Genomic DNA, 1,153,433 nt, shown 5'->3' with positions numbered 1-1,153,433 from the left:
ACGTTAGATTGTAACAAGCAATGTCATTTATCACCCTTTCAATCGACAGAGTCCATAAAACTTTTCTTTTCTATTGGTATCTCTTCTTCTTCGTTCTCGAGGCTAAGAGATACAAATTCGTCAGTCCAATCGTCATGAACTACATATGCCCATTCAGGACCGGAATACCTTCTGTTCGGTATCCTTTTCCTTTTCAATTTTGCCTCTCTTTTCGATTCTGCCTCGCTGGTACTTTCCTCTTTGGCCAAGTCGTTTCCCTCACTTGAGGATTGTTCCACAACAGTCACTTCCTTTCTTTTCTCCTTCACTTTTGGCCTTTCTCCGTCGTTCAAACTTTCTTGAGCCCTTTCTTTTATTGGTGATATACTTAGTCTCCTCTTTGCACCGTGTCCATTTGATGGACCTGCGATCTTTTCTGTGGAAGCTTGAACTTTTTCGTTCTGTTCTGCCTTGTCCCCTCCTTCTGGGGAATCAATCACGTTCTCCTTTTCTTTTTCTCTATCGTCTGCTTCTGGGAAAGCCCTCCTCTGATCAGGCTCTCCTGCTTTTTCACCTTTTTCGAGCCCTTCGTCACCGTTACTTTCGTCAGGCTCTTTATCACTTTCAGCTGCTTCAGGTTCTTTGTCACCTTCAGCTGCTTCAGGCTCTTTGCTACCCTCAGCCGCTTCCGGTTCTTTGTCACCTTCAGCTGCTTCGTCGCTGTCTGAACTTTCTCCTTGGCCTCCCCCAAGCGAGTTGGTCTCTTCGTCCTCAGAGAATATCTCTCTCTCTCCCGTTTCTGCCTGTTCGCTTTCAGTTCGGTTTTGTTCTGTCTCAGCACTCAGCACTGTTTTATCAGGCACTGGCAGTTTTAGCGCTTCAACTTCCTCATCTGTGGGACACAACACCTTCTTTGTGTGACTGGCGTGAATCCAGTTGGGAACCCCCGCACACTTCACAGCGGTAGTTGTCGTCAGGATCACTTGGAAAGGGCCTTTCCAACGGGGTTCCAGACACGACTTTCTCACGTGCTTCTTTACCACGACCCAGTCACCTGCTTTCAGTGCGTGTCCTGGACCTTGAATCGGTGGCAAGGTGGTCGCTTCCACCTGGTGAGAGAAAGAGCGAACCACGTCAGCTAGACCCTTGCAGTAGTCTAACACCATATCATCTGTAATATTCAAAAGCGCGTTTGCGGGAACTGCAGGAAGTCTCATAGCCCTGCCCATGAGAATTTCGTGCGGAGACAATCCAGTCTTTCTATCAGGGGTGTTTCTCATTGACATTAGCACCAAGGGCAATGCGTCAGGCCATTTCAAATTTGTCGATGCACATATTTTCGCCATTCTTGATTTCAATGTACCATTCATCTGCTCCACCAGTCCTGAGGCTTCAGGGCGATAGCTACAATGCAGTTTTTGCTCAATGTTCAGCGCTTCGCAAAGTAACTTTATCACCTCGTTATTGAAGTGACTTCCCCTATCTGATTCTAAAGAGATCGGGAATCCGAAACGTGGTATTAACTCCCTCAACAATAGCTTTGCAACTGTAAGGCTGTCATTTCTACGTGTGGGGTATGCCTCAATCCAGTGAATAAAAATGCACACAATCACCAACACATACTTCAGACCTCCATGCACAGGCATCTCGATGAAGTCCATCTGCATTCGACTAAATGGTCCACTGGCTCTGCCAATGTGGCTCGCGTTCACAACTGTTCCCTTTCCTGGGTTCATCTGCTGGCAAGTGACACATCGATGGCAAACTGCTTCTGCAGCTTGACGAAATCTGGGGTTAAACCAATCAGTTTTGAACAATCTTATCATGGCATCTCTCCCTAGGTGAGCTTGCCCATGATAGAACCGCGCAAGCTGTGATAAGAGACTATTTGGCAAAACAAATTTTCCCTCATTTGAAACCCATAACTCATCTGGTCTCTTTATACATTGTGATTTAATCCAGGATTCTCTTTCATCCTCCCTGATGTTATTATGTAATGCTTTTAATTCATCTATTGTATCTACAACCTTCAAGGCAAATGCTTCAGCTGGTTCGAGTTCTGGTTCACTTATCGAATTCCATTCATCTCTGAGCAATATACAATTCAAGGCGCAAAATCTTGCGACTTGATCCGCATATGCATTTCCCAGAGAAACATAGTCCTGTCCTTTTGTATGAGCACTACACTTTACCACTGCAACTTCAGCTGGCATTTGAATGGCGTGTAACAATTCCCTTATTCTCTCCCCGTTTTTCACTGGGGATCCTGAAGAAGTCAGGAAACCTCTCTGTGACCATAGTTGTCCAAAGTCATGCACAATCCCAAACCCGTACTGACTATCAGTGTAAATGGTAACTTTCATCAATGCAGACAGTTGACATGCTCTTGTGAGGGATACAAGTTCTGCTACTTGTGCAGAATAGACTCCTTGAAGCCATCCCGCTTCCAAGACACCTGTTACAGTGCATACAGCATATCCTGCTTTCAAAATTCCCATCCCATCTCTTAGACATGAACCATCAACGAAAACAATTTGGTCATTTTCATCAAGCTTAGTATCCTTAATGTCAGGTCGAGGTTTTGTGCAAAATTCAGTCACCTGAAGGCAGTCATGCTCGACGTCTTCAGCGTTCTCAATTTCAGCATTTTCTCCAGGAAGCAAGGTTGCTGGATTCAACGTAGTGCACCTTTTCAGCTGCACATTCGGTGAGCCCAGAATTATCGTTTCATACCTTGTGAGTCTTGCTCCAGTCATGTGCTGCGTTCGGGAGCGGGTCAAAAGTATCTCAACTGAGTGAGGGACCATGACTGTTACTGGGTGTCCCATCACTATTCCTTCACTCTGAGTGAGGCTGATACCAACTGCTGCTACGGCGCGCAAACACCCTGGAAGTGCTGCTGCGACCGGATCCAAAGTAGCTGAAAAATATGCTACTGGTCTGTTTACGCCACCATGGGCTTGAGTCAAGACAGACAAAGAACATGCATCACGTTCATGACAAAACAATGTGAAAGGCTTTGTGTAGTCAGGCATACCTAAAGCTGGAGCCCTGCACATGCATTCCTTCAATTCAATAAAAGCATCCATCTCATCTCCTTTCAGCTCAATTTGATCCAAGGCATCCTTCTGGGTCAACTTCAGTAAAGGCTTTGCTAGAGTCGAGAAGTTGGGAATCCACTGGCGACAGTAGCCCACCATTCCCAAAAACTTCCTCACCTCCCTGCTTGTCTTTGGTGGACTCATTTGAAGTACACTCGTTATTCTTTCCTTCATTATTCTCCGTGACCCTTTCTCTATCTGGTGACCCAAGTATTTCACTTTCTTCTGACAGAACTGCAATTTGGAAGGAGACACCTTATGTCCATTCCTTCCCAAATGGTTTAACAGAGCAATGGTATCGGCTGTGCAGCCACTTTCTGTCTTTGATGCAATCAATAAGTCATCAATGTACTGTACTAGAGTTGACTCGAATGGCAATTCTAATGCTTCCAAGTCTTTCTTTAGAATCTGATTGAAGATTGACGGTGACTCAGAAAACCCTTGAGGAATTCGACACCAACTGTACACTCTGTCTAAGAATTTGAAACAAAAGAGAAATTGGCTGTCCTCATGAAGAGGCACCGAAAAGAATGCTTGCGACAAATCGATGACTGAGAACCACTCGGCATCGCAAGGGACTTGAAACATTATCACAGCTGGATTCGGTACTACAGGGCAGCATTTAACTATGATGTCATTTATTTTCCTCAAGTCCTGTACAATTCGGACCTTTCCACTCGGCTTTATTAGTCCCATGATTGGTGAATTACATGGACTGCTTAACACTTCTTTCAGTACTCCCTGTTTTACAAATTCGTCAATGAGTTGGGCAACTTTCATGAGGGTGTCTTGTGCCATGTGGTATTGTGGGGTCTGGGGAAAGATCGCATTGGGCTTTACAGTCACTTTCACTGGTTCCACTCCTTTCATCAATCCCACCTCTTTCCCTGTCATATCCCACACTTCCCTTCTGACTGTTTCCCGTAATTCAGCTGGGATATCTTCTTCAGTCATCATTGGGAACAGACAAATCAGAGGGTAATCTTCATCGACAGTTTCCATCTCATCCCCCTCTACACTGTCCTCTTCTTCCCCATCACTGCTCGTCTGAATTTTGATTCCCTCGTTCGAACACATGATCGAACAACCCAATTTGCACAATAGGTCTCTCCCCAACAGTGCTATCGGGCTTGAGTCACATATCACAAATTTGTGTAACCCTTGATAGTTACCAATGCTGACTGGTACCGGATCTGTTATTGGGTTTGTCAGGTGCCTGTTTGCTACTCCCATCACTTGAACTGTACTCCCTGAGAGTGGCAAATTTGGTACTTCACTGCTCTTAACAGTTGAACGTGTGGCTCCCGTGTCAACCAAGAATGAGACACGATGACCCATTACTCTTCCCTCTACGTACGGACCCTTTTGATCAACTTCCAAGGATGCTGCAAGCACACAATCTCCTTCTTCTCCTGAACTTTCACTCTCCCATACATTGTTTATTCCACTCTCACTGTGTAATGGGAACTGTTGTACGGTGCCATTTGTACTCATTACCTGACCCGAGACCTGTGGAGGAACCATCACTTGCTGCTGACTCATTGGTGCCAAAGGTATTTGCATTTGCTGATTAGGTACCATAGGTGACTGCTGTTGCATTGGCTGCATTTGCGTCATCTGCATACGAGGCATCTGCATCTGCTACGGCTGCATAGGTTGTAATCCCTGCAACTGATTTACGGCCTGAAAATTTGGGTTTGGACCTCTCATTTTCGGTCCCCTCATTGTCTGAAATGCATTGACATCATTGTTTTGCTGACCAACACCTGCACCTGCACCTTCCTGCACCACCATCGGGCACTCGCGTTTCCAATGACCTACGATTCCGCACACGTGACACGGCATCACCTTCTTCATTGCCTGCACACCCGTCACAACAGTGTTTAAATCCGGACCATTATTCACAAAACCTCCTCTGCCTCTGCCTCTAGGCTGTGACTGAAACGCCATGTTTCCCTGCAACTGCGGCTGCGGTTGCGGTACCTGTTGTTGGAACCCTTGCAACCCTTGCAGACCTTGCAAACCTGTCTGAGCTGCCTTAAGCTGCATCATCATCACCTTCTCTTTCAGCTTTTTCTGTTTCACCTCAATTTCGTCGCTACAGTATTTCGCATAATTCAATACTTCGTCAATCGGTTTCGACTGCCAGCAAATCAAATGCGACTTTATCATCTGACTTATCTCTGGTCTCAACCCTTCCACAAATCTGAACACAAAATGAAGCATGTCCTTTGCCTCTATTGTTTCCGTGCCGCTGTAGTTCTTGAACGCCTTTAACAACCTCTCATAGTAACTATGAATCGATTCTTTAGCCTCTTGGGCAGTTCGATCAATCTTCTGCCAATCCACATTTTTCGCGGCAACCTTCGTCTTCAAATGCTCAATCACCTTATAGTACAAGCTCATCACCATAGGTGATGGTGCACCCGTCTCCCTGTCTCTCTCTGGTTCACTTGTCGGCCAACCTACCGCTCTTTTGCAATCCTCCCACAAATCTGCTGGAACCACAATCTCAAATAGAGTGTTCAGGTCTTCCCAGAGACATTTTGCAAGCTTCACAAACCTATCAGTCTGTTGATACCATTCAATCGGCTTCTCTCTCAGTTTGGGAAAATCGTCCGTAAAAGACTGAATATCGCTTCTGTGCCATGGTACATGTATTAATTTTCCCCCTGCTGTTTCCCTCATTGGTAACATGGTTACTGCCTCGCTACTCTGTGGTCTTTTCTCATTGTGCTCTGTAGCGCTGTCCCTCCTCTTTTCCTTTCTTTTTACCCACCTGCTTTCCCACTTGTCTAAGCACCTCCACACTTGTGCACTCTGTAGCAGTTCTCTAAGGTGCGCCTTCATGCCTGCTGACCTCATATGTTCAAAATCTGTGGTCCCAAAGTCCAACCTGTAGCTTCTGCTCAAGTGTTTTGTCTTGTCTATGTCAACCCCGTTTTTGTCGGCTATTTCCTGCAAGCTCTTATGTACCTTGTTCACTTCCTTCGTAATCCTGGGACATAGATACCTCAGTTCTTCTTCCGAGTAGGACTCTAACCTATTCACACCCATAGTCCCTTCCACCAATTCTTGTGCTTCCATGTTCAACCTCATCCTATTCATATAATCTTCTCCCTTCCCACTGGCTGAGCTTTGTGTAGAATTCAGACTGTTGAACCACTGTGTCAGCTGTTGCGCATTCAACCCCATCAGCGTAGCATTCACATCGACTGCCATTGATGGTTGCGGCAACTTTTCAGTGTTCGATGTTAGAGGTATTATCAGTGGGGGGCTTGACCTCACCAGCGTTGACTGAGCACATATGGGACTAAACTCCATCAAGGACCCAGACCCAGTTGGCTGAGCCGCTATCGGAGTTATCCCTGGAGTGTTTTCTATGCACCTTCTTTCTATCCCATTCTGCAGCATTGATCCTTGACTGCTCATACCTAGGTTAGGCTGACTATACAAAGGTACTGGTGGACCTACAGTAATGGGTAGTGATATCGCATCTGGGTTTTGTCCATTTCCCATGTTCTGAGGCATGTTCATTCCCATACCATGGGTCATCATTGCCGGCATGCCCATCTGGCTCCCCGTCATTTGAGCATGTGCTGATCCCCCCTGCATCTGCTTTTGAGGCATCAAAAACTGGGTTGATTCGGCTTGTGCCAATGTCTGGTTGTGACCATTCTGTACTCCCCTTACGGTTTGTTCTAGAATCATTCCTGCACCGTTGTCACTGCTGTAGTACCCTGGCATCTGCGGCTGATAATTTTCTGCTGGTTTCAACATGGGCACATCTGGATATATTCTCCTAATCTGCGGTATCTGCGGGGTGAACGGTAAACTCGGGTCCTTAGATCCCGATGATGCTCCTGAACTCTGAGTTTCACTGTTCTGTACCGGTGCCGGAGGGGCAGAACTGGTACTTGGACCTTGTCCACTCTCCGCATAAGGTGGTGGACGGTCGTTCAGCAATTGCATTATTAACTCCTCATCCTCTAACTCCTCTTCTCTTCTCAACTTTTCCTCTTCCTCTCTATCCTTGGAACACCTCCTGTTTGTCTTACAGGTAGCTTTCTTACCTGTCTCCCCTTCTTCCTTAGTAATTGCGGGAAACAATTTTATCCCCTGCAATACATCTGACCTCCACACCTTCTGTGCATTATCCCACCTAGCGTCCGCTAGTGTCTTTTCTACCTTTCTCATCCTGGTCTCGAACTTCTTTTGCTGTTGCTGTCTAGCCATTAGTTCCCAAATTGCTAGAGCCTCAAACTGGGCTGGCCTTGGAGGCACCTTCATGTCGTACATCGTGAATCTCAAATTCTCTAGAATCCTTATATTGAATGTCCCATGTATCGGGAACGCTACGCTCCCATGTTTCTCTGTCAGCTTGTGCCATTGCTTTAGCCAAAGACACGGAGCTACCCCCTTCTCTTCCATTACAATGTAAGCTGGTGTGCCTTCGGGCGGCGTTTCCTCTCCTACGCTCGCTTTAATGTAAGACTCCCCCTTCATCGCACTCCTAAATGCTTTAAAGAATTTCATTTTCTCGTCCTTTTATTTCACAAAGTTTGTAATCAATAGGTGACTTTAATTCCCGGAATACTCTTCGCTTGCCTTTCCCCTTCCAATCGAGCCCCACGGACTGCGTCCAATCCGACGACTCCACTACTCCTACACTCAGAGTCGCACCTCCGCTATCCTCTAAAAAGAAAAAAAAATAATTCCTTGCAACCTTCTCACACAATCTGCGGCAATAAGCTGTGCAAGCGCAAAACCCTAACTTCACCCATACCATCACTAGTACCGCCAACGCCGATTCCACACCTCCATTCTCTCCATTCGCAAGCTCCGAGATCCCGGGAAAGTCGCGGTGGACCTAGCCCATCATCATTCTGTCAATCTGTTTTACCCAAGAAAAATCTAATTCAACTTCTCGAGTGGGGTCTCAAAATGCGTAACCGTTAATTCAACACCATGTACTTTAAGAGTACGGGGTCCCAAAAGGCGAAACCGTCCTCTGCTACCATCTACTGATAGAGCGGTCCGTACTAATAATTTACCTGTATTCGGACGCTCTTTAGGCCGATGAATCTTTTGACTAAGTGGGACTCTCCGTACTCTATATCGGTCAATTTAATCAAATCAATAATCAATAACGAACATAAGCAATACCTTGATCGACATAACACTTAACAATTAATCCAGAATACATTTCGGCGAACCCTGACCTTTCAGTCAGGAATGACCACACCAGTTTATTCAAAGTTAGTGAATTTTATTTCCCTATATTAACAAAGCTAGCACAATATAAATGTGTCTCAACACCAAATGATAAACGTAAATGAACATTAATAGCTGTCCATAGCGGCGAAACAAGTGCAATCTATGCAGCATTTGAATAACAAGGCATTCGATAATAGCAATGCAAATCACTAATACGATAATCTGTAATGAACTAATTGCATACATTTAGTCAGCATAACAAGATCTCAAATTGCATCGTGCGACATAAGGAATCCTCGTCTAACCTCAAATTAGCATCGGCATGTGGGGCTTCATGCAAAAACAATTTAGCAACATTAATTTAGGAAACTCCTAACTAGGGCTCTTATCAAAATCAGCAGTTGGTTACCTAAAAGAAACACAATGCAATTTTACAATTTCCTTTCATATTTACCAATTACGATCAGCATACAAGGAAGTCTTCGTCTCACAGGTACCGTTCTTCGGTCAGCATGGGTACCGTTTCGATCAGCATGGAACGGGGCAAAGGGGCAGGGGTGGACGGGGCAATTGCCTCACGGTGGCAAAATAAAACTACTACTTCATGCAAAGGGACAGTTCAAAGTTAAAGTCTCTAGGGCCAGAATCATTAAAGTCTCTTCCTCTCGATTAGAGAAAGCATCAAAGTCTCTTTCAAAATGGCGTCGCAGCAAAGTGGGCCATAATAGCTGCAATGTCCTGCAAAATGGCGGGTATCGAGCTGGTAATGGCGGATAATAGCCACTTTCCTCTCGTGCACCTGGGTTTTATAGACAACAGTTCAAATCCAGTAGGGTCTTCCATTGGAGGGTTCATAGGTTAGCTTCAAATTGTCCAATCAAAAACGACAGTTCTCAAGCTTTTACTTAAGCATACATTATCCTTGGAGATGGGTACGCAAGTTGCAACATTTTATACCAATGAACTCACTTTCAGAGCTTCCATTGTCCGCACCTGCAGATTGACCTTGGAGTAAAGAGAAAATATGCCAGGCTGGCACGAAACCTTAAGATAAGCATGTGAACGATCTCAGTGGAAAAGTACAGCTTCAAGCAGAAATACACGTTTAATAGCACATTGGAAAAATACGAGCATCTAAACCGTGAGACCAGGCAACTAGGCCGAAGCCTGCACTAAAGTAATGCTAAGCTAAAACATTTCAAACGAGCAAATTATAGCACACGTTTACGATTATGTCGGATTAGTGCAATTCTAATACATCACGTTATATAAAGCACGCTTATAAATGTTGGCAAACTACTCTAAGGGCACATTTTGTCCCCGTACAATCTTTATTAGTTCGGTTAAAGTCACACATGATTATTTCACACTACGTTTATGCGTTAATAAATGAAAACCTTCATTTTCTGCTTTATCAATGGCGACGGGGGAAATAAATAATAGAAATAAAAAAACGTACCTGTTCGCGTCTCCCTCCCTTTCTCTTCTTGCGTCCCACTGTCCCAGCATTCACTCGGACACAAGCACAGGCTCCCCAGCAATCCTGGTGCTTCTCTCATGCTAAACCTAGCATGAGAGCAGTGCCAGGATCGGCCTGAGCAGCTTGGTCTGCAGCTCAGACAGCACACTGGAGCCTGTGCAGTTTCTCTACAGTCGGGTTGGAGAAACCAAAGAGTGCATGAGTGTTTGGCAGCCCTAAGAAGGCCGGCCAAACACACATGAGCACTTAGTGCACAGACTCAACTCCCCCTCTCCTCTCCCCCTCCCGTGGCTCAGCCCGCCCCTCCCCACAAATGCTGCTGGCTGGGCCAGCAGTTGTAAAATAAAACAATAATTGAAATATTGTTTTATTTTACAGCTACTGGCTCTTAGCCAGGGGGGGCGACGCTCCTCCGTCATTGCGGAGGGGCCGCCCCTGCTCATAATGCGCTATGTAGAGCTACAATAGCAACGCCAGTTGTGGACAATGATGAAGTCCGCTTCCAGGTCCCTTTGGACTTTGGGACTTGTAGTCCCTGATTTCACTCTCCCATGCAACTGGACCTTGTAATGCGCTATATAACACAACAACACCAACATTAGGTGCGGGCGATAAAGCAATCTGCCTCAAGGCCGCTTTGGATGTTGGGACTCGTAGTCCTCGATGCCACTCTTCCGTACAACGGGACCTTATAATGTGCTATATAGCGCTACAACAGCAACACCAGGTGCGGCCGATAATGAAGTGTGCCTCCAGGCCCTTTTAGATGATGGGACGTTGTTTATACTGAAATCAATTATGGATAGCAACATGATAGTGTGGTCATTAAGCTTAATGTATCTACTTCAAAACATTTTTACGGCATGCCCTGAGGCCATCCTCATGTTGGAAACAGCTACACAGAGAGCACAGATCAAGTGTTATAAGCAAACAATTAGGCTCCCATTGTATCCCAGCATTCTTTTTTGAGAAATTAGTGCATTCATACGTCGTAAATATTAAGCCTTTTCTTGTCTTTCTACTACTTTCCTTTCGTGCTTATTGTGAATAACGTGTTCATTAAATTATTCAGAAAGTGAATGCCTGTGATAACATCAAGTGCACGTTCGTTCTGCGATATCTTTTTGGTCTGTGTATAATCAAGCTTATATTAATATATTTGTATTACATAATTGCAGATTACAATAATGGAGTTTCTAGAACGCTGATAATTCCATATTTCGTTTTGCTGTTTTTTCAAAAGAACACTGTCTAACAGAAGTATCTGAAAGGTAATTTCTCCACTCTATGTTGTTTGTTTCTTTTTACAGTTTTCAACAAGCTACTTGATTATAAAAACCGTGCCCAGAGGGCTATAGAGGTAGAAAAGACTTTCGTGCCAGCAATATCAGGACAGGCCGGGCATTATTTTGGCACCCACATTAACCGAAGGCTGGTGTTCGAAATACACAGCTGCCTTGGTGACCAGAATAGCAGGTACCACCTCTGAAACTCAGAATAGACTTTTTATTTACTAGACAGCTGTAACTGGCCTAGAAGAAACGAATGAGGGTAAAAGGGCTATAAATATAATAGCAATGTTAGAATATGTTTTTCTGTTTATACTATTCATAAACGTCTGTGCTGCTATAAATGTTAGTTTCTCCGTGGTTACAATTCATATTGTATACACTAGATTAGTATTTTAAAATAAACATTTGAAAACGCATGTTCTGATTTCTAACGTTTGAGTGAGGGATTCATTTATGAAAGATGATTTGATGTTTCACTAAGTGTCCCTGTCTTGTCTCATGGGACTGATCATTACCAGAAACAGATTTTATACAAACGGAACTCAGTGGGTTGGGTATTGGCTGCAGTCCAGCAGTTCTTCTGATTAGGGCTGGCATATTGACTGAGTTCTTGGTACCAGGAGGTCTACAAAAACAAATCCTGTTTTTCTAAAAAGCTGTAGAAAACGAATCTGTGCTCTTCTGCAGTGGATGGATTAGATTTAAATCTTTGCGTAATTTTGAATAACACACAAAAGACCAAATATTGTAATTAGTTGAGAAGCCCATTGTAATATTGGTTACCTCCTTCCGCCTAGGCAGGTGCCCCTTTTTTCAGGTAGGTTTGTCAGGCACTTGAATTATAAAAGGTTGTCAGAACCCATTTCAGAAAACAATGGGGCAAGCAAAAGCAACTAGGCCCAATCATAGTGGTGAGGCCTTTTACTCCTGAGGTCCCGGGGCCTGACCTACTATGGGTCCTGAGCAACTGGGCCAAGAACCCCTTCTGTGCTTGACTCTCCTTCAGTGTTGTGGTATATTTCCTCTGATCCCACCAGAAGATCAGGGTCAGTCACTCGGCTTCTGATGCTTTACTCGGTTTTCTGAGTGTGGGTCAAAATCTGAAGTGCTTTGCAGTAACACTCTGTACTCAGCAATGGCCTTTCCTCTTGGCAGCAGTGAATCAGTGCCACAGTTGTTGCTCTTCATGGCAGTAGCCTCTGGCATACGGGGCAGCAGACTTTAGGCAGTACATCTGATCAGTGTGGCAGCAACTATCTCCACGGTGGCCCCCGCTGGAATATCAGGGTTGCTGACTCTGGAAAGCACACAGGTGTATGTCCCAAACAGTCCAGCAGCAATTATCTCACACCATTCTACACGGGTCCACCTGTCAGGGTTCCCAACTTCAAGGCTCCCTCCTCCTTCACCGAAGGTCCCCTGGTCTCGACAGGCAAGCAGATACTGGTGTTCCAGGATCCAAGACAGGTGGTGTTGATTTTACTGTGTGATGTCCCTTGACCCAGCTAGATCTTGATACCCACTCCTGGTCACACATAGATGTCTTGGCAATCTTCTCCATGTCTAGGTACAGCCATGACTGACTGTTTAATAGTTGACAATCTGGGAGGCTCAAGCTTCATTTTTGCTAATCTGTTTCCAGTCCCCACTTCGCTAGTCTGTCCTTTGGTCAGGAAGCAGTCTGTCACAGGAGGAGTGACTCCAAATTAGATAGCCTCACAACACAAGCCATGCAACTTTCTGTGGATTACACCTGGATGTCAGTCTCAGTGATATATACTTAAGAAAAGGTTACAAATCCCCCAGTCTTCCTCTTTATGATACCCTTACCAGTCCCATCTCTTTGTTGAGGTGTGCCCAGGCCTCACTGACCTATTACCTTTCCAGAATCAACAGACCATTTGAAGTGTACAGGAGAGCCTGGCTTTCCCTTCCTCCAGTGTATGTCACATCCAGATTTCAGAAAGGTAGCAATTCACAAATCTGTCTACGCTGGTCCTCCATCTCCACATGACTTTCTAAGGCCCTGGGTATCCAATGTGGAACTCACAGACCTTCATTTAGTGCACTAGCCACAGGCACACATACATCACAGCACATACATGCAAAACACATGCATGCTGCACAGCACTACACGTTAACATGATGTAGGCCAAGGGTGAGTTAAGCACAAAGCAGCAGAACTTTACATAAATGGGCCATTACGCCCCATTCCAGAAGAACAGGTAAAAAGGCCTGTTCACAATGCTGATCATCATTTACTTGAACATAGTGGCCCATTATGACATTGGGGGTCAGCTGACCGCCAGGCCGGTGATGGCGGTAGTACCGTCGCCAGGCTGGCAGTGAAGTCCGTCAAAGTATGACCATGGCAGTGATCCCTCCCATAGACAGCCAATGTACCACCCGAACCACCAGTGCGGTCCATCCACTGACCACGGCGGTAGCCATCCTCAGGCTGGTGGAAGACAACAACCTGCCCCTGCTCCTTCGCCAGACGATGCTAATGCACACAAGGACAGGATGAGAAAAGGAGAGAGGGTGGGGGAGAAAAAAAGGCAGCAGAGGGTCAATCACAGAAACAACAGCACATATGGCATACACATCGCAATCACTCACTAGGACTAAAACTGTGCAGTATGGACTACAATGACAAACCATCACCTGGGTACAACAGCAGTAAAAAACACAAACACTACCATCTCCACACCTACTGGGACTCAGTAAGCCATGTCTGCCATGGTATGCTAGCTACTTACCGATACCAAATTTACATACCACCCTACATTGCTAAGCAGGACCCCACAAGAATAGCTAAACCGGTATATTGGGGTATCCACTGACTAGAACCTTGCACCCAAACCCCATGGCAGGCAACAAAAATGAATACCACACAGTCTGTACTCACCCCCTTGGGCTGCTATGCTGCCTTCAAGCGCCCATCCAACTCAGGATTGACCACTGCCAGTATGCAGGCCATTAGGGGGGTCAGGGACCAACAGGCACCCCTCCCTTGTTGGGAGGCCGTCCACAGCTGGGCCTCTGCAGTCTTCTGGGCCCAGTGTCTCAGGTCCCCCCACCATTTCCTGCAATGGGTGCTCGGCCGACTATGGACTCCCAGGGTCCGCACATCCTTGGCGATGGCACGCCACAAACCTTTTTCTGATGGGCGCTGCCCTACATAGGGAACACAGACGGAAGTAAACCATTAACTCAACACTTCATTCTGTAACAGAAATGGCTTACATACTATAGAGATCCCACATTAAGCACACACAGGACCCGTACCTCAGCATAAACATTGTATGCAGCCAAACCGCCCTCCAAATGACACACTGCCAGCACACACATACACCTTCATGCAGCCATGTCGCATCCAACGTACCTATGATGTACTCACTTGTTGGTCTGGAGGCCCATACAACTGCCCATACAGGGATGGGACCCCATCCACAAGCTTCTCCAACTCCTCTAATGTGAAGGCTGGGGCCCTTTCCCCTGTAGCACGGGCCATTGTGGGTTCCAGACACAGGACACAGCAGCACACGCAGTGGAGGTGTTGAATCGTAGAGAGGCAGGAATCAAGTAAACTGGTACAACGAAAATGGCGGTCACCTCCGTAGCCGTGAACACCGTCACTGTTGATCATCATTGGTTCCTGTACTCCATAGAGCTCCTTGATAGCCAATGAGGAGCTGCATGGCGATGCAGACCGCCTTCCGCCATAATGCCAAACGCCGGCTGAGTGAGGTCACTTACACCTGTCCCTGCATACAGGACAGGCAGTTGTAATTTCCAAATACTGGTACTTATGTTGGACAATATAATGTGCATCATAGGTATTGATTGTACAAACCAAGACAGTTCCAGTCTGCTAGATACAAACATGCTCTGTGTAGTGCGATATTGTGAGTCACACACATCTCATGTTTGGTTTACTTAGATACCTACCACTGCGGAGGAGGAGACAAGCACCCATGTACAGACCCCTACTGGACTTGGCTACACTGGAAGACCGGCACATCATACTCACCTATCATCTGGACAGGGCCACAATTATGAGCTGAGTCAACAATTGGAGCCAGATCTGATTCCTGCTATCCGTAACACTACAGCAATACCCCCTGCTGTACAGGTACTCTCCGTGCTCCACTTCCTGGCAAGTGGTTCATTCCAGGTGACAGTGGGTTTGGCTGCAGGAATGTCACAGCCAATGTTTTCGATAGTGCTTGGAAGGGTTTTGGCTGCCTTGCTCAAACACATGAGCAGCTACATCTCATTCCTCCAGAGTGAAGATTTGCCCATTGTGAAGGCTGGATTTTACGCCATGGGACACATACCACATGTGATTGGGGCCATTGAGAAAACCCATATTGCCTTGGTCTCTTCCAGGGCAAATGAGCAGGTCTACAGGAATAGGAGGAGTTACCAATCTCTAAATGTCCAGATGGTGTGCCTTGCAGATCAATACATCTCCCACGTCACTGTCATTTTTCCTGGATCTGTGCATGATGCCTATGTATTGAGGAACAGCAGCATCCCACGGGTGATGGCACGACTACAGAGGCACAGAGTGTGGCTCATAGGTGAGCTTGAGTCTTCACATAATGTATGTCAGTGGGTACCTTCACTTGGTACTGCGGTCAGATGGGTGAATCATCTCTGGGGGCAAGGCGGTCACAGGCAAACAAAGAGATTGCCAAGCCAAGTTTCTATTAGGTCAGTTAGGGTGCGCAGAGGTTTTACCCGATGAGGCTCTGGGTTCTCCCAGAGCGGTGCATGGGAATAATTGAGACAATCCTTAGCAGGAATGAAACAACTGCGGCAAATAGCAAGGTCTTTGATGTCCCTGAGACCTGGGAGAGAACAAGGGGCAAGCCCTTGGAGGCACCCTGGAGTGGTAATAAACCCTTTTGGGTGCAGGGCAGCACAGCAGGGCAGAGTAACAGTTCCTGGGAACAGTCAGATCCAGCAGAATGGCAATCCTGGCACACAGCAGTCTTTACTGCAGCAGAGTTTTCTTCAGTCCAGAAGTGCACTGTCTGTGTGGGTCAAGAGTCCCAGTACTTATACTGACAAGTGCCTTTGATGTGGGGGTGACTACAAAAGAGATCTTGTGAAGTGTACAGGTCCCCCTTTCAGTTCAGCCTCGGCTCCAGACTGCCAGTGGGTGGTACCTAGCCCCTTTGTGTGGACCCTAGCTACTACCCTTTGAAATGTAAGTGGGAGCTCCTCCCAACCTTCTCCCTAGGATGACCCATTAGTATGCAGATGAATGCAGATGTGGCTGTTTATCCTGTGTTGTGGGTGTCTGTAGGGAACCCACAAGTGTAGATGGCACCTCGCCCAAGCCAGACCTGTATTGGAGATAAGCCGTAGGCGCACAGGGCAGAAAGTGCAAGGGAATGTCCACTTTCTAAAGGTGGCATTTCTAAAATAGTAATAATAAATCTGACTTTACCACTAAAGAGGATTTATTATTACCATTCCAATGGTACTAAACAGGATGTAGCTACTCCTCTCAGATCAGGAATTACAGCTTAAAGATTTTATAAGGAATGCCCAATGCTGGCCTTTGAGAGGGGCAGGCCTCACAGTAATGAAAAATGACATCAGGAACTTTTGATTTCCAGGGCATGAAAAATGTAAAGACATATGTCCTGCCTATTGCTTACATGGCACCCTGTCGTATGGGCTACCTAGGGCCTACCTTAGTCGTGACTTTTGGGAAGAAAAGGGGAGTTCTGGGTTTGGCAAGAGGTTTTAGATGCCAATCTGGGGTGGCAGCAAGACTGCTCACATGGGCTCTGCAGTGGCAGGCCTCAGACATGTTTGCAAAGTTACTTAAGTGGGTGGCACAATCAGTGCTGCAGGCCCACTAGTAGCATTTAATTTACAGGCCCTGGTTATGTGATATACCACTCTGTAAGGGACTTACAGGTAAATTAAAATATGCCAATTGGGGATACACCAATGCTATCATGTCTTAGGGGAGAAGCAGAAGCACTGATTAGTAGTGGTAACGTGCTCAGAGTCCTAAGGCCAACCAAAAGATAGAGCACCAAAACAGGAGGTAAAGGTAAAATGTCTGGGGTAAAACCACCCTAAGGATGCCATGTCTAACATCCAGGTTGCCATAATCACCGGTGTTCAAATGAGGCACTGTGAATATTAGTTCCTGATGGTGTCAAAGGACTCAGTTTTCCGCATTCTGAGGTTCTGCCATGCCAAATATGCAGTACTATTATATTAGTAGGAAACGTACAACATGGTCACACCAATGTATATAGGTCAGGTACTTATTTAACGGGTCTTCTGAGTAGTTTTCTCTTGTGTGCCCAAGGTGCCCTATTCACCTTTAAACTGAGGCGTCTGTGGTGTTAGGGATTGTAGGAGGCTGGCCTGGTATATAGTGGTACCTATGGTACTTACACCTTATACCAGGTCCAGTTATCACTTACTAGTGTAGTGTAGGTAGTGTCTGCAAGCCAGGCTCTCTAGAGGTACCTGTGGATGAGCAGCCAAGGCCTATCTAGGAGACGTGCAAAGCTCATGGAATACCACTGTAGTCACACATTACTTACACACATGAAAGAAAATACTCAGTGTTACAAAACTAAAGGTACTTTATTTTGGTGACAGAAATACCAAAAATACCATAGAGACTAGAATCCCTTAGGAGGTAAGTAATACACAGATTGTATACTCTAGTATGCAGAAATAGGTAGAAAAACAGAAAGCAGTGCAATTAGTGAAAATAACAATAGTTAGAAATGGGCCTAGGGGAGCACAAACCATATACTAAGAAAGTGGAATGTGAAAGTCGGTCTCCCACCTGGGCAAGTGTAGTGTGTAGAGGGGAGCTGGGAGTACTTAAAAAGCCCAAAGGTAAGTACCAGAACCCACCCCAGTGACCAGGAAAGCAGGAGTAAATCACAGGAAATTTCCTAGAACACACACAGAAACCAGAAGAATTATGCCAAACCTAGAAGAGACCTCAAGACACCAACAGTGGATTCCTGGACAAGAAGACCTGTGGAAGAAGTGGACCGAGTTCAAGAAGCATAGACGAGTCCAGGAAGAACAGGAGCCCCTGCTAACCCAGATGAAGGTGCAAAAGGAGAACCACCAGTGAAGAAGAAAAGTCAGCACTGCACCCAAGAAGACTAAGGCCCTCATTACAACATTGGCGGTAAATGCCGCCTACCGGCGTGCTGGCAGCCGCCAACATACCGTGAGCACAGCGGTATACCGCTACGGGTATTATGACCCTCACAGAGAAATCCGCCACTATACAGACACCCACACAAGTCCGCCAGACCACAGGTCAATGATAAATTGGCGGTACCAAAACCCACACCGTTTCGCTAACAGAAATACACCCACAGTATCGGGACCCACGAATCACCACTGCGGTCTTTCAACCCCGGTAAACTATTGGCGGTACACACCACCACGCTCATATTACGCACACACTTTCAAAACAACACCACATTAGACAATTCAAACTACACACACCTGACACACATCACACACCCACACCACTATAAAACATACACCCACATTAAACACAACCCTTTCAATGAAAAAAAGATAGCTAACAGAGAGAGTCAAGCCAGGAGCACCCACTCAATCTGAGCCATAGAACACCATCACCCATCACCCATACACCATCCACGCACCTCACAGCACACACCACAACACATCATCCCACACATCCTCACACATACCACTCACACCACATCCATGGCATCCCAAAGGCACCCCTTGGTTTTCAGAGGAGGAGCTAAGGGTCATGGTGGAGGAAATCATCCGGGTAGAGCCACAGCTATTCGGATCACAGGTGCAGCAGACATCCATTGTAAGGAAGATGGAGATATGGCAGAAAGTTGTGGACAGGGTCAATGCCGTGGGACAGCACCCCAGAACAAGGGATGACATCAGGAAGAGGTGGAACTACCTACGGAGGAAGGTGCGTTCCGTGGTTGCAAGACACCAGGTAGCTGTACAGAGGACTGGCGGTGGACCCCCACCTCCTCCCCCACAACTAGCAACATGGGAGGAGCAAGTCTTGGCAATAATGCATCCTGAGGGCCTCGCAGGAGTAGCAGGAGGACTGGACTCTGGTAAGTCAAATCTTGACTACCATATCCCCCACCCTATCTGCATGCCATCACAAACTCCTGTCCCTACCCTTACACCCATCACTCCACCACCTCACATATACCCCACTATCACAACCCACCCATCCCAATACCAAGCCCTGCATGGAACACCTATGAATGGACACCCATCACAGACCTGCATGGACACCCATAACTAAAGCATGCCCATTAGAGAGAATCACCTAGCCCACAAAATCACCACACACACAAGGCAAAGCTGACAGGGCAATCACAACCATACAGGGAAACACACCCATGCACAAGATGGCACATGCAGATACAATAACACTGCATTTACACCCCCACAGGACCCGCATTCAACGTCACTGGAGAGGAAGTGCCACCAACATCCAGTCCTCCGACAGAAGAGGCCCACAGTGATGACAGCAGCTCTGCACGCCTGGATCACGATGACCTACCTGGCCCATCAGGGACCTCTGGACAGTCGGGTACCCAGGCACAGTCCCATACCACCACAGACCCTCCCCCCTCAGGAAACACCAGCATAGCACTCACCCAGCGGGCCCATACCACTGTCCCCAGGACACATCAATCAGCAGTGTGTCCACCACTACAGGGACCCCAGGCAACCCCACAAACCTAAGACAATCAGGGACCTGGGGTCAGTGGCAGTGGGCACATGGTTCAGGGGACAGAGGCACAGGACAACAGGGAAGCTGGGAGGACTGTTGTGCAACAGGGGGAGGACAGGCCCAGGGAACCCACTCTCCACGAGGCACTTGCAGGGCTCCTGGGAGCATACCATCATTCCCAGGAGACCTTGGGCCAGATACTGGCCAAGTTGCAGGAGACCCAGCGGCTGCAGCCGGGACAGTACCTGGGGATCAGGGAGGCCCTCAAACACATCCACACCATCCTGGTCACCATTGCAGGGGTGCTGGCTGACATGCCCAACACCATAAGGGAGGCAGTGGCACACCAACAGGCCCCTGACACTAGCCACACCGAAGAACAGCCCTCCACCACCGCCGGTGCTCGTGGACAGGAGGCCCCACCACTGGAACAACAGGCCACCAGCACCCCAGCCCCTGCAGAAGGAGAACCACCCCGCAAACGGTCCCTGCGATCCAGGCAGAAGCCAAGACCCCGCCAGGAAATAAGACTCTGCTGATTGTCACCCTTGGGTCCCACTCTGTTACCCTGTCCACCTGGAACTGCCATTGCTCCCCTTCCTATGCCCCATTGGACAATGCACCTGTGATACAAAGAGAATGGACTCTAACTGGACATTCCTCCACCATCACCCCAGCCCATTGCACATCCCCCTCAACCTCTAAGCACTTAAATAAACATCTTTGGAACAAATACAAGTCTGGAGTCTGTCAACTGATTGCAATATTTATTAGTTTAACAATCTGTAAACATTGCAATTGATATGTACAGTTATATATGCATTGGTATGACCTGTAGTGGGCAGCAGTAAACACACCAGGAGCCAGAGGGGGGCACAGAGATCTGAAAATAGAGATGCCAAAGGGTACAGTAAGTGGACATAGACATAGGGAAATCAGGCTGCCATGTCTAATGTCCAACCCAAAACTGCAATGTAAAGTGAAGTTACAGTGTCTTACCTGTGTGTCACTGTAAGTACTGCTGTATGAGAGAACGTCTGTTGTCCGCATCTTCATCCTCTGCCTCTTCTTCCTCACTGTCCACAGGCTCCACCGCTGCCACAACACCATCTCCAGGCTCATCCTCCTGCAGAAAAGGCACCTGGCGTCTCAAGTCCAGGTTGTGCAACATGCATCGATGATCTGGCACACCTTCTTGGGTGAGTAGTACAGGGATCCACCAGTCAGATGGAGGCACCTGAACCTGGCCTTGAGGAGGCCGAAGGTTCTTTCAACTATCCTTCTTGTTCGCCCATGTGCCTCATTGTAACATTCCTCTGCCCTTGTCCTGGGATTCCTCACTGGGGTCAGTAGCCATGAGAGGTTGGGGTAACCAGAGTAACCTGCAAATCTCGAGGGATACCTGTTAGCCACACACTCACCCTTAAGGACAACCCATACCCAAACACCAATATATACTGGGTGGGGACCTTGGACTCACCTATTAGCCACGCCCGGTGCCTCTGGAGTTGAGCCATCACATATGGGATGCTGCTATTCCTCAAGATAAAGGCATCATGCACAGTGCCAGGATACTTGGCATTCACATGGGAGATGCACTGGTCCGCCAAGCACACCATTTGCACATTCAGAGAGTGATAGCTTTTTCTATTCCTGGACTTGTTCATTTCTCCAGAGGGGGGACAAATGCTACATGTGTCCCATCAATGGCACCAATGATGTTGGGGATATCTCCCGGAGCACAAACGTCAGCCTTCACTTTGGCCAAATCCTCCACCTGGGGGAATACGACGTAGCTGCGCATGTGTTTCAGCAGGGCAGACAACATTCTGGTCAACACGTTGGAGAACATTGGCTGAGACATCCCTGATGCCATAGCCACTGTTGTTTGGAAGGAACCACTTGCCAGGAAATGGAGCACTGACAGGACCGGCACTAGAGGGGGGATACCTGTGGAGTGGCGGATAGCTGAAGTCAGGTCTGGCTCCAATTGGGCACACAGTTGTGGCCATATCAAGTCTGTAGGTTAGGATAATGAGTCTGTCCACCATTGTCGGCAGGTCCACCGAGGGTCTGTACACTGGAGGATGTCTCCATCTCATATTCATCCTCAGCGGTTGAAGTCTAGGGAGAAAAACGGTGAGCAGAGGGTCATATTCACACATCTATTGAAATAATGATGCATATCTTCATTTACAGAACCAGTATGTGAATCCGAGAGTCAGTTGATGTGCCAATGTCTGCTGTGACTCAGTTAGGCGCCCCCCTGAAATGGCGGCTGCCTGATCTGTGAGGAGGGACAAGTGGAAATGAGGTAATTCTGCTGGCACTGTGAGCTGTTGCGGTCGGCGGTCGATGACGGCCGCTCAACTTCGCATTGGTTAACATTAGACCCTATGGGTTCCAGGAGCCAATGGCGATGTACGCCGGCGGTGGCGGTACGCACTGCCGCGGACGTGACCACCATTTTCTATCTGTTCACTCACTTGCTACCTGACCTTCAACAGGAGAGGTCCTACGCTGCAAGTGCTGCTGTGACCTGTGTCTGGAAGCAACAATGGCTCATGTGTCTGGGGAAAGGGCCCCTGCCTTCACTTCGGAGGAGTTGGAGAGACTGGTGGATGGGGTCATACCCCAGTACACTTTACTCTATGGTCCTAAAGAAAAACAGGTGAGTACACTGTGAGCATGATGAGTGGGCCATGAATGTATGGAGTGCTGTGTGTGTAAGCCACATGTATGGGGGGCTGAGGTGTCCTGGGCAGAGTGCTGCATGTATGGTGGTCAATGTATGTGCATAAGGGGATGGGAGGGATATGGTGGGCCATGAGTATGACAGTCCAGACGGTTTCACTAATCCCTGTTCTGCTGTATTTTTCATGCAGGTCAGCGCCCATCAGAAAAAGGGTATTTGGCGTGCCATCGCCAAGGAGGTGCGGACCCTGGGGGTCTTTGACAGGCGGAGCACCCACTGCCGCAAACGATGGGAGGACCTGCACTGCTGGGCAAGGGAGACAGCGGAGCCCCAGCTGGGGCTGGCCTCCCAACGAGAAAGGGGTGCCTGTCGTACCCTGGCCCCTCTGATGTTCCGCATCCTGGTGGTGGCCTATCCGGAGTTGGATGGGCACTTGAAGGCATCACAGCAGCCACAGGGGGTGAGTACAGATTCAGAATCATGACTTTGCGTGTGTTAAGGTATTACCTGGGTGGAGGATGTGGGCTGTGGGTGCCCTAGGGCCAGGGCGAACATGGTAGGGTATGTTCAATGATGTGCAAGCTCAGATCCACTCCAACCCCAATAATGTTAGTGGTAATCTACTACTGGGCAGGGTCCTGTGGGTTTCAGGTGTGCAGCTAATGGCGTTAGGCATTGTACCCCATGGGCTGGTAACTAGCATTGTAACTGGTAGTGCATGGCCTAGTGCATAGGGCTGTTCCCTGAGAGTTGTATACACCAATGGTAGTGTTGTTGCGGCATTGACCAAGTGTATCCTCTGTCTCTCCCCCCACCTTTTTGTTTTGTCACCCTGTCCTTGTGTGCATTGGCATCATGTGGTGGAGGAGCAGAGGCACCGGTGATGGAGGGAGCTGCATCCCACATGGGTGTGGAGGCCGAGTCCACTAACAGTGAGGGCACTAATGGGACGGAGGGCGAGGGGAGCACCATGACGGAGACAGTAGGGGACACTACCGTCAGTGACACTTCCTCCGATGGCAGCTTCCTGGCGGTGGCGGACACCTCTGTGGCCACCCCAACTACAGGTACAGCCGCCACCCCTGTACCAGCACCGCCCTCCCAGCAGCCCCTCAGTGAGTTTCCCGTGCCCGCTCACCCAGGAGTGTGGGTATCTCCTTCCCCCCAGGCACCTCAGGCCCTGCCCCAGTCAGCCATGCTGCCCTCAGTGAGGAGGCTATTGACCTTCTGAGAATCCTCTCTGTTGGGCAGCCAACTATACTGAATGCCATCCAGGGTGTAGCAGGGCATTTGCAACAAACAAATGCATACCTGGAGGGCATTCACTCTGGCGTGGCGGCCCAACAGAGAGCATTTCAGGCTCTGGCCTCCGCACTGATGGCAGCCATTGTCCCTGTCTCCAGCCTCCCCCTTCCAATTTCCTCTACCCAGTTCCAATCCCCTGAACCCCACCCTATCCCAAGCACACCTTCAGACCAGCATTCACCCAAATCAACACACAGAAGTGGCTCAAGCAAACACAAGCACCATACTTCATCTCACAGGCACTCACACAAGCACCATCCACATGCAGACACACCAACATCCACTGCCTCCACTGTGTCCCCATCTTCCTCATCGTCCACCTCCCTCCCAGTAGCGTCTCCACTCACACCTGCATGCACTACATCCTCATCCACTACCTCCATCACCAGCACGCCCATCACTACATACCCCTCACTGGCAGTCACCACCCCCACATCCATGCACACATCCTCTGTGTCCTCTCCCACTGTGTCTGTGACCCCTCCTCCCAAAGTACACAAACGCAAGCACACACCCACCCAACAGCCATCCACCTCACAACAGCATCCAGCTCATGCACCTGCACCCGAACACAGCAGACTGACACCTCCTACAAGTACTCTCTCTTCCTCCACTCCCAAACCTTCAACCTCTTCCCGCCCCAATATCCCTAAGAAGCTTTTCCTAGCAAACATTGACCTCTTCCCTCCCCCTCCCCCCGTCCTTCACCTCGGGCCAGGGTGGCAAAAACCCAGCCCAGCACCTCAGACACCAAGTCTACATCCGCTGCGGTGTCTGCAGCTGTCAGAGGCTCAAAGGGGCACCTGTCAGCCCAGCCGGTGTGCCACCAACCCCTGCCAAGGCCAAGAACATTCCACCACCTGGCAAGGTGAAGAAGGGGACAGCATCCAGCAAGGGGAAGGAGCCACAGCCACCCAGCAAGGCCACCTCAAAGACTCCAGCTGCCAGACCCAAGGTGACACCACCATCTGCCAAGGGCAGGAAGGGGCACAAAACATCACCCACGGCACTTCAGCCGTCCGAGCCTGCAGGTGAAGGCCCGGTGGCTACCAGCACAACCACCAGCACCGCCACCTGCACCGCCGCAAGCACCGCCACCTGCACCGCCGCAAGCAGCACTACTGTTAGCAGCAACAGCCCCAGTGGGCAGCCGTCCGAGGCTGCAGGAGAAGGGCTGGAGCCTCCCCCCACCACTGGCAGCACCGGCACTACCACCACTGTGCAGCTGTAGCTGCCAGCGGATGGACTGTAGTCCTCCCTCCATGGACTATCATGCATCCTGGTCACTGCAAATCTCGTGGCTCTGACACCCACGTGAGGGACTGTGACCTGGCACCCCCCATGTGCTGCATCACTGGGCACAAAGCCCTCTCCAGAACCAGTGGAGAAAGGCATCCACTCACCCTTTCCTTGGCAGGATGAAGCACACTGGGCACAAGGCCCCCTCCAGAAACAGTAGAACATGTCACCCACTTGAAAGACTGTGGCTTTGCACTCCCCAGGATCAAGCAGTGGGCAAACCACCCACTTGAGAGACTTGAGAGACTGTGGCTTTGCCCTCCCCAGGACCAAACAGTGGGCAAACCACCCACTTGAGAGACTTGAGAGACTGTGGCTTTGCACTCCCCAGGACCAAGCAGTGGGCAAACCACCCACTTGAGAGACTTGAGAGACTGTGGCTTTGCACTCCCCAGGACCAAGCAGTGGGCAAAACACCCACTTGAGAGACTTGAGAGACTGTAGCTTTGCACTCCCCAGGACTAAACAGTGGGCAAAGAACCAACTTGAGAGACTTGAGAGACTGTGGCTTTGCACTCCCCAGGACCAAGAAGTGGGTAAACCACCCACTTGAGAGACTTGAGAGACTGTGGTTTTGCACTCCCCAAGACCAAATAGTGGGCAAACCACCCACTTGAGAGACTGTGGCTTTGCACTCCCCAGGACCAAACAGTGGGCAAACCACCCACTTGAGAGACTTGAGAGACTGTGGCTTTGCACTCCCCAGGACCAAGCAGTGGGCAAACCACCCACTTGAGAGACTTGAGAGACTGTGGCTTTGCACTCCCCAGGACCAAGCAGTGGGCAAACCACCCACTTGAGAGACTTGAGAGACTGTAGCTTTGCACTCCCCAGGACTAAACAGTGGGCAAAGAACCAACTTGAGAGACTTGAGAGACTGTGGCTTTGCACTCCCCAGGACCAAGAAGTGGGTAAACCACCCACTTGAGAGACTTGAGAGACTGTGGTTTTGCACTCCCCAAGACCAAATAGTGGGCAAACCACCCACTTGAGAGACTGTGGCTTTGCACTCCCCAGGACCAAACAGTGGGCATGGAGCCCCCTCCAGGAGCAGTAGCATAGTACCATATTCCGGCTTCCCCTAACCCTTCCCCCTGAGGTGCCTGTGTGTTTTTGACCTGATGCCTCTTCAGTGTTCTCTCCATTTTGAGGCAGGAGTCAAGTGTGAGCTTGGCCTATGTGTTATAGGCCAGTGGGCCACAGACTATTTTTATGTGGACATTGTCCCTCATTTTGTATATATTGTATATATTGTACATACTGTTTATTTATTTATGAACGTATTTTTCTAAATTTCTAATATTACACTAATTTGACTCTATTCCTTTTGTGCTTGCGTTATTCCAGAGGGTTACGGGGTGTATATGTAATGTTGTTGCATGTGTTTGTGTGTATGGTGTTGGGGGTAAGGCTGGGGGTGTTGCGTGTGTGTCTCTCTCTTTTTCCTCCCCCCTCCCCTGTGTACTAGGTGCCGTACTCACCGTGGTTGTCGTCGCCGGCATTGGTACTCCTGGTATATGAGAAGATACACCAGCATGGGTAACACCTGTAGTTCGGGCTCCTTGGCGTCCTGGTTCTTCCTTGAGTGTCGAGAGGTGAGTGGTTTCCCTTCAAAGTACTGTTTCCGCCATGCTTTTGATGGCGTTGGTACTGCCCTGGAAAAGCTGGCGGATGGGCGGGTTGTAATGGGGTGGGCTTTACATTGTCTTCCGCCTGGCTGTTGGCGGTTACCGCTGTGGTGTTTGTTGCTACCGCCGTGGCGGTCGGAGTGTTAAAGTGGCTGTATCTGTTGGCGGTTTCCGCCGTGGTCATGATTCCATTTTTGTTACCTCTGACCTGTTGGTGGTCTTACCGCCGTTTTAACACAGACCGTCAGGGTTGTAATGAGGGCCTAAGTCAGGTTCCTGGAGGGTTCAAGTGATGTCCCACGCCAGATGAAGGATTGCAGTTGGGTTTCCGTCGTCGACGTCTGCCAACAAGCTTTGGCACATGCAAAGCTTGTGTTTAGTGGAAAATGGCGCTGCCCGGGACCAGGAAGGACCAGGTGGACTCGACCCAGTAGGAGAAGTCAGAGGGGGGCCCTCAACAACTCAGGGAGCCCATAGAAGACCAGGCTGCGCACACAGGAGTCCCATAGCACGGGGACAAGAATGTTTCAAAAGAGACCCACGCAGCACTAGGGACAAAGGCTCCCATGCCTCCAGGGAACCACTCAGGGAGCTGTGCGTAGCAGGATAGAGTGCTGGGGGCCGGAGCTATAAGATGTACAAAGGACTTGGAGGAACGATGCCAACAAGCCTCAGCAGCTGCAAAAGACGTAATGCACAGGGGTACTGTCCTGCATGGGGAGGCAAGGTCTTACCACCACCAAAGTGAAACAGCTGGGAGAGAGGACCGTCGGGACCAATTGAATCCACCACCTGTGATGCAGGATCCACGCAGCTCTGCAGGAGATGGGATCCACGCAGCTGGTCATCGTCGCAGTTGGTGCCTGCTGAAGCAAGAGAGTGACTCCTTCACCCCAAGGGAGATTCCTTTGCTCTTCTGGTGCAGGCTGAAGACGGGCTGCCTCAGAGGATGCACGACCGGGAAACAGTTGCAGTTGCTGGCAAGAGCCGGAGATACAATGTTGCAGAAGGCGTCTTGCTTCTTTGTTGCAGCTTGTAGAGTTCATGGAGGGTCCAGATGCAGTGAGAAGTCGAAGTGGAGGATGCATAGGATTCCTGCTGGAGTCTTTCAATCCCAATCTGAGGAACCACCCTAAATAGCCCTGAAAGCAGGATTGGTCACCTAACCATGTAATCACCTATCAGGGGAGGGCCTGTGACGTCACCTGCTGGCACTGGCCACTCAGATGCTCCCAGAGTTCTGTGCCAGCCTTGACTCCAAGATGGCAAAACCCAGGGACCCTCTGGAGGAGCTCTGAGCCCACCCCTGGGGTGGTGAAAGACAGGAGAGTGGTCACTCCCCTTTCCTTTGTCCAGTGTTGTGTCAGAGCAGGGACGGGGGTCCCTGAGCTGGTGTAGACTGGTTTATGCAAGGAGGGGACCAAATGTGTCCTTCAAAGCATTGCCCGTGGCTTGGGGAGGCTACCCCTCCCAAGCCTGTAACACATATTTCCAAAGGGAGAGGATGTAACACCCCTCCCCCAAAGGAAATCCTTTGTTCTGCCTTCCTGGGCTTGAGCTTTTCAAGCACCAGGAGGGCAGACACCTGTCTGTGAGGTGCCAGCAGCTGGGGCTGCCTGGAAAACCTCAGATGGCTGAAATGGCAATACTGGGGGTCCTCTAAGGAGGGTGCATGGAATCATACAACCGATGCTTACAAAAGCCTTGGGGTATGATAACAACATGTTTGATACCAAACATGCCTATGTTCGGAGTTACCATTATCTAGCTGGACTTAGGTAGTGACCTATGTGCAGTACACACGTAAAATGGCGTCCCTGCACTCACGAAGTCCGGGAAATTGGTCCTGGAGGTCGTGGGGGTACCTCTGCTAGTGCACACACAAGAACTTTGCACCCTGCCCTCAGGGCTGGAGGGCCTGCTTTAGGGGTGACTTATAAGTGCCCTGGTGCAGTGAAAATGGCAGTGAAAGGGTGCCTGCACTTTTTCACGCAGGCTGCAATGGCAGTCCTGCAGAAGCATGGGCTCCCTATGGGTGGCAAAATATATGCTGCAGTCCATAGGGATCCCCTGGAACCCCAATGCCCTGGGTACCCAAGTACCATATACTAGGGACTTATAAGGGGGCACGAGTATGCCTACTGTGGGTGAAATACTGTGTTAACAGTAGCCAGCAACAAAATTTAAGGGAGAGAGCACAACTACTGGGGTCCTGATTAGCAGTAGACACAGTCAAACACACTGACAAACAAGCCAAAAGTGGGGGTAACCAATCTAGAAAGGGGCTACTTTCCTGCAGGGATTCTATCCTTCTCAGCTATAGGAAGCACCTAGATTTGTCTGTAGGTTGTTCAAGCTTGAACTTTAAAAGGATATCCCAATTTAGTGTTTTACTTCTCTGAATTTCATAACTAAAATGACAAATCCAGTTAATATTCCTGTCAATTGTAGACATGCTGTTACACAAAATTTACTCCAAAATGGGCTAGCTAATGGGGGTGGGGAATTACCTTTGTGCTTGAGGCACACGATGTATACAAAACTAAAAATGTTTTACTCTTGGGTCACTTTTCCTGCAGTCTATGCAAATACAAATACATTTCAATATATACATAGCAGCTAATGTACCAGCCCAATACAGGCCAACACTTAGAAATACCCTTAACATTTCAGGAACATCAAAATTGATTTAAAGGCCCCCCACCACACATTGTAGATGCATTGATACATTGTAACATCAGCTTGAGTCCCCTCAGCAATGACGGGACCAAATGGCCAGTTCTAGTTGGCTACTCACCATACCCAAACATACAAATTTTAGCAGTAGGCGATCTGCACCCTTCATACAATAATCTAGTTAGATTATACAGGCATTTAATGTGTTTTGTTATGCAAAGCTTAACAACTGCCATAGGGAGGGCTGCTGAAGCTGCCCAACCACAATTGGCTGTACCTGGAATGACCCCTATGACAATTAATGCTATTATGGGTAAAGTACCCACCAGATGGGAGGAAATTATATTCAGGATTGCTTAAAATACAAATCCACTTGAAGCAGTGTTTTCCCATATGGGACTCCAAGACAAACTCAGAATTCTCACAATGTGCTTGCCACTTGGGATGGTTCCCTCTATTGATGACTGTGCCACACGGGGTACAGTCTTTGCTGCAATCTATACCAAAATTCATGATACACCATGTAGGAAACTGGTCCTTGTTGCAGATACCCCTCTCACTTCTTTTCTGATATTGATGCTGACTTGACTGACAGTGTGCTGGGATCCTGCTAACCAGGCCCCAGCACTAGTGTTCATTCCCTAAAACTGTACCATTGTTTCCACAACAAAAGGTCTTTATATTTTTGATCTGTGGTATTTCTAATGCGCACTCAAGTAATAGGTGTGAGAAACTGGGTTGTTGGTTGACTGGGGTGTGAGCCCTGGTCAAGTAACAACCACAGTCCCTGTCAGGGTGAGGAACAAGTCAACCCTAAATTAACCTATGCTTAACCCTCTGGTAGCTTGGTACAAAGCAGTCAGTCTTAACTTAGAGACAATGTGTAAAGTATTTGTAAAGTACTTGTGCAACACTTCAAGCAGTAATAAAGTGAAAAACACCACACAAAAAGGATCCCACAACAAGTTAGAAAACTTGAGTGATTTTTAATAAATCTAACAAGACCAAAATGGCAAATTCGACTCGGTAGAACAGTGGATATGCAATTTTAAAGATTTTAGTCAAACTAATAACAAGAAGCACATAGAACCAACTTTGCATAACTGGTCGAATCGGACCAGGACAAAGTCAGAAGCTCAGGGCGTCTGCAAAAGAACACAGGCTGGCTACAGGCACCCAGTTAAGCCCACTGAACAAACTACCTTAAGACCTGGTTTGTGGAGTGTTGCAAGGATCCAAGTCAAAGATGGTCGTGCAGTCGAGGCAGTGCATCGAATCGGAAGTGCTGCAGGGTTGCAATGGAAGGTCCTGTGTCTTCGTCGAGGATTCTGTTGCAGATGATTTATGGTGTCAAGTCCAGCGTCAAAGATGTGGCATGCAGTTGGGGTGATGCGTAGATTCAGAGGAGCTGCGAGGCTGCAATGTGGAGTCTGTTGTTAAGGCGCCCGTCAATGAGGGATAAGAGGGCCTGCACCAAATATGTTTCACTGAGCTGCATTTTTGATGAGCGACAGGCTGTAATGTGATGTGGGTCTTTGTGACAGTTCTCCCCAATGCACTAGCAGTAATACAGCAGTTCTGCTCAGGTTTGCACAAGATGCGTCAATTCTACGGATCCACAGAGGCTTGCAGAGCACATTAGGCATACTTCCAATAGTCCAGGACTGGGGTGGCACCACTTTGCAGGGTAGACTCAAAGAGGACAGAGTCAAGGTGTTGCGTTCCAGGGTTTTGTAGGCGCTGTAGGCTGTAGTCAGGAGGCCAGCCAATTAGCGGTTGGGGTTATTTTGGGGTCCTGAGTTCAACAGATGCTGGTTGAGTTTCTTCTCACTCTGACAAGAGGGCAGGAGGAAGCAGGTCAGCACAGCAGGGCAGCAGTCCATCAGAGCAGGAGTCAAGCAGAGTGGTAGTCCTTGGAGCAGCACAGCAGTCCAGAAGTGAACTGAAGTCGGTGTCTGAGGTCCAGTATTTGTACCCAATTGTGCCTCTGAAGTGGGCAGAAGTTTCAAGAGGCATGTCTTTGAAATGTACAGGTACTCTGCCTTCCTGGCCCTGGCTCTAAACTAACTACAGGGGAATGTGCAGCCTTTTGTGTGGATGCAGGGCACAGCCTATTGAAGTGGGGCTGTGCCCAGCTCCTCCTTCCCATCCTGCCACTGATGGCCTATCCAGGCACACATAAGCTCCCTATTGTGTGTGGTTGTCTAGGAGGAATATACAAAACTCAACAGTCAACTACACATAGTCATGTGAACCAGAGACAGGGTGCAGACACCAAATGGATAAGGCAGGAAAATTCCAACTTCCTAAAAGTGGCATTTCCAAAATTGTACTTTAAAATCAGACTTCATCATGTTAGGATTTTTCATTACAATTCCAAAGACACCAAACATGAACTGTTTACCATCTCCCAATTGGAAATTATAGCTTATTAAATGTAATAGGGTAACTCCGACACCACCCTATGGGATAGGTATACCTTGCAGTAGTTAAAAATTAATTTTACAGTTTTTTCAAATCAAATCAAATCAAATCAAATCATTAACATTTATAAAGCGCGCTACTCACCTGTGCGGGTCTCAAGGTGCTGGGGAGATGGGGGGGGGGTTACTGCTGCTCGAAAAGCCAGGTTTCGAGGAGTCTCCGGAATGCGGAGTGGTCCTGGGTGGTCCTGAGGCTGGTGGGGAGGGTGTTCCAGGTCTTGGCTGCCAGGAAGGAGAAGGACCTCCCACCCGCCGTGGAGCGGCGGATGCGAGGGACGGCAGCGAGTGCGAGGCCAGAGGAACGGAGGAGACGGGTGGGGGCGTAGAAGCTGAGGCGACGGTTGAGGTATTCCGGTCCCTTGTTGTGGAGGGCTTTGTGTGCGTGGGTGATAAGTCGGAAGGTGATCCTTTTGCTGACTGGGAGCCAATGCAGGTGTCTCAGGTGTGCGGAGATGTGGCTGTTGCGGGGTACGTTGAGGATGAGGCGGGCTGAGGCGTTTTGAATGCGTTGCAGGCGTTTTTGGAGTTTAGCGGTGGTCCCAGCATAGATGGTGTTGCCGTAGTCCAGGCGGCTCGTGACGAGGGCGTGGGTCACGGTTTTTCTAGTGTCGGCGGGGATCCAGCGGAAGATCTTGCGGAGCATGCGGAGGGTGAGGAAGCAGTCGGAGGACACGGCGTTGACTTGCTTGGTCATGGTGAGAAGAGGGTCCAAGATGAAGCCGAGGTTGCGGGCGTGGTCTGAGGGGGTAGGTGCGGTGCCGAGGGCCGTGGGCCACCAGGAGTCGTCCCAAGCGGACTGGGTGTTGCCGAGGATGAGGACTTCCGTTTTGTCAGAGTTCAGCTTTAGGCGGCTGAGCCTCATCCAATCTGCGACGTCCTTCATGCCCTCTTGTAGGTTGGTCTTGGCGCTGGCGGGGTCCTTGGTGAGGGAGAGTATAAGTTGGGTGTCGTCGGCGTAGGAGGTGATGATGATGTCGTGCTTGCGTACGATGTTGGCGAGGGGGCTCATGTAGACATTTTTAGTACCGGGACATGTAAAATGACAACTACTTTTTAAATACATTGCACCTTATCCTCCGGGCTGTCAACGGCCCACACTACGGAGGACTTATATGTATTAAAAAGGAAAGTTAGGACCTGGAAAAAAGTTTATTTTGTCAGGTCAAAATGGCAGTCTAAACCTACACACACAGGCTGCAGTGCCAGGCTTGAGACATGTTTGCAGGGCTACTTAAGTGGGTGGCACAATCAGTGCTGCAGGCTCACTAGTAACATTTAATTTACAGACGCTGGGTATGGGAAGTGCCACTTTGCTAGGGATGTACAAGTAAATTTAACATGCCAGTTGGGTTGAAGCCAATCTAACATGTTTTAAGGAGAAAGCACAAACACTTTAGCACTGGTTAGCAGTGGTCAAGTATGCAGAGTCCTAAAGCCAACAAATATGTTGTCAGGAAAACAGGAAGTCTGAAGGCAAAAGGTTAGGGGGAAACCATGACAAGGATGCCAGTTCTAACATGTGCCCTGCCATGTGCCCTGCCCCAGCTAAAAGTGGGGAGAACTACCTAATCCCTTGCAGGTTATTTTCACTAAGGTGGAAAAACATGGAGAGACCATCAGCATTTGTGTGGTCTGTTCCAGGCTGGTGCTCCACCTTAAAGTCAATTCCCTGTAGGGAGATGGACCACCTCAACTATTTGGGATTCTCACCCCTCATCTGCATTAACCATCTGAGGGGTCTGTGGTGTGAACACCAAACAGGTATGGTCTCAGCTTCTTCAGTGCACAGGCCACTGCAAAAGCTTCCCTCTCTATTGCAGTCCACCTCTATTCCTGGGGAAGTAGCCCCCTGCAGACCAAGGCTATAAGTTGATCCAGGCCCTCTTCACAGGTGGCACAGGTGGTACTCCCAGTTACAACTAAAGACCACAGTGTCATCTAGCTAGGCAGCACTGAAGGTCTCCAGCCTAGCCAGGACTTGGTAAACCAACATTTTGAAAGTGACAGAGACATTCTTCATTCCAAAGACAATCTGCCACTACTCCCCACTGCCGCCGTGGGCGTGAAACCACCCTGTCCCATGATCTGAATATCTCAGCTGCTCAAGACAGGGACACAGCGTTGATGACTGACTTGTGAAAGCCCAAAATGGCTGCAATCCCCTGAGCTTGTAGACCCAATTAAAACTTGCGTGCAAGACAATGGAGGAAAGAGGTACTACAATTAGTCCCCCAAATCAGGCAATGCTGGCTTCCTCCAGCCACCTAACCGACACTCATTTTTCCATCTTTCCTTCCTTCTTTCTTACATTCTTTCTTTTTTCAGTCTTTCTTGCCTTCCATCTTTTTCCTTCTTTCCTGTGTTCCTTCTGTTTTCCTTCTTTATTTCTCTCTTTTTCCCTCTATTTCTTTCTTTCTTTCTTTTCCTGTCTTTCTTTCTTTCTCTTGCCCTTTCTTTCCTTCTTTCTTTCATTGTTTCCTTTCTTTCTTTTTTCTTTCTATCTCTCTCTCTCTCTTTCCTTCCTTCTTTTCTTCTTTTTTTCTCCCTTCCTGTCTTTCTTTAACCTAGTCTTCAACAGACCTATTGGGTTTGCCAATGCTTATTTATAACTGTGTTCACAATGTGAACCCTGAATCTAGTCACACTTGTATTCTGTAGTTACAGAATGTTGGTGCAGCTACTCGTTCACTCATTTGTTGATCTGATTTTTCCAGTGATATTTCTTTGCAAAATTTGATTGATGAGCAAGTTACATACTTTCAGTAACATCATATCTGGTCGAAACTCTGTCTAGCTGCAGATTCCTCACCTTAGAATAATCACCAGGCTTCAGACTGGATCCAGAATTTTCCAGCAATACCCCTGCTTGACGGTAGGTGGCGTTCTTTGGCTCTGCGTGACATGGGCACTGTCATCTGTGTGGGAAGTGACATGTGTGGTACCTATTTAGGCACCACCGCCGCGCACTGACATCAGTTACTTTCATGACTTTCCACGCCAGGAGAGCGGCGCGAGGCCATGATGAGCATTGACCACTGGTGTGACAAACAAGGACACTTGAAAGGGTTTTCCCTAGACTGTAATTGGTTTGCAGAACGGGAAGTATGGGAGAGTTGGCAAGGAATCTGTGGCTAATGCAGTGGTTGCAGCCTTGGCTCTGGTCGAATGAGCCTACAAGCCCTCGGAGGGGGCGTGACCGCTTCTTGGCCAATGTGTAGCTGATCTTAATGAACAGGACAATCCATTGGGAGATGATCCTCTTTTCTGCAGCCTTCCCTTTTTTGCTCCCACAAGCCCACAAACCGTTGACTGTCCACACAGAATGCTCTTGTGTCATCAGGGAAGAATGACAATGCTCTTTGTGGGTCCAGATGGTGGAGTCTCTCCTCCTGTTTGAAGGGATGAGGTGGAGAAAAGAAAGTAGGAAGTGTGATGCTCTGGTTTACATGGAATGGAATCACAACCTTCGAAAGGAAGGAGACACATTTCCGGAGAACCAGCTTGTCGGATTAGAAGGTGGTGTAAGGAGGATGTGCAGAGAGTGCATGCAATTTGCTGACCGTCCTAGTCAATGTTATGGCCACTAGAAAATCAATTTAGGTTTCAAGATCAAGAGCCTCAGAGGACAATTATGGAGAGGCTTGAATGGTGCAAACATCACAAAAGCGAGGACCAAGTTAAGGTACCACTGAGGCACTATGAATGTTGAAGGGGAAAAATGGGTTGCAGGTCTTTAAGGAACCAATACACTATGGATGACTTGAAGACTTGAAGAGAGAAGGTTGGTCCAGCAACCACAAAAATACAGAGATGACAGAAACATAACCCTTAACTGTGCCAAGAGCAGAGCCGGCTGGGCTAAGGATAATGAAAATGATAGAACTTGAGATAGGGATGCAGAAAACGGGTCAATGTTGAGGGAAGCACACCATTTCACAAACCTTTCCAAATGGTAGGGTTATACCAACTTAGCAGTTTACCTGGCTGCCATAATACCATTACAAACTTCAGGAGGAAAGTCAAAAGCTGTCAATTATCGCCACTCAATCTCCAAACATGATGGCGGAGAGTGAGCAGGTTTGGGGGCAGAACCCACCCCTGTTGCTGCGACAGGTGATCCTCTCAAAGAGGCAGCCTGACTGGTAGGCTGATGGTCATGCTCAACAGTTTGGGATACCAGACTCTCTGTGCCCAATCTGGGGCCACAAGAATAACTTGGGTCCAGTTGTTCTTGGGCTTTTTGAGAACTCTGGGTAGGAGTGGCATTGGCAGAAATGCGTACAGGAGGCCAGAGCTCCACTTGAGATGAATGCCTCTAAACAAGAGTCACCATAGAAGCTCCAGCACTCAAAACAGCTGACATTACATATTCTCTGCTGTGGTCACCAGACCTAACCAATGTTCTCCCTGCTGCTAAAAGAGACCTTGCACCACTTCTGTCTGGAGACGCCATTTTTTATCAACTAGGCATCAGCGACTGAGTTTATTCGCCATAGCACTAAAAGAAGCCGCCAGGTGTTGAACAACCAAGCAAATGCCCTAATGTTCTGGCCATGTCCAGAGAACACACAGCCGGGATTCACAGCTGGAATATCCTGATATTGCAGCTCGGAAGGATAGTCCCAAAACTGCACTGTTCAAAACAGCTCCAATCAATCTGAGAGGGAGTCATGGTTGGCTTTGGCAAGTTGACAATGAACCCAAGTGACTGCTGGAGGCTTGCCACAGTCTGAAGGAGGAGACGACTACCTGTGGTGAGCCCACTTTTAACAGCCAATTGTTGAGGTAGGGGAAGACTGGATCTTCCCACCTCCATAGATGAGCTGCAACCACTGCCATTACTTTTGTGAACACATACGGGGTGCTGGTAAGGCAAAAAAGGAGCACAGCAAACTGCAAGTGCTCTTGGCCCAACATGAACAGCAGGTAATGTCTGTGGGCAGGCAGGATGGGGATGTGTAAACATGTGTACTGCAAGTCCAACAATACCTGGTCTCCCGGGTCTAGAGCAGACAGGACTTGGGTGAGCTACAGCATTTTCAATTTCTCTTTTCTCAAGAAGAGGTTGAGAAAGTGTAGATCTAGGATAGGACAAAGTCCTCTGTCTTCGTTTGGCACCAGAAAGTAGCTGGAGTAACAACCACAACCTACTTATGATGCAGACACTCTCTTCTTAGCTCCTTTGGCCAAGAGAGCCTGCACTTCTTCCGACCGATCTCTCTCCTCCCTTTTCCAGCGAAGGTCATCGAGAAGATCGTCAACGCACAGCTCGCCCACTTCCTAGAAGACAACTCCATCCTAGACCCCTCACAATCTGGATTCAGACGAAACCACAGCACTGAGACCGCACTCCTCGCCGCCACAGATGACATCAGACAACAAATGGACAACGGCGAAACCTCAGCCCTCATCCTCCTCGACCTATCAGCCGCTTTCGACACAGTCTGCCACCGCACCCTGCTAACCCGTCTCCACGAAGCCGGCATCCAAGACAAAGCCCTCAACTGGATCTCATCCTTCCTCTCCGACAGAACCCAGAGAGTCAGACTCTCACCCTTCTGCTCCAAAGCCACCAACCTCATCTGCGGCATCCCCCAAGGCTCCTCTCTTAGCCCAACGCTGTTCAACGTCTACATGGCCCCCCTCGCACAACTGGCCCGTCATCACAACCTCAGCATCATCTCCTACGCCGACGACACCCAGCTCGTCCTCTCCCTGACCAAAGATCCGCTCACCGCCAAAACCAACCTCCACGAGGGACTAAAATCCATCGCCGAGTGGATGAGCAACAGCCGCCTGAAGCTCAACTCCGACAAGACGGAAGTCCTCATCCTCGGACGCACCCCCTCGGCCTGGAACGACTCCTGGTGGCCCACCGCCCTCGGACCCCCACCCACCCCAGCCAGCCACGCACGAAACCTCGGCTTCGTCCTCGCCTCTGCTCTCACCATGTCCAAACAGATCAACGCCGTCTCCTCTTCTTGTTTCAACACCCTCCGCATCTTCAAGTGGATTCCAACAGGAACCAGGAAGACGGTGACTCAAGCCCTCGTCAGTAGCAGACTTGACTACGGCAACACACTCTACACAGGCATCCCAACGAAAGACATCAAACGACTCCAACCCATCCAGAACGCATCCGCCCGCCTGATCCTCGACATACCCCGCCGATGTCACATCTCCCCCCCCCACCTGAAGGACCTCCACTGGCTCCCTGTGGATAAAAGGATCACCTTCAAACTCCTCACCCACGCACACAAGGCACTACACAACACCGGACCCACCTACCTGAACACCAGACTCAACTTCTACGTCCCCACACGTCAACTCCGCTCTGCCAACCTCGCCCTCGCCATCGTCCCCCGAATCCAGCGCAAGACCTCTGGCGGCAGATCCTTCTCCTTCCTCGCCGCCAAGACCTGGAACTCTCTCCCCACCTCACTACGCCAGACCCAGGACCTCCTCACCTTCAGGAGACTCCTCAAGACATGGCTCTTCGAACGCTAGCAGCACCCCCCCAGCGCCTCGAAACCCTGTCGGGTACATAGCGCGCTTTATAAATTCACTGATTGATTGACTTCTTGACGGAGCATGGAGAGATGGATCTCCATCAGCGGATTGTAAGCGGGTGGTATGGGTGAAAGGATAATCAGAAAGAGGAGGGAGCAGTCCCTTTGGATGATCTGGAGAACCCAGCGGTATGATGTCACTGACCGCCAGTGCGGAAGGTGATGGTGTAGCCTGCCTCGCACTGGATACCCTTGATGGCTGAAGGGAAAACTAAAGAGGCTTGAAAGCAGCGGCTGCTGGGAGGAGTGGTAGACTGATTCGACCACTGGCCGCCTGTCCCACCATGTCTGTGGGACCCGTGCCCTCAGTCACGAAAAGCCTGGGACGCATGTTGGAGGTGTTGGCTGGGAGGGTAAGGGCACATTGGAAATGCCTACAGTAGCCACAAAATCAGTGGAATGCGAATTGGGGTTCGCGAGGGGCATAGACAAGACCAAGGACCTGGTTGTAGCCCTGCTGTCCTTGAAGTGCTCCAGCACTAAATCCGCCTTCACTCCAATAAGGTGAGAGTCATCAAAGGGCATGTTGCGGTCTTGTACTAAGCACCACAAACACACCAAGTGAGGGTCTGTCACTAACATTTGCCTGTGACAGGCAATACATTGTTTGAAACCAGCCTATTTCTTGGGTGACATCTTACACACCCAGAGAAAGTCTCACAAACTTTGACAAAACAGCAAAAAATGCCAGTCAAAAAGTGGCTGAGGGGTAGCTCAGACCAGATCAGCACTATTTTGCGTGGAAAGGAAACAACTTACAATAGAGCGCTGAGGTGGCACCTCTATAAGTACTGCACACATCACTTCCAATGCAACTCGGAGCTGACTGATGCTGACTACCGCTGTGTAGGAGCACAGCTCGTAAAAAAAACATTCCAGATCCAGTCAGACGCCTAGGGATTATTCTAAGGTAAGGACTCTGTGTATAAAAGCGTGTTATTCCTTTAATGCATCCATTGTTCAAGTTCAATGCATTATGTCTCATATGACGTCATTAAGGTCCTGCTAAAGAGTAAATTCCATTCCTGGCAAAAGGACCTTTGCTGGCAGGGGGGAAGTTACACTTCAGGAGACTGTTAAATAAAGCACAGTTTAACCCTTTACTGAGTAGGAGTAGGCTTTGTCACCCCAATGTCTTTACCAGAATAATCAATTTACAGTACTAAAAGGAGTAGCCCTGCTGAGAGACTCGCTGCAGCTCATTATATCTTTGCTTGTGTCCTGCATGTCCTTCAACTTTGTCGCACAGGCTCTCATTATCCTAATGAGGCTACTGGATTTGGGCAGCAGAATCACCTGAGTTGTGGGGAACTGAGTCCAATGCTACACCATGTGACAGCCATCAACCTAATCCTCGTCTTCTGGCTAATTAGCAGCAGCTCATCTCTGCCCAAGAGCAGGGATGATTGTTGGCAACAGGGTGCATGACAAAATTGACTCCTCAGGGGAATCGTGGTCGATCAGATCTCATCCTTTTTTCCCAGTTACATTAGTCTCACATATACAAAAACAAACAGAGGCAGATAATGGGTCAATAAGGTTTATTGAATTAACTGCATCTTGGATAAAATGGCATGAATTTCAATAACTAGGATGATAAAACACGGTAGAAGCAAAATGGTGACAAGATGAGTAAAATACAGAAAAAGTCCCACAATACTGTCAATATGCATAATATTTGTGGTTCTTAACAAAGCTATGTTAGAGCACAGCGTGATAAGCCCTAATCCGCCCTTCAGGTTTTCCCCCTAGGATGACATTATCCCCCATACCTGAGGAAGGAAGCCTTTTGTCTAGAAAGACACCATCCCCATATAGGACAGGGATCATGTATTCTAAGCAAACAGCTGTAGCAAAGACAATCAGCAATCAGCATGCAGTCGTGGTCATCGGGATGGAATCTCCCTCTATCATGTATTGGACAGAGAAGAGTTTTTATGATAAAACAGCTGATGTTCTGAGAAAATGTCCCCAGTAAGGATGTGTATGTTTCTGTGAATGTTGGAGACACAGCGTACCACTTCGCCTGCAACTCTATCTGGCTGCAGCCTTGAGGAGGGCACAAAGTGAAAAGAATGTCCTGCTAGAAACGCAATGCCTTCCTAGGTGAAACAACAACTAGATAAAGAAAGTAAAACAGCACTGCAAATGTGGCCTGTGCTAAAATAATAAAATGAACCTGAATAAAATGTAACTGGGCTAAAGTGCACAAACGGCAGGCCTAGGCTAAAAAAACGTGTGTAAAAACATGGCTAAAATAGCTATACAACAACATGACTGCAGAAACTCCTTAACACAAGCCTTCTAGAAGCGCTGAGTCACTGGTGGGAACGTCTTCTTTAACTACTTTTATAGTTTCTGTTATGAATGCTGTGTTTCTAATACTGCTAATCGTGTGTTTCAGTTCTTCCTTCGCCTATTCTGAGGGTTCTGGAGTGAACTTTATCCTTCCCAATTTAAGAGCCCCTTGAACACACTAAACATACTAACGATATCCATCCGTACAGCACTCCATTATAGATCTAGAGCTGAATTTCATGGCAAGGAAGGGAAGCCAATATTATGCACATCACTTTATTGCCACTCAGACAGCAGCAACTAGAACATTACTGTAGAACTTAGAATACGAATCTTGACAACATTCCAATCAAGTATATAATCCTGAACCACGCAGCCATCTTCCTTATTTGTTACTGATCATGCACAGATAATACACCGATTGAAATTTTACACTGTATGGTTGGATTGTCCGGTGTTTTATTCATGATGCATTAAGAAAATATGTTTGATAACAGTATGAATAAAGGCAATGATTTGCTGAGAAGAGATTAATTTTTGCTGGGAAAGGTAATAAGTAAGAACGTTTAAACACTGAGTTGTCAACACCATCTTATGTATTTAATTATTGTTACCCTTTGGTGGACATTTATATTTGCTTTTGATTAGGCATGGATTTCAGTGGTAGGCGTGTGGAAAGCGAACAATGTAATTAGTATCGGTATTGGCTGAAATAGAAGTGTGCCTTGTTAGTTGAATCAGTGGTGGCTCAAAGTTAAGATTTATTAAAGCTTTGTTAGGCCACACTCTAAATAATGTCTTTATAAAGTTGGTAGGCTACACGCACATGGTATAAGGCAAAAGGAAGAGCCTAATGTTTTACAAGCAATGTAACGATCAGTTTCGTGATTTGATTGTTGCCAGCTTGCTCGCAGGAATGGAGGCGCATGCAAATGCCTTCTAGTCAGGGAGGCTGAGCGGGCATATTCACAAGCCGTGGTGTCTGGCACTTCAAGGAGGATGTAGCAAGTGCACCTTCAATGGACCGGTGCTGATGTTTGCCTTGTTGAGGTTGCCGTAGGCATATTTTGATGCCGGTGGCCATTTCAAACTCGGGATAGCCTAGGCGGTGATACTGGTCTTACAACAGCCATATTTTGGGTTAAGGAAAGCTGTTTTTTTCCCCTGTCAGCTTTCTTCACGAGGACAGCTGAGGGGAATTGCAGGTGGTGACTACTGTGTGTTGACGTTTTTATGAGAAACCAGCAGAGCAGTATTCCAGTAACATTACTGAAACAACAATAATAGTACTAGGTCAGTATTTTGAAATAGTGTAAAGTCACCATGGAAGAGAATATGTCAGTTGAGCAGACTTTGGATGACAAAGTACAGGAGTGAGTTAATGAGGCTTTTATCACTTTGGCTAGTCAGATGGGAAAGTAATTAGATGACTATGTGGAGAAGTAATACCCTTTATAAAAGGTTGCCATTAAGGCATGTGTTTTAAATGAGGGTCGTAAATTGACCCAAAAAAGAAAACATTTGCTGATCCAGAAAGATAAAAGCCCTTCATTGAAAGGACATTATGGTCCTCAAGGAAGAAAAGAGCGGACAACTTGTGACGAGTCATCGAGCTTGGTGACGAGGTAATTACTTGCTCACCAGATATGGCGCACATTGGTGATGATGAAATTGAAAGGACGAGAGAGAAGAAACATTTGAAAAGTAAGGAAAAAAACAAGTAAAGAATGTGAAGGATCCTCTTGGGGAGTACATGTTTCAACCTACATGATTCAACATCCTTTGTCCCCACAATGGGTTCCAGCTGACCATGCGACAGAGTATGTAGAGTTTTCGGCGAGATGCCCAAAGAGGTGAGAAAAAGATTAGGTCCAGAGTGTTCCAGACCATCTTTAGCCAACAAAGGCGGTCATTACAACATTGGCGGTAAAAGCCGTTTACCGCCGTGCAGAAGACCGCCAACACACCACCGCAGCCGTGGAAATCCGCCACAGCTATTATGACCCACAGCTCGAAATCCGCCAAAATTCAGACACGCACACAAGTCCGCCACACCAAAGGTCAGTGATAAACTGGCGAAAACAAAACCTCCACCGTCACGCCAACAGAAATACGCCCACACTATCACGACACATGAATCCACGCTGCGGTCTTTCAACCGCGATATTCCATTGGCGGCACACACCGCCACGCTCAAAATAAACACACATTAACAAAACACAACCACATCGGACAATTCCAAATACACACACCTGATACACATACACACACCACTCCCACAGACCCAATACAATATAAAACACACACCCACATCACCCACAAACCCCTACGACCAGAATCACAGAAAGAAGGCCAGAGAGAGACACCATAAACAACTACCAAGCATCCACAGGCACACAATACCATCACCCACAGAACTTCCACGCACCTCACACAACACACCACTAAATATCACACTTATCACTACACACACCACCCCACACATCACCCACAAACCCACAAACCCCTACGACCAGAATCACAGAAAGAAGGCCAGAGAGAGACACCATAAACAACTACCAAGCATCCACAGGCACACAATACCATCACCCATGGAACTTCCACGCACCTCACACAACACACCACTAAATATCACCACACTTATCACTACACACACCACCCCACACATCACCCACACCACCCCATGGCACGGCAAAGACACCCCAGGTTCTCTGAGGAGGAGCTCAGGGTCATGGTGGAGGAAATCGTCTGGTTAGAGCCACAGCTATTCGGAGCACAGGTGCAGCACACCTCCATAGCTAGGAAGATGGAGCTATGGCGAAGAATAGTGGACAGGGTTAACGCAGTAGGACAGCACCCAAGAAATAGGGATGACATCAGGAAGAGGTGGAACGATCTACGGGGGAAGGTGCGTTCCGTGGTCTCAAGACACCACCTTGCGGTTCAGCGGACAGGCGGCGGACCCCCACCTCCTCCCCCACAACTAACAACATGGGAGGAGCAAGTCTTGGCGATTCTGCATCCTGAGGGCCTTGCAGGAGTAGATGGAGGAATGGACTCTGGTAAGTCAAATCTTAACTATTACATCCCCCGCCCTACCTGCATGCTATCACATACCCCTACCCTCGCCCTCACCCCCATCACTCCAACTCCTCACAAATGTCCAAATATCACAAACCACACATCCCAACACCAAGCCCTGCATGCAATAACAAAGCATGGACACCCATCACCAATGCATGGCCACTGCACATACCCATACACCCCCCTAACCCACCATCACATAAGGTCCCACACAGGAATGCAATCATTGGAGTACACGGTCACCCACCTATTGCACACCATAGCACACACAGATGTAATAAACATCCCTTTATACCCCTACAGGGCCCCTACCCAACGTCACCGGACAGGATGGTCCACACATGTCCACACCACCAACAGAAGAGGCCCACAGTGATGACAGCAGCTCTGGCCAACTGGATCTAGATGACCACCCCAGCCCATCGGGGATCGCTGGACAGTCGGTTCCCCTCACACAGTCACAGGCCACCACAGAGCTTCCCCCCTCTGGAAACACCAGCACAGCACCCACCCAGTGGGCCCATACCTCTGTCCCCAGGACATGTCAATCAGCATTGTGTCCACCACTACAGGGAACCCAGGCTAACCCACCACCCCAACAACAACAGGGACCTGGGGGCAGTGGTAGTGGGCACACCGTCCAGGGGACAGAGGCCCAGGAACACAGGGGAACTGGGAGGGCTGCTGTGCGACAGGGGGAGGACAGGCCAAGGGAACCCACTCTCCACAAGGCCCTCTCCAACATCATGGGAGCCTACCACCACTCCCAGGAGACGATGGCAACGGTACTGGCCAAGTTTCAGGAGACCCAGCGCCTGCAGGAGGAACAGTATTTGGGCTTTAGGGAGGATCTCAGATCCATCAATTCCACCCTGGGCACCATCCTAGGGGTGCTGAAGGAAGTACTTAACACCAGGAGGGACACTGTGGCACAACAAGGGGCCCCTGAAACTAGCCTGGATGATGAACTGCCCACCGCCTCTGCTGGCGATAGTGGACAGGATGCCCCGCCACACCAGCACCCCGCCCCCTGCAGAGGGAGAACCACCCCGCAAACGGTCCCTGAGATCCAGGACAAAGACAGAGAACAATGCCAAGACCCCCGCCAAGAAATGAGACCACCCTGATTGTCATCCTTCTGTCCCACTTTGTCACCCTGTCCATCCTCAAACTGCCCCAGCTCCACTTCATATGCCCATGTGGGCAATGCACCTGTGAGACTAATAGACTGGACTCTGCCATGGACATTCCTCCACCATCACCCCTCACCATTTTACAACACCCTCCAATATTGAGCACTTAAATAAACACTCTTGAAGCACAAAACAATCTGGAGTTAGTCTGTGATTTCGAATTTGTGCATTGGCAATTACAGTGACAAAATGCTCTTTCAATTGTAATGTCAACATACCTATGTCACACAGCTCTAGTCCATAAGGAAAAACAGCAGATGTCACACAGTGGGACCCACATCTGTGAAATCGTAAGGGAAAGTGACAACTCAGTGACCATACACTGGATGAATACGCCAGACAGTAGAGAGGTAGTAGTGTTAAAGTACATGTAGTAGGCAGGTTTGTATTCTTACCTGTGTCTCACTGGAAGTATTGCAGGATCACAGAGGTCCTGTTATCGATGTCCTCTTCTTCTGCTTCCTCGTCCTCACTGTCCACAGGCTCCACAGCTGCAACAACACCGCCATCTGGACCATCCTCCTGCAGAAAAGGCACCTGTCATCTCAAAGCTAAGTTGTGAAGCATACAGCAGGCCATGATGATCTGGCACACCTTCTTTGGTGAGTAGAATAGGGATCCACCTGTCATATGGAGGCACCTGAACCTGGCCTTCAGGAGGCCGAAGGTCCGCTCTATTATCCGCCGAGATCGCCCATGGGCCTCATTGTAGCGTTCCTCTGCCCTTGTCCTGGGATTCCTCACCGGGATCAGTAGCCATGACAGGTTGGGGTAACAAGAGTCACCTGCAAATGGCGAGGGACAACTGTTGGACACACACTAACATGGAGGGATATACCCAGACCCAGACAACCATTCCCACTGACTTGCTTCCAGGTGCTCACCTAATAGCCACACACAGTGCCTCTGGAGTTGACCCATCACATAAGGGATGCTGCTATTCCGCAGGATGTAAGCGTCATGCACTGACCCAGGGAATTCGGCATTCACATGGGAGATGCACTGGTCTGCCAAACACACCATCTACACATTCATGGAATGATAACTCTTCCGGTTTCTGTACACCTGTTCACTCCTGCGGGGGGTACCAAAGCCACATGTGTCCCATCAATGGCACCTATGATGTTGGGGATATGTCCCAGGGCATAGAAGTCACCTTTCACTGTAGGCAAATCCTCCACCTGAGGGAAAATTATGTAGCTCCGCATGTGTTTCAGCAGGGCAGACAAGACTCTGGACAACACGTTGTAAAACATAGGCTGAGACATCCCTGATGCTATGGCCACTGTTGTTTGAAATGACCCACTTGCAAGGAAATGGAGTACTGACAGCATCTGCACTTGAGGGGCGAATCCTGTGGGATGGCGGATAGCTGACATCAGCTCTGGCTCCAGCTGGGCACACAGTTCGAGGATTGTGGCACGATCAAGCCTGTAGGTGATGATCACATTTCTTTTCTTTCCTCCATTGTCGACAGGTCCACCAGCGGTCTGTACACCGGAGGATGCCGCCATCTCCTTACGTGTCCCAGCGGACGGTGCCTATGAAGGACAACAACGAGCACAGAGTCAACCAACTCAGAGGTACGTACCCACAGCTTACACAGAACACGAATCATAATCAGAAATTTGTCCTGTATGAGTGTTGAGGCAAGGCCTAGGTAGGTGTGACGCAGTTAAAAATTAAGCCATGAGGGCCCATGAAATGGCGGATGCCTGATCTGTAAAGTGAGACAATGGGATGTGATGTAACTGTGCTGGCGTTGTACACCTTCGTGGTAGGCGGTCGAAGACCGCAGCGCAATTCAGCATTGGTTAACATTGGACCCTATGGGTCCCAGGAGCCAATGATGATGTACGCCGGCGGTGACGGTACGCGCCACCGCGGACGTGGCGCCATTTTCTTGTTCAATCACTCGATACCTGATCTTCGACAGGAGAGGACCTACACTGCAAGTGCTGCTGTGACCTCAGTCTGGAAGAGACAATGGCTCGTGCGTCTGGGGAAAGGGCCCCGGCCTTCACATCGGAGGAGTTGGAGAAACTCGCGGATGGGGTCCTCCCCCAGTACACGCTACTCTACGGTCCTCCAGACAAACAGGTAAGTACACTGGGAGCATGCTGTATGGGCTATGCCTGTGTGGAGTGGGGTGGATGAAAGATTGGGGGGGGGGGAGATTTAGGCGTGCATGAAACGACGGTGAGTACATATGCCACATGGCAAGGGTAGGGATGGGGGCCAATGACTGTGACGGTGCAGTTGGTAATAACTTTTCTTTTCCCCCTGTACAATTCATGTAGGTCAGCGCCCACCAGAAAAAGGATATTTGGTGTGCCATCGCAAAGGAAGTCCGGACCCTGGGGGTCCACCACAGACGGAGCACCCACTGCCCTAACAGATGGGAGGACATTCGCCGCTGGAGCAAGAAGACGGCAGAGGCCCAGCTGGGGATGACCTCCCAACGTGGGAGGGGTGCCTGTCGCACCATGACCCCCTGATGTTCAGGATCCTGGCGGTGCCGTACCCAGATTTGGATGGACGCTTGAGGGCATCACAGCAGCCACAAGGGGGTGAGTACACTCTCATTCTGCTGATTTTGCACGCAGTGTAGGTGTCTGGGTGGGGGAGGTAGGCTGTGGGTTTCCCTAGGCCAGGGCGAGTGTGCTAGTTAGGTCCCCTTTTTCTGGCAGACCCTGTGGCACCCCACCCCACCCCGCCTGTGTACAGTGCCAAGTTCACCTAGTCAGGCTCCTGTGTCATCTATGTGTGCAGATGTCGGCCATAGCCTTGTAGGCCATGTCCCAGGGATTGAACAGTGGACCCCAAGTGCGCGGAGTAGTGCAGGGGGCTCCTGTGTCTGTCGTGTCCACCAATGGTAGCGGTAATGCATGCACTCAACATGTCTTTCTTCTGTCGTCCCCCCCCTTTTGTGGTCTCCCTGTTCTTGTGTGCATTAGCATCATCAGACGGAGGAGCAGTGCCACTGGAACAGGAGGGAGCTGCATCCCACATGGCCCTGGAGGGTGAGACTACGGACTCGGAGTTCACCAGTGGGACAGAGGGCGAGGGGAGCTCCATGGCGGGGACAGGAGCTGACACCAGTGACACGGACTCGTCCTCTGATGGGAACTCCCTTGTGGTGGTGGCAACATCTGTGCCCCCCGCCTCTACAGGTACAGCCGCCACCCCCACTACCAGCACCGCCCTCCCAGCAGCCCCTCAACCTTTGCCCCGTGCCCGCTCACCCAGGAGGGTGGGCATCACCTTCGCCCCAGGTACCTCAGGGCCTGCCCCAGTCACCCCTGCTGCCCTCAGTGAGGAGGCCATTGACCTCCTCAGGTCCCTCACTGTTGGGCAGTCTACCATTTTGAATGCCATCCAGGGTGCAGAAAGGCAGTTGCAACAAACAAATGCATTCCTGGAGGGCATTCATTCTGGTCAGGCGGCCCTTCAGCGAGCTTTTCAGACTCTGGCCTCAGCACTGATGGCAGCCATTGTCCCTGTCTCTAGCCTCCCCCCTCCCACTTCCTCCACCCAGACCCAATCCCCTCTACCTCAGCCTATCCCAAGCACACCTTCAGACCAGCATGCACACACCTCAACACACAAGGGAAGCTCTGGCAAACATAAGCACCACACATCCCACAGGCACTCATCAAGCATCACACACATGCAGACACACCAACATCCACTGCCTCCACTGTGTCCCCCTCCTCCTCATCTCCCTCCTCCCTCCCTGTCTCGTCTCCACTCACACCTGCATGCACTACATCTACAGCCACTACTTCCATCACCAGCACACCCATCACCACACCCCGCTCATGTGCAGTCACCACCCCCACTACCATTCACACGTCCCCTGTGTCCTCTCCCAGTGTGTCTGTGACGCCCCCTCCCAAGATACACAAACACAGGCACACACCCACCCAACAGCCATCCACCTCACGACAGCCTCCAGCGCATGCACCTTCACCCAAAGTCACCAAGCGAAAACCTCCTACAACCAAAAACCTCTTCCTCCACTCCCAAACCACCTCCAGCTACCCGTCCCAGTGTTCCCAAGAAACTTTTCCTGGCCAACCTTGACCTCTTTCCCTCACCTCCCCCACCCCGTCCGTCTCCTAGGGCCCGACTCTCCAGGTCCCAACCTAGCACCTCAGCCACAACATCTCCGGGACCAGTGGTGCCTGTAGTCACCGGAATCTGGAGTGCACCGGCCACCAGGGCAGCCAGTGTGGCACGGAGCCACAGCACGGACAGTCCCCCACCTGTCAAGCATCAAAAGTTGGCCAGTGCCCGGCGGGAGAGGGGGAATACTCCAGCCACCAAAGCCGCTCCCAGGGGTACAGGTGGTAGTGTGGAGTCAGCTACGACACCTTCCAAGGTGGGGAAGGCCCACAAGAAAGTCAGCAAGTCTGGGAAGAGCAGCACGGCGGAGAAGATCACCATCATCCCCGCTGCCCAGGAGGCCACTGCCATCATCCCCGCTGCCCAGGAGGCCACCGCCAGCACCAGCCCTCCTGCCCAGGAGGCCACCGCCAGCACCAGCCCTGCTGCCCAGGAGACCACCGTCAGCACCAGCACTGCTGCCCAGGACTGGACAGCCAGCACCATCCCCGCTGGGCCATGAAGGACCGCCAGCACCAGCCCCGCTGGGCCATACATGACCGCCAGAAGCTGAGTCACTGCAAAGGACCCCTCCGCCACAAGCACCGCTGAACAGGGTACCGCCGCCCCAAGCACCGCTGAACAGGGCACTGCCGCCACAAGCACAGCTGAACAGGGCACCGCCGCCACAAGCACCGCTGCCAATGACACCGCCGCAACAAGCACCGCTGGCCCATGAGCGCCAAGGGCACTGACGCTACTCAATCCATCACGAGCAGGTTGAAGCACTCTGGGCACAAAGCCCCCTCCAGAACCAGTGGAGACTGTTATCCACTTGAGAGACTGTGGCTTTGCACTCCCCAGGATTGCATAGTGGGCAAACCACCCACTGTAGAGACTTGAGAGACTGTGGCTTTGCACTCCCCAGGATGGAACAGTGAGCAAACCACCCACTGTAGAGACTTGAGAGACTGTGGCTTTGCACTCCTCAGGATGGAACAGTGGGCAAACCACCCACTTGTGAGACTTGAGAGACTGTGGCTTTGCACTCCCCAGGATGGAATAGTGGGCATGTGGCCCCCTTGTGGATTTGGTGTTGTGCACTCAACCGGCTGAGGTGCCCCCCCTTTCCCTTCCCCCTGAGGTGCCTGTTTTATTGCTATCTGATGCCCCTGCAGTGTTCTCTCCGTCATTTCGGGGATTGGGTGTGGGCCTCGCCCATACCGTGTGGGCCCAGTGTTCCACGGACTTCAACGGAGCACTACCTGGACTACTATTCTTGGTGTATATTTTGTTTATAGTGTATATATATATTTTTGCGTACTGTATTTTAATATATTACAATGGTCACACTCTTTTCCTTTTGTCCTTGCATTCTTCCCGGGGAGGTTGGGGGGTGTAACTGTAATGTATCATGCTGTATTAGTGTGTGTGTTGTAGTGGGTGAGGGTGGGGTGGGGTTGTTGCGTGTTGCGTGTGTGTATCACTGTTTTTCCCCTCCTCCTCCCCTGTGTTGTAGGTGCAGTACTCACCGTTGTCTTTGCCGCTGACGTTCGTGCTCCTGGTAGAGGAGCAAGAAGATAAGAGCTGGCAGGATGTGTAGCTCTGGTTCCATGGCATCCTGGTTCCTCGTGGGGTGTGTAGCGGTGAGCGTTTCCCCTTCGAAGTCCTGTTTCCACCATGTTTTTGTTTGCTGTGAATCCGCCCCGGAAAAAGTGGCGGATTGGTAGGTTGTGATACTGTGGGCGGTACATTGTCCTCCGCCTGTCTGTTGGCGGTGACCGCCAAGCTGTTTGTTTGTACCACCGTGGCGGTCGGAGTGTTAAAGTGGCTGTCTTTGTTGGCGGTTTCCGCCACAGTCGTGATTCCATTTTTTTTTCCAGCCGACCTGTTGGCGGTCTTACCGCCATTTAACACTGACCGCCAGGGTTGTAATGACCACCAAAGTGGCTTACACACCTAAACTGGATCAGAAAATTATGGCTTCCCTAAACAAGTTAGGGCATGAACCTAGAAGAGGTTTAGACAAAAGTTTAAAGGGCTGTGTGTACAGATTGTTAGATGTAGGGGTTCTTAACGAATATAAGCCATATGACATGTGAGGAGGCATACTTGTAGGAAACATCTTTTGATGTACAAAAGCTGCGCAAATGGGTGCAGCGGGCTGTATGTTTGTTGAGTAATTCCAATGCAGCCTTACAGTATGTGTTGAGCGAAGGAAAAGTATCCTTATGAAAATAGATCTGAGGCTGGCAGAGCTTGCAAGTAAACAATCTTTGGGGAAGAGTTTGTAATCGAAATGGCAAAATATGTTGGGACCTTTAATTCTATTCAAAAGGTTAAAATGGATGTGAGGAAGGGAGAATGTGGGGTCGATTTCCCGGCCAAAGATTTTGAATCACACAAGCTTCATTTTGGCAAGGATATAGACCCTCAGGATATTAATCAACGGGATTTTTTCCTCAAAGGCAGAGAGGAAGGGGAAGCTCTAGGGGAGACAAAAGGTCTAGAGTACAACAAGGTATGTTGGGGAAAAGACCCTTTGTGTACCCCAATGAAGCTGGTTGGCAGACGTGTACCCCAATGAAGCTGGTTGGCAGACACCCACATTTTGGAAAGATTGAAAGAGATAACTGCACATCCTTGGGTTTTGGAAACAGTACAAGATTACCTATAGATTTTGTGTGGGTACGTGTGTAGGTCAAGTGGCCGAGGCCATTAAGTTTTACAAAGCCACAAATGAAGCTGGCAAGTCAGGAAGTGGAGGAGCTTTTCAAAATGGGAGCTATAAAAAGCTTTCACATCGATTCAGTCGTTTTTGTAAGCAATTTGTTTTTAGTGGAGGAAAAGAACAAGGGAATGAGACCAGTAACAAACGTGAGAGAGTTGATCTACTGGGTGCAATAAAATAATTTCAAGATGGAATGTATACATTTTAAGGGATCTGTTAAGGAAAGGGAATTGGTTAATAAGTCTGGATTTGAAGGATGCGTATTTGACAGTCCTAGTATGTTGAAAGCAGAGGGATTTTTTGAAACTGCAGTGGAAGTAAATAAAAAAAGGGGTTGTGAGGAATCCGTTTGATCGTTTATTTAGACAAAATTCTTATGTCGGAAAGCAAAGAGCTGGCACAGGAGCAAACAGATCTAGCAGTATGGGTTTTGGAGGACCTTGAATTTCAGGTAAACAGGAAGATGTCTTGTTTCAGGAGATGGTGTTTTCTGGCTCCCAGATTCAGGCGTCGGAATGAGTCTTGAGGTTACCAGTAGAGAAGGTGAAAAAGATTCACAGCGAGATAAAACGTATGTTGGATGCAACTGGTTCTCCTTAAGACCGATATAGCAAGGATGTTGGGTTTGTTATCAGCATCAATTCAGGGAATTTTCCCAGCCCTTTTGGTACCTATGCAAAGGAATGAGGTACTCTCCGAAGGTTTAAACGCATGTGGAGACAAAAGTAGAGCTGGAATGGTGGTTAGCGTATCTAGAAGCATGGAACAGGAGAGCAATTTTTGATGAGGTCCTGGACATGGTAATAGAGCCAGATGTCAGTTTTCTGGGTCGAGAAGCAAGATGTGGTGTGCTTGCAACAGGGTGAAAATGGGCACTGGAATGTTGGCAAGGCCTTTGCTGTGAGGAGTTTTGTAAAGGACCATATAAGATGTTGTTTGGTGTTGAAGATGAACAATGTGTCAGCGGTGAGGTTCGTGAACAAGTTAAGAGGTCCACGGTCAAAGGCTTTAGTGAATTTAGCAAAAAGTTTTGGCATTTTTTTCCTTGGCCAGAATATCATGGTGCATGCTCAACATATACTGGGTCGGAGTAATACTGTTGCAGACTGGAATTCTGGAAGGTTAAGTGATTCCAGCAATTAGATGTTGAACAGAGAAGTGTTCAAGGCATTGGAAAACAGATGGGTCCGTTCAAAGTGGATTTGTTTGCAAGCAGGTTGAATGCTCAATATTCATGTTTTACAGCTGGAGGCAAGATCCGGAGGCAGAGGCAGTGAATGTGTTCCTGCAACAATGGGGAGTAGAGCGCAGTTATGCTTTCCCACCTTTTGCCTTGATTCAGAGATTAGAGTTGAACGTGAGAAGAGAACAAGCGAGTTGGTGCTGGTAGCATCTTTTTGGCCATACCAATTGTGGCTTCTGTGTGCCATGAAATTATTAATAGATGATCCAGTGCTTTTGCCAGGTTCTTTGAATCTGTTAGTAAATCCTGTAGGAGAGTGTTACAAAATGGTGATTGCAAGGGCAGTTCCAGTTGATGAGATAGATGATTTTGGGAAAGTCTGGCAAGTGTTGGGCCCGTCATCAGAGGCTACAAAGCTTATTAAGAATTCCTGGGCTCCAGGAATGGCAAAGGCATACAGGTTGGCATGGAAGAGATGGGCATGCTGGTGTCCTATACAGGATCTGGATCCCAATTCAGCATCTGTGGTAAGTGTGGTTATTTGTTTGACAGAGGTGTTCTTAGGGGGTGGTTCCTATAGTTCAGTGAATGCGAGTGAATCAGCAAGACACAAATTGGTGGATGGTTTGTTCCCTGGGGCAACATGATGTAAAGAAAAGATTGATAAGGAGTGTGCGTTTAAAAATGCCCCTGGGACCTAAGTATTCTTCCCTTTGGGATGCTGATTTAGAATTAGGGGAAGTTGGAGTGAGCATGAATTCTTGGATTTAAAGAATTTGTTGTCTAAATTGGCCATGCTTCTTTGTTTGAATTCTTTTAGGAGAGTATCAGACATTAGGGCGTTAGACACTTTGTCACAGAGTTATCTGCCAAAAGAAGTGTGTTTTAATATTAGGAAAAGAACTAAGACTATGTGCAAGACAATTTTTTATCCAATATTGAAGGAAAACAGGAAATAGAGAGTAGTAAGATGCTTGCAGGACTAAGAGAAAAAAAAGGCACGTTTAAGGGGTCAAGGATTTACACAACTGTTGATTTCTTAAATACATCCTCATAAGCCTGTTTCTAGCCCTACTTTGGCTAGGTGTGTTAAAGAGATGATGAAAAAGTCTGGGACTGATATTTCTTAATTTGGAGTGCATTCAGCAAGAGGTGCTTGTAGGAAGCTGGACTGGTGTGTGGTGGAAACCTATGGTCACCTTATACCAGGTCCAGGGATCTCCTATGAGTGAAGTGTAGGAAGTGTGTAGGAAGCCAGGGCTCTCTAGAGGTAGCTGTGGATGGACAGCCAAGACTTATCTAGGAGACATGCAAAGCTTATGCTATACAACTATAGACACAGAGCAACTTATCACACATGAAAGAACCAGACAGTGTTACAATAATAAAGGGACGTTATTATAGTAACACAACACTAGATTACTTATAGGCAGTTCCCCCTTACTGGAGGTAAGTACACAATAATTATATACACAATAGCAATCAGTAAGCATAGAAACAACAAGCATTGGCAATACTTAGAAAAAAATATCAAGGGCCCTAGGGAAGGGTGAAACCATATACTAAGAAAGTGACACGTCAGATACAGTCCCCCACCCAATGATGTGGAGTTGCTAGAGAGGAGCTGGAGGAACTAGGAGCCCCAAAAGGTGAGTACAAGAGTGTCCTCAGTGACCAGGAAAGCAGAGGTAAGCACCTGGCCTTCACAAGGACTGTACAAGAACAGGACCATACTAGAAGAAACAAGAGGTGGATTCTGGTAGAAGAAGACCTGCAAAAGAAGGGGACAGATCCAGTCCACTATGGCGTGTCCAGTGGGGGCAGGAGCCACTACCCATCTTTCTGTAGATGCAGAACCAGGTCGATGAGGGAAGAAGACCAGCTGTGGAGCCCAGGAGCTGAAGAGAAGTCCTTGGAGTGGTGCAAATGGCGTCCCATGTTGGTTGTCAGGTCGCACATGGTTAGTGGTGCAGGAGAACCACCAACAAGCCTTGGCAAATGCAAGAGGGGAAAAAGAAGAGATGCATGGCTGAAGAGGACCAGCAAGGCCCAGGGGACTCGACCCAGGGAGGGAAGTCTGAGGTGGCCCTCAGCAGTCGGGAGTGCCAACAGAAGCTTTCACAGCCCCCACAAGCAACTCTCTGGCAGCAGGCACAGTAAGTCGCAGTGAGGCCCAGTCAGCACACCTGAAGAGGAGTCCCACGTCGCTGGAGCAGCAGAGGGGAGACTGTACTTGGCAGGATGAAGTGCTGAGACTACACGGAGCCTGAAGATCTCTTGGAGAAGGTGTAAACAAGCCTTGGTAGCTACAAGAGTCACAGGGCTACTGTCCTGCAAGGAGAGGCAAAGGCTTACCATCTCCTAAGTTGGATAGCTGGTAGAGAGGGACAAGGGGATCACTCCAGATCACCACCTGTGTTGCTGGATCCACGTGGTTCCAGGGGAGAGCAGATCCACGCAGCCAGTCATCATTGCAGTTGCCACCTGCAGTTGCAGGGGAGTAAGTCCTTCACTTCAAGGGAGATTCCTTCCTGCTTCTTGATGCAGGCGGAAGTCTCTCCGACCTCAGAGGATGCACAGCTGGGAAATTTTGCAGTTGCTGGAAGGAGACGGAGAAACAATGTTGCAAAGCAAAGTCGTTGCAGGAGTTGTCTGTTCTTGAAGAGTCCAGTTGCGATTCCAGTGGGCAGAAGATGAAGTAAACAATGCAGAAGACTCCTGGTGGAATCTTGCACATTGAATCTGGGGACCCATCCTCAAGGGAGTCCCTAAATAGCCCTAAAAGGGGGTTTGGTCAACTGGTAGGGTGACCACCTATCAGGAGCAGTCTGTGACATCACCTGCCTGACCTGGCCACTCAGATGCTCCCAGGGGCCTCTGCAGGTCTTGGTTTCAAGATGGCAGAATCAAGTGGCTGCTTGGAGAAGCTCTGGGCACCACCCCTCTGGTGGTGATGGACAGGGAAGGGGTCACTCCCCTTTCCTTTGTGTGCTTTCGCGCCAGAGCAGGGACCGGGGGTCCCTGGACTGGTGCAAACTGGTTTATGCAATGAGGGCACCAAATGTGCTCTTCAAAGCAAACCAGTGGCTTGGGGAGGTTACCCCTCCCAAGCCTTGTAACACCTATTTCCAAGGGGAAGGGTGTTGCCTCCCTCTCCCACAGGAAATCCTATGTTCTGCCTTCCCCTGCCTGAGCTGGTCAAGCAGCAGGAGGGCAGAAATGTGTCTGAAGGGTGGCAGCAGCATTGGCTGCCCGGAAAAACCCCAGAAGATTGGTAGGAGCAATACTGGGGGTCCTCTAAGGAAATCCCAGAGTGCATGGAATCATACAACCAATACTAACAACAGTATTGGTGTATGATTCTGACATGTTTGATACCAAACATACCCAGGTTCGGAGTTACCATTAGGTAGCTGGACAAAGGTAGTGGGCCTCTGTCCAGTACAAGGGTAAAATGGTTTCCCCACACTTACAAAATCCAGTGCAGTGGAACTGGAGTTTGTATTGGCACCTCTGCTCATGCAGGGGTGCCCTCACAAACAGGGAACTGCACCCTGCCCTCTGGGCTAGGAGGGCCTACCATTGGGGTGACTTACAATGATCTGTGCAGTGACCTGTGGTGAAAGGATGCATGCACCTTTTCAAGCAGGCTGCAATGGCAGGTCTGCAGACACATTTTGCATGGGCTCCCATGCGTGGCACAAAACATGCTGCAGCTCATGGGGAATCCCTGGTGCCCCAATTACCTGGGTACCTAAGCATCATATCCTAGGGAATTATAAGGGGGCACCAGTATGCCAATTGTGGGGTGCACAAAGTCCTAGTCAACAAAATTTAGAGAGACGGAACACAAATACTGGGGTCTTGGTTAGCAGGATCCCAGTGAACACAGTCTAAGCACACTGGTAGCAGGCAAAAGTGGGGGGTAACCATGCCAAAAAGAGAGTACTTTCCTACAGTGCTATGGCATCTAAGACTATGTTGGTAGGAGGAAGTTAGGAAGTTTCCTGGCTGTGGCAGATTGGACAACAGTCTCTGTTAAGAAATCTTTATTTAAAACCAGTGGAATGTGCTGAGAGGAATGTTATAGCAAGGCTTTAAAGATGCATAATATCCATTCCTTGCCATAAAATTCCGATTTTCTACAGCAGGGGTAGATAGAAAATCATGATGTTATGAATGACAGAGAGGCTAATATTATCCTACCCTGCTGTTGGTGCCTTCCCTTTAATATGTGTTTTGTGTTTTCAGGAGGTAAAGATTTCAGGAAGTAATTAAGTTGATCAGGGAAGTCTGGGACATATTCTTCCACTGACATTTGTTTAATTAGGAAGACAGAACTGTTTGTATATTTGCAGCAAGAAATGAAGGAAGAAGGCTGCCTGGTTCAGGATTATACACTTGATTGGAACGTTGTTAAGATTCCTATTCTAAGTTCTGAATGTAATGTTCTAGTTGCTGCTGTCTGAGTGGCAATTAAGAGGTGTGCATAATATTAGCCTCCATGTCTTTAATAAAATCTTGAGTTTTTTACCCACCCGTGCTGTGGAAAATCTCAATTAAACCCAGAGATCATTAATATGAAAGTTCATGCTGATTGGATCGGAAGACGGGTTACATATTTGTAGATCTACATCTCAACTCCAAATTTAGAACACCAGAGCCACTGTGGTAGATGTTTCATCAGTCCACCATGCTGGCACTCTGATGTCTCAGATTATAAGTAACATTAGGCTGTAGGTTCTTATTCTCCCAATCAGTATACGCTCATAGCCTCTACGCTCTGACCTATCTGCTAGGCTTCGCTCACTGGGACTTCCTTGAGCCTTGCACCTGTTCTACCAACTAACGCCAAGAGCTCAAACTCACTCTGAAATGGCATTGGCAACTTCAGCACAAGATGCATGACTACACACTTGTGCCTTTTGCTGTTAACAGGATGAGTTCCTTCTTACATGTTTGCCTTCGACATTCATATTCATACTTTAGAGGAAACAGTCCAATACTGAAACTGCTTCGTCCAGCAACTATGTACGCACTGCCACATCCTTTACTTAAGGATCATCATCGCTGCTATGTGCAGTCTTTTGGACAACAATATTTTGCCTATAAATACATAAAAATGATTGGGCTGTATACACAATGTATGCTGGTAACTACATAGGTAGATATATCTTGTCAACACTGAGGCTGGTTTCTATTAGGGATTCATATGAAAGGTGTCAACAGTGTATGTGATTGCAGCCTTATTGTTTTCCTACAAGAACACACTGCTAGTTACTAGGCAAATTATGTTTAGCCATCAGCAGGGTCGGACTGAAACAGAAAATAGGACAAGGCACCAAAATAAAAGTGGCCCCCATTAGTGAATTAGATAAATAAAAGAAGCATTTGCAATGTAATGGGTCTCGAGTCTGCTCGAGTTAGAGCTCTTAGCATTGTAAATTCCTAACTGGACTTTTTTGACACATAAATTGAAAATGAAAAGTAAAACAGCTGACAGAAATGAGCAGATTCAAAGCATCACCAATGCCATGAGCGCAAGAGTTTTTGACGTCCTGTGTGAATGTCGAGAAAGGTTCGCGGCTGGGATGAAAGACAAACTGAAACTAGAAGATGGGCCATCACATGCTGTAACAAGAGGAAGGGTGACGTAGTGTGATGGCCAACAGAAATGTTCACTTAGTTAAATCGCCTGGGGAGGGAACTCAGCACACAAAGGAGGGACATTTCACCAAATACACCAATAAAAATGAAGCATTTAAGACAAGCACAACAAAGAGTGAATAGCAAGAGTGGGCATGGTTAAAAGCCCACAGAGAGATTACAACAGGCCATCTTTGCAAATTGGAGCAGTTTTGAACTTGTAAAGACACGCTGTGCATTTTGCAAGGTCTGGAAGACTGCATGGTTTTGTGCTCCCTCCAGAGAAATGTCTGCTTTATTTTTCTCAATGAAATCAACAGGAAAAGCCGACCCATGAGACCAATAAATAGGCCCACAAACAGCAAAAAAAACGATCCAGACACTGGCTTATGAAACCAGCCCATCAGACACTGCCTGATTGCCCTGTGGGCCAGTCTGACCCAGGCTGTCAGGCTTTCGTCTGAAGTTTAGAAAGGCAGTACCCTCCCTGAAAGTGTTGAAGGACATGCTGCATATTCTAGAAAGGGTTTCGGGTCCTGCATCCTAAACCTGCTGGGTCCCTCATTAGTATTTGATACTGGTGACCACAACAATCTACTCAACACGCTCTTGATTGGATGGCTCTGTGTTAGACTTGTTCTCTTCTTTCTAGAAAGACAGAGCACATTTTGTACCGTTCAACTAATACAGGTTCCAAACTTTTCACTGAACTGGGTGTGGGATCACAGGCACAACGCCAACACCATTTAAGAGCTCTTGCCATGATATAATCATACATCGTTATACAGATGGCACTCAACTATAACTCAGAATGTCCACTCTGTGAGAGCAGGAAGCTAAGCTCTTTCATCCACAACTTGGATTGGTGGATACTACCTTCTGTTCTGAAACTGAGCACCAGAAAGACAGAATTCCTTCTTCTACAGACATGCTAAGCAAGTTCAGCTGAAACTACAATAAGTACTTTTCCCCAGCATCAGTGTTCCACCATACTTCTCTTCTCTTTTGCATATTCACAGCATATTCATATCCTCTAACCCAACCCCAGCTCCACATACTTTCTACCTCTGCATATTCTCACCCCATCATTGAGTGACATTAGGACTCATCCTTTACACCCCAACCCCTTCACACCTCTTTCCTCTCCTCCAGGTATGGATTTCAGTCCTCTTCTCTTATTCCAGGCCATCTACCTTACACCATTTCCCCCCTATCTTATTCAACTTTTTCCAGTATCCTATACTCCTATTTATTTTTCTGCAGGCATTCACTATTCCATATCTTCTATCCACTCTTTGTGGGTGGTGGTCCTACGTTCTCCGCAGTGATATTCCACCTGGCAACAACTAGGCCCATCTCACATTATAATAAATGTTAATATTTAGGGGATTTTTTTTGCCTTACATCCCTAATAGCTTTCATTTAAAGTTCTGTTCTATTTGCATCTCAAGCATTAAAGCTAGTCTTGCCGCAGTTTTCCCCAGATTCTGCTCTCTCTAGTCTAGGGCATTTCCACCATGTACACAAAAGTTTCCTCTTTGACCACAGCCTTAGCCATTCATTGTTAGTTTGAACGACATTTTCGCAGGCGCTGCATCGATTTTCCACTTGGTGTCAGAGTCACCAGATCCTCGGGGTCTGCGCACGTTCCCAATACGTCCACCACTGAACAGCTCCAAGACTCTGATAAATAAATCACAGAGGCTAAGGGAGTTCAAGAGGGGAAGAGGGGATTAGGAAGGGAAACAGCTGGGAAGGAGACCTGTAGTAAGAAAAAGGTTAAAACACACAATATGAAAATTATATCTCCTGAAATCAATATTAGACTATGATTCTAAGTATAGTCATTCTGAAAACATGAACAATCTAGGAATTAAGTTTAAAATGACAAAGTTTCAGGATGGCCGGATACCTGTAAGGGAATTAAGGTGGATTAAATGAAAACTTTCTTATTCAAGTACTTTCCTTTAAATGAGAATCAGAAAAACATTCTGACTAAATTTTAAACTAGTCTTATAAATCCTTTTTTGAGAATGCATACTAGGACCATACAATATTGTATCTAGACACTCTGATCTTCTGTGTACTCTTAAAATGTTTCAACACAAATTGCGCATGTTGTAGATTTATATATATATAGATATGTAGTAAACACCATAAAAGGATTGTGCACCATGAATAACACAATCTGGATTCAGGAAAAACAAATCACATAACTTGTCAACTCGAATATTACATGATAAATATCTTAGAATAGTGGCATACAATAAACAACATGAATTAAACTCGAGGAGAGAATCGAGCGTCTGGCCGATTCGAGTGTCACCATGTAAAAAGCCAAGAAATTGTAGTACGCAATGAATATCAAAGTCAAATCATGATTAAACGAATCCCACGTCTTGCAGATTCGTAAAACACGATGTGAATGCCAAGAAATAACAGCTCACAATTAATAACAAGATCAAAGTACAATGAAACGAATCGCGCGTATTTTGCCGATTCTTAAGCCAACATGTAAATGTCAAGAAATGGTAGAGAGCAATGAACAACAAAGTTAAAACACCATAAAACGAATTACGCGTCTTGCCAATTCTTAAGCCACCATGTAAATGTCAAGAAATGGTAGCGCGCAATGAATAACCAGATTAAATTATCATGAAACGAATTGCGCGTCCTGCCAATTCGCAAGTCACCCTGCAAATGTCACAAACACTCAAGCGCATATTTCACACGCGCAAAGTACTCTGTCAAATCACAAAAGAATTAGGCCCAAGAACATGAGAGTTCTCGATAACGGCGTCGGGAGGCCAGCCCAACCACCGTCTTACCGCCCAGAATAAGGATCTCCAAATGAAGAATGAAAGTCAGATGTCTGGAAGATCAAATAGGCCACCAGGACAGGAACTCAGGAAGTAGCTGCTGCTCTGCACCAGGACCTCTGAATAGTGAGCACTTGGAGCTGGGCTGGCTCCTTTTTAAAGAGTCTTGACCCAGCCCACAACCACACCCAGGCATGTTGCAGGGAAAGTCTCTAAAAGGCCCTGGAAAGGGACCACACCCTAACACACTCTGAAAGCCTGCAGCAATACATTGCAAATGAACAACATTTGTAAGCACATTCAAAATAAGTCTTCAGGATTGAACTCTGCAATGCAAAAGGTTAAACAACAACATATCAGCACAATGCATAAATTACATTGTTTTGAGAGTGCTGGGATTTTGCATTCTAGTCGCCAATAGAGCGCGCACTGCCCTGGTGTTGACACTTGGGGAATCGGCTGCATCGTTCCGGTTCGGCTGTGCGTTGAGCCGTAAGGCGGTGCCTCGAATCTTCTGTCACAAGGCAGGTACTGCATCGAATTTTCACTCGGGAAGTCGGGCTGCGTAGTTCCGGTTTGGCTGTGCGTCGATTCTTTTATCACAAGTCTCCGCCAGGGAAAGGTTGGTGGAAGGGGTGCACCGGAGCACCCCTTGGGGCCCTTGCACTGCCCATGCACTTGGCCCCCGTGCAGTGCCCCATCGTGCAGGTCACTGTCCGATTTACGGGCAGCGATCTGCGCGACGGGTGCAGCTGTACCCGCCGCACAGAGGCATTGGTGGCAGCTCCATGTGGAGCCACTGTCAATGTCCCGGCCAGGCATTCCTCTGGGCCATCGGGCGGAAACAATTTTTACGCCCACCGGCCCAGAGGAATGTTCCTAATATGGCCGGCGGGTTTCCGGGTCAGCTGGCAGTCACTTGTAAGACCGCCAGCATGAACACAGCGGTTTCGACTGCTGTGTTCATAATGAGGGCCAAAAGTCTTTTTGGCCCTGAGCTCGATCCAAGCCCTTGGAGCGCACTTCTCAGCAAAGTTGGAGGATAGCAGGGCAGCAGTCCTTCTCCGCATAGCAGTCCATATGAGTCCTTTGGGCAGCCAGGCAGTTCCTCTTGACAGGTGTCAGGTTCAGGTTTGGAAATGTCTGATTTGTTGGGGTCAGAGACCCAGTTTATACACCCACAAATGCCTTTGAAGTGGGGGAAACTTCACAGAGTGGTTCTGAAGTGCACAAGTTCCCCTTTCAGTACAGGTCTGTCTGCCAGGGTCCCAGTAGGGGGTTTGGCAGTCCATTGTGTGAAGGCAGGCCACTAGCCTTTGAAATGTGTCAGGCCTTTCACCCTTCCAGCCCAGGAAGACCCAATCAGTATGCAGATAAGTGCAGGTGTGACTGAGTGTTCTATGTTTGTGGCTGTCTGGGTGAAATGCATAAGGAAGCTGTCAACCAGCCCAGCTCAGACTTTGATTGGAGACAGGTGGTAAGGCACAGATGGATTTCAAGTGCAGAGAAATGCTCACTTTCTAAAAGTGACATTTCTAAAATAGTAATATAAAATTCAACCTCACTAATAAGTGGGATTTTCTATTCACATTCTGGACATACTAAATATGACCTGGTTACCCCTTTTTGATCAGAATCTACCACTCAAACAGTATATGAAAGTTTCCCTAATGCTAGCCTACGAAAGGAGCAGGCCTCACAGTAGTGGAAAACAAATTTATGAGTTTTCCACTACCAGGCCACATTAAACACACATGTACATGCCCTGCCTTTTACTTACATAGCACCTTACCCTATGGGCTACCTAGGGCCTACCTTAGGGGTGACATCTATGTAGACTAAAAGGGGTGTTTAAGGCTTGGCGAGTACTTTTAAATGCCAAGTCGAAGTAGCAGTGAAACTGCACACAGACCTTGGAATGGCAGGCCTGAGACTTGGTTAAGGGGCTACTTATGTGGGTGGCACAATCAGTGCTGCAGGCCCACTTGTAGCATTCAATTTACAGGCCCTGGGCACATGTAGTGAACTTTACGAGGGACTTACAAGTAAATCAAATATGCCAATTGGGAATGAACCACTGTTACCATATTTAAGGGAGAGAGCATATGCACTTTAGCACTGGTTAGCAGTGGTTGAGTGTGCAGAGTCCTAAAACCAGCAAAAACAGTGTCAGAAAAGTGTAGGGAGGCAGGCAGAAAGTTTGGGGATGACCATCCTAAGGCTGCCAGGTCTAACATGTGGCAACACGGTTATGAGGAGCTAGAACATTTAAGCATGTTGCATCAGTTCTGATCAAATAATTTCAGTCCTGTTTGGGACGCAGGGACAAGCAGGGGCTACTGTGCCTCAAGCGTGGTGGATGGGGTTTGTTTTTTTCTCTGATGTCTGGTGCTCATTCTACTATGGCTCTCTAAACAGAGCCATGTCCACCCTCTCCATGTTAGTGATGGCGAGCAGTCATAGGCTTTTCAGGGAGGTCCGCGTGGGTGTTGCAGTAAGCTTAGCTTTCAACAGTCACCCAACAGCGTGGTAACTGATAGTTCAACCTAGTGCTTGTCTTTCTTATATAGCATTTAAATGCACTTCATGGTTTAACTCTTTTGTATTAATGTCTTAAGCACACATAACACCACCTGTGCACAAAGGCCATTCAGGAGCAACGAGAACCACCCCCCCAACCAACTTACTTCACACCCTAACACTGTGGTAACAGCTATGTAATCCCCTGCAACATGAAAATGGTAGAGAGCACTTCAAGGAGTTTCAAAGTTTGCAAGGTCGAAAAGGTCCATGATGAAGGGTAATATATATGCTGAATGCCATCTACAGAGAGAAAGTGTAGGATCTCCAGGACTTTGGGCCATGTGAGTTCTCTGTTTTCTCCTTTAGGAGCCTCGGCCAAGTGAGCGCATGGGATCTCCAGGGCCTTAGAACAGGAAAGTTCTCTATACAGAGAATATTCTCTGGAATGTCTCAATCAATGGTGCCCTTTCAGTTTAATTTGACTTGTGCCTATGTTGAATGGAAAGTACATTTATTACCCATGGCAAGGATCTCCCATGCTTTAAGTTCTTACTCTCTAAGCGTTGGGACCACCTGCTTTCTCCAGTGAGCCTTTATTAAACTTGTATCACTTGTAGCAATTGTAATCTGTTGCCCCCCGAAGGGACCTGTAGGTCATCTCGCCAGGATACTTTAAGTCCAGCAACACTGCCACTGGATCCCTTTAAATCTGAATCTTAAAGGCCAGGTCAATTTTTTTTAATACCTCTTCACCTCTTCCCAGTACCTGTGCAAATTGTGACATGCCCATATCAAGAATGTTATGATATCTGTGGCTCCCCAGTCCCTCCTGCAGGCATCAGACCTAAACGTCTCCTAACTAGCTAATATGTCTGGAGTGTGATACCAGTGGTTGAGAATTTTATAGTGTGTCTCTCTGAGTCTAGCGCTATAGCCAAGATGCATACTGTGTCAGATAATCGTTCTCAGTTTTTCAGGTAAATGTCTATTTCAAGCTCGCTGTCACAACATTGCTCTCCAGGTGTCTTCTCCAAACTGACTGGGTCTGGCAAGACTTTATGAAGATTTGATGTGATTTGTTGGTCATGTGGTTCATCTTTTAATCATTTTGTTTTAATGAATGAGCAAACGTGAAGCTCAGTGTTGAGTGGAAAGGTGCAAGACTCAATGTCAAATTTGTAAGTAGACAAACCTTTCTGGCTCAGGTAGATGCCATTTTGTTTTTCACAGCTTCAAAAGATTTTATTTGGCTGCCCTTGAACTTAGAACTCACTATAATGCATCTGCTCACCCTCCACCTCTGGAAGTCTTATTTGCCCATTGCTGGAGAGTAGTCGGCATTTTAGCAGATAGGTGTGAAAGATGAGGGGCATGAAGTCAACCCCAAGCGCCCAGCCTCCGGGTCCCAGATTGCCAACATTGCCCAGGTGACCAGGGACGACTAAAATCTCTAGCACCTTTGGGAATGTTTCACACATAGGACCTGCAACAAAGGGGGTGCTGCTTGTGATAGTCTATGTAGCACCAATGGTTGGTTGTCACCATCTTATCCAATTCTGCCAAATAGCGGAAATGAGCAGTGCAGTATTAGGTCAAGATAAGCCCCAATAGACATTCACCCAATGAAGTATTTTATTAGCTCAATTAGCACTCTTGGGGCTTCCCCTGCCAGATAAATTTGTTGAGTAGTGTCTGTATCAATTTCATAGCATTCCTGGTCCCACCAGAGGAATCGTCTGTAACAAATAGTGAATTTTAGATAAGCTGTTCAACTTTACTACAGCCACCCTGCTCAGCCTGAAGACTGTCATGCCTGCTAGTCCTGTTCAAGCTCCCGTAGGATTTGGGCATAATTGAGGGGTAATGTTTGTAAGGTGGTTTTTCCCAGCTGGATTCACAGGTAGGACATCTGGCTAGCTTCACAGTTTATCCAGACCTACCTACTCAGAGATCGACTGGTCTGGGGTGAGAAGTAAGGTGTCTGATTTTGCAACAGGAAACCAGAAACCACTTCATAATGTTCCAGCTCCTCTAGCAGAGGCAGTAACAGGGCCGTAGCCACGGGTAGGGGGGCATCTGAGGGCCGGCCCAGCCTAAATTCATCTTTGACTTTCCCAAAATGACCAAGGCACCTGGCAAAGTATTTCTTGAAAACTGCAATTAAACTGCGTTTTTTAAACCAACTGTATTCACATTTGAATGCAAACAGTCTAATTGTAATAAAAACATACTAGAGTTTAGAAGGTGTTTGAGCAATAAAAATGCCTTTTTTATCTAGATACATTTGCTATAAATTAAATCTCAGGCTATGTCTTATGACAAATTCCTCCTTATTCTTCTAAAGTGGAGATGTATAATTTTCTTTTTCTGTCTGCAAAGTCAAGGGATTTTGTAAAGTGAACTATGTGACAATTTCACTGGGGTACAGACAAGGCCACTAGGATTATGCAGCAGGGGAGGCCCAGATTATGCAGCAAGGTTGACTAAATTGTGAAGGCAAAAAATACAAATTATGTGGCTTAATGTGGCACAATTTGTGCTAGAATTACTCTATCATTTTGTCACTGTGATGCATGTTAGCACTGCCTCAGCAAAGGTTTTGCGTCAATATCAGTACCACATCCAAATACAGCTATAAACAACTGCAGATTACCAGTCAACCTTTGTGAAGTACATTCCATTGTGCAGCAGCACATGTTGCAGAATTTTTAGTAACTTTTGATCCATCTGACCTAGGAACACCATTTTTTGGTTACAATCTGCAGATTATGCCTCAAATACCTCAAAGTATCAAAGAGAGATGTTATCACAGAGCAGAATCCTATATGCTAGAAGCAAACCATTAAATCACCACTTGGGCCTCAGAGGCAGTGCTGCGAGGGCCTCTATGGCTCCTATACCTGGAGATGGAACGCATGTCCTCAGCCAGACCACATGTCTGCAATGGATCCATCCCAGATTCACACAATTACCTATCCTTTCCCATGTCTACTTGTTGCTGGTCGATCTCTAACAAAGGTCTCCTTTTGTACAGCACCTTTCCCACAACCTGTAACTATAAGGGGTATATGCTAAAGTTGGTGCCTGCTTCAAGTCCATTCTGTTTACTGATGCTTGAGATCAAGTTTAGTAGAACTGCCCATCTTCTTGTCACAACCTTATTGTCAAATTCATTGTGGGACCTTCCAAACTTCCCCTGTAAAATGACATCTAACTACTATTTAGTGTTCACCATTTTTGCCGCCCTAGAATGTTTAAAACACTGTTTGCCACTAATTTCCCAAAATAATCTTGATGGATATGCTGTAAGTTTTCTGTTAGGTAATTTTAAATTAATGCAACTTAAATTAAAACGTTCCTTACGAAGTTGGGAGGAGTTTGGAAATTCAACACTTTATGAAGCAGATGAAGTTTCTTAATTTTTCCTTTTGACCCTTCCAAATGTGATGATTTATAGTATCCCAGGTAGGTCATCCTCCAGCAAAAGAAAAAATCTTGGCTGTGGAGCCTGGACATACAATTCCTGAGTTAAGAGGTATGGGGCAGTGGAGCTCTGAGTTGAGGCCAGCTTTAGAAAATATTCAAAGCTGTGAGTTACCCTACTTTACAACTTTCCACCCCTCTACCTTAAATCCCACTTAAGTATTAGGATTTAAAGTTAGACTGTGGAAAGATGATTTAGAATGCTTAAATATTTACTTTTTAAAAATCTACATATTCCTTCACATAGAATCAAACAGTTGATTATCAAAAGTAGAGCATCGATGGAACAGAATATTGAGTACAGGATATCAAATCCAAAAAAATGACAGACAAGTATAGATTTTCCATTCCTTACCCCTCATATGTGTACCTACGCTATATATATCTTCAAATATGTAAATGTGGAGTTAAAAATAATAAATATATACTTCCTTATATGCACTTACCTTTCAATAGTATTTCCTCAATATTCTTGTGCTCTCTTATTCATGGGGTTAATATTTAGTAGTAAAACCAGTATTTGTGGAAGAATGCATCCAAAGGCACATTTTTAATGTTTGATCATAACTGAGGGTCCTGCCCCCATAAATATATACTTCTGGCTACAGGCCTGGGCAGTAAGGAAACTGCTGGGTCTATCATGGTCATCATAATATCATCCATGAACACTGTGAGTTTATACGTATCCTCACCCCACTCCACCTTCTTAATTTCTTCTGTAAGCCTAATGGCATTAGGCAAAGTCTCTAGAGTCAATGCAAAGAAGTGTGTAACACCTGCAACCTTGCCTCAACCCCCTCTCTATCGCTACTAGCGAATATTTACCTCAACCCTAATGGAGGCTTGTGGGATGGCATAATGTGCTAGCGTCCATTATGGCTAGCAACTGCTGGCTGAACCAGGCCTTGCTCAGAATCAGAGGCATGATGTCCCAATCCAACCTGTCAAATGCCTTTCTGGCGTCAAACACAAGAGGATATTCCACAATGCAAGTGCGTTGTTTTTGTATTGTCTCTGCATTGGCAGCCAGGTGTGAAATCTGATTGGTTTGGTGCTGTTGCCTTATGCAACAAAGGAGCCTAGTGAGTTGCTAATATGCTCATGGATAACTTTGTGTCCTGATTTTATAGGTAGGTGGACAAATAGAATGAGCAAACAGCAGAGTTTATCCCTGTTGAGGCAGTAGCATTTTCATAAAATCTTTCATGGTGTTGATCTTCCCACTCAACACAAAATGGTTAAAGAGCAGTGTTAGGTTTAGAGTCAATATGAAACAGAACTCTCTATAAAAAAGCTGGGCACCTATCTGGGCCCAGCACCTTGCCGAGCTACAGTTTACTGTACATTGCGGCAGGCTGTTGCGATGTTATTACTGGACCAAAGTGAGATTTCAGATTAGAATCTGCCTGCCAGCAAAACATCTTCTCTGATGCATAACTCCTGGTAAAACTTCAGATCAAACGGCTTTGTGTTCCAGTTCACTTAGTTAGGATTCTAACACAGTTACAGCATTTTTCTTAGTTTTTCTATGCTGTGATGCCCCCAGAAAAAAAAACACTAACACCCACTTGAAGATCATCCCACAGCACAGCAATGGAGGTCTTGGTTGTCATTCATAACTATGTAATCCGTGATCACCTTTCCAACCTCCATTCTATTGAGGGACCATGTAGAAGAAAATCATTAAACTCCAAAAGATGCCATGCATAGGAAGGCGTGTCACCTGTAGTGTAAGGGAGACCACCGCATGATCAGACAGGGCCATACAGCCAGTGGATGCTTCTGAGATGTGGGCTAGAGAAACCTATCTGAGAAAGAAGTGATTTAAGCAGGAGTAAGCCTTGTGAGCATGATAAGAAAAGGTGTAATCCTGTTCCTTCTTGTGCATCTCGCTCCAGGCATTCACCATGCTCATGTTCCTCAGTGATCCTTAAATTGACTGCTCACCCTCGAATGAACCTTTGCTATGACGGGCTGAGTGGCTGCACATCACCCTGTTCAAGTCACCCCCAATTATCAACTCACCCTCAGCAAGCTCACATATCATGGTAATAGCAGAGTTGAGAATTTTTTTCTTGCTCACAATTGGGGGCATACAAAGTGGCTATAGTTCATGTGTTGTTGCCGACTTGTCATTGCACCTAACATTCTTCCAATCTCATCAACTATTGTGTGTTTGAACGTACCAGTAAGGGTACTGCACAGGATAGTTGCACCAGCTGATTTGGAGATGTGTGAGGAGAACAACTGCAAATGGAACAACTGGGATCTCAATCTGGCTCAATCCGCTCACAGGAGGTGCATCTCTTGTAGGGCACTGATCTCTCTCCAGCTTTTCCTCAAGAGATCTAAAAAGGCTCACCACTTAGTAGGCACGTTGAGGTATTTCACGTTGAGATTAATAATCTTCACCATGACTGTGGTAAATCTAATAAGACTGTCCTCCCTTCCAATGTAATCAAACTCCCAAAAGAGCAACCACCCCAGAACTATCACCAGATATCCCCTCCATCCCTTCCTTGTGTGCAAAGTCCCAGTGCTATTCTTCCAGTACTGTGTCTTGGTCATCATGTGTACCCTGGCCTGTTAGGGGTCCTCTCTCCCCTGTGTGTACCTTGGCACCATGGGTTATGTCATACAGTCATACATGTAAGATGACAGGCTTTGTCTGTCCCTGCTGACACTAGCATAGGCTCCAGCACTTCTCTGACCAGACATAATATTGTGTAGTTTTTCCACCTCTCTGAATGTCTCATTTGGCCTTCTACATTTTTGTTTCCATGTTGTGCTCCCATGCTTACCGAAGGAACAATCTTCCATTGTCTTCTGTGTGGACCCCACCCTAGGCTGGAGATCAAGTCACTTTCAGAATGAGCATCTGTGGACAGGCCTAGGAATCCATTAGCTTTTGCCAACGTTTAAGTGCAGTATTTGTTATTGGCTCACAGGAACATGAGACAAACCTGGTGGCCCCATTGGTATTGCATGTCATGCTTGTGTAAGAAGTCAGTAACTTGGTGGAATTCCCTTGGTCTTTTCCTCATTATTGCAGGGAGATCGTGGTAGAGCCACAGCTTATAACCTCAAATTGCACATATTCGTTTGATCAGATGAGTGACATGATTTCTTCTTTCTCGTCATAGAAGTGGATTCACATATGTATGTCAGGGATGGGGGCTTACCGATGATGTCCCATGGCTGCTCTAGTCGTGTGGTCCAACTGAATCAGTAGATCATCTGACCTATCATAGATATAGTGGAGTAGGCTCCCAAAGAAGGCTTTCATGTTCTCTTTTTCTGTCATCAAGGAAGGCTCTAATTCAAATGCTGTTGCTTGTTGATTGATTCTTGAGGTGTTTGTGCTTGAGGGTTAAATATCTGTGGTGGTCTCCAAGGTCTAGCATTATGTTTTGGCCTCTCACACAATGTGTTTTCCATGTAATTGACTCTTTGCCCCATATTGCTGACATCCTGTTGAATTTCCTGAAGGTATTTCTTTATGTCATCTCTTATCATGCAGGCCTCACCTTTAATTCACTTGAAGCGTTGTGGACAGCTATCTAAGAGAAATGACTGCGAGGGCAGAAAGGTCCAGCATTCGTGCTCCCGCATAATATAAATTTCGAAAAACGAAAATGCAGTTCCTATAGAAAAAGACTATTTCAATGTGAGCAAGTAGGTCAGAGAATGAAAAACCAGAAGGGGGCATACGACTGTTCTAGAGCACGAACCCTCACACACCCAGATGGGTGTCTTTCTTCATCACTGGGCGTGCACCACCTTCAGCTAGTGCTGCAATGCTCAGGGGGATTCTTTGATGGAGATCTTTTCTTTTGCGCTGTGTGCTCTAGCTATATATTGGTATGGCTATAAGTGAGTTAAAATATACTAAATTATATCCTGTCAATTTAATCTTTGGGTCCTCTTGTCAAGATTAAAACCCGAAATAACGGTGGCTGGAAACAGAGATAATGGTGTCCCAGCCTAAAGTGCAATGTTATGAATAGGTCAACATGTTTCTTGTCATATGTAGTCGTTGTCGATCAATGGCAATTCATCAGTACCGAACGACTTAATCTACACAAAGTTTGGAAAATATGTGTAATATTGGTAAGTGGCACCCAATCACAAGTGGTATACTTAGATGTTATACCTTCTAATGTTAGCGTAAAAACTGACCTAAAATTAAAAATGAAACAGAATAAAACAATCTCAGTTGAAATAAAGTCAAGAACTTGTCAATCAAAAAGTGACATCCAAAGGACTTCAGTACATGCCACAGAGAGTTAGCTCTTAGAGGTAACGGTGCGTAGAACGCACCCAACAGTGAGATCATAGTACATTAACAACAACAAACAAGAGACACACTCATGAGAACACAGACACATATAATTATTACAATGTGCTGCCAAAAAAAAAAAAAACATTCACCCTATTTGGGTCGAGAGTTTTACCCCTGAAGTAAAGTCAGGGACCACGTTCAGTTTGCTGGACAACGCTGAGATAAGGCAAAGAGACCATCAGGGAAATCTCCAGTATTGCTAAAAAAAAGCCTTCCAAACGATCAAGAGGCGAGTGATACCTGTAGTGTTGGCACTCCTCCGCGGTAAGTCAGGGGTTTACGGATACTCCCCTATGGTATTGCACCCCAGTGAATGCGCCCCGGAGTGATGACAGGGATGTAATACAAGCATTTGCAATGCAACGGGTCTCGCATTTGCTCATGTTAGAGCTGATAGCGTTGTAAACTCCTAACCCGACTTTTCACCTATCGGCAAAATTGCATTTATGTACGTAACTCGAAAAAGTGCAATTAACTGTGTAAAGCGCTCGACTTCTGCCAAGCGAAATCGCGCTACTAAATTCGAGAAAAAGTAGTCCACGAGCCGGACAGAAAACAGCGAGCCTCGCATGTTTTCTGTACTTGGTCGCTGCGCTCGAGGAGGGCTAGCCACCCGAAAAGGCATGATGCATGCATGCCTTCGACTAATGAAAGTAAGCAGATTTTAATAGGCAAGCCCACGAACCAATGAAAAACACTGACGTGACGTCGACAGGGCTCCAGAGCCCTTTTCTAAACCCTAAAGCGTCTCGCTGCGATATGCATGCGCGAGCGCATGCAATGCAGGCTCGACCCTAAAAAGGAAGGGAAAAACAGCGGGAAGGGGAGTTAGTTTGAAACCGTGTCTAATAAAGAGCATTCTGTTAACAACGTAGAGTCTGTGTCTTTATTCACCGCGCGACCCTACAATACCCACAGTTATGTAGCGCGCGCTCCGCTTCCTAACTCACCCCTTTTCTGCCACATTGGAGGTGCAGGGGAAAGAAAATGAGCGTCCATAAATAATAGCCCGTCACCCGTGACCAGCCACCCGTAACTGTACACAGCTGGGAAGACAAGCTAGACTGCCTGAAAACAGCGGGTGTCGAAAGTTGGTGCCCTATTGAAATCCCAGCCAGAATCGACAGGGGTTGAAAATTACCGTACTGTGGGTAATACCCAATTATAACAGACAAAAGGGAAAAGGGCACATTAAAATCCCTGCCCATGAAAGCCCTCCCACAAAGTCAACTAAATTAGACTGCTTGGAACAAATAGAGCATGTTGGCTCCACGCCCCCAGCTTCATACGTAGTCCTCGTATATGAATGGGATAGACCGGAGCAAAACTAGTAGAAAAAGATAAAAATAATACTTAAAGTCCCCAGGACGCACGAGGGGCTTAAAATAAACAAAGATGGCAAACTGAAAAAGGGAACGACAACAGGTGCAGGCACTCATTCCGCTTATTGGGCCTAAACTGTAGGGCAGTAGTGCCTGTAGTGTTTGACGCCGGAAGCTGTCAACACCACAGACTGAGCCAAGGAAGGGGGAAATGGAGGACCACCCCTCCTCCAAAGGTGCAAGATGGTGTGCACCATGACGACAGTGGGGAGGAGATAAAAAGAGAGGCGGTGTAAAGAGTGTATTGAGAGCCGTGCGGGCTCTCCTTGTTTGCGTAAGCGTGCTCTGCGTGTCCGGGAGGGGCACGGAGCACGAGGGTATAAATAAAAGAGGAACTGCGATGACGCAGTCTCCGGAGTATACGCAACCAAGCACTGTCTCCGAGTTTTGTGTGCTCGCCCGCATGTTTCTCCAAACTAACATTGGCGACGAGCGGGATGTCGAGGCATCACGCGCAGCAAATCTAACATCGACTTAAGGCCCTGTCGCGCGAAGTAACGTACCGTGGAAGTCCTGGTGCGTGTTGGCCGTGGAGCGAGGAACGAAGGAGGCGACCGGGGGAACCGGACTGCCTTGCGGCGTCGGACGAGGAAGTGCACGTTGGCCTCCTGGCCGTGGCAGCCAGTATAGGTGAGCCGCGCCCCGTTGCACGTTGGCCTCCTGGCCGGGGAAGCCAGTAACAGTGAGCCGCGCCCCGCCCCCAGACAGAGAACGCCACGTGGAGATCAATCGCTCCACCTCGGGGCGTCTCCTCGCTGCCGGAGAGCAGCTGATATTGCCGCGTGCGATCCCCGAGTGAGGGGATTTTCCGATCAGCTGGTATTGACGCGTGCGATCCCCGAGCGAGGGGAATTTCCGATTCAGCTGCCAGGAGGGCGTGCCATTAAAAGGAAGGAGACGTGCATGAAGAGGACACGTGGCCACACAAAAAAAATAATAATAAATAAAAAAAAAAAACAAGTAAAGAAATGAAAGAAGGGAGGAGCATGATTAAAGCACATAGAATACAAGTCAACTAGGCAGTCACACACAAAAAAAAAAAAAAAGAGAAAGGACAGTGAGAGAACATTCACCCTTGTATACAGCGGAGGAGAGAGAGGGCAAACATGAGTGCCCCGCCACAAGACGATGCCAATCCTCCACCGCCACCAGGGAACCCCCATCTTCCGGCACAGCTGAATAACAGTATTCACTCATCACTTACTGCTTTGCCACCATTTAGCCAACTAATTGACCCGGCTACTGCTGCACCCAGGTGGCGATTATGGATAAATCGCTTAGAAAATTACTTCTGTGCCACCCGGGAAACAGATGGCGCGGTGCGTAGGTCTGTAATGCTGCTGATGGGTGGAGATGAACTACAGGAGCTGTTTGATTCTCTCCCTGACACAGGGGATAAGGATGATTTTGACGCAGCAGTAACTGCTTTGAACAGGCATTTTGATCCTCAACTTAACTCGGATTATGAACGATTCAAACTGAGATAGGCGCAACAGACTGAAGTTGAGTCGATGGACATGTTTTATGCGAGGTTGAGAAAGCTGGTGAGTTCATGCACGGGACTCAACCAGCAAGAGGAGATCCGAGCACAGATCATCCAAGGCTGCCGATCCAATGCCTTGAGAAAGCTTATCCTTCGGCAACAGGGCATGTCCCTTGACGACATTTTGATTCTTGCAAGGTCACATGAACTGTCGGCGGTGAGAGCAGATGCGATGGCGGCCGTGAGAGGTAATTCGCTAGCTGCAGCGTCATCATCGAAGGTAGTCCAGGTAAAGGAGGAACACGTTGATGTTGTCCAGACACGTCAAGCAGCGCAACGCAAGCCGAACCTTACCAAACCAAGTGATAGGGTTTGTGGAAGCTGTGGATATGAGCACCGACCAAATATGGGATGCCCGGCAAGAGGTCAGTCCTGCAACCGTTGTGGCAAGCCGAATCATTTTGCTAAAGTGTGCAGGTCTAGGAGAAATAAGCCAGGAGAGCAGAAAGGACGAGATACGAGTGTGAGAGCTGTATCCAAAAGTACGGAGGAGGTAAGGGACCAGGCAGTGGCGAGTGGCCCGGTCTTTGAGGAAGACGAGGAAGAGGACATTTTTGTAATATCCTTTACAGGAGGTAAGCCACAGAAAGTGAAACCGCCGCCCATGAGTGATGTTCACGTCAACGGCACGCTTGTCTCCGTACTCATTGATACGGGTGCATCTGTTAATGTGATGGATGAAACTCTTTTCCAAAAACTCGTACCCACCCCGCCACTTAACCCAACGGCCACTAAGATATATAATTATGGAGGGCGAGACCCCCTTCCCCTTAAAGGAACAGTGGAGGTGGCTGTGAGCAGTGGAAATAGGTCTACAGAGGCAAAGTTCTATGTGGTGGCTGGGGATCGTGGCACTCTGTTAGGGTGTCACACGGCAGAAGAGCTTGAATTGGTGTTCTTTGCACGACAAGTATATGATACCCAAGTGGAACGCCTTCTTAATGAGTTTCCACAGCTCTTTGAGGGGCTACGACGGCTGAAAGGGAAGCGCATCAAACTGCACATAGATCACAGTGTGGTTCCTGTGGCGCTGAGACATCGTCGGGTGCCATTTCATCTGCGACCTGTTGTTGAAAAGGAGCTGCAGTTGCTGGAGGACCAAGGTGTCATCGAGAAGGTAGACGGGCCTACGCCGTGGGTGTCACCGTTGGTGATTGCGCCAAAACCCAAGCAGCCTGGAGCGATTCGCCTCTGTGTGGATATGCGACTGCCAAATAAGGCCATTCGAAGAGAAAGGCACATCACGCCTACCATGGACGATATTATCGCTGATCTGAATGGGGCGCAGTGGTTCTCAAAGTTGGATCTTAATGCGGGGTATCATCAGCTGGAACTAGACCCCGGAAGTAGAAACATCACGACTTTCTCAACACACGTAGGGCTGAGAAGGTACAAGAGACTAATCTTTGCAGTGTCATCTGCTGCTGAAGTCTTTCAGAATGTGATTAGAGAGACCTTGTCTGGACTACCAGGGGTAATCAACTTAAGCGATGACATTTTAATACACTCCAAGACGAGGGAAGAGCATCATCGTCATTTAAGGGCAACCTTGAAACGGTTGGTTGAAGCAGGGCTAACGCTTCATAAGAAGAAGTGTGCTTTCTACCAAACCTCAGTCGAATTCTTTGGCTATGTGTTTTCAAAAGATGGTCTGCAAGTGGACCCCCGGAAGGTTGAAGCTATTCGTCAGGCTCCTGTTCCACAAAATGTCACTGAGGTTCGCAGTTTCCTGGGGATGGCCACCTATTGTGGAAGATTCATACCCCAGCTTGCCACCCTGTCTGAACCTCTACGCCGACTCACGAAAGGGCAACACCGCTGGGACTGGACTCCCGAGGCTCAACAGGCGTTTGTGGATATTAAGGATGCTTTGCTAGATAAGGCAACTATGGCCTATTTCAACCCCAACCGGAGAACTGAAGTGGTGGTGGATGCTAGCCCCGTTGGGCTTGGAGCTGTTCTCTTGCAGGAACAGCGGTATAATGAGTGGATCCCAGTTGCATATGCCAGTCGGGCGTTGTCGGCAGTTGAAGCGAGGTATGCGCAGATTGAACGAGAGGCCCTGGCCATTCGATGGGCATGTCGCCATTTTCATTTGTACTTGTACGGACACGAGTTTCAGGTAGTGACTGACCACAAACCTTTAGTGTCATTGTTTGCGGGGAGTCCCCGTCTTGCACCTCCGAGGATTGAGCGATGGACAGTTCTTCTTCAGCCTTATAGGTTCACGGTTGTTTATCGGCCGGGTGTGAACAATCCGGCAGACTATCTGTCGCGCCACCCCTCTCCGCAGGGGTTTGATGCTCGGCAAGGACAAGATGAGGAAAGTACGGAGTGTTTTGTCAGCATGGTCGTACAGTCGGAATGTCCTAATGCTCTTCTCGTAACTGACATTGTAAGTGCTACCCAGGATGATGCAATGTTGAGTCATGTTAAGGAGACTTTGAGCCACAAACAGTGGAAGTATTTTCTAGAAAAGACACATGTGTCCTGCCCTGATCAGAGGATAGCTATGCAGAGTATTTGGAAGGTGCGTGATGAGCTGTCCACCGACAAGGATGGTTTGGTTCTGAGGGGACGAAGAATTGTACTTCCACAATGTCTCTGGTCCAGGGTGATTGCTCTGGCTCATCAAGGGCATCAAGGAGCTGCTAAAACCAAAGCAAGATTACGTGCTAAAGTGTGGTTTCCAGGCATGGATAGTCAGGTTGACGAGATGGTAGGGAAGTGTCACTCCTGCATCATAACATCGATGGATCCCCCAAGTTGCCCAGTGGTGACCGAGCCGCCCTCCCTGAAACCGTGGGCTAAAGTAAGCATGGACTTCGGGAGCTTTCCAGATGGGAGATTGACTGCTGTTCTGATTGATTCCTATACTAAGTTCCCGGTGGTCGAGGTGGTATCGTCAACGGCGTTTGAGAACGTGCGGCCAGTTCTGCAAAAGACGTTTGCTTTGTTCGGCCTGCCTGATGAAGTTAGAACTGATAATGGGTCCCCGTTCCAAGGGCAAGAGTTTAGACTGTATCTTGACAGTTTGGCAATTCGTCATCGCAAAATAATGCCATACTGGCCTCAGGCAAACGGTGATGTGGAAAGGTTCATGCGAACTCTGAATAGGGCTCTTAGGATTGGAGTGGAGCAAAAGGAAGACAGTGAACAGTGTTTGCATCAGTTCCTAAGTGCTTATCGTCAAACGCCCCATAGCACTACTGGTTGTGCTCCTTCTTCCTTGATGTTCCGAGTGGCTCCCCGTGACTGTATCCCCTCAGGCCCTAAATGGAAACCTCCGGTGCTGGACGTTGAAGCAACTCAAAGACGACGAAGAGCTAATAACCAAAGGGCGAGTAACCAACGACGATCTAAGTATCGAGGGTTTCAAGAGGGAGATCGCGTGGTAGTAAGGAATCGGCGAGGAGGAGGAAAGTTTAAAACACCATTTGAGCCTGAGATCTGGGAAGTCATTGGGGTAAAAGGATCTATGATAACTGCAGCCCGAGGAAGGAAAAGGGTCACACGAAATGTGTCCCACTTTAAGAGAGGTGGCCTGAGGGAGCCGGCTAGTGAAGAAGAAGAAGAGGAAGATGAGACCATGGATGGTCCATCCACGGTCGCTCACGAGATGGAGAGTGTTACCAGGCCAGTGCCAACTGAACAACCTGGGCCTGGTTGCATTTCAGAGCAAGGAGGTTTGCGTACCAGAAGTGCGAGATATAACTTACGCCCCAATCCTGTGCCGAGCCGTCAATTGAAAGACTTTGTCTGTCAGATGGACTGTCTGTAACATGGGTTCTGCTGGTGTCTAGTAAAGGTTGAGCTGCTGTCGGAAAAGGAAGTCGATAGTATAAAAGAACTTACAACCGTTTAAAAGACACAGTGTTTGCGGTCCTGGGGATAAGGGTGTTAACAGGGTTTGAAGTGATTATTATTATTAGCCAGTTATATTGTTCCTGTTTTGTTTAAGTTTTGCTTAAGGTTATTTTATATTAATCCCTCTCCATGTGGAGTAAAACATGGGGGGGATGTAAAGAGTGTATTGAGAGCCGTGCGGGCTCTCCTTGTTTGCGTAAGCGTGCTCTGCGTGTCCGGGAGGGGCACGGAGCACGAGGGTATAAATAAAAGAGGAACTGCGATGACGCAGTCTCCGGAGTATACGCAACCAAGCACTGTCTCCGAGTTTTGTGTGCTCGCCCGCATGTTTCTCCAAACTAACAGGCGGTAGGCGGGAAAGGGGTTGTTGGCGGATAGCGAATGATTAATAAAGACGTCCGTAGAACTAGCCCGAAGGCTCTGAGTTTAATTTGGGCCACGCGCGTGCGCGCACTAGTAAGTCGTGAGACACGACAGTGCCTACAAACGTTTTTTCACACAAAGGGTCCTAACATAAGAAACAGACATACGGGGGTTCAGAATCACAGAAACCCTTCTGCCGAATAGACAGTGTGGTTCACTATGGAATTAGATGCTTCCGAAATTGGTGGTGGCAACTTAGAACAGGACAAGGGATGTAAGTTGTCATGACAGGTCATGTTTTCCCAGCCTCAATATGGTTAAAAGGCGATGGGGTTGGGGGTTTGGGGCCGCAAATTGTTTAATAAAAATGGGGTCATAAAATGTTTCACAAAAAAGCGGGGGGAGAGGAGCGAGAGGGAGGCTGCAGTGTCTCATACAGCCTATAAAGTGAGCAGATGTGAAGTCTCACCCAAATAAATAGTGAAAATGTGTCAAAAGAATGTTAGTATAAGCAATCAAGGAAGTTCGTTGAAGTGTCAAGCTATAGGTCATGTGGTATTAGCAGAGCGGGAAGGAGGAAGATTAATCGACAATCCGACTCCAAGAGATGTCATCGTTCAAGCCAGTTTTATGAGTGGCAAGACAAAATCTCCTTTTTTGTTCCCTCCAGAACAAAGCGCCTTGTTAATGTGTTGGTGAGCCTTCACAATAGTCCAATCTATGTGACCCGGGGTATTTTTCAGGTCAAGGTAGTGAAAGCTCATTTTTGTAGTTGATCTACTGCAATGAACGTTTCTTCGGTGTTCCATAATCATAACCTTGACTGGTTTAGTGGTCACTCAAATGTATTTTTTGTAACAGGTGTGAAAGCAGGATTAATTACTAAAAACTTTGCATTGATTAATGGCTAAGGATTTATATGAATTAGGCTAACTTAGAGAAAATAATGTGTCTTGGAATTTTTTTCCTATTTGAGTGCCCACTGTCATGTATGAGAATTAATAAACAATTCGCACTTATGGTTTACAAAATGCTCACATGTAGAATAAAATGTACTGAAGGATTATATTAATGAGTTGATGTTATGTATTTGTTTAACTAATGTTAGGCATTGATTAATTACGAGGTATGGGCCTAGTCGACAGAGGCTTATGTTAAGTTGCATGTCATAAATAAATGTTTGTAAATGTTTTGTGAAAGCAGAGAATTAATATTATTCATTGTTCAAACAGAGCTGACAAAGTGATTTGTAAATGTGTTAAATTTTCTAATGAGAACTGCTTGTTGTAACATTCTTTACTAGAAGTTGATACTTGGTAGACTTGATGCGTGAGAAGAAGACGTTCCGAGAAACTAACAATGGATGCACTGACTACAGCTAGAATTGCAACTAAAAAGTTACCTGACAAACCTGATGATGGGAATGGGAGAAGAGGAGCCAATCATCAACGTGTGAAAAACTGTTTAGTTATATTTTAGAATTAGAATTTAGAGACTATTGGTCCTACTGTGAACGTTCGATTTTCTGACCAATGACGGCATGATAAAATGCTTTCTGGATTTTCGTATATCCAAACTACACTCTGTAGAAATGTAGTTCTGTTCAGGTTAGTCTTAGCCATTATTTTTCATTCTAGTCTTGATCAAGTCCCGTTCAAGGAGCTGAACAGTTCCTGTGGTCTTCTATTTTCTAACTTTAACTTTATTGCTTTAGTCGATGCTGATTCCTTAGCTTGATGACCTTTCTAAGTTGTCTCAGTTAACTTCGAGCCCAACTGTGGCTGAACCATCTTCCACAGCCAAACGCTGACGCTGATCAGACAGATGTCCAACTGACGAAGAGATCGCAGCTTGCTGATCCTTTGAGGAGAGTATATGAAATGTTATTGTGCAGTCGTAGGTTTTGTTCTTTCTTTTCGGTACCAACCGCTGATCTTGATAGAGTCCAAGTTAGATGTTTTTGCCAAATTAATTTTTGACTAAAATTGTTTTGCATGAAGTCCAAAAATGCTATTCTAATTGGAGGGTTAGTTAGTAAGCCCAAATATGTTGACAAATGTTATTAACAGAGAATTGATTTTGCTCACCTGTCGTCTAGATGTATGCTATTTCTGTGATTCAGTTATTGATGCTATTAATTGGTACCGTAACTCTTGAATATTTAATCATTAATGCCTTAGTTAAGGTGAGGTTCTTTTGACGCTGTGGTCAGCCTGTGTTGTTTGTATATGCATATCATTTGGTTTTGAGACTAATCTACGTGATATTAGCATTGTTGATATATGGAAATAAACTTTATAACTTTTACTAAATGCGTGGTTATTCATGGTCACATGGGTAATGGTGCGTGAAAATTGCTGACTCAAAGCTTCTGATAATTGATCTGTTGCACATATATTGCTGTTGATTAGATTATGAGTAATGATGGTGTACATGGTGGACTCACTCTAAGCGTAGTGAAAAGGTCCATTGAACATCTAACCTCTTATAAATAAATTATAAAAGACCAAATAAGGCCAGACGTGCCCACACAGGGGATCATATAGATACAGTTTTTTAATTACAATTTGTGTGTGTTGTTTGTACCCAGATATTAGTGGTGTCAAGTGTGACCTCCTTCATGTTCTCTGTGAAGGGACAGGCCGCACATGAACCACAAGGGAAATGCCCTTTACAGAGGGAAGGGCCCATAAGGGACATTGCTTTGATTCTGCTGTTTTTCATGGTCTGGTGTTTACAACCATGTTCTTAGCTGTACATTTGTAGGCAAAGCATACTAAGGAGAATGTTAATGAACCTGTCTGCAGAATCAGCTAGGGTTTTCTTATGATCTTTTGGATTTGTTTAGATTGAGGAGTAACATCCTCATGCACACGGCTGTGTGGTTCCAATAAGGCTGCTCTGTTATTATTTCTTGCCCTTATCTGTGATAATTTTACAATGTGCAGTGGGTAGAGGCGGGCCCCTGCGTTAGAAGACAGCTGTTGTACCTGTGTCTCAAAATCTTGAATAGTACTGCAGCTACGGAGAAGCCGTAAAAATTGGCCATACGGGAGGTTGTCCTAACGCATTCAAGGGCATATTCATCGAAAAGTGGCCCATCATTCATGATGGACCACTTTTCTAGTGCCCCATTGCGTCCCTCTAATGACACCATGTGTGCGTATTTACCATACAGCGCACCATGGCAGTCGTGTCCACATCACCGTTGTAATTTATGGCGCTAATGTGGCGCTTTGCTGGATTAGTGCCATAAATTATGGCGCTAATCCAGCAAAGCACAGGGGGGGCCATTGTTTTCAATGAGAGATCATCTTAACACCTGCTTTAGGTAGGCATTAATATTGACACTAAAAAATGGTGCAGTGAAATCCAGTAAATTTCACTGCGTCATTTTTCTGGGGCCTCCTTTTGTAAATATGGCGCGTGGGAATTGCACCTTAACGCCACATTTGCGTAACAAAAATGCAAATGTGGCACAAGGTGGCGGTAGGAGCATCATAAATATGCTCCTTGGGGTGATGACTACCATATGGAAGCAAACTGTTGCTATCTGTAGATTCTTTGTAGGTAGTGGTTGTCGGAGTTGACGGTTTACCATTAATCAGGCAGATCATTAGGCCAAGAAAAGGCAAACATTGGTTTGAGATATATTTAGTAAATCGCACATGAGGGTTGAGCGTATTGATCCAGTCACAGAAGTCATCACAAACAACCTTGTCTCCTTGCCAAAAATCAATGTATCATCGTTATCCCAACCCCAAAGAAGGATATTAGTGGGTTGGTAGCATTTAAAATGTACTTTCGAAATTGGCCATGTAAAGACATGCTGATCTTGGAGCAAAAGTGCTTCTCATGGACGTGCCTTGGGTCAGGTGGTGCAATTGATCCCCATATTGAAAAAACAATTCCACCATCACGCCAACAAGACTCCGCCGGCAGTATTACGATACATAATACGGTGTGGTGGAGTCCTGTCAGTTTTGCGGTGCTAATTGTGGAAAACGCCAGGACCCATCCCCTCCCAGACAACCACCTTGCTGGAAAAGGTAAGTTGATCATCCGAAAAGTGGGTGGGAGGTGTTGGGTGCATGTGCGTGGTCTGGGTGCGTGTATGGAGATGGGGGAGTCTGGGTGCATGAATGTGTGCGAATGGGGGTGTCTGGGTGCATGATGGATGCGGTGTCTGGGTGTGTGCATGAATGTGGAGGGGGTTGCGTGTGCATGAATACGGAGAGGGGGACTGCATGAATTATTGCGGTGGAGGTGTGCATGATTGAGGAAGGGGGGCGTATGTATGAGAGTGAGTGGGGGTGTGTGTATGGTTGTGTGTGGGTGAGGAGGGTGTGTGCATGTGCATGAAAGTGGGGAGGAGGGTGTTTGCATGGAAGTGGGGGAGGGTGTTTGCATGTGCGTGGAAGTGGGGGGGAGGGTGCATGCATGTATGTGGATGTGGGGGGGAAGGTGCCGGCGACAGGAATGGAAATTCCTGTCGCCGGGTGCATTATCGTCAGGGTTTTCATGGTGGTGCGACTGCCACAGAAAGCCCAGCAGTCTGACCGCCCTAGCGGTACTGGCAGCATTGTGGAGGTTTGGTTGCATCCAATCCCCCTATCTCATAATGCGACAGTCTTCACTGCCGGGTCCGCAGTGGGGAGACCGCTGCCACGAGGCTGGCGGTCTAAAGACCGCCAGCCTAGTAATGACCACATAAGTCTCTCGTTGGGTCATGGTTGATAGGAGATAGGGGTATAGTATTTCTGGTCAGCTAGTTGATGAAGACATTACTTATTATAGTCAACAGTAGACACAATGACGATGGCCCTCAGTCTTGTCAGCCTGGTTGATTGTAATCTAGCTATCATTGGCCAATGATTTGACAGCTGCCAAATTAAGTTTGGACAAATTTTGAAAAGTAGCTCAGACAGTGCTTTTTTTGACCTCCTTGAGAACTGTCTGCTCAAAAGTCAGTAACTCCGGCGCTATCATACAAGCCTTGGAGATGAATCTCGAGGGATTCCATAAGCCTGAATGAAGATGTTTGCATGCAGGTTTATCATGGAAAAAGGCCCTCAGGCAAATTGTGCGAAAAAAAGTTGTGTAATTTGCAGGTAGTGCGGAATTTGTCATTTCTGGGTGTAGGCACAAAGCACAGCCTTTTCTGTAGGATATTCTTTTCTGTTTCAGAGAGAATTTGAGTAGACAAATTAACAATCATTTTTTCTTTGTCTGGCTCCTTAGTTGCATCTGTGGCAGTGGTTCATGCCATTGTCCTTGTTTCTGACCTTTTCCTCTTATTTTTCTTACTCTGCCCTAACCTCTGCCTAAGAAAGCAGGGTTAAAAGGTTGTGGGAAGGTCGGTCTCATGGGGACCCTGAGGAAACAATGGGTATTGCTGATGCTGCATTGGAGGGGGTTCCTTATATGGGATCATTCCATAGTTAAACATAGCGGTCGGTGGACCTCTTCTACTATTATTACTCCCCCAGCTGAACTTGAATTGCTGTTACAAGAAGTGTTCCTTCTACTTGGGGAGCTACCACCATCAGATGAGCTTTCACCACCTGTAGCCTGGAAGTCTTCCTTAAGGTAGGGGTAAACCTTCTCCTTGTCAAACTTCTTTATGTTCTTTTGAAGTTTTGAGATTTTCTGTTTCATTAAATAATCTTTATTTTCTGTAATCTCGTTATTGATTTCTGCCAACTTAGATTTGTAGGTGGGCATCACAATACCTGTCTTTAAAACGCCCTCCGCTATGTTAATCCTGATGATTAACGCCTCAGTGAGGCACTTACCTTTATTACTAATCACGATTAACCAGTCCCTTGTGCATTTCCATGCAACCTGAGACCATTCTCAATTGAAAATAGATTCTTCTAAAAAGATGCAAGGGACATTGGTGACTATCAAGCCCTTGGGAGAGATGTTGGCTATGAGGTACTCTGTCATTATTGCTCCATGAGCGTTATTTTAACAAGTTGTCTTTTCATAGATATCAGATATCATTTTGGCTGCCCAATAGGGTGGTGCAGTCTGCTTCTAAAAGTGAAGGAGATTTTAAAATTTCCATGACCATATCATCACTAAAGCTCAATCCTTGATTGGGTTGACATGGGAATATTAGAGCCCGAGCTGCCAGCCAGGTCCTCCCTCAACCAGAAACAAGCATCCTGGGACCAATCTGTCTAGGTGAGACCATACGAGGACGTAGAAGGTGAGAGATGACTGTTGTTGGTGAGTGTAGAAATGGTTTCTCAGGCAACCCCTTTTCATGCCTGCTCACTTAATGAAGAGCTTGGGCCCCTGCCTCAGTCTCTTTAGGACCAGTCCTCACCAAGGCCCTTATATTGCAACTCAGGCAATGACAGTCTCAGGGCTCCTCCGAGACTCCTCTCTTCTGCGTTGTCTCACAGAGTGGAACCAATTACAAAATTGGCAGTTCTAGAAGTCGGGGTGGGTGTGTGTGCTTGTTTTTTTTTTGCTCAGTGAGGCAATGTGTTCTCCATAAAAAAGGTCCGTGCTAAATCCTTATTGTCTCTGTTCACACCTCTTGAGGTCAATGCGCATTTTAAATGTGTCTAAAAACCCTTTAAATTCCCCATGTGCATTTATTATGAGGGGACAGATGTGCAGCTTCCTGATGGCACAAGCAGTGTATGGATATGCCAACCTGTGATCTGCTCTATGCATTTGCTAAAGTTTCATTGCATGTCCTCAGGCTGCACCTGGATGTCGAAAATTGAGTTTTTCCTGTGTGATATTATTCAGTCAGGCTCCGTTCTAAGTTACTTGAGCGAGAGATCAGTTTAAGAGGAAGGTGAACACCTCTATAAAAACATAACAGCGTGGAGGGAAGGCGTGAGCAAATTCCAAACCAATACAAAAATGTTGTTTCTGCGGTCCTGGTGTGTGGTGACTGAGTTGACAAAAAATGAGTTTTACTCGATTTCACCACACCACCACCACTACAGGAAAGGCTTTCCAGGACAGTTTGATGGTCTGGGGTCTGCTTACACAAACACATAACAAGCATTTGCAATGCAATGGGTGTCGTGTTTGCTAGAGTTAGAGCTATTAGCGGTGTAAATTCCTAACTGGACTTTTCTTGCCACATAAATTGAAAATGAAAAGCAAAACTGTTGACATAAGCAAGTTGATTCACAGCGCTACCGCCGCCATGAGCATGAGAGCGAAGGAGAGGCACAAAAGAGAAAAGAAGTTCGCTCGCAGTCAAATGGATGGGCAAACATGCAATTATCCATGTAAAATAGATTACAACACATTAGAGCGCTTGCGCGTTCGACCTAAACCGAAATCAGTGTGTGGTACTTGCAATTACATTAAACAAAGGAAAAGACTTACTAGAGGGAAGACAATCTGATCTATGCCAGGAGGTGCTTATAGGGTTGATGTCACTAATCATGCTTTCTTGAGGGAGGGACCCCTTCAAGTGGTGAAGATTCTGCTATGATTGGGGACGAGCTTATTCAAACATCATGGGAAGAAAAAATGAGACAAATACATTATATTACAAATGTATTAATGACCCAAGGTAAAACTGGGAGACACTGTGTCGCCCACCACTATCAACAGGAGCCTAGCTGCAGAAGGGGTGTTTGGGGTGTTGCACACCCCTAATAAATATATTCTCCAGTAAACAGTTGTGTGCAGGTACTTTCAGTCAGGTATGGTAAAATGTCTGTCGGATTTTACCCTGGATTTTTACATGCACACAGACAAAAACACACACAGGCACTCTCTCTGCTCTCTGGTATGAAGTTCATAAAAAATATTGATTATTTTACAAAGTTTTGAGTGTTAAGTACCCCTAACAATCTGCACTGTTCTCCTTTACCACTGCCCCTTAAGCTCCCTCATGCCCTGCTTCTTATGTATGTAATTTGCCATGATATGCCAGAATGATTGTTCAGAAAATCTGAAACTCAACCCCTCCCCAATCTTACTATCCAGGTTATGCTCCCAACGATCAATTCTAATATGCCCCCGATCTAGAAAACAAGAGTGGATAACTGAGAGACAAGTCTGATTAATAGTCCTTAGTAATTACTTTGGCGCAGTCAAATGTATTGCAAATGTCACTTTAAAAGGTCTCGTCAGTGCATCTGACTGTTTACTCTGATCACCCCATCTGTTCCACGTATCGGTGTGGGTGAAAAATTCTTCTCCACTGGTGGAGTTCGGGGTTTTGCTCACTCCGCGTTCTACTTGGAGCGTGGGGCTCCAGCAAACCTCTGCCAGCTGCCACTTGGAGAAGTTTTTTCTTGCATGTGGCTCGCTAAAGTTAAGTTGGCGAGCACGAGTGAGAATTTGTGTCCCCTAAAGCAATTTTCAGTCATTAAAAGACATCCCAGCAATTGCATTTAGAAAACTGACACTCCAGTAGAAAATCGTGTGGCAGAAAGAAGAAGTGTCTTCTGGCGTGCCGACTGGTGCAGTTTGTGTCAATTTTACAGTGCAGAACAAGCTCCTGGTGCTAAAAATAAGCGTGACCAGCGTGACATTCTCAAATTCCCCCCATCTGCGCAACTCCACAGAATCTCACAAATTTTTGATGTAACTCTATTCAATTCTGCTGAGTGAACCTCCGTGAGTTCCGCCCAGGCCTGGTGCACACTTTACAGAAAACAAGCAAAGGTATGTGAAAAGCAATTAAATTAGAAGTCAAGCTTGCACGGCCCTCCCAGAGTTTAGCCCCATGAAGGCCAAGAGTGTCGCAAATACACTGCACCCTGGTCACCAATACAACACAGACACTTGGCAGAACGGTGGGAAAAATGGCTGAGACACATAGAGGACGAGGACTGGAGAGACGGATTAATGGCCCCAAGAACCTTGACTATGACCATCTGTCTTCGTGTGGTGCAAACCTACTATCTACATACAGCCTACCTCACACCCGACAAGTTGCATAAAGCAGGTCTCCTACCCCGTGCCGATTGTTCCCGCTGTGCAGGCCCCAATGCAGACTTTTACCACATGGTGTGGAGCTGTCCACACATAGCAACCTACTGGTGAGCAGTGGCGACCGAAATCTCCAGAATCCTGCAGGTGGAGGCTGCCCCGCTGCCACTTTTGCTGGGGGTCCTGGAGGGGGCGGGTCCAGTAGTGCGGAACAGGCCTTTTTGGGAGTGGCATGTCTGGTAGCCAAGAAAGTCATCGCAGCTGGCTCGAAGGTGGAGACGGCGCTCGCAAAATGGTGACATGGAGTGGACTGGTGCGCCCAACAAGAAAAACAAGTATATGAAGCAAGAGGGTGCCCTGCTAAATATGACAGAGTGCAGGGAAAGTGGACAGGAACCTGGGGAGATCATTCAGCGGCTATGCCTTAGGTGCAGCAACTGTTATGTGCTCTGTCCCTGACCAATACGGCTAATATCGATCAGGTTCTCATGTTAATAACGTGGGACTTGTATAGTGCTACGTCAAGGAAGTGCAGGTGTGACCTGTTGGTTTTTATGTTGTTATGCAAAACTAATAAAGTTGCTTATAAAAAAAATTAACAAAAATTAGAAGTCAAGCATATATTATCACTGTGCGTATAATGGTAGCCAGAGGATAACAGGGTGTGAAAGGTGCAGGTTTGGGAGAGGTACAAATCTTTGTTTACTGGAGTGTGCCTGCTTGTCAAAAAAAAATCTTTGTGGAGGTAAAAGTTGTCTTATTTGCATTACGAGGAAAAACATGAGAGGTAAAAATAGTTATACTGCGATTTGTTGTCACAGACTTCTCATTAAAGCAGCTGGTATGCTCTCACAGTAAATAAGCTTAGATGTAATTTACTAAGGAGTACACAGGCACTTGTACAGGGCAGGGCCCACAGGCTTTTTTTTCAAAATAACCCAATTCTTTAAAAAAAACAAAAAATTGAAAAGTGCTGGTTTTACAGGGCTTCAGTAGCATCCAAAGACAGTATAAGACAATTCAGTGTCACTCACAGCAGTGGCTGTCTTTCACTGTTAAGGGGTCCCCCTCGCTGCCTGTCCTCTGCAATAGCAAAGTTGAGACATTTCAGAAAGGAGCTGTTATCTGCCGTAGCTGGGGATTATTATTCCAGCACCAAGCAGGTGACATTAGAAGCATTACTGCTGGGCTGTTCATGGACAGTACTTCAGCTGGTTTGGTGTGGGGCAGTAACGTTTGGAAGGTTTCTGTGTTAAAGCAAGAAACCAAAAAGAAAAAAGTCAGATCTGATATTGCACAAAATACATGATGTCTTATAGCACAAAATGATTTAATGGTGTTGCCCAGTGCTTAATTTTTATGACATTGACAGTCACTGATTAAAAAAAAAACTCTTTATGTAGTCAGATTCCCAGAGCACATTTCAGTTTGTACTATGTTTAATGTATTGGATAAAGTACATGCCGTACACTATAGGGATATTGCATGCAATGACCATATAGAGGCTGTGTTCCTTTATAAAATCATGGAACTTCGAGGTGACTGACTGTTGGAGGCTGGGTTATTAGTAGGGATATGCATGCACCTACCACTAGTAACAAGGCCACCACACCAACATGAGTTCCAGTCAAGGTCTCAATACATTAGCCCCTGCCTCAACCCTGTTTGGGAGCACGCAGGCTTAACTTAGGAGACAGGTATGTAAAGCATTTAAATACACCAACAGAGTAAACAAGTAAGACACAATACACAATACAAATCCAACACCAATTTATACAAATGGGAAATATTTGTATCTTTAAAACGACACCAAAACAACAAAATTACAATATAGGGAACTGGGGATATGAATTTTTAAAGTTCATATAAAAAATGTGCTTTCCGGTGCTTAGAAATCAACAGCACGAACCATGGACATCTGTTCACTTTAGAGTAGGACCAAGTCACAATCTGAGACCAAATGTGATGGAGCCCTGCTTGGATACACTGAGCAGGAGGCCTTGGTCAAAGTTTTACCTTCGGACGTAGTCATTTTTCTGGAGCTTTTTCTCTTGTCGTCAGCTGGTGCTTCTCTTCAGGGAGGGTTCCGATGCAACTCCATTGGCTTCAGTTTCTGCAAAGCCCCGGTCAAATTCTGGAATTCTTGTTGACGGGAAAACTCCGAAGCTTCAGCGGGGCGAACCTGAAATTCAGGCCGGCTCGCAGTTCGTCGGTGTCAGCTTGACACACATCGATGGGTCAGTCATCTTATGGAGCTTTTCGACAAAAGTTCTCCAAATTTCTCCAAGCTTCCGGATTTCCATGCAGAAGTTCTCTTTTGGGTCTCAATGTGTCCAAAAACAAATCCAAGGTTCTACCAGCACTGAGATGGTCTTTGGAAGTCTGGGACATAAATTTCCACAATGCACCTGGCCAAATCCTTAAAAGTCCACTGGATGCACTCCAGGCTGGGGACTTTTGTGACGGCTGGTGCAAGCAAGCTCTGTTAACTGTTTCTCTCAGGGAGTCCACTCTTTAGCCCTTTTTAAAGTAAGGCAAACTCCTTAGGGCTGTTGTTCCAGTGTGCAACAGAAGCAGTCTGTCAGAGTGCAGTCCTTTCGGTGCAGACCAAGGTTCAAGCAGGGCAGTCCTTCTATTTGTGGCTTCAGGCAGCAGATCTGAGTTGCTATGCAGCTATTAGATATTTCTTAAATGATTTCGTAGTACAAGCAAGGGGCACACCTGTCCAGTGAGCTACAGAGTTCCACCTGAAAGCATGACATCCTCCTCATAAGTGTGGCATTTTCTTGCCCCACAAAGCACTACACTTTAAAATGCATGATGAGTGATTTCTGCCCAGCAGAAAAAGACCTGGCAAAACCAACCTAATGGTGTGGCTCATTACCATTAACACTCCCCTTCAGATCTTCTGCAAATTCCTTTCCTGGGCCTGCCATCTGTCTGAGAGGTACAGGAAAATGGGTAGGCCTGGCTGGCATTCCTAACTGTCCTGCTCTCTTTGAAGCCCAGTTTGAATTATCCAGTCCCCTTCCTGGCCTGATCTCTGCAGCTGTATAACTCCCCCATCAGATAACCTCTGCTCTGTGCAGGCCACTTTTCACCCCATCAAAGCAGCCTGGTGGATCCTCTTCAGGCTGACCAATCAGAAGAGGCCACTAGCAGGCTGGATTCTGGCTTACAGAAAAGAAAGTCCTAAAACATCTTTTCTGTATTTATTATGATAAATTCAACAGTGGGCAAGTTTTTGGATTTCTCATTACAGATCTTGGAGTCCTTGAATGACAAATGTAGCTCCTTCCTAGCAATATTTATGCTTATATGAAATATTACAATATTAGCTCATGGAGCAAAGTATTTAAATGGGGAAAAATGAAATGGGCAGCTTTTCCCCTCATCAGGGCATAGAAAATTCGTTTTATAATGTCCCAGCTTATAGTTACAGGACACCCTACCCCTGGGGCACAGAGGGGAGGCGTTAGGGGGTGACATATGTAAAAAATAAGGTAGAGTATCACTTTGGAAGTGCCTTTAACTCTAAAGTCCAATTTGCAAACATTTTACTTTTTAAAGACAGTCAGCAGGGCTGTCTTTAAAAATGACAGCAGTGCACACGCAGGAAATCTACTGGACCTCTAAACCTCCATGCACTAATAAATACTAGGGACTTCTGGTTAGTGTGAATCCCCCTTGCCCTATTATGTACTAGGGACTTATAGGTGTCTGTCTTTGCCAACTGTGCCAACTGTACCACATTATCATATACCGTTTTATCAGAGCACTGTCCCTGGGCCTTGTTAGCAGAGCCCAGAGCACAGTCAGGGTCACTTACCACCAGTATCAGTAAGAAACAATGGGGGTGAACACGCTTAAAATATCCTTATCTTTAACAGTGGGGATACTTTATTCCTTAGAATACCTGGTCACACCACAAACCACTTAAATCTATGGTGTGTTGCACTTTCATATGAAAGAGAGAGCATGTTGCAAACATTACGAATAAAAATAGTGCAAAATTAAACACATTAAAGAAAGCTGTTAGACAGTTGTTGCAAAAAATATATTTTAAGAAGTTTAATACAATTAAGTTTTAAATAAAAAGGTGCAGAAGAAACATGCTTAAAATATTCTAACTTCTATAATTGCCTAAGGACTGCAAAAAATAAACATAAATAGTTCATTTCTTCTTCTTGTTGTACAGATAGAAAAAAGGAGCAAAGAAAAGAAAAGCAACATTTCGTTTTCCTTTATTAAACAGCTGCTTTAATTAATCTCTGTGACCTGACATGCCTTTCCCTTCAGCTGCTGGCTCTGGCAACGGGCACTGAGACGTCAGAATTCAACTGTAATGAGCATTTTACAGTTGAGTTTTGGTGTCATTTCTTTGTAATAGGTGCCTGGGTGCGTTAAGGTTGACGATTATAAAGAAATTAGAGCTAGGCTTTTAATAAAGAGATTGCAGAATTCCATGTATTCTATTTGTTTAATACCATTTTTTTGGAAAGCAGATTTGTTAGCTTTTCTGTGTTGCACTTCAACAACGCCATAAAAATTAGATAACCTTGTGGTGCCCTGTAGGGATGTTCATTCTGCAGAAGGGAGGCATGCATCGTTTCAACAGCTGGGCTCTTGCTCACCCTCAGAGATCGGACTACTCTCGTATGAAGTACTTTAAGCTGATTCCCTTTAGAACACCACTCTCATGTTGCAGCACCCTGGGACCTGCAACGAGATGTTCTGAGAAACAACCATTGGTAAAGCCAGTAGTTCTAGCCTACGAGAGCTATTGGCTTTGTCATTGTCTTTAGCCATGTTGCACAGCATTGTAGCTATAAAATCCTGAGCAGTGAAACATGGAGATAAACTGGAAAGGCCTGTAAAAACAATGCTCCTGCTTACTAACATTGCTGCTTTAGGGAGGGGGTGGAATACAAATATTTTTACCCCTTTTGAAATAAATGCAACTATTTATTTGAAATTTGTATGTTTAATGAACCATTACAAGTTCCCTTGTTTTTAACATGGGTCACCTGTGGTCCAGGTCATATGCACATGCCCAAAAATATGTCCAACTTCTGCAATTGCGCATAGCTGCCAACTAGCTCCATGACATATGTAAAACCACTAGCTAATCATGACTTTTTAGTCAACAATATTTTGTACGCTATGATGTTATCATATACAACAGAGGCTTCCTATTATGCATTCTCCTCTCTCATTGGTTTATTCACCAACATCTTAGCGCACTACATGACCCAAACTCCTTTCAGGTAGCTGCGTCAGTTGGTTTCCCAGAACAAGCTGGTTCTCATGGTATGGAAGCTTTCAGGATGTTTGGAAATGTGGCAGGCCTTTCGAATGAGCCTTCAGGATACATCGAACCCTCATGGCCCTTGGGCACTCCCAAGGCTTACGGATCAGGCTGGGAACTTTGGAGTAGCTGCTGTCTGGAATGCGTTTGGATCCCATTTCAGCAGATGCTGTAGGATACTGAGGCCCAGAATTATGGTCTTTGTGACACAGGGCAGCACAGCAAGTCACCTTGCGGCGCTGCCCTGCATCACAGTGAAAGGGCAGAAATGTGCTGTATTTATCCAACATGGTTCATTTCTGTCCTCTTCCTCTGTGCTGGTGCCCTTTTGGCAGCCATGGCGCAAGGGTGTCTGCGTTGCATGCAGGATTGTTTTCGTGGAGGAAGGGACACCTTCCTGTAGCAATCCTGAGAGGAACCACACATAGACAGAGAAAAATCACGGCTAAATAAGGATACTTCTCCTCATCACACCTCACCAGGGGGAGGCGTAGGATTTTGGACAATCCCAGGTTTACTAGGGTTGGTAAATCCGGAATACGCCAAAAACCATTGGAGTTGAATGGGAATATCCACACAACACCCACGGAACGCCTCCGTAGTGCAGAGTAAGGCAACCCAGTGATTTGCCCTGCATTGCCTTACTCCATATTTTTGAAGGCATTCAAAGCCATGCAAAGTGGCTTTGGTGGCTTCAAAAATTTTACTCAGTAGTTTGTGCTATGCATGAACCATGTTGCGTGGTGCAACCATGGCATAAACCCCTCATAAGTATGCCCCTGAATTTCTAAGCTTCTTCAAAAGCAAATTAGAGATCTTTAAGAACTATTAATGGTTACACATCTGCAATTTCAGCAGGGTGTCAGATAGTTGATGGGAAAGCGATTGGGAAGCTTCCTTTGGTCTGTAAACTAAAGAAATATATTTGATATATGAAACTACTAAGCATAGGTATTCATGTATGTAGGATGTCAATCTGGTGTTGCATTTGTTTGGCTCCTGGGGAGACAACAATCTTTTATCAATTAAATGGTTATTGACTAAGTTGGTGACTTTATTATTTTTGGTTTCCTTTAAAATAGTTTCTGATGTTAGAGCTTTAGCCATTGATGCTATGCAGTTCATTCGGTTGGGGGGGGGGCGTTTATGCTTCCGCATTATAGGAAGACTAAGAATTCTACCTCGTTTGTGGAATTTCCAAGCCTTAATGCACATCCTAAGCTTTGTGGTACGATGCCTTCAGCAGTATATTAGTTTAAATGTGAGGCCTGAGGACAGCAAGCCCTAAGTTATTCATAACCTTAAGAATGCATTTTTTCTGCAGTCTGCAGTCTCATCTACAACTCTGGGTAAGGGAGTCAAGGACATTATTGCGAGATCGTGGTTGGATACAGGTTATTTTGCTGCCCATTCAATTACGGGGTCCTGGCTTCAAAAGTTTTTGGGGGCAGGTACAAGATTAGACCATATCTTGAAGCCCGCAGATTCGTCCAGGGTGTCCACATTTAACATTTTCTATTGTAAACATGTTGATCATGCTGCTATGTGTCATTAATGCGTTTTGAATCTGCACTGTAGGAAGCCTACATTGTAAGTGATAAAAATGCTGATTCTTCTAGCCAGTAGTGAAGAAGTGTTCTGATTTTATTAACACAAAGGACAACTCAATTGATTTCCGCCCCGAGGAATTGTCCTTTAATAGTTATGCTCTTTTGGTTCTTTCCTAAAGTCCCTAAAACACCCATCAAGCATAACTCTAGGAAAATGGTCCTGGTGGGGGTCATCCTAAAAGACACAACAGACTCTGATCCTTGGATTCTAAAGGGAATACGCAAAAGTCAAGAGGACTGAGTGTGGTTGTTGCTGAGTTACTGCTTGCTGTTTTTGGTTTTCCGTTTTACTCGTGGTCTGTGAAAACATTCCTTTAAGGCTCTTTGAGAAAAGAGGAATCCATAATCTAAAGGGTCCTTTCATTTCCTGTTATAACCCACAGGATTGTGGGTCTTTTAGTGCGTTAAAAGTGTTGTGAAATAAAACAGTGAAAGAAGAGAATGTGTAACACTCGCCTTTCTAGTCTTAGGAAAATCACGACTACTTGCTAGGAGAATCTGCATTTTTGAGTACATGCATTTAATGTTAAAAGGAAACCTACAAGTACCATAATGCACTGTGATGTTGACTAAATAAAAATGTAAAGAAAAAGTTACATGACATGAAACCTCTTGGCGGCAATACACAAAGCACTGGCTTAGTGTTGTGTCATTATTCTGTGCTGTGCCTATCTATGTGGTCTTTGAACATAGTAAGGTGAACTGGCAGAAGCAGGCATGAAGGAGTAAATTGTAGGAGCTAAATTAATTGTGCCCAGTGCTCCGTCACAAGACTCATGAGAGTTTTGTAAGTGTGGTAAGATGATAGGTTGTGGCTGGGGCTGTGATGAATCAGATGACAGGGAGGGACGTTGTGCTCTACCATCGTCTCCGAGCTTGAGAGACTGGACTCATGAACAACAGAAAAGTAGGATGCGCACATTCAAACTACTGTAGGTTGTCACCGTCCTTTGGGAGTGTGTATCCAGTATATCGGTGTATTTGCTCAAGGAGTTCTTTGCATTACACTTGCTCTTTGCTTGTTAGGAGTGGAGACTCGTTACTGTGTCTGACTGGCAGTAGCCTGCATAGATGAACGTAGCATGGTGTTAAAAGGTGTGCTTGCCATGTGCATGTCATGCTCTTGTTGCTGGCATTCTGTCAGTTCCCACTGAAGGCATTAATGCACTTCACCAACAGCTCCTCATTTACTTCTGTGCGTTGATGGCGATTTCAAACTTAATTGGAAATGCTTCTTCTCTGAGCATTTTTGTCTTATTCCTGACCCGCATATGCATTATTTAAGGATGTCAGGACCTGATTCCCAAAGGATTTTTCAGTCTAACTTGCTCTTTGAGAGCTACATTCAAAAAGTTTATTTTTTTTAAGGAAGCATGTTTTACTCCTAGAAATTTGGGAGGCAGTCCCACCTATGTCAGGTGTAGTAAGACAGAATTACTCACAGCAAAAGCTTTAGAATCTGACTTATATTTTCTTTGAAGCTTGTTTAATTACTGTGTAGTGTGAAGCCCAGGGAAGCAGATGAACTCCTCTAAGAGGGTAGGTAAGGTGCACAATACTACTGGCGTGGGGTTTGCGTCAGAAGCCTCGATGGGGGACTTTATTGTCCGCCTTAAAAAGTAATTCTAAAAAAAAATTCTCTCATTAAAAAGTGAAAATATGCCTTTCCTTCTGTTTCCAAAAGGTCCCCATTGTCAGCTGGCCAGTCCTAAGAGTTAGAGTTTCCCGCTTTTTTTTCAAAAATATTTTTAAGTTGCAGCTACATTGGAGGTGAAAAGTGTGTACAGTTTTCAGTGGTCTCCCCCAAGCTCTGGTCAACAACAATAAGCCCCCAGGCATCAGAATTTCACAGAAAAAGATGTGGGCCCTACCATTTTGGGCATGAGGGAGGTACTGGCTGACTGGATGGCGCTGACAGGCCCAGATTATGTTGCTGGAAGTCAAAGAATGATGCCAGAGGAAAAAGCTGAGGCTCTGGATACATCGACTGAAAAGCATTTACCTTTCTTGCACTAGCTCCACTAGTAATCTAACTGCGCCACTGTGAGTGCCACTGTGAACATCAATCAATCAATTGTAATACTTGTAAAGCGCGACTAGTCACCCGCTAGGGTCTCAAGGTGCTGTGGGGTGGGGGGCAGTCAGAGAGAGGCCGTCGATGAACCGAGGGGTCAGGTGAAAAGCCAAGTTTTGAGGTCCTTTCTGAATTGTGATAGAGTGGGAGATCTTCTGAGGTGGATGGGAAGGGAGTTCCAGGTCTTGGCGGCTTGGTGGGAGAAGGATCTTCCTCCGGCTGTGGCCTTTCGGACGTGTGGGACAGCGGTAAGTGCGAGGTCGGCGGAGTGGAGCTGTTTGATTGGTGTGTAGAAGTGGAGTCTTTGGTTGAGGTATTCTGATCTGGCATTGTGGAGGGCTTTGTAGGTGTGCATGAGAAGCTTGAATGTGATTCTCTTGTCTATTGGGAGCCAGTGCAGGTCTCTCAGTAGAGTGGAGGAGCGGCTGTGTTTGGGTGTGTTCATGATGAGATGGGCGGAGGCATTCTGGATGCGTTGCAGTCTTTTCTGTACCTTGGTGGTAGTTCCGGCGTAGAGTGTGTTCCCATAGTCTAGGTGGCTGCTGAAGAGGGCATGGGTGACTGTTGTTTTGGATTTGGTTGGGATCCATTTGAAGATCTTCCGGAGCATGCGCATGGTGTTGAAGCAGGCAGAGGAGACTGCGCTGACTTGACGGTTCATTAAGAGTGCTAAGTCCAGGATGAAGCCGAGGTTGCGGGCATGGTCGGTGGGGGTCAGAGGGCTTCCGAGGACAGTGGGCCACCAGGAGATGTCCCAGGCTGAGGGGTTGTTGCCCATGACGAGGAATTCTGTTTTTTCAGTGTTAAGCTTGAGGCAACTCTCCTTCATCCAGGCAGCGACTGCCCTCATTCCGTTGTGGAAGTTGGTTTTGGCTGTGTGCGGGTCATTGGTGAGGGAGATGATTAGCTGAGTGTCGTCAGCGTATGAGATGATGTTGAGTGTGTGGTGTCTGGTGATGGTGGCTAGGGTGGCCATGTAGAGGTTGAACAGAGTGGGGCTCAGAGAGGAGCCTTGCAGGATGCCACAGATGATCTTGGTGGCCTCTGAGTAGAAGGGGGGAGTCGGACTCTTTGGGTCCTGTGAGAGAGGAAGGAGGGGATCCATTCTAGTGCTTTGTGTCGGATGCCGGGGTTGTGGAGCAGAGTCTGTAGTGTGGGGTGGAAGATGGTGTCGAAGGTAGTAGACAGGTCGAGGAGGATGAGAGCCTCAGTCTCACCCTTGTCTAGGAGGATGCGGATGTCATCTGTAGCGACGAAGAGGGCGGTCTCGGTGCTGTGATTGCTCCGGAAGCCTGGCTGTGAGGGGTCCAGGATGTTGTTGAGTTCAATGTGTCTGGTGAGTTGTCTGATGACAGCCTTTTCAATGACCTTAGCTGGGAAGGGGAGCAGAGAGATGTGCCGGAAGTTCTTGAGGTCTTCTGGGTCTGCGGTGGTTTTCTTCAGTAATGGCTTGATTTCGGCGAAAAAGGGGAGCAGGCCACAGGGGCAGCAGCGGCGGGGAGAGTGAGAGAGAGAATGAAAGGTGTAAGTAGAAAAACGAGGAAAAGAAGAGGGAAGCACAGAAAGCGAAAAGGCACAGAGACAGCACACTAAAAGAAAAAGGAGGAGAAAAGAGAAAGAGGCAAAGAAAGAGGGAAGCGCAGAAGCGAAAGGCACAAAAACAGTACACTAAAGAAAAAGGGGGAGAAAAGAGGCAGAGGGCAGCCCAGCAGAAGAGCAGAGTTTTCCCACTAGGCACCAGGGATGAGGTGCAGGCAGAAGCCTGCAGGTGGAGGAGGGCCTTGAGGTCAGAGTTCAAGACAGAACGGGCTTCCACTTACTGGTGGAGCTATGCAGAGGCAGTGCAGTTCACTGACTAGGTCAGTGAGGTTGCACATGCTAATTTTTACCCTCTCTCTCTTGAGTAGAGGTGGGTCAGCCAAACAAGTAACAGAGAGAGCCGAGCTTGTGCCAATGTAAAGCTTTGGCTTTTTCCCAAACGTCTTTATTGGTATTTCAACATAACACCACACTTGGCATATTTGCCTTCCGGTAGGGCAAGTCCCTTCGGAATCCCTGTCAACCTTACTCCTCCCCCACACACACAAACACACCTCCTTGTTGGCAGGCTCAGCGGCATTGCCATCTCAGTGTACCCAAGTGAACATCAAACCAGGAACAGTGAAAATCCCCCACTATAACACCCCAGAACGTTGGTGTAGTGAGCTGTGAGGCTATGCGGGGCATGTAGTCCTCTACCTCTATCTTCAACTGATAGCAGTGACAAAGTGTGGTATATAATTAAGGCTCCAAGTTTTCTGTTTTTACTGATTTTTTTACAGATAAATGCAGACAAAAATGAATGTGTTTTCTGTCTGCATTTATTTTTAAAAGCAGAAAAATGCAAAAAATTAACATTCATTTTAGTGGTTCTCTGTGCTATCTTTCACAAATTCCAAGCCAACAGCTAAGCAGATAGGCAGCATGGGAAGTTAAAAAAACAGGATGAAATGTCATTAAATACTGTCATATGTTAACATATATTTGTGTATGTATTTCTATTTACCTGTGGGTGTATTGTTATGTTATATTTGACTGCTTACTTTGATAAAACATTACAGGCATCACAGCATGAGTGCTCATATATAAGTTAAATAAATGTGGAAATATCAATTTTTCCACTTGATTTATTCACAAAATACAGAATAATACCGATAAGATGGCTGAAAGATAAATATAGATAGATACAGATGGAAATGTTAAAAAAATAAATACCATAAAACTGTGAGCCTTATATTTGAAGAGTCAAGTTCTTACGTTTTCATAGGTGCCGGCTCTGGTCCACTGCCTGTATTCCTTGGAGTAATTATCCCTGCCAACAGTCTTGTCTGTGTAATCTGCTCACGCTGGTGCTTTCTCTTCCCTTTCCATTCCCTCGTCTCCCCCTCCCCCGTTTCTCCCCCATGGTATTAGCTGCTAGAGGTCTGTTCCCTTGTTCTTTCATGAGTTCTAAATGTTTTCATTTTTTGGGGGACATCTCCTGGCTTTGTATACAAACTCATGAACCCACATACACCAGTCTAGACTGGGTTCTCATTCCCTCATTGTGGGTGTCAACAGGCTTCCCTATCACTTGGCTGAAGAGTAGTGTAGGCCTTCTCCTGCATTTGCTCCCCACAGATTCCCAATGCTACCAATTGTGGTAGGAGATTTATCTGGACCTCCGGTACCTCGGATAGTATGCCCTCACTTTCTTTCAGTACCTCTGCAGTGCCGTGCAAACCAAGACAGAATGTATCAAAGTGTCTCTTTTACCTCAGCTCCTCAAGAATAGATCTGAGTCAACGAGCCCCGACTTACATAAGGTCACCTTTGTGTAGTAAGCTCCCTGGAGTAGTTTAAGCTAGATGAGGAGGAAGCCCGCCCTATTGCCACCTGTCTCAGCAAACAAAAGCCCCCCTTCCAGTCAGCGCAGATCTTGCTCCCATCTATGCCTTAGGGAATCCAGCAGGGGCAGACTGTGGGCAAGCAGTGTAGAGTACATCATCGACACCACATGTGCGTGTATCGGGACGGTTAGCACCCTATATTCCAGAAGGATTCCTCCTCTAGGCCCTCCAGTAGATCCCTGTATTTCTATGGATATGCTGCTATGCTGCATCTGTAGGTATCTAAGATACTGGCTGCCCATCAATTCATATTTGCCTGTAATTCAGAGAAGCGTATCATTCCCTCCTCTCTTCCATCTAGACATCCCTCACCATTGAGATTCCCAGCGAATCCCACTTTTTGTATCCCTCAATCCTCCTGAGCTCCTTCAGGGCCTGCACCTCCCACAGTGGTGTTGCCAATGTGAATTTTCCCCACCATCCTACAGCCTGGACCGCCCTTCCAAGGTGCCCACCAACACGACCATCAGCAGCCAGAGCCTGCCCATCTTTCCCCTTCTGTCAAGATGTCAGAGGTACCCCTCAGGCTCAAACGCCCTTCTATATGCCTGTAGGGAGGGACGCTGGACCGAAAAGACCCAATCATTCACGATCACCAGCTGGGCTGCCCAGTGGCATAGCTTCTGCTTGGGTAGGAAGATACACCCGTTCCAAGGCTTTCAAGTAAATATCGCCAGGGTGCTTGTATGGGCCTCGCCATCCCAGAGCAACCGTCTAGTAGGGTTGTTGACCTGATGGAAGAACCAATCAGGCACACTGAAGGGAGAGTTTTGTAGGACGTATAGGAGTTTGGGCAGGTAGATCATCTTGTATAATGCTGATGTGCCCATTAGCGACAGATGGAGGCGCTGTCAATGGCCTATATACTGCCTTTATTCCTCTAGGCCTTTGCCCAGGTATTCTTGAAAGAACAGCTCTCGGCTGGTCGTAACGTCTATGCCCAGAAATGTGAAGTCAAGAGGCTCCCACCAGACCAGGATGGGCCCATGAGGGGGGCATCAGTCTCTCTGGGGATAGGCTATGAATTTGTTCCAATATATGCATACTCCTGCATACGTCCAGAAGAAGCACAAGATCTCTAGTATTCGTGGAAAAGATTGAAAGGGAACATCCAGGTAGAGGGGGATGTCATCCGTGTATACAGAGATTGTATCTTCCCAGTCCGGCTCCCATCTTTGCGTGCAGATCTGGGCATCTGCATGTATCCAGCTTGGGAGCAGCTCAATCCCCGTTGCAAATAACTGCGGGGATAGCAGGCATCCTTGCCTGGTACCTCTTCCTATCGTTATTTCTTCTTCTGGCAGTGTGCCATTCACTCTCACCATTTCTGTGGGGTGTCTAGAAAGCAGTCTGTCCCAGCCCATGAAGGACGGGCCAAATCCCTTCTTCTCCAGGACCGCCATAACAGGAGCATTCCAGGGAGTCAAGGACCTTTTCTGCCTCTAACAATAGAAGCACTGCTGGCTCTCCAATCGTATTTCTGCAGGCTAAGATGCAGAAGAGGCATCTGAGATTGTACTGCATTGCCCTGTGTGGCATGAACCCTATTGATCAGATGCACACTAAATATCCTCCCTAGTGTTACCCAGATGGTCTACTTAGGTGACACACATTCTGACAACAATCTTCAATACCTGCAGCTTACCTGGGAAATGAACCCTCTTCCCATTCCCAGGTGGTGCTTGCAACCAACAGCTATGGAAGACCCCCCTTTCCGAGACTCAGTGGCTGCAGTAATTACTGTGTATTTTGATCTTAACACCAACACTATGACAGCACGCTCTATGGAATGGGATGCCTTTAAGGTCACACTGAGGGGCACTCCATGGGGGTGCACTGAAAAATAAGACAGCAATTAGATAAGGAACTTCTGGGCGTTGAATGGAAGCTGTTGCTTCTAGAGTGTGAGGTACGGACAGACCTTTCCGTGCGTGGCAGACTGACCGAAACACAGGGCAAGTACCTTGTATTGCTTGAATGCTTGGGCTGCAGTAACTACACTGCCCATTTGGCCAAAAAAACACTATGGCGGATAAATCAGGCTCACTCCTGGCAAGGCTAATACGGCGAGATTGCCCGGGTAATCCCATTGAAGTGCTTTGCTCCTTCACAGGCATTATGATATACACTCAGAATGCGATACATCGGGAACTGACGAACGGCTATACTTCACTGTACCGTTCCACCATCACATCCCTGTCAGAAGCCATAGCCTCCTATCTATCCACTATAGCCCTTCCCTCCCTTACCCAAGACCAAAAGGATGAATCTGGATGAACCAATTACACCATGTGAAGTATGTGAGGCAATCAGATCGCTCGACTCTGGTATGATGGCCTCCCAGCAGCGTTCTATAAACGTACACCACGTTGCTCGTGCCCCGCTCTCACAAACACTGAAGTGCTGGAAGCCTCTAAACTCCCAGCCTCCCTCTGCAAGGTACTTCTCATTTCCCTACCGAAATGCAACAAGGAACCTACGGTTTTGAATTCATACGGCTCTTTGCGCTACTGAACACAGATTATAAGATCCTGGTAAAAATATCTGCCAACCGTTTGTACCCCTTCATGCCGGGCTTTGTGCATTATGACCAAAATGGGTTTGTCCCAGCCAGAAACACATCATTTAACCATCTGCACTTTTTTTGTATAATGAAGTATGCCCAGACAGAGTAGCCAAGAGCAGGCTGCTTGGTTTTAACTTGGAGCAGGCGTTTGACTCTCTGGAATGGGTGAACCTATTTGCTGTACTGCCTCATTACAGGTTTGGGGACAAATTCTTGCAGATGGTTCACCTGCTATACACACTTCCAAGGGCTAGAGTGAAAACCAGCTCCTTGATTTCAGACCCTATACATGTTGTTAAGGACCCACGCCAGGGATGCCCACTGTCGCCACTACTATTTTGATTAGCAGTGGAACCACTGGTGGCATGCCTCAGCGAGCTCGGCCCTGAACAGAGCATTCTGCTTTGGGATGGCGTACATGGAGTGTCATTGTACGCTGATGACCTTCTGGTGTACTTAAAAGACACATTGGATATTCCTGAATCGATCACACCCACCCTTCACCAGTTTGCTGACATGTCAGGTCTCAAGGTTAACTGAGCCAAATCTTGTTTATAACCGCTCTCCCCATGCGCCCCTGTCCCTGTAACGTCCCCTTTGGCACCCCTTTTGGTCTGGCAGTCACACACATTCAGATACTTGGGTATCCAAATATATCACACGCTGACGGATCTGCTAGATCGCAATCTAATCATGCTGTTGCGTTGCTGCATGCACAGATGTTATTCTGGCAGACTCTGCCTTTGTCCGTGGTGGGCAGTGTGGCACTCCTGAAGAAGGTCACCCTCCCCAGGCTCCTATATTACCTCGCCAACCTGCCTCGGCATGTCCGCAGCTCATTTTTTCGATCTCTCGAAAGGGCCATCAGGAGCTTTATATGGGCAACTCCAGGTATCCTGTGGTGCTTAGTAGTTTGTACTAGCCTGCGGACAAGGGGAGTTTAGTTGTTCCTAATTTTGAGCACTACCATCTAGCGTCCCAACTTCAGTGGGTCGCATGTTGGCTTTCAGCACCTCAGCTTGATAAAACATCAACGATGCTGCCTGCCCCGACATGAGTCACTCCAGGTGTTCCACCCTTGAAATCGACCTCCGCTGTAACAGCAGACCCTCCTACAGGTGGCTTACTGCTGCTACAGATGAAGCCTGTACCTCACCTTATTTACTGTGCCCTATGCTCCAGCATTACCGCTTCAGGGTACACATTGCAGAAACTTCTATGCTACTGCGACAGAACTAATCCCACAGACAACAGTGGGCGTGCTAACAATGGGAGATCTATATGATGGCGGTACACTTATAACATTTGATGCACAAGCAGAGGTAACAGGTTGACCCTCTGGGCAATTCTTACTAAATGCCTCTCTTACTAGTGCGTTGAGACGGCAGTGGAGTGAGATATCCAGTGAACCATTGGCCCTGGCAGCTGGTGGTGCCTCCTTGGTCTTGGCGGCTGGTGGTGCCTTCTTGCTCTTGGCAGCTGGTGGTTGTTCCTTGGCCTTGCCCTTGGCAGCCAGTGCAGGCACACTGCCAGTGTTGATGGGTGTGTCCTTGGAGCTGCTCACACCTGCAGTAGCTGCAGAAACTACAGTGGCCATGGACTGGGTGGCGGAGGTGCTGGCCTGGGTTCTGCCAGGACGGGCGGGGGGGGGGGGGGTGCAGGGAAGAGGTCAAAGGTTTTTAGGGACACTGAGGTGGGAAGAGGGTGAAGGTTTGGGAGTGGAGGAAGAGGGAGTGATGGTTGGAGGTGTCTGTCTGCAGTGTTTGGGTGCAGGTGCATGGGCTGGATGCTGTTCTGAAGTGGATGGCTGTTGGGTGTCTGAGTGCTTGCGTTTGTGTACCTTGGGAGGAGGGGGCACAGACACAGTGGGAGAGGACACAGGGCACGTGTGCATGGATGTGGGGGTGGTGACTGCCAGTGAGGGGTGTGTAGTGATAGGCGTGATGGTGATGGAGGTAGTGGATGAGGATGTAGTGCATGCAGGTGTGAGTGGAGCTGCAACTGGGAGGAAGGTGGACGTCGAGGAGGAGGGGGACACAGTGGAGGCAGTGGATGTTGGCATGTCTGCATCTGGATGGTGTTTGTGTGAGTGCCTGTGTGATGATGTGTGGTGCTTGTGTTTGCCTGAGCCACTGCTGTGTGTTGTCTTGGGTGCATGCTGGTCTGATGGTGTGCTTGGGATAGGCTGGGGTTGAGGGGAATGGGATTGGGTAGAGGAGGGGGAGGCTAGAGACAGGAATGATCTCTGTTGGGCTGCCACGCCAGAGTGAATGCCCTCCAGGAATGCATTTTTTGCTGCAAATGCCGTGCCAGCCCCTGGATGACATTCACTTTGGTTGACTGCCCAACAGAGATGAATCACAGGAGGTCAATAGACTCCTTACTCAGGGCAGCAGGGCTGACTGGGGTAAGGCCTGAGGTGCCTGGGGCGAAGGAGATGCCCGCCCTCCTGGGTGAACGGGCACGGGAAACACGCTGAGGGGCTGCTGGGAGGGCGGTGCTGGTACGTCCCAAAAGTGCCCTCACCGTTGGTGGATTCGGCCTCATGGGCCCTGTGAGATGCAGCTCCCTCTGTCGCCGGTGCCTCTGCTCCTACGCCAGATGATTCTAATGCTCAGAAGGACAGGGTGACAAAACAAAAAAGGAGGGGAAGAGACAGAGGATACACTTGGTCAATGCCAGCAACAACACCACCGTTGGCGCACACAACACATAGGGAACAGCCCTATCCACTAGGCAATGCACTACCAGTCAAAAGGCCATGGAGAATAATGCCTAACGCCAATAGCCCAGTAGTAGATGCCCACTAGCATGTTTGGGGGTGGAGTGCAACAGACCCTGCCCAACATGGCACCTACCCTGCAATGTTCGACCTGGCCTAGGGGCACCCACTGGCCCATATCCCCCACGCAGATAACACCCCACCACGTGCAATTTGCAGATTTTGAACCTGTACTCACCCCTTGTGGCTGCTGTGATGCCCTCAAGCGCCCATTCAACACGGGATAGGCCACCACCAGTATGCGGAACATCAGGGGGGTCAGGGTTCGACGGGCACCCCTTCCTCGTTGGGAAGCCATCCCCAGCTGGGCCTCTGCCATCTTCCTTGCCCAGTATCTCAGGTCCCCCCACCGTTTGCAACAGTGGGTGCTCCTCCTATCGTAGACCCCCAGGGTCCGAACATCCTTGGCGATGGCACGCCACATTCCCTTTTTCTGATGGTCGCTGACCTGCAGACAAATAAACATAGAAAAAAAGGTATCAGTCATACCATCTGGCCTGTTACACCCATGGCCCACCATATCCCTCCCATCCCCTTACGCACATACATTGACCATCATACATGCAGCACTCTGCCCAGGAACCCTCAACCAGTCCCCCCTAACACGAGGCCTTCGCACACAGCACTCCATGCATTCATGCCTCATGCATCGTGCCCACAGTGTACTCACCTGTTGGTCTGGAGGCCCATAAAGCAATCGGTACTGGGGTACGACTCCATCCACCAGTCTCTCCAACTCCTCCGAAGTGAAGGCTGGGGCCCTTTCCCCAGAGACTCGAGCCATGGTCGCTTCCAGACACAGGTCACAGCAGCACTTGCAGTGTAGGTCCTCTCCTGTTGAAGGTCAAGTAGCAAATGAGTGAACGTATAGAAAATGGTGGACATGTCCGCGGCGGTGCGTACCGTTACCGCTGGCGTACATCACCATTGGCTACTGTACCCCATTGGGCCCAATCATAACCAATGAGGAGTTGCACGGCGGTTCTCGACAGCCTTCTGCAACGGCGCACAACAACAACAACGGAATTACCTCATTTCCACCTGTCCCTCCACACAGGACAGGCGTCCGCCATTTCAGGCGGGGCAGGCCATGCCATATAACTGCGTCACAGCAGACATAAGCACATTTAGGGAAGACACGTATACATACTGTTTCTGTCACAACATACAATGCATTTTACTCTGAGGCTATGTTTGAAAATGACCAGCTGCTCACCATGTTGCCCTCCAGATTACAACTGCTGAGGATGATTAGGAGATGGAGACATTCCCTTGTGTACAGGCCCCTGGAGGTCTTGGCAACAATAGAGGACAGGCACATTATCCTCACCTACAGACTTGATAGGGCCACAATCTAAGAGCTGTGTGCCCAATTGGAGCCAGACCTGATCTCAGCTATCCGTCAGCCCACTGGGATACCCCGTCTTGTGCAAGTCCTATCAGTGCTACATTTCTTGGCAAGTGGCTCCTTCCAAGTGACAGTGGCCATGGCAGCAGGGATGTCACAGCCAATGTTCTCAATAGTGCTGACCAGAATGTTGTCTGCCCTGATGAAACAAATGTGCAGCTACATCATTTTCCCCCAGGTGGAGGATTTGGCCACAGTGAAGGCTGACTTCCATGCAATGGGACATATCCCCAACATCACTGGAGCAATAGATGGTACACATATTGCCCTTGTCCCCCCCCAGAGAAATTAAGAGGTGTTCAGAAATCGAAAGAACTTTCACTCCAAGAATGTGCAGATAGTGTGCCTTGCGGACCCGTACATCTCCCATGTGAATGCAAAGTATCCTGGGTCTGTGCATGATGCCTTTATCCTGAGGGAGGAATAGCAGCATCCCATATGTGATGGCTCAACTCCAGAGGCACAGGGTGTGGCTAAAAGGTGAGCCATGGTCCCCACCCAGTTGATGTAGGTATATGGGTGTGGGGTTGGCCTGAAGGGTGAGTGTCTGGCTAACAGGTATCCCTCGATATTTGCAGGTGACTCTGGTTACCCCAACCTCACATGGCTACTGACTCCAGTGAGGAATGCTAGGACAAGGGCAGAGGACGTTACCATGAGGCACATGGGCGTACAGGAAGAATTATTGAGCGCACCTTTGGCCTCCTGAAGGCCAGGTTCAGGTGCCTCCATCTGACAGGTGGACCCCTGTGCTACTCACCAAAGAAAGTGTGCCAGATCATCATGGCAAGTTGCATGTTGCACAACCTTGCCTTGAGACGCCAGGTGCCTTTTCTGCAGGAGGATGGGGCTGGTGATGGGAGTGCAGCAGCGGTGGAACCTGTGGACAGTGACGAAGAGGAGGCAGAGGATGAGGATGTGGACAACAGAACAATAACATACAGTACTTCCAGTGTCACACAGGTAAGACACTGTAACTTCACCTTCCATTGCAGTTTTGTGTAGTGATTTTTCTCTGGCAGGCTGCTGTTCCCACTACTACGACCACTTACTGTACCCTTTAACATGTCTATTCACAGATATTCATGCCCTACTCTGGCTCCTGGTGTACTGACTGCAGCCCGTTATAGGTCATACCTATGTATACATAAGTGAACAGTCTAATTGCAATGTCTACAGATTGTTAAATGAATACATCCTTAAATCATTTGACAAACTCCATACTTGTATTTTTTAAGAGTGTGTTTATTTCAGTGCTGAGAAGTAAATGGAGATGTGCAATGGGCTGGGGTGATGATGGAGGAAAGTCCAGGATAGAGTTCAGTCTATTTGTATCGCAGGTGCATTGTCCAATGGGGCATAGGAAGGGGAGCAATGGCAGTTCGAGGTGGACAGGGTAACAGAGCGGGACACAAGGGTGACAGTCAGGAGAGTCTTATTTTCTGGTGGGGTCTTGGCAATGTTCTCTGGCTTCTGCCTGGACCGCAGGGACCGTTTGCGGGGTGGTTCTCCTTCTGGAGGGGAGGGGGTGTTGGTGGCCTGTTGTTCCTGTGTCAGGGCCTCCTGTCCACTAGCGTTGGCGGAGGTGGAGGTCTGTTCATCGGTGTGGCTAGTGTCAGGGGCCTTGTGGTGTGCCACTGCCTACCTCATGGTGTTGCACCCCTGCAATGGTGACCAGGGTGGTGTGGATGTCCCTCAGGTCCTCCCTGATCCCCAGGTATTGTCCCTCCTGAACCCGCTGGGTCTCCTGCAACTTGGCCAGTATCTGGCCCATGGTCTCCTGGGAATGGTGGTATGCTCCCAGGATGTTGGTGAGTGCCTCATGGAGAGTCGGTTCCCTGGGCCTGTCCTCCCCCTGTCGCACAGCAGTCCCCCCAGCTTCCCTGTTGTCCTGTGCATCTGTCCCCTGAACCGTGTGCCCACTGACCTCAGGTCCCTGATCGTCCTGTGTTTGTGGGGTGTCCTGGGGCCCCTGTAGTGATGGACACACTGTTGATTGACGTGTCCTGGGGACAGAGGTATGGGCCTGCTGGGTGGGTGCTGTGCTGGTGTTTCTGGAGGGGGGAGAATCTGTGGTGGTATGGGACTGTGGCTGGGCGACCGACTGTCCGGGGGTCCCTGATGAGCCAGGTTGGTCATCCAGATCCAGGCGTGCAGAGATGCTGTCATCACTGTGGGCCTCTTCTGTGGGGGGACTTGATGTTGCTGGCACCTCCTTTCCGGTGATGTGTGCGGGGGGCCTGTGGGGATGTAAATGCAGTGTTATGGTTTCCGCATGTGTCATCTTGTGCATTGGTATGTTGCCCTCTATGGTTGTTATTGTCATGGCAGATTGGCCTTAGTGAGAGTTGTTATTTGGTGGGCTAGGTGATTTTCTCTAGTGTGCATGCAGTGGTGATGGTTGTCCATGCAGGTCTGTGATGGGTGTCCATGCATTGGTGGGGCATGCAGGGCTTGGCATTGGGATGAGTGGGTTGTGAAGGTGGGGTGTATGTGAGGTGGTGGAGTTATGGTGGTGAGGGTAGGGGTGGGGGTTTGTGATGGCATGCAGGTAGGGGGGGTGAAAGTAGTAAAGATTTGACTTACCAGAGTCCAGTCCTCCTGCTACTCCTGCCAGGCCCTCAGGATTCAGTATTGTCAAGACTTGCACCTCCCATGTTGTTAGTTGTGGGGGCTGGAGGTGGGAGTCCACCGCCAGTCCTCTTTATAGCTATCTGGTGTCTTGCAATCACAGAACGCACCTTCCCCCGTAGGTCGTTCCACCTCTTCCTGATGTCATCCCTTGTACTGGAGTGCTGTCCCACGGCGTTGACCCTTTCCACTATTCTCTGCCATAGCTCCAGATTCCTTGCAATGGATATCTGCTGTACCTGTGATCTGAATGGCTGTGGCTCTACCCGGATGATTTCCACCACCATGACCCTTAGCTCCTCCTCTGAGAACCTGGGGTGTCGTTGTGGTTCCATGGGTGTAGTGTGAGTGGATGTGTGTGAGGGTGTGTGGGGTGATGTGTTGGGGTGTGTGCTGTGAGGTGTGTGGATGGTGTATGGGTGATTGTGTTCTGTGGCTCTGGTTCTGTGGGTGCTCTTGGTGTCTATCTCTCTCAGTTGTAATTTTTTTTGTAGATGTAAAGGGTTGTGGGTAGTGTGTGTGTGTGTTTTATATTGGTGTGTTTGTGTGTGGGTGTGGTGTGTGTATGGGTGTCAGGTGTGCGTTATTCAAATTGACCAATGTAGTGTTGTTTTGTTAGGTTGTGTGTATTTTGAGCGCAGCGGTATGTACCACCAATGGTTTACCACGGTTGAATGTCCGCAGCGGTGATTTGTGGGTCATAATGCTGTGGGCGTAGTTCTGTTGGTGTAACAGTGTGGGTTTTGATACTGTCATTTTATCACTGACCTTTGGGCTGGCGGTGTCACGGTTTTCAATGGGCTTACCGTTGAAGTTGAGAAGAGTTGGGGAACGACCCCGGTTCCGGCAGGTTCTGCTCTGGCCGAGGTAGGGGCGACCCCTTCCGGTAGCCACGGTGCTGTTTGACAATAGCAAGCCACTACAGTCCGTGCCCTCCAGAAGGAGTCCCAGAGGAAAAACCCCAGTAGGGTAAAAAACCTCCAACGGGAACTCCCTGAAACAAAAGGAGGACACCAAGGCATTAGAGTTGAAGATCCGGAGTACAGGAAGACTGGAAATGAAGACAGGTCAGGAAAATACTGGATTTGCAGGAAGAAACCAGTCACTACCACCAAGGAGTGTTGCAACGCAATGAACAAGCAGCTGAATTCCCCTTATATACCTCTAGGCAGGAAGTAGGAAACAGGAAGTAGAAACACCACCATCTTGGATTGGGGAAAAGAGTATAATAGTGAATCAGGTACATGCGTCCAAACAAAGAAAAACAATGCATGCTGGGAAGAGAGGAAGTGGGCAGCATGCTGGGAAAGGAAAAGGCAGGCATAAAAACACCACCATGTGCAAGGGTTCGGCTTTTGCCTGGAGACATTGGTAAGTGGTGAGCAGATGATTAATTCATTGGTACAGGAAGACTTGATGTAAAGCGCACTAAATGCGCTATGCGCGGTCAGGCCTGAAACCCACTCGGGGTCTCAAGCCCTGCCGCGTCTGCCTTTGCGGCAGAACTTAAAGAAAGGGGCGCGGCGAGTGCCGCGACCCCTGACCAGGCCCCCTGAACTCCCCGCGGCTTGCGCGCAAGCCGCGGCTTCACCCGCGGCCTGTGTGCCAGCCGCGGCCTCTCCCGAGGCTCGCACACAGACCGCGGCATGAAGGGAATGCCGCGCTGCGGCGACCCGCGGCCGCCGTAGGAGCCGCGGCGGCCGTGGCGTGACAGTATGTCCCCCCCCGAGGCCCCAGGTTTGTGAGGGAAGAGTCGAAAAAAGCGACGGACCAAAAGAGGGGCATGAACTGAAGGGGCATCCTCCCAGGAACACTCACTCATAGGGTAACCTTTCCAATGAATAAGATACTGGAGGCGCCCATGGAAAAGCCGAGAGTCACATATTTCCTGGACCTCGTACTCGGGCACATTATCAACCAACAGAGGAGGGGGACAGGAAAATTGTCTGTGAAAAGGATCAGGAAGGTAAGGTTTAAGTTGAGAGACATGGAATACAGGGTGAATCTTCCACGTCCGAGGCAGACGAAGACGCACAGACACTGGGTTAATCTTTTTGAGAATTAGGAAGGGACCATAAAAGCGGGGTTTGAATTTGTTCTGAGTGAGTCGGAGAGGTAGGAATCTAGAGGAGAGCCAGACTTTATCCTGGACCTGATATTGAGGAGCCGCACAGCGTCTCCTATCTGCTATCCTTTTCATGCTGGACTTAGTGGCCACAAGGTTGGACTGGATAACACGTTGGATATCTCGTGGCTGTCGAACATAGGAGGAGATGGCAGGAAGATTGGAATTATCTCTCAGGGGAGATGGAAAGGCCTTGGGATGGAAACCGTAGGAGCCATAGAAGGGAGAGACCTTCGAGGTGCTGTGTATGGAGTTGTTATAGGAGAATTCTGCAAGCAGTAAATAGGTAGCCCAATTACTCTGCGTAGCATTGCAGAAGCTACGTAAATATTGTTCGAGACCTTGATTGAGTCGTTCCGTCTGTCCATTGGTTTGAGGGTGGAACCCAGATGATAAGGCCACTTTGATTCCCAATGTCTTACAGAATTGATTCCAGAATCGGGAGATATATTGAGGACCCCTATCCGATATAATGACCTGAGGTAATCCATGAAGCCGAAAGATTTCTTGTGTAATGATTTGACCCAATTCTTTTGCCGTTGGTAACTTTCTTAAGGCCTTGAAGTGAGCCATCTTGGTGAAGGAGTCTACGGTTACCATTATTACGTGATTTCCCATTGAAGAGGGCAATGCGCACATGAAATCTGTGGAGATAGTGTGCCATGGGCCTGGGGGAACTGGTAGTGGGCGGAGTAATCCTACTGGTTTGGTACGGGTGTCTTGGCCTGAGCACATATAGGACAAGATGATACATATTCCTCAATATCTGTCTTGAGTGTTGGCCACCAGAAGGAGCGAAGCAGAAGTTCTTGAGTAGCTTTCATTCCTCGATGACCCGCGATAGGGGAATCATGGCACATACGTAAGGCTTCAGTCTGTACTATTTTAGTGGGTAAGAATAGGGCCTTATCATGATAATAATAGCCTTGATCTATATGCAGTTGCGGACGCAACTTATTCAGCTCTGTCTCTTCTAGACGGGCATATTCGGACTTGACTTGGTCTAAAAAAGACTGTACTACCCCAATGATCTTGTTATCGTCAAATAGGTTCTGTACAGTAGAATCGCTGCACTCAGGGTAACGTCGGGACAAGGCATCCGCCAGGATGTTATGAGAACCAGGGATGTAAGTGATATAGAAGCCATATTGGCTGAAAAAGAAAGCCCATCGAGCCTGCCGGCTATTTTGACACTGAAAGTTTCTTAAGCACTGTAGATTCCTGTGGCCTGTCCGGGCTTCAAAAGGTTCCTTTGAGCCCATCAAAAAGTGTCTCCATTCTGTGCAAGCGTTTTTTAAGGCGAGTAATTCACGTTCTAACACGGAACAGTTCCGCTCGGAATCGGATAAAATGTGTGACAGGTAGAATACAGGGTGTTCTAAATCATCATTGTCTTGTCTTTGCAATAAGGCAGCCCCAATGGCTCTTTCTGAGGCGTCTGCGACAACAATGAATTGTTTGCTGGTGTCTGGGTGTCGTAGAATAGGGGCTTGAATAAAGGCTTTCTTTAAATCCTGAAAGGCTAACTCTGCGTCTTGTGTCCAACAAAAGCCCTTCTTTAGATGTTCTTTTTTAAGGGTTTGTGTAATGTAGCTGGTTCTCTGGGCAAAGTCTGCTATGAATTGTCGATAGAAGTTGGCTAATCCCAAAAAACACTGAGTCTCCTTGATGGAAGAAGGAGATGGCCAATTCAATATAGCATGCACCTTGTCTGAATCCATGGCGACTCCAGTTTGGTTAATGCAATATCCCAAGTATTTTACTTCCGTCTGATCAAACTCGCACTTTTCAGGTTTGCAGAATAAATGGTGTTGTCGGAGTCTCTCTAAAACTTGGTGAACATGCGTAGAGTGTTCCTCTGGATGAACAGAAAAGATTAAAATGTCGTCAAGATACACCACCACTTTTTGTTGCAAAAGATCAGAGAAGATAGAATCCATGAACCTTTGAAAAATGGAAGGGGCGTTGGTGAGTCCGAATGGCATTACTCTATATTCGAAGTGACCAAAGGGGGTTCTAAAAGCAGTCTTCCACTCATCACCCTTTTTAATTCTTAGAAGATGGTAGGCTCCTCGGAGATCCAGCTTGGTGAATCTCTTTGCCCCTCTGACTGCTTCTAGGATGTCCTTTATGAGGGGTAACGGGTACCGATCTTTAATAGTGATCTTGTTTAATCCTCTGAAATCAATACAGGGACGCAAATCTTTAGTTTTCTTCGGCACAAAGAAAAGAGGAGCCCCTGCAGGTGAAGAAGAGGGAGCAATTAACCCGCTTTGTAGGTTCTCATCAAGGTATTCTTTAAGAATCTGCTTCTCCGGTTCTGTGAGAGAGTACATTCGCCTGAAAGGAACCACTGTATCTGGTTCTAAAGGGATGGCGCAATCGTATTCTCTATGGGGTGGTAGTTCAGGTTTTTCTGGCTTCTGGAATACATCGGCATATTCCTGATAATGCCTGGGAACTCCCTGTAGGACGTTAATAGAGCATCCCACCTTAGGGGGTGCTGCTAAGAGACTCTTTGGAGACCAATAATCCCCTACGGGATAGCAGTGGTGTTGGCAAAAGTGAGAGGATAAGGAAATAGTTCTTGTTTCCCAGTTGATGTAAGGGTTGTGCCGTGTGAGCCATGGAATTCCCAGGATCATGACGTGGTGTGGTGATGAAATTAAATCAAACGAAAGATTTTCTTGGTGTTTCCCAAACTGTAGACAAAAGGTAGGGGTGGTATATTGTACGGGTCCTGAGGCCAAGAGTGATCCATCCACTGTGTGTACCTGTTCTGGTACTTCCTTAGGTATTTGTGCTATCTGTCGTTTTTTGGCCCAGGCTTCATCTAAATAGATGCCACTGGCTCCGCAGTCCAATAAGGCCAAGGTTCTTTCTTCCCGGCCATCAGTTAAATGAAGGATAACTGGTAAAAGAAAAAGAGCAGTTCCTTCCTCCCTGGAAGAACAAATGGAAGGTATTTCACGATATCCCGTCCTCACCCTTCTCACTGAGGACGGGAGTTGGCGTTTCCCAAGGGTTTGGTTGGACGAATGGGGCAGGTGCGAATTAGGTGACCAGCTGTACCACAATATAGACAAAGCCCCTTTCTTCGTCTATGTTCTCTTTCACTAGCTGATAAAGGTCCTCGAGCCGTGTCAATTTGCATTGGCTCTTCCTCGGTATTCCCCTTAGGTTCAGGACGGACTTCCTCGGTACGATGAAAGAAGGTGCGAGACGTCACTGAGTGAGATGGCAAATGACTCTTCTTTTTCTCCATTCTTCGTTCGTTCAACCGATATTCTATCGTCGGAGTCTGATCCGTCAATCCTTTAAGGTTCTCTATTCTAGCAGAGTGCACCAGTTCGTCCTTAATGTCCTCTCTGAGACCTCTACGGAACAGTGTCACCAAGGTACGTTCCACCCAGGATGTTTCTGCTGCTAATTGTCTGAAACGGGTGATGTATTGTAATACATCTTGATTCCCTTGTTGGATTTCGCAAAGAGCTTCTTCTGCAGATGCCTCGAGTCCAGGGCGTTCAAACATCTGTTTAAAAGTAGTGATAAAGGTGGAATAATTAGATAGGCAAGGATCATTTCTTGTCACTGAAGGAGTGGCCCAAGCCAATGCTGGCCCCGATAAGGCGCTAATCAAATACCCCACCTTGGTCTTGTCTTGTACAAATTGCGAGGGGCGAAAGGCAAAATAAACCGTCAAAGCATCCAGGAATTCTTTTAATCGGTTAGGATCCCCGGAGAAACGAGGTGTAGTGGCAGCTCCTGAGGGTACATCTGTGGTCCTGGATGCAAAGGCTTGTCGATAGACGGTATTTTCAGTACGTAGCTGTTGGAGTTCTTGAGCCTGTGGTTGTATCGTCATAAGCAGGGTCTGGCTCGTAGGTTCCGTCTTTGCCACTGGATTATCCATGGTTCCGGACTGCAACTGGATTTGTGGGCGTTGCAATCTGTCACGGTTTTCAATGGGCTTACCGTTGAAGTTGAGAAGAGTTGGGGAACGACCCCGGTTCAGGCAGGTTCTGCTCTGGCCGAGGTAGGGGCGACCCATTTCCGGTAGCCACGGTGCTGTTTGACAATAGCAAGCCACTACAGTCCGTGCCCTCCAGAAGGAGTCCCAGAGGAAAAACCCCAGTAGGGTAAAAAACCTCCAACGGGAACTCCCTGAAACAAAAGGAGGACACCAAGGCGTTAGAGTTGAAGATCCGGAGTACAGGAAGACTGGAAACGAAGACAGGTCAGGAAAATACTGGATTCGCAGGAAGAAACCAGTCAGAGCGTGACTACCACCAAGGAGTGTTGCAACGCAATGAACAAGCAGCTGAATTCCCCTTATATACCTCTAGGCAGGAAGTAGGAAACAGGAAGTAGAAACACCACCATCTTGGATTGGGGAAAAGAGTATAATAGTGAATCAGGTACATGCGTCCAAACAAAGAAAAACAATGCATGCTGGGAAGAGAGGAAGTGGGCAGCATGCTGGGAAAGGAAAAGGCAGGCATAAAAACACCACCATGTGCAAGGGTTCGGCTTTTGCCTGGAGACATTGGTAAGTGGTGAGCAGATGATTAATTCATTGGTACAGGAAGCCTTGATGTAAAGCGCACTAAATGCGCTATGCGCGGTCAGGCCTGAAACCCACTCGGGGTCTCAAGCCCTGCTGCGTCTGCCTTTGCGGCAGAACTTAAAGAAAGGGGCACGGCGAGTGCCGCGACCCCTGACCAGGCCCCCTGAACTCCCCCGCGGCTTCACCCGCGGCCTGTGTGCCAGCCGCGGCCTTTCCCGAGGCTCGCACACAGACCGCGGCATGAAGGGAATGCCGCGCTGCGGCGACCCGAGGCCGCAGCCGCTGTAGGAGCCGCGGCGGCCGCGGCGTGACAGGCGGACTTGTGTGTGTGTCTGTATAGTGACGGATTTTGATGTGTTGGTCATAACATGGGTAGTGGTATACCGCCGCGGTCACGGTATGTTGGCAGTCGCCATGGCTGTAAGCGGGACTTACCGCCAATGTCATAATGAGGGCCTTAGTGCGCTGTTTGCTAACTCATTATGCATACATGCTGTGCCTTCACTTGCATCCCTGCGCGAGAAATGGGAGTTGAATCTTGCCCATCCTTGTTCTGATAGAGAGTGGACTAAGATGCTGGAAGGCCCCACTTATATCCCACCCAATGCGCAGTTTTGATTAATCCAATTTTATATTATACACATGGCATACCTCACTCTTTCCCGCATCAACAAGTATTTCCAACTCTTGAACGCCGCCTGTCCACATTGAGGTCTGGTGGATGCCGATCTAGTGAATACGCTGTGAGTCTGTTCATACTTGCAGTCATTCTGGGACGGGGTGTTACGTTGTTTCGCTCATTGCATGGATACAGTCATACCCAGCATGTGGGGAGTAGGCATTTTAGGACTCGCTTCATTGATTTGGGATTGATTTTAGCCAAGTGCTTAATCAAGCGTGAGTGAAAGTCAACTGATCTGCCACACCTCTTAGCCTGTATGCGTCCATTTACAAATTGGGGGCAGGCCAAAACGTATCGTGCTGAGGTGCGAATGTGTAATGGGATTGCGCAGGCAGCCCATGGTTAGCGGATGAGTCCTACACGGATCCTTCTAAGTATCTGAGCAGCAGGTCTTACGGCAATGCCCTAAAGGGGACACTGACCCACATATTTCTACATCCTTCAGTGGGGCTCGCCGACATTTTTGGGGGCTACTTAAAATAAACCTGTATTCCTTTTGCTGCGTTGCACAACAACAACCTGAGTTGGATTTTAGGGTTACAGGTAGGGTGGTAATATAATGTGGCATGTATTAGCATGTTAGTTAATGTTTTTTTAATCAAAAATATTTGCAGTAGTTGGCTGGTGATGCTTTATTGTTTTAAGCACAAAACACTGAGCGTTGTTGCAACGCCTAGACGCTATGCAGTTGCACCCGCATTGGCGGGACTGTTTGTAACTGCTGTATAATCATCTTAATGCTGTGTAGTACCATCTAATTCCTCATTTACTGTCAAAGTATGTATGGTGATTGAATTTGCAAATCGACAAATAAAGCAACAATAAACAGATTAAAAAAAAAATAAAAAAATCTTATTGGTCAGCCTTTACTAATGGTTCTATGACGTGCGTCATGTGGTTCGCCAGATTCCACGCCAGCACTGTTGCTTCGATATTCAGCAAGGATATGGGATGCAAGGATGCACATTCTTCCATTGGCTTTCCAGACTAGTAAATAGGGACAATCGGGGTTCTACATAGGTCTTCTGGCAGTACCCCGTCTTGTTGTGCACTCACTGACATTTCCCCCAGGTGGGCCACCACCTGGTTTTGGAGAAATGTTAAAAATTCAGAGGGGATGCCATTGGGACCTGGAGCCTTCTTGTTTTTCAAATCTGTTAGAGCATCTGCTTTTTCATCTTCTGATATCTCAGTTTCTAGTATATCCCGGGCCTCCTCTCCCAGTGTAGTGGTTGGGAGGTCGCCGATGAAGCCAGGCAGCTCCTCCTAGTCTCCAGCTAATTACAATCTGTACATTTCCCTGAAGTTTGCAGCCAGCTCTTGAGCTATGGCATCCGGGGTCAATACCGTGAGTCAGTCCCTCCCTCAAAGTTTGTGCATCCATTGCACACCTCTTCCCATTTTGCTAGTTAAGCCAGGAGCTTCTTGGCCTTGTCTCTCAATTCATACACTTGCCCTTACTTCTTCCTGTATCTGGCCCTGGCATCATGTTCAACTAGGGTTCTATAGTCTACTCAGGTCTTTTTAATCCTGTTTGCTAAATCTGGAGTTGGCAAGACTATAAACTCCGCCTCCCTGTTTTTCCTCAAGGTTTAGGCTCTCCCAGTCTAACCTTCATTTTTTGCCCCCGCAGTATGGGTGATCAGATGACCTTGAATGATCATTTTGCATGCCTTGCAAAGAACTACCCCTGAATCCACCTATCCCTTGTTTTCCTCAATGTAGTTTTTGCTATTCTCTGTCCCTCAATTCACAGTATTCCAATCCATAAGCTCCCACGGATCAAGGCTTCATCCCGCTCTTGAGCAGCTTAGGGGCATCTGGCATGGTGTGGTCATTGGGGTGTAATACAAGATGTCTCTGGGCAGATACTGAGTGGCCCTATACCAGCCTTTTTGGTGCTATGGAACACAAAGTTAATCTAGACATTAGAGGGAACTCATGGTGTTAGCCGCATAGGAGTATGGCTGCTGTTCTGGGTGCTGGATTTTCCACAGACCCACTAGTCGCAATCAGCTCCACACCACCAAACGGGTCAGTCCTAGGCAGGAGCGGAAAGAGTGTTTTCCTATCCCAGTCTCCCTGTTTGGTCTGGTTTAACTTCCCCCTAATAATGTTATGAAACTCAGGTGTGGCCAGTAGTTATTCTCTCATTTTTGCCAGTCCTCCTGTTTGCAGTCCTGGAGGTAGGTACCAGGACACTATAGTGAGAGGGAGTCTGTTGCATGTACCAAGGCCTGACAGCCTTTGGGCGTTGCTCACATTTGTGTGATGTGATGGGAGCAGTTTTGCATACTAGGATCCCAACAACCCTGGTGCCTACTGAGAACCCCACGTGTACCACCATTGTGTATATCCCCTGATAGAGAAGCCCATATCTACTGCCCAGCAGGTGGGTCTCCTGCAGCAGGACAATGTCTGTAATATGCTGCAACAAATATTTGGTAAAAGTCCCTCTAATACGACTGCTGCATAAGCCATTTGTATTCTATGAGATGACCTTTAAATTCACCCACCTTATGCCCTGGGGACCAGACCCTTGAACCTCAGGTGCTGTACCTGGAGCCATGTGGTGTCTGTCCACCCCTCTGCAGCCTCAGTAGCTGCCATCTGGTGATGTGTGTTACCACTCCCCAATAATAACAGCCCTTCTTTTCACATCCTTGTGTAGTAAACTTTGAAGTTCCCACACCACCAATGCTCAAGGCGTTTATTGCCCCCTGCTCATAACTGCCATCTCCTCCTGTCAGATGGTTTAGCACCAGCTGCTGCTATAGTGGTCCACAGCCCACAGATTCCAGTTTTCTCCCTCAGTCAATCATGGCCGCTGTCATGGGGGTAACCACCAGTGGAGTCCCCTCATCTCGTTCATCTCCTACTGCTGATGTCTCCAAATCAGTCGTGTCTTTCCCCATTTCCAGCACTTCCCATTTATTGCCTGATGGCCAGGCCTGGCCACTTTGAATTTCCACTACCACCCTGGCCGGTTCGGACTCAGCATGCATTTTGATGGTACTATACCCAGTCTTTTGTCGTTGACTCCGTTTCTGTCTCTGTCTTGTCCACCTGTTGGAGCGGCTGCTTTTAGGTCTTCCAGGTATAGGGTGACAATTTGCTTCCAGCCAATCCCAGACCTCTGTTGCAGTCTCAAAGAAGTGGGAGACATTAGAATTGCAGAAAAGAGGAGAGCATATTTTAGGTTCAATTGTCTCAGTTGACCCTTCACCTTAATGTATGTCTCTCTTCGTTTCTGCACTTTGTGGCGTAGTCCAGATATATGTTTATGGTCCCTCCCTCCAGCTGCCAAGGGCCGTGTGTGTGCACCACCTGTAGAATGTGATCCTCGTCATGAAAGTTGAACAGATGGGCCACCACAGCTCTCGGTGGGGCTCCTGGGAGTGGCGATCTGCCAGGCACTCTGTACATCTTCTCTACTGTGAATAGCTTTGAGGGTCGTCTTTCTAAGACTACAGAGCCCAGTTAGTCCTCTATGAACAAGTCTGATGCCGGGCCCTCAGCTCGCTGCGGGATCCCCACTATCCGGATGTTGTAGCAGCAAGAATTGCCCTCCAAGTCATCCAGCTTCGCAGCATTTTCCCATTCTAGTATCGATATGTGGTTCATTCCCCCGTTAACCATGGGCGCCAGTTGTGTAAGGGTCTGTTCTATAACCCCAACCCTCTCGGATAGTTTTTTATAATCTGCTCAGAGGAGCCCCACCTCCTGAGTCGAGTCAGTGTCTCAATTTTACACACCAAAGTAGTCTTAGTGTCTTTAATGGCTGCCAGAATCTTTGCTGTGTGTGCCTCCAGAGACTGGTCAGGTGGCTCTGGTGTGTGATTGTACCTCCCAGCAGTAGCCGGGAATCCTACTGCTGCCCCTAATTTGCTCTCCTGTTGTGGCCCTTCCTTGTGGTCTGGCTGAAACCCTGCTGAGTCTCAGGGATCCTTATTACGACGCTCTAACTCAATGCACTGTCAGAATGGAGAGGTCCCCTCTCGTCCAGTGCCCTGTGACTTTCCCCCTTCCCCAATATGGCGCTGAGGTTGAGGCTTCCCTTGTTTCTCAGGCCGCCCCCTAGCCCGGTCTGGGAGGGCCTCCCCAGTTTCTAACTTTCAAAGTTGTGCCAGGGCCTCTGTGTCAGGATCAAGGCTGTGCGCGATCAACGTCCCACCCGAAGGTCCGCTGTGCAGATTTGCGGCACGTTATGTGCACCACTGGTCATCCCCGCTTGTTCCAAGAATGGCCAGCAGCATTGTTTGCCCTGTGGTAAAGCTCACATAGCTGCAGGTTCAGGCCATTGATGGTCAAGATGCAATTATCAGTGCCATTCTATGAAGGGACTACATTTCCCATGTTTTTAGAGGCAGCAGCCATCTTGGGGTGTAGCTGGCCTATAAAGCCCAGCCACACCCAAGCTCGTGGCTCACTATTTTGAAGACTTCGATGCAGTCAGACCTCAAGGGACCTTCTCTGGAGCAAAGCAGAATTTCTTCAAAGGCAGCTTGGCAGGAACTGGAAGGTTCCTGTTATTCCATTTGGAATTCAGACACGTGTAGGTTGTACTCGTGGAAGGTTGTGAAGAGCCCAAGTCAGAAGGGAGTTGTTTCTTCCTAACTTCCAGCATTCCCCGAGCTTAATGAGCATGGTGTTTTAGGCCACTTGAGTTTAGCGCTTCAGTGCACAGCAGCACCGCGCTCAGGAAAGGCGCTTCAGTTCACGGCAGCCAAGCACTCAGTAAAGCGCTTAAGTTCACGGCAGCAACGCGCTCAGTAAAGCGCTTCAGTTCACAGCAGCAACGCGCTCGGTAAATCGCTTCAAGTTCACGGCAGCAATGCGCTCAGTAAAGCACTTCAGTTCACGGCAGCAGTTCACGGCAGCAACGTGCTCAGTAAAGCTCTTCAGTTCACGGCAGCAACGCGCTCAAGTAAAAGCGCTTCAATTCACGGCAGCAACGCGCTCAGTAAAGCGCTTCAGTTCAGGGCAGAAACGTGCTCAAGTAAAAGCGCTTCAATTCACGCAGCAACGCGCTCAAGTAAAAGCGCTTCAATTCACGGCAGCAATGCGCTATTAATAAAGCACTTCAGTTCACAATAATAATGCACATTTAATTAGCGTTTCAGTCAAAATGAATAAACGCGCATTGGCATAAGGCTTCAGTTCCAGATGATAAAAAGGCGCTTTGGCCACAATATTTGAAAGCACTCCAGTTCACAGAAAGTAAAGTGCCCTTGGCTCAATACTGAAAGTGCTTTTCATGTACAGGAGAACATTTATCGAAAACGGGTTTCAAACATAAAGAAATCACAGTTTCATTGTTTTAGGATGCATGATATGTGAGATAGATATTAAGGTGTTTTATATTATATGAAAAGACCTCTTTAAGTGTTTACAAGCCTTCTAAACTGAGATCTAATGTTTAGAGTTGTATCAATGCATAAGTGGTTCTATGATTGATATTTAAGAGAGTGTCCATGTTTTAAAACTCTGGTCTTCTTGGGACTCTGAGGTCACAGTTCATTCTGGTGTTGTGATTTACTGAAGGGGCTATTGCTCAATCACAAAGAGTTTCAATCTGGTATTATGGAGATGCATGTACGCAAAGGCTCTAATGGTGAATTAGATTGTCATTAATGAGTATATGCATGCTTGTTCTAACCTTTTCCTTTTCAGATCTCTCTCCCAGCTGTTCCCTACCCTAATTCCCTTTCCCCCGCCTGGCTTCATCATAACTCTGCGCTATTAAAGCTTTCTGAGTTGATGACGCCAGGAGGTGGGCCTTCTTCTTCAGCAGCGTGCAGATCCCAAGTAAAAGACACTGTGACAAAATAGTGAGCCCACGATTTAATACTTTTCTCTTGGTCTGTACGTTAGCTGCGCAAGAATGGCCACCTTAGACACCCTTATGCAAGCGGTAGCTCAGATGCAAAAAGATTTGACAGACTCAAAAAATGTCACAGTTAATTTGGTTAGCAAAGTAACTCAGTTACAGAGTAAGATGGATGGTTCTGATTCTACTACTCGCCCCATGGTTGCCACACCTACTAACATAGCTGTGAACGTTCCACCACCGATTCCTTCAGCTGCACCAGAAAGGTTTTCAGGCAACCCCAATAAGGTTCAAATTTTTCTCACACAGATGGAGTTACATTTTACATGTCGTCCCAGTGCTTTTCCGGATGCACAATCTAGAATTGCATTTCTGATATTGCATCTGAGTGGTGATGCAGCTATTTGGGCTGTGCCTTTAGTGCAAGTAGACAGTCCCTTGTTGTATAATTGGCGCTGTTTTGTGGAAGAATTTGAAAAAGTATTTGATAGGCACGCTATAACTATGTCTGCAGACAAAGAGTTGCTAGAATTGCGCCAAGGAAATAAAGATTTGATAACGTCTTTGTCCCATTTCAACCGGCTAGTTGTGGAAACTGCTTGGCCTGAGAAAAAAAGGTCAGCAGTATTTTATCAGGGGTTAAAAGACGAACTAAAAGATGTATTGGCCCAAGTTGAACCACAACCAGAAACTTGCTCTGATTTGATTAATCTAACTCTACGGTTAGGGAATAGACTCTCTGAAAGATGGGAAAAAACGAATTGGCGTCTGGAAAGGCTCAGACATCTTCAAGCGTCCTCATATTCAATGATTGAACCAATGGATATCGGAACTGTCCGCCCATCATTGACCAAAAAGGAAATGGACAAACAACAAAAAAATGGGCAGTGTTTATATTGCGGAAAAAAGGGTCATGTTATAAAGGAATGTAAAAAGAAACTCAAAGGTAAAATGGACCCAACTTTCGAAACAAGGGAAAAGATAGCAATTGCTTTGGAAGACTCACAGGAAAACTAAAATACCCAAGAAAAAATGAAGGGGACCTCTTGAGCAAATTAACAATCCCTTCAGTGTGCTCATACACAAACTGTTATGTCAAACATTTTCAAATTCTAGTACAAATGACTGTGCAAGGAAAAAGACATAAAGTACAAGTTCTAATTGATTCAGGGGCAACAGGAAATTTTGTGGATCAACAGACTGCACTAGACTTACAGATACCCAGTGTCAGGAAAAAGATTTCCGAAGTTGTTTATGCAGTTGATGGTAGCGAATTGGCAGGAGGCCCTGTTACTAAGCAAACTTCACGAATCCAAATGATTTGTAAAGATAATCAAAACCAAAACCATTGTGAAATAATTCGCTTCGATATAATACAAGCACCCCAGTATGGTTTTATTCTTGGAATGCCGTGCTTAATGTTACATAATCCATGCATAGACTGGTGCAACCAGGTTTTACGTTTTTCTTCTTCCTCTTGTGCAAAAATATGTTTTCAAATGAAGAGAAACAAAGAAGAAGAGTTTCAACATCCCATTGCTAATGCAGCTGAAAAGGAAGTTGATCTGCCATCCCAATACTCTGAATATTCTGACGTTTTCAGTGAGACGAAAGCAAGTTCCTTACCACCTCACAGACCGTACGATTGTCAGATCGACTTAGTACCTGGAGCTAATATACCAAATTGTAGAATCTATGCTTTATCTGAGAAAGAAAATCAAGTCCTACGGGAATATCTTGATCAATGTTTGGCCAACAAGTTAATTCAGCCATCACAATCTCCAGCAGCTTCTCCCCTATTCTTCATACCCAAAGCTAATGGTGATTTGAGGCCTTGTGTTGACTTTAGAGCAATCAATAAGATCACAGTCAAAAACAAATATCCACTGCCTCTTATTCCAGTCTTGTTAGACCAAGTAAAATCTGCCGTTATCTATACCAAACTTGACTTACGAGGTGCTTATCACTTAGTTCGAATTCAAGAGGGAGATGAGTGGAAAATGTAGGAAAGTACCATCTTGCCTGGCATGTTACCCCCATTTTCACTGTATATATGTTTGTTTTTACCTATGTGTCACTGAGATCCTGCTAGACAGGACCCCAGTGCTCATAATGTATGCCCTGTATGTGTTCCCTGTGTGGTGCCTAACTGTATCACTGAGGCTCTGCTAACCAGAACCTCAGTGTTTATGCTCTCTCTGCTTTTAAAATTGTCACTACAGGCTAGTGACTCATTTTACCAATTCTCTATTGGCACACTGGAACACCCTTATCATTTCCTTGTATATGGTACCTAGGTACCCAGGGTATTGGGGTTCCAGGAGTTCCCTATGGGCTGCAGCATTTCTTTTGCCACCCATAGGGACCTCAGACAATTCTTACACAGGACTGCCACTGCAGCCTGAGTGAAATAACATCCACGTTATTTCACAGCCATTTTTCACTGCACATAAGTAACTTATAAGTCACCTATATGTCTAACCCTCACTTGGTGAAGGTTAGGTGCAAAGTTACTTAGTGGGTGGGCTCCCTGGCACTAGCCAAGGTAACCCCACATTGTTCAGGGCGAATTCCCCAGACTTTGTGAGTGCGGAGACACCATTACACACGTGCACTACATATAGGTCAATACTTATATGTAGCGTCACCATGGTAATTCCGAACATGGCCATGTAACATGTCTAGGATCATGGAATTGTTCCCCCAATACCATTCTGGTATTGGGGGAACAATTCCATGCATCCCCGGGTCTCTAGCACAGAACCCGGGTACTGCCAAACTTGCTTTCCGGGGTCTCCACTGCAGCTGCTGCCAACCCCTCAGACAGGTTTCTGCCCCCCTGGGACCTGGGCAGCCTGGTCCCAGGAAGGCAGAACAAAGAATTTCCTCTGAGGGAGGGTGTTACACCCTCTCCCTTTTGGAAATGGGTGTGAAGGGCCTCCCCCAGCCTCTGGAAATGCTTTGATGGGCACAGATGGTGCCCTCTCTGTATAAGCCAGTCTACACCAGTTCAGGGATCCCCCAGCCCTGCTCTGACACGAAACTGGACGAAGGAAAGGGGAGTGACTACTCCCCTGGCCAGCACCTCCCAGGGAGGTCTCCAGAGCTCCTCTTGTGTGTCCCAGACCTCTGCCATCTTGGATGCAGAGGTGTTGGGGCACAATGGACAGCTCTGAGTGGCCAGTGCCAGCAGGTGACGTCAGAGACCCCTCCTGATAGGTGCTTACCTTTCTCAGTAACCAATCCTCCTCTGTGGGCTAGTCAGGGTCTCTCTTCTGGGCTATTCCTCGGATAATGAATGCAAGAGCTCACCAGAGTTTCTCTGCACTTCCCTCTTTGACTTCTGCCAAGGATCGACCGCTGACTACCAGAAACATTGTAGCGCCTCATCCTGCCACCTCTCTCGACTGTTTCCTGGTGGTGCATGGTCTAAGGGCTGTCTGCATTCACCCTGCACTGGAAGCCAAGAAGAAATCTCCCGTGGGTCGACGGAATCATCCCCCTGCCAACGCAGGCACAAAACTGCTGCATCACCGGTCATCTGGGTCCCCTCTCATCCTGACGAGCGTGGTCCCTGGAACACAGGACCTGGGTCCAAGTGTCTCCCACAGTCCAGTGGCCCTTCTGTCCAAATTTGGTGGTAGTAAGTCCTTGCCTACCCACGCCAGACAGTAATCCTCTGTATTGCGTGATCTGCAGCTGCTCCAGCTTCTGTGCACTTTTGCAAGACTTCCTTTGTGCACAGCCTAGCCCAGGTCCCCAGTACTCCGACCTGCATTGCCCAACTCGCTGAGTTGGACTCAGATGTCGTGGGACCCTCCTTTGTGACTCTGTGTCAACCGCTGTCCTCAGATTTTCTAAGTGCATGTTCTGGTACTTCTGCGGGTGCTGTCTGCTTCTGTGGGGGCTCTCTTAGTTGCTGAGTGCCCCCTCTGTTTCCTCCTCCAAGGGGCGAACTCCTGGTCCTTCCTCGGCCTAAGCAGCACCCAAAATCCTTCACTGCGACTCTTGCAGCTAGCAAGGCTTGTTTGCAGTATTTCTATGTGGAAATAACTCTGCATCCTCCAGCAGGCCGGGGGACATCTTCTGACCAAAGGAGAAGTTCCTGGCACCTTCCGTTGTTGCAGAATCTTTGGCTTCTTCCACCCGGAGGCACCCCTTTTGCACCTTCATCTGGGGTTTAGTGGGCTCCTGCCACCCCTGGACACTTGCATGACTCTTGGACTTGGTCCCCTTCCTTTACAGGTCCTCAGGTCCAGGAATCCGTCTTCAGTGTTTTGCTGGCAATTGTTGTTCTTGCAGAATCCCCTCTCTCAACTTTACTGTCTTTCTGGGGTAGTAGGGTAACTTTACTCCTACATTTCAGGGTCTTGGGGTGGGGTATCTTGGACACCCTTAGTGTTTTCTGACACTCCCAGTGACCCTCTACAACCTACACTAGGCCTGGGGTCCATTCGTGGTTTGCATTTCACTTTTGGAGTATATGGTTTGTGTTGCCCCTAGGGCTTTTTCTACCTATTGTATTCTATTGTGATTCTACATTGTTTGCACTACTTTTCTAACTGTTACTTACCTGATTTTGGTTTGTGTACAAATACTTTGTGTATATTACTTACCTCCTAAGAGAGGGTATCCTCTGAGATACTTTTGGCATATTGTCACTAAAATAAAGTACCTGAGTATTGTGTTTTCTTGTGATATAGTACTCTATGATATAAGTGGTATAGTAGGAGCTTTGCATGTCTCCTAGTTCAGTCAAAGCTGCTCTGCTATAGCTACCTCTATCAGCCTAAGCTGCTAGAACACCTCTATTCTACTGATAAGGGATAACTGGACCTGGCACAAGGTGTAAGTACCACAAGGTACCCACTATAAGCCAGGCCAGCCTCTTACAGAAAACAGCCTTCAAAACTCGTTATGGCCTCTTCGAGTATCTAGTGATGCCGTTTGGTCTATGTAATGCTCCAGCAGCCTTTCAATACTTCCTAAATGATGTTCTAAGAGAGTATTGAGACATCTTTGTTATCGTTTATATAGACAATATATTGAGTTATTCAGACTCAGAGGAAATACATGAAGAACATGTGAAGAACGTATTAAAAACCCTGCAAAACCACAATCTATTCTGTAAATTAAGTAAATGCGAATTTCATTCCAAAGAAGTTGAATTTCCTGGAGTCATCGTAACACCAAATGGCATGCAAATGACTGAAAGAAAGATTCTAGCAGTATCTGAATGTCCCGCACCAAAATCAGTACGTGATGTTCAATGCTTTTTGGGATTTGCACATTTTTATCGACGTTTCATCCATCATTTCTCCCAAAAGGTGGCACCAATCACTAAATTGCTAAGAAAAAAGGCCATTTTCAACTGGTCCAAAGAAACTGAAGAAGCATTTCAAGAATTAAAAAAGGCCTTTACTACAGCTTCCATCCTAGCTCACCCCAATGTGGAGGAACCATTCATAGTGGAAGCTGATGCACCCGATGTTGCTGTGGGAGCCATCTTATCTCAACGTCATAGAGAAATGGGACATTTGCACCCCATCGTTTATGCATCAAGGAAATTGAATGAAGCGGAACAGAATTACACCATAGCTGAAAAAGAATTATTAGCAATTCGCAATGCTTTTAAGGAATGGAGACATTATCTGTTGGTGGCAAAACACACCATAACTGTATATTCTGATCATAGAAATTTACAATTTATGAGTTCTGCCAGACTATTGACGCCCAGACAATTGAGATGGATGCTATTCTTCGCAGAATTTGATTTCATAGTGACCTTTAGACCAGGAGTAGATAATCGAAAGGCAGATGCTTTGTCTAGGCAAGGTTCTTCGATTACTCACCCCGAACAAAAACCCATGCCTATTATAACGCCTTCAAAGGTACTGTGTTTAATAGTAGCTGAGAAATTCTTTGATCGTATTCGTAAAAAATTTCATATCACCAAGTGGCAAGAGTGGTTACAACAAGACACCAAAAGGTCCATTCAACAAGGTTTACTGGTACATGAATCTCGAGTTTGCCTGCCCACTGAGGAGTTAAGAGAAACAGCTTTTCATTGGTTACATAGTCATTCTCTGGCAGGTCATCCAGGTCCTCAAAAAACAATAGAACTCATGAAGAGGTATTTTTGGTAGCCTACATTTGTTCACGATCTTAAGCAAATGCTACAATCATGTGACGTATGTGCAAGATGCAAAAGCGAACATAGCAAACTCAAAGGTCTAGCAATACCCCTACCTGTTCCCAATCATCCATGGGAACTGTTAGACCTGGCAGCTTTTTGGTGTGTCTCCCCTGTCTTTTTGCCTTCTGACCTCCTGGTTTTGAACTCTGTTTTTGCTGGTTTATTGTCTCTGCGCACTTTACCACTGCTAATCAGTGCTAAAGTGCAAGTGCTCCCCATATAAATTGTACTATGTATTGTTTTATCCATAATTGGCATATTTGGTTTACTAATAAGTCCCTAGTAACATGCCCTAGTGGTGCCCAGGGCCTGTGAATCAAATGCTACTAGTGGGCCTGCAGCACTGGTTGTGCCACCCACATTAGTAGCCCTGTCAACATGACTCACACCTGCCATTGCAGTGTCTGTGTGTGCAGTTTTAAACTGTCAATTCGACTTGGCAAGTGTACCCACTTGCCAGGCCTCAACCTTCCCTTTTACTACAAGTGAGGCACCCCTAAGTTGGGCCCTAGGTAGCCCCCGGGGCAGGGTGCAGTGTATGTTTAAGGTAGGACATATACTAGTGTGTTTTTATATGTCCTAACAGTGAAGTACTGCTAAATTTGGTTTTCACTGTGCAAGGCCTATCTCTCTCATAGGTTAACATGGGGGCTGCCTTTAAATATCCTTAAAGCGCAGATTCCCTTTGAGAGTAGATACAAATGTGGAGTTTAGGGTCTCTGAACTCACAATTTAAAAATACATCTTTTAGTGAAGTTGGTTTTTAAATTGTCTGTTTGAAAATGCCACTTTTAGAAAGTAGGCATTTTCTTGCTTATACCATTCTGTGACTGCCTGTTTGTGGATTCCCCGTCTGGGTCAGTTTGACAGTTGGGCTGTTCACACCTCTCCTCTAGACAGTGACACAAAGGGGGCTGGGGTGTAGCCTGCATATCTTGATTAGCCATCTGTGCTGGAGGGGAAGGGAGGAGTGGTTGTTCACACCTGAAAGGACTGTGCCTGCCTTCACACAATGCAGTCCCTGGTGTGCGTCTAGGGCCTGGCCTAGACAAGAAGGGATCTTGCAAACACTTGAGACTTTGCTTTGAAGGTTGCCAACTTCAAAGGCAGAACAGGGTATAAGAAGAAGACCCAAAACCCCAGACTTTTAGAATCTTTCTGGAATCCAGAGAAACCTCTGCCCAGGAGAAGAGCTGAAGAGCCGAAGGAGGAGTACTGTCCCTTTGCTGTGTTGCTTTGCTGGACTGGCCTGCAGTTGCTGCTTCTGCCTGAAAAAAGTGCACAGGGTGAACTTTGCTGTGTGTCCTGCTTGAGAAAATTCTCCAAGGGCTTGCAGTAGAGCTTGCCTCCTGTTGGAAGTCTCAGAGACACCAAAGACTTTAGTTTCCCCGACCTGCAGCACTGGAAACTGTGTGTTTTGTGCTGTTCAAGGGGAGAAACCACTGCGATGCAGCCAATGACGCCGCTGGCCTGCACCGTGATCTGCCGACGCCACGCTGAGTCGCATTGCCCTGATTCGCACTGCGACCCTGGTCTCCCCGACGCGGTCATCGGACGACTTCACTGAGCCGCTGCTCGCACCGCAACCTGTGGGCCTTGCACTCCGGCATCGCCTGCTCACACCGCAGCCTGGGCATCCCCTACGCCGCCGCTCCTGCTGACACCGGCGCCGCTGCCTGCACCGTGGCCTGTGGACACCGCTCATGAGGTACACGAAGCACCATCCCGTGCCGCAGCCCCGGTCCACCGACACCAGCACCATCGACTCCTGTGTCGTCACCATGCATCCTGTCTGCACTATGGCCTGTGGACACCGCTCATGAGGGTCACGAAGCACCATCCCGTCCCGCACCGCTGGCTTGGGCCTACCGACGACAGCGTTTCAGAAATGACGATTCTGCTGCCTGCACCGTGACCTGTGGACACCGCATGTCGCACCGCCCCGTTTCACACCACAGCCCTGGGTTCTCCGACGCTGCTGGACACCGTCACCTAGCCGCTGCCTGCACCGTGACCTGTGGGCACCGCACATCACATCGTCCCACTTCGCACCGCAGCCCAGATGCCATCCATGCCGGCGTACCTGACTTCATCAGCCTGGAGTTCGATCTGCAACACGTGTGACCTCAAGGGCCCGATGACTCCTGCACCGACTCCGGACCCGACACCGCAACGTCAGTGACGCCATTCTCCGGAGCTCACCATGAGGATCACAACGCCCTGCAAATCCAAGGTACTGTTTGCGGGTCTTCCTGATACCATAGCTGGCCTGCAACACCGCGACTGGCCTGAACTGTTGGTTTTGTTGATCACGACGTCGTGATAGCCCCAGGTGGAGCTATCGACTTCACGGAACTGTAGTTTTGAGTAAATCTTTCATAATTCATATTTCTCTTACTGTATGTTGGATTCTTATCCTATTTGGTCTTGTTTTATATAGATACATATTGGCTGTTTTTCTAAAACTGGTGTGGTGTCCTTTTGTAGTGGTTTCACTTATTACTGTGTGTTATGTGCAAATGCTTTACACATTGCTTCTGAGATAAGCCTGACTGCTCGTGCCAAGCTACCAAGGGGGTGAGCAGGGGTTATCTGAGCGGTTATCTCCCTTATCCTAACTAGAGTGAGGGTCCCTACTTGGACAGGGTGCAAACTGACTGCCAACTAGAGGCCCCATTTCTAACAGGAACATATTTCAATGGACTTCATTACTGGTCTTCTGCAAATAAAACAATTTACAACCATTTTAGTGGTAGTGGACAGCCTTACTAAAAATGCTCATTTCATCGCTTGTAAAGGTCTCCCAACCTCTGACACCTTAGCAACTATTATCCTAGAAAACATTGTTCGCCTTCATGGACTTCCAAGATTCATCCTCTCTGACAGAGGAACACAATTTTCTGCACGCTTTTAGCAACAATTATGCAAGGCCTTACAAATTGATTCAACCTTGTCTACTAGTTATGATCCACAAACGGATGGTCAAACAGAGAGACTAAACCAAACCCTGAAACAATACTTACGATGTTATGCAACAAAATCCCAAAAAACCTGGTTGGATCTTTTGTAGCTAGCTGAACTGGCTTATAATAACTCTCACCATTCCTCGATAAGCTCAACAGCTTTCTATGGGTTATATGGTCGCCATCCACATATTTTGCCAGTCACATTACCGGCTTCAACACTAACCACTCCGGCAGTTATGGACATGCTAACGCACATGTAAAATGTACATTCACAACTGCAAACAAATCTCCATGAAGCTAAGAAAAAATATAAACTACAATATGACAAGAAACACCAGCCTGATCCTCAATATACAGACAAAGATAGAGTTTGGTTGTCCACAAAAAACTTTGTATTCAAAAATAAAAATATGTTCTATCCAAAATTCATAGGGCCCTATGAAGTTTTACGACAAGTGAATCCAGTAACATATAAACTGAAGTTACCATTGTCTTTGAAAATTCACCCAGTATTTCACACTTCACTTCTTAAACTAGCTTCGCCCTCAAGTGTCACACAACCTGCTCCTCTCTCAGTCCAAGGGCACTGGGAATATGAAATGCGAGCTATCTTAGACTCCAAATATCGGGGGTCTTCTCTTCGGTACCTGGTGTCCTGGAAAGGATACGGACCAGAAAATGACTCAGGAGCCTGCAAAATATGTCCATGCACCACGTTTGGTGGGTGATTTCATCCCCTCCATCCTGAAAAACCAGGCCCTGGCCTGCGCTTTGGAGAGGGGTGTAATGTCAGGATCAAGGCTGTGCACGGTCCAGGTCCCACCTGAAGGTCCGCTGCGCGGATTTGCGGCGTGTTATGCGCACCACTGGTCATCCCCGCTTGTTCCAAGAATGGCCAGCAGCGTTGTTTGCCCTGTGGTAAAGCTCACATAGCTGCAGGTTCAGGCCATTGGTGGTCAAGATGCACTTATCAGTGCTATTCTATGAAGGGACTACATTTCCCATGTTTTTAGAGGCAGCAGCCATCTTGGGGTGTGGCTGGCCTATAAAGCCCAGCCACACCCCAAACTCGTGGCTCACTATTTTGAAGACTTCGATGCAGTCAGACCTCAAGGGACCTTCCTCTGGAGCAAAGCAGAATTTCTTCAAAGGCAGCTTGGCAGAAACTCGAAGGTTCCTGTTATTTCATTTGGAATTCAGACACGAGTAGGTCGTACTCGTGGGCGGTAAGGTCGTAAAGAGCCCAAGTCAGAAGGGAGTTGTTTCTTCCTAACTTCCAGCATTCCCCTAGCCTAATGAGCATGGTGTTTTAGGCCACTTGAGTTTAGCGCTTCAGTGCACAGCAGCACTGCGCTCAGGAAAGGCGCTTCAGTTCACGGAAGCAATGCGCTCAGTAAAGCGCTTCAGTTCACGGCAGCAACTTGCTCAGTAAAGCGGTTCAGTTCACGGCAGCAACGCACTCATTAAAGCGCTTCAGTTCACGGCAGCAGTTCACGGCAGCAACACGCTCAGTAAAGCGCTTCAGTTCACGGCAGCAACGCCCTCAAGTAAAAGCGCTTCAATTCACGGCAGCAACGCGCGCAGTAAAGCGCTTCTGTTCACGGCAGCAACACGCTCAAGCAAAAGCGCTTCAATTCACGGCAGCAACGCACTATTGATAAAGCGCTTCAGTTCACAATAATAATGCGCATTGATATAGCGCTTCAATCAAAAGGAATAAGCGCACATTGGCATAGCGCTTCAGTTCCAGAGGATAAAAAGGAGCTTTGGCCACAATATTTGAAAGCACTTCAGTTCACAGAAAGTAAAGCGCCCTTGGCTCTATACTGAAAGTGCTTTTCATGTACAGGAGAACATTTATCGAAAACGGGTTTCAAAGATAAAGAAATCACAGTTTCATTGTTTTAGGATGCATGATACGTGAGATACATATTAAGGTATTTTATATTATTTGAAAAGACCTCTTTAAGTGTTTACGAGCCTTCTAAACTGAGATCTAATGTTTAGAGTTGTATCAATGCATAAGTGGTTCTATGATTGATATTTAAGAGAGTGTCCATGTTCTAAAACTCTGGTCTTCTTGGGACTCTGAGGTCTCAGTTCATTCTGGTGTTGTGATTTACAGATGGGGCTATTGCCCAATCACAAAGTGTTTCAATCTGGTATTATGGAGATGCATGTACGCAAAGGCTCTAATGGTGAATTAGATTGTCATTAATGAGTATTTGCATGCTTGTTCTAACCTTTTCCTTTTCAGATCTCTCTGCCAGCTGTTTCCCACCCTAATTCCCTTCCCCCCGCCTGGCTTCATCATAACTCTGTGCTATAAAAGCTTTCTGAGTTGATGACGCCGGGAGGTGGGCTTTCTTGTTCAGCAGCGTGCAGATCCCGAGGAAAAGACACTGTGACACTCTGTATGCAGGCCCTCTGTCTTCCTGCTTCATAGGGGACAGGGCCACCCCACTGCAAACACGCTAAGCCACTGCCAACGCCACAACTGGCTCCCCAACCGCAAACCAGAAGAAACCCAGGCAGAAGGCTCCCACTGATCACAGGGCATAGCATGCCTGTTGCAGGGCACGACCTACTCCTCTCAGCATTTACTTAACTGGGAAGGTCCCATGATGGGCTACAGACTATTCGAGACTCACACCGACCTCTGATCTGGGTTACAGAGTGGTGTGGCTTCTAAGTGGGGCTGCTGGGCAGCTGAGCGCTCCTTCACCACACTGCTGGTTCCCAGGCCTGCCGTCTCCTCTGCATGTTCTGTGTCGGACCCCACAGGAGCCTGGGGCCCCTCTATGATGTTGCTCCTTATGAATTTGTTTGCTTCGCTACTCCTCTAGGTCGGCTCCTCACCAGCTATGCCCCAGGACGCGCTGTCATTATGAGTGACCTCTTGCCCATCCATGACTTCATCTGCGAAAATCGCACCAGGACCCCCAGTCCAGCAAGGGGGCTGCAGCTGGCCCCTCCAACTTTAGATGTTGCCATGTCTTGTTTGGGGTGCCAGAGTGCCCCCTCTTGAAGGAGAAACATCTTTGCAGGGTATGGGCGCCAGAGCTCGCAGATCACTCGACTTCCTGACTGTGCTCCCAGGCTACACACCCCCAAGGGTCTGAGTGGCTCTGAGCACTGGAATTGTCTGCCACATTACTTATGCAACAAACGTTACATACAGTATGATAGCCTCTTCAAAATAAAAAACAAATACAAATTTCTTTAATATGTCACAGCTTTGACAGTACTAAGTCGCATTAAAGGTTTACTGAGAAGTAATGAAGAGAAAGGGAAAAATGTGAAAAAATATGTGGCTAAGATCACAGAGTTTGGTTAAGTGCGGAGGCCAGGATTAATTCCAATGTTCTGGTTTCACTTTGTACAAATCAGCCACTAACTAGGCATCTATTTGTCTCTTCTTTTTACCTCAGGTGTTAATGCCTTGTTTTCAACTTTGAGCACGAGGATAACCACGTGAAAACACAGCTCGTTTTGGGCTCAAGTGTCCAAGAGGAAGTCGAGCTGAGCCAGAGCCCAGCAGCTGGTTCGAGTCAGACTTGAGCTTCAAGTGGCTTGCCAAACACTATTCTTGAGTGCCCAATTCTGCCTAAAGCTTAAATCACAAAACAAACATGAAACGATGCAAATATGAGAATGAGGAAAGCTTTAAATTTATTCATATGAATGTCAGCCATAATCCTCTCAGGAATCTTGGGCAAGGAATGCTTAGTACTAAAAGCACACTTTGTTCATGATCAGTGAATAAGTTTGTCCATTAGCTTACAGATTACTTTTTTCTCAAAAAATTCTAAATCATGAGTCATACTCTCAGACATCCCAAACATATGCTTCACTGAGGAATTCACCCTGAGCCAAATGCAGGTCTGTTGTGCATCCAATCATTAAGCCAACCTGCCCCTTAAAACTGGTCCTGGAAAATGTTTCTGACTGGGGTTGCTGGCCAGGGTCAGCTCACCAATATATTGTGCTACTGAACTAGCTAGTCCAGTAAAGGAGCAAACAGAATTAAGTTGGGAGCATGTGTTTGTTGGAAGGAAGGAAATAGATGATAGCGCTTAAGTTGACCCGGTGATTGCAGTTGGGGTCCACCAGCACTCATTTTTAGGTGGTGAAGCCTACCAGACACCACAGCTGTCTAATTGGAAAGACATATTTGAGGCATACTGAAAATGTACTTAATGTTGCGTCCCACCAATTACTCATCTTTCTCACTTGTCTGCTTTTTATTTGTGTACTAGGTTGACTATCTTGCGCTTATCCATCCTATGGAGCACTGCCTCTTTAAAATGTGAGTTTCTGCCTGGTGTCTGTGGTCGATGTCTTGAGACTACTTTTTTATCTTATTGTTTAAGCACTCACAGAGGGTGCATGTGTTTTCAAGCAGTCTCCCTTGTGTGCTTCTCTCCTGTCTCATGCTTCTGCCTGTCCCCACATAATTCTCCACACAGGGAGAGCACAAAAGGGGAGGGGGCGGGGAGTTGCTGGGTTGCATCCACCCCCGCCCTCCCCATGTTGCTGCCATGTTCCCCCCCTGTAATACTGTTCAAACCACTTACGTGTGGCACGCTAGCAGGTACCATGTCAAAAGTTAGCCTGAGGGGAGATCCTGCTCTACCCTTGTAACTTTTGGTGCATTTGGGGCTGTCCTGCTCACATGAGTTCGTACGAAATAAAAGGTAGACAACTGTAGGCATGTTAAGATAAGACCGGTGATCCGAGTAAAACACTCTGTTGCGTCCGACTCATTTATTCGTAGCAGTTCTGTGAATGTAACAAAACGTATGAGGTGAATGCTGAATGCTAGCGCGCAGTTCCTCTGTGACCCACTGTAAGCGGAGGACACAACGTTGGCGACAAGAGGGCACGTCCCCTGCTCCCACCTGGTGGGAACTCTCCGATGCGGCAGCCGCACCCTACTTCTACGGAGGTGAGGTGCTCGTGCTGCGGGTCAGATCGAAGGCTGCTGACTTGGACAGCACGTTCTTGCAACAACGAAAGCCCTCTAAGCCACCTGGCCTCTTTCAGTGGCAATGCCCAGTGTGCACATTCTCCCGAATTTGCTCCATCCATGCTGCCTGGCAAAGAGACCACAGCCATCCACGTGCGGCCTACAGATACAAGTTGGCTCACTGCACTCGCCCTGAGTGTCATCCAGTTTCCAGCAGTGAGTCACTGCTCCTGCAACATGTTACTGTTTCTGTGAGCCCATCACTCAATGTATTAGTCCCTGGATGAACCCCCGCTTATCACTGACTGTGTCTAGCTCGACAAGGAAGGGTACCAGGCCCAGCCTCGCAGTGCAGTACATAATCAATCATCTAGGGGAGGGTAGTGCAACCCACCCAGATGACAACGCTCATCACTGATCACATGCAAGTCACATGGCCACCTATGAACACTAAGGGGGTGATTCTGAGCTTGAGCGGGAACCGCCAGAATACCGCTGCGCGGTCAAAAGACCGCCGCGGTTATTCTGAGTTTCCCGCTGGGCGGGCGATTGCCAGAAGGCCGCCCGCCCGCCCAGCGGGAAACCCCTTCCCACGAGGATGCCGGCTCCGAATGGAGCCGGCGGAGTGGGAAGGGTGCGACGGGTGCAGTTGCACCCGTCGCGATTTTCAGTGTCTGCTATGCAGACACTGAAAATCATAGTGGGGCCCTGTTAGGGGGCCCCACGACACCCGTTACCGCCAGCCAGGTTCTGGCGGTCAAAACCGCCAGAACCAGGCTGGCGGTAAGTGGGTCGGAATCCAGGCAGCGCCGCCATGGAGGATTCCTCAGGGCAGCGGGAAACCGGCGGGACACCGCCGGTTTTCCATTTCTGACCGCGGCTGTACCGCCGCGGTCAGAATGCCCATGGATGCACCGCCAGCCTGTTGGCGGTGCATCCGCGGTCGTTGGCCCTGGCGGTAGTCTACCGCCAGGGTCAGAATGACCCCCTAAGACTCCCTCACCATTACCACACACTCAGTGCCATCATAAAATATACCAGCAGCTAAAGGGTAACAAATAGTATGCACTACCCACCCAGCCACCACAGAGACACCAGAGGACGCCAACATGGCAACCAGTCCAAGCTACTCATAAGGTGTGAAGCACAGTGCTGGCAGACCAAAAGGACCCTGTAGGCTCACTGGCCTGTGTACATGCACGCCCACGAGCCATGGCAAACATACCAACATTCCAACATAAATGACAAAATCAGAAAAATAATAAATAACAACTGGCAAATCTTATATTGTGATCAAACTATGGCACCTTTAGAAAGACCTTTGTTGGCCTTTAAGAAAAATCAGAATATTCACAACAAACTAGTAAAGGCAGCCCTCCCGTGAGATAAAGACTTTTGTCAAAAGTCCACTACTGGATTGTTTCCAGTTAAAGGCAACCACAAATGTGGAGGTGCTCGTGCTGCGGGTCAGATCGAAGGCTGCTGACTTGGACAGCACGTTCTTGCAACAACGAAAGCCCTCTGAGCCACCTGGCCTCTTTCAGTGGCAATGCCCAGTGTGCACATTCTCCCGAATTTGCTCCATCCATGCTGCCTGGCAAAGAGACCACAGCCATCCACGTGCGGCCTACAGATACAAGTTGGCTCACTGCACTCGCCCTGAGTGTCATCCAGTTTCCAGCAGTGAGTCACTGCTCCTGCAACATGTTACTGTTTCTGTGAGCCCATCACTCAATGTATTAGTCCCTGGATGAACCCCCGCTTATCACTGACTGTGTCTAGCTCGACAAGGAAGGGTACCAGGCCCAGCCTCGCAGTGCAGTACATAATCAATCATCTAGGGGAGGGTAGTGCAACCCACCCAGATGACAACGCTCATCACTGATCACATGCAAGTCACATGGCCACCTATGAACACTAAGGGGGTGATTCTGAGCTTGAGCGGGAACCGCCAGAATACCGCTGCGCGGTCAAAAGACCGCTGCGGTTATTCTGAGTTTCCCGCTGGGCGGGCGATTGCCAGAAGGCCGCCCGCCCGCCCAGCGGGAAACCCCTTCCCACGAGGATGCCGGCTCCGAATGGAGCCGGCGGAGTGGGAAGGGTGCGACGGGTGCAGTTGCACCCGTCGCGATTTTCAGTGTCTGCTATGCAGACACTGAAAATCATAGTGGGGCCCTGTTAGGGGGCCCCACGACACCCGTTACCGCCAGCCAGGTTCTGGTGGTCAAAACCGCCAGAACCAGGCTGGCGGTAAGTGGGTCGGAATCCAGGCAGCGCCGCCATGGAGGATTCCTCAGGGCAGCGGGAAACCGGCGGGACACCGCCGGTTTTCCATTTCTGACCGCGGCTGTACCGCCGCGGTCAGAATGCCCATGGATGCACCGCCAGCCTGTTGGCGGTGCATCCGCGGTCGTTGGCCCTGGCGGTAGTCTACCGCCAGGGTCAGAATGACCCCCTAAGACTCCCTCACCATTACCACACACTCAGTGCCATCATAAAATATACCAGCAGCTAAAGGGTAACAAATAGTATGCACTACCCACCCAGCCACCACAGAGACACCAGAGGACGCCAACATGGAAACCAGTCCAAGCTACTCATAAGGTGTGAAGCACAGTGCTGGCAGACCAAAAGGACCCTGTAGGCTCACTGGCCTGTGTACATGCACGCCCACGAGCCATGGCAAACATACCAACATTCCAACATAAATTACAAAATCAGAAAAATAATAAATAACAACTGGCAAATCTTATATTGTGATCAAACTATGGCACCTTTAGAAAGACCTTTGTTGGCCTTTAAGAAAAATCAGAATATTCACAACAAACTAGTAAAGGCAGCCCTCCCGTGAGATAAAGACTTTTGTCAAAAGTCCATTACTGGATTGTTTCCAGTTAAAGGCAACCACAAATGTGGAACTTGCAAAGCATGTGCAAGAGCAATTGTTAATGATTCCCTCGTTTGGAAACAAAAGAAGTACAAGGTGCGAGATATGACAAACTGTAAAACGTCTAACTGTATATATCTGATTACCTGTCCCTGCCCAGCTGGGTATGTTGGCGAAACCGGACGTGAGCTTAAAATTAGGATTTCGGAACACCTGTCTAACATTCGAAACAAGAGGGAGGGAGCTCCACTTGTACAACATTGGTTGAATGAAAAACATAAATTAGACGACCTCTCTTGGACGGTCATGGAAAAATGTAAAGACGTCAATGGTGAAGAGGGAGTAAAAATCCGAAAAAAGCGTGACGTTTATTGGATTTTTACCTTGGAAACATATTGTAATGGACTAAATGAATACATTCCTTGGGAAAATGCTCTGATTTGAATACCCCTTCTTATTTCTGTGAGTGGGTCTTTGGATTGCAATATCTACAGTGTTTAAACCAGGAGTCTGTGACCTATTTGCTTCTCTTCGTTTCTTTTCCCCATAAGGTTGAAGTAAACTTTAGTTCTACAGTGATTAGACATTTAAGTCAATAGGGTGCCATTGTTTCATCTTGGTATCTATATATTTCTATTGAATGTGGCAGGTTTGTAAGCTGTCTGAAACTTTTCCCAGCTTGTAATATCAGGAAATGGTTTTCTTTTCATGCTTATCCTATGACGATCAGGCCAGTCCAACATGGCCGGATTTTGATTCTCTCTCCTCCCGAGTGAGCTCACGCGGTTTCTTTTGCGGCAACTGGCAGTTCCTTATCTTTAATTAGAGCAAGAGACCTGTCCTCTTTAAATGAATGGTGCGTCTAAGGAGGGGAACATAGAAACAGAGGCAGTGTAGTCATTGTCAGATAAAGTTTTTTTTCTAAAAGAAGTGGGGAAAAGATGTCACACTATGATAAGTATAGAGTTCCGCCTGCGGGGTACCATGTATTTGCACCCTTGCTATCACTTGGTTGGAGCTATCGGACCTTTCCAACATGGCCGACAAAGTTTTTTCTTTTCTCTTCCGTTTTTGTAGCGAGATCTCCCGATAACTCGCTTTATCTCGCGGTTCTCTGCTATCAATTGGGACGAGACTCCTGTCTTTAAAATAGAAGGATGTCTACCAAACAATGTTTGGTAGTGTCGCTATCAGCCTTGGAGGAGAATATTTCGACCTACTGACTAGGTAATGAGTTTCTGAGGTTAGGGAGCCATTGCTATGTGAGTCGACAGGGATCATCTTTATTTGAACTCGTTCTAAGGTGTTTTAGAACATGGGGATGTCGATCGAGACGGCCAAAAAGTAGAAGGGTGGTCGGTGTGCAGCAATTGGTTTATGTAGAAAGGCTGTGTTAGCCAACAACCCGAACCGATTCTCTGAATGTGGTATTACGAAATAGTCACATTGCAGTATGCTAAGATAGAAAACACTGTATAGATCTAGATACGCTTGAAGTTACAGACCGCTTTTTTCTCTCTGCATTATGTTATAAAAACCTCCTGAGCTTAACACCCTGGGGTCTTTTTTTTTCTTTCTTCATAGATGGAAGGTTTGTGACCAGTATAATCTCGGGTAGGATGCCCTGGTATAAATTTTATTGTAAAATATATAATCTGTGGTGAAGCAATAAGTCAATGCTCGCATCGGTATAAATTAGTATTACTACTATATATATTTTTTTTCTTTTACTATAAATTGACTCTTGGACTGAGTCTATGGAACCTTTTAGAATGGTGACCGGTATTCTTAGGGATCTTTTTTCTCTCTCTCTCTTTGTAAGGAATATCTGTGAACCTGCATTGGAATTAGAAAGCTGATGTCCCTCATCCTTTTTCGGATTTAACCTAGATCTTTGCCTTGGCTGCAGGTAAATACTTTTAGTGAAGCGTATGTTGGTACCTATCTGTCCCTTGTTTGTTGCATGTATTGTACGTTTTTTGTTGGAGCACATCACTTTTTTGAACACATCTCTCTTTTCCTTTTTTTCTAATTTGTATTTTTATTCTTAAATTGCACTTTTATTATTATAATTTTTATTTTTGGCCAAAGTGGCCACACGGGTGTTGGCACTGGTCTTTCACCGTATCTCAAGAGTGTATAGTTATTGAACTAATGCTTTGTTGTATCTTTTTTATCAGGCTATTAATTAGTGGGAAGGATTATAAAATTGATGAAGCCTGCAGTTTTTTGTATTAGAAAACATTCAAGGAACTGCCCTGATGAAGGCGGCCTCCCAAATTAGAGGATTACCGCCGAAACGCGCGTAGGCTTGGTTCCTACTTTCATTGGTGCAGAGAACTTATAATTGGTTATTATCAGACAAGGCTGCACAAGAACTGTTATTGAAATAATAGGATTATGTCATTTTGAGTTGCTTTACGGCTATTGCTGAAAGAGGAAATGTTTATATTTGACTGTGATTAAATATCTTTGTGAGTTTTAAAAATTGTATATGTTAATTGTTGTGCTATCACTTCTGTGCTGTCTTGTCCTGTGTGGCACTTGGTCTTTGTGATTCATTGTTGTTATATTTTTGTATTGTCTATGAAATATTCATGTATGAGTTAGGCTTTTATTTGCTTAAACTTCCCTAGTTTGTATGTGTACATTTATAGAGTGAAGATTTTTTTTTTTTTTTTTCTGTACATACACATTTAATAAATATTATCTTTGAACCCAATTCTATAAGTGTTTGTTTTGTATTTGTTTATAAAGGTTGAACATCAACTGCAGCTAATTTTTTGCTTATTTGTACTTAAGTATATTTCCCTGGATGGGCTACTAATCATACCAGGGACCCTCGATAGTTCATTCCCATACCAGCAATTGAACCATTCATGGCAGAAGGGGCCCTATCTGCACAGGCGCCCACATGGAGTGACTGGGTGAAGCGAGTGGAACTATATTTTGAAGGGACCCAAGTGGAGAAAGACAGAAAAAAGGCATTGCTCCTAAACCTTGGGGGGGGGGAAACTATCCACAAGCTCTCTAAAACAGTAACAGAAGCCACACCAAAGTCACATACCACACTCAGAGCTGTGCTCAACGCATATTTTGAACCTATGGCAAACTGAGATTACAAAAGGTTCATTTTCCGCCAGGCGAGGCAACAGGTAGAGTAATCAATCAACACTTTCTACACAAGACTAAAGGAGTTAGCGAGCGCATGCAGCTTCACAGATGACAATGAAGAAATAAGAGGATAAATAATACAAAGATGTACATCAGCAAACCTCAGAACGGATTCAGCAAGCGTCAGAGAAAACCCTGGTGGGCATCCTCACAATGGGGAGGACCAAAGAGCTGTTAAAGGCCCACACCTTCCACATAGAAGCAGCCCCACAATTGACCATGAAGACAGAGCCCGTTAATCCAATCACACCTAAACCACGGGCCAAGAAACCAAGAAAGCCCGGTCCACAACCTAAAAGATTTGGGTATTGTGGGGGTCCCACCCAACGGCCAGCAGACTGCCCAGCGAGGGGATGGAAATGTGCTGAATGCTGCAAATTCAACCATATGGCAAAGGCCTGCCATTCCTCCAGAGAAAAAGCAACTCACACATCAGTAAACATTGTGGATAAGACCAAGAGGCACCATAGCAACATGGACAACAATGATGAGGCTGAGCATGGGGTACACTCCATATTCATGGTAAGGACAGCCATGGCGCCACAACACCGTCTACCCCAGTGCCTGATTAATGTCGAACCCCACCAAGTGAAAGGCACTGTCGACACAGGCGCATCCATAAACCCGATGTCTGCCGAAGTCTACAACACCCTACAACCTGTACCAGAGTTACAAAAGACATCAAAGAACTTGCATATGGACAAGAAAGGCCCCTAAGACTGAAAGGAAAATTTTACACCACGATCTCTCAAGGATCCCATAGACTTGATTCCGCAGTAGACGTCGCCGAAGAAGGCCATGAAATGCTGCTACGATGCCATACCGCAGAAGCACTGGAAATAGTCCCAATTCGAGTTTGAAGTACACCAAGAGGACATAGCTCACATTCTCGCTGAATTCCCAGATGTGTTTGAAGTTACTAGATGCCTGAAAAGGAGAGGGATTAAATTACACATAGATAAAACAGTGCAGCCCATAGCTCTGAGGCATCGCAGGACTGCCATTCACTTAAGGCCATAAGTAGTAAAGAACTACAGAAATTGGAAGCAGAAGGAATCATCAAGAGAGTATCAGGGTGGACGCCATGGGTCTCCCCTTTTCTTGTGACATGCAAACCAAAACAACCAGGTGAGGTCTTCATATGCCAAAACAAACAACAATGACACACAAACCAAAACAAACAGGAGAGTTCAACATATGCGTTGATATGCGCCTATCCAATGCTGCTATCAGGAGACTATGCCACCTCACGCTGACCATTGATGAGCTGATCGGAAAACTGAGCTGGGCTTGTTGGTTCTCCAAAGTAGACCTGAGGTCAGGCTATCATCAGCTCATGCTCGCTGAAGAGTCAAGATACATTACTCTACTCGTGTGGAAATTTGAAAATGCCACGGATTCAATTGCAGCATTTCATGTGCCATAGAAGTCTTCCAGAACATGATCCACAAGCTCTTTGACTGATCTTCCAGGCACAGTATATGTCAGTTGATGTATGTCAGGTCAATATAAGAACACAACACCCTCCTGAGACAGGTACTACAGCACCTTTGAGAGTTTGGACTCACCCTTCACTGCAACAAGTGTGAATTTCTCAAACAGAGGCTGAGTTTCTTCGGGTACGCATTCTTCACCAAAGGCTTAGCCCCGGACCCTGTTATAGATGTGCCATAAAAGAAGCGGCCATGCTGGCGACTGTTTCTTAAGTCAGAAGGTTTTTGGGAATAGTTAACTATGGCAGATTTATTGACAACAAGGCTGAGAGATGTGACAAAGTCCGCAACACTATGGGACTGGGGGCCCGAGCAAGAAGTGGCATTACAGGCCACCAAAGACACTCTTTCATCCAGCACGACACTTGTATACTTTGACCCAAAGAATGAAACATCGATAGCCGTCGACGCTGGCTCACGAGGCCTAGGTGTAGTGCTGCTACAATGACCAAAAGAGGGCGAATGGGCTCCAGTGGCATTTGCAAGTTGCTCCAGCGCAGAACAAAGATATACCCAGATAGAAAAAGAGGCCATTGTTATACACTGGGGGTGTGGACATTTCCACCTGCATGTACATGGGCAACCATTTGTGGTCACTATGGACCACAAACCCCTCATTCCACTATTTCAAGGGCCTTCATCCAAACTACCGCCCAGGATAGAAAAGTGGATGCTCCAGCAACAGGACTACAACTGTCAAGTGGAGTGGAAGCCTGGAACATTCAATCCAGCTGATTACCTGTCAAGTCATCCAAGTTCCGCAACACCCAAGGAAGAAGCTGAAGCAGACGACACAGAAGAATGTGAGATTGGTTGTGGAAAGGTCCATGTAGTAAACAATCCACCAGACTGAATACCAATTTCAGGGTTTATTTAGATAATATCCAATCTACGTCCGGCCGTTACAATCTCCCCAGCGCGAATGCCTCCTAACTCCCCCGCGCTCCTCGTTCCCCATTCCACATTCCACAATCCACATTCCACCCGTGATTACACTTGCTCATGTAACAGTCCAAGCCACTTCCCATCAGGTGAGGCAATCTGTCAGGCTATGACGCAAAACATGTGCCTGCAGAAAGAGGTGGAAGCTGTTCAAATGGGCTGCGGCATAAACTCAGAGTAAATGGCTCCCAGTTGACACTGGAAGCGCGGTACGCCCTGGAAAGTCAGTTTCATGTGCAACATGAACTGATCCAGATGGGTGTGTGCTGCGCGGCCCCCACTAGGTGATTCCCACCTCACTACCAAAGGAAGTAATACAACTTTACCAAGCCAGACACCAGGGCATGGTGAAAATGAAGAGACGACTCTGAGCAAAGGTATGGTGTCTGTTGATCGATGCACAAGTTGAGGCCATGGTTCTGTCATACCTGTGGTGCCAGGTAACTGGAGGGCCGGATCCCCTGCCCCCTATTATCACAGAGTGGGGGGCCCGGTCAGCCATGAGAATGTGCAAGTCTAGACTTTGGAAGCCTTCACGTTAGGTGGTATGCCATAGTTATTATCAACAACTATTCCAACTATCCAGAAGTGAAAATCATAACATCCCAAGGGGCGCAAGACATATTATTGAAGCTAGAAAAAGCCCTTGCCACTCATGGTCTAGCTTACGTCTGATAACGAGCCTCCATTCTATGATCAAGAAATAGCTGACCATCTTTGGTCACTGAAAATCAAACATTAGAGAGTTACACCCCCCCGCCCACCAATCCCCCTCCTATTGGCCTCAAGCTATCAGGGAGATGGAACGTTTCATGAGGACCCTCAATAATTTATGATGTACTTCCCATGCTAATCAACAACCATATGAATGTGCCATCTACTCCTTTCTATGGGAATACCCCACTTGAAGCAGAGTCCATATTTACCATATAATGTCTCAAGTATGTCTGTCCCACACCAAGAGTATGAAAGCTATGATTGACCCTGCCAGACACATACACAGGAGCTTGCTTAAAGTGCCTAGACTGCTTTATCAATATTCACTGATGATTGTAGGCCTTATGCCTCCCCGATAGCATTATGAACATCATCATCTCTCAAGACCATTAACCTGTAATCCGGTCATTTCTTTTCTTTTCAGCAAGATGTTTCTCTGCTAGCTTTTACGGAACTAAGACAGCTACATGGCGTGACAGTAAAAATGAGACAAACAACCTTGAACTGTGATTAACTTTTGTGTGACCTGGAACTTCTGCTTTTTTCCAAATAAAAGTTGTTTACGACAAAATTGTTCAGGGCACCTGCAAGCTTGCGGTTAGCAGCTCCTCATCAAGATGGTATAAAAAAAGCTGTTTCCAATCCGTTAGTTGACCACCCTGTCGATGTGAACTCTCAGCTCACAGAAGCGGGCATGCTCCCAGTTAACTGTTTTGCCTAGAATCCTTGACTAATGTTGTAATACTGTATTATACTTAAAAACTCTTTTTCCCTCTCTCACTTTCCCTTCCCTTGCATAGCCGTGATTTTTAATAACTTAGTATATTGGAGGTTTTTCTCTTTATCTCAAAGGTGTCGTTTGACACTTGTTGCTTATTAGATTGCTAAGCATTATGGATTAATAAGAAATGTGTCTTTTATGACATTTATTGTTTGAATTATTTCTTGAATAAATTGTGTAATTCAGACTCAGTTCCTACATCTCTCACATGTATTCTTTTATTTTAGATAGCACATTTGTGGTAAAAAATCTCCCTCCAACATCTGGCGACCACGAAGGGACATGCATAGGACTTTCCAGACTACAAGAAGAGGAAATCTTCCCCTGTGGCCACGGCTGGCGATTGCCTATGTTGTCTCTTTTCTGAATGAAGTGCCAGATGCACATGGGTAAGCCAGAGAGTGTTTTTATTTTTCTCTCTTTGCTCTGCCCCAGTGGTAACGCTGCCTAAACCGCGGCTTCTTGTACTCTGGTGTCCTGCCACGACGAACACTTTTTTTCAAATTAAAACACATGAGCAGACACTGAGCCAGGATTTATTGTTTATTTTGTATTTGTGGTTTGGTATTTTGGGTTCCCGTGCACAGTCTTTTAAATAGTGTGTCCTTCATAGCGCTTGTCTTATATGAGATAGGGTTAGCTTGTTTCATTGGTCTGTCAGTAGGAACAAGGCATTTGAGGAGATAGGGCTGAAATAGTAAATCCCTCATGCGTCTAGAGACATGCCAGTATATCTTCTTTGATAGCTGATGCGGTATGCCATGCGCCTATTTAATTAGTATAAATAGGCAAGGGGATTAGCAATAGTAAGATTTGCAACACCCAGCTATTCGCGGGTTCTGAAAGAGTCAGAACTCAGACTCCTTACATGAGTTTGTCAAGTTACATCTTGGGACTGACAAGGAGGGCTAAGAAAACATTAGACACTCAGCCTTAGTGTCAAGTGCTCGACAGTTCACGTCTTGTGGCTGATAAGAGATTTTTTTTAGTGTTATAACAGTATTGGTAAATCTTCAGCGTCTACGGACAAGAGCTAAAATAAGTTAACAAACCGATAGAAAGCAATAAATTGCCGTGTGGCATTCTTTTGCATTTAACTAGCTTGGTTGTGGTTTCCTGTTTCCCGGGTGAAATACAAAGGAACGTTTCTATCTTCTTAACACTTTCTTCGTATATATATATATATATATATATATATATATATATATATGCTTTCTCTTTTCTTGTTTCTTTTAAAGTCAATATCTGGAGCACTTACTTAATGCTCTATTTTTTGGGATACAATTTTTCCTCTATCTTTTAGTCTGCTGAGTTATTGCGTTCTATTAAATGTATGTATGTTTTATTCGTTTCTTGTTAGGCTGAGCTCACGCCTCTCTCCGGGATCCCCGTTCACGGTGTACTGATAAAATACAAACGCTTGGAAAAACAGTATATTGTTATATTTAACTCACAAAGTTGGTTTAATACTTCCTGTTAAAATGTGACCTGTGGGAGATAGAAGAATAACTTCAGGGGTAGGAGGAAATAGTTAACAGAGAATTCTGAGAACACATGTAATGAGTAATAACATTAGCAAAATAATAGAAGTGACCCTCCAATCACTCCACAATAGGCTGGTTGCTTTAGTTAACAATCAAACAAATATAATATGTCCTATAACTGAATACCAAAATGATCTACTGTCAATAGATTGAAATATACTGGGGGTACATTTAACTGCAACTACAGAAGTGAGGGTGCCTATGCTAACTGTGACAGAACTATTAGCACTGGATAGTGCTGATACACCATCCAGGTGCAGCCCCGTGGCACCAGATACAACACATTCTGATCTGGTTTGGCCAAACTACTCACAAGGTTCTGCTACAGAGGATGGCTGGGAGCACCTCACGCCTTCTTTGTACTCACCTATTTCCCCGGTGGTAATTAACTTCCAGGAGGATTCCTCTACTGGGTCGAATTACTCTGTGGGGGCAATAGAGAGAGCCTACGAGGTAGATACCTCCCTCTGTCTTTGCCAACATAATGCGAACATAACTCTGAGGGAACGGTGGAACAAAACACTCCTCAGGAAAAACACTTAACAGGCTCAAGGGGCCAGCAACAGGAAGGGGACCGCGCACCTGTTCCAGAGGTAAATTACACCTCTCTAGGAGACGCTAGAGAATGAGCGCAGCACTAGTGGCCTTCATAGGACCACAGATTGTCATATAACTTATTGATGACCACGTTGTTGGGTTCTCTCAGGGGCACCCTTCCTCATTTATCCCGGTAACACCCTTGACTAGCTCTGTGCTCTTGACTGTATTACACATTTTAGGCATTGATATCACACACAAGCAACAGGTGCAACTGACAGTAGTCCCCACCTACGTTACCCAGTTATATCCAAACACAGATCTGTAGTAAAAGCATCAGTATGGGCACTCTACTGCAGGATGTACTCAAGAATTTCACAGGGCAAGAGCAGCGCATAATTAAACACTGCAGGAAGTTACACAAGCATACAAAGAACTTGACACACTCCTGGCCGCCTGAAGGCACCTTTGATTGTGCTACATTAGAACATGCCACCACATTCTTACAGGCCAAGTACTCAGGCAAAAATCTCCAAAAATGCAAAGACACTTTAGCATTGTGGCGCATCTTTAAAGAAGGCGCCGACCCACCAGCATATCATGCAAGCAGTATGTACCCCAATATTACTGCACCCCTAGATTTGGCCCCGACCTCAAATGACAAGGCAGATGCTGGCTTCACCAGATGACCCTTCTCCTCTCCAGACTTACAACGACACAACGAACAAGATGCAAGTACAGCAGTATTTTAGTTACTCTGGCCCAGGGACAGAAGCGGTAGCTTCAGGCCTACCTGGTCAAATAGATGCACAATTCACTCTGAACCTCACACCAACACTGATTATTGTTACATCACAGCATGAGTATGAGGAGTGTGATAAAGCCTCTGTCATATCACAGGCAGCTTCTCATACCAACCTCCGCTCTGATTCCAATGTCTCCTTTGGAGGCAATCAGCTCCTCTTAGACCAGCCCCACAACCTCCATGGGCAGGTGCGATCGGCCAGTGCCCCACCCCTGCATGAGGAGTGAGTGCATGTCTTGGCCCCCTAGCAACTGTGGAACTGTGATGAGAAGTTCCCGGACCCCCTTGTCCCCTTAGATTCAAGCAAATGGAGACGTGTGGCCAATCTGAGGAGTTGTGTGGAGAATTTGACATGTGATGACATCAACATTAGTGAGTTTAAGATACAGACACCCAGTCCCAGGGATGATGGGGCAGCAGCCCTTAGACAAATGTCACAAACACTAGAGAATTTAAAAGACTCACTTAATGAAATTATTGGTGGAGCAGGCGCTCTATCAAATACAAAAGAGGCCAGGGAAGACACCCCTCCACAAGCGCAAAGATCCCCGTACCGTATTGAGATAAGGGACAGCGAGGTCATTTGGCAAAACTATGAGCCCTCTCCCCAAGGGGCACATTGCACAGCCATCACAGTTAGTCACTATGACATTTCAACCTGACTACATGTCTTACGACGTCTCTGGGGTGGCCCAAATGTGTTCCACCAGAAATAAAAGGAACTATAACGTGATGCTCAGTAAACAGGCAGCGTCACAAGACAATGACCTAACACCAAACAAAATAATCACCCTCGGGGAAGGCAATGACTTTTATTTAATTCCCTTCACTGACGATTTGGCAGGTTGGACGGAAGGTCTCGCACTACAAATTACCCCGTGGCCATGAGATGGATCCTTTGACCCATGAGATATGGCCACAGCTGAAGACTGTATCTTACATGGGGTTGGAGACGAAGTATGGGATTATCCTTACATCAGGGCAGGTTTAAAGGTCTGGCAGAAATATGCTCGTAAATTCAACCACACACGACCTATAGTAGCAAGTACTGTGGTAATACACCAAATGCCCCTACTGTTTAAAAATGCACATAACCCCCCAGTGTATGTCCCATGGCCACAAATGGACAAGGACAATTTGAAGAAACAACTCCTGCCACTAACACAAGGTGCTGGCAAATGGATTGCAGCCTAAGAGAAAAACCCACCGCTGGTGTCAACCTTGCAGTTGGTAACATCAAGAGCCTGCTTACCTCCCTGATCAGAGAGGAAGCAGAAGAAATATTAACAAAAATAAACAGTAAGCTTGCGCTTGCTGATTCGCAATGCAATGGTGCTCCATTCAATAAAATATGAGCACTCCTATGGACCTTGTTATGCCGCAAATTCTCTGATGTCCCAGACATAGGATCTCTCATGTCCCAAACAATGCAACCAAAAGAAGATCCAGCACAGTACATCTCTAAACTCAAAGAGAAATTGCATCAGGAGTTTGGGGAAAAGTGGAATGCAACAGGAGGGAACTGTAGGTTCTTCTATCACACAGTGAAGAAGGAATTGCCCACTGACGTGCAGGAGAAACTAGATGGGATAGTGGCCATGGAAAGTAAACCATGGCCCTAAATACAAGATCACATCATTCATTTCTGTAAGAAAAAGTATGAACGGGACAGAAACAGACAGTTAACAATTGAGTATGCAGCTGCCAAGCTAGTCCAGAAGAAATTAAATAAGAAAAAAGATGCACCAGACCCAGTCATGCTCGCAGCACCAGTTAACCATATGACTGCCGTTGCAGGGTTCCCTCAGAATTCTCGAAATGCACTGGCGGGCAAAGCACAGGGAATCATACCATACATGCAGCCACAGCCCACTTATAACAATGAGTCACAGCAGCCACATCATGGTGGCCAGCAAAATAGGGCAGGATACACAGGAGCGCAGGGCAGAGGAAGAGGGCAAGGTCAGTAAAGAAACAGAGAGCAACCTGGACTCTCAGTATGCTATAATTGTCAGAAGGTTGGCCACTTCCAAAGGAACTGTCGCACCAAAATGCAAAACGAAGGGGGCAGGTACGGGGCATCTACAGACCCCTGCCCAGCCCACTCAGCTGCAGCCAATCCATCCCTAATAATATACTTCTACCTCCCACCAGTTCAGCAACAACCTACAATAACAACCATACCTACAGACACCTGCAGTGGCCCAACAGGTGCCAGTACAGCAGATGCATGCACCAGTGCAGCAACAACAGACACCCATATTTCAGATGATGCCCCAAGCACTGACACCAAAAAGGACCACGCACCTATTTGCGCCTCAAGGGGGCACTGTGGTTCCTTCAAACAATCCGTTTGCACAGGGTGTCATTCAGCAATACCAGACAGGAGAATATAATTGTTCTGACAGCCCGCAGACAACTCGTGTGCCCAGTTTTGACATGTACAATAAATGTTGAGGAGGACCCCATTGTCTTCGTCACAATAAACAACAAAACGTATAGCTTCCTCATTGACACAGGCGCTACTTACTCCTGTATCATAGGAGGAACACTGCCCATTTCAGATCAGAGGGTGGACACACAGGGGTTTTCTGGGGCAATAGCTAGGGTCCCTTTCACTGAGCCAGCACCAATTGAGATAGGAGATCGCTTTCTGGAGCAACCTCTACTCTACTCACCACAATCACCAGTAAATCTTCTGGGACGTGACCTTATGGCAAAACTCAACATGACTATCCACTTCGATGAGAACCGTACCATGACCTGCTCCCTACCTAGCACACTTTGGGCCAGAATGATGGCAGTTACAGTGGACTCCTCCTTGACAGATCAGTTAAGGGTCCACCCGGTGGGTGAAGAAGCATTCTCCGCTGCGGTACACATTATTATTGCAACCACACCAGAACTCAAAGGCCGTATTGTACAACTGCCAAAAGAGTTCCTCTTTCGGCAACAGTCACGGATTCCCCAAACACAAGGGAAACAGATGGTTTTAGAGATATACTGCTTCGAAATAACACCTACGTACGGACCCTTTCAAGCATTTGACGACAGCACCCATACATGGGCCTGCATCATTTTCATTCAACCAGGAGGGTTAGTGAGGGACATTCTAGACGACCAACTGTTTGGACCTCCGGAACATTATTCCAAAAGTGAGATTGTTTATCAAAATTAAGTACCCCTCTCAGTGACATTGGAAATAAGGACACCCACTCCTGCCACACAATTTGATTCCATACACGACGCTGACTTAGCTCAAGTACGTAGCAATCTTTGGACCACTGGTCCAAATGATGTTGGCCTCATTCACTCTGCTGCCCCATTCAGAATAATACTCAAGCTAGGCGCCATTCTGCCCAGGTACGCTAGTATTCCTTGTCCAAGGACGCAGTGGAAGGTATTGCCCCCACTATACAAGCATTACTGAATCAGGGAGTCATCTATCCCTGCACCTCTGCATGTAACACCTGTCTGTTCCCCGTGCGCAAAGCAAAGACTAACCAATGGCGTTTGGTTCATGATCTCCTCCCCCTTAATAACACAGTGGTACCAGAATTTCCAATTGTCTCGGACCCTTCTGTGATTCTTACGAATATACCCTCAGATACAGAATACTTCTCTGTCATCTACCTAAAAAATGCTTTCTTCAGTGTTCCCTTGCATTCTGAAAGTCAATATTTGACATCCTTCACATTTTGCAATACCAAAATGAGCTACACACGCCTCCACAAGGGTATTATGAATCCCCCAGCATCTTTAACAGAGTTGTGAAAGATGTCTTATCCAATTTCCAATGTGAAAGCACCTTGTTGCAATTTGTCGCCGACATTCTGCTGTGTAGACCTACGGAGCAACAATGCAGGAAAGACACCGTTGCCCTACTAACAACGCTAGCTCAGAAAGGTTACAAGGTAGACAAAGACAAACTTCAGTACTGTCAGAAAGAAGTACGTTATCTAGGCCAATTGCTCTCTGCATCAGGAAGAAGAGTCACCCCAGACAGAGTTGAGACAACTCCTGAACCACAGACAAAGAGATCGAAATTCCTCGGGTTGGTCATTTATGTTTGTCAGTGGGTCTTTGATTTTTCCACCATCACTGCCACACTGCTGAAAGCTGTGAAATTAGCCAAGGACAAACACGACAAAATAGACTGGACACCTGACATGAGGACAGCTTTCACACAGCTAAAGAATGAAATAACAAATGCACCTGTGTAAGAGTCCCCAGACTACTCAAAAAAATTCTACCTGTTCACTCATTGCGACTGTCAGGTCATGACCGCAGTCCTTACACAGAAATATCCCATGGGGAACAAGCCCATTGCTTATTTCAGTGGTATGCTAGACTCCGTGATGAAAGAACACTACCCTTGTGAACAAGCCCTGGCAACAGCAGCATTCGCTGTTGAGAAAAGCACCCCCATAGTCATGGGTTCCTCACTGACACTGTACAGTTAGCATGCTGTGTTTGCAATAATACAGAAAGCGAAGACAACTCTTACCACACAAAGAGTATCAGGTTACGAAGGCATACTATCATTGCCATCTCTGAAGGTTGTCAAATGTCACACAGTGAATCCAGCAACACTTTTTGCTCACCCAATTGCCACAGCAGAAGATGACACTCATGATTGTGCTGCATGCTCACCAGATGAGTCAGGAACAGCAAAAGAAGACCCATTGCCAGACAGTACTCTATACTTTGTTGATGGGTCTTCTACTATTGATCAGGAGACAGGGATCAGATATACAGGAGCAGCAGTAGTTCAAGCACGACAGAATGACTCCTCTGATTCCCTTTGTACAGCACAATACATTGCCTTCCCATTATTCAGCACAAGCAGCAGAGCTGGTGGCGTTAATTGCCACCTTTAACAGTGGGGCTGAGGTGTATCACTATTTATTCAGACTCTGCATATGTCCCGACAACAACGCATTCCAGCATTTTGCGTTGGAAAAGGCGGGGCTTCCTGAAATCGGATGGTACACCAGTCATGCACATACAGTTACTTTAGGAACTGATTGATGCACTAACACTTCCAGCAGAGGTAGCTGTAGTTAAATGCACAGCCCACACGAATGGCCAAGATTTTGTCTCTAGAGGCAATGCTCTGGCAGACTGGGCAGCTAAAGCCGCAGCTAGAGGGCACCCACTGCGGCATTAACAGAAGCACAGCAAGTCCCAATCCTGCTAGCTCACAATTTACCAACGACAGAACAGAGCAATGGGAAAGATGAGGAAACAGCACCTGACCCTCCCTCCCCAACACATCATTGATAAGGCACAACCATACAAGCACATTGCACACTTACACCTCAGAGAACTGCAGGAAAGTGCAGCAGTTGAAGAGAAAGAGTTATGGAAGAAGAGGGGAATACAATTAGATCCATCAGATTTCATTTACAGGCAAATTATTACAGGTAAACATCTAATGCCAAGGGCCTTATTGCAAGTGACACTTGACCAACTACATCATCCTACACATGTACCGCGAGACAATATGTCCATCACCATACAAACTGACTGGTTTGTCCCAAACGCCCATGAATTAATACAACTTTCCATCATCAAATGTCTCATTTGTCAACAATACTCACCAAATCCAACTATGAAAACAGTTGCTTCCACAGTACCTAAACCAAAAGGCCCTTTCAAAGAACTCTGTATCGGCTTTGTTGACATGATTGACAGATGTCAGAATTACTGATACCTCATTGTGGTAGTTTGTCCCTTCTAGCGATTGATAGAAACTGGACCATGTGTCCACTGCAATGCCAAAGCAGCTTCTAATTTTCTGCTCCAAGTGGTCGTTTCACACTGGGGTGTGCCAGATGCGATCCGGTCAGACAGCGGCAGACATTTTTCGAACGCCATCTTCTCCCTTCTTACAACCATGTTAGGGATTAGACATAAGTTAACGTCAGTGTACCTCCTACAAAGCAATGGCATTTGTGAGCGCCTCAACGGCCTGCTCAAAAATAAAATAAGCAGGATAAGTGCCACAATAAACAAGAAGTGAATTTGCTGTCTTCCAATGGCCCTGTTCTCACTCAGGAATTCCCCAAGTTCTGATCACCACCTCACGCCCCATCAACTTGTCACTGGAAGATCAATAAATGTGTCAGTTCCATCAGCTAGACCTAAAACAGATTTTGAAAGTTCATCTGAAATTGTGAAAGCTGAGATGCATGAGTACCTGTATGAATTAACATTCGCTGCACAGTTCCTTTCTACACAGATATCAAAGCGAAAGGAGGATGGCCCCATCGATCCTGAGCTTCCACCTATCTGACCTGGCACACAGATCTTTGTTCGGAAGGCCGCCGTTGGAAGGATCCAAAGTTTGAAGGACCTTTTGAAGTCATAGACTCTTCCCCCACAGCAGTCCACATCGCTGAAAGAAAAGCATGGATCCACAGGAGCAACATCAAGGTCGACCCTGCACCGCCTCAGAACTAAACGACGAACAAGAAGAAGGCAACGTACTTCCACTGACTGTCTGAGAGGAGGAAAATGGCGATCATTTGGTTGTCTATGGATTCAGTCGCTGCAACAGCACAGAATTACCACCTCCGTCACCCCAAAAGTTATGTACTTACATTGCAATGATTTACATTTTTGTCAGAATGGCACGCACAATATTTTACTGGTACGCTGTTTCTTCCCACTGTATTGTTGCAAATACCTGTATTCCTCAAAGTGTTAAAGCTGTCAACACCAATATGCATTGTAGTCCACCGCCCCCTCCACAGGTTAGTTTAAGTCCTGAAGGTGGCAATTGTAGTAAGGGGATAGGTTTAAATCATTTTGCCAACAATGCCAGTATGACAAATAACTTTGTGTACCCTGATTCCTCATGTCCTCCCCCTGTTAAAAGTACCACTGAGTGGGATGGCACCACTGATCTCACCATCTGTCCATCGCTGCTGTCTAGGCATCATAGAAATGCCCCAACAGCTGGACAGAATGTTGCTCATGATTCCCGCCATGATAACATGTGGTATAGAGAGATGGCTGCAGTAGGGAAACAGGCAACAAACGAATCCTGCTATGTTTGCTCGTGCATTCCCCACGCAGTAGGCGCAGATAGATTGATTTACCCAAGAGAAGTACCACCACTAACAGCCAAATGTCTTATACGTCTGTTCCTTTGCCGTATACAAGGATTGGTACAAATAAGGAAGGCCAAAATTGCAGACCTCCCCCCCGACGGGGTGAATACCACAATATGGAACAAAAATCCTGTAACATTTTCTATTGTCTCTGACCCAGCTGGGGATGGGAAAATTGTGGGGAAACTGTTGGCAACTAACAACAAAGAACTGAAGGCTCAGGGAGTGTATATAAAGGACTTTGGGTTCTTCACATTAGCAGAACCAGAAGTGCCCTGTGTAAGGGATATACAGATGGGAAATGCCAAAATAAAACAGTACTGGAAGTAGAAGCACAAGTCTATGTTGAGGGTACATGGAGCAAGATGAGCCGGATGTGGTGTAGAGCAGCATCCTTAGGACCAGCTCAGATAACAAACCAGGCTTGTGGGATAATTCAAGAAGAATGTGCACAAATATGGTTCCAGGAGAGTGCAGGGTATACTGAGGGCAGCGAGAAGAAGTCCAAACCAAAAAAATCCTTTAGACTAAAATTACTTTTTCTTTGCTTCCTACGAAATGGTACAGTATCTGTGGGGCGCAACTCTGGGTGCAACAGCACCATTCTCAATTTGGACTTACAGCATGGCACCTCTAGCCTAATGGACTACTATTGTGCATGGGAAGAACGCCTTTATCTCCAACTGCCCCTCGATGGAATGGACTGTGCACCATTGTAACAATGTATGAAGTTCACCTGATCATCCCAGCAGCCAACATCTTCCACATCCACACCCATCCTATGACCGGTGATGTCACCTTCCTACATCGACACCGGCGAGGATATTACCCTGACCTATCTGACATCCCATATGAATTCCGGCTATTCAAGAGGTTGAAATGTTTTTTGGCAGTCTCTTTCCAGTGTTCCAAACACAAGCAAATGCACGTTGGCTCCAGTAGGCTCCGGTGTTGAGGTAATGCGGGCCATCAACAGTACTAGGGATGGGCTGCACGCTATCAAGGAAGAACTGCGCTCCCTGAGGCTCATGGTTCTGCAACACCGTTATGTCTTGGACATATTAACAGCTATGGAAGGTGGAGTCTGTCTCAAGATCGGGAGTTCGTGCTGCACATTCATGCCAGCGAATATGCAGAAAATGGATCCATCACAAAGGCCATTGAGGATTTACACAATATAGGAAAGAAAATGTTTGATGAAGGAGGTGCCAAGGCAGACATATTTACAAACTGGTTTGACTTTAGCTGGACTTTAGCTGGATGCCCTTATGGCTGACTGCCATCTTAAAAATTATAGTGCCGGTTTGCGGCGTGTTGTTGCTTCTTTGCTGTGCCATACAGATAATATGTCATTGTGTAAAGAAGACTGGTGCTAAAGTAGTAGGCATGAATTATGCAGGAACAAAACAATGTAATGGGGATGGGGATGACATGGCACTTTTAGACATAGTTGAACTTACAATTATCAATATGCACACACTGCAGCATCAAACAGTTACTGAGAATGAGACTACTAGCCCCCAACTTCCCCCTGGTAGATTCCAAACACAGTAGGATCCCAGCATCAGCGTGCAGCCACCCATGTCTGCACTTTATTCATCCCTCACTGATATGTCAGAAGGAGAGTATGTAGAGTTGGGGGACAGACTGCACTGTTACATCAATGACACACCTTCGATGCCCCCACAGGACCAAGGGCCTGCCAGGTACACTATAAGGGTTTTGTTAAAAAATGAACAAGAGGAGGGAAATGAAGCAGGGTCCAGATTTACCATATAATGTCTCAAGTATGTCTTTCCCACACCCAGAGCATGAAAGCTATGATTGGCCCTGGCAGACACATACTCAGTAGCTTGCTTAAATTGCCTAGGCTGCTTTATAGATATTCGCTGATGATGGTAGGCCTTATGCCTCCCTGATAGTATTATAGACATCATGATCTCATAAGACAATAAGTTTTTTATGACAAAATGTTCAGGACACCTGCAGGCTTGCAGTTAGCAGCTCCTCATCAAGATGGTATAAAAAAGGCTTTTTCTGATCCGTTAGTTGACCAACCTGCTGACGTGAACTCTCAGCTCACAGAAGCAGGAGTGCTCCCTCTTAACTGTTTTGCCTAGAATCCTTGACTAAGGTTGTAATACTGTATTATACTTAAAAACTCTTTTTCCCTCTCTCACTTTCCCTTTCCTTGAGTTGCGGTAGTTTTTAAGAACTTAGTATACTGAAGGTTTTTCTCTTCATCTCAAAGGTGTCGTTTGACACTTGTTGCTTATTAGAATGCTAAGCATTAAGGATTAATTCGAAATGTGTCTTTTATGACATTTATTGTTTGAATTATTTCTTGAATAATTTGTGTCATTCGGACTCAGTTCCTGCATCTCTCGTGTATTCTTTTATTTTAGATAGCAAATTTGTGCGCCAAATTATGTGGTAAGAAATCTCCCTCCAACAAGCTCAACTACTAGGCTAGCCCCTGGACAGTTAATGACGGGAAGATTGATCCAAGACTCCATTCCACATCACCCCCAGTGGTCCCCAGCTCCCATTGATGACCAAATGGTGCTCTCCAGTAGAAGATCAAACAAGGCTCAGGTTAGCAAGCACTAGCATGCGAGGCAGTCCAGTCTTCAGATTGGTGACTGAGTGCTGGTTCAAGACCGGTTTCCAGGCACCAAATTTCGCACACCATTTGAACATCACATTTGGGTGATTACCCACATAAAAGGCACTAGAGTGACTGCATAACAGGGAAATGAAGAAATCACTCAAAATGTTCTCAAATTTAAATGGTTTCATGGGCATGTTCCTCCACCATACGCTACTCAAGAAGCCAGGGATGAAGACACTGTGGAGCTGGCCGGTGGGTCGAGAAGAGAGGAGCCAAGGCCCATTCTAGAGGACTGCAATGACAGCACCCCTGATTCTCGGCCTGGTGCTGTGGGAGCAGCTACTGGCACTTCCATCAGCCGAGACACTCGCCCTAGATATGGTTTGGTGACAATCCAGCACCGTCATTTCCTCTGAGAGACCAAGTACTGTGATCGAGGCACGGGCGGAGCGGAGGCAACGTCCGCATCCCAGATCAGCAAGTGTGATTTGTTTTTAATACCTTAACCCGTTTATTTTCATTCTGCATTTATTTATATTTTAAACAAAGGTGGAATGTAATGTTGTTCAACCCATGTATGCGGTGTGCGTTGGTGCGTACCACGTCAAAGTTAGCCTGAGGGGAGTTCCTGCTCTACTCCTGTAATTTTTCGTGCATTTGGGGCTGTCTCGCCTACGTGGGTTCGTACTAAATAAAAGGTGGGCGACCGTAGGCGTGTTTAGACATGTAGACACGTGGCGCAGCGCGGCGTTTAAGGACCACGCAGAGACATGTATCGTTGCTGCCACACTCGGAACTGCGTCACCGCAGTTCCTTCCTTTATTTATAGCCTTGTGCTCTGTGCCCCTCCCGGACACGCCGAGCACGCTGCTGAAACACGGAGAGCCCGCATGGCTCTCCGTTCATTCTTTACAAGACACAACCGGAGTAAAATACACTGCTGCGTCGGACTCGTTCTTCTTGGACGGCCTGTACGTGTAATTTATGAGGTGAATGCTTAAAGCTAAAGCGCAGTTCCTCCTGACCCACCAGGGTCAGCAGAGGACACAACACCCCTACCATGGAAGTCACTTAGGGGTCACCAGGAGTCGCAGTGGCGGCCGGCAGCTTTGGGAGGGGGGCGGGCGGGGCACACTCACAAACACACACACACATTCACACACACACACAGACTCATTCTTTCACACACAGACACGCACGCACGCTCATCCATTAACAACACTCATTCCATTCAAACATGCACGCACGCACCAAACATTCATTTTCCAAGATCACACATTCATTCTTTCACACACGCATGCACGCACATCCATTACCAACACTCATTCCATTCAAACATGCACGCACGCACCAAACATTCATTTTACAAGATCACACACATTCATTCTTTCACACACACACGCACGCACATCCATAAACAACACTCATAACACTCAAACATGCACGCGCGCACCAAACATTCAATGTAAAACATAACACACATACATACACACACACACACACTTACCTTTAGCCTCCAGGTCCCAGGAGGGTTGGGACTGCTGCCTTCCCTCATTGACTGACATGAGGTCAGCCAATGAGGGAAGGCAGCAGTCCCAGCCTCGTCACAGAGTGGGATGGGATCAGTGAGACTGCTGACCCCACCCCACTCTGTGACGAAGTGTCACTGATTGACACTCGCCCTGGGCACTTCAGGGCTTAAACCTGAAGCGCCCAGGGAGAGAGTCAATGGGTGACGCTTTCCTCGTCACCCAGGGGAGGGCCTCGAGGCACCTTTGCTGGGCCTAGGAGGTCACGCCCATAGGGTTTGTGATCTCCTCAGCCCAGCAAAGTTCAGCTCAGGCAGCCAGGAGTCTGCGCAAATCGCGCATGTCTGCTCCTGGCTGCCTGACCTGAACATGAAGAGTGTCTGTCAGGCTGACCTTTGTTCAGCCTGACAGACACTCTTCATGGGGTGGGGGGGCGTGGCCCCTCCACCCTTAAGGACGGGCCGCCACTGCACTGGCCTCAGAGGTGGGAAAATTTGTACCAGGTGGACAGAGGCAGTTCGTCCTTGCAGACATGGGTTGGAGCACCATTTTCCTTGCTTTCTGTCAGTGTTTTATTACGCTAATGGTGAGTGATATGTCATTCACTATTAGTGCAATAAAGTATGGAGTACAATTAACTAAAAGATAACCCTAACTTTGGTGAATTGACGTTCATGACCCCCACCCCCAGGTCCTCCCACATATTACTTCCACTACCCTCCACCCTGTTGCTTTACTAATGCTTAACTTTCTCCTGTGTTTTCAAAAAGCAGACTCACCAGCTTTGCTCGTCGACTTCTTTTCCGGGGGTGAGCCCTCCACTTCATTCCACTTTTCCCACACCCCCTGCTACCATCACTCAAATCATAGCTTTCTCTTTTACAGACGTTTATCGGCGTCCGCTCGCACAATGGTTTCGCTATTTTGTTTTTGCCAACTTGATTGTGATCCTGCTTTTGGCTCACCGTGGTATGTATGCATCGTCGACTTTAACCTGGCACTATCTGAATCGTGCACCAAACATTTCCGTTCCCTCTTCGCTTCCACTGCCTGTCTGATTGAAAGAGATATCCGAACAAGTTATATCCGCTGTCAAGGCCACGCAGCATCAATAACATTGGTTTTATTGAGCAATTTTGACAGCATGCCAAAGGAGTGTTAATATATTGTAAACAGTTAATTAATACCACTACTATAGAAAAGAAACAGACTAACAATTATCAAACTTAAAATTAAAACATGATGCTTTCTCAAATGCGCATTGCAAAGGTAAAAAAGATAGGCATTTTGTTGCAACAAAGTGCGGCATGTCAGTTAACATCTATAAAGTGCGTATGTAACATATTAATTGTGTGAAATATGTCAAAATCGGTCACATTCTCCAAGTTCTAACGTGCTTGTGCAATTGTTAAAAAACTGCTAATGGGTCACTCTGCAGTGGTAACTTTACAAAAAAAATGAGCAACATTTGACCATAAACGCACAAAGAGGTTTTGGTGCGGGTGCTGATGGTAATAAGGTAGTCATATCATCTGTGACATCCTATAACTGGCTTAAGGGGGATCAATCATCATGTGATAATAAAAAAAATTCTAGCAGTTGCGCTAAGAATTTTTCAATTCTATTAAGGACACGAAGGCGAGGATTATGCTTCTCTTTCCATGCTTTATTTTTAACAGCAGCCAATGAAAACCATGGAAAGTAAAAAAACTACATGACCCAACACTAGTCATATCACGTGATGAACCATAGAGGAGGAAGCCTATAAAGTGTTGCATCACACCCAGCCACTCCTCTTTCTTTGTCCAAGAATTTGCAACAGAAAAGTCAAAGTCTTAACATGAACTTGAAAATGAAAATCCTGAAAACAGAAGAACTGGCATCCAACTTGACTGGAAGAAGAACGATATCAGGACAGTCCGAACTACTTCTCATCATTTCCTAGGAAAAGGAAAAATTCAGGCCATAAAAACTGAATATCATAAGAGATACTTATATCAACTATTCAATAGGGTGGGATAGCACTGAAGAACAGTAATTTGCACATGAACTCAATAAAATAATATGAATCACAATAACCATATATATACAGTGCAGTGGGATAATCCTCGCCTCCGTGTCCTTAATAGAATTGAAAAATTCTTAGCGCGACTGCTAGAATTTTTTTTATTCTATGTCAGGACCGGAGGCTCAGATTATGCTTCTTCAAAGCTGATTCACAACCACAGATGCAATATCAACAATAAGTTTATAATAAAAAGTTTTAAATGTCGAAGAGGAAGACCAATCTGCTGCCTTTAAAATGTCCTCTAAACGAGAACCCAAAGCCAAAGACTTCGAAGCCATAGCTCCTCTGGCAGAATGTGCACCAAATTTAGAAATATCAATGCCTGCTTCACCCAGTAACCAACGCATCCATCTAGCGAGTGTGGCTGTGGAAACAGGATGATATGGCTTAACTAAAGAAATGAGTAACTGACCCCCCATATCAGAACAAAACTCTTCTGTACTCACCTCGTAAGCTCTAAGGCACTGCACCACACAAAGTTTGGGGTTGTCCACAAAACAGGGATAAGAAACAGTCTTCAGATTGCATTTAGTTCTACGCGAAATGGAAAAAGAGACTCCCTCAGGAGAAAAAACTCTCCCAGCCAAATCCAGAGCTCTAACATCTGACACTCTCTTATAAGAGATTAAACACAACAGCATGGTGAGTTTAGCTGACAACTGTTTCCTAGACAGAAATCTATTAGAAGGCTAGGATTCTAAAAAACGAAGGACAATACTCACATCCCAAAGGGACGAATAACGGGGACGAGGAGGATTAGCCAATCTGATACCCCTCATTAACTTACACACAATTGGAGACTCTCCGATGGGTTTACCCTCCACTGGTAAATGTCCTGCCGAAATAGCACACCTATAATTATTAATAGAGCGATATGCTAGACCTGACGCCGCAAGGGAGGAAAGGAAATTTAGGACCAGACAGCAACCTGCTGAAGAAGGATCTGCACTCCTAGAACTACACCAAGTACTCCATCGCTTCCAAGCCGAAGTGTATCTTTTGTGAGTACTGGAGGACCAGGAACCCGCAATGAACTCAGAAGACTCTTGCAAAAAACCTGGGATGCTCCATCATTCCCTGAAAGACACCAAGCCATCAAGGATAGTTAACCCGACAGGATTAATGGATGTAACAAACCCCGAGGGTCCTGGAGGAGATTCTCCCGGAAGGGAAGAAGGATCGGATGATCGCAACTCAGCTCCATTGCCACTGGGAACCATGCCTGAGATCTCCGCAGGGGAGTCACCAGAACTCACTCCGCTTGCTGACGTCTGATCTGGGCCAAAACCCTGGGTATCATTAAGAAGGGAGGAAACGCATAACTCTGTTCCTGAGACCAGTCCTGGAGAAACGCATCCGTCTTTGATGCCTCCGGATCTGGTCTCCAACTGAAAAAACTTTCATCTGCTGGTTGAGGCGGGATGCAAACAGATCGCCTGAAAAGGGACCCCATTTCGCAGAAAGGGTTCTGAAAACTCTGGGATGTAACCTCCAATCGCTGAAGTCTCTCAGATGACTGGAGTTCCAGTCGGCCACCAAGTTGGCCAGGAAGGTACTCTGCCACAACTGAAATCCTGTGTTGAAGGCAAAAGTGCCAGAACTCCTTGGCTATCTCCGCTAGGATGCGGGAGAGAGTTCCCCCCAGCTTGTTGACATATCTCACTGCTGAGATATTGTCCATGCGAAGGAGAATACAAAAATGCGCTCTGATGAGAGAGAGACTCTTGATTGCAAAAGAGCCAGCTAGGAGTTCCAAGCAATTGGTGTGGAGACTCAACTCCGTGTTGGACCATCTGCCTCCCGTGGACACTGAGCCGCACCGGGCTCCCCAGCCCCAACGACTGGCATCGGACTTTATCACTACGTCCGGGTAAGAGCTGAATATGGCCCTGCCGTTCCAGGCTTCCATATGATCCAGCCACCAATGCATCTCTGCACAGGACTCCTCTGACAGGGGAACCTGATCTGCATAACAGAGGCCTTTCTGAAGATGAGATATCTTCAAGCGTTGAAGGGCTCGGTAATGCAAAGGACCCAGAAAAATCGCCTGAATCACAGAAGAAAGCAGGCCCACCATGCGAGCGATCGCCCTCAAAGATACAGTCTGTTTGGATAATAGAGATCTCAATTCTCTCTTGATCGAATGAATCTTCCCGGGGGGAGAATCAGTAGAGACTGCATCAAGTCTATCTGGAACCCCAGAAAGTCTATCCGACGAGAGGGAACCAGAATGGATTTTTGGGCATTGATTATAAAGCCCAGATTCTGAAGCAGAGACACTGAACATTCCAGATGAGACAACAGCAGGTCTCGATCCTGGGCCATGATCAGGATGTCGTCTAGATAAACTATTAATCTGACCCCTTGGGAGCGAAGGAATTCCACGGCTGGACGCATTACCTTCGTGAAACACCAAGGGGCAGAGTACAGACCAAAGGGGAGAACTTTGTACTCGTAATATTCGGTCTCCCAGCAGAACTGAAGGAACCTCCGATGCGGAGGAAAAATAGGAATGGTCAGGTAGGCGTCCTTTAGATCTAAACGGACTAACTAGTCTCCCTCCTGGAGAACGTCTCTCAGCAAATGGATACCCTCCATTTTGAAATGGCGATACAGCAAAAAACCGTTGAAGTCTTTTAAGTTTAGAACTAGGCGGGAGCCGCCACCCTTCTTGTCTACTAGAAACACTGGGCTGACAAAGCCTGAAGGGTGATGGGAAACCCTGATAACTGCACCCTTCTTGACTAGAGCTGAAATTTCTGCGGAAATTAGACTGCGTTCTTGAAGGGAAAAATATACCTGCCTGGGAAGGTATTGTTGATACAGGGACTCGTAAAATTCTAGCTTGAACCCTTGCACGGTCTCTAAGACCCAAGCATCTGAAGAAATCAGACGCCAAGTCTCCAAAAAGTTCTGAGTCCTGCCCCCCAACATTACTTCTGAACTTAAAATCAAGCTCACCTGTGGCTCCCGACTCCTGGGAGAAAGATTGTTGTCTTTTGGATCTCCCCCTGCAGAATCTGCCCCGACCATACCTTGGTCTGGACGGGTAGAAGGTAGAAGAGGAGGAGTCGTAATCCTAAAAAAACCCTCTTCCTTGCTGGTAGGATCCACGATGGGGGCCTTGTTGATTGAAGCGGCCGAAGGCACGCCCTCTGTAGCGTCCGACCCCTCGAAAAAGTGGACGTAGCACTCTCCGGATGGATCCTTGTGCCTTGTCCAAATTGGCGTAAGTGGAAACGAACTTGGAAAGTTACTTCATAAAGGGAGACCCAAAAAGTAAACCCTGGGCCAAGGGCCTGATTCAGATGCAGCGAGGTCCGCCAGCTTGGGATCCAGCTTCATGAAAACAGATCTGCGTTGTTCAGAGGATATGGCGCAATTGGCATTGCCCAAGAAACAAAGAGCTCTCTAAGCCCAGCCTACCAGAATGTCCGGGTTAATAGGCTCACCCGACTCTTTGGCTTGAAAAGCCAATTCTAGAATCTTAGTTAGAGGCCCGGAAATGTCTAATAGCTTATCCTGGCATCCGCGCCAGGCACGATCGATACCCTTCTTAGGATCTTTCACGGATTTCTTGAGGAAAGTTACTAGGGTAGGATCCAACTCTGGGGTTTCTGTAACTTTGGAGGGGAAATCAGGTCTGGGGCACTCAGATCTCAGTCTAGAATGAATATCCTTATCAAAGCTGTGTCTAATATGGGCTTCTACATAATCCGCCACCTCAGGGGGTGGTAACCACAGAGAAGATCTGGGGTGCACGATGCCTTCTGGTTCGAAAGTCAGAACCTTAGGGGTAGGAGTCTCCTGGTGATGAGCCTTCTTCTTGTGTTTACGCGGGGGAGCATCACCCTGCTCGGAGGAGTGCTCTGAGGAAGAAGAAGAAGCTAGGTCACTAACAGCTTTCTTTTGCGATCCTGCATTATAGTCATGCTCCCTTGCCATGTTTCTTAAAAGGGATTCAAAGTCCGCAGCATTCGGGTTAGAAGATTGCTTAACAGCCTGGGTGTTCGCTGAAAGGGAAGATTCCCCAATGGGTTGGATGCCCGCCGGGGATACCCAGCCCTGTTGCTCCACCAAACCCAAGAGATGGTGTTTAATGGGCTGAATGGCTTGAGATAAAGCCTGATTAACTGAGTGACGCACTCCTGCGTCAAGGGCATATACTAAGTCCTGGTCAAAAGAGCCAGCAGTATCATCTAGATAGTACAAATCTTCGGCTTGGTCATCATAGCCAGCCATACTGTGGAACAGCAGAAAGGACTCCAAAGGAGCAGTATAAATTGTTAAAAGAAAAAACAGGGCAGAGGAAAAACAATAAAATAGGATGTGGAGGGAGCTGCCCTGTGAAGGGGTTAATACACCCTTGCAATCAGGCCCAGCCTGAATAGTAATTATTTCAACCCCAGTGCCCAGGCACTGGGGCGTAGTCGGGGAGCTGAGCCAGTGAAAAGGAAAACAGTTAATGTAATAGCGCAGCAGCGCTAATTCTTTGAAGAGGCAGAGCCTCTGTTGACAAGCGCGAAAGAGCCTGGGGTGAAAGGCAGAGCGCTCTGGCACGAGCGCTAAGCAAAAAAACCCTCGGGGCAAAGTAAACAAGCAAACACTACCGAGTAATTAGAGGCTCCCCGGGGGCAGGCAAACACACACGCGGCTTCGCGCTCCGAAGAATAGAGAAGACAGGCTCCGGAGAGGCACGCACAGGGGCAGAGCTGCTCCGACAACGCTCTCACGTAGAGAGCGAGTAATAAAACATAAAACTAAAGAGCTTTATTACCGGCATAAAGAGAGGACTGCGCTGGAAGCGCGAGTCCTCGCTCCCCTGCTCCCACTCCACACGGATGAAAAAGCGATCCAAAGGATGCTTTACAAGGCGGGGAAAAGCCCGCTCCAATCACATTACATTTAGATATACGATAAAGAAGAAAAAAAATATGTCACTTAACTGGCTGCGAAGCAGCAAAGAAAGAGGAGTGGCTGGGTGTGATGCAACACTTTATAGGCTTCCTCCTCTATGGTTCATCACGTGATATGACTAGTGTTGTGTCATGTGGTTTTTTACTTTCCATGGTTTTCATTGGCTGCTGTTAAAAATAAAGCATGGAAAGAGAAGCATTATCTGAGCCTCCGGTCCTGACATAGAATTCCACTCGGGCTTGCCAGTGGGGAGCCGAGGTGACGCAATTATAATGTGTCTGCTGGTACAAACTCCCAAAGTACTCCATTCATGCTTCAACAGAATGTTCCGTTCGCCCACAGAGCAGAGCGTAAGCACACAACATGTTTGGGGGGTTCCTCACACTGCCCACATCCCCTGCAAATTATACTTCTTGTGGTCAACGCCAAATGGGAAGATGCTGTAGGAACGGCCACTCTCCCATCTTCAGAGCCATAAATTTTACCTTCAGTTGATTAGAATATGTGCATGCTAGGAAAGGAGCAGGCAATACAGGTTGATGGCTATTGATTACCGCCCAAGGGTGTTTGCGTTTGGCCAGTGCAGCCCTGTCCGAATGGAGTGACCAGATACGGACATATTTTTTGATGCCCAACTTGAAGGCTTGTTGACTCAAGTTACTGTCCCAGAGGTCTCTTCCATCTAAAATCTGCAGGCAATCCCCTAAGAACTAATGATGCACTCAGCCGGGTCACTAGAATTCACTTCGGCACATCACAATGCATCTAGGTGGTCATCGCTGGCTGCACACAGCTTAAGGCACAGTTTAAGATAGGTGCCGGCGCATACGGACTGCTGTTCAAGTAGGCCCAGTTCCCCATGCAAAGGAGAGCAGGAGGACATGATCCTGCGGCAGGCCGTGGAACCAAAATGTCCATCGTACTTCAGCCAGTAAAATGGCTCAGCGGACATATGCATCCACTTGCGAGATCTGCGCTTAACCAGAGGTCACAGATTCTAATCCTACTGGGTCCACTCACTCTATCCTTGAGTTGGACAAACAAAAACTACTTATTCTGTAGTCTACTCATAATATAAAGTGTGAACAAGGGCAAATATGTGCCCATAGGAACAGGCTCAAAATCACAAAGGTTTATCTACAATATTAAAAGCAAAAGTCGTATTGTAGACTGGAGTAATAAATGGTGAGGAATACACCTCTGAAGTGAATAAACACATGGCGGGGGAGGGCAGCCTCTCAACATTGAGGGTCACAGGAGATCGGGGTGCCTTTGTTCAAGTGTAATATTATGGAAATGTATTCCACGGAACGTGTCCTGAATGCACAGGACAGACTCACAAAAAGAGGCAGACAGAAACTGTACTAAAACGTGTAGGTCAGACTTAAGGGGTATAGGCAACCGCATTAGAGCGAGGGTAAAACTGAAGCCTAGGTAGTCTCTGTTCCAACAACCGGCTGAGAAATGGATGGAACAAATGAGTCTCGTCAGCTGTAAAATTCAAAGTATTTTTCCATCCGTTGGCAGTTACTCAGCAAAAATACCCCACAGGCAAACATGCCAATAGACCGGATTCAGGCTGGAGACTCACGATTCGTGAAGCCAAAAAGGGATTTATTTGTACCGTCTCCCGCCTTACGTTGCCTCTGCTCCAACAGAAGTCAATGGGGGAAAAATAATCTTCTCATTTTTTTGTTTTTCGACTCCCAAATTTGTTTTTCTAAAACGTTGCCATGTATGAATAGGTGAAGCAGACAATGCACTCCCAGTTGGGATAACATAATAAGAAACAGTAGATGTATCATCCATTCTGCTGGTCTCAGTTAACACCCGGCACTGAGGGGACTGGTAGCTGTAGAAAAGGACAACGACAGCGCACAATGGTATTCGCACTGCAACCCTACAATAACAGAAATAAAAACGTACATAGTACTAGTGTCAAAGAAGTAGTGTTTACACGGACTCTGCCCTTCACAGCTCTGTGGATGAAAGCTCACTGTAATTTTTATGAGAATTGCATCAGAAAAAAACAAATGGATCAGCTCCTCCGACCTCTGAAGAGTGACGAGTGCAGCTAGGAGGGAGGTCTGATGGCTCAATGGAATAACGCACCCAGTGTAGACGTCTGTGTTTCACGTCACAACACAATCAGCTTTTCATCTTCCTGAGGTCGGATAAAGTACCACTGAGATTAAAACGGGAAAAAAATGTGTAGTGCCAAGAAACACCCTGGTCAACGTTTGCTTTATAAATAGTTTTTTTTATTGGTGTGCAGGAGTAGATGACACTGGCAGTGCCCCTACTACCCCTGTTAATTCAGGTTGCACAGTAACAACGAATCGCCCATCCACCGCCACTTACACCGCCCCCACCCCTAGGCCCTCCCATTTTTCGAACGTCTGAGGGCATATAAGTAGAAGCAGAGGCCTTGGCAGGATCCTAGGAAATATCCAGAAGGTCACTTCAATTCGGAGAGCTAGCCTTTCAGAGACAGCAAACGGTACTTCCCCGTGGTAAAAAAAAAAAAAAAAAACTCCATTACAGTTGAAATGGCTGATCTGGGCTCCTTCCACACAGCAGCTGAGATCAGTGCGATGAAAAAGCTGTGTGTTTGTGTGTGTATGGAGTGTGTCTTACCCGATTACTTCCCAGCCAGAGCATGCCTGAAGTGAGTGTACGGGTTCGGGGCTAACCACGGAACCGAATAGGGGGGCCCTCTGTGAATATCACTGACAAGCTAGTTCACGGATTGGGGGTTCCCGGAGAAGGGGGTATTCTCAGTCGGATATGGTCTGGTTAGAGGGTGAGGGGTTTTAGCTGGGAGACAAATTGGGGGTGGATAGCATGTGGGCCCCTGTAGACAAAGGGGCACTTATTCATAAAATACAGAGGACACCTTTGTAGAGGAGGCAGATGAGGGAGGGGACCCATGGCGGGAGTGATGGAATTGGCGCTAAGGGACAGCACAGGCACCACAAGTCAAGTGGGTGGCAGGAGCCCACGAGGGCAGGGCAACAGCAAGACATTGATTTGGGGGCCAGGAGAGGCAGGATTGGGTAACAGGCCAACGGGGCACTATGGAGGAGTTCAATAAAGGCTGAGGCAGCAGGTTTGGAGGGGAGCTGGAGTGAGGAGGATGAGGGGCCAGCAAATAAAGGGAGCATTTTCCATGCAGTAGTGGAGTGAGTGCATTTGAGGACCCCTCAGGGGAGCGTTGGCCTCGGGGGTGCACAGGAGTGGGACAGGGAGGGTAGTTGGGCGCAGGGCCTGGTTGTAAGGGACAGATCTGGAGGCCTGGGAGTGGGACGTCAGCGCACCAATCCTGTCTTCTATTTTACAGGTCAGCGGTCGGCCACACCTGGACTCGGCTTAGTTGGGGGAAGCTCCAATGTGCTGAGAGGAAGGGATGGCTTGGCCCAGTATGGCTGAACAGACACCTGTAGGGGATCACTGCGCAGCCAACTCAAATAGGTCCATGGCGACTTTGTTGGCTCTGACACTGGGTAGGCCCAGAGCGACACTCAGAGAAGGCAGCAGTATGGTCGGAAGGATGGTGTCTGTATACTGGTATGGTGGGGTACTACCAGGCCCCCTGGGCACTGGGTGAGGCCCATGGCTGATGATGAGTCCTCATTCCCAGTACATCATGGAGGGTGCCAAAGTGGGGCTGGAGAGGAGGGCACTTTTGGGGTATCCTTGGTGGACTATAGAAAAACTAGCCTTGAGGAGGGGGAAGTGCGTAAGCGGGGAGACGATGGGGGGGGGGGCTCAGCTAATTTCTTGTCCAGTGTTTTGCAGGCAAGGCAGGTTGTGGTGAGGGAGCAGAGGAGGCCACTGGCAAAGCGGAATGCAGCGACAACGTCCTTGGAGCCAAAAAGGAGCCTGAGTAGGGGCGTGGGAACTAGCTGATCTCTACAGGTGTGGATGCAGGTTTTGGATTGGGGGAAAGGGGCCTGCAGGAAGCTGGCCTGTTGTGTGGTGAGCACCTATGGTGTTATCACTTTATACCAGGTCCAGGTCCCTATTAGTGACATGTAGGCAGAGTCTAGGAAGCCAGGGCGTTCTAGAGGTACCTGTGGATGAGCAGCCAAGACATATCTAGGAGACATGCAAAGTTTATGCAATACCACTATACTCCCACAGCACTTACACACATGAAAGAACCACACAGTGTTACAAAAATAAAGATACTTTATTATAGTAAAACAAATACTAGAATCCTGTATAGGCAATACCCCAACTGGAGGTAAGTAAACACACTATTATAAACACATTAGAAATCAGTAAATAGCATAGAAAACAATAGGCACTGGTAAAAAACAATAGCAAATAGTGAGGGCTCTAGGGGAGGGCCAACCCATATACTAAACAAGTGGAATGTGAAAGGCAGTCCCCGACGCAAGGAAGTGAAATCAGTAGAGGGGAGCTGGAGGAACTAGGAACCCCAAGAGGTAAGTACATTGGTGCCCCCCAGTGACCAGGAGAGAAGAGTTAAGTATCTGGTTTTCCTCAAAACCAACAGGAGGACTTTGGAAAAGGACTGTGCAAGACCCAGACACGAATAGACGAAACCAGGGGTGGATCCTGACAGAAGAGGACCTGCAAAGGAATGGGACTAGGTTCAGTTCGGGTTGGAGTGTCCGGTTGTGGCAGGAGCCACTACCCACCCTTCTCTGGATGCAGGACCAGGTCGACGGTGGTCGAAGAAGGTCAGCAGTGCAGCACAGGAGCAGAAGAGGAGTTCCAGAAGTGATGCAAGTGATGTCCCACATCGGCAATCGTGATGCAGTTAGTGGTGCTGGAAAACCACCAACAGGTCTTGACAATGCAAGAGTCACAGAGGAAGGTTTTGTAAGGCTGAAGAGAACCAGCAATGTCCAGGGGATCTGACCCAAGGAGGGGAGTCTGAGGTGACCCTCAGCAGCTGAAGAGTCACAAGAAGAGGAGGCACCCTGACAGGCGACCCACAGACAGCAGGCACAGTAGCAGTGAGGCCGGCTCAGCACGTGTGGAGAAGTGTCCCACGTCTCTGGAGTAGCAGGCAGGAGACTGTGCATTACAGGAAGAAGTGCTGGGGACCGGGGCTACACGTAGCTTGAAGATCCCGTGAGGGAGGAGCAAACAAGCCTTTGTAGCTGCAAGAGTCGCAGTGCACAGGGATTTTGTCCTGCAAGGAGAGGCAAGGGCTAAATGTCTCCCAAGTTGGACAGCTGGTAGAGAGAACCACTACAGACCACCACCTGTGATGCAGGATCCACGTAGCTCCGGAGGAGAGAAGATCCACGTAGCTGGTCGTCGTTGCAGTTGGTGTTCGGGGATGCAGGGGATTGACTTCTTCACTCCAAGGGAGATTCCTTCTTGCTTCTTGTGCAGGCTGAAGACTCATCGCCCTCAGAGGAGTTCTGCTGGAATATTTTATGTCGAATCTGAGGACCCACCCAAGAGGGAGACCCTAAAAAGCCCTAAAATGGGGTTTGGTCACCTGCAAGGTGACCATCTATCAGGAGGGAGCTGTGACGATACCTGCCTGAGCTGGCCACTCAGATGCTCCCAGGGGCCTCTGTCCACCTTGGATTCAGGATGGCAGAATCAAATGGCCACCTGGAGGAGCTCTGGGCACAACCCCCTAGGGTGGTGATGGACAGGCGAGTAGTCACTCCCCTTTCCTTTGTCCATTTTCACACAAGAGCAGGGACCGGGGGTTCCTGGACTGGGGCAAACCGATTTATGCAAGGAGGGCACCAAAATGCACCCTTCAAAGCATACCTGTGGCTTGGGGAGGCTACCCCTCCCAAGCCATGTAACACCGAATTCCAAAGGAGATGGTGTTACCTCCCTCTCCCACAGGAAATCCTTTGTTCTGCCTTCTTCTGCCTGAGTTGGTCAAGCAGCAGGAGGGCAGAAACCTGTCTGAGGGATGGCAGCAACGTGGGCTGCCTGGAAAAACCCAGAAGACTGGTAGGAGCAATGCCGGGGGTCCTCTACGGAGCCCCCAGAGTGCACAGAATCATACAACCAGTACTGGCAACAGTATTGGGGTATGATTCCAACATGTTTGATACCAAACATGCCCAGGTTTGGAGTTACTATTATGTAGCTGGATACAGGTAGTGACCTCTGTCCAGTACATGGGTAAAATGGCTAACCTGCACTTACTAAGTCCTATGTAATGGAGCTGGTGTTTGTAGGGGCATCTCACTCACAGGTACCTGCACCCTGCCCCCTGGGCTAGGTGGGCCTACCATAGGGGTGACTTACAGTGACCTGGTGCAGTGACCTGTAGTGAAAAGGTGCATGCACCTTTACACCCAGGCTGCAATGGCAAGCCTGCAGATACATTTTGCATGGGCTCCTATGGGTTGCACAATACATGCTGCAGCCCCCGGGGGAACCCCGGGGGAACCCCTGGTGCCCCACTGACCTGGGTACCTAAGTACCATATACTAGGGACTTATATGGGGGCACCAGTATGCCAATTATGGGATGTGCAAAGTCCTAAGCAACCACATTTAGAGGGAGAGAGCACAATCACTGGGGTCCTGGTTCGCATGATCCTAGTGAAAACAGTCAAAACACACTGACATCAGGCAAAAAGTGGAGGTAACTATGCCAAAAAGAGGGTACTTTTCTACAGGGGCCATTGCGTAAAGGTAAGTAAATCAATGGTGTGGGGGTAGACACAGAAGGAGAGCAAAAATTGGTGGCTGTGGCAGAGTCAAAAGGGGTAGGGTGTGAGAACAAAATAGGGTCTAGTGAAAGGGGCGCAGAGGCATCAGGCATCCAAAAGTCAGGTGAAGGGAAGGGCCTGAGAGTAAAGAGCTAAACGTGAAACGCTTACCCCATATGGGTACAAATATTTCCTTTGGAGGGTGCGTTTAATGCTGATGACACAGTAAAAGATTTGGAAGGGGCAATATGTAGAGATGTCGATACTACTGCATAGGGAGGTGACCTCAAAGAAAGGGTCGAAGGAAGAAGAGTATGAATTGGCCAAGAGGCTGAAGGTTCACCTTACAATAGGTAATGAGACAGAGGCATTCCTAATCTATGCCGGTATCTATTGCAAAAAGTTTTTGGAGCAATGCATGGCCATGTTCAAGTACATGGATGTGATTTGTAAAGCCCAGCTGACATTTGGTGGTTACACATGGGCCGAATATGGTGAGTGTAAGAAGCTGGCTCTCTATATAGTGCACTAAAATGACATACACTGTGCAAAGAGTCCAGTGGCTCCCTAAAGGTTCACAGAGGCAGAAATAGATAGGTGTAGTGCTCTTTTTGTGGTAGTGTAGGCGAGCAGTTAGGCTTATCAAGGAGTCATGTAAAGCATTTGTTGTACTCACAGAGGCAATACATGAGACACACACACTCAAAGAATAAATCTGATACAAATTTAGAAAAATAACAGTAACTTTTACATATGCTTTGAACCATGGAAATTGGTTTAAGGTAAGCAGTTTTTAAATTAAAAATACTTTGCTGTTTCAAAAACCGAGACTGCAATTTTCAGTGTCTTCAGTTTTAACATATAGGAGGAAAACAAGAATGCAGTTTCACAAGTAAGTACACAACTTACAACCCCAGACTTCAGGGTTTTAGACCTGCACCAGGCAAGGTTTAGGTTGGTACCTAGAGTGCACCCAAAGTGGCAAGGGGGTGGCTGGGTCCACAGGTCAAAGTCGGAGTGAGTGCCAAATGTTAATCAATAGAGACTGGTGGGGGGGATTTTGATGCGAAGCTCCCAGGTAAGTACAAGCGGTGTCAGAGGTCGGCCTCAGGGGGTTGAGGCAAGCTCTGGGGGCACGGGGGGCACAAGGCAGCACCAAAATTACACCCTCAGCAGCACAGGGGCGGCTGGGTGCAGAGTGCCAACACAGCATCAGGTGCCCAATGCTATCCAATGGAGACAGAGATATCCCCAAAGCGCTGCTTACAGGTGAGTAAAGAGGATCAGGGATCCATCTCCTGGAGTTGAGGTAAGTACAAGGGAGGCCACAAGGCATCACCAAACTTACACTCTCAGCAGCACGGGGACAGTCGGGTGCAGAGTGTCAACACGGCATCAGGCGCCCAATGTCATTCAATGGAGGATATTACTTTCAGAAATGGACTGCAGGCTCTGGCAAGAGGCCAAAGGGGGTCAACCCAGAGCTGCCCAGGTAAGCTGAGATGCCAGGGGTCGTAGGGACACCAACGGTTCAGCTCCCCATGCCCTAGGGGTTGCAGGTGCAGGGGTGTGTTTCGGCATCAGAAACAGATTACCAGGCCGGTCACGGTCAGGGGGAGTCCTCGGATTTAGGCTGCAGGTGTCACTAGGGAGTACAGCAGGGGTCAGCCCATGGTGGACTCTTGGTCAGAAGTGCTTGGGAACCTTCACTGGACTGGTGGACCACTTGAACTCGGGTAGGGGGTGTCGGGTGCAGAGATTGTTCCTCAGTTCCTCCAGCAGACTTCTTTTTCTTTAGATATGATGTAGTTATTGGTCTTTATCAAAGGCAGGCAGTTCTCCTAAGGCTTTGGAGGTCGCTGGGCTGCAGGACAAGTCATCTTCTGGGCACAGGTTCTTTGAAGGCTGTAGGCAGCTTGGTAGGGCTGGGGCCAAGACAGTTGTTGTCTTCAGCATTCTCTGCTGGGCGATTTCTGTTCAGTCTGGCTCTTCTTAGGTCAACAGGAGTCTTGATTCCAGGGTTAAGGGGTGCCACCCAAATACTGAATTTAGGGGTGTTACAGGGAGTGCCAGATGGTAGCTAATGGGCTACTCACCTTTAGAGTGACTACACCGTTCCTATGACCACTTCCTTTGGGAAACGGCATAGCCCTAACCATATTGGCCTAATTTCTTCCATTGAAGATGCAGGAAGTTCAAAAGTATCTTCCACTTCAGCTCATCCACCGTAGGGGTGGGACTGCCATGAAGGGTGCACTCCTCCTAATTTATCTAATTTTCCCACCAGTCCTGCCACCAAACGTGGGGTCAGTCCCTTCTACATTTTGGAGGGACCTGTGTCGCATTTCAAAGGCAGCAAGGCCTTTGAAGCTCCCCGCCCTGGAATGTCCATCCTGCCTAGGAGAGGAGGTCACACCTCTGTCCAGAACAGGCCTTTGATGTGAGCCCTTGAGAGCTTTGGCTCTCACCTCAGGGGGCCAGAACTCTTTCTTAAGGTGGCTGTACTGGTTCTGACCAGTCAGTGCCGACACTAGGAGTTGGTAGGTTTTTCAGGGGGCATCTCTAAGGTGCCCTCTGAGTGCACGTATTATTACATCCAACACTGGATTCAGTGAGGGTTTATTAATACGAGATGTTTGATACCAAACATCCCTATTGTCAATGAAGCCATCATGTAGCTGGGGAACTCATAATGACCAGTGTCCAGCACATGTATTTAAAATGGCTTCATTGTTCACTTACTATGTCTGAGAATTGACAAAGACATAGCTGGGACATACCTGCTCATGCAGGTATGCCCTCACATGTAATATAATGGACCCTTCCTTTAGGCTTGGAAGACTTGCTAGAGGGGTGATTTACTTATTTTGCATGCAGTGTAAAGGGGACAGGGCAAACAGGCTGTGTGCCATGTCGTGTTTTCATTTTAGTTTTGCACCAAAACACACAGTCTGCGACAGCAGCACTGTGTGCACTTAGTGAGGGGGTCCCTCAGGGTGGCACAATTCATGCTGCAGCCCTCAGGGGCCTACTTTTAGTACCCTATGCCCTAGGCCCCAGGGTTGCCATTTACTAGGAACTTATAGTGGTAGCTAAAGGTTTTCCAATTGGGAAAAATGACTGTGCTGTGTTAGGAAAAGAGATTTGGCACTGGGGACCTGCTTAGCAGGGACCCAGTGCACTTTCAGTCGCAACTGACCAGAAACCAGGCAAAACGTGGTGGTGGGAGGGGGGTGACCATGTCAAAAGAGGCACTTTCCTACAGTGAAGAATTCCGGGCGCGCATGGCACGAGACCCGGAGCGAAGTGGGGGGAATTAGACAATGACCTCTGGCAACACACCAAAGGCCTTTGCGAAATTTGACAAGACAATATTTACGGCCAACGGGCTTCCTATACTATAGAAGCCCTTTTGAGGGCAACGCACCTGCTGGGGGGAGGTTGGACAATCTCCATAGGAACAGGAAGGATTCAAATGGGCCTACTGGGATTGTAACAAGGGCGCATGAACCAGCGAATATTGCAGGTTCAAGCATAAATGCTCTAAATGCTCAGGGAAGCACACGCTCATCCAATGCTTTAGCCGAGCTACCAGCTATGAAGGGTCCAGGCATGGGGCAAAGGCAACAGCACAGTCAAAAGCAGAACACTTAACAGCAGCAGTATGGTAATGGGTTGGGGGCTAGGGGGACACAGGACCTAACCCAAAGGCTCTTACTCCAATTAAATTGGGGAGTTTGAATATTGGTTAGATAACTATGACAGATCACACAAGGCACGACTTTTGAGGGGTGACTTTAGACAGGGTTTTAGACTAGGTTATCAGGGACCCAGGTAACAAAGATGGGCGGACAATTTGTGCTTCGCAAAAGAACACAAACAGGCAGTGCAGGAAAAATTAGACAAAGAAATTGCTGAAGGGAGGATGGCTGGCCCTTTTGAAGATCAGCCTATGGACAATCTGATTGTCTGCCCTTAGGTGTCGTACCCAAAAAGGAGTAGGGCCATCGCTTGATCCAACACTTGTCCTGCCTGGAAGGCAGCTCGGTGAATTACTTTATCACAGATAAAAGGGTGGCCATATCCTACAATTCAGTGGATTCAGCAATATCCCTAGTGGTGGCAATGGGCAGAGGAACAAAAAGCAACATAAAGTCGGCATTCCACTCACTTCCTGTACATCTAGATGACTTCCAGCTCTCAGGAATGCATTTTGTGGGAAAGTGATATCTGATCAAAGCGTTGCCCCTGGGATGCTAAATATCCTATGTGCTTTTTGAGTGCTTTAGTTCTTTCCCACAGTGGTTGTCCACATGCCAGATGGGTCACAGCATGGTGACACATTATCTTGATTATTTCCTGTTTGTTGAGGCTGCCAGCTTGGCAGACTGCCAGAAAGCATTGGTAACTTTCCAAGAGATCATGGGTAATCCAGGGATACCGTTGGCACCTGAAACAATAGTGGGTCTGAGCTCTGTGTCTTTTTTTTGGTATTGAATTGGACGCGATAAGGATGGAAGGAAGGCTGCCCAGTGACAAAAAAAAGAGGCCATGCTGATTTTGTTGGTCACCATGTTGGCAAAACAAAAAGCGCAGGTGAGGGACATACAAGTCCTGTTGGGCTTCTCAATTTTACTTGCAAAGTAGTCAGGGTAGGAAGAACTTTCTGCAGAAGATTGTGTTTAGCCCTAGCAGGAAGCAAGTTGCCTCACCATCATGTACGCCTGTCAGCTGGGGTCAGGGAGGACCTTAGGATATGGTCTTTCCTTGTGGATAAGTTCAATGGCATTTCAATGGCTTGACAGGAGATCTAGATTGGGGCATACCATTTTTTCTGATGCAGCTGGTGGTTTGGGTTTTGGTCTGTATTGGTAAGGCAAGTGGTGTGCAGAAGAGTGACCGGAAAAATGGAAAGTGGTTGGCAGGAATATTGCTTTTCAGGAATTCTTTCCCCCTGTGGTGGCAGTTTCCTTTTGGGGAGAACAGCTGGCACACAGGAACATCCTATTCAGGGTTGATAACATGGTGGTGGTTTAGACAGTTAACAGGCAGTCAGCAAGGGATGAGCAGGTATTGAAGCTGTTGCAAGTTTTTGTCCTGGGTTGCTTGTGGCATGACATCACTTTCAAAGCGCAGCATGTCCCAGAGTGGGGAATGATACTGCGGATGCTCTGTCTCGTTTTCAGTGGGAGAGATTCCATGGAATGGCCAAAGATGAAGACAGATGCAGGAAACCAATACCAGAGGAGCTGTGGTCAGTAGGCAACAACGGATGGTACACCTGGTTTTAGGCTCTCTGGAAGACTCTACAAGGACAGCATACAGACAGGCTTGCTTTGCGTATTTGAATAAAGGAGCATTGCACAAGGAACCGGGTTGACACAAGACGGAAGATGTAGTACAATTCATTCTGGACCTGCTGGATAAGGGGCTCTCAAGGGTGACCATAGCGGGGAAACTGGCAGGAATTGGCTTTATGGATAAACTATTGGAGGGATATGCCCCATCGGTGGGGAAATTGGAGCAAAGGATGCTTGAAGGGTAGGCCAAGGAACAAGGGCACAGGGAAAGGCCCAGGCCGCCACTTACATGGGATCTGTTTGGTCAGGTCATTTGTCAGCTGCCACAGGTATGCAGGGGGAGGGAGGTAAACATCTGAGACATTAAAGTGGAGAAAGTGATTTTCAGGGCATTTAGAGAGTTGGAACTATTGGAGGGGAGAGGAGAGAAGGGGCACTGTCGGAGTAAGTAACGAGGATGGAAGACAGATTGGTAGTGCGACTGCACCTTGAAAACAGACCAAGGGCACGTGGGAAGGAACATCAGCTTGCAATAGCTCCCAAGTTCTACCCTGTGCCCACTAATGCGGGGTGACAGATGGGCGACCAGCATCGGAGTTTCAGGGGAATGGTTTTTCAACACTACTCTGGGGCCAAAGTGTATGCTTTCCAACTACTTTCAGTATTGTGCAAGGCACTGGCGAGGCTTAGGGTCCCACATATGAATTTCGGAATGCACTCTTTCAGGACAGGAGCTGCCACAGAATCAGGATACAGAGGCTCAAACAGGGGAGATATCATGCATTTGGGAAGAAGGGCTTCAGACTGCTAGTGGAAATATGTTCCCATGCATACTGGTTACTGGTTTTACAGTTTTTTCTGTTTTAGATTTAGTAGCGGGGCATGCGTTGGCGGAGGTTTCCATCTGGGTCGTAGGACATGCCTTTGCCACATGGGGCGAGTGCCTGGCAGCCCAAAGGGATGCGATGCAGGGACTAATTTGGGTTTTGACAAACAATTATTTTCTATCACTTGGAAGGGTAAGGGTGGAATAAGGTAGAGAGAGCTTATCCCTTGTCTCAATTCTGTGTTGGATAGGGGTAGGAGCCTGGACATCCTGATGATACATCCTGAGGGGAATTACTTTGTTACTGAAAAGTGTGTGGTGCAAATGAGGGCAATGAAGCATGACTTAAGACAGTTGAAGGCCCGGTGGTCAGGTTGTGTTGTCCTTTGGCCTGAGTTTGTGCCTCACAGACAGTGGTGAGGTGCCATGAAATCGGCTGTAGTGGACAGGGTCTGCAGGAAAGTAAATAGGGAAATAAACCATTTCTGCAGGGACTTGGGGTTTGGTCGCATTTGCCGCCCAGACATAAAGTACAATTGTGTGGGATTTTTCAGGAGCAATAGTTTACATCTGTCAAAGATAGGCATGCGAAGGGGGCCATCAGGGGGAGGTGCTGAGGGATGCAGCCCTGCCAAACACTCAGAGGAAGGAGTGTCAGAGGGCATTGGAAGCGGATATAGTCCACCTCAAACACACTCACATGGCTCACCCTTCTGCTATTACCAGGCGCAGCCTTGATAAGTGCATATGGACCTCAAAACTCTTTCTACCTCCACAGCCAAGTATGTGCTACAGAGGTTGAAATACCAGCACTATGAACAGGGAGAGAAGGCAGGACAGCTACTGACTGTGCAGCTCAGGCAGAGGGAGGAAGGCATGGTCATTACCGCTATGATCGTTGACCCGGGGCGCTGGTCACCAAGCCACAGGAAATAATGGATACATTTGCATCCTACTATAGGGCCCTCCACTCCCCGGAAATTGTCCGGGGATCAGCGCAGATGAACGCCTTCTTAGATGGTATTCACTTAGCATGCCTCTCAGAGGAAGGTTGGCAAATGCTTCAGAGTGTGATCACTAAAGAAGAGATTGAGAAGGCCATCTCAGATCTACCCTATCATAAAGCTCCAAGTGAAGATGACTTCCCGGCAGAGTTCTACAAATGGACCAAATCCAAGGTGGTGGATCTTCTCCATGAGGCCTTCATTGAGGCTGAACGCATGTGCTCCTTTTGGTTTAATATTCAACAGGGTGATGATTTCGGTCCTTCCCAAACCAGGAAAAGACCCTTTGTGTATCTCCATGACAAGGTTCTACTTTGGAACAATACTGGTATTCGCATAGGGGGGACCATGCTTGCCTTGGGCCCCTGGCGCAGAGCTGGGATTCTACCCCTTACACGCCTGATTTCTGGTGGCAAACTGAAGTCCTTTAAGATTCTACAGGATGAATTTGGCCTACTGCATACTCAACAATGGTGTTGTACACAATTACGTCATTGTCTACTGAGCAAACTAGGTCTCCAACCCTGGACCCTAGACCATCCCCTGTTCCCCGGTACTCTCGTACCTAAACACTTGGGGGCAGTTTAAAGGTGTGATGTCCAGGTTCTACAACCTTCTGATTCGCCACCTCTTCCCCAAGCCGCAACTGGCTAGCCTCAGGATGACTTGGCAGGATTGCCTGCAGGTGGAATATGATGATGAGGAGTGGGTAGATCTCTTTGAAGCTATGGAGCCAGGAGTGCGGGAAGCACGGATGAAGTTCAGTCTATTTAAGATTCTTCAGGGTTGGCACTGGACCCCGGCACGGCTTCAGATTGCAGGGTTGCTCCCTCTCTCTGCCTGCTGGTAATGTGATCATGCACCCTGTGATATAGTTCAGATATTACTGGATTGTGGGATCTAGGCTCTAGGAATCCAAGGATTCACCCTCACCACTTCCAGACCCAGTAATTCTCCCCCCTTGACTTATCAAACCTTTTCGAGCTGACCTGCCATGCCCGTTGTATGCTCATCATTGCCCTTACGGCTGCCCAGACTTGTATTCTACGACATTAGTATTCTCCACAACTGCCATTGCATGGTGAATGGCTCATGGAAATGTACAAGACCGTGTTCTACTAAAAGTAGGACACCTCCCTTCCCTCTCTCCCCCTCTTTTTAGTTTAATCTTCCCTCCCTTCTTTTCCTCCTTTTCTTCTCTCCATCTATAGCTTATTTTCTCACTCCTATCCATTCTTTCTTCCTTTCTTATAATTTATTAACATTTGGTATTGGTGCATGTATTGCTAACAGCATTTGTATCTTACTCTGAATTTAGTCTGGACTTGCATGTCATTGAATTTGCTATTATTGGTACTTAATTTATGCCAATGAAATTATTGACACAAAAAAATATTTGTAGTTTTAAGATGAAAAGGTAGACAACAGTTCTTAAAGGTTGAAAGAGTTACAACTGCATAAAATACAGGTGGGGTGGGCCATTGGCAAGTGGGTCACTAGGGGCTGGGGGTAGGATTCTGGTTAGTTTACGGATTGTTTAGTGAGGTATTAGTTTTGTAAGGCAGATTTGCTCAGATGTAGGTTATCTTTGAGCACAGGTTTCTATAAAGTGGCCTTTTTCACACATACAAGGTAGTCAGTGATTTTTATCTGCACCCATATCTCCCAATTCTTCCTTCAAGGATGTGCTGCCTTTAACTGTGAGCTGGGCTTAATTCTTTCTTTAGGGGCACTGCACCATATTCTATGCGACAGTTTGGCTGAGTCCTTCCCTTGGGGATGCTGTACCTAAGGGAAATGCATTATCCTAACTTTGTTGGCAGGCCCGGCTTTAAGCATGGGTGAGCTGGGCCCATGACCAGGGTGCCGACCTTCAGAGGAGCATACAGATAAAGCAGCAGTATCCCTCTCACCTGCTACAGTGATTCATCCAACACTACAATGTATTATTCCTTTTTTCCTTTTACAGGCTGCAGGTGCCCCCGTTTGACACCCTTTCATCCTCCCATTTCACACTTCCACCTCTTAAAATTTGGTGTTGGCTTGAATGAACCGAGTTGTGGGTGAATCAGGTGATGAAAGGGGAAGAGTGGGCAGTTTGTTTAATAAGCCGGAGCTTGCCCAAGGCATATGAAAGGACTCAAAAAGGGACTCTGCTGTCACATTTTATATAGCAGCAGGAAAGAAGATAATGTAGGAGAGAACAGCTGAGATCGAGGCAGTGAAAACACAGGCAAAGCTTCAGTGGTTTTTTTTTGGGGCATCACATCACACTGATAAATGTATTTTCTGGTAAATAGTTGGATGGAGGTGCTTTCACTTGGGTTTGGTGAGGTGTCTGTGTGTTTTTCTCTGTGTTTATGTAAAATTACTGGTGAAATCCCACAAACATTCTCCCCCTCTCTGCTTCAAAAGTCTTCACAAATGTTGGTTATTTTACAAAATATTGTGTTATCTCTCACTTAATAACCGTACCAGTACCGATTTATGTTCCTTGCCACTGCCCCTTTAGCCCCTCTCATATACCCTGCTTGTCGAAAATTGTATTTCAAAATAATGCACCAGCGTGATTGTTGGGAAATCTGAAGCTCACAACCCGAGTCTACCTAACCAAGCTGCGCCAATCTCACTCTGGAGCAGCTGAAGCCTGAAACGTAGCTACTAATTCTTTCTTTTTTAAACCCTTTAAAAGGCTCCTTTCTGGTTGAATACTGTTGGAAAACCTAGGTGGTCATTATGACATTGGGTGAATGATAAAGTGCTGGAAATACTGCGAACAGGCTAGACGTAATTACAGCCAAATTAGGACCAGGGCGGTGAGAACTCCCATAGACAGCCAATGTACCACATCATCTGCCAGGGCGTTAACACAACTCACCACGCTGGTAGCCATCAACAGCCAGGCGAAAGACAAGGTACTGCCCACCATATAATGACACTGCAATCAGCCACAATTTCCGGGACAGAACTAACACCATCAAAAGCCTGGCAGAAACACTGCGCAGAAGACCAAAGTCTCACCATCAGAGACACAGAGAAGAACAATGCTGCCATGGAACCGGAACTGGAAGTCTTCCCCACGCTCCACCTGGAACACCAACGCCGACGAAGACGACGACGGTGAGTACAGCCGTCTAGCACACAAGGGAGGGAGGAAAAGGAGAGTGACACACACACGCACAACACACACCAGACACACACACACCATACACACAACCAGCTACAGATGTAAACTAATGGCACACAACATAATAATACAAGGACTAGAGGTCGGAAGTACTGAAAATGTAATTAGTAAGACAAAAGCCACCACATATGTACAACTGTCCACAAAGGGCCAATGCCCAGTCCAAAGTACTAAGGGCTCACATGGCCACAGGGCACAGTCCAAGGACCAACTAATTTCCTGATGACACCCTCAGAGAACTGTGCAGGGGCATCAGTATTGAAGGCACCTCAGGGGGAAGAGGGCTGGGAGGCACCTTAGCCGAAGTCAGGAACTTGCCCATTGGTTCTGGAGGGGGCTACATGCCCATTACAATTAGCTGGGGAGTGCAAGGTGATAGTCTCTGAGGTGGGGGACTTGCCCACTGCTTCTGGAGGGGGCTCCATGCCCATTTCCCAATGCTGGGGAGTGCAAGGTCACAGTCTCTGATGTGGGGACTTGCCCACTGCTTCTGGAGGGGGCTCCTTGTACAGCAGTCCCTCGAGGATGGCCTACATGTCCGCTGCTGGAGGTGAGGGCTGCACCGTCTCAGTTGGAGGTGAGGGCTCTGTGACCACTGGTGGTGGTACCCTGCCAGCCTCTGCAGGAGGTGAGGCCTGCTGGGTCTCAGCTGTGGAAGGTGCCACCTGGGTAGCCTCCGATGGAGGCAAGGGCTGCTGTGTCTCAGCTGTGGAAGGGGCCTCCTGGGCAGCCTCCGTTGGAGGCGAGTGCTGCTGTGTCTCAGCTGGAGGTGAGGGCTTCTTCACTTTCATGGCAGGAGGTGAGGGCTTCTTCCATGTCCTGGCAGGAGGTGAGGTTTCCTTCCCCTTCCTGGCTGTTGGAGTGGGATCCTTCCCCTTCCTGGCTGTTAGAGTGGGATCCTTCCCCTTCCTGGCTGGTGAAGTGGGATCTTTCCCCTTCCTGGCTGGTGGAGTGGGATCCTTCACTGTCTTGCCTCCACGACTAGGAGGTGCCTCCACTGTCCCCGTGGACTGTTTGGCTGAGGTGCTGGACTGGGTCGTTGGGACCCTTCTCTTACGGGCAGGACGGGGGGGAGGGAAGAGGTCAAGTTGGGCAAGGAAAAGTTCTTAGGGACGATGGGGTGGGATGAGGGAGAAAGGATGGGAGTAGAGGTTGAGGGAGTGGTTGTTGGAGGAGTACATGTGCTAGACTTGGGTGCAGAATCATGGGCAGTGTGCTGAAGTGAGGTGGATGGCTGTTGGGTGTCTGAGTGCCTGCATTTGTGTTCTTTGGGGAGGCAGACAGGGTGAGAGAGGACATAGGGTAAGTGTGGATGGATGTTGTGGAGGTGTCTGCAAGTGAGGTGTGTGTGCTGCTTGGTGTGGTGATGCTGGTGGTGGATGTTGAAGCAGTGTATGCAGGTGTGAGTGTGGATGTGACTGTGAGGGAGGTGGAGGAGGAGAGGGAGACAAAGGAGGCAGTGGATGTGGTTGTGTGTGCAACTGTCTTGTGTTTGCCTGAGTATTTGTGGGCTGAAGTGTGGTGCCTGTGTTTGACTGTGAGACTCTTGTGTGTTGTTTTGTGTGCATGCTCATCTGTATGTGTTCATGGGATGGGTTGTGGTTGAGGAGACTGGGACTGGAAAGTGGTAGTTGGAGGGGGGGCGGTAGGAACAGGGACAATGGCTGCCATCAGAGAGGAAGCCAGAGCCTGAATCAATCTCTGTTGGGCCTCCAATCCACTGTGGATGCCCTCCAGGATATTGCTGCATCTGGGATGCCAGCCCCTGGATGGCATTCACAATGGCTGACTGCCCCACAGAGATGGATATCAGGAGGTCAATAGCCCCCTTACTCAGGGCAGAGGGCTCACTGGGGCAGGGCCTGAGGTGCCTGTGGCGAAGGAGATGCCCACCCTCCTGGGTGAGCGGGCACGGGCTGAGGGGGCTAATTGGAGGGTGGTGCTGGTGCGGGGGTGGCGGCTGTACCTGTAGCTGGGGTGGTCACAGAGGTGTCTGCCACCACCAGGGAGCTTCCATCGTAGGAGGCATATGAGTCAGTGTTGTCACCTCCTGTCTCTGCCGTGGTGCTCCCCTCGCCCTCCGTCCCACTGGTTCCCTTAGCGTCAGTGGACTCTGCCTCCTTGGTCCTGTGGGATGCAGCTCCCTCTGTTGCCGGTGCCCCTGCTCCTCCGCCAGATGATGCCAATGCACACATGGACAGGATGACAGAATATAAAAGGGGGAGAGAGAGAGAGAAATGGAACACCGGGTCAATTACTGCACCAACACCACAGTTGGCATGCACAGCACCGTCACACACAGGGATCAGGATTGAGCACTATGCATTGCACTGCCATTGATTTGGGTAGATGCCACAGCAAGATGAGGGCCAAACACCGCCAACTGCACACCTTGTGGGACCCACAAAGCCCTGACAGACATGGAATGCAAACAAGCTAGGTTACCTGCATTTGCAATACACCCATTACCCTTGAGCTGGATCACGCTGCAATGTCTGGCCTGGCATTAAGGGGCATCCACTAACTCTCATAACTCTCACCCACCACCCGGATCCCATGCTACCTACCAATTATTGTAGTAATGCCCACTGTACTCACCCCCTTGTGGCTGCTGTGATGCCCTCAAGTGCCCATCCAGCTCTGGGTAGGCCACCAGCAATATGCGGGCCATCAGGGGGGTCAGGTTCCGACGGGCACCCCTTCCTCTTTGGGAGGCCATCCCCGGCTGGGCCTCTGTGGTCTTCCGTGCCCAGCATCTCAGGTCCTCCCACCATTTCCTGCAGTGGGTGCTCTGCCTGCTGTAGACCCCCAGGGTCTGAACGTCCTTGGCGATGGCACGCCACAATCCCATCTTTTGATGGGCGCTGACCTGCAGAGGGAATGCAGACAGGAGGACACCATTACACATACAATCCAGCCTGTCACACATATGGCCCTCTTTCCATCACCAATGGCATACACATTGTTCAGCACCCACTATGTACACTACCACCAGATATCCCTCACCCCCCGATGACACGATGCTTGCACACACATCCCCATACATCCTTTCCATATGCATCGTGCCCAGGGTGTACTCACTCTGGAGGCCCATACAGAAGTCCATACTGGGGTAGGACCCCATCCACCAGTTGCTCCAGCAACTCCAAAGTGAAGGCAGGGGCCCTTTCCCTGGTCACACGGGCCAAGGTAGGTTCCAGACACAGGTCACAGCAGCACAAGCAGTGTAGGTGTCATCCTGTGGAAAGTCAGGAAACAAGGGAGGATTTGGATAGAAAATGGCGGTCACGTCCGTGGCGGCGTACATCGTCACCGCAGGCGCGGATCCCCATTAGCAACTGTACTCCATAGAGCTACATATTAGCCAATGGGGAATTGCACGGCGGTGCAAGACCACCTTCCGCCACAACACCCAACGTCGGCGGAGTTAACTCACTTACACCTGCCCCAAGATACAGGACAGGTGGTCGCCATTTCATGGTGGTGGACAACGATCAGATAAACCATAGCTGTGTCACTGCCTAAAATAGCACATACATTGCCATTCCCACTGTCTCATCACATTGATGCAGTATGTACACTGAGGTGGCGGTTCCATTGTTCAAATTGTGACATCCTACTCACTCTTGTGTCCCTTAGATACCTACCGCTGTGGATGACTAGGACGAGGAGACAAACCCCCGTGTACAGACCCCTTGTGGAATTGGCTATGCTGGAGGACAGGCACATTATACTCACCTACAGACTGGAAAGGGCCACAATCACAGAGCTGTGTGCCCAATTGGAAACTGAACTGATATCAGCCACCCGTCATCCCACTGTGATCCCAACCTCTTGTGCAAGTGTTATCAGTGCTCTATTTCCCCGCAACTGGTTCTTTCCAAGTGACATTGGGCTTGGCAGCAGGAATGTCACAGCCAATGTTATCAATCGTGCTGACAAGGGTTCTGTCTGCCCTGGTGAAGCACATGTGCAGCCACATTGTTTTCCCCCAGGTGGAAGATTTGGCCACTGTTAAGGCAGGATTCTATGCAATGGGGCATATCCCCAGTATTATTGGGGCGACTGACTGTACACATATTGCATTCGTTCCCCCCGCCAGACTGAACAGGTGTTCAGGAATCGGAAGCGATTTCCACCACTGAATGTGAAAATGGTGTGTCTGGCTGACAAGTACATCTCCCACGTCACTGCCAAGTATCCCGGGTCGGTGCATGACACCTTTGTCCTGAGGAATAGCAGCATCCCAAATCAGTTGGCCCAACTACAGAGGCACAGGGTGTGGCTAATAGCTGAGCCACTGTCCACACCCACTGTATGTTAGTTTATGCCTTCAGGTGTTATCCCCATAGGATTGTGTAAGTCTAAATTTTGTCCCTCACTGTTTGCAGGTGACTCTGGCTACCCAAACCTATTGTGGCTCCTAACCCCTGTGAGGAATGTCAGGACAGAGGCTGAGAACCGTTATAATGAGGCACATGGGTGAACCAAAAGAGTAATTGAAAGGACCTTTGGCCTCCTGAAGGCCAGGTTCAGGTGCCTTCATCTGACAGATGGATCCCTGTGCTACTCACCTGGGAAAGTCTGCCAGATAGTAGTATCATGCTGCATGTTGCACAACCTGGTCCTCAGACGAAATGTGCCTTTTCTGCAGGAAGAGGAGACTGGAGATGCCCATGTGGCAGCAGTGGACCCTGAGGACAGTAAGAATGAGGAGGCAGAGGATGAGGATGTGGACAACAGAACATTAGTTATACGTCAATACTTCCAATGACACACAGGTGAGACAGTGGAACTGATAATTTCTCTGAATATTGATTTCTTCTGTGTAACTGTGGCATGATGGCATTCGTTTCCTTTGCGTCTAAACTTACTATCACCTATGGCTTGTCATTCAACAGATGTTGGTGATATGACACTAGAGTCCTAATGTGAATGCTACAGACAGTTACAGGTCATTAATTGTCTGCTATCACACTGTGTCCATATCGTTTGCACCAGTTGTAACTGTTTCCCTAAATGCACATTCTCAACACATAAAATACTATCAGTCAAGTTGTGTTCAAGAGTGTTTATTGTAGTGCTATAAAATTGAGGGTAAAGTGCAATGGAATGGCGTGACGGTAGAGGAAAGTCTAGGGTATTGTTCCAGTCTGTTTGTAGCACAGGTGCAGTGTCCCAGGGGCCATAGGAAGGGGAGCAAAGTCAGTTCAAAGTGGACAAGGTGACAATCAGGGGAGTCTCATTTCCTGGTGGTGGCCTTGGTCTTGGCAAGTGTCTCTGATTTCTGTCTCGGTTGCAGGGAACGTCTGCAGGGTGGTTCACCTTCTGCAGGTGGAGGGGTGCTGGTGGCCTGTGGGTCCTGTGGCGGGGCCTCTTGCCCACTTGCTGCAGCGAAGGTGGTGGGCTGGTCAATAGACTGGCTAGTGGTAGGGGCCATCTGGTGTGCTGTTGATTCCCTCATGATGTTGGCCATGTCTGCCAGCCCCCCTGCTATGGAGATCATGGTGGCGTTGAGAGCCTGCAAGTCCTCCCTGATCTCCAGATGGTGTTCCTCCTGCAGCCGCTTGTTCTACTGCATGTTGTCAAGGATCTGGTCAATCGTGTCCTGGAATTGTTGGTAGGCACCCATGATCTTGGTGAGTGCCTCCTGGAGAGTGGGTTCCCTGGGCCTGTCCTCCCGCTGGCGCACAGCGGTCCTCCCAGTGTCCCTGTTCCCCTGTGCCTCTGTCCCCTGAACGGTGTGCCCACTGCCACTGACCCCAGGTCCCCGATTGTCTTGGGTGAAAGGTGTGAACTGGGATACCTGTACAGGTGGGCACACTGCTGATTGACATGTCCTGGGGACAGAGGTGTGGGGATGCTGAATGGGTGCTGTGGTGTTAGATACTGATGGGGGAGGCTCTGTGGTGGACTGTGGGTGGGCTGGGGTGACCGACTGTCCAGTGGTCCCTGATGGGCCAGGTTGTTGATCCAGATCCTGAAGTCCAGAGTTACTGTCATCACTTGGGGCATTTTCTGTTGGGGGACTGGATAGTCGTGGCACCTCCTCTCCGCTGACATTGGCTGGGGCATCTGCGGGGATGTAAGTGATGTATTATGCTTCATGCCTGTGACATATTGTACATCCCTAGCTTCTGCTCTATCGTTGCTGTTGCCCTGCCACCTTGGTTTGTGTATACTGATGTATTGTGGGATTGTTAGTTCCCTTATGCTGTGCATGCTTTAGTGATGGATGTCCATACAGGGCTGGGAGGGCTGTCCATGCATTGGTATTGCATGCAGGGCTGGCATTGGGGTTAGTCATATGTGTAGATGCAGTGTGTGGGATGAGTGGAATGATGGGAGTGAGGGTGAGGGTGTGTGATGGCATGCAGGTATGGGGGGTGATAAGTAGTAAATACTGACTCACCAGTGTCCAGTCCTCCGGCAACTCCAGTGAGTCCCTCAGGATGCAGTATTGCCAAGACATGCTCCTCCCATGCTGTGAGCTGTGGGGGAGGAGGTGGGGGTCCACCGCCAGTCCTCTGTATGGCGAGCTGGTGCCTTGCTGCTATGGAACGTACCTTCCCCCATAGGTCGTCCCACCTCTTCCTGATGTCGTCCCTTTTTCTTGGATGCTGTCCCACGGCGTTCAGTCTTTTCCACGATTCTCCACCATAGCTCCATCTTCCTTGCAAAGGATATTTGCTGTACCTGTGCTCCAAACAGCTGTGGCTCTACCCTGACTATTTCCTCCATCATGACCCTCAACTCCTCATCTGTGAAACTGGAGTGCCTTTGTGGGGACATGGGTGTTGTGTGTGTAAGTGTGTGGGTGTTGGGTACTGTGGTTGGGTGTGTGTAGTGGGGTGCGTGAGGGATGTATGGGTGTATGTGGTGTGTGTGTCTAGTTGTCACAGTAGTCTTGGTGTCAGTCTGGTGGCAATGATTTGTATTCGGAAAGGGTTATGGGTGTGTGTTTTATAGTGCTGTGGGTGTGTAGGTGTGGTGTGTGTATGAGTGTCAGGTGTGTATTTTTGGTGTTGGCCAATGTTGTGCAGTTTAGTATTTGGGTGTCCATTCTGAGGATGCCGGTGTGTAACGCCAATGGTTTACCGCCGTTGAATGTCCACTGTGGTGATTCGATGGGTCATGATATAGTGGGTGTTGTTTTTTTTAATAATATTCCATTACGTTTTTAACTTTCACTTTGCATTCTGGTACTTGAAATCTAGAAGCACCAGGATGCAAAGAAAACATGTATTGAAAAAGTAACTGCAGCAAATGATGTGCCCTTCTTTCATGGCACGTGGCAGGCTACATCTAGGACGAACCATAGGCAAATCTGATTCAGCCCAGTGCACAGGCTCAGCAAAGGCCAGCTGTGTTAGAGGTGTTGTACCCTTCTGCAGGTAAAGATTGTATGAGTGTAAACCTCCCCCCCACCCCCAAACACACACACACCACCGAAGTTCAATTTATTGGCTGCCAGTAGATATTCAGGCCCTCGCAGAGGGAAGAAGCGTTACCAGTGGAGTAGGGAACCCAGGGAATCCACCAGTTCAGCAGCTATAGTGGAAAAGCCACTGGGCCCGACGGCACCGAAGGCTAGGACACGATGAAAGTATAAATAATGCTATATCGGCCCTCTTCTGTCATTAATTCATATGGTACCACATTGCTATGGTGAAGCCAACGGTGGGACGTGCAATGAAGCTACCGAGATGGGCACACGGAAATAGAAATGCTGAAAACTGGGAAGAAAGTGGGGAGAAAGACAAAGAGCGAGTGCATACATGAAAGGAACAAAAAGCATGGAGGTGAGAACAATTTTAAAAAGTGGGAAGAAAGTGAAAGTGAGGGGTAGAAAGTGTGGGGGGGGGATGAACCCCTTAAAATGTGAAGTGTTCAGCACAATTTTTTTTATTATTTCAAGAGTGCCCCCTCAGAACACCTGGAAGGCATTTTACATTTTGGGCACATTTTGTACTTAAAAATACGTTCTAAGGAGGAGAGCGCCCCGTCAGCACCAATACTACCCTCCTGAAGACTTGCAGGGGTGGTCGGATTCGCCACCTTCCCTCACACAGTGCTTTAGAGGTTTAGTCGGAGCAAGGGGTATTTTAGTTGTCAACTGGCTATTTCCTGGGGTGTTACCATCTTCAAGAGCATCCTGCTCACACAAGGGCACTTACAGGAATTATTTCTTAGCTTCCTGGAGGTAATGCCAATGGTGCACCCAGCATATCTGAACCACAGATCACCCCCCTCCCCCGAAGCACAAACTGAGAAGGCCTTTCTTGCTCAAGTGAGGGATTGCTGCAACACAAACAATATCACATTTCAAATGAATTTCCCAATCGTTTTTTCCTTTCCTCCTATGTCAAGTACTTAAGCCGAAGCCTCGTCGTCTCGCCTATCAGTGGACTGACTCTGCAGTGAGGGACGAACTTGCCAAGGAAAATGAGCATCTCTAGTGTACTGCTGTTTCTGCCCCTGCTGGGGCTCTGCTCAGGTAAGACTGAGACCGATCAATTTATGTATTTATTTTTTGTATTATACAGCTCTAACTCCACCCTGCAGGTACGAAAGAACAAGACATAAAAGTTGATCAAGCATTGATTGCGCTGGCATAACATACAGATTTTAAGATAGTGCATAAGTGGTCTTAATGGTTGTACAGGAAAGTAAGATTGCAGTACACGGAATATAAACACAAGGTGGACATGAGATATAGGTCCTCCTCACAGAACACAGAACTGGCATCAGCACAATGGCCATAAAGCAAAACAAGCAGTGTCAAAGCCAATAGGTCTCGCCTTTGGCATTGTGTTTTGCCATGTTGTAACCAGTGTGGCTGCTGTCCAGCAAGGCTGAAAGTTAGTGGCATGGCATGTCAAAGTGGAGTGGGGTAGTACAGTGTCGTAGAGTGCATTTGTTGGAGTGTCGTAGAGTAGGGGGAGTAGAGCAGTGGTTCAGTAGCAAAGAGTGTCATTGTGGAGAGAAGTGACATAGGGTGGTGTGGATTAAGTGGAGTGGGGTGAATTGGAGTGGGATGAATGAGACTGGAATCGGGTGGGTGGTCTGGTTTGGAGTGATAAGGCTGGGGTTGGGTGGATTGGACTGCATTGGGGTGGACTGGGGTGGACTGGATTGGAGTGGGATGGGGTGAACTGGACTCACTCGACTGGATTGGAGTTGGGTGGATTGTAGTGGGGTGGAGTGGATTGTAGTGGGTGGTCACTGTGGTGGATTGGAGTTCGGCGAATTGGAATGGATTAGGGTGGATTGGATTAGAGTGGGGTGGACTGAACTGGGATGAGTGGGGTGGACTGGGTTGAGATAAAGTGAATTGGAGTAAGTGGGGTGGATTGGAATGGGGTGATTGAAATGAGGTGGGCTGAATTGGATTGGGGTGTGTGGGTTGCAGTGGCATGAACTGGATTGTAGTGGGGTGGGATGGCTTGGGTTGGACTGGACTGGGGTGGATTGGGGTAGATTGCATTGAGGTGGGTGGGGGGTGGATTGGCTTAGAGTGGAGTGAACTGAACTGGGATTAGGTGGTTTGGGTTGGGGTGAGGTGGAGTGGACTGGACTGGACTGGGGATGGGTAGATTGGATTGGAGTGGGAAGGCTGAATAGGTTGGATTGGAGTGTGGTGGACTGAACTGGGATGGGGTGGATTGAACTGGGTTAGCGTGGGGTGAATTGGTGTAGAGTGAGGTGGTTTGGAGTGAACTGGAATGGGGTGGGGTGGGGTGGTGCAGATTGAAATGGGGTGTGGTGGATTGGGATGAGGTGGACTGGAGGGGTGAACTGGATTGGATTGGGGCGGTGTGAATTGAATTGGAGTGGGGTGGACTAGAGTGGGGTGGGCTGGAGTGGATCAGATTGGGGTGGATCGGATTGGATTGAAGTGGATTTGGTTTAGTGGGGTGGTCTAGATAGGGGGAGTGGATTGGTGAATAAAACAGAGGGACTGGATTGGGGTGGAGTGGACAGGGGTATGGTGGATTGGAGTTTGGTTAGGTTGGAGTAGGGTGGATCTGAGTGTGTTGGGGTGGATTGGAGTGGAATGGGTTGGATTGGAGTGGGGTGGATTGGACTGGCATGTGGTAGATTAACTGGAGAGGAATGAGCTGGATTGAAGTGGGGTAGATTAAGGTGGCTTTGAGTGAGGTGGATTAGACTGAAGTAGGGTGGATTAATGTGGATTGGATTAGACTGGAGTGGTGTGGATCAAAGTGGATAGTACTGGAGTGGGAGGGATTGTGGTGGGGTGTATGGATTGGACCGGAGTGAGGTGAATTGGGTAGCAGTTAACTTGATTGGAGTGGAGTAGACTGAAGTGGGTGGATTGGTTGGATTGGATTGGAGTGGGGTGGGTTCCATTGGAGTAGGTTGGGTTGAATTGAAGTGCCTGGGATGGATTGGAGTGGGTTGGACTGCAATGGGGTAGATCAGACTCGGGTGGGTTGGATCAGACTCGAGTAGAGTGGGATGGACTGGAGTGGAGTGGAAGGAGGTGGGATGAATATGAATGGGGTGATGTGTATTGAATTGGAGTGGGGTAAACTGGGCTGGACTGGGCTGGATTGAATGGTGTGGGGTGGACTGAATTGTAGTGGGGTGGATTGTGGTGGACTTCAGTGGGGTGAATTGGGGTGGGGTGGATTGGATTGGAGTGGGGCAGATTATTTTGGATTGGGGTGGGTTGATTGGGATTGGAGTGGGGTAAATTGTTTTGGATTCAAATAAGGCAGATTAGAGGCTGAGCAGGTTGAGTAGGGCAGATTGAAACTCATTGGATTGGAATGGGGCAGACTAGAGTGGGGCAGATTGTTTTGAATTGGACTGAGGCGGTTTGTATAAGGGTGGATTGGAGTGGTTTGCTGTGGCTTAGATGATTGTGGAGTGGGGTGGGCTGGATTGGAGTGAGTTGGGGTGGGGTGAGGTGGATTGGATTGGGGTAAAGTGGATTGGATTGAAGTGGGGCATATTGTTTTGGATTAGAGTGGGGCAGATTGGAGTGGGGTGGATTGGAGTGGGACAGATTGTTTTGGATTGCAGTGGGGCAGATTGGAGTGAAGTGGATTGAGTGGGACAGATTGTTTTGGAGTACATTGGAGTGGGGGCAGATTGTTTTGAAATAAAGTGGGGCAGATAGGAGTGGGGCAGATTGTTTAGGACTGCAGTGGGGCAGATTAGAGTGGGGGAGATGTGAGTGGGGCATATTGTTTTGGACTGGAGTGGGGCATATTGTTTTGGACTGGAGTGGGGCATATCGTTTTGGATTGGAGTGGGGCAAACTAGATTGGGGTAGGTTGGGAAGATTGGAGTGAGTGAGTTGGAGAGGATTGAATAGGGGTGGGGTGGATTGATGTAGGGTGAGATGGCATGGATTGCGGTGGATTGTAGTGGGGCGGATTGGGATGTACTGTACAAATATGTGTTAAAGCATCATTTCAGGAATTACACATAATAAAAAAACAATGTTGCTTTGCGATATTTAGAACAAGATAATAGTCATCTTTTGAGAACGCCGGCCATGAACAAAAACAAAATAAAACATTAGTGCAAAGTGAGAAAAGATGACTTTGCACAATAAAAGAAAGTTAGCTCTAAAAAAAAACTTTCTAATTTTGTTTTTCCTGCTGGACATGTTTGTGACAGTCACAAGCCTTCTGTGCGCAGGGTACTAGAAGTTGAAAAGAATGAACTAGTACCTCGATCACTTTGGGAGCAGCGGAAGGGCACTGATTAAGTTGAATGAATCAATGCTTGGTCCCTGCTCCACAGAGAGGAACTGAAATGGTGCCAGGCCTCCAGTGACGAATTACAAGGCAGTAAAGAAAAGTAAAACACAAGCCAACAAATGGTAAGCAACAGGTGGGCTCAAAGCCCTATACTGTACACAACAGTCTCGAAAGTGAGACACATGCACTTGCAGGCTCGATCCCTAAAAAAGTACAAAAGAAAACACGTTCAAAAACATAAAAATTATGTTCATAAGGTATAGTGTGGAAAAAGTGGCATTGTGAGAATAGTGAGCCTGGAGTCTAGGAATAATGTGTGGGGGGAAGCGAACATACATATAATTTGTTGTGTAGGCCATAGGTTGAGAACCTATATATAGTCATAGAATAGAGCAAGGAGGAAGAGTTCCTCGTTTGCTGGACTGGGCCAGTAGAACAGCAGTGTGAAACGGGTATGGCAAGACAGCAAGAGCAGGACAAATTTAGCAGCTATAAGCAGGAGTCTGCAACAAAGTTCAGTGCCTCCTATCGCATGATTCTGAAGAAGAGTTGAAGTGTGCAGTAGGAGCAAGAAACACCCTGGCTTGCAGGAGACCCCCCACTATCAATCAAGTAATAGAAATACAGGAGACTGACCTCAAGACTCAGGTAATTTAATACAATTTTAGGCTCTCAGCGAATGTCTAAGGTCAAAATGGCACTCACATTTCTCCTCAGTTCACCTGAATATTAAAGGATTTTCCACAAGAGTCTTCCCTGCGGTTTTGTAAATCAGTAGGAATGCCTTGAGTTCAATAGTACATACCTCTATTACAAACAGGCACTTTATTATATTATTATATATATATATATAACCCTGCTGCAGCTATGCCGCTGCTGTCCCACCTCAGTCTGGTAGTTCTCCCTGGGAACTCACAACTATGGCCTGGTACTAGAAGCTAGAGTTCTCTTTCTGGTGGGTGAGATTTGGGCTACACATGTATTGTTGTGTAATCACTGCATTCTGCGATTCTCAGCTAAGAATCTGTTCCAATAAAAAGCCCTGCTTCATTCTCCGTCTCTCAGATGCTTACGGGCACCAAGCAGTCACCTCTTTCTTCGTCAGCAGCCACTGCCCCTCAAAGGAGGTTTTCGGAAGTCCTATTCTAAGCACACCCAAAACTTAACAGCAAGAGACCACCTTTCTTTGTTAGTTTGCTATACTTAAGCGCTTTGGGCCTCACAAAGTGGCATGTAATGCCCTATATCATGAACCACAAAATATTACAGTTCAGTTTTTTGTAACGCTTGACATTGTCTGCCGCCATAACCCTCCTACCCTCCCCCCCAGCTGTGTGAGCCTCCACTGATTACCCATCAGTTAGGGACAATGAAACACCTAATGGTTTTAGAATAGCCAAAGTTTATTCACATTACTCAAGCTGGTGAATAGAATATCAAGATGTCATCCGCAATTAACATACTCAGCTCCTACCCTTAACAAGCACTATGTTCACACTGATTATACATTGTACTTCACATCTTTATTGCATATTAATAACCATAACTGCATAATGTTGTAATGCTCATCTTAACAGTCACAACTCCTGTAGGAAAAATGGCCCTTGTTGGAGTTACTCCAGCAGTTTGTGCCTGATATTGATGCTGACTTGACTGTGACTGTGCTGGAACCCTGTGCAATGTCCCAGTGTTATTTCACTAAAAATGTACCATTGTATCCACAATTGGCACACCCCTGGCACACAGATAGGTCCCTTGTAAAAGATACCAATGGTAACAAGGGCCCTGTGACCAGGGAAGGTCCCTAAGGGCTGCAGTATGTGTTGTGCCATCCCGAGGGACCCCTCACCTAACACATGCACACTACCACTGCATATTGTGTGTGTTGGTGGGGAGAAAAAGAAAGACAACATGGCATCCCCCTCAGGGTGCCATGCACACAAAACACTGTCTGTGGCATAGGTAAATTTCCCCTCTAGAAGGTTTTTAAAGTCCTAAAGCAGGGTGCACTATACCACAGGTGAGGGCATAGCTACATGAGCAATATGCCCCTAGAGTGTCTAAGTCCATTCTTAGACATTGTAAGTACAGTGTGGCTCTATTAAGTATATGGTCTGGGAGTTTGTCAGAACGAACTCCACAGTTCCATAATGGCTACACGGAGTACTGGGAAGTTTGGTATCAAACTTCTCAGAATAATAAACCCATACTGGTGCCAGTGTTGGATTTATTAAAAAATGCACACAGAGGGCATCTTAGAGATGCCCCCTGTATTTTACCCAGCCTGTGCCAGCCTGCCACTAGCAGATGAGTTTCTGACCCCCTGGGGTGAGAGCCTTTGTGCTCTCTGAGGCCACAAACAAAGCCTGCACTGGGTGGAGGTGTTTCACCCCTTCCCCCTGCAGGAACTGTAACACCCAGCAGTGAGCCTCAAAGGCTCAGGCTTCGTGTTACAATGCCCGATGGCACTCCAGCTTGTGGAGATGCCCAGCCCCCGGAAAAAGCCCCACTTTTTGTGGCAAGTTGAGAGGGATAATCAGGAAAAACAAGGAGGAGTCATCACTTCAGCGCTACGAGGCCTCCGGGTAGCTGGCGCTATATAAGTCTCAATAACATAACATAACATAACCTCAGGCAGGACCACCTGTAAGGTGTCCAGAGCTGAAGTGACCCCCTCCTTGCAGAATCCTCCATCTTGTTTTGGAGGATCAGGGCCAATAGGGATAGGAATGTTTCCCCTCCCCAAAGGGAGTGAGCACAAGGAGGGTGTAGCCACCCTCAGGGACAGTAGCCATTGGCTACTGCCCTCTGACCCCTAAAATGCCCCTAAATCGTGTATTAAAGGGCTCCCTGAACCAAACTAGTTAAATTACTAACAACCGCACAAGAAGAAGAAGAAGGACTGCTTATCGGAAACCCCAGCAGAGAAGGAAAGGAGACAAAACTGCCTTGGCCCCAGCCCTACCGGCCTGTCTCCTGCTTCAAAGAACATGCAGAAGAAAGGCGATGCGTCCTGCAGGTCCTGCAACCTCTGAAAAAACTCCAGAGGACCGCCTGCATCATAGAGGATCAAGAACCCCCGTGGACAGCGGCCCTGTCCATAGAAGAACAGAAGAAGAAACCTGTTCTAAATGACTCCCACCTCACTCCAGAAGCGTGAGTCCTCACCACTCTGCACCAACACCCACGGCCCGAGTCCAGGTGGCCCAACCAACCAGAGTGACCCCCAGGTGACGGCGACCAAGTAGCCACCCTTGGTTGACCTCTTCACCCCTTGACGAAGATAAGCGATGCCAAAGGAACCACTGCACCGGCAGCCCCCAGGCCTAGGAGAAATCGACACCCGGTACAGCGATGATCAACAGGCAGCCCTCTTTCCTGTCCGACCAGTGATGTGCCCGAGACACCCCCCAGACCTCGCCTGCAGCGCCTGATTGACCCCCGGGATCTCCTCATAGAGTTTAATTGGAAACCTGATGGCCTATTTGCACCCTGCACCCGGCCACCCCAGTGCTGCTGAGGGTGTGGGATTGGTGCCTACTTGGGGCCCCACCAGTGGTCCTCTAATCCCTCTTGGTCTGCCCTCCGAACCGCGGGTACTTACCTGCTGGTAGACCGAATTCTGAGTACCCCCTGTCTCTATAGGGGCCCATGTTAAAATTGGTCAACTTTGACCTCTGCACCAGGCCGGCCTGTGTTGCTGGTGGTGGGTGTTTGGGGTTAACTTGAACCCCCAACGGTGGACTGCCTATAATCTGGAGACTTGAACTGTAAGTCGTGTACTTACCTTTAAAACTGTACTTTATTTTCCTCCCCCAGGAACCGTTCTGAAAATGCAGTGTCCACTTTTAAAATAGATATTCTCTGTTTTCTTTAAAACTGTTTTCTTGACTAAAGTGAAACAAAGTTACACTGATGTCTATGCTAAGTACTTACCTGCAACAGTATCTACTTCTGAACTGAGTCTTGTGCGTCTACCTATAAAGTAACAAAAATATATTTTTCTATAGAATATCCCATAGGGAGTTAAGTCATTGAGTGTGTGTTTCTTCTATTGCTTGTGTGTGTACAACAAATGCCTAACTCTACCCTCTGATAAGCCGAACTGCTCGACCACACTACCACAAATAGAACATTAGTATTATCTATTATTGCCTCTGTCAAGCCTCTTGGGGAACCCCTGGACTCTGTGCAAACTATGGCCCTCATTATGATGACGGCGGGATACCCCGCCGTCAACTGCACTGACAGTTGACGGAAGACCGTCAGCGCGGCGAAGCCCCAGCCGGCCCTATAATGATGTTCCTTCTGGGTCGGGGGCAGAAACAGTGTTTCCGCCCGCCTGCCCAGCGGGAAACAGGGTACTTACAGCAGCCCCGTCGCGCATTTCACTGCCCGTAATTCGGGCAGTGAAACGCATGACGGGTCTGTGAATGGGGGCCCGAGTCACCCATTCCGCCAGCCTTTTCCTGGCTGTGTAAACTGCCAAGAAAAGGCTGGCAGAATGGGACTCATAATCCGCAGGCAGCGTTGCCCTGTCGGATCTGAAATGCCGCCACTGCCAGGCTGCCTGGTGACGGGAGCCTGGTGGTGGCAGTGTCTCCAACATGGCGTTTTCACCACGGTCATAATAGGGCGCGCGGACCGCCACTACTGCAGTGGTCCGACCGCCACCATGAGTATGGCAGCCAATGGACCGCCAGATTCATAATGAGGGCCTATATCTCATTTTGATATAGAATATACAGAACCAGCTTCCTATAGCACCTCTTTATTGGATGTCATAAATCATTTTAATTGCCGTGACAGTTCTCCTTCTGTCGCTTGCTTGGTACAGCGGGTCGTGGCTTTGAGGCATCCCTTGCTACTGAACGTCTGGTGTTCGTGGCACTGTGGCCATGCCTGGACTGCAAGTGCTGTGTCTGTCCAGCACTGACCATTTCTCACCCTCCGGTTGTCCTCAAGTGTCGCTGCCACGAGGCATCCAAACAACCTTTTTCAGCAAAGTGTGTGTCCTTGGCATGAAGCATCTGTGAGTGGGTTAGCCCCCACTTTTTGTCTGATTTTGATGTGTTCTAGAAGTTGGTAGTGCCCAGGGCCCCTGCTAACCAAGTTCCCTGGGCCAGAGCTCTTTCCCTAAATCTGTTGTGATGCTTGGCACAATTGGATACACTCTTACATATCCCTATAAGACCTGAGTAAATTGGTACCCCAGTACCCAGGGCATGGGATAGAAGGGGTAGGCCCCTGAGGTCAGCAGCACTGATTGTGCCACCCTCTAGGGCCCTGGCCCCAGATGCACCCAGCACTGCTAGTGCAGACTGAGTGTGCTGGCGCAAACCACTCTGTACCCTGGGTTGTTTGGTATCTAACAACTCAGAATATTAAATCCTGGTACCAGTGTTGGATTTAACCCTAAATGTACCCAGTGGCCACCTTAGAGGTGCCCCCTGCAAAAGCTAATCTAAACTGGTGTAGTTGCTGACTGGTTCCATCCGGCCTGCCATTTCCAGACAGCCAATATACAAACCTGGGGGAGAGCCATGGATGGGTGAGCTAACACCCCCTCCCTCAGGAATGTGCAACACCCTGCAGGTAAGCTTCAAAGGGCTACGTCCCCTGAAACTTGAGCCCCCCCGCCTGCGGCTAGCAGCAGAGGGCTTCCCCCTTCCAAACCCCCACTTTTGGCTGGAGCAAAGGCGGGAAACCAAACAAAGGGTAGGAGGAGTGGCCTCACTGAGCATGTACTACCCCAAGGGGCTTGCAGGCAAAGTGGACCTTCCATCTCATTTTCCTTTATGTTGGATGACAGAAAAATATCCAATATGGTTTAGGGAAGTGACCCTTCCCACAGGAAGTGGTCCCTGTAGTGGGTGTAGCCACCCAAGGGTAAGTGTCCCATTGGACACTACCAGGTTCCCCCTAAAATGTCCACTAAATTCAGTATTTAGTGGGCTCCCTAGACCAAAGATTTAGATTCATCTGGAAGAAAAGAAGACAACACCAAATGAACCGCCAAGAGGAGAACAGAGGACCTGCTGCACCAGAAGAGGCTCCAAGACCCCTGCTTGCTGCACCAGTGTCCTGACAATCACCGATGCAGAGGAGCAGACAACTAGACTGACCTCAAAAAACCCAGAGGGCCTCCAGGCTTCACATATAACCTGAGATCTCCCTCCTGAGTGGAGGCACCACTCAAGAAACTAAAGGAACCTCCAAGGAACCTACAAACTCTTCAGGCACAGTGTGCTCACCGACTGTTGTGACCACCTGCAAAAGAAGAGACTGGTAACCCAACTACTTTTTAAATGCGTTTTTGAAAGTGACTGCGTATTGATTCCTATGGTGCATAATTACGCACAGAAAGGCTAACTTTATTAACACTTTGAAAACTCATATCTCAAAAAGTACTTAACCTATCTGAAAGATCTTGGTCTTAAAATGTATATAAAATCGAAGTCTGTTTATAACACCTGGTCTTGAGTTATTCATCGAGTGTGTGTGGTGCATGATTGGATTTGTGAATACAGGAAATACTTAGCACATCTCCTGGATTAGCCTAACTGCTCAACTAGCTACCTTAAAAATTGGAGCATTAGGTGGTCCAATTTTTATCTATGGAAACCAATGTGTGGTTACCTGGACACCCTGCATAGTGTGTCTAGTTTTGTACACCTCATGGAGGGCTAGCCTCTGACAGCATCCCAAGGATCCTCTTGAGCCAACTGTCTTTTTGAATGCTTGTGTGAAGATATTTTATTATTAAATCTTGAGACTCCCAGGGGGTGTGGCAACAAAATGGCCAGGTAGCGGTGTTGCCTGCGAGCTCCGGCTAAACATCATTTACTCGCCCGATATCTGGCCTTTTGAGACGCTATCAGCATATCTCCTGAGGCCCCCACTCTAACTAGGGGACCTTACGATGCAGACATTGTTGTTTGATGACCCGAATCAGCAAAACTACGCCCATCGCACCTCCCGCCTTACGGATGGAGGATGGCACAGGATCAGGATAGGGCCTGGACGCGAGCCACGTGCTGTGGCACGCTATGGAGATTGGGGCACTGGGACCACGGAGTTGTGAGAGCGCCCCTGCATGGCTCCCTCCTTGTTGCTGGGGGCCCTCTGGTGTGGCTCTTTGGTAGCAGACGGCCTTCCGGCTCTGAATGGCCTGTCCAGATTGCCACCTCCTGGGAGCAGTCATCTGACTGCAGCCCAAGAACTAGTGCCCATACGGCAACCCTTAAGACACCACGGTTCCCATGACAGCTGACTGGGGGGCCAGTGGCATGGTGGGGTGGAGATTCCCCCCTCCTCCTCCCCACTAGTTGTCAGGGCCACCGCCCACGAGGAGACCTGACAGACTAGGAGATTGCATGTGGAGCTGCCCTAGAGCTGAGAAAACTGGGTGTAGGCTCCAGACCACACAAGGGAATGCGATGGAGACTCAGCCGTCCCTTTCCCCTACTCCCTGATGGGGTGTGGAGAGACACAGACCATGGCACTGTGACCCCTCCTGAGGCGAGGGGGCTGTGAAAAATCGCCCTAAAACTGGGCCTTCAGCGTTGTGAAACATGGGGATGACTTGGACTCCCGGGCCCAGTGACACTACAAGAAAAGAGGCCCCTGCTGATTTGCCCCCTCCATCATTCTCCAAACTCTTTGCCCTCCAGTCTTCTGGACTGTTGGAGATTCTCTCCTGGTGCTGAAAATAAGGGTGCGTTGCATAAGACTATCCTGGTGGCCCCCACCTGCTCTGAATAGATGGAGAATCAAATAGGGGTACTTACTGAGACTTCCTGCTCGCAAGACTCAGCCACGGTGGGGGAGACCCCTCCCCTGCCCCCACTATACGAAGCTGCTTGAGCCCCCTAGAGGCCACAGGTGAAGGGGGTTAGGGAGACCAGTGGGCTACCTGCCTGGGCCATACAGAGGCAACACTTGTGGCGGTTCCCATTCCCTGGAAATGCTGAAGGTTCTGCTACATTGTGAGACCCTCTAAAATAGAGGCTATAGATAAAAAGTCAAAACAAGCACGGCAGGGCAATGTAGGAGGCTGTCCCTCTATGTAGTGTGCAAAACTAGGCACACTGTGCAGGGGTTTCAGGCCACCACACGTTGGTTTCCAGAGGTAAAAACTAGACCACCTAATGCTCTAATTTTTGAGGTAGCTTGGTCAAACAGTTAGGCTAATCTTGGAGACGTGCAAAGCATTTGCTGTACTCGCAGTAAGAATAATGTGACTTGCACACTCAGAGGAATAACTCAAGACCAAGATTATCAAAATTGGTTAAGTACTTTTAAAAATATGAATTTTTGAAGTTTTATTAAATGCACTCTTTCCATGCGTAATTATGCCCCATAGGAATCAATAGGCAGTCACTTTTAAAAATTCATATAAAATCGCACAGTTATGTTATCAGGATCCGCTTTTGCAGGTTGGTCGAGGCCTTTGGTGGGCACACTGTGCCAGCTGGAGAGGCTCGGGCGGCTCCCGGTTTCGGCGGGAGCAGTGCTGGAAAGTCTCTTGGAGCAGATGCAGGGCCACTCAGGGACCACTTCGAAAAGAGTGGTTCTTGCAGATTTAAAGGTGGTGCCTTGGGGTCCCCTTGGGGTGTAGAGGTCGCAAGGGGTGGTGGACCCTGTGGGCAAAGCTGGTTCCTGGTTGCAGGTCACTGGGCGGCCAGGTGCGTTTGGAGCTGGAGGTGAGTCTCTTGGAGGGTTGCTTACAGGACAACAGGGGCACTCTGGTGGGAGTTTGAGGATGTTCCTGAAGTCCCTCAACAGGGGATTCCTCCTGATCCTTTTTAAGCTCTGTGTGGGCTGGATTTCTGGCTGTACAACATCAGCTGACCAGAACTCATGGTACAATTCAGCCACTGGAGGGCGCAGTGCCACCAAACTTGGCACACTTGTGGGGTTTGTCCTGGTGGTTGTCAGTGTGTCGTCAGGTCCAGCTGTGACTTCTGGTTCAGGAGATATTGGCCAGTCAGTGAAGTGACCATCACTGGCTTGTTGATTCTTGCTTGGGTATAGAGTGGTACCTCCACTCTGAAGGGAAATCTCGGGCTCTTGGCAAAGCCTGGAGGTCCTCAGGGTTTGTTGCGGTCAGTCCAGTGGTCAGTTCCTCCACAGTGGCGATTGCCGGGTCCTGGTGCAGCAGGCAGTGTTTGGCTCCTTTTCTTGTGCAGCAGGTCCACAGTCCTTCGGCTTTGGTTCTTCTTTGTGCTGTTTTCTCTTCTTCCTTTTGAATCTAGTTTCTTGGTCCAGGGATGCCCACTAAATACTGAATTCAGTGGGCGTTTTAGGGGGAACCTGGTAGTGTCCAATGGGACACATACCTTTGGGTGGCTACCCACTGTAGCGTCCATAACGTCTCTGACAGAGTGACAGTGGAGAAGCCACGACTTTCTGACATGGAGAAAACAGTCCAAACCCTAAAGACAGGAGAAAAGGAACAGCTCAAAACCAACGCAGAGGTACTGTGCTAGAATGAAGATGCAGTAAATCGCACAAGGCGAAACAACCTCCGCTTCGTTGGTTTCCCTGAAGGGGTCAAAGGCACAGCCAATGCCGGATTGCTCTCCGACTAGCTCAAGGCCACGTTCACTGCTGAACAATTTTCCTCATGCTTCGTGAGAGAAAGGGCACATAGGGCCCTACAAAGAAGACCCCCCACCAGGGGCATCCTCCTGACCCATAATTGCTAAGTTCTTGACTTTTCTAGACAGAGATGTGATCCTTTGTGCAATGCGCAAGTTGGGCAATTTAGGTCATGATGGCTCCAGGATAATAATATATTTCCCAACTATAGTTTGGAAATGTAACATCAATGGCGAGCGTTCAACACAGTGAAAAAATAAGCTCTGTGCCTGCAACTCCAACATATACTGCTCTTTCCAGCCAAGCTAAACGTTCTCTAGCATGGAAAATTCTCCTTCTTCCATTCCCTGGATGAGGTCTGTATATGGTTAGATGAGCGCCCAAGGACCCAGGCCAGTCTGAGGACAGGGATGGGATGCCAGACGCCCTACCCGACTGGAGCCAGGCCCAAGACTGGGCCATGGCATCAACGAAGACAGAGTCGCAGAACAATGTGTTCCGGCCAGAGGAGCCCATATCTGACCACAGAGCCGTGAAGAGACAGACACTGATCATCAGACATAGAGGGAAATGAGCAGCAGCTGTCTGACCCACCTTGGACCACTCTCCCCTGAAGAACACACAGGCGCATGGACTCCTCCTCAGGGAAAGGAGAGCATCCATCCTGTGGTGAAAGATATTACAGAAATGGAGCAGAGCCAGGAGGGGTGCTAACTTACAGGCTCAGATTCTAACTATATATATGGAGCGTCAAACACAAGATGTGGTAACTGAATAGCCAAGGAGCATCACAATACTTTGGTAGACATTCAGTGACATGATCCCCAAAAGAGTGTGATTTGGCAAACAAATAAATATCGATTTGTTAGAGTTAAATGGTCTTCTTTCCATCCCCTCTCCATCCTCTTTATTCTCCTGCCATCCCCCCTCTCCCTCCCTTCTTGAACTTTTTCCCTTTTTCTCCAGGTCCTGTTCCTTTCCCCTTCTACTCATTCTTCCTCAGTGATTTGAATTCCATTAGAATAGTTGGGATGGGCAGGGCGACAGATCCACTGGGTAGGGCCTGTATGGTGTATACCTCATGCGATGGAGGGACTTTCACAGATTCGGGGTGGGGGGTGAAGAGGGGGGATGTAATTCAATCGTTATGATGGTTTTGTTGAAATTGTTCTTTTGGTTTGGTAACTGGCGAGACAGATGTAGTGCTTGCCACATTATAATGAGAGTTGGAGACGGATATCAATGATTAGACATGTTATATGCTACTGATAGGGGCACTGTGCAGCATTCTGTCCTTACCTGGAATGTAAAAGGGATGGGTATCAAGATTAAAAGAGGACTTGTCGTAGCCTTCCTCAAATGCCTCAAGCCGGATGTGGGCTTCTTACAAGAGACCCATCTCAAGGGAACATACTGTCATTTTCCAGGCAGAGGGACACATACTGGATTGGCACATACCAACCTCACATCCAGATCCAGGGAAGTGGATATAGTTATCCAAAAATATCCTCCTTTTCAGGTGCAACACATATGGATGGCTCCACTGGGAACCTATGTAGCAGTGCAGGGAATCTGGGGGAGGGTAACTATGACCCTGATTAGTGCCTATGCCCCCCCCTTCAATCATATACCTTAAGTAAATTCACCAATATCTTACTTTAAGCCAAACCATCCATACACATCCTGGGGGGTGACTTCAAAGATGTGATATCCCCCGACCTAGATAGATCGGGGGAGACACCAAAGTAGACTAGAACTACACCCCTGGCTCGCTTTGTCGACACACTGGCCCTTAGTGACCTACGGAGACTTATTTACCCCCACAGCCGCATCTACTCCTATTACTCGAGGGCCCACAAAGTATATTACTGACTTGGCCACATCCTTGTCCCCGGCGGGAGAAATAGCTATGGTACATAGGGCGGAATATCTAGCAAGGGGACTCTCAGTCCACTCTCCTTTATGGGTGACAGTGGGACAAAAATCCTGCGACAACTCCAGCATCTGGAGACTGAATGCTTGCGAGATTACAGATGAATCCATGATGCATGAGATCGGTACCGAAACTGCGGTCTATTTTTCTAACAACAAAGATTCATTGGCATCGCCTGTCACATTATGGGAAGCATTCAAGGCAGTCATGAGAGACAGGCTCCATAATATAATCACCTTTAAGAGGAAAACGGCAACCAGGCCTGTGGAAACAATAGAAAAAAAACTCCTAGAGGCCAGACACGTCCTTTCACCGAACCCCCCTTACTAACTTGACAGATAGAAGTCCTATGCAAAGAATATCGTGAAAAGACCAATGATGCGGTGTGTAACCAAACATTGGCCACTCAACACCGCCTCTAGGAGGCTAAGTGACAAGGCGGAGCAATTACTGGCATGGTTGAGCTGCCGAGAACTAGAGGCCAGATGGCTTTGACAAATAAGAGGCAAACAGGGTTCCCTACACTTCACCGATGAGTTGTCATGAGAGAGTCTGCAACCCATTAGACAGCCCTCTTTGAAGCCCGCCCCCTGGCAGACATTACTCTAATTTTTATCTCTATGAAATCAACCTCCTCACCCTGCCCAATGAGAGCTTTGACCTTCTGGATGCGGAAATTACTTTAACAGAAGACCAAAACGCTATACGTCGCCTGCTTGCAGATAAAACTCCGGGACCGAATGGTCTCCCAGCTGAATTTTTTCAAGAAGCAAAAAGATCTACTTGCTCCCTACCTATTCCAACTCTACATCAACATCAAAGCATGGGACGACGGTATACTTCCTGCTTGACCTGCAAAGGGCCACAATAGTTGTCATACACAAACCTGGCAAACCCCCGACTTCCTGCGACTCTTATTGACCAATCTCATTGATTAATGTAGAGACCAAAGTCCTAGCTAATATTTTAGCCACCAGACTTCTAGGAGTGATTACTTCACTGATACAAAAAGGACCAATCCAGCTCCATGCCACTATGTTCCATCAGGGGGAACTTACCCAAACTCCACAACTGGATGGCGACAGTCAACAATAGGCAATTTACCCACCTATTTCTTTCCCTTGATGCCGAGAAGGACTTTGACACAATTCATTGGCCCTTCGTAACCTAGACCCTGATAAAAATGGCATTCGGACCCCGTTTCAGAGACTGGATAACCTTCCTCCACAAGGATCCCATAGCTGCAGTGAGGGTGAATGGCCTGCTGCTCGATTTCCCCATTAGAAGTGGAACCCAACAGGGGTGCCCCCTTTCCCCGCTCCTCTTTGCCCTGACGCTGGAACCCGTAGCTCACTTGATTCGTGCCCACCCAGGAATAAAAGATTTCCATATTGAGGGCTGCTCGATCCCAGAAGAAGAAAAAAAAATCCTTATATGCAGATGACATCATGCTTTATTTATCCCACCCCCAAGCCTCACTCCTGGTGGTCCTTCACACTTTTAAGTGCTATAGAGCCCACTCCAAAATCTAGTTGGGAAAAGCTTTGACCCGAGTGACCTTCTCCACACACTTAAAATGACCACAGGGGGATTCCACTATTTGGGGATCTATGTCACAACAGAGCCCGCAAGATGCATGGAACGTCCCGACCATCTTTGCAAACATTCAGGCAGACTGGAGCCACTGGAAACTATTTCCCCTAATACTTCTGGGTAGGGCAGCCTTATACAAAATGATGCCTCTTCGGAAATTCTTGTACACCCTGCAGAGCACGTATTATAAATGTCCAGGAGACATTTTCACCATAACTGAGAATGAACTCAGGACTCTGCTGTGGAACGGCGGTCAACCCTGGATAGCCAGTGTGGTATTGCTCTTCCTTACCATAGGGCCTACTATTGGGCACCTCACCTAGTAGTCCTTAATGACTAGGGTTATGTTGACAGTGACCACCCCACTTATGCCTTGGGAAAGACGCTATTTTAAATATGCCCTTATCAACACTAGATCTATGGAGGCGGGGGACTGAGTGGCCTATTACCAGCAAACCAAGTGACTCTGAAGGCCTGGGACAGGGCAAACTCCTATATGGGCTGAAAACACAAAATCACCCACGAAATCCCATTATGTTTGGGTAAGACCCTAGAAGAAGTAACCAAATGAAAAGGCTTTACTTCCTGGGACCAAATAGGCATTTCCAAGATAGATGATGTTCTGGAGGGAGTTGGCCTAATGTCATTTTCCTTGAGAAGGAATTTCAACTACAAGACCCACAGTATTATAAATACCTCCAATTTCCACATGCCTGGCAGGCTGAACACATTCCCCAAGACCTCCCTTAATAAGACCCCCCTAGAAGGCAGTCCCCTGGTGGAGAAAATACAGGTTAAAGTGGTATCCTTCACTTATAGAACTATCAATAATAACATGCCTGCCATCCTCCGAACACTGCGGGCCACATGGGAAGCTCACATTGGTGAACTTGATGACCTGGAGAGGGAGGGAGGCAGAGTTAATGTTCCCCCGAGAAGTGGCCAATAGAATTTAAAAAACAACTTCACCAAAAGATGTATTTTTAAATTGTGAGTTCAGAGACCCCAAACTCCGTATCTCAGTCTGCTTCCAATGGGAAATTACACTTAAAAGATATTTCAAGGCAACCCCCATGTTAACCTACTGGAGAGATAGGCCTTACAATAGTGAAACCCAAATTTAGAAGTATTTCACTATCAGGGCATGTCAAACACACCAGTACATGCTCTACCTTTTAAAAACACTGCACCTTGCCCATGGGGCTGCCTTGGGCCTACCTTAGGGGTGACTTACATGTAGTAAAAGGGAAGATTTGGGCCTGGCAAGTCGGTACAGTGGCCAGGTCGAACTGGAAGTTCCAAACTGACTACACAGACACTGCAGTGGCAGTGTTTACAGAGCTTCTCATATGGGTGGCACAATCAGTGCTGCAGGCCCACTATAGTAGCATTTGATTTACAGGCCCTGGGCAACTCTGGTGCACTTTACTAGGGACTTACTACTAAGTCAAATATGCCAATCATAGATAAACCAATCATCAATGCAATTTAGACAGAGTGTACTTGCACTACAGCACTGGTCAGGAGTTGTAAAGTGCCCAGAGTCCTAAAGCAAACAATAACAGGTCAGAAAAATAGGAATAAGGAGGCAAAAGGTTTGGGGATGTCCCTGAAAAAGGGGCCAGGTGCAACAGAAACCCTCACTACACCCATGTACAGGCTCAGCCGTTACCCATTGTTCCCTCCATACCTGGGTCCCATTGAACTACTGCCCCTGCTGCAAGTCTCTCCTGACCCCTTTGGTCAGCCTGACCCTGTGGTGCTCCTATGCCAAGCCTTTCATTAGCCATGCTATGCAATTCACAAAAGTGTGCTATGCTGGGATAACCCACCCTACAGAGTTGAGCTTTCCTAGAAGCAGTTGTAGCTCCTTGAGTGTTGCTTTGTCCTTGGCTAATAGGCCTTTGATATCCTATTTTAAGCCTGCCACTTTTTGGTATTGGATTCTGCAGGCCACATCCACTGAGTCAAACTCTATCCTTAGAAATGTCAGACACATAGTGGAGCCCTCTTTTTTTTCCTGAGCTAGTGGAACCTTGAGCTCATCTGCCCATGCCTGGAATTGCTCCACCATTACGGTGCACTGCTCGGTGTCAGGTCCGCCCACAGAGAGCATGTCTTCTAGATAATGAAGGTTCCCACCTCTGGACATCCCTAACCTAGTGCCCAATCCAGAAAGGTACTAAATGCCTTAAAGTATACTCATGATATTGCACATCCCATGGAAAGACATTTTTCATAGCAGAAGGCACCATCAAATTGGAAGCCTAGCAGGTGATGGCTCTCTGGATGTAACAAGAGGAGGTGGCAGGTAGACTCTGTATCAGTCTTTGCCATTAGGGCTGTCGTGCCTGTTACCCTTAATAGGTCAGTTGCCTCATCCAGTGTGGCATAGGACTTTGAGCACCGCTCTTGAACTAGCCCAATATTCACTGATTCACCCTATGGGTATGACAGTTGGTGGATGAGGCGGAACTGGCCCGGCTCCTTTTTGGGAACTGCCCCCGTGGGATACTATTAAGGTCTCTAGCGGTGGCTCTGAAAATGGGCCAGCTACATGGCCCAGCCTTACCTCCTTGGACACCTTCCATCTGGCTACATTCAGATTGTTGGTGACTGATTTAAGGTTGTTGCATATCTTCCCTTCCATCTTCCCCACATAAGGTATGGTGAAGCAGTTCTTGAAACCGTCTGCTAGCAAGTGTGCATCATTTTTCTTGTGGTAATGGTTCAGGAGCCTGGTGGAACCTAATTTGAGGGGGCAAGCTCCTGTACCCCCAATCCCTGTGCTGTGGCCGGCTACTGTTTCTTGAAGAGGACCTCTTTCTCTTTAATCCCCATGCAATTGGTGCAGTGTTTGAACCTGCAGACTGCACTTGCTTTCACCCTTCTTGGACTTCCAACATGTGGCAGGCTGTGGCCGCACCTGCTTGGCACTCAAATACTGCTTCTTTGTGCTTCCTGGCAGGTACCAACCCGTCCTTTGCCTGTCCCACCAGAATGAAAGGCCTGCTCCTATGTCTCCACCCCCGCACATGCTACTACCATGTGTTCGGTAAAACGTGACATTCTGATGGACCTAGTCTATGATGGGCCATGTCTGCATTTGTGCCCTGAAACCCTCATCATACCATAACCACAATTCCCCGTAGTAATTCCTCTGTGCAGCTTGCTCCTTCCGTTCGTACAAAAACAATGCTGGTGTGGTGTGTGGAAATTTCTCAACAAAAATGCAAGACAGAGTGCAAAATGCTTGCAATGAGTTCTCAATGGATTTCTCTAACCTGGGTTTGCGCCTGTCTCACTTGTCCTCATCTTTCTTGTCCTGATGCACCAAATCCAGCGCCATCTGGCCTCCAGCAGAGAAAAAATATCAATGAACTCTACCCACCATATTCGTTCTTTTACGGGCAAGGGGACCAGGCTAGTTAACCCAGTTTCACTGGCTATTATAGGAGGATCACCTGAAGAAGGCCTACTGTACTCTCTTGCTGGCTTGCGGTAAGTACCACCCACTGCAGTGCTGCCTACCTATGCCACTGTTGGGTCTGTCCCGTGTGAATCCTGCTTTGGCCCTCTCCTGAGGCTTGGCCCCCTCGGTACCTTGCTGGTCTGCATTGCTCACCTACTGAGCTGTCTAAACCTGCCCTGTCGTGTTGATCCTGGCTATGCATCTGGTGCCGAGGGATGCTGCGCCGCCCTGACCAGAGTCTTGCACCTGGATTGCCCAATAATAATGACCTGGCCAAGCAAAGGAGAGGGGGAGCCCTATACTCCACACCTTGTGCCATGGACACCACACCAGTGGGGCAAGCGGGGGGTTGCAAGTTCTGTGCATGCTCCATGATATGCCCTTGTGATGTGCTTGCCGTGTTAACTGTCAGCTTTCACTAGAGGGGGTGGTGACGGCAGCAATGTTGATGACCCTGCACTGGTCACCTTTTGGCCGCACATGTGGCCATGGCCCCCCCACATTCAATTGGGCCATTCACACTAAACTTTGTTTGGCTAGTGGCTGTCCGTTGCCATGCTTTTGCTGCCCAATGCTACTGGGCCCTTTGCCTACCACCCCACGGGGTCCGTCTCGGGTCAGGTGCTCCTCCGGTTTCCATGATTCTTCTAAATGCTCCAGATTTTTTCAGTTAAGAAATCACCTAAAAACAGCTATATGATTTGCCCACAATCACATAAAAAGGTCAAGGAGTCCAAGAGGATAAGAATCTGTGTTTTCAGGTCCCATGCATAGGTGAGGGACTCCTCCAAACCCGATGGGGCAGAATCAAGGACTGAATAACCTAGCAAACATATTTGCCTAAGCCCATCATCTTCCATCCCCCTTTGCAAGAATTCTCCTGAGACTCATAAAATTGGATTTGGTGAACATAGCCTTTGGCCATATTTATTTTAGAAGAAACAACACATTCATCATCATACAATTTTTACAACATAAAATCGAATAATTTTATATATTTTTTTATACAGGTCTTATTTTTCCAGGCGCTAGATATCCAATCACCTCAACATAGCACTGTTCAGAGTCAAGGTTGGCCACCCCCAATGGCCGGTCAGCATTCTTATTTTTGCTTGTGGGGTCCGGTGGTCAATTATAGGCCTCCCAGCCCTTTCCCTACAAGGCAAGCTCATCTACTTCCCAATCCAAGAGGAGCATGGGTCAACTTACAGGCAGAGCACCTACTTAAACCATGCCAGAACAACCCTAGGAGCACCCCAGCACCTTGGGAGGGTTAAGCCTAGGCAACTGGGCCATTACTTGGTTCCCTGGCACAGGTCTCATCTCTCTCACATCACATCCCCAGGGCTGCGGCAGCGTGATGAAGTACCCGTGAAGGGCTTAAGGACAATTACTGTAGCACCCACCCATAACCCAACCCCCGAACAGAGAGATGAAGCCAAATCCACAGTTATTCTAATGTTGACTATCTGATGCCAAGGTGTAAACCTGCATTGTGGCCAACCATGAGTCCACTGGTCCACAAGCCTGGATCGTTAACTGAACATCATGATTTCCCACCGCACCAAGAAAGCCTTCAGGGCATACTGATTGCAAGAAATTGAGTTACTGGTTGAGGGGGATGAAACTCTTCTCAAGCAACGACCACAATTCTTCTTCTCAGGATGAAGTCACAAGCAAACCCTACATTAACCTGTGCTCAGCCCCTAGATAGCTTAGCACGGAGCAGTCAAGCCTAACTCAAGGCAACGTGTAAAGTATTTGTGCAACACTTCAAACAGTAGCACAATGTAAACTCACCACTCAATGATCCCACACCAATTTAGAAATAGAGTAATTTTTAACAATGACATCACAATCAAAGCAACAAAAATCCAATCATTCGAATCGAAGATATTCAATGTTAAAGATTTTAGTAAAAATAGAGGTAAAAGGGATAAATGGCCAACTGTGGATATCTGATCGTGTTGGACTAGGTCTGAGTCACAAGTTCAGGATGACTGTGATGGAGCACTGGCTAGCTAAAGGGACCCAGTTCGGCCTGCTGAATAAAGTACCTTAAATTCTGGTTTGCAGTGCATTGAGAGGTTCCGAATCAAAGATGAGTTGCTAAGCCGGAGCAATGCATCAGTTCTGAGATGCAGCAAGGCTGCAGGGTGAGGTTCTGCATTGAGGATCACATCAACCAGGGCTTGTGATACGAAGTCCAAAGTCATGGATGCGCTGTCCATTCAGGGCGATGTATCAGTTCTGAGGAGCTGTGAGACTGCGATGCAATGTCTGGTGTTGTTGGTGAGGCTGATGTGGACAAGGCATTTTAGGGCCTGCACTGAGGAATTATCTGACAGTGGCAGTTCCAATGTTGCGTCAAGCTGTGATGCTATGTGGGTCTTTGTGACTGTTCTAATCCACGCAGTAGCGGCAATGCAGCGGTTCTGCTCAGGGTTGCACAATGCAGCAGACTAGAAGCGTTGTTTCCACTGGATCCACAGAGGCACCTTAGCCCTATATACCAAGATTCAATGACTAGGGTGGCCCCACCTGGCAGGTAGACTCACAAATGGCAGAGTCCAAGAGCAGGGTTGTTGGAAGCCTCTTGTGTCTTTGAGGCTTCAGATCAGGAGGCCAGCCAACTTGCCCATGGATTCACTCTGGGGTTCTGCGATCAAGAGGTGTAAGTCCAGTCCTTCTCACCCAGACAAAAGGTCAGCAGGGCAGCAGTCTTATAGTGTAGTAGTCCAGCAGAGGGGCAGTCTTTTCAGCAGCACAGCAGCCCTTCTTGGCAGAGTAGCCACAGGTCCAGAAATATACTGAAGAGTTGGTGACTGAGGTCCAGTATTTATCCTCAATTGTGCCTTAGAAATGGGGTAGAATGTCTGGAAGTTTCCCTTTAAAAATCCTAGACTTGCTGCCTTCTCTGCCCTGGCTCCAGCTAACTGCAGGGGGTAGGCAGCTCTTTGTGTGGAGGCAGGACCCAGCCTATTCAAGTATAAGTAGAGCTGGGTCCAGCTCTGCCTTCTTTCCTGCCAGTGATAGCCCACTCAGGCACACCTAAGCTATCTATTGTGTGTGGCTGTCTAGGAGTAATTCACAAAGCCCAACTGTCAGTAATACCCAATGCTGTGACCGCAGACAGGCTACAGACACTAAATGGCTAAGGCAGAAAAATTTAATTTAAAATCTGACTTCACCAGAAGTGAGGGTTTTTCATTACAATTCCAAAGACACCAAACATGAACTGTTTACCTGCCCTCAAATGGAAATTATAGCTTATTAAATGTAATAAGGAAGGGGCACGTCCAAAAGGGCTCTATGGAGCTCCACCACATCGACCTTCAGCAACAGAGGCTCCAGTCCCCCTGCAGTCCCCCTACACTGCCACAGGGTGCGACAAGGCTTCCCAGACATAGCGGACACCAGAGGGGCCTCGTTCTTTTCTGGTGGAGGGGTGAGGCTGAAGCAGCTCCTTCGATGGGATGACTATGCGTGCAGCAGCTCGCAAAATGGCAGCACAGTTCTGATGGCAGAGACAGTGCTGGCCTGCTTGACTTTGCTGTGCTGGGTAGCCCCTGTTCCGCCTGCACAGACGAGACAGAGGACTGACCTTGTCTGATCCAGTGGGGAAATAGCAGTTGCGGGCCCTTGATAACTAGTGGTGGTCCTGAAGGGCAAGCTGAGGAGGTTCTGTAGAAAACATCATTAGAAGAACTACTTGGCATGGAGGCCCTTGAGTCGACAGCACCCCTTAGAACACCAATTGACCACTCAGGCTTGTGGGCAATCTCAGCAGCCTGGGCTGGGCTTCCAGCCATTCACACTTTACTGGCCCGGACCAGGCTCCACTCAAGGATTGCAGAGTCGTCTGGGAGGAGAGCAGGGACTGCTCACCCTAGCGCTGACCGGGAGATGGTGAAACCTGCCTGGGCCTGGCCTGATCCTGCCATGGATCGGTGAAGAGAACCTGTCTCCCACTGCAGGACAGGAGCCTGCTGGGAGGCTCCTGGACCAGTGGCCTATAGTGGCAGAAAGCCTACAGACTGTTGTAGGAGGAGTGGTAAGTCACTGATCACTTCACGCCACTGGCCATGGACAGAGGTCCAAATGCCCTGTGGTGACCTCCTAGGGACACTGTGTAGGGGTAGCCACAGGTCCCAAATGATTATTTTGCTGTGCAGGGCCCATAACAGATGGTGAGAGATAGCACCCCTTTGAGTGACAACCAACCTACTATCGAGGGAGTGCCTGACGTTTCGCCCATACTGGGCACTACCGGCATTGTTAATCCCAGCCTAAAGGATTGCATGGGGGCTACTCACACTACTGCATACCTGCAGCGTTGGAAGCCCTAGCACTGCTACAATTGGAGGCACCTGTCCAGACTCTGGGTCTCTGATGGAGACTAACCCCTAGGTGCTGCACCCCCTCTGTTGTTTGCCCCTCGACACGGCCTGGGCTGTGGAAAGTACACAACTGGCTGCGGAGGGTCCAGCCTTTCCACTACTGAGTGGGGGAGGGATGCTGCCTGCTGTGGCCCCGTCTCGCTCTTGCCTGGTCCTCATGCCCTTTTTCAGCAGATATGGCATCATCCCGCCATACCCTGAGGGACTCCTCCATCAAAAACTTACTTACAAAGATCCCTACAATGAAAGCCAACAGAGCTGGGGGTGAACCGGCAACGCTATCTGCCCCTGTTGTTGCTGAACACAAGGCACCAGAAGACGATAATGGTCCAGTTACACGGTCATTTCTGGGAAAACTCTTCAGTACCCTGAGGGATAACATAGAAGCCCTTAAACAAGAGCTGGTGGCTGAAGTCGAAGACATTAGAAGGAGTATGGGGGAACTGGGGCAGAGGGTCGACTCCCTGGAGCAAGCCTGCGACTCCCATGATAAAGAGTTAAAGGAGCACCAATGAAAAATTCTCATTCTCTGAGACAAAACCAAAGACCTCAACTACCAACTAGAGGAACTAGAAAACAGGTCACAGTGATGTAAAATCTGTATCAAAAGGGCTCCGTTACATATCGATTCTGAGAAACTGGAGGACTACGTTTTATGGCTCTTTTCCCAGGTAACGCCATGTCTAGCCGACCAGAAGATTGTCCTATACCGTACACACAGAGCTCGGCCCGGTCCCCTGGACAGCCACAGGACATTGTCTTCACTATTATCAGCAGAAAGAAACTATCATGTCCTCAGTGCGAGGCAAAAATGCCATTGAATTTGAAGCTGCTAAAGGGTGGCTATATCACAACTTATCCACCATCATGTTGCAGTGCAGCGCTGTTGGGCCCTCTGACCTCTCACTAGTCTTTTCTGGGAAAAGGGGATCAGCTATAGGTGGGGACACCCATTCTGCATCACATTCATGTGGAATAATGAAACCCACAGCCTACACACCCTGGAGGAAGCCCTATATTTATTGGACATGAAGGACTTGCAGATTGATGATCCTCCTCAAGCATAGCAGAAGCGCTCACCATCCCCATCAGTGACAGAGATTCACCACCTGCTTAAAGATGAAACGTTTCTGTAACCCCTGTGCTCTAGAACAATGACAGGAACAAGACACCCTACTACTTCAACTGCAAAGAAAGGAGAGCACCTCCGAACCAGATAATGACTAAAGGGAGCCACGCATTTATTGCTGCTGTCCCCCGCTCTCATTGGCTGGTGGTCTGAGGCCAACTTCGCCCCACATTCATGTGACCTGCAGTAGCCGGGAGCCTCACGCCCTCATAATCTGGCTTCCATTCCCAGCAGTGGAGCTCCCCTTTCCACCCCATCGGAGGTCCAACACAAATCACCAGCAACATGGACCCTATGACTCTGATTCTTGGAGATGTTCCCAAGAGGAGAACTCCCCAGTTGTTCTGCTTACTGTTTTCCCTGTTCTCCTCGTTCCAACAGTTCATCTTAAGTGAGACACTAGTCAGTTAACATGCAGTCAACAGACTATCTCACCATTATTGATACGGGCCTCAGCCCACTCCCACGCCGTCAGCCCAGTATACCACGTAATGTACGATTAAAGTCCTGAGTCTTTTGCGGCCTCAATGCCCCACTGAAACGACTGGCACTCCTTTCCCTGTTCAGAGATGCTAATTGTGACATTTGCCTTATCCAAGAAACACATCTCCTTAGGGTTGATTGGAAGCGCTTGCGCTCCAGATGGTTTGACCACCAGCATTTCTCCTTGGAGCTCGTGAGGAAAGCAGGAGTAGCAGTGTTGCTGGCCACACACTTTTCAGGGAGGGTGTTTCAGAACTAAGCTGAAAAACCATGTAGACTATTATCCCTATGCATTAACACAAATGGCTATACATTTACACTAGCAAAAATCTATGCTCCCAATGACCACCAACAAGCCTTTCTCAATGACGCAATCGGGAGAGAACTAGACACTCTGGACACCGACATTATGGTGAGAAGAGACCAACTTGGTACCTGAGGCTTCCCTCGATAGATCGACTCAGAGGATGGGGCTGGCAGGGTTATGGCGCCGGCATATTGGCAGTGGTTAACTGACGTTAGCTTAGTCGATGTCTGGCGACAGCGCCTCCCAATCAAAAAAAGCTATATGTTTTTCTCTGAGGAACATCAGTCCTATGCTAGAACCGACTACTTCTTGGTCTCCCATCATCTACTTGCTGCAACTAAAGTGGCTGATATTGGTGTGACTGCACTCTCAGATCATTCATCGATATCCATCACCTGCCACCTGCTGGGCCCTACGCTGCAGCATCGTACCTGGCGCCTTAATCATAAACGTTTAATGCATGATGCCACCTTAGTTGAAACAAGTGCCATCCAGGACTTCCTGTCCACTAACAACACCCCTGAGACCACCCATAGCCCTACTTTGGGACACACTGAAGGCGGTGATTCAAGGCGCCTTTCTTGCAGTTACAGCTCAGATGAACAGGGTAGGAAGGACAAGTGGTCGCAGTTGGTGGATGAAGTGAGGGAATTGGAAGACGCACATAAACGCACAGGCTTCTTTAAAATGAGGCCACAGCTTACTGCTTCTTGCAAGCAACTCAAAGTCCTTGATGTTGATAAATCTGAATACACTCTTCTGCTTGTGAAGCAGAAATACTAAGCTGAGGGCAACAAGGGGGGACGACTTAGCACATAGGTTTCAGGCCCAGACCCCACAACATAGAATATCAGAAATAGAAGTCTCTCAGGTCAATAATACCAACTGTGACAAGTGTATTATTCAGACATTTGAACATTTCTTCTCCGTTCTCTATACAGCTGAGGCCCTGGAATTGAGGGACACAGAATCATATCTGACACACGTGCCCCCGGCCTGTATTCCCCCGAAAGACTCCTCTGGCTTTGGATGGGGACATCCAGACCACTGAGGTGCTCACGGCCATCCAACAGCTACAGTCAGGCAAGGCTCCTGGCCCTGATGGATACACTGTAGACATTTATAAAAACCTTTGCACCAATACTGGTATCCCTTTTAGCTCATCTATTTAATTCATTCAGTATGCCTGGCACTCATGGTGATACAATGCTATTTGCGACCATCACAGTCATTCATAAACAGGGTAAAGACCCTACTCATTGTTCCTCATATCACCCCATATTTTTACTAAATGGGGATGCCAAGATATTTACAAGCATCCTAGCATCTCGCTTCGCCCCTACCATGCAACGCCTTGTGCATTCTGACCAGGTTGGGTTCATAACAGAGCTCAACTGCAGCGATAATACCAAATGGCTTTGCCATCTCCTTGACAAGGCCCAGTGATCGCATACTCCAGCCATTTTGCTTTCGGTGGACACAGAAAAGGCATTTGATCAGGTCCACTGCCCATATCTCCAACTTGGTCTCACTAAAATGGGCCTTGGCCCACTATTCTGCCATTGGATATAGTCCAGTTACATGCACCCTAAGGTGGCATTCCGGGTTAATGGCCAGTTGTCACAGCTGCTTGATATCGGTAGCGGCACACAGCAGGGCTTCCACTGTCCCCTCTGTTATTTGTATTTTACATAGAGCTCTATGCCAAACAAATATGCAATAACACCGACATTGGGGGTTTGCCGATGGATGACAGGGAACAAACTGGCATTCTATGTGGATGATGTGATGAACGTGCTGATGCGGCCTCTCTCCTCATTGCCCTTGCTGATGAAGGAGATGGACACATTCAGACAAGGCTCAGGCTTCAAAATCAAATTCCTGAAGTCTGATATCCTAAATCATACTCTCCCCAGGGCAGACCAAGCTCACTTGGAAAGTCTCTTCCCCTTTACCTGGGCACCTAAGGGTGTGGGTTATTTGGGCCTCCAGATACTCCTGACCCCAGGCGGAACTGCAGAATGCAACTATGGAACTAGGCCACTACTCAATCGGACCGGGAAGAGATACACCCTCTCCTGCCCTGGGAACCGGTTGGCGGTTAAAATGATTCTTCTACTGAAGATTCTTTAAGTAATGCAAACACTGCCACTTCAGCCTCCCCCACATGTCCTAGGCAAACTGCAGCATCTTATAAATGGCTTTATCTGGGATGGGAAGAAAGCACCCATAGCAAAGAAGCAGGCCTATCTGGCTCCTTTGGAGGGTGGACTTGGCATTCCCCACTTAATAAGATTCTATCAGGTGGCCTAAATCCGCTATATGGTGAGGCGGTCTGGGCCATCCATGGAGAAGCACTGGTGCTTCATAGATCAAGCAGGAGCCAGCATACACATTTGGAAAATGCCATGGCTACCTAAACCTTACCGCCCTCCGGGAGTATACGTGTCCCCAGTGACCCGTGGCACAATAGGGTCTGGGATACGGGCCAATCCCACCACAAACTCTCTACACACATTTCACCCCGACCCCCTTTATACGCACCCCTGAGTTTCCCCCAGCAGAGCATGGCCCTTCCTTTAGGTCCTGTCAGAAAGCTAACTGCAAAAGATTGGGAGATCTATTTGAGGCCGATGGTATTATGGACTTTGCACACACCCTATTTACCTACAGACTCTCGTCTAGTACCCGCTAGCAATACATAGCCCTCCAACCCTGGCTTTTACAGCCTAATATCCGTCCCCACGCCAGCCGACCGCTGACCCCCTTTGAAAAATGGCTAATCACACGATCATCCAACAAATGCATTCTCTCCAGTCTCTACAATTCCTTAACACCCAATTGGCGCCCTCTACGTCTCCAGCACAAAAACGCTGGGAGCTCAAATGTCAATACACCTTTATCGCCAAGGGATGGGGTGACATTTGGCACAGGGCCCGTACCTCCACTCGTAGTGTGTCAAGTACGGCAATGATACTCAAGATTCTACGTTATTGGTATTATACACCAGCAAGGGTGGCTCAGTGGAAACGGGACAGTGATGCATCTTGTTGAAGACACTGGACAGTCAAGTACGCTCACACACCTCCTTTGTCACTGCCCTAAGATGCAACCATTTGGGGCAGAAGTCCTGGTTGACATTAATGGTATTTATGATACTGACATTCTCAGGTTTCCCAGTTACATCCTACTAGTTCTTCTGAACACTCTCAGGTGCCCATTCAAATCATCAAAGTGGTGGGTGATCACATTGATGCTGGGTGCAGCTAAGCAGACCCTATTGGCATGCTGGGGCTCAGTGCCATCGCACCAGGAGTGGCTCTATAGGTTGTGGGACCTCATGGGAATGGAGAAACTAACAGCAGCAGCATCTCATACACTACCGAGCTTTGGGGGCACTGCATACGATTCCTGTCTGATGAAGGGAGCTAACATGTCGGGCCTACCTGTGGGTTCTCGGCCTTACCCGGGTACACCACCCTGCTCAATGAATGTTGGGGATGGCTTCACACATACCTTCAACACTAGTAGTCTACTGCTTTCACACATAATGGGCTATATTCATACCCCCTTCCCTTTCCTTACCCTGCCCTCACCCCAGTTGTGTCCCTTCCTTTTTTCACCCACCTCCAACCTGTCGACTCCCCAGAACCCATGGTGCATTTATCGCTCCCACTGGTGCTTGGATGGAGGTAGGATGTTTGTAAGATTTGTCTTGAATAACTTCAATAAATAGATTTAAACCATAAATGTAATAAGGTAACTCTTTTGTTAGTTGATGGGAGAGGTATGCCCTGTAATAGTGAAAAATAAATTTGTGAGTTTTTCACTACCAGTGCATATAAAACCTAAAATTACATGCCTCACATTTTAAATACACTGCATCCTGTCCCAGGCTGTCCAGGGCCTATCCTAGGGGCGGCATATGTATTTAAAATGAAAGTTTGGGCTTCGCAAGAGGTTTATTTTGAAAGGTAAAAATAACAGTTTAAAACCGTACATACAGGCTACAATGGCAGGCCTGAGACATGTTTATAGGGGTTAAGTGGGTGGCATAATAGGTGCTGCAGTCCCGCTTGTAGTATTGAATTTACAGGCCCTGGATGCATACAGTACCTTTTTACTAGGGACTTGAGGAAATTAAATATGACAGTTGGGGATAAGCTAGTTTTACCACGTTTTAAGGAGAAAGCACAAAGCTTTGGCACTGTTTAGCAGTACTAAAGTGCACAGAGACCTAGGAAGCCAACATAAACGGTCCTGAAAACAGAAGAGTAGAGGCAAAAAGTTCGGGGTTGACCTTGAAGGAAAGGCCAAGTCCAACGCTGTTGAAATGTGTTGTATCACAAAAGCCGACAAACGACTTGTTTCCTGGATTAACAAATGAATGCCTTGTAGCTGTATGGTCTCCATCTGCAAATATTTTTACCACCTCCCTGTCCTGCCCAAAACCCACCGCAGAAGTAGCTGTCCTGATCCTAAAAGAGCGGTAGCTGAAATTTACTTAATTGACCTCAGTGGCCCTCAGCGCCAGTGAGGGATGTCTCATTCTGATGTAGCAGAAGGGATGTAGCCTGGCATTACGCTGAATTGGTATTTAAGTTCTCAAGGCTGACACCAGGCAACCTACTGTGCGCCCTGCCTCTCTTACGACAATTTGCTCACCCCTCCCAGTTTGATCAGTTTTGACAAAGGGAGGGTATTTATCAGGTCATTACCAAACCAAGACACACAGGACAGGGACATACCACCATGCAGCTCATTTAGTTCTATGTCTGTCTACTCAGAAACCCTAAAAGCCATGTAAAAGGAGAAAGAAGGCAATAGTAAATAACACCACCTCTTAATCTTGACTGCAGACCATAGGAAGAGACTTGGGATCCCTACCTAACTTATAAAAGTCTATTAATAGTCTCTTATCCAACCCTGTCCCTTCTAACCTCTCCCAACCCTTTAAAGCTTTACTTATTAGGAATGACTGTGAATGATCAGTGTTGCCAGAGATTTAGGCAAAGAAGGCTAAAGTGATAACATGATGGGGCATTTATACCGCCGACCTGCAAGCTCGAAGCTTATGTTTGTGGAATCCCACCTAGCTCTGAAGTGCAGGGGAGTCATCCTGGGCATACTCAGCCAAACAAGTGAGATAAGTATGAAAAGCCTCCTGGTTTTCCCTCCTTGTTATGGGTGCTAACCTAGCTGCAAAGAGGCAGGGTAAAACTTTGCAACACATTTCCAGAGATGCTCGGAAAGGGAGTGGAGAGTCTGCTGCCCCGGGATGGAAATGCCGGAATTCCTTAAACTTAAAACGATACACAGCATCTGCTGCAGTATTCAACAGACCAGAAACTTGATTAGCTTTAAACATGACATTGTTCTTCAAACATATCAACACAAACAATCTCGAGAAATCTCAATACCACTGTACACTTGCCAGGCTGAAAGGTATAGGATTTGACCACTGACAAGCAGTGTGACCAAACCACGATTAACTGCAGAATAGAAAGCATGGTCTGTCCATTGCTGTAGCTATAGGTATGCAAACAATTCTACCCCTAAGATGGCATCGAAACTGACAGTGCTGGCTGCATCTGTAAAAAAGAGTAAACTCAAGACTGGATTGAATTGGAACTAGCCAAACCATTGCTCCTTGAGGCTTTCCAGGAACGACAACCAAATCCTGAGATCTTGTTTTATCTCTGCTGATAGGTGGGTCCTATGGAGTTTCTCCATTAAACTTGACCCTGCTTAAGTAATGAATCTGAAAAAGGAGTGGCCCATTGCAATAATTCTCACTGCAAAATTAAGTAGCCTGCTATCACCTGTAGCTGTTGCAATGTCTCTTTATTTGCACTCAAAGAAGCCTGTAGTGAATCTTACAGAAAGGTGCTGTGGGTCCAGATCCAGCTGCAGGGGTGTCAGGCAGCAAAGAGGCCAACGCCCATAACCTGCCAGCTTAAATGCTGGTTACGATATAACCCAATCCACTTACTCCACAGCCCCATCCTACATGTCCAAAGGGAGCCAGGGGATTTACTGGCTTATCCCCTACTCTGCCTGGTTCCTTGTGGTGGGCAACGGAGTCCCTATGTATTCGTCGGGGCCCATCATGCGCGCTGCCTTTTTGCCCAAGCTCTGGAGACCATCTCCTCCTTAGGTTGACGATATGAAGTTACCAAACACAAGAAACTCCCGACCACAGTAAACACATATCTCCAACCGCCAAGGCATTTTTCAGAGTGACTCATCTTTCAAAATACAACTGAAATGAAACCGGAAATTGACCCTATTCCATAATTGTTTCACACCATATAACTTAAATTAAAATATGCCTTGAAATGTTAATTTGTCAGCCATACTGTCAATAACCCAAGCACGCTCCAAAAACGTTTTCCCATTGCTACATGTGTTTGCGCTTGATACGTTCCATTTTCTGGTTCAAGTTCGCAACTTTGGGCCCAATTCACAAAGAGCCTACAGAGTCATGGCGGAGGCTCTGCAGTCCTGGTGGGATCTCCTTGTGGTGACCCTTGTGATATGAGGCCTGCGTGCAGCGCTGCAGCATAGAATGCGACACACACACACTAGAACTCTGGTTAGGGCAGAAAACTTCCTGCAGTTCTCTCCAATTTATGTATTATCTCCGGCCATGCCTGGCCTGAGGGTGTCTGCAAACGCTTCCGGTGTGTTGCTGGGCGACTAGACCATAGCCCACCAGCACATTACATCTCTATCCAACTTAGTTAAAAAAATATCAGCTACTTGCAACACACACATAAGCCCTCATTATGACACTGATACCGCCATCAGGCCGTCTGTGTGGCCTGAACCCCGCTGGCCCTATTATGGTTTCCAGCTGGGCCGAGGGGCGGAAACAGTGTTTTTGCCCACCGACCCTGCAGCAAACGGCCTTAACATTGCAGCCGGCTCGTGCCCGTAATTCGAGCAGTGGAATGCGCGATGGGGCTGTGCATGGGGGCCCCTGCACTACCCATGAAAAGTGCATGGACAGTGCAAGGGTCCCCAGGACCCCCCCCGAGTCCCCTATTCCGCCAGCCTTTCCATGGCAGTGTTTACTGCCATGGACAGGCTGGTGGATGGAGACTCGTAATCCCCAGGGCAGCACTGCCCTGGTGGATTACAACTGCTGGGACTACCAGGCTGCAGGCTGGTGGCAGCCTGGCGGTGTCGGCGGTCGGACCGTGGTGGCTCCGCCATGGTCATAATGTGGTGGTTGGACCGCCACAGTGACCCTGGCAGTCTAGTGACCGGCAGGGTCATAATGACCCCCACAGTCTCTGAGCCTTTGGCTTGGTTGTGGATTGGGCCATAGTCCAGTTTGCCGGGGTTGAGAGCGACAAGTGTCCTTCTGGGTCACAGAGGCATCCTCAGCCTTGGGGGTTTCATCCTTTTGACTAGGTCCTGTGTCATTCACTTCATGGGCCCTGATTTCCGGTACCCTGGGAGCGACATCCCAGGCATGGCCGTTGGGCTCCAGATCCCTGTGGGGCTCTCAGGAACAGGGACTTTTTCGGAACCACAATATGTTTCAGCTGACTTTTTTCAGTTCCCTTGCAGGCAATAACCATTGTGTTGGTCCCTGAGATGACTGTCCACACCCCTGGCTCGAACGGCATCCGGAACTTCCACCCAGGCCTCCGGTCTTGGATGATCACTCGATCTCCAGTATTGAGGTGGTGGCTGTATGCCCACTGCTCTGTCTCTTTGCTTGAGGTGCTCTGGGGTCGTAGTGCAGCAGTTTCCACCCATGGCATGAGGGTATAGTGTCACGCCTGACTCTCTTTAACATCAGGGACCATGGGGTATGTTGTGTCGTGGAGTGAGGTGTCCCACAGTATTCCCTCAGGAACCGAGGTAGACTTGATGCGGGGTTGCCCGCTTCCAGTGTGGCAATCATTAGAGCTTTGTTGAGGGTGTGCATGAATCTTTTAACCTCCCCATCGCTAGAGGCCATTGTGGGGTGATATGCCTATTCTTTATCCCAAACTGATCAAGCTTTTCTTTGAAGTCTGCCCTGTGGAAAGGTGGCCCATTGTTGGTTTTGATTTCCACATGAAATCCAAACATTGTGAAAAGCTTTTCTAAGACTGGTGCAACGTTAGTGAAGGCAGAGGACTCAATTACTTCTACAATTGGATATTTTGAATATCCAGCCACCATTACGAGGGAGATTCTTCCGTCTGGGAAGCTCCCAAAGTCGAGGCTCACTTTGGACCAGGGAGCTTTATTTGGTTCTTCGGTGAGGACAGGTACTGGGGCATTGGGGTTGCTCATTAACTGAGAGGTAGGGCACCTCCTCACACAGTCATCCACCATGTCTTCCAGATGAGGGAACCATACTTTTTCTTGCATCCACGATTTCATTTTTACTGTCCCTTGGTGCCCTCCGTGGGCCAGGGTAACTACTCTCTCTCGAAGACTGGCTGGTATCACTAGCCTTTGTCCTTTAGTATGAGACCACTAGGGGCCACACTAAGCTCATTGCAAAACCTCCGCAGTTTTGTGAGTCTTTCTTTGTCCTGGCCACACCATTGGTTTGCGCCCTTCAAGAATCCTTCCCAGGACTCGCCCAAGAGGGCTTCTTTTACTTTTGCCAACACCGGATTGGCGACTACTGCATTGGAGATTTCACCCCGTTGGAGTGCTTTGGGGCACTCGTTCATAACGAGCATTTGAACGTATTCGTCAGTTGGATCGTCAATTGGCATGTTGTTGTCCGCTGGGTGTTGCGACAGGAAGCACGTGGGATTTCTGGCACCTGGGCAGTGGTGACTTCCATTAGATAGGGTTGCATCTGAGTAGCCCAGCGTTCTATGCGTGGTGGGGGGTTGCTGCGCCATGCCTTTGAATTGGGGAGCCAACGGTTGATGGTCTGTCACTACACTGAAAAGCTTCCTGCAGAGGTAAAGGTGGAAGTGTCCACAGGCCCACTTGATTGCTAAAGCCTCTCGTTCGATCTGGGCATAACGCTTTTCGTTTGACGTGAGCACTCGGCTCACAAACGCTAGGGGAGTCCACTTGCCAGGTTCCACCTCTTGTGTTAGAACGGCATCCAGCCCCATGAGACTAGCGTCCACCACCAATTCAATCCTCTTTCTTTGATCAAAGTATACCATAGTGGTCTTGCTCAAGCACTGAGATCCTGAAACTCTTGCTCCTTGTTACCGCCCCATGACCAGGTCATGTCATAAGGGCACGTAACTGTTACGCTAACGTGGCCAGATTTGGGATGAAGCGGCCACAGTAGGTAGCTATCCCCAGAAAACTACGCACTTCACTCAAAGTTTTTGGCACTGTGGCTTGTATGATTGTATGCAACTTTCGTGGATCAACTTGTACCCCTTCCTATTTAAAGATGTAGCCGAAAAACTCAATGGACGTTTGGAAGAACAAACATTTTTACTTATGGAGGGTTAGGCCATGTTCTGCGAGGCACTGGAGTGTTGCTCGGAAGTGCTGGTGGTGGTCCTCTGCAGTTGGAGAATGGATGAGGATGTTGGCACTCTTTCAAGACTCCCAGTAGGCCTGAGAGTGTGTCTTGGATGGCATGCTGAAAAAACTCTGAAGACGACGAGATGCCGAAGTTCAGCCTCTTATACCTTTGGAGCACCAGGTGTGTGGAGAAGGTGGGTATATACCTGCTCTTTTTGGCCAGGCAGAGTTGATGGTATCTCGCACTGAGGTCCAGCTTGGAGAACCATCGTGAGCCATTCAAGTCAGCGATGATGTCGTCAATCGTTGGCGTTATATACCTTTTGCGTTTGATAGCTTGGTTGGGGAAATGCATGTCAATGCATATCTCCTGGTTGTTTGGGTTTCTCCGCGACCACCATGGGGGATACCCACGGGGTGAGCCCGTTACCTTTTGGATGATGTCATGCTCTTCAAGGCTGTTCAGTTCTTGTTCGACTAGCTGATGAAGATAAAACAGGACTCGCCTGTGTCATAGTGCCATGGGTTTCACTGACTTGTCGATGTGTAGCACAATGGGCTGGGCTTTCAGGCACCCAAAGCCGGCCAATAGTGTAGGGAACTGATGCAGTAGTTCTTGCAAAGGACACCAGTCCTAGATCCTCGGACAGATGCCTGCCAAGCAAAGTGTCTGCTTCTCTGTCCACAATTTGGAATGTTACTTGTGCTCCCTTATGGTTCGCCTTCACTGGTACTGTTATTCCCCCTCGGAGGGACAGCGGTGTGTGGCTCCCGTGCATGTAAATCTTGGTGCTTGACGGCGTTATCGATGGGCGAGGTTGGAGACAGCTATATTGTTGGGTGCTCATCACATTGACTGATGCGCCGGTGTCAATTAGTACTTTCACTCTAGACCCTGCCATATCAATGGCACAGGTGAGTTGAGGGCATCGGCGCTTCTCCAGGTTATTTGTGAATGAGACTAGGAACACCTCTTCTTCTTATGATGAGGAGCCTCCGTACACATTTATCCACTTCCTTCCTCCCTTTCTGGTCGATCTCGAACTGTGTGTGATGTTTCTGCATCAGACTCAGCTTCCTTGAACAGTGTGATCAAGGAAGACAAAAGGCTGGGTCTTACTTAAATTACCCTTTCACCCTGCACAACAGAATCTATATTTCCATGCTTCACTCTTACTATTTACAAGGGCAGTGCTTCAGGAAATCTAATCTGGAGCCCCTTGCTTCTTTGAATTTCTGAAGGAAGCCCAGTCACCATATGCCACGTCTCAGTAGCAGGATCTGCACCCTCCAGCCACAGAAATGCATCTTGTACGTGTACCATGCCAAACCAGATACATCCAAAGGGATCCCACTTTGCTTCTATAAGTAATTCTGTGGGTCAAACTTGAGGATAATCATCACCAGACATCTGCTTCAGTATTTTCAATGCTTGCATTTATGAGTCATATATTTTCTTACACTGCTATATTGAGCTTACTGCTTCCTTTGAGTGCAGCATAAGGCTTTCGATATTTCTGTACGTGTTCAGCCGTTACTTTTCGCTTCCAGCCCTTCAGCTCATCAGCGCACCTGATTGTAGAGGTAGTCTAGCAGTAGCCTAGCAGCAGACAGACTGTTTGCCTTATTCTAGCGCCTGTCAAAATACCTAATTTAGCACTATCTTCGCATACACATAATGTTGTTTCTTTCTACAGTCTTGCATCCCCAAATTGCATGCTATCTCAAAAAAGATCCTCCATATCCCTAAAATATTGCATGAAAGCTGAACTTTGCCTAAAACTTCTGACCTGTTTCTCCTTTTTTCTTTTAAATAGCCCTCTCTTTCCCTTCCATCCTCTGCTTGCCTTCTACCCCTGAGCACAACCTACTCTCACACACATTCACTTTAATCTCCATTATTGTATTTCTGTCAACTGCCCACAACTCATACACAAGATCACAACCTTTCCTCCGAAACTCATAGCCATGCAGCCTAAAAATACCTAACCTACTCTAGCTCAACTAATAATCCCACCAACCACCTGTCACATACCAGCCCACCAATGATCACAAATAAGTCCTATCATTGTAATCCACAAGAAACCGGAGTGACTTCATGGGATGGTTTGATTGGGCACACAAGACTAATCCCAATAGTCAAGAATAACCAATAACACAGTGGTAATCACCAATGGTGGATTCCAGAATAGCATTCTGTCCTGTGTAACACGCTCCAAAACCCCATGAGGTATAGTAAACACTATATAAATGCAATAACAATGTCCATCTTCCCTTATGTATGGTTTGTCTATCCCCGCAAACACACGTGTGTCCATTTGCCTTAAACCCTCCTATATGTAAATTGCCCCAAAGCTTTCTTGGCTTTTTGTCTGCCCCCAGCACTTCTGTTCCTCCTCCTCCCATAAGCCCCCTGTATGCCTATCTCTTGATAACATTCTTGTATAACAGTCTTCACAGCTCCTAGTAGGTCTGTTTCCTCCTAAAAGCCTTCCTTGTCTACATCTCACCTACGTCAACCATGCCCATCTCAGTCAAACCCTTACTCCGTAACCTCTTCTGTCAGTTTGTGTTTTCCAAAGACTTCAAGTCTCACTCACTCTGAGTGAGACTAATACATGTAGTAGTCTGGTAGAGCAACAACTTACACAAGAATGAAGGAAACGCGAATTGTGGCATTCATTAGACCCAAATCATGCAGAGCAACTCCTCACAGGCGAAGAGGTTGCAGGAAGTTCCCCCAAACAGGTGGAGGCCTCCTGCAACAGCCACTACTCTGCACATAAATGTAAGCACACTAGCACACGGCTGTGCCCCAATTTGATGCTAAGTTTTTCAATTGGAAAGTTGTACTTATCCATTTAGTGCAATGTTCTTTATGCATCTACATTTGTGAGGTTTCTGTGATATTTTATTCATTTTATGTTTATTTTGAGTAACATCTGTGACATTTTCAGTCATCAATATGCTAATTAGTTCTCGCACCATAGATTTTGGATAACTATAGAGCTGTGCCCTCCAAAACCACCCTGTATGATAATCTAGCTCGGTTTCCCTGAGTCCCATCATTTCTTCCTTAGAGCTCTCTCTGTGTCTACCTTCATTAAGGCCCATCTGTCTATGTGCACAGCACCCAGTCTTTATGTCTCCTGTCCACCCTCCTGCATGCTTATCTCCTCTTTGCCTATTGTGTGTTTACCTTCTATAAATCGTCCTGTTTACCTGTGAAGGTCATTTAGGATTGGGAAGCTCATGAAAACCGACAAATCCATAGCTCTTCCGCGTTATTTGGATGTGGCAGAGCCTCGGCTGAATACCCCAGCAAAACTCTTTGACCTGGTGTACAGTGTGCCACCAGGTCACAATGACAGTCATAGATTACCATTAATAGTGGTGCTGTATTCCTATAGAGTAGTAGGCCTTCATCAATTTAGAGCTCTTACTATTTTTCTATCACCAGGGGGGGAGGGGAAGGGGGGGCTCTCAAACGTCTACCAACCATGATCAACCACAGAGGCAAGAACCCAAAACGTCTCAAAGGTGCGTGTATAGGACTGCGAGAAAACCAAACCCCCAGCCCACAATTTTTCTTCCAGGCTCAACACATTTTTCATTACATTTAATAGTGTGGGCTAGTTGCTGCTGTGCACGGATACCAATCTGAGGGTCACATCCCTATCATGTGCGTCTCTGAATCCATGAATAAGTGATTAAAAGATGTAAATAGGTAGGCGTTCCATTATATTTACGGCCTCTTTCAAATTTTTGCCCAAATTATATTTGGACACTACCAGCATAAGTTGCCTATCTGTGAAATTCGATCATAACGTCAACCATTTCAGCAGGCATTGTCAAAATATAGTGCTAAAACTAGACGCTGGCTCAGCTTGAGGTCCTCCTTGGCCCTCGAGCCCAAAGTGAGCCAAGCTTACACGTGGGTTCTGTCTACCACCCATGCCCTCACTTAACACGCCAAGTATTATAGATAAAGCAGCAAACTTCGATGTAAGACGGCCAAGAGCAAGATATAGACTTGTTGCTGAATTGTACAGTGTGTAACTAAAAAAAACGGGGATCAATCCCGGCTTGCCTGCTTCATAAAACTGTGTAATTATTGACAAATAGTTTATTTTACGGAGCCACTTTAAGTATCACATATGCGAACACTCTCAAATATGCAAGATTAGGATGTGCGTTGTACTAACATTTTTTGTGTTTAATATAATAGATTATAATGTTGATCCATCTAAGAATCTAGGAGGCTATATATTATGGAGTACATATGACCAGTGATTTACACCTTAGTTCACTAATTGCATTGTTGTCTGGAGGGAGAAGACAGAAATGTTTACAAATTATCACTTAACAAGTGCCTCTCGAAGCAGAGATTTAATTAGATATACTACGGTGAAAAGCTTCCGCATGTAAAAGAAGTAGGCTTTTTTACATTTTGAAGAAACTTTATCGTATTTTTGCAATATGTAGTATGAGTTATATGTTAAATACTTTCAGGTCTTGGCTTGTGCATGGGCTCTTAAAGCCCAGCTAGACCCTTGGCTCGGCTCTCCCTGTTAATTTGCTGGTTCTCCCACCTTCTACTAGCAACAGAATTCAAATCCGAGGTGCAACGTACAACACACCTTTCTTTATATACCGAAAATTATCCAGCTTATATAGATCCGTACCAGTTTGCCATTTTGCAGTGTTAAACAGAATTATTGATAAACACGCCTTACCCCTAGGTTTGAGGAGCTTCTCTTCACTTTGTTACCATCAAAAGATGGCTATACGTTTTTTAATTTGAGTTCTGGACTAATTTCTCCATAGAGGTGCCTTACCAGATAGGGAATGCAGTTTCTGAAACATACAATTCGTCTCAGGCTATGCACATTAAACACAGATTGTCTAAAACGGTTATCTCCCTTTTACCTCATGCAATAATTTCATTTCAGACCTGCAACCCACTGTTTGTGCATTTGCAGCCCACTGTTCGCAAATTTGTAAAATGTCAGCTCCATCGCTGTCAGAGAGCATGGTTTACTTACTGATAGGTAAGGCTACTTGGTAGACATTTCAATATAATGAGACAACTCGTTCATGTGCTTGTGCATAGTTTTTGTTTCAATGTGATCCAGATCTCCAAAATGTGACTTCAAATACAAGCTCGTCAGGGACTGGTCCCTACAAACTCAGTCGTTCATGGTTATGAAGCTAGTATGCTGCTTACTATGCTAACAAGTGCAGTGGCAGCTGGCTCATATTTACAACGGGGGGAGTACAATATTCGCAACAGATCCAAGGAAACTGCACAAGCCAAACCTGGCACTGCTTTCATGCTGGTAGCCAGCATGAAAGCAGCATCAGGATTGGTGGGAGCGGCCTCTCTCAGCGCTCACAATAGCCCGGGAGGACTGGGCTTTCTCTAGTACGCCTGTTAGGATGGCCATCGCAAGACGGCCGGTCAAAGGGACATGCGTACTTTAAATAAGTGCAGAGCTCCCTACTGCCACTCAGAAGCCATTGCCCCTCCTTGACACTCAATTCAGGATGGGGTATTGAAAAATAAAATAGTAATACACTTTGTTTATTAACATTTTATTTTTCCGTTCTGGGGTCATTTTCTTTAGCGGGGTGATGCTCCTCCACTTTTAAGGAGGGGCTGCCCCTGTTTACTGAGGAAGTAACGTTTAGGGACAAAATTAGTATTTCCATCCATTGCAAATTATTCAGTCATTTAACACAATGCTTATCTGTAAATGCAAACAATATACACCCTAACATGATCAAGGATGCAGACATACAAAATATTTGGACATACATTGTGCTCATTACAAGCCACTGTGACAGACCTTGGGAACCCTATCTCATGTCTTATTCTTTTCGAACATCACAATAGGTCTTTTATTACCTAGATAATTAATTGTACTGTGATAAACATAGGGAACAATGAGATATTTATTGTATTTACTGTTTTAGAGTTCTTGCATCAGACCATCACGTTATGAATGAAGCATTCCCATAAGCCAGGCCACTCCATTCTTTGTCCACAAAACTGTGCTGAATTTTTTTCACCTTCTAGAGCTGGTGTTGAAACCACTCCATCGCATTCCCAACTAAATGTTGGGAATTATTTAGTATTATCACTCGCTTTGCGCCTCTGAACAAACCCAAAGTGCTACACTGTGAAGTCATTAGCAGCAAAGCTCTCAGGTTTGCGTGAGTAGTTGATCCACTCCAGCTTTGAGTTCAGAGACTTGTAGTCCTGAATTTCTAATGTACATACAAGACTACAAGTTCCAAAATGCAAAGCAAAATTCTTAACTGAAAGAGCTACTCACACATGACCCGGAAAATTTGGTAGTTCTGAAATAACAACACAACACTGCTTCTCCGTCGCGCTCGTGGCCGAACCGGCAGTGGCGGGCAGGTTGACAGAGTAGTCAGCTTTAAAACTTCTATTAACAATAAACTGTCCGAGAGATCTTACACAAAAAACGAGGGTTAAGTAACAAATTAGTTGGAGAAATATTCCTAGAAAATCAGCACCATTGACCTTGTGTAAAACATTTGTCTCTTGAACTCTCACCTCTAGGTCAGACTGTTCAGCTGAACTGTGATCAGGTGCCTGGGGCACTCAAGCAGATCGATGCTGGCAACGGACAGGTGGTCGGAGTGAATGCAAACGAGAACATTTATACCTTGTACAGTGGCAGCTGGACGCAGATCCCCGGTGCTCTCACACACATCTCAGTGGGCCCTGGTGGATTCTGGGGCGTGAACAGAAACAACAACATCTACAAACTAATGGGCGGCGACTGGATCAAGACTGACGGTAGGTATAAGTCAAGCTTACTGCTAGTCAATGAATTAATGTGGGTTGCTGCCTTGCGTCTCCCTATAACCCGCAAAGCCTCAATGCGCTTCCTTGCATGAAGGAGTGCACAGAGCAGTAAGAAAAGGTAAGTTTAACCCAACCTTTTATGCAAACAAAATCTGAAACGATATTACTGAAGGCAGTGAGAGCTGAGTAGAAGGGAGAGAATAGTATGAGCACAGTCCTGTTCCTGACGCAATACCCCCTGTTTGAGCAACAATGCGTTCTAATATTCTTGTATACCCCTTGCCTTAAGTTGTGTTACAGAAGTCACAAAATTCCCAGTATGAGCAGCAAAGACAGGAGTGCGCTAGTAATTATGCAGTAATGTTGTCCTTTCTGACACCAGGCCTGGGCTCTAGGCTTGCACTCAGTTAGTGTTGAACATTTCCAATGCTGATCAATGACATTGAAGATCTTGTCCACACAAGATGATGTAGAACTAGTAAACAACCACTTCTATAAAGCAGCACAAACCGTGCACAGTGTCATTTGGCCTGCTGTCTCATGATCTCAAAGATTGCCAGGGCTCAGCAGACCAGCTGGAAGTAGGGCATCACTTCCTGTTGGTGCCAGCGAACAGGAAGTGCATGGGAACAAAGAAATTACTTTTGGGGACTGACCTAGATGGAACACACATGTTGGAGGGTAGCTCTCCAGCTGAAAGTCACTAATATAATTGAGAGATATTTGAAATATAGAGTCTGCAATTACCTTCCAGTGTATTGCCTGCTTCATGTCTGCACCTGATACACCACACATGTGTGACATCACCATATGTCCATTTGATGACATCTTGGGAATTTATGGAACACCTCACCTGTGCATTACATTTCTTGTTTCTTAGCCAGAGGATATATGAGGTAGTGCTTTAAAGGAGTGCAGGGTGTGTGACCTTTTTGGTTAAGGGCCTGCATTTCTGTAGGTCCTAAGACCTTCAGAACTGTCTTCTCAGAACTGAAGTATGGAGTCCCACCTAACCCCTTTCACTGTCTTGGGTTAGTATCCCTAAATTAGTGACATGACGTGCTTAACTCACTTACTGTCTTGTCTGCAATGAGTAGTCCACACTCCACTCAACTCCTTTCCATCGCAAGCTTTGATTAAACAGCAGTGACAATGATGGACCAGACTAGCCCTCAACCCCTTCTCCCCCCCAACATCGCTACCGCAACACCCAATGGCTACAAGATGATACACCAGGGTAGCACCAACTAACACAGAGGAGGCATCATCATCATCACCCACAAAGAAACAATCCGCTGCATCACCACCAAAAACGAGACCACACCAATCATGAAACACCTCAACTTCCAACTCCACACCAATGACAAAATGACCATGAGAGGCACCCTCACCTACAGGACCATGGACTGGATTTTGCGATGCCATCACCAAATTCTTCGCCCCACTAGCCATTGAGTCCAAGCACTACATCTTCCTCAGAAACCTCAATTTCCACCTGGATGACCCCCAAAGACAGAAACTGCCAATCTCCTGAAATGCATGGGCAATATCAGCCTGACATAGCTCACCACTGACCCCTCACACAGCACAGGACACATACTTGATCTGATCTTTATGGACAGTGACAGAGTCAAATACAGCCATGCCACAGAACTCACTTGAACCGGCCACACCATCGTCCACTTCACCATCACAGGATCACCATGCACCGCCACAAGGTTCCTCCCAATGCCTCCTTCCCCAGGTGAAACAAAGTGACACAGTCCCAATGGATAGATGTCCTCAACATCACCCAGCTCAACCACGTAACCAACCTGGAACAGGCAGTCCAGAACTTCTCCACCTGGATCACCAACCCCAGTTACCTACTCATCCCATCAAACCAACCAAGACCTCCAGATCCACTAAACAAGCCAGCTGGTTCACACCGGAGCTCAGGACAATGAAACACAGCTGCAGACAACAGGAGAGAAGATGGTGCGTCAGCGGAGGCGAAACAGATCGAACCACCTTCAAATCAGCCTTCAACAAATACCACCAAAGCCTCAAAGATGCAAAAAAGGTGCTTAGCAAACCACATTCAGGCAAGCACCAACCACATCAAGCAACTCTTCAGCATCGTCAGATAATTCTCCTGTCCAGCAGCCACTGAGAACATGATCGACCCCTTCACAGGATCTCTGTGACACCCTAGCTAACCACTTCCACAACAAGATATCCACCATCTACAGGAACTTTGAGCCCCGTCCCACCGACTTCTACAACCTTCTCAATCCAGCAGATGCCATCCTTGACCAGCCAATCGCCACATGGGAACAGCTTACCACACAGAACACTACAGCCATCGTTAACTACATCCACTCAGGAGCACCCACAGACACCCTTCCCTAATCGCCTCTTCAACCTTGATGCAAGAACATCAGCCACGAGCTCAACACCATCCTCAACACATCCCTTTTCACAGCCACCTTTCCCAATACATGGAAACACGCAGAAGACAGTCCGCTCCTCAAGAAACCCTCCACCGACCTCAGCGAACACTAGAACTACGGCCCCATCTCGTTCCTCCCTTTCCTTGCCAAAGTCCTTGAGAAGGCCATCAACCAGCAGCTCACCGAACACCTGGAGAGAAATAAACTGCTTGATACCTCTCAATCTAGTTTCCACACAAGCCACAACAGCGAGACCGCTATGATTGCCACCACTGACAACATCTGCACCCTCCCCCTGCTAGGGGAGATTTGGTGGCCCTAATCCTCCTCAACCTCTCTGCAGTGTTCAACATCGTTTACCACCACACCCTCATCAAGAGACTGCACCACATCGAGGTCCAAGGAGAAACCCTCAGATGGATTACATCATTCCTTACAGGAGGGAATCAGAGAATTCCCCTACCTCCCTTTGCCTTGGAACCCAAGAGCAGCATCTGTGGTGTCCCTCAGGTTTGCACCCCACCCTCTTCAACACCCTCATGCCACCGCTAGATGACATTGTTAGAACCCATGAGCTCAATATTATATCTCACCAACAAAACCTAGCCCATCCTCTCAGCAGACCCCACCACCACGTGAAGCAACTTCCACAACTGCATGAAGAATGTCCCCAACTGGATGAAGATCAGCTGCCTGAAGCTCAACACTGACAAAACCAAAGTGCTGATCTTTGGAAACAACACCTCCCCTGGGAACAAAATCTGGTGGCCCACCGAACTGAGACCCAACATTTACAGACCACGCCTGCAGTCTCGACATCATCCTGGATAGCAAGTTTACCATGAAATGACAGATCAATGCAGTCTCCTCTTCCTTCTTCCACTCTAAAGAATATTCAAATGGCTCTCCATCAGCACAAGAAAATCTGTCACTCGATCCTTAGTCATCAGCCGGCTGGACTACAGCAATGCACTGTACACAGCAACCACCACCCAACTCATGAGAAGACTCCAGACGATACAGAACTCAGCAGCCAGACATCCTCAACCTGCCCAAATGGACCCACATCACCCCACACCTCAGGAAACTCCACTGGCTTCCCATCCAGAAAAGATGACAATTCAAGATGTTGATATACGCCTACAAAGCACTCCACGACTTGGGACCAGAATACATCAACCACGGCCTAAATTTCCACCAGCCAACCAGAGGCCTTTGCTCTGCCTCCTTCGCCCTCACACAGATACCACACATCAGCTGAAGCCACAATGGAGGCCATTGCTTCTCCTGCCTCGCCGCCAAGTCCTGGAACGGTCTTCCCCTCCACCTCCAGACATCACACTCCCTGGCGGATTTCAGGAAGAGACTCAAAACATAGCTTTTCGACTGAGCACAGCAACCTTGCACCTGCAAACCCTCACTGGTGAATAGCAGCACTTTACAAATTGATGATTTATTGTGTAAATCAACCTCTAGTGGTTCAAGTCAGACTATCGTTGGCTCATTCAGTCTTTCCCATACATAGCCCTTCCCTGCAGTGGCTTTAAAAGACTTAGGGGGTCATTCTGACCCTGGCGGTCTTGGACCGCCAGGGCAAAAATGACGGAAGCACCGCCAACAGGCTGGCGGTGCTTCAATCCCGATTCTGACCGCGGCGGTAAAGCCGCGGTCGCCCCACCGGGGCCAGCGGTTATCCGCCGTTTTTGCCCCGGCTGGGATAATCCGCCAGGGCAGCGTTGCAAGCAGCGCTGCCCTGGGGATTATGACCCCCTTACCGCCAGCCTGTTTCTGGCGGTTGTCACCGCCAGGAAGAGGCTGGCGGTAAGGGGTGTCCTGGGGCCCCTGGGGGCCCCTGCACTGCCCATGCCACTGGGCACAACAGGGCCCCGGCCAGCTTTTCACTGTCTGCCTAGCAGACAGTGAAAAGCGCGACGGGTGCAACTGCACCCGTCGCACGGCCGCAACACCGCCGGCTCCATTAGGAGCCGGCTCCTGTGTTGCAGCCTCATTCCAGCTGGGCCGGCGGGCGCTAACATGGTTAGCGCCCGCCGGCCCAGCGGGAATGTTGGAATGGGGGCAGCGGTATTTTGGCTGCTTGGCGGTTCCCGCCTGGCGGGCGGCTACCGCCGCCCGCCAAGGTTGGAATCACCCCCTTAATTCTATTACCTACTCCCTCTTTCAAGTACGATGCAAGTTCCCCTACACCAGTCAGATGACTCCTGACATTCTCAAAAACACTGAAACCACTAAAACCTTTACACTTCAACTCATCTGCAGAACATTTGTCCAATTAATCTCCTGCAGGCACCACCAATCAACAAGACTACATATGCACTATGGACACACGTCCTCCTCCTCATTCCTGTGGTACACCAACTATTTGCAGTACTTGGCATTCAAACATCCTGAAAGATCATGCTGTAAGGAAGAGGTCCCTACACACTGAATTTGCTAACATTCAAACACCCTGGAATATCAGAGTAGGCTTTCTCACATTTACATTGAAAACATGCCTGATGCAAATCAAGGAATAGATAAAACCCAAGACAGGCATGTAAGAGGTGAGCTATATCTCGTGCTCTCTCTTCTCTGTAGGACTTTGGGAAGGCCCTTGCAAAAGTCTCCTCTGCTCACTCCTGCTCACTGGTTGGCGACAAAGACTGCAATAACCTCAGAGGGAGTGGTCTGACCCCTGCCCCTCCTACTGTCACACTGGTCCTGTTGGGCTTCGCGAGGCACCAGAAAATCTACTGGGCGGCTGCAACTGCATGTCTAATTTCAGGGCTTGATGCACAAAACCATTCAGTTTCTTAAAGTGCCAATTCGGTGAGCAGCCCGCTGGCTGAAAGTTCACCTGCCTTTCTCCATGACAGCTGACTGCTTCCACTCATGTGCATGTATTTGTATGTATTATAAATACAGGGGAGCAGAAACTGGAGAACGTGTGGAAAGTGACATGGAAATAGCAGTTCACACACCTTTGGGACAACTGAATGACAATGATGGTTCATATAATTTTAGGGAAAATCAGAAACTGGCATGAAAATATGGATACTGACATCATTCCAGTGTCTCTAAGATAATGGATTGCTCGTTGGTTTTATTCAGAGTAATAAATAACGTTATCCAGTAGTAACAAATGAGCAACAGTCTAGGCACCCTGTGCTGCTCCCTGGCCATAAGCTATGGTGAACAGCCATGGCATATATCATCCTCACTGGTCACCCTGAAAGGTTGGCATATCGAGAAAGGCTATGCAGTATCTGAAGAGCATCCCAGACAGATTGCCGTTCTTAGAATCATAGTTATAGAATGACCTCAGACCAATTGAGCAGTACATTATCTTCATTGGCTTCACTCTGAAGTGTTTAAGCGACAATTGGATAAATACTGGTTGTGATGGGTAGAATAGGGAGCAGGCCCTGGGATCAACCCTGATGGTATTTTATTTTCAGGCAAATACATTTTGATAGCCCTTGTATCCTAGCATAATATTTACAAGTGGTTTGATTTCTCTTAGCATGAATTACATTTGCTTGCTGTGCATCTAGTTTTGGTACCAACTACACAATTTTCATATCACCACTTACAAGATTTGCTGCTGCTGAGAAAGATTACTGCTGGATACTGTGGTATACCTTTAAGGACTGACATTTATCATTAGGCCCTTCTTCAGGACTGCCTGTAAACATTATGACATTTTTAGTCAATGTAGGAAAGTACCATCTTGCCTGGCATGTTACCCTCATATTTCACTGTATATATGTTGTTTTAGTCTATGTGTCACTGGGACCCTGCCAGACGGGGCCCCAGTGCTCATAAGTATGTGCCCTGTATGTGTTCCCTGTGTGATGCCTAACTGTCTCACTGAGGCTCTGCTAACAAGAACCTCAGTGGTTATGCTCTCTCTGCTTTCCAAATTTGTCACTAACAGGCTAGTGACACAATTTACCAATTCACATTGGCATACTGGTACACCCATATAATTCCCTAGTATATGGTACTGAGGTACCCAGGGTATTGGGGTTCCATGAGATCCCTATGGGCTGCAGCATTTCTTTTGCCACCCATAGGGAGCTCTGACAATTCTTAAACAGGCCTGCCAGTACAGCCTGAGTGAAATAACGTCCACGTTATTTCACAGCCATTTACCACTGCACTTAAGTAACTTATAAGTCACCTATATGTCTACCCTTCACCTGGTGAAGGGTGGCTGCAAAGTTACTTAGTGTGTGGGTACCCTTGCACTAGCCAAGGTGCCCCCACAACGTTCAGGGCAAATTCCCCGGACTTTGTGAGTGCGGGGACACCATTACACGCGTGCACTGTACATAGGTCACTACCTATGTACAGCATCACAATGGTAGCACCGAACATGGCCATGTAACATGTCTAAGATCATGGAATTGTCACCCCAATGCCATTCTGGCATTGGGGGGACAATTCCATGATCCCCCGGGTCTCTAGCACAGAACCCGGGTACTGCCAAACTGCCTTTCCGGGGTCTCCCCTGCAGCTGCTGCCAACCCCTCAGACAGGTTTCTGCCCCCCTGGGACCTGGGCAGCCTGGTCCCAGGAAGGCAGAACAAAGAATTTCCTCTGAGGGAGGGTGTTACACCCTCTCCCTTTGGAAATAGGTGTGAAGGCTGGGGAGGAGTAGCCTCCCCCAGCCTCTGGAAATGCTTTGATGGGCACAGATGGTGCCCATCTCTGCATAAGCCAGTCTACACCGGTTCAGGGATCCCCCAGCCCTGCTCTGGCACGAAACTGGACAAAGGAAAGTGGAGTGACCACTCCCCTGATCTGCACCTCCCAGGGGAGGTGCCCAGAGCTCCTCCAGTGTGTCCCAGACCTCTGCCATCTTGGAAACAGAGATGTTTATGGCACACTGGACTGCTCTGAGTGGCCAGTGCCAGCAGGTGACGTCAGAGGCTCTCTTGGTAGCCAATCCTCCTTCCTAGGTAGCCAAACCTCCTTTTCTGGCTATTTAGGGTCTCTGCTTTGGGGATCTCACCAGATAACGAATGCAAGAGCTCACCAGAGTTCCTCTGCATCTCCCTCTTCACCTTCTGCCAAAGGATCGACCGCTGACTGCTCAGGACGCCTGCAAAACCGCAACAAAGTAGCAAGTAGCAAGTAGCCTCTGGAAATGCTTTGATGGGCACAGATGGTGCCCATCTCTGCATAAGCCAGTCTACACCGGTTCAGGGATCCCCCAGCCCTGCTCTGGCGCGAAACTGGACAAAGGAAAGTGGAGTGACCACTCCCCTGATCTGCACCTCCCAGGGGAGGTGCCCAGAGCTCCTCCAGTGTGTCCCAGACCTCTGCCATCTTGGAAACAGAGATGTTTGTGGCACACTGGACTGCTCTGAGTGGCCAGTGCCAGCAGGTGACGTCAGAGGCTCTCTTGGTAGCCAATCCTCCTTCCTAGGTAGCCAAACCTCCTTTTCTGGCTATTTAGGGTCTCTGCTTTGGGGATCTCACCAGATAAAGAATGCAAGAGCTCACCAGAGTTCCTCTGCATCCCTCTCTTCACCTTCTGCCAAAGGATCAACCGCTGACTGCTCAGGACGCCTGCAAAACTGCAACAAAGTAGCAAGACGGCTACTAGCAACCTTGTATCGCTTCATCCTGCCGGCTTTCTCGACTGTTTCCAGGTGGTGCATGCTCTGGGGGTAGCCTGCCTCCTCTCTGCACCAGGAGCTCTGAAGAAATCTCCTGTGGGTCGACGGAATCTTCCCCCTGCAACCGCAGGCAACAAAAGACTGCATCACCGGTCCTCTCGGTCCCCTCTCACCATGACGAGCGTGGTCCCTGGAACTCAGCAACTCTGTCCAAGTGACTCCCACAGTCCAGTGACTCTTCAGTCCAAGTTTGGTGGAGGTAAGTCCCTGCCTCCCCACGCTAGACTGCATTGCTGGGTACCGCGTGATTTGCAGCTGCTCCAGCTCCTGTGCACTCTTCCAGGATTTCCTTTGTGCACAGCCAAGCCTGGGTCCCCGACACTCTAACCTGCAGTGCACAACCTTCTGAGTTGTCCTTCGGCGTCGTGGGACTCTTTTTTGTGACTTCGGGTGGACTCCGGTTCACTTTTCTTCTAAGTGCCTGTTCAGGTACTTCTGTGGGTGCTGCCTGCTTCTGTGAGGGCTCCCTACGTTGCTGGGTGCCCCCTCTGTCTCCTCATCCAAGTGGCAACATCCTGGTCCCTCCTGGGCCACAGCAGCATCCAACAAATCCTAACTGCGACCCTTACAGCTAGCAAGGCTTGCTTGTGGTCTTTCTGCGTGGGAACATCTCTGCAAGCTTCTTCACGACGTGGGACATCCAACCTCCAAAGGGGAAGTTCCTAGCCCTCTTCTTTCTTGCAGAACTCCAAGCTTCTTCCAACCGGTGGCAGCTTCCTTGCACCCTCAGCTGGCATTTCCTGGGCTCCAGCTCACTCTCGACACTGTCGCGACTATTGGACTTGGTCCCCTTGTCTTACAGGTACTCAGGTCTGGAAATCCACTGTTGTTGCATTGCTGGTGTTTGTTCTTCCTACAGAATCCCCCTATCACGACTTCTGTGCTCTCTGGGGGTAGTAGGTGCACTTTACAACTACCTTTCAGGATCTTGGGGTGGGCTATTTTTCTAACCCTCACTGTTTTCTTACAGTCCCAGCGACCCTCTACAAGCTCACATAGGTTTGGGGTCCATTCGTGGTTCGCATTCCACTTTTGGAGTATATGGTTTGTGTTGCCCCTATCCCTATGTGCTCCTATTGCAATCAACTGTAACTTTACATTGCTTGCATTACTTCCTTGTGCTATTATCTGCATAGTTTTGGTTTGTGTACATATATCTTGGGTATATATCTTATCCTCATACTGAGGGTACTCACTGAGATACTTTTGGCATATTGTCATAAAAGTAAAGTACCTATATTTTTAGTACTTCTGTGTATTGTGTTTTCTTATGATATTGTGCATATGACACCAGTGGTAAAGAAGGAGCTTTACATGTCTCCTAGTTCAGCCTAAGCTGCTTTGCCATAGCTACCTTCTATCAGCCTAAGCTGCTAGAAACACCTCTTCTACACTAATAAGGGATAACTGGACCTGGCACAAGGTGTAAGTACCTCTGGTACCCACTCCAAGCCAGGCCAGCCTCCTACAGTCAATATGTTTGAAAGTCTCTTCCTGATTTACCTAGGATGAGTCCAGCTCCCTTGCTACTCGAGCTCACTTGTATGAAGTTTTCTATAAGGCTGCTTTTGCATCACAGTTCATTACCCCTGGTACCGCGGAAGACAGGGTATAAGGCACACTAGCTATGCACCAGACGTAGTCATAGGTAGAGAATTAATGCGTAAAAAGAAATTAGATGATGCCAGCTGTCTTCTTGATCAGACAATAGTAGTCTAATAATGGTTTCAAAATATATTATTATTTAACTTGTAAACTTTCCTTTGTTTTTCCTGCTGGGCACTTAAGGTTGCATGTCTGAAAACTCATAGACGCCACTGGATCTACCTGAAAACGTGTTTTCCTGGTAGGCATGCAATATCTTGATAATAAGGTTGCAAAATGGTATGTTAATTTTCAGGAGATGTATATTTTTAGTGGGTGTTTTCCCATCTTATTTGGTTTATCATAAAGGATTTGGTAGGACCACTCCAACTCCGGTCTATCAAAGAACCCCTGGCTTGATTTCAATGATGAGAGTAAAATGCATCTGGATTGTATAACACCTGTGAGGGATATCTGCCCTCTGTGCTGTCTGAAGAGACATATTTTGTTGAGTAGAGCTTTTACTTGGAACCTGTCAAACTAAAAAGTGTAGTTTTTCCTATGAGAATTTGCATATAATACACAGTTTGTCTAAGCCTCAACGCATATGTTACATCACTTGATCAAGGGCCGCAAGGCATTGTGTAGTATGTAGATATTTATGGGAAATATTGTCTCTTGTGCATTTGTTTAGCGCTTTGTCACACTCTAATTAGATTCAAGTTCTATAAATATCTCTACTAACACTCTAAATTTGATGGGCTTTTACATTCCACTTCATCGGATAAGATGGAGGTGTCCTTCCTGCTTCTCTTCTCTCAAGGTCTACCAACAATATTAAACTCCAAAGGGCCGAAATGTGTGTCTGGTGATGGAGTCCCTCTGAGATGTGTGTGCCTTATTCTTCTCAGTGATAACATCACATTTAAAGGGTCCATACAGGGTCAGTCAGAGCTTTTGTTCAGAAACTGTGTAGCCACATGGTGGCTTTCTCTCTGTGAGACTATGCATGCCTCTTGGTTCTACTTCCCCTTGATTCTGGGATGAAATATACCTTAACGAAAGGATGGAGGAGTCCAGATTGCCCAAGAATATTCAAGGAAACATACCAGACCAAATGTTTTATTGGCAAGGTCGCAATATAGGATGCTATTTGCACATCTGCGAGGCTGCCTGGGGAATTATTTGCTTTACATCATGTGTATCAATCAGTCACAGCACAGGTTGCAAGAGTTTGCAAAAATCCTGCCTCATGAATAATCATGTAGCAGATTATTTCTGTGACTCCTCGCAGCTACAGGTGAAGATTGAGACAGGGGTATGCAAGAAAGAGCAGACCTACAACCCTGTTATCTTAAAGTGCCATTATGGAACATTTTTCTCAATGCCAATAAAGTGCCACTTTGAGAAATGCACATCAGCAGGAGCATGGGCAGGTCCAGACCGACTCATGCAGCATTTACTCTCATAGTGTAGAGCTTTCTCTGAGGGTATGTTTACCAACTGATGAATGCAGTCAATTTCCTATGATCATACCATAGCATTCATTATCTGGTTGTAAGCTGCCTTTAAATCACTAAACATGAAAACCTTGAAATCACCCCTCTCCGCAAACATTTCGTAACTCTTGGGTAATGGTGGCAAATATTTTTGTTTAGCTTTCTTAAATCTACATAGAAACATTATTCTTTAGATTGATCCAGCCTATACCTATAGATCTGACTCATTTCACCAAAGTTACCCTTTCGATAACCTGATCTATATAAAACTATTCTAAGTGCAACTCCAGATCCCGTCTTACATTGAGTGGAACATTACAATTCTTCTGGCACACATGGGCTATGATGCCGTTTAGGGAAATATAAAAATCCTTGATGTGACCAATTATATTAGTGAACACGTAAATAACTTAATTTGATTTCTCCAAACTACCTCCAGCAAACACAGGCATAGTTGTTCTGGTATGCAAAAGAAATCAACACCTTTGGCAATATAAATTCCTTCTTCCACAGACCAATTCCAGGAGCTTTGTAAATGTCCAGAATCTTTTTGCTGAAGCGATGACCTGATAACTAGTTGTAAATGAATCACACAGACCGTCTAAGACACAAGGAAGACAGAATTCTTACAGCTGCTGCACAGTTATCGATAGGTTATGAGCTGCTTTAACCAAGCGATGAATCTGTGCCTCTACCACAATACACGCTCTTCCTGAAAAGATCTCACCAAACGTTGTAGGGATTCCTGATAACTGACCACCTTTCTAAATTGAGGTGCATTTGGCAATAACTCAGGCATGTGATTAAAGATATTCTGACCATCAGTACCCAGACAATACAAAGCCTCTTTCTTGAGCTGATTTCAAACTTTTTAACCTCCACGACAAACAAGTTATTTTCAAAAGGCCCTTAACCATTGTTTGCAATTTTGATCAGGTTGTCAAGGGTTTTGTAGAAGAACTAAATTGGTATTATGTTTAATATAGTGGGAAACGCAAAATCTAGTCTTTTTGACACCAAAGGTCAGTCCTCAAAGTTGGACATTGTGGAAAACATGAGAAAGGTATACCTGTTCAAATGATGGAATGTAACTATAATTTTGTTGGAAAGATCAAAGGAGGTCAAAGAACTAAAAACGAACAAGTAGTGAATAGCACACCAAACAGTTACTGTTAAGTAGAGCACAGAAGGACTTTATGGCAGTAGGCGAACATGGTAATGGAGATCACCAAAAGAACATGTCCATCCAGCCAGGTCTGGTGGCTCACTGGACTAATGCATAAACGCAAGAAACCTTTCTTTGACCTCATGGCCACGGGTTTGGCCTTGGTGGATTCAGTCAGCTTTTCATTCTTCCAGGGTCGATAAAATTAGTATCATTGAGTTGGTGTGTTTAACAAATACAGTATGTTCTGTTCTACATTGTTGGCTATTTTAAACTGTTATGCCATTGAAAGATGGGTATGTTCCGGCTTCATTCAGTCTACCACTGAACTGTTATTAGGTAAAACTCAGTATACATTCAGAGTAGCCCACCAGCTACAGCTCTGTTTGTCCTTGAAATTCTGAGGATGGTTTAGAAAAAGGTAGTTATTGGACAATTGCAGTGTCGCTCTCCTAAATACAGTCGCCCAGATGTACATCTATAGTAAGGCTTCCGTCCATTCATCAGTCATATTTGACTAAATGGATGTTTTCCGATTGGTTTTTAGAGGCCAACCAGTTTTGCTAATACTGTTTTATCTGTCTGTAGCCTTACCATGAAGGCCCAAGTGTGGTGCGTCACCAGAACCACTTCTTTCAAGCTTTTATTAAGTAAGAAGAATATTTACCTTCTTTTTTTCCCGCAAAACAGAAGAATGTCGTGGTCACAGCCCCAGTGAACTAAAGGTTAAAACGGAACTCCCTATATTTCGTGGCTGCTCAGAATCGTATTTAATTATTCTCAAGGTGGCATAAAATGCTTTAGTCGGGGTGGTGGTGAGGTTACCTTAAAGTAGCAGAAAGAACTGATCTGAAATATTTGTGTGCGTTGCATAACAGTGTATGGGAGCAAGCCGCATGGAACTAGGAGTGGCAATGTTGCCTCGGTTCTAGGAAAGGGCCTCTTTGGCCATTTCCCCACTCACCGCTCTCACTGGTCCTCTCTGTATCTGGCAGCAGGCAGACTAAAGGCGCCCAAGCACAAGTTGCTTGAGTTACATCAGACCAACAATAGAGTTAAGCAAAAAAGACTGTTTTCAGATTTAACTCAGAAGAGAATGAAGGTTTAGATTCTGATTCAACTGGACAGAAGTCCATACGAAGTACTCGTTTGCTGGATGAGCTACAAACTCCTCCATACAACTAAGAACGAGAAAGGGGAACCGAGCTTAAAGCCTTCAGTACATCCTCCTTTGAGTACGTAAAAGAACATGAAGCACCGAGGACAAATATGAAAGGTACGCAGGGCAGCCCGGTCACAAGTGGCGTTTTCAGTAAGGTTGAATATGGCAGGTGGTTTAACTCTCACTTCGGGTTAAAAGAACATCGAGCTCTCGCCCACCCTAGAAGGCCTGTGTCATCATTGCTCACTCTGGTCTGATATTGTTGACTATGGCGAGCTACTGCATTAAACAGGACTCTCAAGGATCTCTCTATATGGTCAGAAAAGTACCTCTAAACCTCGAGTGTTTACTAACTCGCTCATCTAGGAAGTCTACCTACGGGATGCACAGTCTCCGTCTCTAGGTGTTGAGAAGGCTGGGACCAACATGATTAAAAGTGCATCATGGTAGGGTAACTTAATTTTATTTGTGCCTCCCTGGCACCTTAAATAGGTCACGTCTTACTTGATAGGCTCTCCACAATGTGTAACTGAGACAACCAGACTACAACATAATGCATGACAAAATTATTACATCTCCTGTATCCACTTACCACTAAATTGCAAGTAGAATAGGCGTGGAGTTAAAAATAGTAGGTATATTGCTTACCTTGACAATGAAGTGGCAGATGTCATCCTGAATACAAAATTTACGTAAGTTGTAATTATCACCCCCAATATTGCAATGCTTTACACGATGAATAAGGAACATGGTACAATGCAATCCAGTAGCGACCTTTCCTTCAGAAATAGCTGCTGCCACCAGGGCGACCCAGTGGGCCACCCACCCAGGGGGAAAAAGGGGCCCAAAGTGACTTTCTCACTTTGGTCAAGTGGGGACTTGGGATTGAGACGCAAGTCTCATGAGTCTGAAGTCCAGAACTTTTTCCCAAACTACATGGCCCTCCTGCAAACATCTTCTCGTAGTCTTATATCTGGTGAGGTGAAAGAATGAACTAGTTCTCCTGTGTGCGTATGTTACAATGGTTGGATACAGATATGCACATATCATTGTTTTGGAAACAATATTTTAAGGGTTATTACCTCACTAATCACCATATTTAGATTTCTAGAGGTTTCTAAAAAGAGCTAATGTTATATTTTCATATTGTTAGCTCGGACTTGGTACAGTATATGTTGAACTTCAGAAGCAAATGTCTTTGCTGGCGCACGAGATTAAGGATTCTGGATTACTCATATAAATATTGAAAACTCTATTGAGGCTCTCTTTTAACTCACCAAAATAATTTGTAAATGTGTTTTAAATCCCTTCATATGACTTCGATCAACATCCTTTTTTCTAATGCGGGCTTTCATGCCGCATTCGTTTACTCGGTGACAATCAGGACCTGCTTTAGATCTTAACTAAATGTGAAACAAACATTGGCAATACCAATAGGTCCGGCTTATCACTCAAAAATGTTTGTTTTCAGTCACTGAAGGGTTAGGTACTTAAGTCATCCTACATGCAGTATGTCATGCATTCTTACACTTGAGCATCTGTCGTCCGCTCACTGACTCATTCTTGCATTTGCCCACCTTCCCGTCCACGAGAAAGCACACACAAACTCAGACATATGAAAGATAAATTCAAACACTTAATGTAAAAGAATGCCACCACCTAAATATATCAGGCCTATGCTTGCACTTAATAATAAAATTATATATAGTAGCAGGTGGCCATTTTGCTATAGTACTGTATATATTGTATAGTTATTTTTAAGTTTCAACATGGCCGTTGAGGACAGAACCAAAGTTTTGGCCATTTTTAAGTGGTAAAACAATGAAACTACGTAATACCATTCAAAGATGGTTGCTCAATAAACATCACAGTGGGAGGCCATCTTCAATGGTATTATGCATAGTGTTATTTTTTTTACTGTTGGAAGGTGGATTATTAGTAGGTGTAAGTAGGCACCTACCAGTAGCAATAAGGCCACCAATGTAATATAAGATCCAGTTAAGGTCTCAGTAGATTAATCCCTTGCTCAACCCTTGGTAGCTGGCAACAAGCAGGCAGGCTTATCTTAGGAGTCAGGTACGTAAAGCATGTAAAAACACCAATACGGTAAATACTGTAAATAGGACACAACACATAAAAACATCCCACACCAATTTATAAAAATAGGAAATATTATTATCTTTAAAATGACACCAAAACAATCCAATGTAGGGAATCGGACATATGAATTTTTAAAGAATGAATAAAAAATGTCCTTTCTAGTGCCTAAAAGCCAACAGCACCAACCAAGGTAATCTGGGGCCAGATGTATCATAGTACCGTTTTGCATTTCCTAAATAGCGAATTTTAAGAAATCGTTATTTGAGGATTGCAAAATGGTATGTATGAAAATAGGTAATCCCTAATAGTGATTTCTTAAATTTCGCAATCGCTATTAGAGAATCACTATTAGGGAATGGGACTCGATTCTTTCCTATGGGCCTGAAGGACCATAGGTGCGAATGGTCTTGCATTTCTTTATTTTCAAATTCCAGTTAGGAACTCGCAACTTAGGAAATTCAAATCCAAGGGTGCTGGGCCTAAGACCACCTTTGATGTACCCCCCTCCCCAAAATTAATGTGCACATGTAAAGTGCATACATGCCCTTAGGGCATGTGTGCGCTACATGGCACTTTTAAAAATAATTTTTTATGCATTTTAAAAAATTGCACATGGTTACCACCAACTTTGAGTTGGTGGTAACTGCATTTCCCTAAATGCCCACTTTGCATTTAGTAAATGCATGATACATGTGCATAGGTAATCGCAACTAGATATTCCTTATTTGCGATTTCCTATTTAGGGAATCTCAACTTGTGATTTGCAAAATTGAGTCTCAATTTTAGGGAATTGCAATTTTAGTGATTCTTTAAAATAGCACTGTGAATGCCTTTCATAAATTGTGAAAGGCTATTTTACATTCGCAAACGGTGGAATTTCGCGATTTGCACAATTTGCGAATGCAAAACAGTTTTATACATCTGGCCTCTGGTGATGCTTGACCGGTACCAAGTCACAATTTGAGGCAGGCCGCGACAGAGTCTCACTCTGATACACTTAGCTGGAGACCTCGTTCAAAGTTTTACCTTCAACTTAGTTGTTTTTCTGGGGCTTTTTCCCTCGTCGACGGGCAAGGCACCTTATCAGCCCGGAATCCAATGATACGTAGTTGGCTTGCTTTTCCATGTGGCCCCACTCAACTCCTGGAAGTCTCATTGATAGGAAAAAGCTCCGTAGCTTCAGTGGGACGAACCTGAAATTCAGGCAGGATCACAGTTTGTCGATGGCTGCTTGTGTCTCGTCGATGGGTCAGTCACTTAATGGAGCTTTTTTTTTTTTTTCCCAGAAGTTGCTCTAAGTTGCTCCAAACTTCTCTAAAGTTCTGGATCTTATTCAAGTTTTTCTTGAGAGTTCTAAGTGGCTAAAACACACATTCAATGGTCTAGCAGCTCGGAGATGGTCCTTGGAAGTTTGGGATTACAGTTTCCACAATGCACCTGGCCAAATCCTTAAAAGTTAACTGAATGCACTCCAGGCTGGAGACTTAATGTGGGAAATGGTGCAGGGAAACTCTGTTCACTCTTGTTTTCAGGGAGTCTACTCCTTGATCCTTTTGAAAACAAGGCAAAGTCCTTAGGGCTGTAGTTTCCAGTGTGCAACAGGAGCAGTCCTTCAGAGTGCGGTCTTTTGGGGTGCAGACCAGGGTTACAGCAGGACAGTCCTCCTTCTTCTTTTGGTTTCAGGCAGCAGATCTGAGTTGCTATGTAGCTCTCACATATTTATTCAGTGATCTGGGGGGACAAGCAGAGGGGCACGCCTGTCCAATAAGGTACAGGGTGCGACCCAAAAGTATGGCATCTTCCTTCAAAGTGTGGCATACTCTTGTCCCACAAAGCACTGCACTTTAAAATTCAAGATGGGAGATTTCTCTACAGCAGAGGAAGACCTGTCAAAACCAACCGACCGGAAACTGGAATCAGAGGCTCAGCCTTAAAGCAGTTCCATTCCTTTCTTTCTCACAGAGAACATACAGTGGGCATGGGTGATCTGGTCTTTCACGCTGCCCTGTGGAGGCAAGCAGGCTCATCTTTGAACCCCACCTTTTTTAACATTTATGTGGCTTCGTTGATGAAATTAGTTTGATTCTTTGGCTTTGCTCCCATAGCATACACAGATGACATACAGCTCATTGTGTCCATTTCGAATGGTATAGTTTTGAATGGTATAGAAGAGACAGCCCTAACGCTTCAATAAATGTATTGGTGTGATTGTTCAGTGGTTGAATGCGCTAATGAGCCTTATGCTCAATTCAGCAAAAACTGGAGTTCTCTTTTTTGGAAAGAATTCTCTGTCACTGGGCTCTCTCCCCATACAAGTATCCAGTGCTAAAAACCTGGGGACAGTCTTTGATACCAGCTTTCAATGCACAGATAAATAAATGTTCCTCTTCCTGCTTCTTTCTTTTGTGAAGATTCTTGTGTATATTCCTTTTGAACTGTAAAAAAAAAAGGTTACAGCTCTGATCTTATCTAGACTGGATTATTGTAATGCCCTTTATTTAGGGGTTCAACAGCGTTCTTTAAAAAAACTTCAATGCCCCCAGAATGCAGTAGCGAGGTTCCTAAAGAATAACCCTACATTTCAGTCAGTATTAGGGTCATTAAAAGTGCTCCACTGGCTGCAGGAGAGAATGAGGGTCAGATTCAAGGCTCTCTGTCTTGCTCATAAATCCCTGTACGGAGCTGCCCCAGACTACTTAAAGAAAAACTTCACTTGGTACAACCCCAGCCGTCTATTAAGGTTGTCCAATCCTAGAATAATCAATGTTTTTAAAATTAGGAGATCTGACTTAGGAAGGGCTTGGGGGGAGGCAGGAGATTCATCCACTCTGTAGCCCATTTGTGGAATAACTTACTGGAACAGCTGAGAGGCCAATCCAATTGAGTTTCAGAAAACAGCTTAAAACCTGGCATTCTCCCACCCAATAGGAGAGGTTTAAACTACGCTCCAGTTTCAGTTATTTGATTAACAAGTGTGGTAGTTGCTCAGAGCCAAGATGCCATTAGCATTCACACGCTTAACAAATTCATCTTCATCAGCTAAGTGGAAAAAGCTGGAAAGTCCATTTGCTTTGACTTAGGCAACCCCAGGTCTGGATTCCACTGTGAAGTCCATCCCCTGTAAAGAAATGGACCACTTCAGTAGCTTTGGATTCTCCCTCTTCATCTCCCTGAGCCATCTGAGAGGTCTGTGGTCAGTTTGAACACGGAAGTGAGTACCAAACAGGTATGGTCTCAGGTTGTTCAGGGACCAACCACAACAAAGGCTTCCCTCATAATAGCACTCCACCTTTGATCTCTGGGGAGTAGTTAATTGCTAATGAATGCAATTGGTTGATCAAGACCCTCCTCATTTATCTGTGCCAACACTTTCCAAATCCCCTGGTCTGAAGCAGCTGTTTGAACCACAAATTCCTTTGTGTAGTCAGGGGCCAGTAACACTGGTGCTGAACACATAGCCTCTTTCAGAGTGTCAAAGGCCTTATGACACTCTAAGGTCCACATGACTTTCTTTGGCTACTTTTTAGATGTGAGTTCGGTCAGGGGAGCAACAATGGTCCCATAGTTCTGAACAAATCTTGTCTAATACCCAGTCAGACCAAGGAAGGCCTTGACCTATGTCTGGGTTGTAGGAGTGGTCCAAGCCAATATGGCTTAGATTGTGGCCTGGAGAGGTTGTACATGGCCTCCACCTACAAGGTAACCCAGATACACAACTGAACTCTGTCCTATTTGGCACTTACTGGCCTTAATAGTCAGGCCTGACTGCTGAAAGGCCTGAAGCACTTCCTTCATGTGGTTTAAGTGATCCTACCAGGTGGAAATGTACACAGCTATATCATCCAACTCTAGGTATAGGGTGAGCATCAGTCTTTGTGACCACATTCAGTCTGCTATAGTCCAAACAGAACCTCAGCTCTTTCTTTATTCCCGAAGGATTAGGTTTGAGTACCAGAACCACTGGACTGCCCATGGATTGTCAGAGGACTCAACTACCCCCAATTCAAGCATCTTAGCTACATCATCTTTAATGCTGGCTCTGACTTGGTCAGACAACCTATACAACTCGGTTTTGACAGGTGGGCTGTCACCAGGGTCAATTTCATGTACCTGGGGTCAAGCAAAGCAGACCAGCAAACTGCCCCAGCACCTGCTTGCTGTGCTGTTGGTATGTCAATTTGTGAGAGAGAACAACTCCCTCCACTGACCCATCTTGCACTTTGCTGGAGAGGAGGTCTGGCAGTGGCCCAGTTTCCTCTTCTCCTCCTTTATCTGTGACCATCAGCATGGTCATGTCTGTCCTGTGTTGGTGGGGTTTCAGGCCATTGAAGTTCAGGACCCTGTGAGAATTCATGGTGGTGTTAAGGGCTACCAGATAGGTAACTTTGCCCTTCTTTTCTATGATTGGATAGGGCACAGTCCCCTTGTCCTGGAGGGCCCTAGGAGCTACAGGCTGCAACACCCACACCAATTGTCCTAGTCTGTACTCGGGGATTGGTAGCCTTCTGGTCATACCAGAGCTTCATGAGCTCTTGGGTGGCCTCCAGGTTCTTGTTTGCTGTGTACAGGGACTGTGTACTGGGCCATGCAAGACCTCAGGCCCAGCACACAGTCCAGCACATTGCCTTTGGCTTCCTTGAGAGGCATTTCCCGAGAGACTTTCACCCTGCAGAATGGGCCTCTTATAGGGTGCTCAAGCAGCAAATCAAAGGGTCTAAAGCCACCCCTCTTCGTGGGACCTCCCTGCCTGTAGGCAAACAGTAGGCATGGGAGGAGAAAATCCCATCTCCTTCTGAGTTTGTCAGGCAACCCACTGATCATGCCCTTCAGGGTCCTATTGAACCCACATTCTTCCCATATCGCCTTCAGATAGCTGGACATGAAATTTGTGCCTCTATCTGAAACAAACCTCCTTTGGGAAACTCACTCTGGTGAACACAACAAGTAGGGCCCTAGCCACAGAAGGAGCTGTGACTGTTAAGGAAACCTTGTGTAATGGTCGACTACCACCAAGATATATCTGTTTCCTGATGCAGTTGGTGGGTCTAGGGGACCAACAATGTCCACCCCTATGCTTTCAAAGGGAACCCCAACTACTGGCAATTATATCAAGGGAGCCTTTGGTTTGCCCCCAGTATTGCCACTGGCCTGAGAGGTTGCACAGGAGCTACAGAACTCCTTCACTTTGACAGACATGTTTGGCCAATAGAAATGGTTAGCCATCCGGTTCCAAGTCTTCTTCTCACCCAAATGGCCTGCAATGGAATATCATGACTTAGGGTGAGGAGGAATTCTCTGCACTTTTGGGGGATTCCCAACCTCCTGGTGGCTCACTCTTTGAGGTCTCTGGCCTCAGAATATAGAATTCCATCCTCCCAGTAGACTCTGTGGAATCCACTGACATCACCTTTCTCTTGCCTAGAGGCAGTCTGCCTCGGGCCCTCAAGAAGGGTACACTAACTTTATCCCTGACTAAACTCCTCTCTGGAGGGTCCACCAGCTCCTGTCAATTCTGCCAAGTCAGACAGACCTTGCAGGGGTGAAATCCCACCCTCAGAGGCCAGATCCTTTCCCTAACGGTCAGATCCCTTCTGCACCTCTGGAGTGCTCTAGGTTGATTCACCCGACCCACTGCCCCTTCTCTTGTCATTGTATGCTTTGGACCCTTATACCAGAGTCCAAGTGCCCAGCTTTTCCTTGCTGAGCAGCCTGTAACCTGGTCACAGCACATACCGACTCAGGGAGATCCAGCATGCTTACATGGACCATTCTCTGTACCCCTGACCAGTCAAACGCTTCAAGATCATTTCCCAGTAGGCAGTCCACTGGGAGTGCAGGAGACACAACTACCTGCTTAGGGCCGGTCACACCTCCCCATTCAAACTCACCATTGTCATGGGATGGAGTTTGGCTCTGCTGTCTGCATAGTTTACCTGGTGATACACACCAGGTATGATCTGCTCTGGAGAAACCAGTTTCTCTGTGACCATGGTCACACTAGCTCTTGTGTCTCTCAGAACCCCAACTTCAGATCCATTTATCTTAGGCCTCTGGGAGGCAAGGCGGCCAGTTTGCAACTTTTACCCCCTCCCTCAAGGACACTAAGTTTGCCTCTGTTAACCCTCTTCCCAACCTTCGGGTCAACCTCCACCCCCCACACCTAAACTAGCAATATCCTGGTGGACTCTTAGTTTGCCTCTGTTAACCCTCTTTCCAACCTTCAGGTCAACCTTCACCCCCCACACCTAAACTAGCAATATCCTGGTGGACTGCCCACCTGTGGGTGGGCTTCTTTGTGCAGACTTTAAGACCTTGTCTTAGCCTTTCACTCCATATATGGCACATTGAAAATGATTACTGATAAATCACGAGTACAGTGTTGCCAAATTTATCATGAGTTAATATCAAGAACCAATGAAAAGTACTGATGTGCTTGCGGTTTTATAGTATAAAAGATTCTGTATTACTTCCTTGTTCACGCTGTCCAAGCTTGATTTCTTATGCTGTTCAGTCTCCGTGTACACGTATTAAACTACTTTCTCTTACCAGAAGAGCAGGCTGGTCTTTGGCTTTGTGTCCTGAATTGTCTCGAACAGATTTGGCTTCAACACTCTCTTATGTCCTGACTGATGACAGTCATAACACTTCCCTGCCTTCAACAGTGCAAGGAACACCCCAGCCTTTGTATATTATCAGAGGACTGATGTACGATGCCTTTTTGCTGTTGTAATAGGAGAAAATTGCTGTTTGCAACCGCAAAAAGGACAGGTACGATGTACCATCCCTATTTTGCAAGTCAGTACGGACTTACCGACTCACAAAATAGAGATTGTGACTCACAATCAGGAAGGGGCATCCCAAGGGCATCACTTCCTAATTGCGAGTCGCAGTGGTATGTATGATTGTTTTGTGACTGTGAGTGCGGTCGAAAATCAATCGCAGTTAACACCAATTCCAAATTGGTGTTAACCCATTCACAAATGAGAAGGGGTCCCCTTGGGACTCCTTCCCCTTTGTGAATGCATGTGAAAATATTTTTTCAGAGCAGGCAGTGGTCCCTACTCTGAATAAATGAGAAGGAAACTTTTGATTTTTCTTTTTGAAATGCAGCCTATTTTCCTTTAAGGAAAACAGGCTGCATTTCTAAAAACAAATAAAATAAAAATAAAGAAAATCTGCTTTATTGAAAAGCAGTCACAGACATGGTGGTCTGCTTAGCCCAGCAGCCCACCCTCCCTGTGAATGAAGCCATTCCCAATGGGGTCGAAAATTGCAACCTACCTCATGGATATTACTGGGGTAGGTCATTTGCGACCCAATTGGGAATCGCTGAATGTGTCTGAGACACATGTGTACATTTCATTTTGCGAGTCTCTAATTGTGATTCACAATGAATTGCAATTAGACACTTGCAAAATGAAATGGTTGTACATCTGGCCCAAAGTTTCTTTTTCTTTCCCTAATCTCCTCTCCTCTTGAAAGTGGATTGGCTCGGGGTACCTCCCTCAATGCAGGATTTTGTGGATCTTGGGATGACTCTTTCTGTTTTTGCCCTTCTTTCCCCTGGGAGGGGACCTCTCATCCTTTCTTTTGATCACCTCCCCAGTGTTGATGGGAAACCTGGGTTCTCATCTAATCATCACATGTCTCCCCATTTCCCTGAGACCAGACAACTTTGAGTTCACTAAAGACTGGCATACCTTCTCTTGTTCACAATGAGTAAGGAGGTGCTCTTTAAGAATTAAATTATACAACTCCTCATAAGTTCTCACTTAGTTACCTTTAATCCAGCCTCTAGTGCTTTCACTGAGACATCTACAAAGTCCACCCAGGACTGGATGGGTACCTTCTGGGTGTCCCTGAACATCACCCTCTATTGTTTTGGAGTCAGACCAAATTTCTTGCCTAAACATTGCCTTGTGTAGGAATATGATTTTGCCTCATCCTCCTGTAGGGTCAGGAGCACATCCCTCCCAGGTACTGGGACCAGTTCCCACAGAAGTGAAACCCAATACTTAAAGTGGACCTCTCTCATTTCAAGGGACCTTTCAAATGCAGTCAGTCATTTGTTTATATCACAACCCTTGGTGTACATGGGAACTGATCTATTGGGAAGCTTGGGAGTAATCATCTCCTCTTGTCTTCCCTTGCCCACTTCTTCTTCTCTGGCTCTAACTTCTCATTCTCTATAGCTAGGGCTTCCAACTCAGACAACTCAGCTGAAACTTTCTCTCTTCAAGGGACAGTTCTGGTTTCCCTGTAGAGGAGTCTCTCCCCCTTCCCTAGCTGGAAGTACGAATCTAGTTCTGGAAGTAATTAACGTGTTGTCTTCCTCCTCCTCCTGGTGGAGGCCGTTGGAGGAGTTACCCTCCCTTTCCTTCTCTGGAGCTGTTTGTGTCCAGGCCTTAACGGACCTAAAACTCTGCCTTCCTGATCTTATTGCTATTAAGTAGTCCCCTGGACCTACACTGAATCCTACGCTCAGCCACTGTGAGTTTGTTCAGTTTAGCCAGATCAAAGCACCATGGAATCCCTAGTTTTGGGTCACACAAACTTTAAAAATCAGAACTAGAACAAATGTAGAAAATTCTAAAGGATGGATTAAAAATCAGTTTTAGTCCACATTTAAAAAAAATCAAAATCAAAAGTTTTGTTCCAAGTCAATATAGTACATATTTACAGATCTTAACCTACTCTACTGTAAGGTGTAATTTAAACACAAGTACCCATCCACACCGCAGATTATTAGTAGGGGTACGTAGGTACCTACCACTAGTAATAAGGCCACCAACACAATATAGGATCCAGTCAAGGTCTCAGTAAATTAATACCTTGCTCAACCCCTGGTAGCTGGCAATGAGCAGGCAAGCTTAACTTAGGAGGCAGGTATGTAAAGCATTTAAAAACACCAATACAGTACATATGTAAGACACAACAAACAATAAAAATCCCACATCAATATAGAAACATAGGAAATATTTTTATCTTTAAAATGACATAAAAATGACAAAAATCCAATGTTGGGAATCAGAGATATGAATTTTTAAAGAATAGCGCCAACTGGGGACATCTGGTCGTGCTTGACTGTAACCAGCTGCGATGCAGCTCTCCTAGGATGCACTGTGTGGGAGGCCTCCGTCAAAGTTTTACCTTCAGACTAAGTCATTTTTCTGGAGCTTTTTCTTTCTTCATTGGGCAAAGCTCCTCTTCAGGCCGGGATCTGATGTGACGTTGTCAGCTTGCTTTTCCGCAAGGCCCCAGTCAACTCCTGGAAGTGTCACTGACGAGGAAAAGCTCCGGAGTTTCAGCGAGAGGACCTTGAAATTCAGGCCAGGTTTTGGTTCACTGGGAGCAGCTTGACTCTCGTCGACGGATCAGTCACTTAAAGAAGCTTTTTCGAAAAAGTTTCTCCAAAGTTCTGGATCTCCTTCCAGAAGTTCTCCTTGAGGGTTCAAAGCGTCCAAAATCCAAGGGTCTAGCAGCTCTGAGATGGTCCTTGGAAGTTTGGAATTACAATTCCCACAATGCACCTGGCCTAATCCTTACATGACCACTTGGTGCCCTTCAGGGTGGGGACTTCTCTTGGGAGATGGTGCAAGGCAGCTCTGTTAACCTGTTGCTTTCAGGGAGTCCACTCAATCCTTCTGGAAGCAAGGCATAGTACTTAGGGCTGTAGTTCCCAGTGTGCAACAGGAGCAGTTGCAGACCAGGGTTCAAGCAGGACAGTCCTTCTTCTCCTTGTGGTTTCTGGCAGCAGATATGAGTTGCTATGCAAATCTCACATATTTATTCAAGGACCCGCAGGGACAAGCAAAGGGCCACCCCTGTCCAATAAGGTACAGGATGCCACCTAAAAGCATGACAGCTTCCTACAAAGTGTGGCATTTTCTTGTCCCGCAAAGCGCTGCACTTTAACATCCAAAATGGATGATTTCTAGCCAGCAGAGTAAGACCTGGCTAAACCAGCCTACTGGTGTGGCTCATTTCCATCAACACTCCCCTCCAGGCCTTCTGTAAATTCCTTTCCCGGGCCTGCCATCTGTCTGGGGGCACAGGAAGAAGGGGTAGGCCTGGCTGGCATTCCTAGCTATCCTGCTTTCTTTGAAGCCCAGTTTGATTTACCCATCCTGACCTGATCTCTGCAGCTGCAGAAATCCCCCCTCAGATAACCTCTACTCTATACAGGCCACTTATCACTTCATCAAAGTAGCCTGGCTAGTCCTGTTAAGGCTGACCTATCAGGAGAGGCCACTAGCAGGCTGGATTTTGGCTTCCAGAAATAAAGTCCTATAACGTCTTTTATGTACTAGTCATGATACATTCAACAGTGGCAAGTTGTTAGATCTATCATTACCAATCTTTTGAGTCCTTGAATGACACATTTAGCTCCTTCCCATCAATATTTATGTTTATATGAAATAAAATATTCCAATGCTAGCCTATAGAGCTACATATTTACAATGGAGAAAAATTAAATGGGCAGTTTTTCGCTCACCGGGGAATATAAACATATTTTATAATGTCCCTGCTTATGGTTACATGGCACCCCACCCCTGGGGCACCCAAGGGAGGCCTTAGATATATATTTGCATACATTTTACTTCTAAAGACAGTCTGCAAAGTAGGTCTGCCTTTATAAATGACTGCAGGCAACACAGCAGTGCACATTCCAATACAAGAAATCTTTTGGGCCTCTAAACCTCCCTGCCCTAGTTGGAATCCCCCTTGCCTTATTATATTCTAGAGACTTACAGGGGGCTGTCATCTCCAATTGTAATTATACGTAAGTACCTTATACCTTTTTAATCAAAGCACTAGCCCTGGGCCTGGTTAGCATAGCCCAGGGCACAGTCAGAGTCAGTTACCACCAGTATACCAGTATCAGTCATACAATGACGTGAACAGGGCTAAAAGGATGACTTTCTCCAATTTACAAATTCCAGATGCCAGGCATAATGCTCCTATACATGGCAGCCATCTTGGAACAGTAAAAAAATGATGCACTATGGACAGATACATTCCAGGAATGCAGCCCAGTTTACAAGCCGTGGTCATGCAGCTGAATTGAGCTGCTCAATAGCATTGCCTGGAGAGCTGCACAGTGCTCTAAAAACAAAAAGGGAATGAAAGAAATTAAAAGGGACCTGTTAAATGAGAAAATAGAAAACTAAAAGACTGGCCTAACAGGTGTGGCACTGAAGTGCTCTCATTTTCAGCCAGACGTGTACATCTGATCAGGAAAAATATCATCACTCTATGGTCAACAGAGCCAGAGGCCGAAGAGGGCAGGCACACTGCCCCATGCTGAATGCAGTCATTGGCAGAAGTAAAATGTGTATGACACTCAAACAGTATGTATATACATGAATTTCTTATAAACTGATGTAATAACAAAAGCCTACCAGACAATTAAACCTGTCAGGTCACCCTAAGATCATCTATTATTGATTTAGTGAAAACGGTCTACCCCCAAGTTCGTCAGATGTGGTAAAAAACACACAAAAACCCTGCCTACTATGGTAATCTGTAATATTATTTGTACCAAAATGCCAGTCTGCAGGATTTAACACAGTGTAATGCCAATCTACCCTCAAATACCTTCACTATATATTTTTCACAATAAGTTATGCATAATGTCGCTGTCGTAGCCTTTTATAATAAACAGATGAGACCTTTGGCAACTGACATTAAGTTCTCAATGAATCAACCAGGTCTAGCGGGTTTATCATTGACGTGTCACCGTAAAAAACTACGGTCTACTACTTTGAACATATGCTTTCCCACAAGGCAGCCATCATGCATGCTGTTATAAAATTACAAACGTACAAAATTACAATGGGCAAAACAAAATGCAACCCCTCATAAGAAAGATTAACACGTGTTCTTATAGTACAAATTCTTTACTCCAAGTATTTGTCCAAGGGAGTATCCAACCCTTGCCTAGTCTGGTAATCTGGGAGATGCTGTATAATAAACTATCTGTGGTCTTTTATACAGTATGATAACAATCCACTGTTAAATGCCTGTTGATTTTAAGAAATGCTTACAACAGTAATTAAGTCAGACCTACTGTCTTTGTCGTAACCTTTCATAATAATGAGCTCAGGCGTTTATCCTTGATCATTAGCTTGTCACCATCTCAGGCCTGCTGTACTGAGCTTTCCCAAATAGCAAAATCTGCAGTACAAGCATTCTTTTCAGTGAAACACACACCATCCACCAAAATCAGTGTCGTACTCAATGGAAAAACTGGAAGGGAGCTGATGGAAAACCCCTTCTCAATAGTGTTTCTCATTGCTGTTTTTCTGTTGAACACTTTTTTGCATCAATTTATTGCTTTTGCACCTATTTTGAGTTAAACGCATATTGCTCTAACCTCAGTTTACTGTACCTTCAAACGAGCATTGGCAAAGCCACTAGGTCTCGCTGTGAAAGTTAAAAAAAATGTTTTCACTATTTTTAGCCATGCTGCACAGCAAGAGGGTGCAAGTGGACAATGGAGGACACATGGGGCAGGGATAACAGAGGATGTTGTCCCTGTACCAGGGCGGGAGTTGGTGGGGATTGGAGTAGGGGGTTGGACTACCGAGAGGGGGCTGGAGGGCATGGGGAAACAAAGCTGACAATGCAAGGCAGGCAGAAGGGGATTGGAAAGGAAACAGACAACATGGGGTGGACGGGGTCAGCAGCACCCAGTCAATTGAGAGGGTGCAAGAGAGGACGTGTTAGCACACAGACAAAGGACGGCATAAGGAGGGAAATTGGGAAACACAGACCATTGGGTGGGGGTGGCAGAGGCTGGGGAAGCAAGTGGAGGTTGGACGGGTAGGACTGGAGAGCAAACGTACAAGGAGGTACTGGGGAAACAAAAACACCAATGGGAAGTATGGCAGGGAGGAAGCAAGAACAGCAACTTAAGGAAGTAACGAAAGAGGAACACTGAGGGGGGAGAAGTAGACGAGGGAGACAGCTGGATAATGCATGTGCTCGTAAACAAAAAGAAAAAAGTAACACCTGAAAAATGAGCAGTGGAAGGACACAAGCAATGCATTCAAGCTCCAGGGGAGGGACAAACTCAAGAAGAGGTAAGAAAGCCTAAATATATGAGCAAACATATTAGTCTGACAATGAAGCCAACTAATGGTAATTGGTGGGTGAGCTGTAAGCCCATTGCAAGCTAACAACATGTATTCTAACAACGCATGCTGTCGTGGGTGAGCCCTAGAAAGTAACATACTTGCCACGGTTAAACCTGTTGCTATGTATGCTTCTGGGAGCGCTTTGCACTGTGTTAACTAATGCAGTGAAAATGCTATTTGTTATACTCCTGATGCCTGCTATCTGCTTAATACTGTAGTGAAATTTTAAATTTTTCAGATATAGGAATAAGGATCTGATTCTGTAGGTGCATACACATTTTTGGTGTTTGCATCACAAAGTAAAACAGATTTGGCCCAAGCGATAAAACCTTTTGTGTTTTCGGATTATGTACTACGGTTGACTTAATACCTATCAACTGTATGCTGTGGTTTATGTTCAGATATATAAGCGTGTACTAGAAGCTTTTTATCGAGGAGACTTATCCAGCCAAGTGCGAAGAGACCGAATGCACCGCAGTGAGTCCAGGCTGTCATGCACTAACACTACAAACAAACTTGGTTCTTAATAAAAGACAAATAAATCAAAATAAATAAAACCAGCGTGACGCCCGTGGCTTAAACGCTTGTGCTGAGACGTGTGAGGATCAGCAGGTCACGAGTAAAACATACTATGCCTTCAATGGTTCCGAGGTGGTTAAACTGAGTATCATTACCTTTAAAATGGGTATTAGTATTTCATATAACTAGTTTATTATTAAAAAAAAAAAAAAATTAGGTATGGCTTCCGTCTAGGGGATTATTTTACAGTCAGGAGTGTGACTTTTTTAATAACATTGCAGTCTATGTATCTGCTTGAAATAAATAGACGCGTTGCTTGTCATATTTTCCCGACGCCATCGGAAGACCGCTGCTGTGCACACCTGTAGGTCTCAGTTGGTGCCACCCCCTCTATCCAGCACTCACTTCTGTAGTGAAGTAAACCACTGCCCCATCTCCTCTACTGCTTAGGTGTTGTGCCCTGGCCTTTGGGGAGGCAGTTCTCATCTATACTGTTGTGCAGCTCTCAGACACAACTCAAGGGTGTGCCAAGAGGGCTGGGCTCGGTGAGGAAAGCCTTCCAGAGCCAGTGAAGAGCGACGGCAGTCTTCAAACAAGCAATAGTACATCTGCCGGGCAGCAAATGTCAGGCATAGGGGTTTAAACCCCAGGCCATCTTCAAAGAGTTTAAATATTCTTTGCTTACTCCGTATCACAACAGCGTACAAATTATAAATATTAGAAAACTTTCTAAACTTGCATTCTGAAACGTGATTAACTGCACTGGAGTAGAATAGACAAAGGTACACGGGAGATAGCTGGATAAAACATTCACTCTCACGGAGTGCTTTAGGAAAAAGATTGTTCCCGAAAAGCAATCACATGTGGAAGAACAGAATGAGTCAATAAGAGAGGCTATGCTCCACAGGATGGACAAAGATGTGCAGGACGGACTAAAACAAATAGAGCCAGCAAACAGAAAGCAAGCAACTGTGAATGGCAAATCGCAAAGCTAATGGTAAGCAACAAGCGGATTGCATTCCTAAGTAAGCTTTCATTATGTCTCCTATATTTGCAACCAGACAGATGCACTATCTGATAGTCTTTTACTTTAAAATGATGGTAAGTGAGGACCAGGAAAGCTGTCAGCTGCCAGGGACATCTTCGGCTGCTCTCAGCCATGATAAGAGCTATACATCTATTGAAAAAAACTATGTCATTATCAGGAGAAAACCAAAATTAAAGAGATGTTAAAGTTGATTGGACAATTAATAGTGGCTACTGCATGAAACCTAAAAGGGCCAAAAATGAGAGAGAGAGAAATTCCAAGCCAAAATCACAGTAAAAAAATTATGATTACAAAATATAAAAACTACTGAAATTTGCAACTTATGTCCCTCTGTGCAAATCAGAACTCCCCCGAAGCACTACTCACGACCTCACTTATGATGTCATAGATAACATCACAAATGTCATCATATATAAAATCACTGTTTACACCACTTATCGCTGTGCAACGGGGTTGACCACACCTAAGCCTGGTGTCCCTGGCCTTTAGCAGTGCACAGCAGGTGTTGGGCACAGAGACTGGCGAACCCACTGGGTAGCCAACCGCAGCTGCACGTGGTCTTATGCCGTGTACAGTGGGAATTACCATATTGCTTGGCCTGTGGCTCTACCTGCCAATCAAATCAGTGTGTGCCTAACACCCTGCTGAAAGGCCATGTGCAGTGGAGTGGGCCACGGGACATGGCCTCCGAACCAGCCTTGTGGCCAACATCTGCTGTTAGCAGCCTTTGGCTGTAGGCAGGCCCTGCAGGTAATCTACCATTTGAGCCAACCACAGCTACACACGGTCTTTGGCTATGCGCAGCTGTGGTTGTCCACTGGGCCTGGCCTGTGGCCAGGTCCTGCAACCAACCCACTATGCAGCTTTAAGTTTTGTGCAGCCCAGGTTAGCAGCGACAAGTACTGTGTCCTTTTCACCATAACAAGCTGTGTACAACCCTTGGCCTCATTGACTTGAAAATATGAATTCATAAATCCAATACAAAACGCATAGAATATCTGCAAACTCCACAAGAAAACTTTTTTATTTTTAATTAGAGGGGCAGGATTTGCCTCGCTGGGACCTCTCACCCAAACATCCTTCTTTGGGTGAGGAGGTGCTACTATTACCTTTCATATCCATCATGGCACTTTTTTCAGGTTGGAGTAATGGCTGTGGCAAGAAATATTTTCAGTTGCGGCTAGCCAATCAGAGAGTCTGGATTTGAGGATCTTGCGTAGTAAAAAGAGAAAATGTTCCCTCATCCAGTCAGTTAAGTTTATGTTGTAGGATCCTCAAATTCTCTGAGGATCCAGATACAAGAAGGGTCACAAGTTAATGAGCCAGATATGACTCTGTGTCTCCATTACCTTTTTGTAACAGAAGTATCAAACTCGTTAACAGATCTAGGGGGTCATTACAACCCTAGCGGATGGTGTTAAAGCTGCGTTAATACCGCAAACAGGCCGGCGGACAAAAAAAGGGAATTATGACCCTGGCGGAAACCGCCAACAAAGACAGCCACTTTAACACACTGCCCGCCACTGTGGTACAGACAAGCAGCGCGGCGGTCACCGCCAACAGACAGGCGGAAGACAAAGTACCGCCCATAGTATCACAACCCGCCAATCCGCCACCTTTTCCGGGGCGGATTCACCGTGGTTAAAAACACGGCGGAAACAGCTTTTGCAATGGGAAAACGCTCACCTGAACACATCCCACGAGGAACGAGGACTCCATGGACCCGGAACTCCAAATACTCCCTGCCCTTGTGTTTCTGCTCCTCTACGACCAACAGCTACGTAGGCGCCGAAGACAACGGTGAGTACTGCACCTACGACACTGGGGAGGCAAAAGTTAGGGGGACACCCACCAAACACCCCCACCCTCGCATATTACAACATACACACCAATGCATTCACAAAAATCACAGTAACAACCCACAATCCCCCTGAAAGAATGAAAAGACAAAGCGAAATTTGGTCAAACATTGTAATGTGGCAATATACATGTCATACAAAAATATACAGATATATATATGAAAATCAGTCATAATTATATACAATACGAGAAGTAGTGCAGATATGTACATAACAATGTCCGTGCACCAACAGTCCAAAAATGCATGGGCGAGGCCCACAAAGGATACCTGACCACAATCGGAGAGAACACTGCCGGGGCATCAGATAGAAATACTACAGGCACCTCAGGGGGAAGGGAAGGGGGGGGCACCTCAGCCGGATGACTACAAAGCCAGATCCACGACGGGGCTCCATGCCCATTGATGTATCCTGGGGAGTGCAAAGCCACAGTCTCTCACGTCTCTACAGTGGGTGGCTTGCCCACTGTGCCATCCTGGGGATTGCAAAGCCACAGTCTCTCAAGTCTCTACAGTGGGTGGCTTGCCCACTGGGCCATCCTGGGGAGTGCAAAGCCACAGTCTCTCAAGTCTCTACAGTGGGTGGCTTGCCCACTGGGCCATCCTGGGGAGTGCAAAGCCACAGTCTCTCAAGTCTCTACAGTGGGTGGCTTGCCCACTGTGCCACCCAGGGGAGTGCAAAGCCACAGTCTCTCAAGTCTCTACAGTGGGTGGCTTGCCCACTGTGCCATCCTTGGGAGTGCAAAGCCACAGTCTCTCAAGTAGATGCAGGTCTCCACTGGTACTGGGGGGGACTGGTGCCCAGACTGGAAGAGTCTCCCCGTGAAAGTTCCTGTCCTGTCACTGTCCCAGCTGCACATGGGATAAGGATGCCTGATGTGGCGGTCCATTCATTCCTACCCGGTGCTTGCCCTGTTCAGCGGTGCTTTGCCATGGCGGTCTTTGCCCTGTTCAGCGGTGCTTTGACATGGCAGTCTTTGCCCTGTTCAGCGGTGCTTTGAAATGGCGGTCTTTGCCCTGTTCAGCGGTGCTTTGCCATGGTGGTCTTTGCCCTGTTCAGCGGTGCTTTGCCATGGCCGTCTTTGCCCTGTTCAGCGGTGCTTTGACATGGCGGTCTTTGCCCTGTTCAGCGGTGCTTTGCTATGGCGGTTCTGGACTGTTCAGCGGTGCTTTGCCATGGCGGTTCTGGACTGTTCAGCGGTGCTTTGCCATGGCGGTCTTTGCCCTGTTCAGTGGTGCTTTGACATGGCGGTTCTGGACTGTTCAGCGGTGCTTTGCCATGGCGGTCTTTGCCCTGTTCAGCGGTGCTTTGCCATGACGGTCTTTGCCATGTTCAGCGGTGCTTGACTTTGCAGTTTCTGACCTGTCCAGCGGTCTTTTCCCTGTTCAGCGGTGCTTGACTTTGCAGTTTCTGACCTGCCCAGCGGTCTTTGCCCTGTTCAGCGGTGCTTGACTTTGCAGTTTCTGACCTGTTCAGCGGTCTTTGCCCTGTTCAGCGGTGCTTGACTTTGCAGTTTCTGACCTGTTCAGCGGGCTTTGCCCTGTTCAGCGGTGCTTGACTTTGCAGTTTCTGACCTGTTCAGCGGTGCTTTGCCATGGCAGTTCTGGACTGTTCAGCAGTGCTTTGACATGGCGGTTCTGATACGGACATTGGTGTGTGGCATGACGTTCCCTACACTGGGCATTGGTGTGTGGCATGACGTTCTCTACACTGGCCATTGGTGTGTGGCATGACGTTCTCTGCACTGGGCATTGGTGGGTGGCATGACGTTCCATCATTGCCCAGCTGGGCTGTGGCAGCCGGGGCCCTCCAGGGCACTGACTCCGGCGGTGGCGGTGGTCTCCTGACCAGTGACGATACTTGGGCCCTCCTGGGCTGTGACTCCGGCGGTGGTCTCCTGACCAGTGACGATACTTGGGCCCTCCTGGGCTGTGACTCCGGCGGTGGTCTCCTGACCAGTGACTATACTTGGGCCCTCCTGGGCTGTGACTCCGGCAGTGGTCTCTGGACCAGTGACGATACTTGGGCCCTCCTGAGCTGTGACTCTGGCGGTGGTCTCCGGACCAGTGACGATACTTGGGCCCTCCTGGGCTGTGACTCTGGCGGTGGTCTCCTGACCAGTGACGATACTTGGGCCCTCCTGGGCTGTGACTCCGGCGGTGGTCTCTGGATCAGTGACGATACTTGGGCCCTCCTGGGCAATGACTCCGGCGGTGGTCTCTGGACCAGTGACGACGGTGCTGGCGGTTGTGTCTCGACCACCGGAAATGATGGCGCACTTCTCTGCCGTGACACTCACAACAGGCTGGGCAGACTTCCTCTGGCCCTTCCCCACCTTTGGTGGAGTCACAGCTGACTCTCCAATCCCCTTGGAACCCATGTGAGTTGTTTTCCCACCAGGAGTCTTCACACGGTCCCATCGTCCACTCTCCAATTTTAGAGCCTTTACAGGGGGTGGGCTGCAGTGCCTTGGCTCCGGGTCATACTGCCTGCCCTGGCGGCCGGTGCACTCCACAATCCTTGAACACGCACCACTGGTATTGGAGGCTTTTTGGCTGAGGCGCTACGACGGGACTGATGAATTGGGGGGGGTGGGGGCAAAAAGGTCAACTTTACAGAGGGACAGTTTCTGACAAACACTGGGATAGGTAGCTGGAGGGGGTCTGGGAGTGGAGGAAGAGGAGGTGGTTGTCGGAGGTGTCACTTTAGCTGTTTTGGGTGCAGGTGCAGGTACTGGAGGCTGTCGTGAGGTGGATGGATGTTGGGTGAGTGATTGCCGGCGTTTGTGTACTTTGGGAGGGGGCATCACAGACACACTGGGAGAGGACACAGGGGACGTGTAAATGGCAGTGGAGGTGGTGAGTGCCGGTGAGCGGCTTGTGGTGCTGGGTGTCCTTGTGTGATTCATGGTGCCTGTAGATGTGGTGCATGCAGGTGTGTGTGTAGACGAGACTGGGAGGGAGGAGGGAGAAGAGGAGGAGGGGGACACAGTGGAGGCAGTGGATGTTACTGTGTCTGTACGTGGGTGAGGCTTGCGTGAGTGCCTGTGGTGTGTGTGGTGCCTATGTTTGCTTGAGCTACTTGTGTGTGCTGAATTGTGTGCATGCTGGTCTGTAGGTGTGCTTGGGATGGGCTGGGGTACAGGAGATTGGGTCTGGGTGGAGGAAGTTGGAGGGGGGAGGCTAGACACAGGGACAATGGCTGCCATCAGTGCTGAGGCCAGAGATTGCAGGGTTCGCTGAAGGACAGCCTGACCAGAATGAATGCCCTCCAGGAATGCATTACCGTGTTGCAACTCTCGTTCTACACCCTGGATGGCATTCACAATGGTAGACTGCCCAACAGTGAGTGACCTGAGGAGGTCAATGGCCTCCTGACTGAGGGCAGCAGAGGTGACTGGGGCAGGGCCTGAGGTGCCTGGGGCGAAGGTGATGCCCACCCTCCTGGGTGAGCGGGCACGGGGCGAACGCTGAGGGGCTGCTGGGAGGGCGGGGCTGGTAGGGGAGGTGGCGGCTGTACCTGTAGAGGTGGGGGGCACAGATGGTGCTGCCACCACAAGGGAGCACCCATCGGCGGACGAGTCCGTGTCGCTGGTTGGTGATCCGGTGGCCGACGTGAAGTTCTCCTCGCCCTCCGTCCCACTGGTGCATTCAGAGTCAGTGGTGTGGCCCTCCATGGCCATGTGGGATGCAGCTCCCTCGTGCTCCGGTGCCACTGTACCTCCGCCTGATGATGCTGATGTACAAAGGGACAGGGAGAGCAGAAAAAGAGGGGGAGACAGAAGAAAGAGAGTTTTAGTGCATGGCATACTGCTACCGTTGGCGGACAAGACAGACACAGCAGACCCCTGCATTACGCCGTGCTCCTGCCCTCTGCACATGCAATTTCTGGGATATGGCCTACATGGCAATGGTGGACATCTGCGCACATGGATGCCACAGGGGCAACTATACCTCGACTTGCCACTCTGCTGAAGTGGGGTAGAGTGCCACATGGCCTACATTACGAAGGGGCCTTGCCTACCGAACTCGCCCTGGCCTAGGGAGACCCACAGCCCACCTCCCCCACCCAGACACTTCCACTGCACGCAAAGTCCGCAGAATGAGAGTGTACTCACCCCCTTGCGTCTGCTGTGATGCCCTCGAGCGCCCATCCAACTCCAGGTAGGCCACCGCCAGGATCCGGAACATCAGGGGGGTCATGGTGCGACAGGCACCGCTCCCATGTTGGGAGGCCATCCCAAGCTGAGCCTCCGCCGTCTTCTTGCTGCAGCGGCGAATTTCCTCCCATCTCTTACGGCAGTGGGTGCCCCGTCTCTGGTGGGTCCCTAGGGTCCGGACCTCCTTGGCGATGGCACGCCAAATGTCCATCTTCTGGTGGGCGCTGACCTACATGACATGCACAAGGAAAGAGAAACAGTCATTACCAACTGCACCATCATTGTGAGTGGCCCCCTCCCTACTCTGGCCATGTGGCCCATTCATTCCCATGCATTAAGGTTCTGTGAACTCTGCCCCCTTCCCTCTTCCAACCAGCCCTCTCCACCCAGGCCTAGCCCATACAACGTGCTCCCTGTGTACTAACCTGTTGGTCTGGAGGACCGTAGAGTAGCGTGTACTGGGGGAGGACCCCGTCTACCAGTTTCTCCAACTCCTGTGCAGTGAAGGCAGGGGCCCTTTCCCCAGACGCAGCAGCCATCATCGCTTCCAGACCGAGATCACAGCAGCACTTGCAGTGTAGGTCCTCTCCTGTCGAAGGTCAGGTATCTAGTGATTGAACAGATAGAAAATGGCGGTGACGTCTGCGGCGGGGCGCATCATCACTGCCGGCGCACCTGTTCATTGGCTCCTGGGACCCATAGGGTCCAATGTTAACCAATGCAGCATTGCTCCGCTTAATTTACCTCTGCGTCACACATAGCTAGGCCTACACTCAACACACATACAGGAAGGGTTTTGTGGGGGTGTAGTCTTCTGTGTAACTGTGGGTACATACCTGGAGGAATAATGACTGATTCTTCGCTGTTGTCCTTCGTAGGCACCGTCAGCTGGGACATGTGAGAAGATGGCGGAATCCTCCGGTGTACCGACCGCTGGTGGACCTGTTGACAATGGAAGAGAGACATGTCATCGTCACCTACCGGTTTGACCGTGCCACTATCCAGAAACTATGTACCCAGTTGGAGCCAGACCTGATGTCACCTATCCGCCATCCGACTGGAATCCTCCCTGACGTGCAGGTGCTATCAGTGCTCCATTTCCTTGCAAGTGGGTCTTTTCAGACAACAGTGGCCATGGCATCAGGGATGTCCCAGCCTATGTTTTCCAACATCTTGTCCAGAGTGTTGGCTGCCCTGCTGAAACACGTAAGGAGATACATCATTTTCCCTGAGGTGGCAGATTTGCCTACAGTGAAAGGTGTATGCCCTTGAACATATCCCCAATGTCATAGGTGCCATTGATGGGACCCATGTAGCTCTGGTCCCCCCCCACAGGAGTGAACAGGTGTACAGGAACAGGAAGAGTTGTCATTCCATGAATGTCCAGATGGTCTGTTTGGCAGACCAGTACATCTCGCAGGTAAATGCTATGTTCCCTGGCTCAGTGCATGACGCCTACATCCTGCGGAATAGCAGCATCCCTGATATGATGCGTCAACTCCAGAGGCACCGTGTATGGCTATTGGGGGACTCTGGTTACCCCAACCTTTCCTGGCTATTGACCCCCAGTGGGGAATCCTAGGACCAGGGCAGAGGAACGCTACAATGAGGCCCATGGGCGGACTAGGAGGGTGATCGAACGCACCTTCGGCCTCCTGAAGGCCAGGTTCAGGTGACTCCATATGACAGGTGGATCCCTATTCTACTCACGAAGAAGGTGTGCGAGATCATCATCGCCTTCTCCATGCCCCATAATTTGGCTTTGCGACGCCAGGTGCCTTTTCTGCAGGAGGATGATCCAGATGACGGTGTTGTAGCAGCTGTGGGGTCTGTGGAGCCTGTGGACAGTGATGAGGAGGAAGCTGAGGAAGAAGACAACGACAACAGGGAGTCAGTCATACAGCAATATTTCCAGTGACACACAGGTGAGAACATTTTCAAGTTTAACATTACATTAACTTTCACACGTCTACCTCTATCCTGTTTCTCGAAATCAATCACTATTTGGTAACTGAGTTGTACCCTTCCATTACGGTTTCACAGGTGTGGTTACCAACGTGTCATCTGCTTGCATCCTTCAAGGACTTGTGATGTATGACATAGGTATGTTAGCCTTACAATGGGAAACCCATTATGACACTGTCATTGATAATACATACTTACTAAATCACAGACTGACTCCAGATTGTTTTGTGTTTCAAGGGTGTTTATTGAAGTGCTCAGAAATGTGAGGGGTTTGTTAAATGAGGATGGGTGATGGTGGAGGAATGTCCATAACAGAGTCCAGTCTATTAGCCTCACAGGTGCACTGCCCATCTGGGCATAGAAAGTGGAGCTGGGGCAGTTTAAGTATGGACAGGGGAACAAGGTGGTACAGTGGGAGGACAAACAGGGTGGTCTCATTTCCTGGCGGGGGTCTTGCCATCTTGCTCTGTCCTGTTCCTGGATCTCAGGGACCGCTTGCGTGGTGGTTGTCTGTCTGCAGGGGGTGGGGTGCTGGTGTGGTGGTCCTGTGGCGGGGCGTCCTGTCCACTAGCGCCGGCGGAGGTGGTGGGCAGTTCATCGTCCTGGCTAGTGTCAGGGGCCCCTTGGAGTGCCACGGTGTCCCTCATGGTGTGCTGTATGTCCTTCAGCACCCCTACGATGGTGCCCAGCGCGGAGCTGATGGTCCTGAGCTCCTCCCTGAACCCCAAATACTGTTCCTCCTGCAGGCGCAGGGTCTCCTGCAACTTGTCCAGTACCGTCGCCATCGTCTCCTGGGAGTGGTGGTATGCTCCCATGATGGAGGATAGGGCCTCGTGGAGAGTTGGTTCCCTTGGCCTGTCTGGCCCCTGTCGCACAGCAGCCCTCCCAGTTCCCCTGTGTTCCTGTGCCTCTGTCCCCTGGACCGTGTGCCCACTACCACTGCCCCCAGGTCCCTGTTGTTGTTGGGGTGGTGGGTTATCCTGGGTTCCCTGTAGTGGTGGACACACCACTGATTGACCTGTCCTGGGTAGGGAGGTTTGGGCCCACTGGGTGGGTGCTGTGCTGGTGTTACCAGAGGGTGGAAGGTCAGTGTTGGGCTGTGCCTGTGCAAGGGGAACCGACTGTCCCGAGGCCCACGATGGTCCGGGCTGGTCATCAGGATCCAGTAGGGCAGAGCTGCTCTCGTCACTGTGGGCCTCTTCTGGGGATGGAGTGGGTTTTTCTGGACCCTCTGGTGTGGTGACGGTCCTTCAGGTTCCTGCAGGGGCATAAGAGCATGATTATTGCATGTGTGTGTGTAATGGTGTGCAATGGGTGGGTGTTTGTGTACCCCAGTGCAAGCATTCCTGTATGTGGGTTTGTGTGATGATGGTTGGGGGGTGTTCTGGGTATGTGCAGTGGGCATGCTTTAGTGAGGGGTGCCCATGCTTAGTTGTGTCATGCAGGGCTTGGTGTTGGGATGGGTGGTTTGTGTTATGGGTACATTAGTGAGGATTTTGAGTGATAGGGGAGGGTGTGAGGGTGGGGGTGTGTGATAGCATGCAGGTAGGGTGGGGGATATGATAGTTAAGATTTGACTTACCAGTGTCCCATCCTCCAGCGACTCCTCCGAGGCCCTCAGGATGCATGATGGTCAAGACTTGCTCCTCCCATGTTGTTAGTTGTGGCGGAGGAGGTGGGGGTCCGCCGCCAGTCCGCTGCACCGCGATGTTGTGCCTGGAGACCGTTGAACGCACCTTCCCCCGTAGGTCGTTCCACCTCTTCCTGATGTCCTCTCTATTTCTTGGGTGCTGTCCCACGGCGTTCACCCTTTCCACTATTCTGCGCCATAACTCCATCTTCCTGGCTATAGATGTGTGCTGTACCTGTGAGCCAAATAGCTGTGGCTCTACCCGGATTATTTCCTCCACCATGACCCTGAGCTCCTCCTCGGAGAAGCGGGGGTGTCTTTGGCGTGACATGGGGTTGTGTGTGTGATGTGTGGGGTGGTGTATGTGATGATGAGTGTGGTGAGTGTAGTGGTGTGTGGTGTTTTGTGCATGGATGTTGTGTGGGTGATGGTGTTGTGTACCTCTGTGTGCTGGGGTTGTCTATTCTGTGCTCTCTCTGTGGCCTTCGTTCATGATTTTTTGGTCGTAGGGGTTTGTGGGTGATGTGGGTGTGTGTTTTATATTGTATTGGGTGTGTGGGAGTAGTGTGTGTACGTGTATCAGGTGTGTGTATTTCGAAATGTCCAATGTGGCGGTGTTTTGTAGAAGTGTGTGTATTATGAGCACGGCGGTGTGTACCGCAAATGGAATACCGCGGTTGAAAGACCGCCGCGTGGATTCCTGGGTCGTAATAGCATGGGCGTGTTTCTGTTGACGTGGAGGTGGAGGATTTGTTTCCGCCAGTTTATCACTGACCCTTGGTGTGGCGGTGTTGTGTGGGTGTCTGAATTTCGGCGGATTCCGAGATGTGTGTCATAATAGCTGTGGCGGAATTCCGCCGCCGCCGCGGTGTATTGCCGGTCTTCTGCATGGCGGTAATTGCCTTTTACCGCCAATGTTGTAATGACCCCCCTAATCCTTAACCAAAAGAAAAAACACTAGCCAGAGAAAGGTTCTAGTTGAATGGCCCCAGGAAAAATGTAATACAAAAATCGCCGGATGAATTTACACCAGACTTGGATAAGGTGAAGCAGGCTGGCCATGGTTTCATGAAAATCTAGTCTGTGTTTTTGTTAAGACAGAAAAAAGGGGTTCAAGTGGGGATAATGTTTAAGTAACTGTTAAAAACTTTAACAACTGGGGGCATGGCCACGGAAGATGCCCGACAGGATGCATTTCTGAGGCTCCCGACTGGCCTCTGAAATATCCTGCATAATCCTGGTGAAAACAGGCACCGCCGACACAGAAACACGGTTGAGTGTTGGAGACTGCATGGGGTGCATAATGGCTGGACCCGAAGAAGCTGCGACATCCTGAGACTTGGTGGAGGGGAAACAGAGGAATTAGGCCTCTGGCGAGGCAGGGCTGCACACGCTGATGCCTGGAGCAGAGTGGCTGAGCGGAGGGGACCCCCTGCGTTGATGACAGAGATCAGAGGGGGACACAAGGAAGCACATGTGCTGGGTTCGGCCGGTGCAGATTGTGGCGGTATGACTGCGGCCCTGGCTTGCAGCCGACGCTGGGCCTAGAGAGGCCGAGTCGTAAGGAACAGAAGAGAAGGGAGCCAGCTGGGAGCCAAGTGATGGGGGCAGCCAAGCAAAGGAGGAACCAGAAAAAGCGCTGAGGCCCCCGGGTGCCTGCCTACTGGAGGAAGCAGGAGGAGACCGGGTGCGTTCCGGATGGGCCGGGGCCCCAGCGTGAAGCAGTGGGACCAGCCGCATGGTCGCGGAAGACTGGAGGAGTGACGACTGAGCCAGGTGCTGTCTCGCGGACTGGCAGGAGCGCTGGCTCATCTGAATTGAAGAGGCGGTGAGTGTGGCTGCGCAGCAGACTGGCTGGGGACACCGAGAGAGCACATATGGGGAATAATAAGCAGCAAGGGACCCCGAGGGCAACAAAATAGACCAATATGTGCTGCCAGCGCTGGTGACCCAGCGTGTCACGCGGCATTCCTCTGGCAGGGAGGGTCCAGGAGGAGAATCTGGAGAGCCATCAAAGGCAGAACTGCTGCAGGCTATTCAGGGATCGAGGCAGGCGTTAGAGGGCAAGATTGAAACTGTAGCCATAGAAGTCATTCCCCTGCGCACTGACCTTCGCAAAGTGTCCAATAAAGTTTCTGCTGCAGAGGGTTCTATTGGGCAACTACAGTCAGAGGTGGCCACCCTGAAAAATCAGGTAGCAGTGACGGAGGCCCGTGCTGGGGCGCTAACGGCTCGCTGCAATAACATTCGCTTATTGGGATTTCCTGAGACAGCGGAGGGAAATCGCCCTGAGCAATTTGTGGAAACATGGATTAGGGACACGCTGAAACCAGCTAGGCTCACAACAATGTTTGCAATTGAGAGGGCACATAGAGCGTTGGTGGCACCACCGCAACTGGGAGCTCCGCTGAGGCCATCATTGCTCGCATTACAAGGACGGAGACAGTGTGTCAAGACAGAGACAATGCACGATTGGAAAATCACAAGATTTCAAATTATCCGGATTATACCACCAAGATGCAAATGGCTTGCAAAACTTTTTTAAAGGTCAAGGCAAAACTCAGATATTTGGGCCTTTAGATATATGTTGCTGTATCCGGCCAACTTGAAGGTCATCTCGGGATGTACAACACATTTCTTTGATACACCAGAAGATGTGTGGCAGTGGTTGGAGGTGTGGGACATAGTGCTGATGGACTGACTGTCAGTTGGGATAATGCAGAGACGGGGCATGAGAGTGAATAGTGGTTGAGGTGCACTAAACCGCAAACACCTGTGGAGACTGAGCACGGCAGAGTGGAGATCCAGGCAGATGGAACTATGGCATTGGGGAGCCTGGATCAGAGTGATACTGCAGATAATCCTGTGTCGTTGAGTGAAGCCATGGAGATCCAAAAGGACATTGGGGTGGATGTTGATATGGGATGATATTCATGGCAGCATAACAAATCTAGAGAGTTTTTCAATATCACACAGGTCGTGGGTTTAAATGAATGGGGGGTGCACAGAGCACAGGCTGTAATACTGAACACACGAAGAAGAAATCTGAGACTGAGTGCCAGTTCAATAATGTACTGTAAAAACGAAGTTGATAATGAAGGCACATGTTGCAAGGAGCCAGTCATGGGGAAGGGATAGCCCCTCGGTTTGATAGGCTTAGTTGGGAGGGATGGATAGGCTGTAGTCCTGGCAGCAAGAAGTGAGTGGATTTGCAGTAAAAGTGTTGTTGTTATACTGTATGGCCGGGGGGGTTGATCTCAGTTTCTATAAGTCCAGAAGTTTTATTCATACACATTGTAGTGCACAACTTAAAACAGAGGGAGGTTTGAGGCCAAGGGTTGGAGATGACAGCGCAGATGGTTAAGCAGGTGGAGAACGAGCATTAATGTGTACATGACAAAGAAGTATAATATAATAACATGGACTTTCATAGGGCTCCGGGGGTACACCAAGTTCATGCTTATCTTAGGTAGCATAAAGTCCAAAATGCATGTCTGCAGGAGACATACTTGAGGATGGAGGAGACACAGAAATTGAAAGAGAAATGGAGGGGACTGCTGTACATGGCCTCGTACTCCTCTTATGCTAGATGGGTGATCATTTGGATAGCGCCTGGGATCCCATTCAGACACACCTACAGTGAACCAGATGTGGAAGGGAGGTATGTCCTACTGCAGGGTATGTTGAATGGGGAACAGATTACGATCCTAAACTCACATGCCCCAAATATTGATGACAATGGATTCTTTGCAAGGCAAAAGGATCTATTGCTGGACAGGTTAGGGACACCCATTATATGGGCAGGAGATTTTAATTGTGTATTAGACAGGAAACAGGATAGACATCCACGTAGGGGAGGCACCAAACCCCAAATGACAGGAACTTTAAGGAAAGCAACGGACAATCTGGGACTGATAAACGGGTGTCGTTTACTGAACCCGGAAAGCAGGGAATACACGTGCAGGTCAGATGCACATTACACATATAGCCGACTGGATCGTTTCCTGCTGGGGAATTGGAATGTGCTTGAATAGAGGCAATAATGCACATGACGAGGTTCCTGTCAGATCATGCCACTGTCCTGTTGACCTTGGGTTGGAGCAAGAGGACAAATGGGGCACTAATCTGGCGTATGCCATCACACTTGCTAGCAGACATGGCCTGTAGTTCAGAATTGGGAAATGCAATAACATTCTACAAGGGCACAAATTGGGGAACAATGAGTATTAGAGCTGTCGAATGGGAGGCCCTTAAAGCGGTAGTAAGAGGGGAATGCATTGGCACAATTAGTGGGGTACGCAGGACACCCCAAGGAGATTTGAAAGCAAAAGTGGATCGATTCGCTGAGCTGCAGAGGAAGGAGCCTCACACAGAAGCAGTAAGTGATGAATTACTAGCGACCCACAGGGAAGTTCAAATGCTGTGGGATATGTTGGACAAAAAGAGACTCAGTGCATAGGGTCAAAAGCTAAATAGGGAGGGTGACAGATCAGGCAGGCTTCTGGTATGGATTCTTCGCAGGGAACGGGAGATCACCCCTATTTTGGCCGTCCACGATAAGTGGGGTCAGCTTCTTTCTTGGAGGCGCGTCATCTTATTGGAATTGCAAGACCATTTTAGGACAGTGTACAGGGCGGGACCGCAGATGGATGAAGCAAGGCTGGAGGAGTATTTGGCATGGGTGACGGTCCCTCGCTTGAGTAGGGAGGATGCATTGGGGCTTGAAGAGGGCATAGCTAGAGAGGAGGTGGGAGAAGCCATAAAAGCGCTCACAGCCTCCAAGGCGCGGGGAAATGATGGTTTTCCGGCAGAATCTTATAAGTCTTTCGCAACCACATTGGAGGACAAGTTGCTAAAGGTCTACCAGGAGGTGAGGCGGAGTGCTCCCGCAGACCATGAGAGAAGGGGTTTTGTGCTTAGTGCTGTGGCCTGGGGGAGACTCGTTGGACCCTGCAGCGTATAGGCCCCTCACCATGCTAAACACTGATCTTAAAATACTCTGCAAGATATTGGCAACAAGGCTGGCAGGCGTTATTCAGGGATTGGTGCATGAGGACCAGTGCAGATTTATACTGGCACGTAGGATGACCCACAATCTCCGGAGGTTGACTCATGTCTTACATGATACATTAGAAAGTGGAGAGGAAAAGGCCCTGGCCTCATTAGATCTTGAAAAGGCATTTGATACCATTGAATGAGCCTATCTGAAGGTGGTACTGAGGGCCATGAGGTTCGGCCCAGTTTTTTGCTCATGGATATGTCTCTTCTACACGGATCACATGTTGCCTATTTCAGTCGGGGAGAGACTTCGGATGCCTGGCTGGTGGGACGTGGCACCAGGCAAGGGTGTCTACTGTCACCCCTGTTGTTTGCTTTGGCAACAGAACCACTTCCACTGCTACTGAGATCGGAGCTGGCACCCTGGGGAATCCGAGTTGGAAGCACAACCTATGTTGTTTCGCTATATGCGGATGATGCATTGATCTATCTACATACACCCAAGTTGTCGGTGCCTATCCTAATGCAGTCTCTGGAAGACTTTGGCGAGGCATCTGGCCTACGCATTAATGTATGCAAGTCGATTTTCCCTTAGGTAATCTGGTTGAGAAACCAAGTGCGCCATTACCGAATGTAGGACTTCAGTGGGAGCTAGAAAGCTTTTGATATCTGTGGATTAGGGTGACACACACGGAGAGACACCACAGGCAACAAAATATAGACAGGGTGCTAAAAGGGCTAGAAAGCTCAGTAAATTCCGGAATAGTCTTCTGCTAACGTAGATGGGAAGGGTGGTGGTGGTTAAGATGTTTTTTCCCTCCTGCTGCCTATATTTAGTTCAGAACTCCCTGTTCCCACTGGAAGACTGGTTCTTCCGTAAATTGAATAGCATATTAATATCTTTGATATGGGGGGGCAGGCATAGCCGCGTAGCACTAGCAATCTTGCACCGGGACATAAAAGAGGGGGGACTGGCAGTCCCGGATATACATTTTTAGGGTCCAGCCTGTGTTGCTCGCGCATGCGTATCGCAGCGTGACTCTTTTGTATTTATAAAACGGCTCAGAGCCCTGTCAACCTCACGTCAGTGTTTTTTAATGGTTTGTGGGCTTCCCTAATAAAATCTGCTTGCTTTCATTAGTCGAGGGCAGCATATGGCATGCCTTTTCTGGTCGCTAGCCCTCCTCGAGCGCAGCGACCAAGTACAGAAAACATGCGAGGCTCGCTGTTTTCCATCGGGCTCGTGGACTTTTTTTTCTCTAATTTACGAGCTTGGCAGAAGTCGAACACTTTACATACTTGATTTCACTTTTTCGGGTTATGTATATCAATGCACTTTTGCCCGATAGGTGAAAAGTCGGGTTAGGAATTTACAACGCGATCAGCTCTAACATGAGCAAACGCGAGACCCGTTGCATTGTTTAGTTTCGTCGCTTACCACTCACTGCACGTCTCTAATCTTAAGGGCAGGATCAGGTAGAATGTCCTCTGTTTTCCAATTTTGTCAATGACAGGATTTGTTTCTAACTAGATATTTTGGCTTTCCTTTGCACTGCCTTCTCTGTTTAAGGTTTCGCCGTTGATGGTGTTTTGTCTTAGTTATTGCAAATTTAGAAGGCATCGATTTTTAGGAATGTAAGTGTCAAGCATGAAATATAGGGCATTACTTCTGTAACCGTCTAATATGACATTCCCCCTTTCCAACGGGGCTACAGCTTGACGCGTGTGTGCTCACACTCGTCATGTCCTGGTCAGTCAGTGCTGTAATCTGCTGTCTTTGCAGAAAGCACAACGCCTGAATTAAAAACGCGGGTAAGAATGTTTGTTTTTCTTTTCTCTTCAGACACCTGCTTTTAGTTGCATTGTAATAATTTTTGAAACACTGTCTGTTATTTCTGTCTCACGAAATTATCTGTCGTAAGTTTTTAGTGCTTAAAGTTTTCTTTAGAAACCGGTAAGTATTTTTTCTGCAAAATCTAACCAATTGTCTTCTCTCTTACACTTTCACATGTGCTGCAGAGGTTTTCATTGAAAGAATTGAATGTATAGCTAAGACCAAGCTGAGTAGGTGGAATATTTGAGTGGGAAGCACTGAACATTATTGTATTTCATTCACAAAATTAATATAAACAGAACTCGTAAGTTGAACTATTCAATTTCGTTCTTTCTTTCTATGTCTAAATAGACACAGTCCTTAAATAACTGTAGTTCAACTTTCTTGGTTTCAAAAACATAAACCGTATTTCTGATTCTTGAAGGAAAAGAAGAGATAATAGTGCAATAATCGCGCAGTAAGGCACTGCTTTGTCAGACAAATCTAGCACCATTTTCGTAATGCATTGAATTGGGTGTACTGTAATATAAACATCTAAAAATATTTTGTAAATTGCCATGGGTGTCCACCTGTGCATGTGCGTGTGTGGAGGTGGGGGTCTATGTGGATGTGTGTTTATGTGCATTAGCATGTGTGTGTAAGTGCCCTTGCTTGCAATGTCATAAAAATGTATATTTAGGTAACCACATTCCTTTAAGGAAAGTCATACTACCTGAATCATCATAAAGACTACAACACTCTTAATTGAACTGGTAAACTACTTTTGTAAAACGAACAATTAGTTTTTGTTCTTTATTCCATTTATTTCGTTTGCGCATATCTTTCCTAGAGATGTTAGTGTCTACTGTAGTAATAGTGAGTTTCTCAAGTTCAAACTACATCAAAACTTTAAAGGTGTGGTCGAAGTAGCTTGAACCTGATTGTTAAAAGGTTTTGGTGCAGCTACATCATGGTTAAACAGAAAAATAAAATGCAAAAATAAATTCCACATCGTTAGTTACAGAAAGATCCGTACTTTTCACATCCACACTGCTGCTAATTGAATAGAAACACTTTCTCATGCTGCTAAAATGGGGGGAATTAGTTTAGCAAATCGGTGCTTTGTAATTTGCCACTATTTTTACTTGGGACATTTTAAATTCTGGTCTAATTTTCAGTCTTGCACACAGTATTGAATCAGCAGTCATGTGAGCAAACTATGCTGACTAGGGAGTGTTTTCCAGCCACCATTTTGTGAGAATAGGTCAGCTGTCTAATTGTTAATTTATTCCATGAATAAAATAGTGGGTGGTGCGCGGCCTCGCAGCACACCCGGTGCACTGAAGGCGTGCCAAAGGCAAGACCGTCTGCATTCGTCCATGCACAACCGTCGCCAGATGACAGGACCCCTGCCAGATTCACCTCAGGAACATGGCTAAGACTATCCTTCTCACAGGGAGCACTCTTACCACGCAGGCACGAACCACAAACTAGCTTCCTACAAATGTGTGATGAGGCACCAGGGCATGTAAGTAAATATGTAGGTAAGTTTATTGTATGATTAATTAAAATCTTCACAATAACATCATATTCCATGCAAGAAACATTTGATGGAAAAAGAAAATGTAATCAGTAAAATAAAATCTACACAGTAACATCTTTGCACATGAAAGACATTTTCAATGTGTCATGCAAGCAGAGAATAATAAGATAAACCTACCATGGAGCAGTATCCAGATCATTTGTGCAAAAACATTTCACTATAAGTGTAACGTGCAATGCGGTCAACCCAATGGTCATTCTTTCAACTCAGTTGATCCCGTTATTGCATCTTTATGTTGTGTAAAATTAACATAATTTGAGCAAGTGCAAACGCATTTCACAAAACGTGCAACATGCGGCCATTGCTTCAAAGCAGTTAATGCGCTTTTTGTATTTTTATATCATAGTTAATATGACATACAAATTGAGCGGAGCAGTCAAGTTAAAATCATTTCATTATGACCGCATGTTCATAAATGTAATAAATATAAAAATCGAGTCATCGAGGTTGTCAATCAATGAATTAAACAAGAATATTAAGTCATTAAAACATCAGCAAAGACTGCCGAGCATTACAACCAGTCTAATGCACGTGAACCTTCCATGAAGCAGTATCAAAAGCATTCCAAGTATTAGTGCAAATGCATTTCACTAAAAGTGCCACGTGCAGTGGGGGGAACCCAATGGCCAGTCTTTCAAAGCAGTTAATGCAGGTATTATATTTTCATAGCATATTTAACATGATTCAAACAGGTGCAAAAGCATTTCCCTAAAAGTGCAACGTGCGGTGCGAGCAACCCAATGTCCAGTGATTCGAAGCAATGAGATCTCATAATTGAAATTGCACACAACTCAAGCGGTGCTGTCAAAATAAAATAATTTGCAAGTAGATATTCGTAAAAGTGATGAATTTCCGTTTGGATCATTAACGTTCTCAGGCTAGCAATGCAAGTATTAAAGCACCAGCAGTGCGGGGCAGCAATATACTAAATGAACCACAGATTCCAGGGTATAAGTACAGAGTCTATACTGCTTTTGTCCTGGCATTTTTAGTTCGAGAACGCAAGCCCTCTGACCTGTTGTAATCTATCTGTGGGCTTTTAACCACACCCACCGCAAACCCATCGCTATCATTCATTAATGGACTTCTCTTTCAAAAATGCTTTGTTATCATTTGTAAATGCTTTACATTTGTTACTCCTTTGGGGCGGTTTTGTTACCGCCTTGGCCATCGACCCTGTTACATGGAAAATTGCACGTTTTCCAATATGTTTGACTGCGAATGAACTTCTTTTTCCTTTTGTGTCTATCCTTGGTGCTCATGCTCTTGGCCACCGTGGCGCTTTGAATTGGCTTGTTTATGTCAACTGTTTTATTTTTCAAATCATGTGTCAAGAAAAGTCCAGTTAGGAATTTACAATGCTAATAGCTCTAACTACAGCAAACGTGAGACCCACTGCATTGCAAATGCTTGTTACTGTTAAGCAGCGCATCTGCAGAACGAGGCTCAATGGTTTGCCCCATCGGACAACTGGGAAAAGTGACAGCTAGGGGGAGGGATGGGCAGGAACATGCTACCCTAGTTTTTGATGCAGGGATGTAGATCTGAGGTCCCGGTACCATACTTGGTCATGCACACGGCCAGTATATGGAAGAAGGAGGTGCAAAGAGGTGTATGCACAGCCCCCTTTAGCAGGACCCTGAGCATATGGTATTTGAAGCTTTTCCAGAATATTGACTCTATCGTGTCCATGGCACAGTGGAGGGAGGGAGGATGTATAGAAGTGGGTGCCATTGTACCCTGGGGGCACATTTATTACTTTCCAGGAAGCGCAGGACACCTTTGGGATAGGCCCACACCATTTTTTACATTACGCAAAGTTGGAATGTGTAGCAAGGGAGATCTGGATGGGATTTCCCGTGGCTCCCAGAGCCTCCGCAGTCCTTGAGGGCCTCCTTTAGTGGGTTGAGGGCAAAGACCTAATAACACTCTTTTACAAAGCCCTTCGATCTGATGGGGTGTCATGCCGGTATCCCACTTGGAGTATGTGGAAGACGGACCGGGAAGTATCTATTGAGGATGCAGAAGGAGATCAGACACTGGGATTGGTTTGTAGAGTATCCTGTAACAACAGATTTAAACTTCTGCATTTTAATTAATTACATTGTACTTATATCACCTCACAACGATTAAATAAAATAGATCCAAATAGGCGGGCCACCTGCCCACGCTGTGGAACGATTGATGCTAATTTTTTGCACATGACCCGGGGATGGGCACAGGGTTTTTGGGAACAGGTTGTGGCACGTATTGAGATAGCTATGGAAATGCATGTCCCTCTGGAGGCGCAGGTCGGTCTTCTGGGGGGAATGGAGAGCCCCAGGGGGCGCAAGATTCACTGAAGAATGATCCAACTAGCTTTATTACTGGTGAAAAGGAGAATGGCCATAGGCTGGAGGAGCACCAGGACACCACTGTTTACAGAATGGCTAAGAGACATTCTGGAATGGGGGGCAGCTGAGGAGTCCCACATGAGAATATTGCGTACTGATGAGGGTGCGAATGCAGCTGTCCAACTCTGGATATATTTGTTGAGAAGGCTCCCTGAGGAGGGCACCTCGACGTCAGGGGAGAGCTCAGATGGGGAGGGATAATGATTGTGCGGACGAGACCTGTTCCCCATAGGACGATTACTTGAAAACAAAAAGCAAGCTCAAGGGGTGCCTTAAATGTCATATGAGAGTCGACAATTTGGGTAAGTTAATGGTTGGGAAACGCTCTAGACTCTGCAGACTGTTTTCTCCAGACACAGGATGTTGTAATTCAATGTTTTACATACATGGATTGGCCCTTGTACAATACCTGCTGATGACATAGGCCCTCATTATGACCTTGGCGGGTGGCTTCAGCCGCCTGCCAAGATCTGACCGCCGGGCGGCCGCCAATGTAGCCACACTCCCGCCGCTGTCATTATGAGATCCCCGCTGGGCCGGCAAGCGGAAACCTGGTTTCGATCCGCCGGCCCTGCGGGGATCTTGGCCGCAACACAGGAGCCAGCTCCAAATGGAGCCGGCGGTGTTGCGGCCGTGCGATGGGTGCAGTTGCACCCGTCGTGCTTTTCACTGTCTGCTATGCAGACAGTGAAAAGCTGCATGGGGCCCTGTCAGGGGGCCCCTGCACTGCCCATGCCATTGGCTTGGGCAGTGCAGGGGCCCCCAGGGGCCCCACGACTCCCCGTACCGCCAGCCTTTTCTTGGCAGTTCAAACCACCAGGAAAAGGCTGGAGGTCGGGTTATCACCGCCGGGGCAAATGTGGCGGGAAACTTCTGCTGCTTGACCAGCTCAAACAGGGCAAGGCAGAACAAAGAATATCCTGTTGGAGAGGGGTTCAGCCTTCTCTCCTTTGGAAAGAGGTGTTACAAAGCTGGGCAGGGATAGCCTCCCCACGCTACCGGTTTGCTTTGAAGGGCACATTTGGTGACCCCCTTGCATAATCCAGTTTGCACCAGTCCAGGGACCCCCCCCGCCTCTGCTCTGGCATGAAACTGCACAACGGAAAGGGGAGTGACCACTCCCCTGTTCATCACCACCCAAAGGTGGTGCCCAGAGCTCCTTCCGGTGGCCACTTGATTCTGCCATCTAAAAAACAAGGTGGGCAAGGGCCCCTGGGAGTATCTGACTAGTCAGGCTAGGCGGATAACATCAGTGACCTCCTCTGATAGGTGGTTACTTTGCAAAGTGACCAAGCCCTTTTTTGGGCTATTTAGGGGCTCCCTTGCGGGTGGGTCCCCAGATTCGGCATGCAAGACTCCACCAGGACTCCTCTACAAAGACGTCTTCTGCCCCTGCAAAAACAACAGATGATGGACAGAATGCTGAAGAAATCAGACATTCACCCCCAGTCACAGATCTGGGTTTAATCCATCAGTTTTTTTGCTTGCCATGCCATTCCAGTTTGGACCCAGCAGTATGCAAATCAGTCTTGACCCTCATGGGAACAGTCTAGCCCGAACTGCCAAGCCAGGTCCTACCTGGACCAGTAACAAGCATCCTGGGACCGGTTTAAGAGTATCACCCTTTATCAGCCAGGCTAGCTTGAATCTGCCCCTGTCCACCAGAACTGCTGCTGGACTTCACAGGAAACGAACAAGACTGCAACACTGAGACGACCTCTCCATGCAACAATGTTTCCGTGGCTCCTGTGAGCAACTTGCAACATTTCCATGGCTGTGCAAGACTTCAGGTGCACCAAAGAAGCAAGAATGAATCTCCCTTGTAGTGAAGGAGTCACTCTCCTTCATCTGCAGGCACCTAAGGCAACAATATCTGACTGCTGGGATCTGCTGTCCTCTGGACCCCTGAAGATTCTTCAACACAGATGGTAGTTCTGAGGGGGTCCCCTGGGTCCTCTTAGCCTTCAACCCACTTGGGAGGTGGTGAGCCCTTGCCTCTTACTTCAGGACAGAATCCATGTGCACTACTACTGTTGCAGCAACCAAGGCTTGTTGACTCCTTCTCTAGGGGATCTTCAGATTCCAAGTAGCCACAGCCCCCAGCACTCTACCTATAAGAGTACAGTCTCCTCTCTGCTGCTCCAGCGACTCCTCTTCAGGTGCACTACCTGGGCCTCACTGTGACCTACTGTGCCTTCTGCCGGTGGATTGCTTGTGGAGGCGTCCAACTGGTTCTACTGTCTCTTCTGTCTTCTTAGGTTCAGCTAGGACTCGCCTCCAAGGGTCGAGTCCGCAGGACCTCGCTGGTCCCCTTTAGCTCTGCTAATCTCCAACAGCTCCATTTGTATTTGCTTGTGCTTGTTGGTAGTCCCCTGACCACTGACCTATCTGCAATCTGGCGATTGTCGAGGGACAGCTCCCAGGTGACTACAGGGCTATCCGTCATCCATCACTGTCAACCCGGATCTTCACCCACAGAAGGGTGGGCATTGCCTCCTCCCCCACCTGGCCTCTGTCCCCTTCTTTTGCAGGTTCTCTTAATCCAGAATCTCCTGTTGTGTTCCACAGGCCTGGTCCTGTTCTTGCAATATTCCAATTACAAGCCCCATGTTAGCCTATGGGGTGACCAGGTAATTTCCCTCTGTTCTCCTGGTCGCTGGGGGGTCTTCTAGATACTTACCTCTTGAGGTTCTACTCTCTCCCAGGCCTTACCTAACTACTCCATATCCTCTGATGGGGGACCCATTCTTGCTTTCCACTTTTTTAGTATATGGTTTGCCCCCCCCCCCGCAGGGCCTTGCTATTTCTTTTGCTATATCCTAATACTTGCGTATATTTTGTGTGTACTTGCCTCCAGAAGGGGGTTTGCCTACAGTAATCTAGTTTGGTGTTCCTGTAATAAAGCACCTTTATTTTTGCAACACTGTGTCATTTCTGTCATGTGTGATAAGTTACTGTGTGACTACTGTGGTATTGGAAATGCTTCACACTCTTCCTTGATAAGTCTTGGCTACTCACCACAGGTACCACTAGAGAGCCCTGGCTACCTAGACATTGTAACTCTATCTAATAAGGGATGCCTTGACCCAGTATAAGGTGTAACACCATAGGTGTCCACCTCACATTGGGCCAGCCTCCTACACTGACCATGACTGAAAAGTTTTGTTGTGGATCCACATATGCTATATAGTGGATCAGTGAACATTCATAGATATTCTGTTGAGAAAACGGTCAAAATAGCATAAAGAATAGTTTGTCATGGTATCAGTGTATCTTCTGAAAGCAGCAGAAAAAGATTATGATATATGGGGGCAATAAAGGGTCAGGGGAACAATCATAAACCATAGAAAGGATGTACAAAGTAAAGGACCGAGAGCCTACTTTTTGTAAAGAAAAAAGAGGGGTGTTGGTATGTTTTCATCAATTGCCTAAGCCACTTGGTGCCTATACACTAACAATCCTTACCCCTGCAATTCACATTACCAGGGGTACCAGTAACTGCCAGGGCAGGGAAAATCCGACCTATTACAAGATAGTACCCGAGGGGACACTGGAAAATAAAGAACTGCTGGGGCAACCAACTCCCATCGCAATTCATCATTTTGGTCTGCAGAAGAAAACTCCAACTGAAAGTAAACTTTTCATAATTCATATTGGGTTGGTAATAGCTGTTACTGACCACATCTGAATTTAGTGTCCATTCGTAATGAAGGCCTTTAGCCTTTACTCTAGCATTGTCAGATTTTTGGAAACTATCTGGTTGAAAAAAATCTGCACTGAAAGGATTAGAACAGCACTGAACTTTGTATATGTGTAACTTTTGTGTCCGAGGAAAAGCTAGTAAATATTTTTAAGTAATGTAAGATTCTGACTGGCTTCAGTTGTTATTTGCAGATCCAAACAAAAAAAATCTGAGGACCTATCTGATTCTGATTGGATGTGAATGGGTGATTTTTTTCAGCCCTCTGGTCATGATGGATACGAAGTTTTGTAACACAACTCATATCAATGTTGCAGAAAAAAGTTCCAGTGGCGCTGTGGAGCAACTATACACATGCACCTCCCAGTGAAGAACAAAGCATACTTCCTCATTGCTCAGAGAAATGTCCCTTTAAATGTCATATGCTGCAATATGAACTTCATTTCACTCTGGTCCTCAGTCTCCTTGGACCTGACGATTTGAAGAGGATTCTACAAATCCAGCAGAATATTATTTGTACACATTAATTTATGAAAGATATTATAATAAAACGACTAAAAAATCTCTAAAAAAATGTGTTATTGTGAAGCCTATTTGAAATGATAAGAACCACTGAAATAGACAAACGAGGTTAACCGTGTCAATCAAATCGTCACACTTGCACTGTGAAACGTCTTCAATATGGCGAAAATGTTAATGGTGTGGTTAAGCAAAATGATCAATAGCAGTGCTCTTTTTACATTTTAATAAATTTACAAGGTCCCTTAATGTATTTTAGTGAATCTGACAATAAAGGTTTTAGTTAATTTTAAGATTTGCAGGAGAGATCACAGTAGTGTTAGGTAACAGAAAGTCAACATGAATGGAGGCAGAGGTCAAACCAGAAATCTGGAGCTTAGAATACCATGCCCTTTTGGGAAATTAGGGGACCAGATACTCAGAAAGTCCTCAAAGGGTGGAGGGCAAGTGTGTGGGGGGACGAGAAGGGGTGGGGGTGGTGTTCAGTGGGGGGAGGTGGTGGAGTCAGTAAGTGCAGTCATTCTCTACTGGGGAGGTATGCCATAGCAATAGCCCACTGATTAACATGTATCACCCACCTCAAAAGTATTCCAATTAATGCAGTCAATGTTTGGGGGAGAGGTTTTTCCCTCCATAATCTTCATTTGCTCTCACATCTTTTGTTCTTCATTTTACTTCCAGGGCTTCTAAAGCAGATTGATGCCGGTGGAGCCCAGTTTATCTCTGGTGCTAACATGAATGATGACATTTTTTGCTTGCCTGATCAGGCAACAGTGTCAGCTAAGGATGGGTCGGCCCTTCCCTGGAACAATATTGCAGGGAAGCTGAAGTACTACAGCTGTAACACTAATAACTGCTGGGGAGTGAACTCGGCTGATGACATCTATTACCGATTTTCCGTAACGCCAAGTTCCTGCAGCGGCTCCAGGTGGCAGCAAGTGTCAGGCAAGCTCTCCATGATTGAAGTGGGCAGCGACGGCTCTGTGTTTGGAGTCAACAGTGTGGGGGATGCATATCGCAGGTATAACATGAAACATTTATTATGGTCTCTTATTGTGATGTTTATTAGCTTCGGAAAGCTCTCACTTCAAGTGCTTACTCGAGTTTGTTTGTTTGAAAGCTGAAACGTCACCGCACCGCGGCCGTACCAGGTCCTCACTTCAGGTCATGGCTGACTGATTTTTTTTCTTGGATGAATTTCCTTTTAGCCTCCAACGGACGCTTGAGTATTACTATATCACTACCCTAAAATTGCACATCTGCTATGGACTAATGCCTCAAGTCAACTTCGAGTATTTATCCCCTTATGGAAGTTGACCATATCAAGACAACTTATTTTCCGTCCTGATGGTGACCTGGTGACTTGCATACAGTTGAAACATTATTGAAATCCCTACAGCAGTGAAAAGACAATTTTTTATTTCCTCTGTAGAGCAACATTTCTATGATCTTTAATAAACTACGATCATTCTACGTATGCAGCTGTGCAAAGTCTACCTCCCTTTATTCTTGTTCAAGTCTGTGATCAATTCTGTTGCCCACATCTAGCTCTAGAACTGCGAATGCACTTCATTCACTTAGAAATCGCTTTATTCATTTCGTTCGTATAAACGTCCAACCATTTATAATAATGTCTTACCTTTATTCTGCACACAGATTCTTTATAATGGTAACATTTGGTCATGTTGTTTTTTCATCTGTTTGTTATTCTTTTTATATTTATTGTTCGACAGACACACCTTTGGTATCCGACAAATGTTTTAAACTATGTATTGTAAGTTAAACATGTCTGGACATTGCTTGATTGCCCCTGTCCATATTGGTATAACTGTGTTTTTTATGTAATGTAATACAATATGGTAGCAGTACAAAAACGTCAAGGAAGTAACATATGTCCGTAGCATTTCATGGTTATCAACATTCCTTCACCGGACTTTACAGGGTCCTTGAGGATGCTCTACAAGGCTGAAGTGTAATCGGGATCCTGTCCTAGCTGCACGTATGTTTTTACACATTTTCAAACCCTCACATAAATTTGGAAAGAGGATCATACTTTTGCAAGATTTTGTAGGGACATTCGGAGTCATAACATTTCTTGCGATCGCTCGTGAGCTGTTAAAAATCACATTTGTTATTGTAGTCCCAGTGGTCCATCTTCTGCTGTCAAAGTGCTGATAAAAGTGAACACATACCTCATCATAGGCACTGCTAGGACGCCAGAGGGTGTCACGAAAATACAATGTAGTGAAAATTAATGTAATCATGGACCACGTTAGAGAAGTGTGGTCAGTAAAATAAACTGTGCTGGAGGCTCAAAATGTAATGTGAAATATTCTACAGCGTACTGAATAATTGATCATTCCTTTTCAATGTTGTGAAAAGGATTGACAAATTATTCAGCTTTTTACTATTACATTTTTTTTTACCTATTGTTCCTCTTTCTAACCAAGACACCACTACTCTCAGACCTACATATTAAGCATCAGTTTGGAAAATATATTTCTATAAGCAGTCCATATAGACCGGGGCATGATCTAAACATATCACAATTCACAACTCTTCAAAACGGATTAAATCAATCAATCAGTAGATTTGTAGAGCGCTTCTTGTCAACCATGAGATTATCCAGGTGCTGGCCAGGCCAACAGCCGGGTCTTCAGGGAACTTCGGAACTCAGGAAGCAATAGGCGGTCCAGAGATTAAAGAGTAGCTCCTTCCAAGTCTTCGCTGCTAGGTAGGGAAAGGGGTGTTCCTCACTTCTCCTATGTCGGATGCAGGAGTTGAGGGTTAGAAAAAGAGAACCAGAGCTGAGGCATCTGGTGGGCTGATGGAATTTTGGGCCGTGTTTCAAGTAGGTGAGTCTTCAGTTGTGTAGAGCCTTGCATGCTTGGGTTAGGAACTTGAACTGGCATCTTTTTTGTACAGGGAGCCAGTGGAGTTCCCTGAGGTAGGAGGTGATGTGGAGAGTGAGTTCTAGGACAAATCTAGCTGTGGCGTTAAGTATAGTCTGTAGTCACCCTCATCATTAGTCCAACATTGTATATTGAGAGACGATTTTTGAAGTAAATTAGTGTGAAATATAGTATGAAAATCCATTAGTTACTAACATAGCCTTTGAAAGAGTGCCTCTCCTTTCTTTGTAGATGACACTAAAAGCTGCCAAATGGTTTCCATTTTGTCAACCTTAAATAGCATTTTACAGGGATGGTTTCAGTCACTCCTGTTGGAATGTTAGCCATTAGCTTTGCCCCGATGGCTTGATGACAATTCTTCTACATACTATGAACAGGTTCCACTTTGAGAAAAAATCAATGATAGCCTACTACTAGGCTTTTGCATAATTATTATGCATTATCAGTATGTAGTTAATTAGATTCTGAAACTACCAAAGGCACAATCATGGAGGCTTGCTATTTTATTCCCTCTAGCATTAAGGCACTTTGCAAATGTCTTTGAATCTAAAGTTGAAATATAGGAAACCGATCCACTATTTTCAATCATTTTGCATGGCATATGAAAGGTGTCAATTTGGGATACAAGGCTGGATTCATTACAGAATCTTATAGAAACATCAGTTTTAGGTATACTTCTATTGGGGAGTCCTAGGTGCTTGTGAATAGTTCAAGAATGACTATTTATAAAATATTTTGTGTCGCTTGCTGTACTATTGTGCCCTTTTTACTTTGGTATGACTTTTAGATTGACAATGTTATTTGGTTCTATTAGGAGGTAGTATTGTACTAGGTTGATCTTCCCTCAAAAGGTTAAAGAAAGCATTACTGTTGCATTGGACCAATAACTACATTTTGGCAATTTGTGGTTTTTCCTAAAGTGATACAGGTGTGAACAAAAATATTGTTGTCAGATTATCTTAGTTTATATATCGTCTGCAAACATATTGTTCTTTGGAGTTAATAACAGAAATTCTAAACTCAGGGGTCAAAATGTCTGCATACAATTTTCGGACATACAACCACGAGAGTAACATCTGTCTAAATGGGATTTTTATCAATCCCTTTTTCTAATTGTTCAGGGGTAATGAGCGCCATCCATTGCAAAAGTATTGTGAATAATATGTTTATTAAGTTTATATGGTAGAGACTAGTTTTGCCTATTAGGTAATGAGACACAATATTCAGCTTCTTCAGTTGTTCCTGAGTCTCATAGGAACAATAGCACTTTGCCAAGTGCTTATTTTTTGGAAGTGGAAACCTGTACTAGATCATTTTTTAGGTTTCACTTGTGCAGCACATGCGAAATTTCTTGTAATAGGTTGGCTTCGCAGTCTCTCTCATTTTCTTGCTTTTCACTAGTCAGCAGTATCAGGGTCACCTCATCAGGTTTCACTTCCTCTTTCCGCAGCTGTTCCCTGGAGCTTGGGCAAGTACAGTTTTAAACTGGTGGCCAGTATCCTTCCCCTAACCGCATGTTTTCTCGAGGTTCTTTTTTAGGGTCGAGCCTGCGTTGCATGCGCTTGCGCATGCGTATTGCAGCGAGACACTCTTGTATTTAGAAAAGGGCTCGGAGCCCTGTCAACTTCACGTCAGTGTTTTTTATTGGTTGGTGGGCTTCCCTAATAAAATCTGCTTGCTTTCATTAGTCAAAGGCACGCATATGTCATGCCTTTTCCGGTGGCTAGCCCTCCTAGAGCGCAGCGACCAAGTACAGAAAACATGCGAGGCTCGCTGTTTTCCATCGGTCTCGTGGACTTTTTTTCTCTTATTTACGAGCGTGATCTCGCTTGGCAGAAGTTGAGCGCTTTACATACTTGAGTTCACTTTTTCAGGTTATGTGCATAAATGCACTTTTGCCCGATAGGTGAAAAGTCGGGTTAAGAGTTTACAACCCGATCAGCTCTAACATGAGCAAACGCAAGACCCGTTGCATTGTAAATGCTTGTTTTTTTTACGTTCTAGCACTCCAGAAGAGAGCACGGGTTTTCAGGTGATCGCCTGCTCTGATAGTCAGCCTTTTTAGAAGCATTCCGCAAGGAAATACACCATGCATTTTAGTTTTTTACGTATTGTGAACGCGAAATTAACTGATAATTATGGCATGGAATGATTGTGGAAGTACACAGTGTTAACTGTCTAAAATGAGGTGCTAAACCAACATCGAACATGCTTTTAAATATAGACATTTTACCTCTATCAAAAAACATCATGATCTGTAAAGGGTTTGCTAATCGCTGCAATCAGAGTTGGGAATGGCTTTTGACTGAGCTTATGTTAATGTCCTCTGGGTGCCAGCTGGGGTGGCTCCTCTGCTATGATGGAGGAGCGTCACCCCTCCTTCTCTCCCCCCCCCCCACCGCATTCAGCAGCTGCAACCCTTTAAAAATAAAACGATAATAAAAAATGTTTATATCGCTTTATTTTTAAAGGAGCGGGGCGATGGGGGTGACGAGCAGTGCACAAAGCACTCCCCTCGGTGCATGTTGTTTGGCCAGCCGTCTCGGGCCAGCCAAACACATATGTGCAAAAAAGCTATCTCTAGCCGGCACTGTGCTGCCGGGTTGGAGAGAGCAATCCCAGGCTCCCAGTCTGCGTTGGAGCACCCAGCCAGGGTGCTCCAGCCAATCATAACCCTGCTCTGAACAGCATCATGATTGGCCCAGGGCAGGCTGGAAGCCTGTGCATGAGTATGTCAGTGCTGCTGTGACATTAAGGTAAGTTCATTATTATTTTTTTTAAACTTTTTTTTATTCGTGTTTTGCTTCTCCCCGCCCCTGCCACTTTGCCCAGTCACCAGCCGCAACCAGGTGACAGAGAGCTGCACATTTGCTAGAGTGTGGGGCCTCATTGCGGGCTTTCTGTGTCCCAGCACCCAATGGGAAGCCACTGCCCTGGAAAGGATCATGTCTGGGGTGGTCTTCTCTCTGGCATCCAATATCCAGTTTCAGTGCCTGTTTTCAGGGCCGGCCACAGTGCTCAGCGCATATCCACATTCCGGGCTCTCCCTATAAACTCTGCAAACCGTTGGTGTTTCCTGCTGAACAGGACTAAGGTTACTGAAAGAAAAGTCAGCTTGTGAGGCTATCTTGTTAAAAAGCTCTGGAGTATACTGGAGGTCCTACCTTTGCCCACACTAGGTTGAGTCCATACAGTCACTTTGGAAATACGAAAGACCAGGAGTGCACCAGGGTGAAGGGGAGGACTGTCTAAAAATTGTCTTGGTTATTTGTAAAAACATTGTGTCACCATTCAGTAACTTTAGAACAATCTAAAACTGTTATTTCAAACTCCAGCAATTCTTTGTTCATATTCATTCCACCATTTTCTGCTTTTCTGGTTTCAGGGAAGGGCTGACCATTGTTTACATTAGCCATGCGCCAGTCCGATGAGGGACATCCCCTACCAAACTGTAAGAATATCCCCCCCTCTGTATGGGGATGCAAGCCACCTCAGCCATATTACGGCCTTGCATCTCTTCGAGTCTCTGTGACAAAACAAGCTCAGAACCCGTGTCATTTTGGACAGCTTAGCGCAAAAAGTTTAAAAAAAAAAAAGTATTGGCAAGGCCAATAGGTTTCACCTATGCAAATTCTATTGGCTGTGTCAAGAAAAAAGCGCTAGTCAATGGTGAGCGCTTCATAGAGGTTTTTTTAACACTTTAAGCCACGTTGTACTGTAGCTCAGATGCTATGCAACATGTGAAAACATGGTTTTGCCAATGTTTTTTTAAATTAAAGCTTATTCTGTCAGAATAATTAACCAGCTATTTTGGCGATTTTCAGTGTTTCCGGTAAATAAGCAAAATGGAGAGTTTATTCAATCTTGTTATAGGACACTTGTAGGCCTATTCACTAAGGGAAGGCCTCCTCTCAGCGCACTTTGCCAGTGACCTTCCCACAGTGAGTGCACCTTGACAGCTTGCCTCATTTTTTTTGTTTTTTTTTTACCCCTTCTCGTAATCCTATTCTTTCTTTTTGTTTTTGCAGCTTTTTACCTTTTTTACCTTTTCCCCATCCTGCCCTCAGGGGAAGAATAGAGTGCTGTAGTATCATGGAGGAAACCGGATCGGATCTGGTGCCCATTCCAAAGGTGTCAGCTGCAATTTCTTTTATTGTCCCCTGTACCTCCACACAACCTTTTTTATTTTTTTATTTTGAAAGATCCCATGCCTACTCGTTTTTTTTGCTGTTGGTATTCATTATATTCTTTATGCATTGGGAGGTCCCTTGGCACCTCCTTTTGCTTTTTTTTATTTCTTTTGTTTAACAAGTGTTTTTGGTTCTGTCCACCGCTTTTTTTTATTTCCTTTGGTGTATCTTTGCACGGTAGGTGTGGGGGAAGAGAACCCCAAAATTCTGACCAACCAAAATACTTGAGAACATTCCCACATTTACCTTACAGGTTCCGCTTCGGCACCCTTGATGTAACGATAAGAGTTGTCCCCCTTATGCAATTTCAGGCTTCTTAAAATAACATTGTTAAAGTGAATAATTCAGGGTGTAATTCCCATTGTCTACCGCAGTATCCCCCCACTGTTTGCAGCTGTTTAGAAACATGAGAGATCTGTGATAACACAGTGGACGTCATCATTCTTAATGCAGCCCATAACAGGATTACCACACTGATCAGGAATTTCAAGCCTTTTGAAATGAGAACCACTGACAGGACTGGTGGCTAGACAGCTAAGTGAGAATTACGGAAACATTTTCTGGTGTTTAGCCCTCCTCGAGAGCACCAGTAATCTACTGGAAACATACGAGGCTCCATGCTTTCCCTATGGTTTCTGGACTACTTTTACTCAGTGATTAATTTGTGCTCGTTGTTGCCGGTGTTGAGTACCAGCACTTATTTTTGAGGGTCGGCGCATAGTCTTCTGCCTCAAGCATTTGTTGTGAGCAAAAGACACATATGGGAAAGACAAAGGAGGAGAAAAACGAAAAAGCGTCACAAAGGGAGAAAGTAGAAAGCTGAAAGAATGAGCTGAAGGGACAGGGAGTGGCTGTAAATGGATTGAAGAGGCCTGAGGTGGCTTCAGGATTACGCTGCCTCTGTATTCTGTGTTCGCACATTTAATTGCATTAGCCGTGTGTTTAAGAGGGCTTTGGGCACAGGCACGTTTTTATTTACAAATTAAGCTCTGCTTTTACTCTTTATTTCACAGCGCTCATTTATTTTTTTCATTTAATGTGGCAAGAAAAGTCTGGTTAGGAGTTTACAACGCTAATAGCTCTAGCTCAACGTAATGCAAGGCCCGTTGCATTGCAAATGCTTGTTTATATAGGAAACACAAAAGGTAACCAGATAATATAGTCTGATATTGCTTTAAAAATAGTGAAATGTTCAAGTTATGGTTAGGTGCACAATCCATCACTTGCACAACAAATGCCTTTGCCTTTAGGTGTTGTTATTTATTGGTATAAACATTTGGAACTCATAAACATTGCATATGGTGTGCGAGTTATGGTACTGTCTTTCTCTCCAATGCTTGGACACTGGCCAAGTTAGTTGGCACAATGATGACAGCTCTCTTGGGGAGAGGGCTCTGTCATGAAAATGACAACATAATGGGCCAGAAGTATGTAGGTTCCGATTTGTGACTTGGAAATTGCGAGTCAGAGCGAATCGCAATTTTCGAGTCATAAATCGGAATGTAGGATGGTGTCCCTGACACCATCTGCAACTCGCAAGGGGGTCGCAAAGGCCCACCTCATGTACATTCATGAGGTGGGTCGACCCCCTTGAGACTCGCAGCACTCACAGGGATGGTGGCCTGCTGGAGACAGCAGACCACTATGTCTGTGACAGCTTTTAAATAAAGCAGTTTTTTTTGTAATGCAGCCCGTTTTCCTTAAAGGAAAACAAGATGCATTACAAAACTAAAAAAAGAAACGTTTTCGTTTCATTTTTTCACAGCAGGCAGTGGTCCATAGGACCACTGCCTGCTCTGGAAAAATGTTTTTAATGTCATTCACAAAGGGGAAGGGGTCCCATGGAGTGAAATGGGTGTTACGGTCACAAAACAATACAACATCGTGCTGCGACTCGCAATTAGGAAGGGAACACCCCTTCCTAATTGCGACTCGCAATCCCATTTTGTGATTCTGTAACCAGGTTACCGAATCGCAAAATGGGGTTTGGGCATCGCGATGTGCTTTTTGCACGTCGTAAACAGCAAAATTTGCTGTTTGCGACGTGCAAAAAGTTTAGTACATATGGCCCAATATGTATTGTATTCTAGCACATATATAGGGTTACATATCCTTGACAAGGCCACAAAGAGCTCAAGGAGTGTCAAACTGAGACGAGCATGGGTTGTGACTGTGACACACAGGACACCAGGTCTCCATAACCTAAGTCAATCAGTCACCCTCAATCCTGCCTTTGGAAAGCTGACTCTAGAGGTTCCAACCAAATCAATTCTTAACTTTCCAGAGGGTGGTTATGATGTCCAACTGGTTTTGATTACCTTGGAAATGGTGCATTTCTGTAGGCATCTACACTAGACCATAAAAACTGTCTGAAATTGCCTCTTCATTGTTTTCCTTCCCTAGATGACCTCAAGTTGATACCAGTGGTTTCCATTGAGTACTCATGGCCTACACATTTTAGGAACCAGTGATTTTTGCCAACATTCAGAGTCACCAGTAAATATTGAACCATTCTGTAAATAAATTCCACTTCTTCAAAATTAAGTCCAATCTGTGTGATAATTTAGGATTTTCTCTTTTCTGCCTAAATCACTTTGGGATCTGGTAGGTTATCATGCACCTTTCTTCTTTTTTGCCTTTTTATTTTGACAGTTTACTACTCGAAGAAGTACTTTATGATAGACCTACAACGTACTTGCAAGATGTCTGAGGCTATGCTAATAACTCATGGTTGGTCCTCCAGTGTGAAATGGTTCCAATTTTTTCACTCCATCAATCTTCAAGGATCATGCTGATCATCATTCCTGCATACACTCAAGCTTCACCCCGATACAGATTTTTTTGGGTTGCTAATTTGATCACTCTGTCTTTTACCACTGATATTACAAAGCTATGTTTAATTATTTTGTATTATTCTCTTTATCTCAGAATAATTGTACTATAAAACCGATATTAGTTTGCCTAAGTCAAATGTCACATAGGACGGTTGCTGGCCCCAGCATTCAAGCAGCTTATTGAGCTTCAACCAGACTTCCTCCTGTTCTATTACCTTCTTTCCATTATCCGTGAGCCATTTCTCTTCATAGGCTTTTTTCTTCCAGCTTTCTCTTACAAATGTGCAGCGATTGACAACTACAATGATAGGGTTTCAAATAGGTTTTAAAAGTAGCAGCTACTTTTCACCATTCAAAGTAATCTACAAGGAATCCTCCAACTTGCACAGTATGAGGAGAATGGGACACATGAGACGACATGGTTAGTTGCATGGTACACATGGATAGATGGGTGAGTCATTTTGGGCACAAGGAGAGACAGTGAGCCCAATGCACATAGGCTTACTCCTGTAAATTCAGGAATGCGTTTCACATAGTCCTAGAAAATTATTTAGTTGTGATTCACCGTCAGCACCTTTGCTCACATGGTCGCTTTAGGCAGAGGGAGTTGCAGTATGAGGTACCTTGTTGTACCAGAGCTCCTCATCCCCACCCGCACAACCCGTCTACTGCATTGTAATGGCACTGGCCCCATGCACCTTCAGATGGCTCTGCTCACACAGGGCACCACATGAGAATGTTATTTGATGTGTCAGTTTTCTTTCCTATAGTAAAGTAGCAGCTCCATTATCTCGCAGCTTTGAATTATTTGAAATCAGAATGTGTCACCTGAAAATCTCCAATAAAATCCTCTCATCTTTATTTTAGGATTGGGATTAGTGCAAGCAACCCGATTGGAACATCCTGGAGCCAGGTGCAGTACAAATGCCATAAGTTTAGACACTTGGCACAGGATCTGGGTCTGCTGTGGCTCATCACCGACGACCAGAAGATCCTCAGATGCAAACTGTGAAGGCAAAAAGCACTTTCCAGCTGAACCAGGGCGGAAATGTGTCAGCTACAGAATGGATCACGCCACCTCTCCTGATCATTTCTTCAACGCTGTATCCTCTACTACTGTGCAGTCACTTCTTTTCTATGCTTCACCCGCTGTCTCGCTCTTTCCTGCTCATTAGCCTCTCCTTAGTTGTTTACCAAAGCCTGTTTTTTACGCAGAATTTCTCTTTTTTACTCTCTCCTCTTTCCAGCTATTTACCTTTACCATAGACTTAGATTTACCCAAACGACCGGGGAAAAGGAGTGAATTCACACACACCGTTTGACTACTGATAACATCACATGATTGTATCCTTCTTCCACAATACTCCCTCCCAGAGGTTCTCTCTACAGAGTGGCTTCTCCCATAGCAGACGCAATCACTTTAATGGACAAACGCGGACTGCACAGACTGAAAACTCAAAATGTAGTATATTTTCCACTACTGTATTGGCAAAGGAGGTACAATTATTTGCAATGGTCAACAGAAAATCTGCCCGATAAACCAATCAGTCCGTCTTCCTCCTTCACCCAAGCCACTTGCTATGATGTCTTGTTAAGTCTCTCACGCTCTCTTAAAAGTTCCACTTTCCTCTTCTTTGCATCACTCCCTTACCTGTGTTAAACATGCGATGCACATGACATTTTTCAGTTGATCTAGTCAATTAAAATCTTCATTTAAACATCGGTGAAAAGTTGTTTTCTTTTTAAGTACACATAGGTTTCTGGGTTCTCCCACCATTAAAGTAACACATTTGAATTGACATCCAGTGAACCAAGAGTCACCAAGTGTTTCTGTGTCTTTGCTGTACTTTCCAGTGCTTGCTACCCCCTCACTCTAAGGGTCCATTTTAAAATTGCAACCTGGTTGAGGATTCCCTTGTCCTTATGTACAAAGAACAAGTTACTTACTTTCAGTAATGCTCTTTCTGGTAAAGACTGTCTAATCACAGGTTTCTCACCTTTGAATATTCCGCTGGCATCAACTGGATCCGGAAACATTTTCAGCAGCGCCTCTGTGCACTGGTAGGTGGCCCCATGCGGCTCTGCACAGGTGCCGTTACACACTGGAAATGACATGCAGAACCTATATATGTGCCATTCCAGCAGGCTGACATCAGTTACTTTTGAGGCAATTCGTACTCCCAGACCCAGGGCCCAGCAGAAAATTGGCTCTAAGCAGTGTTCAGATTCCTAAAATTGGGGTGTCTTATAAATAAATAGAGTCCAATTTACAGAGCTTGCAGGATGGGAGGATCAGTGAGGAATCAGTGGTTAGATAAAGTCTGTACCTGAAATAGCGTTACTTCCATTTCTTCAGATTCCTCATCTTTTGACAAGATACCAAAGCAGTACCAATTTGGAAGGGGGTCTGGCAAAGGACTCAAACCAAAACGTTCTGTACGATTGATCCAGCTAAACAACTCTCTCTGTGAATCTGGCAGCCCAGACAATAGTGTAGTAGTGCTTCTTGAGCAACATCCACGTAGCTGCTTGGCAGCTGTCCAGGACAGGTACTCTGAGTGCCAAGGCAGTGGTATCAGCTTTGGCTCTGATGGAATGAGCACACAGCCCTTCTGAAATCTCTTTTTGGCCAATGCCTAGCAGATCTTAAGGTAGAGCACAATCCAGCAGGATATGGTTCATTTCTGCATGGCTGTGCTTTTTTTCCCTAAGTGACCCCAACAAGAGCTGATCCCCCACCTGGTGTGCTTTGCTACGACTGATGTTAAAGCTCCGTGCTCTTTTGGGGTCCAAGCAATAGCCGTTAGAGGGGTGAGTTGGAGCAAAGTATGCCAGCAAGGTGATGTTTTGACTGATGTGGAATGGTGTCATTACTTTTGGCAAAAAGTATGCTCTCATCTGCAGAACCAATTTATCCAGGAAGAAAGTGGTGTATTGCAGGTTAGCACGGAGAGTTTGAAGCTCACTCACTTGCCAAGGTGATGTGATGGCGACAAGGAACACTGGCTTTTGTGTGAGAAGTCACAGCTGACAGGTGTGAAGTGGCTTAAAGGGAGTGTGCACAAATATGTGAGAACCAGGTTAAGGTCCCAGTATGGAATGGCAATTGGAGAGGGAGAAAACAAAAACAAAAAACACATCATGACAGGTGATTTAAACAATGAGGGCTGGTCCAGCAATCGTAAAAAGCCGCTCCTGCCGGTGATCTCCATCCGGCCTCATCCTGACCACTAGAACTGGCCGATGTGGCTCCCATCCTGAGCCCCGAAGCCCCGGCATGTCGGTCTCTGCCATGGCAATTCCCCAGGTATATGCTTTAAAGGCCAAGATTGAGAAAGAACAGACCTGCCCAATTCGGCCCTCCAGAGGACACGTAAAATGATGGCTCTGGCAAGCTCACTGACATAAGGTGGCAGTTCTGAGACTCCCCACGCCAGGGGACTGCCTCATGGACACTCGTGGGGTGGTGAGCAAGTTGTGCCACCTGACCCTGTACTTGGGCCCAGGACTTTTGCCAGATGTGCCCGGCGTTTGTTACCACCAAAGAAAAAAACACGGCCTGACGGTGAGGTGGATGCTCTCGAAGCAATTTCACAAGAAACACCTGGGAGAGCAGCAGACTGCTGCTGTCACTCCAAGAGCAGCAGATTCCGGGCACCTCAGTGGCAGATCCTGGGGCAGCCCACATAGACGGGTCTGCCCAGCAGCAGAGTGGCTCCTCCTAGCTGCGCGGCCTACTACCAAGAGTCTTTGCACCGTAAGAAGTATGCCATTGGCGAGGCCCAGAGAGGGACAGACCGGTCTGAGACAACACGCTATTGCAGCTCCCACAGCTGCTGCCTCACTGTCCTGGAGAACAGGAGTGCCATCAGGTTAGCGGGGAGGCGACAAGACTGAGAGGGGCTCCCCACCCCCTTCCCCAGTGCTGAAGTGGGATTATTGAGAAGAGGAGGAACTGCATAAATGTTAGGGCTTAGCAATTAGAATAGCCCAGCACCTGCTCCGGAAGGCCCCGGGAGATACTTTGAGGCCTTGTGTCCCCCTCGGGGTGCCTGGAACTGCATAAACACCCAGTGTCACAGCCCCTATGGAACCTGGGGTGACACAAAACATATAGAGACATCCCTATAGTGGGAACACCTCCCAAAAGGTCACAGGCTAACGCTGCTGGCAAACAATGAACGGAGGCCCCCCTCTGGCTGATACTTACCAATAAAGACCTACAGGCTGCAGCCCAGATACATATCATTATCAGGAGGGTGCGACCTGTAGGGCACCACCCCCTCTGAGATCTTATCCTGAGCATGCCAAAGTTGATGTGATTGTGAAGAAACAACACTGGGGGACCCCTTTGCAATGCACTCGACCCCCTGGTTTGCACTAACCAGCACACCTGGCCCGGGATGCCCCAGGTGGAGAAAACTGTTCCCCCCTCGGTCCCACCCTAGGGAAAGCAGCTCGCTAAAAAGGTTGGATGGTGGAATAGGGCCCTTTAGAGGTGGCCATGGCCCCCCTACATGGACTCTCCAAGCCGTCTCCTTCTTCTAGGACCCGGATGACTGCACACTCAGGCCATCACAGCCTCCTGAGAGGCTTTAGAAGCCAAAATAGACTACATGGCCACAGATATGACTATTATGCGACGACCACCATCGCTTAGTGGACAGAGTCACCACCACTGAAAAAGATATCCAGAATATTACCCTGAATCTAAGTGATATGGCAAGCAAACTCACAGAGATGAAATCGAAGGTACATCAATTGGAACAGAGGGCAGAAGATGCTGAGAACAGATCCAGTCAAAACAATATTAGAGTGACTGGACTCCCAGTGCGAGTGCACGGGAGGAACATGGGGGGAGTACCTTGAGAGATGGCTAAGAGAGGAGGTTGTGACAGATGGTCTCTCCCAATTCTTTACTAGAAAGGGTGCGTTGGGTTACGGCATGCCCTCCGCACCCCCCACCCCCTGGAGCACCACTGCATCCAGTGAGAGCAAGGCTGTTACATTACAAGGATAGGGATCACATTTTAAGCCAAGAAAGCTAAAAGGGGAACCTTATCATTGAAAATTGTGTGGTTCGCATCTTCCCAGATTTTTCCAGTGAGGCCCAAATATAGAGATCCACAGAGAGCGGGATAAACACACCTATTTAACACCCCAATGAAATATGGTCAAGACTCAACAATCAAACTCAACAACCCGGCCCAGAGCACAGACCACAAAATTAAGGCAATCTAAATACCCGCCCACGTCACAGACATACCATGGTCACCACAGCTCCCCCCACAGTTGAAGAGACACAACAGGAATGCGAGAGGGTGATGGCAGCGTTGTCGTCCCTAAGCGGCGCGGATGTGAACACTCTCCCAAATGAAACAGTTGAGAGAGACTTGACCTCTGACCTCGAGTTCTGCCCTTCAGAGGACTCGTGTGATGGGGGGACGTATTGGCAGGGGTGGGGCGATGCTATGCTAGTGGAGACTCCAGGCAATGCTAACGAAATCATATAGGCAAGAGACTGCCCAAAGCGGGCTGGGCGGGAAAGGGAGATTAGACCCAGACAGCACAGCTGGCACAGTAAATGGCTCTATGGCCACCAGCTGACAAACTTCATATTTCATTTAACAAGTGCAGGGTGGGGGAGCCGTGTAGGGGCTAGAGAGCCGCCACCACCCCTCTTAGTGGTTTGCAAGTGGGTACACCTGTGAGCATGGTTAACTGTTTGAATTTTTGGATGGGAGGTGTTTCCCTGCTTATCCCTGGGAGTGGGAGTTAGGCTGACTGTTGTGGGATACATGTTGGGAAATATTTGAATTGTATTCTCACAGGTAATATGATATTAATGATTGTACGTTTGGTGGTGGGATGGGAGGGGGTGGCTGGGAACAAATGGGTGACGCTACAATGGCATGCATACTGAATTTTAAAATAATTTCATGGAATGCAAGGGGGATGCATACATTTATGAAGCAATAAGAGGTATTTTCGTACCTGCGACGTAGAGGGGTTCAAGTGGCCATGCTGCAGGAGAGACAACTCACGGCCAAGGAGGGCGTAGTACTACACAAGTGCTAGCGATGACAGGCATACTATACCACCTCTTCAGCGTATGCCTGGGGTACCCTAATTTGGAGTGGAGCAGAAGTCTCCTTCCTGTATATGGGTGGCTTCACTGACCATGAAGAAAGATTTGTAGTAGTAGCAAGCCGTTTGGAAGGACGTGATGTAACATTAATAAATGTATACGCCCGCAGTGCTGATCAAGGGTCCTTCTTTGCACACTTATCGGGTCTCTTAGCCCCATACCTGGTCCAAATGCCAATCATTGGAGGGAACTTTAAGTACGTGGCAAATCCTCAGATGGACAGATCCCACCCCCCATTACCTGACTCACCAGCGGTTACAACAGCACAGCATTTCGCTAACTGGCAGGCCCATTGGGGCCTCATAGATTTCTGGCGCCGCATGCACCCAGTAAAACAAGACTACTCCTACTTCTCAGGCCTCCATGAATTGCTTGTACGATTAGACACTTTTGTTTGCACACCCAGTGCCCATGGACTAGTCCACGATGCAGAATATCTAACCCAAACACTATTGGATCATAACTCACTACTCCTTCACTTGAAGTGGACTAAACCTCTACCATGCATCCCCACGTGGAAGCTAAAACCCGAAGCACTCGAGGATCCACAACTCATGGATACATGTAATGCAATATGAGAGAACACCCCCTTAGTAGAATGGGATGCCCTTAAGGTAGTCATACATGGGAAATGTATTGCCGAAGCAGCAGGGGTCAGGCACACTCTTCTGAGGGAGGTACATCTTGCTGAGGAATAGCTAAGAAACATTGAAAAGTATAGGCCGAAACACCCACAATAGCAGGAAGCATTCTTAGAGGCAAAAGAACAAGTGGCAATGCTAGTCGAATGGCTCCCCTGCTTCATCTATTAACAGTATATGACCAGAGCTCATGCAGAACAAGATAAAATGGGTCCTCTGCTGGCATGGTTGGCTAACCCAACAAAGAGCAGTTCAGTCATAGTAGAAATTCATACAGACGACAGTCTCCACTTACACAGACAGGAAGAGATCAGCTGTCAATTTGTGCACTATTACACTGAGCTTTCCCCTGAATCTACAGGATTACTCCCTGACTCTAAAGGCTTAGAATCCCCCTCTCTCTCTTCTTCCTGGTTACCAGACTGATCTTGGTCATCCTGGAGAAGGAGACTCCAAAGACAAATTCTTGTTTGTATTCTTCCCTACCTCTGAGCTCCTCTCTGAGCAAAGCCCTCTTAGTACTTTGAAAGTCATGTTCTCATAGGGAGTTCCCATGACTCCAGGGGTGGCCTCAGAGCAGTGCTTAATTTGTAAATAAAAAGGTGCCAGTGCCCAAAGTCCTCCTCATAAACATGCGGCTGCTGCAATTAAATGCGTGACCACAGAATACTGAGGTGGCGTAATCCTGAAGCCATCTCAGGCCTCTGTAATCCATATAAAGCCACTCACTGCCCCTTCAGCTCACTCTTGCTTTCTACTTTCCCCCTTTGTGACGCTTTTTCGTTTTTCTGTTCCTCCGTCTTTTCCATATGTGTCTTTTGTATGCAGCAAATTCTTGAGGCAAAAGAATAGGCCCGGTCCTCAAAAATAAGTGCCGGTGCTCAGCACCGGAAACAACAAGCACAAATTAATCACTGCCACAGAGCAAGACATAGTGTAGTGTGTTAGAGTAGAGTGAAAGGAAAGAAAAATACCTACTCTACCTAACCCCTCGTCTTTTACAAAGAAAGTAAAAACTAGATCCTGTACTAGATATATATTTGTATACTTCTAGGTACAGAGTACACTTTCCTGTGGAAAGCGCCAGTGACAGAGTGATAAGGCAATTGCATGTACTTATCCCAACGCTGCACCACCAATGTAGGAGGCTGGCCTGGTTTGTAGTGAGTACCAAAGGTACTGACACCTTATACCAGGTCTGTTATCCCTTATTAGTGAAATGTAGTCAGTGTCTAGAAGCCAGGCTGTCTAGGGGTAGCTGTAGCTGAGCAGCCAAGGCTTATCTAGGAGACATGCAAAGCTCTTGCAATACCACTGTAGTCACACAGTACTCACACACACAAAAGAAAATACTCAGTGATACAAAAATAAAGGTACTTTATTTCTAGTGACACAATGCCAAAAATACCTAGAGACTATAGCCCCTTACAGGATGAAGTAATATACACAGTATATACACTAGAATGCATGCAGTAACAGTTGTAAAAACAGTTAGAAAACAGTGCAAATAGTGAAAATCACAATAGGTTGCAATGGGCCTATGGAGAACACAAACCATATACTAAAACAGTGGAATGCGAAAGTCGGTTTCACCCTAGGCAAGTGTAGAGGGGCGCTCGGAGTGTAAGAAAACACCAAAGGTAAATACTAGAACCCACCCGAGAGCCCAGGAAAACAGGAGTAAATCACAGTATGTTTCCTAGAACACACAAGAAGTAGAGTCGTGATAGAAGACAGTGCAAGAACCAGAAGAGACTGCAAGACACCAACGATGGATTCCTGGACCTGAAGACATGTGGAAGAAGGGGACCAAGTCCAAGAAGCACTGAAGAGTCCAGAGAGAACAGGAGTCCCTGCAAACCCGGATGAAGGTGCAAAAGAAGAACCACCGGTGAAGAAGAACAGTTAGTACTGCACCCAAGCAGACGGATGCGGGTTCCTGGTTAGTGCAGATGATGTCCAACGCCGGATGGAGGATTGGAGTCTGCTTTGCGTCACTAGATTCCGCCAACAAGCCTTGGCACAAGCAAAACTTGCGGTTAGCGGAAAATGGTGCTGCCCTGGGACCAGGAGGGGGAAAGAGAGGGGAGTTCTCAGCAACTCAGAGAGCCCTCAGGAAGACCATGCAGTGCGCACAGGAAAACCACTCCGGAAGCTGTGCGTCCAAGGAAGGAGTGTTGGGGGCCGGAGCTATGCTGTGCACAAAGAACTTCGTGGAAGGTCGCACACAAGCCTTGGCAGCTCCAAATCACACGGTGCAAGGGGGTACTGTCTTGCTTGGGGAGGCAAGCTCTTACCTCCACCAAAGTTGGACAGCTGGACCCGTGTTGCTGGATCCACGCACTTTGTCAGGGGTAGGCACCCATGCCACTGGTCGTCGCTGCAGAGGGGTGCCTGCAAAAGCAGGGAAGTGATTCATTCACTTAAAGTGATATTCCTTTGTTCTTCTGGTGCAGGCTGAATACAGGCAGTCCTCGGAGGGTGCACGACCTGGAAACAGTAGCAGTTACTGGCAGGAGCTGAAGATACAATGTTGTAGAAGTCGTCTTTGTTTCTTTGTTGCAGTTTGTAAAGTTCTTGTGGGGTCCAGCCGCAGCTTTGTCAGGAGAAGGTGAAGTGAAGGATGCAGAGGATTCCTGCTGGAGTCTTGCATTGCGAATCTGAGGAAACGCCCAGAGGAGACACCCTAAATAGCCCTGAAAGGGGGATTGGTCAGCCACACAGGTAAGCAACTATAAGGGGAGGGCTCTGACATCACCTGCTGGCATTGGCCACTCAGATGCTCCCAGAGTGCCCCACCACCTTGGAATCCAAGATAGCAAAACCCAGGGACACTCTGGAGGAGCTCTGGGCACCACCCCTGGGGTAGTGATGGACAGGGCAGTGGTCACTCCCCTTTCCTTTTTCCAGTTTTGTGCCAGAGCAGAGACTGGAGGTCCCCGAACCGGTTTAGACTGGATTATGCAAGGAGGCTACCCCTCCCATGCCTGTAACACCTATTTCCAAAGGGAGAGGGTGTAACACCCCTCTCCCAAAGGAAATGCTTTGTTCTGCCTTCCTGCGCTTGAGCTGCTTGAGCAACAGGAGGGCAGAAACTTGTCTGTGAGGTGGTAACAGCTGGGGCTACCTGGAAAACCTCAGAAGGCTGGTATGGCAGTACTGGGGCTCCCCTGTGGAGTCCCCAGAGTGCATGGAAACCAATACTAGAACCAGTGTTGGGGTACAATTCCTAAGTGTTAGGCACCTTACATGGGCATATCCAGAGTTACTATTGTGAAGCTTGACATAGATATTGACCTATGTCCAGTGCATGCGTAAAATGGTGTCCCCGCCTTCACGAAGTCTGGGAAAATGGTCCTGGACGATATGGGGGCACCTCTGCTAGTGCAGGGGTGCCCTAACACACAGGTACTCTGCACCCAGCCTTCAGGGTTGGAAGGTCTGGTATGTGGGTGACTTATAAGTGACCTGGTGCAGTGTAAATGGCTGTGAAAGGGTGCATTCACCATTTCACACAGGCTGCAATGGCAGTCCTGTAAAAACCTTTGCCTGGGCTCCTTATGGGTTGCAAAAGTAATGCTGCAGCCCATGGAGATCCACTGGAACCCCGCTGCCCTGGGTACCTAAGTACCATATACTAGGGACTTATAAGGGGGTACCAGTATGCCAATTATGAGTGGAATACTGTGTTAGCAGTATCCAACAGTCAATTTAAAAGGGTAGAGAGCATAAACATTGGGGTCCTGGTTAGCAGGATCCCCAGTGACACAGTCAACCATACTGAAAAACAGTCAAACATACAAACAGGCCAAAAACTATAAGCACTGGGGTCCTGGCTAGCAGGATCTCAGTGACACAGTCAAACAGACCTAAAAAGAGGCTACCTTCTCACAGCCTTCTCACAGTGAGCGAAACAATTGATGGATTTAGTCCATATCTGTGATGGGGTGAATGTTTGATTGGTTCTGCATTCCACCCATTATTTGTGTGTTGTTTACTGTAGGTATAGAAGCAACACTTTACCTAAGAAAAACTGCCAGAGATAATGTTAACACCTCTGGGACCATCTATAATGTATAGCACACATAGAAGAAAAATAATATTGCCTCTGTAACAACAAAAAGAAATATAGATACATATATCGGCTGTCCCTATGATGATGTCATAAATATATATGAGGAGCAAGCCCAGTAATCAGCAAGATAGTACTATTATAGGAGCTTACCGGTGTGCAGAAGACCGCCAACACACTGCCGCGGCCGCGGAAATCTGCCACGGCCATTATGACCCACAGCTCGGAATCCGCCAAAATTGAGACACCCACACAAGTCTGCCAAACCAAAGGTCAGTGATAAACTGGTGAAAACAAAACCTCCACCGTTACGCCAACAGAAATACGCCCACACTATCACGATCCACGAATCCACGCGCGGCCTTTTAACCACGGTATTCCATTGGCGGTACACACCGCCGCGCTCAAAATACACACACTCTTCCAAAACACAACCACATTGGACAATTCCAAATACACACACCTGATACACATACACACACCACTCCCACACACCCAATACAATATAAAACACACACCCACATCACCCACAAACCCCCACGACCACAATTGCGACAGAAGGCCAGAGAGAGACACTACAATCTACAACCAAGCATCCACAGGCACACAACACCATCACCCACATAACATCCACGCACCCCACACAACACACCACTAAATATCACCCCACATATCACAACACACACCACCCCACACATCACCCACATCACCCCATGGCACGGCAAAGACACCCCAGGTTCTCTAAGGAGGAGCTCAGGGTCATGGTGGAGGAAATCATCCGGGTAGAGCCACAGCTATTCGGATCACAAGTGCAGCACACCTCCATAGCTAGGAAGATGGAGCTATGGCGCAGAATAGTGGACAGGGTCAACGCAGTGCGACAGCACCCAAGAAATAGGGATGACATCAGGAAGAGGTGGAACGACCTACGGGGGAAGGTGCGTTCCGTGGTCTCCAGGCACCACCTTGCGGTTCAGAGGACTGGCGGCGTGCCCCCACCTCCTCCCCCACAACTAACAACATGGGAGGAGCAAGTCTTGGCGATTCTGCATCCTGACGGCCTCGAAGAAGTAGCTGGAGGATTGGACTCTGGTAAGTCAAACCTTAACTACTATATCCCCCACCCTACCTGCATCCCATCACATACCCCCACCCTCGCCCTCACCCCCATCACTCCTACTCCTCACAAATGTCCCACTATCACAAACCACACATCCCAACACCAAGCCCTGCATGCAACACCAAAGCATGGACAACCATCACCAATGCATGGCCACGACACATACCCATACACCCCCCCCAAACCTTCATCACAGAAGGTCCCACACAGGAATGCAAGCAGTGGGGTACACGGTCACCCACCCATTGCACACCATGGTACACACAGATGCAATAATCATGCTTTTACACCCCTGCAGGACCCCTACCCAACGTCACCGCACAGGAGGGCCCACACATGTCCACACCACCAACAGAAGAGGCCCACAGTGATGACAGCAGCTCTGTCCAACTGGATCTAGACGACCAGCCCAGCCCACCTGGGACCTCGGGACAGTCGGTTCCCCTCAAACAGTCACAGGCCACCATAGAGCTTCCCCCCTCTCGAAATACCAACACAGCACCCACCCATCGGGCCCATACCTCTGTCCCCAGGACACGTCAATCAGCAGTGTGTCCACAACTACAGGGAACCCAGGCTAACCCACCACCCCAACAACAACAGGGACCTGGGGGCAGTGGCAGTGGGCACACCGTTCAGGGGACAGATGCCCAGGGAAACAGGGAACTGGGAGGGCTGCTGTGCGACAGGCGGAGGACAGGCCCAGGGAACCCACTCTCCACGAGGCCCTCTCAAACATCATGGGAGCATACCATCATTCCCAGGAGACGATGACAACGGTACTGGCCAAGTTTCAGGAGACCCAGCGGCTGCAGGAGGAACAGTATTTGGGCTTCAGGGAGGAACTCAGATCCATCAATTCCACCCTGGCCACCATCGTAGGGGTGCTGAAGGAAGTCCTCAACACCAGGAAGGACACTGTGGCACAACAAGGGGCCCCTGACACTAGCCTGGATGATAAACTGCCCACCACCTCCACCGGCGCTAGTGGACAGGAGGCACCGCCACAGGACCACCACACCAGCACCCCACCCCCTGCAGAGGGAGAACCACCCCGCAAACGGTCCCTGAGATCCAGGACAAAGAGAGAGAACGATGCCAAGACCCCAGCCAAGAAATGAGACCACCCTGAATGTCATCCTTTTGTCCCACCTTGTCACCCTGTCCATCCTCAAACTGCCCCAGCTCCACTTCCTATGCCCCTTTGGGCAATGCACCTGTGAGACTAATAGACTGGACTCTGCCATGGACATTCCTCCACCATCACCCATCACCATTTTACAGCACCATCCAATATTGAGCACTTAAAAAAACACCCTTAAAGCACAAAACAATCTGGAGTAAGTCTGTGATTTCGAAATAGTGTATTAGCAATTACAGTGTCAAAATGCTCTTTCAATTGTAATGTCAACATACCTATGTCACACAGCTCTAGTTCATGAGGAAACAAAGCAGATGTCACACAGTGGGACCCACATCTGTGAAATCGTAAGGGAAAGTGACAACTCAGTGACCATACACTGGGTGAAAAGGACAGACAGTAGAGAGGTAGTAGTGTTAAAGTACATATAGTAGGCAGTTTTGTCTTCTTACCTGTGTCTCACTAGAAGAATGGCAGGATCACTGAGTTCCTGTTGTCGATGTCCTCTTCTTCTGCTTCCTCGTCTTCACTGTCCAAAGGCTCCACAGCTGCCACAACACCTCCATCTGGACCATCCTCCTGCAGAAAAGGCACCTGTTGTCACAAAGCTAAGTTGTGAAGCATACAGCAGGCCACGATGATCTGGCACACCTTCTTTGGTGAGTAGAATAGGGAACCACCTGTCATATGGAGGCACCTGAACCTGGCCTTCAGGAGGCCGAAGGTCCGCTCTATAATCCTCTTAGTTCGCCCATGGGCCTCATTGTAGCGTTCCTCTGCCCTTGTCCTGGGATTCCTCACTGGGGTCAGTAGCCATGACAGGTTGTGTGTAACCAGAGTCACCTGAAAATGGTGAGGGACAACTGTTAGACACACACTAACCTGGAGGGATATCCCCAGACCCAGACAACTATTCCCACTGACTTGCTTTGTGGTTCTAAAAATTCTGGACCCATGTAATTTACTTTGCCACAGCAGTACGATTTTAGTATCAAAAGACCGATCATGACTAGTACACTAAGCATGAGCATTTTCGCTCAATTCCAGCAGCGTTTTCACCTCGAAATCGCCATTTTCGTCCTGCACTCGTGGCTCCCATTTTATACACGGTAGCCATTTTTAAAAGTTGCCCTCACATAGGCTTATAATACAGTCAGATTTGATTCCAAGGACACGTACACCTTGATTGACTTTTCTCTGACCTGGGCAAGCTGGAACCATTGCCTCAGGCCAAACCTGTTTGGTCAGTCCCTCTCTCAGTGGCCGAATCAGATAGCATCAAGGCACACCATGCCATAAAACCCTTATTATCGCTCACACACCCTGCCTAATCTTGCTCACACCTGCACCTGCTCTTTTCTTCTTCTTACTTTACGAGGGGGAGGTGCCCGTTTTTATTGGGGGTCCACACTTATCTGATGTAAAATACTAGGCCTTGCCGGGTAATTTATTATGGGTTGGATGACATGAAATATGAGGTTTCATCATGACACTGTTTTTTCCTTTGTAGTGAAAACATGTGAATGACCAACCAAAATGTCAAGAATGTTTGCCTGAAGCTTAAAAAACTGTATATAAGGAAACCTGACTTTGCATTGAAACACAGTCTCCTGAGAACATACAAACCGTGCTGTTGTACTTCTAGGACGCTTGTTACTTGGCTGCAGCCAATAAATTCGATCTTTGACTTCACCTAGAAGACTCTGAGTTTCTGTGGTCTGAATCAGGAAAGTACCCGAGGTCTTTGGGTGTACCCTGGCACCGCTGGGTTACCGGATCAGTACCGGTTCTGAAAAACCCAGTACCTCAGCTTCCAGGTGCTCACCTAATAGCCACACACGGTGCCTCTGGAGTTGCCCCATCACATAAGGGATGCTGCTATTCCGCAGGATGTAAGCGTCATGCACTGAGCCAGGGAATTTGGCATTAACATGGGAGATGTACTGGTCTGCCAAACACACCATCTGCACATTCATCAAATGATAACTCTTCCAGTTTCTGTACACCTGTTCACTCCTGCACGGGGGGGAACAAGGCCACATGTGTCCCATCAATGGCACCTACGATGTTGGGGATATGTCCCAGGGCATAGAAGTCACCTTTCACTGTAGTCAAATCCTCCACCTGAGGGAAAACAATGTGGCTCCGCATGTGTTTCAGCAGGGCAGACAACACTCTGGAAAACACGTTGGAAAACATAGTCTGGGACATCCCTGATGCTATGGCCACAGTAGTTGAGGGGGGATTCCTGTGGGATGGCGGATAGCTGACTTCAGGTCTGGCTCCAACTGGGCACCCAGTTCCAGGATTGTGGCACGATCAAGCCTGTAGGTGATGATCACATGTCTTCCCTCCATTGTCGACAGGTCCACCAGCGGTCTGTACTCCAGAGGATGGCGCCATCTCCTCACATGTCCCAGCGGACAATGCCTATGAAGGACAACAGCGAACACAGAGTCAACCAACTCAGAGGTACGTAAACACAGCTTACTCAGAAAACCATTCATAACCCGAATTTTGCCTGCATGAGTGTTGAGGCAAGGCCTAGGTATGTGTGACAAAGTTAAAATAAAGCCATGTGGGCCCCTGAAATGGCGGCTGCCTGACCTGTAAAGTGGGACAATGGGATGTGAGGTAACTGCGCTGGCATTGTACACCGTCGCGGTAGGCGGTCAAAGACCGCAGCACAATTCTGCATTGGTTAACATTGGACCCCATGGGTCCCAGGAGCCAATGATGATGTACGCCGGCGGTGACGGTACGCACCGCCGTGGACATGACCACCATTTTCTATCTGTTCAAGCACTCGATACCTGATCTTCGACAGGAGAGGACCTACACTGCAAGTGCTGCTGTGACCTCAGTCTGGAAGAGACAATGGCTCGTTCATCTGGGGAAAGGGCCCCTGCCTTCAGCACGGAGGAGTTGGAGAAACTCGTGGATGGGGTCCTCCCCCAGTACACGCTACTCTACGGTCCTCCAGACAAACAGGTAAGTACACTGTGAGCATGCTGTATGGGCAATGCCTGTGTGGAGTGGTGCGGATGAAAGATAGGGGTGGGGAGAATGATGCATGCATGAAACGACAGAGAGTGCATGTGCCACATGGCAAGGATAGGGATGCGGGCCAATGACTGTGACGGTGCAGTTGGTAATAACTTATCTTTTTCCCCTGTACAATTCATGTAGGTTAGCGCCCACCAGAAGAAGGATTTTTGGCATGCCATCGCCAAGGACGTCCGGACCCTGGGGGTCTATCACAGATGGAGCACCCACTGTAAGAGATGGGAGGACATTCACCGCTGGAGCAAGAAGACGGCGGAGGCCGAGCTGGGGATGGCCTGCCAACGTGGGAGGGGTGCCCGTCTCACCATGACCCCCCTGATGTTCAGGATCCTGGCGGTGGTGTACCCGGAGTTGGATGGGCGCTTGAGGGCATCACAGCAGCAACAAGGGGGTGAGTACACACTCATTCTGCTGATTCAGCGCGTAGTGGAGGTGTCTGGGTGGGGGAGGTGGGCTGTGTGTTTCCCTAGGCCAGGGCGAGTGTGCTGGTTAAGTCCCCTTTTTCAGGCAGACCCTGTGGCACCCCACCCCACCTGGGTACAGTGGAAACTACACCTAGTCAGGCTCCTGTGACATCCATGTGTGCAGATATCGGCCATAGCCTTGTAGGCCATGTCCCAGGGATTGTATAGTGGACCCCAAGTGCGCGGCGTAGTGCAGGGGGCTTCTGTGTCTGTCGTGTCCACCCACGGTAGCGGTAATTCATGCACTGAACATGTCTTTCTTCTGTCTCCCCCCCTTTTTGTGGTCTCCCTGTACATGTGTGCATTAGAATCATCAGTCGGAGGAGCAGTGGCACTGGAGCAGGAGGGAGCTGCATCCCACATGGCCCTAGAGGGCGAGACAATGGAGTCTGAAGCTACCAGTGGGACGGAGGGCGAAGGGAGCTCCACGGTGGGGACAGGAGCTGACACCAGTGATATGGACTCGTCCTCTGATGGGAGCTCCCTTGTGGTGGCGGCCCCATCTGTGCCCCCTGCATCTACTGGTACAGCCGCCACCCCCCCTCCAGCACCGCCCACCCAGCAGCCCCTCAGCCTTTGCCCTGTGCCCGCTCACCCAGGAGAGTGGGCATCTCCTTCGCCCCAGGCACCTCAGGCCCTGCCCCAGTCACCCCTGCTGTCCTCAGTGAGGAGGCCATTGATCTCCTCAGGACCCTCACTGTTGGGCAGTCTACCATTTTGAATGCCATCCAGGGTGTAGAGAGGCAGTTGCAACAAACCAATTCATTCCTGGAGGGCATTCATTCTGGTCAGGCAGCCCTTCAGCAAGCTTTTCAGACTCTGGCCTCAGCACTGATGGCAGCCATTGTCCCTGTCTCTAGCCTCTGCCCTCCAACTTCCTCCACCCAGACCCAATCCCCTGTACCTCAGCCTACCCCAAGCACACCATCAGACCAGCATGCACACACCTCAACACACAAAGGAAGCTCAGGAAAACATAAGCACCACACATCCCACAGGCACTCACGCAAGCATCACACACATGCAGACATATCAACATCCACTGCCTCCACTGTGTCCCCCTCCTCTTTGTCTCCCTCCTCCCTCCCAGTCTCATCTCCACTCACACCTGTATGCTCTACATCTTCAGCCACTACGTCCATCACCAGCACACCCACCACCACACCCCGCTCACGTGCAGTCACCACCCCACTACCATTCACACGTCCCCTGTGTCCTCTCCCAGTGTGTTTGTGACGCCTCCTCCCAAGATACACAAACGCAGGCACACACCCACCCAACAGCCATCCACCTCACGACAGCCTCCAGCGCATGCACCTTCACCCAAAGTCACCAAACGTACACCTCCTACAACCACCACCTCTTCCTCCACTCCCAAACCCCATCCAGCTACCCATCCCAGTGCGTCCCAAAAACTTTTCCTGTCCACCCTTGACCTCTTTCCCACACCTCTCCCACCCAGTCTGTCTCCTAGGTCCCAAACTAGCACCTCAGCCACAACATCTCCGGGACCAGTGGTGCCTGTAGTCACCGGAATCTGGAGTGCACCGGCCACCAGGGCAGCCAGTGTGGCACAGAGCCACAGCACAGACAGTCCCCCACCTGTGAAGCATCAGAAGTTGGCCAGGGCCCAGCGGGAGAGGGGGAAGACTCCAGCCACCAAAGCTGCTCCCAGGGGTCCCGGTGGGAGTGTGGAGTCAGCTGTGACACCTTCCAAGGTGGGGAAGGGCCACAAGAAACCAGGCAAGTCTGGGAAGAGCAGCACAGCGGAGAAGACCGCCATCATCCCGATGCCCCGGAGCCCACCTCCAGCACAAGCCTAGCTGCCCAGGACAGGACCGCCAGCACTAGCCCACCTGCCCAGGAGGCCACCACCAGCACCAGCCCACCTGCCCAGGAGGCCAGCACCAGCCCACCTGCCTAGGAGGCCACCGCCAGCACCAGCCCACCTGCCACCTGCCCAGGAGGCCAGCACCAGCACCAGCCCACCTGCCCAGGAGGCCACCGCCAGCACTAGCCCTGCTGGGCCATGAAGGACCACCAGCAAAAGCCCCACTGGGCCACGAAGGACCGCCAGCACAAGCCCTGCTGGGCCATGAAGGACCGCCAGCACAAGCCCCGCTGGGCTATGAAGGACCACCAGCAAAATCCCCGCTGGGCCATGAAGGACCACCAGCAAAAGCCCCGCTGGGCCATGAAGGACCGCCAGCAGCTGAGACCCTGCAATGGAGACCACCATCTCAAGCACTGCTGAACAGGGCACCGTCAACTCAAGCACCGCTGAACAGGGCACCGCCATATCAAGCACCGCTGCACAGGGCACCGCCAACTCAAGCACCGCTGAACAGTGCACCGCCGTGTCAAGCACCGCTGCACAGGGCACCGCCATCTCAAGCACCGCTGAACAGGGCACCGCCATCTCAAGCACCGCTGGCCCATGAGCGGCAAGGGCACTGACGCAACTGAGTCCGTCACGGGGTGAATGATGCACTCTGGGCACCATGCCCCCTCCAGAACCAGTGGAGACTGTCATCCACAACCCCTGTCCTTAGCAGGATGAAGCACGCTGGGCACCATGCCCCCTCCAGAACCAGTGGAGACTGTCATCCACTACCTCTGTCCTTAGCAGGATGAAGCACTCTGGGCACCATGCCCCCTCTAGAACAAGTGGAGACTGTCATCCACTACCTCTGTCCTTAGCAGGATGAAGCACTCTGGGCACCATGCCCCCTCCAGAACCAGTGGAGACTGTTATCCACTTGCGAGACTGTGGCTTTGCACTCCCCAGGATTGAACAGTGGGCAAACCACCCACTGTAGAGACTTGAGAGACTGTGGCTTTTTACTCCCCAGGATTGAACAGTGGGCAACCCACCCACTGTAGAGACTTGTGAGACTGTGGCTTTGCACTCCCCAGGATATGGCAGTGGGCAACCCACCCACTGTAGAGACTTGAGATACTATGGCTTTGCACTCCCCAGGATTGAACAGTGGGCAAGCCACCCACTGTAGAGACTTGAGAGACTGTGGCTTTGCACTCCCCAGGATTGAACAGTGGGCAAACCACCCACTGTAGAGACTTGAGAGACTGTGGCTTTGCACTCCCCAGGATGGAACAGTGGGCATGTGGCCCCCTCGTGGATTTGGCGTAGTGCACTCAAGCGGCTGAGGTGCCCCCCCTTTCCCTCCCCCGAGGTGCCTGTTCAGTTGCTCTCTGATGCCCCTGCATTGTTCTCTCCGTCATGGTAGGGGATCTTGTGTGGGCCTCACCCATACCGTGTGGTCCCAGTGTTCCACGGACTTCCTTAGAGCACTACCTGGACTACTATGCTTGGTATATATTATGTACATGGTGTATATATATATTTCTGCCTACTTGCTTTTAATATATTACAATGGTTACACTCATTTTCTATTGTCTTTGCATTCTTCCGGGGGTTTTGGGGTGTGTAACTGTGATGTATTGATATGCATTAGTGTGTGTGTGTTGTAGTGGGTGAGGGTGGGGGTGTTGCATGTGTGTGTCCCTGTTTTTTGCCTCCCCCCTCCCCTGTGTCGTAGGTGCAGTACTCAACGTGGTCTTCGCTGCTGGCGTTCGTGCTCCTGGTAGAGGAGCAGGAAGACTATTGCAGTTTGAATTTGGAGTTCCAGGTCCATGGCGCCCTCGTTCCTCGTGGGTGTGTAGAGGTGAGCGTTTTTTCCTTCGGGATTCCTGTTTTCGCCGTGTTTTTATCCGCAGTGAATCCATCCCGGAAAAGGTGGCGGATTGGCCTGTCATAATAGTGTGGGCGGTACAATGTCTCCCGCCTGTCTGTTGGCGGTGACCGCCGCGCTGTTTGTTTGTACCGCCGTGGCGGTCGGAGTGTTAAAGTGGCTGTCTTTGTTGGCGGTTTCCGCCACGGTCGTAATTGCAAATTTTTTACCGCCGGCCTGTTGCCGGTCTTACCGCCACTTTAACACCGACAGCCAGGGTTGTAATGACCACCTAAGTCTGTTTGTGCAGGTTTGCCTACCTTGAGACAAGGTTTCAAGGACTTTGTGAGCTCACTTCCAATTGCTTAGCAGAGAAGCAGGATGAACAGATGAGGCAGCTGCGACTGCCTTTTAGAAGACTTGCAAAGATTTAAATGATGCATTGTCCTTGGTTGTTAATTGTCCCACGACTTCCCTGGTTTCACAGACTGATGTCCAATAGAGAAGTCGACGAGGAGAAAAGTGTGGCTAGGGTATAAAGCAACAACCGGATTTCAGATAGCAAAGATGTCTACTGAGGGAAAAAAGTGAACTAACACAAAATAGAAATAAATGAAAACAGGTATCAAAAGGGGAGAAGGACACAACACTTTGTGAGGGTTTGAGTCTGTACTGTGGGCACATCAAGGTTATTTTGTTCAAGGGGAGAAGGACACAACACTTTGAGAGGGTTTGAGTCTGTACTGTGGACACATCAAGGTTATTTTGTTCAACATTGTTCCAAGAGCACAGGGAACCGGGACTGCTTGGCCCTGAATGACATACCAGGACCGAGCAGATCTAATTTAGAAAGGTGTGTCTCCAAGAAAGTTCACTTTTTGCTTCCAGTATTTCTTTCTTACTAGCCTTTTTGCACTGTACATTGGAATGCCTGAGCCATACAAATACCAGACCCATCAGAGTAAAAAGATGAACTGAAAGACTAGAGCCTATCTTTAGAAGTAGATGGAATCACAGTAACATCTGGAAAAATAGCCTATGAAACAGAACCACTGATTGCGGTTGTTGGGACAAAAAGTCCTCTGCATGGTAAGAGACATGTACCCCTGTAAGGAGTGTCCATCTGTATTTCTGTCTGGATCCCTAATGCTGATTTTTTTGCCATAGGCAAACCTGGATCATGCATGTGCGCCATGACATAGGCCTGTCTCACGGATTTCGGTCTTGTTGGACTGGGAGTGGTGCCCAAAGTGCTGCTCTCATAATGGTGGAAGGCTACAGCTTTCACCAGGAGTTATGCAGCACAAGTGCAGTGGTGCAGCATACCATGTAGTGATTAGTAGTAGTGAACGGATCCTATTCACCCTGTGTCATTGGAGTGAGGCCTACAGGCTTGCTCACCGTTTTAAACGTTCCACTGTTGTTTGCTTAACTCACCCATGGTCTACATCAGATTGATTTGGAAGTGTGTGAATGGTGGAAGCCTTTGCTGCAAGCATGTGCACTTGTAGGAAATACAAAACACAAAAAGTAAAGTGTGTTACAAAGCACACATGGTAAATGTGTGTGCTCGAAGTGTGTATTTTTAAAATAACACTGGTACAGAACAGGGAGATTGCAAAACTAAACATTGTGCGCAGACTGAGTGTGTGTGTGCTGCATGTGAGTAAGATGGTGGTGGCATAATACATGAGGTTAACAGTACTGGCCAGTGAGTGTGCTGTGTGAGCAGAAGTGCCAGTGTTGGTACATTACATCGAGGACCTTGGGTTCCAATTTGGGAAGCTCATGCGTGCCTTGTAAAAACATGAGGAGTAGAGGAATCCCTTCAGACAGGTTTGTGTATTGCTGCATTCCTGTAATCTGGGTGGGGAATGCTCTGGAGGATGGGAGAGCCAGGCTCTTTCTCTGCATTTCAGGGAGGCCGACATGAGCAAGGTGTGAGGAATCTGCTCCCGCATCAATTGGGCCGTGATGGATTTGGAAACCAATATGCCAGGAGGGTCCACAGTAGACTGAACTAAGGAGTGTGGTGGGAGAACTTGCTTCTGCACTGATCGGGATGTAGCCCATGTGCTGGACAGCTTCATCAACCAGTATGTCAGGAGGGGCCACCATAGACTGAATCAAGGAGCCATAGTGGGAGAAACCCCTGAGTGTCAAATTGCTTCAGACTACCCCGTATGCCAGGAGGCGCTGTTGTGGATGCCAGCTTAAGGTCAGTGTGACTGGCCTTGAGAGTGCCGGTATAGCGACCCCATATACCAGTAAGGGTCACTGAAGACCCTGAGGTCAAGGGTTTGGGCCATCTCCCGAGACTGCAAAACTGCTGCTGTGACCAAGGCAGGTCCAGCCGGCATTCAGTGGACTGTGAATCAACAGGACAGCGCTGGAGACCTGTTGGAGCAAGGAGACCACACCTGATCCCTGCAATAAGAAAAGAGACTTACCACATGACTGCAGGAGTAGCCCCTATCGTGAACCAGCATGTAGCGTTGCTCAACGGAGAGAGTCAGCGCCTGGTAGGTGCTGCTGCATGAGACCAAGCGCAGCCTGACTTTGCCGACCTGAAGCAAGACTGTGCTGCACCGCCAAAGGGTTCCATACTGCCAGAGTTGGTATGCCAAGAACTGGGTCTGTTGAGCCCCAGGGGACATACCGCCCTTGGTGCTGCAACTCCATAGACTCTAGTGATTGAATTTACAAACAGAGTCCAAGAGGAGAACTCTTGAGTAAGGCCTAATAGTTTACATTCCCTAGATGTGGCCATAAGGGAACTGGGAATAGCATTGAACCTATTGCACTAGAGGTTGGAGGACAGGGAGTTGCCTGACAATTACTAGAGCCTGTACCTCAAGGGGGCATTGTGTTATTGCTTTTGAAGGATGTTACTTACCTTCTGTAATGTATTATCTCGTAGAGACAATATCTAGTTACACATTTATTACATTAGAATTTCCACCAGGCATCCGTCTGGATGGACAAGTTACTTACCTTCGGTAATGCCTTATCTTGTAGAGACAATATCTAGTTGAAAATTCCATACCTTAGAATTTCTCCCCGGCATCAGTCTGGATCCATAGATTTTTCTCGAGCAATACCCCTACAAGCCGTTAGGTGGCATCAATCGGCTCAGTGTCCATCATCATCCACGCCGGATGTCGAGAGTCCTATACAGGAGCCACCCTGGCACACTGTCAGTTTCTTTTCACGACTTTCCATGCCAAAAGAGCACAGCCATAAAGAAACAGACTACTGGTTTGTCAAAACAAAGGCCCTGAAAGGGAGTCTCTAGAAATCAGTTCTCAGAGCGGGGAGGTTGGATGGGTCGGTAAGGAATCTGCAACTAGATATTACCTTCACCAGGTAAGGTGTTACCGAGGTAAGTACAGTAGCTTGTACATCTAGTTGCAGATTCTTTACCTTAAAATAGATAACCAAAGAAATACCATTCCCGGAGGAGGGTCTGCGTACTAAGCTCATACTAGAAAAGCCCTGCAGGACGACATGGACAAAGTACCCGTCCCTACGGGTCTGACTGTCCAGGCAGTACAGCTCTGTAAACATCTGCAGAGATGCCCATGTTGTTGCCTGGCAGAAATCAAGGACTGGAACTCCGTGTGCTAACACAGAGGTTGCAGCAGTAGCTTTGGTAGAATGATTAAGCAAACCTCAGGTGGTTGCTTCTCGGCCAGTACATAGCAGATTTTGATGCAGAGTGTGACCCATTGGGAGATGGTCCGCTTCTGCACTGCCTGACTTTTCTTTGCATCCACATAACCAACAAAGAGTTAATCATCCACCCAGAACTCTTTTGTATAATTGAGGTAGAATGCCTATGGTCCAAGAAGTGGAGTCTCTCCTCTTTCTTAGAAGGATGTGGGAGTGCATACAAAATAGGCAAGGTGATGGATTGGCCTACATGATAGGGCGTAACCACGTTTGACAAAAAGGGAGGCCCTAGTACGAAGCACCACTTTGTTAGGATGGATAGAAACATAGGGCGGCTTAGATGAAAATGCCTGCAGCTTACTCGCCCTGCGGGCAGAAGTACTGGCCAAAAAGAAGGCTGTTTTCAAAATGAGAAGCCTGAGAGGACAATTCTGGAGAGGCTCGAAAGCAGTGCACATCAGAAAGGTCAAACCCAAATTCAAGTTCCGTTGGGCATAACAAATGGAGATGGAGGAAAGAGATGTGTAAGGCCTTTAAGGAACCTATTAACAATAGAAGACTTTAACAAAGAAGGGTGATCAGGCAACCTCAAACGCAGAAACAGACAAATAACCTTTGAGAGTGCCTATAGCAGAGCCCTGATGGGCCACTTAAAAGATAAATAATAGGACCTCAGAGAGAGGAGCAGAAAGGGGGTCAACAGACTTGTCTGTTCACCATGCCTCAAATTCCTTCCAGTGACAGGTGTATAATATTTTGGTGGAGAGATGCCTGGTTGACAAGATTATGTTACAGACTTCAGGCGGAAGGTCAAAATCTCTCAAATGTCGCTGCTCAATCTCCACACAAGAAAGCAGCAGCTGGACGGGATCAGGTGGAGAACCCGCCACTGTTGCTGCGACAGAAGATCCTCTCTAAGGGGCGGTCTGATCAGAGGATCAATGGCCATGCTCAGTAACTTGGGATACCAGACTCTTCATGCCCAGTCTGGTGCCCCAAGAATCACTTGGTCCTGATCATTCTTGATCTTCTCCAGAACTCTGGGCAGAAGTGGTCTGGGGGAAAGGCTTGTAGGTGGCCTGAATTCCCCTCAAGACAAAAAGTTCACTTTCGTTGGCATCTTCTTGGAGGTCAGTTCTGTGAGGGGGGCTACAATGGTACCATACCCATTCACAAACCTTCTACCGTACCCAGTCAAGCTAAGGAATGCCCTGACTTGGGTCTGGGTAGTTGGATAGTCCCAGTCCATGATTTTCTAGATCATGAGTTTTAGTGGTTGAACCTGGCCTCCACCTACAAGGTGTGCCAGGTATACAACTACCTATCTGGCACTTGCTTGCCTTGCTAGTGAAGCTCCCACTCAGAACCTCAAGGACTGTGCCAAGGTGGATCAGGTGATCCTGCCAGGTTGAGCTAAAGAGAGCAATGTTATCAAGATATGCTGCACTAAAGGCTTCCAACTCAACCAGGACTTTTGTTTTATTCACCAACCTTTGGAAGTTGGCTGGGGCATTCTTTAGTCCAAAAGGCATAACAGTAAACTGATAATGCCCATCTGAGGTTGATTTCAAAATTTCTTTTGCTTCAGGGGTCAGACCTATCTGCCAGTACCCTGATGTGAGAGTAAAAGTACTGAGATATTTGGCTGCCCCTAACCTATCAATTAATTCATCTGTTCTTGGAATTGGGTGTGCATCCATTTTGGTTACAGCAAAGAGGTCCCTATAATCCACACAGAACCTCAACTCTTTCTTTCCACTCAGGGTGTAAGGTTTGAGGACTAAGATGACTGGGCTGGGCCACTGGCTCTCAGAGTGCTCAATGTATCACAATTCCAGCACCTTGCTTACTTCAGCTTTAATGCTCTGCTTGGCATTATCAGTAGATTTTGTTTCGACAAGTAGGCTGTCCCCAGTGGCCACATCATGTGTCCACCAGTTGGTCTGACCAGGGGTCAAAAAGAAGAGCTGAGCATACTGATGCAGGACTTGCCTGCAATCAGCCTGCTGTTGGTCAGTGAGGGTGTCTGAAAGACCAATCCTTCAACTCACCCATCTTTAGGGTTGTTGGAAAGGAGGTCAGAGAAAGGTTTACTCTATGCTTCCTGTCCCTTAACAGTGACCATGTTCATGGTCATCTCAGCCCTGTCATAATAGGATTTAAGGCGACTGACATGGATGACCCTCTTTGGGTTCCTGCAAGAGCCAGAGTCTACCAAATAGGTGACTTATTTTCTTTCTAGGATAGGGTAGGGCCCACTCAGTTTGTCCCTGAGAGCCCTAGGAGCCACAGGTTCCAAAACCCACACCCTCTGCCCTGGTTAGAACTCCACCAGTACAGCTGTTTAGTCATACCAGAGCTCCTGGAGCTCCTGGCTGGCCTCAAGGTTTTTGGATGCTTTTTCCATGCACTGTACCATTCTGAAGCAAAGGTCAAGCAAATAGTCCACAATGTCCTGTTTAGGTTCTTTGCAAGGCTTCTCCCACCCTTCCTTCACAAGACACAATGGTCCCATCAGAGGATCACCAAAAAGAAGTTCAAGGGGGAAAACCCTACTCCCTCCTGTGGCACTTTGCAGTAGGCAAAAAGCAATCATGGAAGTAAGACATACCACCTCCCTCTGAGTTTTTCAGGGAGTCCACCAATCATGCCTTTCAATGCCTTGTTGAATCTTTCAACAAGGCTATTAGACTGTGGGTGATATGAGGTAGTGAACTTATAAGTCACTCCACATTCCGCCCACATGTGTTTCATCCAATCAGACATGAAGTTTGTATCTCTGTCTGACATCACCTCCTCTGGAAAGCCCACTGTAGTAAAGATACCTATGAGGGCCCTAACTACTGCAGGGCAGTAGTAGTCCTCAGGGGATGGAATTGATTCAGGGCCTGGTTGCATGATCCACTACTACCAATATAAATCTGTTTCCTATGAGGTACTGGGTTTTTCAGAACCGGTACTGATCCGGTAACCCAGTGGTGCCAGGGTACACCCAAAGACCTCGGGTACTTTCCTGATTCAGACCACACAAACTCAGAGTCTTCTAGGTGAAGTCAAAGATCGAATTTATTGGCTGGAACCAAGTGACAAGCGTCCTAGAAGTACAACAGCACGGTTTGTATGTTCTCAGGAGACTGTGTTTCAATGCAAAGTCTGGTTTCCTTATATACAGTTTTTTAAGCTTCAGGCAAACATTCTTGACATTTTGGTTGGTCATTCACATGTTTTCACTACAAAGGAAAAAACAGTGTCATGATGAAACCTCATATTTCATGTCATCCAACCCATAATAAATTACCCGGCAAGGCCTAGTATTTTACATCAGATAAGTGTGGACCCCCAATAAAAACGGGCACCTCCCCCTCGTAAAGTAAGAAGAAGAAAAGAGCAGGTGCAGGTGTGAGCAAGATTAGGCAGGGTGTGTGAGCGATAATAAGGGTTTTATGGCATGGTGTGCCTTGATGCTATCTGATTCGGCCACTGGGAGAGGGACTGACCAAACAGGTTTGGCCTGAGGCAATGGTTCCAGCTTGCCCAGGTCAGAGAAAAGTCAATCAAGGTGTACGTGTCCTTGGAATCAAATCTGACTGTATTATAAGCCTATGTGAGGGCAACTTTTAAAAATGGCTGCCGTGTATAAAATGGGAGCCACGAGTGCAGGACGAAAATGGCGATTTCGAGGTGAAAACGCTGCTGGAATTGAGCGAAAATGCTCATGCTTAGTGTACTAGTCATTATCGGTCTTTTGATACTAAAATCGTACTGCTGTGGCAAAGTAAATTACATGGGTCCAGAATTTTTAGAACCACAAACCCTCCTTTTGCCCTTACATAGGCAATAAACCTATTCTCATGCTAATCTGAGTCCAGGTCTATGTATATAAGGCCATGGAGATGTTGCTGGAGCAAAATTCTAGTACTTGGTAACTCTCTCTGGACAGGTCTCCTCGAACATGAAGTAGCACAAAAGGCCACATATGGCAGGACAAAATAAGGAATACCTCTATCTGCAGTAGGTGGCATAAGATCACACACCCAACAATTAGTGATGTTCACTGCTAACTAGTGTTGATGCAGAAGCTGTACAAAAGAATTGCTTACGAATTCTGATCTTCTAACATGCTCATGATCAGGAAAAGGGTGAAAAGAGTGCAAAGAAACAATAGTAGGAAAAGACATAGGTTGGGAAGTGGGTGCAGAAGTCAATTGAGTAGAGAAAAACAATCCCACCCATAAATGACAACGTCATGTTTAAAAGACACTAGAAAACACGTTATTAAGAACATATAGACAACGGGAGAAAGTAGTGACCACTATTACAAATGAAATAATAATTTTTCACAACCCTAACCAAAAAGCAAATCCTAAAATTATCTAGTAACATTTTTAGGGCTCCTCTGCATTTCAGTAATTTTGGTATGTTCAGGTGGAACAGTGGTGACTCTCATCAATGCTCTAAGGTGAAAAGGGGGTACTCTTTCCACAGAAAATTGACTTTATTCTGCTTTTACTAAACAGAATAGTACTTTAAAACAATGCCAGCAAAACAATCAGTCTCCTAACACCTAGTCTATACAATCACACGGAAACCTCTTGTGAAACCAACTATGCCCAGAGTCCGTTCAAAAAGCCTCTCTGGCAGGCTTCTATTGTCCATCAAATTTTCTTTTGTTGTTTTCTTTCGCATGGGCCTCTCAATTCAGGCCTCTTCGTGAGAAAAGTACTGCTTAGTTGGAGTGCCCTCCTGGCAAACACCCACAGCTCACTCGAAAGTCTCAATGTCTTAAAGCAATGCACCAGTGTCTCTCCTCTGTGGCAGACACTACAAACAATGTGCTCTTCATTGATCAAGGGCACAAATCATCTCGTGCAGACCCAAGCACCATTAATTGGGAAATAGCTCAAGCTCAGCAGTACTTTCAGACTCCAACACTCATTATTTAGTGTCAGAGGATGCTCAAGCTGCTCTTTCATGGGCACCACAATATAGTGCCTTTTTCCAAACTTGAAATCTCCGGTGCACTGCCCTTCTTCCGTTGGAGCAAAGAAAAGGGGGGGTGTGGCCAAAACTCAGGCCAAGGGGCTCAAGGGATTGCACACTGTCAGAGGTTACCAGCACATGACAGGTAGAGAAATGAAACCTCAAAACAGCTCTGCCATCAACAACAGGAATCCTTCTCTTTAGCTCCTTTACACTGAAACTTTGGTTTTGTGATGTCCAACGCCGTCTGATGGAGCAAGTATGATACCATGCGCTGGCGATCGCTGTCCAGCTTTGCTACTTTCTGGGTGCTGAGACTGTAGGGCCAAGACGTCCGTCTTTCATCTGTAGCTGTCACTGATGGGAATTTGGCTTAAATCAATGTCCTGCAGGTTATTATGACTTGATACCCACAGTATCTAGTGACGTAGGAAATGTGCCACAGTTGTTAGTTTCCTTCAATTTAGTAAAAAAAAACAGTTCATGGTTTTTAACAAGGGGACTGCAAGCAGGTGGTCTGCAATCTTCAAAGGAGTAGCCATACACCATGGGCATAAAATACAAAGACAAAGGCAGAAGGGCAAAACAGGGTCTCTAGCATCTTTAATTGGGTTCTCTCCATTATTCTCTGCCATCTATAGCTACATGAGAATTCTATCTGAATGGATTTCCTCACACAGTGGCATTGTCTAATGGGGTAAACACATATTTTCCTCAATGATTAAGTCTAGGTGTTCCTCCTTACCTTAGAACATCTCAATAGAGAAATCACATGATACCGATTATCAGGGATATGTAGAAACCTTCCTTTAAAAACTGTGCATCAGGTGCACTATGCAATACATAGGCTAATAGTCAAATGTGCAAACAAAAAGACAAGAACTAGAGGGTCCTGATATTTGCATGATTAGGACACATCTGATCCCACCAAAAATTAAAGTAGCAGGAACAGAAGGGAACCGAAAACCAAATTAAAATAGACATTGAAAATTCGTCATGTTCAAAAAGGTAAACATAAGATATCTCCTGTTGAGATGGAAAACTTGTCTTACTATAATATTGAGTCAGTTAACCAGTCTATCGCTACCCTGACAGTCAGGCTGGAAAACATTGAAGCAGGCCTAAGGCAAATTCTTGAAAACCAGTCTGGTCATACCAAAGGGAATTATACATAACATGGGGGTCCCTGGTACATCACTGCAATCTGGAAATGTGAACCTGAACAATACATCAATAATAATAAAAGGGCTGACTGGTGAAAGGAATTCGAAAAAGAGAAATGGGACTAGGACATAGCTAAAATCTCAATAACTAAGCATGATGCGACATTGGTCAGGGGAAGTAACAAAAGAAAAAATCTATAAGAAGAACAAAAAAAAAATTATTTGGGTGATAGTCAGGCATGTGACACAACACCGAGAGTACGGGTGATACACAAAGGCCAAAGTTACACAAATTTTAACTCTACCGTTGGCGACTACACCATATACGGTACTTCTAGCTAATGTTTCAGTTCCTTCTTCAGGAAAAAATGAAAACCTGGTTTTCTTTTAAGGAACGAAAGCCATATGCTACTTAGGAAACAGAACATCATTAACTAATGTAATATAGAAATTAGGCCACCTTGAGTCACAGATCTATAATTTCATCCTTAGGTCCAATCAAGGCTACATAAATGTAGGGCTGCCTGTTCCTTTAAGGGAAGGGGCAGTAACGTGACTAACTGCAGGTGACACACTTTGATCCTGTATATCTCTTTTTATTTTCCTTCAATACCATTATAGCCAAATAGACATGCACTGGTGAAGTGTTGTCTTTTATGTTCACAGCATGAAATATCATTATCTGTGGAATTTAGTAACCAGAACAAGTTCAACCAACTGTTGAGTAGCGATGGGCATCGTCATGACCATCCCCTCACAACACAGGGGAGCTTGTAATAGTATCAAAAGCAGCAACAAACATGCAAAAAAAAACAAATAAAAAATAATAAAAATGCACAAAACGTCAAGCTATCAGATATACTTGCTGTGTATCAAGCACAAAAAGCATAGACAAAACAATAGCATGTGTGAATAAGCGGTGACACACAACACCATGTCATGTACTTTATGCACTGTAAACCTGCAGCCCAAAACCCAATATTTGGGCCTGTTTAATTTGTCAGGTTTAAAATCCTTACCCTCCTTTTGACAGTAGATCACCAGGCAATGGAAATCTGCTGTCAAATATAACTTTACTGTTTCTCTTCTAACATACAGGACCAGCAAGAACAATTCATGATAGGACCAAATACATGAAAATAAATTTCCATTACTTAACTGTTACCCTCTTGTCAGTTACTTCGCAACATCAAGCCACCTTAGTTTTACCTTTCTAAAAGTAAAAATTGTTACACTGACACTCCATATTAATTTGGCACCTACAATTTCCACTGTGAAAAATAAGTCTTAATTGGCAAATCGTTCTCATTAAGGCATGTAGCCTTCAAAATTTATAAAAAAGGGCTGCATCTTATTTTCTGTCTAAGACTTAATGCAACACTTCGTTTTCTGTCAAATAAAAGCAACTAGCAGGCATCATTTAAATTTTTTAGAGCGGAGACACAAATGTATCAGTTCTGCAGAGCATTTAACATGATGTTGGGAAAATCGAAGAAACCCCTTTTTTTTATATTTTCCCTTTGGAATTAAGTTCTTTAATTGTATTGATGTTCTTCTGGAGAAACCAGAAATCCCACTTTTAGAGGCCCGTAGGGTCATTCTGCATTTCACAGAGACAAGGCCCTAATTTAAAAGGTCACAAGTGTCAACATGACAGCCTCCTCCATTGTTTATGGGAAAACTAAAGATAGCATCTCAGGAGCGTGACTTGAGCCAGCCTCTGTAGCTCTCCTAGCTTCTGCCACTCTGAATCTGTCAAAGACAGTAGGCCTTCCTATTTTCCTTCTAACCTGGAATAATTCACTCTATTTAAAAAAAAATAAAAAAATTCCTTTTTAGGCGCAAAATTTTTTTTATCTCTATTTCCAGATTATTAAACTACATTTACTGTGAATAATTCACAAACCTTAATAACACACATACCAGTTGTTAGAATAAATGCTTGTTGCAATCCCATGCAATGGTACATATTTCATCAACCTCGAATGAATGAACGTCTCAGTAGGCCCAGCTGAAGTTAGAACCTTCAACCTTGATATTAAAACAAGCCTTTGTACTGGCACATTGACTCATTGAATCATAAGAAGGCACAACCTGCAAATATATATCAAACCTAAATGTATGCATTTACTGAAGCCTGAGACACTTTAAAAAGAACTCTGAATGAAAGAAAATGCAGTTTAAACAGTGCTTTTGCCCAAAATCGACTTTGATATTTTAGGCATTAAAAAATCAATATCCTACAATTTTCTTGCATAATATGCATTACCAGAATGTCTATTACACAATCCATGAGTCAGCCATTGAAAATATTAACTTATACTTTATAGAAATGAGCTTGTTTGCTCCTGCGCCAAGGGAAAATTGCACATACAAATGTCATTTTAGCGGTGCAACATAACTTAAATTAAATTTTAATGCTAGGAGGTCATAGTATAGGTATTAAGCTTTATAAATATTAAAAAACGATTTTGAAAGGCACTTATTTTTTAAATAATTTTTCCATAATTAATAATTTTCTTTTTAAAATAAAATAAAAACCCAATTATTCTTTTTTTTGTGATAATTCCACATATAAAAGCAAGCTGCATCCCTTGCCTATTATTTGGGATACATTAACTCACAAGCCTAAGCGCATAAGCCTAACTTGAAATGCGTCACATTTTTGCGCCACTTTCATTTAAAAGGAAGGTTATGCAAAATTCCACCCATGTTTAACTGGGAAAGTGCTGGCTGAATTGAACATTCCTATCAAATATACTGCAGCTGAAAAGTTTGCCTGTGAACATCTAATACAATGCATCTAAGAAAAATGCTGTAAATGTATTTTTTTTTTGTTGCAAAAATAGATAATTTCGTTTTTTTTTGGGGCCCTATTTATATCTATTGAATGTGTTTTCTGATTTATTAAGCACTTAACGGCAGTTTTGTATATGTGCACAATTGCTCGTTCTATAAATTAAAGAGCAACATATAGCTATGTTAGCACATCACATGGTTCATTTCTGGATTTTTTCTAAGTTTCTACCTAATATTAATTAACCAACATTTTACTTAACAAACTGTAAACATCAAGAAGACCCACAAACACACATTGAGCTCATTTCAGATATAAACAGAAAACACTCAGGACACACAATACAGCGCGCTTTAGCCATTTTTCATAAATAGCGCCGTCGCAATTTACTTACAGAACCGTTTGCAGATCCTAGTTGTAAGTCATATTTACAAGAGAAAAGAAAACTTTTCTCAATAGTGTTCCAAAAAACTGCAAAAACAGCCTCACAGACATTTATTTCCAAGAATAGCGGACCCATACTTTATTAAACGTGATGGGGCCCACTCCGTGCTTCACATATAGTTCATAGGTTGGAGTTCCAATCGGAGGAACCGGACATGAGTCCTCCAACCGGGAGTCCCTTTTACAACCAAGACAAAACAAATTTCCAAGTCTGCTAAGACCAGGCATCTTCGCTCACTAGTCTAGCTTCAAACTTCAAAGGATTATCGTTTACGATAGTCTCGTGAATACACGAGTCCTTCGGCTTTGGTACTTGCAAGTTCCAAATCAAAGTGATCCCGAAGGGATACCAAACCAAATGTCCAAATTAAGGACCAAACCAAGTGTCCAACTAAGGACTGGGAGACGCTCCACTTATACTTAACTGAAAATATCGATGACGTCACCAGAAGACTCGTCTTATCATTTCGCTCTACCAAACATCAAGGGTCCAAATCAGGGTGATAGCCAGAGCAGCAGTCCTTCGTAGCCGTCGGGAAGCGGGGAACCTCGCAGCAAAGACTTTCGGACCACGTCGACATGCAGGGGTCGATGAAGTGGCGGCCTTCCTCCAGAATTTTCACACGAAGCTCCCCACGGACCTCAGGCTTGGACCGGTACCGCTGGTATCGCCCCACATTGGGCGCCAACTGAGGTACTGGGTTTTTCAGAACCGGTACTGATCTGGTAACCCAGTGGTGCCAGGGTACACCCAAAGACCTCGGGTACTTTCCTGATTCAGACCACAGAAACTCAGAGTCTTCTAGGTGAAGTCAAAGATCGAATTTATTGGCTGCAACCAAGTGACAAGTGTCCTAGAAGTACAACAGCACGGTTTGTATGTTCTCAGGAGACTGTGTTTCAATGCAAAGTCAGGTTTCCTTATATACAGTTTTTTAAGCTTCAGGCAAACATTCTTGACATTTTGGTTGGTCATTCACATGTTTTCACTACAAAGGAAAAAACAGTGTCATGATGAAACCTCATATTTCATGTCATCCAACCCATAATAAATTACCCGGCAAGGCCTAGTATTTTACATCAGATAAGTGTGGACCCCCAATAAAAACGGGCACCTCCCCCTCGTAAAGTAAGAAGAAGAAAAGAGCAGGTGCAGGTGTGAGCAAGATTAGGCAGGGTATGTGAGCGATAATAAGGGTTTTATGGCATGGTGTGCCTTGATGCTATCTGATTCGGCCACTGGGAGAGGGACTGACCAAACAGGTTTGGCCTGAGGCAATGGTTCCAGCTTGCCCAGGTCAGAGAAAAGTCAATCAAGGTGTACGTGTCCTTGGAATCAAATCTGACTGTATTATAAGCCTATGTGAGGGCAACTTTTAAAAATGGCTGCCGTGTATAAAATGGGAGCCACGAGTGCAGGACGAAAATGGCGATTTTAAGGTGAAAACGCGGCTGGAATTGAGCGAAAATGCTCATGCTTAGTGTACTAGTCATTATCGGTCTTTTGATACTAAAATCGTACTGCTGTGGCAAAGTAAATTACATGGGTCCAGAATTTTTAGAACCACACCTAATGCAGTTTTAGGGTCAAGGGGACCAACAATGTCAACCCCTACCCTTTCAAATGGAGCCCCAACCACTGGAACTAGAATTAAGGGGGCCTTTGGGTGGACACCTGTCTTGCCACTGGCTTGACAGGTGGCAGAGGAGTAACAAAACTCCTTCACCTTCTGGGACATACCTGGCCAGTAGAAGTGGTTCACCAATCTACTCCATGTCTCAGCCTGGCCAAAATGCCCACATAGGGGGGTGTTATGGGCCAGTATGAGGAGAAAATCTCAATGCTGATAATGTACTACCACTCTCCTAGTGGCACCAGGTTTGGGATCTCTGGCCTCAGTGTAAAGGAGCCCCTTCCACCAATAGGTCCTGTGGGAGCCACTGACATCTCCCCTTTCCTAATCAACAGCTTGTTGTCTCAGGTTTTGAAGAATGTGCTAGGTCCTCTGCCCTGGCACAGATTTCCCTAGAGGGCACCCCTGGACCCAAGAACTCTGACTGGTTAATATTCTCCCTGAGGACCTAATCTGTTATCTGTTTAGAAGCTTGCTTCCCAGTCTTCTAACCCTTTCTCTTGGTGGGTTAGGCTATTAACCCAAGCTCCAACTCTACTTTTTCACCCTTGGCTCTGCACTGTATGCTGGTTTTCACACACGCCTATTCAGTTATACTCAGCATACTTCTTCCTTTCGACCTCAGATCTACCGGAATTGCAGAAGAGAGGAGACCTGGTCAGCGGCCAATGCAGTGAGATGTGACTCCACCAGCTCCCGCCTGGTGATCCCCTATCCATGGCAATCCTGCAGGCAATGCTGCCCCAATGGAGCCCCTGGAACCCCCATAACACTCCTATTGATCGGAACCCTTCCGCTGGCTGTCCTCAAGTGTCAGGGGATGAGTGCATCGGCGGCTTTAAGTGTCACAAACAACTCGGCTGAAGGCAGCCCAAGATGGCGACGCATGGGGCAGCAGGCTGCAGTGGCCCACGGAGACGTGCCTGAGGTGGCTGTGGAGGCACAGCGCTAGTGACTGTGCCACCCACCAAGTGCCTGGCAATATTGGAGCCCCAGGGGAAACAACAAAAACCAGAGACAAGTCAGCGGCGGCCTGAACACTGCCGGTCAGAGCCTCCGGGGCCTACCAGGGGGTCACCACTGCAGGGAAACACGGATCCCGAGCTGAGACCTCCACAGTCCGTGATATAGCACTGGTGAGCGGGACTTCTGCGCCCACATGGCGGGGGGACAAACTTTTGCAAAAACATTCCTCCATACTTACAGAGGAGCAAAACAATAAGCTCCCTGGCACTCAAACCAAGTTGGCAACTCCCTCACCCCTGTGCTCTGTAACCCCAGTGTCAGAAAAGTGACCACACGCATAATGAGCCTGGCTCCATCCATCCAAGCTCTGTCCTATTAAAGGACCCGCGGGCCCTTTTACAGCGAGAGTCCTTGATTACTTGAAGTAAGATAGAATCATTACATGACCTCCTTACTTCGCTCCCTAAGCGAGCAGAGACATGGAGGCCCATTGATCATGCAGCTGCACCTGGGAGCCTAAAGCTTTCTGCACAGACTAGCACCAGGGTCCAGTGGTGCAGCAAAAAAGGGACTCTCCCTGGTAAATGGCGGGCAAGGCACTGTGAGACGTCTCGATCGGCTCCTGCTGTGGGGCCTGCACTGCGGCAAGTCCCTGTCAGTGGCCCCGGGTAGATGGGGAAGAGATCCACGAGAAGGACAGCGCCAGTGGCTGATTTGGGGAAACATTAAGGTGCCCCCCCCATCGACTGGAAGTCAAGAAATGGTCACACCCCAGAGGTAGTGAGTTACATAGCACTGAGAACCTCTCAGCATTCAGGAGCACACTGTGGGGGACTTGCTGCTGGTCTTTGAGAACAGAGATCACACACGTGGTGGGTTCTGGGGAGCCTCACCACTGACAGCCTTCAACCTGGCAGCTGCCCTATACTGACAATGGGAAAGGTGGCAAGAAAGCGAGACATAGCTGTGGATATCCCAACAAGAGGAAGGAATGCTGCGTAGATGCTGTTGGTACCCCAGGGGCAGCCTCCCCTGGGGCCCACCCTTTAAGACATTCTACAAGCCATAAGAGCCACTAGAGAAGCACTTGAAATCAGAATAGATACGTTGGGAGCTGACCTCAGTATCCCGAAGTACAACCACAGGTGGTTGGCTGAGAGAGCCACCCCCATGGAACGCATGTTGGGGAGCTCAATCCTGATGTTGCTGTGGTGCAGGACTGACTGGAGCTGATGGAGAATAAGGTACGGACTCTGGAGCTACGCACAGAAGATAATGAAAACAGATCGCAGAGGAATAATATACGGATCGTTGGTCTTCCTGAGAGTGTGGAGGGGAGAGATGCCCTGACTTTCCTGGAGAGATGGCTTCATGAGGAGGTGGACCTGGAAGGCCTCTCCTCTGTATGCGCATTAGAATAAGCCCACAAGGTCCCTGCCCACTCACCACCACCAGGAGCACCGCCAAGCCCTGTGGTGGCTAGACTTCTCTACTAGTGGGACTGCAATCATATACTGAACTGTACCAGGACAAAAGAGGACATTCAATTTGACAACCATTAGGTAATGATTTTCCTGGATTTCACCAAAGCTGTCCAAAACCAACGTGCAACGTTCACGGATGCTAAGAAATGCCTTTTTCAACTAGGCCTGCAATATACCATGCTGTTCCTTGCTCGACCACAAGTCGCAACTCCAAATTGGGTACACTTTTTTCAAACACCTCAGAAAGCATAGAACTGGCTTGATATGCAGGAGTATGCCAGTCCTAGCCGTGAACCTTGCCTGAAGGACCACACATGTGGTAAGAGAAACAATCGCTGGATACGAATCCCCAGAGGTCGCCCCCCATTGGATGCCAAAGCCCTTGGAGATCAGCAGCAAGCAGTGGCGACTGTAGCAGCTTTGAATGGGGTGGAGGGATCATACCTACAACGATGGAAGCAGAAGAGGGTCAGGACTCAGTTCCCTCAAGCATCTGGATGATGTTTTTAGAATGAAAGGTCATGTCATAATGTTGTTTCAGCTATCCTGAACTCAGGAAGAAGGACTCCTGCACCTTAATTTTTACCTAATGTGACTAACAAGAATGATGCACCTGTGATAATAGCCGGGCTGCAGAGATATGTATCTACATATTTACCTTCGTTACTGTTGTTGGGTGGGAATGGGCCGGGCGGAACATGACTTGCTGGCCTCTGACATCCTCGCTTAGACATTGTGTGGTTTTTCCCACTAACCTCTGTTTCTTTGGGCTGTGACATGCCTGTTTGGATGAGGGCGGAAGTCCTACTTGTCCTGGGGAGGGGGAGTTTTGGGAATTTTTGTTCTTCTTTAACACATTGGAGATTGTTGGATGTCCTAAGTAGCAGCTCTTTCATATCATAGTGTCGAAAGGGTCCAGACACTGGCATGTGTTCTTTCAGGCCGAAGGGAGGTCTTTGGCCTTATTACATAGTCACAACATGGCAATCCCCATACCATATAAAATTCTTACTTGTAACATCCGGGCGATGCACTCTAGGGACAAGAGATACAAAGTCTACTCATTTCTACAGCATTGGGGATACAGATTGCCCTTCTTCAAGAAGCACACCTAATAGCTTAGGAGGGACTGGCATTGCAGTGTAGATGGAAGGGGCAGGCTTACTATACAACATATTCGGCCTACACGTGGGGGTGTTGGACTGGACTTGGACGGGACTCCCCTTCCAGTATACTGACTACCAGATTGATCCAGCCAGTTGGTATGTGATCATCACGAGGCATCTTGGCGGCTGAGAAATCACCCTGAGTAGCATTTATGGCCCAAAGGTGGATCATGCACATTTCTCTGCAGAATTGTCTTGTGTATTAGCCCCTTATTTAGTAGGGTCAGTTATGTGGGGAGGGGACTATAACTGTGTAACAGACCTTGACTTGGACCGCTCTCACCCACCCCTTTGTGATGCATCCATTGCACAAGTGGCTAGGACGTTCGCAAGCTGGCAAGCAGGTTGGGGGTAGTGGGCTCCTGGCGGCTATATCACCCTCAAGATAAGGATTACTCTTATTCATTCAGCATGAACTATCTTCACATGCAGCTGGATGCTCTCCTCTGCCCCCCAGATGTCCAAATGTAGGTACAATAGCCCACAATTGGAAGTGCCCGAGAGGCCCCCGCACGCTTACATGGAGACGGGAATGCATCAAATGGGCAGGATATGAGGCAGAAGTGCGGCTTCGAGATGCAAAGAGGGGCAGACGAACTATTGAGGCAGCTCGGACATGGAAAACCTTGGATGATTCTCTCAGACTCAGGTGATCAACTACCACACAACAGCTAGCGTATCCCCATGTCCCTCCTATAATTTTAATTGCGGAGGGTTGCCCCTTGCGTTGCACTGGCTGTCCCATAGGGAGGATAAGTCTATCTTCTACATACCGCGGACCACACTTCAGAACACACTGCTACATGATTTTCATTTCGAACGCCATATCCAGGGAATCAATAGACAGAACAGGCTTACAATAGAACACACCATACGGGGTAGGGGGAGTTTCTGGAGATTGTTTGATTGTATACAAACGGTACTCAACACATCTACTAGTAACTTAAATCTGCCCTACTGCATGAACTATTGGCAATATCGAAATTGTGATGATAATGGTCTAGGTACTTGAGAACTAATATTGCACATGCGGATACAGTATATGAACACATGAAGGAGAGTCCTTTCTGGACAAGTACTGTGTTTGTATGCTTAAAAATGCAATAAAATATGTTTTCAAAAAGAGGAATTGCAGGAGATACAACCACCTTCTTTTGGCCAGTAACCCCTTTCCATTCTATGGATACTATCACCATGGGATGTACCTAGGCCTAATTATCAGCACTGAGGAGTGTATATGTCTCACCAGTCAAGTACTGTCCAGAGGACACCAGTTGCTCAGTCGCCATGGTGACACTGGCACCAGTGTCTCTCAGTGCTTCAACTCTAATCCCATTGATATGTGGCTGTTGTCCGTGTCTCTCCAGATTACTGGGCCAGACAGAAAGGGTAGCAACATCTACCCCACCCTCTGAGACTAGAGTTGCCTCAGTAGGCTCACTGACATAGTCAGTACCCATCTGGACTCCCATCTGGAGACTTACACCTGCATTTACTGCAGGTGGAAAGAGGCATTCTTTTTGTTGGAACAGCTAGTGTCTCCAGTTCGCTGTTCAAGAGCTAGCTTTGCAGTCATGACACCAAGACTTTTTGGGATTGCAGTTCTTGCCCTGGCACCCGCCCTTAGACTGAGAAGTGTTTCGGTGCCCACTCTCCTGAGCAGGTTTTGGGGGACTTTAGAAGACTGTTGGGTTTTAACTTCGTTTTTGCTACCATCTTTCCTTTGGGGCAAATTTTTGGCCTTATTTTTGTGGTCACCCCACCAGTGGTAGTTTTGGTCACCCTTGTCTTGAGCCACTGGTCTGTCTTCTCCCCCAACTCTTGAGAAGAAAGTGGACCTAGGAGTACCAGGTACTGATGTAACTTCTCTTGTACGCAATAACTTAACAGAGAGATACTCTTTCATAATTAAATTACAAGACCCATCATGGTCATGCACATTGTTACCACTGAGCCTGTCTCTACCAGATAATGCGTTACCAAAGGTAAGTAACTTGTTTATGTGATACAGGCAACTAGCCACAGATTCCTTACTTTAGAATGAGATTCCAAAGCATAGTGTCCCGGAGGAGGGACTGTGAACTGAGACCTTCAAAACAAATATACCCTACGACATAAAAAATTGTGGATGTAACCACAGGTAATAAAACATGAGTGCATGGAAATAAGGTCATCCATGTTAGCATGTCAATTGTGTGTAATAAGCGACCTAACAGGGGCGTGGCCCAACATTGATACCAGATGGTGGTGTTTTAATGCAGCTCAGCCAGTTGGAGCAATCATCCTGTATGCCACCCTGGTCTGGCCTATGCCATCGGCCAGCTGGTGAGCTTAAAACTGTTCCCAGCAGCAAGTCTTAAAGTGGATATGGCTGGGGCACGCTGGGGAGCCTGATGTGCGGTGCCCGGAGGAGGACTTCCTGAGCCAGGCCTGTGCTGCGGGGTCGCTGTGCCACCCGGCTTCCATGATGCTACTCGCCACCGGAGACATTTGGCTGGGCCGTGGGCCTCGCTGCACAGTGGCACAGCCCTGATCTGGTTGGCCCCCGGAGTACTGGTCGGGCTGGGTACTGCTGGGGGCATGCCGGCGCTCCTACTTGGCCATGGCCTAATGACGCATTGTCTCCCCGCTCGCTGAGAGGAGCCTTCAGTGGCAGGACAGGGCCCATTCGGTTAACAAGAGAGGGCAGACAGCACAGCCACGATCAGCACCATCCCCACCACGGGGGCCAAGGGAGTGCATATGAAGGGACTGGTTGCGAGGATTGCTGCTCACTGCATGTACTGCAGCAATTAGGCCATGTACATTCTGTTATACAACACCCACCCTTCAGAGCATGATTTGTTGGTCCCTGCAGGAGAATGTAACATGCAATAAAATCTGAAGCCTAGAGGAGTGTATTCCAGCCAGATACCGATTGGGCCTACTCGGCTGCAGTATTGCTCCCACCCAGCCTGACTTGTCAGTATTGCGCACCTGTTACTCCTTGAGGGCTAATATGGGCAAAACAGATGCCAAGCAGCAGCGCCTCAACTTCAATGTTAAAAGCCAGCTGAACAGTTGCCCAGTGAAGGGGGTGTTGAGGCCTCCTTTCGTGAGGAGGACATCAAATCAATCCTCCTTGAAATTGGATCCAGTCTCACAGCCATAGATTACAAGCTGGACTCTGACTAGGGTTTGGTACCTTTTACACCCCACAGTTGGCATACTGGTGTACCCCTGTAAGTCCCTAGTACATGGTACTTAGGTACTCAGGGCATTGGTACATCAGGGGTCCCCTCCATGGGCTGTAGCATGTATTATGCCACTCACGGGAACCCATGCAAACTATGTCTGCAGGCCTGACACTGCAGCCTGCATAAAAAGGTGCATGCACCCTTTCACTGCTGGCCACTGCACCAGGTCACTGTAAGTCACCCCTTTGGTAGGCCCTCATAACCCAAAGGGTAGGGTGCAGGTGCCTGTGTGTCAGGAGCAGAGGTGCCCCTACGAACTCGAGTTCCAATGCACTGTATTTCATAAGTGCAGGGAATCCACTTCACCCGTGTACTGGTCACAGGTCACTCACTACCTATGGTCCAGCTACATAATGGTAACTCCGAACCTAGGCATGTTTGGTATCAGACTTGTCAGAATCATACCCCAATACTAATGCCAGTACTGCTGGCATGATTCTAAGCATTATGGGGGCTCCTTAGAGGCCCCCCAGCATAGCTCCCGCCAGTCTTCCAGGGTTTGCAGGCAGCCCACACTGCTGCAGACCCTCAGACAGGTTTCAGCCCTCCTGCTGCTTGACCAGCTCAAGCAGCAGAAGCCAGAACAAAGGATTTCCTGTGGGAGAGGGAGGCAACACCCTCTCCCTTGGAAATAGGGGTTACAAGACTGGGGAGGGGCAGCCTCCTTGCGCCACCGGCTTACTTTGAAGGGCACATTTTGTGCTCTCCTTGCATAATCCAGTTTGCACCAGTCTAAGGACCCCTGGTCCCTGCTCTGGTGCAAAACCACACAAAAGAAAGGGGAGTGACCACTCCCCTGTCCATCACTGTCGGAGGATGGCCTGGTGTGTAGTGGGTACCTATGGTACTTACACTTTATACGAGGTCCAGTTATCCCTAATTAGTGTAGTGTAGGCAGTGTCTAGAAGCCGGCTCTCTAGAGGTAGGTGTGGATGAGCAGCCAAGGCTTATCTAGGAGACATGCAAAGCTCATGCAATACCACTGTAGTCACACTTAGTACTTAAACACATGAAAGAAAACACTCAGGGGGTCATTCCGACCCCGGCGGGCAGCGGGTGCCGCCCGCCGGGCGGCAACCTCCAAAAGACCGCACCGCGGTCAAATTACCGCAGGGGTCATAACAACTTTCCCGCTGGGCCGGCGGGCGATCTTCAAAAGATCGCCCGCCGGCCCAGCGGGAAAGCCCCTGCAAAGAGGAAGCCAGCTCCAAATGGAGCCGGCGGATTTGCAGGGGTGCGACTGGTGCAGTGGCACCCGTTGCGATTTTCAGTGTCTGCAAAGCAGACACTGAAAATCTTAGTGGGGCCCTGTTAGGGGGCCCCACGACACCCGTTCCCGCCAGCCTGGTTCTGGCGGTGAAAACCGCCAGAAACAGGCTGGCGGGAAGGGGTCGGAATCCCCATGGCGGCGCTGCAAGCAGCACCGCCATGGAGGATTCACTGGGCCAGGGGTAAACCGGCGGGAAACCGCCGGTTCCCCTTTTCTGACCACGGCTTTACCACTGCGGTCAGAATTGCCCATGAAGCACCGCCAGCCTGTTGGCGGTGCTTCCGCGGCCCTCTGCCCTGGCGGTTTCAAACCGCCAGGGTCAGAATGAGGGCCTCAGTATTACAAAAATAAAGGTACTTTATTTTGGTGACACAAATACCAAAAATACAATAGAGACTATACTCCCTTAGGCGGTAAGTAATACATAAATTATACACACTAGTATGCAGAAATAGGCATAAAAACTGTTAGAATACAGTGCAATTATTGAAAATCACAATAGTTAGAAATGGCCAACGAGGAGCACAAACCATATACTAAGAAAGTGGAATATGAAAGTCAGTCCGCCACCTAGGCAAGTGTAGTGTGTAGAGGGGAGCTGGGAGTACTAGAAAAGCCCAAAGGTAAGTACCACAACCCACTCCAGCGACCAGGAAAAGAGGAATAATTCACAGTCTGTTTCTCATATCACACAAAGACAGGAAAAGAAGAACTATGCAAAGCCCAGGAGAGACTGCAAGACACCAACAGTGGATTCCTGGACAAGAAGACCTGTGGAAGAAGGGGACCAAGAAGCACAGAAGAGTCCAGGAAGAGCAGGAGCCCCTGCTAATCCGGATGAAGGTGCAAAAGGTGAAAGACTGGTGAAGAAGAAAAGTCAGCACAGCACCCAAGAAGACGAAGTCGGGTTCCTGGAGGGTGAAAGTGATGTCCCACGCCGGACGGAGGATTGCAGTCTGGTTTGCGTCGTCGGGATCAGAGAACAAGCCTTGGCACATGCAAAGCTCGCGGTTAGCGGACAATGGAACTACTGGGGACCAGGAAGGACCAGCTGGATTCTTCCCAGGAGGGGGCATCAGCGGGGGCCCTCAGCGATACAGAAAGCCCACAGAAGTCCAGGCAGCACATACAGGAGTCCCACAGGATGGAGACAAGAAAGTTGCAGAAGCGGCCCATGCAGCACTACGACAAAGGCCCCACGATGCCGGAGAACCACTCAAGAAGCTGTGTGTCACAGGATAGGGTGCTGGGGGCCGGAGCTTCAAGATGCACGAAGATCTTTGAGGGAGGATGCCAACAAGCCATGGCAGCTGCAAAAGACGCGGTGCAAGGGAGCACTGTCTTGCGTGAAGGGGCAAGGTCCTACCTCCACCAAAGTTGGAAAGCTGGAAGAGAGGACCGTCGGAACCACTTCAGTCCACCACCCGAGATGTAGGATCCAAGCAGCTCAGCAGGAGAGAGGATCCACGCAGCCAGTCATTGTTTCAGTTGGTGCCTGCAGAAGCAGGGGGGTGATTCCTTCACCCCAAGGAGATTCTTTCTTTCTTCTGATGCAGGCTGAAGACGGGCTGTCCTCAGAGGATGCACAACTGGGGAAATGTTGCAGTTGCTAGAAGGAGCCAGAGATACAATGTTGCAGGAGGCATCTTGCTTCTTTGTTGCAGCTTGTCAGGTCCTGAGGAGTCCAGATGCAGTTTCCTCTGTCAGAAGTCAAAGTGGAGGATGCAGAGTATTCCTGCTTAAGTCTTGCAATCCGAATCTGGGGAACCACCCAAAGGAGAGACCCAAAATAGCCCTGAAAGGGGGATTGGTCACCTAATCAGGTAAGTACCTACCGGGGAGGGCTGTGACATAACCTGCTGGCACTGGCAACTCAGTTGCTCCCAGAGTCACCTGCCAACCTTGAATCCAAAATAGCAAAACTCAGAGACCCTCTGGAGGAGCTCTGAGCACCACCCCGAAGTGGTGACGGACAGGGGAGTGGGTCACTCCCCTTTCCTTTGTACAGTTTCACGCCAGAGCAGGGACTGGAGGTCCCTGAACCGGCGTAGACTGGTTGATGCAAGGAGGGCACCAAATGTGTCCTTCAAAGCATCTCCAGTGGCTTGGGGAGGAAACCCCTCCCAAGCCTATATCACCCCTATCCCAAAGAAAATCCTTTGTTCTGCCTTCCTGGGCTTGAGCTTTTCAAGCAACAAGAGGGCAGAAACCTGTCTCGGAGGTGGCAGCAGCTTGGGCTGCCTGCAAACCATTGGAAGGCTGTAATGGCAGTACTGAGGGTCCTCTAAGGATCCCCCAGAGTGCATGGAATCATACAACCAATGCTTGCAAAAGCCTTCGGGTATGAGTCCAACATGTTTGATACCAAACATCCTATGTTCGAAGTTACCGTAATGTAGCTGGACATAGGTAGTGACCTATGTCCAATACACATGTAAAATGGCGTCCCCGCACTCACGAATTCCAGGAAAATGGGCCTGGAGTTCGTGGGGGCACCTCTGCTAGTGCAGGGGTGCCCTCACAAACAGGTACTTTACACCCTGCCCTCTGGCCCAGAAAGCCTACCACAGGGGTGACTTATAAATAACCTGGTGTAGTGAAAAATGGCAGTGAAAGGGTGCTTGCACCTTTTCATGCAGGCTGCAATGGCAGTGCTGCATAAGCGTTTGTATGGGCTCCTTATGGGTGGCAAAATATATGTTGCAGCCCATAGGAATCCCCTGGAACCCCAAGCCCTGGGTACTTAGGTACCATATACTAGGCACTTACAATGGGGCACCAGTGTGCCAATTGTGGATGAAATTCAGAGTTTTCAGAGAGAGAGAGCATAATCACTAGGGTCCTGGTTAGCAGGATCCCAGTGAACACAGTTAAGCACACTGACATCAGGCAGAAAAAGGGGTTAATCATGCCAAGAAAGAGGGCACTTTCCTACAATCACAACCCAGGTGGCCACTTGACTCTGCCATCTAGGAATCAAGATGTGTAGAGGCCCCTGGGAGCATCTGGTTGATCAGGACACCCTGCAGAGTGAGCAAGTCCCCTGTTAGGGCTATTTAAGGACTCCCTTGCGGCTGGATTCTAGATTTGGCATGCAAGACTCCAGTAGGACTCCTCTGCATCGATCTCTTCTGATCCTGGTCATCAGAACAGCTGCTGGACTTCACAGGAACCATACAAGCCTGCAACTCCCAAGATGATCTCGCCTGGCAACATTGTTTCTCCGGCTCCTTCCAGCAATTGCAACATTTCCATGGCTGTACAGCCTCTAGGGTCGGCAAGTCTTCAGCTGCACCAACTAAGGAATCTCCCTTGGAGTGAAGGAGCCACTCCCCTGCATCCACATGCACCTAAGGCGACGACCGGCTGTTGGGATCTTCTGCCATACGGCTCCAGGAAGAATCTCCAACACAGGTGGTGATTCTGAGTGGTCCTCTTGGTACCCTCTACCTGCTGTCCAATGTGGGAGACAGCAGGACAGTACTCCTATACACCATGACTCTTGCAGCAACCAATGCCTGTTGACTCCTGCTCCAAGGGATCTTCAGGATTCAGGTAGTCCTGGCCTCCAGCACTTCATCCTTGAAAGGACAGTGTTTTCTCTGCTGCTCCAGGGACGTGGGACTCCTCTCCAGGTGTGCTGACTAGGCCTCACTGCAACGTACTGTGCCTGCTGCCAGTGGGTTGCCTGTGGGGTATGTGACTGCTTCTGCTGGCTCTCCCAACAGTTGAGGGTCAGGTCAGACTCCATTCCAAGGGTAGAGACTCCTGGACTTTGCTGGTCCTCCTCTTCTCGGCGAATCCTCTTCTGCCTAGATTTGCATTTGCCAAGGCTTGTTGGTGGACCTCCTGACCACTGACCCTCTGCGACCCGGAGACCAACGTGGAACATCATCTGCACGACTCCAATGACTTCTCTGCAGCTCCTGGGCTACACAGCTCACCTTCCCTCGTCAAGCTGGATCTTCATTTCACTATTTTAGTATATGGTTTGGCACCCATATGGCCCCTAGCTATTTTCCTCTAATTCTTGCCAATGCCTGTTGTTTCTACATGTTATTTTCTAATGATTACCTTGTGTGTGTGTGTGTATATATATATATATATATGTATATATATATATATATATATGTATATGCATATCGTGTGTACTTACCTCCAGTTGGGGGACTGCCTATAAGTAGTCTAGTTCAGTGCTACTGTAATAAAGTACCTTTATTTTTGTAACACTGTGTGGTTCCTTTCAGGTGTGATAAATTGCTCTGTTACTGCTATGGTATTGCAAGTGCTTTACACTCCTCCTAGATAAGTCTTGGCTGTTGACAACTGGCAGCACTAGAGAGCCCTGGCTTCCTAGACACTGTCTCACTAACTAATAGGGGTTGCCTGGATCTGGTATAAGGTGCAAACACCATAGGTGTCCACCACATACCAGGCCAGCTTCCTACAGGTACCTAATCGTTTAGGCTGTTCAACTTGTTCTGAGGGTTCACTGGGAGATTGGGTCCTGGTGTGAGAGGAAAGGGTGGGGTGGGGGTGTTGAGAGAATGTTTGCACTGTTCATACGTGGGTGAATTACTGTGGCAAATGGCTGAGAATTCATGTGCATGTACAAATATTGCCAGCACTTATGGTTCTAGATGGTGTTAAACCTACCAGTGAAGGAATAGCATTAATGTTCATAACGTGGAACGTCCAGGGCTTAACGAACCCTTGCAAATGCCGCCAGGTCCTGGCCTATATTAATCACCACAATGTGGACATTATTTTTTTTTGCAAGAAACACACCTCATGGCTGGAAGAGGGACAAGCCTACCCAACTCATGGGGCCATTACCAATACTTTGCTTTTTATTCATTCTATTCAAGGGGGGTGGTAATCATCATTCACAAACAAGTGCCATTCCGTCATATCCAGACCCTAGCAGATCTGGACAGGCAGTATTTAATACTTCAAGGTCTGAAAGGACACACTAAGGTAATGCTTCTTAATACACATGGCTTTAATGTTGACTGTCCAGATTTTTATCACATGGACCTCAAGCACTGCCTCACATTGGACCCTGGCACCATCCTTTGTGAGGGAGTCCATAGTTTAGTACTGAATATTGAATTATATTGCTCAGACCACCTTGAGCGCTGTTTGACCAGAGCTCTTGTTGCATGTTTAGACAACATGGCACAGTTTGATATGCTAGATGTTTGGTGCAAACTGCATGGGGCAACCCACAAGTACACATTTCACTCCTCAGTACATGACACCTCCTCAGGAATTGATTGATTGATTTCTGAGTGTGTTCCCTAGATGTGGTGGGATAAACATAAGATGTTCAATACCTACTTAGAACACTATCTGATCATTCCCCGGTGGTCTTCCAGCTCAACTTACCTACTGCCTGGGTACAAGTGGCCCTATGGAGACTCCAACCTTAGAGGTTGCTAGGTGCAATATTTAGGGAAGAAATTCACTTTGCAATTAAGCACTATATTAATTCAAACAGGGGGTTGTTACTACAGTCGCAATGTTCTGGGAGGCTATCCGGGGTGAATGCATTGCAAACGGACACAGAATCCTAAATCAATCAGAGGGAGACTCTTGTTGCGTAGGCTCTCATTATTCTAATGAGACTACTGGATTTCGAGTGGCAGAATAGCCTGCTGTGAGGGAGACTGAGTCTGGCCCAATACAGGTGACACCTGTCGCTCCAATCCAGGTTCTGCTCCGGCTAACTAACAGTGCCTCATCTCCACCCAAGGGCAGGGATGATTGGGCAGCTGAGCGCATGACATAACTGGTTTCTCAGGGAAGCCGTGGTCACTCAGGTCTCATCTGTTTCTCTCAGTTACATCAGTCTCACATACACAATGACAAACAGAGGCAGTATATATTTCAATAATGCTTTAATAAAGCGACTGCATCTTAGATAGCAAAGCGTGGACTGCAATAACCAGGACGATACAGCATGACAAGATTAAAATTCTGACAAGGAGAGTAAAACACAAAAATAATGCTACCATATTGTCACGAGAGTCAACAGACTAATTCCTACCTAAGCTATGATAGAGCACAGTGTGTTACGCTCTAATTCTGCCCTTCAGGTTCCCCTGGGAAGACATCATCCCCCATACCTGAGCAAAGGCCTGAAGTCTGCAAAACAGCTATAGTGAAGCATTCGGCAATCAGCATACAGTTGTGGTTCTCTGGCTGGAATCACCCTCTAACATGTAAGGGACAGGGAAGTGTTTTTGTAATAAAACAGCTGATGTTCTGAAAAAATGTCCCTACGTAAGGATGTGGAGACTAAACTTAGAACACGTTCACCGGCAACCTATCTTGCTGCAGCCTTGGAAGAAGCACAGAGTGAGCAAGAATGTCTTGTTTGAGAACAAAGTGCTGGCTTAGGAAAAAACAGTCAGATAGAGAGAAAGTAAAACAAGACTGTAAAAGTGGCTACTGTAACAACAATAAAGCAAAGCAGAATAAAATATTTCTAGGTTAAAGTGCACAGCGGCAGGTCTAGTATGTTAAAATAACATGCATGGAGCTATAACTAAAATGGCTACACAACACCCTCCCCTTGTCGGTTGAAGGTGGTTCAAAGCCTAAATATACTTAAAAGCTACTAAAACTCAATCTAAGATATATATACATATATATATACAATGTCAATAATGACAAGTTAAAAGGACACAGGAGCGCATAAAAGGACAATTTAAAACTTTTAACATGTGGCGTGAAAGGGACAAAATTTCAAGAGTCAGAGTTATTTTTAGAATTTCCAATCGATTCCAGGACAATGGAGGACAGGAAATCTTCCACTTCGGCAGGTGTTAAAGTTGGAAAGGCCAAGGACCAAGGGCCAAGGGCCAAGGTCGCCGAGAAGGACCAAGGAGCAGTCCTGTTCCCTAGCCTGAGCCTCAGCCAAGCAGGTATTCCGTTGTGTGCCCAATGATGAGTTAAGAGCCACATCCTCCAGGAAGGGCACTCATAAGTAGCTTCCCGTAGCTAACGCAGCCTCAACACGCATGTCTGGTAATGAGCCTTCAGCGAGAACATCAACAGATCAGCGTCCAATGAAAGCAAGTGCTGCGTAGAAAGACAAACTTCCAGTGCATGTTCCAAAGAGCACCAGAGGCACCGAAACACAGGCTGCACACAATGTAAAACCGGTCTGAATGGCAGAGACCAGTCACACTCCAATTGCTACAGGAGTGTTGCTCCAAAATACTGCATCATGCGTTCATGACACAGCTGCGCTGATGGGAACGCTTTCGTTCCTCCTTATTGTGGTGGGACAGCCATTGCGCATAAAACAAATAGCAACAGCAGAACGCCAACTATTACAGCCAAACTTATTGGAAATCCCCCGAAAATACTGGAGAATATTGAGTGAATGGCTGATGGTATTAAACCAAATATGGAGGAGAAGGTGTGAATGAAACCAGAACCAACAGCCTTAAAGAAATTTGCGATTCCAGTAGTACTGGACGCATTAAATATCCATCCCACAAGTTCATCAAAGTGTCTAGGAAAGTTGGTACTTAAAAGGGACTGTATCTCTACTGATGACCTTGCCACCTTAAGTGCGTAGGTCTCACATGCAGATGTAAGAGCCACATGTTTTTGAAAAGCCTTGAGTCTGCTCAACTTGTCAAAATTCACATTAGAAGTAGCAATATGAGGCCTAATGTCTGCTACCTCTTTTATTTTTGTGGGAGGAAAAAGTACGTTCCTGCAGCATGTAACAATCTTAGAGACCGAAACAACATAAACTATTCCGGCTCGCATACCACAACAGTATTCACCATTGAGGAGAACATAGCTGCCGTTTGAAAGCACCTGGAATGTAGGTCTAATCAAGGGGACTGGAACTCCCTTCAGATAACAAGCCAAGTTCACTGCAGACTCGTTACACGCCCCATGCAAGGACAGTTGTTTGCAAACCATTGAATGGCTAACAGAAGTCTTGCATTCATTACCGCTAAGAAAGACTTCTTTCATGCCACTGAGACATTTGTATGCGAAGGGTAGCTCCCACACCTCATGGATGTAACTATCTCCCAGTTTTTCGTATCTACCTGCCAGAATGTCTTTTAAACAGGATGTGAATTGTAGTGTGGAAATAGGTAGATTAATGACCCAGTGTATTAACCACTCAGCAGATGGTATTTCAGCCACAGTAAAAGGCAACTTTTCTAATTCTTCGAGGTTTAGCATGACGTAAGTCACTTCTTTCTTAGCCATTAGTTGTTGTTGTCGTGTTAAATTAAAAGAAGAAAATATTTCCCTCGCGCTGACATATTGCCAGGGAACGCGACCCGCCTTCAGTGTTTGAAGTGTCCAACCCAACTGCATAATGGACCTTAGCTGACTCTGTCCATGATGTAAGGAAGACATATCTGTTTGTATAATATATATAGCAGAAGAGACTTAGGGCCAGTTGTACAAAGCTTTTTGCACGTCGCAAACAGCGAATTTTGCTGTTTGCGATGTGCAAAAAGCACTTTGCAATGCACAAACCCCGTTTTGCGATTCGGTAACCTGGTTACCGAATTGCAAAACGGGTTTACGAGTCGCAATTAAGAAGGGGTGTTCCCTTTCAAATTGCGAGTCGCAGTGCAATGCAGGATTGCTTTGTGACCGAGAATGCGGTTGCAAACCAATTGCAGTTTGCACCCTTTTATAATGGGTGGTAATCCATTCGCAAAAGGGAAGGGGTCCCATGGGACCCCTTCCCCGTTGTGAATGGCACTGCAAAAAAAATTTCAGAGCAGGCAGTGGTCCTGTGGACCACTGCCTGCTCTGAAAAAATGAAACGAAAACGTTTCATTTTTCGTTTTTGTAATGCATCTCGTTTTCCTTTAAGGAAAATGGGCTGCATTACAAAAAAGAAAACTGCTTTATTAAAAAGCAGTCACAGACATGGTGGTCTGCTGTCCGCAGCAAGCCACCATCCCTGTGAGGGCCGCCACTCACAAGGGGGTCGCAAATTGCGACCCACCTCATGATTATTCATGGGGTGGGCCTTTGCGACCCCATTGCGAGTCGCAGATGGTGTCAGGGACACCATCCAACATTCCGAATTGCGACTTGCAAATTGCGAGTCGCTCTGACTCGCAATTTGCGGGTCGCAATTCGGAATGTACCTACATCTGGCCCAATGTTATTTAAGGTGTATATCCAGTCGGACAGGGTATTAATTCCATTATCTACAACAGCTAATGCCTTCTTTAACTTTTCCTGGTCTATTTGCCTTAACCAGGCAGCAGCTTCTTCTTGTGAAAGCTTCCAAATTTCATTATATACTTCATATAAGAAATGTTTTCGACGTTGTTTTCTGGGGCCTAACAGGAAGTCCTGTAAGTCGGTGTTATTAGACAGGAGACTGAGGTGTTCTCTAACCGCATCTAGTGAGGAAGTCTTTAAACATTGCTGGCAGAGTTTCCCTACACTGTATGTTGTTACTATACACGCATATTCGGACGATATATTGCGAGGGTCCGGCCTACTAGTTCTAAAACCCCCGAGGAGTTGATAAAACGATTGTGACACCCATTGGTATCTACTGGCCACAATAACCACCCGCCAGGACGTGTCAGTGAAACATTAAGGGGGTCATTCTGACCCTGGCGGTAATTACCGCCATGGCGGAGGTCGGCGGTAGCACCGCCAACAGGCTGGCGGTGCACCGCTGGGCATTCTGACCGCGGCGGTTCAGCCGCGGCCAGAAACGGAAAGTCGGCGGTGTCCCGCCGACTTTCCGCTGCCCTTGAGAATCCTCCATGGCCACGGAGCGCGCTCCGCCGCCATGGGGATTCTGACACCCCCTACCGCCATCCAGTTCCTGGCGGTTCTCCGGCCGGGAACTGGATGGCGGTAGGGGGTGCCGCGGGGCCCCTGGGGGCCCCTGCAGTGCCCATGCCAATGGCATGGGCACTGCAGGGGCCCCCGTAAGAGGGCCCCAAAAAGAATTTCAGTGTCTGCCTAGCAGACACTGAAATTCGCGTCGGGTGCAACTGCACCCGTCGCACCTTCCCACACCGCCGGCTCAATTCTGAGCCGGCGTCCTCGTGGGAAGGGTGTTTCCCGCTGGGCTGGCGGGCGGACTTTCGGCGGTCGCCCGCCAGCCCAGTGGGAAAGCCAGAATGACCGCCGCGGTCTTTTGACCGCGGAGCGGTCTTTCGGCGGGAACCGCGTGGCGGGCGGCGACCGCCGTCCGCCGCAGTCAGAATCACCCCCTAAATGTGCCATTCAGAAACCATTCATCGAGCTGATCTTCAGTTGCATTTATATATTTTTGACAATTATAAAATTTTGCAGGGGCTGGTATACTGGGTGTGTTCAATTCCTTAATCTTTGCTAAACCTAAACAACTCGTTTGTTACACAGTTTCATTTAAAAATATCATTTGAACAGGTATCAGGCATGCTCTAAATAAAGCTTCCTTCCCCCGTATTTGCCAATGTCTAGTTCCCCACACACTTTTCAAGTCGATTGACTTTAGCCAATATTCATAGCCTGCTATAGTCAACCAGGAAACAAAGGAATCTGAATAAATACATTTGTTAATAAAATGCGTACATTTTGTGTTTGTGGCAATTTAAAATAATATAACTCAGCATTTTTAACATCGTGCCCAGAAAAATATGTCAACTTTTCCGAATACGTTTTAGAACTCCCTTGTGATGGAGTCGGACAATGTTCCAATTGTGTATAATTAAAAACTGTCTTTGGGCTGCTTGCTCTGTGGATGAAATGGTGCCCATAATAATTATAGCAAAACATATCACCATAATTCTCTTTAGATTGCTAAACATTTTTGTTTTCAAATACAGTATAATAGAGCAATTCAGTCATCATAGAATCAACTGTTTTCACATCCCAATCATCAGAAACAACACAGGGTATTATTATATTGTTCATTGAAAGTTTAAACACATATGTTATTTGAATGACCTCCGTAGGGCCGTATATATCAAATGTTACTTTATCCCAAACAATCCCATCAGGAATTGGTATAGTGGAAACGTTCACACAAAACAAGTCTCTGCAGACCTTGTGAGAAGAAAAATGTGGTTTTTAGGACCTCATCCATCAGTTCAACTGTTGATTTTTCAGGGAGAAAATGACCATATATTAACAAAAAGAATGTGTTGACAAACCCAATCCAAAGCAGTAAGGCTAGTACAGTCAAGGAAAGCCACAGATAGTTCCATGGAAGAATGAAGTAAGCTACTTTAAGCCAAATTTATCAGCTTATGTGGTTTTGACAGTTCAGGTGTCGAAGAAGCGAATGAGTCCGAAAAGTCATTGTTGATGTTGGCAAAGTATCCAGAAGCAGTTTGTGCAAAACCTGGAGCCGTGCTTGTTGGTGTAGTTGGTGTTGTCCGTGGTGGCACAGAATAAATAGCACCATCTGTCTGTGTCGAAGTTGTGTCAAATCGATCAGTAATTTCCCTATTATTTCATTTCAGTGGAACCAATGCAAGATCATTTTCCACCCTCCCCAAGCTCGGAGAGGTGTCAGTGTTGCTGCTTACAACTTGTAGAGGAACTTCTTGACCAGTAGTGAGAGGGATTTGGGAACTACTGGGTGTTCCTTTTGGTCGGCTGTGCAGGATCGGCCACATGGTGTAATTTGACATTGTCAATGGAGACAAAACGATTTTCTTTGGCACCTGCCAACGGTGGTAGAATGACAGTTCTGGTACCGTGTATTCCCAAGACTGGAACCGGTGCACGATAAGAAGGACCAAACTCCTTTTTCACAGCAACCTTTTCAAGTACTAGATCCCCCACTCTAGGAATCCAGCCGATAGGTGTTACTGGCACATGCTTAATTCCTGTGGAGGCGACAATGGCAGAAGCGTTGTCATCACGGAACTGTTGTAATTCCTGTAAGACAGTGACACGTTCATTTATGTCAAAAGGTGTTTTTGCCGCCTCCACGCCAGGGCCATCAAGATCTGGAATATACATTTGAGTTCCAAACAGGCACTCATATGAAGTACGACTCCCCCAGGGACCTTCTAGGCAGATTATTAGTGCTCTCTGTACTCCATACAGGCGATTAAGCCAACTATGACCCGTACCTAATACTCTGGCTGTTAAGGATTGCTTTAAATTACAGTTTAATCACTCCACTACACTATTTCCCTCGGATGAAATGGAGACGAGTACTTATATCTTTATTGGGAATTTCTCGAACCCCTGCGCCTGGTATCTTAACTTCAGCGTTTAGGCAGCCTCCCATTCGGTAGGAATATTTAGCAGGAAATGCTTTTGGATAGGGCGTACCATCTGCCCTAGCTTTCACGGCAGCCCATATTTCTGCGTCCGGTTTTGCTCCTGAGCGGGTTACTGCAGCAACAGTGGCCGTAGCAACTGCTGACTTTGCGGCTTCATCAGCCAGTGTATTCCCAGCCACGTGTATTCCAATGCGCTGGTGTCCAAGTGTATGTACAACATGGACATTTGGTAGCGTTTCCTTCAGATCCGCTACTTTCCCCCACAGTAATCTGTGTTTAATGGTGTTGCCTTTAGAACCTCTGAACCCATTCTGGTGCCAATAATGCAGGTAATCATTGAAAGACTGGACACAATGGTACGAATCACAAATAATCAGCGTGTGCTGTGCAGGATCCGTATGTTCCAGTGCCATCACCAGCTTTCAGATCTGCTAGTTGTGCTGTGCAATCCCCTAGGGTTTGCATAAATGTATGTAGGGGACAACATTTATTATCCTCCATGTAGCTGCTTTCGACTGCACGAGCAACAGAGTATTGGTGCTTTGTGCCAATTGCTGTTTGTGCAGAGCCATCAGTTTACATGACTATGATATTGTTCAATAGGCAGTGTGTTTGCTGGAACTGGGTATTCTAGTTTGTATTGGAAAAATTCTTGAGTTTGTAATTTTGGGTCAAAAATGTAGTCTACATCAGTGGCTGTCAAAGACATGGATGTAATGCTTTTGCGTTAGGAACGCTGGCTTTGTGACAGCCTCTAGGGCTGGGATTGGAGTAACGACAATAATGCGTTTGCCCTGGGCTAGAGGTCTTTCTTTAATGACGACCATCTGAACAGCAGTGAGAATTTTCTCAGTGGGAGCAAAGCATTGTTCTGTTGCTGAGTATAAATGTGATTTGTATGCTATCAGGACTGTCTCACCCTCATTAAAGGTTACATAGGTAAAACCAATGGCACCAGCAATCACTCTGATGACCAAGTGTGTTTTGTTGTCCCTTGTGTGTGCTGCAAGCATACCTGTCTGCAGGTCTCTTAGAATCCATGTGTGTTCGACTGTCCAAAATTTAATTGAAAAGTCAAGACGTATTAAGTTGTATAAGGGTTTTATGTGTGACGCATTATCTAGAATGTAAGTTCTGCCAAAATTTAGGAATCCCAATAGAGATTGGAGTTTTTTAATCATATTTGGAGGTTGTAACTGTGCGCACTTTTCTAAGAATTGTGGTGCTAGGCTCTTCCCTTCACTCAATAGCTCATATCCCAGAAACAGGACGCTGAGGAAGGAAAAGCATAAATTAATAAGGGCCCTTGAGGTGGAGGCCAAACCATATACTAAAAAAATGGAATGCGAACGGGTGTCCCCCACCAGAGTGTATGGAGTAATTAGACAAGCACTTGGAAAGAGTGGAACCCCAAAAGGTAAGTACCTAGAAGATCCCCAGTGGCTGGGTGCAGAGAAGTAAGTTACTCGGTTTACCCATAGGCTAACATGGGGACGTCAGAGTTGGAGAATGCAGAAGTAGGACTGGACCAGTGGAACCCAGGGGCAGATTCTGGGTGACGAGGACCTACAAAAGAAGGGGACACAGTCCAGCCCATGCAGGAGTGTCCAGGTGGGGCAGGAGCCAATGCCCACCCTTCTGTAGCTGAAGATCGGGGTGGACGTGATGGATGAAGTCCAGCTGCAGGGTGCAGGAGCTGCAGAGCAGCCCCTGAAGTCACCTATGAGTTGTACCTTGCCGGTTGCCAGATTGCAGACGGGTCAGTGGTCAGGATGGCCAGCAATAGGCACAAGGAAATGCAAGAGGAGCTGTTGGAATTTTTGCAAAGCTGTGGAGGACCAGCAAAGTCCTGGGGATTCAACTCTTGGAGGGCAGCCCGTGCTGACCCTCAGAAGACAGAAGAGCCGGCAGAAGCAGTCAGAGGCCCCCACGAGGAACCCACTGGCAGCAAGCACAGTAAGTCGCAGTGAGGCCCAGTCAGCACACCTGAAGAGGAGTCCCACATCGCTGGAGCAGCAGAGAGGAGACTGTCCTTGCAGAGATAGAGTGCTGGGGGCCAGGGCTACTTGAAGCCTGAAGATCACTCAGAGCAGGAGTTAACAAGCCTTGGTTGGTGAAACAGTTGTGGTGCACAGGGCTTCTGTCCCAATGGCAGAGGCAATGGCTTACCATCTCCCACATTTGATAGCAGGCAGAGAGGACCCAGGGGATCCCTCAGAACCACTCCCTATGTTGTGAAATCTTCGCAGATCCAGAGGACAGAAGATCCCACCAGTAGGACATCATTGCCTTAGGTGCATGTGGATGGAGGGGAGTGTCTCCTTTACTCTAAGGGAGATTCCTTCATGCTTCTTTGGTGCAGCCGAAGTCTTGCCAACCCTAGAGGATGCACAGCTGAGGAAATGTTGCAGAGTGCTGACAGGAGCTGTGAAAACAATGTCGCAAGGAGAAGTCTTCTCAAGCGTTGCAGTCTTATTCAGTTCCTGTGTTGCCCAGCAGCGGTTCTGGAGGCTAGGAGCAGATGTCTTTGTAGAGAGGTAATGGTGGAGTCTTGCATGATGAATCTGGGAACCCTCCCTCAAGGGAGTCCCTCAATAATCCAAAAAGGGGGTTTGGTCACTCTCTGGAGTGACCACCTATTGGGGGAGTATCTGACGTCACCTACCTGGCCTAGCCAGTCAAATGCTCCTAAAGGCCTCTGCCCATTTTGGTTTCAAAATGGCAGAACTAAGTGGCCACCTGGAGGAGCTTTGGACTCCACCCCAGGGTGGAGCTGGACAGGGGAGTGGACACTCCCCTTTCCTTTGTGTGATTCATGCCAGAGCAGGAACCAGAGGTCCCAGGACTAGTGCAAACTGAATTATGCCAGGAGGGCACCAAATGTGCCCTTCAAAGCAGTCCGGTGGTGGGGAGGCTACCCCTCCTCAGTCCAGTAACACCTATTTCCAAAGGAGTGGAGGTTACACCCATCTTCTATGGGAAATTCTTTGTTCTGCTGTCCCCTGCTCGAGCTGGTCAAGCAACCGTAGAGCAGAATCATGTCTGAGGGACTGCAGCAGCACAAGCTGCCCGCAGACCCTGGAAGACTGGTAGCAGCAGAACTGGGGGATCCTCTAAGGAACCCCCAGAGTGCATGGAATCATGCCACCAATACAGGAATCAGTATTAGTGTATGATTCCAACATGTTTGATACCAATCATGGCCAGGTTCAGAGTTAACATTGTGTAGCTGGACCACAGGTGACCAGTGGCCAGTACCTAGCTAAAATGGCTTCCTTGCACTTACAAAAGTCCAGGGAATTGGAATTGGAGTTTGTAGGAGCATCTCTGCTCATACAGGCGTGCCCACACACCCAGGGACCTGTACCTTGCCCTTTGGGCTGAAAGGGCTTACCACAGGGGTGACTTACAGTGACCTGGTGTAGTGACCAGCAGTGAAAGGGTGCATGCAACTTTTCACGCAGGATGCAAATGGCAGGCCTGTAGTCACAGATTGTATGGGCTCTCAAGGGTGGCACAGTACATGTTGCAGCCCATGGAGGGACCCCTGGTGTACCAATGCCCTGTGTACCTAAGTACCATATACTAGGGACTTACAGTGGTAGTATGCCAATTGTGGGGTTTAAGAAGTACCAAGACAACCAAATTTAGAGGAGAGAGCGCAGTCACTGGGATCCTGATTAGCAGGATCCCAGTGAAGCCAGTCTAAGCACACTGACATCAGGCAACAAGTGGGGGTAACCACGCTAGGAAGAGGGAACTTTCCTACAATGGCAGACTGACTCGATCAGATATTTAGGTATTCTTACCACACAGATACTCCTACCATTATTAGGACAAACTACGAGATCTAGATAGCGACTTAACAAACTTATGTTGCTAAATTGATCATCCTCCTGCTCTCACTAGACTGGTAGGGTGGCCCTAATGAAAATAGTTGTCCTTCCCAAGTTGCTCTATTTCTTCTAGAACATTGTGATACCTTTACGTAAAGCTTTCTGTGCCCAGCTGCCCGCCCTCATGATCAAACTAGCTTGGGCAGGTTGGCAACCCCATATTGGGTGGCACATTTTACAACTTCCATATCACAAGGGCGGGTTTGCAGCTCCAAATTTGAAGTTTATTCCTTAGTGACACAGGTACAATTCATCCATCACTGTTTTCATAATAGCAGGCACACCCCCCTGTGGTTATTGAAAGGGGCCTGATGAGTTCTACCATGCTTCCGGCAGTCCCTTTTACCCAGCACCCCAGACGAACTCAAGAAATTCACACAGTGCGCTATACTGTATGGGCCTGGAATAGATTGGCCTTATTGTGCAATATACCGTTACCATACTTCCTGCACTTACCCATCAGGCTCTATCAAAAGCTGCAGTTGGAGGCCGCTCTTGTGGTTCTCCAGCCGCTGCAAAAAAGACATCTACTTACACTAGGGGATGTATTTAATGCACACAAATTTATAACCTATCAAGAATACGTGGGGTACTCACATGCCACTGATGGTGGATATGCTAACTTACGCTAAACTTCACATGAAGCCCAATGGCTCCGGAGTGGTCTATTCTAACCATCCTAATTACTAACCCACAACCTTCAAAGCGAATATCATAATTGTATACAGCAGCAACTTCCTAGGACAGGCCGAGCATGTGAGGATGATTTACGACAGGATATGAGCAGCGGCATATCTGTTGTCAACAAATTAAGGAGGTGTCCTTCAAAGGCAGGTACTATTGATACATTATATTTATACAGAGCATATCTCTCCCTAGTAGATCTTACACTATACTATTGTGATACCTATACAAAGTGTGCTCAGTGTGGTATGTTGGGGGCAAGTTTTCTTTATCTAGAATGGACATGCCCGAAGGTGGCCTAATTTTGGTCCCAAGTTATGTTGGTTCTGGTTGACACGACTGATCATAATTTCCAACTCACTCCCTTCGTGGTACTGCTGGGCTATGTTAAGGAGATCCCCAAAACATTTCGAAAATTTACCGCTCCTGTCCTGCTACTGGGGAAACGTAGAGTGGCGAAGAGGTGGGGTAGTGGGCTCGCTCATAGGTTTCAAGACTGGCTGAAAGACATATCACTATGTGAGGAGTGGTCAGGACTGTATGCAGAAGCACTCCCACCACCGGCCTGCCCACATCACTTTTGGGATCCATTGAGATCATATTTGCTAAAATTAGACCTGGACTGAATGGACATGACACACATGCGAAGGTGTGCGGTGTGGGTTTCTAATTTAGGAGCACTTCATCTGTTCTCTACCTGTTATGGTGATGTCGCACACCTGTTAGGAGAGATACTGTGCTGTGATGGAATGCTAGACACTCCTGCTCAGTTATTATATTCGAGGAATCACCATTGATGACCCTGTGCATGGAGAATTTCATCTGCTCAGCTTGTTTTACATTGTCACTGTGATATGCTTTGTCCTATTGGTATGATCACTCTGTTGCTAATGTTATGAAAATGTGATAATGCAAATAAATAAATAAATAAATAAGTGACCTAACAATATTGAAAGTATTTTATCCAGAAGAAAACTGGTTTAGTTCTGGAAGAATATACTATGCACTCTGAATAATACCCATGAGGAAGAACATCCTCATTAGTAAAAGAGCTGTGTAAAAGACCACAGTAATAGAAAAGTTATAAAAAACATTAAGAACACCCATGATCGATATCATTAAAATTAGGTTCTTGGAACAAAAACGGTCTATAGTGATGCAAAAAGACAGGCATTCATAAGAATGTAGGTGAGCCCTAACATATTTCACGACTAAAGACTCCTGGAAAGAACTACTGTGAAGGAGTCATAAACAATCAAAAACATGGAATGAAAAAAATCCATGTTAATATGACCATTCAATGCTAGAGGCGAACTAACAAAATTTAATATTAAGCTACTTGCTCCCTTAATAGCATGAGAGAACCCAAGCATGAACACCCCATCAATTCTGTGGAAAGGACTACAGTAATTTAATCCTAAAGACGAAGAAAATATGGCTACAAAACACTACCCATGATGGAAAGACAGTATTAGCAAAGGAGGTAGTGACGATAAATCTATTTGTTCTTCTAAGTAGACTGAAACTGCATGTTCTACCCTGTTGGAACACAGAGCAGCATCATTTGCCATTGAGCAGAACCCCTTACCATGTAAAGGTATATCCTAACCAGACCTACATTATGAGGCACACATAAAATGTTTATCTCTTGCAGAGAAAACAAACAATTGCCCTTGTTAACTCCTTTGCTGCCAGGCCTTTTCCCCCTCAGATGCTAAGCCTTTTTTTGGCTATTTGGGGTACTTCGCGCTTAGGCCCTCATAACCTTTTGTCCATTTAAGCTATCCATGCCAAATTTGCGTCCTTTTTTTCCAACATCCTATGGGTTTCTAAAGGTACCCAGAGTTTGTGGGTTCCCTGGAGGAGACCAAGAAATTAACCAAAATACAGAAAACATTTTGGGGTGGTGTGGCTAATTGCCAAGATGGCGGACGCCTGATGCACCAGATCCAGGCCCGGACCTCCTGATATGCATGGTGTTGTGCACGCTCCTGACTGCACTGCGTTCCCGATACTACTGCCATGATGTCAGGGAGCGCTGGGAGCAAGAGGATTGTGCTGCACTGATCCGGCAGGGATCGGAGGCTGTGCCGCGTGCTTGCCGGCCTGCACTGCCATGGTCCACGTTGCTTCTTGGAGCCTACAGTTGAGATCTGGTAGGCCGGCGAGCGTCGTGGTTGGGAGTGAGACTCGCTGGATGCTAGGCCAGATCTACGTGCCCGATCTGGGGCAGCGCATGTGTGCGGGCCGGCGGGGCATCTGAAGGCAGACTGGGTGTGCATTGTCCGGGGCCCGCACGAGGATCGTGCGACATCGTTTGAGTTCCTGCAAGTCGCCCGATGAGAGCCCACTAGCCCCCCCCGGCTGTGAAGAAGGAGCGCCTGGCGTCTTGTTGAGTGAGGGCACCTGATGCGAGCTGTTGCTGACGTCGGATTGGACTCCCTGCAACAGAAGAGTGATTGGAAGCTGTGAATACAGGCCTGTGGTGCAGCCTGATGAGGGACCGGAGCTCTTCGTCATAGGCTAATCCTGTTGTTACAGGAAAACTCCTCTACCAGATCGGCCATTAGTTCTTGGAATTTACACTGGCAGCCTTGGCCTTATTGTATCCTGCAGCCCGGTTCCCCGCATGTGGCTGCTACACGCCTTCCCACGATCCTGGTGCTTCCCAGTTAAACTGCGCTGCCCTGATGATAGCTCGCCAGAGGGCGGTGTGGCTGACTCAGGTACTGATGGCAGCATGGCACTATTTCCGTCAATGACACCGCAGACGGCACGCAACCTGTAGTGCTCACTGAATAATCACAAGTACCAGATGATACCTGTGTCCTCTCCACTATTACGCATCCTTTGTGGTTGGCTCTCACTTACCACCAATATAAGAGACCAGTTGACAACTTTAGATATGATACAGGTTTATCAATGCACAATGTGACAGATGCATAATATATTTCGTCCGGGCCCGGATACCTGGTTAGTATTTTGTAGAAATCGCATGCTTGAGACCCCACAGTCAGGTCCCAAATGGTTATGCCCCCAAAGGCGAATGCCCAAGTTATGCCTTATTCAATTCCTTATGTTTTTCTTAAAAGTTTGGTCCAATAGACCGAGTATTGGGGAAGTTACAAAGGTGTTATAAGTTTGTCTTGCTCTTGCTATTTATTAAGGGACACTGTTCTTATCATTTGTTTCGCCACATATGTAATATTTCACAGACAGATGATCTCTACCCCTGCTACATATAACATTGTTACCTGGAACGTCCATGGCCTGGGCTCAGCGCAAAAGCGCCACAGTGTTCTGGCACAGTTACACAGAAGGCACACACATATTTCTTATCTCCAAGAAACACACCTTACATTACATGAAGCACAGAGGCTCTGCGCTAAGTGGAGAGGTCAACTACACCATACATCATGCTCTGCATATGCGAAAGGGGCAGGAATATGGCTGCGAGCAGTGGTCCCTTACTCCCACCAGGAATCCAAAATAGACATGCAGGGGCGTCATCTACTCATAAAGGGTAATGTGTTAAAAACAGGGTATTTTGAAGACCATGCAGGTGCATAAACTCTTGGTGGGTCAACAACACTCCCTCCGCAAACAGGGAACCTATGGTTAGCTCTTTCTGCTGGTTCCAAGGATGCAGCATTTTATTTGTAAGAATACCTATAGATAAGGGAAGACCACATAATGGTGTATGTGGAGAGAATGAGCGCGATGAACGTGTATATTTTATGGTGAGCTTCCAGTACGCGAGTGCAACTTTTAGTAGCAGAGGGCCTCCTGCGGGACGCACAGAACCCGGACAAAGCAGTGTATGCAGCCTGCCAGTGTGCAACATATGTGGGGTATAACCTACTTCTTCTAGATTATGGCCAGCCAACCAATATGCCAGCCATTGTAACTGACTGGCTATGCAATAGGCTTTTACATCAGGAGCCCCCATACCACCCTCATTAGATGGCAGCTGTAATTTAGCCAGGCTGATCCGCCGGCGACCTACACCCCATATAAGGTCTATTAGTATTGCATTAAGCGTAGCAAAGGTGCGTGGCTGGACCAAGACTGGCAAATTGACAAAGTTGTACAATAGGCGAGGCAGGAGGACCATCTTGGCCATCTCAAGCCGGTCGGCCACAGACAAAGGCAGAGTCCTCCAGCAGTTTACCTGCGTTCTCAACGCTGCCGTCGCACGGCCCAGATTGACATCTAAGAGGTTGTCTGAGTTCCGATATATTTTCACCGAGGTGCTTGAATGATTGTGCAGCTAATTGTATCTGAAATGGTCCAAATGTAATCTGGGCTATATACAGCTGACCGCTGAAGGAGAAAGCATAAGACTTGTTTGCATTTATCCATAAGCCTGACAGGTTCCCAAACGTTGTAATAAGCTGGGCTGCTGGCTCCAGTGAGGAACGCAGATCTCGAAAATAAAGGATCATATCATCAGTGTATAGAAATATCATATGACGCGATCTGGCCACTCGTATACCCCACGTCTCCGCTCGTTGTCAAAAGCATTGGGCCAATGGTTCTACCTCCAGAACAAATAATAGGGGGCAGCCTTGTCTGGTACCACGTGAAATTTGGTATGCATCAGAGATACAGGGACCAGTCTTAGCTCTGGCCGTAGGGGACGTGTAGAGTAGCCGAACTCAGCAGATATACCTGAGGGGTATACCATACACTGTGAGAGCCACCAACATGAAATCCCAGGTAAGGGAGTCGAAGGCCTGTTTTAGATCTGGGGAGAGGCAGCCAGCGTAAGATTGAAGAGCATGGGAGGCAGCCATGATGTGGAATAATCTAAAAATGTTTAAGGAAGTGTTTCTTCGGGGGACAAAGCCACACTGGTCGGAGTGTAACAGTTCTGGAGCAGAGGGAGTAAATGGCCAGCCAGTATCTTGCTAAGGATCTTGTACTTGGTGTTAAGTAAGGAGAAGGGTCTATATGAGGACATCTCTGCGGGGTCCCTACCAGGTTTCAGAAAAGAAGTCACCAATGCTTCACGCATAGAATGAGGAAGTATCCCAGATTCTAGCGAATCTGTGTATAAAGTGAGGAGGTGAGGGGCCAATAATGAGGAGTACGTAGCATAAAACTCCGTTGGCAAGCCGTCTGTGCCGGGCACCTTATTACCGGCAAAGTCCTTCATAACATTACGTATCTCACTTGTTGTTATAGAAGCCTCCAAGGAGTCGCGCTCTCAGGGTGCAACCTGCGCTAGCGTAAGTCAGGACATATATAAGGCCACCGCTTCTGGGTCTGTCATGTTGGGTGCCATATAAAGTTCTGTGTAATAGTCTCGAAACACTTGATTAATTTCGGACTGGGTATGTATTGGACCATGTTGTGGTGTGTTGATGCTGAGAATTGGGGTGGGGGATTGATAAGGTTTAATCAGTCGAGCCAATAGAGTGCCGAAACAGTCTGCCTCTGAATGCATTTTAGTTAGATATGTTCTCTGATCGATAACCCGTAGTCTTTCTAGTAGGTCAGCATATTCAATGCGTGCATTCTGGAGTTGAGAAGTATCTTCTGGGTGGTGTGGGGCTCTGAGTTCTAATGGGCCCAGCTGGGTCATGCAGCGTTTACGCTCTAGCTTCCACTAATGTTTTATTTGAGGCACCCCATATTACTACCTTGAATGCCTTCCATTCTATCTGTGTAGAAGAAGCCGTATGAGTATTTTCAGCAAAGTATGTAGTGATGGTTGTTGCAAGAGTATTGCGGTATGCTGCATCTTCCAGTAGTGTAGGCTGTAATCGCCATGTAGGGATTGGGGTTGGGACGTGTCCCCACAACAGTGATATCTCTAATGGGTTATGATCGGAGATTGACTTACCTAAATATGTGGTGTGTGATATTTGGGATAGAAGAATAGAAGTGCATAGGAATCGGTCCAATCGGGAGTGCAATGCATGGGGATGGGAGTAAAAGGAGTATTCTCTCATGCCTGCATTATGGGCACGCCAGACATCCACCAGTCTCCATCCCTCCACCCAGCAGCACAGAGCTTTTCGAGTGGTCGAGTGAGCGGTTGACAATGGAGGGTGAGAATGATCCAGATCGGTATCCAGCACTGCTTTGCAGTCACCACTCAGGAGCCATGGGAGATGTGCCCATTCCGCCAGTACCGTGGAGAGATGGGCAAAAAATGCACCCTGGTCTATATTAGGGGCATATACACATCCCAGCACTAGGGGCATGCTATCCAAGGTACCCTTTATGAGTAGATGACGGCCCTGCATGTCTCTTTTGGATTCCTGGTGGGAGTAAGGGACCACTGCTCGCAGCCATATTCCTGCCCCTTTCGCATATGCAGAGCATGATGTATGGTGTAGTTGACCTCTCCACTTAGCGCAGAGCCTCTGTGCTTCATGTAATGTAAGGTGTGTTTCTTGGAGATAAGAAATATGTGTGTGCCTTCTGTGTAACTGTGCCAGAACACTGTGGCGCTTTTGCGCTGAGCCCAGGCCATGGACGTTCCAGGTAACAATGTTATATGTAGAAGGGGTAGAGATCATCTGTCTGTGAAATATTACATATGTGGCGAAACAAATGATAAGAACAGTGTCCCTTAATAAATAGCAAGAGCAAGACAAACTTATAACACCTTTGTACCTTCCCCAATACTCGGTACATTGGACCAAACTTTTAAGAAAAACATAAGGAATTGAATAAGGCATAACTTGGGCATTCGCCTTTGGGGGCATAACCATTTGGGACCTGACTGTGGGGTCTCAAGCATGCGATTTCTACAAAATACTAACCAGGTATCCGGGCCCGGACCAAATATATTATGCATCTGTCACATTGTGCATTGATAAACCTGTATCATATCCAAAGTTGTCAACTGGTCTCTTATATTGGTGGTAAGTGAGAGCCAACTACAAAGGATGCGTAATAGTGGAGAGGACACAGGTATCATCTGGTACTTGTGATTATTCGGTGAGCACTACAGGTTGCGTGCTGTCTGCGGTGTCATTGACGGAAATAGTGCCATGCTGCCATCAGTACCTGAGTCAGCCACACCACCCTCTGGCGAGCTATCATCAGGGCAGCGCTGCTGTACCCTGAGAGCCTCTGCTGACAACAGGGTCTCGTGCTGACTCGTCTTTGCCTGGTGCGTCGCCGGTGTAGTCCGCAGCACCCTGTCCGAGGCTCAACCACTGTGACAGCGGCGTGGGTGCAGGCGAGAGCCCGCAGGGGGGCCCATCTGCGCATCCGGTTTCTGAGAGTCTGTTAGTGTTTAGTCCATCCACAAGCGTACAGCTTCCGGTGTGTCAAAAAAGTGTGATCGATTGTCATAAAGGATTTTTATGTTTTGCAGGGAAAATCAGAGCATAAGTGAGACCAGCAGCATGCAATTGTCTCTTCACTTCAGTGAACGTAGAGCGGTGCTGCTGTACCACCACAGTGTAGTCTGGAAATAGGGAGATCCGTGCATTGTCTACAAGGATTAGTGCTCTTTCTCTCACGCTCTCAGCAACTGGTCACAATCTCTATAGTTCAAGATCTTGGCTACTATAGGTTGGGGCGGCGCACCGGGTGGCGGTCTCCTTGTGGGCACTCTATGTGCTCTTTCTACAGTGAAACTGGCTGAAAGACCTGTTGGAGATACCACCGTTTTGAGCCATTGTTCACTAAAGTGTGTTACTTGGGTGCCCTCCATGCCTTCTGGCATACCAATGATACAGACATTGTTGTGTCACGCACGTCCTTCGGCATCTTCTGCTCTGTCCTGTAAACGCTCCACTTGCTTGCGCAACTGCAACGTTATAGATACTTTGTCATTCAGGCGCGGCTCCAGAGTGTCCAGCGTCTTTTCTGTTGTGTGCACTCTGTCGGCTAATTGACGGTGCTCATCCCTGATAATACTTATGTCTGCAGATAGGGTGCCAAGCTGTGTTTCCATAGCAGTTCTTGATTCTCCAATTTCCTGGAGGATAAGACGAAGCTTATCCATCGATGTCGTCTGATCTGTAGGTGGCACCATTTCAAGGGAGTGTGCCTCAGGAGAGCCATCCAGTGGAGGGGCAAGAATAGCAAATAGCTTTTCCCAACCACCTTGCTTTGTTTTGATGCGTCCCATGGTATCTTCACTGTGAAGGCAGGACATCAGGGGGGATACAGCGTGAAGGTGGGGTATCCAGTTTAACTGGGAAGCACCAGGATCGGTGGGAAGGCGTGTAGCAGCCACATGCGGGGAACCGGCCTGCAGGATATAATAAGGCCAAGGCTGCCAGTGTAAATTCCAAGAACTAATGGCCGATCTGGTAGTGGAGTTTTCCTGTAACAACAGGATTAGCCCATGACGAAGAGCTCTGGTCCCTCATCAGGCCGCACCACAGGCCTGTATTCACAGCTTCCAATCACTCTTCTGTTGCAGGGAGTCCAATCCGACATCAGCAACAGCTCGCATCAGGTGCCCTCACTCCACGAGATGCCAGGCGCTCCTTCTTCACAGCCGGGGAGGGTTAGTGGGCTCTCATCGGGCGATGTGCAGGAACTCAAACGATGTCGCACGATCCTCGTGCGGGCCCCGGACAATGCACACCCAGGCTGCCTCCAGATGCCCCGCCGGCCCGCACACACGCGCTGCCCCAGATCGGGCACGTAAATCTGGTTTAGCGTCCAGCGAGTCTCACTCCCAACCACGACGCTCGCCGGCCTACCAGATCTCAACTGTAGGCTCCGAGAAGCAACGTGGACCATGGCAGTGCAGGACGGCAAGCACGCGGCACAGCCTCCGATCCCTGCCGGATCAGTGCAGCACATTCCTCTTGCTCCCAGCGCTCCCTGACATCATGGCAGTAGTATCAGGAACGCAGTGCAGTCAGGAGCATGCACAACACCATGCATATCAGGAGGTCCGGGCCTGGAGCTGATGCATCAGGCATCCGCCATCTTGGCAATTAGCCACGCCACCCCAAAATGTTTTCTGTATTTTGGTTAATTTCTTGGTCTCCTCCAGGGGAACCTACAAACTCTGGGTACCTTTAGAATCCCTAGGATGTTGGAAAAAAAGGACGCAAATTTGGCATGGATAGCTTAAATGGGCAAAAGGTTATGAGGGCCTAAGCGCGAAGTACCCCAAATAGCCAAAAAAAGGCTTGGCATCTGAGGGGAAAAGGCCTGGCAGCAAAGGGGTTAACAAGGGCAATTGTTTGTTTTCTCTGCAAGAGATAAACATTTTATGTGTGCCTCATAATGTAGGTCTGGTTAGGATATACCTTTACATGATAAGTGGTTCTGCTCAATGGCAAATTATGCTGCTCTGTGTTCCAACAGGGTAGAACATGCAGTTTCAGTCTACTTAGAAGAACAAATAGATTTATCTTCACTACCTCTTTTGCGAATACTGTCTTTCCATCATGGGTAGTGTTTTGTAGCCATATTTTCTTCGTCTTTAGGATTAAATTACTGTAGTCCTTTCCACAGAATTGATGGGGTGTTCATGCTTGGGTTCTCTCATGCTATGAAGGGAGCAAGTAGCTTAATATTCAATTTTGTTAGTTCGCCTCTAGCATTGAATGATCATATTAACATGGATTTTTTTCCTTCCATTTTTTTGATTGTTTATGACTCCTTCACAGTGGTTCTTCCCAGGAGTCTTTAGTCGTGAAATATGTTAGGGCTCACCTACATTCTTATGAATGCCCGTCTTTATGCATCACTATAGACCGTTTTTGTTCCAAGAACCTAATTTCAATGATATCGATCATGGGTGTTCTTAATGTTTTTTATAACTTTTTTATTACTGTGGTCTTTTACACAGCTCTTTTACTAATGAGGATGTTCTTCCTCATGGGTATTATTCAGAGTGCATAGTATATTCTTCCAGAACTAAACCAGTTTTCTTCTGGATAAAATACTTTCAATATTGTTAGGTCACTTATTTATTTATTTATTTATTTATTTGCATTATCACATTTTCATAACATTAGCAACAGAGTGATCATACCAATAGGACAAAGCATATCACAGTGACAATGTAAAACAAGCTGAGCAATTGAAATTCTCCATGCACAGGGTCATCAATAGTGATTCCTCGAATATAATAACTGAGCAGGAGTGTCTAGCATTCCATCACAGCACAGTATCTCTCCTAACAGGTGTGCAACATCACCATAACAGGTAGAGAACAGATGAAGGGCTCCTAAATTAGAAACCCACACCGCACACCTTCGCATGTGTGTCATGTCCATTCAGTCCAGGTCTAATTTTAGCAAATATGATCTCAATGGATCCCAAAAGTCATGTGGGCAGGCCGGTGGTGGGAGTGCTTCTGCATACAGTCCTGACCACTCCTCACATAGTGTGTTCTTGGACATTTCTCTAATTCTTTATGGGACTCATTAGCAAACATTGTACCTACGCTTCTGGAAGACATCAGGGGTACTATTACTCCTATGGTTCAGGACGGATAGCATACAGCTAAATTAATCATTCGCTGTGGCATGGACACAACTGACTGTGGGTTGAGCTATGGCTTTCTTAGGTGCGCTATATTGCAGTGCCTGGTTACTTACCTTTGTGTTTTCAAAGCCTTCAATCTCCTTTACATGCCATTTGATGGCACCAATTTATCTGGTGCTCAGGCTGACTCAGCTTTAAGGTGTTTTCAAGACAGTAAGGGTGGGGCACGGAATTAGCCTTGGTTTATTTCCATCTTTTGGGTAGTTCATAACTTCTGTTAGTATGATGTTATTTGTTCTTAAAATAATTCACAAAAGAATTTTGATTCTGCAGGACTGTGAAGCTTTTTCAGTTTTTTATATATATACATATATATATATATATACATATATAAAATATATATTTTATTTATTTACAACCTCATTGGAACGCCAGGTGGATTGTGCTTTGCAGGTGCTAATTTTCCTTAACTTGTTTTTAGAGAAATATAGGGGGTCATTCCAACCCTGGCGGTCGGTGTTAAAGCGGCGGCCAACCCGCCAACAGGCAGGCGGTCCAAAAAAAGGAATTCTGACCCTGGCGGGAACTGCCAACACAGCCCGTCACTTTAACACTCCGACCACCACGGCGGGACTGACAAACAGCGCGGCGGTCACCGCCAACAGGCAGGCGGCAGACAATGTACCGCCCACCCTATCACAACCCACCAATCCGCCACCTTTTCCGGGGCGGGAGCCCCGCCGATAAAAACACGGCGGAAACAGACTACAAACGGGAAAACACTCACCTATACACACTCCACGAGGAAGGAGGACAGCATGGAACCCGAATTACACATCCTACCAGCTATTGTCTACCTGCTCATCTACCAGGAGTACGAACGCCGGCGCAGACGACAACGGTGAGTACCGCACCTACGACACAGGCGAGGGGGGAGGAGGAAAGCTTACGGGCACACACATGCGCCATACACCCACCCCCCCCACCACAAATACCTACACCCCAATGCCGAGCAACAAGTCAGAGTGACACCACACAAACCCCTCGGAATAATGCAAAGACACAATTAAAATGAACTATAATATATATGTATAAATAGCGCCATCGAAGGTATGGGAAATATGCCATATAAAAGATAAAAAAATAAGGAATGAACAGATTCAACAATATATACATAGGCAAAAAGTCCTGCACATTCCGTCAAAGTTCCATAGTCCATGGGCCAATGTGCACCAACACATGGGCAAAGCCCACACAGGAGACCAGATACCATTGGAGAGAACACTGCAGAGGCATCAGATGATAAAACTACAGGCACCTCAGGGGGAAGGGAAGGGGGGGCACCTCAGCCACATGAGTCCACGACGCCAGATCCACGAGGGGCCTCCATGCCCACTGTACCATCCTGGGGAGTGCAAAGCCACAGTCTCACAAGTCCCTACAGTGGGTGGCTTGCCCACTGTACCATCCTGGGGAGTGCAAAGCCACAGTCCATCAGATGGATTACCGACTCCACTGTTAATGGAGGAGGCATGGTGCCCAGAGTGCTTCCTGAAGCCCTGCTCGACACAGAACCGGCACTGTCAATGGGCCAGCGGTGCTTGACAGGAAGGGCCCAGCGGAGCGGTGCTTCAGACGGCGGGGCCCAGCAGAGCGGTGCTTGACAGGAAGGGCCCAGCGGAGCGGTGCTTGACAGGAGACGGCGGGGCCCAGCGGAGCGGTGCTTGACAGGAAGGGCCCAGCGGAGCGGTGCTTGACAGGAGACGGCGGGGCCCAGCGGAGCGGTGCTTGACAGGAAGGGCCCAGCGGAGCGGTGCTTGACAGGAGACGGCGGGGCCCAGCGGAGCGGTGCTTGAGACGGCGGGACCCAGCGGAGCGGTGCTTGACAGGAAGGGCCCAGCGGAGCGGTGCTTGAGACGGCGGGGCCCAGCGGAGCGGTGCTTGACAGGAAGGGCCCAGCGGAGCGGTGCTTGACAGGAGACGGCGGGGCCCAGCGGAGCGGTGCTTGAGACGGCGGGGCCCAGCGGAGCGGTGCTTGAGACGGCGGGGCCCAGCGGAGCGGTGCTTGACAGGAAGGGCCCAGCGGAGTGGTGCTTGACAGGAAGGGCCCAGCAGAGCGGTGCTTGAGACGGCGGGGCCCAGCGGAGCGGTGCTTGACAGGAAGGGCCCAGCAGAGCGGTGCTTGAGACGGCGGGGCCCAGCGGAGCGGTGCTTGACAGGAAGGGCCCAGCGGAGCAGTGCTTGACAGGAAGGGCCCAGCGGAGCGGTGCTTGAGATGAAGGGCCCTGTTCAGCGATGCTTGTCTTGGCGGGGCCCTTTTCAGCGGTGCTTGTCTTGGCGGGGCCCTGTTCAGCGGTGCTTCTCACGGCGGCCCCTGTTCAGCGGTGCTTGTCTTGGCGGGGCCCTGTTCAGCGGTGCTTCTCACGGCGGCCCCTGTTCAGCGGTGCTTGTCTTGGCGTGGCCCGTGTTCAGCGGTGCTTGTCTTGGCGGGGCCCTGTTCAGCGGTGCTTCTCACGGCGGCCCCTGTTCAGCGGTGCTTGTCTTGGCGGGGCCCTGTTCAGCGGTGCTTGTCTTGGCGGGGCCCTGTTCAGCGGTGCTTGTCTTGGCGGGGCCCTGTTCAGCGGTGCTTCTCACGGCGGCCCCCGTTCAGCGGTGCTTCTCACAGCGGCCCCTGTTCAGCGGTGCTTGTCTTGGCGGGGCCCTGTTCAGCAGTGCTTCTCACGGCGGCCCCTGTTCAGCGGTGCTTCTCACGGCGGCCCCTGTTCAGCGGTGCTTGTCTTGGCGGGGCCCTGTTCAGCGGTGCTTGTCCTGTGTGCTAGGGAGCCAGACCTGGGCAAGACTTCCCGCTCATTCACCATCCAAACTTGCGGTTGCGGCGCCCTCCTGTGATGGAGTCCTGGGCCCGTGGGTGTCGTCCGTCACACCCGTAATGGGGCTGGTGGGGCCCTCCTGGGCAGCTCGCCTGCTGCCTGACTTCTCCGCCCTGCTGCCCTTGCCCTCCTTCGCTGATGCTCTGTGGCCCTTGCCTCCCTTGGATGATGTGGCAGGTGACTGGGCAAGCCTACTGTCCTTGGTGGCAGCCGTCTCAGTCTTGTCGCGCCGGGCCTTTTTCTTTTTTGTCCTCTTCCCAGGGGGTGGGCTGGCTGTCCCCTTGCTGCTGGCCGATGTCCCTGCCCTAGGATCTGGTGGACTCCAATAGCCCTGCACTTTGGTCACAGTAGATGCAGGGCTGGTGGTGGCTGAGGTGCTTTTTTTACTCTTACCAGATGGAGGGGGTGGGTCAGTGATTGGAACGAGCTCAAGGTTGGAAAGGAAAAGGACTTGGGAAGGAGAGGGAGGGGTAGGTGTAGTGGGTATGGGAGTGGAGGAAGAGGATATGGTTGTAGGAGAGTTAAGTGTGCTGTCTTTGGGTGCAGGTGCTTGTGACTGAGGCTGTCGTGAGGTGGATGGCTGTTGGGTGGGTGGCTGCCTGCGTTTGTGTGCTTTGGAAGAGGGGGTGACAGACACACTGGGAGAGGACACAGGGGACGTGTAAATGGCAGTGGGGGTGGTGACTGCACGTGTGCAGACTGTAATGGAGGGTGTGCTGGTGATGGAAGTACTGGCTGATGGTGGTGTGCATGCAGGTGTGAGTGGAGACGTCACACGGAGGGAGGAGGGAGGTGAGGAGGTGGGGGACACAGAGGTGGTTGTGACTGTTGGCATGTCTGCATCTGGATGTTGCTTGGGTGAATGCTTGTGGGATCTGTGGTGCTTATGTCTGGATGAGCTGCCCTTGGGTGTAGAGGTGTGTGCAGGCTGGTCTGATGGTGTGGATGGGATAGGCAGAGGAACAGGAGAGTGGGACTGGGTGGAGGGAGTCAGAAGAGGGAGGCTTGAGACAGGGACAATGGCTGCCATCAGTGCTGAGGCCAGAGCGTTGAACGATCGCTGATGGGCAGCCTGACCCGAATGAATGCCCTCCAGGTATGCATTGCTCCGATGCACCTCCCTTTCTACACCCTGGATGGCATTCAAAAGGGTAGACTGCCCAACAATGAGTGTCCTGAGGAGGTCAATGACCTCCTCACTGAGGGCAGCAGGGGTAACTGGGGCAGGGCCTGAGGTGCCTGGGGCGAAGGAGATGCCCGCCTTCCTGGGCGAGCGGGCACGGAGCGAAGGCTGAGGGGCTGCTGGGAGGGCGGCGCTGGGGTGCGGCTGTACCTGTTGTGGCGGTGGGCACGGATGTTGCCGCCACCGCTAGGGAGCTCCCTTCCGAGGACGTGTTGGTGTCGCTGACGTCTCCACGGGTCCCCGTTGTGGAGCTCCCCTCGCCCTCCGTCTCACTGGTGTACTCGGAGTCTGTTGTATGGCCCTCCGGGGCCATGTGAGATGCAGCTCCCTCGTGCGCCGATGCCACTTCTCCTCCGCCTGATGATGCTAATGCACACATGAACAGGAAGACAAAGAAGATGGGGGGGGGAGAAATGAAGACAGGTTGAGTGCATGCATTGGCAACACCGTTGTTGGAGAGGACAGACACAGAAGCCCCCTGAACTAGGCCGCGCAATGGGGGTGCACTACTCAGTTATTGTGACTAGGCCTACAGGTCTATGGATGACAAATGCACACATGGGTGAGGCCGGACCATGGATAGCTGTACTTGGCACCCTACAGAGGTGGGGGGCGGGGGCACAGGGCCGTGTCTAATGGAGGGGCCTAGCCTACAGAATGCGCCCTGGCCTGGAGATAGCCACAGCCCTCCTCCCCCACCCAGACACCTTCACTACGCGGAAAGATAGCGGAATGTACTGATACTCACCCCCTTGTGTCTGCTGTGATGTCCTCACGCGCCCATCCAAATCGGGGTAGGCCACCGCCAGGATCCGGGACATCAGGGGGGTCAATTGGCGGCTGGCACCCCTCCTACGTTGGGAGGCCATCCCCAGCAGAGACTCAGCGGTCTTTCTGGTCCCGCGGCGGATGTCCTCCTACCTCTTTCGGCAGTGGGTGCCCCGTCTGTTGTGGACCCCCAGGGCCCGGACGTCCTTGGCGATGGCACGCCAAATTTCGATCTTCTGATTGGCGCTGACCTATGTGACATGTACAGGGTGGTAAAGGAAATCACATCAGTTTTCTGCCTGGTCAATGTGAGTGGCCCCCCCCTCCCCAACCTTGCCATGTGGAACATGCTCTCATCTTTTGTGCATTGCACTCCTCATTCGCTCCCCTCCCCACCATCTTACATACACCCCACTCAACACAGGCATAGCCCATTCAACGTGCACCCTGTGTACTAACCTGTTGGCCTGGAGGACCGTAGAGTAGCGCATACTGGGGGAGGACCCCATCAACAAGTTTCTCCAATTCTTCGGAAGAGAAGGCAGGGGCCCTTTCCCCAGTCGCAGCAGCCATTGTATCTCCCAGACCGTGGTCACAGCAGCACTTGCAGTATAGGTCCTCTCCTGTGGATGATCAGGTCTCGAGTGATTAATCAGAGAGAAAATGGCGGTCACGCCCGCGGCGGTGCGTACCGCGGCGGTGCGTACCGCGACCGCCGGCGCACATCGTCATTGGCTCCTGAGAGCCATAGGGTTCAATGTTAGCCAATGCTGCTTTGCGCCGCGGTCTTCGACCGCCTACCGCCACGGTGTGCCACGCCAGCGCAGTGACCTCACATCCCACTGTCACACTTCACAGGTCAGGCAGCCGCCATTTCAAGGGCCCACATGGCATGATTTCTACTGCGTCACACAGGCCTAGGCCTTGCATTGCCACTCATACAAGCCATTCAATGCATAGCGATTCGTGTACTGTGCAAGCTGTGTGAACGAACCTGTGGGTTGCTTGACTCTGTGCTCCATGTTGTCCTTCCTAGGCACCGTCCGCTGGGACTTGCAAGGAGAAGGATGAATCCTCCCGTGTACCGGCCGCTGGTGGACCTGTCGACAATGGAAGAACGACATATCATACTTACATACCGACTTGACAGAGCAACTATACATGAACTATGTGCCCAGCTGGAGCGAGACCTGATGTCCCCCATCCGCCAACCCACAGGGATTCCCCCTCTGGTGCAGGTTCTGTCAGTACTCCATTTTTTGGCAAGTGGGTCTTTTCAGACAACAGTGGCCATATCATCTGGGATGTCTCAGCCTATGTTTTCTAAGGTTTTGACCAGAGTGTTGTCTGCCCTGATGAAATACATGCGGAGCTACATTATTTTCCCTGAGGTGGGCGAATTGGCTACAGTGAAGGGTGATTTCTATGCCCTTGGACATATCCCCAACATCATTGGTGCCATTGATGGGACCCATGTGGCTTTGGTTCCCCCCAGTGAAAGTGAGCAGGTGTACAGGAACAGAAAAAGTTATCATTCGATGAATGTCCAGGTGGTCTGTTTGGCTGACCAGTACATCTCCCATGTAAATGCCAAGTTCCCTGGGTCAGTGCATGACGCGTATGTCATGCGAAATAGCAGCATCCCTTATGTGATGGAACAGCTACAGAGACACCGTGTGTGGCTAATAGGTGACTCTGGTTACCCCAACCTGTTGTGGCTACTGACCCCAGTGAGGAATCCCCGGACCAGGGCAGAGGAACGGTACAATGAGGCCCATGGGCGAACTAGGAGGATCATAGAAAGGACCTTCGGGGTCCTGAAGGCCAGGTTTAGGTGCCTGCATATGACAGGGGGATCCCTCATGTACTCACCAAAGAAGGTGTGCCAGATCATCGTGGCCTGCTGTATGCTTCACAATCTTGCATTGCGACGCCAGGTGCTTTTTCTGCAGGAGGATGGTCCAGATGGTGGTGTTGTAGCAGCTGTGGAGCCTGTGGAGAGTGAAGAGGAGGAAGACGACGGGGACGACACGGACAACAGGGAGACAGTCATACAACAATACTTTCAGTAGCACCCAGGTAAGAATCAGCCACCCCATTTTACATTTACTTAAGGCCTCATGCGTCTCCACTGTCTGTGTTTCCCCCCAGTTCCTGTTAACTGATTTGTGCCTTTCCCTTCCCTTTTCAGAGCTGTATGACCCACTGCCTGACATCAGCTTTGTTTGCCCATGGACTAGAGCTTATTGAGATTGGTATGTTGTCATCACAAAGTAACTGGACATTATTGCACTGTTATGTGTAATACATTTGTTGAAAATACAAGCAGACTCCTGTTTTTTTAAGTGGAATAAGTGATTTATTTTAAGTGCTACATATAGGTACATGATTGGGAAACGGTGATGGGTGGGGGTGGAGTAATGTCCATGGCAGAGTCCAGTTCTCAGTCGCACAGGTGCATTGTCCATATGCCGGGGGAAGGATGGAGCAGGGGCAGTTCCAAGTTGGACAGGGTGACAATGTGGGACAGTGGGATGACATCAGGGGGTATCTTAGGCTGGCGGGGGTCTTGCAATCCTACTCTGTCTTCTTGTGAGATCTCAGGTTCCGCTTGCGGGGTGGTTCTTCTTCTGCAGGAGGTGGGGTTCTGGTAGCCTGTCGTTGTGTGGGGGCCTCCTGTCCACTAGCGCCTGCGGAGGTGGTAGGCTGTTCCTGGCCTGGGCTAGTGACAGGGGCCCTTTGGGGTGCCACATGGTCCCGCAATGTGGTGACGATCTGGGTAAGGGCCACGACGATGGTCCCCATTGCGGAACCGATGTTCCTCAGTTCCTCCCTGAACCCCATGTACCGTTCCTCCTGCAGTTCCTGGATCTCCTGGAACCGGGCCAGTACCGTCGCCATCGTATCCTGGGAGCGGTGGTATGCTCCCATGATGGAGGAGAGGGCCTCTTGGAGAGTGGGTTCCCCGGGCCTGTCCCCCCCCTGTCGCACAGCAGCCCTCCCAGTTCCCCTGTGTTCCTGGGCCTCTGTCCCCTGGACGGTGTGCCCACTACCACAGCTCCCAGGTCCCTGTTGTTGTTGGGGTGGTGGGTCAACCTGGGTGCCCTGTAGTGGTGGACACACCGCTGATTGACGTGTCCTGGAGACAGAGGCATGGGCCCGCTGGGTGGGAGCTGTGCTGGTGTTCCCAGAGGGGGTTGGGTCTGGTGTAGCCTGTGGCTGTCTGTGGGGAACCGACTGTCCAGAGGTCCCCGATGGGCCGGGCTGGTCGTCTGGGTCCAGGGAGACAGAGCTGCTGTCATCGCTGGGGGCCACTTCTGGGGGTGGGATGAACATCTCTGTACCCTCTGTGGCGGTGTGGGGGCGTTCGGGTCCTGCAGGGGTATAAAGGTATGGTTATTGCTTCTGTGTGTGGCATTTCGTGTGATGGGTGGGTGTCCGTGTACCCAGATGCAGGCATTTCCTTGTGGGGGCTTTTGTGAGTGTGGCTTGTGGGGGTGATGTGTGTGTGCAGTGGGCATGCTTTGGTGATGGGTGTCCATGCTTTGTGGTCGCATGCAGGGCTTGGTGTTGGGATGGGTGGGTTGTGATGGTGTGCCTTTTGCAAGGAGTAGGTGTGATGGGGGTGAGGGTGAGGGTGGGGGTATGAGTTGGCATGCTGGTGGGGTGGGGGGGGATGAAGTAGTGAAGATGAGACTTACCAGAGTCCATTCCTCCAGATACTCCTGCGAGGCCCTCAGGATGCAGGATGTGCAAGACTTCCTCCTCCCACGCAGTAAATTCTGGGGGAGTAGGTGGGGGTCCGCCGCCAGTCTTCTGCACCGCAATGTTGTGCCTTGATACCATGGAACGCACCTTCCCCCGTAGGTCGTTCCATCTCTTCCTGATGTCGTCCCGATTGCGTGGATGCTGTCCCACCGCGTTGACCCTGTCCACTATCCTTTGCCATAGCTCCATCTTCCTGGCAATTGTGGTGTGCTGCACCTGTGCCCTGAATAGCTGGGGCTCTACACGGACTATTTCCTCCACCATGACCCTGAGTTCTGCGTCACTGAACCTGGGGTGTCTTTGGGGTGCCATGGGGTGGTGTGGTTGAGGTGTGGGGTGGCGTTTGTGGTGATGATTGTGGTGCGTGTGGTGGTGTGTGGTGTTTGGTGCGTGGATTCTGTGTGGGTGATGGTGTTGTGTGCCTCTGTGTTGTGGGATTGTCTATTCTGTGCTCTCTCTCTAGCCTTCGTCAATGATTCCGGGTCGTAGGGGCATGTGGGTGATGTGGGTGTGTGTTTTATATTGTGTTGGGTGTGTGGGAGTGGTGTTAGTATGTGTATCAGGTGTGTGTATTTCAAACTGACCAATGTGGCTGAGTTTTCTATGTGTGTGTGTATTTTGACTGCGGCGGTGTGTACCGCCAATGGAATACCGCGTTTGAAAGACCGCCGCGTGGATTTGTGGGTCGGAATGGTATGGGCGTATTTCTGTTGGCGTGACGGTGGAGGTTTGGTCTTCGCCATTTTTTCGCTGCCCTTTGGTGTGGCGGACTTTTGTGGATGTCGGGTTTTTGGCGGTTTGCCAGTTGGGGGTCAGAATGACCGTGGCGGTATACCGCGGCCGCGGCGGTGTTATGGCGGTCTTCTGACCGGCGGTAAGCGCCTTTTATCACCGAGGTCAAAAAGACCGCCATAGTGCCCTGAATCCCTATGGAGCTTTTCATGCCTGATGTTCAAGGCATTCTTCTTTATCGTCATACCTTGATGTAAAGTAATGACTTTATACATCACGTTTGTCAATAAAAACCTCTTAAAAGAACCACTGCAGCCTGGGAAGCACTGTTTATCTGCTAACTATTGGGACGTGATTACACTGATGGACATAAATCATTGAATGAGTACCTTCAGATAACTGGGAGCTTCCTTTGGCATTATGCGGAGATGACAGGGTGGTGTAATTAAATGATTTTGGAAAGGTTTGGCACTCGTAAACAAACTATGTATAATTTGTAAACAATGACTGTGGCAGATGTAAAGAATCACTAAGAGTGAAATGATGGCTACAAAAGTCTTGAAAGTAAATAATAAAAAAAATACTATGATGATGGCGCTCTAATCAGAAGAAGATATGGAGAGACTAAAGTCTGTTCTCACTGATGATTATGTTACCAATCAGGGCAAATATTTAAAGATGTGTTACAAGTGTTAATTTGCAGCCAGCATTTGAGAAAGGCAATGTCCGAAACTGTGTGTGTGTTTCCTGGGGGAGAAGTATATTTATACCCCAAATGGTTACTATTGTTGTTTCATCTTCTTTTTAACCCCTTGGGCGCCATGGATGTAATAGTTACGTCCTCGGCGGCAACGCTGCTGTGCTGAGGACATAACCATTACGTCGTGTGCCTGGGCCACGGGGGGAGTGTTAGCGCTCCCCGTGTGCCACTCACCCACAACCACTGGGCAGGGATGCCAGGAGAAGCACTTCCCTTGCCACCCCGTGACTATTGATGACGTCAGCACGCGATTGGGTGCTAACCTCATCAGAGGTCACCTCCATCATGCTGGAAGCATAGCTTCCAGCGCGACCTGAGGAAAAACTTATTAGTTTCTCCTCAGACGAGGGTACGGAGCAGGTTGGAGAGGCAAGAGAGGAAAGGAAAGGCTTTTCCTTTCTTTACATGTCTCTCTGAGCATTCCTACAGCACAATTGCATACCGATCGTGCTGCAGGAATGGCCACTAGACACCAGAGAGTTTGTTTACTTCTAGTAAACACATGAGGGGAGTGGCCCTCGGGGGCATATCGGCCTATTTTAATTAATCCGATCTGCGAGCAAGGGGGGCAGAAACCCCTAGACAACAGTTTTTTTTCCTCCAGGAGAGAGTGGCCCCTTAGGCAAGGGCCAAAATCATTTTAGGCCATTTCTGCCCCCCTTGGGGGCAGATCAGTCTATTTCTATTGGACCCATCTGCCCCAAGGGGGCAAAAAACACTTAGGCACCTGGGATTGTTGTGTGTGTGTTTTGTTTGGGGGGTGCACCTTGGGCAAGGGTCGCTCCCCATGGGGTCACATTACTATCGACCATTTCTGCCCCTTTTGGGGGCAGATCTACCTAGCCCCAGACTGCCACATGCCTGAAACGCACAAACTGTTGCAAGCAATACACACTCTTGGGCACAAATGGCGATTAATTAAATGGCTATATATGGGACTTAGGAAACATGTAGGGATCTCACTGGTCTCTCTACCGAATAGATGGGAACTTGATATACAGAGGACGCTAATGGACGGAGAATGGGCATCCCTCCTAAAACATTCAAAACAAATACCCCAAAATTCATGCTTCAAACTTATTCAATTTTAACTATTTCACAGGGCCTACCTCACGCCACATAGATTGATTCTGATATTCCCATGGACCTCAGCCTCCTGTCCACGGTGTCACCTGCTGAGTGCAGACCTCCTACATATGCTATGGTCTTGTTCACTACAGCGTTCTTATTGGGAAGATGTTAGGACAACATTGAAGACTGTAACAGGTGACACTCACTGGCACACGTTAACACATTGAATACTAGGTCTATACCCTAGACTCAAATCAGTGTCCGTGACTTCCCGGTTTGTAGACATGGCACTTCTCCTGGCCAAGAGGTTACTTACATGCCATTGGAAATCCCCCAGTCTCCCGTTGTTACAACAATGATGAGATGAAGTTAAGCGGTGGTGGAAAGTACTGCCATCCACCGCGAGGAGTATAGAGGGTTGCGTAAACAACCAATAGCGATACAATGGGACACAATGTTAGAGAAACCTTCTCCACAGGGCAGTGGTGGGGATGGTGTTTAAAGTGCTATCATGGTATCAATGCGTAGAGTAGCCCTTTCTCCTACTATTGTCCATGATGTTTCATGCTGTTTATGCTTATGGTGGATTGGCTTTCCCTTTGGCATGGACTCCAGGTATCGCTTATCCACTGATTGTATGCTTCCGCACTAATGCCTTGTTAACCGTGACAAGATTGTTCAATGTCTACTCATGTTATTACACAGGACTAGTCCCCCTCTTGAGTAAGCAAGTCAGTCAATTAAGTTAGCGGGTTCAATGTTATGTTTGCAAAACACATGGATACTGTCAACTTTATAAATCACAATATCATTACCCTATTGTATGTAACAATGTTGTCAATCTAAAATACAGATCTCCAGTAACTCATTTGACCGGATATTGTTTGTACTTGATATTACTTTTGTAAACTATAAAATGCAATACATTTGTGTTAAAAAACAAATACAGCTAAAATTTCATTTTTTAGAGATAAATTGGGAAAAAAGTACTGCAGAAGAAAGCATGTGGTTTTCCCCTGCAAATGGCAACAACAAAGGGTTTGCGGTGCTAAAATCACCATCTTCCCAGCTTTCAGGAACAGGCAGACTTGAATCAGAAAACCAAATTTTTCAACAGAATTTTGCCATTTTACTGGGACATACCCCATTGTTCCTATTTTTGTGCTTTCAGCCTCCTTCTTGTTAGTGACAGAAATGGGTGTGAAACCAATGGTAGATCCCAGACAGCTAAACATTTCTGAAAGGTAGACACAATTCTGAATTTAGCAAGGGGTCATTTGTGTAGATCCTTCAAGGTTTTCCTACATAAAGCAACTGCTGAAATAACAAAATATTGAAATTGAGTTGAAAAAAACAGCCATTTCTGACCTCGTTTTCTTCTGTAACTTTTTACAGCTATTGCAGATTCTTTAAAGCAATATACCGTTACATCTGCTGGACTCTTCTGGGTCTGGGGATATATAGGGTTTGTAGGTTCTTCAAGAACCCTAGGTACCCATAGCCAAAATATGAGCTGCATCTTGCAATGGGTTTTCATTGTATACCGGGTATACAGCAATTCATTTGGTGAAATATAAAGAGTGAAAAATAGGTATCAAGGAAACCTTTGAATTTCCAAAATGGGTAAAAGATAAGGTGTTGAGAAGCAGTGGTTATTTCCACATCTCTGAATTCCGGGAGTCCCATACTAGCATGTGATTTACAGGACATTTCTCAAATAGACTTATTTTTTACACACTGTCTTACATTTGGAAGGAACAAAATGTAGAGAAAGACAAGGGGCAATAGCACTTGTTCTTCTATTCTGTGTTCCCCCAAGTCTCTTGTGTGTGTAGGCCTAGTGCCTGCGACAGGAAATGCAACATAGACAAATCCCATTTTTACATTGAAAGCTGAAGTGTTTTTTGGTAAGTGCCTAGCTGTGGATTCGGCCTCTAGCTCAGCCGGCATCTAGGGAAACCTACCAAACCTGTGCATTTTTGCAAACTAGACACCTGGGGGAATCCAGGATGGAGTGACTTGTATTCCTCTCACCAGGTTCTGTTACTTTAGCAAAAAAAACACTTTTTCCTCACATTTCGGTGATGGAAAGTTCTGAAATCTGAGGGGAGCCACAAACTTCCTTCCGCCCCAAAACACAACATAGACACATCACATTTTCCCAAAGACAACTAACCTGTTTTTTCAAAGTGCCTAGCTGTGGATTTTGGAAAAGTGAGCAAACGTATACATATTTGAAAACTAGACACCTAGGGAATTCAGAATGGGGTGACTTGTGGGGTTCTCACCAGGTCCTGCCACCCAGAATACTCTGCAAACCTCAAAATTTGTCTAAAAAACACTTTCCCCTCACCTACCAAACCTGCGCATTTTTGCAAACTAGACACCTGGGCTAATCCAGGATGGAGTGACTTGTATTCCTCTCACCAGGTTCTGTTACTTTAGCAAAACAAACACTTTTTCCTCACATTTCGGTGCTGCAAAGTTCTGGAATTTGAGAAGAGCCACAAACTTCCTTCCACCCAGCATTCCCCAAAGTCTTCCGATAAAAATGGTGCCTCACCTGTGTTGGTAGGGCCAGTGCCTGTGACAGGAAATGCCCCAAAGCAACAGGGGCACATCAAATTTTTACATTGAAAAGTGGCGTGTTTTTGAAAAGTACCTAGCTGTGGATTTTGGCCTCTAGCTCAGTCGGCATCTAGGAAAACCTACCAAACCTGTGCATTTTTTTAAACTAAACACCTAGAGGAACCCAGGATGGGGTAACTTGTGGCACTCTCACCAGGTTCTGTTATCTAGAATCCTTTGCAAACCTCAAAATTTGACAAAAAACACCTTTTCCTCACATTTTGGTGTTGCAAAGTTCAGGAATCTGAGGGGATCCACAAGCTTCCTTCCACCCAGCATTCCCCCACATCTCCCGATAAAAATGGTACCTCACTTGTGTGGGTAGGCCTAGTGCCCATGACAGGGAAGGGTCCAAAACACAACATAGACACATCAAAATAATCTATTACAAAACTACCTGTTTTTGCAAGGGAGGCACCTGTTTTGGGCCTGGGCTCAGCAGCCATCTAGGGAAACCTACCAAACCCAGACGTTTCTGAAAACTAGACTCCTGAGGGATTCCAGGGATGTGTGACTTGCGTGGATCTCTCAGTGTTTTCTTACCCAGAATCCTCAGCAAAACTCAAATTTAGGTTAAATAAAATCCTATTTTCCTCACATTTCTGTGTGGGATCACCGCACCGGCACAAATTTCCTACCATCCAACGTTCCTCTAGGTCTCCTGAAACAAATGATACCTCACTTGTGTAGGTGGGCCAAGTGCCTGTGACGGGCAAGGGCCAAGAACATGTCAAAATTGAGAGGGAACCAAAGCGGGTTTAAAAGGGCAGTTTGGAAATAAATATGTTATTAGGCTGACAAGTGGGGCAGAATTTGTATAGGTATAGATGCAACAATGCTGGGTGGTAGGAATTTTGTGGATTCCTATGGATTCCGACTGGTTCCATCACAGAAATGTAGGGAAAATGAAAAATGAATGATTTCAAGCAAAGTTGGAGGTTTGCAGGGCATTGTGGGTAAGAAAATGGTGTGGGGTGCATGTGAAGCACACCACCCTGGACTCACCCAGATGTTTAGTTTTCAGATGTGTCTAGGTTTGGTAGATTTTTCTAGGTGGCAGAGTCCCAAAGTCCAAAAAGGTGCAGCTGCTCACCATTGCAAGTGGGATGATATTGAGAGTTAGCCAAGCTCTCTTGGCCCAAAAGTAAACTCAAAACACAAAATAATCAAATGTCCTCTTGCTTGCCATTGGGATCCTTTAGTTTTCAGGGGGGCTGAAAGACTGTTACCCCCTTCAATTTGGGTTGGGGCCCATACCGGTTGGCAACCCCCACCTCTCTATTTTGTTTTTTGAATTCCCTGGCATCTAGAAGGCTTTCTGCCCCCAAGGGGGGCAGAAATGGCCTAAAATTATTTTGGCCCTTGCCTAAGGGGCCACTCTCCCCTGGAGGAAACAAAATCTGTTGTCTAGGGGTTTCTGCCCCCCTTGAGCGCAGATCGGATTAATTAAAATAGGCTGATATGCCCCCAAGGGCCACTCCCCTCATGTGTTTACTAGAAGTAAACAAACTCCCTGGTGTCTAGTGGCCATTCCTGCAGCACGATCGGTATGCAATTGTGCTGTAGGAATGCTCAGAGAGACATGTAAAGAAAGGAAAAGCCTTTCCTTTCCTCTCTTGCCTCTCCGACCTGCTCCCTACCCTCGTCTGAGGAGAAACTAATAAGTTTCTCCTCAGGTCGCGCTGGAAGCTATGCTTCCAGCATGATGGAGGTGACCTCTGATGAGGTTAGCACCCAATCGCATGCTGACGTCAGCAATTGTCACGGGGGTGGCAAGGGAAGTGCTTCTCCTGGCATCCCTGCCCAGTGGTTGTGGGTGAGTGGCACACGGGGAGCGCTAACACTCCCCCCGTGGCCCAGGCACACGACGTAATGGTTATGTCCTCAGCACAGCAGCGTTGCAGCCGAGGACGTAACTATTACATCCATGGCGCCCAAGGGGTTAAAAAGAAGATGAAACAACAATAGTAACCATTTGGGGTATAAATATACTTCTCCCCCAGGAAACACACACACAGTTTCAGACATTGCCTTTCTCAAATGCTGGCTGCAAATTAACACTTGTAACACATCTTTAAATATTTGCCCTCAATGGTAACATAGGGCCTGATTCTAACTTTGGAGGACGGTGTTAAACCGTCCCAAAAGTGGCGGATATACCACCTACCGTATTACGAGTTCCATAGGATATAATGGACTCGTAATACGGTAGGTGGTATATCCGCCACTTTTGGGACGGTTTAACACCGTCCTCCAAAGTTAGAATCAGGCCCATAATCATCAGTGAGAACAGACTTTAGTCTCTCCATCTCTTCTTCTGATTAGAGCGCCATCATCATAGTATGTTTTTTTATTATTTACTTTCAAGACTTTTGTAGCCATCATTTCACTCTTAGTGATTCTTTACATCTGCCACAGTCATTGTTTACAAATTATACATAGTTCCCTTTGTTTACGAGTGCCAAACCTTTCCAAAATCATTTAATTACACCACCCTGTCATCTCCGCATAATGCCAAAGGAAGCTCCCAGTTATCTGAAGGTACTCATTCAATGATTTATGTCCATCAGTGTAATCACGTCCCAATAGTTAGCAGATAAACAGTGCTTCCTAGGCTGCGGTGGTTCTTTTAAGAGGTTTTTATTGACAAACGTGATGTATAAAGTCATTACTTTACATCAAGGTATGACGATAAAGAAGAATGCCTTGAACATCAGGCATGAAAAGCTCCATAGGGTTTCAGGGCACTATATTACTCTAAGAACAAGTTAAGGAAAATTAGCACCTACAAAGCACAATCCACCTGGCTTTCCAATGAGCTTGTAAAAAAAAAATATATATATATATATATATATATATATATATATATATATATATATATAAAACTGAAAAAGCTTCACGGTCCTGCAGAATCAAAATTCTTTTGTGAATTTTTTTAAGAACAAATAACATCATACTAACAGTACAGAAGTTATGAAATACCTAAATTAGAAACCAAAATTACCTAAAAATTAGAAACCAAGCTAATTCGGTGCCCCACCCTTACTGTCTTGAAAACGCCTTAAAGCTGAGTCAGCCTGAGCACCAGTTTAATTGGTGCCATCAAATGGCATGTAAAGGAGATTGAAGACTTTGAAAACACAAAGGTAAGTAACCAGGCACTGCAATATAGCGCACCTAAGAAAGCCATAGCTCGACCCACAGTCAGTTGTGTCCATGCCACAGCGAATGATTAATTTAGCTGTATGCTATCTGTCCTGAACCATAGGAGTAATAGTACCCCTGATGTCTTCCAGAAGCGAAGGTACAATGTTTGCTAATGAGTCCCATAAAGAATGAGAGAAATGTCCAAGAACACAAGATGTGTTCACAGAGTGTAGAGCAGAACTTGTGGAGGAAAAATAATTCTTGCCACAGACGTCTAGACTCTTGGACTCCCTATCAGGTGGAACATGTGGGAGAGATTCCATTCATCAACTTTAGACGGAGAGAGGGATTTGACTTCAATCAGGGTCACCAGCGTAGTTGCCTGAGTCGGCTGATCGGATGCCGGCACCAAAGGTGGAAACCCTGAAGGGCTGTGCACCGACGCTGTAACAGCATTGTTAACTGATGCCGAAGACCTAACTGAAATCATGGGCGAACCTCTCGTCATGGATATAGTCAAGGCACGTCACACCTCACACCTCCTTGGGACCCACATGCATTTCAGAGAGAGGTGATTGACCAAAGATAGTGTGAATGGAAGCATAATAAACATGCATCTGGTCTAGAGTAGCCCGTCTCCTGGAAACGGAGGGAGAGGCGGGGGCAGACTCCAACCTCATCTCCTCAGTCGAGCAATGAAGGGTGGTCATATGTGGTGAAGTCTGCAGCTTTTGTGACTTCGACCACTTGCAAGACTTACCTTTGGACTTCAATGGAGAATCATGTCCACGAGAACGAGTCCTCAAATGGCCCCATGAACCGATGTCAGTCCAATGAGACCTCATTTGATGGGAAGACCGAGATGACGCAACATCTGCACCGCTAGAAGCTTCATCTGACTATCTTGTAGAGCTTTTGGCTGCAGTTTCCGACAGGAGTTGCACTCTTCAGCGTCGTGATGCATGCCTAGGCACCACATGCAAACCGCATGAGGGTCTGGAGCCAACATTTCTTGTCCACAGGACCTACCGGGTTAAACCCCAAAGACATAGAAAGCACACTGTTCTAGTACGATGTTGAAGTAGGCTGAAAAACGGCCTGACCTACCATTATCGGATCTGCATTGCAAGCGTGGAAAAGAAGGAACTGACGTTGGTGCATCAGCAAGGGACTTATATGGACTCCGCTGATGTCACCTCCGGTGGACGACGTCGATGCGGAGTCGTGTGACGCCCTGTACTGATGCATAAGTGTACGAGGGAAAAGTTAACACATAATGAAGTGGAAAGTTCCATCCCAATTAAATGCGTCCCCAAACACTCCCTGTAGTGGATACTTGAAGGCCCAGAATTTCTGGCAATGTGCATTTGCCAGAGTGACAAAGAGACCCACACAATGAGTGCTCCATAGAGCAAAGATTTCTCTAACCACCGCTGGATGGAGACATCACTCATAGTCAGCAAGATGACACAGACTCAGACTACTCCCTCTGATGTTCAGCCAGATCGATGATGACTAGCCACATTTGCTGCCACTGTGCTCACCCCCGATTCTCAAAGAACAAGTTCCTTACCTCTGATAACAACGTTTTTGGTACATACTCTATCTAGCGAGAGATTCTTCATTGAACCATGCTCCCTGTTCTGTCCACATAATAAGATCCCAAGTCTAGAGATCCGTACACTTGTCACAACCAATTTTCTCTCTGGCTCTGTGTCTGGGAGCATGGACAGCATAAAAACAACTGACGTCAGCGCGCATGGGTAGCACTTACATGTGGCTCACAGTCATGGAGCGAAACACAATCCGGCATCACTCAGTGATACTGCTGTAAAGTTTCTGGATCCAGTCTGACAACTAGGGAATATTCAAAAGGTAAGGAATCTATGGTAAGGTAGAGTATCCAGCAACATACATAGAGCAAGAAATTAAAGTAGAGACCCTACCCCAACAGAGGGGGCTCCATCAACCAAAAACACAGCATGTTTATTAGAGAAACTGCCCTCACCCACTAATCGCGGCATGCTTCATTATAGGACTATGATAATACATTCCCACATTGACCAACATCAGGAATGGAGCAAAAGGGAAGGGGAACAAAAACACAAAAAGACAAATGAGGATCAAACATAGAACACTACTCAAGATTACTAAAACTATCTCATGTGAATCCATTACTAATCTTTATTCTGGGATTCACCGGATAGGATTAAAACAAATTGGAAAATTGTTGGTGAATTTGGGCTATAGTCACCCATTCACCCCAAATGTCTGTTCTAGAGATGCATAGCTATGGGGCTGCAGAACTTGGAAACAAAGTTGCAGTAGGAGCCCTTCTGGTTCCAGCGAAGAACAGCATTGGTTCCGGTGTCGAGGTTGCAAAAGTGTTGTTCCTGAAGACGGCTCCTGAAGTTTTGCAGACAAATCTAAGGTCCCACCTTCACGGGAGCCCCTTGGTAACCCAGGAAGGGGTTGAACACTTACTGCAGTGACCCTCCTATCGGAGGGGGTCAGGGGCATGCCCCAAGTGGACTAACCAGTCAGATGCACACAGGGGCCTCTGCTCATATTACTTCCAAGATGGCAGAATCAAGTGGCCACCTGGTAGAGCTCTGTGCACCTCCTTTGTGTGGTTTGACATCAGAGCGGGAACTGGGGGTTCCTGCACTGGTGCAAACCAGTTTATGTAAGGAGGGCATGAAATGTGCCCTTCAAAGCTGCTGCTGCTGCTGACCCCAGACACAGTTCTGCCCTCCTGCTAATAAGCCTAACTTAGACAGGTGAAGGCAGAACAAAGGATTTCCTGTAGGACAGAGGTATGACTAGCTCTTATTTAGGAATAGGTGTCTCTGGACTGGGGTGGGGGTGCCTCTGAGCGCCACCAGACCGTTTTGAGGGGCACATTTGGTTCGGTCCCCTCCTTGCATTAAGTGGTTTGCACCAGTGCAGGAACCACTGATTTCTGCTCTTGCGCAAAGCCACACAAAGGACAAAGGAGTGACCACCTCCCTGTCCAGCTTCTCCTCTAAGGTGGTGCACAGAGCTCTGCCAGGTGGCCACTTGATTCTGCCATCTTGGAAATAAGATAAGCAGAGGACCCTCTGAGCAACTGACTGGTTAGTTCAGCGACCCCCTTCCTGGGTTACTTAAGGGCTCCCCAGATGGTGGGACCCTAGATTCATCTGCAAGACTTCATGAACCGTCTGCAAGTCCTTTCTGGACATGGACATCGGAACTGCTGCTATTCTTCACTGGAACCAGAAACAAGACTGTAACCAGTAGGAGGGCTCCTACTGCAACTTTGTTCCCAAATTCTGCAAAGACTTCTGCAACACCATGGCTGTGCGTCCTCCAGAGTCACTGGAACTCTGCCTGCGCTTAGAAAAGCAAGAAGGAATCTCCCTTGGAGTGAAGGAGTCACACCCTTGCATCTGCAGGCACCTCAATAATGATGACCGGCTTGTGGATCCTGCTGTCCAACTGACTCTCCAAGGCTCTGCAACACAGGTGGTGGTTCTTTGGCTCTCCAGAGGTCTGACCTATCTTCCTTGCAACTGGGAAGTATGTGGTCCCTTGCTGGAGCTCCTTGGCTGGAACCCCAGTGCAATGCGTCTGCTTGTCATTGCCAAGGCATGTTGGCTCTTTAGCCCGAAGACCTCCTAGCTCCAAGACGCCCCACCCTCCAGCACTCTCCAGCTCCAAGAACGTCATTCTCTCTGCAATTCCTACGTACTGGGCATAGTGAGGTAGATAGTGAGGTAATAGATCATCAGAGTTCAGAGAGATCCAGTTGGAGGTCCACCCATTTCTCAAAGCAAGTGCACTGGGGGTGTAAGAAAACACCAAAGGTAAGTAAAATACCCCACGCCAGAGTCCAGGAAAGCAGGAGTAAAACACTGAAAGTTTCTTAAAACACACTAGAAGTCGTGGTAGAAGACAGTGCAAGAACCAGAAGAGACTGCAAGACACCAATGATGTATTCCTGGACCTGAAGACCTGTAGAAAAAGGGGACGATGTCCAAGAAGCACTGACGAGTCCAGGGAGAACAGGAGCCCCTGCTAACCCAGATGGTGGTGCAAAAGAGGAACCACCAGTGACACGACAAAGTGAGTACTGCACCAAAGAAGACAGATGCGGGTTCCTGGTTGGTGCAGGAGATGTCCCACGTCAGATGGATGAATGCAGGCTGGTTTGCGTTGCTGAATTTCGCCAACAAGCCTTGGTAAATGCAAAACCTGCGTTTCGTGAAAAATGGCACTGCCCGGGCCCAGAAAGGACCAAGTCGACTCTTCCCAGAAATGGAAGACAGAGGGGGCTCTCAGCAACTCAAAGAGCCTTCAAAAGACCAGGCAGCACACACAGGAGTCCCACAGCACGGGGACAAAGAAGGTGCAAATGTAGGCCCATGCAGCAAGACACAAAGGATTCCCACGTCGCCGGAGAACCGCTCAGGAAGCTGCGCATCGCAGGATGGAGTGCTGGGGACCTAGGCTGTGCATTAAGAACTTCTTGGACGGTCGCACACAAGCCTTGGTAGCTGCAAGTCACATGGTGAACGGGGGTACTGTCTTGCATGGGAAGGCAAGCTTTTACCTCCACCAAAATTGGACAGCTGGACGTTGGGACTGTCAGAGTCACTTTAGTCCACCACCTGTGTTGCTGGATTGACGCCTGTCATCTGGAGAGGGGACCCAAGCCATTGGTTGTCGCTGCAGAGAGGTGCCTGCTGAAGTAGGGAAGTGACTCTGTCTCTCCACGGTAGATTTATTCGGTTCTTCTGGTGCAGACTGAAGCCAGGCAGTCCTCAGAGCGTGCACAACCTGGAAACAGTTGCAGTTGCTGGCAGGAGCTGAAGTTACAAGGTCGCAGAAGTCGGCTTTGCTTCTTTGTTGCAGTTTTGTAGAGTCAGCGGTTAATCCGTCGATAGAAGATGAAGTAAAGGTTGCAGAGTATACCTACTGGAGTCTTGCCATCAGAATCTGAAGAAACGCCCAGAAGAGAGACCCTAAATAGCCCTGAGAGGGGGATTGGTCACCTAACCAGGTAAGCACCTATCAGGAGGGGTCTCTGATGTTACCTGCTGGCACTGGCCTCTCAGATGCTCACAGAGTTCCCTGACCATCCTGAAAACAAGATGGCAGAACCCAGTGACACTCTGGAGGAGTTCCTGGCACCACCCCTGGGGTGGTGATGGACAGGGGAGTGGTCACTCCCCATTCCTTTGCCAGGTTCGTGCCAGAGCAGGGACTGTGGGTCTCTGAACCGGTGTAGACTGGATTAATCAAGGGGGGCACCATCTGTGCCCTTCAAATCATTTCCAAAGACCCTGGAAGGATACCCATCCCATGCCTGTAACCCCTATTTCCAAAGGGAGAGGGTGTAACACCCTACTCCTAAAGGAAATGCATTGTTCTTCCTTCCAGGGATTGAGCTGCTCAAGCCCCAGGAGGGCAGACGCCTGTCTGTGAGGTGGCAGCAGCTAGGCCATAGTGAAGCCCCCATGGTGCATGGAATTGTAAAACCAATACTGGAATCAATATTAGGGTACAATTCCCAGTTGTTGGACACCTTACATGGCCATATTCGGAGCTCCCATTGTGAAGCTGTACATAGGTATTGACCTATGTGCAGTGCACACTTAAAATGGCATCCCCGCACTCACAAAGTCAGAGAAAATAAGCCTGGATGGCGTGGGAGCACTTCTGCTAGTGCAGGGGTGCCCGTACGCACAGATACTTTGCACCCAGCCTTCAGGGTCTGAAGGCCTGATATAAGTGACTTATGAGTGACCTGGTGCAGTGAAAATGGCTATGAAATAGTGCATGCACCATTTCACACAAGGCTGCAATGGCAGTCCTGCAGAAGCCTTTGTATGGGCTCCTTGTGGGTGGCAAAAGAGATGCTGCAGCCCATAATTATACCCTGGAACCCCAATGCCCTGGGTACCTAGGTACCATGTACTACGGCCTTATAAGGGAGGTCCAGTATGCCAATTTGGAGTGAAATACTGAGTTACCAGTATGTAAGGACAGATTTTGAACCAGAGAGAGCATAAGCACTGGAGTTCTGGTTAGCAGGACTCCAGTGACACAGTCAAGCATACTGACAAAAACAGTGAAACAGACTGACAAGTAGGCCACAATCCATAAGCACTGGGGTCCTGACTAGCAGGATCCCAGTGACACATTCACAACACACTGACAAATAGGCCAAAAATAGGGGTAACCATGCTAGAAAGAGGCTACTTTCTCACAGATAGTCCCTACAAAGCTTAAACTCTGCTGTTTAAGTGAGTGACATTTTACCTGCACATTGGTATTGATTTGATACATTTGGAGTTAATTGTCTCGATCAGAGAAGAAGGGTAGCTTCAGATCTGCATCTGGTGGCATGGAAAGAAAGGAACTATTGTTATTGCAAATGGATGGTGCTTATTTGCGGCCCAGATGTTACTTCTTGAACAGAAGATGTCAGCAAAAAGTGACACCATGCCACATGTTGGCAGACAGGGCTGCAGCTGAATAGTTTCTGAATCCAAGCTGACGTCTGGGGAATATTCAAAAGGTGAAACTGTACTTACAAGTATCTACCTGAAGCTTCTCAACAGAGGTGAGGTCCCACTCCACCCTGCTTGTTGATATACTGAGTTGCGGTTGTATTGTCCAACAGCAGCTGGACAGATGCCCATGAAAGGAAGAGAGGAAGGCCTTCAGCACCAGCTGAATCATCCTCAGTTTGAGCAGGTTGATGTGGAACACCCACTTCTCTGGAAACCAGAAGCCACTATTCTCCATCTCTTCCAAACAAGCCCTCCACTCCGAAGTCTGGACATCCGTCACCACTGTGGCAATGGCTAGTAGTGGGTAAAAAGACATCTTTGGGAAAGATTCTCCTCCACCAACTACCATATAAGGCCCACCAGGAGATCACAACGGCGTCCATTAGATTTCCCGTACTGAAGACACTTGTCTGCAGAGGCATCAATAAAGAACCTTCATTTGGCAGCGTGCATACATGACAAGAAGGATGCAGAAAGCCAGCAGACCTAGCTGATGTGGGAGTATCTAGCCTGGAATCTGAGCTCCCTCCTAAATCATTGAAATCCTAACCTGAATGTTTTGGATCTTCTGGGGAAGAGGGAAAGTTCAAAGCAAAGTAATTTCCCAAACGTCTTCTATGAAAGGGAGGCACTGAGAAGGCTCTAGGTGGGTCTTGATCAAATTGACAGAAATGCCCCAGACTCTGATGTGAAAAGTTCCATCTCAAATTAAATGCGTGCCCCAAGGCTCCTTGCAGAAGACTGGAGGTCACAGAATTATTGTCAATGGCCACTAGCCTGAGTGGCAAAGAGATTCACCTGAGGGGTGCCCCTCCGAGCAAAGGTTTCTTTAAACGCCCCTGGATGAAGATGCCAATCGTGATTGGCAAGGTGACACCATGTCTGAATGTCAGACACTGTTTAGAGATGACAACACCATGCTTGGGAAACCAGTTTTGAGCAGCCAGTCATCCAGGAACAGAAACCCTGGGATTCTAGACCATCTCAGGGATGCCACTACCACCCCTTTACCTACATTAAAACACGAGCTGCTTGTGTCAGCCCAAACAAGACTACAAAGCGGTAGTGGGTGAAACCTACTATGACATATAGGTACCTATTGTGAGACTGGAGGATAAGTATGAGAAAACACGAGTGGTGGAAGCTGCAGGACACCATCCAGTCTCCTGCTTCCAGCACCAGTGGAATCTGAGCCAAGGACCTAATCTTAAACTTCTCTTTGCAGAGGTAGAAATTCAAGATCCAAAGATCTAGGATTGACCAAAGACACCATCCTTCTTAGGCACAAGGAAGCACCAAGGACAGCACCTTGCTCAGTGTCCTGGTCTGCACCAATTCCACCATCCCTTTTTGCAGCAGAACTATCATCTCCTTCTGAAGTATGTTCTGCCTGAAGGGATTGTGAGGGAGGGATCTGTTAAGAAGCACAGTAAAAGGGTAGGGTATATCCCCTTTTCTTCAATTTGAAGGACCCACTAATCCAAAGGTATGGGCTTCTAGGGCTGTAGAAATTAACACAACCACCCTCTGTTGCGCCTCACAAGCTACAAGGGCAAATTAGACCTCCTTGCCTGGTGGTGTGGTGGAGGAAGAGGCGGAGGAACTGGCAGCTATTTGGTATTGTGACCTTTATACTTGCACCTGAACAGTGGGTCCTGAGGCTGCTATTAAGGTTGCGTGGTCAAATGATGCTGAAAATCAAAACCTGTGCAGAAGCCACAAAAAGTTAATTGTCAGTAATCCTTTTGAGAAGATTGAAGACTACTTGAACAGGCCATTGCTCTGCTCACTTTAAATCTCTCAAAAGCAGAGTCTGCATTGTCGCCACACAACTTGGCTCCATCAAAGGAAAGACCCATCATGGTCACCTGCCATCATTGAAGAATTTTAAAGATCTCAACCAGGTGTGCAGACAAAGGGCCACAGAAATCTCCTAAGGTCTTGTGCCAGAATATGCTATGTCCAGGGCCGATTTAATAACGTATGAATACAGCTTGCCTGTCCTGCACAATCTTGGCAAAACGTTCCTTGATATGATCTGGTAGGTAGCCAATGTCACTTGGGCCATATTCCACAAGGTGTGGGTACATCTTCCTAGAAGGCATGCGGCATTGAGCAACATGAAGGCTAAACTACCTGCTGAAAACACCTTTTTACCTACAGCCTCTAGTTTCTTCAATTTTCTATACGCTTCGGGCAGCATGGGGCCTGCACCACCAAGGTCTGTGAGGATGGATGAACTGAAAGGAATGTAAGGTCCTCTGGAGCAGGTCTGCACCTTCTTCAACCCATTACCTACCAGTGTGGAAGTAAGTTTTTCCAAGGCTGCTGTGACTGTGTTGAAAAGAGCATTCTTAAAACGCTATATTGTTTCAGAAATCTGCATGGAAGGCTGTCAATACCTCTTTCTGAAGATTAGCTTAGCTGTCCACTGTGGGCAACATGCCCTCTAGGAACTAGGCCACCTCAGGGAAAGGCCATGAAGGGAGCTCCATCTTCACCTCCTGCAATGTGTCTATCCCACTCGCATTCCTCAGAGAAATACTCAGCAGTGTCAGTGGACAGGGGAGGCAGCAAGTTCGATGTCTCACTGCTGTCATCTGAGTTGTTGGCCTTGCTGTTGAGACAGGAGATCCTCCCAAAGGGGCAGCCAGATCGGAAGATATGTGCTCATGGGCCATCATGGATCCTCTCGGGTGAGAGCCTGGGTAGATGGGCCTCCATGAGAAAGTACCCAACATCACTCACTGACTGAACGGGTTCAGAAGCGTAGAACCGATGGCAGTAGTCATTGAAGATTTAATTTATTTCAGTTTGCCAATACTTAAACACTGTCTCATCCTTTTAGTGCTGTCACTCAGGTCTGTAACTTCAGGATTGTATTAGCTTGTTCTAGTAGTCTGATTATTTTGAATCCTACATGTATCCTTCTTGTGTACTCATTACAAATCATGCAATTAAATATTTCCATTACAAAATATTTTTAACTGACAGAAGTTCTTTTGCACTTCATCCAAAATGCTACATTTCTCCTGTTCTCTCATTGTGTCCCCTTGGACTTGCAACGCCCTTTGTAAGACTGGCCTGACCTCATATTATTGTTATACAGATTACCTTCATCACCACCTTGAATGCTTGCCATATTGTCCTGTTATCATTCACGGCTTCTCCAGGGGCTTTAAAGTAATATACCTAACTTCCTATTTTCTTGACATCATCCAAAAAGAGCACGCGGTTGCAAATACTACAGTAAATCGGAGTGATTAAGTATTATTTTGGATAAATATTCAAGACCACCAGTTAATCTTAGCATACAAGTTGAAAAGGACATGTCCAACGGTCGTTTGAGTGTGCTTAATTCCAGGGGGTCTTACAAATTCAGTATTTTTACAGGCTCTAAACTTGCTTGCCTTTTTTGTGCCCTGGGCCCCCGAAGAAGAGGAAATTATCGGTCATTTGCAGTGTTAGCAACACAGTTAAAGTCTCTCCACCAAGGGTGACTCCTCCGCTAGGGCGGAGGAGCGTTCCTCCCCCCCCACCAGCAGCAGCAGCTGCAAACCCAATAATACAAAGCGACAATAAACTATGTTTATTTTCATGTAGTATTTAAAGGGGCAGGGCCATGGACTGTGACGAGCACTGAGGGGAGTGCACTCTCCTCAGAGCACATGTGTGTTTGGCTGGCCAAACACACATGCGCACTGTGTTGCTGGGCTGGAGAGGGCAGACACAGGCTCCCAGTCTGCCTGGGAGCGCTATTGCTGGGTGCTCCCAGCCAATCCTGAAGCTGCTTTGAGCTTGTGCCTGAACTCGACTAGAGGACAGAGGAGCGGAGCAGCGCTGCATTAATTTTTTATTTTTTTTTAATATATATTTTATTTTATTTCCTGCCCCTCCCCCGCCATGTGTCTCATCCCTTTTCCCTCCTACAAGCCGCCACTGCTCTCCAAATACCAGGAGAGTGTCTTTCTACTGGAATCCTGCTGGGACAGGACCTATGCAAAAACTGTGCAAGGGCATTACTGGGAGCACAGAAACCTATCAAGGCCACTACTACCCCATACTTGTCTACCATGTGGTCAATGAACAGGAATGTGACCCCGACTTAATCCATATAAGCACCCCCCTAGCAAAGGCAGAATCGTTTTTGTGATATACCTGTCACCTGTAACATCTCTGGATTTTTTACCTCTCAATCCCAACAATGTAGTGTCAATACCAATTCAGGGGGCCGGTGAGCTGACCGGGGTGACTGGATCCCAACTGGGGTGGTTGGGGATGTTTGTCACTGGCACTCTGGAGCCCCTCCTATAATGGTTCAGCAAAATTCACCAAATACACCCTTTCTATACTTGACTCTTACAGTATAGTCTCTGGCAGATGTGGCCCGTTGGAGATTGGAGGGCATAGGGGGTTCGTCAGACGCAGGTGGATGCCAGTCTTCAGCAGATGGAGGGAAGCTGTAGCCTAATGGCTAATGCACGTGGGTATTCCTTTTAGGCAGTTGCAGCCTCAGGGACACTGTAGAAGCTCCTCAGAGGGGGGTGCCATTTATGAAGGCAGCAGCAGTTGGCCTTCCAGGGCATCAGCGGGAAAGGAGGCAACACAATGACAATGTAGCAAATAATCTCTTCAACAGCTCACAATAGGAACGGCAGCTGGGACCCCTCATACATCTGGGTCAGTTACTGCTGTGTTCCCTGGTAGTCAGCTACTTCACACTGGGCTTATGCTCCTGAACAGTGTCTCATCCTGCAAGGTCACACTCTCTTCCACTAGGCCAGCACGTTTTTAAGATCTTAGACATACCATCAGCTTATCTAACAAGTTGCAGACATTGGGGGATACCCCTCACCTGACATTTATACTTCAAGCACACAATGGAAGCTCCTCTCCCTACATATTTTTAAAAAAAATTGTATATTGCTAATATATTGACTTAACTCACTTGATGCTCTGTGGAAACAAGGGGAGAGATGTCTTTGCAGTGGGGCACTGATTAGAAAGAAGAATGAGCAGGAGAAAGTTAGGAGAATGCCAAAAACAGCACCCATTAAAAACAAAAATAATGACATATTACACGAAAAAGTGGCATAACTATTTATAGCATTATTTACACTTCTAAGTGACTCGTTCCATTGTTATCTCAAAAATTTTGAACACAGATGATGAGGACATGGACGATTTATCCCAATCCGATAACCCTGATGATACATTTTCCCCATCCTCTCCTCCTCCAAAACGTATCAAATTTCTTCTGGTGGCCCCTCCTCCAATGTGGTTGATTCAGAGGGTGTTCCCATGTTCGATCCTTCTTTGATTCACCATCCTAATTCAACCGAGTGGCTCCCGTTGGACCACTTGGGTGAATATATTTCTTCCCGCTTGCATCTACCTCTAGACAAGCAGACGCACTCCAAACTAAAATCAGAGTGTCCTAGACCTTTGTTGGATTCTAACATTACTGTAACTCCAGTTATTGACGAGTCACTCATTACGTTCTTTACCAAATTCGGTAAAGATCCCCGTAAGGGGGTAGACAAGACCTAGACCACGTGCCAGGATAAACTTCTGGACGTTGTCGGTCCCTCGGCAAGAATTTTCGACTTAGCGGAATCAGCAAGATTGGAGGATACCCCAATCGACCCCTTGGACCTTTCCCTCTGGACTCAAAGAGCCTTTTGCCTTTTGGGCAATGCGAATTTGGCAATTATTCATGAGAGATGCAAGGGTCTCCTCCTCAGAATGGACCCCAAACTGGCTAACTTAGCTACTCGAGATCCCGGTATCCAGGCCGATGGCAAACTCTTCGGGGATTCGTTTATTAAGGACCTTAGTCGTTTTGTTTCTACCTTCTCGTCTCTGGACAAGGCCCAACAATCATTGAAAAAGGTCTTCAACCAACGGGTTTTTGCCCGGGCCGGTAGAGGTAGGAGCCGCTTTACCGGCCGCTCATACCGGAATCAAGGCTCAAGAGGCTATCCCAACTCCTTCGGTTCCTATTCCCAAGAATTTAAACCCCACTTTTACCCCCAAAGATCAAGGGGTTTCCGCAATCGTGGACAACGTTTCTCCAGGACGTCCAATAACCAAGGTAAGCCAACTTTCTGGCCTTCCCGTGGGAGGTCGTCTTCGTTTTTTCCTTCAAAAATGGAAGTCAATTACTTCAGACCCATGGGTTCTATTCACTATTCAGGGATATCATATCGAACTCCTTTATCCCCCTTGCCAGTCCTATCTCCCGCCTTTTCCAAAATTCTCTCTCGAAATGTCCTCTCTAATTTCTTTAGAAGTTCAATCCCTACTAAACAAAAATGCCATCCACACTTGCACCCCAGATCCTACCGGCTTCCTCAGCTCTATTTTCCTCGTCCACAAAAAAAACGAAGACCTGTAATCAACCTAAAAGCATTCAACCAATTTGTCGTCTATCGACACTTCAAGATGGAAACCATCATCCATCTCAGGGATATTTTACTTCAATTCGATTGGTTAGTCAGACTAGATTTGCAAGATGCATATCTGACAATTCCTATTCATCCTTCTCACAAAAAATATTTACAATTACATTGGAATGCAAAAACTTATCACTTTTCCTCCCTTCCTTTCGGTCTATCGTCGGCACCTTGGTGCTTTACAAAACTTTTGAAACCGGCCGTGGACTGCCTTCGATCTCTGGGCATCAGACTTATTATCTATCTCGACGATATCCTTATCATGCACCAGAGCAAATCTTCCCTACTGTCCCATCTCCAGATAACATCCACTTTCCTCACAGATCTCGGTTTCCTTATAAATCGCGAAAAATCCGTGGTGATTCCTTCACAACAAATAGAATTTCTCGGCCTCTCTTTTCCTTCCTCGTTCCAAGGTCTCTGCAATCAAAAAGGAGCTGGTTCTGACACTTCAAAAATACACTATTTCCCTCAGAGCTCTTGCAAGAGTCGTCGGCCTTCTCTCCTCTTCGATACAGGCCATTTTTCCAGGACCACTTCACTACTGCGCCCTCCAGCGTCTCAAAATCCTTCATCTCCGTCGAGGTTTGGCCTTCTCCGACCTCGTGTCTCTAGATCAAGAATCTCAAATGGAGATTCAATGGTGGATATCCCATTTAGAGGCTTAAAACGGCAGATCCATCTTCCCCTCTGTGCCCGATCTTGTGTTAGAATCAGATGCAAGTCTCACGGGCTGGGGCGCCCGCTGTGGTTCGATATCGACTGGCGGTATATGGTCCGCAGAGGAGTCCAAATTGCACATAAATTGTTTAGAGCTTCTTGCAGGCTCCTTTGCAATCAGAAGCTTTACAAAAAACAGAGCACGATGCTCCATCCTACTCCGTATGGACAATATTTCCGCGGTTCGTTATATCAACCACTTAGGAGGCACCAGGTCCAGGCCCCTTGCGCTTCTGGCCAAGAGCCTCTGGGAATTTTGTCTGTCCCACAATTTTTCCCTTCTAGCCGAATATCTTCCAGGCTCCTTGAATTCCAATGCAGACTGGCACTCGCGGCATCTCACGGATTCCAGCGACTGGAAACTACACCGCTCAGTTTTTCTCCAAATCAAAAGAAAATGGGGTCCCTTTCAGATAGATCTCTTTGCATCCAGACTCAATACTCAGCTTCCACACTTCTTCAGTTGGCGTCCGGACCCCCTAGCCATCGCTACAGACGCTTTCCTCCAAGATTGGTCCAGGACCTTCAATTATGCTTTCCCTCCTTTCATTCTTATCAACAGAGTTTTGAATCAGGTCAGACGTCAAAAGGCATCCCTTGTTCTGGTAGTTCCTTTCTGGCAATCACAAGTCTGGTTTCCACCCCTCCTCGAGCTAACAGTGGACTTTCCAATCTTACTCCTGACGTTTCCGTCCCTTCTCCTGGATCCTTTCCGGCGTCCCCACAATCTCATTCTCAACAAATCACTAACCCTGGCAGCTTGGAACATTTCCAGTCTTCCCAACAGTCCTTCTATATTTCGTCAGAAGCTACGGAGTTCATCAATAACGCATGGGCTCCAGGCACAAGGCGAGCCTACAGATCAGCTTGGTCCCTTTGGTCAGGCTGGTGTGTGGGAAAACGTGCCAATCCCTTTTCAACAGATTTAAATTTAATTATCAATTTTCTAGCTGCCCAGGCGGGTATAGTTAATTCCTATCGGACAATAAACCTTTATAGATCTGCTATATCTATGAACCACGCGAATATTGATGGCAATCCAATCGGAATCCATCCTTTAATATGCCATCTCCTAAAAGGTGTGAAACTATCGAGACCTCCAACCGCCAAATATTCCCATGTCTGGGACGTTTCTCTAGTCTTGAATTTACTCCTTTCCTGGCCAGCCAATGCAAGCCTCTCTCTTAAAATGCTTTCTGCCAAGCTTACTATGTTACTGTGTTTGATTTCTATCAAAAGGGTGTCGGATGTTAAGTCTTTAGACGCGTCCGCCCGTCAGTTTTTACCCTCAGGTGTTTTGTTCCATATTTCTAAACGCACCCAAACTAATTTACATTCTGTCTTCTATCCTTTCTTTCCTGACAAACCAAAACTGTGCGTAGGTCTTTGTTTAAAGGAATATGAAAAAAGAACTGGTAACCTGAGAACGTCCTCTTCCAATCAATTGTTGATTTCATTTCGCAAACCACACAATCCAGTGTCTTCTGCAACTTTGCCTCGTTGGGTTAAATGGATTATGACCCTGGCGGGGATTGATACCTCCGTTTTCGGAGCCCATTCTTCCAGGGGAGCTATGGCCTCCAAAGCCTTCGCCCTGGGTCCAGTTTAGAGGACATTCTGAGGTCAGCAGATTAGTCTAACGATAATGTTTTCAAAACATTTTATTGTAAACCTGTTAGAACTGCCTCTTCTTTGGTTATTGACAAGCTTTAAACTCGCTAAGCCTCCGGTCTTGACATAAAATGTAGATTTTCCTAGTAATTTATGACAGAAAGTCTTAATTTTATTAAAGACACGGAGGCGAATATTATCCCACCGCAGTACCTTTATTAATATGTACTTTCTGTCTCCCTCCCTGCGACTCCTGCATTGCCTCCAGCTTCCGGATAACGTCGCTGGCTCCATCCTCTCCGTCTTCAAAAAGAAACCTCTGGATTTGACTTGGCAACTTCCTCGAGATCATCTTCCTTCTTCAACGACCTCTCGGTTCATCGCTGTGGTTCAAGACTTTTGTTCCGTTTCCTTGGCTTTGGCAATTGTTGGTCTTATTTACCAACTGTCTTATGACTTCATTTGACTAGCTCGTTCAAGAAAAGAGGGCTGCTTGCAGTCAAGGGTACACTCTATGTTTATGGCCTCTTCTGATTGGCCTAGTTTAGTTCCTGTTTTTGCTCCCATTGGACAGCCTGTTGCTATTCCTATTGGGAGCTGTAGTTCTTGACTGCTGCTATTGAAAAATAAAGTAAGAAAAGAACGCATAATATTCGCCTCCGTGTCTTTAATAAAATTAAGACTTTCCGTCATAAATTACTAGGAAAATCTACATTTAGGCGGGAAAATACACAGGTGGACTCGGCGAGGCTATTAAGACAAATTATCAGCAGGTGGGGCTGAGGGATGGTGCCTGAGAGTGGAGAAACTGCTATGCGGATTCTGCCGCCCTCCCATTGGGGTGGTGGATGGTGGTCTGAAGAACCTCACCTGGAAAGTAAAAGAGATGGGCGTTTTTCCCTTTTTCCTACTAGAAGAAGTGACTCTAGAACAGTGTTTTGTTTCTCACTCTGTCCCCCCTCTCGCGAGAGGGGATGTGTTTGGTGTTTCTTTTTCTACTATGCCTTTCTTGCTTTAAGGGGCACTTCCAGACAGGCATGTCACAATCGCTGTCAACCACCTGACACGCTCAAAGCACCATTTTTGAACGCCTCTTATTGGTTGTTGTTCGAGATGCAAAACTGAGTTAAGAGAATTTTTTTATTTTCTCTACATTACATGGCCCCTTTAATAAAAAAGTCTGAAACCTAAAGTTGAATGAACATCACGAATAAGGGTGACTCCACAACAAACATTTTTAAACGTATTTGTTAAAATAAAACAAACTGCATTCAGAGATGGAAGCTGTTGATGCATGTGCATTCGTGGCAACCATATTTTCATGTTTACTAATATTTTATGAAATCCAGTTCCAAGATGGCCACCGCAGTTGCATGCATATTTGCCACAGCTATTTAGAATAACAATAGGCATCGGCAAAAAAACGAGGTTTCACGGGCGAAACCTATTGTCTTCGTCAATGCTTGCATTTGGTTCCTCCTTGTTTTATTCCATCAATGTAACAGCATCGATCGCACAAAAAATGTACTTTTGAATGTCATTTGCAACCAAAATTAGTGTGTGATGATCTTGAGGCCCGAAGAACTGTGGTTAATTGGTAATTCCTTCATCCAGCAACATTTTATGTTCTCAGTCTGCGAACTTGTGCTTATTGTGTTCGGTCATACTGTATCTGTGAATAGAAAATGCATGTTTAGATGGATTATGTACTGTGCAACAAGAAGACAGTGATGCGAGCAAAACGTTGGCTGAAAAAGTAATGCATAGTGAACATGGCAATATTGGAAACAATATCAATATGTCTATAAAGGATACAAGAAGCCTGCATCTGACTTCATCAGGTCATCTTTGCCATGCCTGGGGTCTTTAAGTGAAATGACTTGCATTACAAAAGGTTAGCAAGCATCACACATTGATTCCACATCATTTACAGGTTCTTGTAAGCAACGCTGTAGAGTTACAATATTTTCACTGTTAATCAGGCACTGGCAAAGCCAGTAAATCCGACTTATATTTGAGCCCTGACTAAACATTTTAAAAGGTCTGCAGCAGTCAAAATAAAAAGAATGGTACATTCAATAGGCCTGGCCTTCGTTAATATGATTTTTTTCGCAAACATATGCTGTAGACACTTTTTTTGCGCCGCATTTGCGTCTTTTTTTGACGCAAAAACGGCGCAAACTTGCAAAATACCATTGTATTTTGTAGGTTTGCGCCGTTTTGCGTCAAAAAGCGGCGCAAATGCGGCGCTAAAAAAAGTATAAATACGGGCCATAAAATCATAAATAGTTCTAAGGTTGGTGTTTAACCTTAGCGTGCATTCCTGCAAATAAGCCTAAAATGACCCATTGCAAACATAATTTAAAAAACATTATATGAAAACCAAAATTAAAGCAGGAATTGAGCTACCGGCCCTGGCACTGAAGTCCACTACGTTTTAGGCGAATCGGTGCATATCCAACTGCAAAATGTTGGCACTCAAAGTGAAGAGAGTCAACGGTTGAGATGGGCTGACCAGTTGTTCCCTGCTAAAGGCTTTGGTAAGTTGAAGCAGTAAGTGATTGACACTGGCACAGACAAGTGGATGAAGATGTCTAACCAGAATCATCTGTATGGATATATGAATGTGAGAATTTTCCGAAAACATGAGGCTTTTATGAGATAAATAATTTAATGTGTGATTATTCAGTGCACGTTTCTGATGTAAAATAGTCCGTCATGCATGGTATTGCAAGCATTCCATATCAGATGAAAGAAACACAACCAATAGCATGTGGTGAGAGAGTAATACTCCTCTGGGTAGAAACAAAGCAGACACACTCTGTGTCTTTTAAAGACCTGCTATCATTAGGCAAGTGAGAGAGCTGTATCTCAGGCCAGAAATAAAAAGCAGGCACATAAGAAAGGTGTCAAAAATTACATGGGGGCAGTTACATACATACATTTAAGATTCTTACACAGTTTTTTGCCTAGAACATGCATGTTTTTACGTCTCATTCTAGTTGTCATGTCCTGTGCACAGGGATGGCTTTAGCGCTGGTGGCGACAATCTGTTTTTTGGAGCTCTTCCTCATGACCTCTTTCTCCATGGATTCCGACACTACCACCCTTGAACACTGCCTCTTATCTCTCCATAGGTCCTCTCTCATATACATTTCATTTGTTTAATTGCGCTACTTATAACAGTGTGGGCTCTCAGAGCACTTTACGTCACACAGAGACAATGAGTTATAAATCAGTCTATAGGAAATGTTACCTAAGGGAATGAGGATAACAAAGTGTACAAATTACATGTCATCCATAGTAGTAGGCAGTGTATTTTAAGAGTGTTTGGTCCTGGAGAAGCACCAACTCAGGATTTAAATCATACCAGTATTTAGGGTTGGCTTTACTACTAGTGTATTTCTACCCAAACAAACTCTTTTAGCAACATTAGGATAATGAAAGACTGTGGAAAATCATTACATTCTAACCTATACTGTGCTGTTTGCATGCAGCTCTTTGATGAGAGGTCATAGGTCACTGTGTGATAGTAGGATTGTAACCTATGAACTGCAAGTAACAAAAGCATCTCTATGACAAAAGCAGTAACCCACTGAGCTGTACACATAAAATATAGTTTTGTAATCTGCATGGTACAGTTCTTCGCAGCAGGCATATGACCCCTCCACGCCACTTTATAATGAATTAAATCTGTGACTAGACAAAACATCAATCCCTCCCCAGCAGGAACATTAATCACCAGAGTTATTGTGGCACTTTTATTGTTGTCTAAACACTGCTGGACTCACAAGGAACCCTGTAGCAGGTGCTTTTAACCCCTTTGCTTCAAGGCCTTTTCCCCTCCTGTGCCGAGCCTTTTTTTGGCTATTTGGGGCAGTTCGCACTTAGGCCCTCATAACTTTTTGTCCACATAAGCTACCCACACCAAATTTACATCCTTTATTTCCAACATCCTAGGGATTCTAGAAGTTCCCAGAGTTTGTGGGTTCCCCAGGAGGAGACCAAGAAATTAGCACAAATACAGCTAAAATTTCATTTTTTTCAGAAAAATTGGAAAAAGGGCTGTAGAAGAAAGCATGTGGTTTTCCCTGAAAATGGCATCAACAAAGGGTTTGCCGTGCTAAAATCACCATCTTCCTAGCTTTAGGAACAGGCAGACTTGAATCAGAGAAAACATTTTTCAACACAATTAGGCATTTTACTGGGACATACCCTATTTTTACTTTTTTGTGCTTTTACCCTCCTTCCAGTTAGTGACAGAAATGGGTGTGAAACCAATGCTGGATCCTGGACAGCTAAACATTTCTTAAAAGTAGACAAAATTCTGAATTCAGCAAGGGGTCATTTGTGTAGATCCTTCAAGGTTTTCCTACAGAAAGTAACAGCTAAAATAAAAAAATTAAATTGAGGTGAAAAAAGAGCCATTTCTGTCCACATTTTCTTCTATAACATTTTCCACCTCTGGCATATTTTTGAAAGAAATATACCGTTAGGTCTTCTGGACTCTTCTGGTTGTACGGATATAGGGCTTGTAGGTTCATCAAGAACCCTAGGTACCCAGAGCAAATAAAAGAGCTGCACCTTGCAATGGGTTTTCATTGTATACTGGGTCTACAGCAATTCATTTGGTGAAATATAAAGAGTGAAAGATAGGTAGCAAGGAAACCTTTGTATTTCCAAAATGGGCACATTGGGTGTTGAGAAGCAGAGGTTATATGCATATCTCTGAATTCCAGGGTCCCCATATTAGCAAGTGAATTACAGGGCATTTCTTAAATAGACATCTTTTTTACACACTGTCATAATTGGAAGGAGAAAATGTAGAGAGAGACAAGGGGCAATAACACTTGTTCTGCTATTCTGTGTTCTCTCAAGTCTCCCAATAAAAATGGTACCTCACTTGCATGGATAGGCCTAATGGCCGCAACAGGAAAAACAACATGGACAGATCACATTTTTACACTGAACGTGTTTTTTTGGAAAGTGCCTAGCTGTGGATTTTGGCCTCTAGCTCAGCTGGCACCGAAGAAAACCTAGCAAACCTGGACATTTCTAAAAACTAGACACCTAGGGGAACCCAGGATGGGGTAACTTGTGGCGCTCTCACCAGGTTTTGTTACCCAGAATCCCTTGGCAAACCTCAAAATTTGGCAAACAAATACCTTTTCCTCATATTTCAGTGGCAAAAAGTTCTGGAATCTGAGAGGAGCCACAAATTTCCTTGCACCCAGCATTCCCCCAAGTCTCCGATAAAAATGGTACCTCACTCGTGTGGGTAGGCCTAGTGCCTGCAACAGGAAATGCCCCAAAACACAAAATGGACACATCACATCTTCCCAAAAAAACTAGCCTGTGGACACATCAAAATGATCTATTACAAAATTACCTATTTTTGCGGGGGCCTGCGTTTTTGGTCCCAGGTGCAGCGGTCATCTAGGGAAACCTACCAAACCCAGACATTTTTTTAAATTAGACACCTGGAGGAGTCCAGGGAGGCATGGCGTGCATGGATCCCCAATATTTTCTTACCCAGACTCCTCTGAAAACCTCAAATATAGCTAAAAAAACAAACACATTTTCCACATTTTTCTTTGTAGGATCACCATGCCGGTACAAAATTCCTACCACCAATTGTTCTTCTCAGTCTGCTGATAAAAATTATACCTCACTTGTGTGGGTGATCCAGTTGCCTACAACAGGAAAAGGCCAAAAACATGTAGAGATTGAGGGGATAGCACAGCGAGTTGATAAGCACAATTTTTTATACATTTTTAGGCTGACTCTGCTTTGGGGACCCACACAATTGAGGTTGCATTTTACTTGGGAGACTGAGGGGAATGCTGCGTGGTAGAAAATGTGTGCCGGCGCAGTGATCCTACAAAGAAAAGTGAAGAAAATATGCTTTTTTAGGCAAATTTTAGGGTTTGCAGGGAGTATGGGTAAGAAAATGTTGGGGCATCCACACAAGCCATAACTCCCTGGACGACACCAGGTGTGTAGTTTTAAAAAATGTCTGGGTTTGGTAGTTTTCCCTAGATGACTGCCTCACCTGGGATAAAAAACGCAGGTGCCCCACGCAAAAACAGGTAGTTTTGTAATAGATCATTTTGTTGTGTCTACGTCCTTCTGTGATGTTCCAAACAATAAAATTGTGAAAAGAAACACACTTAGGTTATGTTAAAAAGACCCCTCACTCAACAAACAAGTTGGTGGCATGCTTCATCATCGGGGTCCCACCAAGACTCCTAGCATGTCACAGGTGTGCTTCGACACCTAATCACAGCGGAGCAGGTTTTTTTATTTTTGCCACACATATTTGGCACAAGGGTGAGTGATGGTTCAGTAGATCAAATTTTATTAACAAGAGATTTCACAAAAATAAAATGCAATGTTAATAACTGAAAGGCCAAAAAACTGAACCAATAATTCACAGTTTGTGAGCTGTAAAGCCTTGTCAAGGCACCAACCCCTTTACAGTCCATTCACACACCTTTCATACATGACATGCAAGAGACCATTCACGCCACCAGCCATGGGCCCATCACATACAACACTTGCATCAACAGACAGTGCCATTCAATGGCCCATCACTTTCAAAGGACCATATGCCTGACACAGCAATCACACCAGCTGGTGGGAGTCTGTGGACTGGTGTTTGGCTAGCAGTGTGTTGCAGTGGCCAACAGCAAGTCACTACTTACACCGCCAGCCAAGAGCCACTTTACGCACAGCGCCGGCCAAGCCCTACTCCACACACACCACCATTACTTTTTTTTTAAACAACAAAGTACAAAACTACAAACACAAAAGCTCAATCTAAATACATGACAGTAATGCCAACTGTGAAACTGAACATAAGAAAATAAATAACAGGCAGTTTACGCTCACAGTAGTTCCCAATAATTCTTTTGGGTGTGGTAACTCCCGAAACAGCCAGCCACACACAGCCCAGGCTTTGAAGGACAATCAGGGCAGAGCGTCCGAGTCTCACACCGGATACCACTTTGGGCACAGCATCTACATTTCTTAGTGGGAAAGTCATTTTGGGAGTGGGAGGAATGTGATCAGGAAAGTGGCAATCTTTCAATCTAGATCATCCTCCACCACTATTTCTCTAGGAACTCTTGCCTGTTCAACCACAACAAGGCTCTCTATGACAGACTCCTGAAATTTCACAAATGTCATCCTTGACTCTGGAGAAGTATCCTTGAACACAACAAAAGCATTAAAAGTTGCCAAATGGAAAAGGTGACTAGCTAATTTCTTATACTAAAGGTAAGACTTATGAACACCAGCATAAGGTTCCAACCTCTGATCAACTCTATCTACACCTCCCATGTGCTTATTAAAAATCTAAAATGCACACAGGTTTGCGCACTTCGGCAACCTGACCCCAAACAGCCACAGGGGAAGTACGCTCATCATGGATGGTAGTCAGCATGTACACATCCCTCCTGTCTGCAAATTTCAGAGCTAGCAGCTCATCATTACTCAAGGCACTGCACTGTCCCTCTCCATTTTTATTTTTTTATTTTTTAAGACAAGCTCCTTTGGATAGCCTTTCCGGTTAGAGAGTATTGTGCCAGAAGCAACAGTGCCCACTCTGAACAATTCCCTGAACAACTGCACTCCAGTGTAGAAGTTATCTAGGTACAAATGGTGACCTTTGTTAAACAGTCGTCTACCAAGTCCCCACACAATTTTCTCACTAACCCCAATAGTGGGTGGACAACTGGGGGTGGGGTAGGGGGGTCAATACTGGCATACCTTCCAGTGTAGACCCGGAAATTATAAACATATCCTGTACTACTTTCAGACAGCATATACATTTTAATTCCATACCGTGCCCTCTTGCTAGGAATATGCTACCTAAAAACAAAACGTCCCTTGAAGAGGCCCAAAGACTCATCCACAGCTATTTCTTTGCCTGGAACATAGACCTCTGAAAACAAAATGATCAAGGACAGGCTTAATCTTGAAAAGACAGTCAGAATCAGGGTAATCTCGTGGGAAGCCTAAAGCATTATCCAAAAAATGCATCAGCTGAAAAAGAAGCAAATACCGATTACGACCCATGGTTGCAGGAAATATAGATGTTGCCATTAAGGGACTAGTAGACCAATACAAAGAAAGGGATGGCTTCCTTATCAAACGCATCTCTTCCACATTTGTGGGAATCCACTGGGTAGCTCTAGAGTGTGACCCAATTCTAGCACTGTTGTCCCTCAAGTACTGCTCAGCATGCAAATTAGTCTGCTCAACAATCTCTTCCAAAATTACATCATCCATAAACAATTGAAAGTAATTGATGGGCAAAAGTGTTTCCGTATTCACTCTACACCCCGGGAGACCAGTAAAGGCAGGCAACTCTGGCTGCTCCATATTTGGGGCAACCCAGAGGTCAGGTCTTCCAATGGGAAGCCTTTCAGCCGATGGCTGCTGCACTGTTGGCTCATCAGTGTCCTCCTCTAAAACAGGCACTTCATCAGCACTGAGAGTGGCTTCATCATTAGATGATTCCTCTCTGGCAGAAAATTAACTTCCAGAATCTTGCACTTCATCCTCTGCCTCAGATGCAGAGTCAGTCTCATAACCATGGTTAGAAGACGACGATTTCAAAAGCATACCACAACCTCCTGAGCAGTCATCCTGTGGCTAGCCATGACCCTTCCTATGAAAAGTAACTGGACACCACCAACAACCAGCACTGTGGAAGATAAGTAGTAAACAAAGAGTGGCTTTATCACAAAAAATTATAAACTCAAAAGCTATCCCACTCACTTGCCTGAAAAAGCTAGACTCACCACCAACTACTCTGCACAGACACAGCATTCACCAATGATATTCCACTAAAAAGGAAAAAGAAAAGAAAATTACACATAAGCGAACACAAATATCACTGTGCAAAAATCTAAGGACGATTTCACACACAATCCTCCATTTAGTACACCAGTTACAAAAAAGTCATTCATGCATGGCAACACAATTCATTCGGAGAAACACAGATTGAATATTGCCCCCCAGGGGAGCGACCCTTGTCTAAGGGGTCACTCCCCAAAATAAACAAAAAAAATATCCCTGGTGCCTAGTGGCTGGATTCCTGCTCCATGATCGCCTCGCCTGCAATCGTGGAAGAGGAATCCATTGAAAACAGGCACAGAAAAAAGGAAAAACTCTTTCCTTTCCCCCTGTATCTGTTCCCCCCAACCCCCAAAAAAAAAACCCAGGAGAAGGACTCACCTTGAATGAGTCCTCTCGCCAAATGCACTGGAAGAAAATGGCTTCCAGTGCACAGCGCGTAACCGGCAGCATTTGATGACGTTGGCGCGCTGTAAGATGACATCATCAGATTGTCGAGGGGGGACAGGCGGGGTGGAAGGGGAAGCAATTCCCCTTCCATCCCTGACCGGAGGAGGGGGGTGGGAGGCCCACGGGTGCGTTAGCCACTCTCTGTGGGCCGGGTGCAGGACGAGGAGTTAAACCAATAAGTTATCTATGAACACAGCGCCCCCGAGCTCAGTGCCAGTGGTGGCTGCACCAATCACACCGCCATAAAGCCGGACCTGCATGTGCAAGCCTTGCAAGTTAAGGGGCATATCCATGCACCACTGTTCTTGCGTTGCCTCTGTCCCACCTAACCACAGTTGCACCATATTTAGAATACCATGGTACTCCTTAGGACAATACAGTCAAAATTATTGCCGCTACTGTGGTGCTTTGATGCACTTGTCACAATCCGCCCATCTCTTACCGCCTCTGTCAGATAAAAGCGGGATATGATTTCAGATCATGCACGTTCTCTTTGGGTCAAGATAGGGAGGACCCCTCCCGGTATCCATGTTGCTGCTGACAAGGTGGATGCCAAGGCAGTCCGTGCCCTCCAGAAGGAGCCCCGGAGGAAAAACCACAAGGGAAAAAACCTCCAGGCAGGAGCTCCAAAGAATCAGAGAAGGCACAGCAGAAGCCAGAACTCCATGGACTGGAACAACAGGAAGCTGCAGGGAAAAACAAACAGGAACAAATCCACAGGAGCAACAAGCAGGAGTGAAGACCACCACCAACAAGGAGTGTTGCAATGCAAAGAAGAAAGTAACTCAAGCCCTTTATATACCGATAGACAGAAAGTGAAAAAACAGGAAAAAGGAAAACGCAATATTAGATTGGGAAAGTGCCACAGGAAAAACTAGGCAGAACGCCATCTTGCAAAGGGACTAACAAAAAGGAAAATCAGTGCATGCTCGGAAGTAAATAGCATTCTGGGACAAAGAAAGTATGGCCCCTATGTCCGGAGGACGAACCGCCCAGGAAAGAAGAAACAGGTAAGTACTAAATATGCGTCGCAGGGGCCATCTGCAACACAAGAGCAGAGCATGAAGTGACCACGGCTAGATCCGCGGCCTGACCCTGGGCCCACCGATCTTGCCGTCGAGAAAGGAAAAGACGCTTCGGGCTGACACGCGGCCTGCGGCAGGCCCAATGGGCTGAAAAACAGACTGCGGGCCTCACCACAGGACAAGAATGGAACGCCACAGGCAGATTTCCAACAGCACTAGCATAAAAAATGTTGACGCTAGCTCAGCAAAGCAGCTATTATCAGAGAGCTATTTAAATATGGATATTAAAACAGACTTTTTATTTATTCCCCTAGTGCCTCGTCTGTGTTTCTATATTGATGCACACTGTCATTCTGTACCCCTTGGATCACGTTGAATTTGTCCTTCTTCTATTTTATTAGCCAAATGTCTCGGATTCTGGCTTTCAAAATCTGGTCACCATGTATTTCGTGCACTAACACAGGGAGAGCACTGCATATCATACAATGGCAAAGTGTGCGCACCTCCTCACACCTAGCTTCGGGAACCCTCAGCACCTGCACTAGGCGGCTTCTCCTTTGATCCTTACTCCTGCTGGCAGCAAATCTCTTAGACTGAATCTCCCAGGTGTTCATGTCATGATGTCATCTTTTCTTTATGATGACGCCATCTCAGCCTGTCCTGGAAGCTGCCAGGGACGCATATCATCGAAATCACTCTCTTCACTCCCTAGCAGCCTATGGGGCCAGGAGAGGCACAGCTGGAAAGGGGACAATGTCCTGTTTCCAGAGGTGCGTCATCAGAATGGATTCCTACAGTGATCCAAGAGCAGAAAGAAATCCACTCATCCGAGAGCTGGCAGGAAGTGGGGACCTAACTGAACGGGAACACTCCCCTGAGCTCCTCCGGCAAAGACCTTCGAGGGGCAGAGGTCGTGGAAGCAGACTGGCACATATTGTTGCTGCCCGACCTTGGACAGGTGGGGAAAAATCCTGCTAGCCCCAGGGCCCTGGAAAATGGTACGAGCAGGCCCACTAGCACAGAGCTCGACTTCATTCCCCACGCACATCTATGTAACCAAATCGTATTGTTTTTTTCATTTAAACAAATAATTATCCCAATGAAAGGAGTAGGTTCACTCTAGGAGTTCTGGTTTACCAAGTACAAATAAATAATCCTCACATCCGTGATATATCAGATATCGGAATTTTACTGATGCCCTTCCGACTCCCTCTTTAAGGGGTGAATGGAAGAGTCTGACAGAATGAAGGTGACATATTTATCCACCGTATTTTCAGTACAGATCATAGTGATTCATCCATTCATTCATAAGCCCTTATCCTTCTAAACGTCTTGGGCAACCTCTTGCTTTCATATAGCACACACTTGGCTGCCCTACACTAATGGGTCTGTCAGTTCTTTCCAGAAAATATTAATTCTGTTGCATTCCCAGAGAGCGTGAGTACAGGTACAAGCCCCTTAAACTATTATCACTCTTCTCGATCACAAATGTCTTTAGTTGCATATATGTGTAAGACATCCTACCAACTACTTATAATTGCACCAGCCTAAATCCAGTCCTAACCACTACTTCTATAAGATATACTTGTCTTGTTCGAATATTCATCTTCTTTGGTATGTATATCTTACTTCCTTGGATCTCTTAGGCATTCGAATGTGCTAGGAACAGTTCAGCGAGGTGCTGTCTATTAGTGAGGCTGATTTTAAGTGTATTCTGAGAGAACTCTAAATTTCCCTGGAGAACTATCTGATCTTGCAGCGTTGTATCTTGTTAGTATGTGTTTCATCAATGCATGTGTCAGTAGTAGACACTTTCAGTGCTCTGGTGCTTAAAGTATGTACTCAGCTGGTCGAATTACTTCAGGTGTCAGTTTCCTGATTTCACTGAGAACGTCTGTAATGGTGTATTTAACCATCGACTCCATCTTGACCACTGACACCATTTTGTGCTTAGTTCCAGGTGCCATCACAGTGGTGGCGGAGGGTTTTTCCACACTGAGCTTGTCTTCCACACAGAACGTGTTTATGCCTTTCTCACCAATACAGGGTAACGCCGTGTTGGAACACAACATGGGGGATGTGGAAGGTAGACGTGTTAGGAGAGCCTCAGCCTCGGAATGTTTTCATCAAGGAAAAGTGCTGCCACTCTGTCTCTGGAATGCGCATTGTGGCAGGGCCTGCTCCTTTGCGTGTTTTCGGCACAGATGGAGCACAATCAGTGCTTGAATTTCATCACAGAAGGGAGGTTGAGATTGCTAGAAACTTCCACACAGTTTCTTTAAGGTATAGAGGGTAGGGAAACCTGGCACTGAGATAGAAAGTGTTTGTCTGAAAGTGGCCGCATGGTTCAGGAATAATTCCCATGATGAGAAGACCTAATCCCTCAGTGGTTCAGGGTTCCTCTGCTTGATGCTGGCAAGGATGGAGAATTCAACCCCCCTGGTGATGCAATTGTAATTCTTAATTGTCTAGCTGCATATATTCATTGTTGATGTATTGCACATTTTCGGTTTGTCATTGTTTAACTGCTGTGAGTATTTTGGCATTTACACGTGTTTTACTGCATTCAAGTTAAATGCTCATGTTCCTATTTTCCTTTGCTTTTATTTGATATCTGTGAGTTGCCTTTTTTTAATCTTTATTTTTGATTTTCAAAAACATAATAAGACAAGCACAGCATATCCATCGTGAATGCAGGAGAAGAAAAAAAAGAAAGTAAAGGCACAGCATTAAAGTCCATCACACTAATCCAGCGAAGTGGAAATACCTTAAACAAACAAGAGGGATGGGCTAACTTCAAGTCACATGCACACCAACAGGCAAAAAGAGCATTTATTGGGAGTGGAGTGGGTCACTATCTGACATGTGGGAGAGATTACCATCCGTGGTGGGAGAGGGGGACGCAAAAGTCTGTAAATATGAGTTTAAAGGTTGCCATATATTCTTCAGACGGGAAGTCGGTGGTTGTAAAATCTGAGAAGTGCCTTAATAAATTAATTACTAAAACTAAGAGTGCTGCATTTTTTGGCATTGTTTCCTCTTAGTGCAAGGTAAAGCAATACATCTTGGCATTACTCTGCAGGATTTCGGAAAATGTTTGGCAAAAAATTGAAGGCAGTTTCCCAGGAGCCAAATGACATACCAGGGTGAGAAAAATCCCCTATAATGCTCTTGCAAATGAATGAGCATGCAGTGTGGGGTTATGTGAAAATTGGGGTGAATGTCTTGTAGATACTGAACCAACCCAGGTATTGAATTGTTTGAAAAAAGTGCCCATAGGTAAGGGGCAGTAATAATCTCTCTTAGGCAGAAGGGGCTGGATCCTGTTACCTGCTTATAGAAAGATGCATGAGAAATGTGTTCAGTTAGAACAAGAAAAGCAGCAGTTGGAGAGGCAGCTAGTTGAAGCCAAGAATAACTCCACCATGCTGTCCTGTCAGAATAAATTACAGCAAGATAAAGTTGATACTTATCAGTCCGTCGCAGAGAAAACAGACGTGAACGTTGCTCAGTATAAGTACAAAAAGCACAGGGGAAAAGTTCATAAAAAAGACTAGAATCCTCATGCTTGGGATGCAAATATTTGTAATTCCACAGATTTTTCTGATTCTAGTGAAGAGCTGTGTAAAAATAGTGGTGCTCAGAGCGAGGCAGATGAACAGAAAATGATTTATGTGCAGCTCATACACAGAGAAATGTTACAGCATGGACCTCAATACCCTGGAGGGGCAGCCATGGACTCGCTAGAGGATTATACACAACAGGAGATAAATGATATATTAGACAGATATAGGCAGAGAACTGAGGAGACATTACTTACATGGATGGTGCGATTGTTTGACACAGGAGCATCTGGAGTAATGCTAGATGTATGAGACATTAAGTTTTGCATACTTAGCACTGATCCCACTGTACAGGAGCTGTTTAGGGGCTATCAGGGTAACCAACAGATCACCCTACTGCAGTTAGCAGTTATGGGGTGTAATAAAAAATATCCTACAAAGTCAGACTGGCCACAAAATGATAATCCTGGGTATACATTAAGAGATGCAATGCAGAGAATTAAGGAGGAAGTAATGAAAACTGCTATTTTCCTGGGTGATACTGACCATCTGTTAGATAGACCGCTCTCTGTGTCAGTGCGAAACAAAATAATTTGCTTCGCTCCTCCAGCCTACAAACATGATATAATGATGACCCTATTAATCAATCAGACAGGTAATCCCTTAAAGGATGTGCTGGAGGCAGTTCGTGAGTTAGGAGTGCTCAGAGACTGGATGAAACCTGAGAGAACCTTGAGGTCTGAAGGTCGCACAGATAATAACAGAGTATCTAGGAGAGATATGTTTATGGTGTTGCTGAAGGATGGTGTCAACAAAGAACAGATAGATGGGATAGATATCAAGGGTCTGTGGGAGATGTACTGCAAGCGAGGGCTGGATAGAAAGTCACAGAAGCAGGAGAAGGAAAAGAAAGGGAAAAAAAGTGTTTCTCCGAGGGGGAAGGAGGAGGAAGATTTGAATATGAACTGGTTGACTGAGGAAAATAGAGAAGGAGAGGAATCTCCTTACAGTTATGAGAGCATACATCCAGATTTGACTTGGGCAAAAATCAACAGATTTAAATCAGATAAGGAAATAGGCCAAACTCCAGTACAGGGATGGGCTCTGTAGGAGGCTGGCCTGGCATGTAGTGGGTACCTATGGTACTTACACCTTATACCAGGTCCAGTTATCCCTTATTAGTGTATCGTAGACAGTGGGGGTCATTCCGACCCCGGCGGTCAAGGACCGCTGGGGCCGGGGATGCGGGAGCACCGCCAACAGGCTGGCGGTGCCCCGCAGGGCATTCTGACCGCGGCGGTTTGGCCGCGGTCAGACCAGGAAAACCAGCGGTCTCCCGCCGGTTTTCCGCTGCCCTGGGAATCCCCCATGGCGGCGCAGCTTGCTGCGCCGCCATGGGGGATTCCGACCCCCTCACCGCCATCCTGTTCCTGGCGGTTCCGACCGCCAGGAACAGGATGGCGGTGAGGGGTGTCGTGGGGCCCCTGGGGGCCCCTGCAGTGCCCATGCCAATGGCATGGGCACTGCAGGGGCCCCCGTAAGAGGGCCCCACTTTGAATTGCACTGCACCCGTCGCACATCCTCCACTCCGCCGGCTCCATTCGGAGCCGGCTTCCAAGTGGGGAGGGGTTTCCCGCTGGGCTGGCGGGCGGCCTTCTGGCGGTCGCCCGCCAGCCCAGCGGGAAAGCCAGAATAGCCTCCGCGGTCTTTCGACCGCGGAGCGGCCATATGGCGGCTCCCTCCAGGCGGGCGGCTCCCGCCGCCCGCCGGGGTCAGAATGACCCCAGTGTCTAGAAGCCAGGCTCTCCAGAGGTAGCTGTGGATGAGCAGCCAAGGCTTATCTAGGAAACATGCGAAGCTCATGCAATACCACTGTAGTCACACTTAGTACTTACACACATGAAATAAATCATTCAGTGTTACAAAAATAAAGGTACTTTGTTTAGGTGACACAAATATCAAAAATACCATAGAGACTATACTCCCTTTGGAGGTAAGTAACACAGAGAATATAAACACTAGTATGCAGTAATAGGCATAAAAACTGTTGGAAAACAGTGCAATTAGTGAAAATCACAATAGTTAGAAATGGGCCTAGGGGGAGCACAAACCATATACTAAGAAAGTGGAATGCGAATGTCGGTCTCCCACCTGGGCAAGTGTAGTGTGTAGAGGGGTACTGGGAGTAATAGAAAAGCCCAAAGGTAAGTACCACAACCTACCCCAGTGACCAGGAAAGAAGAAGTAAATCACAGTAACTTTCCCAGAACACACACAGAAACAACAGAAACAAGAAGAAGATTTATGCAAAACCCAGAAGAGACTGCAAGACACCAACAGAGGATTCCTGGACCGGAAGACCTGTGGAAGAAGGGGACCAAGTCGAAGAAGCACAGAAGAGTCCAGGAAGAGCAGGAGCCCCTGCTAACCCGGATGAAGGTGCAAAAGGTGAACCACCAGTGAAGAAGAAAAGTCAACACTCCACCCAAGAAGACAAAGTCAGGTTCCTAGAGGGTGCAAATGATGTCCCAAGCTGGATGGAGGATTGCAGTCAGGTTTGCATTGTTGGAGTCCACCAACAAGCCTTGGCACACGCAAAGCTTGTGGTTAGCAGAAAATGGCGCTCCCTGGGACCAGAAAGGATCAGGTGGACTCTACCCATGAGGGGGAGTCAGAGGGTGACCCTCAGCGACACAGAGCCCAGAGAACACCAGGCAGTGCACACAGGAGTCCCACAGGACGGGGACAAGAAAATTGCAGAAGAGGCCCACGCAGCACTATGCCAACGGCTCCCACGCCACTGGAGAACCACTCAGGAAGCTGTGCGTCACAGGATAGAGTACTGGGGGCCGGAGATACAAGATGCATGAAGGACTTGGAGGAAGGATGCCAACAAGACTTGGCAGCTGCAAAGGACGCAGTGCACAGGGGTACTGTCAAGATCTTACTTCCACCAAAGTGGGACAGCTGGAAGACAGGGCTGTTAGGACCACTTCAGTCCACCACCCGTGATGCAGGATCCACCCAGCTCAGCAGGAGAGGGGATCCATGCAGCCGGTCGTCGTCGCAGTTGGTGTCGCAGAAGCAGGGGATTGACTCCTTCACCCCAAGGGACATTCCTTCTTCCTACTGATGCAGGCTGAAAATGGGCTGTCCTCAGAGGATGCACGACTAGGAAACTGTTGCAGTTGCTGGCAGAAGCTGTAGATGCAATGTTGCAGGACGTATCTTGCTTCTTTCTTGCAGCTTGTAGGTTCCTGGAGGGTCCAGATGCAGTTTCATCAGTAAGAAGTCGAAGTGGAGGATGCAGAGGATTCCTGCTAGAGTCTTGCAATCCGAATCTGAGGAACCCCCCAAAAGAGAGACCCTAGTAGCCCTGAAAGGGGGATTGGTCACCTAACCAGGTAGGCACCTATCAGGGGAGGGCTGTGACATCACCTGCTGGCACTGGCCACTCATATGCTCCTAGAGGTCCCTGCCAACCTTGAATCCAAGATGGCAAAACCCAGGGACCCTTTGGAGGAGCTCTGAGTGTCACGTTGTAGATGCTCCTCAGACTCGGTGCGATGCAAATGGGAGTCCACCTCCTGACACCACCAAGTCACCGATAAAAACCACGGTGCATTGGAGTAATCAGGTGAGGGAAGGAAGGGGAAGGAACAGCAGGGAAGGGATATCTGTAAGGAGAAGAATACACAGCGTTAATATCACATTAGCCTGTCTATTCTCGCAATGTCTCGCTAAAGCACCAACGACCGTACCTGCCAATATCTCCTGAGGGCAGGACTAGTCCAACGCCTGTCTATGCTCCATCTGAATCATAGATGGACGCCACAGGCCAACGATGAACACCGATAATCTCTTATGGGTTGTTCAACACCCACTCTTGTACAAGATAGACATAAAATAGTGAGGAAACAAAACGAAGAGAGAGAAGAAAAAGAATGACGGTAAAACCCAACTCGGGCTCCTTTCTATAACTCAGTTAAAACACTGAGCCTCATGTCATAGTCACGCAAATGGTAGAAATGACCCATTCTTTCTACACCATGTACTGAAAAGCAAAAATGTACCGGCAGTTCAATCCCCGCAAAAGTAAACATTAACACTGCGTCACAGCAGAATAAAAATGTTCTCCGGCTATGAAGACAACAGTTCATGAGTAACGAACAGTTCAAATAAAGGAACGCCGTGCCTCGGATACTAACTGTGTCCTGGTCGAACAGGATAGTGGGAAAAAAGGCGAGGGAATCCGGCACCAGATCGCCTCACCGCTTACCACCTCTCCTTCATGTTTCGAAGATCCAAATGGAAGAACTCGAGACTCCCGACGATATCGGGAATATCCAAGACTTGAGGGAAACAGGAGAAAAACAAGTACTCCACTGGAAGCAGAACGAGAATCCACCCTCGGGAACGCCGTCAACAAGAGCCCTCGTTGACCATCCGACTTTGATCTGGGAAACGAATAACGCACAACGCTTCCTGGATGTGCGTGGATTTACGCGACCTCTTCCGGCGATAGGCGTCATGGGATATGTAGTCCAGAAGTACTACAATATCCCGATCGTCAATGCAGGCGCCGCGGTTAACTCCTGACAGTACGCCCGCCTCCAAAGCGCCTCCTCGGACCAGGCTTAGAGGGATGACGGGCATGAAACAGCCGCACAGCCCTAGGGGCATGGACATTGCGTTCCGGCTCCCATGAATCATACTCGGCATTGTACCCCTTCCACGAAACCAAGTACCACAGCTTACCCCCCCGTCGTTTGGAATCCAACACTCTGCGCACCTCGTATTCCAGCTGCCCATCTCTGACCACCGGAGGCACCGCCTGCCGGGTCGCTGAAAGGGCCGGTTTCAAAAGGCTGCAATGAAACACCGGATGGATCCGTAAGGAAGCAGGTAAGTTGAGACGATAAGCCACAGGGTTTATCTTGCGTAACACCACATAGGGACCAATGTAACGAGGATGAAAGACGCTACGCATCTTGAAGCGTATATACTTGGTGGAAAGCCACACTCTATCGCCTGGCTGATATGCCGGTCCCTCACGCCGATGTTCATCACCCCATTTCTTATACTGTTCTTTGGCTTTCTCCAGATTGAGTCGTATCTTCTTTTGCACGGATTGGAGATTCTTAATCACAGCATGAACCGTAGGTTGATCCGTGACATCCCTAGGTATGGTTATGGGCAACATCTCCGCGTGGAAACCCGTGTTAGCACGAAAAGGAGACTCCCGTATCGAGCTATGCCAAGCATTGTTGTATGATAGTTCGGCAAGCCATAGCAACGAAACCCAGGATTCTTGAGCGTCCTTTGCATAGCACCTCAGATATTTTTTCAGGGTTTGGTTAAGGCGCTCCGTCTGGCCATCGGTTTGTGGGTGGAAGCTGGTGGACAGGGCGGATTCAATACGCAGAACCTTACACCACATGCGCCAAAACCTAGCGACAAACTGGGGGCCTCTGTCCGAGATAATGGTTCTCGGTAGACCGTGTAACCGCACCACTTGAGACAAAAGTAGGTGGGCGGTTTGACTTGCTGTAGGCAGATTTTTACAAGGGAGAAAATGACCCATCTTGGTAAGACTGTCGATTACCACCATGATAGCGTTGTACCCCTGGTCCATTGGTAATCCTACCACAAAATCCACGCTAATGGTTTGCCATGGCTTATCCGGAGTGGGCAAAGGCATCAGTCTGCCCTGGCTCTTCGCGTTTTCTCCCTTGGCTCGTGCACATATCTCACACCGAGCCACCCAGGCCGCAACGTCTTTAGCCCAACCTTCCCACCTGAAATGTCGTTGAACAATTTGCGCAGTTTTGGTGTAACCAGGATGACCAGCCGTTACCGCATCATGACACCAATTGAAGGCTTGCACTCGGAGTTCTTGTGTTGGCAAATACAAACGATTACATTGCAACGGTATTCCATGCTTAAGGGTACGGTCCTGACTTAGTTCTGCCCATTTCTTCCACTGAGCAGCAGACTTATGCTTAGAAACCTTTTCTAGGAAATGGGAGATATGAAGGGCGCAAAGCACTCTTTCGGGTTTGATGATTGCTTCCTCGGGTCTTGAAACTATGGTTCTCACGTCCTCTTGTCGGGACAGTGAATCTGCCTTGCGATTGTCAACCCCAGGACGGAAGGTCACCACAAACTCATATTCCGAAAAAATCAGCATCCACCTCATTTGCCGCTGGGTAAGTTGTCTTGCCTCCTTCATATACTGCAGATTGCGATGATCAGTATACACCGTGACCGGGTGTTGAGCTCCCCAAAGGTAGTGTGGCCATTCTTGAAATGCCTTTTTGATGGCTAGCAGTTCCTTTTCTGCCACCGTATAGTTAAGTTCCGCAGCAGATAGCTTCCTGGATAAGAACGCAACAGGATGAAGCTGTCCGGTGGTTTTGTTTCGTTGTGATAACACGGCACCAATCGCTATATCAGAGGCATCTGCCTCAACGATGAAAGGTGCATCTGGCTGTGGATGTTGAAGTATAGGTGCGGAGCAGAAGGCCTGTTTTAAAAAGCAAAAAGCCTCCTCTGCCTCCTCTGACCAAACAAAAGACACACCCTTTCTTAGCAACCTTGTTATAGGTGACACCATGTGGGAAAAATGAGAGATGAATCTTCTGTAATAATTAGAAAGCCCAAGGAAGCATTGCACATCTCTCATACTAGTGGGTACTGGCCACTCCTGAACAGCCTGTATTTTTCTTGTCGACATGCAAAACCCCTCGGGGCTTAAATCCACCCCCAAGAACTCAACCTTCCGGACATGGAACTCGCATTTGCTCAGTTTGCAAAAAAGGCTATGCTGTCGCAATGCTTGGAGTACTAAGGAAACATGGTCAAAGTGGCGCTCCAGGGATGTGGAATACACCAGAATGTCATCTATGTAAACGATCACGAAATGGTCTATGTATTCCTTGAGAACATCGTTCAGAAAATACTGGAATGCCGCCGGGGCGTTACACAACCCGAACGGCATTACCAAGTACTCAAACAGGCCACAACGGGTTTTGAACGCCGTTTTCCACTCATCCCCTTCGCGGATTCTGACCAGATGGTAAGCTCCCTTCAGGTCCAACCTTGTATAGATTACCGCCTCTTTCACCTGGTCCAATAACACTGAGATGAGAGGAAGAGGGTATCTATTCCTCACCGTATTCTTGTTCAGCATTCGATAATCGATGCAGGTTCTCAACTCTTTAATAGCTTTAGCTATGAAAAAGAGTGGAGAGGCTGCCGGAGAACAAGACGATCTAATGAACCCGATCTCCAGGAAGTGATCCAAGTATTTTCTCAAATGCTTGGTTTCTGGGTCTGATAGAGCATAAACCCTACAAGAAGGAAGGAGAGCTCCAGGGATCAGATCTATCTTGCAATCATACATACGATGGGGTGGCAATGTCTCAGCCTGACCCTCGTCGAACACATCCTTGAACTCGACATAAACGGAGGGCAATATCACTGTTTTCTCCACCACTGTGGCCAACTGTAACCCTTGAGCCAACGCTAACGTAGGGGGATCGTCGTACAAGAAGCAGCTATTCTCACACATCGAGGACTGAAAACTAACCGTCTTGGTTTGCCAATCGATACAAGGATTGTGTTTTCTTAACCAAGGCATTCCCAAAATAATTTCGTACTGAGGAGCCTCTATTATATTCAGCCTGATTCTTTCTTTATGTTCCGGAGATACCCAATTGAAGATCAAACCAATGTCCTCCGTATGTTCTGTGAGGGGCCCAGATTTCAGCGGTGTACCATCAACCGCCAATACAATTTCGGGGTCCTTTCTCTGAATGCTAGGAAGTCCCAATCTCCTAACCACCCCTGCATCTATGAAATTTCCCGTGGCTCCGGAGTCTATCATCGCCCATACTGGATGCTTTCGTTCTTTGGTCACCAACTCTACTGATAACAAAAGGTGGGACGCTTTTTCTTCCTGTGGAAAAAGGGTTAAGGAAGTTAACCGTAGCACCGGTTGGGGTTCTGTAAAGGGCAAAACCTCTTTCTCAGATGTCTTTCCTGACATAACCGCCACCTTTTGAGTGGGGGAGTAGGAGAATCTCTTTTTAGGTTTGAGGGGACACTCTCTTACATAATGACCCTTCCTGCCGCAATACATGCACAACCCCTGTACCCTCCTACTCTCCTTCTCAGACTTCGACAAGGGTGCCCTAACGGCTCCCACGTCCATAGGCTCCCCACCTATCTCATTGGGAGTAGAAGCAGATCGCACCTCCCTTTCTGGAATGCCAGGTCGCCTATCACCCGCTCTACGCTCTACCCCTCTTTCTGCTAATCTGTGGTTCAGTCTCAGGGTAAGATTCACAAGGTCTGTACAAGTGGAAGGCTGCGGATCTATTTGAGCGAGTATATCCTTCATGTCGTCTCGTAAGCCTTGATAATAGAGAGACATTCTCTTCTCCTCTGGCCACCCTGATTCCGCCACCAGTCTATTGAAGGTCGTAAGATAAGTGACCAGATCAGACCTCCCCTGTCTCAGCTCCAGTAATTCCCTATCAGCACTAAAAGTGGTTGTTCTATGATCAAACACCCTCTCGAAGGCAGTCCGAAAGGCATTCCAATCCGATAACAAGGGGTCATCGTTCCTGACTAATGGCACGGCCCAATTAGCTGCGTCTCCAGAGAGATAAGAAATAGCGAAAGCTACCCTGGAAAGGTTAGAGGGAAAAGACGCGGGTTTACAAGAGAAATGTAGAGACAACTGAGTCAAAAAGGCCTGAATTTTCTTGGGGTCCCCCGAAAACCGTTCTTGGCTGGCTAAAGGGATAGGAGGGGAGACATTCACGGTTACCTGTGGTGTGGATGCTGAGGCGTCGAAGGGATTCCTAGTAAGCTTTTCTACCCTTTCTTTTAAAGCCGCTGCCTCAGCTCTAGAATTAGCCAACTCTTGTTGTACTACTACTAACGCCTGTAATACATCATCCATAGATGCCATCTTTGCATCACACCGAGCGGGAGGAGCGTTATTCGTGGGTGCGTTATTCTGTCACGTTGTAGATGCTCCTCAGACTCGGTGCGATGCAAAGGGGAGTCCACCTCCTGACACCACCAAGTCACCGATAAAAACCACGGTGCATTGGAGTAATCAGGTGAGGGAAGGAAGGGGAAGGAACAGCAGGGAAGGGATATCTGTAAGGAGAAGAATACACAGCGTTACTATCACATTAGCCTGTCTATTCTCGCAATGTCTCGCTAAAGCACCAATGACCGTACCTGCCAATATCTCCTGAGGGCAGGACTAGTCCAACGCCTGTCTATGCTCCATCTGAATCATAGATGGACGCCACAGGCCAACGATGAACACCGATAATCTCTTATGGGTTGTTCAACACCCACTCTTGTACAAGATAGACATAAAATAGTGAGGAAACAAAACGAAGAGAGAGAAGAAAAAGAATGACGGTAAAACCCAACTCGGGCTCCTTTCTATAACTCAGTTAAAACACTGAGCCTCATGTCATAGTCACGCAAATGGTAGAAATGACCCATTCTTTCTACACCATGTACTGAAAAGCAAAAATGTCCCGGCAGTTCAATCCCCGCAAAAGTAAACATTAACACTGCGTCACAGCAGAATAAAAATGTTCTCCGACTATGAAGACAACAGTTCATGAGTAACGAACAGTTCAAATAAAGGAACGCCGTGCCTCGGATACTAACTGGGTCCTGGTCGAACAGGATAGTGGGAAAAAAGGCGAGGGAATCCGGCACCAGATCGCCTCACCGCTTACCACCTCTCCTTCATGTTTCGAAGATCCAAATGGAAGAACTCGAGACTCCCGACGATATCGGGAATATCCAAGACTTGAGGGAAACAGGAGAAAAACAAGTACTCCACTGGAAGCAGAACGAGAATCCACCCTCGGGAACGCCGTCAACAAGAGCCCTCGTTGACCATCCGACTTTGATCTGGGAAACGAATAACGCACAACGCTTCCTGGATGTGCGTGGTTTTACGCGACCTCTTCCGGCGATAGGCGTCATGGGATATGTAGTCCAGAAGTACTACAATATCCCGATCGTCAATGCAGGCGCCGCGGTTAACTCCTGACACTGAGCATCACCCCTGGGGTGGCGATGGACAGAGGAGTGGTCACTCTTGTTTCCTTAGTCCAGTTTCGCACCAGAGCAGGGACTGGGGTTCCCTGAACCGGTGTAGACTGAATTATGCAAGAAGGGCACCCTATGTGCCCTTCAAAGCATTTCCAGTGACTTGGAGAGACTACCCCTCCCCTGCCTGTAACACCTATTTCCAAAGGGAGAGGGTGTAACTCCCCTCTCCCAAAGGGAATCCTTTGTTCTGCCTTCCTGGGCTGGCTTGAGCTTCTCAAGCAACAGGAGGGCAGACACCTGTCTGTGAGGTGGCAGCAGTTGGGGCTGCATGGAAAACCTCAGAAGGATGAAATGGCAACACTGGGGGTCCTCTGCAAATAATGCTTGCAAAAGCCTTGGGGTATGATGCCAACATGTTTGATACCAAACATGCCTATATTTGGAGTTACCATTATGTGGCTGGACATAGGTAGTAATCTATGTCCAGTACACACGTAAAATGGCGTCCCCACACTCACGTAGTCTGGGAAAATGGGCCTGGAGTTTGTGGGGGCACCTCTGCTAGTGCAGGGGTGCCCTTACACACAGGTACTTTGCACCCTGCGTTCTGGGCTGGAAGGCATACCATAGGGGTGACTTATAAGTAACCGGGTGTAGTGAAAATGGCAGTGAAAGGGTGCTTGCACCTTTTCACGCAGGCTGCAATAGCAGTCCTGCAGAAGCCTTCTTATGGGTCCCTATGGGTTGCAAAATATATGCTGCAGCCCATAGGCATCCCCTGGAACCTCAATGCCCTGAGGTACCATAGACTAGGGACTTATAAGGGGGCACCAGTATGCCAATTGTGGGTGAAATAAAGACTTTTGGGAGAGAGAGCATAATCACTATGGTCCTGATTAGCAGGATCCAGGGAACCCAGTCAAACACACTGACCTTATGGCAAGAAAATGGCAAGAAAGAAGGTACTTTCCTACAGGCTAGCAAAGATAATAGACTCCATGTTGATTTAGAAATTTACTGGAAACATAAAAGTGTTCAAAAGGTTTGGGCCTTGGTGGACACTGGAGCGGAGGCCTCTTTAATACATGGAAATCCGAAAAAGTTTTCATGTCAGACCTATACCATCACAAGGTTGGGTGGAAACACCCCCGCAGGACAGACTAATGTTCAAATGAAAATAGGGAGAACACAAAAAACAGAATACACTATTTTGATTTTGCCTCTCCAAGAGTATATACTTGGAATTGACATTTTGAAGGGGATGATTTTTACTTGGATGATGGTTGTTATCAATTTTGGATCAAGGTGATACATTTCAGCGGCAGCAGTGAAGGTGGGTCATCGAAAGATACCTGCAGTGAAGGTGGCCCCAGCCACGAAGGTGGTTCATTTGAAACAGTACCTAATCACGGGAGGGCATGATATGTATAAGTAAGTAAGACTATATAGGACCTGATAGAAGCAAGTGTGGTGGCCCCAGTCACCATTGAGTGGATCAATCCTTTGTGGCCCGTACGCTGATCGGATGGGCGCTATAGAATCGATTATCACAAGTTGAACAAATATGCCCAGAAGGGAGGGTGAGATTTCTAGAATCTTGAGTTTGTTTAAGGTATATAAGGTGGGCAATCTTGGCAATGAGGTAGAAGGAGCTTGCCTGAACGTGGATGCACGGTTCAGGAACAAATCCCATGTTGGGAAGACCTTCTGCCTCAGCCATTCAGGGTTCCTGGACTTGATGCTGGCAAGGATGAAGAATTCAACCCCTATGGTGATGCATTTTATTTCTGAATTATCTAGATTTATCACATCACATTAACACATCTCTTACTGCATTCAAGTTGAATGATCATGTTCATATTTTCATGTGCTTTTATTTGATATCTGGTAAGTGCCTTAATAAATCCATTATTAAGACTAAGAGTGCTGCATTCTTTGGCATTGTTTCCTCTTAGTTCAAAGTAGAGGAACGCAATGTCATTCATCTATAATGGAGGTTCTCTAGTTAGCAGGTCCTTGCACCCCAGAAACTTTGTAATTACTCTCCAAACCCTCACCACAATTTTTAGATGCTCTGGCAGAGACTGTGGTGCTTTCTGGTTTATAGTACCCAACTTTTCCTAGGGAATGTGTGTCAATTCTTAATGAAGGTTCTTCCTGCAACACAAATTCATATTCATTCACTACCATTAAATGTGATGTCTAGTAATCTTTACACATGCCCAGTAATGGAATATCAACAGCATAAATTGCTATAGTAAGAGTGCCATAGTGATTTTTGGCAGGCAAATTTCCCATAGGAACGCACAAATTGTTGTATCTAATCTGGAAAATAAATCTTGTGGTTCCAAAACGGCATATTGTGGCGTAAGTGCAGAAATTGGGACAGCACTATTGTCTTGTTTACTGCTGCCCGGCCTCCAAAGAACATTGAACATTTCATCCACAGCGCAGTATCTTCCATAATTTCTGCCAGCACTTTATATGAATTTATCGCCATAAAGTCCGCCCTTAAGTTTGTCTCAGATATGCTCAAATGTACTCTAAGTGGGCATGTAAACAGCGTTGAGAGGTCTCATTTCACAAGTGGAAACAATGTAAGTTTAGTCCAGTTCATGCTAAAGCCAGAATATTTCCTATGTAATTTAAAAATGTAAGGAAATCTCTGTAATGGTAGGTCAGAATGGGCTATGTGTAAGTAAATGTATTCTGCCATGCAAATAATTGCCCCATCTTAGGCCCATGATCTAGGAATCCCTCCTAACCCAACATGCCAGTGGTTCTACCAAAATAGAAAATAACTTAGGTGGTACAGGGCTCCCTGTACCCGTCATAATGTTGTAGGAGTCTGATCAAACTCATTTGACCCTCACCTTAGTCATGAGCTCAACACAGAAATTTAAAACAGAATGTAAAAGATGGGCCAAAACCCATGCTTGACAGATTGACAAACACATAAGGCAATGTGACGTCAAACGCCTTCTCTGTGTACAGAGAAAACACAACAGTTAGTTCATTGACAGCACAGCATATTCCAGACATCTGTTCAAGCAAGTGAGGTTCATTCATGTTGATTTTTCAGAAACAGAAGCAGATTGATGTTGGTGTATCAGTGCTCAATTACCACTACAAAATGACTAGCCAAAATGCTGCCTTTACCTTTGTTTCTATGTTTAAAAGTGATATGGGCAGGGACGGCTCCTTTGCAATGGCAAAGGAGCGTCGCCCCCGTGGCTAAGCTAGCATCTGAAAAATAAAACAACAGTTTACTATTGTTTTCTTTTTCAGCTGCTGACTCGGCCAGCAGCATGTGCAGGGAGGGGCGTGCTGGGCCATGGGAGGGGGAGAGGGGAGCGAGAGTGGAGTGCACCTAAGTGCGCATGTTATATGACCGGGCAACCTAGGCCAGCCAAACACACATGCTCACTTAGGTTTCTCCAATCTGGCTGTGTTACACAGCCGGGTTGGAGAAGCTGCACAGACTCCCATGCAGTGTCAGAGCTGCAGACCAATCTTGGCACTGCTCTCATGCGAGGCATAGCATGAGAGGTGCGCCTGGATTGCATGGGGAGCCTGTGCTGGTGTCCCACGGACTGCTGGGACCACGGAAGAGCATCGGAGCGAGGCGGCAGCATCAGGACTGGTAAGTTTTAAAAAAAATATATTATTATTTCACCCTTTCCCCTACTCCCCCCCCCCCCCCCCAACTCACTCCCACCAATCAAGATTTCGGGCAGCCACAGCTGGATATGGGTCCGTATGAGGCACATTCTTGATTTGCACAGTTTCAACATTAGAACTATTGTGGCCATATGCAAATCATTTGAAGTTCGCCTTGTCTTTGTAGCATTGTATATACTCAATAGAGTTTGTATAGTGAGGCTTTATAAACATTAATTTGACAAAAGCAACCAAAAAAACGTTTTTGGGACACTTGTCCAGAAAACATTCTAAAACTATAAAACAATTACACAGTAAGATCATCGTGAAAGTCACATTACTACACAAATGTGTCAGTATTTATTCAAAACCATCTTTAAAACTGCTTAATATCAAGAATGTAAAGTGTGATTCCCACTGCAACATCGATATAACACATTTCAAATAATAGCCCCATTGCATCCATTCTGGAATGGGTTTGATAGTTAAAAAATAAGGGTCTTAAAAACGTAATACGGGCGGGCTTATAAAACAAACAATCCATAAGAACATTAGGCAAGGATCATTTTACATTCAGGGAATATGTACAGAAACCATTTTCATTTCAAACTGGATTACACCGAAAACTTGAAAAGATTGGGTTACACCCCAGTCTCCCTTTAGAATTTCATTATGTAGTATAGGGTCGGGTACCTTAGCCAAATAGGGGAACACCATGTGGTGGCCAAGGAAATTTAATTTTGAGGCTAATAGAAGGTTTCTACCTCACATAGGCCAGGTCCAAAGAATAGCTAACCTTTCCTAAAGATTCTCTCAGTGCTTGCTTACTTGGAAAGGGAGACCCCATTTAAATTGTACCCTATAACGAGTGCATTTTATTTAGGTCATTTATCCTGAACCGAGTATCCCTGGCCCACTTCCTTTCACTGGTGTGAATTTCTTCCCAGCATAATCTAAAAACCCTTAAAGCTTTATTATCTACAGATAGCTTTTAAAGAAATCTCAGAATGCGGGCATTCACCTGCAAGTTCAAGGAGATCATATTCAATTCTCTCCTTATAATCTGTATCATGGTTCCTTGTGGAAGCAGCAATAGCCTCCTAAGGACAACCCCCTCTGGTATATCCCAGTTAAATGGAGGATCAAGTGCAAGAACCCAAAGTGGTTATTTCCCTTTTGTAGGCTTTCATAAAAGGGGTACGAGACAATCTCCCACACCTCTCGCTAATTTAGCCAGACATCCAGCTTATAACATGGACCTCTGCTTGACATTTCATATGTGAGTATCTCGTTTTAAGTTCCTATGGAAGGTCAACCCTGAGTACTTATTGTAGCCCACTACTTCTACAGTTGGAGAGCTCAAGAACCATTTAACATTGTTCTCTTTTTCCCCAAATACCATTACCAGTGTTTTTACCTGATTAATTTTCAAGGGATCCTGTTGGCTATATGTGAGACCAATTTTGTTTGAAAACCAATAGGAGTATAGTCTACCAAAATCAGATCATCCATATATAGCAGACATCAGATATGACATTTCCTAACTTTGGGAGAGAATGATTTAGATAATTTTATGGCTGCTGGTAGGTCTGCCAAAAATAAGCTAAAAAGTAATGGAGCTAAGACACATCACCTTTGTGACAATGTACCAGATTTATCAAGTTTAACCTATGCCCGCTTATCCATATGTACTTCCTGTATTGTATTAAGTTCAATTGGCATCTTCCAGGAGCGGAGTTTCCCCATAGAAGACCCTTGTCTATTGTATCAAGGCTGTACAAAAATCAATAAAACACCAGCACAGCCTCTGATTAACTTCCAGGGATTTCCGAATAATGGCCCAGAGAGCAAAACAGTGATCTTCAGTGGAGTGACCCTAACAGAATCCTCCATGTTCATCAGGCATGATCTTGTGCTCTTGCACCCTATCAGCCAAGTGAGACATTAAGATTTTTTAGAACACCATAGGCATAGATGCCCATTAGGCTAATCAGTCTATAATGCAAGGGATGCGAGTCATTACCCGTTTTTAGTATAGGTTTCACTATTGACCCTCTCCATGTTGAAGATTTTGGCCTGTGTGGATATCAAGCAGAACAGAAGAGAAAAATATCTTATTATCCCTTTATTTTTCTGCTTTCATAGGATGGCGCGGGGCCAGCCTCCTCCATGTCAACAAGTGGAGGAGGAGTAGCGGTGTGCTTCTAAAGGGAGACTGGCCAAACTGACATTCCCACTTAGAAACTCTCCACCCGGATGTATTTTACAGCCAGGGGGAGACCAAGCGCAGTGCCCCGCTTTTCTGCCCACTCAGGTCAATCGTGGCACTTCTTTCATGCTGTGTAACAGCATGAGAGAAGCATCGGGATTGGTTGGGGAGGGAAGAAGACGAGAGGCGGCTGGAGCGGGAGCCGCGGATCACAGAGGGGCAGGTAAATTAATTTTATTATTTTTTTATTGCCCCCACTCCATGCGCTGCCCCCCGCCCCTCCACCCATTCCTGGCAGCAGCCGCAACTGTTTTAAGCAACCGTCTATGCTAAGATTTTAGCCTATCCAGGCCTGTTTTGGATATTATTCTGGTCTCAATCTAGATTGATTTGATCCCTTTCTCAAAAGGCTTTTCATTTCCTGAAAGGTGGAATCAAACCAGCCCTTCCCAATGCCTTGGCCCGCTCTCTGTGTGTAGGAAGTTGGCCTGGTTTTTAGTGGGTACCTAAGGTACTTACACTTTATACAGGTCCAGTTATCCCTTATTAGTGAAATGTAGGCAGTGTCTAGAAGACAAGCTGTCTAGGGGTAGCTGCAGCTGAGCAGCCAAGGCTTGTCTTGGAGACGTGCAAAGCTCATGCAATACCACTGTAGTCACACAGTACTTACACACATGAAAGAAAATACTCAGTGTTACAAAAATAAAGGGACTTTATTTTGGTGACACAATGCCAAGAATACCTTACAGACTATTCTCCCTTAGGAGTAACATACACAGTACATACATTAGAATGCAGTAATAGCTGAAAAAACAGTTAGAAAACAGTGCAAATAGTGAAAATCATGATATATAGAAATGGACCTAGGGGGAACACAAACCATATACTAAAACAGTGGAATGCTTAAGTCGGTTTGCCACCTAGGCAAATGTAGTGTGTAGAGGGGCACTGGGAGTGTAAGAAAACACCAAAGGTAAGTAATAGAACCCACCCCAAAGCCCAGGAAAGCAGTAGTAAATCACAGTCAGTTTCCTAGAACACACAATAACACGTGATAGAAGATTATGCAAGCACCAGAAGAGACTGCAAGACACCAATGATGGGTTCCTGGACCTGAAGACCTGTGGAAGAAGGGGACCAAGTCTAAGAAGCACTGAAGAGTCCAGTGAGAACAGGTGCCCCTGCTAACCTGGATAGAGGTGCAAAAGAAGAACCACCAGTGAAGAAGAACAGTCAGTACTGCACAGAGGAAGATGGATGACGGTTCCTGGTTGATGCAGATGAAGTCCCACACCGGATGGATGATTGCAGTCTGGTTTGCGTTTCTGTATTCCGCCAACAGGCCTTGGCACACGCAAAGCTTGCAGTTAGCGGAAAATGTCGCTGCCCGGACTAGGAGGGATCTGGTGGCCTCTACCCAAGAGAGGGAGACAGAGGAGGCCCTCAGCAACTCAGAGAGCCCTCAGAAGACCAGGCAGCATACAATGGAGTCCCACAGCACGGGGACAAAGATGGTGCAAAAGGAGGCTCATGCAGCACTACACAAAGGGATCCCACACACCGGAGAACCATGCACGAAGCTGTGTGTGGCAGGATAGAGTGCTGGGGGCCAGAGCTGCACGGTGCACAAAGACCTTCATGGAAGGATGCCAACAAGGCTTGGCAACTGCAAAGCACGTGGGTCATGGGGGTACTGTCTTGCGTGGGGAGGCTCTTACCTCTGCCAAAGTTGGACAGCTGGACCTCAGGACTGTCGGGACCACTTCAGTCCACCACCCGTGTTGCTGGATCCACGCAGTTCTTCAGAAGAGGGGACACAAGCCACTGGTCGTCGTTGCAGAGGAGTGCCTGCTGAAGCAGGGAAGTGACTCCTTCACTTCAAGGGAGATTCCTTCGTTCTTCTGGTGGAGGGTGAAGACAGGCAGTCCTCGGAGGATACACGACCCAGAAACAGTTGCAGTTGCTGGCAGGAGCTGAAGTTATAATGTTGCAAAAGTCGTATTTGCTTCTTTGTTGCAGTTTGTAGAGTTCCTGGAGGGTCCAGATGCAGTGTCGTCGGTGGAAGGTGAAGTAAAGGATGCAGAGGAGTCCTGCTGGAGTCTTGCAATCCGAATCTGAGGAAACACCCAGAGGAGAGACTCTAAATAGCCCTGAAAGGGGGATTGGTCAGCTACACAGGTATACACCTGTCAGGGGAAGGCTCTGACATCACCTGCTGGTACTGGCCACTCAGATGCTCCCAGAGTGCCCCACCACCTTGGAATCCAAGATGGCAAAACCCAGAGACACTCTGGAGGAGCTCTGAGCACCACCTCTGCGGTGGTGATGGACAGGGGAGTGGTCACTCCCCTTTCCTTTGTCCAGTTTCACGCCAGAGCAGGGACTGTGGGTCCCTGAACTGGTGTAGACTGGATTATGCAAGGAGGGCACCATCTGTGCCCTTTGACACATTTCTAGAGGCTCTGGGAGGCTACCCCTCCCATGCCTGTAACACCTAATTCCACCCCTCTCCCAAAGGAAATGCTTTCTTCTGTCTCCTGGCCTCAAGCTGCTTGCACAACAGGAGGGCAGAAACCTGTCTGTGAGGTGGCAGCAGCTGGGACTGCCTGGAAAACATCAGAAGGCTGGTATGGCAGTTCTGAGGGTCCACATGGCCAAATGCTGGAGGTGGAATGGATCAAATTGTGTTGTGAATCCCCAAGGTCAGCACTATTGCTGCTGCCACTGGTTCTTAGAACCACAGAACATCCGCAGCAGTTCAGTGATCACAGCCCCCATATTTAGTTACTGTAAGATCTAAATTAAATACAAACTGCCAGGCTGTGATGAACATAAAATCAATAGGGCCCTCCAGGCAGCCCTGCCATAATGTTGCAGCTGCTGAAATGTCATTTTTAAAACAACCATTGAGATATAACTATCTATTCTTTACCAGCCATTGGCCAAATGCCTTAGCCTCCTTCCTTATCTTACCTGACAGAACAGAAGCTGGGGGTATATTACAGCATTCCAGGTCCTTTTCCATCTGATTGGGGTACAAACGAGTCTTAAAATCCCCTGCCATTATTACAGTGGCCTCCAGGAATTTCCAGAAAAGATTGATCTTTATAGATAAATATGTTTGTCAGTATGAAGTCTCTTCATAACATATTCTTTAACCTTAATTGTATGACAGATGGCTATTTGCCACTGGACAGACTGACAACCTCAAGAGACGTTTTAGTTACTTTAGTATAGATTAAGAATAGCACCCCTGAGGAAGCTCCCTTGTTACAGCCATTACTGTTTATAGCTTCAAACCATTTTACTGTTTTATCTTCTCTCAACCAAGATGCCTAAGGGAACACCATGTGGTAAGACTTTATTCCTTGCACCAAATCGACAATCCTCTTTAAACACTCAAACCCATGTGTGTTCTAGTTTACGATTCTCAGGTTGGGAGAGGGGTCCTCCCTCTATGGAGCACTGACCCAATCATCCCACTCCCACATATCTTGGAGCTGCATTAGGGGGCAAATCTATTTTCCTGATCCCACTTTGGAATCCCACTCTGATCTACCATTCTGTCATTCACAAAAGCTACCCTTAAATTCTTAGGGTTCTGTTGGTCCTGCCCAAACCCGTTAAAGGTTGACATTGACCGAGCTAGAAGATAAGATTAAATCAACTCCCAGTGACTAGGAGCCAACCCTCCATGCATACTCAGAAAGGAGGGGGAGTTTGATCCATTCACCATTGTCTTCTCTTTTATGGGGATCTTTATTTCCAAACCAACACTTACTAGGTCCATTTCTGCCTTAGCTGCTATAATTGTAATGCAAGTGGAGATAAAATCAAATCTTGTTAATTCCCTCCCTTGCTTCCCAGTCTGAAATCCCACATTGGCTAGATCACCTGAGGAGATCCCAGAAAGTGAGGAAATCTGCTGAAATATGCTCAGAATTTCAGAGCAATTCAATGGTCGCAGTTTCTTGGCTTTTTTCCCCCAGCGAGTTATATCCAACATGGGAACATATGTCCTTGGTTTGAGAGCTAGCAGCTTCTCTGCCACAACAATGTTCTCTTTACTCTTACCTTTAAGCCCTGCAGTACTGGGCCCGTTTCCTTGCCAAACGCTTTGGTGCCATTACATGCAGTAGTGACTTCCTAGATGGTTGGTCTAACATGTTTTAAATCCTCCACTGGTTAGGGGTAACAGGGACTGATGTCGTACCACTAAGCGGATGAGGAAAGCTTCATTCCCTTGTAAACCTGAAATCCTTTTGTTGAGCATGTGCTGTTCCTTTTTTCCCTGTTCCCTCTACTCAACTTCAAGTCAGATGGCATGACTCCTCTTTCATCCCTCTTTACTCTTGTGAGAAGTAATAGCCTGAGGAGAACTTGGAAAGGGGGTGGGAAAAATATATTGCCTTTTCCTAACATAGAACATTTTAAGACATGGGGCCTCATTATGTACTTGGCGGTTGAGACCGTCATGCTGGCGGCGGCGGTAATTTCCACCACCGGCATGGCGGTCTCGACCACCACATAATGTACACAGTGGGGACCACCACAGGCGGCCTTCCACCTCCGCCAGGTTACCGCCATAAGGCAGCCTGACGATGCCGGAATTCTTCATCCGAAAGGGCAGCGCTGATAAAGAACCCATGTTCCACCAGCCATTCCCTGGCGGGTTCACCCACCAGGCAAAAGTTGGTGGAAGGGGTGCTCTGGGGCCCCCCTGGGGGCCCCTGCACTTGGCATGGGCAGTGCAGGAGCCCCCATGCAGAGCCCCGTCACGCAGGTCACTGCCTGAATTACGGGCAGTGATCTGCACAACGAGTGCTGCTGCACCCGCAGCATAGCGGCTTTGGGAAATGTCCTGGCCCAACATTTCATTGGGCCGGCTGGCGGAAACACTTTCTGCCCGCCGGCCCAGCAGATTGTTAATTATTCAGCCGGCGGGGTCCCAAAAGGGCTGGCGGTCTGTGATAAGACCGCCAGCATGAACACAGCAGGGATTCTCGCTGTGTTCATAATGACCCCCATAAACTGTACCCTTCAGGTCCTGGTGTACTCCACTACCCTTTATTGTACTTATTGAAGAATTCAGCTAATAGGCCATTAGGACCAGGACTTTTCCAGACTGAAGTCGTGCTACAGCATTCACTACCACCTCAGTCAGCAAGTCTTTGTCTGGTGCTTTCCTATCTGTTAGAGTCAGCTCTTGAATCTACAATTCTGTACCAGAATTATCCAGCTCATCTCTCTGTACCATTCCTTGAGCACTATTAACATATCAGAAAAATGTTGCACAGGTCTGTGATCTTCCCATCCTTGGTGTTGTGGGCTTACCTGGTTTATTACGTGCATCATATTATTTTCACTTGAAGCTCACATTATGGGCCCTAGATTCCATATCTACTAGTGCCCTGCATTTCTCCCTCTTCACTGTTAGATGATGATACAATATATTGTCCATAAGTGTACTGTGTAACCTGTCCAGCTTTATGATGTCCTCTTCAGCGTATATGCCTTTGTTCTACGTAGCTCTCATCTTGACCATGACCACTGAATTTTACTTTCCTTCTGAACCAGGATGCTCTCTAAAGAAATGTCCTTTGGTCTCCACTACATTGTCTACAAATATTTGGTGCATGGGTCACGCTTCATCCACCCTTTCTATCTCCTTCTACCCACTTTCCACCAGAGCCGCTGCTTCTTTGATCATCCAAAGAAGTGAATGACTGATATGCTTCTTTCCAAATATCTGATGTTTTCAATTCTAGGGGTTGTTCCATTAGTCACTGAGTATGAGTGGTTAGCTCCTGAGTAGAAGTAACATTGATGCTCACCCTCATATGGAACCTTCCAGTTGACCCACGTGGTATTTAGCCTGTTACCTACCCCTCTCTGCTAGAGGTGGTCCAGGCTGGAAACGAGGAGTAGGTTGCAGCCCAATCACGGTGTAGGACCACTTTCCGTCGCAGCTGTGCGTGGTACTCAGCCTAGACCTAAGGGGCAATACTGAATTATCAAACAGGGTTGGAATATCCTTTTTTCTCTGTACCACAGCAGGTATAGCATACACAAGTCTATTGAGGATACCCATTTTACACACCACATATCCCATTTAGGTGTAGGGTAGGGATTGTTTCCTTGCCCCTGAAGAAACGCTGAAGATTCAGTTGGGCTGCAAGACTTGAACCATGTTGACCCTACAACACTCACTCTAAAGCCGTCGAGGTCCATTGAGACCAATTGACAGTACTCCTTTCTGTTTTGAACTCTCTGCCAAGGGGGCCACTCCATTAAAATTGACTAGGCACCACTTAGACAGTTTTAATTCACTTAGCACCCAACCCAGTACGTCACCATACACTCACCAACCCTCAAGCACATTCACCATTGCGGCAAATCAGAAGACCTCCAACAAAGAAGTGGGGCCCACTGGGCATTGCAGTGCCGACCCAACGAGGAGCAGCCCGATGATGAAGCATGACACCCATTTGGGTGTGTAAGGGCTCTCCCTTCTGAAAATTAGGATACCCTTCCTTCCATAGGGTTCTAACCCATAATACATTTTCACCTTTCTATAGAAGCGGCTCCCTTTTTTGTATGATTACAATAAGATAGGAGCATAGATGGGTGCTGGACCTTCAATAGCTCCTAGTCTCCCCTTTTTGAATAATTAAAACCACTATGTGTCAGTCCATATGTTAACCAGATTGAGGTATCTGGGTTACCCTCGCTGTACAGTATGCTGCCATGGTAGCACAAGGGTTAGAATGTAGACTAGAATATAGAATGTGTGACTAGAGCAGTTGGAGAAGTACTAGCTGTGGGCATACTGTTACTGTTTGCTCTCCCTAATAAACCTGCAGTAAACCTTCAATTGCCTGGTGTCTTCACTACAATTTGGCAACAAGCTATCATACCAACCTTATGCCTTCGTGAAGGGTGTTGGTTCTTGTGGCCATCATTTGTTGCAGTTGAAGTCCCCAATTTTCTGTGGTGTTTCACTTTGCACCAATTTCTACGGTTCCTCGACTGTCAGTTGGAGCCCTGCAGTGTTGGGTAGAGGGAGAGCAAGTAGAGGTGAGCCAGCAGTGATTGTGTTTGTGGTGGTGACAGCGGCGCATGTCTCGAGTTGGCAGTTATCAGCTCAGTTGGTGAAAGAAGGCATGACAATCACGTTGTCAAATCAAAGTCATGTGATAGAACATTCATCTTGGATCAGGCTAGTTCTATGTGAAGCCATGCATATATTTCCCAGCTGCATATATTTGGAGAATAACGAGTGAGCTGCTGGTTTCACACATTGTCTACAAATCTACAGTGATGTGCGCACCTGAGTGTGCATTTGGCGTGTCATTCTATATATGTACTCCATGGTAACACTTACACCATGTACTGGAGGTAACATTTGCTCTTGCTTACATTCTTCATTCTGGCGTAAGATGCAGTGATGCGCACGCTTTATTGTGTGTCAACAAATGTATTGGATGCAGTAATACTCACACCTGGTTCTGTATCAGCAACTGTACCGTACATTGAGCAGATATTATACAGTGATACACACACCAAATGTGTTCCCTTATTCAAGGATACATGAATTATTGATTAAATGTGTATGTAAATGTATTTCATTGTGATACACTGTAGGAAACTGCTCCTTTTTGACATGGTCACCCTCCACTTTTTGCCAGTGGTACTAAGGTTTCTCGACTGAGGTGCACTGGGATCCTGCTAAACAGGTCCCCAGTGCCAGTGCTCTTTTCCCCAAAACATGGTGTACAATTGGCAGACTCCTCCACCCGTATAAGTCCTTAATAAGTGCTACCCCTGGTGCCTAGGGCTTGAGTAGAAAAGAGGGTCCCCAGGGGCTGTAGCACCGACTGTGCCATCCTCAGGGACTCCCCTAAAAATGAGAAGCACACAACTGCCATTGCAGTTTGCGTGCCCTGGTGCAAGCCAGGAGAAAACATGACAACTTTGGTGTGCCCTGCCCCCCCCTCATTACTGCAGCTAAGTATATGTAAGTCATCCCTTAGGCAGGCCTAAGAGCCCTAAGGACGGGTGCAGTACACTTACTGGGGAGACATATCTGCATGAGTGGCTATGGCCCTGTGATGCTCAGACCCTTTCCTGAGCATTGCAAGTGAACCGGAAAGCCATTTTAAGGTATGTGCTGGACACCCGTCAACACAAGTGTCCCAGACACATAATGGCACCCTATGGTGTTTGGTATCAAACACTCGGTCTTAATAAATCCAGGTTGATTCCAGCCATGGATTTATTCAGACGTGTACCCAGCGGGCACCTTAGAGGTGCCCCCTAAAACCTACCAGTCTTTTGATGTGCTATCTGGCTAGTTTAGTCCAGTCTGCAACCACCAGGCACGTTTCTTACCTCAAGGAGGTGAGAGCCCATGCTCTCAGAAGTCAGAAACAATGCCTGCACTGGAGAGGGGTGTTACCACCCACTCCATCAGGATGGATAGCAGATCTGCATATCAAGACCGGGATCTTCGAAGACCCTGCCACCTTTGGTATGCACAGCCTCAGCTTCCTCAGTCCTTAGTGTGGCCACCACCTGCCCTGAGGCCCATTTGGCACCAGGACAGGCGGGAAAATTAGCTTGTCAGAAGGCGTGTAGCACCCCTGGGCTAACCACACCCCTAAGGTAGGCTACCCGAGGTTCGACACTCACGGAAGGGTTCCACCGTCCTGGTTTTGGTCGGAACTAGGCCTTCTTGGATAGGGATATGTCCATTCCCCACAAGATCTGGTCATAACGGGGTGTAGGCACCCCAAAGAGTAAATAGCCCATTGGCGCTACCCTACACTACCCTAAAATGCCCCTAAATTCTGTGTTTTAGGTGGCTGTCCAACACCAGAAGCCAGATTTTCCTGACAATAAGAAGAAGAGGGCACAGAAGAGCGGAAGAATGTGAACTGCCGGTGCCTGGTAAACTTACGGCTCATCCTGCAGCTGTGGGGATTCCAAAAGCCTCTGAGCCTCTGAAGTTCTCCAGCACTTCGCCAGTCCCCCAGCATCTCCCTTGGAGTGAAGGAGCCACTTCCCTGCTTCTTGCAGGCACCAACTACAACGTCTAGTTCACCGGCCTGCTGACCCCCGAGTCCACCATCACAGCAGCCATTTAGGAGGAGGTTCCCGTGCTCCAAGAAATCAGTCCTGTCTCCCCACCAATTGAAAAGCCCCAAGGGTCCACCAGAGGTGAGCTGCACCAACCCCTGGCGTACTGACCCCTTGCACCAACCAAGGCTTGTTGAAGCCCACCCCAGACTCCAACAGCAGATCCGAAGACCAGCCGGCGGGGGATGTCAGCATCACAGAGGACAGCCTTCACAGTCATCCAGTTGCCTTGTTTGGTCCTTCCTTCTGCGAGTCACCTCAAGAACTATGTGCGCCTTGATGCAGGAGCACCACCATTAATGATCCACTGCACCTGAGCTGCCCGGCCCAGGTCAATGACTTCCAACGGTGTCCCCCTGCTCTCCGGATGCCCACCAACCAAGCCCCCCCTTTTGGGAGCTCCCGGACTTGTCACCAAGTCCTTCCTTGCATTTGTTTTCCAGCTGGCTCCCCTCGTCGCCAAGTGCTCAGTGCACAGGAACCCAACACAAACAACACCACTGCACCCTGATGCTCCTGGGCAGTTAAACCTGAGCAGCTGGTCTTGTCAATAACTTTGCACCCTTAGCACCTCACTACCTTCAGGGGACCCCCAAGAACTGAATGTAAGAACTCCTATGCAGACATAGGTGGTCATTATGACTATGTTGGTCTTCTTACCGCCAGGGATAATGTGGTGGTATGACTGCCAAAAGGCTGTTGGTACATACAACCACATTATGAGATTGGCGGGTTGGCTACAGGCAACCCGCCACTTCTCCACTCATACCCCCATGGCGGTATGAGCCACCGGGCCGGAAATATCTATCTCCAACCTGGTGGTCGACATTGTCCCGCCCATGGCATTATGAGCCAGCCTACCACCATGGTTTTAGTGGGTTAGAAATGCCATGTAAACCATGGCGGTAGGCCCTACCGGTGACAGGGAATTCTTTCCCTGTCACCAGTAGGTGGCTCCCCCGCCCCCCAACACTCATCTGACACCCTTCACCCCTCCATCAAAACTCACCCTCCCACCCCCTCCGGTACACAAACTAACCCCCACCCCCTCTGATCCGCTCACTCACCCCCCATACACGCACACACCACACAACTGACCCCACCTTCTCAGCCACACACATACATATCAATCCTCCCCCCACACCCCTACTGTCACAGCACTCCTCACCCCACACCACCCCTTCCCACATACACGCACACAGACACCCACACGCACCAGGCATACACCCATTCACTTACATTGTCATACATGCATTCATTCACACACTGACATGCATGCATTCATTCATACTTCCAGACATACTCACACACACATGCTTACACACAATCACACTTACATGCAGACACACACTAACTTCACCATTATTACATGCATTCACTGTCACGCATACAACCACACAGACAACACAGCAGTCACAGACTCATTCACACACACACTCAGACATTCATGCACACAATTACCTTGGGCAAGGAGGTCTTCTGGCAGGGAAGGGGCACTGCCACCGCCAGCAGTGCCCCGCCAGCAGAACACCGCCAGGCCGAATTACTGGCGGTATGTTGGCAGCCTTCACTGCGGCGGTAGGCGGTATATACAGCCAATGTTATAATTTGGGCCATAGTACCTTGGACCTTGTGCTGCATGAAAACACATTCATCTACAAAAAGTGTTACTTACTTGTCAATCGTTCTGAGAACTGCAACAGTATTTATTTTTCTGCAAATGTTCTGGTGTTTATAAATAATACAACAAAGTAACTATTTTTCTAAACAATCGGTCTTAAGTTGCTTCTTGAGTGTGTATCTGATTTGTTGAATTGAATTGAATTGGGCATTTGCAAAGCGCAGCTGTAATTCCCAAGGAAGCATCCCGGTGCTATTGTGGGGCAACAGTGAAACCCATCTGCGTGGTATGAGAGAATCAAATCAGATACAAGAAATAATAACTTAAAGAATGAGGGGATAGCAAAAATCCAAGTCTTTAGCTGCTTTCTAAAAACAGATTCCGTATCTATAAACCTCAAGTAGCTAGGGATGGAATTCCAGGCACTGCTGCCTAAACCACTTATTGACTCTGCACAGTCAACAAATGCTTAGCACTACCCTCTGATAAGTCTAACTGCTCTCCCACACTAGCTTTTGTGGTCGTAATTTTTACCCTTGTAAACCAATAAGGGTCGCTCTGGACTGGCTGCATTGTGCCCCCCTACATTGGGTCACTGAATAGATAGACAGCTTCCTACATACGCACCCTGTATCTAGTTCTGTTGTAGGTAGTGTTATATTTGTAGAGTGTTCTTGTTAAATTCTCAAAAATTGGTGCATAAACATTTTCTCTTATACCACTACTACCTTTTCTGCCGTTTCCTAGGGACCCACAAATGAAGTGGCCAAATTGGAAGGAGTATTTTATAAATTACATTACATTTCGGCCATTGAAGGAGAAGGTTCGGAGGAATTTTCCACATTGGGGGAAAAATCCTTTACACAGTCTTGGCCCAGAGGGCTGATGGGTTTATAGTCAAAAGGAATACAAATACGAATTGACGGTTTACTGCAGGTTTATTAGGGAGAACAAGCAGTAATAGTCGGCTCAAAGCCAGTACTGCTCCAATTGCTCCAGTCACACATTCTATGTTCTAATCTACATTATAACCCTCGGTGCTATGGTATGTTGCCATGGTAGCATGAGGGTTTGAATGTAGATTAGAATATAGAATGTGTAACAAGAGCAGTTGGAGGAGTACTGGCTATTGCAATCGGTTACTTACCTGGGTCATGAAGTCAGTGAAGCAGGTATATCACCCAAGAAGGAGATTGTTGTATCTATCAGACATGCCTCTGCTCCTTCTTGTGAGGATGATATAAGACCATTTGTTAGGGTTATCAGAATTTTATTTCAAAGTGTTGGAGAATTTTGTAGAGAAAACCTTCAATATGAGACAATTCAATAAAAATGTGATGTTTTCAAGTGAGATGAGAATTTGCAAAATGATTTCCAAAGCATCAAAAATGATATTTACACAGTGGTACATTTACAGGTTTTTGACCAATTTGCCCACTTGATTATAAAAACAGGTGCTAGTGGCAAGGTACTAGGAACTGCCCTTACCTAAGTCCAGGAGGAGGGTGTAGCCCATATGTACAAAAGGAATATACATTTCTTAATGGACAGAATTGCAGTTTCGGACTGTTCAGAAATGCAAAACTGCCTTTCCCCATATACAAAAGGCCTATGCAGTGTTGCAAAATGCAATTTCTACTCAGTAGAAATCGCAGTTTGTGATTTGCAAAATAGGAAATCGCAAATAGGGATTTCCTATTTGAGATTTCGTTACCGCACGTTCATAGCATTTCCTAATTGCAAAATGGGCATTTAGGAAATGCTATTACCAGTGAATCGGATCACTTGGTAACCAGGTGTGGTCTATAAAAAGGCACCCAAAATGCACCAGGCTCTTTCACAATGGTGGCCCTGTATGTTTTGGCAAGGAGGATGTGCATTTTGGCGGTGAAGCAGAAAAGGAGGCAGAGACAGGAGAGGATATTTAGGGTGAGGGTCTCCCTGTTTGAACAGACAGAGGATGAGATAATTGATAGGTATTGATTGAGTAGCCAGATAATACCTGAATTAAAAGCTGAGTTGCGACCTCAGCAACAGGTCCCAGCACTCAGAGGCATCGCAATACCATCACATGTGCAGGTATTATGTTGCCTACACCTCTTAGTGTTGGGTAGTTACCGGATAGTCATAGCAGTGGCCAGGGGAGCAACAAAGTGCCTTTTCCAGGTTCCTTCACTGGTTTCTTGACTTCATGGTGAGCTAGATCAACCAATATGTCTCGTTCCGCAATACCCCAAATCAATGCAGCAAACCAAACTCATATTCTACAGGGTAGCACAGTTCCCCAATGTCATTGGCAGCGTAGATGACGCACATATTGCCATATGTACCCTCTCAGCAACTAAATACATCAAAGGGAACTGTAAAACTTCACAATCAATTAATGGGCGGATAGTGTGTGATGCTTCCTGTATCATAACAGACCTTGTGGCTAGATTCCCAGGCACCATGTACAACTCATTCATGTTCTGCCACAGTGGAATACACAACCAACTGGCACAGGGGAAATTTGGCGATGGTTTCCTATTTGGTAAGAGATTCGCACACTCAATGTAGACATTAGCCACCACGGTGTGTTTAATTTAACCTATGTTTACACGTGCAGCAGAGGGGCATACACAATGCACAGAGATCACAAACAACTATTTCTCAGGTCGGAAAATTAAATTATAAAATAATGAGACATCACGTGCATAACCAAGACACCACCTTTAATTCAGGTACCAACAACATTGTAACACCCAAGGATTGACTGTATCCTGGTGTAAGTAACATTGTTAGTATATGTATAACAAAAGTAACAAATATGAATAAAAACAAAAGCAACTCATTCCTCTGAGTGTAGAGTGCTTCACTTCTTTCTGGATTTGGGTGCTTTGTCAGAAATTTTGGACTGTGGATCTGGGGACAAAGGAGCTCCAGAAAGACTAAGAATACTACCTGAAAGGTTCCTTTAGTGTTCTATGGATCATGTATCAAGGGTGTTAATTCTCCAGTTATACAGATTCTGGTAGTCTGTCCAGTGTTTTGGCTTGGCATTTGTGCATCTTAAAAAGCCTTGTTGTTTTAAGAACATGTTTCTAAATTTGGAAACACAAGATAGACAATGGTACCAATTCATGCCATGTGCAAACGTAGAATGTTGACAGGTGGTATATGTCACTTTAATGTAAAGGATAAGGTGCTAAGTACCTTTTAGGTACAGCACCTATATTGTGACACATGCAATTACGGTGCAGCATTTGAGTGTGTGTCAAAATGTGCAATTGGGTAGTGAAGTGCCCTTATTCATGGAGGTATTCAGGTTGGTTACAACCTGCCACACCATACTGCGGAGGAAGAGGATGGTCCTAGATGTGACACTTTTGTTGTACTCCTCGCAGATGCACCCACACAGATGATAAGGCTTCTTCTGGGATAATTGGACATCTCTACTCATGACCTGGATGTGACTGCACCTGCGATTTTCAACATCTGTTGAACCACACTCTGCTCGTGTGCTAAAGCTGACAACGACTGACACAATACTGCCATCAACCATCATCTCTTATGGCCAACGAGCGGTAACAGTAAGTGAAGGAGAGTTTTTAACTCCTCTCTTAGTTCTGATCTCTGCCTGATTTCCTAAATGCAACTAGTCCATTTGGACCAAAAAATCTGGTTTAAAAATGATGTTTTTGTATGTTATTGATTGTTTCTGTGTGTTCCAATGTTTGTGAGCTGCAAACTGAACTAGTATGTGATGAATTGAGGTATTTTATGTGTTGGGGCATATGTGTTTGTAGACTAGCATCACATCAAGTGTGAGTTATGTGTAAGCTGTTCAGAAATGTTAGAAAGGGGCAAAGTGGCACGGTGCATATTGAAACTCCATATCTACAAGTAAAATGTGTGTTTCAGAGGATGTGCAATTATGGCATGCCAAGGCATGGGCATCGCCAACATCAGCTTCATGGTTCATCTTTTGTTCTGTATGTGTGTTGTACATCCTGTGTTCAAGAGCACCTAAATGGTGAAAAGTGTTCTGGTGCTTAGCTAAACAGTGTATATATGAGCGAGTATTGTGAGGGTGCGTGGATATCAAATTGAGTGCAATAAAGAAATGAAGTTTGCCCACACCCACCTAGGGTGTGTTTTTTGTGTGTATTGTGTGAGTTTGTTGTGGTCAATAGCTGTACTGTCCTCAAGAGCACTATTACGGTGCAAAGGGCTGTGGTGCAAAGTGAAACACCATATGTAGTAGTGAGCTGCTGTTTTGAGTAGGCGGTCATTTGATTGAGAACTAAAAAAGTGTTGGTGGTGTTGTGTGCTGCATGACCACATCAGTGAATGTGTTATATGTTCAGTGTTTACAGACACAAAAACGGTGCGCAGTTGTATAGTTCAAAGCGAAAATATAAATATCCAAGTCAAATTTTATGTGTGTGACTGTCTGAGCTAATGTGGACTGCCAATGAGTGAGCTTCACTCATGTCAACTTCAAATTGTGCATTTTATCCGATGCTTGCATTTATAAAATGTCTGGAGCTACCACAATGTTCTCCATAACCGTGCATATGTAACCTCCTGAGCATGTGTATTATGTCCATGTTTATAAATAAATATATATATATATATATATATATATATATATATATCTACACACACACACAGATCGGATAGATAGATAGATAGATAGATAGATAGATAGATAGATAGATAGATAGATAGATAGATAGATAGATAGATAGATAGATAGATAGATAGATAGATAGATAGATATTACCCAGTGGCAGCTGTCACTGGGTAGTTATAGTTAAGTCTGTGTTTCCATAGGAAATGACTTTTTTTTGTCCTGCTAATATCTTTGCTGCCTTTTGCCGAATCTCCACACAACTTTTCAAATGTTTTGCTTTTTGGCCTATTTTGGAAATGAAACATTTGGGTTTGATCCGTCAGGCGGGGTAAAAAGAAAGGGTGGTTTATTGCATTTCTTAAAAGGGCTTCAGTGTATCAACTATATAACCTGGAAATAGAGCCAAAGTAACACTTGCATTCTGTGGCAGTGATGCTCTCATTAGCCATGATCTGAAAAGTTTGAACCCTGAGAGTCTTTGTCTTCATTTGAGAAGCTGTGTCTACTGTGCTTCACATTATCGCAAGGCGCTGACTTATAGTCCAGGAGGACCTTTGAAGGCAGCCAACCTACACAAAAGTTCAACCTGCTGGAGTTAGATTTTGATCATCCCCATACAGGGATTCCAGACGAAGTCTCATAAATGACCAGGATTAATACTTTTATTGCAACTTTTTGTTGTCAACAGATCAGGCCTGATCATTCACTTGCCACACTAGCCAACTCAGTTTTGATGTAGCAAGGAGAAGCACTGCCAGAAACCCACAAGTGCAATACAAGCATTTGTTATATTGTAATTACACAAATTTGGCCCAATGAAATCTTATACTTGAGGGAAACCAACATGTTGATGGAGCCTAAGCTCCATTCTCAGTAGTATTTTGAAAGCTCATTTTTGTTGATCACATAAGGTCAGCCAACAGCTGCGGTATCAGGACAGATCTAAAACTGCAGGTAGTTTAGTGTAGCCCTAGGCTTTACATACTGCTGTCAATCAGACAACCAGTCACGGCTGGTGTTTTGCTTTTATTAAGGACCGAGCTGAAAACAATCTCTGGAATGCACTTCTTAGTTTAAAGAAGACATTTATTATTACTTCACCACGAGGTTCCTGAGAGAAGAGATTAGTAGGTTGGAGGCACATGTTTAAAAGTAGTCACAGCAATTAAAGGAAAATATATCAAAGTGATTCTCAATTGCAACGTACACAGCAAATACATGTGATTATATTATAGCATAACTTCAAAGCAAAGAATAAAAGTCAAAATTCATCACCGTAGGGCCTATCACTGCTCTTCATCTTTCTCATACTTGCAAGTTGATGACTCCTGTTCAACTGCGAGAAAGAGATTTTCCACCCAAATGGGAGGTCAGGCAGCTGACGTCCGCTCCTGACTGAAGTCTCAGAAAATTCCCCCCTCGCTGCTGCCCAGGGACACCCCTTATAATGAAAAAGCCTGCTAACAGGCCATTTCCACTAATAGTCAAAACATGCTGGCTACTGTAAATCACAGTTGGAAAAGAACAAGCTGGAGAGTGGCCAAGTCTCCAAAGCTCGCTCCTTCCCAAGGCTGAAAAAACACAAAATATACGCTCCCTTATCACGCTAGGGTTCGGTGTGAACAAAATACGAAAAACACAGCTTGGTCTACCATGTGGAAAAACACAGCTCATCTGCAATGTCTCAACTGCAATGCTTAATGCCACGATAAAGCCCATAGGCAGCTAAACTGAATACAGAATGTAATGTCTAATGCCACGTTAAAGCCAATAGGCAGCTAACCTAAATACAAAATGTAATGTCTAATGCCACGTTAAAGCCAATAGGCAGCTAAACTGAATACAACATGTAATGTACTACTGATGAACATTGAACAACTAATATGCGCAGTGGTGAAACACAAATTCAGTGGTCAAACACAATTGATGGCATAACAGCTGGTGGAGGGGCAAGGTGGCCTGGCGGTGAGAGGGGATGGGGCAGACAGGGGGGATGGAGTGACAGGGGAAACAAAACAAAAAAGGAAAAAAATACTTACCTGCCGCATTGGCGCAATGCTGGTCTCCAGGCTCCACTGAAGGCACAGGCTACCAGCCTGCCCTGTGGCCAATCCTAACGCTGCTCTCAAGCTGCTGGCAGCATGAGAGCAGCGTCAAGATTGGCCTGAGCGCCCTGGCTTTGTGCTCCCAGGCAGACTGGTAGCCTGTGCCAGCCGTCTCCAACCCAGGAACACAGCTTGGGTTGGAGAGAGCTGAGTGCGCATATGGGTTTGGCCATCTTGAGACGGCCAGCCAAACATACATGGGCACTGAGGGGAGTGCACACCACTCTCCCTCCCTGCCTCTCATCCCCCATGGCCCCGCCCCCTTGAAAAATAAAACAATAATAAACATGGTTTATTATCGTTTTATTTTTCAAGTTTTGCAGCTGCTGCTGATGGGGGGGTGGGGGGGCGACACTCCTCCGCCATAGCTGCGGAGCCACCGCTGTAGACAACTGCACTCTGAAATCTAAATTTATTGATGGAAAGAGAAGGGGGAGGTGCTGGGACTGGAAAACAGGGTTGTACTACTGAATATCAACAACAACAATATTGTGCCACAAGAATATAAAGGACAGAATATTGAGGGACAAAATATCAAAAGTTAAGTGCACTTAGGGAAGTGTAAATATACTACTACCAACTCCGCTTCTACAAATCTTGAAGATATATGCACAGCGCATGTACACATATATATGGAGTTATGGATAGAAAAACAAGACTTACTTTTTGACACTTTCTGCCCTGGATATTGTGTCCCAAAGTATTGTTGTTTTGATATTCCAGGGGCACACTGAAAACATCAATATTTTCCTCATGACTGACTTCTCGCATCTGTGATGCTGACGGACATGCTAAACACAATAAATGTACCTATCTAAGACACCTTAATAGCATATCAGTGATGGGTATGTACCCTCAACAGGTCAAGCTCCATCACACTGCAAGCTTGATACTTTACGCTTGTTAGTGAACCTTCTCTAGGCATCTATCTCTGCTGCTAACACAGGCAGCTGGGCTGGCAAACAGTGCTGGGAGGGTTAGCAACAACAGCATCTCAGCTGGTATCGAAGCATTTTTCCCTGTGGACCACACAACTTCTGCCCAATCAAAACATTTACTTTTCTCCACCAACATGTGGGTGGGACCAAAGCCCCTCTCTGTTGTGCTTCTGAAAGCTCAGTTTTAAGTTGGTCACATAAGGTATGCATACATGCCAACCCTACAGATTCAGGTGGGAGATGACCAATTTCTGGTCTAATCTCCCACCTCCCAATTGTTGGTTGCAGAATCCAATTTTGACGAATCTGCTGGTAAAGACAAAGCAGCTCAGAAATCACATCTAATCCCTACCAATTAGTTGTCGGCCTGTCATTCTAAGCCCACCCTAACAAGTCTGTATAGCTTTAAATGTGGAGTGCGGATGGGACTCAAGGCAGGGACTAATGAAAAGTATCCTGTGATTGCCCACACGCTGGTTGTACCTTCATTTCTTTGGCTTGAGGTCACTGGGACTGATCCGACTCATCGGAGTGTGGTGCCAGCAACCTGCTGCAGCAGCTTAACAATAGCCTGCCGCACTCTAATACACAGTTACAACTAAACACTTGTCACGCTCTGTACCACAGCTCTGCACGAGTTCCAGCCAGAAGTAAGGGAAAACAAAGTGTTGTTCCAATGGAGTAAGGCTGTGCCACATTACAGCATCACTCAGTATTTCTTGTGAAGGTCCCCATGTACCATAATCAAATGTTTTTGAGCCTGCTGCTGCTCTGGGAACAAACCAAACAGATCCTCAACCAAAAGGAATCAGAGCACCATGTCTGCCTTATCACCAAGAAAAGTCCACTCCAGAGCACTGACATTTCCTGATCCCATAAATCAGTCACTCATTTAGACACGTTTTGTTCTTTGTATTCTGGTGCTTACAATACTGAATTTAACACAAATGGACTATGAGTACTAGAATGCAAGAGTATAATCTGGACTGCACAATCTACCAAGGCTGGTCCATCACTCTTTCATTACATTTGAAGCTGCAAAAGGTGGTACTCTAGAAGAGAAACATTGTAAGATGATAACTGAACTCAGGAAAGAGGCTGCAGAGAAAAAGAAACAACATTTGCAATGCAATAGGTCTCCCATTTGCTTGAGTTACAGCTATTGGCATTGTAAATGCATAACTTGGCTTTTCTTGCCACATAAATTGGTTAACCAAACACATTTATATGACGCAGCTGCGCATGCTACATTACAGGTGCTACACCGTCATACAACCCGCCTAGCTATCGTCATAGTTAACAAGCTTGCGCAGTTTTTTAGTCTCCATCCCAAACCCAACGAAGAGTGGCTGGCACAGCAAGAGAAAGGGGTGTTTGGCGAGAGGAAGCAACCAAAGCAAGGCTGGGTTGTGGGGGAGAGACCGCGAGACAGTGCAACAGAATGCAGAAGATGTTTCGCAAGGGGCTTAAGAGGATGTTTGATGGGGACGAAAAGCAAACAAGGAAAGAGCAACATGGCGTGCATGGGAGGTGGGGCTTGCCAGGACGTGTTGGAGTGATTATGATGAGGTGCTAATTTCAAAGGGTAACACAAAAGCCATGAGATTGAAGTATATTTACTGCCCTGTGGTCCCGTGTCAACTGAGCTACACCTTCAGCCAGTCCTTGCATTTTAACCAACACCACTTTGCAGGCCAGGAATCACATGCCTAAAATGTGAACTGCAAGCCCCAGAGTGGAATCTGCATTTAAGACAGAACTGAACGAGGAAATCAGACATGAATGACTTCATATAAACTATGCAGCCACATCATGTAGATATGCAAAAAGGCCAACCTACGATCAGCGGTCGTTATATAGTAAAAACCACAGCAGTGGTGCACATCTGATCTCTGACCTTTAGCAAGACAGGTTGGTGTCTGGGGAGTGTCTGAAACATTACTGGGAAATCATAGTGAAGACACGAAATGCACTACTACGCTGAATTTAAAAATATCTTTTGCAACTCGAACATTCTGATCACAGCAGCATCTGTTATCTTAGGACCGAAAAGCACATCATAACATTTCTGTACTTGCATTAAAAAAAAAAATCATACAGAGAGCCTGTTCACCTTGACAGAGACTATAAAGTGCATAGTAGGGGCAAATGTGTTTAGGTTTCATGAAACAAGTGCCTGAGAAGTTGTGAAATGTGTGTTCCAGATCCCCCACTACAAACAAATCTCGAGGACCCGGGGGAGTGTTGCTATCTGGAGAGAGATCAAATGACAAGAGCCACAGACACAAAGGACCATCCGAGAATCCAAGCCCCTACCACAAAGAGGGAGGGGAGGGGTTGGCAAAGGTGCAGGCACAAGGCATAGTTCTCTCTGCTGCTTGCTTCAGAGTGCATTGTGAATAACTATAGAAGGGGAAATGCCCTCCTTTTAATAAGAAGCAGTTCCCTCAACAATTTAACACTGCAGGAACACGTTGCACAAAGCAGGTACTGAAACTTGTTTGCAAAGGCGAACAAAAGTCACAGTCAACAGTCAGAAGTTTGACCCGAAGCAACCCTAAAATGAGGCACCTTAAAAGTGAATGAAGAATGAAACGAGGCAAAAGAAACAAGAAAGAGGAAGAAATAACGAAGGCCAAAGACAAAAATAATGCACCACACTAACCTACATGACGGATCGTGCAATCATCCATTTGATCGTGCAATCATCCATGTTATAGGGTCAGTCTGCAGGACGGTAGCAAAGCAGCCTCAAGGTGGGACAAACGTGAAGCATTTACTAACGAAATGAAGGAATTTTCAAAAGGCAAGAACAGGAACGAATTAAAGTGATGGGCGTGAGATGGACGTGGTTAAATCCCACAAATACATTACAACAGTGTGTGATTTGTACAGTGATGCAGTTCACATGTTTTGATAGTACAGAAGCTTGAGTGGTGGCAGCAATGAAACATCGTCTATGGAAAATGAAGTCAAAATGTATGCATAAAAAAAAGAAGGGCTTATTTCGGTCAGTAAATTGGGGTGGTGTGAGCTTCAGATTTGCCAACAATCACTCTGGCATATAGGCCCTCATTACAACCCTGGTGGTCGGTGTTAAATCAGCGGTAATACCGCCAATAGGCCGGCGGTAAAAATAAATTTAATAATGACCACGGCAGAAACCACTCACACAGACAGCCAGTTTAACACACTGACCGCCACGGCGGTATCAACAAGCACCACGGCGGTAACCGGCAACAGCCAGGCGGAAGACAATGTACCTCCCACACTACAACAGGCCTATTCGCCACCTTTTCCGGGACGGTACCAACGACATCAAAAGCACGGCGGAAACAGTGCACAGAAGGGAAACGACTCACCCCTGGAGACTTAAGGAAGAACCACGCCGCCATGGAGCCCGAGTTGCAGGTGTTCCCAATGCTCGTCTATCTCCTTCTTCACCATGAATACCAACGCCGGCGACGTCGACCGCAGTGAGTACTGCTGCCTAGCACACATAGGAGGGGGGAGGAAAAAGAGAGTGACACACATACGCAACACCCCCACCCCAACACCATACACACAAACAGATGCAATAACATTACATATCCACCCCGTACCCCTCAGGAATAATGTAAGGACAAAAGGAATTGATTAAAGTGAGTGCCATAAGCTAAAATACTAGAAATACGTCCTTCAAAATCAAAACAGTATATACATATATACAAATGGAGGGACACTGCCCAGTCCACAATGTCCGTGGGCCACAGGGCCACATCACAAAGGCCAAGGCCCCACTTGACTCCTGCCACAACACGGAGAGAACACTGCAGGGGCATCAGGTCGAAAATACACAGGCACCTCAGGGGGACGGGGAATGGGAGGGCACCTCAGCCAGAAGATGGAACAACACCACTGGTCCTGGAGGGGCCAACATGCCCTGTGCGATGTCCTGGGGAGTGCAAAGCCACAGTCTCTCAAGGGGGTGGTCTGCCCACTGCTTTGTCCCGGGGAGTGCAAGGCCACAGTCTCTCAAGTGGGTGGTCTGCCCACTGCATGGTCCTGGGGAGTTCAAGCCACAGTCTCTCAAGTGGGTGGTCTGCCCACTGCTTGGTCCTGGGGAGTGCAAGGCCACAGTCTCTCAAGTGGATGGCTTCTCCACTGGTTCTGGAGGGGTCCTAGTGCCCAGTGTGCTTCATCCTGGCAAGGAGGGGGTGAGTGGATGCCTTCTTCCACTGGTTCCGGAGGGGGCTTTGTGCCTAGTGTGCTTCATCCTGGCAAGGATGGGGTGAGTGGATGGCTTCTTCCACTGGTTCTGGAGGGGGCTTTGTGCCCAGTGTGCTTAATCCTGGCAAGAATTAAGTGAGTGGATGGCTTCTTCTACTGGTTCTGGAGGGGGCTTTGTGCCCAGTGAGCTTCATCCTGGTAAGGATGGGGTGAGTGGATGGCTTTTTCCACTCGTTCTGGATGGGGCGTTGTGCCCTGTGATGCAGCACATGGGGAGTACAAGGTCACAGTCTCTCAGCTGGGTGTCACACCCACAGGATTTGCATGGGCAAGGACGCACTGCAGTCCATGGAGTCAGGACTACACACTGCCCGCCGGAGGTGACGGCTGCTCAGTGGTGGCAGTGGCGGGGCTGGTGTCCGGGATGCCAGTGGTGGGGGAGTCTCCAGCCCGTCCCCTGCAGCCTCGGATGGCTGTCCACAGGGGCTGCTGCTGCTGGCACTGCTGCAGGCAGTGATGCTGGTGGCAGTGCTGGTGGCGGGAATGCCTGTGGTAGGGGGAGGCTCCAGCCCCTCCCCTGCAGCCTCGGATGGCTGCCCACTGGGGCTGCTGATGCCGGCACTGCTGCAGGCAGTGATGCTTGTGGCGGCGCTGGTGTCAGGAATGCCCGTGGTGGGGGAGGCTCCAGCCCATCCCCTTCAGCCTCGGATGGCTGAACCGCCATGGTTGGTGGTGGGGGCTCTGATTCAGACCCTGCGCCAGGCCTCCTGACCTTCCTGCCTGCAGGGGCAGGCCCCTTGCCCTTCCCAGCTTGTGGTGCCTCCTTGCTCTTGTACTTCACAGCTGGTGGTGCCTCCTTGCCCTTGCCCTTCACAGCTGGTGGTTCCTCCTTGCCTTTGCCCTTTACAGCTGGTGGTGCCTCCTTGTCCTTCCCTGTGGCAGCTGGTGAAGGCACACTGTCAGTGGTTATGGCTGATTCCCTGGAGCCTCTCCCACCTGCAGTAGCTGCCGACACTACTGTGGCCGTGGACTGGGTGGCTTAGGTGCTAGCCTGGGTTCTGACCACCCTGGCCCAATGTGAAGGACGGAGGGAGGGGTAGGGAAGAGGTCAGTAGCGGAGAGGAAAAGCTTTTTAGGGACACTGGGGCGGGAAGAGGGTGAAGGTCTGGGAGTGGAGGAAGAGGGAGTTGTTGTAGGAGGTGTCAGTCTGCTGTGTTTGGGTGCAGGTGCATGGGCTGGATGCTGTTGTGAGGTGGATGGCTGTTGAGTGTCTGAGTGCTTGCGTTTGTGTACTTTGGGAGGAGGGGGCACAGTCACAGTGGGAGAGGACACAGGGGACGTGTGCATGGATGGGGGGGTGACTGCCAGTGAGGGGTGTGTAGTGATGGAGGTAGTGGATGAGGATGTAGTGCATGTAGGTGTGAGTGGAGACGCTACTGGGAGGGTGGTGGACGAGGAGGAGGAAGGGGACACAGTGGAGGCAGTGGATGTTGGTGTCTGATTCTGGATGGTGTTTGTGTGAGTGCCTGTGGGATGATGTGTGGTGCTTGTGTTTGCCTGAGCCACTCCTGTGTGTTGTCTTGGGTGCATGCTGGTCTAAATGTGTGCTTGGGATAGGTTGGGGTTCAGGGGAATGGGACCGGGTAGAGGAAGTTGGAGGGGGGAGGCTAGAGACAGGGACAATGGCTGCCATCAGGGAGGAGGCCAGAGCCTGGATTGATCTCTGTTGGGCTGCCATGGCAGAGTGAATGCCCTCCAGGAATGCATTTGTTTGTTGCAAATGGCCTGCCAGCCCCTGGATGGCATTCACCATGGTTGACTGCCCAACAGAGATGGATCGCAGGATGTCAATAGCCTCCTCACTGAGGGCAGCAGGGCTAACTGGGGCAGGGCCTGAGGTGCCTGGGGCAAAGGAGATGCCCACCCTCCTAGGTGAGCGGGCACGTGAAACTCGCTAAGGGGCTACTGGGAGGGCGGTGCTGGTATGGGGAGTTGAGGCTGTACCTGTAGTTGGGGTGGGCACAGAGGTGTCCGCCACCACCAGGGAGCTTCCATCGGTGGAGGTATCACTGTCAGAACTGTCCCCTCCTGTCTCCGCTGTGGTGCTCCCCTCGCCCTCCGTCCCACTTGTGCCCTCACTGTCAGTGGATTCGGCCTTCTGGGCCATGTGGGATGCAGCTCCCTCCGTCGCTGGTGCCTCTGCTCCTCCGCCAGATGATGCTAATGCACACAAGGACAGGGTGACAAAACAAAAAGGGGGGGAACAAAGGATACACTTGGTCAGTGGCTGCCCCAACACCATCGTTGGCGTACACAGGACACTCACACAGGGAACAGGCCAACGCACTATGTAATGCACTACAAGTCACAATGATAGTCACCAGCCCTGGGACAGGCATACCTAAGGCCAATAGCAGCATACCTGAGATCCACAGACCCCTGCCCAGTAGTGGAGGCCTACTAGCTTGGTTGGAGGACTTTCACATCAGAACCCTTCCCAACATGGGACCTACCATGCAATGTCCTGCATGGCCTATGGGCACCCACAGGCCCACATCCCCCCACCGGAGACCACACCACCACGTGCAATTTGCAGATTTGGAAACTGTAGTCACCCCCTTGTGGCTGCTGTGATGGCCTCAAGTGCCCATCCAGCTCTGGATAAGCTCCGCCAGTATGCGGAACATCAGGGGGCTCAGGGTTTGACGGGCACCCCTTCCTCGTTGGGAGGCCATCCCCAGCTGGGCCTCCGCCGTCTTCCATGCCCAGCGTCTCAGGTCCTCCCACTGTTTCCGACAGTGGGTGCTCCGCCTGCCGTAGACCCCCAAGTTCCGCACGTCCTTGGCGATGGCATGCCATGTACCTTTTTCTGATGGGCGCTGACCTGCAGAAAAATAAACATAGAAAAAGGTATCAGCCAAACCATCCGGCCTCTTACACTCATGGCCCACCATATCCCTCACATCCCCTTATACACAGACATTGCCCACCATACATGCAGCACGCTGCCCAGGACCCTTCCACCCTCCCCCTTACACGAGGCCCTCACACACAGCACTAAATGAATTCATGCCCCATGCAATGTGCTCACAGTGTACTCACCTGTTGGTCTGGAGGCCCATACAGCTTTCAGTACTGGGTTAGGAACCCATCCACCAGTCTCTCCAACTCCGCAGCGGTGAAGGCAAGGGCCCTTTTCCCAGTGACTCGAGCCATGGTCGGTTCCAGACACAGGTCACAGCAGCACTTGCAGTGTAGGTCCTCTCCTGTTGAAGGTCAGGTAGCAAGAGAAAGAACAGATAGAAAATGGCGGTGACGTCTGCGGCGGTGTGTACCGTCACCGCCGGCGTACATCACCATTGGCCGCTGTAACCCGTAGGGTTCATAGACAACCAATGAGGAGTTGCACAGCAGTACTCAACTGCCTCCCACAACGGCGCACAACGTCAGCGGTATTACCTCATTTCCACCTGTCCATCCACACAGGACAGGCAGATGTCATTTCAGGGGGGGGCAGGCCATGGCACCTAACTGCGTCACAGTACACATAGGCACCTTTGGGCCTATCCAACAACATACTGTTTCATTCACAACATGCAATGCAGTGTACAGTTTGGAACTGTGGAATACTGACCAGATGCTCATCGTTTTGCCCAATAGATTGCAACCGCTGAGGATAATTAGGAGATGGAGACATCCCCCGTGTACAGACCCCTGGTGGACTTGGCAACAATGGAGGACAGGCACATTATCCTCACCTACAAACTTGCCAGGGCCACAATCCAAGAGCTGTGTGCCCAATTGGAGCCAGACCTGATATCTGCTATCCGTCACCCCACTGGGATCCCTCCTCTTGTGCAGGTGCTATCTGTGCTCCATTTCTTGGCAACTGGTTCTTTTCAAGTGACAGTGGGCTTGGTAGCAGGAATGTCACAGCCAATGTTCTCAATAGTGCTAACAAGAGTGTTGTCTGGTCTGCCCTGATGAAACACATGCGCAGCTACAAAGTTTTCCCCCAGGTGGAGGATTTGGCCACAGTGAAAGCTGACTTCTATGCAATGGGACATATCCCCAACATTATTGGGGCAATTGATGGTACACATATTGCCTTTGTCCCCCCCCGAGAAATGAACAGGTGTTCAGAAATCAAAAGAGCTTTCACTAGATGAATGTTCAAATAGTGTGCCTGGTGGACCAGTACATCTCTCATGTCAATGCAAAGTATCCTTGCTCTGTGCATGATGCCTATATCCTGAGGAATAGCAGCATCCCATATATGATGGCTCAACTCCAGAGGCACCGGTGTGGCTAATAGGTGAGCCCATGGTTCCCACCCAGTATATGTTGGTGTATGGGTATGGGGTTGGCCCTAAGGGTTAGTGTGTGTCTAACAGGTATCCCTCAATATTTGCAGGTGACTCTGGTTACCCAACCTCTCATGGCTACTAACCCCAGTGAGGAATCCCAGAACAAGGGCAGAGGAACGTTGGTGAACACGAAGCATTATAGAGAGGAAATTCGGCCTCCTGAAGGCCAGGTTTCGGTGCCTCCATCTAACAGGTGGTTCCCTGTGCTACTCACCCAAGAAGGTCTGCAAGATCATCGTGGCATGTTGTATGTTGCGCAACCTTGCCTTACGTCGCCAGTTGCCTTTTCTGCAGGAGGATGAGGCTGGAGATGGGGGTGTGGCAGCAGTGGACCTTGTGGACAGTGATGAAGAGCAGGCAGAGGATGAGGATGAGGACAACAGAACATCAATCATACGACAGTACTTCCAGTGACACACAGGTAAGACACTGTAACTTCACCTTCCATTGACAGTTATGTGTTAGTTATTGTCCCTGGCAGGCTGATTTTCCCACTACTATGGCCACTTACTGTACCCTTTGGCATGTCTATTTTCAGATATCTGTGCCCCACTCTGGCTCCTGGTGTATTGACTGCAGCCAACTACAGGTCATACCTATGTATGCATTACTGTGCAATTGAATTGCAATGTTTACAGCTTGTTAAACAAATACATAGTTCAATCAAATGACAGACTCCATACTTGAATTTGCAAGGGTGTTTATTTATGTGCTAATAAGTGGAGGGGGTATTGGAATGGGCTGGGGTGGTGGTGGAGGAGAGAACAGGGTAAAGTTCCAGTCTATTTGTATCACAGGTGCACTGTCCAAGAGGGCATAGGAAGTGGAGCAATGGCAGTTCAAGGTGGACAGGGTGACAGAGTGGGACAGAAGGGTGACATTCAGGAGAGTCTTATTTCCTGGTGGGGTCTTGGAAATATTCTCTGGCTTCTGCCTGGATCGCAGGGACCGTTTGCAGGGCGGTTCTCCTTCTGCAGGGGGAGGGGTGCTGATGGCCTGATGTTCCTATGGCGGGGCCTCCTGTCCACTAGCGTTAGCGGAGGTGGAAGGCTGTTCATCGTTTTGGCTAGTGTCAGGGGCCCGTTGGTGTGCCACTGCCTCCCTCATGGTGTTGGCCATGTCTGCAAGCACCCCTGCAATGGTGACCAGGGTGGTGTGGTTGTCCCTCAGGTTCTCCCTGATCCCCAGGTACTGTCCCTCCTGCAGCCGCTGGGTCTCCTGCAACTTGGCCAGTATCTGGCCCATCGTCTCCTGGGAACAGTCGTATTCTCCCAGGATGTTGGTGAGTGCCTCATGGAGAGTCGGTTCCCTGGGCCTGTCCTCCCCCTGTTGCACATCAGTCCTCCCAGCTTCCTTGTTGTCCTGTGCCTCTGTCCCCTGGACCGTGTGCCCACTGGCACTAACCCCAGGCCCCTGATCGTCCTGTGTTTGTGGGGTGGCCTGGGGTCCCTGTAGTGGTGGAAACACTGCTGATTGACGTGTCCTGAGGACAGTGGTATGGGCCCGCTGGCTGGGTGCTGTGCTGGTGTTTCCTGAGAGGGGAGGCTCTGTGGTTGCCTGTGACTGTGCCTGGGTAACCGACTGTCCAGAGGTCCCAGATGGGCCATGTTGGTCATCCTGATCCAGGCTTGCAGAGCTGCTGTCATCACTTTGGGCCTCTTCTGGGGGGACTGGATGTTGCTGACACCTCCTCTCTGGTGACGTTGTGTGGGGGACCTGTGGGGATGGCAATGCAGAGTTATTGTTTCTGTGTGTGCCATCCTGTGCATGGGTGTGTTGCCCTCTATGGTTGTTTTTGCCCTGGCAGCTTAGGCTTGTGTGAGTGGTGATTTGGTGGGCTAGGTGATTGTCTCAAGTGTGCATGCTTTGGTGATGAGTGTCCATGCATTGGTGTTGCATGCAGGGCTTGGTTGTGGTGGTGGGGTGTGTGGGGGGTGGTAGAGTGATGGGAGTGAGGGTGAGGGAGGGGGCATGTGATGGCATGCAGGTAGGGGGGGTGAAAGTAGTAAAGATTTGACTTACCAGAGTCCAGTCCTCCTGCTACTCCTGCCAGGCCCTCAGGATGCAGTATTGCCAAGACTTGCTCCTCCCATGTTGTTAGTTGTGGGGGAGAAGGTGGGGGTCCACCGCCAGTCCTCTGTACTGCTATCTGGCTACCGCGGAACGTACCTTCCCCCGTAGGTCGTTCCACCTCTTCTTGATGTCATCCCTTGTTCTTGGGTGCTGTCCCACAGGGTTGACTCTGTTCATGATCCTCCGCCATAGCTCCATCTTCCTGGCAATGGATGTCTGCTGCACCTGTGATCCGAACAGCTGTGGCGCTACCCAGATGATTTCCTCCACCATGACCCTTAGCTCCTCCTCTGAGAACCTAGGGTGTCTTTGTGGTGCCATGGGTGTAGTGTGTGTGGTGTGTGTGAGGGTGTGTGGGGTGATGTGTTGGGGTGTGTGCTGTAAGATACACGGATAGTGTATGGGTGATGGTGTTTTGTGGCTCTGGTTCTGTGAGTGCTGTTGGTCTGTCTCTCTCAGTTGGCAATATTTTTGAGTCATAAGGGGTTGTGGGTATTGTGGGTGTGTGTTTTATAGTGTTGTGGGTGTGTGTGTGTTATTGAATTGTCCAATGTGGTGCAGTTTTGTATGTGTGTGTGTATTTTGAGCATGGTGGTATGTGCCGCCAATGGTTTAGCGCCATTGAATGTCCACTGCGGTGATTCGTGGGTCATGATGCTGTGGGCATAGTTCTGTTGGCGTAACGGTGTGGGTTTTGGTACTGCCAGTTTATCAATGGCCTTTGGGCTGGTGGACTTGTGTGTGTGTCTGTATAGTGACGGATTGCTATGTGTAGGTCATAATATGGGTAGCGGTAAACCGCCACTGCGGCGGTATGTTGGCGGCAGTTGGCATGGCGGTAAGCAGGACTTACCGCCAATGTCATTATGAGGGCCATAATTTTATAATACAATATGCAACAAGCAGGGTGCACAAGAGAGACCTATGTGACAGTGGAAAGGGTGGAGTGTAGATTGGCAGGAGTACTTACAAAACATAGGGGGTCATTTTGACCCTGGCGGTACGAGACCGCCAGGGCTAAAATGACGGAAGCACCGCCAACAGGCTGGCGGTGCTTCCAGGCGTATTACGACCGCGGTGTAAACGCTGCCCCGGCGGAACGGGGAGTCGTGGGGCCCCTGGGGGCTCCTGCACTGCCCATGCCACTGGCATGGGCAGTGCAGGGGCCCCCTGACAGGGCCCCATGCAGTTTTTCACTGTCTGCTATGCAGATAGTGAAAAGCGCGACGGGTGCAACTGCACCCGTCACACGGCCGCAACACCACCGGCTCCATTTGGAGCCGGCTTCTATGTTGCGTCCGTGATCCCCGCCGGCCCAGCCTGGATCTCCATATGGCCACGGCGGGGCTGATGCCGTCCGCCAAGGTCGTAATGATCCCCATAATATTCTGTAAAATAAATAACATTCTTAGGACTTTCAAAACGGAGAGAGGGAGAGAGTGTGTGATTTTGTCTGTATGCATGTAAAAATTCATGGTGAAAGTCGACAGATACCTCGAGATAACCAACTAAAAGCCCCTGCACCCAAATATTTATCAGAAATTACAATTATTAGGGGTGTGTAATACCCCAAACACCCCCCCAAGCTACGCCCACTGAAATATGCAGTAGAAAAAAAAAAGTACTACTAAAACATGTAAACGAACACTGGTAGGACTTCACCACAATGCATATCAGTTTCACAGCATCACACAACGAAAGACTAACTTTCGATTATAACATTATGCTACACTTTTGACTGAAATCATCAAAATAAAATGGGTGCACTCGGAATCTGGCCACAAGGGGCGAAGTCAAATGCACCTCTTTCACAATACTGGTGTATATTCATGAAGATTTGCTGCACTAGAAAATAAATATTCAGTTTGTTTATTCATTCTAACCCTCTCTGGATTTGCCTTTCATGATACAACTTTACCACAGAACCAACAAATATGAACTGGAAATCTAACCTTTTTATGACTATTCAGGTTATATCAATTCCAGTGAGATTTAAGGACTGTTGAGAAGCTGATATAGTGCTAAGCAAGACTTCTTAAGAATACAGCGAGATTTAAGGACTGGTTAGAAGCTGATATAGTGCTAAGCAAGATTTCTTAAGAATACAATGAAACGTTTGTTAAGAACTATAAGAGTAATCTAGCTGACTGTATGTCAATAACTTTAAAACAAAACTTCAGACTACAACTCACAAAATGAAACAAGCATTTTTGCCTCACATTTCAACAAAGCTCTAATGAAGTTAGCAGAGCAGCCTGAGAAGATCTGTGGCCTCAATAAAGGAGATGAGCAATGCCCTGTGTGTGATGTCATGAGTGCTGGCAGGGAGGGGCCCTAGAGAGAGAGACTATCTGCAATGCGATGTGAGGGCATATGGTGTTTGTTTAGTAAAATTTTCTTATTTTAGGGGCTGTTTGTTCAGGAAAATAAGCTAATTTTAGGAGCCGAGTACGAGGATAGCACTGGAATAAAGCCAAAACAAATGTAAGCGGCGTGGGAGTAGGTGGGAGGAACGGAATGCTGCAATAAAGCTCAGGCAGCTACCAGCCTAAAACACGCACAATGAAAGGGGACCACTAAAGAAATGTAAAAAAATAGTCTGTCACAGCAACAAATAAAGAAACCAAAGTTGAACAATACAGTAGTTGGTCACTGCTCTGAAACAGAAAAAGGAGGGAGAAAAAGGCAAAACTGACCACCAGCAAGCAAGAATTTTAAAAGGACACTGCAACCAACAAATGAAATCACTTTATCCCACAGCATAAGTGTACTTAAGTATACACCAGGTCAAATGTTACGCTCAACCTAAAAAGGGCAGAGAGAGATGGCCTATTAGACTGACTTATCATTATCGTTTATGACACTAATGTGAATTACTGATAACTTTGTTTTTACTGAAATGAAACTCGAACTCTGGCTAAAAGAGAAATTTTACAACCATATTCCATCTTATTTGAGATGTTTACTGCCAAGTGACCATTCTTATGCTGATAAAATCGTAATTTTATGTTTCCGTAGAAAAATACTTAAATGTACTTTTTACAGGTAAGACAACAAACTTTTATGTATATTAAATTGTTGCTTTTGGGGGCAAGGGGGTTTCCTGGATGGCAATGGCATGGGAGGCCTGGAAAGTGGCTACTGAGCTGGCTGAAGCAATTTCTCCTGACTGAATGGCAGCCGAGACGTGGCAGTTGGCGGTGCCAGTTCCCGCGGAGAGATAGCAGTGGTAATGCGGAGCCTGAATTTGTCTGACCCCAAGATCTAAAGGGGGGAAAGGCTGCAGAGGACTGCGGACGAGCGCGAGCAAAATGGCAGCCATCATCCTCCTGCCAAAGCCTTCAGTAGAGTGTGGCTGTAGAGTCCCATGGCTACCTCCTCCCAATGCAACAGAAAAGGCGAGCAGTTGGCGAGTGGTGACCTGGAGCCTGGAGGGACAGGCGGGGGCACTGGGAAGCACCCTGACTTTGAGCTGCCAGGACCAGAGCTCCCCACACCCAGCAATAGAGGGAGACAATCGAGGCAGGTCGCCTGAGAACATGGTGGGGCTTCCTGGAGCTCTGCATTGAAACAGCTGCCTGGACCTCATGTGAATACGAGAGCAGACTCAGGGGTGAACCCCTTTAATTACTGTGGACAGAAACATTGGGAATCCAAACTGTGAGGAGAAACCAAACATGGTATTCACTTGGGGAGCTTCACGTGGGGACTTGGACCTTTCCTCCACCTCCTCCCTCCCACCCTCCTTAACAATTCCCCCCCTCTCCGCCTGGGCATGCATAGATGATCGCTGGAGGGCTTGAAAAAACCCTCTGAGGCCCCTTCTAGGTTAAAGCTTGAGTGCTGTGGAGCGGATACTTACTGCAGACTGCTGAAACATTATATGTGGAGGCTGCATGGCCTCCTCTTTTTCTGTCCCCTCCCGCTCTCCTCTAATGCTTGTGGACACTGTGGATGGTGGAGTGGACCCTGGCAGACCAAGAACAGAGTCAGCCAGAGGTTGCTGCAATTATAGCAGATGGGGTGCCTTGGAGGGGAATGTGGACTCCGGGGGCTGCTTGACCCCTTTGTTAACAAAACAGGCTGCTTTTGAGGGCTGATTGACCGTGTTTGTTCAGCTGTGAGGGCTGTCGGTAATTACAAATAGTGTGCAGTGTCTGTATACACTGCCTTTAAAAACACTTCCAGCGACCAAAGTAAAAGTCCTGGACACTAACATGGTTAAGCCGTGCACAGTAAGGGGGAGCCCCACAGAGGACAACTGGGGACAATCACCAGGCTAAGGAAGAATGTGCCACCATCTTGAGGCACACACTGCAGTGCTTTTGGCAACCGTTAAGGACATGAAAACTTCACTGGAAGTACAAATTGCAGCAGTAGCGGGACAGGTGGGGTTACTGCGAGACGACCACAACAGACTGGCTGACCGAGTCAAGGATACTGGGAAAACCTAAGGGATGATGGTGCCACAGGTGAAAGACCTCACTCAGAAAATCTCTGCTATGGAACAAGAGGTAAGTCAACTGGCGAACAGACTCGAGGATGCAGAGAGCAGAGCTCAGTGCCACAACATGCGACTGGTGCAGGTGCCGGAGAAGGTGGAGAGTCCATCCCTGGGGCTGCATGTGGAAGATTGGCTTGGAGGAAATGTTTTACAAAGCAAACCATCTCATTTTTTCTCGGTGGAATGGGCTCTTAGAATCCTGGGGCTTCTGCCAGGACTCTATGAGCTCGATAATCGCTCGATTAATTAACTTTAGGGACAGACACATGATCCCCCAAGCAGCAAGAAAAAATGGCCCTGGACAATATATGGGCATGGAGTTAACCTATACCTGGACTAGACTACCCAGGTAAATAAAAACAAAAGGGGGTGTTCGTCTCAGTCAAAAGGATGCTGTGCCAACTAGAACTGAAATACGCACTCCTCTATGCAGCAAAACTACAGGTTGTCCACGAGAAAAAAAAAACATTATATGATGGCACCACAAGAGGCCTGGACATGACTAGAGAACAGGGGCTTGTGGTCTGGACAGCCGCCAGGAGTGGAGACTAGGGAGAGATGGACAAAGGCAGGGACTCAATGTAGGAATAATAAGAAAAACAACAAGGTCTCCCCAACCAAGGAACAAATGAAAGCAGAACAGAAGAAGAAGGTCTTGGAACTCAAACAAAATAGAGACATCCTGAGAAACAACAGATGGAGCTCTCTCGCCCCAGGACATGCTGAGACAGACCCCTGCCCAGAAGATGACACGTTACCTATAGTCACGCCTATGACACTGGACCATCTGGGATAGCTGGGTCCTCCCAAGGATTATAACCGGGAGATTCAGCTCTTAGGACACAACCCTGGGGGGGAGGAGGAGCACACCAAGGCCCTCATTACAACCCTGGCAGACGAGGGAGAAGTGGTGGTAATACCGCCAACAGGCCGGCAGAAAAAAAATGGAATTATGACCATGGCGGTTACCGCCATGGTCATCTGCCACTTCTCCACTCCGACCGCCAGGGCGGTGACGACTGCTGGGCTGGAGACTTCGGTCTCGAGCTCGGCAGCCGTCACCAGACCGCCGGCGGTATCACGACCCTGCATACCGCCATGGATTTCAGGTGGTTTGGAACCGCCACAAAATCCATGGCGGTAGGCACTATCAGTGCCAGGGAATTCCTTGGATGGACACACAGGGGTACTATTTGGCAGTGCTAGGTGAACATGAAGGTGAAACCCTACTGTTGATCAAGGTCTATGCATCTCCTGGGCTACAGAGGGCGATGCTTAAGAAAGGACTTACTGGTAGTGACCCCAAAGGCATGTACCATTGTGGGAGGTGATTTCAGCCTAGACCTAAATAAATGCCTGGACAGACCCAGCCTGATAACAGAGGGGGAAGCGACAAAAGGGAGACTGGAGAGCTTTGCACAGGCGATCGGTCTATATGACATATGGAGAGCCATTCACTTGCATAACAGGATTTACTCCTTTCACTCGGAGCTCACGAGATACACTCCAGATTGGATTATTTTGTCACGACTAGTAACATACTACCAAGGTTTGAGGTGGCAGAATACCTTGCTTGTGAAATTAGTGACCATTCACCTTTAAAGAATATGTTCAACATAAATATGAGGCCACCCCGAGATGGGTGAAAGATGGAGACATGGCACCTGATGAACACCACAGAGGTAAAATGCCTGGGCAAGGCCTCTAAGCTTTATTTTTAAGAGAATGGGAAGTCAGTGCAGAGTCAGTGAAGAGTTGCAGTACACTATGGGAGGCTTTTAAGGGCATGATTAAAGGTGTTTTCATAGCTTGAGAAATTGGGGATCGGAGGGAAAGGTGCCATAAATTGGCCACACTGGAGGGGGAATTGGCATGACTAGAGAGGTCACATGCGGAGACACCCTTGTTAGCATGGAAAACCTCTGTGGATCAGAAGCAGGTAGAATATCAATCAGTAGAGTAGTCAAACATGAGGTTAAGACAGAGTACCTGGTAAAAAAAAAAGAGAAGATATGAGGCAAGAAAAAAAGGCAGGTAAATACTACAATCCGTTGGCAGCAGAAAAAGAGAAAGTATGTTCATAAGTGAATTGAAGACAACCTCTGAGAAGGTTGTGAAAGGCAACCAGGATTTAGTAGGTGAACTGGTAAATTATTATGAAGACTTCTACAACTTGGAATTAAGAGTTGCAGATGAGGATGTCCTAGAATGTATATGTGACTGCCCCATGGGGTGGTAGACCCTGAAAAAATGAAAGACCTTGAGGCAAACAGAACTGTGGAAGAGATATCCTCAGCAATGCAACAGATGCAATCGGGGAAGACCCTGGGCTCTAACGGACTCCTCGTGGAGCTCTTTTGCAAACTAAATAGATGGGTTGCATCCCCCTGCATCCTACCTAAGTACAGATATTTCAGCTGGTAGAACAAACAGCGGTTATGAGATCAGCAACCATTATTATTATCCCTAAATCAGGCAAGCCCCGAGATAGGTGTGACTCCTATCAGCCAATATCCCTACTTAACATTGACATCAGAGTTCTGGCCAAAGTGTTGGCCAACAGGCTGGGGACCAAAGGTGGTTTGAGCCGGGTCATTTGACTGCACTGAACCTGCAACAGCTGCATAACAACTTGGTGGTGGCAAGAGCCTCACCTGCGGGCCGGGTGATAGCCTCACTGGACGCCAATAAAACATTTGATACAGTGAAATAGGCATACCTTTTCGGAGTATTGGCCAAAATGGGCTTGGGTCCCAAATTCAGATGATGGGTCAAATTAGTTTAGGACAGGCCTGTGTCAAAGGTACGGGTTAATGGTTACTCCTCTAGGGAATTTGGCATATGCAGGAGTACACGGTAGGAATGTCCTCTCTTGCCAATGGTATTTGTGTTGGTGATAGAGGGACTAGCTGATGGGTGGGAGTGGATGCACAGATCTGGGGATAGCCGGGATAATCTGGATGGGAGGAGCACATATCGCTATATGCAGATGACATCTTACAACGCCTGACTAGTGTCTTCAACAATCCACAGACTGAAAGATATGTTTCACACTTTTGGCAAAGTTTTTCGGTTTGCAATAAATTTGTACAAATCCTTGCTATTTCCAGTGGGAGACTGGAACCTGAGGGAGGTACACACCCTGCCACTGAGGGTGGAATTGGATAGTTTTAAATACCTGGGGATCAGGATTACAAGAGACCCAAAGACATATTACGAGGGGAACCTAACTCCCCTCCTAACACAGCTAGGCCAAGATATTAGTCACTGGCTCTCACTTTCCCTACTGGGTAAGGCAGCCATGTTTAAAATGTTGTCACTTCCCAGATTCCTTTATTTACTCCAGAACTCATGGTATAAGAGCCAGGATTCATTCTTTGTAAAAGTAATGCACTTGTGGGTCAACTGTTGTGGCCGGGGGGTCCACCATGGGTTGAACTGCGTGTCCTCCAGAGATCCAAATATGAAAGTGGTATAGCACTACCAAACATCAGGAAATACTATGAGGCAGCGCAGGTATGTGTGGTTAATCACTGGGCATACACAAATTGGGAGGACCCTGTGTTTCATTATGATAGGATGGGAATGGGTGAGAAAAGTTACATACATGCACTCTATGTGGGCAAGTTAGGACCAGATGCATGCCCAGCTACCGTGACAGTGGTGGATGCCTGGAGGAAACTGATCAATGAGATGGGGTGGGGAAAGAGGCTGTTGGATGGAACCAGACTTCATCAAGTGATAACCTTAACAGGATTTCGGACCTGGGATAATATTGATATCTCAAACCTTGCATATGTATCGGATGCAAACGGGGTGGTACCATTTGCCCACTTACAGGCTGAATATCAAATGTCACAAACAGAATGGTTAAAATATGGCCAATTGCTAAATGCTATGTTAAGAATTTTTGTAGAGCACTACTAATACCTGAAGGTGTCTAGGCACTAGCTGAAAAACTCCAAAGTACTACCGAGCAGGGTGCCTAGGGGCGAGATAATTCTAGGGTCTCCTTAAAAAGCCGAGTTCTGACAGCTTTCCTGAAGGCTAATTGAATGGTGCATCAACATTGGCAAATTCGAGCCGGTTCTGGAGCCTGATCAATACCATCGAGAAAGGTCCCAGAGCTGTGAACAATGCAAATGTGACAGAGGAGGCATGGTTGGGATATTTGAAATCCCACTTTAAAGAAATATCTGCAACAGATACCAACATAACCCCATGGGAGATAACTGAGGATAATAGCGAGCCCGAGGAGTCCATCGCATTCAGTCCTCTCAAAATAACTAAGATAATAGAAAAATCATGCCAAGACTGTGCTCCTGGCCCCAGTGGCCTCCCCAGGCCCTATTTAAAGTGCATGCATCAAAATGGAGGGCCTTTTTTGCCACAATGTTCAATCATATTCTAATAACAGGTTTTGCTCCAGCCAGTTGGAAGGGCTCGATAATTCACCCCATTTACAAGTGAGGGAAGGCCTCCCTACCTTCCAACTACCAACTAATCGCCCTTTTAGATGTAGACCTAAGATATTTTTCAATAGGCATCCTGCAGCAGTTAGAACAGTGGGCCATGGACAAAGGGAGGCTCCCTATCAACCAAACAGGTTTTACAAAAAAACAGGGCACATTGACAAACCTCATGGCTTTAAGCCTGGTAATGAATAGAGCAAGGGCTACAGGGACACCCCTTTATATGTGCTTTGTGGATCTTAATACTGCATTTGATCGTGTCCCTAGAGATAAATTATGGACAAAACTACAGCAGTGGGGGCTCCTGGTGAATTTAGTAAATGCTATTATTATGCTCTACTCTGATACATGGTTTAAAATCAAACTGGGAGACAGCTTGTTTTTATCCAGGCCCATCAAAACCACTGTCGGCCTGAAACAGGGTTGTGTATTAGCACGGCTTCTCTTCAATCTGTATATAGCAGACCTATCCCCAGCACTGGATGAGCGTCAGCCCATCCACCAAGTTTAGGGGGTTGTCAAGTATTCAACCTACTCTATGCAGATGACTTGCTGCTGCTCAGCAACTCCAGAGTAGGCTTACAGAAACTCTTGAACTAGCTAGGAGGTTATGCGCTAGCTAATGACTTAGAAATTAACTATGGGAAGTCTAAAATAATCCCCTTTAACCGCAAACCGATCTTACGCCGCAAGTGGTTCTTAAATGGGCAGTACATTGAGGAGGTAGCAGCATACACATATCTAGGTGTCAGGTTTGACTCTAAGGGCACATTCACAGTGCATAAGGAAGCAATAAGAAAGAATGCACAAGCTCTGCACCGTGCATTCGGTAACCTGGCAAAATCCATTCTCGGGTGGCCCCTAAAACCAATGACTATGATCATGCGAGCAAAACTATTGCCAACCCTTGCAAATGGGACAGAAATAATGAGGGGGCGGAGGTAGCTATAGTGGGCAAGCTATTAGTGAAATCCAATAAACAAGTCTTCCAGCTACCCAGATCGGCCTCCCCAGCGCAGGTCAGACTAGAGTTTTCCTTAACAAAGCAATCATTGGCAAGGTCAGCAGCTTTTGTTAATGGCTGCTACAAACTTTACTCAGCTCCCATGGGAACTTTAGCAAACATAGACTGGCATGAAATCAATCTTGTGAGGGGTAACAACAACTTCAAGGATTACTAGGACAAAAGTATAGCCCGGCTTAAACTGGGTGATTTGTGGGACAGCACATTACCAGCGCTAGCCTTCAGAAAAGGAGCCAACAAATCGGCTAAGATCTTAAGCCGGCTAGAAGACATGGAGGCTCTATCGAACCGATCTCATGGATGGCTAGTCCTAAATTCATATGTGCGGGATAAGGAACCTCGTATCCTATCCGCGTCATTAGCACGAAAAACTAGGTTGGCCCTCCTACGGATGAGGTTGGAAGATCTACTAACTCTGGACTTCCTCCCGAAATGGAAAAGAGAGGCAGGATAGCAAACACAGGTTTGTAGATTATGTCATCAGACCAGGGAGACCCTAATCCATGTAGATTGCATCTGCCCTGTTTTGCGACGCCAGTGAATGGTAATTACTGAGAAATTTATTGAACATCCTAGGAGTCCGGTCCTGCAGGTCGGCTGTTATAACAGCCCTTGACCAAAGTAATGAAAAATTGAACACCAGATTAATCCAGTTCCCGAGAACCTTCATGGCCGTGGCGGTCCCAGCAAATCCACCTATCACCCCTTAAGTAAAAAAGATAATTGTCCTGTCCCATAATACCAGTATTCACTTTGCAGATATCAGCTATCGGTGATGTAGGGGCTGGGTCTACCCCGAATGCATCCTTTAGATAACACGCCATCCTGCCCAGTGTTAGGTTAGTTCATTCCGTCTGCCTTCCTAAAAATATAGGTTTTTAGATTCTAATTGCACTTGTGTTCTCTTGTTTCTATTAAGAGGGGTTTGTTTCAGTTTTTATTTACTGTCTATATTTTATTGTTTGCACATTTTAGGTCAAAAGACATATGTACATGTATTCTTCCGATGTGTTATTTTTTATGGTTTTTATTAACTGATAAAATACTTTTCTACCTTAGTTCTGCACCGAGTATTACAAGACCAGTGGCACCACAGATTTTTCAGAAACCAATGATGGTTCAGGTGGAGTCTACACCTAATTCAATAACACGTGTAAGTTGTTAGTCAAGCCCAGACAATGCCAATGTATCCTCCATTAACAATATCACATTTGAGTTCCTCAGTAATTACAGGTCAGAGTTCTGGGATGATTTACTCGAGAAATAGATTACTACATCAATCTCAGAAAAATTAACAGTCCCTGTCACATTTGGTCCCGTTGTTCCATTGTATGCTCAGGGAAATGCTGAAAGCAATATGCAGAATCTTTTTAATTCAAATGCAGAAATCAATGTTACTGCAGGATTTACGTCTCTAATAAATCAGACTTTTGACAAAACAGGTCCGCTTATAGACTTAACTTATTCTAGGATTTCACAAAATTTGGAGATACCAAATACAAATACAAATTCAGTTCCAATGTCACCTGAAAGAGTGATCGGTCCGCCATTTAATACTCCACAGTGTGTGCCCAATGTGAATAATAATGTTTCTTTACAAGGCTTGACAACTCAGTAGTTAACAGAATGGTTGGAAAAAGTGAGTGGAGCAACAGATTTTAAAACAGTTGCTGAAGGGGAAAGATTACTGAATCTGCCAAGATTAAAATTAGAATTAAATGAAATGATTGAGGGAACACTTGAATTAAATAGAATTGACTCATATAATGAAGATGAGTTATGTTTTATGTGGAAATACATCACAAACAGAGTAGGATTGGCACATAAGAAATTATCAAAACTTGCAGAAAAATATGAAGTGGATATTGAGAAATCCAAACCATTAAAGAGGAGTCACAGATTAGAATTTGATTCAAAAGACATTGCAAATATAAGATCACCTGGAATAAAAATTCACATTAGGTAATTAAAGTATTCAGACATGGGGAGTATTAGATAAATGGGAAGGCAGATGGGTAAAGAAAAGAGAAGAGAAGAAAAGAGAGTCTGCAACTTCGAACTCTACTGACACGAAGCAGACTGATAGTCCACTAAAGATATTACCAATGAGACAAATTCCTGGAGTGAATTATATTCATGTTCCTTGGAGCAGGAGTGATAATTTACCATTCACAAATGATTACCTGAGATTCAGAGAGAAGCCAGTAGAATGGTATCAGCAGATAGACAGGTTTGTGAAACTTGCAAAATGCCTGTGGGAGAATTTAAATACTCTTCTAGAAATAGTGGTCCCAGCTGATTTACGGATTGAGTGCAAAAGGAGTGTTGACTGACCGACATGAGAGCCTCCACAAGATCCAGTTACAGGTGCAACATCTCCTGAAGTAATAAAAGGCTATTACAAAGGGATTGAATTTTTTTAAAACAAGAATTTCCCCTAAAGATATTGATTGGCAGAGAACTGATGACAGCTCAGCAAGCAAAGACATCAATACATGCTTATTATGAAAGGTTATTGAACACAAAGTCATGATTAATTTCGTGTTCAGGTTTGTGCAGGGGTTGAAACCTGAAATTAGTAATATGCTTAAGAGTCATTTGATTTGTTGGCAAGCAAAACCAGCTGATGAATTATTGCAGTTTTCTAAATTTTGCAGTGATGAGATTGACATGAAGCAGACAAGATTGCAAGAAAAGGCAATGGTGATGCAGATTAAAGCAGCACAATCAGGGATGCAGGGAATTCCACATACAGAATTTCCATTAACAGGGAAACATGCAGGTGGTTCAGAGTCAGGGACAGACTAGAGGAAGAGGACGCGGTGGTGGTGAAAATGAAAATTATGTTGGTGTTGATCTGAATACTAATGTTAATACAGGTGATATGCAGATTGTCAATGAGACCAATCCTCAGGGTATACACGTAGTTTCTAATAGGCCCCCATACAGGCAGCTCTAACTCTACTAACTATAATAGCACTGAGTTTTAGAGTGGCCAGGTGAGGGGAAATGGTGTGGGGAAGGAACAGCGGGGAAAGAGACTTGTGGAACAAAATAATTAGAATGCCAAACAAACCATATGAGGAACATGAGTAAATAATCTTTGTCGTGAATGAAAATTAAAGCATACAATATTCCTCACTTGATAAGATCTCAAGGGGGAGTCCTTTGACCATCTCTGTACCTTTTATAACAGCAGCTCCCTGCTTCATCAAATACTCAAAAGTTTTTCAATGGAATGTCAGGTCAAGCGCATTCCATGTGATTCACTCTAAGCGTTCCTGCACACTTTAAAAAACATTCAAACATGCATCTGATTTCCAACTCCTTTATCAAGATGCTTGCTAATTAAACGTTAATATTGTTGTAGAGTCTATTGACTCAAAATAATAGAATAGCAATGGAAATGGTTAAGAAGAGAGAAGCGTCTCTCCGTGTCAGGAAAAGGCACTGGAATCAGCGCGTTAGAGCGCATCACCCAGGCGTAAGCCAGCGTGAAGATTGAAGCGTCTCTCCGTTTCAGGGCAAAGGCACCAGAATGGAACAGCACCTCAGAGCGCATCACCCAGGATTAAAGGCTGCCAAAACAAACTAGCTAACTCCGGAGCTCCACAGTCACCAGGAATCCAGAATAGTGAGCGTTGGATGTGGGGCTGCCTTAAATAGTAGGTGCCCCGCCCAATATGGCTGCCACAAGGGCAGCTGGGACTTGTAGTCTCTAAGATCAACAGTATTGGGGTACTGCACAATAAAAGCATTATATTTAAAGATTGCTTATGATGCTATTTTACCTTAGATACGGGTATGAGTGCAATAGGTATGAGCTGTGAGCCTGGGACAATGTAGCCACCAGTGCTCTGATAGGACCACATGTAATTTACACAAAGAGAAACGTGCCTTGTGTGTTGGTGACAATTTGAACACCTGTCTTGCATAAATAACAATGAACAGCGGGTAGGGGTGGACCCTAGAGAGCGCACCGCTGTGGTGTTGACACAGACAATGAAGAAGATGCTATCTTGTCATGCTTGAGGGGGTCGTGGACATTGGAAGTTGTAGTGTCCTATGATGGTGCAGGAAGGTGTTGTGCAGATGAATGAACATAATCTTTTTCTAAATTTAGGAGGACCGAAAAATCAGAATCCTAATGTAAATGTCCAGAGTATGAAAAATCAAATGCAAATTCCCCAACAGCAGGTGCCATATTTTCAGGTACCACAACAACAGCAAATACATTCGCAGATGCAAATGATGCTGCAGCAGCAACAAATGGAAATACCTCAAGCTCCAATGGCACAGCAGCAGGTAGTGGTTCCTTAGCAGAACATGGGACAAAGGTAAAGTCAAAATAATCCACAGTTGATAACACAGTTCCCTTTACACAGTGAGGATGAATTGAGTGATGAAATTGTGAGTGAGAGTTTAGATGAAGAAGAATGTGTGCTAGCAGCTTCATTAGAAGTGGATCAGAGTGGTTCCTATGTAAATGGAACACTTATGGGTCATGAAGACAAATTTTTGGTTGACACAGGAGCCATACGCTCTACTGTCAGAAGTGCAGGCATTCCTAAAGTGCCACTTTCTGGGGGAACAGTACAGGTTGAAGGAGTAGCGAATCAACACCTGACAAAAATCTGATTACTGAGCCAATTTCTGTTCAAATTGGTACTTTTGAAGGCATGCACAGATTCGTAGTTTGTGACTCAAGTCCAGTTTGTCTATTGGGAAGAGATTTGTTGTGCAAATCAAGATGTTCCATTACTTGTACAAATGATGGAATTGCCATCTAAAAAATAGTGACGATGAAGAATCATCCATACCAATTGATTATAATCTAATTAATGAAGAATTCCCATTGATTACTCTTTATTCTGCATTTACAGTACAGGCCCTGCCAGCTGATTTACAAGATACAGTTATTTTTAAAGTTTCGGATTGCTCTGTAAAAGATATTAGTCTAATTAAAGGAGTGGAACCAGTCAAAGTAACAGTTAAACCTAATGCAGTTTTCCCGAAAACTCCTCAATATCACATGGTACCAGATGTACTTGAAGGAGTTACTCCTGTAATTTCAGATTTTGTCAAGCAAGGGATTTTGAAAGAATTGCTGAGCAGCCCATGTAATTCACCTACTATGGGTTTGCGAAAATCAAGTGGGAAATCTCGTATTGTTCAGGTTTTGAGAAAGATCAATGAAATTGTGGTCAAATGTTGTCCAGTGGTACCTAATTCAGCAGAGATTTTGTTCCATGTGATGCAGAATGGTTCACAGTAGTGGACTTGTAACAAGCATTTTTTAAGTGCCGCTACATGAGGATAGCCAGTTTCTCTTCTGTTTCAAATTCTGCTATTGTGTGTATTGTTGGTGCAGGATTCCACAGGGCTTTTCAGAATCCCCATCAATATTTAATCAAGTGTTGAAAAGAATTTGGAATCATTGTAAATGCCTCTCCAATCTACGTTGGTTCAGCACATTGATGACTTACTGGTTGCTTCAAAGACACAAGAAGCAAGCAGGCAGGATACTATTGCCTTATTGAATCATCTGGGTGAAAATGGACATAAAGGGGGTCATTACGACCCTGACTGTCGGCGGTAATATGGAGGAAAGTACTGCCAACAGGCTGGCGGTACTTTCCTCTATATCAAACCGCCAATGAACCACACGGACTGCCACGGCAGTAACAGCCGCCGGGCTGGAGACATCAATCTCCAGCTCGGCGGTAGTAACTTGACCACCTGCGGGATTATGACCCCACCTACCGCCATGGTTTTTGTGGCTTCCTACCGCAACAAAAAACATGGCGGTAGGCACTATCAGTGACAAGGAATGCCTTCCCTGTCACTGATATGGGGTCTTTCCCACCCCTGCCCCTCCACAGGTTCCCTCCAACCCCCTTTCCTCTCCAGACCCCCTTCATACACGCCCCTCCCTTCACACACGCATACACACACCCATTCCCACATTCATCCACTCATGTATACATCCATTCACACACACATTGCACACACTTACATATATACACGCAGACAGGCATTCACACAACTCAACATACACGCACTCACACCCCCAAACATGCACACACATACAACACGAAACACACACCTGCATACACGTACATACAGACATACCCACACACCCCCACACACACAAACAAACCCGATCCCTCTCCCCTGTTAGAGCACCCACTTACCTTTGTGTAGAGGGTCCTCCAGCAGGAGACGGGACAGGGCGCCAGCAGAACACCGCCAGGCCATATTAATTCTCATAATACGGCTGGCGGCAGACTACTGGTGTGGCGCTGCTGCTGGCAGCAGCACCACCTTACTGCCATCCGATGGCATGGCCACAGCCGGATTTCCACCATCCTCCTGGCGGAAATCCGGCTGTGGTCATATTATGGCAGACGGCTGGTAGCTGCGGCGACGGTCTTTTGGCAGCCGTCGTCACGGCGGTAGGCATTTTTTACCACCAATGTCATAATGAGGGCCAAAGTGTCTCCAGCTAAATTACAGTATTGTCAAAAAGAAGTGAAATACTTAGGGCATCAAATAGAGAAAGGTGCAAGGAAAGTGTCCATAGAAATGGTTACAGCCATATTGCAAATGAACCCTCCTGTTACTCAATGATATGTTAGAATGTTTTTGGGAATGGTGAGTTACTGCTGGCAATGAATTACCAATTTTTCTGTTATTTCCAAACCTTTGGAAAGATTGACCCACAAAGATTTAACTGATCCTGTGCTCTTCTATGAATCTTGTATGAAACCTTTTACTGAGCTGAGAGAGAGTTTGTGCAGAGCACCAGCTATGGGAATGCCTGACTATACACAACCATTTTCACTGTTTTGTCATGAGCGTGATTGTTGTGTTCTTTCTGTCTTGACACAGGTATATGGTGACTTAAATCGTCATGTTGCATATTTTTCTACTACTTTGGATGTAGTTGCAGCAGCTTTGCCCGGCTGTTTAAAACTGTGGCCGCAGTTGGTAAGAGCCTTTCTCAAAGTGAGAGCGTTGTGGTGGGACATCCTTTAAGTGTACTGGTCCCTCACTCAGCTGTGGTCATGCTTACCAGGACAAAGACTCAGTATTTGACAAATGCCTGTGTGACAAACTACGAGATCCTTATTTTGGTCTCTCTCTCGTGTAACCCTTAAGAGATGTACTGTACTTAATCCTGCTACTTTGTTACCTACCGACATTGCTGAATCTGAAAATGTAAATAAAGTAGAACATGACTGCTTGGCTGTTACTGAACTGTGCACCACACCCAAACCTTATATTCAGGATACTCTGTTAGAGAAAAATTATCAAATAGTTTTTGCTGATGGTTCCTGTCTAAGAGACAATGCAGGAACACTGAGATCTGGTTATGCTGTATGCACCATCTCTGACATACTCAAAGCTTCATGGCTTGAAGGAGTATTTTCTGCACAAGTGGCTGAATTGGTGGTTCTTACAAGAGCATGCTATATTTCATCACAGCTTAAAATTATGATTTTCAAAGACAGCCAATATGGATTTGGTGTTGTGCATGATTTCAGGTAGTTGCAGTCACAGAGAGGTTTCATGACCTCTGCTGGTTCACTGATTAGGAATAGTGACAAGATTCATGCATTATTGAGATTTTAAGCTTTTTGTTGACAGTGGTTGATACTTTGGAAGAAATTAAAACACTGAAAAATGATGTTCCAGATGATGAGAAAAGAAGTGAGATACAATTGGGTTGTACCCAAGGAGAAACTGATGAAATGTGGGTTTCAAATGAAGGGCAGGTGGTCTTGCCTAACTGTCTACTGACACACATGGCTAGATAGTATCATGGTCAAACTCACATCTGTAGAGATGCAATGATTCGAACAAGCAATCTTTGTTCAATCCAAAATTTAGACAGGTTACGGAAGTAATTTGTCACAGGTGCTTTACATGTCAACAAATGAACATGGCAAAGAGAACTGTTGTCAATTTGAGTGACATTGGAAGAGCGGGTGGTCCATTTAGTAAAATGCAGATGGATTTCATTGAGATGTCTGTGTGTGGTGGTTTGAGATACTTGTTGGTGATTGTCTGTATATTTAGGCATTATATTGAAGCCTACCCTACACATAGAAATCATAGCCTCACAGTAGCAACGCTGTTACATAGGGAGTTGATCCCAAGATTTGGTTTTCTGGCCTCATAAGAATCAGATAGAGGAAGTCACTTTAATAACAAGGTGATAAAATTGTTATGTTCATCCTTAAACATTGGGCAGAAACTGCACTGTAGTTACCATCCTCTAGATTAGTAGAGCAAATGAATGGCACTTTGAAAGCTCGATTGGCAGAAATGTGTGCATCCACAAATCTGAAAAGCCCTGATGCTTTACCTTTGGTTCTGATGAGCATGCAAAGTACACCCGTCATAAAGACTGGACTCCCCTCACATGAAATTGTGATGGGCGAAGCAACAAGGTTGCCAGCTGTTCCTGCAAATGCGCTTGTGAACATAACAGGTGACTTGGTGCTGAATTACTGTGATAGTCTAACTGATGTGGTTCGCTCTTTGTCTTACCTGATGGAAGCTACAGCTGTGCCACCATCGGAAGACTTGCTTGGAGCCTAGGAGGAAGAGACCATACCAGGTACCAACGACTGCTGTGAAGTGTGCTGCAGTTCTGAACTGGGTCCATGCGAGCCATATTGGTAAAGTGCCACATCCTTTTGGTGATGAAGATCCAGTGTTCCTGAGAGCACCAGCAGAAACTGTACAGTCTCAAAAAGAGCTATTAATAGAAACAGAGACTGCAGAAGTAAATACAGTGCAAACTGGTGAAGATCCAAATCCAGGTACTCTAACAGATGAAATTGAGGGCAATCCTGAAACTTCTTTATTAGCAGAAACAGAAATGGGTGTAGCAGGAGAGTCAAGCTGAAGGAGGACTGCCCCAGAAGTAGACAATTGGGAGAAAGAGAGAAAGCAGATCTTGTTTCCTGAAGAATCCGAAAGTAGAGTAGAGTTGAATCAAAGTCATGCAGATTTGACTCCTCCTGAAGTGGCTGATGGTGCAGGTGAAACAAGTCAAAGGAGAGCTTGTCAGATTCCTGCTAAACCAAGAAGAATCATAAGTCCAGTTGAGCCATCACTGACTAGGACAAGCATTTACAATGCATCGGGTCTCGCGTTTGCTCGTGTTAGAGCCGATCGCGTTTTAAACTCCTAACCCGACTTTTCACCTATCGGGCAAAAGTGCATTTATGCAAGTAACCCGAAAAAGTGAAATCAAGTAGGTAAAGCGCTCGACTTCTGCCAAACAAGATCGGGCTCGTAAATTAGTTTAAAAAAAAGTCCACGAGCCCGATGGAAAACAGCGAGCCTCGCATGTTTTCTGTACTTGGTCGCTGCGCTCGAGGAGGGCTTGCCACCGGAAAAGGCATGCCATATGCGTGCCTCGACTAATGAAAGCAAGCCGATTTAATTAGGGAAGCCCACGAACCAATAAAAAGCACTGACGTGAAGTTGACAGTGCTCGGAGCCCTTTACTAAATACTAAAGAGTCTCCCTGCTATACGCATGCACGAGCGCATGCAAAGCAGGCTCGACCCTAAAAACTGTGAAAGGAGATAAATGGCCCTCATTGCATGCAACAGAAAACGTTCCTAATGTGTTGTCAAGAACAAGTGAGGAAAAGAAACAACAGAAGGAATGTGTAGTAAGTTGGCTCTGTATATACTATTTCAAAGTAAGAGATAGTGTGCACAGAGTCCAAGGGTTCCCCTTAGAGGAAAGATAGTGGCAAAATTAGATAATTCTAATGATGCTCTATTTTGTGGTAGTGTGGTCGAGCAGTAGGTTTATCAGAGGGTAGTGTTAAGCATTTGTTGTACACACACAGGCAATGCATGAGGAACACACACTCAAAGACTTAACTCCAGGCCAATAGTTTTTATATAGAAAAATATATTTTCTTAATTTATTTTTAGAACCACAAGTTCAAGATTTGAAGTAAATACATAAAAAGCAAGGTACTCCACACAGGTAAGTTAGGAACTTTGAATTAGAGCAGTAACAAACACAGTTTTAGTTAAAATGGCAATAAGCTATTTTAAAACTGGACACAGTGCAAAAATTAACAGTTCCTGGGGGAGGTAAGTAATGGTTAGTTTGTCAGGTAAGTAAGACACTTCCAAGTCTAAGTTCCTGGGCATAGGCAGCCCACTGTTGGAGGTTGGAGGCAACCCCAAAGTTACCACACCAGAAGCTCAGAGCTGGTCAGGTGCAGAGGTATAAGAGGTGCCCAAAACACATAGGCGCCTATGAGGAACAGGGGTGCTCCGGTTCCAGTCTGCCAGCAGTAAGTACCCGCGTCCTCAGAGGGCAGACCAGGGGGGCTTTGTAAGGCACTCGGGGTGCACAAGTAGGTACACAAAACACACCCTCAGTGGCACTGGGGCGGCAGGGTGCAGTGTGCAAAGCAGGCATCGTGCTTGTAATAGAAATCAATGGAGGGACCCGGGGGTCACTCTAGCGGTGCAGGCAGGGCACAGGGGGGCTTCTCGGGCCAGCCACCGACTGGGCTAGGCAGAGGGTCGCCTGGTGGTCACTCCTGCACTGAAGTTCGGTTCCTTCTGGTCCTGGGGGCTGCGTGTGCAGTGCTTGGTCCAGGTGTCGGGATCCTTGTTACAGGCAGTCGCAGTCAGGGGGTGCCTCTGGATTCTCTCTGCATGCGTCGGTGTAGTGCTCCAGGGGGGTCGTCTCGGGCTACTCACGAGGTCGCAGTCACCTGGGAGTCCTCCCTGTGGTGTTGGTTCTCTGAAGCTCAAGCCAAGGGCGTCGGGTGCAGAGGGTGAAGTCTCACGCTTCCGGCGGGAAGAGTGAGTTCTTGAAAAGTTGCTTCTTTGTTGCAAAGATGTTGCTGTGGGTGAACAGTGCCGCTGTTCTCTGGAGTTTCTTGGTCCTTCGGGTTTCGGGGCAGTCCTCTGTGGCTTCAAAGGTTGCTGGTCCCTGTCGGATGCATCGCTGTTGCAGTTTTCTTCGAGTCAGGAGACAGGCCGGTAGGGCTGGGGCCAAAGCAGTTGTCTCTGTCTTCTCTGCAGGGCTTTCAGGTCAGCAGTCCTTCTTCTTGGGTCAGGTCGCAGGAATCTCCTTTCCTGGGTTCTGGGGTGCCCCTAAATACTAAATTTAGGGGTGTGTTTAGGTCTGGGGGGCAGTAGCCAATGGCTACTGTCCTGGAGGGTGGCTATACCCTCTTTGTGCCTCCTCTCTGAGGGGAGGGGGCACTGCTCTAATCCTATTGGGGGAATCCTCCAATCTCAAGATGGAGGATTTCTAAAGGCAGGGGTCACCTCAGCTCAGGACACCTTAGGGGCTGTCCTGACTGGTGGGTGACTCCTACTTGTTTTTCTCATTATCTCCTCTATCCTTGCCGCCAAAAGTGGGGGCAGTGGCCGGAGGGACGGGCATCTCCACTAGCTGGGATGCCCTGGGGTGCTGTAACAAAAGGCATGAGCCTTTGAGGCTCACCGCCAGGTGTTACAGTTCCTGCAGGGGGAAGTGAGAAGCTCCTCCACCCAGTACAGGCTTTGTTCCTGACCACAGAGTGACAAAGGCACTCTCCCCATGTGGCCAGCAACTCGTCTGGTTGTGACAGGGTGGCGGAAACTGGTCAGCCTAGCACTAGGTGTCGGACTGGTATTCAGGGGGCATCTCTAAGATGCCCTCTGGGTGCATTTTACAATAAATTCCACACTGGCATCAGTGTGCATTTATTGTGCTGAGAAGTTTGATACCAAACTTCCCAGATTTCAGTGTAGCCATCATGGAACTAAGGAGTTTGTGGCGCTGTAACTGTGGAGTTCGTGTTTGACAAACTCCCAGACCATATACTCTTTATGGCTACCCTGCACTTACAATGTCTAAGGTTTTGCTTAGACACTGTAGGGGCATAGTGCTCATGCACATATGCCCTCACCTGTGGTATAGTGCACCCTGCCTTAGGGCTGTAAGGCCTGCTAGAGGGGTGACTTACCTATGCCACAGGCAGTGTGAGGTTGGCATGGCACACTGAGGGGAGTGCCATGTAGACTTAGGGGGTGATTCTGACCTCGGCGGTAAAATGCCCTTACCGCCGGTCATAAGACCGCCATAACACCGCCGCGGCCGCGGTCAACCGCCACGGTCATTCTGACCCACAACGGCCAAACCTCCAAAAATCCGTCCTCCACTGCAGCCCGCCACATCGGCGGGCAGCGATAAACTGGAGATGACCAAACCTCCACCGTCACGCCAACAGAAATACGCCCATGCCATTACAACCCACGAATCCACACGGCGGTCATTCAAACGCCGTATTCCATTGGCGGTACACACCGCCGCGGTCAGAATACACACACATCACCAAAACACAGCCACATTGGACAATTTGAAATACACACACCTGATACACATACACACACAACTCCCACACAATCAACCAACTATAAAACACACACCCACATCACCCACAAACCCCTGCGACCAGAATTACTGAGAGAAGGAGAGAGAGACACAGCAGACAATTCAAAGCAAGACACACTGAGGCACACTACACCATCACACACACCACACAGTAGCACAAAGCACCACTCACCAACATACTTATCATCACATACACCACCCCACACCACACCCACACCACCCCATGGCACCCCAAAGGCACCCACGCTTTTCGGACCAAGAACTCCGGGTCATGGTGGAGGAAATCCTAAGAGTGGAACCCCAGCTCTTCGGCTCGCAGGTGCAGCACACCAGTATAGCCAGGAAGGCGGAGCTATGGCAGCGGATCGTGGACAGGGTCAACGCGGTGGGACAGCATCCCAGGAATAGGGAGGACATCCGCAAAAGATGGAACGACCTACGGGGGAAGGTCCGATCGATGGTCTCCAGGCACAACATCGCGGTCCAGAAGACTGGCGGCGGACCCCCACCCACCCCTCCCGAATTCACATCGTGGGAGCAAGAGGTCTTGACCATCCTGCATCCTCAGGGCCTCGCTGGAGTAGCCGGAGGAATGGACTCTGGTAAGTCCCATCTCAACTACTATATCCCCCCCACCCCACCAGCATGCCAACCCACACCCCCACCCTCACCCCCAACCCCCCAGCACATATCCTCCCTGACAATGTCTCACCAGCACAACCCACCCATCCCAACACCAACTCCTGCATGCCAACACAAATCATGGGCACCCATCACCTATGCATGACCACTGCACTAACCCCTCCCCCCCACTAAATACCCTCACAACACCTCCCTCAAGGGAATGCCTGCACTGGGGAACAAGGGCACCCATAACACGCACGCTATTGCACACACAGAAACAATAACCAAACTCTCTTACCCCATGCAGGACCCGAACGACAACACACCAGCCAGGAGGGTCCAGAAGTGTCCATCCCACCACCGGAACAGGCCCACACTGAGGATAGCAGCTCTGTCGACAGTGAACCTGATGACCAGCCCGGACCATCGGGGACCTCTGGGCAGTCGGTTCCCCTCAGGCAGCTACAGGCCACACCAGACCCGACCCCCTCTGCCGACACCAGCACAGCTCCCACCCAGCGGGCCCATGCCTCTGTCTCTAGGACAGCTCAATTAGCGGTGTGTCCGCCACTACAGGGCACCCAGGCTAACCCAACACCCCAACAACAACAGGGACCTGGGGGCAGTGGGAGCGGGCACACCGGCCAGGGGACAGAGGCCGGGGGAAACCGGGCAGCTCGGAGGGCTGCTGTGCGACAGGGGGGGGAGGAGAGGCCCAGGGAACCCACTCTCCAAGAGGCCCTCACCACCATCATGGCAGCCTACCACCACTCCCAAGAAACGATGGCGACGGTACTGGCCAGGTTCACTGAGATCCAGGCACAGCAGGAAGAACGCTACATGGGGTTCAGGGAGGAGCTGAGAATCATCGGGACCGCAATGGGGACCATCGTCCTGGCCCTCCACAGGATAGAGGACGCGTTGCGGGACCATGGTGCACCACACAGGGCCCCTGTCACTAGGCCGGACCAGGAACAGCCTACCACCTCCGCCGGCGCTAGTGGACAGGAGGTCCCAACACCTCGACAGCCCCCCAGAACCCCACCTCCTGCTGAAGAACAACCACCCCGTAAGAGGAGCCTGAGACCAAAGAAAAAGACAGAGTAGGATGTCAAGACCCCCGCCAGCAGGACATACCCCCTGAACTCTTCCCACTGTCCCACATTGCCACCCTGTCCAACCATGAACTGCCTATGCTCCATCCTTCCCCAGGCAAAAGAACAATGCACCTGTGAGACTGAGAACTGGACTCTGCCATGGATATTCCTCCACCCCCACCCATCACCCTTGGAATCACATGTACCGATATCTAGCACTGTGAATAAATCACATTTTGCACAATAATCTGTTTTGAGTCATGCTGTCTTATTAACAAATGTATTACATATTACTGTTCAATTTCTGTTCTGTCAATTAGTCATGACAACATACCAATGTCAATACGCTGTATTTCATGGGCGAACCAAGCAGAAGTCAGGTACTGAGTCAGACAGCACTGAGAAGGGAAAGGCAAAAATTACTGAAAAACATCTGTGGGGAACTACAGAAAGTACAGATGCAGGAGGCTAGAAGCAATTGGGAAATGGCGTGGGTGATTCTTACCTGGGTGTCACTGGAAATACTGTTGTATCACTCTATCCCTATTGTCTGTGTCGTCCTCTGAGTCTTCCTCCTCTTCACTCTCCACAGGCTCCACGGCTTCTACAACACCACCATCTGGACCATCCTCCTGCAGGAAAGGCACCTGGCGTCGCAAAGCCAGGTTGTGAAGCATACAGCAGGCCACGATGATATGGCACACCTTCTTTGGTGAGTACATTAGGGATCCACCAGTCATATGCAGGCACCTAAACCTGGCCTTCAGGAGTCCAAAGGTTCACTCAATCACCCTCCTAGTACGCCCATGGGCCTCATTGTAGCGTTCCTCTGCCCTTGTCCGGGGATTCCTTACTGGGGTCAGTAGCCACGGCAGGTTGGGGTAACCAGAGTCACCTATTAGCCACACACGTTGTCTCTGTAGCTGCTCCATCACATAGGGGATGCTGCTATTTCGCATCACATACGCGTCATGCACTGACCCTGGGAACTTGGCATTTACATGGGAGATGTACTGGTCAGCCAAACAGACCACCTGGACATTCATCGAATGATAATTTTTTCTGTTTCGGAACACCTGCTCATCGTCTTTTGGGGGTACCAAAGCCACATGGGTCCCATCAATGGCACCAATGATGTTGGGGATGTGTCCAAGGGCATAGAAATCACCCTTCACTGTAGGCAAGTCACCCTCCTCGGGGAAAATGATGTAGCTCCGCATGAGTTTCATCAGGGCAGACAACACTCTGCTCAAAATCTTAGAAAACATAGGCTGAGACATTCCAGATGACATGGCCACTGTGGTCTGGAATGACCCACTGGCCAAAAAATGGAGGACTGACAAAACCTGCACCAGAGGGGGAATCCCTGTGGGTTGGCGGATGGGGGACATCAGGGCTGGCTCCAGCTGGGCACACAGTTCATGGATAGTGGCACGGTCAAGTCTGTATCGAAGTATTATATGGCGTTCTTCCATTGTCGACAGGTCCACCAGCGGTCGGTACACGCGAGGATTCCTCCTTCTCATCGCAAGTCCCAGCGGACGGTGCCTAGGAAGGACAACATGGAGCACAGAGTCAGCCAAAACACAGGTACGTACAGACAGCTTGCACAGTTAAAGAATGGCAATGGGTTGAAAGGCGTGTATGTGTGGCAATGCAAGGCCTAGGCCTGTGTGTCGCAGTCAAAATTAAGCCATGTGGGCCCTTGAAATGGCGGCTGCCTGACCTGTGAAGTGGGACAATGGGATGTGAGGTCAATGCGCTGGCGGGGCACACCGTGGCGGTAGGCGGTCGCAGACCGCGGCGCAAAGCCGCATTGGTTAACATTGAAGCCTATGGGTTTCAGGAGCCAATAACGAAGTGTGCCGGCGGTCGCGGTACGCACCGCCGCGGTACGCACCGCCGCGGACGTGACCGCCATTTTCTATCTGCTTAATCACTCGAGACCTGATCATCCACAGGAGAGGACCTATACTGCAAGTGCTGCTGTGACCTCGGTCTGGAAGATACAATGGCTGCTGCGACTGGGGAAAGGGCCCCTGCCTTCACGTCTGAAGAGTTGGACAAGCTCGTGGATGGGGTCCTCCCCCAGTATGCGCTACTCTACGGTCCTCCAGACCAACAAGTGAGTACACCGTGTGCTAATGGAATGGGCTATGCCTGTGTGGATTGGGGTGGATGTAAGTTGGTGGGGTGGGGGGCGAATGAGGAGTGCAACGCCCGACAGATGAGAGCATGTGCCATATGGCAAAGTGGGTGGGGGGGGGCAATTACATCTAACATGCAGGTCATTGATGAGTTCCTCCTTTCCACCCTGTACATGTCTAATAGGTCAGCGCCCATCAGAAGATCGACATTTGGCGTGCCATCGCCAAGGAAGTCCGGACCTTGGGGGTCCACAACAGACGGGGCACCCACTGCCGCAAGAGGTGGGAGGACATCCGCCGCGGAACAAGGAAGACCGCAGAAACACTGCTGGGGATGGCCTCCCAACCTAGGAGGGGTGCCAGTCGCACCATGACCCCCCTGATGTCCCGGATCCTGGCGGTGGCCTACCCTGAATTGGATGGGCGCTTTAAGACATCACAGCAGACACAAGGGGGTGAGTATCAGCACATTCTCCTATCTTTCTGCGCAGTGGAGGCGTCTGGGTGGGGGAGGAGGGCTGTGGGTGACATTAGGCCAGGGCGCTTTCTGTAGTGTAGTCCTCTCCCTTAGGCATGGCCCTGTGCCCCCGGCCCCCACCTCGGTAGGGTGACAAGTACAGCCATTGAAGGTCCAGCATCTCCCATGTGCGCGTTTGACGTCTCTTGGCCTGTTGTCTTAGTCAGTAGTACTGAGTAGTGTACCCCGAATGCGCGGCTTAGTGCATTAGGCACCTGTGTCTGTCCTCTCCGCCAACGGTGTTGACATTGCATGCACTCAACCTGGTCTTCTTTTTTCTCCCCCCACCCTTTCTCTTCATCTTCTTGTGCATGTGTGCATTAGCATCATCAGGCGGAGGAGATATGGCATCGGAGCACGAGGGAGCTGCAGGACACAAGGCCCCGGTGGGCCCAGGAACAGACACCGAGGGCACCAGTGATCCGGAGGGCGAGGGGAGCACCACGACGGGGACCGCTGGTGAGAGCAGCGAAAGCGACACGTCCTCGGATGGGAGCTCCCTAGGGGTGGCGGCAACATCCGTGCCCCCCGCCTCTACAGGTACAGCCGCCACCCAGCGCACCAGCCCCGCCCTCCCAGCAGCCCCTCAGTCTTCGCTCCGTGCCGGTTCGCCCAGGAAGGCGCGCGTCTCCTTCGCCCCAGGCACCTCAGCCCCTGCCCCTGTTGCCCCTGCTGCCCTCAGTGCGGAGCTCATTGACCTGGTAAGGACGCTCATTGTTGGGCAGACGACCCTTTTGAATGCCATCCAGGGTGTGCAAAGGGAGGTGGAACAGAGCAATGCGTACCTGGAGGGCATTCATTCGGGTCAGGCTGCCCATCAACGAGCGTTCACTGCTCTGGCCTCAGCACTGACGGCAGCCATTGTCCCTGTTTCAAGCCTCCCTCTTCTGACTGCCTCCAGCCTGTCTCTGTCTCCTGTTCCTCAGCCTATCCCATCCACACCATCAGACCAGCCTGCACACACCTCAACACCCAAGAGCAGCTCATCCAAACACAAGCACCACAGATCCCGCAAACACTCACCCGAGCAACACCCAGATGCAGACATGCCAACAGCCACTGCCACCCCTGTGTCCCCCTCCTCCTCGTCTCCCTCCTCCCTCCCTGTGACGTCTACACTCACACCTGCATGCACCCCAACATCAGCCAGTGCTTCCATCACCACCTCACCCTCCAGTACAGTCCACACTCGTGCAGTCACCACCCCCACTGCCATGTACACGTCCCCTGTGTCCTCTCCCACTGTGTCTGTCACCCCCTCTTCCAAGACACACAAACGCAGGCAGCCACCCACCCAACAGCCATCCACCTCACGACAGCCTACAGCACCAGCACCTTCACCCAATGACAGCACACCTGACTCTCCTACAACCACCTCCTCTACCTCCACTTCCATCTCCACTTCTCCTACCCTTTACCTTGGCCCTAAAAAACTTTTCCTGGCTAACCTTAACCTCTTTCCCCCCGATGACCTCCCCCATCCATCTTCAAAGAGTCCCAAGAGCACCGCAGCCACCACCAGCCCAGCTTCGGGTGTCACTGTTGTGCCTAGGTTCTGGAGCCCACCCTTTGCCAGCAGTGACACATCGAGCTGCAGCAAGGACACGTCCAGCCCCCCCCCCGGCAAGAGGACCTGCAAAACCAAGGACCGCCGTGCGAGGACCGACAGGGCTGCCCCCAAGGAGCAATGTGCGGCCACTTCACCACCCACACCATCTGGGGGAGGCAAGGGCCCGAGAGCCCCATCAAAGGAGCGGAAGGGCAGCAGGAGCGCGGAGAAGGTGGACCCCACATGCCACATCCCAGCTGGGAAGGAGGACACTAAGGAGGCCAGGAGTCCGTCCCCGAAGGGTCCAGAAACGTCACGGTCCGAGGGCGACTGAGCAGGGAGTCGAGGCCAGGTCTGGCTCCCTTGACCTGCTGGATGAGCACCGCTGAACAGGGCCCGCGGTACAGAAGAGCACCGCTGAACAGGGCCCCGCCGTGGAGAAGAGCACCGCTGAACAGGGCCCGCCGTGGAGAAGAGCACCGCTGAACAGGGCCCGCCGTGGAGAAGAGCACCGCTGAACAGGGCCCGCGGTGCAGAAGAGCACCGCTGAACAGGGCCCCGCCGTGGAGAAGAGCACCGCTGAACAGGGCCCGCCGTGGAGAAGAGCACCGCTGAACAGGGCCCGCCGTGGAGAAGAGCACCGCTGAACAGGGCCCGCCTTGGAGAAGAGCACCGCTGAACAGGGCCCGCCGTGGAGAAGAGCACCGCTGAACAGGGCCCGCGGTGCAGAAGAGCACCGCTGAACAGGGCCCCGCCGTGGAGAAGAGCACCGCTGAACAGGGCCCGCCGTGGAGAAGAGCACCGCTGAACAGGGCCCGCCGTGGAGAAGAGCACCGCTGAACAGGGCCCGCCGTGGAGAAGAGCACCGCTGAACAGGGCCCGCGGTGCAGAAGAGCACCGCTGAACAGGGCCCCGCCGTGGAGAAGAGCACCGATGAACAGGGCCCGCCGTGGAGAAGAGCACCGCTGAACAGGGCCCGCCGTGGAGAAGAGCACCGCTGAACAGGGCCCGCCGTGGAGAAGAGCACCGCTGAACAGGGCCCCGCCGTCTCAAGCACCGCTCCGCTGGGCCCTTCTTCTCAAGCACCGCTCCGCTGGGCCCTTCTTCTCAAGCACCGCTCCGCTGGGCCCCGCCGTCTCAAGCACCGCTCCGCTGGGCCCTTCTTCTCAAGCACCGCTCCGCTGGGCCCCGCCGTCTCAAGCACCGCTCCGCTGGGCCCTTCTTCTCAAGCACCGCTCCGCTGGGCCCTTCTTCTCAAGCACCGCTCCGCTGGGCCCCGCCGTCTCAAGCACCGCTCCGCTGGGCCCTTCTTCTCAAGCACCGCTCCGCTGGGCCCCGCCGTCTCAAGCACCGCTCCGCTGGGCCCTTCTTCTCAAGCACCGCTCCGCTGGGCCCTTCTTCTCAAGCACCGCTCCGCTGGGCGCCGCCGTCTCAAGCACCGCTCCGCTGGGCCCTTCTTCTCAAGCACCGCTCCGCTGGGCCCCGCCGTCTCAAGCACCGCTCCGCTGGGCCCTTCTTCTCAAGCACCGCTCCGCTGGGCCCCGCCGTCTCAAGCACCGCTCCGCTGGGCCCTTCTTCTCAAGCACCGCTCCGCTGGGCCCTTCTTCTCAAGCACCGCTCCGCTGGGCCCCGCCGTCTCAAGCACCGCTCCGCTGGGCCCTTCTTCTCAAGCACCGCTCCGCTGGGCCCCGCCGTCTCAAGCACCGCTCCGCTGGGCCCTTCTTCTCAAGCACCGCTCCGCTGGGCCCCGCCGTCTCAAGCACCGCTCCGCTGGGCCCTTCTTCTCAAGCACCGCTCCGCTGGGCCCTTCTTCTCAAGCACCGCTCCGCTGGGCCCCGCCGTCTCAAGCACCGCTCCGCTGGGCCCTTCTTCTCAAGCACCGCTCCGCTGGGCCCTTCTTCTCAAGCACCGCTCCGCTGGGCCCCGCCGTCTCAAGCACCGCTCCGCTGGGCCCTTCTTCTCAAGCACCGCTCCGCTGGGCCCCGCCGTCTCAAGCACCGTTTATGGTTCACTGTGCCCACCATGCCTCCTCCTTGACCAGTGGAGACTGTCATCCACCTGATGGACTGTGGCTTTGCACTCCCCAGGATGGTCCAGTGGGCAGCCCACCCACTGTAGAGACATTGAGAGACTGTGGCTTTGCACTCCCCAGGATGGCCCAGTGGGCAGCCCACCCACTGTAGAGACATTGAGAGACTGTGGCTTTGCACTCCCCAGGATGGTCCAGTGGGCATGGTGGCTCCTCGTGGATCTGGCGTCGTGGACTCATGTGGCTGTGGTTTCCCCCCCCTTCCCTTCCCCCTGAGGTGCCTGTAGTTTTTACATCTGATGCCCCTGCAGTGTTCTCTCCAAAGGACTCAGGTCTCCTGTGTGGGCTTTGCCCTTGTTTCTCAAGACTTTGGCCCACGGACATGCTGAAATCGTAGGTTGTGCAGGACTTGGTACTTCAGTTATACACTGATGTGTGTGTCATTAGTTTTGTTGTGGATATCTTTCATGGTTGTACGCTAATTTTCTGGAGCTTTTTGGTACATAAATATTTATTCCAAATATGATTATGTCCTAGCATTTTTCAGGGGTGTTTGGGTGGTGTCACTGTGACTTGGTGCGCTGCATTGGTGAGTACATAGTTGGGGGGGGGGGTCGCATATGTGTGTGGCCGTAACCTTTCGTCCTCCCCCTCCCGTGTGTCGTAGGTGCAGTACTCACCGTTGTCGTCTGCGCCGGACTTCGTACTCGTGGTAGATGAGAAGGTAGACGAGAGCAGGTAGGATGTTTAATTCGGGTTCCATGCTGTCCTCCTTCCTCCTGGAGTGCGTAGTGGTGAGCGTTTTCCCGTCCGTAGTCTGTTTCCGCCGTGTTTTTATTGGCGGTGCTCCCGCCCCGGAAAAGGTGGCGGATTGGTGAGTTGGAATAGTGTAGGCGGTACATTGTCTGCCGCCTGTCTGTTGGCGGTGACCGCCGCGCTGTTTGTTTGTACCGCCGTGGCGGTCGGAGTGTTAAGGTGGCTGTCTGTGTTGGCGGTTCCCGCCAGGGTCAGAATACCATATTTTTTACCGCCAGCCTGTTGGCGGGTTGGCCGCCGCTTTAACACCGACCGCCAGGGTTAGAATCACCCCCTTAGTCATTTTCTCCCCACCAGCACACACAAGGTGTGAGGCAGTGCGCATGTGCTGAGTGAGGGGACCCCAGGGTGGCATAAGACATGCTGCAGCCCTTAGAGACCTTCCCTGGCATCAGGACCCTTGGTACCAGGGGTACCATTTACAAGGGACTTATCTGGGTGCCAGGGCTGTGCCAATTGTGGAAGCAAAGGTACAGTTTAGGGAAAGAACACTGGTGCTGGGGCCTTGTTAGCAGGGTCCCAGCACACTTTCAATCATAACTGGCATCAGCAAAAGGCAAAAAGTCAGGGGGTAACCATGCCAAGGAGGCATTTCCTTACAGAACAGATCTGAGTAAAGCAGAAATAAGTCCAAGTCGAAAATCAAAGAGAAAGAGAATTGCAAGTCAAAAATACTCAGGTCCTGAATGGGCATACCTTGCAGCTGATAAATGGGAACACAAGTTTAAGTCTTTTTTTTTTACTGTGAGAATTCAGTTCTACATTTTGGAACTTGAAGTCATAATTGAGCTGAGTTTTGAAATTACATTAACAAATGAGCAAGAAAAACATTATACACTGGAAGTAATAGTGATCAGCAGATTGTGATCTACTAAAAGGCATTTCAAAACTGATTTTGACAAAGCTGCTAAACTGATTTTTGACAAGTTCTGTAGAACCTGAAATCTGCTGTAAATAATTGCAAAGAAGACTGAAAATTAGTTTTGATTTTTGTTGTGCCTGCATAGTTATATTTATTTTTTATTTTCTTTCACTTTTTGGTTCTTTACAGGCCATGAATACCAATTGCAATAGAAACAATGAGTACAAGTTTGTGTGCGTTGGATTGGCAGTTATATGCATGTTGATAAATTTGTTATTGCTCATAAGTATAAGTGTTTCTGGTAAAGCTGAAACTAGTTATACACCTTTTCCAGACACTACTACACTTTCTGAGTTAGACACATTCTATAAAGATGAGAGTTACTTACATTTAGACAGCTCACAAGGAGATCTTTCATCTAATGTTTATTAGTGTTTTTTGTATGAATATGTTGAGACAATGGACGTGAGAGGATGTTATGTGTGCACACAAATTCCTTCATCAGTACATGAGGGAATTACCTATCATAGCTTACCACTAACTTATGGCATCAGTTGTAGTATTTTACTAACAAGACTTTATAATCGGAAATACATACAGTATTTCTATTCAAATTACGATTTGTCTTTGCTTTTGTTCCAGTTAACCAACACTTGAGTAGGATTGCTAAAGCTAGAAACATAGAGATTGTCGGAGGTTTCTTTGAGCCTACACTAACATTTGGCACAGCTTATGCTCACCGCAAACACTTTACTTGTTTGCTTTCGCCAAAAGAGAAAAAAATCCTATATCAGACTAATGATAGAAGAAAGGCAATTCAAAAGAAAATAGAAAAAGGCTTAGTAAAACCCACTTTCAAGAATGACCATGCATATAGTATGACTAACATACAGGGAAAGCTTGCTTTGGCTTACTAACATATAGGGAAGCTTTGTACATACAGGCATTAATCTAGAACTGATAATACGTTTGTGGGAACGAATGAATGCAGAAATGTATTTCTGTTTAAGAATACATGGGACTTTATGTTAAATGGACAAGATCCTGCGATTCCAGGTGTATATTACATCTGTGGAAGAAATGCCTATTGTTGTCTCCCTAGGGGATGGTCATACAATTACAAAGGATGAAAAATAAACAGATGAGAGAAGAAATAGAAATGAAAAAGATGAGATGCAGATACTTTTGTGATATGAGAAAATTTGAAAACTTGAGAATTCCTAACTGTATATACTAAACAAATTAATTTTTGAGTTGTCTCATTAATTAATTAATGTAGTATTCTTTTGCGATGGTACATATAGATGTCAAAGGAGGGATTGTTAGAGAGCAAACATTAAGAAAAATGAGTAACCAAAACTAAAATTATTAACATACTCAAAAGGTCTAACTGACAAACATGTGTTGGAAAAATAAACGTGCAGCTTTAAAAGTGATTGACATGGTTTCCACCATAATGAAGTGCTATGTGAAATAATAAATGCTAATGAAAATGTATTGAATTATAACTATATGCATTGACAAAACATGAATAAAGTTATTACACTACAAAACTAATGGTTTGAAATGACTAGAAATATTTTATTCTTCGTGTTTAACATTTGTTATAAGGTCCACTTTATTTTTCCAGAAGCAGGATGTTTAAATTATACTGATTTCACTGTGATGCTTTGCAAACATTGTTTATTAGACATCCTCGCAGTGGAAAGCTACTGCTTTCTCAGTTTCACTTGTCCTGTATTTCCTTGTAATAAAAATTGTAAGTCTTAACCATGGGCTTTAGTTTGTGGCAGAAAGCAACATGTCATGTTTCTGTGTCCTTTTAATTTGTAATAATTCTACGGATAATTCTATAGAAGGAGCGTGAACGTGACCCTATCTTGGAAGGAACAAAGAAGAGACACAACTGAAGCACATGTGATGTTTAATTGGCTGCGCACTAACCCACCTCATAGTCTTGTCCAATAGAGGCTTAGCTTGTAACTTTTTAACACTTTAATTTAGCAAAGTTTTAGGTGATGTAAGGCAGATTTGATTCTGTTTAGCCTCTGTTCAGTTCTGTTATTCAGCTCTTGTCTATGATTCAAACAGTTCAGATACCTTAGGCCCTACATTACTGAACTGTGGCCCCCTTCATGTTTCAGATGCTGATCTCTGAAGACCTGCTGTTTTCATGCTCTACTGATGAAGAATCTGCAAGGTGCTGTCTCATTTAGGAGAGGTATAACCAATGTGCATTTAGTTTTCCTTTAGAAAATCTGACCGCATGTTTTTGGTTAGCGACATAGTTAGATGTTTTCCAAATTAATTATTATATTATTTTTATTTTTTCATGAAGCCCACACATACTTTTCAAATTAGAGTTTGGTTGTTAGGATGCGTGATCCAACAATTAATTTAAATTGATTGTGATTGATTCAACTGCACTTTCATGAAGTCTGTTACTATTTTCCAAATAATTCTGTTGTTATTCTGCAGAATTCTCTTGGAGTGTTTAATTGTAATTGTTCTTGTTAGGCCGAGATTATTCAGACATTTTGGACAGCCTGTGTTGCTTCTCTTTTGCCATAAATTGGATTTGTGCATCATTTATGTGACCTGAGGATTGTCAATTTAACGGCAATAAATGTTTAAACTTTACTAAATTGCTCTGGTGATTCATGCCTACATAGGTCATGGTGTGTTTAAATTACTGACTCATTATTGCATATCTTGTTATTGTTTTATGGCTATTGATTTTTATTATTTAATTGGATGATCTCATACTCCTGTCTGATTTGAGTCGACCTCTGAAGGTATAGATATCACTGCCCTCTTATGTGTCACCGTATCATAATAATATAAGGTCACAGGCCAACAGAATTTGGTAGCAAAGGAGGATGGTTTTGTTTCAATATAAGGAAATTACCCAATGGTTTTGTCTCAATAGGAGAGAATTATCTTCAATTTGAGAGATTTGGTTTTTGCCAATGATTGTTGAAAAATCTGATTTTTGGAAATTTGGTTTCTCCAATTCTTGTTTAGATGAGATTTGGTAGGTTCCCAGTATTTCCAGTAATTGTTTGAGTTCTGAGTAGGGTTTTGCACTTGCAATGCTTTGACAAATCACCGGTGAATTGTGATGTATGAGAGAAGTAGGGAGATTGCGTACTCCAACGTAGTTGAGTAGGGAGTTTGAGTACTCGAAAGGGTGAGTGTAGGGAAGTTGCCGTACTTCAAATGTGTGTGGCGCTTTGTGCTCAAAAATTGTCCAGGTGGTTGTTGATGTAACGGACCCTGTGTGGTCTAGGACTCCGGAGTATCGTATAAGTGTAGAAAACACTTGGCTGTTGTTGTAACTTGTTTGTTGTGTTTGGTCAATTGGGAGTGGTTGACAAATAGTATCTTAGTGTGCGTGTTGAAGTGAGTGCTAGGTTGACATGCACTAGGTGATCTCTGAGTGCACAAGAAGGATCCTGTAGTGGTCAGGGGTGAGGTCTGCGGGTCAAATCTTGCTTGCATTTCTGAGAAAGCCATAAATCGAAGGAGTAGATGTCAGAGCTAAAAGACGCAGTCAAAAATTCTGTAGGACTTTAGGAGTGATTGACCCTGATAGAGCGTTTCGTACTAATAGTTTACCTGTATTTGGACGCTCTTTAGGCCGATGAATCTTTTGGCTAAGTGGGACCCTCGGCACCCTTAATCAATCAATTTAATCAAACCAATAATCAATAACGAACATAAGCAATGCCCTGATCAACATAACATTTAACAATGAATCCAGAATACATTTTCGGCGAACCCTGACCTTTCAGTCAGGAATAACCACACCAGTTTATTCAAAGTTAGTGAATTTATTTCCCTATATTAACAAAGCTAGCACAATATATATGTGTCTCAACACCAAATGATAAACATAAATGAACATTAATAGCTGTCCATAACGGCGAAACAGGTGCAATCTATGTAGCATTTGAATAACAAGGCATTCGATAATAGCAATGCAAATCACTAATACGATAATCTGTAACGAGCTAATTGCATACATTTAGTCAGCATAACAAGGTCTCAAATTGCATCGTGCAACAAAAGGAATCCTCATCTAACCTCAAATTAGCATCGGCATGTGGGACTTCGTGCAAAAACAATTTAGCAACATTAATTTAGAAAAACTCCTAGCTAGGGCTCTTATCAAAAATCAGCAGTTGGTTACCTAAAAGAAACACAATGCAATTGTACAATTTCCTTTCATATTTACCAATTTCAATCAGCATTCAAGGAAGTCTTCGTCTCACAGGTACCGTTTCTCGATCAGCATGGGACGGGGCAAAGGGGCAGGGGTGGACGGGGCAGTTGCCTCACGGCGGCAAAATAAAACTACTACTTCATGCAAAGGGATCAAAGTTAAAGTCTCTAGGGCAAGAATCATTTAAGGTCTCTTTCTCTCGATTAGAGAAAGCATCAAAGTCTCTTTCAAAATGGCGTCGCAGCAAGGTGGGCCATAATAGCTACGAATAGCGCAATGTCGGGCAATGGCTGGTAATGGCTACCTTCTTCTCGTGCACCTGGTTTAAATAGACAACAGTTCAAATCCAGTAGGGTCTTCCATTGGAGGGTTCATAGGTTAGCTTCAAACTGTCCAATCAAAAACAACAGTTCTCAAGCTTTTACTTAAGCATACATTATCCTTGGAGACGGGTACGCAAGTTGCAACATTTTATACCAATTAACTCACTTTCAGAGCTTCCATTGTCCGCACCTGCAGATTGACCTTGGAGCAAAGAGAAAAATGCTAGGCTGGCACGAAACCTTAAGATAAGCATGTGAACGATCTCAGTGGAAAAGTACAGCTTCAAGCAAAAATACACGTTTAATAGCACATTGGAAAAATACGAGCATCTAAACCGGGTGACCAGGCAACTAGGCCGAAGCCTGCACTAAAGTAATGCTAAGCTAAAACATTTCAAACAAGCAAATCATAGCACGCGTTTACGATTATGTCGGATTAGTGCAATTCTAATACATCACGTTATATAAAGCACGCTTATAAATGTTGGCAAACTACTCTGAGGGCACATTTTGTCCCCGTACAATCTTTATTAGTTCGGTTAAAGTCACACATGATTATTGCAGCACTACGTTTATGCACTAATAAATGTAAAACCTTCATTTCAGCTTCATCAATCCCTCCTCTGATGACTACTTGTCATCACACCAAATCATGCCCACAAATTTTATTCCATTAAAATTCTGTCAGTTCCCTTTTCCTTTTAATTCCCCTAGTTTTCGCTTTGTATTCTTCTGCCATTCTTTTCATCATTTTCTCTTCCTTCCTCCTCTTAATTCTTTCCATTATCATTATTATTCCCCTTTTTATTCCCCAAATCCCAAATATGCAAATTAGTACTATTAGTATTCCCTGTATTATTTTTAGCAATATTCCATTCCAAATTCCCCCAATCCAATGTCCCACTGAAGCAAGTCCTTTTCCAACCTTCTCCCACACTCCTGGTTCTTTCAATTCCTTCAAATCTGCACTCTCTTTTGTTAGATTAGCAAGCATAGTTTTAATCTTCACACTATTGTCTGGAATATACGTACAACAGTGTCGTGCACCAAGCATTTTGCAAACGCCGCCATCCTTTGCTAAAAGAATGTCTAAAGCAAGCCTATTTTGAAGAGTCATAGCTCTTTCCGCTGCAAGCTCAGCATCTATCAGGATTATAGCACCTGAAAACTTTGTCAACATGTTATCCACTATAGTAGACAATTTTCTTATTTTGATGGAATTCAACACAACTCCCAATGAAGGAATCATGGCTCCAAATATATCTCCTACCACAGCAGCTGCGGTCTCTCTTTTCTGGATACGATGGGATCCAGATGTCTTTGGAATCATCGATAGGTCATCCAGCTGATAAACCTTTGGGAACACTATACCCAAATAACATCTTCCCCACCACCCCTTTGGAAGACGATAATAGGCATTATACCCACAAATGTAATATACACCTGGAATGACAGGGTCAAGTCCGTTCATCATGAATGTCCATTTGGCCTTAAAGATAAACGTATGTTTACACTCACTCGCTCCTACGAAAATATTGTCATAATAGGATTCACCTCGATATATACAAAATTTCCCTACATGCCAAGCATCTAAAGCAATTCTCCCTTGTGTCTTTATTGCGTCAAAATCATAATTATCTACTGAAGTCCTCTTATGTAGCTCTTTTTCTAATTTCGCATTCATTTGTGCCCTTCTATCATCTGTGCGATCTAAAAAGCTTATTTCTACTGCAGAGAGCGAGCAGGTAAGGTTTTCCCTATGAGCGTGAGCCGTTTCAAAAGGTTGCATTGGCTCGAAAAATTCCCTCATTATTTTAGCATCCCAATCTTTAGCAATCTGGCTTAGCTGCGCTATTATAGGAACATATGCAAAGGTAACATCATAATTTGAGTAAAAATACTGTATGTTAGTTTGACCATAAAATCTAGACATTACTATACTACATGTAATCCCGTATGTAAGAGGCATGTGGTGATAAGTCACCCCTTCCTTTGCTGATGTCGGTATCTGTGTACACACATAACAATCCTTCGCATCCATAGTCTCAACATATTCTGTTAGCAAGCGATAGAAAACATTATATGAAAGCTCTTTCTTATCATGCAAGTGTCTCTCATCTTTTCAATGCCGTTAGTTCAGTGACAGTAACAGGAGCAAGAGTAGAAGCATCAATTTTCTCGTTCTCACCCTTTCCATGCATTGTAAGCGCTATTGCCATTATTATTAGTACACATGCAATTACCAAGCCTACACACACATATTTACAATATTTCTTTTTACTGTTTTGCGTCATGATCTGTATAGAATCAGAGAGCTAGAAGCACCTATAAAGAAACTATTTAGCAATTCAGTTACAAAGCTGAACGAGCGCAATGTTCACACAGTCTTCTTCAAGAGGCCAGTCACTTATCGGTTAGCAGCATTTGTCTCAATTCGGCAATAACTCAGTCTTTTATCAGTTCAGCAAAAGTCTCATCCGGTTTAGCAATGTCTCAGCTGGTTGTACGTATCACGTTAGATGGTAGCAAGCAATATCATTTATTACCCTTTCAATCGACAGAGTCCATAAAACTTTTCTTTTCTATGGGTATCTCTTCCTCTTCGTTCTCGAGGCTAAGAGATACAAATTCGTCAGTCCAATCGTCATGAACTACATATGCCCATTCTGGACCGGAATACCTCCTGTTTGGTATCCTTTTCCTTTTCAATTTTGCTTCTCTTTTTGATTCTGCTTCGCTGGTACTTTCCACTTTTGTCAAGTCTTTTTCTTCACTGGGGGATGGTACCACGACAGTTACTTCTTTTCTTTTCTCTTTCACTTTTGGTCTTTCTCCGTCATACACACTTTCTTCAGTCCTTTGTTTTGTTGGTGATATACTTAGTCTCCTCTTTGCACCATGTCCATTTGATGGACCTGCAATCTTTTCTGAGGAAGCTTGAACCCTTTCGTTCTGTTCTGCCTTGTCCCCTCCCCCTGGGGAATCAATCACGTTCTCCTTTTCTTTTTCTGTATCGTCTGCTTCTGGGAAAGCCCTCCTCTGATCAGGCTCTCCTGCTTTTTCACCTCTTTCGAGCCCTTCGTCACCGTTACTTTTGTCAGGCTCTTTATCACTTTCAGCTGCTTCAGGTTCTTTGTCACCTTCAGCTGCTTCAGGCTTTTTGCTACCCTCAGCTGCTTCGTCGCTGTCTGAACTTTCTCCTTGGTCTTCCCCAAGTGAGTTGATCTCTTCGTCCTCCGAGAATATCTCTCTCTCTTCCGTTCCTGCCTGTTCACTTTCAATTCGGTTTTGCTCTGTCTCAGCACTCAGCACTGTTTTATCAGGCACTGGCAGTTTCAGCGCTTCAACTTCCTCATCTGTGGGACACAACACCTTCTTTGTGTGACTGGCGTGAATCCAGTTGGGAACTCCCGCACACTTCACAGCGGTAGTTGTCGTTAGGATCACTTGGAAAGGGCCTTTCCAACGGGGTTCCAGACACGACTTCCTCACGTGCTTCTTTACCACGACCCAGTCACCTGCTTTCAGTGCGTGTCCTGGACCTTGGATCGGTGGCAAGGTGGTTGCTTCCACCTGGTGAGAGAAAGAGCGAACCACGTCAGCCAGACTCTTGCAGTAGTCTAACACCATATCATCTGTAATATTCAAAAGCGCGTTTGCGGGAACTGCAGGAAGTCTCATAGCCCTGCCCATGAGAATTTCGTGCGGAGACAATCCAGTCTTTCTATCAGGGGTGTTTCTCATTGACATTAACACCAAGGGCAATGCGTCAGGCCATTTCAAATTTGTCGATGCACATATTTTCGCCATTCTTGATTTCAGTGTACCATTCATCTGCTCCACCAGTCCTGATGCTTCAGGGCGATAGCTACAATGCAGTTTTTGCTCAATGTTCAGTGCTGCGCAAAGTAACTTTATCACCTCATTATTGAAGTGACTTCCCCTATCCGATTCTAAAGAGATCGGGAATCCGAAACGTGGTATCAACTCTCTCAACAATAGCTTTGCAACTGTAAGGCTGTCATTTCTACGTGTTGGGTATGCCTCAATCCAGTGACTAAAAATGCACACAATCACCAACACATACTTCAGACCTCCATGCACAGGCATCTCAATGAAGTCCATCTGCATTCGACTAAATGGGCCACTGGCTCTGCCAATGTGGCTCGCGTTCACAACTGTTCCCTTTCCTGGGTTCATCTGCTGGCAAATAACACATCGATGGCAAACTGCTTCTGCAGCTTGACGGAATCTGGGGTTAAACCAATCAGTTTTGAACAATCTTATCATGGCATCTCTCCCTAGGTGAGCCTGTCCATGATAGAACCGCGCAAGCTGTGATAAGAGACCATTTGGCAAAACAAATTTTCCCTCATTTGAAACCCATAACTCATCTGGTCTTTTTATACATTGTGATTTAATCCAGGAATCTCTTTCATCCTCCCTGACGTTATTCTGTAATGCTTTTAATTCATCTATTGTATCTACGACCTTCAAGGAAAATGCTTCAGCTGGTTCGAGTTCTGGTTCACTAATCGAATTCCATTCATCTCTGAGTAATATACAGTTCAAGGCACAAAATCTTGCGACTTGATCCGCATATGCATTTCCCAGAGAAACATAGTCCTGTCCTTTTGTATGAGCACTACACTTTACCACTGCAACTTCGGCTGGCATTTGAATGGCGTGTAACAATTCCCTTATCCTTTCCCCGTTTTTCACTGGGGATCCCGAAGAAGTCAGGAAACCTCTCTGTGACCATAGTTGTCCAAAATCATGCACAATCCCAAACCCGTACTGACTATCAGTGTAAATGGTGACTTTCATCAATGCAGACAGTTGACATGCTCTTGTAAGGGCTACAAGTTCTGCTACTTGTGCAGAATAGACTCCTTGAAGCCACCCCGCTTCCAAGACACCTGTTACAGTACATACAGCATATCCTGCTTTCAAAATTCCCATCCCATCTCTTAGACATGAACCATCAACAAAAACAATTTGGTCATTTTCATCAAGCTTAGTATCCTTAATATCAGGTCGGGTTTGGTGCAAAATTCAGTCACCTGAAGGCAGTCATGCTCGACATCTTCAGCGTCCTCAATTTCAGCATTTTCACCGGGAAGCAAGGTTGCTGGATTCAACGTAGTGCACCTTTTCAGCTGCACATTCGGTGAGCCCAGAATTATCGTTTCATACCTTGTGAGTCTTGCTCCAGTCATGTGTTGCGTTCGGGAGCGGGTCAAAAGTATCTCAACTGAGTGAGGGACCATGACTGTTACTGGGTGTCCCATCACTATTCCTTCACTCTGAGTGAGGCTGATACCAACTGCTGCTACGGCGCGCAAACACCCTGGAAGTGCTGCTGCGACCGGATCCAAAGTAGCTGAAAAATACGCTACTGGTCTGTTTATGCCACCATGGGCTTGAGTCAAGACAGACAAAGAACATGCATCACGTTCATGACAAAACAATGTGAAAGGCTTTGTGTAATCAGGCATACCTAAAGCTGGAGCCCTGCACATGCATTCTTTCAATTCAACAAAAGCATCCATCTCATCTCCTTTCAGCTCAATTTGATCCAAGGCATCCTTCTGGGTCAGCTTTAGTAAAGGCTTTGCTAGAGTCGAGAAGTTGGGAATCCACTGGCGACAATAGCCCACCATTCCCAAAAACTTCCTCACCTCCCTCCTTGTCTTTGGTGGACTCATTTGAAGTACACTCGTTATTCTTTCCTTCATTATTCTCCGTGACCCTTACTCTATCTGGTGACCCAAGTATTTCACTTTCTTCTGGCAGAACTGTAATTTGGAAGGAGATACCTTGTGTCCATTCCTTCCCAAATGGTTCAACAGAGCAATAGTATCAGCTGTGCAGCCACTTTCTGTCTTTGATGCAATCAGTAAGTCATCGATGTACTGTACTAGGGTTGACTCGAATGGCAATTCTAATGCTTCCAAGTCTTTCTTTAGAATCTGATTGAATATTGACGGTGACTCAGAAAACCCTTGAGGAATTCGACACCAACTGTACACTCTGTCTAAGAATTTGAAACAAAAGAGAAATTGGCTGTCCTCTTGAAGAGGCACCGAGAAGAACGCTTGTGACAAGTCGATGACTGAGAACCACTCGGCATCGCAAGGGACTTGAAACATTATCACAGCTGGGTTTGGTACGACAGGGCAGCATTTGACTATGATGTCATTTATTTTCCTCAAGTCCTGCACGAGTCGGACCTTTCCACTCGGCTTTATTAGTCCCATGATTGGTGAATTACATGGACTGCTTAACACTTCTTTCAGTACTCCCTGTTTTACAAATTCGTCAATGAGTTGGGCAACTTTCATGAGGGTGTCTTGTGCCATGTGGTATTGTGGGGTCTGGGGAAAAATTGCATTGGGCTTTACAGTCACTTTCACTGGTTCCACTCCTTTCATCAATCCCACCTCTTTCCCTGTCATATCCCACACTTCCTTTCCGACTGTTTCCCGTAATTCAGCTGGAATGTCTTCTTCAGTTATCATCGGGAACAGACAAATCAGAGGATAATCTTCATCGACAGTTTCCATCTCATCCCCCTCTACACTGTCCTCTTCTTCCCCATCACTGCTCGTCTGTATTTTTATCCCCTCATTCGAACACATAATCGAACAACCCAATTTGCACAATAGGTCTCTCCCTAGCAGTGCTATCGGGCTTGAGTCACATACCACAAATTGGTGTAACCCTTGATAGTTACCAATGCTGACTGGTACCGGATCTGTAATTGGGTTTGTCAGGTGCCTGTTTGCTACTCCCACCACTTGAACTGTTCTCCCTGAGAGTGGCAAATTTGGTACTTCAATGCTCTTAACAGTTGAACGTGTGGCTCCAGTGTCAACCAAGAATGAGACACGATGACCCATTACTCTTCCCTCCACGTACGGACCCTTTTGATCAACTTCCAATGATGCTGCAAGCACACAATCTCCTTCCTCTCCTGAACTATCACTCTCCCATACATTGTTTATTCCACTCTCACTGTGTAATGGGAACTGTTGTACGGTGCCATTTGCATTCATTACCTGACCCGAGACCTGTGGAGGAACCATCACTTGCTGCTGACTCATTGGTGCCAAGGGTATTTGCATTTGCTGATTAGGTACCATGGGTAACTGCTGTTGCATTTGCTGCATTTGCGTCATTTGCATACGTGGCATCTGCATCTGCTGCGGCTGCATGGGCTGTAATCCCTGTAGCTGATTTACGGTCTGAAAATTTGGATTTGGACCTCTCATTTTCGGTCCCCTCATTGTCTGAAATGCATTGACATCATTGTTTTGCTGACCAACACCTGCACCTGCACCTTCCTGCACCACCATCGGGCACTCGCGTTTCCAATGACCGACTATTCCGCACACGTGACACGGCATCACCTTCTTCATTGCCTGCACACCATTCACAACAGTGTTCAAGTCCGGACCATTATTCACAAAACCTCCTCTGCCTCTGCCTCTCGCCTGTGGCTGAAACGCCATGTTTCCCTGCAACTGCGGCTGCGGTTGCGGTACCTGCTGTTGGAACCCTTGCAACCCTTGCAGACCTTGCAGACCTGTCTGAGCTGCCTTAAGCTGCATCATCATCACCTTCTCTTTCAACTTTTTCTGTTTCACTTCAATTTCGTCGCTACAGTATTTCGCATAATTCAACACCTCATCAATCGGTTTCGACTGCCAGCAAATTAAATGCAACTTTATCATCTGACTTATCTCTGGTCTCAGCCCTTCCACAAATCTAAACACAAAATGAAGCATGTCCTTCGCCTCTATTGTTTCCGTGCCACTGTAGTTCTTGAACGCCTTCAACAACCTCTCATAGTAACTATGAATCGATTCTTTAGCCTCTTGGGCAGTTCGATCGATCTTCTGCCAATCCACATTCTTCGCGGCAACCTTCGTCTTCAAATGCTCAATCACCTTATAGTACAGGCTCATCACCATAGGTGATGGTGCACCCGTATCCCTGTCTCTTTCTGGTTCACTCGTCGGCCAACCTACAGCTCTTTTGCAATCCTCCCACAAATCTGCCGGAACCACAATCTCAAAGAGAGTGTTCAGGTCTTCCCAAAGACATTTTGCAAGCTTCACAAACCTGTCAGTCTGTTGATACCATTCAATCGGTTTCTCTCTCAGTTTGGGAAAATCATCCGTAAAAGACTGAATGTCGCTTCTATGCCATGGTACATGTATTAGTTTTCCCCCTGCTGTCTCCCTCATTGGTAACATGGTTACTGCCTCGCTACTCTGTGGTCTTTTCTCATTGTGCTCTGTAGCACTGTCCCTCCTCTTTTCCTTTCTCTTTACCCACCTGCTTTCTCACTTGTCTAAACACCTCCACACTTGTGCACTCTGCAGCAATTCTCTAAGGTGCGCCTTCATGCCTGCTGACCTCATGTGTTCAAAATCTGTGGTCCCGAAATCCAACCTGTAGCTCCTGCTCAAGTGTTTTGTCTTGTCTATGTCAACCCCGTTTTTGTCAGCTATTTCCTGCAAGCTTTTATGTACCTTGTTCACTTCCTTCGTAATCCTGGGACATAGATATCTCAGCTCTTCTTCCGAGTAGGACTCTAACCTATTCACACCCATAGTCCCTTCCACCAATTCTTGTGCTTCCATGTTCAACCTCATCCTATTCATATAATCTTCTCCCTTCCCACTGGCTGAGCTTTGTGTGGAATTCAGACTGTTGAACCACTGTGACAGCTGTTGCGCATTCAACCCCATCAGTGTAGCATTCACATCGACTGCCATTGATGGTTGCGGCAACTTTTCAGTGTTCGACGTTAGAGGTATTATCAGTGGGGGGCTCGACCTCACCAGTGTTGACTGAGCACATATGGGGCTAAACTCCATCAAGGATCCGGGTCCAGTTGGTTGAACCGCTATCGGAGTTATCCCTGGAGTGTTTTCTATGCACCTTCTTTCTGTCCCACTCTGCAGCATTGATCCCTGACCGCTCATACCTAAGTTAGGCTGACTATACAAAGGTACCGGTGGACCTACAGTAATGGGTAGTGAGATCGCGTCTGGGTTCTGTCCATTTCCCATGTTCTGAGACATGTTCATTCCCACACTATGGGTCATCATTGCCGGCATGCCCATCTGACTCCCCGTCATCTGAGCATGTGCGTTTCCCCCCTGCATCTGCTTTTGAGGCATCAAAAACTGGGTTGATTCAGCTTGTGCCATTGTTGGGTTGTGACCATTCTGTCCTCCTATTGCGGCTGAATCTATAATCATTCCCGTACTATTGTCACTGCTGTAGTACCTTGGGATCTGCGGCTGATAATTTTCTGCTGGTTTCAACATGGGCACATCTGGATATATTCTCCTCACCTGCGGTATCTGCGGGGTGAACAGTAAACTCGGGTCCTTAGACCCCGATGATGCTCCTGAACTCTGAGTTTCACTGTTCTGTACCGGTGCCGGAGGGGCAGAACTGGTACTTGGACCTTGTCCACTCTCTGCATAAGGTGGTGGACGGTCATTCAGCAATTGCATTATTAACTCCTCATCCTCTAACTCCACTTCTCTTCTCAACTTTTCCTCGTCCTCTCTATCCTTGGAACACCTCCTGTTAGTCTTACAGGTAGCTTTCTTACCTGTCTCCTCTCCTTCCTTAGTAATTGCGGGAAACAACTTTATCCCCTGCAATACATCTGACCTCCACACCTTCTGTGCATTGTCCCACCTAGCGTCCGCTAGTGTCTTTTCTACCTTCCTTATCCTAGTCTCGAACTTGTTTTGCTGTTGCTGTCTAGCCATTAGTTCCCAAATCGCTAGAGCCTCAAACTGTGCTGGCCTTGGAGGTACCTTCATGTCGTACATCGCGAATCTCAAATTCTCTAGAATCCTTATATTGAATGTCCCATGGATCGGGAACGCTACGCTCCCATGTTTCTCTGTCAGCTTGTGCCATTGCTTTAGCCAAAGACACGGAGCTACCCCCTTTTCCTCCATTACAATGTAGGCTGGTGTACCTTCGGGCGGCGTCTCCTCTCCTACGCTCGCTTTAATGTAAGACTCCCCCTTCATCGCACTCCTAAATGCTTTAAAAAATTTCATTTTCTCGTCCTTTTATTTCACAAAGTTTGTAATCAATAGGTGACTTTAATTCCCGGAATACTCTTCGCTTGCCTTTCCCCTTCCAATCGAGCCCCACGGACTGCGTCCAATCCGTGCGCGACCCTTCTCTACAACCAACCTATCCCAGCGCGGCTCCTAGTGACGTCACACTCACACACACTGCGGCTGACAAAGCCTCGCGGCTAGTCCTCCTTCACTCAGCTCTTCCCGTAACAACTTCTTGCATGTATCGCGAGCTACCAAAAATATAAAACAGATCTGTCGGTTTACTACAGGAGGGGTAACACAATCGCTTCAGGACCTTAGGGATTTTTCACTAGCCTCGGCAGTTATTCCATCTTTCTCGGTCCCCACGTTCGCAAGCAAATCTGACCCGCAGACCTACTCTCAACTTGTCAATGATCTATTCTAGTGCACTTAGAATCTTGTCAAAGCCCGAAGTCGAAGTTTCTTTCACTCCCTTACACACGTACCGACTCGTTGACCACGCCCGATCAACCTACTAAACCGCCCAGATCACAACATAAAACAACATACTCCGGAGTCTCTTGACCTCGCAGGGCCCGTCTCAACAACAACAACCACGTGGACCTTTTTATGCACGAAGCGCCACACGCACATGAAGTTCGACGACTTCCCTACTCTCACACTCGGAGTCGCACCTCCGCTATTTCTATGAAGTTCGACGACTTCCCTACTTCTACACTCGGAGTCGCACCTCCGCTATCCTCTAAAAAGAAAAAAAAAAAAAATCCTCGCAACCTTTTCACACAATCTGCGGCAATAAGCTGTGCAAGCGCAAAATCCTAACTTCTCTCATACCATCACTAGTACCACCAACGCTGATTCCACACCTCCGTTCTCTCCATTCGCAAGCTCCGAGATCCCGGGAAAGTCGCGGTGGACCTAGCCCATCATCATCTTCTCAATCAGTTTTATCCAAAAAAAATCTAATTCAACTTCTCGAGTGGGGTCTCAAAGGGCGTAACCGTTAATTCAACACCATGTACTCTAAGAGTACAGGGTCCCAAAAGGCGAAACCGTCCTCTGCTACCATCTACTGATAGAGCGTTCCGTACTAATAGTTCACCTGTATTTGGACGCTCTTTAGGCCGATGAATCTTTTGGCTAAGTGGGACCCTCGGCACCCTTAATCAATCAATTTAATCAAACCAATAATCAATAACGAACATAAGCAATGCCCTGATCAACATAACATTTAACAATGAATCCAGAATACATTTTCGGCGAACCCTGACCTTTCAGTCAGGAATAACCACACCAGTTTATTCAAAGTTAGTGAATTTATTTCCCTATATTAACAAAGCTAGCACAATATATATGTGTCTCAACACCAAATGATAAACATAAATGAACATTAATAGCTGTCCATAACGGCGAAACAGGTGCAATCTATGTAGCATTTGAATAACAAGGCATTCGATAATAGCAATGCAAATCACTAATACGATAATCTGTAACGAGCTAATTGCATACATTTAGTCAGCATAACAAGGTCTCAAATTGCATCGTGCAACAAAAGGAATCCTCATCTAACCTCAAATTAGCATCGGCATGTGGGACTTCGTGCTAAAACAATTTAGCAACATTAATTTAGAAAAACTCCTAGCTAGGGCTCTTATCAAAAATCAGCAGTTGGTTACCTAAAAGAAACACAATGCAATTGTACAATTTCCTTTCATATTTACCAATTTCAATCAGCATTCAAGGAAGTCTTCGTCTCACAGGTACCGTTTCTCGATCAGCATGGGACGGGGCAAAGGGGCAGGGGTGGACGGGGCAGTTGCCTCACGGCAGCAAAATAAAACTACTACTTCATGCAAAGGGATCAAAGTTAAAGTCTCTAGGGCAAGAATCATTTAAAGTCTCTTTCTCTCGATTAGAGAAAGCATCAAAGTCTCTTTCAAAATGGCGTCGCAGCAAGGTGGGCCATAATAGCTACGGAATGGCGCAATGTCGGGCAATAGCTGGTAATGGCTGGTAATGGCTACCTTCTTCTCGTGCACCTGGTTTAAATAGACAACAGTTCAAATCCAGTAGGGTCTTCCATTGGAGGGTTCATAGGTTAGCTTCAAACTGTCCAATCAAAAACAACAGTTCTCAAGCTTTTACTTAAGCATACAGACGGGTATGCAAGTTGCAACATTTTATACCAATTAACTCACTTTCAGAGCTTCCATTGTCCGCACCTGCAGATTGACCTTGGAGCAAAGAGAAAAATGCTAGGCTGGCACGAAACCTTAAGATAAGCATGTGAACGATCTCAGTGGAAAAGTACAGCTTCAAGCAAAAATACACGTTTAATAGCACATTGGAAAAATACGAGCATCTAAACCGGGTGACCAGGCAACTAGGCCGAAGCCTGCACTAAAGTAATGCTAAGCTAAAACATTTCAAACAAGCAAATCATAGCACGCGTTTACGATTATGTCGGATTAGTGCAATTCTAATACATCACGTTATATAAAGCACGCTTATAAATGTTGGCAAACTACTCTGAGGGCACATTTTGTCCCCGTACAATCTTTATTAGTTCGGTTAAAGTCACACATGATTATTGCAGCACTACGTTTATGCACTAATAAATGTAAAACCTTCATTTCAGCTTCATCAACCCTTACCTGTAGTGAGCAGACAAGCGTTTTTTTGTTGATTTTATTTGGTGCTCACAATATTTGCATTTAGTGTTCTGTGTTAGTCGAGTTTGATGGATTAGCCACGAGGCTTTGTCAGCCGCTGTGTGAGCCAGTGTGATGTCAATTGGTCGCGCTGAGATATTGGTCGGTTTATGAAAAGGAGCCGTGAACGGATTGGTGGACAACCGTGAGCATGTATTGGTTAAGAGTAGCAAGCTAAAAGGATTTTGGGGTTGAAATACTTACTGTTTTGAATTTAATTTGTAGTACTGAGGGTAGTAGATATAACTGCCCTCTTACGTGTCACTTTATCATAATGTTATAAAATAATATAAGGTCACATTACTATAAAGGTAGTTCATGAACAAGATTCTTGGCTTTTCCTAAAACCAATTCGCAATATTTTTATTTCAGTCAGAAAGTTGAGGTCATTTCTACACATATGAGCATGTTAAGTGCTGCCCTTTGAATAACAGGGTGAATAAATAATATTGAAATAATTTGAGTTGTGTTAATTAAGGGAATAGGAGCGTAGTGTTAGAATATTTTATGAAATCACTCGTTCCTTCGAAAAAAAAGCTCCATTTGAGATAGCTGCGGTCCGGACGCGCAAGCACCCAAAGGCCACTGGAAGAGTGATCTAGATGACCTGGCCACGGGCGTAACCCCATGCACAAAAAAAATCGTCGAAAACGGATTGGTCACAATGGAACTGTAATTGGGTTTTCCAAAGGTAGAATGTCACAGGAAAAATGCAGAATTGCAAGTTCCTATTATTTTATCAATATCAGCTATTTTTAGGAAGTTTTTTTAAAATCCAAATTGTGTAAAATGTTTGTTCATTACGCTACGCGTTTGTTTCGTTTTTGTTAAAGGTGTGGTATACATTAACTGTAATGCAAAGTTCAAGGCGAAAGCTTTGGGATTTTTTGCCCCTTCCTTCTCTCCTCTGACTGCACTCGCAGTCGGCTCCTCTTCAAGATGGCCGCCGCTGTGCCGCCAAGAGCTGTCCGGGATGGGGCGGCCGGCTCTTTGGCGGGCTTGGCGGCTCCTCCTTTCTGGCAGGCGAGCTCTGCACCGGGCGCTATGGCGGCAGTGAGCGGCGTGGGTCTTGGCTCTCCCTTGCAGCAGGGCCTGAAGGAGGCTCTGCTAGAAACCTTAAGTGGCATCCTGTCCGCTACACACGAGGTGCGCGCGGCGGCAGAGGAGCAACTGAAGGTGCTGGAGGTGACCGAGGGTGAGTGTGGGGTTACCATAGGACTCACGGAAGCATGGGCGGCGCATGTGATGAGTGCACAAGTGTGTCAACCTGTCACAGTTGTGTTGACGGTCTTTTGACGTTGTAACGTAGGTCTGCCTTTTACTTTCCCTAGAGCTGCACGTGACTATCTTAATATGTGCTCATAGAGGGAAACGGGTTATTTATTAGCTGAAAAATGCGAGGTTACTCTCTAAATGAGGATTACTGAAAGCTATGGTATGTTTGAAGGAGGGAGACTACCTACCATGGCGGGAAATTCTGGACAGTCGGTGTAAAAATTAATAACAAAAGGTTCAAACTTCAGGACAGAAAGTTAGGACAAATGGTCAGTAGTATGGACACAACGGAGAAAGTCACGCAATATTATATTAAGTAAATAAATAGATGCCTAATGCAAGTACAACTTAAAATAGGTTTATTTGGCCTGTATAATATATTATCAGTAGCTAACGCACATTTATTTATAATTGAACTTATTTAAAGATTAAACGCTAGCAAACGTGCAGACTAAATAAGATTTGACCACGCATATAAGGAGTAGGTTTGATGGACTTCTGCCTCCTGAACTTGAATGTTGGAACTAGACACACCACTCGTGTTGAACATTGACTCCTGGGCAGTGCTTCATTCTGTACACTTTGGTGTGGAAGTAATATGTGAATGATAACAGACCAATGGCAGACAAGTGTTGGCTGAAAGGCTTGTTTAAGTATTATATACATCCTATATGGCATACTTCCCCTTTCTCCAGATGTCTTGGCAGCAACAATATAAAAATAACCTTACACTGCACTGATGAGCGTATACTTAGAAAAATTACTGTGCCCATTCCGTAACCGAAATGCCACTAATTATTTAGTCAGATGTTATGGGTAACCTATGTGTGGACTAAAATCCGTTATTGTTGGTTACTGGGATTGTTCTTGTGTCCCCAAGCAAAATCAGTTTATGCATTTTCTCAAGTTTCTTTTGTAGCGGGTAGCAATTAGGAGTTTGCTGTAATCGTGAATGGGGGGGGGGGGGGGGAGACAAGTGAGCTCATGTACATGTTTAGTGTGTTAAACAGATTTGTTAGGGAAAATGGGGTATTTTTGGGTGGGAGGGGTATGATTTTCAGAGGGAAGAGAGGTTGAGTTCTTTTAAATGAGTTGCGGAAAATCAACAGAATACAATAGTAGAGATTAAGGCAAACATCGATGTTATGGTAGGTTGTGCTCAGAGAGAAGAGGCTTGCAGGGAATGAAGGAGAGAGACATTTTAAAGAAAAGTGGATGGGTGACATTCAGGTGTTTTAATTAAAGGTACGTATTTCATGCCGGATTTTAGGGGTACAGCAAATATTTTTGAGATGGTATGCACTTTGAGGATGCAAGATGGTAGAAAGAAACAACATTGTTTACATCTCCACATTTTGTAGTAGTATGTATTTTTATGAACATTAGAGTCAGGTAAACAGCCTGTCTGCTACAAGGCTAATACTTGACCACCCCTCTTGTCAGGTCAGTTGACCTGGTCAAGATTTGGACGTGAAAAGTAATTGCTTGATACATATGTCACAAAATTTCACAAGTTTTATGTTGTAGTAAAAGGAAGCAATAACCTTAAGATCATAGCAGTGTGAGAAAATATGTGGGCAAGTAATGTACACATTGAAAAGTGGATTGATTTTGCAAATGCTGTAGCAGATGTCTTCTGATGTTCATCCTCAGGTTTTACTCACCATGTTCATTAGAAAGCAGAGTGGGATCCATTTGGATGCCTCTGGTTTGTATTAGCACTAGATGGAGTGATGACAGGTTCACAGACAGTGGAAGTGTATTGCCTGCATTCCACTGACTGAGGGTGGCAATGCAAACACTGGTATGAGGACGACAGTGACCGGCCTTCTTTTATGAATTTATTTCTCTTGCTTGAGTAGATATTTATGAAAAACAGTATCCTGAATTCCAGTTTTTTTTTTTTTTAAAGAAAAATAATAATAATTTACTACAAATCATTATCCACCTGGAAGATAGATATGGCCAATTTGTATGTGGTAAGTCAAGGTCAGCAGGAGGAATTATAACCTTAGTTTTGCCATCAATATGTTTTGTGGTGAGTGTTAGACTTTTAACTGGCATTATGTTTAAAAACAAAATGTATTCAAAGAAAGAAGGTAGCTTTGCAAGAAACTAGTTTCTTTCAATCTTAGATGTCTTAAAATATGCAATTTAATGTATTACTGTCTCTACTTGAGCTACAGTGTTTAACCCTATCAGCTTGACTTTGTGAAAAATGTAGGCCTTGCAAATGATGAGGGGTAAGGTGCACAGGAGCACATAGATAAACTACCAAGCTAGATCAATCCTCTAGATTTATAATAATAGCAGGGAGGTGTCCTTGAAATGGTTTTTGGGAGTATTACCCCCATAAGATTTTTGGTGTAAATGTACAATATAATTACATTCTGAAACTATGCAGTAGAGCCAGCAAGAAATCAAATAGTAATCCCAAAACCACATGAATACCCTTATTAGATTCAAAAAGCTAAGTTGCACCTCATTTGAGCAATGTTTGTGATTGTACAACATAATTGACATCTTCGTCATTTAAACCCATGAGTTTTTCCTAATGTAAAATTAACTATAACTTGAAATCACAATGCACATCTTCTTTTTTGAACTTTTTTTGTGATGCATATGATGTGCTGGTCAGATCCACAACATGATCTAGGACGCCTAGTTTAACCCCTCGGGTGCCCTGGACGTAACGGTTACGTCCTGGGCAGCACTGCTCGGGTGCCAGGATGTAACTGTTGCGTCCAGCTAGGGGCCCACGGGGGAAGCGCTAGCACTCCTCCCGGGGGCCTGGCACCCCCCTCCCCTGGGCAGGGATGGAAGGGGAATTGCTTCCCCTTCCGCCCCTGCCTCCCCCCCCCCCCCCCACTGCCTCCCCGTGGCATCTGATGACGTCAGTGTGTGATCGTGCGCTGACCTCATCAGAGGCCGCCCTCACGATCGGAGGAGAAATGCAAAAGCATTTCTCCTCCGATCACGTGGAAGGGGCGAGAGAGGCATGAAAGGAGAGGAAAGGCCTTTCCTCTCCTTTCATGTCTCTCTCAGTATTTCTGCTTTCCGGTCGCAATGCGACCGGGCAGCAGAAATGCCACTAGACACCAGGGAATGTTTGTTTTTAATTTATATTAGGCCATTTCTGCCCCCGGAGGGTGGAGGCAGATATCACTTATGCACCAGGGATTATTATGTGTGTGTTTTGTTTGGTGGGGTAACTCCCCATGGGGTGCACATTACTGTTGGCCATATCTGCCCCGCGGTGGGGGGGTAGATCGGCCTATTTTTGGAAAGCCAACCAGAGGCCAGGGAAGATTGTTTTTCCAAAATAAGAGGGTGGGGGGTATGGCCATACCCCACCCCAAATAAATGGGGCCAAAGTTGTTCTGCCCACCGGTGGGCATATGGGGCAATTACCCAGGATCCACTAACGGGGGAAAGGCAGAAAGCATACTAGATGGCCCCACCCCAACTGAAGGGGGTAACAGTCTTTCAGCTCTCCCAACATCTTCTGCCACGGCAAGCAAGAGGACATTTGATTATTTTGGGTTTTGATTTTACATTTGGGACATGAGAGCTTGGCTAACTTTCAAAATCGTCCAACTTGGAATGGTGAGGGCTTCACTTTATGTACTTTGGGACGCTGCCATGTAGAAAAATCCACAAGACCTAGGCACATCTGAAAACTAAACATCTGAGTGATTCCAGGGTGGTGTGCTTCACATGCCACATGCACCTTGCACCATTGTCTTACCCACAATGCTCTGCAAACCTCCAACTTTGTTGGAAATCACACATTTTTTCCAACATTTTTGGGATGGAGCCTTCCGGAATCTGCAGGAATCCACAAAATTCCTACCACCCATTATTGTTTTACCTATACTGATAAAAATTCTGCTGCACTTGCCAGCCTAAAAATGTTTTTTTTTTTTTTTTTCAAACTGCCCTTTTGGATCTGCTTTAGTTCCCCCTCAGTTTCAACATGTTTTTGTCTCTTCCCTGTCTCAGGCACTTGGCCCACCTACACAAGTGAGGTATCATTTTTACTGGGAGACTGAGGGGAACGTTTCATGTTTCTTTATTGTCCTTATGTTTGTTTTTGAAATTGTATGTGATAGATATATGTGGTCCTTGTCGTCATTGTTTGTGATTGGTCTTTTTTGTCTTAGTCCTATGTGGATTTGATTCATGTATATAGGGGGTGTTTGTATAAAAGAACGATTTCTATATTGATATAAGTTTTGACATTTTTGTGATTATCGTGAATAAATTTAGATGTTTGAGACATTATTATTTTTTGAAGAAGTTTTTTGGGTATGATAGGATGTAGGAGAGGGATGTTTCTGTACTTTTGACATTCTCATTGTCCCCTAGGCCTAAATTTAGAACGGAGTGTGGAGCCACAAATATCTATCCTACCACCAATGGTTTACGTTTAGCCTGGAGAGCAGTGGAAAACAGCCAACTTCTTTAAAAAAAAATTGATTGAGGATTTCAACTTGATTGAAGCCTGTTTAGTCGAAAATGATTCTAAACTTGAAGTGGTGGGGCTTCTACTCAGCTTTGTTTGAACATCAGGAATAAGGTATTGCACCCATCATATGCGTTAGCCGTTAAGCCTACATGGTTTAATCATGAATGTTCAGAAACGAATAGGTTAATTACGCAGGGCACTTACAGCGAACTTTAGGAACCCCCTAGAGGTGGCACTTTGACGTAAGTTATAAAAAGAGGTAACTTCCAGGAGGAAGAGGGAAGTGCTACAACTCCAATGGGATTTACTGGCTTGATCTGCAGCCAAGAAGAATAGTCAACTGTTTTGGGAGGCCGTGTCAGAAATGAAGCATTTGAGCCAAGTAGCAACCCTGATTAGCTGTCCCATTTCAAGCAGGTTATGGGAGGCACACTCACGAGAATTTATGCTACAACATCGGTATCAAGTGATTTTCCATTTAGTCCCAATTTTAGGAAAATACAAGTATCCTTGAATGAGGTTGAAGATGCTATAGCCCAGAGTGTCGGAGCTAAGGCCCCTGAGTTTTGGGCATCTCTTTTGGTGAATGTTTTTAATGGTCTTGCCCACTGCCCATTACCTGGTTCGTGGACAACTTCCATCATAGTACCTATTTTTCAAAATAGTGATCGTTCACAGCTGGGCTGCTATAGACCTATCGCTCTAATCGATACTACAGTAAAGATTATTGGAAGGGTCTTGTATAGCAGGATCGGAGAATGGACGAGGAGAAGTCCATCTTTTACCTTTGTCAACATAGGTTTAGGGGTTGTGTTGGAACTATAAAGCAATGCTTGATCTGTGCCTTATTATCGGTATGTTTCATGTTGCCAAAAGTTCCCCCTTGTATTTGGCTTTTATGGATTTGACCTCAGCATTTGATTGCATTAATCGCTCAAAGCTGTGGTCAAACCTTCTTGCTTATGGGATGGAGGAGGCACTAGAGCACTTTCTAGCGTATTTGCAAATGGGCATGAAGGGCAGAGTTAGCATAAAACCAGATGGTGATATCTCAAAGGATGTAGGAGTTTTCCGTGGAGTGAGAGAAGGATGAGTTTTAGCCCCACTTTTATTTATTTTATGTCTTAATAATCTTCACCTCATTTTAACGTACATCACATCAGATGTCTCAGTTATTAAAGGCTCCACGCTGCCCTCACTCTTGTACACAGATGATGCTGTATTAATAGCTAACACACCAAGACCCTCTGCTTCTCCTTGTCCTTGATTTTGTGGATTTTATGGGTGCATTAGATTTATAGACTCATTTTGTAAAGTCTTATATTATGGCTTGTGGCCCAAAGAAATATCTGTTGCCGACCTAACAGTTGTTAACAACAGCTTAAATTGCGCTAGCACTTTTTCATATTTAGTTCTAACTTTTGCTGATACTGGCTCCTAGGCCCAGCATATCGCCCATTGATGGGCTAAAGTAATAAAAGCCACTGACACTTTAAGCTTGCCTCAACCCAGGAGTGGAGGAGCACTTGCGCCCCTTTTGCAAATTTATAAAACACCATTCATCTCCACGGTAACTTCCTAAGCAGAGTTATGGGGTATTGAAATATGTGACATAATCCAAAGTGAAGAAAACAGGTTCTGTACAAAAGTTCTTGCAGTGCCCATTTCACCTTCACACCAGATCTGTCACATGGAATTGGGCATCCAGTATAGAGAAGATTATATTAGAGCTTGCCCGCCTTTGTTATAATTGGCAGTGTGGAGAAATAAGGAGGCAAGTCTTAAATGAGATGATATAATGGATTAATTTAGCTGTGACAGAAGCTTGAGATTCCTTGGTTAGCCAGTGTGACATCCATCGTGTACAAGGCTGTTTTCCGCATGTCTTTACAGACCCTGAGGGAAATCTTAATATTAACAAAAAACAGCTACAGCAAGTAGTGTTTAATCTAGCTGACACTGAAATAATGATCATGGAGAGGGGGAAGACCGGAGTGGCTGCTTATTTGAATTTTGTAACAGACAGCTCACCTGAGGATTTTCTGAATAGACAAATGGGCCATTGAGAGTAACGTCTATTGTTTTGTTACAGGGCTGGCACATAAAGTATTAACTTTGTTTTCCATTGGCTTTTACAGCTAATGTTGATTCCATACCCTGCCTGTGTGATGGGAGATCAGGTCAAACAGTGATGCACTTTACATTTTTTGTGTGGTTATTTTATGTATTCGGAACGCTTTCTGATCCCTCTGGTAAAAAAGCGCAACATCAATACCTTTAGGGCTGCCCCAACCTTACGGATGGAGAGGTTTGCAGCAGTACATGCGCGGGGAACTATGAACACTTGTTAAATCCGTTGAAATGATCATTGCATTGTTTTTCACATTGTCGCCATGGCATTCTAGTTTAGCTTTTTGTTTTTATGACTGTCTGTTTATTAAGTAATGTATGTATTTTATTGTGTACGTTATACTTTTATGGATATTTTTGGTATTCAAAGAAAGCTATCCTTGACCGAGTGCTTAAAACAAAGTACTCTGGAATTGTTCTGTGTTTCTTTATTTTGCAGCTGCTATCTAGAAAAAAAAAGGAAGAGTACTTTCAGAATCTTACCACTCACAGCCTGATTTAGTAAATTAACATATGACTGACAATTATAGTAAAATCGGAACAAGGGTTCACAATAATGCACGCCTGAAGTCATTCCCACTAAATAAAAGGCGAATTGAAGAACCTGTATAATAATGACAATTCCACGTAGGCGGTGTAACAAAATACTATACAAAGGGGCAAATATCATTTTATTTCCAGCAGCGAAAGAAAGGTAGCTTAGTTAGGTATGCAGTTGCTACAGATACAGGCCCCTTACCTTTAAAGAAGACATTTATTTGTCTGCCTGACATTTTAGGTCATAACAGCAGTTGTTCAGATGGGCACATCTTGTACTGAAAATCATAAGCTAGACTGGCATATTTGAAGGTGCTGTCGTGTACCATAGAGGTGGGCTAGTCACTGAAAACGTGAGCCAGGCTTGCACGTGATGCCTATTCTGATTTGGCTAGCGGTCCTTGTGTAAACTCAAACCCAAAACGAGGCAGGCTTCCACGTGGCTTCTGCTTACCACCCATACTCTACCCTTCTGGACCGAGTTAAAATCAAAGCATTAACATTTGATGTAAAAAGAAGAGACAAATACCCATTAAGTGACGCATTTGTACAAATAGAGACCTCAAAACCGGGGATCCCATCTCATGTTTAAACAAGTGATGTATTCTTTGGCAAATATTTTATTTTGCTGAGCCTCCTTTTAGTTCATTATCACATACAAAATCACCTTCAAATATGTGAGCTCAAAATAGGAGCTGTACAAAAACATGTGTTGATTTATTGGACTATATTATAGCCCTCTCCATAAGACTGTGGCCACATACAGGGTGCACATGACAACTGACTTGTCTTTTATGTCACTAATGGCATTGGATCCAGAGCGCATAAGTGGGCAGGAATGGTTCCAAGTTAATGTTTAAAAACAATAATTCTTAATAAGTACATCTGTATGATAAAATGTGACATATTATGGTCAAAGCTTCTGCAAGTACTTTCAAAATAAATTTTTAGTAATACCTAGACTGTACTTAGTACAAACATTTTTTATAACTGTCCATTAAAGTGTCCAGGGCTCAGCTTGGAACACCCTTATAATGTTGAAAAGAATACATTCTTGTTCTTTTGGAAGCTTCAGTTGACTCCTTCAGTTATCATGATTAACTGCTTCCCAGTAGCTTTGCAATTTGTAGGTTAACCAATTGCACACATTTACATTTCTTTCAGAGAATGGGCATCCTGGCAAGAAGGCTATTTAACAGTCTGCCTCTCCCTTTAGCCTCACAGAAGGCTGTATTTCCTCCTACACTGCAGTATCTTAACTGTTAAAATTAACCTGTCTGTTTTAACAGAAAGGAAAACAATTACGTACAAATACCACCTGTTAAAACCTTAGTCATGGACATTATGGCTAATTTACGGACAGTCAGTGTAAATTACGGACGGGTGGTCACCCTAGTCTGAAACCTTTTTATTATTATTTTGGTATTTGTTAAGGGCAGTACAGACTCCAAACTGGTATCGTAACGTTGAGATGAACAAGAAACCACCTTGACAGTGGTTAGAAAGCATGTCCATAAAATGGACCATATTTTTGATGTTTTTTAACAATGAGGCCTTGGGAAGTCAATGTAACAGACAGTATTCCAAACGTGTACGTAGTCCAGTCTAGTCTCAAAGGGGCTGCCGTTTATCATGGTTGTATGCTCTGTTGGCTGCGTCTGGTTTTCCTGATTGCAGAGCTGTTTTAGCCATCTACACGTTCCCTTATTTTGAAGTCTGTTTTGCATTGTAATCTTAAATGCCAGTTCCTGCCGGTTGTGCTTTTCAACAATGTAGCACATAGGGAGAAAGAGTTTTTTGGAATATTTTTTTTTTTTTTTTTTTTTTTTAAACTATACCGGCTTCCCTACCTACATTGTATAACACAACACGGTATAGTTTAATGAAAGGGTTATTGGCAACCTGATACGTTTGTACTGAGTGCAAAAACTTTAGAGACAGAAAACTTCACCCACAGTCTCTTTGCGCTCTACCCCTGCTAACCATTAATAGAGTGCTTGTGCTCTCCCTTTTAATATGGAGAAAGTGACATATTTGCCTTGCCTGTAAATCTCTAGTATATAGTACAGAGGGTACCCACGGCCTGTAAGTTAAATATCAGTGTACTGCAGCACCCGTTGTGCCATCCCATACAGTGAGAGTGACTACAGTCCTACCATTTATAGCCTGGTTATTGCAGTTTTTAAATTGCAAATTTGTCCTGTCACAAAGTCCCCTTTTGATAGGTCAAAACCTTACTTTTAAATATTTGTGTTCCATGTATAGACCTCTAACATGGGTCTGTAAGGGAGGGTGTGTGGTACTTAAAAGATGTTCATGCAGTGAAAATGCCCCTAAAGCTATTGTAACTGCAGCAAGGCTGGCTGGTCCACAGAAAACACTGGGTTATATTAATATATTTAATAATGCTGATTTTGGATTGGAAAATAATGTGATCAATCCAGTTCAGTGGGGAAGCTGGATTTTTTTATAAATATTAAGGAAAAAGTTCTTTAAAATTACTGTTTCCCTGCCTAAAGCCTCTGGAGGCCTGTTTGCATTTGTCCTCCCACTTCTGCCAGCCAGTAATTGGTATTTGAAGAGGTTTGTGAAATGCTCCTACAGCACAGAACAAAGAACGGGGTTTGGGGAGGTCTTCAGTTTCCTTGCTTCAGACATTCTGCCCGACAGCTTTGGTAAACATGAGTTGCAAATCTGATCATTAGATTTCATAGACACTGCTGGCATTTCAGAGGGGAAGAAACATGTTTCTCCAGGCATTAATGTCAGAGGCCTTCCGTCCCAAGCAAATGTTGCTGACACCCGGGCAGGGCTCTTCCTTCTCCTCCGGCCCCCCTTCCACCCACCCCAAAGCCAGGGAGGCTTCAATCACAGAGGGCCTCCTTTTGACATTGCAGTGTTTAAATCCTTCTTGACAGGTCTGCTTTAGGGGTTCATGTTACAATGGGAGCGCACTTGACAGGAAGAGAAAATAGGATGGCAAAACAATCTGTCTGGTTGCTGGAAAACCCTACTTTCTTGTACCAGACGTCTGTCTCTGGGTTCATTGCGGGTACTGTGACTGGATTTTAGTATTACACTTGTGAGACCACTAGGAGTCCCATAGTACACTCCCAAAACACACACTCCCAGCCCTCATAACCCAAGTTTAGTGTGGCTGAAGGCTTTACCAGCTTGAAAATGCCCAAAGTGAGTAGGGTTGTCCCGTGGAACCTTTACACTATTGATTAGGACACGCTCACGAGTCATTCTCACAAAGTAGTTTGTGCCAAGCATAAATGTGTCATATCCAGACACCTACTTCAGAACACTTCTGAACCTGAGAAAAATCAGAAGATTGAACCTGCTCTCTGCTACTTGAGAAGAGCCATGAAAGGACTGGACCTACTGTCTCTTGTATTCAGGGCAAAGAAATGGACTCCAAGCCATAAGAATGACCTTCTTTTAAAGCTAGAAGAGGCTTTTGTGTACAACTGCCCAGCTGATAAGTGGCAACTTTAACTGAGCTGGAGCCATCTGTTTGGCCCATGCCCGACACCCTGTGAGTCTCCAAATGCCTCCTGAGGCATTGGTGGGGGGGGGAGGGGACCTTTGGAAGTGTACTCCTGTTGTTTAAATCCCAATGCAATCCACGACTAAACACAGAAGGTAACATCTTTCACCAGCACCTTAATGTCTCTTTTTGGGTTTCTGTCCTAGGATGGGTTTTGTGATAGATAAAACAGAAGGCAGAGTATCCCATAAAATCGTTTGACTTTTTTTTTCTAAAGTGCTACTTTGTGAATTTTATGATGCTCTAAGATGCATAGGATCTCCCTATGGGAAACATTCACTGTAAAAGAATGTCATAAGCAAATTAAAGGAGTTTGAACTCATGGATAGCCATGGACACCCCCATATTTTCTATTTTCAAGAGTCTGCATAGAGGCATAAAAATAGTATGAGTTTATTTCGGGACAATGTCCATAAAACCTAAAGGTTAATTAAAAAGAACTGAACATAAAGAATTAAAAATACTATTGCTATTCTGGACAAGTTAGAATTAGTAAAACAGTTTAAAACATATCTATAAAAAGATGCAGTAAGCAGATAGGAGGTATGCTTACGATGTTTCAGATGTACAACTGTTTGTAACTTTCCAGGCATGTATTAAAAAGTTAGAGTTGGCAAACACCACAGTCCTCGACGCGTCTTGACTTTATTAGGTGTACAGTGTCTCCCATGTTACAAATACCCATATTCTTAAACATGTGTTTTAGCCATTTTGCTCTGGGGCAGCAGTTTAGTGGACAGAAAATGTAAATTTAATCTGCAATGCACTCATGGTATTTATAACAATGTTTTAAAAAAATAAAAAACATTTTAAGCATGACCTTTCCCACATTTTAAATAAAGTGGTGGAGGGACAAGGTACCAAGTCGTAATACAATATCCAAAGTTTTAGCCAGTGATGGTTCAACTTTATCTAAGTAAATCTCACAAATAGGGGAGACTTCTTATCAAGAGTGGCCTTACTTAACATGCCATTGGTCATGAAATATAGCATTGCCATGCACTCCTTTTTGTATGTAAGTTTTTGATCTTGCTTGCAAATCCCTGGATTATAGGCTCTGGGTTGGTCCAAAGATCAGAATTACCCGTCTGTGGTAACACAGTTCATTTATGTTTGAACCAACGCAATGAGCCACTTCCAGTAAGCAACAACATATCCTGCAGCTCCTTTTTTTTTTTTTTTTTTTTTTTAAAACTTTTCTCCAACCCAGGTGTTCTCCATATCTCCTGCCCAGTGTAACACAGGTTGCAATTTGACTAATCTGGAAGTATCCATCATCTGTTGGGGTGCTGGTGGGTAAATTTAATAGATGATTGAGAAATGCTCTTTCATGACCAACTACCTCTGAGCAATCTGAATCACCCCAGATCTCTGCTCTATAATGAGCACCGTTCTGGGCTAGTACCTTATACACCTTAGTAGTAGGAGAAAACAAGTGCCTGCCCTTCCCACCTGTGAAGCACAAGATTGCTCCTGTATGCTGTTAGGAGTGATACTTTGATGTATGTACTGCTTCTATTTTGTATTCTGGGTATGCCAATTCCCCGGTAGGTATATTCTCTCATCTGCTGTGTGACAGAGGTGTACAGTGTAAAATTGTTTTTGAAGCACTTTGAGGGCAAAAGATCATTAGGTTTGTTTCAACTTATTAATAGCTTGCCCATTTTTTCTACAAAATCCACTGCACTAATCCAAATAGATTATGGTGTCTGCAGGTCAATAGATCATCGTCTGCAAATAATAGGGTAGCAATTTTGGACAACCCAATTTTCATTATTTAGACATGCTTCAACAGCTTTCACTACTAGGTTAATATACCAGGTACCAGGAGCACAGTAGAGGGGCTAGTGAGCATCCCTGACGTACACCCATTTAAATAGGGAATGGAGCTGTGGTTTTGCCTACTGGACACCAACATATTCTAGCCGCATGTCCACTAAGTAGTCTAAGCATTAAACTAAGCATCTCTAGCGATATGCTCTGGGCAAGTAGTGTTGCCCATAAAAGATTTCTTGGGACATTATCAAAAGCAGAGCGCAGGTCTTCGAACACCACTATAAAGCTTTTTTTTCTTAATAAGACATAATTCTGAAGAAGTAGATAGAATATGAATATCTGGCAGCTGTGCTGGTCATCTTCCTAAATCCAGCCTAGCAGTCCTAGCAGTGAGATGAAGTCTTACTATTCGAAGCCCACTTATTCCCTTTCATCACGTGATATTTGTCTTTACCGTTGACCCCAGTTTCCTGTTTCTTTAATAAAGTAATTGCATTATCCCATACCTTGCTACATGAACTACACCACTTTTTCTTTTGGCACGTAGAGGCCCATTACCCTTACGTTTGTTGCCCACACCTGGTAAGTGCCTTCTTGTGCCCATTCTCTCGTATTTCTGTTTGCTATGGCATTACTGCTGTGTCCTTGACATTTGATTTATTATTTACCCTCTCAGTGAGACATGTTCATGGAGGGTAACTCCAAATAGGATTTTGGGTACAATAGCATGCATCCTAGTACCTGTTCCAGCATGACCGTCATTCTCTTTACAGTTTAACTTTATTCCTAAACTTCCTTTCTGCCTCTGCTCCCTACAGATAGACCACGCTAGCCATTGCACCGACACATATTTGGACACAGCATATTCTTATATCTATCCTCGACTACTGCACACATTAGCTATGCCCTGCCTGTATGTGTCTAAAAAGTGCTTTTTATCTGGTTCGTCTTTATTCATAATTCGGAAAGTAAATTTTTATGTATTTACTTTCTTGGATTTACAACTTTTCTTTGTTCGATGCCGCTTGTTTATATTCCTAGTATCCAACTTTCACTGATACAAGCACCTCACCACACAACTGTATTTTTTTCCCCTCTCAGTGACCCGTATTTCTCAACTATTATACACCACGACTAAGGTGAAACACATGTGAGCGGACACATTAAGCTATACGAAAGTCTAACCATGTTAACAAATTATAACGTACCACACTGTGAACACGTTACCTGTTATAGATTCATTTTAATCTGATAATTCCTAATAGTTGTAAAAAGGTCTACCCTACATACACCCAACAATACTTGCTTCCATGGGCAAAAAGGTTATTACCCACTTTCAGGGTATGACAGTTGCAATCTAGTGCTACAAGGGATCCCAGACTTTACCCCTTTCTTCTTGATCTTAATTATGATGTTAAAATTTCAGAGTTCAGGAGCTTCTTGGGCGATAGCTAGGCTACTAGCCTTGTGTGCCATCTGTCGCACATTTGCATGTCAACCAATTGTTTGGCCAGCTGCAGAAGTCAATTTTTCAAGGTCTTCAGTGCATCTTTTGTTTATCCAGTCCATTTTATTTCTCAACCACCTACTTTGTTTGTTGCAAATGGTCTTATTTCATTGGACTGTGTAAGGTTAGCTTTGTCTTTGCCACACCTTTTATACAGTAGTTATTTCTTGTTGTAATTACTAAATTTCTTCTGATGACGGACCTTTGTTTTGGATCTGTCGATTCAAGTGTCCAGCATATTTTGGTTTCCTCTCTTGGTCGAGTATAGATTTTGTATTTTTAATGGTTGACATGTTGTGTAGCTATTATGGTCAGGTTTTCCAGAGTACAATTACGCCTGTGTTCTGTCTGATAAACTGTACTCTGTGGCCTTCTGTATGACTCCTTTATTTTCATCTTACCCCCCTGTCTCCCTTCACCCAGTCCTGGTATTTGGTAAGGGGTGGATATCCGGTTTTCTGCCCTTTGGTACACTATGTAAAAAATTTCCTTTTTTTTTTTTAAACCTTCACCAATGCTGAATACACTCTTTATGGCATCATGCATTGAGTTGTATCCTTGCTGAAATGTGATGTAGTCTATAATTGGCAGGGATTAGACCTCCCTCACGTTCTGGCTTTTCCCTCGATGCAAGGTTTCAGCCATAAATAGGGTTTTCCCCACTGTTTCTCAGTCTTCCTTCACCCCACATATTATAACAAACTGAACACTGATGCTTTGATGCCTGGCAACCTTTGACTGCCCTTTTATCTTGCTGCCACTCATCCCTATGCTCTTGTCAAAAACATTGTGCTGTCAGGTTGGGCTTGTTGGTAGGTATGTAATACACTAGTCAGGTGCCTTTCTGCTAAAAGGAGTTGGGCCTCATCACTGGCCCACAGTCTTCAAGCTTCCCTTCATCCAAGCACTACCGACTATCTAATTTCCAGCACCTATCCTCCTCCAAGATATTTGGGGTGCACTCAGTCTCGCACTTGGCTCAATGTTGAGGTTGTCAATGGTGTTAGTATGGAAAAATGGTTGTAGGGTGTGCTGATGTAGACTGAGTTTCAGGGCTTGTTTGCTGAAGAAAATGTACATGGTGGACCATCTTTTCTGTGACTCAGTACCCCCTTTCCACACACTTTCAACATAAAAGTTGCTTACTTCTGAAAAACTGTTTGCACACCTGTGACAATCCTAAAAAGCAGTTTTCTGCTGCATATTTTAGGGAAGTTTCTGCTATAATACTTTAACTATTTTTGTGAGTTTGGCCATTGATTCATCAAAGTGCAGTTGTAAACCTTCCATGTAGTAAGTGGTAGCATTTATTTCCCTTCAGTGACCCATTGCTGATGTTTTGGGGCAAACCAGGGAACAATAATATCTTCCTCTTTCTCTTTAACTGCTGACGTGGCTTGTGTAGCTCTTTAGGTTGTTGTACAAATAGTGCATCATGAAGGAGAGATTCTGGTTTTGAATTTTTGGGAATATAAGTTAGGACTTTAAGCAACATGTTAGAGTCCCAAGATGGTCATTACTCCCAATGTTGGTGGAGATTGGTTTTAGTATGAGAAAGTAAAATGTGATGAGATATTCTTTTTAGGAGATTGTTCTGGTGTAGGGCGCTCTACTGTGCAATTCTCCAGAGTGGTTGTCCCTGCTTGTCACTGGATCAAATTTGTTTTTGAAACACAATTTTATTAAGTAGACAGAAGTACATAAATATAGTGCAGAGATCAAATGATGGTCGTTATTCATGAGCAATAGCCAATACATACTGAGCCAGATATAATGGAATACAACAATGACTTGAAAAGAAAAAAAGGGTCACAGTTGAGAAATATCCAGAGCAGTAGGAGTACTTCTAGTACTGGACTGAATGTTGAAATTGAAATAACTGTTCTATCCATTAAACTAACAGAAAACAAAAACCACCAATTATAACAACATTGCATTAGGGGATTGCATAGGGACTAGATGTAGGATGAGAAGGGGGTTAGGATACGGAACCCTACTGTCGCCCCATCTCAAGCAGGGGGGGCAAGAGGGGATACTAGGCACACAACATCTCGGTCCTCATGCACACCATGCTTGCCATTGGTTTTGTTATCAGATAGTACAATAAAAACACAAAACCACCAAACAAAAGTGTCCTAAAGAAATAAGCCACATGTTTGTCATTGCAGGAACATCCCCCCCTCAACACTTGACCGATCAGTACACAGCCATACAGTTATTAAAATTCTTCTTCTACCCTTCCTGTCCCTCAATGCAGTTCTTGGTATTATAAGTTTGAATTTCATCATCCAGGGAACAGTAACAGCCTGCCTGTAGTTGAAGGGAATGATGCAATAGCGGCACCACACAGCCCATATTTTGTAGACTTGTTGCAGGCAGCCTTCAACTTTGTAAGTAGGGATTTCCATACTCATGCATCAGTCTAGTTAAGTTTTCTACTTCTCTGGGGTTGGAGGCTCTAAATCTTTCCAGACTTTAGCAGTGTCCCTGATTGAAATAGCCCTTTCTTCATGGTTATCCCCAAACCTTTTGCCTTTCTTCTCCCATTTGTCTGACCCCCTTTTTGTTGGCTTTAGGACTCTGGGCGCTTTAACACTGCTAACCAGTGCTAAAGTGCATGTGCTCTCACCCCTAAAACTTGGTATAGTTGGCTTACACCTGTTTGGGTTATTTAATTTACTTGTAAGTCTATTGTAAAGTGGTGTACCATATACCCAGGGCCTGTAAATTAAATGCTACTAGTGGGTCTGCAGCGCTGATTGCACCACCCACTGAAGTATCCTTTCCAATTTGTCTCAGGCCTGCTACTGCAGTGCCTGCATGTGCAGTTTACTGCCACACTGACTTGGCAAGTCAAAGTACTTGCCAAGGACTAAACTCCTTCTTCCTTTTTTTTATTTTTTACTAAGCCTAAGTCACCCCTAAGGTAGGCTCTAGACCGCTCCATGGGCAGGGTACTTTGCATAAAAAGGTAGGACATATATTTTATGTGCTACTTGTCATAGCAGTAACAAACAGCCTATTTTGTTTTTTACTGCTGAGTGCTGCTCCTTTCATAGCATTGCATTGGGAATTCCCTTGTATATGTCTAAGTGGTAATTTCTGATCAATAAGGAGTAGAGTGGACATGTTTGGAATGGTAGTGAGAAATCCTACTTACTGGTGTAGATGGATCTTACATTACTATTTTAGAAATGACACTTTTAGAAAGTGGACATTTCTCTGTGCTTCTAACTCTGGTGCTTTGCAGCATGACTCCAGTCCACGTCTGGGGCAGGGTGACAATTCAGATTTTGTGCATCCTCCCCAGACAGCTATTGTGACAGTAAGTGTGACAGGGTTACATCTGCATACTGATGGGCTTGGGCTGGGAGAGAGTGGGGGGGGGGGTGCACTTTACATTTGTATGGGCTGTGTCTTGCCTTGCACAAAGGGTTCGTTTACCCCTACTGATGTCTGGAACCAGGGTAGAGGAGAAGGGAAACCCTTGGAACGGTCAGATCTGGCTGGAACCTTCTCCCACTTTCTAGAAGCTGGGCATTTTGAGTATAAGTAGATGGGCTTTACCCCCATGATTTTAGAGCACTTTTGAAACTGGGACGGAACTTCTGTCAGATGGACTACTGGACGGCAAGAAGGACTGATCTGGATTGCTCTTTTGTGGTTGTCCTGCTCCCTGCTTTTTTGCTGGGTGGTACCAAGGACTCCCTGGATTGCTTTTCTGTTTGTTGCCCTGCAGCCAGCGGCTCCCCGACCTTGGACCTAAACAATGTTGAACTGCCAGGAGGAATCACCATTAAGGATACCTAATGGTGGCTGTGTTGACCTGTTTGCTATATGCTGGATTGCTAGAAGGTCTGCCACTCTGCTGAACAGTAACCCCCTGTGCTGGCCTGCTGCCTGCAACTTCTGCAGTGGCCCCAGTACTTCCCAGGAACCGGTGCCCTACCCCCCCACCCCCCCCATTTTCCTACTGAGGGTTAGGGGGGGGATACTACTTCCTCCTGGCAATTCTGTTGACATGTGGCGATGAATGATGAATGTCAATGTTGCATAACCTCCTACAGTTCATGACCTGAAACTTTATCAACCCTTGGATACACAACACATTGATCCAAGGGTGACCAGTACCCTGAACACAATGGCAGTGACTGTTTTAGATGCACCGTCTTTATGAGACATGAGTTCTTTGTTGCTGATGAGTCTATGCTTATGGTGTTCCGTGTTGATTGATGTGTCCTCAGTCATTTTCTGCTGATTACTATGCATAGTAATGTTCTTCATTTATGATGGTTGACAACCTAACAGTACCTCTTCTGTTGCGCTCAGAGTGAGGTTTGCAATAATTGCTTAGCTGGCAAAGTAATCACATTTGTCGTATTGGACTAGGATTTATGCATAATAAATTACATATTTTTGTTGTTGAGTAAAATGCTTTACACATTGCCTCTGGGGATAAGCCTGACTGCTCTGTGCCAGGCTACCGGGGGTGAGCGTACGTTATCTTTGGCATGTAACTTCCATGCCCTGTCTAGAGTGGTCAGTTCTGCATGGCTAAGATGCATACTCTAGCCAACCAGAAATCCCATTTCTAACAGCTACCACCAATAGAATGCGGCGCTGTATCTCCCCCATCTCGGCTGTGACATGGAGAATGAGCCTGGGGCTGGAGGTAAAGCCCAGCCTAACACATGCCCTAGGCACCCCCGTCCAAAACAGTCAAAATAACCCATGGCCATACTGTATGCAAGAAGTCCCCAGTTTCTGTATTTCATCACAGACAATGTGGTGAGATAACCTCCATTCTCCATAGCCTCTCATATATATAATAAACTCTGCATAGGTATTTCCAGGTTGTATGTCGGAACGACGCCTGCCGGAACAACGAGGTCGGAACAACGACCTCGTTGTTACCACTAATGCCTTTACCACAAATGCCTTAACAACAAACCACACCAACCCCCCACCCTTGCCCCTAAAACTGCCCCCCACCCTACCCCCAAAACCTAAAACATCCCCAACCCCATCCCTGAAACCTAAAGTACCCCACCACTAAAACTACTCCGAGCCCCCCACCCTTCCCCTAAACCCCCCCAAACCCCACCTCTAAAACCCCAACCCCCCACCCGCCCCTAAAACTGACCCCCACCCTACCCCCAAAACCTAAAACAACCCCCACCCCATCCCCGAAACCTAAAGTACCCCAATCCCCACCCCTAAAACTACTCCGAGCCCCCCACCCGCCCCTAAAATTACCCGACCCCCACCCCTAAAACCCCACCCTGCCCCTAAACCAGAAAATACCCCGACCCCACCACCCCCGGCCCTAAACCTAAAACCCCGACCCACCCCCGCCCCTAAACCAGAAAATACCCAGACCCCCCAACCCTGGACCTAAACCTAAAACCCCGACCCCCAAACAGAAAATACCCCGATTTCCCCCCCCCCCCCTCTCCCCCCCGGCCCTAAAACTTAAACCCCGACCCCCCCACCCCTAAAACAGAAAATACCCCCACCCCCCCACCCCCGGCCCTAAAACGTAAACCCCAACCCCCCACTTACCTGAATCGTCGCCTAGTCGCGCCGTCCTCCTCAGCTGACTCCCTTCTTTGTGCCTTCACCACGCATGTGCGTTGTTCAGCACATGCGTGGTTAAGGTACAAAATAACGAAGTCGTGGTTGAGGAAAGCGGTGTTCCGCTTTCGTTAACCAGGACTTCGTTGTTTGGGAGTCGGCCTTAAGGCCGTTTCCCGTATTTCCATTGTATGAGTTGAAATTTTGAGGCTATGACCAAATCACAGGGGGATGCGCCTTCTTCCCTCAGAGCTGTCCCAGGTCCTCTTCCCAGGCCACCTTCAGATGGTTGAATGTGTCTGCTAAGGTAATCACTAGAGACTGGTACACTCGGAAGATTTTGTGATTAGTCAATATATCAAGGAAAATCTTAACCTGTAGGGGATTTTAGTCTGGTATGTCAGTGGCTTTGCTTTGTAAAGCGTGAGAGCAGGTCATATCTCTGTATGTCTAAAGAATTGTGTGGCCTGACATGACCTCGCCCAGTTTGGAAATGCCTATTGTATCCCATGGTTTCAACCCCTGTAGGTCGAAGACCTGATGCAGTAGAGTCCCTTGTCACAGCAGGGTTTCATTCATCAGGCATCCCCCCAAACCCCCCCCCCCCCCCCCCCAAGAACTCTGTGGGTATTCCTCCATATTTGCACTACCACTGATGTGGCTCTATGGAAGTGTCTCGAATTGACCATTTCTCTGATCTGCCTCTGTTGAACCACCACTCATTTGCAATTATGAGGTGGGTCACTCCATAGTATGAGAGCATGTCTGGAGTCACAATGACCCATCATATGTAGGATAATAGTATTTAGAGAGGGCTATTCTGGGGTATGGTAGCTCCATAGAAAGTCATGCAAAAGCAAGTCTAATTTCCATTAAAATGCCTGTGCCAGAGGGAAGGGATAGTTCTCTAATTGGTAAAGCAGTCAGGGCGGGGCGACCATTTTATAAATGGGACATCCAATTAAGGATAAAGTTAACTTCAGCCAAAACCCTAGATGGTGATTCTAGTTGCAGCTGTAAATTGAGTCCTGACATTTCTTGGTACATACACCCCTAGGTATTGAAAACCCTCCCACAGAAGTTTGCGGGGGTAAGGGAGCAGAAATGGGAGAAGGCCATGGCGTATACCAAGGATTTAGCCCTGTTTATAATGAATCAAGAGAAGATCCTGAAGATTCTAGGGATCTGGCGAACTCGGGGTCTGGGCTCCTTGGGATCATCTAAGAATATCAGGACAGCGTCCTCAAAAAGTGCAATGTATTCCGAACCCCCAAGAACCCATTCCAGGCCCCAGACCAAGGCATCCTTCTGCATCTATTCCACCAGAGGTTCAGTCGTGCCAGCAAATAATAAAGGTGACAGTGGACATCCCTCTCTTGTTCCCCTTAGTATCTGAAACATGTCTGAATTGGAGCCCCCTACACAACTCTAGCTCTCAAGTCGGTGTATAGCAAGCAGATCCAGTTGATGAACCTGGGTCCAAAGTTCAACTTATGTTGTAAACAGACCAGGTAATCCCAACAGATGGAGTCGAAGGCCTTATGAAAATCCTCCAGGAGGAATGTATGGGGCTCAGATATCCTGTCTTCCACAACATTATAAATGTGCCTGATATTATGTCTTGTAGCCCGGTGGGACCCGAAGCCAGATTGGTCCACATGGATCAGTGTGGCTAGCAAAGGCATTAGCCTGTTCCCTAGGATCTTGACCTATATTTGTACTTCAATATTTAATAGGGATTTGGGGTGTTTGGAGGAATAGCAGTCGTGTGTGAGACCAGGTTTGGGTATAATCAGTTTCAACCATTTGAAAGTCTGAGGGGGGCACACCAATCTCTTGACTTCCTAGGAAACGTAAAGGGACAGGAAGCAGGGCTCTATGTGAAGAACTCTGCTGGGAAGCTGTTAGGTCTGGGAGTGTTACTAGACAGAAGTTGGGTCAAGTCATCCCCCATTATTACTGTCAATTGTTGGCATTGTCATCACTATCGCACCCCACCTCTGGTTGTCTGCTACCCCCACCCCCCCCCCAACCTGTTTTTGCAGCCCTGCCTCTTTATGCTCTCAATCAATGAATCAGTGAATTTATAAAGCGCGCTATGTACCCGACAGGGTTTCGAGGCGCTGGGGGTGGGGGGAGGGGGGGCTGCTAGCGTTCGAAGAGCCATGTTTTGAGGAGTCTCCTGAAGGTGAGGAGGTCCTGGGTCTGGCGTAGTGAGGTGGGGAGAGAGTTCCAGGTCTTGGCGGCGAGGAAGGAGAAGGATCTGCCGCCAGTGGTCTTGCGCTGGATTCGGGGGACGATGGCGAGGGCGAGGTTGGCGGAGCGGAGTTGACGTGTGGGGACATAGAAGTTGAGTCTGGTGTTTAGGTAGGTGGGTCCGGTGTTGTGTAGTGCCTTGTGTGCGTGGGTGAGGAGTTTGAAGGTGATCCTTTTATCCACAGGGAGCCAGTGGAGGTCCCTCAGGTGGGGGGAGATGTGACATCGGCGGGGTATGTCGGGGATCAGGCGGGCGGATGCGTTCTGTATGCGTTGGAGTCGTTTGATGTGTTTCGTTGGGATGCCTGTGTAGAGTGCGTTGCCGTAGTCAAGTCTGCTACTGACGAGGGCTTGAGTTACCGTCTTCCTGGTTCCTGTTGGAATCCACTTGAAGATCCTGCGGAGCATGCGGAGGGTGTTGAAACAAGAAGAGGAGACGGCGTTGATCTGTTTGGACATGGTGAGGGCAGAGTCGAGGACGAAGCCGAGGTTTCGTGCGTGGCTGGCTGGGGTGGGTGGGGGTCCGAGGGCGGTGGGCCACCAGGAGTCGTTCCAGGCCGAGGGGGTGCGTCCGAGGACTTCCGTTTTGTCAGAGTTGAGCTTCAGGCGGCTGTTGTTCATCCACTCGGCGATGGATTTTAGTCCCTCGTGGAGGTTGGTTTTGGCGGTGAGCGGATCTTTGGTCAGGGAGAGGACGAGCTGGGTGTAGTCGGCGTAGGAGATGATGCTGAGGTTGTGATGACGGGCAAGTTGTGCGAGGGGGGCCATGTAGACGTTGAACAACGTTGGGCTAAGAGAGGAGCCTTGGGGGACGCCGCAGATGAGGTTGGTGGCTTTGGAGCGGAAGGGTGAGAGTCGGACTCTCTGGGTTCTGTCGGAGAGGAAGGATGAGATCCAGTTGAGGGCTTTGTCTTGGATGCCGGCTTCTTGGAGACGGGTTAGCAGGGTGCGGTGGCAGACTGTGTCAAAAGCGGCTGATAGGTCGAGGAGGATGAGGGCTGAGGTTTCGCCGTTGTCCATTTGTTGTCTGATGTCATCTGTGGCGGCGAGGAGTGCGGTCTCAGTGCTGTGGTTTCGTCTGAATCCAGATTGTGAGGGGTCTAGGATGGAGTTGTCTTCTAGGAAGTGGGCGAGCTGCGCGTTGACGATCTTCTCGATGACCTTCGCTGGAAAAGGGAGGAGAGAGATCGGTCGGAAGTTTTTGAGATCGTTGGGGTTGGATTTCTGCGTGCTTCCAGCTGTCCGGGAAGGTGGCGGTGTTGAAGGAGAGGTTGATGATCTTGCGGAGTTTGGGGGCGATGGTGGCGTCTGCTTTGTTGAAGACGTGATGTGGGCACGGGTCCGTGGGAGATCCTGAGTGGATGGAATTCATGGTTGTTAGGGTTTCGGCTTCGTCTACTTGGGTCCAGGTGGTGAGGCGGCAGGCGTGGGAGGAGTCGTCGGGTGTGGGGTCTGGCGGAGGTGCAGTGTTGAAGCTGTCGTGGATGGCTGCGATTTTCTGGTGGAAGAAGGTGGAGAGATCGTCGCAGAGTTTCTGGGAGGGAGGGACGTCGTTGACGTTGGCGTTAGGGTTGGAGAGTTCCTTCACGATGCAGAAGAGTGCTTTGCAGTCGTGGGCGTTGTTGTTGAGGCGTTGTGTGAAGTGGGCGCGCTTGGCGAGTCGGATCCGTTGGTGGTGTTCACGGGTGGCGTCCTTGAGGGTGGCAAGGTTGTCGGGTGTGCGCTCGAGGATCCATTTCTTCTTGAGTTTCTGGCAGGTGCGTTTGGAGGTGGTCAGTTCGTCTGTGAACCAGGCTGGTTTTTTATTTTCTTGGTTGGCGGTGGGTTTCTTGAGTGGGGCTAAGGTGTTGGCGCAGTTGAGGATCCATTGATGGAGGTTGATGGCGGCGGTGCTCGGGTCGGTGGGTTCGGGTGGTGGGTATTTGGCGAGTGTGCTGGTCAGTTGGTCTTCGGTGACTTTTCCCCAGCGGCGGTGAGGCGGTAGAGGGATGCGGTGGTGTTCGGTGTTTTTCTTGAAGGTGAAGTGGACGCAGTGATGGTCGGTCCAGTGGAGTTCGGAGGTGTGGCTGAAGGAGATGTGGTTGCTTGTGGTGAAGAGTGGGTCAAGTGTGTGTCCGGCGATGTGGGTGGGGGTGTTGACCAGTTGACGGAGTCCGAGGTTGAGGAGGTTGGTGGTCAATGATGCGGTGTTGGCGTCGTTGTTGTTTTCCAGGTGGAAGTTAAGATCTCCCAGGAGGATGTAGTCTGGAGAGGCGAGGGCGTGGGTGCTTGCGAGGTCGGAGACGGTGTCGCTGAAGGGGGCTCTTGGTCCTGGAGGGCGGTATATGAGGGTTCCTCTGAGGGTAGGGTTGGGGTCCGTGTGAATCTGGAAGTGGAGGTGTTCGGCTGTCTTGAGGGTGTCGTCTGTGTGGGTGTGGATCTTGAGGGTAGATTTGTGGGCGATGGCTATCCCTCCGCCGATTCCGTTGGTGCGATCTCTTCTGGTGATCTTGTATCCGTCAGGTATGGCGATGGCGATGTCAGGGGCCGAAGAGTCGTTCCACCAGGTTTCGGTCAGGAAGGCCACGTCTGGGGCGGTGGTGTCGAGCAAGTCCCAGAGCTCGATGGCGTGTTTTCGTGCGGAGCGTGTGTTGAGGAGGATGCAGTGCAGGTGGTTTGTGTTGGTTGTTGCTGGCTTTGTTGTTCTGTTGCAGGAGCGACAGGAAAAAGGTCCTTTGGTGTGCTTCGGGTGGCCAGGAAGCACTCTGTGGAGGGGCCAGGGTTGAGGGCGAGGAGTTCGCGGGCCGAGTAACGGAAGCAGGAGGTGCGGGGGGTGTGAGGACCAGGGGGGGGTGGCGCTGGGCGTGGTCCAGGCACGGACGGGCTTGCCTCTGGCGCGCCATCGGCGCGTCCACTGTGCGGACGCGCAGCGCCAGCCATTAAGAAGGGAGGGGGGAGGGAGGAGCAGCTGGAAGGCGGGAGGGAGTGGCGAACGGGGGCGCGAGGGGGGCGGGGCCTCAGGGAGGCAGGGAGCAGAGAGCAAGGGGGAGCGCACAAGGGGCAAAAACACGAAAAACAAGGCAAAAAAGTCGGGCACAATTTTAACAAACAGTCACAATTTGAAAACAATCGGAGAAATACACTCATGGCACAGTCTAACAATCGGGGAGGCAGCAATCAGAGGAGCACAACGGGGGCAGAAGCGCAGGAGGCGAGGCGCTTGGAAAAACAGTAAAACGCACTACAGGGCGGCGAAAAGAGGCACAATCAGAAGGGGCACGGCGGGGGCAGAAGCGCAAGAGGCAAGGCGCTGAAAATGGAAAAACACTTACAGGACGGAGGGAAAAACGGCACACGGGTCAAGTGAAGCCTCTAACACGCTAGCAGCAGCGTGGGCGGGGGTCAGAGGCAGGAGACAGCAGGTTGGCGCTGCGGACGTGGGGGGCGAGCTCAGGACCTAAAACAGGTCAGAGGTCGCTCACTCGCGACGCGCAGCGCCAGCCATTAAGAAGGGAGGGGGGAGGGAGGAGCAGCTGGGAGGTGGGAGGGAGTGGCGATTGGGGGCGCGAGGGGGGTGGGGCCGCAGGGAGGCAGCGGCAGGGAGCAGAGAGCAAGGGGGAGCGCACAAGGGGCGAAAACACGAAAAACAAGGCAAAAAAGTCGGGCACAATTTTAACAAACAGTCACAATTTGAAAACAATCGGAGAAATACACTAATGGCACAGTCTAACAATCGGGGAGACAGCAATCAGAGGGGCACAACGGGGGCAGAAGCGCAGGAGGCGAGGCGCTTGAAAAACAGTAAAACGCACTACAGGGCGGCGAAAAGAGGCACAATCAGAAGGGGCACGGCGGGGGCAGAAGCGCAAGAGGCAAGGCGCTGAAAATGGAAAAACAATTACAGGACGGCGGAAAAAACGGCACACGGGTCAAGTGAAGCCTCGAACACGCTAGCAGCAGCGTGGGCGGGAGTCAGAGGCAGGAGACAGCAGGTTGGTGCTGCGGACGTGGGGGGCAAGCTCAGGACCTAAAACACCTCTCTCCACTTAAAGACCTCAGTATACCATTTCCAGATGTTGGAACCAGCTGCTCTGTACAAGCTCATGGATATCTGTTGTTGTGCCAGATCTGTGAATCTGTTGCTCACCATATTGGCTTTGGTCCATGGAAATAAACCCAGCAGACAAACTGCTGGAGTATACGAAACAGGCCTATTCGTGGCCATGTTAACAAACTGATGTACTTTGTTGCAGTAGTTAGCTAGCTCCAAACAGCTCCATGCCATGTTTAGGAAATCTCCCCCATTTCATTACAAGTAGGTCAAGTAGCTTGCACCCAGAGGAACCTTATTAAATCTCTTGGGGGTAATATATTAGTATTGGAGCAGTTTGAACCTAGAGTGCCGTAAAACCTTGAAAGTGTACTGTTGAATGTTTAACCAGTCGCCCTTAGGAGAGGTACTAAGCCCTCTACCCACTTGTTGTATATTGTTGTCAGATCAAACTTGGATTGCTGTTTTGGCGATCTATATGGTAAGGTAATTGCCTTGTGTCTACCACTGTACTGTATCAAACTTGCTCTTCTATTATGCCCCCAGTCTGTAGAGGTACTTCCCACTTACTGGCCGCAGCCAGCATCTCCTCTGTACTTATATGCCGGCCTGGTTAGCATGTTAACAAGTCAACAACTTTCCAGACCCTAAAACATAAGAGATTTCCAGCTCACCCTGCTTGCAGCAAGACAAAGGCACTGCAGACCTGAATGCTGTTTCAGCCATTGAATGTAGAGGTGCCTCTGAAATTATTGTGGTCCGTCTTTATGGGAACTTTTTGCCTTTTGCTGGAATTTATATTTTGGCTTTTGCTTTCTGTGTTCTTTCCCCCCATCTAACCAGTAATAAAGTGCCTGTGCTCCCCTGTTAACTATGGTTAAATTGCCCCTAGTGTATGATATAAAAAGTGCACTCAGAGCCTGGAAGTTAAGCCACTTGTGGACTGCAGCACCTGTTGTGTCATCAACTATAGTGACTATGCAAACATAACTGCAGGCCTAGTCTGTGGAGCTACCTTTTGCAGTGCTCACTGCAACCTTTTAAAATACCATTTTTGAAAGGTCAAAACCTCCTTATTAAATATTAATAAGTCATGTCTATATAGGCTTTATAGCCCTAAGGCAGGGTGCATGGTATCTCAAAGTGTGACGTGTACAAAATTGTTACCCTCTCCCTACAGTGACAATGCCCCAAAAGATATTTTCACTGTGGTAAGCCTTACTGTCCTGTGAGGAAAATCCGAGTAGAGATTAAAATAATAATACTGATAAGATGAGAAAGAGAGTGTCTAGAAAACAATTACATTTCTAATATTAATAGTTATTAAACATTTAAATCAGTGGTGATGTCATGTTTTTAATAAATATTAAGGAAAAGTAACTTGTAGAACTGTCCAAAAGTTAATTAGCATAAACCTCCACTAGCCCTCTGCCAGTGCTCAAGCCTTGAACTGGTGTGTATGATGTGTGATATTGTTTACCTGAAGCAAACAATAGGCAGACCAGAATGGGCAGGGCTGACTCCTCTGAACTCAACAGAATATACAGCATGGGAGCTGGCTGTGGGCCTCCTTTTGACAGCACACAGTCAAATCCTATTTGACATATCTGTTTAGCCACATGTGAAACGTCAAAGGGAGAGACCAGGATGTCTCCTACCAGACTTCTGTCTCTAGGTTTGTTGTTGGTACAATTTTTGCTTCAAACTGGACTGTTGCATTAGATGTGGGAGGGAACTAGAATTACCATAGTACAACTCCCCTCCCCAAGACCGCCACCCTTAGAGCCCAGGTTTTGTGGCTGAAGAATTTCACCGTCTTGAAAATGCCAGGACACATGGCATTTTGGACCTGTTTGTAGTAGGCCAGACAAGAACTGCTGCAAAAAAGGGCAGGGTTACTCCTGGGAACTTTCACCTCATTAGTTAGGACATGCACAGGAGTCACCCAATCTCAGGCAAAATGCGGCACCTGCCAGCACTGACTTCAGAACACTTTCTGGACTTGTAGTAGATCAGAAGAGGACTCCACCAGGTGGCTGTGACCTGAGAGTATCCCTACAGGACTGGACCTAATCCCTCTTGTCAACAGGATAATAAAGTGGACTCCAGGGGTAAGTTGGACAACCACCTGTTTGACTATAGTTAGATAGCAACTTGCAAGAAGCGTTTTCCTGGATGTATCCAGTGGCAACTGAACCTGCATTACACCCTACAGGTTGGCCTCTTTCTGACGCCCTGTGAGTCTCTAAGTGCCTACCCTGAGGCCCAGGAGATTTAGGACTGTACTCCTGTGGTTTATTGGGGCTTAAAAAACTTAGTCGGAAAGTAAAATCTTTGACCAGGACAAACCTGGTTGGTGTGTCAGACCCACTTTCCATTGCAGTGAGACTGAAATTGTGCCTAGATAACAGTCTACCGGGCCATATATTATTATTATTAGTGCTTTTTGGTGCTCTATTCAGCTTTTTAAAAAAATCCTATTTCTGCTTCCCCTTACTGGATTTGTTATTTTGGTGTCATTGTGTTTATTACACTTTTCTCTGTATTTCGAATTCGGTTTAGGATTTTTGTTTGGCGTTCTTTACACAGTGCGCTAAGTTAAGGATGTATGCTCTGTGAAGTAGCTACCAGGGCTTGAGCTCAGGTTAATTTAGTGACTTGAAGCATTCATCCTGTTTTTTTTATTTTTTTAAATTATTATTCCTTGAGGTCGGTAGTCACCCACCCCAAATAATATTTTTTTTTTACAAAAGCTGTCTGCAATGTTGTGCTGTTAGGAAGATGGGTAGGTTGTAGTAAATTTGTCTGGGAAGATGGCGGCCACCCAGTCATCACTTGTACTCCTGGCCAGGCATGCTGTCTGGCAATCCAGAGCATTGAGTCCTAATATACTGGTTCTGTACTTATAATGTATTTTTGTTGCATGTAAAAGGAGGTTCCCATGTTTGTAATTGCCTTTGCAACTAAAGTTACACCCTTAAGTCGGCCACATTCTAAAGAAGCTTTATAGTCGGAGTTCTGGCTGCCTCAGGAAGGAACTTTCCAAACTAGTTAGAAAATAGACCAAGAACCCGTACTTTGTTATTTTTCATCCATATTGCCATTGGTTGTAGAATTTTACTATCTAGCCTTTGAGCCCTTGCATCTGTCCCATTACATTACACTGTCCATCTGCGGACAGTGATGTTATTGTAAGGATTTTTGGGGCCCTGGGCAAGACGTTTTGGGGCCCTCCGTTTTTTACAACTTAAAATTTTATAACACACTTTTGCAAAAGTTGTAGCCCATATGTTTCCAAAAAAACAAACAGAAACTGATTTCACACATAATCAGTTGAAATATGTCTTCCAAGGCCCCCAGAAATCCTTAATAGGACACTGGGCAAAGAGAGGCAATGGCAGAGGTAGGCAAAGAGAAGTGAGATTCAGACAAAGAACACACAGAGGTGAGCTAGAGAGCAACAGTTTACATTTTCTAGGGGGACCCTTGAAATGTGGGGGCCCAGGCAGTTGCCCACTTTCCAATGCCTTAAAACGCCTCTGCTTGTGGGTCTCGGTGCTCAACTCATTTCATTTGACGTTTGAATGGCTGTGTGACAAATTTAAATCTATTAAAGCTGCACACCTCTTTTACAATCTTCATTTCTCTCTCTCTCTCTCTCTCTCTCTCTCTATATATATATATATATATATATATATATATATATATATATATATATATTCCATTCTGCCAAGGGAGCAGAAGAGTTCTATTCGAAACCATAATTCTTCCAGAACAGACTGAGGCAGATCACCTTCCTATTTCCCCCGTTGTGGCTCACTAGATTTGCATGGCTGTCTTGATGTAAGTTCTTCAGCAAGTCTTGCAGTGGCCTTGTTATTCTCTATAGTTGCAAGTTCCGGCTAGCTGTTTACTACATTGCTTCAAAGCTTTGTTGAGGCAAACAAAAATGCGTCACCAATTTGTATGAACCCTGTCCTCATAGCTCCGAGAGGCAGTCTTCTTGCCTCAGTTTTCTTGGTCTGTCCCCACCGTTCACATATAGGGGCATTGTGACAGGTCACGTAGCGCAGATCCGAAGGAGTACCCTGGGGGCACTGCCGGCAGCAGTGACGCTGACCCGGAAGAGGTGGGATCGGCTGCAGCGTGGGTTCGCATGCCGGACACGAAACATAGAGGGTTTTTAAAACCAGAGCGGGAAACGATAAAGGAGGAGTCGTTTTCTTTTCTCCAGAGAAAAGAAAGACGAAACTGGATCAAGAAGAGGAAGACATACCAGAAAAGAGAGAGAGAAAGGAAGAGAAATACAAAGAGACACCTGTATATAAAGACTTTAACATATAACGTGAAGTAAAATAAATAAAAACCCTTAAACTCTACAACATCTACAAGCCTCCATTATTCTCACCCTGTGTAGAAAAGTACCATCTTGCCTGGCATGTTACCCCCATTTTTTACTTGTATGTATGTTTTGTTTTTGCCTGTGTCACTGGGATCCTGCTAGCCAAGACCCCAGTGCTCATAAGTTGTGCCCTGTATGTGTTCCCTGTGTGGTGCCTAACTGTATCACTGAGGCTCTGCTCACCAGAACCTCAGTGTTTATGCTCTCTTTGCTTTTAAAATTGTCACTGCAGCCTAGTGACTCATTTTACCAATTCTGATTGGCACACTGGAACACCCTTATAATCCCCTAGTATATGGTACCTAGGTACCCAGGGTATTGGGATTCCAGGAGATCCCTATGGGCTGCAGCATTTCTTTTGCCACCCACAGGGAGCTCAGACAATTCTTACACAGGACTGCCACTGCAACCTGAGTGAAATAACGTCCACATTATTTCACAGCCATTTTGCACTGCACTTTAGGTGCAAAGTTACTTAGTGTGAGGGCACACTGGCACTAGCCAAGGTGCCCCCACATTGTTCAGGGCAATTTCCCCAGACTTTGTGAGTGCGGGGACACCATTACGCGCGTCAACTACATATAGGTCAATACCTATGTGTAGCTTCACAATGTTAACTCCGAACATGGCCATGTAACATGTCTAAGATCATGGAATTGTCCCCCCAATCCAAATCTGGTATTGGGGTGCCAATCCCATGCATCCCCTGGGGCTCCAGCATGGACCCCGAGTACTGCCAAACTAGCTCTCTGGGGTTTTCTCTGCAGCTACTGCTGCTGCCAACCCTCAGACAGGTTTCTGCCCTCCTGGGGTCTGGGCAGCCCAGTCCCAGGAAGGCAGAACAAAGGATTTCCTCTGAGAGAGGGTGTTACACCCTCTCCCTTTGGAAATAGGTGTTAAGGGTTTGGGAGGAGTAGCCTCCCCCAGCCTCTGAAAATGCTTTGAAGGGCACAGATGGTGCCCTCCTTGCATAAGCCAGTCTACACCGGTTCGGGGAGCCCCCAGCCCCTGCTCTGGCGCGAAACTGGACAAAGGTGAGGGGAGTGACCACTCCCCTGTCCATCACCACCCCAGGGGTGGTGCCCAGAGCTCCTCCAGTGTGTCCCAGACCTCTGCCATCTTGAATGCAGAGGTGTGAGGGCCCAATGGAGACCTCTGAGTGGCCAGTGCCAGCAGGTGACGTAAGAGACCCCTCCTGATAGGTTCTTACCTGGTTAGGTAGCCAGTCCTCCTCTCAGGGCTATTTAGGGTCTCTCCTGTGGGTTTCTCTTCAGATAACGAATGCAAGAGCTCACCAGAGTTCCTCTGCACTTCTCTCTTCAACTTCTGCCAAGGATCGACCGCTGACTGCTCCAGGACGCCTGCAAAACCGCAACAAACTAGCAAGAAGACTACCAGCAACATTTGCACCTTCATCCGGGGTTTAGTGGGCTCCTGCCCCCCTGGACACTTGCGTGACTCTTGGACTTGGTCCCCTTCCTTTGCAGGTCCTCAGGTCCAGGAATCCGGCTTTCGTGCTTTGCAGTCAGTTGTTACCTTTGCAGAATCCTCTATCTCGACTTTTTCTGTCTTTCTGGGGTAGTAGGGTAACTTTACTCCTATGTTTCAGGGTCTTGGGGTGGGGTATCTTGGACACCCTTAGTGTTTTCTTACACTCCCAGCGACCCTCTACATACTACACTAGGCCTGGGGTCTATTCGTGGTTCGCATTAAACTTTTGGAGTATATGGTTTGTGTTGACCCTGGGCCTATTGTCTCCTATTGCATTCTATTGTGTTCTACAGTGTTTGCACTACTTTTCCAAGTGTTTTACTTACCTGATTTTGGTTTGTGTGTATATTTGGTGTATTTTACTTACCTCCTAAGGGAGTATATCCTCTGAGATACTTTTGGCATATTGTCACTAAAATAAAGTACCTTTTATTTTTAGTAGCTCTGAGTATTGTGTTTTCTTATATCGTACTATATGATATAAGTGGTATAGTAGGAGCTTTGCATGTCTCCTAGTTCAGCCTAAGCTGCTCTGCTATAGCTACCTCTATCAGCCTAAGCTGCTAGAACACTAGTAATCTACTAATAAGGGATAACTGGACCTGGCACAAGGTGTAAGTACCATCAGGTACCCACTATAAGCCAGGCCAGCCTCCTACACCCTGTCACAGGCATATTTACGAGGAGGTTGCGCCACCCTTGCGTGTTTTTTTTTTTTTTTAGGCATTTGCTGCGCATTCAATGCTCCATATTTACAAAATGACGCATTAGGCCCAGTTTGTTAGTTTTTGTAAGCCTACGTAAAAAAATACCTATGTTATAACTAGCTGCACCACGCGGTTTTTAATGTATGCAGGGTAGGCGTTCCCTCGTAAATTCTCACTCACAGCTGATACAGTGATATTTACGAGTTTGACAGTGTGCGACGCATCTTTATGATGTCACTTTCAGCCTCTGTAGCCCATGCGTAGGGAATGATGCACTGGCTGTGTAATAGGAATCTGACCAGCTGAAGTCACTTAACACACTGTAATAAGTAATAAAATACCACCCTGTCAGCTACAATAGGCCTACATATGTAACAGTCATGTTATAGGTCCCCTTGACCAACCTGGGACGGTGGCACCTGAGATATTAACATCCACTGCAGCAATGCAATGTGAGTCTGTACTCCATGTAAGGGACAGGCGAAGATTGTCGCATATCTATTATGTCACACATACTTAGGTCTCTACATACTCATAAGTAGACTATGCCTACTGTAATGTGACACATAGCCATACTCATTGTCTGCATTACATCCAGGACCAATGTAATAGATTACAAGATTACTTTGCCACCATTTTACATTCTATTACATTGGTCCCTACACATTAGGCTACTTGTGTTCATCAGAACTGACACATCACCTATGTTTTTTTACACATTGCTGAAGTTGCACTTGTCTTAAACCCAACTTTAGCAATGTGCCACTTTTGGCCCTGATGTGTTGCAGCATCCTTCCCACTGATGCGTCGGAACTTCGCAGCACAAGTAATTTTGATGCATTGCTGCCATAGCGCAGCGATGTGTCATTGTAGAAAGCTGTGTTCTGGTTGCAGCACCCTGAAGGGCACTGGGTTCCTGCTGACCAGGTCCCCAGTGCCAGTGTTCCTTCCCCAAAATAAGACATTAGGTCACTTGATCCCTAAGTGGCCAGGCCCTTTTAGCACCTCTGTAAGTCCCTGGTAAATGCTACCTCTGGTATTTAGGACGTAGGTGTAGGAAAATGGCTCCCTGTTGCAGTTACCCCTCACTTTTTGCCTGAAATTGATGCTGACTTGACTGAGAAGTGTGCTGGGACCCTGCTAACCAAGCCCCAGCACCAGTGTTCTTTCACTTAAAAATGTACCATTGTTCCACAATTGGCACATCCCTGGCACTCAGATAAGTCCCTTGTAAAAGGTATCAGGGGTACCAAGGGCCCTGTGACCAGGGAAGGTCCCTAAGGGCTGCAGCATGTGTTGTGCCACCCTAAGGGACCCCTCACCTAACACATGCAGACTGCCATTTCAGATTGTGTGTGTTGGTGGGGAGAAAAAGGCAAAGTCGACATGGCATCCCCCTCAGGATGCCATGCCCACAAAAATACTGCCTGTGGCATAGGTAAGTCACCCCTCTAGCAGGCCTTACAGCCCTAAGGCAGGGTGCACTATACCACAGGTGAGGGCATAGCTGCATGAGCAATATGCCCCTACAGTGTCTAAGTACATTCTTAGACATTGTAAGTACAGTGTGGCCATATTAAGTAGATGGTCTGGGAGTTTGTCAAAATGAACTCCACAGCTCCCTAATGGCTACACTGAATACTGGGATATTTGGTACCAAACGTCTCAGAATAATAAACCCACAATGATGCCAGTGTTGGATTTATTACAAAATGCACACAGAGGGAATCTTAGAAGATGCCCCCTGTATTTTACCCAATCCTTCAGTGCAGGATTGACTGGTCTGTGCCAGCCTGCCACTGAGACGAGTTTCTGCCCCCCTGGGATGAGGGCCTTTGAGGGCTCTCTGAGGACAGAAACAAAACCTGTACTGGGTAGAGGTGCTTCTCACCTCCCCCTACAGTAACTGTAACTCCTGGCGGTGAGCCTCAAAGGCTCATGCCTTTTGTTAAAGCACCCCAGGGCATCCCAGCTATTGGAGATGCCCACCCCTCCGGCCACTGCCCCCACTTTTGGCGGCAAGACTGGAGGAGATAATGAGAAAAACAAGGAGGAGTCACCCACCAGTCAGGACAGCCCCTAAGGTGTCCTGAGCTGAGGTGACCCCCGCCTTTAGAAATCCTCCATCTTGAGTTTGGAGGATTCCCCCAATAGGATTAGGGATGTGCCCCCCTCCACTCTGGGTGGAGGCACAAAGAGGGTGTAGCCACCCTCCAGGACAGTAGCCATTGGCTACTGCCCTCCTGATCTAAACACACCCCTAAATCTAGTATTTAGGGGCACCCAAGAACCCAGGAGATCAGATTCCTGCAACCTACAACAAGAAGGACGACTGCTGACCTGAAAGCCCTGCAGAGACGACGGAGACAACTGACTTGGCCCCAGCCCTGACGGCCTGTTTCCAGACTCAAAGAACCTGCACAGCGGTGCATCTGACAGGGACCAGCGACCTCTGAAGCCTCAGAGGACTGCCCTGAAACTCGAAGGACCAAGAAACTCCCGAGAACAGCTGCACTGTTCACCCACAGCAACATTTTTGCAACAAAGAAGCAACTTTTAAAGAACTCACTCTTCCTGCTGGAAGTGTGAGACGTCACCCTCTGCACCCGACAACCCCGGCTCGAGCTCCAGAGAACCAACACTACAGGGAGGACTGCGACCTCGTGAGTAACCCGAGACGACCCCCCCCTGGACCTCCACAGCGACGCATGCAGAGAGAATCCAGAGGCTCCCCCTGACCGTGACTGCCTGCAACAAGGAACCCGACGCCTGTACCAAGCACTGCACCTGCAGCCCCCAGGACCAGAAGCAACCGAACTTCAGTGCAGGAGTCACCATCAGGCGACCCTCTGCCTAGCCCAGTCGGTGGCTGGCCCGAGAAGCCCCTCTGTGCCCTGCCTGCACCGCTAGAGTGACCACCAGGTCCCTCCATTGTTTTCTATTACAATCCTGATGCCTGCTTTGCACACTGCACCCGGCTGCCCCTGTGCCGCTGAGGGTGTGATTTGTGTGCCTACTTGCCCCCACCCCCCCCAAGTGCTCTACAAAACCCCCCTGGTCTGCCCTCCGAAGATGCAGGTACTTACCTGTTGGCAGACTGGAACTGGAGCACCCCTGTTCTTCATAGGCGCCTATGTGTTTTGGTCCCTCATTTGACCTCTCCACCTGACTGACCCTGTGTTGCTGGTGGGGTAACTTTGGGGTTGCCTTGAACCCTCGACGGTGGGCTGCCTATGTCCAGGAACTTGAATGTGTAAGTGCCTTACTTACCTGAAAAACTAACCATTGCTTACCTCCCCCAGGAACTGTTGATTTTTGCACTGTCGACTTTTAAAATAGCTTATTGCCATTTTAACTAAAACTAGGTATGTTACTGCTCTAATTCAAAGTTCCTAACTTTCCTGTGTGGAATACCTTGCATTTTATGTATTTACTTGAATCTTGTGGTTCTAAAATAAATTAAGAAAATATATTTTTTCTATATAAAAACCTATTGGCATGGATTAAGACTTTGAGTGTGTGTTCCTCATTTATTGCCTGTGTGTGTACAACAAATGCTCAACACTACCCTCTGATCAACCTACTGCTTGACCACACTACCACAAAATAGAGCATTAGAATTATCTAATTTTGCCACTATCTTACCTCTGTGGGGAACCCTTGGACTCTGTGCACACTATCTCTTACTTTGAGATAGTATATACAGAGCCAACTTCCTACACTAGATACTAAAGAGGGCCCCTAACAGTTGCAGCATAACCTGTGCCACTCTAAGGGACCCATCAACAACTTCATCCAGACTGCTTTTGCAGGCTGTGATAAGGTGCTCTCAATAGTGAAAACACAACATGGCACACAGTGTGTGCTATGCCCCCTAAAATACTGCATGTAATATTTGTAAGTCACCCCTACAGCAGTCCTTTCAGCCCTAAGGCAGGATGCATTATATTACATGTGTGTGCTTGTCTGCAAGAGCAGATATGTCTCTGTTATGTCTTTGTTGATTCTTAGACATAATAAGTGTGTAGGGGAGCTATATTAAATACATGTGCTGGACACTGGTCAGTACGAGCTTCCCAGCTACATGATGGCTTCACTGGAACTAGGAATGTTTGGTATTAAACCTCTTATATTAAGAAACCCTCCCTGATTCCAGTGATGGATTTATTAATACATGCACCCAAAGGCACCTTAGAGATGCCCTCTGGAAACTGCTGGTGGGCTCACTGACTAGTTCTAGCCAGTCTACTACCAACAGATGAGATTCTGACCCGCATGGTTGGGAGCCTTTGCTCTCTGGAGGTCAGAAACCAAGCCTTCTCTGGCAGGAGTGTTATATACACCTCCCAGCAAGATGACCTGCACATTTGAATTCCAAGGCAGGAGGCTTTAAAGAAGCCCAGCTCCTTTGGTATGCAAATCTGGCCTTCCTCAGAGGAAGATGCTGACTCCGCAGGATTACCCCCTGTGGACTCCCAGTGGCATCTGCAGCCTGTTTCTCTACCACCCTACTCTCCCCCCTTCCCCCCCCCCCTTCACCGCAACTGCCTCCGGTGATGTAGAGCTGACGATCCACTGCATCTCTGCTTCTGGACACCCCGGACTGAGAAGAGGATGAAGGAAGCTGGCTCTTTATATAGTGGTCCAAGATGAGTTACACTGTGCAAAGAGTCCAAGCAATCCCCAGAAATATCACAGAAGCACAAATGACATCCCAAGTGCTCTCTTTTTGGGTAGTTTGGTCATGCAGTTAGGCATATCAGAGGATAATGCTAAGCATGTGAGGCACACACACAGGCAGTGAGACACACTCAGTAAAGAAGTCCAACACCAATTTATAAAAATAACACAGACTTCTATATACATTTTGGTACCAAGATCTCCATAATCAATTTCGAGTTATGTATTTTTAGAGTTTTCAAAAGTTGACTATGCATTTTTCAGATGCGGCAATGTTAACCTGTAGTACAGTGATTTACGGGTCAAGTCTCTTAGTTTTAAGGTAAGTATGGGGCAAGTTCCAAAGCCACACCAACAGGTCACTTCGGGAGGCTCTGGGGCATCCTGGTGCAGAGGTGTCTTATGGCATTGTGTGTCCCATGCACGTTAGTAGGGATGAGTGTGGTCACAAAGTTGCTGCAGGGATGGACAGAGTCCAGTCTGGGAAAACCACCAAGGGGGTTCAAGTCTTGTGATGCTCGGGGACATAGGGATACTAGTGGTCCTCTCCTCTGTCTGATGCGTCCAGGTGCAGAGGTAGTTTGGACCGTCAGGTTTGTCGTCACTGGGGTCGGACGCGGTGGGCTCACAGAAACAGGCTGCAGGTGTAGACTTGCGGTCCAGTCTGACTGAACCAACAAGTGGGCTCCGGTCTCACAAGCCTGAGGAACGTAAGGACTCTTTACACAGTGTACCTCTTTTTGGTCCCCTATATAAAGAGCCAGCTTTCCAGAGTAGTTTCTTGTACATATGCCCCATAGTTTTCTCCAACTCATGCATTCAGACCTTTTTTCCCCCCTAAATATTTCTCCCGTTCTGAACAGGATTAATTTGCCCCTTTGACAGCCAGTATTTTAGTTTTATGAAACAGGGTTATATTAAGCACAAGAAAATTGTTTCTATTGACGTTTGGTTTAGAAATCTTAACTGTGTTACTTTTGTTGGCTTCATCGTTTTTGTGTGTGTCTAGAATGTATTTCTGGCAACCATTGCCATTTGGCCAGTGACAAAGGGATCATATTATCCTTTGGGGTGAATGTTTTTAAAAATATAGCTAGCTAACATATCTGACAATGCCAGTTGTACACCAGTTCGTTAAAAAGCAGTCCTAATGGCAAATTGCAGTATTGATGATGGGTTTTCAGAGTGTGGCAGTACTTAGTAATTTGACAACTCAAGCAAATGGCTTTGGACCTTCATTCTGGACCTGGCCTCCTAGCCAGTAGGAGTTTTGAAGCCTCTGCACGCTGCTTATAGAAGGCAGTGCAGGATGTGCAAAGCACTTTCACCATTTGTATAAATCTGTCTTAACTTTGACTTTTCTTTCTGCTCCTGTTTTCAGAGTTCGGAGTTCATTTGGCGGAGTTAACTGTCGACCCACAGGGAGCACTTGCCATTCGACAAGTGAGTTTTAGTATTACATGTCTATAGTTATTTTCTTCACTTCACCTTCCTTGTTATTTGTGCATGTTTTATCGCATCTCTAAATACAAACTACTTCTAGAGAGGCAATATACTCACAAAATAAGCTGGTCAGTAAATCCATTGGGATTGCCCCTCTGGGTGTAGTCCACTAATATGTTCATAATTTCAGTGTTGGCTTTGTTTCCCAATGCCTTTAATTTAAAGCCTTAATCGTGCGCTGGGTTCCCGAGAATGGTACCTTGCCTGGTTTTAATTTTCTCTTGCAGGAACAAAGAACAGAAATGTAGAAAACTGCCTCCATCCTGAATTTTAGTGTTTGAAGGTGCTCTTTTAAGTGATAACAGATACAAAGGAGGCTCAGTAAAATAAAGTGTTTGTCTGTGATCACACAGATTAGTCAAGCAGGGAACCTGGGATTAATCCAGATTGTCCAGTGTCACGCTGTGCATTTCGGCCACTAGATAGGTAATCCTTTTTTCTGCCATCAGAGGTTAAGCTTTGTCCTTATTTGTTGGAGGATTGAATTTGAGTGTGCTTGGTATGCAGAACCTACATTTTATTTTTAACAGTTTTGTATAGTACCAGTCTTGCCCAATGACATAAGAGCTGCACAACAGACAAAATCTGTGTTACACTTTTTTCAGCACAGATAGACTTGCTAGGATTCAAGGATGCTATGCCAAGGCCAGGATTAGAACCTGGGTCCCCAGATTACATGGTTGTCTGCTGTAGTTACTAGGCCACCTTGCCCCCTATAAAAGCTTGGCACATTTTGGCTTTGAAGTTCCCAGAGGACCTTCAGCTGAGCCAGGGCTACACATCAGCCTTGAGCCTGACTCAAGCTTTTAGTTGTTTTCTTCTCCTAGAGAAGGCTGCTAACTGTGACTTCATTTATTCTGACTTTTCTACTCCAGCCAAAGAGGTACCCCCAGCCATGAATTAACTTTCTTGAAATGATCTAGCTAGAGAATCCATTGTTGTGGGACTTAATGTAAACCTGCAAGTTTTCCCTAGTGGTGTGCACTATGCCTACAGCATACTTAGTATATATGTACCATTAACCCATTCCTTTGACAACAATTTGTATAACCAGACAAAAATAGCTGTCAATCAAAGGATTGGTGCTTGTTTTCTTGGAATTCTGTGGTAAAAGCATGCTACTTATTATCCTGGCATTGGGTATTACCAGTCCCATGTTTACAGCATGTGCTATGTTTTTGAGGAGGCATTCTGACATATGGTTCATAGTAAGACTTCCATTGCTTGTAGAAGACTAAAGTGGTTCATGTGAAATCAGTAAGATCTGTGGAAGAGTCACAATAAGGGAGGTCCTTATGTGCAACCTGTTGTGTGTAAAGTATGTAACATAGGAATTGCTCACTTAGTTTATTTCCTGTCTTTACTAAAACAATGCACTTTTCCCTTGGCTGTAGGGCATTTGGTGGGTATACTACATATTGTGACAAATGTACACTGAACTTATTTTGAAGGTCCTTTCTCGTTGAATTGAACGGCCCCTTGCGTAATGGTACCTTCCCATTAAGGCCTGTGTAAACATTCAGGGCTCTGTGCAACAGACTTTTAGTTTTCTGTTCCCGAAATTTGCCTTTGCCATCTGCTAGGTATTTTACTATTAGTCATCCCGCTATATTTGGGATCATGAGCAGTATGGTCTCTTGATCTTTCCTTAAACCATAAGTTTCCTTAAACCATAAGTTTCCATAAGTGTCCTTAAACCATAGAGTGCTGATTTCCAACGTTTTCCAATTGTTAGGGGTATATTACCAAATAAAAGAAAAACTGAATAGTGCATGTTTGAATCTTAAATCTGATGTTTTTCTTTTCTTTCCAGCTTGCATCCGTTGTTCTGAAACAGTATGTAGAAACTCACTGGTGCTCCCAGTCTGAAAAATTTAGGTCACCAGAGACCACTGAAAGGGTATGTATTTGCTTTGCCATAAACCAATTACATACTTCCTGGTGCACTAGGTTAGATGTTCGGGTTTGCTGATAATGAGAAACTAATCTGTGACTTGACTTGGCTATGGTGAAAGTAATTGTATATTTCTGGCCCTCCCCTGATCCCAACTCTGGGTGGACATCTTTTGACATAATGTTGAAACTGCTTATGCTTCCTTTTAACCTGTGTCTTAAACCAAACCCTGCCACGCACAAAGCACTGGAAAATAGTTAGAAATTGGAGCAACCATGTCTATTCTATTTAGTTGCCTGGAGGGAATTACTGCTTTGTCTGCATGATCACAGCCTGAGGGCTTGCAAGCATGTTTGTAAGCATCTCTGAGTAAAATATGACCTTCATTGTTGTAGTGTAAGAGTGTCTCAGGTTGATCCAAATTTAAGTGGCATGATATCGGCCATACAGGTGTTAAGAAATTCAGATTCTCAGTTACACCTACTATCATAACATTGTAGGAGACACCGGGATAGTTGTGAAATTAGAATTTAGTTGTGTCCGCGAACTTCAGTTCTACTGTAACAGGAGTGTACAAGAGGTAGATAACATGACTGATGTAGTCTTGCCCCATATTAGCTGATCCGTGGTGCCTTGGTTGCCTTGTATATTAAAGCAGGGGGTCTCTGATTTTTTCCTTCCAGCTCCACAACTGACCAAAGCTGCTGTCTAATATTCTATCAAAGCAATCATGTCTGACTAGCTTTACTGGGTGCAAACGTCCACATTCCCTAGTACCTGAAGTTTCTAACTACGATGACTAGCTAAGTGTGTTAGTTGCAAGTGGGTGAAAACCAATCAAGCAAGATATTTGACACTTGTTTTACCTCATGGTGTATAATTCCTGGAGTCCAGTTAGTGTCAGCTCAAATAGGTATACTATAGAAGAAGCATGCATAGAGTGTGAAGTATTTGATGCCCTCATCTATTCAACAAATACTGTGTAATTGCTACTAGGTGACACCTATAGCGTTTATTTATTTCGCTGGTCTTTCTGATTAGGAGCTGGTAGACACTCTAAGCCTCAGTGATCATCATTCATATCTCAAGCACACAGGCATTTAAATATGACCTGTCAAAATGTTACTGCTTCGCAGGACGAGATGAGTTCTCCTGAAGAGATTCTCTTTCCGGAACCCAACAATCAAATGATATTGCTCTAGGTTACTGCTTATCTTTTTCTCTGTGAAACCCATACCTCCTAGTTGCAATTTGTAATTAATTTTAGTCCCAAATCAAGTCATGTTTGCTAATTTCTTGGACAGAATTAAAGATGAATCCCAAGGTTTGAAAAATGTGTAATTGTTTGCTTGGGCGTGCAGTTTTATAAACATATTTACTTATCCAAGGAATTGGGTGGTACTTATATCTGTCCTGTAAAAAAACAAAAAACAAACAAAATCCACCCGTCTCATTTAGTGCCGTGCAGTGAAGTAACACATCAATGACCGCTTTTTCAATAAAGGTGTGCATTGATAACACACTTGAATTATGCCAGGGCTCGTGCTATGTCAGGGTTTGATTTATAGTGTGGCTCTGACTATGCCACCTTCCACACTGTACTTAAGTATGAATATACCATGCCCATATTTAATTCTTATCTTGGAATATTTATAGGTTATGCATTGGCTCTGTTTATGCTGACTGATGGTAGGCTCTGAATATACCAACACTTGCATTATTCTGATTATAGCCTTACTCTTGATAAGATTGTTCTTATTGGAATATTGCTGTTTATATTTTTCTGGTGTGTCACAATAACTTGCGTACAGTAGATACACCAGAGCAGTTAGTCAATTTTACAAGACGTTACTGTGAATAAACCCAAATGACACTTGCGGTCCAGTGGCTACATTGCCAGTTGAGGATTAAGGAGCCTGCCCTTAGTCAGACCTTCTTCATTTGACCATATTGTGTAATTCTTGGGCAAACTACTTCTTTTTACTGTGCTTTAGTTCCCTGGTGTGCAGCTACAACTAAACTCTGCAAGTTCTTGTTAGAATAAATAAGTTATGGGTCAGATTCTGAAAGCTATTTACGCATGCATGCTTGGCTTACTAATGAAAAAGTTGGTTTTGTATTTGTCGCAGGATTTACTTAGGTGATTTTCATGTGAATTAATGTACTCATCTGGGTTTTTAGTTAAAAGGAAGTGGTTATATGTCTGGAGTGCTTTATTTAGTTTATTGACTCCTGAAAAACTACACCTTAATTGTTGTTAAACTCTCTCCAGTCACTTCTCACACTTATAAAAGGTTGATAATGTACTCCTGAGAAAGATTAACATGTGCATGTAGATATACTTGGCTGATTATATTTGGTAATGAGAAATAGGTAAGCAAACTTTTGTCTGGAAAACTTCCACTTGTTTTGAGGAATAATTCTGTAAGCTTTCATGAATTCTGAAAGCGTTCAGGGTCATGGTCATCGGCCTGTAAGTGCACTTTTACAACTTTCTTTAAGAATGTTGTATTTTTCACGTTTTCCCATGATGGCTTTACACTGATTCTCCATTACTGCCTTTAGTGCTGTCAGTGTTGTATAGATTTTTATTAGAAGTCACTTATTGTCTGTCCAAGAGCAGCAATTCATTTTCCGAAGATATTGCTAGTTAAACATACAGCAGTAGTGTAGGAAAGTACCCTCCTTCTTGACATGGTTACCCCCATTCTGTGTCCGCTGGGTTACTGCTAACCAGGACCCCAGTGGTTATGCTCTCTCTCTCCTCCAAATTATGTGTTTATGGTTGTACACTCCACAATTGGCACACTGGTGCCCCATATAAGCTCCTAGTATATGGTACCCATGTCATTGGGGAACCAGGGGGTCTCAGGACGCCATTTTTATGTGGATTCTGGACATAGGTCCCCACCTATGTCCAGCCACATAATAGTAACTCCAAACCTAGGCATGTTTGGTAACAAACATGTCGGAATCATACCCCAATACTGTAGCCAGTATTGGAAGTATGATTCCATGCACTCTGGGGCTCCTTAGAGGACCCCCAGTAGTGCTCCTACAAGCCTTCTGGTGATTTCCGGGCAGCCAAAGCTGCTGCCACCCCTGAGACAAGTTTCTGCCTTCCTGCTGCTTGAACAGCGCAAGCCCAGGAAGGCAGAACAAAGGATTTCCTGTGGGAGAGAGGGGTAACACCCTCTCCCTTTAGAAATAGGTGTTAGATGTCTTGGGAGGTGTAGCTTCCCCAAGCCACTGGTATGCTTTGAAGGGCGCATTTGGTGCCCTCCGTGCATAAACCAGTCTACACCGGTTCAGGGACCTCCAGTCACTGCTCTGGGGAAAAACTAGCCAATGGAGAGGGGAGTGACCACTCCCCTGTCTATCACCACCCCAGGGGTGGTGCCCAGAGTTCCTCCAGAGAGTCCCTGGGTTTTGAAATCTTGAATTCAAGGTTGACAGGGACTTCTGGGAGCATCTGAATGGCCAGGTCAGGCAGGTGACGTCAGAGCCCTCTCCAGATAGGTGGACACCTGGATAGGTGACCAATCCCTCCTTTCAGGGCTGTTTAGGGTCTCTCTCTCTCTTGGGTGGATCCTCAGATAAGGCTTGCAAGATTCCAGCAGGACTCTTCTGCAACCTTACTTTGACTTCTAGCCACTGGACCCTCCAGGAACCGGCAATCTGCATCCACGATGAAGACTCTGCTTGCAACATTGTTTCCACAGTTCCTTCCAACTTCTGCAACACGTCCCCAGCTGTGAATCCTCTGAGGGCGGCAAGTCTTCAGTCTGCACGAGAAGGAAGAATGCATCTCCCTTGGAGTGAAGGAGCCACTACCCTGCATCTGCAGGCACCAACTGCAACGACGATCAGCTGCATGGATCTTCTCCTCATCTTGAGCTGCGTGGATCCTGCATCATGGGTGGTGGTCTGGAGTAATCATCTTAGTCCTCCCTGCCGGCTGTCCAACTTTGGTGGAGGTAAGCCCTTGCCTTCCACGCAGGACAGTACCCAGTGCACCCCATCTCTTGCAACTACCAAGGCCTGTTTCCATCTGCTCCAAGGGATCTTCAGTCTCCATGTCGCCCCAGCCCACAGCACTTCTTCCTGCGATTCACAGCTCTCTGCGTGCTTCTCCTGCGACTTGGGACCCTTCTCCAGTTGTGCTGCGTGGGCTCCTCACCGACTCCTGGTTCCTTGTCCAGTGGCCTTCCTCTTTGTCCTTGGACTCTCTGCCTTGCTGAGGGACCCTTTACACTCTCCCCGTGGGTTGAGTCCTCCTGTACCTTGCTGGTCTCCGGTAGCTCCACTTTTGCTTCACCACAAATTCTGCCTTTGCCAAGGCTTGTTTGTGGCTTTTCCACCCCACTGACCGACTGCAATCATCCATCCAGCATGGAACGTCAACTGCATCTTCCTGGAACTATTCACCTGCTCCAGGGCTCCATTCCTGACTGTCTTCATCCTACCGTCGACCAACTCCTGCATCCACAGCTGGGTGGGTGGTAGCTCCTACTGGACTCTTCTGTGACTTCTGGGCATGGTCCCCTTCTTCCACAGGTTTTCCTCTTCAGGAATCCACCACTGGTTTCTTGCAGTCTTGCCTGGGTGTTGCATTTTCTTCTTTTCCTTCATTTTGGGTGGTTTGGAGAAAATCTAGTAATTTACCCCTTTCCTCCTTGTCACTAGGGGTCACTGTGGTACTTACCTTTGGGGTTTCCTAGTACCCCCAGCTCCCCTCTACACATTCCACTTACCTAGGTGGAGGGGAGTGGGGGGTCCTGTGTTCACATTCCATTTTTTAGTATATGGTTTGGGCTCCCCCTAGGTCACTATTGTCTATTTGCATTTGCACTGTTTTCTATCACTTTTAATGCCTATTGCTGATAACTAATGTACATATTTAGTGTGTCACTTACCTCCAATTAGAGGGCTGAGTTTCTAGTACTTTTTGTTATTGTCACTAAAATAAATTACCTGTAGTTTTGTTCAACTGAATGTTTTCTTTCATGTGTGTAAGTGCTGTGTGACTACAGTGGTATTGCGTGAGCTTTGCATGTCTCCTAGATAGGCCTTGGCTGCTCATCCACAGCTACCTCTATAGAGAGCCTGGCTTCTAGACACTGTCTACACCATACTAATAGGAGATACGTGGTATAAGGTATAAGTGCATCAGGTACCCACCACACACCAGGCCAGCTTCCTACAAGTAGGCAAGCCTTATCTTTTTTTTTTGTCTGAACAGATGACAAAATACAACAGACGGAACGGTCTTAATCCCACATTTGCCATTGCCTGCATGGAGCTTTTCAACTAGTCACAGGGAAAAACCATTGGAATTATCAGGGCATAAAATGAGAGTGCATATTACTCTTGTATTTCCACAAGCAGAGCTTATATTTACCTGTATCCAGTGAACAGTCTGAGACCATTAGAAATGTCCACACATTGCTAGAGTTTACGGACGTATGAACATTTTAAATTTAGAATTGCTGAGCTTGCGCCTCTCTGGTTTTCATGGGAGTACTCGCCATTACAGTAAAGCTGCATTAATGAGTCGTATATACAGTTTTTAACAACTTGTACAAAAGGATATATGTCTTGTGTCCGTTAGTAGAAAACGGTACTCTCGCTTTGGTTTGATAGGAATTGCAAACCCATTTTGGGTGACATCGATTAGCCTAATGCTTTTGTTTTGGGTAGCAAAAAAAAGCCCACTCCTTTTCTATCTTCCTGGCTGCCACTGCATGTGTCACTTTCTTTTCCTGGGCTCTTGATAATTTTTCACATATAATTCAGTGCTTCTGTTCTTCTCAAGTGCTCAGACAGAAGCAGAGCAACTACTCCAAAATCAGTGTAGTCAATGAAGTTATTTATCTTCTGCATCGAGGCGCACTATGTGCTTATTGGCTCTATTGTTGACTTGCTTCCACTGGCGGTGTGATGCGTGGATGGCTGCATGAAACTGGGTTATTAGTTGAGTGGGAGGTAAGTACCCAAATCAAGTAATAATCACAACCCTTATCAGGACGAACCCTTGAAGTCCCTCAAATAACCTGCTTCCAACCCCACAGGTAACTATGATACAGAGCAGACAGGCTTAACTTAAAGGCAATGTGTAAAGTATTTATTCAGTACTAAAGCAGTGATTTTCAGTTGAATTGCAAAACAATAAAAACCCCGAAACGAATTGGAAAAAGAATAGAATTTCATAAACAAAATTACACCAAAATGTGAAAAATCCTAAAATGTTTAATGTAAAAAATAATGTGGCAAGAAGCAGACAGTACCAGTAATAATCATTGGTGGCAGTAGAAGACGACATGGGTGCAATTTGACACTGATTGCGTTGGAGTGGATCAGATACACTAACCAGGGCCATTGTGAAATACCTTACCTTCCAACCTTAGTCCTTTAAGTCCCAGTCTACCACAAAAGTACACTTGTAAAAAAACCCAGGACCTAAGGGGAGGCACTTGGAGACCTCAGGGTGGCAAGTATAGGCCAACCGGAGGGTCCAGTTGCCACTGGTCATCTGGGTGGCTGCATGAAAAGGCCTTGTGTAGCTTGTTTAAATGAGTTTTCCCTGATGCGATTACTTTGTTTTCCACTTTTTCTAACTCATCCTAATCTTTTCATTATGTCTCCAAAACTGTATTGCTTTTGATATTGCAGGCGAAAATAGTCATCCGGCAGCTTCTTCCAAATGGACTAAGGGAGTCAATCAGCAAGGTGCGCTCCAGTGTGGCCTATGCAGTATCTGCAATAGCGCACTGGGACTGGCCTGAGGCATGGCCCCAGCTCTTCAGCTTGCTGATGGAGATGCTTGTTAGTGGAGATCTGAATGCAGTGCACGGAGCCATGAGGGTCTTGACTGGTGAGTCCCATGAGTGCTTAAGATCTAGCTGTATAGGGTTCTGTAAAGCCCAGTGCATGAAAGGAGGAGGAGGAGGAGGCGGTAGTATTGAGCCAGCCATATACTGTAGTAGTGACACAGTAGGTGGAAGCAACCACTTACTTACTGGAATGCACTGTTAAGGATGGGAGATACACACTTTAAAGCATGTTTAAATAGGAGTGAACATTGACTTGGCCATATGTAGAGTAAAAATGCACAAATTAGTATTGTAATTAATAAGCAATATTAATATTCTAGTGAAGAATTTTAAGTGCTTTATAATGTGTTGCAGTTCCACATGCTAAAAGAACAATGCTACAAACTCGGCGGTGTAACCACATTTCTCAGTTATTTTTGTGGTAAATACGGAGTGTATTTTAACCTCTTAGCTGCTGGGCCTAACCCCTGCCTCCCCCCAAACCCCCCCCCCCCCCCCCCCCACCCCCCCAGGCTGAGCCCTTTTTTGGCTATTTGGGGTAGTTTGCGCATAGGCCTTCATAACTTTTTGTCCACATAAGCTATTCACGCCAAATTTGTGTCCTTTTTTTCCCAACATCCTAGGGATTCTAAAGGTACCCAGAGTTTCTGGGTTCCCCTGGAGGAGACCAAGAAATTAGCCAAAATACACAGAAAATTTTGTATAACAAAGAAAAATAAAATGGGAAAGGGCTGCCGAAGAATGTTTGTGTTTTTTCCCTGAAAATGCCACCAACAAAGGGTTTGCGGTGCTAAAATCACTATCTTCCCAGCTTTCAGGAACAGGCAGAGTTGAATCAGAAAACCACATTTTTCAACACAATTTTGGCATTTTACTGGGAAATACTTCATTTCTACTATTTTTGGTGCTTCCAGCCTCCTTCCAGTTAGTGACAGGAATGGGTGTGAACCCAATACTGGATCCCGGAAAGCTAAGCATTTCTGAAAAGTAGACAAAATTCTGAATTCAGCAAAAGGTCATTTGTGTAGATCCTACAAGGTTTTCCTACAGAAAATAACAGCTGAAATAAAAAAAAAATATTGAAATTGAGCTGAAAAAAAAGCAATCTTTCTCCACGTTTTACTCTAACTTTTTCCTGCAATGTCAGACTTTTTAAAGCAATATACCGTTACGTGTGCTGGACTCTTCAGGTTGCAGGGATATATAGGGCTTGTAGGTTCATCAAGATCCCTAGGTACCCAGGGCCAATAAATGGGGGGGGAACCCCCCCCTCCTCCACCCGCCCCCTTGGTGTTGGCCACTGGTCGTGACCCGCACCAGGGAGGTTGCTGCGGGCATCGGCCACTGGCAGACGACCGCACTAAGGGGTTAAAACCATAGGCAGGCATCTGGACAAAACTGCTTGCAACACCTCACAGACCACTGAACTCTTTGTACCTCACGATGGCACAAAGAAACCACAGCAAGGAGAACAGAGCTCAAAATCGTTACAGGTTAAAAGAAAACATTAATGATGTTTACGGATGGGGTAGATTTTTTTTTAAGCAATAGCATGTAACCAATGCGATTTAGTTATTGATTTAAATTCTTAAAATTGACAAGTGAAGAAAACTGATAGCTTACCAAGGGTGGTTAAGGAAGCAATAAATTTGGTAAATTATCACACCTAAGTACTCAGTCTTGAAACTCCTAATGCTCGAGTTAGGTCAGAGGATTAAACGTGGTGCTTAGAACAAAGCTGCTACCATGTCATCAAAGCAATTCCCCAGCAAATAGGTCTGGGAACACTGAAGGTTTGTATCCAGTGTTCCAAAATAAGATAAAAGACAAAATGATTTATTACTTTTCGCCAATCTACTGCAGCATACGCCTCCCAGAACCCAAAATCATTAAAAAAAAAAAAAAACACAAAAACAAGCTCCAACTGACCTCATTTGTCTTTTTTGTTGTAATTTTGCAATTCTCTGGCGGTTCTAACAGAGCCACTTATCTCCCATGTCTGAATTAATTGAGGCCCTTTTGCTGTCACCATTGTCAGCCCAGGTGGGATGCTGTTTGCTTGAATGAGCCATGCCAGTGTTTCAAGCCTCTCAGGCTTCAGCCTATTACAATACATTGTTCCTATTTTTCCAAAGCATCACTTTAGAAAGTTTGTCAAAATGTTTCCATTCACAAAGTTTTTTTTTTCCTGTGACTGTTACTGTTGGGTACTTTTTAAAAATAAATGGTTGGAAATTCACTAATATAGCATATCACTATTTTTTTTTATTGGGATTTGTTTTTATATAAAAATGTGTATGCATTTTTATGTAATCCGAACAGTAACTCCAGAACAAAAACAACAAACTCACATGTGGTGTTTGTAGTATGCCATCACTGCTATAAGTGGTAGCTAAACCAGTTCTTTTTGACAGAGATAAAGGACCCCGGTAAAAGCTGAAGTCTGTCTTCCTTGTCTTCATCGGGAAGGCGTGAGGGTTCCTTATGGCTATAAAGTATAGTCCCCTGAAAAAGTACTAGGATGACAGCTAAGTAATTGTTCCCTCTGGGGAGCTTCATTACTAGTTGCAAGCGCTAAATAGAAAAGCAAGTCCATCTTCAACAAGGTGGAGGTCAACGCAAAGGGAAAAACATTTTACAGAGCTAACCGAAAAGGTTATGCAGAAAGGCTTGGCCCACTTGGGAGTTGACTCTGGAATCTGTCTCAAGACAGTAATGTCTTATGAAAATATGTATGGACTTACAGTAGCTGCCTTACAAATGCCTGTAATTGAAAATGTTTATCAATAATGCTATATTAGCAAGTCTATACTACACAAACCTGTCTTGCAAATCTGTAATCATCTATTCTTTTCAACTAACTATTTTGTTTGTACAGTGAACATTCATTGAAAACTTTCCTTTTGTTCTAGAGTTTACCCGTGAGGTGACAGACACACAGATGCCCCATGTTGCTCCAGTTATTCTTCCTGAGATGTACAAGATCTTTACAATGGCTGAGGTATATGTGAATTGCTTCATTTTGTTTAGAAAGCACTCTTACCAAAGTAGCAAGTACATTTTAAGGTAATGGTACAACATTTAGGTAGAATAGTGGTAACTGGCTCAAGGGATGCTGAGGGAAAAACTTTAAGTGGCACATGTTCTGCAAGACATCACAGCAAGATGACACAGAAGGAGAGCATTCCAAAGCTTGGGAACATGTAGAGATTTACCTCAAATAGGACTGGACACAAGGAGGGCAAGGGACAGAGAAGTGCTGGGTGCTAGGTAAATTAAGCTTCCTTGTGGGGGAGTGACTGTAAAAAAAAGAAGAGATTTGGAAGGTCAAGACCATGAAATGGTTTGTAGGCAATTTATAAAAAAGAATTTGGAAATACAGCTAACATTGGGGATCTAGGTATGCTGAAATATTAGTAGTAGCAGTAGGAAGTTGGAGAAAATAAGGGTACTAGCTGATTTCTAGATCGTTTGAAGGGCATGTACATAGAGAGCACCCAAAACCTAAAATCCTGACAGCCACTAAACAGGAGCATGAAGGTTTATTGATCTGACAATGGAAAAAAAACAAGTATTGTGGATTTTTGAAAGAAATATGTCTGTGTTGGATTCTATGTTTGGTGTGGAAATTAAAATGGAATGGCAAGTTATGGAGCTTGGAATAAGGAAACAGAATAGAGGTTGTAAGGGGATGTGCCCGAGGGGATGTAGCAGGTAAGCATATAATCTAAGTCATAGTGTTGAGAGTGTAATGACATCCAAGCGAGATTGACTGATGCAACAGGAGAATGTTGCACAGTGAATAGGCAAACGGGGAAAAAAATAGTTCATTGACTCCTCTACATAGAAATGATACTAAAGCTTGAACGAGGAAATATGCGCAGCAAGAAGAGTGTTGCATAGGGAAAGAAAAGAAGGTGAGCACTGAGAAGTCACTCCTGTGAGGACTAAGGTGAATGCTGCTGTCCGCAACGCTTTGAATTAAAAACTGAGAAGTCACATACACATGGGAGTAAAGGTGAGCGCCACTTTGCGCTGCGGCGTGTGCATAATAAAGGTGAGCGCTGCTGTTATGTGCTCCTGCCACACACACACTAGTCACGCACCTGATTATATTGAAGCGGCTCCACACATGTTTGCGGAGGAATATAAATTACTCAACAGAAAATAAAGGAGCGTGGATTACAGCTCAACACAAATTACTCACTGTTCGAAAGAATAAAGTGTGTGGATCATCACTTCCAAAACGGAAGCCACCCATATTTAAAGTAATATGAGCTTAGGACACACAGCACACCTACCACTATTAAGGCTGTCATAAACTGTATTCACACAGCACACACTGCAGTACGCACAGCAGTGTAACTTCTATAATGCTCCCACACACAAAAGAAATTGCACGCCTTGGGCGATTTCTAACTGGACTGTAGTATTTGTGGCAATGGGAGCACTGAAGTGTAGCTGAGCGCAACTACTCTGGAAAAACCTGAACCTAAATCGACGCATCCCTCAGTACTACTTCAAATGGATGGATGCTCTTCCGTTGCAGCAGCTCTGCATTAATCTTGTGTAGTAACACGCTACACAAGATAAGATATGTATCCTCCTTCATTAAATGCAACCAAGCTCTCTGCAGTTACCCAACTGTCACTCCTAACATCCCAAACCCTTCTACATTATGTGATGACAATGCCATCATTACTTCACCACTACACAGAATCGTAAAATAATCTTAACATGTGGTTACATTTACTGCATCAGGAGATGTTCAAGATGCACTTGTAAAATAGCATGCATGTGTAATCCTCCTTAAACTCAGTGCGTGGAGTCCTCCAGAAGCATTATGGGAGGCGGTATGGTCATGGTGCTATGAAGTGTCTTTCTTTAAGGCTGATCTCGCCTCACTTAATTATTTGTAGAACCATCCACTTATCCTCCCTTAGAGGTTGCTTTGTAAGGAGAGAAAACATGGGATTCAAAAAGAATCAGAACAAAAGTATTAATAGGCTATCATTGGGAATTTCATTGGTATTCAGTTGAAGGATTATATTAATGCTGACGATTTATGTGTATAGTAGGATATGAGAAAGGGGCCTAAATAAACTATAATGGTGAGAATAAGGTATAAGGGTAGACTAAAGGATAAGAGGAAGGAAAGGGTTACACAGGGTTAAAATGAGTGCTGAGAATATGATGCACATAGCAAAATCGTTAGGTTTTGGTCAAAAGTTAATGGAAAGCTCATCCAGTGCCCTGAGTTGCAGTCTCCATATTGGGATCATGGGATTGGGATGTCCCTGAATAAAATGGGTGATTAGTGAGTCATGGTCAGAATATGTCCTGACCAAGTATTCTGTGCTAGTTAACTGGAGGAGCAGGTCCTCACTGTTATATAGTGTTCGGTGGCACAGCATGTGAATCTGCAGCGACTAATGCCACGAACAGATGTACACTGGGTAAGTGACATTTTCTTTATCAACTGTAACATGGAGGTCGTAACTAGAGGAGAAAAAGCAATACTCTTTCAGGTTGGGATGTCCCTTCCCCAGACATCCGTTGATGACCAGTGTTTTCCCAAAGTTGACAAAACCTTGGCTATCCTTATTGGTGTTGCTATGTCCAGTGGAGATTCAGATCTGTCCCTGTAGATTTCGTCCACCCAGAAGCATGTGGGACAAAGTAAACTGGGCTATTGCTATTAAAAAGATGTCATACAATTCTCACTGATCAGTGTTCACGGTGTATATGCTAGTTCAAAGTACCTCTTCTTCATCAAAATGATCCAACAGAAAGGCATATCTGCCCTCTGTATCTTCCATCTGTTGTAAGGGTTTGAATGGAATTTCGCCCAGATTATGGTGTCCCTGGCGGTGGCTGAGTATCATGTGCAGAATATCTTGTGTAAGGAGGCCACTTTTATCTCGGGGGTGCCACTTTGGCATTTTAATGAGCCCCTGTCTTATTGTAAGACAGAGCATTTGAAGGCTCAATGTCTGGTGTGCAAATCAGCATATCCATAGACCAGGCAAGCTGCAAAAGTGTCTTTGCCTTGTTCTTGGTGATTTAATAATTTTCAGTTTGGATTGAATAATCATTTTTTGTAAGCTAACAGAATCAGTCCTATGGTTATTTTGTCCTTTCACTGTTGGCTCCCACCTTTTTTTCTCAGTTTGCCATAGCTATCAATATTCTAGTGTGCTTTGTGATTAGTGCCTAGTCCTCTTTGTTAGGAGTCAGTTGATCTGTAAGTCTTGTCAGAATTTAGCAATGGGCCTAAAGAGAAGCCATACTATTGGAAACAGTCAGGTCAAATCCAGTGCCTTGCCACCTTGAAATCGGGGTTCTCTAACTGAACTTGTTTCAAGGTAAACTGGAAGAGTCACAACCACAAGCACACAGTGTCAGGGAACCAAGTAATTGTTAATTGCCGTGGTATATAAATAATCATTAATAGAACAGGTTGTTTTGGGTATTTATTCTGAAGTCAGACAGGTTGAATCGAAAAGGATAGTCCCAGATTCCAACCAAGTAGCTTTGTGCCTTTTTTCCTGCTGGAATGGAAACCAGTTGACCTCTTGCAGTTTAGTGATTTAGACCTAAGGGTTCACAATCTTGACACACAAAACAACTTTTCTGGACAACTAGGAAATTGATTGAGGCAGCAAAGCTCAAAGCATTTGACCAAATGGTCATCCTATATTGGAACAAGAAAGGACAGCAGAGTTGCTTGTTGGAAACCCCATAGTGCTATGTGAATTGTCATTATATCTTGAAGGAATTTGCTGTAGACTGTGAACTAGAGAAAGGGGTCAGACTTGCAGCACTAGGTCTGAAGGTCTATGCAGAAGTGCCCATATTTACATTTTTTAGGTGTTGTAAAAACAAAAGTTGCCTGGAAGGTGAACACAGCGAGTTGCAGAAAATTAACATTGTTGGGGTACTGCATTATGAAGGACTGCAATACTGTTAAAATGAAATTCAATAAATGTATGAATGTATTTTCTGCATCTCTATGCATTCAGAAGGTGAACAATTATTTGGTATTTATTGGGTATTTTTATTTTTTTTGCAGGTGTATGGGATACGCACAAGGTCACGTGCAGTGGAAATTTTTACCACCTGTGCACACATGGTTTGTAACATGGAGGAGCTTGAGAAGGTAAGAAAGCGTCCTTTCTTTGCATGTCTTGTCCAGAGCAAACCAAGTTTAAATAAGTTTTCAATTTAAAATCTGTCTTTGTGTTCCATTTCATGACCCACATGGGGCTAGTTTGTACAGGCTCCTGTAATGTCTGTCTGAGAACAGGCACGTTCCTTCTACACATAAAACTACTACAATCTACCCAATGCTGTGCCATTTCTTTTCTGTTTCTCTTCATCTGCTTACGACCATACAGTGAAATGGTTCTAGCTGGAAGACTTCCAGTGACACTTTGACTTTGATGTTAGTAATTGGTGCCTACAAGTCATTAACTGACAGTAGCAGTGGTTGTTAGGAAGCACATTTGAGGTTTCATTTTGTTTCCGAGCTATATGTGGTTTAATGTGGTTTCCAGACTGCATGTCCTCGAATCTGGACTTCATGCTTCATTGAAACTGTGGTGCACATTTGTCAGAGGTTCTTGGCTGTTACATGTGTTCTCCCCTTTCTGTGGGAACACTTAATCTCATGATGCATTGTAACTAGACCTGTAGAGCTTCACCCCTCGTACTGCCTGGGTTCTCTTCTGGATTCCATCTCTTTTAAACTGCTTTTAAATAAATCTCCAATACATGATTTCTTTGTGCTCCTTGTTTGTTGTTTCATTCCTATAGCTCGTCATTCATAGACTTTTCAATAAGCATCAGTTTTAAATCAACATTGTAAGCTACTGTTGTCCTGCCTTCACCGCCTCACTTCAAAAGGCGCACCCTACTCTTCAATGTTGGATAAGTCCTTGCCTTTTTGGGGGATATAGCCTTTTGTCATGTAACGTCAGTAGTTGATGCATTAAATGATTTCCTAATCAAGGAAAGAAAAAGTATAATTGCACAACAGGAACTTCTGAAATGTCTTTTTTTTTTTTTTTTTAATCAGCGAGATTTTAGGACTACTCCTAAGTTAGCACTGACTATATTAATGGGCCTATCTCTTTGGTCTTGGTAGATGAGCCAGGTCAAAATTCAACCTTCTCCTTCTGCATGCTTGGAGATTGTGTGCCTTACAATAATGCCAACTCAGTTGTGTTAGTTTAGTGTGTTGCTCTACAAGTTGGTCATGTTTCTCCTTACCACTTTTAGTTTTTAGAATTAACACGTCTGAGGGGCCACTTTGGTTTCCTGTGGTGGCTAACTCTACTGTGGGTGTTGCTGTAATGGTGTGTGTTGCTACTATAATGAGCTGCTTAACATTGCCTTAAAGGCCTCCCATTTGTTGCTGACGTCTGTTCTCTTGTTGGCCTCGAAGTCTGTCAATTTCTTCCCTGAACATGTAGCTAAATGAAGTCTCCTCCAGGTCCCGGGGTTGCATTCTCCACTTTGCGATCATGGTCCCTGAATAAAGAGGCGATCAATGGGTAGTGGTCAAAATGTGTCCTGACCATGAATTCTGTGCTAGTTAACTAGGGGAGCAGGTCCTCACTGCTATATAGTTTATCAAGACTAAGAAGGAGGTTGTAAATAGAGGAGAAGGAATACTCCTTCAGGTTGGAATGGTCCCTTCCCCAGACATCAGTTGATGACCAGTGACAAAGCCTTGGCTATCCTTATGCTGCTGTGTCCAGTGGAGATTGAGATCTATCTCTGTAGATGGGCACTCATTGCTCGGAGTTTCACATTTCACTTTGGTTGCTGAACTTTAGTACTGTCATAAGTTGCTGCACCATAACAACTTGCTTTTTTTCCCCTTGAAGCTGGTTTTGCATGTTTCCTTCATTTCTGTGCCAGAATTAGCGTGTTTTTTTTTCTCCCATATTACTCAGCAACCTAATTCAGCTTCCTGTATTAATTCACAGTACATTCGTGCAAGGCCTTGCTAGTATTTTGCTACTAATTCATTTGATTTAAGTGACATTTTCCATGAGTGCCTTCCACATAATTCATTGTTAATTAAAATTTATGAACACTCCACAGAAAACACCATTTCAATTCTGTTTTTTAACCTCTGGGAGTGTAGTAACTCATGTGTCTTAATCTATGCAATTTCCCTTCTATCCCGTAATGTTGAGGGTATCTGAGTATTGTAAATAAAGCAAGCTGAATCCTTCTCCAGAAGTGTAAAAGTAGTTTATTAGGCAATAACCTTGTGGCACCTAAAGGACAGGCACTACAGCTGCAACCAGCAAAAACAATTGATCATCATCAGATTTCTAAAGTGAACAGCTACTGCAAACAGTGTCCTGGCACAGAGAGAACAGATCCCTGCAGTACCCCAAACAAAAGCAAGGAATATACTTACTCTGTAGGCTACCAATAAAAACGAGGTTTTGAGAGCCTTTCTGAACTGCTGCTCATTTTCAGGCATGCTGAATTGCAAGGGGAGGCGATTCCAGGCTTCGGTTGCCAAGAAAGAAAAGGAAGAGTCCCCCTTCTTGTTAAGCCTAATTTTTTGAGTAAGAATTAGCCCTGCATCAGTTGATTTGAGGGCTCTGACAGGACAGTAGTTAGGAAGTCTTTTTGAGAGCTATGCAGTGTCAGTGCCACAGGAAGCTCTGTGTGCGAAAAGCAAAGTTTTGAAATAGATCCTCTCTTTAATCGGCAACCATTAACGCTCCTTCAAATAAGGGGAGATAAGAGTCATCCACAGCATCCTTGATAGCTGAGCCTTTGCACTCTGATTCACCTGAGGCCAAGATAAACAAGCAGGGACTCTAATGATTCGGGCACTTTGAATTCCATTGCACACTGTGTATTCCACAGTAACACATTACTACACATCTCCTCTCTTTCACAAATAGTGCTCTACTCTCAAACTGCACACAAACTCATTTGTACTTTTGGTAATGTTTTAGTTAGGGTGTGCAGTTCTCTTCAGATACTTAGAAAATATTTCACAATTCACAGAGTCTTCAGATACAGGAAGTTCTTCGGAGCCAAGAATTCACACCCATAATACACATGGGTTTGCCCCCTCCAGTATGGATATAGGTAAAAAGATACAAATAAAGCAATTTTTCACATAAATAACATTAGTATACTCCTGTCATAAATTGACGTATGAAGTCTTCCTAAAATGTTCTACCGTTCTCCCTCTATGTATTGACATAATGTCTAATATATGATTTATGTGTAGTAACTAATTCAACTTAACTTGTGGTGGTGAAACATATACCATTGGAGAAATCTAGGAGAACAGGCCATCTAAAAGTATTATAATTGGCAGCAAGGATATACTAAACGTTTTGCAGCATCTGTTTGCTATTTTCCAACCCTTTGTTAAGCAAAAATGAAAAAATAGACAAACAAGTTTAAAGTGTGAAATCAGGAATCAAGCTTCAGTTAAGTTAGGTTTCAGCCCATAGAATTCAAGAATAGTATTCATTCAGTTCAAGAATTCCTACTATCTTCAAATGGATACCTGAGAAACAAGCAAAACCCTGCTTTTGAAGTTTCTCGAGCAGTTCTAAACTTTGAGTTCAAAAGGAAAAGAAACCCTAAAAAATATTCCCAAACTCTTTTCTTTAGTTCAGGGTGGTTCTTGTTCAAAATTGAACTGACATCAATTTGTCAAATTGATTCTTTATCTGTAGAGACTACCATATGTCCTTTCAGGAGATGTATACTTGTTGCTCTCTTTTTTGTTGATCTTTTAGCTGCAGGTGATTTGCTTTCACTGTTTTCAGAGTGTACCGTAATTGTATCTGGCTTTCCCCTGATTGTCTCTGGCTCTCCTCTGATTGTCTCTGTCCTCTGAGTCTTCCAGTGTAGTCTTTCAGTACTTCTCATTGATTCTTGTCAGTTATCTCCTCTTTGCACATTCTGATCTTCAGATTATTTTGTGAATTATGCAGAATCACTTGCCCATAGATGTTTGCTTTCCTCTGCATCAGCAGCTTGACTCACAGTAAACCGCTTTTCTCTGGGGGTTCCTGAAACTCAGTTTTTTAGATTTACACCTTTCTCACAAATTGAGGTTTCAATCTCTTGTTATTCCTGTTCATGATATTGCAATATTTCTTAATTTTGATTCTGATTTTCCTCATCCCCTGTGGGTCCATACAGCAAACCAAGCTTTCTACTATGTATGGTATCACTACTTCTTCATCTGCAGGCTTCACTCTGTGTGAGCTGCTTGGATCCACTGTCGGATACCAGCAGACCTCACAGTAGTGTTAGTCGCAAGAATTATTTTGTAGGGCCCCTTCCATCTTGGCTCCAGAACGTTTTTGTGAATGTGCTTCTTCACCAGCACTCAGTCACTTTGCACAGAACTTCTGTTGTTGATGGGGTTACCAAATTCACTTGATGAGGGACAGATTGCACCACATCAGCCAGGCCTTTTGCAGTAATCCAGTACAGTGTAATCACTTATCAATACAAGTGCAGTTGAATTCCAGGGACCCTGATAGCGCTCCCCATAGTGACTATCTGTGGAGAAAAGGATAGTCTTTCTATTTGGAGTATTTCTAAAGCTTATCAACACAAGTGGAAGTGCATCAGGCCATTTGAAAGTCATAAAGTACACCTTAAAAAGTTAGGATTCCTATACTGCCATTCATTCTTTCAACTGCACTTGATTTGTCTTACCTGTAGCTGCAGTAAAACCTCTGTTCAGTTTGTAAAGTTGTACATAATAGTTTAAGGATCTCAGCTTTAAACTGAATCTCTGTGTGTCTCAGTAGGCTTATGCATACTGAATCTAGAAATCAACTCTCAATAGTAATTTGGCCACTGTTACGCTATTGCATCTCCTAGTTGGGTAGGTCTCATCCCATTAAGAAACTTAGCACACTGTCACTAATATTTAACTCGGACCACTGTAAACAGGCATGGTGATGGAAACAGCTTGAAGCCTAGTGAATGATTCTTCAGCTTTTCCTGACTGACTCCTGGTTACTGATGTTAGTTTGTCTTGCTTAATCCTCTGAGAAACATTGCATCTTTGACTTAGATGTTCAGCTACAGCTCTAAAATGGTGGTAAACCAGTATTTTCAGAATATTCTAATGAGGGCATCTTTTCCTACTTGTTTGGCCATGCATCAACCTGGCCATTGATAGCAGCATTGAATCAGGTGATTATGGACTGTCAGAAGTTACCCAAACCTCACAGAAATCTCTTGCAGCCAGCTGTTTCCCACCTTTTCCTTTTCATCTCCTAGTATGTCCTCTGGAAGCCTGCTGAGCTTGCTCATTGTTGCTTGCACTGGATTCAACAAAAAACAGTTTGCATTGTAAGTTTCAGCAGTTTCAGTTTGAGTTAGGTTGTTCTTGCTCTTTCCATTTGATTGTTACAGTTGCAAGAATAAAATACTTCACAACCTTATCAGCATATTTGGTGCCCAGAGCAAACACATCACCATTCATGAGCAACACATTTTACAACTGTATTTTTTTTTTTTTTTTTTTTTACTTTACTGTAAAGAATCCAACAAGTTCAAAATATGTCTTATTCCTGGATAGAATGTCATAAAACCCCTTTGTGATCTTAATTGTCCAAAATCATGTACCACTCCAAAACCATACATCCTATCTGTGTAGATTGTCACACTAAGTTCATTAGGTAGACAGCATGCTCTTGTCAGTTCTGCTTCTTGTGCTGGTTAATGTGCAAAAGTATAATGCTTCAACAATTTCAGAAATAGAACATGTAGTATATGCTGCTTTTAATATTCCATAATAGTTTCTCAGACAGTAACCATCCACAAACAGCTCAACCACTTTGAGTGGAGTGTCTTTTATGTCTGTGCTTAGTTTGGTACATAATTGTGTTACATCAGTGCAGTCACTGTCATATTCTTCTTCTTCTTTGCTTGAAATCGGCAGTAGTGTGACATGATTCAATATATTGCACCTTTTAATTGAAATGTAATCAGATGCCAACATTTGCTCATATTTTGTCAGGCGACTGCCAAATTCTGAGTTGGAGTATGAGTCAACAAAATCTCAATCTCAACAAAATCTCAACTGAATGTGGAACTAACACAGTAATGGTGTAACCCTTCATAATCGCTTCACTTTGTTTTATGGCAAGAGAAACCACTGCTACAGATTACAAATAACTAGGAAGAGCTGCGGAAACTTGATCTAATTTAGCCTAGAAGTAAGAGATGGGCTGCTTCAACTCACCATGCTTCTGCACTAAAACGGACAGTGAGCACCTTTTCTTTCGTGAGAGTATTGGAAAAAGACCTTCTCATAATTTGACATTCCTAGAGCTAGTGCGCTGCAGAGTTTATCTCTGAGCGTGAGGAAGCCATTCATATATCTGTCATCAAATGGGTCCGGATCCACAATGTCTCTGTGAGTAGGCCTAACTAAAGACTTTGTAATCAGTGAACAGTTTGGAATCCACTGACGACTGTTGCCAACCTTCCCAAGAACATCCTCAATTCCCACTGGGTAGTCTGAGGATTCATTCACAGGACTGGTGAAACACATTCTTTTGCCACCTTTCTTGCCTCTTTCTCAATGTGATGACCCATATAGATCACTTCTTCCATACATACTGTGTTGCCCGAACGCAGAGTTTCCTTAAAGAAATGAAAGACAAGAGGCGTTTGGCAAAGCAGGAACAGTTGGTTTAATTAAATGTAGCGGCCTGGAGAGCACAGTACAGAGTCTGGGTCTGATGACGCTCACGGGGCCCAGCGCGATCCTTCTGGGGCTCCGGCCCCTCTGGCACAGGGCCCAGGAAGCCGCCGGAGAAAGAACCGCCTCGCGGCCCAGGCCGCCGCCCAAGCCGCTCCGCGGCCCCGATCACGTTTCGGGGCCGACCGCTCCTCGCTCCCCAGAGCAGCATCTCGCGCCGCTCAGCCTCTGCCGGGCGACCACCAGCCCACGGCAGCGCCCGTCGCTTCGGGGGGGGGGGGGGCCTCAGGGCGTCCCCCTGCCGGGCCAGTCGACGGTGTTCCGGGCCATGGCGGCGGAGCTCGGACGGGCACGTCCTAGCGCGCCACCATCTTGGCCACGCCCCCTCAGTAACCTTTTTAATTAAGATTAACACATGCGTACTAATGTTTGTGTCTTTTTTTGCAAGAATCGGTACTGAGGAAGGAGAGGGAACTCATAGAGGTATAACCTAATGGCATCCTGGGTATTGCCTTGAAGTTTTGGTATTCATGTTGTTATGCCATGAAGAAGTGGCTCACCTCTGTTAAATGCATGTTGGCTTTATGGGTTTTTGGTGATTCTTTATATACAGAATAGGCCATGTGAGGTTTTATGATACATTTTCTACAAACATCAATGAGTGAAACCTCTTCATATATATATATATCTCACCAGGGTTACTCCAAAATTATTAAAAGACCATCACCAGCTATTTCCTGCCAGTTGTAGTTTGTAATCTCTGGTGTACTATTAGCTGATAGCATCAAAATTGCGTCTTATTTACCTCCAACCAGGAGGAACAGTCGCCTGGGGAATGGAGACATGTAGGGATCTGTGAGAAAGTGAAGTGAAGGTGAGTTTAAAATTACCTATATGCCCAGACATAATTCCTATTTATTGTAATTGGGATAGGGGAGCGATAAACAGTGTGATGTGATGGAAACAAATTACATGTCCTTCACATCAAGTGGTTGAATATTTCAGCCTATTTTCCCCTAAAGAGGTTGTCGGCTTTCTTCAGGACCTTTTTATTAGAGATCCCATTATATCAAGAAGGATATTGAGATCTTCTACTGATCTGGAGGCTTTTGCTGTCAGCCCTAAAAAAAAAAAGGAAGGTGAGTGCCACCCACTGCACTAATGAACCCTGCAAAAACGTTGACTAAAATGGTCCAAATCCATCAGTATCATCACTTTATGCCGCCTATGTTGTACTTTATGTGCAATATTGGCCACACTAGATTGGTGTGACAGGAATACAGTAAAGTCCCAAAGAGGTATTCCCACAATGTTATTAGTGGTCACAAACTTCTAAATGATAAATATTTAAGCAATGAGAGTGAAAAGCACACTTTTTTAATTAAAAAGAATTTAGGAGAGATGACAAGCGATTGCTTTGAGTATTTACAGTAAATCATATAGAAAATAATGGATAAATAAATTAAAACAAACGTGCAAGAAAATAGAACTTTGCCAAATACATAAAGGAGACATCATCCTGAATCTCTAGAACTGTGTATTCTACTTAATCAAGTGTAGATAAAGATGTAAAAATTGCCTCTCTTACATTATGTGAAGTATGCAAGCCTACCACCAAACTGTTTTTTGGTTGTTTTTTTCAGACATGCTGATAGACCTAATACGATTAATTTAACTTGGGCAAATATACAAAGGTGTTGTATGTTTAAGTATAGTGGAAGGTTGAGGGGTGGAATGTAGAATGTGGGGAGATGGAACCTGGGGGTTGGAGGTTGAGGCATTCTGATATGGGAGACGGTTGAGAAAGGATGTGTGGACCAGCTTGAGAAAATAAACTTAAGATATACAAGATTACGTGTGTCCTCATCTTTACATTTTGGCGACGAGGGAAAGGAAGATTCAATGAAAGAAGTAGTGGACTTTTAAAGGTTTGACAGGATGTACTCCAGGCGCACACTACGGAGGAGGTGAAGGAGTAGTACTTCACGCAATTTCAACAGAAGGAAACACATGAATTGAACGGGTGCGCGATATGGAGGCACGGCAGTGAAGGTGGGCTTTCAGTTTTTATTTTATTTTGGTGCTTTCTGTTCCTCCTTCTTCGCTGCCTTTGCCTGCCCGTTTGAACTGCCGTTGTGGGTTTGGTCGCGCGGCGCGACATCCTTTTCTGGATCCTAGAGCGTACTGTACATTCTGTGCTCTACGCGCAGTAGCGAATCTTCGCATCGTACCGGATTGAATTTAAGTGGAAGACTGCCGTGTTGAGGATTACATTAGCAATATACCTTACTTGTTTGCGCAGCCCTGTGTTGGAGTACACTTGTTTCTTGCTGTTCCTGCCGTCTGTGCTGTTCTCTGCATATTGTTCTGGGCGGAGCCGGGACTTTGTCTTCTAGACATAAACAGAGGACTATCGGATGGTTTCTTCTATTATTGTCACTAAAGAAGGTCTTTAAAGGAAAAATGCGAAAAAGGAACATCTTTGTGACAAATATTCATTAACTTTATGAACAACTAAAGTCACTTACATAAATTTCTTTTTATTTATTTATTTATTTTCATATTTTTTTCTCCCCCCTTTTTATATTTAAATATACTTATTAAAAGGAAAAGGGAGAAAAGATGCGGTTTGAACCTCCTGCAAAGTTTTTACAGAACAAGGGAAAACCACCATTGCATTGGACTAGGTGGAAGGAAGAGTTTTTGACTTATATGAAAGCTACTGATGACGAAATGTCACAAGATAGGAAGAAAAATATTTTATTACATTGTTTAAGCTCTGAGGGGCAGATGGTTTTCAGAACTTTACCACCAGTACTGTTACCAGATCATACGGAGGGAGAAGTGGACGTTTTCAAGGAAGCGCTAATGAGATTGGAGAAGAGATTCAAACCTACTGCAAGTCTGGCATTAAATAGATTCAAGTTTTATACTAGGGCACAGCATTCTGATGAGACATTTGATGAGTTTTTAACAGCACTACGATTGCAATTTTGGTGATATGACTGATGAGATGATTCGGGATCAAATTATAGTGCATGTGAAAAGCAGGAAGATCCAAGAACATCTGTGGGTTATGAGGGATCCTAAATTGCAAGATGTAATCTCTAGTGCGAAAGCTCTAGAGCAATCTGAGAAGTGGATGAGATCTGTACAGGATGTCGATAAAGTTAATAATATAGAATCTGAGGTGGTGGGTGCAATGATGGGTAGTAATTCGAGTGGTAATCCTGGTTTCAAGAATACTGGTGTAGGTAAGAAATGGGTGAGACAAGATAGGATGGAGAAACTATCCTGTTTCCGTTGTGGTAGTGTGAACCATCTTGCATCGTCGCCCCAATGTCCGGCAGTTGGAAAAGAATGTATGAAATGTGGAAGGTTGGGACATTTTGCTCAGGTATGTAAAGATTTCAAGAAAAGTAACTATGTAGCCAAAGGGAAGATGGCGTGTGTTAGTAGTGGTAAAGATGGTCATGATTGGCTGAAGGGTGATAATGAGCAAAAGGGCATGGTGTTGTCACTCAAGCATGGGGATAAAATACGGTGCGAACAGATAAAACGACCTAGATGTGAGGTACAAATCGCTGGGAGGAGGCTGGAGTTAATGGCATACTCGGGGTCACCTTGGACAATTGTTACACAAGATTATTTTAAGCAAGTCTTTGAGGGAATTTGGGATTTGACCTATTTGAAGGAACCAGATATTATTGCTGAAAGTTTTGAAGGGAGGACTATTGATGTGACTGGTTTTGTTGAAACTGGAATCACTTTTAAAGAGAGACGTGCCAATATTAAATTGTATGTTGCAGTTAAGGGGGTTAATGTCCTAGGATGGAGGGACCAAGGAAAATTGGTTGTAATTTTGAATCCCCGGTGTAGTGAACCTGTATTAGTGATAGAGTCCAGGGAGGCAACAGAGTGGATTACTTCTAAGTTTTCACTAGTAAATTGGGCAAATTGATCAACTACAGCCACAGAATTAAAGTCAAGGCTAATGCCAAACCTGTAATTCAGAAACTTAGGAATGTTCCCATTAGTGTCAGAGATGAATTAAAGAAGATCTTGTCAGATATTGTGAATGAGGGTGTGATAGAAGAGATTGAATCCTCTGAGTGGGTTTCTCCGATCGTTTTAGCACGAAAATCTGACAATTCTTTGAGACTGTGTGTGAATCTGAGAGCTGTAAATGTTAACATCATTGTGAATTGCCATCCTTTACCCAAGATAAATGAGGTCATTAGTATGTTGGAGGGGGCGAATATTTTTTCCACATTGGATTTGAGATCGGCGTATCACCAAAGTGAATTAACGGAAGATTCTAGACATCTCACGGCGTTTATCACCCCGCAAGGGTTATACCAATTTAAGAGGATGCCGTTTGGATTGGCGTCAGCAGCGTCAGTCTTCCAGAGAGCGATGTTTCATTTGTTTAAAGACATGGACAAATATGTGAAGTGTTTTCAGGATGAATTTTCTCAAAAGATGAAGTTGAACACAAACTGCATGTAGAAAATGTTTGTAAAGTGTTGAGTGTGAATGGTTTGACTTTAAGGGAGAAGAAGTGCAAATTCTTCTTGAAATCTGTTGAGTACCTAGGTCAGACAATTTCGGGAGAAGGTGTTGTACCAAAACGATCCCTAGTGGAAGCAATAGTAAATGCTCCTGCTCCTGATGATCGTGAAACATTATTATCATTCACTGGTTTGTGTGAGTATTATAGCAAATTTATTGAGAATTTTGCTACAAAAATGGAGCCTTTGAGGGAGCTTACGCGAAAAGGAGTCCAATATGTATGGACAGAAAAACAGAGTAATGCATTTGAGAGGATTGAGAAAGAGATAATACAGGCGCCTACTTTGAGACCTTTTTGTGTGGGGGCACAATGCATAGTTACTGTTGATGCAAGCATGTATGGGATTGGTGGGGTTTTATCTCAGAGATGTGGGAGAGACAAATGGAATGTTACATTTGCTTCTCGCACATTGACGGATGCAGAAAGAAGGTATGCAGTAATTGAGAAGGAATTGCTAGCATGCATTTGGGCTGTGGAGCACTTTCGGGACTATATTTGGGGGTCCAATTTCATTCTGCAGACAGATCATAAGCCTTTAGTAGGTATTTTATCTCCTGGGGGAGGTTGGAATGCCACTGCCCGTATTGCCAGACTTGTTTCCAGGTTGCAAGAGTATTGTTTTAAAATGGAGTATGTGCCGGGTAGAAGTAATGCTGTAGCGGATTGTTTCTCGTCTTCCACAGGATGAAGGGAAAGGTGTGAGTATTGTGGAAAGGGATGTGGTATCTTCTGTGTCTGGATACATGTCTGCCGAGTTTGGTAGTATACATGAAGATGAGTGGATGAAGTGTGATGAGGAGGATTTAGTTTTCCAAGAGGTTAAGAGATATGTGAGGGACGGTTGGCCAGGAAGGAATTGTATAGCTGCTGAGTTAGAACCATATGGTAAAGTTAGGGATGAATTGCATATAGAGAGTGGGTTGTTGTTTAAGAATGGGAAGTGCATTCCACCCAAGGGTATGCGAGATGTGATTTTGAAACTGGCACATCGTGGTCATCCTGGAATGTCTTCTATGAAAAGATTGATACGCACTTGTTTTTGGTGGCCTGGTTTAGACAAAATGGCAGGTCGGGTTGTGAGGGAGTGTTGTGTGTGTGTAAATGCGGAGAAAATGCTGAGAACAGTACCTGCTCCCCTTGAACCTATTCCCTGGCCGAATTGTCCTTGGCAGAAGTTAGGTTTTGATGTTTCTGGACCATTTTTTTCTCTTCCAACAGATACACGTTATGCTTTGGTGTTAACTGACTATTTTTCCAAATGGCCAGAGGTGAAGTTGGTTGCTCAGGCGACATCTGCAGCTATTATTGAGTTTTTCAAGGAGGTATTTGCTAGGGAAGGATATCCGGAGGTGTTGATTTCGGATAATGGCGTCCAAATGACTTCTGGTGAAATGCAAAGTTTTTTTAAATATAGTAATATCAAACATGTTACTACACCTCTGTATGATCCTCAAGGGAATGGTCAAGTAGAGAGATTCAATCGAGTTCTTAAGGATAGTATTTACTGGGCAAGAGGATTTGGGGGAATGTGGAAAGAGAAATTAAGGGAGAAGTTGTGGTATTATCGCATTACCCCGCAAAGTACCACGGAAGTGAGTCCATTCAAATTACTGAAAGGAAGACATCCTGTGTCTAAATCGTGTCCGTGGTGGTTTAAGAAGAAACTGAGTAAGGACTGGGAGGATATCTCAGTGGAGGAAGTTAGAGAAAGGGTGAGGGGGAGTTAGAGAAGGGGTGAGGGGGAAACAAGAGAAATTTAAGAAGAGATATGATGACAAGTGGAAGGTGAGGGAACCTAGTTTTTCGGTTGGTGATTGGGTAAAGGTGCGTGAGCCAGGTTTTGTGAGGAAAGGTGCATCTAAGTTTGGCAGGGCTTTGAAGGTTGTAAAAGTGTTCAAAAAAAGTGTTGTTACACAGGATGGTAAAGTGTGGAATGTGAGCAGATTGGCAAAATGTGCTGGTAATTTTGAGTATCATGACGGAAATTGTGGAACTGATCCGTTAGTGATGTTTGGAAGTGGGATGCAATCTGGTGTTTGTATAAAAAAAGGGGCAAGTTGTGAACAACAGGAAGTCATGGAGAATGGTTCTTGTGAAGGAGAGGCTAATATGGAGTTGGGTGACAGTAATGGTAATGTTACTATGGATGATCATTCTGTTGTGAATTATCATCCTGTGAATTATAATTCTGTTGCGTCACGTGTAAAGTCCTATGTCAGGACGAGACGACAGCCTGCAAAGCTCAAAGACTTTGTTTAGAAAAAAAGTATGGTGTTTACATTATGTTTTGATTTACAATACATTTTCTGTATTCTGTTGTTATATGTATTTTAATGTTTATTTTTCTTTTCTTAGTTTTGTTTAAGGAGGGAAAGTGTGTTGTATGTTTAAGTATAGTGGAAGGTTGAGGGGTGGAATGTAGAATGTGGGGACATGGAACCTGGGGGTTGGAGGTTGAGGCATTCTGATATGGGAGACCGTTGAGAAAGGATGTGTGGACCAGCTTGAGAAATAAACTTAAGAAATACAAGATTACGTGTGTCCTCATCTTTACAAAAGGTCTGCTGATTTTTGTTTTTATTGAAATCATTGTGTGGAGCAAGACAGAAGGGCATGTCCTGATATATGTCTGGAAGAGCAGATCTCTACTCGTGCCTGCACCTAGAGACCTCGGCCCACGCTGTCATAAAACAGCTGTTTATTTTGCTGGTGAAGGTCTCCTGGTCACAGAAGAAATAGAATGTATCACACTGTATTACTCACCACATCACTCATTATATTTGCATTTAACTTCCCGTTTGGTAATTTACTACTCATTCATCAGATATTTTTCCAGTTCTGTTAATGTTTGTATGTTGGAGGTGGTTAAAAAGTTTGTGTTTTACCTGCTTTGCTAGTTGTAAGGTAATAGTTGTAAATGGAATGTACCTTTAATAATCAGTTTCTGTTGCTCCTAAACAGGGTGCAGCCAAGGCTCTCATCTTCCCTGTGGTGCAGCAGTTCACTGAGGCCTTTGTCCAGTGCCTCCGGATGCCTGATGGGCCCACTGCAGATAGTGGGCTTAAAATGGAAGTTCTAAAGGTAACACAAAGAGCACTGATGTCTTGAAAGGTTCAAACAGCATCTCTTTTGTGTTGTGTGGTCAGTTGGGTGCCTCATGACGATCCTGCAACTTTCACAACATTTACTCTATTTAAACATAAAAATAATATAGCCCATAACATTGACTGCAAGAAAAACCTTAAAAGAATGTGCTTGAGCCACCCCTCCCACATTGGACACAGGCTTTGTTTTTTGTTGTACCCGTTAATAACCAACCAATAACTATCCATAATGCACACCACAACAGTAACATAACACTACTCAAATAATACCACTTAGCCGACTGTTGAGCAGCAAAAAAAGTGCCGTTTTGTGAGTATGGTTATAATAATGACTGACTGTGCTAATTGGTCACAAGGCGTATGTTCTTTTCTCTAAGAATCCATGGGTTTTGTAGTCCTTGGTTGTGTTAACACGTTTGATGAGCTGCTCAGTTATTAAAGAAAGAAAATGCATGATCCTCACCTCTCGGTCATGACATAGAATCAATAGCTAAAGTAAGCAAACTAGTTAAAAAGAATAACACATAATATGTTTAAGCTCACTTTATACAAAATCAAATGTTTTAACAGCCCCAAATAAATTTAAAAACAATTGTAACTGGGCCTGAAAAATTGTTATTTGGGAATCTTTTCTGAGGGGTTTTGTCATTTTGAGGTTTGCACGCCTATGCAGCTCAATAAGGGTTGGAAGTTGGCTTTGATGAACAAGACTTGGTAATTTTTATGAAGTCCCAATTTTAACTGTTGAGATAGCCACGAGTTTTGATACAAAAAGGGCTGCAGAAGGTGAGCCACACTAAGTGCCACTGGGGGCATTACATATGAATATGAGGTTCTCGGCAGGCATTAGGAAGCCTAGGAATAAGAGGCCCCATGTGTTTCAGGGTTTTTCCTTATTGCTTCTCTAGTTCACATTGCTTTTCCAAGAATTCGCTTATCACTGTATCCCTCTTCCTCATTACAGTCTTTGTCAATGAATGAGCTATGCCTAGGTGGCTGCACTAGCACTTTGAATTTAACAGCCCTTGTTACGCAAGCATAGTAACTGACCTCATCTGGACATTCAGATTCTGTTTCTTTTAAGGCCTACTCAGCGTTGGATGCTTCTTTTTATGCTGCTGCTTTTCTTATCTTTTTTTCTTTGCTTTCTGTTAGCAATTGTTTTGGATGCTAAGAGATCCTGCTCCTACAGTCCTTGTGTGGGTAGATCTTGAAACCAACCTGTGTTAATAGTTCTTTGTTTATAGGGTTGTTCCCTGCTTTGTAGGCGGATCCCCTGGGAGTGCTTAGCATGTCACACATGCTATCTCAATGTTGCATGCCAGTTCCAGCTCCTCCTTTAGTAACACTTTTTGGTTTTATGTTTAGAATGGCAAGGTGCTGCCGAATAATTTTTATGTCCATTCTGCACCTTCTCTCCTTGTGTCATTATTAAGAAAGTCCTGTCCTGGTAGTGTGGGTACATAGGGAACTTAGCTCATGGGAAACAGCACACCCCCAAACCATCGTTTTGATTGATCTAAACTTGGTTGTACTGTTTAGTTACCCCTCCTACTTTTTTTTTAGGTCGAGCCTAGGCAGCTTGCAAGCGATGTCTCTCGACATGTAAGCTACATCTGTGGCCTTTGCAACACGCCTATCTCACGCCCATCACTTTCATTCATTCCTTGGCCTGCCTTTCCAAATTTCCTTGATTTTGTAGGTAAATGCTTTACGTTTGTCCTGCCTTGAGGCTGCTTTGTTGCCACCTTGGAGACTGGCACTCTTACATGTATTATTGCATAATCAGCCATATACTTTAGTGTGGTGTACTACTTTTTTCTTTTGCCTCGCTGCGTCACACATGTTGTTTGTTCCTTTTCATTTAAAAAATAAAAATAAAAAGGTTGATATAGTGCAGACTCGATTGGAGGAGCGCTTTACATGAGGATGTGAAGTTTCATATAGCGCAAACTCGATTGGAGCAGTGTTTTACATGAGTACCACAACAAGTTTAGTAGTTGAAAAATATACAAACTGGAACATTTAAGACAGAAAAAAATGCAGAAATCCTCAAAGCAGCTTTCCTGGCACAGCGGGAGAGCTGATACTACAGTATGCACTGCACTTTGGGAAACTCGCCCCATAACGCTCTGTGGAGCATTTCATTAAAAACAAAATTCCCCCAGAACTCAACCTGTGGGGGTCCTGCGACAATGGGACCACCACCAAACTGTTCAGCAGGACGCTCGCTTTCGGTCTAGGTCATCTCTGGGTCCTCTCACTAGGTTTGGGTGGGGTGGAAGGGGGGGGGGCAAAAGTACTCTCTCCCACTATTCAATGTGTTTTTAAGCTCTCTCATGACTTGAACAGCTGTTTTACAGCTGGGCACAGTTTGTGTTTTAAGGGCCTTGTTTGTAATATTATTGCAGTAGACTTGCTAGGCCTGGAAATGTGTAAGGCACTACGCCCTCTAGGGATTACATCTGTCGCGGCTGTGACAACGAGAAGGGGCAGGGCGGCGCGCGTGGGGTGTGCAAACAAAAAATTAAATTTTAAAAAAAGGAAAACGCGTACCTCCTCCAATGTGCGCTGCTCCTTTGTCCTTCGTCGCTGCTGCAGGCACAGGCTCCTAGCATGCCCTGCGGCCAATCCTGACGCTGCTCAAAACAGTGTCAGGATTGGCTGGGAGTGCTCCGTCAGGGTGCTCCGAGGCAGAACTGTGTTGCTGGGATTGAGAGAGCCTACTGCGCATGTGTGTTTGGCCGGCCAGAGACGGCTGACCAAACATACATGTGCAGTGAGGGGGAGTGCTGAGCACTCCCCCCCTCGCTGCGCTTCACACCCGTGGCCTGCTCCTTTAAGAGAAAAGGATAGTAAACAAAGTTTATTATCCTTTTCTTTTAAAGGTTTTGCAGCTGCTGGAGGGGGGAGACAATGCACAAGCCGCCCCTGGGTTACATATATGGTTACACTGTATAACTTTCTGCCATTCTGTTTTCATGGTATGCCTTCTAGTGGCTAACTATATGGTTACATGACCATGTTTCTTAAAATTCTGTTTTTATTAGGGTGCTCCCTAGGGGCAGGTCTGAGCATTACAATTAAGATGCTACAATATTCACTGCACTCCGAAAATTGCTTTGCTCTGTATCCACTGATTACGGTTTATTGAGCTTTCTGTCTTTAGAATCAAAACTGAGGAGAGCTGAGGGTCGTGTCCAAGATGGTGCCCAAGTAGCTGCATCCTCACGGAGCTTTGCCCGCCCCTCTTTCTAAAATAGCAGGGGCAGTGTGCTCTGGGACAACCTCCAGCGCACATTAGGATGCAGTGGGGCCCCCCCGGAAAGCCACAACGCAGCACACAGGAGTACTTCCTGGCCCAAGGGGAGGCGTGCTGATGCACCCAAAATGATGGCCGCCACAGTGCCCTAAGTTGTATGACCCCAGATGGCTGCAATGAATCGCCTGGCTCCTTCCTCTGCTGAGGACTTCAAAATGCTAGCGGTAAGAAGCGCAACTGGCACAAGTGCGTTTTAGGCAGAATGGACCCAATGGTGCACATGATGACGGAGGGATGTGCAGGTCCAACCCTGCCTTAACTACTCCTAACACATCTACAACCGCCAGAGTAAACATAACACATCGCACGGCCCAGGGACCACTGGGCAGCCTTTTTTTTAATGCCATCCAGACTGTTGACTGAGTTTGGTTCCACCAAGACAATTATTGGGGGAGACTGGCATAGAGCGCTTGATCCACATTTAGACTGTTCCTGCCAGATAGAGATAACACTAGGGATAGAGCAACCTTGAATGATGTAATGAATGATCATGGTTTTAAGGATCCATAGCGTTTGACACACCCTAAAGATAGAGAGTATACATTTATCTCCTGTGTCCATGGGACTTGTTCCCGGATATACTTTTTTAATGTGCCATGTCTCGTTTGGCTTCCTAAGAGATTGTTGTATTAACCCTGGGGGGAATCTCCGAACATGCCCTAACAGTTCTGGAAATTGATCTAGGACATGTGTCCCCTGTATGAAAGCGTTGGAGACTGAATATCTTAAATTTCCATACCTCGTAGAGTAAACTAAAACTTTTTTGCCATTTACGTCAATTACTATTAGAAAATGTACCCCCCACAAATTCAGCGCAGATGTTATAGGCAGCAGGGAAGGCCACCTTGAGAGGTATGCTGATGCATGATTCAGCGATCCGTAAGCTTGAAATTATTGGTGCGCAATCTAGAGTTGAGAGGGAGGTGTGATCTCACTGATGCTTATGTGTGACATCCCACAACAGCTTCTCTCTGTCAGTTAGAACGAGTAACATATGATCTTAATACCATTTCACTACGTAAGCAGAATATGCCCTCCATCGTCTGAAAATGGAGTCATTATGAGCAAGGCGAAAATTTAGGCACGCTTTTTGCAGTTCATTTGCACCAGCGAGAGGTGAATTCTGCTATTCATAGCGAAACTCAAGATTTACTCACACACTCAGTGGAGATCAACTAAACTTATGCATGCTTCATCTCAGCACTTTATAGCTCAGAGGCACCTCTTTATCGCTTCAGCATAAGGTATCTTTGTCTAACTTGTCTGCAGAGGATACACAGTTCCTTGAGGGGAAGATCACAAAGGAGAAGAGCTCGGAGGCTAGCAGGAGTATGCCCTGTAATTAATCTCCAGGAGATGATGGTAGAGTGATCATCCGTCTAATCTTGAAGCCCGATAAGGAGCCTTCTAGTTGTGCGCGTTACCGTCCTATTTCGCTCATCAATGCAGACATGAATGGTCCTTGCAACTTGCCTCAAGAAAGTTCTGCCTAACTTGATACATGGCTCTCAAGATGGTTTTCTACCAGGACGTTCTTCTCGTAATCACATGCGTCTTTTGTCCAATGTAATATGCCAAGTACAAAATGATTCAGGTGATAAACTTCTGCTCTCTTTGGATGCGAAAAAGGCTTTTGACCGGGTTGAGTTGAGGGTAGCTTTATTGTACCTTAAGCAGGGCAGGGATAGGTAGCTTTTTTGTCCTAAATTCAGTGGCTATGCACAGCCTCTTTGGCGCAGATTGACTGTGGTACTCATTTATTTAACCTCTCTCACATCTCGTGAGGCATGTGCCAGGGCTTCCAGCTGTTGCCTTTGTTGTTCTTCTAGCACTTAAGCTATTGGCGGCAGCAATTCGTCAGTCACCTCTAGTTCAGGGTGTGGAAACGCCTGTTGGTGCTTGCAAATTCATAACTGTACGTGGATGATATATTATTGACTGAGTGGGGCAGCTTCCTCTGTTCCATAACTCATGATAAGTGAGGCTTTTTCTGTCTTCTATGGGTATAAAATAAATTGATCTAAGTGATGCAATCTCACTCAAGTAGAAACCAGAAAACCATACAAGTTGATTTTGGTCTCATCAGGTTTGAAGTTTTTGTGTCTGCTGATAAATAGTATGGTGGTTGATAACATCCAGCCATTGATGGATAAGATGGAACAGGACTTTGTGAGATGGTCTGCCTTACAGGTCTCCTTTTGGGGTAGGGTACAGATGATTAAGATGGTGACGGCTCCCAGATGTAACTTTTTTTTGCATGCTGTCCTTTATTATTCCTGCGCGTGTCCTCCTCGCTGTAAATCAGAGCATAAAGAGGTTTCTCTGAGCAGGCAGGAAAGCACAACTTAAATAGTCAAGATTGCATGCGTATTCCAGAGCAGGTGGTCTTCGGCTTCCTGACATGCAGCTTTACTATTTGGCTCCACATTTATTGCTTTATGATAAATTTATTGCTTATCTTTTGCCTCCTATTGATGATCAGCCACATTAGGTGGCATGGGAGTGGAATATTGCTAAGACTTCTATGGGTTTAGGTATCTTGTACAATACTCGTGTCTTAGCACCCTTGTTTGCCCTCCGACCATAAGGGGTATGTGGTCCGCTTGGAGAGATTCGCACTGACTCTTCAGAGTGCATAGCACAGTTCATAAGGAAGCGCCATTTTGGAACAATGAGGGAATTGCTGTTGATCAGCTGTCAATCAGAAGTGCTGTATGGGACGAAAGGTGGAATCATATCAATTAGAGATCTCCTTGATGGGGACGTGTTTTGTTCCTTTGAGTCAATAATATCTGAACTCTCCTTTCTCCAGTCACAGCTCTGGAAGTATTGGCAAGTGCAGCATTCCTTGAGAGGTAAACTAGGGTGAGATCCGATTCACCTCTCAGCTTCGCTGATAGGTGGTGTGTCTAATATTTACCAAATACTTATTCATAATTTATACTCGTGTGATAATTGTTGTGCAGAGAAATCCTATCCGCAGGAGCGGTTAGGAGTGGAATACTTAGAGGGCAACTGGAAGGAAATCTTAGAGTACCATGATCACTCACTCAGTGAAGTGTGCTTAAAGTTTGCTTATTTTAAAATTCTACATAATTGGTACTGGTCTCCTTTCAAATTGTATAAAGCTCATTTCTCAATGTGGAGTGTTGGAGAGGTTCTAGCATAGCGTGTGATGTATCACATACTTTGTTCACATCCTGCAGTAGATGCATGTTGGCATTCTAAATGAGAAACAATAAGTTCAACTAGTTTTATCCCTTTTGAGGAGTTGGACAAAATGGCTGTGCTACATTTTGAGACATTGGCGTACAGCACAGTTGCCCATGCATTAAGAATGGATAGCTGAGCTCTATATTCTGTCTACGTATGACCACCAAATTTCTAAGGTTCAGGATGAAATCCATGTTTTTGATGAGGCTTGTTTTTTTTTTTTTTGGACTTTGTGATCATTGACTGTTTTCCTTTGGCATGGGATTACTTCTTTAATCCATTTAATTGAGATAGAGCTTTGAGTCCTTTCATTTTAGGACTAGTATGGGATGATTAATTATTTGGGGTTTGTGGCATTATATGTTTGTTTGGTGGGGGGTATGTTTTACGTTGGGGGAGGGTTACCTTAGATATTGCTTAAACTGTGCTGGCTGAGTGTGATGGCCCATTTGTTTCTTATTGGTGATTATTTTTCTTCTCTGTTTCTCTCTCTTCTTTCTTATGATCTTAATGTTACCTATTGGGATCATATTTAGTCTATTTCTTTTGTTGAAGTGAGGTACTTTGTACTTCATTATAGTTAATTTTTGTGTATTATGAAATTCACAAAAATGAAGAAAAAAAAAAAAAGTCCATTGACGTGAACTATTAGAGCTGCGCAACAATGACTAATTGCAATACCACTTGGAAGATTTGGAAAATAGATCACAACGCTCACATATTAGAATCAAAGGGGTTCCATTGCAAGCAGACTCCGGAAAACTGGAGGACTATGTCATTCGCCTATTCCTCCATGTCGCACCTGATCTGGCGGACAAAGACATTGTTCTGAACTGCACTCATAGAGCAGGCCGACCAGCTAAATCCCGAGGCTTGCCCCATGATATCCTGACATATCCACACTACTTCAGTCAGAAAGAAGCTACCACGGCAGCAGTATGAGATCAGAAAGCTATCTCCTTCGAGGGAAGGAAGATATGATTGTTCCAAGACTTGTCACCAATAACACTACAGTGCAGCAGGGCCCTCCGGCGTGCCACCACCTTCCTCTGGGGGAAAGTGAGGCCACCCTTTCAGACTCATTTTTCATTGCAATAATGAGGCCCCCATTGTCCGCACCCTGGAGGAGGCACATTCTGTGTTGGGCATTGAGGCACCCCAAGAGGAGGAGACCACTCACCCAAAGACACAAAGCCCAACGCAACACTCCACTAAACTGCTGCGCCCCTTACGGCCACAAAAAATAGTCCACCAAGTCCACTTAAACGGCAAGCCCAAAGAAAGAACAACCTTGTTGTGTCAGCCCCAACACCGACATGTCAAATCCTGATAATGAATGATGACTGGACATAATGTTGGTGTCACACCGGTCTACTGGTTCACGGTCTACTGGTTCAACCTTGGAGGTCCACCCCGATTCTGGCTTCAAATCCCAGATGCACAACAACCTTCTAGTTGACACTTCTCAGTTCAGTGGAGCTCCGACCCCACTTACTATCCAGCACATAGATATCAAACTGCCGACAACATGGAGCCCTCGCGCCTGGTATATTGTGTTTCCAAAAGGGGAACGTCTCAGTTGTATGGTTCTATACTATATACCCCCTTTTCTAGCTGTACAGACCCGCTGGGATGGAAGCGCCGCTCTTTGACCCACACCTGCATGCTTAACTTCCCTACACACTCATACATGAGAAAGATAATTAATTTAAACGGCTGAGGCCTTAACGCCCCAGTGAAGCGCCTAATATTCCTCTCCATGCTTAGTAACTCCAAATGCGATATTGCCTTATTCAAGAAACCCATCTTCTCACAGCAGACTGGATTCGCTTATGGTCCCGTTGGTTTTACCACCAATACTTCTCTCGGGTCCAGTAAAAGAGCCAGGTGTGGCAAACCTATTGGCCTAACACTTTCTTGGTCGGGTCATCCAGACACAAGCTGAACTACCAGGCAGACTACTTTCCTTGCGCATGGTGATTAATACATACACTTTCACACTTGCCAATGTCTATGCCCCCAATGACCATCAAGAGGTCTTCCTTTTGGAAGCAATGGGCAGGGTGATGGCCAAACCTGATACAGATACCATTGTTTGGTGAGGAACTTTAATGTGGGTCTGTACACACTCCTAGTTCATTTGGTTCAGAGGACTGGACAAACCGGTGCTTTCACACCTATAGGCCTTCAATGGCTGAGGGGCATGGGGGTTGGTGGATATGTGGTGCTTGCATCACCCACCAGTGAAAGATTATAAGGTCTTCTCTGCAGCCCACCAAACTTATGCTAGACTAGATTTCTTTCTCACCTCGCCACTGTGCCTACCAGACCTCATGCTACAGTCCAGCTTATGGTGCGTCAAACATATGTTATTGACACATGAGTCCACCATATCTGAAATCAACAAAACTATCCACACCAATGACACCCCCAACACGTCCATTGTCTTACTGTGGGACACATTGAAAGCAGTGATACAAGGCCGTTTTAAAGGCTATGGCTGCATGACTTAATAGAGACAGAAAAGAAAAACTGCTCCGCTTGGAGGTCAGGTGAAAGATTTAGAAGAGGCACATAAACAAAGTGGCTCCCAAAGAGTACGGCGCCAACTCACACTAGCTTGAAAAGAGCTCATTCCCTGAACGACGTGGATAAAGCGGAATATGCTGTCCTCCTACTAAACAATACTGTGCTGTGGTAATAAAGCAGAGTGCCTCCTGGCGCATTGGCTGCATGCCCAGGTCCTCAAACAGAGAATACCAGAGATTGAAGGGAGATGGGGTATACCAAGATGCACAAATTCCTAGCAAATTTGAACACTTCTATGCCAAACTGTATACGGCAGAGAAACATAATCTAGGGGACAATGAAGCGTACCTGACTCAGGTTCTCACGGATTGCATTCGAACTGCAGATGCCTCACAACTAGACAGGGATATCCAGCTCAACGAGGTACTGATGGCTATTGCCTTCTTGCAACTGGGTAAAGCACCTGGGCAAGACTGCTACGCCTCAGACTTTTGCAACCACGCTAGCTCCCATATTTGCCTGCCTTTATAACTCCTGCAGTGCCTCCGGTTTACTCACTGAGGGAAGCTATTTTCATGGTACTCCTCAAACCTGAGAAAGGGCCCTCTGCACTCCTCCTTATAGCGCCCCATATTATTGTTAAACGTAAACACAAATGTTTTTACTAGCACACTGGCAGCCTCTCTTCCTCCCTACATGCAGGGCTTGGTTGACCCAAACCAAACCGGTTTCATTCGTGAATGGGGCTGCAGTGACAATACCAAGCACCTGTGCCATCTAAGAGATAAAATCCACGAGCCCGTACACCAGCGCTCCTGCTCTGTCGATGCCAAAAAGGTGTTTGATCATGTGCATTGGCCGACACTCCAGTTGGTGTTGACCAAAACTGGTTGTGGCACAGTTTCACTGCTGGATATAATGCAGTTTTTCGAATCCCACGGCTAGTGTCAGACCAGTGGGCTACTGTTGCATCCCTTCACTATAGCACGCAGCACCAAACAGGGCTGTCGTCTCTCCTTTTTGCCTTATATGTGGAGCCATTCACTGAATGACTGCGCAGACACCCCTTTACTGCAGGAGTTACCATGGGAGGCATGGAACATAAAATAGCCGTATACGCAGATGATACCATGATAGCAGTTACCCAAGCCTTCACATCCCTCCCCTCACTGATGCAGGAATTGGAAGCCTTTAGGAGGGCCTCGGGTTTTACAGTGCATCTTCAGAAATCACAGCCTTTGAATCTTATCATCACACAGGGTGATCAGCTCCAATTAGAGCACCTCTTCCTCTTCTCTTGGGCCTCTAATGGGGTCACGTACCTGGGCCTGCAAATACACCCCTGAACAGCGGAACATAACTATGTCACGTTGCACTCCACCACTGGGTCAGGCTTACAGTCATGGAAGGGAAACATCTTCTCTTGGCTGAATAGACATGCTGCAGTTAAAATGACCCTACTATCCAAAATATTATGTTCTGCAGACACTACTACTACAGCCTCCCCCACATGTCATCAGCAAACTGAAGCATTTAATTGAATACTCTATACAGGCGGGCAAGAAGGCACGCACGGCGGAGAAACAAGCATATTTGACTATGACGGAGGGTGGCTTGGATATTCCTTATTTGATGTGATATTACCAGGCTGCACAGCTCCAATATCTAGTAGAATGGTCTAGGGTGCGCAATGAGAAGCTTTAGTGCTCTACTGCCCAATCAGTAGCCTGGATCCACATTTAGAAATTACCATGACTCCTCAAACCACATAGACCTCCAGGGGAATACAGCTCTCCTATAATTAGGATGACAATGACCGCCTGGGACAAGGTACAGATAACACGGAAGCTCTCCTTCTGGCATATCCTCACTGACACCAATCCTAGTGACTCCCGATTTCCCACTGGCCCTTCGGGTAACTGCATTTTCGCAATAGCAGACCGCTAAGTGCAAGAGGGTAGGAGACTTCTTTGACCAAGATGGGTTTATGGACTTTGCGCAGATCCAGACTAACTGTGGTATCCCTCAAGGTGCACACTGGCAGTATGTCCCCATTAGACACTGGGTCTGCAGCCCCACATACGTCCGCATGGCAGATGATTCCTCACACCATTTGAGAAATGGCTTCTTACTTGTAACACAGACAAAGGCCTCCTCTCTGATATTTATGCATTTCTTAACACCCAGATGACCGACACTAAATCCTCGGCACAGTGACAATGGAAATCAGAGTGTGAATGCACATTCTCCCCTATGGAGTGGTCCGATATTTTACACCATTCCCGTACGTCTGTTTGTAGCGCCACCAGTATGGAGACCCAACTGAAAATTGTGTATTACTGGTATTGCACGTCGGCTAGATTAGCTAAATGGAAGCAAGGTAGAAATGATGACTGCTGGAGGCAATGCTGACATCAAGGCACCCTGATATATATTCTCTGGCATTGCCCCAAGCTACAACAATATTGGTCTGATGTACGGACTGACATGAATTAAATGTATGACAGACATGCCTCAGTTCCGTAGCTACATCCTGCTGTCCCTTCCTAGTGTACTAACATGTCCCCTACGATCGGCTAGGGGAAGGGCCATCGCCCTCTGTGCAGCAAAACAAGTTATAGTGTTTAAGTGATGGGGACAGATAAGACGCCAACACGGCTGGACTGGCACCATATACTATGGGAACTTCTGGGCATGGAGAAATTGACAGCAGTTGTGGATAGTAGATGACCACAATTTGACAAGACGTAGGACCCTGTAAATGGTTCTTATCTCAGGAATTCAGGAAGCTATCTTTTCCAATCTACCTGTGGGTGCTCCACCTCACACAGACGGGTCAGGGAGCCGCATGAGACATGGCAGTGGTGTCCCAACATGGACTCTTTACTCCATAACCCTAACACCTCTCTGCTCATACTATCAGGAGTCGTCAAGTAGACTCCCTCCTTTTCCCCCGATATCTTTCTATCATCCTCCTTTCCCTCGCAAATCCCTTCTTTATCCCCCACACTCCTGGTTATTCTACTTATTCCCTGTTACACCTCACCTGCCTGTGGATGTAGGTGAAGAATTTGTTATGTATTGTCTGTTTACCCAAAATACAATAAAAATTGATTTAAACCTAAAAACTCAGAGCTTTGCTGAACAGTTGCTGCTAGCACAATGTTTGTACATCGGGCTGATATTCTCATGAGTTCTTGAAGGTGTCAGTGTTTTTTTTTTTTCTTTGAGGGGGACCTCCCTCAGTGTTTTGATTTTCCCTTGGTCCCTGGGGATAGTAGGATAGGTTTGGCTCAGTTCACCAGAGAAAGTTAATTTTGTTAAGAACTTTGGTTTCTTTGTTACAGTGCTCCTTAGAAACCAACAAGGTAGCTCAGTTGCTTGAGCGAGTGCAGCCTGAGACCTGCTGATCACACTTGAGTCCTAGATGGGATGACTCCCCTACTTAAGTTGTGGATTGTGTTAGCCCTATTGAACACCCTCATAGTATTGCTACTACCAATGTGTTTCATGCTGTGAGGAGCTCTTTTTATTTTCAAGCGCTCATGCATTTTGTGTACAGCCTCTTCATATGTTTTTGGTGTCTTATGTTTCATGATGACTGTCTGAATCCCTCAGTAAAGTATTGCTGCAATAGTGTTCTTGCATAGGGCAAGAGGAATCAAAGGATGATGTATTTGCATGTGCTGAGGAGTGAATGGGCCATATGGATTATGACTGAGTGTCTTGTAAGGTCCCATGGCATTAGTCTACCTACCTCTGCACTGGGACTCTGTTGCTAAGCAGGCCTTATCAAAGCTGTGACTCTTGACAATGTTATATAGGTGTCCGCCCACTTTGGAATCCATTGTAATCAGCAGAAGATATGTTTGTTGTAAGTAAATTGCCTTGGTACATGTGAGGGCATTACTTTGAAAGACATTTTAGTTTCATATCATCACCAGTCCCTGCAGTTAAACAGGTAAAAATCTGAGCTGGTGAAATAATTTTCAGGGTTTGTGTGTGCCCTTAAGCAACAGCTTTGCCTTCTGGAATATGAAGTTAGCTCTCTGGATATTGAAGACCTTACAGGGATGAAGAGGCATGATGATTCCATTGTATCACTTTTGCCTTCCGTTTGAGCCTTTCTTCTTAACTAGTTCCATGTTTACATTCACATAAAAGGGAACAAATTCACCAACTCCTTTACTGTGTTAGGTGTTTGAAGCTCTTTTCTGCATTTCCAAGAACTACTTGTAAATATTTCTTACTATACCAAATAATGATGGTAATTCTGTGTTATAAAAATTCACATCCTTACACTTTTCCTGCTTACCAGTGTTTGGTCTCCTTCGAGTACTTGTGTATACATGAGCTTGTATGTCTGTTAGTTAGTTCATTTTATGCCGGCTCTTGGATGTTGCTTTCACACCTCTGGCTCTTGAACCTCTTGCACATTGGCAGTGTTTAGATTTTGGTGCTGCTCTGGTTCTGCCTACCCTTTGATGAGCTCGGTGCTTGGAGTTTTGCTAACTTCATCAAGTCAAAGTCAAAATCTTTATTTGGTCAGAAGACCATAAAAACACAGAATAAAAACATATACATATTACATGTAAAAGTCATTACAATACACAATCATCCAGATTTGTAAGTCAGTGCACTAATTCAATTAAAAACATCCACAATTATTTAATTTGACACATATCTCTTCCTAATTTTAATAGAACCCACAATATAACTAAGCTGGGCAAGACACACTTCCAGGGAGGATAAGCTTTGCAAATATCTCAAGCCCGGCTGTAAAAAGCAGCTGCACAAAGAGCGATATAAAGTGCATAAAAGCATAAAATGTACAGTTGATTGGGAGCATCATATCACATTAGCACATGGCAGGGATGGAAACCAGGTACCCACCTGGTGCTGACTTACTGATGTGACAAACAGTTACACATTCATCATGTTCAGATGGTTCTTGTTTTGGTTGCTTTTCATTGACCATCCTGCACCTTTTTTGCTTTTCTTTGTGAAAGACCAGAACTCTGTTCTAGGTTCCCCATGGAGAGTTAACATTCTTCAAGGAATGCAGTATTAGTAAAGCTGATATCAAAAGGGTCCTGAAGTGTGTAGCCCAAAATGACAGGGTTCACTGGCCAACTCGGTCCCAAACAATTTCCACCGCCTAAATTATCATATGTGAGGCAGCATAACACACATTGTAGCAATTCATAACACAGTGTATCAGTTTTCCTTATTAATATTCCTGTGAGTTCAGGCTCCGACACCACGTAGTATTGGATGGTTATTATCACTACATGAGACTTTACGGTGGACCCTTGGGTCACTCAACCCTAATGCAGCCATCCTTGTCCAATGACTCCATTGCAGTCGAGTAGATTCAGTAAGAATTATTGAAAAGGAAGAGTGGCACCAGGTTCTCCATTGTGAGTAGATTCAGTGCAGAGCCAAAATAGTGCAAGGGAAGGAGATGAGGAGGATTGGCTTTAAACTTAATCTAGCCAGCCAGTGTGAGGTTGCTAATAGAGAAAGATAAAGTGTGATGTACTGTGAGAGTGTTGGTAATTTTTAAAATAAAGCAGTACAAATAAATGTGAAATGACTTGGGGGGGGGGGGGGGGGGGATCTTTTAGAGTCTTAACAAGCTGCGACAAGGATTTCCTTACAACAGCAATTTTGCAGTGAGTACATTACATTCATAGAGCTCCCAGGCAGCGGGTTTTCATCCCTGAACATGCAAGGAGAGTAAGAGCTTGGTACAAATAGAGAAAAAAAATGTGTGCACAAATAACAAGTGACTTGAATGTCAACAACCAGGTCTGGAAGCCGCATTCTTACAAATAACATGGAAATAAAAATAAAATGCGAAGAGTGACGAAGGAGACGCGCACGAATGATAAACCACAATGGGTGAAATGTAGCAGAAGTGTAAAGTGGAAGATAGGAGGTTGATCTATGTAACTAGCTGATCAACAACCTCACACGTTTTGTAATCACTGATTGGATTAGGTCTGCAAAGCACACCCTTTCATCAGGTCATATTAACAAACCTCTTTAAATAGGTTTGTGTTGATCATAGCAGCTACTATTGTCTGTTTTTTGGCTGAAAACCGTCCACACATAGTGAGGAAATTAGCGTAATAATATGAAGTTGTTTTCATAGTAATTCTTGCACTCTTAGTGATGTGCCTTTCTCACTACTCACCTTCTCACACGTGTATAATTACTTCCTGGTGGAGACAAAAGAAATTGAAGCAGCTAGTTCCGATTGTTGGAAATGTCCTTTTTATTTTCAGCTTTCCTAATGCTGTGCACATGCTTCTTTTCTGTCTCCTTGTGAATTGGCAATATCTTGCTTTGTGAAAATAAGGCAGGCTTGGTATAGACGAGTACTGTGTGTGGCACAGATAGCAGGCTGCTCAAATGTCTTAGTAAGACAGAATTCAGTGATCGTCTGTGTTGGTGTCTTAAGGAGCATTTTGTTGTGTTTTTGTTATTCATGTTTTATTTGTCCTTCTGTCTTTCAGGCTGTGACTGCTCTGGTGAAGAACTTCCCCAAGCATATGGTGTCTTCCATGCAGCAGATATTGCCGATTGTTTGGAATACCCTGACTGAAAGTGCAGCTTTATATCCTTTTTAAAAAACAGAAATACTTTCTTGCCTTTCTCCCATTTAATTCCTGGTCTTTTTTATTTTCACTCTTGCCATGTTCGCTGTATGTTTAGTAGTTTCTCGAGCCCTGAGCTGATCAGCTGAGAGCATCATGGGATCAGTTTTGGGGTATCACCCCTCATGAGCCAGGCTAGCTTGAATCCATTGACACTGTAAGAAACCCTGAAACCGGTCCCAGGATGCTTGTTTCTGATGTAGGGAGGACCTGGCCTGGCAGTTTTGTTGAATTTGATTCTGTCAGTGAGTTACATCTGTGTAGGCACCAGTGTTTTGAGTTTACCTTTCAGAAACAGGGTGGGTGGGGAGAACACTGAGACCTACCTAGTTAGCAGGGTGACTTTGACAAACTGAATACTGAAACCTTGGCATGTTGCCCAACAAGTCGACTCTACAGATCAAAGTGTATTTTCTTTGAATGCAATAACTTTATTTTTCTTTTCTGGAATTAATTGAATATAATTTGCAATGGCTGAGTTACCACCAGGCCCCATATCATCTTCATCAGGCGGTCCTGTGTTTTTTTTGTCAATAGCATTCTAAATTGAAGAACGTGTGGTGTTGCTTTTTCCATTGTGATTTGCCTGTAGCATTTGCAACTTCTGTCTAAACAGTAGTCCAGCAGGGAGTCTGCAATGAGGCAAGTGGTGCTCTTCTACCTCTTTAAGATAGTGAGCTTAATTTTTTTTTGTGTATTAGCTGACAGTTTGAATTAATAACATGTGACTTTATAAATGATCCAAATGTTAGAGGAGAAAGTTACTTACACCTAACAGCAGTTGTCCTGTCTTTCTAGTATCTTTCTATAAGATTCACATGTATCTGTAGCTTCTAACTCAGTCTGAAATATGGCCGACCTAATTAATTGCAATATATAGAGTAATACCTCTTACTGCACATATTGAATTAAGGGTTATGTGATAAAGCACCTCCACATTTCCCCTTTATAAATTTCAGCTTTCCAAGCGCCTTGAAATGTGCAAGGGGAAAATGCCCTGTAAATGACAGGACATGTACATGTTGGTACACACTAAAATCTGCATTTAATGCCCCACTTTAATCTTAGTGATAGTATGTAGGAAGTTGGCTCTGTATGTACTATTTCAAAATAAGAAATAGCATGCACAGAGTCCAAGGGTTCCCCTTAGAGGTAAGATAGTGGCAAAAAGAGATAATTCTAATGCTCTATTTTGAGGTAGTGTGGTCGGGCATTAGGCTTATCAGAGGGTAGTGTTAAGCATTTAATGTACACACACAGGCAATAAATGAGGAACACACACCCCAAGACAATTCCAGCCCAATAGGTTTTTTATATAGAAAAATATATTTTCTTAGTTTATTTTAAGAACCACAGGTTCAAGATTTACAAACAATACTTTAAATGAAAGGTATTTCACTCAGGTATCTTAAGAACTTTGAATCAACACAATAACATGTACAGTTGTGGCAAAAATGGCAATAAGATATTTTAAAATTGGACACTGCAAAAATCAACAGTTCCTGGGGGAGGTAAGTATTTGTTAGGTTCACAGGTAAGTAAAACACTTACAGGGTTCAAAGTTGGGTCCAAGGTAGCCCACTGTTGGGGGTTCAGGGCAACCCCAAAGTTACCACACCAGCAGCTCAGGGCCGGTCAGGTGCAGAGGTCAAAGTGGTGCCCAAAACACATAGGCTTCAATGGAGATAGGGGTGCCCCGGTTCCAGTCTGCCAGCAGGTAAGTACCCGTGACTTCAGAGGGCAGACCAGGGGGGTTTTGTAGGGCACCGGGAGGGACACAAGTCAGCACAAAAAGTACACCCTCAGTGGCAGGGGGGCGGCCGGGTGCCGAGTGCAAACAGGCGTCGGGTTTGCAATAGGTTTCAATGGGAGACCCAGGGGTCTCTTCAGCGATGCAGGCAAGGGGGGGCTCCTCGTGGTAGCCACCACCTGGGCTAGGGAGAGGGCCACCTGGGGGTCGCTCCTGCACTGGATGTCGGATCCTTCAGGTCCTGGGGGCTGCGGGTGCAGTGTGTTTCCCAGGCGTCGGGTTCTTTGAAGCAGGCAGTCGTGGTCAGGGGGAGCCTCTGGATTCCCTATGCAGGCGTCGCTGTGGGGATTCAGGGGGGTCAACTCTGGCTACTCACGGGCTCGCAGTCGGCAGGGAGTCCTCCCTGTAGTGTTGGTTTTCCGCAGGTCGAGCCGGGGGCGTCTGGTGCAGAGTGGAAATTCTCATGCTTCCGGCGGGAAACGTGTGGTCTTTAAAAGTTGCTACTTTGTGGCAAAGTTGCAGTCTTTGTGGAACAGGGCCGCTGTCCTCGGGAGTTCTTGGTCCTTTTAGATGCAGGGTAGTCCTCTGATGCTTCAGAGGTCGCTGGACCCTGGGGGACGCGTCGCTGTTGCAGTTTTTCTTGAAGTGGGGAGACAGGCCGGTAGGGCTGGGACCAAAGCAGTTGGTGTCTCCGTCTTCTCTGCAGGGCTTCAGGTCAGCAGTCCTTCGTCTTCAGGTTGCAGGAATCTATCTTCCTAGGTTCTGGGGGCCCCTAAATACTCAATTTAGGGGTGTGTTTAGGTCTGGGAGGTTAGTAGCCAATGGCTACTAGCCCTGACGGTGGCTACACCCTCTTTGTGCCTCCTCCCGGTGGGGAGGGGGGCACATCCCTAATCCTATTGGGGGAATCCTCCATCTGCAAGATGGAGGATTTCTAAAAGTCAGAGTCACCTCAGCTCAGGACACCTTAGGGGTTGTCCTGACTGGCCAGTGACGACTCCTTGTTTTTCTCATTATCTCCTCTGGCCTTGCTGCCAAAGGTAGGGGCTGTGGCCGGAGGGGCGGGCATCTCCACTAGCTGGGATGCCCTGTGGCGCTGTAACAAAGGGGGTGAGCCTTTGAGGCTCACCGCCAGGTGTTACAGTTCCTGCAGGGGGAGGCGAGAGAGAAGCATTTCCACCCAGTACAGGCTTTGTTACTGGCCACAGAGAGACAAAGGCACTCTCCCCATGTGGCCAGCAACATGTCTGGTGTGTGGCAGGCTGGCAAAAACTAGTCAGCCCACACTGGAAGTTGGGTATGTTTTCAGGGGGCATCTCTAAGATGCCCTCTGGGTGTATTTCACAATAAAATGTACACTGGCATCAGTTTGCCTTTATTGTGCTGAGAAGTTTGATACCAAACTTCCCAGTTTTCAGTGTAGACATTATTGTGCTGTGGAGTTCGTGTTTGACAGACTCGCAGACCATATACTCTTATGGCTACCCTGGACTTACAATGTCTAAGGTTTTGCTTAGACACTGTAGGGGCATAGTGCTCATGCACCTATGCCCTCACCTGTGGTATAGTGCACCCTGCCTTAGGGCTGTAAGGCCTGCTAGAGGGGTGACTTATCTATGCCAAAGGCAGTGTCAGGTTGGCATGGCACTCTGAGGGAAGTGCCATGTCAACTTAGTCATTTTCTCCCCACCAGCACACACAAGCTGGCAAACAGTGTGCATGTGCTGAGTGAGGGGTCCCCATGGTGGCATAAGACATGCTGCAGCCCTTAGAGACCTTCCCTGGCATCAGGGCCCTTGGTATCAGGGGTACCAGTTACAAGGGACTTACCTGGATACCAGGGTGTGCCAATTGTGGAGACAAAGGTACAGGTTAGGGAAAGAACACTGGTGCTGGGGCCTGGTTAGCAGGCCTCAGCACACTTTCAAATTATAACTTGACATCAGCAAAGGCAAAATGTCAGGGGGTAACCATGCCAAGGAGGCATTTCCTTACATAGTCATTTTGAAAGAGTACTATAAATGTAGAGACCTCATTTCTTTATGCTGTTTAGTACCTCATTGAAAGGTGGTTTCTTTCAGGATGATCTGAAGGCAGTGGTTACACAAGGCTTATCATTGTAGGACGACGCACCTGTAGCTGACCCCAGTAAGATTCTGGAATGTTCTCTGAAGGATTATGACATTCTTTTTTTTACAGTTGTGGCCGATTCTAGATAGGTTCTAAAGAAGGTGTTCTCTTACAAAATACTATCAACCTTGATTCATGAAGTAATTTCAGATTTCCTTTTAAACAAGGTATTCAACTACCTACCTTTTAACTGAGATTCGTCCTTGCCAACAGTGAAAGCTTCTCCACACCTTAGGCATAAAGTAGCTCTGTGATAAAATCTCAACATAACTAAGATCATCACATTTTTTTTCCTGCAGTCCATAAAACTGCATTCATAAATGGTGTTATCCAAACAATCTATAGGTTAATGAATTGTTTTCACTGTTATTTTTTAACAGCTGGTGAGTGCTTTCAGGAAGATTTAAGGTGGATAAAACAGAGGAAAGTCAACAACCATTCTTGGAACTGTCTAAGTTGCCAAAATTTGTAGACAGCTGATAGCCTCCCCATATATGCTCTCACCATTCAATCTCCATTCAGACCTGCCTCCTTTATTGAACACCAGTCTTCTGTTTTGTCTAATTTCCTACTAAATTGTCATACACAGTATTTTCTTAAATCGGAAGAAAAATCACTTTTTTCCCCGCAAATTAACCATAAATGAGCCAGTATAAATTGCCTTATTTTGAAATTGGTAACCTCTTAAACCACCCAGTGAATCCCAAGGTCCTGAAGGAGTGTCCTTGAGGCTCTTCTAAACCAGTCGCCTTTCACAATGCTCTGTGTTCCAGTCGAGAGGAAGGGCCTGAGCCAGTTCACAGAGTAATTAAAGGTGCTTGTCTTCGTGTTCGTAGTTGGGTAAGTCCCACTAGACGTCCAAGAACTCTGAGTCGAAGTGCTCTTTGACTTCACCATGCTGGTCTAAATCTTCCCACAAATTGCCTGAAGGATGTCACTGTAGGTCCCACTCCACATTGAGCCTGCCTCTGGGTCTGCTCCGTGCTTCCCTGGGTTTCCTGGGGCTGAAGCAACTCTTGCCCAACTTCGTGAGATTCTTCTTTGGACAGGCCAACCTGTCTGGGGCACCTTTGGCCCCATGGATTTCGTGGGTACCCCCACTGGATATCCACCAAGCCGGTCAGGCCCTTGGATTCGGTTCTGGACAACCACTCCAGTAGAGACTGGATCATAGTGCTGGTCTTGCAGGATACCTACTTCCACATTCCCAGTCTGCCTGCTCTCAGGGGTTATCTGCAGTTTATGGTGGGTCATGAGCATCATCAATTTGTTCTCCCATTTGGTCTTACCAGCATCCATCGAGTGTTCACCAAGGTGATAGCGGTGGTCGCAGCATACCTGTGGAGGTAGGGGGTTCCAGTCTTTTCATACCTTGATGATTGGCTGTTGAAGGCGGGCTCACCTAAGGCAGTCTTCTCCCACCTCTAGACTGTGGTCTACCTTCTGCATTCACCGGAGTTCACTATAAATGTGCCAGTGTCACACCTGATGCCCTCTTAAATGCTTCTTTTCATCTAAGCTGTTCTGGATACAGTGCAGTTTCTGGCCTATTCCCCAGAATAGTGAGCACAGTATATATGGACTATTAGTCTAATGTTTGAGTCTCTATCCTGGATTTCGATTTGACTTAGTCGAAGACTATTGTCCCTCATCAGCACCTGCATCCTGCTGGTAACGCATGACTGTTGGCATATGTGTGCTCTACAATGCGACTTGGGACTTGGGACTTCAGGTCGCACTGTAGAGCAGCATCAGGAGAACCTCTCAGACCTGGCCCAGATATCAGAAGGAACTGTAAAAGATCTGCAGTGGTGGCTGTGATTGGGTCAGCGACTGACCCCTCTCCCTTCCCCACCCAGAGCTGACTGTAGTGACAGAGGCATCACTCCTGGGTTGGGGAAGCCACCTGGGAGAAGTGGGGATTGAAGGTCTCTGGTCTCCAGCTAAGTCTTTGCTCCATAACAACATGTTGAATCTGACAGCAATCCCATTGACATTGAAAGCCTTTCTTCCTTCCACCAAGGAAAGTCTGGTACAGACATTCATGGACACCACCACCACCATGTGGTATTGCAACAAGCAGGGCAGAGTGGGCCCTGTCTCAGGAGGCCCCTCTATCTCTGGACATGGCTGGAACTTCAGGGCATTTCCCTAGTGGGTCAACATCTGGTGGACCCCTTGAACTCCAGAGCGGATAAACTCAACCGTCAATGCTTAGTGGATCCTGACTGCCATCTTCATCAAGAGGTGGTGGAAGGTTTCTTCAGAGATTGGGGAGAACCTTGGTTAGATTGGTTTGCCACCGACAACAATGTTCAGTGTCCGCGCTTCTGTGCACTGGAGTTTCCAAGGCGACTTTCATTTGGAGATGACTATCTTCTCAAGTGTATCTCAATCCTGCAGCACACCTTTCTGCCAATACCACTTCTGCGCCGAGTTCTTAAGAAGATCCAGAACGACTGGACACACATCATTCTTGTGGCCCTGGATTGGGCATGGTGATGATGGCATCCCACACTTCTGAGCATGAGCATCGGTCCTTCGGTCAGGATTCCTCTTCAGGAGAATCTACTGTTGCAACAACTGGGCAGGGTATTGCACCTGAATCTGCACATGCTCCACCTTCATGCATGGAGACTGAGGGGCGCCATGTGATAGTCTTTGTCCTGCAGAAGTCTGCATTATTGTGGCAGCATGCCGTCCCTCAACTAAGACAATGTATGCCTGCTGTTGGGACAAATTTGTGGCTTGGTGTGCTTTGTTGACCTTCTTTCTGCACTCATCTCAGGTTTTGTTCTTTGTTCTCTCGTTAGCCCGGCAAGGCCTTGCTCTGGGCACTGTTAAAGGGTACCTTTTGGCCATACCAGCATTTTTTAGGCTGCTGGGTCACCACTCTGTGTTGTAGTTGCCTATTGTTACTCAGTTCTTACAACCACTGTAGCATATGTTCCCTTTGCAGCACTTTACTTTGCCTAAATGTGACCTGAACTTTGTTCTGACCTTCCTGGTGTGCTTTCCCTTTGAGGCCCTGCACAATTTCCCTCTACGCTTGTTGACCTTAAAGACTGACTTTTTACTATCCATTCCATCTGCCAGGAGGGTTAGTGAACTGCAAGCAATTGCTATGCACCCTCCTTACACAACTTTTTTCCCCCTAACAAACTGGTTTTAATAATGTGCTCCTTTTATGTCAAAAGTGGTAACACCTTTTTACGTAGACCAAAACTTGACTTGACATTGCTTACTTTCTTTGCTCCATTTCACCCTCTTAAAGAGGAGGCAAGACTCCACCACTTGACCCAAAAAGTGTGCTATCCTTCTCCATTAATCGTACCATAGAGTTTCGGGTGGAAAATCAACTCTTCATTGGGTTTGTTGGGGTGAAGAAAAGAAAGCTGTGCAGAAACTGACCATCTACTGATTGATAGTGCTCTGCATTAACATCTGCTACACATTGGCCAAGAAGCAGCCGCCTGAAGGCTTGCAAGCTTATTCCACCAGAGTCAAAGCTTCTACCACTGCGTTAGCTTGTGGAGTCCCTGACCGGGGTATCTGTCCGACTGCAACGTGGGCATCTCTTCACATGTTAGAAAAACACTTCTGCCTGGACAGTCAAGTCTGTTGTGATGGACATCTTGCCTGGTCAGTCCTCCAGGATTTTTGGTCTAAATCTGTTAGCAGACCCAACTCTGTAGAGGTTTTACTCTGGTATCTATTCTAGAATATAAATCAGAGAATAGAAGTCTGTATCAGATGAACAAGTTACTTAGCTTTGGTAACTCCTTATCCAGTAGAGACTCTCTAGTTGCTGATTCCTGTCCGACCTTCCCATCCTCCCAGCTCCACAAACTGATTTCACTGCATAGGGTTGACATTATAAGGTCTCTAGTGTCTGCACACTACTACATCACCAACCTTCATGGCTCCTTGCTTCCTGTCTGGAAAGGTTGGGAGAAATGTCAGTACGCTGGAGTGGTGCCTAATAGGCACTGCACATGTCACTTTCAGTGTGAATGACCCAAAGCCGAGCAACGGCACCTTCTTACGCACAGAGGTACTGTTCGAATATTTGCCTGATCGATTCTGACATCTGTGGAATATTCTAAGGTAAGGAATTTATGGCTATCAGATAAGGCGTTACCAAAGGTAAGTAACTTGTTCACTAGCATGTAGAGGCTTACTTCTGTATGGTGCCTCAAATTCTTTCTTGAGAAGCTTGTTCTTTTCAAACTTGCTAACATAGGCTAGTCCTAGCTGTTTGTGAGCAAGGATAATAAGTAGGTAATTTTCCATTCAATTAATTGTTTATAATATTCCACCCTATCAATAACCAAACACTTGGGTGAGTATAGTTGATTGTATGCTGGCTGTTTGAATACATTTTACTCTTCCTGCACATTAGGCCTCCTAAACTCCCCACACTAAGATTCACTCAAATATGTAAGTAGGACATGACTGGTTTTAGGGAAGATGGTTCTTTGACTTTTGTATCTTAAACTTGATGGTCTTTCTTGGGAGGTCTCTTATAGTTCGTCCAGGGTTTATTTTCTTAACAGTTGTGTTGGCCATAGTAAGCCCATTAGAGATGTCCTAATCTAATTGTTTTTAATTCATAATTATTACGCTCAAACTTTCCTTCTATCAAACTGGTTTTAAAGATAGCTCTTGGGCTAACCTGGTGTTAAATACATGTGGTTGAGTCTGTTTTGCTAGAAGGTTGACATTTCTGTGAGTTCCCTTATGTTCTGCTATAAGATGATCCCTTCTGTTATGCTCTAACTTCGTTCTTTATTTTGAGTCATCTGAATTTGCTTCTTGTATAGGATGGTGCTTCTTGGGATTTTCTTATTCGACCAATTTGTACTTCCAGGTAATTCCCTTCTGGAATGTAATTGTGTGTCTTTAAGTATCTCTGATATAATAGAATGCCTCTTGTGTGTTCTCGTTTACAAGTCAATTCTTCTTAGGAGGTTTACAAGGATAATGCCTTTAAAGAAACCGTGTGTTATATAAAGTACACAGTTTGCGTTTTTTTTTTTTTAATGTAAGGTTCTCATTTCCCACTGGAGCCTTTGTTCTTAAGAGCAGAATATAAAACCAAAAGACTAAAACCATTATTAAATCCACACAAAGTAACACCAAGTTGATGGTGCTGATACAGTGTTTCAGCTCAACTATTGACAAATTGCACAATTTAGACACATGTACTGGATAATAATTAAATGAAGACTATTTTCTTTAATGGCTTGCACTTATGTGAGAACGGAAGTAAACTACACAGAGGAGGTGGAAGATCCCGTTGATTCTGATGGTGAGTCTTACTTCTGTTAATGTTTACAATGTCTTTGCCTATATACAGCCCTGGTTCTGAAGGTGTAATAGCTTATCTTTCATGTCTTGGTTTTGTTTCTCTCCACACCATGGCAGGGTTCTAGAGAATTAGGTTTACTCCAGTATTGGAACTTTCATAGATTCACATGCTTGAATCATTCCCCGTCGTCGAGATGGGAGTCCCGGTACAATTTTCAAAAGTAATGTTAAAACATATTGAAGAGAAAAAGGCCCTAGGCCTCTTCAATTTGATAGTCTGTCAGAGTCATTTTGTGAAAAGGACCAAACCTGATCCTCCACCAATCAGGCGACAGCACCCTTCAGAACCTCCTGAGAGAAGCTCTAGCACCTCAGATTTTCTAACGCACGTCGTGCTAGGGAGTCTCCTCAGAGCTCTGCTCTGTTTTCACACCTTTATTCAGCTCTTTTTCTCTCAGAGAAACTCATTTATTTGGATTTGTCAGCTATTTTTCAACTATGTCTGACAAGGAAAAGAAAAGTCTCTTTAGAGACTGCAAGACTTGTGGAAAGAAAAGACTTCATTCTGAAGATCCTCATCAAGATTGCATTTACTGCCTCTATCCAGATCATTCAGCCAAGGACTGTAAGATTTGCCGTACTTTTTCTTCTAAGACCTTAAAGGATAGAGAAGGCAGATTATTAATATGGCTGCAGAAACTGAAGCATAGGAAGGATCCAGTTTCTGATTTTGAGAGTGAGGAATCATCAACATCCAAGAGATCAACTAAAAGGGCAAGATCACGCTCTAGATCTCCCTCACAAACCTCAAGGAAGGCCCTCAAAAAGACTGCTTCAGGGTCTTATAAGGGTCGCAGCCCATCTTCTTCCCCAACTGTACTCTCAAGTAAAGAGGGGAAAAAACATTCTTCCAGTTCTGAGAGGCACAGGAAATCCTCATCTGTTCCACCATCTGTGCCTTTCAAAAAGCCATCCTCTGTGACTGGAAAAAAGGCCTCGTCGACCGATTCCCCGTCGACGGCACCGTCGGTGGGCGCATTGCCGACGACAACAGCTACTTTAGGTTTTCCATCGTCAGCGGCTCCGTCGGCGACATCGTCGATGAATACACCACCGTCGACGAGAACTGAAACGACGACATCAGCGTTGACGGCCGCCTACACCTCGTCATCGTCGACGGCGCTGATGTCAGTGTCAGCTTTACCGTCGTCGACGGTAGACTCGTCGGCGAAGCTTGCTGCTATTAAAATAACGGTGCGTCCAGCGTCGACGGCACCGTCTACGACAAAGTCAATTTACACGTCGTCGATGAGACCGTCGACGACACCGTCGACGAGGGAAAAATATCAAAAAAGAACAGAAAAATTAACTCCAACCCACACTTCACCTAGTAAGGTATCCTCCCTGGTACCAGTACATCTTTTGGAGGGAGATGAAGATTCAGATGAAGATGGGCCTTTTGGAACAGCCCACAGCCCCTCTGAATTGAATGTAAAATACCAGGAAGAGGAGGAATATGAGGAAGCTTATGATCCCCAGGCTTCCTTGGAGCATCAGCAGTATCAACAGGGAACGTATATCCCTTCCGACCTGCTTACTGGCCTTAGAGCCATGTTGGTGGATTACAACAGAAGGTTTCCTCCACAAGGAGAACAGCCTCCTCTATCGCCCATTTCTGGTCTTTCTACTCCACATCAAAGACCAACGTCTTTGCATCTCACAGATGTGGCCACCCCGGACATGACAATTCCCCAAGACACTGACTTTTCAGAAGGAGATCAGGAGGAAGGAGAGCTCGTAGATACTCACTCAGAGTGGGACGAGTATATTATTCCTGCTCCATCTTCTCCTTCTCATTCGAAGGTGGAGTCCCCACCTGAAGACATTGGAGGTTTTCACAATCTCTTAGAGAGGGCAGCCAAGCGTTTTGCATTACCGCTACCTACGAAGCAAACAGATTGTTTCCTTTATAATTTTAAAGAGCCCTTCCAGAAGTCTGTGCGCTCTATCCCGATGGTGAACTACCTGTGGGAGGAAGACCTTAAAGTCATGACTAATCCGGCAACAGTAACAGCAGTTTTACCACGTCTGGATAAGAAATACAAAGCTCCTGATGATGCCCCAACATGCTTGACAGGCCATCCTCCTCCAGATTCAGTAGTAGCTCAAGCGGCTCAAAGAAGATCAAAAAATCCTTCTGCTCCGATTTCCGCGCCCCCAGATAAGGAGGGTAGGAGGCTAGATAATATAGGAAAAAGATTCTCCTCTATGGCCAGCCTAGTGCTTAGAGCTGCCAACTCCTTGGCTATTTTGTCTCGATACGACAGACAGCTTTGGGCGGATATTGCACCTTTTATTAATCAACTGCCGGAAGACGTAAAATCAGAGGCAGATAAGACTGTAGAAGAGGGTCAACGCACGTCTGCAGAGCTTATAGACTGTGCAATGGATATAGCGACCACTGCTTTCAGACAGCTTGCAGGTGCTGCTGTATTAAGAAGACAGGGCTGGCTCAAAGCCACCTCATTTCGTCCAGAATAAAATCCTAGACTTACCCTTTGATGGCCAAGCGCTATTTGGGAAACATGTGGACGAAGCCCTACAGTCAATTAAAACGGACACGGCAAGGTCATTAGGGACCCTGCAATATCGAAGATCGTCCTTTCGTCCTAGGGGCGTGCCCAGCCCTCTTACAGAGGGGGATATCAACAACAGAGATACTCTTCCTATCCATCATCTTCACAACAATATCGGCCATACTACTCCCAAAGACAACCGACTCAACCAGCCTACAGTAGACCGGCAGGCCGTGGACGCTCAACCCGCCCCGCTAAAGATTCAGCTCGTAGAACCTGATGTTTTCGAGGCGCCGACTACGCCCAGTCCTCCTACTGTCACCCTGGGCGGAAGAATTTCCTTATTTCTCAGTCAATGGCAAACCATTACATCAGACAAGTGGGTCCTACAATTAGTGGAACGGGGCCATACTTTAGAATTTATCCAGAAACCTCCCTCCAACCCTCCCTGCAGGACTCCTTCAAGATATCCTCAATAACTCAAAGAAGAGGTCTACAAGCGCCTTCTCAAGGGAGCTATAGAGAAGGTGCCTCAGGATCAACGAGGAACAGGATTTTATTCCAGGTTCTTCATCATTCGAAAAAAGTGGAAGGATTGGAGACCGATCCTCGATTTAAGGCAACTAAATGTATACCTAAAGAAGCAATCGTTTCGAATGATCAGCCTGCAAGACGTCTTTCTGCGTCTCAATCAAAGAGATTTTATGTCATCGCTAGACCTCAAGGACGCATACTTCCACATACCAATCCACCCTGCCCACAGAAAGTATTTGAGATTTACCGTAGCCCGGAGCCATTATCAATATCGCGTCCTTCCCTTCGGGCTCAAATCAGCCCCAAGAATATTTACCAAATGCCTAGCACCAGTGGCAGCCTTTCTCAGGAGAAGAAAGCACCAGGTCTTTCCATACTTAGACGACTGGGTAATAAAGGCAAAGACTTACACAGGAGCACACAAGTCAACAAGAAAGTGCGTTTCCTTACTGACCAATCTCGGATTCACGATCAACTGGGAGAAGTCCAACCCTCTACCAGTACGCAGTATTACTTTTCTGGGAGCAAAACTGAACACGAAGTCCGGCATGGCATGTCCCACGTTAGAGAGACAACAAAGGTTACTAACCCTAGGGAGTTTCATACACAAAAGACGAAAGGTTACAGTCCGTCTCTTCAAATCACTATTGGGCATGATGTCTTCATGCATACCTCTGATCCCTCTGTGTCGACTAAAGATGCGCCCCTTGCAGGAGCAGCTAAACCGTCAATGGCTTCAAGTATCAGGAACTTTCGAAGAGCAGATACAAATAACTCCGATAATGATCAAAACCCTCAAGTGGTGGTCTCAAAAGCATCATCTCTCAATCGGTCTCTCGTTTCTTCAACAGCCAGCCCCGTGGACCATAACAGATGCCTCACTGGAAGGCTGGGGCGCAGTATTACAGGACCTGAAAATAAGTGGCAAATGGCCAACTCATCTGGCATCAAGGCATATCAATTGGCTAGAACTCAGGGCAGTGCACCTCGCCTTACAAGCGTTTCTCCCAAGAATCTCTGGATCGCGAGTGGTGATAAGAACGGACAACACCACTACGATGCACTATCTCAACAAACAAGGAGGTACAAGATCTCTCACCCTCTCCAGGGAAGCCCAAGCGATCTGGAACTGGGCCTCGCAGCAAGGCGTCACACTATCGGCGGTACACTTGCCGGGAATAAACAACAAGGCAGCAGATGCACTCAGCAGGCAGAAATTGGACTGTCACGAGTGGGAACTAGACCAGACGGTACTAACCCAGATTTTTTCCCAGTGGGAAACACCAACAGTGGATCTGTTTGCGAAGAAGGACAACGCCAAATGCCAGTTCTTCGCAAGTTGGCATCACCAAAAGGGATCTTGGGGGAATGCGTTTTCAATAGTCTGGTCAGACATCTTTGCTTACGCCTTTTCTCCCATTCCGTTGATCCCAAGGGTCCTCACGAAGATGAAAACAGAACCGTGCACTCTCATACTGATAGCCCCGTACTGGCCGCGCCAACATTGGTTCACAGAGCTCCTCATTCTGTCAGTCAAACCTCATATTCCACTGGAGCCGTTACCTCATTTACTAACAATGAACAACGGCCAAGTTCGACACCCCGATCCGCAGTCAATGCGGTTAGCAGCATGGCTCCTCACCACAGAGAATTTGCGCATTTGAACATCCCGCAGGACTGCAGAGATATTTTGTCACAGGCCAGAGTGGATAGCACTAACAAGGCGTATAAGTGTAAATGGAAAAGATTCTGTGCCTGGTGTCGTCAGCGTCAAATCGACCCTCTACTTTCACCACCAGAAGAGATGTTGCTGTATCTCTTTGAGTTAGCTCGATCTGGCCTAGCACACTCGTCCATTAAAGTTCATGTAGCAGCCATAGCTGCATACAGACGTTCAGAGGACACACCCTCGCTCTTCTCGGCTGATTAAGAGATTTCTGTAGGGGCTGTTCAGAGTTTACCCTCCTTTCAGACCTCCACCTCCTTCGTGGGATTTGAATATTGTTTTGGCACAACTGATGAAGCATCCATTTGAACCGATCCACCGTGCTTCCCTCAAATACTTGTCGTGGAAGGTTGCCTTATTGATAGCTCTTACATCAGCTAGGCGGGTCAGTGAGGTGCAAGCGCTCTCCATCCAAGAGCCATTCCTGCAGCTTAAACAAGATAGACTACTAATGCGCACTAACCCGCATTTTATGCCAAAGGTTCCGTCAGACTTTCACATGAACGAACCTTTGGTCTTCAAGTCCTTTTTCCCTCATCCATCTACTCCAGCGGAGAGAGCATTACACTCTCTAGATGTGAAAAGATGCGTTCAATTTTATTTGGACAGGACTAAAGCTTTTCGGCGCTCTAATCAGCTATTTGTGGCGTACAGTGCTCCTAGGAAGGGGTACCCGCTATCCAAGCAGAGTATTTCTAGATGGATCGCCTCTGCTATTCGCTTCTGCCATCAGGCAGCGGGCAAACCTTTGCAGTCATCTGTGCATGCTCACTCGACAAGAAAAGTCGCATCGTCCGCGGCACTGTTTGCCGGAGTGCCACTACAAGACATATGTAGGGCAGCAACATGGAAGAGCTGTCATACCTTTACTAAGCACTATTGCTTGGAGTCCCTCTCGCACGGAGAGGTAGCAGTGGGCCAGGCGGTTCTCAGGAATCTCTTCAGGTGAAGGTGAGCCATTTCTCCTACATCCCTCCATCCTTGAAAAGGTATGCACATTGGAAAAAAAAAATTTTATCTGATAAGAGACCGCTATCATAGTCCCATGAGTAAGCGGGTTGTCAGACATTGATCAGGTTACATTAGTGTCTTATGATGTTTTATTACTGGTTTGTTATTCAAATTTCATCATGTATCTTCACAGGAATATCTCTATATATATTAGAGATAAGGAGATACTTATATTTATATATGTACATATATATAGATAGATGTGTGTGTGTGTGTGTGTATGTGTATATATATATATATATATATATATAGAGAGAGAGAGATATATCAGTACACTCATATACTTCATCAATTTCTACATGATGATAAGAAGGGTTGTGGTTTAAGATAACTTGTTTATTAAAGATGTAATTTTACAATGTGCATAGTTATTGCTTTCTACTCTGATTCAAACATGTGAATCTATGAAAGTTCCAATACTGGAGTAAGAAAATAAGTTACTTACCTGTAACTGTAGTTCTCCAGTATTGGAATCTTTCATAGATTCACATGCGACCCACCCGCCTCCCCGGAGAAGCTCACTTCACCTCTTTCTTTCGATTTATACATATATTCAACATAATGTAAGCACTTGTGCTTGGAAAATCTGAGGTGCTAGAGATTCTCTCAGGAGGTTCTGAAGGGTGCTGTCGCCTGATTGGTGGAGGATCAGGTTTGGTCCTTTTCACAAAATGACACTGATAGACTATCAAATTGAAGAGGCCTAGGGCCTTTTTCTCTTCAATATGTTTTAACATTACTTATGAAAATTGTACCGGGACTCCCATCTCGACGATGGGGAATGATTCAAGCATGTGAATCTATGAAAGATTCCAATACTGGAGAACTACAGTTACAGGTAAGTAACTTATTTTCTTCTGTTTACAATTTAAATTGTAGAGTATAGGCTTCCAAATGGACTATTTTTTCATGTACATTGTAATGTTAGCTGGGTCCTCGGACAGCCTGTCCATCCAGGCTCCACACCCCCTGACCCCCTCTCACCAGAGAGGCTGTCCGGGTAATATCATAGGACTTGCATAAAAAGTGTGCACATGATCATTCTGTTTTTCAGCCTGTGATACTGAATACCTTTGGCTGAGGAGACGTCTCTTCAGGAGTGTTTACACTTGGAAATCCTTACCCAGTTATAGAAACGGGGTATATGGACCTGTGTGTCCGTACACGTTACATACTAACACTTGTATTACTAGGCACATTTTTTATGACCCATCCAGCTTTACCGGGTAGTGAATGCCTTACTGGAGTAGAATGTGAAACAACAAATCTAGGATAAGGGGTCTAAATATATTGGACACATCATGGACAACAGTGATACAAACCTCCCTCAAATATAGAGCAGAGTAACCTTTATGAAGTGTGTGGAAAAACATTAGGAGATGAAATTAGTTATTCCCTGCTGCCCTTGTGAGAGTGGGAAAGTGTGGCATACTTCCATAAGAATTTGCATGCAGGGTATACACAGAGCTGGAACCTCCTCCTGGACGAAGCAGTCAAGTTGGGATAGACATTTCTATCTGGTTCTGCTACATGGGGGAACATGTAGACAATTTGTTTTTTACCCACCCTTGGCTCGTCTTCTATCTAGCATCCTAGCACTAAAGCATTAGTCACTGATTGCCTGAAGAAAAAAAAATGTTTTGGTTAGGACTCCAATATCATTTTTCAGATTGACATTTAAGGACCTAAAAGACTTTTTAATTTGCCCAAATATTCCCTGCTTTTCTGCCCTTATGGAGTGTCTTGGCCATCTGGGAAGATGGTTCATTTTACAGCATCTGAGAAGATGTGTAGGATAGGTACCTTATCACTTATAAAGATTTCCATAAGTATATCTGTGCATAGTCTCCCATATTCTGGAGCAAGCAGTCTGTAGTACTGGACAGTCCCTAAGCATATGTACCAGGCAATGTTAGTTTGCTAGGGATCTCCAGCATTTTATGCATAGGGACAGGCTTGCATTCTCAAACTTTATAGGTATTCAGTATCTCTCACTGAGTATTTAGTGTGCTTCTATAAATCTGTGGCTATTCTCTCCTCAGAACCATTGCTCATTTTACATATTGACAGCTTACAGTAGATTTGCATGTTTTTAACAGATGAGAACCCCTGTTTAGAATGTGACGCTTGTGCTAAATAAGAGTATCAAATGTAGATCGGACCCCGGTGGGATGTCATCATTTCAAAGGATGATTTGATTTTCCCAGTCAGACTACATGTATCCTTGAATTATCTTTTGAATTGTAGGCATCATATTTATGTTGTACTAGGCTTTCAAGAGACAATATCACTTAATTGTTTTATGTCTTGTAGTATGTGAATTTCCTCTTTCTAGCTAATATCCTATATTTGGGCTTCCAGGTGAATGTAGTTGTTTACTTCTCTGTATCTTTGCCTCTGCCAGCACTGGTCACTTGTGTGGAGTACGGGATGGACCTCTTGAGAGGTACTCTTGGCTACCAGAGAACCTTCTTTAAATCATGTCATTCATGGTAAAATAAAAGAACCTCTGCACTATGAGAACCTTTATTTCCTGCTTTCTGATTATGTCCCCAAAAGTTTGCAGTATATGCAATCTGTGTCTTTCTAGACTGTTGAGAACAAAGAAATACTTTTGTGCATTGATATGGGTGGGCTATCAACAGATTTCTCTCTCTCAAATGATAAGAAAGCATCTAAATTAACCTTACCCACTAAACGATACAATTATGTTGTCAGCTGCCAGTTATGAGGCAGTTCACTTCAAAAGGTAACTCTTCCCTTTGGCGCCTGTGTTTTTATCCCCTCATGCAAGTCCCGTTTATACTGTAGACCCTCATCCGCTGCATCACCATCCTTCTAAAACTTAAATAGAAAAGGAAAACAAATAAAATAAATATCAACGCTTTAAATTGGGAATAGATTTGATTTAAAAAAAAAAAAAAAAAAAAATCACATCTAATAAAATTTTAAGTTTGCTTTTGGAAAGAGTTTGTCTGAGCATCTTTAGATTTGTCCTTTTGCTATGTTCATTATAGGTCTTCAGTTTTGCATTGAGCATATTGCCCAGAAAAACATTTATTAGGAGTAGTTTATGTAGAAAAAATATGAGTAAAACTTGGTGTCACAGTTTACCATTAGTGCAACTCAATGACATAGGACTGTGGTGACAAAACTGAGAAGAGTTTTGCAGATTTCAAAATATGGACACTAGGTTCAGGATAATGTGTGCTAGTGGGTTCTCGTGCAAAGTCTTTCCTGTTTTTTGGACCACCTACACATAATTTTGCTACACTTTTAAGAATTTACTGTGTATGTTTATTTTTTTTTCAGGGGAAGTCCTGGGCTTTGAGAACTTGGTATTCAGTATATTTGAGTTTGTTCACATATTGCTGGAAAATAACAAGTTTAAAAGTACAGTGAAGAAAGCGCTGCCTGAGCTCATCTACTACATGATCCTGTATATGCAAATCACTGAGGAGCAGGTAAAAATGCAACTGTTAAGGGAGTTGAGGGACTAGATAGAGTGGTGGCGGTGGTGGGAGTAGTAGGGGATCTGCAGCTATCGGGGGAATATTTGAACTTGAAGTAGATTTTTACAGCAGATTTCCATCTATGGCTGGGAGAAGGATTTGGTGGCTTGGTTGTGTGGTGGTTTATGGTAAATGAGAAATTTGTTTTTGACTGTGCAGGGTATCTGAGACTCTACAGTCTTTTAAGTTTTCCTAATAAGCAGCTGTCCTCTACCAGCACAAAAACAGGGTTGCAACATTATGAAAAGGCACTCTAACAAAAAAAAAAGTCAGACATTTTTCATTTCACTTAGCAGTCCTTTTCAGTCTTGCACTCAACACGTTCAGAAGAGTATTTTATGTTTTGTAAATCTACAAGAATTAAAATTAAAATGTTTTGCTCTTCCTAAGAAGTTTGTTTTTAGATAGGTAGGGAGCCTAAACTGTAGTGCTAAAAAGCTGATATCCCTTGCTTTGCTGTACAATTGTAGAGAACTCCTTCATTTAGCTTTTAGAGTATTGCATTCTTGTATTGCCTAGAACAAGACTGGATGTTTGTCAGTCAGTCTGGTTGACACTTCCTAATATGAAACCAGCAGGTTAAAGTGAGATTTGAAAGTATTTATAGCAATTGATATTCAAATGTGCAAAATCTGTTTGCTGACTCCGTAATATACTGAGACCAGCACTGCCACAATTTCCCCCAAAAACTGATACATTTTAGCACTCGTCCTGCACTAATCTCATTATAATCTACACCTAATTAGCTCAGATTTATACAAAGAAATAGTTCAGCTGCTAGATAAGACTCTTGAATACACTATTGAAATGGACCACAAATATAGGTTTTGTCATACCAGTGAGCAGTGAAATACTACTTATGCAAGCTAAAGATTTCTTATAGAATAGTAGATACAGATTAATACAATTCAAATTTTCAGAAAATCTTTGCACAATTATTTTGTCATACTACCCCACCTATGTTTATTTTTGAATACTTTAGATAAAAGTTTGGACTGCAAATCCGCAACAGTTTGTGGAAGATGAAGATGATGACACTTTCTCCTACACTGTTCGTATCGCTGCCCAGGACCTACTGCTGGTAAGAACTACTGCTTTGCTGACTACAAGTACCATGACCATTAGCCAAAACTTTATTTTCTCTTTCTGAGAATAATGAATGTTAGAGTCTCACTTCTGCTGTTTTGCTGTTTTAGCAGGTATCGTCCTCAGACGTTACGCTGACCTTTTGTACTTTCTAATACACTAGATTTGCTTGTGTTTCCTAATGGAGTTCATCCCGCCCCATGCTCTCTGCCATCCGGTCTTCCCAAATTCCAGCACTCACTCAGTACACGCTCAGCTCTCTCTTGGTCTACTAACTACGATGTCTTTCTGCAAGATTACAAATGGGGTTTCCCTCCTTCATGGCCAGTGAACTTCAGAATCGGCATATAAAAGTTTATTTGCTCTTACATCAGACCCAAACCCCTCTATTTTCAACTCATGAAAGCAGTGACGTATAAAAACATCTTTTGACTTTCTCTGAACTTAAAATAGTCAAAACATCTCCTTACACACTGGTCATCCCTGACAGAATGATCTAGGCTTGGTTAAATAACTTCACGTCCCGAGCATAAGGGGCATCCATGTTAGTTTTTAAATTACTCCTCCAACTCCCCTCCACTTTTAATTTTCAGGCTGTTTCCACAGAATTTCAGAATGAGAGTGCAGCAGCATTGGCTGCAGCGGCGACCAGACATCTGCAAGAAGCTGAGCAGACAAAGAGCCATGGGTCTGAGCACTGGTAAGGAATAGATAAATTGGAAAAGAATGGTTCCTAAATAGGATGGTTCTAAAAGGGGCCGGTCAAGCAATGAGTGATTCTTAGAGGGCACATATTCTGAATAGAGTAAGTCTTGGAAGGAGTACGATCAAGATAATGTTGAAGGGGCAGGATCAAAGCGTGTGTAGGTTTTGTGAATTAGGGAATCAAAGCATATCAAAACAGTGCAGAAGAGGACCATAAAAGCAGTGTAGAGCATGCCTTCCCCTGTAGAGCAGTTGGTTTACATTCATTGTACTATCCAGCCATTCTTCTGCTCTTCAAGGCATGAAGACCTGAGCAATCATTGTAATGGCAGTTTAAAACGAAATGTAAGTGTGAAATTGAAAAACCTAGTATGTTGTTTGAGTGCTGCAATAGACTGAAAGTTTAATAGACAATAAAAATGTAAAACAAATCATATGTCAGCGAAAGCGATGGCCTGATGGTTGCTAGTGATATCAGTGCAAATGATAAACAACAGGCATGAGGAGAATTGGGATATTGGTAAGTAGGAAAATGGTACAGGTCATCAGTGATGTGAGGTTAGACTTCGAGCTAGATGGCTTGATAGAGAAGTTGGTTCATAAAAACGGAACCTGGGAGGGAGTAGAGGGTATGTGCTAGTCGAGTGGTTGAACTGGCAAGTAATGGAGGGGTAGAGCAAGCAATTGTGATACCAGAAAACAAAATACAGCCATAAGCAAATTTTGATCATTAGGGGAAAATTACAGTGCATCAGTATGTCCACTCCACATCAAATGATTTACGATGCTTGTAATCATAAGGCAATGGGCATCTCAGAAAATGCATGTTACAGTGTCGTTTTTCTGCTGCAACTATGGTCATACCAGTTCCCAAAATTGTTTTGGGTGAGCCCTGAGGTGCACAACATTGTTGTAGCCCTCCAGTAGCTCATTACAGTTTACCATGTCCTTCATCTGCATTTCCTACTTAGGGGGATTGGTGATCTTCCAACACATCACCACCTGACACTTAGCCAGGAGCAAAGCCATACATAAATTCACATACTTTCTTGGGTACCTGTTTGGTGTCACCCAAAAGGCGAGCTCAGGTCTTGGAAGCATAGTGGCTCCCACCATCTCATTCAGGAAGGCAAACATCTCAGTCCAGAGTTTTAGCCCTGGAGGGAAAGCAACACAATATGAAGAAAGGCTATATTTGTTGCTTTGCACTTCTTACAATCTACACTCCACATTGGGAGAATTTAGCTATACGTTCCTCGGTATAACTCATACTGTGGAGGTATTTGAATTAATTTAATTTGTTCCCCTAACATGAGCACAACAGTACTTCCTGTGTGCCCCACTGAATCATATTTTGTGAGCAACACAAATTCTGCGGACCATGAAGGATGTCTGAAGCAATAGCCTTCATGGCCAGTCACATTCTATAGTACAGCAAGATCACCATTGCAGTGCTGCCTCCTTTAGCTTTATTCTCTTGCAAATCTATAAAGATAACATTAGGGAACAGGTCTCCCAATACGGATATGCCAATTTCCTTCAGAATCCTTTAAGAAGATTTCTCTAACTTAGGAGGGAGAAATAGTGGGGCTGCAAGGGAGTCGTAAAAGAATATGGCAGCTTGAACGAGCTGCTCCTTAACCCAAGCCAATCATTTTTTATAACTTCTGCTAATGATTGCCCCAAGATTTCCTTGTGTAGAATATAGGAGTGCTGTCCTAGGTCAGCAACAACAATTTTGGGATTCAGCAGTGTGGTAACTGGCGGGCCGCAGTAACTGGGACCTGTTGGCCTGAGAAGGCACACTGAGGAGTGGTGCTATTGCATCACGGGGCTCGTGTCTAGGGAGATTGGCCGTGGTGGTCATAACAGACTAGGGGCCAGCACTAGAGGAAACAGGAGCTGGATGCCTTCTGAGCTGATCGGATGAAGAAGAAACGAGGGGCTTGGCATTTTGGACAGCTGTATGCGCCTGTGAGACTGTGGGAGGGAGCCCAAAGTGAAGAGGTCTAGGGACTGAGATGCAACCTGCCAGCACTGATCATCTTACTAGGAGGTGAGTAGCAAAACTGTCAGCCCCTTATGATAGAGTAAAAATGCTGCAAATGAAAACGTGAAATCAAATTGCAAAAGTGAAACACCAAAATATCAAACTCACAGGGGATCTCCCCCTCATGAAGGAAGACAAATTACTTTGAATGACTGAACTATTGTGCTCCTGTCAATATCCGCTTTGAGAGACGCTTGACAGTGAATTCAGTTACAGTCTAATTGGAGAATCGCTGCTGACAAAATAGATACAGGACCATAACACCACTATGAATTCTTCACTTCATATGGGTCAATATATACTGTGAATATAAACACTGCTCATCTATGGAACTGTGCTCCCATTCATATGGATGAATATACTGTGAATACAAACACTGCCCAGCTATGGAACTGGTAGTTATGACACAAGGGGGGGGGGGCACAAATGATGCTTTCTTTGTGAGAAAACACAGCCCAGCCATGAAATATACCTAAAGGGCAAAGCAGATCAAAAACAGGCAAAGCTAATTGATGAGGCCAGGCGCTTTACAAGGTCATCTCCAAGAGGAGAGGACCCAGCACCTATGGACCGAGAGATGGAGTATGGTGAAATGGAAGACACAGATTTTAAAACATTACTCCTGAAAATAAAAATGGCCTTCAAAACATTGATGGGAAAAATTATACCCTTTCTAATAGTATGGGTAGAATGAATGGAAAAAAATGATAAACATTGAGAATGATTGGCGATAGAGATATGCCTATCCAAAACAGTGGATAATGTGGCTGAACAGAAGAAGATATAGGAGCTGGAAAGATATTTAGATTTAATGCAGGCGAAAAATTAACATTTAGAGGCACGGTCAAGGAAAAATAATCTATGCATCATCTAGATTCTGGAGTCTGAAAATCCATGTTCACTTCCTCCCCTCAGGGAATCTATTTAATTCACTATTTGGGCTGATTCATTCTCCCCATTCATCATCTTTGAGCCCACACACAGGCTGCTGGCACCCAAACCACCTTCTGGGGCTTCAGTGTGACCCATCATTGCTAAGCTCTAAACTACCTCAACCGTGTTATGGGTTTGAGGCTGGCCTGGGAGAAAAGAGATTTGAAGTATGAAGCACCTACAACCTCACTCTACCCTTACATAACAATTGCTGTGCAAGAAGCCTTTAATCAAGTAAAAAATAAACTCTAGCAGCATGAACTTTGCTGATTGCCCCCCTGCCCCCCAGCAAAACCTAGTTACTAACTCTAAGGCAGTGATGTCATTTTTTTAAAGAGATGTAGCAACCTGCACCTAAGGAACTGAGGAGATCCACGTTGCCAGGAACTCAAGAAGACTCTGAAGCTAGCACAGAAGGAACATAGTTTTTAGTGACTGACAACTTTAGCTTTCGTGCTATGGGTTTTTACCACTGCTCACTGTAGGAAATGCTCTATTGCTGGGTTTTTTATATTATGCTCTGCTTTTTGATTACCCGGAGAGTGCCAAAAAGACACAACAGGGAATATTTTGTTTTCCAAACCATGAATTTATAAATGTGGTCTGGTAATATGTTAGCCTACTGTACATAGGTTGTATGATTAATATGTGCAAGGATACTATGTAGAATAAAGGGTTTGGGCACTAGTGGCAATATTACCCCAGATTTTTGGCTACTGGGAGGCCTCAAACATAATTCGTAATATATATTGATCACATTTATTTTTGGTCATGTTTTTCTAGATGGGGAGGGAAACATGTCACAGAGTTGGAGATCAGTGTGGTGGGTAGTGAGGGGAGAGTTACATGGGAAACGTTTGTTCAACCAACACAGAATATTCACGATGTTTAATAAGAATGTGAAGTACTGATGCTCAGATTACATGGCAGTGCACTAAGTATTGATATATATATATATATATATATATATTCAATGGCATGTGTAGCTGCAGATACACATGCTGTGCGTTATCCTTCCATCCAGTGTTGGGCTCGGAGTGTTACAAGTTGTTTTTCTTCGAAGAAGTCTTTTCGAGTCAAGGGACCGAGTGGCTCCTCCCTTTCGGCTCCATTGCGCATGGGCGTCGACTCCATCTTAGATTGTTTTCTTTCCGCCATCGGGTTCGGACGTGTTCTTCTTCGCGCCTTAATTCGAATCGGGGAAACTTAGAAAATCATCGAAATTCGTCAATATTGTTTGCGTTCGGGACCGGTTTAGTGTCATCACATCGGCACCGACAACAAGACCGCTTCAGCTGACCTTCGGGGGTTCCGCACTTAATCAAGGCCTGGTCGGCCCGATCACACCTGTCGACAAAGAACTAATGGACCAGACCCCTTTCCGTTTCTGTCCGAAGTGCCACGCCAAGTATCTTTACACAGACCAGCATCGGGTTTGTAACCTGTGTTTATCACCCGAACACAGAGAGGATACTTGCGAGGCCTGCAGAGCGTTTCGATCCAAGAATACCTTAAGAGATCGACGCGCAAGATGGTTACAGATGGCGTCGAAAAAGTCGCAGCATCTCAAAGCCAAGGAAGAAGAGATGCGGATATCCAACCAGGGTTCGGACTCGGATGAATCCGACGGGGATCGACCACCGACGGCAGCACAATAAGTGAGTACACCTGCCCCGTCCCACACCCAAGGTCAGGTCAAGAAACAAAAGGCCTCGGGGACGCCACTGCCGGAAGGCCATGGCTCAACCCACAGAAAAGATGGTGACCAAGTAACATCGGCACCGAAAAAGGCCAAATCAGTGCCGAAGACTTCCGACTCCGGTCGAGAAACCGGCACCGAAAAAAGTCTGCATTGAATAATCGTTTCGAGTAAACCTCGAAAAAGCCATTCGGAGCCGAAACCAACAATCTCCATTGTGGTTTCGATACTGAAAAAAACGGCTTCGGAGACGAAAAAAGCATCCTACACGGAAGAGCAGGGTCTCTCTACAGCTCAAAGAAAAGCACAGATTTGAGCAGGAACTGGATCTAGAAGAGTATGATCAAACTCCACAAAGGCTAGAAATCCAGAAACATACAGGGAAGATAGAAACAATCCCTCCGCTCAAGGCCAAAAGAAAACTGACTTTTCACGAGACTGAGATGCAACCAAAGGTCAAAGTGGTTAGAGAAAGATCACCACCCCCACAGTTCTCACCACAAACATCCCCACTTCAATCTCCACAGTTGTCACCAGTGGGTACACCAATGGCACTGTCACCCACACATACTGGGATGACTCAAGACGATGGCGACCCCTGGGATCTATACGACCCACCAGTTTCGGACAATAGTCCAGAGTGTTATCCGACAAAACCTTTGCCACCAGAGGACAGTACGTCCTACACGCAGGTACTGGCCAGAGCAGCAACATTTCACAATGTAACAATGCACTCAGAACCAGTGGAAGACGACTTCCTGTTTAACACTCTGGCATCCACGCATGCATCATATCAAAGCCTGCCAATGTTACCGGGCATGCTTAAACATGCACAGCAGGTTTTCCAAGAACCAGTGAAAGGGAGAGCAATCATGCCAAGGGTCGAGAAAGAATATAAACCGCCCCCGTCAGACCCTGTGTTTATTACACAACAGCTCCCTCCGGACTCAGTGGTTGTGCAGTCATCAGGGGATGCGCCACCCCCTGATAAGGAAAGTCGTAAGTTCGACGCGGCTGGGAAAAGAGTGGCATCGCAAGCACCCTATCAGTGGCGAATTGCCAACTCACAAGCCCTCCTTACCCGATACGACTGAGCACATTGGGACGAGATGCAAGACATCATCCAGCACCTCCCCAAAGAGCATCAAAAACGTGCCCAACAAGTGGTTGAAGAGGGACAGGCCATATCAAATAACCAGATCCGCTCTGCAATAGACTCTGCTGATACAGCGGCACCAACTGTAAATACAGCAGTAACAATTAGGAGGCATGCATGGCTGCGAAGTTCTGGGTTTAAACCAGAGATACAGCAAGCGGTATTGAATATGCCATTTAATCAACATCAACTATTCGTCCCGGAAGTGGATACCGCAATAGAAAAAATGAAGAAGGACACGGCCAAAGCCATGGGCGCGCTCTACTCCTCTCGATACTGGGGAACATTTAGGAAACCACAATTTAGGGGAGGGTTTAGACAGCAACCATCAGAACCATCCACCTCCCAAACAAAACCTACTCACCAATCTCAGTACCAGAGAGGGGCGTTTTGTGGTTCCTACAGAGGACAGTTCCCAAGAGGAAGAGGGAAATTCCAGCCTACCAAGCAGACCCCTTGTAGCAAGCAGTGACTTCAATGTCACACTTCCCCAACATACATCACCAGTGGGGGGGGGGAGATTAACGAAATACCACCACAATTGGACACACATTACCACAGACATGTGGGTTCTATCAATTATCCAACATGGTTACTGTATAGAGTTCACAAGATTCCCTCCAGATGTTCCCCCAAGAACGCACAGAATGTCAATACAACACTTAGACCTATTACAAATAGAAGTCCAAGCACTACTAGCAAAAGAAGCCATAGAACTGATACCTTCTCACCAGAGAGGAACAGGGGTTTATTCCCTGTATTTCCTCATCCCAAAGAAAGACAAAACGTTAAGGCCTATTTTAGATCTCAGAACACTGAATCTCTTCATCAAATCAGATCATTTCCACATGGTAACACTACAGGATGTAATCCCTTTACTAAAACAAGGAGAATACATGACAACACTGGATCTAAAGGATGCATATTTTCACATACCCATCCATCCATCTCACAGGAAATACCTCAGGTTTGTAATACAAGGCAAACATTATCAATTCAAAGTGTTGCCATTCGGAATAACAACGGCCCCCAGAGTATTTACAAAATTTCTAGTTGTAGTAGCAGCTCATATAAGGAGAAATCACATGCACGTATTCCCGTATCTAGACGATTGGCTAATAAAAGCCAACACTCAACAACAATGTCAAAATCACACGCAATATGTAATAGATACTCTGCATAATCTAGGGTTTTCTATAAATTACCAAAATTCACATTTACAACCATCCCAAATACAACAATACTTGGGAGCAACACTCAACACGCAAAGAGCAATTGCCACTCCAAGTCCACAAAGAGTCCAGTTGTTTCAAAATATAAAATCAAGCATGCAATCAAACCAACAATACACGGTCAGGTTTGTGATGAAACTACTAGGCATGATGTCCTCATGCATAGCTATTGTACCAAATGCAAGGCTACACATGCAGCCCTTATAACAGTGCCTAGCAAAACAATGGACGCAGGCACAGGGTCAACTCCAAGATCTAGTGTTGATAGACCGCCAAACACACACTTCGCTTCAATGGTGGAACCCTGTAAATTTAAACAAAGGGCGCCCTTTTCAAGACCCAGTACCTCACACCATTATCACAACAGAGGCCTCCATGATTGGGTGGGGAGCACACCTCAACAATCACAGCATACAAGGTCAATGGGACAGTCAACAAAAACAACTTCACATAAATCATTTAGAACTGCTAGCAGTCTTTCTAGCACTAAAAGCCTTTCAGCCCCTTCTAGCCCACAAGCATATCCTTGTCAAGACAGACAATATGACAACAATGTATTATTTAAACAAACAGGGGGGACACACTCGTCACAACTGTGTATCCTAGCGCAAAAAATCTGGCACTGGGCAATTCACACCAACATTCGCCTGATAGCACAATATATACCAGGCATTCAAAATCAGCTAGCCGACAATCTAAGTCGAGATCACCAACAGTCTCACAAATGGGAAATACATCCCCAAATTCTAAAAGATCACTTCTACCGCTGGGGGACACCAAACATAGATCTGTTTGCAACAAAAGAAAACGCAAAATGCCAAAACTTTGCGTCCAGATACCCACACCCTCAGTCTAAGGGCTATGCTCTATGGATCAGCTGGTCATCCCCTCTCCCGCTCTTATGCTTTTTCCCCTCTCCCGCTCATTCCTTTTCTGGTCAACAAACTGAGTCAAAACAAACTCAAAATAATACTCATAGCGCCAACGTGGGCGCGCCAACCATGGTACACCACACTGTTGGACTTCTCAGTAGTACCGCACATCAAACTACCAAACAGACCAGACCTGTTAACTCAACACAAACAACAGATCAGGCACCCGAATCCAGCATCGCTTAACCTAGCAATCTGGCTCCTGAAATCTTAGAATTCGGATATCTAAACCTCCCAAAAGAGTGTATGGAGGTCATTAAACAAGCAAGAAAACCCCACAACAAGGCATTGTTATGCTAATAAATGGAAAAGGTTTGTTTTCTACTGCCAGGTCAATCAAATTACGCCGCTAAACACCGCCATACAAAACATTGTAAGTTATTTAATACACTTACAAAAAGCAAATCTTGCTTTTTCTTCCATTAAAATCCATTTCACTGCAATATTTGCAGATTACACATACAAAATCGCTTTTTAGAATCCCAGTCATCAAAGCCTTTATGGAGGGACTAAAAAGAATCATACCCCCAAGAACACCACCAGTACTTTTGTGGAATCTTAATATTGTACTAACACGACTCATGGGTCCAATGACCAATGACAGAGATTTTTAACGCAGCCACCTGGTCCACGCCCCATACATTTACTAAGCATTACTGTGTAGATGTGTTAGCAACACAACAAGCCACAGTAGGACAGACTGTACTGAGAACATTATTTCAGACAACTTCAACTCCTACAGGCTGACCACCGCTTTTGGGGAGATTACTGCTTTGTAGTCTATGCACAGCATGTGTATCTGCAGCTACACATGCCATTGAACGGAAAATGTCACTTACCCAGTGTACATCTGTTCGTGGCATGTTGCGCTGCAGATTCACATGCGCCCTCCCACCTCCCCGGGAGCCTGTAGCCGTTTTAGTTGCATGTAAATTGTAAATATGTAAATAAACATTCCTTTAATACACTATGTACATACATTTCTACTCCATTGCATGGACACCTCTAGTATCCTTACTTTACCAACTCCTACCTCACCCTTTGCGGGGAAAACAATCTAAGATGGAGTCGATGCCCATGCGCAATGGAGCCGAAAGGGAGGAGCCACTCGGTCCCGTGACTCGAAAAGACTTCTTCGAAGAAAAACAACTTGTAACACTCCGAGCCCAACACTAGATGGCAGGATAATGCACAGCATGTGAATCTGCAGCGCAACATTCCACGAACAAATGTACACTGGGTAAGTGACATTTTCCATATATGAGAAATTTATTTAATTGATCAAGCCTGGGGTAGACATTAGTATTTAGAGTCCTATAACTCCCCGCCTAGAGGAGGGGTATTCTTAGTTAAAATGGGGGATAGATTTTAAATGTATTGTTCAGATTGCAGCAGAGTCCTACTAATGCAAGTTATGATTACTGACACCTGCCTAGTTTTCATAAATACATGCATTCAAATTAAGCCATTTTATCTCAGTGTAGTGTCGAGTGGTAACTTCAACATTATCCTAGACACTGAGGAAGACTGTTCAACTGCTTGAAAACCTCTTCATGCTCTGCCCAAATGCTGGTACAGACAATAGAAACTCATTCCCCGACGGACACTTGGCACCACTAGTATGCAACCCGTTGTGACTATACCTATACTATTAATGCATTTATGATGCATGCTCTTGAGTAGACTACTGTCTTGCCACTAAAGAACTTGCGTAAATGCCGCTAGAGCGGACATCCGTCCCCGCACTCTCTCTGATCATTCACACATTCTTTTAAAGCTATTATTTCCACAGGTGGTTTCAAGTAGCTAGCTGAGGATATTTCCTTCTAGTTCCTTGTTTGATAGAGTATTTAATGAAGATATCAGACAGGGTATTGGTGAATATTTTAATCTTACTACTGTCTCAGTCTCCAGGTATGCATCCCGTTAGGCATTTAAAGTTTATATTCTAGGAGTATGCATCTTGAAACTGGAGTACTCTGGAGATACATAATGTACTATAGAAAGGGACCCCAAAAGATTAGAAGCTGAAAGCTCAGACACACATAATGTTACATTCCACTTCAATTAAATTTCAGGAGTGAGCTGACAGAAGTCCGATTTCCAGGGAAATATGCGTAGGTGCACCATTTTGGGAAATGAAACAGGCCGAGCAGAATACTTGCTTGTCAAGGAAGGGTTGGGCAATAACAATAGAAGACCCTAGAGATCTTTGATGATAGTGTTCACCCTCTGATAACTTACCTCCTTCTCTTTGTTGCACACTGAAAAAAGTCCAGAGCTCCCTGCAGTTACTAAACTTCCAGATGTGCATAAAATAATGTGCTCACTAGAGTGCTCTTAGTTATTTGCGATGTTGAAAAGAGTGGGACTGGGGAAGGGTATATTTGTCTTGATGATAACATTGTTGTACACCAGTCTGATGGCATGCATTGGGATTAATCGCCAATTAAAACCCACAATTAAGACATGCAAGCATGACCCTCTTCATCATGTATTTGCCACTGAACTCTGATCATCACAGGGAACTCTGCCAATAGAATAGTTATCTGGGGAGGAAGCTATATCATCTCTGTATGCTTTTGACAATCCTATTGTGTTAAACATCCCAGCCAAAATGTTTATACTCTCTGAGAATTCCTTCATCTTGCGTGAGTTTCAGGACTCCAGGTAAACTGGACTATATCAGTAGTGCATAAGTTAATAAGCGCTACCTCCAAATCAAATGTTGCATTTCCTCTTGTGTGCTCTGAGGACTCCATCCAACATTTAGTAATTAAAATTCTCAAAGATCCTTGAACTGTAATACTGGAAAATTATGGGACAGCCCTGGTTAAAGTGCATGATAAATTGGCCAGATGGCAGCAACTCCCTATTTTCCTGGGTGGCAGAGTGGCAGCAATGAATATGGTGTTCCAAACCCAATTTCTATACCTCTTTTTAAATATACCTCACACTGTACCTAACATTTTTCAGATCCATCAGAATTCCTTTCCTGAACTTTATTTAGTCAGACAAGAATGAATAAATGGGCACTCTGACATTTCTTTTACCTGGGAGATGAATTTGCAGTTACTGAACTATACTATTGAGTGGCACTGGCTTAGTATGCCTATGGCCGGTACCATGCAGACAAAACTTCCATCAAAAGCAATAAAGTTGAAATTACCCTACCCTTAATATTGGCTACTTATATCTAGCAATCTTCGAAGACCTGCAGTAAATAGGAGTCCAGTTGTACACACCTGCTGTGCATGACACAAATTAAATTGCATTGCAGGACTAGTTAAATTGTACTCACCTTGCGCCCTTCTGTTTGACAATCCTATGCTAATGGCCACTCTGGAACCCTAAGCCAAACAGTAGCTGTAACAGTTTGGATTAATGAGGATGGCGGTTTTATATGTGAAGGGAATATTTATGACTATAGAACTTTTTACAAATAGAGGCAGGATATCTCTTTTAGACATATTTTTGTGTTTATTGTTGTACTGACCTAAAGCGGCAAGGGTATGCCTAGAGTGTGGGACCCTTTCTCGCTGTGCCACTGGAACCAAGCTACACCTTACTGGTGAGCCCCAGTCAGGGCAAAAACAGCCTTGGGTGCTTGTGTTCTGACTCCGGAAGAACGTGGTCTGGAAGGTCAGACTGTACTGTTCCTATTGGAGCAGGTTCAAGACTTATTTGCCTATAGCTGGATCCAAACTGAGGTGGCATGGTGGGCCATATAACGATGGGTGAGAATACTACTCAGAGGAATTGTCAGTGGTTAGACTTATTGCAAGCATTCTTCCCATCACCTTTTGTGTTTTTGACATACTTTTGTACTTCAGATTGAGGCACAAGATTCAGGCCCACTATCTTGATTTTCCAAAAGAGCCACTCTCCTGTTGGTGCTGAATTATGTTATTACCACCAAGAAGTCTCTCAGTCCAGTTTTCCAAATATACCAGTTGATGTCTAAAATACACAGACTGCCAGGTTCGAGAGCGAGGAGTAATTGGTTACGTGTCCTGGGAGAGGACCTGACTGACTCAATCTGTTGATATTGCTGAAACGGGTGAGGTGTTACTCAACAGTAGGTGTAGATTAATTAATTCAAGGCCCTGCATAAAATAAACCACATCCCCAGTCTGTGATATTGGACTTGATGTGCAACCTGGATGCCCCAGGTGTAAGGCTGATAGAGCTGACGTTATACACTTAGCTTAGACTTGCCCAATGACTGTTGACTTCTGGAAACAAGTGTTTGAGACTCTTATTTTTATGATTGACTCTAATAACCATCCTTCACTTGTTGGGTTATGTTAAAAAGATACCTACGAAGGTGAGAAAATGTGTTACCTTGGCCTGTGTGCAAGCGCCCCCCACCAAAGTTTCGGATTTGGTTAAGGACTTAATTTTCTGTAACAATATAACCAAAACATATGCTGAAACTCTATCATTCACCTCATACCTTAAAGATCGCTGGAATCGTCTAAAAGATCCACCTCTTAACTGCTTTTCAGGAACGTGTCCCATCGGATGAAAAGGTGTCTACTAGCTGACATATAGACATGCATAGGTACCATCCAATACCTGCAATGGCTCCTGAATTTAATTAAATGGTGCTGATGTCGGATTTTTTTATAAGGATCTACATAATTAATGTCATGTCTCTGGGAGTTAATTTGTCTAGTAAAAATGCCTTTGCAAGTATAGATTTGGTCTCTTCATGATGTGTGTCGTGAAGATACACGTACATTATGCTAAAATAGTAATTTCAGAAGTAAGACACTTGAAGTTACTACAAAAGTCATGTTGCCTTTATTTATACAGACCCAATGTAATATGTATTTTATACTTGTCTGTGAGAGTCTTATACCCCTCATTATTGAATAATACTGTAAATTAACGTCTGGTTGATCTAAGTTATTTATGATGTTGTAAAGTAATAAAATCATTAAAGCAAATTTTAGGTATTACAAAAGAGCTAATTGATTGATTGCACGTTTAGCAAGGGTGAAAATGGCAGCTCCCAACGGCCCATCCGGTCATCCCAATTACATTTACTTCGTCATGCTGGGCAAGCACTGTTCACATAATACTGTTAACGAATGAGGTCTCGCCACTGCATTCTCTATCTGTACATGTGTAAGGGAGGTCTGATCTCTGAACCTTTATTTCACAAGTGTGCTTGCGGAGCTAGGTAATGATTCCAGTACAGACAGGCTGCCCTTAGCCATTGGTTTACTTAGAGGCCCAGTTAATACAGTGTTGTTTAGCCCCCAGAGCAGTCACAGCAGCAACTGTCTAAGTTGAGAAAAGATGTGTCTGACGTGGTATAGACACAAGTGTATGCAAGTCAAAGGCTGTTACACTCTGTAGAATAGTGCATCCCAATTTGTGGTCCGGGGACCCCTGGGGTCCACGAAGCCTTCTGGGAAGGTTTGTGACTGCATAGAAAGTTAACTAATATTAACAGATTAGTAAAATGTCATGAAAAAAGTGGCTAAATGTACAATTGAATATTTTAAAACGTACTGTAAATGTCAAGGAATTCGAAGTTGGAGACTAAAAATAAAATTATTACCTTCAAATTGATTTGTGGGAGCAGTGCAGATGCATCGGACGGAATATTGTATGGGCGATGTGTGGGATCAATTGAATTTAGAAAAGTTGCAACCTTTCCATTAAGCTTTAAATGTTTTTCTTTTTTCTGTTTGCAAATTAAATAAAATGTGTTATCATATGTGTATGTTTGATGAAATGCTTGTTTCTGTATTTTTGTGTCTATTCTTTTGAGGTTCAAACCATCAATAATGTTTAGGTCTGGGCTACTGACATCCAGTAATGACTCATTGCAGAGTCACCGGATTCCAAAAATGATTCATTGGGTGGGGGTTCCTGGGTTCCAGTAATGATAAAGTGGGGGTCCATAGAAGTCAAAAAGTTGGAAATCACTGCTGTAGAATAATCTGACTGCTCTGGTGTAGGAAGTTGGCTCTGTATATACTATTTCAAAGTAAGAAATAGTGTGCACAGAGTCCAAGGGTTCCCCTTAGAGGTAAGATAGTGGCAACAAGAGATCATTCTAATGCTCTATTTTGTGATGGTGTGGTCGAGCAGTAGGCTTATCAGAGGGTAGTGTTAAGCATTTGTTGCATACACATAGGCAATAAATGAGGAACACACACTCAAAGACTTACTCCAGGCCAATAGGTTTTTATATTGAAAAATATATTTTCTTAGTTTATTTTTAAGAACCACAGGTTCACGATTTACAGTTATTACTTTAAATGTAAGGTACTTCACTTAGATACTTCAGGAACTTTGAATGAAAGCAATATCACATACAGTCTTTGTAAAAATGTCAATAAGCTATTTTCAAAGTGGACACTGCAAAAATCAACAGTTCCTGGGGGAGGTAAGTAAAGGTTAGGTTTGAAGGTAAGTAAAACACTTACAAGTCTCAAGTTTGGTGCATACGCAGCCCACCGTTGGGGGTTCAAGGCAACCCCAATGTTACCACACCAGCAGCTCAGGGCCGGTCAGGTGCAGAGGTCAAATAGGTGCCTAAAACACATAGGGGGTCATTCCAACCCTGGCGGTCGGTGTTAAAGCGGCAGCCAACCCGCAAACAGGCATGCGGCCAAAAAAATTGAATTCCGACCCTGGCGGGAACCGCCAACACAGCCCACCACTTTAACACTCCGACCGCCACGGCGGTACAGACAAGCAGCGCGGGGGTCACCGCCAACAGACAGGCGGGAGACAATGTACCGCCCACCCTATCACAACTCACCAATCCACCACCTTTTCCGGGGCGGAAGCCCCGCCGATAAAAACACCGCGGAAACAGACTACGAACGGGAAAACGCTCACCTCTACACACTCCACGAGGAATCTGGACAGCATGGAACCAGAACTACACATCCTACCAGCTATTGTCTACCTGCTCCTCTACCAGGAGCACGAACGCCGGCGCAGAAGACAACGGTGAGTACTGCACCTACGACACACGGGAGGGGGGAGGAGAAAAGATTACGTGCACACACATATGCGACCCCCCCCCCAACTACCTACACACCAATGCAGAGCAACAACTCAGAGTGACACCCCCCAAACCCCCCGGAAGAATGCAAAGACAAAATAATAAGTTAATGTAATACAAATATATTGTAAGGCAAAGTAAATAAGTAAGACGAACATCCCATAACTATATACACATATGTATATTGTCCCGTCAGAATTGGCTTTCTGTCATTGTACGTGGGCCAATGGTCCTCAACACATGGGCAAAGCCCACACATGAGACCCGAATCCATTGGAGAGAACACTGCAGGGGCATCAGATAGGAAAACTACTGGCACCTCAGGGGGAAGGGAAGGGGGGCCACCTCAGCCACATGAGTCCACGATGCCAGATCCACGAGGGGCCTCCACGGCCAATGTTCAATCCTGGGGAGTGCAAAGCCACAGTCTCTCAAGTTTCTACAGTGTGTGGGTTGCCCACTGTGCCATCCTGGGGAGTGCAAAGCCGCAGTCTCACAAGTCTCTACAGTGGGTGGCTTGCCCGCTGTGCCATCCTGGGGAGTGCAAAGCCACAGTCTCAAGTCTCTACAGTGGGTGGCTTGCCCACTGTGCCATCCTGGGGAGTGCAAAGCCACAGTCTCTCAAGTCTCTACAGTGGGTGGCTTGCCCACTGTGCCATCCTTGGGAGTGCAAAGCCACAGTCTCTCAAGTCTCTACAGTGGGTGGCTTGCCCACTGTGCCATCCTGGGGAGTGCAAAGCCACAGTCTCACAAGTGGATGACAGACTCCAGCGGTACTGGAGGACTCTTGGTGCCCAGAGTGTATCGTGCAGCCCTGTCCGACACTGATCCGGGCCTGCCCCTTCTGCCAATGTGTCAGCGGTGCTTGAGATGAAGGGCCAAGCGGAGCGGTGCAGAGACGGCGGTGCCCAGCGGAGCGGTGCAGAGACGACGGTGCCCAGCGGAGCGGAGCAGTGCTTGAGAGGAAGGGCCCAGCGGAGCGGTGCTTGAGAGGAAGGGCCCAGCGGACTGGTGCTTGAGAGGAAGTCCCCAGCGGAGCGGTGCTTGAGTTGAAGGGCGGAGTGGTGCAGAGACGGCGGTGCCCAGCGGAGCGGTGCTTGAGTTGAAGGGCCCAGCGGAGCGGTGCTTGAGTTGAAGGGCCAAGCGGAGCGGTGCTTGAGTTGAAGGGCCAAGCGGAGCGGTGCTTGAGTTGAAGGGCCAAGCGGAGCGGTGCTTGAGTTGAAGGGCCCAGCGGAGCGGTGCTTGAGTTGAAGGGCCCAGCGGAGCGGTGCTTGAGTTGACGGGCCCAGCGGAGCGGTGCTTGAGTTGAAGGGCCCAGCGGAGCGGTGCTTGAGTTGAAGGGCCCAGCGGAGCGGTGCTTGAGTTGAAGGGCCCAGCGGAGCGGTGCTTGAGTTGAAGGGCCCAGCGGAGCGGTGCTTGAGTTGAAGGGCCCAGCGGAGCGGTGCTTGAGTTGAAGGGCCCAGCGGAGCGGTGCTTGAGTTGAAGGGCCCAGCGGAGCGGTGCTTGAGTTGAAGGGCCCAGCGGAGCGGTGCTTGAGTTGAAGGGCCCAGCGGAGCGGTGCTTGAGTTGAAGGGCCCAGCGGAGCGGTGCTTGAGTTGAAGGGCCCAGCGGAGCGGTGCTTGAGTTGAAGGGCCCAGCGGAGCGGTGCTTGAGTTGAAGGGCCCAGCGGAGCGGTGCTTGAGTTGAAGGGCCCAGCGGAGCGGTGCTTGAGTTGAAGGGCCCAGCGGAGCGGTGCTTGAGTTGAAGGGCCCAGCGGAGCGGTGCTTGAGTTGAAGGGCCCAGCGGAGCGGTGCTTGAGTTGAAGGGCCCAGCGGAGCGGTGCTTGAGTTGAAGGGCCCAGCGGAGCGGTGCTTGAGTTGAAGGGCCCAGCGGAGCGGTGCTTGAGTTGAAGGGCCCAGCGGAGCGGTGCTTGAGTTGAAGGGCCCAGCGGAGCGGTGCTTGAGTTGAAGGGCCCAGCGGAGCGGGGCTTGAGTTGAAGGGCCCAGCGGAGCGGGGCTTGAGTTGAAGGGCCAAGCGGAGCGGGGCTTGAGTTGAAGGGCCCAGCGGAGCGGTGCTTGAGTTGAAGGGCCCAGCGGAGCGGTGCTTGAGTTGAAGGGCCCAGCGGAGCGGTGCTTGAGTTGAAGGGCCCAGCGGAGCGGTGCTTGAGTTGAAGGGCCCAGCGGAGCGGTGCTTGAGTTGAAGGGCCCAGCGGAGCGGTGCTTGAGTTGAAGGGCCCAGCGGAGCGGTGCTTGAGTTGAAGGGCCCAGCGGAGCGGTGCTTGAGTTGAAGGGCCCAGCGGAGCGGTGCTTGAGTTGAAGGGCCCAGCGGAGCGGTGCTTGAGTTGAAGGGCCCAGCGGAGCGGTGCTTGAGTTGAAGGGCCCAGCGGTGCTTGAGTTGAAGGGCCCAGCGGAGCGGTGCTTGAGTTGAAGGGCCCAGCGGAGCGGTGCTTGAGTTGAAGGGCCCAGCGGAGCGGTGCTTGAGTTGAAGGGCCCAGCGGAGCGGTGCTTGAGTTGAAGGGCCCAGCGGAGCGGTGCTTGAGTTGAAGGGCCCAGCGGAGCGGTGCTTGAGTTGAAGGGCCCAGCGGAGCGGTGCTTGAGTTGAAGGGCCCAGCGGAGCGGTGCAGAGACGGCCGTGCCCAGCGGAGCGGTGCTTGAGACGGCCGTGCCCAGCGGAGCGGTGCTTGAGACGGAAGGGCCCAGCGGAGCGGTGCTTGAGAGGAAGGGCCCAGCGGAGCGGTGCTTGAGAGGAAGGGCCCAGCGGAGCGGTGCTTGAGAGGAAGGGCCCAGCGGAGCGGTGCTTGAGAGGAAGGGCCCAGCGGAGCGGTGCTTGAGAGGAAGGGCCCAGCGGAGCGGTGCTTGAGAGGAAGGGCCCAGCGGAGCGGTGCTTGAGAGGAAGGGCCCAGCGGAGCGGTGCTTGAGAGGAAGGGCCCAGCGGAGCGGTGCTTGAGTTGAAGGGCCCAGCGGAGCGGTGCTTGAGTTGAAGGGCCCAGCGGAGCGGTGCTTGAGAGGAAGGGCCCAGCGGAGCGGTGCTTGAGTTGAAGGGCCCAGCGGAGCGGTGCTTGAGTTGAAGGGCCCAGCGGAGCGGTGCTTGAGTTGAAGGGCCCAGCGGAGCGGTGCTTGAGTTGAAGGGCCCAGCGGAGCGGTGCTTGAGTTGAAGGGCCCAGCGGAGCGGTGCTTGAGTTGAAGGGCCCAGCGGAGCGGTGCTTGAGTTGAAGGGCCCAGCGGAGCGGTGCAGAGACGGCGGTGCCCAGCGGAGCGGTGCTTGAGATGAAGGTCCCAGCGGAGCGGTGCTTGAGAGGAAGGTCCCAGCGGAGCGGTGCTTGAGAGGAAGGTCCCAGCGGAGCGGTGCTTGAGAGGAAGGTCCCAGCGGAGCGGTGCTTGAGAGGAAGGTCCCAGCGGAGCGGTGCTTGAGAGGAAGGTCCCAGCGGAGCGGTGCTTGAGAGGAAGGTCCCAGCGGAGCGGTGCTTGAGATGAAGGGCCCAGCGGAGCGGTGCTTGAGATGAAGGGCCCAGCGGAGCGGTGCTTGAGATGAAGGGCCCAGCGGAGCGGTGCTTGAGATGAAGGGCCCAGCGGAGCGGTGCTTGAGATGAAGGGCCCAGCGGAGCGGTGCTTGAGATGAAGGGCCCAGCGGAGCGGTGCTTGAGATGAAGGGCCCAGCGGAGCGGTGCTTGAGATGAAGGGCCCAGCGGAGCGGTGCTTGAGATGAAGGGCCCAGCGGAGCGGTGCTTGAGATGAAGGGCCCAGCGGAGCGGTGCTTGAGATGAAGGGCCCAGCGGAGCGGTGCTTGAGATGAAGGGCCCAGCGGAGCGGTGCTTGAGATGAAGGGCCCAGCGGAGCGGTGCTTGAGATGAAGGGCCCAGCGGAGCGGTGCTTGAGATGAAGGGCCCAGCGGAGCGGTGCTTGAGATGAAGGGCCAAGCGGAGCGGTGCTTGAGATGAAGGGCCAAGCGGAGCGGTGCTTGAGATGAAGGGCCAAGCGGAGCGGTGCTTGAGATGAAGGGCCAAGCGGAGCGGTGCTTGAGATGAAGGGCCAAGCGGAGCGGTGCTTGAGAGGAAGGGCCAAGCGGAGCGGTGCTTGAGAGGAAGGGCCAAGCGGAGCGGTGCTTGAGAGGAAGGGCCAAGCGGAGCGGTGCTTGAGAGGAAGGGCCAAGCGGAGCGGTGCTTGAGAGGAAGGGCCCAGCGGAGCGGTGCTTGAGAGGAAGGGCCCAGCGGAGCGGTGCTTGAGAGGAAGGGCCCAGCGGAGCGGTGCTTGAGAGGAAGGGCCCAGCGGAGCGGTGCTTGAGAGGAAGGGCCCAGCGGAGCGGTGCTTGAGATGAAGGGCCCAGCGGAGCGGTGCTTGAGATGAAGGGCCCAGCGGAGCGGTGCTTGAGATGAAGGGCCCAGCGGAGCGGTGCTTGAGATGAAGGGCCCAGCGGAGCGGTGCTTGAGATGAAGGGCCCAGCGGAGCGGTGCTTGAGATGAAGGGCCCAGCGGAGCGGTGCTTGAGATGAAGGGCCCAGCGGAGCGGTGCTTGAGATGAAGGGCCCAGCGGAGCGGTGCTTGAGATGAAGGGCCCAGCGGAGCGGTGCTTGAGATGAAGGGCCCAGCGGAGCGGTGCTTGAGAGGAAGGGCCCAGCGGAGCGGTGCTTGAGAGGAAGGGCCCAGCGGAGCGGTGCTTGAGAGGAAGGGCCCAGCGGAGCGGTGCAGAGATGGCGGTGCCCAGCGGAGCGGTGCTTGAGAGGAAGGGCCCAGCGGAGCGGTGCAGAGATGGCGGTGCCCTGTTCAGCGGTGCTTGTCTTGAAGGGCCCTGTTCAGCGGTGCTTGTCTTGAAGGGCCCTGTTCAGCGGTGCTTGTCTTGAAGGGCCCTGTTCAGCGGTGCTTGTCTTGAAGGGCCCTGTTCAGCGGTTCTTGAGACGGCGGGACCCTGTTATGCGGTTCTTCACATGTGTCTCCAGGGCACCAGATCCGGGCAATAGATGGTGTTCACTCTCCATCCGACTTCTCGCTTGCTGGGCCCTCCTGTGCTGGTGTCCCGTGCCCGTGGGTGTCCTCCTTCACCCCCGGAATGGGGCTGGTGGGGCCCTCCTGGGCAGCTCGCCTGCTGCCGGACTTGTCGGCCGTGCTGCCCTTGCCATCCTTGCCTGATCCTCTGTGGCCCTTGCCTCCCTTTGGAGATGTGCCAGGTGGCACCCCACTCCCTGACGGTGCCAGGGTGGTGCCTGTGGAGGCTGCCGTCTCTGTTCTCTCGCACCGGCCCTTGGCTTATTTTGATTTTTTTCCCAGGGGGTGGGCTGGCTGTCCCTTTGCTGCTGGCCGATGTGGCTGCCCTCGAAGGTGGGGGACTCCAATATCCCTGGACTATGGTCCTTGTAGGTCCAGGGGTTGTGGTGGCTGAGGTGCTGATTGGACTTTTACGAGATGGAGGGGGTGGGTCAGGTGATGGAAAGAGGTTAATTTTGGAGAGGAAAAACTTTTTAGAAGCAATGGGAAGGGTAGGTGCAGTGGGTATGGGAGTGGAGGAAGAGGATGTGGTTGTAGGAGAGTCAAGTGTGCTGTCTATGGGTGCAGGTGCTTGTGACGGAGGCTGTCGTGAGGTGGATGGCTGTTGGGTGGGTGGTTGCCTGCGTTTGTGTGGTTTGGAAGAGAGGGTGACAGACACACTGGGAGAGGACACAGGGGACGTGTAAATGGCAGTGGGGGTGGTGATTGCACATGTGCGGAGTGTTCTGGTGGGTGTGCTGGTGATGGACGTAGTGGCTGATGAAGTGGTGCATGCAAGTGTGAGTTGGGACGTCACAGGGAGGGAGGAGGGAGACGAGGAGGAGGGGGACACAGAGGAGGCAGTGGCTGTTGGCATGTCTGCATGTGGATGTTGCTTGAGTGAATGCTTCTGTGATGTGTGGTGCTTATTTGGATGAGCTGACCTTGGGTGTTGAGGTGTGTGCAGGCTGGTCTGTAGGTGTGTCTGGGCTAGGCAGAGGAACAGGGGAGTGGGACTGGGTGGAGGGAGTTGGAGGAGGGAGGCAGGAGACAGGGACAATTGTTGCCGTCAGTGCTGAGGCCAGAGCGTTGAACGATCGTTGATGGGCAGCCTGACCCGAATGAATGCCCTCCAGGTATGCATTGCTCCGATGCACCTCCCTTTCCACCCCCTGGATGGCATTCAAAAGGGTAGACTGCCCAACAATGAGCGTCCGGAGGAGGTCAATGACCTCCTCACTGAGGGCAGCAGGGGTAACTGGGGCAGGGCCTGAGGTGCCTGGGGCGAAGGAGATGCCCGCCTTGGTGTGCGAGCGGGCACGGGGCGAACGCTGAGGGGCTGCTGGGAGGGCGGAGCTGGTGCGCTGGGTGGCGGCTGTACCTGTTGTTGCGGTGGGCCGAGGACGTGTCGGTGTCGCTGATGTCTCCACGTGTCCCCGTTGTGGAGCCCCCCTCGCCCTCCGTCTCACTGGTCAAATCAGAGTCCGTTGCATGGCCCTCCGGGGCCATGTGAGATGCAGCTCCCTCGTGCTCCAATGCCACTTCTCCTCCGCCAAATGATGCTAATGCACACATGAACAGGAAGAGCAGACCAAAAAAAGGGGGGGGGGGGAAATAAAGACATGTTGAGTGCATGCATTGGCAACACAGTTGGCGGAGAGGACAGACACAGAAGCCCCCTGCACTACGCCGCGCACTTGGGGTACACTACTCAATCAGTGGGACATGGCCTACAAGCCTATGGACGACAACTGCACACATAGGTGACACAGGGCCATGGATAGCTGTACTTGGCACCCTACAGAGGTGGAGGGCGGGGGCACAGGGCCATGCCTTACGAAGGGGCCTAGCCTACAGAAATCGCCCTGGCCTAGGGATACCCACAGCCCTCCTCCCCCACCCAGACACCTCCACTGCGCGCATAGTCAGCAGAATGAAAGTGTACCCACCCCCTTGTGTCTGCTGTGATGTCCTCACGCGCCCATCCAAATCTGGGTAGGCCACCACCAGGATCCGAGACATCAGGGGGGTCAATTGACGCGTGGCACCCCTCTTACGTTGGGAGGCCATCCCCAGCAGAGCCTCCGCCGTCTTTCTGATCCCGCGGCGGATGTCCTCCCACCTCTTGCGGCAGTGGGTGCCCCGTCTGTTGTGGACCCCCAGGGTCCGGACGTCCTTGGCGATGGCGCGCCAAATGTCGACTTTCTGATGGGTGCTGACCTATGTGACACGTACAGGGAGAGTAAATACAATATCATCATTTTCTGCATGCTCGATGTGAGTGTCCCCCCATCCCCACCCTTGCCATGTGGCACATGCTCTCATCTGTCGTTTGATGCATGCCTCATACGCTCCCCTCTGCACCATCGTTCATTCACCCCACTCAACCCAGGCATTGCCCAAAAAGCATGCTCCCAGTGTACTAACCTGTTGGTCTGGAGGACCGTAGAGTAGCGCATACTGGGGGAGGACCCCATCAACAAGTTTCTCCAATTCCTCAGATGTGAAGGCAGGGGCCCTTTCCCCAGTCGCAGCAGCCATTGTCTCTTCCAGACCGAGGTCACAGCAGCACTTGCAGTATAGGTCCTCTCCTGTGGATGATCAGGTCTCGAGTGATTAAGCAGATAGAAAATGGCGGTCACGCCCGCGGCGGTGCGTACCGCGGCGGTGCGTACCGCGACCGCCGGCACACATCGTCATTGGCTCCTGAGATCCATAGGGTTTAATGTTAACCAATGCTGCTTTGCGCCTCGGTCTTTGACCGCCTACCGCCACGGTGTGCCACGCCAGCGCATTGACCTCACATCCCATTGTCACACTTCACAGGTCAGGCAGCCGCCAGTTCAAGGGCCCACATGGCTTAATTTCTACTGCGTCACACAGGCCTAGGCCTTGCATTGCCACTCATACAAGCCATTCAATGCATAGCGAATCGTGTTCTGTGCAAGCTGTGGTTACGTACCTGTGGGTTGCTTGACTCTGTGCTCCATGTTGTCCTTCCTAGGCACCGTCCGCTGGGACTTGCGAGGAGATGGCGGAATCTTCCCGTGTACAGACCACTGGTGGACCTGTCGACAATGGAAGAAAGACATGTCATACTGACATACAGACTTGACCGAGCCACTATACAGGAACTGTGTGCCCAGCTGGAGCCAGACCTGATGTCGCCCATTCGTCAACCCACAGGGATTCCCCCTCTGGTGCAGGTGCTATCAGTACTCCATTTTTTGGCAAGTGGATCATTCCAAACAACAGTGGCCATATCATCAGGGATGTCTCAGCCTATGTTTTCTAAGGTTTTGTCCAGAGTGTTGTCTGCCCTGATGAAATACATGCGGAGCTACATTGTTTTCCCTGAGGTGGGCGATTTGGCTACAGTGAAGGGTGATTTCTATGCCCTTGGACATATTCCCAACATCATTGGTGCCATTGATGGGACCCATGTGGCTTTGGTTCCCCCCAGTGAAATTGAGCAGGTGTACAGGAACAGAAAAAGTTATCATTCGATGAATGTCCAGGTGGTCTGTTTGGCTGACCAGTACATCTCTCATGTAAATGCCAAGTTCCCTGGGTCAGTGCATGACGCGTACATCATGCAAAATAGCAGCATCCCTTATGTGATGAAACAGCTACAGAGACACAGTGTGTGGCTAATTGGTGACTCTGGTTACCCCAACCTGTCGTGGCTACTGACCCCAGTGAGGAATCCCCGGACCAGGGCAGAGGAACGGTACAATGAGGCCCATGGGCGGACTAGGAGGGTGATCGAGCGGACCTTCGGCCTCCTGAAGGCCAGGTTTAGGTGCCTGCATATGACAGGTGGATCCCTAATGTACTCACCAAAGAAGGTGTGCCATATCATCGTGGCCTGCTGTATGCTTCACAACCTGGTTTTGCGACGCCAGGTGCCTTTCCTGCAGGAGGATGGTCCAGCTGTGGAGCCTGTGGAGAGTGAAGAGGAGGAAGACGACTGGGACGACACAGACAACAGGGACACAATGATACAACAGTATTTTCAGTAGCACACAGGTACGAATCAACCCCGCCATTTTACATTTACTTAAAGTCTCCTGCCTCTCTACTGTCTGTGTTTCCCCCCAGTTTCTGTTAACTGAGTTGTGACTTTCCCTTCCGTTTTCAGAGCTGTGGGCCCCACTGCGTGACCTCTGCTTTGTTTGCCCATGGACTACAGCTGTGCGACAGTGGTATGTTGTCATCACAATGTAACTGAACATTTTGGCACCGTTATGTCTAATACATTTGTTCAAAATACAAGCAGACTCCAGATTTTTTAAGTGCAATAAGTGATTTTTATTAAAGTGCTAAATTTAGGGACATGGTTGAAAAACGGTGATGGTGGAGTAATGTCCATGGCAGAGTCCAGTTTTCAGTCTCACAGGTGCATTGGCCATATGCCTGTGGAAGGATGGAGCAGGGGCAGTTTAAGGTTGGACAGGGTGACAATGTGGGACAGTGGGATGGCATCAGGGGGTATCCTTTGCTGGCGGGGGTCTTGGCATCCTACTCTGTCTTCTTCTGAGATCTCAGGCCCCGCTTGCGGGGTGGTTCTTCTTCTGCAGGAGGTGGGGTTCTGGTGGCCTGTCGTTGTCTGGGGGCCTCCTGTCCACTAGCGCCGGCGGAGGTGGTAGCCTGGTCTTGGTCCATGCTAGTGACAGGGGCCCTTTGTGGTGCCACATGGTCCCGCAATGTGGTGACTATCTGGATAAGAGCCACGACGATGGTCCCCATTGCGGAACTAATGTTTCTCAGTTCCTCTCTGAACCCCATGTACTGTTCCTCCTGCAGTACCTGGATCTCCTGGAACCTGGCCAGTACCGTAGCCATAGTCTCCTGGGAGCGGTGGTATGCTCCCATGATGGAGGACAGGGCCTCTTGGAGAGTGGGTTCCCTGGGCCTGTCCCCCCCCAATGTCGCACAGCAGCCCTCCCAGTTCCCCTGTTTCCCTGGACCTCTGTCCCCTGGACTGTGTGCCCACTACCACTGCCCCCAGATCCCTGTTGTTGTTGGGGTGGTGGGTCAACCTGGGTGCCCTGTAGTGGTGGACACACCGCTGATTGACGTGTCCTGGAGACAGAGGCATGGGCCCGCTGGGTGGGAGCTGTGCTGGTGTTCCCAGAGGGGGTTAGGTCTGCTGTAGCCTGTGGCTGTCTGTGGGGAACAGACTGTCTTGAGGTCCCCGATGGGCCGGGCTGGTCATCTGGGTCCAGGGAGACACAGCTGCTGTCATCACTGGGGACCTCTTCTGGGGGTGGGATGGACATCTCTGGACCCTCCTGGGCGGTGTCTTGGCGTTCGGGTCCTGCAGGGGTATAAGAGTATGGTTATTGCTTCTGTGTGTGCCATTTCGTGAAATGGGTGGGTGGCCGTGTACCCCAGTGCTGGCATTCCCTTGTGGGGGCTGTTGTGACGGTGGGTTGTGGGGGACATGGGGGATGTGCAGTGGGCATGCTTTGGTGATGGGTGTCCATGCTTTGGGGACGCATGCAGGGCTAGGTTTTGGGATGGGTGGGTTGTGATGGTGAGCCATTTGCAAGGAGTTGGTGTGATGGGGGTGGGGGTGAGGGTGGGGGTATGATTAGGCATGCAGGTGGGGTGGGGGGAATGAAGTAGTGAAGATTTGACTTACCAGAGTCCATTCCTCCGCCTACTCCAGCGAGGCCCTCAGGATGCAGGATGTGCAAGACTTGCTCCTCCCATGCTGTAAATTCTGGGGGAGTAGGTGGGGGTCCGCCGCCAGTCTTCTGCACCGCGATGTTGTGCCTTGATACCATGGAACACACCTTCCCCCGTAGGTCGTTCCACCGCTTCCTGATGTCGTCCCGATTTCGTGGATGCTGTCCCACAGCGTTGACCCTGTCCACTATTCTTTGCCATAGCTCCATCTTCCTGGCAATGGTGGTGTGCTGCACCTGTGTCCCGAAGAGCTGGGGGCTCTACCCGAACTATTTCCTCCACCATGACCCTGAGTTCTGCGTCAGAGAACCTGGGGTGTCTTTGGGGTGCCGTGGGGTATGTGTTGTAGAGTGTGGTGAGTGTGTTGGTGTGTGGTGTTTTGTGCGTGGATATTGTGTGGGTGATGTAGTGATTTGCCTCTGTGTGATGGTGTACTCTATTCTGTGCTGTCTCTCTCTGGCCTTCAGTCGCAATTGTGGTCGTAAGGGTTTGTGGGTGATGTGGGTGTGTGTTTTATATTGTATTGGGTGTGTGGGAGTGGTGTGTGTATGTGTCTCAGGTGTGTGTATTTTGAATTGTCCAATGTGGTAGTGTTTTGTAAAGGTGTGTGTATTTTGACCGCGGCGGTGTGTACCGCCAGTGGAATACCGCGGTTAAAAGACCGCTGCGGGGATTTGTGGGTCGGAATGGCATGGGTGTATTTCTGTTGGCGTGACGGTGGAGGTTTGGTCATCGCCAGTTTTTCGCTGGCCGTTGGTGTGGCAGACTTTTGTTGATGTCGGGTTTTTGGCGGTTTGCCAGTTGCGGGTCAGAATGACCGTGGCGGTTTACCGCGGCTGTGTTATGGCGGTCTTCTGACCGGCGGTAAGCGCCTTTTACCGCCGAGGTCAGAATGACCCCCATAGTCTTCTATGGGGAACAGGGGTGCTCCGGTTCCAGTCTGCCTACAGGTAAGTACTTGCGTCCTCGGAGGCAGACCAGGGGGGTTTTGTAGAGCACCGGGGGGGACACAAGAAGGCACAGAAAGTACACCCTCAGCAGCACAGGGGCGGCCGGGTGCAGTGTGCAAACAGGCGTCGGGTTTTAGATTGAAAACAATGAAGGGACCCGGGGGTTACTTCAGCGATGCAGGCAGGCACGGGGGGCTCCTCTGGGTAGCCACCACCTGGGCTAGGCAGAGGGTCGCCTGGGGGTCACTCCTGCACTGAAGTTAGGTTCCTTCACGTCCTGGGGGCTTATCAGTTGCCAGAAGATTTACCTTGAAGCTGCTTTGTATCACCTAAAAGGCAATACATGAAAAAGGACCACTTTTCATCAGGACAAAAATCACCAAATGTATACAAGAAATGAACCTCCGCTTCAGATTGGCACCCTGCCTCAAAAATCCAGCTTACATGAAAAAAAACATGGGTGGACCATCTTCCTCTGTTTAAGTAACCAAACTATGTAAATCATTATCCCCAAATATAAAGTCTACGGACAACCATCTTAACTTCAGAAGATTGCTCAAGAGGTGCCTTTTCCTTACATGACCGCCATACTTAAAACACAATGTACAGCAATAGTATGCAGAAGACAAGTGGTGCTTATACATGTGTATGTAAACGTGTTCGATGGCATGTGTAGCTGCAGATACACATGCTGTGCATTATCCTGCCATCTAGTGTTGGGCCTGGAGTGTTACAAGTTGTTTTTCTTCGAAGAAGTCTTTTCGAGTCACAAGATCGAGGGACTCCTCCCCTTTCGGCTCCATTGCGCATGGGCGTCGACTCCATCTTAGATTGTTTTCTTTACGCCATCAGGTTCGGACGTGTTCCTCTTCGCTCCGTGTTTCAGTTCGGAAAGTTAGTTAAATCTCGGAAAATTCGACGGTATTGTTTGCGTTCGGTATCGGGTTAGTAATAGCGGATCGACACTGAAGAAAAGAAGAGCTCCGGTAGCCCTTCGGGGCTTCCATTCCCCGGCGGGGCCTGGTCGGCCCAACCGCGTGCCTCTTCAAGGCTCGTGGAACGGACCCCATTCCGCTTCTGCTCCGAATGCCACAATAAGTATCCTTATACAGACCAGCATTTGGTCTGTAATTTGTGTTTGTCCCCCGAACACAAAGAGGATACCTGCGAGGCCTGTCTGGCATTTCGGTCGAAGAAGACGCTACGGGACCGGAGAGCTCGAAGGCTTCAAATGGCGTCGACGCCGGCAGGACACCACGAAGGCGAAAAAGAGGAGACTTTCTCCATTCCTGATTTGGACTCGGACGAGGCCGAAAGTGAGCAGCCGGCGAGGCAACAAACTGGGAGTAAAACTGCCCCGGCCAAAACGGACACAAAAATAATGAAAGCCCAGGGGACGCCACCGCCGGCAGGCCATGGCTTAACCCGTAAGCACGGTGACCAACCATCGGCACCGAAAAAGGGCACACACGCGTCTAAGACATCCGACTCCGGTCGAGATACCGGCACAGAGTATACTCGGCACCGAGATACTGGCTCCGACCAAACTCGGCACCGAGATATCGGGACCACGAAACCGAAAAAGGTGGCTTCGGAGCCGAAAAAGACTGCTGAAAAGGTTTTGGTGCCGAAACATCCAGCCTCAGAGCCGAAACAGAGCTCATATACCGAAGAACAAGGCCTTTCATCACAACTACAAGGCCATAAATTCGGACAAGAATTAGAGATGGGAGAGCCAGACTATACACAAAGAAGGCTCCATATACAGAAGGACACAGGGAAAATAAGAACTCTTCCCCCAATTAAAATGAAACGGAAACTCGCTTTCCAGGAAACAGAAAAACAGCCAAAGGCTAAAGTGGCTAAAGAAAAAAACTCCACCACGTTTTTCTCCACAGCCATCGCCACAGCACTCACCGCAACTGCCCCCAATTGCAACACCACCAATGATGCAATCACCAACGCACACAGGGATGAGCCAAGATGACCCAGATGCATGGGATCTATACGATGCACCAGTATCTGACAATAGTCCGGATTGCTACCCGGCAAGACCATCACCACCAGAATACAGTACTGCTTACATGCAGGTGGTGTCCAGAGCAGCTACTTTTCACAATGTAGCACTGCATGCAGAACCTATAGAGGATGACTTTTTATTCAATACCCTGTCATCGACACATAGCCAATACCAGAGTCTGCCTATGTTACCAGGCATGTTAAAACACGCAAAACAGGTGTTTCAAGACCCGGTCAAAGGCAGAGCCATCACACCTAGGGTGGAGAAGAAGTACAAACCTCCCCCTACGGACCATGTGTACATCACGCAACAACTAACACCTGACTCGGTGGTAGTAGGGGCAGCCTGGAAAAAGGGCAAACTCACAGACTTCTGAGGATGCACCACCACCCAACAAAGAAAGTCGAAAGTTTGATGCAGCAGGGAAAAGGGTTGCAGCACAGGCAGCCAATCAATGGCGCATTGCCAATTCACAGGCTTTATTGGCAAGATATGACAGGGCTCATTGGGACGAAATGCAGCATTTCATTGAACATCTTCCCAAAGAGTTTCAAAAGCGTGCACAACAAGTGGTGGAGGAGGGCCAAAGTATGTCCAACAACCAGATACGATCGGCTATGGACGCAGCGGACACAGCCGCCAGAACAGTAAACACAGCGGTCAGTATTCAGAGACATGCATGGCTACGCACCTCCGGATATAAGCCAGAGATCCAGCAGGCTGTGCTTAATATGCCTTTTAATGGACAACAGTTGTTTGGGCCGGAGGTGGATACAGCTATAGAAAAGCTAAAGAAAGACAAGGACACGGTCAAAGCCATGGGCGCGCTCTACTCCCCACAGAGCAGAGGCACCTTTAGGAAGCCACACTTTAGAGGGGGGTTTCGAGCCCAAAGCACAGAACCGTCAACCTCACAGGCCAGACCCACATACCCGGGCCAAATCAAAGAGGAGGCTTTCGGGGACAGTATAGAGGTGGACAGTTCCCTAAAACAAGAGGGAAGTTCCAAAGCCCAAAAACCCCACAAACTAAACAGTGACTTCAATGTCACAAATCCCCAACACATAACACCAGTGGGGGGGAGACTCACAGATTATTACAAAAATTGGGAAGACATAACTACAGACTTGTGGGTTCTAGCCATTATCCAACATGGTTATTGCATAGAATTCCTACAATTACCACCAAATGTGCCTCCAAAAGCACACATGTCCAAACAGCACTTGGATCTATTACAACTAAAAGTCCAAGCGTTGTTACAGAAAGAGGCAATAGAATTGGTACCCAACCATCAGAAAGGAACAGGTGTTTATTCCCTGTATTTTCTAATACCAAAAAAGGACAAAACACTGAGACCCTTCTTAGATCTCAGAACACTAAATCTTTACATCAAATCAGATCACTTTCACATGGTGACACTTCAAGACGTGATTCCCTTGCTCAAACAGCAAGACTACATGTCAACATTAAACCTCAAGGATGCTTACTTCCATATACCATACATCCTTCACACAGGAAATACTTAAGGTTTGTAATCCAAGGAGTACATTACCAATTCAAAGTGTTACCATTCGGGATAACAGCACCAAGGGTATTTACAAAATGCCTTGCAGTAGTAGCTGCACATATCAGAAGACAGCACATACACGTATTCCCGTATCTAGACAATTGGTTAATAAAAACCAGCACTCAGAAACAGTGTCTTCAACACACAAAATACGTCATAGAAACCCTTCACAAGCTAGGGTTCTCATTAAACTACCTAAAATCACACTTACAACTGTGTCAAATACAACAATACTTAGGAGCAACAATCAACACAGAAAAAGGGATTGCCACTCCAAGTCCGCAAAGGGTACAAACATTCCAATACGTAATACAAAGCATGCACCCAAACCAACAGTATCAAGTAAAGTTAGTGATGAAACTTCTAGGCATGATGTCTTCATGCATAGCCATTGTCCCAAACGCAAGATTACACATGCGGCCCTTACAACAGTGCCTAGCGACACAATGGACACAAGCACAGGGTCAACTTCAAGATCTAGTGTTGATAGACCGCCAAACACACTCCTCGCTTCAATGGTGGAATCCTATAAATTTAAACCAAGGGTGGCCTTTCCAGGACCCAGTGCCTCAATACGTGATCACAACAGATGCTTCCATGGTAGGGTGGGGAGCACACCTCAACCAACACAGCATCCAGGGACAGTGGGACACTCAACAAAAACAACTTCATATAAATCAACTAGAACTACTAGCAGTGTTTCTAGCAATGAAAGCATTTCAACCGATAATAGCCCACAAACACATTCTTGTCAGAACAGACAGCATGACAACAATGTATTACCTAAACAAACAGGGAGGGACACACTCATCACAACTGTGTCTCTTAGCACAGAAGATTTGGCATTGGGCAATTCACAATCACATTCGCCTAATAGCACAGTACATCCCAGGAATTCAAAACCAGTTGGCCGACAATCTCAGTCGAGATCACCAACAGACCCACGAATGGGAAATTCATCCCCAGATACTGCAAACTTACTTCCAAAACTGGGGAACACCGCAAATAGACCTATTCGTAACAAAAGCAAACTCAAAATGCCAAAACTTCGCATCCAGGTACCCACACCCTCAATCCAAGGGCAATGCGTTATGGATGAGTTGGTCAGGGATATTTGCTTACGCTTTTCCCCCTCTCCCACTCCTTCCGTATCTAGTAAACAAATTGAGTCAAAACAAACTAATACTAGTAGCACCGACTTGGGCTCGCCAACCATGGTACACAACACTACTAGACCTGTCAGTAGTTACCTCATGTCAAACTACCAAACAGACCAGACCTGTTAACTCAACACAAACAACAGATCAGACACCCGAATCCAGCATCGCTCAATCTAGCAATCTGGCTCCTGAAGTCTTAGAATTTGGACATCTAGACCTTACACAAGAATGTATGGAGGTCATTAAACAAGCTAGGAAACCTACTACAAGACATTGCTACGCAAATAAATGGAAAAGATTTGTTTATTACTGTCATAATAATCAAATTCAACCACTACATGCGTCAACAAAAAACATTGTAAGCTACTTATTACACTTACAAAAATCTAAGCTAGCTTTTTCATCCATTAAAATACATCTCACAGCAATTTCTGCCTATCTGCAAATTACACATTCAACATCACTCTTTAGAATCCCAGTCATAAAAGCATTTATGGAGGGTCTAAAAAGAATCATTCCCCCAAGGACACCACCAGTGCCTTCATGGAATCTCAGTATTGTATTAACACGACTCATGGGTCCACCATTTGAACCCATGCACTCTTGTGGGATGCAATACTTAACATGGAAAGTAGCCTTCCTAATAGCTATAACATCTCTTAGAAGAATAAGTGAAACACAAGCATTTACCATACAGGAACCCTTTATACAAATACACAAACATAAAGTGGTTCTACGCACAAATCCCACATTTTTACCAAAAGTTATATCACTGTTTCACTTGAATCAAACTGTGGAACTCCCAGTATTTTTTCCACAACCAGACTCTGTAGCTGAAAGAGCATTACATACATTAGACATCAAAAGGGCACTAATGTATTACATTGATAGAACCAAACAATTTCGCTAAACAAAACAATTGTTTGTAGCTTTTCAAAAACCTCATGCAGAAAATCCAATATCCAAACAAGGCATTGCCAGATGGATAGTTACGTGTATTCAAGCCTGCTATGTAAAAGCAAACAGAGAACTGCCTATTACACCAAAGGCACACTCCACTAGAAAGAAAGGCGCCACAATGGCCTTTCTAGGAAATATACCCATGACAGAAATCTGTAAGGCAGCCACATGGTCCACGCCTCATACATTCACAAAACTCTACTGTGTGGATGTGTTTACAACACAACAAGCCACAGTAGGACAGGCAGTATTAAGGACATTATTTCAAACAACTTCAACTCCTACAGGCTAAACCATCGCTTTTGGGGAGATAACTGCTTACTAGTCTATGCACAGCATGTGTATCTGCAGCTACACATGCCATTGAACGGAAAATGTCACTTACCCAGTGTACATCTGTTCGTGGCATGAGACGCTGCAGATTCACATGCGCCCTCCCACCTCCCCGGGAGCCTGTAGCCGTTATAAGTTGATAAAAATAAACTTGTACATTTGTAAATATATATCACTTTTAAACACATTTTGTACATACATACTTACTCCATTGCATGGGCACTATTACTATATACACAACTCCTACCTCACCCTCTGCGGGGAAAACAATCTAAGATGGAGTCGACGCCCATACGCAATGGAGCCGAAAGGGGAGGAGTCCCTCGATCTCGTGACTCGAAAATAATTCTTCGAAGAAAAACAACTTGTAACACTCCGAGCCCAACACTAGATGGCAGGATAATGCACAGCATCTCTGCAGCGTCTCATGCCACGAACAGATGTACACTGGGTAAGTGACATTTTCCATAATTGTGATTTTTATATTTATTTATTTAGATACGTACATTTCTTTTGTTAAATGTATATATTACTATGGTTACAAAATACATTTTCTTACTATAGACTTCCAAATAACACTTTAACTCTTCCCTCCTTTATCCTATTCATCCAGTTATCAAGTTCACATGTCCACAACTCCCAATAACAATTTATAGTTCCCTGTACTAATGTAACTTGAGTTCCAGCGAGGGTGCTACTTGCCAAAAATCGCTCTAACACCTGATCTGGAATTGTAAGCGGTATATAAATGCAATTACAAACTCAAATTCAGACAAGAATTTTTAAATCAATTCAGAATATACAGTTACCATTCCCACTGGTTGCAATATCCATGAGTACATTCCGTCCTCTGATTCTGGTTGAGTTGCCCGTTAAACTGTATCTCACACACAATCAGCAATGATCAGTTTTTTAATCTGGTCATTGGGAAGTAAAACCCAATGGGTCCAAAACATTGGTACCAGTGATACTAATTATAGAGAAGGGTTGGACCAGTTGGTTGAAGTTCTTGTTGGTTGAAGATGGTGTTAGAGGATGCCGGAAAATGGGGAAGTGAACAATCGAGCCCACAATGATAAGAGCATGTGCACAAACCTCACAAATCACCACTTGGGAAGCACAACATAAGATAGAGGGGATCAAGGCGAAATAATGAAGGTTAATCCAGATCAAAGTGCAGTTAACACTACACAGCAAACCGTGCACCTTTCATAGACCTTTATGTAAGAGGACATGGAACGCCTCTCTCCTCAAGACAGTGCAGGATTTACTAGCAGATGCTGACAGTGACATAGTGCAAGGAGGGCAACTTAATTCTGCTGTGGGACCCAACAATTTCCCCATGCCTGTTGACCCAGCATCTTTGATACTAGGCCTTCCATACAAATCTCTAGAGGGGATGGGCCCACATGACTGGTTGTTGAACCTCCTTATCTTTGAAGCTCCAAAGGAACTGAATCTGATTCCACCTCTTTTTTGGCTCTGGTTTCACAGAATGTTGCACCTCCTAGCAATGGAACTAGTCATACACAATCTAAGCCAGATTAAACTCAGGTTTAGGCGCAAAATGGCCCTCAACATTATTGTACTTCACAAAGTTGGAATGCCTGTGTTTTGTGCCCCCAAGACAAAGTGCTTGGTAAATGTTCACTTTTGCTTATATACGGCAGGAGGGAGCCTTTGACAATGGGTTCTCTTCCTGCAACAAGGAGCTTGAGAATTAGCAAAAGGATGTAGAAACACTGAGCATAACTGGGTAATGTGAGCAAGGTCTTTCTCTGACTTCAACTATTCCTGTGACGTGGAAGTGAGGAGAAATTCCCAGCTGGAGTTGGGATAGATATGTTTATATGTTTACTTTGGATTTCACATGGACCGCTTGGCTCAGTATTGTATTGTGCTCCTTGGTTATGCACTTATTTGCTGAGAACTTTAACTCACTTCAGGGTCTTATTGCTACTGTCTGAAATACCAGTGCTTTTGACACTAAGGCCCTCATTATAACAAGGGCAGTAAAAACTGCCTACCGCAGTATCATGACCACAGGCGGATTTCCGCCAGAAGGATGACGGAAATCCAGCTGTGGCCATGCTGGCGGATGACGGTAAGGTGGCGCTGCTGCCACCAGCAGTGCCACGCCATTAAACTGCCACCAGCCAGATTATGACCCATACTATGGCCTGGCAGTGTTTTTCTGGTGGATGCTGCTGGTGGCAGCAGTGCACCGTCCTGTCCCCGGCCGGAGGACCCCCTGACTACAAGTAAGTCGGGTCTCCGACAGGGGATGGTGGTGGGGGTGTTGTGTGTGTATGTTTGTGCGTGCGTGTATGCAGGTGTGTTGGATGCAAGTGTTCATGTCTGAAGGTGTGAGTGCGTGTATGTTGTGTTTTGTGTCTGTGTGTATGTTTGTAAGTGTGTGTGGTTGGATGCCTGCATGCGTCAATGTTTGTGGGAAAGTGTGTGTGTGAGGGGGGTGTGAATGTAGGGGGGTGGCGGTTTGGAGAGGTAGGGGGAGTAGGGGAGGGTAACTGGAGAGGGAGGGAGAAGACCCTTATCAGTCACAGGGAAGGAATTCCCTGTCATTGATACTGCCTACAGCCATGGTTTTCGTGGCGTTAAGTAAGCCACGAAAACCATGGCGTTAGGTGGGGTCATAATCCTGCAGGTGGAACAGTGTCGCCCGCTGGTCTGGAGATAAATATCTCCAGCCCAGTGGCTGTCACCGCCATGGCGGTCAGAGTGGTACATTGGTGGGTTGGCTTCAGTGGGTTGGTGGTAGTTACTGCCATATTACCACCGACCGCCGGGGTCATAATGACCCCCAGAGTGTCTTAAAGCTAAGATGCAGTGAACCCTCTGAAACCTGTAAAAACTTGCCAGTCCCTTGTCCTCTCTAGTTGAAGCACAGTTTTGTCAAACACAACCACACCATATGTGTGTGTGTTCGCCATGAAGCACCCCAACTAACTTTCAACAGTGGTTAGAGCTCAGCCAGAACATGCAGTTGAAAACACTGTCCTATTGCTCATGATGGAGCTTGCTGCCAGGTTTAGGTTAAGAGAGTGGACTGCATGGGTATTCATCTGTCTACTCTGTTGCTATTTAAACGTCCAGTAATGAAAGTGTACACGTATGTGGCACAACACCAAAAACTTCACTGTGCAGTCCACAGATGCAAGCTGAATAAATCCTAAACCATTATTGCAGTGCAAGCCACCGAGCAAAAAAGAGTGCTCATCTCTCCATCAGCAAATAAACGGCCTCAGTGGGAGTAGGAAGGCAGACCTAGATTGATTCTTAGTGTTTTAATGGTAGTTTCTTACTCCCAGGTTCTGTGAGGTGTCATTTTTAAAATGACAGATTGGATGGTTGCTCTTTTTTCAGGGGCAAACAGAGAATGTAATCAGGGTGAATTTTTAATCGAATGGAAGACTGTTATGTGATAACAAAATAGGTCTTCTAAATTGCGATCTCTGAATAAGTCTGATTATCCCGATATAGCACCTAACAAGAATGACAGTCATGGAAAAGATGACTTGTTGCATGATCAAAGACAGGTTACCTCCCAGGTAGCCTATCTCAGAGAGGAAGAATAATTGGGCAGTTAAGGGCCCAGGTTCCTAACAGTAAGGTGATCTTTTCATTGTCTAACTGGAAACAATTAGCCCTTGTTTCCTGTGATGCAGCAGCCACTTCTGTCGACTCTGTGTTCTTTGATGAATGCTGTTAACACCATGTTGTATACTCCTGTAATCTTAATACTTTATCTTGCTTTTATGTGTCTGAAACTTGTTTGACGTTGTATTTCGGTGTACTCAATTTAATTGCCAAAAAAACACAGAAAGCAACTATTAGGCATAGCTGCCTTGTGCTTACATTCTTTTTACTGCCTTATGATAAAAAACACTTCAGTAACTAGATAAAATCGCTTAGGAATGTTATTTACTGTCTCTCATTTTCCTTGGCCCCGATCATTCACCTCAAGAGTCAACAATCCCAACCTCTTGTGCAGTCAGAAATACTTGGATATCTCTTGAGTCAGGGTTATGAAGCTTGAATTAAGATAACGTAATAGGCGGTGATAATCATTTTAAAAAATCATGATTGAACCAGCCTCATTTTTCATACATTGTAGGTGCAAAACTTAGTGGGCCAGAACAGTTTCTGTAGTCTTTGATACCTTTATGTAAGTACCTTGTCCTTAAGTTTTTGTGGATCTCCTATTCTGGTGTGCGATCTCTCGCAGACCCAGAAGGGGTTTTTAGAACTTGCCATTACAATGTTTGGATGCTAATAGTTATGTATCCCTCTCATGGTCGCTTATTCAGGCACATTCCTATGTTGCCTAATGGCAAACTTACTATTATCACTGTCCTCTTTCTCACTCAGGTGGAAGATCCATGAAGCCTGCATGCTCGCTCTGGGTTCGGTGAAATCTATCATTACAGACAATGTGAAGAATGGCCAGATCCAGTTCGATATGCACGGGTTCTTGACTGGTGTGATTTTAACAGATCTTAATTCATCAGGTAAGCCTCATTTTGACACAGGCTTCCTTTGCCATTTGCATGTTCAGATTTAAAATGTAATTTCTTTTTCTTGAGACACAATTTGAAGCCCATTAAATTCCTGGGAGTTATCTAGTGATGTATCTAGTCAAACTCAAAAGCACATTTTGATCATTCCTTAAGAACTTTATTTGAAAGCAGCAATCTTACTCCACAGGGTCCACTCAGCGCAGTGGTCGCTTAAAGTACAATTATTGCTCTCCCAATTCTCCATTTATCTTTGACGTGGTCTATAGCTTTTAGAATGTACCTCCAAAATATTTTAAACCAGTGTGCACCTCACAAATATGCTACCTAAAGTCAGCAACTCATTTGACCATTTTAAAAAAATGTGTTGGTACTGTAGGTAGCAAGAGAGGACCTTTTTCAGCTAAATTTCTGATGCTTAACTGTCTTGATTGGGTGGAGAAGGTCAGATTCAGTAAATATGTTCACTGATCTAATGTGCCTTGATATTTCAAAATCTGGGCATTTGAAGGTTCTAATGATGACATTTTTTAGGTTCTAGCAACATGTTCAGCACCTACTGAGGCAGCATTTTCAGTTTTTTATTTTTATTTAAATACACGCCAGTTCTCTAGATCCGTCAAATGAGTTAGATTAGGCTGAAAATACCTTTTTGAAGTCACTGTAACCAGTTGACAAAAAAACAAAGCAGAAAATGGTGCTTCCTCTTTAGAGTGCAGCTTGATTAAAACCGGTCCATATTCCTGTAAGAACACCAGAAGCTGCAGACGTCTCATGTTCAACTGAGTCTGTAGGGCAGTTAACTTTATTCCTCTCACAGGGCAAAGATCTCAGAAAACTACTGCATTTTTCAAAGGTATATTTGGGACTGCGGGGTGTTTTTTTCCCTTTGTCTTGTCTTTTACTCCTCGAAGGTAAGATTGTTTTCCCATTTTTTTCTCCTGTAGGTTTTCCCCAGTCCAGATCTTGCTCTGCTCCACCCATGCCTACACCAGGTCTGGCATTCTTCTAGGGCGGCGCTTCTGTATCTTGAGGTCACTGTTGTTTCAAGTTGACATTGATTCTTTCATAGCACTCGTCATTGAGAGCTAAGGAGCATTCCAGTTTTGACTTCAAGAACTCATATAATGTCAAAGATTTCTCAGTCATTCTTATTTTGCTCACAAGAAGATCAGACTTTGCTACGTTGAGCTGCATATTGTCCCAACAAAATAGACATGTATGCTAAACCTCATAGCCGGAACCAGAACTTGTTCACATGACAGCTTCAGACTGTGATATTACCAAAGAGAGAGAATCAGCTTGAAGTATGTTGCAGCCTACTTCTGAAAGAAACTTCTAATTGCAGTTTACTCATCCTAAAATATTCCAAAGGCGTCAGGCTGGATGCAGACAATCTTTAGCAGTTACTGTGTGAGCTGATAGATGGCGTTGGCTAGCTGCATTGACATAGTTGTGTCAGACGTGACATGCGCTATATCTATATACGCACCACTCCGGCGCCCATGCATTTCCTTTCTTTTTGGGTGGATCTGGAGAACTACCTCAGTCATTATATGAGCTCTTTTTTCAACGCTTTTCTGACTTTCTTTTCAGGTGTGTTCCTATGGACATGTCTCCCAACAAACCCAAAGAGTTTAAACTGTGTGACGAATATCACAGACATGTGTATCTCTGACCCACACTTGGTTTACTTGTGGTGCCTGGGTTGGGCCACAACAACAAGTCATGCACAAACTGCAAGTCCATGCCTCCAAAGGAGATTCTACAATGCCAGGCATTTCATCTTTGGGCAAACACCTTAATTTCACCCATACTGTATCCCATTTCACTGCATGCTGTCCCTGAAGCCACTAGCCCAGACACTACCCTTTTCTGCTATATGAAAATTGAAGTCTGACATTCTCATTAAAACATGTACTTCTAACAAGAGCAGCCTGTCAGTTGATTCCCTTGTGCTCTACTGCAGCTTCCCAGAATGTTCTAAAGAACTAGAGCGCAAACAGTCTTACTTATGAGAAACCTGTGGCACACTTGAAACCATCTTGATTTGACTCAAACTGGTAAAACTTGAATTTAGAAAGGACCAAATTGAGGGACTTAATTTTGTTATTGAAATTATGGTTAGTGCTGCAGAAATTAAAATTAGGACACGTTTTAAGTGAGTTTTCAGAAATCTTTCTCTTCTATTTCATGAAAACAGTATGACATGTAGACTGAAACATGTACTGTCAGCACCAGCAGCAGACTGCTGATCACCAGGGAGTTAATTAGCAGTTTACTGAGGTGTTCTAATAAGCAGCTAGAGTGCTGACACTCTGAATTTATGACAGATGTGTGGCACATTTGACAGCCGTCTTGATGGAATTGAAGTGGAAAACTGAAAGCATTTCCTACTGAGGACACAGCAGTAAATTAGAGAGCTTCATAACATAAGTCCAAATGTAGCACAAATATCACCCAAATGTAGCCCAAGTATAGCCCAACGACAAAAGTGTGCAAAACACATAATTTTTTGAGGGGCAGTGGCAGCACAACAGACCATGAAGGACAGGAGAAAGAGGGACAGGGACAACTAACCAGTCATGCAAGACAGGCAAGAGAGGCTGTGGAAGTATAACAGCCAATTGAGGGCAGAAGGAAAAGGCAGTACAACCGTACATGCCAACAGACTTGATTCTGACAGGAGACGCCCGATGTTTTTAAGTCCAAAAGGGCTTTATTTTACTTAGGCTTTTGCCTAAAATCACCTCTTTTTCAGTGTACATCAATAGGGAAAATCAGTTCCTCAGGTTTTTTTTTTCCCTTTCAAAATCTCCCTCTTACCAAGTTCAAAATGTTGGCAAGTATGGTACATTGGCTCATGGAGGGCAGGAGTAATGGGGTAGGAACATGGACTCGGATAACAGGGCAGGAGAATGATGGACAGGAGCACCAAACTGATCCTACAGGTAGGCTTCAGGGGATGCAGCAGCACAATACATCACTTGGGGCAAGCAGGAAGATAGTGCAACACAACAGACCATGGAAAGCAATAGGGAGGGGACAGGGCCATTCACATGGACAACAGAGAGCAGAGGGGAGAAAGGCAAGGTCAGCAAGCTGACATTACCGGATAGACCGGATAGACAGGAGGGACAGTTGCAGCATAACAGACCATGAAGGGCAGGAGGGAGGGTGCAGGGGCACAGCAGGAGGGAGGGGATAGGAGCATGCACATGGAAAACAGAAGGCATGGGACAAGGGGGTACGGCCGGTGCAGCAAGCTGACCATGGAAGGCAGGCGGGATGGGCACTGGAATCACAACACACCATGGAGGGCAACAGTGAGACTGTAATGAGGTAATGGGGTCAGAGGCAGTAAGCTGACCACACAGGGCTGGTGGGAGGGGCTGTGGCAGCACAGAAGACTATGCAAGCGGGAGGCCTAGTGGCCGCACAACTGCTGTGGTGTGCAAGAGGGAGGAAGCAGGGGCATGCACAAAGAACCATGGAGGACAGATGGGTGGGGAAGGGGCTGGACACACACAAGCGAAGGCAGGGCAAGAAGATTCACAACAGACCACTCTGGGCAGGCAGGAGGAGCGGTTGCAATACAACAGAGCATGGAGTGCAGAAGGGAATGGCAGCAAAATGGACCATGCAGGGCAGGTGGGAGGGGATGGGGCATGGAACTTGTACAAGCAGGGTGAAGGTGGCAAGGTCATGCAGCAGCCATATGACCATGTAAGGCAGGTGGAATTGGGCAGTGGCATCTCAACAGAACGTTCAGAGTAGATAGGAAGGACAGTGGCAGGCCCATGGATCATGGTGGGCGAAAAGGAAGGGAGCAGCGACCTGCACAAAGAAATTGGAGGCCAGGGAGAAGGAGGGTAGGGACAGCAAGCTATGCACAGAGGCTTAGCAGGAGGGCAATGATTGGACATAGAATTGGGCAACGGAGGGCAGGTGGAGTTGGCTAGGATATCAAGCTAAATGGAGGGCAGGGGATAGCCCATCGGAGGGAAGGAGGCTTGTGCATGGACTCGGATGACCGAGAGTTGGGAGGAGGTGGATGGGGCAACAAGGTAACTGTTTAGGGCAGGCGGTAAGGGCAGTGGCAGAACAACGGCCATAAGGGACAGTAATGATGGAGCATGGACTTGGACAATGATTGGCAATGAGGAGGGGTGGAGGAGCCGCAATCTTGGAGGGGTCGGGGGAGGCAGCATAATGCCAGGCCAGGCTCTGCATCCAGCCCACCCTCCACCATGCATTGCGATGAGCATCTTCCCTAACATTTAAAACAATCCTAGAAATTCACAAAAAAAAACAAAGGTTACAGGGACTTTAGAGTTAGTATATATAATTTTTAAAAAACCTTAGACATTCACTAAAATACCAAAGGTTACATAGATGTTATGGTCAGGTTCAGATTTTACACACACACATCCATTGAAATTCAGCTGTTAGTTATTTTAAGTAATTATAACTTGTGCCCTAAGGTAACTATAACTTGTGCCCTCACCAGCAGGTAGGAATATTCCTGTTTGTTCGCTGTCGACGTCATCGCTTCCGTCGTCACATCAACATCGTCAAGCAATACACCGCTGTCATCGGCAATTCATATGACGTCGATGGACATGACGTTGAGAAAACAACTTCCCCATTGGGATGGATCTCTGTTGGCGGCCACCCACCGATTGACAACGATTAAGCACATGGGTGCTGACACGCCGTCAAAGGCAAGCCAAGACCCTTTGACGACGAAACAACCACCGTTCAAGATGACCTAAAGGACAAGATTGAGGTCTCCACTTGACACCAAGGTACTTGCCACCCTTGGACCATCGTTTGACGCTGAGGCAATCAACGTCAAGACATACTCCTCCGTTGGGCCATCAGTCGCTGTCCAGGCATTCGGCGTCGAGACTGGAGAACCCAGGACAGTCGCATTCGACGTAAAGGTTTCAACGATCTCCTTTGACATTACATCGTCGTTCGATGTCAAGACACTCTCACCTTTGACAGTAACATCAAAAATAGTTTCCCAACGTCCCAGCCCTCCTCAAAAGACGGCAACAGGACAAACTTTGCCTGCTGAGACGACTTTGCCTCCTCATGACCCGGTCGTCACTATACCGAGTAGATCATCTGTGGCGTCCTCAAGGGCCTCATCTCAAGGACACCTCTCCCCTTTAAAATCGTCTCTGAGGTGGTTGGAAAGCCTTAACAAGACTCAAGCTCATAAGTCTCCAGATTCACAATATTCCCGACTATATTTTTCCTCGGCTTCTTTTCCAAGAACGCTATCTCCAACACCTCCTGCCAAGTGGGCGACAATACTATCTTCTGACCTGCCTGATCCACGACGACGGCACAGTCCTTCACGGTCGCACACTAGAAGTCGATCACAATCCAGGCGAAGATCAAGATCACGGGTCTCTAGATCCTGTCACCAGAGGCGCAAAGCCCCTTCATAGTCCATGGCTTCTGAGTCTTCGATCAGAGACTGTTCGCCCACTCTGACAAATACTCCCCCAGCAAGAGTTTCTCCAATGAACAACATAACCACTTTCAATGAAGTGTTGGTTAGAGAGGCCCAGAAACTCAGTATAGACCTTCCGGAACCGACAACATAATCGTCTGTAATTTTTGAAAAACTACACCATCATTCCTCTTCCAGGCAGCTTTTACCATTAGTTCCTGGTCTTCTGCAGCCACCCATTGCCACCTTCCCGATGCCAGCAAGCCTGTGCGAATCCTAAAGAAATATAAGGCCCCAGACCAGGATCCTTTATTTCTCAGAGCTGATCCCTCCAGATAAGGAGAGCAAGCATCTTGATTCGTTGGGTAGGAAGATGTGTGGTACCTCGGCATCCTTTATGAAAGCATCTAGTGCCTCTGCACTTTTAGGAAGATATGACCGTTCTTTGTGGGACTCTCTAAACAGGTTTGTGGAAAAATTGCAGAGAGAAGACAGACAGGATTTCCAAGAGATCCTTCAGGAAGGAAGTCTAGTAGCCAACCAGGTGATCAGTGCACTGCGGATGGCTCGGACCTAGCGGTTCCTGGATGTGCACATGCCATATGGGTGAGAAAGTCATCTTGGCTTTGCCTCACAGGTTTAAAGCAGGCGGCTCCACAGCGCATCCTGAACCTGCCATTCACTGGGAACTCTTTGTTTGGGACCTATACAGATGATGAGATGGCCAAAATGAAGTCGGAATTGGACACTCTGAAAGCCTGTAGGGATAGACATACGCTAAGAACACCAAAGAATGTATAGGCCATATAAAAGATGTCCATATCAGCAGAGGGTTCAAACCCCTCATTGGCCCCAAAGGCCACAGCAAAGGCAAGGATGACCGTTCTACCAGTCCAGCAAGACAACAAGAGAACATGGTTTGAGTAGACAAAATCAGTCTACAACCAAAACATCGGGCAAACAATGAGGACTCGCTTCCCCTGATCCTGTCAACCATTCCAGTGGAGGGGGGTGGTATTGTGAACTATGTAAACGAGTGGCACTCCATAACAAAGGACAAATGGGTTCTAAATATTGTTGAGACTGGGTATTCTCTACGTTTAAAGTCACCTCTTCTTCCGGTGCCACCAACAAAAAGTGTCATCACCAGTCTCACCTGCAAAAAGAGGTTCTCATTCTGTTGCAAAAATGAGCTATTGAAAAAGTCCCACCTTCGCAAAGAGGAAAAGGAGTGTACTCATGCTATTTCTTAGTACAAAAGAAAGGCCAAGACGGGTGTTTCAGACCCATTTTGGATCTGAGACATCTGAACAAGTACATTTGGAAGAAAAAATTCTGAATGCTGGCCCTTCATCAGATTTTTCCTCAGCACCATCAAGGGGACTGGATGTGTTCCATAGATCTACAGGATGCATATTTTCACATCCCGGTGGAAGTGAAACACCGCAAATTCCTTTGCTTCGTAGTTGCATCCCAACATTACCAATTAACATTACCCTTCGGGCTAAAATCAGCTCCTCCAACATTTTCCAAATGTGTAGCCACAATAGCCGCACACTTGAGAAAGAAAAAGATCTTCATTTACCCGTATCTCGACAATTGGTTACTGAAAGGCAGCACTGCCGACCAAACTTTGAACCACCTCAAGATCGTTTTGGGCACCTTCAACACCCTAGGTCTGCAGGTCAATCTACAAAAGTCCATACTAACTCCAACACAGAGGTTCCACTACCTAGGGGCACTGCTGGACACCAATCTAGAAAGAGTGTATCCTTTGGAGGAGAGACTATTATCAATAGTGCGGAAGTGTCAAAGTATTCTTCACACTCTACGACCTACAGTCAGGCAAATAGCTTCACTACTGGGTTTTATGGTCTCCTACATTTCCATTGTCCCGAATGCCAGATTACGCATGAGGCCTCTTCAGGAGAACCTGGAAGATCAGTGGAGTCAACTTCCAGCCAGATGGGAAGACACAATAAACCTCTCACCCAAGGTCTGTCGAGAAAAGAGTAGCAATACTAAATCAATCTGCTGGAACTGAGGGCAGTTCATCTGGCTCTCGAGTCTTTTTACCCTTCCATCAAGGGCAAATCCATTTTAGTCCAAACAGACAACATGACCACAATGTACTATTTGAACAGACAAGGGGGAACCCGATCTCGCCCTCTATCTCGAGAGTCACAAACCATCTGGCGTTGGCTACTAGTGAGGAGGCTGTCAATCACAGCAGTTCACCTACCGAGGGACCAAAACACAAAAGCGGATTCCCTAAGCTGAAATCTCTGAATCTCACAACTGGGTGCTGCACGTCGATGTCATAGACATTTTTCAGCTAAGGGCATATCCTCAATTAGACCCGTTTGCAGACAAAACCAATAAAAAAATGCCCATACTTCGCATCCAGGTTTTACCGACCAGGGACAAAGGGGAAAGCCCTGTTGATAGATTGGTCAGAGACATTTCTCTACGCTTTTCCACCCATTCCCCTAATTCCCATGGTGATGAACAGAATTCAGAAATTTCCCACCAGATGTGCCACCCAAAAAGCACAATCTGTCTCAACAACACTTAGACCTATTACAAATAGAGGTCCAAGCACTACTACAAAAACAAGCAATAGAGCTCGTACCCAATCATCCACCCACGCTTCATATCAGTCTGCCAATGCTCTCGGGCATGCCAAGCACGCGAAACAGGTCTTCCAGGAGCCTGTAAAGGGAAGGGCTATCACGCCTAGAGTTGAGAAGAAGTACAAACCTCCCCCAACAGATCGAACTCTCAATCATCAGGAGACGCTCCACCGCCTGACAAAGCAGAAACTTCGACGCAGCGGGTAAGTGAGTGGCAGCACAAGCAGCCAATCAATGGCAGATTGCAAATTTGCAATCCCTACTTGCACGCTACGACAGGGCACACTGGGACGAGATGCAACACATCATACAGCATTTGGCCAAGGAACACCAAAAAACGTGCCCAGCAGGTAGTAGATGAAGGACAGGTCATATCTAAGAACCAGATAAGGACCGCACTAGACTCGGCAGACACGGCAGCACGAACTGTCAACACAGCGGTAACTATTCACAGGCATGCATGTTGAGAAGTTCTGGATTGAAGCCAGAGATTCAACAAGCGGTGTTAAACATGCCATTTAATCAAGAACAATTGTTTGGGCCGAAAGTTGACACAGCCATTGAGAAATTAAAAAAAGACACGGACACGGCTAAAGCCGTGGGCGTGCTCTGTTCCCCACAAGTCAGAGACACCTTTAGAAAACCACTATTCAGAGGAGGGTTTAAGCAAAACCAGGATGATACTAATAGCCCCGGAATGGCCTCGCCAATGGTGGTACACAGATCTCCTCCAGTTGTCAGAAAAACCTCACAAGAGGCTGCCGTGCAGACCGGATCTTCTCCACAGACTAGAGGGGATGTTCTACATCCCAACCACCCCTCGTTGAGCTTGACAGCATGGCTCCTGAATTCCTGCAGTATGGACATCTAGGCCTCTCACAGGAATGCATGGATATTTTAATGGAGTCCAAAAGACCCTTGACGCGACGCTCTTATGCGTTCAAATGGAAAAGATTCTACATGTGGTGCAGAAAGAATGATTTCAATCCTATCCTGGCTCAAGAGGAGGTTATCCTACCCTACATCCTTCACCTTGCGAAGTCAGGACTGCAGTTTTCCTCCTTTAAGGTACATTTGTCTGCCATTACGGCTTTTTGTAAATCGCCCCCACAAAATTCATTCTTTACTATGCCAGTGTGTTAAGGATTTTTTAGAGGGTTTGAGAAAAGTTTTTCCACCAGTTCGTGCACCTCCATGGAAATTTAATGTAGTCTTGTCTAGACTTAAGACCGCTCCCTTTAAGCCCATTCACAAAGCTTCTTTGCAACGCCTTACGTGGAAGACCGCTTTTATTGTTGCCATTACTTCAGCTAGAAGGGTCAGCGAAATTCAGGCGCTCTGTTCAAAAGAACTCTATACAGTTTTTCTCGATAACGGAGTAGTTCTACGGACCCATCCTGGGTTTTTACCTAAGGTGGTTTCGTACTTCCATATTAATCAAACCATATCGCTTCCACCATTTTTTCCCCAACCTGCTACTCTGGCAGAGAGAACAATTGCACTCCCTGGACTTGAAGAGGGTGCTAACATTTTATCTTCACAAGACTAAGGGCATCAGACAATCTGATCGCTTATTTGTAAACTAGGGGCACATGAGAACAGGCAGGGCTGCCTCAAAACTGAAGATTTCTAGATGGATAGTTTCATTTTGACTGCATACCAATTGGGTAACAGTTGGCTGCCAAGCCTAAAGTTCATTCTACAAGAGGGAGGCGGCAATGATAGCCCTTCTTAAGAATGTACCCATCTCCGAAATGTGCAAGGCTGCAACATGGAGATCGGTGCATACCTTTACAAGACATTACTGTCTGGATTCAGATGCTAAGGCAGACACTCAAGATGGTCAGGCTTCATTAACAAATTTATTTAACTAAGACAAATAGACTGCCTGTGCTTCTACGTGTCTCCGTCTTCTCTGCAGGTCTTCAGGTCAGCAGTCCTTCTTCGTCTTAGGTTGCAGGAATCTCTTTTCCTAGGTTCTGGGGGGCCCTAAATACTCAATTTAGGGGTGTGTTTAGATCTGGGGGGTTAGTAGCCAATGGCTACTAGCCCTGAGGGTGGCTACACCCTCTTTGTGCCTCCTCCCTGAGGGGAGGGGCAGATCCGTAATCCTATTGGGGGAATCCTCCATCTGCAAGATGGAGGATTTCTAAAAGTCAGTCACCTCAGCTCAGGACACCTTATGGGCTGTCCTGACTGGCCAGTGACTCCTCCTTGTTTTTCTCATTATCTCCTCCGGCCTTGCTGCCAAAAGTGGGGCCGTGGCCGGAGGGGGCGGGCATCTCCACTAGCTGGAGTGCCCTGTGGCGCTGTAACAAAGTGGGTGAGCCTTTGAGGCTCACCGCCAGGTGTTACAGTTCCTGCAGGGGGAGGTGAGAAGCACCTCCACCCAGTACAGGCTTTGTTACTAGCCACAGAGTGACAAAGGCACTCTCCCCATGTGGCCAGCAACATGTCTGGTGTGTGGCAGGCTGGCAAAACTAGTCAGCCCACACTGGAAGTCGGGTATGTTTTTAGGGGGCATCTCGAAGATGCCCCCTGGGGTGTATTTCACAATAAAATGTACACTGGCAGTGTGCATTTATTGTGCTGAGAAGTTTGATACCAAACTTCCCAGTTTTCAGTGTAGCCATTATGGTGCTGTGGAGTTCGTGTATGACAGACTCCCAGACCATATACTCTAATGGCTACCCTGTACTTACAATGTGTAAGGTTTTGCTTACGTCGATATATATAATACACTGTTCCAGCTAAGCAAGAGAGAAAGGATACACGGGGGTGGGAGGAGTCCTAAATTTTAGGAGCAAGAAACCTCACACACCCATACGGGTGTCATGCTTCATCATCGGAGTTGCTCCTTGTCAGACCGACACTGCAATGTCTGACGGGCACCGCCCCATACGAGGGGGCTCTTTGCCGGAGATCTTTATAGTGATGATGCCACGACCCCAAGTGTAGGTATGAGAAATAGAAAATAGGAGATGAAAGCTAGGGATTAAAATTGGCTCTCAAAACCTAAATAGCGGGTAATTAATTTATTAGTCCAAATAAAGGATAGAGGCCAAGATTAAAAGATGGTCGCAAGAGTGAAACAGAGGTAATGGTCAATCACTCTATAACACAAGGAAAACAGGGTTGGAGAAATTTACAAACCATCCCTCTCAGAGGTCGACATGTTTCGCATCTCTATGGTCCATACCGATCCAGCGACGATTCTTCGGGACCTAATGACTATGTGTAATCGCCTAAATGTGAAATGTGTGGATCACTACAGTCTGAAATTATCAGTAAGACCTATCCAGTCACTTACACTAGTTCATGAAAGAAGGATGTATTATTCCTAACAGGAGCCGACCCCCACAAGGACTGAACCTACTGTCTTCACCCAGAACATAAGGTGAAGGACTGTAAGATTTGTAGAACCTTTCCCAGCAAGACTCTCAGAAATCGAGAAGCCAGGCTCCTTCTTAGGCTTCAGAAATGTAAGCCCAGAGAATCTCTCTCTCTGATGAGGAGGACAGTGATACCTCAGTGGCCTCAAAGAAGAGGAAGAGATCTGTGGAGAGTTTTTCTCCTAAAAGCATAAGGCAGCCAAGAAACTAAATTCTTTCAAGGGAAATACTGATGAATATCCCTCAACTTCAAGGGAACATAGTGGCAAGGTTCACTCTGAGCCGTCCACTCCAGCTGCCACTTTGAAAAACTTAAGAGATGATCAAACTCTGCCACCGTCGACATCAAAGATCTCGACATCGTTGACGAGGCCGTTGACAAGCGCGTCATCGACTGCAGGTTTCACATCATCTATGACCACAGCAACATTTACAGCTCCATCGTCGCCCATGATCATAACTTCGTCACATTGTATTCAACAACTACAACGTCGGTGACTCTGAATTATGGCTCTTCAGCAAACTAAGCGATAAAGATTACAAAGAAATCGATGGAGAAGAAATTAAAATCTCTATCGTCGACGTGCACACTGTCGACATCGGTGTCGACGGGTAAGCTACATAGAACCCTGTTGACGGTTTAGCTGACAGCAGGTTCGACAACGGCACGAAAACCTACTTTGCCGTCATCTACCACACCGTTGACGCAATTACCGTCGACTACTGCACCGTCGATGGATCATTTTTCTCCATCTACCGCTATAGCTTCCAGAGAATCTTCCTTCTTGCCTTTGAGAATTTTGGCAATAAGACATAAATCCAGTCAACAGACTCTTTTGCCCTCTTACTTCACCTAGTAAGGTATCGCTGGCACCTTTAAAACATCTTTTTGATGATGATGAGGACGATGGAGAAAACTGCTTGGACGATGGTCTGTTTCCGGTTGCACGTAGCCCTTCAGACCTGAGAATAAAATGCCAAGACTAAGATGATGAGGTAAAGAGTGAACTGGTATACATACAACACTCATTGCGGTAACAGAGACACCCAGGGGCTCAAGAGTTACAACAGGAACCAACGATACAGATGCCAGTATCATTGATTTCCAACATCCAACATATGATGCAGGATTATTATTCTAGGTTCCCTCAGCCGGGATCAACCACTCCTGTGCAGCATCCGCCAATACCGTTGAGCCCTCCCAATCAACCATCAGACTCTCAATGACCTTTTCCAGTTCCATCGTCAGGTCAGGATAACGATTCGCCCTCATGAGATGACAAACAAGAGGAGGGCGAGATATAGGACACTGAGTCGCTTCACAATGAATGGGATGATTATCAAACAGACACCGCCCCCTTCTACGCTGCCACCGGCCGATTCTCCACCACAAGACGTTGATGGTTTCCATAGTGTGATGGAAAGAGCAGCGAAGAGGTTCCAACTGCCCATCATGTCTAAACAGTCAGATTGTTTCTGCTACGATCTTAAGGAGGACACTAGGAAATCGGTTCGTGCTATACCAATTGTGGACGTCATCTGGGAAGAGGGCCTTAAAATCATGCAGACCCCATCTTTGGTTCCGGCGGTGCTTCCAAGGCTGGACAAGAAATACAAAGCACCAGACAATTCACCAGGCTGTTTAATTGGTCTCCCTAAGCCAGACTCTGTGATATCTCAAGCAGCCGAGCGTAGATCTAGGAATCCGTCCTCCCGGCTTGCTGAGCCCCCAGATAGAGAAGGACGGCGATTGGATTTGATTGGGGAACATTTTTCAGCTATGGCGGCCACCACTATCTGAGCAGCTAACTCCTTGGCAATCCTAGGAAGATACGACTGTCAAATGTGGTTGGACATCTCCAAATTCATCGACCTCCTTCCTGAAGATACTAGAGCCGAAGGTCGTAAAATATTGCAAGCGGTTGAGAAGATCTCTGCTGAGATTATAGACTGTACTATCGATGTGGCATCTACAGGTTTCCGCCAGTTAGCCTGGGCTGCAGTATTAAGACATCAGGTGTGGCTGAAAGCTACATCCGTCTGCCCAGAGGTTCAACTGAAGATCCTAGACATGCCTTACGACAGAGAACTGCTATTTGGCAAACATGTCGATGACACCCTGCAATCGATAAAGGCAGACACCAAATCAGCTAGATCCCTGGGTACGCTGCAGTTTAGAAGGCAGCCCTTTCGAGGGGCAAGAGAAAGGAGACTTTACTATTACAGACGTGGACTTCATCGGTATTGGCAGTATCAGCCCTACCAAAGTCAATTCCGTACCACCACTAGTCAACAGCAGCCGCCCACTTATCGGCAACCATAATCTGCGAGATTCCGACACACCACAAGTGGAAAGTCCTCTTATAGAGGCAAGGACGCGGCCAGAAAACACTGACCTCCATCAGTTGCCTGCAACCAACCCCAATCCCAACACACTGATAAGGGGCAGAATTTCCAAATTCTCAAACCTGTGGTCCCACATCACATAAGACAGATGGTTCCTCGATATTGTCAACAAGGGGCATACCCTGGAGTTTCACCAATCTCCTCCAGAAGTACCACCACTAGGACCCCCACCTACCCATCTAAAAGAGCTCCTAGCACACATTGCCATCTTAATAGACAAGGGAGCAATGGAGATCGTACCAAAGTCTTAGAGGGTAACAGGCTTCTACTGTCACTTCTTCCTCATAAGGAAAAAGACAGGAGACTAGCGACCTATTTTAGACCTTTGGTCTTTGAATAAATTCCTGAAAAGAAGTAATTTTGTATGATCACTCTCCAAAATATGCTACGATTACTCAACCAAGGAGATTTCATAACGTCCTCGGATCTCCAGGACACATACTTCCACATCCCTATCCATCCCAGTCACAGGGAATTCTTACGCTTCAAGGTTGCAGGCACCCATTACCAGTTCAGAGTGTTACCGTTCGGCCTCAGATTAGCCCCACAAGTTTTCACCAAGGTCTTAGCTCCGGTTGCAGCCCACCTCAGGCATTTGGGAATCCAGGTGTTTTCGTACTTGGACGATTGGCTAATAAAGGCACAAATGGTGTCCAAGGCAACCAGAAACACAGCAAAGTGCCTGTCCCTCTTCAAAACGTTAGGGCTAACAGTCAACTACCCAAAGTCTCACCTTGAACCGTGAAACAACATCACCTTTCAAGGAGCTATTTTGGACACGGAGCGAGCAAGAGCTTTTTCTTCTCAGGACAGATGGAAGAAAATTCTAAATCTAGCATGTCCGGACTTAAAAATCTTTTCTGGGGATGCTCTCCTCGTGCATTCCGTTGGTAGCAAACTGTTGCCTTCACATGAGAACAATTCAACAACAATTAGACAATCAGTGGAAGCAGATAAGCAGATCTTTCGACGATATTGTCCAAATAACCACACCAACGAGACAAGCCTTGAAACGGTGGAAGAACACCCCTCTCATCTCGGAAGGTCTCTTTTCGGAAGGACAAGCCAGTGCATATTCTGACAATGGATGCGTCTCTAGAGGGATGGGGTGCGCACCTAGAGGACCTAACCGTGAGAGAGAAATGGTCCATACAGGAATCAGTACTCCACATCAACATTTTGGAATTAAAGGCAGTTTTCCTGTCACTCAAAGCCTTTCTCACTAAGATCAGAGGTTCATTGGTTTTGATCCGAACCGACAACACAACAGTCATGCATTACCTCAACAAGCAAGGGGGTACAAGATCACAGGCGCTGTCTCTTCAGGCGCAGGAGCTGTGGCATTGGGCGCTTCACCATCATGTAGCTATCAGAGCAGAACACCTCCCAGGAATATACAACACTTTGACAGATGCACTAAGCAGAACAGCGACAACCTGCCACGAATAGGCGCTCAACCAAGCAACCCTTTATCGTCTCTTTCTTCGCTAGGAAACCACAGTTTGGACCTTGTTGCGACAAGAGAGAACAAAAAAAGCCCATACTTCGCAAGCTGGCAACCGCAGAGAGGGTCGAAGGGGAATGCATTTTTGATCAAATGGTCAGGGATTTATGCCTACGCTTTTCCCCCGCTCCCACTTATCCCGAGACTTCTTCAGAAGATGAAGAGAGAACCTTGCCGTTTACTATTGATAGCCCCCAGATGCCCGCACCAGTTTTGGTTCACAGAGCTACTGCTCCCCTCGGAACAACCTCACATTCGATTGAGACCAATACCAGACTTGCTACCGATGACTCAAGGGCAGGTTTGTCATCCCAACCTGACTTCTCTTCGTTTATTGTCCTGGCTCCTGAATTCTATGAGTTTGGCATCCTAGATATTCCGCCAGACTGCCGAGAGGTGCTCGCCAGTGCTAGAGCCCAGTCTACGAATAAGACATACAAACTCAAGTGGAAAAGATTTTGCATATGGTGAAAAACCTTCAGTATTCATCATTTAAAGTCTTCTCCAGAGCAGATTCTTCTGTATCTTTTGCAGTTAGCGAAATCAGGTCTCTCCCATTCATCTATCAAAGTTCACCTGGCAGCCATCTCTCGGTTCTGCCGTACTGCAGCTTTACCATCTTTATGGTCCTCTAGGATAATAAAGCAATTCTTAAAGGGATTATTCAGGATGTTTTCTCTGATTCAACTCCCTCCTCCTCCCTGGCATCTCAATATTGTTCTGTCGCAATTGATGAGGCATCCCTTTGAGCCTATTCACAAAGCTGATATTAAATATATCTCTTGGAAGATGGTAGTTCTTCTAGCGCTTACTTCTGTGAAGAGGGTTAGTGACATAGGCATTCACAATCTCACCACCTTTTCTTCAGTTTAAATCAGGTAGGGTCATTCTGAGGACTAATCCTAAATTTATTCCTAAAGTTCCCTCCAACTTTAATTTGAACGAACCAGTAATATTAAAGACTTTCTTTCCAAACCCTCGAACTCCAGCAGAACGGGCGCTGCATTCCTTAGATATCAAAAGGTGTCTCAAATTCTACATACAAAGGACTAGCAGTTTTCGTAAAGCTGATCAGTTGTTCATTAGCTATGGTCAACTTACTAAAGGGAATGCTGTTACCAAGCAATCTGTAGCTCGGTGGATCGCCACGGCCATACAATTCTGTCACCAGCTAGGGGGAAAACTGCTAACAGCCAACATCAAGGTACGCTCCACTAGAGCGGTAGCTACTTCAGCAGCTCTCTTCGCAGGAGTGCCTCTACACCAGATTGGCAGAGCGGCAACTAGGACTCGCAGCCACACCTTTACTCAACACCACTGCCTAGATACCAATACTAGAGAACCACAGTTACAGGTAAGTATTTTATCTTCTTCTCAGTACTAAGGCTCACACACACACACACACACACACACGCCCTTCAGGACTCTTCACTTCTGTGATTTAGAGGCAATGCCACTCCCATGCTGGGCCACGCTCGTAGCTTCACCAGGGCACCTCCAGGCTTACACTCTGCAACACTTGCACGCTAATACTAGGTTCCACACACAGCTCCATTAACATACCTCACTTCTGACCTTGTGTGCGTGTTACTATTCCAGTACTGCAGCCCACATACAACTTGTGTCACTGCACCTCAGCCCTAACCTGCAGCGCCCCATTATTACAATACCAGGTATTACACAGCGCTCCATTTCTCATTCCTCACCCGCTGCCTTTCTGTTATTCCAGCATTGGGCCGTGACACAACTCTGTCTGTACCGCCCAATCCTGATCTGAAGTGCCCCAGTATTGCTGTGTTTTGGTTCACATACAAATCTGATAATGCATCTCCTGCTGTTCCACACTCTGACTTCTGTTTGAGGACGTGGGGGAGCCAATTAAATCTATTCTTAGCTGTCATCTTTATTTTGGAGGGTCTGTTTCCCCTATCTCAGTCCATTCTTTCCATTACTCTGTTTTCTCTCAGTGTTGTCTTTCTCCCCCACTTTTCTCTTTCCAGCTCTTAAAATCTACACATTAATATTTTTGCTCTCTTTCAACTGTTTATATCTACTACTCCTTTTTTTTTTTCCTCTTCCTACCTCCTCCTTCAAACTCGCAAAAACTTGGTTCTTTTCTTGTCTTGTTCCTCTTTTTTTTTCTTCATCAGGTGTTCATTCTTTCACTATTTTTTTTCTCTTCCCTTCAATCTTTCTTTGGCTATTTTCTCTTTCCTTTGATTTGATATGCATCCTCTACTTTTTTATTTTTTTTTGTAGATCTTCCTTCCTCTCGCTGGTGTTTTTCTTATCTTTATCTGTCAATTCACGTTTTAATATAAATCCCTCTTTTTTCCGTCTGTATGTAGAAGCCACAAGTTACTTGTCGGGACCCGAAATGTCAGTGATTTTCCCATTCTGTGTCTCTGGGGATTGTCAGTACATACATGCCCTGGTGCTTTTTCTGCTTGTTTCGCTCACCATCTCGCTCTTTCTCTAATGTTCATTTTTCTCTTTCTTTTCACACTTCATTATTTTTTCCTCGTCATCTTTCGTTTGCTAGGTTCCTTCCCTTTTTTCTTTTGTCTTGCACGTTTGCTCTATTTCTTCTCTTAGTTGTGCTTTCATTCTCGTTCCCTTATTTCTTTTCTTTGTGACCCCTTCTCTTTCTTCCTTTTGTCTGTTGTATTTCTTTTGCTTCTCTCTTTCTGCCCCATCCAATTTCTCTCCTGAGGCCTAGATATCAATGGAGCAACAGCTGCAGTGACACTGGGGCCCAGAGACCTATGGACCTCACTCATCTCTAATTGCTGCTTTTATTTCCTACCAGGATTCCAGTCAACCATTTTCATTTCTTATTCCAGGGCCCATGACACCATTACTAGGCCACTTGTCCTCTCCATCTTTACTCCCAACTCCTTTCCTTTCACCCTCCAATCCATCCCAAATGATATTTTTGTTATGGTGTTTTGAGCATTACACTCTAATGCAAAAAGTTTATTTCTGATAAAGGTTCACATGATAATTGTATATGTTTTTTAAGATAGAGGACAAGGGTAAATAGAAGAGTTTTAGTTAAATGATGGGCCACTGGAATTATATGGCAGGAAAAGATGAAATTATGAGACAGGGTTGACCAACTTACATGGCAAGAAAAGTCCACTTATGAATTTACAATGCCAGTAGCTCTAACTCAAGAAAATGCGAGACCTATTGCATTACAAATGCTTGTTTTAACATTGTTATGAGTGGCCTTCTTGAAATATATTACAGAGAGTTGATTCATTGTTTAAAAAACCTATCCATTTTCACTTTTGTGCTTCAGTGTCTCCCTTCCTGTTAGGACGTGCCCTCTGGGCAGCCAGCAGGTTCACAGTTGCCATGTCCACAGAGCTTATACAGCAGTTCCTTCAGGCTACAGTCAGTGGTTTACACGAGACGCAGCCTCCCTCTGTGCGGATTTCAGCAGTTCGAGCAATCTGGGGGTAAGTGTCTCAGCCGTCATCAAATCTGAGGAATCCTTTCTCCATCGCGGAATGATCGGTTCTTCTTTTACTGTAGATGTTGAGTGATGTAATTGTGTGTATGCCTTATCCTTCCCTGTGAGTTTATAACTACAGCCACTCTCAAATCTGCTTGGGTTTTGTGTTCATGGCACTGGAGTCCATTTTAGGAATGTCATGGACATCAGAGTGGTGGGAAACATCACCTCTTGGTTAACTTTCTTGTGTCCATCTGCTCAGCGTTTTAATGACTGTTCTGTGGCATGAGAGCAATAAATATTTAATTGTTAATTTTCTCCAATACTGTGTCTGTATACAAGCAAAATGGTATCAGCATATTGACTGACAGGAATATTGTGGTTTAATTGTTTACAAAAATATCACTCTAGTGGCTGTAGACTTTCTATTTTTAAACCCAACGGGCATATATTTTTACTAACTATATTGAGGACAGCGCATAATATTTGTGGAGTATGCAGTGTGAAGACTATGGTGTGCAAAGGAACTTAACTCTTCGTCAAAATGCATAGTCCAAGGGTTCCCCTTAGAGGTAAGATAGTGGCAAAAAGAGATAATTCTAATGCTCTATTTTGTGGTAGTGTGGTCGAGCAGTAGGCTTATCAGAGGGTAGTGTTAAGCATTTGTTGTACACGCACAGGCAAGAAATGAGGAACACACACTCAAAGACTTAACTCCAGGCCAATAGGTTTTATATAGAAAACTATATTTTCTTTATTTTTAGAACCACAAGTTCAAGATTTGAAGTAAATACATAAAATGCAAGGTACTCCACACAGGTAAGTTAAGAACTTTGAACTAGAGCAATAGCATACACAGTTTTAGTAAAAATGGTAATAAGCTATTTTAAAAGTGGACACAGTGCAAAAATCAACAGTTCCTGGGGGAGGTAAGCAAGGGTTAGTTTGCCAGGTAAGTAAGACACTTACAAGTCTAAGTTCCTGGGCATAGGCAGCCCACCGCTGGGGGTTCAAGGCAACCCCAAAGTTACCACACCAGCATCTCAGGGCCGGTCAGGGGCAGAGGTCAAAGAGGTGTCCAAAACACATAGGAGCCTATGAAGAACAGGGGTGCTCCTGTTCCAGTCTGCCTACAGGTAAGTACCTGCATCTTCAGAGGGCAGACCAGGGGGGTTTTGTAGAGCACTGGGGGGACACAAGTAGGCACACAAAACACACCCTCAGCGGCACAGGGGCGGCCGGGTGCAGTGTGCAAAGCAGGTGTCGGGTTTGTAATTCGCAGAAGACAAGGTTGGCTGAAGGCCACATTATTCCGTCCGGAAGTACAGAATAAAATACTAGATCTTCCTTTTGATGGTCAAGTGCTTTTTGGCAAACATATCGACAAGGCATTGCAGTCGATAAAATCTGACACCGAGACGGCAAAATCTTTGGGAACACGAGAGGGTGTGGAATGCCTTCATATAGGGCAAGCTGCCAGCAGTTCAGATATCCATAGTTTGCATCCACCTCCCAGCAATTTTGAAAGCCATACTCCCAAAGACATCTTCTGACGGTGGCTTACAGTAGGTCTACCACCAGGGGTCAATCAGCTCGTCCAACTAAAGACTGGGCTTGCAGAGCATGATGTGTCCAGGGGTCCGACTACCCCGAAACACCTACACCCAAATCTATGCAGAAAGATCTCACTATTTCTCTAGCAATGGCAAACCATAACATCAGACCAGTGGGTCTTACAGATGGTAAAGTGTGGAGACACTTTAGAGTTTGTCCAACTGCCTCCTCCCAATCCTTCTTGCAAAACTTCCCCAAGGTATCTACAACAACTCAAGAGAGAGATCAACAAAATGCTCCTCAAGGGCGCAATAGAAAAGGTGCCTCCGTCACAGCGAGGGAAAGGTTTCTACTCTAGATTCTTCCTCACTCATTAAAAGTGGAAAGACTGGAGACCAATCCTCAATCTCAGAGAATTAAACACCTATTTGAGAAAACAGTCGTTCCACATGATCACCCTACAGGATGTTCGTTGGTTGGACCAGGGAGACTTTGTCTACCCTAGACCTGAAGGATACAAGCATATTTCCACATCCCAATTCATCCAGCCCATAGACAGTACCTAAGATTCATGGTAGCTGGAAGCCATTTTCAATTTTGAATCCTTCCATTCGGTCTAAAATTAACACCCAGGATATTCACACAGTGCCTGGCTCCTATGTCAGACTTTCTTAGGAGAAGAAAACATCAAGTATTCCTTTACTTAGGCGACTGGCTGATAAAAGCAGACACCTTCTCAGCAGCACGCAGGTCAACAAGAAAGTGCATTGCCTTACTCACAGCTTAGGCCTGACTGTAAACTGGGAGAAATCCAAACCACAGTCATCAAGCATGATAACTTTTCCAGGGGCAACCCTGGACACTCATTCCAACATGGCCTACCCCACTGTGGAAAAACAACAAAAACTGCTATCTTTGGCAAAGTCACTGCAAAGAAAAGAATACATTTCAGTATGCCTTTACAAATTGTTATTGGGGTTGATGTCTTCATGCATACCTTAAGTTCCTTTGTGCAGACGCAAAATGCGCCCCCTTCAAGAACTGCTCAATCTGCAATGGCTGTAGGTCTCAGGAAGCTTCAAAGCTCACAGCAAAATCACTCCGGCCATCACCAAGGCTCTAGTGAGTGGTCTCAGAAACATCATCTTTCCATCAGCCTATCTTTTTTTACTCCAGTATTGGAACTTTCATAGATTCACATGCTTGAATCATTCCCCGTCGTCGAGATGGGAGTCCCGGTACAATTTTCATAAGTAATGTTAAAACATATTGAAGAGAAAAAGGCCCTAGGCCTCTTCAATTTCATAGTCTATCAGAGTCATTTTGTGAAAAGGACCAAACCTGATCCTCCACTCCCTTCAGAACCTCCTGAGAGAAGCTCTAGCACCTCAGATTTTCTACCGCACGTCGTGCTAGGGAGTCTCCTCAGAGCTCTGCTCTGTTTTCACACCTTTATTCAGCTCTTTTTCTCTCAGAGAAACTCACTTATTTGGATTTGTCAGCTATTTTTCAACTATGTCTGACAAGGAAAAGAAAAGTCTCTTTAGAGACTGCAAGACTTGTGGGAAGAAAAGACTTCATTCTGAAGAGCCTCATCAAGACTGCATTTACTGCCTGTACCCAGATCATTCAGCCAAGGACTGTAAGATTTGCCGTACTTTTTCTTCTAAGACCTTAAAGGATAGAGAAGGCAGATTATTAATATGGCTGCAGAAACTGAAGCATAGGAAAAATCCAGTTTCTGATTCTGAGAGTGAGGAATCATCAACATCCAAGAGATCAACTAAAAGGGCAAGATCACGCTCTAGATCTCCCTCACAAATCTCAAGGAAAGCCCTCAAAAAGACTGCTTCAGGGTCTTATAAGGGTCGCAGCCCATCTTCTTCCCCAACTAAACTCTCAAGTAAAGAGGGGAAAAAACATTCTTCCAGTTCTGAGAGGCACAGGAAATCCTCATCTGTTCCACCATCTGTGCCTTTCAAAAAGCCATCCTCTGTGACTGGAAAAAAGGCCTCGTCGACGGATTCCCTGTCGACTGCACCGTCGGTGGGCGCATGGCCGATGACAACAGCTACTTCAGGTTTTCCATCGTCAACGGCTCCGTCTGCGACATCGTCGACGAGAACAGGTACACCACCGTCGACGAGAACTGCAACGACGACATCAGCGTCGACGACCGTCTACACCTCGTCATCGTCGACTGCGCTGATGTCAGTGTCAGCCCTACTCTCGTCGACGACTTCGTCGACGGTAGACTCATCGGCGAAGCTTTCTGCTATTAAAATAACGGTGCGTCCAGCGTCGACGGCACCGTCTACGACAGTCAATTTACACGTCGTCGATGAGGGAAAAACATCAAAAAAGAACAGAAAAATTAACTCCAACCCACACTTCACCTAGTAAGGTATCCTCCCTGGTACCAGTACATCTTTTGGAGGGAGATGAAGATTCAGATGAAGATGGGCCTTTTGGAACAGCCCACAGCCCCTCTGAATTGAATGTAAAATACCAGGAAGAGGAGGAATATGAGGAAGCTTATGATCCCCAGGCTTGCTTGGAGCATCAGCAGTATCAACAGGGAACGTATATTCCTAATGACCTGCTTACTGGCCTTAGAGCGATGTTAGTGGATTACAACAGAAGGTTTCCTCCACAAAGAGAACAGCCTCCTCCATCGCCCATTTCTGGTCTTTCTACTCCACATCGAAGACCAACGTCTTTGCATCTCACAGATGTGGCCACCCCGGACATGACAATTCCCCAATACACTGACATTTCAGAAGTAGATCAGGAGGAAGGAGAGCTCATAGATACTCACTCAGAGTGTATTATTCCTGCTCCATCTTCTCCTTCTCATTCGAAGGTGGAGTCCCCACCTGAAGACATTGGAGGTTTTCACAATCTCCTAGAGAGGGCAGCAAAGCGTTTTGCTTTACCGCTACCTACGAAGCAAACAGATTGTTAACTTTATGATTTTAAAGAGCCCTTCCAGAAGTCTGTGCGCTCTATCCCGATGGTGTTCTACCTGTGGGAAGAAGGCCTTAAAGTCATGACTAATCCGGCAACAGTCACAGCAGTTTTACCACGTCTGGATAAGAAATACAAAGCTCCTGATGATGCACCAACATGCTTGACAGGACATCCTCCTCCAGATTCAGTAGTAGCTCAAGCGGCTCAAATAAGATCAAAAAATCCTTCTGCTCCGATTTCCGCGCCCCCAGATAAGGAGGGTAGGAGGCTAGATAACATAGGGAAAAGATTTTCGTCTATGGCCAGCTTAGTGCTTAGAGCTGCCAACTCCTTGGCTATTTTGTCTCGATACGACAGACAGCTTTGGGCGGATATTGCACCTTTTATTAATCAACTGCCAGAAGACGTAAAATCAGAGGCAAATAAGACTGTACAAGAGGGTCAACGCACGTCTGCAGAGCTTATCGACTGTGCAATGGATATAGCGACCACTGCTGTCAGACAGCTTTTGCAGGTGCTGCTGTATTAAGAAGACAGGGCTGGCTCAAAGCCACCTCATTTCGTCCAGAAGTCCAGAATAAAATCCTAGACTTACCCTTTGATGGCCAAACGCTATTTGGGAAACATGTGGACGAAGCCCTACAGTCAATTGACACGGACACGGCAAGGTCATTAGGGACCCTGCAATATCAAAGATCGTCCTTTCGTCCTAGGGGGCATGGCCAGCCCTCTTACAGAGGGGGATATCAACAACAGAGATACTCTTCCTATCCATCATCTTCACAACAATATCGGCCAAACTACTCCCAAAGGCAACCGACTCAACCAGCCTATAGTAGACCGGCAGGCCGTGGACGTTCAACCCGCCCCGCCAAAGATTCAGCTCGTAAAACCTGATGTTGTCGAGGCGCCGGCTACGCTCAGTCCTCCTCCTGTCACCCTGGGCGGGAGAATTTCCTTATTTCTCAGTCAATGGCAAACCATTGCGTCAGACAAGTGGGTCCTACAATTAGTGGAACGGGGCCATACTTTAGAATTTGTCCAGATACCTCCCTCCAACCCTCCCCGCAGGACTCCTTCAAGATATCCTCAACAACTCAAAGAAGAGGTCTACAAGCTCCTTCTCAAGGGAGCTATAGAGAAGGTGCCTCGGGCTCAACAAGGAACAGGATTTTATTCCAGGTTCTTCATCATTTGAAAAAAGTGGAAGGATTGGAGGCCGATCCTCGATTTATGGCAACTGAATGTATACCTAAAAAAGCAATTGTTTCGAATGATCAGCCTGCAAGACGTCCTTCTGCGTCTCAATCAAAGAGATTTTATGTCATCGCTAGACCTCAGAGACGCATACTTCCACATACCAATCCACCCTGCCCACAGAAAGTATTTGAGATTTACCGTAGCCGGGAGCCATTATCAATATCTCGTCCTTCCCTTCAAGCTCAAATCAGCCCCAAGAATATTTACCAAATGCCTAGCACCAGTGGCAGCCTTTCTCAGGAGAAGAAAGCACCAGGTCTTTCCATACTTAGACGACTGGTTAATAAAGGCAAAGACTTACGCAGGAGCACACAAGTCAACAAGAAGGTGCGTTTCCTTACTGACCAATCTCGGATTCACAGTCAACTGGGAGAAGTCCAACCCTCTACCAGTACGCAATATTACTTTTCTGGGAGCAAAACTGAACACGGAATCCGGCATGGCATGTCCCACGTTAGAGAGACAACAAAGGTTACTAACCCTAGGGAGTTTCATACACAAAAGACGAAAGGTTACAGTCCGTCTCTTCAAATCACTATTGGGCATGATGTCTTCATGCATACCTCTGATCCCTCTGTGTCGGCTAAAGATGCGCCCCTTGCAGGAGCAGCTAAACCGTCAATGGCTCCAAGTATCAGGCACTTTCGAAGACCGGATACAAATAACTCCGATAATGATCAAAACCCTCAAGTGGCCGTCTCAAAAGCGTCATCTCTCAATCGGTCTTTCGTTTCTTCAACAGCCAGCCCCGTGGACCATAACAGATGCCTCACAGGAAGGCTGGGGCGCAGTATTACAGGACCTGAAAATAAGTGGCAAATGGCCAACTCATCTGTCATCAATGCATATCAATTGGTTAGAACTCAGGGCAGTGCACCTCGCCTTACAAGCGTTTCTCCCAAGAATCTCTGGATCGCGAGTGGTGATAAGAACGGACAACACCACTACGATGCATTATCTCAACAAACAAGGAGGTACAAGATCTCTCACCCTCTCCAGGGAACCCCAAGCGATCTGGAACTGGGCCTCGCAGCAAGGCCTCACTATCGGCGGTACACTTGCCGGGAATAAACAACAAGGCAGCAGATGCACTCAGCAGGCAGAAATCGGACTGTCACGAGTGGGAACTAGACCAGATGGTACTGACCCAGATTTTTTCCCAGTGGGGAACACCAACAGTGGATCTGTTTGCGAAGAAGGACAACGCCAAATGCTAGTTCTTCGCAAGTTGGCATCACCAAAAGGGATCTTGGGGGAATGCGTTTTCGATAGTCTGGTCAGACATCTTTGCTTACGCCTTTCCTCCCATTCCGTTGATCCCAAGGGTCCTCACGAAGATGAAAACAGAACCGTGCACTCTCATACTGATAGCCCCGTACTGGCCGCGCCAACATTGGTTCACAGAGCTCCTCATTCTGTCAGTCAAACCTCATATTCCACTGGAGCTGTTACCTCATTTACTAACAATGAACAACGGCCAAGTTCGGCATCCCGATCCGCAGTCAATGCGGATATCAGCATGGCTCCTCACCACAGAGAATTTGCACATTTGAACATCCCGCAGGACTGCAGGGATATTTTGTCAAAGGCCAGAGCGGATAGCACTAACAAGGCGTATCAGTGTAAATGGAAAAGATTCTGTGCCTGGTGTCATCAGCGTCAAATCGACCCTCTACTTTCACCACCAGAAGAGATATTGCCGTATCTCTTAGAGTTAGCTCGATCTGGCCTAGCACACTCGTCCATTAAAGTTCATGTAGCAGCCATAGCTGCATTCAGACGTTCAGATGACACACCCTCGCTCTTCTTTTCTCGGCTCATTAAGAGATTTCTGAAGGGGCTGCTCAGGGTTTACCCTCCTTTCAGACCGCCACCTCCTTCGTGGAATTTGAATATTGTTCTGGCACAACTGATGAAGCATCCATTTGAACCGATCCACCGTGCTTCTCTCAAATACTTGTCGTGGAAGGTTGCCTTATTGATAGCTCTTACATCAGCTAGGCGGGTCAGTGAGGTGCAAGCGCTGTCCATCCAAGAGCCATTCCTGCAGCTTAAACAAGATAGACTACTAATGCACACTAACCCGCATTTTATTCCAAAGGTTCCGTCAGACTTTCACATGAACGAACCTTTGGTCTTCAAGTCTTTTTTCCCCTCATCCATCTACTCCAGCGGAGAGAACATTACACTCTCTAGACGTGAAAAGATGCGTTCAATTTTATTTGGACAGGACTAAAGCTTTTCGGCGCTCTAATCAACTATTTGTGGCGTACAGTGCTCCTAGGAAGGGGTGCCCGCTATCCAAGCAGAGTATTTCTAGATGGATCGCCTATTTGCTTCTGCCATCAGGCAGCGGGCAAACCTTTGCAGTCGTCTGTGCATGCCCACTCGACGAGAAAAGTCTCATTGTAAGCGGCACTGTTTGCCGGAGTGCCACTACAAGACATATGTAGGGCAGCAACATGGAAGAGCTGTCATACCTTCACTAAGCACTATTGCTTGGAGTCCCTCTCGCATGGAGAGGTAGCAGTGGGCCAGGCGGTTCTCAGGAATCTCTTCAGGTGAAGGTGAGCCATTTCTCCTCCATCCTAGAACAGGTATGCACATAAAAAAAAAAAAAAAAAAACAGAAATGCATCTAAAGATAACAGAACGCTATCATAATCCCATAAGTAAGCAGGTTTTCAGACATTGATCATGTTACAGTAGTGTCTTATGATGTTTTATTACTGGTTTCTTATTCAAATTTCATCATGTATCTTCACAGGTATATCTCTATATATATTAGAGATAAGGAGATACTTATATTTATATATATATAGATATATATATATATATACATATATATATATATGGAGACATATGTCAGTACACTCATATACTTCATCAATTTATGCATGATGATAAGAAGGGTTTGTGGTTTAAGATAATTTGTTTATTAAAGATGATGTCATTTTACAATGTGCATAGTTATTGCTTTCTACTCTGATTTAAGCATGTGAATCTATGAAAGTTCCAATACTGGAGTAAGAAAATAAGTTACCTGTAACTGTAGTTCTCCAGTATTGGAATCTTTCATAGATTCACATGCGACCCACCCGCCTCTCCGGAGAAGCTCACTTCACCTCTTTCTTTCTATTTATACATGTATTCAACATAATATAAGCACTTGTGCTTGGAAAATCTGAGGTGCTAGAGCTTCTCTCAGGAGGTTCTGAAGGGTGCTGTCGCCTGATTGGTGGAGGATCAGGTTTGGTCCTTTTCACAAAATGACTCTGATAGACTATGAAATTGAAGAGGCCTAGGGCCTTTTTCTCTTCAATATGTTTTAACATTACTTATGAAAATTGTACCGGGACTCCCATCTCGACGACGGGTAATGATTCAAGCATGTGAATCTATGAAACATTCCAATACTGGAGAACTACAGTTACAGGTAAGTAACTTATTTTCTTCCTCGCCCAGCCCCATTGATAAACACCACAGATTCCTCTCTGGAGGGTTGGGGAGTGGTTTTGCAGGATGTGCAGATACCTGGCAAATAGCCACCATAGTTTCAAACAATGCACATCAATCTGCTAGAGCTAAAAGCAGTCCACTTGGCCTTACAGGCTTTCCTTCCAAAGATAGCAGATTCAGAAGTGGTAATAAGAACAGACAATACCACTATGATGCATTACATCAACAAACAGGGAGGCACAGGATCTCTTCCTCTCTCCAAGGAATCTCAGGAGATTTGGACTGGGCTGTACAGCATGGCATACTCCTAAGAGCAGTTCACCTTCCAGGCATCCAGGACAAAGTAGCAGACTCGCTCAGCAGATTAAAATCAGTCTGTCTCGAATGGGAACTAGACCAGTCCACGGTCAACCACATGTTTTCCTAGTGGGAAATCACCCTACCTCGACCTCTTCGCCAGCCGGTCAAACACCAAATGCCAATACTGTGCAAGCTGGCAGCGCCACAGGGGATCATGGGGGAATGCGTTTTCCATAGCATGGTCAGGAATCTGTGCCTGCGCTTTCCCACCCATTCCCTTGATCCTGAGAGTTCGAACAAAAAAGGAGAGAACCATGGAAGCTGATATTAATAGCCCTATACTGTCCTTGCCAGCATTGGTTCAAAGAGCTTCTTCTCCTGTCAGTGAAACCTTGCATCCCACTGAGAATATCTCCGCCTCTGCTAACAATGACCAACAGACAAGACTTACATCCGAATCCCCAATCAATGCAGTTATCAGCATGGCTTCTGAGCACCTTGACTTTGCACACCTAAACATTCCGCAGTAGTGCATAGATATACTGTCAAGAGCCAGAGCAATTAGCACCAACAAGACTTTTTCATGTAAGTGGGAGAGATTTTGTTTGTGGTGCCAACAACAACAAATTTATCGTCTTTCCTCATCACCGGAACAAATATTGTCTTATTTGCTCCATTTGGCACACTCCGGCTTGCCCATTTCTCCATAAAGGTTCACCTGGCAGGGATTGCATCTTATAGACGGTCAGACTCTTCACCTCCGTTATGGTCCTCCAGATTGATTAAACAATTTCTAAAAGGGCTTTTCAGGATTTTTCCACCCTTCAGACCTCCTCTTCCCTTCTGGAATCTAAATATTTTTCTTGCGCAACTCATAAAGCAGCCATTTGAACCAATACATAGAGCTTCTACGAAATTCCTTTCCTGGAAAGTAGCTCTCCTTATTGCTCTAACATCAGCCCAGCGTGTCAGTGAGATACAAGCCCTAGCTATACACGATCCGTTTTTATAGATTAAACAAGATAGAATAATCTTGCACATGAACCCTGTTTCATTCCAAAAGTCCCCTTGGACTTTCATTTAAATGAGCCCTAAGTTTTCATTACATTATTTCTAAATCCTGCATCTCCAGCGGAGAAGACGTTACACTTGTTAGACATTAAAAGATGTATTAAATTCTGTCTGGACAGGACCAAAGCATTCACACAAATGTGGCTTTCAGCACACCCAGACGGGGTCATCCGCTCTCTAAACAGAGCATCGCTAGATTGATTTGTTCAGCAATCAGGTTTTGCCATCAGGCAAGCCACTGCAAACCTCTGTTAGTGCACATTCAATGCGGGCAGTTTCCTCATCAGCAGCACTGTTTGCAGGTGTTCCTCTCCAAGACATTTGTAGGGCAGCAACTTGGAAAAGCTGCCATACTTTTACCAGACATTACTGCTCAAATGCATTATCTCAGGGAGAAGTAGCGGTGGGCCAGGCAGTCCTCAGAAATCTTTTCCAGTAAAGGAGAGCAATATCTTTCATCCAACCATCCTAAATTTCAGGTATGCACATTATATACATATAAAAAAGGGAGGTTTGAAATACATGGTCAATTCTCATAAAAGTCTAGCCTCTAATGTTCAGAACTTTAAATTATGTATATGCTTATTTAAATGTGATTAATACTTGAATTGAACAGACAGATGTGTTTTACAATGTGCATCAATACTGCTTACTACTCAGATTCAAGCATGTGAATCTATGGAAGTTCCAATACTGGTGTAAGAAAATTACTTACTTACCTGTAACTTTAAGTTCGGTGGCATGTGTAGCTGCAGATACACATGTTGTGCATAGTCCGCCGTCTGGTGTTGGGTCGGAGTGTTACAAGTTGTTTTTCTTCAAAGAAGTCTTTTCGAGTCCCGAGACCGAGGGACTCCTCCTTCGTTCCATTGCGCATGGGCGTCGACTCCATGTTAGATTGTTTTTTTTCCGCCATCGGGTTCGGACGTGTTCCTTTTCGCTCCGGGTTTCGGGACGGAAAGATAGTCTTAACTTCGGAAAACTACGTCGGTATTGTTTCGCTCGGGATCGGGTAAGAATAGAATCAACACTGAATCGTGAAGAGCTCCGGTAGCCCTTTGGGGTAATTTCGATCCCCCGTCGGGGCCTGGTCGGCCCGACCGCGTGTAACATCGACACTGATGGAACGGACCCCGTTCCGATTCTGTCCTAAATGCCACAATAAATACCCATATACAGACCAACATTTGGTCTGTAACTTGTGCCTGTCGCCCGAGCACAAGGAAGAAACGTGTGAGGCCTGTCGTGCGTTTCGGTCCCGAAAAACGCTCCGTGACCGGCGAGCCAGAAGATTGCAGATGGCGTCCACGCCGACAGGACACCGAGAGTTCGAGGGACAAGGAGAAGAAGAGGAAGCCTTCTCCATCCATGAATCGGACTCTGAGGAATTCGACGTAGAAGAAACCGTGAGTAAGACGTCGAAGCAAGCACCACACAAGAAAACAGACAAGGCCCAGGGGACGCCACTGCCAACAGGCCATGGCTCAACCCATAAAGCAGGTGACCGTCCATCGGCACCGAAAAAGGCCGAACTGGTGCCGAGATCGTCCGACTCGGGTCGAGACACAGGCATGCAGCAATCTCGGGACCGAGAAAGTGCTGCTGAAAAAGATCGACGCCGAGACAGCGGAACCGAAGCTGCTCGGCGCAGAGACAGCAGCACTGAGGAAGATCGACGCCGAGAAAGCTCGACGCTGAAAAAGAAAAAATTCGCCTCGGAGCCGAAAACAAGCAGAGACACAGTTTCGGTGCCAAAACGACCAGCAACCGAACCAACTGCCAGCTCATATACAGAGGAACAATCACTTTCCTCTCAAATGCGCAAACACAGATTTGAAGAAGAGTTACAGACCACTGATGTAGACCACACACAAAAGCGGATCTTCATACAAAGTGGGACAGGGAAAATCAGCACTCTTCCCCCAATCAGGAGAAAAAGGAGACTCGAGTTCCAAACTCAAGAACAAACACCACAAAAAATGGTGAAGAAGGTAACTCCGCCACCCTCTCCTCCACCTGTAACTCACATATCACCGGCACAGACTCCGTCACATTCACCGGCTCATACCACCATGAGCCAAGATGACCAAGACGCTTGGGACCTATACGACGCCCCAGTATCAGACAATAGTCCTGAGTCGTACCCTACCAAGCCCTCGCCACCTGAGGACAGCACAGCGTATGCACAGGTGGTAGCTAGGGCAGCAGAGTTCCATAACGTGTCGTTACACGCAGAACCTGTCGAGGATGACTTCCTTTTCAACACCCTCTCCTCCACCCATAGCACCTACCAAAGCCTGCCTATGCTTCCAGGAATGCTAAGGCACGCAAAGCAGATCTTCAAAGAACCGGTCAAGAGTAGAGCGATAACTCCAAGGGTGGAGAAAAAATATAAAGCACCGCCCACAGACCCTGCTTTTATCACCTCACAACTGCCACCAGATTCAGTCGTGGTAGGGGCAGCTCGCAAGAGAGCCAACTCGCACACATCAGGCAAGGCACCAACTCCGGATAAAGAGAGCCGCAAGTTCGACGCAGCTGGAAAAAGGGTCGCAGTACAAGCTGCAAACCAGTGGCGCATCGCGAACTCTCAGGCGCTCCTAGCGCGATATGATAGAGCCCATTGGGACGAGATGCAGCATCTCATCGAGCATCTGCCCAAAGAATTTCAAAAACGGGCAAAACAAGTGGTTGAGGAGGGACAAAACATCTCCAATAACCAAATACGCTCCTCTATGGACGCAGCGGACACAGCTGCAAGAACAATAAATACCGCAGTAACCATAAGAAGGCACGCATGGTTGCACACATCTGGCTTTAAACCGGAAATACAGCAAGCGGTGCTCAATATGCCGTTCAATGAACAGCAATTGTTTGGACCCGAAGTGGACACGGCAATTGAGAAATTGAAAAAGGACACTGACACAGCCAAGGCCATGGGCGCACTCTATTCCCCGCAGGGCAGAGGCACTTTCGGCACCTTCTGCAAAACAACTTTCAGAGGGGGGTTTCGGGGTCAAGCCACACAAGCCAGCACCTCACAATCAACACCGTCTACCTACCAGGGACAGTACCAAAGGGGAGGCTTTCGGGGCCAGTACAGAGGAGGACAATTCCCTAGAAACCGGGGAAAATTTCAAAGTCCAAAAACCCCTACAACCAAACAGTGACTCACAAGTCACCCAACCCCTTCACACAACACCAGTGGGGGGAAGACTAAGTCAGTTTTACAAATCCTGGGAGGAGATAACAACAGACACTTGGGTCTTAGCAATTATCCGACATGGTTATTGCATAGAATTTCTCCAACTCCCTCCAAATGTCCCACCAAAAACACAGAATATGTCAAAACAACATTTAGACCTTCTAGAACTAGAAGTTCAAGCATTACTACAAAAGGATGCAATAGAATTGGTACCATGTACACAAGTAAACACAGGAGTTTACTCACTGTACTTTCTAATACCAAAAAAGGACAAAACACTGAGACCAATCCTAGATCTCAGAACACTAAACACCTACATCAAATCAGAACACTTTCACATGGTCACGCTACAAGACGGGTTACCACTGCTAAAGCAACAAGACTACATGACAACCTTGGATCTAAAGGACGCGTATTTCCACATACCGATACATCCCTCGCACAGGAAATACCTAAGGTTCGTATTCAAGGGAATACATTACCAATTCAAAGTGTTGCCGTTCGGTATAACAACCGCACCAAGAGTATTCACAAAATGCCTAGCAGTAGTAGCTGCACACATCAGAAGGCAGCAAATACACGTATTCCCGTACCTAGACGATTGGCTAATCAAGACCAACTGCCTAACAAAGTGTTCACAACACACAGATTATGTCATACAAACCCTCTACAAACTCGGTTTCTCCATCAACTACACAAAATCTCACATTCTGCCGTGCAAAACACAGCAATACTTAGGAGCGACAATCAACACAACAAAGGGAATAGCCACTCCAAGTCCACAAAGGGTTCAAAATTTTCACAAGGTTATACAAGCCATGTATCCAACACAAAAGATACAGGCAAAAACTGTATTAAAACTCCTAGGCATGATGTCCTCATGCATAGCCATTGTCCCAAACGCAAGACTGCACATGAGGCCCTTACAACAGTGCCTAGCATCACAGTGGTCACATGCACAGGGTCACCTTCTAGATATGGTGTTGATAGACCGCCAAACATACATCTCGCTTCTATGGTGGAACAGTATAAATTTAAACAAAGGGCGGCCTTTCCAAGACCCAGTGCCACAATACGTGATAACAACAGATGCTTCCATGACAGGGTGGGGAGCACACCTGAATCAACACAGCATCCAAGGACAATGGGACGTACATCAAACAAAACTGCATATAAATCACCTCGAATTGTTAGCAGTATTCCTAGCGTTGAAAGCATTTCAACCCATCATAACCCACAAATACATTCTTGTCAAAACAGACAACATGACAACAATGTATTATCTAAACAAACAGGGGGGAACACACTCGACACAGCTGTGCCTCCTGGCACAAAAGATATGGCAATGGGCAATTCACAACCACATTCGCCTAATAGCACAATTTATTCCAGGGATCCAAAATCAACTAGCAGACAATCTCTCTCGAGATCACCAACAGGTCCACGAATGGGAGATTCACCCCCAAATTCTAAACACTTACTTCAAAATTTGGGGGACACCTCAAATAGACCTATTTGCAACAAAGGAGAACGCAAAATGCCAAAACTTCGCATCCAGGTACCCACACAGGCAGTCTCAAGGCAATGCACTATGGATGAACTGGTCAGGGATATTTGCGTACGCTTTTCCCCCCTCTCCCTCTCCTTCCATATCTAGTAAACAAATTGAGTCAAAACAAACTCAAACTCATACTAATAGCACCAACATGGGCAAGACAACCTTGGTACACTACACTACTAGACCTGTCAGTAGTACCCCATGTCAGGTTGCCCAACAGACCAGATCTGATAACACAACACAAACAACAGATCAGGAATCCAAACCCAGCATCGCTGAATCTAGCAATCTGGCTCCTGAGATCCTAGAATTCGGACATTTAAACCTCACCCAAGAATGTATGGAAGTCATAAAACAAGCTAGAAGACCATCCACTAGACACTGCTATGCAAGCAAAGGGAAAAGATTTGTTTGCTACTGCCATAATAATCAAGTTCAACCATTACATGCATCTCCAAAGGATGTAGTGGGATACTTACTACATTTACAGAAATCAAATCTAGCCTTCTCTTCCATAAAGATACACCTCGCAGCAATATCTGCATACCTGCAGATTACCCATTCAACTTCACTATTTAGGATACCTGTCATTAAAGCGTTTATGGAAGGCCTCAAAAGAATTATACCACCAAGAACACCACCTGTTCCTTCATGGAACCTCAACATGGTCTTAACAAGACTCATGGGCCCACCTTTTGAACCCATGCACTCATGCGAAATGCAATTCTTAACGTGGAAGGTTGCATTTCTCATTGCCATCACATCTCTAAGAAGAGTAAGTGAAATTCAGGCGTTTACTATACAAGAACCTTTTATTCAAATACACAAAAATAAAGTAGTCCTAAGAACCAATCCAAAATTTTTACCAAAAGTTATTTCGCCGTTCCACTTAAATCAAATGGTAGAACTACCAGTGTTCTTCCCACAGCCAGACTCAGTAGCTGAATGGGCACTACATACATTAGACATCAGAAGAGCACTAATGTACTACATTGACAGAACAAAAGAAATTAGGAAAACAAAACAACTGTTTATTGCATTTCAAAAACCTCATACAGGAAACCCAATATCAAAACAGGGTATAGCCAGATGGATAGTTAAGTGCATCCAAACCTGCTACCTTAAAGCAAAGAGGGAACTGCCCATTACACCAAGGGCACATTCAACCAGAAAGAAAGGCGCTACCATGGCCTTCCTAGGAAACATTCCAATGAACGAGATATGTAAGGCAGCCACATGGTCTACGCCTCACACATTTACTAAGCACTACTGTGTAGACGTGCTATCCGCACAACAAGCCACAGTAGGTCAAGCCGTACTAAGAACTTTATTTCAGACTACTTCCACTCCTACAGGCTGAGCCACCGCTTTTGGGGAGATAACTGCTTATTAGTCTATGCACAACATGTGTATCTGCAGCTACACATGCCACCGAACGGAAAATGTCACTTACCCAGTGTACATCTGTTCGTGGCATTAGTCGCTGCAGATTCACATGTGCCCACCCGCCTCCCCGGGAGCCTGTAGCCATTTGGAAGTTATCTTCAACATTTGTACATTTGTAAATATATTACTTAAACCTTAGTTTGTACATACGTATTCATTCCATTGCATGGGCACTATTACTAACATACACAACTCCTACCTCACCCTCTGCGGGGAAAACAATCTAACATGGAGTCGACGCCCATGCGCAATGGAACGAAGGAGGAGGAGTCCCTCGGTCTCGGGATTTGAAAAGACTTCTTCAAAGAAAAACAACTTGTAACACTCCGACCCAACACCAGACGGCGGACTATGCACAACATGTGAATCTGCAGCGACTAATGCCACGAACAGATGTACACTGGGTAAGTGACATTTTCCTTCTCCAGTATTGGAATCTTTCATAGATTCACATGTGACCCGCCTGCCTACCCAGAGAAGCTCACCTTCACTTCTCTTTGCTCTTTTATACCCTATATGCCCTTGTGCCTAGAAAATCTGAGGAACTGGAGCTTATCTCAGGAAGGTTCTAGAGTGGTGGTGTTACCTGATTGGTGGGCCCTGAACTTTAGTCCTTTTTTCTTAAAATGACTCTGATAGGTTTAATCCTAAAGGCCCTTAGGCCAAGCACTCTATGTTAATACTACTTAATTAAAAGTATCGGGGGCTCCCATCTCGAAGACAGGGAATGATTGAAGCATGTGAATCTATGAAAGATTCCAATACTGGAGAACTAAATGTATAGGTAAGTAACTAATTTTCTCTCTATGCATGACATCTGCAGAGACAATTCATAGCTAATGGATCTCACAGTTTTGATCGCTAGCTATGTCAGCAATCAAGTGAACTATACACGCATGGTAGTATAAAAGAAAAAGTAGACAGGAAAAGAAAATTACAACTTTCATCGTGAGTGATTATCAGTCTGTAATTCAGCACAAGAGTGAGTCCATATTTAGCTAACTGCTCTTTTACCCTCTGAGTGCAAGGTCCCATCATATGGAAGGAATCAAATCTGAAAAAAGTGGAGTGCTTGTGTCCTCTGAGAACAAGCTGTTAGGGGAAGTCCCTGAGATTGGAATGACCCTCGAGAGCCCTGTTTATACTTTGTTTTGCTGTGATAATTTTTATTTATCCAGCTCCCTAAGCTTGACCTTTCAGGGACACACAAATGCTATTTAAATGTGTTAGATAACTAGATAATTATCGGTTTTTCTATGACACCAGCACAGATGGGAGGAGGGTAGTCCTTAACCTACATGGATTTTTAGGTCTGGTTTGTCACGTTACCTTTTAATATACATCAGTATTATTCTACAGTTATTTGGTTCTACACAAATACAAACCTGTTACCATGCTACTTGTACTTCTTCACATTACCAATCAACATACTTTAAAAGCCTGGCTTATTGGTGTTGCCAATGCTTGTTTTCATCTTCTGTTCACTGGATTTGCATTGCATGCATCAGACCTGGTATTCCAGTCCAAATATCTACAAACAATTGCTTGTTCTTGGTCTGTGGTCACTGCTCACCACTTGTAAACTCTGTAGGCTCTTTCTAAGACGTCTTCTCAGTGCATTCATGTATTTATCCTTGGCTGTGCTTGGGGCTGGCAACTAAAGTATGTTCTTCTATATTAAGAAAGAATCCACCATGTAAGTATTATCTACAATCAAAATTATTTCCATTGGAAGAAAGCAGAGCCTACAGTCTCTTCCCTGGTAATACTGACCCCCATCCCCTTTCAAGGCTTTTAGAGCATCTCACTATACATGCTTTCTGCTAGCTTGAGCTCTTGTTGGACTCTTTATAGGCAAAGGTCTTAATGATCTGAATTCCATTAGACTCTGTCTCAAAGCCTCTACATTATTGGTAAACTTAATTTGCTTTTTTTATTCTAGGAATATCATTTAAAATCAAGGGCCGTGTGTTTTAGGTTGTGTTAATAGTGGATATGCTGTCAGTTTCTGCAGTGGGCGCTCATAGTAGAGTGGAGGTGATTTACACATTTTCTTCTGCTTTTTGTGTGGGTGAAGTTTAAAAAGCATTAATGTTGTGTGTTGTGGATGGTAAGTGGCAGAGGATTACTTCCAGACTTTTTTCTGACAAAGGTTCATCTTATAGCTAAATGAGAACAGAGTAGATATCTGTATTTCGCAGCGGAATAAAGGATGAAAAGTGAGATCAGATGCAGGTGTAGGCATGCATCTTGCTTACCATTCTTGGTGTGTGCTTTTAAAAGGACAAACTGATTACATCTGATAGAGACTTCTAGCTGCAGATTCCTTACCTTAGAATTCCCTTGCGTCAGCTTCGAATATGGAATTTTTCTGCTGAGCAGTACCCTGCGCGCGCCGTTGGATGGCGTTGTTAGGATCCACGTGCGTTGTCCGGCTCAGTGTGGCATCATTGGAGCCATCTGTGACGTCACAGCCTTCTATATAGGCACCACCCCAGCATGCGTAAGTCGGTTCTTTTCCTTCTGCACCCGTTAAGCGCAGATCTGGAAAGAGCTAACTTCTTTCGATGGTTTTGTTGAGGATTTTTCGATTGTCTGAGCGATGTCTTCGAGAAAGACTGGATTTAAACCGTGTGGTGCATGTTATCGCACCATGTCGGTTACGGATCCACACCAGGTGTGTCTCTGGGGCCTTGAGAAGGACCACGATTCGAAGTTGTGTTCCGACTGTTGGGCCATCGCTCCAAAGGCCTTTAGGGAGAGATCTCTCAAACTTCTAGCGGCCCGGCAGCCGTCTTCTGTTAGCGCAACTCCGAGGAGGTCATGGCCCCGCTGTAGGAGGAGGTCGCAGCACCGCTGCAGGAGCCGCAAGTCATCTTCCTCACATTTGAGGTCTTCGGGGCATTCAGGTAAGAGGCACAAAAAGAAGAATTCCAAGCGGACTTCAACATCGCCACGCCCGTTGGCTGATGAGGTGTCTTGGGAACGTCGACGTTCTGAGCGCGGCTCCTCAGAGCCGTCACCAGGGCCGACTCCGCACCTTTGCCCCCTTCTGGGAGCTGGAGCGACCCCCGCTCAAATTAAAGAATTTTACGAGGCTATGCTCCTTGTTTTTGAGCAGGCTGCACCCTCGGGTGGGTCTTCGGGCCTCATCGGATTAGGCGGCTTTGGCCTCAGTGCCATTGGGGCCCCCGGGATCCGGTAGCTGATCCGGACCGGCGCTGGTTTCTCACAGCCGATCTCCGGTGCCAGGCCAGACGTTGACACTCCCTTCACCACAGGTGCCCACTGGAGGTGGTAGCCCCATCCTCATTCCAGATGATCCGGAGCAGGAACAACATCGTACGATGCCAATTCCGACAGCGGCGATTAGGCACAGATCAGTGCCTGAGGCTCATTCAGAACAGCCAGGTACAGGAGAGGAGTGGGAGAGGTCTTAAGACCCTTTAGAATATGTATTGGAGCATGAAGAGGACTGGTATGAGGATATAGGGGAAGCCAGTGGACTGGATACTTCTCCAGATGTTGGCATGCTCTCTCCTCCCGCTGTGGCCAACGGAGGAGGGTGCATCTTATGCCATAGTGGTGTGTAGGGCAGCTGAGGTCTTGGACCTAGACTTGCCTACTGTGCCAGTCTGGACTAATCTCCTGACTGAGGTGATTCAGCCGGGGGTTGCTACATCGGAGCCAATGTTACCCTTCAATGAAGCCCTCACAGATGTCCTTCTGTGAACATGGTCCAAACCCAGCACAGGGGCTCCTGTGAATAGGGCAATCTGCCACCGCCATAGACCAGCTCCAAACGACCCTAGTTTCCTCACCCAACACCCCACCCCGGAGAGCTTGGTGGTCCAAGCCTCCACTTCCTGTGGTGCCTTCCCTTCCGCCCCTCCGGATAGGGAATCCAAGTGGCTGGACCAACTTAGAAAGAAGTTGTTTTGTTCCTCCAGCCTGGCATTGAGGTCTGTAAACACCTCTTCCCTATTGGCCCGTTTTTCCCATACGTTATGGGATACAGTGGCACAAGTGCTGCCCCAGGTCCCGGAAGGCATACGGGACACACTCACCCAGGCTGTCAAGGATGGGAGAGATGCAGCCAAGTTTACCATCTGACTCGCTGGGCAGGGAGATTTCTTCGACAGTGGCACCTCCGTCACCACCCCTGGCTACTTTCTACTGGCTTTTCGGGGGATGTCCAGTCAAGTTTGATGTACATGCCCTTTGATGGCTCTCACCTTTTTGGTGAGAAGGCAGACTCTGTGCTTGAGGTTAAAGGATTCTCGAACTACGGCCAGATCCTTGGGCCTTTTCAGCACTGGTTCTTCAACAGTCGTCCCTTTCGAGGCTTCGAAAGGGGCACGGTACCATGCCAGCCACAGGATAGCCACCGTCCTCCGGCTTCACAGCATCCCGTGCGAGGACAAGGTTGTGGTACTGTCAGACCCACAGGGTCTGGCCAGAGGACAGACACCACCCAGCCCCCCTCTTCCGCAGTGCCCAAGCCCTCCTACTATGTGTAGGAAGTTGGCTCTGTATGTACTATTTCAAAGTAAGAAATAGCATGCACAGAGTCCAAGGGTTCCCCTTGGAGGTAAGATAGTGGCAAAAAGAGAATTCTAATGCTCTATTTTGTGGTAGTGTGGTCGAGCAGTAGGCTTATCAGAGGGTAGTGTTAAGCATTTGTTGTACACGCACAGGCAAGAAATGAGGAACACACACTCAATGACAATTCCAGGCCAATAGGTTTTTATATAGAAAAATATCTTTTCTTAGTTTATTTTAAGAACCAACGGTTCAAGATTTACAAACAATACTTTAAATGAAAGGTATTTCACTTAGGAACTTTAGAAACTTTGAATTAGCAAAATAGCATATACAGTTTTCACACAAATGGCAATAAGCTATTTTAAAACTGGACACTGCAATTTTCAACAGTTCCTGGGGGAGGTAAGTGTTTGTTAGTTTTGCCGGTAAGTAAACCACCTACAGGGTTCAAAGTTGGATCCAAGGTAGCCCACCGTTGGGGGTTCAGGGCAACCCCAAAGTTACCACACCAGCAGCTCAGGGCCAGTCAGGTGCAGAGTTCAAAGTGGTGCCCAAAACGCATACGCTTCAATGGAGAAGGGGGTGCCCCGGTTCCAGTCTGCCAGCAGGTAAGTACCCGCGTCTTCGGAGGGCAGACCAGGGGGGGTTTGTAGGGCACTGGGGGGGACACAAGTCAGCACAAAAAGTACACCCTCAGCGGCACAGGGGCGGCCGGGTGGAGTGTGCAAACATGCGTCGGGTTTGCAATGTAGTTCAATAGGAGACCTAGGGGTCTCTTCAGCGATGCAGGCAAGGGGGGGGGGGCTCCTCAGGGTAGCCACCACCTGGGCAAGAGAGAGGGCCACCTAGGGGTCGCTCCTGCATTGGACGTCGGATCAGTCAGGTCCTGGGGGCTACGGGTGCAGTGTCCTTACCAGGCGTCGGGTTCTTAGAAGCAGGAAGTCGCGGTCAGGGGGAGCCTCTGGATTCCCTCTGCAGGCGTTGCTGTGGGGGCTCGGAGGGTCAACTCTGGCTACTCACGGGCTCGCAGTCGCCGGGGAGTCCTCCCTGTAGTGTTGGTTCTCCACAAATCGAGCCGGGGGCGTCGGGTGCAGAGTGCAAAGTCTCACGCTTCCGGCGGGAAACGTGTGTTCTTTCAAAGTTGCTTCTTTGTTGCAAAGATGCTTCTTCCTTGGAGCAGAGCCGCTGTCCTCTGGAGTTCTTGGTCCTTTTAGATGCAGGGTAGTCCTCTGAGGCTTCAGAGGTCGCTGGACCCTGTGGAACGCGTCGCTGTAGCAGTTCTTTTGAAGTGGGGAAACAGGCCGGTTAAATATGGGGCCAAAGCAGTTGGTGTCTCCGTCTTCTCTGCAGGTTTTTCAGCTCAGCAGTCCTTCGTCTAAGGTTGCAGGAATCTAGTTACCTAGGTTCTTGGAGCCCCTAAATACTCGTATTAGGGGTGTGTTTAGGTCTGGGGGGTTAGTAGCCAATGGCTACTAGCCCTGAGGGTGGCTACACCCTCTTTGTGCCTCCTCCCTGAGGGGAGTGGGGCACATCCCTAATCGTATTGGGGGAATCCTCCATCTGCAAGATGGAGGATTTCTAAAAGTCAGAGTCGCCTCAGCTCAGGACACCTTATGGGCTGTCCTGACTGGCCAGTGACTCCTCCTTGTTTTTCTCATTATCTCCTCCGGCCTTGCCGCCAAAAGTGGGGCCATGGCCGGAGGGGGCGGGCATCTCCACTAGCTGGAATGCCCTGTGGCGCTGTAACAAAGGGGGTGACCCTTTGAGGCTCACCGCCAGGTGTTACAGTTCCTGCAGGGGGAGGTGAGAAGCACCTCCACCCAGTACAGGCTTTGTTACTAGCCACAGAGTGACAAAGGCACTCTCCCTATGTGGCCAGCAACATGTCTGGTGTGTGGCAGGCTGCTAAAACTGGTCAGCCCACACTGGTAGTCTGGTATGGTTTCAGGGGGCATCTCTAAGATGCCCTCTGGGGTGTATTTTACAATAAAATGTACACTGGCATTAGTGTGCATTTCTTGTGCTGAGAAGTTTGATACCAAACTTCCCAGTTTTCAGTGTAGCCATTATGGTGCTGTGGAGTTCGTGTATGACAGACTCCCAGACCATATACTCTTATGGCTACCCTGCACTTACAATGTCGAAGGTTTTGCTTAGATACTGTAGGGGCATAGTGCTCATGCACTTATGCCCTCACCTATGGTATAATGCACCCTGCTTTAGGGCTGAAAGGCCTGCTAGAGGGGTGACTTATCTATGCCATGGGCAGTGTGAGGTTGGCATGGCACCCTGAGGGGAGTGCCATGTCGACTTAGTCATTTTCTCCCCACCAGCGCACACAAGCTGGCAAGCAGTGTGTCTGTGCTGAGTGAAGGGTCTCCAGGGTGGCATAAGACATGCTGCCACCCTTAGAGACCTTCCCTGGCATCAGGGCCCTTGGTACCAGGGGTACCAGTTACAAGGGACTTACCTGGATGCCAGGGTGTGCCAATTGTGGAAACAAAGGTACAGGTTAGGGAAAGAACACTGGTGCTGGGTCCTGGTTAGCAGGCCTCAGCACACTTTCAAATCATAACTTGGCATCAGCAAAGGCAAAATGTCAGGGGGTAACCATGCCAAGGAGGCATTTCCTTACACATGCCAGATGGCATATGAGGGCTCTGCAGTGGGACCTGATGTTCCAATGGGCACAACATCAGGGAAATCTTACTGACATGGTTCAGATCTTGGAGGGACCTGCAAAGGATCTGCAGTGGTGGTTAGTGAACTGCGATTGGGTCAGAGGCAGACTCCTCTCCCTTCCCCCAACCAGATCTTACGGTAGTGACACATGTCACTTCTGGGATGGGGCGGTCATTTGGGAGAGGTGGAGATCAGGGGCCTCTGGTCTCTGGCGGAATCCGGGCTCCATATCAACTTATTGGAGCTCCGGGCGATCCGGCTAGCATTAAGACATTTCTTCCTACTGTGAAAAGGAAGATAGTGCAGGTGTTCATGAATAACACTACCGCGATGTGGTACTGCAACAAACGGGGCTTTGTAGGGTCGTGGACCCTTTGTCAAGAGGCTCTGTTTCTGGAAGTGGGTGGAACACCAGGGCATAACCCTGGTGGTTCAACATCTGGCAGGTTCTTTGAACGTCGGAGTGGACAAACTCAGCCAGAGGTGCTTAGCGGCTCACGAATGGTGTCTCCATTTGGAGGCGGCGCAAAGACTCTTTCAGCAGTTGGGGGGAGTCTTTGGTTAGATCTATTCGCCTCTGAAGAGAACGCGCAATGTCACCAGTATTCCGCATTGGAGTTTCCAAGGCAGCTATCGCTAGGCAATGCTTTTCGGCGCAAGTGGAGTTCAGGCCTCCTGTGTATGCCTTTCCGCCCATACCACTTCTGGCCAGAGTTCTCAGGAAAATCAAGAACGACCGGGCACGAGTAATCCTAGTGGCTCCGTATTGGGCACAAAGAGTTTGGTATCCAGAGCTTCTCAAAATGAGCATCAGTCCTCCACTCAGGTTGCCTCTTTGGGAGGATCTTCTGTCGCAGCAGTGCAAGGTTCTCCACCCGAACCTGTCAACTCTGCGGCATTCTTGCGTGGAGATTAATGGGCGGCAGTAGATGGTTAATGACATCCCGTCTGAAGTCTGCAATGTCATTCTGGCAGCCAGGCGTCCCTTTACTAAGACGATTTACGCATGCCATTGAAATGTTTTGTATTATATTGTACAGAGAGGTCTATTGATCCTCTTTCTTCTTCACTTTCTAATATACTCCAGTTCATTCTGACACTCCCCCAACAGGGTTCCTCCTTAGGGACTCTTACGGGCTGTCTTTCTGCCTTTATCAGCTTTTCTTCACTTGTCTGATCAACAGTATTTGTTTAAGTCTCCTATTGCACAACGATTCTTAAAAGGGCTTCTACATATGTTTCCACTTACACCTTTTGTTATGCCCCAGTGGGTCCTTAATCTAGTGCTTACTTTTCTTATGTGTGCTCCTTTTGAGCTTTTACATAATTGTCCTTTCTGACTGCTCACTATCAAAACAGCCTTCTTAGTGGCCATCACATCTGCCAGGAGAGTAAGTGAGATGCAGGCTTTATCATCAAAACAGCCGTATCTCACAATATATCCTGATAAGGTAGTCCTCAGAACTCGTGCCTCTTTCTTCCCCCAAGGTGGTGACCCCTTTCCATCTGGGTCAGAACGTCACCCTGCCCACCTTCTTTGCTCCACCGTATCCCTCTAAAGAAGAGGAGCGTCTCCACCGTCTGGACCCAAAAAGTGCATTGTCGTTCTACCTTGATTGCACAAAGTTCCAGGTGGACGACCAACTCTGTGTGGGGTATGTTGGAGCAAAGAAGGGTCGGGCAGTCCAGAAACGAACCATTTCACGCTGAGTTGTTCTCTGTATGAAAATCTGCTGAGCATTGGCTAAGAAGCAGCCTCCTGAGTGCTTGAGAGCTCACTCTCCAAGGGGGAGAGCTTCTACCACAACATTAGCTAGAGGCTTGCTGGTTCTAGACATCTGCCAGGCGGCAACATGGGCTTCCTTGCACACTTTTGCAAGACACTACTGCCTGGATAGCCAGGTGAAAAGAGAGGGGAGTTTTTCTTGCTCGGTCTTACAGGACTTCCTTGTGTAAATTATATCTTCGCAGCCCACCGCCAGAAGGTTATAGCTTAGGTATCTATTCTAAAGTAAGGAATCTGCAGCTAGAAATCTCTGTCAGATGAACAAGTTACTTCCCTTCGGTAACAGATTATCTGGTAGAGACTCTTTCCAGCTGCAGACTCCTTACACCCACCCAATCCTCCCCGCTCTGCGGATATATACTATGTTTTTTTTCAGATTTTTACCCTTTCTCCAGGGCATGTCAGACAGTCAGAAAAAAAGTTGGTTCTTCCATGACTGCGCTTATGGCATGGGAAGTTGTGGAAAAGAACTGACATACGCGCGCCTGGGTGGTGCCTATATAGAAGGCTGTGATGTCACAGATAGCGCCAACGACGCTGACAACACCACACAGAGCTATATGACGCAGGCAGATCCGAGCGACGCCACCCGACAGCGCGCACAGGGTACTGCTGAGCAGAAAAATTCTGGATTTGAAGCTGACGCGAGGTAATTCTAAGGTAAGGAATCTGCAGCTAGATAGTCTCTACCAGATAATTCATTACCGAAGGTAAGTAACATGTTCTTCTTTCCTAATTGTTCTAAACTATGCCAGCTTTATTGTTAAATAGATTCTAGGTGTTTCCTTTACACTTTAGTGAATACGTTTTTGGAAGAAAATATGTACTACTAAAAGTAAGCATAACAAATGCTATTGAATTTTAATTAAAAGGCATACATTGCTGTTTTGTCTGACATTGCCTGCATTATTTAGGAAATTGTTGTTCTTGGAGTCTTCTTTAATAAATCTCTTAGATCACCCTAATAGTAGCAGTTCAATTATTGTTCATTGGAGTCTAGTGAATAGTCTTCTGTGACTGCAATTTAATCAATACCTTTATTGTGAGGGCCATATCTGTGATGAATGATCTTATTTCTTGTAGATACTGTGACCAGCTGAAGACATCAGAGAGCACTCATGTACTGCAGCCTTACCTTCCCAGCGTCCTGGATGGGCTTATCCATCTTGCCGCCCAGTTTAGTGCAGATGTCCTCAACCTCGTCATGGAAACACTCTGTATCGTGACAACTGTTGACCCAGTCTTTACCACCAATGTGGAGAACAAGATATGCCCTTTCACAATTGCCATCTTTCTGAAGTACAGTAACGGTATGGAGTTGAACAGTTATTTTATAAGTTTTACAGGTTCTGTTTTTGCACAGTGCAAATAAATTGTGGAATGGTGACTTTGCAGAGGGTTAATTAATCCTTATAGATCGCGGATTGATTGATTGGCCCAGAAGATATTGGTTTGTTTAGTCCCTTTGGGAAAAGACAGATGAGTTAATCCCTGGTTTGAATTCATGGCTATGCACTGTGCAGAACACCACTAAACTGCTAATGCACTGTCTGTGTTCGAGTCTGTTGAACTTCAGCAGAGAGATTATCCTTGAATGAGTTTGAACTCCCTACTCCGCAATTAGTGTGCATTTGATTGCAATGTGACAGCCTTGCGCTTTGTGGGTGGTCTTGAGGATCTGTTATGGTGTTGTTTAAGAGTTTAAATTCATCACCACCCAAAAGCGTTTTCATATGCTAGTGTGCATTCTGCATGAAAGTGATTGTCTAATACCTGGGTACTGGCTAACATTTTCCCAAGGGCCCAAAAATTTGGTCTGTGATGTAACCGAGGGCTGCATTGATGCCAGCAGGGTGGTGGTCCTGTGGTGGAGGGGGGCTGGGGTATCGGGGAAGCAAAGCACATACATCTAGTGGCTTAATAGCACAATGTGAAACCTGTAAACCTGGGATTAGTCCCAGCTTCTCCACTTTACCAAAATGTGTTATCTTAGGCAATAGTTAATTTCACTTTCCCTCTTTTTTAGGTCGAGCCTAGGCAGAGCACTCTCTCTTCTCTCTACACATTTTGTAATCTACATTTATGGGCTTGCCCATCTCACGCCCATCACTTTTATTTATTCCCTGGCCTGCCTTTCAAAATTAGTTTGATTTCGTAGGTAAATGCTTTACGTTTGTCCTACCTTGAGGCTGCTTTGTTACCACCTTGGAGACTGACCCTGTTGCTTAGATTATTGCACAATAGGCCATAAACCTTGGTGTGGCGCACTGCTTTTTTCTTTTACCTTCCTGCTTCGCGCTGCGTGACCGTGTTGTGTGGTAAGTATTTTCTGGCATACACTTACTCTTCCCGTGCCATCCCACCCACCCTTTTCACCCCTCCCACATCACTACTTAGTGTCTTTCGAAGTTAGTGTAAACATTAAAGTAACAGCTGTATCTCTAACAGCACTGAAATCAGCCTCAGCACAGGAGCTGCTGGCCTGCACCCGAATCAACGTGTTAAGGATCCTGAGGGTGCCATAGTCGTCTTTCTATGTGTGTCTGTCTGTGTTTGCTGCAGAGACACACACAGCTGCTGTGAAGTGTTTCTTCTTTGCCTCCTTTGCAGTATTGCCAAAGTCCCTTGGTGTTTTCCCCGCCTGGCGGTGCTCTGATGGCTGGGCCTCGGCTGCAGGCCATGCCGGAGAAGGTAAATGAGCTGCAGAGCCCCAAGATCTATATAAACTCTATGCCCCGAAATGTGGCTATTCACTTTCATTGCGGTTGGGGCAATTCAGAAACAAGCCTAAATGCTGCCCAATGGCAATATTAAAATTAGAATTTGCTGGGTCCTCCATGGCCGCACCCTTTGCCTTGTCTTTTTGATTACCCGAAAAGACATTAAACGAGCTATGTTGATGTTCTGGAAGAGTGCTTGCCAGGGGGCGAAGTCTGAAGGGCTGCGGCGAGAAGCAGCACAGGTGAGTATGCTCATGCGCAGCACCCACTGTGAAAAGGAGAGCCATTTCTAAAATAACAACTGGACCTTCTGCTTTTTACATGCGATAAGCACCCTCCTATTTCTTTTAATACACCTATACTTTTTTCATTTTTAAAGACTCCTTTCCATGTCTTTAAAAAAGTGTCTGGGGAGGAGTGGTGAAGTGGAGGCGGAAAGGGCGGTGCTCAAATAGAGGCGGGATCATGTTTGTCACTTGTTTTAGTTGCACCTTGCGAATGTTTCATTTCACATATTCTTACAAATCCTGGAAAAGTCAGCAGTACTGCTTACTTATAATGCATTTATTTGACATAACAATGTAGCCTAAGTAATTCGGAATTGTTTGAAGTACTCCATTAAAGGATGATTTATTGTACTTAACCTTGGTAAGCAGTCTTTAAAGTACAAACAACGCTATCTGGCTTTCCTCCACTCAATTTACAGGACGGGAAGTACACCATGAGCTGAATGCGGTTGGTTAGGCTGGTTAGCCCAGCACGTCAGTGTGCAGAAAGCCTTCAGGATCCTTTTTAGGGTAGAGCCTGCATCGCATGTGCTTGCGCATTTAGGAGTTAGAAAAGGGCTCGGAGCCCCGTCCATGTCACGTCAGTGGTCTTTCATTGGTTCGTGGGCTTGCCTGTTAAGATCTGCTTGCTTTCATTAGTGGAAGGCATGCATAAGTCATGCCTTTTCCGGTGGTTAGCCCTCCTCGAGCGCAGCGACCAAGTACTGAAAATATGCGAGGCTCGCTATTTTCCATCCGGTTTGTGGACATCTTTTTATCTTTGTTCGCAGCGCGATCTCGCTTGCAGAAGTCGACCGCTTTCCATCACATCGAGCCTGTTACATAGTTAATTGTACTTTTGCCGGTTACGTAGATAATTGCACTTTTACCAATAGGTTTCACTACGAGTGAACTGTAGCAGCGCGATCGCGCTCTTTTTTTTCCCACTTCATGTGGCAAGAAAAGTCTGGTTGGGCGTTTATAACTGCTAATAGCTCTCGCTCTGAGAAATGTGAGACCCGTTGAACAGCCTCTGTTGATAACGCTGAGTGTAGTTTTAATTTGCAAACTAGTCAGAATCCCCGTAAAAATCTGAACCTGATTCTTATGTGTTTGCTTGAGACCTTTTTTCCTCTTCCCTGACAGATTATGCAGAATAGCAACCCATCCCCTCTCCCGGTTCTTAAGGGCCCTAACATTTTGTCCTCTGTGATATGCTCCCAATTTTACGAGGGTTCTGACATAGGCCAGGTCAGAGAACCATATTATCCAATACAGACGGCTCTCTATGGGTCATTGTGAAGTTTTTACCCACTTGGTTATTTTACTGAGGGTTACTCGTGAAGGTCCTGGTTAATAGTGCAACATCTTTAGTACGAAGAACAGTGTCTTTTAAAAAATAAAAAATAAAGAAACTCAGTTGCATCTAATTTTTAACCCCAAAAAGATTCATATGGGATGTAAGCGCGGTTTCCGATGGGGTTTTCACTAATGGAGGAATCTTCACTATATAGTTCATTTTATCCACGTTACCAGTGTCCACGCGTAAGGGAACGGCATGACTCACACAAAGGGTGTATATTCTGCATGAAGTGAATTAACTGGAGCAGAACTCATGGCTGGAACTTTTGTTTTACAGCTGGAGGTAGTTTGCGTTTTAAGGGCCTTGTTTGTAATATTATTCTGGGACACGCCCTCATCACCAGCAGACTGGACTACGGCAACGCGCTCTACGCCGGCATCAACAAAAAACTCACCCGCGAATTGCAAAACATCCAGAACGTCGCCGTCAGATTGATCTTTGACCTACACTGACACTGCCACATCTCACAACACCTACGCACACTTCACTGGCTCCCCATTGAGAAAAGAATCACTTTCAAAATCCTCACCTACGCACACAAAGCCCTTCACAACACCGGACCTGCCTACTTTAACCAGTGACTCAACTTCCACATACCCCACAGTGCCCTACGCTCAGCCCAGCTATCTCGCAGAAGTACCCTGCATCTGGAACACCAGAACAGGAGGACGCTCCTTCTCCTACTTCGCTGCCACCACCTGGAACGCCCTACCCATCCACATCAGACAAACCACCTCCCTCTCCAGCCTCACGAAGGAACTGAAGACATGGCTTTTTTAATCCACCTCCCTCTCCCCCGCCCCCAGTGCCTTGAAACCCTAACAGGTGAGTAGCTGGCTTTAAAAACTTTGATTGATTGATTGGTAGGCCTGCTAGGCGTGAAAATGTGCACTCCCTCTAGGGGCTAAATATATGGTTACACTGCATTATGTTTTGAAATTCTGTTTTCATGTGGTGTGCTCTCTAGGAGCTGACAATATGTTTTCATGACCATGTTTCCTACAAATGTTAGTTTTATAATAGTGCCCCCTAGGGGCTGTTCTGAGCATTACAGTCAATAAAATACAATATTTGCTGCACCCGGAAGCTCGCCCCATAATGCTTTGCGGGGCATTACTTTTACATTTTTGCCCATAATACACTGAACAACGTGCTCTTTCGGTCTAGATCACCTCGGGGTACCCACACCAGGTTGGGAAGGTACCCAAAATAATAATAGAAACAATACAATAAATAATAGCAATATTTTCATTTTTTGCTGCAGATAGAGGAAGAAGGTAAACGGAAGTGCTTTGGTTATATGCAGGGCCACTTTAATTATGTGGCAGAGAGGACCAAATTATGTGGCGAGGTTTACCAATTTATGTGGCAAGAAAGGTCCAGTTATCAATTTACAATGCCAGTAGCTCTAATGCGAGCAAATGCGAGACCTGTTCCATTGCAAACACTTGTTCTTTATTATCACCTATAAGAGGACCTCAAAATATATAACTTTGGATGTGCTGTGCAAACCTTCTCCTGCGTTTGATTTAATAAAATACAACTTTGTTCCTGTATAATAGAAACCCCGGCCACATAACTGACTTGCCTCTTAGTTCACTATTGGCACTGTTGTCAGTGTAGGAGGAAAAATTAATGTTTCCAAATACATATTTTAAAATAAATCACTTTAAAAACATACTTCTCAGTGCATAGATATAACCTGATATACTAAAGTGAAATGGTTTTGAAATACACTTTTTTAATTTTAAAGAAACCTTACCTTATTTTTACACTTTCTATGCAAGATGCCTTTGAAAATGAATATGCTTCTAAAACTAAGTGGTGCAGGACAACCTACTTACTTCCTTCCCTTAACTTCAATTAACCATTAAATAAAGGCTCGTCTAACAGCTTTTTAATGTTCGTGCTGAATCGAATGAACATCAGCCCAGTGCTGTTGTTGGTCAGGGGCCATATTTAAAGGTCAACAGGGCTGCATACTGCCCCGGTCTTTACTTCGTTTATCCCTGGTCTAATACATAACTTAGTGGTTGCACAACCTTTTCGCCCAAGCTGCTGCTTGCTTGCTCCACTGATGTAATTTCTGTCCACTACCACTAGACTTCTAGCTGTAGATTCCTTACCTTAGAATTATCCCCAGGCATCAGACTGAATCTGATTTTTTTTCTGTGAGGTGTACCCGTGCGTGCCTGCATCCCCGTCCCCTTTCTCATCCCTGTCTCAGATACAGAGCCGGATGGGCTTTGTTCGACATAGACTGTGGAAAGACCACTCAGTCCTTTGGGCTAGCACTTGGGGACGACTGGGAGGGCAATTGGACCCTGATGAATACCAGCCCCTAGGTGCCACGAGGACACCTGGTGTGAGGATTTGGTGGATGCCAGTGTATTGGATACCTCCCCAGATACTGTTTTGGTTTCTCCTCCTACAGTGGTTATGGAGGAAGGAGCCTTTTTTCCCCGCCCCCTCACCCCCCAGCAACTGCAGCCTCCAAGCCCCTTTAGTTTGCCCTCCTTCCATTAGCGTCACCCATTGGATGTCACGATCTGACATCACGTGCACCACTGGAGATCAATAACATCGGACCACTGGGTTCTCCAGATAGTCCAAAGGGACCATTCCCTCCTCTTTGTGACTACTCCTCTATCCATGCCACATGTAGGAAGCTGGCCGAGTGGGTGGTGGACACCTATGGTGTTACACCTTATACTGGGTACAGCCAAACCCCAGTTAGATAGTGTTACAGTACCTAGACAGCCAGGGCTCTCTAGGGTAGCAATGGTGAGCAGACATGACTTATCTAGAAGGTATGTGAGCACTTGCTATACCACAGTTCTCTTCCAGGGGATCCTCATCAATAGTCATAAACATTGAATATTCCCGCCCTTGTGCGGGGACCCCGGCGCATATATAAAATACACATATATAAAGTATGAAATAAGCACGATAAATATATATAGCATTTTTAGTAGACAAATTTTCATACTAAACTCATATATACGTGTGTAAAACAGCAATGCAGACTTTAATCATAAACAGGCTAAAATGCTTTATTTCTATGGAGTTTTTTTAATTTTTTTTAATTGTTCTCAAAATTACAATAAGAGAAAAAATATCTACTAAAACCACACCACTGAGCCCAGGGAAATCAGCAGTAGTAATCATCAGAGAAAAAAGATAAAAAACTACATTGAAAAACACTAGAGCATTCTTAGCCAATAGGCTGCATGCAGGTTAACACAGGAGAACCATAAAAACTTTGGCACCGTGCCTTTAAGACCCTGAGCACCTCCAGTATCCCACCATGCCTCAGGGGTGAAGGAGAGGTGACAGTTGGTTCACAGTTAGGTCAGTTCTTTTTTCCGGCTTCTTCTGAGAGGATCCTGGAGCATTGAGCTCTCAGTTTTTCTGAGTTTTTCTCAGAAAAATACTTTAGAACAGCGTTTTTTCCTACTTTACTCGACATCTAACATCATTGTCTGAGTTTGGACGTTTTTTCCGGACAGAAAAATGCCTTCCCTTTTTGTGAAATGCCCTTCCTGTGGGAAGAAGGCCCAGTCAGATCCACACACTCTCTGTATTGTGTGCTTGCCTCAGAGTCACTGCCCTGACACTTGCAGACACTGCAAGAACATGTCAAAGAGGACTCTGAAGGACAGGGAAAAGATCAGGCTTCATGGGCTTCACGAGAGGCAGAAAACATCATCCTCTTCGCTTCCCAGGCAGCCAACAAGCCACTCTCAGGAGAGACAGGCTAGATCGACGTCAGCAGGTAGGAAGATACCTGTTTGTTCCCCGTCGACGTCGCTGCCACCATCTGACCGCCATAGATCGCCGTCGACGGCGACCCGACCGACGTTGAAGGATACGGCATCGAGAGAACATGGCCACCGCAGGGGCATATCTCCGTCGACGGCAACCCGCTGATCAACGTCGAGCCATCACCGGCGTGCCCATTCGACGCCGAAGGCCTCGCACCCCTCGACGTCAAGAAAGGCGACGTCGAAATCGCCCCAGCAGCGAGAGCGAGGACATCCTTCGTCGGCTGCCCACCGCTCGACGTCGAGGCACACGACGGTGAGCAGGTCGCGGTCCAGAGATCGCCGTTCGACGTCAAGACACTCAACGTCGAGACGGGAACAACCGGCGGCTCTCCCTTCGACGTCATTACGGCTGTCGAGTTCGCAGGTTTTACCTGTCTTGCAGGGAGCAGAACGTCGTCCGCCAGCAGATAAGACCACTCCATCTCCAGTGGTCTCCATAAGAAGTGGTTCATCTCGGTCGAGAGCGGCATCGTCGGGGCATGTCTCACCCATCAATTTGTCACCAAGATGGTTGGAGAGCCTTAACAGACCAACGGCCTCCCCGGATTCGCAGTATTCAAGGATGTACTCTCCTACTGCCCCTCTCCCGAGAACACCATCACCGACCGCGCGGACAGGACGGGCTCGTTCTCCTTCTCGCCAGCCGACCACGAGGCCTAGGCGCTCTGTTACAGCATCTCGCAGCAGGTCACGTTCCCAGCGACGATCTAGGTCACGATCAAGACACAGAAGGTCGCCCTCTTGGTCATCGTCCGGGTCATCCGTCAGACGATACTCCCCCACCTTAACAGATTCTCCACCATCTAGGGTTTCACGGGTGGACGACATCACTACTTTTAATGAGGTGCTTGTCAGGGGAGTACAGAAGTTAAACATAGAGGTTCCAGAACCATCAACCTCCTCATCAGTCATATTTGAGACTCTACAACATAGAGCGGTTTCGAAAAAGCTAGTGCCTGGTTTGTTGCAGCCAACCATGGACACCTTTTTAGCGCCAGCCACCCTCAAATCTGCTCCTGCTAGGATTTTGAAAAAATATAAAGCGCCTGAACAAGATCCTTTATTTCTCAGAATGGATCCGCCGCCGGACTCAGTCATATTGGCCGCAGCCTGAAAAACTCACTGAGTGGCATCATCCTCCACGGTTCCACCGGACAAAGAGAGCGGACATCTAGACTCTCTGGGGAGAAAAATGTGCAGCATGGCGGCATCTATGATGAAGGTCTCCAGCGCGTCTGCACTCCTAGGCAGATATGACCGTTCACTGTGGGACTCTCTGAAGACGTTCACAGAAAAATTACCTAGAGAGGACAGGCAGGACTTCCAAGAGATCCTTCAAGAGGGATGTCTGGCCTCCAACCAGGTCATCAGCGCAGCGGCAGATGGGGCAGACTTAGCTGCACATGGATACGCACATGGGATTTGTGCAAGAAGGTCTTCCTGGTTGAGACTGATAGGATTAAAACAGGAAGCACAACAGCGTATCCTAAATCTTCCGTTTAACGGGAACTCGCTGTTTGGTACCCATAGGGACGAAGAAATGGCGCGCATGAAGGCAGAAGTGGACACCATGAGGGCAGTAGGCCTGGAGAGGAAGAAAGACTTCAGGCGAAGGTATCAGCCTTATGACAGGCGCCCTTTCCAGCAGAGGGTTCAAACCCCTCACTGGTCCCAGAGGCCACAGCAGAGGCAGGGACACCCGCTTTTTCAGTCTCGTAAGGCCACGAGGGAACGAGGGTCAAGTAGACCACAACAGTCCACACCCAAAGCGCCGGCCAAACAATGAAGACTCGCTTCCCTCAACACTGTGCACCACTCCGGTGGGGGGAAGTATCACAGACTTTATTCACGAGTGGCATGCTATCACAAAAGACAAATGGGTGCTCAACATTGTCGAGAATGGCTACTCTCTTCTTTTCCGGCAACCTCCACCGCATTTGCCACCAGCCAAATGCAATCCGTCTCACGTCAGCCTATTGCACAAAGAAGCTCTCGCCCTTTTACGAAAGAAGGCAATAGAAAGAGTTCCACTCGCGCACAGAGGGAAGGGAGTTTACTCCCGTTATTTTCTGGGAGAGAAAAAAGGCCGAGAGGGCGTTTTCAGATCAATTCTGGACTTACGGCTACTGAACAAGTAAATAAAAAAGCAAAAGTTCAAGATGCTGGCTCTTCACCAGATTTTCCCTCAGCTACATCAGGGAGACTGGATGTGCTCCATCGACCTGCAGGATGCATACTTTCACATCCAGATAGTTCCCAAACATTGGAAATTCCTGCGCTTTCGGATAGCCTCACAGCACTATCAGTTCAAGGTACTACCATTCGGCCTGAAATCTGCCCCCGCGTTTTCTCGAAATGCGTGGCAGTGGTAGTGGCACATCTACGAAAACAAAAAATCTTCATTTACCCATACCTAGACGACTGGCTACTGAAAGCCTCCTCTCCGGAGCAGGCGAGAACCCATCAGGACATTGTGCTCAAGGTTTTCGAGTCTCTAGGTCTTCAAGTCAACTACCAAAAGTCCACCTTGATTCCAACGCAGAACCTCCACTTCCTGGGAGCAATACTAGACACAAAGCTCCAAAGAGTGTATCCTTCGGAGGAACGACTATTATCAATAAAGAAAAAGTGTCAAGACCTGTTAAAATCCGACGCACCTACGGCCCGTCAGGTGACATCTTTGCTGGGTTCCATGGCATCATGCATTTTCATTGTCCCGAATGCCAGGCTACATATGAGGCCTCTCCAAGAGGCGTTGGAAAACAACTGGAGCCAAAGGACAGGTCGCTGGGAGGACAGAGTGCGGCTGCCGATAGTAGCACGTCAGTCATTGCAATGGTGGATGCACAGACCTCACCTGTCAGTAGGGGCTCCGTTTCACCAGGTAATTCCATCCGACACTCTGGTAACTGATGCGTCTCTTCAGGGATGGGGGGCTCATCTAGGTCCCCTTCAAGCTCGGCCTGTGGTCCGACAACGAAAGGAAGTACCACATCAATCTGCTGGAGCTCAGAGCGGTCCATCTGGCTCTCAAGTCTTTTGCTCCATCGATTCAGGGGAAATCTCTCCTAATACAAACGGACAATACAACCACAATGTATTATTTGAGCAGACAAGGGGGAACGAGATCCCCACCCCTATCTCGGGAGTCCCAAACAATCTGGCATTGGCTTCTGGCCAGAGGGATGCCGCTTACAGCGGTTCACCTACCAGGTCAACAAAACGTAGAAGCAGATTTCCTGAGCAGACACCTAGAGGACGCCCACAATTGGGTCCTACACGGCAAAGTCGTCGAAGACATCTTCGCTCAATGGGGTCGGCCTCAATTGGATCTCTTCGCAGACGAAGTAAACAAAAAATGCCCAGACTTCGCGTCCAGGTTCTACCGTCCGGGATCTCGAGGGAATGCCGTGTTGATCGACTGGTCAGGGATATTTCTCTACACTTTTCCACCGATTTCCCCCTCATACCGGCAGTGATCAACAAACTTTACAGATCCAGCACCAGAATGATTCTCATAGCTCCGCAATGGCCCCGTCAGTTCTGGTACACAGATCTCCTCAACTTATCGGAACAACCTCACAGGAGGCTGCCATGCAGACCGGATCTTCTGAGCAGGATGGAGGGCAGGATATTGCACCCCAACCTACCCTCTCTGAGCTTGACAGCATGGCTCCTGAATTCCTGCAGTATGGGCACCTAGGGCTCTTGCAGGAGTGCATGAACATCTTGAAGGAGTCCAGACGACCTTCCATGCGGCGTTCTTACGCGTTTAAGTGGAAGAGGTTCTACATATGGTGCTGTCAGCAAAGTCAGAATCCCATACGGGCTCAGGAGGAGGTCATACTGTCTTACTTACTCCATCTGGCAAAATCCGGTCTGCAGGTATCATCTATTAAGGTACATTTATCTGCCATTGCAGCCTATCGTAAATCACCTTCTCAGGAATCCTTCTTTACAAAACCAGTAGTCAAGGATTTCTTAGAAGGTTTGAAAAATGTTTTTCCGCCCATTCGGAAACCCTCCCCTCCATGGGAGCTGAACATAGTACTGTCAAAACTTATGGGCCCTCCTTTCGAACCTATACACAAAGCCTCTTTGCAACACCTTACGTGGAAGACAGCTTTTTTGGTAGCCATTACTTCCGCAAGGAGGGTCAGTGAAATTCAGGCTTTGTCCTCCAAAGAACCGTACACAGTCTTTCACGACAATAGAGTAGTTCTGCGAACTCACCCATCATTCCTACCGAAGGTGGTGTCAGAATTCCACATCAATCAGACTATTTCTCTACCAACTTTCTTCCCGAATCCGGACACTCCGGCGGAGAAAGCGTTGCACTCCCTAGATCTGAAAAGAGTGCTAAAACTTTATTTGGATAAAACAAAGTTGATTAGACAATCCAACCACTTGTTCATAAATTATGGTCATTTGAGAACAGGAGAGGCAGCATCTAAACGAACCATATCAAGATGGATAGTTTCTTGTATTGTTAATGCGTACCAGTTGGCTAACAAACAACTACTTGCTAGACCTAAAGCGCATTCCACAAGAGGAAAAGCGGCTACTGCTGCCCTCCTTAATAATGTTCCAATATCTGAAATTTGTAAGGCTGCTACATGGAAGTCTGTACATACATTTACTAGACATTACTGTTTGGACTCAGATGCAAGAGCAGACGCCCAAGTGGGGCAAGCCTCTCTGAGAAATTTGTTTGCATGATACATATCTATTCCTGCACTTCTATTGGACAGTCCGCAGAGTCAAGGGATGGGCTTGCTAATCTATTCAATGTTTATGACTATTGATGAGGATCCCCTGGAAGAGAAGGATAAGTTACTTACCTGTAAATCCTAGTTCTCTTCCACTGGTATCCTCATCAAAGTCATAAACAACCCACCCTCCTCCCCAGACGCACGTCTCCTAGAAGTGCAGGACACACTATCTTTCGAATCGGCTACACAGCTTGTCACCGTAAAAAAGTACTGACCTAACTGTGAACCAACTGTCACCTCTCCTTCACCCCTGAGGCATGGTGGGATACTGGAGGTGCTCAGGGTCTTGAAGGTACGGTGCCAAAGTTTTTATGGTTCTCCTGTGTTAACCTGCATGCAGCCTATTGGCTAAGAATGCTCTAGTGTTTTTCAATGTAGTTTTTTGTCTTTTTTTCTCTGATTACTACTGCTGATTTCCCTGGGCTCAGTGGTGTGGTTTTAGTAGATATTTTTTCTCTTATTGTAATTTTGAGAACAATTTAAAAAAAAAATTAAAAAAAATCCATAGAAATAAAGCATTTTAGCCTGTTTATGATTATAGTCTGCATTGCTGTTTTACACACGTATATATGAGTTTAGTATGAAAATTTGTCCACTAAAAATGCTATATATATTTTTCGTGCTTATTTCATACTTTATATATGTGTATTTTATATATGCTTCGGGGTCCCCGCACAAGGGCGGGAATATTCAATGTTTATGACTTTGATGAGGATACCCCTGGAAGAGAACTAGGATTTACAGGTAAGTAACTTATCCTAGTCGCATAGTAAGTTATCACACATGAAAGGAACCACACAGTGTTTAAAAAATAAAGGTACTTTATTATAGGCACACCAAACCAGACTACCATTGGCATATCTCCCTTTGGAGGTATGCACACACAAGGTATACACAGGTAAGTACTCTGGGGGAGCACAAATTCACAAGGGCTCTATAGGGGGGCCAAACCAGATACTAAAAAAAAAAAAAAAAATGGAATGCGAACGGTCAACACCCCACCTCACAACTCCCCACCAGAGTGTATGGAGTAGTTAGATAAGTGCTGGGAGAGAGTGGAACCTCAAAAGTTAAGTACCTAGAAGATCCCCAGCGGCCGGGTGCAGAGCACTAAGTTACTCTGTTTTCCCATAGGCTGACATGGGGACATTGCAGTTGGAGAATGCCGGACCAGTGCACCCCAAGGGCGGATTCCTGGTGATTAGGACCTTCAAAGAAGGGGACAGAGTCAAGTCCACGCAGGAGTGTCTAGGTGGGGCAGGAGCCAATGCCCACCCTTCTGTAGCTGTAGATCCAGGAGCTAGCTGTAGAGAAGTCCCTGAAATCACCTGCAAGCTGTTCCTCAATGGTTGCCTGATTGCAGATGGTCAGTGGTCAGGATGGCCACCAACAACCAGCACAAGCAAATGCAAGAGGAGATGTTGGACATTTTGTAGAGCGGTGGAAGACCAGTAATGTTCTTGGGACTCGACCCTTGAAGGGGAGTCCGGACTGACCTTCAGAAAACAGGAGAGCCAGCAGAAGCAGTCAGACACCAACAAGCAACCAACTGGCATCAGACACAGTAAGTAGCAGTGAGGCCCAGTCAACACACCTGAGTCGTCGCCCCACGTCTCTGGGGCAGCAGAGTGAAGACAGTCCTTGCAGAGGTAGAGTCCTGGGGGCCGGGGTTCCTTGGAGCCTGAAGATCCCCCGAACCATGAGTCAACAAGCCTTAGTTGGTGCAACAGTCGCGGTGCACAGGGATTCTGTCCCAGTGGTGCACATAGGTTCCGTCCCAGTGGCTGCAGCAAAGGCCATCTGTCACCCAAGTTGCTCAGAAAACAAGGGGGACCCGGAGAGGACCTCAGAACCACCACATCCCACACTCCAGGGCAGAGTCCTTATTGCTTCTTGGATGCAAACAGAGTCCTTGTGACCCTGGAGGATGCATAGCAACAGAGGTTGCAGAAATGTTGCAGGAGATTGGTAAACAATGTTGCAGTGGAAGCCCTCACAGCTGGATACACTCTTGTTTCAGTTCCAAAAGCAGACCAACAATGGTTCTGGAGGCCAGGAACAGAAGAGATCTGGCAGAGAGTTCTTTGTAGAGTCTTGCTCGACAAATCTGAGGACCCACCTTCGGGGGAGCCCCCAAGTAGCCCTAAAAAAGTTCTCTCTGTAGTGACCCACCTATCAGAAGGGGTCTGGGACGTCATCTACCTAGCCTAACCAGTCAGGTATTCCAAGGGGCCTCCACCTACCTTCTTTCCAGGATGGCTGTATTCACCTGGCAGAGCTCTGTGCACCTCCCTAAGGGAGGAGCTGGTCAGGGGGGTGGTCGCTCCCCCGTCCTCTAGTGGTTTTGTGTCAGAGCGGAAACTGGAGGTTCCTGAACTGGTGCAAACCAGATTATGCAAGGATGGCACCAAACGTTCCCTTCAAAGTAGTCTGGTGGCGCTCAGAGGCCATCCCAGCCGTGAGTTACCTATTTCAAAGGGAGAGATAGTCACAACTCTCTTTTGCAGGAAATCCTTTGTTCTGCCCTCTCCTGCTTGAGGTAGGATCAGCAGCAGGAGGGCAGAACAGTGTCTGGAGTTGACAGCAGCGAGGGATGTCAGCCAGACCCAGGAGGCTGTACAAGCAGAACTGGTGGATCATCTGAGGTACCCCCAGAGTACATGGGATCATGCAGCTAGCACTGGAATCGGTATAGTTATATGATTCCAACATGTTTGTTACCAAACATGCTTAGGTTTGGAGAAACCATTATGTAGCTGGACCACTCTTGTTGACCAGTGTCCACTACATACCTTAAGATTGCTTTCCCGCATGTACAAAGCCCAGGGAATGAAGTCTGGATTTTGAAGGGGCAAATGCAGGATTACCATCACAATTATGGACATGCCCCCCTGCCCTTGGGCTGAAGGGCCTACCTGAGGGGTGACTTAGTGTCCAAGTGCAGTGACCGCGATATAAAGCAAGCCTTATATCGGAAGTGAAAGGTGCATGAACCATTTCAAGCAGGCTGCAATGGCAGGCCTGCAGACAGTTTGCATTGGCTACCATGGGTGGCATAATACATGCTGCAGCCCATGAGAGTCCCCTAGTGTACCAGTGCCCTTGGTACCTAAGTACGATATACTTGGGACTTACATGGTTGCACCAGTATGCCGATTGTGGGTGTAAACGTTTACCAGCAACCAAATTTAGAGGAGAGAACACAGACATTGGGTTCTGATTAACAAGATCCCAGTGTACTACAGTCTAAACACATCGAAACCAGGCAAAAAGTGGGGGTTACTCTGTCAAAAAGATGCTACTTTCCTACAGGAACTACATCCTATTTTCAGCTTCTTAAAATGGGACTTGATGCGTTTTTACATTTTGTTTCATAGGTAATTCAGCGCTGTTATTTTCATGTCTTTGTCTTATCCCACACTATTTATCTCAGTGTAAAGTAATACTGTTCATTTTTGTGAGGCTGATGAGAAAGTTGGGAAATAATCTCTTTTGGCCTAAAATTAACATTAATTTTCTTATTCTCCTTATGCGTTGAGTGGGGGTTAGTTGTTGCATTATTTTGGTTCAACTGGGCCAGTGTCAAAAGGAATTTACCTTTAATTTAATTTAATTTAATTTAATGTAAGGTAAGGTTAGGCTTACGTTTGTTGCAGTGATGCAGAGGGAGCTAAAAAACTGTAGGTCAGGGATTATATTCACCAGTTAAACACTACATTCCTGGAAGCTGTGGAGGTGGTGTACCTTGTGAAAAAGTTTGCCATGCTCGTGTTACTTAGTGACCTTCATTTTCCCCTTCAGATCCAGTTGTTGCTTCTCTAGCCCAAGATATCTTCAAGGAGCTGGCGCAGATAGAAGGTTGCCAAGGACCCATGCAGATGAGGCTCATCCCGACTCTTGTCAGCATTATGCATGCTCCTGTGGATAAGATTCCACCTGGACTTTGCTCCGTGAGTACCATGTTGTTGTAAAGTCGAGGCGCTAAAACATGAATTATGGATGAATAAATAGACTTTCAGTGGTTAGAAAGATTTTGGTGTGGGACATTTGGATGTAGTAAGGATGTGCTTGTAATCAGTTATCAGGTCACTGCCCTCATAACAATCGAAGTGTGTAGTGCTCTTTGCTCCTCCGTACCTTCTCCCTTCCTGTAGACTTCTGGGTTCGGCAGGGTTGGCATTGTTGGCCCCTCTTTGTGCATGTTGCTCTGAGTGCTGTGGTCGGAGTCGTAGCCATGATCAAGCCATCACAGGCTACTTTTAACAAGATCACTTTGTCAATCTTCGTCAATCTGTTCTCCACATCTTATTGCCCCCTTCTTTGTTTATGAAATATGCAGTAAAAGAACTTTAAAGTCTATTTTCAAAGCCATTTGGGTAATGAAAACTTGCAGATGATGGGTAGCATTTCAGTATTTTTTTTTATGACACCAATTGAAATTGACTTCTTAGTGGCAAAGTTGATTTTGCAGAATACCCTGTATTATGGCATTTTCAAACTGAAAAAAATAATGGGCAAAAGGTGCTCCTATACAATTACTGTAGTAAAAATTGAAATTTTCACTGTAATTATTCTGGATGTTTCCCTCACCCATATCCCATAGACGTCTAGCTGGAAAAAACTATATATATTTCCTGTTTTGTGCAGCATTCAATTGCACCTTTAATCTACCAGTTTGTTGTATGATCAACATTTACCCATCTGTGGCAAGTAAAAAAATGAGTGAACTGCATAGATTAATTTTGAGCAGTTTGATGGTTCACTATGAAATTAATTCCCTGGGTGATTTGAGGCAGATCATGCAATTGCTAGATATTCTGACTAATTCCATTGTTGGACAGTGTAATTATTTTTCCTGAATTAATCACATGGCAGCCAACAAGCTCACCACTGTAACTATACCGCCATCCTGAAGGACTACTGAGATTTATTTATTTTAAACACTTTTAGCAAAGCTGTAAGCCAGACCAATGGTGCTGTTGATTACATCCCTTCTGTAAACTATTACACACATGCTCCTGCTTTTTTACTTTCCTCTAAGAGCGGTGGAGAATATGGAAAAGTAGTGCGCTCTAGATTCAGGTGCTTTGCTTTCACAATACACTCCACCTTCAGATTCCTTGCTGTAGGAAGTTGGCTCTGTATGTGCTATTTCAAAGTAAGGAATAGCATGCACAGAGTCCCAAGGGTTCCCCTTAGAGGTAAGATAGTGGCAAAAAGAGATGATTCTAATGCTCTATTTTGTGGTAGTGTGGTCGAGCAGTAGGCTTATCAGAGGGTAGTGATAAGCATTTGTTGTACACACACAGGCAATAAATGGGGAACCCACACTCAAAGACAATTCCAGGCCAATAGGTTTTTATATAGAAAAATATATTTTCTTAGTTTATTTTAAGAACCACAGGTTCAAGATTTACAAACAATACTTTAAATGAAAGGTATTTCACTTAGGAACTTTGAATTAGCAAAATAGCATGTACAGTTTTCACACAATGGCAATAAGCTATTTTAAAACTGGACACAGTGCAATATTCAACAGTTCCTGGGGGAGGTAAGTGTTTTGCAGGTAAGTAAACCACCTACAGGGTTCAAAGTTGGGTCTAAGGTAACCCACCGTTGGGGGTTCAGGGCAACCCCAAAGTTACCACACCAGCAGCTCAGGGCCGGTCAGGTGCAGAGGTCAAAGTGGTGCCCAAAACACATAGGCTTCAATGGAGAAGGGGGTGCCCCGGTTCCAGTCTGCCAGCAGGTAAGTACCCGCGTCTTTGGAGGGCTGACCAGGGGGGTGTTGTAGGGCACCGGGGGGGACACAAGTCAGCACAAAAAGTACACCCTCAGCGGCACGGGGGCGGCCGGGTGCAGAGTGCAAACAGGCGTTGGGTTTGCAATGTAGTTCAATAGGAGACCCAGGGGTCTCTTCAGCGAAGCAGGCAGGGAAGGGAGAGGGCCACCTGGGGGTCGCTCCTGCACTGGAGGTCAGATCCTTCAGGTCCTGGGGGCTGCGGGTGCAGTGTCCTTACCAGGCATCGGGCTCTTAGAAGCAGGCAGTCACGGTCAGGGGGAGCCTCTGGATTCCCTCTGCAGGCGTCGCTGTGGGGGTTCTGGGGGGTCAACTCTGGCTACTCATGGGCTCGCAGTCGCCGGGGAGTCCTCCCTGTAGTCCTCCCTGTAGTGTTGTTTCTCCACAAGTCGAGCCGGAGGCGTCGGGTGCAGAGTGCAAAGTCTCACGCTTCCGGGGGGAAACGTTTGTTCTTTAAAAGTTGCTTCTTTGTTGCAAAGATGTTTCTTCTTTGGAGCAGAGCCGCTGTCCTCGGTAGATCTTTGTCCTTTTAGATGCAGGGTAGTCTTCTGAGGCTTCAGAGGTCGCTGGACCCTGTGGAACGCGTCGCTGTTGCAGTTTCTCTTGAAGTGGGGAGACAGGCCGGTAGAGCTGGGGCCAAAGCAGTTGGTTTCTCTGTCTTCTCTGCAGGGCTTTCAGGTCAGCAGTCCTTCTTCGTCTTAGGTTGTAGGAATCTAGTTTCCTAGGTTCTGGGGAGCCCCTAAATACTGAATTTAGGGGTGTGTTTAGGTCTGGGAGGGCAGTAGCCAATGGCTACTGTCCTTGAGGGTGGCTACACCCTCTTTGTGCCTCCTCCCTGAGGGGAAGGGGGCACACCCCTAATCCTATTGGGGGAATCCTCCATCTGCAAGATGGAGGATTTCTAAAAGTCAGAGTCACCTCAGCTCAGGACACCTTAGGGGTTGTCCTGACTGGTCAGTGACTCCTCCTTGTTTTTCTCATTATCTCCCCTGGACTTACTGCCAAACGTGGGTGCTGTGTCCAGGGGGCGGGCATCTCCACTAGCTGGAGTGCCCTGGGGCATTGTAACACGAAGCTCACTGCTAGGTGTTACAGTTCCTGCAGGGGGGAGGTGTGAAGCACCTCCACCCAGAGCAGGCTTTGTTTCTGTCCTCAGAGAGCACAAAGGCTCTCACCGCATGGGGTCAGAAACTCGTCTCTCAGCAGCAGGCTGGCACAGACCAGTCAGTCCTGCACTGAACAATTGGGTAAAATACAGGGGGCATCTGTAAGATGCCCTCTGTGTGCATTTTTTAATAAATCCAACACTGGCATCAGTGTGGGTTTGTTATTCTGAGAAGTTTGATACCAAACTTCCCGGTATTCAGTGTAGCCATTATGGAGCTGTGGAGTTTGTTTTTGACAGACTCCCAGACCATATACTCTTATGGCTACCCTGCACTTAAAATGTCTAAGGTTTTGCGTAGACACTGTAGGGGCATAGTGCTCATGCACCCATGCCCTCACCTGTGGTATAGTGCACCCTGCCTTAGGGCTGTAAGGCCTGCTAGAGGGGTGACTTACCTACGCCACAGGCAGTGTGAGGTTGGCATGGCACCCTGAGGGGTGTGCCATGTCTACTTAGTCATTTTCTCCCCACCAGCACACACAAGCTGGCAAGCAGTGTGTCTGTGCTGAGTGAGGTGTCCCTAGGGTGGCATAAGACATGCTGCAGCCCTTAGAGACCTTCCCAGGCATCAGGGCCCTTGGTACCAGGGGTACCAGTTACAAGGGACTTACCTGCGTGCCAGGGTTGTGCCAATTGTGGAGACAATGGTACATTTTAGGTGAAAGAACACTGGTGCTGGGGCCTGGTTAGCAGGGTCCCAGCACACTTCTCAGTCAAGTCAGCATCAGTATCAGGCAAAAAGTGGGGGGTAATTGATTTTTGCACTGTCCACTTTTATGCCATTTTCGCCAAAACTGTACATGCTATTGTGATTATTCAAAGTTCCTAGAATACCCGAGTGAAATACCTTTCATTTGAAGTATTACTTGTAAATCTTGAACCTGTGGTTCTTAAAATAAACTAAAAAAATATATTTTTCTATATAAAAACCTATTGGCCTGGAATTGTCTTTGAGTGTGTGTTCCTCATTTATTGCCTGTGTGTGTACAACAAATGCTTAACACTACCCTCTGATAAGCCTACTGCTCGACCACACTACCACAAAATAGAGCATGAGAATGATCTCTTTTTGCCACTATCTTACCTCTAAGGGGAACCCTTGGACTCTGTGCACACTATTTCTTACTTTGAAATAGTATATACAGAGCCAACTTCCTACAGTGCTCATCTGTGGAAGGTAGATTTTGTACACTTGCCTATACGAACATTGTAACATTTTACCTTTTTATTGCAGTACTATAAGACCGGAGGGCTGGCACAAGAGTTAGTGGGGTAAAGGAGATTAATTGGATGTGCACCTTTCTTTCATCATCAAGGAATGCGTTTTTGGTGTTTCAAATATTGAATGGTAGGAATAGTCATTCATCTTTTGTTTTTCTCTCTTCAGACTTCAATCGACATCTTGACAACTGTGGTGAGACACACCAAACCTCCCTTGTCTGAACTATTGATTTGTCAGGCATTTCCTGCGGTAGCACAGTGCACTCTTCACACAGATGACAATGCCACCATGCAGGTAATCCTTAGCATTGACTTTTTCTGGGATATTAGTGTTAAATGAGTGTGATAACTGAAGGAGCTAAGCGAGAAATTACATGTTGTAACATGCTTTTGTTACACATTGACTGACGTCTTGGCCCTGTGACCGTTAAAGGAAATGAACACACAAGGGCTATTAAAAGTGTCTTACAACAGTGACATTGTATTTGTCTTTTACCTCTGTCTGAAAATGTGACCTCGATACTATTGTCCTCTTTGTTAGTTATCTAGAGAACTATTCTCTTCCTAGTGCAGTAAGCTTCAAAGACAATAGTAGCTCCATGGTTGTAACAAGAGTTGGATGGTCACCAAACTCCTTCTCCCCGACAAACGATGTGGATATTACATGCGTGAGTGAGCACCAGGGCAGCAGAGCCTTGGGTGTTTTTTTCTTTAACCATGTCAAAATGTAGTGCCCATGCTTAATAACTGACATTATTTTAATTATTATTATTTTTTTGTTTTACTTGGCCTTTCGTATAAATTGATCAGAATCCTACATGCAGTGTCAGAAGACTTTACAAGGAGTGCGTTTCTTAGAGTCTAGCAGTCATAAAGTGGTGTTATAATTATAAATCAGGTTAGTTTTGATAGATGATGTGCACAACATATCTGTAGGAGGTACTATACATATTAAACATTAATGCAAAAGTTTTATGAGTTTTATGCCTGCATTTTTCTCCATTGTGAATAATATAGTCTTCATACTGGATGTCGGGTGCTTGTTTTATGAAATGAGCTTTAATAAAGTGAGTCTTATGTATAATGAGCCAATTTGTATTGTAAATTAGAGCATAAAGCACGTCCTTGAGGGAAATACATTTATATCACTTAGGTGTTAAAGCTGAAGACGAGAACAGTACCACAGAACTCAACAGGTAGATTCATGGAATCCGGTATGTGCATCTGTAAAGTCCATTAGTACAATAATATCCAAGGCAGAAAACTTTATTCAGTGTTGGAGCAGTCCAAAGTACATTTCTATAGTACAAGTAATACAGCTTCAATGTTGATAAACTCCAAATGTGTTCCCATACAACAAACAAATCAGCCAATGGGTGTTTCAAGAAAAGTGAGATAAATAGTAACCAAACAATGAAGTATGCCAAACTATCATAATCAACAGAGCTGGCACTACGGTACAAAAGTGTGGAAGAATTGCAGCACAGTTCATGTGCAAAACCCTCAAGAGTGTGAGGTTCAGTCTAATTATTGCAAACTTATCAGTGCAAGGGAAACACCTCTTTGGACCAAAATAAATAATCTGACCTTGGTATTGTGTTGAAGAAGGGAGAAGAGGGAAACAAAATATGCAAAAGGAAGGTTTATGAGGAAGTATTAAGGAAACCTTTATGTTGAACAGAACTATGACATGATCCTATTTCATCCAATTGAACTTAAACAGTGTATCATTCTTTAAGAAAAACATGTAGTTCTCTGCCCGTATTCAAACCTACGCCTACCGCTCATAAATGAATGATCCATCTAGTTTTCAATTTCCTCAGTAGTAGAGTACGATTGCCTCCTCATGGTCCAGTCTCTGCTATTGTATTGCACTTGGTACAGGCAGGCACAGGGGGTAGCTATAGGAGCCAAATTTTCTCCATCACATGCAAAAATAATTATGGGTTACTTTGAAAAGGAGCATCTATGGGCACGTCTCCCCCCAACCCATCCCCCCCACCACCCCCAATTTGACTAAACTTATATATTGATGATATGTTAATCAGTAATGACCATAACTTGAGTTTTACTATTCATACCAACCCCAGGGAGATTGTTTCCCAGACTTCCCTCCACTAAGACGATTTACGCCTGCTGTTGAAAACACTTTGTATGTTATTGTACAGAAAGATCTATTGATCCACTTTCTGCTTTGCTTTCTGACATCCTTCTCTTTATCTTATCCCTTGCTCAACAGGGTTCTGCCTTGGGCACTCTCAAAGGATATCTTTCTGCCTTATCGGCGTTCCTGCAGCTGCTCAATCAGCCTTCATTATTATTCAAATATCCAATTGTTAATAGATTTCTTACAGGGCTTGTACATATGTATCCTCCTATGGCATTAGTCATGCCTCAGTGGGACCTAAATATGGTCCTCACTTTTCTTATGTGTGCTCCCTTTGAGCCACTGCACAACTGCCCCCTCCAGCTGCTCCATCAAGACAGCCTTCTTTGTGGCAATAACATCTGCCAGGAGGGTGAGTGCGATGCAGGCTCTCTCATCTAAGCCAACGTATCTCACCATGTTCCCGGACAAGGTGGTATTCAGACTCGTGCCTCTTTCCTCCCCAAGCTGGTGACCCCATTTCACCTGGGTCAAAAAATCACCTTGCCCACCTTTTTTGCTCCACTGCATCCCTCTAAGGAAGAAGAGCAACTTCAACGACTGGACACAAAAAGAGCATTGGTGTTATACCTTCACTGCACAATAGAGTTCTGGGTTGATGACCAACTGTTTGTGTGGTAAGTGGGAGCAAAGAAAGGTTGAGTAGGGCAGAAACGAACCATTTTGACCTCGGTAGTTCTCTGCATTAAGATCTGCTAAGCAATGGCCAAGAAGCAGCCTCCTGAGGGCTTGAGGGCTAATTCCACCAGGGGCAAGGCTGCTACCACTGCTCTAGCACAAGGTGTTCCAGTCCTGGGTATCTGTTAAGCAGCTCTGAGGATATCATTGCACATGGTTGCAAGATATTACTGCCTGGACAATCAGGTCCGTAGAGACAGACACTTTGCCCGTTTGGTCCTGCAGGACTTTTTATTGTAAAGATCCGTCTGTAGCCCACCGCCAGGCGGTTATGGCTTGGGTATCTATTCTAAGGTAAGGAATCTGCAGCAAGAAGTCTATCAGATGAACAAGTTACTTACCTTTGGTAACGCATTGTCTGGTAGAGACTCTATCTAGCTGCAGACTCCTTACACCCACCCATTCCTCCCTGCTCTGCAGACACATCTAATAGAGTCAGGGACTGTCCCTTTCAGAGCCCCAGTTTTTGCACAGACAAACTGTTTGTTCTTTCCATGGCTCTGCGCTTCTGGTGTGGAAGTTTGTGGAAAAGGAACTGACGTACACGCACCTGGGGAGTGCCTTTATAGGCGACTGTGACATCACAAACAGCTCTGATGATGCCAACGACACCATGCAGATCCTAACGCCGCCGTTCGATGGGGCAGCCAAGGGTATTGCTCTGCAAAAGTTCCCGATTCCAATCTAACGCCTGGAAATTCTAAAGTGAGGAACCTGCAGCTAGATGGAGTCTCTACCAGATAATGCATTACCGAAGGTAAGTAACTTGTTAAGTCTGAATGTGTTTTTGAATCTGAGTGTCGACCTTCAGCAGTGCTTAGTGTTTTTTGGAGTGCTTCTGCAAGAAACTTGAGTTCTAAAATAGGTAGTCTGGTATTCAGATGGATTGTCTTGCACATGAAAATACTGTTTTGTAGGGAAAGGAAGGTTCAAGTGGAAGCCATTGTTGTAATGTTCAAACGTGAAATTCTCTAAATGTATTTATATTGGCGGACATGTGGGCTGCAGCCTCAAGTGGCAGTGCTAGATGTGATTTGTACAAGCCAAACACAGATTTATTTCCCTTGTTGACTAAGGTTTGGAATGTTGCATTCCTGCTTGCTTAAGGAAGCATGGCTCAAGATTATTTAATAGTTTTAATTGTAATTAGAAATTTTAGCTACCCTATTGACTGAAAAGGTAGTAATTTACTGAACTGAAGCCAAGTGACAACAGAGGTCACAGTCTTTGAAAGAATACCCATGTCTGTGAGTTAATTAGTCCAATTTGTGGCCAGTAACTGGTTTTATTATGGGAAAGCAGGAGGAATGCTGACTACTGTGAGCTTAGCATCTCATTCATATTGTTCAACCAGGATTGAATTTTATTGAGGGAGGGCATTAGACATTGAGTATTTTAAAGCAATCAATTCTAAAAGATCTCGGCATCCTTCCCATTCTGAAGAAGGGAAGTGCCATGGTGTCAGTGTGTTATCCAGGAATCCCATGTAAAGGCTGGAGCAGCAAGGACCAGAGCCTTCAGGCGTTTTAGAAGGAACATTGTTCGGGTATAATAATAGCTGCTTCATTTAATGTATTGTGATCTTGGTGAAACAGGATTTTAACCATGTGAACGCTGTTGCACCAACAGCCTACTCTTATTTAGGGTTTTAAGGAGAATGTTGTGAACAGCAGTTCCCAAGGCTGATTATTTAAGAAGGATTAAGAGACAGCAGTGGACTTCGTTGGCGATGCGTAGGGTATCTTCAGTAATTTTGAGAGGAAAAGTTTTAGTGCTTCAGATGGAATAGAACAGACTGAATTACTCCTTAGTAATACTTTTTGTAAGTGTGCTCATTTAGTTTGTGGTGCATCTTGAAGATAAGAAGGCCTGTGATATGCCTATAGTCGTCTAGAGATTTGGGATCTGCATCAGGCAAGGAGGGGGCAAACCTGTCCACCCCTAAGAGACTGCTACTGAGAACTTTGATTCAAGAATGAGTGTGTGATGCTTGTCATAATGTAGAAAGGTTGTCTGTATATTGTGCCAGAGATTAGGAATGGGAGTCTTTAAAGAAATAGGATAATTTAGATTTGGCAGTTGCCTTTGTTAATGTAGTCAGTGAGTTAGGGGTGTAGCCAGATTTTTTAAATTAAGTTTATTTTGCCTCTGGGCAGTGAGTGACTGCTTGGTAATTTATCCTCTTCAAATGTTTTTATATTTTTTATACAAATGGAGTTCTGACTTGTTGATTTCAATTTCTAGAAGTGTTAGTGTAGCAGACTCTTTAAATTGGTTGTGGAGGATTTGGAATGGTTCCCTGGGGTAGCTGGTTGGTCACTTTTGCTTTGTTTTGAGAAAGGATGCCTTTGACCAGTAGAAGGTTTGATTGCCATACTTTCTATTAGTTGAAAGTGCACCCCGGCCTCCTTTTAGGGGCTCTAAAAGTTTTCTGCGGGCTCTTTACATTGGTTTTTTAACCAGTTAACAGATTGTTTGGATGTCTTGAGTTAAAGTTGTGGTGTGGGCATGCTTGTCCATTATGTTGGATAGCTCATTGTAATACATGGGATTCTGTAATCTTTGTATAAGCCTCAGTCACTAATTTCTTTATAATTGGTGACTTGTGACTCACTAGGTCAACAATTATAAAGAAAAGATATCAGAATTTGACCATTGTAAGGCTATTACAGTTGAGTACCGACATCACAATGTCTGCTGCCAGAACCAGCAGCTCGGGTGAAAGGCAGGCCAGATCTCGAAGCATAATTAAAGCAGGTGCCTAAAGTAAAAAAAAAAAAAAAAGCAACTTTTCTTTCTTCTGCTCTATTTTAATAGCTTACAATGCCAAGCAGAGAGAATGTTTATCTTTTGCACTCCTTAGATAGAGAAAAAGCTGGAATCCTTCTGCATGTTTGTACACATTCCAAGCTACTGCAGTTTTGTATACTGACTTATACTAAACTGTTTCTAATATCTATTTGCATCAAATATCGAACAGGTTTTTGGTGTGTTTCATTTTGCACTGGAGGTTTTATTTTTGTTCATGTTCAAAAACATATGCACTCTTTCATTTGAAAGAGCTACGCACCAAAGTTTTGAATGGTTTGTGAGGAAAAATGATGAAGAGACCATGTTTTATATGGGATAAAGTACCCCTTTGACGTGCAAGGATATTGCCCGTCACCGCTGGAGTTCCATAACCTTATGAAAGAACTCATCCTTTGGCCTTATTCATCTATATGATTGTGGAACTCCTTGGTGACTTGCAAAATCCTTATGTAGAGAGTTTTTGCAACCATTAGTCCTGTTGAGAAAGATTCACTGGGTAGATAATGGTTTTTAGAGCCATGTGGTATAGCTGTTTGTCTCTGGAGTTTGCCTGTTCAACATCAGGTAGAGTATATGTGGGCTGTAAAGAGTTCATGGTGTATGGCTTTTCTGACATGTTAAGTGTGCTATGGTTCGAAGTTTGTATGAGATTTCTTGGCAATGATAATTTCTAGTGTGGCATCCTTAAAATTAGTGAGTAGGCTTCATCAATATATATCCGGATGTGTAGGGTAGGAATTGAAGGGAGATGTGTGACTCTTTTTCCTTTACTCCTCTAGAGGTTGAAGACTTCCATGAATGTTTGCTCTCAAGGCATTTGGAGTTTGGTCAGTCATATAACCAAAGAAGTCTTCCATGAAGGTTTTTTGTTATATGGTGGCCTGCAGATGATTAAAAAAAAAAAAAAAAAAGTGATGGGAGGAGTACTTGCAAATCTAAACTCAGTCAGTCGCTTATGGTAGAATTCCTACCCATTGTTTTGCACCCACTGTAAATAAAGACATGTCCTACAGGAATCAGTACTGAACCTGCTCTTCATGGGAACAGTCCATCATGAACTACCATTCGAGGGCTGCTCCAGAAGCCACCAAGAGCAACCCCAGTCCATTTTTGGCCTACTTGGGCCTAGTGAGTAAGGTATAGCTTTCATTCAATGGCACAGTGAGTAAGGGACCCGTATCTGATACATATCCCTGGCCATGTAGGTCATTACATTTCCAGTGGTTAGATTAGATACAGGCATTTCCCTTCATTTTTTGTGTGTGTTTGCTCTAATGCCAAAAGTGGCCAAGGGTGTTCCCCGACGTGGGCCTTGAGCTCATGTGGAACTAAGGTGCACCTGACTGATGAGGCCAAACTATGCCATAACCAATCTTGGGTTGCTTAAGTTCTGATTCAGAGAGGACGTGGCTTGCTAGTTTGCATTGGACTGTTCTTATTAGAGCAGGACCAAGACTGATTAGCATATGGCTGTATCTAATCTGTGGTTGTATAGTGGACAAATAACAAAACGATGATTTGGAATGCTACCCCAAGCAAATACTATTGGTCAGACTAATCTCATAGAGACTTTTTGTTGCAGGTTCCTTACCTTAGAAATTCCCCCAGGCATCAGTCTGGATCCAGAGAGTTCTCTCGTGCAGTACCCCAGCCGTTGGCTGGTGTTGGTCGACTCTGCGTCCATCATTGGTGTCTTGTTCGCCAGATATGTTGCGGGTTGTATATAGGCACCACCCAGGCATGCTGTCGTCAGTTCTTTTCTTTCCGCGCCAGCCTACGTGCCACAGTCACTTTTTGACTGGCTTTTTGGACTTTTGTCAAAGTGTTTTGACATTCTGGTCTGTCAGGATGTCACAGAAGACCAGCTTCAAGCCCTGCGACTCCTGTCATCGGATTATGTTCTGTAGGAAGTTGGCTCTGTGTATACTATATCAAAAAGAGATATAGTATACACAGTCCAGGGGTTCCCCAGAGGTTTAACAGAGGCTAAAGTAGATAATACTAATGCTCTCTTTATGGTAGTGTGGTCAAGCAGTTAGGCTTATAAGGGGGTAGTGGGTAGTGCAAAGCGTTTGTTGTACACTCACAGGCGTGGAGAGGGGTATTCAGGTGGGGGTACCGTTGGGAGTCCAGAATCTATGTTGTGGTCAGGGGGTCCTCTGAATTTAGGCTGCAGGCATTGACGTGTTGGACAGGAGGGGTTAACCCACGGTGGACACAGATCAGAATCGCCTGGGAACCAGCTCTAGTTGGTTGGGCCTCCTGGACACAGGCCATAGGCAGTGAGCGCAGAGTGGGCAAGACTCACAGATCCAGTGTGGCTCTGGAGTCCTATGTTGGAGATTCTTTCTGGACAGGGCCACTGTCCGCTGGAGATCTTGGTTCTCTAGGGTGCAGGCAGTCCTCTTGAGGCTTTTAAGAGGTTGCTGGTCCTGCAAGATGCGTCACCTTTTTGTAGCAGGGCCCAGAAGCTGGGGGACAGGCCTGTAGGGCTGTGGCTAAATAAGTTGGTGTCTTCAGTCTTCTCTGGGGGATAGCTTAGCAGTCTTTCTTCTTGTCTTCTTCCTGAGGTTACCAGGACTGTTATGAGCTAGGTTCAGGGGAGCCCTTAAATCCTAGATTTGGGGGCACTATAGGGGTCCGAAGGCGGAGCCAATGGCTACTGACCCTGAGTGTGGCTACAAACCTAACCCTATTGATTCTTGTCCGCCAAACTAAGATGGATGATTCTGCAGGGAGGGGGGTGTCACCTCAGCTCTGGACTCCTCCTGCTTTCCCTAATTTTCCCGCCGGACTTGCCGCCAAAAGTGGGGTTTTGTCCGGTGGGCAGCTCCAATGGCTGGGGTGTCCTGGGGCACTGTAACAAGAGGCTTGAGCCTTTGGGGCTCACCGCCAGGTGTTAGTTCCTGCAGCGGGGAGATGTGAATCACCTCCACCCAGTGCAGGCTTTGTTTCTAGCCACAGAGAGCACAAAGGCCCTCACCCCATGTGGTCAGAAACTTGTCTGGAAATGGCAGGCTGCCACAGACCGGTCCGTCCTGCACTAGAAGTTTGGCTAAAATACAGGGGCAATCTCTAAGATGCCCTCTGGGTGAACAAATCAATGAATCCAACTCTGGCAGCAGTGTGGGTTTATTGTGCTGAGAAGTTTGATAGCAAACTTCCCAGTAATCAGTGAAGCCATTGTGGTGCTGTGGAGTTCATAATGACAAACTCCCAGACCATATACTCGATGGCTATGCTGTGCTTACAATGTCTAAGAATGGACTTAGACACTGTAGGGGCATAGTGCTCATGTAGTATAGTGCACCCTACCTTAGGGCTGTAAGGCCTGCTAGAAGGGTGACTTGCCTATGCCACAGGCAGTGGTTTGTCGGCATGGCACCCTGGGAGGGGTGCCATGTTGACTTAGCCTTTTTCTCCTCACCAGCACACACAAGCTGCAAAGGCAGTGTGTATGTGCTTGAGGAGGAGTACACCAGGGTGGCATAATACAAGCTGCAGCCCTTGGGGACCTTCCCTGGCTATAGGGCCCTTAGTAACATAGGTACCTTTTACAAGGGACTTATCTGGGTGTCAGGGGCGTGCCAATTGTGTGAACAAAGGTACAGATTTTGGGAAAGACCACTGGTGCTGGGGCCTGGTAAGCAGGGTCTCAGCACACTCTCAATCAAAGCTGGCATCAATATCATGCAAAAAGTTGGGGAGGGGTAAACATGCCAACAAGGGCACTTTCCTACACAACCCCCTCGCAAACGAAAGAGGATAATACTAACCTTTCCCAAGAGAGTCTTCATTATCTAAGTGGAAGAACCTGGAAAGTACAGCTGCATTGGCATGGGAAGTCCCAGGTCTGGGTTCCACTGAAATGTCAGTTCCCTGTAGGGATATGGACCACCTCAAAAGTTTAGTGTTCTCACCTTTCATTTACATAAGCCATCTGAGAGGTCTGTGGTCAGTTTGAAAAGTAAAGTGAGTATCGAATAAGTATGGTCTCTGCTTTTTCAGTGACCAAACCATTGCAAAGGCCTCCCTCTCAATGGCACTCCAATGCTGCTCCCTGGGAGATAACCTCTTGCTTATAAAAGCAACAGGCTGGTCAAGGCCATCCTCATTGGTTTCGGACAGGACTGCTCCTATGCCATGTTCGGAGGCATCTGTCTGCACAGTGAACTGCCTAGAATAATCTGGAGCTTTGAGAACTGGTGCTGAGCACCCTGCCTCCTTCAGGGGTCCAAAAGCCTTTTGACAGTCAAGAGATCAGTTTACCTTTTTGCACATTTTCTTTGAGGTCAATTCTGTGGGCTCCCTTCTGAGGCACATCTCTGTAAGCGAGGAGCGGGCATGGCAGGAGGACATACCATCTCCTTTGAGTTTTTCAGGGAACCCCATGATCATGCCATTCAATGTCTTGATGAATCTCTCAACAAGTCAATTTATTTGTGGATGTTATGGTGTGGTGAATTTGTAAGTCACCCCACACTCATTCCACATGTGTTTCAGGTAAGCTGATATGAAGTTTGTACCTCTGTCAGAAACCACCTCCTTAAGAAACCCCACTGTGTTAAAATACCAATCGGTGAGATCTGTTTAGCTTTCTGGTTGCACAAGCCCTTTCAAAAGCTGTGAACCATTTGGTGATATCACCTTTTTCATATGATGAGGCAATCCCTTTGCGGATTCTTAGGCTATCAGTATTCTCTGACCGTATTTATATTGCTGCCACCATTGATGGGTGCTAAGCCCATTTCTGCTCTCTCCCTTTCTATAGCTAGGAGCTGTTGCTCCAAAACTAATCTTTTGGCCATCCTTGCTAAATGGAGGTCCTCTTCATTGAGGCTGCCCTCAATGTTCCCAGAGGAGCTGGACTCCCCTGTGGAAGATCCAGATCCTGTGAGTACTATCTTTGGAGATAAAGATGTTGGGACCCTGATCTCCCTAGTTAGGTGAGGAGTGGTAAGTTCATCCTCCTCATCTCTAATATCTTCCCTGTCTGAGGGGAGGTCTTCTTCTTCAGTAGGGTGGTCCCTGGTGTACTCTGCCAAGAGCTCCTGGAGCTTGACCTTGGTAGGTTGGAACCTGTTCTAATCTTTTTCAGCTTGCAGGACCTTAAATCTCCCATCCCTAGATGGAGGTAAAGGGTGAGGTTGAGTTCCACAACAATTTCCTCTGAGCTGCTCATTATGTAGTAAAGTTGGGAATACTTTTTAGAAACTAAAAACGACTTCTAGTTACTAACCCCTAACTTAAAATAACTTTTAAATCTAAAAAGAAATGCTAAGGGGACTTAACCAAGGCCCTAGCAGGACTTTTTTTAAATGTAGAAAAATTTGCAAAATTCAAAAATCTGTTTCCAAAGGCAATTTTGGAATTTAGTCGTGTGATCAGGTATTGGCTGAGTAGACCACCAAATGCAAAGTCGTAGACCCCACCGCTGCTCCAACGATGTAGGAAGCTGGCTCTGTATATACTATATCAAAGAGAGATATAGTGTGCACAGAGTCATGGGGTTCCCCAGCGACTTACAGAGGCTAAAGTAGATAATACTAATGCTCTCCTTTGTGGTAGTGTGGACGAGCAGTTAGGCTTTTAAGAGGGTAGTGCAAAGCATTTGTTGTATACCCAGACAAAAGAAGCACTTACTCAATGGCTTAACTCCAGACCAATGGTTTTTATAAAGCAAAAATATATTTTGTTAATTGTAAGGAAATGGCTCCCTGTTGCAATTACCCCCCCACTTTTTGCCTGATACTGACTTGACTGAGAAGTGTGCTGGGACCCTGCTAACCAGGCCCCAGCACCAGTGTTCTTTCACCTAAAATGTACCAATGTCTCCACAATTGGCACAACCCTGGCACCCAAGTAAGTCCCTTGTAACTGGTACCCCTGGTACCAAGGGCCCCGATGCCAGGGAAGGTCTCTAAGGGCTGCAGCATGTCTTATGCCACCCTAGGGACCCCTCACTCAGCACAGACACACTGCTTGCCAGCTTGTGTGTGCTGGTGGGGAGAAAATGACTAAGTCGACATGGCACTCCCCTCAGGGTGCCATGCCAACCTCACACTGCCTGTGGCATAGGTAATTCAGCCCTCTAGCAGGCCTTACAGCCCTAAGGCAGGGTGCACTATACAACAGGTGCGGGCATAGGTGAATGAGCACTATGCCCCTACAGTGTCTAATCAAAACCTTAGACATTGTAAGTGCAGGGTAGCCATAAGAGTATACGGTCTGGGAGTCTGTCAGAAACGAACTCCACAGCTGCATAATGGCTACATTGAATACTGGGAAGTTTGGTATCAAACTTCTCAGAATAATAAACCCACACTGATGCCAGTGTTGGATTTATTAAAAAATGCACACAGAGGGCATCTTAGAGATGCCCCCTGTATTTTACCCAATTGTTCAGTGCAGGACTGACTGGTCTGTGCTAGCCTGCTGCTGAGAGACGAGTTTCTGACCCCATGTGGTGAGGGCCTTTGTGCTCTCTGAGGACAGAAACAAAAGCCTGCTCTGGGTGGAGGTGCTTCACACCTCCCCCCTGCAGGAACTGTAAAACCTAGCAGTGAGGCTCAAAGGCTCAGGCTTCGTGTTACAATGCCCCAGGGCACTCCAGCTAGTGGAGATGCCCGCCCCCTGGACACAGCCCCCGCTTTTGGCAGCAAGTCCAGGGGAGATAATGAGAAAAACAAGGAGTCGTCATCTACCAGTCAAGACAGCCCCTAAGGTGCCCTGAGCTGAGGTGACCCCTGCCTTTAGAAATCCTCCATCTTGGTTTTGGAGGATTCCCCCAATAGGATTAGGGATGTGCCCCCCTCCCCTCAGGGAGGAGGCACTAAGAGGGTGTAGCCACCCTCAAGGACAGTAGCCATTGGCTACTGCCCTCCCAGACCTAAACACCCCCCTAAATTCAGTATTTAGGGGCACCCCAGAACCTAGGAAACTAGATTCCTGCAACCTGAAGACGAAGAAGGACTGCTGACCTGAAAGCCCTGCAGAGAAGATGGAGACACCAACTGCTTTGCCCCCAGCCCTACCGGCCTGTCTCCCCACTTCAAGAAAAACTGCAACAGTGACGCGTTCCACAGGGTCCAGCGACCTCTGAAGCCTCAGAGGACTACCCTGCATCTAAAAGGACCAAGAACTCCAGAGGACAGCGGCTCTGCTCCAAAGAAGAAACAACTTTGCAACAAAGAAACAACTTTTAAAAGACTGCACGTTTCCCGCTGGAAGCGTGAGACTTTCCACTCTGCACCTGACGCCCCCGGCTCGACCTGCGGAGAAACAACACTACAGGGAGGACTCCCCAGCGACTGCGACCCTGTGAGTAGCCAGAGTTGACCCCCCTGCGACGCCTGCAGAGGGAATCCAGAGGCTCCCCCGGACTGCGACTGCCTGCTTCTAAGAACCCGACGCCTGGTAAAGACCCTGCACCCGCAGTCCCCAGGACCTGAAGGATCCGACCTCCAGTGCAGCAGTGACCCCCAGGTGGCCCTCTCCCTTGCCCAGGTGGTGGCTACCCCGAGGAGCCCCCCCCTTGCCTGCCTGCTTCGCTGAAGAGACCCCTGGGTCTCCCATTGAAATCCATTGCAAACCCGACGCCTGTTTGCACTCTGCACCTGGCCGCCCCCGTGCCGCTGAGGGTGTACTTTTTGTGCTGACTTGTTCCATCACCCCCACCCCCCACCCCCCCACCCCAGTGCCCTACAAACCCCCCCTGGTCTGCCCTCCGAAGTCGCGGGTACTTACCTGCTGGCAGACTGGAACCGGGACACCCCCTTCTCCATTGAAGCCTGTGTGTTTTGGGCACCACTTTGACCTCTGCACCTGACTGGCCCTGAGCTGCTGCTGTGGTAACTTTGGGGTTGCCCTGAACCCCAAACGGTGGGCTACCTTGGACCCAACTTTGAACCCTGTAGGTGGTTTACTTACCTGCAAAACTAACACATACTTACCTCCCCCAGGAACTGTTGAAATTTGCACTGTCTAGTTTTAAAATAGCTTATTGCCATTTTTACCAAAACTGTACATGCTATTTTGCTGATTCAAAGTTCCTAAGATACCTAAGTGAAGTACCTTTCATTTGAAGTATTGATTGTAAATCTTGAACCTGTGGTTCTTAAAATAAACTAAGAAAATATATTTTTCTATATAAAAACCTATTGGCCTGGAATCAGTCTTTGAGTGTGTGTTCCTCATTTATTGCCTGTGTGTGTACCACAAATGCTTAACACTACCCTCTGATATGCCTACTGCTCGACCACACTACCACAAAATAGAGCATTAGAATTATCTCTTTTTGCCACTATCTTACCTCTAAGGGGGATTCTGTGACTCTGTGCATGCTATTTCCTACTTTGAAATAGTACATACAGAGCCAACTTCCTACATTGGTGGATCAGCGGTGGGGTACAAGACTTTGCATTTGCTGGACTACTACGCCAATACCTGATCACACGACTAAATTCCACAAATTGTCATTAGAAACTGATTTTTGAAATTTGAGCTATTTTTCTAAATTTTTAAAAGTCCTGCTAGGGCCTTGTGTTAGTCCCTGTTAGCATTTCTTTTAGAGTTTAAAAGTTTTGTAAAAGTTTGAATTTAGTTCTAGAGATAGTTTTAGATTCTTAAAAAGTATCCCAACTTTTAGAGAAATAATGTCTGCTGTAGAAAAGATGGTGGAGGAGCACAACCTCACCCCTTACCTACATCTTAGGATGTCAGAGTTAAGGGCTCTCTGCAAAATCAAAAAGATAAAGACTGGTTTAAACCCTACCAAAGTACAGCTCCAGGAGCTCTTGGCAGAGTTTGCTAGAGACAGCCCCTCTGAAGATACCCTTACAGAGGGGGAAACTAGTGATGTGGAGGAGAATTTCCCCACTCCAGTCCTAGTTAGGGAGACCAGGGTTTCTCCAACCCTGACTCCACAAGTAATAGTCGGAGATGTTGCTTCTCTCACAGGAGAGTCCAACAACTCTGAAAGCATTGAGGGCAGCCTCAATGAAGATGACCTCCTGTTAGCCAGGATGGCCAAAAGATTGGCTTTGGAGAAACAGATCCTAGCCATAGAAAGGGAAAGAAAAGAGATGGGTTTAGCTCCCATCAATGGTGGCAGCAACTTAAATAGGGTCAGAGATACTACTGACATGCTAAAAATACCCAAAGGGATTGGAACAAAATATGAAGATGGTGATGATATCACCAAATGGTTCACAGCTTTTGAGAGGGCTTGTGCAACCAGAAAAGTAAACAAATCTCACTGGGGAGCTCTCCTTTGGGAAATGTTCACTGGAAAGTGTAGGGATAGACTCCTCACACTGTCTGGTAAAGATGCAGAATCCTATGGCCTCATGAAGGCCACCCTGATTGAGGGCTTTGGATTCTCCACTGAGGAGTACAGGATTATGTTCAGGGGGGCTCAAAAATCCTCGAGCCAGACCTGGGTTGATTTTGTAGACTACTCAATGAAAACACTGGATGGTTGGTGTAAGGAAATGCCTCCTTGGCATGGTTACCCCCTGATTTTTTGCCTTTGCCTTTGCTGATGCCAAGTTATGATTTGAAAGTGTGTTGAGGCCTGCTAACCAGGCCCCAGCACCAGTGTTCTTTCCCTAACCTGTACCTTTGTTTCCACAATTGGCACACCCTGGCATCCAGGTAAGTCCCTTGTAACTGCTTCCTCTGGTACCAAGGGCCCTGATGCCAGGGAAGGTCTCTAAGGGCTGCAGCATGTCTTATGCCACCCTGGAGACCCCTCACTCAGCACATGCACACTGTTTGCCAGCTTGTGTGTGCTGGTGGGGAGAAAATGACTAAGTTGACATGGCACTCCCCTCAGGGTGCCATGCCACCCTCACACTGCCTATGGCATAGATAAGTCACCCCTCTAGCAGGACTTACAGCCCTAAGGCAGGGTGCACTATACCATAGGTGAGGGCATAAGTGCATGAGCATTATGCCCCTACAGTGTCTAAGCAAAACCTTAGACATTGTAAGTGCAGGGTAGCCATAAGAGTATATGGTCTGGGAATCTGTCATGCACGAACTCGACAGCACCATAATGGCTACACTGAAAACTGGGAAGTTTGGTATCAAACTTCTCAGCACAATAAATGCACACTGATGCCAGTGTACATTTGATTGTGAAATACACCCCAGAGGGCATCTTAGAGATGCCCCCTGAAACCATACCCGACTCCCAGTGTGGGCTGACTAGTTTTAGCAGCCTGCCACACACCAGACATGTTGCTGGCCACATAGGGAGAGTGCCTTTGTCACTCTGTGGCTAGTAACAAAGCCTGTACTGGGTGGAGGTGCCTCTCACCTCCCCCTGCTGGAACTGTAACACCTGGCGGTGAGCCTCAAAGGCTCACCCCCTTTCTTACAGCACCCCAGGGCACTCCAGCTAGTGGAGTTGCCCGCCCCCTCCGGTCACGGCCCCACTTTTGGCGGCAAGGCTGGAGGAGATAATGAGAAAAACAAGGAGTCGTCACTGGCCAGTCAGGACAGCACCAAAGGTGTCCTGAGCTGAGGTGACTCTGACTTTTAGAAATCCTCCAACTTGCAGATGGAGGATTCCCCCAATAGGATTAAGGATGTGTCCCCCTCCCCTCAGGGAGGAGGCACAAAGAGGGTGTAGCCACCCTCAGGGCTAGTAGCCATTGGCTACTAACCCCCCCATACCTAAACACACCCTTAAATAGAGTATTTAGGGGCTCCCAGAACCCACGTAACTAGATTCCTGCAAGCTAAGACGAAGGAGGACTGCTGAGCTGAAAAACCTGCTGAGAAGACAGAGATACCAACTGCTTTGGCCCCAGCTCTACTGGCCTGTCTCCCCACTTCAAAAGAACTGCTCCAGCGACGCGTTCCACAGGGTCCAGCAACCTCTGAAGCCTCAGAGGACTACCCTGCATCTAAAAGGACCAAGAACTCCAGAGGGCAGCGGCTCTGCTCCAAGGAAGAAGCATCTTTGCAACAAAGAATCAACTTTGAAAGAACACACGTTTCCCGCCGGAAGCGTGAGACTTTGCACTCTGCACCCGACGCCCCCGGCTCGACTTGTGTAGAACCAACGCTACAGGGAGGACTCCCCGGCGACTGCGAGCCCGTGAGTAGCCAGAGTTGACCCCCCTGAGCCCCCACAGCGACGCCTGCAGAGGTAATCCAGAAGCTCCCCCTGACCGAGACTGCCTGCTTCTAAGAACCCGACGCCTGGTAAGGACACTGCACCCGCATCCCCCAGGACCTGAAGGGTCCGACCTCCAGTGCAGGAGCGACCCCCAGGTGGCCCTATCTCTTGCCCAGGTGGTGGCTACCCCGAGGAGCCCCCCCCCCCACCCCCTTTGCCTGCCTGCATCGCTGAAGAGACCCCTAGGTCTCCCATTGAACTACATTGCAAACACAACGCCTGTTTGCACACTGCACCTGGCCGCCCCGTGCCGCTGAGGGTGTACTTTTTGTGCTGACTTGTGTCCTCCCCGGTCCTCTACAAAACCCCCCTTATCTGCCCTCCGAAGACGCAGGTACTTACGTGCTGGCAGACTGGAACCGGGACACCCCCTTCTCTATTAAAGCCTATGCGTTTTGGGCACCACTTTGACCTCTGCCCCTGACCGGCCCTGAGCTGCTGGTGTGGTATCTTTGGGGTTGCCCTGAATCCCCATCGGTGGGCTACCTTGGACCCAACTTTGTACCCTGTAGGTGGTTTACTTACCTACAAAACTAACAAACACTTACCTCCTCCAGGAACTTAATGGTTCTAACATCAAGGGGACTTCTCTGACCACATCAGTTACAATCTCCTCTTCCTACCCCACCCAAGCTGACAGTAGTGGCCTATGCATCTCTTCTGGGTTATGCAGCCACCTGGGAGCAGAGGATATCAAAGTTCTCCTGCAGAGTCTCTGCTCCATAGCATCCTCCTGAAACTCCGGCCATCCTCTTGGGTTTGAAAGCCTTTCTTCCATCCCTCAAAGAGGCTGGTGCTTGTTCTTGAGGGCAAATGCACTGCCACATGATATTACAACAGTTAAGGCAGAGTGGGCTTTCGGGACACTGTGCCAGGTGGCTCTATACTTCTGGAAATAGCTGGACCATCAAAGGTTGGTCCTGGTGGTGAACCACTTGGTAGGATTTTTGAATGCCAGGATGGATGATCTCAGCTGGTATGCCTAGCAGATCACAAATGCCAGTTTCACATGGAAGTGGTACAAGGTTTCTTCTGTGAAAGGGGAGAACCTTGGTTCGATCTATTCGTTACTGCTGAGAGTACACAGTGTCAGCAGTTAGTTTCTAATGCATCTCTTGTTAGGAGATGCATTCCAACTGAAGTGGAACTCTGGACGCCTGTATGCTTTTCCGCCAGCATCTCTTCTACCTCAAGTTCTGAAAATCGAGACTGACCAGGCCCAAGTCCTTCTAGTGGTCCCATATTGGGCACAGAGAGTATGGTATCCAGAGCTCCTGGGCTTGAGCATCTGTTCTTCCATCAGGCTTCCCATCCAGGGGGACTTTTGCAGGGTTCTGCAGCTTATCTTTTGCATTCTTCACCTTTATGCATGGAAATTGAGAGGCTACACCTAAACACTTTTGTCCTTCTTCCCGGAGGTGGTGGTTGCCATCGTGGCAGCCAATCTTTCCTAGGCAAAAACAGTATCAGCCTGTCGTTGGGACAAAGTAGTGGTGTGGTGTGACATTGGATTCCTCCACCACAATGATTATGGATCCACAACAGACTTGGACTAGGGTACTCCCCATGACGTAAAGTACCACAAATAGAGACCAACGTCAGAATGAGGGAGACTCTCCTTCTGTCCCCTTGCCTCAGAGGCAGTTTTTCAGGACAGTGAAGATCTTCATTGGCTCAGACCCAGATGCTCTTCAGTTCTATAAGCATTGATGATGAGGAGGAAGCTGTATCATTACACTCAAGCAGGCTTATATCATGACCTTCAAAACGCTTGAGGCTTGGACCCTTGGTCGGAGAAAGAAATTAATTTGCCCTTCTAGGGCCACTATAGAGGAAGTCCCTCTTTTGTTCTAGTATATACAGCAGCAGATGTGCTGGACTTAAAGTTGATAACAGTGCCAAGCTAAGGCCCGCTGATGGAAGTCTTGCAGTCTGGTCCCTCTACTGTAAATCCTCTGCTGCAATTCAGTCAAATCTTGACTGAGACCCTTTTGGCAGACTGGTTCAAGTCTTGCTGTACACCACAAGAGAGCCACCCAATTGCCAGATGGCATAAACCGATCCCAGGTGATCCAGCTTTCTTGATGCAGCATCCTACTCTAGAGAGTCTTATAGTTATGGCCCCAATACACAGACAATCTCAATTGCTTTTCAACTGTTCATCACATAGAGAATGAAAGAAAATAGACACTGGGCAAAGGAGCTATTTCGTTGGCTAGCTTGTTGCTCCATCCTTAAGCACACTTGGTCTTTTGGGTCTGCTACATTCTTGATTTTGGAACATGATGAACAACCCTTGCACAAAGCTTTACGAAAATCATTGTATGGACAATGTGACATGTCTAGAGTGCAGCACATTATCTCGATCTGGGCTGGATGCTAAGGTTTGTGTGGCCTGGACTATAGGCACTGATGTTATCATCAAAAGCCATTCTTGGGTGTGTTTCTCTGGCTTTTCGGGGATTTTCAAGCTTTAATTATGGGGACGCCTTTTGAAGGGACATGGTTGTTTCTGGGAAGGCAGATTTTGCCCTGGCAGAGCTATTGCTCATTCCTTGTGGTTGCTTTCCCTTGCCAGTCAGTTCCACCAATAGTATAAGATCGAATAATATTTACAGCTATGCCTATCATCAGCGACCGCCCTTGCAACCAGTTGTACCCTTTCTTGGCTTCAGGGGCCTCAGTGGTAGTAGGAGAGGTCACCAGCAGCAGACCACACCCTCCTCACCTGGTGCTGCCAAGTCACTTTGTTTTCCCTTCACAGCTAATTGCAGCCGGTATGGGTCCAAATCCAGCATTATCTACTCCACTGGCACTCTAGCACATTGGGCTAATAAGTCTTTCAGATTGTTTAGGAAGGTTTGGCTCGCCCCTATTTTTCACTCCGTTATGAAGAAAAGAAAGATGGTTTAAAAACAACAGTAGTGTGAAGAGCTGTCTTTTACATTACTTTTTTTATGCCTTGGTCAGAAATGGGCCCTCTTTGGGGCTTTAGAGCTCATTCCTACCGGGCAGGAGCAGCGACTATCTGCATCTACGTGGATTTCCCTGTCCATACTATCACCAGTTACTACTTTGCTGATTCTGGTCAACAGGAATGGGCATTTAGCTTATTTGGTTCTGCTGGGCTGCCAGGTGGACAGCCCACTCCTGAGATCCTTATCCTTAGAGGGTACCCATTCATTAGGTCGTGCTTAGTCAAAGCTATTGCATACCTAAATGTCAGTTTAAAGAGCGCAACAAGCGGGGCGGGGTAAAGCCACGTGTGTTCTTGCTTGATTAATTAGATGTCTGACCTACTTAATCCACACAATCCCTCCTCGTCATTCAGATGATGTGACTGTTTTTTCCTAAGAGAAAAACAAAGGGATGTAAGGAAATTCTGAAACGTATTTTAGTTATTTCTATTTACTCTGTGTAGCTTTTAATTTCCCCCATTTATGTAAGCCTTCATGGGTGATATAACTAGAGACTTAGCAATTTTCACATAATAAAAAAGTGCAACCAAAAATATTTGTGAAATGTGCTTTCTAGTCTCTTCCAATCGAAATTCTTTTCATCATAAAATAACGTTTGAGCTTGATGCTTCACAGTTCATTTTTATTTTTCGTAATGTGAATAAAGACAACTAGTAAACATTCTGCTCTGCTTTAATATTCATTTAATGCTCCTTTAATATTCTGCAACATTATAAAGTGATCCTAATACCGAATTTAAAGGACTGGTCTTGTCAAAGCTCTCCAGATTTCATCTACAATATGTAGTCTGTTGGTACAACAAGCGATGCAAGTAATGTCAACGGAAATACAAATGTGTGGTATGTTGGAACAATGCAAATAAATATTTTTGTTCTTTGAGTTTTCATGCAGTTTTTTGGGTATTGTGCTGTATTATTGTCATCTTGTGTTAGGTCACAAGTGATAGCAAATATACCGAATTCTTCAAATCCAAGTCAGTGCACACCTTTTTAAGGATCTAAGGCTTCCTTAATTACTGTTGTGCAAAGCAGCAGTGGCGTGGCTATTTCTGAATGCCTTGTGGACATAAAGATCCTTCAATTCAAAGCTTAATTCATACTGGCAGTCACAAGTGGGCAAGTGTGGTCTTCAGGGTGTGAGGTAGTGGCCTCGAGTTTAGGAGAAAGATGGGATCATCTAAGAATACCCTCCAAACTTTTCATGTACATAGATGTATGTAACTGCAGGGAGGGGTGCTACGGGTACATCATGAAACCAAACTATAAAGTGAAATGGTCCTATTGCTAGTGTTCTAATGGTGCTTGTTTTGTTTCTTTCAGAATGGGGGGGAATGTTTGCGGGCCTATGTCTCTGTAGCTTTGGAGCAGATTGCACAGTGGCATGATGAGCAGGGCCACAATGGGCTCTGGTATGTCATGCAGGTGGTCAGCCAACTTCTGGATCCCCGAACATCTGAGTTCACTGCAGCTTTCGTTGGCAGGCTCGTTTCCACTCTGATTTCCAAAGCCGGACAGGAACTTGGGGATAATCTGGATCAGATTCTCAGAGCCATCCTCAGCAAAATGCAGCAAGCAGAGACGCTCAGCGTTATGCAGGTACATTCTATTGTTTTACTTGGACTGAAAGATCTATGTCGAGGTGTTATAGATTTAAATCTATAAAATGCTGGATCTAGAAGATGCTTCCAAGGGCTCAACGATTTGTTGGCACAGGATGATCTGTCATGTCGTTACAGAGAAGGTGACTTTAGAAGTGTTTTAAGTAGAAGCCCTGTAGGTATTGCATGGCGGTCAGTGGCACGGTTCCATGCAGATATAGTGAGTATCCTGGTTCAGAGTTGCAAGGAAGGTGTCATGTTGGTGTCACAGGTTCAGAGATTATGATAATGAGTGTTTGTTAATCCTATAGAGCTGTAAACCTGTGTGCTTGTGTATTGGTACATGAGAAGAAGGTGACAAATAACTGTCACAAAATAAAATAAGGATTAGATGGGGCAGTTTTGCTGGAATGATTTCAGATAACAGTTTGAACTTTTCCTTTCCATGCCTCTGATAGCAAGTTTAGTCTTGCATGCTTTTATTTTCTATTCTTGGCTAATGCTGCAATGGTCCATATGCAACCTCGGCGCATCACAGGAAGGAATCTCAATGGGACAAGCTCAGCCGTCTATCGTACCATGATCAGTAAATAGAGCATGAAATGCAGTTAAGTTTATGTGGTCACAAAGCTTACCTCACGAAGGCAAGCTTCAGATTTCTACTACATATTGTCGCATGGGCTCTCATTATCCTAAATGAGACTACTGGATTTCTAGGTAGCAGGATCGTTCACGGTGTGGGGGACTGAGTCTGACCCACTTGGAAGGACCTCTGTCACCCTAAATCCGGTTTTGCTCCGGCTAACTAGCAGTGCCTCATCTCTCCCATAGGGAAGGGATGATTGGGCAGCCGAGCGCATGACATCTTTGGAACTTCTCAGGGAAGTCGTGGTCACTCAGATCCAAACCAACTCTCTCATTTACAGTGTGATCTCATATACAAATGACAAAGGCAGTTTTAGTTTTATATATTGTTTTAATAAAACAACTGCATTTTAGATATTAAGGCGTGAGCCGCAATAACCAGAACCATACAACACAGTAGGATTGAAATAGTCACGAGGAGAGTGAAACATAAGAATAACGCTATCATGGTGTTAACAATTTCTACTCTCTCTCATCTAGTTCTAGTTAGAGCACAGCATGTTAAGCTTCTAACTTGCCTTTCAGATTCCCTGGGAAGACATCAACCCTCATACCTGAGCAAAGGCCTGTGATCTTGTTCAGCATCTGCAACGAGGCAGTCAGCGTCTAGTTGTGGTTCCTTGGTCGTAATCTCCCTCTCTCCTCTATTGGGACAAGGAATTGTTTTTATAACTAACATGTCAGCGTTATCACAAAATGTCGCTACGCAAGAACGCCAAAGACTAAACTCCTACCACGTCTATCGGCAATGTACCAGACTGTATCCTTGACTGAAGCACAGAGTGAACAGGAATGTGTTATTGAGAACTCCAGTGCTGAAGTAGGCTAAACAGTGTGATATAAAAAAATAAAACAAGACCGTAGAACTGGTTATTCGAAAAATAACAGTACGAAGCCGAATAAAAAGCATTTAGAGCAAAGTGCACAGAGGCTCTAAGCTGCAAGCAAAGGAATAATATACATCCAGGGCAAAGTGCACAAAGGCCTAAAGCCTGAAGCTAATGCGCAAAGGATACATAAAACTGACCACACTACACCCTCCCCTTGTCGGTAGCAAGTGGTTCTAACAATATAAAAATATGCCCCAGATACAAAAACACATCAAAATATATTTCGAAAAGATCAGAGGACAACAAAGCAGAAAACAAATCTAAATTGGGAAGCATGTGATGGTAGAGCCAAATCTGATATAATGTCAATTTAAAAAAGAAAAAAAAAAAAATCTAATTCTTAGACAGAAGCCACGGAAAGCAGGAGATCCTCCACTTCGACAGATGTCAACATCGGAAAATCCACGCCAAAAATTAACATGGAGCAGGTGTGTTCCAGAGCCCCAGAACCATCCGGGGCGGCACCCCGTGCAGGGCCTATGAATGAGACAATACCATCTTCCTCCAGGAAGGGAATCTCATAAACAGCCTCACGAAGCAAACACAACCGCAGTGCACAAGTCTGGGAATGGGCCCTAATCGGGAACATCAACAGATCAGTATCGACCACTGGGGCGGCGCTGCAGTGAGAGACAGAGAGCCAGTGCATGTTAAAACGAGCACCAAAGGCACCGAAACACGGGTTGCACACAATCCAAAACCGGTCGGAATGACAGAGACCAGTCACACTCCAAATGTCCCAGGAGTGTTGCCCTGAAATGCTGCATCATGCGTTCACGACAGCTGCGCTGACGGGAGCACTAACATGGGATTTCGTCGCAGTGGGACAGCAATTGCAGAAGAACAGCAGCAACAGCAAAACCCCAGCCAACAAAGCCAAAGTAATCGGGAATCCCCCAAAAATGCTTCCGAAAATAGAGTGAATAACCGAAGGTATTAAACCGAATATGGAAGAGAAGGTATGAGCAAAACCAACACCTACGGCTTTGAAAAAATGTGCCATTCCAGCAGTGCTGGACGCATTAAATATACGTCCCACGAGTTCACCAAAGTGACTCGGAAAGTTAGTATTCAAAAGAGACTGTATTTCCGCTGATGACCTCGCCACCTGAAGTGCGTAGGTCTCGCTAGCAGATGTAAGGGCCACATGCTTTTGAAACAATAGAGCTTTCAGTCGACTCAACTTGTCGAAATTCACCTTGGAAGTAGCAATATGAGGCCAGATGTCCGCTACCTCCCTAATTTGAGTTGGGGGAAACAACACATTCCCGCAGCACGTAACGGCCTTGGTGACAATGACTACGTAAACTATTCCACCATGCATGCCACAACAGGGTTCACTGTTAAGAAGGACGTAACTGCCATATGAAAGCACCTGGAAAGTGTTTTTAATTACCGTGACTGGAACTCCCTTTAGATAACAAGCTAAGTTAGCAATCGAGGCATTACACGCCCTGTGCAAAGACAGCTGCTTACAAACCATTGAATGGCTGACAGAAGTTTCGCATTCGCTACCGCTAAGAAAAACCTCCCTCAAGCCATTAATACATCTGTATAGAAAGGGAAGCTCCCACACCTCGTGTATGTCACTGTCTCCCAACCGTTCATATCTACCCACCGGAATGTGCTTTAAACAAGAAGTAAATTGCAGAGTGGAGATAGGCAAATTAATAACCCCGTGAATCAACCACTCAGCTGACAGAATCTCAGCCACAGTCAAAGGCAATTTCTCCAACTTTTCAATATTTAACATAACATATGTTGCTTCCTTCTAAGCCATCAGCTGTTGTTGACGGGTCAAATTAAAGGAAAGAAATATCTCCCTGGCACGAATGTGCTGCCATGGAACGCGACCCGCCTTCCAGGTCTGTAGAGTCCAACCCAACTGCATGACGGACCGCGTTTGACTCTGCCCATGATATAAAGAAGACATATCAGATTTAATAATGTCTATAGCAGAGGAAACAACGTTGTCAATTGTGTATACACGGTCTGAAAGTGTATGCATCCCATTATCTACAACAGACAAAGCCTGCATCAAATTTTCCTGATCAATTTGCCTCAACCGGGCCGCTGCTTCCTGTTGTGAAAGTTTCCAAATCTCATTATATATTTCATACAAAAAACGTTTCTTCCGCGGTATTCTAGGTCCTGACAAAAAATCTTGCAAGTCAGTATCATTAGACAGTAACGTGAGATGTCTTAACTGCATCCAGCGTGGATGACTTCAACCATTGTTGACAAAGTTTCCCCACGCTGTATGTAGTAATGATATCAGCATGTTCTGGTGATATGTAGCGAGGGTCTGCCCTACTAGTCCTGAACCCCCCCGAAGAGGTGACAAAACGCTGATGACACCCATTAGTGTCTATGGGCCACAATAACCGCCCGGACGTATCCATGAAGTGTTAAGTGTACTATTCTGGACCCAGTCTGTAAGCTGAGTAAACGTGGCATTAATATATTGCTGCCAGTTGTTCAATTTGGAAGGGACGGGTATGCTAGGCATATTCAAATCTCTAATCGTTGCCAAGCCCAAACAACTAGTCTGTTGTACAGTGTCATTTAGGAAAATCATTTGGACAGGAATAATACACGCCCTAAACAATGTGTCCCTGCCCCGCATTTGCCAATTTTTCATTCCCGAGGCACTTTTCAAATCAACAGTTTTGGACCAGTATTCATACCCCTCAACCGAAAGTTTGGATACAAACAAATTTGAATACAGTAATTTAGTATCAGTCAATAACATTTGCTTATTAGTATGCGGAGTAACCTTATAATAGTAAGACTTAGTACCCTGTTGATTATGCCCAGAAAAATATGCAAATTTATCAGAATACGTTTTAGAACTCCCCAGTGGAGGAGTCGGGCAATGTTCCCATTGCATATATTCAAATATTGATTTAGGGCTACTAGCTTTATGAATAAAGTGGTGTCCATAATAATTGTAGCAAAACATGTCACCATAATTATCTCTAAATTGGGAAGCATCTTCATTTTCATAGACAGTATAATATTGCAATTCTGTCAACATAGAATCAACTGTCTTTACATCCCAATCATCAGATACAATGCCTGGTATAACGATATCATTCATTGACAATTTGAGAACATACGGTATTTGAATTATTTCAGTGGGACCATATATATCAAACATCACTCTATCCCACACAATCCCATCCGGAATTGGTACTGCAGAAGTGTTCACAAAGGACAAGTCTCTTCGAACCATATGTGACGAAAAATGTGGCTTCAACACCGTCTCCACGTGCTCAATGTTAGATCGTTCAGGAAGAAAATGACCATGTATCACCAGAAAAAAGGTAACTACAAACCCCAGCCATAGGAAAAGAGTCATCACAGTCATAAAAAGCCTCAGATAGTTCCAAGGAACAACAAAATATGTATGTTTGAGCCAACACATCAGCTTACATGGACCCAGGGCTAATGTTGAAGAGGACGAGGAGTCCGACACGGTATCATCAGTGGTGTTAAAGCAGCCAGAGGTAGTTCTCGCAAAAGGTGCAACAGTAAACAAAGAAGCAGATGGTGGCTCTCGCCTTGGCACGCTGTAGACCACATGTTCAGCAATATCAGTAGAACTTACAGCAACTTGATCAAAAGATTCCAAATCATGCGCAGTAAGTGGAACAATCGCAAGATCAGCTTCCACCCTCCCCAAGCTCGGAGAGGAAATGGCGTCGGTGCAAATCACATGCAGCAGAACTTCTTCCCCAGTAGTGAGAGGGATTCCGGAACTACTGGGCGTCCCTCTTGGTCTGCTCTGCAGAATCGGCCACATGTTGTAACTTGACATTATCAATGGAAACAAAGCGATTTCCTTTGGCACCTTGCAACGGTGGCAAAATCAGTTCTTGTGCCGCTGATCCCTATCACAGGGACAGGCACTCGATAAGAAGGACCAAATTCTTTTTTTACTGCGACCTTTTCACGCACAAGATCCCCAATCCTGGGAATCCACCCAGTAGACGTCACTGGTTCATCCTTAATGCCTGTGGAGGCAGCACTTGCAGAAGAGTTTTCCTCACGGAATTGTTGCAAATCCTGCAAAACAGTGACACGATCATTTATGTCAAAGGGCGTGTCCGCCGTCTCCACACCAGGACCATCTAGATCAGGAACATACATTTGTGTTCCAAACAGGCACTCATATGAAGTACGACCGCCCAGGGACCTTCTAGGCAAGTTATTAAGTGCTCTCTGTACTCCATACAGGTGGGCTAGCGAACTACGACCCATACCTATAACTCTGGCCGTTAAGGATTGCTTTAAAACAGTGATTTAAACGCTCCACGACAGAATTTCCCTCGGGATGAAATGGAGACGAGAACTGGAGCTGGACCCCCAATTAAGCCATGGTGTCCCTGAATGCCTTAGAGGCAAAGGCAGGGCCTTGGTTCGAATGAAAAGCTGCAACTGCAAATGTATCGACAAAGATGCGCAGATCTTTAATAACAGTTCGAGCGTCAGCCGAGCGCTGTGGCCAGACCCACACAAATCTGGAGCACAAATCTACAGCAACCAATATATATCTGTATGCACTATTTGGCGTCAGCGGACCACAATGATCCAAGTACACACACTGTAAAGGTTTATTTGATATGAGAAGAGGCGTCTGCTGCGGGCGTCTAGCCATGGAAACTTTAATTTGTTGGCAGACATCACAACAAAGGACATACTGCTTTGTCCCTTTACAAAGACCAGGCCACCAATAACGAGCCTGTAAGAGTGAAATAGTGGCAGCCACGCCTGCATGTGCAGAAGCCGCTCCCTCATGTGCTGCAGTAATTAATCGAGGTCTCTCAACTTTATTGGGCATTTCACGTACACCAACGCCTGGGATATTAACTACAGCGTTTAGCATACCACCCATACAGTAATTATATTTAGAAGGGAATCCATTAGGGAATGGCGTGCCATCAGCCGTAGCTTTTATGGCAGCCAAAATCTCTGTCTGGTTTGGAATTCGAACGAGTTACTGCGGCCACAGTGGCAACTGCCACTGCCGATTTTGCGGCTTCATCAGCCAAAGTATTCCCAGCAACGTGTATTTCAACGCGCTGGTGTCCAAGTGTATGCACAACATGGACTTTAGGAAGCTTTTCCTTCAAATCCACAATTTTTCCCCACAGCAATTTGTGCTTAATGGTGTTACCTTTGGAATCTCTGAAACCATTCAACCTCCAGTAACGCAAATATTCATTGAAAGACTTAACACAGTAATAGGAGTCACAAACCAGCAAAGTAAGTATCGCCGGATCTGCGTGTTCCAAGGCTAACAAAAGAGCTTTCAGCTCCGCCAACTGTGCCGTACAATCTCCCAATGTCTATGTATAAGTATGTCGGGGGCAGAACACTTCCCCCTCCATATAGCCGCTCACCACCGCATATGCAGCAGAATACTGTTGTTCAGTCCCAACCGCTGGTTGCGCAGAGCCATCGGTATACATGACCACTTGATATTGGTCAATAAGCAATGTGCCAGCGGTAACTGGGTACTCCATTTCATATTGAAGGAATTCTTGAGTCTGCAGTTTAGGGTCAAATACGTAACCTACATCAGTGGCTGTGAAAGACGTAGCCCATTGAATCCATTGCGGGTGTAAAGCTTTCGAATTAGGAACACTCGCTTTTGTAACAGCCTCCAAGGCTGGAATCGGGGAATCGACAACAATGCATTGGCCCTGGGCAAGAGGTCGTTCTTTAATAACAGCCATCTGTACAGCAGTGAGAATTTTCTCAGTTTGTGCAAAACTTTGTTCTGCAGCCGAATACAAGTGGGACTTGTATGCTATCGGGACTGTCTCACCCTCATTAAAGGTGACATATGTAAATCCAACGGCACCAGGTATAACCCTGATGACCAGATGCGTTTTATTGTCCCGAGTATGTAAATGCTTTACTGCCAAGAGATCAGTTTACAAATCTCAAAGAATATGTGTATGCTCATTAGTCCAAAATCTACTCGAAAAATTAGGGCGAATCAACTCGTATAATGGTTTTATACGTGTAGCATAATCATGAATGTAAGTTCTGCCAAAATTTAGAAACCCCAATATCGACTGGAGTTTCCGAACCGTATTAGGAGGTTGCAACTGAGCACATTTCTCCAAAAAGTGTGGCGCTATGCTCTTGCCCTCATTCGACAACTCATATCCCAGGAAAATGACGCTGAGGAAGGCCATCTTCGATTTTTTTTAAATTAAATTTGTATCCAATTTCAGCAAATCCCACAACAATGCGTGCTACCCGCCTTAGATGTTGCAGTAACTCATCGTCCGTCAGATATTTATCAACATACGATAAAGCTTCAGGGTCCAACTCGTGCAGAATCTGTTACGCGAGCTGAAAATAGTCCTGGGCTATTCTTGTACCCCTGAGGCAGACGACAAAACTTTTTTTGTGAGCCAAACGTACTAAAGCTCGTATAGCCCCTACTTTCGGGCGCTATATTTTGGCAGAAGAAACCATTCGAGATATCTAATGTTGTTTTGTATTTCTTATGCACTATATTATTCATGAGCGCTGCGCTGTGTGAATTTTGTATTGCATACGTGCGTGTATGTCCATTTAAATGTCTGTAATCCACTACTATCCTATATGAATGATCCGGTTTAGCTACTGGAAATAAGGGATTATTCATCGGCGAGACACAGGATTCAATTACTCCCTTGTACTCCAATTGTGTAAGTATTTTCCTTACCGATGCCCTTGCTTCAAATTTGATAGGATATTGCGGTTGCGGCTGAGGTTCGCCCTTTATCGGAATTACATGATATGGTGAATTTCTATCCCACCCCACATTATTTCTATATAGGGCGGGAGCCTGCGCCAGAGCCCATGTTTTACTATAGGACTCTGCTAGTTCTCCCGGAACAAGCAGTGAGAATGAAGGTGTAATAACCTCCTCCCCAACTGGACAGTCACGAACAAAGTCAGGTGGCCAATCCTGTTCGGCCAGCAGAATGTCATACAATTTGACCACACGGTCCCAAAAGATGGCTTTTATAGTGCGCTCAATGTCCCCTTCTAATTGTAAAGTTACTGTATAAACTCTATCGGGATCAGAGACACGCACATCTGCTGTTTCGACCTGTATGAAGTCATCAGTTGCTGTCACCTCCAGATGCACTAGAAGATTCCGGCAAACTATTGTGACCTCTGCCGCGCTGTCTAACAGTGCTAACGCCCATGTCTTGTTCTTCAAGAGAACTCTCTTCTTTTGTTTTACAAGTCAACAAATTGTGCACAAACCTGCACCCACTTTCTAAGGTTTTATTTTTTTATTTTTTAGGAATACGTTAAGGCGTCATAAGCAAACCGAACAACTTATTTGAAATATTTGTTTTTTTAATACATGTACCTAAAATGAAATGACTTAAAACCGGTGTGGTTGGCAAAAGCCACCTGAAGATCATGTTACTGGTGTATTGCTCTTTCTGATGAATACTCTAAAGACAGATCCCTTACAGACCCTTCTACCTTCCCATTCTATGAAATGGCTTCTTTTTAACATGTACTTTAGCATTCAGCATGTTACCAACAGATTACACTACCCATCTGAGAGCAAGGAAAGGTTGAAGCGAAAAAACAGCTGTCAACACTCAAGAGTGGCATGAGGTGGTGTGGAGACAATGCAAAGCCACACAACGCCACCTAATGGCACGCCAGAGCACCGCTATGAAAAATTTTCCACATCCAGCACATCCAGTCTGGCGCGTGGGGGATATTCTAAGGAGAAGAATCTGAGGTTAGAAGGATCTACAAGACGATTGATTTTAATTCTTTACACAAATATATTATAAGCAAATGTATTTGTATCCAGATGCCTTTATATGCTTACTTACAATAAGCTAATTTCACCCTTCACTATGTTCTTTTACGTCTAACATTGGTATTCTTTTCAATAATTTTAAATGCCCAATACATTTCGTTTCCAATGTTTTCAATCTGACATAATCATGTAACCTTACACTATACAAACAAAAATATATACTTGCACATTCCTTTTAAAACACATTGATAGATAGCGTTTTTACACATACTTCATAAAGAAACTGAAACAAATGTCTTGTATAGGCCTTTGTTCTTGAATAATTTGTTTTCAAATTTAAAATCATTTATACTTAGAAACAGTTTCTGGGATCCTGCACAAGGGCATAGATCTTTTACCATTTATGAATTCACAGAGAATTGAAGAACGATCTTCTATAAAAATGAATATTGGATACATATGCATTTTAAAAGAAAATTACAAATCCACATATAATCAAGGATGGACTAATACAACATTTTGGATGAAAAACTTAACATGAGGAAGAGCTGTATCTTACGGGAAATGTCCTAAACAACGTGTCCTTAAGGACTCAGGCGTTTCCCCCGCAATCATAACCACGCTTGGCTGAACAACACATAGCTTTTCTTGTGCCTTAACGCATGTGCTGAACTATGCATATGCGTGGTAAGGCACAGAAAAAGCCATGCGTTGTTCAGGAGAGAAGGCGGTCCGGTAAGGGGGGGGAGATGAGGCAAAGGTGGGGGCTAGATTAAGGGATTGGGGTGGGTAGCTATTTTTATTATCATAATTTTTATTTTTTTTTTTTTTTTTTTTAATTGTTTTTTTAGGGGCGGAGGTACTTTAGGTACTTTTTTATTTTGGACTTGGAGTGGGGTCATTTATTTTTGTAGCGGAGGGTTTAAAGAAGGGCAGGAAAGGTGGAAGGAAGGATCAGGAGAGGAAGTAGTGCGGTAATAGGGGTTGGGGCAGGGGTGGTGGGTAGTTTTTAGTGGTTCTGAAGTAAATCATTGGGTCAAGGGCTTTCAGTAGAGTATGACATGTCTGTTGGATTTTGTCTGGGTTTTTACATGCCTACTGATACATACACACACAATATCCCACCCACCGTCCCACCTAACCAAGCACCCATACACGTCTGCTTTAAAGGCCATAAAAAATGTCCACCTTCCTCTCTTTCTACCGCCTCTTAAGACCCGCCTCATATCCTGCTTCGCATACAATGTGGTGAAACAAGGTATCCTAGCATGCCTGTTGGTAAATCTGAAGAACACACGCCTTCAATCTTATTGACCAAGCTACGCCCATGGCTACAGTTACAAATTAAAACCAAAAACACAAAAATTCACAAGTTATGTTTAGGACCGAAATCCGTGTCTCTTACATCAGCCATGCAAACAAAACCAAAGTGCTGTTGACCTCACTCCTAATTAAATCAATGCAGTTACAGATGTTGCTTGTCATCTTGCAGATGAGATTAAATATCATATAAGCTGTACTACTTAGGGAGAGACAACTATACATGTAGTTTTTTTTTGGGGGGGGGGGGTATGTGTTGTTTAATTACTTTTAACTTTTAGATGGTGTTCTTTATTGGTGTAAGTATTGTAAGGTTAAAAGCATTGTATTTGGTGTGTGTGATGTAAACCTGAAGAAGAATCTCCCTTGACCAATGATATGACTTTAATTTTTTTAATGGATTTGTCAGTTGTCAGTGAATTGGAAAATCTGATGGATTCGTGAGTTAATGGTCCAGATTTTTCATGCCCAGATAGGAACCCTTTTAAAGTCTTATTTCTGAAACTACTGTACAGAGGTACATCAAACCAAGTAGAACTTTACTCAGATGGTTTTCTTTTTGTGCCTTGGTGTAAATTTGAGCAGTAGTTTTTAAGATACTAGCACTTGCGAAGGTGTCAGATGGGTTTTATGTCCTTCTTTGATATGTTTATAACTTTTTAAAAACATGTATGAAATTTGGCAGACACTTAAGTGGCCATTATGAACATGGCGGTCTGGACCGCCACGCCAGCAGTGGCGGTCATTACCACCAAATGGCATGGCTGTCCAGACCGCCATATTCTGAACACAGTAGTGAACTGGCTGCAAAGCAGCCAGTTTACTGCCACCCACCGCCAGGCCAGATTAGACCGCTGGGATGACTGTGGACACATTTGACCCGGCGGTGAAGGCTGGACAGGCGGTGGGATTATGATCCCATTTCCACCAGGGATTTCCTGGCAGAAAGCATACGGGTGACGGGAATAATCATTCCTATCACCTTTGTTTCATGCCAGGCCCTTCCCCCCTTCTCACAACACCTACCCCTCACCCCCCTCCCCCCCCCCCCCAGCCCCTACCCCCAAACACTGTGCCAAACCATTGTTGGTGGGGTTAGACAAAGTTAATGGGGGGAGGTTAAAATTGTCATGTGCTTCAGCACAGTTTCCTTCATCTGCGTTAAATGAAGCAAACAAAAGCATTTACATCAGATGCAACTGTGATCTTTCGTTTGATTATATATACACACACACACACACACACTATAAGACATTCAAAATAGAAGCAAAACAAATAATTGATATTTTAAAAAAACTCTCTACCTCGGTGCGCTCCAGCTGCTTCACTCCTCCATCTCGCTACAGACACAGGCTCCCAGCCTGCCCTGCGGCCAATCCTGTAGCTGCTCAGATCAGCCTCAGGATTGCCTTGGAGCCCCCAGGCAGACTGGGAGCCTGAGCAGGCTCTCTTCAGCCCAGCAACTGTGTGACCACTCCCCTGTCCATTACCACCCCAGATTGGTGTCCAGAGCTCCTCCAGAGGGTCCCTGGGTTCTGCCATCTTGTGTCCAAGGTTGGCAGGGAACTCGGGAGCATCTGCGTGGCCAAGCCAGGCAAGTGACGTCAGAGCCCCCTCCCGATAGATGCTTGCCTGGTTAGGTGACCAATCCCCCTTTTAGGGTTATTTAGGGTCTCTCTCTTTGGTGGGTCCTCAGATTCGGCTTGAAAGATTCCAGCAGGACTCCTCTGCAACCTCTGTTTCGAGTCTGGCCACTGGAACCTCGACTGGACCCTACAGGAACCCCAAACGCTACTGCAATGAAGGAGACTCTTCTGCAACTTTGATTCCACGTCTCCTGACAGCCTTGCAACATTTCCTCGGCCGTGCATCCTCAGAAGACTGCAACTCTCCAGTCTGCACAAGAAGAAGGTATATCCCATGGAGTGCAGGAGTCACTTCCCTGCAAACGCAGGCACCTACAACAAGCGAAGATTGGCTGTATTGATCCCCTCTCCTGCCGGCCTGTGTGGATCCTACATCACAGGTGGTGGACTGGATTAGTCCTCTTGGTCCTCTCTGCCAGCTATCCAACTTTGGTGGAGGTAAGCCTTTGCCTTCCTACGCAGGACGGTACCCCGTGCATCGCGTCTCTTACAGCTGCCAAGGCTTGTTTGCATCTCGAAGGGATCTTCAGGCGATGTGTAGCTCCAGCTGCCAGCACGCCATCCTGCAAAGCACAGCCTCCTACTTGGTTCTCCTGCGGCGGGGATTCTCTTTTGTAGTGCTTCGTGGGCTTCTTCTGCAACTCCTGTGTCCCAGTCCTGTGGAAGTCCTGTGAGCGCTGCCTCTGCTCCTGTGGGCTCTCTGAGATGCTGAGGGCCACCTGTGACTCCCCCTCCTGGGTTGAGTCCTCCTTGGCCTTGATGGTCCCCATCAGCACCTCTTTTCCACTAACCGCAAGTTTGCCTTTGCCAAGGCTACATGGTGGAATTCCTGCACCGACACCCATCTGCAATCTTCCTTCCAGCATGGGCCTTCATCTCCATCCTTCAGGAACTCTTCTCCGGCTCCAGGACTGCAGTGCTGACCTGTTCTTCCTCACCGTCGACCAACTCCTGCGTCTACACCTGGGTGGGTAGTAGCTCCTACTCCTCCTGGACTCCACTGGGACTCCAGGACTTGGTCCCCTCTCTCCATAGGTCTTCTTTCTACTAGAATCCACCACTGGTTTTCTTGCAGTCCTGTCTGGGTATCTTCTTTTCATCCTTTTGGGTGGTTTGGGGAAACTCCACTGGCATATCTCGGTCGCATTTTTATATAATGACCCCTCAGTTCCGTATACGGAGACGTCCGTGGTACTGAGGATTTCCACCACCACTGTATAGGTAATCCTATCTTACAGCAGGTGTTTGCTCAAGCTTGAACCTTAAAAGGAAAAAAGACCCTGTCTGGTGTGCCTTCTCTGAACCCTTAGTGCGTTTCTAATGGCGAATCCCCAGGCTGTACAAATAGCTCTTAACATGAGACAACCACTTACGACACATTTACTAGCACATGGACTGAAAGCACAGTCACATTTGTGGTGGACGCTCACGCAGCCTATAGAACAGAGCTGTTTTACTCTTGGGTCACATTTCCAGCAGTTGATGGGAACACAAATACATTTCATACATATACAGTTGCGAACGCGCCTGGGCAGTACAGGGCGTATGCATACTTAGAGATGTCTCTATCTTATCAAGAACATAATAATTGGCTTGATGGCACCCTACCCCATACAATATTACCAGTAAGGTTAGGTCCACTAAGTAATGATGGTCCCACCTGGCCTTTATTGGCCACATATACACCTCATCCTGCGGTTGCGAATATGGCGGTAGCAGAGGTTCGACGCTTATATATTGAATTAACAGCAATATATAGACGATTAGTACAATTTGTGATGCAGACACTAAATACAAACCCAGCGCATGCTGCTCCAGCACAACCACATGCAGTAACACCAGGTATAAATCCGGTGACTGTACACTCTATTATGGGTAAAGTCCCAGCCAAATGAGAGGAGACTCAGTTTTGGCTAGCACAAAAAATTAATACGCTGGAGGCAGTATTTCCCCATACGGGACCTCAGGATAAACATAGAATATTAACTATGTGCTTGCCCTTTGGGATGGTTCCCACAGTTGAACACTGTAGTACATGGGGCACGGTATTGGCTGCACTCTGTACAACGGCACATGGTACACCAACAATAGCCAACCTACCGGAAGTGCTTAGACAAATTCGAGATGAATATGGGCTGCCCCGGCCCTAGATTTAGGAATGTAACTGATGGGCAAATTTGCCACATTTCCTTCAATTATCCTAACTAACCTTAAAGGGGAAGCATTTACACTTACATTGCGCATGCGTCTTCGTGACGTTCCACAACAAAATCAGGAGCGAGAACTGCCTAAAATAATAGCGGAGACATATTCCAGTATCGGTCGAGATAGCCTTGGGGCTAGTCCACAAAAACCTCAATTTCAGGGTAAAATTAATAAAGACAATACTAAACAACAACCTGAGGGTAATAAGAAACGCTGGGAGAAAAAACAACAAACGCCTAAAAAAGAAAGGGGAGAATCGCCACGCACGGAGACCCCACAGAATAGGTATAATCTCAGAAATAGAGAGAATATAAAAACGCCTGATAGATATCAATATACTGATACACGCCAATCTCGTTCCTTTCAGGACTCATCGGAAAAGAGAAATGAGAGAGGTGGGCGATCAGAGCGGAGAAAAGAGTATGTGAAACAGAGACACGAATCACAACGCTCTTCGGAGGTTTCTGTTAAGAAGGAAGAGAAACCAGTACAACAAAAACAACAATTTAAAAAGAAAAAAGTGGCAGCTGTCTCAGTTAGGCTTCTCAGGAAGAGGGTTCTCTTGAAGAACAAGAACTGGGCTCTAGCACTGCTAGACAGCGCAGCAGAGGTCACAATAGTTCGCCAGAATCTTCTAGAGCATCTTGAGGTGAAAGCAACTGATGACTTCATACAAGTAGAAACACCGGATATGCGTGTCTCCGAACTCGATAGGGTGTATAGAGTAACTCTATAATTAGAAGTAGACATTGAACGCACCATACACACAATCTTCTGGGATCGTGTAGTTAAAATCTATGACATTTTGTTGGCCGAACAAGATTGGCCACCTGATTTTATCCGCACCTGCCCAGCTGGGGAGGAGATTATTAAACCTTCTTTCTCGTCCCTTGTTCCAGAGGAACTCGCTGAGTCCTATTCTATAGAATTGGCTCTCGCACAACCACCTGCGTTATATAGAAATCACTTAGGGTGGGACAGGGATTCTCCATATCATGTCATTCCCATTAAAGGTGAACCTCAGCCACAACCAGTATCCCATAAAACACGAAGCAAGGGCACCAGTGAGAGAAATACTTACGCAATTAGAATACCAGGGGGTGATTGAAGCCTGTGTCTCACCGATGAATAATCCCTTATTTCCTGTAGCTAAACCGGACCATTCATACAGAATAGTCTTAGACTACAGACATTTAAACGGACATACACGTACATATGCTATACAAAATTCGCATAGCACTGCACTAATGAGCAACATTGTGCGAAAAAAATATAAAATGACTTTGGATATCTCGAATGGATTCTTCTGCCAGAATATTGCGTCTGAACGCAGAGATATAACAAGCTTTTGAGCCCTAGGCTTCCAGAAAAAATTCTGTCGTTTGCCTCAAGGGTATAGGAACAGCCCAGGACTGTTTGCAGCTCGTGTGACTGCTATTTTAAACGAGGTAGACCCTGAAGCATTGTCATATGTGGACGATATATATCTCACGGATGACGAGTTACTACAACATTTAAGACTGGTAGCCCGCATTGTTGTAGGGTTTGCCGAACTCGGCTACAAATATAACTTCAAAAAATCAAAAATTGCCTTCCTCAGCATCCTGTTCCTGGGATATGAGCTGTCAAATGAAGGGAAGAGCCTATCGCCACAACTTTAAGAGAAATGTGCACAATTGCAACCGCCAAATACGATTAAAAAACTACAATCATTGTTGGGCTTTCTAAATTTTGGCAGAACATACATTCCTGATTATGCTACACGCATAAAACCTTTATATGAATTAATACGTCCTGATTTTTCAAGCAAATTCTGGACAATTGAACATACACATACTCTTCAAGAGTTACAGGCAGATATGCTAGCAGCAAAACATTTACACACACGGGACAATAAGACACATTTGGTCATCAGGGTGATAGCTGGTGCCATTGGTTTTACTTATGTCACATTTAATGAAGGTGAGACAGTCCCGATTGCATACAAATCACACTTGTATTCCGCTGCTGAACAACGCTTTGCACCCACAGAGAAAATGCTCACTGCTGTGCAGATGGCTGTTATTAAAGAAAGACCTCTTGCCCAAGGAAAACGCATCATTGTCGCTTCTCCTATTCCGGCCCTTGAGGCTGTTACAAAAGCTAGCGTCCCAAACGCAAAAGCACTTCATCCACGATGGATACAATGGGCTACGTCTTTAACAGCCACTGATGTAGACTACATTTTTTACCCAAAGTTACAAACTCAAGAATTTCTACAATATGAAGTTGAATATCCAGTTCCCGCTGACACCTTGCCTATTGATCAATATAATGTAGTCATGTACACCGATGGCTCTGCGCAACCAGCGATTGGAACTAAACATCAATATTCTGCTGCATGTGCGGTTGTGAGTGGCTATATGGAGGGGGAGAAATTCTGTCCCCAACATACCTATACACAGACCTTAGGGGATTGTACAGCACAATTAGCTGAGCTAAAAACTCTTCTAATGGCACTAGAACATACAGATCCGACACAGTTCACACTGATTGTTTGTGGTTCATATTATTGCGTCCAGTATTTTAATGAATACCTGCATTACTGGCGCCTGAATGGGTTCAGAGATTCGAAAGGCAACACCATAAAACACAGACTACTGTGGGGGAAGAAAGAGACGCTACCCAAAGTCTGTGTTGTGCATACACTTGGACACCAGCGCGTTGGGATACACGTTGCTGGAAATACTTTGGCTGATGAAGCCGCAAAGCCTGCAGTGGTAGTTGCTACTGTAGCTGCAGTGACTAGTTTGAGTTCCAAACCAGACACAGACATTAGGGGTGCCATAAAAGCTACAGTTGATGGTACGCCTTATCCTAAAGGATTTCCTAATAAATATCAATACTTGATGGGAAGTATGCTGAACGCTGACATTAAAATTCCAGGCGTAGGTGTATGCGACATCCCCAAAAAAGATGTAAGACCACAATTGATTAAAGCAGCGCATGAGGGGGTGGCATCTGCACATTCTGGCGTGGCTGCTACAATTTCACTCATGCAGGCCCGTTATTGGTGGCCTGGTCTCTATAAAGAGACTAAGCAGTATGTCCTTTGTTGTGACATCTGTCAACAAATTAAAGTTTCCATAGCTAAGCGCCCTCCACAGACACCCCTCTTAATCTCAAATAGACCATTACAATGTGTGTACTTGTATCATTGCGGTCCATTAACACCTGATAGTGCATACAAATATATACTAGTCGCTGTTGATTCTTGCTCCAGATTTGTGTGGGTGTGGCCACAATGCTCGGCTGACGTTCGGACTGTTATTAGAGATTTGCGAGTCTTTGTTGGTACATATGCAGTTGCGGCATTCCATTCGGACCAGGGCCCTGCTTTTGCCTCAAGGGCATTCAGGGACACCATGGCTTCGTTGGGGGGGTCCAGCTCCAGTACTCGTCTCCATTTCATCCCAAGGGAAATTCTGTTGTGGAACGATTAAACTGCGATTTAAAGCAATCCTTAACGGCCAGAGTTTTAGGTACGGGTCGTAGTTGGCTAACCCACCTGTATGGAGTTCACTAAATAACCTGCCTAGAAGGTCCCTTAGGGGGTCGTACTTCATATGAGTGCCTGTTCGGAACACAAATGTTTGTTCCGGATCTTGATGGTCCTGGTGTGGAGGCAGCGCAAACACCTTTTGACATAAATGATTGTGTCACTGTTTTACAGGAATTACAGCAGTTCCGTGAAGATAACTCTTCTAAAAGTTCTGCCTCCACAGGAATTAAGGATGTGCCAGTAACACCTACCGGCTGGATTCCCAGAGTGGGGGATCTTGTGCGTGAAAAGGTCGCAGTGAAAAAAGAATTTGGCCCTTCTTATCGAGCACCAGTCCCTGTGTTGGGGATACACGGTACCAGAACTGTTATTCTACCACCGTTGCCAGGTGCCAAAGAAAACCGCTTTGTTTCTATTGACAATGTCAAGTTACAACATGTGGCCGATTCTACACAGCCGACCAAGAGGAACGTCCAGTAGTTCCCGAATCCCTCTCGCTACTGGAGAAGAAGTTCATTCAAGTTGTCTTTACCAACACTGATGCCTCTCCGAGCTTGGGGAGGGTGGATGATGATGATCTTGCATTGGTTCCACTAACAACAGGCAACGTAGAAACATTTGATCAAGTCAGTATGACTACAAACAAGACGGATGGTACTGTCTACTGTGTACCACCACAGGAAACACCAACTCCGCCATTGACTACGGAAACGCCTTTTGCAAGAACTGCCTCTGGTTATTTTGCCGACTACGACGACGGTCTATCGGACTAGTTTGCCTCTTCGACTGCTGACCTGTCAGGTGCACGTAAGCTGATACATTGGCTTAAAGATACATATTTAATTTTTCCATGGAACTATGTGTGGCTTTCCTTGACTGTCCTATCCTTTTTTCTTTGGATTGGGTTTGTCATTACCTTTTTCTGTTACTACATGGTCATTTTCTTCCCGAGAGATCAGCGGTTGAACAGGTGGAGGAGGTATTGAAACCACATTTTTCATCACATAAGGTTCGGAGAGACTTGTCCTTTTTGTCCTTTGTGAACATTTCTGCAGTGCCAATTCCAGATTGGATTGTGTGGGATAAAGTAATGTTTGATATATATGGTCCCACCGAAATAATTCAAATACCGTATGTGTTAAAGTTATCCATGAACGATGTAGTTATACCAGGCATTGTATCTGATGATTGGGATGTGAAAACGGTTGATTCAATGATGACAGAATTGCAATATTATACTGTCTATGAAAATGAAGATGTTTACCAGTTTAAAGACAATTATGGTGATGTTTTGCTATAATTATTATTGGCACCACTTCATACATAAAGCGAGCAGTCCAAAAACGATATTTGATTATACACAATGGGAATATTGCCCAACTCCCCCGCAAGGTAGTTCAAAAACTTATTTTGAAAAATTTGTGTATTTTTCTGGGCATCATCAAAGAAATGCTGAGTCATATTATTTTAAGATAACTCCGACTAGGGATAAACAAATGTTGTTGACCAACACAAAATTTATATATTCAGACTCCTTTGTTTCCCGGTTATCATTTGAAGGTTATGAATATTGGTCAAAAGATGTTGATTTGAAAAGTGTTTGGGAAACAAAAAAATTGGCAGGCCAAGGGTAGAGAAACATTGTTTAGAGCATGTCTCATCCCCGTTCAAATGTTTTTTTTTAAATGAAACAGTACAACAGACCAGTTGCTTAGGCTTAGCTACAATTAGAGAATTAAACATGCCCAGTATACCTGCCCCTGCAAAATTTAACAACTGGCAAAAATACACGAATGCAACTTTTAGTGAGCTTAATGAGTGGGTCCAGAATGGTACATTTAATGCTTCACTGACACGTCCAGGCGGGTGGTTATTGTGGCCAATAGATACCAACTGGTGTCATCAACGTTTTCTCTTACTCCCAGCTCCCCCCTACACATTTTACTTACTTAGGTGGGGGTACCTTATTCACATTCCATTTTTTTAGTATATAGTTTGTATTGTATATTCGCTTTGGGTCACTATTGTTTATTACTATTACTAACCTTTTCTATGCCGGTTTCTAATTATTAGTATATATATTTAGTGTATTACTTGCCTACTAAGTGTGGGTCATCTTTTCTAGTATTTTGTGGTGATTTGTTCCAAAAATAAAGTATCTTTATTTTGTACATCAGAATGTTTTCTTTCATGTGTGTAAGTGCTGTGTGACTACAGTGGCATTGTATGAGCTTTGCATGTCTCCTAGATAGGCCTTGGCTACTGATCCACAGCTACCTCTAGGGAGCCTGGCACCTTGGGTACCCACCACACACCAGGCCAGCTTCCTACACTCATTTATGCATGATCCTGTGAAAAGGACTCTTCCAGACATTTCCATGAAGGTGGTGCAAAGGAGGAAGCATGTGCACCTTCCACATTTGTATTTACAACTGAAGCATCAGCCTATAGAAACAGCAAAACCAAGTCTTCTTCAGATAATGCATCACAAAAGACTGAGGACTAGCCTTCACAGAAAATGGTGCGAAAATCCAGCTCGACTGATACTCCCTTGCTGTTGACAAAACATCAGCCATCGTTGGTGGGTCCCTGTGGATGACAGTCTCTCTGGCAAATTCCCTCCACTTGGCACTCAAGAAGATCCCGCTGATGGCAACTGATGACAGCCCCATCAAAGAAGAATCCGGAAGCATTGCCTTTGATGACCACAACATCCTCTACAACAGTACCTGTATATTCAGCTTATTTGGCCTTTTTTATTGTATGGAGGCAATCAAGCCTATGCACGCTCACCACTGAGGGATTCCGCTCCCTTGCTAATGCACACACTGGACTGAGTTAGAGGCTGATGTCAGTGACCAAGAAAAGGCCTCTGGTAGGGCCAAAAGCCTGGTGAGTTGAATGTGTGCCACATTACTGAGTGTGATAGGGGATTATGAGGAGTGAGCAAGAGATCCAGCATTTGAATCATATTGTTATGAAGAGTATTCCGATGCAGAAGAGGCTATGTGGTGTCATACAAGCTGAGACATCCTTTTAAGCAAAACCCTGTGATGCAGAAACTGCTTCTTTCATGACCATTCTACAACAAATGATAGAAGCATTTCAAGGACTAGTTCCTTAGACACAACATCTTTATCTTTCACAGGGGCCTCCAAGAGGCCCACTGCAGAGATCTGTTCTACATCTACCACATCTGGATTTCAATGCTACAGATGCTACCTCCATCTCATCCACCAACACTGCTTCTGGTGCCACAGCATGTACCTCAACATCAAGGGAATTGGGGAATTAAGTCCTTTCTTATGATGACCAGGGCTGATATTCTGACAAGGAGGAAGGGGAGGTCATAGCAGGAGAATGATAGTGACGACCAGGAAGAATGGAAGGATTTCATCTTCCCTAATGAAAATGGCACCCTGTCGGCAATCTGCTGGATGTCGTACCGCAGTTTATGCTTTGTCAGAATGAGCAATGAAGAAATACTATCCTTTTATATCTTTGGAGGAACAGCAATGTTTTTTTGCACAACTTCAAAGAGCAACCTAGAAGATAACGCAAATCGTCCTTATTATGACTTGTGAAGGGTGCAAACGTATGCAAGCACCAACCATAGGCGTTGGTGCCACTTTTTTGTTTTTAAAAAAGAAACAGTAGCCTGACACAGCATCAACACGTACCTCTGGCCCTCTGAAGACTGACTCTAATCCTGCCCATAATAATCCCCCAATATGTCTCCACAGGAAGGGATGAGAGGCACATAGATAATGTGGGCTGCAGAGTCAGTTCCATGGCAGCGACATCCATAAGGGTGGCGAGTACACATGGCATTCCAGGCTGAGGCAACTGACGAATTTAACACAGTATTTTCACCACTGATAGACTTGATCCCAGAGGACAGAAGAGAGGATGTTAATGCCATTGGGAAAGACGGGCTAAATCCTCAGCTGCCATCATTGGTGCAGTCATGCAGACCTACATCTTGCAGGAGTAGCAGTACAGGGGGGGAGGCTCTCAGTTCCACTTTACTTCATCCCCAGATGAAAGCGAAAATGTTTTACTTGCCTTTTGATGGCTCAACTACCTACTCTGTGTTTATTTGACACTTGCGCTACATAATCTGAGCTATGATGGAGAAGTTGGGAGCTCAATACTTCCACCACATTTACTAAAATAATGTTACTAAACACTGTTGATCATGTAGCCATACACTGTTTGGCTCTGTTTAAAGTTAGTGATTATCCCAAGCATATGAATCTATGAAAGATACAAATGCTGGAAAACTAGAGTTACAGGTAAGTAGTTCATTTCTTTGATTAGAAGCCTTGATGATGTTGATATTGTGCTTGCCTTTGCCTGATGTGATGAACTGTTTGCATACTTCTCTTAGGCTCTTAAGTTGTGCAAAGTTGTCGGGTGATCTACTTTAGTTTCACGTTCTCCCTTTTCCTTAAATTGAGTGTTTTTGCTGGGAAGGTCTTTTGGTGCTGAATAGTTTTGCTTCTTTTCTGACTTGTATTTGGAGCATTAAGTATTCCATGGTTTTCAAAAAATACAATTAATTATTTTACAAGGGTATTGGTGTTGGTGGTGGCAGGCTGAGAGGTAAATGAAGTTGTCAATGGGTAAGGTCTGAAAGGTATGAATTTTTGTTCTCTTGGAGGTTTAACTTTATGTATTTATGTTGAACAATGAGGATAGTAAGGTGGTTCCAATTCACTGGCATTGGAGGTTTGCAGGCCGTTAAGTGGATACCCGGACGTGCACCATTAAGAACTCTGATAGTAAGTCTAGCCCATCATACACAGCAGAGCTTGTTTTACTGCTCACTGCACAAGGAGCACAAACACTGCTGCCTTCTGAAACTAGACTTGATGTGTTTAGACTCCTCCTTCACATGTTCTTCCTTATTCCTGTTTATGACCATTTGTTGGACTTTTTGGCTTACGCAGGGTCATCCCCAGTCTTTTTGCCTCTTTCCTCCTGGTTTTTCTGACCTCTCGCTGTTGGCTCTATGGCTCTGAGCACTTTATCACTGCTGACCAGTGCTAAAGTGCAGGTGCTCTCCCATCTAAAGTTGGTATGATTGGCTTATAACTAATTGGCATATTTAATTTACCTATAAGTCCCTGTACAGTGGTATCTCTATACCTAGGGCCTGTAAATTAAATACTACTAGTGGGCCTGCAGCGCTTCTTGCGCCATCCACTGAAGTAGACTTTTAAACCTGTCTCAGGCCTGCTAGCGTAGGGCCTGTGTGCGCAGTTTTCTGCCACAGGGACCTGGCATCTAAACTTACTTGCCAGGCCCAGAACTCCCCTTTTACTACATGTAAGTCACCCCTAAGGTACGCCGTAGCTAGCCCTATGGGCAGGGTGCCATGTATGTAGAAAGGCAGGACATGTGCCATATTGCATGGCCTGTCCTAGTAGTGACAAACACCCTAACTTGGTGTCTCACTGCTGAGAGTGCTGCCTTCTCATAGGATTGCATTAGAAATGCCCTGCCTTATGTGTAAGGGGTATTGTCTGATTTTTTAGGGGTAGCGTAGGCGTGTTTGGTATGGTTGTGATGGTGATAATAAATGCTGCTTACTGGTGTGGGTGTATTTTTTATTACTATCACAGAAATGCCACTTCTAGAAAGTGCGCATATATCTGTGCTTATGACTCTGGTGCTTTGCAGCTTGACTCCAATCCACGTCTGGGCAGAGTGACAGTTGGGGCTTTGTGCATACTTTTCAGACAGCCTGTACACAGGGAGGGTGGAGGTGTCACAGAGGTGCATCTGCATACTGAATAGTCTTCCTGGGCTGAGAGAAGGGAGAGGCGGGGCACACCTGCATTTGTAAAGACTGTTCCCTGGCCTCCCACAATAGGGTCGTTAACCCCCCCACTGATGTTTGGAGCCTGTGCTGAAAGGAGAGAGGGGGCACTCCCAGAACCAGTTGTAACTGGCTGGAACCTCCTCTCCCTACCATTGTAAAACACTGTAAGAACTGACTATAAGTACAGGGGAATTTTCCCCACAATTTGGAGACTCTTGGAATCATCTTGGAACTGGAAACCAAAGGCTGAAAGGACTCACCAGGAACCGCCATGGACTGTTGCTGCTGTGCTGACCTGTGACCTGCCTGGTCACTGTGAAGGACTTGCCACTTGCTGCCTTTCCCTTGTGCTGGCCTGTAGCTGGGCCCTCCACCTGAGGACCTTGTCTTAAGATTCTGCTCCCCAGGGGCAGGGTGCTGTGGCCCCTGACCCCTGCATCCATTTCTTCATGAGGGGTGCTTCTCTGTGGTTGCGGCTGCCATAGTGCTGATTGCAGTGCGCTTATGGAGCCTTGGGAGTTCGTAGACTCCTTGCTGCATTGTGCCCCTTTAAATAAGATCACCGCAGCGGCCCGGGAAGCTGGAAGAACACTCGCGCACCGCATCGGGTGCAGGCGATTGTCTGCTAGGGCCCCATGAGGGGTCTGATCTTCTTGTGGCTTCACAGCAGGACCAGGGGAAGGCGCGGGGAGTGCCCCTTCCCACTGGCCTCTGCGTTAGGAGCAGGACGCTCCTTTTCTGCTGTTAGGTAAAACGGGCATTATTGTGATCGCGGGTCCCGGGAGGGGCCTGTCATTAAACCGGAGGGGGTGAGTGGTGCCCCCCTCCTGCCCTAAGTTGTTTTTGCTGGCTTTGGCCCCCCTCGTGAGGGCCGGTTGAGGCCCTGGGGGGGTCCCCAGTGATCACGGTCCCCGGAGGGGCCTGTCTATAAAAGAGGAGGTGCATGTCGCCCTCCTCTGACCCCAGAGTATAAGGGAGGCCCCCTTTTTGCACAAGGAGCACCGGGGGCCCCATTGTTCGCCTTCTAGGCACTGTAGGTGCCTTCATCCAACCAGGTACTGTTTAATGGACCAATATAGTTGCAATCCAAAGTTCTTTCTACAGACTTTTGTTTGATTCATATATTACCTACCTGCGTTTGATGTTTTTACATATGTGTATGCAAATGTGCCTTTTATGGACATGCTTGCTAATATGTTTTTCTAACTTGCCATATGTTTTTCTAATGTTCCTACTATGGGCATTTTATGATATTCTTATGACAAGTGCTGTGATGTAATAACGTGTTTTCCTGACTACTGCTTATGTTGCAGAATACTGAGTAACCTGTGTGTTATGTGTGACTACAGCTAGGTTGCAGAGTAACTAATGTGTAACGTTCTGACAACTGCTAAGGTAGCAGGATAGTACTGATATGTGATGTTTGGTCTCATAATTGCCTTGTGTACAATACAGTATATTTTCATATAATCTGGTGTTGTGTTTCCTTTGTGGTGGGGATATTGCGTCACGTGTGTTGTGTGTGTTGTGCGTGTTGTGCAAACGCTTTACACATTGCTTCTGGGTTAAGCCTGACTGCTCGTGCCAAGCTACCAAGGGGGTGAGCAGGGGTTATCTTGGACGTGTAACTCCCTTGCTCTTACTAGAGTGGGTAAGTTCTGCCTGGCTGAGGTGCATACCCTAACCAACCAGAAACCCCATTTCTAACACCATTTAATTGCTTGTGTCTGTTCTCTTTGACAAAAGTCCTTCCTATAGTGGGAATATCTCAGAAATGGCCTGCAGCATATATGTAATTTACCTTCCTGGCCCGTACTATTATCTAACTAATATCCCTGTCAAGGGATGTCATTCATGAGTTTGTGGGACAGCACAAGGGTGCCTAGGGTGCCACCTTTCGCCTTCAGTATCTAGACACTATTGCACTTTGAAATAGAGCCTAAAGCATGATCAGAGCTAGATCCCCATCCATTAAACCAAGAGTGCCTTATCGAAGAACTTTAGTATTATTGGGTTGGCGAATGATGTCACAGCTCCTGTAGTGCTAGACACTGCTGTGGGTCATTTAAATCTATGAAGGGCTCTCCGAGATAGCTACTGCTCTAGCTTCCCTGGTGGATAAGCCTTCTTCAAAGAAGAGATAGTGCCTCGAAAAAGTCACAAAAGTTCATGACATAGCAATTCCTTATAAAGATGCCACGGGAGTCCAAGAAAGGGACATCTAAAAGAAGAGACATAGATAGGATGGTCTACTTGAAAGAGTTACCAGGCTCACGTCTTGTTCCTAATAATGCCCTAGATAAGTGACGCCTGCAAAGGCAGCTAAAAGATGCTGTGCTGTTTCTTATACATTCTGCTGTTCACATTGTAGAGCTCTTTTGGTTAAAGCTGTGGATAACATAGATGACCATTGTATTGCGTTGGTGGATTTCATAAAGTGTCCAACAGGGCTGTGAAAGATCACAGTGAAGACAGTTTCTACTCTTGTGCACATATTGTTATGTTTGAAACTGCCCAGCTAAAACAACATTCAAGACCTACCGCTGGTTCCCTAGCTTGGACACTTTTCTGCCAGTGTTACTCCGCTCAGGGAACCATTAATAGCTCTGACCATGAAAAGTAGGGGTTGAAATGCACACTCAGATTGACTGATGAAACAAGGGAAATGGACAAACGGTGGTCTAGAAAACAATAGTACCATATCAACTTGCTGGACGTCCGAACTGTGCCTCAGTAAATCATGCCCTCCTTGCCATTGATATGTTCCAGCTCCATTCTCCTTGTGCCAGACAGCACCGCCATGTTTTATATAAACAGCAGCGAAGTGCAAGATTGAGAGCCGTCTCACTAGAGCTTTTGGCTGCTAATGAGAATCTGCATCACAGCACTCTACCTTCCTTGTGTTCATAACAAAGCACACAAGCACAGCAGAAGCCTACTAGAAGAATACGGGTACTTGTTAAAAAACAATGTGTTCTCTGACATCCTTTGCATGAATATTTTCAGAAACTGACTTATTTTCCACAGAACTGTTTGCTAAATGCAGAAATTATGCCTCCAAATTCCCTGGACTTTGAGCTAAGGGGAATGCTGGTTTAATAGATTGATGAAACTTTTCTGTGTCTTTCCCCTAGTTCTTTTGTTTCCAAATATGATCAACAAGCTGAAATAGGTTAGAAAGGATGACCCTCATTCCTCCACACTGGGCCTTGTAAGTGATTGTATACTTGAATTTCTCCTGTTTTCCATGCAGTCACCAACACACAAGGCGTTCTTTCAGACTGGACCTCCTCGAACTCAGCCTTTTATCATCAGGCTTGATTGCCTTGCTTCTGAGTGCATATACTACAGACATTTGAGTCTTTCAGATGATTATACTTAAAATCCTGAAAAAATCAAAAAATCCCTCACTGGACCTCTTTACACCTAGAAGTGGAAGATGTACCGCATGTACTGTCTTGGACTTAAAATTTGTATTTTCTTAATTAATCGGATCACCTGTTGCTCCTGTGAACAAAATGTATTTTCACCTTTGATTAGGAAAGTTACTTTTCTGGCAGTCGTATCTGAATAACCTGTCAAGGTTTTGTGGTCTTTCCTTATCCATCCCATATAGCAAGTAGATCACACTTTGGATGTGACCGTCAGCTGTGCTGCTACGCACCTGCCAGCGTGACAACATTCCACTTCCTCCTTCTGTTACAAAAGAAGATCAGCACTCCGGCAGCAGTTTAAAAAATGTTATTCGTCCAGCGCTGGCATAAAAACACGAACACATTTCTGCTCGCTGAGCCTTGTTCACCATATCGTAATTCCACTGCGCACTACTCCAACATTTTTGTCATTTCCCCACACAATTCAACAACACTAAAAACAGACTACCGTTCTTACTTACACAACGGTGTCCATTTTGTTATTCTACACACCTGCAATGATATATCAAGCAATTTTATAACTACACAACTAAATGTGTGTGTTTGTTAATGCACAAACAAAACACAGGTACAATTTTATAGATGCATATAAATATGCATATGTTCAATGGCATGTGTAGCTGCAGATAGACATGCTATGCATTATTCCGCCATCTAGTGTTGGGCTCAGAGTGTTACAAGTTGTTTTTCTTTGAAGAAGTCTTTTCAGAGTCACTGGATCGAGTGACTCCTCCGCTCGATCACTGTACGCATGGGCATCAACTCCGTTGTTAGATTGTTTTCTTTCCGCTTTTGGGTCCGGACATGTTTCCTCTCGCTCTGAGATTTCTAATTGGAAACTTTAGAAAACTCCCTTTATCGTCGGTATTGTTTCAATTGCGTTTCCACCTAGCCTCGAACCAATTGTACAGTTGAAAACTAAATTTCGTCCTTCTGGGCACGTACGCCCGACTCGGGCCTGTTCGGGCCTACTGCGTCAAAGCCTGATGGATCGGACTCAATTTCAATTTTGTCCCCGATGCCACGTGAAATTTCCATACACAGACCAACATCTTGTATGCAATCTGTGTCTTTCTCCCGATCACAAAGAAGATTCCGAGGCCTGTCGATCGTTTTGATCCAAGAAGACCCTGCATGATTGGAGAGCCAGAAGATTGGAAATGGCGTTGAAGGGTACGGAACAACTCAACACCATGGAGAAAGAACAGGCGCAGACTGCGGTTTCCATCGGAGACACTGACTCCGAGGAAGAATCGGAAGAAGATAGGCCTATCACTGCAGGTCAGCACGTGAGTACGTCTGCCCCTAGACCCACTTATAAAAAGTCCACGAAGGCCTTGGGTACACCACTGCCAGAGAGCCATGGTTCGACCTGAAAAAAGACTCTCGTCTACCAACCTTTGGGTTCGGCGTTGAAAAAAAACACTCCTCCATCAGTGTCGAGTAAGTCCATCAAAAGTTCAACTTCCGACTCGAGCAAGCGTCCTCCCTCCTCGGAGTCGAAGCCTCGATGCCCTCCTTTGGAGGCGAAACAACCGGCTGTATTTTTGGTCCCGAAAAAAACCTACCATCCTCGGAGCTGAAAAAGTCTACTTATTCAGGAGAGCAAGGACTTTCGAGCCATCTTAAACAGAGCTCAAAATCACTTGATGAATAGTCTTATAGACCTTCTGATCATGTTTCTGAGGACACTGAGATCCAACCTATCTTTGAGGGCATGGATGAAAGAAGACTGGCAGAATAATTACTGCACCTCCTCTACAGGCCAAGAGAAAGTTGGCCTTTCAAGAAGATTTAGACACTGCTCCACCACCAACAAAGATTTATAAACAGAAGAAGCCATTACCTATCCATACTTCTCCCCCTCATTCACCACAATTTTCTTTTTCGTCACCACCCACTAGCCCACCACCTTTGCCTTCACCAACTCATTCACAATATTCTCATGGTGATACGGTTGATCATTGGGATCTCTACGATCCAGATCCCATTCCTAACAATGACCCAGATTTATACCCTTCTCCACCAGAAGACACTACTGCATACACGCAGGTTATTTCCAGGACAACACTGGACCATGGGGTGCTTAAGCACACTGAACCCCTACGAGAGGTTTTTCTCTTTAACACATTATCCTCCACGCACTCAAAATATCAATGCCTTCCAATGCCACCTGGCCTGATTAAACATGTAGATCAAATATTCAGTGAGCCAGTCAAAGCTAGGGTTATAACACCACCCACTGATAAAAATATAAACCTGATTCTACAGACCCTGATTATATTACCCACCAAGTTTCTCCAGACTCCGTGGTAGTGGGTGCTGCTAGAAATAGCCAGTCGTCAGGGGATGCTCCTCCCACTGACAAGGAGAGTAGAAAATTTGATGCTGCTGGCAAGAGGGTAGTGACACTGGCTGCCAACCAATGGCGATTTGCAAACTCGCAAGCCTTGCTAGCAAGATATGATAGAGCCCACTGTGACGAGATGCAGGAACACTCCCAAAGGAACACCAAAAAAAGGCCCAACCAGATTGTGGAAGGGGGTCAGGCCATAAGCAACAATCAAATACGGTCTGCCCTTGATGCTGCAGATACAGTAGCTAGAAGCGTGAATACTGCCATCACTGTACCCAGAAACAGTGACTTATTTACCATCCCTCAACCCAACACATCTCCTGTGGGGGGCAGACTGCAGCAATTCCACTCCCGTTGGCAAAATATCACCACAGACCATTGAGTATTGTCAATTATCCGCAAAGGCTGTTGCCTAGAATTGATTTCTACCCCCTCCAAACATTCCTCCATGTTACCACAGAACACAATGTTCTATTATAGCAAAAAGTACAATCGATACTACTAAAACAGGCACTAGAATTGGTCCCACATTCTCAACAAGGAACAGTAATATACTCACTATACTTCCTCATTCCTAAAAAGGATGGCACTCTCAGGTCCATCCTAGACCTCAGATCCCTAAATCTATACATCCTGTCAGAACACTTTCACATGGTAACTCTGCAGGATGTCATCCCACTACTACAAAAACAAGATTACATGACTGCATTAGACCTCAAAGATGCGCATTTCCATATAACCATCCATCCAGCTCACAGGAAATACATAAGGTTTGTGATAGCAGGAAACCTATATCAATTCAAAGTTCTACCATTCGGCATAACAGCTCCAAGGGTATTCACAAAATGTCTAGCAGTAGTAGCAGCCTACCTAAGAAGGCAACACATACATGTCTTTCCATATCTAGACGATTGGCTAATAAATTCAAGCAATTTTATACAATGCCAACTACACACTCAATACGTAATAGAGACCCTACATACACTAGGGTTCACTCAACTACCAAAAGCCCCATCTTCAGCCGGCATAGGTGCAACCTTACCTAAGTGCTATTTTAAATACACACACAACCTTAGCCTATCCAAATACACAAAGGATACAAGCTTTTCCAAAATCTCATACCACAAATGCAGCCAAATCAACAATACACTGTAAGATTTATCATAAAACTATTAGGAATGATGGCATCCTGCATAGCAATAATACCACATGCAAGACTAAACAAGAGGGCACTACAACAGTGCCACTCACAGGAATGGTCTCAAGCACAGGGTCAAATGCAAGATGTAGTGTTGTTGGACCGCTAAACGCACAAGTCCCCTCAATGGTGAAATCTCAGCAATTTAATAAAGGGGCGGTCATTTCAAGACTCCATGCCTCAGACCACAGTAACAACAGATGCATCAATGATGGGTTGGGGAGCTCATATCAACAACCTTACCATTCAAGGGGAATGGGATTCAAAACAGCAAAATTTTCTCAGAAACAATTTAGAATTATTAGCTGTGTTCCTTCCCTAAAAGCGTTTCAACCCCTTCTCAAACACAAGATTGTTCTGATACAAACAGACAATATGAGGACCATGTATTACCTGAAGAAACAAGGCGGGACACATTCATCTCAACTGTCCCTTCTAGCCCAAACAATATGGAGATGGGCAATTCACAATCACATTCATCTATTAGCAGAATACATTCCAGGAATACACAATCAGCTAGTGGATCTCCTAATCAGGACACACCAACAGACACATGAATGGGAGATTCACTTTCAGGTACTTCAACAAGTGGGGAACACCAGAAATGGACCTATTTGCAACAAGCGAAAACAGAAAATGCCAAAACTTTGCATCCAGACACCCACATCCTCTATCCAAGGGCAATGCTCTATGGATCAACTGGTCAGGGATATTTGCTTATGCTTTTCCACCTCTCCCACTACTTCCCTTTCTGGTCAACAAATTACGTTCAACCTATCTCACCATGATACTCATAGCCCCAACGTGGGCACGACAACATTGGTACACAACACTCCTAGACCTGTCAGTAGTACCTCACTCCAAACTTCCAAACAGACCAGATTTGTTAACACAAAATAAAGGATTAATCAGACATCAAAATCCCAGTGCTCTCAACTTAGTGATTTGGCTCCTGAAGTCATAGAATTTGGATGCTCAAAACTTCCATTAGAATGCATGGAAGTTTTCAAACAAGCAGGTAAGCCTACAAATAGGCAATGCCAATGCTACGCTAACAATTGGAAAAGATTTGTTTACTACTGTCAATCTAAAAATACTGATCAACTCACAGCATCAATACAAGATATTGTATGCTATCAACTTCGTTTGCAGAAGTCAGATCTAGCTTTCTCATCCATTAAAATCCATCTTACTGCGATATCAGCATACTTGCAAACTATTCAACATACCTCTTTAGAGTCCCAGTTATAAAAGCGTTCATGGAAGGACTAAAACTTATTATTCCCTCTAGAACACCACCTGTTTCTTCTTGGAATCTAAATTTTATACTCACCAGACTGATGGGCCCACCTTTTGAGCCCATGCATTCTTGTGAGTTTCAATTCTTAACATGGAAAGTTGCGTTCCTAGTGGCCATTACTTCATTGCGAAGAGTTAGTGAAATACAAGCATTCACTCTTGAAGAACCTTTTTTCCAATTACACAAACATAAAGTTGTACTTAGAACAAATCGCAAATTTCTGCCAAAAGTGATATCACCTTTTCACATAAACCAAACAGTGGAATTGCCAGGCAAAAAGACAACTTTTAATCACACCTAAAGCAAATTCCACTAGGACGAAAGGTGCATCTATGGCATTCTTTGGAAACATACTAATGGCAGACGTGTAAAGCTGCCACATGGTCTATTCCACATACATTTACAAAGTGTAGATGTATTTTCAAAGAAACAGGCTAGTGTTGGTCAAGCTGTCTTAAGAACATTATTTCAAACAACTCCAATTCCTACAGGCTAGCCACTGCAATTTTTGGGGAGAGTAACTGCTTTTTAGTATATGCATAGCATGTGTATCTGCAGCTACACATGCCATCGAACGGAAAATGTCACTTACCCAGTGTACATCTGTTGACATGTAGTGCTGCAGATTCACATGCACCCTCCCTCCTCCCCGGAAGCCTGTAGTCATTGCAGTTTTTTCTCTTGTACATATGTAGACACATTTACATTTGCATGGACATCTAATCTATCTTACTATTTCTATACAACATATATATCATTACACTCTATCACTCCTTCCTACACCCTTTTGTGGGAAAACAATCTAACAACGGAGTTGATACCCATGCGCAGTATGACCGAGAGGAGGAGTCACTCGATCCGTGCCACGAACAGATGTACACTGGGTGAGTGACATATATATATATATGTATATATATATATATATATATATATGTTCGATGGCATCTGTTGCTGCAGATACACATGTTGTGCACAGTCCGCCATCTGGTGTTGGGTCGGAGTGTTACAAGTTGTTTTTCTTCGAAGAAGTCTTTCGAGTCACGAGACCGAGGGACTCCTCCTCTTTGCTTCCATTGCGCATGGGCGTCGGCTCCATCTTAGATTGTTTTTTTTCCGCCCTCGGGTTTGGACGTGTTCCTTTTCGCTCCGGGTTTCGGGATGGAAAGATAGTCAAAACTTCGGAAAATTACGTTGGTATTGTTTCGCTCGGGATGGGGTTAGTTAGAATCGACACTGAATCGTGAAGAGCTCCAGTAGCCCTTCGGGGTAATTTCGATCCCCCGTCAGGGCCTGGTCGGCCCGACCGCGTGTAACGTCGACACCGATGGAACGGACCCCGTTCCGATTCTGTCCTAAATGCCACAATAAATATCCATATACGGACCAACATTTGGTCTGTAACTTGTGCCTGTCACCCGAGCACAAAGAAGAAACTTGTGAGGCCTGTCGTGCGTTCCGGTCCCGAAAAACGCTCCGTGACCGTCGAGCCAGAAGACTACAGATGGCGTCCACGCCGACAGAACACCGAGAGTTCGAGGAACAAGGAGAAGAGGAGGAAGCCTTCTCCATCCATGAAACGGACTCGGATGAATTCGACGTCGACGAAACTGTGAGTAAGACGTCGAAAAGCACACAGCACAAGAAAATAGACAAGGCCCAGGGGACGCCACTGCCAACTGGCCATGGCTCAACCCATAAAGGTGACCGTCCATCGGCACCGAAAAAGGCCGAACTGGTGCCCAGATCGTCCGACTCGGGTCGAGACACAGGCACGCAACATTCTCGGGACCGAGAAAGTGTTGCCGAAAAAGATCGACGCCGAGAAGGCGGAGCCGACGCTGCTCGACGCAGAGAGAGCGGCACCGAGGATGATCGACGCCGAGAAGGCTCGACTCCGAAAAAGAAGAGATTCGCCTCGGAGCCGAAAACGAAAAAGGACACAGTTTCGGTGCCAAAACAACCAGCAACCAAAACCACTACCGGCTCTTATTCAGAGGAACATTCATTGTCCTCTCAAATGCGTAAACACAGGTTTGAAGAGGAGCTACAGACTACTGATGTAGACCATACACAAAAGAGGATCTTCATCCAGAGTGGAACGGGGAAGATTAGCACTCTTCCACCAATCCAGAGAAAAAGGAGACTAGAGTTCCAAACTGAACAACTAACACCACAAGCAAAGGTGGCAAAGAAAGCAACTCCACCTGTAACTCAAATATCACCGGCACAAACTCCTTCACATTCACCGGCTCACACCACTATGAGCCAAGATGACCAAGATGCTCGGGACCTATACGACGCACCAGTGTCAGACAATAGCCCAGAGTCATACCCTACCAAGCCATCACCACCCGAGGACAGCACAGCCTATGCGCAGGTGGTAGCTAGGGCAGCAGAATTCCACAACGTGTCGTTACACACAGAACCTGTCGAGGATGACTTCCTTTTTAACACCCTCTCCTCCACCCATAGCAACTACCAAAGCCTGCCTATGCTTCCGGGAATGCTAAGGCACGCAAAGCAAATCTTCAAAGACCCTGTCCAGAGTAGAGCAATCACTCCAAGGGTAGAGAAGAAATATAAAGCACCTCCCACAGACCCTGCTTTTATCACCTCTCAACTGCCACCAGACTCAGTCGTGGTAGGAGCAGCTCGCAAAAGAGCCAATTCACACACATAGGGCGATGCACCACCCCCGGATAAGGAAAGCCGAAAATTCGACGCAGCTGGGAAAAGAGTCGCTGTACAAGCTGCAAGCCAGTGGCGCATCGCCAACTCTCAGGCGCTCCTAGCGCGCTATGACAGAGCCCATTGGGACGAGATGCAGCATCTCATCGAGCATCTACCCAAGGAATTTCAGAAGCGGGCAAAACAAGCGGTTGAGGAGGGACAAGACATCTCCAATAACCAAATACGCTCCTCTATGGATGCAGCGGACACAGCTGCAAGAACAATAAACACTGCAGTAACCATCAGAAGGCACGCATGGTTACGCACATCTGGCTTTAAGCCAGAAATACAGCAAGCAGTACTCAATATGCCGTTCAACGAACAACAATTGTTCGGACCAGAGGTTGACACGGCGATTGAGAAGCTGAAAAAGGACACTGACACAGCCAAGGCCATGGGCGCGCTCTACTCCTTGCAGAGCAGAGGCACTTTCGGCACCTTCCGTAAAACAACATTCAGAGGAGGGTTTCGGGGTCAGGCCACACAAGCCAGCACCTCACAATCAACACCGTCTACCTACCAGGGACGGTACCAAAGGGGAGGTTTTCGGGGCCAGTACAGAGGAGGACAATTCCCGAGAAACCGGGGGAAATTTCAAAGCCCCAAAACCCCAACAACCAAACAGTGACTTACAAGTCACTCAACCCCTCCACATAACACCAGTGGGGGGAAGACTAAGTCAGTTTTATCAATCATGGGTGGATATAACAACAGACACTTGGGTCTTAGCAATTATCCAACATGGTTATTGCATAGAATTTCTACAGATCCCTCCAAATATCCCACCCAAAACACAAAAAATGTCAAAACAGCATTTAGACCTCCTAGAAATAGAAGTTCAAGCACTACTGCAAAAAGAAGCAATAGAACTGGTACCATGTACAGAAATAAACACAGGAGTCTATTCACTGTACTTTCTAATACCCAAAAAGGACAAAACACTGAGGCCAATCTTAGATCTCAGAATACTAAACACCTACATCAAATCAGACCACTTTCACATGGTCACGCTACAGGAAGTGTTACCACTGCTAAAGCAACAAGATTACATGACAACCTTAGATCTCAAAGACGCGTATTTCCACATACCGATACATCCTTCGCACAGGAAATACCTAAGGTTTGTATTCAAGGGAATACACTATCTATTCAAAGTCTTACCGTTCGGTATAACAACCGCACCAAGGGTGTTTACCAAATGCCTAGCAGTAGTAGCCGCACACATCAGAAGGCAGCAAATACACGTATTCCCGTATCTAGACGATTGGCTAATCAAGACCAACTCGCTAACAAAGTGTTCACAACACACAGAGTATGTCATACAAACCCTCTACAAACTCGGGTTCTCCCTCAACTACACAAAATCAAACATTGTGCCGTGCAAAATACAGCACTACTTAGGAGCGGTAATCAACACAACAAAAGGATTAGCCACTCCGAGTCCACAAAGGGTTAAACATTTTCACAAGGTCATACAGGCCATGTATCCAACACAAAAAATACAGGCAAAAGTGGTTTTAAAACTCCTAGGCATGATGTCCTCATGCATAGCCATTGTCCCAAACGCAAGACTGCACATGAGGCCCTTACAACAGTGCCTAGCATCACAATGGTCACATGCACAGGGTCACCTTCTAGATCTGGTGTTGATAGACCGCCAAACATACATCTCGCTTCTATGGTGGAACAGTACAAATTTAAACAAAGGGCGGCCGTTCCAAGACCCAGTGCCACAATACGTAATAACAACAGATGCTTCCATGACAGGGTGGGGAGCACACCTCGATCACCACAGCATCCAAGGACAATGGGACGTACAGCAAACAAAACTGCATATAAATCACCTCGAATTACTAGCAGTATTCCTGGCGCTAAAAGCATTTCAACCCATCATAACCCACAAATACGTTCTTGTCAAAACAGACAACATGACAACAATGTATTACCTAAACAAGCAAGGGGGAACACACTCGACACAGCTATGTCTCCTAGCACAAAAGATATGGCAATGGGCAATTCACAACCACATTCGCCTAATAGCACAGTTTATTCCAGGGATCCAAAATCAACTAGCAGACAATCTCTCTCGAGATCACCAACAGGTCCACGAATGGGAGATTCACCCCCAAATCCTAAACACTTACTTCAAAATTTGGGGTACCCCGCAAATAGACCTATTTGCAACAAAGGAGAACACAAAATGCCGAGACTTCGCATCCAGGTACCCACACAGACAGTCTCCATGCAATGCCCTATGGATGAACTGGTCAGGGAAATTTGCATACGCTTTTCCCCCTCTCCCTCTCCTTCCATATCTAGTAAACAAATTGAGTCAAAACAAACTCAAACTCATATTAATAGCACCAACATGGGCAAGACAACCTTGGTACACAACACTACTAGACCTGTCAGTAGTACCACACGTCAAGTTACCCAACAGGCCAGATCTGTTAACACAACACAAACAGCAGATCAGGCATCCAAACCCAGCATCGCTCAATCTAGCAATCTGGCTCCTGAAATCCTAGAATTCGGACATTTAAACCTCACTCAAGAATGTATGCAAGTCATAAAACAAGCTAGAAGACCATCCACTAGACACTGCTATGCAAGCAAATGGAAAAGGTTTGTTTGCTACTGCCATAATAATCAAGTTCATCTATTACACGCATCCCCAAAAGATGTAGTGGGATACTTACTACACTTACAAAAGTCAAATCTAGCCTTCTCTTCCATAAAAATACACCTTGCAGCAATATCTGCATACCTGCAGATTACCCATTCAACTTCACTGTTTAGGATACCCGTCATTAAAGCATTTATGGAGGGCCTAAGAAGAATAATACCACCAAGAACACCACCAGTTCCTTCATGGAACCTTAACATCGTCTTAACAAGACTCATGGGACCACCTTTTGAACCCATGCATTCTTGTGAAATACAATTCTTAACCTGGAAAGTTGCATTTCTCATTGCCATCACATCTCTAAGAAGAGTAAGTGAAATTCAGGCATTTACAATACAAGAACCTTTTATCCAAATACACAAAAATAAGGTTGTACTAAGAACCAATCCTAAATTCCTACCAAAGGTTATTTCACCGTTCCACTTAAATCAAACGGTAGAGTTACCAGTGTTCTTCCCACAGCCAGACTCAGTAGCTGAAAGGGCACTACATACATTAGATGTCAAAAGAGCACTAATGTACTACATCGACAGAACAAAGGAGGTTAGGAAAACAAAACAACTGTTTATCGCATTTCAAAAACCTCATACAGGAAACCCAATATCAAAACAAGGTATAGCCAGATGGATAGTTAAGTGCATCCAAACCTGCTATCTTAAAGCAAAGAGACAACTGCCCATTACACCAAGGGCACACTCAACCAGGAAAAAAGGCGCTACCATGGCATTCCTAGGAAATATTCCAATGCACGAAATACGTAAGGCAGCCACATGGTCCACGCCTCACACATTTACTAAACACTACTGTGTAGACGTGCTATCCGCACAACAGGCCACAGTAGGTCAAGCCGTACTGAGAACTTTGTTTCAGACTACTTCCACTCCTACAGGCTGAGCCACCGCTTTTGGGGAGATAACTGCTTACTAGTCTATGCACAACATGTGTATCTGCAGCAACAGATGCCATCGAACTGAAAATGTCACTTACCCAGTGTACATCTGTTCATGGCATTGGTCGCTGCAGATTCACATGTGCCCACCCGCCTCCCCGGGAGCCTGTAGCCGTCGGAAGTTATCTTCAACATTTGTACATTTGTATATATATATATTACTTAACCTTAATTTGTACATACTTAGTAATAGTGCCCATGCAATGGAATGAATAACACACACAACTCCTACCTCATCCTCTGCGGGGAAAACAATCTAAGATGGAGCCGACGCCCATGCGCAATGGAAGCAAAGAGGAGGAGTCCCTCGGTCTCGTGACTCGAAAGACTTCTTCGAAGAAAAACAACTTGTAACACTCCGACCCAACACCAGATGGCAGACTGTGCACAACATGTGAATCTGCAGCGACCAATGCCACGAACAGATGTACACTGGGTAAGTGACATTTTCAATATATATTGCCACCTCAATATTTGCTGTATGTTAGCCTTAATTTTTTTATTTTTCAGCCCATACCAAATGTGTGAATACATCATTATTTCTCCTTGATGCTTGACTTCTCCAACCATTGATTTATGCTTCCTGATTAACAATTGACTTGACTCCCGAGTGGGTGAATCCATAAATTTCCTATTACCATCAGTTCAGCTGTCTACCTGCTGACGGCTGCTGTAAGACTGTCACCTCCCCGGAGCATTTAAAAAAAATGAACGCCATGCACTGCTAATTATCCTAGATATTACCGCAGTCATGAGAACTTCTATGACGTCAAAATTTTGAAGAAAAAGCTGTGCATGGCGGGGGCTCGAGTTAGTTACTTGAAAGAACTCTAGTTATAACTGCTGTGTGTGTGTGTGTGTGTATATATGTATGTATATATATATATATATATATATATATATATATATCCACAATCTATTTTAGCTATTTTTTATTATATATAAAATGTCTTAAAATATAGAAATATTGTGTTCCACAGTATTTAGATATTGTTGAAAATTCCCTGTTGGAGAATTAAAAGCTGCTAGTCATCTTAGTTTCACGTCATGTGTCCCACTAATGAATCAGGACCGTCGTTGTAGACTCTGTGTATTGTATGATCCCGATAGGATGGCTTCTAGAAGTCTCAGGATAGATTTTCCACCTTTTTCGATCTAAGCATAGGAGTATCTTTCTCTGATTTTTTTTTTTTTTTTTTTTTAATCACACTGCTACAGGTTATTTTCAGTTAAACATATTTTTTTATATTTTAAAAATACTATATCACTCTATAGGCATGTTTTATCATTGAATTTGTTTTTAATTATGTAAGCATGTATATTTAAAATGTTTCAGCATTCCTCACATACTCGGAGATTCTCTATTTTATGAATTCAGAGACAATATGCATGATGGAGAACTAGGATTGTAGGTAATTGACATTAACATACTTATCTCTAACTAAAGTTCACCACATATGTTTTTTCATACCTCCTCATGTGACCTGCCCCAGTGGGGCATTTTTTGTAGCTAGCATGCCTGTAGTTTAGATGCTGAAGCTGGCATCATAAGCTAAACTTTTATTTACAGCCACCTTGTTGGCTAAGACCAAAACTCCAACAAGGCTGATACATTAGGGAATGTGTTCAATATCTGCATCCATTGTAAGTTAATGTAGAAATTCCTGTCTGGTAACCGCTAACTTCAGGGTGTTTTCCCTCAGTGTGACATCTGCTTATCGACTGGCAAGTGAGCCAAAAGTTTTGTTAAAATAATAACTGAGATCCTATGTGTATAAAAATGCCTATTCAAATGTTTGTTTCTGTCCTTAGTCTCTGATTATGGTATTTGCTCACCTGGTTCACTCTCAGCTGGAGCCGCTTCTGGAGTTTCTGTGCAGCCTTCCGGGACCTACAGGCAAGCCAGCCCTGGAATTTGTAATGACTGAGTGGATGAATCGCCAGCACTTATTTTATGGACAGTATGAAAACAAAGTCAGGTGGGATTTGAAGTAACCTGTATCTTCTAAGTTCTCACACTCCACTTTGGCATGTGCTTAGGTCACCTTAGAGTGATGGAAAAATATAGTTGCATTCATGAAATAACTGTGACTACAAGAATGTTTGGCTTAAATCATGAGAAATATTAACTTCTACATTTTCTTCGAGCATAGACTTGCACATATAGCCTAATTCACATTGTTTCTCTCTTCTGTTCAGCTCTCATGAAACATGCTTGGGTGTAGCCTGCTTCCTTTGAAGGAAAGGGACAGTCTATGGGCGACAACTTGAAACTAGGCCTGAACACCCATGCACACCTTTGTTTTTCTAAATCTCACTGGGTCTACCCATTTTCTTCATTTAAGATAGATACTTGATGCCTGTTCTTGTTTTAAATGTGGGTGCCCTTGCTGCACGTGGTGTGTTTCCATTTTATGCCAAAGGCACAAGCACTATAGTTTTTGTGTTTGCTTAAATTTGCCCTTTATGATATTTGCATTTTGTAGTCTTGTGCTATTTGGAATAAGCAACATGCACTGATTTCACTAGGAGCTCTGGTTGCATTCCAAAACTGGTGGCTGAGCCCAGTGAGTTACTGACAACAAAAGGGTTCTGACACATGTTCTGGTTAGTTGAAAATAGTATTGTGCAAATTTGCTAGTCTTAGTCTTAGGAGTCTTGGAGCTTTATTCTTTGGCAAACTGCAATCTGTAAGAGTTATAGGGAAGGGACTTCCCCTTGGGTGGAGCTGTGTTAGGCATTAGGTGCAGCTTATGTGAGTGTTCACTGTATCAGATAGAGACCTCTAGCCGCAGGCCCCTTACCTTTGAACTCTCCCCAGACATCAGACTGGATCCAGAAGATTTTTTATGAGTACCCCTGCGTGCCGGTAGGTGGCATTAGTTGGCTCCACACAGCGGCAGCCGCGCCGGACGGGATGTCTGCTTCACCTATATAGGCACTGCCTCAGCGCGCTGACATCAGTTCTTTTCTTTCCGTGGCAGCCAGTACAGATCCAAGAGAAGATCTACCCCCCTTTCATTTTTTGACTGCCTTTTTTGCAACTTCTTTTGAGATTATGCTCTTGAAGTGGGAGAATGTCATCAAGGAAGACAGTTTTTAAACCCTGTGGCATCTGTCACCTCACCATGTCGGTGATGGACCTACACCATATGTGTGTGTGGTGTCTGGAGCAGAACTGTGACTTGCTCTGACTGCCGGGCCATAGCACCAAAGGCTTTGAGGGAGTGGTCCCTAAAGCTGCTAGAAGTCCAGCAGGCGACTCATCTGAGGTCTTGATCCCAGTCTAGAGGAAGGTCCCGGGATCGTTCTAGGAGTTCCAAGTCCTCTTCATCCTGTTTGAAGTTGTCTGGACATTCTGGTAAGAGGCACAAAAACCACAAGAAGTCAAAGCACACTTTAATGTTTCTCTGTTCGTAGGCCGACGCGAAGGAGTATCAGGGTTCGAGGCATGGTTCTTCAGAGCCTACGCCAAGGCCAAATCAGCGCCTCCCCAGCATTCTGGGAGCCGGAGCAACCCCTGTTCAAATTAAGGAATTTTATGAGGCCATGTGCTGCATTTTTGAGCGGGATGCTTTCAGGCCCTGCAGGTTCAGAGGGGGCCCCACCTGGTTCCCTGCTTGGTGGTCCATGCTTCTACTTCCCATGGTGTGTTCCCTGCCACACCCCCGGACATGTAATCTAAGAGGCTGGTTAGCTTGGGTAAGAAAATGTTTGTTTCCACCAGCCTTGGATTGCAGTCCGTGAACACTCCATGCTTATTGGACCACTATTTCCAAATACGATGGAACACAGTCGCGCAAATGCTACCACAGGTCCCTGTGTAGGCCCGGACCGTTCCCTCCCAAGCAGTCAGTCAGGACAGACGAGCTAAGTTCACTATATTTTGTGGTTTGGGCACGATTCTAGTACGGTGGTGCTCAGATGCCATGCCTGGCTGAGAATGCCTGGCTTTTCAGGGGATATCTAGGTTTCCCTCATAACATGCCCTTTTATGGCACCTGTCTCTTCTGAGGCAAGGCAGACTCTGTCCAGGAGTGCTTTAAGGCCTCTCAACTGCCCTGTGTTATCTCAGTCTGCCTTTTGCAGCCACGGAAGGGGCTTTCAACTTTGCAATCCCTATCCCAGCCACTGGCCCCCGCAAACTTCCTAGCTGCTGCGTAGAGGACAAAGCTGGTTCTTCTTGATCCTGTGGGTTGAGTAGCTAGCAGTCTGCTCCAACCACCACCCCCCTCGCACCTGCATTCTCGAAACCATTCTAATCTTGCCCTTTTAGATCATGGGCGCCATCACCTCCACCACTGGCAGTCCATAACATCGGACAGGTGGGTTACAGATCGTTCGGAGGGGCAACTCCCTCCCCTTCAAGTCCACCCCTCCTTCCATACCTCCATCTTACGACTGGCTGACTGAGGACATTTTGTCCTTGCTCTCTGAGGAAGTCAGAGCTTTCTTGGCCAAGGGAGCCATAGAGAGGGTACCAGTGGCAGAAGTAAGCTGTGGTTGCTACTCCCGCTACTTTATGGTCCCCAAAAAAGGACAAGAGTCTTCACCATATCCTAGATCTTCGAACCCTTAACTTCCTGCTCAGAAAATTAAGGATGCTTGCATTGGCTGAGGTTGTCTTCCCTGGACCCAGGAGACTGGATGGTAGTGTTGGACTTGCAGGACTTCTATTTTCACATCCCTGTTCTGCCTGGCCACAGATGTTACTTGCTGTTCACGGTAGGCCAAGAGCACTTTCAGTTTTGCTCCCCCTTGGCCTCACCAGCACCCCTCAGGTGTTCACCAAGGTGAATGTGGTAAATGCAGATCATCTGCAGAGATTAGGGGTGTCAGTCTTTACCTATCTTGACTGGCTGCTGAAGGTGGGCTCGCTCCAGGCTGTTGTCTCCCACGTCCAGACTACGAGGGACCTCCTGCATTCGCTGGGGTTCACTGTACATTTGACAAAGTCACATCTAACCCTCTCTCAGATGCTCACTTTCATCGTAACTGTTCTGGACACATTGCGATTTCAAGCTTATCCCCCCAAGCTGTGAATCCATGGTAGTCAGGATATGATACCAATGTTTCAACATGTTCAAGATCTCAGAGGGAACTGCAAAAGGCCTGCAGTGGAGCCCTAAGGTAACTATACCTTGCATCCCCGCAATGAACATTTTTCTCCTATATAATATTACTGCAAATATCACATTGACATTATTAATGATATCAAAGACGTCATGAGTGATGTAATATGTAGGGTAATTGGTGCATGGCAAGTGCACGAGTTATAGTTACCTTAGAGCACGAGTTATAGTTACTTGAGATAACTATAACTACTGAATTTCTGTGTTTTTGTGTAAGTACATTCAGATCCTAAATATAACGACGATGTAACTTTTGGTATTTTTAAGTGAATTTCTATGTTTTTTAACGTAATTTTAATTACCATACGTTAATTCAACCACTACCCTTGCAGGATCTCTGGCCGTGTGCGACTGGGGTTAGCTGCAGGGCCTGGCCTGTGGCCAGTCATTGTGACCAAACAGTTTAACTACCCAACCATGCACAACTGGGGTTGGCTGTCCCCCTATAACCACCCAACCCTGCTCCATGCAATGGCCTTCGACAGTGCTCAGTGGGGGTAGGCCTCAGGGGCTGGCCTATGGCCAGGCCCAGTGTCCAACCCCCTATAACCACCCAACCCCCCAATGCACAAGTCAGTGGGTGCATTAGTCTGAGTGGATGTGTGAGTGGATACATGACTGAGTAGGTCTGTGAGTGGATGAATGACTGTCTTAGTGGGTCTGTGTGTGTGTCTGTGAGTGGGTGCATCAGTACCTGAGTAGGTCTGTGAGTGGGTAAGTGAGTGAATTTCTGAAACCATGAGTTTAAGTGTCTAAATGCATGAGTGTAGGAAGCTGGCGCTGTATATACTATATCAAAATGAGATATAGTGTGAACAGAGTCCAGGGGTTCCCCAAGAGGCTTGACAGAGGCAATAATAGATAATACTAATGCTCTATTTGTGGTAGTGTGGTTGAGCATTTACGCTTAACGGAGGGTAGTGTTAATCATTTGTTGTACACACACTAGCAATTAATGTAAAAACACACTCAATGACTTAACTCCAGACCAATAGGTTTTTATATAGAAAAATATTATTTTGTTAATTTATTTCTAGAACCACAAGATTCATTTAGCAGGTAAGTACATTAAATGAAAGGTACTTTGTATAGTAATACTTAGAAGTTTGAATGGAATCAACAGTGTATACAGTTTCCGTTAAGATGGCAAAAAGCTATTATAAAAGTGGACACTGCAATTTTCAACAGTTCCTGGGGGAGATAGGTAAAGTACAGTTTTTGAGGTAAGTAACAAACTTACGGGTTCAGTCTCCAGGGCACAGGTAGCCCACTGTTAGGGGTTCAAGATAACCCCAAACATCCAGCCCGAGTAACACAGGGCTGGTTAGGTGCAGAGGTCAAACAGGAGCCAAAATAACGTGGGCCCCTATGGAGACAGGGTGGGTACTCGGGTTCCGGTCTGCTTGCACCAGGTAAGCACCCGCATTTTTGGAGTGCAGACCAGGGGGGTTTGAAGGAGCACTGGAGGGGCCCTGGTAGGCACAAAAACCACACCCTCAGCTGCAAAGGGGCGGCCGAGTTCAGTGTGCAAACAGGGCGTCGGGTTCTCAATAGAGCTCTATGGAGGGACCCGGGGGTCACTTAGGCACTGTAGCCATGGCACAGGGGGACTTCTCGGGCAAGCCACCGAGTGGGCAAGGGTGAATGTCGTCTGTTGGTCGTTGCTGCACCAGTGGCCAGTTTCTTACGGGCCTGGGGGCTGTGGTTGCAGTGCTTCTCCGGACAACATATCTTCGTCCTGGGCAGTCGCGGTCAGGTGTGTCTTTGGGATTCCCTCTGCAAGCGTTGTCGTAGGGGTTCAGAGAGGTCAGCCCAGTGTGGACACGTAGTCTGAATCGCCTGGGGATCCTCCCTGGCTAGTTGGTTTCTCTGGTCACGGGCTGGGGGCTTTGGGTGCTTAGAAGTTGGGACTCACGCTTCTGGGGTGAGGTGGGAGTCGATTTAAAGATGGTTTCTTGGTCTTCTTGTTGGGCAGGTCTGCTGTCCACAGGAGTTTCTTGGTGCTCAGTGATGCAGGCAGTCCCCTGGAGGCTTTTCAGGGATCACTGGTCCTGCAGAACGCGTTGCTTCGTCTTTTGCAGCTTTTTGAAGCAGGAGACGGGCCGGTAGGGCTGGGACTGAGTCAGTTGTCTCCTTCTCTTCTCTGCGGGTTTTCAGCTCAGCAGTCTTTCTTCTTTCTTGAGGTTGTCAGGAATCTGAAGAGCTGTGTTCAGGGTCGCCCCTAAATGCTAAATTTAGGGGTGTTTTAGTGTCGGGAGGAGTATCCAATGGCTATGGTCCCTGAGGGTGGCCACATCCTCCTTGTGCCCACTCCCGCTGGGGAGGGGGGGCACATCCCTATGCCTATTGGTCCTAATCCTCCAATGCAAGATGGAGGATTTCTCATGGACGGGGTCACTTCAGCTCTGGACACCTTAGGGGTGGTCCTGGCTGAGGGGGTGGTGAATCCTTGTTTTTCTCATTATCTCTTCTTGACTTGCCGCCAAAGGTGGGCCTTGTCTGGGGGTGGAGGGGGTGGGCATCTCCACTGGCTGGAGTTCCCTGGGGCACTGTAACACCAGGCTTGAGCCTTTGAGGCTCACCGCCAGGTGTTAGTTCCTGCAGGGAGAGGTGTGAAGCACCTCTACCCAGGACAGGCTGTTTCTGACCACAGAGTGCACAAAGGCACTCATCCCATGTGGTCTGCCAGCCTGCCACTTCCAGACGAGTTTCTCGTCTGGAAGTGGCGGGCTGGCATAGACTGGTCAGGATTACACTAGCAGTTGGGTTAACATACAGGGGGCATCTCTAAGATGCCCTCTGTGTGTATTTTTCAATAAATCCCACATTGGCATCAGTGCGTATTTATTGTGCTGAGAAGTTTGATACCAAACTTCCCAGTGTTCAGTGTAGCCATTATGGTGCTGTGGAGTTCGTAATGACAAACTCCCATACAATATACTCAGTATGGCTACCCTGCACTTAGACATTCTAAGAATTGACTTAGACACTGTTGGGGCATAGTGCTCATCCAGCTATGCCCTCACCTGTGGTATAGTGCACCCTGCCTTTGGGCTGTAAGGCCTGCTAGAGGGATGACTTACCTATGCCACAGGCAGTGGTTTGTGGGCATGGCGCACAGAGGGGAGTGTCATGTTGACTTTGTCTTTTCTCCCCACTAGCACACACAAGCTACAAGGCAGTGTGCATGTACTGAGTGAGGGGTCCCTGAGGGTGGCATAATACATGTTGCAGGCCTTAGGGACCTTCCCTGGCCATGGGGCCCTTGGTACCAGGGGTACCTTTTACACAGGACTTAACTGTGTGCCAGGGCTGTGCCAATTTTGGAAACAAAGGTACAGTTTTAGGGAAAGAACACTGGTGCTGGGGCCTGGTTAGCAGTGTCCCAGCACACTTCCAATCAAAGCTGGCATCAACACTAGGCAAAAAGTGGGGGGTGACCATGCCAACAGTGGCATTTTCCTACAGTGAGTCTGAGTGGGACTATGAGTAGGTGCATAAATATCTAAATGTCTGTGAGTGGGTGTGTGAGTGTTTGTGTGGGTGTGTCATTAGCTATGTGAGCGATTGTGCCACAAAGGAACCTCACCTGCTCTTTTATTCAACAAGAGTCCACCGTTTTGCACAAAATAACTGGCCAAGTGGAGTTCTTTCTGCCTCCTTAGGTAAATGTCGACAGATATGTCACCAGTGACCTTGTGTGCGTTTTAAGAATATTGATTGTTCCTGGTGTGTTTATCCAGAAATATACGATAATGTGAATCCTCCTAAAGGAAGGCCAATATTGCTACAAAGAATTAAATCTCCATCAAATCAGGGTCCTTCCTGTTATCTATAAGAAGTAAGTGCTTCTTTGTTTTGTGGAAATGTCCTCATACTTCTCGTATTTATGAATGTGCCACCAAAATCAGCAGGAAGCGCTCTGGCGCGCCCTTTGATAAGCTGGCCATCATCCAGGCAAAAGGTGGGTAGACCTTTGCATACTACTAAGGTGGACGGAGCGGGCCAAGGGGCAAAACGTCCAGGTTTTTACGTTTGCATACTTGTAGCAATTTAAAGGGAGAACCATGGACTCTGATCTCACCAAGAGAGGACCAAAAAAAACTTATCCGTCAGTCACATGCAGGATGTGCTTCAATAGATCAACGATGCATTCACCTCCACAAAGGATTTCCGTTCGTTTTTATATGGAATCGTTGAGGAAGCACACGTAATGGGGGAGAGGGCTGCACAGCCCCTCTCCCTGGGCCAACTTTGACCACGAGGGACCCCATCTCCCCTGTGGCCAACCAAAAACAAATGTGGGAGGGGGACTTTGCGTTCCCCAGGCTGATTTTGGCCTCATGGACTCCATGCCTAGCCATGACTCCTGGGTGCCTTTTGGCACCCAGTGTACAGGATCGGGGCTGCGGGGGAAGGGCCTCAAGGCCCCCACAGTCCCAGCTGGCCTCCTGCAGGAGCCGCCATTGCTATTGTACATAGGGAAATGCTGGAAATGCAGCTCCCTGTGTGCAACAGCAATAGTTTTATCTCTTTACCTGCCCACACTGACAGCTCCCGCCTGCTGTAATCAGAGTGTTTGGTTTTGCATGGAGGGAGCTCCATTAAGGTTTCTGTAACTGCGGGGAGGAGGTGGTACCCGGGGCATGTAGAGCCTCAGGAGGTGGGCACTGTGTGCCCACCCCCTGTTTTATAAATAAAGCCCTGGAGAGGTGGTGGTCCCCTGGGCTCCAAGAGCCACCCTTCTTCTTTTGTTTGTATGTTTTTATTTGTTGAACAATGCCTCCGGGACCTGGCCCAACCGAGGGCTACAATTAAAAATAGCACAGGAGTTCCTCTGGGGATCCCAAGACCAAGGCTTAGGGGTCAGGGTATCTCCCCCACCCCAAGTTTAGAAATTCATCGAAATCCGTCGGTATTGTTGCATTCGGGACCGGTTTTATATAGATACATCAGCACCGACGAGACAACCGCTTCGGCGGCCCTTCGGGGCTTCTGTACTCAACCGAGGCCTGGTCGGCACGACCACACCCGTTGTCGAAGACTCGTGGACCAGACCCCATTCCGCTTCTGTCTGACGTGCCACGCCAAGTATCCTTATACAGACCAGCATCGGGTCTGTAATCTGTGTTTGTCGCCAGAACACAGAGAGGATACCTGTGAGGCCTGCAAGGCTTTTCAGTCGAAGAAGACCTTAAGAGATCGACGAGCAGGGTGTTTGCAGACAGCATCGAAGTCGACGCAACACCTTGACGAGGAAGAGATGGCCATCGCGATCCAGGGTTCGGAATCGGACGACTCTGATGGAGACCGGCCACCGACGGCAGGACAAAAAGTGAGTACACCTGCCCCGACCCAGCCCCAAAGTCAGGTGAAAAAACAGAAGGCCTCGGGGACGACACTGCCGGAAGGCCATGGTTCGACCCACAAGAAAAGCGGTGACCAAATAACATCTTTGGCACCGAAATAGGCCAAGATCGTGCCGAAGTCTTCCGACTCGGGTCGAGAAACCGGCATCGAAAAGAGTCGACATCGATTGGTCAAATCGAATAAGCCTCGAAAGAGCCTATCAGAGCCGAGACCGACCTTATCTATGGATGTTTCGGTACCGAAAAAAACGGCTTTGGAGCCGAAAAAGACTTCTTACACAGAAGAACATGGGCTCTCCCAACAACTTAGAGAGGCACAGGTTTGAGCAGGAGCTGGATTTGGAAGAGCTTAACCAAACTCAACCAAGGTTGCAAATCCAAAAGGACACAGGAAAAATTCAAACCATCCCTCCGCTCAAGTTTAAAAGAAAATTGGCTTTTCATGAGACTGAAACTGAGCAATCCAAAAGCAAAGGTGGTTAGAGAAAGGTCACCACTCCCACATTTCTCACCACAAATGTCGCGCCCTCACTCGCCACAACAGACAAGGTCACCAGTTGGCACACCAATGGCACAGTCACCCACACATACTGTGCAGACGCAGGACGATGCAGACCCCTGGGACCTATACGACCCACCAGTTTCAGACAACAGTCCTGAATGTTATCCTTCAAAGTCTTCTCCTCCAGAGGATAGCACATCCTACACGCAAGTGCTGGCTAGGGCGGCAACATTCCATAATGTCACTATGCACTCCGAACCAGTGGAGGATGACTTTCTTTTTAACACACTGGCATCCACGCATGCTTCATATCAAAGCCTGCCAATGTTACCAGGCATGCTTATGCATGCACAACAGGTCTTTCAGGAACCAGTCAAGGGAAGGTCCATTACACCGAGGGTAGAGAAAAAATATAAATCTCCCTGGTCAGACCCTGTGTTTATTACACAGCAGCTCCCTCCGGACTCTGTTGTAGTGGGAGCCGCAAGAAAGCGGGCAAATTCTCAATCGTCAGGGGATGCGCCACCCCCTGATGAAAGAAAGCTGTAAATTCGACGCGGCAGGAAAGAGTGGCTTCACAAGCAGCCAACCAGTGGCGTATCACCAATTCACAAGCCCTCCTCGCCCGTTACCACAGAGCACATTGGGATGAAATGTAGGATATTATTCAGCATTTACCAAAAGAACATAAAAAACGGGCTCAATAGGTAGTGGAGGAGGGACAGGCCATCTCCAACAACCACATCTGTTCTGCACTGGTCTCTGCCGATACAGCAGCACAAACTGTCAATACAGCAGTTACCATCAGGAGGCATGCATGGCTACGTAGTTCTGGTTTTAAACCAGAAATACAGCAAGTGGTTTTAAACATGCCGTTCAACCAGCAGCAACTATTTGGGCCAGAGGTAGACACTGCAGTAGAAAAAATGAAGGACACAGACACGGCCAAAGCCATGGGCGCGCTCTACTCTTCCCAGTATAGGGGAACATTTAGGAAGCCACAATTTAGGGGAGGGTTTAGACAGCAACCCTCAGAGCTTGTCGCATGGGCTCTCATTATCCTAAATGAGACTACTGGATTTCTAGGTAGCAGGGTTGTTCCTGGTGTGGGGGACTAAGTCTTTACCCACTTGGAAGGACCACTGTCACCTCAAATCCGGTTTTGCTCCGGCTAACTAGCAGTGCCTCATCTCTCCCAAGGGGAAGAGATGATTGGGCAGCCGAGCGCATGACATCTTTGGAACTTCTCAGGGAAGTCGTGGTCACTCAGATCCAAACCAGCTCTCTCATTTACAGTATGATCTCATATACAAATGACAAAGGCAGTTTGAGTTTTATAGATTGTTTTAATAAAACAACTGCATTTTAGATATTAAGGTGTGAGCCGCAATAACCAGAACCATACAACACAGTAGGATTGAAATAGTCACGAGGAGAGTGAAACATAAGAATAACGATATCATGGTGTTAATGAATTCTACTCTTTCTCAGTTAGTTCTATTTCCAGCACAGCATGTTAAGCTTCTAACTTTCCTTTTAGATTCCCTGGGAAGCCATCAACCCTCATACCTGAGCAAAGGCCTGTGATCTGGTTCAGCATCTGCAACGAGGCAGTCAGCCTCTAGTTGTGGTTCCCTGGTCGGAATCTCCCTCTTGCGTGTATTAGGACAAGGAAGTGTTTTTAGAACTAACATGTCAGTGTGATCACAAAATGTCCCTACGCAAGAATGCCAAAGACTAAACTCCTACCACGTCTATCGGCAATGTACCAGACTGTATCCTTTACTGAAGCACAGAGTGAACAAGAACGTGTTATTGAAAACTCCAGTGCTGAAGTAGGTTAAACAGTGTGATATAAAAAATAAAACAAGACCGTAGAACTGGCTATTTGAAAAATAACAGTACGAAGCTGAATAAAAAGCATTTAGAGCAAAGGGCACAGAGGCTCTATGCTACGAGCAAAGGAATAAAATACATCCAGGGCAAAGTGCACAAAGGCCTAACATCTGAAGCTAACACGCAAAGGATACATAAAACTGACCACACTACAAGCTATCCACCTCCCAAACAAAACCCACTTACCAGTCTCAGTACCAGAGAGGGGGGTTTCGTGGTTCATACAGGGGACAGTACCCAAGAGCAAGGGGAAAATTTCAGCCTGCCAAGCAGACCCTTAGTAACAAGCAGTGACTTCAATGTCACACTTCCCCAACACACATCACCAGTGGGGGGGAAGATTAACAAAATACCTCAAACATTGGTCAGACATTACCGCGGACACATGGGTTCTATCAATTATCCAACATGGTTACTGCATAGAGTTCACACATTTCCCCCAAGGACGCACAAACTGTCAGCACAACATCTAGACCTACTACAAATAGAGGTACAAGCACTATTAACAAAACAAGCCATAGAACTAGTACCACACCATCAAAAAGGAACAGGAGTTTACTCCTTATACTTCCTTATTCCCAAAAAAAGACAAAACACTAAGACCAATTCTAGATCTCAGGACGTTAAACCTCTTCATCAAAGCAGATCATTTCCACATGGTCACACTACAAGATGTAGTTCCCTTGCTAAAACAAGGAGAATACATGGCAACACTGGATCTAAAAGATTCGTATTTCCACATATCCATTCATCCATCTCACAGGAAATACCTCAGATTTGTCCTACAGGGCAACCATTACCAATTCAAAGTATTGCCCTTCGGGATAACAACAGCACCCAGAGTATTTACAAAATGCCTAGCTGTAGTAGCAGCTCATATAAGGAGACATCACATGCACGTATTTCCATATCTAGACGATTGGGTAATAAAATCCAACACTAAACACCGGTGTCAGTCACACGCAATATGTAATAGATACTCTACACAAACTAGGGTTTTCTATAAATTACCAGAAATCTCACCTGCAACCATCCCAAATACAACAATACTTGGGAGCCACACTCAACACGCAAAAAGCAATTGCCACTCCAAGTCCACAAAGAGTTAAATCGTTTCAAAATATAGCCCCTCATTCCAACCCTGGCGGTCTATGACCAGGGTGGCTGTCCACGGAAGCACCGCCAACAGGCTGGCGGTGCTTCATGTGGTATTCCGCCAGCCGGATCCGGCGGTTTCCCGCCGGATTAGCCCCAGCTGGGAGAATCCTCCATGGCGGCGCTGCAAGCAGCGCCGCCATGGGGATTCCGACCCCCTTCCCACCAGCCAAAACCGCCAGAAACAGGATGGCGGGAACGGGTGTCGTGGGGCCCCTGGGGGCCCCAGCACTGCCCATGCCACTGGCATGGGCAGTGCAGGGGCCCCCTAACAGGGCCCTATCATGATTTTCACTGTCTGCACCCGTCGCACCCCTGCAACACCGCCGGCTCCATTCGGAGCCGGCTTCTGTGTTGCAGGGCCTTTCCCACTGGGCCGGCGGGTGCTCCCTTGGCGGGCGCCCGCCGGCCCGGCGGGAAAGTCTGAATGGCCCCCGCGGTCTTATGACCGCAGAGCGGTCATTCGGCGGCGTAAGTTTGGCGGGCGGCGACTGCCTCCCGCCAAACTTGGAATGACCCCCATAGTGTCAAGCATACAACCAAACCAACAGTACACAGTCAGATTCGTAATGAAACTACTAGGCATGATGTCCTCATGCATCGATATTGTCCCAAACGCACGGCTACACATGCGGCCCTTACAACAGTGCCTAGCAAAACAATGGACGCAGGCACAGGGTCGACTTCAAGATCTAGTGTTGATAGACCACCAAACACACTCTTCGCTTCAATGGTGGAACCCTGTAAATTTAAACAAAGGGCGGCCATTTCAAGACCCAGTGCCTCACGCCATTATTACAACAGACGCTTCCATGATTGGGTGGTGAGCACACCTCGACAATCACAATATACATGGTCAATAGGACAATCAACGAAAAACAACTTCACATAAATCTCTTAGAACTACTAGCAGTCTCTCTAGCACTAAAAGCTTTTCAACCCCTTTTAGTCTACAAACACATTCTTGTCAAAACAGACAATATGACAACAATGTACTATCTAAACAAACGGGGGAACACACTCGGCACAACTGTGTCTCCTAGCACAAAAAAATTGGCATTGGGCAATTCACAACAACATTCGCCTGATAGCGCAATATATACCAGGCATTCACAATCAGTTAGCCGACAATCTCAGTCGAGATCACCAGCAAACTCACGAGTGGGAAATACATCCCCAGATTCTACAAGATTACTTCTACCGATGGGGGACACCGGACATAGATCTGTTGGCAACAAAACAAAATGCCAAAACTTCGCATCCAGGTACCACACCCTCAGTCCAAGGGCAATGCACTATGGATCAGTTGGTCAGTGATATTTGCTTACGCTTTTCCCCCTCTCCCACTCATTCCTTTCCTTGTCAACAAACTAAGACAAAACAAACTCAAACTAATACTCATAGCACCAAAGTGGGCTCGCCAACTGTGGTACACCACACTGTTGGACTTCTCAGTAGTACCTCACATCAAACTCCCAAACGGACCAGATCTGTTAATACAACACAAACAGATCAGACACCCCAATCCAGCATCGCTCAACCTAGCAATCTGGCTCCTGAAGTCTTAGAATTTGGCTATCTAAACCTTTCAAATGAGTGTATGGAAGTCATTAAACAGGCAAGAAAACCGACAGCAAGGCATTGTTAAGCTAATAAATGGAAAAGGTTTGTTTTCTACTGCCAAGCAAACCAAATCACACCGTTAGAGGCCTCCATACAAGACATTGTGAGTTACTTACTACACCTACAAAAAGCAAATCTCGCTTTTTCTTCCATCAAAATTCATCTGACCGCAATCTCTGCTTACCTGCAGATTAACCATACAAAGTCACTTTTTAGAATCCCAGTTATTAAAGCCTTTGTGGAAGGACTAAAAAGGATCATACTTCCAAGAACCCCACTAGTACCCTCGTGGAATCTTAATATTGTACTTGCACGACTCATGGGCCCACCTTTTGAACCCATGCATTCTTGCCAAATCCAATTCTTAACTTGGAAAGTAGCTTTTCTAATAGCCATCACTTCACTACGAAGAGTTAACGAAATACAGGCGTTTACTGTAGAAGAACCCTTTATACAAATACACAAACATAAGGTGGTTCTCCGTACAAATCCAAAATATTTACCAAAAGTCATTTCACCGTTTCATCTAAACCAAACAGTAGAGCTCCCAGTCTTCTTCCCACAACCAGACTCGGTAGCAGAAAGGGCACTGCATACATTAGACATTAAAAGAGCGCTAATGTATTACATAGAACAAAATCATTTCGTAAAACTAAACAATTGTTCGTTGCTTTCCAAAAACCACATGCTGATAACCCTATATCCAAACAGGGCATAGCCAGATGGATAGTCAAATGCATTCAGACCTGTTACCTCAGAGCTAAAAGGAACTTACCCATTACACCAAGGGCACACTCCACTACAAAGAAAGGAGCAACAATGGCCTTTTTAGGTAATATACCAATGACCGAGATTTGTAAAGCAGCCACTTGGTCTACACCTCATACCTTTACTAAACATTACTGTGTAGATGTGTTAGCAACACAACAATCCACAGTAGGACAGGCTGTATTAAGAACATTATTTCAAACAACTTCAACCCCTACAGGCTGACCACCGCTTTTGGGAGGATTACTGCTTTGTAGTCTATGCACAGCATGTGTATCTGCAGCTCCACATGCCATTGAACAAAAAATGTCACTTACCCGGTGTAGGAAGTTGGCTCTGTATATACTATTTCAAAGTAAGAAATAGTGTGCACAGAGTCCAAGGGTTCCCCTTAGAGGTAAGATACAGGGAGTGCAGAATTATTAGGCAAATGAGTATTTTGACCACATCATCCTCTTTATGCATGTTGTCTTACTCCAAGCTGTATAGGCTCGAAAGCCTACTACCAATTAAGCATATTAGGTGATGTGCATCTCTGTAATGAGAAGGGGTGTGGTCTAATGACATCAACACCCTATATCAGGTGTGCATAATTATTAGGCAACTTCCTTTCCTTTGGCAAAATGGGTCAAAAGAAGGACTTGACAGGCTCAGAAAAGTCAAAAATAGTGAGATATCTTGCAGAGGGATGCAGCACTCTTAAAATTGCAAAGCTTCTGAAGCGTGATCATCGAACAATCAAGCGTTTCATTCAAAATACTCAACAGGGTCACAAGAAGCGTGTGGAAAAACCAAGGCGCAAAATAACTGCCCATGAACTGAAAAAAGTCAAGCGTGCAGCTGCCACGATGCCACTTGCCACCAGTTTGGCCATATTTCAGAGCTGCAACATCACTGGAGTGCCCAAAAGCACAAGGTGTGCAATACTCAGAGACATGGCCAAGGTAAGAAAGGCTGAAAGACAACCACCACTGAACAAGACACACAAGCTGAAACGTCAAGACTGGGCCAAGAAATATCTCAAGACTGATTTTTCTAAGGTTTTATGGACTGATGAAATGAGAGTGAGTCTTGATGGGCCAGATGGATGGGCCCGTGGCTGGATTGGTAAAGGGCAGAGAGCTCCAGTCCGACTCAGACGCCAGCAAGGTGGAGGTGGAGTACTGGTTTGGGCTGGTATCATCAAAGATGAGCTTGTGGGGCCTTTTCGGGTTGAGGATGGAGTCAAGCTCAACTCCCAGTCCTACTGCCAGTTCCTGGAAGACACCTTCTTCAAGCAGTGGTACAGGAAGAAGTCTGCATCCTTCAAGAAAAACATGATTTTCATGCAGGACAATGCTCCATCACACGCGTCCAAGTACTCCACAGCGTGGCTGGCAAGAAAGGGTATAAAAGAAGGAAATCTAATGACATGGCCTCCTTGTTCACCTGATCTGAACCCCATTGAGAACCTGTGGTCCATCATCAAATGTGAGATTTACAAGGAGGGAAAACAGTACACCTCTCTGAACAGTGTCTGGGAGGCTGTGGTTGCTGCTGCACGCAATGTTGATGGTGAACAGATCAAAACACTGACAGAATCCATGGATGGCAGGCTTTTGAGTGTCCTTGCAAAGAAAGGTGGCTATATTGGTCACTGATTTGTTTTTGTTTTGTTTTTGAATGTCAGAAATGTATATTTGTGAATGTTGAGATGTTATATTGGTTTCACTGGTAATAATAAATAATTGAAATGGGTATATATTTTTTTTTGTTAAGTTGCCTAATAATTATGCACAGTAATAGTCACCTGCACACACAGATATCCCCCTAACATAGCTAAAACTAAAAACAAACTACAAACTACTTCCAAAAATATTCAGCTTTGATATTAATGAGTTTTTTGGGTTCATTGAGAACATGGTTGTTGATCAATAATAAAATTAATCCTCAAAAATACTACTTGCCTAATAATTCTGCACTCCCTGTAGTGCCAAAAAGAGATAATTCTAATGCTCTGTTTTGTTGTAGTGTGGTCAAGCAGTAGGCTTATCAGAGGGTAGTGTTAAGCATTTGTTGTACACACACACAGGCAGTAAATGAGGAACACACACTCAAAGGCAAGTTCCAGGCCAATAGGTTTTTATATAGAAAAATATATTTTCTTAGTTTATTTTAAGAACCACAGGTTCAAGATTTACAAACAATACTTTAAATGAAAGGATTTCACTCAGGTATTCTAGGAACTTTGACTTATCAAAATAGCATGTACAGTTTTGGCAAAAATGGCAATAAGCTATTTTAAAAGTGGACACAGTGCAAAAATCAACAGTTCCTGGGGGAGGTAAGTAAATGTTAAGTTCACAGGTAAGTAAAACACTTACAGGGTTCAAAATTGGGTCCAAGGTAGCCCACCATTGGGGGTTCAAGGCAACCCCAAAGTTACCATTCCAGCAGGTCAGGGACGGTCAGGTGCAGAGGTCAAAGTGGTGCCCAAAACACATATGCTTCAATGGAAATAGGGGTGCCCAGGTTCCAGTCTGCCAGCAGGTAAGTACCCGCGACTTCTGAGGGCAGACCAGGGGGGCTTTGTAGGGCACCGGGGAGGGGGGACACGAGCAGGCACAGAAAGTACACCCTCAGCGGCACAGGGACCGCCGGGTGCAGAGTGCAAACAGGCATCGGGTTTCCAATAGGAATCAATGGGGAGACCTGGGGGTCTCTTCAACGATACAGGGGGGGTTCCTCGGGGTAACCACCACCTGGGCTAGGTAGAGGGTCGCCTGGGGGTCGCTCCTGCACTGAAGTTCGGTTCCTTCAGGTCCTGGGGGCTGTGGGTGCAGTGTGTTTTCCAGGCGTCAAGTTCCTTGAAGCAGGCAGTCGCGGTCAGGGGGAGCCTCAGGATTTCCTCTGCAAGCGTCGTTGTAGAGGTTCGGGGGGGGGGGGGGTCAACTCTGGCTACTCACGGGCTCGCAGTCGCCGGGGAGTCCTCCCTGTAGAGTTAGTTTTCCACAGGTCGAGGCGGGGCGTTGGGTGCAGAGTGGAAAGTCTCACGCTTCCGGCGGGAAACGTGTGGTCTTTAAAAGTTGCTTCTTTGTTGCAAAGTTGCAGTTTTGTTGAACAGGGACGCTGTTTTCGGGAGCTTCTTGGTCCTTTTAGATGCAGGGCAGTCCTCTGAGGCTTCAGAGTTGGCTCGTCCCTGTTGGATGCGTCGCTGTTGCAGTTTTTCTTGAAGTGGGGAGACAGGCCGGTGGGACTGGGGCCAAAGCAGTTGTCGTCTCTGTCTTCTCTGCAGGGCTTCAGGTCAGCAGTCCTTCTTCGTCTTCAGGTTGCAGGAATCTATCTTCCTCGGTTCTGGGGGCCCCTAAATACTCAATTTAGGGGTGTGTTTAGGTCTGGGAGGGCAGTAGCCAATGGCTACTGGCCCTGAGGGAGGCTACACCCTCTTTGTGCCTCCTCCCGGTGGGGAGGGGTGGCACATCCCTAATCCTATTGGGGGAATCTTCCATCTGCAAGATGGAGGATTTCTAAAAGTCAGTCACCTCAGCTCAGGACACCTTAGGGGTTGTCCTGACTGGGCAGTGACTCCTCCTTGTTTTCCTCATTATCTCCTCCAGCCTGCCGCCAAAAGTGGGGGCAGTGGCCGGAGGGGCGGGCATCTCCACTAGCTGGGATGCCCTGTGGCGCTCTAACAAAGGGGGTGAGCCTTTGAGGCTCACCGCCAGGTGTTACAGTTCCTGCAGGGGGAGGTGAGAAGCACCTCCACCCAGTACAGGCTTTGTTCCTGGCCACAAAGTGACAAAGGCACTCTCTCCATGTGGCCAGCAACATGTCTGGTGTGTGGCAGGCTGGCAAAAACTAGTCGGCTCACAATGGAAGTCGGGTATGTTTTCAGGGGGCATCTCTAAGATGCCCTCTGGGTGTATTTCACAATAAAATGTACACTGGCATCAGTGTGCATTTATTTTGCTGAGTTTTCAGTGTAGCCATTATGGTGCTGTGGAGTTTGTGTATGACAGACTCCCAGACCATATACTCTTATGGCTAACCTGCACTTACAATGTCAAAGGTTTTGCTTAGACACTGTAGGGGCATAGTGCTCATGCACCTATGCCCTCATCTGTGGTATAGTGCACCCTGCCTTAGGGCTGTAAGGCCTGCTAGAGGGGTGACTTACCTATCCCATAGGCAGTGTGAGGTTGGCATGGCACTCTGAGGGGAGTGCCATGTCGGCTTAGTCATTTTCTCCCCACCAGCACACACAAGCTGGCAAGCAGTCCCCAGGGTGGCATAAGACATGCTGCAGCCCTTAGAGACCTTCCCTAGCATCAGGACTCTTGGTACAAGGGGTACCAGTTACAAGGTACTTACCTGGGTGCCAGGGTTGTGGCAATTGTGGAGACAAAGGTACAGTTTAGGGAAAGAACACTGGTGCTGGGGCCTGGTTAGCAGGCCTCAGCACACTTTCAAATCATAACTTGGCATCAGCAGAGGCAAAAAGTCAGGGGGTAACAATGCCAAGGAGGCATTTCCTTACACCCAGTGTACATCTGTTTGTGGCATGTTGCGCCGCAGATTCACATGCGCCCTCCCACCTCCCCGGGAGCCTGTAGCCGTTTAAGTTGCATTTAAATTGTATATATGTAAATAAATATTCCTTTACCTCAAACTATGTACATACAGATCTATTCCATTGCATGGACATCTTTAGTATCCTCATTCTACCACTCCTACCTCACCCTATGACGGATAAACAATCTAAGATGGAGTCAATGCCCATGCGCAATGGAGCAGAAAGGGAAAAATCCAGGGGAATCCAAGATGGGGTGACTTGTGGGGCTCTGACCAGGTTCTGTTACCCAGAATCCTTTGCAAACCTCAAAATTTGGCCAAAAAAACACAGGTTCCTCACATTTCGGTGACAGAAAGTTCTGGAATCTGAGATGAGCCACAAATGTCCTTCCACCCAGCATTCCCCCAAGTCTCCCGATAAAAATGGTACCTCACTTGTGTGGGTGGGCCTAACGCCCACGAAAGGAAATGGCCCAAAACACAACGTGGACACATCACATTTTTTCACAGAAAACAGAGGTGTTTTTTGCAAAGTGCCTCTAGCTCAGTCAGCCCCAGGGGGGGCAGAAATGGCCTAAAATAAATTTGCCCCCCCCTCCCCTCTCTGGGGAGCGACCCTTGCCTACGGGGTCGCTCCCCTTGCGTGACGGCGCAAAAAAAAAAAGATCCCCAGTGCCTAGTGGTTTTTGCCCCCCTTGGGGGCAGATTCACCTCAAATCGGCTGATTTGCTCCCAAGGGGGGCAGAAATGGTCTAAATACAATTTGCACCTCCAGGGGAGCGACCCTTGCCTAAGGGGTCGCTCCCCATCTCTTAAAAAATAAAATAAAAATTAGCCCTGTCGCCTAGAGGTTTCTGCCCCCCTTTGGGGGCAGATCGCCAAATAACAATAGGCCGATCTGCCCCTGGGGGGGGGGGGGAGTGCAGAAATGGCCTAAAATAAATTTGCTCCCCGACCCCCTATCCCTATTGGTCCCACTCCTCCATAACAAAATGGACGATTCTACAATGAGGGGGTCACTTCAGCTCTGAACATCTTAGGGGTAGCCCTAGCTGTAGTGGTCACTCCTTGTTTTTCACAACTTTCCCGCTGGATCTGCTGCCAAAAGTGGGGCTTGGTCCGGGGGCAGGCATCTCCTCTAGCTGGAGAGGACTGGGACACTCTTACAAGAGGCCTGAGCCTGTCAGGCTCACCACCAAGTGTTGCAGTTCCTGCAGCGGGGAGGTGTGAAGCATATCCAACCAGAGAATGCTTTGTTGCTGACCCCAGAGAACACAAAGGCTCTCACCCCGTGGGGTCAAAAACTTGTCTGTTAGTTGCAGGCTGGCACAGACTAGTAAGCCCTACTGTAGTGGGTTGGGTAAAATAAAGGGGGCATCTCCAAGATGCCTTCTGTGTGCATTTTACAATAAATCCCACACTGGCATTATTGTGGATTTATTGTGGTGAGCCGTTTGATACCAAATGGTATCACCTGTGGTATAATGCATCCTGCCTTAGGGCTGTAAGGTCTGCTAGAGGGGTGACCTTCCTATGCCACAGGCAGTGGTTTGTGGGCAAGGCACCCTGGGAAGGATGCCATGTCGACTTTACCTTTTTCTTTCCACCAGCACACACAAGCTGCAATGGCAGTGTGTGTGTGTGTGTTTAGTGAGGGGTCCCTTAGAGTGGCGCAATACATGCTGCAGCCCCTGTGGAGCCTCCCTGGCCACAGCGCCACTGATCTCTTTTGTAAGAGACTTAGCTGTGTGCCAGGGATGGGCCAATGATGGAAACAATGGTACAGTTTAGGGAGCGATCACTGGTGCTGGCTCCTGGTTAGCAGGATCCCAGCACACACACAGTAAAGTTAGCATTAATATCAGATTTCCTAATACCCCTTGCTGGAGAGCTTTGTGTACAGGCATCATCCAACTGCCAGAATCCCACATCTTTCCCCACCACTCCACCTGACTGAATCCAGACGGTTGGAAAATGTTGGGATAAATACGTGTTTTCATGTGCCAGTCCTGCCTTGCGATTCTTCAGCATCTTGGGCCTCCTGGCACACACTTTGTGTCAGTGGCGCATGTGTTGCCAACTGTCCTCAGGGACGTCGGACATGTTGTAGGAAGCTGGCTTTCTATATGGTGCACTAAAATGAAGTACGCCATGCAGAGAGTACAATGGATCCCCAATTGGTATTGCAGAGTCAAAAGTAGATAGGACTAATGCTCTGTTTTTTTTTTTTTGGTAGGATGGGCGAGCAGTTAGGCTTATCATTCGGAGGACAGCAATATTCAGCAAACACAGGGTTAACGACGACTTACAAAGCTAGTCTCAAGGAGTTAAAGAAGTACTGGGCACAGAACAGAACCACACCAACAGGTCACTCTAGGAGGCACTGGGGCAGCTGGGTGCAGAGGTGCAGTTAGGCAACTGGGGTCCAGTGGTTTCCTGTGGGAGTTTGGTCCTTGTAAAGACAAACTGCAGGTTCTGGCTAGGAAGCCAGTCGGGGACAACCAGCAGGTAGGTAGTAGACTTGGGGTGCTAAGGGACATAGGTGCACCTTTAGTTGTCTTTTCCTGTGCCCGGGGGGAGATGGATACAGGGGTGTCCTTAGGTGTCAGGTTTTCACTACTGGGAGCCCTTGGGGTCAGGGGATCCTGTATGTTGAGGCTGTAGGCGTCATGGGGGAGTCCGCCAGGGGTGAACCCAGGGTGAACTCAAGCTCCTAGGAGCCAGGGGACGTCGTTGGCACTGATGACCCTTCTCAGCTGGGGTCAGGGGTCACGGGTGCAGTGGTTACTGTAGCTGTCAGATTTTCTCTCACCAGAAGCCTGTGAGAGGGGGCCTGCGGGCAGGGGCTGCAGGTGTCTTGGGAGAGTTCAAGATGGGTGAGACCACACTGGACTTGGTCTCTGGGCAGTTTGGGACCCGTGTTGGCACCATAGATTGGCTTCACCTTGGGTCATGGACGTCTGGTGCAGTGGTCACTTCTGGGGTCGGGTTTCCGGGGTCCAGCAACTGCAGTCTTTTCTTTGGAGTTTTCTTCTTGCAGGGCAAGTCTGTTGCCTACGGGAGGCTCAAGTCTGTATTGAAGGCTGGACGAGTTGGCTTTTTGTGCAGGATCGTTCAAGGTTAGCAGGCAGGCTGGATCGGCTGGGTCCACGTCAGCTGCTGTTTCTTTTCCTCTTCTGCAGGTGCAACTCTTCTTTGTCCGGGTCTTCTTAGGTTGTCAAAATCTGAGTTCTGTATGCAATTTATTTTAATAAATCTATCACTGGGGTCAGTGAGGGTTTATTATTCTGAGATGTTTGATAACAAACATCCCAGGATTCATAGAAGCCATCATGTAGCTGGAGAACTCGTAATGACCAGAGTCTAGCACATGCATTTAAAAAGGCTTCCTTGTCCACTTACTATGTCTCAGAATAGACAAAGACATAGCAGGGGCTTATCTGCTCATGCAGATATGCCCTCTCATGTAATATAATGCACTCTGTCTTAGTGCTGTAGGGTCTGCTAGAGGAGTGGCTTACAAACATTGCATGCAGTGTTTAGGAAACATGGCACACAGGCTCTGTGCCATGTCGTGCTTTTAATTTTGGAAGCACCTTGACATGCAGCCTGCAATGAAAGTCTGTATAAGGTTGTCGCTGGGATCCTCAGAGTGGCACAAGTTGATCTGCAGTTCTAAGGGGACTTTTTCAGTACCCAGGCTGTAGGTACCAGGTGTACCATTTATTTGGGACTTGCAGGGGGCTGAAGGGTCTGGTCACTTGGGGGTCAAGGGGCCATGTGTCTTGTTTCAGGGCAGGAACACTGGCACAGGGGACCTGGCTGGCAGGAACCAGTGCACTTCAGTCAAACTTGCATGTAAAAAACAGGCAAAAGTGGAGTGTGGGTACTGCAACCAGAACCCAACTCCTTACCCCACATTCACCCCGGTGTCCAAATATCCCATCCCCGCGCCCCCCCTCCCCCAACCCTCCCCACCCTCCCCCCCCCCCCCCCCCCTCCCCCTCCCCCTCCCAAAGCCAACAGGCCAGGAGGCTCAGCCAAACCTGGGAGAGTCTTCCTAGTCTGTCAGGCGAGGAAGAGTAAGGGAGCAGGCAGCATGGTTGCAGGGATTATTTTGCCTCACATCCTACTGTCTGTCATTTCCTTCGGGAAAGCTGACCTAACTCAACAGTGTTAGAACCCTATTTAAAATGTTCTTCGTTTGCTTTTTCCCGTTTCTTGGGATTAGAGGTGTCCACCTGTGCTAACCCTGTGTTAGCCAGGGCAACCCCCATATTACCCAGGAGATTACCCACAAATGGAGTAACCCCACCATGACCAACAGGGTCAGGGGGATTAGCTTGCTATTTGACATGAGGTTGGACCACCATGCCAAGGACAGTGCAGCCATAAAGGCTTACACCCAGCAGAGGCCACTGACAGAAGTCAGTGCCCAGAACCACATCTTTAGCTTTTCACTGACAGGTGAAGGGGTAAGTTACAGGCTACTTTGGGTTCAGGGTGCCTGACTGCTGTTTTAGATTGGGGAATTACTGCTGTAGTGAATCCTAGTTCGTTTTAATGGGATAAAAGGAGTTAGCTTAGCCTCTGGCTTGCAGACTCATGCCCCCATCACCTAGTGACTTTTAACCTACTTAGAAGGATTAAATAATTAAATGGGCTAAGACAGAGCAAGCTAAGATGGCTGCCTTGTTTATAGTTAGGCCACTTGTTATGAGTTACATTATCAGTGTCACCGTGCTAAGGCGTCAAGATCAAGCAACAAAGACAAACAGTAGGTGTCCACACTTAGGGATTTTCCCTCTCTATACTGTCGAGGGATTGTTTATATTAATTGCCGTCCCAAGCATGTCTGTTATCTATTGTTTGGGAACACACCTACGTCAGGGGTCCTTGTAGATCTGTATAAATACATCGCACTTTAGACAGATAATCAGAGGGATTCCGACCAGAGGGCATCACCACCATCGCTGATATCAATGCTGCAGGCGTCTTGACGCTGACCCAGTCTTCGTGTCCCTGTGGAGTCTGAGATAGAGACCTCATTCCAAGGTAACGAGGGTTGGGGGCTTCTCTCATGGACATGGCATTGGCAGATAAGGTTTAGCAAACCCAGCTCTCCTTTAGGTAGGAGGTTAGGCCTCTCACAGTAGGGTATTAGGGCATATTGCATCTCGTATGTCTTTTCTATGCATTGCAAGATGGTTGGGGTCTTTGTAATAATGACTCTCGTCTTCACAATTCAGTTTCTTGCATTATTCATTATCCTAATCATTGCAGCCCATGCAACTTATCGCAAATTACAGTTATGTTAAATAAAAACTATTGAAACTTTACTGCATCTTTGTTATTGCCTGTGTTTGTGAGACATGATATATCCGTGAGAAAGGGGTAATCTCCTTTTAACCACGACACTCCCTGAGATGTCTTATTCTCGAGTCCATGCGTAAAGGCTGTCACAAATCATCTTTTACTATCGTGTTTCTGGTGAGGTGCTGCTAGTGAGCCGGTAAGGTTGGGACAACAGTTGCGACTTGTTGTAGGAAAGGCGCAGTCGCCTACAAACAAAAGTACTGTCATCCTTTAACCAGCAGTCTTGCCCAGAGCAAGAATTCAAACTACGACACTGCATCCTGTGGCAGCCCCCCTTCTTCCACTCTCTTTTCCGTTAGCTGAGAAGCCACCAGCTCAAGCTTAACAGGTGTATGACTAGTCGGGACTTCATGTGGGTGAGGCTGCACTTTACTAGTGCCAACTTTGGAGTTCTTCCTTACTGAAGCAGAATGTCCTTGGCTTCCTGGAAGTTTGGCTAAACGTTGTCCACCTTTCCTACACTTCTTGCTCTTCTTTTTCTTTTGGGGCCTACTTGCACTCACTGCAAGGGCATTACTTCTAGAATCCTTGGACGAGTGATTGCACTGCACCAGCTCCTCTTTTGGGCTCTGGCCAACTTCTGGGAGGTCATTACCAAGGAAGACAGTCAAGGTAGACGTCTGTACGGACTGCCGCCCACCTCCAACTAAGGGACCCAGCTGTGTCTAGGGGCAGTAAAGCCACAGGTCTCACAGTGCACTCCCCTGGGATTACCCTTACCCTGGCAATCTCACCTGGGATATACTGGTTTGAGAGTACCAGACTGTCATGCACAATAGTGTGACTGGCACAGGTATCTCTCAGGGCAGTGACTGGGATTCCATTCACTAGTAGATAGTGGAAATGTTTACTTCCAACTGGAATCAGCAACTCACCTGTTGAACCCATGTGGGAAAGTACCCTCTTTCTTGGCATGTTTACCCCTATTTTCTGCCTGTTGTCCGTGTGCTTGACTGTGTTGACTAGGATCCTGCTAACCAGGACCCCAGTGATTATGCTCTCTCCCTTGCAACTTGGTAACTTGTACCATTTTCACCCCACATTTGACATACTGGTGTCCCCATGTAAGACCCTAGTATATGGTACCCATGTACCCAGGCCATTGGGGTATCATGGCATCCCCATGGGCTGCAGAATGTATTATGCCACCCATGGGGAGCCAAGGCAAAGTATTCTACAGGCCTGCCATTGCAGCCTGCGTGAAAGGATGCATGCATCCTTTTTCACAGTAGGTCACTGCATCAGATCATTGTAAATCACCCCTATAGCAGGCCCTCCTAGCCCACAGGGAAGGGTGCAAGTACCTGAGTGAGAGACACCCCTGCATTAGCAGAGGTGCCCCCATGAACTCCAGTGCCATTTTCATGGACTTCGCGAGTGCGGGGCGCCATTTTATGTGTATACTGGACGTAGGTCACTTCCTGTGTCCAACTACATAATGGTAACTCCGAAACTAGGCATGTTTGGTATCAAACATGTTGGAATAATACCCCAATACTGTTGCCAGTATTGGAAGTATGATTCCCTGCACTCCGGGGGACTCCTTAGAGGACCCCCAGCATTGCTCCTACAAGCATTCTAGGGTTTTCCTGGGCAGCCCAAGCTGCTGCCACCCCTCAGTCAGGTTTCTTCCCATCTGCAACATGAACAGCTCAATTGCAGGAAGGCAGAACAAAGGATTTCCTTTAACACCCTCTCCCTTTGGAAATAGGTGTTACATGGTTTGGGAGGAGTAGCCTCCCCAAGCCACTGGAATGCTTTGAAAAGCACATTTGGTGCCCTCCATGCAGAAACCAGTCTACACCGGATCAGGGGCCTCTCGTCCCTGCTCTGGCGCGAAACTGGATAATGGAAAGGGGGGTGACCACTCCCCTGTCCATCACCACCCCAGGGGTGGAACCCAGAGCTCCTCCAGAGGGTCCCTAGGTTCTGCAGTCTTGAATCCAAGGTTGGCTGGGACTCTCTGCAACCGTGAAAGGCAACTTTTCTAACTTCTCTATTTGAAGCATAGTAAAACTTGCTTCCCTTTTAGTCACGGTCTCTTGTTCCTTGGATAAATTAAAACAATGAACAATTCACTACCGTTAATGTACTTCATGGAACTCGGCCATTTTTCAAAGTCTGTAATGTCCAAACTAACTGCATGATAGAACCCAGCTGACTTTGCCAATTATATAAAAGGGACATGTCTGTCTGAATTATATCTATCGCAGATGATACTATGTTTGTCAGGATAAATTTTGTTAGACAGAGAGTTCATGCCGTTGTCGACAACAGCTAAAGCCTTTTCTAAGTTCTCCTTGTCTATTTGCCTTAAACGTGCAGCAGCTTCTGTCTGGGAAAGCTTCAAGATCTCATTACACACAGCATAGATGAATCTCTTACAGCTTTGCTTTCTAGGACCTAGCAGAAAGTCCTGCAAGCCTATATCTTCAGAAAGAGTGTTAAAAAGTTCCTTAACTGCGGCTAACGTGTTAGTTTGTATGCATTGTCTGCACAGTTTACCCTACACTGTATGTTGTAATTATACCTGTGTGTTGACCTGAGACAAAGCGAGGGTGTGACCGACTCATCTTAAAACCCCCTGAGAAATTCACAAAACGTGTCTGACACCCATTTGTGTCTATTGGCCTTCATAACCACCCGCCGGGACTGGAAAGTGAAGAGTTCTAGGTACCACCCTGAACCTTTGCATCTAGTTCTTCATCTTACATTCATGAAAGATTGCCAATTATTAAACTTTGCAGGTGTGGGGATACTGGGCGTGTTAATTTCCTTTATTTTCACTAACCCTAGACACTATGCCTGTTGAATAGTATCATTTAAAAAGATAATTTGCACAGGAACCAGCCAGGCATGCTTTAAATAAAACTTCCCTACCCCGTATTTGCCAATCTTGTGTTCCCCATACACTCTTCAAATCAATAGTGTGCTTCCAGTATTCATAACCTTCAACTGCAAGACGGGAAACAAAGAAATCTGAATAAATCAACGTTGTATCAGTTAACAAAATGGAGGTAATTTGAAAAAATATGACGGGATGTTTTGTGTCATGCCCAGAAAAATAAGTAAATGTATCTGTATAACGTTTTATGCTGTGGTGTGTGTGTAGTTAAGGACTGGTCTCTGTCTAGTGGCATGGTGCAGGTAGTAATGTCCACAGTTATTATAGCAGAACATTTCCCCCTAATTTGTTGTACTTATGTATACATCATCACTTTCAAATACTGAATAGTCCTTCATTTCAGTTAACATAGAAGCAACTATCTGGACATCCCAATCATCAGATATAACACCAGTTGTAATTACGTCAGTCATAGAAATGTTGAAGACATATGGAATTTGAATGACCTCAGTAGGCCTGTATTCATCAAATGGAATGTTGTCCCACACAATCCCATCAGGTATAGGTACCGCTGAAATGTTCACAAGGTACAAATCTCTTCGGACCTTATATGAGGAATGATATGGAGTTAAGACTTCATCCACAGGCTCAACAGAGGAGCGTTCAGGAAGGTAATGACCATTTATAAGTAAAAAGAAAACAGTCACGAAGCCAACCCATAGAAACAATGCAAAAAATGTGAAGCAGAACCATAAATAGTTTTGTTTAAGCCATAAATACAGCTTACATGTCTTTGAAACATTTTCAATCACAGGAGTGGGTGAGTCTGAAGAAAAGTCTTCTATGCCGATGAAATAAGCAGAACCAGTCTCTGCAAATGCAGGAGCAGGGGCATTACCGGTGGATAGATCCACTTTGCGTGGAGGCTCATAGTAGACTGTGTCGTCAGTCTGTATTGTGTTGGTGTAGAAAACAGCCAAATCTTGGACAGGTGCTGTCGTTAAAGTGGTAACTGGAATTAACAAGAGCTCATTTTCCGCCCTCCCCACCGTCAAGGGGGTTATTTGTAGCATTGTTCGACATGCTTGTGTAGTCAGAAGTAGTGCTGTTGTTGCTGCTTTGAAGAGGTATGTACTGTTGGGTATTGAGAGGGAACCGGGAACTACCCAAGGGACCTCTGAGTCTACTGTGCAGGATCGGCTACATGGTAAAGTTTGACGTCATCAATTGAAATTAATCTGTTTGTTTTGGAACAAGGTAGCGACGGTAAGCTAACAGTTCTGGTACCTTGTGCTCCCAGGCCTGGGACCAGTGCTCTTTAGGATGGACCGAATTCCTTCTTCACAGCGATCTTCTCACAAACCAGATCCCTGACTTTAGGAATCCAGCTAGTGAAAATTGTTAGTAAATCCCTTATTTCTAAGGAGGCAGCACTGCAGGATGATTTATCATCACAAAATTGCTGAAGCACCTGTAAAACAGTGAGACGTTCATTTATGTCAAAAGGTGTATCTGCTGCCACCAAACCAGGGCCCCATCAAGATCTGGGACATACATAGGTATCCCAAAGAGAAGCTCATAGGGAGTGCGTCCCCCCAAGGACCATATTGGCAGATTATTCAGTGCTCTCTGGACCCCATGTAGGTGATGCAGCAAGCTGCGATCTGAACCTAATACTCTAGCTGTTAAGGACTGCTTTAGATCACGATTCCTCCTCTCCACTACCAAATTTCCCTCGGGATGGTATGGTGAGGAGTAATGGAGTTGAACACCTATCATCCGCATGGTGCCTCTGAATGCCTTAGAGGCAAAGGCAGGGCCCTGGTCCAAGTGGAATGCTGCAGCTGCATATGTATTGATAAAGATCAGCAAGTCTTTTATGACAGTTCGAGCATCAGCTGACCGCTGTGGCCATACCCAGAGGAATCTAGAACAAGAATCTACAGTGACTAAGATGTATTTATATGCACCATCAGGTTGAAGGGGACCACAATGATCCAGGTACACACGTTGTAGTGGCCTGTTGGACACTAAGAGGGATGTCTGCGGTGGACATTTGATGTTTGAGCCCTTTATTTGCTGGCAAATGTCACAACAAAGGATGTTTTGCTTTGTCTGTTTGTATAGACCTGGCCACTGGAAGTGTTTCTGTAAAAGTGTACAGTGGCTGAAATACCAGCATGTGCAGATGCAACACCCTCATGAGCTGCATTGATGAGATCTAATCTCTGGTCTTGGTTGAAGATCACTCAATCTCCAACCCCAGGAAGTGTTGCGTAGGCAACATTCTGTGCACTGTGGTAAGAGTATTTTGTAGGGTAAGCTTTTGGGAGAGACTTGCCTTTAGCCAAAGCTTTCACGGCAGTCAATATTTCATTATCCAATCTTGTCTGAAAACGAGTCACTGCAGCCAAAGAAGGCGTAGCTACTGCAGATTTGGCTGCTTCATCAGCCAAAGTATTGCCTATAACGTATACTCCTACACGTTGGTGGCCCAATGTATGTACTACATGGACACAAGGCAGCTTATCCTTAAGATGAGCTACCCTCCCCCACAGAGTTCTGTGTTTTATGGTATTCCCTTTGGAGTCTCTAAACCTGTTCACTCGTCAGTGATTAAGATAATCATTGTAGGACTGGATGCAATACTATGAGTCCCAGACAATCAAAGTCAGTAGTCCTGGCTCTGTGTGTTCTAGTGCTAAAATAAGGGCTTTGAGTTCAGCCAGTTGAGCTGTGCAGTCCCCTAGGGTCTGCGTGTAGGTATTGTGAGGGTGGAAGTCTCCATCCTTCATCACTCCACTCACAGCTGCGCAAGCGGCTGAATATTAATCTTTGGTACCTACAGCTGGTTGTGCTGAACCATCAGTATAAATGACAGTATGGTATCTGTCAAGTGGCAAAATATCTAGAGGGGCAGGGTACTCCTGTTCGTATTCGAGTAATTTTGAAGTTTTTAATCAAAGATGTAATCAATATCGGTGGCAGTCAGGGGGGTTGCCCGCTGAATCCAGCGTGGATGTAATGCTTAAGCGTTAGGAAGGCTTGCTTTGTTGACGACCTCTAAGGCTGACACCAGGGTAACGACAGTAATGTGTTTCCCTTGGGCAAGTGACCTCTCCTTAATGACAGCCATCTGAACTGCAGTTAGAATTTTTTCTGTGGGTGCAAAACGTTGGTCTGCATTGGAGTTATAACTGAGATTTATATGCTATGGGCACTGTCATTCTCTTTAAAGGTGACATAAGTGAACCCGATGGCACCAGCAATTATTCTGATGACCAAATTTGTTTTGTTGTCACAGGTGTGTAAGTGTTTTGCTTCTAGCATGTCCTGTTGCATTTCCCCAAGGATGCGTGTTTTTTCAACTGTCCAGTGACTGCTAGAAAAATCAGGGCGTATTAAGTCATAGAGTGGCTTGATATGTTGTGCATAGTCAGGAATGTATGTTCTGCCAAATTTCAAGAAACCAAGTTAAGACTAGTTTACTGAGAGTGTTAGGTGGGTGGAGTTGAGCATATTTTTCTAGAAAGTGTGGGGCCTGGCTCTTGCCCTCATTTGATAGCTCATATCACAGGAACAATACACTGAGAAAGCCTTTTTCGTTTTCCTAAAATTAAATTTGTAGCCAAGGGCTGTGAATCCTAAAACGATCCAATAGACCCTGGCAGGATGATTGTTGAGGTCGTCATCTGTGAGATAGATATCATCCACGTAAGACAACGCCTCCGGATCTATATCATGTAATATTGATGTTGCATGGCCTGAGAACAGCCCTTGGCTGTTTCTGTAGCCTTGGGGCAAACAGCAGAAGTGTTTTTGTGAGCCAAGTGAGAATGCACCTAGGTCCTGACTTTCTTGTGCTAAATTTTGGCAGAAAAAAATCGTTGCAAATATCCAATGTTGTTTTGTATTTTTTGCGCACTATGGGCCAGATGCAGGAAACGTTTAGCGAGTCGCAAACGGCAAAAATTGCCGTTTGCGACTCGCTAAACGCATTTCCCTATGCAGAAATGCATATTGCGAGTCGCTACCGACTCGCAATATGCATTTCAGAATCGCAAATAGGAAGGGGTGTTCCCTTCCTATTTGCGATTCAGAGTGGTATGCAATACCATTTGCGACCGCATATGCGGTCGCAAATGGTGTCGCAGTTACCATCCACTTCAAGTGGATGGTAACCCACTCGCAAATTGGAAGGGGTCCCCATGGGACCCCTTCCACTTTGTGAATGGACCCACAAATATTTTTTCAGTGTAGGTAGTGGTCCAAGGGACCACTACCTGCCCTGAAAAAAAACCGAAACTAAAGGTTTCGGATTTTTTTTTAAGTGCAGCTCGTTTTCCTTTAAGGAAAACGGGCTACACTTAAAAAAAAAAAAAAAAAAACTGCTTTATTTAAAAGCAGTCACGAACATGGAGGTCTGCTGACTACAGCAGGCCTCCATGTTTGCGAGTGCCTATAGTCGCTATGGGGCCGCAATTTGCGACCCACCTCATGAATATTAATGAGGTGGGTCTTTGCGACCCCATAGCGACTTGCAGACGGTGTCTGAGACACCGTTCTGCATACCAATTTGCGAGTTGCAAATTGCGAGTCGCAGGGACTCGCAATTTGCAAGTCGCAAATTGGCTTTTTGCTACATCTGGCCCTATGTTGTTAATTAGTGCTGTGATATGTGGATTTTGTATAGCGTATGTACATATATGACTGTTTAAGTGTCTGTAATCTAAGACTTTTCTGTAGGAAAGGTCTGAGTTTGCAACGGGGAATAACGGATTATTCATTGCAGAGATACAGGGCTCAATTACTCCCTGGTACTCGAGCTGAGTGAGGATCTCACTCATCGGAGCTTTTGCTTCGTGTTTAACAGGATATTGTGGCTGAGGTTGGGGTGTAGACCTGCTGGGTATTACATGACAAGGAGAATCCTTGTCCCAACCTACATGATTGCGGTACAATGCAGGTGCCTGCGCTAAAGCCCCATTGACAGCATAGGCTTGTTTTACTGCTTCTGGAACAAGATCAGAGAAAAAAGGCAAAATGACATCTTCCCATGTGGGAGCTTAGGGACGTGCTCAGGTGGCCAGTCCCTTTCGGCCAGTAGGATATCACAACTAAGTTCCTCCCTGCATGTCACACCATATCCATGTCTCTCTCAATTTGGATATTTAAATCATAAACCTTGTCGAGTGGGGAAACGCGCCTGTCCGCCGTCTCAACTGCAATGAAATCGCTAGTTGCTGTTGCATCCAGATGATCTTTCAGACTCTGGGGACATATCGTGACCTCTGCTGCGCTGTCTAACAGTGTCACTTCCCACGTCTTGTTCTTCATCAATATTCTCAAGTGTACTGGCATTTTTAACTGACAGTGCTGCCACCTTTTCTTTTTATTTTAGACTGTGGCTTTTGTTGTGGGAACTTATCTTGTTTTTTGTCTGAAGACTGTGGTGAGTCTTTCTTCTGTTTCACGTATTCAGGACGTCGATCAGGATGGCCCCCTCTCTTGCTACGTCTGTCCGGTGCATCCTGAAAGGAACGAGAGGGACATGAATCAGTACATCTGTCAGGAGCTTTTATATTTTCTCTATTCTGAGAGTACATCTCCTGTCGGAGTTCTCCGTGGGTGGAGAATCTGCTCTCTGATTTAGTCTTTCCTAAATAGTTTTTGTTAATCCCAGCGCTTCTTAGAACCCTCCTGTGCTTGTTTAGTACCCTCCTTATGGGTGGTACTCTGTATTTCATGCTTCTTCGGCTTGGCTCCCAGACTGTCCCGTCCTATACCGGTATAGGTGTCGGAAATCATTTTCGGTAGCTGTTTCTCCTGGTCCAAGTGTGGAATCTCCCGAAGGTGCTGGCGTACAGCCAGTGCTACCGCTTCCCCTTTAATATTGCTCAGTATAATTGAGAAGACAGCGTCGAAGTTACGAATTAATTTCATCCCCAAATCTAGGGCTGGTGCAGCCCTGTGCTCATTCTAAATTTGTTTCAACACTTCCGGTAAATTTGCAAGTGTTGGGTTACCATGTGTGGTAGTATAAAATGCAGCAAAGACTGTACCCCATGTGGCACAGTCTTCCACTGAGGGACCCATCCCGAAAGACAAGCACATTGTGAGAATTCTGTTTTTCCTGTGGTCCCGGATGCGGGAATACAGCTTCCAGCTGATTTGTCTTCTGGGCTATCCAGAATGGAATTTTCTCTTGTTTTGTGACTACCTTACCAATGATAGTATGTACTGTTTGTGGAATAATCCCATTAGCCATTTGGTATCCAGCAGGTGCTGTTGGTGCTGGACGCGCTAGTTTAGTCTTCAGAGTTCGCAACACGGACTGAACGAGTAGTCTGTGAAGTGTTACTATCCCAGTGTATAAGTTTCTCAGGTCTGCTGCCTGCATGTTTTGTATACCTGGGTAAAGTGTGTATGTGGCAAACATAAGGCATGTGGTAGGGCTCCGTTAAACCAGTTCTGAAGCTCCTGATAAGTGAGCGGTATTTCATGATATTGGTATGCTTGGTACCGTAAAGGTGCATTTGTGGAATGTGAATGTAGTGTTGTCTTCCTCAGGAAAGTGAACCCAGGAATAATGTTTGATAAGCTTCACTAGCTTCCACTATGAATGTAACATCTCTTCCCTCTTCTCTTAAGCCATGTGCTACTAAGTGTAGTGTTAATGCTTGTCTAACATTCTCAGGAATGTCTATGGCGTTAGTCATGTTGTAAAATGGGTAAACAGATGGAACACCCAGTGGGGAGAAAAGTCCTTTTAATAGTTCGAGCTCGAACAACCTACAGCCTAATTAGGTACTTCCTGTTCAGCTGAGGAGGATGTTCCCCAAGACCACGGAAGTCTCCATATAAAGGTACTTAGGATACCTGTAGTATGTGAGACAGTGATAATCATGGTATCCATAAATTAGTGCCTAAACACCATTGTTGGTGATGCCATGTCATAGTTTGACTCTTGCTGTACGCAAGACTGCTGGTTTAAGGATGACAGTACTTATGTTTGTAGGCGACTATGCCAGTCCTACGATGAGTCGCAACTGACGTCCCAACCCTCCCGGTTCACAAGCAGCACCTCACCAAAAATCCAAACCATAAAAGATGATTTGTGGCAGCCTTTACGCATGGACTCAAAAGTGTGACATCTCAGGGAGTGTTGTGGTTAAACGGAGATTACCCCTTTCTCATATTAACAACATGTCTCAATCAAATACAGGCGATAAAGGAGATGCAGTAAAGTTTTCAATAGGTTTTATTTAACAAAACTGCAATCTACGATAAGTTGCATGGGCTGCAATGATTAGGATAATGAACAGTGCAAGAAACAGAATGGTAAAGACAAGAGACATTAATACAAAGACCCCCACCATCTTGCAGTGATATGAAATATGTCCTAATACCCTAATGTCATGTACCTAATCTCTAACCTAAAAGAGCTAGGTGTGTTAAACCTAATTTTCCAATGCGATGTCCATGAGAAGAGCCCCACAACCCTTGTTACTTTGGAATGAGGTCTCTAGCTCAGACTTCGTAGGAACAAGAAGACTGGGTCAGCGGGAAGGCGACGTGCCGCATTGATAGAGGGATTCCGACCAGATGCCATTGCTGCTATCTGATAAGTGAGGTGCATTTATACAGATCTGCTTGGACCCCTGACGTAGGTCTGTTCCCAAACAATAGATAACAAGACATGCTTGGGACGGCAATTTGTGTAAACAATTCCCTTTAAGGCGTGAAGAGGGAAAGTACCTAATGTGAACGCCTACAGTTTATCTTTGTCGCTTGATATTGACGCCTTAGCGCGGTGTCACTGATAACGTGAAACTAAAACATTGGCCTAACTAGAAAAAAGGCAACCCTCTGTGTAAGCTATGGGTCTAGGCATAGCCCATGCCCCAAACTTCTTTTGGGAGACTTAGAGTAGTTAGGAATCCTACCCCACTCTAGCTAGCTGACATATCTTCAGTAAAGAATCTGAGAACCTGACCTTCCAAGAACTTAGGGAGATGTGTGCTCAGAGGAAGCCGAAGGCTGGGAGAAATCCCAATAAGACCCTACTTCTGGGCCTGCTCCTCCAGGATGACCAGGAACATGCTATTAGCCAGGAGGAGGAGGAAGAAGAAATAGACTCTGGCCCTCCAGTGCTAGAAAAAGAAAACTTAGCCACTGAGGAGGGCCAGGAAGAACCCAGGGAGGATCAGAGAAACTCTAGGCACACCCACCTTCCTGTTAGGAGCACTGTTAGCAGTGTAAAGGGGATCACACCAGTAGGTCGATCTTTGTTCCTAGAGGGCTGGTTGAGAGGGTGTCCAAGGGTAGAAATAGATCCTCCTCTGCCCACTCTCACATCTCCTCAGTATCTGAGGGGACCCACTGCTCAACTCTAGGGGAAGATTCCCTAGACAGGGAACTCAGGCAACTGAGACTGGAGGAGGCCAAGTTGAAGCTGCAGTAGCAACCACTAACCCTAGATAGGGAGGCCTTGCCAGTGGAGAGAGAGAGAGGGACAGGGGTTGGAGTCAGTACCCCATGGTGGCAGCAACTTTAGTTTCAGGGAGCCTAGGGTCAGGGAGGACTGTTTTGTTTTCAGAAATGTAAACAAGGTTAGCTCACCCCCCCCCCCCAACACACCCCCACCCCCTTACAGGGTGGGAGAATGACACATACAAGTGATTCACTGCTCTGGGAGGGCCTGTAAAGTACAATGGGTCTCTCTGAGACAGTGGGCTCCTATCCTCTGGTTCGCCTTCTCTGACAAAGGGAGAGATGGGCTTCTCACTGTCAGAGGAAGATGCTGACAACTATGCTATTTTAAAAGCTGCACTTTTAGATGGATTTGGTCTCACCACTGAGCAATATAGAATCAAGTTCAGGGAGACCAGGAAAGAGTGATGGGTTGATTTTGTAGACTGCAGTATTAAAGCTTTGGAAGGCTGGTTGCATGGCAGCAACGCCAGTGATTATGAGGGCTTGTATAATCTAATTCTGAGAGAGCATATTTTGAACAACGTTGTGTCTGCTTGTTGCACCAATACTTGGTTGACTCAGATCTGACCTCTCCCCAAGAATTGTGAAAGAAGGCAGACAAATGGGTCAGAACTAGGGTGAGCAGAAAACCTCATTCAGGGGGTGACAACAAGAAAAGGGTGGGGACAAAGATAAAAACAAGGAGTCTCCATCAGGCCCAAAACACTCTTCTGGGGGTAGGTCTAAAACATCTCCCTCTCATCCTTCGTGCTATATGTGTAAAAACAAAGGCCATATGCCAGGAGACTGCTCTTGCCCTAAGAAAGGCACCAAGCCACCCATCACTACAGCCCCCACCTCTATCACTAGTGCTGCTAGTAATAGCAGTAGTGATGGGTCTGGTAACAATAACCAATCCACGGGTGTAGCTGGGCAAATTTTAGCAATTGTAGTGGGGGCTGGTTCAGTCAGAGTGAACAGAGGCTGTTTTAGTCTCTGATGGGGGTATTGATCTTACCACCCTTGCTGCCTGTCCCCTTAATATGGGTAAGTACAGGTAGCAGCCCTTAATAAATGGTGTTCAGGCGAAGGCCTACAGGGACACAGTGTCACTATGGTGATTGAAAAACTGGCGTCCCCTGAGCAACACCTACTTGGTCATCAGTACCGAGTGACTGACAGTCATAACAATACTGTGTGCCACCCCATGGCAGTTGTTGATTTCAGCCTGGGGGAGAGGGTGGGGGGGTTACTGGCCCAAAGAAGGATGTAGTGTCCACAGACTTACCTGTAGAGTGTCTACTAGGGAATGACTTGGAGACTTCAACTTGGGCTGAAGTAGAGTTGGAATCCCATGCAGCAATGCTGGACATCCAAGAGCATTTGTTTGCTTTGACTAGGGCACAGGCCAAGAAGCAAAAAGAGCAAGGAAACTTGGGGCCTGGAATAATGCCCCAAGAAATTCCAAAAACCAAGGGTAGGAAGGGCAAAAAGTTGCCCCCTGTCTGACCCTCCAGTGAAGATTCCCTTTTTGAGGAAGAGGAATCTACTACCTTGACAGAACCTACACCTGAGGAGCTGAAGGCTGACACAGCTTAACTCTTTGGTGCAGGGGGGGTCTGCCAGGGAGGAATTCAGTATGGCCCAGAAAACCTGTCCCACACTGGACGAGATGAGGCAGCAAGCTGTCCTCCAAGAACCAGATGTGTCAGTGGCACCCACAAGGTGTACTGGGAAGACAACATCTTATATTCAGAGCCAAGGAAACCCAAACCTGGTGCCCCCAGGAGATTGTTAGTATCTCTTCAATATAGAGAATTTTTGTTGACCCTGGCACATGACATTCCCCTGGCAGGTCACTTTGGGGGCAAAGCAAGACATGGGACAGGCTTGTCCCTCACTTTCACTGGCCCCACATGTCTGAAGATACTAGTGTTTTGTAACTCCTCTGTCACCTGTCAAACCAGTAGCAAGACAAGTGGCACCCCAAAGGCCCCCTTAATTCCAGTGCCTGTGGCTGGGGTTCGATTTGAGAGGGTTGGGGTGGATATTGTTGCCCCCTAGACCTGCACACAACTTCTGGGAACAGATTCATATTGGTGGTGGTGGAGGACCATGCCATCAGGTAACCAGAACCTTTTCCTCTAAGGACGACTAGAGCTCCTGCAGTGGCAAAAGCCCTCCTGGGAATTTTCTCTAGAGTGGGCTTTCCTAAAGAGGTGGTATCAGATAGAGGTTCCAACTTTGTCTGCTTACCTAAAGGCAAAGTAGAAGGAATGTGGTGTTACTTACTAGTTCACCGCCCCTTACCACCCCCAAACTAATGGTTTGGAAGAGAGTTTAATAAAACTCTCAAGGGCATGATCGTGGGACTCTCTGAAAATCTCAGAAGGAGATGGCATGTCCTACTGCCATGCCTCCTTTTTGCTTACAGGGAGGTCCCTCAGGTAGGGGTCCTCTTGCTCTTGTAAGGGAGGCTTGGGAGCAACTTCTCAAGCCCCCTAAACAAGACATAGTGTACCATGTAGTTGGCCTCAGATTTAGGATGGCTGAGTATATGGAAAAGACCACTAAAAACCTTCAGGCCAGCCATAAACTGCAGAAGCAGTGGCATGACAAGAAGGCTGTCCTAACTGTTTACCAGCCAGGGCAGAAAGTGTGGGTCCTGGACCCTGTGGCTCCCAGGGCACTCCAAGACCAGTGGAGTGGTCCGCACACAATAGTGGAAAAGAAGGGTGAGGTCACCTACTTTGTGGACCTAGGCACCCCCAGAAGCCCCCTCAGGGTGGTTCACGTGAACCACCTGAAGCCCTACTATTCCGGGGCTGACATAACCCTGCTCATGGCCACTGATAGGGGACAGGAGGAAGAGAGTGGGCTCAACACTGTCACAAAGAGAGCTCATCTGCCCTAGGGATAGGATGAACATCTAATAGATACACTGGCATCTGCTAAGTATCTTAGCCCGTTTGATTTGACTGCAGGCTATTGGCAGACCAAATTATCAGATGATGCTAAACCAAAAGCTGCTTTTTCAACCACTGGAGGGCATTATCACTTCACAGTGATGCCTTTTGGTCTGAAAAATGCACCTGACACTTTTCAGAGGCTGGTAAATAGAGTCCTCCAAGGATTGGAAGCCTATAGTGGAGCTTATCTAGATGATATAGCTGTCTTTAGCTCCTCCTGGGAAGATCACCTCGTCCACCTGTGGAATGTTTTGGAGGCTCTGCAGAAAGCCTCACTATCCAGGCCTCTAAGTGCCAGATAGGGCAGTGTAAGGTTGTATATCTGGGCTACCTGGTAGGTGGAGGCCAGATTTAACCACTACAGGGGAAGATCCAAATTCTTTTAGATTGGATCCCCCTCCCCCAACCACACACACAGACCCAAGTGAGAGTCTCTTAGGCCTCACTGGGTTCTGCAGGAGGTTCATTGAGAACTATGACTCCATTGTAGCCCCTCTATATGACCTCACCTCAATGAGAATGCCAAAAAAGGTTTTGTTGACAGCTAGCTGTCACAAAGCTTTTGAATACCTCAAAAGGCCATGTGCTCTGCACCTGTGTTAAAAAGCCCTGACTCAAAGAAGTTCATAGTACAAACAGATTCTCGGAGGTAGGGGTGGGACAGTTCTGTCTCAGCTTAACACTGATGACCATGACCAACCTGTGACTTTTTTAAGCAGACTGTTGATCCCAAGGGAAAGTAGTCGGTCAGCCATACAACGGGAGGCCTTTGCTGTGGTCTGGGCCTTGAAGAAGCTAAGGCTATACCTGTTTGGCACTCAGTTAGTAGTTCAGACATACCACAAGCCCCTTATTTGGCTCTAACAGATGAAAGGTGAAAATACCAAACAGTTGAGGTGGTCCACATCCCTATAGGGAATGGATTGTACAGTGGAACATAGACCTGGGAGTAACCACTCCAATACAGATGGACTCTTCAGATATTTCCACTTTGACAGTGAAGACTCATCTGGGCAAGGTTAGCCTTCTTGTGCTTCGTTTGGGGAGGTGGGGGTTGTGTAGGAAAGCACCCTCTTTCTTGGCATGGTTATCCCCATTTTTCTGCCTGTTGTCAGTGTGTTTGACTGTGTTCACTGAGATCCTTCTAACCAGGACCCCAGTGATTATGCTCTCTCCCTTCTAACTTGGTAGCTTTTACCATTATCACCCCACATTTGGCTTTCTGGTGCCCCCATGTAAGTCCCTAGTATATGGTACCCATGTACCCAGTGCATTGTGGTATCAGGGAATCGCCGTGGGCTGCAGCATGTATTATGCCACCCATGAGGAGCCCAGGCAAAGTGTTCTGCACACCTGGCATTGCACCCTGCGTGAAAGGGTGCATGCACCATTTATCACCATAGGTCACTGCACTAGGTGACTAAGTCACCCCTATGGCAGGCCCTGCTAGCCCAGAGGGCAAGTACCTTTGTGTGAGGGCACTCCTGCACTAGACGTCAGAGCCCCCTCCTGATATGTGGTCACCTGGCTAGGTGATCAGTCCCCCTTTCAGGGCTATTTCGGGTCTGTCTTGGGTGGGTCCTCTGATTCAACTTGCAAGATTCCAGCAGGACTCCTCTGCAACTTTACTTTAACTTCTAGCCACTGAAACCACAACTGGACCCTCCAGGAAGCGACAGAATCTGCATCCACGATAAAGACTCTGCTTGCAGCATTGTTTCCACGGCTCCTTTCAGCTTCTGCAACATTTCCCCGGCTGTGCATCCTCTTAGTGCAGCAAGTCTTCAGTCTGCACGAGAAGGAAGAAGGAATCTCCCTTCGAGTGAAATAGTCACTCCCCTGCATCCGCAGACACCAACTACAACAAGGACTGGCTGTATGGATCTCCTCTCCTCCTGAGCAGTTTGGATCCTGCATCACGGGTGGTGGTCCGGAGTAGTCCTCTTGGTCCTCTCTGCCAGCTGTCCAACTTTGGTGGAGGTAAGCCCTTGCTTTCCCTCGCAGGACAGTACCCCCTGTGCGCCGGGTTTTGCAGCTACCAAGGCTTGCTTGCATATCCTCAAAGGATCTTCAGGCTCCGTTTAGCCCCAGCTCTCAGCACCCCTTCCTGTGACATACAGCCCTCTGCGTGCTTCCCCTGCAGCGTGGGACCCTTCTCCAGTTGTGCTGCGTGGGCTCCTCTGAGACCCCTGGTTCCTCGTCCAGTGGGTCTCCTGTGGGGGCTGCCTCTTCTTCTGTGAACTCTCTGCCTTGCTGAGGGTCTCTCTTGGACTCTCTGTGTGGGTTGAGTCCTCCTGGATCTTGCTGGACCTGTGCAACTCCACTTTTGCTTCACCGTGACTTCTTCCTTTGCGAAGGGTTGTTGGTGGCTTTTCCACGCCACTGACCGACTGCAATCAACCGTCTGGGATGGGATGTCGACTGCATACTCCAGGAACTTTTCACCTGCTCCAGGGCTGCATTCCTGTCGGTCTTCGTCTCACTGTCGACCAACTCCTGTATCCACAGCTTGGTGGGTGGTAGCTCGTATTACTCCTGGACTCTTCTGTGACTTCTGGACTTGGTCCCCTTCTTCCACAGGTCTTCCATGTCAGGAATCCACAACTGGTTTCTTGCAGTCTTGTCTGGGTGTTGCATTTTCTTTATTTTCTTCATATTGGGTTGTTTGGGGGAAAATCCAGTAATTTATTCCTTTCCTCCTGGTCGCTAAGTGGCACTGTGGTACTTACCTTTGGGGTTTTCTAGTACCAGGAGCTTCCTGCTACATATTCCACTTACCTAGGTGGGGGTCTTGTGTTCGCATTCCATTTTTTTTAAATTTATTATATGGTTTGGGCTCCTCCTAGGGAGGCTATTGTCGAACTGAATTTGCACTATTTGTTATCACTTTCTATGCCTGTTGCTGATAATTAGTGTATATATTTGATGTGTTACTTACCTCCTATTGGAGGGTTTACTCTAGTACTTTTTGGTATTGTCACTAAAATAAAGTACCTTTATTTTTGTAACACTCAGTGTTTACTTTCATGTGTGTAAGTGCTGTGTGAGTACAGTGGTATTGCATGAGCTTTGCATGTTTCCTAGATGAGCCCTGGCTGCTCATCCACAGGTACTTCCAGAGAGCCTAGCTTCTAGACACTACCTACACTACACTAATAGATGATATCTGAACATGCTATACGGTGTTAGTAGCTTGGGTACCCACCACACACCAGGCCAGCTTCCTACCCCCTCCCCCCCCACTTTCCATTTGAAGGCTAAAAGGACCTCCATATCTGATGAATCATTTCCTGTGGTTACACTGGCAACCCCTGGGGATTTACTAGTGGGTTTGTTTTTAGGACAAGCAGTGTCCTTTGTTTGGTGCCCTATCCACTTAGTCAAAGCACCACACCTTAGTGGCATCCCAAGTTTTAGCCTAGTACTCCTTTAGGTTTGTGAGTTCCCCTTGTTAGTCAGTGGGAAGACCAGGTAAATTATCTCTGCTCTCCTGGTCGCTGGGGGTCATCTAGGTACTCACCCCGGGGGTTCCAAGTTCTCTCAGCTCCCTACTAACTGCTCCATATCCTCGGGTGGGGGACCTGACTTCGCATTGCACTATTCTGGTACATGGCTAGACCCCCTTCCCGCCCCCCCCCCCCTCCTACTTCCCAAAAGGGGTTCTTTAATTATTTTTTGCTAATTCTTTCCATTGCTTGTTGTTTTTCTATCCTAATCCCTAGTACTTACTATGTATATATAGTGTATACGTACTTCAAGTTGGGGGTCTTTAAAGTAATCTAGTTCAGTGTTACTGTAATAAGGTACCTTTATTTTTGCAACACTGTGTGGTTCCTTTCATGTGAGATAAGTTACTGTGTGACTACTTTGGTATTGCAAGTGCTTTACATTCATCCTAGATAAGTCTTGGCTGCTCACCCCAGCTACCACTAGAGCCCTGGCTTCTTAGACACTGTTTACTGCCTAATAGAGATTGCCTGGAACTGGTATAAGGTGCAAACACCATAGGTGTCCAAAACACACCAGGCCAGCTTCATGCGTTGGTGGTGCAGCAGTGGGATAAGACACTTGGAAGTGCCTTACCGCATTGTCACTGGTAACCTTCCACAGTAGTGCATAGGTTACACTGCACTTGGTAGTTAGGATCACCAGGCTTCTAGTTTAGGTAAGTTGGGTGTCTGGTATAACCCTTTTTCTAAACGTTTAGAAAGTCTAGTTACTTAGAGTAGGTAGGTGCACCCACACTACTCTAGGGAAAATGTCTTCAGTAGAAAACATAACTCAGGCTCCAGATTCCCAGTATGAGGGCCTTACATTTCAGGAACTGAGGAAGATGTGTGCTTTTAGGAAGCTGAAGACTGGGAGAAATCCCAACAAATCTCTACTCCTAGGCTGATAGCCAGAGCACTGCAGGACAGGAAGAGTAGGAGGTTGAGAGTCACCCTCCAGTATTAGATAGGGTAGACCTAGATTCCACTGGAGAGGGTCAGGCAGAAACGGAGAAACTCACCAGTCATGTAGGGAGCACTCATGGCAGTGAAGGGGGCAGGGGGTTACACACCAGTAGGTCCACTTTTACTCCCACGGCATTGGTGCAAAGGGTCTCCAGGTGGAGGGGTAGATACTCATCTGTCCACACCCATGTCTCAGCAGTATCTGTGAGACTAACCACTCTAGCTCAGAGGGGGAGTCCCTAGCTAGGAAATTCAGCAAACTGAGGCTAGAAGAGGCCAGACTGAGGTTGCAGCAGTTAGCTCTAGATAGAGAGGCCTTGGAAGTGGAGAGGGGCAGGCATAATTTGGGGTTGACACCCCATGGTGGCGGCAGCAACAGCTTAAAAAAAAAAGTTGGGTCAGGGATGACTCCAATGACTTATGAAATCTCAGTAAAATTGTCCCACCTTACAAGGTTGGGGATGACATTCACATGTGTTTCACTGACTTAGAGAGGACCTGTAAGGTACAGAGAGTACCTCAAAGACAGTGGGCAGCCATCTTTTTTGGCTTTCCTTTTCTGACCAAGGGAGGGACAAACGCCTCACTGTCCAGGAGGAAGATGCAGACAATTATCAAAAATTTAAGAATGCACTCCTTGATGGGTTTGGGTTACCCATAGAGGAATAAAGAATAGAATTCTGGGAGACTAGGAAGGAGTCCTCTCAGGATTGAGTAGATATTATGGACAGCGCTGTCAAGTACCTGGAAGGCTTGGCTGCATGGCAGCAATGTGCATGATTAACAGTGATTGTACAGTCTTCTTGTGAGAGAGCACATTCTTAACAAATGCATATCTGATAGGTTGCATCAGTACCTGGTTGACTCCGATCTGACCTCTCCCCAAGAACTGGGAAAGATGGCAGACAAATGGGTTTGCACCAGGGTGTGTAGGAAAACTCCCACAGGGGCTGACCAAAAGAAGTAGGATTCTTCCATCAGGACAAAGGTGGGGACACCTCTGAAGACAAGAAAGCGTCTTCATCAGACCCAGAGAACTCTTCTGGGGGTGGGTCTAAAACCTCTTTATCCTCTCACAAGAGGCCTTGGTGCTATATCTGTAGACACAAGGCCACAGGGCAGGTGACAGCACCTGTCCTAAAAAAAAAAAAAGAAAAAAAAAAAGAACTAAACCTGCTACTACCACTGCCAATTCTACCCCCAGTGCCCCTAGCAGTAGCAATAGCAATGGTAGTAGTAGTTAGACCAAGCGTGTAGCTGGGCTCACCCTGGGAACTGTAGTTGGCTCTTGGTTAGTCAGAGAGACTACTGAGGCAGTTTTGGTCTCTGAGGGTGGCATTGACCTTGCAAGCCTAGGTGCTTGTCCCCTAATAAGGGTAAGTACTAGCAGCATCCCATTTTCAATGGTGTTGAGTCTGAGGCTTACAGGGACACAGGTGTCAGTGTCACAATTGTGACTGAAAAACTGGTGTCCCCTGAACACCATCAAACAACAAAGAAAGGGGGGCTAGTAAAAGGTGGTAAGTTCGTAAAAAAAACTTTTTCCTGGTCCTGTGTGTATAGTTCCCAACAATATCTTAATCAAAAAAGGTTACACACAGTTTCATATGCAATGTATCTCTGTAGAACACGTAACCAAAAATGTGAAATATTTAGAGCAAGAGCCCTCACTCACCTTACGGTGACCTGCTTCATCATAGGGCTAAGCTCCTCGTCAGGCTGGCGCTGCAATGCCTGACGGGCCCCACGAAGGAGCTCTTTGCCAGAGATATTTTATAAGAGGAAGCCGGTCAGTGAAAATAGCAGATCTAGGATTGGTATGAAAAAACTGTTAAAAATTACTAGAGGTGAAACGTAGTTTATTAGGATACCTCATCTCTGTCATGATTAAAAACAAAGAAAGGGGGGAAGAAAATAAAGCAATGTTTAAACTCCCCAATAAGTATTGTAAGGACACACCACTAAAATACCCAGATTAGAGTTTTAGTGGGAGTAGACACAAGATCCCCTGTGCTACTTTTAGACGTTGGTCAACATGTTTCTCGCTAATTAGTCACAATAGATCTAGTGCGATTCATCTGGACCATGACACCTACCTAATCCTAAAATGATATACAGCCCATATTAGGGGATCACTAATTAATGGGAACCTGAAACAGAGAACATCAATCATAAGAGTAACACATGTATCCTAAGATGTGCTTAGTGTCAGTAATTCATATCCACAAGTGCAAAATTCCCTTTGGTGAAGTGTGCCACAACTTTGTGTCAAACACTGATAAACCACATAATAGGGATAAAAACAACAAGGTGCTTACCCTCCATATACTAAAAGATGGGCCCCATCGAGGAGAACAACAGGCTTGGGTGGTCCATGCAGTCAAAGTATGTATAGAGAACATATACAAATCTTCAAGTGTTAGAGAACACTATGTAATTGTCGTAAAAGCTGAAAAAAATGTAAATACAGAAATATAGAAGAGAGACACTACCCTCAGTATAAACACAAGTTACTCCCAACTCTAAACCAGGCTCATCTAAATTAGAGTAATACAAATATTTGGAAAGATTTGTAGGAGTACGAAAAGTTCCTTGGGAATGATAACCGTAGTGATTACGGTCGTATTAAGAGAGAAAAAATGTAAAGGAACAAATAATGCGCACAATCCATATCGATCTTAACAAGGAAGGCAATTCTAGTCTATATGTATAGGATCATACCGACAAGTCGTACGTTATAATACCGAAAGACACTTTAAGGATTACAGGAGATGCCAAAAGGATAGTCGTGGCTATATTAGGTGAAAAAAATGTTACGCTTCGCCTATGCAAGTGTGTTTCAAAAATATTAAAATCTCTGTATAGAGAGTCGTGTGGGTAAGGTGTGCGCCGTTAAACCTTTTAGTAATACGGCACGTGTTTAAATGTAAGCGCACTCTAACTATGGAGGCGCGTAGTAAACAGCATCTGTAACAAGCTTTTACAGAGGGAGAGACGGGGGACCGTACAGATCCTTGCGTGCGGGCTACATTCTCGAAATCAGAATGCCGGCGCGCGTTTAAATATCGGTGCACTCTAACAATAGAGGTGCGTAATTGCCGGCGCGAAAGGGCATCTGTAACAAATAGTTACAGAGGGAAACGAGGATCATAAGGATCCTTGTGTGCGGGCTGCATTCTAGAAACCAGAATGCCGCCACACATCGTTACTAAGAACACTTACTTGAACGGAGTCCCACGTCTGCTGGTACACCTACGATACCTCTGTGCTCCTGGAATATTGGAGCTTCACGGAGGGTGGGGCTTTAAAAACCAGTCAGAACCTGCGAGAGCCATAGAAATCAGAGAAGGACTATAAAAAGGAGTCAAGTATAACACAAAAAAAGGACAATTTGGTTGATACCAATAGGAAGACTGTATGATGGCAGATCAAAATGAAAAAACCTTGATGTAGGAAAAGGAAAGATTGTAAAGAAGACAAAAGTCACTGGCAGATGATGGAATAATATTTATCATCAAAAGTCAATACGCAAAAAACTATGTTGTAAATATTGGTCAGAAATACTACTGTACCAGTGGGGGTGTGTAATGGAAAATGAAGAAAGAATATATGCCCAACCATGAAGGGTAGATTGATCTATGGATAAAGCTGACCCAAGGGATTTCATCATTGAGTCCATTGATATGGGTTTGTAATCTGTACACCCAACGTTGTTCCATCTCAAATAGCCTGTTGGTACAGTCTTTATTATCCTTCACAGTTTCCAAAATAACCCACCTAGGGTCTTCAGGAGTGTGATGTTTTTCAATGTAGTGGTTAGTCAATTTCGTAGCAGTTCTTTTACATCTAATTGTACTGCGATGTTCGTTAATGTGGATTTTTGCCATCCTGGTAGTCATACCTATGTATCTAAAATCACAAGGGCAAGTAATCATGTATATACAATTCCTTGTTCGACAGTTGGTATGTGATCTTAACTGCCATTTCCTGGGTAATCCCAAATCCAATTCGTGCGTGCTTATAGTTAGTGGGCAGACATTACACCCACCACAGGGGTGATGTCCCTTAACCCCTAACCACCCTCTTGTGCTGGTGGGGTTCGGTTGTTTTAGAAGTGTTGGTCTGGTATGGATCACTAGGGCTCTGATGTTTTGTGTTCTCTTGAAAGAAAATAATGGACGTTCAAGTTTTTCACCCGCACTATTAAGAATTAGCCAATGTTTTTGCATGATTTTTTTTATTTGATTACTCAATGGGGTAAAGGTTGTTACACAGGTCAATTTAGATTGCTGATCGCGTGTAATGTCAGTTAGAAGGGATTCCCTTGGGATATTGCTGGCTCTTTTCTTAGCACGTCTGATACTGGAGGCCGGATAATTCCGTTCCTGTAATTTGTGACTCAAGATGTTTGCTTGTGTTTGGAAATCAGATATTTCTGAACAGTTACATCTGATCCTCAGGAATTGTCCAAAAGACAGGTTATCCCTCAGGGCTTTGGGGTGGTGGCTATCATAAAGTAAAAGGCTATTCCTATCTGTGGGTTTGTGAAACACAGATAAATGTAAGTGACCATCTCTTAATGTGATCCAGAGGTCAAGAAACGATACTTCTCTATCGGACATATTAGCACTAAAGTGGAGATGGACATCTAAGGTGTTAATCCATTCGGTAAAAGCAATTGCTTGCTCTACGTCTCCTTTCCAAATTATCAGGATGTCATCTATATAACGACGCCACAATCTGATGTTGGAAAAAAAGGGTTGGGAAGGTGTCAGTATATGTCGTAGTTCGAAAGTATACATGTAAAGACATGCAAGACTGGGCGCAAAGGTACTTCCCATGGAAGTACCTTGTATTTGATGATAAAGACATTCTTCAAATTGAAAAAAGTTCTCTTTTAGGGCTATACTGGAACACTGCATAATAAAACTGATAGGGGTATTGTAAGTCCATGTGCTTGACTGGAGTATATCTTCCACTGCGGTGAGTGTTGCTTCCTGAGGTATGTTAGTGTACAGTGCCTCCACATCAAGGCATATCAGCATGTCGGTTGTGCCAGTGTTGTTAATGTCCTGCAATATCATCAGAGTATCTTTGGTATCTTTCAAAAATGTTGAAGTTCCCCGTACAATAGGTTGAAAATAGAAGTCACAAAAGACTTAAGTAGAGATCCTATACCTGATACTATCGGGCGACCAGGAGGAGGCGTGCCCTTGTGAATCTTGGGGAGGCAGTAAAAATAGGGAACCCTCTGATTTTTTGCATCCAAGAATTCGGCTTCGTGTTGGTTAATCCAGCCAGCTGATTCTGCTTCGCTAATCATCCCACAGATCATGCGTTGTAAGTGTGCCGTGGGATCAGTAGAAATCCGTTTGTAATAAGAGTCATCACTCAGTAGCCGAAGGCACTCTTATCTGTAGGAAGTAGTATCTAGCACCACAATTGCGCCTCCTTTATCAGCGGGTTTAATAGTAATATCCAAATAATTGGATAAGGAATGGATGGCTGCCCATTCTGATTTAGAAATATTCTGAAAAGAATGTGAGGACTCTAGATGTTGAACATCGTGGCATACAGCCTTCTCAAAGGTCAACACTTCTATGGGGACCGAGGTGGGTGGAGGCATAAAAGTTGAAGCATTTCTAAATTTGGTATCACCTTGTACATCTGTAGCACCACCTACTTGGTCACACTTACCAAGTTACTGACACTCACAACACTACTCAGTGCCACCCCATGGCTGGTGTTCACCTTAGCTGGGGAGGAGGGGGTTCGGGGGAGGGGAGGTTACTGGCCCAAACAAAGTTGTGGTATCCACTGACCTGCCTGTAGAATGTCTTTTAGGTAATGATTTGGAGACTTCAGCCTGGGCTGAAATTGAGTTGGAGGCCCATGCAGCAATGCCTGGTATCCCTGGGCACATCTTTGCTTCAACAAGGGCACAGTCCAAGAAACAAGGAGAGCAAGGAGCACTGGATCCTGGAAAAATGATCCAGGAAGCTCCCAAAAAGAAAGGCAGGCAGGGTAAAAAGTTACCCCTTGTTCAGGCTTCTGATGAGGATCCCACTCCTGAGAGAAAGGAACCTGCCCCTTGGGTGGAACCCACACCAAAGGAGCTTAAAGCTGATACAGCTGAGCTCTTATGTGCAGGAGGACCCACCAGGGAGGACCTTAGTCTAGAACAGAAGTCCTGTCCTACCCTCGAAATTATGAAGCAGCAAGCTGGTGCTCAGGAAGCAGGGGATGTCAGGACCTATAAGGTCTGCTGGGACAATAACTTAATCCTTTCTGTGTCAAGGGTCCCCAAGCCTGGTGCCACAGGATTCTAGTCATTCCTCAAACGTTTATGGAGTTTTTATTGACCTTAGCTCATAATATTCCCCTTGCAGGCCGCAAGACTTGGGACAGACTTGTCCTTCACTGGCCTCACATATTTGAGGGTAAAAATGAGTTTTGTCTCTCCTGTGTTAACTGTCAAGCCAGTGGCAAGACAGGTGGCACTCAAAAGACCCCCCTAATTCCCCTACCAGTGGTTGGGATAACCTTTGAGAGGGTAGAGGTGGACATTGTTGGCCTCCTGGACCCTCCTACTGCATCTGGTAACAGGTTTATACTGGTGGTGGTGGACCATGCCACCAGGTACCCCAGGGCAATTCCCCTTAGAATCACTACAGCTCCTGCAGTGGCCAAGGCCCTTCTGGGAATCTTTTCCAGGTTGGGTTTCCCCAAGGAGGTGGTATCAGACAGAGGTGCGACTTCGTCTGCATACCTTAAAGTCATGTGGAAGGAGTGTGGTGTGACATATAAATTAGCCACCCTTTATCATCCACTAACAAATGGATTAGTTGAGAGATTCAACAAAATCTTCAAAGGCATGATCATGGGACTCTTAGAAAAACTCAGGAGGAGATGGGATGTCCTATTGCCTTGCCTTTTCTTTTCTTACAGGGAAGTTCCACAGAAGGGTGTGGGCTATAGCCCCTTTGAGCTTTTGTTTGGTCATCCTGTTAACAGTCCACTTGCCCTTCTAAGGGAGTTTTGGGAGCAACCTTTCAAATCCCCCAAACAGGTCATAGTAGAGCCTAAGATCTAGAATGACTGAGTACATGCAGAGAGCATGTAAAACCTTTGAGGCCAGCCAAGAACTGCAAAAGCAGTGGCATGACCAAAAGGCTGTGCTAACTGTTTACCAGCCTGGACAGAAAATGTGGGATCTGTGACTCCCATGGCAGTCTAGGATAACACTATTGTAGAGAAGAAAGGTGAGGCCACCGACTTGGTTCACCTAGGCACTCCCAGAAGCCCCAAAAGGGTGCTTCATGTGAATCTCCTGAAACCTTACTATAACAGGGCTGACATGACTTTACGCACGGCCACTGATGAAGGTCAGCAAGAAGAGTGACCCTCCCCCTGACTTCTCCCACAACCCGATAGATGTCTCAGTAGAGGGAGTAGTTCCTGCTGTCTCTCTGGCCAACAAATGGATGACTGTCAAAATCTCTTAGGTCAGTTCTCTGAACTGTTTTCCTTGACCCCTGGTCAGGACACATCATTGACACAGGCAACAGTCTGCCTATAAAAAGTAAAATATATAGGCAGTCTGACCGTACCGGAGAATGCATCCAAGCAAAAGTGCAAAAGATGCTTGACTTAGGGGTTATTGAGCCTTCAGACAGCCCTTGGGCTAGTCCTGTAATCTTGGTACCCAAGCCTTACTCTCAAAATGGTAAGAGAGATGAGGTTCTGTTTTTACAGAGGCCTCAATAGTCTACCAGGACTGATGCTCATCCAATCCATAGGGCAGATGAACTGATAGATACCCTGGCTGCTGCCAAATATCCCAGTACATTTTATTTGACTGCTGGATATTGGCAGATCGAATTATCAATCTGATAGAGACTTCTAGTTGCAGATTCCTTACCTTAGAATTTTCCCCCATACGTCAGACTGGATCCAGACATTTTTTCTTCAAGCAATACCTTTGCGTTTCGGTGGGTGGCGTCGGTGTCGTAGTCGCCGTGATGATGCCGAGAGTAGTACATAGACACCGCCTCAGCACAGTGACGTAATTCTTTTCTTTCTGCGCCCTGCGCAGATCTGGAAAAAACTATCCTGGTCTCTTTACAACTGATTTAGACCGTTTTGTTAGTGAGTTTTTGGTGTGTTGATATGTCCCTGAAGACCGGTTTCAAGCCGTGCGAGGACTGTCACCGCATGATGTCGGTGACTGATCCGCATCGGGTCTGTTTGTGGTGCTTGGAACGTGACCACGACCCAAAGTCGTGGTCCCGGTCTCGCTCGAGGGGAAGGTCTCAAGACCACTCGCAGAGCCACCACCATTCTTCTTCCTCCAAGTCTTCGGGCCCAGGAAAGAAGTCAAAGCGGTCCTGTCACCCTTCGACTTCACCGCGTCACTCGGCTGATGGGACGCGGGAGGATCGTCGATGCTCGTTGCCTCAGTCTTTGGAGCCTGCTTCTGGGTCTGCTCCGTGCTTCCCTGAATTTCCAGGAGCCAGGGAGACCCCTGCCCAATTGAGAGTTTTATGAGGCCATGCGCCTCATTTTTGGGCAGGCTGACCCTGATAGGGTGCCATAGGACTCAAGGGGTTCCATAAGTGGGCCTTTGGGTTCCGCAGCTTTGGTTCCAGCCACCGAGGTCCCCTCCGGATCCGCTCTCGGCCGTACCACTGAAGCCTTTGATTGTCAACGCTCCTGACGTCGGTGGTGCCCACCATCGACATCAACCCGATCCTCATCCTGACGACTTTGAGTCAGAACAACGTCGACCTCCGCCGCCTCGGTCTTCGATGGGGCCTACTCACCCCAGGTCGGATTTGTATCCTATGTCTTAGGGGTATGAATTCGGGGAAGGATTGGAGGGGTCCCTGGATCCTTATGAATACCAGGATGACCCTAATTTGGAGTGGGCAAGGCCAGTGGCCTGACACTTTTCCAGATGCTGTCTCCTCCTACTGTGGCTATGGCAGAGGGAGCGACTTATTCTGTGGAGCCAGTAGGCCGGCTGAGGTCCGTGGCCTTGAGCTGCCTACTGTACAGGTCAGGTCAAATCTCCTGATGGAGGTGCTTCAGCCAGGGTCTTCCACATCTGAGCCCCTTTTGCCATTCAGTGAAGCCCTCACCGATGTCCTCTTGGGTACTTGGTTCAAACCCAACACAGGGGCTCCTGTGAACTGGACTATCACACGCCGACATTGGCTTGCCACGAACGACCCTAAATTACTGTCCCAACACCCCACGCCTGAAAGTCTTGTCATCCATGCTTCCTCTTCCTCGGGCGCATTTCCTTCCGCAGCCACGGAAAGGGAATCCAAAAGGCTGGAACAATTTGGGGAGATGTTTTCTTCCTCCATTCTCGCGCTGCGGTCCGTGAACACCGCATGTCTTTTGCACCACTATACCCACTCTTCTGCCGCAGATATCGGAGGAGGTACATGCTATTATCTCCCAAGCTGTCACCGATGGGAGAGATGCGGCGAAGTTCACGATCTGATGTGAACTGGACACGACCGACTCTCTGGGCAGATCAGTTGCGACGACAGTGGCCTTGAGGCACCAAGCCTGGTTGTGTACTTCTGGTTTTTCTGGGGCTGTCCAACAGTCTCTTGTGGACATGCCCTTTGAAGGCAGTCTTGGCCCTGGAGAGGTTCAAGGACTCCCGGGCTATGGCTCAGTCCCTTGGCCTTTCCAGTGCCCCTCACCCCCAACAGTCCACCTTTCGCCCCTTTCGTGGCCAAGGAAGGGGGTTCCTGTCGCATCCCCAACCCAGCCACCATGCCACCCATGCCGTTCAGATGCTGCATGGCCGGGGATGCAGAATCCCAGGTGGGCGTGGGACAGGGAACCAGAGGTCTGCCCAGTCCACCCTTGCCCCTGCTGCAGCCTCCAAACCCTCCTAGTCTGTCCCCTCACTCCGGTACAGTTGGCAGCAGGATTCATCATCCCCTGCCCCACTTGGAATCCATCGCTACGGACAGGTGGGTTTTATAGATAGTTCTAAAGGGCTAGTCCCTTCCCTTCGTGTCTGCCCCAACAGCCATGACTCCATCAGTCAGCCATCTTCCAGAGGATCTGTTGGCAGTTCTCTGCCAGGAAGTCACAGCTCTCTTGGCCAAGGGAACCATAGAGAAGGTCCCTGTGCCAGAAGTAGGTTGTGGTTGTGATTCCCTCTACTTTCTGGTGCCGAAAAAGGACAAGGGCTTACGTCCTGTCCTAGACCTTTAGGACCTCAATTAATTCCTCAAGAAGGAGACATTTAAAAAGCTCACCCGGGCTCAGGTCCTGTTTGACTTAGACCCAGGAGACTGGATGTTAGTGTTGGACTTGCAGGATGCTTATTTCCACATTCCCATCCTGCCTGCCCACAGACGTTACCAACGATTCGTGGTAGGTCAGGAACACTATCAGTTTACTGTGCTCCCCTTCGGCCTTACCAGTGCTCCTCGGGTGTTCATGAAAGTGATGGTGGTGGTTGCAGCTCATCTGCGCAAGTTAGGGGTTTCAGTCTTCCCCTACCTTGACAACTGGCTCAAGGCAGGCTCGCCCCAGAAAGTTGTCTCCCCCCTTCAGAATACGGTGAGCCTCCTGCACACGCTGGGGTTCACTATCAACTCCCTCTCACATGCTCCCTTTCATCGGAGCAGTTCTGGTGTAGGAGGCTGGCCTGGCTTATAGTGGGTACCTGATGGTACTTACACCTTGTGCCAGGTCCAGTTATCCCTTATTAGTAGATTAGTAGTGTTCTAGCAGCTTAGGCTGTTAGAGGTAGCTATAGAAGAGCAGCTTACTCTGAACTAGGAGACATGCAAAGCTCCTACTATACCGCTTATATCATATAGCACTATATCATAAGCATCACAATACCCAGTTACTAAAAATAAAGGTACTTTATTTTAGTGACAATGTGCCAAAAATATCTCAGAGGATGTACTCCCTTAGGAGGTAAGTAAAATACACAAAATATACACACAAACCAAAATCAGGTAAGTAAACAGTTAGAAAATGAGTGCAAACACTGTAGGATACAATAGGATGCTATAGGCCTAGGGACAACACAAACCACATACTAAAAGTGGAATGCGAACCACTTAGGGACCCCAGGCCTAGTGTAGTGTGTAGAGAGTTGCTGGGAGTGTAAGAAAACACTAAGGGCGTCCAAGATACTCCACCCCAAGACCCTGAAAAGTAGGAGTAAAGTGACCCTACTTCCCCAGAAACACACTAAAGTCGTGATAGGAGACTCTGCAAAGACCACCACTAACTGCAAAGCACTGAGCACAGATTCCTGGACCTGAGGACCTGCAAATGAACGGGACCAAGTCCATGAGCCACAAAAGTGTCCAGGGGGGGTAGGAGCCCACTAAACCCCGGATGAAGGAGCAAAATGGCTGCCTCCGAGTGGAAGAAGCTGAAGATTCTGCAAAAATGGAAGATGCCAGGAATTTTTCCTTTGCACAGAAGATGTCCCACAGTGTGCTGGAGGATGCAGAGTTGTTTCCACGCAGAAAGACCGCAAACAAGCCTTGCTTGCTGCAAAGGTCGCTGTTAAAGAAAATGGGTGCTGCCCGGGCCCAGGAAGGACAAGGAGGTCGCCCCTTGGAGGAGGAAACAGAGGGGGTGTTCAGCAACACAGAGAGCCCACGCAGGTGCAGTGTGAAATGGCTGTGAAATAACGTGGATGTTATTTCACTCAGGCTGCAGTGGCAGTCTTGTGTAATATTGGTCTGAGCGGGTGGCAAAAGAAATGCTGCAGCCCATAGGGAGCTCCTGGAACCCCAATACCCTGGGTACCAAGGTACCATATACTATGGAATTATAAGGGTGTTCCAGTGTGCCAATCAGAATTGATAAAAATGGTCACTAGCCTGCAGTGACAATTTTAAAGACAGAGAAGAGCATACGCACTGAGGTTCTGATTAGCAGAGCCTCAGTGACACAGTTAGGCACCACACAGGGAACACATTCAGGCCTCAAACTATGAACACTGGGGTCCTGGCTATCAGGATCCCAGTGAGACAGGCAAAAACAAACTGACACACAAGTAAAAATTGGGGGTAACATGCCAGGCAAGATGGTACTTTCCTACATCTGGATACAGTGCAGTTTCTGGCTTATTTTCCCGAAAAGCAAGCCCGAGATACTCGGGCTATGATTCAGATCTTTCAACCTCTGTCTTGGATTTTGGTGAGACTGATTCGGAGGCTGCTGGGCCTCATGGCCTCCTGCATCCTACTAGTAACACATGCCAAATGGCATATTCGGGCTCTGCAGTGGGACTTGAAGTTCCAGTGGGCGCAGCATCGGGGAAATCTCTCTGACACAGTCCAGATCTCAGAGGGGACTGCAAAAGACTTGCAGTGGTGGCTTTCGATTCTGCAGTGGGTCCAGATCTATCAATAGTGGCAGTTGCGTCACTTCTAAGTTGGGACGGCCACATGGGAGATGCGGAGATCAGAGGCCTCTGGTCTCCTGCAGAGTCAGGGCTCCATATCAATCTTCTGGAGCTCCGGGCGATCAGGCTTGTGTTGAAAGCATTTCTTCCCTCTCTCAAAGGGAAAGTAGTGCAAGTGTTCATGGACATCACTACTGCCATGTGGTACTGCAACAAACAGGGCAGAGTAGGGTCCTGGACCCTTTGTCAGGAGGCACTACGCCTCTGGACATGGCTGGGACATCTGGAAATTACCCTGGTAGTTCAACATCTGGCGGGCTCTCTGAATGTCCGAGCAGACAAACTCAGCTGTCGAAGCATAGCCGATCACAAATGGAGTCTCCCTCTAGAGGTGGCCCAAGGACCCTTTCAGCAGTAGGGGGAGAGCCTTGGTTAGATCTGTTCGCCTCCGCAGAGAACGCGCAGTCAGCTGTTTTGCATGTTGGAGTTTCCAAGGCGGCACTAGCTCGGAGGCGCTTTTTGTCTTGGGTGTAACTCCGGCCTCCTTTCCACCTATACCACTTCTGCCCAGGGTTCTCAAGAAGATCAGGAACGACCGGGCCCAAGTTATCTTGTTGACTCTATACTGGGCACAGAGAGTATGGTATTCAGAGCTATTGAGCATGGCCACAGATCCTCCACATCCTCCCAAAGAGGCAGAGGACGGTTCTCCACCTGAACCTGTCCAATCTCCAACTTCATGCGTGGAGATTGAGCGACTGCAGTTGACTGCTTTTGACCTTCAGACTGAAGTCTGTGACGTTATCTTGGCAGCCAGACATCCCTCCACCAAAACGGCATACGCCTGTTGTTGGCATAAATTTGTGGCATGGTGTAAAAAAAAAAAAAAAATCTGATCCCCTCTCTTCTCCTCTTTCTGAGGTTATTTTGTTCATTCTATGTTTAGCCCAGCAGGGCTCTGCTTTGGGCTGCCTTAAAGGGTATTTATCGGCTATTTTGGCCTTGCTTAGGTTACCTGATCAGCCCTCACTCTTTAAGTCTCCTATTGTCAATCTATTCCTTAAAGGTCTCACCCATTTAATTTCTCTCACTCCATTTATCATACCTAAGTGGGACCTCAATCTTGTCTTTACTTAATGTGTACTCCCTTTGAGCCGATGCACAATTGCCCTCTATGGCTCCTCACTTTCAAGACTGTCTTTCTTGTTGCCATTACTTCTGCTCGCAGAGTGAGCTTCAAGCTGTTTCTTCAAAGCCCCCATACTTGTCTGTGCACCCTGACAAAATGGTGTTGCGCACTAGGACTTCCTTCCCAAGGTTGTTACGCCTTTTCATGTAGGCCAGTTCATCACCTTGTCTACTTCTTACGCACCTCCCCCAGTCCTTCTCATGAGGAGGAGAGACTCCACCGTCTGGACCAAAAAAGAGCATTGGCGTTCTATCTAAATCATACTAAAGATTTCCGGGTGGAGGATCACCTCTTTGTTGGATATATGGGTGTGAAGAAAGGGAAGGTGGTGCAAAGAACATTCCATCTCTTGATGGGTATGTCTTTGCATCAAGATGTGCTACGCTTTGGCCAAGAAGCAACCCCCTGAGGGCTTGCGTGCTCATTCCACCAGAGCAACTGCTGCTTCCACTGCGTTAGTACGCAGAGTTCCTGTCCTGGATAGATCTGCCAGGCAGCTACGTGGGCATCCCTGCACAAGTTTACTAAACATTACTGCCTGGACAGTGAGGACTGTCTGGATGGCTACTTTGGTCGTTCGGTCCTGCAGGACTTTCTGGTATGATCTTGGTTTGCGGGCCCACCTTCGAGGATGGCATTGCTTGGGAATCTATTGCAAGGTAAGGAATCTGCAACTAGAAGTCTCTATCAGATATACAAATCACTTGCCCTCTGTAACAAAATATCTGGTAGAGACATTCTAGTTGCAGATTCCTTACCGGCCCACCCATCCTCCCCTCTTGCGAACTGATTTCTAGGGACAGGGATTCCCCATTTAGGTCCTTAGCTCTGGCACACCAATCTCAGTGTTCTTAGCAGCTCTGCACTTTGGCCTAAAACAGCATTCTCAGCACCTAGTGGGCATTATCACTTTACAGTGATGCCCTTTGGTTTGATGAATACCCCTGCAAAATTTCAAAGATTGGTGAACAAAGTTCTCCAAGGCCAGTAAATCTTTAGTGTACAGCATATTTAGGTGATATAGCTGTCTTTAGCCCCACCTGGCAGGATCACCTGGTCCACTTTGGAAATGCAGTTGAGGACCTGAACATGGCAGGCCTCAGTATCAAGGCATGAAAAAAGATAAGGCAGGGCAAAGTGATTTATTTGGGCCACCTAGCAGGTGGAAGGAAATTTAACCACTGCAGTGCAATAACTGTAATGGATTGGGTTGCCCCTCCTAATCAAACCCAAGTCAGAGCCTTCTTAGACCTGACTGGGTGCAAGAGAAGGTTCATTAAAGGGTATGGCTGCATTGTAGCCCCTTAAATGACCTCACATCCAAAAGGATGCTGAAGCAAGTGTTGCCGACAGCTGGTTGTCAGAAGGCCTTTGATGACCTGAAACAGGCCATGTGCTCTACACCAATTCTCGAAAGCCCTGATGTAGGAAGTTGGCTCTGTATATACTATCTCAAAGTAAGAGATAGTGTGCACAGATTCCAAGGGTTCCCCTTAGAGGTAAGATAGTGGCAAAATTAGATAATTCTAATGCTCTATTTTGTGGTAGTGTGGTCGAGCAGTAGGCTTATCAGAGGGCAGTGCTAAGCATTTGTTGTACACACACATAGGCAATAAATGAGGAACACACACTCAAAGACTTAACTCCAGGCCAATAGTTTTTATAAAGAAAAATATCTTTTCTTAACTTACTTTTAGAACCACAAGTTCAAGATTTGAAGTAAATACATAAAATGCAAGGTACTCCGCACAGATAAGTTAGGAACTTTGAATTAGAGCAATAGCATACACAGTTTTAGTAAAAATGGCAATAAGCTATTTTAAAAGTGCAAAAATCAACAGTTTCTGGGGGAGGTAAGTAATGGTTAGTTTGTCAGGTAAGCAAGCCACTTACACGTCTAAGTTCCTGGGCATAGGCAGCCCACCTTTGAGGGTTCAAGGCAACCCCAAAGTTACCACACCAGTAGCACTGGGCCGGTCAGCTGCAGAGGTCAAAGAGGTGCCCAAAACACATAGGCGCCTATGAAGAACAGGGGTGCTCTAGTTCCAGTCTGCCAGCAGGTAAGTACCTGCAGCCATTTTCCTACACCTGACTACTGCAAACAATTATTTGTCCAGACAGATGCTTCTGAGGTAGGGATAGGGGCAGTACTTTCATAACTTACTGAAAAGGACCAGGAACAATCTGTTGCATTTTTAAGTAAATTTGGTTGCCTTGGTACACTTTACACCCCACAATTGGTGTACCCCTGTAAGTGTCTAGTATATGGTACTTGGATACCCAGGGCATTGGTACAACAGGGTACCCCCATGGCCTGCAACATGTTATGCCGCCCATGCAAACAGTGTTTGCAGGCCTGCCATTTGCAGCCTATGTGAAAATGTGCCTGCACCATTTCTGTATTGTTTGTTGCACCAGGTCACTGTAAGTCACCCCTATGGTAGGCCCTTTCAGCTCAAAGGGCAGGGTGGACGTTCCTGTGTATGAGGGCACCCCTGCATGAGGAGAGGTTCCCCTACAAACTCCATTTCCAATGCACTGGTCTTCATAAGTGCTGGGGAGCCATTTTACCTGTGTACTGGCCCAGTGGTCCCACTACATGATGATAACTCCAAACCTAAGCGTGTTTGACATCGAACATGTCAGTATCATTCCCCAATACTAATGCCAGTATTGTTGGCATGATTCCATGCACTCTGGGGGCTCCTTAGAAGATGACCCCCCCCCGTATTGGTCCTACCAGTCTTCTAGGGTTTGCGAGCTGCTTCTGCCCTACTGCTGCTTGACAAGCAGGGAAAGGCAGAACAAAGGATTTCCTATGGGAGAAGGGATGAAACACCTTCTCCCTTGGAAATAAGTGTGACAAGGCTGGGGGAGAGGTAGCCTCCCCATGCCACCGGCTTCCTTTGAAGGGCATATATGGTGCCCTACTTGCATAATTCGGTTTGCACAGTCCAGGGACCCTTGGCCCTTGCTCTGAGACAAAACCACACAAAGGAAAGGGGAGTGACCACTCCCCTGTCCATTACCACCCTAGGGGTGGTGCCCAGAGCTCCTCCAGGTGGCCACTTGATTCTACCATCTTGGAAGCAAGATGTGCAGAGGCCCCTAGGAGCATCTGGTTGGTCCAGAGAGGTATCTGATGTTAGCGACCACTCAGATAGATGGTCACCCTGCAGAAGTGACCATGCCCCCTGTTAGGGCTATTTAGGGACTACCTTGCAGGTGGATCCCCAGAATTGCATTCAAGATTCCACCAGGACTCCTCTGCATCGACCACTTCTGCTCCTGGCCACCGTAACCACTGCTGGACTTTACCGGAACCAAACAATCCTGAAACTCCTGAGATGACCCCACCTTGCAACATTGTTTCCCCGACATCTTCCAGCAGTTGCAACATTTCCACGGCTGTGCATCCTCTGGGGTTGGCAGGACTTTAGCTGCACCAAAGAAGCAAGAAGGAATCTCCCTTGGAGTGAGGATTCACTGCCCTGCATCCTCAGGCACCTAAGGCAATGACATGTGGCTGCTAGGATCTGCTCTCCGCTGGAACTGCATGGATCCCCCAACACAGATAATGGTTCTCTTGGTCCTCTCTGCCGTCTGTCCAACTTTGGAAACTGTGAGCCCTTACCTCTCTCTGCAGGACAGAATCCTTGTGAACCGCGACTCTTGCAGCAACCAGGGCTTGTTGACTCCTGTTCTGAGGGATCTTCAGGCTCCAAGTAGCCTTGGCCTCCAGCACTTCATCTTTTCAAGGACAGTCTCCTTTCTGCTGCTCCAGCGACTTGGGACTCCTCTCTAGGTGTGCTAATTGGGCCTCACTGAATCTTACTGTACCTACTGACAGTGGGTTGCCTTTAGAGGTTACAATTGCTTCTGCTGGCTCTCCTGACTGCTGAGGGTCAGCCTGGACCCCCCTCTAACGGTCGAGTACCCTGGACCTTACTTGCCCTCTTCAGTTCTGCAAATCCTCTTCTGTCTATACTTGCGTTTGCCAAGGCTTGTTGATTGTCGTCCTGACCACTGACCCATCTGCAACCCGGCGACCGGCATGGGACTGCTTCTGCACAACTTCATGGACGACTCCTGCAGCTCCTGGGTTCCACAGCTGACCTTCATCTTCCATTGTCGACCCAGATCATCTTCCACAGAATGGTGGGCAGTGGCTCCTGGACACTCCCTCCTAAACCTGACTCTGTCCCTTTATTTTGCAGGTCCTCTTCATCCGGAATCCACCATTGGGTTCCACTGGACTTTTCTCGTTCTTACAGACTTCCTTTTCCAAGTCCTTTGTTAGTCAGTGGGAAGACCAGGTAATTTACCTCTCCTCTCCTGGTCATGGGGTTCATCTAGGTACTTAACTCCTGGGGTTCCAAGTTAACCCAGCTCCTTGGGTGGAGAACCTGAGTTAGCATTCCACTATTTTAATATATGGTTTGGCCTTCTTATAGGACCCTAGCTATTCTCTGCATTTTTAACCAATGCTTGTTGTTTCTTCATGCTAATTCCTAGTACTTACCGTGTATATATAGTGTATACTTACCTCCAGTTAGGGGTCTGCCTATAAGTAATCTAGTTCTGTGTTACTGTAATAAAGTACCTTTGTTTTTGCCACACTGTGTAGTTCCTATCATGTGTGATAAGTTACTGTGTGACTACTGTGGTATTGTAAGTGCTTTACATGCATCCTAGGTAAGTCTTGGCTGCTCACCACAGCTATCACTAGAGAGCCCTGGCTTCCTAGACACTGTTCACAAAGTAATAGGGCTTGCCAGGACCTTGTAAAAGATGCAAACACCGTAGGTGCCCACCACACACCAGGCCAGCTTCCTACACTGGGCACTGATCAGACCTACACCAACAGGTCCCACCGGACGGCACTGGAGCGGCTGGGGGCAGAGGTGCAGTTAGGCATTGGGTGCCCAATGGTTTCCTATGGGAATTTGGTCTTTGTGAAGACAGCCTGTATGCTCTGGCTTGGAAGCCAGTCAGGGACAACAAGCAAGTAGGCAATAGATTTGAGGTGCTCTGGGACATAGGTGAACCTTTGATCCTCTTCTCTTGTGCTCAGGGACGACAGATCAGCAGTGTCCTGGGTTTTCACATTCAGAAGTACTCACGGTCAGGGGATCGCATATGTTGAGGCTGTAGGCGTCGTGGGGAAGTTCAGCAGAGGTGGACACAGGCTTGACTCGAGCTCCTAGAAGCCGAAGGATGTTGGCACTGATGACCCCCCCCCCCCCTCAGTTGGGGTCAGGGGTCACAGGTGCAGTGCTTGCTGTAGCTGTCAGATTTTCTCTCTCCACAATCCTGTGAGAGAGGGGGCCTGAGTGCAGAGGCTGCAGGCATCTTGGGAGAGTCTAGGATGGGTGAGACCACACTGAACTTGGTCTCTGAGCAGCTGGGGACCTGTGTTGGTTGGCTCCACCCTGGGTCGTGGACATCCAGGGCAGTGGTAGCTTCTTGCGTTGGGTTTCCGGGATCCAGCAGCTGAAGAGTCTTTTCTTTGGAGTTTTCTTCTTGTAGGGCACGTCCGCTGCCCACTGAAAACTTGTCTTTATTTAAGGCTGGATGAGTTTGCTTTTAATGTAGGATCCCTCGAGGTCAGCAGTCTGGCCTGTGAAGCTTGGTCTAGGTCAGCTGCTCCTTCTTTTCCTCTTCTGTGGGCGCAACTCTTCTTTGTCCGGAACGTTTTAGGTTGTCGAAATCTGAGTTCTAAGGTTTAGGGGTGCCACCTCAATACTCAAATTAGGAGCGTTGGTGGGTGTGCCGGGAAGTGGCCAATGGGCTTACCACTTTTAGGGTGACTACACCCTTTTTATGACCACTTTCGCTGAGAAGTGGGCATAACCGTAACCCTAGTGGCCTAATTCTTTCCAAACAAGATGGAGGAATTTGTTAAGTAGTGTCCACTTCAGCTCATCCATCTTAGAGGTGGGACTGACGTGATGTGGGCACTCCTCTTAATTTAACAAATTTTCCCATCTGTGCTGCTGCCAAAAGTGGAGTCAAGACAGAAGGGTTGGTTATCTCCACCATTTTGAGGGACCTGGGTCGCATTACAAAGGCTGCAAGGCCTTTGAAGCTCCCCGCCCTGGAATCATCCATCCTGCCTGGGAGAGATCACACGTCTGCCCAGTGCAGGCTTTTGTCTCCGGCCCTCAAGAGTGCTGGCTCTCACCATGAGGGGTGCCAGAAACCAGTCTTTGGTGGCTGAATTGGTCAGGACCAGTCAGTCAGCAAACTAGTAGCTGGTGGGTTTTGAGGGGGCACCTCTAAGGTGCCCTGTGTGTGCATTTTGTTAATAAACCCATCACTGGGGTCAGTGTACCCTAACCCGTTTACACTGCATGCAATATATGTAAGTCGCCACTCTAGCAGGCATTCCAACCCTAAAGGCAGTGTGCATTATATTACATGTGAGGGCATACCTTCATGAGCAGATATTCCCCTACTATGTCTTTGTCTATTCTCAGATATTGTAAGTGAACAGGGAAACCATTTTAAGTACATGTGCTTGACACTGGTCATTACGAGTTCCCCAACTACATGGCAGCGTCACTGAAGATAGGGATGTTTGGTATCAAACATCTCATATTAATAAACCCTGACTAAATCCAGTGATGGATTCATTAATACATGCACTCAGAGGACACAATAAGGGTGCTCCCTGAAAACCTACCTGTAGGATGCAGGTTCAGTTTATGGTGTACACCTATGGTACGGCACCCTATACTGAGTCCAAGCAACCCTTAGTTATAGTGAATTGTTGTTCAGATAGCAGAAGCTCTCTAGGAGTAGTTGAGGCGAGCAGCTGAAGCTTATCCAGGAGGAATGTAAAGCACTTGCAATACCACAGTAGTCCGACAGACACATACTCACAAGAAAGAACCACACAAGTGTTGCAGAAATAAAGGACACTTTATTACAGCACTACTACTAAACAAACATTGGTATATCTCCCTGGGGATATTAAACACAATCTATTCACAAAATAACCATCAGAAATAGCATACACACATACAGCCCTAGGGAAGGGCCAAACCATGCACTAATAAAAGTGGAATGTGAATTAGTGACTCCAGCCAAGGTAAGTGTGGTACTTAGGTAGGGGCTGGAGGTAGTTAGGAACACCAGAGGTGAGTACAGTAAGTGACCCCAGCAACCAGGAGTAAAGTAGTTACTCACCCAGTTGTCCCGTATACTAACACTGAGATTAGTGATTGGAGTTTGTAGATTGCAGGTTCCTTCCTTGCAGACCCCGAGGAAACTAGCAGGCAAGAGGATGAATGGAGAGTGCTCCTACCCCAGGATACCCAGAAGACACAAGTACCTATACCAGGGACCCAGATGCAGAGGGGAGAAGGGACTCTATAAAGACTGTGGATGACTCGAATTTTCCAGCAGCTGTGGACCAGGCCAGCAGATCCCATAGATGGATTCCAGACATGGAGGACCTGTAAAGAAAGGGGACAGAGTCCAAATCCCTTGGAGGTGTGAAGGTGGTGCAGGTGACAATACCCATCCTCCTGAAGGTGAAGTTCCTGATATTCAATGGAAGAAGAAGTCCAGCTGTGGGGTCCAGGAGCTACAGAAGATCCTAGGAGTCGCCTAAGAGCTGCCCCTAGATGGTTGCCGGATTGTAGGAGGGTCACTGACAATGCAGATCACCAGCAACCACTGGCAAATGCAAACAAGTTCTGAAGAAGAATTTGCAAGTTTTGGCGACCAGCAAGGTCCAGGAGACTGTACCCAGGAGGGGGTCAAAGTTGGCCTTCAGCACGCAGGAAGGCCAACAGAAGTCGATGGAGCCCCCACGAGTGACCCAGAGGCACTGGACACAGAGTCACAAGGAGGTCTTACCAGCCAAACAGAAGTCCCAAGTTGCAGGACAGGAGCTCATCTTCGGTTTGTAGAGTGCTGGAGGCCGGGGCTTCTTGAAGTCTGAAGATCTCCCAGAGGAGGAGTCAACAAGCTTTGGCAAGTCTTACAGTCACGGTGCAAAGAGGTGTCAGTCCAGTGGCAGGAGCAGGGGCCCACGTTCTTCCTGCTTGGATAGAAGACAAGCAGGACCCAGAGGAGGCCACAGACTCACCACTTGTGAAGCAGGATCTTCAGATGTCCAGGGACAGCAGGCCCCAACCAACCAGTTGATGCTATCTTGAGGTGCCTGTTGTTTTAGGGGGGTAACTCCTTCACTCCAAAGGAGATTTCTTTGTGCATCCTGGTGCAAACGGAGTCCTTGTGAGCCTAGAGGATGCACAGCCTTGGATGTTGCATATTTCTTGCAGGATCCGGAGAACCAATGTTGCAAATGGAGCCTTCCCACCAGAAGCAGACTTGTTTGGTTCCAGAGGCCAGGAGCAGAAAAAGTCTTGCAGATAGTTCCTTGTAGATACTTGCTTGATAAATCTGAGAACCCACCCGCTATGAAACCCTTAAGTAACTCTAAAAAGGGGTCGGTCACACTCTGCAGTGACCCACCTATCATAAGGGGCCAGAGACATCATCTACCTGTCCTAACCAGTCAGATGCTCCCAGGGGCCTCTGCACATCTTATTTCCAAGATTGCAGAATCAAATTGCCACCTGGCAGAGCTCTGTGCACCTCCCTAGGGGAAGAGCTGGACGGGGGTGGTCACTCCCCTGTCCTTTGTGTAGTTTCGCACCAGAGCACGAACCGCAGGTTCCTGAACTGGTGCAAACTGGATTATGCAATGAGGGCACCAAATGTGCCCTTCAAAGCAGTCTGGTGGCGCTCAGAGGCCACCCCACCCCAAGCCTTAGACACCTAATACAGAGGGAGAGGTGGTCACACCTCTCCCTTGCAGGAAATCCTTTGTTCTGCTCCTCTGGCCTGAGCCTGGCTCACCAGGATGAGTGCAGAACAGTGCCTGGGTTAGCAGTGGCGTGGGCTGGCAGCTAGACCCTGTAAGGCTGCACAGGCAGAACTGGGGGATCACATAGGGAGCCCCCAGAACACATGGTATCATGCTACTAACACTGGAATCTGTATAGTTGTATGATTTCAACATGTTTGATACCAAACATGCCTAGGTTCGGAGCAGACATTATGTATATGGGCCACTCGTATTAACCAGTGTCCACTACATACCTTAAGATGGCTTTCCTGCACGTAGAGTCCAGGAATTGGACTGGGGTCTGCAGACCCTCACACTTAGATACATGCATCCTGCCCTTGTGGTGAAGGGCCTACCAGAGGGGTTACTTACAATGTCTAAGTGCAGTGGTCAGGTTTGGAAGTGAGTGTGCATCCATAAATTAAGTACGTTTAAAACATTGTTGATCCTCTTCTAGTGGTAAAAGGCATCCTGTCTGGAGTACAGCCAGCCTACCCGGGTAAACTACGCAATACCTTAAAGTCTCTAGTCTGAAAGGGGGGGGGAAAGACAGCATTCTCAGATGCGCTCGGTTGTGAAAAGAGGATGGAATGGTGCTATGCCAAACAGGTGCTGTAGATATCATCAGAATCAAAAGAAAAGTCAACCGATAAACAAGGAGTAAAGAAAAGTGACTGGGTTATCGCAGGCCATCTCAAAAGGAGCGGGACTCAAGGTGAAATTTCCTTTGTCAGAAAAAATCAGCGTTGTTACCGTTTGGAAAGAGAGAGTATATGGTGATACTCTCAGGATGCTTAGGAAAGGAGGGAAGCATCATGTAGGGAAAAAAATCTCCAATTTGAAGACCTTGGAGCAGGGTGAGTCTTTCCCTGGTAGGATAACCAGTATCTGTCTTGTTTGAAACTAGAATCACCAGAACTGGAGTAAGAACGTTATACAGGAAAAAACAAAAGCCTTCCATATTCTCACAAGGGAGTCCGTAGAGAGGATCAGCGTATCTGAACTCACAGAATAGCACTACCTCGAGCTATTTCAGGATACAAGAAACCTGTGAAAAGGCAAATTCGTGTGCTGGGATCAAAGAAATAGAAATTGAAATGATACAACTATCCGTATTCGCTCTTAAATGTCAGGGTCTCACTCTCATGGACTGAGTATGTCATGGGGAGTCAAGAAACTGGCTACACTCAGTTGAATGTGTCACAAAGAGGACTCAGGTTTCATCATACCGGAAACTAGCTACTCTCCACAGTTTGCATGAAGGGCAGCTTGCGAGGTCCACCAGCCTCCAGCTTAGAGCTTTCTGTAAGTGGCCTCTAACTCCAACACATAGACTGATTCAAAATGTCTGCCCGGAAACCAAAAAAAGACTGTCATACCAGGGGGTCATTTGTAGAGAGGAAATCCACTAGATCAGTGGTTCCCAACCTTTTGACTTATGTGGACCCCCACTTTATCATTACTGGAGCTCGGGGACCCCCACTGAATCTTTTTTGGAATCCGGGGACCCCCACAGAGTCATTACTGAAAGCTGGGGACCTAATCTGTTAATATTATTTAATTTTCTAAGGAGCCGCGGACCCCATGAGGAGGCTTAGCGAGCCACAGGGGTCCCCGGACCACAGGTTGGGAACCACTGCACTAGATAATGTTCATCCTAACCTCTGTTGATAGATCAGCGATGAGGAATCTATTCACCTTTGCAGAGATAGAACCATAAGAATTGAGCACCAGTGATGAAAGGAGGACTTAGAAATAGTGTGAAGCAACCCTGCTGACTTGCCGGTCTGGCCAACATTGAGAACCCCGTATCAGAGAAGAGATGTTCGTGTGGTATAAATATAACGATTGGGCTGACAGGGAGTCAAACTGAAATATAAGGACCTGTATGCTGTATGCAGCTAGGGAGAACCAGAGTATATTCTACTGACATGGAAGCAGGAGTCATGGTCCTAAAGGGGTACAAGCTGTCAGGACCCCATTTGTATGGTTGTGTCATTAGAATACAATGCTGAGGGAGGGGCTAAGAGGGCATCATGAACCTGTGCCATTGGTTGATTCCTGTCGAGTGAAGCTATGATGGCAAGGGAAACAATAGCCGGATATAGAAGAAGCAGACCTACGAATCAATGCATATCTTTCCTAGGTTTTCGTACAGGAGGTCTACAAGAGGGAAAAAAATCTTTCTATGGGTGACATCTAACAGATATTCTGTCACTGTTTTGCAGATGCACGTATGTGCGCGGCTGGTCGATCGGCCTCCAAAATAATCCGTTCTGCCAAATTATTGTTCAGGTATGTCGAAATGAAAAGTCTGTGTCCAGTCTGTGGCCGTTAATGTGCTGTCAAGTAAGGACACATCTTTGACGAACGAGTCATCGGGCAGCATACCGAAGGCCGTAGGGCAAGTCTCCGAGGGATAACCTCTGCCAGCTTGGGATTACTGGGGATCAGATCTGCAAGATGATGAAGAATAGATAGTGCAGATTGTTCGCTGCCTAGGAGACTCGCTGCTCCTTGGGCCCATCCTTGAAGGACTTCAAGGTCCTCCAGGTTATTTGTGTTAGGGGCAAGGACCTCCATCTCCAGTGTTTGCCACAGTGGGTTTTTAAAAAGGAGGTCCACTTGAGGTTGCTTATTACTTCAGCGGGAACGTCTGATGGAGGGCAGTCGGAGTGGAGGCTGGTATGAACGCCCTTATCTGAGCCGTTCCTATAGCAGACTTTGGCTTGGTCTGGGACAACAGGATGGAATGTCCAGTCCGTAGAGAGTCCTGTCAGGTTCAAAATTGGAAGAGATTGCGGGAGTTGGGAGGGGGCAGAAGGCATCAGAGGGGGACTGGTATTGCGGATCACAAAGATCCCGCTTACGATCAACGGTGAAATAGTTGACGGGGTCAGAGGGACGGGTGTCTTGGAGGCGACTAGAGTCTGTATCATGTCATCTGCTTGCTTGAGTTCCCCTTCGAGGACTTGGGATCTTTCTGGAGTTTCATGGAGGTCAGCCATAAGAGAATGTATTATGTTGAGTCACTGGTAAAGGTATATGAGCTAGGAGCAATTAGCGGCTTGAAGAAAAACTGGTAGGTGACTGGGGTGGTGGTAGGCAATCCTGAAAATTGCGGTAAACAGAGGCAGAACGTTGGGAGAGTCGGACCCTGAGCCAGTGACAAGCCCCTCGGGTGAAACCTGTATAGCTAATACACTTGCCCTGGTGTGCAGGAGTAGGTGAGATGATTGTTACTCCACCGCAAGCTTTGCCACGGGAGCTGAGCTCACACTTATGGAGCCACGCAGCGTCTCTCTCACTCACCTGCTACAGGACTGGACAAACCATTGTGCGTATTTACTTATGCAGGGGGGCAAGAGCAAAACAGGACAGAGAACTGTCTGCACCACAGCGCACTACCTCCCTTCCTATGGGCACCCCTTTCAAGTGCCACTGAAATACGGTCTTAAGTAATTATCAAGTTGTAAATGGAAACACCGCCATGCCATACGAGGATCTGAGCCTTCAACCTACGGAGTCGCACTTCATGCGCTTTATGTACAAACCACCAGTGACTCTTTTGTGTAAAATAACAGAAATAAATAAGGATAATAATAAAATTAATTCTACTTATCTTTGGCAAAGCAGCAAAGAAATAGGGTGTTTTTCTGTGCCACATTGGTTATGTACCCTATTATGTGATATGATTGGTGCTGTTGTTATGAGGTCACAATAAAAGTTATGGGTAATGTCATTTTCTCAAATTTTAATTTTGTTGGCTAGTGTGTTTTGGAGAATAATAAACAGCAAAGAAGGAGAAGCATAATCTGAAGCCTCAGATCCTGACTTAGAATCTCTGCACAGTGTACTTCATTTTAGTGCACTGTATTGAGAGGCAGCTTCCTATAATTTCCCATCGCCTATATACACAGGAAGTGACATCACTGGATTTCCCACCATAAATCTGAATAGGAAGTGATATCACTGGATTCCCCAGCATCAATTTGCACAGGAAGTGACATCACTGGTTTTTGACCTACAGTACCCCGCACTTCTCCTAAGACATAATTAATGGTGGGTGCAGCACGAATGCGCCTAGCATGCACTTTGCTGCCACACCAAAGGCAAGCCTGTCTGCACCTGGACTGCACCCAGACCCCTGGTTCTCCTCCCCACCCACCGATGCCCTGCTGCTCTCCTCTATGCACTTGCCACACTGCTGCCACACCACACAACATGGAAGAAGCATTCACAAATGTGCCTCCGGCAAGTTCTCATGCACTTTCCCACACCCTACATCCGCTCACTCTCACAAACCAACCAGATAGAGCAGACAAAACGCCACGCTTACAGGCATGCTCCTCAAAACCCACTTGCTTTCCAAACACACCACAGAGATATGAGACCTACTGCACAACTACATTCCAAACCTACTCTTTATCACGGAAACATGGCTAAACCCAACCTCAGCACCGGATATTGGTACAGCCATCCCCACCTCCGACAAGATCGTTAGGCAAGACCGTTAGCACAAGCCCAGAGGTGGGGTTGCCATAATTTTCAAGGATACCATCAGCTGAAACATCTATATGGACACCACCACCGCCAGCTACATGTAACACCTCATGTTCAAGATGCGCATTACTGCCAACTTCTCTGTGGGTGGAATCATCATCAACAGACTACCAGGGCCCCACACCTATTTCGCTAGTGACATCACCGACTTTGTCACACCCCTTGTCATCCTTGCCAGCACCTTCATCTTCCGAGACCTTAACTTTCACCTAGCAGACCACACCGATGCAAACTCTACAGCCCTTTTTGAAAATCTCAGAAACCTTGGTCTCATCCAGCATGTTACCAAACACGTCTATTGGACCCGATTTTCTCCTCCATCATCAACACCACAGTCGACAAGCCAGCAACTATGACGTGAACAGCCAACACTGTCCTTGGTTTCAGCATACCCCTCCCACTCCATCACAGACCATCCAACACCGGAAACGCACGCCAAAGCAGCAAAAAGCATCTCAGAAGAGGAGTAGGAATTCTGCCCTCTCCAAGCACTGGCCAGAGCACACGAGTGACTTACTGTAAGCCATCAAAAACTTTGGCAGCTGATCAACCCATGTGCTGACACCCTGGCTCCCTTCAACTGCAACTCAACGGTAAGAGCCTGACCACACGCCAGCTGGTACACAGAGGAACTCAGGCTGATGAAATGTGACTGCAAGCAACTGGAGCTCAATTGAAGAACAAGTCAAGATACCGCAGATAGTCATCTTAAAATCAGCCATAAGATGCTACCACCAGCAGATACGTACTACCAAGTGCATATCTCATCCATGCCATCACTAACAGCAGCCAAGAAATCTCTGCCATTATTGATTTCACCATGTTCCCTGCTACCTCCAGCAACATCACGCCCTGCCAATACCTTTGCAACAAGCTCTTGGAATTCTTCTGTAACAAAATCATCTCCGGATACAGCAATGTTGACCGTCAGCCAGACTGTCGCAACTCACCTTCCCATTGCAGCCGATGAACAAACCCTGACATTGTGGCCTGCTGTCACCACCATCTAAATGGCTTCTACCATAAAGACAATCCACTTGGGGGCTCCATCTGACCCTTGCCTCCCACCATGCCTACATCAAAGGACTCCTACTGATCAGCAAAGCACTAACACCCATTCTCAAATCTTTCACTGACTCAGCCGCAGCTCGGGCACCTGGAAACATTCTACTGTCATGCCATTGTTGAAGAAACCATCCGCTGACCCAGCTACGCTTTCAGACCCATCTCCTGCTACCATATCTGGCAAAGGTTTTTCAGAAACTAATCAGCTGAAATATCACTGACCACCTCAACAACCACCACTTCCTCGGTGCCACACAGTCCGGATTCTGGCCTCTTGGCCTCCTGTATTCTGCTTGTGGACCACACCAGGTGGCACTCACGGGCTCTGTATTGGGATCTGAAGCCTGTGTGCTCAGGACCAAGGAACCTGTCAGACTGTATCGAGGTGTCAAAGGAGGTTGCAAAGAATCTGCAGTGGTGGCTGCTCGACTGCAGTTGGACCAGCTGCAGACCTCTCTACCGTCCTGACCCCACCCAGAATTAACAGTTGTGATGGATACATTGTTGCTGGGTTGGGAAGGTCACCTGGGAGAAGTGGGGATCAGAAGACTCTGGTCTCAGGGAAAGACTTGTCTCCACATCAACTTGCTATTCGCCTGTGTGGGAAGCTGGCTATCTATGTAGTGTACCAATATAAGAGGACAGTATGCAGATAATCCTTATTGGCTGACAGAGGTTAAAATAACCCTAAAAGCTCTCTTTTGTGGTAGTGTGGGCGAGCAGTTATGCTTATTAGAGGACAGTGTTAAACATTTTTTACTCACACACAAAGCCAGTAAGCGAAACACACACTCAGTAAAGAAATGCAATACTAGTTTATAAAACTAACACTTAATTTTATATGAATTTGGAGACCAAGATCATTAGAATCGGGTAAGTACTTTTCGAGAGAATATTTTGTTACACGTTTCAAAAGATGAGGCTGCAATTTCTGGAGTGGGTATCCTATAGGGAAAAAGACATATACTGTATTAAGATAAATGTTGTATGGTCAATACAAGGGGGAAGTAATCCTAGACTTCCACAATTGATTATTAATTTGACAATTATGTAGATCCAATCTTTATTGCGTTAGTTGTACTTTATTCCTTTTGATTTCTTTTACGCAAATTAAACCTGTATTACACATTATTCGTAGTTATAAATATTCCTCGTGGTAGTAGGTGTTCCTAATAATAAACACACAGTGAAAGTGAATATTGTGAAGTGGAGTGGTGGTGTTTATATCCAATATATACAGAAGGTGGTTATATATAGACTTCCAACGGCTCTGTCAATCCAGGAAGCCTTGAAGTCACAGATTTTTTTACAATTTCAATCCACATTCAATTTCATGTTGACGTTTCGACCCCATGTATAGATATAAATCAATAATGGGTCATCATCAGGACTAGGGATACTTTCTATTCAGTAGCACCTAAGGCTTCCAGAAATTACTTATGGTCAGTAACATCTTCATGATCAATGATTCAATCAACGATGTGGTGAAGCCTATTCTATGGCTGTCTATCCAAGGTGTGCAGTACTCCGTTGGTTTCTGTCAGCATGGTATAGTCACAAGAGAGCCGTGCATTAATGATGGCTGGAAAGGTGCGCAGAATTTACTTTAATATTCTGTTTATGTGAAATTTCATATAGGGTTTTTCTGTCTCCCATTTTTGTTTTAGCTCCATAGCTCTGTGTAAACTCTTACAGTATGGAATCAACACTGACGATAAGCGTTTACAAGACATCAAGGTGAAGGGAGAAGAGCTGTTTAATATGGAGGAGGGAATACGCACACGTTCTAAAACTGCCAAAAGTAAGTGCTTCTTTTGAGTTACTGGTCACAGTCTGGCACAGGTAAATAATTAATAAATATTCTTGCAAGACATGGGCTTCTAGAAATTCAAGAGATTAAGTGGTTTAAACATTCTACTGTAGAGTCTTCTGTTTGGATCCTTCAAAATAAATCAGCTGTCACTATTACTTGTCAATATGGATCTTCCTTGATGGCGGATTATCATGTCACCATGTGATTTTAGAAACAATTAAGGTTTGAATATCTACTCGACTACTCGCATTGGCGAGTCTTATTTGATCAGGTCGAGCTATTTTAATACTTACTCCTGCCTTGTGGCGAGTTGACACTGAACAGGTGTTCTGTTCAGTTGAAAAATGGAGGGGCAATAAAAGATACCTTTAAATCTTGTTCTTATGTCACATTTGCTCTGTGTTCACAGACAGAGGTCAAAAGTCACTTTTTGTTGCAATTAATTTTCCTTCTGATTGCAGAGTTCCAGGACTTTGTGAGGTGAACTGTGTGACCTGCTGCTTAGAATGTAAAATAAAATAATATAGGATGTCAGGTTTTTCCTAACACACAACATTTAAATGACTAAGTCAACTGTGCAAACATTTCAAAATGTATTTCAGTAGTTGTGAAAGCCCTTTTTCATATTTGTGTGATAAAAAATATTTTAATAGGATGAAAACACATCAGAATACCTTCTATGTTGATGTGCAAAGGATATGTTTTCTGAAACCCAATTTTCACAGATTAATTAATACACTGTATACTTTTATTAGTAAAGCTGCAAGTTAGTGGAGAGGTTTTTGGACATTTCTTGGAAAGTTACTTTGTGTAGATGACAATGTTACCACTTCAATGTTTAGTAACATATTGCAATGTTAGTAAACTAAAAGAAGTCCTAGGTTATGTGGGCTAGACTTCATGGGTATGTGGGCTTGAGTCTTGTGATGCATGCAGCAAACTTTAGTCTACTTAATCAAACAAAAGAGTTGTTTTTGTACTGCAGAAATGCTGAGCTCACACATTTGAAGGTGCTATCATATGTGAGAATTAAGAAAAAGGTGACTCTGTAAACTATTTGCCTAGGATCACACAATTTGAGACCTGTTTTCGGGTCAAGTACATTACAGTTAAGTCAAGTAGATTATTTAAGTTACTGGACCTGCAGGTCTAATAACATTTTAATGCTTTTTCGAGCCCTGAACAATGTGTATTGTAGAGAACCAGTATTACCAAGTAATTGGTATTTACATTCTGTGACTGGCTTATTTTTTGGTATTGTCGAACCCTTAATTGCATGTTTGAATCAATTCTAATATAGCTACTATTTACCCTTACAAATGGAACAAGGAATTCCTTCTGTGCTCTTGCTGGTTGAGTTTACTGTTACACTATTTGTGTGTATTACCATGGAAAACCCCTTCATTGGAGTATTCATCTCCATCCCCGTAGAACAACACTATCATAGTATACTTGATGATTTGCCTAACATAATCTTAAAACTGGACACTAGTCTTGAAGTACTGATGCATCAGCCATGCATCTGATATATTTTCTAAATTTATTACAAAATGGAGCAAATCTTAGTTGAGTTATTTTTTGTAAGTCAGGCATCTTACATGATGGGCTTGAGCTAGGCTTCAAGAGCACCAAGATTGCATTCTGTGCCTTAAATTTCCAGGTATAAATTTCTGTTTTTTTTTATGACTTTTTATCTAATATCGAGTCAGCCATTGGCAGGCTCTTTGTTTGAGACATACATAACTCTTGTAATTCTTTCTGAATATATATTAATTGTAATGCCTGGGACATTTAATAATATATCCCCTAATATACTGTTTTGTGGTGCAGCCATTACAGCTGTGTGTTGTCAACAAGGAAAAATTGGCATAAGCATTCTGCCACAGAAGAGGAGTTGGAAGGTCCCATATCCACTGCAGATAGTGCTATGGCAAGTTCAATACAGACCTTAAAAGTAATTGCAGAGTTGAGTTGAAGGACCGTTTGGTGATCCCTTTCCAAGCAGTGACGTTTGTCTGCCAATAGAAGCATTAAACTGGGTGGCAGGATACCACTGACAAGTGCTTCATTCAGATATCATTGCAGAACAGTTTTTAACTTTCAATACCCAAATGGCATGGGCTATGCTCTAAATCAACTGTCTTTCCTCATAGCTGGGCATTTCGTGGGAGGGTAGGGGGTGTATTGGGCCTTCCTTCCCATTACGATCACTTTGAATTATTTTATCTCAGTTTTCTGCCTGCAGGCTCATGTCGCTGGAACCAATAGGATTTTTAACATTAAGGACATTCACCACCCCTCCCACCCCCACACCACAACTTTACCATGGCCTTTTCGAAAGCATGGGATTGTGTTTGGTGATATCTTATGTCCAGGTTGACATCCTTGTTATTGTTAATTGGCATCTGATAGTCTTGTAGCTGCTGATTATTTACCTTAGAATTATTCCCGGGTGCCAGACTGGATCTAGAAGTTTTTCGTGAACAGTACCCCCTTGCACGTAGGTGGCATACTTTGGCTGTGCATGGCGTCCTTGCAAGAAGTGAAGTGCATGGTGCCTGTATAGGCACCACCCCAGTGTTCTGACGTATGTTCTTTTCTTTCTGCACCATATAAAGCTGATCTGAGAGATCAGCCCCCAGTAATTTTTTGACAGTCTTTTCGAATTTGTTGATGTTTTTTTAAGCTTACCGTCTGGTGTGGCACTGATGTCAATAAGGAAGGCTTAAATCTGATAGAGACTCATAGCCATGGATTCAATACCTTTGAATTCTCTCCAGGCATCGGACTGTATCCGAAATATTTTTTGTGTGGTACCCCTGCGACATCCACGACCACACCAGAAGTGACTTCTGCTTCACCTATATAGGTGCCACTTTGGTGTGCTGATGTCAGTTCTTTTCTTTCTACCCAGCCAGTGCAGATCTGGAGAGAGCTACTACTGTCACTTTTTGACATGATTTTTTTAGACGATTTCTAAATTTTTTCTGAAGGTTTCCCCCTGGTTTGTTAGGTAAAGATTTAATCGAGGAAAACTGGTTTAAAACCCTATGGTGCCTGTCTCCGCACCATTTCTGTGATGGGCCCACACCTTGTATGCCTGTGGTGTCTGGAGCACGACCACAACTCCAAGTTGTGCTCCCACTGCCAGGTCATGGTGCTGAAGGCTTTGTGGAGCAGTCCCTGAAGCTACTTGCGGTCCAGCAGGTGACTCCGTGTAGATCTCGATTTCGGTTGAGAGGGACGTCCCAGGATCGTTTCAGAAGTCCCAATTCCTCTTCGTCCCATTCAAATTAGTTGGGAAACTCAGGTAAGAGGCACAAGAAACATAACAACTCAAAGCCTGCTTAGACTGCTCCTTGTCTATCGGCCGACGCAACGAAAAAACGGCATTCGAGGCATGGTTCTTCAGAGCCTATGCCAGGGCTGGCTCCTGCGCCTCTCCAACTTTTCAGGAGCCGGAGTGACCCCTCCTCCAGTTAAATAATTTTATGAGGCCATGTTTTTGAGCAGGTCTTCAGCGGAATCCGGGCTCCACGTTAACCTATTGGCACTTTGAGCAATCTGACTGGCATTGAAAGCATTTCTACTCTTTATCAAGGGAAGGCTAGTTTAGGTGTTCATGGAAAACACTACTGCCATTTGGTACGGCAACAAACTGGGCAGGGTGGGGTTGTGGAAACCTTGTCAGGAGGTACTGCATTTCAGGATATGGCTGGAATGTCAGGGCATTTCCCTGGTGGTTGAACACCTGGCGGGCTCTCTGAACAGCGAACAAACTTAGACTAAGATGTCCAGTGGATCACAAATGGCATCTCCGTCCGGAGGTGGTATAAGGTCACTTTCAGCAGTGGTGAGAGCCATGGTTAGATCTGTTCACCACCACTGCTGCGAACGTGCACTGTCAGCACTTCTGCATTCAGGAGTCTCAAAGGCGGCTCTCGCTCGGAGATGCTTTTTTTCTTGAGTAGAGCTCTGGCTCCTATATGCCTTTCTGTCCAGACCACTTCTGTCCAGAGTTACTAAGATCAGGAGCGACCCGACCCAAGTCATCCTTATGGCTCTGGGCTGGGCCCGAAGAGTTTGGTATCCCAAACTGTTGATCAAGGCGATCGATCCTACAATCAGACTGCCCCTTTGGGAGGACCTTCTGTTGCTGCAGCAGCGGAGGGTTTTTCACCCAAACTTGTCAACTCTCCGCCTTCATGTTTCGATAATGAGAAGCAACAGTTGACAGCGTTACACCTTACTTCTGAAGTCTGTAATGTCATCTTGACAGCTAGGAATCCCTCCACCTGGATAGTATATGCCTGCCTTTGTTGCATGTTTGTGACATGGTGTGCAGAAAAACAGGTTTGACACCCTTTTTGCCCCTTTCTCAGGTTCTTCTGCTTTATCTCTCTTGCCCAGCAGGGCTTTGTTTTGGGCACCTTAAAAGGCTATCTTTCTACCATCTCGACATTTCTGGGGTTGCCTGATCAGCAATCACTGTTCATGTCCTCTGTTGTATATATGTTTCTGAAAGGTCTCTAACACTTGTTCCTTAATTTACCATTCATTGTGCCGCAGTGGGACCCAAATTTAGTTCTGACTTTCCTGATATGGACTCTTTTCAAGCCACTCCAAAACTGTTCTTGCAGACTTCTAAATATAAAGAGAGCTCTCTAGTGGCAATAACATCTTTCTGAAGATTCAGTGAGGTCCAGGCTTTGACATCTAAGCCAACATGCCTCAACATCTTCCCAGACCAGCTGGTCCTGTGTACTAGAGCAGTGGTTCCCAACCTTTTGATTTCTGTGGACCCCCACTTTAACATTAATGGAACCCAGGGACCCCCACTGAATCATCATGGAAATCCGGGGACCCCGCCTGAGTCATTACTGGAAGCTGGGGACCTAATTTGTCAATATTTGTTAATGTTTTTTAATTTTCTAGGTTCTCGGGGACCCCCTGAGAAGGCTTCGCGGACCCCCAGGGGTCCCCCGACCACAGTTTGGGAACCACTGTACTAGAGCTTCCTTCCTACAGAAGGTGGTCACTCTTTCATGTAGGCCAGTCCAACACCCTGCCGGTCTTTTACGCTCTGCCTCATCCCTCTAAAGAAGGAGTGACTTCACTTGCTGGGCCTATAAAGAGCGTTGTCCTTCTACCTTGACCATACAAAAGAGTTCCAAGTTGATGAACACCTCTTTGTGGGGTATGTTGGAGCCCAGAGGGGAAGGCGGTACAAAAATGGTCCATCACTACGCATTGGCCAAAATGCAACCTCTGATGATTCTCATTCCACGATGGCCAAGATTGCATCCACTGCATTAGAACATGGAATTCCAGTCCTGGACATCTCCCAGACAGCAACATGGACATCTCTGTACAAGTTTACCAAGCGCTACTGCCTGGACAGTCAGGTCCGTAAGGATGGGTACTTTGCATGTTCAGTTGTGGAGGACATTTTAGTGTGAAATAGTTTCGCAGACCCATCACCAGGGAGGTTTTGCTTGGGTAACTATTCTTAGGTAAGGTATCTGTGGCTAGAAGGATCTATCAGATGAACAAGTTATTTACTGCCGCAGATTCCATACAGACCCGCCCATCCTCCCCGCTCTGCGAACACATTTCTAGGGACAAAGCTGTTGCCTTACTTTACCATATCATTGGCATTGTTTTTCATGGCTCTGCATTCCTGGTGTGATAAGCCATGTAAAGAAACTGACATCTGCACACTGGGGTTTTGCCTGTATAGGCACCATGCATGTAATTTCTGGTGTGGACGCCGCCGCCACTGGAACTGAACACTGCTACCTACCGGTACACAGAGGTACTGCTCATGAAAATGTTCCAGATCCAGTCTGATACCTGAGGATAATTCTAAGGTAAGGAATCTATGGTTAAATAGTCTCTACCAGATAAGGCATTACCATAGGTAAGTAACTTGTTAATTTGTACCCATATTCTACTATATTGTAATACCTGAAGAATAGATCCAATAAAATCTTGTTAAAATAGAAATTGCATTAGTACCCTTTGCTGGAAACCAGAGAAAGACCTGCTGACAGAAGTTTGTCCTTTTGCTGTAGTCCTCGAGGTGCAAACTTATATCTGATATTCAGATCTGCATGACTGCAGAATCATTGTAATATGGGGGAGTAGCAGTAGTGAACTCATTGCAAGTTAATGTCCTTAAGACACTGCTCCCTCTCTACCAGTGTCCCTTCCATTTTAGGATGATGTTTCTGGCTTTAATTGTTTTTCAGCAGGAATTTTCTAGGAAAAAGGCACTTGTGCATGTCTCTAAAAATGAAAAAAACAAGTCCATCAAAGCATTAAAAAGATTTTAAAAAACTCTGCACCCAAAATGGTTTGAAATCTATATTGAAACAGGATACATTTTGGCATGGTGACCAGAGCTACCAGCTTTGGAACTGTAGACCCAGCTTAAAATTATGACCTCAGCTCTGTATCCAATGATTCTGGGCAAATCACTTAACTCTCCTCATGCTTTTAAAACAATGTGTAGCTGGGTTCTCTTGTGAAGTGCTCTATGGCCATCAGTCCACGTTTGCACTGTATAAAACTAAAAAATATTGTTCCTGAGAGGCTGTGTTCCTGTTTGAACTGTCATTAACTGGAGGCCTCATCTACAAGATGGTGACATTTTCAAGGGTTTATCTGAAAGAAGAGTTATTGCATTTTTCCTTGTGTAGTCGAATATCTCTAAGTCGATGTCACAGGTAAAAGCTATATCGGGTTTATATGCCCTCACATGTAATATATTGCTCTCTGCCTTAGGGCTGTAAGACCCGCTTGCTGGGTGACTTACATATATTACATGCAGTGTTAGGGGACGTGGCACACAGGCTGTGTGTCTTGTTGTGTTTTCACTTTTGTCTGCATCAAGACGCCTGCCATGTGCTTGGTAAGTGGTCTCTTAGGATGGCACAGTTTGTTCTGCAGCCCTTAGGGACCTTCAGTTCCTCAGGCCCTAGGTACCAAAGGTACCATTTACTAGGGACTTAAAGAGGGTACTAAAGGTTTTGCCAATTGAGGGAAACGACTGTGCAGTTTTATGGGAAAGAGATCTGGCACTGGGGACATGGTTAGCAGGAACCCAGTGCACTTTCATTCGAAATTACATTAGATATCAAGGAAAAGTCAGGGCTAACCATGCCAAAAAGAGTGCTTTCCTACATTCAACCCGTCCCCCCCCCCCCCCCCCCCCACCACCACTCCTGGCAGTTTCCGCCAACCATCATCCTGTCTCGGGACCTCTGGACCCAGCTCTCCAACTATTTCAGCTACAAGATTAGCAAAGTATAAACAAGTTCAGCTTCCAACCGGATTAAGCCACCATCGCAGCTCTTCAGCCTGACCACATGATCCACCCAATATCAATATCATGACCTTCGGGACCATCATCACCATTCTCGATTCCTAACAGATCCCTGCCCACACTTCATTTTCACCAGAGGATTAGACCCCCATCTGCACAACCCTGACTCCAATACTCCATCAGCTCAGCTACTTTCCTGGACTACTAGAAACCCGTCACAGCACTCCCCCACCCCATCATGAAGAAACCCTCAGGAGATCCTGAGATGCTGGCCTTCCTTATTCAACACGTCCAACTTCGTAGTCACAGTCAAAGACATCATCTGTTACCTTTTGCATCTTCAGAAGTCTGGTCTATTGTATCTCTCTTTAAGTCTCTACTTAGCTGCTGATGCAGCATCTCTGCAGAACAGGTTGATTATAGGCACCACCCCGGTGCGCTGACATCAGTTGATTTCTTTCCACACCAGCGTACACGCAGATCCGGTGAGTTACCTCTACAGTCGCTTTTTGACTGGCCTTTTGACTCCTTTTTGAGGTTTTTGACTTCCCCATGCCTCAAGTAATGTCATCCATTAAGTCTGGCTTCAAGCCCTGCTACTCCTTTCACCACATATTGTTGGCAAGGGATCCGCACCTCATGTGCCTGTGGTGTTTAGAGCGCAACCACGACCTGAAGTTTTGCTCCAACTGCCGGGCTAAGAACCCGAAGGCTTTGAGTGTGTAGTCCCTAGAGCTACTCGTGGTCCGGCTCCGCATCACCCCCAGTCTTGGTTGAGAGGAAGGTCGTGAGACAACTTGCAGAGCCATCACCACTCATCCCATTCTAAATCGTTTGGACATTTGGGTAGCACAACAAGAAGTAGAAGAAGCACAAGCGCTCTTCGACTTCACCCTGAGGGTCGGACGACACGATGTGGGAGGAACGTCCTCGCTCTAGGCCTCCGTCTTTGGAGCCTACTCCTGGGTCGGCTCTGCACCTCCCAGAGTTTCTGGGAGCCAGAGCCCCCCACCCAATTGAAGGTATTTTGAGGCCATGTGCCTCATCTTTGGGCAGTCCACCACTATTGGAGAGCCTTCAGGCCCTGCAGGGTTGGCAGGGGCCGCATCAGGTTCCTCACTAACACCTTTGCCCTAGTCTCTGAGGGACACCCAGGTATCCGCTTCCAGAACCAAACCAGCACCAGTCGTACCACTGTGACTTTCCCCGATGAAGTTTCTGGCGGCAACAGTTCTGACGCCACCCGGGCTTGCGGACGGCATAGATCCTATACTCGTTGCCAACTCTGACACAGAGCAGATGCTGTGTCGCTTGATGGTGTTTCTGTCTTCGGCGGGGGCTTTTGTCCCTAGGTCGGATCCTGACTCTTTTTCTTATGCGCACAAGCTCAGTTAGTGAATAGAGGGGTCACTGGACCCTTTAGAATACCAGCTTAAAGACCCCTGTAGACTGGGGTCAAGATATAGGTGAAGACAGCGATCTGGATACCGCCCCTGATACTGGCATGCTTTCTCCCCCTACCGTTGCTATGGAGGAGAGAGCCTCCTATTCCATGGTGGTACGGAGAGTGGTTGAGGTCTTCGGTGGCTTTCAGGACTAACCTCCTGACTGAGGTGCTTCAGCCTGGGGCTTCCATGTCAGGACCCCTTTTGCCCTTTAATGAAGTCCTCACTGATGTGCTGGGGACTTGGTCCAAACCCAGCAAAAGAGATCCTGTCAACAGGACAATAGCCTGCTGCTATAGGCCTGCACTTAACGACTTGGCTTTCCTGATCCAACACCTTTCTCCGGAGAGATTAGTCATTGAAGCCTCAACATTCCAACACGTTCCGTTCCGCTGCCCTGGATACCCGAGAGGCTGGATCATCTTGGGAAGACGTTTTTTTCTTCCTCTAGCCTGGCATTGCGGTCTATGAACACCACATGCCTTTTGGGCCTCTACGCCCATACTTTATTGGACACGATCGCACAAGTGCAGAGGAGGCCCGGGCCATTATCGCCCAAGCTATTGCTCATGGTAGCGACGCAGCTAAGATCACAATCAGATGTGGGCTGGATACAACAGACTCTCTAGGCAGATCGTTTGCTTCGACAGTGGTCTTGAGTTGCCATACCTGGTTACAGACATCTGCCTTTCCAGGGGATGTCCAATCCACTCTGGACATGCCATTTGATGGCGCCCGTCTCTTTGGAGACAAAGCAAACCTAGCTCTTGAGCACTTTAAGGAGTCCCAGGCTACTGCCTGGTCCCTTGGCCTCGCAACTGCCCCCGCCCCCTCAGTCTTTTCACCCCTTTCGTGGTGACAGAAGGGGAGCCCAGCCACATCCGTTCCCTGCCATCCCCCATGTCGCGCATGCTGGCCAGCCTCTGCATGGCTGGGAACGTGGGATCCGGCATCCCCATTGATCAGGGAGTCAGTGGTCTAGCCAGTCACACCTGACTTCCTCTCAGACACTCATCTGAGCTGTTCTGGACACAGTGCAGTTTCGGTCCTATCCTCCCGAGCGGTGAGTCCAGGATATTCAGGCTGTGAAACTGATGTTTCAGTCTCTGTCCTGGATTTCGGTGAGACTTACTTTGAGGCTGCTGGGCCTCATGGCCTCCTGTATCCTGCTGATATGGCATCAGGTGAATCTCTCCGACATGGTCCAGATCTCAGAGGGGACTGCGCAACATCTGCAGTGGTGGCTTTTGAACCGCAATTGGTTGAGGCAGAGTCCTTTCCCTTCCCCAACCAGACCTTACAGTAGTGACAGATGCGTCACTCCTGGGATGGGGCAGCCACACGGGAGAAGCATCTGGTGTCTGGTGGAGGCCAAGCTTCATATCAGTCTTTTAGAGCTCGTGACGATCAGGCTGGCATTGAAAGCATTCTTTCCCTCTCTCAAAGGGAAAGTGGTGCAGGTATTAATGGACAAAACCACCGCCATGTTGTACTGCAACAAGCAGGGCGGGGTGGGGTTGCGGTCCCTTTGTCAGGAGGCTCTGTACCTCTGGATATGGCTGCAACATCAGGGCATATACCTGGTGGGTTCTCTGAATGCCAGAGCAGACAAACTCAGCCGTCAATGCCTGGTCGATCATGAATGGCATCTCCATCAGGAGATTGCGCAAGGTCTCTTTCAACAGTGGGGAGAGCATTGGTTAGATATCTTTGCCTCTGCAGAGAACACGCAATGTCATCTGTTTGGCGCTTTGGAGATTCCAAGACTGCACTCGCTCGGCGACGCTTTTAGTCTTGCGCGGAACTCAGGCCTCCTTTATGCTTTTCCGACAATACCACTTCTGCACAGAGTTCTCAAGAACGACTGGACTCAAGTCATTCCTGTGGCTCTGGACTGGGCACGAAGAAATTGGTATCCTGAGCTCTTGACCATGGCCATCGATCCTCTGATTAGACTGCCCCTTCGGGAGGATCGTCTGTCACAGCAGCAGGGATCAATTCTCCATCTGAACCTGTCCAGTCATCGCCGCCTTGCGTGGCGATTGAGCAGTCTGTAATGTTATCTTGGCAGCCAGGCATCCTCCCACTAAAACAGGATATGCCTGTTGATGGAACAAATTGGTGGCATGGTGTAGAGACAAGTCTGTTGGCCCCCTGTTCACTCCTCTTTCTGAGGTTATTTTGTTTATTCTTTCTGTGGCCTAGCAGGGCTCTGATCTCGGCACCCTCCAGTGTTATTTGTCTGCCATCTCGGCTTTCCTCATATTGCCTGACCAACCCTCTTTTTTTTATTTTTTATTCTTCAATGATTGGAAGATTTCTTAAGGGACTTAACAATGTCTTTCCTTCTTTCCCGTTCAGAATGCCCCTGTGGGACTTGAACGTAGTTCTTACTTTTCTGATGTGTGCTCCTTTTGAGACAATTCACAACTGCCCACTTTGCAGTCTTCCTTGTAGCTAGCATCTCTGCCTGCAGTGTGAGAGTGCGGTAGGCTCTTTCTTCAGAGCCACCTTTCATCTCCATCCACCCTGACAAGGTGGTGCTTCATACCAGGGCTTCCTTTCTACCTAATGTGGTTATGCCCTTTCATGTAGGCCAATCCATCAGTTTGCCTACTTTTTACACGCCCCCACATCCTTCTATAGAAGAGGAGAGACTCCACCGTCTGGACCCAAAAAGAGCACTGTCATTCTATCTTGATCATACCAAAGAGTTTTGGGTAGATGATCAGCTCTTTGAAGGTTATGGGGGTGCAAAGAAAGGTCTAGCAGTGCAGAAGAGAACCATCTCTAGATGGGACGTTCTCTGCGTTAAAATGTGCTATACATTGGCTAAAAAGCAACCCCCAGAGGGTTTGCATGCTCACTGTACCAGAGCAACAACTGCCACCACTGCGTTAGCTAACTGAGTTCCAATCCTGGAAATGTGCCAGGCAGAAAGATGGACATCCGTGCACATGTTTACCAAAGGGACAGGTACTTTGCCTGTTTGGTCCTGCAGGACTTCCTAGTATGATCTTGGTTCGCAGACCCTCCTCCGGGGATGGTATTACTTGGGTATCTATGTAATCTGCAACTAGAAGTCTCTTTGAGATGAACAAGTTACTTACCTTCAGTAACACATTATCTGGTAGAGACATATTCTAGTTGCAGATTTCTTACCGGCCCACCCATCCTCCCCCCTCTGCAGACTGACTACTAGGGACAGAGACTCCCCTTTCAGGGCCCTAGTTTTGGAGCACCAGGGTCCGTGTTCTTCATGGCTCTGCGCTTCTGGTATAGAAAGTTGTGAAAAGAAACTGATGTCAGCGCACAGGGGCGGTGCCTATATATGACCTGTGACGTCATATCTAGCGACCACGACGGACGTGGAGTTGACGGACACCACCTAAAGGCACGCAGGGTTACTGCTCAAAGAAAAATCTCTGGATCCAGACCGACACCTGGAGGAAACTCTAAGGTAAGGAATCTGCAACTAGAATATGTCTCTACCAGATAATTTGTTACCGAAGGTAAGTAACTTGTTCATTTGAACTGCAAATCAATGCAGTACATAAAAATACATAAACCAGCATTCTAACAAGCAAAATAAATGATGGAATACTTTATTAAATTCAAAAACAAATATGAAATTATTTTTAATTTTAATGGGAAGTTTACTGCTTTTCTAAGTTCAGTTGAGGCCACCCAACAAACATACTATATTTTGCATTGCTCCCACAAATCTAACTGAGCATGCCAACTTATTTTTTAGTACCCACTTTCAAATTTCTTCACATTTACAGAATGTTTTTAATTTTCAATTGTATTTTTTAAATGTATGTGCACTTTATTAAATAACTCTAGAGTAGGTGTTGCAGAGCACGAGGGGTCCCTGGACCACGGTAAGGACCACTGACCAAGATGATTCATATTTTCACATTCTCATCCATCCTTCCACAGGAGATACCTGTGTGTCATGAAAGAATGAAATGAGAGAACACTACTATTGAAAGGTGTATTGCGGTACGTCTGCTCATCTCATTTTGACTAAGTGCACATCACCAGTAGCAGTACACCTGATGGGGCAAGGTTTGCCAGTATAGCATTGTAGCCACTATGATCTTCTGTTTAACCTTTGTATGGAGACTCTCGATTTACTCCCAGCTCCATTCTCTTCCTCCACCAATATGCTTATGACACACAGCCTTAGGACAAATTGTCATTTGTGGTGTGTATCCAACACGTACATGGTTTTTGCACATTTCCATCTTCAATTAAACTTGTCAAAAGCTAAATTCAACTCAGTGGCTCATTATTCCACTGGTGAGCAAAGGTTTACTCACATCACCCCAACACTCTTGAATCTTCACTGGCTACCCCTCCTCACCCAAATCAAACTAAAGTCGATCTGCATCATTCATAAAACCCAAAAGATGCAGAAACTGGTATACCAAGCTTAAAATTGCTCCCCTGCCAGCTGCCTGCATGACATGCAGCACCAACCTAATAACCAATAAAATACACAAATCAATAAGTCTGAATTAAAAAGCAAACCTTTAATTCTTCATTTTTTTCCCTTTATTAGTCCTCATTCTTAACCTATTCCTCATCCCTTTCCTCTGCTATTTTGGATTCTGATTTGCCACTTTTCCCTTTTGTGGTTTGTTTTTCAACTTAGCTGCTCTTTCCTAAATATCCAGAATATTGCTTCTCCTACATATTTGATTCTTCATTACATACTATCTAGAATTCATTATTTTAGTGCCTACCCACATTCTTTCCCCAGTGCATACCACACTTAACCTCTTCCCCTCCTCCACATTGTTCATTTGCTTTTGGAAATGACTGTGTGCTTCCTACTTTAGGCTCGCATCGGCTTGAATCTGTGGCTGTACTATGTGAATCATTCTGTTGCCTCTCAGTGCTATGTCCTTGGTAAATAATAGCAAAAAATAAAATACATAAAATAAGTATTTACATTGCTACTGTAGAAGGGGAAGTCAGTGGAAAAAAGGTACAAGCTGATGTTTATCACTCACATTCATTTTCGAAGAACTGTAAGCCAGAAAAATCAAAGCACTCTTAAGCTGCATTTGCTGCTCCCGGAGTGGCACATTTACATGAGAATTCAAGAACTGCAACATGATGACAGAGCAACATGTCAACAAGCACGGGGGCTGCATTGTCAGCCAGACCGCAACTGAAAGCTGCATTACAGTGGTGGCATTGTAGTGGCAGTATCTTTCCAGGACAGATGCTGTCTGTATTCTTAATATTCATCACTTTGTATGCCTCACTGATAGAATTAAGTGGTAATATCAATTTTTGATGGATACATCTCCAAGCTGACTCCTCATTGTATGAGTACACTCTTTCGAGGGTTCGGACTGATCCTAATGACTTTACTGAGCAATGACTCCCCAGCACTGTTTAGTGCCATTTGACACAAGCTGTAACTCTGCCTATGGACATCACATCATCAAAGTAAACTAGGCACCGACCAGTGTAAATCAGTTCCTGTTTTTTCTGCACCTCATCTACATGGTTCATAATTATATTGTGTGCGTCACCGACAAATCCTTCCACTTCCATCTGTCCATGTCAAATGTGTCATCAAAAGGCATCCATTTTTATGGGCGAGCGCAAAGCGCTCCGTCCATTCTGTAATCTCTCTTTGGGCTTCAAACCACGCCCATGTCACGTCAGTCACTTACATTGATTTGTGGGCTTGTCTTTTAAAATCCGCTTGTTTTCATTTGTGAAAGGCATGCATACGTCATGCCTTTTCTGGTGTTCAGCCCACCTACACAGCACCGGAAAACGACGAAAAACATACGAGGCTCGATGTTTTCAGCCTGGGGTCCAGACTACTTTAGCTGTATATTTTCCATGCAGGGTGATTGCGCTGCATTTTACATAGTGTGATCGTGCTGCATTTTTTTTTTTTTTTACAGCGCTAATAGCTCTAACTTGAGCAAATGCGAGAACCGTTGCATTGGAAATGCTTGTTTAACCTTGCAGATTGCTACAAGATTATCTCATTTTCGGACAGTTGGCACACGAGCAGTGCTTTGGCACCATGCTTGGATGAGGTCCACTGATTTTAGTAGATGTCCAGACATTCGTAAAAGAAATGCCATTCAATGGTGATCACCCCTTCAGTGAGTAGGTAGAGTCAGCCCTTGAACGGTGCAGAGAGCCACACCACAGCTTGCTCTTTTGGTCTCTCCACAACTGCCAGGCAGGTTCCTTAACAATTTTGTCCCCTTCATGGTTATGGCAGGGGTTTGGCATATAGATCACAATAGACACCACCACTAGCAAAAGAAGCCTCTCTGTCCTTTTGGGGTCAGGGCCATGGCTCCCAGAGACAACGTCCTGGACGTCAGAGACAAGAGACAGCTCTGTGTCCTGTCGCTTGAGGAGCTGCCATTTCAAAACCACTTTAGTCTGTGCTTTCTGGCACACAGCTACCCTGTAAGAGGCAGAATCCTCCATTTCCTCTAGAGTTGGCAATACATTACTTCCGACAAATGGGTCCACGGTTGTACAATGGGGTCACCTCCCATTTCCTTCTACCCTGCACATCTTCCACCCTCACCAGGGGCTGGCAGAGGACCACATGTCTGTATTTCAGAAGGAAGTGCAAGTATTTTTGGCCAAAGAAGCCATAGAGAGAGTTCCAGCCTCATAGCAATGAGTGTTACTCTTGCTACTTTCTTCAGCCAGAGACCTTTTCCCTATTTTAGATCTTTGCCCTATCAAATCCTTTGTGTGTGAGGATAAATTCAAGATGCTCATGCTAGCCCAGGTTGTCGGCTCTGGATCCTGGAAACCGAATGGTGGCTTTGTCCCTGCAGCATGCTTAGTTCTATTGTCTTGTCCTGCAGGCCCCCAGGCGTGATCTGTGCTTCACAGTGGGCCAGGAGCTTTTTCAGTTTGTGTTGCTCTCTTTTGGCCTCACCAGTGCCCCTCGTGATCACAGAAATTATGGTGGTGGTCCCAGCATACCTTTGAAGGGTGAGTGTTACAGCCTTCACCTACCTTGATGGCTTGCTGTTGAAGATGTGCTTGCCCCAGTCAGTTGTAAACCACCTTCAGATGACAGCAAATCTTCTGACCTCGTAAGTGGTCACTATCACGGTGCTGAAGTCACGCCTGACTCCTTTGCAGACACTCCCATTCATCTGAGCCATCCTGGATACCATGAGGTTTTGTGCCTTTACCCTGGAGAGGAGTCCAGGACATTTGGGCTATGATCCTGATTTATGTAGCCTCTGTCCTGGATTTCAGTTAAGGTGACTGTGAGATTACTGAAACTATTGGCCTCCTCATCCTGCTGGTCAACCATGCCGAGATGGCACATTTGGGCTTTGCCTTGAAATCTGAAATTACATTTGGTGCAGCCCCAGGGGATCAGATTCCATTCAGGTTTCAGGGGATACTGAAGAAGATCTCCAGCGGTGGCTACTTGACTATGATTCAGATAGCAGAGGATCCTTTTATTACCCCACTTTAAGCTGATGGCGGTGAAAGATGAATCACTGCGAGGTTGGGAAAGTCATCTGGGAGAGGTGGAAAGTAAGCTTTGTTCTCTGGCGGAAACTTGAGTACACATCAGTTTGTTGGTGTTGAAAGCGATCTGCTGGACATTGAATGCCTTCTTGCCAACCGGCAGAGAGGCTGGTACAGATTCTCAAGGACAACACTTCTGCCGTATGGTACTGCATTAACCTGGACAAGCTGTGTTTTTTAGTTCTGTGCCAGAAATTCTTCTCCTGGAACTGGCTGGATCGTTAAAGCATTTCTCTGGGCGTGAAAAACCTGGCAGGATCTATAAATGCCAGAGCGGGCAAACTCAGCCACTGACACTTAGCAGCTTATTAATGGTAGTTGCACCGGGAAGTGGTGCAGGGGGGCATCATACAGCAATTCAGAGTATCCTGGCTAGAGCGCTTTGCCACCACCAAGAATACCCAATGTCAAAATTTTTGCGGAGTTCCCAAGAACGCTTTCTCTTGGAGACTCATTTCCCCTAGAGTGGATCTCTAGATTCTTGTATTCCTTCCTATCCATGTCCTTTCTGGAGTTCTGAAGAAAACCAGCAACAACCAGACCCCAGTTATCTTAGTGGCTCCACATTGGTCCAGGATTGTGTGGTATCTGGAACTCTCGGGAAGGAATGCCTGTCCTCTGATCAAGCTGCAACACAGCAGCGACTTGCACTCGAGCCTGCACATCATTCACCTCCATCCATGGATATTAAGTGGTAGTAGTTGATTCCATATTGTCTCTAACCCAAGGTGGTTGTTATTTTGACAGTTAGATGCCCTTCCACAAAGTCAATGTATGGCGGACCCTTTCACAGACCTACCACCTTGGTATTAAGTGCTTTGGATCTGTTCTCCAGGGGAGAAATCTTTGATTAGAAATATATACATCAGAACAAGTTACTTACCTTTGGTAATGCTATTTCTAGTGGATACTGTATCTAACTGCTGATTCCTCGCTGCCTCCCGCCTACCCATTCTGTGGAATAGACTCTTACATCTAAAAAGGTCCTCACCCATAGAAATCTGCACACTGGTCATTCCAATTTGCTGATACACTGTGTCTGAAGTTGTGAAGAGTGAAATGACTTGGGTGCGGAGCTGCAAAGCCGAACCTACTGGTGTGCAAGTGTACTGCCTTAGAGTTTTTCCTGGATCTAGTCTGACATCAGGAGAATATTCACAAGGTGAGGAATCTGAGGTAATATAGAGTATCCACCAGAAATAGCATTACTGAGTTTTGCAGATCCTGTGGCAGGAGTCTTGGCAGGTCTTGAAGTTGCTGGACCTTAAAAGGGGTTCCCTAACAGCCAATCATTTGCTTCACAGACTACCTCAGCAGATTTTATATGGCAGATCTGGAATGGCATCTTTATCTGCTGAGGGCTTAAGGTGGTTTCGTCTGTTGAAATGTTCCTTAGTTGTATCTTCTACCTGCTTGAAACATGCACTAGCACAATTAATTGTGCACTGGATTTTCTGTCAAGAGGCTCCTTGGTAGGCACACTTTGCCCTCCACAGGACTGTACACCGTCCCACCTCTGCCATGCTTGCCCAAATTTCTGAACATCAGAAAAGGCTGAGCTTTGGAGCATTATAGTAGAGCTGAATTGTTCCAGGAGAGTGTGGTACTCTGGTTTAATAAGCATGAGCACTTGCTGTCTAATCAGTCTACCTCTTTTGGAGGACCTCTTGTCTCAGCAATGTGGCAGGGTCCTGCACTTAAGTCCCCACAGTTCACAGCTCCATGCCTGGGGTTTTAGTGGTGCTAACTGAGGGGGTTTGATTCACCTGCCGTAATGGATGTTATTCTTGCTCTTTGGCGCCGATATACCAAGTCTATTTACTTTGGTGGGACAAGTTTTACAAGACTGTAAAGTTGATCCTCTTTAGACAAAACTTTTAAATCTCTTATGGTTTGGCCCAGCAAGGCTTTGCTGTAGGTAATGCTAAAGTTTAAAGCCCTTTCAGGTTTTCTATGTTTTCCTGACCAACCTTAGTTATTTGAGTATCCTGTGGTGTTTAGGTTTTTTTAAAGGGACTCCTTTTTATTTTTCCCGTTCACCTTTTATGATGACCTCAGTGGGACTTTAATTTGGTCCTCAAGTTTCTGATGTGCATGCCATTCAAACCTATTTAAGTTGGCAACTTAGATTGTTGACCATTTAAAGGGTATTCCTCGTTGCAATTACTTCTGCATGCCTTGACAGTGAGCTACAAGTGCTGTTGTGCAACCTCCTTGTACCACCTTTTTCCCAGACAAATTGGTGCTACAGATCCGCACTTCCCTTCTTTCGAAAGTGGTGTTATCCTCCCACATGAGACAACCCTGCTCACTTGCTGACTTTTATTATTTTTCTTTACCCCTCTATAGAGGAAGAGAGGCTCCGCCGGTTGACCTGAAAAGAGCTCTTAGCTTTTACATTGATTGGATGAAAGAGCCCTGGTGGTTGATCAGATTTTATTGGCTTTACTGGTGCTAAAACAGAAAAACTGACCTGTGCTAAAAATCATCCTTTGCCGTGGTCACAAATGAGCATACTAAGATCCTTCAGGCCCATTCCCGCAGAGCCAAGGCTACGACTGTGTTGGCAAGAGGTGTTCCTGTGTTTAACAACTTCAAGGCTGTCATAGGGGCATAATTGCACACCTTCACCAGGTTTTAGTGTCTTGACAAGTCAACAGGGATGGCTTTTTCACAGTTCAACCATGCAGGCCTTCCTGTTGCAGAGCTCACTTCTCAGGGCCTCCACCTTTTGGAGAGGTACGGCTTTGCTATCTAGTCAAAGGCAAGAGGAGAAACCTATGCAATTCCCAGTATCTGTCTGAAAAATAAGTTCCCTTACCTTTAGTAATGCTGTTTTTAATGGATACTCCATGTATAGTCATAAGCGCAGAATAGTCTCGCCCACGTGCAGGGACCCCAAAGCACTTCTTCAAAAAATCTTCTTAAATGGAAGTTTTTGGCTTTCGTCAGGAAAGCCTGTAAAGACACTTAAGAAGTGGACAGATAATGCAGCCTATATACAGGGAGTGCAGAATTATTAGGCAAGTTGTATTTTTGAGGATTAATATTATTATTGAACAACAACCATGTTCTCAATGAACCCAAAAAACTCATTAATATCAAAGCTGAATATTTTTGGAAGTAGTTTTTAGTTTGTTTTTAGTTTTAGCTATGTTAGGGGGATATCTGTGTGTGCAGGTGACTATTACTGTGCATAATTATTAGGCAACTTAACCAAAAAAAATATATACCCATTTCAATTATTTATTATTACCAGTGAAACCAATATAACATCTCAACATTCACAAATATACATTTCTGACATTCAAAAACAAAACAAAAACAAATCAGTGACCAATATAGCCACCTTTCTTTGCAAGGACACTCAAAAGCCTGCCATCCATGGATTCTGTCAGTGTTTTGATCTGTTCACCATCAACATTGCGTGCAGCAGCAACCACAGCCTCCCAGACACTGTTCAGAGAGGTGTACTGTTTTCCCTCCTTGTAAATCTCACATTTGATGATGGACCACAGGTTCTCAATGGGGTTCAGATCAGGTGAACAAGGAGGCCATGTCATTAGATTTCCTTCTTTTATACCCTTTCTTGCCAGCCACGCTGTGGAGTACTTGGACGCGTGTGATGGAGCATTGTCCTGCATGAAAACCATGTTTTTCTTGAAGGATGCAGACTTCTTCCTGTACCACTGCTTGAAGAAGGTGTCTTCCAGGAACTGGCAGTAGGACTGGGAGTTGAGCTTGACTCCATCCTCAACCCGAAAAGGCCCCACAAGCTCATCTTTGATGATACCAGCCCAAACCAGTACTCCACCTCCACCTTGCTGGCGTCTGAGTCGGACTGGAGCTCTCTGCCCTTTACCAATCCAGCCACGGGCCCATCCATCTGGCCCATCAAGACTCACTCTCATTTCATCAGTCCATAAAACCTTAGAAAAATCAGTCTTGAGATATTTCTTGGCCCAGTCTTGACGTTTCAGCTTGTGTGTCTTGTTCAGTGGTGGTCGTCTTTCAGCCTTTCTTACCTTGGCCATGTCTCTGAGTATTGCACACCTTGTGCTTTTGGGCACTCCAGTGATGTTGCAGCTCTGAAATATGGCCAAACTGGTGGCAAGTGGCATCGTGGCAGCTGCACGCTTGACTTTTCTCAGTTCATGGGCAGTTATTTTGCGCCTTGGTTTTTCCGCACGCTTCTTGCGACCCTGTTGACTATTTTGAATGAAACGCTTGATTGTTCGATGATCACGCTTCAGAAGCTTTGCAATTTTAAGAGTGCTGCATCCCTCTGCAAGATATCTCACTATTTTTGACTTTTCTGAGCCTGTCAAGTCCTTCTTTTGACCCATTTTGCCAAAGGAAAGGAAGTTGCCTAATAATTATGCACACCTGATATAGGGTGTTGATGTCATTAGACCACACCCCTTCTCATTACAGAGATGCACATCACCTAATATGCTTAATTGGTAGTAGGCTTTCGAGCCTATACAGCTTGGAGTAAGACAACATGCATAAAGAGGATGATGTGGTCAAAATACTCATTTGCCTAATAATTCTGCACTCCCTGTACATCGGCTAGGCTGGCTGAGCTTTTCATCTTTAATCAAAGAAAGAGCCAGCACATTATTATTTTAGAGTTATTTGTCAGCAGAATGAATCACCCTCACAAGCCCCTTTTGCATGATAGAGATGGAGAAGAGGACAGAGTAGCCCCAAGGGCTACCATTATATGGCTAAAAAAGACACTGTATCATTAAGAACTCGGAGACCACCAGCATTCCATCATGCACAGCTGGTCGTATTTGCTTCAGTTCTTTTTTTCAGGAAAAAGCACTTCTGATTTTCATTGACAACTCTTTAATTCAACATCTTTGGCCTTTTTCCTTCACTTTCTGACCAGAATCTGTGTTTTTTATTATAAAAAATGCCATCTCTTTTTGATAAGTGCTCAGCCAAGGCTGATCCTCACAGAGTTTGTAATTCCTGTCTACCAAATTCCTACATTCTGGACTCGTGCCAAATTTGCAAGACTTTTTTCAGGTGCCCCCTTCGTGACATGGAGAAGATTTGCAAAAGTGAAGGGCACATTTGGTGCCTTCCTTGCATAAACTCGTCTGCACCAGTCCAGGCATCCCCAGTCCGTGCTCTGACACGAAACTGGACGATGGAAAGGGGAGTGACCACTCCCCTGTCCATCACCACTCCAGAGGTGGCCCAGAGCTCCTCCATAGGGTCCCTGGGTTCTGCCATCTTGATTCTAAGGTTGGCAGGGAACTCTGGGAGCATCGGAGTAGCCAGGCCAGGCAGGTGACGTCAGAACCCCCTCCTGATAGATGCTTACCTGTTTAGTTGACAAATCCCCCCTTTTCAGGGCTGGATGTAAAACGAGTTCTCAAATTCTACCTTGACAACACTCGATGCATTCGCAAATCGGACCAATTGTTTTTCAACTCTGGTCCTGTAGGCACAGGCTTAGCCCCCTCTAAGCAATCCATCTCGTGATGGATAGTCTCATGTATTTTATTGTGCTATCACAAATCTAACAAAGCACTCCTTACTAGACTAAAAGCACACTTTACTAGAAGCAAAGCAGTAACCTAGAAATCAGTTCACACTTTCACTAAAAACTACTGACTGGACTCAGAAGCTAGATCAGACGAGCGGGGCAGGCTTCCCTCAGAAACCTATTCAGTTAAATCTTTCCAATTCATCCTCTGTTCCCCCCACTCTCTGTAGGGATGGGCTTGCTGTTCTGTTCAGTGCTTATGACTATACATGGAAATCCCCTACAAGAGAAGGAACTGTTTCTGACCTGTAACACCAGGTTCGATGGCATCTGTCGCTGTAGATACACATGGTATGCATGAGCTCGCCATCTGGTGTTGGGTCGGAGTGTTACAAGTTGTTTTTCTTCGAAGAAGTGTTTTCGAGTCACGGGACCGAGTGACTCCACCTTCTGTGCTCATTGCGCATGGGCGTCGACTCCATCTTCGATTGTTTTCTTTCCGCCATCGGGTTCGGACGTGTTCCTGTCGCTCCGAGTTTCGGAACGGAAAGATAGCTGAAGACGGAAGATTTTCGACGGTATCGTTGCGATCCGGTTAGAGATAGACACATACAACGACGCGTTGAACATCGAAGCGCTTCGGTGCCCTTCGGGGTAGATTTCGGCACCCCGTCGGGGCCTAGTCGGCCCGACCGCGTGGAGGACAACGCCGATGGAACGGACCCCGTTTCGATTCTGCCCCGAATGCCACAACAAATATCCTTATACGGACCTACACTCGGTCTGTAATCTGTGCCTGTCACCCGAGCACAGCGAAGAATCCTGTGAGGCCTGTCGGGCGTTCCGGTCCCGAAAAACTCTGCGCGACCGTCGAGCGAGAAGACTCCAGATGGCGTCCACGCCAAAAGAGCGTCGACAGTTCGAGACAGAAGAGGAACAGGAGGAATCCTTTTCCATCCAGGATTCAGACTCCGACGAGCTACACTCTACAAGAACTGTGAGTAAGACGTCGAGATCAAACCTTAAAAAAGGAAAGAAGGCCCAGGGGACGCCACTGCCAACCGGCCATGGCTCCACCCAAATTCTCGGTGACCAACAATCGGCACCGAAAAAGGCCCATTCAGTGTCGAGATCGTCCGACTCCGGTCGAGACACCGGCACGCAGCCTCCTCGAGACCGAGAGAGTGCTAAACAGAAGCATCGACACCGAGAGTTCGGTGTCGACACGGATCGACGCCGAGACAGTGGCGCCGAAGACCATAGAGGCCAAGAATTTTCGGCACAGAAAAAAAGGAAGGTTACCTCGGAGCCGAAAAAACAATCGACAGGGTTTTCGGAGCCGAAAAAAGCGACATCAGACCCTGTTTCTGGCTCCTACACTGAAGAGCATTCTATGTCTTCTCAAATGAAGAAACATAGATTTGAACAAGAACTGCAATCCACTGACGTGGATCACACGCAAAAGCGTATCTTTATTCAGCAGGGGACTGGGAAGATCAGTACCCTTCCACCTGTCAAACGAAAGAGAACGCTTCAGTTTACTCCTCAGCAACAAACAGCACAAAAGGTAACACCTCCTCCCTCGCCTCCACCTGTAACTCCGGCTTCGCCAACTTACACCCCGTCACATTCGCCAGCTCACACCGCCATGAGCCACGATGACCAAGATCAGGATGCGTGGGACTTGTACGACGCACCAGTGTCTGATAACAGCCCAGACACATACCCAACTAGGCCATCACCACCGGAAGACAGCACAGCCTACTCACAAGTGGTGGCTAGAGCAGCACTATTCCATAATGTGGAACTACACTCGGAACAAGTAGAGGATGATTTTTTATTTAACACCCTCTCTTCAACCCACAGCTCCTACCAAAGCCTGCCGATGCTCCCAGGCATGCTACGCCATGCAAAGGACATTTTCAAGGAGCCAGTAAAAAGTAGGGCAGTGACGCCTAGGGTGGACAAGAAGTATAAGGCGCCTCCTACGGACCCTGTATTCATCACCTCTCAGCTGCCACCAGACTCTGTGGTGGTAGGGGCTGCCAGAAAAAGGGCAAACTCACACACTTCTGGGGATGCACCTCCCCCAGATAAAGAAAGTAGGAAGTTCGATGCAGCCGGGAAGAGGGTTGCTGTCCAAGCAGCAAACCAGTGGCGCATCGCAAATTCACAAGCGCTGTTAGCGCGATACGACAGAGCCCACTGGGATGAGATGCAGCATCTCATTGAACATCTCCCAAAAGATCTGCAAAAGAGAGCAAAACAGGTTGTTGAGGAGGGTCAAAACATTTCCAACAATCAAATACGCTCCTCCATGGATGCAGCAGACACGGCCGCAAGAACCATTAATACGTCGGTTACCATCCGTAGGCACGCATGGCTCAGAACGTCTGGATTCAAGCCAGAAATTCAGCAGGCAGTGCTTAACATGCCAGTAAACGAAAAACTTCTGTTCGGTCCGGAGGTCGACACAGCCATAGAAAAGCTCAAGAAGGACACTGACACTGCCAAGGCCATGGGCGCACTCTATTCCCCGCAGGGCAGAGGATCTTATAACACCTTCCGCAAAACACCTTTTAGAGGAGGGTTTCGGGGTCAGGCCACACAAGCTAGCACCTCACAGTCCGCACCGCCCACCTACCAGGGACAGTACAGGGGAGGTTTTCGGGGCCAGTATAGAGGGGGGCAATTCCCTAGGAATAGGGGAAGATTTCAAAGCCCCAAAACCACTACCAACAAGCAGTGACTCACATGTCACACACCCCTCCCACACAACACCAGTGGGCGGGAGGATACGTCAATATTACGAAGCATGGGACAAAATAACTACAGACACATGGGTCTTAGCAATTATCCAGCATGGTTATTGCATAGAATTCCTGCAATTCCCTCCAGACATACCACCAAAATCACAAAATTTAACAAAATACCATTCACAGCTTCTAGAGATAGAAGTTCAAGCACTACTGCAAAAAAATGCAATAGAATTAGTACCAAGCACACAAATAAACACAGGAGTTTATTCACTGTACTTCTTGATACCAAAAAAGGACGAAACACTGAGACCAATTCTAGACCTCAGAGTAGTAAACACATTCGTCAAATCAGACCACTTTCACATGGTCACACTACAAGAAGTGTTACCATTGCTCAAAAAACACAACTACATGACAACCCTAGACCTCAAGGACGCATATTTCCATATACCAATACATCAATCACACAGGAAATATCTAAGGTTTGTATTCAAAGGAATACATTACCAATTCAAAGTATTGCCTTTTGGTTTAACAACCGCTCCAAGAGTATTCACAAAATGCCTAGCAGTAGTCGCTGCACACATCAGAAGGCAGCAAATACATGTGTTCCCGTATCTAGACGACTGGCTAATCAAAACCAGTTCGCTCACACAATGCTCAAACCACACAAATCAAGTCATACAAACCCTCTACAAACTAGGGTTCACCGTCAACTTTGCAAAATCAAACATTCTGCCAAGCAAAGTACAGCAATATCTAGGAGCCATAATAGACACGACAAAAGGAGTAGCAACGCCAACTCCACAAAGGATCCACAATTTCAACAGGGTCATTCAACACATGTCTCCAAACCAAACAATACAAGCAAGAACAATACTACAGCTCCTAGGCATGATGTCCTCATGCATAGCCATTGTCCCAAACGCAAGACTGCACATGAGGCCCTTACAACAGTGCCTAGCCTCACAGTGGTCTCAAGCACAGGGTCACCTTCTAGATCTGGTGTTGCTAGACCGCCAAACTTACCTCTCGCTTCTATGGTGGAACAGTATAAATTTAAACATAGGGCGGCCTTTCCAAGACCCAGTGCCAGAGTACGTAATAACAACAGATGCTTCCATGACAGGGTGGGGAGCACATCTCAATCAACACAACATAAGAGGACAATGGAACATACATCAAACAAAACTGCATATAAATCATCTAGAATTATTAGCAGTTTTTCAAGCACTAAAAGCTTTCCAACCAATCATAACCCACAAATACATCCTTGTCAAAACAGACAACATGACAACGATGTATTATCTAAACAAACAAGGAGGAACACATTCAACGCAGTTAAGCTTGTTAGCTCAAAAAATATGGAAGTGGGCAATCCACCATCAGATTGGTCTAATAGCACAGTTTATGCCGGGGATCCAGAATCAGCTGGCAGACAATCTCTCTCGAGATCACCAGCAAGTCCACGAATGGGAAATCCACCCACAGATTCTGTACACCTACTTCACACTCTGGGGAACACCACAAATAGACTTATTTGCAACAAAAGAGAACGCAAAATGCCAAAACTTCGCGTCCAGATACCCACACAAGCAATCCCAAGGCAATGCCCTATGGATGAACTGGTCAGGAATATTTGCTTACGCTTTTCCTCCTCTCCCTCTCCTTCCTTACCTAGTAAACAAATTGAGTCAAAACAAACTCAAACTCATTTTAATAGCACCAACTTGGGCAAGACAACCCTGGTACACAACACTGCTAGATCTGTCTGTAGTACCACACATCAAACTGCCCAACAAACCAGATCTGTTAACGCAACACAACCAACAGATCAGACACCCGGACCCAGCATCGCTGAATCTAGCAATCTGGCTCCTGAAATCCTAGAATTCGGACACTTGCAACTTAGCCAAGAGTGTATGGAAGTCATAAAGCAGGCCAGAAGGCCATCCACTAGACACTGCTACGCAAGTAAGTGGAAAAGATTTGTTTGGTACTGCCATCATAATCAGATACAACCGCTAGATGCAACTCCAAAACATATAGTAAATTACTTGCTCCATTTACAAAAAGCAAAGCTAGCCTTCTCTTCTATTAAAATACACCTTGCAGCAATATCTGCATACCTGCAAACTACCTATTCAACTTCCTTGTATAGGATACCAGTTATCAAAGCATTTATAGAAGGGCTTAAAAGAATTATACCACCAAGAACACCACCTGTTCCTTCATGGAACCTAAACGTGGTTCTAACAAGACTCATGGGCCCACCTTTCGAACCCATGCACTCTTGCGGAATACAATTCCTAACCTGGAAAGTTGCCTTTCTCATCGCCATTACATCTCTAAGAAGAGTAAGTGAAATTCAAGCGTTCACAACACAAGAGCCTTTTATACAAATACATAAAAATAAGGTCGTCCTACGACCTAATCCAAAATTTTTACCAAAAGTTATTTCACCATTCCATCTAAATCAAACGGTAGAACTACCAGTATTTTTCCCACAGCCAGATTCTGTGGCTGAAAGAGCACTACATACATTAGATGTCAAAAGAGCATTAATGTACTACATTGACAGAACAAAGAACATCAGAAAAACTAAACAGCTATTTATTGCATTCCAAAAACCTCATGCAGGTAACCCAATATCAAAACAAGGTATAGCCAGATGGATAGTTAAATGCATCCAAATCTGCTACCTTAAAGCAAAAAGACAACTGCCCATTACTCCCAGGGCACATTCAACAAGGAAAAAAGGTGCTTCAATGGCCTTTTTAGGAAACATCCCAATGCAGGAAATATGTAAGGCAGCCACTTGGTCTACGCCTCACACATTCACCAAACACTACTGTATAGATGTGCTATCCGCACAACAAGCTACAGTAGGTCAAGCTGTATTAAGAACTCTATTTCAGACAACTTCTACTCCTACAGGCTAAACCACCGCTTATGGGGAACTAACTGCTTACTAGTCTATGCATACCATGTGTATCTACAGCGACAGATGCCATCGAACTGAAAATGTCACTTACCCAGTGTACATCTGTTCGTGGCATCAGTCGCTGAGATTCACATGGACCCACCCACCTCCCCGGAAGCCTGTAGCAGTTCAGAAGTTACCTTCAATTTTGTACATTTGTATATATTACTTAATCCTTTAATAGGTACATACTTACATTTTTCATTGCGCGGGCACTATTACTATAGTACAACTCCTACCTCACCCTCTGCGGGGAAAACAATCGAAGATGGAGTCGACGCCCATGCGCAATGAGCACAGAAGGTGGAGTCACTCGGTCCCGTGACTCGAAAACACTTCTTCGAAGAAAAACAACTTGTAACACTCCGACCCAACACCAGATGGCGAGCTCATGCATACCATGTGAATCTCAGCGACTGATGCCACGAACAGATGTACACTGGGTAAGTGACATTTTCATTCTCTTGTAGGGGAATTTCCATGATAAGTCATAAGCACCCATCCCTTTTCCCCGGGAGAATAGACAGAGGTATCCATACACACTGTACAAGTCTAAAGTCACCTTCAAAAGAACAGAAGCAACCGCCACCTGCTCTGCATGATGGGATACTGGTGGTCTCGGCAGTCTCTTTTTTTAGCCATATAATAGCAGCCTATTGGGGCTACTCTGTCCTCCTTTCCTTCATCTCTATCGTGTAAAAGGGGTTTGTGAGGGATATTCATTCTGTTGACAAATTACTCTCAAATTATAATGTGCTTGCTCTTTCTTTGATTAAAGATGTAGAGTTCAGCCAGCGTAGTCTATGTACATAGGCTGCATTATCTGTCCACCTTGTGTCTTTACAGGCCTTCCTGAAGAAAGGTGAAATCTTCCAACTAAGAAGTTCCCTGGGGTCCTCACAAGTGGGTGGGACTATTCAGTGCTTATGACTTACGAGAGAACTGGAGATACAGATAAGAAACAGTTCCTTCCTCGCCGCCTTCCATCCTTTCGGTTCTGTGGAGTGGACTGTTGGGGTTCTAAAATTCAGAACGGAGAAGTGTTTGAAAGAAAGCCAATGGTGTTGACTGTATACTGCTGCATGCCATCACTTGCTGAGGGATTGTGATGTCCCTGTAGAGTCCAGTGGCACCTCCTGCTGGAACACAGGAGTCATTTCTATAACAAACTCCTTAGCCTTTCTTTCTCTGGGGGAGCTCTGAAGGCGAAGAATCTGTGGTTAGCGTATTCACCACAAAGAGTGTTACTCGAAGGTGAATAACATATCTTTGTCTATGGCCTGCAGTGGCTGACTCTGTTTATGAGTTCTTCCTGCAACGAACGCAAAAGGTGTGACAGAGGGAGGAAAAGTCAGGTGAACAATCCACTCCATCCCCTTTCTTTCATTCCCCAAAAAGATGACACTGGAGTTTGCTAGTTCTTGTGTATACCCCATGCAGGTTAAACTTTCTGGTCGTCCTGGTGATGTTGGTAGCTTTGGCCACTACACCGCCTTGTGCTATGGTCTAACACCTTTGGCGAAGTTGAATGCTGGCACCAGCATAGTGCTCTCTTTGTTTAGGCCCGTCTTTGGCACCAATTTTGAAGCACCTGGAAATCAAGAGCTGTTTGTGACACAAGCCAAGGATTTCATAGAGTAAATTATCATAATCTGGAAAAGGAGAAGACCATAATGAATTTCAACAATGAACCCTATTGTCTGCTCCACACAAGGGCCCAAAGGTTCACCAACTTAGAGCTTTTCAGTTGAGATTTTGATTCTATGGTTATGGAGGATAAAGATCATGGCCAGATGAAAGATGACCTGATCTTCTTGTGCCGCTTTAATTAATGATTAATTAAACTACTTGGATTTTCACAATGTTAGAGGCCTAGATAATGTTTCCTACCTCTCTATCCTGCCTCTAAGAAGGTTTTGTCTTGTGCACCAGTCAATAGCGTCAGCATCTGCTGCCCTCCCCAGCTCCTCTGGCTGCTGCCTCTGCCTTTTTCTGGGACAAACTGAGTATCCTGACCCTCAGTTTGAGGCCCTCCTCCACCAGCAGGCTTGTTCCTGGTGGTCTAGTGGCCATCACAAGTAAGTATTTCTTTCTCTCTGTCGCTCTTTCAGTTTTGCTTTTTCTGCCTTTTTCTCTTTTTTAAATCTCATTTTTCCTTTATTCCTTTTTCCTTTCTCCCCTCTTTCCACTGCCCCTCTCCCCGTGAAGCACATTTCCCGTCCGCCCACCTCCCTGCTTACCGTTCCTCCCTACCCCCACCCTCTCCCCTTCTTAATGGCGGCTACAGCTCACCAAATGCGTGCCTAGCACCTGGATCTCCGTCAAACCACCCCCTGGACTGCCTCCATTATGACTCAGAGACCCTCCCCCGCCTCCACAGCGGACGTCTCAGCAACTGCTGCACCATCTCCCCCAAGGACACCTACGGACCTTTCACCTGCAGAAACTGCAACTTCAGCACCAGCCTCAACAAGCTTGAAGGTTCTCTCCACACACAAATATACCAACACCCTCCACAACCCCATCAACTGCCTGCTCCTGAAAATCTGCTCCCTCCACAAACACGCCACCGATGTCGCCATCATCATTCCAGACAGTTACAGCATCCTCACTATGTGTCAAGGCCGTCCCAGAAGAACACTGCATCACCATGGAACACCTTCCCTCCCTGGTCCACTCCAACCACAACTTCTCTATTCACAGCACCCCTGGTCCACTCCAACCACAACTTCTCTATTCACAGCACCCTGGTGTACAGGCCACCCAGCCCCCCACCCAGCTCTCATAGACGACGTTGTAGAAATTGCTACCCCCCAGGCCCTAGGGTCAGTCGACTACCTCCTCTTCAGTGACCTGAATTTCCACCTTGAGGACGCACCAACCCAAACACCAACGCTCTACTCGACAATCTCATCACCCTCGGCCTCAGACAGCTTGTCTCCGCACCCACACATATCGCAGGACACACACTGGACCCCATTTTCACCTCAAGCAAACTGGATCACTATCAAGACCATCTACACCCCATACTAGACCGACCACTGCTGCATAGACATCAGTCACCACACCCAGCAGCCGCACCCACACCTCCAGAACCCCCCTCAGGAAATGGAACAAAATCACGAACAAGCAACTCACCTCTTCGCTCGCCAACTCCCTCCCTCCTCAGTCAGAGCTGCAACCACCGCCCACCAACGAAAAATCAAGAACGCTAGGAAGGACACACTACGAGAGCGCATCAACTCCTCCACACACAACTCTAAGGAACTCTTCTCAGTCATCAAGTTCAGATTCTCCCCTCCGAAACCACCAGCATCCCCCCGTCACAGGACCTCTGGGACAAACTCTGCTCCTTTTTCCACCACAAGATCCAGGACATCTACAGCAGTGTCCTCCCGGAAAATCCTGGCACCCGAACCTGTGACCGACCCACCACCCGAGAACCCAGCCAGACCATTCACAGCTGGTCCACTCTCAGCACAGAGGAAACAGTCAACATCATGAACAACACCCACTCCGGAGCCCCCTCGGACCCGCACAATATATACATCAGAGCCAGGGCATTCATTGCCCTCGAGCTCCAGAAATCAATCAACTGCTCCATCAACACGGGCACCTTGCCTGAGGACTGGAAACATGCCGAAATATGCCCTCTCCTGAAGAAACCTTCGACCGACCCATCAGAACTAAGGAATTTCAAGCCCATCTCGCCTCTTCCCTGCCAAAGTACTGGAGAAAGCAATCAACGCACAACTACAGAATGTTATCTAGGCCAACAACTACCTGGACAGCTCCCAGTCTGGCTTCCGCAGCACCCACAGCACGGAGACAGCCCTCCTGGCAGCCACCAACAACATCAAATTACTCCTAGATTGCGGGCACACTGCAGCATTCGTACTCCTTGACCTCTCAGCAGCAATCGATGCGGTCTCCCACAGCACTCTACGCACCAGACTCCACGACTTAGGAATCCTCAGAAGAGCCTGGAATGGATCCACTCCTTCCTCACCGGGAGAGCGCAGAGGGTCAAACTCCCGCCCTTCACTTCCAGACCCACAGGAGTCAACTGCTGAGTCCCCCAAGGATCCTCACTGAGTCCCACGTTGTTCAATGTATAGATGGCCCCTCTTGCTACGATCGTCAGAAGCCACAGTATGACCATTGTGTTGCATGCAGATGACACACAACTCATAATTTCCCTCACCACCCCCACCGCCACCGCACCGACTGAGCACTCCAGCAACTTAGGAATCATCCTCGACTCCTCCCTATCCATGACCCGCCAGGTAAACTACCTGTCGCCGCCTCCTATTGGCACACCCTCTGCAAACTTTGGAAGATCTTCAGATGGATCCCAGCAGACTGTCGCAGGACAGTCACCCACGCCTCAGTCACTAGCAAGCTTGACTACGGCAACGCCCTCTACGCTGGCACCTCAACCAGGAACATCCATAAACTACAGCTCATCTAGACCACAGACTGCCGCCAGACTCATTCTGGACCTCCCTCACCGAGAACACATCTCCCAACACCTGAGAATCCTCCACTGGTTACCGGTCGAGAAGCAAATCACCTTCAAGCTTCTCACCCACACGTATAATGCCATACACAACTCAGGACTGGCCTTCCTCAACCACTGTGTCTCCTTCCACACCCTTGCCAGATCCCTCTGCTCCGCCCAGATGGACCTGGCCACCATCCCTCTCATCCGCAAAACCACAGCCGGAGGACCATCCTTCACCTACACTGCAGCAAAGAGCTGGAACAACCTCCCCCTGCACCTCTGACAAAGCCCATCACCATCTTCAGAAACAACCTCAAGATGTGACTCTCGGATGAGGCCTTTCCCCTCCCACCACCCCAGCACCTTCAAACCCTCATGGGTGAGTAGGCGTGCTTTACAAATACTGATTGATTGATTGTGGAGGCTTTGAAGTTGGTTTTGTCTTATGCAGAAGTGAAGTATAACATTCTGATGAAAATCTTGAAATTCCTCAAAGCTTGTGCTGAGACTTGCTTCTTTTTGATGAGGCTGTCCTAGACCCCATTGTGGCTGTATGAGAAGAACGCTTTTCGGGATCAGAAGTTCAAAGGCATATTGCCAGGTGTCATAGCCCTGCAAGGGGTGACCCTCGCTTTTTGTCCTTCTGCCAGTCACTGGACAGTCAGCTGGTTCAGTCATCTTCAAAGAGAAACATTTACACCTTTCTTATTGCTCACCTACACAGGGAATACAGGGATCATGACACCTTTGTTCATATGTTTTTTTTGCCTCCATAATATGGCTGTCCGCATGGCAGATGCCATTTGCCTTTTAGGCTTATACTCCCATGCTTTGTGATCTGACACAACGTAACAATTTGTTAGCCTGCCTGACCATATGAAGAAGACATTATCTGAGCTGTCCTACATACATCAGCACAGGTCATGGATGTTCCTAGGCCAATGGAGCATGTTTGTGCTGGTGTGTGAGTCAGAAGGTATTAACACTTTAACATTTCACAATTCCACCTTAAAGTTTGAATTGTCCCTGGCATAGTAGAGTCTGCGGTTTGCTTGATGACCAGATCCTTGTTCGCTTTACTGGAATGAAAAAGGGTGATATAGTAATCAAATGCACAGTTTGCCCTTGTGCTTCCTTTATATCAAGATTGCCTTTGGTCTAGACAAGAAAGATCCTCTGGAGGGGCATGTGCTCATTCTTTCAGGGCAATAGCTGCTTCCTGGATCATTCCAGTGGTGTAGTTCCCAGCATCTACTGGGCAGCTAACGGGTTGTCCTTGCATACTTTTGCAAAGCACCACTGCTGCACATCCTAGGCATGCAGGGAGAGAGACGTTGCCTGAGCGTTTTTATCTCGTCTAATTCAGCTACAGATAAGGGCTTACATATCCTTTGATTAGAGTGAATTTGACTGCTAGCTCAAGATACCTTACAAACCCAAACCATTTGTCTATGATGATGATTAGTTAAAGAATTCATAACAAGAGTTGAACTTTTTGTCCAGCTTCGGACCACCATGAATTCTCAATACTTTGCTATCACCTTTATTGAAAACCTATTTTGGGCCCATTCAGAGGGCTTTCATCAGCACTGTTTTGGAAGATTGTGATTTTGTTGGACATCCCTTGGACTAATGTAAATGTAAATATGTATTGGTCGATTACTTAAAATCATGACAATATATTCTAAATTTCATTTAAAATCATAAAAAAAGTATGATAATTACAACACAGATCGCAACACTTCATAATTAAAGCATATTAAAAGACGAATCTGCCTTATGGTTGCTGATAATTTTAAATGTCATGTCAAATTACTGTTTCTACAACACACAAAAACATATACTAGATGATCATAGTCATACAGGGTAATCAAAAAGCACTACCCAATTAAATGAAATTTTGAATAGGTTTTAAATCATGACTGACTATTTTTAGGGCGATTTCAGCAGGTTGTCAGCCAAAGACAAAAACTTCACCAAGCGGCACGTTGCTAAAATTGACAAGCCCATCAGACCGAATTTTACAGCTTCCTGGCACGTTCTCACTTCTTCAGCTAAAAACAACTGTTTCAGCAGAGATAGTCACGCCTGGAATAAATTTGGTCAAGTACAAATTATGTGTAGCAACGTTTCTCTTATGTAATCAAATAGTCTACAGTACATTGATGACCATTGCTGAGTCCACCTTGGTAGACCATCCTTGATGAAATACCTGCTGAGTCTGTAGTAAAAACATATTCTTTATAAGATTTGAGAAGTGGGCTCTCAAATAAAGCTCTAGTTTTTCCATAACTGTTGACAACAGACCAACCATTCCTTTTGCTTAGCGGGGCCTCTATCAATTTCAAATTATAACTGCTTCTATGATCAATTTATGAAGACTCTTAGACTTGATCTATTGATGGTTTCAAAACCGGAAACCTGACAGTCAAAGGTGTGAAGACACTCAAAGAAGTAAGCTCTTCAGGCAATCGAATACTGAGAATTAATAATTTCCTGCTAACACAACTTGGCTAGTGTGTCCGATGCAGACAAAATAACATGTGAGGACATTTTAGAAAGGCGGCCTATTTTACTAATGTTTGAGTTTGTAGTCCATACTCCAGGCGGATTTCGGCGTGACCTATGCCCCTTGGCACTTTACAAACTGATTTGTATGCCTTTATTTGTAGCTTATTAAACAGTGTAGCACTGTTGTCTCCGTAAGTTTAACCAAATGCTCATACTTTGAGCATGCTAGCTTACTTTGCAAGATGTTAAAAGCTTAGATATTAGTTGCATTTTTGCAGTCAAATTGTTAAAATGACTTTTAAATTAAACTTTGTCAAAAATATTCCCCAGATACTCATGACCTCATGTGCTCTACAGCCTCACCCATAACAGCCCAAGTTCAAAATTTCACTTTTGAATGGCCTACTGTGATGATTTTTGTTTTCTTAATGTTCAGTTTCAAGCTACTGACTGATACATAGTCATCAAAAGAAAGTATTATCCGCTGTAGACCTATTGGTGTATTGCTAAGAAGTACAGTATCATCCACATACTGCTGGTACATAGCATTATAGTCTGCCAAGCTGGGCGCATGGACATTTACGTGCTATTTCGGGATCAGTCATGAAGAGGTTGAACAAACAGAGCACCAGGACGCAGCCCTGCTTCAGGCCACACGTGGTGGTAAATTTCTAGGACAGACTAGTGCCGTCCCCTAGCTTCACCTGGACCCATGTATCGATATACAGCAAGATTATAAGGTCAGGGAGAGAGCGGGCACACCCCAAGCTGCACGTTTTGCCCATAACCGGTCCCGCTTGGAACAGAGTCAAATGTGGCCTTCAGCTCTACAAAGTACACATATAATTTCTGTTTCTTTAAAATAGTTCTTTCGGCCATAAGAGTGAGAAGCAGCAAGTTGGTAATTGCTGACTGGCCTATCCTAAAGCCTGTTTGATAGATGGGTATTATATTTTGTGCAGCAGCCCAACCTTAAAGCTCCTTGTTGATAGGCTAGATTATACTCCCTCACCAAGATTCTGAAATACACCTGGTTGTTTGAATGTACCAAATCCTATGGCAACTCTATCAACCAATAACAAATAATTGTACATCACATGGTACAGGTGAGGGGCACCCAACACACTACGCAAAAGATTAATACAAAATGTTTTATTAGATCAAACATAAATTCTTACATTTAATGCAAATAATGTAAAACAGCCAAATTGAGACCCTCCAAAAATCACGCACCTTTAATATCTGCATGCACAGATCCACTCACTCTACTGATAAAAAAATTGAAATAGAAAAAACAAGAATAGAAAATACAAAATGTACGTGTTCCCTCCAATTTGCCCACATAATCCAAACAGTGTAATAACATATTACAGTATAAAAAGTACATCAGAATGTATAACGTTCATGTTAAGAAATCACTACATCATCTATCTCAGTGGTTCCCAACCTTTTGACTTCTGTGGACCCCCACTTTACTGTAACCCAGGGACCCTCACTGAATCATTATTGGAATCTGGAGACCTTTCTCTCCCCCCCCCCCCCCCCCCGAGTCATTACTCAAAGCTGGGGACCTAATCAGTGAATATTATTTAATTTTCTAAGCAGTTGTGGATTCCCTGAGTAGGCTTCGCGGACCCCCAGGTGTCTCCGGACCACAGGTTGGGAACCACTGATCTATCTCATCTCTTAGAATTCGATGCACAATACACTGATGGGTGTTAGTTATTGGCTCTCGTTTTGAGAGCCAGTAACTAGCAACATCAGTATATTCCTTCAGATTTATATTCAACAGCCTTGTGCAGTGAATTCTAGAGAGTCAGTAATTAACTACATCGCCATATCTCTGCAAGCACATAGTTAACCGTATTGTGCATTGAATTCTAAGAGATGAGATAGATGATATAGTGATTTCTCAACATGAACTGAATACATTCTGATGTACTTTTTTATTGTAATAAGTGATTACACCCTTTGGATTATCTGGACAAAATGGGGGTGGGACACACGAAGATTTTGTGTTTTCTATTATTGTATTTTCTATTCTTGTTTTTATCGGTGGAGAGTGAGTGGATGTGTGCATGCAGATATGAAAGGTGTGTCGTCCTTGTAGGGTCTGAATTTGGCGGTTTTATATTATGTGTATTAAATGAAAGAAATTATATGTGATTTAAAAAAAACATTTTGTATTAAACTTTTGCATGGTGTGTTGGTTGCCCCCCCCCCCCACCTGTGACATGCAATGTACAATTATTTGTTATTGGTTGATAGAGATGCCATAGGAGCTAGTATACTCATGTGATTTTTCTGCCTTTGGAACTCTATTTTGTAACAGGGGGCCCTTCTTCACAGTACATCTGGTTGTTAGAATCTCATTTGGGTCAGGCGCTCCATTCGATCTAATCCCTTTAAGGAAGATAACAATCAAAGTCTCATTAATTTGCGCCCCCGGGTGAATTATATTTTGTGATAAGCTCTTTCTGCCATGCCAACCTTCCTTGATCAACATAAGTCATAGTCGAGATAATTTCGCTCTGCAGCACAAGTTGAGATTCGTAATGTTCACCATACAAGTCAAATAAAAACTACCTCAGGCAGTCCTGGACTAGATGGTTTGGAGAGCTTCAAGAGTCCAAGGGTTCCCCTTAGAGGTCAGATAGTGGCAAAAGTAGATACATCTAATGCTCTATTTTGTGGTAGTGTGGTCGAGCAGTAGGCTTATCAGAGGGTAGTGTTAAGCACTTGTTGTACACACACAGGCAATAAATGAGGAACACACACTCAAAGACAATTCCAGGCCAATAGGTTTTTATATAGAAAAATATATTTTCTTTGCAAATCTTGAACCTGTGGTTCTTAAAATAAACTATCAATACTTCAAATGAAAGGTACTTCACTTTGATACCTTAGGAACTTTCAATGAAAACAATATCATGTGCAGTCTTTGTAAAAATGGCAATAAGCTATTTTCAAAGTGAACACAGTGCAAAAATCAACAGTTCCTGGAGGAGGTAGGTAAAGGTTAGATTAGGAGGTAAGTAAAACACTTACAAGTCTCAGTCCTGGGGCATAGGCAGCCCACCATTGGGGGTTCAAGGCAACCCCAAAGTTACCACACCAGCAGCCCAGGGCCGGTCAGGTGCAGAGGTCAAAGCGGTGCCCAAAATACACAGGCACCTATGGAGAACAGGGTGCTCCGGTTCCAGTCTGCCAGCAGGTAAGTACCTGCGTCCTCTGGGGGGGCAGACCAGGGGGGTTTTGTAGAGCACTGGGGGGGACACAAGTAGGCACACAAAACACACCCTCAGCGGCACAGGGGCAGCCGGGTGCAGTGTGCAAAGCAGGCGTCTGGTTTTAGGTAGGAAACAATGGACGGACCCGGGGGTCACTCTGGTGGTGCAGGCAGGCACAGGGGGGGCTTCTCGGGACAGCCACCACCTGGGCTAGGCAGAGGGACGCCTGGGGGTCACTCCTGCATCGAAGTTCGGTTCCTTCAGGTCCTGGGGGCTGCGGGTGCAGTGTTGGTTCCGCGCGTCGGGTCCCTTGTTACAGGCAGTCATGGTCAGGGGGAGCCTCTGGATTCTCTCTGCAGGTGTCGCTGTGGGTGCTCAGGGGGGTCGTCTCTGGTTACTCACGGGCTCGCAGTCGCTGGGGAGTCCTTCCTGAGGTGTTTGTTTTCTGCAGGTCGAGCCAGGGGCGTCGGGTGCAGTGTGAAGTCTAACGCTTCCGGCGGGAAACGTGCAGTCTTTGAAAGTTGCTTCTTTGTTGGAAAGAAGTTGCTGGTTTTGAACAGGGCTGCTGTTCACAGGAGTTTCTTGGTCCTTTACTCCAGGGCAGTCCTCTGAGGCTTCAGAGGTCGTTGGTCCCTGTCGGATGTGTCACTGGAGCAGGTTTTCGAAGTTGGAGACAGGCTGGTAGGGCTGGGGCCAAATCAGTTGTCGTCTTCCTCCTTCTCTTCAGGCTTGTAGGTCAGCAGTCCTTCTTCTTTCTTCAGGTTGCAGGAATCTGATTTCCTGGGATCTGGGGAGCCCCTAAATACTAAATTTAGGGGTGTGTTTAGGTCTGGGAGAGCAGTAGCCAATGGCTACTGTCTTTGAGGGGGGCACATCCCTAATCCTATTGGGGGAATCCTCCAAACTCAAGATGGAGGATTTCTCAAGGCAGGGGTCACCTCAGCTCAGGACACCTTAGGGGCTGTCCTGACTGGTGGGTGACTCCTCCTTGTTTTTCTTTCTCATTATCTCCTCCAGCCTTGCCGCTAAAAGTGGGGGCAGTGGCCGGAGGGGCGGGCATCTCCACTAGCTGGGATGCCCTGGGGCACTGTAACAAGCCATTGAGGCTCACCGCCAGGTGTTAGTTCCTGCAGGGGAGGTGAGAAGCACCTCCACCCAGTACAGGGTTTGTTCCTGGCCACAGAGTGACAAAGGCACTCTCCCCATGTGGCCAGCAACATGTCTGGTGTGTGGCAGGCTGGCAGTAACTTGTCAGCCTACACTAGAAGTTGGGTATGTATTCAGGGGGCATCTCTAAGATGCCCTCTGGGTGTATTTTACAATAAATTTCACCCTGGCATCAGGGTGCATTTATTGTGCTGAGAAGTTTGATACCAAACTTCCCAGTTTTCAGTGTAGCCATTATGGAACTGGGGAGTTCGTGTTTGACAAACTCACAGACCATATACCCCTATGGCTACCCTGCACTTACAATGTCTAAGGTTTTGCTTAGACACTGTAGGGGCATAGTGACATATGCCCTCACCTGTGGTATAGTGCACCCTGCCTTTGGGCTGTAAGGCCTGCTAGAGGGGTGACTTACCTATGCCACAGGCAGTGTGAGGTTGGCATGGTACTCTGAGGGGAGTGCTATGTCGACTGTCATTTTCTCCCCACCAGCACACACAAGCTGTGAAGCAGTGTGCATGTGCTGAGTGAGGGGTCCCTAGGGTGGCACAAGACATGCTGCAGCCCTTTGAGACCTTTCCTGGCATCAGGGCCCTTGGTACCAGGGGTACCAGTTACAAGGGACTTACCTGAGTGCCAGGGTTGTGCCAATTGTGGAGACAAAGGTACAGTTTAGGGAAAGAACACTGGTGCTGGGACCTGGTTAGCAGGGTCCCAGCACACTTTCAAATCATAACTTAGCATCAGCAAAGGCAAAAAGTCAGGGGGTAACCATGCCAAGGAGGCATTTCCTTACAGTTCATGTCTAAAGTTTCCGGAATTGAAGAGGTTTAATATTTTACCTGGATAAGACTCATCATCCATTGGTTGCCTTTTGGTTTCAAATGGAAAGCCCTGTCAAACAGGTTAGCAAGATCAAGATTGTTCTCCAGTCGGCAAACCTTTATCTGGGGAGGTCAGAACTTTGTCGACTAGAGGCAAGGCAACTTCAACTTTTTTCTTTGTCATTGAAAGAAATTTGCAACCTTGCAGCATTGACGGCTACACTGCTTTGCCAAGGCTGACTGTCTTGACGTGAAATTCATGCAGAGTTAACAGTAGTATCTGTTTAATGAAAATTACCCCCATTCCTGTCTTATATTAATATGAAAGATCCAACACTGGAGAAAAAGTAACTTGCGTATACAACAGTTTTATGGCATGATCTTTCATAGATTCACAGTGGGGTGTGTGAAAGCACATATTTTTTTCTCTTGGCACAAAAATTATTTGTAAATTATGTGAATTGCACTTTGAAGTGTCTTGAGTGAAAATTGAACAGAAGAGCATACAATACAGTAAAAAATATTTTGAGATTACTAACAAGGGTGCCAGTTACAGGAGAAAATATCCTGCAACACAACTACTCAATCCTGACGATTTCTACTGAAACCTGTCTCCCATAAGACTTTTTTTTTGTGCCAACCAGTTCCCTTCAGCATAAATGTGAGAAATGTTGGTCTCTGCTTCCCTATTAGGAAACTGCAGAATCTAAATCCTCCTTTTTTCACTTTAACAGATCCAGAGCGTTGGACAACCATTCCCTTGCTGGTGAAAATCTACAAGTTGCTCATCAATGAGCTTTCAAATGCTATGGAAGCCAATGCAACACGGCAGAGTGCAGCAGAGTGGAGCCAAGGTACTGCAGTTGTTGCTATGTTTGTGTGTTTTACTGTTAACTATGCTAAATACTGAACATCACCAGTAGACACCCTCCTATAGTATTACTGAATGCCTCGCCTTATCTTTTATCTGCTCACACCTCACCAGTGTCCTTCCTCTTTAAGTATTCTAAAGTATTTGTGCTCAATGTACCATAATTGCACAATCCTGCCTATCAAGGAAAGTATTCCACCAAAGTCTTGTTTTTGGTTACAGGTTCTACATCATTTGCCTGCTCTAGATTCTAATGAAAATAAAGATCACAGGAGGGTCCAGTAGCAAAGTGTACTAGTTGATAATATCAAAATATAGATTGTAATTCCTGGTCACCCAAAAAGGCATAACCTCAAATCTTTCTATAATCCAATGTGTAATTTATCTAGATCTTGAGCATTAAAAGTCAATTAAGCAAGTGATTATTCTCTGAATTAGTATTAGTTGGATTAGTTTTTTTTTGTAACGGTGACTGACACCAAGACTTTTTGCTAGTGCTCTGCTGCATTGCACTCTCATAATGTTCATCTCTTCTGGCATTATCCACCCATGAAGAATTGGTGCAGTAGCCTGCTAGAGAGCCACGGTTAAGCCATTAAGGGAACCACCATTAAAACCACCATGGTTGTGATTTCCAAATTGCCACAGATTACTCTGTGACAGTCTGTGTGGGAGAAAGGCTGACATCTGTTGAGGGTGTAGTCAACCTTTATCTTATGTCAATAAATATTTTTTTCATATTGCTTTCTGCTTTGCTTGCTGACTGAACTTCACTGAGTCTAGCACAAGAACCCCTTAGGCTCTCCATCTTTAGACATCTACAGTCCACTTCACTCCCCATTTATCTGTGTGCCCTGAGAACGAGTTGAGCTGGTAACAGGGTGCAACTAACTACCATAGGAAGATTCTGCACATTTTACTTTCTGCAGCATTGTATCTTTTTAGAGGTTCATATGCTTTAATACCATAACTAGTAACAGGGGAAGACAGTATTTATTTTGTTCCAAGCATTAAAGGTACCACTTTTTTTCATTTCAGAAATTTGAAAAGTCAAGCTTATAATCTTTCTGTTAACAGATTCTTTTCTCCTGGGTATCATATTCATCTCTCTGCAGTTCCACGACGTATGTCTGTAGCTTTTCGAAAGCCCATTCATCCCTGGAGTTTTTGCATCAGTCACTGTCCATGTCCTTGTATATTTTCATATAAGGTAGGTCTAGTTTTAAGTGCAGCATGTTTCTTCTCCAGGAGATTTTCCTTTATAGTCATAGGCACTGAATTGGGCTGACCACACACCGGACGCACAGTACATTTTACAAAAATGGACTTTTAGGAAGTGGATTTTTATGTGGTGTGGTTTTGAGACCTCACCATGTAATAATGTCACAGTCCTTATCAGGTACAGTTAGGGTTCTTTAAGAAAACCTTTAGATCGGTCCTGGGTAGCTGTGGCACTGAGCAGAAACGCATAAGCAAAGGAACAAGTGTAAAACATTTAGATGTACCAAAGCAGTCAATAAGTAAGAAACACAACACAATAGAAATCAGACACAATTTTATAAAAATAGGCCATTTGTTATCTTCAAATAGACTCCAAGACAACTAAAATCTGTAAGTAAATTGGAGATAGGAATTTTGAAAGGTAGGAAAATCACTGCAGTGCTCTTTTAAGAAATGCAATAAATTGATGCAAGTGGTTTAGCAGTTAGTAGCCATCTGGCTAGCATGGCCACTTTACTTGGATGGACCTCAATGGGTCGGGGGACAATCACATGGACAACCTAGGTCCAGAGAGGCAGTCACCTGTCCAGGTCAAGCAGTCTTAAAGTCCTCAGTGCACTTTTCTCCTTTACTGCTGTCCAGCCAAAAAGTGGTCCTGATACTGAAGATGCTGGTGTGATACAGTGAGTTTGTCTGAAGCCACCCTACTATCCACAAGCATCAGTTGGCAACTGAGGCCTCATAATGTGATCTGATCTCCCACATTGCAGCAGGGGAGTCCAGTGGAGGTCCAGTAACCACCGGTCTTTTGGTTACAGCAGTCTTCAGCACTTGCTTACAGGTAAGCAGATCTGGTATTTCTCGGGACCAGGATCCACTTTGGTTATGGGTCCCACAGACTTGGACACTCAAGGAAGTTCAGGACTCTGTCTTCCTGCAGGCACTTTGGTATCCAGCAGCGGGCAGGTGTTCCTGGACAATCAGACTCTTAGTGTCAAGGTTCCTTAGCTTAAGGTGATCCTGAAGTTTAACAGGAGACTAGCCAACTAGCCCTTGGAATCATTTATTCCATCCTGGAACAAGTGGAGCTCTTTTCCATGTAGCATGCGTGGAAACCACAGGCACAGCCCTTGTTGCAAGTCCCTCGAGTTTAGTAGGTGCAGTCCTGTCTTTGGAGCAGCTGCTGTTTACTGGGTCCAGGGAGCCAGCAGGGCAATTAGTCCTTCGGTATTCTTTTTAGTCTAGTCTGAGGACTGTGTGTCTGGGGTGCCCCTTTTATGCAATTTTGGTGTTTGTGGGAGAGGAAGGAGTCACTGGTCAATGGGGCAGTAGTTCTCACAAGGTATACCCTTCCCACTGCACATCTCTTCCTGGGTATTTGGCCACAAAACAATCCCAGGATGCCTCTACCCAAATCCAACAGGTGCAAGCTCTCTTACCCTGTGAAGAGCCTTGGGCAAACACTGCGGTGGACCCAGCATAATGAGCCACTCCTTCTGGAAAACCACTTATACAATGGATTTCCCTTTTTGGAGCATATGCAGCCTGTCTGCCTACACAAGAGTGTGCCTGTGAAGGCATGATCAATATGTGCTTCACTGAGGCAGTAGTCTTAATGAAGCTGGGCTATCTGTGGCCTGTCGGATGAGGTTTCATCTCCTCCCGCTATCATTTCCATGTTCCTGGGAGTGCTTGACATTTCCTAGCAAGTGTGCAGCATGTTGTCTTGGGTGCCAGTTGCTGCCGAAAGACACTATGGGCCACTTGAGGTTTGTGCAACAAAGTGGTGACTTTATAAAGCTACCTTAGGTCCGATCTCAGCAGTGAGTCGGCCTTAAAGTGATGTTTAATTGAATACCTTGGAATAATATCTTTTGGGTTCCCAATTGGAAGTTGGCACTCGCCGCGATAGCTAGTGAAACTCCATGTTAGCTAATGGGACCACCGGCTTTGCTAGAATGAAAATGTCTATTTTGTGTTTTTACTGTCCGGTCTTGACAAACACCAAAGCAGCATGCCCTTCTTTTGAATAATAAACATCCTGCCCCCACTGGGCTACCGAGGCCTTTTCTAGGGGTGGCTTTTTAATATAGTAAAGAAAGGTTTTGACCTGGCAAAAGGGTTTATTTTTCCATGTCAAGTAGGCAGACTTAATGCTGCTGACTCTAAGATTCAGTGGCATGCTTAGAGCCACTTTTTCACCCACATCACTATAGTGCTGGCACAATTAAGTGCTGCAGTCCACCAGTGATAGTTCACTTACCTGACCCAGGTACCTCTTTTGCCTTTTTACTAGTGACTTATGTGCAAGTCCACTAAGTCAATCAGATATTAGCCAATTGTGCACATGCTTTCAAAGGTCAGAGCACATGCCCTGGGGCCTGAACAACAGGGCTCAGTGCACTACAGGGTCGAAAATTCAGCAACATCAGCCCAAAAACTTTGGGGGATGATCATGCAAAAAGAGGTCCTTTTTTGCATGTATACTATACATTATTCTTTTTGAAATGTCAGTTGTTGAATATTGACCAATTACACTTATGTTCTTTAAAAAGTGGATTAAAAAACACTATTTTAAGTATACTAACAAGAAAACCAATTTACCCATCTTGTAAAGATTGTATGAAGAGAAATAAGGGCAATATAAGCCCTATATGCTGCAACTGATCCTTTAAGGAATAATGTACCACTAGTATTCTACCATGCCCTTTTGATTGCTATTAAACCAGTTTTTTTCTGGCTGCTGAAGTACTGAGCTTGGCTGTTTTGGTTTTTATGCTTTTGGGGAAACATTACCTAAACTTCCAAAACAACTTTACTCAGAGGCTTTAGAGACAGGGTAGATTTCTTTGTTTACTGGCAAAGTATTTATCTCTTCACCAAATGACCTCCTTTTTTGTGGCTTGTCCTACTTGTGGGAATAAAAAAGACTTTGGCAGAAAATGTCTAGTATGATTTAAAGTTTAGGGAAAAGAAAATCACATGGCCTGCAGGAGAACTAGCATGACAGGAATTGGTATCTTGAAGATGTGAGGGACATTAAGATGGTTCCCTCGTACACATCTTTTACTGTTTCTGTTAAGCTCCAGAGGCGAGTAGTTTTATTAGAAGAGCTTTATTGGATAGCCACCAACCCATAGCAGGTACATCCACTTCCAACCGCCAAGCCACTGTCTCGCGCCAATGACCTCACCTGGAACCTCGGTATAATGGAGATTCCAAGCTGTACCCAACATTCCCAGATAACCACAACACATCCCCCTTACCTACATTAAACATATTATAGGATAAAAGGAAAAAGGTTAAAGGTTAAAGGATAAAAGAGAGAACAGATAAAAATAACTAAATAATAAGATTACACAAATTGTGTGGTAGAGAAAATACAATAACTCACGATGCACAAGAATATGTCATGCCAGAAGTTACAAGGTATTAGGACATAGTCTTCCAACCACAGTGGCCTGGAGCGAATCCTGGAAGGAGCATTGGTGCGTGGTGACGCCTTAGTACCATTCGAGGAGTGATTTCCTCCCGGGTTTTCCCGGCTAGAGGAATCTTCCGCCAAGTTGTTCCATTTCACAATTCTGGACATGCGCCACACATCTCCATTGTCAAGGACCACAATATTCTTCTTCACCTCTTTGATGCGAAATGGACCCTTGAAACTTGACCTGCCCTTGGTTCTAAAACCAGTGTTCTTCACCAGCACCATGTCACCAACCCTCCATTTAACAATAGGAACACCATATCTAGAATCATACCGCAATTTATACTTGCGTTGATAATTCTTTCTACGATCAGGCACCTTAATAAATTTCTTTTGATCACGACCATCTTGCCCCAATTTGTTTCTAAGCCATGCAGGAGACATCTTGGTGCAACCAGACCTCCCCCTCATATACTCAAAAGGGGCAATGTCAGTGATGCTATTGGGGGTATTACGATATGCCCACCACAAGTCCCTTAGGAGATCAGCTAAAGGAACTCTGGTTTTGATAGCTTCCTGGACACAGGACTTTACCATTCTGTTCATACGTTCAGCAAGGCCATTGGCCTGAGGTAGGTACAAAGCTGTTTTCAAATGCAGAATGGCTAAGGAATCTAAAAAGAACTTAATTTCCTGAGATGTTAACTGTACACCATTGTCAGTGATTAAATGGCTAGGTACCCCTTCCCGAGAGAACTCTTCCTTTAAAAACTCAATCACCGTTCTGGTATCAACAGAATTCACACATTTAGTCACCACCCACTTTGACGCGTAATCCACCATAAGCATGATATAACGCTCATTTGCAGGTAGAAGATGGAAAGGACCCATAAAATCAAGTCCCAGTTTAACCCAGGGTTTCTCAGGAATTGCAACTGGGGAAAGTGGGGCTTTCACTGTAACTTTGCCCTTATCATTACGTGCACAGGTCATACAATCTTTCACAACCGCTTCAGCATCACGATCTAAACCCGGCCACCAGTATACCGTTCTCAGCCTAGATTTGGTCAAATTCCTGCCTAAGTGACCCTTGTGAGCCAAATTGATCATTTTACTCCTCACACCAATAGGAGGTATGGATTTGGTACCTCTGAATAATTCACCACCACTTAAGGAAAGTTCATCTCTTACATTCCAGTACTTCTTCAAAGAGTCGGAAATGTCCTTGTACTCAGGCCAACCTCTCACGATAAACTCCACAAGTTTGTCTGTCAGAATCCAGGTCAGCTGGAGACTTCCACTCATCTTCATTTATGGCCATCTCCCTCACCCAATTGATCACACACTCATCATCAGGCTCATCACTACTGTCAACTGAAGTTCGCGACAAGAAATTTGCCACCGTATTCTTTGGCCCAGGCACATATTCTACTGAGAAATTGTATTCCATTAATCCTTCCACCCACCTTCTTATCCTAGGCGTCAGTTCTTCCCCCTTCTTAGAAGAAAAGATTTGGACAAGAGGCCTGTGGTCTGTTCTCACAATAGAAGGTAAACCCCACAAGTAGAATCTGAAGTGCTTAACTGCCCACATGCACGCTAGTGCCTCTTTCTATAACAGAATGTTGTTGTTCAGCTTCCCTGATGGAATGAGAAGCAAAGGCAATTACCTTTTCTTCCTGGTCAACTCTTTGGATTAAGACTGCTCCTAGCCCTTTGAAACTAGCATCTGTGTACAAGAAGGTTTTGGCATGTGTATCGAAATGTCCCAAGGTGGGCATCTTCCCGATACAACTCTTAACAAAAGTGAAAGCAGACGTACACTCATCCGTCCAAATGAATTCACACCCCTTCTTTAAGAGAGATCTCAAGGGTTGGGTCACACTCGAAAAGTTGGCAATAAACTTGGAGTAATACTCCGCTAGCCCTAGGAAGGATCTTACTCCATCCTTGTCTTTGGGTTCAGGTGCTTGGATAATGTAATCAACTAATTCTAACTTGGGTTTGATTCCCTCACCTGATATAGTATGACCCAGGTAAGTTACTGAAGTGACCCTAAACTTGCACTTTTCTCTCTTCACAGTAAAACCTGACCAGGCTAACTTACTTAACATTTTCCTAAGAATCCTGTCATGTTCATTCACAGTTCTACCATGAACCAAAATATCGTCTTGAAAAAATAAGACTCCAGAGACGCCCTCTAAGACCTTCTTCATGATTCGTTGAAAACAGGCGGCCGCAGAGGCCTGCCCAAAAGGCATCCTTAGAAATTGGTAGGCCCCCACCAGCGTCACAAATGATGTGAGATGTCTGGAGTCTGGATGTAAGACGATTTGGTGATAGGCTGAGGACAGATCTAACACACTGAACACCTTCAAACCATCCAAACCTAACAACTCTTCCAAAATGTTGGGTAAAGGTTTGGCGATCTACCCATATGTGCCTATTAAGATCTCCCAGATCCACACACATGCGGATCTGTCTACCATTGTCTTTCGGTGCTAGGACAATAGGGGCCAACCATTCAGAAGACTCTCTCTTCAATTACGCCAGCGTTCAAGAGTTTGTTCAACTCTGCTCTGAGGGGTTCCAACATCAACTTTGGAACTCTCCTCACCTTGTGCACAGAAGGAACTGCATTTTTTGTCAGTATGATTTTGTGCTCAAAATTAGTTAGGCATCCTAACTTGTCACTAAATACTCCAGGGAACTCCTTAAGAATCTCAAGGTTATTACTCTCATCATTCACCACCATGACTTGGCACTCAGAGTTAGGGTCTAACTTAATTCCCATGTCCCGCTGGTGACGCCAACCTAGCAGATTATTTCCATGTTTTGCTACATAAACTTTCCCAATTGTGGTCTTATTCTGGAATTGAATACTCATGATCTTGTATCCAATCACCTCTATTTTAGTGCCGCCGTAGCTGACAGGGTTGAATTAAGGAGTCATGATCCTCCCCGAAAATTGCTCACCAATTCTTGTCACCTACCATGGTGTAAGGGGATCCAGAGTCTGTTAAAACCGTAACTGTTTTACCATCAAGCCTAATAGTGCACTCGGGCATGACAGTGGGCCCATTGTCTACCACTCCAGTGTTATCCCCAACATGGTTAATATCAGGTTCTACACATAAAATCATTTTGCTAACATTTTCAGTGACTGAATCTATGTTACATTTGTCGCTATTGCATACCCTAGCATAGTGGCCTTTCTTCCCACACTTCCTACACAGAGAATTACGTGCAAAGCAATTTGAGCTGTTTGCTGCGTGTCCAGAGTTGCCACAGTGGTAACAACGCTGATGTCTGATTTCTCTTCTTTTCTCCTGAGCCGATACCAGTGTTTTACTGTCATTGCTAATTCTCAAAACTTCTTCCTGAATCTGTGGTGCCTGTACCATGCACAAACTATCCTCTTCGTGGTCGTTCATTTCCTTGATCCAGTTGTTGGTGCTTTCCATCCCTTCAACAATTGCAATAGTTTCCCTCAAATCAGGGTTCTTCATCAACAGTTTTTCTTGAACCCTCTTGTTGTTTGTACAACGCACTAATTGGTCACGAATGATGGAATCCGTGATATCGCCAAAGTCACAAGTGACCGCTAATGTGTGTAACGCAGCGACAAAGTTTCCAACACTCTTTGATTTCCCTTGGGATATTGCGAAAAATTTGTGTCTTTCAAAGACGACATTGAGCTTAGATTCAAAATGTGCCGGCAATATCGTTACAGACATTTCAGAAATATCTCTGGGTTCCCCGTCAATCCCCTCCAATAGGTAGGGTCTCAAGACTATCATAAATGTTCCTGCCTTCAATCCCCAAATTGTGCAATAGAACAGCTTGTTTTCTAGGCCCCCCTCGATCCCCCCCCCCCACCACCACCACCACCCATTGCTATTAAGTAGGGGTCAAAAAGGTTCTTCCAACATTTCCAAAGCAGAATAGGTGGTGAGCGGTCTAGTGTTCCAATGTACAAAGTTCAACAGGGGAAAAAAACTTAAATGTTGAAGGAGCGGAATGCAATATAGTCTTTTAGCAGCCCTGTACACAGAACACACGCGACGCCATGCCGTTGAAGGAGCAGTATGCGGTCTAGTCTTTAGCAGCACTGTACTTGCAACACGCGGCTCGTATTTTATGAACCTCTGGAGGCGTGTCACTGCGGCTGCGCGTGCAGCTCCTCGCGTGTATCGGAAGAGCCGTTAAAGGGCTCGCGCGTCGGGAGCCAACAAAAATCAGATATATACCAGGCCCCAATCGGAGAATAATGTTGGGAAACTCCGATGCGTACCTCCGGCCGTTGATTGTCCCGTGTCCAAACCACCGGGACACTGCCGCCAGAACACCTCCGCTCCAGTTGCTGCCGGGATCCAGACTGTCCCGTGTCAAAACACAGGGTCACCGCTGCCCGGGACTCCACAGTTCCAGCCGCAGCCAGGACTTCTCGGCTGTACACCTCCGGTCTGGCCGCTCTACCAGCAGTCACGATTTCGGAAGCTTTGAAGGTAATGAACATTTGTGGGTTCTGGGTTGGTGGCAGCGCCTGAGGGGGAACAGGCCCTCGTCGCCAGTGTTAAGCTCCAGAGGCGAGTAGTTTTATTAGAAGAGCTTTATTGGATAGCCACCAACCCATAACAGGTACATCCACTACCAACCCTCACCAACCGCCAAACCACTGCCTCACACCAAGCTCCAATGGCCTCACCTTGAACCTCAGTATAGTGGAGATTCCAGGCTGTACCCAACATTCCCAGATAATCACAACAGTTTCCTAGGACCCTCTGATAAGGGACATCCAAGTAAAACCCTTGCCAAGAAAAACACTGAGATCAGTGATATGAAGGGTTGGCTCGATCACCACATTTGCTGTTGATAGTTGTTTTCCCTTTGAGACAGTCTGTGGAGAAAATACAGGCGAGTTGATGTCAGGAGGAAAGGTGATGTTGAAAGGTGATGTTGAAGAGTGCATCGGCGTCGAAGGAGACAACTTCAAGCAAATCATTTCACCCATCTAATACAGACTTCTATCTGCATATTCTTTACCTGATAATAATAATTGTGTTTCCCTAATTGTGGGTTGCGACCTGCTGGTGGGTCTCCTTACAATTTTCAGTGAGTTTTTCAAATCCAAGCAATATATATATAAAGACACCTTGAAATTCTGTGTTTATATGGTCACGTTTGCTGTGCTTGAAAGACAAAGGTCAAATGTTAGGCTATGTTTTCTGACAAATTTCTTTATTCTTTTTTAATAGGGATTGGTGCTTAGACTCTTCACTTTGCAGTCAGAGAAAGAATAGTACATTGGATTATATGACAAATTTGCTGTGGTACAGGGAGAGTGAAAGGAAAGACAGTAGGATGTAATTTTGTATAAAACACAAAATGTAGATACCTGTAAAATCTTAACTGTACGCATACAGCAACTAAAAGCAAAAATTAGGCACGTTCGTTTGTAAATCATCAGTGTGATGAAAACAAACATTTTAATAGGATTAAAACAAATGAAGACACATTACTTGGTAATGCATAATTGATAAATATTCACTGAAACTCTATTTTCACAGATTATTATTTTTGTGCAAGGTAGTTTTATCAGTAAAACTATGTCTGTGCAAATACAGTAGACGTTTCAATGGAAAACATGCTCTCTGTAAATTACAGTGCGCTAACACACAGCACTTTAGTTACTTAAAAAAAATCTCCAGCCTTCTCTCCATAAAAGCTAGGTGGGTCGCGAAAGTTTGTTCTGAAAATTAGTGCATGGTTCTAAAAAGTTTGGGAAGCACTGCCTTAGAATATTCCCCAGGCAGAAACATTTTGAGCAGTGCCTGTGTGCGCCAGTTGGTGGCGTAGATCGGCGCAGTGTTGCCATCATCCATGTTGGAAGTAACCTTTGCAGTGCCTAATTAGACTCCACCCCAGCACGCTGTCATCAGTTCTTTTCTTTCCCTGCCAATCAGCCCAGATCCAGAGAGAGCTACCTCTGTCCAGTTTTTTTAATTACCTTTTTTTTTTTTATTAAACCTTTTTCAAGACTTTGTCTCTCTGTCTCTGTAAGGATGTCCCCAGAAAAAACAGTGGGGTTCAAAACCTTTTGCTCCTGTCACAGAAAGATGTCTGTGACGGACCCCTGCCTGGTTTGTCTTTGGGACTTGGAGCCTGAAAGCTTCCCCAAGACTTGAGGACTGCTGCACCGTGAACCCCAAGGAGCTGAGGGAACCTAGTAGCCTTATGCCAGTTTATGTTTCACATACTTGTCGCCAAGATAGTCCTGGACACATTTGTGAAGTCCTTCCAGGTGCCTGTCATCGCTCGTCTGGTATGTCCTACAAGAAGTCATTGACACTGTGCTCTTCCACATCGTCGGACAAGGTGAAAGAACAATGTCACTTCTGGCCTTGCTCCCACACACAGTTGCCTCAGGGGTCCACACTCTCCCCAAGTTCCTGGCATCAGAATGCCTCCCACCCAACTCCAAGAATTTTATGAAGCCATGCACCTCATCTTTGGGCAGGTGGACCCCTCTGGAGCGCTTTTTGGACCCATAGGTTCAGAGGGTTCTCCCACTAGGTTTCCGCCAGCAGGTCAGTCCTCAGCACCAGTAGAGCCCCCTGGAATAGTTCTGGTTGCAACTTTCCCCCCAAGTACATTTCCTGTGCTGACCCCATATTCAAACCTGACTCGGACATGTAGCCAATAAGAACTATCACCCAACTCCAGCATTGGTTGGAACTCGACTTCTGGTCTAAGCCTGGTCCTGCTTTTTTTGACAGGCCTGGGTGTAGTATGATTGGGGAGTGTATGAGGATCCTTAAGGATACTCCAACTCCCTTGATAAGGCTGAAGGCGACTGGTACAAGGAACTGGCAGATGCCAGTGGTCTAGACACCTCTCCAGATGCTGTCTTGATCTCTCCTTATAGTGCAGCTACGGAGGCAGGGGCCTTCTTTGCTATGGTGATTAGGGCGGCTGAGGTCCTGGACCTCATGCTGTCATCTGTGGCAGTCAAGGTTAATGTCTTGACAGAGGTGGTTCAACTGAGAATCGCCCCCTCTGGACCTCCCTTCCCTGGGGTCAAGCCTTGTATAGTGGCACTTGTGCACTGGACAGTTTTCCTCATGAAGCACCCTACCCCACAAAATCCAGGTCAACCCTGTCATGTTCCCTACCACACCACTGGATAGGGAATCCAATAGGCTGGACACCTTTGGCAAGAGGGTGTTTTCTTTCACTGGCCTTGCACTGTGGTCGATGAACACCATAAGACTTTTGGGCGGATACATCTTGAAGGAGGCCGGAACCATGCTGACACAGGCTATTGCTAGTGAGTGAGACATAGCAAAGTTCACGATTCAGTGCATAGTGGAAACAACTGACTCGCTTGGCAGAGTGATTGTGTCATCAGTGGCATTCATACGCCATACGTGGCTAAGAGCCACTGGTTTTTCAGAGGATGTCTAGGGATCCCTTATAGAATGCCCTTCAATGATATCCAGTTCTTAGGCAGCAAGGCAGATTCAGCGATGGAGCAATTTAAGGACTGCTGGGCCACTGCCAGGTTGTCAAGCCTGTCCATCGCCCCTCATCAGCCTCTTCAGCCATTCACCACATCTGTGGCTGCAGTAGAGCTGAGCAGCCATGCCCCTATCTGCCCAGCTTCAGGGCTAGCAGGCTTACCAGGCTTTTTGTAGCTGGGAACGTGGTTCCCACAAACCTTGGGGGAAACATAGCCAGAGGTAAACCAAGTTTGCAAAGCCCCCCCCCCCCCCTTAAACCCCAAGTCCCCCCACCAACAGCTGAAGCCTCAGAACCACATTAGTTTGCCCTCTTACCACCACAGACACCCAGTAGGTGGCAGGATCCGACATCACCTGCCCTGCTGGCAGGCCATAGCATCGTAACAGTTGGCACTCCAAGTCATTCAGCTGGGTTATTCCATCCTTATACTTAAAATCCCCAGAGCCCATGGCATCTTCCATAGACCAGCTGACAGAGGACCACCTTTCCCTGTCAGGAAATACAGGCTCTATTGCCAAAGGAGCAATCAAGAGGGTGTTGGCATGTAAAGTAGGTTGTAGTTGCAACTCTTTCTACTTCCTGGTACCCAAAAAGGATGGAGTCCCTCATCCTATTTTACACCTTCGCCCTCTGTTTCTTCCTGAAGAAGGAGAAATTTAAGTTGCTCATGTTTCTTAAGGTTCTGTCTGCCCTGGACCTGGGAGACCAGAAGGACACCTGCTTCCATATTCCTGCCCACTGGCATTACTTGCGGTTCACGGTGAGTCACACACATTATCAGTTTGCTGAACTCCCTTTTGGCCTCACGGTATTCATCAAGGTGATGTGGGTTGCAGCACATCTACTGTGGTCAGGAATTCTGGTCTTCCCCCTACCTTGACAACTGGCTGTTAAAGGTGGGCTTGCCCCAGGCAGTTGTCTCCCACCTCCAGATTACAGCAGCCCTACTGCAGTTGCTGGAGCTCACCATCAACATGCCGAAGTCACACCTGATTCTCTGCCAGGCACTCCATCTGAGCTACTCTAGACAGTTTTGGGCCTATCTTCTGGAACGAGTCTAGGATATTCTGGCTTTCATTCCGATTTTCAGCCTCTATCCTGGATTTCGAAGAGTCTGACCGAGGCTGTTGGGCCTCATGGACTCTCACATCCTGCTGGTCACACATGCCTACTCACATAATGCGGGTTCTGCAGCGGGACCTGAAGTTCCAATTGGCATAGCATCAGGGAAATCTCGTCGACCTAGTCCAGGTATTGGAGGGGACTGCAAAACATCTGCAGTGGTGTCTGATGAAATGAGATTGGGTCAGCGGCAAACTCCTCTCTCGTCCCCATCCAGATCTTACAGTGGTGACAAATGTGTTCCTCCTGATTTGAGGTGGCCATCTGGAAGAGGTGAGATCAGAGGTCTCTGGCCTCCTGCAGAGTCTCAGCATCAAACTGCTGTAGCTGAGAGCGATCCAAAAGGCATTCAAAGCCTTTCTTCCTTCCATCAAGGGAATGCTTTTTCAGGTGTTCACGGACCACACCACTGCCATGTGGTACTGCAGCAAACAGTACAGAATGGGGTCTTGGACCCAGTGTCAAGAGTCCTGGCGTCTCCGGACGTGGTTGGAAGGTCAGAACATTTTCCTTGTGGTTCCACGTCTAACGGGGTCTCTGAACCGTAGAGCAGACAACTCCGCCATTGATGTCTAGTGGATCATGAATAGCTTTTCCATCCAGAGGTAATGCTGGGACTCTTCAGAGATTGAAGAGAACATCATTTAGATCTATTTGTCACTGCCGACAACAAGTAATATCAGCTGAAGGAAAGTGTCCCTTCTGGACTATTGCCCCCACTTTTTGCTCACTGTACTTGGTTTTTTGACAGAAGTACACTTTGTCCCTGCTAAACAGATCCCCAGTGCCAGGGCTTTTTCCCTAAAACAGGTAAAACATGTACAGTTGGCATGCTGCTGTACCTCTAAGTCTCTAGTAAACGGTACTTCTGGTACCTAGGGCCTGTGTACTAGAGTGGGTCCCTAAGGGCTGCAGCACGCATTGTGCCACCCCTAGGGGACCCCTCTAAAACAAGTTTCACACAGCTGCTATTTTTAGTTTTTGTGTCCTGGTGCAAGCCAGGCGAAAACATGACATGGCACCCTTTGTGTGCCATGCCCCATCTATTCAATCTAAATGTATGTAAGTCACCCCTACACCAGGGCTTCTATCCATAAGGCAGGGTGCTTTATATTTGATGTGAGGGCATAGCTGCATGAGCAGATGTGCCCCTGTGATGTCCAAGTCAATTACTGGATATTGCAAGTGAACAGGAAAGCCATCTTAAGGTATATACTGGACAATCGTCATTACATGTTTCCCAGCTACATAATGGCTTCACTGAAACCTATGGTGTTTGGTATAAAACATCTCACCTTAATAAATTCAGGCTGATGTCAGATTTTAATTTGACATGCTGCCAAAGGGCATCTTAGAGGTGCCTTCTGAAACCTACTAGTCCCTTAGTGTGCTGGCTGACTGGTCTCGACCATCCTTCCACTACAGACATGTATCTGATGCCCTGGAGTTGAGAGCCATCTCTCTCAGAAGCCAGAAACAGTGCCTGCTTCAGAGGAAGATGTTATCACCCACTACAGCAGGATGGCTAGTGAATCCGCCTACCAACAACAGAGACTTCAAAGACACCAGCTTCCCCAGACCCAAGAGTTGCCACCCCCTGCCCTAAGGCTTACTTTGCACCTGGACAGGTGGGAAAGTTAGTTAGGCAGTAGGCGTGTTCTCCCTTTGGGCTAGCCACAGCCGTATGGTGGACTACCCAAGGTGGACCGTCGAGGAAGGGTTCCACCATCTTGTTTTTGGTGGAACTAGGAATTCTGGGACAGGGTTATTCCCACTTCCCACAGGAAGTAGTCATCTTGGCTACTACTTTACACTCACCTGAACTCCCATAGTGGCACCTGACACCAGAAGAACAGATTCGTCTGACCCAAAGAAGAAGAGAACAAAGAGCCAAAGGAACAAGAACTGTTGATGACTGGTGGTCTTTTGTCACGAAGCCCTGCCTGCCTACCTGCTCCTGTCTTGACATTCACGAGATCACGACTTGTCCTGCAGCTGTGGGGAACCCAAAAGCCTCAGAGGTTCTCCAGCACCACACCAACCTGTCAGCATCTCCCTTGGAGTGGAGGAGTCACTTCCCTGCTTTCAGCAGGCACCAGTCGCCATGTCCATCTCATAGCCCTGCTGACCACTGGGTCCACTGAGGCAGCAGCTTCCCAGGAAGAGGTCACTGCTCCAAGAGGCCAGTACCCGTCTGCCTTCCAACTGAAAACACACCAGGATCAACCAGACCGAACTGCACCAATACGTGGGCAACTGGACCCCTTGTATCTACCAGGCTTGTTGAAGTCCAGTCTGGATTCCAGCGTTGCATCGGAGACCAGACGTCAGCATCGCAGAGGACATCACTCAGTTGTCCAACTGCACTGTTTTGTCACTCTACCTGCAGATCCCCCAAGGAATTTTGTGTGCCTTTATGCAGGACTATCGACAAAGGCCCGCTGCATCCAAGCTCCCTCGGCCCGGATCCTCGACATCCACCAGTGTGCTCTCTTGCTCACAGGAACCCTACCGACAAGGCCACCCCCCTACTTTTGGAGCTCCTGGACTTACCTCCAAGTTCCTTCTTGCACTCTCTTTCCAGGTGGCCCCGTTTGTCGCCAAACCATGCAGTGCACAAGGCACTCAACTCGGCTAGCACCACTGCATCTGGACGCCCCAGGGCAGGTAAACTGTATTGCTGGTCTTGCTTGTGACTTTGCACCACTAGCACCTTATAATCCACAGGGGACCACTGAGAACTGTTTGCAAGGACCCTTTTACTGTTAAATTAATTTGGAACCATTATCGAGTAAAAGCGCATTTAAGTGAAAGTGTTAATTATTAAACTGATACTTATTAAAGTGCAACAGTACTTACCTTTTTGGAGCTTTCTGGTGTTGAAACCTTTTATAAACAAAGTAACTCTTTTTTAAACATTGGTCTTGAGTTCCTTCTTGAGTGTCTCATATATTGACTCTGTGTTCAACAAAAGCTTAGCACTACCTTCTGATAAGTCTAGGTGCTTGCCCCCACACTACCACAAATGAGAGCTTTTGGGATTGTCACTTTTTACCCTTGTAAACCAATAAGGGTCGCACGTACGATCTTCATGGTGTACGCCTATATTTGGTGTACTGCATAGATAGCCAGCTTCCTACATCAGCTCTTCCGCACGCTGCAGTTTCCAAGGCATCTCTCACTTGGGGATGTATTTTGTCTAAAGTGGAACTCAGGCCTCATGTACACCTTTCTGGCAATACCACTTCTGCCCAGAGTTCTCAAGATAAGGAAAGACCAGACCCAATTTATTCATGTGCCTCCAGATGCAAGGCTACCCTCTTGGGAGTATCTTCTGTCACAGCAATGTGGTTATGTCCTGCACCTGGACATGCACACACTCTGCCTTCATTCATTAAGTTTGAGCATTGGCAATTTATGGTTTTCAACTTCCCTGCCCATGTGATGTCTTTCTGGCAGCCATGTGTCCCTCAACCAAGACCATATACACCTACTTTGGAATAAATTTGTGACTTGGTGCACTACCAAAAATGTTGATCCCCTTTTTGTACCTTGGCTAGAGGTCTTGTTCTTTCATTAACACAGCACAGCAAGGCTTTGCTTTAGGCACAGTTAGAGGGTATCTTTTGGCCATATTGCAGTTCTTGTACTTGCCAGATCAGCCTTCTGTGTTTAAATCACCTGTTGTGATTCAGTTCCAGAAAGGTTTGCAACAAATGTTTCCTCCAAAGCTATTCATCATTCCCCAATGAGGCTTGAAATTAGCCTTTATGTTCCTTATATTCTTGCCCTTTCAGCCACTGCACAATAGCCCTCTATGGCTTCTGACCATCAAAACTGCCTTTCCAGTGGCAATTACACTGTCCAGGCGGCCTAACAAGCTGCAGGCACTATCCATGCACCCTCCTTACACAGCATTCTTTCCTTATAAACTGGTCCGAGAACATGTGCCTCTTTCCTGCTGAAGGTTTTGACACCCTTTTCACGGCAGCCAGACCATCACATTGCAAATCTTCTTTGCTCCATCTCACCCTTCCAAAGAGGAGGACAGACTCCATCGGCTGGACCCAGAAAATAGTTAGTGTTTTACATTGATCGTACTGAGGAACACCTGGTAGATGGTAACTCTACATTGGCTTCGCCGGAGCTGAGCAAGGGTAGAACGTGCAGAAAAGAAGCATTTCTAGATAGATGGTACTTTAAAATCTGCCAGGCACTGGCTAAAAAGCAACCCCCTGAGGGCTTGCGTGTTCATTCCACCAGAGCCAAGGCTACTATCACTGTCCTCCCCACTCTACATACAGATTTTTCTAAATAGGATAATACCTATGAGGTCCTTATTGTCTGCACACTGGTACATCAGCATCTTTCACGACTGTGCTTCTACCGCAAAAGTATGACAAAATGTAACCGATGTCAGCACTTTAAGGTGGATGTCCCTTCTGCTGTGGCTGATGCAAAGCTGATTGCCACCTCCAGATCAAGTCTGATGCCTGGGGAATATTCTAAGGTAAAGAATCTGAGGCTAAATAGTCTCTACTAGATAATGAGTTACCAAAGTTAAGTTAACTTGTTCTCTTGTGGATTGGGTCTGCAAGACATACTTGCCATCACAAGAGTTTCACCTGTAGTACCCATATATTAGGTTTTGCTCCCAGAGCTCTCTCTCTACAGGTCACTTGGAGTCTCTGGTTGAGGCACCTACTTTGCTGATTCTCCTGTTGCTCCGGTAGCGCCTACTGTACCAGTCTTTTCTCTTCTGTCAATGCCCAGAGTGAGATTATGCACTCCTAGGAAGAGGTCTAGGTGTCCTAATAATAGGTGAGACAATCACTCAGTAGCTAGAAGCCCAAAATGTCACTCCACATCACGGTGCTCAGGATCTATATGCCATTCAATATTTCAACACCATTCATGCTTATTTGCATTCTCCAGATATTTCAGGTCACCAATACTTCCTGACTTTCAGTCCCCCAGTTAGGATCTCGCTGATTTTAGAGATTGCAACATTTAATTAAGTTTTGCTGAGAGCAGTTATGAAGCTGAATATGCCTATTACTACAACACAGCCAAACACTGGAGTTATTTGTGTTACACTGCACCAACGTTACTATCAGTACATTTGGAGATATCCATAGATCTTAATACTGGACACAGCAAAATAGACTCCTGCACGTTTGCATTTGACCCTTTCTTCTTGCTGGTTCTTCTCCAGATTGTTTCAAGGAAATGCCACCTTACCTTTCCATCCTCTATAGTACCTTCTGAGAAGGAGAGCAAAAAATGGAAGACTTTGGCAGAAAGTTTTCTGGCACTTATGCAGGAAGAATGGAACAGCGAGTGCTACTTCCTTGCTCAGCCGATACACATACCTCTCTGGGAATCTCTTAAGTGTTTTTAAGAGCAGCTTCCACATGAAGAGATATGGCTTTTCCAGGATGGTCTGCAAAAAGAGATGAAGGTCTCTAATCAGGCTATCCGTGCTGCTGAGGATTCAGCAGACCTGGCTGTGTATGGGTACTGCCATGGTCTAATCATGAGCTAACCTTACATTGCTCATCATTTCTCTGCCATAACAGTTTAGAACCAAAAGACCATTTTAAACCTTCCTTTCTCTAGTTTCAGTATTTGGGGCCCATGCAGATAAGGAAAGCAAACACATGAAGGAGTAGTTGGTGATTGTTAATATTGGTGGAAAAACAAAGTACAGGAAACACCAGTACAAACCTTATAACCAATGTTAATTGCAGCAGAATTCAAGTTCCTCAGTAGTTTTAGCAGAGCCACGAACAAAATTAGAAGCAACCCTACCAGCCTAATAAGTCTGCTAAAGGGTGAGGTGGCCACCAAATACCATCTTCCTCAGGAAAACACCCCAAGCAGTGACACCTCAGTTGCTCGTCTTCCATTCACCAATTGATAAGGGTAAGAATCAGCAGTCATCTGGATGAGTGGAAGATTAGAACACGTGACGGAAGGGTTCTTAGTAATGTGCAGAATGGCTATTTGAGTTTTCGTTCCTCTCCTCCAAACATTTGTGAGTAGAAAATATCTCAGTGCCATGTTAAATTGGTTCCTCATTCGCAAAATACAAAGGGAATGAATTCACATTACTTTGTTTTTTGGGGGGGGGGTTTAGGAGGGAGGGTGAGATATGTGCTACGGATCCTGGATGCTTATTGTCTCATCACCATTGTGCATTTTCTCTGATTCCCCCGATTCTGTCCATCATTACATTGACTTACCTTGACAGAAGATGATCATGATCACACCAGAGTGACCACATCAAGGGTGGTTAACCAAGCTTCTGCATCTATGAGAATGTTCACACAAGAGATTACAATGTGACTGGATCTACTTTTTAAGTTTAGGGAAGAGATCTATCAATCCTGGTCTCCTGTGAGATTTTGCCTGGATTCCTCACATAACATGGGCTCAAAGGCTTTGTGTTAATCCAATGAATCCAGCAGGGTGGTGGTATCTAGGCCAGCCACAGTGGTCCCCCTGTGTGGCTTCACCAGGGGCCTGCGATTTTGTGCAGCACCACAGATGCTGCTTCCCAGTTACGACAAACACTTTGAGGCTTCATTGGCCTTCCTTCCCCTTGTCCTTTATTGAAACAAGGGTTATGAATGGTTTTCTTGTACCTGAGCCAAAAAAGTGACTTTGTCTGACTTTTCAAGTTAGCTTCCTTTTAATGAAAATACGTGAACATTGGCTAGTGTTTTATAGACAGTCAACAATACTTTTTGTAAGAATAAAGAGTATGGCTTTTATAAAATGAGTATTGTGTATATTTTTGTAAAAATTACTCTAGTATCCTGCATTTGGACGAGCATTTTCTCCTGTAGGAAAACTAATATTACTGGTAAGCTATTTCTTTCTTGCCAACTAGCTTTCACTTTTCTGCATGTCATCTTGATTTGCCTCTCTCTCTTAACTGTCCCTAAAAGCAGGCTGGCTTAACAAGCCCCCTGAATTATCCGTTCTTGTTCTCCTATATTTTAATATGCACACCTGATCATGCACATTCATAATCACTGTTGCAAAATAAATTGCTGTATAGTTGACACCCAAGTACACCCGAATTAGGTCTTACCTTATAGAGACTTCTAGGTGCAAATTCCTTACCCTAGAATTTCCCCCAGGGGTCAGTCTAGAACTGGAGATTTTTCTCAAGCAATACCCCTGCGCACCATCAGGTGGGCGTTGGTCAGCTTGGCGTCAGTCGTCAGCACCTTGCACTGGATATGACTTCGCAGGACCTATATGGGCACCACCCCAGCGCTCTGACTTCCATTATTTTCTTTCTGCACCAGCTGTTGCGGATCTGAGGAAGAGCTAACCCTCAGTCACTTTTTGACTGGCTTTTTAAAACTTTTTGTTGAAGATTTTTGAGTGTTGACACTCCTGGTGCGTCAAGATGTCGTAACATAAGACCGGGTTCAAGCCCTGCGGAGCCTGTCATCGGGCGCTGTCCATGACAGATCTGCATCTCATATTCTTATGGTGTCTAGAGCGCAACCATGACCGGAAGTCATGCTCCACGTGCTGGGCTATGAATCCGAAAGCTTTAAGAGAGCAGTCCCTAAAGCTAATTGTGGTCCGGCACTTGGCTCCTCGTCACTCCCGATCTCAGTCGAGAGGAAGGTGCCGAGAACAGTCGCTTAGTCTCCCTGCTTCATCATTCCACTCCAGGTCCTCAGGATGGTCTGGTAAGTTGAGGCACTTAAAAGTCGAAGAAAAAGCCTTCTTTGACTTCACCTCGTCTGTCAGCCAACGAGACAAAGGAAAAGGAGCGTTGTCGTTCCAGGCCTCCATCCTCGGAGTCTGGGTTGGCTCTGCATCTCCTCAAGTTTCCGGGAGTGACCCCTGCCCAACTCCGAAAGTTTTAAGAAGCCATGTGCCTCATATTTGGGCAGTCTGGGTCCACTGGCTCACCTTTGGACCCCACAGGAACTCTCCAGGGTTCAGCACCGGGGGCTTAAGGCCCCACTCTAAGGGGCATCCATGGATCCGTTCCTGGATCTGAACCGGCGTCAGTACCAATGTAGATGCTCCCATGGTCTCCCCCAGGCGGTGTCAACTCCATCCTCATTGCCGAGTTGGATACAGAGCTAGACGGGCATCGTGCGATGCAATTCCGACAGGGCCTTGCTCTGTTCCTGATCCTTATTTTCATGGGTTGGGACATGATGAGGATTGGGAGGGGTCCCTGGACCCTTTGAAATACCAGCTGGAAGATCCCATGGACTGGCAAATGGACCTTGGTGAGGCCAGTGGTCTGGACAGGTCGCCTGACACTGGCATGTTTTCTTCCCTTACCATGGCCTCAGAGGAGGTAGCGTCCTACTCAGTGGTGATGAGAAGAGTGGTCTAACTTCCTGACAGGTGATTCAGCCTGTGGCTTCTACTTCTGTAGGAAAGGCCCTCTTTCTGGCATGGTTACCCCCACATTTTGCCGGTTAGTGTGCTTAGACTGTTTTCCCTAGGATCCTGCTGACCAGGACCCCAGTGATTGTGTTCTCTCCTCTAAATTTGGTTGTCTTTGTACCCTTTACACCCAACAATTGCCACGCTGACGTACCCCTGTAAGACCCTAGTATATGGTACTTACGGTCCCAGGGAATTGGTTCGCCAGGGGTCCGCCATGGGCTGTAGCATGTACTATGCCATCCATGGGAGCCCATGCAAACTGTCTCTGCAGGCTTGCCATTTGCAGCCTGTGTGAAAAGATGCAAGCACCCTTTCACTGCTGGTCACTGTTAGTCACCCCTATGGTAGGCCCTTCCAGCCCTAAGGGCATGATGCAGGTTTCTGTGTGTATGGGCGCACCCATGCAGGAGCAGAGATGCCCCTACATACTCCAATTCCAATTGCATGGACTTTGTAAGCCTGGGGAAGTCCTTTTAGCTATGTACTGGCCATAGGTCACCACCTTTTGGTCCACCTACATAATGGTAACTCCGAGCCTAGGCATGTTTGGTATCAAACATGTCCGACTCATACCCCAGTACTGATGCCAGTGTTGGTAGCATAATTCCATGCACTCTGAAGGCTCCTTAAAAGACCCCCCCCCCCCCCCCCCCCCACACTATTGCTTCTACCAGACTTCCAGGGTCTGTGAGCAGCCCACGCTGCTGCAGCTCCTCAGACAGGAATCTGCACTCCTGCGCATGACCAGTTCAGACAGGGGAAAGCAGAACAAAGGATTTTCTGTGGAAGAGGGGTGCAAACTCCTCTCCCTTGGAAATAGGTGTTATAAGGCTGGGGAGGGTTAGCCTCCCCACACCACCGGTTTGCTTTGAAGGGCACATTTGGTGCCCTCCTTGCATAATCTTGTTTGCACCATTCCAGGGACCCCAAGTCCCTGCTCTGGCGTGAAACTGCACAAAGGAAAGGGGAGTGACCACTCCCCTGTCCATCACCACCCCAGGGGTGGTGCCCTTAGCTCCTCCTGGTGCCCACTTGATTCTGCCATCTTGAAAACAAGATGGGCAGAGGCCATTGGGAGCATCTGACTGGTCAGGTTGGGCAGATGACGTCAGTCACCCCCTCTGAACCTTGCAAAGTGACCAATTCCATATTTGGGCTATTTAGGGACTACCCGGTCAGTGGGTCCCCAGATTCTGCATACAAGACTCCACAAGGACTCCTTTGCAACAACATCTTCTGCTCCTGGCCTCTGGAACCGCTGCTGGGCCTCACATGAACCGAACAAGACTGCAACACTGATACAACCTCTTCTTTCAACATGGTTTCTGCGGCTCCTGTCAGCAGCTTGCAACATTTCCACAGCTGTGTATCCTCTGGGGTGGTCAGGACTTCAGCTGCACCAAAGAAACAAGAAGGAATCACCCTTGGAGTGAAGGAGTCACTCCCCTGCATCTGCTGGCACCTAGGGCAGCAACATCCGGCTGCTGGGATCTGTTGTCCTCTGGACCTGCGATGATTCTCTAACGCAGGTGATGGTTCTGAGGGGGTCCTCTGGGTCCTCTCTACTTTCTTTCCAATTTGAAAGCCGGCGAGTCCTTGTCTCTTCCTCCAAGACAGAACCGCTGTGCACTGCAACTGTTGCAGCAACCAAGGATTGTTGACTCCTGCTTTGAGGGATCTTCAGGCTCCAAGTAGCCCCTGCCCCCAACACTCTCCCTCTGCAAGGACATTCTCCTCTCTGCTGTTCCAGTGACGTGGGACTGGTGTGCTGCCTGGGCCTCAATGCAACTTACTGTGGCTGCTGCCTGTGGGTTGCTTGCTGTGGTTGGTACTGCTTCTGCTGGGTCGCCAGTCTTCTTAGGGTCAGCCTGGACTCCCCTCCAAGGATCAAGTCACTGGGACCTTGCTGGTCCTCTTCAGCTCTGCAAATCTCCAACAGCTTCAGTTGTATTTGCTTGTTAGTGGTCCCCCTGACCACTGACCCATCTGCAATGTTGCGGCTGGCGAGGGACAGCTCCTAGGTGACTTTAGGGACTCCTCTGCAGCTCCTGGACTCCGCAGCTGGACTTAATCCACCAGTGTCAACCCAGATCTTAACCCACAGAAAGGTGGGCATTGCCTCCTTCCCCGCCTGGACACTCCTGTGTGGACTGGAACCTGTCCCCTTCTTTTGCAGGTCCTCTTTCTCCAGAATCTACTCTTGGGTTCCACTGGCCTGGTCCTGTTCTTGCAATATTCTGTTTATGATTCTCTATGTTAGCCCATGGGACGGCCTGGTAACTCCTGGTGGTCTTCTAGATTCTTACCTCTTGGGGTTCCTCTCTCTCCCAGCCTTTGGCTAACTACTCCATATTCTTTGGTGGAGGACCCATTCTCGCATTGCATTCTCTTAGTATATGGTTTGACCAGCCTGTAGGGCCCTATTCCTGATACTTCCCCGTGTATATTTTGTGTGTACTTACCTCCAGAGTGGAGTTTTCCTATAGTAATCTAGTTTGTTGTTTTTTGTTGTTGTTTTTTTTGTTTTTTACAACACTGTGTGGTTCCTTTCAATTGTGATAAGTTACTGTGTGACTACTGTGGTATTGCAAGTGCTTCACACTCCTCCTAGATAAGTCTTGACTGCTCACCAAAGCTACCACTAGAGAGCCCTGGCTACCTAGACACTGTAACACTATATAATAAGGGATGCCTGGTCCCAGTATAAGGTGTAATACCATAGGTGTCCACCACACACTGGACCAGCCTCCTATAACTTCTGAATCCCTTTTGCCCTTTAATGAAGCCCTTGCTGATGTCCTGCTGAGGGCCTGACCCAAACCCAGCACAGAGGCTCCTGTGAACAGAACAATTGCACCCCGCTATAGACCCGCTTCAATCGACCTAGTGTTCCTAACACAACATCCAACCCCTGAGAGCTTGGTTATCCAAACCTCCAAGTCATCTGGCTCATTCTAGTCCACACCCCCAGATAGGGAATACAAGAGGCTGGATCAACTTTGAAAAAGTTGTTTTCTTCCTCTCATCTGGCATAGTGGTCCGTGAACACTGCATGCCTTTTGGGCCGCTGCACCCATACTTTATGGGACATGGTTGCACAGGTCCTGTAGCAGGCCCAGGCCATTCTCTCCCAAGCTGTTGCTGATGGGAGAGATGCAGCAAAGTTCACAATACGATGTGGGCCGGATACGACCAACTGACTAGGCAGTTGGGTTGCATTGATGGTGGCCTTGAGGCACCACGCCTGGTTGAGGACACTTTGCTTTTCAGGAGATGTCCAATCCACCGTTATGGACATGCTTTGTGATGGCACACGTCTCTTCAGAGACGAAGACTCGGCGCTCAAGTGCTTTAAGGAGTCTAGGGCTACAGCCAGGTCCTTGGGCCTCGCTGGTACCCATTGCGCCCTTGAGTCTGTTTTTATCCACTTTCGTGGCTACATAAGGGGCACCCAACCACATCCGTTCCTGCCTAACCACAGTGCCACGTATGCTGCCCAGTCTCTGCACGGTTGGGGACGTGGGATCTAACGTCCTCGTGGATTCAGTGAGCGCTCTAGCCAGGCCACCGCCTGCCTCTGCAGCAACCTCCAAACCTCCCTAGTTTGACGCTTCCCCAGCAGCGACCAATTGGGGGCAGGATTCGCCATCACCTGCTCTGCTGGCAGTTCATCACGTCAGAAAGGTGGGTTTCACAAATAGTCCTAAGGAGCTCCATCCTCCCCTTCAACACTACCCCTCCATCCAGGCCACCATCCTGTGGTCAGATGATGGAGGGTCACCTCTTGGTCAAGGGTGCCATAGAAGAGGGTCCATGTGCCAGAAGTAAGCCATGGTTGTTATTCTCCCAACTTTCTGATGCCCAAGAAGGACAAGGACCTCTGCCGTGTCCTAGAACTTCGGTCCCTCAGTCTGATCCTCAAGAAGGAAAAGTTCAAAATGCTCACTCCGGCTCAGGTTCCATCTGCCCTGGACCCAGGAGACTGGATGGTAGCTTGAGACTTGCAGGGCACCTATTTTCATATTTCTGTCCTGCCTGCCCACTGACGTTACTTGCAGTTTAGGCCATGAGCATTTTCAGTTCATCATGCTCCCATTTCAAAGTTGATGTTGACCAAGTTGATGGCGGTCGCACCTCATCTGCTCAAGTTAGGGGTTTCAGTCTTCCCCTACTGTAAGGAAATGCCTCCTTGGCATGGTTACCCACTAACTTTTTGCCTTTGCTGATGCTAAGTTATGATTTGAAAGTGTGCTGGGACCCTGCTAACCAGGCCTAAGCACGAGTGTTCTTTCCCTAAACTGTACCTTTGTCTCCACATTTGGCACAACCCTGGCACTCAGGTAAGTCCCTTGTAACTGGTACCCCTGGTACCAAGGGCCCTGATGCCAGGGAAGGTCTCTAAGGACTGCAGCATGTCTTATGCCACCCTGGGGACCCCTCAGTCAGCACATGCACACTGCTTCAGAGCTTGTGTGTGCTGGTGGGGAGAAAATAACTAAGTCAACATGACACTCCCCTCAGAGTGCCATGCCACCCTCACACTGCCTGTGGCATAGGTAAGTCACCCCTCTAGCAGGCCTTACAGCCTTAAGGCAGGGTGCACTATACCACAGGTGAGGGCATATGTGCATGAGCACTATGCCCCTACAGTGTCTAAGCATAACCTTAGACATTGTAAGTTCAAGGTAGCCATAAGAGTATATGGTCTGGGAGTTTGTCAAACACGAACTCCACAGTTCCATCATGGCTACACTGAAAACTGGGAAGTTTGGTATCAAACGTCTCAGCACAGTAAATGCACACTGATGCCAGTGTGCAATTTTTTGTTAAATACACCCAGAGGGCATCTTGGAGATGCCCCCTGAAAACATACCCGACTTCTAGTGTAGGCTGACCAGTTCCTGCCAGCCTGCCACACACCAGACATGTTGCTGGCCACATGGGGAGAGTGCCTTTGTCACTCTGTGGCCAGGAACAAAGCCTGTACTGGGTGGAGGTGCTTCTCACCTCTCCCTGCAGGAACTGTAACACCTGGCGGTGAGCCTCAAAGGCTCACCCCTTTTGTTACAGCACCCCAGGGCATCCCAGCTAGTAGAGATGCCCGTCCCTCCGGCCACTGCCCCCACTTTTGGCGGCAATGCTGGAGGAGATAATGAGAAAAACAAGGAGGAGTCCCCCACCAGTCAGGACAGCCCCTAAGGTGTCCTGAGCTGAGGTGACCCCTGCCTTGAGAAATCCTCCATTTTGAGTTTGGAGGATTCCCCCAATAGGATTAGGGATGTGCCCCTCTCCCCACAGGGAGGAGGCACAAAGAAGGTGGAGCCACCCTCAAAGACAGTAGCCATTGGCTACTGCCCTCCCAGACCTAAACACCCCCCCCTAAATTCAGTATTTAGGGGCTCCCAAGATCCCCGGAAATCAGATTCCTGCAACCTGAAGAAAGGATGACTGCTGACCTACAAGCCTGTAGAGAAGGAGGAACACAACTGATTTGGCCCCAGCCCTACCGGCCTGTCTCCAGCTTCGAAGACCTGCTCCAGCAATGCATCCGACAGGGAGCAGCGACCTCTGAAGTCTGAGGACTGCCCTGGACTACAGGACCAAGAGACTCCTGTGAACAGCGGCCCCTGTTCAAAACCTGCAACTTCTTTGCAACAAAGAAGCAACTTTCAAAGACTGCACGTTTCCCACCGGAAGCGTGAGACTTCCCACTCTGCACCCTACGCCCCCGGCTTGACCCGCAGAAATCAAACACCTCAGGGAGGACTCCCCAGCGACTGCGAGCCCGTGAGTAACCAGAGACAACCCCCCTGAGCCCCCACAGTGACGCCTGCAGAGAGAATCCAGAGGCTCACCCTGACCACGACTACCTGTAACAAGGGACCCGACGCCTGGAACCAACACTGCACCTACAGCCCTCAGGACCTGAAGGAACCGAACTCCAGTGCAAGAGCGACCCCCAGGCGACCCTCTGCCTAGCCCAGGTGGTGGTTACCCCGAGGAACCTCCCTGTATCGTTGAAGAGACCCCCGGGTCTCCCCATTGATTCCTATTGGAAACCCGATGCCTGTTTGCACTCTACACCCGGCCGTCCCTGTGCCGCTGAGGGTGTACTTTCTGTGCCTGCTTGTGTCCTCCCCCCTCCCCCCCTGGTGCCCTACAAAGCCTCCCTCGTCTGCCCTCCGAAGTCACGGGTACTTACCTGCTGGCAGACTGGAACTGGGGCACCCCTATTTCCATTGAAGCATATGTGTTTTGGGCACCACTTTGACCTCTGCACCTGACCGGCCCTGAGCTGCTGGTATGGTAACTTTGGGGTTGCCTTGAACCCCCAATGGTGGGCTACCTTGGACCCAACTTTGAACCCTGTAATGGTTTTACTTACCTGTGAACTTAACATTTACTTACCTCCCCCAGGAACTGTTGATTTTTGCACTGTGTCCACTTTTAAAATAGCTTATTGCCATTTTTGCCAAAACTGAAAAAGAAAATATATTTTTCAATATAAAAACCTATTGGCCTGGAATATGTCATTGAGTGTGTGTTCCTCATTTATTGCCTGTGTGTGTGTACAACAAATGCTTAACACTACCCTCTGATAAGCCTACTGCTCGACCACACTAGCACAAAATAGAGCATCAGAATTATCTACTTTTGCCACTATCTTACCTCTAAGGGGAACCCTTGGACTCCGCACACTATTTCTTACTTTGAAATAGTATGTTCGATGGCATGTGTAGCTGCAGATACACATGCTGTGCACATCCCGCCATCTGGTGTTGGGCTCGGAGTGTTACAAGTTGTTTTTCTTCGAAGAAGTCTTTTCGAGTCACGAGACCGAGGGACTCCTCCCATTTCGACTCCATTGCGCATGGGCGTCGACTCCATCTTAGATTGTTTTTTTTCCGCCATCGGGTTCGGACGTGTTCCTTTTCGCTCCGTGTTTCGGGTCGGAAAGTTAGTTAGAATCTCGGAAAAAACGTCGGTATTGTTTGCGTTCGGTTTCGGGTTAGTTACAACAGATCGACACCGAATTCAGAAGAGTTCCGGTGGCCCTTTGGGGTTTTATCGATCCCCCGTCGGGGCCTGGTCGGCCCGGCCACGTGTGAATTCAAGGCTGATGGAACGGACCCCATTCCGCTTCTGTCCAAAATGCCATAACAAGTATCCGTATACGGATCAGCATCTGGTCTGTAATTTGTGCTTGTCCCCAGAGCACAAGGAAGATGCTTGTGAGGCCTGTTGAGCGTTTCGGTCCAGAAAGACGTTAAGAGACCGAAGAGCCAGAAGACTGCAGATGGCGTAGACGCCGACAGAACAAGAGCGTTTCGAGGAAGAAGAGGAAGCTTTCTCTATCCAAGAGTCGGACTCGGAAGAGCTTGAGGCCGAAGAAACGCCGAAAACCGTGAGTAAGACGTCGAAACATAAGACTCACGAGAAGTCAACAAAAGCCCAGGGGACGCCACCGCCAACAGGCCATGGCTTAACCCAAACAAGCGGTGACCGAGCCAAGGCACCGAAAAAGGGCACGCTGGTGTCGAAGTCATCCGACTCCGGTCGAGATACCGCCACACAGCAATCTCGGACCCGAGACATCGGCTCTGAGAAATTTCGGCACCGAACAAATTCGGCATCGAGACACCACCACGCCGAAAATTACAAAGGTTTCTTCGGAGGCTAAAAAGACCTCCGAAAAAGTTTCGGTTCCGAAACATCCAGCCTCGGAGCCGAAAACAAGTTCCTATACAGAGGAACAAGGATTGGCCTCCCAAATGAAAAAACATAAATTTGGAGAGGAACTTCAAGCTGTAGAGCCAGACTATACTCAAAGGAGGCTCTACATTCATCAAGACACAGGGAAGATAACCACTCTTCCTCCAATTAAGATAAAAAGAAAACTTGCCTTTCACGAAAAGGACAAGGAGCCACAGGCAAAGGTGGCAAAGAAAACTCCACCACCTTCTCCACCACCATCAGTGCACACATCACCAGTAGCAGCTCCTCCACTGATGCACTCCCCGACTCATACTGCCATGAGTCAAGATGATCCCGATGCATGGGACCTTTACGATGCTCCAGTATCGGACAACAGCCCAGACTCGTACCCTACCAGGCCGTCCCCTCCTGAGGACAGTACATCTTACACACAGGTGATCGCAAGGGCAGCTGCTTTCCATAACGTCACCTTGCATTCAGAACCAATTGAGGATGACTTCTTGTTTAACACGCTAACCTCCACTCATAGCCAGTACCAAAGACTACCTATGCTCCCAGGAATGCTAAAACATTAAAAAAAAATCTTTCAAGATCCTGTTAAAGGCCGAGCCATAACTCCAAGAGTGGAGAAAAAATACAAGCCACCGCCAACAGATCCTGTTTATATTACAACGCAGTTAAATCCAGACTCAGTAGTTGTCGGGCAGCTCGTAAGAGAGCAAACTCTCATACCTCGGGAGACGCACCACCTCCAGACAAAGAGAGTCGCAAATTTGATGCTGCGGGCAAAAGGGTTGCAGCACAAGCAGCAAACCAATGGCGCATTGCCAATTCACAAGCGCTTTTGGCAAGATATGACAGAGCGCACTGGGATGAGATGCAACATTTGATAGAACACTTACCCAAGGAGTTCCAAAAAAGAGCACAACAAGTGGTGGAAGAAGGACAAAGTATCTCTAATAATCAGATACGGTCTTCAATGGATGCAGCAGATATGGCTGCAAGGACAGTAAATACTGCAATAACAATAAGAAGGCACGCATGGCTCCGCACGTCAGGTTTCAAGCCAGAAATTCAACAAGCCGTGCTAAATATGCCATTTAATGAAAAGCAGTTGTTTGGGCCGGAAGTCGACACTGCTATTGAGAAACTCAAAAAGGACACTGATACGGCAAAAGCCATTGGCGCACTCTACTCCCCGCAGAGCAGAGGCACCTTTCGCAAAACACCTTTTAGGGGAGGGTTTCGAGGACAACCTACAGAAACCACAACATCACAAACAAGGCCCACTTACCAAAGCCAATATCAGCGGGAAGTTTTCGGGGGCAATATAGAGGGGGACAATTCCAAAGAGGTAGAGGAAAATTCCAAAGCCCCAAAAGTCCTCAAAATAAGCAGTGACTCACAAGTCACCCATCCCCATCACATAACACCTGTGGGGGGAAGATTAAGCCAATTTTACAAACATTGGGAGGAGATAACAACAGATACTTGGGTACTAGCAATTATCCAGTATGGTTATTGCATAGAATTTCGAGAATTCCCTCCAACAGTCCCACCGAAAACACACAGTATGTCGAAACAACATATAAATCTTCTAGGATTAGAAGTTCAAGCATTGCTCCAAAAAGAGGCAATAGAATTAGTACCAAAACAAGAACTAAACACAGGAGTTTACTCACTGTACTTTCTAATACCCAAAAAAGACAAAACTCTAAGACCTATACTAGATCTCAGAATATTAAATACATACATCAAATCAGACCACTTTCACATGGTTACATTACAAGAAGTAATCCCACTGCTCAAACAACAAGACTACATGACAACACTGGATCTAAAGGATGCATATTTTCATATACCAATACATCATTCACACAGAAAGTACCTAAGGTTTGTATTCCAAGGGATACATTACCAATTCAAAGTGTTGCCATTCGGAATAACAACTGCGCCAAGAGTTTTTACAAAATGTCTAGCAGTAGTAGCTGCACATATCAGAAGGCAGCAAATACATGTGTTCCCGTACCTAGACGATTGGTTAATCAAAACCAACATGCAAAAACAGTGTTCACGACACACAAATTACGTCATAGAAACCCTACACAAACTAGGTTTCTCAATCAATTACTCAAAGTCACACCTTCTGCCGTGTCAAACACAGCAATACCTAGGAGCAACAATCAACACAGTAAAAGGGATTGCCACTCCAAGTCCACAAAGAGTCCAAACATTCCAAAATGGAATACAAGCCATGTATCCAAACCAGAAGATACAGGTCAAATTAGTAATGAAACTCCTAGGCATGATGTCCTCATGCATAGCCATTGTCCCAAACGCAAGGTTGCACATGCGGCCCTTTCAACAGTGCCTAGCATCACAGTGGTCACAAGCACAGGGTCAACTTCTAGATCTGGTGTTGATAGACCGCCAAACATACATCTCGCTTCAATGGTGGAACAGTATAAATTTAAACCAAGGGCGGCCTTTTCAAGACCCAGTGCCACAATGCGTAATAACAGATGCATTCATGACAGGGTGGGGAGCACACCTCAATCAGCACAGCATCCAAGGACAATGGAACATTCAGCAAAAACAGTTTCATATAAACCACTTAGAACTGTTAGCGGTGTTTTTAGCTCTGAAAGCATTTCAACCCATATTGACCCACAAATACACTCTTGTCAAAACAGACAACATGACAACAATGTATTACCTAAACAAACAGGGAGGAACACACTCGACACAGTTGTGTCTCCTAACACAAAAAATATGGCATTGGGCGATTCACAACCACATTTGCCTAATAGCACAATTTATTCCAGGGATTCAGAATCAGTTAGCAGACAATCTCTCTCGGGATCACCAACAGATCCACGAATGGGAAATTCACCCCCAAATACTGAACACTTACTTCAAAATGTGGGGAACGCCACAAATAGATCTATTTGAAACAAAAGAAAACTAAAAATGCCAAAACTTTGCATCCAGGTACCCACAACATCAGTCTCAGGGCAATGCACTATGGATGAACTGGTCAGGGATATTTGCGTACGCTTTTCCCCCTCTCCCACTGCTTCCATATCTAGTAAACAAGTTGAGTCAAAACAAACTCAAACTCATACTAATAGCACCAACATGGGCAAGGCAACCTTGGTACACAACAGTACTAGACCTTTCAGTAGTACCTCATATCAAACTGCCAAACAGACCAGATCTGTTAACACAACACAAACAACAGATCAGACATCCAAATCCAGCATTGCTGAATCTAGCAATTTGGCTCCTGAAATCCTAGAATTCGGGCACTTGGACCTCACACAGGAATGTATGGAGGTCATAAAACAGGCTAGAAAACCTACCACTAGACACTGTTGTGCAAATAAGTGGAAAAGATTTGTTTATTACTGCCATAATAATCAAATTCAACCTTTACACGCATCTGCAAAAGAGATAGTAGGATACTTACTACATTTGCAGAAATCTAAACTAGCTTTCTCTTCCATTAAAATACATCTTACGGCAATTTCAGCTTACCTGCAAATTACGCACTCAACTTCATTATTTAGGATACCAGTCATAAAAGCGTTTATGGAAGGCCTAAAGAGAATTATACCACCAAGAACACCACCAGTTCCTTCATGGAACCTCAACATTGTCTTAACACGACTCATTTTGAGCCCATGCACTCTTGTGAAATGCAATACTTAACGTGGAAAGTTGCATTTTTAATTGCCATCACATCTCTAAGAAGAGTGAGTGAAATTCAAGCATTTACCATTCAAGAACCATTTATTCAAATACACAAAAATAAAGTTGTTCTACGGACCAATCCTAAATTTTTACCAAAAGTAATCTCACCGTTCCACTTGAATCAAACGGTAGAATTACCAGTGTTCTTCCCACAGCCAGATTCTGTAGCTGAAAGAGCACTACATACATTAGACATCAAAAGAGCACTAATGTACTACATTGACAGAACAAAACTAATTCGAAAGACAAAACAACTATTTATCGCCTTTCAAAAACCTCATACAGGAAATCCTATTTCAAAACAAGGCATTGCTAGATGGATAGTTAAGTGCATTCAAACCTGCTATCTTAAAGCTAAAAGAGAACTGCATATTACACCAAAGGCACACTTAACCAGAAAGAAAGGTGCTACCATGGCCTTTCTGGGAAATATTCCAATGAGCGAAATATGTAAGGCAGCAACATGGCCTACGCCTCATACATTTACCAAGCACTACTGTGTAGATGTGTTAACTGCACAACAGGCAACAGTAGGTCAAGCTGTACTAAGAACATTATTTCAAACTACTTCAACTCCTACAGGCTGAACCACCGCTTTTTGGGGAGATAACTGCTTATTAGTCTATGCACAGCATGTGTATCTGCAGCTACACATGCCATCGAACGGAAAATGTCACTTGCCCAGTGTACATCTGTTCGTGGCATTAGTCGCTGCAGATTCACATGCGCCCACCCACCTCCCCGGGAGCCTGTAGCCGTTTAGAAGTAGATCTTAAACATTTGTACATTTGTAAATATATTACTTGAAACTTCATTATGTACATACGCATTCACTCCATTGCATGGGCACTATTACTAGCATACACAACTCCTACCTCACCCTCTGCGGGGAAAACAATCTAAGATGGAGTCGACGCCCATGCGCAATGGAGTCGAAATGGGAGGAGTCCCTCGGTCTCGTGACTCGAAAAGACTTCTTCGAAGAAAAACAACTTGTAACACTCCGAGCCCAACACCAGATGGCGGGATGTGCACAGCATGTGAATCTGCAGCGACTAATGCCACGAACAGATGTACACTGGGTAAGTGACATTTTCCATACAGAGCCAACTTCCTACACCTACCTTGACGACTGTCTGTTTAAGGTGGGCTCACCCCAGTATGTTATCTCCTGCCTACAGACTATGGTGGACCTCTTGCATTTGCTGGGATTCACCATAAATATGCTGAAGTCACACCTGACTCCCTCTCAGACGCTCCCTTTCATCAGAGTTGTTCTGGACATGGTGCAGTTTCAGGTTATCCTCCTGAGCAGTGAGTCTAGGATATTCTGGCTTTGATACCGATGTTCCAGCTTATATCCTGGATTTTGGTGAAAATGACTCTGAGCCTGCTAGGCCTCATGGCCTCCTGCATCCTGCTGGTGAAACATGCCAGATGGCATATGCAGACTCTGCAGTGGGAACTGAAGTTCCAGAGGGCGCAGCATCAGGGGAAACTCTCCAACATTGTCCAGATCTAGGAGGAAACTGTGCAAGATCTGCAGTGATGCCTTATGAACCATGATTGGATCAGAGGCAGATTTATCTTCCTTTCCCAGCCAGTTCCGACAGTGGTGACAGATGTGTCACTCCTGCAATGGGGCAGCCACATGGGAGAGACAGGGATGAGAGTGAGTCTGGTCTCCGGCGGAGTCCGGGCTTCACATCAATCTTTTGGAGCTCGGGGCAATCAGACTTGCATTTAAAGAATTCCTTCCCTTTCTCAAAGGGAAAGTAGTGGAGGTGTTCATGGACAACACCACCGCCATGTGGTACTGCAACAAGTGGGGCGGAATGGTGTTGTGGACTCTGTCAGTAGGCTGTACACCGCTGGACATGGCTGGAAAATCAGTGCATTTCCCTGGTGGTTCAACACCAGTCGGGTTCTCTGAAAAGTTGCTACAATGGCTGTAGGAAGTTGGCTCTGTATGTGCTATTTCAAAGTAAGGAATAGCATGCACAGAGTCCCAAGGGTTCCCCTTAGAGGTAAGATAGTGGCAAAAAGAGATAATACTAATGCTCTATTTTGTGGTAGTGTGGTCGAGCAGTAGGCTTATCAAAGGAGTAGTGTTAAGCATTTGTTGTACATACACACAGGCAATAAATGAGGAACACACACTCAGAGACAAATCCAGCCAATAGGTTTTGTTATAGAAAAATATATTTTCTTAGTTTATTTTAAGAACCACAGGTTCAAATTCTACATGTAATATCTCATTTGAAAGGTATTGCAGGTAAGTACTTTAGGAACTTTAAATCATTACATTAGCATGTATACTTTTTTCATAAAACACAATAAGCTGTTTTAAAAGTAGACACTGCAATTTTCACAGTTCCTGGGCGAGGTAAAGTAATGTTAGTTTTAACAGGTAAGTAAGTCACTTACAGGTTTCAGTTTTTGGTCCAAGGTAGCCCACCGTTGGGAGTTCAGAGCAACCCCAAAGTTATCACACCAGCAGCTCAGGGCCGGTCAGGTGCAAAGGTCAAAGAGGTGCCCAAAACACATAGGCTTCAATGGAGAGAAGGGGGTGCCCCGGTTCCAGTCTGCCAGCAGGTAAGTAACCGCGTCTTCGGAGGGCAGACCAGGGGGGTTTTGTAGGGCACCGGGGGGGGACACAAGTCCACACAGAAAGTACACCCTCAGCAGCGCGGGGGCGGCCGGGTGCAGTGTGCAAACAAGCGTCGGGTTTCCTTTAGTTTTCAAGGGGAGACCAAGGGGTCTCTTCAGCGATGCAGGCAAGGGGGGGCTCCTCGGGGTAGCCACCACCTGGGCAAGGGAGAGGGCCTCCTGGGGGTCACTCCTGCACAGAAGTTCCGTTTCTTTAGGGGCTGGGGGCTGCGGGTGCAGGGTCTTTTCCAGCTGTCGGGAAATGGAGTCCAGACAGTCGCGGTCAGGGGGAGCCTGGGGATTCCCTCTGCAGGCGTCGCTGTGGGGGCTCAGGGGGGACAACTTTGGTTACTCACAGTCGTAGAGTCGCCGGAGGGTCCTCCCTGAGTTGGTTGTTCTCCACCAGTCGAGTCGGGGTCGCCGGGTGCAGTGTTGCAAGTCTCACGCTTCTTGCGGGGAGTTGCAGGGTCTTTAAATCTGCTCCTTGTAACAAAGTTGCAGTTCTTTTGGAGCAGTGCCGCTGTCCTCGGGAGTTTCTTGTCTTTTTCGAAGCAGGGCAGTCCTCAGAGGATTCAGAGGTCGCTGGTCCCTTGGAAAGCGTCGCTGGAGCAGGTTTCTTTGGAAGGCAGGAGACAGGCCGGTAAGTCTGGGGCCAAGGCAGTTGGTGTCTTCTGTTCTTCCTCTGCAGGGGGTTTTCAGCTCAGCAGTCCTTCTTCTTGTTAGTTGCAGGAATCTAAATTCTTAGGTTCAGGGGAGCCCTTAAATACTAAATTTAAGGGCGTGTTTAGGTCTGGGGGGTTAGTAGCCAATGGCTACTAGCCCTAAGGGTGGGTACACCCTCTTTGTGCCTCCTCCCAAGGGGAGGGGGGTCACATTCCTATCCCTATTGGGGGAATCCTCCTTCTACAAGATGGAGGATTTCTAAAAGTCAGAGTCACCTCAGCTCAGGACACCTTAGGGGCTGTCCTGACTGGCCAGTGACTCCTCCTTGTTTTTCTCATTATCTCTCCTGGACTTGCCGCCAAAAGTGGGGGCTGTGTCCAGGGGGCGGGCATCTCCACTAGCTGGAGTGCCCTGGGGCATTGTAACACGAAGCTTGAGCCTTTGAAGCTCACTGCTAGGTGTTAGTTCCTGCAGGGGGGAGGTGTGAAGCACCTCCACCCAGAGCAGGCTTTGTTTCTGTCCTCAGAGAGCACAAAGGCTCTCACCGCATGAGGTCAGACACTCGTCTCTCAGCAGCAGGCTGGCACAGACCAGTCAGTCCTGCACTGAACAATTGGGTAAAATACAGGGGGTATCTCTAAGATGCCCTCTGTGTGCATTTTTTAATAAATCCAACACTGGCATCAGTGTGGGTTTATTATTCTGAGAAGTTTGATACCAAACTTCCCAGTATTCAGTGTAGCCATTATGGAGCTGTGGAGTTCGTTTTTGACAGACTCCCAGACCATATACTCTTATGGCTACCCTGCACTTACAATGTCTAAGGTTTTGCTTAGACACTGTAGGGGCATAGTGCTCATGCACTGGTGCCCTCACCTATGGTATAGTGCACCCTGCCTTAGGGCTGTAAGGCCTACTAGAGGGGTGACTTATCTATACTGCATAGGCAGTGTGAGGTTGGCATGGCACCCTGAGGGGAGTGCCATGTCGACTTACTCGTTTTGTTCTCATCAGCACACACAAGCTGGCAAGCAGTGTGTCTGTGCTGAGTGAGGGGTCCCCAGGGTGGCATAAGATATGCTGCAGCCCTTAGAGACCTTCCCTGGCATCAGGGCCCTTGGTACCAGGGGTACCAGTTACAAGGGACTTACCTGGATGCCAGGGTGTGCCAATTGTGGAATCAAAAGTACATTTTAGGTGAAAGAACACTGGTGCTGGGGCCTGGTTAGCAGGGTCCCAGCACACTTCTCAGTCAAGTCAGCATCAGTATCAGGCAAAAAGTGGGGGGGTAACTGCAACAGGGAGCCATTTCTTTACAATGGCTTTTTTAGGGAATATTCCAATGGCTGAAATATGTAAAGCAGCCACTTAGTCAACACCGCATACATTCACTAAACACTACTGTGTAGATGTTTTATCACGACAACAAACCACAGAAGGCCAAGCTGTACTCAGAACATTATTTCAAACAACTTCAACTCCTACAGGCTAACAACCGCTATTTTTATGGGAGGATAAACTGCTTGGTAGTCTATGCACAGCATGTGTATCTGCAGCTACACATGCCATTGAACGGAAAATGTCACTTACCTGGTGTACATCTGTTCGTGGCATGTTCCGCTGCGGATTCGCATGCACCCTCCCACCTCCCTGGGAGCCTGTAATCGTTTGTTACAAACATTTGTACATATGTATATATATATATATTTGCATTAGCATGGACATCTCTTATCTTTTACCTATATACTCTATCACTCCTTCCTTACCCTCTGCGGGAAAACAATCTGATAATGGATTCGATGCCTATGCGCAATGGAACCGAAGAGAAGGAGTCACTCGATCTCGTGACTCGAACACAGTTCTTCGAAGAAAAACAACTTGTAACACTCCGAGCCCAACACTAGGGCTCAGAGTGTTACAAGTTGTTTTTCTTCAAAGAACTGTGTTCGAGTCACAGGATCGAGTGACTCCTCCTATTCGGCTCCATTGCGCATGAGCATCAACTCCATCTTAGATTGTTTTCTTTCCGTCATCGGGTTCGGACGTGTTTCTTTTCGCTCTGGTAGTTCGAGTCGGAAAAGTCCTATAAACTCTCTAATTCGTCGGTATTGTTTCGATTGTGTATCATCTCTCATCGACACTTCGGTACCGGCGGATCCAACTTCTTTACTCACCATTCGGGGCACCTGCACCCAACTCGGGCCTAGTCGGGCCGACTGCGTGGAAGCCTCATGGACCGGACCCCACATCGCTTTTGGCCTCAGTGCCACGCCAAGTTCCCATATACAGACCAAGATCTCATCTGTAATCTTTGTCTATCTTCAGACCATCGAGAGGATACTTGTGAGGCCTGCAGATCCTTCCGCTCGAAAAAGACTCTACTAGGCTGAAGAGCGCAAAGGTTGGAAATGGCGTCGAGAAGCACCGAACGTCTCAACATGGAGGAAGAGGAGATTATGGACACCGCAGCCTCCGTCCGAGGGTCCGATTCCGAGCAGGAGTCTGAGGAGGACAGCCCGCTCACGGCAGGACAGCACATGAGTACGTCTGCCCCTGTCCAGTCCAAGCCCAAACACAAGGCCTTGGGAACGCCACTGGCAGAAGGCCATGGCTCCACCTGCAAAAAGACTTCTGGTGACCAAGCAACAACTTCGGCACAGAGAAAGGCCACGCCACCGAAGCCTTCGGGCTCGAGTAGAAGCCTTGAAAATCGCTTTTGGAGCCGAGGCCAACATCCACTCCCAGCCTTTCAATCTCGAAAACCGGCTTCGGAGCCGAAAAGACCTATCTACATAGAGGAGCATGGACTTTCAAAACACCTTAAAGAAAGCCATAGATTTTCAGAGGAACTCACACAAATGGAGGAAATTGATGAAAGCCAGGCCAGAATTCATATTCATATAGACACTAGCAAGATTCTAACTTCACCTCCTCTGAAGACTAAGAGGAAGCTAGCCTTTCAAGGACAATTGGACACTGATCAGACACCAGTTAAAGTGCCAAGGCCTAAGCAAAAAACTACACCTCCACAATTTTCACCTCATCAGTCTCCTCCTCGTTCTCCTTAACTGACTGTTTCTCCACCTACTACTCCTACACCTGCACAGTCTCCGGTACACTCTGCAGATTCACAACACGACAATGTCTACCCATGGGATCTCTGTGATCCAGATCCCATTTCCGATAATAGCCCCAGACTGCTATTCTTCCGAACCAACACCACCAGAACATAGCACTGCATACACTCAAGTTCTGGCTAGGGCGGCATCATACCACAACGTAGCCATGCACACCGAGCCTTTTGAGGATGATTTTCTCTTTAATACATTATCCTCCACTCACACTACTTACCAGTCCCTTCCCATGCTTCCAGGCATGTTGAAACACGCACATCAAATTTTTCAAGAGCCAGTCAAAGCCAGGATCATCTCTCCCAGAGTGGAGAAAAAATATAAACCACCTCCCTCTGACCCGGCATTCATTACCCAACAACTACCTCTTGATTCTGTAGTAGAGTGTGGCAAGGAAAAGGGCCAACTCCCAGTCATCTGGTGATGCACCACCAACAGACAAGGAGAGCAGGAAATTTGATGCTGCTGGCAAAAGAGTAGCATCTCAAGCAGCTAATCAATGGAGAATAGCCAACTCCCAAGCACTACTGGCTAGATATGATAGGGCCCACTGGGACGAGATGAAAGATATCATCCAGCATCTCCCCAGAGATCAACAAAAGAGGGCACAGCAAATAGTCGAGGAAGGGCAGGCTATTACTAACTACCAGATTAGGTCAGCTCTAGACTCAGCAGACACAGCAGCTAGGACAAGCAATACTGCTGTTACGATTCGGAGACACGCATGGCTTCGGTCGTCCGGGTTTAAACCAGAAATCCAGAAACCAGAATATGCCATTCAATGAGAAACAGCTTTTTGGCCCTGAAGTTGATATGGCCATTGAAAAAATTAAGAAAGACTCAGACATCGCTAAAGCCATGGGTGCTCTGTATACTACACAATATAGAGGTTAATTTCGAAAACCTCAATACCGCGGTGGTTTTAGAGCACAAACATCTAAGGCATCCACCTCTCAATCCAAACCATCTTACCAGCCTCAGTACCAACGAGGTGGGTTTAGAGGAATTTATAAAGGCCAATTCCCCAGAGGTAGGGGAAAACATCAGCCAACAAAACAGTGACTCGCTCCACATCTTCCCTCATCACACTTCACCTGTGGGAGGAAGACTGCAAACGTTCCACAAAAATTGGTTACCCTTTACAACAGACAATTGGGTATTATCCATTATCCGCAGTGGTTACTGCATAGAAATGGCACAAATTCCTCCAGATATACCCCCAAAACCACACAAACTCTCCTCCCAACACATCTCCATGTTGCAAGAAGAAGTACAGTCACTATTACTCAAGCAAGCCTTAGAGCTTGTACCTCAACATCAGATAGGAACAGGGGTTTTACTCCCTGTACTTCCTTATTCCCAAAAAAGATGGAACCTTGAGATCAATACTAGATCTCAGAACTCTCAATCTTTACATCCTATCAGAACACTTTCACATGGTAACACTACAGGATGTAGTCCCACTGCTACGACAACATGATTTCATGGCGACGTTAGACCTCACGGATGCGTATTTTCATATACCCATCCATCCAGCGCACAGAAAATATCTCAGGTTTGTAATCCAAGGAAAACATTACCAGTTCAAAGTGTTACCCTTATGGATAACAACAGCTCCCAAGGTATTTATAAAATGCCTTGCGGTAGTTACAGCCTACCTAAGAAGGCAACACATCCATGTCTTTCCATATCTCGACGATTGGCTAATAAAATCCAACAGTCATACACAGTGTCAAAACCATACACATTATGTAATACAAACCCTACACACTCTAGGGTTCTCTATAAACTACCAAAAATCCCACTTGCAACCGGCGCAAATTCAACAGTATTTAGGAGCCACACTAAATACACTAACAGCACTTGCAAGCCCAAGTCCACAAAGAGTACAAACATTCCACAATCTATTAGCACAAATTCAGTCGAACCAACAGTACACAGTCACTTTTGTAATGAAGCTGTTGGGCATGATGGCATCATGCATCGACAATGTCCCAAATGCAAGACTAAACATGCGGCCCCTACAACAGTGCCTTGCAAAACAATGGTCACAGGCACACGGTCAACGTCAAGATCTAGTGTTGATAGACCGCCAAACACACATATCACTTCAGAATTCCACAAATTTAAACAAAGGACGGCCATTTCAAGACCCTCTGCCTCAAAGCACACTTACAACAGATGCATCAATGATTGGATGGGGAGCACACCTAAACAATCACAACATTCAAGCACAATGGGACACCAAACACAAACAACTTCACATAAATCACCTAGAATTACTAGCCGTATTCCTAGCACTCCAAGCCTTTCAACCTCTTCTCGTTCACAAACACATTCTGATCAAAACTGACAACATGACTACAATGTATTACCTAAACAAACAAGGTGGGACCCACTCATTGCAACTGTCCCTTATAGCACAAAAAAGTTGGCATTGGGCAATACACAACAACATTCACCTAGTAGCGTAATACATTCCAGGGATACACAATCAATTAGCAGATGTTCTCAGCCGAGATCATCAACAAACACACGAGTGGGAAATTCCTCCCCAAGTGCTTCAGACATACTTTCATCACTGGGGAACACCAGACAAAGACCTATTCGCCACCAGCGAAAACACAAAATGACGAAACTTTGCATCCAGGTTCCCACACCTGCTATCCAAGGGCAATGCTCTATGGATCAATTGTTCAGGGATATTTGCTTACGCTTTTCCCCCTCTCCCGCTCATTCCATTTCTAGTCAACAAACTGCGTCAAAACAAACTCAAACTCATACTTATAGCACCAATGTGGGCACGTCAACCATGGTACACGACACTGTTAGATCGCTCAGTAGTACCACACATCAAACTCCCCAACATACCAGATCTGTTAACACAAAAGAGACAACTGATGAGGCATCCAGATCCAGCAATACTCAATCTAGCGATTTGGCTCCTGGAGTCTTAGAGTTTGGATATCTACATCTTCCAACCAAATGTATGGAAGTAATAATACAGGCTAGAAAACTCACTACCAGGCAGTGTTATGCGAACAAATGGAAAAGGTTTGTGTTTTACTGTCAATCTAAACAGATTGCCCCTCTTTCAGCATCCATACAAGACATGGTAGGTTACTTGCTTCATCTGCAAAAAGCTAATTTAGCCTTTTCATCCATCAAAATACATCTTACCGCTATTTCAGCGTATTTGCAAAATATACAACACACCTCTCTATTTACTGTCCCTGTTATCAAAGACTTCATGGAAGGACTAAAACGCATCATACCACCAAGAACACCCCCAGTGCCTTTATGGAATCTAAATATTGTACTCACACGACTCATGGGTCCACCATTTGAACCTATGTATTCATGTCAGATTTAATACCTAACATGGAAAGTGGCATTCCTAGTTGCAATTACTTCACTAAGAAGAGTTAGTGAAATACAAGCTTTCACTATTGAACAACCCTTCATACAAGTACACAAACATAAAGTAGTACTTCGGACAAACCCAACATTTCTACCAAAGGTGATATCACAGTTTCATATCAATCAAACTCCCAGTCTTCTTCCCACAGCCAGACTCCATAGCAGAAAGAGCTCTGCACATATTGGACATTAAAAGAGCTATAATGTATTACATTGATAGAACTAAATCATTTAGGGAAACCAAACAATTATTTGCGGTGTTTCAAAAACCACATACTGGTAATCCTATCTCAAAACAAGGACTAGCTAGATGGATAGTAAAATGCATCCAAACATGTTACCTAAAAGCCAAAAGGCAGCTATTAGTAACACCAAAAGCACATTCCACCAGGAAAAAAGGAGCAACAATAGCAATTTTAGGAAATATACCAGTGTCAGAAATCTGTAAAGCAGCCACTTGGTCAACACCCCATACATTTACCAAGCATTACTGTGTAGATGTGTTAGCAACACAACAAGCCACAGTAGGACAGGCTGTACTAAGAACACTATTTCAAACAACTTCAACTCCTACAGGCTGACCACCGCTTAAGGGTTTAATAACTGCGCCCTCCCGCCACCCCGGGAGCCTGTAGCTGTTTAAGTTAAAACATTCATTTGTACATATGTATATATATCTCTATTCCACTTGCATAGATATCTCTTTTCTTTGTACTCTATCACTCCTACCTTAACCTCTGCGGGAAAACAATCTAAGATGGAGTCCATGCCCATGCGCAATGGAGCCGAAGAGGAGTCGTCACTCGATCCTGTCACTCGAGAACACTTCTTCGAAGAAAAACAACTTGTAACACTAGCCCAACACTAGATGGCAGGACTATGCATAGCATGTGAATCTGCAGCGGAACATGCCACGAACAGATGTACACTGGGTAAGTGACATTTTCCATATATACATATATATATATATGTATAGGAAGAAGAATAGCACACTTCTTGTTAAAATAAATAAAAATAAATAAAAAATGGCAAGAAATAACCTCAGACCAGTGGGCATTAAAAATAGTTCAATTGGGCGACACCTTAGAGTTCACCCAAATGCCACCATCACACCCTCCACAGCTTAAGTTGGAGGTCAAGACCATGTTAAGGAAGGGAGGAATAGAAAGAGTCCCTTCTTCCGAAAATGGGAGAGGATTCTACTCCCATTTCTTTCTAATACGCTGGAACTGGAAAGAATGGCGTCCCATCCTCAACCTCTGAGATCTCAACAAATACCTGAAGCGTCAAACCTTTCTCATGGTCATGTTGCAGGATATTCTCCTTCGTATGAACCACGGACACTTTATGGCAGCCCTGAATCAACAGGACGCATACTTTCATATACCAGTGTCGCCTGCCCACAGAAAATTCCCTCGGTTTACAGTAGCCGGCAGCCATTTCCAGTTCAGGGTTCTTCCTTTTGGCCTAAAATAAGCCCCCAGAATATTCACAAAGTGTCTGGCTGCAGTAGCAGCTTGGTTGAGGAACCAAAAGCACCAAATATTTCCGTATTTAGACGATTGGCTCATGTAGGAAGTTGGCTCTGTATTTGCTATTTCAAAGTAAGGAATAGCATGCACAGAGTCCAAGGGTTCCCCTTAGAGGTAAAATAGTGGTAAAAAGAGATAATACTAATGCTCTATTTTGTGGTAGTGTGGTCGAGCAGTAGGCTTATCCAAGGAGTAGTGTTAAGCATTTGTTGTACATACACATAGACAATAAATGAGGTACACACACTCAGAGACAAATCCAGCCAATAGGTTTTGTTATAGAAAAATATATTTTCTTAGTTTATTTTAAGAACCACAGGTTTCAAATTCTACATGTAATATCTCATTTGAAAGGTATTGCAGGTAAGTACTCTAGGAACTTTGAATCATTACTTTAGCATGTATACTTTTTACACAAAACACAATAAGCTGTTTTAAAAGTGGACACTGCAATTTTCACAGTTCCTGGGGGAGGTAAAGTTTTGTTAGATTTCACAGGTAAGTAAGTCACTTACAGGTTTCAGTTTTTGGTCCAAGGTAGCCCACCGTTGGGGGTTCAGAGCAACCCCAAAGTTATCACACCAGCAGCTCAGGGCTGGTCAGGTGCAAAGGTCAAAGAGGTGCCCAAAACACATAGGCTATAATGGAGAGAAGGGGGGTGCCCCGGTTCCAGTCTGCCAGCAGGTAAGTACCCGCGTCTTCGGAGGGCAGACCAGGGGGGTTTTGTAGGGCACCGGGGGGGACACAAGTCCACACAGAAAGTACACCCTCAGCAGCGCGGGGGCGGCCGGGTGCAGTGTGCAAACAAGCGTCGGGTTTCCTTTAGTTTTCAATGGGAGACCAAGGGGTCTCTTCAACGATGCAGGCAGGCAAGGGGGGGGGGCTCCTCAGGGTAGCCACCACCTGGGCAAGGGAGAGGGCCTCCTGGGGGTCACTCCTGCACAGAAGTTCCGTTTCTTTAGGGGCTGGGGGCTGCGGGTGCAGTGTCTTTTCCAGCCGTCAGGAAATGGAGTTCAGACAGTCGCGGTCAGGGGGAGCCTGGGGATTCCCTCTGCAGGCGTCGCTGTGGGGGCTCAGGGGGGACAACTTTGGTTACTCACAGTCGTAGAGTCGCCGGAGGGTCCTCCCTGAGTTGGTTGTTCTCCACCAGTCGAGTCGGGGTCGCCGGGTGCAGTGTTGCAAGTCTCACGCTTCTTGCGGGGAGTTGCAGGGATCTTTAAATCTGCTCCTTGTAACAAAGTTGCAGTTCTTTTGGAGCAGTGCCGCTGTCCTCTGGAGTTTCTTGTCTTTTTCGAAGCAGGGCAGTCCTCAGAGGATTCAGAGGTCGCTGGTCCCTTGGAAAGCGTCGCTGGAGCAGGTTTCTTTGGAAGGCAGGAGACAGGCCGGTAAGTCGGGGGCCAAGGCAGTTGGTGTCTTCTGTTCTTCCTCTGCAGGGGTTTGTCAGCTCAGCAGTCCTTCTTCTTGTTAGTTGCAGGAATCTAAATTCTTAGGTTCAGGGAAGCCCTTAAATACTAAATTTAAGAGCGTGTTTAGGTCTGGGGGGTTAGTAGCCAATGGCTACTAGCCCTGAGGGTGGGTACACCCTTTTTGAGCCTCCTCCCAAGGGGAGGGGGGCACATCCCTAATCCTATTGGGGGAATCCTCCATCTGCAAGATGGAGGATTTCTAAAAGTCAGAGTCACCTCAGCTCAGGACACCTTAGGGGCTGTCCTGACTGGCCAGTGACTCCTTGTTGCTTTCTTTGTTCCCTCCAGCCTTGCCGCCAAAAGTGGGGGCCGTGGCCGGAGGGGCCGGGCAACTCCACTAAGCTGGAGTGCCCTGCTGTGCTGTGACAAAGGGGGGAGCCTTTGAGGCTCACCGCCAGGTGTTACAGCTCCTGCCTGGGGGAGGTGTTAGCATCTCCACCCAGTGCAGGCTTTGTTACTGGCCTCAGAGTGACAAAGGCACTCTCCCCATGGGGCCAGCAACATGTCTCTAGTGTGGCAGGCTGCTGGAACCAGTCAGCCTACACAGATAGTCGGTTAGGTTTCAGGGGGCACCTCTAAGGTGCCCTCTGTGGTGTATTTTACAATAAAATGTACACTGGCATCAGTGTGCATTTATTGTGCTGAGAAGTTTGATACCAAACTTCCCAGTTTTCAGTGTAGCCATTATGGTGCTGTGGAGTTCGTGTAAAACAGACTCCCAGACCATATACTCTTATGGCTACCCTGCACTTACAATGTCTAAGGTTTTGCTTAGACACTGTAGGGGTACAGTGCTCATGCACTGGTACCCTCACCTATGGTATAGTGCACCCTGCCTTAGGGCTGTAAGGCCTGCTAGAGGGGTGTCTTACCTATACTGCATAGGCAGTGAGAGGCTGGCATGGCACCCTGAGGGGAGTGCCATGTCGACTTACTCATTTTGTTCTCACTAGCACACACAAGCTGGTAAGCAGTGTGTCTGTGCTGAGTGAGGGGTCTCCAGGGTGGCATAATACATGCTGCCGCCCTTAGAGACCTTCCCTGGCATCAGGGCCCTTGGTACCAAAGGTACCAGTTACAAGGGACTTATCTGGGTGCCAGGGTGTGCCAATTGTGGAATCAAAAGTACAGGTTAGGGAAAGAACACTGGTGCTGGGGCCTGGTTAGCAGGCCTCAGCACACTTTCAATTCAAAACATAGCATCAGCAAAGGCAAAAAGTCAGGGGGTAACCATGCCAAGGAGGCATTTCCTTACACACATCTTGTAGTAAACGCCCTTCTTCCACTCTTTCTTCTGTTAGCTGAGGAGCCACACACTCAGGCTTAACAGTTGCCTGACTAGCCAGGACTTCTTGTGGGTCAGGTTGGACTGTACCAGTGCCACTTTTGGAGTTCTCCCCTACTGGAGCAGAATCTCCTTGGCTTGCTGGAACCTTGGCTAAAGGTTGCCCACCTTTCCTATTCTGTTTTCTTTTCTTTTTCTTCTGGGGCCTACTTGCAGTTACTGCAGGGGCAGGACTTCCAGAATCCTTGGGAGAGGACTGGCACTGGACCAGTTCTTCTGTTGGGCTCTGACTAACCTCGGGGTAGTCATTTCCAAGGAGACAATCAAGGGGGAGGTCTGTACTGACTACCACCCTTCTCCAGCTAAAAGTCCCACCCACTTCTATGGGCACAAAAGCCACAGGCCTATCAGTGACCCTGTCTGGGCTAACTCTTACTCTGGCCATCTCACCTGGGATGTATTGGTTTGAGAATACCAGCCTGTCATGCACAATAGTGTGACTGGCACAAGTGTCTCTCAGGGCAGTGGCTGGGATTCCATTCACTTGTAGGTGGTGGAAGTGTCTACTTCCCTCTGGAATCTCCAACTCACCTGTTGGGCCCTTTTTCCAGTTGAAAGCTATGAAGACCTCCTCATCTGAGGAGTCATCCCCAATGGCTACACTGGTTACCCGTGGGATTTTGCTAGGGGGTTTGTTTTTGGGACAAGAAGTGTCCTTGGTGTGGTGCCCTGTCTGTCTACAGTTGTGGCACCATGCCTTAGTGGCATCCCAGTTCTTACCCTGGTACCCACCTTTGTTTTGGGTTGTGTCTCGGGCCCACCCACCTGTTCTGGTTTTTGGGGGCCTACAGAGGACTCTTTTTCTTTGTTTCTAGTGTCACCCACTTTCTCCTGGGGAGTCTTTGTAACCCCTTTCTTTTGGTCACCCCCAGTGGAAGTTTTGGTTACCCTAGTCTTGACCCAATGGTCCGCCTTCTTTCCCAATTCTTGGGGAGAAATTGGTCCTAGGTCTACCAGATACTGATACAACTTTTCATTGAAGCAGTTACTTAAAATGTGTTCTTTCATAAACAAATTATAAAGCCCAACATAGTCATGCACTTCATTTCCAGTTACCCAACCATCCAGTGTTTTCACTGAGTAGTCTACAAAATCAACCCAGGTCTGGCTCGAGGATTTTTGAGCCCCCCTGAATCTAATTCTATACTCCTCAGTGGAGAATCCAAAGCCCTCAATCAGGGTACCCTTCATGAGGTCATAAGATTCTGCATCTTTTCCAGAGAGTGTGAGGAGTCTATCCCTACACTTTCCTGTGAACATTTCCCAAAGGAGAGCACCCCAGTGAGATTTGTTCACTTTTCTGGTTACACAAGCCCTCTCAAAAGCTGTGAACCATTTGGTGATGTCATCACCATCTTCATATTTAGTTACAATCCCTTTAGGGATTTTCAACATGTCAGGAGAATCTCTGACCCTATTTATGTTGCTGCCACCATTGATGGGTCCTAGGCCCATCTCTTGTCTTTCCCTTTCTATGGCTAGGATCTGTCTTTCCAAAGCCAATCTTTTGGCCATCCTGGCTAACTGGATGTCCTCTACACTGGAGTTATCCTCGGTGATTTCAGAGTTGTTGGTCCCTCCTGTGAGGGAACCAGCATCTCTGACTATTATTTGTGGAGTCAGGGCTTGAGAGGCCCTGTTCTCCCTAGATAGGACTGGTGGGGGGGAATCACCCTCCAAGTCACTATCATCATCCTCTGAGTTGCCATCCTCAGAGGGGTTGGCTCTTTCAAACTCTGGCAACAGCTCCTGGAGCTGTAGTTTGGAAGGTCTGGAGCCCATTGCTATTTTCTTTAGTTTACAGAGTGACCTTAGCTCTCTCATCTGTAGATGGAGGTAAGGTGTGGTGTCGAGTTCCACCACATTCACATCTGTAGTAGACATTATGCTTCTAAAAGTTGGAATACTTTTTAAGATACTAAAACTAGTTCTAGGATCTAATTCAAACTTTTACCAAACTTTTAAACTCTAAAAGGAAATGCTAACAGGGACTAACACAATGCCCTAGCAGGTCTTTTAAGAATTTAGAAAAATTTCAAATTGCAAAAAATCAATTTCTAATGACAATTTTTGGAATTTGTCGTGTGATCAGGTATTGGCTGAGTAGTCCAGCAAATGCAAAGTCTTGTACCCCACCGCTGATCCACCAATGTAGGAAGTTGGCTCTGTATGTGCTATTTCAAAGTAAGGAATAGCATGCACAGAGTCCAAGGGTTCCCCTTAGAGGTAAAATAGTGGTAAAAAGAGATAATACTAATGCTCTATTTTGTGGTAGTGTGGTCGAGCAGTAGGCTTATCCAAGGAGTAGTGTTAAGCATTTGTTGTACATACACATAGACAATAAATGAGGTACACACACTCGGAGACAAATCCAGCCAATAGGTTTTGTTATAGAAAAATATATTTTCTTAGTTTATTTTAAGAACCACAGGTTCAAATTCTACATGTAATATCATTTGAAAGGTATTGCAGGTAAGTACTCTAGGAACTTTGAATCATTACTTTAGCATGTATACTTTTTACACAAAACACAATAAGCTGTTTTAAAAGTGGACACAGTGCAATTTTCACAGTTCCTGGGGGAGGTAAAGTTTTGTTAGATTTCACAGGTAAGTAAGTCACTTACAGGTTTCAGTTTTTGGTCCAAGGTAGCCCACCGTTGGGGGTTCAGAGCAACCCCAAAGTTATCACACCAGCAGCTCAGGGACGGTCAGGTGCAAAGGTCAAAGAGGTGCCCAAAACACATAGGCTATAATGGAGAGAAGGGGGGTGCCCCGGTTCCAGTCTGCCAGCAGGTAAGTACCCGCGTCTTCGGAGGGCAGACCAGGGGGGTTTTGTAGGGCACCGGGGGGGGGACACAAGTCCACACAGAAAGTACACCCTCACCAGCGCGAGGGCGGCCGGGTGCAGTGTGCAAACAAGCGTCGGGTTTCCTTTAGTTTTCAATGGGAGACCAAGGGGTCTCTTCAACGATGCAGGCAGGCAAGGGGGGGGCTCCTCGGGGTAGCCACCACCTGGGCAAGGGAGAGGGCCTCCTGGGGGTCACTCCTGCACAGAAGTTCAGTTTCTTTAGGGGCTGGGGGCTGCGGGTGCAGGGTCTTTTCCAGCCGTCGGCAAATGGAGTTCAGACAGTCGCGGTCAGGGGGAGCCTGGGGATTCCCTCTGCAGGCGTCGCTGTGGGGGCTCAGGGGGGACAACTTTGGTTACTCACAGTCGTAGAGTCGCCGGAGGGTCCTCTCTGAGTTGGTTGTTCTCCACCAGTCGAGTCGGGGTCGCCGGGTGCAGTGTTGCAAGTCTCACGCTTCTTGCAGGGAGTTGCAGGGATCTTTAAATCTGCTCCTTGTAACAAAGTTGCAGTTCTTTTGGAGCAGTGCCGCTGTCCTCGGGAGTTTCTTGTCTTTTTCGAAGCAGGGCAGTCCTCAGAGGATTCAGAGGTCGCTGGTCCCTTGGAAAGCGTCGCTGGAGCAGGTTTCTTTGGAAGGCAGGAGACAGGCCGGTAAGTCTGGGGCCAAGGCAGTTGGTGTCTTCTGGTCTTCCTCTGCAGGGGTTTGTCAGCTCAGCAGTCCTTCTTCTTGTTAGTTGCAGGAATCTAAATTCTTAGGTTCAGGGAAGCCCTTAAATACTAAATTTAAGGGCGTGTTTAGGTCTGGGGGGTTAGTAGCCAATGGCTACTAACCCTGAGGGTGGGTACACCCTTTTTGAGCCTCCTCCCAAGGGGAGGGGGGCACATCCCTAATCCTATTGGGGGAATCCTCCATCTGCAAGATGGAGGATTTCTAAAAGTCAGAGTCACCTCAGCTCAGGACACCTTAGGGGCTGTCCTGACTGGCCAGTGACTCCTCCTTGTTTTTCTCATTATCTCTCCTGGACTTGCCGCCAAAAGTGGGGGCTGGGTCCAGGGGGCGGGCATCTCCACTAGCTGGAGTGCCCTGGGGCATTGTAACACGAAGCTTGAGCCTTTGAAGCTCACTGCTAGGTGTTACAGTTCCTGCAGGGGGGAGGTGTGAAGCACCTCCACCCAGAGCAGGCTTTGTTTCTGTCCTCAGAGAGCACAAAGGCTCTCACCGCATGAGGTCAGACACTCGTCTCTCAGCAGCAGGGTGGCACAGACCAGTCAGTCCTGCACTGAACAATTGGGTAAAATACAGGGGGTATCTCTAAGATGCCCTCTGTGTGCATTTTTTAATAAATCCAACACTGGCATCAGTGTGGGTTTATTATTCTGAGAAGTTTGATACTAAACTTCCTAGTATTCAGTGTAGCCATTATGGAGCTGTGGAGTTCGTTTTTGACAGACTCCCAGCCCATATACTCTTATGGCTACCCTGCACTTACAATGTCTAAGGTTTTGCTTAGACACTGTAGGGGCATAGTGCTCATGCACATATGCCCTCACCTGTGGTATAGTGCACCCTGCCTTAGGGCTGTAAGGCCTGCTAGAGGGGTGACTTACCTATGCCACAGGCAGTGTGAGGTTGGCATGGCACCCTGAGGGGAGTGCCATGTCGAATTAGTCCTTTTCTCCCCACCAGCACACACAAGCTGGCAAGCAGTGTGTCTGTGCTGAGTGAGGGGTCCCTAGGGTGGCATAAGATATGCTGCAGCCCTTAGAGACCTTCCCTGGCATCAGGGCCCTTGGTACCCGGGGTACCAGTTACAAGGGACTTACCTGGATGCCAGGGGTGTGCCAATTGTGGAGACAATGGTACATTTTAGGTGAAAGAACACTGGTGCTGGGGCCTGGTTAGCAGGGTCCCAGCACACTTCTCAGTCAAGTCAGCATCAGTATCAGGCAAAAAGTGGGGGGTAACTGCAACAGGGAGCCATTTCTTCACAGCTCATAAAAGCACAATCGAGTCAGGCAGCTCACAACTCAGCTAAAGTTTGCCTAGCATTATTCAACGAGCTGGGTCTCACCCTAAATTGGAACAGATCAAAGATCTTGCCAGCAAGAGTAACCACTTTCTTAGGAGTGACCATAGACACGATCAAAGACAAGGCCTTTCCCACATTGGAAAGACAAACCAAAATCGTGTCCTTACCAACCTGATTTCAAAGAAACGCAGTTACAAGACTGCGCCCCCTACAGCAGGAATTAGACCTTCAATGGGTACAAAAGAGAGGGTCAATCAATGACATTATCACAGTGACTCCACGCATGATTGAAGCACTCCACTGGTGGACAAAACAATCAAACATTACAATAGGCCTTCCTTTTCTGCTTTAATACCCACAGCTGGTCATTACCACAGGCGCCTCTCTGGAAGGGTAGGGGCCACATCTACAAGATCTACAGGTCAGTGGAAGGTGGAAAAGCTCTCTTCAAAAATGTCACATCAATTTCTTAGAGCTCAAAGCAGTATTTCTGGCTCTACAAGCTTTTCTCCCCAGCATAAAAAAATCTGCAGTTCTCATGAGGGCAGACAATCACAACAATGCATTACTTGAACCAGCAGGGAGGAACAAGGTCTCTTCTATCTCGAATCTCAAAATATTTGGAATTGGGCTATTTACAATGGGGTGAGTTTAAGAGCAGAACACCTAACAGTGAGACAGAAAGAGATAGCAGATGCCCTCAGCAGACTAACATCATCCTGCCATGAGAGGGAATTGAATCAAGAGGTTACCAACCAAGTCTTCGAAACAAATGGGGCAAACCCAACCTAGATCTCTTCGCAACCCCACAGAACACCAAATGCCGCTTCTGTGCAAGCTGGGATCACCATCTGGGGTCGTGGGGGAATGCCTTTTCTATGGCATGGTGCGGAATATTTGCCACCCATTCCCCTGATTTAAGAGTGCTCACGAAAATCGAGAGAACATTGCAGACTAATCCTGATAGCCCCATATTGGCCTCACCAGCATTGGTGCTCAGAAAATGCTCCTATCTGGGAGAGACCACATTCCGCTGAAGATCTCATCAAATCTGCTAACTATGAACAAGGGTCAAGTCCTGATTCCAATACTGGAGAACTATAGTTATAGGTAAGTAACTTATTTTCATCTTCGGTAACGGCTTATGTGGTAGAGACATTCTAGTTGCAGATTTCCTACTGACCCACCCATCCTCCCTGCTCTGCGAGCTGATTCTAGGTAAAGAGACTTCGCTTTAAGGGCTCTATTCCTGGCACACCAGTGGTCAGTGTTCTTCATGGCTCTGCTGTTCTGGGCTGGAAAGCCGTGAAAATAAACTGACATCAGCACACTGGGGTGACGCCTATATAGGTCCCACGACATCATATCTGGCATGCACGACTCGGACGATGGATGCAGAGCTGACTGACGGCGCACAGGGGTATTGCTCGAGAATAATCTCCAGATACAGACTGATGCCTGGGGGAATTCTAAGGTAAGGGTTCTGCAACTAGACTCTACCAGATAAGGCATTACCGGAGGTAGGAAGCTTCTTTCATTAGATCCCCATATCATATTCTCCTCTCATGCATAAAACCAAACCCATCTAGCACAGTGGGTACACTTATTTAATACACTCTAATAACTAATCCACCATGTGTTAAAGGTCTCGGATATTTCATTGTCATTTCCTACAGATGAGACAAGTGACATGTGGGAAGATGAGGATGAAGAGGACGATGAAGAAGAAGGCTTGGCTGGACAGCTTTTATCAGATATCCTCTCTGCAAATAAATATGGTGAGCATACTTTACATGTTTCGTTACATCAGTTCGAAGTTTTTAATAATCAAACCATCCCACAATAGGTTAATAAGATATGTCCAGCTGAAATTTAACTTGATAATTCCAGAAGTGTTCTTTAATTGTGACCAAAGCTTGCCTCATAACTTTGAAATTCTTTTCTTCAAAGTACGATCTTCATTTATACTCTCACTATGTGTAGGATCCCAGAGCACTATTTTTTAAATAGAAATGTTTTATTTTAAAATTGGGCCTTATTTATTTTAATGCAGAAATACACTGAAACTTTCTTGAAACTATTTGTGCCTTAACAGCCTTTATTTCAAAAGATTTCTCGTCACAACTCGTTGCCAACATTTGACATTTTTGAAAGCAGGAAAGTGAATTTCTTTTTCTGACTGAAAACATCTGTTTCTTAGTTTTTTTCAGCTGTGCGTTCACTTTGTCAAATGCTTTGCTTGTCGCTTGAAGAAAGCTAAGAAGGGCCATCATGTCCTTTGTGTGGTACCTCATTGATTTTTCTTTCAAGTAGTGTACTTTTTGCTAGTTGATGTCCAAGAGGACTGTGTCAGCCAAGGAAGGATTCTCGCTCAGAATCCTGCAGATCAGAGAGGAGACGCTACTACTATAGGCGTTTATTCTACTTACAAGGACTCCTATATAGGTATTTCTGTATAGAAATGTAAGGATAAAAAACAGTTTTCCCTCCATTCTTTTCAATGTTGTGGAATTGAACACCTGCTACATTCTTGCTGTCAAGGACAAGCAGGATTTGGAGAGCCTTTTAGACACTGAAGATAACAGCACTGTAAAATCAAAGGGACAAAGACTTCTTGTTGCAGATTCCTCACCTTAGAATTTCCCTCATGTGTCAGACTGGATCCGGCGATATTTTCTTTGAGCAGTACCCTTGCGTGCCGTCAGGTGGCATCGGTAGATTCCGCGCCAGTCGTCGGCATCGTGTTCACCAGGATGGTGTTGCAGTCGTTCTGATCTTTCGTGCCATGCCCAGGTCCGGCGAGAGCTGCCCTTAGTCATTTTTTGAATAACTTCGACCTTTTTGTCATAATTTTTTACTTTTTGGTGCGTCAAGGGATGTCACTGAAGCCCGGGTTCAAACCGTGTGACTCCTGTCATGGAATGATGTCTGTGACGGATCCGCACTTCGTGAGCTTGTGGTGTCTGGAGCGCAACCACGACCCAAAGTCGTACTCCAAGTGATGGGCCGTGAACCTGAAGGCTTTGAGGGAGCGGTCCCTTAAGCTCATGTGGCCTGGTGCTCGACTCTGCATACGGGGAAGGTTTAGAGGGGTCACTGGGCCCTCTAGAATACCAGCTAGAATTGGACTGGGTTCAAGAATTGGGAAGGCTAGTGGTCTGGATACTTCTCCAGACACTGGCATGCTTTCTCCCCCTACCATGACTATGGAAGAGGGAGTGTCATAAATTCTAAGGTGATGAGCAGGGTGGCTAAGGTACTCTGCCTCGAGATTCCCTCCATGGCGGTCCGAACTAACCTCCTGACTGAGGTGCTTCAGTCTAGTACTTCCACTTCATAACCCCCTTTACCCTTCAATGAAGCCCTCACGGATGTCCTTCTAGATACCTGGTCCAGACCCAGCACAGGGGCTCCTGTGAATAGGACAGTCGCGGGCAGCAATCTGCCTGCGCCAAACGACCCTAAATTCCTGTCTCAGCACCCTATGTTTGAGAGCCTTGTAATCCAGGCTTCTTCCTCATCTGGTGCATTCCTATTCCCGCCCCCGGCAAGCGCATAGCGATTCAAACAGACTGGATCAGCTTAGGAAGATGTTTTCTTGCTCCAGTCTTCCATTGCGGTCTGTGAACAATGCATGCCTCTTGGGCCGCTACACCTATTCCTTATGGGATACGTTCGTGCAGGTGTTTCTGCAGGAGGCCTCAGCCATCATCTCCCTACCCATTGCTGATGGGCGGAATGTGTTCAAGTTCACAATAGGTTGTGGGCTGGACACGACCGACCCACTGGGTAGATCAGTTGCGTTGCCATTGGCCTTAAGGTGCCACACCTGGTTGAGGATGTCTGGGTTTTCGGGGGATGTCCAAAAGTCTCAGAGGCAGACTTCAGAAGACTCTGGTCTGTGGTGGAATTCGGGCTCCACATCAATCTTTTGGAGCTCCGGGCGATCAGGTTTACATTGAAAGCATTCCTTTCCTCTTTGACAGACAACACCACCGCCATGTGGTACTGCAACAAGCAGTATGGAGTGGGGTTGTGGACCCTTTGTCAAGAGGCTCTGTGCCGCTGGATGTAGCTGGAACACCAGGGCAACATCTGGTGGGTTCTCTGAAAGCCAGTGCAGACTAGCTCAGCTGTCGATGCATAGTTGACCACGAATGGTGTCTCCATCTGGAGGTGGCGTGCGGTCTCTTTCATATGTGGGGAGAGCCTTGGTTAGATCTCTTCGTCTTGCAGAGAATGTACAGTGTCAGTTGGTTTGTGCACTGAAGTTTCCAAGGCGGTATTCACTTGGTTGCGCTTTTCGTCTTGAGTGGAACTCAGGCCTCCTTTAAGTCATCCTGCCAATACCACTTCTGTCCAGAGTTGTGAAGACGATCAAGAGCGACCGGGCCCAAGTAATCCTTGTGGCTTCGGACTGGGCACGAAGAGTATGGTATCCCGAGTTCCTGAGCTTGGCCACGGATCCTCCGATCAGACTGCCCCTTCAGGAGGATCTTCTGTCGCAGCAGCAGGGGGGCGGTTCTCCACCCGAACCTGTCTAGTCTCCACCTTCTGGATTGAGCGGCGACAGTTGACAGCTTTCGACCTTCCGCCTGAAGTCTGCAATGTTATCATGGCGTTCCTCCACCAAAATGATGTATGTCTCTTGTTGGAACAAATTTGTGTAACGGTGTACCAACAAGCCTGTTGATCCCCTTTCTGCAACTCTGAGGTCCTACTGTTCGTCCTTTCTCTTGCCCAGCAGGACTCTGCTTTGGGCACCCTTGAAGGCTACCTATCTGCCATCTCAGCATTTCTCAGTCTGCCAGATCAACCTTCTTTGTTAAAGTCTCCCATTGTTGGGAGGTTCCTTAAGGGAATCACCCATTTGTTCTCTTCTACCCCGTTCACAATGCCCCAGTGGGATTTGAACCTGGTTCTTACCTGTCTTATCTGTGCCCCTTCTGAGCCCCTACAACATAGTCCATTGCGGCCCCTCACACTAAAAACTGCATTCCTCATTGTCATCACCTCTGCTCGCAGAGTGACTGAGCTTCAAGCTTCTTCAAACTCACCATTTTTGTCTGCCCATCCTGATAGTGATGCTTTGTACCAGGGCCTCCTTCCTTCCTAAGGTGGTTACACCTTTTCATGTAGGTCAATCCATGACTTTACCTACTTTTTAGAGACCTCTGCATCCTTCTCATGAAGAGGAGCCAGTCCACCGTCTGGATCCAAAAAGAGCATTGGCGTTCTACCTCAATCGTACAAAAGATTTCCGGGTGGACGATCAACTCTTTGTAGGATATGTAGGTATGAAGAAAGGACAGGCGGTGCAGAAACGGACTATCTTGCGATGGGTGGTGCTCTGCATCAAGATGTGCTACGCTCTGGCAAAGAAGCAACCCCCTGAGGGTTTGCATGCTCACCACACCAGAGCAACTGCTGCCACCACATCGTTGGCACACGGAGTTTCTGTCACTGACATCTGCCAGGCAGCAACCTGGGCATTTTTGTACACGTTCACAAAGCATTACTGCCTGTACAGTCAGGTCTGCGGAGACAGCTACTTTGGTCGTTCTGTAGGAAAGTACCCTCTTTTTGGCATGGTTCCACTCACTTTCTGCCTGCTATCAGTGTGCTTTGACTGTTTTCACTGGGATCCTGCTAACCAGGACCCCAGTAATTGTGCGCTCTCCCTCTAAAATTGGTTGCCTAGGTCTTTGCGCACCCCACAATTGGCATACTGGTGCCCCCTTATAAGTTCCTAGTATTTGGTACTCGGGTACCTAGGGCCACTGGGGCCCCAGGGGTTCTCCATGGGCTGCAGCATGTATTGTGCCACCCATGAGACCCCATGCAAAATGTGTCTACAGGCCTGCCATTACAGCCTGCGTGAAAAGGTGAATGCATCCTTTCACTACTGGTCACTGCACCAGGTCTTTATAAGTCACCCCTGTGGTAGGCCCTCCTAGCCCAGAGGGCAGGGTGCAGGTTCCTGTGTGAGGGCACCCCTGCATGAGCAGAGTTTGTCCCTATGAACTCCAGTTCCAATGTACTGGGCTTTGTAAGTGCAGGGAAGCCATTTTACCCATGTACTGGTCCAGCCACATAATGGTAACTCTGAACCTAGGCATGTGTGGTATCAAACATCTCGGAATCATACCCCAGTACTAATGCCAGTATTGGTGGCATGATTCCATGCACTCTGGGGGCTCCTTAGAGGACCCCCCCCCCCCCCAGTAATGTTCCTACCAGTCTTTCAGGGTTTGCAGGCAGCCTGCGATGCTGCAGCCCCTTAGACTGGTTTCTGCCCTCCTGCTGCTTGACCAGCTCAGGCAGGGGAGGGCAGGTCAAATGATTTCCTGTGGGAAAGGGAGGCAACACCTTCTCCGCTGGAAATAGCTGTTACATGGCTGTGGAGAAATAGCCTTCCCAGGCCACCGGTTTGCATTGAAGGGCATATTTAGTACCCTCCTTGCATAAACTGGTTTGCACCAGTCCAGGGCCCCCCGGTCCTTGCTCTGGCGTGAAACTGGACAAAGGAAAGGGGAGTGACCACTCCCTTGTCGATTTCCACCCCAGGGGTGGTGCTTAGAGCTCCTCCGGATGGCCACTTGGTTCTGCCATCTTGAAAAAAAAGTGTAGAAAACAAGATGTGCAGAGGCCCTTTGGAGCATCTGAGTGGCCAGATCAGGCAGGTGATGTCGGTGACCCCCTCTGATAGGTGGTCACCTTGCAAAGTGACCAAACCACCCTGTTAGGACTATTTTGGGACTCCCTTGCGGGTGGGTCCCCAGATGCGGCATGCAGGACTCCTCTGCATCAACCTCTTCTGCTCCCGGCCACCGGAACCGCAACTGGACACTTCAGGAACCGACGACTGCAACTCCAGAGACGACATCGGCTGTGCATCCTCTGTGGTCAGCAAGAATTCAGCTGCATTAAGAAGGTATCTCCCTTGTAGTGAAGAAGTCACTCCCCTGCATCTGCAGGCACTTGAAGCAGTGACGTCTGGCCATGTGGATCTGCTCTCCTCTGGAACTGCATGCATCTTGCAACACTATTGGTGGTCCGTAGTGGTCCCCTTGGTACTTTCTGCTATCTGTCCATTTTGGGAGACGGTGAGCCCTTGCCTCTACTTGCACAAACAATATCCCTGTGCATTGCAACAACCAAGGCATGTTGACTCCTGCGCCAAGAGATCTCCAGGCTCCTAGTAGCCTGGGCCTCCAGCACTTCATCCTTGCAAAGACAGTCTCTCCTCTGCTGCTCCAGCGACGTGGAACTCCTCTCCGGGTATGCTGACTGGGCTCACTGCAACTTACAGTGCCTGCTCCCAGTGGGTTGCCTGTGGGTTCTGCAACTGCTTCTGCTGGCTCTCCAGGCTGCTGAGGGTCAGCCTGGACTGCCCTCCAAGGGTCGAGTCCCTTGGGCCTTGCTGGTCCTCCTCAGTCTTGCAACTCCTCTTTTGCTCCAACATGCATTTGCAAAGGCTTGTTGGCGGTCCTCCTGACTACTGACTGACTGCAACCCGGCGATCGCAGGACATCAGCTGCACGACTCCAAGGACTTCCGTTTAGCTCCTGGACTCCACAGCTGATCTTCATCTACCATCGTCGACCTGCATCTTCGACAGATGGGTGGGTGGGTAGTGGCTCCTGCCCCATCTGGGCACTCCATTGTGGACTGGACTCTGTCCCCTTATTTTGCAGGTCCTCTTCTTCCAGAATCCACCTTTGGGTTCCTCTGGTCTGGTCCTGTTCTTGCCTAGTTTCATTTCTAAGCTCTCTGGTTAGTCCTTGGGAAGACCAGGTACTTGACCCTGCTCTCCTGGTCGCTGGGGGTCACTTAGATACTCACCTCTTGGGATCCCAAGTTTTTCTAGCTCCCCTATAACTACTCCACATCCTTGAGTATATGGTTTGGTCCTTCCCTAGGGTCCTAGCTATTTTCTACAGTTTCTTCCCAATGCTGGTTTCTTATGCCAATTCCTAAAAAAAAAGATATATATATATATCTATGTGTGTATATATATATGTTTGATGGCATGTGTAGCTGCAGATACACATGCTGTGCACAGTCCGCCGTCTGGTGTTGGGCTCGGAGTGTTACAAGTTGTTTTTCTTCGAAGAAGTCTTTTCGAGTCACGAGACCGAGGGACTCCTCCCACTTCGATTCCATTGCGCATGGGCGTCTACTCCATCTTAGATTGTTTTTTTTCCGCCATCGGGTTCGGACGTGTTCCTTTTCGCTCCGTGTTTCGGGTCGGAAAGTTAGTTAGAATCTCGGAAAAAAACGTCGGTATTGTTTGCGTTCGGTATCGGGTAAGTTAGAACAAATCGACACCGAATTTTGAAGAGCTCCGGTGGCCCTTCGGGGTTTTTTCGATCCCCCGTCGGGGCCTGGTCGGCCCGGCCACGTGCGACTTCAAAGCTCATGGAACGGACCCCATTCCGCTTCTGCCCAAAATGCCATCACAAGTATCCGTATACGGATCACCATCTGGTCTGTAACTTGTGCTTGTCCCCCGAGCACAAGGAGGATACTTGTGAAGCCTGTCGAGCGTTTCGGTCGAGGAAGACGCTGAGAGACCGAAGAGCCAGGAGACTACAAATGGCGTCCACGCCGACAGGTCAAGATCGTTTCGAGGAGGAAGAAGAAGCTTTCTCCATCCGCGAGTCGGATTCGGAAGAACTCGACGCCGAAGAAACAACCAAAACCGTGAGTAAGACGTCGAAAATCAAGACTCACGAGAAGTCTACAAAAGCCCAGGGGACGCCACCGCCAACAGGCCATGGCTTAACCCGAAAAATAGGTGACCCATCCAAGGCACCGAAAAAGGGCATGCTGGTGTCGAAGTCATCCGACTCTGGTCAAGACACCGCCACACAGCAGCCTCGGAGCCGAGACAGCAGCTCCGAGAAATTTCGGCACAGAGACAGCGGCACGAAGAATTTCGGCACCGAGACACCAAGCCGAAAACAAAGAAGGTTTCTTCGGAGCCTAAAAAGACTTCCGAAACAGCCAGCCTCGGAGCCGAAAACTAGTTCCTATACAGAGGAACAAGGATTAACCTCCCAATTACATAGATTTGGAGAGGAGCTTCAAGCTGTAGAGCCTGACTACACACAAAGAAGGCTTCATATTCATGAGGACACAGGGAAGATAACCACTCTTCCCCCAATCAAAATAAAAAGGAAATTTGCCTTTCAACAAAAGGACAAGCAACCACAGGCAAAGGTGGCAAGGAAAACAACCCCACCACCGTCTCCACCACCATCAATACATGCATCACCAGCAACAACTCCACCACTGATGCACTCACCAGCTCATACCACAATGAGTCAGGATGATCCCGATGCATGGGACCTCTACGATGCTCCAGTGTCTGACAATAGCCCAGACTCTTATCCTACAAAACCGTCACCACCTGAGGACAGTACATCCTATACACAGGTGGTCGCAAGGGCAGCCGAATTTCACAATGTCTCCTTACATTCGGAACCAATTGAGGATGACTTTCTCTTTAACACCCTATCCTTCACCCATAGCCAGTATCAATGCCTTCCCATGCTCCCAGGAATGCTAAGACATTCAAAACAAATTTTTCAGGATCTAATTAAAGGCAGAGCCATAACTCCAAGGGTGGAGAAAAAATATAAGCCACCGCCCACAGATCCAATATATATTACAACACAACTGACACCAGACTCAGTAGTTGTGGGGGCAGCTCGTAAGAGAGCCAACTCTCATACCTCAGGCGACGCACCACCTCCAGACAAGGAGAGCCGCAAATTTGATGCTGCGGGAAAAAGAGTTGCAGCACAAGCAGCAAATCAGTGGCGTATTGCCAATTCACAAGCACTTTTGGCAAGATACGACAGGGCTCATTGGGATGAAATGCAACATTTCATCGAACACTTACCCAAGGAGTTCCAAAAAAGAGCGCAACAGGTGGTGGAAGAGGGACAAAGTATCTCAAATAATCAGATACGGTCTTCCATGGATGCAGCAGATACAGCTGCAAGGACAATAAACACTGCAGTCACAATACGAAGGCACGCATGGCTGCGCACTTCTGGGTTCAAACCGGAAATCCAGCAGGCTGTGCTCAATATGCCGTTTAATGAACAGCAATTGTTTGGGCCGGAGGTAGACACTGCCATCGAAAAACTCAAAAAGGACACCAATACAGCCAAAGCCATGGGCGCACTCTACTCCCCGCAGAGCAGAGGCACGTTTCGGAAAACACCTTTTAGGGGAGGGTTTCGAGGTCAACCCACAGAAACCACAACCTCACAAACAAGGCCTACCTACCAGGGTCAATATCAGAGGGGAGGTTTTCGGGGGCAATTTAGAGGGGGCCAATTCCCCAAAAATAGAGGAAAATTCCAAGGCCCCAAAACCCCTCAAAATAAGCAGTGACTCACAGGTCACACAACCCCATCACATAACACCTGTGGGGGGAAGACTAAGCCAATTTTACAATCTTTGGGAGGAAATAACAACAGACACTTGGGTCTTAGCAATTATCCAGCATGGTTATTGCATAGAATTTCGCCAATTCCCTCCAAAGGTCCCACCGAAAACACACAATATGTCAAAACAACATATAGATCTTCTAGGACTAGAAGTTCAAGCATTGCTACAAAAGGACGCAATAGAATTAGTAAAAATTCAACAAAAAAACACAGGAGTTTACTCACTGTACTTTCTAATACCCAAAAAGGACAAAACTCTGAGACCAATACTAGATCTCAGAACACTAAATACCTACATCAAATCAGACCACTTTCACATGGTCACATTACAAGACGTAATCCCACTGCTCAAACAGCAAGACTACATGACAACATTAGATCTAAAAGATGCGTATTTCCATATACCAATACATCCTTCACACAGGAAATACCTAAGGTTCGTATTCCAAGGAATACATTACCAATTCAAAGTGTTGCCATTCGGAATAACAACTGCGCCAAGAGTTTTTACAAAATGCCTGGCAGTAGTAGCTGCACATATCAGAAGGCAGCAAATACATGTGTTCCCGTACTTAGACGACTGGTTAATCAAAACCAACACGCGAAAACAGTGTTCACAGCACACAAAATATGTCATACAAACCCTTCACAGGCTAGGTTTCTCCATCAACTATGCGAAGTCACACCTTTTGCCGTGTCAAACGCAGCAATACTTAGGAGCGACAATCAACACAACAAAAGGGATTTGCCACTCCAAGTCCACAACGGGTTCAAACATTTCACAAAGTAATACAGGCCATGTATCCAACACAAAAGATACAAGTCAGAATGGTAATGAAACTACTAGGCATGATGTCTTCATGCATAGCCATTGTCCCAAACGCAAGATTGCACATGCGACCCTTACAACAGTGCCTAGCATCACAATGGTCACAAGCACAGGGTCAACTTTTAGATCTGGTGTTGATAGACCGCCAAACATACATCTCGCTTCTATGGTGGAACAGTACAAATTTAAACCGAGGGCGGCCTTTCCAAGACCCAGTGCCACAATACGTCATAACAACAGATGCTTCTATGACAGGGTGGCGAGCACACCTCAATCAACACAGCATCCAAGGACAATGGGACATACATCAGAGACAGTTTCACATAAATCACTTGGAAATGTTAGCAGTATTTCTAGCGCTGAAAGCATTTCAACCCATAATAACCCAAAAATAAATTATTGTCAAAACAGACAACATGACAACAATGTATTATCTAAACAAACAAGGAGGGACACACTCAACACAGCTGTGCCTCCTAACACAGAAAATATGGCATTGGGCGATTCACAACCACATTCGCCTAATAGCACAATTTATTCCAGGGATTCAGAACCAGTTGGCAGACAATCTCTCTCGAGATCACCAACAAACCCACGAATGGGAAATTCACCCCCAAATACTAAACAATTACTTTCAAATTTGGGGAACACCTCAAATAGATCTATTTGCAACAAAGGAAAACTCAAAATGCCAAAACTTCGCATCCAGGTACCCACAAGATCAATCCCCAGGCAATGCTCTATGGATGAACTGGTCAGGGATCTTTGCATACGCTTTTCCCCCTCTCCCTCTCTTTCCATATGTAGTAAACAGGTTGAGTCAAAACAAACTCAAACTCATACTAATAGCACCAACATGGGCGAGGCAACCTTGGTACACGACACTACTAGACCTGTCAGTAGTACCTCATGTCAAAGTACCCAACAAACCAGATCTGTTAACACAACACAAACAACAGATCAGACATCCAAATCCAGCATCTTTGAATCTAGCAATTTGGCTCCTGAAATCCTAGAATTCGGACACTTGCACTTCACACAAGAATGTATGGAGGTCATAAAACAAGCTAGGAAACCTACCACTAGACACTGCTACGCAAACAAGTGGAAAAGATTTGTGTATTACTGCCGGAATAATCAAATTCAGCCATTACACGCATCTCCAAAGGATATAGTAGGATATTTACTACATTTGCAAAAATCAAATCTAGCTTTCTCTTCCATAAAGATACATCTCACCGCAATATCAGCTTACCAGAAATTACTCATTCAACTTCACTATTTAGAATACCAGTCATTAAAGCGTTTATGGAAGGCTTAAAGAGAATCATACCACCAAGAACACCACCTGTTCCTTCATGGAACCTCAACATTGTCTTAACAAGACTCATGGGTCCACCTTTCGAGCCCATGCATTCTTGTGAAATGCAATACTTAACGTGGAAAGTTGCATTTTTGATTGCCATCACATCTCTAAGAAGAGTGAGCGAGATTCAAGCATTTACCATACAAGAACCATTTATTCAGATACATAAAAATAAAGTAGTTCTTAGAACAAATCTTAAATTTTTACCAAAGGTTATCTCACCGTTCCACTTAAATCAAACAGTAGAATTACCAGTGTTCTTCCCACAACCAGATTCTGTAGCTGAAAGAGCACTACATACATTAGACATCAAAAGAGCACTAATGTACTACATTGACAGAACAAAACTAATTAGAAAAACAAAACAACTATTTATTGCCTTTCAAAAACCTCATACAGGAAATTCAATTTCAAAACAAGGCATTGCTAGGTGGATAGTTAAGTGTATTCAAACCTGCTATCTTAAAGCAAAGAGAGAGCTGCCTATTACACCAAAGGCACACTCAACCAGAAAGAAAGAGGCTACCATGGCCTTTCTAGGAAATATTCCAATGAACGAAATATGTAAGGCAGTAACATGGTCTATGCCTCATACATTTACCAAGCACTACTGTGTAGATGTGTTAACTGCACAACAAGCCACAGTAGGTCAGGCTGTACTAAGAACATTATTTCAAACTACTTCAACTCCTACAGGCTGAACCACCGCTTTTGGGGAGATAACTGCTTACTAGTCGGTGCACAGCATGTGTATCTGCAGCTACACATGCCATCGAACGGAAAATGTCACTTACCCAGTGTACATTTGTTCATGGCATGAGTCGCTGCAGATTCACATGCGCCCACCCGCCTCCCCGGGAGCCTGTAGCCGTTTAGAAGTAGATCTTCAACATTTGTAAATATATTACTTTAACCTTTATTATGTACATACGTATTCATTCCATTGCATGGGCACTATTACTAACATACACAACTCCTACCTCACCCTCTGCGGGGAAAACAATCTAAGATGTAGTCGACGCCCATGCGCAATGGAATCGAAGTGGGAGGAGTCCCTCGGTCTCGTGACTCGAAAAGACTTCTTCGAAGAAAAACAACTTGTAACACTCCGAGCCCAACACCGGACGACGGACTGTGCACAGCATGTGAATCTGCAGCGACTAATGCCACGAACAGATGTACACTGGGTAAGTGACATTTTCCATATATATATATATATATATATATATATATATGTGTGTGTGTGTGTGTGTGGGACTGCCTATAAGTAATCTAGTTCCGTGTTACTGTGGGTCCTTTCAGGTGTGATACTTTGCTGTGTGACTGCTGTGGTATTGCAAGTGCTTTACACTCCTCCTAGATAAGTCTTGGCTGCTCATCCACAGCTACCTCTAGAGAGCCCTGTCTTCCTGGGCACTGTCTTCATTCGGTAATAGGAGGTGCCTGGACCTAGTATAAGGTGCCAACACCATAGGTGTCCACCACACGACTGGCCAGCTTCCTACACCATTGACACACCTGACTTTGTTCAGGCAGATGCACTGTCACATTGGAAGGGCAGGGCATAAAACATCCAAGGACCTGATAGTAGTACATGGGTTCTGCCCATTTAGTTCATCAGGATTTTTCACTTTTGTCTACCTGGTTTTTGAACTTCTACCTAAATCTCTCTCATTGAAATTCATGGAATTTGGCTGTGTGTTAACCACCAACCAATGTCTGCCTTTGAAGGTAAGGCCTCTGCTGTGCAGCTAGGGTATAAGGCTCTGAGCTGGTTACTTATAAATATGTGGGATGCACGTGGGACAGTACAGTTGTGCGCAGCCTTCTATCTACACACAGGTATCTGTTGCAGAAGGGACTCTGCAAGTATTGCTAGTGACCTGGGGTAGGTCTTAAGATGTGGGAGGGCAACCCACAGTAGCCCAGTAGGTGAATGTGTGGTGCTTGTTCCAGACAGAATGGAACCGAAGTATGTCAAGGTGGGATTGCCGCTCTGAACTGTCGGAAGGACAGGCTGCATGGGGGCTCTGCCTAAGTAGACCTGTGCCTGGTGCTGTTTAGGTGTACTAGCCTAGTAGTGTGAGACCATGAGGCTCCTTGGAAGTCATAGTTTGCAAGGCTTGGACTCAGTGGGTGGGGGCGGCCACACAGCTGAGTGAGTTAGACTGCAGGAGTGTGTGCATACAGGATGGCCTGTCAATTTTAGTAGAGGGTTCTTCAGGGTCCCTAGTAAGTCTCCAGCTTGACTGCATGAAGACCATGAAGTGGCCCGAGGTGAGTCTGGGTGATGTCGCTTACACAGTGCCCATGCCACTTCCAGTTGACCATGTCATGGAAGACAGGTGTGCTAGCATTCCCAGGTTCGGGACCATGGTTGGGGCTGCCCAGGTTTGGCACCCTTTCATAGTATTACTCTGATATGAGTGGGATGTGCTTTCCTTAGGAATGTCAGTCATCCTGCATGGGTGGTGGCAGCTATAGACCCCAGAGTAAGTGCTGTCGTTAAGAGTCAGAGGTCCTATGAGGGTCCTGTCTGCATCTGCAGGGCTAGTGACTCCAGATGAGTTAGGGTATTGGGATGTGTATTCTCCTGTGGGATACCTGCCAATGTCCTATGGGACCGGTTTCAGATCTGTCTGTTGTGACACTAGATCATTGCTGAGGCGCTAGACCCTTGCCAGGAGAATTGTGGCTGGTGCAGAGTTGTGTGACCCACAGCAAGGATGGGCCTAGACCTGGTCAGGCCATGTAAGCTCTTAGTGTACTGGATGCATCTGCCATATCACCGGAAGGGTTCTTAGTGCAGTTTAGGTTCTCTTTGAGAAGAGATGTCCTAGTAGTTAAGTTTTTTTTACTTTTGACTATCTGGTGTTTGGGCTTTTACTGTGAGAGTGTCACTACCAGAGTCTTACTCATGGTAAATTCATGGTAATAGGACTGAGCATATTTACCACCAGTGTCCGCCTTTTAAGATGAGGCTGCTGTTAGGTATCTGGGGTAAGAGACACTGAGCTGGTTACATGTGAATACACCACTGTGCATTTGAGACTACTATTACGCATAGCTCAGTATCTGTGCACAGGTAGCCTGTCACAGAAGCACCCCTGCAAGGATTGGTACAGATCTAGAATAGGCCTCATAAAATGAGTGAGCATTAATAGTGTAGGTCTACTTACTGTAAAATCTGTTGTGTTATAAATATATTATTATACATATAGGCAAAATCTATCCTGAAGTACAGTTCTGCTCCATTTAGGCTTACAGGCTCCAGCAAGGTACGAAACTGGGGTAAAACATACACAAAAAGTTTAAGTCTGCAGTCCTCAATAACACGCATCCACTTCCTTTGGGACTGTCATATTTCTCTGTTTCAGCTTACGCCTCTGCCCCACCCACACAGGACCAAGTTAATTACTCGTCTCTCTAGCAGAGGGATCAAATGCCACAACACACAGAAGGGGTGGGGAGGAAATCTGCATCTGATAATTAGCTTGTCACACTGCACCTCGCTCAGACAGCCCATGTCCGTTGAATACAAAAGGAGACCAGCCTCTGGAGCCAACACAGGAGTGGCTCTGAAATTTTAATAGGAAAGGATAAGGCAACTCGGTCAGCTAGGGGTGGAGCTGAGGTTCTCAGGAGCTCCTGCCAGAGAGAATTTGAATTTTCCATTTGGAATTGTCCCAGAATTGCTTGCAGGAGGCTTGGGACAGGGGTAGACGGATGATGTGGCATCCTAGGATTGGCCAGGGTGGCCTGCCCCGAAAAAGATCAAGCCCCACATAAGACATAGACATTTGAGGAGACCCTGAACCTGGAAGGTACGACAATGGTGTCCAGGTGGAAGGAGAAACTGCCTGATGCTCTGCAAGGATGGACTGAGGACTTTGACTCAAACTGATAGCAAGGACTGGGATGAGTCCTTCCAGGGCCAGTGGCACTTGGCCCCCTTATGCCTCCTAAGGACCAGATGGGTGAAAGACCTTGACTCCACTGCCACTTGCGTTCTCTTCAAGATGCCAGGAGGCTCTGGGGCGTACATCAGGGAATGTGTTCTGCTGGCTGTCTGCAGAGGGGCTATGCCAGACCCCCACCAACAGGAGAGGAATACCAGGAACAACTCAGAGGAGAGGTCTGATGCACAGAAACCTGAAAATCCAGCTCCCCACAAAATATGCCACTTAGAGGCCAGGAGACCTGAAAAATATGCTCCTGATGGGTAGGCAATGCCAACCAGATCTAAACTAGCCAAAGCTGACCAATATCAGCCCTACAAAAGAAATGCAGCTTTCAAATATTTGCCTTTTAAATCTGGAAACTGAGCGCATGGCACTCCACCCAGGGCCCATGGTTCAGTGCATCTTTCATGTAATTATTTCCTAGAAAATGTATATGCATGATACACCCTGTAAGGAAATGCCTCCTTGGCATGGTTGCCCCCTGACTTTTTGCCTTTGCTGATGCTATGTTTACAATTGAAAGTGTGCTGAGGCCTGCTAACCAGGCCCCAGCACCAGTGTTCTTTCCCTAACCTGTACTTTTGTATCCACAATTGACAGACCCTGGCATCCAGATAAGTCCCTTGTAACTGGTACTTCTAGTACCAAGGGCCCTGATGCCAAGGAAGGTCTCTAAGGGCTGCAGCATGTCTTATGCCACCCTGGAGACCTCTCACTCAGCACAGACACACTGCTTGCCAGCTTGTGTGTGCTAGTGGGGGCAAAACGAGTAAGTCGACATGGCACTCCCCTCAGGGTGCCATGCCAGCCTCTCACTGCCTATGCAGTATAGGTAAGACACCCCTCTAGCAGGCCTTACAGCCCTAAGGCAGGGTGCACTATACCATAGGTGAGGGTACCAGTGCATGAGCATGGTACCCCTACAGTGTCTAAACAAAACCTTAGACATTGTAAGTGCAGGGTAGCCATAAGAGTATATGGTCTGGGAGTCTGTCAAACACGAACTCCACAGCACCATAATGGCTACACTGAAAACTGGGAAGTTTGGTATCAAACTTCTCAGCACAATAAATGCACACTGATGCCAGTGTACATTTTATTGTAAAATACACCACAGAGGGCACCTTAGAGGTGCCCCCTGAAACTTAACCGACTGTCTGTGTAGGCTGACTAGTTCCAGCAGCCTGCCACACTAGAGACATGTTGCTGGCCCCATGGGGAGAGTGCCTTTGTCACTCTGAGGCCAGTAACAAAGCCTGCACTGGGTGGAGATGCTAACACCTCCCCCAGGCAGGAGCTGTAACACCTGGCGGTGAGCCTCAAAGGCTCACCCCTTTGTCACAGCCCAGCAGGGCACTCCAGCTTAGTGGAGTTGCCCGCCCCCTCCGGCCACGGCCCCCACTTTTGGCGGCAAGGCTGGAGGGAACAAAGAAAGCAACAAGGAGGAGTCACTGGCCAGTCAGGACAGCCCCTAAGGTGTCCTGAGCTGAAGTGACTCTAACTTTTAGAAATCCTCCATCTTGCAGATGGAGGATTCCCCCAATAGGGTTAGGATTGTGACCCCCTCCCCTTGGGAGGAGGCACAAAGAGGGTGTACCCACCCTCAGGGCTAGTAGCCATTGGCTACTAACCCCCCAGACCTAAACACGCCCTTAAATTTAGTATTTAAGGGCTACCCTGAACCCTAGAAAATTAGATTCCTGCAACTACAAGAAGAAGGACTGCCCAGCTGAAAACCCCTGCAGCGGAAGACCAGAAGACGACAACTGCCTTGGCTCCAGAAACTCACCGGCCTGTCTCCTGCCTTCCAAAGATCCTGCTCCAGCGACGCCTTCCGAAGGGACCAGCGACCTCGACATCCTCTGAGGACTGCCCCTGCTTCGAAAAGACAAGAAACTCCCGAGGACAGCGGACCTGCTCCAAGAAAAGCTGCAACTTTGTTTCCAGCAGCTTTAAAGAACCCTGCAAGCTCCCCGCAAGAAGCGTGAGACTTGCAACACTGCACCCAGCGACCCCGACTCGGCTGGTGGCGATCCAACACCTCAGGAGGGACCCCAGGACTACTCTGATACTGTGAGTACCAAAACCTGTCCCCCCTGAGCCCCCACAGCGCCGCCTGCAGAGGGAATCCCGAGGCTTCCCCTGACCGCGACTCTTTGAACCTAAAAGTCCCGACGCCTGGGAGAGACCCTGCACCCGCAGCCCCCAGGACCTGAAGGACCGGACTTTCACTGGAGAAGTGATCCCCAGGAGTCCCTCTCCCTTGCCCAAGTGGAGGTTTCCCCGAGGAATCCCCCCCTTGCCTGCCTGCAGCGCTGAAGAGATCCCGAGATCCCTCATAGACTAACATTGCGAACCCGACGCTTGTTTCTACACTGCACCCGGCCGCCCCCGCGCCGCTGAGGGTGAAATTTCTGTGTGGACTTGTGTCCCCCCCGGTGCCCTACAAAACCCCCCTGGTCTGCCCTCCGAAGACGCGGGTACTTACCTGCAAGCAGACCGGAACCGGGGCACCCCCTTCTCTCCATTCTAGCCTATGCGTTTTGGGCACCACTTTGAACTCTGCACCTGACCGGCCCTGAGCTGCTGGTGTGGTGACTTTGGGGTTGCTCTGAACCCCCAACGGTGGGCTACCTTGGACCAAGAACTAAGCCCTGTAAGTGTCTTACTTACCTGGTTAACCTAACAAATACTTACCTCCCCTAGGAACTGTGAAAATTGCACTAAGTGTCCACTTTTAAAACAGCTATTTGTCAATAACTTGAAAAGTATACATGCAATTTTGATGATTTGAAGTTCCTAAAGTACTTACCTGCAATACCTTTCGAATGAGATATTACATGTAGAATTTGAACCTGTGGTTCTTAAAATAAACTAAGAAAAGATATTTTTCTATATAAAAACCTATTGGCTGGATTTGTCTCTGAGTGTGTGTTCCTCATTTATTGTCTATGTGTATGTGCAACAAATGCTTAACACTACTCCTTGGATAAGCCTACTGCTCGACCACACTACCACAAAATAGAGCATTAGTATTATCTCTTTTTGCCACTATCTTACCTCTAAGGGGAACCCTTGGACTCTGTGCATGCTATTCCTTACTGTGAAATAGCACATACAGAGCCAACTTCCTACATTGGTGGATCAGCGGTGGGGTACAAGACTTTGCATTTGCTGGACTACTCAGCCAATACCTGATCACACGACAAATTCCAAAATTGTCATTAGAAATTGATGTTTGCAATTTGAAAAGTTTTCTAAATTCTTAAAAGTCCTGCTAGGGCCTTGTGTGTTAAGTCCCTGTTTAGCATTTCTTTTAGAGTTTAAAAGTTTGTAAAAGTTTGAATTAGATTCTAGAACCAGTTGTAGATTCTTAAAAAGTATTCCAACTTTTAGAAGCAAAATGTCTAGCACAGATGTGACTGTGGTGGAACTCGACACCACACCTTACCTCCATCTTAAAATGAGGGAGCTAAGGTCACTCTGTAAAATAAAGAAAATAACAATGGGCCCCAAACCTACCAAAATACAGCTCCAGGAGCTTTTGGCAGAGTTTGAAAAGGCCAACCCCTCTGAGGGTGGCAACTCAGAGGAAGAGGATAGTGACTTGGAGGACAATTCCCCCCTACCAGTCCTATCTAAGGAGAACAGGGTCCCTCAAACCCTGACTCCAAAAATAATAGTCAGAGATGCTGGTTCCCTCACAGGAGAGACCAACACCTCTGAAATCACTGAGGATAGCCCCAGTGAAGAGGACATCCAGTTAGCCAGGATGGCCAAAAGGTTGGCTTTGGAAAGACAGATCCTAGCCATAGAGAGGGAAAGACAAGAGATGGGCCTAGGACCCATCAATGGTGGCAGCAACATAAATAGGGTCAGAGATTCTCCTGACATGTTGAAAATCCCTAAAGGGATTGTAACTAAATATGAAGATGGTGATGACATCACCAAATGGTTCACAGCTTTTGAGAGGGCTTGTGTAACCAGAAAAGTGAACAGATCTCACTGGGGTGCTCTTCTTTGGGAAATGTTCACAGGAAAGTGTAGGGATAGACTCCTCACACTCTCTGGACCAGATGCAGAATCTTATGACCTCATGAAGGGTACCCTGATTGAGGGCTTTGGATTCTCCACTGAGGAGTACAGGATTAGGTTCAGGGGGGCTCAAAAATCCTCGAGCCAGACCTGGGTTGACTTTGTTGACTACTCAGTGAAAACACTAGATGGTTGGATTCATGGCAGTGGTGTAAGTAATTATGATGGGCTGTACAATTTATTTGTGAAAGAACACCTGTTAAGTAATTGTTTCAATGATAAACTGCATCAGCATCTGGTAGACCTAGGACCAATTTCTCCCCAAGAATTGGGAAAGAAGGCGGACCATTGGGTCAAGACAAGGGTGTCCAAGACTTCAACAGGGGGTGACCAAAAGAAAGGGGTCACAAAGACTCCCCAGGGGAAGGGTGATGAGACAACCAAAACTAAAAATAGTAAAGAGTCTTCTACAGGCCCCCAAACACCTGCACAGGAGGGTGGGCCCAGAGCCTCTTCACAAAACAATGGGTACAAGGGTAAAAACTTTGATCCCAAAAAGGCCTGGTGTCATAGCTGTAAACAGCATGGACACCAAACTGGAGACAAGGCCTGTCCCAAGAAAGGTTCCACTCCAAACTCCCATCCAGGTAACACTGGTATGGCTAGTCTCCAAGTGGGATCAACAGTGTGCCCAGAGCAAATCAGGGTCCACACTGAAGCTACTCTAGTTTCTGAGGGTGGGGTGGATTTAGCCACACTAGCTGTCTGGCCGCCTAACATGCAAAAATACAGACAGCAACTCTTAATTAATGGGACTAGAATAGAAGGCCTGAGGGATACAGGTGCCAGTGTCACCATGGTGACAGAGAAACTGGTTTCCCCTGGCCAATACCTGACTGGAAAAACGTACACAGTCACCAACGCTGACAATCAGAAAAAAGTACATCCCATGGCAATGGTTACTTTAGAATGGGGAGGGGTCAATGGCCTGAAACAGGTGGTGGTCTCCTCAAATATCCCAGTGGACTGTCTGCTTGGAAATGACCTGGAGTCCTCAGCATGGGCTGAGGTAGAACTAAAAACCCATGCAGCAATGCTGGGTATCCCTGAACTGGTGTGTGTGAAAACAAGAGCACAGTGCAAGGCACAGGGTGAACAAGTAGAGCTGGAGTCTGGAAGAATGGCCCAGCCTACCAAGAGAACAGGAAAGTCAGTTGGGAAACCAACTGCAACACAGCAAAAGAAAGGGAACCTCTCTTCTCAGGAAGAAGTTCTGCCCTCTGAGGGAACTGAGCCTTTGGAGCTTGAACCTTATCAGGTTGAGCTCTTAGGCCCAGGGGGACCCTCAAGGGAGGAGCTGTGTAAGGGACAAGAAACCTGTCCCTCTCTTGAAGGCCTTAGGCAGCAAGCTGCTGAAGAGTCCAAAGGCAAGAAAAATGGAACACATAGGGTCTATTGGGAAGATGGACTCCTGTACACTGAGGCCAGAGACCCCAAACCTGGTGCCACTAGGAGAGTGGTAGTGCCTCAGCTGTTCAGGAAGTTCATCCTAACATTGGCCCATGACATTCCCCTTGCTGGACATTTGGGGCAAACCAAGACGTGGGAGAGGTTAGTCAACCACTTCTACTGGCCCAATATGTCCAACATGGTTAAGGAGTTTTGCCTCTCCTGCCCCACCTGTCAAGCCAGTGGTAAGACAGGTGGGCACCCAAAGGCCCCCCTCATTCCACTTCCAGTGGTGGGGGTCCCCTTTGAAAGAGTGGGTGTGGACATAGTTGGTCCACTGGAACCTCCCACAGCCTCAGGAAATATGTACGTCCTAGTAGTAGTGGATCATGCTACTAGGTATCCTGAAGCTATTCCCCTTAGGTCGACTACTGCCCCTGCAGTAGCCAAGGCCCTCATTGGTATCTTTACCAGAGTGGGTTTCCCTAAGGAGGTGGTGTCTGACAGAGGTACCAACTTCATGTCAGCATACCTAAAACACATGTGGAATGAGTGTGGAGTGACTTACAAATTCACTACACCATACCATCCACAAACTAATGGCTTAGTTGAGAGATTCAACAAGACATTAAAAGGCATGATCATGGGGCTCCCAGAAAAACTCAAAAGGAGATGGGATGTCCTCTTGCCATGTCTGCTTTTTGCTTACAGAGAGGTGCCACAGAAGGGAGTAGGATTCTCACCCTTTGAACTTCTGTTTGGTCACCCTGTAAGGGGACCACTTGCTCTTGTTAAAGAAGGCTGGGAGAGACCTCTTCATGAGCCTAAACAAGACATAGTGGACTATGTACTTGGCCTTCGCTCTAGAATGGCAGAGTACATGGAAAAGGCAAGCAAAAACCTTGAGGCCAGCCAACAGCTCCAGAAGTTTTGGTATGACCAAAAGGCTGCACTGGTTGAGTTCCAACCAGGGCAGAAAGTCTGGGTTCTGGAGCCTGTGGCTCCCAGGGCACTCCAGGACAAATGGAGTGGCCCTTACCCAGTGCTAGAAAGGAAGAGTCAGGTCACCTACCTGGTGGACCTGGGCACAAGCAGGAGCCCCAAGAGGGTGATCCATGTGAACCGCCTTAAGCTCTTCCATGACAGGGCTGATGTGAATCTGTTGATGGTAACAGATGAGGATCAGGAGGCAGAGAGTGAACCTCTCCCTGATCTTCTGTCATCAGACCCAAAAGATGGCTCAGTAGATGGAGTGATCTACTCAGACACCCTCTCTGGCCAACAGCAAGCTGATTGTAGGAGAGTCCTACAACAGTTTCCTGAACTCTTCTCCTTAACCCCTGGTCAGACACACCTGTGTACCCATGATGTGGACACAGGAGACAGCATGCCTGTCAAAAACAAAATCTTTAGACAGTCTGACCATGTTAAAGAAAGCATTAAGGTGGAAGTCCACAAGATGCTGGAATTGGGAGTAATTGAGCGCTCTGACAGCCCCTGGGCTAGCCCAGTGGTCTTAGTCCCCAAACCTCACACCAAAGATGGAAAGAAAGAGATGAGGTTTTGTGTGGACTACAGAGGGCTCAATTCTGTCACCAAGACAGATGCTCATCCAATTCCTAGAGCTGATGAGCTCATAGATAAATTAGGTGCTGCCAAATTCTTAAGTACCTTTGACTTGACAGCAGGGTACTGGCAAATAAAAATGGCACCTGGAGCAAAAGAGAAAACAGCATTCTCCACACCTGATGGGCATTATCAGTTTACTGTTATGCCCTTTGGTTTAAAGAATGCCCCTGCCACCTTCCAAAGGTTGGTGAATCAAGTCCTTGCTGGCTTGGAGTCCTTTAGCACAGCTTATCTTGATGATATTGCTGTCTTTAGCTCCACCTGGCAGGATCACCTGGTCCACCTGAAGAAGGTTTTGAAGGCTCTGCAATCTGCAGGCCTCTCTATCAAGGCATCCAAATGCCAGATAGGGCAGGGAACTGTGGTTTACTTGGGCCACCTTGTAGGTGGAGGCCAAGTTCAGCCACTCCAACCCAAGATCCAGACTATTCTGGACTGGGTGGCTCCAAAAACCCAGACTCAAGTCAGGGCATTCCTTGGCTTGACTGGGTATTACAGGAGGTTTGTGAAGGGATATGGATCCATTGTGACAGCCCTCACTGAACTCACCTCCAAGAAAATGCCCAAGAAAGTGAACTGGACTGTGGAATGCCAACAGGCCTTTGACACCCTGAAACAAGCAATGTGCTCAGCACCAGTTCTAAAAGCTCCAGATTATTCTAAGCAGTTCATTGTGCAGACAGATGCCTCTGAACATGGGATAGGGGCAGTTTTGTCCCAAACAAATGATGATGGCCTTGACCAGCCTGTTGCTTTCATTAGCAGGAGGTTACTCCCCAGGGAGCAGCGTTGGAGTGCCATTGAGAGGGAGGCCTTTGCTGTGGTTTGGTCCCTGAAGAAGCTGAGACCATACCTCTTTGGGACTCACTTCCTAGTTCAAACTGACCACAGACCTCTCAAATGGCTGATGCAAATGAAAGGTGAAAATCCTAAACTGTTGAGGTGGTCCATCTCCCTACAGGGAATGGACTTTATAGTGGAACACAGACCTGGGACTGCCCATGCCAATGCAGATGGCCTTTCCAGGTTCTTCCACTTAGAAAATGAAGACTCTCTTGGGAAAGGTTAGTCTCATCCTCTTTCGTTTGGGGGGGGGGTTGTGTAAGGAAATGCCTCCTTGGCATGGTTGCCCCCTGACTTTTTGCCTTTGCTGATGCTATGTTTACAATTGAAAGTGTGCTGAGGCCTGCTAACCAGGCCCCAGCACCAGTGTTCTTTCCCTAACCTGTACTTTTGTATCCACAATTGACAGACCCTGGCATCCAGATAAGTCCCTTGTAACTGGTACTTCTAGTACCAAGGGCCCTGATGCCAAGGAAGGTCTCTAAGGGCTGCAGCATGTCTTATGCCACCCTGGAGACCTCTCACTCAGCACAGACACACTGCTTGCCAGCTTGTGTGTGCTAGTGGGGGCAAAACGAGTAAGTCGACATGGCACTCCCCTCAGGGTGCCATGCCAGCCTCTCACTGCCTATGCAGTATAGGTAAGACACCCCTCTAGCAGGCCTTACAGCCCTAAGGCAGGGTGCACTATACCATAGGTGAGGGTACCAGTGCATGAGCATGGTACCCCTACAGTGTCTAAACAAAACCTTAGACATTGTAAGTGCAGGGTAGCCATAAGAGTATATGGTCTGGGAGTCTGTCAAACACGAACTCCACAGCACCATAATGGCTACACTGAAAACTGGGAAGTTTGGTATCAAACTTCTCAGCACAATAAATGCACACTGATGCCAGTGTACATTTTATTGTAAAATACACCACAGAGGGCACCTTAGAGGTGCCCCCTGAAACTTAACCGACTGTCTGTGTAGGCTGACTAGTTCCAGCAGCCTGCCACACTAGAGACATGTTGCTGGCCCCATGGGGAGAGTGCCTTTGTCACTCTGAGGCCAGTAACAAAGCCTGCACTGGGTGGAGATGCCAACACCTCCCCCAGGCAGGAGCTGTAACACCTGGCGGTGAGCCTCAAAGGCTCACCCCTTTGTCACAGCCCAGCAGGGCACTCCAGCTTAGTGGAGTTGCCCGCCCCCTCCGGCCACGGCCCCCACTTTTGGCGGCAAGGCTGGAGGGAACAAAGAAAGCAACAAGGAGGAGTCACTGGCCAGTCAGGACAGCCCCTAAGGTGTCCTGAGCTGAAGTGACTCTAACTTTTAGAAATCCTCCATCTTGCAGATGGAGGATTCCCCCAATAGGGTTAGGATTGTGACCCCCTCCCCTTGGGAGGAGGCACAAAGAGGGTGTACCCACCCTCAGGGCTAGTAGCCATTGGCTACTAACCCCCCAGACCTAAACACGCCCTTAAATTTAGTATTTAAGGGCTACCCTGAACCCTAGAAAATTAGATTCCTGCAACTACAAGAAGAAGGACTGCCCAGCTGAAAACCCCTGCAGCGGAAGACCAGAAGACGACAACTGCCTTGGCTCCAGAAACTCACCGGCCTGTCTCCTGCCTTCCAAAGATCCTGCTCCAGCGACGCCTTCCGAAGGGACCAGCGACCTCGACATCCTCTGAGGACTGCCCCTGCTTCGAACAGACAAGAAACTCCCGAGGACAGCGGACCTGCTCCAAGAAAAGCTGGAACTTTGTTTCCAGCAGCTTTAAAGAACCCTGCAAGCTCCCCGCAAGAAGCGTGAGACTTGCAACACTGCACCCGGCGACCCCGACTCGGCTGGTGGCGATCCAACACCTCAGGAGGGACCCCAGGACTACTCTGATACTGTGAGTACCAAAACCTGTCCCCCCTGAGCCCCCACAGCGCCGCCTGCAGAGGGAATCCCGAGGCTTCCCCTGACCGCGACTCTTTGAACCTAAAAGTCCCGACGCCTGGGAGAGACCCTGCACCCGCAGCCCCCAGGACCTGAAGGACCGGACTTTCACTGGAGAAGTGATCCCCAGGAGTCCCTCTCCCTTGCCCAAGTGGAGGTTTCCCCGAGGAATCCCCCCCTTGCCTGCCTGCAGCGCTGAAGAGATCCCGAGATCCCTCATAGACTAACATTGCGAACCCGACGCTTGTTTCTACACTGCACCCGGCCGCCCCCGCGCCGCTGAGGGTGAAATTTCTGTGTGGACTTGTGTCCCCCCCGGTGCCCTACAAAACCCCCCTGGTCTGCCCTCCGAAGACGCGGGTACTTACCTGCAAGCAGACCGGAACCGGGGCACCCCCTTCTCTCCATTCTAGCCTATGCGTTTTGGGCACCACTTTGAACTCTGCACCTGACCGGCCCTGAGCTGCTGGTGTGGTGACTTTGGGGTTGCTCTGAACCCCCAACGGTGGGCTACCTTGGACCAAGAACTAAGCCCTGTAAGTGTCTTACTTACCTGGTTAACCTAACAAATACTTACCTCCCCTAGGAACTGTGAAAATTGCACTGTGTCCACTTTTAAAACAGCTATTTGTCAATAACTTGAAAAGTATACATGCAATTTTGATGATTTGAAGTTCCTAAAGTACTTACCTGCAATACCTTTCGAATGAGATATTACATGTAGAATTTGAACCTGTGGTTCTTAAAATAAACTAAGAAAAGATATTTTTCTATATAAAAACCTATTGGCTGGATTTGTCTCTGAGTGTGTGTACCTCATTTATTGTCTATGTGTATGTGCAACAAATGCTTAACACTACTCCTTGGATAAGCCTACTGCTCGACCACACTACCACAAAATAGAGCATTAGTATTATCTCTTTTTGCCACTATCTTACCTCTAAGGGGAACCCTTGGACTCTGTGCATGCTATTCCTTACTGTGAAATAGCACATACAGAGCCAACTTCCTACACACCCTCAATGAGTCAACTGTTGGCCCTGGGGGCCTCATTCCACGTGGCATGACAAAAGGATTTCCTGGAGACCCCATTCTCCCAAACACAGATACAACTGAGGGAAGGCAGAAGAAAAGTGGGGCCAGCGGCCCGATCCCCCAGGACCACAAGGACAAAGGAAGGCCAATAGGTGGAGGGCCTGAAGTACCAGAGTGCAAGGCTGCCCTGCCAAAACAAAACAGCAGGAGAATGCGCTCATTAATTATTCACCCTGCTGGGCTGAAGCACTCCATAATGCCTCATGAGGGGGCTCTGTTGTATATATTTTTTCTTTTTTGATACTACCACGTTTTGAACAAGTGTTGTCGGGCTGCAGTTGGGCTGCCCAAGAAGGTTTTTTTTTAAGTTAACCTTATGTGTTCTGGGGCCTTATCCCAGTGACCCTTTGAGAGGGTTTCATTTGTTTAAAGCACACCAGCACCCTAGGGCTTGGGCTCTAGAATGCAGAGACTTTTTGTTGTTGGCCCTATGGTTGCATTATGTTGCCTGTAGAAAGTGAAGAAAGACTTGACACCTTATTTAAAAATGCTTTATTGACAGGACTGCTGATGAACATTTATAATGGTTAGACTTCTAATTAATTGTTTTGAATATAATGATTGCTCCCATTGAGTATATTGGGTAATTATAATAGGTCTGTTTTATTGATGTGGTGATACATTGACAAAGCCAGTAGGCCTACCTTATGTCTCATGACACCCCTTACTTTGTGATGTTGCATGTGGTATAGATGGGGGTGTTGTGAGCATTGAATTCAGGATCCACCAGGGTTGAAAAGTGTTATGAGGGTGTCACTAAAGCTATTTCCATGTAGCTGATGTTTATATTTATAATGTAGTGTGTGTCTAATAAAGATACTTTTCTTTTTCAAAAGAAAAGGCACAGATTGTACATAAATGTGTGTGTTGTTGCTCGCCAGCAAATTGATATTGCTAGTCACAACAACTCCCCGGATTAGGCCTTGGAATTCTCTGTGAGAGCCAAATGCTACACTGGAGTACTTGCTTCTCAGTAATAAGATAATTATAGACATATGTGAAGGACTTACCTTCTTCAGAACTGATTCGCCAAAGGCACACGTTACTGCTGGAATAGCTTTGTTGGAAGTCCTGGTGTAACCAAGTTGGGTTGACCCCACATCTGTAGAGGCACACCATTTCAAAGTATACAATACCCTGCCCCTTGCATTGGTGATCAGCTTCCTTCAGAGGTTGGATTTTGGACTGGGTTCACTTGTGTACCACTTAGACTCTCAGGAGCATAGCCTGATATCTGTGGTATATTTCTTCCATTTTTTGAAACACAGCCTATCCTGACTCCCAGGCCCCTAACCCACTTCCTCCTCCCAAATCCCTGATAGAACACCCACCTCTAGTCCCAACTTTTGGTGTAGAGGACTCCCTGTCTGACTTAACAGATTCATCTGATCCTTTGAAATAGGAGCAGTTGCAGGGGATGCCACATCCATCCCTACTTCATACTGTTTTAACAGGAGGATTTGCTGCCATCCTGTAGCAGGTCCCAGATTCCCTGGTGGAGATACCAGGGCTAGAGAATCCACCCCAGGATCCTGTTTAAGCACCAGTCCCCAGCCAGCACTGACCGTTTTAGTCAATCGAAATCATCTTTGTTCGGCTAATATAATAGTCATAACAGCAAAAAAACACACATAATAAATAAGAAACGATAGAATAGATTAAAGGATAAAATACAAAACCTCATATGATTAAAATGTACAATTGGTGATGTGCTAAAATATCCAAACTTTACACAAGTATATCAGCTATAACCCATACAGTTATGTAACTAATCTAAGCTCATGGATCTCCTTGAACAGGTTGCAGCCCGGAGAAATAGTGACATTTGTTTTCAAGTTTCGTCATCACCCAACCCCATAAAAAAAATAAGCATTGAGGCAAATACGAATATTCCTATGCTTCAAAAGGGGCTTAAGATATCTTTTAGTATACATCAAATAGTAATCACAGAAGAAGATGAAATGAGTCCTGGTTTGCTTTTGTAAATTACGGCAGGGATATAACTTAGAACTAAGATTTGATTGTTAACCAATAGTAAAGCAAAGGGAGTACTTCTTAATGCCGGCTCAAAACCTAAACAATAAAGATCTTTGCCAGCCTTTGTTGATGATCTAGGAAACAGGCCCCCCAAAGTAAGGTGCAAGTATTTCATTATATTTGGCTTTAACCCGTCTGCCCTAACCCTCACTTCTTTAGCGTGCTTCAACATCAGCTCTCTAAGGGGCCTTCTGCTAATAGGTGCATCCTGATTCACATAAGAAAGATAGGTGCACTCATCTAGACCAACTGAGACCAAAACGTTCTTAACATACGATAACCAAGGGATTGAAAGGCCCCTGTCACAAGCCAAGCAATCTGCTAATATTTCTTTAGTTAGTACTGTATCATCAGAGCTCCACACAGCCAGCCCTAATAACAAAGGCCTACTTTGAATAGTGTCACTCAGGTAGCCTACACCAAGTTCATTGTGGCATATAAAGCTGGACGTAGAGGTGGGGGGTACTAAAAGTAATCTGCGAAGGAAGCAATCTTCCTCCCTTTGCAAATTTGTCAAATCTCTCAAGCCCCAAATTCCTGCCACATAGGATGCTATTGGAGTAGAATATGTTTTCTAAAGAAAATTTAACGGTCTTTCACCTTTGGATAAAGAAAGATTCAACAAAGAACCCACAACCCTCGAAAACATAGTCCCATTACATGTTATGAGCTTGGCACAGGAGCCAGATGAACTAAAAGTTACTACGAAATAGGAAACAGTGCTTGTGCTGTACATTACATTGATCCCTACGTGAAAAGACAAGGGTTTCTTACACTTAAACCCATGTCATTAAAAACGATTTAGTAAAATTAGTATATAAATCCAAATCCCTCATAAAAACCTCAAATTTGTGTACCAAACGGCGCAAGGCATTGGGAGCGTGATTGATTAAAACCATGTCATCAGCATAGAGTAAAACAGGGAAGGGGATACCCTCACTCTAGGCATGCTATGCATGCACCGACTAATCTCTGTACTTAATTAATTTGAATATCAAATAAAAAAGGAGCGGGCGAGGGCGCATCCCTGCCGTACCCCCAACTTATGGTAAATGCCTTTGTAATTTCACTGTTCCTCCCAAATCTCACTCTAACATTGGTGCCTGTATGACTGGGAATCAACATATGCACAAGAGCAGAATCCATCTCTAAACTGTAAAAATTTGCCACAGCTTCCCTCGATTCACACAGTCAAATGCCATTGACAAATCCATGAATGCTAGGTAAAGCTCAGGCTTTTTGGCCACTGTGTACTTGCCAGTGATTAAGTTCAGATTAAGCCATTGGTCTGTTGTGCCAAGGCCACTTCTAAAGCCAAATTGGCACTTCCTTAACACTTTATCGGAGGTCCATTCTATCATCCTACTCATTTCTAGTCTTCCTTGACTAGTAGGCAGGTGAAGAGGAGAGTCTTTAGGAAGAAGATCAAGCCCACCTTATCTGCCTTAATTGAGGCCAAGAAGTCCCAGTGGTGATTTCCACCAATCCACCACTATGCTTTGACAGGAGGGCACAGCTGTTGGTGTTTGTGGGAAAACGTTCTACCACCACCACTTTATCCAGATAGAAAAAGATGCATGGGTTCCTTCAGTGGCGAAGAAGGGCTATGTTCTATATTAGCCACAGCCACCTCCATAATGGCTACCTTTATCACAGTCTGTATCCCAGGGCCTTATCCTGGAGGTATTTTGGGCCTGCTCAGAGAAAGGGGGAAGAAATACTACACCAACTACTTTGTTGTAATAAAAAAGGGAGTTGGTCTTCTCCACGTGCTGCATCTTTATGCTTCCCGCAAATTCATTCCCTTTGCAAATTTCTGGATTCTCACTCAGGTTCTGGTAGACAAAACGGAAATGACTGAGTGCACAGTCTTCCACCCAGGCAGCTTCTTTCATGATCCCGTTTTTGAAGAGCACAAGTTTCTCTTCACAGCAGGAAAGCAACACTGCTAGGACAGGGCGCTATCATTCCATCTCAGTTTTAGTCCTTAGGGTCTTTACCAAGATGTCTGCCCTGTTAGTAATCATTCTGTGGTCATAGGTTAACTTCTACCATACTTTGACTACTGCTACCATACCTAGACAACTGTCTCATTTAGCAGTGTTCATCATTGTGGAGATCTTCAACAAACGTGTTCAGATGAACTTCCATCCTGAAGTTATTAGGAGCAATTTTGAACTTCAGCTTGGTAAGGTCTTCACTGTTCCCAAGAAGGATAGGGCCATCTTGTCGACTGAAGGCCAGTGTTTGCTTCTTAAGGCTTCTGGAACTGCAAGTGTTCGGCTGTGGGGTAGATAACCATGCCATGCTCTAGAAGCCCAGCCTACAACTGCACTTTGCACATCAGCGGGATCAACTGCAACCAGATCAGTTGAAGGTAGTTCTAGTCCACCCATCCTTATATCCAACCTTGGAATGATGGGGAAACACTGCCAACCAGTTTGTTGAACAGTTTTTCTTCCTGTCCTAGCCGCAGTTTATGGTCACTGACACATCAGTGTATATTGTCGTAAACTTTCCATCTCTACCTTGCGAGATAAGTCAGATATGCACTTGCTCGTAAACGTCCAGGAGCCAAAGGCCTTTGTTCTTTAAGGCTGGTGCTGAGATGGAAGGTTGTGCTGGTCTGCATTGAAAATATCTTAGCCCTCTTTTACTTTCTAAAATAAGGGTCATCCAGAGTGTCTCTGGAACTATTTACTGTCTGCACTGTGATAACCGGATCTCAGATCTCTGTGGACTACTGCACTGCAGGCACATCTGTTTCACCTCATAGCACTGATTACTCACCTTTCAGCTGTTTGAGGTAGATAATATGTGTATAATTGAGCTGGTTATTCAGCTGCAAGCTGCCCCTTGTAGGAAGCTGGCCTGGTGTGTGGTGAGTATCCCCTCTTAGTGAAGTGTAGACAGTGTCTAGAAGCTAGGCTCTCTGGAGGTAGCTGCGTATGAGAAGCCAAGGCTTATCTAGGAGACATGCAAAGATCATGCAATACCACTGTAGTCACACAATACGTAAGCACATGAAAGTTGTATACAAATAAAGGTACTTTATTTTTGGAATACACCACCACAAAATACTAGAAGGGCAACTCTCCAATGGGAGGTAAGTAATACACTAAATATATACACTAGCAATCAGAAATAGGCATAGAAAAGGTTAGAAAACAGTGCAAATAACAATAACCAATAGTGACCCTAAGGGGAGCCAAAATCATATTTAAAAAAAAAAAAGAAATGCGAACACAGGACCCCACATGGGTAAGTGGAATGTGTCGAGAGGAGCTTGGGGGTTCTAGAAAACCACTGAGGTCAGTAACACAACACCCCTCAACGACCAGGAAAGCAGGAGTAAATCACAGCATTTTCAAATAATCACCCAAAAGGAGGAAATGAAGACGCCCAGACAAGACTGCAAGAAACCAGCGGTGGATTCCTGAAGAAGACCTGTGGAGAGAGGGGACCAAGTCCAAAAGTCACAGTGAAGTCCAGGAGGAGTAGGAGCTACTACCCAACCTGCTCTACTTGGAGGAGTTGGTAGACAGTGAGGAAAAATGGGGTCAGCACTGGAGATTGCAGACGGGTGTCGGTGCAGGAATTCCACCAACAAGCCTTGGCAAAGGCAAACTCAGTTAGTGGAAAAGTGGTGCTGCCGGGGACCAACAAGGCCCAGGAGAACTCAACTCAGAAGGTGGAGTAACAGGAGAACCTCAGTGTCGCAAGGGGTCCGCAGGAGGAGAGGCAGCACCCACTGGAGTCATAGGATACAGAAGGAGCCCATGCAGCACTACAAAAACGATCCAACGCCGCAGGAGAACCACGCAGGAAGGAGTGCTGGGGGCTGGAGCTATGTCACCTGATGATCCTTTGGAGGAGATGCAAACAAGCCTTGGCAGCTGCAAGAGATGCAATGCATAGGGGTACTGTCCTGCATGGGCAGGCAAGGGCTTGCCATCACCAAAGTTGAATAGCTGGCAGAGAGGACCAAGAGGACTACTCTGAACCACCACCCGTGATGCAGGATCCATGCAGCTCAAGATGAGGAAAAATCCACGTAGCCAATCATCGTTTCAAGCAGCTGCCTGTGGATGCATTGAAGTGACTCCTTCACTCCAAGGGAGATTTCTTCTTCTTCTTGTGCAAGCTGAAAAGTTGCTGTCTTCTGAGGATGCATGGCCGGGGAAATGTTGCAAAGCTGGCAGGAGCTGTGGAAACAAAGTTGCAGAAGAGTCTTCTTCGTTGATTGCAGCGTTATTGGTTTCTGGAAGGTCCAGTCACAGTTCCAGTGGCCAGAAGTCGAAGTGGAGGTTGCAGTGGAATCCTGCTGGAGTCTTGCAAGCCGAATCTGAGGACCAACCTAAGAGAGAGACCCTAAATAGCCCTGAACGGGGTAATGGTCACCTAGCATGGTAAGCACCTATCAGGAGGGGGCTCTGACGTCACCTGCCTGGACTGGCCACTCAGATGCTCCCAGAATTCCCTGCCAACCTTGGAAACAAGGTGGCAGAACCCAGGGACCCTCATGAGCACCACCTCTGGGGTGGTGATAAACAGGGTCACTCCCCTTTCCATTGTCCAGTTTCGCGCCAGAGCAAGGACTGGGGGTCCCTGAACCGGTGTAGACTGGTTTATGCACGAAGGGCACCAAATGTGCACTTCACAGCATACCAGTGGCTTGGGGAGGTGTCCAGTTCACACGTAATATGGTGTTCCCGCACTCGCAAAGTCCAGGAAAATGGATCTGGAGTTTGTGGGTGCACCTCTGCTAGTGCCAGGGGTGCTCTCACACAGAGATACCTGCACCCTGCCCTCTGGGCTGAGAGGGCCTACCATATGGTGACCCTGGTGCCGTGACCTGTAGTGAAAACCCTTTTCACCCAGACTGCAATCACAGGCCTGCAGAACCCTTTGCATGGGCTCCCTATGGGTGGCAGAATAACTGTTGCAGCCCATAGGGATCCCCTGGCACCCTAATGCCCTGGATACCTAGGTACCATATACTAGGGACTCACATGGGTGGACCAGTATGCCAATTGTCAGACGAAAAAGGTACAGTTACCAATTTAGAAGGGATACAGCATAACTACTGGGGTCCCAGGCAGAAAATGGGGGTAGCCATACCAAGAAAGAGGGCACTTTCCTATATTCCTCTTGTGAAGTTGTACTTTAAAAATACATGTTATGATCCCTACAAAATTGACTTTGATGCAAAAGTCTTTGGACCCAATGACATCTTGCAAACTATATCACCTTTCATGGAAAATAATTTTTCTAATAGTCCTTACTTTGTCCGTGCACTTAGTGAGCTTTGGGTTCTATGTGATACATAACTGTTAACATTTCACATGGACAAGGTATTTAATTTCTTTAAAGATAATCCTTTAGAGAACAAGTCGTGAAAGACCGCTTACGGCTAAAATAGTTTCTATTTGTTTCCTTTTTATCACTTTTGTTTTTTCATTCAAGTTCATACAAATTCACAAATAAATTACCTTTATGTAAAACAACGTACATGCACACATGAGAGAGCCTTTCTATAATACAACTTTATATCTATTGATTATGTTTCTTATACATGTATATACCGTTCTATGTAGTTATGTATCTATATTGTTTACTTTAAGCCTAATGTAGAAATAGAAGACTTTCAACTCTCAACAATGCTACTTTACATCTCCTCCTATATCTCTCTCAATATATCCTCTAGCTCCACTCTGATTCACCCCAAACATCATTGTTCTACAAGGATCTCCCTATTAGCCCTTTCTAGATCTTCTCTCTCTCTCTTTTTGAATCATCCCAAACCTCATTTTACTACAATGATCTCCCAAATTAACTTTCTAGACACTTCCCTCATTTGTCCCTTCGATTATCCTATTAAATCTAACTAAAAAGCTGACATGACACTGCTCGAATTAACAACTAATCCATTTTGGGTTCTGGAGTAGCATGCTACTTGATGAAAAGCGCTTCAACACCACATATGGGGTAGTAAGCACTATATAAATACCATTTCAAAATTATACCTTTGTTTAAATAAGCTCTCACTTACTCCTCATCATAAACTTTTTTTCCTTACACACTTTTCTGAGTTTACTAATACATTCTCTTCCAGGGGATCCTCATCAATAGTCATAAACATTGAATATTCCCGCCCTTGTGCGGGGATCCCGGAGCATACATAAAATACACACATATTATACATGTGTAAAACAGCAATGCAGGCTATAATGTTAAAACAGGCTAAAATGCTTTATTTCTATGAAGTTTTTTTTTTTTTTTTTTTTTTTATATTATAAAATTACAATAGAGAATAAATATCTACCCAAGCCCCCAAAACTGGGCTTAGGGAAGTAAGCAGCAGTAAACTCTAGAGAAAAAGAGAAAAAACTGCATTGAAAAACAATGGAGCATTCTTAGCCAATAGGCTGCATGCAGGTTAACACAGGAGAACCATAAAAACTTTGGCACCGTGCCTTTAAGACCCTGAGCACCTCCAGTATCCCACCATGCCTCAGGGGTGAAGGAAAGGTGACAGTTGGTTCACAGTTAGGTCAGTTCTTTTTTCCGGCTTCTTCTGAGAGGATCCTGGAGCATTGAGCTCTCAGTTTTTCTGAGTTTTTTCTCAGAAAAATCCTTTAAAAAAGCGTTTTTTTCCTTTTTCATTCGACAGATAACATCTTTGTCTGAGCTTGGCAGTTTTTTCCTGACAGAAAAATGCCTTCACTTTTTGTCAAATGCCCTGCTTGTGGGAAGAAGAAGGCCCAGTCAGACCCACACTCTCTGTGTATAGTGTGCCTGCCTCAGAGTCACTGCCCTGACACTTGTAAGCACTGCAAGAATATGTCAAAGAGGACTCTGAAAGACAGAGAAAAGATCAGGCTACATGGGCTTCAGGAGAGGCAGAAAACATCGTCCTCTTCACTTCCCAGACAACCAGCAGGCCATTCTCGGGAGAGAATGGCTAGGTCGACGTCAGCAGGTAGGAAAGTACCTGTTTGTTCCCCGTCGACGTTGTCGCTACCACCGTCTCACCGGCATAGATCGCCATCGACGGCGAAACACCCGACGTCGAAGGAGACGGCGTCGAGGGAACACCATCGCAGGGGCAGGTCTCCGTCGACGGCAGCCCGCCAATCGACGTCGAGCCATCGCCGGCGTGCCCAGTCGCCACCAAAGGCTGTGCGCCCCCCGACGTCAAGAGACACGACGTCGAAATCGACACGACGGCATGAGAGACATCCGCCATCGGCTTCCCACCGCTCCACGTCGAGGCACACGACGGCGAGCAGGTCGAGGTCCAAAGATCGCCGTTCGACGTCGAGACACTCTGTCGAGACACTCAACGTCGAGGCAAGAGCAACCGGTGGGGCGCCCTTCGACGTCGACACAGCTGTCGACATCGACACAGGTTTTACCTGTCCCGGTAGAACGTCGCCCCACGCCAGACAAGACCGCACCATCTCCAGTGGTCTCCATACCGAGCGACTCATCTCATTCAAGAGCGGCATCATCAATCTCTCTCCAAGATGGCTAGAGAGCCTTAACAGACCAGCGGCCTCCCCGGATTCGCAATATTTGCGAATGTACTCGCCTACTGCATCCCTGCCAAGAACGCCATCACCGACAGCAAGGGCAGGACGGGCTCGTTCTGGTCCTCGTCAACCGGCCGCGAGGCCTGGGCGCCCTGCTACAGCGTCTCGTAGCAGGTCTCGTTCTCAACGACGATCCAGGTCTCGTTCACGAAGATCACCCTCTTGGTCGTCGTCAGGATCATCTGTCGGGCGTTACTCCCCCACCCTAACAGATTCTCCACCTGTTAGGGTCTCACCGGTGGATGACATTACCATGTTTAACGAGGTGCTGTTAAGAGGAGCGCAGAAACTAAACATAGAGGTCCCAGAGCCATCTACCTCCTCGTCAATCATCTTTGAGACTCTACAACAGAGATCAGCATCAAAAAAGCTGCTGCCTCTAGTGCCTGGTTTGTTGCAGCCAACCATGGACACTTTTCTGGCCCCTGCCTCGCTCAAATCTGCCCCGGCTAGAATTCTCAAGAAATACAAGGCTCCCGAACAGGACCCTTTGTTCCTCAGGAAGGATCCGCCACCGGACTCGGTAATATTAGCCGCAGCCCGAAAGACCCACTCGGTGGCATCATCATCCATGGTCCCCCCGGATAAAGAGAGCAGGCATCTAGACTCTCTGGGGAGAAAGATGTGCGGGATGGCGGCTTCGGCAATGAAAGTCTCCAGTGCTTCTGCACTCCGGGGCCGGTACGATCGTTCTCTGTGGGACTCTCTCAATAGATTCACAGAGAAATTGCCCAGAGAGGACAGGCAAGATTTTCAAGAGATCCTGCAAGAAGGATGCCTGGTATCCAACCAGGTTATCAGCGCGGCAGCAGATGGGGCGGATTTAGCTGCACATGGGTACGCGCATGGAATCTGTGCAAGGAGGTCTTCCTGGCTGAGGCTCACTGGTTTAAAGCAGGAAGCACAGCAACGCATCCTGAATCTCCCATTCGCCGGGAACTCTCTATTTGGTGCTCATGCAGACGAGGAAATGGCCCGCATGAAGACCGAGGTGGATACCATGAGGGCAGTGGGCCTGGAAAGAAAGAAAGATTTCAGGCGCAGGTATAGGCCTTATGACAGGCGCCCTTTCCAGCAGAGGGTTCAAACCCCTCACTGGTCCCAAAGGTCACAGCAACGGCAGGGACGCCCTCTTTTTTTCAGCGAAGGAACACAAGGGAGCGAGGGTCAAGTAGACCTCAACAGTCCACCCCGAAAGCGCCGACCAAACAATGAAATCTCGCTTCCCTCGGCACTGTACACCACTCCGGTGGGGGGGAAGTATTACAGCTTATCTTCACGAGTGGCACTCTATCACAAGAGACAAATGGGTGCTCAATATTGTCGAACATGGCTACTCTCTTCTTTTCAAACAGCCTCCACCACACTTGCCACCAACCAAAGGCAATCCATCTCATCTCAGCCTGCTGCGCAAAGGGGCTCTCGCCCTCCTGCAAAAGAATGCCATAGAAAAGGTTCCACCGGCGCACAGAGGAAAGGGGGTTTACTCCCGTTACTTTCTGGTGGCGAAGAAGGGTCGAGAGGGCGTTTTCAGGCCAATTCTGGACCTACGGCTGCTGAACAAATACATAAGGAAACAGAAGTTCAGGATGCTAGCACTTCACCAGATTTTCCCTCAGCTACATCAGGGAGACTGGATGTGCTCCATCGACCTGCAGGATGCATATTTTCACATCCCAATAGCTCCCAAACATCGAAAATTCCTGCGCTTCCAAGTAGCGTTACAGCATTACCAGTTCAGAGTTCTACCATTTGGCCTGAAATCTGCCCCATGCGTCTTCTCGAAATGTATGGCAGTGGTAGCGGCGCATCTTCGAAAACAAAAGATATTCATATATCCATACCTAGACGACTGGTTACTGAAGGCTTCTTCTCCGGAGCAGGCGAGAAGCCATCGGGACATTGTGCTCGGAGTTTGCGAGTCTCTAGGTCTTCAGGTCAATTACCAAAAGTCAACCTTGATTCCAACACAGAACCTTCACTACCTGGGAGCTATCATAGACCCAGAACTCCAAAGAGTGTATCCTTCGGAGGAACGACTATCCTCAATAGACAGGAAGTGCCAGGACCTGTTGAGAGCCAACGCACCTACGGCACGTCAGGTGACATCGCTGCTGGGCTCCATGGCATCATGCATTTTTATTGTCCCAAATGCCAGACTCCATATGAGGCCCCTCCAAGAGGCATTGGAGAGCAACTGGAGCCAAAGGACAGGTCGCTGGGAGGACAGAGTGCGACTACCGGCAGTAGCACTTCAGTCATTGAGATGGTGGATGCACAGACCTCACCTGTCAGTGGGTGCTCCGTTGCGCCAGGTAGTTCCATCCGACACTCTGGTAACGGATGCGTCTCTTCAGGGATGGGGGGCTCATCTGGGTCCCTTTCAAGCTCAGGGCCTGTGGTCAGACAAGGAAAAGCAGTACCACATCAATCTGCTAGAACTCAGAGCGGTCCATCTGGCTCTCAAGTCTTTCATACCACTAATTCAGGGGAAAACTCTCCTAATACAAACGGACAATACAACCACGATGTATTATTTAAACAAACAGGGGGGAACGAGATCCCTACCCCTATCTCGAGAGTCCCAAGCGATATGGCATGGGCTCCTGGCCAGAGGAATGTCACTTACAGCGGTTCACCTGCCAGGTCAACAAAACGTTGAAGCAGATTTTCTGAGCAGACACCTAGAGGACGCTCACGATTGGGTCCTACACGGCGAAGTCGCAGAATACATCTTCGCTCAATGGGGTCGGCCTCAACTGGATCTCTTCGCAGACGAAGTAAACAAGAAATGCCCAGACTTCGCATCCAGGTTCTACCGTCCGGGGTCTCAAGGGAATGCCCTGTTGATCGACTGGTCAGGGATATTTCTCTACGCTTTTCCGCCGATTCCCCTCATACCGGCAGTGATCAAAAAACTTTACAGGTCCAGAACCAGAATGATTCTCATAGCTCCACAATGGCCCCGTCAATTCTGGTACACAGATGTCCTCAACCTGTCGGAAAAACCTCACAGGAGGCTGCCGTGCAGACCGGATCTTCTGAGCAGAATGGAGGGCAGGATTCTACATCCCAACCTACCCTCTCTGAGCTTAACAGCATGGCTCCTGAATTCCTGCAGTATGGGCACCTAGGGCTCTCACAGGAGTGTATGAACATCTTGAAAGAGTCCAAACGGCCTTCCACGCGGCGTTCTTACGCTTTTAAGTGGAATTCTACATATGGTGCTGTCAACAAGGTCAGAATCCCATACGGGCTCAGGAGGATGTCATACTGTCCTATTTGCTTCATCTGGCAAAGTCCGGTCTGCAGGTATCATCTATTAAGGTACATTTGTCTGCTATTACAGCCTATCGCAAGTCACCTTCTCAGGAATCCTTCTTTACGAAACCTGTAGTCAAGGATTTCTTAGAAGGTTTGAAAAAAGTTTTTCCGCCCATTCGGAGACCTTCTCCTCCATGGGAACTGAACATAGTATTGGCAAAACTTATGGGCCCTCCTTTTGAACCTATACATAAGGCCTCTTTACAACACCTTACGTGGAAGACGGCTTTTTTAGTGGCCATTACTTCAGCGAGGAGGGTCAGCGAAATCCAGGCTTTGTCTTCCAAAGAACCGTACACGGTTTTTCATGACAATAGAGTGGTTCTGCGAACTCACCCATCTTTCCTTCCGAAGGTGGTGTCAGAATTCCATATCAATCAGACTATATCTTTACCGACTTTCTTTCCCAATCCGGAGACTCTGGCAGAGAAAGCATTGCACTCCTTAGACTTGAAAAGAGTGCTGAAATTTTATCTGGATAAGACAAAATCGATTAGACACTCTAACCGCTTGTTTGTAAATTATGGTCATTTGAGGACAGGAGAGGCAGCATCTAAACGAACGATATCAAGATGGATAGTTTCTTGTATTGATAATACTTACCAGCTGGCTAATAAACAATTACTAGCGAGGCCTAAAGCGCATTCCACAAGGGGAAAAGCGGCTACTGCTGCCCTCCTTAACAATGTTCCAATATCTGAGATTTGTAAGGCTGCTACATGGAAGTCTGTGCACACGTTTACTAGACATTACTGTTTAGACTCAGATGCAAGAGCGGATGCCCAAGTGGGGCAGGCCTCTCTGAGAAATTTATTTGCATAATACGTATCTATTCCTGCACTTCTATCGGACAGTCCGCAGAGTTTAGGGATGGGCTTGCTAATCTATTCAATGTTTATGACTATTGATGAGGATCCCCTGGAAGAGAAGGATAAGTTACTTACCTGTAAATCCTAGTTCTCTTCCAGGGGTATCCTTATCAAAGTCATAAACAACCCACCCTCCTCCCCGGACGCACGTCTCCTAGAAGTGCAGGACAGACTGTATTTTGAATCAGTTACACAGATTGTCACCGTAAAAAAGAAATGACCTAACTGTGAACCAACTGTCACCTTTCCTTCACCCCTGAGGCATGGTGGGATACTGGAGGTGCTCGGGGTCTTAAAGGCACGGTGTCAAAGTTTTTATGGTTCTCCTGTGTTAACCTGCATGCAGCCTATTGGCTAAGAATGCTCCATTGTTTTTCAATGCAGTTTTTTCTCTTTTTCTCTAGGGTTTACTGCTGCTTACTTCCCTAAGCCCAGTTTTGGGGGCTTGGGTAGATATTTATTCTCTATTGTAATTTTATAATATAAAAAACAAAACAAAAAAAAACTTCATAGAAATAAAGCATTTTTGCCTGTTTTAACATTATAGCCTGCATTGCTGTTTTACACATGTATAATATGTGTGTATTTTATGTATGCTCCGGGGTCCCCGCACAAGGGCGGGAATATCCAATGTTTATTACTTTGATGAGGATACCCCTGGAAGAGAACTAGGATTTACAGGTAAGTAACTTATCCTTCTACAGCCTTAAGTATATGATTTGATTTACAATAAAAAGTAATTCTAGATCTTGCCACTAACTTACATATGAAAATTATTCTCTTGGTATGTATGAGCCATCTATCAACATAGCTTGAGTATCTCCAAAGTGCTACGGTTGGATACAGAAAGAGGATGATCTGTTAATCTGATACATTTTGTTGCAGAATCCTTACCTTCCCCTAGATGTCAGTCTGGATCCAGAGATTTTTCTCAAGCAGTACTCCTGTTCTCCGTTAGATGTCATCGATCTGCTCTGCATCAGTCACACGCGACGGATATGACGTTGCGGGTCCTATATAACAGGTCTTTTCTTTCAGCACCAGCCAACGCCGATCGGACGTCAGCTACACCTCCATCTTTTTTTGACTGGCCTATTTTTATTTTTGTTGAAGTGTTTTTGAGTTTCTAACTCCTGGTGCATCAAGGATTTCGTGTAGGAAAATCGGGTTCGAGCCCTGCGGATCCAGTCATCGAGTGATGTCTGTGACAGAATCGCACCTTGTGGGCCTTTGGTGTTTGAAGCGCGTCTACGACTCGAAGTTGTGCTCAGTGTGTCTGGCCATGCTTCCAAAGGCTTTGAAGGAGCGGTCCCTGAAGCTGATGCTGTCCGGATGCTCAAGACTGCGCAAGTTGAGGTCCTGGTCAAGAGGAAAGTTCTGGGAGCGGTCGCGAAGTCCTCAGGCGTCGTTGTCCCACTCCAAGTCCTTGGGACAGCTGGGTAAGACAGGACACAAGAAGTCAAAGGATGCAAAGCATTCTTGGTCTTCAACTTGTCCGTCGGCCAACAAGGGAGCAGGAGGGTCGTCGTTCTCAGTCTGCGGAGCCTGCATTAGTCCGACTCCATGCCTCCCTGAGTTTCTGGGAGCTGGAGTGACACATGCCCAATTAAGAGTGTTCTGAGTCCATGCACCTTATTTTTGGGCAGTCTGACACCGTTTGAGCACCTTCAGGCCCTGTGACGTTGGAAGGGGCACCTTTGGGTTCCGTGGCTTCGGCTCCCAAGAGCACCCATGGATCCTTGCTTGGATCCGGGATGGTGTCAGTCTACCGCCTTGATCTTCCCTGATGCCTGCCCTGGCACCAATTCTCTGTGCCGCCCAGTCCCCAGGTGGCACTGTCCCACTCCTCATTGACCTTGAGCCTTCGGTGGCAATCAGGACTAACCTCCTGACAGAAGTGCTTCAACCTGGAGCTTCTTTCTCCGAACCCTTGCACCTCTTAAAATAAACACATAGATCTGTCCTACTGGGTACCTGATCCAAACCCAACACAGGGGCAATCACCATGTGCGGGGCACCCAAGTTTCCTTACGCAACACCACACCCCTGAGAGCTTGGTCATCCAAATCTCCACCTCCCATGGTGCATTCCCTTCTGCATCCACGGATAGGAAATCCAAGAGGCTTGGAAAAACTTGGAAGATGATGTTTTTTTCCACCAGCCTGACATTGCGGTCTGTTAACACCGCATGCCTTTTTGGCCAATATTCACGCGTGCTGTGGGATATGGTTACGCAAGTGCTGCCACAGGTCCCGGAGGAGGCCCGGGCTGTACTTTTCCAAGCAGTTGGGAGAGATGACGCAAAGTTCACAATCCGATGTGGACTGGACATGACTGACTCACTGGGCAGAGTGGTTGCATTGACAGTGGCCCTGCAGCGCCGTACCTGATTAAGGATATCTGACGTTTGGAGGGACGTCCAAGCCAATCTTATGGACATGTCCTTTGATGGCACCTACCTCTTCGGAGAGAAAGCAGACTCTGCCCTTGAAGTCTTCCAGGATTCTCATGCTACAGCCAGATCCTTGGGCCTCGTGGTGGCCCCTCAGTCTGCTTTTTGCCCCTTTCGTGGCTCTGGAACAGGGGCCTGTGGTCTGGCAAGTCCGTAGTTTGATGGGCCATGAGCACTTTCAGTTCACCATGCTTCCCTCTGGCCTTACCAGCGCCCCTCGGTTGTTTACCAAGGTGATGGCGGTGGTCGTGGCTCATCTGCGCAGTTTAGAGATTTCAGTTTTCTCCTATTTTGATGATTGGCTGTTGAAGGTGGGTTTGCCCCAGGCTGTCGCCTCCCACTTGCAGAATACGGCGGACCTCCTGCATTCGCAGGGATTCACTATAATGTGCCGAAGACACACCTGACTCCCTCTCAGACGCGCTCTTTCATCAGAGTTATTCTGGACACAGTGCAGTTTCAGGCTTATCTTCCCAAGCAGTGAGTCCAGGAAATTCAGGCTATGATACCAATGTTTCAATCTCTATCCTGGATTTCAGTGAGAATGGCTGTGAGGCTGCTGGGCCTTATGGCCTCATGCATCCTGCTGGTGACACATGCTGGATGGCAAATGCGTGCTCTGCAGTGAGACCTGAACTTCCAGTGGGTGCAGCATCAAGGGAATCTTTCCGACATGGTCCAGATCTCAAAGGGAATTGTGTGAGATCTGCAGTGGTGGCTAAGGAGCCATGATTGGGCAAGAGGCAGATCCCTCTCCTTTCCCCAACCAGATGTGACTAGTGACAGATGTATCACTCCTGGGATTGGGAGCCATCTGGGAGAGGCAGAGATCAGAAGCATTTGGTTTTCAGCAGAGTCCAGACTTTACATCAACCTGTTGAAGCTCTGGGTGATCAGACTAGCATTAAAATAATTTCTTCTCTCCGTCAAGGGGAAGGTAGTGCAGGTGTTCACTGACAAAATCATCAACATGTGGTACTGCAACAAGTTGGGTGGCGTCATGGACCATTTGCCAGGATGCTCTGCATCTCTGGGCGTGGCTGGAACATCAGAGCACTTTCCTGGTGGTTCAACATCCGGGCGACTTTGTCTATCATGAATGGCGTCTCCATCCGGATGTGGCACAAGGTCTCCTTCAGCAGTGGGGAGAGCCTTGGTTAGATCTGGTCTCCTCCGCATAGAACTTGCAATGTCAGCGTTATTACACAGTCGAGTTTCCAAGGCAGCAATCGCTTGGCGACACTTTTCGTCTTGAGTGGAACTCAGGCCTCCTCTACACCTTTCCACCCATACCTGTAACGCCGCACTCAGACGCAGTGTCTCTTTCTGTCCTCATGGATGGAACGTGCTACTGATACTCGGAGCGCCGTTCCCCGTGTTTTTTGACTACACATTCTGGGAAGCATATATTTCGCTCCCGGTTCCGCTACACTTACCTGTAGCCCTTTTTTCTTCTTTTTTTTGGTGGTGGGTTTGTCTGGTCTTTTTGCCTGTCTCTGTCCATGTTGTGTCCATCTTGTCTGTCTTCGTGTTCTTGTCCCAGCATGCTCTGTTTTTCTTTTATACTACTTTCTTTTTCCTATACTGATCTATGGGCTCTTCCCAATTCAAGATGGTGTTCTTTCCTTTTCCTGTGATGTCACTTCCCTTTTCTCAGTATATGTCAGTCAGTCTTGTTCCACCTTGCGTTGCAAACACTTCCTTCTGGATGTGCTGTTCGCTCCTGTTCTTTGTTCCTGCTTTTTGCCTTGGGAGATTTTTGCCTGTTCTTTGTTCCTGCTTTTTTCCTTGGAAGATTTCCCTATTTTTGTTTCCTGTTGTCAAGTCCTGTTTTTTCTTGTTTTTCTTCAGGAGTTCCTGTTTGAGGTTTTTTTCCCCAGTGATGGTTTTTTTTCCCTCTCGGACTCCTTCTGGAGGGTACGGTCTGCTTTGGCGTAGCCTGTCAAGCGGCACCATGGCTACTAGAAGGGGTCGCCCTTATCTGGGAGTGTCCAGAACCTGTAGAAGACTTGGTGTATTCGCCAACCCGGTATCCAGAGGTGAAAAGTCCAGCGCAGTATGTAACCGATTGCAACGCTGTAGGAGGTTGGCTCTGTATGTACTATTTCAAAGTAAGAAATAGCATGCACAGAGTCCAAGGGTTCCCCTTAGAGGTAAGATAGTGGCAAAAAGAGATAATTCTAATGCTCTGTTTTGTGGTAGTGTGGTTGAGCAGTAGGCTTAAGAGAGGGTAGTGTTAAGCATTTAACACAGACAGGCAATACATGAGGAACACACACTCAAAGACAAGTCCAGGCCAATAGGTTTTTGTATAGAAAAATATATTTTCTTAGTTTATTTTAAGAACCACAGGTTCAGGATTTACAAACAATACTTTAAATGAAAGGTATTTCACTTAGGAACTTTAGGAACTTTGAATTAGCAAAATAGCATATACAGTTTTCACACAAATGGCAATAAGCTATTTTAAAACGGGACACAGTGCAATTTTCAACAGTTCCTGGGGGAGGTAAGTGTGTGTTAGTTTTGCAGGTAAGTAAACCACCTACAGGGCTCAAAGTTGGGTCCAAGGTAGCCCACCGTTGTGGGTTCATGGCAACCCCAAAGTTACCACACCAGCAGCTCAGGGCCGGTCAGGTGCAGAGGTCAAAGTGGTGCCCAAAACACATAGGCTTCAATGGAGAAGGGGGTGCCCCGGGTCCAGTCTGCCAGCAGGTAAGTAGCCGCGTCCTCGGAGGGAAGACCTGCGGGGTTTTGTAGGGCACCGGGGGGGACACAAGTCAGCACAAAAAGTAAACCCTCAGTGGCACGGGGGCGGCCGGGTGCCAAGTGCAAACAGGTGTCGGGTTTGCAATGTAGTTCAATGGGAGACCCAGGGGTCTCTTCAGCGAAGCAGGCAGGCAAGGGGGGGGCTCCTCAGGGTAGCCACCACCTGGGCAAGGGAGAGGGCCACCTGGGGGTCGCTCCTGCACTGGAGGTCGGATCCTTCAGGTCCTGGGGGCGGCGGGTGCAGTGTCCTTAGCAGGCATCGGGTTCTTAGAAGCAGGCAGTCGCGGTCAGGGGGAGCCTCTGGATTCCCTCTGCAGGCGTCGCTGTGGGTGCTCAGGGGGGTCAACTCTAGCTACTCACGGGCTCGCAGTCGCCGGGGAGTCCTCCCTGTAGTGTTGTTTCTCCACAAGTCGAGCCGGGGGCGTCGAGTGCAGAGTGCAAAGTCTCACGCTTCCGGCGGGAAACGTGTATTCTTTCAAAGTTGCTTCTTTGTTGCAAAGATGTTTCTTCTTTGGAGCAGAGCCGCTGTCCTCTGGAGTTCTTGGTCCTTTTAAATGCAGGGTAGTCCTCTGAGGCGTCGGAGGTCGCTGGACCCTGTGGAACTCGTCGCTGTTGCAGTTTTCTTGAAGTGGGGAGACAGGCCGGTAGAGCTGGGGCCAAAGCAGTTGGTGTCACCGTCTTCTCTGCAGGGCTTTCAGGTCAGCAGTCCTTAGCCTTAGGTTGTAGGAATCTGGTTTCCTAGGTTCTGGGGGCCCCTAAATACTCGATTTAGGGTTTGTGTTTAGGTCTGGGGGGTTAGTAGCCAATGGCTACTAGCCCTGAGGGTGGCTACACCCTCTTTGTGCCTCCTCCCTGAGGGGAGGGGGGCACATCCCTAATCCTATTGGGGGAATCCTCCATTAGCAAGATGGAGGATTTCTAAAAGTCAGTCACCTCAGCTCAGGACACCTTAGGGGCTGCCCTGACTGGCCAGTGACTACTCCTTGTTTTTCTCATTATCTCCTCCGGCCTTGCCACCAAAAGTGGGGCCGTGGCCGGAGGGGACGGGGAACTCCACTAGCTGGAGTGCCCTGGGGTGCTGTAACAAAGGGGGTGAGCCTTTGAGGCTCACCGCCAGGTGTTACAGTGCCTGCAGGGGGAGGTGAGAAGCCCCTCCACCCAGTACAGGCTTTGTTACTAGCCACAGAGTGACAAAGGCACTCTCCCCATGTGGCCAGCAACATGTCTGGTGTGTGGCAGGCTGCTAAAACTAGTCAGCCCACACTGGAAGTTGGGTATGGTTTCAGGGGGCATCTCTTAGATGCCCTCTGGAGTGTATTTCACAATAAAATGTACACTGGCATCAGTGTGCATTTATTGTGCTGAGAAGTTTGATACCAAACTTCCCAGTTTTCAGTGTAGCCATTATGGTGCTGTTGAGTTCGTGTATGACAGACTCCCAGACCATACACTCTTATGGCTACCCTGACCTTACAATGTCTAAGGTTTTGCTTAGACACTGCAGGGGCATAGTGCTCATGCATTTATCTCCTCACCTATGGTATAGTGCACCCTGCCTTAGGGCTGTAAGGCCTACTAGCGGGGTGACTTATCTATGCCATACGCAGTGTGAGGTTGGCATGGCACCCTGAGGGGAGTGCCATGTCAGCTTAGTCATTTTCTCCCCACCAGCACACACAAGCTGGCAAGCAGTGTGTCTGTGCTGAGTGAGGGGTCCCCAGGGTGGCATAAGACATGCTGCAGCCCTTAGAGACCTTCCCTGGCATCAGGGCCCTTGGTACCAGGGGTACCAGTTACAAGGGACTTACCTGGATGCCAGGGTATGCCAATTGTGGAAACAAAGGTACAGGTTAGGGAGTACTGGTGCTGGGGCCTGATTAGCAGGTCTCAGCACACTTTCAAATCATAACTTGGCATCAGCAAAGGCAAAAAGTCAGGGGGTAACCATGCCAAGGAGGCATTTCTTTACAAACGCCAAAGAATTCTGCGTTGCGAGATCGCCATGGAAGATCCACAGGGAGAGGCCTCAGAAAATGCTCAAGCCATGTTGCAGACTGTCCAACAACAAGCCTAAGAGTTACAACAGTTACGGGCAGAGAACACTGCGCTACGAAAGGTCTTGTTTTCCCGATCAATGGACATACCACCCGTATCTGCCACGAGTCCTCGATATTCTGGAGATCCTCTAAAGATGAAGGAATTTTTGGACGTCCTGACGGGTTTCTTTGCCTTTCGTCCACTCCAGTTTTCTTCGGATAAGGCTAAGGTGGGCTATCTGCTCAGCGCCTTGTCTGGTGCGGCGCTTGCTTGGGCGACTCCTCTGGTTTCTGCAGAAGACCCAGTCCTGGCTAACTATTCCGCTTTCCTGACTCTTTTCAAACAAATGTTTGAGAGACCCGGGGTAGAAGCAGCAGCTGAAGAAGCCTTATGCGACATTCAGCAGAGTAATCAGGATGTTCTGCAGTATATAACCCGCTTCAAACAGCTGGCAGCTGAAACCTCCTGGGTGGAACGCACCTTCATAACCCTTTTCCGTCGTGGCCTGCGTGAAGAAATTAAAGATGAGCTTGTGCATTCTTCTCCAGCTTGTTCTTTGAAGGAATTAATGGATCCATCTATGAACATCGAGTACAGACTTCTAGAGCGCAAGATGGAGAGACGTAGCACGCGAGCTCCATACCAGTCTGGTACCTTTCGTGCTAGTAGTCGGCAAACAGAAGATATTCCATCCGAGCCTCTCCACCTCCCCCTGAAGAACCCATGCAGATAGATCTGGTTCGTGGGCCATTGACGGAGTCGGAAAGGGAGGAACGTCGACGAAAGGGACTTTGTCTGTACTGTGGTAAGACTGGCCTCCTGATCCGTAGTTGTCCGGTACTTCCCTCAAGACCTGCGGGAAACGCCAGCTCCCGTCACCTGTAAGGAGGAAGGAGACGGGAGGAACTGAAGTACCATCAATATGTTCCTCCAAAGAAAGCATGTCCACCCTGTTTATCCTCTTGGTCAAGTTACAAAGTTCACAAGATCAAGAAGAACACCTTCCGGCTCTCCTTGATTGTGGAGCCAGTGGACTCTATCTGGATGAGACCTGGGCTACAAGTAAAGGAATTCCCTGCATTCTTCGAGACTCCTGAACAGGTTTACACGGTGGATGGCTCTCTGTTAACCTCAGGACCTGTGGTGGCCTCAACTCCTACTCTTTGTTTGACATTTGGGGGGCATCAAGAACATGTTGCCTTTGATCTCATAGCCTCACCAAATCACATCATGATTTTGGGAATACCCTGGTTAGCCCGACAAAACCCCTATATCAATTGGGAAACAAGAACTATATCCCTAACGTCTTCATTTTGTCAAAGGAATTGTTATTCCACTACTTCTTATTGGACTCCCAAAAGATCCTGTCAGTCAACTAAGGATAACACTAACTCTATCGATATGATCCAGGGAGTTCCAGATTGATATCAAGAATATATCTGGATTTTTCTGAAACCTAGTAATCCTATTTTGCCGCCTCATCGCAGTTATGACTGTGCTATTCCTTTAATTACTGATGAAGTCGTCCCCTTTGGTCGAATGTTTTCTCTGACAGACCAAGACAAGAAGGTGCTAAAGGAATATTTAGATGATAACTTACACAACGGTTTGATTGCTCCTTCCACGTCCCTTGCTGGGGCTCCTCTCTTCTTCGTCCCAAAGAAGACTAAGGATCTGCATCCTTGTGTTGACTTTCGTGAATTCAACAGAATAACGATTAAGGATCGATATCCGCTGCCTTAAATCAGAGATATATTGGATGCCATTTAAGGAGCCAAGATGTTTACCAAATTAGACTTGCGGGGTGCCTATTATCTCCTTCGGATCAAGGAAGGAGATGAATGGAAGACCGCTTTCCGTACCCCTTTTCAGCACTATGAGTACCGTGTTATGCCTTTTGGACTGACCAACGCCCCTTCTGTGTTTCAACGATTTATGGATTCGGTGTTCTCTGATGTACTGAACCAATATGTTGTCATTTATTTGGATGATATCTTGATATATTCCCGTGATCCTGAGCAACATATAGATCATGTCCTGCAAGTCCTGGAAAGACTCAAGAAAAAACAATTGTTTTGTAAACCTGAGAAGTGTGAGTTCCATAAATCTGAAGTAAAGTATTTAGGGTTTTGTATTAATCAACACGGAATATCCATGGATCCTGACAAGGTCAGTGCCATATTAGATTGGCCTTCTCCAACGTCCATTAAGGAAACGCAATGTTTCCCCTGTTTATCAAACTTTTATTGTCCGTTTATTCAGAACTTTGCCCACCTACAAAGTTTCATAACACAAACAATTAAGAAAGAGAACCTGAAGAAGGGTTTCGTTTGGACCAAGGATGCTGAACGTGCGTTTCAAGAATTGAAGACAGCCTTTACCCAAGCACCCGTGCTGCGTCATCCTGACAATACCAAGAAATTTATTGTTGTTACTGATGCCTCAGACAGAGCTATTGGGGCAGTTCTGCTACAAAAACAAGACAACGATGCATCAGAACATCCCATCTTTTATCTGTCTCATATCCTATCAGAGGCTGAACACAATTATTCTGTATTGGAACGAGAACTACTCACTCTCAAAGTAGCTTGTAAAGAATGGAGGCATTTCTTGATGGGTTCCAGAGAGCCTTTTGAAGCCAGGACTGATCATCGTAATCTCCAATGTCGTCGGAGTTTTCAGTGTCGCAATAGTCAGGCTCGATGGGTCTACTTCTTTAGCCAGTACGATTTTGTGATCACGTACATACCTGGTTCCCAGAATTCAGTGGCAGATGCCTTATCCCGCAGATATCCTGACATAGCCCAGAACTCCTCTCCACATCTTATTGAGTCTAGCAGAATCATCGGAGCTACTCAATCTTTTCAAGAACAAGTTCAATCCGAGTACCAGTTTGTCTGCTTCCGAATGGGATAGTGTAATTCCTTTTTTGCAGAAGAAGGACAACTACTTCTATCATCAACGTGCTCTTTTCCTACCTACCAAGAAAGTGCAGACAGAAGCTCTACAAATGTGCCATGATTCTCCTATAGCTGGTCATCGAGCTATCAGGAAGACCCAGGAGCTGCTTCAGCGATCTTTTTGGTGGCCTTCGCTTAAGACAGACACTGAAACCTATGTGTCAGCATGCCCAGTCTGTGCTCAGACTAAGACACCCCGAACTAAGGTGGCAGGTTTATTAAGACCTTTACCGGTTCCTTCCGCTCCATGGTGTACTCTGTCCACGGATTTTATATGCTCTCTACCTACCTCCTCTGGTAACCAAGTAATCATGGTGACCATAGATTCATTCACCAAGATGGCCCATTTCTCAGCCTTGAAGAAACTACAGACGGTTCCAGAAATGAGTCGCATTTTTCTGTGGGATATTTTTCGCCTCCATGGTCTTCCGCAAGAGGTGATTTCGGACAGAGGGCCTCAAAATGTATCACGTTTCTGGAGAGCCATTTGTGCCTTAGTTAACATTGAGATTTCTTCATCCTCTGGTTTCCATCCACAAACTAATGGGCAAACTGAAAGAGTGAATCAAGAACTTCAGCAGTATCTGAGATGTTACTGTAATGCCACACAAAGCAATTGGTCTGAGTATCTTGCTCTTGCTGAGTTCTCCTATAACAACACAATACATAGTGCGACCAAGACCACACCCTTTTATTGTACCTATGGATTTCATCTGAAGACTTTCACTACTGTTTCCCAAACATCCTCTTCTGTGCCTGCTGTCACTTCTTTTTCACAACAGATCTGTCGAATCCAGGGCCTACTTCACACAACTCTCCTAGCTTCGAAACAAGCAACGAAAGGCAGATCGTTATCAACAAGCCGCACCTTTGTGTCAGGTGGGCCACAAGGTATGGCTTTCTTCCAGATTTCTACCTTCCCGATTTTCCACCAGTAAGTTCAAGCCCCGTTTTTATGGACCCTTTCGGATTTCGCAAGTCCTGAACTCTGTAGTTGTGTGTCTCCGCTAACCTCATACCTGGAGGGTTCATCCTGTTTTCCATGTGTCCCAGTTAAAACTCATTGTTCCTGATCCATACCATCGCCAGTTCCAGCGTCCACCTCCTCTTTCTATTAACAGACAGCCTGAGTATGAAGTCCAGGAAATCTGTGATTCCAGAATTTTTCGACACAAACTACAGTTTTTGGTCCATTGGAAAGGATACCCTCTCAGTGACTGTTCTTGGGAGGATGCTTCCTCTGTCCATGCTCCCAGTTTTGTCCGCCTGTTTTTTGACAGTCATCCTGACAAACCTGGTGCCTCGGGGAGGGGACCTACTCGCGCTCAGACTCAGCGTCTTTCTGTCCTCATGGATGGAATGCTACCGATACCCGGAGCGCCGTTCCCCGTGTTTTTTGGCTACACATTCTGGGAGGCATATATTTCGCTCCCGGTTGCGCTAAAATGACCTGTAGCCCTTTTTTCTTCTTTTTTTGGTGGTTGGTTTGTCTGGTCTTTTTGCCTGTCTCTGTCCATGTTGTGTCCATTTTGTCTTTCTTCGTGTTTTTGTCCCAGCATGCTCTGTTTTTCTTTTATACTACTTTCTTTTTCCTATACTGATCTATGGGTTCTTCCCAATTCAAGATGGTGTTCTTTCCTTTTCCTGTGATGTCACTTCCCTTTTCTCAGTATATAAGTGTAGGAAAGTACCATCTTGCCTGGCATGTTACCCCCATATTTCACTGTATATATGTTGTTTTAGTCTATGTGTCACTGGGACCCTGCCAGGCAGGGCCCCAGTGCTCATAAGTATGTGCCCTGTATGTGTTCCCTGTGTGATGCCTAACTGTCTCACTGAGGCTCTGCTAACCAGAACCTCAGTGGTTATGCTCTCTCTGCTTTCCAAATTTGTCACTAACAGGCTAGTGACTAAATTTACAAATTCACATTGGCATACTGGTACACCCATATAATTCCCTAGTATATGTTACTGAGGTACCCAGGGTATTGGAGTTCCAGGAGAACCCTATGGGCTGCAGCATTTCTTTTGCCACCCATAGGGAGCTCTGACAATTCTTACACAGGCCTGCCACTGCAGCCTGAGTGAAATAACGTCCACGTTATTTCACAGCCATTTACCACTGCACTTAAGTAACTTATAAGTCACCTATATGTCTAACCTTCACCTGGTGAAGGTTAGGTGCAAAGTTACTTAGTGTGTGGGCACCCTGGCACTAGCCAAGGTGCCCCCACATCGTTCAGGGCAAATTCCCTGGACTTTGTGAGTGCGGGGACACCATTACACGCGTGCACGGTACATAGGTCACTACCTATGTACAGCGTCACAATGGTAACTCCGAACATGGCCATGTAACATGTCTAAGATTATGGAATTGTCCCCCCAATGCCATTCTGGCATTGGGGGGACAATTCCATGATCCCCCGGGTCTCTAGCATAGCACCCGGGTACTGCCAGACTGCCTTTCCGGGGTCTCCACTGCAGCTGCTGCTGCTGCCAATCCCTCAGACAGGTTTCTGCCCTCCTGGGGTCCAGGCAGCCCTGGCCCAGGAAGGCAGAACAAAGGACTTCCTCTGAAAGAGTGTGTAACACCCTCTCCCTTTGGAAATAGGTGTGAAGGCTGGGGAGGAGTAGCCTCCCCCAGCCTCTGGAAATGCTTTGATGGGCACAGATGGTGCCCATCTCTGCATAAGCCAGTCTACACCGATTCAGTGATCCCCCAGCCCTGCTCTGGCACAAAACTGGACAAAGGAAAGGGGAGTGACTACTCCCCTGACCTGCACCTCCCAGGGGAGGTGCCCAGAGCTCCTCCAGTGTGTCCCAGACCTCTGCCATCTTGGAAACAGAGGTGTCTGTTGCACACTGGACTGCTCTGAGTGGCCAGTGCCAGCAGGTGACGTCAGAGGCTCCTTCTGATAGGCTTTTACCTCTCTTGGTAGCCAATCCTCCTTCCTAGGTAGCCAAACCTCCTTTTCTGGCTATTTAGGGTCTCTGCTTTGGGGATCTCACCAGATAACGAATGCAAGAGCTCACCAGAGTTCCTCTGCATCTCCCTCTTCACCTTCTACCAAAGGATCGACCGCTGACTGCTCAGGACGCCTGCAAAACCGCAACAAAGTAGCAAGACGACTACTAGCAACCTTGTATCGCTTCATCCTGCCGGCTTTCTCAACTGTTTCCAGTTTGTGCATGCTCTGGGGGTAGCCTGCCTTCACCCTGCACCAGAAGCTCCGAAGAAATCTCCTGTGGGTTGACAAAATCTTCCACCTGCTAACGCAGGCACCAAAAGACTGCATCACTGGTCCACTGGGTCCCCTCTCATCCTGATGCGCATGGTGCCTGGAACACAGCAACTCTGTCCAAGTGACTCCCACAGTCCAGTGACTCTTCAGTCCAAGTTTGGTGGAGGTAAGTCCTTGCCTCCCCACGCTAGACTGCATTGCTGGGTACCGCGTGATTTGCAGCTGCTCCGGCTCCTGTGCACTCTTCCAGGATTTCCTTCATGCACAGCCAAGCCTGGGTCCCTGACACTCCTTCCTGCAGTGCACAACCTTCTGAGTTGTCCTCCGGCATCGTGGGACTCCCTTTTGCGACTTCGGGTGGACTCCGGTTCACTTTTCTTCCAAGTGCCTGTTCAGGTACTTCTGTGGGTGCTGCCTGCTTCTGTGAGGGCTCCGTGCGTTGCTGGGCACCCCCTCTGTCTCCTCCTCCAAGTGTTGACATCCTGGTCCCTCCTGGGCCACAGCAGCACCCAAAAACCTCTACCGCGTCCCTTGCAGCTAGGAAGGCTTGTTTGCAGTCTTTCTTCGTGGGAACACCTCTGCAAGCTTCATCGCAACGTGGGACATCCATCCTCCAAAGGGGAAGTTCCTAGTCCTCTTCTTTCTTGCAGAACTCCAAGCTTCTTCCAACCGGTGGCAGCTTCCTTGCACCCTCAGCTGGCATTTCCTGGGCCCCTGCCCACTCTCGATACTGTCGCGACTTTTGGACTTGGTCCCCTTGTCTTACAGGTACTCAGGTCCGGAAATCCACTGTTGTTTCATTGCTGGTGTTTGTTCTTCCTGCAGAATCCCCCTATCACGACTTCTGTGCTCTCTGGGGGTAGTAGGTGCACTTTACACCTACCTTTCAGGGTCTTGGGGTGGCTATTTTTCTAACCATCACTGTTTTCTTACAGTCCCAGTGACCCTCTACAAGCTCACATAGGTTTGGGGTCCATTCGTGGTTCGCATTCCACTTTTGGAGTATATGTGTTGTGTTGCCCCTATACCTATGTGCTCCTATTGCAATCTATTGTACTTCTACACTGTTTGCATTACTTTTCTTGCTATTACTTACCTAAGTTTGGTTTGTGTACATATATTTTGTGTATATAACTTATCCTCATACTGAGGGTACTCACTGAGATACTTTGGCATATTGTCTTAAAAATAAAGTACCTTTATTTTTAGTACTTCTGTGTATTGTGTTTTCTTATGATATTGTGCATATGACACCAGTGGTATAGTAGGAGCTTTACATGTCTCCTAGTTCAGCCTAAGCTGCTTTGCCATAGCTACCTTCTATCAGCCTAAGCTGCTAGAAACACCTCTTGTACACTAATAAGGGATAACTGGACCTGGCACAAGGTGTAAGTACCTCTGGTACCCACTACAAGCCAGGCCAGCCTCCTACAATAAGTCAGTCAGTCTTGTTCCACCTCGTGTTGCAAACACTTCCTTCTGGATGTGCTGTTTGCTCCTGTTCTTTGTTCCTGCTTTTTGCCTTGGGAGATTTGCCTATTTTTGTTTCCTGTTGTCAAGTCCTGTTTTTTCTTGTTTTTCTTCAGGAGTTCCTGTTTGAGGTTTTTTCCCCAGTGTTGTTTTTTTTTCCCTCTCGGACTCCTTCTGGAGGGTACGGTCTGCTTTGGCGTAGCCTGTCAAGCGGCACCGTGGCTACTAGAAGGGGTCGCCCTTATCTGGGAGTATCCAGAACCTGTAGAAGACTTGGTGTATTCGCCAACCCGGTATCCAGAGGTGAGAAGTCCAGCACAGTACGTAACAATACCACTTCTGCCCAGAGTTCTCAAGAAGATCAAGAATGACAGGGCCCTAGTAATCCTTGTGGCTCTGGACTGGGCACAAAGAGTTTGGTATCCCGAGCTACAGTGCATGTCATCAATTCTCCGATCAGATTGTCCCTTCGGGGGGATCTTCTGTCACAGCACCAGGGGAGGGTTTGCCACCTGAACCAGTCAACTCTGCGTCTTCTTGTGTGAAGATTGAACAGCAGCAGTTGACAGCTTTTGACTTTTCACCCGAAGTCTTTAACATAATCTTGGCAGCCATGCATCCCTCCACCAAAATTATATACACCTGTCATTGGAATACTTTTGTGGCATGGTGCACACACAAGACTGTTGACCCCCTTTCTTGCCCCTCTCTCTCTGAGGTCCTATTGTTGATCCTTTCTCTGGCCCAGCAGGGCTCTGCTATGGGTACTCTAAAAGGTTTATCTGCTACCTCTGCATTTTGGAGGTTGCCTGATAAACAGTCTTTGTTTAAGTATCCTATTATTTCTAGGTTCCTTAAATGTCTTATTCATACGTTTTCTCCATCCCCATTAATTATATCCCAAAGGGATTTGATTTTGGTTCTCACATTCCTGATGTGCGCTCAGTTTGAGCCTCTCCACAATTGCCCTCTTAGGTCTTTTCAGCTCAAAAACAACCTTTCTGGTTGCTATTACATCTGTCTGCAGAGTGAGTGAGCTGCAGGTATTGTCATCTAAGCAGGCTTGCCTTTCCATCTGTACTGACAGTGGTGCTTCGCACAAGGACTACTTTCTTGCCAAATATGGTCACTCCCTTTCATGAAGGCCTATCCATCACCTTGCCTATGTTTTACGACCCCCCACCTCCTTCTAAGGAAGAAGAGAGACTCCACCGCCTGGGTCCAAAAAGAGTGTTGGCGTTCTACCTTGATTGTACTAAAGAGTATTTTGCCCGTTCGGTCCTGCAGGACTTTCTAGTTTGATCTTTGTTCGCAGATCCACATCTGGGGGTGGTATTGCTTTGGTATCTTTTCTAACGAGAGGAATCTGCAACTAGATGTGTCTATCTGATGGAAAAGTTACTTACCTTTGGTAAAGCCTTATCTGGTAGAGACAACATCTAGTTGCAGATCCCTTACCAACTCAGCCATCCTCCTTACTGGTCATGTAAAATTTGTATCTATTTTATTTAAAAAGTTAGAGTACAGTATCCATTTTGCAAAATACTGCAGTTGCTTAAAATTGGCCCCTCTAAAATTTTCAAAATTAGATATTAAGAATGTTCCATGTTTCAAGGTATAGGGTAATTTTGGCTTCTTTCTCCCATCACTTAACTGCTTTTTAAAAAGTGGCTGTTTTTCTTGCTTTGGACAAGTATGGTTTATCATTTCCTCAGACCTATGTAATGAGCATTGTCAGATAGATTAAGTAATAAATCATTATTTGTAAAGTTGTAATATGCATTTGCTGTAAATATGAAACTATTAGCATATAGCCACTATAGGCGTTTTTCATAGGATGTAACAGATGGAGCTATATTAGCCCAACTTCTTATTCCCCTGTCTGTGGCTAGTTTGGATGCTCTGATGACCTTCTTTCTCCAGTTTGTAGTGTAATGTCTGCATGTCTGGTTTCTGCATTAGTAATACAAATTTCCATGAAGAATTTTTCTTATCTTTTGAAAAAATATGCCAGGGATTTGTATCACTTTTTAGGTGACTTTGTTGTTTGCATAATATTTCCTACTTGTATTTCTGCCATCATAAGTGAGAGGAAATTCATCATATCTCCAGTCTTTGACATTGTCTTATCTTTTACTCTGCTGCTATAATAGGCAAATACTACCAGATAATATACTTTCAAATCAGGTAATGCAACTCCTTAATCTTTTGGGTGGTATGAAATGTGAAGCTGTAGCCTAGGACTTATTTCCCTAAGTGACTCTAGAAAAAAACACGTCATGTAACACATGCGGTGCTGTTGTAAACAAAATTAAATAGTGGTAAAATCAACATTTTAATTAGGGCTACATGACTTATTATAGGGATTGATAAGTTTGCCCACCTTGACAACAGAGCTTTTTTTTTTTTGTAACATCAGTACATAGTTTAATTTGTATATATCAGTTATATCAGTTGTACAATGTATCTCTAATTCTCTTTTTGGATTTGTCACTGTATATCTTCTGTAACACTGGTGGGAGTTATTTTCTTGGATTTAATAAAATATTGGTTGTAAGGTGATTAATTGTATATCCTATTTTTTCCTGTTCCTAGAAAATCTTCAACACATTATTTACGCATGTGTCAAAACATGATTATGTTGTCTGCGTTTGGTTTTTATTGGGATGTATTAAGCAAAGAAGGTTTGACAATCTTATTACACTTTATTGCCAATGACTTAATAAAGAAAGTGAAATGGGTAGTGACTAGGGACTAGTACCTCATCTCCCTTTAATTAGAGTTGACCAAAATTCTCCCTTTTAAGCTGAATAAAGATTATAAGTTGAACTAGTGAGCTGTGAGGCAAATCCACATTTTCTTGGGTTGTAAAATCAACTATCCCTGCCCAAAATGTTAAATGCTTTTTCTGCATCCAGCATCATTATCAAAGCAGGTTTTTGATTGTGTGCAAAATAGTCAATTTTGACTGCGTGCAGCTTTTTCTGAACCCAATTTAAGCACAGAGAGCTTGTCAAGAAAGGTCTCTAGCTGGCCTAAATCTAAATTCTGTTTCATAGCTTAAATTTATTTCTAATGATTAACAATATTTTCCCAGAATTTCCTTTCTTTCACAGTTTTTTTTTCTTGTCAGGTGACATAATGTTACTTTGTTACTATTTACTTTTGTTTAAGCAACCATGCTTGGCGTTTTCCTTCAAACTCACTCTCTTCATGATTGGACCGACTGTATTAGTATTAAATTGCATTTGATCATAGACCTGCTCTTCCAGATCTTTTTTTGGCTTTCTGACATTTTTGAATAGCCTCCAAATAATTACTTTCTCTGTCTGTAAGTTGGGCATTGTAGAGTTTTAATTTGCATGTTATTAATTGCCCCATTAAAGTTGCTTTGAATGCATCCCAGACCGTTGCTAATTCTATAGTTACTATGTTTCTATCCAAAAACTCTTACGAACATGCTGATCTTTCTTGTCCATATCTCATCTTCTAATAGTATTTTATTAAAGACCCACCTTTTCATCTGTCTAGTTCTGGATAGTATAATAATCCTCTGATAAAGACTAGTAGCATCAGAATGGATACGGTACATCTTGAGCAGTATCTGCATGCAGATAGGTGGCATTGAACGGCCTCGTGTATGCTTTGTCCATGTGGTCTACACTGGAAGTTACATGTGCGGTGCCTATATAGGTGCTACACTACCAGACAGATCTCACTTCCTTCAACACCATCAATGCAGATCCGGAGAGAGGTACTTCAATCTCTTCTTGGACTACCCTTTTTAGCTTTTAGTTGAAATTCTTATTGCTCTGTGCTCCCAGTGTGTGTTAGGGATGTCACCAGAAGAAATGTGGGTTTTAAACTCAGTGGATCTGGTCACAGGCAGATGTCTGTGAAAGATGCACACCTGATTTGCCCGTGGTGCTTAAGCTGGGCCACAACTCAAAAGCCTTCCCAGACTGTTGAGCGATAAGTCCCATTGGAGTCCAGAATTGTGCTGAGAGCTCCTGGCCGCCCAACACTGGCCTCTGAGTCATCCGGGCTTGTAGTTGTCACAGTCCAAATCATAGTATCCTAAGTCCTACAAGAAGAAAAAATCTACCAAGTTGAAGCGCTGTTTGACTTTGTTGAACTGGTCCAAGTCAATGGACAAAGGAAAGGAACAATGCCTCAAGTTAGGCCCCACTCCCACATGTCAGCCGTAAGCCCTAATCTGGGTCTGCTTCGCACCAACCAGTTTTTCCCAAAGCAAACCCCTGACCATTTATAATAATTTTATGAGGCTGTGCACTTCATATTTGAGGACAACTCTTCTGGAAGCCTCTGGGCCCTGTGGGTTCAGCAGGTGCCCGAACTTGATTTCTGCTGGCAGGGCCCATTCTTGGCACCAGTCAGGCCCATTGAATCCGTTCCTGCATCAGATGTTTATGCGTTTTCAGACTTCCTAAGTGTGGGTTCCAGTGGCAGCGTCTCCAGCATGTCTGGCGCCCCTCAATAGTGCCTACCCCCATCATTATACCTGACTCCAGTATGGAACCGGATTGGCATTGTTTGGCATCAACATTGGCACAGACTGTACCGAAACCATCCAGGTCACACACACTGCCTCCCTTTACTGTGGGGAATACGATTGTGGTGGATCTGAGGATCCCTGTGGTTATCCTGACCCCCCTGAAGAACCCTTGTCTGAGGATAACTGTTATGAGGGACTGGCAATGCCACCTGTCTGGACAGCACTTCTGACACTGGCCTAGTCTCTCCTACTATGGCTTTGAAGGCAGGGACTTTGTTTTGCATGGTGGTGAAGGAGCTGGACCTTATGTTGCCCAGGGTGCCAGTCAAGAGTGAAGTCTTGATAGAGGTGCTTAAAGCCAAACTGGTGTAGCCATCACAGAACTTCTAGTCCCATTTAATGAAGCCCTCACTGATGTCATGCTTGGAGCCTGAGCCAAGCCCTGCACAGGCACTCCTGTGCACAGGGCCATTGCCTGCCACCATCACCCCCCTTCTGGGGTCCCAGCATTCCTCACCCAGCTCCCCACTTCAGAGATCCTGGTCCTCTAGGCCTTTACCTTCAAGGTTAAACCTGTTTCATTATCTACCACATCACTGGCAGTTGTGGGAAGAAGAGACTTCATGTTGATGACCCCCACAAAAAGTATATCTACTGCCTGCATCCTGACCACTAGGTGAGAGACTTTAAAATCTGTTGCACCTTTAGTCAGAAAACCCTCAAGGACCGTGAGGGTAGGCTTCTGTTGTGGCTGCAGAGACAGAAGGCCATGGAAAACCCATCTTCAGATGAGTGAAACATCATCTCGCTCCCTCAAAGGACCTGAGGAGAAAGGAAGACTACCTGAGGAACGACCGAAGAAAGTGGTTAAAAAGGCAAAGTATACATCTATGGAGAAGCAGGGGCGCCAAGAGCCTGCTACCTCTGGATCAGAGACCCAGACAAAACTCTTCAAAAAGGTTCGCTCAGAGCCTACGACGCCTGTGGGGAAAAAAGGCACCCACAAGAAGTGCCTCTCAGTCCCTGTCGCTGACGAGGGATCCGGTAAGACCTTCCTCTGATGCCCCCAAGAAACGCCCGTCGACGACTGTGTCGACGGTCACGATGACGACAATGACGTCGACGTTTACTACAGCGGTGTCTCCGATGATATTAACATCATCTCCGCTTTCATCGACGATGATTATCACTGCTAAAATCTTCAAGAAGGCATTGTCGACGATGACATAGTCGACGGCAGAAGCAGCAATAGTCCATCCGTCGACGACGACACTACCGTCGACGAAGCACTTGTCCACGAGGATCAAGAAGAAGCCGTCAACGACCACACCTGCACCGTCGGCGAGACACCCATCGACGAGAGACCCGTGGCCGAGATACCCATCGACAGCACCACCGTCGACGAAGTGACTGTCGACGACGAAAACTGAACTGTCAACGGCAATGATGGAAATTTCGCCGGCTCAATCGTTGGCCATGATGCCCTCCTCTGGGGATTTCGGAGTGCAGCACAATTCGGCAAGGTTCCTCCCTCTTTCGTTTATCACCACGGGAGAAAAAACATCACCAATTCTTCCAAGGCATACTTCTCCAAGCAAGGTCTTATCATATCCCCCGCAGCATCTCCTGAGCCGTCAATGAGATCAGTAAGAGCGATCCCGATAGTGGATTTCCTATGGCAGGAGGGGTTGAAGGCAATGAAAAATCCAGCAACAGTGCCTTCCCAAATGCCAAAGCTGGAAAAGAAGTACAAGGCCCCTGATAACACTCCAGCCTGCTTATTATCACAACTGAAGCAGGATTCTGTAATATCCCAGGCAGCGCAGCTTCGATCTAAAAACCCTTCGGCACCTATCGCAGCGCCTCCAGACAAGGACGGGAGGAGATTGGACAATATTGTTAAGAGGTTTTCCTCTGTGGTGGCGATCAAGGTAAAGGCGGCTAACTCTTTGGCCATCCTTGAAAGGTATGATCGCCAGATGTGGGCGGACATGTCTGCTTATATAGATCCCTTGCCTGAGGATGTCAAGGTGGAAGCAAAGAACGTGCTGCAGGAGGGTGAGCGGATCGCGGTGGAGATCATTGACTGCGCAATAGACATTTCTTAACAGGATTCTGCCAACTCGCAGGAGCAGCGGTCTTACGTAGGCAGGGGTGGGTCAAGTCTATATCCTTCCATCCGGAGGTCCAGAGCCGTATTCTGTATATGGCATATGATGGGGAAAGTCTGTTTGGGAAGCATGTGGACGACATGCTACAGTCCATCAAAACGGATACTGTTACGGCGAGATCGCCTGGTACCTTGCAGTACCGGAAGCAGCCCTTTCGTGGGGCAAGCGGTAGAGGAAGTTATTCCTTTCGAGGTGGCTTCCAACAGTACAGACCCCAGTATCAGTCCTCTGCGACAGGACTCAGGCAGCAATACAGCCAACATCAGCAGCATTATCGATTGCCCCCTGCCACTGCATATAGACACCCAGCGAAGAGAAGGCCGGCACCACGGGTAAGAGATACCGGCAGAAAAGAATGACCAGCTAGCCATACCAGCTTCCTACGCTACCAGGGGCTCCCAGATCGGGGGTCGCATCACTTCTCACTTCCTTCGTTGGAAGGCCATAACATCAGACAGATGGGTGTTGGATGTGGTGGCCAGAGGGCATACTCTGGAGTTCATATAGAAACCACCGGACGTCCCTCAGTCGGAACCTCCACCTCCACAATTAACCCAACTCCTCAAGGAAGTACAGGTGATGCTACGCAAGGGCGCAATAGAGCTGGTCCCTGCTCCTCACAGGACAAGGGGGTTCTACTCACGCTTCTTTTTGGTAAAGAAACCTTCAGGAGACTGGCGCCCCATTCTGAACTTAAGGTCACTAAACAAGTTTCTGAAGAAACAATCGTTCAGGATGGTAACACTGCAGGACATCTTGCACCTCCTGAGTACCAGAGATCATATGGCATCCATAGACCTCCAGGTTGTGTATTTTCATGTTTCAATACACCGCAACCATCGAAAATTCCTCAGGTTCAAGGTGGCTAGTATTCATCTACAGTTTCGGGTCCTTCCTTTCGGTTTGAAATAAGCCTCCAGAATTTTTACAAAGATGCTGGCTTCAGTGGCAGCTCACCTCCGCCAGTCATGCATTCAGGTGTTTCCCTACCTCGACGACTGGCTCATCAAAGCACCCTCAAAGGCTCAGGTGGTGCGTCACATCTCTATCTGCCTCCAGTTGTTCGACCTGGGGCTTACCGTCAAGTACCGGAAGTCACATCTTCGCCCCACACAGATATTTAACTTCTTAGGAGCGGTACTAGACACTGTCCGCAGCAAGGCGTACCCATCTCAGGAAAGGAAACTAAAGCTGAACACGTTAGCCTGCAAGCTTTTTGCCAAAAAAGTGCGTTTCAGTTTGCACCTACAAGTCATTGCTGGAAATGATCTTGTCATGCATTCCGCTGGTTCCAGACTGCAGACTGTATATGCGGCCCCTACAAGAGCAATTGGACGCTCAATGGTGCCAAGTACAGGGCTCTTTCGAGGACAAAATTCTTATCACATCAGAAATGCGAACAGCCATGGCTTGGTGGGCGACACTGGCAAATTTGTCCAGCAGTCTCAAGTTTCTTCATCAGGTGCCCCGAAATATAGTGACGACGGATGCTTCCCTCGAAGGTTGGGGTGCCCACCTTCAAGAACTTCAGATCAGCGGATCCTGGACTCCAAAGGACAGTCAACCCCCACATAAATCAGCTGGAGCTCAAGGCAATAGATTTCGCTCTAAAGGCTTTCTTACCAAGGCTTCAGGGCTCGAATGTCTTAATCAGGATAGACAATACTACGAGCATGTTTTATCTAAACAAGCAGGGTGGCACAAGGTCTCTACAGCTCTCTCAGCAGGCTCAGAACATCTGGAAATGGGCCATAGCGCACAACATTTCTCTAAAGGCGGAGCACGTGCCAGGACAGACCAACATGCTGGCAGATACCCTGAGCAGGACAATTATCCCCTACCACGAGTGGGAACTGGACCAGGAGGTCCTTGACCAACTCTTCCAGTTATGGGGCAGACCAACAATCGATCTGTTTGCCACGCTCGAGAACAAGAAATGCCCTTACTATGCAAGCTGGCTTCCCCAGAGAGGATCGTGGGGGGAATGCGTTTTCGATGAGATGGTCCAGTGTTTATTCCTATTTTTTTTTTTTTTTTTTTTTTTTGCAAAAGGACATAGATAGGCTATAAAAGAACCTAGGTGGACCATTGGGGCCTAGTGTGTAAGGTTTACTGCTATGTGTATTTAAGGTTACCGTGAGGCTCCCACCTAGACGACGGGGATGATTCAAGCATGTGAATCTATGAAAGATACCAATATTGGAGAACCACAGTTACAGGTAAGTAACTCATTTTCTTCTGTGGCTAAGATAGGGGTTAACATCCTTTTCTGCCCAGCCACCACAATCTGGAGACTCCCCAGTCCTTAAGTTGCTGCATACATAGTTGCCATAAGCCTCCTAGGACACAAGGTCAGATATCTGGCCAGTTGCAACCCCCAAAACCCCTTTTATATGCCTTCTCTCCATCATGGGAAGCCGATCGGTGTCATAATCAGGCACCATCTGCCCCGATAAGTCTACTACCCCAGACAGCTGCATGCGCTCAATTGTACAGCGGGGTTACTCCCTTCCATTCACAAAATCCCTGCCACCATCTTCAGATCGGCTAATGGAGGACCGCCTCTCCCTATTGTGTCAGAACATACAGGCTCTTCTAGCCAAAGAAGCTATCAAGAGGGTGCGGGTGCAGACATCAGAAATTGGTTGTGGTTGCTATTCCAGCTTCTTTCTGGTGCTGAAGGACGAAGGCCTGTGGTTCACGGTGGGCAAAGAGCACTTTCAGTTTGCTGTGCTCCCTTTTGGCTTTACCAGTGCCCCTCAGGTGTTTTCGAAGGTGGTGGTGTTTGCAGCCCATCTTTGGAGGTCAGTGGCTCCAGTTTTCCACCACCTTGAGGCCTGGCTGTTGAAAGTGTGCTCGCCCCAGGCAGTAAGTGCCCACCTGCAGAATACGACAGACCTATTGCATTCGGTGGGGCTCACTATAAACATGCCAAAGTCACACCTGACTCCCTAATGGACTCTTTCATTGGAGCCATACTGGACACAGTGCAGTTCCACACCTACCCTCCAGAGTGGAGAGTCCAGGATATTCAGGCTGTGATTGATGTTTCAGCCTCCTTACTGGATTTCGGTGAGACTGACTCTGAGGCTGCTAGGTCTCATGTCCTCTTGCATCCTGCTGGCAATACAAGCCCGCTGGCATATGCAGACTCTGCAGTGGGACCTGAAAACCAAGTACGTGCATTATCAGGGTAATCTCTCCGACCTGGTCCAGATTTTGGAAGAAACTGCAAAAGACCTGCAGTCGTGGCTGACAAACCGCAATTGGGTCGGCAGCAGACCCCTCTCTTTTCCCCATCCAGAGCTCACAGCGGTGACAGATGAGTCACTTCTGGGATTGTGCAGCCATCTGGGAGAGGTAGAGATTAGAAGACTATGGTGTCCAGAAGATACTCAGCTCCACCTCAGTCTCCTGGAGCTGAGGGCGATTCACTTGACATTGAAAGCTTTCCTGCCCTCAATCAAAGGGAAATTAGTCGATGTTCACACAAAACACCATTGCCATTTGGTTCAGCAATGAACAGGGCGCAATGAGGTGGTGGACCTTGTGTCAGGAGGCCGTGCACCTCGGGAATGTCTGCACATTTTCCTGGTTGTTCAGCATCTGATGGGATCTGATGGGATCGCCAAATGCCAGGGAGGACAAACTCAGCTGTTGATGCCTCATGGACCACAAATTGCTACTGAATCTTGAGTTGGCTCAAGGGCTCTTTCAGGACAGGTGGAACTGTGGCTGGATCTATTCTTCACAGCCGAGAATGTGCAGCGTCTGCACTTCTATGTGCTGGAGTTTCCGAAGTGGCTTTTACTCCAAGACCAATTCCGATTAGACTGGAATACGGAACTCCTGTATGCCTTTCTTTCAATACCTCTACTTCCACAGTTCTCAAGAAGATTAGATCAGGCCCAAGTCATCCTGGTAGCTTTGGATTGAGCGAGGAGACTGATATCCTGAACTCCTGAGCATCTGTCCTCCGATCAAACGGCTCCTCCTTCAGGAGCCTCTCCTGTCACAACAAGGCGTGGTTCTGCACCGGAGCCAGTGCTCTCTCCACGTTCATGCGTGGAGATTGAGCGGCGATAATTGAGGGTATTCGAATTCCCTCTTGAGGTCTGTGATTTCATCTTTGCAGCCAGGCATCCATCGACTAAGACTCTATACGCCTGCCGTTTGGATATGTTGTTGACTTGGTATGCTGAAAAGCATGTTGATCTGCTATCTGCACCTTTGTTTGTGGATTTGTTGTTTATTTTATTTTTAGCCCCAGAAGGCTTTGCTTCTGGCATAGTTTAAGGGTATAATTTGGCCATTTCTACTTTTGTGTGTTTCTCGGACCGGCCTTCTCTATTTAAGTTACCTTTTGTGACTCTTTTCCTCAAAGGACTCAAACATGTTTCCACCTAAACCCTTCATTATGCCCCAATAGGATCTTAACTTAGGCTGAACTTTTTGATGTGTTCACTTTTTGAGTCCATACATAGCTGCTCTCTGCATCTCATGACAATCAAAACAGTCTTTTTGGTGGCTATTACTTTTACCACAATGATGGATTAGCCACCTAAGGCACTTTATGTACACCCTCTGTATACCAACTTCTTCCCAGACAAACTGGTTCTCTGCCCTCATGCCTTTTTTTTTGCCAAAGGGGGTGATGCCTTTCCATGTCGCCCAAATCATCACGCTACGGACTTTCTTCACTCTGCCCCGCCCCTCTAAAAAGGGAGAGATTTATCTGGTACAGACACTATATAGCCGCAAACACCTTAACGATCCTCCCAACCTTCCTGCTTCTACAAACAGGTTTTTCCTAACTGGAAGGTCCCTGTAGAAACTTAATATCTGCACACTTGTCCATCAGCGTTTCTGACATGGCTCTGTGCTTCTGTTGTAAAAATGTTGCAAAAATAAACTGTCAGCCTGCTGGGGTGGTGCCTGTATAGGCCCTGTGCGGTCCACGCAAGGCTGCTCATCGCCACCTACCATTGTGTAGAGGTACTCGTCAAGATTTCCCAGATCTAGTCTGATGCCTGGGGAAAACTTTACAGTAAGGAATATGTAGCTAGATTGTATCTGCCAGATAATGGTTTACCAAAGGTAAAAAACTAGTTTTTTTTTTTTTTTTTTTTTTTTTTTTTTTTTGCACCTCTATTGCTGCTTTGTTTGAAAATGCATTCAGGACAATTATAAAATTGTCAATGTTCAAGGTTTTAGAAAGAAATATGTAATCTAAGGAAGCAGCTGTCTTATATTTTGAGGTACACTTTATTATTTTGTAAATCGCCCCCTCTTATTATTGGGTTGTTTAATGGGGCTAATGAAGTAGCAGATTCTCATAGAAGAGAAGATTGTCTTTAATGGGGGCATATATATTGACAATTATTGAATAAATGGCATCAATTGTACAGTTGATCTATCGCCATGACCAATGGTTTCTGATTAGTAGTTGTGTATCTGTAGATCATGTTGCCACCCCTTTTTAGCTGCTGTGGCTGAACTAGAGAACCAACATTGAGGCAATTTTTTAAACATTCTGTCATCTTTAATGTGTAAGGTTGGTAAATTTGTTTCCTGAAGTAGACTAACATTGGGGTTACGTATTAAAATCGAGGATTCTATTGCCTACCTTTTGGTTTAATTATTGAACACATTAAGAGAACATTTTTAGCCTCAGTTCTTTCGGTTAATTAATACTGCTCATTATTTCTTTTTATAGCTTTATCTAGGTCACTTATAGTGAACCATTTCAAAATAATTTCCATGTATTTTTTTTTGTGTCAATGCTATTCCTAGGCCTAGAACTCTTTGTATATTGTTCTTTATCTCCATTTTGGCTTGTTCTCCTTTCCCTTTTTTTGTTTACTTGCACTCCTGTGGCTCCCTTGCCCTCCCTCTGCCCATATGTTCCTGTTCCGGTCTGTATTTGTCTAGTCCTTGCTGACGAAGCACTTCCATACTGTCCGTTTTCCTTCTTTTGGATGAGTTTGCTTCGCTCCTATGGCTACCCAGAGCTCAGTCTCTATATTGTCTTAATAATTTGTTTGTTTTATTTCTAGAGTCTCAAGTAGTGGTCAGCACCGTTTACTTTGGATAATTCTGATAGTATTTTAAATCGGTCTGACCATAAGACTTTTAATTTGGCAAGATTTAATATTTGAGTATGAATGCTAAGTGCCAGAGACGTGTTTGAGGTCCCAAATGGACATCTGGAAATATTTAAAAATAAAAGTCTTATGCATTAATGTTTTTAGTTGAATTGCCTTATATAGAATATTTTTTTATTCCACAGTCTTCAAAATAGGTCTGTATTGTTTGTGGTTTGAGTCCATCTTTCTGGAGTGGAAGTGGCGAAAGGCAGTTTGTGTGCTCGGGTGATTGTCAAATTTGCCTGCGCTCTAAATAAGTTTTGTCATTTTCTTCATTTATGTTGCATTTATTTAGATACATTTCTGGAACCCCCTACCAGTCTCAAAATTGATTTATGTGATTGGTTTTCCAAGTCCTCCTCTTTTTGTTTTTTGTTCTCCCTCCCCACCCCCCCCCCCCAAACCCATTATCAGTGCTGCTTGATCATTAACACTGGAATTGTAGAATTGTTGAAAATGTTATGGGAAATTCGTTTGTAGTTTTGCTTTTCTTATAACTTAGTTTTCCTCTTTATTCTTTCATTTGCTCCCCCTGCTGCCACACCCTAATTCTTGTTGCCTTGGTGCACTACTCTGCCCCTTTTGCTTCCCTCACCTGCAGCTTACCTCAATCTGAGTGCCTTTCCACTTCCCTAAGAAGTGTGGCTAGGTGAGTACTGGGTTGAGCTGCTTGAAGCTTCTGCTCTTGAACATTGGCAGATGCAAGAGCACAGCACCAGGCTGCAGGTTACAGGATCCTTTCATGATCTGGTCCCTGTGTACCACCTCTTGTACCCATGTATTTAATTGCGGTCTTGTCGTAGGTATGTCTGGGCTTGCCTATGGAGTTTCTTCTCATGTACAAGGCAGACTAGAGCAAAATGGAAAGTCTTGTTGCTGCAGCTGCTCGCACATTCCTGATACTGCTGCAGGTTCACCCTTTGAGAGCTCTCCTCATGGGTGAGCTGAGCTACAAGTCGCCATGACAGACATCAGGCTCATTGCCTGCCCGGGTGCTTCTGTTGACATCCTCTCCAGCTGTCACAAACTCCTAGAGTATTTCTCAGAACTCAACCCTCTGTTGGCTTCCTTACTTAGCTTATGAAACTCACCATAAAATAGACACAAGGCACAATCTGAGCTTTTACCTAGCTCGAGCAGAGGACTCCAGTTTGCAGACCATATTTTGACACCTTTGGGGCAGTGCTTAATTTGTTAAAAAAAAGATAAATAAAATAAGAAATAAGTGCCAGGGCCTACATCAGGAGACCACTGCAACTTGCACCATCCATTCCCACTGCCAGTGACCGTACCAACACACCTACTGACCATCTCCTACAAGTGTGACATTTCAGACTATTGCTGGCCCACATAGCTATATGAATGGCTTGGGTGGCAGGTATTATGATTTTTAAAGTACGTTGAATTGGTAAACCACTAGTGTTGTGCTGATCTCTAAATTAGGCAAACCGTGCCATCACATGGCAGACTGTCATAAGTGCCAATGTTGACAATTAAGTGCCGAGCACAAAAAATCACTGGCTCAAATTAAGCACTTCTTTGGGGAAATGACTGGCAGAGTTGCTCCTAAGGTGATCGTTGCCAGATGGATAACTGGTTCCGTGTGCAGCACTGCTTCACTCTGCATGGAGCCCACCCTCCATCTGGTTTCTGAACATGTTTCATGTGTCGTATACTTTTTCTGGTTTCGAGGTCGCTGGCTGCAGTTTAACTCAGTGGGCGCTGGCTGTAGGAAGTTGGCTCTGTATATACTATTTTAAAGTAAGAAATAGTGTGCACAGAGTCTAAGGGTTCCCCTTAGAGGTAAGATAGTGGCAAAAGTAGATAATTGTAATGCTCTATTTTGTGGTAGTGTGGTCGAGCAGTAGGCTTATCAGAGGGTAATGTTAAGTATTTGTTGTACACACACAGACAATAAATGAGGAACACACACTCAGACTTACTCCAGGCCAATAGGTTTTTATATTGAAAAATATATTTTCTTAGTTTATTTTACGAACCACAGGTTCAAGATTTACAGTTGATACTTTAAATGTAAGGTATTTCACTTAGATACTTTAGGAACTTTGAATGAAAGCAGTATCACATACAGTCTTTGTAAAAATGGCAATAAGCTATTTTCAAAGTGGACACTGCAAAAATCAGCAGTTCCTGGGGGAGGTAAGTAAAGGTTAGTTTTGAAGGTAAGTAAAACACTTACAAGTCTCAAGTTTGGGGCATAGGCAGCCCACTGTTGGGGGTTCAAGGCAACCCCAAAGTTACCACACCAGCAGCTCAGGGCAGGAGCAGAAGTCAAAGAGGTGCCCAAAACACATAGGAGCCTATGGGGAACAGGGGTGCTCCGGTTCCAGTCTGCCAGCAGATAAGTACTTGCGTCCTCGGGAGACAGACCAGGAGGGTTTACTAGAGCACCGGGGGGGACACGAGAAGGCACACAAAGTACACCCTCAGCCGCACAGGGGCGGCCGGGTGCAGTGAGCAAAGCAGGTGTCGGGTTTTAGATTGAAAACAATGGAGGGACCCGGGGGTCACTCTAGCGTTGCAGTCAGGCACAGGGGGGGCTTCTCGGGACAGCCACCACCTGGGCTAGGCAGAGGGTCACCTGGGGTTGGTCTTGCACTGAAGTTTGGTTCCTCAGGTCCTGCGGGTGCAGTTTTGGTGCCAGGCGTCTGGTCCCTTGTTACAGGCAGTCAAGGTCAGGGTGAGCCTCTGGATTCTCTCTGCAGGCGTTGCTGTGGGGGCTCAGGGGGGTCGTCTCTGGTTACTCACGGGCTCGCAGTCGCCGGGGAGTCCTCCCTGAGGTGTTTGTTTTCTGCAGGTCGAGCGGGGGGCGTCGGGTGCAGTGTGTCAAGTCTCACGCTTCCGGTGTGAAGCTTGAAGTCTTTGGAAGTTGCTTCTTTGTTGCAAAGAAGTTGCAGGTTTTGAACAGGGGCCGCTGTTCTCGGGAGTTTCTTGGTCCTGTAGTCCAGGGCAGTCCTCTGAGGCTTCAGAGGTCGATGGTCCCTGTCGGATGCGTCGCTGGAGCAGGTTTTCGAAGTTGGAGACAGGCCGGTAGGGCTGGGGCCAAATAAATTGACGTTTTCTTCCTTCTCTGCAGGCTTGTAGGTCAGCAGCCCTTCTTCTTTCTTCAGGTTGCAGGAATCTGATTTCCTGGGATCTGGGGAGCCCCTAAATACAGAATTTAGGGGTGTGTTTAGGTCTGGGAGGGCAGTAGCCAATGGCTACTGTCCTTGAGGGTGGCTACACCCTCTTTGTGCCTCCTCTCTGTGGGGAGGGGGGCACATCCCTAATCCTATTGGTGGAATCCTCCAAACTCAGGATGGAGGATTTCTCAAGGCAGGGGTCACCTCAGCTCAGGACACCTTAGGGGCTGTCCTGACTGGTGGGTGACTCCTCCTTGTTTTTCTCATTATCTCCTCCAGCCTTGCCGCCAAAAGTGGGGGCAGTGGACGGAGGGGTGGGCATCTCCACTAGCTGGGATGCCCTGGGGCGCTGTAACAAAGTGGGGGGGGAGCCTTTGAGGCTCACCCCCAGGTGTTACAGTTCCGGCAGGGGGCGGTGAGAAGCACGTCCACCCAGTACAGGCTTTGTTCCTGACCACAGAGTGACAAAGGCTCTCTCCCCGTGGGGCCAGCAACATGTCTGGTGTGTGGCAGGCTGGCAGGAACTGGTCAGCCTACACTAGAAGTCGGGTATGTTTTCAGGGGGCATCTCTAAGATGCCCTCTGGGTGTATTTTACAATAAGTTGCACACTGGCATCAGTGTGCATTTATTGTGCTGAGAAGTTTGATACCAAACTTCCCACTTTTCAGTGTAGCCATTATGGAACTGTGGAGTTCGTGTTTGACAAACTCCCAGACCATATACTCTTATGGCTACCCTGCACTTACAATGTCTAAGGTTTTGCTTAGACACTGTAGGGGCATAGTGCTCATGCACCTATGCCCTCACCTGTGGTATAGTGCCCCCTGCCTTAGGGCTGTAAGGCCTGCTAGAGGGGTGACTTACCTATGCCATAGGCAGTGTGAGGTTGGCATGGCACTCTGGGGGGAGTGCCATGTCGACTTTGTCATTTTCTCACCACCAGCACACACAAGCTGTGAGGCAGTGTGCATGTGCTGAGTGAGGGGTCCCTAGGGTGGCATAAGACATGCTGCAGCCCTTAGAGACCTTACCTGGCATCAGGGCCCTTGGTACCAGTGGTACCAGTTACAAGGGACTTACCTGAGTGCCAGGGTTGTGCCAATTATTGAGAAAAAAAGTACAGTTTAGGGAAAGAACACTGGTGCTGGGGCCTGGTTAGCAGGGTCCCAGCACTCTTTCAAATCATAACTTAGCATCAGCAAAGGCAAAATGTTAGAGGGTAACCATGCCAAGGAGGCATTTCCCTACACTCTCAATCTAGCAATTAGGCTCCTGAAATCATAAAATGTGGTTACCTAAAACTTCCACCGGAATATATGGCAGTAATTAAACAAGCATGTAAACCTACTACTAGACAATGCTACGCAAACAAGTGGAAAAGATTTGTATACTGCCAAACTAAAAAGACTGATCCACTTACAGCATCTATTCAAGATATTGTATTCTATTTACTTCATTTTCAAAAATCAAATTTGGCTTTCTCATCCAGCAAGATACACCTTACTGCAATATCTGCATACTTGCAGACTATTCAACATATTTCTCTATTCAAATGTCCTGTTATTAAAGCCTTCATTGAAGGATTAAAACGCATCATTCCACCTAGAACACCACCTGTTCCATCGTGGAATTTAAATATTGTACTTACCAGGCTCATGGGACCACCTTTTGAACCCATGCTATCACTTCTTTAAGAAGAGTTAGTGAAATACAAGCATTCACTATTGAAGAACCTTTTTTCCAAGTGCACAAACATAAAATTGTACTTAGAACAAATCCAAAATTGCTACCAAAAGTAGTATCTCCAATTCACATCAACCAAACAGTGGAATTGCCAGTCTTCTTTCCACAGCCAGACTCTGTGGCAGAAAGACCTCTTCATACCCTAGATCTCAAAAGAGCTCTTATGTACTGTATAGACAGAGCTAAAGATTTTAGGAAAACAAAGCAACTTTTTGTTGCTTTCCATCAACCACAAACAGGCAATCTTATATCAAAACAAGGTTTAGCAAGATGGATTGTTAGATGCATACAGACATGCTATATCAAAGCAAAAAGACAACGTTTGATCACTCCTAGAGCACATTCTACAAGAAAGAAAGGTGCGTCAATGGCATTTTTAGGAAACATACCAATGGTTGATATATGTGAAGCAGCCACATGGTCAACTCCCCACACATTTACAAAACACTACTGTGTTGATGTTTTTTCATAGCAACAAGCCACTGTAGGCCAGGCTGTCTTAAGGACATTATTTCAAACAACTTCAACTCCTACAGGCTAGCCACCACTTTTTGGGAGGACTAACTGCGTTTTAGTCTATGCATAGCATGTGTATCTGCAGCTCACATGCCATCGAACAGAAAATGTCACTTACCCAGAGTACATCTGTTCGTGGCATGTAGTGCTGCAGATTCACATGCACCCTCCCTCCTCCCTGGAAGCCATTTACATTTGCATGGACATCTCTTTGTATTTCTATACCCTATCACTCCTTCCTTCACCCTCTGAGGGAAAACAATCTAACAATGGCGTTGATGCCCATGCGCACTGGAACCGAGAGGAGGAGTCACTCGATCCTGTGACTCCGAAAAGACTTCTTTGAAGAAAAACAACTTGTAACACACCGATTGATTAGTGGGGAGATCAAAACGTATTGTGATGTATTGTTTTGTCTAAATATTGTATGCACCATAGTATTATTGTCTGTTAAATCTATGCAGAAGTTTTTAATCACTGTATTTATATACAGGAAGTTAATGTAAAAATGAAATAGATTAATTCAAGCAAGTATGCAAAATGAAATAGAAATGTAAAGGAAATGTTTTGGGTCACTCCATATTGGATTAATTTATTGACAAAAGTGTTGTTATCGAATCTCATTTCTAAAGTAGACAAACAGCACCAGCATTTGGCAGTCTGTCTTATGTGCCAGTGCCAAACACAGGAAACCAACGGTTCAAATTAAGCACTTCTTTGGGGAAATTACTGGCAGAGTGGCTCCTGAGTAGATCATTGCCAGATAGATAACCAGTTCCATGTGCAGCACTGCTGCACTCTGCCTGGAACCCAACCTCCATCTGGTTTCTGTAGATGTTCCACCAGGGCTTGAGTGTCTTATCAAAGACTTTTGCCAGGCAGCTGCGAGAGTTGCCCCACATGCATTCATTCATCATTAAGCTCTTGATTCCTCCTGGTGTAATGCAAACATTTGCTGTCTCCAAAACCTCTTCAGCATGTAGCGGTGAAAATTTAACTCCCTGAGCCATCTAGTCACCATTTCTTCTTTTTGTTTCAAAATTACAGTAACCCTTCAAGGAGCATACAACCTCTCTTCTGGGCCTCTGTCTGCAACAGTCCTCTTCTTGCATGTTGCTCTCCATGTTCTAACACACATGAAAGGAATGTCCATTGAACTCATTGAGCACAGCTTATAACTACTTTTGCACAGGTCACAACAGAATATTCTTACAAGCCTCCAGTCATTGGTACAGCTTTTCTCCTTTGAATTATGGGATAATTGTCTGGTTTTTATAGTAGAATAAACAATTCTACAATTTCCAGAGTTCAAAGAAAATATCTGGTCTGGAGCAGCACATCACGTGTGGACCTAGGAAACTTAGCAAGACTGGTCTACTTTGAAGCTGTTCACACAGTTGCCCATAGAAAACTGTCTACAGTGTAGAAAAGCCTGAAACACAACTCCGTTTATCCACAGCCTGTCCTATCACTGAAGATCCTGTGTTGGCTGCTGATCCGATTTCCAAAAAGTCTCCAGTGTCCTGTACATCTGTATATTTCAGGATCCTGGAATACATCCAAAAGGTGTTCTGGAAACTTCAGATAACCATATTACCAAGGTCTTCCTTCTCGAGCCGAGTTGTCTTTCAAATTGGTTCTGTGGAAGGGTCACTTCTGTAAACTAGATTCCGCTATGTCTAATTGAATGTGAAATAGAGACCATAAGCGGTTTGAGAGCTCCCTTGTTCCTAGCTGCCTTTGATCATCAGCAATCAGGTTAGCTCACTTCATTGTGGCAGCCGACTGGCTTTCTTTCCGTACAGCAAGAAAACACTGGTCTTGCGTACATCCCTGTGTGCGGCGAAGCTCTGATTTATTTTAAAATGAGTCTTGCACTCAGTATTTGTAAGGAAAAGTTACCTTTAAATACAGCACACATGTACTTGATTAGGAGGTCCTTGGAAACTGAAAAATCCCTTTGTTTGCTTAGATTATTGTTGGTTTTTTGTAGATGATGATTATTATGAAGATGACGAGGACGATCCAGACGCCTTAAAGGACCCTCTTTATCAAGTCGATCTACAGGTAATGTTGTTTTACTGCAGCCCCACTGCTTTGAACAAGTGGGCATTTGCACTGTAAATAATTTGTTGAATGACTGGAGCTGCTGTACTCACTGATGGAGCTGAAATTCAAAATGAATCCTGCCTTTGTCAATACTACTTAATGTGAGTTTTGTCAAGCTATGTTTCATAGGAATGGTGGTTTCCAAAGTGCAACAGTTATGATAAAATACTATCAAATTGTGTGCTGCAACATTGATTATAATCTTGAGTTATTTATTTCTTTTTTATAGCTACTGTTAAATGGAGAATGAAATATTTTGATGTTTCTGTATTTTACTGTCACACCGTCTTTAAAAAAAAAAAAGTACAGAGCAGCATGTCATCATGATTGTCTGCCCTGTAGATTCAATGCATGATCTGAAGTTTCTCCTGAATCTTATATTCTAGTGAACAGTATACAGTTTTGCGGTTTTGTAAGGTCAGGTAAACACTTATTCCTGAGCACAAGAGTGTGTGTTTTCGGAGCTACTGTTCTCCCTCCCTGTGAAATATACTCCAGAGGCTTCTTACTTGCAGTTACAGTCCCAGTGTTGAATAGGTTCTGTAGGAAGATGGCTCTGTGTATATACTATTTCAAAGTAAGAAATAGTGTGCACAGAGTCCAAGGGTTCCCCTTAGAGGTAAGATAGTGACAAAAATAGATAATACTAATGCTCTATTTTGTGGTAGTGTGGTCGAGCAGTAGGCTTATCAGAGGGTAGTGTTAAGCATTTGTTGTACACACACAGGGAATAAATGAGGAACACACTCTCAAAGACTTATTCCAGGCCAATAGGTTTTTATATAGAAAAATATTTTTTCTTAGTTTATTTTAAGAACCACAGGTTCAAGATTTACAAGTAATACTTCAAATGAAAGGTATTTCACTTAGGTGCTCTAGGAACTTTGAGTAATCACAATAGCATGTACAGTCTTTGTAAAAATGGCAATAAGCTATTTTAAAAGTGGACACAGTGCAAAACTCAACAGTTCCTGGGGGAGGTAAGTAAAGGTTAAGTTTGCAGGTAAGTAAAACACTTACAAGTCTCAAATTTGGGTCCAAGGTAGCCCACCGTTGGGGGTTAAAGCAACCCCAAGGTTAACACACCAGCTGCTCAGGGCCAGTCAGGTGCAGAGGTGCCCAAAACAAATAGGCTTCAATGGAGAACAGGGATGCCCCGGATCCAGTCTGCCAGCAGGTAAGTACCCACGTCCTCGGGGGGGCAGACCAGGGGGGTTTTGTAGGGCACGGGGGGAAGGACACAAGCAGGCACAGAAAGTACACCCTCAGCGGCACAGGGGCGGCCGGGTGCAGAGTGCAAACAGGCATTGGGTTTTAGATAGGAAGTAATGGAGGGACCCAGGGGTCACTTCAGCGATGCAGGCACGGGGGGGGGGTCTCCTCGGGGTAGCCACCACCTGGGTTAGGCAGAGGGTCGCCTGTGGGTCGCTCCAGCACTGGAGTTCGGTTCCTTCAGATCCTGGGGGCTGCGGATGCAGTGTTAGTTCCAGGCATCGGGTCCCTTGTTACAGGCAGTCGCGGACAGGGGAAGCCTCTGTATTTCCTCTGCAGGCGTCGCTGTGGGGGCTCAGGGTGGTCGTCTCTGGCTACTCACGGGCTCGCAGTCGCCGGGGAGTCCTCCCTGTAGTGTTGGTTTTCCGCAGGTCTAGCCGGGGGCGTCGGGTGCAGAGTGGAAAGTCTCACACTAGTCATTTTCTCCCCAGGGTGGCATAAGACATGCTGCAGCCCTTAGCGACCTTCCCTGACATTAGGGCCTTTAGTACCAGGGGTACCAGTTACAAGGGACTTACCTGGGTGCCAGGGCTGTGCCAATTGTGGAGACAAATGTACAGTTTAGGGAAAGAACACTGGTGCTGGGTCCCAGCACACTTTCAAGTCATAACTTAGCATTAGCAAAGGCAAAAAGTCACCCCCCAAACGAAAGAGGATGAGACTAACCTTTCCCAAGAGAGTCTTCATTTTCTAAGTGGAAGAACCTGGAAAGGCCATCTGCATTGGCATGGGCAGTCCCAGGTCTGTGGTCCACTATAAAGTCCATTCCCTGTAGGGATATGGATCACCTCAACAGTCTAGGGTTTTCTCCTTTCATTTGCATGAGCCATCTGAGAGGTCTGTGTTCAGTCTGAACTACAAACTGAGTACCAAAGAGGTGTGGTCTCAACTTCTTCAGGGACCAGACCACAGCAAAGGCCTCCCTCTCAATGGCACTCCAACGCTGCTCTCTGGGGAGTTACCTCCTGCTAATGAAAGCAACAGGCTGGTCAAGGCCATCATCATTTGTTTGGGACAGGACTGCTCCTATCCCATGTTCAGAGGCATCTGTCTGCACAATGAACTGCTTAGAGTAATCTGGAGCTTTTAGAACTGGTGCTGTGCACATAGCTTGTTTCAGAGTGTCAAAGCCTGTTTACATTCCACGGTCCACTTAACCTTCTTGGGCATTTTCTTGGAGGTAAGTTCTGTGAGGGGTGTCACTATTGATCCATAGCACTTCACAAACCTCCTATAGTAACCAGTCAAGCCAAGGAATGCCCTGACTTGTGTCTGGGTTTTTGGAGCTACCCACTCCAGAATAGTCTGGATCTTGGGTTGGAGTGGCTGAACTTGGCCTCCACCTACAAGGTGTCCCAAGTAAACCACAGTACTCTGCCCTATCTGACATTTAGATGCCTTGATAGAGAGGCCTGCTGCTTGCAGGGCCTGCAAAACCTTCTTCAGGTGGACCAGGTGATCCTGCCAGTTGGAGCTAAAGATAGCAATATCATCCAGATAAGCTGCACTAAAGGACTCCAAGCCAGCAAGGACTTGATTCACCAACCTTTGGAAGGTGGCAGGAGCATTCTTTAAACCAAATGGCATCACAGTAAACTGGTAGTGCCCATCAGGTGTAGAGAATGCTGTTTTCTCTTTTGCTCCTGGTGCCATTCTTATTTGCCAGTACCCTGCTGTCAAGTCAAAGGTACTCAAGTATTTGGCAGCACCCAATTTATCAATTAACTCATCTGCTCTTGGAATGGGGTGGGCATCTGTCTTGGTGACAGAATTAAGCCCTCTGTAGTCCACACAGAACCTCATCTCTCGCTTGCCATCTTTTGTGTGAGGTTTGGGGACTAAGACCACTGGTCTAGCCCAGGGGCTGTTAGAGTGCTCAATCACTCCCAATTCCAGCATCTTGTGGTCTTCCACTTTTATGCTTTCCTTAACTTGATCAGACTGTCTAAAAATGTTGTTTTTGACAGCCATGCTGTCCCCTGTGTCCACATCATGGGTACACAGGTGTGTATGACCAGGGGTTAGGGAAAAGAGCTCAGCAAACTGTTGCAGGACGTGCCTGCAATCTGCTTCCTGTTGGCCAGAAGGGGTGTCTGAGTAGACCACTCCATCTACTGAGCCATCTTTAGGGTCAGGAGAGGAGATCAGGGAGAGGTTCACTCTCAGCTTCTTGGTCCTCATCTGTAACCATTAACATGTTTACATCTGCCCTGTCATAAAAAGAGTTTGAGGCGGTTCACATGGATCAATCTTTTGGGGGTCCTGCTAGTGCCTAGGTCTACCAAGTAGGTGACCTGACTCTTTATTTCTAGCACTGGGTAAGGGCCACTCCATCTGTCCTGAAGTGCCATGGGAGCCACAGGCTCCAAAACCCATACTTTCTGCCCTGGCTGAAACTCAACCATAGCAGCCTTTTGGTCATACCATATCTTCTGGAGTTGTTGGCTGGCCTCAAGGTTTTTGCTTGCCTTTTTCATGTACTCTGCCATCCTTTAACGTAAGCCTAGTACATAGTCCACTATATCTTGTTTAGGCTCATAAGGAGGTCTCCCCCAGCCTTCTTTCACAAGAGCTGGTGGTCCCCTAACAGGATGGCCAAACAGCAGTTCAGAGGGGGAAAATCCTACTCCCTTCTGAGGCACTTCTCTGTAGGCAAAAAGTAGGCATGGCAAGAGGACATCCCATCTCCTTTTGAGCTTTTCAGGGAGGCCCATGATCATGCCCTTCAATGTCTTGTTAAATCTCTCAACAAGACCATTGGTTTGTGGATGCTATGGTGGTGAATTTGTAAGTCACCCCACACCCATTCCATATGTGTTTTAGGTAAGCTGATATGAAGTTGGTACCTCTGTCAGAAACCACCTCCTTAGGAAATCCCACTCTGGTAAAAATACAAATGAGTGCTTAGGCTACTGCAGGGGCAGTAGTGGACCTAAGGGGAATTGCTTCAGGGTACCTAGTAGCATGATCCACTACTACTAGGATATACTGATTCCCCGAGGCTGTGGGAGGTTCAAGTGGACCCACTATATCCACTCCCACTCTTTCAAAGGGAACCCCCACCACTGGAAGTGGAATAAGGAGGGCCTTTGGGTGGCCACCTGTCTTACCACTGGCTTGACAAGGTGGCACAGGAGGCACAAAACTCCTTTACTTTCTGGGACATATTGGCCAAATAGAAATGGTTGACTAACCTCTCCCATGTCTTGGTTTGTCCCAAATGCCCAGCAAGTGGAATGTAATGGGCTAAGGTCAGAAACAACTCCCTAAACTCCTGAGGCACTACCACTCTCCTAGTGGCACCAGGTTTTGGATCTCTTGCCTCAGTGTAAAGGAGTCCATCTTCCCAATAGACACTGTGGGTTCCACTGACATTTCCTTTCGTTTCCTTAGCAGCTTGCTGCCTAAGGCCTTCAAGAGAGGGACATGTTTCTTGCCCCTTGCACAGTTGTTCCCTTGTGGGTCCCCCTGGGCTCAAGAGCTCAACCTGATAAGGTTCTAACTCCATAGGCTCAGTTCCCTCAGGGGATATAACTTCTTCCTGAGAAGAGAGGTTCCTTTTCTTTTTCTGTGCTGAAGCTGGTTCCCCAGTCTTCTTTCGTTTTTTCTTGGAGGGTTGGGCCATTATTCCAGACTCCAACGCCTCTTTTTCACCCTGAGCCTTGCACTGTGCCCTTGTCTTGACACACACCAGTTCAGGGATACCCAGCATGGCTGCATGGTTTTTGAGTTCTACTTCAGCCCATTCTGAGGACTCCAGATCATTTCCAAGCAGACAGTCTACTGGTATAGCAGAGGAGACTACCACCTGTTTCAGGCCAGTGACCCCTCCCCATTCTAATGTTACCATGGCCATAGGATGTACTTTAGTCTGATTGTCAGCATTGGTGACTGGATAAGTGTCTCCAGTCAGGTATTGTCCAGGGGAAGCCAGTTTGTCTGTCACCATTGTGACACTGGCACCTGTATCCCTCAGGGTTTCTACTCTAGTCCCATTAATAAAGAGCTGCTGCCTGTATTTTTTCATGTTAGGGGGCCAGGCAGCTAGTGTGGCTAGGTCCACCTGACCCTCAGAGACGAATGTAGCTTCAGTGTGGACCCTGATTTGCTCTGGGAACACTGTTGATCCCACCTGGAGACTGGCTATTCCAGTGCTAACTGAAGTAGTAGTAGAAGTGGAACCTTTCTTGGGACAGGCCTTTTCTCCATTTTGGTGTCCCTGCTGATTACAGCTACGACACCAAGCCTTTTTGGGATCAAAGTTTTTACCCTTGTATCCAAAAGAGGATTGTGAAGAGGCTTTGGACCCACCCTCCTGAGCAGGTTTTTGGGCCCTGTGGAAGACTCTTTACTTTTTCCCTTGGATTTCTCCACACTCTTCCCCTGGGGAGTCTTTTTTAACCCCTTTCTTTTGGTCACCCCCTGTGGAAGTCTTGGTCACCCTTGTCTTCACCCAGTGGTCTGCCTTATTTCCCAATTCTTGGGGAGAAATTGGACCTAGGTCTACCAGATGCTAATGCAGTTTATCATTGAAACAATTACTTAAATGTGTTCCTTCATAAACAAATTATACAGCCCTTCATAATCATTTACATCACTGCCATTAATCCAACCATCCAGTGTTTTGACTGAGAAGTCAACAAAATCAACCCAGGTCTGGCTCGAGGATTTTTGAGCCCCCCTGAACCAAATCCTGTACTCCTTAGTTGAGAATCCAAAGCCATCAATCAGGGTAGCCTTCATGAGGTCATAGGATTCTGCATCTTTTCCAGAGAGTGTGAGGAGTCTATCCCTACACTTTCCAGTGAACATTTCCCAAAGGAGAGCACCCCAGTGAGATTTGTTTACTTTTCTGGTTGCACAAGCCCTCTCAAAAGCTGTGAACCATTTGGTGATATCATCACCATCTTCATATTTTGTTACAATCCCTTTGGGGATTTTTAGCATGTTAGTATTCTCTCTGACCCTATTTAAGTTGCTGCCACCATTGATGGGAGATAAACCCATCTCTTGTCTTTCCCTTTCTATGGCGAGGAGTTGTCTCTCCAAAGCCAATCTTTTGGCCATCCTGGCTAACAGGAGGTCATCTTCATTGAGGCTGCCCTCAATGCTTCCAGGGTTGCTGGACTCCCCTGTGGGAGAAGCAGCATCTCTGACTATCACCTGTGGAGTCAGGGTTTAAGAAACCCTGGTCTCCCTAACTAGGACAAGAGGGGGAAATTATCCTCCTGGTCACTAGCTTCCCCCTCTGTAAGGTTGTCTTCAGAGGGGTGGTCTCTAGCAAACTCTGCCAAAAGCTCCTGGAGCTGTACTTTGGTAGGGCTTGATCCAGTTTTTATCTTTTTGATTTTACAGAGAGTCCTTAACTCTGACATCCTAAGATGCAGGTAAGGGGTGAGGTTGAGATCCACCACCATCTCATCTGTACTAGACATTATTTCTCTAAAAGTTGGGATACTTTTTAAGAATCTAAAACTATCTCTAGAACTTAATTCAAACTTTTACAAAACTTTTAAACTCTAAAAGAAATGCTAACAGGGACTAACACAAGGCCCTAGCAGGACTTTTAAAAATTTAGAAAAATAGCTCAAATTTCAAAAATCAGTTTCTAATGACAATTTTTGGAATTTAGTCGTATGATCAGGTATTGGCTGAGTAGTCCAGCAAATGCAAAGTCTTAGACCCCACCGCTGATCCACCAATGTAGGTAGTTGGCTCTGTATATACTGTTTCAAAGTAAGAAATAGTGTGCACAGTACAAGGGTTCCCCTTAGAGGTAAGATAGTGGCAAAAATAGATAATACTAATGCTCTATTTTGTGGTAGTGTGGTCGAGCAGTACGCTTATCAGTGGGTAGTGTTAAGCATTTGTTGTACACACACAGGCAATAAATGAGGAACACACACTCAGACTTATTCCAGGTCAATAGGTTTTTATATAGAAAAATATATTTTCTTAGTTTATTTTAAGACCCACAGGTTCAAGATTTACAAGTAATACTTCAAATGAAAGGTATTTCACTTAAGTACTCTAGGAACTTTGAGTAATCACAATAGCATGTACAGTCTTTGTAAAAATGGCAATAAGCTATTTTAAAAGTGGACACTGCAAAAATCAACAGTTCCTGGGGGAGGTAAGTAAAGGTTGAGTTTACAGGTAAGTAAAACACTTACAAGTCTCGAAGTTGGGTCCAAGGTAGCCCACCGTTAGGGGTTCAAGGCAACCCCAAAGTTACCACACCAGCAGCTCAGGGCCGGTCGGGTGCAGAGGTCAAAGAGGTGCTCAAAACACATAGGCTTCAATGGAGAACAGGGGTGTCTCGGTTCCAGTCTGCCAGCAGGTAAGTACCCGCGTCCTCGGGGGCAGACCAGGGGGGTTTTGTAGGGCACCAGGGGGGACACAAGCAGGCACAGAAAGTACAACCTCAGCGGCACAGGGGCGGCCGGATGCAGAGTGCAAACAGGCGTCTGGTTTTAGATAGGAAGTAATGGAGGGACCCAGGGGTCACTTCAGCGATGCATGCAGACACAGGGGGGCTCCTCGGGGTAACCACCACCTGGACTAGGCAGAGGGTCGTCTGGGGGTTGCTTCTGCACTGGAGTTCGGTTCCTGGGGGCTGCGGTTGCAGTGTTAGTTCCAGGCGTCGGGTCCCTTGTTACAGGCAGTCGCGGTCAGGGGGAGCCTCTGGATTTCCTCTGCAGGTGTTGCTGTAGGGGCTGAGGGGGTCGTCTCTGGCTACTCACGGGCTCGCAGTCGCTGGGGAGTCCTCCCTGTAGTGTTGGTTTTCCGCAAGTCGAGCCGGGGGCGTCGGGTGCAGAGTGGAAAATCTCACGTTTCCGGTTGGAGACGTGAAGTCTTTAAAATTGTTTCTTTGTTGCAAGAAAGTTGCAGATTGTTAAACAGGGCCGCTGTTCACAGGAGTTTCTTGGTCCTTGGTTGCAGGGCAGTCCTCTGAGGCTTCAGAGGTCGCTGGTCCCTGTTGGATGCGTTGCTGTTGCAGTTTTCTTTGAAGTTGGGAGACAGGCTGGTAGGGCTGGGGCCAAAGCAGTTGTCGTCTCCGTCTTCACTGCAGGGCTTCAGGTCAGCAGTCCTTCTTCTGGTTAAGGTTGCAGGAAATCTAGCTTCCTAGGTTCTGGGACCCCTAAATACTGAATTTAGGGGTGTGTTTAGGTCTGGGAGGGCAGTAGCCAATGACTACTGTCCTTGAGGGTGGCTACACCCTCTTTGTGCTTCCTCCCTGTGGGGAGGGGGGACACATCCCTAATCCTATTGGGGGAATCCTCCTTCCACAAGATGGAGGATTTCTTAAAGTAAGGGTCACCTCAGCTCAGGACACCTTAGGGGCTGTCCTGACTAGTGGGTGACTCCTCCTTGATTTTCTAATTATCTCCTCCAGCCTTGCCGCCAAAAGTGGGGGCAGTGACCGGAGGGGCGGGCATCTCCACTAGCTGGTATGCCCTGTGGCGCTGTAACAAAAGGGGTGAGCCTTTGAGGCGCACCGCCAGGTGTTACAGTTCCTGCAGGGGGAGGTGAGAAGCACCTCCACCCAGTTCAGGCTTTGTTCCTGGCCACAGTGTGACAAAGGCACTCTCCCCATATGACCAGCAACATGTCTGGTGTGTAGCAGGCTGGCAGAAACTAGTCAGCCTACACTGGAAGTCGGGTATGTTTTCAGGGGGCATCTCTAAGATGCCCTCTGGGTGTATTTTGCAATAAATTGCACACTGGCATCAGTAGCCATTATGGTACTGTGGAGTGACAAACTCCCAGACCATATACTCTTATGGCTACCCTGCACTTACAATGTCTAAGGTTTTGCTTAGACACTGTAGGGGCATAGTGCTCATGCACGTATGCCCTCACCTGTGGTATAGTGCACCCTGCCTTAGGGCTGTAAGGCCTGCTAGAGGGGTGACTTACCTATGCCACAGGCAGTGTGAGGTTGGCATGGCACTCTAAGGGGAGTGCCATGTCGACTTAGTCATTTTCTCCCCACCAGCAAACACAAGCTGTAAAGCAGTGTGTATGTGCGGAGTGAGAGGTCCCCAGGGTGGCATAAGACATGCTGCAGCCCTTAGAGACCTTCCCTGGCATCAGGGCCCTTGGTACCAGGGGTACCAGTTACAAGGGACTTACCTGGCTGCCAGGGTTGTGCCAATTGTGGAGACAAATGTACAGTTTAGGGAAAGAACACTGGTGCTGGGGCCTGGTTAGCAGGGTCCTAGAACACTTTCAAGTCATAACTTAGCATCAGCAAAGGCAAAAAGTCAGGGGGTAGCCATGCCAAGGAGGCATTTCATTACAGGTTCTCATTATCCTAATGAGACTACTGGATTTGAGCGGCAGAATCACTTGTACTGCAGCGAACGGAGTCTGAAGACACACCAGGTGAAACCTGTAGGCCTAATTTGCGTTTTGTTTTGGCTAACTAGCAGTGCCTCATCTCGACCCAAGAGCAGGGTTGATTGGGCAACCGGGCGCATGACACAGATGACTCCTCAGGAAAATCGTGGTAACTCAGATCTCATCCGTTTCTCTCAGTTATACTAGTCTCACATATGCAAGGACAATCAGAGGCAGAATATAGTTCAATAAGGTTTTATTGAAGTAACTGCATCTTGGAGAATAAAGCATGTATTGCAATAACTAGGACGATGAAGAATGACAGGATTACAACTGTGGCATGGAGAGTAAAACACAAAAATAACGCTACCATGATGTCACCACGGTTTTCAAGAATAGTTCCTACATAGGCTAAGTTAGATCACTGCATGTTAAGCTCTAATTCTGCCCTTCAGGTTCCCCTGGAAAGACATCATTCCTCATACCTGAGCAAGAGGCCTTTAGTCTACATAAGCAGCTGCAGCAAAGTAATCCGCATACAGGCGTGGTCATCTGGCTAGAATCTCCCTCTAACGTACATGGTTCGAGGTAGTGTTTTTATAATAAAACAGCTCATGTTCCAGGAAAGGATCCCCATGTAAGAGTGTGTATGTTTCTGTGACCGTTGGAGATAAAGAGTACCACTTTTGCTGGCAACCTATCTCAGTGCAGCCTTGGGAAAGCACAGAGTGAACAAAATGTCTTGTTTAAGAACTCAGTGCTGACCTAGGCGAAGAACAGCTAGATAGGGAAAAATAAAACAAGACCTGCAAATGTGGATATTGTTAACATAATATATATTGAAGCTAGAATAGAACATATCTAGGTTAAAGTGCACAGCCGCAGGCCTAATTTGCCAAAATAACACGTATAAAACCATAGCTAAAGGCTACACAACACCAGATGCAGTCCTAGGGAGTCACATTGGTGGTGCACATCACCAACGGGTTGCGCTAAAACTCCGGCACATGAAATATACACCTTCACCTGCACCCCTCCTGGTCTCATTTCCGAGCCCTGTAATCTGAGGCTCTGAACCCTGCTGAGAGCGGTACCCAACTGTTACACAAGTTTAAATTTGTTTGCCTTTACTTCTTGTTGGAGTTTTTTTGGTCTCCTGATCATTTACCTAGAGGATGCCTGGGTAGTCGCCGAATCCCTCTCACTACCGACCAAGATGTTCCTCTACTGGTTTTAAGCAGCAACAATGAGACCTCTCCAAGCTTGGGGAGGGTGGGAAATTATCTTTCCTTAGTTTCACTAACTTCTTCTGTGACAAGTAACGTCAACAACATTGATTGATTCTACTCGAAAAATTCTACACAAACCGATGGTGTCGTCTAATATGAACCTCTGAGGGAGACTCCTGCTAACTCTCCTCTTCCAAATACTGCTCCAGTTTTTGCGCGAACGGCTTCTGGATATTTTGCCGACATCAATGACACTTTCACCGACTCATCTGCCTATACTGTGACAGAACTGTCAAGTGCGTGCAAGCTGATAATTTGGCTCAAAATTAAGTATTGTATTCTTAAATGGAACTATCTATGGTTCTTATTAACTGTACTTGCCTTCCTCCTTTGGATTGGGTTTGTCATTGTTTTCTTTTTACTGATACGTGGTCATTACCTCCCTGAACGCATTACAGTTGAACTCGTAGATGCGGTCCCAAAACCACATTTTTCCTCTCTGAACGGCCGCAAAGACTTGTCCCTAGTGAACATTTCCGCCATTCCAATTCCAGATGGGATTGTTTTGGATAAAGTATCATTTGATATATACAGCCCAACGGAGGTCATTCAGCTTCCTTATGTATTTAAAATTTTTATGAACGATGTTATAACACCCAGAGTAATTTCTGATGATTGGGATGTGAAAACAGTTGATTCTGTGATAACTGATTTGCAGTACTTCATTGTATTTGAAAATGAGGATCTTTATCAATCCAAAGAAAATTATGGAGATATGTTCTGTTATAATTATTATGGACATCATTTTATTCACAGAGCAAGTCCCCCAAAGACTTCTTAATTTTACGCAGTGGGAACACTGTCCGACTCCACCAGTGGGGAGTTCAAAAACGTATACTGAAACGTTTGCATATTTCTATCTGCACAATGTTAAAAATGTTGAGTCGTATTATTTTAGATTGCTAGTAATGGAAAGTCAACATATTTTATTGACTGATGCAAAATTGATTTATTCTGATTCCTTTGTTTCCCGGTTAGCTATGGAAGGCTATGTATATTGGCTGAAGTTGATAGACTTAGTGTGTGGGGATCTACAAATTGGCACATAAGGAGGAAAGAAACTTTATTTAGAGCATGCCTGATACCCGTTCAAATGATATTTCTGAATTAAACTGTACAACAGACAAGTTGTTTAGGCTTAGCAAAAATTAAGGATTTAAATGTGCCCAGTATTCCTGCCCATGCAAAATTTTACAAATGCCAAAAGTACATAAATGTATCTGAAGGTCAGTTTGATTGGTGGGGGGGTCCAAAATGGAACAATCTGGTAGAGACTTCTAGTTGCGGATTCCTTACCTTAGAATTTCCTCAGGTGTCAGACTGGATCCAGAGATTTTTTTTCTTCGAGCAATAACCTTGCGCGTCGGTAGGTGGTGTCTGTCGTAGTCGTAGGCTTCGTGGTCGCCGTGATGATGTCGGGAGTAGTACATAGACGCCACCCTCGCGCAGTGACGTCAGTTCTTTTCTTTCCGTGCCACGTGCTGATCCGAGAGAGAGCTACCCTCTGCAATTTTTTGGCCAAATTCGACCGTTTTGTCGATATTTTTTGGTGCGACCTTTGGTGCGTCGAGGATGTCCCCGAAGACCGGGTTCAAGCCATGCGAGGACTGCCAATGCATGATGTCAGTGACGGACCCTCATCGTGTCTGCCTGTGGTGCCTCGAGGGCGACCAAACCCGAAGTTGTGCTCCGAGTGCTGGGGGATGCATCCGAAGGCTTTGAGGGAGTGGTCCCTAAAGCTGATGGCGGCCCAGCACTCGACTCAGCGTAGATCCTGATCTCGCTTGAGAGGAAGGTCTCGAGATCAGTTGCGGAGCCTCCACCACTTGTCTTCTTCGAAATCTTCGGGTCAAGGTAAAAAGAAGTAGAAGAAGTCCCATCGCTCTCCGACTTCACCCCCTCGTTCAGTCGACGCGACTCAGGACGAGCGTCCACGAACTAGGCCTCCATCCTCAGAGCCTACGTCTGGGTCGACTCCGCGCTTCCCTGAGTTTCCTGGAGCGACCCCCGCCCAACTCAGAGTTCTACGAGGCCATGTGCCTCATCTTTGGGAGTGCGGACCCCGATACGGTGCCTTCTGGCTGACGGGCCTTCGGATCCGCACCGACGCCGGTTGCACAGTCGAGACCTTCCACAGCACCGGATCATTTAGCGACGCTCACGACGTCGGTAGTGGCCACTATCGACGTCGACCCGATTCTCATTCCCGACCACTCTGAGTCGGAGCGGCATCGGGTGACGCTGCCATCGGCGGGCCCCATTAGCCCGAAGTCGGATTCTGACCCATTTTCCTATGGGTACGAATACGGAGGAGGAATTGGAGGGGTCCCTGGCCCCTTATGAATACCAGGAAGACCCTACTATGGACTGGGCACAGGACTTGGGCGAAGCCAGTGGTCTTGATATTTCTCCTGACTCTGGCATGCTGTCTCCTCCTACCGTGACTACGGCTGAAGGAGCTACCGATGGTATGGTGGTTAGTAGGGTGGCTGAGGTCCTTGGCCTTGAGCTACCTACTGTTGAAGTCAGGTCTAACCTCCTGACGGAGGTGCTTCAGCCTGGGGCTTCTACCTCTGAACCCCTTCTCCCATTTAATGAAGCCCTCACTGACGTCCTTTTGGGTACGTGGTCCAAACCCAAAACAGGGGCTCCTGTGAACAGGACGATCGCTCGCCACCATCGGCCTGCGCTGAACGACCTGAAGTTCCTGTCCCAACATCCTACGCCTGAGAGTCTTGTTATCCAGGCATCCTCTTCTTCTGGCGGGTTCCCTTCCGCACCCCCGGATAGGGAATCCAAAAGGCTGGAACAATTTGGTAAGAAGTTATTTTCTTCCTCCAGCCTTGCGCTGCGGTCCGTGAACACCTTTTGGGCCGTTATTCCCACTCCCTGTGGGATACGGTTGCGCAAGTCCTGCCACAGATACTGGAGAAAGGCCGTACTATCGTCTCCCAAGCAGTCAAAGATGGGAGAGACGCAGCGAAGTTCACCATCCGTTGTTGGCCGGATACGACCGACTCTCTGGGCAGATCGGTTGCTATGACAGTGGCCTTAGGGCACCAGGGTTGGTTACGTACTTCTGGTTTCTCGGGGATGTCCAACAGTCACTCATGGACATGCCCTTTGATGGCACCCGTCTCTTTGGAAACAAAGCGGACTTGGCCTTGTAGAGGTTCAAGGAGTCTAGGGCTACGCCTCGGTCAATTTGGCCTTTCTGCTGCCACACTCTCCCCCCCCCCCCCCCCCCCCCCAACAGTCCACTTTTTATCCCTTTCGTGGCCACAGAAGGGGTGCCCTGTCGTGTCCTCAACCCAGCCACTGGGCCATACACGCTGGACAGCCTATGCGTGGCCGGGGGCGCAGAATCCCATGTGGTCGTGGGACAGGGAACCAGAGGTCTGTCCAGTCCACACCTGCCCCCGCAGCAGCCTCCAAACCTTCCTAGTTCGTCCCCTCACTCCCACCCAGTAGGTGGCAGAATCCACCATCACCCGCCCCACTGGGAACATATCACCACGGAGGCGTGGGTTTTGCAAATAATTCGGAAGGGCTACTCCCTCCCTTTCGAATCCGCACCACCACACATGCCACCATTCTTCCATCCCCTCTCGGAGGATCATTTGGTGCTTCTCCGCCAGGAAGTCGCAGCTCTCTTGGCCAAGGGAGCTAAAGAAAGGGTCCCTGTGCCAGAAGTAGGTCGTGGTTGTTTGTCCTTCTTTGGTATCAGAAAGTAGTGGGAATAAGACTTGCGCCCTATCCTAGATCTTCGGGACCTGAACTACTTCCTCAAGACGGAGAAGTTCAAAATGCTCACCCTGGCTCAGGTTCTGTCTGCCTTAGACCCAGAAGACTGGATGGTAGCGTTGGACTTGCAGGACGCTTATTTCCACATCCCCATCCTGCCTGCCCACAGACGTTACCTACGATTCGTGGTAGGTCATGAGCACTTTCAGTTTACCGTGCTCCCTTTCGGCATTACCAGTGCCCCTCGGGTGTTCACGAAAGTGATGGCGGTGATTGCAGCTCATCTCGGTCTTCCCCTACCTAAACGACTGACTGTTGAAGGCGCCTTCGCCTCCAGCCTACGGCGAACCTCCTGCACGAGCTGGGGTTCACTATAAATGTGCCGAAGTCACACCTGACTCCCTCTCAGACGCTCCCTTTCATCAGGGCAGTTCTGGACACAGCGCGGTTTCGGGCTTATCCACCCCAAAAGCGAGTCCAAGACATTCAGGCTATGATTCCGATCTTTCAGCCTTGGTCTTGGGTTTCGTTGTGACAGACTCTGAGGCTGCTGGGCCTCTTGGCCTCCTGCATCCTTCTAGTAACACATGCCAGGTGGCATATGCGGGCTCTGCAGTGAGCGCAGCATCAGGGCAATCTCTCCGACATGGTCCAGATCTCAGAGGGGACTGCAAAAGACCTGCAGTGGTGGCTTTCGAATCCCAATTGGGTCAACGGCAGATCCCTCTCCCTTCCCCAACCAGATCTCTCAATAGTGACAGATGCGTCGCTTCTGGGTTGGGGCGGCCACATGGGAGAGGCGGAGATCAGAGGCCTCTGGTCTCCGGCGGAGTCGGGACTCCACATCAACATGCTGGAGCTCTCCATCCAGAGGTGGCGCAAGGTCTCTTTCTCAAGTGGAGAGAGCCTTGGTTAGATCTGGTCGCCTCCGCAGAGAACACGCAACGTCAGCTATTTTGCACGGTGGAGTTTCCAAGGCGGCACTCGCTCGGAGACGCTTTTCGTCTTGAGGGAAACTCTGGCCTCCTTTATGCCTTCCCGCCTATCCCTCTTCTGCCCAGAGTTCTCAAGAAGTCAAGAGCGACCGAGCCAAGTTATCTTGGTGGCTCCGGACTGGGCTCGAAGAGTGTGGTATCCTGAGCTACTGAGCAGGTCCATCGATCCTCCACTCAGACTGCCTCTTCAGGCGGATCTTTTGTCGCAGCAGCAGGGGACGGTCCTCCACCCGAATCTGTCCAACCTCCGGCTTCATGCTTGGAGATTGAGCTGCAACAGTTGACGGCATTTGCCCTTCCACCCGAAGTCTGCAATGTTATCTTGACAGCCAGGCGTCCCGCGACTAAAACTGTATATGCCTGTCGTTGGAATAAATTTGTGGCATGGTGCACCAACAAATCTGTTGACCCCCTATCTGCCCCTCTTTCAGAGGTTCTTCTATTCATTCTTTCCTTAGCCCAGCAGGGCTCTGCATTGGGCACCCTTAAGGGGTATCTGTCTGCCATTTCCGCCTTTCTTAGGCTTCTTGATCAGCCCTCACTCTTTAAATCTCCTCTTGTGAGTAGGTTCTTAAAGGGGCTTACCCATTTATTTCCTCCCACTCCCTTCATCATGCCTCAGTGGGATCTTAATCTTGTGCTTACTTTCTTGATGTGTACTCCCTTTGAGCCTATGCATAATTGTCCCTTACGGCTCCTCACATTCAAAACTGTCTTTCTTATCGCCATCACCTCTGCTCGCAGGGTGAGTGAGCTTCAGGCCGTTTCTTCAAAGCCTCTGTACTTTTCCGTACACCCTGACAAAGTGGTGTTACGCACTAGAGCTTCCTTCCTTCCTAAGGTGGTTACACCGTTTCATGTGGGCAGTCCATCACTTTGCGTACCTTCTACGCACCCCCACATCCTTTCCATGAGGAGGAGAGACTCCACCGTCTGGACCAAAGAGCGTTGGCGTTCTATCTCAATCGTACTAAAGACTTCCGGGTGGACGATCAACTCTTTGTTGGCTATGTGGGTGCGAAGAAAGGGAAGGCGGTGCAGAAACGTACTATCTGTCGATGGGTGCTTCTTTGCATCAAAATGTGCTATGCTTAGGCGAAAAAGCAACCTCCTGACCCCTTGCAGGGCTCATTCTACAGGGCCACTGCTGCATCCACTGCGTTAGCACGTGGTGTTCCTGTCCTGGATATCTCTTAGGCAGCTTCGTGGGCGTCTCTGCACACGTTTGCTAAGCATTACTGCCTGGACAGTCAGGTCCGTCGGGACGGCTACTTTGGTTGTTCACTCCTGCAGGACTTTCTAGTATGATCTTAGTTCGCAGCCCATCACTGAGGATGGCATTGCCTGGGTATCTATTCTAAGGTAAGGAATCTGCAACTAGAAGTCTCTATTAGATGTACAAGTTACTTACCTTCAGTAACGAAATATCTGGTAGAGACATAGGCCCTCATTCTGACCTTGGCGGGCGGCAGAGGCCGCCCGCCAAAGTCCCGCCGTCAGGTTACCGTTCCGCGGTCGAAAGACCGCGGCGGTAATTCTGACTTTCCCGCTGGGCTGGCGGGCGGTCGCCTTCAGGCCGCCCGCCAGCCCAGCGGGAAAGAGGCTTCCACGATGAAGCCGGCTCGGAATCGAGCCGGCGGAGTGGAAGCTGTGCGACGGGTGCAGTTGCACCCGTCGCGTATTTCACTGTCTGCGCAGCAGACAGTGAAATACATTTAGGGGCCCTCTTACGGGGGCCCCTGCAATGCCCATGCCAGTGGCATGGGCACTGCAGGGGCCCCCAGGGGCCCCGCGACCCCCCCTACCGCCATCCGGATCCCGGCGGTCGGACCGCCGGGATCTGGATGGCGGTGGGGGGGTCGGAATCCCCTCGGCGGCGCAGCAAGCTTCGCCGCCTTGGAGGATTCAGTGGGGCGGCGGTACACTGGCGGGAGCCCGCCAGTGTTGCCGGTCCGACCGCGGCTTTACCGCTGCGGTCGGAATCCCCATTGGAGCACCGCCGGCCTGTCGGCGGTGCTCCCGCGGTCCTCCGCCCTGGCGGTCTTTGACCGCCAGGGTCAGAATGACCGCCATATTCTAGTTGCAGATTAATTACTGCCCACCCATCCTCCCCGTTTGCGAACTGATTTCTAGGGACAGGGATTCCCCCCTTTCAGGTCCTTAGCTCTGGTGCACCAATATCCGTGTTCTTAGCGGCTCTGCGGTGGAAAGTCGTTAAAAGAAACTGGCGTCTCTGCGCGAGGGCGGCGTCTATGTACTACTCCCGACGTCATCACGGTGACCACGACTCCTACGACGCCTGCTGAGTCGACAGATGCCACCTACCAACGCGCAAGGGTATTGCTAGAAGAAAAAAATCTCTGGATCCAGTCTGACGCCTAGGGGAAATTCTAAGGTAAGGAATCTGCAACTAGAATATGTCTCTAGCAGATATTTTGTTACCGAAGGTAAGTAACTTGTACTTTAACACATCACTTTCACCTCCTGGTGGGTGGTTATTGTGGCTAGTGGACACCAATGGGTGCCATACTTAATTTGTAAACTCCACGGGGGTTTAGAACAAGTAGGCCAGACCCTCGCTATGTCTCATGAGAACACTCCGATATAGTGATAACATATAGTGTAGGTAAATTATGCCAGCAGTGGTTGAAAAGTTCCTCGCTTGATGCTGTTAAAGAACACCTCGGTCTCCTGTCTAATGATACAGATTTGCAGGATTTCCTGTTAGGCCCCAGAAGACAACGCAGAAAGCTCTTCTTATATGCAGTATAAAATTAAATTTGGAAACTTTGCCAACAAGAAGCGGCTTCCCGGTTAAGGCAAATAGATCAGGAAAGTGTACAGAAAGCATTAGCCGTTGTAGATAATGGGATTGCCCGACCGAATATACACCTTGAACAATATTGTCTCTTCTGCAATAGACATAGTACAAAACAACATGTCATCTTTACACCATTGACAGTCAGTGAAGGTCCACTATGCAGTTAGCGTGGATACTACAAACATTGAAAGCGGGTCACATTCTCCAACAACATGTTAGCGCAAGGGATATATTTTCAACATTTAATTTGACGTGGCAACAACAAGTAATGACTAAGAAAAAAATCGACTTATGTCATGCTAAACATCAAAAAAGTTGCCTTTTACTGTGGTTGAAATACCATCTGCTGAATGGTCGATACACAGGGTTATTAATCTGCCTATTTCAACACTTCAATTCACATCCTGCTTGAAACACATTCCAGTAGGCAGATATGAAAGGCTGGGAGATAATTACATACACGAGGTGTGGTAGCTACCCTTTTCATACAAATGTTTCAATGGCATGAAAGAGGTCTTTCTTAGTGGCCATGAGCCATTCGATGGTTTGTAAGCAGCTGTCCTTGCACGGGCGTGTAATGCCTCGGTGGTGTACTTGGCTTGTTATATGAAGGGCATTCCAGTCCCCTTGATAAGACCTGCGTTCCAGGTGATGTTAAATGGCTGTTATGTGTTCCTTAACAGTGGAAGTTGTTGTAGAATGGAAGCCAGAATAGCTTATGTCATATCAGTCTCTCAAATTGTCACCTGTTGCGGGAATGTCCTTTTTTCCCCCTGCACAACAAAGGGAAGTAGCAGAGATTTGGCCTCATACTTCAGATGTGAATTTTGACAAGTTGAGCAAACTCTAGGCTTTTGTTTCAAAAACATGTGGCGCTTACATCTAAGTGCAAGACTTATGCGCTTTAAGTTGCGAGGTCATCTGCAGAGATTCAGTCCCTTTTAAATACAAACTTTCCGAAACACTTTGGTAAATTTGTGGGGCGAATATTTAATGCGTCTAGTACTATTGGAATCATGCATTTCTTTAAGGCTGTTGGGTTCTGGTTTAGTTCACAATTTTTCCTCTATATTTGGCTGAATACCTTTAGCCATACACTCAAAGTTCTCTAGTGTTTTCTCTGGGATTTCCGATTACTTTGTCTATAATAGGTGGCATTCTGCTGTTGCTAATTTTTCTGTGCAGTGGCTGTCCCTTCACAACAAGGAGGACTGAAATCGCTTCCACCATCGCAACTGTGTTGTGAAAGCATGATGCAGTATTTCAGAACACCACTCCTGGAACAACTTGAGTGAGACAGGTCTCTGTCATTTAGACCGGTTTTGGATTGTGTGCAGCACGTGCCTTTTCGAATGTGCACTGAAAGTTTGTCTTTCTACGCTGCGCTTACTTTCATTGGACACTGATCTGTTGATGATCTCGCTGAGTGCTCATAACCAGACATGCGCGTTGAGGGTGCATTTGCTACGGGAAGCTGCTTATGGGTTATCTTTCGTGGATAATGCAGCTCTTAACTCAACATTGGGCACACCAAGGAATGATGCTGCCTCAGCTGGAGTTCAGGCTTTGGAACATGAGTGCTCTATGGTTTTACTTGGTAACGATTTGGATATTTTACCACCTGCCGAAGTGGAACATTTCCTGGCTTCAATTGTCCCGGACATAATTGGCAATTTTAAAAATGCCATTGACTTTTGAATTTGGTTTTATTGGCGCCACTGCTGATGTTTTAAATTGCTCCTTATTTCCATATGCTCAAGTGTCTTTTAACTTGTCATTATTGACATTCATGTTTATATGCTTTTATGAATAAATTGTAGTAGTTTTTTAATTCATTTTAGGCTCTGAACCACCTTTGAACCAGCAAGGGGAAGGTGTTGTATAGCTATTTTAGCCATGTCTTATACACGTTATTTTAGTAAACTAGGCCTGTCGTTGTGCACTTTAGCCCAGTTACATTTTATTCAGCATTGCTTTATTTTTCCAGCATTAGCCACATTTGCGGTGTTTTTATTGTCTCTGCTTGTTCTTTCGCCTAGGAAAGCATCACTTTCTTAGCACTGCATTCATTTCACTATGTGCTTTCCTCAAGGCTGCAATCGGGAAAGGTAGCGGGCAAAAGTGGTACGCTCTGTCACTGACTTTCACAGAAACATACACATCCTTACATAGGGACATTTTTCCTAGAACATCCATTGTTTTATTATAAAACACTTCTGTGTCCCATACATGTTCGAGGGAGATTCCAACCAGATTACCATCCCTGCATGCTTATTGCTGAACATCTTTGCTGCGGCTTCTTGCTTAGACTGCCGAATCCCCGGTCTATATGGGGGATAGCGTCTTTCCAGACAACAGGCTTCCTTGCTCAGGTTTGGGAGATGATGGAGGGCAGGGGTGGAAGGGGGGGACCTGAAGGGTGGATTAGGGTTTATTATGCTGTGCTCTAACAGCTTAGGTAGGAAATATATACATCATTCCCAGTGACAGTTTGGTGGGACTATTTTTGTGTTTCACTCTCCTTGTCACAATTTTACTGCTAGTGTGTTTTATCACCCTAGTTATTGCAGTACATGCCATTTTATCTAAGATGCAGTTACCTCAGTAAACCTTATTGAACTTTACTCTGCTTCTGTCTGTCTTTGCCTGTGTGAGTTTAATGTAACAGCGAAAGGGATGAGATCTGATTGACCACGATTCCCCTGAGGAGTCCTCTCTGTCATGCGCTCGGCTGCCACAACCGTCCCCACTCTCGGGTGGAGATGAGGCACTGCTAGTTAGCCGGAAAACCCATATTAGGCCAATAGGAGTCACATGGTGTGGAATTGTACTCAGTACCCACAGTTCAGGTGATTCTGCCCCCCAAAGCCAGTAGTCTTATTAGGCTATTGAGAACCTATGCGACAAAATATTTGCAGCATATGCAAGTAGTTGATTTGAAACGCTTACACCCCAACAGCTCTTGATTGTATTTGAGTGCTCAGCTGAACAGCAAAAATGAAGTTCTTGTCTTGTAATGGCCGCAAAGACCCCTGGTTAGTGAAAGGAAATTGATGGCCTCAGGTGAGTTGAACAGTCCACTGAGTGGACAGTGTCCTCATTGTGGACCTGTACTCAGGTTACCGGGACTCTAATCGGACGTTGTTGAGGTCACGGAGCAAATCCTCGTGTTCCTCATTCACACATTAATATTTTCTAAATAAAAAACTGACTTCCTTCTTCAGATTATGATGATAACACAGAGCTGGTTCTGGAGTGGTTTGGTAAACTCCCTCAATAGCAGACTTCAAGCCTGGCTTGACAAAAGGAGGGTGACTGTCCTGATGACAGTAGCCTTTGAAAGTGTCACATTTCTAGTCCTTTAAAATTGAAAAACATTATTGCACCTCAAATGAAATACCAGTTGACCCCCTTAACCCGTATGTGCATATGTAGTGGCAGCTCCAAGATGCTGCATAATAAAAAGCCTTACTTACCCAGTGTTTTGGGAATTATAGTGTTACCTGGATTAAAGGTTCATCTTTAATTCTTCCTCTGGCAATTCTTGTATGAATGTGGTTTTGTAGAATTCATGACACCTACAACAGTTTCTCTTTTATCTCCTTATACTATTGAGCTTTGCATTGTGAAGGAAATCTCTTATTTTGGAAAGATGTACTTTTCTATTGAGACATAATAGATTTTTCTCTTTAAAAGGCTCAAACTGCCCATTTGAAGTTGTTTTTGGCACCAGACCCCACTACGCTTGCCAGACACTGAACTGAGGTGTTTCACTAGAAAACAGGAATTTGCTCCAAGACACCCATACCTTCTTTTCATATTTTCTCACGAGGGGCGCATATTTTACCCAGTATTGGATCTTTCATTGATTCACATGCTTGAATTATCCCCATCGTCGAAGTGGGAGCCCCAAAGTATCTTAGAAAAGCAGCAAGTGACAAATAACCATAAGCTATAATGCTAGCAAACTTTAACATATAGCCTATCCATGTTGTTATGAAAAAAGAACCAAATGTGACCTATAACCAATCAGGCGCTAGCACTCTAGAACACTCCCAAGAGAGGCACCTTCTCTCACATTTTCTACCACACGTCGTGTGAAGGGAGTCTTCTTGATCTCAGCTCAGTTTTTTCCTGTCGGAACACATTTCTGTTTCAGAAAATGTCTGATACTTCTAAATAAAAAAGGCCTTTTTCCCCCTTGTAAGACCAGTGGCTAGAAAAGGCTCCATGTGGATAATCCACGTAAGGATTGTTTGTACTGCCTGCATCCAAGGACTGCAAGATATGCCACACCTTCTCTGCTAAAACTCTGAGGGACAGTGAATGGAGAGTTTTAATTTGGCTACAGGCTAAATCCTGTACTTCAGGTGAGGAGAGTGACATAGACACAAAGTCTAAAAAAAAAGGTCTAGATCATCTGACCCAGAGCAGTCTGAGGAGGGCAGAAAACATCATAAGGTTCACCACAAAGACCCTTCAAAATCCTTTACAGGGTTAGCCTCCTCTCAGTCATCCTCTCCACATCGAAAAAAGGAGACCTGTCAACGTTCTCCCTCTTCAGAACCGTCGACATCCAGAAAAGGTTCCTCTTAAACTAAGTAGACAATGGCGTCACAGTCAATGATCGTGTTGACCACGACTACTACAGCCACTGTCTCGTCGACGAGACCTTCGTCGACAATCACATTGTCGACGTCCGTGCTAAAAACTCCAATTGCTTTGGTGCAGGTGAGTGAGACCATAGATTTGACTTCGCTTAAGAAAAGACCTCTATCGAAGACAACATTGGAAAAACCCTCGTCAAAGAGGACATCGTCGACGGATACAGCGTTAAAGACACCGTCGACGACACCAACGTTAACTCCTTCGATGAGACCACTTTTAGTAATGCCTACGGCCACTCCGTCGACAATACCATCATCAACGATGGTAATAACAATGCCTTCAAGCAGTTTGGTTCCTACCTTGCATCCTAAAGATACATCCCCTAGTAAGGTAACTACATTATTACCTAGTCATTTGCTGGTCTGGGAGGAGTCTGCAGATGAAGGCCCATTGGGAGGTGCAGATAGTCCTTTTCATTTGCAAATCTAATACCAGAATGACGACGATGAATACGAACATCAAGAATATGACCTTTATTACACGCATCATAGGCATTACAACAAGCCAGTGCACCATCAACAACCGCGGGATACAGTGCAAATACCTGCCTCCCTAATGCAGGACTTACAGCTCAGGACTACAAAAAGAGATTTTCTGTTTCAGCTACAAAGCAGCCACAGCAGTCACAACTGCTCCTACCTTCCTCTCCGGCCACTCCGAGGGCCATGCCTCCACCACCCGCTACGCCTAGGTTAACACCTAATTATGCAATAGCTGCTCTGCCCAGAGAAGACATCACTTCAGAGGATGAGAGAGAAGGAGAGATTATCACTCCTAAACACCCTTGTGATGAGTGGGATGATTATTTGGCCCCTATGCCATCACCACCACCACCTCATCCATCTGATTCTCCTCCAGGGGATATAGGAGGTTTTCATAATCAAATGGACAGGGCCGCCACCCTCTTCCACTTGCCAACATCTGTCTCATTCTGAATGTTTTCTACATGATTTTTAAGAGCAGGCAAGAACATCTGTTAGGGCAATCCCTATCATAGACTTCATCTGGAGTGAAGGTTTAAAGATTATGAAAAACCTAGCCAAAGAACCACCAGTGCCATCTAAACTTGACAAAAAATATAAGGCTACGGATGACCCTTCAGCCTGTCTTACAGGGCACCCAAAACCAGACTTTGCCGTATCTTAAGCTGCACAAAGACGTTCTAAAAATCTGTATAATCCAATTTCAGCCCCACCATACAAGGAGGGCAGACGTTGGATAACATAGGCAAGAGATTCTCATCGATGTCCGCCATTACGGTAGGGGCTTGACAACACCTTGGCTATTTTAGGTCGCTGTGTCCGTCAGATGTGGTCTGACAGAAGTGCCCTCATCGACCTCATCCCTGAAGACAAGCAACCTTAGGCACGCAAAATACTACAGGAGGTTGAGCACACGTCTGCAGAGGTAATCGATTGCACACTAGACATAGCCTACACGGGCTTTCGGCACTTAGAGAGAGCGACAGTTTTGCACCGCCAAGGTTGGTTAAAGGCAACCTCATTCAGACCTGAGGTTCAATCCAGAATTTTAGATATGGCCTATGATGACGAAACCCTTTTCGGGAAAGACGGCGCATTGCTAGCCTTCAAGACAGACACAGAGACTGCTCGCTCTGTGGGTACTCTATAATACAGGAGGCAGCCCTTCCGGGGAGTCATAGTTAGAGGCTTCTCTTCTTTTAGGGATACCTTCCATAGACAATATCAACAGTCCCAATGCAGGCCAACCCATTACCAGTCTTACCAAAACAGCTTATATCAAACAAGGAAGCTGTTACCGAAGGACCGCCGTCAGGACGATATACTCTCTGCAGAGGCACCTTATATTTGGAAATCAGGCTAATTTAGGACCTGTATAAACATTTCTTTGCAATGAAGATTTCCAATCACAGACTCTTCGTGACTTTTGGAATATAGTTTGGCCCAACATTTCGATTTCAAACAACAGTTATAAAAATAAGAAAGCCTTGATAAAGTCCCTTGCAGGACGAAACACGTGTCTGCTGAATTTGGAAGAACTGGACAATTTCTATCTCTATTTGGATGAAGATAATTCTTTCCGCTTCTTAATCTCCAGAGTGGACAACTTCTACCCCCATAACCATTTTTTCTCTCTTTTGGACTTTGAATGGTCATATTAGGGGATAAACCACTCTTTTGTTGAGTAAACACGTAATTTTGTTCTATGTCGGTTGAATGTTTGTATATATGTGTATAGGTTATTTGTTATAAAATTCTAGTTTTTGTTGTCATTAATTTTTTATGGAAATAAATTTCTTTTACATCAAATTCAATGTCTATGATTTACCTATTAAAATTCTTTTTTGCTTTTCTGAACTTTGCAACAATTACATTTTGCACTGATACCACTTTAGTGGAACTTTATATTATGTTTTCCTTATATGATTAAGTGTGCAATGATTATTTGACTATTGATAATAGAGGGACCTTACCTTCTGTGTGCTCCATTCTCACTTTTCTATATATCAAACAAGGAGGCAGAAGGAAGCAGCCCCTTCCCCCCCCCCCCCCTAGCACCAAGAATTTTCACTAAATGTGTTGCACCTGTAGCGGCTACTGTCTGCAGCAAGGGGCTTTAAAGTTTCCCGTACTTAGACAGCTGGCTAATAAAGGCTCCAACTTTGCCACAGGCCTCCAATGCCACCAGTGCCTGCCTAGCATTATTTCACAGTCTGAGTGTAAATCATCAGAAATCATCCACTATTCCAACATGCAAGATGGTCTTTCTTGGTACAAAACTCGACACAGACAGAAAAAAGGCTGATCTCTGAATAGCAAGACAACAGAAACTTTCCAGTCTGACACTCACAATATCAAAAATAAAGTTTGTTTCTGTAAGAACATTCAAGTCGCTTTTAGGAATAATTTCCTCATCAGTCAACCTAGTTCATCTAGCAAGACTAAAAATGAAACTGTTACAAGAGTAACTACAGCTCCAATGGACATGTTCTCGAGGGTCCTTCGAAGATTTGATCAGGGTCACCCCAAGAATGATACAAACCCTCAAATGGTGGTCTCAAACCAGTCATATCTCTCCAGGTTTAACTTTCCTAACTCAAATGCCAGATTTCATCATCATCAACATACGCTTCTCTGGAGGCTTGGGAGGTCATTTGCAAGACGTGCATTCAAGGCAGATAGTCCGGATCGCAAAAGAAAATGCACAGAAATCTGTTAGAGCTGAAAGTGATTTCCCTTACTCTGAAAGCATTCCTCCCTCGTATTTTAGGATCTTTGGTGTTGATCCGTTTGGACAACACAACAAGTACCTATTTTGTCAACAAACAGGGAGGAACATGATCTCTCTGCCTCTCAAGAGAAGCCCAAGCTCTCTGGTAATGACTCACTTTTCACAGAATATCTGAGAGCGGAATACCTACCAGGTATCAGCAACGTCCTTGCACACACACTCAGCAGGACAGAAGACGGTTGTAATGAACGGGAACTCAATCAGAAGGAACTAGACAAGATATTTTCGGTGCTGAGGATGGCCAGCTCTAGATCTTTGTGCAACCAATGAGAACACCAAATGCTGCTTTTACACCAGTTGGTTCCTACTCCCGGGGTTGTGGTGGAATGCTGTTTCTATGCGTTGGTCCGGGATCTTTGCATATGCTTTTCCCCCCTTCCAATTGATCCCTAGACTTCTTAAGAAGATGAAAGCAGAGGGTTGCATACTCATAGCACCCAGGTGGCCCAGGTAGAATTGGTACACGGAACTCATTCTCCTGTCGGTGGCCAATCCCATTCGGCTTCCTGCAAGCACAACCTACTAACAAAGAGTCAAGGTATAGGAAAGTAGCCTCTTTATAGCTTGGTTACCACACTTTTGGCCTGTTTGTCAGTGTGCTTGACTGTGTTCACTGGGATCCTGCTAACCAGGACCCCAGTGACTGCTCTCTCCTCTAAATTTGGTTGCTGGTAACTTTTTATCCCCACAAATGGCATACTGGCTCCCCCATATAAGTCCCTAGTGTATGGTACCTAGGTACCCAGGGCATTAGGGTTCCAGGGGATCCCTATGGGCAGCAGCAGTTATTCTGCCACCCATAGGGAGCCCATGCAAAGGGTTCTGCAGGCCTGCCATTGCAGTCTGTGTGAACCAGGTGCACGCACCCGGTTTCACTACAGGTCACTTCACAAGGTCACTGTAAGTCACCCCTACGGTAGGCAGTCTCAGCCCAGAAGGCAAGGTGCAGGTAACTGTGTGTGAGGGCACTCCTACACTAGCAGAGGTGCCCCCACAAACTCCAGCTCCAATTTACTGGACTTCGTGAGTGCGGGGACACCATTTTATATGTGTACTGGAGGTAGGTCACTACCTATGTCCAGCTACATAATATAATGGTCACTCCGAACCTGGGCATGTTTGGTATCAATCATGTCGAAATCATACCCCAATACTGTTGCAAGAATTGGAAGTATGATTCCATACACTCTGGGGGCTCCTTAGAGGACCCCCAACATTCTACCACCAGTCTTACAGGGTTTTTCCAGGCAGGCCAGCTGCTGCCATCCCCTCAGACAGGTTTCTTCCCTTCTGCTGCTTGATCTGATCAAACCCAGTAAGGCAGAACAACAGATTTCCTTTGGGAGAGGGAGGCATCACCCTCTCCCTTTGGAAATAGGTGTGACTGGCTTGGGAGGGGTAGCCTCCCCAAGCCCTTGGTTTGCTTTGAAGGGTACATTTGGTGCCCTCCGTGCATAAACCAGTCCACACCGGTTCAAGGACCCCCAGTGCCTGCTCTGGTGCGAAACTGGACAATGGAAAGGGAAGTGACCACTCCCTTGCCCATCACCACCTCAGGGGTGGTGCCCAGAGCTCTTCCAGAGGGTCCCTGGGTTCTGCCATCTTGATTCCAAGGTTAGCAGGGAACTCTGGGAGCATCTGAGTGGCCAGGCCAGGCCAGGCAGATGACGCCAGAGGCACCCTCTGATAGGTAGTTACCTGGTTAGATGACCAAGCCCCCTCTTTGCGCTATATAGGGTCTTCCTCTGGGTTGGGTCCTCAGATTCGGCTTGCAAGATTCCAGCAGGACTCCTCTGCAACCTGTGCGTCGACTTCCGGAACCGTGATTGGACCCTCCCGGAACCTACAAGCTGCAGATCCACGAGGAAGGCTCTTCTGCATCATTGTATCCAGAATTCCTGCCAGCTTTACAATATTTCCCCAGCTGTGCATCGTCAGAAGACTGCAACTCTTTAGCCTGCACAAGAAGAAGACGGAATCTCCCTTGGGGTGAAGGCATCACTCCCCTATAACTACAGGTATCTGGCTGGAACGACAACTGGCTGCATGGATCTCCCCTCATCCTGAGTGGCGTGGGACTGGCATTATGGGTGGCAGTCCGGAGGGCCACACTTGTTCCTCTCTACCAGCTGTCACGCTTTGGTAGTGGTAAGTATTTTCCACTCCACGCAAGACAGTACCCCTAAGCTCCACGTGCTTTGCAGCCGCCGCCAAGGGTTGTTTGCTTTACCTCCAAGGGGAGCTTCAGGCCACGTGTAGCTCCAGCCCCCAGCACTCCCTTCTGTAACTCCTGGGCCTCTAATGACGTGGGAGCAACTTCTTGTGGTGCTGCGTGGGCTGCTTCTGCAACTTCTGTGTCCCAGTCCTGTGGGTGCTGCCTCTGCTCCTGTGGACGTAGAGGGTCCCCTGTGACTCCCCCTCCTGGGTAGAGTCCTCCTGGACCTTGCTGGTCCCTGGCAGCACCCCTTTTACTCCACCTGCAAGTTTGCCTTTTCCAAGGCTTGTTGGTGGAAATCCTTCACCAACACCCACCTTCAATCCAGCTTCCAGCGTGGGACACCTTTTGCATGCATCAGGAACTCTTCTCCAGCGCTGATCTGTCTTCCTTCTTCGTCGACCAACTCCAAAAGGTACCTCTGGGTGGGTAGTATCTCCTACTCCCCCTGGATTTCACAGACACTTGGTCCCCTCTCTCCCCAGGTCTCCATCTTCGGTATTCCACTGCTGGTTCCTTGCAGGCTGTTCTGGGTGTCTTCTTTTCATCCTTTGGGGTGGTTTGGGGGACATCCAGTGCTTTACTCCTGCATTCCTGGTACTGGGAAGTACTGCATTACATACCTGGGTGGTTTCCTAGTACTCCCAGCTTCCCTCTACATGATTTACTTGCCTAATTGGGGGCCCTGGATTTGCATCCCACTTTCTTAGTATATGGTTTGTGCTCCCCCTTGGGCCACTATTGAATATTGCTAATTTACACTGTTTTCGAACCCTCTAATGCCTCTTATTGTTTATTAGTGTGTGTATATACATGTTCGATGGCATGTGTAGCTGCAGATACACATGCTGTGCACATCCCGCCATCTGGTGTTGGGCTCGGAGTGTTACAAGTTGTTTTTCTTCGAAGAAGTCTTTTCGAGTCACGAGACCGAGGGACTCCTCCCATTTCGACTCCATTGCGCTTGGGCGTCGACTCCATCTTAGATTGTTTTTTTTCCGCCATCGGGTTCGGACGTGTTCCATTTCGCTCCGTGTTTCGGGTCGGAAAGTTAGTTAGAATCTCGGAAAAACCGTCGGTATTGTTTGTGTTCGGTATCGGGTTAGTTACAACAGATCGACACCGAATTTAGAAGAGTTCCGGTGGCCCTTCGGGGTTTTTTCGATCCCCCGTCGGGGCCTGGTCGGCCCGGCCACGTGTGAATTCAAGGCTGATGGAACGGACCCCATTCCGCTTCTGTCCAAAATGCCATAACAAGTATCCGTATACGGATCAGCATCTGGTCTGTAACTTGTGCTTGTCCCCAGAGCACAAGGAAGATACTTGTGAGGCCTGTCGAGCGTTTCGGTCCAGAAAGACGTTGAGACCGAAGAGCCAGAAGACTGCAGATGGCGTCGACGCCGACAGAACAAGAGCGTTTCGAGGAAGAAGAGGAAGCTTTCTCTATCCAAGAGTCGGACTCGGAAGAGCTCGAGGCCGAAGAAACGCAGAAAACCGTGAGTAAGACGTCGAAACATAAGACTCACGAGAAGTCAACAAAAGCCCAGGGGACGCCACCGCCAACAGGCCATGGCTTAACCCAAACAAGCGGTGACCGAGCCAAGGCACCGAAAAAGGGCACGCTGGTGTCGAAGTCATCCGACTCCGGTCGAGATACCGCCACACAGCAATCTCGGACCCGAGACATCGGCTCTGAGAAATTTCGGCACCGAACAAATTCGGCATCGAGACACCACCACGCCGAAAATTACAAAGGTTTCTTTGGAGCCTAAAAAGACCTCCGAAAACGTTTCGGTTCCGAAACATCCAGCCTCGGAGCCGAAAACCGGTTCCTATACAGAGGAACAAGGATTGGCCTCCCAAATGAAAAAACATAGATTTGGAGAGGAACTTCAAGCTGTAGAGCCAGACTATACTCAAAGGAGGCTCCACATTCATCAAGACACAGGGAAGATAACCACTCTTCCTCCAATTAAGATAAAAAGAAAACTTGCCTTTCACGAAAAGGACAAGGAGCCACAGGCAAAGAAAACAACTCCACCACCTTCTCCACCACCATCAGTGCACACATCACCAGTAGCAACTCCTCCACTGATGCACTCCCGACTCATACTGCCATGAGTCAAGATGATCCCGATGCATGGGACCTTTACGATGCTCCAGTATCAGACAACAGCCCAAACTCGTACCCTACCAGGCTGTCCCCTCCTGAGGACAGTACATCTTACACACAGGTGATCGCAAGGGCAGCTGCTTTCCATAACGTCACCTTGCATTCAGAACCAATTGAGGATGACTTCTTGTTTAACACGCTAACCTCCACTCATAGCCAGTACCAAAGACTACCTATGCTCCCAGGAATGCTAAAACATTCAAAACAAATCTTTCAAGATCCTGTTAAAGGCCGAGCCATAACTCCAAGAGTGGAGAAAAAATACAAGCCACTGCCAACAGATCCTGTTTATATTACAACGCAGTTAAATCCAGACTCAGTAGTTGTCGGGGCAGCTCGTAAGAGAGCAAACTCTCATACCTCGGGAGACGCACCACCTCCAGACAAAGAGAGTCGCAAATTTGATGCTGCGGGCAAAAGGGTTGCAGCACAAGCAGCAAACCAATGGCGCATTGCCAATTCACAAGCGCTTTTGGCAAGATATGACCGAGCGCACTGGGATGAGATGCAACATTTGATAGAACACTTACCCAAGGAGTTCAAAAAAAGAGCACAACAAGTGGTGGAAGAAGGACAAAGTATCTCTAATAATCAGATACGGTCTTCAATGGATGCAGCAGATACGGCTGCAAGGACAATAAATACTGCAATAACAATAAGAAGGCATGCATGGCTCCGCACGTCAGGTTTCAAGCCAGAAATTCAACAAGCCGTGCTAAATATGTCATTTAATGAACAGCAGTTGTTTGGGCCGGAAGTCGACACTGCTATTGAGAAACTCAAAAAGGACACTGATACGGCAAAAGCCATGGGCGTACTCTACTCCCCGCAGAGCAGAGGCACCTTTCGCAAAACACCTTTTAGGGGAGGGTTTCGAGGACAACCTACAGAAACCACAACATCACAAACAAGGCCCACTTACCAAAGCCAATATCAGCGGGGAAGTTTTTGGGGGCAATATAGAGGGGGACAATTCCAAAGAGGTAGAGGAAAATTCCAAAGCCCCAAAAGTTCTCAAAATAAGCAGTGACTCACAAGTCACCCATCCCCATCACATAACACCTGTGGGGGGAAGATTAAGCCAATTTTACAAACATTGGGAGGAGATAACAACAGATACTTGGGTACTAGCAATTATCCAGTATGGTTATTGCATAGAATTTCGAGAATTCCCTCCAACAGTCCCACCAAAAACACACAGTATGTCGAAGCAACATATAAATCTTCTAGGATTAGAAGTTCAAGCATTGCTCCAAAAAGAGGCAATAGAATTAGTACTAAAACAAGAACTAAACACAGGAGTTTACTCACTGTACTTTCTAATACCCAAAAAAGACAAAACTCTAAGACCTATACTTGATCTCAGAATATTAAATACATACATCAAATCAGACCACTTTCACATGGTTACATTACAAGAAGTAATCCCACTGCTCAAACAACAAGACTACATGACAACACTAGATCTAAAGGATGCATATTTCCATATACCAATACATCCTTCACACAGAAAGTACCTAAGGTTTGTATTCCAAGGGATACATTACCAATTCAAAGTGTTGCCATTCGGAATAACAACTGCGCCAAGAGTTTTTACAAAATGTCTAGCAGTAGTAGCTGCACATATCAGAAGGCAGCAAATACATGTGTTCCCGTACCTAGACGATTGGTTAATCAAAACCAACACGCAAAAACAGTGTTCGGGACACAAAAATTACGTCATAGAAACCCTACACAAACTAGGTTTCTCAATCAATTACTCAAAGTCACACCTTCTGCCGTGTCAAACACAGCAATACCGAGGAGCAACAATCAACACAGTAAAAGGGATTGCCACTCCAAGTCCACAAAGAGTCCAAACATTCCAAAATGTAATACAAGCCATGTATCCAAACCAGAGGATACAGGTCAAATTAGTAATGAAACTCCTAGGCATGATGTCCTCATGCATAGCCATTGTCCCAAACGCAAGGTTGCACATGCGGCCCTTACAACAGTGCCTAGCATCACAGTGGTCACAAGCACAGGGTCAACTTCTAGATCTGGTGTTGATAGACCGCCAAACATACATCTCGCTTCAATGGTGGAACAGTATAAATTTAAACCAAGGGCGCCCTTTTCAAGACCCAGTGCCACAATGCGTAATAACAACAGATGCATCCATGACAGGGTGGGGAGCACACCTCAATCAGCACAGCATCCAAGGACAATGGAACATTCAGCAAAAACAGTTTCATATAAACCACTTAGAACTGTTAGCAGTGTTTCTAGCTCTGAAAGCATTTCAACATATATTGACCCACAAATACACTCTTGTCAAAACAGACAACATGACAACAATGTATTACCTAAACAAACAGGGAGGAACACACTCGACACAGTTGTGTCTCCTAACACAAAAAATATGGCATTGGGCGATTCACAACCACATTTGCCTAATAGCACAATTTATTCCAGGGATTCAGAATCAGTTAGCAGACAATCTCTCTCGGGATCACCAACAGATCCACGAATGGGAAATTCACCCCCAAATACTGAACACTTACTTCAAAATGTGGGGAACGCCACAAATAGCTCTATTTGCAACAAAAGAAAACTCAAAATGCCAAAACTTCGCATCCAGGTACCCACAACATCAGTCTCAGGGCAATGCACTATGGATGAACTGGTCAGGGATATTTGAGTACGCTTTTCCCCCTCTCCCACTGCTTCCATATCTAGTAAACAAGTTGAGTCAAAACAAACTCAAACTCATACTAATAGCACCAACATGGGCAAGGCAACCTTGGTACACAACACTACTAGACCTTTCAGTAGTACCTCATATCAAACTGCCAAACAGACCAGATCTGTTAACACAACACAAACAACAGATCAGACATCCACATCCAGCATCGCTCAATCTAGTAATCTGGCTCCTGAAATCTTAGAATTTGGACATTTAAACCTTACACAGGAATGTATGAAGGTCATTTAACAAGCTAGAAAACCTACCACTAGACACTGTTATGCAAATAAGTGGAAAAGATTTGTTTATTACTGTCATAATAATCAAATTCAACCGCTACATGCTTCTGCAAAAAACATTGTAAGCTACTTACTACACTTGCAAAAATCTAAACTAGCTTTTTCTTCCATTAAAATACATCTTACGGCAATATCTGCCTATCTGCAGATTACACATTCAACTTCACTCTTTAGAATCCCAATCATCAAAGCATTTATGGAGGGTTTAAAAAGAATCATACCCCTGAGAACACCACCAGTCCCCTCGTGGAACCTCAACATTGTCTTAACACGACTCATGGGTCCACCATTTGAACCCATGCATTCTTGTGAGATACAATACTTAACCTGGAAAGTAGCCTTCCTAATAGCTATCACATCTCTTAGAAGAGTGAGTGAAATACAAGCATTCACTATACAAGAACCCTTTATACAAATACATAAACATAAAGTGGTTCTCCATACAAATCCCAAATTCTTACCAAAAGTTATATCACCGTTCCACCTAAACCAAACAGTGGAACTCCCAGTCTTTTTTTCCACAACCAGACTCAGTAGCTGCAAGAGCATTGCACATGTTAGACATTAAAAGAGCACTAATGTACTATATTGATAGAACAAAACAATTTCGCAAAACAATTGTTTGTAGCCTTCCAAAAACCGCATGCAGAAAATCCTATATCCAAACAAGGCATCGCCAGGTGGATAGTTAAATGTATTCAGACCTGCTATATTAAAGCAAAAAGAGATCTACCTATTACGCCAAAGGCACACTCCACTAGGAAGAAAGGTGCCACAATGGCCTTTCTAGGAAATATACCTATGACCGAAATATGTAAGGCAGCCACATGGTCTACGCCTCATACATTCACAAAACATTACTGTGTAGATGTATTAACAACACAACAAGCCACAGTAGGACAGGCTGTATTACGAACATTATTTCAGACAACTTCAACTCCTACAGGCTAAGCCACCGCTTTTGGGGAGATAACTGCTTACTAGTCTATGCACAGCATGTGTATCTGCAGCTACACATGCCATCGAACGGAAAATGTCACTTACCCAGTGTACATCTGTTCGTGGCATGAGACGCTGCAGATTCACATGCGCCCTCCCGCCTCCCCGGGAGCCTGTAGCCGTTATAAGTTGATGAAAATTGTACATTATAAATTGATGAAACATGTACATTTGTAAATATATATCACTTTTATACACATTATGTACATACATACTTACTCCATTGCATGGGCACCTTTACTATATACACAACTCCTACCTCACCCTCTGTGGGAAAAACAATCTAAGATGGAGTCGACGCCCATGCGCAATGGTGCCGAAAGGGAGGAGTCCCTCTCGCGTGACTCGAAAAGACTTCTTCGAAGAAAAACAATGTGTAACACTCCAAGCCCAACACTAGATGGCAGGATAATGCACAGCATGTGAATCTGCAGCATCTCATGCCACAAACAGATGTACACTGGGTAAGTGTCATTTTCCATATATATCACAAAACGGTCACTCCAGCGACAACGGTAGCCAGGTTTCCCCAGCCTATCGCTGCATGTATGGCGCCAGCACCACCAATCCAGGTTCCAATTTTTTGAGTTCCAAGACTTGAACATTGATCAAGGATGCAGAGTAATCCTCTCCAGAGCCCAGGAAGAGAGCACAAACAAGAGTTAAAGCTCAAGTGGTGAATCAGAGCAAATTATATCATACCTTCTTGCTTTATCCAAGGCCGGACTTGTGCAAGTCTCAGTTAAAGTTTACTTGGCAGCAATAGCCTCTTATAGATGTTCGCTGAATGCACCTTAGCTAGGTTCATCCAGGTTCATAAAGCATTTTTTTTTTATTAGTAGGTTTATATAAACCGATATGCCTACTCCCACCATCCACTATATGCATTCCAGCTATTTTGAGTACTGCTGGCTATTCAAATTCAAACATGTGAATCTGTGAAAGATCCAATACTGTATAAGAAAACAAGTTACTTACCTGTAACTACAGTTATCCAGTATTGGAATATTTAATAGATTCACATGCGACCCTCGCCCCTCCCAGGTGAGGCTCACCTTTCCTTTCAGTGTATACTCTTCACTCTAGTGCTTGAAAATCTGAGGGAAGGAACCTCTTTTGGGAGTGTTCTAGAGGATGCTAGTGCCTGATTGATCATAGGTCAAATTTGGTTCTTTTTTCAAGACAACATGGATAGGCTATATGTTGAAGTTTGCTAGCATTATAGCCTATGGTTATTTGTCACTTACTGCTTTTCTAAGATACTGTGGGACTCGCACTTCGGGATGATTCAAACATGTGATTCTATGAAAGATTCCACTACTAGATAACTGCAGTTACAGGTAAGTAACTTGTTTCCTTCATGCTACGATTATTCTAGAAATTGAAAAGAAAATGCATATCTGAGTTCTAGCTGCAGATTCCTTACCTTAGTATTCTCCCTAGGCGTCAGACTGAATCCGGAAGATTTTTTGGTGAGCAGTACCCCTGCGCGTCAGTAGTTGGAGTCGATCGGCTCTGCCTCCATTGTCAGAGGCATCCATGCCAGTAGAGACATTAGAGTACCTATATAGGTCCCATCCAGGCATGCTGGCATCAGTTCTTTTATTTCCACGCCTGCCAGCCAGTACTGATCTGAGCAAAGAGCTACCCCTTTATTTTTGACTGGACTTTTTCAACTTTTTGTCAACAATTTTCGAGGGTTGAGAATATCATCATAAGACTGGTTTTAAGTCTTGCAGAGCACCTCGTCTGTCTGTGACGTTTGGAGTACGACAGCGACTTAGTCATGCTCAAATTGCCAGGCCATGCAACCGAATGCTTTGAGAGCGCGGTCCCTAAAGCTGATGGCGGCCCGCATGCAATTCCACGCAGGTTGAGGTCCTGGTCAAGAAAATCCTTGGCTGGTCACGGAACCTGATGTCACCTTCGTCCCACTCTAAGTCTTTGGGATGCTCAGGTAAGTCGCGGCACAAAAAGAAGAATAAGAAGCCAAACCGATCTTCGACTTCTTGTCTGTCTACTGACGCGACGAGGTAGTCGACTTTCTAGGCCTCATTCCTCAGAAGGAGTTTCATGCAGCCATGCGCCTCATTTTCGGACATTCCGACCCTGTTGGTGTACTGTTGGGCCCCAAAGGGTCAGAGGGGGCCCCATCAAGTTCCATGCCGGCAGATTTGGATCTGGTGCAGATAGGCCCCATGTATCCAGTCCTGGACCCAGTCTGGCACAATCTCGACCTTCCCCAGTGCCAGTCCAGATGCTGACGCTCCTGGTACCGACGGCACAATTCCCAACTTTGACACAGAGCCGGATGGTCATCACCCTACTCCAGTGCCGGCAGGAGATTTGCCTCCTAGTACAGAGTCCTCTTCCATTGGGCTAGGCGTTGGAGAAAACTAGGAGTCACCGCTGTACCCTTTAGAATACCAGGCCTAAGAGGAAGAAATGGACTGGCATGAGGATCTGGGTTTGAATACCTCTCCAGCTACTGGTATGTTTTCTCCCCTCACCCGGACTATGGAGGAGGGAACTTCCCATGCCATGGTGGAGCGAATGGCAGCTGAGGTCCTAGACCTTCAGCTACACTCTGTGGCAGTGAAGACTAATCTCTTGAAAGAGGTGCTACAACCGGGAATCTCCACATCCAAACCCTTACTCCTGTTAAAGGAGGCCCTCATGGACGTCCTTTAGGGTATCTGGTCCAAATCCAGCTCAGTGGGTCCCGTGAATAGGATGATTGCCTGCCACCTTTGCCCCACACCTGGGCACCCAACCTTCCTCACGCAACACTTTACCCCTGAAAGTGTACTGGTCTAAGCCTCAACTTCCCAAAGTGCTTTCCCTACTGCTCCCCCGGATAGGTAATCGAAGAGGCTGGGCTCATTGTGGATGAAGATGTTTTTTCCGCCAGCCTGGCATTATGGTCTGTGAACACCACATGCTTATAGAGCCGTTATTCCCAAACTGGTAGTCCATAACATCTGACAGATTGGTTTAGCAGATTATCAGAAGGGGCTACTCCCTCCCCTTCAAGATTACCCCTCTCTATGCCACTGTCTCATGAGTGGCTGAAGGAAAATCATCTGCGCCTTATTGGCAAGGAGGTTGTGGCTCTCTTGGTCAAGGGAGTCATAGAGAGGGTTCTGGTGCCAGAAGTAGACTGTGGTTGTTATTCCTGCCACTTTCTGGTTCCCCAAAAGAACACAGTTATTCGCCCCATTTTAGATTTACAAGCGCTCCATCACTTCCTGAAGAAGGAGAAATTGAAAATGCATATGTTGGCTCTCATCTTGTCTGCCCTGGACCTAGGAGACTTGGATGGTAGTGTTGGACTTGCAGGAAGCTTATTTCCACATTCTCGTCCTGCCTGCCCACAGACATTATCTGCGGTTTACAGTAAGGCCACAAGCACTTTCAGTTCACCCTTTGGCCTTACCAGCACCACTTCGGGTGTTCTGCAAGGTTGATCAGGGATGACAGACTTTCCCTATCTCAATGAATGGCTGTTGAAGGCAGGCTCACCCCAAGCTGTCATCTCCTGGCTCCAGACTACAGCGAACCTCCTGCATTCTCTGAGGTTCACTATAAATGTGCAAAGTCACACCTGACACCCTCGCAGATGCTCCCTTCCAGCTGTACTAGACACAAAGCAGATGTAGGCTTATCCTCCTGAACTGCGAGTCCAGGATATTCAGACTATGATACCGATGTTGCAGCCTCTATCCTGGATTTCACTGAGACTGACTCTAAAGCAGTTGGTACTCATGGCCTCCTGCATCTTGCTGGTGACACATGCCAGATGGCATATGTGGGCTCTGCAGTGGGTCCTGAGGTTTAATGCGTGCAGCATCAGTGGAATCTCTCCAACATGGTCAGGATCTTGGAGGGATCTGCAAAAGAACTGCAGTGGTTGATAACGAACCACAATTGGGTCTGAGGCAGACCCCTTTCCCTTCCCCAGCCAGATTTGACAGTAATGACAGATGCGTCACTCCTGGAATGGGGCAGCCATCTGGGAGAAATGGCATCAGAAGACTCTGGTCTCTGGCAGAATATGGATTCCACATCAACCTGCTGGAATTCAGGGCAATGCAACTGGCATTGAAAGCATTTCAACCCCTCCATCAAGGGAAGGCTGGTGCAGGTGTTCTCGGACAACACCACCGCTGTGTGGTACTGCAACAAACAGGGCGGGTGGGTCGTGGATCATTTGTCAGGAGGCTCTTTGTCTCTGTACATAGCTGGAACAGCAGGGCATAACACCTGGTAGGCTCTCTGACCAACAGAGCAGACAAACTCAGTCAAAGATCCCTAGCGGATCACAAAAGACATCTCCCCCAGAGGTGGCACAAGGTCTCTTTCAGCAGTGGGGAGAGCATTAGTTACATTTGTTCAACTCCGCTGAGAATATGTAATGTCAGCAATTTTGCGCTTTGGAGTGTCCAAGACGCCTCTTGCTCTGAGATGCCTTTTGTTTTAATTGGAGCTCAGGCCTTCTGCATGCCTTTCCGCCCATACCACTTCTGCCCAGATGTCGCAAGATGACCAGGAGCTACCAGGTCGAAGTCATTCTTGTAGCTTTGGACTGGGCACGGAGAGTCTGGTATCCTAAGCTACCGAGCATGGCTATCAATCCTTGGATCAGGCTGCCCCTTTGGGAGGATCTTCTGTCACAGCAGCAAGGTAGGGTTCTTCACCCGAACCTGTCCATTCTCTGCCTTCTTTCGTGGAGGTTGACCCGCGGTAGTTGACCACTTTTGACCTTCCTCCTGAAGTCTATATCATCATCTTGGCAGCCAGGCATCCCTCCACCAAAACGGTATACACCTGCTGTTGGAAGAAATTTGTGGCATGGTGTACAGAAAAATGTTGATCCCATTTCTGTCCCCTTTCTGAAGTCTTACACTTTATTTTATCTCTTGCCTAGCAGGGCTCTGCTCTGGAAACTTTTTAGGGCCATTTATCTGCCGTTTCTGCCTTCTTGCTGTTGCCTTATCAAACCTCTTTATTCATCTTAGATTTTTCATAGTTCTTACTCTTCTCTTCCCTCCTTCCCCATTCATTATGCCCCAGTTCGACCTTCCACTAGTTCTAAATTTTCTGATATGTGCTCCTTTTGAGCCCCTACACAAGTGTCCCCTCAGGCTTCTCACACTCGAAACAGCCTTCCTTGTGGCAGTTACATCTACCACTTGAGTGAGTTAGCTGCAGGCCTTGTCATCTAAACCACCATAACTATCTATACATCCTGACAAACTGGTGCTTCACATAAGGGCCTCTTTTCTTCCAAAAGTGGTCACTCCCTTTCGTGTAGGCCAGCCAATCACCCTGCCTACTTTTTACACCCCCCCACATCCTTCTAAGGAAGAGGAGAGACTCCACCGCCTGAGGGAAGGTGGTGTTGTACCTTGACTGTACCCATGCGTTCCTGGTGGATAACCAACTCTTCATGGGGTATGTGGGTGCGAAGAAAGGTCGGGTGGTGCAGAAGTGTACCATCTCTCGTTGAGTCGTACTCTGCATTAAGATCTGCTACACACTGGCCACGAAGCAACCTCCTGATGATTTGGGACCTCATTCCACTGTAGCTAAAACTGCGACTGCTGCGTTAGCATGCAAAGGTCTGGTCCTGGTCATCGGCAAGGCAGCAATGTGGGCCTCTCTGCATACATTTACTAAACATTGCTCCCTGTATAGTCAGGTCCGTAGGGATGGGCACTTTGCTGATTCGGACCTGCAGGACCTCCTTGTTTGAAATTGGTTCACAGACCCACCTCTGGCGACAGTATTGTTTGGGTAACTCTTCATAGGTAAGGAATCTGCAGCTAGAAGTCTATCAGATAGACAAGTTACTTACCTTCAGCAATGCCTTATCTGGTAGAGAGTATATCTTCTTGCAGATTCCATACCAATCCAACCATCCTCCCTGATCTGCGAGCAAATTTGTAGGGACAGGGATAATCCTTTCAGGACCCTAGTTTTCACACATCAGTGGTCAATGTTCATCATGGCTTTGCGTTTCTGGTGTGAAAAGTCGTGAAAAGAAAGTGACGCCAGTGCCACTGGGTGATCCCTATATAGGTACCGCAGTGTCACTTCTGCTGCGGAAGACTACTGACGCAGAGCCGATCAACTACACCTACCGGCGCGCAAGGGTAATGCTCATGAAACTCTTTCGAATCCAGTCTGATTCCTGGTGAGAATTCAAAGGTAAGGAATCTGCAGTTACGTATAGACTTTACCAGATAGTGCGTTAATGAAGGTAAGCAACTGAACTTCATGGTTGAGTGCAGACCATTTAAATTGATGGTCCTTCCTTTTTGGCTGTCATCCATTCGGTCTGCGCAGAGACTGTTCACTGCTCGTCTGGTTTTGCAGATATTGCCTGGCCCCTTAACGATGTCTCCAAGGAAGGGGTTTGCTAGCTCTTCAAAAAGTGATAGAGTTGCTGCACAACTTATGCCTCTCCTGAATTTTTCAGTTAAAACATAAGCCAAAGAAGAAAAGTTTCCTGTTTATTGAAGTTGTAAAGGATACTTCTGACAGTGGTGGAGTCGATAGCATAACACAAACTATTAATTTACTTTTACTGAGCAAGACACTTTAGACAGCTCATCTGCCGTCTTTGGGGAATGCACAACCCCGGACTGTTGAATCATGCTTTCTTAGAGTTAATAATGCAAGCGGGGACAAATATTTACTAGACAGAATGGGGAGCACATTTGAAAAACAAGGAGAAACTGGCCCATGATCGCACAGTGTATAACAACTTAACATCATGTTGTGGGATCACAGAGTGATCAGGTTTGTGCAATGTTTTTTTACTCTAGTTCTGGGCATGCAGGTTTGGTGTTGTAAATCATTGGTGTACAGTACCACTGCTTTACACCATATCAACTAGCAGATAGAGTAGGCTTTTAGAGCCTTTATTTTTTGGATGATTTTGCTTTGTTGTTAGCATGTCCATGTGCGGTCTTAAATCAGGCTCCTCGTTTGGCAGAAGGAAGCTGTTTTCAGGCAGATGCCCTCAGAAGATTCCAAAGATTTGCCACGGGTGAAACATTGAACAAGATATGGTCTTAGATAATTTTGAGATATGTGGTGCTTTTTGTCGTTCTTCAGTACATTAATTGGCTGGTGTTTTTCTCTGCAGTGATGATCTTGATGTTATGGGTAAGGGCATGTGTTTTCTCCTTTTTAAAATTCTGCATAACGTCCTGGACAGATTCACAAGAACGATTCTGGTGGCTCCAAATTGAACGAGAAGAGTGTGGGGTTCAGATGTTATCCTTATTGGAAAGGTGTAATTAATCAGACTGCGAGTATTTCTCTGCCTCACAAGGGGGCAACCCTTCGCTCCTGAATTTTAGCAGCCTGTTGTATGCTTGGCTTCTAAGAGAATGATATTTATAGTCATGTATTGATATAAGATGTTGATGTTGTGGTGAATGCGAGCTGGCTAACAGATGATGTAACTCATACGCTGACCTTAATTCATTAATTAAAGATATGTTGTGAATGTTTTTTTTTAAATTAATACAACTCGCCCAAAAAGTGCTGCAGGTCTCCGAAGACTTTTGCCACCCCTTTGAAGCATGAACTACCTTCAGTTTTTGAGATTTTTGTTGTTTTACAGTTTGATGGGATTGGTGACTACATTTCTACCTTCACCATATAACATGACTATGTGGTTTCTCATCCCGGTTTAATTCCAGTTGTTGGCTTTTGCATTCAAGCATTTACACAGTTGTGAAGTAGAATTAGCGTAAGCTACCTTCCTTGTGACAATAATGTTAGCCAAGAGTGTTGATGTGTAGGTTGTAAATCATGTGCAGGGTTTTCTGTGTACGAGGTAACCTTTGGAGTTAAGCTTTTTAGCTTTGTAAGGTGGTGACACGATTTCATCCTAACCACCCGACATGTGCCAGCTTAATTTCATTCTGCATCCATCCAAGAAAGGAGGTTGCAGAAATTTGATCTGAAAATGTCTCTCGCTCAAATTATATTGAAGAGAATAGAAAGCTATAAAGTCAGACCACCCCCGAACACCCTCCTCACCCTCTGCTTCATTGTCTTTAAGAAGGTAATTATGAAAAGTCAGGCATTTTTGTAGACTAGTGTGGAAAATGTCCTTGTTTCGTTAGTCAACCCAAGGAAGACTTTGATCTAAGTTGCAGCATAAAAGCTCCTCCAATAATCCAGTAACCCACCTACAGAACCTCAGGTCATAGGACAGCATCACCGAGACTCTTTAGGGATTAATATTAAAACACGTTGATTAAATCATTTGCCACTGTCTCTGCCTGCAGTTTTCAGTTCCTCAATTAAGTAGCAGGGGCATTTTTTTTTGTTTTACTAATCGTAGTTCTGGTCCTGTCTTCCTGTCTCCTTTTCTGACCACCTTAGCTTCAAACTTTTGCCTAGGCTTCAGTATCATTGGTATTATGTTACTATTCATTCTTGCAGCATATGGCTTTCTGTACTAGTAAGATCGCTCTCTGATTTAGTATGACTTGATGAGGACCTTTTGTTCCTATAGCCTCTTAACCATAGATATCCTCATGGTCTTATATTGTTGTATTCCAGACTTTGCTGTTAGGTTTTTACATGGCTGCAAACCCAGTGCACCTCACTGTAGTCTGTTTAGCTGGTAAATGCTTTTATATGTAAGTTTACAAGTATTTTTATCACTCGGCCTTTACTCGTTCCTTTAGTGGCTTTCATAGATGCTCATTGCATCAGAGAGCTAGCATTTTTTTCTGGAGAAGCAGATTCAGTGTTTAGGATTTTGGTTCTGTGAACCTATCTGACCTGCATTTAATTTCTTTGTGTCCTGTTGGCAGATACTTTCATAAAGCAATAATTTAATTATTGTTTAGTATTCCTTCCTCTAAACTGTTCTAAGGCTGTGCACTTTTAGAGCATGCTTTCCTAACGACTTCCAATAATAATGCTCTTGAGACCTCAATTGCCATTAGGTATCATCTTGCTCATGGGTGTATTCCTCCTTCTGATGGTAATAGAGGTTGCATGTTCGTTCTAATTACGATGCTAAGCACTTTTTTTTTATTTTTATTACACCCCTAACTAATTTTGCAGTGCGTGGAGATCTCTTGGGTATTAGAAGAAATAGGTCTTAGGCGATATGTTCCTCAAGCCCTCCTTCCTTTATGAAACTTGCAAGCTGTCCCCTAGAGCTGAGACTGAGCTGCATATTTTGTTAGGGCCTCCGCACTGAGTCAGGTCACAAATATGGTTGGACTTGTGAATTACTATGATATGTGCGCTGCATCCTTCCAGTACAGACGAAGGTGGCCCCAGGATTAGGAAGGGATGTGGGCTAAAGTAGTTATTAGAGTGGTTGTCAAACTTAATTCCGTGAGAGCCAGAACCTCTCAAGATTTCACAGTATCTTTATAAGACAGATTTACATTTAACTAATCTAAATTGAACTGTTGCTTAGCTGTTTGCAGAGCAGTGTAGGAAAGTACCCTCTTTACCAACCAGGACCTCAGTGACTGTGCTCTCTCCCTCTAAATTCGGTTGCTTAGGACATTGCACACCCCACAATTGGCATACTGGTGCCCCCATGTAAGTCCCTAGGCACCCATGGAATTGGGGCACCAGGGGTTCCCCATGGGCCGCAGCATTGTTTTGTGCCACCCAGGGGAGCCCAAGCAAAATGTCTGCAGGCCTACAATAGCAGCTTGCATGAAAAGGTGCATGCACCCTTTCACCACAGGTCACTGTACCAGGTCACTATAGGTCATCCCTATGGTAGGCCCTCCTTGCCCAGATTGCAGGTTGCAGGTACCTGTGTGTGAGGGCACCCCTGCATGAGCAGATGTGCCCCTACGAACTCCAGCTCCATTGCACTGGACTTTGTAAGTGCGGGGAAGCCATTTTACTTGTGTACTGGACACATGCCACTACCTGTGTCCAGCTACATAATGGGAACTCCGAACCTGGGCATGTTTGGTATCAAACATGTCGGAATCTGTTGCCAGTATTAGTTTTATGATTCCATGCACTCTGGGGGCTCTTTAGAGGACCCCAAGTATTGCTCCCACCAGTCTTCTAGGGTTTTGCAAGGAGCCCGTGCTGCTGCTGCCACCCTCAAGACTGGATTCTGCCCTCCTGCTGCTTGACCAGCTCAGGCAGGGGAAGGCAGAACAAAGGACTTCCTGTGGAAGAGGAAGGCAACACCCTCCTCAAGCCACCAGTATGCTTCGAAGGGCACATTTGGTGCCCTCCTTGCTGCATTAACTGGTTTGCACCAGTACAGGGACTTGTATAAGGTCCCTGCTCTGGCACGAAACTGGACAATGGAAAGTGGAGTGACCACTCCTCTGCCCATCACCACTCCAGGAGTGGTGCCCAGAGCCCTTCCAGGTGGTCACTTAATTCTGGCATCTTAAATCCAAGGTGAGCAGAGGCCCTTCGAGCATCTGAGTGGCCAGGTCAGGCAGGTAACGTCACAGCCCCCTCCTTGATAGGTGGTCACCTTGCAGGTAACCAAACCCCATTTAGGGGTATTTAGTGTCTCCCTTATGGGTGGGTCCTCAAATTCAATGTGCAATATTCCAGCAGGACGACTCTGCATTGTTTCCGTCATCCTCTGGCCACTGGGACTGCAACTAGACCCTCCTGGAACCGACAATCTGCAATTTCATAGACGACTCCGCTCTCCAACATTGGTTGTTCTGCTCCTTCCAGCAACTGCAACATTTACCCGGCTGTGCATCCTCTGAGGGCGACGAGTCTTCAGCCTGCACAAGAAGCAAGAAGAAATCTGCCTAGAAGTAAAGGAGTCACTACCCTGCATCCACAGGCACCAACTGCGGCGACTAGCTGCGTGGATCCTCTCTCCTGGAATTGCGTGGTCTGTAGTGGTCCCCTTGGTCCTCTCTACCAGCTGTCCAACTTGGGAGACGGTAAGCCCTTGCCTCTCCTTGCAGGACAGAACCCACAACTCTTACAGCTACCAAGGTTTGTTTGTCCCTCCTCCAAGGAATCATCAGGCTCCGTGTAGCCCTGACCCCCCAGCACTTCTTCCTGCTACGCACAGTATCCTGCCTGCTGCTCCAGCGATGTGGGACACTTCTTCAGATGTGCTGAGTGGGCCTCACCACGACTCCTGTGCCTGCTGCCTGTGGGGGCTGCCTCCTCTTCTTGTGACTCTTCCAGCTGCTGAGGATCACCCCGGACTCCCCTCCTTGGGTTGAGTTCCCTGGACCCGCTGGTCCTCTTCAGCCTTGCATATCCTTCTTCTCGACTCTTGCATTTGCTCAGGCGTGTTGGTGGTTTTCCAGCACCACTGACCGACTGCATCATGACTGCCAGTGTGGGACATCATTTGCATCACTTCTGGCACTCCTGTTCTGCTCCTGTGCTGCACTGCTGACTTTCTTCATCCACCGTCGACCTGGTCCTGCATCCATGAAAAGTCGGGTAGGGGCTTCTGCCACAGCCAGACACTCCAACACGAACTGGACTTGGGCCCCTTCCTTTGCAGGTCCTTTTCTGTCAGGATCTACCTTTGGTTTCTTCCAGTCTTGTCTAGGTCTTGCACAACCCTTTTCCAAAGTCCTCCTGTTAGGTGTGGGGAAAACCAGATACTTACCTCCTCTCTCCTGGTTGCTGGGGGGCACCCTGGTACTTACCTTTTGGGCTTTCTAGTTCCTCCAGATCCCCTCTACTGATACCACTTCCTTATGTGGGGACTGCCTTTCACATTCCACTTATTTGTTATATGGTTTGGCCCTCCCCAAGGGCCCCTCACTATTTGCTCTTGCTTTTTACCAATGCCTATTGCTTTCTATGCTATTTGCTGATGTGTATATAATAGTGTGTTTACTTACCTTCGGTTGGGGAATTGCCTATACAGTATTTTAGTATTCATGTTACCCTAATAAAGTACCTTTATTTTTGTAAAACTGTGTGGTTCTTTCATGTGTGTAAGTGCAGCTCATTCACATCTACCTCTGGAGAGCCCTGGCTTCCTAGACACTGCTTACACTTCACTAATAAGGGATACCTGGACCTGGTATACCGTGATAACACCATAGGTGCTCACCACACACCAGGCCAGCTCCCTACAGGCAGCACTACTTTAAATTTGATAAAGTGAAGTTCCGCTGTAGAATATGTAGTACCATTAGTTTGACCCATCACAGCTTCATTAGCCTGGATGAAAATTGAAGTTTAATAGTCCACGGTTTTCCTTTTTGGTGGAGCGTGCAGTCCATAATGAAGCAGCTTACTACATGCTCATAGCATCTTGATGTCGTACGAATGAGAAGAATCATTATGTGAAAATATTTGGGATGTTTAAAGCAACTTATTTTCTGATTTGTCCTGCTAGATATTGTATAACAAGAGCTCAGTCCTACTTTTCAGAGAAAAGGTACTCAATAAAACCAGCTGCTGGAGTAAGTTTTATTGTTACAATACAGGTGAAGTTACTTCATCAGTGCCTGGGTTCTTTCAAGTTGAAATGTGCACAAACCGCAGTGTGTGCACACTCTGGATGTCCTTGAATATATTGCCAGACATATAGATGATACAAAAAGCACTATGATTTAAAACTTGGAGTGAATGAAGTGAGGTTGCAAATAGGGGATTGTGTCAAACTTAAAGAGCAAAGGAAAATAATTAAAGGGAGCAGCACATACAAAGGGCCTTTCCAAGTGATAGAATTTGTCACTAATTCAGTGAAATTGATGAATGAAGTGTGGCATTTGAGCAAATTTGCTAAGAGTGCTAAAACCACAGATGCAGTTGATTATAATTCCAGTACAAATGTGACGGGTTGGTTAATGGATTTGAATGTGGAGTATTCCAGTCAAGGGGTGGAGATGAGAAGCCAGCAATTGTCTACTTTTTCCAGCACATCAAGGTAACCAGAACGGTGTTTTTCTTAAGGTTCATCTGAGGGAAGGAATGTTACCATATAAGGCAGGCTGGTATTAGTTCACAGGAAGTTCAATGATATTGTTGTAGGAATAGCAAGTTAGTTATTTGGTAATAGTATTATTAAGATTGTGTAACTTTGTATTTTGATTCATATTGTTTTGTTTTATTTAAATCTTGTATTGGAATTTGTTCTGATAAGGAGGGAGATGTTGGGTTGGAATGAGCATGTTCTGTATGTCCTGGAAACAAGTTACTTATGTGAATTCCAGGACATTGGGAGCGGTGAGAGTAGCAGAAAAAGACGGAGGTTGTTGGCTCGGCACTGATGCTAGTTGCCCCTGCAAAATAATTGCTGGGACTCCCCCTCTCAGCTCTGGCTCCACAATCCATGCAGATTCCCAGAGCTTCGATGCTGATGTAGACTCAATTGATGTTGGAGCATGTGGTGGTCATTATGCTTTCTGACTCAGTCAGCACTGCTATGACCTTGACCAAGTCCGCGCTTGGTTTCCATCAAAGTGCAGCCTGCTACGATTGGTGTCCTTGTTTGATACAGAGCTGACAACAGTTATGATGCAGGTGATGAAATCAGCCTGCCCTAACAATGAGTAGAATTTATATGATGTGTTAAAGAGGGCAGTGGCCTTGACACCGCCCTGATTCAAGTCTACTAACACGTCCTGTCCCCGAAGCGAATGCTTCTTTTCCAGTGGCCATGTGGTGGGCAGCTAAAGTTCATTGTCTTGACTGAAGTCCTCCAGCTGGGCATAACACCACTGAGCCCTAATTCCTTTTTAATGAACCACTAACTGAAGCTTTCCCAGGTGCTTAGGCCAAACCTTGCTCTGCATCCCCAACCAATAAATTGCCAAATTGCTGGACACCACTACCCAGCTCCAGTTGACCCTGTGTTTTTCTTTCAAGCACTTTTCCAACCACTCCCCCATGCAGGGTGTCAAAAAAGGGGGTAACTTTGGCAAAGGGGTACTTTCTTCCACTGGTTTGGCCCTCTGAACTGTTAATGCTAGTTTCCTGCTGGGCTGCTATTCCCACACTGTTTGGGATTTGGTGGCTCAAGTCCCTCCTGGACATGCCCTTTGACGGGACTCACCTCTTTGGGGACAAGTTAGATTTAGCTCTGGAGCAGTTGAGAGCAGGGCCAGAGCATGTTCCTTGGATTCACCTGGCTCGCCTTGCCAGCTGCATAAGCCCTACCATTCCTTTTGTGGTTTGGGCAGAGGTACCCCTTACTGGCAGCCAATTCAGTCTTTGCAAGGTGCCTAGTAGTTTTGTGGCTGAGGACATGGCACTTACTAATCCTGTGGTCAGAGTCCGCAAACGTCTAGAACATTCAGGCTATGATCCAGATCTTTCAGCCTGTGTCCTGGATTTCAGTGAGATCGACTGAGGCTGCTGGGGCTGATAGCCTCCTGCATCCTGCTGGTCAAGCATGCCAGGTGGCATATGCAGGCTCTGCAATGGGATCTGAAGTCTTGGCGGTCCCAACATTACCTTAACCTTTACAATCACGTCCAGACTTTGGAGAAGACTGTGCAAGATCTGCAGTATTGGTTGCTGGACTGCCTTTTGGTCAGAAACAGACCTCTTTCTCCCCATCCCAGTAGTAAGAGCTGATAGTGATGACCGATGTGTTACTTCTGGGCAGGGATGGCCACCTGGGAGAAGTGAACATTAGAGGTCTCTGGTGGAGTCCTGGCTCTATATCATCCTCCAGGAGCTAAGGGTTGAAAGCTTTTTTCTATTCATCCATCAAGGGCTGGCTGGTGAAGGTGCTTATAGGCAACACTGCTATTTGGTATTTGCAACAAACAAGCGGGGTGGGGTCCTGGGACCTGTACCAGGAGGCACTTCACCTCTGAAAATGGCTTGACCATCAAGAGCTTTTTCTGATGAATGCGAGGGTGGACAAGCTCAGCCATCGACGCCTAGGGAAATCACAAGTGCCAGTTACACCTGGAGGTGGTGCAAGGTCTCTTTTGTGAATGGGAAGAACTTTGGCTCAATGTATTTGCCATCGCCAAGAATGTACAATGTCAGCAGTTCTGCTCTTTGGAGTCTCCAAGGCATGATTTGCTAGGTGATGCGTTCTGCCTCAAGTAGAGCTTAGGACTCCTGTATGCCTTCCCACAATACCTCTCGTACCCCAATATCAATACTGACAGTGCCCAAGTTATGCTAGTGACTCTGGACTGGGCACAGACAGTATGGTGTTCCAAGCTCCTGGGCTTGAGCATCTGTCCTCCAACCAGGTTGTCCCTACAGAAGCACCTGTTGTCACAACAAGAGAGCCAGGTTTTGCACGCAGGCCTTCGCAATCCCCGTCTTCATGCACAGAGATAAGTGGCAACAGCTGATCACCTTAGACTTCTCCGTAGGTGGTTGGTGTCATCTTGACAGCCAGGTGTCCCTCGACAAACTGCAAACACCTGTTGTTTTGACAAACTTTGTGATTTAGTGTGGCACACGCCACATTGATCTCCTGCAGACCAGTTTATCTGACGTTCTGTTTGGTTTCTTGCCCCGGAAGGCTTTGCTTTGGGCACAATTAAAAGATACCTCTTGGCTCTTTAGGTCTTTTTATGGTTGCCGGACGAGCCATCACTGTTTAAATCGCTGTTTGTGGTGCGTTTTGTAAAAGGTCTACAACTCTTGTTTCCTTACTCCCCCTTTGTCATGCCACAGAAGGATCTGAGCTTGATCCTCATGCATTTGATGTGTACTCTTTTTGAGCCACCTCACAACTATTTTTTGTGACTTTTCACCCTCAAGACAGTGTTACTCTTAGGTATCATGTTGACATGATGAGTGAGAGCTTCAAGCTCTGTTTTAACCCGCTGTACACCTTCATCCCAGGCAAACTGTTTCCATAGATGCGAGCATCCTTCTTGCCAAAAGTTGCCATGCCACTCCATGACCCTACCAGCGTTCTATGCTCCGCCTCACCCTTCTAGGGAGGAGGAGGAGAGACTTCTATCTCCAGAACAGCACAGTGTGTTTATAAAGATCATACCAGAAAACTCAAGGTGGGCGGACCTTCTCCTGTTGGATCGTGCTCTGCGTCAAGATCTGCTATGCACTGGCCAAACTTCAACCTCCAGAAGAACCGCAAGCTCATTCCACTAAGGCCAAAGCTGCTACCACTGCTTTGATACAAGTTCCTGCCCTGTACATCTGCCATGCAGCAACATGAAAATCCCTAAGTAAGTTCGCAAAGCACTACTGTCTGGACTGTCAGGTTTGCCAAGTGTGACATTTTGCCAACTCTGTCCTACAGGACATTTTGGTTTGAGCCAGTTCAAAGACCTATCTACCGAAAGGTATTCAAAGGTGAAGAATCAGCAGTTAGCAGTCACTATCAGAAAAACAAGTTACTGAGGGAAACAACCTATCTGGTAAAGAGACTATCTAAATACAGATTCCCCACCGACCCTCCCATCTGCCCCATTCTCTAAATTAGCCTCTATCCATTAATGAGATGCCAAGTCTATGAATCTACACACTGGTCAAAGCCAGTCAGCTGTTGGGGATGTGCTTTTGGGGGCGTGGCAAGCCTTGAGAACAATTGACAGTGTGCAGGAATGATGCCTACAAAGGCTCTACAGACCACTACTTCTGGAGCAGAACAGCATCAGTGCTGAGCCGCATGACACCACATGCTGGTGCACAGAAGTACTAATCAAAAGTTTCCAGATCCAATCTGTCGCCTTTGGAATATTCAAAATGTGACGAATTTGCGGTTAGAGAGTGTCTGTACCAGAAAGATCGTTACCGAAGGTAAGTAACTTGTTCTTCTGATAGAGATTCGTAAAAAGCAGGAATGATTTAAAACAAAAAAATAGAGGTTTTTGATGTTCATCTATCTATTTTGGATATTGTAAGGAAAATGTAAAAATATATAATTAAAAAAAGAATAGTTGAGACATTTGGGTTTAATAAACTATAAAATTGTTAAGGGTTAAGCTCCTCTGTAAAATCAAATCACATTTAATCTATCACAAAATTGAATTAAAAAAATAAAGTAGTAAACTAGTATTGCTAAAACAGTCAATTAAATTATAATTACTGTTCAAACAAGAAAACAATACAATTACAATAACAATTAATAAATGATAGTTACTGACTATATAAACTTAAGGTTATAGGGTAGGATTGATGATGTGCTGGATGATGTAATTGTGATAAAAATGTTAAGTGATGTAGTAGTAACAACATACAGCTGGGCATTGGTCATGGCTCGTCTAGACTACTGCAGTGCAACCTATAAAGACCTCCCACCAAAAGGTGTCTGCAGAAAGGGCAAAATTAGGCAGTCATTATCTGCCTGCATTTAGGGAAATTGGACCATATGAAGCCATCCTTGAAAGCTGTCCATTGGCTTACATTTGAAACCAGAATCAAATTCAAAACACTATCTTATTTACCTTCATAAATTGAAATGCCATTACCCCCAGTTAGTAACCGATGTTCCTCCTCTGCTCACTTGATCCATCAATGTCCCTCTAATATGCTACAGTGTGGCTGAAGATCTTCGGGGGCCAAGACCCTGACACTTTGGAGCCACCTACACCTTCAGTTGAGGAAACTCCTTACGATCAAACTATTTAAACAGGCTTTTAGTTAAGTCTGTCATCATCTTGGGCGTGATTGATGAATAAGATCATTAAAACTGGCTGGACTCAAGTTTCATTACTATGTGTTTATTTCTTTTTTGTTACAGCACTTAGTGACATTTAAGGTTTGTCGTGCCTTACAAAACTCCTATGTAAATTAGGATGTTGGAGGTGGAGTCTGAAATGCTACAGTAGTGTTTGATTGTGTTGGGGGTGTTAGTGAATGTTTATACTGAGTGTTTTCTTAGTGTTTTTTGATCATTTAATGAAAAATAACTACACAGCATACTACCTCCACTGTCTTTTGTAGCATTTTTGGGGTAACACCAACATAAGCTGGTGAACTGGAAATGTTTGACTTGTCCTAAAATGAAATGTCCTAGAAAATTCAGCTAAGTTCCTTTGTGATGAAATTAAGAGGCGCTAGATAAAAAAATATATGTTCATTACAATAGTGTTGGAAAATCAGATTGCAAGGAAGTTCTAATATAGCTTAAAAATCTAGACTTGTGTAGAAAGGTTTTGCCATTTGAGAGGGAGAATTTGTCGATTGATATCCATGTATAAGGGGATTATGCTTTCAATAAAAAGTGTACCAGTAATCTGCTATATACAAGTATTTAGATGAATCCAAACTAGCATAAATATTGTTTGCTTCTTTACATCATTTTCAGCTTTTTGCCCTATTGTGTTTTGAAATGTCAGCTCACAATTTTCCCTTTCTCCTTAGGCTTATTTGACTGACTTTCTATGTCAGTTTGCTCAGCAGCCTTGCTTTACTGTCTTCTCGGAGCACCTGAACGAGAGTGAGAGAAGAGTGCTACAGGCTATTGGCATATAAAACCGATAAAAGCAAGCTTCTGGGAAGAGACCCAGACAGTACGTTCACATTTCCATTGGCCAGGTTCAGCGCGCCTTTCACGTGATAATGTTTCTCTTGCTGGCTTGCAGTTGTGAAGGCTTCACCTTATCTTAGCAGAGCAAATATGAAGGAAGGCTTTGCTGATGGAAGACGCCGGTCACAGTTAATTAGGCCTTTTCACCAAGGAAACACTTCAATTTCATTCCAGTTCACCACTACAGACCTTCCTGTACAAGACAAGAAATGGAAAAAGACACTGGGTGTTCACCTGTTCCATAAAACTTTTGACTGAACTTGAAAGTCTGCTTTACCTGCAGCTTGCAGAAACTTCCAGAAGATGTTTGTCTCAAGGTGAAAAATCAGTAAGCCAAGCTACTGGAGCTCGCTTCCATCACTTCTTGGAATTTGAACATTAAAAGCTGCCCCACCCCGAGTACTGCTCTACTGAAGTACATAACATAGTATGATTGAATTCATTCTGTGTGTACAGAGAGACTTGCCCCGTCATCTTTGCAGTGTGTATGGCACATCCGGTTACTGTGTGACTTTATTTTTTTATATTGAAATTCACTGTGACAGTGACACTTTTATGGCGATGATACTTCAGTGAACTGGAGTTAGTTTACAAAAGAAGGCACAAACCGTAGAATTCATTTTTGCCTCTTCCCAGCTTTTTTTTCCACAGCACCAGTGATTTGCACATCATAATAATGAGGTCCCACCCTCTGTGGAAAGTCAGGCATTTGGATATGTACTTTGTACCTGCTCAAATTTGTAGAGCAACAGCTAATCCGTGTGGTTTCCATCACTGTAAATGTAAAATGGTAGCAATGCGAGCAACATTTCCAGACACAGTTATCTTGCAATATGGAATTTACCATGTACCAGATTTTCTGGAATTGGTTGGTAGGTTGACTCTCCGAGTTAGAGGTCCTTAATTGTCAAAACTAGGGGTGAAAGGTGTGACTAATGAGAAGGCTGTCTCATTTGAAGGTGACTTTTTAACAAGCTATCATTCCATGGTGACCTTCAGTAGCGCTTAGTTTTTTTCCATTGAGTCTACATTACCCTACTAGTTTGTCAGTCTTGTATGCTATAATATGGAATCGAGATACCTTCCAAATTTGTTTTCTAAATATGTGAATTTCATATGCTTTCCTGCACATCTCCTGTTCTTGTCTTCAGCAACAGACACTACTCAGTAAGTATGTACACAGACTGGGAAGGGATGCAACTTGTTGGCAGAGGTGACATGGGCTTCTCAGTGTTTGATTTTTGCATAAGCACTATGCATGTCTAGTTTGAGACTGTTTGGTGTTGCAGGGCATAGTTTTTTTTGCTACTGGAAGTATTGAAGTTCTGTCATGAAATGTTAGATGATTTCTCCCAGAAGTGGATAGCTTCTCCAGAACACACAGCAATGCAGTGGTTTCAGATATAGCCCACAAATCAGCGTGTGGGGATTTTATAGTGTTATAACTAGAAGTTATAAATGAATTTACCCCTAGTACATTGTGATGTCACATGCCTCTTCTCTTTACCTTTTGTTACCCTTTTCCGGCAAGTGGGAGAGAGGCGCAAATAAAAACTGTTACAAAGCATGTTTTCTCAGTTTCTTAAGTTTCACATTCAATAGCCCATACCACTTAAAATGTAATAATATATTTATTTCAGGTTTGCAGCTTGAATCTATTATAATTCTCAATCTGGTAGTCTAGAGTAAAGATTAGAATGGATGCTTTGAGTGGGCGATGGTCTCGATGGAATGCTTGGTGCAGACTTCCTCAGAATGTTGAGCACAGACCCACAATACTCTGACATCTGCACCACTTTGAGATTTTTTTTTTCATTTTTTTTCGTCCATCCTTGTATTTACCTCTCCCCCAGACCACTCACTTTTCATCAAATGAAAGGAACTCAATTACAGGAACATTGACTCAGTTTAGCACTTCAGTGCACTATGGCTTCAAGTAACATTGATAACATATGTTGCTTCCTACTGACTGAAATAGTTTGCCTAATAGACTCCAGAAAGACATTTTGGAGATGTAAGAACACCTTTATTAATGTGATGTTCGAGGCATGTATGGTTGTAGATACACATGCTGTGCATACCTTGGCAATGTAGTGTTGGGTCCGGATGTGTGCAAATTGTTTTTCTAAAAAGACGTTTTTCAAATCATATGGTAGGTTGACTCTCTTGGTTATAATGCGCATGGACATCGACTCCATTGTTTTCTTACCGCCGTTGAGTTTGGATGTGTTGTCCAGTGCTCCGGGTTGACACAGTTGTGGTGCTCTCTTCGGTTCTTGGTACTGTCCCTTTCATCAGTATAATTTTCTATTGTTTTTCCCTTTTCCCTCGCTCCCCTAGATTTTGATTGAGCCGGGTCTCTTTCAACCGCACCCCCCATAGAGCCTCGCCATTTGGGGCCCACTTCTGTCACCATCGCATCTCTTGAGAATGCCCCACTGGTGATAGAATGGACACCCTTCCGTTATTGTCCTCGCTGCTACAAAAAAGTACCCCTGGACCAACTTGCATCAGGTCTGCAACCCCTGCCTTTCTTCGGAACACAGTGAGACAGACTGCGAAGCTTGCTGCTCTTTCCGCTCCAAGAAAACTCTTGAGACTGGCACGCTCTTCCGCTCGAGATGTTGCAGGGTAGCATGGAAGAAACACTGGATCTTTTCGGTCTCTGCAACACTGAGGGAGAACAACACCCTCAGCCATCAGCTGCAGAGGAAGAGGCTTTCTCCAACGAAGGAAGCTCGAGATCTGATCTGATATGGAAATGGAAGACCTTCTCTCAACTCAACAGTCTGTGAGTACGATATCTCCCCCCACTGACACCATCCAGAACAGCCTGTGGCTGAAAAACATGCAACCACTCTGTTCTCGATCCGACACTGCCTTCCGGCCAAGCCAGGTGCATCGGCTCCAGCAGCTTCGATATCAGACCGCCCCTCAGCGATGAGCTGATCAGTGGAATCGACTTCCACCACTTCAGCAGTGAGCTGACCTTTGGCACCGGAACAAAAACAAACTTCAGATAAGAACATTTTGAAGCAGTCTTCAATAGCAGGTTCCAGTGCACCAGTCAAGCCCATCCTGCTTCACTTGCAAGAATAGATGAAATTCAGAAAAAAAATGATTGTCATACATCCTCATAGAGGCCGCATCCTTGCCTCTACCCTTCATCTGCTTCTGCTCCACCATCCAAGAGACAGTTGTAGTTCCAAGAAGGCTTGGACACTCCAATCCCTGCAAAAACACACAAAAAGGCTGGTAAGGCTAGCAGCACTTTCTCGCCCCACCACACATCCAGCCTCTTTTGCTTTTGTCCTCCCTGCCTCATTCTACAGTGGACCCACTTGACCTCTCACCACAGGGGGTCTCCACTCTCTGGCACAGCTGGCCATGGTATTGGGGAGGACGCTTTTGGCATCCATCCACAGGATGACCAGTGGGATAATTATGACATAGACCCTCCAGGTGACATGGACTCTTATCTATACTTTTCCTGCTCTTCATCTCCTAATGACTACATCATTCCAGAAACTAGTCAGTATGGCCACTTTTTCCATGTGATAGAACTACAGAAAGAGCCCTTAGAGGAGGACTTCATTTTTTAAACTCTTGCATCCACTGACCACGCCACTGAATACCTACCAGTGCTCAAAGGCATGCTTAGACACATACAACAGACATCTTTAAAGACCTTAGTAGAACTAGGGTTATAATGGTCAGGGTGGACAAAAAATACAAGGCCTCAGCATCTCAACCCACAAATATTCTGGGTCAACTTCTACCGGACTCCTTTATCATTACCACTACCCGTAAGAGGGCAAACTCCCAGGCAAGTGGAGACACCTCACTGGCAGACAAGGAAAGCAAAAGAATTGATGCAGCAAGGAAAAGGGTTGCAGCACAATCAGCCAACCTTTGGCGAATTGCAAACTCCATTGGCCTTGCAAGGTTTGACTGTGTTCACTGAGACGAGTTCGAGAAACTTCTTCAATATCTCCCTGAGGAGCACAGAAAACTGGGTCAAGAATTTGTCTTTGAGGGCAAGCTTATATCCAACACATCCATATGTAGATCCTGCTGACACTGCCGCTTGGGAAGGAGGCATGAGTAGCTACGTATTTCTGGCTTTAAGCCAAACTGTACTGCACATGCCATTTGACTGAGAGCATCTTTTGGTCCCCAGGTGGACCAAACGTTTGAGAAAATCAAGAAGGACATGTATATGGGGAAAGCAATGGGGGTACTACAAACACCAGCTTTCCGTTATTACTTTCGCCACCCCTCCTACCATGGAGGCTTGAAAACAACCCACTCTGACGCTTCCACATCTTATCACCACAGCCACAGACAGTACACCTCTCCCAGGAATTACTTCAGGGAGTCCTATTGGGAAATAACTCCAGAAGCAAGGGTGGTTCCCCAAAAGTAGCAACACCAGTCACCAAACAATGACTTCCCTCTTCTTCCCCCATATAACACCTGTTGGGGGAGGGGACATCGTCAGGATTTTATACCTACAAGGCTAAGCATCACCTCAGACCAGTGGGTGTTGGATATTACCACTTTGCAGACATAGGCTATCATTGGAACATCAAACACTACTAAAAGAGGTCATAGCCCTCGTGCTCAAAGGAGCTATAGAGCCCATCCTCCAAAATCTGAAAGGTACAAGTGTACTTACTGTACTTTCTCATACCCCAAAAAGATGGGTGTCTTAGGCCTATTATGGATCTCAGACCCCTAAGCGAATACATCCTATCAGAGCACTTTCACATAGTAACCCTTTAGGATGTCATCCCTCTTCTCCAGCAAGGTGACTCTGTCTGCACAAGAATAAAAAGGACTCCTAATTCCACATTGTAATTCACCTGGCACATCTCAGGTTTGTAGTAGGTGGATGGCACTACTAATTCAAAGTTTTCCCCTTCAGAGTGACCACTGCACTTCAGGTATTCGCCAAGTGCCCGGCAGGGGTAGCTGCTCCCCTGCGCAGACAGGGTCCATGTATTGACAATTGGCTTATCAAAGCTGCCACCCATCAGCAATGTCAAAACCAGACACACATCACAATAGATCTGTGTATAAGGCTGGTCTGGTGTGTGGTGGACACCTATGGTGTTGGCACCTTATACCAGGATCAAGCAACCCTTATTAGTGTTAGTGTCTAGGAAGCCAGGGCTTTCTAGTGGTAGCTGTAGTGAGCAGCCAAAGCTTCTCTAGGAGGAATATGAAGCGTTTGCAATACCACAATAGTCACAAAGTAACTTATCACACATGAAAGAAATCACACAGTGTTTCAAAAATAAAGGTACTTTGTTACAGGCACACTGAAATAGATTACTATAGGCGATCCCTTCTGTCTGAAGGTTAAGTACACACAAATATACACAGATTAATACTAGGGATTAGCATAAATACGTTCGAAATATCAAGGGCCCTACAGGGGGGCCAAACCATATCCTAAAAAAGTGGAATGTGAGAATGGGTCCCATTTGAGGCTATGGAGTAGTTAGCCAAGGGCTGGGAGAGTATGGAACCCCAATAAGTGAGTATCTAGAGGACCCCCAGCGACCAGGAGAGCAGAGGTAAATTAACTGGCCGTCCCAATGGCTTACATGGGGACTGGGAATTGGAGTAATGCAAGAACAGCACGTGGAACCCAACGGTGGATTCTAGATGAAGAGGACCTGTAAAAGAAGGGGACAGAGTCCAGTCCATGCAGGAGTGTCCAGGTGGGGCAGGAGGCAATGCTCAACCTTCTGTTGGTGAAGATCTGGGTTGACGGTGGTAGATGAAGTCCAGCTGTGGAGTCCAGAAGATGTAAAGGAGTCCCTGATGTTGCCTAGGAGCTGTCCCTCGACAGTCGCCAAATTGCAGACGGGTCAGTGGTCAGAAGGACCCCCAACGAGCATAAGCAAATGCAAATAGGAGCTGAAGATGATTTGCAGTGCTGAAGAGGACCAGCAAGGTCCTGGGGACTCAACCCTTAGAGGGGAGTCTGGGCTGACCCTAAGAAGACAGGCGAGCCAGCAGAAGCAGTCGGAGCCCCCACGAGCAGCCCACTGGCAGCAGGCACAGTAAGTCACAGTGAAGCCCATGCAGCACACTTGAAGAGGAGTCCCACATCGCTGGAGCTGTAGAGAAGAGTGTGTCCTTGCAGAGGTAGAGTGCTGGGGGCCGGTGCTACTTGGAGCCTGAAGATCCCTTGGAGCAGGAGTCAACAAGCCTTGGTTGCTGCAACAGTCCGGGTGCACAGGGATTCTGTCCTGGAGGAAGAGGCAAGGGCTCACCATTTCCCAAGTTGAACAAAAGGCAGAGAGGACCCCCCCAGAACCACCACATGTGTTGGAGAATCTTCGCATGTCCAGTGGACAGCAGATCTCAGCAGCCGGGTGTTGTTGCCTTTGGTGCCTGCAGATGCAGAGGAGTGGCTCCTTCACTCCAAAGGAGAGTCCTTGCTGCTTTGGTGCAGCTGAAGTCTTGCCAACCGCAGAGGATGCACAGCCATGGAAATGTTGCAAGTTGCTGACAGGAGCCGCGGAAACAGTGTTGCAAGGAGAGATCGTCTCAGGTTTGTAGTCTTGTTCGGTTCCTGTCGAGTCCAGCAGCAGTTCTGGTGGCCAGGAGGTGAAGAGGTCATTGCAAAGGAGTCCTGGCTGAGTCTTACATGCCAAATCTGGGGACCCATTCGCAAGAGAATCCCGAAATAGCCCAAAAAGGGGCTTGGTCACTATGCAAGGTGACCACCTATCGGGGGAGGGGTTGTCAGCGACGTCATCTGCCTACCCTGACCAGTCAGATGCTCCTGTGGCCTCTGCCCATCTTGATTTCAAGATGGCACAATCAAGTGGCCACCAGGAGTAGCTCTGGGCACCACCTGTGGGGTGGTGATGGACATGGGATGGTCACTCCCCTTTCCTTTGTGCAGTTTAGCACCTGAACAGGGACCAGAGGTACCCGGACTGGTGCAAACCAGATTTTGCCAGGTGGGCATCAAATGTGCTCTTCAAAGCAAATCAGTGGCGTGGGGAGGCTACCTCTCCCCAGCCTTGTAACACCTACTTCCAACAGGAGAGGAGGTTGCACCCCTCTCTCACAGGAAATCCTTCCTTTGTTCTGCTTTCCTCTGCTTGAGCTGGTCAAGCAGCAGGAGGACAGAACTCTGTCTGGGAGGCTGCAGAAATGTGGGCTGCTCACAGACCCTGGAAGACTGGTAGGAGCAATACTGGGAAGGTCCTATAAGGAGCCCTGAGGGTGCATGGAATCATGCCACCAAAACTGACATCAGTATTGGGGTATGATTCTGATATGTTTGATACCAAACATGCCTAGGTTCAAAGTTACTATTATGTAGCTGGACCATAGCTAGTGATCTATGACCAGTACATAGCTAAAATGGCTTATGAAGTCCAGGGAATTGGAAATGGCATTCGTAGGGACACCTCTGCTCTTGCAGGGGTGCCCACACACACACAGGGACCTGCACCCTGCCCTTAGACCTGAAGGGCCTACCATAGGGGTGACTTACTGACATGGTGTAGTGACCAGCAGTGAAAGGGTGCATGCACCTTTTTACACAGGCTGCATATGGGAGCCCTGCAGACAGTTTGGCTGGGCTCCCACGGCTGCAGCCCAACGGAGACCCCTGGTGTACCAATGCCCTGCATACCTAAGTACCATATACTAGGGACTTACAGGGGTATGCTAATATGCCAATTGTGGGCTGTAAACGATACCAAGACAGCCAAATTTAGAGGAAAAAGCACAATCACTGGGTTCCTGGTTAGCAGGATCCCAGTGAAAAAAGTACACGGACAACAGGCAAAAAGTGGGGTTAACCATGCCCAAAAAAGTGAGTTTCCTACAATCTCCTTCACCGTGCATGCCATGTCCCACCTCCAACCACAGCAAGTCCAACCTTACCTATACTCAATGCAAAAATATACCTACACTAGCCCAACTCAGCAATGATCCAGTCTTTTCAAACACTCATTCCCTTGTTTCAGCCAAGTCAGCAGCTTACAGTCAGGACAGTCATCCATCTCTTAGGCCTCATGTACTGACATAATACCTCAATTAAGGCTACACATGCGTCTGTTGCAGGAATGTCTAGCTCAAAAGTGGGCTCGGACAGAGGATCATTGGGATGATCTAGTGTTGCTTGTCCGCCAAACCTGTCACTCTCTGCAGTGGTGGAACACCAACAACCTGTTGTGATGGGGGTCCTTTCCTCAACCCTGTTCCGCACATCATTGTTACAGCAGAAGATTCACTCATGGGGTGGGGTGCATATTTAAAGGATCTCACAGTGCAGGGCCTGCGGGGAGAACAAATACCTGGATTTCCACATCAACTACCTAGAGCTACTAGCTGTTCACATAGCATTGAAAACCTCCCCTACTTCACCTGATCGGCAAGGTTCCTAGTCCAGAAGGACAACATGATAGCCATGTACTGCCTACAGAAACAGGCGGCGATAGTTACACACCCTCCACAACTGTCTGTTATCTCAGGACATTTGGCATTGGGATCTCAGTCACAACATCCATCTGTTAGTGGAGTACCTTCTGGGGATGGACAACGATTATGCCAACCTCCTAAGCAGGATACCCCAACAAGTCTGAGTGGGAAATCCACCCGCAAATTTTCCTCTGTTACTTTTGCAATATGGTTTTCCCTCAAATAGATCTGTTCACAACCGCAGACAACACCAAATGCCCATACTTTGCCTCCATGTTCCCACAGTCCAGTGGTAATGCACTGTTAAGGTATTGGTCAGGGACACTTGCCTATGCTTTTCCTCCTTGCCTTCTTCTTCTTCCATTTGTGGTTCGAAGGCTCAGACAAACGTGTCTCACACACATCCTAGTAACTTCCACATGGGCTCGCCAGCCATGGTTCACAACTCTTCTTGACGTTTCTGTAGTTCCCCACAAGAAGCTAAGCTCCCCAAAACAGGGACCTTCTCACGCAGAACCAGGGAGAAATCAGACACCCGAATTCCAGGTCTCTCAGCCTGGCGATTTGGCTCCTGAAGTCTTAGTTTGGATACATCAGTCTTCCTCCTGAGTGCATGACCATTCTTAGGGATGCCCGTAGATCTACCACTCAGGCGTGCTATGCAGCCAAATGGAAAATATTTCTCTGCTATTGTCGCTGTAGGAAAGTAGCACCTTTCTGGCATAGTTACCCCCACTTGTTGCATGTTTTAGTGTGTTTAGACTGTAGTACACTGGGATGCTGCTAACCAGGACCCCAGTGACGGTGCTCTCTCACCTAAATTTTGTTGTAAGGTAACCTTTACACCCTAAAGTTGGCATACTGGTGCACCCAGGTAAGTCCCTGGTATATGGTATTTTTCTAAATCTTTTTTTAGATTGGGTTGCTTAGGGTCTGGCATAGCCTTTCACCAATCTTTGGGAAACATTTTAGTCCACTAGGGCAGGGTAGATACACCTACACCTACACTACACTAGTACCATGTCTTCAGTTGAGGAATCTAGACAGACATGAGTCTGGATATAGCATCCTTAAGTTCCAGGAATTTGGGACTCTAAGTCTGGAAAACGAAAGACAGGGAGTAACCATACTAAACCTCAGCACTTAGAACTGATCATACAAAGTAACCTCCAGCATCCTGAAGGGGAGGGAGAGAGGGGAGACTAGGGTAAGACGGATGACCCCTCAGTGGTAGGCCAGGAATTACCCTTTACTTCCAGCACTGCCTCTGACCATGTCCTAGAGGACTCGGAGGAGGCCTTTAAGGACAACCCTGGGACCAGAGAGGGAGGTACTCACAGTACAGAAGGGGGCCACCTAGGTAGGTCCACTTATGCTCCCCCTGGAAGGATTCCAAAAGGTTCCCAGGAAGAATAGATCCTCCTTAACATCATCCTCACTCTCCTCAGCATCCGGTGAGGTGTCCACCTACTCTAATCACTCAGAACAGTTAGTGTTAGATAGGGTTTACCACATGTTCAACCAAGGGAGAGGAAGAATTTTGGTGAGAACCCCATGGTGGTGTAGCACAAGAGACTCCAGAGTCAGAGAGTCTAGGAATCTCAGCAGGATAGTTCCCCCTTACAAATCTGGGGATGATATCTACAACTGCTCTGGAGAGGGCTTGTAAAGTCCAAAACGTCCCCCAGAGCCAGTGGACAGCTATCCTGTGGCTCTCCTTTGCAGACAAAAGAAGCAACACACTTTCAGAAGTTAGGGAAGAGGATGCAGACAACTACCAAGTTTTGAAAGAGCCTCTTATTGATGGGTTTGGGACTAGTTCTGAGGAATACAACATTAAGTTCAGGGAAACCCAAAAGGAGTCCTCTCAAAACAGGATTGATTTTGTGGATTGTGCATTTGAGGCTGTAGAAGGCTGGCTACATGGTAGTAATGTACATGAATATGAAGGGCTTTACAATTTGATCATGAGAGAGCACATCCTTAATAACTGTGTGTCTGGAAAAACTGCACCAATATCTGGTGGACTCTGAGCTGACGTCTCCCCAAGAATTGGGAAAGAACGCTGACAAATGGGTCCACGCCAGGGTGAGTAAGAAAACTCATAGTGGGGGTGACCAGATGAAAAAGAACACTTCTAAGACCCAATAAAAGGATGGGGAGAAACCTAAAGACAAACAGAAAGTCCACCTCAGGTCCACAACCTTTTTCTCGGGGTGGGTCTAAATCCTCCTCTAATAAGAAACCCTGGTGCATTCTGTGTAAGGAAAAAGCCTGTAAAACATCCGATCCTAATTATTCTAAGAAAAGCACCAAGACTACTACTACTATTTCCCCTAGTAGTAGCACTGGTAGTAGTACCACATCCAAGGGGGTAGTTAGCTTCCACTTGGGTACTGCAGTGGACTCTGGCCTAGTCATAAAAACCACTGAGGCTGTCCTGATATGAAGGGGTGGCATTGACCTTGCCACTTTGGTTGCCTGGCCTCCTAATATGAGAAAATACATGCAGCATCCCCTCATTAAGGGTACTGAAGTGGAGGCATACACTGGCACAGGTGCAAGTGTCTGAAAAAATTGTGTCACCTGAGCAAATTCTACTTGAGCACAATTACCAAGTAACCAACACTGATAACATCACTAATTTCCACCCCATGGCTGTTAACTTTAGCTGGGGTGTGGGGGATGTTACTGGCCCTAAGAAAGTGGTAGTAACCTCATCCATTCCTGTAGAGTGCCTTATGGTTAATGATTCGGAGACTTCAGCATGGCCTGAAGTGGAGTTACAGGCCCATGCAGAAATGCTGGGCGTCCCTGAGAGTGTGTTTGTGGCAACTAGAGCACAGGTCAAGAAACAAGCAGAACAAGGAGCATTGGAGGCTGGAACAATGGCCCAGGCAGCTCCTAAGAAGAGAGGTAGGAAGGGTAAAATGTTTCCCTCTACTCAGACTTTGTGAGGATCAGTCTCCTCAGGGAGTTGATCTTGCCGCTTGGGAAAAACCTGCCCCAGAGGAGCTTGGCCCTGACACAACAGACCCTTTGGGACCAGGGGGACCCTCCAGGGAGGAATTGAGTCTAGAGCAGAAATCCTACTTTTTCTTGAAGGCCTTGGCAGCAAGCTGCTGCTGAAGAAGCAGGGATTGTCAGTGGATCGCACAGGCTCTGCTGGGAAAATAGTCTCCTTTACCTGTGAAGCTAGAGACCTCAGGCCTGGTGCTACCAGGAGGTTGGTCATAACTCAGAAGTTTAGCGAGATCGTATTGACCCTGGCACATGACATTCCCCTTGCAGGACATCTTGGGCAAAGCAAGATTTGGGACAGACGTCTTCCACACTTTCACTGGCCCCACATGTCTGAAGACACCAAGGAGTTTTGTAGCTCCTGTGTCACCTCCCATGCCAGTGGCAAGCCAGGTGGCACTACAGAGGCCCCCTTAATTCCACTACTAGTGGTTGGGGTTCCCTTTGAAAGGATGTGGATTGCCATTGTTGCCCCCCTTGACTTTCCTACAGCCCCTGGGAATAGATTTATTCTGGTGTGGTGGACGGTGTCACCAGGTACCCAGAAGCTATTCCCATCATAATCCCCACAGCACCTGCAGTGGCCAAAGCCCTTCTAGGAATCTTTTCCAGAATGCTGGGCATCCCCGAGAGTGTGTTTGTGGCAACTAGAGCACAGGTCAAGAAACAGGAAGAACAGGGAGCATTGGAGTTCTGGAACAATGACCCAGGCAGCTCCTAAGAAGAAAGGTAGGAAGGGTAAAAAATGTCACTCTACTCAGACTTCATGTGTGTATCAGTCTCCTCAGGGAGTTGATCTTGCCCCTTGTGAAGAACCTGCCCCAGAGGACCTTGGCCCTGACACAGCAGACCTTTTGGGGGCAGGGGGACCCTCCAGGGAGGAATTGAGTCTAGAGCAGAAATCCTACCTTTTCTTGAAGGCCTTGGCAGCAGGCTGCTGAAGAAGCAGGGGTTGTCAGTGGATCGCACAGGCTCTGCTGGGAAAATAGTCTCCTTTACTTGTGAAGCTAGAGACCTCAGGCCTGGTGCTACCAGGAGGTTGGTCATAACTCAGATGTTTAGCAAGGTCGTATTGACCCTGGCACATGACATTCCCCTTGCAGGACATCTTGGGCAAAGCAAGATTTGGGACAGACTTCTCCCATACTTTCTCTGGCCCCACATGTCTGAAGACACCAAGGAGTTTTGTAGCTCCTGTGTCGCCTCCCAAGCCAGTGGCAAGCCAGGTTGCACCAGAGAGGCCCCCTTAATTAGACTACTAGTGGTTAGGGTTCCCTTTGAAAGGGTGTGGATTGCCATTGTTGGCCCCCTTGACCCTCCTACAGCCTCTGGGAATAGATTTATTCTGGTGTGGTGGACCATGCCACAAGGTACGCAGAAGCTATTTCCCTCAGGACCACTACAGCACCTGCAGTGGCCAAAGCCCTTCTAGGAATCTTTTCCAGACCGTGTTTACCTAAGGAGGTGGTGTCAGGCAGGTGTGCAAACTTTGTCTGGCTTCCTGAAAGCAATGTGGAAGGAGTGTGGTGTAACCTACGAATTCACCACCCCTCACCATCCACAAGGAAATAGGTTAGTTGATGGATTCAACAAAACCCTTAAAGGTATGATCTTGGGACTCACTGAAAAACTCAGGAGGAGATGGTATGTCCTACTACCTTGCCTTCTTTTTGCCTATCGAGAGGTTCTGCAGAAGAGTGGGTTACTGCCCATTTGATCTTCTGTTTGGGCATCCAGTTAGGGGTCCTCTTTGTCTTGTGAAGCAGGGATCAGAGCAACCTCTCAAACTCCCCAAACAGGACATTGTGGATTATGTACTAGGCCTAAGGTCACTTATGGCTGAGTATATGAAGAAAGCCACTAAAAACCTTGATGCCTGCCAGGAGCTGCTAAAGCAATGGCATGACCAAAAGGCTGTGCTGACTGTTTACCAGCCAGGGCAGAGTGTGTGGGTTTTGGAGCCTGTGGCCCCAAGAGCACTCCAAGACAGGAGGAGTGGTTCCCACACAATTGTGGAGAAGAAGGGCGAGACCACCTATCTAGTTGACCTGAGCGTCCAAGAAGTCCACACTGGGTGCTTCATGTGAATCGCCTATAGTCTTATTTTGACTGGGCTGACATGAGCTTGCTCATGGCCACTGATGAGGGACCGGGAGAAGAGTGACCCTCTATCTGACCCTTTGATGGTTCAGTAGATGCAGTAGGCCTTTGCTGATTGTGTCACTGAAGAGCAACAGGCTGACTGCAGACAAGTTTTCTGTAAGTTTTCAGAACTTTTTTTCCCCTGACACCCAGTCAGAACACCTTGCGTGCCCATGATGTGGACGCAGGTGATAGTCTGCCTGTCAAGAGGAAAATTTACAGCAGCCTGACCATGTCAGAGATTGCATCAGGGCAGAGGTCCAAAAGATGCTTGAGTTGGAGGTTATTGAGCCTTCAGGCAGCCCTTCGGCTAGTCCTATAGTACAAATGCCCAAACCTCATTCCCAGGTCGGAAATAAATAAATGAGATTTTGTGTAGACTACAGATGCCTCAATGCAGTCAACAAGACTGATGCTTATCCTATCCCCAGGGCAGATGAGTTGATTGATACTCTGGCTGCAGCCAAGTATCTCAGCACTTTTGATTTGACTGCAGGATATTGGCAGATCAAATGATCTGACACTGCTAAACCTAAAACAGCATTTTACACTACTGGTGGGCATTATCACTTCACTGTAGTGCACTTTGGTTTGAAAATGCATCTACCACATTCCAGAGGTTATTGAATCAAGTTCTGGCAGGCGTGGAAGACTTTAGTGCAGTATAGCTAGATGATATTGCTGTCCTTAGCTTCACCTGCACCTCCCCCTCAGAAATGTACTTGAGGCCTCACTAACAAGGCTAACAAATGCCAGATAGGGCACAGCAAAGTTGTTTACTTGGGCCACCTGGTAGGTGGAAACCAAGTTCAACCTTTACAAACAAAATCCAAAGCCTTGATGCCCTGAAAAAGGCCATGTGCTCAGCTACAATTCTTAAAACCCCTGAATACTCCAAGCTATTAATTGTTCAGACAGACGCTTCAGAAAGAGGAATAGGAGCAGTACCATCTTAACTTAATGAAGAAGGCCATGATCAACCAGTAGCTTCCATCAGCAGAAGGTTGACCCCCAGAGAGAAACGTTGGTCAGCTATTGAGGGGGGAGGCCTTTGCTGTGATCTAGGCCCTGAAGATGTTGAGGCCATACCTGTTTGGCACTCACTTCATCATTCAGACACACCTCAAGCCCCTTGTAGCTTAAACAGACGAAGGGTGAAAATCCAAAACCTGTGAGACGATCCATTTCCTTACAGGGGATGGACTTTTCAGTGGAACATAGACCTGGGAGTAACCATGCCATCGCAGATGGACTTTCCAGATATTTCTACTTAGAAAACGAAGACTCCCCTGGGTTAGGCTAGTCTTACCCTTTTTTTTTTTTTTTTTTTTTGGGGGGGAGTGGGGTGTTTATGTTCAAAACTAGCACCTTTCTGGCATAGTAATCCCCACTTTTGCCTGGTGTCAGTGTGTTTAGACTGTATTACACTGTGATCCTGCTAATCAGGACCCAAGTGTCAGTGCTCTCTCCCCTAAATGTAGTTGTAAGGTAACTTTTATACCCTTCTATTGGCATACTGCTGCACCCATGTAAGTCCCTAGGTTATGGTACTTAGGTACCCAGGGCATTGGTACACGAGGTGTCTCAAATGGACTGCAGCATGTATTGTTACACCCATGAGGGCCCATGCAAACTTCGACTACAGGCCTGCCTTGCAGCTTGTGTGAAAGGGTGCATGCACCTTTCACTCCAGATATAAGGTGTCCCTTATATCATGGTCTCTGCACTCTACCCTGTAAGTCACCCCTAAGGTAGGCCCTTTAGCCCAAGGACAGGGTGCATGGCTCTAAGTGTGAGGGCACCCCCGCATGAAGAGAGGTGGCCCTACAAACTCCAGACTCCATTCTGGGCTAAGATATTTAGTGGACACTGGTCAACACAAGTGGTCCACCTTTGGGGCTTCCCCCAAACATAGGCATGTTGGGCATCAAACATGTTGGACTCATGCAACTACACCAATTTCGGTGCTAGTTATATGATGCCATGTACTCTGGAAGTTCCCTAGGGGATCTCCTATGTCTGTCTGTACAGCCTTGCAGAGTCTGCATGCCATCCCCTGCTGCCGACCCCAGACACTGTTTTGCCCTCCTCCTCCTGCTGAGCGGAACTGGGGCAGGGCAAGGCGTGACAAAGGATTTCCTTTAGGATAGCAGTGTGACCACCTCTTCTTTAGAAATGTTGGTCTCTGGGCTGGGGCGGGGTGTCTGAGCACCACCAGACTGCTTTAAATGGCACATTTGGTGCCCTCCTTGCATAAACTGGTTTGCACCAGTGCACAACCCACTGGTTCTCGCTGTGGCCCAAGACCACACAAAGGACAGGGGAGTGACCACCCACCCTGTCTAACTCCTCCCCTACGGAGGTGCACAGAACTCTGCCAGGTGGCCGCTTGATTCCACCATCTTGGAAATAAGATGAGCAGAGGCCCTTGGGAGCATCTGGTTAGTCCAGATGGGTGACGTCCCTGACCCCTCTGATAGGTGGGTCACTGCAGTAAATGTCCAACCCCCTTTCTGGATTACTTAAGGGCTCAGATCAGGGTGGGACCCTAGATTTGTCTGCAAGACTTCATGGACTGTCTGCAAATCCTCTCTGCAAGACACCTCTGCAACCTGGACCCCCGAACCACTGCTATTCTTCACTGGAACCAGAAGAAGACTTTAACCAGTAGGAGGGCTCCGAGCTCCTACTACAACCTTATTTCCAAGTTCTGCAAAGACTTCTGCAACCCATGGCTGTGCATCCTCCAGAGTAACTGGGAATCTGCCTGCACTTTAGAAAGTATGAATGAATCTACCTTAGAGTGAAGGAGTCACTCCCCTGCATCTGCAGGTACCTGAATGATGATGACTGGCTTGCGGATCCTGCTAACCCATGGACTCTCCAAGGCTCTGCAACATAGGTGGTGGTTCTGTGGCTCTCTATAGGCTTATCTTCCTTGCAAGTGGGACGTTTGTGGTCCCTTGCTGGAGCTGCTTGGCTGGAACCACTGTGCATCACATCTGCTTGTTTTTGCCAAGGCTTGTTGGCTCTTCAGCCCAAAGACCACCTAGCTCCAAGAAGCTCCTCCTAGCTCCAAGAAGCCCCGGCCTCTGGGCCTCCAGCACTCTCCAGCTCCAAGAACAATGTCCTCTGCAATTTTTGTGACGTAGGCATCCCTCTTTGGTGTGCTGCTGAGGCCTCCCTGTGACTGTGCTTGATGCCAGAAATTCCTGCTGGGGGCTCCAACGCCTCGGCCTGGCTCTCCTGCTTGCTGAGGGCTGGCTCTGACCTATTTGCCAAGGTTGGGTCATCTGGACCTTGCTGGTCCCCACAACTCCTGCAAACTCAGTGGAAAGATACCTGCATTTGCCGAAGATTGGTGGTGGTCCCACTGACCCCTCTGCAACTCAACAGCCGGCATGGGACAGCTTCTGGGTGACTCCTGAGGTCTTCCTGCATCGCCTGGACTCTCCAGCTGCACATCTCCATCCACCGTCCTTCAGGAACCATCACTGAGAAGGGTGGGCATTGCCCTCCTGCACCGCCTGGGCACCTCTGGGTGGTCTGGACTCTGTCCCCCTCTCTCCTAAGGTCATCTTCTTCCGGAATCCATGCCAGGGTTTCACCGACCTGATCCATGGGTCGCAACAGCAGCTGGGCTGCGGAGATCCCTATGATTTCAACGGGAAGTTCCGACATGACTTCACCCCTATGCCCCTGGGCTCCCTGGTGTAAGTACTCCAGTGTTCTGTGTATCCACCAGTGGGGGCACTATCCAAAAGTATCCTCGGGGTCCACTGGGAAAGGTCCTAAAACATGAAAACTCCAACCGCAGCTCCCCATGTTAGCCTATGGACACTGACCCGAGATTTCTGTTCTGCAAATGGACACCTTGGAAATCCTACCTACTTGCCTTTGGGGTTTTAGTACTTCCACAGTCCTAAGGGTCCATGAGTCCTTGGGTGGTAATGTGGGTTAGGAGTGATTTTTTTTTTTAGTATATGGTTTGCCCCCCACCCTCAGTAGGGGCACATGTTATTTTATGACTTTACTTATCTTTTGCTAAGTATATTTTTGTATGACCATACCTCCGGTTAGGAGATATACTAAAGTTAGTTCTAGAGTGTGTGTTATAATAAATATTCAATATTTTTCTAACACTGGTGTGGTTCTTTCCTGTGTGTACTTCACTGACTGACCTGTGTGGTATTTGCAACCACTTTACACCCTCCTGGATAAGCCTTAGCTGCACTCCACAGGTACTCCATGAGACCTCTATTTATCTAGGGCCGCCTACACTAAGGTTTGCGTCGCCTCAGCACAAGGTGCCTCACCTTTAGGTGTACACCATATACTGAGCCAAGCTCCTACAGTCACTCCAAATAAATCAACCCTTTTAAGGCTACAGTACAAAACATTGTTTTACGTGCTTCATTTACTGATCTCAGGCCTAGCCTTCCCTTCCAAGCGGTTACATCTGGCAGCAGTATCTGCCTATCTTCAAAATAGACAACACATATCTGATAGACACTTCTACTTGCAGATTCCTTATCTTTGAATTTCCCATAGGTATCAGACTGGATCCGGTGAATTTTGTGAGCAGTACCTCTGCATGCTGTCAGGTGCTGTTAATCGGCTCCATGTGTGCACTGGATATGACATTGCAGTTGTTATATGCGCTTCCCAGGCACACTGATGTCTGTTCTTTTCTTTCTTTGCCAACAAGCACTGATCCGAAGAGAGCTACCCCTCAGTCATTTTTTGGCTGGCTTTTTTCAACTTTTTGTGAAGATTTTTTCGAGTGTCTACTCCTGGTGCATTGAGGATGTCATTCCGAAAGGCCGGCTTCACACCCTGCGGAACCCGTCATTGGGTCATGACGTCATGGGTCATTGATCCAGACTCTGACACCAAGCCGGATGTGTGTCATATGGCCTTGCTGGTCCAAACTTAGGAGCTACTGTGAGCAGGACAATGGCCTGCCACCATCACCCCACTCCACGGGACCCAAGTCTTCTGATTCAATCCCCCACCCCTGAGGGCTCGGTTATCCAAGTCTCTACCTCCGCGGGTGTTTTGCCTTCCACACCCAAAAAACAGGAAATCCAAAAGGTTGGACGCACTTGGAAAGATAGTTTCTTCCACCGGCCTTGTATTGTGGTCGTAAATATCGCAGGCCTTTTGGGCCGTTATTCCCACATGCTGTGGGATACGGATGCACAAGTGCTGCCACAGGTTTTGGAGGATGCCCAAGCTGGACTCTTTCAGGCTATTGCCGAAGGAAGAGTCGCAGCGAAATACACAAACTGTTGGGGACTGGACACAACCGACTCACTAGCCAGAGCAGTTTTATCAACTGTTGCTGTGAGGGACCACGTCTGGCTAAGAATGTCTGGCTTTTCAGGGGATGTCCACACTACCTTGATGGACATGGCTTTGATGGCATCTATCTCTTCAGAGATGAGGCAGACTCGACACTCGAGCGCTTCAAGGACTCTTGGGCTGCGGGCAGGTCCTTGGACCTCGCTGCAGCCCCCTAATCCCCCCCATGTCTGCCTTTCGGCCCTTTGGTGGCTACAGAAGGAGCCTCCAACGCGTCCATTCCTGGCCAGCCACAGTGCTGTGCATGCTGCCCAGCATCTGGGTGGCCAAGGGCACAGGATCCACCAACCTCGTGCATCAGATGGCCAGCAACCTGGACAGTCCCCCCTTTCTGCAGGAGTCTCTGAATCTTTCTAGTCCGACTCTACCCGACCAAGGGCTAGTTGGCCGTCAGGATTCACCATCACTTGCTCCGTTGGCAATCCATCACTTTCGGACACATGGGTTTTTCAGATAGTCTGAAGGGGCTACTCCATCCCCTTCGAGTCTACCCCTCCATCCATGCCACCGTCCTACAATGGGATGACAGAGAATCATTTGTCCCTTCTCTGTGAGGATGGTACAGCTGTCTTTGCCAAGGGAACCATAGAGAGGGTTCCCGTGCCAGAAGTAGGTTGTGGTTGCTATTCCTTCTACATTCTGGTTCCCAAGAAGGACAGGGGCCACTGCTGTATCCTAGACCTTAATCTTTTCCTCAAGAAGAAGTTAAACATGCTCACTTTGGCTCTGGTCCTATCTGCCCTGGATCCGGGAGACTGGATTGAAGCGTGGAACTTGGCAGGATGCTTATTTTCATATCCCCTGTAGGAAGTTGGTTCTCTATATACTATCTCAAAGTGAGAGATAGTGTGCACAGAATGCAAGGGTTCCCCTTAGAGGTTGATAGTGGCAAAATAAGTTCATTCTAATGCTCTATTTTGTGGCAGTGTGGTCGAGCAGTAGGCATATCAGAGGGTAGTGTTAAGCATTTGTTGTACACACACAGGCAATAAATGAGGAAAACACACTCAAAGACTTAACTCCAGGCCAATAGGTTTTTATATAGAAACACATATTTTCTTAATTTATTTTTAGAACCACAAGATCAAAATTTGAGGTAAGTACATAAAATGCAAGGTACTTCAAACAGGTAATTATAGAACTTTGATTTTAAACAGTAGTGCACTCAGTTTTGGTTAAAATGGAAAAGAGCTATTTTAAAAGTGGACACTGCAAAAATCAACAGTTCCTGGGGTAGGTAAGTAAACGTTAGTTTCTCAGGTAAGTAAAGCACTTACACAGTCAGTCTTCTGGGCATAGGCAGCCCACCGTTGGGGGTTCAAGGCAACCCCAAAGCCACAGCACCAGCAACACAGGGCCGGTCAGGTGCAGAGGTCAAAGGAGGGCCCAAAACACATGGATATCAAAACTATGGATAACTGGGGTGCTCCGGTTCCAGTCTGCTAGCAGGTAAGTACCTGCGTCCTCGGGGAGGAGACCAGGGGGGTTTGTAGAGCACTGGGGGGGACACACACGAGCACACAAAACACTCCCTCAGCAGCACAGGGGCAGCCGGGTGCAGTGTGCAAAGCAGGCGTCGGGTTTTGTATTGAAAACAATTGAGGGACCCGGGGGTCCCTCTGGCAAAGCAGGCAGGGCACAGGGTGGCTTCTGGGGCCAGCCACCGACTGGGATAGGATGAGGGCCGCCTGCTGGTGACTCCTGCACTGGTAGGTGGTTCCTCTCGGGGCTGCGGGTGCAGTGCTTGGTCCAGGCGTCGGGTTCCTTTGTTACCAGGCAATCACGGTCAGGGCAGCCTCTGAATCCTCTCTGCAGGTGTTGCTGTGGGGGTGCAGGGAGGTTGACTCAGGATGTCCACGTCGTTGGAGTTGCCTGAGAGTCCTCTCTGCAGTGTTGGTTTCTCCAAACTCGAGCCGGGAGTGTCAGGTGCGTTAAGTGAGAGTCTCTTTAAATTTGGTTTCTTGTTCCTGTTTTGTCATTTCTGGACAGAGCTGCTGTCCTCGGGAGGTTCTTGGTCCTTTAGGTGCAGGTCAGTCCTCTGAGTCCTCAGAGATCGCTGGTCCTGCTGGATGTGTTGCTGTGCAGGTTCTTTGAGTCTGGAGACAGGCTTCTAGGGCTGGGGCAACGTCACTTGTCATCTCTGCGGGGCTTTCAGGTCAGCAGTCCTTCTTCTTGTAGGTTGCAGGAATCTGATTTCCTGGGTTCAGGGTCTCCCTAAATACTGAATTTAGGGGTGTGTTTAGGTCTGGGGGGCAGTAGCCAATGGCTACTGCCCTGGAGGGTGGCTACACCCTCTTTGTGGCTCCTCCCTGAGGGGAGGGGGGCACATGCCTATTCCTATTGGGGGCATCCTCCAAAACCAAGATGGAGGATTTCTTAAGGCAGGGGTCACCTCAGCTCAGGACACCTTAGGGGCTGTCCTGACTGATGGGTGACTCCTCCTTGTTTTTCTCATTATCTCCTCCAGACTTGCTGCCAAACGTGGGGGCAGTTGCCGGAGGGGGGGGGCATCTCCACTAGCTGGGATGCCCTGGGGCGCTGTAACAACAGGCATGAGCCTTTGAGTCTCACCGCCATGTGTTAAAGTTCCTGCAGGGGGAGGTGAGAAGCACCTTCACCCAGTGGAGGCTTTGTTCCTGGCCACAGAGTGACAAAGGCACTCACCCCCTGTGGCCAGAAACTCGTCTGGTTGTGGCAGGCTGACAGGAACTGGTCAGCCTAGCACTAGGAATTTGACTGATATACAGGGGGCATCTCTAACATGCCCTCTGTGTGCATTTTTCAATAAATCCCACACTGGCATCAGTGTGCATTTATTGTGCTGAGAAGTTTGATACCAAACTTCCCAGATTTCAGTGTAGCCATTATGGGACTGTGGAGTTCGTAATTGACAGACTCCCGGACCATATGCTCTTTATGGCTACCCTGCACTTACAATGTCTAAGGGTTGGCTTAGACACTGTAGGGGCATAGTGCTCATCACCTGTGCCCTCACCTGTGGTAAGGTGCACCCTGCCTTAGGGCTGTAAGGTCTGCTAGAGGGGTGACTTACCTATGCCACAGACAGTGGGTTGAGCGCATGGCACCCTGAGGGGAGTGCCATGTCGACTTAGTCATTTTCTCCCCACCAGCACACACAAGCTGTGAGGCAGTGTGCATGTGCTAAGTGAGGGGTCCCCAGGGTGGCATAATACATGCTGTAGCCCTTAGAGACCTTCCCTGGCCACAGGGCCGTTGGTACCAGTAGTACCAGTTACAAGAGACTTAACTGTGTGCCAGGGCTGTGCCAATTGTGGGGAAAAATGTACAGTTTAGGGAAAGGACACTGGTGCTGGGGCCTGGTTAGCAGAGCCCCAGCACACTTTCGATCATAACTGGCATCAACAAAAGGCAAAACGTTAGGGGGTAACCATGCCAAGGGCGGCATTTCCCTACAAAAACCTTTGTAGGAAGCTGGCTTTCTATATGGTGCACTAAAAAGACGTACACCATGCAGAGTGTACAGTGGATCTTCAATTGGTTGACAGAGGGAAAAGTAGATAATACTTACGCTCTCTTTTGTGGTATTGTGGGCAAACAGTTAGGCTTATCAGAGGGAAGTGCAAAGCTTTTGTTGAACTCAGAGGCAATAAATGAGACACACACTCCATAAATTAGAGACTAATTTAGAAAAATAGCACTTCCTTTTTTAAATGTTTTGAAACCAAGAACTTTGTAAAAGAGTAAGTACTGCTTTCATTATTATTTCTTACAGGTAAGTAAAGAGTTCAAACCTATGTGCCTTTACGCACAGTGCAATCCTATGGAAGAAAAAGTCCATGCATAAAGGTAAGTACAGTCGGTTTCAGGGGTGGGTTCACCTGGGGTTAGAGATGTTAGGGCCTAAGGTCAATCAATTAATTAAGGCATTTGTAAAGCACACTACTCACCTGTGAGGGCCTCAAGGCGCTTCGCGGTGAGAAATGCTGCTACTGCTCAAATAGCCATGTTTTGAGGAGTCTCCTGAAGTTTAGTAGGTCCTGTGTCTGCTGCAGGTGGATGGAAGAGTGTTCCACATCTTGGCGAGGTGGTCGTTCTGTGGATGTGTGGGACGGTGGCAAGGGCAAGGTCAGAGGATTGAAGCTGTCGTGTCGGGGTGTATAAGAAGAGTAGTCTGAGGTATTCTAGTCCGGTGTTGTGCAGTGCTTTGTGAGCGTGGGTGAGGAGTTTGAATGTAATTCTCTTGTTGACTGGGAGCCAGTGCAGGTCTCTCAGGTGGGCTGTGATGTGGCTGTGGTGGAGGACGTCCAGGATGAGGCATGCAGAGGCTTTCTGTATGTGTTGCAGTCTTTTCTGGAGCTTGGCCGCGGCTCCTGCGTAGAGGGCCTTGCCGTAGTCCAGTCTGCTGCTTACGAGGGCTTGGGTGACCGTCCTTCTGGTTCCGGTGGGGATCAATTTGTAGATATTCCAAAGCATGCGGAGGATGTTGAAGCAAGAGGAAGAGACGGCGTTGACTTGCTGGGTCATTGATAGCGATGAGTCCAGGATGAACGCCAGGTTGCGTGCATGATCGGTGGGTGTCGGTGCAATTCCCAGTGTGGCAGGCCACCAGGAATCGTCCCAGGTGGAGGGGGTGGAGCCGAGGATGAGAACCTCAGTTTTGTCGGAATTCAGTTTCAGACAGCTGTTCTTCATCCATTCGGCGATGGCCTTCATTCCTTCGAGGTTGGTTTTAGCGGTGGCGGGGTCCTTGGTGAGGGAGAGGATCAGCTGTGTCTCATCGGCGTATGAGATGATGTTGAGGTTGTGTGATCGGGAGATGTTTGCGAGCGGAGCCATGTAAACATTAAAGAGGGTTGGGCTGAGGGACGACCCCTGGGGTACGCCGCAGATGATCTTGGTGGCTTCAGAGCGGAATGGAGGGAGGGGGACTCTCTGGGTTCTGCTGGTGAGGAAGGAGGTGATCCAGTCCAGGGCTCTGTCGCGGATCCCTGCGTCGCTGAAGCGCGTGCGTACGGTGTGGTGGCAGACGGTGTCGAATGCGGCCGAGAGGTCCAGGAGGATGAGGGCCGCGGTTGTCAAGTAGAGTCCTGATGTCGGTGGCGGTTTGGTGCTGTGGTTGCTGCGGAATCTGGATTGGGACGGGTCCAGAGTGGTGTTCTCCTCAAGGAAGCAGGTCAGTTGTTTGTTGACAATTTTCTTGATGACTTTTGCCAGGAAGGGGAGCAAGGAGATGGGCCAGAAGTTCTTGAGGTCTTTGGGGGTTCACCTTGGGTTTCTTGAGGAGGGTGTTGATCTTAGTGTGTTTCCAGCTCTCCAGGAAGGTGGCAGTCTCGAAGGAACTATTGCTGATCTTCCGGAGTTTGGGTGCGATGACGGAGCTCACTTTGTTGAAGATGTGGTAAGGGCAGGGGTCGGATGGGGAGCCGAACTGGATGGTGTTCATGATTTTGATGGTGTTGTCATTGTTGACGTGGGTCCAGGAGAGCAGGAGGCTGGTGTGGCTGGGGGTTGGCGTGTCTGTGGTTTCGGTGGTTGACGGGGGGTCTGGGTATTGAAGCTGTCATGGATGTCTGCAATCTTGCGGTAGAAATAGGTGGCTAGGGAGTCGCAGAGGTCTTGCGATGGCAGTATGTCATTGACGTTGGTGCCAGGGTTGGAGTTCCTTCACGGTGAAGAGCTCCTTATAAACTGTGTCGATGCGTTCTTTGAAGGCGGTTCTTTTGGCAGTTCAGGTGAGTTGGTGGTGTCTGCAGATGGCATTCTTGAAAGCTGTGTGGTTGTCCGGTGTCTGATCTTGGTGCCACTTATTCTCAAGTCTTCGGCATGTTTCCTTGGATTCTTGGAGGTCGGCGGTGAACCAGAAGGGCTTTCTGTTGGTGCGTCTGTTTGAAGGTTTCTTGATCGGGCGAGAGTGTTGGCACAGTCGTCGATCCATTGCTTGGGGTTGCAGTCTACTGTGGTGGTGTCGATTGGTGAGTTCCGGGAAAGTGTGGTGATCAGCTGGTCTTCGGTGACCTTGTTCCATCTGTGGTGCGGAATCCGCTGCGGATGATGGTGTGTTGTGGGTTTCTCAAAGGAGAAGTGGATGTAGCCGTGGTCGGTCCAGTGGAGTTTGGTGGTGTGGCTGAAGGAGACTTGTTTGCTGGCAGAGAAGATGGGGGTTGAGCGTGTGTCATGTAGAGTGGGTGGGTGCTGTGATGAGCTGCTTGAGGCCAAGGTTGTCGAGCAGGGTAGTAGAGTTGTTGTCGTTGGTGTTCTCGAGGTGGAAGTTCAGGTCCCCGAGGACTATGTAGTCTGTGAATGCGAAGGCATGCATGCTGATGATGTCGGGGATGGAGTTGCTGAACTGCTGTGGGGGGAGGGGGAGTCCTGTAAATGAGGGTCCCCTTGAGGGTGGTGGTTGGATCGGTGGGGATCTGGAAGTGCAGGTGTTCGGCAGCGCTGAGGGTGTCTTTGGTGCTGGTCGTGATTCTGAGGGTATTCCAGCGGACGATGGCGATGCCTCCTCCTGGTCTGTTGGTGCGGTCCCTACAGGTGATCTTGTAGCTGCTCGGGATGGCTATGTCGATGTCGGGCGCTGAGGTGTTCATCCAGGTCTCGGTCAGGAAGGCGACGCCTCAGGAGGCTGAGTCGAGTAGGTTCTAGAGTTCGATGGCGTGTTTGTAGACTGAGGGGTGTTGAGTAGGCTGCATAGGAGATGGTTGCGTCCTGCCTTGGCGGGTGGGTCGCTGGCGTGGGGGCTGGTAAAGGTGCAGGACCGGCAGGAGAAGGGTCCGGAAGTGAGCTGCGGGGTGGTCTGATGGCAGGTGGCTGAGCGCCCGGCGTTGAGTGCATGGAGGGTGATGGCGTTGTTGTTGAGTTGTGTGTGTTGCGGTGGTGGGGAGGGGGCAGGGGCAAGAACCAGGGGTTCCGGCACTGGGCACGGTCCAGGCGCATACGGGCTTGCCTTAGGCGTGCCTTTGGCACGGCCGCCATTAAGTAGGGAGCGGGGAGGAGAGGACAGCTGTGAGGCAGTAACGGGGCAACAAACGGCGTAGAAAAAGGGAGCAGGGCAGCAGCAGCAGGAATGCAGCGGCAGAGGCGGGGGTGGGGCTACAGGGGCAGCAGTGCCGGGAATGTAGCGACAGAGGAGGGGGCGGAGCTGCAGGGGCAGCAGCGTCAGGAATGCAGGTCGAGGAGGGCCTCGAACTCCTGACAGAGGTCAGGAGTACAGAGGAACGAGGGCTCTACTTGCTGGTGGAGCTACGGGAGGCAATGCAGTTCACAGACCAGGTCAATGGTATTGCTCCAAAGTACCACCAGCAGTTCGGGAGATCCCTGAATTCCACCAGGAGCAGGGTGCTTGTGAGGTTGTAGCTGGGTGTGCTACAGAGAAGGGGGTGCCCGCGGAAGCATGCAGCAAAGGGGGACTTGAGGACAAGTCAGAGAGCTCCCAAACTGTGGATTGGGTCGCAAGGGACCTTAGAGCAAGGAGTCACTGCCAGTTCTTCCGGATCCAGGCTGGGTGGCTCAGGTGCAGAGTTGATAGGGAGGCTGGGCTCTGTGCACAAAGATGCTCCTCGCGGTTAGGGACCAACAGCTGGCAGGGACAAAATTAAGACTGCTGGACCACTCCTGAAGTGGGTCTCACTGGTGCTGACGTCCCTCAACAGATGCTTGGTACTGGTGCAGTGGGATTCTGGAATGGACTCTCACTGTTGGTGGTTGGTGCAGGGCGTCCGGTCCTCTGGTGCTGCATGATTCTGGTTGGTTCTGCTGTCATCACACTTGATGGGGAGGCAGTCCTGGTCTTTCAGAGCACAGCTACCTCCTCCTGGTCGTCTGCAGTGTCTGTCGGGCCAAGGAGCTGAAAGCCAGTGGACTGACTCTACTTTTTGGTGTCTGTGGACTGCAGGGAAGTATCTCCTCTACTCCAAGAGAGACTGGCAGCAATTCACTACATGCTGGAGGGCTTCCCAAGGCTTTGGTATTTCTCCAGCTCTGCAGGACGAGTCACACTTTCGCAACTGTGAAGAGGTGTGGGCAGGCAGGGTTTCACGCCAAAAAGTCCACAGCTCTTCTGCTGATCTCAACAGACAGTGACTCTTCTTCATCCTTCTCTTGATCCGTCGAATCTGAATTCTTGGATTCAGGGGTGCCAGGTAAATACTCATTTTTGGGGCATTAAGGGGAGTGCCAGTTCGCAGCCATTGGTTGTCTACCTTTAGATTGGCTACACCCTCTATATGACCACTTCAGCTGTGAAGTGGGTGTAACCCTGACCCTGGAATGCTAATTCTGTCCAAAACGAGATTGAGGAATTTGAAAAGTGGTGTTCAAATCAGCTGGTCCTCCTTAGGGGTGGGGCTGGCATGATGTGGGCACAATGAAAAAGAAAAAAAAAACACCCAACCTCCCAATTTATATGTGGATTTAATCCCTCCAACTCTCATAAAACCACGCAAGCTCAGTGCTTTACAAAAATTGTTCACTCATATTTTATTCCACATTAATATCAAGTAAAACATCTCATATATAATAAAAATGTGTATTCCTTCATCGCACTATATTTTCTTGCCACACTGTACTTATACTTGTGCATCCCAGATTCATACCCATCCCTCACACATTCACTACTCCATACATTCAGATCAATCAACCAGCATACTAAAAATGCCCCCTCAACCACATGATTCAACGCTTTGACTCTTTTTTTTAACCACCAGTAGTACAGTTTAACCAAAGTTTATCACTCATATATTGAATCCTTCCATTAATTTCATCCTTTAATTCTAAAGGTATTGTGTAACTCAAATCCCAACATGAATCTTGTCAGTGTCCATTGGTCTCCATTATTTTGTAGTTCTTCTCCACCAATATTCTTTGTTAACCAACTGTGGCTAATTCATTATGCTTCTACGTGCATTTCGGCCAAATGCCTTCATCAGGTTTGCCACATACCACCCACTTTCAGGATAAACTATAACCTGCAAAGACATAACATGACATAAAATCACCCACTGAGCCACGCATTTATTCAACCCACATCTATAAGTACATGATTACACTCTAGAGGTGTGCCTAGAATACTCGCTTGATGAAATTTCTAAAAGATGTTTCGTACCTGGGAGACAAATCTAGCTCTTATCTTCCCTGATGTAACACAGAGTACTCCCCAATCCAAATGCTATATCCTTCTCCTCATATAAGCTGCCTACACCACTCATGACAACTATATATGCATATAGTGGGCGCACTATGTAATACATGATGACCCCTACTTACCCCTCCAGAATATAATAAGGCAAAAAACCTTAGTACTTCATACCTAGTGGTTCCATCTGTCCCATCCAGAGGGTTTAGAATCAAATACCTAAAGGATCTGCTGGCTAAGGATACGCTGAGAACACTCCAGTGCCACTTCTTACGGCTTGCTTTCTACTGATGCCATTCCTCTTGTCTAATGTACCAAAAATGTATTATATAGGCAACCAAAGAACCACATTAGGTGCAAATGTGTTCTCACTCATGATATCTACCTCAGCAAAATACAAGAAATTTACCTTTTCTACTGTTCATTTCCTACTGTTCACATCACTTCAAACTTTCTTTACAAAATGTACACCTTAAGCAGTCCCTCCATATTAGTCCTAAATCCAAACACAAAACAAGGGGGGCAAAAAACACAAAACAAATATTAAAACCTCCCACTTGGAGGGGCTTGGCCAACCAACATGGCTGGGCAGATGTGATCAGCAGTGGCTCTGCTAACTATCCTACTGATCACAGCAAAACAGAGGTTCCCAGCTGGTCTCCACATCAGACGGAGGATGAGAGAAGGAGAGTGGCACAAAACAACCTGGGAGCGAGTTCAAATATCGACAATATGTCCTTGAGAGACTCAAAGAGGCGGAGTGGCCTAACCCAACATGGCGTCCAGGAGAAACAGCGGGGAGAGCTGAGAAGGCCAAGACCGCGTTAAAGAGCACCAAGAGGCGAGAAGGGTGCGGAAACAATGATCAGGAAGCAGTATGAGTCTGCAATACAGTAAGGACAATAATACACACACTGGGGTAACCAGCCAGCACGACACATAAGTGGGGAGCACCCACAGAGAAGTGGCGGTGGAGGAACCTGGACGGGGCCCCAGGAGACGCAAAACAACAAAAAGCTAGCTAGAAGGCCGACAAAAGCCAGGTTTAGCGAGAGAAGGTGAGAAAGAAGATGAGACTTCAGGTCAGATTGGACCCCATGAAGGCCTGTCTGACTTCTAAAATGGCTGACCTCAAGATGGTGCCCAATAAAGATCAGCACAGAAAATAAAAGGGAATCCTAACCACACCACTAAGCTGCCTCAAACGGAAATCATCACATAAGAAACAACATCAATAACTCCTACAGGTCCAGAGGGGGACTAAGTGATAGAATTTCAGAGATATCCCATATACCCACACAGGAGCCCCAGTAATCCGGAGATATATCCTCCCACATGTCACCAAAAAAGAATCAAGGCAATCGGCTGTTGAATTACTTCCCCACAACAGCGGCAAAAATAACTGGCGAAGACCACCCCACAAGCGTTGTAAGGAAATGCCTCCTTGGCATGGTTACCCCCTGACTTTTTGCCTTTGCTGATGCCAAGTTATGATTTGAAAGTGTGCTGAGGCCTGCTAACCAGGCCCCAGCACCAGTGTTCTTTCCCTAAAACTGTACCTTTGTCCCCTCAATTGGCACACCCTGGCATCCAGATGAGTCCCTTGTAACTGGTACCCCTGGTACCAAGGGCCCTGATGCCAGGGAAGGTCTCTAAGGGCTGCAGCATGTCTTATGCCACCCTGGGGACCCCTCACTCAGCACATACACACTGCTTGCCAGCTTGTGTGTGCTGGTGGGGAGAAAATGACTAAGTCGACAAGGCACTTCCCAAAGGGTGCCATGCTAACCTCACACTGCCCATGGCACAGACAAGTCACCCCTCTAGCAGGCCTTACAGCCCTAAGGCAGGGTGCACTATACCATAGGTGAGGGCATAGGTGCATGAGCACTATGCCCCTACAGTGTCTAAGCAAAACCTTAGACATTGTAAGTGCAGGGTAGCCATAAGAGTATATGGTCTGGGAGTCTGTCATACATGAACTCCACAGCTCCATAATGGCTACACTGAAAACTGGGAAGTTTAGTATCAAACTTCTCAGGACAATAAAAGCACACTGATGCCAGTGTACATTTTATTGTGAAATACACCTCAGAGGGCATCTTAGAGATGCCCCCTGAAAACATACCCGACTTCCAGTTCGTAGTTTTGCCGTCCTGCCACACACCAGACATGTTGCTGGCCACATGGGGAGAGTGCCTTTGTCACTCTGTGGCCAGTAACAAAGCCTGTACTGGGTGGAGGTGCTTCTCACCTCCCCCTGCAGGAACTGTAACACCTGGCGGTGAGCCTCAAAGGCTCACCCCCTTTGTTACAGCGCCACAGGGCATCCCAGCTAGTGGAGATGCCCGCCCCCTCCGGCCACAGCCCCACTTTTGGCGGAGAGGCCGGAGGAGATAATGAGAAAAACAAGGAGTCGTCACTGGCCAGTCAGGACAACCCCTAAGGTGTCCTGAGCTGAGGTGACTGACTTTTAGAAATCCTCCATCTTGCAGATGGAGGATTCCCCCAATAGGATTAGGGATGTGCCCCCCTCCCCTCAGGGAGGAGGCACAAAGAGGGTGTAGCCACCCTCAGGGCTAGTAGCCATTGGCTACTAACCCCCCAGACCTAAACACACTCCTAAATTGAGTATTTAGGGGCCCCCAGAACCTAGGAAGATAGATTCCTGCAACCTAAGACGAAGAAGGACTTCTGACCTGAAGCCCTGCAGAGAAGACGGAGACACCAACTGCTTTGGCCCCAGCCCTACCGGCCTGTCTCCCCACTTCAAGAAAAACTGCAACAGCGACGCGTTCCCCAGGGTACAGCGACCTCTGAAGCCTCAGAGGACTACCCTGCATCTAAAAGGACCAAGAACTCCCGAGGACAGCGCCCCTGTTCCAAAGAAACTACAACTTTGCAAGAAAGAAACAACTTTTAAAGGACTGCACGTTTCCCGCCGGAAGCGTGAGACTTTCAACTCTGCACCCAACGCCCCCGGCTCGACCTGCGGAGAAACAACACTACAGGGAGGACTCCTCGGCGACTGCGACCCCGTGAGTAGCCGGAGTTTACCCCCCTGAACCCCCCCAGCTACGCCTGCAGAGGGAATCCAGAGGCTCCCACTGACCGCGACTGCCTGCTTCAAAGAACCCGATGCCTGGTAAAGACACTGCACCCGCAGCCCCCAGGACCTGAAGGATCCGACCTCCAGTGCAGAAGCGACCCCCAGGTGGCCCTCTCCCAGGTGGTGGCTACCCCGAGGAGCCCCCCCTTGCCTGCCTGCTTCGCTGAAGAGACCCCTGGGTCTCCCATTGAAACCAATTGCTAACCCGACGCCTGTTTGCACTCTGCACCCGGCCGCCCCTGTGCCACTGAGGGTGTACTTTTTGTGCTGACTTGTGTCCCCCTGGTGCCCTACAAAACCCTCCTGGTCTGCCCTCCGAAGTCGCAGGTACTTACCTGCTGGCAGACTGGAACCGGGGCACTCCCTTCTCCATTGAAGCCTATGCGTTTTGGGCACCACTTTGACCTTTGCACCTGACCGGCCCTGAGCTGCTGGTGTGGTAACTTTGGGGTTGCTCTGAACCCCCAACGGTGGGCTACCTTGGACCCAACTTTGAACCCTGTAGGTGGTTTACTTACCTGCAAAACTAACCAATACTTACCTCCCCCAGGAAGTGTTGAAAATTGCACTGTCTAGTTTTAAAATAGCCTATTGCCATTTTTGTCAAAACTGTACATGATATTGTGTTGGTTCAAAGTTCCTAAGATACCTGAGTGAAATAACTTTCATTTGAAGTATTACTTCTAAATCTTGAACCTGTGGTTCTTAAAATAAACTAAGAAAATATATTTTTCTATATAAAAACCTATTGGCCTGGAATTGTCTTTGAGTGTGTGTTCCTCATTTATTGCTTGTGTGTGTACAACAAATGCTTAACACTACCCTCTGATAAGCCTACTGCTCGACCACACTACCACAAAATAGAGCATTAGAATTATCTCTTTTTGCCACTATCTTACCTCTAAGGGGAACCCTTGGACTCTGTGCATGCTATTTCTTACTTTGAAATAGTGCATACAGAGCCAACTTCCTACATTGGTGGATCAGCGGTGGGGTACAAGACACTGCATTTGCTGGACTACTCAGCCAATACCTGATCACACGACTAAATTCCAAAAATTGTCATTAGAAACAGATTTTTTTAATTTGAGCTATTTTTCTAAATTTTTTAAAGTCCTGCTAGGGCCTTGTGTTAGTCCCTGTTAGCATTTCTTTTAGAGTTAAAACGTTTTGTAAAAGTTTGAATTAAGTTCTAGAGATAGTTTTAGATTCTTAAAAAGTATTCCAACTTTTAGAAACAAAAGGTCTACAGAAGAGTTAGTGATGGAACTCAACCTCACTCCTTACCTGCATCTTAGGATGTCAGAGTTAAGGTCTCTCTGTAAAATCAAAAAGATAAAGGCTGGTTCAAACCCTACCAAAGTACAGCTCCAGGAGCTCTTGGCAGAGTTTGCTAAAAACAACCCCTCTGATGATGCCCTCACAGAGGGGGACACTAGTGAGTTGGAGGAACTCCCACCTCCAACCCTAGATAGGGAGACCAGGGTTCCTCCAACCCTGACTCCACAAGTGATAGTCAGAGATGCTGCTTCTCTCACAGGAGAGTCCAGCAACTCTGGAAGCATTGAGGAAAGCCTCACTGAAGATGACCTCCTGTTAGCCAGGATGGCCAGAAGATTGGCTTTGGAAAAACAAATCCTAGCCATAGAAAGGGAAAGACAAGAGATGGGCTTAGGTCCCATCAATGGTGGCAGCAATATAAATAGGGTCAGAGATTCTCCTGACATGCTAAAAATCCCTAAAGGGATTGTAACTAAATATGAAGATGGTGATGACATCACCAAATGGTTCACAGCTTTTGAGAGGGCTTGTGCAACCAGAAAAGTAAACAAATCTCACTGGGGTGCTCTCCTTTGGGAAATGTTCACTGGAAGGAGAGGGATAGACTCCTCACACTCTCTGGAAAAGATGCAGAATCCTATGACCTCATGAAGGCTACCCTGATTGAGGACTTTGGATTCTCAACTAAGGAGTACAGGATTAGGTTCAGGGGGGCTCAAAAATCCTCGAGCCAGACCTGGGTTGATTTTGTTCACTTCTCAGTCAAAACACTGGATGGTTGTGTTAATGGCAGTGATGTAAGTGATTATGATGGGCTGTACAATCTGTTTATGAAAGAACACCTGTTACGTAATTGTTTCAATGATAAACTGCATCAGCATCTGGTAGACCTGGGACCAATTTCTCCCCAAGAATTGGGAAAGAAGGCGGACCATTGGGTCAAGACTAGGGTGACCAAGACTTCCACAGGGGGTGACCAAAAGAAAGGGGTCACAAAGACTCCCCAGGGGAAGAGTGTTGAGACATCCAAGGGAAAAAGTAAAGAGTCTTCTACAGGGCCCCAAAAACCTGCTAAGGAGGGAGGGTCCAAAGCCTCTTCACAATACAATTTTGGGTACAAGGGTAAAAACTTTGATCCCAAGAAGGCCTGGTGTCGTAGCTGTAATCAGCATGGACACCAAACTGGAGACAAGGCCTGTCCCAAGAAAGGTTCCACTTCAAACTCTACTCCAGTTAGCACTGGAATAGCCAGTCTCCAGGTGGGATCAACAGGGTGCCCAGAGCAAATCAGGGTTCACACTGAAGCTACATTAGTCTCTGAGGGTGGGGTGGACTTAGCCACACTGGCTGCCTGGCCCCCTAAAATGCAAAAATACAGGCAGCAACTCTTAATTAATGGGATTAGTGTAGAAGGCCTGAGGGATACAGGTGCCAGTGTCACCATGGTGACAGAAAAACTGGTTGCCCTTGGTCAATATCTGGCTGGACAAACTTATCCAGTCACCAGCGCTGACAATCAGACTAAAGTACATCCCATGGCTATGGTAACTTTAGAATGGGGAGGGGACCCACAAAGGAACAGTTGTATAAAGGGCAAGAAACATGTCCCTCTCTTGAAGGCCTTAGGCAGCAAGCTGCTGAAGAGACCAAAGGAAAAATCACTGGAACCTTTAGAGTCTATTGGGAAGATGGACTCCTCTACACTGAGGCAAGAGATCCCAAACCTGGTGCCACCAGGAGAGTGGTAGTGCCTCAGGAGTTTAGGGAGTTCATTCTAACCTTAGATCATGATATTCCACTTGCTGGGCATTTGGGACAAACCAAGACTTGGGAAAGGTTAGTTAACCATTTCTATTGGCCCAACATGTCCCAGAAGGTAAAGGAGTTTTGTGTCTCCTGTGCCACCTGTCAAGCCAGTGCCCCCCCTCATTCCACTTCCAGTGGTGGGGGTCCCCTTTGAAAGAGTGGGTGTGGACATAGTGGGTCCACTTGAACCTCCCACAGCCTCAGGGAACCAGTATATCCTAGTGGTAGTGGATCATGCCACTAGGTACCCTGAGGCAATTCCCCTTAGGTCCACTACTGCCCCTGTAGTAGCTAAAGCACTCATTGATATCTTTACCAGAGTGGGATTTCCTAAGGAGGTGGTGTCTGACAGGGGTACCAACTTCATGTCAGCATACCTGAAACACATGTGGAATGAGCGTGGGGTGACTTACAAATTCACCACACCATACCATCCACAAACCAATGGACTTTTAGAAAGATTTAACAAGACATTGAAAGGCATGATCATGGGGCTCCCTGAAAAGCTCAAAAGGAGATGGGATGTCCTCTTCCCATGTCTGCTTTTCGCCTACAGAGAGGTGCCTCAGAAGAGAGTAGGGTTTTCCCCCTTTGAACTTCTGTTTGGCCATCCTGTAAGGGGACCACTAGCTCTTGTAAAAGAAGGCTGGAAGAGACCTCTTCATGAGCCTAAACAAGATATAGTGGACTATGTACTAGGCCTACGTTCCAGGATGGCAGAGTACATGGAAAAGGCAAGCAAAAACCTTGAGGCCAGCCAACAACTCCAGAAGATGTGGAATGACCAAAAGGCTGCTATGGTTGAGTTTCAGCCAGGGCAGAAAGTCTGGGTTCTGGAGCCTGTGGCTCCCAGGGCACTTCAGGACAGATGGAGTGTCCCTTACCCAGTGCTAGAAAGAAAGAGTCAGGTCACCTACCTGGTAGACCTAGGCACTAGCAGGACCCCCAAAAGGGTGATCCATGTGAAACGCCTCAAACTCTTTCATGACAGGGCAGATGTGAATCTGTTGATGGTGACAGATGAGGACCAGGAAGCTGAGAGTGAACCTCTCCCTGATCTCCTCTCCACTGACCCTAAAGATGGCTCAGTAGATGGAGTGATCTATTCAGACACCCTCTCTGGACAACAGCAATCTGACTGTAGGAAAGTCTTACAACAGTTTGCTGAGCTCTTTTCCCTAACCCCTGGCCAGACACACCTGTGTACCCATGATGTGGACACAGGAGACAGCATGCCTGTCAAAAACAACATTTTCAGACAGTCTGACCAAGTTAAGGAAAGCATCAAAGTGAGAGATAATAACAAGTTTATTAGTTAATTAAAACCATAAAACTTTTCCTTCCACGTAAACAATAACAGAACAATTTTAGTTCAAAAAGACAATTACAGTTCTTTGGCTTAGGGTAAAATGGTAAGTAAAATTTCCTTCCACATAATTTTTTTTAGAAAAGACGTACTAGTGCTATAAGGTATTGATAATAGGGCAACAGAATAATCTTATTGAAGGTAAGAAAAAATACAGCGCAAAATAAAATCTTGTGATTAAAATGAAATGATATATGAAGTTTTCCTTCCACAAAGAAATATAAACAGTAACCCAATGAGGTATTGGTAAAAATAGTGCAAAGTGGGAAGAGACCTTCTATCGATTTTATTTACCCCTACTTAAGTCTGGTTTTTGGTACCAGACTTTATTATGACATAAGCTAAACAACCCAATGGACTACCTAGGAGCCTTCCCTTCTTTAAGATGTTCAATGCCGGTTATAGGGATTTCGCTATCGTTTCAGCCCTCCCTCTGAGTTGGTTATTTCGAGAGGCTGTGGTTTTTAGAGTGAAAATTTCCAAAAATTGAACCAGCCTAATGTTCAATATTGTATTTCGAGGGTTAAAGGCTGCAATTAATGCTTGTCTGCAAGATCTAATTTTTAAACCGTTAAATTATTTTTTTTTAGTAAGAGTCTCCTTTCAGCCGCCAGGGCTGGGCAAATGCAGACCACAAGCATCAGGTTTTCATCTGCTAGATGACAGAGACGGCACTCCAGGGAGCCTACTTGCCGCTCCTTCTTCCATTTTGGCGTTAGGTCTAAAGTAGGGACTTCACCCAGCCTAAGTCTGAGAAAGGATTGCTTGATTTTCCTTGAGTAGGGGCCAGCCATAAGTGGTGATTCTTTAAATGTTTTGTGGGAGTTAAGAATCAACCAACTATGCTCCCTTTTGGCCAATGAGATCTTATCTTCTATCAAGCTCTGTAATTTACTTGCTTTATTCACTGCTTTATTGAAAATGGGGATGGGTAGAGACCGGTTCCATACATCATCTAAGTTCAAAAGATTCTTACTTTTTTCTAGATACCTTATGTAGTTGGGGTTCCCTCTTTCTAGGATAATTTCCTGCCAGACTAGATTGGCTAAAGACCCTTTTGAAGCGCGACTCAGTTTGTAGCAGCATTTAATGTATGCTGCCGGTCGGGCTAACGACTGTTTGACCAGCATAAATTCCAATCTGACCTGGGCTGGCGATGCACGTCCGGGCAGCCGAAAAACGCGCTTATAGGTTTTTATCAGAAGTTTATCCAGAAGACCTACTTCCGTCCCCCTCATTATTTCGGTCCCATAGGTAATAGATGGAAGTAGTTTCGCTCTCATTACAGCTGTTAATGGGTTCAGAGCATGACCACAGATTGAGATTGCTAGCTTGAAAAAGGCGTAAGTAAGGGCCTGCGTCTTGTTTTTTATAGCCTCTTTTTGTGGCGTGTAATTACCTCTAGCATCTACCACCAATCCTAGGTATCTGTATGATGTTACTTCCTCTAGGGTTTTCCTATTCATATGCCATTTGCCTTGCGTGGTTGGCCTGCGGTTTAAGGTAATCATTTTAGATTTTTTATGATTAATTTCTAAATCATTAGAACCTGAGTATTCTTCTAATGCCTTTAACAATTTCTGCATGCCTATTCTGGTATTACTGATTAGTAGTAGGTCATCTGCATATAATAGGTTGGATACTTGTTGACCGCCCAGTGATGGAGAGTGGGATGAGTGACCATTTAACTTGGCGGGGAGATCTGCTATGTACAGGTTGAAGAGTGCTAGAGCCAATACACAGCCTTGCTTCACCCCCACTGTTGTTTTGACTGCCCTGGATAGGTGAAAGCCTTCCCCCAGTTTAACCTTTACCCAAGTATCAGAGTATAACATTTTGATGGCATTTAAAATAGGGTGTGGCAGCCCCCACTGTAGTAATTTGGCCCACATTTTGCCATGGGGGACACAGTCAAAAGCAGCTTTAAAGTCAACAAAACATAAATAAGTTGGAGTCCCCTTTGCTTTTGCTCTGTTAATGATCAAACCTAGCCCCATAAGATTTGTTAATGTTCCTTGGTAAACCCGGTTTGATTAAAGGGTAGAATATTGTTCTCTGTAATCCAGGCTTCTAGATGTTTAAGCACACAGCAGGAAAAGTACTTGAGGTCAATGTCTAAAAGAGCGATTAGTCTGTAGTTGCTTGGGGAGAGCGCGCTCCCACTCTTATAGATGGGGTGGATTATTGAGCCTTTCCAGGATGCCGGGACAATGCCTGTTGTGATCACCTCATTAAACATTGCTGCCAGGAAATTGGCCCATCTTTCCGTGTCTTGTTTAAATAGTGCTTGCGGTAGGCCATTGGGGCAAGGGGCACAGTCCATTCGTGACTTTCCAATGATTTTTAATAGTTCTGGTGCCGTAAATTTCAAAGGTTCAGGGGTGTTGGGATCCCCACCAATCATATATGACTGCATTTGGGGGCCTTCTTCAATGGTTGATTCTTTTAGATGTGACCTTAAATGGGATACCCATACTTCCTCTGTTATGTTTGCGTTATTGCCTGCTTTTGCACCATTGTCTATTGTATTGATGATTTTCCAAAATCTTTTGGAGTCAGATGTTTTGGTCGCAAAATGTAGTTTGGCCCACAGGGCCTCCTGTTGGCCTTTTTTAAAGGTCCATAGAACCCTTTTGTACAATTTCCTTTGCTCTCTAAGGGCGGTCAATATTGATCCATTATCTGGGCATTTACGCAGTGACTTTAATAATTTACCTACTGCTGCTTTCCTTTTGCGCACTGGCAGCGGTAAAAGTGAACTTTGGCGGTGATTCAATTGTGCTCCCTTTCTCGTGTTACTTAAGGAATCTTTTTTTATGAGATTGTGGGCAAAGTTCTCCCAGACTGTTGTCAACTTTGCCCCACCTGTGATAGTTGATTCTAGGTTCCGTAGGGCCTCTTCTGCTTGTCCTTCAATGGTGTCAGAGGACCATTTGAGTCGCTTTAGATTTTCAGAGCCTAGTGTCCTGTTTAGGGCTGCCACGTTCTCCGGTTTTTGCGGTGATGCACCAATCCCAAATACCTGTGGTTTGTGGTCGCTTTCCGTGCGGTCCATGATGGTAAAGGTGTTTACTAACTTATATAAAGCAGGGGACACCAAAGTGTAGTCTAGATAGGAGACTGACTTCCCAGAGAATCTTGTCCATGCCGGTGGAATATCCGGGCACTTCCGTCCGTTTAGCGCGAAGAGGCCTACTAATTCACTGGTGCGTATGAAACTCTCTCCTATTTTATCTTTCCTAAGTTTTTTGGGGAGGGTTTGGGTGGGCATTCTTGCAACTGTTTGGATGTGATCCTCACTGGGGTTGTGGAATAAGCCGAGATTGAAGTCACCCGACATTAACCAGAATGCTGATTTTATTGTTCCTTTTATCCTTAATAGTTGAGTTAGAAGTTTGTTTGCTTCAATTTTTGTATTTCTAGGATTGATGTATGTGTTGACCAGAATCAATGGTTCCTGTGTGTTTTTCCCCCAATCATCTAGCTGGAGCAATTGGAAAGGTTGGTCTTCCTCCTTATGCTCAGAGATTTTTACCAAAAGGCTGGTGCTAACGTAAATGGCGAGGCCTCCCTTTGGCCTTCCACACCTATTTGTTTTCGTTGCTGGGCTAAGGTATTCCATGAATCCGATTATCGGTATTGATTCCATTGCCCAGGATTCCTGTATGAGTAAGATGTCGAAGGAGCTGAAAAAATGTATTACTGCAGGATCCTCCAGTTTTGACCGTAGGCTGCCGACGTTCCAGGAGCAAATGGATAAAATGCAGTGTGCGGGTTGATCCTTACCAATTCAATTATTGCCCATCGGTCTTGGGGGTAAAACCGTTGCTACCCGTTCCCTATCTGGATACTTTTGTTGACCCAAGACCACTCTTTCCCTCCTGTCTTCTCTCCATACTCGGACTGTCAGCGGGTGGTTAGGTGGATTCTCCTCACTACATCTTTCTTCAATGGGTCTGCTGGCCTGATGTACTCCTTTCAGAACTGACCATGTGCCTTTGGGAGTTCCCAGGTGTTGTGAGGCTAGTAACGGAGTTGGATAGTGGTCTCCTTTGTAGGTGGTTACCTCAATGCCCCAGGCTTTCAATAGGTCCTTTCTATTCAAGATCCGCTTTGGGATATCTGGTGCCGAGAAGATGGTGAGTGTTGGATCCGTGTGTTGGTTGCCTCTTGCTTGGATAAATTTGATAGCTGCCAGGTCCTCCGAGGCTACAAACTGAAGATCTGGTAAGGCTTTTATGATTCTTAAGATCGAAGAGCGATTAAGAACATCTTTGGGGGACCTGGAGGTGAATTCTGGAATCCAGAGTAACTGGAGGGTATTCGTGTCTGTTATACGTGACTGATTTTGCTCTATGCGCGGGTCTTGCTCCATATAGCCATCTTCCCTCTGACTAATGGCAGACTTGCTGCCCAAATTGACCAGTGTTAGTTGGGGAGGCAGCGCAGGTGTAATGGGTTTATGTTTTGTGCTCTGCTGGACCCTTGTGGGGCTTGGTCTTCGGTTCGTTATAGTGCCAATCGCTTCGGGAGGTCTCAGGGGGGACCTTGTTAAGTGGGTGACGTCTGCTGTGGCTGGGAGTGTTGTCACATCTATTATTGTGTTAGAGCTTGTACTTGTGTGGGTAGTACCCTCCATTTGACGTCGCCTGGTCTTTAGATGGGTCCTTTGATGAGTTGAATTGATGGGGTTGGGCGGACTTCCTTCCCTTCCTTGCCCGCTTTCGTTCTCTTTTTGAGAGGGTCCGAGTTATGGGAAACTCAGGGTTCCCAGGCTTATTGTTGGGCTGTAGCGGAGGATGATTCACCATGGGTTCCCAGTGGACACTTGCTAGTTGGCGGCTGTCAGCCAATATTCTCTCCTCACTTAAAAGCGATGAGACAGGCGCAAGGGAGGAAAGGGGCTGCTGCTCTTTTTGTTTCTGCTCCCTCGGAGTAGATTTTAGCATTGGTGGCGAGTGGTTTAGGCCATGTATGTTCATCCTTCCGGGTGGAGCGGATTTCTTGAAGTATTCCCTCTAAGATTTGCGGCAGTTGAGATATCTTTTCTACTACCTCTTTACAGGAACAAATTGTATAGTCATTAGAGTGAGTGACTTGCGCCCTTGTTATAAGTGCGTTTAATTTTTCCAACTTACTGTCAATCCCGGAGACAAATACTGCCAGGGTGTTTAGCAAGTCAACTTGAATGTCCATTTTGTTTGAATGAAATTGCAGCGCCATTACCGTTGCTTGCATTGAATTTAGGATTGCAGCCCACATTTCTTCTGACCTGACTGCCACGGGGGGCTTGTGACTTTAAGTCGGGCGCTTGGTTACCACTTGATAGAACTTTGTTTATTGTTGTTTTATGGGGGACTTTCTGTGCCGCTGTCACTGTTTCTGTTTTTACTGGCCCGTTTGTGATGACCTGTTCTATACCCCAGAGGTCCTGTTCTTCTTTTTCACAGTTATACATTGGGAATGAGTGAAGTTTTGGAAGGCCACCTTCCTGAGATTCTTGTTCTAAATGTTCTGATTGCGATTGTCGCCGGTTTCCAAAAGCCGGGCTCCCCCAGATCGTTTCTTCCATGCTTGAAATTTGGTCGCCTCCCCCGCGTGTGCCCTTTGTTAGGTTTTGCCTCCTGCCTGGGAGGGGGTGGGGGAGATCCTGTTCACTGCTTGCTCTCCTTTTTGGGGTTGCTTCATCTAGAGCCAGGTCTCCCTTCCTTTTTCTCTTTCCTTGTTTTGCTGGACGGTTGGTAATACTGCCTCGTGCTTTGCCTGATCTCATGATCGGTATGTTTTGCTGCCTTGGAGCAGGATGATTTTGGGCGGGCTGTTGGAGTGAGGGAGAAGGGCCTTGTTGGGCCTTGTTGGGCCTTTTGTTGTTTTGGGGCAGTTAGGAGTGCCGTCCTCCAAAAAGAGGCTCTAATGGATGTTGATATCTGAGTGTGCGATCGCCCTCAGGGGATTTTGGAGTTTTTGAGGGCCCGAGTCCGGAGATACTGGACTGTGCCAGTCCTTGTTGTGTTGTGTCGGTCTCTCCCGCACCTGGCACTTGCTGCCCTGGGCAAGGGAGGGTGGAGGAGCAGGGCAAAGAGGGGGGGGGGAGGGGTGAGACCACGGACTGCCTGGTGTATCTACCAGGGTGGGTCGGGGTGGGGGGTGCTGCGCGCCCTTGCAGTGGGACCAATACCAGAGCCTGGACCAGCTTCCCTCCGCCCTGTTGCCCTCCTTGCCCCCCTTGCCCCTTTCCCCTTCGCCCTAGCCCTTCGCCCTCTGTTGCTCACTTGCCTCTTGCTGGGTGGTCGCGGGCAGCACCTGGAGCACATGGAGGAGAGGGCCGATGGCGAATGTCCTGAGCCTGATGCTGATGCTTGATGCCTGGTGTGCAGTCCTTGAGGGGTCCTTTCTTCTTCTTGCCACCCAAAGATTTACAGGCAAAGGACCCCCTATGCCCCTATGCCCCCCCCCCCGCAAGCCGCACCCGCGATCGGGCCGCTTCCGCGGGGGTCCGCGGAGGGGGGAGGGGATGGGGGACGCTTACCTCCTCTGCTCGCTGTCACGGTGCTGGGGGCACCGGTGGCAGGCTCGGTTGAGAGTCAAGCTATGGGTAGGGCGCTCCCGATGGTCCCGTGATCCGTGGCCCGTGATCCGGAGGCTGGGAGGCTCACCAGTGCGGGCGAGCTGTGTGTGGCGCTCGGCGTGCGCTATAATCAGCGAGTCTCTGGGCACCACTTGGTTTCTTGCTTGTTCTGGATTGACCAAGGTAGGGGCGACCTTTTCCAGTAGCCACAGTTCTGCTGAAAATAAAACAATAAGCAGGCCGTAACTTTCAGAAGGAGTCCCAGAGGAAAAAACCCTATGTAGGAAAAACCTCAGAATCGAGGACTCCTCAAAAAAGAAGAACACAAGCAAAAAAAAAAGAACTGGAAGAAGCTGCAGGCGGAAAAAGAACAGGAGAAATCCAAAATCACAGGCTATGGGAGCGAGGAGCACAACCACGAAGGAAGTGTTTGCAACACTTCCACAAGATGCTGGAATTGGGAGTCATTGAGCACTCTGACAGCCCTTGGGCTAGCCCAGTGGTCTTAGTCCCCAAACCTCACACCTAGGATGGTAAGAGAGAGATGAGGTTTTGTGTGGATTACAGAGGACTTAATTCTGTCACCAAGACAGATGCCCATCCCATTCCAAGGGCAGATTAATTAATTGACAAACTAGGTGCTGCCAGATACTTAAGTACCTTTGACTTGACAGCAAGGTACTGGCAAATCAAAATGGCACCAGGAGCAAAAGAAAAGACAGCATTCTCCATACCTGATAGGCATTTTCAGTTTACTGTTATGCCCTTTGGATTAAAGAATGCCCCTGCCACCTTCCAAAGGTTGGTGAATCAAGTCCTTGCTGGCTTGGAGTCCTTTAGTGCGGCTTATCTTGACAATATTACTGTCTTTAGCTCCACCTGGCAGGAAGACCTGGTCCACCTGAAGAAGGTTTTGAAGGCCCTGCAAGCGGCAGGCCTCTCTATCAAGGCATCCAAATGTCAGATAGGGCAGGGAACTGTGGTTTACTTGGGACACCTTGTAGGTGGAGGCCAAGTTCAGCCACTCCAACCCAAGATCCAGACTATTCTGGACTGGGTAGCTCCAAAAACCCAGACTCAAGTCAGGGCATTCCTTGGCTTGACTGGGTACTACAGGAAGTTTGTGAAGGGATATGGATCAATAGTAACACCCCTCACAGAACTTACCTCCAAGAAAATGCCTAAGAAGGTAAACTGGACTGTAGAATGCCAACAGGCCTTTGACACCCTGAAACAAGCTATGTGCACAGCACCAGTTCTAAAAGCTCCAGATTACTCCAAGCAGCTCATTATGCAGACTGATGCCTCTGAACATGGGATAGGGGCAGTTTTGTCCCAAACAAATGATGGCCTTGACCTGCCTGTTGCTTTCATTAGCAGGAGGTTACTCCCCAGGGAGCAGTGTTGGAGTGCCATTGAGAGGGAGGCCTTTGCTGTGGTTTGGTCACTGAAGAAGCTGAGACCATACCTCTTTGGTACTCACTTTGTAGTTCAAACTGACCACAGACCTCTCAGATGGCTAATGCAAATGAAAGGTGAAAATCCAAAACTGTTGAGGTGGTCCATCTCCCTACAGGGAATGGACTTTATAGCGGAACACAGACCTGGGACTGCCCATGCCAATGCAGATGGCCTTTCCAGGTTCTTCCACTAAGAAAATTAAGACTCTCTTGGGAAAGGTTAGTCTCATCCTCTTTTGTTTGGGGGGGGGGGGGGGTTGTTTAAGGAATTGCCTCCTTGGCATGGTTACCCTCTGACTTTTCGCCTTTGCTGATGCCAAGTTATGATTTGAAAGTGTGCTGAGGCCTGCTAACCAGGCCCCAGCACCAGTGTTCTTTCCCTAAAACTGTACCTTTGTCTCCACAATTGGCACACCATGGCATCCAGGTGAGTCCCTTGTAACTGGTACCCCTCGTACCAAGGGCCCTGATGCCAGGTAAAGTCTCTAAGGGCTGCAGCATGTCTTATGCCACCCTGGGGACCCCTCACTCAGCACATACACACTGCTTGCCAGCTTGTGTGTGCTGGTGGGGAGAAAATGACTAAGTCGATATAGCCCTCCCCTCAGGGTGCCATGCCAACCTCACACTGCCCATGGCATAGATAAGTCACCCCTCTAGCAGGCCTTACAGCCCTAAGGCAGGGTGCACTATACCATAGGTGAGGGCATAGGTGCATGAGCAATATGCCCCTACAGTGTCTAAGCAAAACCTTAGACATTGTAAGTGCAGGGTAGCCATAAGAGTATATGGTCTGGGAGTCTGTCATACACGAACTCCACAGCACCATAATGGCTACACTGAAAACTGGGAAGTTTGGTATCAAACTTCTCAGCACAATAAATGAACACTGATGCCAGTGTACATTTTATTGTGGAATACACCCCAGAGGGCATCTTAGAGATGCCCCCTGAAAACACAAGACTTCCAGTGTGGGCTGACTAGTTTTGCCAGCCTGCCACACACCAGACATGTTGCTGGCCACATGGGGAGAGTGCCTTTGTCACTCTGTGGCTAGTAACAAAGCCTGTACTGGGTGGAGGTGCTTCTCAACTCCCCCTGCAGGAACTGTAACACTTGGCGGTGAGCGTCAAAGGCTCACCCCCTTTGTTACAGCGCCACATGGCATCCCAGCTAGTTGAGATGCCCGCCCCCTCCAGCCACGGCCCCACTTTTGGCGGCAGGGCCGGAGGAGATAATGAGAAAAACAAGGAGGAGTCACTGGACAGTCAGGACAACCCCTAAGGTGTCCTGAGCTGAGGTGACTCTGACTTTTAGAAATCCTCCATCTTGCAGATGGAGGATTCCCCCAATAGGATTAAGGATGTGCCCCCCTCCCCTCAGGGAGGAGGCACAAAGAAGGTGTAGCCACCCTCAGGGCTAGTAGCCATAGGCTACTAACCCCCCAGACCTAAACACACTCCTAAATTGAGTATTTAGGGGCCCCCAGAACCTAGGAAGATAGATTCCTGCAACCTAAGATGAAGAAGTACCGCTGACTTGAAGCCCTGCAGAGAAGACGGAGACACCAACTGCTTTGGCCCCAGCCCTACCGGCCTGTCTCCCCACTTCAAGAAAAACTGCAACAGCGACGCGTTCACCAGGGTCCAGCGACCTCGGAAGCCTCAGAGGACTACCCTGCATCTAAAAGGACCAAGAACTCCCGAGGACAGCGGCCCTGTTCCAAAGAAACTACAACTTTGCAACAAAGAAACAACTTTTAAAGGACTGCACGTTTCCCGCTGGAAGAGTGAGACTTTCCACTCTGCACCCGATGCCCCTGGCTCGACCTGCGGAGAAACAACACTACAGGGAGGACTCCCCGGCGACTGCGACCCAGTGAGTAGCCAGAGTTGACCCCCCCTGAATTCCCCCCAGCGACGCCTGCAGAGGGAATCCAGAGGCTCCCCCTGACCGCGACTGCCTGCTTCAAAGAACCCGACGCCTGGTAAAGACACTGCACCCGCAGCCCCCAGGACCTGAAGGATACAACCTCCAGTGCAAAAGCGACCCCCAGGTGTCCCTCTCCCTTGCCCAGGTGGTGGCTACCCTGAGGAACCCCCCCTTGCCTGCCTGCTTCGCTGAAGAGACCCCTGGGTCTCCCATTGAAACCAATTGCAAACCCAACGCCTGTTTGCACTCTGCACCCGGCCGCCCCTGTGCCGCTGAGGGTGTACTTTTTGTGCTGACTTGTGTCCCACCCGTGCCCCACAAAACCCTCCTGGTCTGCCCTCCGAAGTCGCAGGTACTTACCTGCTGGCAGACTGGAACCGGGGCACCCCCTTCTCCATTGAAGCCCATGCGTTTTGAGCACCACTTTGACATCTGCACCTGACCGGCCCTGAGCTGCTGGTGTGGTAACTTTGGGGTTGCCCTGAACTCCCAATGGTGGGCTACCTTGGACCCAACTTTGAACCCTGTAGGTGGTTCACTTACCTGCAAAACTAACCAATACTTACCTCCCCCAGGAACTGTTGAAAATTGCAGTCTAGTTTTAAAATAAGTTATTGCCATTTTTGTCAAAACTGTACATGATATTGTGTTGATTCAAAGTTCCTAAGATACCTGAGTGAAATACCTTTCACTTGAAGTATTACTTGTAAATCTTGAACCTGTGGTTCTTAAAATAAACTAAGAAATATATTTTTCTATATAAAAACCTATTGGCCTGGAATTGTCTTTGAGTGTGTGTTCCTCATTTATTGCTTGTGTGTGTACAACAAATGCTTAACACTACCCTCTGATAAGCCTACTGCTCGACCACACTACCACAAAATAGAGCATTAGAATTATCTCTTTTTGCCACTATCTTACCTCTAAGGGGAACCCTGGGACTCTGTGCATTCTATTTCTTACTTTGAAATAGTGCATACAGAGCCAACTTCCTAGAAGCGTGAATGACGCTCTCCAAAAAGGACCTTCTCTCCTCACTGCATGACTTTAAATCAGAATTAAGGGAAGAACTTGGAGCAGACATAGCAGCCTCCTTTGAGTCATTCAAAACCGAGATCAACACTCGTTTGACCTCCGTACAAAAAGACACTGTTTCAGTGGGTCAATGAACAATGGACTTAGAAACGAAACATCAAGACTTAGAACAGTGTCTGCAGCCGATGGAGAAGACATCGGATTATCTTCAGTCACAACTTCAAACAGCCCTACTCAAATGCAAAGACTTGGAAAATAGATCCTAGAGGAAGAACATCTGACGCAAAGGCCTGGAAGGAGTGGAAGGGTTGGACCCAGAGGCGTTTGTGGTTGGCCTATTTTTTGACATTTTGGGTGATAAGAATCAAGATGTGCAACTGGAGAAAATCCACAGAGTGGGACCCCAGATCCTCGGGAGGAGCAAAAGACCAAGGGATGTATTAGCGAAATTGCACTCCTTTAAACTCAAAGAATGAATAATACGAGCAGCATGAACAAAAGACACAGTAAGTTTCCAGGGAGCGACATGCTCGATTTATAATTACATCGCTCGTACTATGTTGGCACGACGCATGCAATTTAAACCTGTAACAGCAGCGCTCCACAAAATACGAATCAAATATCGCTGGACCTTCCCCGGCATCACCACAAGAAACAGAGGACAGTGTGTGGCGGGGGCTGTATGAAGCCCCAGAGCTAATTCAACAACAGAAGACTGGCGTACTCAATAGAGGTGAAAATGAGACAATAAGAGATGAATTACTCCTAAGACTGTTTGAAGCATAAATTGCCCTAACACACCCAAGATACTGTGCCAGACACAGAGGCTGAGACTCACTAAAGCCAAATGGCGATGCTAAGACCAGCACAACAATTGCCCTGCACAGGGGGATCTGATCTGTGATGGAGATTAGGGGGACCACTGATAAGATATAAATCATACTAGATCTCAGCTTTTAACAAATGCTCAAAATACAAATCTGTAGAAATGGTGGGTGACATGAGCCACCATGCCCAACCAACTTGCAGAACTAATGGACTCAAAGATTTTGGAGGGATATACTTCCCTCAATTCTAGTTGGTTGTTTTGTTCAATATTGTTTTGTTGTTTGGATGGTTATACGGTGGGGGGTGGCGGGGCGGGAGGCGGGGAGGGAGATGGGGAATGGAGAGATGAGGGATGAGGGAAGGGCATTGAGGGAATGGTCAGGGAGACAATATACAATCTACTTTATTTCACTTTTAAATGGTTCTTAATACATTGACATGGAACGTCAAGGGTTTGAAGTCCCCAGCGAAAAGACAGCTTGTATGGAAATATATTTTGACAGTCACCTAGATATAGTGGCCCTCCAAGAAACTCACCTGATATGTAGCGAGGATCATAGAATGTGACATAGAATGTACCCCCTGATCTATAAATCATCAGCCACCATTAAACATAATGGGGTAGCAATACTATTCCATACCTCACTAAAATTCCAGGTTACAGAAATCAAATCTGACAAAGAGATACAGATAATGATGATTAAGGGATGGCTAGAGGGTAGAAAATGCACCACAGTTACAACATACGCACCAAACTCGGGCCAGTCGGAGTTTCTTGTGTCTCTCCTGTCCCTATTGGGGGGCTTTGTGGAAGGGGATATAATACTGATGGGTGATCTTAACATGGTCTGGGATAGCACGGTAGATAGTACACCTCAACATCTGACACAGGCTGGTATATTCACAAAGAAAATTAAACAGACTGTAAGTCAACTAGACATGCTGGATGCTAGGAGGGAACTACACCCCACAACACAAGACTATACCTTCTTCTCCCATTCGCATAGAACCTATTCTAGAATAGATTATGTCTTCATTAGCCAACACCTACAATACAAGCCAATATTCATCCTATGGCCATCTCGGATCATGCCCCATTGGAAATGGTGCTGGACTGGAGCCCCGGCTGTGTTAGAGGGGGACTCTCTCTTTAGTGATGAGATTCGTAAAGCGATTCGGGAATACTTAAAGACAAATAGGTCCCAAGACACTTCCCACTCCACAAACTGGGACGCATTCAAAGCAGTGATCTGGGGTAAATGCATATCTTTGATGTCCACCTTGCTCAAACAAAAGACCAAAGCGCGCATAACTCTAGAAGCGGAACTGGCAAGTTGAAAGGGAACATAAATCCTCCCCCTCTCTATCCCTTGAGAGAAAGGTAACGGCATTGAGAGGCAAACTTAAACCTATATATTCCAATAGAACAAAATTAACACTTCTTCACTTAAGGAAAACCACATATGAACAAGGAAACAAAATAGGAGCACATTTAGAGAGACAATTGAGGGTTAGACAGGAACAATCATACATAAGCCAAATCTGAGAGGACTCTGGGCAATATTCCACACCGAAGAAGGAAAAGTGGAGGCATTTAAACAATTTCATCAACAACTATCTACTACAGATTGCAGAGACGCAGAAGCACAAGTGGCCTACCTAGATGCGGCTACCCTACCTCAGATCCCCTCAGCATTCCATGAAACATTAAATGGCCCCATTACCAAGGAAGAAGTACAGAATGTAATAAACACTCTCAAATCTGTAAATCTCCAGGTCCAGATAGACTCAGTGCACACTTTTATAAAACTTTCAGTGTTGAGCTTAACCCCTATTTGATTGAATTATATAATTATATTGCAGACTCTCACGCGGTATAGGAGGCTGGCCTGGTTTGTAGTGGGTATCTAAGGTACTTACACCTTATACCAGCTCCAGTTATCCTTTATTAATGAAATGTAGGCAGTGCTCTAGCAGCTTAGGCTGTTTAGAGGTAGCTGTAACAGGGCAGCTTAGGCTGAACTAGGAGACATGCAAAGCTCCTGCAATACCACTACAGTTACACAGTACTTACACACAATAAAAGACAATACTCCGTATTAACAAAAATAAAGGTACTTTTATTTTAGTGACACAAGGCCAAAAATATCTTAGATACAATACTCCTGGAGGTGAGTATTATACACAATATATACACTAGTAACCAAAATCAGGTAAGTAAACAGTCATAGAATAGTGCAAACAGTAGAAAATACAATAGATTGCAATGGGCCTGGGCAACACAAATGATATACTAAAATAGTGGAATGCGAATGTCGAATTCCCCCCTAGGCAAGTGTAGTGTGTAGAGGGGTGCCCGGGTGTAGGAAAACACCAAAGGTAAGTAAAGTACCCCACCCCAGAGCCCAGGAAAGCAAGAGTAAAGTACAGCAAGTTTCCTCAGAAAACACTACAAGTCGTGATAAAGGATTTTGCAAGAACCGTGCAAGACTGCAAGCAACAAACAATGGATTCCTGGACCTGAAGACCTGTGGAGAGAGGAGACCAAGTCCAGAAGTCAAAGAAGAGTCAGGGAAGGACAGGAATCCCTGCCAACCTAGAAGAAGGTGCAAAAGTGGATTCTCCTGTCAGAAGAAAAGTACAGAAGAGCACTAGAGAAGATGGCTGCAGGTTCCTGCTTGGTACAGGTGATGTCGAGTTGTTGGATGCAGGCTGTTTGCGTTGCTGGATTCCGCCAACAAGCCTTGGTTCAAGCAAGCATGTTGTTTGCGTAAAAAAGGAGCTGCCTGGACCCAGAAGGGACCTGGGGTTCTCAACTCGGACTGAGGAGACAGAGGGGGCCTTCAGCACTTCAGAGAGCCCTCAGAAGACCCAGCAGCACCCACAGGAGTCCCAGAACACGGGGACAAAGAAGATGCAAAGTGCAGTAGACGCAGCACTACATTGGAAGGTCCCACGCTGCCGGAGAACAACTCAGGGAGCTGTGCGTTGCAGGATAGAGTGCTTCTTGGAAGAAGTGCACAGAAGCCCAAGGAGCTGCAGAAGACGCAGTGCACAGGGGTACTGTCGCAGCACGGGGAGGCAAGCTCTTACCTCCATCAAATTGGGATAGCTGAACCTTTGGACAGTCTGGGTCACTTTGGTCCACCACCTGTGTTCCAGGGAGCACGCTCATCGTCAGGAGAGGAGTCCCAGAGTACTGGTTGTCGTTGCAGAAGGGTGCCTGCAGAAGCAGAGAAGTGATTCTGTCACTCCACGGGAGATTCCTTCAGTTCTTCTGGTGCAGGGAGGAGTCAGGCAGTCCTCAGAGTGTGCCACTGGTGCCTCAGGTCACAGGAGTGGCCCTGGATACTTTGTTGCAGTTCCTGGAGCAGTCTGCGGTTGATCAGACGGTCAGAAGCTGAAGCAGAGGAGTCCTGGAGAAATCTTGCAAACCAAAACTGAGGAAACACCCAGAGGAGAGACCCTAAACAGCCCTGAGAAGGGGATTGGCAACCTACCCAGGTATGCACCTATCAGGAGGGGTCTCTGACGTCACCTGCTGGCACTGGCCACTCAGAGGTCTCCAGAGGGTCCCCACACCTTGGAATCCAAGATGGCTAATGCCAGGGACTCTCTGGAGGAGCTCTGGGCACCGCCCCTGGGGTGGTGATGGACAGGGGAGTGGTCACTGAGGGACTGGGGGTCCCTGAACCGGTGTAACCTGGATTATGCAAGGAGGGCATAGTTTGTGCCCTTCAAAGCACTTCCAGAGGCACTGGGAGGCTACCCCTCCCAAGCCTATAACACCTATTTCCAAAGGGAGAGGGTGTAACACCCTCCTCCCAAAGGAAATGTATTGTTCTGCCTCCCTGGGATTGAGCTGCTCAGTACCCAGGAGGGCGGAAACTTGTCTGTGAGGTGGCAGCAGCTGGGGCTGCATTGGAAACCTCAAAGAGCTGATTTGGCAGTACTGGAGGTCCATGGTGGAGCCCCCAGGCTGCATGGCATTGCCCCCCCAATACCAGATTTGGATTGGGGGGGGACAATTCCATGATTTTAGACACCTCACATGGCCATATTCGGAGTTACCATTGTGAAGCTACATATATGTATTGACATATATGTAATGCACGCTCATAATGGTGTCCCCACACTCACAAAGTCCAGGGAATTGGCTCTGGGCAACGTGGGGGCACCTTTGCTAGTGCAAGGGTGCCCTCACACACAGTAACTTTGCACCTAGCCTTCAGTAAATGAAGGTTAGACATATAGGTGACTTATAAGTTACCTGGTGCAGTGAAAATGACTGTGAAATAGTGTGTGAACTATTTCACTCAGGCTGCAGTGGCCGTCCTGATGAAAGGTTTGTATGAGCTCATTATGGGTGGCAAAAGAAATACTTCAGCCCATAAGAATCTCCTGGAACCCCAATGCCCTGGGTTCCTAGGTACCATATACTAGGGGTTTATAAGGGGGGTCCAGTGTGCCAATCAGAATTGGAATATTAGTTCACTAAAGTGTAGTGACAAATTTGGTAAGTAGAGAGAGCATAAGCACTGGAGTTCTGGTTAGCAGAACTTCAGTGACACAGTTAAGCATTCTGACAGCACACATAGGCCACAAACCATGAGCACTGGGGTCCTGGCTAGCAGGATCCCAGTGAGACTGGCAAAACAGACTGACAAAAAGGCAGAATTTGGGGGGGGGGGGGGGGGGGAACATGCTGAGAAAGAGGGTACTTTCCTACACGTGGTGACTCCTACCATGGGGGAAGCACTAATTCCAATTCTCCCAAAGCCTGGAAAAAATCCACAACTATGTGCCTCTTATAGGCTATTGCTTACTCAACATTGATGCTAAACTATACACAAAAATCTTAGCCACACGACTAGAAGACTTCATGCCAGAATCAATGCAGAGTGGTCTCTTAAAGCATCAGAGAAAAAATGTCTACACATTGACAGAGCAGTAGTGGGGAAGAAAATATGGGATGTATTATGGAAGCCCCAAAACAACCTGCCTAAAAATGCATATTTAAGTACACCAACGGCAACCACACTGAATGTGTGGGACAAGGTAACACGCATAAACGGAATAACGACATCCCCATCCCCCCACACGCCTATTCACTATAACAAGGCCTTTCAACCAGCACTCCACCAAGGTCCTTTAGACAGATTGCTGGAGGGCGGATGTCTCACTATATCTGACATGTTTCATAGTGAGGACATCCTAACTCTTGAGACCTGCTGCAGCAACATTCATTTGGCTGACAGAGATCTACCACTACACTAAAATAAAGCATTGGGTGCTCACACCCTTAGTACGAGAGGCCGTAACCAAGGAACTTCTCCCTATAGAACGATTCGTAAAATTCCCTTCTACAATCTACCACACGGACTCCCATACCACTATGTTACGTTCTGGCAAAATACCCTAGGAAAACCGATCACTGAGGAACAATGGCAATAACTGTGGTCAGACATACCAAAATGTAACCGATCAGTGGGTCTACGTGAAGCACACTACAAAATGCTTTACGACTGGTACTTATACCCGGCAACACTTCAAAAGATCTTTCCAAATACCTCGGGTCGTTTCTGGAGGGGTTGCGACTTCTTAGAAGACTTCCAACACATTTGGTGGGGCTGCCCAATTATTCGACCGTATTGGACAGAAGTCCTAGCTCAGATTAAGGAAATACTGGACTATCCTATGCCGGCTACACCTGAGCTGGTGCTCTTGGGAGTCTGTTTGCCAGCCCTCAAACACCAAACAATAGGTGACCATTCTTTTATGTGTCTCTGCCTGGGAGCAGCTGAAATGGCACTAGCAACTGCATGGGAGAAGCCCACAGCTCCTTCTGTGCCTCAGTGGTACACCCGTATATGGCACGCTCTAACGATGGAGCGTATGAAAGATATTATGGACAACACCAGAAAAGGCGTTGAATACATTTGGGGCGCTTGTCCATTTCCTTTTGCAGCGCCTACCGCTGTTCTCCTGCCCCACCCGCATGCGAGCAGTACATTTATTCCACATATGACAGAGTTGTTCGCCATCCTTCTCTATGGTATAGCTGAGGCGCATCCCCGCCACCATATACCATAGACCGCTCCTTGACTCTACTCATCACTGCTTCACTTGAAGTTCATCCTTTAGGGTTTGAAAGTTATATTTGTATTTTGTTCATTGTTTTTTTTATTTTTTATTGTTTGTTGTCTAATGAATTTGGGGCATCCCAGAATATCGAAGATCATACAAGAAGTTCAATAAGCATCACAAGATGTCAAATGTTCATCCTTTAGGGTTTGAAAGTTATATTTGTATTTTGTTTATTGCTTTTTTTTATTTTTTATTGTTTGCTGTCTAATGAATTTGGGGCATCCCAGAATATCGAAGATCATACAAGAAGTTGAATAAGCATCACAAGATGTCAAAAGAAATGTTGCCCGCCAGTAATAGACTTTGTACCACTTAAGCAATATACAGAAATTTATTTGATTTTAAACCTTCACAAAACTGTATGGACTAAAAGCTACTCATGTTGCTTGATGATATAATTGTATGGCGATGTAGCACTTGAAATGGTGCTTTAAATATTCTAAAAAAAAATGATAATAAAAACAATGTGGAAAAAAAAACTCCCATTTGAAAAATGCAAACCTGATACTGTCAGACTTCATTAAACATACCAAGTGCAAGTGTCTACCTCAGCAAAGTGCAAGAAATGTACCTTTTATGCTACTTGTTTCCTTCTATGGACACCACTTCAAGCTGTCTTTAGAGAATGTACACCTCATACCATCCATCATGCTTTTCCTAAAGCCACCGAAAGAACAAAAAGCTTACATGTGGACAATACCAAACTAATGCGGTTAAAAACTGTACAAAATCAAAAACGTATATAACCCACTTCCACAGCGGCCCACACAAAAATTCTCTCATAGTCTCATGGTCTCGGAAGTTCTTGGTCCTTTTAGATGCAGGGTAGTCCTCTGAGGCTTCAGAGGTCACTGGACCCTGTGGAACGCGTCGCTGGAACAGTTCTTTTGAAGTGGGGAGACAGGCCAGTGAAGCTGGGGCCAAAGCAGTTGGTGTCTCCATCTTCTCTGCAGGTTTTTCAGCTCAGCAGTCCTTCTTCGTCTTAGGTTGCAGGAATCTATCTTGCTGGGTTCTGGGAGCCCCTAAATACTCAATTTAGGGGGGTGTTTAGGTCTGGGGGGTTAGTAGCCAATGGTTACTAGCCGTGAGGGTGGCTACACCCTCTTTGTGCCTCCTCCCTGAGGGGAGGGGGTCACATCCCTAATCCTATTGGGGGAATCCTCTATCTGCAAGATGGAGGATTTCTAAAAGTCAGTCACCTCAGCTCAGGACACCTTAGGGGCTGTCCTGACTGGCCAGTGGCTCCTCCTTGTTTTTCTCATTATCTCCTCCGGCCTTGCCGCCAAAAGTGGGGCCGTGGCCGGAGGGGGTGGGCAACTCCACTAGCTGGAGTGCCCTGGGGTGCTGTAACAAAGGGGGTGAGCCTTTGAGGCTCACCGCCAGGTGTTACAGTGCCTGCAGGGAGGGGGTGAGAAGCACCTCCACCCAGTACAGGCTCGGTTACTAGCCACAGAGTGACAAAGGCATTCTCCCCATGTGGCCAGCAACATGTCTGGTGTGTTGCAGGCTGCTAAAAACTAGTCAGCCCACACTGGTAGTCGGTTAAAGTCTCAGGGGGCATCTCTAAGATGCCCTCTGGGGTGTATGTTACAATAAAATGTACACTGGCATCAGTGTGCATTTATTGTGCTGAGAAGTTTGATACCAAACTTCACAGTTTTCAGTGTAGCCATTATGGTGCTGTGGAGTTCGTGCCTGACAGACTCCCAGACCATATACTCTTATGGCTACCCTGCACTTATAATGTCTAAGGTTTTGCCTAGACACTGTAGGGGCATAGTGCTCATGCACTTATGCCCTCACCTATGGTATAGTGCACCCTGCCTTATGGCTGTAAGGCCTACTAGAGGGGTGACTTGTCTGTGCTGAGTGAGGGGTCCCCAGGGTGGCATAAGATATGCTGCAGCCCTTAGAGACCGTCCCTGGCATCAGGGCCCTTGGTACCAGGGGTACCAGTTACAAGGGGCTTACCTGGATGCCAGGATGTGCCAATTGTGGAAACAAAAGTACAGGTTAGGGAAAGAATACTGGTACTGGGGCCTGGTTAGCAGGCCTCAGCACACTTTCAAATCATAACTTGGCATCAGCAAAGGCAAAAAGTCAGGGGGTAACCATGCCAAGGAGGCATTTCCTTACAGCTAGGTTTCAGTGTTACTGGCATTTCTACTGGCGTGTTTGGGTGTGTTTCTTCGGCGGCACGCGCTTGCCGCCGCTGTGGCCGTTTGTTTTTGGCCAGTCAGTGTATTCGGTAGTTACTATGCCGACGGGCGTTGTCGAAGTGTCTGCTCGACTTTGTTTACGCCCGCCGGCCTTTGCAGGTAAGTTCCTGTTTTTTCTGTGTTATAGCTGGCCATCGGGTTAAGGGCTTTTGTCCTGGTGGACGCGGTGCTTACAGCGCTCCCCGGCAACTCCCCTCATAAGGCCCGAGGTGGCGAGCTGTGAAGGTGTGCGTTGGTAGGATTAGTAAGTTCGGGCTACGCGCATTCCTTCGTCAATTTCTTCTCCTCACAAGCACTGACAAGATACCGGAATCATGTGCATTTTTGCATTCCTGGCGTGCTTGTCAGCGCGGAAGACGCCTCGCTCTGGCTGCAACAAAAGCGGAAGCCCTGCATCTTGAGTGGAGTGCACGCTCTTCATATATATTGGAGCTTGTTTTTTTCTGTGGCTCTCCCTGACGCCCTCGATATTCTGGGGGGGCTGCAATAATTAAGATACAGCTTTGCTGAGGAGCCAGCGATTGCAAGGCTGTTAGTTTGCTCCTGGGGTGGCTCCCCCCGTTATCATCCAGTTGTACAGCTGGACCCTTCATATCTGATTTGAGCAGCATAACAGATTTAACATGACCGAGTGGGTGTCCTTTGAGGAGGAGGAGGAGGAGTATGGGCAAAATTATGAGGAGGCCCTCGGTCATTAGTTGGGAGCCTGTCTGTCTGAGGTTATCAACACCTCAGTTCAGCAAACTCTCAGCAGGGCTCTCGGAGTTTCTGTACCGCAGAAAATAAATCAGGCTGTGATGGAATTCTTGAAGCCTCTCACCCAGCAGTTCGAGTGCTTTGCGAAGGAGCAGGGTCTGGTTCCGTTACCGGAAGACAATTTGGCAGAAGTTGGTCCTGTTTCTAATAAGCCCAAAGTTCATTCCCCTTCTTGGCCTCACGACAGGGCCATGTCAGCGTTGACTCAGTCTTCCACATCGGAGCATTTATATTGTTCGTTTCCCTCTACCTCTAAGGAGTTTTCCTTTGGGGCTGACCTTTAATCTGTTTCTGATTCCGCCGATTCTGACTCCTCTCAATCTTGTAGCTCGTTGTGTAAACACAAGAGAGCAAAGAAGTCGTCTTCTTCCCACATGCAGGTGAATTCCAGGTCTCCTCCTAATCCGTTTCAATTTAACCCGGAGGACATAGTGCATCCTCTGTCGGCGGATTGAGCCCCGGCGCAAGCAGTGGTGGATTACATGCACAACAAACTTAAGAAGAGTTTTGATAAGGAGGTACGCAATAGGTTGCGGGCCGAATGCCCTAGGCCCGAAATTCCAAACAGGGTGACGGAGACCATGGAGATTGGCGCAAGCATGCTGACATTCCTTAAGAAGCTCACCAGGGACCCAAACAAAGGCATTGATCGGGCCTGGCGATCTTGCCAAGACAAACTTTTAGATCTCGAAGGTCCCTTGGCGAAGATATTGGAGATGATATTGAAGGCCACTCCCATCGATCCACATGTCCTAGCTGAATGGACGCAGAAGGCGATTTGCCTCCTCGGCAATGCCAACTGCGCCATATCAACGGAAAGACGGAAGTCCCTCCTCATGAGAATTGATGCTAATTTCACAGAGCTGGCAACGGCGGACGCAAGTCCCCTAGCTGAGGGTCGCCTCCTTGGCGACAAATTTGTAAAGGATATCGCCAAGTACGTAACCACGTTTACGACATTGGATAAGGCGCAGGCGAACCTGAAAAAGGTATTCCACTCATGCCTTTTTGGGCAGGCCGGGCAAGGCAGGGGCCGCTCGTCAGGCCGTCCATACCTTCAAGGCTCCCAGAGAAGCTCTTTTAGCTTGGGCCAGCAGTACTCCAGAGGGGGCAACTTCTTCCCCTACCGTTCCATCCGGCGCAGAGGTCAACGAGGAGGTTCAAGGAACAATGCCCAATCAAGTTTTTCCACAGGTGAGAATTATAGATTCTTCTCTCATTCAGTTGAGGGGTCGTGTGCAGTACTTTCTCCACAATTGGTGTAAAATAACCCAAGATGCATGGGTGTTGCAGACGGTGCAGGGTTTTCATCTCGAGTTTTATCAGACTCCACAACAAGAGAGTCCTCCTCCTTTTCTCACTTTTCAAGATGCCAGCATGATCGATTTAGAGGTCCAGCTTTACTCCAAAAACAGGCAATAGCTTTTTGCGAACCGCACCCTTCTGGGTTTTTGTTTCTGGTGCAAAAAAGGATAGTAGGGCATCGGTTGGTCTTAAACCTCAGGGAATTCCGTTCCTTCATTGTATACAGACATTTCAAGATGAGGTCTTCATCTGCTGCCAGATCTGCCTCAGACGGGGGACTGGTTGATGCGGTTAGATCAAGGATGCATATGTCACTATCCCCATTTGGCATCCTCACAGGAGATTCCTCCAGTTCAGGTGGAGGGACATTTGGATGGAGTATTTGGTCCTGCCTTTCGTCAGCGCCTTGGTGCTTCACCAAGCTGCTCAAGCCAGTGGTAGCACATCTGAGGGAGAAAGGGATTCGCATGATCATATATCTGGACGATATACTGATTTTGACGCAATCTCAAGACTTGGTGAGGCGGCACGACGTCATGAAGATCTCTCTTCGTCAGAATCTGGGGTCTGTCATAAACGAGAAAAAAATAATCGATCCTTGCTCCCTCTAGAACAGTAGAATTCTTAGGATTTGTGATCAATTCTGAGACGTCCCAGTTGATCCTTCCCAAGGTCAAGCTTCGGGACATCAAGAAAGAGTTGCGGGTAGCTTTAGCTCAGCCCTCGCTGTCACTGAGGAAGATCGCACACATTGTGGGCTTGTTAGCCTCTTCAATCCAGGCAATATTCCCGGGGCCTCTACATTACAGGGCTTTGCAGAGGCTCAAAATCCAGCACCTTCAGAGAGGCCTGACATATTCAGATCTGATTCCTTTGACAGAGGAGGTAAGAACGGAAATCAGGTGGTGGTTGACGCAAGTGGATGCGTGGGATGGCAGGGCTATTTTCAGCTCCCAGCCGGAGACAGAAATAGTCAGATGCCAGCCAGTGGGGCTGGGGAGCTTGATACAGGGACATCTCGACAGGAGGGAGATGGTCCCAGCAGGAGCTCCAATGGCATATCAGTTGTCTAGAGTTGCTGGCAGGGTCCTTTTCGATAAGGACCTTATCTTCCAAGAAGTTTTTGTGTTCCATTCTGCTACGGATGGAAAATATTTCAGCAGTGCGATACATCAACAAGTTGGGGGTCACCAGGTCGCCTGCCCTGGCTGAGATAGCCAAAGATTTTTGGCATTATTGCTTAGCCCACAGGTCAATAGTGGTAGCGGAGTATATTCCGGGGTAGGTCAATGTGAGAGTGGACTGGAATTCCAGGTACCTCAGAGATTACAGCAACTGGAAGCTTTTTACTCAGCTTTTCCAGCTGACTCAACAACTATAGGGTCAGAGCAAGATAAACCTTTTTGCATCACGTCTGATCCGACAGCTCGAGGAGTTCTTCAGCTGGAGGCCGGACCCTCTCGCGAGGGCCACGGATGACTTCGCTCAGTATTGGTCAGGGTCTCATAATTATGTGTTTCCCCCCTCCTCCATGATTCGACTCAGATCAAGAGGCAGGCGGCAGAGGTAGTGTTGATCACTCCGATTTGGAGGGCTCAACCTTGGTTCCCGTTACTTCTGGAGCTTGCGTACGATTCTCCTGTATGTCTTCCTTGGTCATAGGAAATGCTGTTAGGTCCGCAGGTTGAGAGGCATCCTCTGGTAGTGGAGAGACAGTTGCAGCTGATGGCTTGGCGGCTTTCAGGCAACAATGGCACTTGCCAGGCATTTCGGACTCGGCTGCAAACTTTATCAGTAGAGCATGGGCACCATCTACTAGGAAGAGGTACTCATCAGCTTGGAGAGCTTGGCAGGGTTGGTGCTTGGAAAGGCACTTGGATCCAGTGGCAGCAGGGATAGTCTAAATAATGAATTTCTTATTACAGAATACGGAGGAAGGCCTATCTTACAGATCAGTAAATATTTTTAGATCAGCCATTTCAGCAGGACATGTCAGAGTTAATAACAGTCCGGCATGCATCCTGTCATTGTTAAACTCCTTAAGGGCTTGAGAGTTTCCAATCCTCCAAACCCAAAATATACGTGTCTGTGGGATGTGAATCTGATCCTCAGATTGTTTGAGAGTTGTCCAGATAATTCTGGTTTGACGATAAAGCAATTGTCTGCCAAATTAGCAATGCTTTTATGTTTGGCAGCTTGTCGATAATCATCGGATGTGAAAGCTCTGTATCTTGCAGGTAGAGTTTTAACACCAGAAGGTGTTTCTTTCTCTGTTTCTAGAAGGACTAAAACACTGTCTACAAGTATAGAGTATTTTGCATATCCTTTTTCTACCAAATTGTGTGTTGTCAACTGTTTGAAGTCGTATGAATAATGTACTAGAGCGCTGAGGACAGATCTGACAGGTCAGTTTCTGATTTCATTACGTAAGCCTTTCAAACCTGTACCTGCAGCGACCATAGCGAGATGGTTAAGAGAATTAATGGTCAGGCAGGAATTGATATTCAACAATTTCGTGCGCACTCGATTAGAGGTGCGATGACATCTAAATCTGTACAATTGGGAGTGACAGTGCAGGACATTATGAAATCAGCTGATTGGTCTTCAGATTCTACCTTTAAGCAGTTTTATTATAAACCAGTGGGTGATTTTGCATCAAGAGTTTTTCTGGCACCTTTAAGCTAGCATAATCCGAGCCTCCGGTCCTGAAATAGAATGAACAATTTGCTAGCATTCGCGTCAAGAATTTTCAATTCTATTAAGGACACGGAGGCCAGGTGTAAGAAAATGTCTCCTTGGCATGGTTACCCACTGACTTTTTGCCTTTGCTGATGCTAAGTTATTATTTGAAAGTGTGCTGGGACCCTGCTAACCAGGCCCCAGCACCAGTGTTCTTTCCCTAAACTGTACCTTTGTCTCCACAATTGGCACACCCTGGCATCCAGGTAAGTCCTTGTAACTGGTACAAGGGCCCTGATGCCAGGGAAGGTCTCTAAGGGCTGCAACATGTCTTATGCCACCCTAGGGACCCCTCACTCAGCACATGCACACGTGGGGAGAAAATGACTAAGTCGATATGGCATTCCCCTCAGAGTGCCATGCCAACCTCACACTGCTATGGCATAGGTAAGTCACCCCTCTAGCAGGCCTTACCGCCCTAAGGCAGGGTGCACTATGCCACAGGTGAGGGCATAGGTGCATGAGCACTATGCCCCTACAGTGTCTAAGCAAAACCTTAGACATTGTAAGTGCAGGGTAGCCAAAAGAGTATATGGTCTGGGAGTCTGTCAAACACGAACTCCACAGCACCATAATGGCTACACTGAAAACTGATGCCAGTGTGCAATTTATTGTAACATACACCCAGAGGGCATCTTAGAGATGCCCCCTGAAAACATACCCGACTTCCAGTGTAGGCAGACTAGTTTCTGCCAGCCTGCCACACACCAGACATGTTGCTGGCCACATGGAGAGAGTGCCTTTGTCACTCTGTGGCCAGGAACAAAGCCTGTACTGGGTGGAGGTGCTTCTCACCTCCCCCTGCAGGAATTGTAACACCTGGCGGTGAGCCTCAAACACTCACCCCCTTTGTTACAGCGCCACAGGGCATTCCAGCTAGTGGAGATGCCCGCCCCTCCGGCCACTGCCCCCACTTTTGTCGGCAAGGCTGGAGGAGATAATTAGGAAAACAAGGAGGAGTCACCCACCAGTCAGGACAGCCCCTAAGGTGTCCTGAGCTGAGGTGACTCTTACTTTTAAAAATCCTCCATCTTGTGGATGGAGGATTCCCCCAATAGGATTAGGGATGTGCCCCCCTCCCCACAGGGAAGAGGCACAAAGAGCGTGTAGCCACCCTCAAGGACAGTAGCCATTGGCCACTGCCCTCCCAGACCTAAAAACACCCCTAAATTCAGTATTTAGGGGCACCCCAGAACCTAGGAAACTAGATTCTTGCAACCTTAACAAGAAGGACTGCTGACCTGAAGCCCTGCAGTGAAGACGGAGGCAACAACTGCTTTGGCCCCAGCCCTACTGGCCTGTCTCCCAACTTCGAAGAAAACTGCAACAGCGACACATCCAACAGGGACCAGCGACCTCTGAAGCCTCAGAGGACTGCCCTGCAACCAAGGACCAAGAAACTCCCATGAACAGCGGCCCTGTTCAACAATCTGCAACTTTCTTGCAAAAAAGAAACGACTTAGAAGACTTCAAGGTTCGCGCAGGAAGCGTGAGACTTTCCATTCTGCACCGACGCCCCCGGCTCGACCTGCGGAAAACCAACACTACAGGGAGGACTCCCCGGCGACTGCGAGCCCGTGAGTAGCCAGAGACGACCACCCTGAGCCCCCACAGCGACGCCTGCAGAGGAAATCCAGAGGCTCCCCCTGACCGCGACTGCCTGTACCAAGGGACCCGATGCCTGGAACTAACACTGCATCCGCAGCCCCCAGGATCTGAAGGAACCGAACTCCAGTGCAGGAGCGACCCACAGGCGACCCTCTGCCTAGCCTAGGTTGTGGCTACCCCGAGGAGCCCCCACCCGTGCCTGCATCGCTGAAGTGACCCCTGGGTTCCTCCATTACTTCCTATCTAAAACCTAATGCCTGTTTTCACTCTGCACCCGGTCGCCCCCGTGCCGCTGAGGGTGTACTTTCTGTGCCTGCTTGTGTCCCCCCCGTGCCCTTCAAAACCCCCCTGGTCTGCCCCCCGAGGACGCGGGTACTTACCTGCTGGCAGACTGGATCCGGGGCACCCCTGTTCTCCATTGAAGCCTATGTGTTTTAGGCACCTCTTTGACCTCTGCACCTGACCGGCCCTGAGCAGCCGGTGTGTTAACTTTGGGGTTGCCTTGAACCCCCAACAGTGGGCTACCTTGGACCCAACTTTGAGACTTGTAAGTGTTTTACTTACCTGCAAACTTAACCTTTACTTACCTCGCCCAGGAACTGTTGAGTTTTGCACTGTGTCCACTTTTAAAATAGCTTATTGCCATTTTTACAAAGACTGTACATGCTATTGTGATTACTCAAAGTTCCTAAAGTACCTACCTGCAATACCTTTCATTTGAAGTATTACTTGTAAATCTTGAACCTGTGGTTCTTAAAATAAACTAAGAAAATATATTTTTCTATATAAAAACCTATTGGCCTGGAATAAGTCTTTGAGAGTGTGTTCCTCATTTATTCCCTGTGTGTGTACAACAAATGCTTAACACTACCCTCTGATAAGCCTACTGTTCGACCACACTACCAGAAAATAGAGCATTAATATTATCTATTTTTGTCACTATCTTACCTCTAAGGGGAACCCTTGGACTCTGTGCACACTATTTCTTACTTTGAAATAGTATATACAGAGCCACCTTCCTACAGAACCTATTCAACACTGGGACTGTAACTGCAAGTGAGAAGCCTCTGGAGTATATTTCACAGGGAGAGAGAACAGTAGCTCCGAAAACACACTCTCTTGTGCTCAGGAGTAAGTGTTTACCTGACCTTACAAAACCGCAAAACTGTATACTGTTCACTAGAATATAAGATTCAGGAGAAACTTCAGATCATGCATTGAATCTACAGGGAAGACAATCATGATGACATGCTGCTCTGTACTTTTTTTTAAAGACGGTGTGACAGTAAAATACAGAAAAATCTAAATATTTTATTCTCCATTTAACAGTAGCTATAAAAAAGAAAAAAATACTCAAGATTATAATCAACGTTGCAGCACACAATTTAATAGTATTTTATCATAACTGTTGCACTTTGGAAACCACCATTCCTATGAAACATAGCTTGACAAAATTCACATTAAGTAGTATTGACAAAGGCAGGATTCATTTTAGAATTTCAGCTCCATCAGTGAGGACAGCAGCTCCAGTCACTCAACAAATTATTTACAGTGCGACTGCGAGCCAATGAGTAGCCAGAGACGACCTCCCTGAGCCTCCACAGCAACACCTGCAGAGGAAATCCAGAGGCTCCCCCTGACCGTGACTGCCTGTAAAAAGAGACCCAACGCCTGGAACCAACACTGCACCCGCAGCCCCCAGGACCTGAAGGAACCGAACTCCAGTGCAGGAGCCACCCCCAGGTGACCCTCTGCCTAGCCCAGGTGGTGGCTACTCCGAAGAGCCCTCCCTGTGCCTGCCTGCATGTGACCCCCAGGTCTCCCCGTTACTTGCTATACAAAACCCAACGCCTGTTTGCACTCTGCACCCGGCCGCCCCTGTGCCGCTGAGGGTGTACTTTCTGTGCCTTCTTGTGTCCCCCCCGTGTGCTCTACAAAACCCCCCTGGTCTGCCCCCAGAGGACGCGGGTACTTACCTGCTGGCAGACTGGAACCGGGGCACCCCTGTTCTCCATTGAAGCTTATGTGTTTTGGGCACCTCTTTGACCTCAGCACCAGACCGGCCCTGAGCTGCAGGTTTGGTAACTTTGGGGTTGTCTTGAACCCCCAACGGTGGGCTACCTTGGACCCAACTTTGAACCCTGTAAGTGTTTTACTTACCTGTGAACTTAACGTCTACTTACCTCCCCCTGGAACTGTTGATTTTTGCCGTGTCCACTTTAAAAAAAAGCTTATTGCCATTTTTGCCAAAACTGTACATGCTATTGTGATCATTCAAGGTTCCCAGAGTTCCTAAGTGAAATACCTTTCATTTGAAGTATTACTTGTAACTCTTGAACCTGTGGTTCTTAAAATAAACGAAGAAAATATATTTTTCTATATAAAAACCTATTGGCCTGGAGTAAGTCTTTGAGTGTGTGTTTCTCATTTATTGCCTGTGGGTGTACAACAAATGCTTAACACTACCCTCTGATAAGCCTACTGCTCGACCACACTACCACAAAATAGAGCATTAGAATTATCTCTTTTTGCCACTATCTTACCTCTAAGGGGAACCCTTGGACTCTGTGCTACTATTTCTTACTTTGAAATAGTATATACAGAGCCAACTTCCTACACCAGGATTATCCCACCCACTTTATCTATTACTGTGTTATTTACGAATTTGTAACTGAGCAATATGTATGTAGTAAAAGTTTTATCCACCCTGAGGAATGAAGTTCATGCGTAGGATTACCATGGTATTTTTTTCCTGATTTCTTAGGATTGGACCGTAGCGGAAATCGGAATGAACGAAGAGTCGTTTCAGGCCCGGATGGACAAGCTGTGGTTCTTTCTGTGGTTGGCTTTAATCATGCAGATGGGCTTTATTGGAAGATGTTTGTCAAGTTTTGGTTCTCAAATTTTCATTGTGATGGAGTTCTGGTTGAAGTTATGGACTCAAATAGGGTCTAATGATACATGATTGGTGGACACGATGAGAAGAGAATGTTGGGAAATTTAGTTTTGAGTTTTTCTGTTTGTGATTGGCTGCTGTAATTTTGATTAGTAAAGAAAGAGAAGCATAATCCTCGCCTCTGTTTCCTTAATAGAATTGAAAATTCTTGACGTGAATGCTAGCAACTTTTTCACTCCCCTGAACTCATCCTTTTAACGCGTGGACATACGCAATTGTGATGTCATCACGTCCCCACATTGAAGAATACAGGATGTACTGTATTTCAATGGCGGCCATCTTAAGGTGACTCTCGGATGCCCCAAAATACATATCGGCAGTTAAATACTGAGGCCTGCTCCCTTAAAAAAAAGTGATCCCACCATTATTCTATTGTCCTAGGTACTCCCTGATATCAATATTTCTTACACCCACCAAGGGAACCATATGGAGCCATATGCCCTATGTGAGAAGGTAAACCCTTCATCAAAATGTTGGCCAAGAACCTTCACAACAATGGTGAAAAACTCCTGTCTATATTATTTCTGACCCAGTCTTATCCTCTCAGATCTCTTTAAAGGGTAAAAGGGAGCCATTCAATCTCAATGGAACACATATCCTGAATAATATGGACGATGAGTTCCTATATGTGTCCTAATGCGTCATGCAAGAAACTCTCTGGGCCATATTTATACTCCGTTTGCGCCGAAATTGCGTCGTTTTTTTTGACGCAATTTCGACGCAAAACTAACGCCAACTAACGCCATATTTATACTATGGCGTTAGAGGCGAATAGCGCCAAAGTTCCCGGAATGTGCGTCATTTTTTAGCGTGAACCCCTTCCTTGCGTTAATGATATGCAAGGGAGGCGTTCCCGTCTAAAAAATGACTCCCAGGCCTTTACGTGGTATTTATACTCCCGGGCAAAAGAGACGCCCGGGAGTTGGCGTGGCTAAAAACGGCGCATTTGCGCCACTTTTTAACGCCTGCTCAGGGCAGGCGTTAAGGGGCCTGTGGGCTCAAAATGAGCCCACAGGTGCCCTCCCATGCCCCCAGGGACCCCCCCTGCCACCCTTGCCCACCCCAGGAGGACCCCCAAGGATGGAGGGACCCACCCCAGGGACATTCAGGTAAGTATAATTTTTTTTTTTTTATATATTTTTTTGGTGGCATAGGGGGGCCTTATTTGTGCCCCCCTACATGCCACTATGCCCAATGACCATGCCCAGGGGACAGAAGTCCCCTGGGCATGGCCATTGGGCAAGGGGGCATGACTCCTATCTTTACAATGATAGGAGTCATGTTGATGGGGGATGGGCGTCGAAAATAAATGGCGCAAGTCGGGTTAAGACGATTTTTTCGACGTAACCTGACTTGCCCCATTTTAAGACGCCCATGCGCCATTTTCCCCCTACGCCGGCGCTGTCTGGTCTACGTGGTTTTTTCCCACGCAAACCAGGCAGCGCCGGTCTGATTGCGCCGTCTAACGCCATTCCATAAATACGGCGCCCGCATGGCGCTTCAGAATGGCGTTAGACGGCGCAAAACTTTTTGACGCTAAACTGCGTTAGCGCAGTTTAGCGTCAAAAAGTATAAATATGGGCCTCTGTAACCAATGGTATTTTCCCAGGGAATCTCACTATTTAACCCACTATTGTGAGTTTGTGGAGTGAAAATTCAGTATACCTTCCTCATCTTTCAGTACTTCATCCGTTCAACCCCTGCTTGTGCGGATACTTTCTCTAAAATAAACCATTGGATGCTTTTTGGGGGTGTTTTTTCTTGCTAAAATGCTTAACTAAGGGCCCTTCCAACTTTTTAGTTTTTGGCCTATCTATGCTCATTCAAACAAAGATGGAAACTACGTCCTATTTCTCCAACATACCCTGTTGACAGGGGCATATCAACAGATACACAACCTCCTTGTTTTTGCAGTTGGTCACAGTCTTTTGATGAATGGAATGCCCATTAAATGTAAGGGTGCTAGTTTGTATCTCACCATCACATGCCAAGCATTGCCCACATTTAAAGTTATCAATTACAGGATTATTCCCATAAAATAATCCTTTGTAGGAACTCACTCCTGTTGTTAAGTCTTGATCTCACCTGGATGTCTTTCAGATTCCTATTTCATTGCTATGCAAATACCGGTCTCAGCAATTTCTCATTACTCATTGGATCAGTATTTAAAATATGCCAGTTAGAAGTTATCAATTTTTCATTCATCATTGAATGTTTGATAACACAAACTAGTTTGGGTTCACTCTCTCTCTTTCATTTTTAAGCAGATAGTCCCTATGATAATATCTGGCTGGCTTGTAGGAATCCCTAATGAGGGTATCCCCTCCTGAAAAGTTCTCACATATGATAGTTGCCTTTTCATTAAAATTTCTCAGATTGCTACAATTACGCCTTAATCTGAGAAACTGTCCTACCCCTGTTCTTGACTCCTAGGGTAAAAATTATTGAAATGGAGCAACCTATTGCACAGCGTAGGCTTCACATACAGCTCCACCTCAAGCTCACCCATGTTGTGGCGGAACCATATGTCTAAAAACTCTACGTGCTGTTGACTCGTATTAGCTGTAAATTTAAGATTGCTGTCACATAAATTGATCAGTTCTAAGAACTTTTGTAGAGTATCTTTTTTTCCTTTCCAAATGAAGATGTCTATGAACTGGGACCAGTGAAGGATCGATTCATAAAACTGGGCCAGTTCATTGTTAATGAATCTATCTTCAAAATGCCCCATAAAGACATTAGCCATAATAGGGGTGCAAGACACCCCCATGCGGACTCCTTTCTTCTGAACAAAAAGCTCACCCCCAAACTTGAAGGTGTTCTCCACAAGCACAATTCTGAGGCATTCCAAAATAAATTCATGAGGTGCTTCTGGCAAGTAGCTAGCATTGCCTCTTGAGGTATGTTGCTTTAAAGCACCTCTATGTCTAATGTCACTAGTATCTGATTAGTAGGGTTTAATATCATGCCCTCCACTACAGTAATAATTTGCCTCATGTCCTTAATATATGATTTAATCTGGGACATTTTTGGCCTCAGGACTGTGTCCACATATTGGACAGAGATTCTGTTACTGACCCTATAGTTGTCACTATGGGATGTAGGGGTGGATCTTCCCTGTTCTTATGTATCTTAGGTACCCCATATATAGTTGGCATGAGCAGACTGGAAGTGTTAAGGAATTCATATTCTTTCTTACAAGTGTAGCCCTGATCCAAGGCTTGTCTGTTAAGATGTGTTTGTTTAGCCACCCTCATGGTGATGTTATTATAGTGCTTGTGATTGTTAAGCAATGTTGTCATCTTCATTTAAAAAAAATAAAGTTGATTAATTTTGCAAATAAAGCATCAAAGAAGTTACATCTCTCAATCTAAACAAACATTGTACTATCCCGCTTCCCTCCCCCCTTGTTCGCTCCCAGCATATCTACTAGTTTTCCTTGGACATCACAGATTTTCCCAGTAAGAAACCTGATCAGACTCAGATATCAGTGTGCCTATGTACTAGGGTCTTCATCTGTATCCAAATCGGAAGTTGCATGTGAGCCATCTGAGGTTGTTTCATCTGAGTGTTTGAGGCAGTCCAGAAGCGTGTCGGTCATCGAGACCGGATCCTCAGGGTTTTTGCCTGTTCCCAATATGTCCACCTCTTGGCAGCTCCAAACTCTACTAGCTATCATAGCACACAGTTAAAGAATGGCCAAGCAGGGGATGGGGTTTAGGTTGGAAACAGCAGGGAAGGAGACCTGTGGAAGCAGGAGTTAAGAACACAATAGCAAGTTCATTCACATTAATCTTCATTAACTGTTTTAATTATTGATGCTCTGATAACATGAGAGATCAAGAACTTTTCAATAACGTGACCTTTTCATAATCATATAATCTGAACATTGAACTCTCTCAAGTTAATCCTTAGAATAGCAATTACATCACAAGAGTCAATGAATACATTCTTTCCCAAAGAATTAACTGCTACAGGATTCATGAATGACACTGTAGAATTAACAAACTGACTAAACGTGTTTTGTCTAGAAAGATGACACTCTGTTTGATCTAATTTTCATGATTCAATTTGCCCAGAAGTTATTGCGCACCTTATTGCCAGACTGCGCATCAAGACTCAAGTACCTGGAATGATCGCACACTCCGACCCGAACTGCAAGGGTTAATTGCCAAGAATGAATCGTGCTCACTGTTGCTGATTCAACCATCAAGATTCAAATGCCTCGAAATGATCGCGCACTCTGCCGATCCGAACTGCAAGGGTTAAGTGCCAAGAATTAAATCGCACACACTGTAAGTCACAATGCCAAAAACTCAAAAGTTTCTAGAAACGGAGTCGAGGGCCTACCCTGAACTCTGCCTTACTGCCCTGCTTGAAGATCAGCAAGATAATCAGGACAGGGCCCGGAAATGTCCAAGTAGGCCTCTGGAACAGGAGCCCTGGAAAATGCTGCTGCTCTGCACCGAGACCTCTGAATAGTGAGCACATGGAGCTGGGCTGGGTTCCTCAAATAGACCCAAGCCCCGCCAACATGCCACACCCAACCAGGCTGTAGGAAAGGCTTGAAAATGAACAATACATTACAAGCAGCATTAATGACATTTCAAGATAAATACCTGCAATGCAAAAAGTTATTATGCAATATCAACACACAATGCATGAATTATTACATTGCATAAGGTTTGGCATTTTGCATTATGTTGCCCGTAGAGCACGCACTGTCCTGGTGTTGACAGTGTCCCATTGTCTCGCCACGTCTCGTGACCCACACCCTCACGCATCCTCCTGATGTAGTATATTCCCCTCTGCCTCTCCCCATTTTAGCACTGCATTCTGCCACCTTTGTATGTGAGGGCCCCCTGCGTCTTTCCAATTTAGCGTAATTTCTCTTTTTTACCAAGATTAATGCCAGATCTATGTATTTATTGGTTGTTTTTTTTTTTTAGCCTGTGGGTGGGGAAAATCTCCTAATAGTGCTGTCAAGGGGGACAGTCTCAGATCCCTGTCTGTCATTACAGATATACTTCTGAACACCTCTTCCCAGTAGGGTACAATCACCGGACAATTCTATAACATGTGTTCCAGACCTGCTTCTGGTTCTGAACAGCAGGGGCAACTTCCGTTTCCTGCAGCATACATTAGTGCAACTTTATGGGGGTAAGATATGCTCTGTGATAAACGTAGAGATTAAGAAATTTGAATTGAGCATTCCTTGAAACTGATAGAATGTGTGTAGTGATTCTGACCCATTTCTGTTCATCTACGGGTGTCTCCAGTCCTGCCTGCCACATCTGTCGGAGTTTATCAAAAGGAGTAGAGACATCTTTGTGCAAGGGCCTGTAAATGGCTGATATTATGCCTCTCTCCCCTCCCTGTGAGCAGATAACCTGGCAGCCCTTGTGTGTAATCGGCTCTTGAGAACCCGATCTCCATGTTTTCTGTATGATTCTAACCATTGCATTGTGTAAGAGAAATAGACCTGGGGGGACACCAAATCGCTCCCTCAACTCTGCAAAATTGCGTAATTCTCCATTGTGAAATAGGTCTCCAATCAGTGTAATATTATATGTAGCTAGTCTCCTGATCCCGGTTAGTGCCCGCCCACCCGGGAGGTGCATCAAACCTTCTACTGGTAATTCCGGCGCGTAAGGGAATGCTGTTCGAGTGTGTCGCAGGCTACGTTCCCAACAAACTCTCAAAGTGTGTAATACTAATGGGAGTTGTGCCTTTCTCCTTCTCGGGTTCAGTAGCATATTCAGGAGGGCATACATTGATCCACTTGGGCTATTAAGTGTTTCCCGTTCTAATTGTTCTTCATGCAAAGATCTAGCTAACCACTGCAGTTGACCTGCCCAATAATAGATCTCTATATTGGGTGCAGCTAGTCCTTCCTCTGTTGTGGGTTTCTGAATAATACCTAGAGCCAGTCTGTGCCTTCGTGATCCCCATACAAAAGTAGTTATCAATGTGTTAATATCTTTGAACACTGACTTAGGGACAACCAGTGGGAGAGTAGAAAAATAGTATAACAATCTGGGCACCATTACCATTTTTACCAGTGCCACTCGTCCCGTGACTGATAGTGGAAGCGTTCCCCAGAATTGCATGTCACTTCTTAGCTTTCTTATTGCCCGATGTATATTCCCTTCCAGTAAGTCTTCAGATTTATGGTAGATGTTGACCCCTAGATAGCGGAATGTAGTAGGGGTCCAGTTAAGTCCTCAAGTGTCATTAATTCTTGGGACTCCTTCTATCAGGGGGAAAATAGAGAATTTCTGCCAATTTATCCATAAACCTGATGTTTCTCCAAACCGCTCTAACATAGTCATTGCTCTCAGAAGACCAGAGTCTATGCCCCCATGGAAAATCAGCATGTCGTCTGCATAGAACGCTATGTGAGGTTCTTGTGTTCCCATCCAGAGCCCCCTCTAAATAAATTCCTGATCTAGCCATTTGGGCAGGTGGTTCCACTGCAATAGCAAAAAGTAGAGGCGAAAGGGGGCAGCCCTGCCTAGTGCCTCTGCCAATTTGGTATGGTTCTGAAATAGTCCTGCCTGTATGTACTTGTGCCATAGGATTTGTATATAATAACTTCGTCCAGCGTATAAAGTCTAGCCCTAATCCCCATCTCAACATTACCTGCTCCCGGAAATCCCATCTGAGGCTATCAAAGGCTTTTTCAATATCTACTGCTATAATTGCCGTCCTTTGCAATGCTAGGGAAGTAGAGTGTAGGATCGAGACCATTCGCCGTATGTTCTGTGCAGTACTACGCCAGGGGACAAACCCAGGCTGGTCCCTGTGGATTAGTGACGCCATATGGGGCAGGAGCCGGGCAGCTAGTATTCGGCTTAATATTTTATAGTCCATGTTAAGCATGGATAAGGGGCGATATGAGTGCACATCCTCTGCTGTTTTGCCAGGTTTCAGGAGTGGAATCATTACGGCCTCATTTGTGGATGGTGGCAATGATCCCCTTTCTAACGCTTCAGCATAAAGGGTGCCTAACAGTGGGGACAGTCGCTCTATGTACACACTATAAAACTCCACAGGGAGTGCATCAGCGCCCGGTACCCTACCTCTTTCCATGTTCCTCACTGCAGCTTTCATTTCTGCAATTGTAATGGGTTCTGCCAAGGACAGTCTGTCTTCCACCCCAGTTGTGGAAGACGAAGGTCATCTAAATCTTTTAATTGGGCGGGCCCCAGTGCCTCCCTTGGTGGGACATACAGTTGAGAATAATAGCTAGTAAACCTGGTGTTTATGCCCTTTTGCCCATATAATCGACAACCTGCATCGTCTGCAATCTCCAGTATCAGGGTCTGAGGCATCTGAGGAGTTGCAAGCCATGCCAGCAATGATCCTGCCTTATCTCCTTCTGCGTGTTTCCTAGATATGTATTTTTTGTAATCAAAACGGATCAACTGTTCCTGTGCCACTGCACTTTTTTCCAATAAAGGGGGGCTAGGTCTGGATTATTGGGTCTACGACGTTCCACGTCTCTCAGGGAGTCTTCATATTTTTGAATCTCTCGTTCTAGGGACCTGCGGACGCCTATGTTTTCGGCTATACATTTACCCCTAATGACCGTTTTGAACGTCTCCCATTCATTCGCTCTGGAGTATGCTGTTCCAGTGTTATAATCAAAGAACTCTTTTATGGCAGTTGATATAGAGACTTAAAATGCCTCGTCTTCGAGCATATTTGCCCTAAGAAGCCAATTTAGTATGCATGGCCTCTCCTTTCGCCATGTAAGAGGTAGCAACAAGGGATTATGATCTGAAATTGTGCGGCATGGATACTCCGCCGTCTCCACTACACTCAGTATCTCAGGGGAGGCCTGGAATGCGTCCAGTTGTACGTGTAGGTCGTGTATTGTGGAATGAAAAGAATAGTCTCGGGCTGTTGGATGGAGGTGCCTCAAACTATCAATAAACCTCCACCGTCGCTGCCATTCAGAGAACAATTTAGCTATCTCAGTGGTGGGGGAACGCAGCAGGGGGGGTGTGATCTGTCCATCTCAGGGTCCACAATACAATTAAAGTCCCCCCTAGTAGAGTTGTCTGTGTGAAATAGAGTCCTAGGTCTCGGGAGAATGCAGTAAGGAAAGCTCCTTTGTCCTGGTTTGGCGCATATATGCCCCCAAGCATGATATCTCTACCTTCCAGTCTCCCAGCTATCAAGACATACCTCCCTTCCCTGTCTATAGTTTTGCACGTCTTTTGGAAAGGCACTCCAGGGCGGACCCATATTATTACACCTCTGGCAAATGCAGAATAAGTTGTCGCGTATACCTGACCCCGCCATCTCTTCGCAAGGGCCCTGGCCTCATGTTCCAGAAGGTGTGTTTCCTGTAGTATAGCTACGTGGACTCCTCCCCTCTTTAACTGACTGTGGATCTTATACCTCTTGTTTATACTGTTCAGGCCTCTTATGTTCCAAGTGACTATCTTATACACCAAAGAAGTATCCTTAATGTGTATGTGTGGGGAGTTAGGACGATCTCACTTCCTCCTAGTAGCGTGTGGTATCACCTCATAAATGAACACTTTCTAATCCTAAGTGCTACCATTGTCACAGTGCTGGGAGCAAACAATCTACAACACAAATAACTAAACCCATACTTCCTAACTCCCCTACCCCAGGATCGGCATCCAGAACGATCCCTGTCCAAACTGTGGAAGTTTTAACTAATGTTAAGTAGGTAGAGTGACACATCAAAGACCAATAGCCAGCTTCCCAGCATGCCTGGAGCGGCCCAATCAGATTGATTGAAGTTCTTATGAAATTTCTAACAACCAGACCCTGTTTCTATCATGGTGTTATGTAGGCAGGAGGAGGAACCATAATCCCTGATAGCCCACAATGAGCCTCCCCGAGTCAATTGCCATCCCCTGCCCATCATAACCCACAATTTGCCTGCCAAGCAACTGTCACCGCGCTACAGAGCAGATTGCCATCTTGCGACTGTGTGGCTACTCTCCAAGACCATCAATATCAGTGTATACGGAGCTCAAATTAAATCATCTGAGTATCTCGGGGTCACTTTAGGCATACTGACAGAAGTTTCTTGGGATGAAAC

At 46.7% G+C, this 1,153,433-nt stretch overlaps 2 protein-coding genes across 2 annotated transcripts; both read left to right on the top strand.

Moving 5' to 3' along the window:
- The first annotated feature begins 193,625 nt into the window (after positions 1-193,625).
- On the top strand, positions 193,626-302,761 carry LOC138300114 (fish-egg lectin-like). Its single transcript, XM_069239032.1, has 4 exons — positions 193,626-193,714; positions 235,921-236,160; positions 291,822-292,161; positions 301,944-302,761. The coding sequence occupies exons 1-4, from the start codon at positions 193,663-193,665 to the stop codon at positions 302,086-302,088; spliced, it is 777 nt and encodes a 258-aa protein (XP_069095133.1). The 5' UTR covers positions 193,626-193,662; the 3' UTR covers positions 302,089-302,761.
- A 210,296-nt stretch (positions 302,762-513,057) lies between these two features.
- IPO9 (importin 9) lies at positions 513,058-1,080,701 on the top strand. Its single transcript, XM_069239031.1, has 24 exons — positions 513,058-513,333; positions 551,906-551,967; positions 553,841-553,927; positions 560,594-560,795; positions 563,667-563,755; positions 567,827-567,913; positions 582,015-582,134; positions 597,743-597,843; positions 607,016-607,074; positions 616,233-616,384; positions 617,415-617,513; positions 618,112-618,218; positions 655,268-655,407; positions 674,120-674,279; positions 701,194-701,420; positions 716,860-717,008; positions 721,414-721,542; positions 742,389-742,664; positions 783,004-783,170; positions 856,063-856,196; positions 896,753-896,872; positions 950,846-950,947; positions 1,025,758-1,025,831; positions 1,078,969-1,080,701. Exons 1-24 carry the CDS (start codon positions 513,078-513,080, stop codon positions 1,079,077-1,079,079), a joined length of 3,210 nt encoding a protein of 1,069 aa, XP_069095132.1. The 5' UTR covers positions 513,058-513,077; the 3' UTR covers positions 1,079,080-1,080,701.
- Positions 1,080,702-1,153,433: the final 72,732 nt, after the last annotated feature.

Source organism: Pleurodeles waltl, chromosome 6 (assembly GCF_031143425.1).
Source record: "Pleurodeles waltl isolate 20211129_DDA chromosome 6, aPleWal1.hap1.20221129, whole genome shotgun sequence".
In the NCBI taxonomy this organism is placed as follows: domain Eukaryota; kingdom Metazoa; phylum Chordata; class Amphibia; order Caudata; family Salamandridae; genus Pleurodeles; species Pleurodeles waltl.
Note: the sequence above shows the minus strand (reverse complement) of the source record. Positions and strands in the feature narration are given on the sequence as shown.

Coding starts and splice junctions, on each gene's coding strand:
- LOC138300114 (XM_069239032.1), top strand. CDS start 193,663: ATGAGCATCTCTAGTGTACTGCTGTTTCTGCCCCTGCTGGGGCTCTGC. Junction 193,715..235,920: donor CCTGCTGGGGCTCTGCTCAG/GTAAGACTGAGA, acceptor TCTCACCTCTAG/GTCAGACTGTTCAGCTGAAC. Junction 292,162..301,943: donor GTGGGGGATGCATATCGCAG/GTATAACATGAA, acceptor TCTTTATTTTAG/GATTGGGATTAGTGCAAGCA.
- IPO9 (XM_069239031.1), top strand. CDS start 513,078: ATGGCCGCCGCTGTGCCGCCAAGAGCTGTCCGGGATGGGGCGGCCGGC. Junction 701,421..716,859: donor CTTTCTGAAGTACAGTAACG/GTATGGAGTTGA, acceptor TTTCCCCTTCAG/ATCCAGTTGTTGCTTCTCTA. Junction 742,665..783,003: donor AGACGCTCAGCGTTATGCAG/GTACATTCTATT, acceptor TTCTGTCCTTAG/TCTCTGATTATGGTATTTGC.